Here is a 1102335-nt window from a genome sequence, read left to right on the forward strand (position 1 = left end):
TGTCCTGATGTAGTCAGTTAAGGTGCCCAGAAGTCTTCATCCTAATTTTAAATATGCATTCTTCCAACACAAACAACAACTTCATCCCAATCTTGTTGCTACAATGCTTTCACCTAGTCGAACTAATGGGGCCATAGCAGGTAGATCAAGCTGCTGGAAGGATGCCTGGGAACCCAAGAAAGAGCAGAGCTTAAAGTCCAGAGGAAATCATCTTGACGTGTTCCATTTTGAAAAAGTCACACCCTACAATTTATAAAATGCAAGCACCGCAATCTAAAATACATTAACTGCATCCTCCAATGTCACCACTTGATACCTTTGAAGCTTTAATAAACTGACACAACTCAACAATTCTTAAAAATTGCCCAGCAAGTTTATTTTTCAGTATGGGGCCCAAATTTTACCAGCCTGGTTTGTCTCATTCATCCCCTCTTATAGAGAGGTATAGGTGCCGCAAGACTCGCATCACCAGGTTCAAGAACAGCTGCTACCCCTCCACCTCCCCAACAACAAAGTCAGACTCCTTTTGCACATGAATGATTTTTCTTCTGTATTGTATTTACATTTCTTTATTTGTTTACATGTACAGTCATGCACCACATAATGTCCAACCGCATATCCCAATCAGAGAGCAGGATGTAACGCATGCAAATCTCATATTAAAAAGCAATTATGCTGCCAGGCATATAATAGTACAGTATAGTCTTACCAAATATTAGTGTATGCTTAGACTTGTAGACAGCAGCATCCAATCTTGTGTTGTAGCTTTGCCAAGTATATAATATGGTGTTCACAGAACGTATTGTGGACATTAAGTGATGCATGACTGTATATGCATCTTATTGAGTACAGTTTTTTGTTGCACTACCAATAAGTGGTAATTCTGCCTTGCCTGCAGGAAAAAAATCTCAGGGTTGTATGTGATGTCATATATGTACTCTGACAATAAATCTGAAATTGTTCCACGTCAGATAGTACTAACGTGGAATAAATCACAAATAACTGCATTAGGTACAAATAAATTGCTGTGCAACATTCTGAAATCCTGATTGGAGATGTAAGGGTTAAACACACAATGCCCATCCACCCACAAATGAAAAGTAAATTCATTACAACTAACAAGTTTGTCAAATAAACCTGGTTTCCAGCATGGCTCGTGATCTAGGATGGGCCCATCAAGGTAAGCTTTCCAGTGGCAGCCACAAAAGAGAGAAAGCAAGACTCAGATGCTAGGCTTTTTCAATGCAGGGCCCAGCCATGTAACCTGCAAGGACCAATCATGCATCAGCAGCTCTAACCATTGACTGACACCTGGAAGTCCAATCAGCCTCACAGAGCTAACTATTTATTGGTGAGGTGACTTTCCATTAGGTTCCAGATGGAGGTCACATGACCCTCCACACGACAGTAAGAATAAGTGTTTCAATGGGATTAACCACCAGTTTTTCCAGACAATATCCTAATTTTATACTAAGGACACATTCTTTTTTTTTGTAACATGATCATTTGGAACTGATGTGGTAGCCTGTGGCCCATCAGCAGGCAGGACTGCCGAGAGCAACTACGCAGAGAACAGGAGAAATAGCAATAATGTGCACAACAAGCTCAGATCAAAGCATCTTGTCAGGAATAGCAGTGTCCTATAAAAGTGAATTGGAGGAAATATTTTCCTCTGATTAGCAATAAACAAGTGGAGCACAAATAAACGAACGACAAGGTTGAAGCACATCCAACCAACTCAAGCAACCGAAATGATGGCCCATTTTTCCTTAAGGCCTTCATTTCCTGAAATCCATATGACAAAGAAATAGCAGTGACATCACTGAATAAAGCAATGGGACTTAATATTCCAGATGAAATATTGAAAACTACACATCTTGCAATGCCATTGAATTTGCAACACTAGCAGGTGCCCAATGTGGAAATAGTGCAGAAGCTTAATAAGCAGGAATAATTCAATCTGACCAATACTTTTCCCTTCACTTGTATCAATTAGTGACTTAATGCTGACTTCTGGAAACATGGCGACATTGAATGTGCCATCCATGATCTCTGGTCATTGCGAAATAAAGAAAACAATTCCACTGGCTGCACAATAACATCCTACTTTTGAGTGAGGTTGTCAATCACCTCAACCACAGAACCTCATTAATGAGATCATCGGGGCAGAATTGTAGCCCAAGTGTCCAACTGTTCGCCACTCATGTGGTCAGAAAAGGGTATGTCCACTGACAATTGCACAATATCTGACTTCCCTTTACAAGTCATCAGGATATGAAATGAACCAAGACTGCATGCAGCAAAACCAAGTGAAGAGCTACAGGGAATGACACTATCCAACAAGAGGCACTAATTAACTACCCTTGGCAGTGAATGATATTAGCGTTCACTTCCCCACCAAAAATATCTTGTCAAAACCTATTATGGAGAAACTAATCTTGAGAAACAATGTGGGTATAGGTGACCTTGGAGGCTGAGTATCTTCGAGCTATTCAGCATAGAACTGGCTTTTCAGTCCAATTTGTCTCCATTTTGAGCATATCCTAAACCCTTATGCACATCTGATTAAATGTCGTAATTTTACCCTCTTCTACAGTTTCCTCTGGCAGTGCATTCCAAATAGGAACTATGCTCCAAGTGAAAATGTTACCTGTCAGGTCCTCCTTCACTTTTCTCTCACCTTGAATAAAATCCTTCCTGCTATAGCATGTCCCAATTTTTGCACTGCAAGCCTTGCCCAATGATGGCAAGCATGCCAAACACCTCTTCACCAAACCATCCATCAAGATCTTGCAGCAAGAGGGTCCCCAGCATCATCAATGTCGTACAACACTAAAGAGAATTGCATTGCTTTTATTTTATTTCAATATCATGAATACAAATTTTTGGTACATTTCTGGACAAATCAACCTGCAATTTTGACATTCAATACATTTCCCTAAATATTTGCTTCCTGCACTACTGTGGCTGCTGGGTAGTACCTGTTTGAGCATTCACCTATATGTGATCATTAATACCTGTAGTGTACAAAAGGGCCTGCTCAGTAGTTGCCTCGTTCACTTTGCCACTGGTTGAAGATTTTGTTCCATGGTAACTGCTGTGCAGAGGTTTAAGAAATAACATGTAGGCAACTTCCACTGCACAGCAGGCAGTTCAGGACCTGGAATAGCAGGAGTCTCAACAATGACAGATACTGTATCATTACTATACAGTGAGACATGATGGGCTGGTGACAGAAAGTTTAAAGAACAATAGAATTAGTGCAGCTTCTTCAGAAGGGGAAAACTGGAAGAGAAACACTTTTCATGGTGAATAAGCTAGTTTGGTGACTCAGTGACTCTCCATGGAATGAGTGAACACCTCACAATTAACACGCAAGCAGCACAATACAGTCATCTCTATTAACCCCAACCCTGGAAGCTACAGATAAAGTGGAATCTTACTTGCATTTTGTAAAACTCCTGGCCCAGGTAGAGTCAGAGCCCCAAAGGAAAGAAACAGGCCCTCAATATTGTTTTTTTAAGCAATGTTGCACCTTACCAATATTAAGCATCTAAACTTTAGACCTAATCTTCAGAACTGATGTGAATCTGTCCTACCATTTTTGACTGCTCCCCAGAATTAAAGCACCATATGCAAAATTGGCTTGGTGATAGGATGCAGAGGATAAACGATTTTCTGACCTGAAATCTGTAAAAAGATAACAAGCAATGTTGCAACGCCAGTCATCACAGCATTTAAAAAAGTGTTTGGATGGGTATTTGAGTAAGAAAGGTGTAACGGGATATGGACCTAATGCTGGAAAATAGGATCAATGTACATATGCATTATTGTTGATAAGGACAGAATGGAAGTTTCTATGCTGGACAACTTTGATGATTGAACTACACTATGTTATCAATGGTTGTTTTCTTTTGTGTGCTCAAAGGTGTAGCTCCACCATATATCAATTCTTTGATTAAAGCACTCAAGAGGATAAGCCTCACATTCAATAGCTACAAGACTAATTTTCTCTACCAATCTGCACCCCACTGTCCCCCCAACACACTGTTTCATTTCCCTGCAACATCTCAGTAACCACATTCACCACAAACTTCAATGCATCAGCACAGCCTTTTGTCAAATTGTTAAGATCAAGACCTCAAATCATAAACTATCAAGATACAAAACTCCTAATCCATGAGGTGACAGTGATCCTTGTCCTTTGGGTGTCTGCAACTGACCTACAGCAGGTACTTAAAGTATGGCATATATATGACCGCAACTTTCTCAAAAAACAACCCCTCAATTCAGTGAAAGGATAAGCAGGAAAATGACAATATCTCCACCCAGACCAGTATCCTAGTTACACTCAGTTGGCCATTTTGGGTCAGATACGGTCGCTTGTACAATACCAGACTCCTGAAAGAGACATTATTCTGTTGGTGTGCTAGGAGGAGATTACCAGCAGGCAGGCAGAAGTTTCATTTCAAAGAATTGTTCAGAGCCTCCTTGAGGTATCGCAACATCCTCAAAAGTGGTGAAGCAATTGGAATGGTATTGAGAACTTCGAGTCTATGCATTGAGAGTACACCAAGACTCGTGCAAGCCGCGCATCTCCTCATTGCTATCAAGCACCTTCTTCCCCAACAGTGGTTCCTACTTAGCTCAAAGTTTTCTGCAAAAAAAAACAAAAATCACCAAAACTGTAAATAGGTTCATCTCAATCCTGACAAATAACCCAAGGTAAAAGAAGGTGCCATTACAAATTACCATGGTTTACTAAGACAACCTCAACAGTCTCCTCCAAAGTTAGGACCTTCCTTCCAGAATACACAGAGATGCAAGAAGATAATCTCCTGCAGGTGTTTCAAGATTTTTTTTATTGTCATGTAATAAAACAGAAAATGTGATATTACATGAAATTTCCTTTAATCTACTGCAAAGCAGACAAGGATTCACTTTCACCAGAAATTCCCCAGTGCCCCTTAGAGCCAGAGAGTGTTTCTCTACCCCCCACCGCATCACTGAATGTTCATGGCTTGCCTCCAGCACTCCCACAGTTTTCAGTCCAAACCAACAGCAAACTGAGCTCCAGATGCACACTTCTAATACAATCAGGGAGCCCTTGGTACCCTCGCGCATCTCAGTGTTGTCCAAGTGTCCGCTATCCTGATGTGGACATATCACTTTTTAGTTTGCTTATTTGTTACAATATACCGAATACAGTAAGAAGGGATCTTCTGCAGACAGACTAACAGGTTACCTCTGATTTATACAGCTGTGTCAAGAACATTACACTGTTTAGCCAAGTGAGGAGTAAAGGGGTTCTTTCAGGATCCTGAAGGCTGCCGAGAAGAAAATGTCTTTACGCTAGTTGGTGCACAGCCTTAAGTCTTCCCCAATAGGAGGGAGAGGAGTGTGTGTCTGGAGAGTGATGGATCCTTCACTCTTTGGGCTGCCTTTCATAGGTAGTGGGAAATCTAAATGGATTCCAATAGTTGGGAGAGTTCAAAGCTTGCATTATGTTCTGAGCTGCATTCACTACCTCCTGCTGATGTTGAGCAGAGCAGCTCCCATACCACGCAGTTATGCATCCAGCAAGTATGCTTTCGGAGGTTGAACTGTAGAAATTGTTGAGGCATGTCAAACATCTTAAGTCTTCTGAGGAAAAAAAAAAAAAAAAAAAAAAAATCGAGACATTGGAATCCTTTCATGACAGCTGCGTCAATGTGCTCGTCTCAGGTCAAGTTATGGGAGATATTTATCCCCAAGAATTTGTCTACTTTTTTTTGTGCCTTCAGCACTATTAGTGTGGACACTGTACGATCATCTCCTTTGAGGGAGAGGTTGTTATCTTGGCACCATGCCACTAAATCTTCATTCTCTTTCTTGTGTTCTCCTGCATCATCATTTCATACCCAGCCACTACTAATGGAATTGGAATTGCTGAGGCTAAATCCAAGATCTTCTGACCCAGCGAAAATCAGGAATATAAATAAGTGGCTCAGTTTTACCTTCTAAAATTGAATTAGAGGGGAACAATAAATCTTGGCCTTTCTGGAGAGGTTCACATTTTGTAAATCAATGAATACAAGAGAGATGCACCCTTTCATATTTATGTTTGATGAGCTTCAGTTTGGGTTTCTGTTTAAAACAGGAGAACATTGAGCTCTTGACCTGTTAAGACCATCTTGAGAACTTCTAAAATAAATGGAAATCAAGACTCAAGAGAAAATTATATGTATTGAAACAAATGTCATTGCACCTTGAATCTTGTCCAACTGCGTGTTCCAAACTTACAGCATCATAGAAAATTACAGACACTGCCCGGAAGCACAGTGATCTCAAAACACCAGTACCATCCCAAAAGGAATGGAACCCATAAGCAAATGAAATCATCTAGTCAGCTGTCACTTCAGGTGAATCATCCATCCTGATATGAATCAGTGCCCGAAGGAGTGCAGGAAGGGGAGGAGGGTGAATGTATGTCAAGGCACGCACAGATTGGCAAATTATTTCAATTACTCTGCTTGCAAAAGAAACCAGGAGCCTGAGGATAAGAAACTAGTTCACAGGTTTGTGGACTGTGCCGTTCAACAACTTGAAGTGACAGAAAACTTAATAGCTGTGGATATTCACCCATGTTTGCTTCTTAAAATATTTTAATTGATTTTTTTTTTTTAAAAACAATAAAAAAGTTGAACAATATTATTATGAAGTGGGCACCCATGCTTTCTAAGGCAGATGTTCATGAGAAAGGAAGAAGCTAAAGAAATTCCAAGCAAGTTTAAACAGAGGTTACATACTTTTCAACTTCTGGAGGTAAAAAACTGTTTACATCCCCTCTTAAACACACAAAGGTGCCTCCCAGCATTTTTTAATAAAACGCATGAAAGAAAGATTTAGGTTTAACTATTTGCTCCTTTTCCCCACCCCCCTCCTTTTTTAAAAAAAAACAATTAGGGAGTAAATGCAATTAATTGAAATACAATTGCTATGTCACTATAGATTGAAATCACATTCATTTTGGCAAAAAATTAAGGCAAACCCACAAAGTAGAATTTTGTCTCCATGGTGAGAAAACAGTCAACTGGTGGGTGAAGTAATCTACCCTGACTAAACATTTGTTGACCCCAAACACAGGCCAAGATTGTGCTGCTGGCCATCAGAGCCATTTTTGCCTCGGCCCATCTGAAACTGATGTGCTGGATGGCTAAATATTGGTACATCTAAATGTTTGCTCTGAGTCTGGAACACTGCCATGAAAAATTCCATTTTGTTCAAGTTGACGTAGAGGTTGCTTCCACAAGGCCAGTGTTGTGGTCACCTCTACTAATGCTCTTACAAACAGATGCGATCGGTGCAGGTAGATGGGTGAGGATGAAGTTATAGGTTTATCCCTCCCTCGTATCAATTCCAAGCAACACCAACTCTGTTTGGCAGCTACATCTTTCAGGTCTCAGCTAACAGTTTCAGGGCTCAGGTGATGGACAGTGAAATTTCTCACCCAGGGTTCATTATATGTCCTTGTGACCTTCAATGCTTTTTCCATGGAGGTGCATTGATTCACCAGCTAATGGCACTTTGGCCTGATGCCTTAAAGAACCTGGAGTCTGAACCCTCAAGGTTACTACCTCCTGTCTACAAGCCACTGTGCTGCCTGCTCCAATGGGTTTGTCTTGCCAGTGGGATAATTAACATGATTTTGTGAGAATGGCAGTGCCAGGCTGTTGATTGAGCAGTCTGTGGAAATAGCTCTCCCAGTGTAGACACAGGCCCCAGACACAGTAAAAGTCCAAAAATCTGGATGCCAGAAATTCAGACCAGCCGAGAATCCGGACTTCTCGTAGCTTGTGTGCATTGTCTGAGCACCATAGATGTACAGTACTGCCCAAGAGTCACAAAAAATCTGGACTGACCCAATTCCCAACCAGTTCGGATTTTGGGATTTGTATGTAGGAAGATATCTTTGCCAGAGCAACATGACCATGTCCAAATTCAGGAACTTTGACAATGCCAGGCTGAGCATCCCATTTAATTTTCACTAACACTGTGGTATGATACCACAAAATGGCACAAAAGAAGATTTGGGGCCATTGGAAGTATGGGGCCACACATGGCAAAGATGGCAGCTTTTCTCTCAAGGAGCATAAAAGCTAAACCATATCATTTTTGAAAACTTTCACATGGTGGGTTTTGAAGTCTGCTCTCAAGAGCAAGGAAACCTGCAATGCAGAGCTGGAGGTACCTTCCATCAGGAAGCAGAGGTACAGATCGGAGGGGAGTGACAGTATGGAAGAAGGTTGTGTACCTTCAATTGAAGTGCTTGCAATTATAGTGGCTCCTCTGACAATGGAAATCCAAATGTATGCAAATTCTCCCTTATTTTTATTGCTTTGAAGATAATAAAATGGTGGCATTCATTAATGACTGCATACAGTACAAATTCCATTAGCTTAATTATGGGCAGTGTTAGGATGAATAGAAAAGAACATAGCAAGTGTATGGATAGCAATATATGTGTTACTGAAGAGAAATCACCTTAGGAACAGAACCCAAACATGACCCCAGGGAGTGTTCGTACAGGGGAAAAAAAAGTGCCAAAGAAACAAAGAGGATGGAAAATTACCATTTTCATTCATAATTTTTGATCCCAATCAACATTCATTCCAGGTATCAAATCCCCTTGAGTTACATATGCCAAAGTAGTAGCCTGTGTCTACACTGGGAGAGCTATCCCCACAGACTGCTCAATCAACAGCCTAGCACTGCCATTCTCACAAAATCATGTAGTAGTCCAAGGATTTAACCACCATGCACTCTAACTTTGTTGGAGAGTTGGTAAATTAAGCTTCCTTCAGAGACCTGGCATTTAATGATTTTTCTACACCCTTAACTGATGAAGTCATGAATCTGTCATGGAGCACAAGCAACTTCTGGAATAGTTTGCACTGTATGATTATGGGAACAATGTTCATACCTTGCAGTCAAAAATGGAACTTTGACCGATATTGTAGTTCAACAGTACATCCTATCCACAATCACCTCCCAGGCCTTCAGCTGCAGCAGCTGTTACAAACGACAAATTATTGACAGGAAAAGAACACGCCAGTCTCACCAGGGCAACCTGCTGTTTACAAACACAAGCTTTCCATGATAATTGCCTTAACCAATCCCTATGAAAGCAGGTGCCATTTTTCAACCACTTTCTGAGTCAAGTAATTTCTCCTGAACACCCCCCATTAGCAATTACTATAGGACACCTTCACCAGCATTCCCTGCTACCATCCTTACAGTGAAGTTATATATTCCTGAAAACTATAAATTCTGTCCTCAACTTTTTTTCTTTGGGGAAGAGTGCAGCCTTTCAATCTTTTCTGGTAGATGTGACCTCTCAGTGCTGGCAGTCCATGCAATCAATGCTGCCTCTTCTTCGTAACATCTATAATCTTTTATCCATTACAGAGACCAGAATGTTCGACATACTCCAACTGCAGCCTAATCAAAGTTCTATACAAGTTAAACAAAACAGCTTGTGGAGATTTTGGCAAGTTTCTGTTTGGCTGCAGCCAATAAGAATTGTGGTGCACATTGTACTTGTGTGTATGACAAATTCATTTAGCCTGGCTTACTGATCTGTTTGGACTTGCATTTGCCTGTGGTCTGCAGATTAAAACTTAACAACTTTGTGTTTAAATTGCTTCAACAGCTTCCATTTCTAGAACCCTTTTCAATCCAACAAGAGTATTCTCATGATTAGTTAGATCTCATTCCCTCTGAAGAACCACTCCTTCAAAATTCACTCCATGAAAGTACCTCATGATCATCATGAGATTTTAATTCTTGCTTTTGGTCGAATTTCCAAAAAAACTGTTGGAGTATTTTCTACATTAAATATCTCCATTTTGGAGAATATGCTATTGCTGTCACAAAAGCAATCACCTTTGAAATTCCCTTAAAGATGAATGAGACATTCATGTTAACTCTGGTACAATCAACCAACTCAACTAGATTGTAGAGTACTAAATGGGCTTGGACAATTGGTGTCTTGACCAGAGACTGCCCACTTCAAATTTCTGATCTCAAATAATCGAGCATAAATGTTTGTTCCTGCTCAAAAAAGCAGACCTCTACCTCCCTCTGGTGGACGTCTGTTATACAGTCAACTGCATGAAATTCCATACTATTGATGCAAGTTAAAAATATTTGCAAATATTTAGCTGAATCATGTTGTTATAGAAACCTGACAGAAACAAATAACATATCGGCAAAGACTGATTGCATTCAAGTGTAGGCACGAAACCTAAATGCCGTAGTTCAACAGACAGGAAAGTTTTGCAATAAAGTCACTTTCTCAGACTTCAATGTATTCTCATGACTGCATATGTGGATCACTACACTGCAAAGGACATGCTTCTCCCTTAGAAGGAGAATTTCACTCTGCCATCTGACTATAGATACAGTAAAACAACATTTAGTTGTGAGATTGTAAAAAGGCAGAATCCCTTGGGGAAATATGAGGAATCTGAATTATAGGGCGAGGCCTTGTCGGTCTGGCTCTGCTTTTGTGCAGGAAGGTTTTGTGCGACTGACATAGCCTGACAGGAAATGATAACATAATGAAGTTCACACAGCTGCCTTTGCTTCAGTCTGCTTTCTTTAACTGTATTAATGAAGGGCAACATTTTCCCACCAACACAACTCGATACTCCCAATCCCTTGGCTGTCATTCATTACTTCCCTCCTTTTTCAGATGCTCATACTCATCTACCTTAATTAAAGGCCCCAGAACTTTCTCATATCTACCTAAAGATGTTTTTTTTTTTAAAAAACGCATGAATGAAGTACTCTGCTGCCTGTGAACACTTCTTTAAGATGAGCAGTTTTCATTAAATTAATCCCAAACATTACAAAGAAAAATAACCACAAAGGGAGTATGTTCTGTTGACCAATAGCAACCTCTATAAAATATCCACATTGAACTACATTTCAATGTCTGTTGGATGAGCTGTATCCAGGCAGTCCTCTTGAATGAGTAAAATGGGCTCACAGAATCAAATGGTCAATCTGCTGAAGTTGAACAGGGTTCAGGTACACTGAACTGATCATTGCTGGGAAACCCAAACACAGATGTAATGCAAGTACAATGAAGGCGTTAACATGCAAGACCCCAATGGCAACAAGAATGGTGAGGCACTTAGTCTGGGAACTTGTACCACTCAGAGCATCCACAGTGATGGCGCTGGTAGACAGAGCATTAAGTACAGTAAATGAGATATCATGTAACACCTGTACATGATGCTGTATCGATCAAGGACCCTCACCATCCAGACCATGCCCTCTTCTCATCGCTACCTGAGAAGGGAGGAGGTCCAGGAGCCTGCAGATGGACACCCAACAGTACAAAAACAGCTTATTCCCTGTGCCATCAGATTTCTGAATGAACAGTGAACCACAGACACAACCTCACTTCTCCTGCACTTAAAAATATTTAAAATAAATTTTCTTCTTTGGCTTGGCTTCGCGGACGAAGGTTTATGGAGGGGGTAGAAAGTCCACGTCAGCTGCAGGCTCGTTTGTGGCTGACAAGTCCGATGCGGGACAGGCAGACACGGTTGCAGCGGTTGCAGGGGAAAATTGGTTGGTTGGGGTTGGGTGTTGGGTTTTTCCTCCTTTGCCTTTTGTCAGTGAGGTGGGCTCTGCGGTCTTCTTCAAAGGAGGTTGCTGCCCGCCAAACTGTGAGGCGCCAAATTAAATAATTTCTTTTTAAATTGTGTATTTACAGAAATGAAATTTATAAGGAATTTTGCATCTGTAACACACAATGCTGCTGTTGCAAAACAGATTTCGTGATACGTTCATGACAATAAACCTGATCTTGATGTCGGCAACGCCACAGCTGGAATGCTGTGTGCAGTTCTGGTCACTTTGCCATAGAGAAGATCCCAATAAACTCCAAAGGGTGTTTTTTTTTTAAAAAAAAACCCCACATTCACAAGATGGCATGGTGAGCGCAGCAGTTAACGTAACGCTGTTACAGCCCCAGCGACCGGGACCTGGGTTCGAAACTCGCACTGCCTGCAAAGAGCATGTATGTTCTCACCACGTCTGCACGAGTTTTCCCCTGGGTCTCTGGTTTCCGTGCACCGTTTAAAATGCATCAAGGGTTGCAAGTTAATTGGGCGGCATGGGCTCGTGGGCCGAAATGGCCTGTTACCAAGCTGTCTGCATGTCTAAATGTTACTAGGATTAGTTTAAAGAACAGGCTGGGGCAGGTTTCTCTGGAGTGTAGAAGGCAGAGAGGTGACCTCACAGAGGTGTACAAAATCACGATGGGTGTAGATGTGGTGTATTATCAGTCTTTTCCTCATATGACATGTTGAGCATATTCCACCATTTTCATTTTATACTCCATTTCTACCATCTGCTTTGACATTTGATATTCAATTTCTCTACAACTGTCGACAGAAATGACCTATTCCTCTTCATTCAATTGATTTGTCCACGTTATGAACTGTGATGGCAGATTGTAATACTCGGATTCCCTTCCCCAAGCCACCACCCCAGCCTATACTCATTTGGTCATATTCTACCTCTCCTCCAACCTTCAAGATTGGCTGAGTTGAATCCATCATTACTCAAGTCAACTCCTTCCATACAAACCTGTGTCAGGCATTGCCTCCTGGTGTGGTACAGTTACTGTTGAGAATTGAATTGGAGATTGTTCCACAGAACCAAGAGTGGTAGAGAGGATCACTGGGGTCTCCCTCCCCCCAGCCCCATCTACCAGGGTCGTTGTCTGTAAAAAGGCACTCAAAATCATTGCGGGCACCTACTACCGCACCACAGCATCTTTCAGCTGTTCCTGTTGGGAAAGGTACAGGAGAGAACGCTGAATGACCAAAGGAACTGCTGACACTAACCACCCGAGACTCTCATTTGTACAATATTTATTAATTTTTATATCTGCATATTTGTCCTGCATATGTGTGTCTGCATGCTTTGTTCCAAGGAACAGAGAACGCTGCTCTGTTGGTCGTACCAGTGAATGCAGATGATAATGAACTTGAACTTGCTGCAGCCTGAACAGTGATGACCCTCGCTTCATGCTTGCTCAGACTCTCAGCCCCTGTCCTTGTACCTCTTGCTCCCCTTCTGTCCACTCCACACTCTCCTCACAGTTCGAGGTGTAATGATGCTGAAGGGGGGAGATGGCGTGCTCAGGAGGAAAGACATGTTGGAAAGGCCAAAAAAAATGCCACATGGTCAAAGAGAAGGGAAAAACTCACAAATGACCGGCTTGACTCAGGGCTGGAAGCGGAAAGTGAGGAGAGCCATGGGCAGTTTTGAGAAGAGGAGAAACTGCTCAGTGGAAAGATGAGTCTGAGATAATTATCAGACAATGATCTGAAAACAAAGCATCATTAATCTAACAGAGAAAATAAAAGGTCACAGTTGCAATAGGAACAAAGGAATCAAAGAATATGCCTATCATATCCACAGCTAAAGAAAATCCCAGACACTGTAGGAGGCACCAAACCACACGTCCATTGCCAACCCTACTACTAATAAAATTTAACAAAGCACCTAATCCTTTTACTGCTAGATCACAATATAATCTCTATAATCATTATTGTTGGCGAATCTGAGTGAGAGGGCGGCAAGAGGTTTGACGACTTGAGTTGGGCAGGAAGGGCACAAGTACTACATTTACTGCCTGTGCAATGTCTGCCAAGATTGCTCTTCACAACACTTTGGTTAAAGGAAATAACTAAAGTGTGAAAATCTGTCTAATATAATGTACAACACTGTGATAGATCCAGATGCAGCAGGACAACTGAGTAACACACGAGTCTGCAGACTCTGCGACTAGTAAAAAACAACAGAAATGCTGGAGGAACTTGGCCGTTCTTGCAACGTCCATAGAAAGTACTGACATTTCAGGCCTGAGCCCTTTTTCAAGATGTAAGCAAAATAAAAAATCAGGCAGGCATCTTAATTAAAGACAAGAGATTAAGGGGGCAAGAATGGGAGGGAGGAGTCCAGGGAGAGCAGTCAAAGGATGTTAATTGGATACAAGAGGAAAGATGAGAGGAAAAAGGAAGAGAGAGAGACAAAGCTAGAGAAAAGGAGGCAGGGGGACCAAGAGGAAAGGGTTTAACGGAAACTGGAGAAGTCAATGTTCATGCCATCGGGTTGGAGGGTGCCAAGATGAAAGATGATGTATTGATCCTCCAATATGCAGGTGGTCTCAGTCTGGCAGTGCATGAGACCATGGACAGACACGTCAGCAAGGGAATGGGATCAGAATTGAAATAGGTGGCCACTGGGAGATCCACGCTATTGCTGAGGTGCTCAATGAAGCGATCTCCCAGTCTGCGTCCAGTCTCTCCAATGTAGAGGAGACCGCAGATTATATTACCCTTCCTTGAGGAAGGGCTCAGGCCTGAACTGTCTTTACCTCCTATGGACGCTGTGAGACCGGCTGAGTTCCTCCAGTATTTCTGTGTTTTGAACAACATACAAACTCGGGGTAGAAGGTCTAAGTCCATGACAGTTTCCATTACTGGTAGAATGCCTAACATTCTCAACTTTGTTGTTAATGCAAGAAAACTTGACACAGGGAATTAAAAATTGGCGACAAGAATGAGAAGTAGTGTGTGAGGGCAGTGATATTTTAAAACAATCTATTTTGCCAGGAGCTATTCCTTCACTTTACTTCCCAATTTAATTGTCGTGCCAGAGGTTAATAACATTGCTGAAGGTTTAGCAGATAATAAGCAGGCCTCAACTGGTACCATGTCAGAAATAATTAAATTAGTAGAAATACATGAAAGGGAATACATGAATACAAAGTACTTCCAAACCCAAATTACTCCCACATTTCTAGAAACTTCTCCTACAGTGAAAATATTAAGAATTGAAGTAATCTGTTTATCTGTGTTTATGCATCCGGTTAAAAAATTTTCAAGGACGTGACGCAATTTCATAACTGCAGTGCAAAACGTTGTTATTGAAAAAGGGCCAGTCAGTAGAAGAGCCAGGCAACTCCCACCCTCCTGGAATTCACAAATCCCCTACTGAAAATCAGGGAGAAAGAATAAAAATTCACCCTTACAAAATTGTGCAAGAAAAAAAATTAAACCGTGCATATCTTGACACGTGTAGATGACATGGCTTCATATTTCATGGGGTGGGCGGGGGGGGGGGAGTGGTGGGGAAAGAAAACAAAAAAATCAAATACGGATGGTTTTCTAGGAACACAAATCTAATAGCCTGAATACACCAGAGAATGTCCGATCTCGGAAGCTAAGCAGGCTCAGTACTTGGATGAGAGACCGCCCAGGAACATGAGGTGCTGTAGGTTTCTGTGAGGGGTTCTGGTCAAAGTGGCAACTCGCTGTCTGCCTTATGGTAGACAAAAGTTCAAGAATTTCATGTATGTTACATTCTAAATGTAGTACAGGGTGAATTACGTGACAATAATAGAACCTTTACCCCATGAAGCTGGGGTCAACAGCTGTTTGACAATTTATTTAAAACTTTATACACAGAATCATAGCAAGATGTACAATAATTATTTTGGATCAGGTGCATGGATGCCAAATACCTGAGAGGACATTTTAAAATTTAAAATACCAATGTCTGTTAAGTGGGGACCCTTCCATTTGGTACATTTAGTTCTTGCAAAAAAAACTTTACAAAAATCTGGACAATCCCATCAAAAGTACCCAATTTTCTTTACTCACCACAGACGGCCCTCACCCTTTTCCACATCTGTGGCATTTAACAAAAGCAGCACCAGTTAAATGGTAATTATTTCAACCATGTACTCAAGAATCCCTTTAAAAAAAATCACTAAACCTTGACTTTCCCTGGACCAAACCACTCAAATTGGAGAGGGAGCATTTGGGGTGGGATTCAAAAACTTCAGCCCATATATCAGGAGCACATAAAGGCTCAGTGTAAACCGTGGAAGGAGCACACTGCCCATCCACCCCTTCCAGCAAGTACCTCCCTGCCCTATCTGTGGAACCTTCGCGGCTCCTGCCTTAATCTAATCAACCTCCTCTCAACTCCCAGAATCAAAGTGGAAGCAAGTCGTCCTGAAGGGGAAGGACCCTCAAAAGGTCCGTGCCAACTACAAGATTAATTAGTAAAGTACAAGCCTGTGATCACTTCTTGGTTCAAGGTAAAGATAATTAGCCTTTGAATTCTAGCGTTCATCTGTTCCCTAAACAGCACCGAATGCCTCAAAACTTGCAGTACCAAAAGCTGAATGCTTATAAAGAGCTCCGAGAGTAAATATTTGATGGGATGTTCCCATGAAACTTAAAATATAGGGCTATCTAATGTTCCTTCACGCATGTTGGTCAACAGGAGGAAATGTAAACTGGCAACAACATAGAGAAAAGGAGAGAATCAAGAAATGGTGTACACTTTGACTTAGCACAAAATGGTATTTGAATTAGTTTTAAGCTTTTATTTTTCGCTTTTTAATCCGCAAAACTAACATTGAATATTCAAACGATCAAATCACCATGCTGCCCCCCCCCCCAAAAAAAAAATCACATCACATCGGCCTTCCATCCCATAGGCAATTTCTTCCTCCAGGAACCTTAGCAATAACCCAAGACTATTTCATTGAGGCCCCATGCTAATTCAGTTATCCTGGGATCACTCCATTATGGTCCTTAATTGTCAGCACGGCTGATGCTTTGGCTCAGTGGGAGTGCTCTTAAATTATTCAGGACTTTGGCAGGACAATGGTTCATTGTACACTTCTTTACATTAAAAAAAAATCATTGGTAAACCTCACAGTAATTTCGTTTTCTAAAAATATACCCAAACTATTTTCAAGATTATTACATTTGCAATTGTAATATTGGATTCCAGCAGAGTGTATTTAAAATTCTGCCAGGACTGCCTCCAGAGTCATCAGATTACACAAAAGCAGTGTAATATCAGGACCAGATACCAACTCGCCAGGCACAAGATTTATACAAGGTCAATAATAAAAAGCATGCTGTTCACACACAGTCAACGAGGGGAAGCTTACTGCCAACATCAGTTCACTGCCCTAACCTCAAAAGTAATTACCAAAGCAGTATAAAACACACAGAAATTTGGTGGTGGGTAGGGATGAAAATATTATAAATGACACAAACACTGTTGAGAAATATAACATCAAATTATTAGAACACATTCTAAGAGTAAATCATACCCCATATACAAGAACAGTTAGTTGCATTCTGCAACGATGGCTAACTTACCATCTATAGTCATCATTTAATTTTGCCTAAAAAAGCATTTCTCAACATGCACGTCCAGCATATCCAGGTAGATCATTAGTTTGTTTAGTCCTTTTCTTGAGCTGGTATTCAAAAAGCTGCGCACATTGTTTCATTGCTTGATCAACGCCAATGCTCTTCCATGTTGTTTTCTTTTTCAATGTTGTTCTTTTTAAAGGAACAATGAATGCACCACAACAATCCCCCATTTTTCCCCTTTTGGTTGCCCTCCCATCTCTTAAAAAGCACTTGGACAACAACATCCTTACAACTTCTTCATTATTGTGACAATAATCTTAATCGACCAGGAAGGTAGAGCGCAGAAACACTCCACTTGGCCCTACTAAACAATGCCAACATTAAGGCCTCACACGAGCCTGCTCTTTCAACTGACCTGTAATGGAGTTGCCAATAAAATCATATATATTGTACACCCTTGGAATATTATATTCTTACTGCAATAATTTTTGGGGACATCACCCTCCAAACATTTCCCTGTTGAATGCACCAAGGACACCTTTTTGTGTGGCCCTTTTGGTCTCCCCCTACATGGAAACATTTTATTTTCAAGAAGAATCAGCAACAAAGAGCAGGTCCAGGAGAAAGTTATAATTGAACAAGAAGTGATACATCTAGGCTGCAGGATCAAGGCCTTCACTTACCTGACAGTTCAATCTCAGAAGAGCACTCTTCAACAACATGAAGTGGTTTTTTTTTAAATTTAGGTGAGATCACTGGAATACTGGCACCTGGTTGGCTGATGAGTAGCAGCTGCTTTGCGAGTTACCAAATTAAGACAGAGACTTAAATAGAATGAATTAAATTTAAAGGGAATTGCAATGTCTTTGATAAATTGTTAAAATATATATTTGTTTTATAATCACTCTAATTAAATGTAGCTTTAATCTTAATCTTACATTCAAAGGTATGAAATAATAAAAAACAAAAAATGTTTAATAAAGTTAACATTAATCCTAAGTTATCTAAAAAAAAGAAACACAAGGTTTTGTGAAACCTACTGTATGCAGTTCCTGTGTCAATGTGGGAGTCTTGGCACATTCTGAGAGACTGATCGCAGCTGATCGAGACCAGGACTCCAAAACTGAGGGACACCTGGAGGTGCTTAGGAGCAGTCAGGAGATGGAGAGTTTCCAAGATCATCCACCCATCGGGGTGGCCATCCCGCTGCAGGAAGAATGGAGTGGGAGTCAAGGCGAAAGTCTGTTTGATAGCTTGGAGAATGGCAGACGGGGCTATTTCAGAGGTTGGGTTGATGGTCCCTTTGATATACGTCAATGGCAAGGATGGAGGCGTGTGTGCAAAGTTTGGCAGCAGAGAGGATTAACAACGCAGAATAACACAGAAATGGTAAGGCAGGGAAGTGTGGATTGTTATTCTTTGATGGAAAATCAAGGCACAATACTGGTAAATGGCACTGGTTAACAGGCTGCACAAAGTATGGAGGGACCAGAGTTCATAAGGAGGCAAATCGTTAGCAAAGTATTTAGGATCCTGCACTTCACAAATAAACCACAGAGTACCAAAGCAGGGAGATCATGTTGAATCTTTACAAAAAACTGCTTTTTGTCTTAACTGGATTGCTATGTCCGATTCTGATACCTCACTTTGAGAATGAGAAGAATATCCTGGACAGGGTGAAGAGGCTCTTAATTTTCCTTCTTTTGCTTACGTTTCTCTAAAATCACTCTGTAGTTAAAGCTTAGTAACCTCTAATATGTTAATTCGGAGGTTAGGGACATCATTGGCAAGTTCCATTTTATTTCCCTTTCCTTTAAGCCATTTCAGAGAGAAATGCAATAGCCTGGAGCCATGTACAAATCCGTTCAAGCAGAGGTGGCAGATTTCCTTTGCAAAAAGTAATTACAGAACTAGTCACAGTCACCCTGATAGACGGTGACCTCCAAAATTTTATTACTTATAGATATTTCCCAGTCCCAAGGTGTCATTTGAACAAGTATCGCTGGTAACTCTGCTACCATATAATGCAGGATCTGTGCTCTCTTTACAATCTTACTATGGGCGTAACGCAGAGGGACATGCCTGCCTGCAAATGGTTGGTGTGCGGGTATAACAGGTTTTGAGAAGCCAAGCTGAATATTGGCCTTCACAGCTGGAAGGATTGAATTTAAGAACTTGGTGGTCCTGCTACAACTGTACAGGGTACTGGTGAGGCTGCACCTGGATGTAATTCCGGCCTCCTTACTTGAGAAAAGATATACTGGATTTGGAGGCAGTGCAGAGGAGGTTGTTTCCCAAGATGAGGGGGTTAGCCTATGAGGAGATATTGAGCTGCCTGAGACTGTACTTGCTGGAATTAAGAATGAAAGGGAATCTTATAGAAACATATAAAATTATGAAAGGAATAGATAAGACAGAATGTTGTTTCCACTGGGAGATGAAACAAGAACTGGATTTGGAGGATTAAAGTTAGGACAGAGATGAGGAGGAATTGCTCTTCCAGAGAATAGAATTCTCTGCCAAACGAACACACTTAGATAGATTTTTGCATTATTAAGGTTTAGGTGGGGCTGAGTCCACCACCACATCAACCTTGACCTTAGGGCGGCACGGTCGGGGTAGCAGTTAACGCAATGCCTTTACAGCGCCAGCAATCGGGACTGGACCTAGGTTTGAATCCCGTGCTGTCTGCATGGGTTTTCTCAGTGGGTCTGGTTTCCTCTCACCCTTCAAAACATACTGGGGGTGAAGGCTAATGAGGTGTAAATTGCACTCATCGGACCGAAATGCCCTGTAACAGTACTGGATGTCTAAATTTAAAAAAAATATATTAATGGGCACAGCAGGATCGGTGGGGCAGATGTCCTCCTACTTCTGCTCCAATTCCTGATGTCTGAGAACATCCTACCCAATGTAAAGCAGCTGAAGTTGGACATAGGGAGAGTCGTTTTGACTATGAGCGTAAAAGGCTTGGCTCACTTCAAAGTACATATCTCAATATTCATTCCCATTGAGAAACGGACAAGTAATCGGCACCAACATAATCTAATTAATATTATTACTCTAAGTAAGGTAGACGCGAAAATGGAAGATTCATGAAATTAAAATATGTGGGCTGACATACTGCTAATCTGTAATGAAGTGACTATGAGCCACACCACCCTCTATTTATAATTGTTTTTAAAGGCAAACTTTGCACTTAACGTGAAAGTACTCAGAGCATCAAAAGAAAGGAGATAAACACAGAGTGTTGTCTCCTCAGGCTGGAAAACCCAGAATTCATGGATGCTCTCAGAACAATTCCTGCTCATTTCAATCCAAAGGATGGTGAATATTTGGGAATTCTGAAGCCCAGAGGGCTGTAGATGCTCCTTCTCTGAATACCCAAAAGTAAAGGGAGGCATGGTTAGCGTAGTGGTCAGCACCATGTTACAGCACCAGCGACTGGGGTTCAAATTCTTTACTGCCAGTTCTCCCTGTATCTGCTTGGGTTTCTTCCAGGTGCTCCGGTTTCCTCCCACCATTAAAAAACAATGTACCAGGGTGAAAGACAATTGGGTGTAATTAGACAACACGAGCTCGTGAGCCGAAAGGGCTTATTTCCATGCTGTATGTCTAAATTAGAGACCAACAGGCATTTGAAAACTAAGGACAATCAGGATATATATAAGGATTTGATGGTAAAGGTTAGTTTGAAGGTGTCATCCTGCTGCATATTGGAGCACAGTGTAGGAACTGTATCACCTACCTCTATTCCTTTCTCTTGTGTTCCCTTCATTTGGAAGGAGGAATCCTGTGTCCTATGTATATGCTTGCAATAAGTATTCTGTCATGTTGAGCAGTTTCCATTCCTGCATGTGATGGCAATGCCATCCCTTAACTAGGTCTGTTTCGTTACCTTCCACAGAAGAGGAAAATTATGGGCCTGTCCAGAAAGTTCCTTACTGTTGCTGCACACCAGGATAGAATTGCTCTCTGGAGCCGTTAGACAGCAAACTAAACACCTCCAGGAGATGAACTCAGGCTTTTGCCAATGTTTGCCAGCTCCACACTTGTGTGTGATGTAAATCTGAAAGGTGTTCTCATTGTGTATCATTATAACCCAAATGAACAAACAAAACAGACACACTGGAACCTGGAAAAAGAATTAAATTATTGAATAAACAATAATTCAAATGAACATATTTTAAATAAATTATAAATTCAACTAGCCAGGAAAGGGTATAACATTAAATTCATTTATCTATTATACATCCAAGCCCCAGGTGTTATACTTGCCTGTAAGTGATAATGCGAAAATGATCAGATTTAAAAACATTTTATTTCGTCTTCAGTCCATCTTTTGCCACAGCAGCAGTTTTCTTTCTGCTAATTTCACACTGATTTAGTAATGTTTGGGTGCTCTGCGATGGAATCGTTGAAGTAGCATCTTGATCTGTAGACTGGAGATGTTGCTTTTGTGACCTGCAGAAAACTGGTGTCTTTATTTATCCTGGACTTGAAAGTGAGATAAGGCAATTCTGCCCTCTGGTGGTCATCAGCAAGATATCAGCAAACGAAAGTCGTGGAATTGAATGAATTTATTGATCTTGCACTGAAGTTGCTCACAGTTATATTACAAGGGGGGTGGGGAGGGTGGGTACATTTGATAATTGGTCTGTTAAATAAGTATATATTTTTTTTCCAACGTACAAAATAGGAAGGATATCAATATAAGTATTGCTTTATTTCTTCCCCTTCCTGCTTGTACTGTCCATGTTGTAGTTTAGCCATTTTTAGAGGTACAGTGTAAGGAAGCATTAGTGTGTGCACAGAGGAGAGCAAGAAAGAGGACAGAGCATTATGGGAACAATTACAGCAACATCATGCAAAGAAAAAACCATGTCTGACATGCACACAGTTATACAAGATAAGTTCAATAACAGTAACTTCCAGTGGTTCAAAATTCATTGTTAATTTACTTATGTACAAGAATGGGTCCAATAATTTTACCTGTGGAACACTCACACTGATATGAAACTAACAAATAGCAATATAAGGTAATCATTTCAGACACTACTGCTATTCTACATTTTAAATTACTGTTTGCTTTTTAAACATATACTACAAGTTCCTTGAATTGGGACAGAATAAGTTAATATTGTTCACAGAGCTCTGATAAATTGGACAAAATATTTTTTTTTCCTTTAGTACAGTAAGTGTTGCTTCTATAAGTCATTCACAATGAAAGACAACATTCATACAACTAGACGTTCTGTGGAATTACTGGGGATCAATAAATAAGATCAGAAAGGGGGGAAAATATATATATAAAATGTCCACAATAAATGTAGCCTTTTACATTGGTGGGTGGTCAAACCCCTGTGATAGTAAACCAGCAACATTGTTCAGTTGAACATGGTGCCCTTGTGAAATGAAGAAAATATATATATATATATATATATATATATTATATACACATATATATTACCCTAAAAATAAATAATACTGACAAACTTATAACTGGCAACACAGTGTTTGAATCTGTTTTTCTTTTCCTACAGCTAAACAAGGTGTCACAACTAGACAAACAGAATCTATACAGAGAGATAGGGTGGTCCACTTGTTCGTGCTTTATTTGTTGCTGCTATGTTGTCTGACCCTCTGATCTCCTTACCAATCAGCAGACCAATGTCCTGCTTCAACAAAGAAAGAGTCCACTGTAGCTGCCGGAGCTGTTTAGTTCATCCCTCACCCACTTCCCCCCCACCCCCCCTCCCACCCCCACATCCCCTGTCTGGTGGACATTCAGCTGCTGAAGGGTGTTGGTCTCTCCCAGGAATTCCGTTGCTTTTCCTGGGATGCAGCAGCTCCAGTTTGGTCAAGTGTTAAGCGTCAAAAGGGCGCCAAGTTCCCACATGCACCAAGATATCAGGTGCCTCTCCTTCGACAAATATCCGCAGCCATAGGGTTCACCAGAGGAGATTTAACAAGTTTTCTGGACAATTCCTGGCAGTAGAGTGGAAATAAATCAGGTCATCATAAAATGAGAGCAGCAAAAACAGGGAAACAAATGTTGTAGAGGGGCTTTTGCACGTGCTAATCCTCAGTTACATACAATCATTCCGCCATACAAAATCTGTCTATGAACATTGTACCGAAGTAGTCTGGTAATTACATCCTTTTAGAACATGGGACTAATTCTAAATGGGCTTAAGGTTGTTCCTGCGTCCCAACACTTGGCACCATCTTTGCTTTCTCTTTCCCAGCTGGCAATTTAGAGTCTCCTCTAGACCCATAGTCAACAGAATCAGAATCATTCCGCTTGCTGTTTGCGCCATGTTTGGTTGGCGTAGCTGGCGGATGAGCTACTTGCCCATTGTTCTTCTCGTCTGAAAAAAGTTGTTTAATTACGTCAAAGAAGTTACTCAATGGGCTGCCTGGGTACACAAACAGAAAGAAAGAAAGAACAAACAAACAGATGAACAATGGGTCACGAGAGAAGTGAAATGAGATCCATAGCCACAATGTGTCTGAAATTAAAAGCATTCTCCCCACCGAGCCCTTGAAATTTAAATTTTAAATGTCAATTTTTAAATTTAGACATTCAGCACAGTAACAGGCCCTTTTGGCCCATGCGCTCGTGCCCCCCCCAATCACACCCAATTGACCTACCACCCTCAATACGTTTCTGAAAGATGGGAGGAAACCGGAGACCCCCAGAAGAAACCCACGCAGACACGGGGAGAACGTGCAAACTCCTTACAGACAGCACCGGATTCGAACAATGCTCCCGATCACTGGCGCTGTAACTGCGTTGCGTTAGCCGCTATGCCCACTGTGGCGCCCATTTTTTAAAAAAAGAACAACTATTGTAAATATTTTGTTCAGCTGGCTGGTTGTTTGGCATCAGAAAAGTCCAATGCTTCGCATCACTTAATGAACGTGATTTTAAAGGTGGCTTTGGAGTCTCAGTTTTTCTACTTGAATGGAAGTAGTTGACGGAAAGGATGGAGGAGAGCACTGAAGATGCTGGAAGGGCACTGGAGGAAAGGATGCTGCTGAGAAACATCTAGTTCCTTCTGAGGATGTGGCACGCAGTTTGACGCAGAACCCCAACTTTATTTCATCTTTTTAAATTGATTTTCTAACCAATTCTGAAAGAGCGGGAAAGGAATAGAACATTTAACTGTCTCCGGGCCAGGGCTTTCCTGGATAATAGAATATAACTCGGAAGTACATAATTTTCAAGTATCTGGACCAATAACTGGAGTCAAAGGAATTCATGCAGCTTCACACATCACTACAGAACTGGACACATTTGGTATTTACTGCCTCATCGACACAATGAAATATATTTTGAGTTGTTGGCCGGAAACTCCCATCATCTGTCCCATCTACCAATCCCATCACCATTTTAATTTATGTTCTGTATGAACAAATTTGTGACTTAAGAAATGGGTAATTTATTTGAAAATGAGCATCCAAAGTAATTTCCAACATGGACCCAATTTAACTTCTATTTCTTAAAGGCCAAGTTGCTAGTGAAGTTTCTTAAATGTGGAGATGTATTACATGAATCTTACTTGGCTTATGGATACTGAGGTTCAAGCTCCAGTGCTGCAAAATGTGTCTAAACTGCAGGACTGAACTAAATTTCAATAGAACAAATCATTCCTTGACCAATAACTTCCTCCTCACATTGCACCCTAATACCCTGCCAACATTTACTGTCCACACTCACACAAATACATTCATTATTTGGGCAAGATAACAGAGGCTCATGGAACCATGGAAATTCTTTGAAGAGGTTGGGCGGGGGGGGGGGGGGTGGGGGTAGAAAACAGACCATTTAATTTAAAAAAATGCATTTAATAATCATCGCAAACCACATATTTTAAAGTTTCTTTAATTGTATGGTTTAATTTTTAGTGTAATACCGTCATTGTTCAAAAGACTTTCATACAAACTTTGTATTGCTATTTGAAAGGACATTCCCTAATATGCTGGCAAGAAATTGAATAGGTTGTATTTCCCAGACCAAGAGAAAGATGGAGGTTCCAAGGTTCCTAAGAGCTGAATGGCAAAACTGCTTGCAGTCTTGTCCCTCTTTGTAAGATGAGGAGAGATCACAGTGTGGGCCAAAACTCTACCCATTTCATACTGCAAAATTGGAAAGCTCTGTGGGCGATCAATATAAAAAGTAAATTGCCTGGACCCAAGATCACCAAAGGTATAATTAAAAAGTGTCCACTTGCCAAACATATTGAAATTCTGATATCAAGAGCAGTGTGTTTAAAAAATATGATAGTGTCATTTTAATTTATATTACCTTGAGTCATCTGGTTGTACAGCATGGAAACAGACGCCTTGGCCTAATTTGTCCATGCTGACAGATTTGAATAAAGACTTTTTAGGGATAAGTCTTGCAGCAAGTTTATAACTATCTGATCAGTCCTTCAAAGTTTACTTTGAAAACTTGTCCTGTCAGTAACTCATTTTCTGATTAACATCACATTAAAATAAAATTAAGAAACTTCATCAAAATTCTCTCTCCAACTATTCAACAGAGGCAGTAAAGCCACCTGTAATAAATGGTCTAAACTTCTATCAAATTAGCATTCGGGAAAGTTTGATAATAAACCAATTAATTAATTAATAACATTATCGCACCATGAAAGCAAAACGTTTCTGAGTTTTGAAATATTTATTGGACTATTCAATTCCTCAGTAAAACTATGTTGCACTATTTTTCATTAAAGCAATTACATTTTTGTTGTAGACAATCAATTTCTTGCTGAACAAAGCAGGAGCTTGTTGAGGGTTACTGAGAAGTCAAATTACAATCGATTCAGATTCTTCTGTATCAATGATTTAAACATTCCTCTGAGTATCATTCAACAAATTATAGTCAGCGGAATGAAGAGATGAAGGCACCAAGGAAGAGTACTGACATGAAAGAAATACACACCACGGTGTCAAGACCTGAAAGGCTTTCTCCCGGAGCAGAGCCTTGCAAGCTCCCAAAGGTGACTGGTCCAAGGACAAGAAGCCGGTTACGCTTTGGACTACAGACTCCAATCTGCGACAGATGGATGGAAGGGCCATAGATGGAAGACAAATTTAGAGAGTGGATTGAGAATATAATAAAGTTTGGTGCTCAGACTACAGACTGTTCGAGTAAAGATGAATATACCTCTTGCAAATTAGAGAAAGAATTGCACCCTGACATTGTCGCTCCATTTCTGCACCTGGAGCTCTTTTCAGCGGCAGGACCTCATTATTTTGGCCATTGCAACGCTGATGCAATTCAATTATTCGTTATCCATTTGCCCACTTGCAATTCTAAATGCTACCACTATTTCCAAGTGGTGTGCGTGTGTGTTTTTTTTGTGTAAGTACTGTACTTAAATCTGGATTACATTTGTCATTTATAGTAACATTTAAAAATAAATCAGAAGTTCTCACCACTAGCACCTTAACAGACTCGCACCGCAGATTCCACATCTGTGGTCCTAAAGCTATCTCACACGCATCCACCTGTAATTAGTAATTCCATCCCAATTCCACAATAAAGTTTACTCTGCAAGTGAACAAGGTGCAAGGTTCTCTGTAGTCACCCCAGAGAGTAATCAGAGGAGTGAAAAAGAAAAGCATCCCTGGTAAAGCAGGGATACAAGTGCCTCCTGGTAAACGTGTGATTCATTTGGTGTTCTTGCAGAGGTTAAGTCTAACATGTCACTAAACATCAATTGGAATGAAATAAAATCTGTAGAATTTTCTGCCCATTGAAGTGGAGGCAACCTCAGTAAGTATATTTAAGACAAGATTGGATAGATTTTTACACCATAAGGCAATGAAGGGCTATGGGGATAAGGTGGAGACGAGCCTATCATCAGACCAGCCATGTTCTCACTGAATGGCAGATCAGGCTTGACAAGCCGGATGGCCGACTCCTGCTCCTATTTCTTATGTTCTTATTTCTGCATCTCTCCCCATGGATACAGCCTGATTTCCTGCCTATTTAAAGCACTTCCTGTTTTATTTCCCAGGCTCAACCTCTACAGTGTTTATATTTTGCAGTTCCAACTTTGCTCCTTTTTCTCACCGGTGTCCTCATCTCTGACCATTTATGTCACCTCCAGAAAGATCAGCTGTGATCGGCAAGCCTTCCCAACCCTTTGCTAACCTCTACCACTACCACTTGTGTCAGCCATTTCACACATGGAGTGGAGAGCAGGAAGTTCCTTGGAGTTCACTTAAATAGTGGTCTATCGTGGACACACAACATCTCCTCACTTGTCAGGAAGGTGTAACAATGACTGCACTTCCTGAGAAGACTGAAGTGCGCAAGGCTACCGGCCACCATTATGTCAACCTTCTTCAGGTGGTCTATCAAGAGCATCCTGGCCAGCTGCATCACAGTGCGGTACAGAGAAATGGATTGGAGGTCAATCCACAGGACCAAAAGAGTGACAGAGAGGATCACTGGAGTCTCCCTGCCCTCATTGATGTGATCTACCATGATCCTTGTCTGAAGAGAGCTCACAAAATCACTGTGGACCCCTTCCATCTCCGCACACAGCATCCTTTAGCTGTTCCTGTCGGGGAAGAGATATAGGAGGATCAGAGCCAGTACCACCAGGCTGAGAAACAGCATCTTCCCACGGGCAGTGAGAACGCTGAATGACCAAAGGAACAGCTCAAACTCACCATCCGAGACTCTCATATTCATGAAATGATATTTATTTATTTGTATAGAAAAATACTTCGTCTGTATGTGTGTTATGTCTGTTTTTTTTTTGATTGCATGTTTTCCACTGAGGACTGGAAAACACTGTTTCGTTGGGTTGTAATTGTGCGATCAGGTGACAATAAACTTGACTTGATATGTCATGCATATTACTCATACTGACAAAGGGGATCTGCTCTCAGAGCATTTCCTTCAATTCAATTTCCCGACTTCCATCCCAGTAATCAAATTCACTCTTGTGCACCAGTCAACATTCTCCTGCCATCCACCTACACAGTTGGACAATGTACAGTAGCCCATTAACCTACCAGCACATGTTTGGAAGGTGGGAGGAAACCCACATGATCACTCATAGTGAGAGCATGTAAACTTCACACAGATTGTACCAGAGGTCAGGATCGAATCTAGGTGGCTGGAAGTATGAGGGCAGAGGCACTGACCACTGTTGACTTTATCTTCGGGACCCCATTGTATTACAGACAATCTCTTTGTTCTTTCCATTCCTGTCCCTTCTCTGTCATTTGAAATACATTTAATTTGTATGTTTTTCCTAGTTCTTATGAAAGATCATCAATCTGAAATGTTGACTCAGCTTCTCTCTCCATAGATGCTGTCCAAGCTGCGGAGTATTTCCAGAAGTTTCTGTTTGCATTTGTAATTAGTGACCCATTGGAAAGTACATTAACAATGATATGAATCAAGTGGGTTTTACTCTAATCTGGAAAGCTGCATTAATATTTGCACTCCTGTTCAAAGGTAGTAAATTGAATTCGACATTGGCTATGTGGAAGAAGCCAGAGAGTGGTAATGGATGGTTGTTTCTCAGACTGGAGGCCTGTACCTAGTGGTATGATCAGAGCTGGGTCCAGTAATATCAATGATCTGGATGATAATACGGTGCAATGAATCAGCAATTTTGCAGAGGACACAGAACAGCAAGAAAGGTTTTCAAAGTTTGCAGAGGCATCTGGACCAGCTGGAAAAATGGGCTAAGAAATGGCAGATGGAATTGAATACAGACAAGTTTGAGGTGTGGCATTTTGGAAGGGCAAACCAAGGTAGGACATACATGGTAAATGGTAGGGAACTAAGGGGTATGGTAGAAAAAAAGGGATCTGATAATACAGATATATAATTTTCCTGAAAGTGGAAATTATGGTAGACAGGTAGACAGGGTTGTCAAGAGAGCTTTTGGCACATTGGCCTTCATAAATCAAGTACAGGAGTTGGGATATTATGGTAAAGTTGTATAATATACTGGTGAGGCCAAATTTGGAGTATTGTGTGCAATTTTGGTCATCTAACTACAGGAAGGATATCAATAAGATTGAAAGAGGGCAGAGAAGATTTTCTCGGATGTTGCCGGGACTTCAGGAACTGAGTACAGGGAAAGGTTAAACAGGTTAGGATATTATTCCCTGGAGTGTACAAGAGTAGGGAGATTTGATGGAAGTATGCAAAATAATGAGGGGAATAGATGGAGTAAATGCAAGTAGGCTTTTTCCACTGAGGTTAGGTGAGATACAAACCAGAGGACATGGGTTAAGGGTGAAAGGGGAAAAGTTTAAGAGGAACATTGGGAACTTCTCAGAGACTAGTGGGAGCTGAAGTGGTGAATTCAGGATCAATTTTCACATTTAAGACAGGTAAATGGATGGGAGGTGCATAAAAGGATATGGATTGGGTGCAAATCAGTGGGACTTGACAGAATAATAGTTCAGCACCGACAAGCAAGGTCAAATGGCCTATTTTCTGTGCTGTAGTGTTCCAAGGTTCTATGGATGATATACTTGTCATAAGGAGCTGGGTGTGAAGGTTCACCATGAGCATTCCTCTGAGGAACACATTCTTGGAATGGATCCAAACTATCTGAAGTTTTGAAGAATGAAAAGTGATGTGATCATCTTAGATTCAGAGGAGGCTTGACAGTAGATGGTTCAAGAATATTTCCCAAGTTGTAGAGCCCAGAACTACAGGTCACAGTGTCAGGATAAAGGGGTCATCCACGGGTCCCAAATGAAGAGACACTTCTTCTCTTAAAGACCAGGGAAGAATTGAAATTTACAGTACTTATGCTAAAGGACTAGAGATGGTTGACTGTTGGACCACAGGAGAATTGTGCATTATGAGGACTTGGCAGTGAAGTGTTGAGATCAAAGATCAATCAACCAACGGGTGACGCGGACTCAAGGGGCCACATTTCCTGCTCCTGCTCTTATTTCTTATGCGGCTCTATCTTTGCAGTAAAATAACTCCAACACATTCCAGACTGTCAGTTATTGAACTGTCGCCGCCTCAACTGGTTTGCTCTACCACCAGCTGCACAAATTCAGTACCTCATCAAAAGTACAGAACTGAAGCACGTGGGATGGCTTCAACCTTCCCTGAGTACATGGCAGATACACCCTTAAAGTATAAGGAAATGTAACAAAACATATATCTGTCTTCTTAAGTAATGTAAATAATTCTATGGCAAGAAAAAATTCTCCTTTGTGTCCTGGCAATAGTAACCAAAATATCTGATTATTAGCTTATTGCGACAGGTGAAAATTTGCTGTGATCTAATTGGCTACTACATTTTCTATATTGCAATTGTGATTACACCATTTTAAAATTTAAACATTACATTTAGACATACAGCATGGTAACTGGCCCTTTCACCCCATGAGCCTGTGTCACCCAATTTCACCCAATTAACCTACAACCTGGTACGTTTTGAATGGTGGGAGGAAACTGGAGCACTCGGAGGAAATCCAGAGATTCAATTTGGTGTGCCTTGAAGTTACATCCAAATATGTGGGAGCCTTTCTTTCCTTGCACAAATGTTCCTTTGTCAATTTCTTTCCATCAGAGATATTCTCACATTTTAAGCAGCGATTTAAATTTTCAAATCATTCGCACTCTCTGAATCAGCTGGGATTGCAGGTTCTGAAATGCTGATTGGCATGCTGGATGTGTTGCTTTTTGTCCTCATGGTGCCAAGCTCTAGTTAAAAATTCTTTCTGTCGACAATCTGATTACACCTGTCACGTGACTATAATGTACAGCTGTCCTCCAGCGAGATACCACTCTGCTTTGCAGTCCAATTACGAAGCTGCATATCCTCCTGCTGCAATCTGAATGACAGCGGCTGGGAGCAGAGCCAATTGGTGTGGACAAGCTTCCGCTGATACACAAGGGATGAGAATCAGTTTCAGGCTAATGATACAAATGAACCAGAGAAAGGAAATGGACAAAACATCATGTACTCTGGGACCCATGAGACCATCATTACAACATTATACACTGCTTACAACCACAATCGTATTAGCATTGATTTCAGTTCAATATCAGATCAATATTAAATTAACTCTTCCTCAAAATATAATTTAAAAGGTCAAAGTACAAACAAAATTAGTAAATTATCTTCCATCAAATGGGATCATATTATTTAATGAAATAAATTATCCAAGCCACAAAAATTAAATATATAGCAAACAATGTAAAAAGGGCAGTTGTTTAAAAAATACAATTCTCTTGATGCTATTTTATCACAAAGTCCAATTGGCAAATTCTGGTATGTTGTCTAAGTAATATAGCTGTCATAAGTTAAACGATGAATGTTAAGCTGGCTATTATTTGAATGTTCCTACTTGTTCAATCAGCACAAAAATGAGTGAGGTATCTTTTACTCTGAGCTTTGGTTTTAACTTGACTCATGATCTCATTAATTCTTAATTGGGTTACTTTGGGTAATAGGCTGCTGTTAGCTGCTCTCTCTCAAATAATTTCCATGGGCCATACTAATGTAACAATGACACTGATCATTGTAAATATTAACTACAGGTCTTTATATCTCCAAGGAAATGCTCATATTACTGCATAATTTTTATTCCGTAAAGATTTTTGCCCTTAGAAGAATGTGCAACACTAGAACGCAGTGATTTTTCTCTCATACCGTCACTGAGAAATCATCAATATAAAAACGACTGCTTTGGGCAAAGGATGGGAAGCAATACTTTCCTTCTTCAACATCCAATTCGTGACAAAATATATGACAGTACAACTCTGATAATCTGAAATCGGAATATCCAAAATCCTCACTTATCCAAAATTTCTTTGGACCTGGAAAAGACATCTGTTCGCCTCTGAAAAATTTTGGGTCAATGAGGATATCTGAAACAATCAGAAATCCTCATTATCCGCATTTTTTTTGTAGCCAAACTGACCTCACAGGTTGAAAAAAAATTCAACCGACATGAAATTAAAATGATGATTGTCCTTGTTTCATGTAACTCCCTCTTTCCATTTCTTTTTTACGTCCGCCTATTGACTTTTCTCTCCAACTATCCCTCTCAAACTGCGTACCACTGTTTCCCAGACGCAATCCCTTGTCCTGGCATTATCAAGGAGAAGGGCCTCCTGGGCAGGAGCAGGACCTCGGGCTCAGTGGCGATCCCTCCCCTTCCCTCCCTCCTCTCTCCTCCATCTCCCGTTCCTTCCCTCTCTCCCCTCCCCTTCCCTCCCTCCTCAGCACACCAGAGCTCCCGACACTGACTCTGAACCCTCCCCTCGGACTCCCCGGTGTGAGTGTGCTGTAGGCTGAGGGGAAGGTTTGAAGTTGGGACTCAGGCATCGTGAGCTCCAGTGTGCCGAGGAGGGCACCAAGTCCAAACCCTCCCCTCGGCCTACACCGGAGCTCCTGATGCCGACTTCTAACCCTCCCCTCGGCCTACCTCACACACACTCTGGACAGGCATTGGGAGCTCCAGTGCAGGCCGAAGGGAGGGTTCGGAGTCGGGTGTCGGGAGCTCCAGTGACACCGTGAGATCACGACATCTGCGGCAGATGTCATGGTCTCAGAGCACAGTTCTAAAATATGCAGTAAGGAGGGCTGCAGGGTCAGGGGCACTGCAAGGCTGAATCAGTCACACCCCTGGCTCTCCCCCCAAGCAACGCCCCTGCTCGGGCTCCCTGGCAGGAGTGGGAACCTCGTTGGGGATTGGTGGGGGTTGGGAAGTCTTGGTGATTGGCAGCAGCATTGGGGACTTGTCGGGGATCGGCCATGGCCAGCATTTTTTTGGTGAGAATGAAACATTATTTTAATGCTTAAAAAGCCTTCCCTTGTTGTTTGTTGTCATTTAAACATTGATACAAGTGATTTGCCTTTGCTACTGGACTGTTTTAAAAAAAAAATGACCATCTGAAAAATTCAGTCTACCGAAATAGGTCTGGTCCCAACCCTTTAAGTAAATCGGCGTTATACTGTATTTCATTTAGATTGTTACAGTGGTAATTGCCTACATAAATATATATTGGGCCATGACTTCTCTGCTGCTTTAAGATCTAAATCTAATCCTTTTGCTGCATCTTCCAGAAGTTGTCCCTTGCAACTACTGACCATGGTTTCCCCCTCCCCTCATTAATGGGGATTGAATGTAAATGGCAACCTGTTGGCATGAAGCATCCTGGAGACCTGGAGCAGGATGCCAATGAAAACAGGGTCTCAAACAGAAGTGGTATTGCCCTGCCTCCGCCTCCACCCCTGAAACAGCTCCCCCCAGCAGCAAAAGCCCCACCCAGCTTCTCTTGTTGTAAGTGATCTTTAATAAATTTAGCCGTATCTTAAGTTAGTGCACATTTAAAATCGATTAAAATGAATGAAATAATTAAAAAATTTAGAGTACTTAAAAAAAATATAAAGGTGAACTAAAAGCATTCAAAACATAAATAAATAAACAGATCTGCAAATCAAAATAATTTTTCAAAAGCAAGCAACCTTTCTTTCCCTTTTCTGCTATTCTTTGTCTTCCAATCCCTTATTTGACAGAGTGGATCCTGCACTCAGTGTTAACTGGCATGCCATTTCAAAGGTGACTTCCCCCTGGGGAGATATGCAGGAGAGCAAACTTTCTGAATCTGTCCGTAGCTCCCAAAACTTCTTTGTTTAGTATCTCTTATGTGGAAGTTTGTGACTTCATGCATATGAACACCAGCAGTTCCATTTGGCAACAGCTAGTGGGGATCATGTTGTCTTGATCTTCAGACCCAAGACCTTAAGTCAGTTTTGCTCTGCTGTTTTTTTAAGACGTGAATTGACAACTCCAATTGTGTAATACTAATTGTCATTGTTAGCTATTTCAACATAGACATAATTCTGCTGCTTTTATTTTTGCCAGCCTTTCTGAAGGGATTGCAAATGATCAATTGTCTTTCTTTGAAAGCATCTAGATACATTTACACCTGAGGCTGAAGCTTAAGAACTGACATTTTCTTGACAGCAAGCTTGTACTTTGGTGAAACCCTGAGGAAATGATCATCTGCATTCATACGAGTAGGAAACTCCAAATGAGCAGAGCATCTGTTTTGAGCTATCTGCCTGTGGAACACTCTGCTCTCCAATTGTTGTTTCAGAAAATTGTTCCTGACAAATGCATTAATTTAAAAATAAACAAAACTAAATTACTTTTATTTTCAAACATTATATATACAACCTAAAGGCTATTAAAAAAATTACAATACAAGCATAATGAAGGCAAACAAATCCATTGCTCTACAAGTTTATTTAATACTGGTGTTTCTTGGAGAAATCACATTCACATGCAAAGAACTCTTCTTTGGCCAATCGCTGGACATAGCACTTTTTCAAAACTGTAGAAGAATCCCTTGTCCCGGCATTAACAAGGAGAACGGCCTCCTGGACAGGAGCGAAACCCTAATCCTTTCCCCTGACACCCACCCCATCTAAGAATAAGGAAGAAAATGGACAAAGGAAGTCCCAGAATGAGGTGAATACTGGGGTAAATATCAATACAAACGCTATATCCTTGGGGAATGGAAGATGGAAAGAAAAAGAATTAAAGAGGTAGAGATAGAAAATGGCAAGAGGAGAGATAGAGATCAGGAGGAAGAAAAGAAAAGGGCAAAGAGGGAAAGAGAGCAGGAAGAGGGGGAAAAAAGACAGAGGGAAGCAGGTGCTTTTGGAACATGCTAATTTCTTTAGGAGTAAATTCTAGAGAATCTTTGTACTTGTTTGACTGGAAGTGATCAAAAGCTTTCTGAAAACCAAACTCTACTCTTCAGGTGATGGTATTTTAGTTTGTGCTTTATATCACTCAGTTCTGCGCAAAAGAGCTTTATTGTTGATAAACTTACTCGTTTTAATAAATTCAGTTTATTTTTGTTTTTCAAAGAGTTGCTTGGTTCAACATGACTTTTTATGTCAAGAGGATGATGGTTTCTGATGCGGCAATTTATCAACATTGCTCCTTCTCCCAGAAGGAACTCCTTCACAGCTCAAGATACTCTTGATGAAATAAAAATAGTGTACTCCAAATCCCAGCAGTAATTTAAGAAGGCAGGAGGAGTCTATATTTAATGCTTTTCACAATCACAGAATATAATAAAGCACTTCACTGACACCAATCTACTCTTAACATCTAACCACGGTAGTAAGGGGATAAAAAGAAACAATTTGTGTGCAGCAAAGTTCAGAGAGCTGCAGCAAGACGATTGACCAAACCCTTCTAGTGTTGTTTGTTGAAGAATAAATATTAGATGGTATATAGGGGAGAATTCCCCAGATCATTTTCTAATGCATCTACTAAAGGTACAGAGGGGAATTCATTGTAACATTTCATCTGATAGATTGCACCCCTCGCCACTGCATTGAAATGCCAGCCTAGATCATGCGCCAGTAGCTGTGACACACAGCTGAGAACATTATCATTGACTGGTGGCTAACACCTTTAAATGGCAATCAGCACCCTAATAAAAATGAGAAAGTAATTATGGAAATTAAGGATGAGAAATCCCACCAGTAATGCTAAAAAATATTTGGCAAATGGTGAAAATCAGATGATATGACAAAGTTCGGTGGGGGGGGGGGGAATTATATGACATTTAATGAGACATTTAATTAGATACAAGACTTTGAGAGCCTCCAAGGATTTTCAAATAAAGATGGATTTGGTGGAGTTTCAATTAAATAGTCGTATGTAAAGTACCAACAAATGCCACAAAGAATTATCAGTCTTGATTGATATTAAAAAATATTGAATATTCTCAGCTGGAGAGAGGGACTCTGATTATATTGTCATTTACTCACTGTAAATCAAAATGTCAAATACTGGTCAATTTCCCTCCCCCCCCCACCCCGGTTCTGCCCAGAAGGCCATTTACATTGGAATATGTGTGAAAGAAATGTTATCGAAAGGATTCAACATGTGAATAAACAAAAGGCAACATTCTTCCAGTTTTAAATCAACCTCAACAACTCATTTATATTAAAATTAAATCTGCATTTTTCAGAAAGAAACCCATGAAAAATGTCCTTCTACGTATAGATTAACAGGATGGTGCCCAAAACATGTTGTAGATAGCAGGTCACCCAGCATCCACAGGAAGGAAAAGGCAGTCAACAATTCAGGCCTGAGCCCTTCCTCAGGAGGAACGCCAGACTCTTGATGATGGACTGAGGCCCAGAAATATTGACTGCCTTTTCCTTCCTATGGATGCTGCATTTTCCACTGTGTTCCTCCAGCATTAAGATCTTGGCAGCTGCAGATTTTCTCATCCACCCCCCCCCCCCCCCCCCCCCCCCACCGCAATAGATTAACAGGAACCCATCACAGATTCCTTTTAAATGATCTTCAAGGATTGCTATATCCGTGAGTTTACAGTGGAGTGGAAGCTGAAAGGTTGCCATGGAAATCCCATGTTTCAGCAGTGCATTGATGGACGATTTCTCCAGGTATTAAGGGCAGTATCAATCTTAGTTGTTTGAGCTACGATTTTAAGCACTGCTTCTTGCCTCCTTAGGCTTAGCATCAAAAATATTCTTCTGTGACCTTTATTTGCGTTCTTTCTTCCTGATTTAATCAATCTGTTGCAGCAGTAGTCAGTTTAGAGTCAAACTGAAAAGAGTGGGACTCAAAACAATCTCTGTCGGGTGTCAGTAAGATCAAATCAATATCGACTTTGTGGTTAAATGCAACATTTATAATAGCTTTAATAAATCTGTGGGAAGCTCTTCAACAACTGAGATCTCCAGGGTATCAATAAAAGCTGATTATAGGTCCATATTCTGCTTTTGCTTTGAGCTCTTAGTATTCTCTATCTCTCTCCAATCAGATTATTTTTGACAGTCTTATGCTGATTTGGTAAAGTAACCCTTCTACGTGAAGGAATTGATGGATCCTTGTCTGAATCCACCAGTCGAGAATTGGTTATTTTGCTTGCAAACGTTTGGTGTGGAGTTGAGGAGACTTTACATGTGATTTGTTCTACTTGAACAGGTGGTGGAAGCAAATCAATGGAACTTTCAAAGGAGAATTAACAGATGCTCAGAAAGGGAGAAACTGAGAATCTATGGAGTAAGATCCAGGGAGAGGAAATAACTGGAGAGTGAATTGACATTAGCATGATTGTGCTGTGTTTTTGATAGCACGGGAACATAATTTAAATCAGCAAAGAAACTGGGCTATTTCTGTAATATTCTCAGATATTCATCCAATTATTTGTTTAATTAAAGTTTTTTTTTGGAGAAAAACAATTGCCTTGAAATTGAATTCCACCAACGCTTAGTGCAAATCAGGTCCTCCCCCAAAAATTGCAAAGTTGTGAAAATCCATTATGAAATGGCATTATGGAAGGGTTGACCCAGAAACAAGTGCAAAAAAAAAGACAAGCAATTCCTAACTGTACCTCACTCTGTTAACTGACATTTTGCTGTGTGTCATTCATGAAAATGCTCACTCCCCACCACAACACGCTTTCTGGCTGCAAGGAAGGCAGAGGCTACAGGGGAGAGGAAACCACTCCCACGTTCACACAGAGAGACATGGAGGTTATGCTCAGTGAGATGCATGCCAAGATTCTGTGCCCTGCATTGGGGAAGCAGGAGTCATAAAAAGAGCCTGGCTTGAGATGGCTATAAGAGTGAGAATCCCCACCCAATGTTGAAAGAAAGTTCACCTCATGGAAATTTGCACACCACCGTTTACTTTATTCTGCTCCTAGCTCTAATTGATATTTGTGCAGGAGAAAATGGGTGTTGTACACACAATAATTAGCTGTGCTTCAACCCTGGGAATAGGCCAGGCGCACAGCAGTATCTGGATCAATGACCTTGTGTGATATGGTTGCACAGTAGTTCCAGAGACAGCTTTGATTCTGATCTGGGTGGGGGGGTGGGGGTGTTGTATGCATAACGATCTCGTGGGTTTCTGTCAGATTCCTCCCACCTCCCGAAGATTTGCTGATAGGTTAATTGGCTACCATAAATGATACTTTACTGCAGTTTAATGGCAAAAGGAATTGAAGGAGAGTTGAAGGAATGTGTGAAAGAGATTAAGTTACTTGGGAATACAGAGAGGCAGAATGCAACTGATGGAATTGCCCTGCTGGGAGACACATCAACTCAATGGGCTGAATGTCCTCTTTCTCTATTGTAATAAATGAGTAAATTATGCTATTATAATCACTTCAATGGGGAATTAATGCTACTGCAATATTCTTCAGATGCATTTGAACTTTATGTAATTGGTGCCTAAAAAGTCACCCAATATCCAGCAATAATTCTTTTGCTGCAGTAAATTTCAAAGACCACAGTATGTTTTCATACTTCAGCATTTAATCATGAGTAAAGTTTTTTTTGGAGACTTAGATCTGACTTTGACTTCTGAGCTCATGAATACACTTGGCATATAGGGAAGATCCCTCTGGGGAACACTTCGAGAATTCAGGTGGGCTGGAGCATAAAATCAAAAACATAAATTATAAGAACTGTGGTTAGATATATAAAGTCCTACAGCGACACACAGGGTCTCCTGGTTATTTCATATTCATGGTTTGTACATCTCAACATTGCAACAACACTCTCTATCTTTCTGTCTCTAGATGCAGTTGGTAAATCATCCACGATTATATTGATAATTTTGCATGCCTGTAAAATTAGATGAAAGGGAGCATACCTTAACCCTAACTTTAAGAAAAAGAACCAAAACAGGATTTTAACAGTTTATAAATCTAATTACTGATCTGGACGCCAAACTTCCCACAGTGGCAAAATGCACTGTGGGAAAGTCTGGGTAAGCAATTTGCTATCTGGTTCGACACAGCAAAACCTTCATATGCTGAAAAATAAACGCACATTAAAGCAGTGACTTCAACTGATCTGTGAAAAAGGGCATTGGTAATGGAATTTGGAATCCCTAAAGGTTCACACACACTTCAGTGAATGATTGTTGACCCCTGGACAAGGAGTCTCCCTTTAACCCTCTCAAGAAGAACTTGTACAAATTCACTATGTGTTTTTATTGCTGCTGGTTACTTTAATTCAACCTGTCTGCTTTGGTTCATTTATAAATATTACATCTGAAAATACACCTGTGAAGTATCTTTGCTTCATTAAAGATGCACTATGGCTTCGTTATTGCTACGTCTTTCACTTTAGTTCTTTTTGATTAAGGCTATTTCCCATATAACACCCCATCACTTTCTTTATTTTTACAATTGTTTGTGATATTCCATTTCACCTCTTTTTCTTCTGATCTGCTGATCATTTTTCCCCCCCAAATATACTTTATTCATGATAAATTCATAACAAATTATATACAATATAGGAAAGAAACTGTTCCAAGAATTTACAGTCATCGTTTCTGTCATATCGCGTAAATTATGTACAATACAGGAAAAAGGGACTGTTCAAATAACTTTTACATGGTGAAAATGATCTCATCACAGTACATTTTACCTTCTCCCTTAATGCTCTGTTACCCCACTTCTGTTCTTCCTCCCCCTTCTCCGTTGGTTTAAGGATCTTTCCCTCAGTGTCAGCCCCTCAACTCTGGTAAAGGGGGGGGGGGGGGGGGAGAGGGGTTGCTCTAAAATTTACTCCTTACCCATAGTGCCCTAGTTTTGGCTGCACCAAGCCTCAGTGCGTCCCTCAGCATGTAGTCCTGCTGCCTGGAATGTGCCAGTCGGCAGAGTTCCGGGACCAACATCTCAGTGTGCTGAAAGACCAACAGGTTTTGGGCCAACCAAAGGGTATTCTTTGCCAAATTGATGGTCTTCCAGCAGTTCTGGATATTGGAATCAGAATGGTCCCTGGGAACAGTCCGTAAATCAGGGAGTCTTCTGTCACACTGACGCTGGGAATGAACTGTGACAGGGCACCCTGCATCCAAATATACACCCTCCTTGTGAATGTGCATTCAGCAAAGGGATGGGCGATGGTCTCCACCCTACCGCAGCCATCCTGAGGACAGCATGCGTTGAGGGTGATGTTCCGGTCATGCAGGAAGGATCTCACTGGGAGGGCTCCTCTCACCGCCAGCCAGGCCAGGTCGTGGTGCTTGTTAGTGAGCCCTAGTGATGAGGCATTCTGCCAGATGACCTGGACTGCCTACTCGGGGAACCATCCCACTTAATCCATCGAGTCCTCCTCTCTCAGTTTCTGCAGGACATTCTGTGCTAACCTAATGGCCTTGTGGTCGAAGGTGTTGTCCTGGAAAAACTTTTCCACGGAAGATGGGTAGTGCGGCAAAGTCCAGCTAACTGGGACATTGCACAGCAACAGGGCTGGACTATCCTTTGCACCACTCAGGACAGGTAGAATCGCAGTACGCCACAGCACTTGGTTACCTTGGTTCCACTCACAGCTTGATGTAGCCACACATGAAGGTGATGATTAGGATGAGCGCCACATTGGGTACACCCTTGCCTCCAAGTACAACAGCACCGAAAGCACCATACACCTGGTGATCAAGTTTTTTCCAGCTATCAAGAGGGAGTGACATGCCCAGAGTCCAAATTTTTGGTGGAGCTTAGCGATCCACTCTGACCAACTCAGTCCCTCCAAACCAGATCCCCAGTACCTTCAGGTTGTCAGTTTTGACTGTGAAGGGGATGGTGGACTAGTGAGGCCAGTTACTGAAGAGCATTGCCTCGCTCTTCTTTTGGTTACCCCTGGTGCCGGATGCAGACTTAAATTGCCCATATATTCTGGTCAGTCTCCAGACCAATCGTGGAACCGATTGTGTGACTACAGCATCATCCATGTACAGGGAAACCTTGATCTGGGCACCTCCAATGCCTGGCATCGTCACTCCTCTTATGCCCTTCTCCTTCCTGATGGCTTTGGCAAAGGGGTCTATACTATACAACACACAAATAAGACTGGAGACAGAGGGCAGCCTTGCCTAACTCCAGACTTGATGGGGAAACTATCTGTTTCCCATCCATTGATTTAGACTGCTCTACAAATGTCTGCATGGAGCAGTTTATTCTAATTCCCTCCCCAAAGACCATTTTGGAGAATACATCCATCATGTATATGTATGAAATCCAGTCAAAAGCTTTCTCCTGGTCTCAGCTGACCAGGTTGACATCCATTCCCCCCCCCCCCTCCACCCCATCCTGCACGTAGGTGATGGTGTCCCTGAGCAGCACGAGGCTGTCAGAGATCTTTCTGCCTGAAATTGTGCAGGTCTGATAAGAGTAGATCACCTGTCCCAGAGCAGACTTAACTCGATTGGCAATGGCCTTGGGCAGGATTTTGTAGTCCACATTTAGCAATGAAATAGGTCTCCAATTCCTGATGTTCTCCTCCTCCCCCTTCTTTTTGTAGACGAGGGTAATGATGCCCTTCTTCATGGAACCTGACATGTTTCCTGCCAGGAACATTGCATGTCTACCTCCAGCAGGTCTGGGCTCACCCAGTCCCACAGAGCCACGTACAACTCAGCCAGTAGGCAGCAAGGATGTCGGCCTCCCGGCGGCAGTGGGAGTCTGATGTCCCTACTCCTGACAGGAACCTGAGATGGCACCTGGTAACTAGGGGTAATGGTGTCACTTCGAAACCTATGTTGTGATTTGGGACGCATATGCAGATTGCCACCACTCCCTCTCCCTTCCCACTGACAGCAATCTGCACGAGTTCCAAATCACTTATTTAAAAACTGCATTGGGTCCGACAAGGCACATTTCTACAAAATTACTACAAAAGGAGCACCGAATAATGACCTTTGGTGGGGGGGCGGGGTGAGTGTGGGCAGTGGTGGCGATGGGAAGCAATCTGTATGTGCTGATTGGATGGAAGCATTTCCTTCAGAGAAGGAAAAGCAACTACGTTGATACAGGTCGACCCCGATTTACCTTTATTCAAAATGGATTCTGATCATCGTAACTTCAATTTGTAGATAAGTTAGAGATGGGTAAATTGTTTCCATTGGTAGGCAAGACCAGAACTAGGGGACACAGTCTCAAGATTTAGGGTAGAAGATTAAGGACGGAGATAAGGAAGAACTGCTTTTCCCAGAGGGAGGTGAATCTATGGAATTCGCTGCCTATTGAAGGAGTGGAGGCAGCCTCGGTGAATATATTTAAGATAAGGTTGGATAGATTTTTACATAGTAGGCATATGGAGAAAAGGCAGGGAGGTGGAGATGAGCCTATCATCAGATCAATCATGATCTCATTGAATGGCAGAGCAGGCTCAATGGGCCAGATGGCCTTCATCTGCTCCCAATGTTCTTATAAATTGGGCTCAATCCTGACCAGGAATGCAGTCCGTGTCAAGTTTACACATAGATTTCTTCTGTTTGCACCTCAAGGCACATCATAACCTAAAAATTAGCATCTGCAGACATTATGATTGATATCACAGAAATTATACTTTCCATTCCAACCTCCTGCTTCATACCACCCGAAATGCTGTGAAAATAATTTGTCGTGTTTGCTACAATTCACATAACACCTTTCCTTGCCTAAAATCTGAAGAGCAATTTCTCTCATCAAATCCAAAGCAAGGAGTTGGCATCTCATAAGAACCACATTATTCTCTCAAACAATATTTATGCATAACACAAAGTATTAATGAACCTTCCATAAATACTGATTTCATTATTTTTGGGCCTTCCTCGACCCATCAAAGCAACATAGTTTGCGAATGAGATAAATATGCATATAAACATTCATTTGCTAGTGTTAACAAATGTGCTCTATTCCCACAGCATGCTGTCGTGCAGTCAGTGAGGCAACAAGTCACACCAAAAGCCCCGTGACACACTCTCTCAAGCTTACAAATTCGCCTCGTTGGACTTACGCAGTGTAGAGCTCGTCGAAAGAATCAAAGACTTGTTGATCCAAACCAAGGCTTTTATTAGCAAAAGACAGGAGCTCTTCACAGGTGGCCGACCAGTCCGGAACGATCCGACCTGGCTAGGGACACAACCCTTTAAGGCCCAGACAATAGGCGTGGCTTAGCTCTCAGCCAATCGCTGTAAGCACAGTCTAGATACAGTAACTATATACACTATATACATTGGTGATAGATCTGTACTATCACTCGCAGTAACACAAATTCCAAGACAAGATTGTTGCTACATCGGTTGCTAATGCAAATTATAAAAAGATAGCCAGCCCAAAAGCACATTTGGTTAAACGCAAACTGAACTTCATTAGTTCGCAAGAGCACTGCAGTTTGAAACATTATATGATGGAAAGAAACTGAGCAAAGAGCAAGTCAGAAGTAAAACCTGGTTGGCTCCTCTCCTGATAGTCCCTGAAAAGTTACGCTGTTGCCAACCATAGATAAGGTAGTGGCCATAGTTACGCATATATATGACAATATTCCAAAATTACTCTCCATCTTGTTGGGAGCAGCGTGGATAGTGTTGTTTTTAGATTCTTTTTGTTGAGCAATGATTGTTATCTTTGCTCTCAGATGTAATTGCTGACTTTAAAAGATTCCCTGCTGCCACCAATACCTTTGATTTAATTATTCTGTCGTCAAATATGTTGTAACAGTGGTAAGGATAGAATTAAATGAGAATGAATTACGATCTAAACAACTGGTGTCAGTATTATCAGATCAACACTGATCTTATGTCTTAAATGTAATGTTTATATTTTTAGTACACTGCAGCAACTGTTTATGCGCCATGGTTGAAATTGAAATAGTCAGGACCAGCAAATAAAGGTAAATGCAGTTAGTGTATGTGATAGTACAGGATACTATCACCAATGTATCTATTTGTATATATTTACATATAGTAGCAATGATTGGCTGAGAGCTGTAGCCATGCCTACTGGCAGGTCATAAAGGGCTGTTCCTAACCAGACCCAGGTCAGTCTGGACTGGTCGACTTCGATGTAATACGCTCCAGTCCTTTGCTAATAAAAGCCTTGGCTTGAGTCAACAAGTCTTTGAGTCACTTGACGCGCTACATTGTAGTGGTTATCAGAATGCTATTACAGTGTCAGAGACTTGGGTTCAAATCCGGTGCTGTCTGTAAGGAGTTTGCATATTCTCCCTGTGTCTGCGTGGTTTCCTCTGGGTGCTGCAATTTATTCCCAATCTCCTAAAATGTACATGGCTTGTAGGTTAACTGGTGCATTTGGGCGGCATGGGCTTGTGGCCCAGAAAGGACTGTATCTGCTGTATCTCCAAATGAAATTAAAAAAAAAAGACATGCAATTAATACAGTGTATAACCTTTCAATACACTGACTGAAAGGCATTGGAAATAGTTACTATTTTCAGACAAAAATAATGGCAACTCATTTCTGCACAGAAAGGCCACAACAGCAATATTATAACAGTCTTGATCTGTCTTTAGTGCTGTTGATTAACAGATAATCATAGAGAACTCCATTATTTGTCCTTAATTCATGGTGTCATTCATGTTAATTTGAAGAGGAAAATGGGGTCTTCATTTCTGATCCCCTGACAGACAGCACCTCTGACAATCTGTTGTTCCATAAGCTTCTTCAAGAAGCATAAGCAGTGAAGCAGTCAGATGAGCAAAGTCCACTCCCTTCAGGTTTATAATTCCACCTCAAAGAGTTCACAAAGAAAGTTTGGTTCAGTCCATGCCTCAAGCCAAGCTGGGGATTCCGAATCAAAAGGACCAATAGAGCTTTCTCAGTCCTTGGACTGCACTGACCCATCAATAATCAGCAAAATGGCTTTCTTTCCCACTGATCATCCAGCTGGTTTAAAAAGAATGTCAGAAAGATCCACAAACTGGTAACTCATTAAATGTAATGGGTTCTTGGGCTGGAAGCATCATCTTAACTCAAAAGTGACTAGGACAGACCTAAAGGCATCTGAAAGTGAAAATGTGTCACCTAATGAACACATGGTGGATGGAATGAGCACAAGAGATCCAGCAAATAGCTGATAACCAAGATATGAATGAATTCTTCATGGATGCAGTTAGGGCCATTTCCAGCCCAAACACGAAAAACATAACCAACCCAGAGCGAGAACAGAAGGGAGTTTATCAAGGATACTGTGGTAAATGGCAACTGCAGAAAAGGGATTCTTGACTATCGCATTTACTAAGGTAGTGTCAAAGATGCAAATATGCTTGGTTCTATCCCACAATATATAATCTGCAACATGCTTGGTGCTCCCCTAGCTTGGCAATAGGGTGGACAGGGGAAAAGCAAGTCAGATTTATTGCCATCTGATGGTACAAGTACAACCCAATGAAACAGTGTTCTCTGGTCCTCGGTGCCAAACATGCAGACACACACCCAGATATAATACACATGCAGACAAACAACACTTATACAGGACAAGAAATTCATCTATACAAATAAATAAATAAATAAAATTTGCTTTGTACTTATGAGAGTCTCAGATGGTTAGTGTGAGCAGTTCCTAACAAAATCTAGGAAACAAATTAAACTTGATGAGGTATTAAAACATGGTATTGAAGTACTTCTGGTAGAAATGAACTCTTTTCCTGTATTGTACCTGAAGAGCATGCCAGAAAATCTGCAGGATGCCACAATCATGACCAGTGTAGAAGAGTCTCCCTTCAGTCTGCCACAAGGTAAATTATTGCAAAGATTCTCATCAACCATCTCCTCCCAGTGGAGGAAGAGTGCTTCCAAGCACAAGAGGAGTGGGAGACTTTCAGCTTTCATTCGTTCCACTGTAGAACTAGGGTCACTCCAACCTCAGTCATAAAGCTACATGACAAAGATGATATTCATGTTTGTTTGGGGGGCGGGGTTGGGGTGAGCATAAAACACAAAAGTCTGCAGTACTGTGATTGGAGTAAAACTGTAATGCTGTATAAACTCAGCAGGTTGAACAATGTTCTTTATATAGCAAAGATAAAGATACATAACCAACGTTTCAGGCTTGAGCCCTTCGTCAAGGTATGAGCAAAATGTAGGCGGGTTCCCGATCAAAATGGTGGGCAGGGAGTGGGGGGAGGAGCACAGAAAGGAATCCTTTGACAACTGGGTCATGTTGATTCTAGAGAACCTTGCCCATTCCGCCTTGCAGTCATGGATCCGGATCTGATTACCCCTTGCGATTTTCACCATTTCTATGCGTGACATAAAATAAAATTATAGCACTCCCTGGAGCCCACAATGTGCAGCAGTAAAGAGAGGTTCATATAATAAAGGATGTTCAATGTTACAAAAGCAGAAATTCCTCTCAGGCAACCTCCTTGCTCAGCCATCCGTTTTACAGGATTTAATGCAAATTTAATGTAAATGCTAACTCTCATTTTCTGATACTGGGCTAATTTAATTCATTATCTTTTGCAGCCTTCTAGACTTTGGAAACATTGTTCAATTCATGGTTATATGAAATGACATTTGTTCAAATACCCATATGGGCGATGCAAATGCAAACAGACAGATTGAGTTGTTTTGATGGTGATATTTTCCTTGTCCCTCCATACACTTTGGATGGAAAACAAATTATTATAATTACAAGTAGTCAATATGATCATGCAAATCAGCATATCAATCTGATTGTGGCATTTTTAAATATCATAAAAATTTCTTTGCTTTATCAGCACGAAATTTAATGATGTCAATTCCTGATTAGCATCCAGTGAATTATATCTTATTTATCAAAACTGTTCTAACTTTTTTCACACAGATATTTACAGCAAGGAAAGTATGATTTATTGATAGTTTATTAATATGCATATATTTATACTCTGTTCTGTTGATTCCAACTGTTCCAAAAATGATGAATCATTTCCTATGCAAATAGTCCATTGTGAGTGAGGAAAAGCAGCAAAGAGAAAATACAACATCTACATATTGGACTCGATCGTCTTTATCTATGCTGCAAGTTGAGAGCAGCATGCTTCAGCTCCCCAGGGTTCAGGCATCACACCATACATTTCAAATCAGATATTATACTGAAACATGAAATGTAACTTTGGTTATTCAACATATCTTGATAATTCACAGTCGTAAATATTGTTTTGGATTTTGTTTCTCTAACAGCTATGTTCATATGTAAAATTTGTCTGCAACATAGTCCATTAAAAAAAAACTAATTTAGTTTTAATTTAGACATACACAGGGTGCAGTGCTGCCGGAGCTCACCAGAGCTCCACTCTGGTACCTCATGGGGCCGCTCCAGCACCTCCTTGACGCCGTTTTTGGTGAGCTCTGGCACCTAAAAAAATTAGCACTGTACCCCTGGTCGTACAGCACAGTAACAGGCTCTTCCGGCCTACCAGCCCGTGCAGCCTAAATACCCGAATCAACTTACAACCCCCATACATTTTGAAGGGCGGGAGGACACCTATGCAGACACGGGGAGAACGTACAAACTCTTTAGAGACAGTGCTGAATTTGAACCCGGGTTGCTGGCGCTGTAATAGCAGTGGGCTAACCATTACATTAACTGTGCTGCCCTTACCAACCCAAGATCTCCATACAAAATTAACAAAATACTTGAAACTCAACTGATCAGAGAGATGGGTTAACTCAGGTAAAGGAAATAAGGGATACATTTGGGATAATGTACAGAGATGCACGTTTACGAATTTAAGTAGATTAGGCATTGCCAGATTTCATTGAAATCAAGTACATCTTCACAGTCAAGTATGTCTATGTAAGCCAATTACTTTGTACAGGGTGCATCTATTTTAATGATGTACTACAGAAAAAGCCCACAGAATCCATGTAAAGTCAGTTTCCACAAAATATAGTGGGCAGAGTTCCAAAAGGACAACTATTTCCAATGAACACAGACCATGTTTACAGGAAAATTCAGATAGTGGAGGTCACTGATTTATAATTTACAGGGTATCTTATGGAAACAAATAAAATCATGAAAGGTATAGATTATATTGAGGTAGGTAAGTTTTTTTCCACTGGTAGTTGATCTGAGAAGCAGGGATGGGGCATAGTCTCAAGATTCAGGGTAGTAGATTTAGAATGGAGATGAGGAGGAACTGATTTTCCCAGTGGTAAATATACGGAATTCTCTGCCCATGGAAACAGTGGAGGCTACCCCAGGGATTTTTGGATAGATTTTTGCATTGTGAGGGATCTGGGGAAAAGGCAGAAAGGGGGGTGGGGGGGGGGGTGGGGATGAGCTATCATCAGATTAGCCATGGCCTCATTGAATGGCAGTACAGGCTCGATGGGCTGAATGGCCAATTTCTTATGGTCTTATTATGGCAGCAGTGAGATTTAAATTCAGTAAATAATCTGGAATTTGGGTGCATAACTTGTATTTAGTTTTCTCTTCTCCTGTTCTGACAAAGGGCTTTCGACCTGAAATGTCAATTCTTGAGTCTTTTACCATAGATGCTGTCTAATCTGAAAAGCATTTCTTGCATTTTTCATTTGTACTTCAGATTATTTTGTTTATTTTCACTAATAGAACTACCAGACCAACATAAAACCCAATCTGGTTCATTAATATCCTTGTGGGAAAATTTGCCCTCTGTACCAGTTCTTATGTGATTCCAGACATCCCATTTGGTTGGCTTGTAAATTCTCTCTGAAATAGTTCAGTGAATCAATCAGTTATAGCATTAGCACTACATTCAAGCAGAAGAATAAAATCAAATGGTTCATCTCGTATCAACTTAAATACCAAATATGGACCAAACAAAGTTGCTCTTAGTCCTTCCACAGACTCCTAAATTTAGGGACTAGTGTTTCTATTGGGAGAACAGTTGGACAGACCAGTCAAGCAACAGCCAGGATAGCTGCAGTCAGTGAATCAAATCTTAAAACTATTTTCCAAATTCCTCCAACACAATCCCTTGGCATGTCTTGTCTCACTGGTAAGACAGACCTTCCAGAAGGGGTGACGCAGGTGTAATGGGAAAAGGGAGTAGTCATTAAGAGTCCTCACAATTGACTGTTGGTCCCTTGAAGTCTCACACCATCAGGTCAAACAAGAGGAAACAACCTCCTATGTTTATCACCTATTATTTTCACTCACACGAGGAGAGTTGTCAACATAACCAATGACTGAGAGGTTCTGAAGTCCCAGCTCCCAGATTGGGTCTAGAACAGGGAATGAGCAAAGCAATGTGGGGATACATCAATGTGACTTGTCCTCACCTATTTCCCTGTGACTAATGGGTTTTGGCCATGATACCACTGTAGAAATGACCATTACAGTCTTCATGGAGAAGTGATCCAGCCTCCATACTGACAACAGCTTCCAGTGTGTTGCAAGATGCTTCAGTTACACTAAATGGAATAGACTGAGAAAAAAGTCTGCAACTTTAACCTGGGCATCCACAAAATGATGTGGATCACTGTCACATGGCCTGGCTCTGCCATTACTATTAAGTCAAGGGATCAACCCTGACTCAATGAGAAGTGTGATTGAGCATGCTGGGAGCAGCAAGTGACCATGTGCCAGTTAAATGAATCGAGATTTCAGGACTGCATTCTTATTGCACAACAAAGCAGCATGCAATAGAGGGGGACTTAATTAACCTCACTACCAATGGATCAGTGAAAGCTCTGCTCATTGTGAATGGTGCCAGACAGTTTAGCATCAAAGAGGATGAAGGGACTCTAACAATACACCATCAGCAATGATGGTGGACCCAGCACGTGAATACTAAAGACAAGGCACAAACATAGTTCAGTCAAAGTGGCCAATAGGTTATCCATCGTTGCTTCTTCCTGAGACCCCCACCATCACAGACAATAGTCTTCAGACAATTTGATTAATTTTACTCAATATTAAGAAATGGCTGAAGCCTTTTGCCAAACTGTTCCAGAGTATCATTATGCAGGGAACTATCTGACAATGTAGAAAATTGTTCAGGGATGGCTGACATAAATAGCAGGGGAATCTTTATCTAAGGTTTAATGTGATCACAGCCACTGGAAACTTATAAAAAAAATTAATCCAAATACAATGGTGTAAATGCAGTTATTGCTTCTGCAGAAAAATTGATGGGTGAATTTGAAAGGTTGGTCCCTTGAAGTCTCACACCATCAGGTCAAACAAAGGGAAACAACCTCCTATGTTTATCACCTATTATTTTCACTCACACGAGGAGAGTTGTCAACATAACCAATGACTGAGAGGTTCTGAAGTCCCAGCTGTTAGCAAAGTTAGAATGAACGGAGCCACAGTGTTACCATGGGCGCCCTCAGTTTGTGTGGAGGATGGAAGAAGTACAGTAATCAGCAAGCTGCCTGTTCCTAAATGAAATGCAGAAACGACTGCTGAGATCCTGCTTTGCATATAAGCATCCATAAACAGGTTAGGGTGTTACCCTCATGGCAAATGGTCCACTTTTCAACACTTGGGTGAAGTATTAGCAGGCTCTGTAGATCTCCACTGTCACAAAAGAAAAGCAGTAAAGCTCTTGATAATTACGAAAAGTCATCCATCTCCCACTGATAACTCAAGTCACTAAATATCATTAAACAGCAGGCATGGAGTCAAAGTAAAAATAAATCACTCAAGATACTGCAATAAATGTAATTATTACAAATGATTTGCTGGGACTTGAGTTAAAGGGAATGGTTGAACAGGTTAGAACTTTATTCCATGGAGTGTAGAGGAATGAGGGGAGATTTGACAGAGGTATACAAAATTATGATGGGTATAGATAAAATACAAGCAGGCTTTTTCCATTGAGGTTAGAGGAGTTAAAAATCTAGAGGTCAAGGGTTAAGGATGAAAGGGGAAAAGTTGAAAGGGATTATTGGGGGAACTTTTTTTTTTTTTTTTTACGCAGTCAGTGATGGGAGTGTGGAGTGAGCTCCCAGCTGAATTGGTAAATGCAGGCTCCATTTTGACATTTAATAAAAATGTGAACTGGTACTTGAATGGAAGGGGTATGGAGGGATATGACCCACAGGCAGGTCAGTGACATTAGGCAGAAAAATAGTTTGGCACGGATTAGAAGGGCTGAAGGACCTTTTTCTTTGCTCTAGGGTTCTATGATCCTTGCAGACTTAAAAATAGCAACAATTACTCTTTCTTTAGAAGCTGAGAAATTTCAATACTTGCTATTTTTATTAATGTACACTGGCCCTTTTGAAAGATCATGCTTTCCCCTAAAAAAAATAAATATGTAATTTATCAACATTATCTTTCACCACATTTTCTGATCTCATTTATGTCTGTTAGGTTAAGGATGCACACTTTAATTTTTAACTATTTTCCCACAGTTCCCATAACAGGATTCCCACAATTCCCACAACAGGATTTTAATCAACTGTGTATGTGGTCCAAAGATCAGCAGATGGGAGTTTAATTCAGATATGTGTGAGATGTTGCATTTTAGTAAGTTGAACCAAGGCAGGACATTCACAGTAAATGGTAGGTCTCTAGAGAGTTTTGTAGAACAAATAGAGCCAGGGTTAAAGGTGAATAGTTCCATGAAAGAGGTGACATCAGTAGACAGGGGGTGAAGACCAGGTGTTTAACTTGAACTTGAAGAAGATGTGTGGCACACCAGCTTTCATCACTTAGAACACTGAGTACAAGTGTGGGGACATCTTATTGCAGCTGTACAAGATATTAGTAAGGCCACATTTGGAGTATTGTGTGCATTTCTGATTGCTGCTACAACAAGAATGTAATTAAGGTGGAAATGATCCAAAGAAGATTCACAGTCTTTCTTTATAACTCAAGTCTGGGAGGCTTGAACTAGAAAGAAAGTCTGGATAGGTGAGGACTATTTTCACCAGAGCAGAGGAGGGTGAGGGATAATCTTATAGAGATATAGTATATAATGAAATCATGAGGAACATAGATAAGATGAAATGTCCTAGTCTTTTCCTCAAGTAAGAGAGTCGAAAACTAGAGGGCATAAATTTAAGGTGAGAGAAGAAATATTTAAAAGGAGCCCGAGGGACAACTTTTTAAACACAGAGGGTGATGTGAAATGTGGAACTAAGTGCCAGAGGAAGCTATGTCGATGGCTACAATTACAGGCATTCCCCAGGTTATGAATGAAATCTGCTTTAAGACAAATTTGTAGGTAAGATGTAACAGGTACATTAGTGTTAGTTAGTCAAATGATTGTCTTAGTACATAGTATATATTTTACCTTTCTATGCAGATAAAACTACTGGAGTCAATTTCTTGAAGTAGGCATCAAGGGAGGCAATGCGATCTGACATAAAATGGCGGATTGCGTTCTTCCTTGAGCCGACGAATCGCTGAAGCCTCGTGTAGTCCATTCGTATATGGGTCGGTAGGTGCTGGATAAGTGAATTTGCGATTGCTCAAGATTGCTTGTTGAGTGATTAGTGAACTGACTGCGAGGTGATGCCAATTTTGAACTTCTGTATCTTTTTACCCATTTATTTTCTGTGATTTTTTTTGCCAGTTGCTTGAGGCTGCTGGTTGCTTGAACCATAAAATGTTACAGCATAGAAAACAGGCTGTTCGGCCCCTCTAATCTGTGCTGACCATCATCTCTCTAGTCCCACTGACCTGCTCCCATACCATAACTCTCCAGTCCTCTCACATCTATGTACCTATCCAATTTACTCTTAAAACACACGATTGAGCCCGCATTCACCGCACCAGTTGGATAATGGGGATTTTATTGTATATGGGCCATATAGGACTAGCTCAGATAGGAAACTTGGTTGGCCTGGACAGGATGAAATGAAGAGCCTGTTTCCATGCTGTACAGCTCTGAGCTCAATAACTCTTAATTTCTAGTTTTTAAAAACATTCTTTAATACAAACAATAAGGCAAAAACAGCAGTTAAAATTGTTATTTTTAGCGATTTAAATCCCAAAACTGTTTCAATAAGCAAATCTGCGCAAATCTCTCTTTCACTCACCATCAATCAGCCCATTTCTTCTGAATAAAATATCACATTCTCCAAATGAATGCCGGATGATGGCAAGTTTGAAGTTATTTGCTGACCATCATTGATATGTTAAGTTTAAACCATCAGAATTAAATTAACTGCCATCAGACTATGCCTCATCTGCTCCAATCTGTTGTTGATGTAAATTAATTGACGGGCAGGTCAGCTGTTGTACTCAGAGTGACTAAAAAGGTGTGTGACATGACCCTGCATTTGAACTTAAACCTCAGTAAATCAAAACTTATAGCCATGGAGTTAGATTTAAGTTTGGTTATTGGTAGGTGCAGAACTGGTGCAGAATTATATACTTCATTATTTTTTGGTAGGTACACCTTGTGAATAAAAGGTGCATTAAAATCAATGCCAAATTTTATTTATTATATTGGCCATCTCAGTCCAAAAGGTGACCTAGGAAGAAAAATTGATGGACAGATGAGAACAGCAATTCCTATAAGGGTTATAAGTCAATATAATTGGACAATATATGACTGGGCAGTTGAAGACAAATGATCTCATTTTGATCCTTTGAGCAGAAGCTGTCCTTGATCAACAGGTTATAGGCTCATGTTCTAAGTATTTTCTGTGCAAGCTCCTTGAATACATCTTAGTTAAGCACAGAAAGGTGGTTAAAAGTTAGGGGAATGTCTTGCATGAAGAATGGACACCAACCAAAACATTTGCAAAAGCAAATGAGTAGGAAAGGTATGGGCTTTCCCGTGGCAAAATGTATTATTATAATGATAATACTATTGAGTGTGGTGGAGATTGACTGTCTATAGCCTATAGCCTAACCCAGGCAGATGCTGGCAGGTGAATGCTGTATAGATACAATATTGCCTGACCAACATGATCAATAGTCTTTCTCCTCATAAGTTAAGGGACATGATTTTTTGAAGAGAAAACCCATTATCTGAATTAATGTGCAGACATTTGGCTGATCCTTCAGAATAATGCAGAGAAACAGATATTGAAGTACAGGCATACCCCGCTTTACAACTGTTCATAAACTAAAAATTCGTAAAGCGAAGACCCATTGACTAATTATTGAAGACAATTTCCATAAAAGGAAAACCCATTATAAACCCATAACAATTTCTTCATAAAAAGCAAACACGGGTTTCTTTGTATAAGTGAATTTTCATAATTCGAGTATTCGTAAAGCAGGGTTTATCTGCAAAACAAAGTCTTCAAAAGCAGGCTTGGGTTAATCATCTTAGGTGATGATGTTAATTCCTGTATAAAATCGCTTAGAATGCTAAATAATCCTGATGGATTATTTAAAAAGGTGAAAGATCAAACTAGATGGAAATGTAAATTTCAAATGATTCAGCGCATCATGGCATTTTTGCAATCAATAAACCAGCAGTTCTTCCCCCAATTGGTGAACATGGTCAGGAAAGGGAGCAGGTGGTAAAACAGACATAATTCTACCTGACCAGGACTGCCCAAATATCTGACTTAACTATCCAAGGATGTCTGGTACCCATGTGGGAAAAACTGAAAAATTGGAGACAACTGATTCAAAATGAATAGATGAAATATCAATACCACCCATGTAGTCAAAGAGACAACACCTTGGGGCTCCAGTTTACCCTCCCCACATTCCCATCAACTTCTCCTTGATTTACCCCTCATAGGGGTAACTTCTATTGGCCAATTAAGCAAACAATCTGCATATCTCTGGGATTCGAGAGGAAACCAGAGCACACTAAGAAAACTTACTGCAAACACAACACAGACTGCATCAGAAGACAGGATTTGATCAGGATCATCTCCATCAGTACTGGTGCACCACAGGGCTGTGTTCTTAGCCCCCCCCTCCCCCCCACTCTACTCACTTTATACCTACAACTGTGTGGTTCAGTACGACAATAACACCATCTACAAATTTGCTGACAATACCACGGAAGTGGGTTGAATAAAGGAAGGTGATGAGTCAGCATACAGGATGGAGATTGAAAACTTGGCTGAATGGTGCACCAACAACAACCTTGCACTTAATGTCACCAAAACTAAGGAGTTGATTGTCGACTTCACTTAAGGAAAGGCAGAGGTATACAATCCAGGGATCATTGGGGGGAATCAGAGGTGGAGAGGGTGAGCAAATTTAAGATTGGAAGTCACTATCACGGAGGATCTTTCCTGGATCCAACATATCAATGGCATGGTGAAGAAAGCACATTAGCATCTCTATTTCCTCATGAGTTTGCAGAGGTTTGGTATGACACCAGAAACCTGGCAAATTTCTACAGAGGTGTGGTGGAAAGTGTGCTGGCCAGCTGCATCATGGTCTGGTATGGAAACACCATTACCCCTGAGCGTAAAACACTCCAAAAGGTAGTGGACACAGCCCAGGCAAAATCCTGCCCACTATCAAGAACATCTACAGGGAAAGCTACTGTAGGAGAGCAGCAGCAATCATCAAAGACCCACACCACCCAGTACATGCTCTATTCTCGCTGCTGCCATCAGGAAAGAAGTATAGGTGCCACAAGACTTGCACCACCAGGTTCAGGAACAGTTGCTACTCCACCATCAGACTCTTCAACAACAAACTCAATCAGGGACTCATTTAAGGACTTTTGCACACTTCATTGATTTTGTTCTCTCTGTATTGCACAGTCAGTTTGTTTATATTCATTATTTGTTTCCAGTTCTTTGTTTATATGTTTTACACTGTGTTCAATTTATTTTTTGCCCTACGGATTAGTGGTAATTCTGTCATGTCCACAGGAAAAAGGAATCTCAGGGTTGTATGTGATGTCATGTATGTAAATCTGAAGTAGTGAGGCAGCAACTCTTTACCGTCTGCACCACCGTGCCATTAAAGAAGCTTTTAAGTGCTGAAAAGTCCCAAATAAAATTTAATACCAACGTAGCCAGAGGAGCAGGGGGATTAAAAGGCAGAATTCCAGAAGTTGGGGCCAAAGTGGCTGAAGGAGTGATAAAAATTGAGAACAGAAATTGGATGTTACTTTGTGCTACTGGCAATAACTGGAAGTGGACAATTTGGGCAAAGGTTACCAGTAGAAATTTAAAATTATTTGGTTAGAAACTGAAATATAATAACAGTAAAAATCACTTTGTGACATTCTGGAAGAGGTTTATGCTGCAGGTAACTAAAAGACGATGATGAATCTCCTACATACCAGCCATCAATGCCCCCAATACAGTTCCTTCAATGACCTTATTATAAATCAGCTTAGGTTGGAATGGGATAGATTTTAAACTGCAATCTCTGCTGAATTTTCTACTCACTGGATCATTGTTTTTTGTCTATCTGAACTGCTCAAGCAGGCCTTTTCCCCTCTAGAAAACCTGCACAAGCCTATAAATCTGTGCGGATGGTTTGAATTTATTGAGCAGTACAGTTTCCTGTTGCTGCCTTAGATAATACTTTAACACTAAAGGTGAAACTAAGCACCTTGTCAAAAACGGACTTCTCTGCAGTCACATCAACTCCAAGCATCTGCCCCAGTAACTTGAGACACTGTGTAACCCAAGGCCACCTCTTAACAATAAGTAAAAAAAGGTAAATAGCCAAAAAGATTCAAAATTATAAATCGTATAACACAGAATTAATTTTACTTTACAAAATATTCTTTCCCATCATCAATCTACCTATTTTTAAAAATTCTTCACCCTGGCGGACCCATAGTAGTGAAATCTTTTGTTAAGCTGAGCATAGCAGTTAGAGTAATGCTATTACAATGCCAGTGACTTGGGTTCGAATCTAGCTTCATCCTATCAGAGACTTCTCCTTTCAGGGAAGAGATGCAGGAGGATCAGAGCCAGTGCCACCAGGATGACACAGCTTCTTCCCATGGGCCAGGAGACTGCTGAACACCCAAAGGAACTGCTCACACTAACCATCTGAGACTCTCAGTTATACAAAACAACATTTATTTACTTCTACAGATAAAATACTTGTCCTGCATTTGTATTGTTTTTCTGTATGAGTGTAATGTCTGGATATGTGTCTACACGTTTTGAATCAAGAATCAGAGAGCACTGTTTCTTCAGGGTGTACCTGTACGTTCAGATGACAAGAAACTTGACTTGAGATATTCCTTTTGTCCTATCTATCCCACGAACATCCTGTAACTTTACATCAAGTTACTTTCTCTCCTGCTCCATTCTAATTCTTCTTTTTTTCTCTTTGTACACATCCTGCCTCATCTGCTGAATGTTTCCAACATTTGGTGTTTTCATTTTACATTTGATAATGGAAGTGGGATTCCTTGTGCTTCAACCTCAAGCCACCTGAGGTGCACAGAAGTCCTGCGTTGTGTCAGAAAGAGAGCTCAACCTCACAAACTAATCACCCACCTCCTCATCAAACACTTTGTGCCCATTCTGTGAAGTTCAAGTTCATTATTATCATACAATTGTATAAATACAACTGGATGAAATAGTGTTCTTTGGTCCTCGGTGTAAAAACATACAAACACATAGATAGACATTGGACACACATTTACAAGTGATTTATGTGCAGTACATTTATAAAAATAAATGCAGTTTGTTAAATAATAGTAGATTCTCAGAGGGATTGTTCAGCAGTCATTCAACGTTCTCACTGCCTGTGGGAAGAAGCTGATCCTCGGCCTGGTGGTGGTACCTCTGATCCTCCTACATCTCTTTCCTGATGGGAGCAGCTGGAAGATGCTGTGTGCGGGGTGGTAGGGCCCCTTAACGATTTTCTGACCCCTCTTCAGACAACGATCCTGGAAGATCATGCCATTGGGGGAGGGGGGGGTGGGAGAGGGGAGGGAGACCCAGTGATCCTCTCTGCCACTCTTGTCGACCTGCGGATTGACCTCCAAACTAATGCTCTGCGGCACCATACCACACTGTGATGCAGCCAGCCACGACGTTCTCAATGGAGCTCCTGCACAAACTCAACAGGATGGTAGCCGGTAGCCTTGCCCGTCTCCATCTTTTCAGGAAGTGCAGTTCCTTTTGCAATTTCCTGACAAGTGAGGAGTTCTTGTGTGTCCAGGATAGGCCACTATTCAAATGGACTCTAAGAAACTTGGTGTTTTCTACTCTCTCCACTACATATTTATTGATGTGTAGTGGAGGGTGGTCACCCTTAATCCTCCTGAGGTCCATGAACATCTCCTTTGTCTTATTCACATTGAGATTCAGGTTGTTATTCTCATACCATAACATAAGATTTTCCACCTCTTCACTGTAGTGCAACACATCGTTGTTGCTGATGAGGCTGACGACTGTTGTATCAGCTGCAAACTTGATGACACTGTGGGAGCTGGATCTGGCGATGCGGTTGTGGGTCAGTAGTGTGAACAGGAGTGGGCTGAGCACACAGACCTGAGATGCATCAATGATCAGCGAGATGGTGCTCGATGTTCTGCTACCTGACCTGGACAGACTATGACCTTTCTGTTATGAAGACCAGAATCCAGTTAAAGAGAGGGGTCTTGCACCCCATGAGGACAGCTTCTTCACCTGCCTCTGGGAAATGATCGTATTAAACGCTGAGCCAAAGTCAATGAACAGCAGCCTGGCATATGAGGCATTGTTCTCCAGGTGGGTCAGGACACAGTGGAGAGACAAGGCTATAGCATCATCAGTGGAACCATTCCATCTAAAGGCTAATTGAAATGAGCCCAGCATCTCTAGGAGGTGTGTTTTGACGTGTTCCATCACCAGATACTCAAGGCATTTCATAATGTTGGAGGTCAACTCCACAGGGCGGTAGGCCTGTTCCTATCGTCCTCTTTGGTATCGGCAAGATGGTGGCTGTGTTCAAGATGGACTGCTGAAGTTGAAGATCTCTGGAAGGACCTTAACCGGTTGGTCTGTGTAGTCCTTCATGAAAGAGTTGTGGTTCCCACATTAACCTCATTAAACACATCAGACCAACAAAACTTCAGCCGTAACAGTTCCACAAGTTGCTTTCCTTGAGCAGCCCCATTCTTGATCCAGAGGGGATGCCTAAAGAAGAAGAAGAAAAGCAACTCATGGAACTGTTTGCTGCATAAGTTTGGAGAAAATTTATTGAGGACCCAATGTACTTACAGCAGCTCACCTCCTTTCATTTTACAATTATATTATATGGAGTTAATTTCATATAATACTCCAGATTACACAGAGTTTCACAGCTGGTGCTAGCCCCATAAAAAAAAAAATTAACTGTTGTACAAAATAGATCATACGACTTTAAGAATAAATGCATACATTATGGATAATGAACCAAGTTAGAACATTCCTGATTTACAATTCCCCTCTCAGTAGTGGATACAATAGTTTTAATTTGGGTTGCTATAAGTATTAAATGTTACAGCTACCATAATTTCAAATCTTTGTATTCATGCTGGTTGAACCATTTAACCATTTAAATACAAAAACATGCTTTCTTCAAATTGCCTTTTGAATCTTAAGCAACTACGGGGGTTTATGTGTGTGGAGGATAACTTACTTTTGAGTGTAAATAATTGACTAAACATTAGTAAAACATGAGGATATCTAGAACAGCTAACCTGAAGAAAAACACAGCAATTCCAACCCCTGCCTGACACGTCCATTTACTTCTGCTTGCAAGAGCAATATGTGTGTTGCTTTTCTGTGTTGAACTTCTCACCTGAAACAAACTGGCTGGACTCACTTACTGTGTGAACCTTTGTTACACACAGGCACAATTTGTGATAGAGGTCGTTCTGTCCATCTAAACTTGGAACAGGGCACTGCATCGCAATTAATATTTGTTAATCAAACACCTGCAAGTTTAGCAGAGTTTTATCAATCAATTATAGTGCTAATTTTCACCTCATTGTTGGAATTTTCTGCCCATCAAACTATCATATTGCTAGTGAGCAGAACTCATTGTGAGTGATCAACTGTCATTCAGTGTAATCATACACTCTCAATTTTAGCCTTAGCCTTAATTTCAGCTCAGTACAATTATTTCATTTTCTATTCTGGCCATTCCACACATTTTGGTATTTTGGGAATGACTTTATGTCAAGGGGCTTTCTCGTGGGAATTGGACTGAGTGACATAAACTCACTGTGCATTAAATTGCATGAAACACGGCTGGATTTGATGAAAGGTCTTATGGATGAAAGATCACTCCCCCGGTTATTTAACAGTGCATTTCAAACACCTTCATGCTTAACCCGCATACAAAATTTAAAAAGTAAACTCTAATAGCTGAAATATCTCAAATATTGCAAGATTTTGTACATACCAGAAATGGCCATCTATAAACATTTTTAATTCAGAGCAGCTAAAGTGAAAATAAGATCAAATGGGAATGGTGAAAATTAAATAAAGATCTAAAAATCTAAAAAAATGTTAAATAAACAGTTGCATCATTTTCTGATATAGAACGGATTCCCACAACGCTAAACTGACATTTCACAACTGATCTGCCCATCTGCATTTGTGACATCCCTATTTCCGGGTCATAAAACAGCGCTGAAATTTAAAAAAAACATGAAATTCTGGGAGAACTCAGCTCGTCAAGCCATATTTATGGCAAGAACCAATTAACAAGTTAGGTCAATGGTCCTTCCTCATAACTGGGTAAAGAAAGGAGACTATGAAGTTTTCAGAGCAGAGCTGATATGGCGTGATTGGCTGAGCGTTTTGTTCTTGTTTCGTTTTCCAACATCTGCGTTTTACTGCATGACAGCATTGTTGTAATATGAAATTTTACAGCAGGTTCAAATCCTGAGGGTGCAGGTAAATGCAGTATTTCCTGCTGGAGTAATGGTATCAGAGAGGATATTATGGAGACAGCATTACAGTAGAAGTCCAAAAATTTCGTGCTAGAAATCCAAGCCATCCGAGAATCCGGGCATTATGAAAACTCCCAAAATTTTTTACGTTTAGTGGCTTTTGTGTGCCTGTGTGCATGTGAAAGCACCACAGATGCACAGAAGTCACAGAAATGAATGAATTTATTTTTAACTTTGTATTTTATATGAAAAAAAGTTTTGTTAGCCAACTATCAATTTTTATCTGTTCATCTCTTCTTTATTCTCCTTAAATTTGAATTCATAATTACTGCCCGAGAATCCGGAAAATCCAGACTGACCCAACGCCTGAGCAGTTCAGATTTTAGGACTTTTACTGTAGATGGTTAACGTATCCTAAATATTATGAATATATTTTATAACTTGCTCCACACTTTCTCCCTTTATATTTCCTCTCCTTAAGTTCAAGAGGAGCTAGCACTGATTATGTGCCTATTCTGTGATGAGTTTGGACAATTAATTACATTTAAAATTTAAAATTAAATTTAGACATATGGCATAGTAACAGGTCCTTTAGGCTCTCAAGCCCGTGCAACCCAATACGTTTTGAAGGGTGGGAGGAAACCGCAGCACCCAGAGGCAACCCAAGCAGACACATGGAGAATGTAAAAGACTCAATCGCTGCCCCGTAACTGCGTTGCACTAACTGCTACTCTGACTTTGCCTTCCCTGGTAATCTTGTATTCTTTAATCAAGGCATGCCTGGATCAACTAGCTCAACAATAAACAGGAAAATTAAATCATAGATTGAAGTACAGCAGTAGAATTTTACAGAAGGAAATGTGACGTTGAATCCTAGAGAATCAGGTAATTCTGCGAGGTCCACTTTCCGTGATTTATTCATCACAAATATTGTGTTTATGATGCTGTCCTTGACCATGGTACACACTTACACAGTAATCGAAGCTTAAAGCAAGTAAATTCTTGAAAGACTGAGGAAAAATTAGGTACAAATCTAATTACATCACACTTAAATTACTTTCCTCTCTTATGCCTAATCTATTAAAGGAGAAACTGGAGGGACTCAGCGGGTCAGGCAGCACTCGGGTGAATTTGGGCCCCGACCCAAAATGTTGACAAGTCTTGATAAAAGGTCTCCAACTTGAATTGTGGACTGACTCACTGGGCCCCTCCAGTTTCTCTTTGTTCACGGAAGAATCCAGCAGCTGCAGTCTTTCTGTTTCTCTATTAAATCTTGCCAGCTCTTGAAGTGGCTCTGTCATCATGTTAATAGGCTGCACAGGCACATTTTCTGCACAGGTGGAGAATTCACCCTTCATTTTAGGCACAGCATGAAACAATAACATTTTGCTAGTTTTAATTTATTCATTCTCTGGTACCTACTTTGCCTTACTTTAATTGTGTTTTCAATGATATTCGTTCTAGTTCCCTTAAATATGGAGGAGATTCCATGATTGTTGGTTTACATCTGCAGTTGGTAATTTGAAAGGATGATATTTAAATATATCAAAAGTTTAATTTTCACTTTATTAAGACAGAATACATGGCCCCTGATGAATTTCAGCTTATTTACACATCTTTTTTATGTTCAGGTAGATACCCATGAGATGCTAGGAAATGTTGGTGTTATTAAATATCAGAAAAGGTGATACAAGAAATAAAGTAATTTTGGAAACTGTTTTCTGACTACACTTCCAACTGAATAAGCTGTGAAAGTGGATTGAAATATTTTGCAGGACCTATATATATATTTTTTTTAAGCACCGAGTAAAGCTTGGCGTGAGGGAAGAGTGTACACTTTCACTCTTACTTTTAACAGCAGGATTCAACTAATGTTTTAGACATTTCTTTTGTTGAAAGATCATTAGGCTTTCTCTAAAAAAATTATCTGTTAGTGGTAGAACTGCCATCAGTGGTTAATCTCAAAATAACTTTGAGCAGTGCTGCGTTGATCCAGTCATAAAGCATTTTGAACAAAACGCTTAAATCAGTTAAGAATAGCAGCATCTCTCTATAAGGACACTGTGTAAATACAGTAAAACTCTGATTATCCAAAATGGTCGGGCCCGGGCCTATATTGGATAAACGATATTTTCGGATAACTGGTCATTTTTAAAAAACAGCCCAGTAGCAACAGCAAATCACTTGTAACAGTGTTTAAAAAATAACAAACAACAAGGGAAGGGCCTTTTAAGCAAGAAATAACATTTAATTCTCAACCTGTGACACCAGTTCGGCTCAAAAAATTTTTTGGATAATTGAAGATTTCTGATTGTTTTGGATATCTTCAGTTATCCAAAATTTTTTGGATAAATGAGAATTTCTGATTTTTCTGAAATCCTAAAAAAAATTTTTCAGAGCCAAACAGATGTACTTCTGGGTCCAAAAAATTTTGGATAACTGAGGATTCCAGATAATTTGATCTCGGTTAATCAGAGTTGTACTGTATATCACACAAATGTGACAGAGATCCTCCAATATCCTCCAAAGTTTGGTCTGCTCTGTTCCATGTTTTAAATTCATATATGTTTTGTGGCAAGTTTCTCAACAATTTACCTAAAATATTAATTTAAAACAGGTCATTGCAAATGTGGGATCCAAAATTCTGGATCTTGTTTAGTATGGTGAGGGGAAGGAAGCAAGCAGGAAGAGGTTTGTTTTGACCATGAATGCTGATACTGATTTATTGGGCCAAATGACCTAACTCTGAGAGGCGTGGGAGAAAAATCACGCAGTAGATCACTATCCAAATTGAGCATAATTGTATCCCAAATGTTCTTTCTTTCTCTCAACTTTGTGGCTTGGCTAATCATATCTCACCAGCAGGTGGGAGGTATCCTCAAGATATCATCTCCATCCTTTGTGATGCTTAACTATTTCTGGGTCACGTTCTTTTATATTGAAATTAAAGAATATCTATCAACCATACCTTCAGAAATATTTTTTTTCATGTTTTCTGATATGAGTAAAAAGCCAGTAAAATTTAAAATGAATTTTATATTTGTCAGAACCATATATAACCAGTTTCCCCCTTTTTTTAAATAAAAGCATTGACTTCATGGTGAAATATAGATACTGTCAATTCTGTTATCTTGCTCAACCTTATATCATTTGTATGTGAATGTAAAGAGTGGGTGTTGACAGGCAATTCAGTAGAGGGGAGGATGTCAAAATTAAATCAGACCCTATACTTAATTGCTACCCACGCTCAGACAATGTCAAAAAGGCATATTTGGACAGAAAGTATCAAAGTTGAATTTCCCTAATTTGGTGGGTTAAGGGCAATTTAATCATCATGTTATGGTTCTGGCCAAGAGCAGCTATTTTAGCACCAGCCACTGAGCTCGGTTCCTGAGATTCAGACTCGGCTGTGGATTTCAGAACTGAAATGCTATGGGATTTACAATACAAACACCATTCATATATGAATACAATACATGCACCACAAAAGAACAATAGTTCCTTCCAATGAATAGTAGGCCTCAAAATATTATCAACGATGATGATTCTTTCAAAAGTATTGGCACAGGAAGCCTAAATTTATGAATACACTATAAAATAGTCAAACTTACTCATAAAAATAGTTACTTAAAAATATATATAATAAACATACACAAGGATGTATATATCAAAGGAAGAAAAATTGTGGGATATACTTTAGCACAAATTGTACAAATAAAATACACTTTAGTCTTTGTGTAATCATGCACAATTCAGTGGGGTGTTAGATGTGTTTTCCTGTCAACTTAGCATTTTATGTGCATTGGAACATGAGCAAAGCAAGAGCAAATCCTGAATTCTGGGTTAGTGAGCATCAGCCTGACGGGTAAAGCAGTAATAATTAAGTAATTGAGGCCCATCTTGATAGGACTATTCAAGCTGCAATCTTTTTTTCATTCACTGCCAAAAGAAAAAATGCAGTAACGCATCTCAATGCACCACAAGCCTATCTGGCAGGCAAACTCACCCAGCGGCTACTGCGTAAGACTGGGCTAATGATAACATATTGCAACATGCAGCACCAGCCACAGGAAGGAACTAAAGTGTGGTCAGAAGCGTGGATTCAAAATCTGGAAACTTAAAACAACATAACACAGTGCTCTCCATGGGGTAAGAGTGATTGGTGGATTGGGGGGGGAGGGTGGTGTAGGGTGGGGAGGGGGTTCTTACCACATTTTGAAAGTCTGCCAGTCAGCAGCTGCATACAGTGAGAAGTTGCTGGATTACAGGAGGAGAAAGGTACATGTTTCTTTACTGCATAGACCATGAATCCAAAACAAGAATATGCAGACAACTAAATCATAACTAGATTAGTACTACAATGGTATTTTTTTTTGTAAATAAAGGTGCCACAATAGTTGTTCATGGACACGATCCCATTTGAACTGTATCTGTTGAATGGCAGATCTTCTCAGATAGAAATAATTCAATCTTCCTGAGGATGACAGTTGCAGGGTTGATGGGATTATACAATCCCGTGACTACCAAAATGCACAGAATAAGCAAAGAGAAGTGAAAACTGTTCATAAGAGAGCGGAAAGATGTGGAATGGAATGATTGCACACACAGATATGATGACATTATAAAGTAATGATGTCATTACATGGGGATGGTAAACGACAGCAGTGGAGGTTTAAGAATATTTTGATTAAACACTGTTGATGTTACCCAGGATTCCAGAGGGAAACTACTTGTTTAGCATGAGGCAGATACATTCAAATGAGCTAAAGTTTCACTGTAGTTTACCTAAGAAAGCAATATTCTGTTACAATTTGCCAAGATCACCCAAATACAAAAAAATTCAGAAATGTCAATATACTTTACAAAAACATCTGATAAATGGTAATTTTACATTGAAACTTATTTTTTAAATTATTGGCAAAAAACATAAATTGTTACCAAAATTTGTAAAACATTTTATGTGTGAACTATATCTGATTCCACAAAACAAAAAGAGAATGTGCCTTAATCTTTCAACTTAATCACCCAACTGGATAACATTTGAACCATCAAGGTATAAGTAAATCACCAACTGCATATATAAAGCTCTAAATGGGATCTGGAGGTATAGGTAGTCCCCGACTTACAGTCATCCAAACATACAACTGAATTTAAAAAAAAAAAAAAATATTATATGTAAATATAAAAATTATGCTTTTATGGGTGAAAGTAGGAGCTTATCTATGGAAAATAGAGCCAAAGGCAGGGTGACCAACTTCTCATGAGAGCTGGCCTTGGTGGCCGCCAAGTTGTATTGGACAAACAATGAAGTGGATACAGTGAATTTCCAATGTACGACCATTTCAGGATATGACCGGTCGGTCAGAACGGAACCCGGTTGTAAGTCGAGGACTACCTGTGTAAGGAACGGCATTCCGATGAATGAAAATAGAATTTGCTCCTGGAGATTACTGTGCACAAGTTTAGCCTCCCTGAGCAGCCTGAGTCAATACAAGCCTACAAAATGACCATGATTACCACTGGATTTTTGGTTCATTTCCTATATAGCTGTAACTTGTTTCAGGTGCACGACTGAAGTGATCGAAGTGCATCGTCTAGCAATAAAGGATATAGTGCAAATGACACTATGGACAAAGCAATGTTTTCACATGGGTCAGGATGGCTAAGATAGAGAATGGCTCCTTTGGGTCTTCACTCTCAAACCTTATTGTGTGTGTTTCAAAGCATCATTGCTTTTGAATATGGGACTTTTCAGCAACTCTGCAGCAGTCATCAATTTCTGTTGATCTGTTTGATTCAGTATTGAAGATCAAGCTTGCATGTACCTTAAGATGCATGCAATTTATGTGTAATGCAGTAATGCATGCACATTTAATTCTACTTCTGGAATTGCGCTCCATTGATTTTGTGACATTACTTCATTGCACATGTACTGCAAGCAATGAAATAAATATCTCTCCATGTGAGATTGTCTCATTCACTGGTCTATATCTGATGCTTTCTTTCCTCATTGGAGTTTTACATGTACATTGTGGAGCAGTGGGAATTCCCTCCAGCATACTGACCTTTTACATCTTATAATATCTTCTCTTAAGTTTTAATGAAATTGTTTTCAATCCAGGAGCAAATCCCTTTTTCTTAATTTTTGTTTTATTTGAAGTTGATAGCATTTGAGGAACTTGTTACACAACTTCAAAGAAATACTTTCTACTCTTACCTAAGGGCAATGTTGCTCACAGTGTGTCATAAGCTTTTTGTTGTACTGGCCAAAGTGTTACAATAATACAATCAAATTCAGTCGTGAAAAAAAATAATTTGCACAACTGAAAGTTCATTCGACATGCAAAGTTTTGAACATTGCATGAAAAAACCTAATAAAAAACAGACTTCTTATTCCATCAAATTGTCAAAGAGATTACCTGCAGGTTGAAGGGATGGTTATCTGTATGTTGACACTTGGATACTTAAATTACATGTCATGTTTGAAATATTAAAATTGATTTGGGATTGTTTTTATAAACATGTAAGATGGCATTAATTTAGCACATTATTCATTTTGTAAAAAAATGTAATATTTACCAGACAACTGTTGGACGGAAGGCTGGTCATGTGTACTTAATAACTGGACCTGAATTGTTTCCACCACTCTTTTGAACCGACGACTTGGACCTATAATTCAAGCAGAGAATTCAAGATAAAAGGAATGACATGCTCATCCACATGGACCCAGAATATCAAATACTCTGCATAGTTTATGTTTTGTCAGGCTGACCTTTTTCTGAATTTGATAATATTACTATAGTAATTTATTGTATTAATTTTAACCCTTTTAGATTGTAGAAATGAAGTCAAAGCATGTCCAGGTTCAATCAATGCTATGTGAAGCTTCTTTTTTCAGAAAAATTAGTAATATAGAAAACGGTGGCTCACTTTTTTCACTGATTTTTATATTCCTTCTCTCTACTGGGATTTCTTCCTCCTTGAGCTTTCAGCCCTGCATCTCACTTTCTAAGACCTGATTCTTTCTTTCACTAAATTTCTAGCCCACTATCCAACCGCGCGCACGCACACACATACACATGCCCATGCACACACATGTGCACACACACATGCACATACACATGTGCACACATACTCACACACACATACACATGCGCGCGCACACGTGCTCACACACTCACTCTTCCTCGTTCCCTCTCGCTAGTTTGGTCACAGGGGATCAGCAGCCTCTTGAGCTCCAAATGATTATTATTATCATGTACTAGGAATGTTGTGATTAGAGATGGCAACTATAATGCTGTCCACCTTGAAATCAATTCATCTTTGTAATCAAACACACAATCTTCTGCCCTGTGTGATCCCATCTCTGAATCTTGTTAAAGAGCACTTGTTAGTTATTGCTGTAATATTTCTAAAATGAATGAATGACCATTTTAGTTATTTCTGGCCATCTGAAATATTAATGGCTACATAACAATAATGATGAAATATTTTCTCCTGAGATTAATAGAAATGCATTTTAACAGATCAAGAACTTCCTTATTTAATAAGCTTAAACTCAGGCAGCCCTGATTGTTGCTACCATAACACTGAACTGGGGACATAGCAAGGATACCCAATCAAAGCTACTTAACATATGTATGTTGGCCTCATAATGACAACCAAGCAGACATTTGAATAGAAGACTTGTGAAAAATGGAAGTGTGGTGGAACCACTGTTAATACTGTTAGTATGTGTATAGCTGGCCTGCCCCTTGCTGATTGTACCTGTGGCTCCTCCCCCTTGATTCCCTAATAAAGGTGGCAATGCCATAAGCCCTCCCCCAGAACAAGGTCGGGTCTTGGGTCAGCAACATGAGGCGTGCCTTCTGTTTATGGTAATAGAAGCCTATCAGTCAGGTAACCTAGTCTTTGGAATAATTGATAGCGCATCAGGAAGTGAGTTTCCTCTGGATCCATAAAATTGGCTTGGATTAGCGAATCAAGGGGGAGGAGCCACAGCTACAATCAGCAAGGGGCGGGCCAGCCATACATACACTAACAGTGTTAACAGTGATTCCACCACAGTTCCATTTTTCACAAGTCTTCTATTCAAATGTCTGCTTGGTTGGCAATATGAATCCAAGCCAATTTTAAGGATCCAGAGGAAGCCGAATAAGTTAATTTGAAAATGTGTAATAACTCCATATGTCGCCTTTTCTCCAGTCAATGGAACTTATGTTGAGCAGCCAATTCAATGCACTTTCCCAGGTCTGATGGGCAGCTTCTCGATTGTATTCATTTCTCTGCAACTCTTCATGGACCCTCCCCTCCTCCCCAAAGCTAACAGCTTTCTTATGAAATCTGAAAGCTGAAATATTCCGGATCATCTCTTCTTGATGCTAATGTGGGGAAAAATATGGAACCTGAGGTGGTATATCTTTAGATTATTGATTGACCCCGAAGGTTCCACCTTTGGGTTACAGATTAACATAACTGTGAAGCATTTGGTCATTTTGTCCCTGTTAATTTAAAAACTGAAATGTTATGGCACAAATTGCATCACCAGCCATTTATTACAAATATGTAATTTGCAAATGATGTTGCTGTTAAAATGTGGCTTCCTCTTTGCTAGGAGTGAAGTTGGTGCAACTGTAATGAAAAACTGTCAGAGACTAAAGATTACATGTCCAGACCTTTATTGTGCCTTTACACTTTACTATTCACCATTCACTGAACTGCTGTTGTAGATGTAGCTGAATCCAACCGTCAATCTGAATAGTCAGGGCAGAGTATTTTTGTCATTGATGGTTGGTAAAATAGAAGGATTATTTTTACTGCCATTCTTGAATCAAAATGAATTGGAATAGATGGGGATTGGGGTGCACATTAAATTTATGTAAAAATTACAATCAATTTTGGACTATGCTTTGTAGAATATATTACACAGGCAAAATATGGCATCTCTGGTAGAGATTGCCAAAAGTGATCCATCAGGGTATCTATCCCCCACTAACAATATATATTTGAGTATGGCTCTTACAACAAATGCAATCATAACAAATAATTATTTCACTGCATACTGGGGAAAAAAATTATCCTTGTTTTGATGCGGGTCATTCAATCAATGACCAAAGTCCAAGAAGTACATATTTAGTTTGAATTATCGTACATATTTTTAATCTTTACAGACATATTAAATTAAGTCTGTGGAAATTTGAATTTCATTGAAGACTCACAAATTATATGCTGGTACTAAAAATGATGATAACTTGGTATTGAGAGGCTGTTGATCAACTTGCAGTATGCCAGCAACATCTAGGATCCACTCTCCCTCCTACCCACCATCATCTCCAACAAATTTCCATCCTTGGTTATTTGTAACAAAAATTCTACAGTTAATATCTGTAAGTGTAGTTTATTCCTTCTTTGGTATTCAACTAAAATTGAACAAAACTACAAATCATACTCTGTCAATGCCCAGCGGTGATTATTTGTCAGTGTTACATTTACCTGGCTTTTCATGTTTCAACAAACTGTTTTTCTCTCAACATCTGATAATTTTATTATGAATTTACCAATTGATCAAGATAATTCACTTCTGTCTAGTGGTCAGATAGTGCAAATCTGCTGGAACAATCCAAGCAAAATCGATCCAAATTGATAACCAAAATTTCAAATCCAAGGACACTCATTGGAAAATAAAATATAATTTTTTTTCAGATGCTGGAAAATTGAAACAAAACTTGGTCAATTAAAGTTCAGTCCTGACCATGGGTCCTCAACCTTAAATGTCATTGATCTTTCCACAGATGTGGCCTGAGCCACTCTGTGTTCCAGCATTTTTTTCTTTATAACTCCTTTGAAAATCAGTCCTTCCTCATATATTTAGCCACAGTGCTACAGATTTCAACTCTGTGCATTTCATAACTTCAAATTAATGTTATTTACATTTCTAAATTAAACAGCAAGCTCACCTTAACTCAACAACTTTTAACACATTCTCTAATGTAAATCAGTTATAGAGAAAGAACAGAAAAAGGCTGGAAATCAACCTGTCAATGTCCATCACAAATGCATATTTATTCAACAAGTAATTTTTCCAAACCATTTCAAAATATCTGTCAATAATTACGGGTTGAATCATATCCTTTGATAAAATAGCCCTATTTCATTTAAAATCTTTAATTTTAATTTTTAAATTTAGACATATATAGCATGGTTAAAGGCCCTTCCGGACCTGCCTTTAAATTTTGGCATTCATAATGAATTGGCTATTCAGCTGTTAATGCCAAATGAAGTAAAATGGTTTGTCATACAGGCACAATTTGATTTGGAATGTCATAATGCGCAACATAATGTGAGCAATTTAAAAGCCAGGACAGACGGCAGCTATCTATTAAGAGCTACAAAAGGCTTAACTGTGAAAATACGCTTAAGGTGTTTCTTTCCTCTCGTTTCCTTTATAATTATATTTCTTGGATGAAATGAAAAATGAAAAATCAATATTTAATTTTAACAATACACTGGAATTTAGTTATTATGCTTAAACTGTGGTATTTCTTGAAATCTATTATCTGCCAGCGTAGTTTTCTTCCCCTACTTGAATTCAATGAGCATATCCCCTTTTCTTGTGTTTGTAACCATGTAATAAATCATTGATGACCTGAAGAGGCACGGAATGCAATATTACACAGAAATGAAATATTATGCAGAAGTTCCAGCAATAATCGGAGTATGTTCACAAGGCTCTCCCACTTCCCTTCCTGTCATTAATAAGGTCACACCAACTCTCGTTTGCCTTGTTGTTGTTACCTGACAGAAGTGTGAAGGTGACTGAATAAATCCCATTTTCCTTCCTTGCTTCACTGCCTTCTGTGTAGGTGATGTCCACCTGGAATTTCACTGGCTTCTGGAACACAGCTGGACCCCCAGTAGACTTGTACTCTGCTCGGAAACTTGTCTGAGACATGACACTGTGACTTAGGCTGGGGATCTGCAATTCATGAGTGAACACAGCAATACGTTAATAACGGAGAAATAGGCTTGGATTTCTTTAATTGATATCACCACATACAATGTATTTCAGACAAGGGCACAGGTATTTTCTTTTTAAAATGTTTTGATTACCTGTACATTATTTATTTTCCTGTGAAAAAAGCAGAGGAAGCAGAATCCATTTTGAGAATATAATGCGAATCCACAAATCTGGTTCACACCAGTTCTCCTATTATTTTGGTAGCACAATCAAAATTGAGAGATCAGGAGGTCATCTTTTGACCCATCATGTCTGTAGCATTTCTTTCCCTCAGACGTACAAAATCAACTTACTGGTCCTTCTTTTTCCAGAGTTTGTATTTTTTTTGTATCTTTGTGTCAAACACTCGTCAAATTCTAAATTAAAATACACTCATTTTTTGCCTCAGCCACACCCTGTGTGCGTTACATTTTTACCCTCTGCTGGACTCAAATCTGATGCTGTCTGTAAGGAGTTTGTACGTTCTCTCTGTGTCTGTGTGGGTTTGCTCTAGGCGCTCTAATTTCCTCCCACCTTTCAAAACGTATGGGAGTTGTAGGTTGATTGGGCAGCAGGGGCTCGTGGGCTGGGTCTGTTACCATGCTGCATGTCCAGGAAATTCACTTTCATCTCTTATTAATAATTTAAATGATGACGCTAATCTCTCACTCTGTTATCATAAAGGCTGCCTACCTACTATTTCCATATCATGCCACTGCCAAAGACCAATTTCACGACTTTGAGCTAGATTTAGTACTTGGAGAAATGTGCAACGCCATCACAAACATCCAGTTTCAGAGCACCAGATGTGTTTACATTGTGTTTATGACAGCAGGCCCAGACAAACTCTGCCAGAGAAACCTGGCAGGGATTAGCTAAGTTACTCTCTCCAGTATATCTTCCAGCTTCGGAACTACAGGACAATGATTCAAGAAAATAAAAGTACATCTTACAAAAACACATTAATACCAGAGAAATCTGGCTTTCTCGACATTCAGATTTTAAATGTCTCTTCTCTGCCACCATGGTAAAGCAAGTGAATGAAAAACAGCTGCCTTGACAGATATCAGCCCCCCTGAACATTAACACCAGTTAAAACATTCAATTTTGGTCACTCTGTCCACCCACTGAATGTAAGCGACATGTACAAATTGGAAAGCAGAAGGTCCGTGTGATGTGTGGACTGCGAAATGAGATATTTATTCAGAGAACTTACTCGGGGGAAGTCATCTGCATTCGTGTGCGTTAAACATTCATGGTTTTTTTTCCTGAAAATTGTGACCTCTGGAGCCTTAAAATGGTCATAGTTCAATTCAACATCCCCTATTCTCCGACTAATACAGTATATAATTTGTCCTCTTTCAATGGTCTCTGCTTTAGTGCCTTTATAGGGCAAACAAAGGAACAATTTTTGAGTATTTTTAAACATAACACAATGGACAGAATCTTGAATCTTGATGGGAGCTAACTGGAATGCTACATAAAAGTAGCGCGATATTGCTAAATATATACTACTTCAAACCTTACAGAAAGAAAATATTTAACTTAAAAAAATTATCTCATTTTAAAATATTTCTCAGATTATATGGCAGAGTTTAAAGACAGACCCACTTTATTGGACAAGACAGACTTCTCCTTGGTGCCTGTCTGAAATGAAAAATCTGGCAAGGATGAAGCCTGAGGAATTGTAGCCTCTTCTGTCACACGGATGACATTCATATCTCATCAGGACGGATTGCGATGGTTTGGAACTGCTGACTAACTGCAATACAAATGTTGTTAGGTGTGAATTTCCCTGCAGATCAACCATTCTCAATTATTCTTTTGGCTACAGTCCCCTTAGGACTGCTCAAAGTTTATGGGCCTCCTTCCCTGTGAAGCAGCCAAGTTTAGTTGGTTTCTCCTGTACTTCTTTTTTTACTGACTACGTACAAAACATTAAAAATATTTTATGATTTCAGTCCATGGCCCACCATAAATGTGCTGTCGCCCTTGTTGGGAATGGCCATTGTAGATGGCAGAGCACCTGACTTTCTGCTCCATCACTGGACTCATTACTGTCCCCAGCAGTGATTTAAGACAGCACTGAGCGAAGGACACAGATATGTTTCCTAACTGGGCTCTCAGCATCAAGCACCCTCTCATTCATTTAAATTAAAACGATAAAGTTAAATGGTTTGTCTTTTTTCTTTTTAGAGTTATAATGCTTTATAGCATAAAAACAGGCCCTGCAGCCCAACTAGTGCATGTCAAAGAAGTTCTGGCCGAAATCCTGTTTTATCTGTCGCATGTGCATTTGGGAATTTTTCTTCACTATGTGCTGTACCTGGTACATGGTCAAATCAAAATGTATACAAGTAACCTTGAATAAAATCTGGAATGTGCACTTCAATTACATGTGATTGTTTGATTACAAATTTAAAACTGTGGAGCACAGGGGAAAAATTAAACGAAAAATAAAGTGTCTTTGTCCCAAAAATTATGGAGGACACAGTATAACTCAGACCCTCTGGTCCCAGCGATGTCTTTGTGAATCCTTTTTGCACCTTTTCAGGTTTTATGACATCTTTCCTACTCTTTGGCAACCAGTATGACCCATGTCAACACTTTCAGAGAACTATTAATCTGTACACCGTAATCTCGCTATTCCACACCACTCTGTATGGCCCAATCATTTACTCTACAAGTCCTTTCCTGGCTTGCCTTATCAAAATGCACCACTTCACACTTATCTGAATTCAATTCTATTGGCCTACTTCCCTAGTTGATCCAGGTACTGAAGGAAATTTAGACTACCATCCCCGCTGTCCACTATACCACCAATTTTAGTGAATGCTATAAACTTGTACTGTAATCCAAGTCCAGTGTAAACTTACACTGTAATCCAAGTCATTCATGCAGATGACAAACAAAAGTGGACCTAGCAAATATTCATAAAGCACAGGCCTCAAGTCAGAAAGAAACCTCTCTACTACCATGCTCTGTCTTCTACCACCAAGCCCACACGTGATCTGACTCTCCCCTCCCCAACAGCCCCACCCAGCTCCCACCCCAGATCAGCCTATCATGTGGAAACTTATTTAAAAGTTTGTGAAAGTCAATGCCTCTTCTTCCTATTCAAAAAATTCTTTCAAATTGAGAGACGTGAATTCATATGTACAAATTCATGTTCCTAATCAGTCATGGTGCATCTAAATGCTAGTAGATCATATCTCTCAGAATCCCATCCAGTAACCTATCCACCAGCCTGTGGTTCCCTAGATTATCTTTGCCATCCATCTTCAATAAGGGCACAACATTAGCCACCCTCCCGTTTTCCAGCTCCCCGTCCTTGGCCAAGGATGATGCAAATATCTCTGCAGAGTCTCACCAATTTCTTCCCCAGATTCCCACAGTGCCTGAGGATGCACTTAGTATGACAATGGAAACTTATCTGCCTTTACATGCAAGTACCTCGTCTTATGTAATCTGCATATGGTCCAAAACATTACTACTTATTTACCACAGTCCTAAGCTTCTGTGACTCTCTCCACAGAAAATGCAGATGATAAGCATTCATTTAAAGCCATACCCACCTCCTGTGGGTCCATTTTGATCAATAAGGGGACCTATCACTCCCTTATCATTTTTCTCTTAATATACCCATAGATTCTCTTGGGATTTTTAAAAAACTTTTTCTGCCAGAGTTATGTCCTCTTTTCACCTTTCTGATTTCCCTCTTAATTGTACTTGATTTCTTATTCCTCAAGGATTTGCTTGACTCCAGCTTCCTTTACCTGAAACATGCCTCATTCTTAATTCTGACTAGGGCCTCAATATTCATTGTCAATTAAGGTTGCCTTAATCTGGCAGCCTTGCCTTTCACTCTTACAGAAACATGCTGTCCCTGTCCCTCTGTATCTCACTTTTTAAGTCATTTTTGATAAATTTTAATGTTTTGAATTTATTTACAAAATAAAATAGAATTTGTAAACAATTTTTTAAATTTTTAAATCATTTTATGTTAAAATTATTTGAATATATTTCAACTTTCTGACTGCCTCCAGTCATCAGAAGCATTGAAAGAGTTTGGTAGCACGAGCTGCTTGAAGGTCACTGTGCTGTCTGGGGACTGCAGATTCTAGATCACGATCTGAAACTCACTGGCCATTCATGGATTGCTTCGCCTCTGAAAGCAGCTGTATCAACGACATCTCTGGGATGGTAGAGATCACACAGCTATTAAAATTTGTGCAATTGCTGGAATGTTGCTGTAGGTGAATGCAAGGTGTGGGCTTGGTCAAGCATAATTTGCCCTAATGATCTGGTATTATAGGGCATCATTAATGCAAGTTTTCTCGAGAGATAAACAATTGGAAACAGTCTTATTTCAAACTGAGAAATGATATTTTATTATCTAAATCTATTGTTTAAGTATCTTTATCTTTGCTATATAAAGTATGCTGTTTTATCTGCTGAGTTTTTCCCACATTGTGTTTGCAGACTTTCATGTTTTGCTACAATCTAAATATAGTTTTTTTTTCCCCAGAGTCCATTCTGATTAAACTGTATAACAGGAAAAAGACCAAGGTGAATTTGTAACAAGCCAACACTTTGCTCCAATCCCCTCTGGGCAACGTCTGGCCATGTTCCAGACCGGCTCCATGTCCCTCATTAATGAGTTGAGCATGACAATTAATTCATTCTAATATTTAATTGGTGTTTTGGACACTTATTCATAGTATGCAGCGAACTCATCGGGAATGTGAGGTGACTTTCCTGCAAGGGCTGCCACAAAACTCTGATGGGCCTTGCAGCTGTACAGAATCTATGAGCTCTCAAATGGTACAGTGCTCAGGAGCCACTCCAAAACGAAGTGCAGTGGGGATGGAGAAGATGCTTTGTTGATGATGTGGAGGGAAAGAATGAGAGGGACGGAGTAGAAGATAGGGAAGAGGTGATGGGGTTGAGGTAAATGAGGTGAGCAGGGAGGGGAAATCTGAGGTAGTCGGGAGAAGATGATGGAAATGCGAGAAAAGGTGGAAGAAAGAGGGAAGTTGCAGGCAGATGAGAGTTTTGATGGGAAAGGAAAGAGGGTAGAGGAGGACTGGGAGCAGCTGTAGGTGGCATCCACCAAGCCAAAACTTGGCAGATCAGAGGGAGTGAAGACCATCTTGCAGACAATTCTGTACTTAACCAACTAGTAACCAGAACTCCAAATTGTCCAAGTCTTCAGTCCTGTTTTCTTCACATTAATGTTACCAATTTCTAGTTGTTTGTTTAACAGGCTGGTCTACAGTTAATGTGTAATAGTTTGAAAGTTTCCATTGATACTGAACCCTCTGTGGAATCAAATTTGTTATCAAAAATGCCAAGATTAATGAATGTCATACATTCAAATTTCAAGGAATATTTGGTCTATTCTCAGCACAGGCCAAGATAATATACCTTATTGAAAGAGTAAGGTTTCTGTAGCAGCACAGTTAGTACAACATTTTTACAGAGCCAGTGATTGGGACTGGGTTTTGAATCCCACGCTGTCTGTAAGGGGTTTATACATTCTCCCTACGACTGCACGGGTCTCCTCCGGGAGCTCCGGTTTCCTCCCAATGTTCAAAAACATACTGGGGGTTCTAGGTCAAAAGGGTGTAAACAGGCGGCATGGGCTTGTGGGCCAAAAGGCCTGGTTACCATGCTGTATGTAGGTGGAGTTGAGCCATGATCTTATTGAATGACATAGCAGGCTCAACGGGCTGGATGACCCACTCCTGCTCCTATTTCTTATGTAATTATTTTTTTTTTCTGCTCTGTTGCTATAGTGATATAGTTCTCCTTAGCTTTCAAAGAGTTAGCAGGAAACTTGCTTGACTTAGATGTTAGAATGTGAATATAACAGCCCATTCCTCTTGGTACTCTCTTGTAAGCATTCCTTCTCTGTTGAAGTTACCAAACTGCTATTTAATGATCATTCTTAACCATGCATGTAAGGTCATCATCCCAAGTGCTATGGGGAGTTAATGGTTTGAGCTCACATGAAATTCACAACAGCAAACTACCAATTGAACAGCCTTGTGGTTATGGGCCAAGCAAGGTTTCACAATAGGCATCCTCCTTAAGTCAAATTGAAGGTGGGATGTGACCAATTAGTATGAGCTTTGGAGTTAGAATGTAATTTCTCACATATTTTAGCATATGTAACTGAACACCAAGTATCAGTACTTTTATAAACTGCATTTATTAAAAATGTAAAAATTAGAAAGGTAATTACCTTGCTTCATCAAGACAGCTTCCACTAATTGGCTGCAATGTTGAAAATGTTTTCCTAAAATTCCCCTTATATGTTCAGTAAAACTTGACACTTACTGAAAGAAATGCATGGACAATATCTGCCTTAATGGAACTCAATGGCTTATCCTTGATCACCACAAATATCTGTTCTTCTTTGTCCAGGTTGATGAAGTTACCAAACCAGGATTTTTTGGCAAGTCTAAAGAATAAGAAACAAAGGTTTTCAGCACAGATTTCTAAAACATTTCATACCATTCCAACAAGTCATCTTCACTCATGATTTTATTCGGTCTCTCATTGGTGCATGTTACACTGAAGCATTAATAAGAAAAGGCAACATAATTTGGATTAACTGATCATGCTGTAAAGCCACTGGATTGGAAAAGGAAGAGCTGTCAACTGTTTCATAATTCTTCGTTGTTCTTGCTGAGGAGTCAGATCAGAATTTGGCAACACTACTATGTGATCAAAAGAATTTCTCCATGGAAGCAGACAAGCTTTGAAGTCTGTTCTCATGCACATTTGCAAGGAGTTTTCAAATAATAATGGTCAAGAAAATATTTATTCTATGTTTCAAGAATGTGATACTACAAAAACCACATAAACACCTACTACATCTCAGCAGTGAAAGGAGAGATTGGTCAATAGTTGCGCTTTAATCATCCTCTGTGTGATGAGTCACCGAAGCAAAAAAAATGTTGTTTACAAACATTTGGAATTAATTTATCTTCATAATAAATTCCATTTCCATCATGGCGTCTAATAATCAGCTCAACACTGAGCATCCATGAGACCACGTGAGCCATCACCACCAGCAGGTTTGTTTTATCCCATAATTCTCCACCCACTCCAACACTAACCTCGGTCTTCTCCACTGCCACAGTGAGGCACAAGGCAAATTAGAAGAACATCTCATGTTCTGCCTGGACAGTGTACAACTTAATGTTGTGATAATAGAATTTTCCATTTTTCAGATACTCTCTCTCTCTCTCTCTCTCTCTCTCCCCTCCCTCCCTCTCCTTCCAATCCACCTTCAGTCCTCTTATATTTGTTCCCTTTCCCCTACCCAACCTTAAGCCCCTCATCACCCATTTTCATCCCTGTTCCCCATCCACCTACTACCCACATATCTCACCCACTGGATGCCCTCTTCCATCACCTTCCTTACTCATATTCCATCACTCCGAGCCTTTGTCTACCTGCTTATCACCCACCATCCTTCATCTTCACCCTCACCCTGCCCTCTCTTCTTGAATCCATGTGCCTTTTTTTCCCTTTTCTGCTTCCATCCATTATCCTATTATGAACTTCATCCTCCCTTCTGATTCCTTCCAGACCACCTATCACCTTCTGTCCTCTGTGTCATCCCTCCCCGTTTCTTCTTTTGATGATCTTCAATCTTTCAGATACAGGGATTCAACTTGAAACATCAACAATTCTTTCTTCTCCCCACAGATGCTACTTGACTGACTGAGTTCCTCCAGCATTTTGTGTTTTGCTCTACTGAACATTAACAGCTGCCTTACACTTTGCTCAACAACGCTTCACCAATGACCTAAAACCTATGATAGAGTTTGTCAACTTCCACAGCAAATCGTGCAGCATATTAATCTCAGCTATACATTCCAGGAGGTCATGTCATGCGTGTTAATGGCACCAGCTCAAGGCACCCTTTCCCCCTAAACAGATTCTTCATTTTCACAGGTGATGTTTATCCGTGAATTCCCTGTAATTCTTTCTTAAGCAATGGCAAAAAGTATCAATTGTACATGGCAAATTAAAATCGCTGTCCTAAATAACTGCATGAGAAGACAATTGCTGAAGTGAATTAACATTTATATCAATCAACTTGGGATTCTTTGCAGAAATTCATTAATATTCAAAATTATGACCCATTTTGATGTGGGCTATGGATTTGATCCACTTGTAGATCACCAAATTCTGAGGAAAGTGGCGCTTGTCAACACAGGAAGCTGGGGAGGGGAGACAACAAAAGGACTCTGGACACAGTGCAGGCGGGGACTGACCAAGAAGTTGCGGACAGTGCTTTACTGCAAAGTATCATAAGGAAATTCTGAGATCTGTAATGCTTTTGCCTCACTCCCCATGAGGACCTTGCTATCCTGTTGGCCATGATCTTCAAACCAGTTCTTTTTGACAAGAGACCTAACAAGTCACCCTCCAACACCACTCTCCTCTGCCTGGCAGAACTTGTTCTCACTCTTAATAACCTCTCCTTTGACTCACCCTACTTTCTCCAAATCAAAGGAGTGGCCGTGGGTACCCACATGGGTCCCAGCTATGCCGGCCTATTTGTGGGCTTTGTAGAGCTGTAAGGACCCTCAACTCTTCCTCTGCTATATTGATGACTACTTCAATGCTACCTCATGCACACATGATTAGCTCATCAACTTCATTCACTTTACTGCCAACTTCCACCACGGCTTCAAATTCACTTGGTCCATCTCCGGCAACACTCTCCCTTTTTTTATCTCTCTCCATCTCAGGAAACTAGCTTTCCACAGACATTTTTTACAAACCCACTAACTCCCACATCTACCTTGACTGCACTTCCTCTCACCCCTGTCCCCTGCCAGGATTATACTCCTGTTCCTCAATTTCTCTTCCTCCATCATATCTGTTCTCAAGATGAGGTCGTCCAGTCCAGATCATCGGAAATGTCTGCCTTCATTGCTGAATCTTCTTTGTTCCATATGCTCTGGAGTTGCTCTAGTTTAGAGAAATTTTGGAAAGATATTTTTCAAACATTATCAGTGATTCTTCAGGGCAAATTAGAACCTTGCCCTTTAATGCTCATTTATTCAATATTATTAGATTATTTCAAGAAAATGAAGTCTTATTGACTCCAACTCAAAGATGAATGTTATCTTTCACTTCTTTGACAGTCAGACATGCAATTCTGATTAAACGGAAAGACCTTCACACACACAATGGCTAAATGATAGTTTAGAAAAAAATTAGATATGCTACTAAATATTCAAAAATTAACTTTCAAAAGATGTGGGGCCCATTTATGGACTATTATCATAATCTAAAGAGTTAGGGTAGTCAAAGTGCTTTGGTCTTTGCTGTCGAGTTTCATGTTGATGTCACTCAATTTCCTAACCTTGCTTTAGTGGTCGGGGTTTTGAGCTATAAGATGTCTTAATTTTTTTCTTTTTTTTAGTTAATTTAGGTTTCTTTTTTTAAAAATTGGATATTACAGATAGTAATATCTGTAATATATGCTCAACTGTGAATAATACAACGTTTGATAAAAATTTGTATAGAATGGGAAGACAATTGTAAACCTTTTCATTTTGAAAATAAAAACATTTATAATTCATTCAAAAAGAACTTTTAACTTTATTTTTCCTTTATTTCTTTTTCTTTTGGGTTGTTTTTTTTGTTTGATTTTATATTTTACTGCATTATTACCAATGTGCATTCGTCTTTTGAATTATATTCATATTTGATTTTTTCTACATTTTAAATGTATTACACATTGTATAATTGTATCGTTCAATTGTTTATATATTAAATACCAATAAATATATTTTGAAAGCCACCAACATGGCTGTGCCCCCACCACCACCGCTCTGACTCTCATCTCCTCCATTTCCCGCTCATCTGCCCTGGCCCCCTCTGCCCCTAGACACAACAAACACAGGATTCCTCTTGTCCTCACCTATCACTCTACCAATTTCTGCAATCCAACACATTATCCTCTGTAATTTCTGCCACCTACAAAATGATTCCACCACCAGACACATCTTTCTCTCTTCCCTCTCTGCCTTTGTGACTCCCTCATCCACTCATTCCTCTCCATTTATTGTCCCCTTGGGACCATCCCTTGTGGCTACAGGAAATGCCACATGTGTCCACACCTCCTCCCTCAACCACCATCCGGGGCCCCAAACCATTCTTCCAAGTAAAGCAACACCTCACCTGTGTATTCACAGCAGTCATCTACTGCATCCGGCCCTCCCATTGTGGCCTTCTTTACATTGGAGAGATGCAAACTAGGAGATCGCTTTGCTGAGCACCTTCTCTCTGTCCATGTCAGTTACAGGGATCTCCCAGTGGCCAATCATTTCAATTCTGTGCCCCACTCCCACACTGACATGTACTGTCAAACCAGGACCAGTAAATTGGAGGACCAACACTTAATTTTCCGTCTGGACACTCTGCAACTGGATGGCATTAACATAATCTTCTCCACTTTCTGCTCGCCTTCTCCCTGATCTCCCTCCCCTTCTCCAGGATTGTGTCTTTATTATGTTTGAACTTTATCAGGTTCTTCTCAAACAACCTAATTTAATTCAATTAGTTTCCTATTTTATCAACAGATAAAGTATATTTTAGACTGAAGCACAAAAGCCTGCAGATGCTGCAATTGTAGTCAAAACACAGAATGGCTGAAGGAACTCAGCTGGTCTTGCAGCATCCATTGAAGGTAAAGATATATTACCAACATTTCGGACCTGAGCTCTTCCTCAAGGTGTGAACCCTTGGACACCTTGAGGAAGGGCTCAGGCCCGAAACATTCTGTACATCTTTACCTCCAATGCTGTGAGACAGGTTGAGTTCCTTCAGCGTTTCTGTGTTTTGAATTATATTTTAGAGTAAAGACAAAAGAGGCTTCCAACTCCATAATAGCTTCAGGATTGCAAATTAACTCTTCTTGGCAGAGTTTACAATGGAGTGTTGGATAAAATTAATAATTCACTTCAAATGACTTCACCTTGTTATACAAATACAATGTCCTGATTTAAACTCTGTTAAAACTGGCACTGGGATATCTTATATTATGTGAATATCTTTAAATACTCAAAATGTTGATGATAATTATGAAAACAGCTGCATTTACTGAACTTAAGGACTCATAAAAATAGTATTATGATGTTGCATGGTGATATACATTCTGCCTTTAATGCTCAATTAACAAAGCTGATTGTACTGTGAGGCTGACTGAGTTCCCAAATTAACAGTGGGCTCATCATAGTAAATTAAGAAATGGACTATTATGTTGCCTCATCTTTTCCAGTTCTAATGTTCCAGCTTGTTACTACTCGAGCTGTAGCCAGAACCTTGATTAAAAGGGCACCTCTGCTGTTGTTTCGGCTAATGAATATATTTTTTGACCCTTGCAAAGCAGTTTGAATAGCTTCAGTGCCAAGGCATAAAGCACATGGGGATTGAACTTGAGAGAGGACATACACCGACATTCTTTCTGTGTAATTGCTCTACAAAAGCATCGCCAAATAACCATAGGGAGGATGAACAGTACTTAAGTATAAATAAGAAGAAAAGTTACCTATGAAAATGAAATTATGAGTTGCACACAATTCACACAACTCATAAAATCATTATTGCTCTTTTGGGAGCCGCTCCTCCGCATCAGCAAAAGAGAAATAATCTTAAAATATTCATATGCTGTGCCTCAATCAAGATGGCCTGATTAACAATTGGTTGCAAGTTTGAACAGAATTACACTGAACAGTTTCATTAAAGCGCATCATTATCTTGTGAATATGTGGCAGATCATCAATTTAGCTTTAACCCCTTTGATCTCTTCTTTTGTTCAACTGAAAAGCTTTGCTGAAGGACAAATGTCCGCAGGACATAACAAGGTCAAAAAGAAGAGGTGAAAACATAAAATAAATTTAGAAGTAACAAGCTGGATTAGTTTCTTGGTTTAACATGTTTAACACTGGACAATGAAGATTTTGCTTCCTGACGTGTATTTTTATGGATTTTGGGCTGGTGATCACAAAGATCACCGTAATATTTTCCTATCACGTACCATTTTTTAGATGTAACCTATTTTTGTGATTTCCTGTCATATTTTAAAACTACTTGTATATTGCCCACAAAGGAAGCTGTTTTGGTCAGTCCAAGCATGCTTGGGCATGCACTCAGTGCAGGTACTATGCAAATGTTGTCTTAGGCCTGGGTATGCTTAGGATAGATGCAGATAGGCAGCATGGTTGGTGTAGCGGTTAGCGCAATGCCTTTACATTGCCAGTGATCGGGACTGATCCGGGTTTTGAGTACCACGCTGTCTGTAAGGAGTTTGTATGATCTTCCTGTGTCTGTGTGGGTTTTCTCTGGGGGCTCCAGTTTCCTCCCACCGTTCAAAAACATACTAGGGGTGTATATTGGGTAGCATGGACTCGTGGGCCAAAATAGTCTGTTACCGAGCTGTATGTCTAAATTTAAAATTTAAATTCACATAAACAGATGCTGTGTATAACATTGATATAGATTGAACACATGTTGATGCACAAGTTCTTCAGGCAATAGCAGAGTGAATGTACTTAACAATAGCATTTAATGTCTTCAGGAAGATTAAATGCAGCAAAAATGTCTTGTCAATGATGCAACAGCTGTGATACATTCTTCTCCATTTGAGGCGAGTATACGCTTAAGACTCAAAGACGCAGCATGACTGCACTTACTAAGAAAGCCTATGAGCTCTACTTTGGCTGCAAAATTGATGATCAAAACAAACCCTGGGCTCCTCGCCGGGTTTCGTGTGCAACACGTGCAGTCAACTTGAGAGCTTCGTTTAGATGTACATTTTGTGATTAAACATGTTAAATTCAATTAAAGTTAATTTAATGTTTCTATAACTTCCAACATGATACAGCAAATCTGAAATGATCTTTGTGTTCAGATTTAAGTTGCCTATAACAATCTCTAAAATTTTTTCTGAAAGCACACAGTTTGAAAAAAATTGTTGCCCAGTGTAATCTGACTTAAATTGAGATGAATTTTGCTTTTTTCTCTTGTTACATTCTTGGAAGAAAATTAGGTTTTTTTCCCTGTTGAATTTCTAGAAGTGACAAGAAGGCAGTTATGAGTCCAGACACATTGGATATTTCTCAAAGGGAATTGAGTTGCATTGTTTGTCATTAGATATATATTGCTTGGAATAAGGCAGAAGAAAATTTGAGGTTCACACGATGCTTCTCTTCCATTAAAAAAAAGTGTTGTGTGAACCTCAAAATGGATGGTGAAGAAATGTGAGAATGGCCAATCAAATTGGGAACAACAGTCACATAACTGAAAGATATATTGGTTTTGAACAACGACATGGCAAAATCTTAAATCCCAGGTCGCTTGGAGTCAGAGACTAGCAATTAGAAAAATAATGAAACAATAGGAAACCTTTGAAAAATGAAGCAGCCCAGGTGTATTCCAGGTAATTTCCCATTGGAAAAAGGAGGAAGAAACAAAGCCAGTTGTTCTTGGATGACAAAAGGATTAGAGGCAAGTGTTAGCTTTGTAATGAAAAAAGTGAATATACAAATTGCAGAAAAATAATGGAAAAAAAAGTGGGCAAAAGAACGTGAGTAAATTAACAGACAAAGTAAATTGAACATTCTTCAAAAGGAAGATTAAAAGAAGATAGGTTGTCAGAGGAGCAGTAATCAGAATGGAAATCTATTGCTGAAAATCTGTTGGTTAAAAGTGAGTACTTTGAACAGGGGGTTTACCAAAGAAAAGGACTTGGTTCAGTGAATGAGATAAAAATGATGAAGAGGGTGTTGGTGAACCAATTAAATCGAATGGCTTGGTTTGGATGTATCATAGGAAGCAAGAACCGAAATAGTGGAGAAGCTGGCCATAATTCCTCAGGCGCAGAAGTAGATTTCAGATTTATTGTCAGAGTACAATCATCACTTCACATATCACCCTGAGATTCTTTTTCCTGCAGGCAAGGCAGAATTAACACGTAATGGTAGTGCAAAAATAAAACTGCACACAATGTTCACATGTAAACAAATAAAGAAATGTAAACAACTGACTGTGCAATACAGGGAAACAGCAAACAAACAATAAAGTGCAAAAGTGAGGGCTTTTAAATGAGTCCCTGATTGAGTTTGTTGTTGAGGAGTCTGACGCTGGAGGGGGAGCTGCTGTACCTGGCGGTGTGAGTCTTGTGGCAAGTATACCTCTTTCAGGGGAGCAGTGAAGAATTGCAAACCTTCCTATCAGTTCAATAAAGGGGAGAAGGATAAAGTTGGCAAATGCTTAATGTTGCTAGTAACAAAGCTTTTGGAGTCCATTAACACAAATGGAAAGGCATGGAATAATAACTAATTTACTGGTGTAAAATGTGGTTAACTACTTTAATGTCTCCGTGGAACAACTTGGAATGTTTTCTCACATCAAGGAGGTTAAATAAATATGTGAAGACTGCATGTGTTGGAATTTGAGGCAAAACCATAAAGGTTTTTGACCTGAAACATCAATCATTCCTTTACTTGCACAGATTCTGCTCAGCCCAGCAGAATACTTTGTTTTTGTTTGAAATAAATAGAAGATGTTGTTGGTACATTTCTTGCGCAGTAGCAGTGACAGCTAAGCAGTTGATTAGAGAGCAGCAGGCAGCTAGAGGTAAAGGCTGGGGGGAGAAGGGATAAAAGAGCAGGGGGAGGAGAACAGGCCACAGGCAAAATGTTCTATTTGGACATGGATAGTAGGACAGGAGAGAAAAAGTGAGAACTGATCTGTGAACGCAGAGTTGGCGGGAAGAGAGAGAGAGAGAAAGCTAGAAGACAGGAGAAATAGGGATAAGGGAAGGGGGGAGAGGTGCAGGAGTAGGGTTAAAGGGAACTAGAGAAGTCTATGTTAATGCCATCCAGTTGGAGGGTGTTGAGATGGGTAATGCACAGCTGAGAGAGTTTTCTTTCATGGTTTGAGATTCATGCTATTCCTTTCTGGGACTTTAAGGTGAAAAAGTATACTGTGAATTATTGTGTGTGGTATTTAAAGAGCATGAACACACATGAACACCACCCGAAAAATTGGTTTCTCTACTCTACTCTACTCTACTGCGTTGGCTGCTGAGTTTCTCCAGCACTTTTGTGTATTGAAACACCCAAAATACAATCCTTTCTATCTTTTTCCCTCCAGTCAAATGGCTGTAGGTATCTGTGTGACCACAGCTGTGCTACCTTGGAAGCTGGCAGTGGATCAGAACTGACCAGGTTTGGAAATGCCTATCCCTTTACCTGCTCCCATTCACATGCGATTAAACGCGAAACAATTTAAGAAGCTTGATCAAAATGAGAGCAGAAAAGAAAGTCAGAGACAAAGGCAGAAATGTACTGGAAAGTGGAAATCAAGCAAAATATCTGTGGGCAGGCAAACTGTGTAAATGGGCAGTCAGACTTGCTGGAGGAACAGCAAAGTCAGTCAGCATCTATGGGTAGAAGTAGTCAGTCGGCATTTCAGGCCTGAAACCTTTATTGAATCTTGTCTGCTCAACATTCCAGAATCTGCAACTTTTGTGGTCCTCTCTGCACAATAAAAACCCTGTTATCTGGAATTTAAGCAACCAGCCACCTCAATCAATCAGCAAAAAAAAAAAAGAGGAAAACAAATAAATAATGTTTTTAAAAAATAAATAAAAATTCAAATAAAAGTTAAAAATTGTAAAAGTTAATGTTCACATTAACACATAAACCTTTGGTAAGATGTGAACAAGAATTCAGCCCGTGGAGTGCCTTGCTTGTGTTTTGCTTGTAGCAGCTGTTTGAATAAAGCTGCATTTGATTAAAAATGGTAAAGAGCTGGTTGATGCTGTTGGGGTGACTCCTCATCCTTGTTTAGTAAGAGTCTTTATCTTTATTGGTACCCTGTATATTATTAAGTATGTTAGTAAGGCTTTATCTGTAAACTTGAGGGAGCAGGTTTAATTATCTATAATGTTATTGTTCACCTTTCGGGCAGCTCTGTGGAAGGGGAGGAACCTGCATATATAGCAACGGTTAAATGTTTTCAAAGAATGTGATGGTAAATAAAGTAAAATGCTTTAAGGTTTATATATTCATGCAAGTGTACTTTGTTCAGCATAAGTATTTTTGTCTTTTAAACTGTTTATTCTTAATGCAGGTGTATTAAGCATTGTAAGAGTGAGTCTCAAGCAACTGGAAAACTTGCTTATTTGCCATTTACCAATTCCCGTAGGTGCTGGATACTTGGGTTTTTTACTAGTGTGTTAATGTTTAAATTCTGATAAATGTTGAGGAGGTGAAACATTACAAGTGTTTCTTTTTCCACAGATGCTGATTGATGGTTGGGTGTTTCAAACAGCAACTGCTTTTATTGAAGGATCAGACAGTACAGTCCCTTTCTTTTCCTCTTTCAGTGGTAAAGTCAATTAAGGATTGCGATGATGACATTAATAATTCTAGATTCACTGGCAGTGAATATGTCAAAAAGCCTCAACAGACCTGAAAGAACTAAGAAACTCGGCAGGTCAAATAGAATACTTTATATAGCAAAGATACGTAACCGGGTGTCCGTCTATATTTTGTGCATACCTTGATGAAGGGCTCAAGCACAAAATGTTGGTTATATATCTTTATCTTTGCTATATAAAGCCCACTGTTTGACCAGCTGAGTTTCTCCTGCATTGTGTTTACTTCAATCATGGTGTCTGCAGACTTTCATGTTTTACTGAGAGTTGCATTTTTTTTTAATCTTGAATTTAACGAATTGCTTAATAAGGGAACACTGAGTTTTGATAATTTGGGAATTAATTAAATAAAACCTAAGATTCAATTAGTAACATTTTATTCTAACAGCAAAAAAATTGCAAGAGTGACTTGAGCTTTGGCCCTTTCCAAAACTCCAATTAATTGCCTGAATGTTGTTAGCATTTTGCTGCTTTTCTATACATATATTACACTGGAAACATGTTGAAATTTATCATCCAAGGCTAAAAATCAACCAGGAGCCAGTCACTACAAATGCAAATACTAGCCATTCAGGTCTTGGTGAAAGATAAGTTATGGAAGGGTCTGTGCAGATGAATCTGTTAAAGTGCAGTTGTCAGTTGCCAAAAAACTAATCACTGAAACTAAAGGAACATGAATGAGATGTCTCACATACAAAGGGTAGAACAATTTGCTACAGCTGTATAATCTCTGGATAATTCACACCCAAGAGTCTAGAATGCTGTACAGCACCAACAAAGAGAAAATAATAGCACCTGAACAGGCGCAGAATAGCTGTTTAAAATTTTGCCAGTAATCCAAAGGTTAGTTTACAGAAAGTAGAATTTAACACGCGACCTACATTAAGTGATAATTACAAATTAAATTTTAATTTTGGACATACAGCACAGTAAAAGGGCCTTTCGACCCTTGAGCCCATCCCACCCAAATACCCCAATTAACCTACAACCCCTTATGTTTTGAACAGTGGGAAGAAACTGGAGCACCCAGAGGAAACCCAACAGAAACAGGGAGAATGTGCAAACAGACAGTGCAGGATCCAAACCTGTGACGTTGGCATGGTAATAGCACCGCGCTAACTGTTATCTCAACTTGAATGAGACTTCCGGGATTGGAAAGGAATTTATGAGTTGGATGGAATCATTTCCACCCTAGTGAAGGAGACTGGCATGAGGGAGACACACGGGAGACTGCAAATGCTGGAATCTGAAGTTAAACACAGGAACTCAGCAGGTCGAGCACTATACGTAGGAGAAAAATAATAGTCGATGATTCAGGGCCTCTGCGATTGGTACACTAGGAAGAAGATAGGCAAATTCAAAAAAGAGGAAAGAGAGGCAAGGAAAACAAAGGGGTCAGGTGGAGGAAAATGAGTCTTACAGGTTGGAGTGGGCTATTAGAAGACAAAGATTAGAATATTTTGTTGCCCTTAAATGGAGTTATGTGTTCAGTTCTACAAATTTTGGAAAGGATTTTTAAGACTTCAGAATAGGTGGATGGATTTACTAAAATGGTAGAAAGGATAAAGTGCATGTACATCTGGGAGACTGTCATTCACCTCAGCTTGGAGAAAGATAAAATGAGATTCCATGCAATATGACCTTGACAGAGCAAATACAGACAATTGGTTTCCTTTTGCAAATGGTTCAATAGCCAGAAGACATAGTTTTAAGATGCTGGAAAGGAACAAGTTAGTAGGTGAAGGAAAGCAAATTTATGCAGCTAATTGCTGTAATCAGGAAATACAATTCTGAAAGGGAAACAATTATTTCGGAACTTGAAATGGAAAAATATGCAGGCTCTGAGTAAAGAACAGAGCAAGAGGTTAATTGGATTCCTTATCAAAATAGGGCGGCATAGTTAGTGTTGCGTTTAGTGAAACGCTGTTATAACACCAGCAACTGAGGTTCGAATCCGGCAGGTCAATTGCATGTAATTGGGCGGCACAGGCTCGTGGGTCAAAAGGGCCTGTTACCGTGCTGTATGTCTGGAAAAAAATCATAAACATAATGGGTCACATAGATTCTCCAGGCTAGAGATTTCATTACACAACTCAAAAAAAAGGGATGAGGTTGGAGGATAACCCAAAGAAGAACAATCATACACACATTTCTGGTGCTTTAATGGCCACTGGGAAACATGCTTTTTCTTTTTTCAGTGAAACTTTGAGCTCTCTCATTCTTCAAATGTTGCCAATAATAGTGTAATTTGCAGTGAAATGTTCAACATCACTAATCTGAAAATGAATGGTTATTATTTCTCCACAAAACAGCCATCTCTCACTCATCCTGTTTCACTGAAACTATTTTGATTAAAAGGGCAATATTGCATTAGCATATTCTTTTTCCTCTGAGGTCTTGAACCAGGTGACATTAAATCCACCCTGACAAAGTCGATTGTCCAACTCACAGACTGGATTGCTTTGACCACACACCAGCATTTATTGGAGCAACTTCTCGTCCTTGCCTCTATTTCAGATGGACGAGGCCAGATTGGTGGTCATCAAACCAATGACCTTGTAACCTCCTCCTTATCAACAAATTAAGTCTCTTGCCATACTGCTGCGAATGGAATTTCCCACTCTGCACATTGGCGAGTTGCTCTCCTTCCATGATCCAGCTCCACTGAGAACCTTCAGCAAACCTGGATCCATCCTAGAAGTCAGAAATGTTCCTGATAACTGCCTTATAGTCACCTCTGGATGGAAAAAGGGATGTCAGGATTAGTTTGGAAATTGGTGAGGGGAGGAAAATAGCTGAGATTGAGGGGATTGGCTTTGGAAAAAAGTACAATGGTTAAAATTTGGTCTCATGGTGGGTATTGGGGGGAGGGGAGGGGGAGGATATTGACGTGGACTCACATGCCGACCCTGCATGTGAATGATGGACAGATGGTGCAGAGCTTGCTGTAGGCCCCGACTGTTAAACTCGGTTGGAAAGTCAACAGGCTTGTTGGCAAACAACGAGTTGTTTTGCTGCTGTATCAGTGAGTCAGGGTCCAAGTCCAATTGGACAGAATCAGTCAAGGCTGCTTGCCTGAGGAGTCCAAGTCATGTTCACTTTCAGGTCCCTAGCCTCAGGATCAATCCAAGCTGTTGCAGTTGATCACTGCCACCTGCCAAGTTTGCCAATGAATTAGCTCTGCCCCCCAAACCCCAGAGCAAGGAGAGGAGATTTCATCCATTTTTCCCTCAGCCCACAGGAGGAGGGAAGGACAAATCTGCCAGCACTGCAGGTTTCCTCACATCTCATTCATGTTGCTGGCTACCTTCTCCTTGGGAGTGCCCGGCTCGGAAACTTTCAATTGAAATTATGGCTCTTCACATGTGACTTTCTGCTAGGCTGACTTACGACCCTATTCTCATGCCACAAAAACAGCTTGGGCTATGCTATAGCCTGTCATTCCATGATTGGAAGATGGCAAGGAGTCTGGAAGTAAAAGTTGGCTTTATTTGTTTTTACTTCGGCGCACCTGACAGGTTTATAACTCTCACTGAGCACTGATCATAAGAAAAGCACAGTTTTGATTGTTAACTGATAAATATTTAAAACAGATGAAAGCACTATCAGGTATGACAATTAGAGCTTACTTGTGAAGTACATGAGATATAGAGTTCTGAGAAGATGCAATGATTCTGTCCAAACCATCTCACAGCATGGTGCCATCAGCAATTACAGCTAATGGAGCGTGTGCAAGGATGATACTTTATGCAAACTGCTTTGAAATTTGCATTAATGAGTTATCCAGCAACAGCTTTGCGCTACAGTGAAAGAAAACAAATGAGTTTTTATTTGAAAATGTGACTCTTAAAAAAGCTGCTTAACGTTGGTGTTCATTTTAGATGCGGGAGCAACAAAATCCTCTGTTGTTTCTGTCACAATAGTGAATGGCCCTGATGAAACTCATTTTTCATTACTCAGGATTGTCTAGGGTAGAGGCACAGAGACAGAAATACAATTTACATTTCTGTCAAAACAAATTTATTATCGTGTGGACAGAAACAGGAATTAGCTTAGTACCTAAATGTCAAAATATTACTTCATGACATTCCTATACCAGTTACAAATTGGTACAAAGTAGAATTTCTTTGGCTTACAAAATAGAATTATGTATTTTAAAGCAGAATAAATTCATGTTTAACTCTGTAATTTGTTACACGGCTTATTTTACAACAGTTAATGTCAGTTTCAAATTCATATTGTTCATGTCATAATTCTGGAAATCATGGCAACTTGGTTATCATCACAGAAACAGAAGATACATCATCTGCAGAACAGTTCCAAAGGAATATTGGAAAAAGCACAGCAGTAGTCATAAAAAAAGAAAAGACAGTGTTTATATGGCAACATTTCACTACCTCACTAATTCCCCAAAGCAGTTACAGCCAATCAATTCCCTTTGAAATATACTTATGGAGCAAAGCATAATCTGCTGGATAACTCAATGGGTTGAGCAACATCAGTGGGAGAAAAAGAAATGTCAAAGTTTCAGAGTTAAACAAGAATGTCTGCAGATGCTGGGATCATGTGCAATACACAAATGTGCTGGAAAAACTCAGCAGATCATGCAGAATCCAGAGAAGGTAAAAGGTTCAGACCTTCCTATTGATGCTGTGAGACCGGCTGAGTTTCTCCAGGATATTTCTATCAATGTTTCAGGTCTCGATGAAGGGCTCTGTCTTGAATCGTTGGCAATGATTATTCTCCCACTGATCTTGCTCAACCTACTGAGTTCCTCCAGCAGATTTTGTTCTGATCCAGATTCTAGCATTTGCAGTCTCTCATGTGTCCTGATGTGCCCACCTTTGTGATGTAGGAAACACACGGCCAATTTGTGCATAGCAACTTGCCATAAATATCAATGATATACGATCAGATAATCTACTTCAGCAATGATGCTTGAGGGATAAATATTTGCCAAGATATAGCCTCTCTATTCATTACTGAATTGCCCCATGGGACCCTCTACATCAGGGGTGTCAAACTCAAATTCACGGAGGACCAAAATTAAAAACTTGGACTAAGTCGAGGGCCGAACTAAATATTTATTGAAAATTTTCAACAACATCTGCATGTTTTCTCTTCTTTCAACAGATGTAATGTTAAACTTTAGGATATAACTTTAGGAGGATAATGTTACAGGTCAGGAGTAGGTAGCTCAAGTTCACCCTTTGCTTGTCCTGAGGGAAACCTATTTGGTCCCTGTGGAGATGTAGTCAGCATTCACAGGCTGTGTCCATTTTGGCCTGCATCAGGACTCAGCATTTCCTGCTCACTCCTCAGGCTCTAAGCCTCTATTCACCCTCGACCCACCATCCCTCTACCTGACCAGTCCTTTACCCAACCTCTACTCACCCCTCATTCCACTCGCTCTGCCTCTACCCACCCCATCCTATACATGCCCCTCTACTGCCTCTCCCCTCAACCTGTTCCTCCCTCTACCCATCTCTCACCCTCCAATCACCCCTCCTCTACTCGCCCTGCCCCTCCCCTTTTACCTCTTCCCTATCCACCCCTCCTTCTACTCATCCCTCCCTCTAACTGCCCCTCGCACCACCTTAACTTCTCCTGCCCATTACTCCTCACCTACACCCTCTGCCCACCCCTGCTTACCCACCCACTCAGGCCCAGCATGCTGCCGATCAGCCTTTGCAGAACAGCGGGGGCCGTGCACAGCCTGCCATGTCCGTCGCGCTGACAGGAAATCACAGGCGCTCGCCAATCCGCCGCACTGCTCGACAGGTGGGAGAAGTGACTGGTTGTGTGGGGAGCCTTCCAACTGGCTTGCCAGCTGATGACATCGACAGACTTCTCGTGTTACAATTTTGTTTTCCCCGTTCTCAAAGTTTGCACGGTCAACCTGCAACTCTCTTGCTCCCTCCGCGTCCCATGGATCTGATGCCCAGGTGTTGTTAGGATTCCCAGCAGAAGGTTTGTGGAACTTTACCATTCTGGATTCCTTTTTGAGAATATTCTGGCCATCTTTTAAGGGGGGTGGTTTTAGGGGGGAGGGGATAGTTAGGGGGTGGGGAAGGATGTGCAATGAAGGGGGAGGATAGTGGGGGTGACATTACCAAAAAACAGCATCGGCTCTCGCTGCAGGGCGGGTCACCTCTAATACATTTTTGAAATGATCTTGCGGGCCAAATATAATTATATCGCGGGCCAAATTTGGCCCGCAGGCCAGAGTTTGACATGTGTGCTCTACATCTTAAAAGTGCAGATAAGGTCTCAGTTTAAATTTTGAACAGTGCCAATCGTCTCTGATATTTTAGCTGACTGGAGTAGGATGTAAATCCCAAATGAGTCAAGGTTGACAATAATACAATGATTTCAGAATAGTTAGTTCATCCTCAAAAGAGAAAATGGCTTTATGAAGGGAACAAAGAACTTAACCCATTCTGGCTTGTATGTGACTCTGGGCCCATGAAGCAATCAATTCAAATACACGGTAAATGGTCGGGCACTGAGGAATGCAGTAGAGCAGAGGGATCTGGGAATATAGATACACAATTCCCTGAAAGAGGCATCACAGATGGATAGGGTTGTAAAGAAAGCTTTTGGCCTATTGGCCTTCATAAATCAAAGTACTGAGTATGGGAGTTAGGATGCAATGGTAAAAGTTGTACAAGACATTGGTGAGGCCAAATTTGGAGTATTGTGTGCAGTTTTGGTCACCTAACTACAGGAAAGATATCAATAAGTTAGAAAGAGTGCAGAAAAGATTTACTATGATGTTGCCCGGGCTTCAGGAACTGAGTTAGGGGGAAAGGTTAAACAGTTTTGGATTTTTTTCTCTGGAGCATAGAAGAATGAAGGGAGTTTTGATAGAGGTATTTAAAATTATGAGGGGGATAGACAGGGTAAATGTAGATAGGCTTTTTCCCCTGAAGGTAGGTGAGTACAAAACAGAGGACATGAGTTAAGGGTGACAGGGGAAAAGTTTAGGGAAAACATGAAGGGGAACTTTTTCACACAGAGAGTGGTGGGAATATGGAATGAGCTGAAGTGGTGAATGTGGGCTCAATTTTAATATTTAAGAAAAATTTGGACAGGTACATGGATGGGAGAGGTATGGAGGGCTATGGACTCTGTGCAGGTCAGTGGGACTAGGCAAAAAAAATATGGTTTGGCACATTAGTATGGCTGAAGGGGCCTGTTTCTGTGCTGTAATGTTCTATAGTTCCTGCCTTATGAACAGAAAATTGCAATAAACTCAATAGTCGGTCTAGATGTCTTTTATGACATTCAGTGTGCATTGGGAGTAAGTCATCTGGGCTCTCAAGCCTGCCCCACTATTCAATAAGATCATGGTTGATCTACCCCAGCCCAGTAATTGAAAAATCAGGTATTTAAAGCTCTAAAATTCTGAATTGGGGGCAGAAAGATCACAAATAATTCTTGGATATTTATGTTGATTGGTATCACTCCAAAGTAGGCAGAAACATACCAAAAACTGTTTTCATGTTTAAGCAGAGGACCAGAATACTTTGTGTTCTGGTCTGCAGTACAGAGCTAAGGGTAGTTACTTACTCTGGGGAAGACTCTGGAGTTAGGCTTGACATCTCCTCTGGCGTAGGTACTGGATGAAGATTAGAAAAACACAGTGTTAGAGTCAAATGTGGAACCATTGACATCTCAGTACGAAATGTCAGAAAAAGCCTTAACATTTATTTTTGTTAGTAGCCTTAAAAAATGCCACAATCTCTTTGTTCTTGGTATGTTGGGCATCACTGGCAAGACCAATATTGATTCCCCATCTTCAAATGTCCTTGACAACATTATAATGAACTTCCCCCTGAACCATTGCAGTGGTTAACATACCCCTACATTGCTGATGATAGGGGTGTTCCAGAATTTAGATCCAATGACAGAGAAAGATAAATGCCATATTTTCCAAGTTAGGAAGATTTGTAAATTGAAGGGGAACCTGCAAGGTGGAGGAGTTTCAATGTGCCTGAACTCCTTGTCTTTATTGCCAAAGTTTGCAGGTTTGAGAATACTATCTGAGTATCTTTCAAAGGTGAGACAAGTCAAAGTCAGGGAGGGCTGTGCTGCAGATGGGGCCATCGTTTCCGCTATTTGAGGGCTGGTCGTCATTGACAGCCAACTGTAAAAGCCCCTGAGAAAAGGTGCCAAAATAACAAATCCCAAGGATTCTGCAGCAGGAAAGGATGGTTGCAGGTAGAGGTGGGATCATGTACAATCCTGCCCAAACCTTCTCAGTGCTCTTTTGTAGTCCCATCATTCTCCAATAAGAGTGTGTGGATCATACATTCTCATAGAGACTATTTCAATAGGTGCGCAGAACTGTTGCAGAGAACAACAATTGCATCGTTTTGCATTATTATACAAAATTCAGAAGATGTACAGTGTCAGTGGTGCATGAAAAATAATTAACCAATACCATTTACCAAGAAAACAATTAAAAATATGGTTACATCAAAATTAGAGGTATTAAGAATAAATTATTCATCTAATTTGCAATTCCCTATTGTAAAGAAGGAAAATATCATGGCAAGGGAACATAGTCATGGTCATGTAATCTGGGACCAATGCAATTTTTATTGCAGACTGAAACCATGGTTGCATGTCAAGGTGATGTCTTCATTAAATTTACACATAAAAGCGCTTTGTTAGAAGTTCTGCTCTGGTGAATTTCAAAGAAAAAAGCAAACTTAGCAAAAACCTAATTTTGTAATAGATCTTCCTAAGGGAAGGTCATGATATATTGATGAAATTAGTGACAAAAAATTAAGTCAACTTTCCAAAAGAGTACATCAGGATTCAGTAAAGTACAGCATAGTCAAAAATGAAACAGAGCTCCCCTCCCCATATGCCCCCATTCCAGGAATATAAAGCAGGTTATTTTAAATTGCTTTTCTCTGAAAAGCAGTGCTTTTAATAATTGTTTTAATTTCTTTATTTACCTCAATAGTTTGAAACACAGCACAAATAAGTTTATACGTCTTCAAATAAAGGCGCGAGTGTTCAATTGAACAGGGGTCTAATTTAAGACTCTATCTTAGAATTGTGGGGTATTAGGAGATGATCTGAGAACTTACCTGCCTCTCCTAGGCTAATTTAACTTCATGGCTTGCTGTCGGTTTATATCCCACTGGAAACAGAATCAGGCTGAAATGGGCAAAAAGTGACTGCCAGCCCTATGAGACTGAACATGTGGAGTTCAGTCCATTTAACTAGTGACTGCTCATGGACCCACATCTCCTCATGTGTAGAGGAAGGTGTAACAGCGACTACACTTCCTGAGAAGACTGAAGTGGGCAAGGCACCATCATGTCAACTTTCTACAGGAGCTCTATCGAAAGCAGAGTGGGTGTCAGAACAAATCTAACTGCGGGGGTGGAGCACAAACTGACGTTCGAAAACTCAATCAACTGGGGGAGACCATGAGCCTCCTCTGTGTGGCACTGTAACACTTCCCCCTCCCTCCGACGTAACAGACAAATGCGCGTTTATATCATGTGGAACCTGGTGCTAGCGAAGCTAGAGATGCTAGTGCTGTGGGTGGGGGGCTCAATAACTCATTTTTGGGGCAATGCCCACGAATGGTCTCCTTGGCACTGGCTGTGATTGAGAGTGTCCTAGCTGGCTGCATCACAGTTGTTGCAGAGAAATGGATCGGAGGTCAATCCACAGGTCAATAAGAGTGGGAGAGTCTACCTCCCCCCACCCCTCATCGACATGATCTATCAGGATCGTTGTCTGAGGAGGGTGTGCAAAATCATTGAGGACCCCTTCCACCCTACACACAGCTTCTTTCAGCTGCTCCCATCAGGAAAGAGATACAGCACCATCAGAGCCAGCACCACCAGGCTGAGAATCAGCTTCTTCTCATGGGCAGTAAGAATGCTGCATGACCAAAGGAAGTGTTCACACTCACCATCTGAGATTCTAATTTTCATGAAACAATATTTATTTATTTATTTGGATATAAGAATACTTGTCCTGCATATGTATTATTTGTCTGTTTGTGTGTTTTGGCTGGTGTGTGTCTGCATGTTTTGCACCAAGGACTGGAGAATGGTGTTTTGTCAGGCTGTACTTGAGAAATCAGATGACAATAAACTTGACTTGACTTGATGTGGCACACAAAGGAGCACTGTTTTGTGTCTGGGCCAAAATTAAAGGGAAGATTCCTGTTTAGATTGTTTCATCTTCCTGACACTCAAGCCATGGTAATGTTTGCAAGGGGGATGGGATTAAAATCACATAGCTCAAGTCCAGAGATAACTAAAACCTTAAAATATTCTTCATTTCAGACTGTTGCAAGGCAAAGATTTAGTTTATATAAATTTGTCCTTATGGTGAATATTTTAAGAACATTTCCTTTTGTTCTAATTTCTTCAATTAAATTTGAAACTAGTCATGATGAGAAAGAAAAAAGCCACTTTGTTTAAACAGGAATATGCCACAAATCCAATTGCTCCTATTGTCTTCAAAATTTTATTATGACCATGCCATTCAAAATCGGCCAATTTCATGAAATCTGGTGGCATCCTTTAAAGTTAAAAATCTTGCTCAGTGAACTTTTCTATTGTGAATGTGACATCTTAAAACCCTCTTTATGCCTTGCTGTAACTCTGACTATCCAGGATGGGTGGCATGGTTAGTACAGAAGTGACAAAGTTAGCACAGTGGTTAGCCAACGCTGTTACATCGCAGTAACCAGGATTTGAACCCAGGTTTGACCGTAAGGTGTTTGTATGCTCTCCCTGTGTCTGCATTGTTTTCCTCTAGGTGTTCCAGTTTCCTCTCACCATTGAAATCGTATGGGGGTTGTAGGTCAATTGGGTGTTATTGAGTGGCAAGGGCTCGTGGGCTGAAAGGGCATGTTACTGTGCTGTATGTCTAAATTTAAAATTTAAACTTGAGTTCATAATCTTGAAGGTTTCAGTAGCAAGGTTTGGAAATAACTAAGGGAAGAAGGAACTGTGTTCCCTCAAACAGCCTTTCAACATCCACAAATCCTACGGCATTTGAAACTGATTGACTCATGTTCTCATCTCCAGCAACAGTTCAAATACTATTTTCCACCGGAAACCTCAAGGCAGTCCCATTTAGAAATGGTCAGCCATGAAAGAGAATATAACGAGAGCATTTCATTGAGCTCAAAAGACAAGGTTTGAAAATAACCTACCTTGTAATTTCCTGCGGTGAAACCGAGGTGAACCGAGGAAACTGTTTTTGATTGAATTCAGCCGCGTCCTCCAAGGCATCCCTCCAATGCTGGGGCTGGAAGGCGGTGTTGGATTTGGAGTGCTCGCCGGACTCTCCTTGGGAGTATGAACTGGTGTGCCCTTTGGGGTGGGGAGGGGGCTTCCCCTTGGGGAAGGGTGAGGGGTCACCTGTATTATAGGGATAGATTTGGTGCTTGGATCAGTACCGGGGATCAATCGAACAAGAGACAGGGGTGTGATAGGGGCTGAAGGAACAAACAATTGGGTTGGTGATGTGACTGTGGTTTGGTGACTCTGCACGTTTTTAACAGGAGGACTCTGAGGAGGGCGCGTTTCTGATGTTACAACAGGAAGAGGATTAGATTTAGTGGTTTGCAAAGGTTTATCTGTGAGCTTACTCTTAGCAGGAAGAGTCTGTGTCTTTGGATTGGATTGAAACCCTATCTTTGGTTGAAGCACATTACTGGGCTTTGTTGTATTTCTATGACAATGAGGAATTATGGGAGAATGTGCTTTGGGACTGGGGCTAAGCTTCGGACTCTGGGGAGGTATAAAAAACTTTCTGATAGGCTACACATCAGACAGCATCATGCATGGACAGTCAAAGGAGAAAACATCACATACGACATAGCATGGCACACAGACATAAATCAGAAGGGTGGGAGTGCAGAAAACAAAAATACGTGCCGTTAGCCGGTAAGCAGCAGGTTGCAACAAAAAATGTGAGCATAAAATACCATCAAATGTATAGGCATTCAAAATCATAACATTTACACCAGCAAATCAACAGGAAGAGAAGCAGCACATATTATTTAACACGTTTGATGACCTCAGACCAATAAAGGGCAAACATATAGCCAAAATGGCAGTAACCATAACTCATAGCTCATGGGTTCCACCAATCCTTGCCGTTGTTACGTTTAGTGGTAAAAATCAGACACACAAGCTGTAGTCAATGAAATGCAGGACAATTCGAGGTCTAGAATGGAGGGTTTGGTCATTATCACTTACCCTTGGACTGCTTAGGGGGCTGGTGGAGAGACCGGATGATGCTCCACTTATTGAACGTGATCTACAGAGAGAAAAGGCACACTAGAATCAAATCAGATTTAAAAAAAGAACTTTTTGAAAAAAAATCATGGATTACAATCATTATCCTCTTAAATAAGGTAGATTTGATCTTTTGTCACCATCTGACTCCCTTTCGTCATTACATTACAGTGATTTTTTAATTGACACAAAGCATTTACCAAATATATTTTCCTTTGCCCCTCTATTTGCTCCCCTTCTCTCTTGATACTGTTTAATCTTTCTGGGGTTTGTTTCTCAGGCCTTCCTGTGCCAGATCAATTGTTCTGGACAGTTCACACGTCTGGCTACAAAAGTATGTCTGTATGGGAAGGAGAACTGTGTTACAATTGAAAAAAGATCACATGCTCACTGATGTACACATATGCACACCTTCCTCCAAGGACATTGCACAATATTGACCAGGAAAGACTAGAGATGATTTTCATTCTCTCTAAGCATTGCACCTGTACCATCATACCCACTAGATGCAGATTGGTAAAGTGAGCCTTGGACCTTTCCATTCTGGAAAGCTTAGGCTACCTGAGCAAAGGACTTACAAACTAAATCATCAAGGGGCTTGAAACATTTCCTCAAATTATCCATTATTTTTATACTATGAATGTGCTCCATATGTAACAAATTTTTAAAGACAAGTGACAAATTGAACAATGAGAGCTAAAATGTCCCAATACATTGAGCAACAAAGATTAACATAATTGAAGGAAGTTCAGAGAAGGTTTGTTAGGATAATTTCACATACAGAAGAATTTTCTTTGCGAGAAAACAGTTGAATACACGGAGTCTTCACACACTGAAGTTTGGAAGAATGAGAGATGATTTTACTGAAAAACAAGATTCTTGGGCGGGGAGGAGGGGTGGTTTGACAAGGTTAATAAAGAGAAGAGGTTTTCCCTTGTGGAATAGTCCTGGCCAGAGGGGAAGTTCTCAAATTAAAAGGGTGACCACATAAGACAAAGATGAGGAAGAACGTCTCTCAAATTGGAATTCCTTGCCTTGGAAAGCTGTGGTGGCTAAGTCCTCAAAGCAGATTTTTAATCGGTAAGGGAATGAAGGGTTGTAGGTTAAGAATTGGAAAGTAAATTCGAGGAAGCTTGGATTAGTTGGAATCTTTTTGAAGGCGAAGCAGGACTCCTATTCCTATTGCTTTCATTTTAAAATCACACTTAACAAACGACATCATCAGTTACAGCCACCATTGAGAAACAGTCCACTACAACATTAGCATTAGAATTTGGTGAAAATTACTTCCGAATAACATCGATTATTCTGTATTTTAACCGATGAACAATAGAGATAAGTTATAACATTCCAGGAGGAGGAAAAAAAAATAACATTAGCAGAGTCATACATGCAAAACACCAAGCAATTTTACACCTATCATGGTATCCAAGGAACATCTTGAAATAAACCACCAGAATGCCATGCAGCGATGAAAGGGAGTGGTGGGGGGTGGGGGGGAGTGGGGAACAGCAGAGATCAGGGCATCAAAGCAATTAGTAATTACTACCCAACAATATCCACTGGAAATGCTCAGGCTTTTCACAAATAAACAGAAATGAGATTTTGGGGAAGAATAAAAAAAGGGGGGGAGGTGAAAACTACCCAGAGGTTAATTAATACTGTGGATATAGTGTGCAACAGAGGAAGCTCTTGCCATTCAGATGTGGGATGGAAATCTCTAGGGAGTGGGAAGTGGGGGAGAGGAGAAGATATTTTGAGCTATTTCAACAATCATGTGCACTTAAGGGCATCTAAAGCAGCTACCCACAGTGAGGGAGAAATCATGTGAAACACTTTTACTACCTTTCTTCTTTGTTGATTCTGGGATTGGCATCTGTGATATCCAAGCTTTTACTGAACATACTTTTACTACAGTAGGGACAGTAAAACAAAAAAAACAACAAAATTACATTGGTAAAGAATTTAAACAGGGGCTATTTTAAAACTAGATATATATAAATATTTAAAAAAAGAAAACGTTTTATATCACTATTGAGAGCTAATGACATTAAAACAAACATCTTGAGCATTTCAGTATGTATATCCTTCAGGCCTTGCAGGATACTAAGATGAGTTCTAACTGATGGCTGCAGTGCACATTATTTCAGATATATAGCAGAAAAACAAAGGTGAATGTTGAATAAAGATTAATATTGAAAATGGTTCAAACATGTATATTTGGAAAAGAAAAAATGGATTTGAATGTGCAACATGAAGGACTATTGTGATATAAAAATGTGCAACTTCCCTTGATGCACCTGATTCCTTGCCATGCAAAGATCAGTCTGATCATTTTCAGGCAATCTTCAAAGTCACTACACTGCGTTCAGATTTGTTGCACATTCAAACAGTGTCACAAAGCAGAAGACTACAGGTTGAAAAGCAGTTCTAGGCCTTTGCTTTCCACTTCATCACTGAAGCTTTCCAATATTGGTGGAGTCAATGGAAGAACAATGTAAAAATAAGAAAAGACTAAGATCATTCCCTTGGTTAGTTTGAAATAGTGTTTCATGATTTGATACAATACGATGTTGTACCTCTGGCCATGCTGTGCCATCTCTATAGCACGTCGAGCTGGAACTGGAGAGCCTCCGTCAGTCACGCTCAGAACTTCCATCGATTTCCGTTCTGGTCGCCGCTTGCCATGCCGATTTAACATTGGTGAGTCTACTCTTTTTCTAGGTGGATCTTTCAAGACCCATGACAATTAAAAATTGGATATTAAAAAGATAATCATTATAATTATTTTGTGCATCTTAGATGATCTTTCCCAATAGAACATCAAACCTATTTAAACTGATTAAAAAATTGTCAAACACCCGGAAACATTGTGTTTGTATCCATTAAATACTGACCAGCACCAAACCAACACTTTAGTTTTACCTATTCCTTATTATAGTTTTAATCAGCCTCACTTTTAAATCTAAATGCAAGTCCTTTATTTTAAAGTGCTTTCAATACATTTTAATGAATTTTCAATGTTCAAGAAGGAGGAAGGATAGTTGAAAAGAGTAGGCGGTATTGAAGTTAAGCCCTTGATTACAAGAGGTATTGCTACCAATGGTACCAATTTAGGGTTGATCAGGGGGCTAGAATTGGTGCAGAATAGATATGTTGATGGGTATGAGCAATACAATTTTGAATAATTTCAAACTTATAGTGGGTCGAAAAAAGGATCCAGTCAAGTGATAAAAAAAAAAGAAAGAGCGATCAGAGCTTAAGCAGAGATAAGGATGGATTCAGGCAATGGAATAAAGGCAAACAAATGTCTCATAACTCATGCTGGAGACATCAAGAATAAAAAAAGATTTGGTTTTATTTCATTCAATTATTAGGGACAGAGATGATGTCAGTGATACACCAGGGAAAGAACAGAGTTCTTGTTGGAATTGAAAAGCAATGGCTTTTGTCTTCCCAATAATTAGATGAGAGGAAATTTCTACCCATCCAATATTGGATTTTGGATGACTGCAGTATGATGAAGAAATCCAGAAGTGTGAGATAGAAATGGGTGTTCTTGGGAGAGAGAAGCAATTCTCAGCAATTCTCTGGTTACATCTGGAGATATCCATCTATATCTATAAATAAATAAATAAATAGATAGATACATACATACATACATGCATACAATTTTATATATATATATATATATATCAGATGAAAAATGGTAGAGAAGTGCTGGGAATGATGGTGTGGTCAAACATATTAATGGCCGAAAACAGATCAAGAAGGATGGGGAGGGATAGATTAATCCTAAAATAACAAGGAGCATCAAAATGACATTGATTAGAGTGGTACTTGCCAGGTTTGGGAACCTTCTTGGCGAGAATCAGACAAAAAGTTCCAGGAAAGAAACAAATTAGGACATAAATTTAGAATGCTTCAACGCTATCATTTTGAAGTCAGGTGCGGTAGGAGCAGGGATCAGTATAGGCCAGCCGACGGCTACGGTGAATGAACAAGACTGGGAGTGAGTTACATAAAGAGCATAATCCCAAGGTTTGGAACACAAAACGTGACATGACAGAAACTTAGATGTGAGTGTCAGCTGTAGATATGCTGAAGATAGGTGAGGATACCAATGAAGAAGTGGGAAATGTTATTGATGGAATGAATACATGGGGAAGCTTTAGTTCTAATCAAACAACAATGCCAAGGCTACAAAATGTTGGTTCAGTTTCACGCAATATTTTCTAGCATGGGAATGGTTACCTGGGAAATAAATTTGTGGCCAAGACATTGACTTCAGTCTCTCCAAATGTAATTGGAAGAAACTTTTTCTCATGAATGCATAGTTTCAAAATCTGAGAACACAAGCAGATCCATGAGTCTTCATACTTGTTCTTTGCAGTTAAGCTGGAATTTCCAGCAAGTGTCTTGTGACGAAGAGTTGGGGATTATGTCTGCATCATTGAACTCATTTTTATTTAGCAATAGAAATCAGGATGCAGTTATGATCAGTGTCTATCCAATCTGACAGAGACGTTGCAAACTATGGTCCTCGGATTTCCGTGACCAGAGATGAATTCTTTTCTATGGGCAGTGACTTGGATTAAAGAAAGCAATAATTTTAAAATTTAAATTTAGACATGCAACACGGTAACAGGCCCTTCAGCCCGTGCCACCTAATTACTCTCAATTGACCTACAATCCCAGTACGCTTTTGAAGGGTGGAAGGAAACCGGAGCACCCAGGGGAAACCCAAGCAGACACAGGGAGAATGTACAAACTCCTTACTGACAGCACCGAATTTGAAACCCAGTGGCTTGAGATGTAACAGCATTGCGCTAACTGCTGTGCTAATCATGCCACCCTTTTAATGACGAGAGGGGAATTAAAGTTATTGCAGAGGGCATAACTTACCAGATTGGTGGCTGAAAAATATCAAGTTGAATTAAAGGTTGGAAACAAAAAATTTGGGGAATTTAAAAGTGTAGTGGTAAGAAATTTGAGAGTTTTTCTCCAGTGATGAATTGGAGGGTGAAGACTGAATTGAGAAGTTGATCATAGATAATTTCCTTCTTTCAATGTGAAGACATCTTTCATTGAATTGATTCTATTTCTGGAAAATATTCTAATGTTCTGGATTGTTTACATTTGTGTATGAGGAATATATAAAAAAAATCTATTTCACACTCTTTTCTGAAAAAAAAATCAGCTCTGTGGCCACAGAAACTTTTGGAATGAGCACGTATGGCTTCATGCATGAACCTGAACAGAGAATTTTTTACAGGTTTTCCAATTGTGGGGGCTCACACAGGCCTCAAAGATAAAACTAATTTTTATGCTCCTGGCACAAAAGGCAAAAAAAAACAGATCAATTCATGTTACTTTGCCATCATTCTGAATGTGATTAACAAGCTCAGCATGGATCCAAGGTCGAACCAGAAAACATAAATGTCTTTTCAGTGGCTTCACCCGAATTGAATAAGCACTCTCCCACTCAATGACTGAAGCAGCCATTAATATATTTCATTAAAGCATTGCCATACGGCAGTGAATCGAAAATATATGGATAATTTGGAATTCGAAACTCGGGATCTTGAAGTATTTTTGCATTAAGCAAACTCTGAATAGCCATATGAGGGTTCTCTGTACATCTCATTTATAAAATTTGAAGTTGCCCATGATTCTCACCTAAATCATTTTGAGGAGGCAAGTCTTCGTCTTCGTGGCTTGGATACCGCTCTTTTCGATCAAGAAGAAGAAAATATATCATTTTTTCTTGATTTTCTCTGTGAGTCAGAAAATAAATCAAATCAATGTACATTGGTGTTCTGGTAGAATTATGATACAACCTATCTGTATGCTAAGGCAAAGCATCTGAATGATGAGCTGTATATTGTCTTTATTATCTAGCCACACATACCTTATAATGCAAGACGCCTACACCCAGCTCTACTGCAGTTATAAACAAGCTATTTTAAAATGCTATAATTTTGAAGATGATAAAGTACGTTCAGTAAAGCTCAAGTTCTAATGTGTATCGTTTTATCTTTGAACAGTGACCTTCAGTTCTCAGTTCTTCATAACAGGAATCATCTTCTCGACATTCTCAGAATCTCATATGTTCCAATTAAGCGCCCTCTCATTCTTCTAAACTTCAGTAGGGACAACCCTTGGCTGCCCATTTTTTTTCCCTCATAAAGGGATGCACACTTTCCAGCTAGCAAGTAATGCTGATAGATCTGCTGTTTCCACCCACATCTTCTTTCTTTTTGCTTCTTTAACACCCATTTTGCCTTATTCAATCTCATCTGTTTTCCACTCCATCAAAAATCATCATGGTAATTCTTTCTTCCAATACCATCCCCAATTTATCTTTCTGTGCACTTCCTTATAAACTGTGAAATCTCTCCAAGTTCTGATGAAAAGTCATTAACCTGAAATATTGCTTCTTTGTTCATAATCTTTTATTATATATATTGATACAAAAACTGTAAGAACAAGAAAAAATATACTGTAGAGGTACAAAATAATTACAATGTATCCTGGAATAAAATAAAAACATTGTGACTAATAATAAACAAACAGACAGAATTCAATATTTTATCTCTTGTTCATGCAGAAAAAAAAAAGAAAAAAGACTATAACTAACTTATCCTAAATCTATAACTCTTAAAGTAAAACGAAAAAAGCCACTGGGACATCTTAAACCACCAAAAGGGTAAAAGTTACAGTACAATAGTGAATTGCCTTATATGTGTGAGCACTGCTGTCCGAAGAATTCAGTCACAAAGTTCGCAGACTGTACAACAGGCTTTAATCAGTTTAAGGTTGTACACACCAGGTCTCTGTACCTTTCTGACTCCACGTACCTGACTGACTTCCAAAGGGGACTGGATAAGGTTTGGGTCATCCATTGAGCATAACTGGGAGGGATAGAGTCCTTCCATCTTAGCAAAATAGTTCACAATCTTTTGAGTATTTCCAAAACCCATTTTACTTGTTTTAAATCAGAGGGTTTTTTTATGGGAGCATTAGGCAAGGAGGGTCAGGGAGGGTAAGGTGCAGGAGAAGATTTCCAGGGGACCTCTCTGTAGAAAGGTCATCAACTTGATACACTAACTCAGATTCTCTTTTCACAGATACTTCCAAATAGGTCAAGTATTTCCAGCATTTTCAGTTTTTATAGTGGATGATTTCAAGGTGACCACTCAAACTTCTTTACAGTGTGCCAGAGTAAACTTGTGTCAAGGTTCAAGAATGTGACTATGCACTTACCCTTTTCAATTCAGAATGACCTTCACACCTTGTCCCTCATTCCTTATTTCTGTTGGACTTCTAGCCTTAACCCTTCTATACTCACTTACTACTGGTTAAAATATGCATTCTGCCAAAATAGTTGTGCGCCAGGTTGTTGAGTCTCCGCCCATTGTACTTTTGTGCATTCCCACCCTCTCCAACACAAATAGCCCTTCTTCCCCAACTGAGTTAGAATTTGGAGCATTTAGAATAAACAACTAATTTGAAAGAACCAACTGATCCATTCCAAGCCAGCAAAAGGCCACTCAGTAGAAACGTGCGTCGTGTGTGTGTGTGTGTGTGTGTGTGTGTGTGTGTGTGTGTGTGTGTGTGTGTGTGTGTGTGTGTGTGTGTGTGTGTGTGTGTGTGTGTGCATACGAGTGAGAGAGAAAGGGAAAGAAAATATGTGTATACATTGCACACTGGCAGCACAGGCATGACGTCTTTTAGTTGGAAGAGGTCATCGGAGGAGTCTGTTGAAATTTTATAATGCAAGAAGGGTCCCCTGGAAATTGAAGGGTGAGCATTCTAAATCTCTTAAATCGACAGAACTGTTCCAATTCAATTATAGTCTGGTAATAATATCGGCCACTTTCTACTCATACTTCACAAATGACCAAGATTATATGAAATGCCATTGCTAAAATCACTATTATTCTTTCTTCCAATGGCCATATTTAAGATGAAAATAAAAAAAATCACACTGAGTGATAAAATAGCAATGGACTTTTAAAAAATGCACTGCCCAATCACACACTGTGAAATTTTAAACAGCGAAATAATGGGCCATTAAAAAGCACAGTAAAGAGCTGTGCTGCAGATTACGATGCTGGTTAGTAATTGCTGCACGCTTGAGAAGGCAAATGTGGGATGTCTGGAGAATGTGTTGTTCAAGTCTTTACCATTTGAATGGACCCATATTTATACTGAACTTACTCAGAATAAAATTCTACATTAAATGTCTGAAAGATTTTAATATTTTTCAATTCAGCATTCAGCTTCTCCTAAAATAAACAGAACAATCTTTTTAAAATGTGTGCTTCTTTGTTCACAAGGCAGAAGGATGGAATGATGCCAATATCACTGGAAAAATTAATATTTCACAACGCTTTGATGAGTGGGTGTCCTGAGTAATTCACAGGTTTATTAAGTAGTAGCAACAACATAGGTTTATGATTTTTAAAGTATTAATGTTGACTGTGCTGTGACAAATGATCATTAGATCACTCTAGGTTGTAAATATCTGACATTTGACAAGATATATATTTGTGTAGATTCATGCTTGTTGGAGGACAGCTGCTTACTGATTCAGGGGTAAATAGCACAATAGTGGGGATCTCCCAGTGGCCACCCATTTCAATTCCCCATCCCATTCTCTTGCTGACATGTCTGTCCACGGTCTCGTGGTCTGAGACCACGTGAAAGTTGGAGGAGCAACCCCTCATCATCCATCTGAGCACCCTCCAACCCGATGGAATTAACATTTCTGTTAAACTCCCCGTCTCCTTTCTTCTAGATCTGTCTCTCTTTCCCCTTTTCCCTCTGTCTCCTTTCACAGAGCCAAAATTAATTTTCACCTTACCTCTTATTATATCCAATTAACACTTTTTGTTTGTTGGTCTGGACTCCCATTCTTCCCCCTTTCTCTCCCAGTCTTTATTCAGATGCCTGTCTGCTTTTTGCTTATACAGTACAACTTTGATTATCCGAAATGGTCGGGACCGGGCCTATTTCGGATAAACGATATTTTCGGTGAATTGGTCATTTTTTAAAAACAGCCCAGAGCAAGGGCAAATCACTTGTATAAGTGCTTAAACCACAGCAAACAATAAGGGAAAGCTTTTAAAGCATAAAATAATGTTTAATTCTTACCAAAAAAAAACCTGAACAAAATAAAATAAATCCAACACCAAAAACTCAAAATTCTACTCATAAGTTTTTCTAAAATTCCAAAATTTGTATCAGTTTGGCTCTGAAAATATTTTTGGATAACTGAGGATTTCTGATTGTTTTGGCTATCCCGTTATCCAAAGGTTTTCGGAGGTGAAATTACATCATTTCATCTTTGAAATTTTTCAGATGAGGACTTCTGATTTTTCTGAAATCCTCAATTATCTGAAATTTTTTTTTGGAGCCGAACAGTTGTCACTTCCGGACCCAAAAAATTTGGATATCTGAGAATTTTGGATAATCCGATTTCAGATAATTGGAGTTGTACTGTACCTTGAAGAAGGGCTCAGATCTAAAACGTCGGTAGTATATCTTTACCTCCTATGGACGGTGGGAGACTGGCTGAGTTCCTCCAACATTTACTATGTGTTTGTTGCTGCTTATTGATAGTCATTTCATCATTGTCTTTTCAATGTAAAAATATAATTGAGGTTTATTTCTTTTCCTTAAATTGAATAATGTTGATGCTAGGATGGATCTGGTGTTTATTCTGTAAACTGTATATTCTGCCCATATTCCTGATATGAAGGAATCTAATTTGAAGACATGAACAGAAATGAGGTCGGCCTGGTGAGAACATGTGATCCGAATGTCATTCCTATATTATTCTCTGCACCCAATGAGACCACTTTAAAAAGCTTGCTTGTTAGCTTGCCTGTGTGGTAATGGCCAATTGACAATCTTGTGCCCATTTGCATTCATTCTATACCGATCACATTTTATTCTCCCCACATTCCCATTAACTGCCCCAGATTTATCATTCACCTGGGACATCTTACAATTAGCTTCTCAACCAGCACATCAATGGGATGTGCAAGGAAACTGGAGCACCAGAGAGAATGTGCAAACTCCAGCAGACAGCACTCAAGATCAGGACCGAACCTGATTCTCAGCAGCCATGAAGAAATAGCTCTACTGGCTATGATTCAATTACTCCAGCAAGCTTTTCAGTCAGCTTGGTCTGAGAAGTACCCTTTTAGTTTAGAGGAAATGTATGCCACCGTGTCTCTGTGGCATTCACAAGTTTCTTGCCTTGGGTTATTGCCCCTTATCAAGAAAATCAAGCTCTTTAATTCCATTCAGAATGTGATGGACTGATTACACATCTCAGCTGCCCCCCCTTCCATATCACACATCCGCATAGTACAACAGCTTGCCAGTATCCCCATAACTGGTAGCTGAATAAACAAACTTAATTCATAATAATATGGAAGATTTTATCAATAAATGCAAAGTGTTACAAATATAACATAAGAGCAATGGGTTAATACTGCCAAGAAAACAAAATAATACTTACTCTTCTGACACCAAATCTTGCATTAGCTTGTTTTTGTCTCTAAAACAACCCAATGAGTGCATGCTGTCCAGGACATCTGGATCAATGTCCTCCAGTGATGGAAGAGAACGGATCTGCACCTTTCTTGGAACAGGCTGCTCTGGTTTGGGTTCATTCTTACCTCCACTGTAAGAACATAAAAACCCAAAATTCCAACTCTATAAATTAAACTGCAACTTTTTAGCAAGTGGAATTAATTTCTTTGCATTGATATGTTCCTATTAACTTGTTTAAAGTAAAATCTTATTTACATTTATCTGCCAGGTAAAACTTACTTTTTTTTACAGCAAGGCACCAGCAAAGGGTCGCTAAATGATTAACTAAATTATTGTTCTTTGGGGTGCACACTTGAAACTGTCCAAAACAATCTCATTAGGGGCGATTAAAGGAGAACCCAACCTTCTTGTCCAAACCAGAGGTTGGCAAAACTGAGTCAGGCAATTGATTTGGGATAATGTTGTCTATCCCTTAAAATTAGTGACGGAAAAATTGTATTCTGCTTCATTTGAAGGAAAAAAATGTTTTCCAATTGCCTAGAATCGATTTAGGTTGTGAACTTGCACAATAAGCAAATGACAAATAGCTCAAGATTCAACTCATATTTGGAGATAATTTGTTCTACTCGTTGTGTCTGACGGTGCTCGGAGTCACTCCCACTTTGGAAATTAATAGCAATCATGGTTTCAGATAAGCACATACAAGTCCCTTCCTATTTCATGCAATATCTTCAGAATAGTATACAATCTGGTTCATTCAGGTTCCTGGTTTAAGAGAGTTAAAACATGTGTTTTGTTTGCGTTGGGTTCGAGTCTGGCCGAAACGGACCATGCAGTCCCAAAAATGAGCTCACATATTCTAACTTCCTGTGATATCTCAGAATAGCAAGGAATAAGGCAAAGTAGAGAAATTGATGAGCAACCCTGGGCCACTTTCAGATCCCCACACAGAACAGAGATCGAGTTCCTTGAGTTTTCACCTTTCATTCCACTAACCTCACAATCCAGCACAATCCTTTGTCGTTTCCACTACTTCCAACAGGATTATAGGCACATCATTCTTTCCCACTCATTTCTACCTTCTGCATGGACCTCTCTCCATGATTCCCTGGTCTGCTCACTCCTCCGCACCCACCTCTCCCTGACCTCTAGCACTTTACCCTGCAACTGCAGGAGATACAACAGTTGTTCTTACACCTCATCTCTCACCATGATTCACACACCAAAATAGACCTACCAGGTGAGACAAAGATTGTGGCCTTTTGTACCTTGGTAAAACCAAGTGAAGATGAGACAACCAGCTTATACAGCACATGTGATCTGTCCCCCGAGGCCATCCTGATCTACTGGTTTCATGCCATTTCAAATCCCTTTCCCATTTCTTCAACAACCTATCTATCCTTGGTCTTTTCCACTGCCAGGGTGAAATCCAATTCAAACTACAAGAACAAGATCTCAAATTCTTCCTGAGTAATTTACAAGCCATTAATAAAAACACTGAATTTTCCAATTCCAGCTAATCCCTATCATCTCTCTTCCCCCCACTCTCTGATCCATCTTCAACCCTCTCTATTTCCTTTCCTTTCCATACCTCCCCATCATCTATTTTCATCCCCCTCCCAATTCTATGCACCTACTATCTACACCAATGGTTCTCAACCTTTTTCTTTCCACTCACACACCATTTTAAGTATTCCCTATGCCATCAGTGCTCTGTGATTGGTAAGGGATTGCTTAAGGTGAGATGTGAATGAGAAGGGAAGGCCGAGAATCACTGCTCTAGACCCAAATTGTTACTGAAATATTTTGCTTGAGAAAAATTATCATTGGTCCATTTCCTTTGGAGTTCTGAAACCGAGCACATAACGAGTCAATTAGGTACGATTAAAACAGTGGGTTTCAAACTGTTTCTTTCTTTCCACTCACATACCACCTTAAGCAATCCCTTACTAATCACAGAGCACTTATAGCATAGGGAATACTTAAAGTGGTATGTGAGTGGAAAGAAAAAGGTTGAGAACCACTGCTCTACACATTCCACCCACTCCCCATTTTTTCCATCCATCCTTCATCTCTCCCCTAATGGATCCCTTTACTGATCAGATTCTAGGCCTTTAGGCCCTCACATTACCCTCTGGCAGCTCTCTCCATGTTTACCCTTCCATCCCCTCATCTGCTTCCAGCTCTCCCCATTACCCTTGTCTCTCAACTCTTCCCCTTTCCCCATCTGGATCCATCTGCCCATCATCCTTCACCCCTCCTTTCTCCACCTACCTCACCCCTCTTCCTCTCTTCTGGCCACACTCCACTTCATCCCCAGTTCTGATTCAAAGTCTTTATCCAAAATATCGAGAATTCCCTCCTCCAATCCCTACAGATGCTGCCCGACTAGCTGTGTCCTAGATTCCAGTATCAGCAGCCTCTTGCGTCACCACTTTTGTTTGATGTCTAGGTGCAAAGGCTCAGGAATTGTCAAAAACAATAGCAATGGATTGAGCAGAATGTTTCATCCATGAGATTAAGCTAAAAGCAAATTAAATAATATTTAAATTTGAGAGAGAAAACTCAGTAAAAAAAATTACAGCTAATTCACGGGGCAATTAATCTACACACCACATTTTCCATGGTCCTATCTCCTGAAGGCATCAGGCAAATGTTTGCATAAATGAGGAGCAGCAGGGTTTCCAACAATATCCAAGCACAGTCCAGCCCATTCCTCATTAGATGACTAGTAAACATTCTGGTATGGGTGACGGAAAACCACTAGCTTTTTTTTGGGATGAGAGCATGATCATTAAAATAAACACCTGTAACACTACTCATCTAAGACTGGCTGACAGAGTACTGACTTGGAATATATTCTGGGATCCTGATAGCCTGAAAAAACCTTGGTTTCATTTTGGGTTTTGGATTCTCTGCTAGGCTATTAGGAAAGTCATATTTTCTTATTTTAATGATTTTTCAAGCATCAAAATGCCCAAGAAAACTGAAAATCATAAAGAATGAAGTCCAAAGCCTGCCAAGTTATATTATTCCATTAGACTTTAATATACCAGTTATGTCACGGATGATTTGTGAGAGATTAGGAAAATCTAATAGGCTGTACTCGCCAGAAGGAAAAAAAGAGACAAAACAAATAAAGATGCTAATAAATGTAGCCAAACTAATAGTTGTACTTACATATACCAAGAATGTTTTTGGATCTGGTCTAGCTGTTAAGGAAAATAAATGGAGTAATATATTACTTAATGACATGGAGAACAAAGAATCACACTATATATAAATATTTAATAGGAAATTCTATCACAACATTGTACTGTAATATAATTTTCGTATCAAACTATTTTTCAAAACTCTATCTCTGACCTCTACAATTTGATTAGGTTTTCACTTGATGTGAAAAGTACAACAGGATATGCATTGTAAACTAATTTAAGAGATAGTATTCTTTGATTTGGAATTTTCCTGAATTGTTCTGTATTTAATACACTCATTTTATTGCTGGAGGCATCATATGTGATCTTCCTTCACTGCAGACACAATAGATGCTCAATCTTTTTCAATAATCTAAGGATTATATTTGCAATCTTTTATGTATAAATTGCACATTATTTCAATCCTTTCTTCCTGTCAATAAGAATCAGTTAAAACAAGTTGGGGTGGACATCTTATTTAAAATTACTTTTAAAGCTATATTTATTTTGAACAGGATAAATTATTATTTGGTGTTAACTGTTTATTTTAATAAAGGTTGATGCATTAATATCTGAATATAAACAGCGTTTCAAACATCCCTACTATTTGTATGGGACAGAGTGCACAGAACAAGACATGCATGGAGTCCCATTTTTTTCTGAACTATTGATAATTTCAACTAGCTCACCATATGAAAATGATCGCTGAACAGGAATTTGGAATAAGCTTTTGGCATTTATATTTTTTGGAAGCACTGTACAAAAGAGTTGTGGCAACCAAAAGCAGCTCTTTGATGTTATCACCTCACACTGGTTTAGAATATTGGGTCAGTTGGTCATGTATTTCTCCTACATTTCCCCTTAAGATTTTGGAAAGAGATTTTCCAAACTTTATTAGCAATTTTTAAGATTAACATAGAACCTTGTCCGCTAATTGCTTTGTATGGGTTTTCACGTGAACCAGATATACTTCTGTCTGCAACTCAGGAGAAAGGTTTAGCCTTTACCACGCTGATAGCCAGATGAGCAATTTTATTGAATTGGAAAGATGTCTCTTCACCCACCCATACACAGTGGTTACATGATGTAAGTGTGGATAAAATTAGATACGTTAAAGATAGAAATTTTCAATGTTTAAAGATGTGGGGTCCATTCATAGAACACCATCATGATTGGAAGAATTAAGAATTTTGAATGTTCTGGAGATTCTCTGTCCGACGTCTGGAGGTCGCTATCCGATCCATAAGTTCCTTTTTATTTTACAAAGTTACCTTGATTAGAGTGAGGGGATAGATTAGATTTAGATTTCAGGTTTTTTTCTTGTTTGTTTGTCTTTTTTTATCAATTTTTTATTTGGATTGATTTGGTAAATATAGGTCTAACTTGGTCATCATAGATTAATTCGTAACTTGTTTCATATGTGGATTAAGGAACTGTCTAATGTAGTACCATCCTTTATTTGTGCACTTGTATCTGGATAAGATAACTTGTTATGTGTTTTTTTTTCTTAATTTTTTTATGTGAGTTATATGTTAAACTCAATAAAAATATTTAAAAAAGAAAAAGAAAACAAGACTTTAGCCCATTAAATTGTATGTCCTGTGGTTGAAGTGATGCATACCTTACTTGGTTAAACACATTTTTATTGACAAAGAGTCATACGCTTTAACTGATATCAGTCAAACTCAAAAGATGAATGAATATAAATAATAATCGAAAAGTAAGCTTGCATTTATCATGGTAGCTTATCACATTTAACTGACATGTTTCAGAAGTGCTGTAAAGATTTTTCAAATTGATATTGCATCTATTTCTCTGCAATTTCATTGTATGAATAAAAAACCCTCAATAAGGGGGGCCTGACAAAATGCACATTGATATATTTTATTTTTTATGCTCCATTTATACGAAATAGCACAGAACAACGTAGCTTATTCATTACAATCTGCTGCTTGCTACATATGAATGATTTCCTCAAAGCAGTTCACTATTTAGATGTGATCTAACTGGTGAGCTTGGCAATTGGATACAAAATAGGCTTGGTGGTAGGAGTTAGTGAGTAGGAGTGGAGGTTGTTTTTCAGAATGGAAGTCTATGACCAGTGGTGTGCTGCAGGGATCAGTGCTGGATAGCCTGTTGTTTGTCATCTATATTAATGATTTGGATTGCAGTGTAAGCTCCATAATGAATAAATTTGAGGTTGGCACCACAATTGGGGGTATCGTGATCCATAAACAGTTGTGCAAGTTTACCATGGAGATGTTATGAATGCGATGGAAGATAACGACTACAATGCCCTTGCTGTCACTAAACAAGTAGTGCAGAGTAAACTAGTGGGCCAATAAGTGGGTGTCCCCTTGTCCTGATGGGATTCATCCCAGGGTAGTGTGAGAACTTACGGTAGAGGCTCTTGTGAAAATTTACCAAAATTCTCTGGACTCTGAACAGGTCCCAGAGAATTGGAAGGCTGAAAGTGCTGTGCTACTGTCCGAACAACAGTGATACAGCACGGTTAGCGTAATGCTATTACAGAGCCAGCCACCAGAGTTCGAATCCCACAATCTCTGTAAGGAGTTTGTACAATCTCCCTGCATCTGCATGGGTTTCCTCCAGGTGCTCTGGCTTCCTCCCACACTTCAAAATGTATGGGGCTGCAGTTAATTTGGGTGACATTGGGCAGCACAGATTTAAATGGCCAGAATTGCTTTCTTTTATGCCGTTAAAAAAAGGTCAAAAGAAAGGCAACTCTAGGCTGTGGCCACGAAGATGCTTGAAGAAATTGCAATATATTGGGATAGAAATTATTCCATCAGGCAGATCAAGTATGGATTCAGGAAGGGCAAGTTCTGTTTAACAAATTTACTAGGGTTCTTTGAGAATAGAACCAGAGCACAGAAACAGGTCCTTTAACTCTTCTATTATTATTCTACTACTCCCACTGACCTGCACCCAGTCCATATCCCTCCAATCCATGAACCTATACAAATTTTTCTTAAATGTTAAAATTGAGCCCGCATTCAGCTGGCAGCTCATTCCGTAATCCCACCACTCTCTATTTCCCCTAATGTTCCCTTTAACCTTCTCCCCTTTCACCATGTCCTCTGGTTTGTATCTCACTTAACCTTAGTGGAAAAAGCCTACTTGCGTTAAATCTATCTATACCCCTCAAAGCTTTGTATACCTCTATCAAATCTCCCCTCATTCTTCTATGCTTCAGCGTATAAAGTCCTAACCTGTTTAACCTTTCCCTGTAACTCAGTTCCTCAGGTCCTATTCTTCTTCTTTGGCTTGGCTTCGCGGACGAAGATTTATGGAGGGGGTAAATATCCACGTCAGCTGCAGGCTCGTTGGTGGCTGACAAGTCCGATGCAGGACAGGCAGACACGGTTGCAGGGGAAAATTGGTTGGTTGGGGTTGGGTGTTGGGTTTTTCCTCCTTTGCCTTTTGTCAGTGAGGTGGGCTCTGCGGTCTTCTTCAAAGGAGGTTGCTGCCCGCCAAACTGTGAGGCGCCAAGATGCACGGTTTGAGGCGATATCAGCCCACTGGCGGTGGTCAATGTGGCAGGCACCAAGAGATTTCTTTAGGCAGTCCTTGTACCTATTAAAATCCCAGTAAATCTTCTCTGCACTCTTTCAATCTTTTTAATATCTTTCTAAAATGGCACACAATAGTCCAAATTTGGCCTCACCAATATCTTTTTAAATATTTTATTTATAATTTTCCAAACTTAAACTCAGTTATCAACATTATCAGTGTCAATGTTAACAGTATCAGATTGACTACAATTTACAATGATCAGTTCTATACAAAGTTTCCTGCAGAGTTCAAGCTCTTTCAGTTAGTCGCACCAATGTCTTAAACAACTTTACCATAACATCCCAACTATAATGGTCAGAGTGGATAAGAGGTGGATGTTGGATTTCCAGAAGGTGTTTAGTAAGGTGTTACATAAAAGCTATATCCATAAGATATGCAGTTGGGGATAATGTATTAGCATGGATAGAGAATTGGTTAACCAAAAGAAGGCAGAGTGTTGACATAAATGAATAGTAATAAATGAACCAAAAACACTGCCTTAACTTTGACTTTTTATGCACTATATTTTATTTAATTTTTGTAAGGTGGTTTATGTGAATGTTTGCACTTGATCCTGCCGCAAGCAACAAGTTTTGTGACTTGTTTATGACAATAAATTCTGATTCTGGTGAGCGGAATGACACAAGGGTGGATGCTAGGCCCGCAACTATTCATGATAATACATTAACAATTTGGAAGAAGGGATCAAATGTAATTTATTTAAGTTTGCTGATGACACTAAATTGAATGGAAAAGCAAATTGTGCAGGGATGTGGAGAGTCTGCAGAGGGAAATTGATAAGTGAAGTGAGTGGGCAAGGGTCTGGCAGATGGAGTACAATGTTGTTAAATGTGAGGTCATCCACTTTGAAAGAAAAATAGAGGATCTGATTATTACTTTAAAAGGTGAACGTTTGCTGCATGCCTTTGTGCAGATGGATTTGGGAATGCTTGTGCAGGAATGACAAGAGGATGGTTGGCAGGTTCAACGGGTTATCAAGAAAGCAAATGGTACACTGGCCTTCATCACAAGAGGGATTACTATTTTAAGAGCAGGGAGGTTCTGCTGCAACTGGGGTTCTGCAGTTAGTTTTGGTTTCCTTTCCCTGAAAAATTATATACTGGCTTTGGAGGAGATGCAGAGGAAGTTCACTAGATTGATCTCAGAGATGAAAGGGTGAGCCTATGAGGAGAGATTGAGTTGCCTGGGATTATACTTACAGAAACAAATAAAATTATGAAAGGAATAGACAAGATAGAGGCAGGAAAGTAGCTTCCACTGTAGGTGAGATGAGAACTGGGGGACATATCCTCATGATTCAGGGGTGTTGGGCACAGGGCAGCGATAACGAGGAACTGCTCTTCCCAGAGAGTAGTGAATCAATGGAATTCTCTGCCTAATGAAGCAGTAGAGGCTACCTCATTAAAAATATTTAAGACACAGTAAGATGGATTCTTGCACACTAGGGAATTAAGGATTATGGGAAAAGGCAGATCAGTGGAGCTGAGTCCATGGTCAGCTGAGTCTTGAGAGTATTGAAAGGTGGAGCAGGTTTGCCCTTGTCCTGTGCTTATGAATCTAGATTAACTTGGAAAGTAGGCAAAGGGATGACAGATGAAATTTAATTTGGACAAATGTGACTTGTTTCATTTTGGGACTACACAGTGAATGGCAGGACCTTGGGAGTGTTGTAGAACAGAAAGATCTGGGGGCACACGTACATAGTTCCTTGAAATTGCAACTCAATTGCAAAACTTGGGAAAAAAGTTGTATGGCATACTTGCCTTGATCGGTGAGGAGATAGAATTCAATGGTTTGGATGTCATGTTATAGTTGTATTAGATGTTGGTGAGATTACATTTGGAGAGTTGAATGCAGTTCTGGTTGCCGTGTATAGGAGGGATGTGATTAAGCTAAAGGCTTCAGAAAACAGATAGGTGTAACAACGAGCTGCAAGAAGTGGGAGAGGCAAAAACAACTGCAACATTCAAAAGACAGTTTGACAGGTATGTGGAGAGAAAATGTTCAGAGGGATTTGGGGCACATGCAGGCAAATAGGACTTGGTTGAGTTCACACCTTGATCGCCAATGTCATGTTGAACAGAAGGGCCTGATTCCATAGTGTAAAACTCTACGACCTAATTAGACACTTTCAAGCAGGGAAAACACCAGTCTGTAAAGGCGGAGGTTCTTCACCCTTACGGCTAAAGACATACCTTCCTGAATGTGCTGTGGCTGGCTCCAAGGCACTGATTCCAACCCTTCTCACCTGACCTGAATGTACAGGTTAGGGGCAGGCTGATGATGCCATCAGCCTGTGACCCATATCCCCACTCTCTCCAAGGGAGGGGTGGTGGATAGGAGCCATTGGGACAGTGGGAGCCGTTAACAGGGACCATCGGGGCAGTGGGGACCATCGGGACAGACAAAATCATCAGTGGGGTCCGCTGGGGCAGCGGGCACTGCTGGGACAGTGGGGACCATTGGGGCAGTGGGTGACGTCAGAGCCGGCAGGAGTCATCAGGGGGAAGCCAGTGAGACAGCCACACTGGGCCACTCTCTGTGACCCAAAACATGACAGAGCAATGGCCATCTTCCCTACCCATAATCCCCCAAGCAGCTAGAACTGTTCTGGGAACCACAGAGCAGTTTCAGCTGCATGGGGGATTATGCATAGGGAAGATGCCCATTGCTCTGCTGTGTTTTTATGATGGGTGTCGCGACGGCACCAGTCGACCTGCCTCCTTGGCTTTGGAAGGCGCTACAACGTGCCTCTGGATATGAATGGGATGCAGGAGCAGCCTTTTAGGGCTGCTGTCTGAAAGGTAAGTTTTAAGTTTTAGATCCACTCTTGTAGCCAGCCTCCAGGTGGAGGCCTGACATAAAATGGCCTATAGATTCACAAGAATGTTATTGAATTTAGAGGGCTTGAATAATGAGAGACTGGATAGGTTGAGATGTTTTACATGGAACAAGAAGACTCAGAGGTGACCTTATAGAGATTTATAAAATAATGAGGAGCATGGACAGAATAGATAATCAATCTCTTTTCCCAGAGTAGGGGAATCTAATTTAGAGGACATGGGTTTTTAGGTGAGAGGAGAAAATTTAACGGGGCATAAGGGGCAGATTTTTCACATAGATGGTAGTGGGTAAATGTAACAAGATGCCAGAAGTGGTTAAGGCAGGGACAACTGTAATGCTTAAAGGACATTTGGACAGGTACATGTGAAGGAAAATTTTAGAGGAATATGGGCACATCAGGTTAGCTTGAGTTGGCTCCTTGTTCGGAATGGACCAGTTAGTCCAAAAGGTCTGTTTCCTCCCTCTATAATGATTTGCCTCAGTGATCCTACCTTGCATTGAAAATATATTGAAATTAATTAAAGGACAATTATTAAAATCTGAATGATTAGTATTTTCATGGTTGTCAGCACCAGGCACTATTAGTTTTCTAGTTCATTTCCAAACTAATGGCAATAAAATTTGAAAATAGATGGCAATTAACATTACTTTTACATTAATCTTAATTACCCCCTTGGTTCAACTTTTTCAAAGAAATGCAAGAATTATCTGATTGTTATTAATGAATAAGGAAGTTTGCACTGACTGCTCTTTAAAGTACACCCAGGCACAAAGTGAAGGCAATGCCTCAGTGCTCCAAAACAGAGCATGTTAACTGACAATTAACATAGACTTTGCTCAAAGAATACTCCTATTGTTCATGCAGGAAGATGACGTTGCTGATGAGAGACTGATAGGTAATCTATCATATTTTCAAAAATAATTTGCTCCATTACTTTTTGTAAACAGTTTGTTGCTTTTTATTAGACCTATCCACATTCCATATTTTGTTTTGTTAAACAGATAACATGCTGCAAAGCTTCAATTAATGGGGACACAAGAGACTGCACATTCATGAATCTGGCACAAAAAATAAACTGCTGGAAGAGATCAGGAGATCAAGCAGCATTTGTGGAGGAAAAGGTACGGTCAATGTTCTGATGCTGATGCCAAGTCTTGACCCGAAACATCAACCATCTCTTGTCTGCTGCCTGACCCATTGTGTTATTCCAGGCAGTTTATTAATATTACCACATCATACCCAGCTGGTCAAATTGACCTCTGATTCTTTGAAGATGCCTAGATTTCTTTTAACATTACCTCATGCTAGATTAGGTAAAATCACGGCACAATTTACTGGAATATTAGCCCCCTGCACCTTTGCAGAACCCCGTATACTTTTGTTTTACTCTTACATTCTTATCTGCCTTTTCACATGTATGCAAGCTGCATGATTACTGCCACATGAAGAAGGGGAAGTGGAGGGGCATTAGATGCACTGGGAGTAAAATATTATTTTGTAAGCAAAGAGTCTTTTAAAATGGGGGTAGATGTTTACTGATAGGAAGCAGAATTAAATCACAAACCCATCACCCATAAATTGGAATGACACGTAAAGCCTGTGAGATTGCCTTGAACAATCGTACAATCTGCCAAGATTGGTAAACTGCATGAATCGTAAGTGTGTCATTGCAAGGTATGTCCGAATGTTCACTACCATCTGGTTAACCAGGCATTGAGGCAACACCACTTTTCTTGTTCAAACTGATATTAAAGGACCCAAGTACAAAAATAAATAACATCAGAAATATAATTTTTGGCACAAAAAAAACTATTCTCTTTCACCAGTTTTTTTTCTAAATAACAAAATGTGCAGCAATTGTTCAAAACAATTCAACAATCACTTAATGTCATAAAATAGTGCATAGTTGAGATCTGTATTCTGATTTAAGAAAAAAACATTTATTTTTATAAATAATGTAAGATTTCCAAAACCAAAAACTATTTATCAAACAAATATTAACAACCTTGAGTATCTGAAACTGTGTTCTTGCATAGATTTTTGTCTGTAACAGTCTTTGTTTATGAACCCCTCTTCCAGGTGCACCCCCTTCATTAGCTAAGGTTAATGAGGAAAGAGCCTTGGACAAATATGCCTTCACTGAGATAAATAGCTTAAAAGTAAAATGCAGCAATGGAAGCCAGCTGATTGGTCAGTGTGAGTCAGCTGCTTTCAGCAATGAGGTAAATGCTTGTTGGTCATTTTTATTTTTTTCTATCTGTGCTTCTTGATCAAGAGTTTAAAATCAAGGTACATCAGTGCGAGCAAAGCCTAGACTCCTAAAGTGGTACGATCAAAAGATTAATTCAAATAATAAATACAAGGAATTAATTCAAACAGGTAGCTGGGTGGGCGACGAGTTATGGATGCAACAAGTGAGATCCAGTGGATCCCACTGTGGTAAACAGTGACTATATCTGCAGCAATCATTTTGGGTTACCAGCTCAGCCTTGGTGAACTGGATTCTGAGCTACAAACTCTGCCATAAGGGGAAAAAAAAATGACCTTGATCTGGAATTCCAGGAGTAGACACAGCCCTTCGATTAACCCCCCCCCCCCCCCCCCACCCCAATAGATTAGCAACTGATCAAGGACAAGAGGCTGTGGACTGCAGAAGCAAGAGGCGTGGTATCTTGAGGATAGTTCTGGAAGAAGCTCAGCCCTTACTCCCGTCTAATAGGTACAATGTTCTTGCTCCCTATCAGGTGGGGAACTGAAGGGAAACTGTCAATAGCATCATGGCACTGCAAGCTTTTCAAGTAGGAGAGAAAAGAGAAATGTCGTAGTCATAGAGTATGCTATAGTTAGGGGGATAGACACAGTTTTCTGCAGCAAATACAGAGAATCCCAAAGGCTACCTGGGACAAGTGTTAAGGACATCTCTTCTGGACTGCAGAAGAACTTGGAATGGGAGGGAAAGCAGTGGCTATGGTCCATGTTGGCACTAACAACAAGGACAAGGAAGGAAATTCTGCTGAAGGATTATAAGGAGCTCAAGGCAAAATTGAAAAGCCGAAAAGTTGACTTTCTCCGATTAATAGAGTCACATCTAAATTGGCAAAGGATTAATGAGAGACTATGCATGGCTCAAAGCTTGATGTGGGAGAAATGGGATGACATTTCAGCTCACACTAGGCACCTGGGTAGCCCTCCTGGGACACAGATGTGAATAGCGAGGCAAAGATGCTTCCAGCACCTTTTAAGCTGCAGGGGGATAGACCCATTAAATCGCCAACCCAGTGATTTAAGGCGGATCCCACCCTCATGATGACGTGGTAAGTGACGCATCATGCACTCAGGGGAACTATCATTAAGTCTCCCCTGGCCCCCCAACCGGCTGTCAGTTGCCCCCCAGCAGTCAGTCACCGCCCCCCCAGCATCAGAATCACTTCCACCAGTCAGTCATCCTCCCCCGTTAGTCGTGACCCCCACCGTCAATCAACAACCACCCTATCAATCACTCCCTATCATAACCGGAGTGGCGTTCACAGCAGCGGCAGTTCGCAGGCCCCCTCACTCTTCCCCCCACCCGTAGCAGCGACCCCTCTCCTCTCCACCCCACGGCAGTGACCCCTCTCCTCTCCCCCTTGGCAGCGGCGCCTCTCCTCTTCCCTCCCCATGACACTGACCTCCCCCCCCAAGGCAATGACCTCACTCCCCCCCAAGGCAATGACCTCACTCCCCCCCAATTGTTGCCCCCTCCCCCCACCGCCCCGTGGCAGCGACCTCAACTGTAACTACAACAATTATTGAAACCTTGATTTAGCGTGACCCTGCTTTTATCACAATGCGATTTTTTTGGATCCAAACTATCACCAAACAGGGTTCCACTGTATTTTGTTTTCTTTACCTTGATTAATATCAATGCATTTCTGTTAATTTACATAAATTGAATATATATTTATATTAATACATTATTTATAATTTTTAAACATTAAGTATAGAAAATAATTTACATGTCTCTTATTGTCAGAAATATTTAGTGAAAAATACCTCTGCCAGGGCGGCCCAATTTACAGCTGGGATCCTGACTACTTTTTCCCACTTCCTCTTGTCTGAAGCACTGCTGGATTGTGCTGGCATGGGGTTGGGTTGGGAGGCTCGCCTATTTCTGTGCTATCTGGCTGACATCAGCAACACATTTCTTGGAATCTTGCAGGTCCATGCAGCTTTAGCTAATCACTCAATCATCAGGGAAGTAGCTTTATTGAAATGCAATAATCTTCTCCAATCTACCATAACCTAAGTTCCCTAACCAAGAAAAGATGCTTTTACACAACAGCACTTTTTCCTTGCAATTGATCATTCCTCACCTCCTATAGTTAGAGATTTCTCTTAACACTTCACTAGAATATCAATGGATTATGACTAGTCTCCCTCAACTTTAAATGAGATGTTTAGTCAGGGTACATTTGGAATAAAATTTGTTTCAGAGAAGAATGACAAAAAAAGTGTATCATTGACATAATAGAATTATGAATTTTATTGAATTGTTACTTTCTTTCCAATATTTTTATTGAGTTTTATGTATGTGTTTGTGTATAAAAGCTCATACATTGGTAATAATAAGAATATATATCCAACAAAGTAAATGAATATTAACCTATGAAAGAGACAAGAAAGCAACATGTATATAATGGAAAAAACTATTCTAATAATCTAATCCCTCCCTTGAGAAGTTATGATTAAACATAAATATTCAATTAATGTATGAAAGAATGACCAAACCATAAAATGGGATCCAATAATCTTAAAAATTCTGAAAATAATCAAGGAAAGGGCCCCATAAATTTAAAAAGTTAAATTTCATTACATTAATAGATCATCTTATTTTTTCCAGAGTTAAGCATGCCATTAAATCAGATAACTGTTGAGCATGTGTAGGAGGGACAGCGTCCTTACAGCTCATAAGTACAGCTCTTCTGGCAATAAGGTAACTACATGGAATTGTAGCCCAGACACATTTAAATCAGCTGACTTACTTACTCCAAATAGAGCAGGAAAAGGATTAGGAGCCAAATTAACATTAAGAATTAAAAACAAGGTATTGAAGATACTTTTCCAATAACTGGAAAGTGAAGAACATGTCAAAAACATATGAAATAATGTACCTTCTTCAGTCTTACATCTATCAGACTTTGTTGAGAAATTAGAATGAAATTTAGCCATATAACCAATTAAACTTTGGAAAAGTAAACTCGATGTACTACTTTAAATTGCAATATTGAATGTTGGGTACATAAAGAAGATAAATTATACCTCTTCAATATGCACTCATCATTCTTTGATTCAGTTTAATGTGGTACATCAGGCTCATATGTTGAAAGACAAATTGGCCTGTATTATTAAAAAATATTAGTTCTTTTTGTGATAGATGTAAATCAGAAGTGGCTTCTCTAACTCGTACGTTTTGGTCATGTCCTATGTTGGAGAGGTATTGGATAGATATTTTTAAGACTTTTTCAGCTATACTAGATATTAGTTTGCTCTTTTGTTTGGGACGAGTTCCCACGTCCACGAATCGGGTTGTAGCCTTTTCCACAATGTTGGATAGAAAGGCTATCTTATTTAAATAGAAAGATTCTAATACACCTTCTTTGACTCAATGGCTCTCTCAAATAATGTCATGCTTAAGTTTAGATAAAGTTAGGAGTCGTACATTTGAGACTTGACGACCTTTTATAAATTACTTATACATGACAGTATAATTATTATTTTCCCTTCTGGACTATATTTAATTTTATTTCTTTTCTCTTTGTCGGTGAAGACCAGATGATTAATTTTTATTAATATTTCTCAGGATAGACTGCTCAGGTTTATTTTAGATTAGGTGGTATTTTATATAATAATTTTTTTCCTTTCTTTTTTGAAGATTTCAGTTTGAGGAGATGAGAACATATCTGGTAACTGTGATGAAATACAATATGTTATATCATATGATGTCATATAATGATATTTTCCCCCCTTTTTGATTATGTACTCCTATTCTCCTCATGCATTATTTAGCTATAATATGATTAATAAAAAGATTGAAAAAGAAAGAAGATGAATTAAACAATTTCAAAATAAAATCCCATGTAGCATCAGAAAATTCTGGTTGAAAATCTTGTTTCCATTGTTTCTTAGTCTTGTCCAGGGAATCACCACTATGCATCAATAATAGCTCACAGAAAACTGATATCCACTTTTTGGTATTTGATTATAAATCTTCTCTATCATCTTTAATTCCAAATCTTGAGAGAGTTTGAATACTAAGGAATTTAAAAAGCTACTAATCTGTAAATATCTAAAAAAAAAATGTTGTTATTCTGAACTATATATTTGATAAAACTACTGTCTCTCTGTTCACCTGAGCAGAGGCTTATTTTATTGATGTGTTCAAAAGAATTGACCAACTTTGCTTTGCATGGTCAAACATGAGATTAATGTACAACTGTTCATGGAGAAGTGGAGATAACGAAAACCAATACTTACTGTTAAGCGTTTTGAAGCATCTACCTCGATCATTCCCTTTAAGAGGTTTTGGCAGTCGGGTGGTATAAAGTGTGGCATATGAAACACTCCACGCTTTACTTTTTCCAATAACTGTCTCAGATTATCGTCGTCAAATGGCAGTGCTCCCTACAACACGAGGAAATCTCAGAATTAACATTTTTTTTCTTTACCAAGCTGATGCATGAAACAGAATTTCATTTTCTGAAAACTTTAATTCAAATAACCATCAACAACAAAATCTGAAAATATTGTCAGGGGAAGTGGCAAGGTGTAGGGTGAAATATAAGATCATTATATTTAAGGATAAGCTTCAGAGAAACTATTTTTATTTCCGCAAGAATCAACTCTTCAGTTGTTATTGAAATTGAGAGTCAAGATCTTTTACATGAACCCAAGAGGGCAGATGGAATCTTGATTTAACAGTGCATTATGCATTTAAAAAAAAAACAACTCTGCATTTCCCAGCATGCAACTGTGCGTTGGGCAGAAACCGGACGTGGTAATATGATGGGAGTCATGCCGCTGGAAAATGGTTGAAGCAGTTCAAGGAAAGTAAAGTCAGTTAAGTATTAAACCCACGTGAAGTCATTCTTCTTAAAAGAACAAGCAACACAAATGCCACATTGCCTATCAACTACAACAGATCCTTGAACTGCCAGCCCAGATTATACATTTTATTTGGGAAAGTGGATGCGGGATGGGGAGTATGCAAAAGTAGTATCAGTGTTGGATGAATAAAAAATGGTTTTTGAGGATTCAGCTAAGAATGCTTATTAATAATATATATTTTATATTCTATAATAAGACATAGCAATGGAATTAGACAATCTGCTGTCCCATCATAGCCGATTTACTTTCCTCCAACCCCATTCTCTTGGCTTCTCCCTTTAATCCTTGATTCCCTTCCTGATCAAAAACATATCTATCTCTGCCCTAAATATCGCCAATCACTTGGCCTCCACAGCCGTCCACAGCTACGAATTCCACAAAGAAATTCCTCCCCATCTCTGTTCTAAAGGGATGTTTTTGTGTTCTGAGGTTGTGCCCCCGATCTCAGATTTCCTCACCATAGGAAACACCCTCTCTATCCAGGCCTTTCAGCATTCGATATTGTGATATTGATCATTAAATTAATAATCTCAGTTCTGACATTGTCAATAAGGATGGAGCAGTGGGATGAGAAGTGGAGAGAAAAAAATGCAAGTTACTTTTCTATATATTTTAGCATCTGGTTTGAGGCCAACATCAGTAAGGATCAGAAAATGAAGGAGTTGTAGGAATTTACAAAATGACTACCCTCTGGGAAAATCAACAAGATAATGGGAGGTCAATTTAATTAAATATTTCAGTGATTCTCAGAGGCTATAAACACAGATTACTTTTCAAGCAACCTGCAACAAAAAAAAACATGTTACCATTTAGTTTCACTTTCGGCCTGTTGGCTGTTAGAAGATTGCTGCTATTTTTTGGCAATAACAACAAAATCATTTTATGGTTCTGGTTAAGGCAAGGCCTTAGCAGCTACAATGATAAATGTCCTGATGAATGGAGGAGTCAACCGGCAATAACATTTTTGCCCTCTTCTGGCACTTGCTGAAGCAATGGTAATGAGCAGGAGTTTACCAGGAGGGACAGCATTAGATATATAAACATCTTAATTCAAGCAAGTTAAGAACCCGTTAAAGGCTTTGTACATTGCAAACACAAACTCATAAGGGGGTGCTCAATAGGTCTAAGGTTTTCATATTCAATAAAATGTGGAGCCTGCTCTCAAACTTCATTGCAGCAACCATTTCAAATTGGGTCACCGATGCTTAATCTAAAACAATGAAGACATCAGATAGAAAATTAAATAAAAACAAGGCTCATCCTCGAGAAAAAAGTATACAAGATTTTCTCTTCAAAAATTAAATAAATTCTTATTAATGAAGGTAATCATATCAATGAACTTATGAAGGATTCATTATTTAGTTTTTCCCTCAATAATTCATTCAAAACTATTATATATTATTGACTTTTTCTCTCTTAGTTTTATATCTATTGTCTTTTACTCTTTTCTTATGTGTTAATTATGCTTCAACTGTTGTTAGTGTAGTTTATGTTCCTGAAAAGCTGCAAGTATGACATTCATTGCATCTATTCATTATATGTCAATAAACTCTTCATTCATTCATTCATTCAGGTAAATTACTTTCTTTGTTTTGCAAAATAAAAGAAAGCTCAAAATACTCAAATCATCTCTTTGATATGATCCTACTACATGTAATGATTTTTAATTTCAAACCCACATGGACATACTAAATGAGAATGGATGTTACTGGATCCAAAAGTGTCCCATTCATAGTATTTATTCCAAATTATTTTGCTTACAATTCAAACAAGAACAAACAATTCCTCCTCAATCTTCTTCTAATTCTTCTTCTTCTAATATTTCTACTTATAATTCTTCTTTTCTTCTTCCTCCTCCCCCTCCCCCTCAAGATCAAGGACGACTTACTTTTACTCCAGTTCTGTTGGTTCTGGGAATGTGGGAATTGTATTCTTTTCTACAAACATGACAGGAGGTACTTTACAGGGCAGTATTGTGGACATTCCTTTCAACCTTTAACCTATTCTTCTGTCTGCTCCTGATGCAATGACTCAAGGCTCAAAGTAACAAACTGAATGCTCAGGGTCAAGAACTTCAAATTCCTGGGTGCCAACATCTCTGAGGATCTGCACTGGCTGCATTTCTATAAAGCTACTTCCTTGCCGATGCAATCACGAAGAAGGCTCACAAGCAGCTCGACTTCTTGAGGAGTTTGAGGAGATTTGGAATGTCACCAAAGACTCTTGAAAACTTCTACATGTGTGCCATGGAGAGCATTCTGACTGGTTGCATCACCGCTTGGAATGGAGGTGCCAATGGACAGGGCATGAAAAAACACCAGAGAGCTAACTCGACTAATGACATCTTGGACACCAGTCTTCACTCCTTCAAGTACATCTATAAGAGGCAGTGTCTTATCGCCCTAACACACAGGCTTCACATTGCTTCCATCAGGAAGGAGGTACAGGAGCCTGAAGACAAACACCCAGTGGCACAAGGGCAGCCTCTTCTCCTCTGCCTTCAGATTTCTGAATGGACAGACGCTGCTTCACTTTCTTGCACAATGTACTTTTATTTATTTTTGAAATGTAATTTATAGCAATATTTGCACTGCAGTGCTGCCACAAAACAACAAATTTTATCATCTGATTCTGTTCCCTGACCACTTTGGCCTGTAATAGGCCAGAGATTTGTAAGGGTCAGTGGAAAAGTTGAATGTTTTAAGGAGACTTTGAGCACATCCTGCAACACTTCCTGACATCCAATTGGCAAACTCTTGCCACAAGAGTCAGAATAGAGTTTCTATTTCAGGAGCTTGATGTTGAGTGTTCAAGTGATCTACCCTGCCCACTAGAGCCTCAAGGCTAGGAAAGTTAATCTTAAAAATGGCACTTTTCTCCAACACTTTAGTATATTGCAACCCACTATAGCAACTGCCAAGAATTTCCTTCTGTATAACCCTCCATTTTTCACAGTTCAATGTACCTGGTTAATAGTCTCTTTAAAGATCTTATTGTACATACCTCCACTACAGTTGCTGGCAGCACATTCCATCACCCACCACTCTCTTTGTGCCATGGGAAAAATCCAAAGTTGGAACTAAAATCTCCGATCTCACGCATTGGAGGCCAAAATGGTTTGTCGCATGGCTTTATCTGTGTAGTATATTCAGGTCCCATTTTTATGGCGGAACAATCCAAATTTGAGATGGAATCAAAATAATTGTATTTTGATTGAACTTCATTCAGCAACTACTGTGTTAAAAATTTCCACACTCTTATCTCAAATTCAAACCAATAGAGTTTGATTTCTCCCATTTATCTATTATACCTGAGGCATTAAAGTATATTCAAAGTGCAAGGGAAAGGCAAGTGGTTTATGTACAACCAGGAAAGGTATGAGTGTTTCATTCAGAATGACTTGCCTTGACATAGTTGTCCACTGCTCACAACAAGAACGTGGTTTCCCATATGAACCAAAACATATGGAGCTATTAATGGAATAGTCTGTCATGCGATTCATAATTACTTGGTAAAGTGAAAAAAATTGTCAGGAACATATATTTAATGTCCTACATAGTCTCCTGACTCCTACTACTGACAATAATTATGGTCTGAAAATCACGTTTTTAACTTTATTCTGAAAAAATAGTTTCTCTTTACTCACAGAATAACCAAGTTTCACTCATCTTAATTCTCTTGATTCCATGCTGTTTAAAATGACCAACACTCAAATTGTAGTCCTTGTTTTCACTGACAATTCTGATATCGTATGTTCTCAGACGATTATCACAGTTGTACCTGAACTGCTTTGTCTATGGAGGGGAAGGTCACTCCCTGATCAGTCACTCCCAGATTCTTAGCCATGGGATCTTCCATGCTTCTGCCACTGACCATGGCCACATCTCAGAGTTTACTATATCAGGAGGTTCACCTAAACTCCAAACTCAAAGAGAGGAAATCACATCTTCCTTGTCCTCAATCTACAGCAATTTACCTGGACAGCAGGGCTCCCCTAAATACACGCATTCATATACTGCACTCACAGCATGATACCTGGCAGAGACCGTGCTGATTACCTCATACAGTAATGTCTAATTCTAGGTCTGAAGAGTTTCTGTGGACCCTTCAAAGCATGAACACTGTTCTTTGTCAGCTTTTCCATTTCTACTTGACCACCTGAAAACGCTCTGCCACACCCTCGCCATGTGCAGAGGAGAAGAAAGAGATGAGATTATAAATGAAAATACTTCATTTTAGGAAACAGTTGAAAAACTCAGCAAAGTTGAAGGTGAAATTTAGGCGTAAGAGAAGAGGAAGTACTCACTGACTGAACAAATTTAATGGTGGATAAATCCCCAGATTTATCCCAGGCTGCAATGGGAGACGAGGGAAGAGATTTACCATCCATAAGTGGGATTTTATCAAAAGCGATTTGACAGTCCAAATACACCACATCAAGTTGTCCAATCTACTGGTCATACCCCAAGAAATTTAAAAAAATTGTCAAGCATCTTCTGCAAGCACCCTTTCACTAACCTATGCCAACAAACTCCCTATAACTCTTCTCCAAATGTGTAGCAATAACATCTTAGTAACAGACTCCAGCACCTTTCCCTCTACCTAGGTAAGGCTCAATGTCCTATAATTCTCTGATTAGTCTCTCCTTCCTTTCTTAAAAATCGGTGTCAAATTAGCTTCCCTCCAATCCAATGGAACTGATTTCGTGTGTAGAGTGATGAACCTGGTCATCAGGCCAGCTCTACTCGCTCCACAAGATAGCAAGAATGGGCTTGAACAGCTGAATGCAACAAGACTCAAGAGACGAGGCAACATTATGACTGTGGAGCTGAAGAACTGTGTTCCATCTCTGGTCAAGCTGTTCTAATGTAGCAAAGGTATTGCCATCTACCTGACAAAATTCTAAAGCAGGTCAAATCTCTTTTGCACAATTACTGATACATTAATCTCAACTCTGAGGAAAGGAAGATATAAATGATAGTTCTTTAAAGCTGCTCTTACTAATAATCCCATAACTGATATTCTGTTTGGGTTTTGCCAGGACTACTAGGCTCTCAACCTCATCACAGCCTTGGTCTCAAGAGAATTCGAGAAGTCATTGCCACATTTACAGGAATTTTATAACATTATGGAACATTATCTGGATATAAAGTTAATTGGAATAAAAGTGAAATGTTACCAGTTGGAGAAGGAGATTATTCAGAGTATAAAAATACTATAAAATTGAAATGGTCTGATAAAATTAAATATTTAGGAATAATTCTAAATACTGAGTATCAATCTTTATATGTTAAATTATGTTCCATTATTAAAAAAGATTAAAGCAGACCTAATTAAGTGGAAAGATCTTCCGTTAACTTTAATTGGTCAAGTTAATTGTATTAAGATGAATATTTTTCCTCGTATTCAATATTTATTTCAATCAATACCATGTTCTCTTTCAAAGAGTTTCTTTCAGGATTTAAATAAAGTTATGAGAGAATTTTTATGGAAAGGTAAACTACCACAGGTAGCATTAAATAAACTCACTTGGAAGTATGTGTTAGGTGGGCTTCAATTACCTAATTTTCAGAATTATTATGAAGCAGCCCAGTTGAAATTTATTAGTAGATTGATGGATTTGGACCAGCCTCCAATTTGGGCTAAAGTTGAGATGGCCTGTATTCCTGAAATAGAGGTGTATCAATTTATATTTCAATATAAATTTGTTGAGGGAATATAATATGCCGATATTAAAACATTTATTAAAATTATGGATTAAAAAAATAAGATTTTAGGATCAAAAGGTAAATTGTCAATTTTGTCATTATATAATAATCAACTTATTTCTTTTTCAATGTTTAATAGTCATTTAAAGAGTTGGGATTTTAAGGGTATAAAAACATTACAGGATTGTTTTGTAGTAGGTCACTTTCTTTCTTTTACTCAATTGAAAGAGCATTTTGATATTGGTGAAAATTCTTTATTTGTTTATTAGCAACTTCGATCTTTGGTGAAAAATATGTATGGTAGAGAGATGATTTTACCTGTATTGACGGAATTCGAGTCTTTGATATTTTCTATACCAAAATGGGGTTATATTTCTGTTATGTATCAAGTATTACAAGACAATATGGAGGTCGGAATGGAATAAATCTAAGCTTAAATGGGAAAATGATTTAACTTTTGTTATTCCTGAAGAATACTGGGCAGATATGTGTCATGACAGTGTTACTAAATTGATGAATGTGCGGTATGGAATGGTTAATTATAATTTTTTACATCAATTGTATTTAACACCAGAGAAATTGAAAAAAATATGGTTTTAGTAATTCGGATTCTTGTTTTAGATGTGGTGTATGTACTGGAACTTTTTTACATGCTGTCTGGTCTTGTACGCATGTACAACCATTCTGGGATGAAATTAAGTTAATTTTGGAAAAATTATATAATTTTAAGTTACCATTAGATCCATCTTTTTTTTTAATGGGTTATATGAACCCTTTAAGGGGATTAGGGTTGGATAAATTTCAAATTGCATTTATATATTTAGCATTGTCTGTAGCTCGAAAATGTGTACCAAGTACATGGAAAGATAATATAGTGATTAATATAATGCGATGGCTTAATGAAATGAAAGCTTGTATTGTTATGGAATAAAATACATATAATTGACATGACAATTATTCTTTTTTTGTTAATTAGTGGTGACCATATTTGGAATATATGCATATAGATATATTTTGATTTATTATATACTTTTAGTTTCTGTTTATATATTTTTAGCTCTCCTTAAGAGAGTTGGCTGATGGGATGGGAAGGGAGTGGGGATTTAATTTTTTTTAGTTGTCTTGTTTTTTAATTTTTTTTAATGTATATTCATAAAATGTTCTTTATGGAATGTACTTTGTATTACTATTAATAATTCTTCAGATAAATGAAGTTTAAAAAAAAGAGAATTCGAGAAGTTAAGTGAGAGTGACCTCCATACCATCAGCTAACTATGTTTGGTGGCAAACAGCTCAGGTAAAATTGAAATAAATAGAAATAATGGAGTAAACTGACCACTGGCTGCAGCCACAGACCTGATCCCCTTCATCTTCTGTTGATTAACTAATCATCTTCCTTCTCTTACAAACTCAGAAGCAGGATGTTTTCTGGTGATGTGAAATGTTTAATTACAATCACACCTCCCCAGAAAGTGTAAATCCCAACACACATGTGCAGTTAGACCTCTACAAAATTCAGGCTCAGATTATTAAGGCAAGTAATGTTTATTCTACATGTGCCAAGTAACCACCATCTACAAGAGAGAGTCGAATGATAATCAAAGACATTGCAATCAGTGAGGCACCGTCATCAACATTCTGGGGAGGGTGTGGTGATGACTGTTGACCAGAAAAATATCCACGATAACACCCAAGCCACTTGTAAAGGTCAGAGCTCGGTATCCTATGAGGAATGATTTACATTCAGACTCCTGAAAGTTATTCCATCATCTCCTCATCAAATATCTAAAGAAAATAATCTTCACTTCTTCCCAGGTTTCTGAGGGGCCATTGGCCCCACTGGTATTTGTAGCAGTATAAATTAATCAACTGTATATTCAGCTGCATGTAGGGGTGGGGGGGGGGTGGGGGGGGGGAGGATAAATACAGACTCTGTATATATGTATGAATGTTGGAAAGATTGAATTGTTTGTTGAATTTTGTGAGTCTATTAACATCAAAAATAAAATATTCAAAAAAAAGAAAAGAATCTCCAAAAGTTCAATTAATTGATTCATTTATGCTTTTCACGTGTTTTAAATCATTAACATCAAAAATAAAATATTCAAAAAAAAGAAAAGAATCTCCAAAAGTTCAATTAATTGATTCATTTATGCTTTTCACGTGTTTTAAATCAATCTCTCAAATTTAATGTAGCTCTATGAGCTTTTTATAACATTAAAAAACAATAAGAATGCTCTTTGCATTTCAAGAATAAATTCAGGTTAATATCAAACCAAGAAAGCAGGTTGCTGTGTGCAGCAATTTGTCCTTAGGCCATGATTAATGCTGGATATAAATAAAAGGTTTCTGATCAAAGGACAACCCTGCGTAATTAATGTCAAATGAAAAGAAGCAGAGATCATGACCCATATTAAATAATGATGAAAGAAAAGTGGCTGTTTTAAAATGTCAAATCATATGTTCTTGTGATGTACAAGTTTAATATAATTAAGTTTACCACAGTTCCAAATTGTAATTTTTCCACAGCTGACTCTCCACAATAGCAAAAGGGAGCTGAAAGTGACATGTATCTTCCTTTTTATTTGTAAAATCATCAACACAAAATGAATGATCTATTTTTTCAGTCCTCCAACTTTGGAAACATGAGCCTTTTGTTTAATGGACAATATTCCTCTGGAATATACTCAACTTTCTTGTGAATACAGATTAACTGAATTTCAGTATCATATTTGACAAAATCACGAACAAAAATTTTTTTTGTAAGAAAAACTGATTAAAGGCTAACAGAAAAGATGAAGTGGTCATTTAGATTTAATTGTGTATTACAAGCATGACTATACAGTACATTGGAATATCTGTTCTTGTTAGTAACGTCAAAAAGAAAGATCATGCAGAGAAAAGGGTTTGAGGATCAGGAGAGACTGTAGAATTTTTTCAAACTGAAGCTAGACCATGTGGTTAGCAATTTATTTTTCTCTGCAGCAAGCCCTTTAAGAGCTTTCAATATTTGAAACCACTTGCCAGTGTTAATGCTGACATAGAAATTTAAACCTAGATACCAATCTTGACTAATTTCATATTTAGTCATAATTTAGTGGAAACTGATGTATTGTAACTGTATAAATAGTAATAGGAGTAAAGAATATAGATACATCCCACAACAAATTACACTGACAAATTTATGACGAGGATTCATAACCGAAAACAATAATTTTAAGCATTTCAAATTCAAAATTTTTTCAGGACTGCAAAAGTTGGGTAGGGAGGTGGTCATTATATAAAAAAAACTGCCAACATTATAAGCATTTGCAAAAAGTTCGTCCTCTTATATCTTATATTTTAATTTTCCATATTTTCATCTGACAGTTTCAATTGCAATAACAAAACAACACAAATTTCTGGCTGTGAACTAATCCTGATTCAGATCAAACTTGATACAAGCCAACAATGTGATACAACAAAAACTTGAAACCTAAGTGCAATTTTATAGTAGGCTATTATGACAACACGGGACCCTTGTCAGAATTCGTGAGGTTACTCTATGAAAGTTAAGTGCTATACCAGTCGCACAAAAGCCTGCACAATAACTGTCTGTAGAGCTCGTCGAAAGAACCAAAGACTTGTTGATCCAAACCAAGGCTTTTATTAGCAAAAGACCGGAGCTCTTCACAGGTGGCCGACCAGTCCGGAATGATCCGACCTGGCTAGGGACACAACCCTTTAAGGCCCAAACAATAGGTGTGGCTTAGCTCTCAGCCAATCGCTGTAAGCACAGTCTAGATACAGTAACTATATACACTATGTACATTGGTGATAGATCTGTACTATCACATTCACCCCTTCTTGGAGAATTGACCCGGGGAAAAAAAAAACAAAAACGAGGGAGAGAATGAAAAGGAAGGGGTAGGTCAAGGACTGTAGCGGTCAGGGGGTCTGACCATCCGGCGTGACCGCCGTGGTGCCGGGATTGGGGTCGCTGGAGTGGTGTCACCAGCGGGCTCATCGGGTGCGACTGCTCCGTCGCTCAATTCCCCAGTCGTTTTGTCGGCAGGGTGGCCCGAGTCATTGGGGTGCTGTTGGTCCTTCTGTTGCGGCACGGGGCCTGGAGCATAAGGAGTTGGGGGGTTTGCTGGGTCTACCGCGTCCTGAGCTAGGTCCCGCACCGAAACAGTGTCCTCCCGCCCATCTGGGAACTCCACGTATGCGTAATGTGGGTTCGCGTGGAGTAGAGTCACTCGGTCGACCAAGGGGTCATTCTTTGAGTGCCGGACGTGGCGTCGCAAAAGGACGGGGCCAGGGACGGTGAGCCATGCCGGTACAGTGGTTCCCGATTCGGATTTCCTCGGGAAAAGGAACATCCTTTCGTGGGGGGTGGCATTTGTTGCAGTACATAGGAGGGAGCGGATGGAGTGTAAGGCACTAGTGAGAACCTCCTGCCAGTGAGAGGTGGGGAGACCTTTAGACCGGAGAGCCAGTGTAACCGCTCTCCATATGGTGGCATTCTCCCTCTCGACCTGGCCATTACCGCGTGGGTTATAGCTCGTGGTCCTGCTTGAAGCAATGCCACACTCCAGAAGGTACTGTTGCAGCTCTGAACTCATGAATGAGGACCCCCTATCACTGTGGATGGAATTGGGGTACCCGAAGATGGTGAAAATACTGTGAAGGGCCTGTATCACTGAGGTGGCAGTGGTGTCTGGGCAGGCCACAGCGAATGGGAAGCGGGAGTATTCGTCGATGGCCGTAAGGATGTAGGTATTACGGTTGGTCGACGGTAGGGGTCCCTTAAAGTCTACGCTAAGACGCTCGAAGGGGCGGGTGGCTTTGATGACGTGGGAGTTATCCGGACGGAAGAAGTGGGGCTTGCATTCGGCGCACACCGAACAGGCTCGGGTCATGGAGCGGATCTCCTCAATTGTGTAGGGTAAGTTGCGCGCCTTGACAAAGTGAGCAAACCTAGTGACCCCTGGATGACAGAGCGCCTCATGGAGTTTCCGTAGTCTGTCCATCTGTATGCTGGCGCACGTCCCCCTGGAGAGCGCGTCAGGCGGGTCGTTGAGCTTACCAGGCCGGTACAGGATGTCATAGTTAAAGGTGGAGAGTTCGATTCTCCATCTGGCGATTTTGTCGTTTTTTATCTTACCACGCTGGGTGTTGCTGAACATGAAGGAGACCGCGCGTTGATCAGTCAACAGTGTAAAGCGCCTCCCAGCGAGGTAATGTCTCCAACGACGTACCGCTTCAACTATGGCCTGGGCCTCCTTCTCGATCGAGGAGTGTCTACTCTCCGGACCCTGGAGGGTTCTGGAGAAGAAGGCTACAGGCCGACCGGCCTGGTTCAAGGTGGCTGCCAGGGCGAAGTCGGATGCATCGCTCTCGACTTGAAACGGGACAGACTCATCGATCGCGTGCAGCGTCGCAGCAGCGATGTCAGATTTGATTCGATCGAAAGCCGCTGTGGCTTCGGTCGAGAGGGGAAAAGAGGTGGTCTTGATAAGAGGACGTGCCTTGTCGGCGTAGTTTGGAACCCATTGTGCGTAATAAGAGAAAAGGCCCAGGCAGCGTTTGAGAGCTTTCTGGGTATGTGGGGGGGGTAAGTCCATTAAGGGACGCATGCGGTCAGGATCTGGCATGACTATCCCGTTTTCCACCACACAACCTAGAATAGCGAGTCGTGTGGTCCGGAAAACACACTTGTCCAAATTGTAAGTCAGGTTTAGCTGACGGGCAGTTTGAAGAAATTTGTCTAGGTTGGCGTCATGGTCCTGCATGTCGTGGCCGCAGATGGTGATATTGTCCAGATACGGGAAGGTAGCGGTTAGCCCGTTCTGGTCCACCATCCTGTCCATTTCCCGCTGGAAGACCGCGACACCATTTGTGACCCCGAATGGTACCCTGAGAAATTGATATAGCCGCCCATTCGCTTCAAAGGCCGTGAATGGTCGGTCCTCGCAGCGGATCGGGAGCTGGTGGTAGGCCGAACGTAGGTCAATAGTGGAGAAAATGCGGTACTGGGCGATCTGGTTCACCACATCCGTGATGCGTGGCAGGGGGTACGCATCCAGGAGTGTGAAGCGGTTAATGGTCTGGCTGTAGTCGACCACCATCCGTAGTTTTTCCCCATTCTTAACAACCACCACCTGGGCTCTCCAGGGGCTTGAACTGGGTTCGATGATGCCCTCATCCAGCAATCTACGCACCTCACTCCTAATGAATTGCCTGTTTTCGTAACTATATTGCCGACTTTTGGTGGCCACAGGCTTCCAGCCAGGGGTGAGGTTTGCGAAGAGTGCTGGCGGGGCAATCCGGAGTGTGGAAAGGCCGCAGGATTGGCCCCGGGGCACGGGGGCGGGTTGCTCGGGTGCTTCGGGAGTGGGGCGATGGCGATGGCAGACCGAGAGGGGGGCGTGGGGTCCCCCAAAGTGTAGGGACACCGTTTGGAACTGACACTGGAAGTCTAATCCCAGCAACACTGGGGCGCACAATTGGGGAAGGACGAATAATTTAAAGTGGGTGACCGTCACGCCCTGTACTTCCAGCGTGGCGATGCAATACCCCTTTATCCCAGTCGAGTGCGACCTCGTCGCTAATGAGATCCTCTGGGTAGTGGGGATAATGTCAAGTCCCCAACGGAGGGCCAGATCTGGCTGGATAAAACTGTCAGTTGACCCAGAGTCAAATAAGCAATTGGTGTAGTGTCCATGCACTTTAATCAGTTCCATTGCTCTGGTGAGGGGATGAGAGCATTGCTGGTTTAATGTTATTGAAGCAGTTGACAGGCGAGTTTTGCGCGATGACGTCACGCAACGGGATGACGTCACGCAACGGGATGACATAGTCAAAGCTCGAGGAGCAGGTTGGAGAACCTCCCGGAAGTGCTGTTGTGGCGGGTGAATGGTAAGTAGTGGGGTTTGTAGTTGCTCGTGATCGGTGGTCGGGCCCTGGCGGTCGTCAGCGATGGACGCTAGGGTGAGCACCTGGTTGGCCGCGGGGGTGGCTGCGGCGGCGGTAGCGTCGGCCCCGGGGGTGTCTGTGGCGGCAGCAGCAGCGGCGGTAGCGTCGGCCCCGGGGGTGTCCGTGGCGGCGGCAGCAGCGGCTGTAGCGTCGGCCCCGGAGGTGTCCGTGGCGGCGGCAGCAGCGGCGGTAGCGTCGGCCCCGGGGGTGTCTGTGGCGGCGGCGGCAGCAGCGGTAGCGTCGGCCCCGGGGGTGTCTGTGGCGGCAGCAGCAGCGGCGGTAGCGTCGGCCCCGGAGGTGTCCGTGGCGGCGGCAGCAGCGGCGGGCGAGAGGCAGGCCATCACCATGGTTGCGACGGTGGGTTGCCCCTTCCGGGTTCGGCGTCTCCGTGACGTCAGGCGTTGCCGTGCAGGGGAGCCCTCGCTCTCATTGGACGAGAGCTCTGGGGAAGAAGAGTTTGAATGGGATAGTGGCGGTTGGGCTTCACACGAGGCACTGTGTTTGCTGGCGGCCATTTTAGACCTACAGACTGCAGCAAAGTGGCCGTTTTTAAGGCACTTCTGGCACCTGGCTTTTCTTGCTGGGCACTGGGACCTGCTGTGCTTGTTCCTCCCGCAGAAATAACATTTCGGGTTCGCACGGGGCAGGGTAGCAGCAGCCGACAGGCCGTCAGGGGTAGGGTAGAAGGGCACTTTACTCACATCAGAACGAGGGGTCCAGTCCCTAGAGAGCTCGGTGGACTTTAAGGCTGCATCCTCCATTGTGATTGCAATCCGGGCCACGTCCTCTAGTTTTTCTACCCCTTGTTCGAGCAAGCGCAGCCTCACTTCGTTCGATCGGAGCCCAGCCACATAGGCATCCCGGACGAGGTCGCTAGTGATCTCGGCAGCAGTTTTGTCCACACAGTTACAGTCCTTGCCCAATGCCTTTAGTACTTGTAAATATGCCCTGCTGGACTCACCGGGCTGTTGTTTCCTCGACGCAAGCATGAGCCGGGCATGAACTCTGTTCACCGGTTGATCATACAGTTCCTTCAGTACCTTTATGGCTGCGGTGTAAGTGGTCTCATCCTGGATGTTCTCGTAGACTCTCAAGGACACCATAGACAGCAATGCTGTTAGACGCTGGTTATCCTCCTCTACCTGAATGAATCTCAGGAAGTTTTCAAAGTTCAGCAGCCAGAACTTAAAGGCTTTGAAGGCTGTAGCTGACTGTGGGTCGATATCAAGTTTTTCTGGCCGAGTTAAACGCTCCATCCCTTTCAAAAAAAATTCCTTTTGCTAATAAAATTGTAGAGCTCGTCGAAAGAACCAAAGACTTGTTGATCCAAACCAAGGCTTTTATTAGCAAAAGACCGGAGCTCTTCACAGGTGGCCGACCAGTCCGGAATGATCCGACCTGGCTAGGGACACAACCCTTTAAGGCCCAAACAATAGGTGTGGCTTAGCTCTCAGCCAATCGCTGTAAGCACAGTCTAGATACAGTAACTATATACACTATGTACATTGGTGATAGATCTGTACTATCACACTGTCACAGGTGGCAAACCAAGCACAGCTCATAACGGTTGCTCTGAAATATGGCAAAAGAAAACTCAGGCAGGAGTGGAGCTTGGTGTACTAGGGCAAGTTATGGCAAGGTGAGACAAGGCTGATGTGCTTTTCTCCAGCAGCCTAAGACAATGTGGTATACCTCTGGCCTACTGCAGGGGGCAACCTCTGTACCTGCAGGAGTGTAAGGGGACAGGATAACACCTGGCCAGCTGTCAATCAGTCGGCCTGAATGGATCAAGCCCCACCCGGTCGGGTGTCAATCACCCTCCAGGATATAAGCCTGCGCCGGCCTCCCGAGGCCTCACACAGAGTTGCTGCAGCCACAGCCAGCCTGGCTCTGTGGAAGTCTTTGTGGATTAAAGCCTGTTGTACAGTCTTTACCTTTTGTGTGTCTGATTCTGTCTAACAGTGTACCACAGACCTAAGCAACATTAACTCTTGAGCCACAGATGAGCCATCTCCCATGTGAAGTTGGGGAAGCAACAATCAGCCAGTAGGTGGCAGCAACAACAGTGAGCAGCAGGAAAGCAGTTTGCAGGAGTGGATTTTGTGAGGATTTCACAGCATGGAAAAAGGGAGCTGAGGGCAGAGGTGGACTTGGGTGCCCTAGTGAGGCTTCACCTCTCCTGTGATACTGTGCACACTCAGGTCAATTAAAATTGCAGCCAGGTTCTGAAAAAAAAACACACACTACTCATACTTCAGGAAAGTTCTATCTGCATTCTCAGAGTGGCAAAATTAAGTCAGACACTACAGGATTAATGTTGGAATGTGGCCATTTTAACCAGCACAGTCCTGACCTCTGCAAGGCAGTTAGAGCAAAGAAAAAAGCACTTTACACAAGTGAGAACTTGTTGGGATTTTATTTTCATCAAAACTGGGTAGTACTAGAACTGCTCCTCACATACACTTGATATTAAGTATTCACACATCAAGCACGTCCTCTACTCTGCAGGCACTACTGTTATATTAGAAAGAACTGGCTTACTCCTCCAGTGTGGTGACCCCCTTGTACACTCTTAAAACTGAAGTGTCAACTTCTGAATGACTGAGTAATGCAACATCATGACTACAAAGTTGTGACAAATCAAATTGCTGTACTTTTCACAGTCAGCAGTGAACTTTGTCTGTCATTTTCTGACTAAAACCTGCCATACACAAAAGAGCAGGGAGCGGCACTAACTCACTTTAGTGAGATGTGCCTTTGACTCTTTCATTCAGGAGGAAATCTTAAGTTTGCTTCATGATGGTATGTAAGCCGTAGTCTGAATGAATGTGTCTACAGTAGAGCTGATCTCAGTGAAGAACAGAAACATTGCCCCAAAACTTATTTGCAATCTTTCTCACTGCTAAGCTCCGTCTAACCTGGAAATAATCAACAGAACTAATGGGAAATTGTTGAACTAACATTAACAGAAATTGAAGGAGAGATCAACCAACCTCGCTGGTCAAACTGTAGTGTGACAAATCCATGTTCCTGCATGTGTGTTTGGAGCTAAACACCAAGTTAGTTCTAAGGAAGAGACCTTGACCTAAAATATTAATTGATTTTACTTTCTTTCATCCAATTGTGCTTGACTGGCTGAGTATGAATCATTGTGAGAAACAGGCAATTTAGCCCATGAAATCCATACATACATATATCCTCACTCTCTACCAGTACAATGCCCACAGCACTGAGGTCATAACCATACTCTCATTGTTCTGTGGTACATATTACTCTTGTGCCTGACCATAAACTTTGAGAAGAAACACTCTATTCTGAACTCTATCATGTGAAGAGATTACCAGGTGGACAGATCAAATAATGTAACGACGTCCTGAAAACCTCCTCAACATCCCACTGATTCCTACAATTCTCTCAACACATTTTCAATTGTATTAAAAACCTGAAGGTCATGTTCCAGAATAGTAGAACAAACACATTGCCTCACAAACTAACAAATGTGAGGTGTGGCACTTTGGGAAGTCAAATGCAAGGAGAAAGCATAGAGTTAATGGCAGGACTTCTAATAGGATTGATGTGTAGAGGGGTCTAGGGCCTAAATCCACAGCTCCCTGAAAGTGACCAAGAAAGTTGACAGGGTGATAATAAAAAGTAATGTGGCATGCTTCACTTCACTGATTTGAGCATTGAGAATAAAGAAATCATATTGGACCCATATAGATCTTTGGTTAGGCTGAATTTAGAGTATTGTATCCAATTTTGGTCCCCTCATTACAGGTAGGACGTGAGGCTTTGGATTATAGGGTATGAGCTGCAAAGGGAGGTTGGACAAAATTGGGCTTGTTTCTCAAGAACGTCAGAGGCTGAGGGGAGACCTGACAGAGTTTGAAATATTATGAGAGGCTTTGATTGGATAGACATAATTTTATTTCCCAGGCTAAAAATATCAAATACTAGAGAACATGTGTTTAAGGTGGTGGGGTGGGGTAGTTTAAGGAAGATGTGGGGGCAAATTTTGTTTTACATGAGGAGTGTTCATGCCTGGAACAGGCTGCCAGGGGTTGTGGTGGAAGCAGATATGATAGTAGCGTTTTAGAGGCTTCTAGAAAGACGTATGACTATGCAGAGAATAGAGGGAGAACATTAGTTTAAATTGGTTTCACGTACATGAAGGGCCTGGACTGTTCTATGTCCTAATCTACCCTGCCTGCCCATCTCGTCAGGCTCCTCCTGCTCTACTGTATTCTGGAAGAATCGGGAGGATACAACTTTAGTCTCATCAGTCACTTCAGAATCTAGCAAATGTAATGCAACCAAGTCATTCTCTATCCCTCTGAACCGCTTAAGAGAATACCCTGCCTAATTCACTGCACTGTTATATTGCTTAATTGGTGGGGGTCATAACACCAATAAACTATTCCATTATCTCAGTCTCACTACCAATGATATTTTGTATCTATTTTAACTTAACAGAATATTTAAAACATCACAAAACGCTCTCACTGAATTAAATTCAATTAGAAATGCCATTTCTGCTGTCGCACTTGCATGATCTGAATTTAATTTTTCTCACTTAACATGAATTTAATCCATGCAGCTGAATACTCCAGCTAAGCTACACGTCAATTGTCCTTGTCACAGGTGAAACCGCTACTGAGTCAGGAGAGTCCTTTGGTAAAACTGGACAGATATTCTGACAGACCGCATCACTTGGTAGGATTCCAGTTTTGAAAGGTCACCTGAAAAGCACAGCATCATCTCTTTTTAATTGCTGAAGATATCTGATAGATCACTGGAAGCCAAATAGATCCATCAACATCTTGATACGTGCAGACAATCTGATATGAAGACAACTGATAATGCTGTCAAATTAAACCCTCTGGGTATTGTACTCACCGCTGTTTGGCAGCACAGCAGCACATCTTCACAACAGAATAACTTGAACAAATGCACTGCATAAAATTATCATTAATTCAAAAGAAGAAATGGAAGAAACTAGTTGAAAGTACATTAACCCAACAGATTAAAAAAAAGTAATCTTCTTATGTACATCAAAAGATCATTCAATATTTTCCAGATGAAAGTAAAATCTTTTAAAGACTTACCACCAAGAGTGCGAAAAGGATGACACCACAGCTCCAGACATCTGCTTTTCGACCATCATACTTTTCTCCCTATATTGAACACATCTTTCAATTAATGATTTCATTCTGTTCTCTGCAGCAAATTAAAGTAAAAGCCCTGTTGTGAAATCACATTAGAGCCCTTAAAGTTTCTGCATCATTATTATCATGTTGGTTGATCTGCATCTTTGTGCGAAGTACTGGAGTTCCTGCATTCTGTGGCAAGGTCACCAAAGGAAGGTTTTGGCAATTTATACTTATCCTTTGCTGGAGAACAGTATTACATCTGAAGGCCATTATGGTGTGGTTTGATTGTGCAAGAGTCACTCACATGTCCCTGGTAAAATGAGTTTTTGTCAATCCTGTCCATTTTAATCTATCTTGCAAATACCCACAACAGAGGAGCTGTTTCCATACTGGTTCCAATAATACAAAAAACATCTTTCACTCAAAATTCACCATGGTATTCAATTAAATTATTTACAAGGATGTTGCTGGGTCTTCAGGAGTTGGATTACAGGGAAAGATTAAACAGGTTGGGACTTTATTCCTTGGAGTGTAGAAGAATGAGGGGAGATTTGATAGAGGTTTAAAAAATTATGAGGGGTATAGACAAGTAAATGAGAGTAGGCTCTTTCCACTTAGATTGGGAGAGATAAATACGAGAGGACATGGCTTGAGAGTGAAAGATGAAAGGTTTAGGGGGGACATTAGTGCGTGTGTACAATGTTATCATGCATGATATATTGTGTGCTCTGGGGAACCATTTTTAGTTTTGTAATAAAGAATGAATGAAGCCCCATGTCTCCTTGTGCCATTAATTTTCACTATTGTGATAACTGAAAAACAAGAAAGTAGGTATAGATGGCATCTCAATGCCACTCTCTGGAGAAGGAAAGACTTTTGTGAGTTTATTAAGAAACAAATAAAACTGTTTTGTGAAACTAATCTCCCTTTCATCAATAATAGCTTTTTAATATGGGAAATGCTTAAAACTTACTTAAGAGGGCAAATAATTTCTTATACAAATATCTCAGCAGAGAATATAATATAATACAGAATTAGATGATCTGGAGAAAGGTATAACCAAACTGGAAAAAGAATATCAAAGAATGGTGTTGCAAGAAATGTATAGACAATTAGAGACTAAAAAAACAGAGATATAACACATTACAAATGTACAGAACGGGAAAAAAACTATATTAAAAACTAAACAAAAATACTATGAATTAGGCATACAAAGTCTTATCTTAGCAAGTAAAGGCAGAGAAGCCATGGTGATGCCCTATCTTGCTTACCTCTACCTGAAACTGAACAGAAAATTGAGATGAAAAGAAGCTACACTCTTAAAGGTCCTATATTTCACGTTAAATGGATGGCTCAAGGCTGAAGCCATCTCTCCCAAACTGAAACCTTATTATACATGATGTGATGAAATATCAACTGAAGAAGGTTGCTTATCATGGGGGACCATGACAATTATTTCTACGAAATGGCAGGCTGGCATGTTATCAGAGCTCCATAACAACCACCCAGGGATGGTTTGGATGAAAGCTTTGGCACTTATACATGTCTGTTGGGCATCAATGGACATCGATATTGAACAAATGGTGAGAAGATGTTACATTTGTCAGGAGTTGCAACCCAAAGCACCTCAAGTTAAAGCCAACCCATGGAAATGGCCATCATGACCATTGCACAGGATTCATATAGATTCTGCTGGTCCCTTTATGGGAGAAAACTTGCTTATTGTTGTCGACACACACTCTAAATGGCTAGTAGTATCACACGTGAAAACAACAACAAACCAAATGATTGAGAGACTATGAAGTATGTTTGCATCATATCGATGACCTATAGATCTAGATTCCGATAATGAGTCGCAGTTTGAATCTGATGCTTTTATGTTCCTATGTAATAACAATATATGATACATCTTATCAGCACTCGAGCACCCAAGTACGAATGGGAAAGTGGAATGTTTCATGCAGACTTTTAAAAAGGCCATGAAAACTAAGAAATCCCTAAACATATCATGGAAGCACAAATTTTCTAATAGATATAGAAACACATCACACTCTACTACCAAACGAACACCAATGGCCTTGGTGTTTGAGCGGGACTTAAGGACAAGACTTTCCACAGTGCACTCAAACATAGGCCTTCCCAAGGAACAATCCACATCTCCAAATAAACCTAGCAGATCTCTGAAAGTAGGAGAGTGAGTACTGATATGGGTCTACCAGAACAATAGAAAGCCATGGATCATTCTTAAAAAATTGAGTCCCTGTTCTTATTCTAAAATATGGAAATGCCACATTTAAGAGCGGTGGATGATCCAATGGCCATACTAACTGCTCACAACCCTGACAAGTTTCCATTTTGGGCTCCTTCCAACGATGAAGTTCCAGAAATATCTTCTGAAGATGATATCCCCTTGATGTCAACTGCCCAACGCATCAGTCCTACATTACGCCCTGCTCAGCAGAGCAGCACTATGGGACTCACCAAAGACAAAGTTCACAGTCCTTACCACCAACTGAGGAGGAGGTACTGTCCAAAAAGGCAAAGAGACTGGTGAAGTCACAAATTCTTCTGACTGATTCTACCTCACCAAGAAGATCGAAAAGAGAAAGATGCCCTCCAGAATGACTAAAGAATTATGTAGATTGATTCCACTGCTTAACATGTCATACTTACATTATCATGTAATTGTAATTCACACCATTAGTCCATGGGTACCATGTAGTTACTATAGTTTAGTATAAGTGGTGCCTATATGTTATTTGCACGAAGCATTTATTTTTTTGGGGGGGGGGGGTGGGGGAGTGGAGAAAGATTGTTGTGAATATATGCCTGCATGTGTATGATGTCACCATGTATGACATCATCACACACACACACACACACACACACACACACACACACACACACACACACATATATCATTTTTAGATTAGTAATAATGAATGAATGAAGCCCCATATCTCTGTGTGCTAGTGTAATTCTACGCCTAGAATACACAGCAATTAGGGAGAACTTTTTCACTTAGAGAATGGTGGAGATGTGGTATGAGCTGCCATCTGACATGGTAAATGCAGGCTCACTCCTACGTTTTAAGAATAAATTGGATAGATACATGGATGGGAGTGGTCTGGAGGGTTATGGAATGGGTGCAGGCCAGTGGGACTAGCAGAATGATGTTACAGCACAGACTAGAAGGGCTGAATGGCCTGTTTTCTCTGCTGTAGTTTTCTATGGTTCCTTGCTTCTAAATAACAATAGAGTTAGTTAGAAACAATAAAAATACACCAAATATTTGTATATTTATCTGTAAACAGTCTGTAAAAATATTCTACCATACCTCAGAAACAGGAATGGCATACATGAAAACAATGAAAAGCAGAAGAATTCACTTTCTTTCAACTGGCAGGATTTAACCAATGTGCTCTTCAGGAATTTGTATTAGGTCCTGATCCTGTTATCTTGTGTGCTCACAGAATAACAGAGCAGTTACAGCATGGAAGGAGCCATAATGCCCATCAAATTTCCACTGTCTCTCTGAAAGAGCTATCCAAGTCAAGTTTATTGTCATCTCGTTGTACAAGTACAACCCGACAAACCAGCATTCTCCAGTATTCGTTGCAATCCAGCTTCACATAGCCCAAAAAGGTTTCATTTCACATACATACCCTGCTATCATTTGAACAGCACCATTTATTTTGCCTCCACTTTTACCCTGTGTTGGACATTTGAGACCTTAACCATTTGCCCTGTAAATAAAATCATTATGTCACTTCTGGTTCCTTTTCCAATCACCTTCATTCTATGTCACTGAGTTTTTGACTCAGGAGCAGTTTCAATCTATCTACCCTGACTAGACCCTTTCATGATCTTAAAAACTTCTATCAGGTTTCTTCAGAACTTTTTGTTTTACAGAGAATATCCCCATCTTCTGCATTCTAACTACTGTGTATAACTGAAGTCCATTATGCCTGAATCTTTGGCTTGGCTTCGCGGACGAAGATTTATGGAGGGGGTAAAAAGTCCACGTCAGCTGCAGGCTCGTTTGTGGCTGACAAGTCCGATGCGGGACAGGCAGACACGATTGCAGCGGTTGCAAGGGAAAATTGGTTGGTTGGGGTTGGGTGTTGGGTTTTTCCTCCTTTGCCTTTTGTCAGTGAGGTGGGCTCTGCGGTCTTCTTCAAAGGAGGTTGCTGCTCGCCAAACTGTGAGGCGCCAAGATGCACGGTTTGAGGCGTTATCAGCCCACTGGCGGTGGTCAATGTGGCAGGCACCAAGAGATTTCTTTAGGCAGTCCTTGTACCTTTTCTTTGGTGCACCTCTGTCACGGTGGCCAGTGGAGAGCTCGCCATATAACACGATCTTGGGAAGGCGATGGTCCTCCATTCTGGAGACGTGACCCATCCAGCGCAGCTGGATCTTCAGCAGCGTGGACAGCGTGGAATACATTGTAGTAAATCGTACATGCTCCTCTCACAAAGCCTTTAGATTGTTTCTAAAGTACGGTACACATTAGGGATTGTTAGACATTGGACATTCTTCAGGAATTAATGCAAATGAGAAACAATCTGCAATAAAATCCTTTCCTATTGTAAACTATAAATAGTAATCAGTGTTGAAATTAAAAGGACAGCTTTGAAAAGAAATAGTACTGTCTATAAAGCACAAGTTTTTGGCCCACAGAAGGAGGTTCCTCAAGAGATATAGCTTGTAAACATGAGACATTCTCATACGAATTAGGCAAATGTAAGATAATGGAGCTGTGTTAATTAACTGACATTAAACCAGGCTTAAGATACCTTGAGCTAAGTTATTTTGCACCACTGTTACTAAGATCAAGGCAGGTTCCAAAACAGATTTATTTTTTTCACTTAGCACTTCCACATTTGACAAGCACGTTTATATTTCCTTGGAATTTATTATTATTCTCCAGACTGTTCAATGCATCACCAAGTTTTTTGACATCTGCAGATTTAGAAATTGTGGTCAGATTATGCATTATTACATGGTCTCGAAAGAGACTTGTCATTTTTGTCACAATAATCCCCGTCTTCAACCTACATTAGGAGCTATGGAGAAATGAAGTGATTTAGCTATTTGTGAACATAATTGTTTTTTAAAAAAAAAACTATCTTTGGACATGTGACAATAGATGATTCAATTCAATTAACAAGAGGGAAAAATCAAAGAACTATGCCTCAAATGGACAGTTATGGTCAGTTTTATAGATTGAACGACAGTAAAGATAATAGTGATCTCGGAAGAAGTATGAAGCATATTTATCAGAATTAGGTCAGTATTTGAAGGACAAATTGTGTTAACTGGATTTGTATTCACTTAAATTTGGAAGGTTGAATGTGGACTTCATTAAATTGCATTAAATTACAGACATTCAGTTGAGTAGATATGTTCTCTTCCCTCTGGTGGAGTTCCAGAACAAGAGGAAGTCATAATGAGTTTATTTTTTAAAGAGTGAAATTAGTAAACACTTTCTCAACTCAAAGACTACGGGAAATCTAAAAGGCTCTTCCCAAAAGTACTGTAGCTTACAAAGATTGAGGTCAGTAGTTTTTTGCTGTGAAGATTTCAAGTGACATAGAGGAGGGTGAGTAAATGAGAACGATGTGTAAAGTACTGTAGCTTACAAAGATTGAGGTCAGTAGTTTTTTGCTGTGAAGATTTCAAGTGACATAGAGGAGGGTGAGTAAATGAGAACGATGTGTAGGGTCCAGACTGTTCCAATACATACACTGAAGGCAGCATCTGACCTGTAGCCTGCTGCCTCTGTGTATCATCAAAAGTCACACAGATCCAATGAACAAGAATATTTAAATTGACAGTGATCGATTAGCACGAGGTGAGTCATATCATAGTGATTAGTTGGGAACTCTTTTCTATTATATGACAAATCATAGCTCACATACCTTTTACTCAATTTAAAATAGGCCTTATGGTCTAGAGCTTATGATAATACACAGAAAACCATTGACTGACAGTTTCAATACAAGCATGGCAAATTGTGAAATTTAATTCATTACAATTAGGATTTCATTCCCCTATTGATACAGAATATTATAAACTGTCTTCAGAAGTAGCTTATAAAACCAATCAGTTATCTAATTTCTCAAGGGAACTCGGGATGGGGAAATAAAGGCTGGCCATTACAGGTGACATCCACATTTTGAAATCAATTGCAAACCATTTTGAAGGTTGGTTCGAATGCATTATGCATTTGCTGGATGAATACTGTGTAACCTCTTGATTTATGTGGCTTCTCACTAAGTGTCAACAAAATTAATAAGTGTTACATTGAGATTATTTTATGAAATTGAAATGATCATTGCAATTTGCATACTTCTATTGTGTGAACATAGTATTGTGTAAAGACATAAACAGGCAGAATACTGTACATTCTACATCAACCACCATCAGTGAAGTTGATTATTTAAATGTCCCTCAACTCTATTTTCAAAAGTAAAGTAAATCAGAACAAAACTTGAATACACCAAGGTTATGGAATATCTGCTGGTTTTAATATTTCAATATATACTTTTTAGAAAATATAAAAGTACAGTGATTCATCAATATCTGCAATTATGAGGGAAATAAGTCAGTAACACCCCATTCTTCAAATTGAAATTTTATAATAGAATATGAAGATTCCAGTTACAGTCAAGAATGTAACTCTATCTTTGCCAGACCCTCTGATAGAATTATTGTTTGAGTGCTGCTTTAATGTGAATAGAACATTATTTGCATGCAAAGGGATTCAAGGATGTGCTCAAGGTTTCCTGATGAAATTGAATATCTCCATTAATTCCTGGAAATTTCTGGTCCATGTCTGGACAGAGTGGGGAAGGGGATGGCAGAGTACCTTGAAGCCTTCCATTGGAACACACAGAAGGCCCACATAAACGAATCAGGAGCAAATCACTTCCTAACCCATCCACTTCCTGCCTCATAAGTGGAAAAGTTCACACTTTCCACATTTGACTTTATCAGCCACCCGAGGACCTACAAAACCAGGCTGGAAGCAAATCCTGTGCAATTGCCTGAGAAAAATGAGGTCATTCATCAAAGAATTCCTCAATTCTGTACCAAACTTTAAAGATAGATGAGGAACAGAAAACGCACTCGGTTGTAGGTTTGGAACAAAGACAAGGAAAAAGAGATTGCATTTTTGAAGTATAAAGAAAATCTCCTTCTGCCCCAGGATACATCTTGTTGAAAATTCTCAAGAGATTGTTATAATGAGATATGATTGCATCAAACTGCTGAAAGCATATAAAAGATTTACAGCATTCTTCACGGGACTGCATTCAAATGTGCCACAGACTTTGATGAGACTATGATTATGAAGATAATCTACATCTATCTATCTGCATGTTCCCGTCCATTTACTATAAAACAAAGTTGCACAAATGAAGTGCCAGCTATGGCATTGTCTGGAATAGTTGCTCAAAAGATAGGGTGAATTCAAACATTTATGTTTGTTCTGTATTTTTATTTTATTCCATTATCTTGAGTTAGCAGAGGTGGAGTTTTCTATGCAGCAGAGAAAGAAAGGCCATTACTCATAAGAGGAGGAACATTAAGACACATCTGTCATGAAATAATGAAGCCCTTTCATCTGTCTGAACTTGGCACTGGGTCTTTTCAATCTACTGCAACATGTAATGGTTACAAGCATCAATAAGTAGCATCATATTAATCCAGCATTTTAGCAGTTAGTGGTAGCTGAGCATTGCTTGAGCTAATTGCCAACTCAACCAATTGAGATACATTTGCTCCAATAAGGCAGCAGTTCCCAAAGTGAATCTATGTGAAATGCCCAAAAAGCCTCGGTGAAAGGAAAAGTAAAATAAAACTTTAAAAATATCTTAAAGAGCAAAGCACCAACACTTAGCTGGCACCATGCAACGGTGGCGCACAGGGTTGTGTACTAGTGGCTTAGGAGAATGGCTAAAACACAGAAGTATAGATAGATAGATAAGTTTCAAATTGAGAGTCAATAATTAGTCAGGTGCCACTGTTACCACATATGAATAACTTGGATAAAGAGACTGATGGCACTGCAGTCAAATAAGCCAATGAAATAAAGATGGGTCTTTAAACATATTTGTAATGAGGCTGGAAAGGGATATGAATAGGTTATGTGAGTGGCCAAGAAAATGGCAGATGGAGTACACTGTATGATGATCTACTTTCAAAAGAAAAATGAAAAAGCAAGATATTACTTAAATGGAGTGGGATTACAAAATGTTGCACTACAAAGGAATATGGAGCTGCTAATACTTAAAACACAAGCAGTCTTCATGCAGGAACAGCAAGTAATTACAAAGACTAAGAGCTATGGAGTGTTACATTAGGGAACTATTGATCCAACTTTACAGAGCACTGGAGAGATGTGGCATGCAATCTTGTAGGGTAGACTTGCATTGGTACAGAGGCCATATATTTCCGACATGAAGGGGTTTATGTACGAAGAATGTTGAGCTGGTTGGGTGTATAGATAAAGGAGCTGCTCTCACTGAAGTGCATGAGATTCTGAGGGGAAATGACAGCGGAGGATATTTCTTCCAGTGCCAATATGGAGAATTTAGAGGTGTAATTTCAGAATAAGTGGTTGCCCATTTAAGGCAAAGATGTGGAGGAATTTTGTCTTTGACAGATAATGATTTCCTGGAATAATCGACCAAGGAAGCTCTGAAAGCTGGTTGTTGAATACATTTGAGTTGGAAATGGATAGACATTTAAATTACAAAGAATGGGGAGAGAGCAGGTAAGTAGGCCGCAATCTTTTGCAATGGGGATGCTCACCGGGACAATCAGCCTTCTCTGGCTCCTCTTTCTTATGGTCATGTCAACAACTCTACTTCCATTGAAGCATTTGAACCTCCTGGGGTTATAATTCTTTTCACTTGTAATTTCATAATACATTTGACTGCAGGATGTTTAAAGCAAAATATTTAAGCATAAACTCCCATGTCGCTTTGTCAACAATCCAACTCACAAATATAGATCAGCTGTCAAACATAGATGAGAAAAGCTAAGAATAAACAAGAAAGAACCTGAATATTTTAACAATAAGTATGAGCAACAGCAAGGTTTTAAATTAGTAACACAGTATGAAATTTATAAAAACATTCAAGCTTAAAGGTTTCTCCTTGTCCCCAAAGAAGTGTCAGAACACATTGTTCCTTCCCAGCTTGATTATCCATAAAACTTCATTGGGAAATCAATGCAAGTAATCTGGGACCAAAGAATTTCTAAAATTACAGGAGTGCATATTTTTTTTGAAATTTGGGTCTTAAAATTCAATGTTCAAGCTATTTAATAAGTAACCACAACATTAAGCACAGCTCTCTTGAGATTTATTGCCGGAATGGTAGCCCTTAACAGGCTGCATCAGGAATTGTAGACTGCCTCTGAAGTTCAAACTAGTGATAAGCAATTAGACAAGAATATTGAGAACTTACATTGAGAGGGGACTTTTCCTGATTCCTTAACACTTTGGACTCCGGCCATTTTAAAACATTCATAATTTCTTCCCCAGACTGGGTTCATGGGTGTTATATGTGGAGGAACGTTTGGTTTCTCTATCTGGAACACTGTGGATTTTCAGATGGTCACATGACCTCCCTGTCTGAAACTTATTCAGAAGTCACATTACCTGCCAATCAAGGTTGGACTCCAGCTGCCCACTAGTGCACACCTTGCCATTGGCTCATTTAAATTACTTAGTGTCATAAAACATCGACACACACCGTATTTCTTTCTATCTGCCTCTAGGTCCAAGTCCTGGTCATAACTCCACATCAGCTTGCTGCTGTGGACATCACTAGAGGAGTTGTGGGTAAGGTGTGCACTGCACTTAAGTTGAGTCATTGCACTGTGATAGATCAGTGCTTGCACAGAGTCACTTCCCCATTGGTACAGGGAATCAGGAGTGTGTTTGAAAGTCCTTGCACGTGAAGTGTGTAAACGTACGGGAGCATGTAGCAGATAGGTGGTCACTGGTATCAGAGTCCAACCTAGGTATGATGTGAATGTCTATATAGTTGTCTAGTAGTAGAGTAATTAAGTATCATTTGACTTCTTCCCGTTTGTCTCCCACGTAATCAATAAAGTTACCTTTGATTGTAACACTTGTGTCCAGACTTGTCTCTCTGTAAACCCACCGAACCTGATACTGTTCCAAACACAACAATGGGTAAATACTTACAGTACAAAAACTGGAACATGGAGTATATACACTTGTTGATAGTCCCGGGAAACTATAACACAGAGTATTTGCGCATGTTGGTAATCCCGTGAAACTGGAACACAGAGAATATGTGCTTGTTTATAGTCCAACAAAAACAGGGACATGGAGTATATGCACTTGTTGGTAGTCCCTGAAAAAAAGGACACGGAGTCCAAGGGGTTAAAAATATTAAAGGAAATAAAAATACTCTCAGGAATTTTTCAAACCTCAAAAGATTTGAACTACTAAGGTCACCTGGCCTCACCATTTGCTTCATCAATGATCCATTTTCCTTTCCTTGCCTGCACCCTGCCTTCAATATTTGACAAAACTCAGTCTTGTGTATGCTCATCACAGCCCCTAAACAAACACAGTTGTAGAACACATTTAAAAATCAGACGCATGGCCAATTTTGAGGCAGTACAGGCACATGTTCTGATGGATAAGCTTAACAAATAGAGGAGGCTCGGCATACTGCGGTCACACGTGTATCTTACTTACACGGAAAATTCTGCAGTCTTGCAAGAGGAAATATTTGTAACCACATTACAATGCTGAGGGCATTTACACCCTAAATTTTATTGTAACCAAGCAAGAAATAACATAAATAATCACAGTAATTAAGTAGGATGATGACAAGAAGCCATCGTTCATAATTCACTAACTGCAGGACCAATCAAATACTCAGCTATTCAAACCATTCAGAATTGGCTCACCTGCAGAAAGCAGAGGGTAGGAGAAGCTGGAACATATTCTGCCTGCAGGTCAGTGACTAGTGAAAATTAGTGGAGTTTCTGCTCTTTGTGATTTTGATTAAAGATCTTGATGAAGAAGAGACGATAAGTTTGCAGACCATACGATGGATGGAGGTGTTTTGCCTAGTATAGAAGGTTGGCATAGGTTACAACAGGATATAGACAGGATGCAGAGTTGGGCAGAAAAGTGGCAGATGGAGTTCAATCCTGATAAATGTGAAGTGATGCATTTTAGAAGGTCAAATATGAAGACTGAGTACATGGTTAATGGCAGGATTCTTAACAGTGTGAAAGAACAGGGGGGGGATCTTGGGGTCCAAGTTCATAGACCTTTCCAGGTTGTCACACAGGTTGATAGGGTAGTTAAGAAAGCTTATGGCCTTCATTAGTTGGGGGACTGAGTTCAAGAGTTGTGAGGTAATGTGGCAGCTCTTTAAAACTCTGGTTAGACCACACTTGGAATATTATGTTCAAGGATGTGGAAGCTATGGAAAGGGTGTAGAGGAGATTTACCAGGATATTGCCTGGATTGGAGAACATCTTATGAGGCAATATTAACAGAGCTAGGACTATTCTCTTTGGAATGAAGACGGATGAGAGGTGACCTAATGGAGGTCTACAAGATTACAGGAGGCACAGATAGGGTGGTCAGTGTTAGGTCTGCTTTGTTCATGAATGAGTGAGTCAGACACCAGACTGAGTCGAAATCAAGGTTCTTTGTTCTTTATTACCGGATTGTAACACTTGCAACTAACAGTGTTAGTTGGAGAAGGCGCATTCTGCCGTTATCAGCAAGTGGTGTTTTTTTATACCTCAGGATACGTACTTAGTAAATTATCATACCATTACATTGTCCAATGAATAAACTGTTGCTATCCTTCTCTGTTAGTCTGCTGCACATCATTCTTGTTAGTGCAAAGCTTATCTTGAGTGTACAAGGTCACATCTGCATTCTGTTACTCCTTAGTACTGGGTGACTCCTTCTCCAGTCCCATCTCATGATGTTTTTACCTTACAATAGCCAGCACCCTTTGCCCAGGATGAGCATAGCAAGCACCACAGGATATCTGATAAGGTGAGGGTGGACAATTTATAGGAAATAATAGAAGTAAGATTTTTACACAGAAATTTGTGGGTGCTTAGAATGCATTGGTGGTGGAGGCTAATGCAATAGGGATGTTTAAAAGACTCAGACATGCACATGGTGCTTTATGGATGTGAGGTCAGGTAGGTTTAAATTGTTGATTGTTTAGTTTTATCTAAGTCGGCACAACATATATTGAGGGCCAAAGGGCCTGTACTTCTTCCATGAAATCATTGAACACCTTCAAATTTTGGGATTATAATTCCTCTTCATCTACACCAGAATACCCTAGAATAAAGTTGAGGGCCAGATGAAAAGTGCATTTTTATTCTGTAAAGAGGAAACCGTTGCTCTACCACTTGGCTCAGAGTGTGGAAAAGATAACTAGATCTGATGGCACCCAGTCTTCAGCTCATCTTGGACTTCCAGTTCCAAAGCACTGCTACAGTCCCCTGGTCTCACCCATCTTCTGCTGTTTTGTTAATGATTCCGTTTCTTTTTTTGAAATATGACAAGTGTTCAATTGGATTCATAATTGCTAAGTAAATGATCCATGTAGCAAGATCTCAGGTATTATTCAGGGATAGGCTGATGTACAGGGATGCACATTCACTTTGTACATGTTGGATGAGCATCGACAAGGGCATGCAGTGATATTCAATGGCATGCCAATGGCACTGTTCCCCAATATCAATATTCTGGGGGATCACCATCAACCAGTATCTTGACTTGACTTGCCACATAAATATTATGTTTCAGCAAGAGCTCAAGCAACTCAGCTCCTGAGACAATAAATCTCTAATCATTCCTTGCCCGCCTTTCACCCTGCATCATGTTCAAGGTATGGCTTGTGGCTGTTCAGATTGGTGTAGTGGTTAGCCAGCTATCAGGACTGGAGTTCGAATCCTGCACTGTCTGTAAGAAGTTTGTACATTCTTCCCATGTCCACGTGGGTTTTTGAAGATGGTTACACAGTTAGATAAGGTGTCTATGAATACAGCCATACAGTTTGGAGGAGAGACTGGGGAAGCAGTTTGTTTTCCATAAAATGTAAAAGGTTGAGGTATCCATGATAATAGACACATCATACTGAAAAACACACCCTGAGATGAAGAGTCTATAAGCAAAAGCTTGTATTCGGATTTCAGATTTATTGTTAGAGCACAGACACGACATCACATACAACAGAGATCCTTTTTCCTGCGGTCAGGGAGAATTATCTCTTATTGATAGTGCAAAAAATGTACTCAATGTACACGAAAACAAATAAAGAAATGTAAACAAACTGATTGTACAATACATAGGAAAAAAATTGATCAATAAAGTGCAAAAGTAAGTGTCCTTAAATGAGTCCCTGATTGAGTTTGTGGTTGAGGAGTCTGACAGTGGAGGATTAGCAGCTGATCCTGAACCAAGTGGGTGCAAGTCTTGTGCCATCAATACCTCTTTCCTGATGGTAGCAGTGATAACAGAGCATGCCCTAGGTGATGTGGATCTTTGATGATTGCTGCACCTCTCCAATAGTAGCGTTCCCTGGAAATGTTCTCATTGGTGGGGAGAGTTGCCTGTGATGTCCTGGGCTCTGTCCACTACCTTTGCAGGGCTTTCCATTCAGGGGTATTGGTGACCCCTACCAGATTGTGATGCAGTTGGTCAGCACCCATCATAGGTTAATGGTACAAGAATTTGAAGGGAATTGAGGAAGAATTCCTTCACTCTGTGGGTGTTTGACATCTGCTAGAATGTCTGATGAAAAGATGTACTCTTGCAACTTTTAAGTATTTGAAATACTATGGCATAGTAGGCAATGGCTGAGTACTGGAATATAGAATTAGTATAGATAGGTTCTAGTAGATTAGTATAAATGGCTGGCATGGATTGGAGGACCCATTGCCACAGTCTTTGTCTCTTTTATTCCCATGAAAATAACATAAAGCAATGATGTCATTGATAAAAGGTATATTGGGATGTGCAACAGAAAAAGCAATGGTGATCAGCTTCTTTTTATGTTGGTTGAGCAAAAATGCTAGCCAAAACACTGGAGGTATTCCTTCTTAAATAACATGTGTTCTGTATGTCTTGCCAAGCAGAAGAATCAGCATCAATGGCACAGCTGCACTAGGTTTAAAGATAAGCAGATGGACTGAAGGACAGATGGACATATCTAGCTGCTTTAAAATCCTCAGGACAATGAAACATCAAACTGAGGAGCAAAAGCTTGCAATTTGGAATCTGTACTTTTACCACTGCCCCAATATTTGTTCAAATCTTGCAGACAATAGATATCAGCTTTGTCAACATGTTGCTTTTGTTAAAAAGGTTGCCATTTCAGACCTAAATGTCTGCATCTTGTAGGAAGACACATCTGGCCCTTCAGCACCTCTACTTTCTCAGTTTGCGGAGGTTTGGAATGACAATGGAAACCTTGGTAAACTTCTACAGATGTGTAGTGGAAAGTGTGCTGACCAGCTGCAATTGGGGGTGCCAGTCTCATTGAGCAAAAATTGCTGCAAAAGGTGGTGGGCACAGTCCAGGACATCACAGGCAAAACCCCACCATTGAGAAAATCTACATGGAATGCTGCCATTGGAGAGCAGCAGCCATCATCAAGGATCAAAGCCAGCCAGGGCATGCTCTGTTCTCACTGGTGCCATCAGGAAAGAAGTACAGGTGCCACAAGACTCATACCACCAGATTCATGAATAGTTCCTACCCCTCCACCATTTGAACAACAAACTCAATCAGAGATTCAATTAAGGATTCTTACTTTGCACATTATTTATTACTGAATTTTTTTCTCTGTATTTGTTTACATTTCTTTCTTTGTTTACATTTCTCTCTTTTGTATACATATCTTTGTCCTAAGGTAAGTTCACACTAGCGATAAATTGAAATCCTGCCTGGCCTGTGGGAAAAAGAATCTCAGGGATGTATGTGATGGCATGTACATACTCTCACAATACATCTGAACTTTGAACTTATTTATTTTGTGCTTTCTCTCTATTTTCCACCTTTCTGTCCTTCTTTGTCATCAATTCCTTCCTACTTCTGAGTTCCCTTTCTATAATGCTCATATTTCTGCCTCTCATGCTTAGTATTAAGTTCAATACATATTTCACTCCATCTTTTACCTTCCCCTTTCGAAGGGAACTTTCTCAAACATTGAGGCTCTCTAGCTACTATCTGGATCCAAAGAGCACAAAGTGGGAATATATGGACTGGAGAAATGTTAAAAATAAAAACAAACAAACATTAAGCAGTTGCTTTTGTTATTTTAATTTTTAATGTGAAGGCTTGCAAAGCCTCAGAAGATGGGATAAGCACAAGTGAGGGAACTAGGCCATGAGCTGTACTCAAAAGGCCCCATGACATAATAGGGAGATAAGGAGAATGGTATTCTGTATATTATTATCCCTTCAACCAATGAGGCCTCTGATGGGATATATTTTAGGGCCTTAACAAAATGATGGCAACTCTTTGAAAATATTTATTTTGGGAACTGCAGAGAATGGATTTCTATAACTGGTGGTTTTTCTTTGCCGATTCTTTAAAAACACATTTTTAGATTGAGGAATTTTTTAACAGGAAATAATTTATGGCTCTGCAATAGGTTAGTAAGCTTGAATTCCATTTTTTCTAATATTGAACTATTTGATTCACTTCCTCAGGAGTTTGTGGAGGTTTTCTACGTCATCAGAAACCCTGGCAAATTTCTGCAGATGTGTGGTGGAAAGTGTGCTGACCAGCTGCATCACAGTCTGGTATGGGGGCACCAATACCCCTGAATGAAAGCCCTGCCAAAGTTAGTGGACCAAGAACATCACTGGCAAATCCCTGCCCACCATCGAAAACATCAACAGGGAATGGTTCCGTCAGAGAGCAGCAACAATCATCAACGATCCATACCACCCAGTACACACTCTGTTCTTGTTGCTGTCATCAGGACTTGCACCACCAGGTTCAGGAACAGCTGCTCCCCCTTCACCATCAGACTCCTCAACAACAAACTCAATCAGGGACTCATTTAAGGACTCTATTATTTGATTGATTTTTATTTCTGTATTGCACAGTCAGTTTGTTTACATGTATACGGATCTTCTTTGTACTACCAATAAGTGTTAATTCTTCCTTGTCTGCAGGAAAAAAGAATCTTGGGGTTTTTCTGATAATAAATCTGAACTTTAAGTTGTTCTAGTCTGAGATTTGTATTTAAAGAAATAAGCAAATGTGGCAAAGGAACAAAGTATATTCAGCAAATAAAGGTGATGATACTATTTATCTGCTTTCCTTTCATGAATGCATTTTTATTAATAGCACACAAAAACTACTCTGCCCCATATGCAAATCTTTGATGTGTTATTCAGATGCAGGGAATCCACATGTACCCATGAACTTCGAAGAAAATTTAAACTTAATACTATTGTAATGTATCAGGCTTCTTTATATAATTGGAATTATCTGAGTCACATATTTCCCCAGGGTCATTATCAATATGGTTTTGCAATCTGTAAGGTTTCTATTTATTTTCTTTGATTACTCATTGCACCTATTTCTTCTTTTGCTTGTTTGTTTCTTCTTTTCAATTGTTGCATAGACATTTCCTCCAAATAAATGCAGGTAAGAAAGATAGAATCTTCATAGAACAGCAGAAGGCTATTCAGCCAAATGAGTCTGTGCTGACGGCCGAGAAATCTGTCAGTTTTATTGCTAACTCTTTCCCTACGATAAAGTTGACCTGAAATTAACAAACAAACACAACTATGGTTCAAAGCACCATACTTTATTACCGTACATGCATGTGTAGTAGTCAAACTTGGTGGATCAAATTTTAGGGTAAAATTTAAGGAGATGACTATTACATGAGTACTACTTTGGACTGCATTAAGTACCTGCATTGATTGGAGTTTCTGAGGCTTGGATGGGCGGGTGGGTGGCCGGGATCTGGTGGTAAGTCCATGTTTGGGGATTTGGGAGCTCAGTTGGGCGGGAGACCAGGGCCTAGGCGAGAGTCCACCCTGGGGCATCAGGAGCTTGGATGGGTGAACGGCTGGGGCCTAGGTGAGAGTCTGCAGTCAGAGCATTGGGAGCTCGAATGGGTGGCGAACTGAGGCCCAGGCAAGAGTCTTTGATTGGGATGTTGGGAGCTTGGATTGGTGGGTAGCTGGGGTCTAGGTGAGAGTCTGTGGTAGGAACATAGAAAGCTCCAGTGGACGGGCAACTGGGGCAAAAAACAGTTGGAGGGGTCAACTTGTACACGCGATATATGGAAAATACCAGATATTTGGGCCAAAAATAGGGTTTCAACTATTAAACGCGTATATACAGTATGACTTTTCAAAGTGTGAGAATTCTATTACAGCAAGAAGCTCTGCCACAAGCAACTACTGTCACCTCAAGAATGAGTGCATCATGGCTTATAAATATCATATTTATACAGATGAGCTTCCAGTTTTCCAGAACCTTCGAACAAACTTTCACCATCTAAGTTTCGTAAGACTCTTTCATTAACCAGAGTTGTGTCCCTGACCCAATGGATAATAGTCTTTTACTGCTTTGGTAAATAAGGAGTCCCTTTTCAGCCCTAGCCTTGTTGAATTGAAACAAACAAATGGAATGCAGTTAGTTTCTCTCTCCCAGTCAACATTTTAAAACTTGCATTCTCACCTGTAGCCTTCAAATCTGCTCTTAAAGTCTCAATTGTCTGCTTCCACCAGCCTGAGTTCCAAGTCACAACCACTCCCAGTGCATTTCATCTCCTCACATTGCCCCAGTCTTCTGACCATCTCGTTTCATTTCTCGCCTCACCTGTTCCTCGGACCATTTGCTTTTCACCACACTTTCTTTCCTTTCACTCCATCTGAACCCACAGTGATCATGTACGTCACAATCAAATCTCCTCTCAACTTTCTCTGCTTCAAGGACACCTCAAACCCCTGCCCCCACCTCACAAACCTAACTTTGTCCATCATTTCCAGAATCATTTTATTAAATCTGCGCCACATCTTGAGTCAGAGCTTTATGTTATTCCTAAAGTGTAGTGATCAGAAATATGATTGTGGCTTAACGAGTGTTTTATAAATATTCCACTTAACCTTCATTTTTTTGTATCTGAGCCCTTTATTTACAAATCACTGAATCTCATTTACATTACTAACTGCTCTCTCAATATTTGTCACTTTCAAAGACTTATTTAAGATTAAACCCAGGTCCCACTCTGCTTGTGTATTCTTTACATCTGATTCAAAGTTATTTTATTGTCATGTAATAAAACAGCTGTAATATTACACAAAATTGCCTCCAGTCTGACATAAGGCAAACAAAGATTCACCATCAGCAGAAATTGCCTGGCGCTCCTTACAGTCAGGGAAAGAGAGTCCCTTTAGAGCCAATGAATGTTTGTGGATTTTGCTTCCAGCACTCCCGCAGTCTCTGCATTCACACAGACTTCAGTCCAATCCATCGGCATCCTGAGATCCAGATCCAAACCTCCGATATGCTTAGAAAGCCTTCAGAGTCCAAGCCACCTTCTCGCATCCTGGTTCCGATACCAGATGTCCCTTCAAGCCAGTCTCCAGCAATCCGCAGCCTGGTGCGAGTCCTTTGACCGCAACTGCCAGCAGCCCGCCGACTGCACGGGTTCCTCATCTCGAGTCAACAATTGACTGCTGTCTATGTGTTCTTCAGCCACAGAGCCCCTCACTGGACCTCCGCTGTAGTTACCATCTCATAAGGTCATCTCCTCTGCTTCTCCTTCTCAAACAGGGAGTGGTCTCTCTGCTTTCTGGTGCCCTGCGGCAGTCCTCTACTTCTCTGGCATCTGCAACCCCTTGAAGCTGCTGTCGAACAGAGGCGCCGTCATCTTGGGTCTGCACTCGCTGGATTTCAAGATAAAACACCTTCAGGCTTCTTTAAAGCCTGTTCGGAGCCATTGGCAGTCGGACTGGGCAGTAGAAACCAACGGAAGAGAGCTGTGTCCCTGCTCCCTGCTTTCCACGGGACTGCTCCAACAGCATCACAATTATTTATTCTGTTCTGTTTAGTCACATTTTTCCACTTACTCTTCCTGCCAAAGTGCATTATTTCACCTTCCCCATATTAAATTTTCACCTGCCACTCAATAACTCAATCTGTCAGTCTTTCGGCACCTCTTGCAGTCAACAGTGAGTGTCTTCACTATTTACATGCCTTCAAACTTGATGTCATCTGCTAATTTTTAAATTTAATCATTTAGCTCATTGTTACATATCACAAAAAAAATGGACCCTGTATTAATCTTTCTGAAAGTCCAGTGACCAACTCTATCCAAAATAGTTACCCTGATAATCGTCTCTCCATGTCACCATTGACTGCCAACAAGCTGGGCATGGAGCCTGTTCCTGTGCTATCCCATGGGCCTCAAGGTTTCAAACAAGTATTTTATGTATAATTTGTCAAATGTCTTCAGAATATTCACATAGTGGACATCTAGTGCATTTGTTTTCTGAACCTTTGCAAAAAATTAAATTCAGATCAAACACCCGTTGACTTTGAGAAATCCCTGCTGGGACAACACCTTAAACCTATTAATCTCTTCTTATTTGGATTAGGTTGGAAGAGTTTTCAGCCCCATTTCTCAGAACATATTCAAACCAGGTGAATCATAGTCAATGGTTCTAATAGCTCAACACACTTTCAACTGGCCAAATCCACAGGAACGTAAGAGTGCCAGAGGGTATTAATGGAGTCTCCCTTTCCCCCAACCCCCATCAACATGATCTACTGGGATCGTCTTCTGAAGATGACGGCTCACACTAATCATCCAAGACACTCATATTTGCGAAACAATATTTATTTATTTGAATACATGTCCTGCATTTGTATTGACTCTATGTGTGTTATGTCTGGCTGTGTGACTACATGTTTTGCACCGAGGACCGGATAGCGCAGCTTCGTCTGGTTGCACTTGTGCAATCAGATGACAATAAACTTGACTTGAATTGACTTGTGTACCCTTTGTTGGAAATCCTATTAAGAATGAGCACCTCTCTCCTGCTTGGCATTCAGTTCATTTTGGACTTGGGCAGATAAACATTGATAGGTGAAAGCACGAGATGATTTGGAGGTTAGCTGCTGATGCAAATGATCTCCCTCTCTTTCACTAAACTCGTGAATGTGTCTGGAGTATTGATTTGCTGAGCAGATTCGTCAAAAACTCAGTTCCTCCGGCAGTGACTGCTGGCCCTAAGAACTGAGATCCCATTCATTTGAATAGGGTCATTAACCCTACAGAAAAAAAGTGAGGATATGCAGTTTATTTATTTAACTTTGTTTTAACATTCTTAAATACTTGCTAATAACTTTTCAGATGTTTTTTTTTTAACTATTGAAATCCATTCAACAGTTAGTGAACATACTCGTGCTTCACAAGTAAACACAAGTGCTGGCAGTACTCTCAAAATCAAGGTCACCATCACTCTCAGAATCCTTGGCACCTGACCACAGAAGGATACCTTTACTGATAAATGGCAGATAGGACACCTTGTTGCTCATTGTTGATTTAAAGTCATTGTGATTTTCTATTCACATCTGGAAGAGACATTTGGCCGCACTGCAGTGCTCCCAAAAGCACAGGCCCTGACCATTTCTACCATAAGTGCACTTAGCGTAAGGAAACAACCTCCATGTATTATTCTTTTGAAGCATGTGCCATTTCCAGTGCTTCCCTGGAACATGTTCCCTCCCATCATTGTGGTATACACTCATTCGTTACACTGCAGCCAGTACTCAGAAGGGTGCTGACTGGATTGTGGTCTGAAGTAAATCACAAAAATCTGTAGACGCTGTGGTTAAAGTAAAAAAAACCCAAAATGCTGGAGAAACTCAGCTGGTTAAACAGTGTCCTTGATGTAGCAAAGATAAATAAAAATACATAACCGACATTTTGGGCTTGAGCCCTTCATCGACATTTGGAAGAATTCTGGCAGGCATCCGAACAAAACGGTGTGGGGGGGGGGGGGTGGGGGAAGCAAAGGCAGGAGGTGTTTAAAAGGCTTCTTCCTGAAGCCAGAAATATGTTACTCATGTGGAAGATTCGACTCCCTAATACCAATTTTTCCTGAAATTGAGTAGCATAGAAGTGCTACACAAGCATTGTGGATTCAAATTTGCACCTTTATGAGAGTATCTTTAAATCACTGCAAGGAAAATTATGAATAAAAATTCACTGAAATGCTGGAGAAACTCAGCCGGTCTTTTCAGCGTCTATAGGAGACAAGGATATATTGCTGACATTTCAGGCCTGAGCCCTTTTCTGCTTATTCCCTGAAGGAGGGCTCAGGCCAGAAACCTCAGCAATATATCCTCCAGCATTTTGGTGTGTTTTTATTACCATCACAGCGTTTGCAGATTTTCGAGTTTCATGTGTGATGACATTATTTAATGATTTTATTGTATTGTATATGTTGAATGTTTATTGGTTTTGGAAGGGGTTGGGAAAGGAAGGTGGGAAAATGCCACTGTGTATATTTAAGAGGGAAATGTTTGTATGTATTTTGGTTGATATGGTTCACAGTGTGAAAAATAAAAAATTAGAAAAAAACTTAAGGAAGATTATTCACGCTGTTTTAAAGCTAGAAAATGAAACACCTGAAATTCTAGACCAGTGAGAAATAATCTCAAATGATGTAAACAAAAGGTGCATATTAGCTGAGGCTGCTAGATTTTATTTCCTTCTTGTGCCCAAAATATTTCCACCAGAACAAAATACAAAATGAAATATGTACATGTGGAAAAAAAACCTCCTTATAGCAATAAATCTGCTATTCCTTTAGCCTGCTTGTTGTCTCTATTTTGTGTCTTTTCAAACATAACTTCTTCCTATGCTTCATTAGACAAGGTATTTAGATGGTAACAAAAGAAAACAATGTTTGGTTGAACAGACTATTTCTCTCCTTGTGATGGTTCATATACATGTTTAAAAAAAAAGCAATGAAGTTTTTCCTTGGTACATGCTTACCCTGATGACTTCAGGACAGGCGTAATGGGGTGAGCTGAAAAAAAAATAAAAATAAATAGTCAATTTATTATACTGTGGAACTAAAGGCTGTTTAATATTTCATATTAGGTGTTGAGCACTTGTCACTGACAAATACTACATACATCAAAAATGCATAAAGTGATAGATTTAAAGATTAATGCACTTGGAAATAGATGTTACAAAAACATAAAAAATATTGTTGAGCACAACCTCTCACCACTAATGTTTAACTTACACATCTTGCATTAAATGCTGTACCATTTTAAGTAAAATAATACGCCTGAAAATTTTCCCAGCTCTCGCTGCTGTTTTGTGCTCAGAATGGGGCAACCATCTTTCCGGCTCTTTCCACGAGCCAGTAATTGGTCGAGTGGGTAATGTGGAGCTCTCGGCTGAGTTCTAATGTAGCCTATCACTCTCCTCTTGACCCTTCCCTTACAAACCGCTAGTGACTACCGTGGGACTCTACTTAGTTCCACATTTTAAAGGTAAATGTGTCCACCATTAAGAAGCGGTTCACAGTTTTGCATTACATTCTATTTTTGGACACACTCCAATATAGGAAGCAAGAACTTTTCTTGATACTATTTTGTTAAAAATGCATAAAGCCCTTTGCACGATAGCATATTTTCTTCAAACCACATTATTTGACCATTCACGTTATTTCACAAATGGAAATGTCCAAACAAGTGGCAATGCCAAGGGCAGCAGGAAGCACTATCACAGGTGTATTTACAATAATATGTCCAGAAGGAACGACACTCAAATGCTCACTAATGGATTGGCTTGCCCACCTCATTTTGACAAAGTGGTTATCGATATAAAGTGCTCCCTTAGAGCAAAAGAAATAACTAATGTATTTTTCAGTACAAAGGCCTGGAGTTAATTGGAGAATAAGCAGATGGTCAGTTAAGTACTAATTACAAATTACCTTCCCAATATACACTTAGCAGCATATAATTGCTATTGAAAATCATTATGATCCCAACCATTGAAAATGTATTTAACTGTACATTATTACTTTAAATCTGTAAGTTAATCATCCATTTAAACTGGTATTTTAATACCTACTAAATCTGAGGTTGTCTTTTACATTGTTAACATCAGATGTGTACTTTACATTGTGTACATCAGATGTGAATGGAAAAATGAAAAGGAAATTGTCCTGTAGTTTGTTTTTATATACTTAAATTAATGATGTGGATATATAATTAATTCATTTTTACATATATTACTACCAGATGGTGAGACACTGAGCATCAACATCTTTCATCCAGTAATTATCTTGGATTTTTCAGTCAGCAGTAAGCTGCCCACACTCACTACTGATCCCTGGGCTACCTTATTCGAGTTAAAAGAAGATGGCTAGATCCCCTTTACTGCTTCTGACGCATGATTAAAGTTCTCAATGCCTTTCTCAATGTCCCGTTCTCATCTGCAAGAGGTTTCTAGGAATCTATGGTGAACTTCTTTCAGGGAACTTTCAGCACATCCTTTAATCATACTCTCTATTTGCCTGGTATCCTCCTCCCACAACAGAGCTCAGAACTGAGAGTCCATATCTGGTGTCGTAGACAAAGCAAGTCGGGCATCAAGTTCAACAATGTAGATTGAGAGTAGCCAGGGCTTCACTATTGGGGATCTCAGCCTGAGGAGCTCACTGATAATGATTTATTCATCCTGCCAGTGAATTTGGAGGATTTTGAGAAGGCAATGTTGGTGGTATTTTTCTAGGGGTTTGAGAGGCCTGCTGCAGGTAATTCTAATCTCAGAAGCATACCACCCTGTGAATTATGGGTTTTGTTCCAGGTTTGAGGTGTTAATCTTCAAATATCTTTTTCCTTCACAGATTAAAAGCCATGCTGGCTCCATGAATGCAGTAGAACATTTTGATATTGATGTTTCCTATCATCGTCTTGCTGTGAACTTTTATTGTCAGAGAGTGGTGTGGTGCCTGCAGGAGGGAGTCAATGGTTAGAATGATGGATGGGGTAGAGTATTGTGGTTCTTGGCTATTGTTGCTGTAGTTATGTTGACAGAGTGGAAAGCATTCCATCAAATTCTTAATGCTTTTTGTAAATGATCGAAACAGTTTGTGGAATGTGGCGGTGAGTGATGTAAATGTTTATGCAGCTGGTCAGGTGAAGTTCCTGAACAATGACCCAGGATTTTGATGATGGGAGATTCTACAATACCATTGAATGTTCTTTAACAGGTTTGTTCATTGCCTGGCCCCCGAATAGCAAAATGTTACTTCCCACTTAAGATCAAGATTGAGAATTGCCTAGGCTTTGTTGCATGCAGATGAAATGTACTTTACTGTCTTAGAAGCTGTAGAAGGAACTGAACACAATGGAATAAACCTTAAGCATTCCCACAATAAGGAAAGTTATTAACTTGGAGTGATATTGGTAGATCTAGTTATCCAGCTACAAGAAGGAAAGTTGCAAAGGGTTCAGAAGTGATTCACCAGAATGTTACCAGAACTGGGGCTTGGCTGGGAGGGAAAGGCTGGATAAGTTTGGTTTTTTATTCCTTGGACTGAGATGTGACTTAACAGAGGTATACAAAGTCACGAGGGGGTTGGCTGAAGTAAATGATCACTGTCTTTTTCCTAACATAGATGATAGTAGAACCGGAGGGCCTAGGTTTAAGCTGAGAAGGAAGAAATGTACTATTTTAGAAGGGCAATTAGGCAGGAGCATCTTAACTTAATCTTGTCCCAACACCCGGCTTCCATGGAAATGGCAATAAGGTGGTACAGCAGTGCAGCCACTGCCTCAGAGCATCAGTGACCCAGGATCAATCCTGATTGATAGTACTGGCTATGTGGAGTTTTCCCATTCTTCTTGTGACACTGTATGTTGCCCCCAGGAACTTCATTTTCCTTCCACATCCTGAAGGTGTGCAGGTTAGTGGGTTAATTGGCTGTTGTGCTCAGTGTGTGGGTGAGCGGTGGAATCTGGGGAGAGTTGATGTTGATGGAATGTGGGAAGAATGAAATGGGATTAACGTAGGATTAGTGTAAGTGTGCGGTGGATGGTTGGTGCAGACTCAGAGTTCTGAAGGTCCTGACTCAATGATTTTATCGACAAATGGAACAGACTGGTCAGAAATCCAGGGGTTGACTCTCAAATTATAATTTTTCTTTTCCCACCTTTTTCTCCCAGCCACTTTCCTCCTCCACATCTCGTTGGAATCAGTTTACCCCGAGCAAATTGGGATTCAAATTTGACTCATTCTGACTTATGTTCCTGAAAGTTGCAACATTACCCAGCACATTTACATATATTCACTGTCTTCTTCCCATTCCTCCACAGGATAACTCCTTTCTCCCTCTCCTAGCTCTTCCATTCCCATATTCCAGCTTTGGCCATGTATATGTTTAGCTCTGGTCGGCTTCTGGGTCAACAGTGGCCGACCAGCAACATCCTGCCCTCACATGTCATTGCTTTGCCACAAATCTGCCTATTATACCTGTCAATATCTTTAAATCCGCCCATGAAGAATATACTGAAGGCATCATGATTTGGCCATCAACACAACTTCTACTTCTCATTCTGCTCAAAAGTGGAGTGAAGCTTAAAGTGCATGGGGTGTTGCTGGCCTTTTAAATGTGCAACATAAAGGCACACTCTTTTTATGATGTGTGCACCCTAGAAATCAAGTCATTGGAGACAGGAATATTTGATTAGTTTTAAATTGTCCGACAAGCAGAATCAGAACATTCCTATTTTCTAAAAGGATAATTTTGCGCCTTTTGCTACACTAAAATAAACCAAGTGATAAAACTCAGATTTTCTCCTTGTAAATGACAAATTCCAAGACACGAGCTGAGTTTGGATTCTCATTGAATTGTTTTCTTCCATCACACAAATGTAAGATATTGGTTGCAACAAAAAGGAAATGTAAAGAGCACAGGAAATTAATAGATTATGGACAATTGTAAGCAGTGAAATTAAAAAAATGATTATTATTTTTGTGATGGTGCTTGTGAGATTCACTGTACCTAGAAATTGTACCTAGAAAGTTAGTTGAAATATAGGTAAATGTATCATGATTTGCCCCAGTAAATAACAAATTCCTGTGATATGATAATTCTGCGATGCAATAAAATTACAGCACAGTCTGTTGGAGGGTTAATACTTAAATGAACAATTAACAGCATGATAAATGTCTGAATATTTCAATTTATTTGAATGCCTTTTTTTTGCTAACTAAACTTCTGGAAAGAAGTAGCTGCATTAATTGCTCCACATATGGAGCTATTTATCACTATAAATGATTATTAGATTAAAAAATGAATATTCTCATCACTCATTAATAATGAATATTCAGATAATCAATGTTCATGTGCAATAGCTGCAGAAAGAAGATACAGCTGTGCTTCTGGAGTAAATAGGTAGGAATTTGCTCTGGGTGATTTGTGGTTATGCGATGTATTTGATTTCCCAAACTCAAATCCATTGTCTTTTATGGAACTGAATTGCAGGAACATAGTACAATGGGCACCTATTATTGTGTTAGCAACCAAGAACAAATTTCTGTCCTCTTGTCTCATGATGGGAGTTTACTGAAAATAGGAATGTAAAACAGTCAGTGGTAGGCTACCTCCTGTTTGACCGTAGTACTGCACTCAGCTACTCAGCTACTCAGCTACTCAGTAGGGATCTTACTGCTCAATTTTAAAAATTTCGACTTACAGTTTTTCCCAGTGTGAATTTCTGATATAGTGACAGAATAGAATGGCCAAATAGGTCTGTTTCTGTGCTGTAGTGTTCTGTGGTTCTATGTGTGGTTAAAATATTGAGACTTGGCAGTTGTGTGCAATGATGTGTATAAACACTGAGAAGGGTAGATCTAGGATTCTACTACATTCAAGAAGCCAATTGTGAAGTGAAGTTTTCTGAAGTTAATTATGTAAAAATTCCTTGCTCTACTTTGTTTAGTTTTGTCTATTAATTGGATGGTATTTTATTAATTTCGATGGAATGATTTTTCAGGCATAAAATTTTAAGCCATAAAGGTTAGAGCCATTAGTGCAAGACAATGCAATAATTCTATTTCTAACACACAGTATCTGCATCCAGCACATTTTATGTCTAATTTAAAACTCTCACTATCAATCACCACTACCAACAACCAACTTGGGGTTGCAAAGATATTAGGTGGTTAACATTAGTTTGTTTTTTTTTCCACTTAGCAGCATAATTAATTTATTATCAATACATGGTTTGCATGACCTTGTGAAACAGATGTAAAATGGATGTGTTTTATTGTGGGCAGCTAAATATCAGGAAGGGATTCCACAGTCTATTCGAACTGATGGAGTTACGACTTTAGGAAGGTCACAGAGCTGGGTGATGTTGTGCTCTGCATTTTCCTTGAATTTTTAAAGAGTGAATATCATGTCCATAGCGTCTCCATCTTATGTTTACTCCATGAATGCAAGTCAGAATACAGTGGAACCCTGATTTACCGCGACCCGAATGAACGCAAACCTGGATATAACGTGATCAGTCAGTGGACCCCTTTTTTCCCTCTTTCCAAAATTGAAATTGTCAGCAGATCAAAATGGAATGCACCGTTAGAAGACAAAAATCTTTCTCAGAGAAAAATAAGTTTCACGCACTTGACGCAATCAAGAATAAAAGTCAAACCCAAGTTGCACGTGACCTCAGCATACCTGAATCAACACTTTGTGGCTGGAAATCTCAGGAAGTTAAGTTACACGCTTCACTTTGGAAAGTTGAGGAAGAGGCGGAATTAAAGTCCAAATGCATGAAGACAGCCAAAGATGTCAGCCTCAATGATTTGTTCAAACATGCTGAGAAGTCCTTCCAATTTCCAGGCCTATTCTCAAAGCTCAAGCCGAGAAGTTTGACCAGCTGATCAACAGAGAAACCTCACAGTTCAAAGCTAGCAATGGTTGGCTAGACCGGTTTAAAGGTCATCATGGGATTTCTCAAGTGTTAGTGTCTGGAGAAATTTGCTAAGCTGACAGTGCCGCTGCCAGCGAATACCTGGCAAAACTAAAAACTCTCTTAGAAGGTGACTACATTGAAGAACAAGTGTACAACTGTGACGAAACAGGCCTCTGCTACAAGATGATCTCAGACCACTCATTGTCGAGCAAAGATGACGCCCATCAACGTGAAGGGCTCAAACAACGCAAAGATCACGTGACATTGCTGTTTTGTATTAACAAGACTGGAATATATAAGTTAAAACCACTCATGACTGGCAAATTTTGGTTGCCCTGCTGTTTCCACCATGTCAACATGAAGTTGTTACCGTTCAAGTACACACAGCTGGAATGCTTGGATGACCAGTGTTATCTTTGAGGATTGGTTTTATGTAACTTTTGTCCCTGCTGCCCGCGCTCATTTGTGTAAGCAAAAGCTAGAACCCAAAGCTCTTTTTTTGCTTGACAAATCCCGCCCACCCGCCAGCTACCAGCCTAGTAAGCTGCGACAGAAAGATCTGAGTGTCTTACCTCCCAAAGAACACTACATCTAAGATCCAGCCCCTAGATCAGGGGATTATCTCTGTGTTTAAGCAGAATTACAGTCAAGAATTAATTTGTAGAATTGTAGACAAATCAATAACTCTGGAAGACTATCGGAAAAGCATGAATGTTAAGGAAGTTTGCTACTAAAAATCTAAAGAGAGAATGTGTAGAGAAGGATATAACAAAATTAGAAAGAGAATAACAGATATCAGGAACACAAAAAAAGAACCTTAGAGAACAAAAAGTTTTAATATAATATGCTACAAACATACAGAATGGAAAAAATGATATTAATTATGAAACAAAAATATGATGAACTAGGAGAATGGGCACACAAAATGTTATCTTGGCAGGTTAAAGCAGAGGAGTCATTCAGAATGATAAATCCCATAGAAACAGAAGCTGATACTATTGAGAAAAAAAGAAATAATTAATACATTTAGACAATACTATGCCCTCTAGACAATTCTCACTATAAGTCAGAATTAGTAAGAGATTAAAATGAGATGGAAGAATTTTGAACTTCCTAAACTAGAAGAGAGAGAAAAGGATGACTTGGATGCACCTTTTACAAGGGAAGAAATAGAGAAAGCTCTGGGTATTTTGTAAGGTAATAAGTCCCTGGGGGAAGATGGGTTCCCTCCTGAGTTCTATAGACAATTTAAAGATTTGTTGATGCCCCTTTTGATGGATGTGTCAGATTAGGTGGTAGAGACCCAAACCCTCCTGGAAACCTTTTCAACTGTTATAATTATGGAGCTGCCGAAGAAAGGTAGAGACCCCGTTAAAAACTTCATCATACAGACCAATATCCCTCCTGAATACAGACTATAGAATTCCACCAAAAGCACTGCCCAACAGACTGGGTGAGTATTTACCAACATTAATACATCTAGATCAGGTGGGATTTGTTAAAAGAAGACATTCCTCAAAAAGCCTAGGTAGATTATTCAATATAATACATTTGGCAAAATCAAGGTTGAATCCAAACTTAACTATTTCTCTAGATGCAGAAAAGGCATTTGACTGACCAGAATAGTCTTTCTTATATAAAACTTTGGCAAAATTTAGTGTAGGTATAAAATTTATAAATTGGATAAAAAACTCTTTATCATAACCCACAAGTCAAAATTATAATAACCAAATGTCAACTATTTTTCCCATGAGTAGATCAAGTAGACAGGGATGTCCTCTATTACCAGCATTATTTGGTATTGAACCTCTGGTGGAGAGTATAAGAAGAGATATTAAGGGCTTCAAAGTTGGACAGTAAGAACATAAAATTAGTTTATTTGTTGATGATGTGCTATTATATATGTCTGACCCAGCTGAATCACTGATAAGATTACAAACAATATTAGAAAAATATGGAAGAATATCAGGATATAAAATAAATATGGATAAAAGTGAAGCAAAGTGTTAATCTATAAATAGGCTATTAAAGTTAACAGATTCATTGCAAATCAATGAAGACACTTCCCCTTGACCTCTGCAAAAAAGCATTTATTTTCCCACCGTAACTGTAATTTTTGGCACTCCCTTTCTATTTTCTGTCTTTTCGGTTCGGCCATGTTTAATCAACTGAAGTAAGCATTTTGTTTTTAAACTGAGGTAAACTTTTTCATCTCTGAGTAACATTTCAACAGTCAGTCTAGTAGTTCTTCAAAATGGCAACGATATCTAGTGTTGAAATGAAGAGATGTAATGTACATACAGTTCAATTTATTGTTAGAGACTATGCTCAACAGGCTATATTCTATTTTAATTTTAAAATTCACCCTGAATTTTTAAACATTTAAAAAATAAATTAAATTTTTAAAAATGAATTTTTAAGTGGTACTTAAAAATGGGCAATGGGCTGCAGTTGGCTTGGGGGGCATAGATTGGCCACCCCTGTTCTATAGTAAGCCTCAACTCCTCTTCTGTGATGAGTTACCCCGAATTCCCTGATCTTTCAAAGATTTATCTACCTCCTCTTTAAACACAAAAATAATTTGAAATGTAATATTCTTGTCACTGAGTGCAGCCATATCTCTTTGTGAAACCTGCTACACAATAAAATCTTCTGGCTCTATCATCTTGTTGTCAAACTGATTTATCATTTTATTAGCACACTGAATGAACTCTATTGAGAATGCCACTAGTACCCTGAAAAATGGTTTGTTGATATTCTGGATACGTCCTCTGTAGCTGTTGGTAATAAAGCAGTGGGCCTATTTTTAGAGTTATTTCTCTTAAACTATGTTTCTTTTTTTGATTTTGTCCACTTAGCTGGTGCATGAGCAAGAATATTATTAACAGACATTCAGAGATGTAGCTGTACTCTGTTGTTAGAAGTACCAGGATTTGACAGGTGAATTCTTTATTCCTTTTTCTTAAAGGGATTATAATTGATCAGACTGAAAGCAACAATTTTGCCAACTCCTGATCCCTTGGTAAGAATGGTCCACTTTCAATGCTTGAAGGTGGCTGGCCAGACCCTATCTTCAACTTTGCCTTCAACCACAGGAGGGACATGCAGAGAGAGCAGAAAAAGATGAGGGTGTCTTTCAACCCAAATACAAAATGGAAAGAAAGATGCCAATGTGAGAACACCAGACCCACAACTGCATCAATTGCAGCTGGAGAATTCATTCATTTCTTAGACCACCATGGAATTTGCAAACACTATCTCAGTCAGCTTGTGTGCTTTACAAATGGAGCAAGCAACAAAACTACAATGACTTAAGGCATCTGAAATCCTGCTCATTTGACCACATTGTGGGCACTTAGCCGTGTAAATCCCCTTGTGGCAATTTTACATGGCATATTAGCTGCTATGACATAAATAGCATTTCTTTTTATTTGAAGAAAAAAAAAACCCAAATCTCTATGAATAACATGACTTCTTGTTCCAGTGATAAGAAAGTAAATATTTTCAGCCTCATCAAAAGACGAAATCCCTCACATGTGATAATTTCTTGATGAAGTTCTTGTGGCCTCACTGGTTTTGCACACAGCATGTACTCTTATTAGTTATAATGGTATGTTTTCATGTTGAAGCTCATTGATATAAAATTTTCAAAGCACAGTGGGGATGGAGTCTCAATTTACTCAGACAGTGATAGGAAATACACATAGAATTTTCGAGAAAAACTTTATTGATATAACAGCATTGTTCTTAATTAATGATACACTGTAACAACAAAATTGCACACCCTGCTTTGTAGCGATTATTCTCATTTTGTTAATGCAATGAACTGGAAAAAAGCTGAGATGGAGAAACCCTCCCCTTTCTCAATAATTTAATTATTGTAGTGATGCTTTGGCTTAGTGCTTTATAACTCTTGGAGGAAGATTTAATTTAGCACAGAATGATGAGACTACAGACTTGACTAATCTGCTGCCTGAATATGAAATTAATTTCTAGTAGGCAAATGCTCCACACAAATTATGTACAATTTTGCATGAGGAGACATGAAGGGCAACTCCTGAAAGTGTCTCTTTGGTTTGAGATGCATCATTATTGCATAGCATTAGATGGTTCCCTTTTACACAAGCCTATGATCTTGGAGAGTTGGATTATCTTATATCTGCAATGGCATCAAAGACAACTATTCAGCCTGCTGAGTCTATGATAGCTCTAAAGAGAATAATCCAATTAGTGCCAGTTTTCCTCTTATTATTTACCCTGTAGCCATGTAATTTATTTTTTCTCATACATGCTTTAACTCCCCATTAATTTTGTTTTGACATTAAACTACACGAAACAAAAGAAAATTAACCTGTAGCATATGTTTGGAATGTGGGAGGTAACCAAAGCAACCAGAGAAAACCCACGTAGACGCAAAGAGAATGTTTCTAAAGAATTAGGTCCTAGGCATCAACTTCCCTTACTTTGAATTCAAGATTCAGGGGAAAAAAATCAAACCATGTCAGAGGATATGCAGGATTGCACATATATCTCAATATACACAAAGCAATTATATAGACCAAAATCAGGAGAGCTTTAGGAGTGAGATTTGTGATCAATGACTGCAAGGTTTCAAACATATTTAAACCTATGTTCATTTCTGAGAAGGATTTACTTGAAAGAATTATTCATTTAGGTGCCCTGCTGTTCAGTGTAGGCATTCATGTCTCTCCATCTGTCACGATCTCTGACCCCCCCGAATTATAGTTGTTGCCTTCCCTGTTTTCCTTCAGTGAAGGCTCCTCCTTTGAGCTGAAACTGTAGTTGATATTGAATTCATGATTATACAAGGGAAAAACGCTAAAGTGGTTTCTCGTTGCCTTCTTCAGTTGCAGTGTCTATACTGGATGGGTAACCCATAGCCTAGGGTTGGTACTATGGGGCATTCATGGGCATTGCCCCCCCCAAGTGAAGCTGTACCTCTCCAAATGCTTGCGGCCATTGCTCACCATCAGACCTACCCCCGGTCCACCTGAAGGTGGACCTACACTTCCTTTCACTGAGCAATTGCACAGCACTGACACTGGCATTGCACAGTACCAGCAAAAGAATACTGAATATAAAATCAAAGTGTGTGAATGTTATTTAAATGATTTATAATTGAGGTTTGTATTTGCAGTGGTGCCAGAAGGTTGAGAGATGTAACAAATACCAGACAGATGTTTGTTCTGCATTTTATAGCATTTCTCAAAAAAGTCTGCAATTTTCTGAAAATACTATGAGCATTACAGAATTTTGATTGGACACACAAATCTAAAGCTAACTGTTATATGGTTCAGATAAACTTCAGATATTTAACCTTGTCTTCCTTGATCTAATTTGAGACTAAAGATTATGGCAGTGGTTCTTAACCTTTTTCTTCCACTTAATTTCCACTTCAAATAATCCCTTACTAACTCAAAGCACCTACGTCATCGGTTGCCGTCACTTAAGGATTACTTAAGGAGACTTGTGAGTGAAAAAAATGTAGAGAACCACTGGATTGTGCCCTACTCTTGATTGCTCTCTCATAGCATCTGCGAGTGTTGGATGAGGTACAGAACTACATTAGGCTGTAATGTCGTCCATGATTGAAATGCCAGAGTCACTTACATAATAGATGTGCCTATGAAGAAGCATCACTTGAAAAGGTGTCAGAAAACTCGTCTCACCAGTAAAATCACATTGGACTTTGGATCAAAATTGCTCCATTTTTGGTGAGCATGGAAACAAAGGGATAAATAGTCTTACTTCTCTTCTGTGCAGTACATTTTTATGATTTTAAGAAACAGAAGGTCATGAACACATTCTTGATTGCTGCAAAAAAACTAATAACTGTACAGCGTTCTCCGTTGCCAAAATTCAGTTCCTTTCACTTCAAATGAGTTCCTGCCGCAGAATTTTCATGAGAGATGGGGAGAAAACTAATGCAAGATCCAAACAATGTTGTAAAAAGATGCTTAGCATTCTGTTTAAACATTTTTATTGAAAGCCTGATATTTCCAGCAATGTGGTGTGAACAGAATACAGCAGCACCCATGACTAGAACTTTAAAAATCCACAGACTGTAAAGCCCCTCCTATCCAGCACCTATGGGGATTGGTAGACGCTGGATAGGTGAATTTTCCAGTTGCTTGAGATTGTGCGTTGAGTGATTGGTGAACTAACGGCGAGGCTGCCAATTTAGAATTTCCGTATTTTTTTACCTATTTATTTTCTGCGATTTTTTTGGTGCGGTTGCTTGAATTAAGATAACAGGGTTTTTTAAAATACTGTATCTATTGTGGTGAATATGTAGAATTATTTTAGAGTTTTAACCATATAACCATTTACAGAGTGGAAACAGGGCGGTTCACTTGTTGAGTGCCTTCCACATATTCTCCAACATAATACCTGAACAAAGCTCATGAAAGACAATAATTCTGTTTAATTCATTTTTTTTTCTTTTACACACTGCACTCACTAATATGTTTTTGTGTCTGTTTGATGATTCCACTCTTTGTAGTATCTGAACACGGAAAGATACCCGCCTTCCTGGCTGTTCATTGAGATGGATTAGGATACATTCCCCAATGAAAAATTATTTTGCGCAATGTTGTCATTTGAACTTAATAGCCTCATATATTTTGCAGAGTTGCAATTTGTTGTTGTCAATGTTATAAAGAGTTACTTGTCTGACATAGAGTATATGAATTATTACTATCACCATTTTTTGAATTAAAAGCAACAGCAAGTGTTGTTTATAATAGTTAAATCCTGCTAAAATGCTAAACACTGAAAATCAAAATCAAGATTGAAGTTCTTGATAAAAAAATCTTTGAAGTTTGACATCACGGTGAATCACACTGTATTGTACTATGAATTATAATACACACCAACTAAATAAATACGTTTTCAAAACAACACATGCTGTTTGACCTGCTGAGTTTCCCCAGCAGAGCACATTAAGCTTCAGATTCCAGCATCTGCAGTCTCCTGTGTATCTCAAGTTTTCAAACCTGTTACTTGTGCATTTATATTACCATTTGCATCAAAATAATCTACATTTTTCACAAGACAGTAAATTTCTGAAGCACTCAAGTGTTAATTTTCTTTATTACAACAGCAAAATGTGAACTCACCCACAGCTGGTTTCTAACAAGCTGTCGCCAACCTGCAGTGAAGCCATTCCGAAGTCTGCTATTCTAATGTTATTCTTTTCATCCAACAATAAATTTTCTGGTTTCAAGTCCCTGTGGCTGGAGGGGAAAGAGCGAGAATTACTAAGGTTTGTTCTAACAACCTCCAATTAAGTGGAAAGAACCAAGATACATTTAATTCCTTCAAGCCTGGTCTTGCTGAAGTCGTTTTACTACTTTCAATCACTCCATTTATTCAGCTAAATCTTTGACAGTTTTGCCATCCAAGGTAGGAAAACCTTAGAAGGGAACATTTTCCCAAACGATAAAAAGAAAAATTCTGCATGAATAAATAACCAAATAATACATAGCGTATCAAACACTTATTTGCCAATTTTTACATTCCATCCGCACATGTGGCTCCATTAAAAGCACGCAGATATCTGAAAGATGATGATCGATTTTTCATCGGCATACATTGAGCATCAGTATCCTCATGTTTCAAGCATAAATAAAATGCAACAGAGGCAAATTTGCATGTGCTTCTCTGCCAGTTTTTTTCTGGGTAGCCCCAATGCCTGTTAGACACAAGAGTAAGGCCTGAGATGAATGGAAATGCAAGTCCTGCATCCACTTCAAAAAAAATTTAGTGAGTCTTATAACAGTGTGGGTTGTGTGAACTCTGATGGGTATTTTAGTCCTTCAAAATTCTTAAGGCCAACATAGAAGGCACCAGTTTGTTTCAAACTTTATGTTAAATGGAGTACTATAATCATCTCAATAATACTTTAGCTAACTCCTCTACATACCTCTCTCACACGGTTAGTGTAGTGGTTACCGCAAGGCTTCTACAGAGCCAGTGATCGGCACCAGGATTCAAATCCTGTGGTCTCTGTATGTCCTCCCTGTGTCTGTGTGGGTTTCCTCTGGGTGCTCCGGTTTCCTCCCACCATTCAAAACATACCGGGGCTGTAGGTTAATTGGGTATAATTGGGTCCGGGGCTGTAGATTAATTGGGTGTAATTGGGTGGCACGGGCTCATGGATTGAAAGGGCATTTTAGCGCACTATATGTATAAATTAAATTCAATATAAAATCCTTTCCCTTTACCTCCCATCCCTTTTCTCTGGATATATGGATATTGGCTTTCAAATGGTCTGAACCAGTGATCAGCAAATGCCAAGGATGTATACTATGTCGCACTCAAACTTCTCTCTTCTGGTACATATGTCCTGTTCCATTACCCTGTCAAAACTATTGACATCCAGGCACCAATAATTTTGCATGAATAATGCACTCATTATTAATAAACCACTCATTTTGATTCCATCTCTGTAATTCTTAAAGCAGTGACATATTTAACAATGTTTTTATATATTTAACAATAGTGACCAATTCCCTGAAATTTCCCACCGCTGCTTCTGTGTTGCTTTCTTTTGACGATGCTTCTTCATCAACCATTTCTCAATCTTGATACATCTCATTTACTTCAACTTTTCCATTCCTGTTCTCCCTCCCGCCCCCCCTTGGAAATATATTTATGGCAATCTTTAAAACACTTTTGAATGTTTTCTGCTCCATTTCTCTTTATTTTTCATTTCTCAGTGGTGTTACATGATGCAGTTATTTTACCATATTCCACACAAATTCTCAAAGCACAAATGTCCTTTCCCTTCAATAGTGTAACTTCAAGATTCTACCATCTCATGGTCACACTTGCCAAAGTCTTCTCTGATTGATTCTGTCCCACTATTTCCTGGTGTGATACAAACATGCATATCTACTTACCTAATCATGTCAGTGCAAGTCAGCATGTACATCTATTCTGTAATATTGCAATTATTCCATTTTTTATTTTATACCTACAATAAAATAGTATTTGACCACTCTGCTTATTTGGTCAATGAAAGCTTCCAGATGAGCTATCCCTTTGGTCCCATTCTCTCTCTCTCCTAATCTTCCCTGCATCCCTGCAACTTATTCTCTCTCATACATGCCAATCAACTCCAGTTTGATTATTTTTACCCTCACTTACCCACATTAAAGGATAATCTACAGTAGGCTATTAATTTACCAGCATGCCTATGAGACTATGAAGAAAACCATAGAAGTTGGAAGAAAAGTTCTGGAGAGAATGTGCAAACTCCCCAAAGACAGTAACCAAGATCAGAAATGAACCCTCACAGTGTAGCACCGAATGATTGCTAATTGTTTAAGGAATTGGTCTCTCATTGTTATTGGTCTCTCATTTGATCTGAACATCCAACACAATCCTTAACTGTTTACATGAAGATTGATTTTGCCAAAGCTCAGATGCCCAAATTCATGGACATCTCTTCTGTTCACCTAGAAAATCTTGAGCAACTGTCATCTGAAAATATCCATACAGCCGAACTAATAAAACTAAGAATTCTCCAAGATGTTGCTTATTTCTAAGAAAACTTCCTACCGCTTGAGAGGACTAGTCAACGCAATTACCTCTTTAATCAAATTTCTCAGCTCTAGTCCTGTCAATATTTATCTTGTGCTCCCGTGTTTGATTCTTGGTACTTGCTATCTTAATTTGGTTCATTGAATTGTAAGTAACAATCTAACATTAATGATGCTTCATTATTGTTCATTTCCCCAAATACGCAGAGGCATTAAAACAGCCTTACTGATAAGGTATATTTCCAATAACCTAACACAAGAAAATAAATCCCGAGGGTTGTTAACTCAGCCTGCAACATCACGGGCACCAGTCTTCACTCCATCTACAAGAGGCGGTGTCTTAAGGACACCCACCACCCAGACCATATCCTATTCACTCTGCTACAATTGGGGAAAAAGGTACAGGAGCCTGAAGCGGCACAAGGACAACTTCTTCCCCTCTGCCATCAGATTCCTGAATGAATAATGAACCACAGACATGGTTTTCTTTGACTTTTTCTTTTTCTTGCACTATTTCTATTTCTTTTGAAAGGTGTTTTATGTAAATGTTTGCACTGTGACACTGCCACAAAACAACATATTTTGTGACATGTTCATGACAATAAATTCTGATTATGACCCTCAGAACTTTGGTGAAACTGATCTGAAAGATTATTTGGACAATTGCTTGTTATTTCTATTAATACCCCATCAAACATTGTTTTTTTTTAGTACAAGGTGCTATAATACATTCTCCAATGAAGTTTCTAGAGTGTGGACAAAAGCAGGACCTGGGTGAGACTTTGGGGAGTGTGGCAAACACCACCTAGTGGAACATGTCAAACCAATGAAGATTTTCACAGGTTTACTACAATCTATTTTGCAAAGTGGTAGAAGAACATTAGGAGGCAAATACCCATTGCATTTGGACTTATGATTGCCATTAATGAAGCTCAGATGACATGAGTGTAGGTGGTGACTTCAATTACACCAACCCAAGACAGTCTTAGCACGGTTTCAACAGCATGTCAACATCACCGCCAGAGGACAGAAAACCGTGGATTGGGTGCAAGGCTGCCACTCACTTCCACCTTGGTTACTCAAATTACATATCTGTCCTGCTAACCACGGCAATATAAACCACTGGCAAAAAACTTAAAACCAGTTCGCTGGGAGATCAGGAAATGGCCAGGGGGTGGGTGGGGAAGGGCACAGCAGTGCTACAAGACTGCTTTGAGACCACGGACTGGAGCTGTTTCAGGGAGGTGGCCATGGTCATGCAAACATCAAAGAATCAGTAGCTCAGTGACTGTCTACAAGTGCAGTGAGGATGTCACTGAGGGCAAATGTTTCACAACGAGGGCTAAACTGAAACCATGGTTGGATGCACTTCTTGGAGTTTTTGATGTTGCCTTCAAGACAGGAGAATAGATGGCACTAAGATCAGGCAGGGCTGAACTCTCCCATGCAATCCGGGAGGCAAAGATCTATAGGCAGCTGTGCGACACCAGCAATACGAGGTGCATGTGGCAATGGGTCAAGATCATAACAGATCACATCAACTTTGAAGGTTTAAAATAATGATGCCTCGCTTCCAAATACACTATGTATAGTTTGATGAGAAGTACATGCTGACATCAAAGAAAGCTGTGTCCCCCTGATGGAATGAGTCCCCTGCATAGCTGTGGCTGAGGTGAGCAGAACCTTACCCACTGACTGAGGTCCTCATGGACAACTTCAACACCTCATTACAGCAGTCCATCCATCATCCCTGCAGGTTTCAAGACAGCCACCATCATCTGGTAGCAAACAGGGTGGTAGTAACAAGCCTCCATGACTATCGCCCCAGGGCACTGACCTCCACCATTATGAAACACTTCGAACATCTGGCGTTGGAATGCATCAAAGTGCACCTCACACAGACACTGGACCCATTTCAATTTGCCTGTAGAAGCAACTGCTCCACTGATGATGCTACAGCCTTGTCCCTCTAATCTGTCCTGACTCACCTTAAGAATGAGGCTCATATGCCAGGCTGCTGTCCATTGATTTCAGCTCGGCATTTAACATGATCATTGCCCAGAAGCTGTCCTCACTTGGACTCAACACCCCTAAGTGTAACTGGATTCTGGACTTCATGACAGTCTGTCAAGGTCGACAGCAGAACATTGAGCACCATTACGTTAAGCACTGATGCACCTCTGGGCCGTGTCCTCAGCCTGCTCCTGTTCATGCTACTGACCCACAACTGCAATGCCAGCACCAAGTGTCGTCAAGTTTGCAGATGATACAATAATAGGTGGCCTCATCAGCAACGAGTCGCTCTATAGAGAAGAGGTGGAGAATCTCGCGATATGGTGCGATAATAACAACCTGAGTCACAACGAGGACAAGATGAAGGAGTTGATTGTTGAGGACCCCTACCACCCCAAACACAGCATCTTTCAGCTACTTCTGTCAGAAAAGAGTATCAGTGCCCATATCACCAGGCTGTGAAACAACTTTTTCCCATGTGCATTTCGAGCGCAAATTAACTGCTCACACTAACCCTCTTGGACTCTATTTATAAAATAATATTTACTTTTATATATGTATATTTGTTCTGCATACTTATCACTTGTCTCTATGTATGTTATGTCTGAATGAGTGTTTGCACGAGGATCGGAGAACATTGTTTCATCAGGTTGTACTTGTGCAATCTGATAACAAATAAATAAACTTGAACTCAAACAAATGAAACATTTAAGGATTCAAAATAAAATTAACTTAAAATTGATCTTTTTAACGTCCTCCATGAATAATTTGACAGCATCAAAAAGGAGTTGCATCAGTCACCAGTTGTCTATTGTCACCAACAGGATTCTGTTTTAAAACCTAGTGTTTAAATTCATAAAGTAATGTATGAAATAAGGGATTATGTTGATCATTCAGGATAAAATGTTGTTTAAAAATTTCAGTTTACAGAATGGATAAAATGTACTTTTTCAAACTTAACAATAAAATTGTATTTAATTTGAACAATACATCATTACTCCTCTCTACGCAGCTCTGATTCGGCAAACTTTTTTTAAAGTTCAGATCAAAATGACTCATCACAGATGGAAAGAATGATTGACAAGCCCATCCATCTTCCACTCCACATACACAACAGAATGACGCTACTTTAAGGAAAACTCCATGTAACATTGCACCATTCATCAACAATATGATGCCAGAGACACAAAGATCAACACTATTATTACTTTTGAATTCAATCAGTTATGAAAGGACTAATCTTGAACAAATGCAAGGAATCCACAAACATTTATCTTGTATCAACATTAAAGCTTCCAAAAAGCAAAAGTACCATTACGAAGGCAAAACTCAGAAATTGTTATTATTAACACAACAATAGGAAAACCTACAAGCTGCCACTGCTTGCAGCACATCTTTTGTCTCGAGACTGATTGAACATTATGAATCTCGGGTGAGGCAGGGCCAGGTGACCAGGAACAGATGGCTGCTCTAACAGCTCCAATGACTGCTTTAGTGACAGTGGCTAATTTTTCCTGGATTCATTGATGCTGGCACTGATACAGTCAAAATATCTCCTGGCAATAACTCAGAGTCAGTCTAGGGAATCACACAAGGGAGTTTTCTTTTCCTACCAACTGTGGTGACAATGAACAACCTTTTCCTTACAACAGGTGCACCAAGAAATAAAATATCATCTGTACCCGTGTTTGGAATGTGCAGCAAGTGAAATAAAATACTTGATGGCTAAGCCAATGACCAAAGGCAGGCTATTGAAACAGAGCAACAATAAACTTCATGGCTGGCATCAGCAAGAGGAAGGCTGCTACCTTTGTGACAGGATGCCCCTGAAGCCAACTTGATTAAGTGATGCATAACCACCACCTTTGTGTCTTGATTAAAGTTTCCAGAAGCAAGGCTCAATAACACTTCTCCGTTTGGAGATTTTCAGAACTGTTCTGTACACCATGAAAGAAAGCACGAGTCCCGATACTTCATATTCTATTTTACCCCTTTTCTCCTGGTGCCTTGTTTGTTTTTCCTCACTTCTGGAGTAAAAAAAAAATCATCAAATCAGTTTGAAACAAGAAAGAGAAAAAGCCCAGACAAGCAAACTACATTATACTTATGAAGCAAAAAAAAACCTGAAGATTACTAAAATTAAAGTTGGCAAAGTTCTTACAGCGCCCTCCATAATGTTCAAGTCAAACAAAGATGCATGCAAATAACACTGAATCATACGTGAATTGTTTGATTACAAATTTAAAACCATGGAGCACAGGAGCAAATAGAGGAAAAAAGTGTCTTTGTCCCAAACATTATGGATGGCACTGTATACAGCTGTGAGGAAGGAAATTCAGTTCCCTCCATTGGGTGGAGAAACTGTTCTCAGTGTTCAGAACACAATATGATCTTTATGTTGGAGACATGACCTGATTTTTATGGAACCTGTGTACTAGGCAGAGAGGAGTATCAAATCCCTGAAAGTGGAGGAAGTCTGATACCTATTTTAGGTGGATCACTTGAACCAATCCAGGTATTCTCAACTTATTTATTTAGAATGCTTGGCCCAGTGCTAACCAGCACCACTGTGAAGAATAAGTCAACGAGTTTTCTTTTCTCAACAGAGCTCAATGATGCTCAACCGAACTCATCAGCTACTCAAATATTTGGATCATATAAAATAAGAAAAATTGTTGGAAACCTAACTAAAGGTTGGCAACAAAAAACATGCAAAAATGCTGGAGGCACTCAACTGCTCTCACAGCGTCCAGAGGAGGTAAGGATGTATTACCAATGTTTTGGGCCTGAGCCCTTCTTCAAGGAATAAGCAAAGAACAGGAAGGTGTTGGAATAAAGAAAAGGCTGGCTGGCGGACAAAAGGCATTAATTGTACAGGATAAGAGGAGAGGTGTTAATCGATTTTGGCTCTGTGAAAGGAGAAAGAGGGAAAAGGGATAAGAGAGAGAACAGAGCTGATGAAAAGGTGACAGGGTAAGAAAATGGTGGGGGGGGGGGGGGAATGTTTAATGGTCTGCATCAAAACAATGCAGTTACATTCCAAGCTGCAGTGATCTGAATGTATAGCTAAATGTATTTTTTTAAAAATTACAATTATTTTGCAAACTAAAGAGCTGGATATCACAAATGAACTGCAAATTTTTGAAGCCTGTTGTTCAAATGTAGCAATGATTTTAAATCTGCATGTAGATAAAACATTTTAAAATCAGCTTTATTTTTGCTTTCAAATCAACAATTACTACATTAATCTATTTACTGAAATATAACCAGAAAAATTGAATGAAATTATGTCTTTCACAGCAGTTAATTCCATGTTAATGCCTTTTGAATCATTCTGTATCCAGCCTGTGCATTTAATTTATTTAGTAATATTGCACTGGAAACTAAAAATAAATTTATTTCAGTGAATTATATCAAAATATTGCTTATCTCTGAGTACACTGTGTATTTAGATAACAGCATATTTGATGATCTTCCAAATTGTATAGAGTGTACAAAACTCTGATAATCTCATGTGGAATCAAACTCATTAATATGGCTTTGTCGAAAATGCTCATCATCGAAAGTAAGGAATGCATTGATAGCTAGTGGCGACAAATAAATAGATAGTCATTGAAAATGAATTTTCTGCTTTCGCACTTGGACTGATTATTTACCAAGACATTGCACCTTGGCAAAGCAATATCAGGGCAACTGGAATCCATCAATGTTGGCTGACTAGTGATGGACACTGACATGAGAGGCATCAGATGCTGAGTACAAATGAAAATAAGCGGTAAAACATTTATATCACTTGAACTAATTGTCAGCATCATTATGCAAATAAATATGCTACATCCAATCAGTTAATTTAAAGTTTCTCTAATTTCCTACATGATACAGCAAATCTCAAATTATCTTTGTGTTCAGCTTGAAGTTGCCTATTATAATCCCCAAATTTTTTTTTCAGGAAGCAAACGTTTTGAAAAAATCTGTTGTCCAGTCTATTTAGATGGTTCAAACAAAGTAAAATCTACAAATTATTAATGACAACATATTGATTTGTCTTGGTGTCTGTTTGGTCAACAATTGAAAGGATGCTTTTTAATCAAACTCTTTTTTCTCCAATCTTTTTCCTAATATCCATTGGTTCATTTTTTTGTGTGAAGCACAATTAGTTATTGCTCTTATCATATTTAAAAGTACAGTATCAATTAGTTTTCAACTAACATTTCATCAACTAAAGGCAGTGACAGAGAGTTGATGTTTTTTTATGCAATATCAATGCATTATCTTGAAAACCCAATGCATGGCTACAAGTATTTCAAAATGCAATTTCTGAAACTTTGAACGTTAGTTCTGGCCACACAGGTTTGGCAAAAGAAAACCTTGATGAAGGGCTCACGACTGAAATGTTTGTTACGTATTTTTTTCACCTTGGCTATGTAAAGGACACTGTTTGACCTGCTGAGTTTCTCAAGCACTGTTTTTACTTCAACCACGGTGTCTGCAGACTTTCGTTTTATCCTTCCTTAAGATCTCACAAGAAGTGCATTCCAGGTTGATGAAAAAATAATAGTAAATACTAACCAAGTATCAAAGGAAAAAGTATTATTGTAGAAATTCAAATAATAATTCCATAATATTGACATTTCAAGAATTAAATAATACAGAAGCTGACAAGTGTTGTGGAAAACAGTAATTTTGAGCTTTTTCTGGTATAAGTAAAGTTTCAAAGAATTTTATTTAAAGTGTAAACCTTTTTTCAATGGTAGTTTTCTTCCTCAATAAAAGGGGTCATAGTCTAGAAACTTGCAGACAAACTAAAATTTGTATTTCGTAGTGGTACTGAGTCAAAGGTGCTCGTTTCAGAAAAACATCAAGCCATTACTCTAACCTTTTTCATTGGTGTTTGCAGAGACTTGCGAATTTGTTTTTATATTTCCTTATAATTATAACTTCTAGAATTAAATTATGGTATTTAATTTATTAGGAACACTTTGGGAATTCTTGAGATCAAGAAAAAGGCCAAATAGATATGCACTTCATACATAGTTTTAATTAGATTTTCATTCAATTTTATTTTACATGCTGCTGAAGAAGCTGTCACGGGTGCAATATAAGAAACAACTTAAGTACTTTTCATATCGTCATGTGCAGTGTTGATCCCTTCACCCTGTTCTAAAGATAAGCTGTCACTCTTTCTCTGGGCTCTGGGGAAGCACAGCAGCTTTGCAAGATGCAAACGTTTCATTTTTAATTTAACAGGACCCAAAAAATAATGAAACTCTCCAGAAATCAACTGTTAAGATGGATGACCATGACCTTCAGTGAAACCTGGACAATGATAATTTAAAATGAAATAAAAATTGCAACTTGAATCTGCAGAAGTATTCATTCTGGAAAGGTTAGGCTGTTGAAGTAGAGGTTAATGTAGTCATTTCACAGCCCCCGCAGGAAGTGTTGCATACAATTTGTTGCTGCTGCCGGACTTTTGTCCTGCTTTTTACTTACTTTTACAAATTCTGTGCACACCATCTCCATTAACATGCTTGCTTGTCACTTCTGGGTTAAAATTGTCAAAGGGAATATCTGCCAGGATCCTGCTATGTTTTGACACTAACCTGCTCTGGCAGATAAATTGGAAGGATACTTCCTGGAAACATCTGAGATATTTGGTTAAATATGTAGATTTGCCCTGTTTCTACAGCAGCCAAGGTAATATTTCCCTGCCACAACCCTGTCTGAACAATTCATTCTTTGATTTAAAACTTTGTTACAGAATTTACAACTCCATTGAAAGAGCGAAAACATCTCCATAATCCAGCCTTCTCGATCCATCCATATGTCTGTCCATGGCTTTCATGCACTGCCAAACTGAAGTTACCTGTAGAATGGAGGAACAACACCTAATATTCCGTTTGGGCACTCTCCAGACAGCATTAACATCGACTTCTCTCCTGTTAAGCCCTTCTCCCTCTCTTTCCCTATCCCTCTTTCTCCTTTCCTCCAGCTCCCCACTCCTTGCCCTCCCCTCTCCATTCAGAGAGTTACACCCTCCCTCTATCACCTCAGCTTTTATCTCTTCCTCCTTCCCACCCATATCCACTTATGACTTCTTATCTGTATCCCCACACCCTTTCCTCCCTCCTCCACTCTCCTTCCCCCCACCCCCGACCTTTTTATTCAGGCTCCTGCCACTTTTTGCTCATACCTTAATAACGGGCCCAGGTCCGAAATGTTGGTTACCCTTTACTGCCATACCACACAGTGATGTGTTCTGACAGGATGCTCTCAATAGTACATCTGCAGAAGGAGTTGAGAAAGACTGGGGACATGCCAAATTTGCAGGCAGAGCTGTGGTGTACCATTTTGGCAGTCACATCAACTTGTTGGTCAAATATCAAAGAGATATTCAGTCCCAGGAACTTCAAAACTACACGACTTTAAATAAAATTCACACAGGTATCACAACTTTAGGTCACAATTAATGCATATTATTGATAGCATCCTCTTTAAAAGGACATGAACATTGTTAATAGCTACAACACACGTTTTTATACACTATTAGTACATCTCCTACTGCTAAGGTTTGTGCATTGTGTTACCTATCCAAACTTTATGTCTTTATGATTCTTCAGTGGTCTTACAACTTCCTTATCTCTCTCACCCCCCCAACTTTACTCTTACCCCATACCCTCCACCTCCCCCTCTGACCTTCACTACCTCCCACCTCCATCCTCTGACCTGCCAAATCTCTACCTCCCCCATTTGACCTCAATCCTCCATTTCCCACTAGATTTCCCCCTCCCCCTCCCATGCAATTCAGAGAACTACCCCCTCCCCCTTTCACTTCTCAGGATTTTTTTGTCTTGTGCCCTCCCACCCCTGTCCACCTGTAGGCCTATGCTCCTCCCCTGTCTGCTTCTAACTGGTGCCTTGATGAAGGGTTCAGGCCCAAAACATTGGTTATGTATCTTTATCTTTACTACGTGGTGTTCTGAGTTTTCCCATCATTTTTGCTTTAGCTACAATCAACAGTGCTTGCAGATATTTGTGTTTAACTCCCTCATTTGACAATGTATTTTGAATTCCTGCCCATAAAGTAATAGTTGGGAATCCCAGTGCTGACATTTCTGCAAATACTTAAATCTAATTTTCAAACCCACACCTTCAGGAAAGATATCTTTTCTTCCTTCCCCCTGCTCCCCTGAACTAGTAAATGGGCAAGCCTGCTAGTTCATGATTGGCAACTGCAAGAGTTCCACCTGAGCATTGGATTTTTACTTACAAAGTGGTCAGACTGATTCTCACGTCTGCTGCTCAAAGTAACTCCGAGTGCTTTGTCCCATCCACCTGTGATTTCTGTCATGTATTCCATAAACCCCCCCCCACAGAATGTGGTGGCAGGAAGAGTTGCCACTACAATTTAATTCAAATTTAATTAAATTAATCCTTAACATGCATCCTACTCACAGGGTTGAACCCGAATTACCTGATCTAATTCTCGGGGTATTTTGCAGAGACGCAATAGTGAATGATTCTCCTGGTTAACTCCTACTCCTATGGAATAATGATCAATAATAAACAATCGTCATATTTTATTATTTCAGTAGTGAAAAATGAAATATGAAAAGAAATGAAACTAAACAAGTTCCATCTAACTATCGCATTTGAATGTAATTGTCTTAATTAGGATATTCAAATACCATGAATTGCATTTTGCTGTTTTAAACTTGGTGTATTTAAGACAAAGATTGACAGGTTCTTGATTAGCCAGGGCATCAAAAGTTATGGGGATAAGGTCAGGTAATGGGGCTGAGTGAGGAAATGGATCAGCTCATGATTAAATGGCAATGTAGATTTGATGGGCTGAATATCCTATTTCTGCTCCAATATCTTATGGTCTAAACTGATATATAATCTTGTGTTGAACCTGAAATATAGCAGGGCTAGATGCTCTGATGAAGGTTCCACATCTGAAACATTAACTATTTGTCTTTTCAGTCCTGCCTGACCTTTTAAGCTTTCTCAGTAGTTTCTGGTTTTACTTCAAGTTTTCAACATCTGAAATGTTTTGATTTTCCTAGATTGATATTGCTGATTGTGTGCAAATTTAATGAACCCCACATGTACACAATTCTCTCTTGTTCTGACGTGTCGTTAAGTTGGCTCTTAAATGGTGCAGGGAGCAGTCAGCGAGTGCTCACTTTAGTCTTAGTTCTACATTGCCTTTCACAACCCACAAAATCTTTGCCTCATGTGAAGACAACTCCACTTATCACTTCAGCAATTGCAAAGGCTGCAGGGAAATGTAACTGCATCATGTTAAATTCCTCAATAACAAGATCAATTTTACACTCTTCAAAGATTGACCATGATGACAAAGGATGATGTTTACCGATTATCCTTCTCTGTGTCATTGGTATCCTGCTTGATTTCTTTCACAAAGTTTCCTTTGCATCCCAAACTATTTTCCCTCTATTTTTAGATTTAGCAACTGTAGGAAATACTTTACCACGCAGAGAATGTATCTAAGCCAGCAACTAAGCCGAATTGTAGTTTATAAAACAACTTCAGAAAAGTATAGTAATAAAGCTTATGAGTGGTGAGTATGAATCTAGCATCTCCTCCACAGACCTATTTTTTTAATCAAAAAGCTTGCCATGTTGCTACTTCAATGTCACAATTCTTCACTTTTAATTTACAGTAATTGATATTTTACATTGTGATTGATCATGTCATCGCCATTCTTGGTTGTGCAGTGATGCTTTTCATCATTGTTCCAGACTCTTTGACACCAACTGTGAAAACAGTATTTCCAATGAAATGCTTCACTGGCCCATTGCATTTGTGTCAAAGCCTTTATTGTGGTATTCATAAACATTGCCAACTTAAATTCCAATGATCAAACTTTTTTCATTTCTATTTCCCCTTCACCTAAAAGTAAGATCCATACCTCTCAGAATTTTATACACCTCAATCATGTCACCTCTTAACCCGCTCCACGCCAGGGAGAACAGCTGTAGCTTTTACAGCGCCCTCCATAATGTTTGGGACAAAGACACTGTTTTCCTTTCCTTTCCCCTTTGCTGCACAGTTTTAAATTTGCAATCAAGCATTTCATGTGATTAAAGTACACATTCCAGATTTTATTCAAGGTTATTTATATATGTATAGATTTAACCATGTAGAAATTACAGCAATGTTTATACATAGTTTCCCCATTTCAGGTCACCATAATGTTTGGGACATTCAGCTTCACACGTGTTTGCGATTACTCAGGTATGTTTAATTGTTTCATTGGTGCAGGTATAACAGAGCTATATCTTTTGATCACCTTTGGGGTCTGTAGTTGCCATTTTGCAATATGAGGACCAGAGTTGTACCAATGTACATCAAAGAAGCCATTATGAGGCTGAAAAACCAGAATAAAATAGTAAGAGAACTCGCCCAAACCTAAGGATTACCAAAATCAACTGTTCGGGACATTAGTAAGAAGAAAGAGTGTATTGGTGAGCTCAGTAATCGCAAAGGGACTAGTAGGCCGAGGAAGAACTCTACTGTGATGACAGAAGAATTCTCACCACAATGAAGCAAAATCTCCAAATACCATACCTGTCTGAGAGATCAGAAACACTCAACAGGAGGCAGATGTGGATATGTCAATGACTTCATGAATAGAAATACAGAGGCTACACTGCAAAATGCAAACCACTAGTTAGTCACAGAAACAGGGTAGTCAGATTACAGTTTGCCAAGAAGTAATTAAAAAAAATTGCAGAATTCTGGAAAAAGGTCTTGTGAACAGATGAAACAAAGATTAACCTGTATCAGAGTGATGGCAAGAACAAAGTGTGGAGGCATAAAGGAACTGCCTATGGTCTAAAGCATACCACCTCATATGTGAAACATGGTGATAGGATGTTATGGCTGCCACAGGTACTGGTGCACTTATCTTCATTGCTGATGGCAGGAGCAAAATTAATTCCAATAAAACAATCAGACGACAATGATCCCAAACAAACTGCTTGTGATAGTACAGATCTATCACCAATGTATATAGTTACAGTATCTAGACTGTGCTTACAGCGATTGGCTGAGAGCTTAGCCACGCCTACTGTCTGGGCCTTAAAGGGTTGTGTCCCTAGCCAGGTCGGATCATTCCGGACTGGTTGGCCACCTGTGAAGAGCTCCTGTCTTTTGCTAATAAAAGCCTTGGTTTGGATCAACAAGTCTTTGATTCTTTCCATGAGTTCTACACTGCTAAAGCAACAAAAGAGTTTTTCAAAGCTAAAAACTGGAATATTTTTGAATGCCCAAGTCAGTCACCTGATCTAAATCCATTTGAACATGCCTTCCATATGCTGAAGAGAAAACTAAAGGGGACAAGGCCCCGAAAGAAGCAGGAACTGAAGATGGCTGCAGTTGAGGCCTGGCAGAGCATCAAGGAGAAGATACTCAGCACCAGGTGATGTCTATGAATCACAGACTTCGAGAAATACAATAAACATGAGGTTACGCATGACACAATATAATTGGTTACACAGCTATACACCACACCCCAAAAGTTAAATAAATGGGACCCAACAGTATCAGACAGATGTTTTCGCTGTAAGAAGGAAACGGGAACAACAGTACATGCAATTTGGGCATATGAGAAAGTTGAAAAGTTTTGGGAAGATCTAAATCAGGTATTAAATAAAATCACAAAAAGCAACATACCAAAAAATTCAGAGATCTTTCTTCTAAGTAATATAAGAAGTAAAGAACTTGGACTCGATTTGGATGGAGCACAAAAAAGATTTATTATGATAGCCTTAGCTGTAGCAAAAAAATGTATTATGTCAACCTGGAAATCAGAAGAGAACCTGAGAGTACAGCAATGGTACATAGAAATGAATAAATGCATTCCATTGGAAAAAATAACATATAATTTAAGAAATAACATCACAGTATTCGAACAAATTTGGGAACCGTACATGGAACACAACAGAGAAGTCCTACCCCAGACCTCCACCACCTAAAATGACAGAAGGAGAAGAAGACAAAATAAACTGACCCAGTATGTAAAAGTAGATGACACAATTTTCTTGTTTATTTTCATTGTGTGATGACATTGTTTAATGGTTTTATTTATTGTATATGTTGAACGTTGAGTGGGTGGGGGGGGGGGGTGGGGTGAAGGAGGGAGGGGGAAAAGGGGAGAAAATGACACTGTGTATATTTAAGCGGGAATTGTTTGTGTGTATTTTGGTCAGTATGGTTCATAGTGTGAAAAATATTTTTTTTAAAAAAGCAGTCATTGCATGCAAGGGATATGCAACAAAGTACTAAATATGACTACTTTAATATACATATCATTGCTATGTCCCAAATATTGTGGTGCCCTGAAATGAGGGGACTATGTATAAAAAGTCCTGCAATGTCAAACCAAAATCTATACAACTACACTTGAATAAAATCTGGAAAGAGTACTTTAATCATGTGAATTGTTGGATTACAAATTTTAAACTGCAGAGGACAGGGGTAAATAAAGCAAAAAGGTCTCCTTGTCCCAAATATTACGGAGGGCACTATATATAGCTGAATTTCTCTGTCCCTGGTAATTTCCTGGTGAATCTCCTCTGCACCCTCTCCAGTGCTTTCTATCCTTCTTCTAACTTCAACAAAATTTAGGACAAGTGATCCGGGATGAAGTCACTTTATTGAGACCTGAAACTCATTCAGTTCTCCAGCTGAGGTTTGACCAAGATTTTTTAAAGTTGCAGCATAACTTCCCTACTTGTGTTAACTAGTGAATAAATGTTTGCACTCTGTCATTTAGTCCAAATGATCATTCTTTTTGCATAGACCTTAAAAACTATTTGTAGACGTCTGACCATCTTCAATGGTGCTTGTGTTTCATAGCCTCTTCAACAGGCACTTCCAGAAAATGACGCAATAATAATTAAGAGGAAGTGAGAGACTGAAGATGGCTGCAGTCACCTGGTAAGATGTTTCGAACTAACATCGCACTTGCCCTCCTAGATAAGGTCGGCTAATTCAGTAAATATGAGGAATAAAAATGGAACTTCATGAAGCACTGCAAGTTGATTTAACCAAATAAAATTTATCCGCACCCTTTCTAAATGATTCTCTTTGAAGTTTCAAAATGAAAGTTTTATTGAGAATGGGGAATTTAAAACAGAAACAAAATTTTGCAGGTGTATGTTAGATTATTTGCAAGAAGAAACATTGATTATTATTTCAGATCATGATGCTTAATTAGAATTCCTTCAAAATAATGCTGCCATGTCATAGGGGTCATCTGGATAAGTAAACAGAGTTGACAGGAGTATGGCAGGTGAGTACTCTAAATAGAAGTAATTAAATAAAAGAATTGAAGAGAAACCATGTTCCAACAATAGTAAAGACAAACTATTGGAATATGGTAAATACTCTTCCAGTAAACAAATGTCCTTCAGGGTAGAGAAAAAATATCATTCTTATCTGATCTCGTCTAAATTTAATTCCAGGTATACAAAGACTGTTGACTCTTGATTGCCACCTCACTTTAGGGACAATTAGGTTGCAAAATAAATTCTGACCTAGTCAATGATGCCACATCACATAAATAATTGAAAATAAAAAGAAACAATAGCTTTCTCATTCAGAAATTGATAAACCTCCTGTGCTGTTCCCCATTTTGATTCCAGAGTACAAAATAAAGATTGTTACATTCATAATAATATCTGTTGGTGTAAGCCTCCCAAACTATTCATTCTAATAACTAAAATGTTGAATAACTGAAGATTTCTCTGTATTAAAATTGAAATTGCATCAATTCTAAACCTTGTTCAGGAAAGCACTGTACTTTCAATAACACACACACACACACACACACACACACACACACACACACACACACACACACACACACACACACACACACACACACACACACACACACACACACACACACAAACACAGGTCAAACAGTGCACTTTAGAAAACAAAGACAAAGAAGAGATAAAACAAGAAGAGAACAGAACCAGTCAGGCATCACCTCATCTGTTCCATTTGATGTCACCAGAAAAAGGGAAAAAATGTTGTTTTGAGGTTGCCACAAGCTATGCTACTAAGTGACCCTTTCCAAAACTATTTCAGCAATCCCAACATTTATCATTTTACAGCTGAACCATCATGCGCTACATTAATTTGCTTTCACTCAGACTCCAGGGATGATTAGTTACTTTAACCCCGGCAGGGATATATCAACCGCCCTTTCGATTGCCTCCTGCACACCAAACTGAAAGTTCAACAAAGACACTGGTAATAGAATAATAGAAAAACAAGAGTATTTGCCCCGAGAGTAATGCAGAACTTGCATGTAATTCAATGAGTATGCATGTTGCTGTCCAGGGATCTGACCTGAGCAAATGAAAAGAAGTGAGTCAAGAATTCCATTTTGAGAAAATCTGACATACCTATTGGCCCCTGGGTTTGCAAACAAAACACTGACCCACTCACTCAGCCAAAAGATGTATACAACCTATGTTGTACAAACAGAAAGAAGGACCAAGGGTGAGCTTCTGGGAGTATGTTGCATACATGTTAGTAAGGAGCTTTTATTGATTTATTGATCGATAGAAATGTATTGACTGTATTGAATTGAATATACTGATTAACATGGTCCATACATTGCAATTAGGAGATAGATGTGTCATTAAAATAATTATGTAAGAAAGATTAACGATCTTTTGATTTATTTTACTGAAATCAATAGAGCACATCACATCCCTTGGTACAATCAGAATTTGGATTCATTTGTTTTCGAGCTACTAAGGTGGAGAGTGTACTGAATCAAACATAAGTTTAATCACTTTTTAAATCTGGGCTGCTTGGAATCTAATCTACCAGTGACGAGAGTCAATATTCATAAAATAAATTTTCTAAACAGGGTTCGATTATTTTGCCTCTGTGCACATCCTAGTGTCATTGCAATTTCAGAAAAAGTATACAACTCTTGTTAAGCATTTTCTGGGATGGTGACAATATTTAAGAGATGCTTTTCCATTAAGATAGATTTTGATGTTTTAAGACAGAACATTGAGAAACAAAAAGCTAGGCCAATATCTGTGGCTCTTGCCTGCAATAGTGAGAGGTAGAGTTCAAGATATTGCACTGTACATGTGCCAACATTCATAAAATGATGAGTACTGGAAATATAAAATAAAAGCAAAAAATATAATTTCCTTTATATGCTTGTCTGCGTGAAGTAGGTAACGTTGAGTCAAAGTTTAAATCCTCAAAATTAATCAGCTTAAATGAAATTTCTTTTGCTTTTGTTTGCTGAATTATCTGTTGTGCAATTATAATGCCTTTTGGTTTAAAGTGTGATGCATTTAATTTTCCTCACTACTCCTCCAAATTAGAAGTTTCGATTTGAAAGAAGAAAAATAAGCAAACCAAAAACCACCAGCAAAAGGCCCCAGAGGATTTTGAAAAACAATACCAAATATACCGACACATTTGCCAAGCTCTTTGTTCACTTTTAGAGAGGGAACTTCAACAAATGATTAACACCATTTTGTAATTACAATGGGTTTCAGATGGTCAATAGATCAATTTCTATTGAAAAAGAGAATGTTGCACGAGAAAAATAAACCTCTCCCTGGGATGGCAACCTTTGGCAGGAGTATAAAGCCTTCATTCATTTGCATGCATCATGTTATCGTACACAACGGCCACAATCCTTGACTTTCTTTCTTGGTAACAAGCCAGGAATAAAACTGTCTATTCTTTCCAGTTGAGAACTAGACAAAAAAAAGTCAACCACAATATTAAGTTATGCAAATGCATTGAAATTAAAACAGAAGATATCTGTTGTTAACACAAAGAAAATAACTTAAAAGTTTGGAAACCAGATTTAAATTTCCTTTTTGAGAAACACAGAGACATTTTCAGTCCTGGCATCAAAGATCTGATAAAAAATAAGGCTTCTGGAATTCTGTCTTCACCATCAGGTCTCGACTCAGTGATTTTTACTTTGCAGACAATCTTGAGACCTGTGCTAGATTGGCAGATTGTGCCAAAATGTTCTGCACTGTAGGCAGACATGCCAAAAAGTTCCTTTCATCCTATCCCTTCTATCCGCATTTCAAATCTTAATCCCAGAGTGAATACGCAATGTAAGCACACAGCGCCAATCAGCCATCTTGATAAATATTTCCAGCGACGACGAGCACAACCTTATACTGATCTATCCACACACCCATGGCAACGTTAGAAAACTGCTGCAACTGTAACCATTAGGAAACATCTTTTCAATAAGCAGTGAATCACAATCTGTGGGCGTTCTTCCTAAAATAACATTCAGAGAGCTTTTTGATCATCAGAAGATTAATTTATTTTTTATAATTTTCTTTCTCAGCTTTCATCGCTGAAACACTCAAGAAATCTTTGATTGATGTCCTAAATATCATATTTGAGAAAAAAAAATGATGTTAAAGGGCCAGCAGTGTTATAGGGATGACACATCATATGACTCAATGTTAATCCTCAAATCCATTCTGGGTTAACTGAAAATTGGGCCGAACACATGTTGGAGTAGAGAATCGACCATAGCATGATGTAGAAATAAAAGCCATTCAGGGTTTCTGCTTCTGTTCACTGGCTAAACCAGATTTGAAGATGACCAGAACGGATACCTACTTTGTAGGACTGAACATCATTTCTCTTACACCTCTTCATACCTCCAATGAGCCCTTCCAGTTTGTACCACTGGTAACACCAACTCAGATTTTCCCTTCCCCACTGATGCTGATTGTCCTGCTGCCTCTTTCCAGCAGTTTCTGTTTCTAGAGTTCTGACTTTCTTTTATTTCTTCAAGCTTTTTTCAATTTAAATTTTGGAAGGTTGAAATAAAAGCCATATATTCATCACCCTGCACCCCCCCCCCCCCCCCCCGCCCCCCATTCACCTCTCACCTCTCCATGAATGGAGATTCCAGCAAACTGCTTCTGAGGTCTACCAGCAGGTGGCAATCAAAGTATTAAAAAAAATCAATTTAAAAGGATCTAATGCCGAGTAAATATCTGCGCTTTTTTTTTGTTCACGTGTAAACTGCGAAGGAAAATCTTGATGTTCATGTTTTGAGTGTACTGTGCGTCTTTCTGTTTGAAGTCTCATCCATCAGACAATTGGACGAGTCAAGTTAGGTACCATTCAGCCGTGGGCAGGAGTCATTTCCCTGTGGTCATTTTTGCACGGTGACATCCTTAAATGCATGAAAAATTCAACAAGCAGAAAAAAAAACTTTGCGACAAGATGAATGTTTGAACAATCTTAATTTTACAAAAGATTGGGGGTTAGGGAGGGATTATTAAGGGAATTGTCAGAAATAATTTGTTTAAATATGGAAAATGTACAAAGCTGAGTATATAGTGCATGTATGGACATTTTAAAATATTCAAAAAAATTTTGGAAAAGATTGGTAAGAGAATACTTCTTTACAATGCAGAGCAGGGGGGGGAAAGGGCATTGGTCAATCTCTTTTTTTACTATGAGTAAGGCAAAGTTTGATAAGACCATAAGACATATGAGCAGAAATCAGCTATTGAGCCCATCAAGTCTGCGTCGCCGTTTAAACATGAGGTGATCCATTTCCCCACTCTGACCCACCGCCAGGCCTTCTCCCCATAACTTTTGATGCTCTGGCTAATTAAGAACCTATCAATCCCTGTCTTAAATACACCCAATGACCTGGCCCCCACAACTGCCCCTGGCAATAAATTCCACAGATTTACCACCCTCTGGCTGAAGAAATTCCTACGCATCTCTGTTCTAAGCAGACGCCCTTCCATCCTGAGATTGCGCCCTCTTGTCCTAGGCGCTCACACCACGGGGTAACAACCTGTCCATGCCTTTCAAATTTCAAAGTGTTTCAATGAGATTCACCCCCCCCCCCACCAATTCCCCTAAATTCCAACAAGTACAGGCCAAGAGCTGTCAAACACTCCTCATTTGATGACCCTGAATCATCCTAGTGAACCTCCTTTGATCTCTCTCCCTGTTCAAATAGAAGTAAAATAATTTTAAATAAAGAGAGAACTTGTAGCCAGTTATGACAAAACTGCTTGCTGATAACAAGCATTTGCCCTGCATCAGTCCAAGTGATTTGTTGGAAGAGTATTCCAGGAATTGGGAACTGTGCTCATGCCCCCAACACACTTGAGCTTTATGATACATTTAGATCTGCAGCAGTACAATTGGTTTTGGCTCAACAGAAGAAAACTAGTTACTAGGAACAGCTGGGAGTAATAAGGATGCCCTAGAATTTCAATAAATGATGAATCACAGATGGGAGTCATGAAAAGCAAGAGGCTGGTGCATGGGCACTTGAGAAAAAGAATGAAACTTCTGATGAACATATTTTTGTTACCCTTTGAAGGACGTGGAAGGGCTCCAAATACAGTAAATTAGTCAAGTAGAAACAGAGAACTTTCTGGAACATGGGAGCCAAGGATAGATTTCGAATGAATTTGGTTGAGTGAGCATGGAATGAATGAAGGAATGGACCAGGAATAATTTAATATATGGTTAAAGTGGGGGGGGGGGGGGGTAAAGCATCCAGCATTAACTGCAGGAGGGATCTGAGAGGAAGAAAAATGGTATGAAGACAGCTTTAGTGGAATCTATATGATTCTATGAAGTGTCAAGTGCCAAAAATCCCATTGGAAAATGAAAATGACAAAGAATTATTAAAAAATAGCAGAATTCCAGATATATCAACTTGGCCCAGCTCACCCACTCACATTAAAATCTAAAATGTGATGGGAATCAACAGAAGCTTTCAGAGATGGGACAACCCAACCTTGCTTCAAGCTATATCAGAAGTCACTGTAATACTGGAATGTGAGGAAAAATTTGCCAAGATGTGTTCCACCAACTCTGCTCTGGGGATTTCAAACCACAGTGAAAGCGCATCCTTGAAACACAAAAAGGTATTGCAAATGAAAATTATATTGGCCACATCCAGAAAAGTTTGGAAAGCTCATGTGTACAAGTGTCCATGGTCATTTAAATTCTATTGTATGAAGAACCACAGCAAAAATGTGCACGTTTGTAAAACGTCCTGGATTTGTACTGGACCAGCAAAATTCAAACAAAATAGCTGCTATACGGTGGAACTATGAGAATTTTGTTTGCAGTGCTTGACAATTTGATAACAAATGTGGAGTTCTTGTACACTACTGAGCAAGAGTTGAGAAGCAGGAGTGCAATGCAAACAAAAGATCCATTGGCCAATGTTATCAAGAACCATATGGTTCATTAATATCCTGCAGGGAATGAAATTCATCATTGTTAGCTGGTCTGGCCAATACACAGCTCCAGACCCACAGCAATACAACTGGCTCTTAGCTGTCCTCTGAAATGGCCTAGAAACTGGACAGATTGCCCAGAATTAACTTAAGCTCCAGAAAAATCAACTGCAAGAACTGCTCTCTCAACCTGTGAAGTCTTCCTCACCTACATCTGGGAGAGTTGTCGCAAATATTAGTCTTGCATAGACACATTCATGGGATCACCTTACAGTCAACCTCCCAGACACCGTATCCTCCACTCCTTGGAATGTTCTGCACCAGTGGTAGGACAGATCCAGCAAAGGCGATTTCTTGCTGATATGAGGCCAGGAGAGAACTTTCCTGGGACATAAGATCCCATGAAATCTCATGGCATCAGCTTAAAACTTGAACTTTCCTTCAATCGTGATGCTAGAAATAGGGATGTTCGCTGATTATTGTACAATATTCAGCATCTTTCGCAACTCAGGATAATGAAGCAATTGACAACCAAATGCATCAACACCGGGAGAACATCCAAGTCTGGGTTGAAAGGTGAAAAGAAAGATTTGTGTCAAAAAACATTCCAGGCAATGATGATATCTGTCAAGAGTAACTCCACCTATCACCTATTGACATTAAATTACATTACCATTACTAAATATTCTATCATCAATGTCCTGGTGGTTACCTTTGACTAGAAGCTGAACTGGAGTAGACACATAACTCTAGGAAGGGGAAGCCAAGGAACCATGCCCTGGTCTTCAATGACAACACAGCAGTGGAGAGGGTGAGTTCATTAAAGTCCCTGGGAGTCCACCTATCAGAGAACATCTTCTGGGGCCAGCACTGTGAAGAAGGCACAATAGCACCTCTATTCTCTAAGGAGTCTGAGTCACTTTGGCAGGTTATTAATTATTCTATCAATCTTCTACAGATGCACTATGGAAAATACACTGACTGTTGCATCACAGTCAGGTTAGGTAGCGCGAAAGCCGAGGAATGCAGAAGACTGCAGAAAGTGGCAAACCTAGCCAAGTTCATCACGATCTCTGAACTTCCTTCTATTGAAGACATCTATGCGAGTTGCTACCTCAAGAAGCCAGCCAACATTGTAAAGGACCCCTATCAGCCAGGTCACAACCTCTTCTCACTGCTATCTTTAGACAGAAGCCTGAAGTCTAGCACCTCTAGGTTCAAGAACTGTTTTGATTCAACAGCTATCAGAATCGTGATTCTCCCTTAACTACCCCAAACATAATCATGAACTATTCCAGAACACTGAAAATATCTGTTTGCACCATGAAACTTCACTTTTTTCTTGCACTAACTGCTATTTTGAATATTTATCCATTTATATTTATTATCTCTTTTTCTGTCTTGACATCTTGTAGTAACTTAAGGTATTTAAATTGAGGTTGGTGTATCTTACCTGTTTGTCTGCAGCATGTAAGAATTTTGGTGCATCCGTATACTGTATTTATGTTTAAGATAATAAATTCTAATTGCATAGTCACAATATGACTAAAAAAGTATGTAAGAGGCTAGAAAACTAGGGTGAGTATATCGCATTCAACCCCCAAAGCCTGTTTAGTATCTACAAGGCTGAAATCAGGAGAATGACATAATATTCTCCATTTCCCTGGATGAGCACAATGTCAACGGCACTCATGAAGCTTGATATCAACCCACTCCCACACATATACCATTAGAACATATCATCCAACACACACATACCATTAGATCAGACCATCTCATATATACACCATTAGAACATACCATTCCATACAACCATTAGAACATATCATTCCACACATACCATTAGAACAACCTATCCCAAACATATACCATCAGAACATACTATCCCATCCTACACACATACCATCCCACACACATACCATCAGAACATCCCATCCCACACACATACCATCAGAACATCCCATCCCATACGCATACTATCAGGACATACCACCAGCCCATTTGTTAGGCACCTCATCCAGTCCCTCTGATTGTTTTTCAGTACTCAAAAGTGATTTTTGAAAAAATGTAGCAAACATGATTTGAAATACAATGATAGGAATGAACATTTTGACTCTGAGAGAGATTTCTGACATTTTCTGTCACAGCAATTCTACTTCAGTCCTTTGATTTTTTTCTGTATTAATTATTTTGCAAGTAAAACACATATCCCTTTTAATCAGTTCAGTTAAATTTGTTTTTTTAAAATTACTTTGATCACAAGACATGGAAGAACTACCAATTCAGGTCAAAATAGAATACCTAATATCAGAGGAGCTTGCCATTACAAGTTTGCTTGCATTAAAGATTCCTAACTACGAGTTGCAACATAGATGCAAGGATAAGATACGTTTCAGTAAAACAAAACTGCAAATGATATGCAAAGAAATGAAGCCAGTCATGGTGATCAACATAGAGCTAATAAAAAAAGACACAAAGAAAAATTTGGAAATTTTGGTAATGGAAAATGAGGAAGCAGATTTAGAACTCTAGCAAAAAAAAATTCTATTTGTTGGATTGGACTGGATATTTAGGGACATGTACACTTAGGAATAAGGGTAATGCCCAAAAGAATGCTTTTAATGGTGCGTGGCACAAATTTGGAAGGAAGTGACCTACATCTGTCGAGGAGGTGAGATAAACTATCAATGATGGTGAGAACAAAATTATCCAAATGCCATCAATAAATTCATATGGTTCTGATGTTTTTCCAAGACAAAGTCTGTGTTCTAATCTGGTGTGACCCCAGACCAGAATAATGTGGCTGATGCATGGCAGCCTCGTGCAATGACCAGAACAAGTTTTTAATGTGTACCAACCAACCACACCAAAATAGAACAAAAATTGGAGCAGCAGCTTTGGCATCAAATGAGGTCACAAAAGAGAGAAAATTGTCCTCAAGGCAATTTAGTCATCCAGAGATCAAACCTAATTTGAAGATCTGGCCAGTCATACTTATAGTATCATATCTCTCAGCCAAACTTATCCAAGGTGAAATCTGACCCACCAGCAGAGCCTCAAGAGTTAAATACATAGTAGTAGCATCTATAATTAGAAATGGTCCAAAAAATCCTCAACATTAAATTCTACCCTAATTAAGATTGATTATGCTAATTCAAACAAGGCAAAGTCACTTGCACATTATTATATCTCATCTTACTTCAGTTGACGCTATTTGGAAGAAACAAAGACAATTAGTACAAGTTGGATGGTGACTTCAAAATATTTTGTCTAAACTGTTCAAAGATGAAGGTATCAAGTCAATAATGGATTTAAATTCTGCAGAATAAGGCATAAAAATAAGAAAGAAGTTCATAAAATAGAAAGCAAATTTGTAAGCATCTGACACTCCTCTGGGTTCAGAGCATCAGATGTTTGGATTGCAATCTATGTCTGTAAAAGCTTGTTTTTTTCTATATTCTTGATGTTGGTAGAATAGTTTTACTTTTCCTGAGTGGCTTTCTCTATTTAAATCTGTAGAGCAAACAGGATTTTAGTCACCTGTTGGAAAATAAATCTATTCCGTCACATGCTGGATTATGCATTGCAATGATATAGTGTTGCTTAGTTTAATCGGCAGTTGCAATGGAGTATTGCTTTTGTGCAAAAGTGGCTGAGAACCTTTATTTTCTTTTCCACCTCATCTCTAACCCACCCACCCCCACTCCCCCTGCGCCTTATCTGCAGCACTTAATTTTTTTTATGTTATCACACTATCAATATTGTGGGAAAAGGACAAGGTGAGCAATTTGAAAACCAGTATATGGCCTTCAGCACATAAGGATTACTAAGGAAAGCACTGCTGCATGTACTTACAATCCATGTAGAACTTACAATCCATGTAGAATAAAATCCGTCTGACAAAGGCATGATGTTGTCACACACTGTGATGTATTACGGTTATGTTAGATATGTAGAAAATGATGCTCCCTGTTCTAGTTATGTGCAGAACTCTGCAGTCCAAGTGAACCCCCCCGACATATATTTATAATCATTACAGTTCTCTTATCTCTAAGTGATTGATGACAATAATGATGTAAAACACACTTAACTTTCAACATTACTGTACATCCTGTCTGAAGTCTCTTCGTATTTTACGAAGGGGGAATACCCTGCATTTTAACACATATGGTACAAGATTTCCAACCCTATCTGTTATACAGATTTTGGGAAAAATAGCTCTGGGTACAAGGGCTGACTCAAAACACTAAAGACATCATTCAGTTGCACTACAATCAATGCTAAAATGGAGCTGTTTCTCAGAACTATAATCAAAATGCCAGGAGTGAATGTTACCCAGTGCTTCCACTGTTATTACTCTTGATCAGTTTTTTCAACAAGTAGTTATTTTTAAAATCATATATTTGCTGCTGGTCTACCGCTGTGCATTTAAGGCAACTGAAAAGATGGCACCAATAATAAAAAAAAGGAGCTAATAATATATTTGTGTCACAATGTGCCAATAATTGTTCGCAACAATTTTTCAAGCAACCTTTCCTAAAGAAGTCATAAGGATGTCCTTCAGCTTCTTGAGAGAGAGATTTCCTCTGTAGGGTAGCACTGGTGAATTTTCTTTTTTGGACTAATGAAAGCTTAAGGCTCTTCTTGCCTCTTAGCCATTTTTGATTAATATTTCAATTTTTATTTTATTTCAGTCAGATCTCCTTCATCAAGCAAAATGATAACCAGGTGGAAAAATAGAGACACTAAGCTCTTTGCACCAGCATTTTCCATCGCTGATCAACATGCAGACAAAGTGATGTCAATTGTATCCTGACATTTCACATGATTGAATGTCTCATAATATTTCTATTAAGGCCTGTGAGATATCACTGTGTGAATCCTGATACAGACACTAGTCCAAACTCGAGGTGCAGTATTCAGAAGTTCTGAATACTGAAACGATCCAAAAACCAAACTTTTTTTTAAGGGCCAAATTTATCACCCAACTTGCCCAAGTGGGGCTCTGTCGCTCTATGGGCGCCAGTTTGGTAACACCAGAGCTCAGAATCAGCCAGGAAGAATTGAACGGCTGGATGTCGGCTCGGATAAGCAGGCTGAAAAATCAAGCCATCAATGAGCGACTGGAGGACGTTGGTGGGTCAGGCAGCGCATGGGGAGAAATTAGGTGCAAGGGTCAGCCCTTAAACCAAAGGGAATAAACGCCAATTGTCCTTGTTTCAGGTAACTTCCTGCCCACTCTCTTTCTATTTCTTCTTTACCCTCTGCTGTACTTGGTTTAGAAACTGAATGCCAGCCGCAAGCAGTCAGAAGAATCCTTTGTCCTTGTCAAGGAGAGCAGCCTCCCGGCAGGAGCAGGGACCTCGAGCTCCTGGACAGGAGTGGGGACTTTAATGGGACTGGCGGAGGTGGGGAGGTATCGGGGATCAGCGGTGGAGAGGTGTCGGGGCCGTCGACGGCTGATTCTACTGAGCTGTTTTTGAGTTTTTTTGGTTTTGTTCCGATAACCGAAAAAACCCAAAACCTAAATTTCTGGTCCCAGGCGTTTTGGATATGGGGAAATATACTGTTTCACAATTGTTATATTTTACCATAAACAATGGGGTAATAAAGTAAACCCATTATTTCTCAATCTGTTTCGTGGATCGATTATCTTTATGAGCAAATGATCAATATTTCTCCTCTGCATACTTTCATGCTTGTCGCCATACACACATTACAATCGAGCAACTGTGGTCTGCCTAGCTCACTTCACTTTAGAATCTGCACCAAAAAGGGATAAACTCATATCATCCATAGTCCATAGTAAAAACATGAGCTAGAAAATATGAAATAACATATCAATGTAGGGATGTGTAAATTAATTCAGCACTCTGTCCACCTTTATCCACTCACTTATGTATTATAGGGTTAAACAGATGTACTCTTGAATAAATGGGTTGGAATCAAACAAACACAGCCACATAGTTCACAAGATACACTGTGGGTCAGGATTTCAAGAATAACCTACCTATTGTTCAACTGTTAGTTTAGAATGACATATTCAATATGAATTAATGCAAGTCGGGTGGAGGCACCAATCAGATTCAGCAACAGATCCAAAAAATACTACTCACATCAAAAAAAGGGAACATTTTGATTTCACAACAAATCTGTTTCATAATTGAATTTTAATAAAAGCATCCAAATTCCAACTTTTCTCAACTAAATTTTAACTTCTTGATACATTTTGGTTCATCAGCACTGCAGATCAGTTCAGAAAAGCTGGGAAAAATACTCTAAAAATACCCTATCTATGCCTCTCATAACTTTATAACATTCTATCAGGTCGTCCTTCAACATAGAACATTAGAGCACAGTACCAGCCCTTCAGCCCTCAATGTTGTGCCGACCTACTGTACACATTCCTATCAAAATACCTTTAGTCTTTGGCGCAACAGAAAAAACGATCCAAGTTTGTGCAGCCTCTCCTCACAACGACTTCCCAAGCAACATCCTGGTGAACCTCAGCTGCACCTTTTTCAAAGCCTCCACATCCTTCCTCCATGGGGATAGAGCTGCTCTCATTCGTGCAAATGTCATCCAACCAATGCTTTATATGGCTGCAACATGACTTGCCAATTTTTATACTCAATGCGTTGACTAATGATGGCAAGCATCTTTAGTACCCTATCCATTTGTGTTGTACTTTTCAGGGAGCTATGGACTTGCGTCCCAAGATCACTCTGTATATCAATGGTTCTAAGGGTCCAGCCATTTACTGACTTTTCTCTTGAGTTTGACTTTTCAAAATATCTTAGCTCACGCTCAGTTGGATTAAACCCCATCTGCCCGAACTTTCTATATCCTGCTGTATCCTTTGACAACCTTTCTCACTATCCACAACTCCATCAAATTTCTATATTAATCATCTATAAAATTACTAATCAGACAGACTTCTTTCCAAACCATTTAGTTGCATTACAAATAACTAATGCCTAAAATATAAATTTCCCATTTTGTATTTAACTTCTCTCATGGTCTAATAACGTTTTAAAAAATATTTTTATTTCATTCAGGGTATGTGGTCCTTGCAGGCTAAACCAATGCAGACTTACAATACCTTGAGAAAAAAGGTGGTAAGCTGGGTTTTTGAACCACTCCAGGTTTGGGTATGCTCACAATTCAATTTGGTAGGCAGTTATCTGCATTTGGCACTTTTATTCCCACCTAAGCAGTCCATTGAAAACTTCTTGAAACATTGAACTTCCTTCCTCTCTATCATTTTCAGTATCTTGTCCAAGTCCTTCATCATACTTTCAAAGCGGTCATGGAAAATGAAGGACTAGAATTGAACTGTGCAGAATTCCACTGTATATAATTCTGCAGCTCCCGAAACTCCTGTTGTTCATTATCCTCCGCTTTCAGCTCCTGAACCAATTTGTGGCTTTCCTTGGCTCTCATGAGCGGTTATTTATCTTTTCTAGTTATACCTTCTCGTCTTAGATTTCCCTACTCTAGGGTACAGACTTGCACTATTCGCCTCATCTATGCTCCTCAATTATTGAGACCTCAACTAGATCCACTCTCAACTTCCCATGCTTCAAGGAAAAGGGGCCAGTTTCAAGTCACTGAACATATACATATGAAGTAACAGTTTTTCATTGTGCCTGTTCAAAGGCTGACTATCATAAAGAAAAATGATGGGATCATTACAGGTTTACTAAATCATGAAAAATAATGAAATGCTAGCTGGACTATTAAGAAGGATCTAACCTAAATTTACCGAAAAAGCAACTGCTTCAATGGGCACAGAAAATTTCTGTCTAAGACAAGAGTAACAGAATTATAGAATTATATAGCATGGACAGACTTTCAATAGAAAGTTATCCAGTTGGTAAGGATGAACCAGCTAAATCACTTCTTTTCAAAATAGCATGAAACATATGAAAGAGCCGCAAAGTTAGAGAATGTGCTCTGGAATTGAAGTTTAAACTTGGAAGTGCAGAGATTTGATTGCACTGAAACAATTTTTGGTGGCTTCTAAACAAAATCACATGAACAACAAGAATATATTTGGACCCTGAGAAGCTACTGAAAGTGGCATGTCGTGCTGCATTACATTTCACCATTCTAACAATGTCCTTATCACTAGATAACTCTCAGCATGGGCCAAGTTGATGAGTTTGCTCATTCTTGACGAGGTCATGAACATATTCAGCTCTGGGCAATCTTTCTGGAAAAATTATTGATTATTAGGCTGCGGAGCTTTCCGAGGAAGGTGTCAAAGGCTCAGACGTTTAGTGGACTTTATCTAGGGGTCAGCATTCCAATTAACATGGGATTTAGATTAGGAAGGGCTACATTGGGAGGCTAAAAGTAAATGTCAAGGGTAGTGGATAGAATAATCTTGAGCTGCAAGCAAGGAAAGGCAAATACAAACATTACCAATTGTCCACTGGAAATATGTTGCTTACTCCCCAGCAATCTGATCACCAAATTAATCTGATACATTCAAACCAAAAGGTCACAATGGTAACAAACAAATCACGAGAAAGTGTAGAACTGAAAAATTGTAAGCACAGAATTTGTCAACCATTCATTTCCGAGGGAAATTTTTTTTTCTTGAATCTCAAAGAATAGAAAATCCACATCATTTACACATATCTACTCATACAACTATTGTGCTTCACGGAGTATTTACTGTATTTGACGGGATATAAGAACTCCCTTTTATCCTAAAAAAATTGCTCCAAACTCCCCCACCCACGCCCCAGGTTTTATATGCGGTGGCCTTCTGGTACTGCCATCTTGCATTGTGCACAAATATACAAACGTAGTGCAAGCTTTTATCCACAAGATGGTGATAGGAGGAAAGCACTCAAGCTACTCACCCAGCTTCAAGAAGCCCACAGAGGTGCTGCAGCTGTCCAGGAAGTGGGCCTGCAGTTTCATGGACCACCTTCTCTTGGGTGGCTTGTGCTTTCCTGAGTCGTCATTTACTTCCCTCAGTGAGAAGCCGACCCTGATGGTCCCCACCAGCAGTGCAACAGCTGTGTTTGTAGTACACACCGACGCTACGATCTAGCCAGGCTGCTTGGTTACTGTCACCCGCCCCTGCACTTCATTTAATTTGCTCATGGGGCCGTGCTTGTCGAACAAAGGCTCAGCACAGATCGCCAAGGCCCAGTACTCCCCTGCTCCCGGCGACAGTGGGCTCTACCTGTTGCCCCGGTGACCTGCTTCTCTCCCTCCCGCCCTTGCGCGTCCACAGGTCCCGGCGCACCTGTCAATCAATTGACATTTACACGGATGGGGTGGGGGGAGGGGAAGCGGCCTGAGCCTTGGTGTACAGTGGGCAGGAGGATGTGTTACTGCTGTTACATGTGATGCTAAAAGTGCCACCCATTTTTTGTTATTTTTTAATTTCTCCCATAATTGGAAATATTTTGTTTGTATCAACCATTCATATCATATGACTGTCAGAGATCTTTATCATGTTACATGCCTTTAATCTCCTCTTTTTGAGAGGAAAAGCCCCTCTTTGATCAACCTCTCCTCATAATTATAACCTCTCAGTTATGCTATCATGGTGGAAAATCTTTTTTATGTTTCTGCTAACCACTGGTTGTTTAGTTTCTGGAAGGAACAACTTTCACTTAAGCAACTTACAATCAGCATCCTTTTTATTTTAAAAAAAACCAAATTCTTTTAACTAGACAGTTAAAGGAGAAATAAAAGTCACTCTCTTTCCAAATCCTCCCACTGCAAACAAAATAATCCTGACATGGGGTAAAGTTGCAACTCTGCACTGTGCTTCAGTTGCTGTACTTAGGTATGGGTAAACTTCCTGGATAGCACACACTTCACTGTACCTCAGTACATGTGATAATGAACTTGAACTTGAAATAAACAGGTTGGCACCTAATCCTCCTTGTTCATTTCTGATTTCCTGTGATCACATTTGCTGAATCCTAGACACAACAGTTCTAATATTTCTATGTTCAGCTAGATAAAACAGAGATGCAGGTTACACCATTGAAAGCGAGGGACAGCAAAGCTATCTCTTTGGTTAGAGTAGATGATTAGCCTTGAAAACAAAGCTCCTACTGCTTTGGGGCCTTTTTTGTACCTTAGTGAATAGAGGTTCTCTGAACACATTATTTTTTTTTGGTCCCTGAAGTTATGGAAATAAGAACTTCTGATTCAATGTTAAAAAAAAACATGAAAAAGCATAGAATAATAACAACTCCACTTGAAAAAATTTACCTGCACAAAGACAGGAAAAGCTTCACACTTCACAATGGCAACAGGAGGGCAGGTTACAAAACTGCATGCATGTGCATATTTTTACACTTCATGTAAGTCTCCACCTAATTGCATTATCTCTTTCTGCTTTTCCCTCTCTTACTCTTTGCCTTATTATTATGCCTTCTCCATAAATGTTTTCACTTTCTTTCACATATATTGGTCAAATTAAAGGGAAAGTCCAAATAAAACATACAAAGAGAGATATCACCATAGGCAGGAATACTGTCACACTGAAATCTTTAAAAGGCATTGAAAGATGATGGGATAAAGCAATCTTACTACCCTAGTATACTGTCTCCAAGTAAAAACACAATACTGGAGAAACTCAGCAGGTCAAAGTATATTTGAAGGGAAAGATAAAGATAAATAACCAATGTTTCAGGCTTCATCCTTTATTAAATTATAGGCAAAATGGAGGCAGACGCACAAAAATCATTAATCCCTTTTGAGTTACCCGATGACTACCATACACCGTAAACCACAAATTAATCAAAAGTATTCACAAATCCAACACAGCATCATTTGCACCTCAGTTAATGACAATTTTTACCTACCGTTAAATTCAGTCCATTGCAGATATGACTAACATGATGTATATATTGGTAAAACACATGCATGTCTGAGGAGCTCTGTTCTTTTCTTGGTTCAGTCCTGGGGAATAACTCGAGACCCAATGTACTTCAAACCACACACCTTTTATTCACAAGCTTGCATCACTCAGTTGACATCACTCACTCGACATCACTCACTCACTCACTCACTCACGAAGCTTAGATATCCATAACCAAGTGAGATCCGAACAAGTTCAAGGATGCTTCTTATACATTACATATAATGCACACCTGCGATTCTCTGCCAGACACCCTTGATTATGGGGGTTCGCAGCAGGCACTTACAATATCAATCTTGAGCACCTCAATATTGGTCAGCTCAGTGGGAAGTAATCAGCGTGGCACCAGTAGCAGTTAACCTGTGTTGGGAAAATTAGGTTGAGAACAGAAGGTTTCATTGAAGGGAAGAGTATCTGCTAAATGCAATATGGTTTATAAGTAACTTCCCAAAGCACCATGAAGAGGGGTTACCATATTTTGAAGGGAGTTACCAGGTGCCAAAATGACTCTGAGTTAATAACAGGGTGGATTGAAAAGAATAACCTAAGGAAAGATGGGCTATTTGACTGATTCAACATAGTACATTATATGTTGATGATCTTTCATAAGAACTAGTTTGTTCTGGCACAAACAGGGGAAGGTGGATTATCTGGAATTGTTGAAATCAGTGTTATCCTGAAGATAACAAAGTGCCTGGTTGGATGATGGCATGACAGTTCCGATAACCAACCTTTTTAATTTGTGTCAGAACTGGCCATTTCTCAGAAAAAGTCATCAACCTGTAATAGTAAGTAAGTTATTCCCTGTCCACAGTTTCTGCAAACCTTTTTTTATTTCAGGTTTTCAGCAACTGCAGTGCTTTATATCTTATAGTTCCTGCAATTTTCTCTCTCCTCAATTCCAAATAATCTCCTCTTTACATCAATTCCGAAAAGATCAGGGTTAATTAACAATGACCACTCTCTCAAAAATGCCACTCAAAACTTTTCTTCCATTCACTCTGCCCTTTCATCAACCTTTCCTTTGTTCTCCACCCCCCCCCCCCCCACCACTTTCTAAATTAAAATAAATTAGATTTCTAATTTTCCTGGTTCTGATGAAGGGCGATTAATTAGAAACTGTTTCCCATTCCACTAATTCTGCCTAACCTTTGAGTATATCCTGCACATTCTGAATTTATTTTAGATATCCAGTACCTGTAGTTCTCTTTTCCAATTCCTGGAAGTCTATCATTATGCCATTGGTCACCAATCCTAATTCCTTTGTTGAATGCAGAAGGCAGTTAACAAGGTTGGGACCATCACGACATCAAGGCAGTCAACAAGGTTGGGACCATCAGACATCTATGCCACCATCATAAAGGACCCCTGTCACCCTGATCACTACCTCTTCCCACTGATAGCTTCAGGCAGAATGTACAAAAATGTGCAAACCAACACCTCCACGTTCAAGAATATTTTCTTTCCAACAGTCATCAGACTCCTGAACCTCACCTCAGTACACTCATCATGGCTGTCTGGACTATTGCAAATCACTTGTTTTGCACAAAACTGGTGGAGATACTCAGCAGGTCATATAGCATCTATAGGAAATAAAGGTTAACCAAGGTTTGGGCCTGAGCCTTTTGACAAGGCAATGAGCAAACAGAAGGCAGACACCTGAATAATAAGGTTGGGGTGTGTTGAAGGAGAGGAGGGAAGAAGGGACAGAGGGAAGAGCACAGACTAATAGGTGGTTATAAGTGGGAAGGTAGAGGAGAAAAAAGCTGAGAAGTGATGTGGACGGGGTAGCTATCTGAATGAAGAGGGGAGAGAAGGGGGTGGGCAGATGCAGAAATGGTGACAGAAGGATAGGGAAAGATAAATACTCAGGGGAGGGATTTAATGAAAACTGGAGAAGTCGATGTTAATGCTCTCTGGTTAGAAAGAGCTTAAAGTGAATTTTAGGTGGTGTTCCTCTAACTTGTGGCTCACCTCGGTTCTGCAGTGCCCGAGGGCATGGATAGACATGCTAGTGTTGGAAAGGTATGGGAAATTAAAATGGTCTGTCACTGGGAGTTCTCTGTTATTGGAGTGGACAGAGTGAGGGCGCTCCATCACATTGGTGCATTGCACTAGAAACTCAGCCTCTGCAGATTTTCCTGTTTAACTCACATTGCTTTTTGCATTAGGATTACTGTGAATGTTTATATTGATCTTATGTATTTATTGTCTCTTTTAATTCAATTCAATTAGCTTTTCTGTACAAGTGCCCATTTGGCTGCAGCAAGTGTAAGAATTTTGCCGCATATGTACATTGTACAACGTGTATGATAATTAATCATCAATGAAAGTGTATAGGAGTCTTCAATATACTTAAATGCTTAGTACAATCACTGCCAATTATCACATGAAGAGGGGTTACTGCAGCCATTCTTGAACTGCCAATCAGTTTTTTTTTTAAGCTTAGGACATTCTTAGATGCTCATTCCTTGCAAGATTCTGAAGCTTTATTAAAATGAGTAATTCTGGTTATTTTAATCACTTTTCTATTATTGATATCCTTTTGAGTATTAATCTAACAATAAAGATGTCTGGAAATTGAACTTCTTTTAAGTTATTGTGGGGCTTTGAGGCTGACCTCTGCAAGACAGAAAAGGCCAAATATTTTCCAAATAAGGTTTAAATCATTTAAAATTATTAGTTGCAACTGTCCATCAAAACAGAGTTATTGTAACATTGTAATATAATTTTATGGACACATAAGAATTCAACACAAGAGACACATATGGTTTGGCCCCGTGTTTCATTCTTTTATTCCTCAGGAAGTGTGGAATACAGTATATTGTTTCAATCCTTCCCCACCTTTGGTTGTCAGTTTGTTTTGGACTCTCTTCACGTAATGCAAACCTCCAGTTAGAGGCGGGTTAAAGATCTGAGTTGTGAAACACATAAAGGACTGTCAGACAAGTGGCATCTAACTCCCAATGGGATTTGTTTGACAGGAATGATGGGATAAAGGGGAAATTTTACTCCCCACAGACCTGATCCCTGAAGAGGCTTCTATGGCATCTCTAAGAACAGCTTCAGTCATCATGCATGAAAATAGCCATAACGCAGATGTCAAAAACCATGTCAAAATATACATTCTATGACATGAATTATTGAACCAACTTTTGGCAGTACATTTATGTTTAATGCATTTCTACATTTTCATTACCCGTGGCTCTGGCTGTATTGCAGTGACAACCGATATACCCTGATGCAAAACCAATTGAAGAGACTGAGAATTTGCAGCATTTGATTTGCCATGGACGTATTTTCTGAACTGTGTCCACAAATGCTTCATTCTAAAAGAACGCTGCTTACTTATAGATAATGGCAAAATGCAGGACACATGAAGCATTAACATGAAGCTGAAACATTAGGCTGCAGATTAGATTGCTTATTTTAAAAGACTACGTGATCCAAAATCAATTTTACCTGCCGTAAATCATGTTAGCAATTGTTTCTAGGTGAAATAATGCCTATCTTGACATTGGACTAGGAATTTTCAGTCACAGTACACATCAGTGTCTGATCCAATACAATGAACAGAATTGCTGGAGAGGCACATCAGGTCCCACAACATCCACAGGAGAATCAAGATTTCAAGCCTGAGCCCTTCATCGGAAATGAGGAAAAACAGATGGTCACCTGAATAAAACAGTGGGGAGGGGGGAGGAGGGAGGAGGGAGCAAGGGGAGGGGCTCAGGCTAATAAGTAAGAGGTGATAGGGGGAATACAGATTGCAGGAAAAAGCCGAAAAGTGATAGGGCGAGAGGGTAGCTCTCTGAAAGGAGAAGGAAGGGAAGGGGATGGGGAACTGAAAGAAAAGAGACAGAAGGGTATGGAAACAACAGACTGGCGATAACAGAAACTGGAGGTCAATATTGATGCCATCTGGTTGATGCCATCTGAGACAATATATAAAGTGTTGTTCCTCCAATTTGTGGTGACCTCATTTTGGTGGTACATGTGGTCTTGGACAGACCTGCTGAGTTTCTCAAAAGCTCTTCTGTGTACTGCATGAGACCCCAGCATCTGCAGATTTTCTGGACACCAAGATAATTCTTGGTGTCTGACCTTTTTCCATTGCCTAATGCACACCTAGTCCCTCTGCAAGCACCACACATTTACAATCTTATCAATGGAATCTGGAAGAGAAGGCTCATATAATGGCCATTGTGGGACAGGTCAACAAAACTAGGAGTTCACATCATAATAAATAGATGCTTCTGATATCAGAACACTTGACTGAGAAGACTTGGAACTGACTGCATGTTCCTCAAACATCTTCCTAAGTCCACAGAGAATGCTGCATCTGATGGAGGGTTTTTCTTTAGCATCTATTTCTGAGTTTCTCCCTGGGTGTGCCAATGGTGTCAATGCTGGTGGAACTCCATTACCAGAGGCTTTGGGATATTTAATTGAGATACAGCACAGTGACAGCTCATCAAGCCCAAGAGCCTGCTGCAACCAATAATACCCATAGGACCTATTAACCTTTGGAATGTGGGAGGAAACCAAAGCACCCAGAGGAACCCCACACAGTCACAGGTCAGGTCACTCAGCAAGATTGGAAACCTTGGACCCAAAGGCAAAGACACCTCCTTCAGCAAAGACCCCATTCCCAGAGAATCAGACTTAACTGATGACCAATTTATTTGCAAGTTCAGGTCTTCACAGTTTGTTACCACCAGGATGCTACATTCTGTGCAAGGATTTCATTTTTGCACTTAGACTGCATATTCCTTGGAGGATAGCATGATGTAGATCCTTAATTTATTGTACTTTATTGCCTTTCCAGGCAACAACAGGCAGTCCATTTCACATTTCTCAATTCGTTGCTCAACAATCATACAGTTCACAAAGACTTTGTACTTGTAGAGGAGCAAAGTCGTCAGTTTTGATTTCATTGAGGAGTAGGTGGTAGCATCTTGGACAGTGGGATTTCCCAGCATTGTTTACACCTACTGACTGCTCTTATGCAAAGCCAAAGTCTCTCATTAAAAACCTGGACCTTTTCATCAATGTGAATTGGAGGACCATCAAAACTACAAGGGGACTATTTCTGCTTAACATCAGCAATCTGCAGCTAAATATATACAAAACAGGAACATTTGGCCTCTTGAGCTTGCTTCACCATTCTTGTTGAAGAATCACAGGGCACATCGCAAAGCCAGTAGGTGACACTCAGTGACCTAACTCTGTAGAACGAAGCATGCAAAGAGTCTTTAATAAGAACACGTTCGAATATTGTCATAAATGATTCTCAAGAAACCATTAACTTTCACTCTAATAAAACAGCAGATCAGGCATAGATTGCCCCAAAAGCACTGTAAATGAAAATGCTGATCTGTAATTGAAAGTGATAATCCTACATGTACTATATTCCATATTTCTATACACATTGAGAGGCCATCCAATTTCCCATTAGTTTTTCCTGTAATATATTTCCCTCAGATTCCCATGAACTTCCTCATATTCCATTACTACTCAATCATTTGGAAATGACGCCATGTAATGGTACTTATTTCTGGAATATTTTTAACAGAGGAACTTTAACTGAAATTACCGTAAGTGAACAATCTCTAGGGAAAAGAATTCCAGTGAAGCATCACATTATTTTATGCAAACTGGAAAAGAAGTTAATGATATCCTTGTACCCATTTCTCAAGCTGCTGGTGAAGAGTCTATTATTCTTTAAGCTAAACTCAGGATATGATTGTTTAAAAAAAGCCAATTAGTTTTCCATTTTTATCATAGAACAAATGACTAAAAATAACCTTTACGTGTTTATCAATAATCTCTTACGATACTGTCAATGTGCAATATATTTTTATGACAAAAATACCAGGGTATATCAATTATCTCACAGCAATGATGGATATTCAATGTAATCCCTTTATAAACACAGAGGAATTAAACAATCACCTGCTTTTAAAGTTGCTTCAAATTTGTCATGCAGAAGATGTTACTAGGTAATTGTATTCTAGTTGGCTAACCTTTATCACACCCAAAAACACAATTCACTTTAGAAACATTGGAAAAGACATCTCTACCCCAAGCCCCATCAACTCTATTCCCAGAGATGCTACAGCAAACTTTCTGAAAATGGAATATTGTCACATTAACACTCATTCAAAGTGCTGATGTATTTCGATGTTTGATTTTTTTCTCTTCCAGGAGTGGGATGCAACAGTAGGTGCTTCCTAGTTGAATCCTGCTAATCTCCAAATCCACCCAGTTTCTTGTTTGTTATATTATTTAATTGTCCTAAATTATTTGGCTTTTTATCATATCTTATCCTGAAAATGTTGTTTCTTGTCTTCATAAGGCACTTTCACGTGGCCAAAATGCCCCGATTTAAAGCCACCTATTGTACTCCAATGTGGCTGTCGGGTGGCCACCTGAAAGTGGAGAACCCGGCCAGGAGGAGCACTTACCTAATTCTCCTCCTGTAGGTATAATCTCCGGCTCCGAGAATCCCCCGTTGCACCTGAAAGCAGCAGTGGGACTGCGGCCATAGTCCACAGGAGCCAGCGTTCGCTCGGACGCTGCTCTCCCTCAGCTGGCACGTTCAGGAGACAGAAAGGCATCTTCTCCGCAGCCACCTGAATGTCCCAGCTGCACTCCCCCAGCCACGTCTGCCGGCACATTATCTACGTCCAAGCACCTGAAAGCAGCTATAGAGCTCAAGGAAAATTGACAGCCAACCTATACCTGAAGCAATGGGCATGCATGAGAATAAAGAATAAGTCATTTCATGTCAATGAGGCACATTCAAAAGCCCACAAAACAAATTGGTTATTTAATTTAGCAGTTCCAGTGGCTCACATATTCAACAGGGAGTCATGGATTATAACTCATGAGAGAATACAGGATTTTGTTTTCCTTTCCAAGTCTTCAACACTTTACCGTATATATTTGTGCAATTGTCGATACTGTGTAATAGTCAACCCCACTTTTTTTAGTCTAAATTTCGGGTGTTTGTTTCTATGACCCATGTAGAATTTGACCCCCACTATTTGTGGCCTTGGCTGCCCACCCACTCAGGCTCCTGATGCTCTGACCACAGATCCTTGACCCGGCACCCGCCCATCCGAACTCCCGACCACGGTTCCTCGGCCCGGCACCCGCCCATCTAAGCTAACTGTGTAAAAGTCACCCCCTTGTTATGCCCCCAAAAAGTGGTCCAAAAATTCAATGATTACAATGTATATATGGTATTCATTCTGCTGTTGAAGATGATTGCACCAGAAAAGCCAACTCATTCTAGACAAGACATGAATTCAGAGATCTGCTTAGTTTGCATGATCACCAACTCACCAGGCAGCACTATAACACTGTGGTAACACAAGTTGTTCAATATTTAATTGCAACTTCAAAAAAAACCCACAAGTATTGCAGCTTGAATACAGTGCAATCTATTCACATCTATTTTGATTGTAACAGTTAAAATTAAAGTGAAGTGTGGTTCACAATACAAAATGAACTTTTTTCTCTTTTTGTTCCAGGATATTCTTAAATTAGTTCCAAGTTTGCTGCAAATTATCAAAACATGACATGTATCCAGTTAAGGTCTTTTAATGAGCTTTTCATTAAAAGTTGATGAAGGATGCATATCATAACACCACTGAATGATAAAGGCTACCTACATCATAAATGGCACTTTAATTATGCCACATATGTCATCAGTGGCTTAATTGATTTAATCTCTTTCCCAATTCACTTTAAGTATTTATTTTAAAAATGTCTGCAAAAAAATTAAGATTATATAATTTTCACTAGATGAATCTGAGAAGACTTGGTCCTGTTGTTAACATGCTTTGCAATATACAATTTGTTTTGTGGGCTTTTGAATGTGCCTCATTGTCATTTTCGCTCTGAATGAGAATGTGCTTTTGAATAATTAAAGTTCTGGTTGTTTTCACAAAACTTAAATCATTACCAGGGATATCAATCAAACCATTTGTGAACATAATAGATGGGTGTTTCTCCTATTTCCCAGGTTGATAGGATAGATAAGAAGGCTTATGGCATGCTGGGCTTCATTAGTCAGGGATTACATTCAGGAGTTGTGAAGTGATGTTGCAGCTCTATAAATCACTGGTGAGACCACAATTAGAATAGTGTATTCAGTTCAGGTTACCTCAGTACAGGAAGGATGTGACGTGCAAGTTATGGAGTGAGTGCAAGGAGATTTACCAGGATGTTGCCTGGATTAGAAAAAACAGTATGTCTAATGAGGCACAGACCACAATTAGAATAGTGTATTCAGTTCTGATTACCTCAGTACAGGGATGTGCAAGTTATGGAGTGAGTGCAAGGAGATTTACCAGGATGTTGCCTGGATTAGAAAAAAGGTATGTCTAATGAGGTTAGTAGAGTGAGGGCTTTTCTCTTGGGTGTGAAGAAGGATGAGAGGTGACTTAATACAGGTCTACAAGATTATGAGAGGCATAGATATGGTGGACAGCCAGCACCTTTGGAGTAGCAAACACCAGAGGACATCTGTACAAAGTGAAGAGAGGAAAGTTTTTTTTTTACACAGAGAATTGTGGATTCCTGAAATGCATTGCCAGGGGTAGTGGTGGAACCTGGAACAATTGGGACATTTAAGAGACTCTTAGGAGGGCACATGGATGAAAGAAAAATAGAGGGTTATGAGGTAGGGAGGGTTTTTTGGGGGGGTAGGTTAGCACAATATCATGGACCAAAGGGCTTTTACTCTGCTGTAATGTTCTATGTTTCATGTTCTGAAACCAACAGCTATAATCAGAAGGTGTTAGTTTAACATGGGAGTTTAGAGCAGATCTCTATCTATCTATTTATTTATTTATTTTTAAAAAGACTGCGTCCCACTGTATTGGGCAGGCTGCACTGCAGCGCCTATTCACAGGCACGATCCCATTACAGATCAGCACGGGGGCTTTGACCTGCTCCGTTTCCGACCTGGGCCGTTTCACCCCTCTTTATCGCACCTGGTGGTTCTAGGTTCCCCTGGAAGCACCATATGGATACTGAACAATGCGGATGCCCGATCGGCATAGCCCGCAGCAGCCCAGAACTCCTGGCCTCAAGCAGTCCTACAGCCTCAGCCTCCGAGTAGCCGGATAACAGGCGCACGCCACTACACCCGGCGTTTAGAGCAGATCTGATGAAGAATATTTTCACGCACTGAGTTATTGGAACACTCTGACTGAAAAAAAGTAGCAGAGGCCAGTTGTTTCATAACATTTAAAAAATATTTAGGCAATCTCTTGAAATACCATGGCACAGAAGGCTTTGCAGCGAGTGCCTCTTCCTCCAAAGGTAATTGATAGCTGGCATAGACAGAGTAAGCCAAAGGCCTGTTTCAATGCTGTACAACTCCACAACTTATGTGGAGGAATAACTATTATCCTGAGGATTCATTAAAAGGAACTCCAGTTGCTCTTTAATCACTATCAATTGTATGAAAATCCTGGAAGAATTCCAGCAGAACTAACTCGTTCCAATATTCAATTATGCTAATTATTTCGTCAATAGGTAATAAAATGGAGACAATGATCTACGCCAAACCTCTCCCCAATTCATCTGGGCCTTAATACTGTCATTGTGCTTGGAACATGTGTATAATATGCTCATTAAGGTTCAGAATTTACAAGAATTATAGGGAGGCCATCCCATAATTAGGCGGGAGTGCTAGTGAAACACTTTTAAGACTGAACCTCCATTTGGAATGGAGGTAGGTCCATTATTTAAAAAAAAACTTATTTTAACATAATTTTGTGGTTCCCTGAATGCAAAAGCACAATGGAAGTGCAGCAGACAAGATATTTTAGCCTGGAAGATATAGTATTTCTACAATATCTTGCTCAATGCAACAGAAGCACCACTAAGCTAGGTAGTCAGTTATCCTTGCACTTTGATGCAGTATCAATGCATCTGGAAGCCTGTCCAGCAGTCTCATTACAATCTCATCAACTCTCTCAAACAGCCTATCTGTCTTAAATCAATCCAACTTCATGATTTTTTTTTACCTCTTGTCCCAAAGAAAATCATAAATAAATAAAATCGAGTATGTGATAAGTTGTGTGCTTCATTTGTTTGCTAAACATTTACAAACTTAATTTGAAATATTAAACTTCCCCCATTCCCCCACAGAAAATGAAGATTACTTGATGCTTGCTATTCGTTTGTCCACTTGTTGCGCAGCAGATCACGTGTCTTTCTGACAGGTTAAGTGACTGACACAGCAACAAATTCTTTGGTACAGGAGTTTCATTACCTTGTAGGACAGGTAACCTGAGTAAGAGAATGTGACAGCTCAGTGACAGTAATATGCCTAATAGAGCCATGCCAGAAAGCACAACTTCAGAATTATCAGTGCTTTTAGCCTCTAGCAGTTCTGTAATGAAGCCTTCCTCTGACTCTACAATAGGCAGAACCTTCCGACAGATGTTATGTAGGGTGGCATCAATCAACATAGAATCGAGTGGCAGCTCTGTGAGTACTTCCAATGGATGTAACTGCATTTACGTTGGTGTGAATGGAATATGCTCCAGGAGTTTTTTTTTAAAGCAGAGACAAATGAACTAAATGTCAGAACACATTCAACAGATTACAAACTTAGAAATAGATTCAGACTTCACAATCCTTTCGGGCTTTAACGTCGGACTACATAGACACATTTCCCTGACTGACAAAGCTTTGTAATGATATTTAGATTACTTATATTTATGCAGATGTTCCATTTCACAGTTATTATTTTTCCTATTCTTCTCCGCTGTCAACATTCTCTCTTCTTTGATAACAAAGTATGATCCAATGTGATCGTACACATTTCTGAATTACTAATGGTAAATAAAGCAGCACTTCTGCCATTCAACTACATTCAGGACAAGTTCATGAAATGAAGGGCAAATTGCTAAGATGTCAGGTTGTTTAGTCATCTTAAAATCTCTCATGTACTGAAGGCAAACAATAGAATATTTTCCCCATGAAGATCTTATCAAAACAAAAATCAGATACATGGTGCTGCAAAGTGTGGAGGAAAGGAATACTACATCACATTGCAGTCCTGATGTCATCCAACTACACAGCCAAAGTAAGCCACTGCAAAAGCCCTGCCATCCTAACAATTGGCAGCCTGAAATCACCAGTGGAGATCACCAGTGCAGCAGCTCTGGGTAATCCAAGCATGCTGATCTATTACAGTGGAAAACAGCCTAAATGAACACGAGCTTACTGCAGCAATTACGGCAGATGCGTGTGTAATCAGAAATCTCCAATTAGAAATGGAATGGAGGATATTTAAGAACAAATGAATTTTGATTGGGAAAAAGTTACAATGAATAGATAGCATAGTTGTCAGATAATTTAGTCTTTAGTGGCAGAGATTAACGAAATTTCTCCAAACCTAAATGTGATTTTCTGAAAATCTGGTAGCCCAAGGGAGGAATAGAGTCACAATATAAAAAGAAACCTGAACACAAAGCATGACAGGAACTCCAGACGTGACAATATTTATATGCCAAATTGTCAAAAAGGATGCAAATCAAAAGCTTAAGCATGTCAGTATAAATGCACATTATTTATCATTGAAGATCTTACCACAACTAAAGCTGATTATGGTGAATGAAAAATATATTCTTTCCCAAAATATTATTTGCTGTAAATGGAGGTTTTCTATTTTAGGCACCTAATATGAGTGTACAGTTCTGTCAGCTCAGATATTACATAATCAATTGCAGTGCAAAGCCTTTGGCTTTTAAAAGAAATATTCCATTGCATTCACAAGCTATATCCTGGTTTTAACTAAAAGAAATTGCTGATCCTGTCCCAAATTTTATGAACAATTTTGTGCAATAAACCTCTGCTTCTTGGAGATTCTGTCCAAACACATTCATATACTGTACTGAATGTTCTTTACAAGTAGTTGATAAAAGGAGTTTGGGCTAAATTTGAGCAGAGGTGAAAGCCCACGATTAATCCATGGACCATGCTGTTCTAGGTGTCACAGAAACTTAATTACCTTGGTTTGCACATGTTGGTGGTGAACTAATCCAATGACAATGTGGAGAGCAGGTTAATTCTTAAATGTCAGAAACATCAAGGACAGGATACCAGAGAAAGATACTCAAGTTGGTTGAAGAAGGGCCAGCATTTTTGTATTTCCTCTGTTTTATATAACAATATTGGAAATGTAATTATATTCATTTTGAAGTTTTGTAATTTCAGTGCAGAGGATATCTTGCCCCCTCCTCCCCCACCCCCCACTACATGGGCCCACTATACAGAGTAGAAGTAGCCGACGACAGGAATTTATTGCACAAGGAAAACAATTGTGGATGTTCACACAAAAAATGAAAAGTAAATCCCACTACCCGGTATTATCTTCAGATTTGACTACTTCAATTTGCTCCATGAAATCTCTAGTCCCAATTGAGTGCACCAGATAACCTCTGTAGCAAGAATGATATGCCTAACCAATTTATCTGAGCAGCTTTTCTGTGTTTCTATTAGATCAAGTCAGCGATACAGCTCCTAAGTATTGACATCCCTTGAGTTTGACATCAATGTAGATTGAAAGGAGTGTTACCTAGAGGATAGCTCATTGGCTGGTATGTATTGCAATATCTAGCAACCGCTGCAATCGTGTCTGCCTGTCCCGCATCGGACTGGTCAGCCACAAACGAGCCTGCAGCTGACGTGGACTTTTTACCCCCTCCATAAATCTTCGTCCGCGAAGCCAAGCCAAAGAAAAGAAAAAAAAAAATCTAGACATTACAAATGCAAGTTGTTTGTGAATCTGCTAAGACTGGCAAAGTAACATTTTTATGGAAGTCTTGTGACTACCTTAATATATTGTCAACATAAATTCTTACCATACTCTTCTTTGCAATAGATACCAAATGATATTTGAAATCAGACTCTTGATGTCTGGCAACATTATTTATTTAAGAAAATGAAGCCAATACATACATTGAGAGTCGACACCAACAATCCTGATTTTATTTCTGAAAATGTAAAAAAAGATCAAAGATTATGTTAAGAACCTTGGCAGTATAGCAGCATCATCTGCTACATGGAGAGGGTGAACAAATTTAAGTTCTTGTGAGTCACTATATCTGAGAGTCTTTCCTGGACCTAACACACTAATGATGTGAATAAAGAACATCAGTGCCTCTACTTCCTGAGGAGTATGTGGAGATTTCATATGACATCAGAAAACCCAGCAAAATTCTGCATATGTGTTGTGGAAGGTGTGCTGACAGGCTGCATCACCGTCTGGTATGGGAACACCAATATCCCTGAGCATAAAGCCCTCTCAAAGGTAGTTGACACAGCCCAAGAAATCGCAGGCAAAACCCTCCCCACCACGAAGAACATCTACAAGGAACGCTGCCTTCAGAGAGCAGCAGCAATCATCAAGGATCCACACCACCCAGCACACTGGCTGTTCTCGCTGCTGCCACCAAGAAAGAGATATAGATACCACAAGACTTGCACCACCAGGTTCAAGAAGGGCTGCTACCCCTCCACCATCAGACTCCTCAACAACAAACTTAATTAGGGACTCATTTAAGGCCTCTTACTTGTGCAATTTATTGATTTAAAAAAAAATTCTCTCTGCATTCCACAGACTGTTTTTTTACATTCATTATCTGTTTACAGTTCTTTATTTATTTATATGTATACTTTGTGCACAGTTTTTGTCTGCACTACAAAGAAGTGGTAATTCTGCCTCAACTGCAGGAATAAGAATCTCAGGGTTGTATGTAATGTCACGTCTGTACTCCGACAATAAATCTGAAAACCGAAAATATAGGCTATGGTACGACTTGCAAAATACCCTTTCTTACTTACAATTAATTGTTTAAAATAATATGAAAATATTTTTGGAAATAATATCCAGAAAATATCAAAATGTAGCACATCAATGTAAATGAATTCAAGGTCAAATCAGATTTTCAAATTAGGTGCACATATCTGCCTCAGAGAGCAATATTAAATGTGGGAATTAATCAGAAATTGGGGTTTCAACAGTCAAATATGATATAGGTTTCATGTATCTGAAAGGAAAATTGCCCAACTCCAATGAAATTGATAAGGGCACTAATTTTTCAATAAAACGAACAGATGATGGGATAAGGATCAGGAATGCTCATGTCTGATTCATCCTTCGAAGCAATGGTGTTTGATCCAGTGACAAGAAATACTGTGGAGATCGTGGGGCATATTCCAGGTATGGACTGGACTCTCCTCACTGTCTGAGAAATCTCCATGTTCTACCTAATTTTGAAATCAGGCTTCATCTTTGTCCTCATACCCAAATGTCCCCAGGGCTCAGCTGATGTTGAATTAGGTCTTTGGAATTCAGCAATTACTGTTTTTTTTTATCCTTAGGGTTTAAGCATTGCTGGGCTGGGTCATCTGATGCTGGATGAGGGTCCTGCAGATTCCCCCAAATGTTGAGTCTGCTTCTGCAGGGCCTGCTCATGCAAGGTCCATGTTCTCCCTGATACTCTTAAGATGAGTTGGATGTCCAGTGTAAATTATTCCTTAATATAGGTTCATGGGAATAAAAAAATCAAAGGGTGTTGATCAGGATGTGAGGGAGAGAATAAAAGTTTCAGGAGTCCAGGGAAATAAGGATTGGGGGAAATGGGATTGCCAATGTTGACTTCCCTCAGAGCTAGCAAAGTCCCATCTATTCCTGCAGATAGTTTTTTTTTAAGAGCTTCTGCTGCTATTGTCTGTCCTGCCACAGCTGTTATGCATATTAGAGTCAGGTGGAAAAGAACTTGAGGGGCTTGCTGATAGTGGTTTTAAAGGTGGATGGTGGGAAGTAGGTATTTTCTTAGAAGGAAGTTATGATCAGATAACTTTAGAAAAAAAATCAGTTATATTTTATGAATTGTTTATGTATGGCCAGGAGTATTAGAATCACCGAGTCATGGAGCATAGAAACAGGCCTTTCCATCCAACTTGACCACACTGATCAAAATATACCACCCACACTAGTCCCACCTGCCTGCACTTGGCCCATATCCCTCTAAACCCATCTTATCAATGTGTCCATCTAATTTTTTTTAAAAATTGCAAAATTATCTACCTCAAACATGTCCTCTGGCAGCCTATTCTCTACACTCACCAGCCTCTGTGTAAAATGATTACCCCTCTGGCTCCTATTGCTTCCTCCCTCACTGTAGACCAATATCCTCTGGTTACAAATTCCCTTACTCTCGGCAAAAGATTCTCCAGGTTCACCAATCTATTCCTCTCATGATTTTGTACACCTCTATGACATCTCATCCTCTTGCACTCCAAGGAGTCAATCCCTAGCCTGCTCCTTAACATCTCCCTATAGCTCCGGACCCCATGTCTCTGTAACATTCTCAGTAATCTACTCTGCACCCTCTCCAGCTTGTCAAAATTGTTCCTGTAGCACGGTGAACAAAACACAGCACAATACGTCAAATGGAGATCATCAATGTCTTATACAACTGCAACATGACCTCCCAACTTCTCTACTCAATACTGTAACTGATAAAGGCCAATGTGCTGAAAGCCTTTTTGACAACCCTATCTATCTGTGAATCCACTTTCAAGACACTCCTCAATCCCTCTGCTCTACAATATTCCTCAGATCCCTATCGTTCACGGTATAGATCCTATCCATGTTAGATTTTCCAGAATGCAACATCTCACATTTCTCTGTATTAAATTGCATCAACCATATCTCTGGCCATCTGCACAGCTGATCAAGATTCTGCTGCAATTTTTGGGGGTTTACCTCATCATGTAATTAAATACACTTAAGAAGTGTAATGCTTTTAAAAATGGTCAACTTTCAGCAATGGACAGATCCTGCATTGTATTTTCTTTTTTTTTCATATCACATCATGGAATGTCAACGTCACTGGAAACAGTTTGGCCGATTTAACCTGGACTACTTCCAGAATCTTCTATCAAGCTGTTGCTTCACTATTCTGAAGACCCAGGTCCAATCCTGACCACAGGCGCTGCACATATTTTCTGTGACGATGAGGATTTTGCCTTGGTATCCCAATGTCTACCCACATCCCAAAGAATTGCACGGTGACAGGGTCATTAGTTATTCTAAAATACTCCTGGTGTAGGTCGGTAGTAGAGAAATCTGATGGGAGTTGATGGGTATCTGAGAGAGAGACTAAAGGTCCTAGGGATGCAATTCTTGTTAGAGAAGGCATGGACACAATGGGTTGAATGGCTGTGATGCCATGAAGAAAAAGCCTCACCCACAACTTGTCCCTTGTAAAAGGAAGATTATGCTTGCAATTCTACTCACCACACAAGCCATGGTTAACTGCATCTTTAAAACCTTTTTTCTCCTATGTTTTCTTGTGCCTCTCTGTGATTAATGGATAACAGTTAGGATATAACTATCAAATCTCCACCTCCTGCATTACAATCAAAATGATTGTGATTTCCCAAGATTAGTGTCAGATTTTCACACCATCGTTACTTAGGGTTCAAAGGGATGGGGCTAGAGACTAGGAATGGTTTGATTGGTTGACTTTGAGCATATTGTTCAATTTACTAAATAGGTTGCCAAATTGTAGTTGCAATGTTTGCTGATTAAGACTCACTGAAAGACAAGTTCTTAACATATGACTAAATGATTTCTTTGGAGGCATTTATTTTCACTAATTTGCTCCTTCACTAGTTTGATTAGTCGGAAAGGTTGCTCAAAAATTAATAAAAGCCCTAAAGAGACTCTTTAACAATTGCTTATCAAGAGATGTGCAAAGGTTTAATCCCCAGGAAATGAAACCAAGCGAGGGAAAGATGGCTTTACATGAAATTATCAGGAACTATTTATGGAATCACAGAAACTACGACAGTGAACTGCTGAGAATTTCTGACTCTCTGATGTTTGATGCAGAGAACACTAGTGAGAAATTCATGAAAACATGTTAAAAAGTAAAATCAGTGCCTTGAAAGGTGAAATTTGTGGGGTAAGATTGCCAATCTTGCTTATGACAGAGAAGGCCCCAAAGGAAGTAACCCAAGCTCATAGACATGTGGCCAAGTTTTGTTCTGCTATTGTCATTTATGGAACTTTGCAGCTCTGATTTCCTTTATGTTTACTTCTACTTCAAAGCACAGAGTTTATCTTTAAAAAAAACAAATTTTCACATTAGATTTAAGGTTAAGTCAAAAAGCCTGAGGCACTGGAAAATAATACCTCCTGGGTTCAATAATGCAAATTTCAGGTTAATAAAATATAATCTAAACACAGATTTACAATCCCATCCATGTAGCTGTAAATTAAGCTGTTCAAATATTAGTGAAGATTTAAGGTATTTGCACGAATTTCCTCTGTCTGCCTTCAAACAGAAATGTCAATCTATCTAAAATAAATGGCTTTGCACCTCCATTAAAATAACATACAGAGGAATTTTATTGAATGACCAAACATTCATATGCTAATATTTAAAGAACCCAATTTCAAAAGGTAGTTGATCTAAAAATATCCCCTCTTGTCTGATTGCAATCAATTCATAAGCTGTGTTGGATAACTACAAATTTATGCAGTGATTGAAAGGAAACCATTGGCTGGTTTTAGTTTCTATCCCAATTGCTGAGTTGATTGTAACTCACTCTCCAGCTGTTATTCCACCATTCATGTGATACTATTTGTATTGATAGATCATTTATCTTCCTTTTCTAAATTGAGTAGCAAAAATGTACATTGGTTTATTTTATTGACCAATTTGATGAGTATTGTTTTACAAAATAGGAAGTTTGATACAGCATACAATGAAATTGCTGAATGCTTCCAATCAGGGCCAATTCTGACATGCAGCCTGCAGGCAATGGTTTGGAGAGTTAAAGAAAAACAGAATAAGTGAAGGAGAACTAAACAATGGTTCATAATAAAATTTAACCTTTCAGAATTGACAAGTCACTAATTTATCCATGCATGGCTCGCTGCAATTTTTGTTGGCAAGCTATGTATTGATTCAGCCTTCACATTAGACACTTCTATTCAGCTAACTGGAGACTATGGATTTTAGTTTATCACTCATGCAGACAGTTTCTTTCATAAGCAGACAGTTTCTAATCTATGGTCATTCTGACAAGACCACACCAGAGATCTGGGGAAAACATAATTGAAACCTGGTTATAGTTAACTAAAGGAATTCAAAGAAAAACCATCCTTTGCCTTGCTTCAGTGGCAACATTCTTAACTCAACCATGGAAGGTAATGGAATCAGACCTCAAGCCATATTTAATTGAGATCAAATTATTGTGGTAGTACTATGGGAATGTTATTTTACATAAGTCATTATTTTACAGATGATGTATTCAGTTAAGACACTGCTTTGTTTTTCAAATACATATATAAGAACATATAGGTCTATGAAGAAAAAAGCTGGGATGTCCACATTAACGAGTGAACATTAATACATAAGCAAGAGTAACAAATAAAACTACTGTCGGACAATTTCTCTGATTTGCGAATCATGGGTCCTCTACCAGCATCACCTACGGCTCCTAGAACGCTTCCACCAGCGTTGACTCCGCTCCATCCTCAACATTCATTGGAGCGACTTCATCCCTAACATCGAAGTACTCGAGATGGCAGAGGCCGACAGCATCGAATCCACGCTGCTGAAGATCCAACTGCGCTGGGTAGGTCACGTCTCCAGAATGGAGGACCATCGCCTTCCCAAGATCGTGTTCTATGGCGAGCTCTCCACTGGCCATCGTGTCAGAGGTGCACCAAAGAAGAGGTACGAGGACTGCCTAAAGAAATCTCTTGGTGCCTGCCCCATTGACCACCGCCAGTGGGCTGATCTCGCCTCGAACTGTGCATCTTGGCGCCTCACAGTTCGGCGGGCAGCAACCTCCTTTGAAGAAGACCGCAGAGCCCACTGGCTCCAACCCACCAATTTTCCCCTGCAACCGCTGCAACCGTGTCTGCCTGTCCCGCATCGGACTTGTCAGCCACAAACGAGCCTGCAGCTGACGTGGACATTTACCCCTCCATAAATCTTCGTCCGCGAAGCCAAGACAAAGATGCTGTAATATAATGTTTGCCATACTTCAAAAAATACTTGTCGTCAGCCATCTGCTTTCGTCTTGAACAGAATGGTTTACCTTCTTCCTGAAAGCATCACTGCACTGTGGCAAAAACTGAACAAATTGTGAGATGAGTTATCCATCCAAGGAAAATGGATAGAATACAATACATTATATCCATGCCTTAGGCTCAGCAGATTGAACTGCAGAAAAATAGAGCATTAATTAATTTTAACCCTATGTTTGCTGTAATGTATCAGAAACAATTCAATTATAATGCCTCATGGATTAATAGAATACATTTGACCCCTTCGTAATTTAGTGAAAAAAGCAATTTCACATTGTTTTATGATAGGATATTTTTGGATTGCTTACTGCTAAACTTCATTTCCTTTTGTGAAACTGGCAACAACTGATTAATGATATGGCCTCTGTCAGTTGACAACAGTGAAGGGCAGAATTCTGCTTCATCACAGCAAAAGGCAAATGTGGCAGTAAGTGGGAATTTTCAAAGTGAAACAAAATATTAATTCCAAACAAAAACTTTTTTTATTCAGTCTTCATATATTGTATTTTTTATTTGATTTGTATCATAGAGATTAGTGCAATTGCAAAAACCACAAGTAATAAAAAAGTTGCACTTTTCATTTTAAAATCTACTGTTATGGGCCCAGAGGACCCCAAACCTCAGCAGCAATAGAAATTCACCAAGACAAATGATTACTTAAACAAAAGTTGCTTTTAATTATCTTTAAACATGAAAGCAGGATCAAACTTTAACATTATTATTAACTTAACCCCCTTCTAATTCTTAGCGCACATGTACGTAAAGTGAGTGTAAGCTCAGAAAAGTTCTTTGATTCAGAGTCCAATCTCACTTCTCACTCCTCCAAGTTCACTGGTTGCAGAAAATTCTTAAACTGTGCACAGAATTTATGAATTTCACCAGGCTTTGGTGCTTGAAAAGTAAATGGTTACCAATTCAGGAAGGCTCTTGTCGGCTTTGTTGCTTGTTGGACACCCACAACTGATTCCTTTAGAACAGCCACTTCAGTGTCTTGCCAAAGAAACGTGTCAGGGTTTTCCAGATAATGACCACTTTCTTTCAGGTCACCACAGAGTTCATTTTTGTTTCCCTTATTTCAGGTGAAACATTATACAGCCAGCCAGCCATCTCCTCTTGTATGGATCACAAGGGTTGTGACCAAGCTGAACTAAAAACTCACAACCCATCTTCAAAATGGGGTTTTTCCACAAGCTTGCCAGCTTGTCCTGTTCCAGTCCCAGCTGCTGCTGCTGAACTATGGAGCTGAATTCTCTCTCTCTCTCTTACTCAGAGAAAACCACATGACCCTCTTAGAATAGCCAATCACACTCAGACAGACTGCGGCTCCAGACCTAATTTTCCAAGTTCATTCATCTGTTGCTTTCCAAAACAATAATCCATTACTCCACAGCATGTTCAATTAACACCTACATGTGAAGTCCTTATAGGCATCCTTCAAAGTTTTTGCAAAGGCACCCAGAGCTTGGTCTGTCTGGCTTGAGCAGAGCTCTGGCATTTTAAATGAGATCTGTTTTGAAGTGTTTGTATGTGACCTACACTAAAAAACCTGCCACAATTTATCTCCTTTAAAACATATCTATATACAATATAAAACATAACATAATCTGTCACAATACCATGCATATTTTTGATTAAGAACCAAAGTTTAAAGTTTTATGGCATTTTGCCAGAAACTAAAGCACCATTTCATCTAGCACAGTGGTTCTCAACCTTTTTCTTTCCACTCACATACCACTTGAAGTAATCCCTATGCCATTAGCGCTCTGTGATTAGTAAGTGATTGCTTAAGGTGGTTTGTGAGTGGGAAGGGAAGGTTGAGAATCACTGCTCTAGGCCCAATTAGGGAAAAAAATTACTGAAATATTTTGCATGAGAAAAATTGTCATTGGTCCATTTCCTTTGGAGTTATGAAACCGTGCACATAATGAGTCTATTAGGTATGATTAAAATAGTGATTTTCAAACTTTTTCTATCTACCCACATACCACCTTAAGCAATCCCTTACTAATCACAGAACACCTACAGCTCTGTGAATAGGGAATACTTAAAGTGGTAAGTGAGTGGAAAGAAAAAGTTTGAGAACCACTGATCTAGCAGAAGAATAAACATTTTTGCAACCTTTCAACCTTTATTTTGCCCACTTACAAAGGGAGCCTGCAGATAGAAATTACTCAAGTTGAATTTACTTGATGGCCAACAGGCTAAAACTACTGTCTTACCTTTTCAACATTCTTCATTAATATCAACCATAAAAAAAGTTAAAACAAATAGTTTTATGAGGTAGAAAATCAGATGATGTAATATCCAAATGCAAATAATCTTTCATATATTTAAAAATGAGGTTGGTACAATCATTGCAAGGGAACTCATTTAATCTTCAGCAGAACAAAGCCCGTGGTAAAGACAAGAGGACATGAAAAAAATGGCTCTGTGGCTGCAAGGCAGAAGTAGGATCCCAAGAGAAAAACTCTTGGATCAGTACTTGGGCAGTTTGTTTTGGTATTGTTGTTTGTGATCTATCAGAACATTAGTCTTGACACAGTAGCTTGAAATCTGCTGATTCTATGGATTGTGCTCTGTCCAGGCCCTCTTCCAATAAATTGTGTTTAGACAAATAACTATTGTAAGCCACTAACATTACAAAACACTTATGGACCTAGGGCCCAGATACAAATAGCAGCTCTGGGAGCCCTGAAAACAACTTGCTTTATTAAAATTATATTTCACTAATTTCAGACAATTTAGAACTACAAAATCAAGAGTGTAACTCACATAGAACATCAAGGTCATGCAGAATTCCCTAGATACTCTGAATGCATTCTAAAATCATTTGTTTCCAATGAGTTAGCAATGGATATCCGAATTTGGAAAATGTCAGTACATTTTGTTTTTAAACATCACAGGTATACCTGCTTTATGAAAGTAGAGCCTTCCTATGAAACCTTTCATAAGCCAAAATGGCATAAAGCGAAGACCCATTCACTACTATTTAAGGCTATTTTCATAAAAGTGAAAACCGACTCAAATTTCTTTCATATAGCAAACACAGATTTCTTTGTAAAAGTGAATTTGCACTAAGCCAGTATTCATAAAGGGGGGTATAACTGTACAACAGTTTAGTTGCAGGTAAAGAACGCCAGAGGTTCTCAATCTTTTTCTTTCCACTCACATACCACTTTAAGTAATCCCTATGCCATCAGTGCTGTGTGATTAGTAAGGGATTGCTTAAGGTGGTATGTGGGTGGGAAGAGAAGGTTGAGAATCACTGCTCTAGACCCAATTGTTACTGAAATATTTTGCATGAGAAATATTGTCATTGGCCCATTTCCTTTGGAGTTATGAAACCGAGCACATAATGAGCCAATTAGGTATGATTAAAACAGCGGTTTTCAAACTTTTTCTTTCTACCCTCATACCATCTTAAGCAATCCCTTACTAATCACAGAGCACCTATGGCACAGGGAATACTTGAAGTGGTAAGTGAAAAGAAAAATGTTGAGAACCACTGAACTAGGCAGACACAAGAAACTGCAGATGTTTGAATCTAGATTAGAGCAAAGAAAGAGAAAGTGGAGGAACTCAATGGCTCAGGCAGCATCTATGGAGGCAAATGGTCAGTCAATGTTTCAGGCCGAGACCCTTTATTGAGGAAAGTGGGAAGGGCAGGAATAGCAAGCAGATAAAGTAAGTGGGTAGAGAAAGTAACAGAATACAAGGCAAATGGGAGAGGTGGACACAAGTAGGAGAGGGGACCCAGCAGCTTTAAACAATAGAGACAAGCCAAAATTACCCCACTTTTTTCTGCTTGACACAAGTCTCCTCCCATCCTTTATCTAACCTTTCTCACACACCTTTCTACTTCCTCACTTACTTAGCAAGCTTTCCCTTAAAGGCATCTTAATCTGTTCACCATCAGCACACAGCAAAGGAATTTTCCACAGCTTGAAGTCAAACAATTTTAATTTGAAAATCTCCAGCTCTGTTGCCTTCCACATGGTATTCAGAATTGGAAGTGATATCGATCAGTATTTCATGCCAACAGAGAAATTTGCTGATGGGTATTGTTGCTGATTGTCAGCAGACTGCTAAGTTTACAGACAAGAAATTAAATTTCATACAGAATTGTGTTTATTATAAATTACTTTTTTTCCCCCACTTGCTTTTTTTGGCAAGGCCTTCAACATTCTACTTAAAAAAAAATCTCTTAAATCATTGAAGAAAATCGTTCTGAAATTTAAAAAATAAATTGCCTTGTATATTTGGAAGGTTTGCACTCCTTCTTTGAAGCTGTATTTATCTAGACAACCTAACTCACCGAGTTCTGCACGATTTCCCCTCTTAAATCTGCACCAGAACCTTAAGCATTTGGAGATCATATAGAATGCAAAATGAAAGAAGCAAGGCTTCTATCTAAAGGGGTTTTTGACATCTGCTTATTATTGAAGGAAAAGTTATTAGGAAATAATGAGATCTTTAGGTAGAAGAGAGGAAATGTAGGGCTTCTATGAATTTTGGTTCATTCATACCTCTGTCCCTATTTCTTGTTCCTCTCTCTCCAGTGAAAGAGAGCATTGGAAAACATTTACACATTTCATACTAAAATCAAACACAATGGAACAGTATGAAAGAAATATATAGAAAGGATAGAGAAAATAATAAAGGAAGGAAATAACAAATATTGAACAAGCAGCAGCCAAGCAGCAAACTTGAAGAAAGCTGAACGTTATAGGTTTCAATGGATTTTACCTCTCCTAATGTTGGTTGCAGTTAGGTATCATTTAAAAGAATCCACAGTGCTCAATAAGGGTGATGTGATTAAGATGACTGAGTGGTCATTCATACTGAGCCATTTACACTGAAGGCAATCCAGGAAATAAAACCTTTAACTCATATTATAAATATTGTGATGGTGAAATAAAGATTGGAGCAGACATAAAAGATTTATATTAAGGATGGAAGAACCTGACATTTTAAAGAATAAAGAAGCAATCATTTACTATTCATAATATTTTTATAATAACCATACATTCTTAATATCTTCACCAGTAATCCATTTGAGGGAAAGGAAGTCACCCAGAACAAAATTAGCAGTTTTCAGACCATAGAGATTTCTAAGCTTTACTTACGGCTTTGCATGTTGTTGAAAGCTCTCGTTTTGTGCAACAAAGCATAACATTTAAAGGCTATTTCAAAGCAAGAATCATTTGTTCAATTCATGTTCTCATAAGTTCAATGTCAACGCTTGAGAAGGCTACAAAACATGGCACCCGAAAAGGAGCAAAGGAATCATTGACATTTGGATATCTGGATTTAATGGATTTCCACCTCAAGTATGCAAACTCAAGACTCCTCAGTTTAATGCTATAATAGTGAAAAATGCTGGTGGTATCACAGTCACAGCAGTGGTAAAATCCCACTAATACAATGTGACCACCACTTCTCGTGAATGTGGCAAGTAAATTATTTTCAAAATTATTTTCTAGAAGGAACCTAGAACTCAGATATTCAATCTGCAACCAAAAGACAATTTGGATTCTTCCAACATTATCTGTTTAAGTTACTTTCATTCATTTTAATATTTTCATCACTCTGATCTAAAAGCTTTTATATGACTTTCCTCTCTTTCTCCTATAATTTTTCTCCAAAGCTAGTATCTAGTTACTCTGCCTTTCCAGTTGATTAAAGCTGAACTGCAAGTCATGAAACTGACCTAAGTTGTTGCAAAGTCCTTTCTCTTGAAAGCCAAATATGATTTTACTTCACATTGAAGATCCGAGCCTCTGACAAGGTCAGGAACCCTTCAGCGTCTTTGGCACCCCCTCGCATCCTGGTTCCAATACCTGGTACCCCTTCAGCCAGCATGAGTCTCCCGACAGCAGTCTTCTGCAGCCCATAGCCTCTGTGGATTTCTCACCTCGAGTCACCAGCAACCTGCCGCAGGTGTGGGTCTTTCAGCCGCAGAGCCCCCTCATTAGTTTGCTGCTGTGGTCACCATCCTGTGGGTCATCTCCTCTGCTTCTTCTTCTCAGATGGTAGGGGGGATGGCCTCCTTGTTTTCTGGTGCCCTGCGTCAGTCCTCCGCTCCCCCAGAGTCTGCAACCCCTTGTGGCTGCTGTCAATCACAGGCACCGCCCCGCTGTCTCGGGATTTTAAATAAAACTACCATCGGCTCCTTCAGTGGGCCGTTCAAAGCCTGTGTAGAGCTGATGAGAGATGACTGGATAGTTGGACCCTGTGGGAGCACTGTATCTTCTCTCCTTATTCCCGTGGGTCCGCACCAGTGGTAATGCTGCTGTTACAATGGTCACTACTACTTTTGACTCAAAGGATTCTATTAAACATATTACTTTTGAAATGCATTAGCTATTGAGGATGTAAGTTTTGAGATAAATTACATCAACCTTTCATGATTTGAGAGAAGCATTGATACTGGAATATTAATAATGTCTAAATTTTGCTGTATGCTAATTTTTTTCAGAAACCATCAAAAGAAAATTCATTGCCCACCTTCTTCCAGTTACTGAAATAGTCTTCTCCTTTGAAATATGTTATTGGCCTAGAAGCATCGAATGTTCAAGGTGAATGAACAGAAAAGGGGCTTAATATTATGGTGCAAATCACTCATCAAATTTCCAAATATTTCTGACAATTTGATAAAGACCTGCAGTCAAAACGTCTTCCTGTCACAGATACTGATGAACCTGTGGCGTGTTGCCAGCTTTTTTTGAAATAGTGCCAAAATTCCACCATTTGCAGATTATGTTCTTTACTCTCCTCCTCACTGATTATCAACACAGGTGCACCTCAGTGATGCATCCTGAGCTCTACTCACTATACTCCCATGACTGTGTGGCCAGGCACAATTCCAATGCTATCTAGAAATTTGCTGATGACACCACAGTTGTCAGCAGAATCTCAAATGGCAATGAGAAGCATACAGGAGGGAGATAGATCAGCGTGTTGAGTGGTGTCATGCTAACAACTTTGCCCTCAACATTAGCAAATCCAAGGAGGTGATTGTTTTTTTACCCAGAGAAGTGTGAATCTGTGGAATGCTCTGCCACAGAGGGTGGTAGAGGCAGATTCGCTGATTATGTTCAAAAGAGAGTTAGATAAGACTCTAGTGGGCAAAGGAGTTAAGGGTTATGGGGATAAGGCTGGAAAGGGGTACTGATAGTAGTGATCAGCCATGATCTGTAAAATGGCGGTGCTGGCTTGACGGGCCAAAGGGCCTACTCCAGCTCCTATTGTCTATTGTCTATGTCTATTGTTGGCTTCAGGAGGAAGTCAGGGGTACATGATCGAGTCTTCATCGAGGGTTTAGTAGTGGTAATGGTCAGGAACTTCAAATTTGTGGATGTCAACATCTCCGAGGATCTGTTCTGAAGCCTGCATGTTGATGCAATCATGAGAAAGCTCTCCAATGGCTTGTAAGGTGTTTGATGAGATTTGATATGTTACAGAAGACACTTGAAAACTTCTACAGGTTCACTGTGGAGAGCATCCTAGCTGGTTTGGAGGTGCCAATGTTCAAGGCAAGAAGAAACTCCAGAGGGTTGTTAACTCAGCCTGTGAAATCATGGGCACAAGACCACTCCATCATGGACACCTACAAGAGGCAGAGTCATAAGAAAGCAGCCTCTATCCTCAAAGACCCCCACCACCCAGGCCATGCCCTCCTCACTCTGCTACATCGGGGAAAAGGTACAGGAGTTTAAACATGAGCACTCAGTGGCACAAGGTAAGCCTCTTCCCCACTGCCATCAGATTCATGAACGATTAATGAACCAAAGACACTACCTTACTTTGACTTTTTCACACACTGTTTTTATTTATAGTTGTAAGGTGGTGTCAATTAATGTTTGCAATGTGATGCTGCCACAAAACAGCGAATTTTGTGACTTGTTCATGACAATAATTTTTTTTTTCACTTCCCATGCTACATCTTTCCCTGAGGTTTAATTAATAAAACTCAGAGCATCAGCAAGTGCACTGCAATGGAGTGAAAATAATAGCTCAAAGTCTATTACGTGGATTTTAAAAATGGACTGAGCCACAGTGCATTAGAAACACCTAATATTTCTTTAAAGAGAAGCCAGGACTAGCAGATTTCTTTCATATTTCACAGTGGTCAACCACCACATGCCCTCTGAGGTAGGGAATTGCATGAGATCCCCTAAAGAAGCTGAGAAAGGTAGGGAAGAACAGTTTGCATCCATGTGACTGTTCGAGTTGATATCATTAAGAAAATGTTTTATCCATTCGAATTTACAATATAATAAGCAAACCAATTAGACAGTATTAATTTTTCTGCCCAGATCACTTTTTTCTTAGAAAGCCAGATTGTTTCCAGGCAGCTTAGGTGAAATTTTGCACATTCATGTCTAGATAAACATAGAAATGCTGAAGCAACACAGGAGGAAGTCAGAATTAATGTTTGAAGATGATAAAAAGGAGAAGAGAGAGTAAACTGGAACCATCAGCCTGTCACAGAAATTTTTTAAAAGCTATGTTAAAGAATGTATTGTTGGCCACATAATAAATCAAGGCAATCTGGAAAAGTCGACAAGGTTCTTTGCAAGGAAAATCTTGTTTTCCCAATATACAGTAACATGTTCTGTGGATTCAGGGGAACTGCTCTAGATATAATGTCTGGATTTCTAGAAGCCATTTGATAAAACAGAAGGGCATTGGAGATTGTTGTGGAGCAGAGAGACTGATGGGTGCAGATGCTTAGTTCGATGAAATGGTGCCATAGGTTGGAAACTGAGTACAAAAAACTGAAGCCTTAAGATGTACAAGGATCCAACACACAAATGGCATTGTGAAGAAAGCAAGTTACCATCTCTACTTCCTCAGGAGTTTCCGCAAGTTTGGTATGACATCGGAAATCCTGGAAAATTTCTGCAGATGTGTGCTGAAATCCGTGCTGACCGGCTGCATCATGATCTAGTATCGGCACTCTAATACCTCTGAGCATAAAGCCCTCCCAAAAGTCATGGACACAGCCCAGGGCATCACAGGCAAAAACCCTCCCCACCACGAGGAACATCTATAGGGAACGCTGCCGTCGGAGAGCAGCAGGAATCACCAAGGATCCACACTACCCAGCACATGCCCTCTTGTTGCTGCTGTCATCAGGATAAAGGTATAGGTGTCACAAGACTCACACCACTAGGATCAGGAATAGCTTCTCTCCCTCCACCATCAGACTCCTTAGCAACAAACATTCAAGGATTTATTTAAGGACTCTTACTCTTTCACTTTAATGAGTTTTTTTCTCTCTATGTATTGCATAGTCTGTTTACATTTCTTTATTTGTTTATATGTGTACATTGGGTCCCATTTTTTACACTACCAGTAAGTGATAATTCTACCTCACCCTCAGGAAAAAGAATCTCAGGTTTGTTTTTAATGTCTTAAACTATTCTTGTCCTGTTAGCTGCTTGATTTTCTATCTCTATTTACCACAATCTGATCTGTTGGTTCTTTGTCTATTGCATGCTGTTTTTGCTGTGTAGCCTTTGATTGCAATTTCATTCTCAGCTGACAACTCAAGAATTTCAGGTGTTCCTGGAGCTGCTCCTCTTATTTCTTTACAATGACCAAGGTTGATCTCCTAACTGAAAAATCGTGGTTGAATGAACGATGTACAGGGTTGTGAGGTTACAGATTTACAAGTTTCTCCCGTCACTGATGGTCCAAAAAACCTCATCGATCCCCATTTTAAGCTGCCAGAGCTATTCTAAATCTATCGCATTGAGCTCATTTATAGAGCTATTTGATGGATGATGCTCTTAGTGTGAAGACAAGGACTGAGCAGTGGTCAATTCTACCAACGTTTTCATAGACAATTGCAACTGCCGCAGGAAGACAGGTGCGACTCAGATCAAGTAGGTTTATTTGAGGTCATGCAGACACACTCATTACTTGCCAGTCAGACAGGCATTAAGCAATTCTTTGTGATGGACTTTGGAAGTCCCCATGCAGACTACATCCCTGTGTCATAACTACTTTCAGTACTTCTTGTAAGTATCTATCCTGCGCTCAGTGCCAGCAAGACCATGGATCTCTATTTGGACTGTAGGAAGTGGATGTCCACAACATTTAAAAACAGAAGGGGTGTATTTATTTAACTTTTGGGGTGTGATATATAGCCTCTGTAACCAATTATATTGTATCATGCGTAACCTCGTGTTTATTGTATTTCTCATAGTTCCGGAGCATAGCTTTTCCCATTTTTCATTTTTTATCTTTATGACACACCAATGGCATCATGAAGAAAGCCTCTACTTCCTCAGGAGTTTGCGGAGGAGCTAGTGGAGTTGTTCAAATGAACCCATATGGACTTGAAGGGGCGACATGGCCTGTTTCCGTGCTGTAAACGGTTATGGTTAACACTTCAGGGAGGATGCTTATCAGGAGGATGTTTCCTTTCTCACAATTGATTGGAAGCTATGACAAATCATGGTGTCTATACTCAAAGTTCAGAACTCTAAGGGTTAACCTTTCCTGCCTGCACATGACTCTGCCACCACCTCTGGTAGAACAGGACGTACTATGGATTGTGATGGAGAAGTATGGCATATTGTAAGGTACAATTCTATGAGATCAATATGTCTAGTCGTTGATTGACTTGTATGTGGACAACTCAAGGTTCAAAAGTTCTAAGTTCAGATTTATTGTCAGATTACATATATGACATTGCACACAACCCTGAGATTATTTTTCCTGTGGGCCAGGAAGAACTTCTACTTAATGGTAGTGCATAATAAAAAAAACTCCACTGTACCTAAGAAAAGATGTATATACAAAAAAGATAAATTGTAAACAAACTGACTGTGCAATACAGAATAATAAATAATGTGCAAAGTAGGAATCCTTAAATGAGTCTCTGATTGAGTTTGTTGTTGAGGAGTCTGATGGTGGAGGGGGAGCAGCTGTTCCTGAACCTGGTAGTTCAAGTCTGGCACTTCTACCTCTTTCCAGATGGCAGCAGCAAGAACAGCGCATGTCCTGGGTAGTTCTTGTTCAGACAGCAGTGCTCAGAAGCCTGTAAGAAATTTTACAAGAGTGATTGCGGGGGAAGTGACTTCAGCATTTCGCAATCAGATGTCCAGCTGAATGACAGATGGTTCATCTATTTTTATTTCTTCTCTGTTTAAATCTATTTGAATGGCTTATCTAAGTGGCTTGTTTGGCCACTTCAGAGAAAATGTTAGATTGAGTAAGAAAATCTCAGGCCAGATCAGGTAAGGTTGGTAAATTTCCTTCCCTATAGGACACCAGTGAATAAGATGAGATTTTTTGACAACCAATTAACTTTTTATGGCCATCAATACAAAGATTAGGTTGTGTTCTTCCAAGGTTATTAACTGAATTTAAATTCTGCAGCTTTCATAGTGGGACTTGAATTCACATCTCCAGATTACCAATTCAGTAATTTTACTACGGTGTCAATATTGTGCCTACTTCAACACCACCACAACAAAATCACGTTACAAATTCATGTGTTCATGTGAAACGTTAACTGCTTCTTTCTCCATTGAAGCTACCTCACCTACACACTATCCCCTCCATTTTTATTTTGATCCCTGTAAAGATACATGGTCTACCACAGTACAATACTGTATACTGTCAAATGAAGCAAACATTCTCTAAATCTGTGGTTTTCATCCTTTTTCTTTCCACTCACATACCACCTTAAGTCATCCCTATGCCATAGGTTTTCTGTGATTAGAAAGGGATGACTTAAAGTGATATGTGAGTGGAAAGAAAAAAGTTTGAGAACCACTGCTCTAAATCCGAACACATTTTGGTGGTCTTTTGGAATAGGCTCTTCTTGTGATATTTTTCCTCCCTGAGCTTGACTGAGTGCACTGCAACACAGCTGTAGGAGCTTGGCATTGCCAACTCTTCATGTATTCTTAATATTATCACCAGTAATTTACAATGTGAATATAAAGATTTAAAGCATATTCTGAGGTTTACTGTCGATTGCTACTTAGCTGCCTAGCAACTACTGAACGTTCCAACAAGGTATTTCAAGAACAGAATTTGAGTGGGCGACTAAGACTAACTAGCATAGGCAACGAATTAAGCCAAATAAATACAAAATTCAGTTCAGTTTAGTCAAATAATGATTTTTTTTTTGTTGATCTAAATTTAGCATTGTAGGAGATTCCAAATTTGGTCATACTGACTGCATCTATTTAGATTTATGACAAGCAATCATTTTAGAATTGCGTACTAACCATCAGGAAGGAGGTACAGGAGCCTAAAGATAGGCACTCAGTGGCACAGGGACAGCTTCTTCTCCCTTGCTACCAGATTCCTGAATGATCAATGAACCAAAGACTTACTTTTCGTGCACTACTATTTTCATTTATATATTAGTGTTGTAAGATGGCTCATAATATGGATTTTTACTCTATGTTGCTGCCACAACACACTGAATTTTGTGATTTGTTCATGACAATAAATTCTGATTCTATTAGGTGCATAACTCACAGCTATAACAAGGGTTTTCCCCTCAACTCTTTTATGCCCTATTGCTAAGGCTATTTAACTCTCAATCTGGCCTGTCTCAGAAGTCTTGTACAAAACCCCAAGAAAATGCATGGTTATTTATGTTCATGGAGATGCGCTTGAGGGCGGAAACATTCAAAATTAATTCTTCTGGCCTTCTTCCATTTGGTCAAAGACTCAATCTTCTCTCAGGAAGCGTATGTGTTTACTTCACCTCTTTCACCTAGCAATGTTCTTTTTATTCATCTTCATCAGGAAGTTGTCAACTCCTGTTCAATGGTAGCTCTGATGAGACTATTCTGTCTAGATATTCAATTACAGAAAGATTTTTTGGCTAATTTAAAAACCTTATAAAATACTGAATTTAGATCTCCTAAAGCATTTAGAACATAATGATGAGCAATTGAAAATCAATTTTCCCATGAGTGTAGCATGACAAAGAAGATTTCCAGCTCATTTTGTGCTACTCAGAGAATATAACAGGCATTTGCTGACCTAAGATGCCCTTTCAACCCTGAAGCAATTGCACAGAATGATGTCATTGCCAGCAAGCTTGGATCATAATGTCCTGTGCATGCCCCTCATTGGCATTGACATGGATTCCCCACCCTTGATCCTCCTCCTCTTACTCCACCTATCCGAGCATCAAGAGTCACTCTCACCTTTCTTTCCATTCACTCCTCACTCTGAATACCTCTGTACACATACTGACACATCTACACGCACATACAAAGACAGCTGGAGTGTTGTAGATATGTGCAAGTAAATACTGATTATGACCTCTTTGCCTACCAGTGAGATGCCCAATTAAAACCTGTCAATAAGAACAAAAAACATACCGGGGGTGTAGGTTAATGGGATGTAAATTGGGTGGCATGGACTCGTGGGCCAAAATGGCCTGTTACCGTGCTGTATGTCTAAATTTTTTAAAAATTAAAACATAAGAATATAAGAAATAGGAGCAGGAGTTGGCCATCTGACCTGTTGAGCCTGCTCCGCCATTCAATGAGATCATGGCTGATCTGATGATAGGCTCATCTCCACCTTCCTGCCTTTTCCCCAAATCCCTTAATTCCCCATTGTAAAAATCTATACAACTTTGTCTTAATCATACATACTGAGGTAGCCTCCACTGATTGAATGGGCAGTGAATTCCATAAATTCACTACCCTCTGGGAAAAACGATTCCTCTTCATCTCCACCCTCCATCTATCAGCTCATTAGAAATGTTAATCTTTGCAATGAAGAGTGGTTCATGTAACTGTAATCTCTAATTTTGTTCCAACACTTGCTTTTACAATGAAACAGCAGAAAATAGAGTGCATTTTATTCATAGAAAGCAAATTAAATGATCACTGATAGGGTTATCACAGATAAAAATACTAATGTGATACTGTGCAATTGATTTATAGTACCTTTGTTCGTGTTAGAAGTGATTCCATGATAAACAATATGGATCAATGCAGCAAGTGCATTGACAAAAATTCAATTAATTCACATGAAATTATTCTTATTTGATTACTGATTCATTCTTTTGTAATATTTTATTTTCATTTTTTTAAAGCCATACTTGTATCAACAAAAAAATTAAAATATTCTATATACAATTTAGAATTCGTAATCTATGAATCATGGTGACTATAACCCTTCAAACCCTTTCATCTCCCTTCCTCCCTCCGTCCCAAATAAATTAAAAAGACAAAGATAAAGAAAGAATCCAAAAGATAAGTAAAGAAGAAAAATAGAAAATACATGAAAGAAGGAAAGATAAGAAGATAGAGAGGAATTGTTGGGGTCCGCCATCTATTGCAGAGGGTCAAATTTCTATGGCTTATCTCGGGGGGTGGGGGGTGTTGACACAAGGTTCAAGGGCGAGGATGGGCATCACTAGAAATTTACACCTACATCCTGTAAATACGATTGTCATATTTTCAACTTCTTTCTTAAGTTATAGGTAATTTTCTTAAGGGGAACACAACAATGCATTTCGGCCACAGGTTCCAAGGAGGGCAACATTAACAGGCCTTAATTACTACCACCCAGTGGCATTGATGTCTACTATTATGAAAAGCTTTGACCATCTGGTGATGGAACGTATGAAAGCACACCTCCCTGAGATACTGGACTCACTTTAATTTGCCTACAGTTGGAACAGTTCCACTGCCGATGCTATAGCCTTGTCCCTCCACTCCGTCCTGACCCACCTCATAAACCAGGTTGCTGTTCCTTGACTTCAGCTCAGCATTTAATATAGTCATACCCCAGATGCTGGTGGAGAAACTGTCCTCGCTGGGACAACACCCCTCTCTGTTACTGGATTCTAGACTTCCTAACAGAAAGACCACAGTCTGTCCTGGTCAATATGTTGGGCACCATCACAGTGAGGACTGGTGCACCTCAGCGCTGTGTGCTCAGTCACTCCAGTTTACGCTACATGATTATACTGCCAGATCCAGCTCCAATAGGTTTTTAGATGCCACAACTGAAGTGAGCAGTTGCATTACAGAGAAGAGGTGAAAAACCTCAATGAATGGTGCAAGAACAACAACATGACCAACAATGCAGATAAGTCAAAGGAGATGATTGTGGACTTCAGGAGGTCTAGGGATGACCACCCTCCACTACACTTTAATACTTTGGTAGCGGAGAGAGTGGAGAGCACCAAGTTCCTCAGAGTCCACTTAAGAAGTGACCTATCTTGGACACATAACATGTCCTCGCTTGTCTGGAAGGCACAACAGCAATTGCACTTCCTTAGAGGCTAAGATAGGCAAGACTACTGACAACTCTCTACAGGAGCTCTATTAAGAGCAACCAGCCAACTGCATCACAGTATGTTATGTTCACTGTAGAGCATTGGATCAGAGGTCAATCCACAGAACCATAAATGTGGCAGAGACGATCACTGGAATTCCCATCCCAGCCATCAATGGGCTTTTCCAATATCATTTTAAGATGGCTCACAAAATCAGGGAGGACTCCTAACACCCCACATGCAGCATCTTCCAGCTACTCCCATGGGGAAAAAGATAAAGAAGTATCAGATCTAGAACCACCAGGCTGAAGAACAGCTTCTTCCCATGGACAGTGAGACTGCTGAGTGACTGCCAAAATAATTCTCCATGACTCTACTACTTATTAAGAATATTTATTTTAATATATGTACAGTGTTTACAGTATGTATTGTTTGCCTGTCTGTACGTGTATTTTGCACAGTTCTGCACCATGAACCGAAGAACATGGTTTCATTGGGTTGTACTGGTACAATTAGATGACAAATCAACTTGAAAAATCATTGATCTAAAATGTTGAGTATTGCACATTGAGTATTTTCTCTCCCCGTGGATGTTACTTGCATGCTGAGTATTTGCAGCATCTTCCATTTTTGTTATCGATTTTCAGCATCTTACTTTCTTGCTCTTCTCTCTAAGCCTTAATCTATTCTGAATATTTCAACAAGATAAGTTTTGAAACAATACCTTACGTGAGTTTTGAAAGAGTAAAGAAGCCTTACTCCAGATTGCAGTGCAAGCAAGCAATCCATGCAAATGAGTATATTGCAACCTATCTAGGTCAGAGTGTTCAGGGCACTCTTATTAATTCATGCCTTGTTTTATTTGAATAATAGATTAAAATGTTACAGATAATTGATCATTGGGCCTAACTCAAAGTAAAAAAAAAAGAATTGAAATGAAAGGAAACCTGGAGGAATCATTTGTGTAGTTTATGATTCATATGTCATTCCCAATCAAGTCCAAACAAAGCACATCAATGAGCCTGCCAGTTCAGATTGAATATACTGAAGGACTGGAATCGAAACATTGTAAGCAAAAAAAAAGAGATTCCATTTATAATTTATGAACTTTGTACTTCATGTTATTTTCAGAATGTTTAAGCACTCTGGAATTGGAAATTGGAATTACTATTAAAATGCAGTCACTGTTAGGTGGGGAATTCCAGGCAACCTACACACTGCAAGTTCTCACAAAAAGTAAATTACTAATGACATGTTTTGGGCGATGTTGCCGAAGAGGACAGTTTGCAGCACACTGGGAAAACTCTGTCGTAACTTTGTGCAAACTCCTAACAGCTTTCAGAGGCTGAATTTCGAAATTAGTTAAAAATTAATAAACTGCAGGGAAGTGTTCCAAAATATCTTTTACAGTACAATGGCGATTATCCAAAATCCTCATTTATCTGAAATTTTTTTGGACCTGGAAGTGACGTCTGTTCACTTCTGAAAATTTTTAGATAAATGAGGATATATGAAATAATCAGAAATCCTCAGGTATCCAAAATTTTTTTTGGAACTGAATTGACCTCACAGGTTGGAAAAAAAATTCACTCGACATGAAATTAGAATGACAATTGTCCTTGTTTCAGGTAACTCCCTATCCTCTCTCTTTCCATTTCTTCTTTACGCACCCCTATTGACTTTTCTCTCCAACTCTCCCTCTCAAAATGCATGCCACTGTCTCCCAGCCACAAGCGGTCGCAAGAATCCTGTCCCGGTGTCATCAAGGAGAGTGGCCTCCTGGGCAGGAGCAGGACCTTGGGCTTCAAGGCAGGAGCAAGGAACTCGGATTCCCAGGCAGGAGGGGGACCTCGATGGGGAGCTGTTGGTCATCGTCGGCAGCACTTGGCAGGTGAAGATTGGGTCTATGTAAGGCTCCAACATCGAGAACAAGAACAGAAATTCCCCTGTCGGAATGAACCCACGGGGGACAGGAGCCCACTGATTTGCCAGTGAGTGTTCCACCGGCTCAGGAGGCCTCCCCAGAGATCGGTGGCAGCAGTGGGGATGTGTTGGCAGTGGCCAGCATTTTTCTGGTGAGAATTAAACATTATTTTAATGTTTAAAAAGCCTTCCCTTCTTGTTTGTTGTTGTTTAAACATTGATACAAGTGATTTGGTGTTGCTACTGGGTGTTTTTAAAAGATGACGAGTTATCAAAAAAATCTGAAATAGGTCCAGTCCTGACCATTTTGGATAATCAGTCTTGTACTGTATGTGTATTTGAAATATAAAACTAGTGGGCACAGATTTAAGGTGAGAGGGAAAAGATTTAAAAGGGACCTGAGAGAGACCTTCTTCTCATAGAAGGAGGTGAGTATTTGGAATAAATATTTCAAATATCCACTAGAGGTAGAAGTGGGGACAAATGTAGCACTCAAAAGTTGTCTAGACAAGAACATGGAGAGGAAAGGTTTAGAGCAGCAAGGTTAGCATAGCAGTTAGCGCAAAGCTGTAACAGTGCCAACAATCGGGACTGGGGCTAGAACCCCGCACAGTCTGTAAAGAGTTTACATATTCTCCCTATGTCTGCGTGGGTTTCCTCCAGGTACTCCAGTTTCCTCCAACCCTTCAAAACATATAGGGTTCTTGATCAATTGGGTGTAATTCCACTGTAAATGTGAGCCGAAAGAGCCTGTTACCATGCTTTATGTCTAATTTTTTTAAAAAATTGAAAATAAAAATTTAAATTTAGACATACAAATGGTACAAGCTTGTTTAGCAAGGACAAGTAGGGATAGAAAATATCCTAACAATTTTAGATGAGAATTTAACAAGAAGAAATCGAAATCCATAACTACCCATACAGACATAGAGTTCTGCAGCTGGGAACAGGCCTTCAGCCAAACTTGCTAAATAAGCTCATCCTATTTGCAAGCATTATTCTTAAAATGTTTCCTATCCACATACTTGTCTAAGCCTATTTTAAAGCCTACAATTGTCCCCACTTCTACCTATGGTAATTCATTCCAAATACCCACCATCCTCTGTATGAAGATGTTCTTCAGGTCCCCTTTAAATCTTTTCCCTCGCACCTTAAATCTATGTCCACTAGTTTTATGTTCCTCTACTCTGCAGAAAAATAGCTTTGACTATTTACCTTACCTACATTCCGCATGACTATATAAAGTCCCCACTCAGTCTCCTGTGTTCGAGAGAGAAATCCAACCTCTCCTTACAATTCAAGTTTATCAATCCCAGTAAAATACTTGTGAATCTTTTTCTGCACCCTTTCCAACTTAATGATATGTTTCATAAAGCTGGGTAACAAAAACTGCACCCAATATTCAAAGTGCATTCTGACCCACATCTTATACATGATGTCCTAGCTTCTGTACTCAATCATGGAAATAGTGGAACCCTTTTAGGTAATCCCCACCTTGATCCAGCTCCACTATTTTTATTCCATATCTCCTTGACCTGCTCCTGTTCTAATTTTCCGTCTTACCCACTCCCCACACACCTCTGTCTCCTTTACCTTTCTCTCCACCTCTCCTACTTACTTCTGACAAATTTCCTATCAACCCTTAGCTCCTTCCAAGCTGTAAAGGTTAAAAACTCGTGTTTTTTGATTCTTAGTTAATTTGTGACTGTCTCTTTAACAGAACTATTATTTGTAGTATTACCTATGGTGTAATAATATCTGCCCAGGCTAACTGCTTGTTCTTCAACCTGATGTGAAGGAAGCGTGAGTACGAGAAATTTTTCTTTGAATTTTGTCTCTTTAAATACTTTATCTCTTTAAAGTTTGAGTATCTCTATATATCTTTTATATCTCTATTATACAGTAAAAATACTTTATTATTCTTCATTATGAAACTCAATATAAAACTATGCAAAATGTTTATCCATTTTATCAACAAATTAAAACTGCATAAAGTAACAGCCACAGTTCGATTTATTGGACTAAAGAGATCTAAATTTGAAATGTCATAGTTTACACTTTGGAAGATGATACTTTGAAATTAGGATATATTAGAATAAGCAAAGTGTTGTCTATACAAGCTACCCCCCTCCATTTTATCCCCCACTTATATACTTGATATCTCCCCTTCTCTAGTCTTGATAAAATGTTAACTGTCTATTTCTTTCCAACGGATGCTGCCTGCCTGGCCTACTGAATCCCTCCAGCTTCTCTGTGTTCACCAGCAGAACATTATCAGTGACATGGAAACAGGAAATGAACAAAAGAAACAAGTGCAAAGATTGGGAAATGATCTTAAAATAGCAATTAAAAAATCTGTAAGTAATGGTAAAATTAACATAATATTTTAAATAGGTTACCGAAAATGGTGGTACTGCCAGTGGCACGGACTCACGGAGAACAGGGAGCAACGCTCCCACAAGGTCCAACCACCCAGTCTGACTGCAGTCAGCTCCATACATGCTTTAAACAACTTGCAAATGGTGGCATTATTTTAAAATACTGCAACCGCAGGATCTGAGCCTAAGATGGCTATGCCTATGATCGGCAGTAGCCACAAGGGGTTGCAGACTCCAGAGAAGCAAAGGACTGATGCAAAGCACCAGAAAACGGGGAGAACAACCCCCTGTTTGAGAAGGAGAAACAGAGGAGATGACCCATGGGATGGACCAATGAGGGATCTCTGAGGCTGAGGAGCACACAGGTGGCGGGCCATTCGCGACTCGGAGCAAAGAACCCATGCAGGCTGCGGGCTGCTATTGACAGCGGTTGAGGAATTCATGCAGGCAACAGGAGACTGGATCAAGACTGGCTGAAGGGGTACCAGGTACAGAACTGGGATGCAAGAGGGTGCCGGGAATGCTGAAGAGTTACTGATCGTATTGAAGGTTCAGATCTGGAGCTCAGGATGCTGATGGTTTTGACTGGACTCTGAGTGGTTACAGGGGGTGTGAAAGCTCTGAAGGTGAATCCACAGGAACTCGGTGACTCTGAGGGGACTCTCTTTTGCTTCTCTTTCTCTGACTGTAAGAGGCGTGCCAGGCAATTTCTGCTGATGGCAAATCTGCTTGCCTTATGGGACATGAAAACATATTTCATGTAATATTTTACCGTCTTTACTACATGACAATAAATTGAATCTTGAATCTAGATGGAGTGATCAAGGATTGATATTTTTGAAAGCCTTTTATTTGGTTTTGAGGAAGGAAGAAAGAAGAAAATGTGACAATCAGAACACACATTTTTCTAGAGGACAAAAATATCCTTGAAATAAGTACTGCATACTTCATGGATATATTTTTATTTTACCTTAGATCAATACAAATCATGGGCATTGATGGGGTGACTGATATTTAGTGCTTTTGGTGTCCATGGCAGTGCACAATAAGCACCTTATCTCCATAGGATTCATATTAATGTAAGCTCACTGGAAGTACAGTGTCATATTTAGCCTATTGATTTACTCTCATTATACAATGAGTTGGTGTTTTCTAAAAGCAATTCATGCCTTGCTCGAGATTACTGCAGAGATTCCACTGCTGTTCATCTTCATTTTCACTGCAATGAACAACCGAATGGTTTCCCTGCTGGAATATCCATTCCTGGAATGGGCAGGTCGATAATATATTCCATAGTGAATACTGAAACAAATATTCATTTTGAATATTTTATTTTTTGCACTTATCCCAATTTAAGATGCTGTGCATTGGTTACTGTGCAACCACTTTCTTTCTTCCCTGCTGTATTTTTCAGTTGTAAACAGCACACAGACATCATTTGCAAGGCATGTGCTGATTGTCCAGCCTTTCTGCGTTTGATTCTGATCTGTTTGGCATTGTTTCAATGCTGCTTGCAAATTCAGAATCAGAATCAGAGTTTATTGTCAAGAAATTTGTGGTTTTGCGCAAGCATCACAGTGAAAACATTTCTATAAACCACATTTCAAAGAAAATAAAAATAGTGCAAGGAAAAGAAAAAAGACAAGGTGAGGTAGAGTCTGTTCAATGTTCCTTCAGAAATCTGATGGCAGAGGGGGAGCAGCCGTCCTTGTGCCACTGAGTGCTTGTCTTCAGGCTCCCCAGGGTAGCAGAGTGAAGAGGGCATGGCCTTGGTGGTGGTGGTGGGGGGGGGGGGGTCCTTGACGATATAGGCAGTTTTCTTAAGACACCATCTCTTGTAGATGTCATCAATGAAGTGAAGACTGGTGTCCCTGATGTCGCAGGCCAAGTTAACAACCCTTAAGAGTTTTTTCTTCCTGTCCTGAGCATTGGCACCTCCATATCAAATAGTGAAGCAACCAGACAGAATATTTTCCATAGTACACCTGCAGAAGTTTTCAGGAGTCTTTGATGACATACTGAATCTCTTCAAACTCCTCACATAGCATAGCTGCTGGCAAGCCTTCTTCACGATTGCATCAACATGATGCTCCAGGACAGATCCTTGAAGATGTTGACAGTCAGGAATTTGAAGTTCTTGACCCTCTCTACTGTTGATCCCTCAATGAGGGCTTGTTCGTGTTCTCTTGATTTCCTCCTGAAGTCCACAATCATCTCCTTGGTTTTGCTAACATTGAGCGCAAGGTTGTTGTTGCGATACCATTCAACCAGCTGGTCTATCTCCCTCCTGAATGCTTCTTCACTGCTGTCTGTGATTCTGCCAACAACCACAGTGTCATCGGCAAATTTGTAGATAGCAATTGAATTTTGCCTAGTCACACAGTAATGGGTATAGAGTGAGTAGAGCAGTGGGCTAAGCATACATGCATGAGGTGCGTCTGTGTTGATGAGGAGGAGACTGTTTTCAATTCATACTAACTGTAGTCTTAAAATGAGGAGGTCAAGGATCCAGGTGTAGACTGGGATTGCAGAGGCCCAGGGTTTGGAGCGTGTTGACGAGCACTGAGGGAATAATGGTATTGAATGCTGAGGTGCAGTCTATGAAGAGTAGCAAGATGCACGAGTTGCTGTTGCCCAGGTGATCCTGAGCAGAGTGGAGAGTCAGTAACATTGTGCCTGCTGTGGAGAGATTGTGACAGGAGGAAAATTTCAGTTGTTCCAGGTCTTTACTGGGATGTCTTTTTGCTCCTTAATTCATCTTTGACCCAATTTTCCCACCATATGAATTGAAAAAGACCATAAGATGTAGTAGCAGAATTAGGCCACTTGACCCATTTGAATTTTAAATTTAAATTTAAATTTTACATTTTCAATTTAAATTAAAATTTTTTAAATTTAGACATACAGCATGGTAACAGGCAATTTCAGCCCATGAGTCCGTGTCACCCAATTTGCACCTAATTAACCTACACCCCTGGTATGTTTTGAATAGTGGGAGGAAACTGGAGCCCATGGGGAAGACCCACCCAGAATCCTTACTGATAGGGTAGGATTCAAACCCCGGTCCCATTCGCTGGTGCTGTGAAGGCATTACGCTAACCACTATGCCAACTGTGCCACTTTTTTTATCTGCAGGGAGAGAGGGATTACAGTCATAGATGGGAATAATAATCCCCCCCCTCCCTCAGTGACCCCTCTCCCCCAGCCCCCAGGATCACTGACATTAAACAGATATTGAGTCTGCTCCAGCATTCGATCATGGACAATTTATTTTTCCCTCAATGCAATTCTCTTGCCTTCTCCCTGTAACTTTTGACACCCTTACTGATCAAGAACCTATCAGCCTCCACTTTAAAAGTGGCCAATTACTTGGCCTCTACTGCCATCTGTGGTAATGAATTCCACAGATTAACTTGCCTCTGGCCAAAGAAATTTCTCCTCATCTCTTTTCTAAAGGAATGAGTTATTATTATTTGAAGGCTGTGCCCTCTGGTCTTTGATTCTCCCCATCTTCTTTATCCTGGTCTTTCATATTTGGTAGGTAATAAGATTGACTCCACCTCCCAACCCCCAGACCTCCAAGCTCCAGTGAGTAGAGGGCCCAGAGCCATCGAACACAACCTCATCTCATCCCTGGGATCATTCTCATAAAAGTCTTCTGGACTCTGATGCCAGCATATTATTACTTCAATATGGGCCAAAACTCCTCACAATGCCTTTCAAAGGCCCAGCATTACATGGTTCCTTTTATATTCTAGTCTTTCCAAAAACACTTAATTTGCCTTCCTGCAAGTTAACCTTTAGGAACTTCTGCACTAGGCTCCAAAGTATCTTTTGACCTCTGAATTCTGAATTATCTCCCCATTTAGAAAATAATTTACATCTTTATTCCTTCTACCAAAGTGCATGATTATCCACTTCCTTGTGTTATATTCCATCTGCCATTTCTTTGACTTTTTCCCAACCTGTCCAAGTCCTTCTGTAGATTCCATTTCCTCAACACTACCTGTCTCTCCTCTTTGATTCATCCGCAAACCTGTCCACAAAGCCACCCATTTCATCATCCAGATCTTTAACGTGTAACGTGAAAGGCAGCAGACCCCAAACCGTCCCCTGTGGAATGCCACAAGTCACTGGCAGCCAGCCAGAAAAAGCCCTCTTTATTCCCACTCTTTGCTTTCTCCTAATCAGCCAATTTTCTATCCTTGCTAATACTTCCTTGGAATAAAACAGGAAAGGGATTTAGCAACTTTATCTTAAAGGCCTTCTGAAAATCCAGTAAAAAAGCATCCATTAACTCACAGCAGGTCACAGAGCCAGATTGCTATTTCCTCAAAGAATTTAAAGATTTACCAGGCAAAACCTACCCTGAAGGAAACCATGCTGACTAGAGCTGATCATGCGCCTCTGTACCCAAAAACCTAGACCTTAATAATGGACTCTAAAATCTTACCGACCACTGAAGTCAGGATAATTGGCTTATCTCTGTTCTTAAAGTATGGAGTGATATTTGCAATTTTTCAGTGCTCTGGAACCATTCCTGACTTTCATGATTCTTGAAAGATCACTACTAATGCCTCTACAATGTTTTCCGTTACCTCTCTCAGAACCCTGGGGTTATCCATCTTCAGATCTTTCAGCTTCCCAAGCATTTTCTCTTCAGTAATAGCGACTACATTCACTTCTGCCCCAACTCCTGATTCTCACATTTCTGAGATATCACTGGTGCTTTCAATAGTTAACCATTGCCATTACTGCTTTACCACCATCCTTACTTGGGCCCCATTCCAATCAACTTTGGCCAGCTCCTCCGTCATGCCTCTGTAGTAACCTTTATTCAACTGTGATATTAGCACATGTCCTTTCATTCTATTTATCAACTCAGCTTTCTCCTTCACTCTGTCCAGACCCACTTGGAAAACAATGCCTCCTAAACCAGGTTGCTGTTTATTGACTTTAGTTCAGTTTTTAATGGGATCATTCCCCAGAGGCTGGTGGAAAACATGTCCTCGCTGGGACTCGACACACTTCTCTGTGAATGGATTCTGGACTTCTTAACGGCAAGATCACAGCCTGTCTGGATCGGTAGCAGAACATCAAGTAAGCTCAGCCCACTCCTGTTCATGCTACTGACCTGTGACTACAATGCCAGATCCAGCTCCAACAGTGTCATCAAGTTTGCAGATGACACAACAATAGTTGGCCTCATCAGCAACAACGACAAGTGGCACTACAGAGAAAAGGTGGAAAATCTCATAGTATGGTGCTACAGTAACAACCTGAGTCTCAAATGATCATGACCAGGAATGATCTCCCTCCACTACACATCAACCACTCTGTAATGGAGAGCACCAAGTTCCTTGGTGTTCACTTAACTAGTGACCCATCGTGGACAAATATTTCCTCACTTGTCAGAAAGGCACAATAATGACTGCAATTCCTGAGAAGATTGAAGCGGGTAAAGTTACCGGCCACCATTATGTCAATCTTCTTTAGGAGTTTTATCGAGTGTGCCCTAGCCAGCTGCATCAAAGTGTGGTACAGATACTGCAGAGAAATGGATCGGAGGTCAACCCACAGGGCCATAAGAAAAGCAGAGAGGATCTCTGGAGGGCTCTCTCCACCACCCTCCCCCCACCCCAACCAATCAGCAAAATCAACTGGGGTCATTGTCTGAAGAGGGTAAAATCATTGAGGATCCTTTCCACCTCATGCACCCAGCATCTTCCATTGGGAAAGAGATACAAGAGTACCAGAGCCAGCACCACCAGGCTGAAGTATAGCTTCTTCATATGGGCAGTGAGAACGCTGAACGTCCAAAGGAACTGCTCACTCTAATCATCTGAGACTCTCATATTCTCAAAACAATAGTTATATGTATATATGAATACTTGTCGTGCATATGTTTTGTTTGTCTGCATGTATATTACATCTAGTTGTATGACTGTGTGTTTTCCACAGGAGACTGGAGAACGCTGTTCCGTCGTGTGTACTTGTGAAATCAGATGACAAAGTTTGCTTGAATTTTGAATCAGGCCTACTAAGCTTGAGTTTTCTATTCAGGAAAGTACTTACCCTGCATCCTCAACAACTATTACCTTTACCACCAGAATGATAAACTGAACCAACTAAGTTTTATTGAAAATTGAAATCATGGAAGTTCCATATATGGTTCCCAGGTTTTTTCAATCATTGTAACTTTGTCTTTTAAATCATATGTGATTTTTTTTCCCCAGTGGGATACCCTTAAACTTGGTTATATATTCCATTAATGTTTATAGTCATAAGGTCCAACGTAGCCATCTCATATCTTTATTTTCACTTTTACACCTCTTCACCACCTCCATCCCTTTTTTCCATTACTGTTCTTTAAGTTTTCCTTTTTAATCTCAATATATGACAATGCATTTAAGACTGAAATACCCCAACAATCCGCACAAGCAATAACCCTTTAACCCCAAATGAACCTCCCCACCTTGGATTCCCTCCTGTCCCTTGATGGCAACCACAACTCCCCTTTCCATTCAGTTTGCGAACTTACTCGCAAGTGTCAACCGATTTTGCAGTGAATATTATTCTCCCACCCCCAGCCCCCCACAGAGAACACTATTTTCCTATACTTATAACAAAGCTCTCTCTCTCTTTTGTTTCCTTCTTCCCTTTCTCTTATCCATCTTTAAATCTTTATATATATACATTATCTTTACTTTATATTTTTACATATTTTTGTATATTTTCTTGCCGGTCATCCTTCTTGTCACTCCTCCTCCTCTCTTCTCCTGTCCTGCAAATGTTCAGCAAATTCTTGGGCTTTCTTTGGATTCAGGAACAGTCTATTCTGTTCCCCAGGAATTAATACTTTGTGTACTGCTGGATGTCTTAATATAAAGTGATACCCTTTCTTCCATAAGATTGTTTCCGCCATGTTGAATTCCTTCCTCTTCTTTAAAAGTTCAAAGCTTATATCCGGGTAAAAAAATATTTTTTGTCCCTTATATTCCAACGGCTTATTGTCTTCTCTAACCTTCTTTTTTGCCTGCTCCAGTATGTTTTCTCTTGTCATATATCATAGAAATTTTACCAATATGGATCTCAGTTTTTGATGTGGTGGTGGTTTCGGTACTAGCGCTCCATGCACCCTTTCGATTTCTATTTCTTCATGTGAATCTGTCATTCCCAGCACCTTCGGGATCCATCCTTTTATAAATTCCTTCATATTTGACTCTTTTTTGCCTTCTTTCAGGCCAACTATTTTTATGTTGTTTCACCTATTGTAATTTTCCAATACGTCAATTTTTTGTGACAATAAATCTTGTGTCTCTTTAATTTTTTTCCGCTTTCTTCCAACTTCCCTCTTAAATCATTTATCTCCATTTCTATAGCAGCTTCTCATCCCTCCACATTTTCTATTCTTTTCTCTATTTCAGTCATGACCAACTCTAAGCTTTGCATTCTGTCTTCAGCTTTATCTAAACTTTGTCCTTCTATTTTACCTTCTTCTTTCCTTTGAAATTCTTGGTCTTCTTCCTCCTCTTCTTCTGTGTATGAATCTATGCCTGTGTCATCTTCTTCTCTTCTTTGTAACTGTACATCTTCATCCTTATCTGGTGAGCTGCTTTTGTATCCTTGCTGGGCCTCCAGCTGTTAGGCCCCCGTTGCAGGTCGACCCGCTGCTGGGTCTCCTGCCGCAGGTCATCCCTCTGTTGGTTGCCCCGTTGCCACTCACTATTTTCCAGCCCTTCATTCTCTTTCTCACAACTCTTCTTTTCTTCTTTCTTGTTTACTTCCCCTAGCCAAATGCCCCGATACTGGGGGACTCTCTGCTGGCCGCTGCCGGCGTTAACCTTTTCGTTTACTTGCGCATGCGCAACTGTGCACCTCTTGGAGTCCGGCGGTTGGGAGGACACCGCTCCTCTGGGGACTCACCAACATCGGAGATCGGCCGCTCCTCTCCACGGTGGCTCTCTGCTCCGATGTGCAGGTAAGGCCTTCTTTCTTCTCCAGTGATTTTCCTTCTTCCCTTTTCTCTGTTATTCTTACTTTTTCTCTTTTGGGTGAAATCTTCTGTCTCTTCTCTGTAACTTTCTCTTTCTCTTCCTGTATTTTATGTTTATTGAGCTCTGCTTTTTCACAATTTTTTTTTTCTTTTCTCTGGAGAGGGCTGGTTCCACCCGACCAGCCACTCACTACTCCATCACATGACTCCCCCAAGATCAGACCATGTTAATAACTCTAATGCTTAGCACACACATGCTGAAGAATAATTTCAGTTACGTCTATAATAAGTAAATATTTTTAAAAAAGTGTCCCCTATTCCTTCACAAGTGGAGGGATCAACAAAATAGATAAACTAATTATGACCAATGATATGTACTGCTTTTCCAGCTTTGAAGATATCAGCCACATTTATTTAATATTCACACATGTGGTTATGCTACTTGATGTACTTTTTCTGGTTAATCTTGCTTCATTAAAGAGGTCAAACTTTACACAACCTGAAATTAAAGCATGCCCATCAACATATGGTCCGTCACAGAATACTTTGTACATATTTAGTTACCTTGGGATCCAAAGATTAGAATGTACAAGTTTACTACGGCATTTTAAAATTAATTAAATCTCCTCCAAGAAACAGAGACACCTTTATACTTGAGTTGGCCTCAGCCTGAAATATCTCCTCCCCCAGATAAAGTATGCGAGATTCCTATCAATCCAGTTCTTCATTGTCACTGCTTAGATTAGCTCCTCAGCAGCAAAGACAAAGACGGTGATGCAAATAAGGGCTTGTCTGTCATTTAAAAATATCAGTTCACATTGTTTAAAGCATTTCAAGGGAAATTTTTCAAAATCAACTAATTAATTAAGTTCAACCATTCATAATCGTGCAACTGACTGAACTCTTGCCTTCAATTTGGAATCATCAGATGGGTGATTAGCAGTTTAAGTCTGGTAAAATTGGGAAAGAAATGTGCGATCTAACATGAAAGGAGATTAGTCAAAAATATTTTGTCTCATTTATTGCATTTTTATATACATAAGCATTATAAAATTATAGGGTTAGCTTTCTTCCTGCTGGTAATTTTGTTGAAAAATAGAAAAAAAAACATTGAAAAGAATTGGCAGAAGATGAGTTGATATTCCATGAAGATTAATAATTACATGGTGGCAGGTGGTAATAATTCACATTAGTTTGAAAAAATGAAGCAATAACACGTTTATGATTTTTTAAAAAATCAGCCTGTGCTTGGTAATGTATTCCACTGAGATTTTAAAGCTGACCACGAACAAGTAGCTGTAGGTGCTGAGTGACAGCGATCATGTCCAGTCTATGCTCCATGGGAAAGACCTTCATAAGTCGCTCAACTCAGTCATGGTTACGAGGATATTTTGCATTTAAAAGAAAAAGTTACAGAGCAGCCTTTACTAGCATTTTTTTTAACCTAATTTTATACCCATTTGTATTTATTTTGCATGTTAGTTTAAGTAATGACCAATATAACCATATAACCATTTACAGCACAGAAACAGGCCAGTTCGGCCCTAATATATAGCATTTTCCATGGCCAAGAATATTTTGCCGTACAGATAATGAAAACCAGTTCCAGTAGAACAGGACAGTGGTAAAACTTATTAAATTCATGTCAGCTCTTATTCCGATCATTTGTAAGTAAACTCATCAGGTATTTACTTCTCAGTTCCAGGATTTGGATTATCTTGGGATTTCTCTTTCAGCTGCATATAATAATAGACCTAACCCTGTAGACAATGCTAAGATTAGTTTCTGTAAAGGTCCAGCCAAATGACACTTTCTCTGGAAGATAAGAATACAACAGGCCCTTTCGTTCAAAGCCCTTCATTTGCAAGGCAAAATCCATCCACATCTCACAGAACAAACATGTCTATCTATTAAATTAAAGGGCAGATATTGCAGAGTCCATTCCAAACACATGTAATAAGCAAGTCTGTTTATTAGAGATATTTTTATAAGGCGACCGACCACATTGTCTAAAATTATTCCAGGGCACATTCTGCACTTGGAGCACAGCAAGGAAGGCAGAAAGGAAAACGCTGATTTGCAGCGTGGGCAGGGAATTACATTTCCAGCAGATTATATTTTCAGACGCATTCATTTTAAAGGCAAGGAAATGCACATATGATGAATCAGCGATGATGTCAAACCACTAAAGTGTAAATGCCATTTTAACATAATACTACAACTTGGTTCAGTTTCACTATCACCACTGCACTGGGATGTTGTGCTCAGGCAAGATTCTGTGTTGTCGATGTACAGAGGATGCTGAAGTGCAGTGTAGGGAGTTTAGTTTATGTGTGCTGCTTGTGTGCTTTTCTGTCTTCCCTCTGTTTATTCCCATTGTCTGTTCACCTCAGATCAGATACTATTTGCCATGTAATAAAATAGAAATGAAATGTTACAAGAAATTACCTTTAGTCTGCCATAAAGTAGCCAAAGATTTGCCATTGGTATTAACATTGCCTGGTGCCCTTACAGTCAGAAAGAGAAGCAAAAGAAAGTCCCCCAGAGTAACCAAGTGACTGTGGATTCTCTTCCAGTGCTCCCACAATCTCTGCAGCTGCACAAGACTCCATCGGCAATCTGAACCCAGATCCAAACTCCTGACAGTGCTCAGGGCCCTTCTGGAGCATATCTTGCCCTTAGCACCCTCTCAAATCCCAAATCTGATACTTGGTTCTCAGTTGTCTGGAGTCTGGATGGGTTCCTTGCCTGCATCACCAACAATTTGCTGCCCGTTTGTGTCCTTCAGCTGCAGAGCCCTTCGCTGGTCCACCACCATAGTTACCATCCTTGGAGTTGTCTCCTCTGCTTCTCCCTCTCATTAGGGTGTGTTCTCCTCATTACTGGCATCCTGTGCCAGTCTGCTGTTTCCCCAGAGTCTGCTACTCCTCAGGGCCACTGCCAAACACAAGCAATAGCATCTTGGGCCCAGACACTGCAGACACAGGATTTTAAATAAAACACCGTCAGCTCCTTTAACGGGCCATTTAAAGCCTTTGCAGAGCTATCAGCAATGAAATTGGGTGGTAGGACCCCATGGGGGAGCTCTGTCTCCACTCCCTGGTCTCTAGGTGTGCACCAGCATCAGTGCTGCTGTTACACCAGCTCCGACAGCGACACCATTTTTTCCCCTAAGCTCCAGTATCCACATCAGATGCTGGTCTTTCCTTTCCTCTTCTCCCTCCAACTAGATTGTCCCAACTTCAATCTAATCCAATATATCCTTCTCCCACTTAGATTATATCCTTTCTCATCTATTAGAGTAAGAGAAGTAATTTCCCCATTCGTCTTCCCTTCGAATCTCTTCTATGAGACTAATCACTTCTCTCCAGCAACATTTTCTTCTCCCATCCCTCAAAAATTTCTCTCTACTTATCACCTCTTTCCCCTTAATATTGGGAATATTTCAAAGATCAAACCAATAGTTAAGGGTAATATTTTTTAAACACAATGCATTTTATAAATGTACTAGAAGTTGCACTGATCCTGGAAAAGCAGTTTAATCTAATTGTATGAGGGCCTGTGCTAGTTTTGTGTAAAGTACCCTGGATGAGAAATTCCATCATGTCTGAAGTCCAGGCCAATGTACACGATAGAAAGGGTGGTGGCTATTTTGTCCACTAAAGGATGTTTATTCCATTGGCACTGCAAGCAGATGGCGAATATCCAATTGACTAAAGATTGTAGACAGGGTACAGAACTGAGGAGAGGCAATGGAGAGGAGGATTCCATGGGGGTGGAGATGGGATTACAGGAGTAGAGGAGGACAGAGTAGAGCAGAGAGGTGGCGAGGGCATTGGAAAGGTGGATTAATAGAAAATTAGAGGTGGAAACTGAGAGAAGAATACAGGGGTACAGAAAGGGTAAGGATAAAGTGGGTAGAGCACAAATTGGAAGTGTTGAAAATAATATTATAGGGTAGAGAGGAGATGGAAGGGAATTCATGGGTGTAGAGAGATGTTCAGGGAAGTGGAGGGGGAAGAGGATAGAACCATGGTTCTCATCTTTTTTTTCCACTAACATACCACTTTAAGTAATCCCTATGCCATCGGTGCTCTGTGATTAGTAAGGGAACAATTAAGGTGGTATGTGAATAGGAAGGTTGAGAATCACTGCTCTAGACCCAATTGTTCCTGAAATATTTTGTGTGAGAAAAATTGTCATTGGCCCATTTCCTTTGGAGTTAAGAAACCGTGCACATAATGAGCCAATTAGATATGATTAAAACAGTGGTTTTCAAACTTTTTCTTTCCACCCACATACCACCTTAAGCAATCCCTTACTAATCACAGAGCACCGATGGGATAGGGATTACTTAAAGTGGTAAGTGAGTGGAAAGGATAAGGTGGAGATCCACTGGGATAGAAGGAGTGGGTAAGGGGTCTGTGAAATGAATAGTCATGAATAAAGAGGATGGGGAGCAGAGATATGTAGTGATGATCAATATGATGAAAAGATTAGGGGATATGCTAGTAGAGAGGATTAGACTGAAGTTAGAAAAGTGATCATGGTCAGCAATAGGTTAGGAGTGATGGGGAAAATGAACATATAGAAAAATCATATGGAAGTCAATTACCTGAACACACTTGCAGTTGAAGTTCAGTTACTTTTATGGAGAAGAAAAATTCAGCAAAAGAGGAGAATAAATAGAGGATTAGAATAGGCTTCAATCTGCATGTTAAGACACATTTCATCTGTACAGAAAGAAAAAACCTGTGCAGTTCGATGTGAGTTTTAAAAAAAATATATAGATTTTTTCAGAATCTGGGCCAATATTTTATTATTCATCCAAAATTGCCCTTGAGAAGATGGTGGAGAGCTGGTTTCTTAACCCACTGCTGTCCTGGTGAAGGAATTGCCACAATTCTGTTTGGGAAGCATTCTGTAAGTCAAACATAATGAAGATGAAGGAACAGGGATGTACTTCTTAGTCAAGATGGATGCAAACCTCCAGAGGGTGGTAATTCCATGAACCTACTGCCTGTCCTTCTCAGTGGTAGAGATTGTGGTTTTGGGAGATATTGCTGAAGCAGCCAAGTACATTTAATAGATGGTAAACGGTAAAGATATGGTATTATGCTGGCGGACAACACACCAATCATATGGCCTGTTTTGTTCTCAGTGGTGTTGTTGGAGCTATACTCATCCAGGCAAGTGAAAAGAATTCTATTACACTCCTAATTTGTGGTTTACCGATGATGGGAAGGCTTTAAGGGTCACAAGGTAAGTAATCCACTGCGGGATATTCGGCCTCTCACCTGCTATTTCAGCCACTGTATTTCCTACCTTTAAAAACTCCCGTATTTCCTCTGGGAGCTACAGTAATAGACTTCCCTTTGTGCATGATGTAACTCCAATCATCAGACCATTTCCCAAAGATGCCATTGACTGTGCTTGCCCTATGTCTTGGAACAAAAAATCTCTGAACCCAACTCAATCACTCTCTAAAACCTCTCCCTCTACTAAATTATCCCATAAATATCCTTGGCATCTGCACTATAGTTTCATTTGGAACACATTAAAATTTAACTCAACATAATTTTTATTCACCATGGAAATGAATAGTGGAGGTGTCATTGCCTAGTATTTCTTATTATCTTCCTCATTCATTAGTTGATACATTCCCTATATTATTGCTACATAATAGTATAGGAGGCTATGCCCTTCCTATAAGAATGCAGCCACTCTGGCTATTAATAGATGCAGAAGAACCAATGGTTATTGGAGGGAGATGGATGGATACACATGCTGGAATGACTTAAATACACCTTGGTCACAATCTCTTCCTGACAGGTAAAAGATTCACAAATCAAGAGTCAAGAAGAATTTCTTTCCTGCTGTTATCAGACTCATGAATGAACCACAAATGAATAATGTAATGTTGCCTTGCTCCACACTTCCTGATTACTCTCTGTACCTGTGCACTCTGAACAGTGTGATACTTGCTGAGCTTGCTATGGGTTGACTAGCTAGACTACTTGCAAAAGAAATTCTCACTGCACTAACAGATTTAATATTTGAGATAGTTGATTTTAGCAGGGTAAAGAGAAACAAAGAAATATAGATGGTGGAATCTTGAGATGAACAAAGAGAAGCCATAGTAAGTCGATGGATCAGAAGGATCCATGGAGAGAAATAGTTAGTCAACATTTCAGTTTGGGGCCCTTTATTGAGACTAAAGTGGGAAGGTGAGATAGCAAACATAAAATTAGGAGTAGGGGAGGGGCTGCAGACAGGTCAACAGGTGATAGATTCTGGACGCAAGATATGGGAGAGACAGGGTGGCGAGGAGACAATGTCAAAGAATAGAACAATTTGAGAATAAAGTATGAACAGGTACAAGTACATGAGAGAGTGAACAAATTTAGGTTCTTGGGAGTCACTATCTTGGAGGATCTTTCCTGGACTCAACACACCAATAGTGTCATGAAGAAAGCACATCAGTGCCTCTACTTCCTCAGGAGATTGCAGAGATTTGATATGACATCAGAAACCCTAGCAAATTTCTACAGAGGTGTGGTGGAAAGTGTGATGATCGCTGCATCACAGTCTGGTTTGGGAACACCAACACCCCTGAGCATAAAGCTCTCCAAAATGTAGTGGAGGGCATCACAAGCAAATCCCTCTCCACTATTGAGTACATCTACAGGGGACGCTGCCATCAGAGGGCAGCAGCAATCATCAAGGATCCATGCCATCCAGCACACGCTCTGTTCTCACTACTGACATCAGGAAAGAGGTCTAGGTCCCACAAGACTCGTACCACCAGGTTCAGAAACAGCTGCTACCCCTCCACCATCAGACTCAATCAGAGACTCATTAAAGGACTCTCACTTGTGCACTTCATTGATTTTATTTTGTTCTCTCTGTATTGCACTGTTTGTTTCCATTCATTATCTGTTTACATGTTTACATGGTGTATTTCTTTTTGGACTGCCAATTAGTGGTGATTCTGCCTCACCCACAGGAAAAAGGAATCTCAGGGTTGCATGTGATGTCACATATGCACTCTGACAATAAATCTGAGATGGAAACATGGCTGATGGTGGACGATGACCTAAAGTTGGAAAAGTTATTTTTTGTGCTATTGGGTTTCAGGGTAACCAGGAGGAATATGATCTGTTATTCCTCAAGATCTTAGCTGGCGATTGTATAGGGAGTGTGAAATTCTTCTGCTACATCGTGAGACATGATTTTTAACAGTGAGTGAAACATGACAGTTACACTGTGCTCTGAGGCCTACTACCTAGCAATGATCACTCCTCAGCATGCAAGAGCAGAATCCCACATTGAATTTTCCTCAGGCTAGCTGTTGGATTCAGAAGGAAATGATCTCTCTAATTTTCAGAGATCAGTTACCCCAGAAAGATAGTTGATTGAATGGAGAGCAAGTCCTGGATCCATGCAGGACCGTCACATATTCCCACTATCAGAGGAGCGGCAGTGAGTGTTTGAAGTACACAAAGAAAGCCATTTTCAGAATGAACAATTATTTTCGTTTTATAAAGATTTACAAATTCATGAGAGAACAGTAACATCACAGCTTTCTAATCTGAGCATTCATTTCCTATTAAAATTTAGTGTGCAATTTAAAATATGCAAAGCCTTTTTACTTCCACTTCACGAAAATATTTTTGTCTTGCTGTTTCAATGCTCCTGTTTCAAATAACACCAAGCCTCTAAGAGCCTTGAAGATCTAGATATAAACAAAAGTTACCCCTGAGCGTAAAGCCCTACAAACATAAAATGTAGTGGACACAGCCCAGGACATCACAGACAAAATCCTCCCCACTATTGAGAACATCTACAGGGAACACTGCCTTCGGAGAGCAGCAGCCATCATCGAGGGTCTACACCACCCAGCCCACACTCTGTTCTCGCTGCTGCCGTCAGGAAAGAGGTGCAGGTGCAACAAGACTCACCCCACCTGGTTCAGGAACAATTTCTACCCCTCCACCATCAGACTCTTCAACAGCAAACTCAATCAAGGACTATTTAAGGACTCTTTACTTTTGCATTTTATTGATTTTTTTCCTCCTTTGTATTACACAGTCAGTTTAATAACATTTCTTTATTTGCTTACATGTGTACATTTTTGTTGGACTACCAATAAGTGGAAATTCTGCCTCACCTGCAGGAAAAAAGAATCGCAGGGTTGTATGTGATTCCATGTACATATTCTGACAATAAATCGGAAATTGGAGATGTTGATATTGAGAAGTCACTTGGTCCTTACCTTGCCTGTAAAATACTCATATATTCTTACTTCCAGTTGAAATCACAAGAATGCTGTCTTTCTTTTTCTACAGTCTCCAAATACAAACCCAATTATAGACCCCCAATGAAACCCTTCATTGAAACCAGCCATCGTTGCACCTGTCGAGGAACAAAGCTCAGACTTTTCAGTCAGTCAGTTTTGCTCACAAACTTGATGCCACACTTTGAAAGTAGACCAGGTGGGCCAGAAGAAAAGCTTCAAGGATGTTTTCAAAAATCTCTTAAAAACTGCACTATCTCCACCAATTTATTCATGTCTGTGCAAAATGGAGAATGAACATTCGGCAAGACATCAAGAACCTCGTGTTCAAGTGTCAGAAGCAGAGAGAATCTCAGCATAACTGATGAGGGGAGCACACCATCTCTACCTTCTACCCACCTGGCTGCACCACCTTGCACTTCCTGCAGCACCTGTTCCAAAATTTGTGGTTCCCACCTTAGCCTCATCAGTCACCTCAGAAACCACAGAACTGGAGTTAGTCTTTAGAGGGACTGTTAAAAGAGAAATCTATCTGGTCTACATACATTTCAGAGGAAAATGAGATGATATTTGGTGGTGCTTTCATGTAAGGATGTGCTGAATTTCTGATTTGCATAAGTGGCAAACATATTTATTATGAACTAGCCATTTAGCTTGATCTCCCCCTTAAGAGGGACAAGATTCTCTCCTTCCAGGAATTGCTTAGATCTTCTAATTCAGTGATAATTGAGACTCTGAAATGGAAACCTCCACTGTGTGTAGAAAGAAACATTCCTAACCCCTTCAAGACCTCTTTATATCTGCCTCTTCTTAGCCCCCATTTTGCTTGATGACCTATCTTGGTTTAAGATTGCACCTGGGTCCCAGTGACATCATCAGAACCAAGTGTGCAAACTTAAAGAAAGATTCTATGTCTTCAAGCAGCCACTCAACATCTTTGTTCAAAACAGAAAGTTAATATTTCTCATAAAAATGAGCACAAAATTCCAACTGCTATTTTTAAATGCCAAAAATCAGCCTTAATATCTTTATCTGATGTCAGCCAAGATTTATAGCCAATTCGATCTTTCTAATAATGTCGATGTATGTAATTTATTCCATTAAATCAGATACATAATATTTATGGGAATTATGTAATATTAATAAATGCACTGACAATGCAGAAGATATCTACAGTTTATCTACCAGAGGCTACATTCTCTATGCTAATTAAAACTTAATATGCATCTTAAATAGGGAGAGATATCCTCACTGCAGATAGAAAAAAAAAAGTTTTGATCTCAGTAATAAGGGGAAGCTGGTGGCTTCATCCATTTCACTTATCAGTCATTGTTTTAAATTTTAGACTGAACGAATGGTGCACTGTAAGTTATGTTATTCATGCTGTTTAAAAACAGGAGCTTGATTTGTCTGAGACATATGTTGCCATTGTTCATCATATCAACATGCACTTTCAATTATCACCCTGTTTATTTTTCTCTGTAATATCTCTAAAACACAGCCTGAACTCTAAATTCAAAGGAATAATGATGAAATAGAGCTGGAATAATTAATGTTCTGCACATTAAATGCTTTATTGCCTCTTTAATAACTTCTTCCCTTTATTCAGGTCACCCCTCAGCACAGTTTAAAGCAAGGAGGGGAAGTGTTCCCAGCTTTCTACCACTAGGATGGCCATTACCACAGGAAGTAAAATTCAACTACAATTACTATGACTAAATATGCCATGTTCTGCATGTTTAATGAAGAATATACTCTCAAGAAGGTTTGAGAAATTAAAGAACGACTCTAAGATGAGAAATTAAAGAACGAAGATAAAGAAAGTTGGGACTTTCAGAGAAGAAATTCTGAAGAATGGGCCTACTTGGATGAATGAGTATTATTGTTGGGAGAATGATAGTTGTGTCAGAAACAGGGGACATCATTTCCCTGCTCAAAGTAGATTCAAGTTAGTGGGACCACAAGGGAGATGGAAGACTGATGTGGTGGCCTGCAATAGGTTGAGATTGGTTGGAATAGAGTTTCTGAAAGATACGAAGTGACTGAAATATTGATTAAAGGAAAGGAGAGGAAATTAAAAGGCTAAAGAGAATGGGAAAGGGAAGATGGCTGGGTCAGGAAAAGCAGTCAAAGGGCACCATGAATGGACGTGAGATCTGTGATTAGTTGCTTGAAGAAAACCACATTAGTCTAGAATTGGTTTGTGCAGCACCAAATTTTAAGATGCTACATGTATGAACCCAAACCTTTTGAAATTCAGGAACAATGAAGGTTGCTCAAAGTTTCCAGCAATTATCCAAGCTCTTTCATGTACCTAATGGGGAAATGCAGTGGAGGGCCTACACGCTGGATGCTGGTTCTGTAATTTTCATAGTACATGTGATCCACGTCATTCAATGGTTGCTCGTGAAGTAGAAGCAGATCTTGGCAATGCTCATGAAACCTCATTCATTGAGACACTGAGGTGACCCACGTTTAGCAGGTATTGAGAATCTGGCTCAGATACGTTTCCTCTAAGATGGTTTTGTACCTTATCCTCCTTTGGGCTCTCAAACTACCTCAATCATGAACCTGGCTCCTGCCTTGTGGTACTTGACAACCTGGAATTTCCCCCAATTTTACCATGGTTACCACTACCCACAATTACCTACCAATCCCAGGCATCTTAAGTTGAGCAAAACCTTCAAAATAAAATGGGATTAATGATGGGTTTATGGGTGGTTGGCACAGATGATTCACTGAAGTGTCTATTTTCTCGCTGCACCTCTCTACAACTCTACCACTCTCCATCTCAAACCCATCACCTCTTCCCCCTCATTCCAAATCTCCTCACAATTTCACATCTCTCTCATTTGAATTCCATGACTCAATCCACTATAGACCAAGTACACCCACATACCCCAATTAACCTACAACCCCTGTATATTTTGAAGGGTAGGAGGAAACTGGAGACACGGCGAGAACATACAAACTCCTTACAGACAGTGTTGGATTTAAACCCAGGTCGTTGGGGCTGTAATAGTCAGGTCACACATCTGAGTGCGACTGGTACCATGTAACCCAGTACTACCTGTCACATGGCCAGGTGGACGGCGACTAAATGGCTCCCCCACCAGGCTTGCCTGGTGCAGAGGGTGGCTAGACATCCTGCAGGATGAAAAACAAGACCTGTTAAAGGGCAGACGAACCCTCTCATAGAATCACGGCCATCTCGAAAAATGTGCCGTGAAGCGCGTAAAGGACATCCCTTGCATCAAAGCTTGGTCTAGTCATTCACTGCATCTGAAATTCCCCAGCTGTCTTGGACCTCACCATGCCACTAGATCCGGAAGGGGATGCCGACATGTTGGGTCCGGACCTGTGCAACTCCTACTCACTTAAATCCATTCACACACACACTGTTCCTTTCTGAGGCGTAGGGTATCATATCAAACCCCACAAACTGACTGAAAGGAACCATCCTCATCCCATAGGATGGATAGCTAGAAGAAGAAGAATAGCATTCGGCTAACCATTATGCCACACATGCAGCCCACTCCTCAGTATAACATAAAACAGAATGTCGAAAATCTTCCATTGTGCAAGCCATTCACTCCCTTTTACTAACACATTGTATTAAGCCAAAATGACAGAACTTTTTTCTCTGCTGGATTGCAGGAAGAACTAACGGCACCCAACCGCAGAAACTTCAGCTTCAATTTTAACACATTAACTGGCAACATTGTCAGGTTGTCATCAAATGACATAAAACAAGAAACACCAATGTCAACAGTAAGTCCTGCTGCAATTCTGAACAGGATCCCATTAATTGATGGGTTGCTTTATAGTGGTGCAACAAGGTTGAAGACTCACCTGCATGTCAAATAAACTTCAGAGTAATTTTCCACAGAATACATTATTATAACATTAATATTTTTTACAGATCTTCATTTAGTTAAAAATACCAAAGTGACATTGTCTTGATAGTTGATAGACTGTCTTGTTTAACCTACTGCCTAATTAACCTCAAGTAATTGTGCCTGTATTTGAATACATTTGCATCATGATCAGTTTCACGTTAACTTTGATGAATAAATTCACTTACAAATGATAAACGTCTTTTATTTTAAAACTTCAAATGAAAGGTTGAACTTGCTTTTTAGTTACTTGCTTTTCCAACCAATACTTTTGATAGATATGATTTTTACAGCATAAAAAAGCCTTCCATATGTACTAAGTTTAATTTCTTTTTGTGTATCATGGACCATTGTGCATGCAACTTTCTGAGCGGCAGGATATATAAAGCCAAACAATCCAAAACACACTACTGTATTAAAATGAGGTCAGGTGTCAGTAGGACATGAATCATGTATGTAGCTGATATTTTCCAAGTACTCAAACATGTTCTCATCATTCTTTTAAATGTATAATTTTTTAAATATTAAAATTTAGACATACAGCAGGGTAACACATCATTTTGGCCCATGAGTCCATGCCATCCAATTTACACCTGATTAACCTACACCCCCGGTACGTTTTTTTCAAAAGGTGGGGGGAAACTAGAGCCCCTGGGGAAAACTCATGAAGACATGGGGAGAACGTACAAACTCCTTACAGACAGTCTGGGATACAAACCATGGTCCCGATCGCTGGCACTGAAAAGGCTTTGCACTAACCACTACACCAACCATGCTACCCTATATTATATCCTGCAACATATTATTATCCAGTATGAAATTCCCCACATGCTCTACAACTGAACTTCTATCCTTCAAATTTGGCAGCCTTTTCCAAACAACTCAAAGTGAAGGTTAATTATTTAATTGAAGAATTGCCAATTAATTAAGAGGTTCTTATCTTCTCATTTTAGGATCTTTTGATGATCATTAAAGTGATGACTTCAAAGCGCTTAACATTTTATATTCTGCTTCTGGTAATGAAAATAAGCATTTCGTTGATTTTGCTTTCCTTCATTAATCATTTTATCCAGCATTAGTTGGCTCCAACATGGCACACTACGAAACCAATGCAACGGGTTCCAAACTATAACTTGTAAACAATCTCTGCATCGTCCAATATGGAAATCTGAAAATGAAAAGTGATTTCCACTGTCTCATACATAATAGGCATCATTAAGCACAATTCTGAAAATGATGATTTGTCTTTTGTTCTTGTTTACTCAGGATTCTACCACCCCCATTTTAAATTCCTCCCAATTGATCTTTGTTTTTTTTTCACAATGTCTCATTACTATTCTCTCTTGCTTTATTACATTGTCAATTTTACCATTTAATTTCTTCCTATTCTACTTGATCAAATATATTTTCTTCTAATATCATCACTTAGACCATGCTCTTGTCCTTGTATATTAAAAGTTATTTTGTTGCAAACAATTTTCAGTTCTGGTGAAAGCTCATCAACCTCCACTGATACTGCATGGTTGTGCTTTCCCAGTTCTCCCTTTTTATTTTTAACACTGAGAAGTTTCTGTTAATTTGCCACAGATTGCCTTTTGTGAAGTCCGCATCCTATCCACAGTGGTACTTTAAAAAAAAGAACATGCTACCTGGAATAAAATTGCAAAAGAATCCTAGTACAGAACAAATTTCAGCCATTAAAGAGGGACCATGAACTGTGGTCTCAACTTGCATCATTATTGCATGGTTGTCCTTCATCAACTCATGCTGCCATTACTGTTTCATTATCTGAATTTGCTTGGTTTAGTTATTTAATCTAGTTAGAATATATTTATAAAGATTTGGGTAAGATGGCAAAATTGGTTTAAAGAAATAACTGTAAATAAATAATAGAAGGCTACATCAAATATGTGGTCTCTCAGTAATTAATTTGAATATTGCTCACATTCAGCACACACATTATTCTGAATTTGGCTAATCTGATTTGACTACAATACAAGCCACCGATGAAGTAGAATTCCTTCTCAATCACAGGGTGGAGAAGAACATTAAAAAGATTGGGTGGGGCAAGTCTTTGCTTCTTTATTTATTTCAAAAGCAAGAGGAGTGGCACTTTTGATGTACAAGAATCTTCCAGTTAGAGTACAAGATGTAGTAATAGACCTTGCATTTATGGTGCACTGTTAAATATATTCAGAATCTTGGATCCTTATGGATGCATATATGCCAAATAATTTTTTTTATTCAAGAAACATTTCTTAATTTAGAAAATATTTTAATCGGAGGAGATTTCAATATTTGTCTGATCCAGTTTTAGATAGATCAACAAGAGCAGTAATGAGGACAAAAGTGCTGAAAGCCACTTTAGTATTGATGAGAGAGTTAAATTTAGTGGATGCCAGGAGAAGAATTCTGCCAAGATAAAGAGATTATTCTTTTTATTCAAATAAACATGATTCCTATTCCAGGATAGATTTGTGTTTAATTAAAGGTAGGATTATAGAAGCTGAATATAAAGCGAGAATTTTATCAGATAACTCACCTTTCATACTGACGTTCATGATGCAAGATTAAAAAAAATCAGTCTATGGATGGTGTTTTAACTCATCATTGTTGTGAAGTTCAGATTTTTTGTGATTTTATTAGAAGATAAATTCAGATATTCTGTGAGACCAACTGCAGTTCAATTGCTGATATATTTAGCATATGGGATGCTTTGAAAGCATATTTAAAAGAATAAATTATGAGTCATCCTTCTAATATTGAAAAGGAATATACAAAGGAGGTGGAAAAATAGGAAAATTAAATAACTAACTTAGAAAAGGATCTGAAAATGAGGGGGTCTGAAGAAAAGCATGGACAACTTATTAATAAAAGAAAACTTGAATATAATACATTACAAACATATAGAATGGAAAAAGTGATAACAAGAACTAAACAGAAATATTATGAATTGGGTGAAAGAGCCCATAGAGCCCTTTCTTGGCAGTTGAAAACAGAACTGGTCTCAAGAATGATCAATGTGATTAAAACAGATATGAATATGACTAGTTATAAACATCAAGAAATTAATGAGGCTTTGAGACAATTTTACTCTAAATTATATCAATCAGAATCTCAAGGAGATGCTAATAAAATAGAAGAATTCTTATCACAAATAAGACTTCCAAGGTTAAATTTGGAAGATCAGGTGGAACTAAATGCTCTCTTTACTCAGGAGGAGGTTATGGAAGTGTTGCATTCATTGCAAAGTAACACATTTCCAGGAGAAGATGGTATCCCTCCTGAATTTCATAAAGATTTTAAAGAGTTGTTTATTCCTCTTTTTATGAAAGTGTTAGACAAGGTATCTGAAACACATACTCTCCCAGAAACATTTTCAACTGCAATTATTACTGTGATACCAAAAAAAAGATAGAGACCTGTTGAAATTCAAATTATAGGATCATTGCCAAAGCCTTAGCAAATAGATTGGGAAAATTTTTGCTGAAATTGATAAATATGGACCAAACAGACTTTGTGAAAAAGAGACAGTCTGCTGATAATGTAAGTAGGTTGATTAGTAATGCATCATTTGGCACAAAAGAGGGGTGATCTGAGTGTCATTGTGGAATTAGATGCAGAAAAAGCATTTGATCGACTGGAGTGGAATTTTTTATTTAAAGTGCTGGAAAAATTTGGACTAGGTCACATTTTTACCAATTGGATCAAGGCGTTTTACAATGATCCAAAAGCTAAAGCTCTGACTAATGGACAAATTTCTACATCTTTTCAGTTGTCAAGATCTAGTAAACAAGGATACCCACCATCTCCAACTCTATTCATTTTAGCTATAGAACCTCTTGCAGAAGTAATTATTTGAGATCAGAACATTAAGGGATTTAAGGTTAACCAGGAGGAATATAAAATTAATTTATTTGCTGTTGATGCTTTGATATATTTGACAGAACCAGCGAACTCATTACAAAAATTATATTCAAAACTGAAAGATTATGGAAAAGTTTTGGGTTATAAAATAAATTGCAATAAGAGTGAAATTATGCACTTACAGGGGGAGATATACTCACTGTCAAAGAAATACCCTATTTAAATGGCCAGAAAATGGGATATAATACTTAAGAATAAATATGGACAATAATTTAAAAAAATTTATACAAATTGAATTATTTACCTTTACTCAAAAAGACTGAAGAAGATTTAAATAGATGGACAGCCTTACCCATAACACTGTATTAAAATGAATATATTTCTAAGAGTACAATATCTCTTTCAATCACTGCCCAAACCATTGCCTCAGAGGTTCTTTCAGGAGTTGAATAAATATGTCAGAAGGTTACTTTGGAAAGGTAAGATGTTGAGGGTCTCTATAGAAAAATTAACTTGAAAATATGAACTGGGAGGCTTACAACTTCCTAATTTTGAACATTATTATCGAGCAGTTCAAATGAGATTTCTTACTTTCTTTTTTTGAGCAAGGAGATAAATTTGCATGGGTGAAAATAGAATTGGATAAAATAGAAGAGAGAATGGTGGAGGATTTTATATATAAATGGAATGTAAAATTACTAAATGGTGAGAGAGAAATCCCTTTGATAAAACACAATATTTTGTATAAAATAAATAGTGATATTGGAACAAGTTGGGTATCTCCCAAAACTCCCCCAACTCATAATAGGCTTACACCTTGTACAATGGGCAGTCACATTTTTGAAATTTGGTCTTCTAAAGGAATTAGATATATTGAAGATTGTTATGAGCAGGACAATTGATGTCATTTCAACAATTAAAATAAGTATGGAATTCTTAACAACACAATCTTCTGCTATTTTCAAATAAGAATGTATCTAAGGGATAAAGTGGGTAAAAAAATATTTTTTAACCAAATTGTAGTGAGGTGGAGACTCTGATTTGAAAAGGAAATACAAAGATATTTACTTCAGCAATGTATCTCTTACTTCAAATGGGAACCTCCCCCCCCCCCCCCCCCCACCCCACCAAGCAGGCATAAGTACAGGCAGAGATGGGAATCAGACTTAAATGTAAGAGTAGATGAGGAAACCTGGTCTGAACTATGTCAGGATAGAATGACTAATGCAATAAATGTAAGATATAGATTAGTGCAATATAATTTTTTTGCATCAATTATATCTCACACCCCAGAAATTAAATAAATTCAGACTTATCAGACCGATGTCTTAGATGTGGCGAAGAGGTAGGAACTTTTTTTTAAACATTCAATCTGGTTATGTTCTAAAGCGAGACCTTTTTGTGTCAATCTATGAAATTTCTTAGAGAAGATTATAGAATTAAATTTCCATAAAACCCAGAATTATTCTTACTGGGTAATATAAGAGGGATAAATCAAAACTATCTAAATATCAAATAGAATTTGTTAAAATTGTGTTGGTAAGGCTAGAAAATGTATAGCAGTCACATGGAAGTCTGATTCACAGCTAGGTATGGCCCATTGGAATGTAGAAATACATAGTTGTATTCCCTCTGTGAAAATTTGGCATCCATATATACAATTTTTAGATGTAAATCTTTAATTGTGTTGTACCTAACCTGTGTTGATCTTCTTAAAAAAAACCATCAATTTATGATCTCCGTGGAGTGTGCGGCACTTTTCAGCAATTCATTCTGCTTTCTTTTCCTTCTTTTCTTTTTCTTCTTTTTCTTTATATCTACTCTTTTCTTTGGGTTTTTTTTGGGTGTGTGGGGGTTGGGGCATAACCATCATGGAGGAAATTCTGGATTTACATTTGTACTTGTAATTTTTAATTTTGTAATTGACTGCATGTATGGTCAAAACATTTTAAATAAGCTATTAAAAAAAATCACAGGATAGAGAGAAAGAAATAGATGATTACCCATGCAGAAGATCACATAACATCATAGTTACTGATGTTAGATGGTCTCACCTTAAAATGTGACCCAAAAAAAGTAAAGCCAAGTTTAGGTAGAAGAGGACTGGAAATGATTTATGTAGAATTGGGCTCTGGGCACAATGAGTGGCAGCAACTTTCCGATAAAAAGATAGGATTGTTTTCTACTTTTGTGTTGGAACTGTGGAAATTACTGATCGATAATGGTCTTGAGAAATCAACAATAATTCAGTTCAAATTCAGCACTATGAAAATACCTCAATGTCATTCATGTGGTCAATGTCACTAAATAACTATAGCTGTTAGGAAAATACAGATGCTTGCCAAGTAAACATGACTTTACTTTTGGATGTTGCAGTAAATTATTTTACCCATAAGGAAACTTTCCAAGATTCAACATCTCTGAGGGAATTTGAATAATTAGCATGTTTTTGATGCCAGTCTCAAGATGAATTCCCTTCCTGGTATTCTCAGATGAAAGTCATCTGATATCAAAAGACTCTAAAGTTATCACTTACATCAAATTTTAATAGCATCCCAAAAGTAAAGAGCCCACATGTCCACAGAACCTTTTCTCGATTGATGTGATAATTCTCAATAACTTTGGAATAGTTATCTGGCAACACACATTCTGTCCTCTGCATTTAAGTACTTGATGGTACATTTTTAGATCAGTGTTTGTAGCTTACCATATTGAATGACTGTGGCAGAAATCTAATGCAGATATTATTTGTCTGAAGAATTTTCTGGCCTCCTTTGGTGTCAGCCGCCCTTTTTTCACAAGATAATCAAAGAGTTCTCCCCCAGAAACATGTTCTAGCACCAAGTACCTGAGAAATGAAAGAACACAGAATAAGAGGAGCAATCTAAAATGTTATGTAAGGCAATGCAAGCTAAGTAAATACATCTTAAATTGGCAGAGTATTCTTAATGAGAGGCTCTATCTTAACGAACCTCAAAAGTTTTTACATGATCACCATTATGCCCTATCAGCAAGTTCCTTCTCGTGCTCAATGATAACATATGTAATCCAAAGTTATCACGAAATTAATCTTAGAGACACAAGGGACTGTGGATGCTGTAGTCTCGAGTTTAAAAATGAACTGCTGGAGGACCTGCAGCATCTCTGGACGTTCAGCACTTCAGGTCGAGACTCTGCCATCCTAACCATAACTTTCCCAGAGATTAACCTTCCTTCTCTGATGAATGAAGTGAATCCTTCACAAATGCAGAATTTTTGTTTGGTAATTGATGGGAAGTGTCAGAAATCCGCAAGTCTGTGAACAGGGTCACAGGTCTATCCTGCACTTTTTTAAACCACAATATGCTATGTTTGGAATCGCCCCAACGGCAGATTCAAATATTTAACACTTTTGGGTAACGGGTAATGTTTCTTAATAATAGCATTTCGCTATTAGTTTAGTGAAAATGTTAACTGTTTCCTATTAAAAAGGTTTACAACTACATTAAAACAGTAAACAGACATTTTAGAATTTTTCCATTAATATCAAAAGTAGTAATTTCTCAGCTTTAGTACTGGAAATGGGAATAATTAAAACAATAACATCTGAATAAATGATATTGTAAAATGACTCCTTTCCTCCAAAACACAAAGGATGAAAATTTTGGGAAAACACATTACAAATGAGTTTTCCATCAAACTAGCAGATATTACTAGGATTTGCTGGAGACGAATCCATGGATATTCAGTGACTCTGGGCGGACTCTCTGCTTCTCTTTCTCTGGCTATAAGGGGCGCTGAGTAATTTCTGCTGATTGTGAATCTTTGTCTGCTTTACAGTAGATGAAAGGAAATTTCATGAAATATCACATTTCCTGTTTATTACATGACAATAACATAATCTTGAATGAATGATGGTTCCTGCATAGTGGTATTTGCAGATAATTTTGAAGGTATTACAATTAAAATATGTAATAAAGCCATTGCCCGAACCATGGTTGTAAATATATTTTAAAGGGGCATATTTTTAGTCTCCATTTACTTTTTAAGAATACTGCTATGGCAGAATGGAATCCCAAGGTGCTAGGAAGTTGGTTCATTCTTGGTGACCTTGGCTAGCTGTCATGCTGAGACAGCAACATCAGAAACAATGATTCAGCTGACATCGTGCTTAATGGCATTTTTATACTTTCATAATAAAGGGCCCTGGGACTAGCACTAAAATACTGACTTGCTGGGATGCTGCTGCCAATCAAGGCCTACGGAGAACACCAATTTCCAATTACCATGGCTAACAGCAAGAGAACTGCTCTATATGCCCATAGATGTCACGGCCTTGAAGCCGCAGAAAGCTGTTTATAGTAGAAGTGCTCTCTAGTTGACCTCCATAACATCGTTTCAATTTACATTGTTCAAACACTTTCTAAGACATGGTAAAAAGCAGAATGAAAAAAAGCAGGATTAAAGGTGGGCAGGGAAGAGGCTAGCTAGCTATCATCCGTGTATGGTGAATGATTGCAAATGGAAATGCGAAGAGGGAGAAGAATTAATGTAAATGTAATGGCAAAAAAAATCAAAAATATTGAAAATGATGTAATACTGCAAAGAGTTCCTTGCCCACTTCATGTCAATTTCATAAATCTTTTCTAAGACATAACCAGGAGTAGGCCACATGGCAGTTTAAGCTGCTCCTCTATTTTGTAATCTTAAAACCACGTCGTCCTTTAATCTATTGTTACGTCTCTGGAGTTACTTGGGAGGCTTCTTAAATAACTTAGAGATGCAACATTCAAATAGCAAAAGAGACTTTACTCCACCATCTCAGGAAACTGTTCACACACACTCATTTACATATACATACACCCCACAGTGGTGCACTATAGTTACTACAGTGAGAAGGGTGTATTCTTACGCGGTTACAAAATAGATCACATTATCCTGACTATGATAATCTTTTACCCCTTAGCTTATCAAGCATCTATTTATCTTTGCCTTAATAATATACACAGATGATGCTTCCACCACTATTTGAAGAAGAGAACTCCAAAGACTTTCAGCCATTGAGAGAAAAAGCACTGTATATTCTAAACTTTAAATGGGGAATGTCTTATTTTTAAACAGTGAAACTCCGACTCCTTTTTGATCCATCGACAACCTGAGCTCCAGATCCAAACCTCCGACACAATCAAGGTGGCACTAATGCCGACTCTATAGGTGCTTTCACACTTGCGTCCCACTAAATTGGCCATTCAGTGTCCTGGGATAGGAATGGGGATTTGGCTTTTCACACTCCTAACTGGGACACTGAATGCTTTCACACTTGCAAGGAGCCATCCCCAGGGTTAGGACTGTTCTACCTTCTACTGATGATGTCACAATGTAATGAGTGATGGTGGACCTGCCCTAAATCCTGATCAATGTATTATGATCTTATATTCAAACAAAATTAACCATGCCTAATTTAAGCTTTATGTACAGCACAGTATGAGTCCTTCAGCCCTTGTTGTACCAACCTACATAAAGAGACCATGGGAAAGAGGTAGCAGTAAATAGCAATAATGGACAATTTTTAAACTGCATGGGAAAGTTGGTAGCGCTATAGCGCACAATTTGTGAGGGCCGTGGGACCTTTGGTAGCGCTATTGTCCACAATTTAAACAGGATGGCAAAGTTGGTAGCGTTATCATGCATAATATAGAAATACCACGGGAAAAAGCGATGGTGGACCTGCCCTCTCAGAATGCCATGTGGCAGAGAAAGGGCTGTATGCACGGCTGTAAGCACGGAGCACTCAAGAAGTCAGGTTCCCCCATTGCTTTTTCCCATGGTCTTTAAAAATTGTGCGCTATAGCGCTAACAGCTTCCCCACATTGTTTAAAAATTGTCTGCCATTGCCATTGCCTCTTTCTCTCCTGCTGTGACTTTCCCACAGCAAAGTTTATACCTTCACTTTAATCTTTTCTTCCTTCATGTTCCTGCCCTCATGCAAAAACTTGGGTCATTTCAATCCCACAATGCAATTGCCCATTCTACACTTGCCTGATTGCAATGTCAGCATCTGCAGATGCCGGGAATTGTACTAGGGGTCAAGGATGTCAATCCCCAGTGTGAGATGATGTAATCTGACCCTGGCGTTGAGACAATTTTCCTTTCACTCTAGATACTTTAAAGGGCGATTGGCCGTTAATTCCTGGAACCACTTGCAAGTGTGAAAGAGGCTTGTGTCCACCTTGTGGTGGACAGAAGGCAATTTTGTGTAATATTACATGTTCTTCATTATAAATGACAATAAAAGAATGTTGCATCTTGAACATTAATTATAGATTCTCCAAGTGGATACCTCCTCTCTACATCCACCCTATCAAGACCCTTTGGTATCTTATAGATTTCAATCAAGTCTCCTCCCGCTCTTCTAAACTCCTGGGAATACTAGCCTAGCCTGTCCAATCTTTTCTCATAAGAAAATCAGTCCAGTAAACCTTCAGTAAATGGGGAGACCAACACTGCACCCAGACATTGTCTCACCAAAACCCTATACAATGGAAGTATAACCTCCTTAATTTTGTATTCAATTTCCCCAGAATAAGCAATAATATTCTGCTAATTTCCCTCATTATTTGCTGTACCTGCAAACTTCCATTTGCAAATCATACTCTTGAATAAACAGATCCCTCTGCATGTAATAATTCTTGAATTTTTACTGTTAAGAAAATATACTTTATTCCTACCAAGATGAATTAATTCATGATATTATTCTCCATTCTTTGGATTTTTGTCCATACATATCATCTATCTATATTTTTCTTCAACCTCCTTATATCCTCTTTACTTTCCTATTTTTGCTATATTTGCTGATGACACAAAGACAGAGTCTTTGGTACCTTCATCCAAGTCAGTGAATCTGATGTAATACAACCTTTTTGACAAGCCTACCATGTGAAATTTTGTCAAAGAGCTTGCCAAAATCCATGCCCTCGTGAATTTTCTTGGTGAAACACAGTAAAATTTGTGAGGCACTATTTCCCCTGCACATAGCCATGCTGACAATCCTAATCAGACCTTGCTTTTCCAAATGACTGCACATCCTGTTTCTCAGAAACCCTGCCAATATTTTACCAGCACAGGTATTAGGCCCTCCTGTCTGTAGTTCCTTGGATTTTCCTTGCATCCTTTCTTAAATAAAGGCACAACATTAGACACCCTACAGTCTTATGGCACCTCATCCGTGGTTAACCATGTGTCCCCATGCCAAACTTTCTTTCCCAGCTTCCTACTGTTGTAATGTGAACTGGTTTTAAAGTGAGGCTGGGAGGGGTTTACTTCCTGTCTGACTTCAAGGTAATGTGTGGCTGCTGGAGCCCATTGAGCTTTCTTCTGCCCAGGCTTAATCTTACCCTTTCAACTCCTGCACTCTTCAGCTCAATCTCCCTTTTTTGCCACAACTGTAGCTGACAGTATCTTTGAATTTGCACTCATTTGGATAGTGCGTCCCTCCACGCTGAAAACGTTCCACCTGCTTTGCCTGCATACCAGTCTCCCTGCTAACTTGATACACTTCTGCTGACTTTGAACCCCACCCAATATCCTTGGTACTATTATCAGCCATCTCCATGCCTTGGGTAATTTCTAGGGCTTTCTTGAAAGTCAGCAGTGCTTGTCAGGTGGCAAGCCATTCACAAAGCTGGATATGAGCCATGCTTACCAATAGTTGCTGCTCGATGAGGATTCAAAGGACTATACCACAATTAATACACATAAGGGATTATTTAAATGCAATTTCCTGGTGTTTCGAGTGGCGCCCAGCTCCACCATTTTCCAAAGGGTAATGGGCATCTTGCTGCAGGGGATTCCACGTGTAGTGGTGTATCTGTGTGATGTTTTGATCTCTGGGGCTACGGAGGTGGAACATCTAGCTAAGAGGAACTGAACAGAGGTTGAAGAGGCTCTCAGATGCAGGGCTGTGATTGAAAAGCAGCAGGTGGGTGTTCCTGGCACTGAGTGTGATACGATCACAGCTGAGGGGCTCTGCCCAGTGGAGGACAAAGTGAGAGCTATCACGGAGGCCTCAAGCCAAAAGGGCGTCACAGAACTTGGATCATATTTGGGCATGGTGAATTATTATGGCAAGTTTCTTCCTGATCTCTCAAGGGTTTTGGCCCCACTGCACAAGCTGTTGCACAATAGCAGCAAATGGTAGTGGAGTGAAGAGCAGGAGGAAGCTTTCAAGGACCTGAAAGTACTCCTCCACTCAGCGAAGCTGCCAGTTCACTATGTCCCAGATAAGGAGATCACCCTTTCATGTGATCCTTCTTCCTATGGAGTAGGGGCAGTTCTCTCACACATAAGAGAGGACCGTTCGGAGCAGCATATTGGTTTTGTTTCACATATCCCAATGGCTGCTGAGAAGAGATATTCAAAGCTAGGCAAAGAAGGTCTGGCCATTGTTTCTATGAATCATAAACCTCTGATGATCCTGTTCAGTGAAATCAAATGGGTCCCACCACTAGGATACAGTGTTGAGCTCTCATATTGTCAGCCTACCAGTACATTATTGTGTACAGAGCAGGTGGAGATAATGCAAACGTTGATGCACTGAGTCATCTACCATTACATGAGAAACCAGATACTACACATGAGCCTCCAGAGATGGTGTTTTCATTGGAAAGGCTGTTAGAGACACCTATAAAGGTAACTCAGATTAAACATGGAAAGAGAGTGACGCAGTCCTGTCTCAAGTCAAGACTTTCCTTTTACAAGGATGGCCCAGTATCATGAAAGGAGAGGAACTGAAGCATTATGCCAAACATAAGACCGAATGGGGACCGCAGGATGGCTTCATTTTCTGTGCGGATGGGGGGGGGGGGGGGGGGGGGGGGGAGGGTCATTGTACCTCCCCCTCACTGTTCAAAGATTGTGGGGAAAGTTCATGAGGCTCATCCAGGGGTGCCTCAAATGAAAAGCCTTGCAAGATCCTACATCCAGTGGCCAAGAATGGATCAGAATCTGGAGAATAAGGTAAAATCATACACGCAATATCGGATCAATCAGAAAATTCCACCAGCATCTCCTTTGCGCCCTTGGAAGTGGCCAGTTCACCCCTGGTCTAGGCTACATTTGGACTTTGCTGGCCCATTTATGGGGCAGATGTTTCTAATAATGGTGGATGCGTATTCCAAATGGATAGAAGCTCACATCATAGGCCACATTACAGCTCATTCAACCATAGACAAACTCAGGCAAGTGTTTGTGGTCCAGGGGTTGCCTAACACTCCAGCCACTGATAATGCCCTGACATTTACCCATGAGCTGTTCAGTGAGTTTATGCAGCAGAATGGGATTCATCACATTCGGGCGCCCCTTTGGACCCAGCCTCACATGGGTTGGCTGAGCGGGCTGTTCAGACAATGAAGGAAGACCTGAAGAGGATGACAGGGGACTCTCTTAGAATCAGGGTTTCACGTTTCTTGTTTAAATACCACCTTACGCTGCAGACTACAACTGCACGCACTTCAGCATAAACCCAAGTCAAGATTGGACCTGCTGCACCTGGACATGAAAGCAAGAGTGGAAAGAAAGCTGGAAAATCAGAAGGGATATGATCAACATCCGTGAGAAGGACAGTTAAAACCAGATGTCAATGTCTACGTGAGAATCAATCAGCAATGGGTACCTGGGGTTATTCTTAAGCAGAGTGGTCCTGTCTCCCATGTTGCTAAATTGACTGATGGACGTGTTTTCTGCAGACATCAGGACCACGTGCACATGTACTCAGAGGCGGACAGTTCCATGGAGTTTCATTGGTGAGACAGACTACTGTGGAAGTGTGTTCCCCAGTGACTTTGCCAGAGAGAGGCAGATGAAGACACTGTCAGAGGGATCTGGGTCTCCTGAAGAGGATGGATATTCCCACAGACACACATACCCACCTTCGTCAGTGGTACCTGCTGGTTCATCAAGGGTTGTGCGTAGATCACAGCACACTCGCAAGCCTCCTGACAGACTAAATCTTTGGACAGTTTTTTTTCAGTGGACTGAATAAGGAGTCTCCCACATTTTACAGATGTTTTATATTATATTGTTGCTAAGACGTTATTATAAGTTTTAGGAGTATGCAAGCTAATGACACAACTGTGCTTTTATATTTGGGGCATGTTGGATTTTAAGAGGGGAGAAGTGCTGTAATGTGAGCTGTTTTTAAATGAGGTTGGGAGGGGTTTATTTCCTGTCTGTCTTCTTTACTTCCTGTGTGCCTTGTATTTTGCTTAGAGACCGGGGATTGAGGGGGGTGGGGGGGAGGGGGTGGTGGTGTGTGTGTGTGCACGGTTTTGCTGCTCCAGATAAAGTTATTTTTTTGAGCTTAAAGTTCTTTTTCAAAGAAGTTACTACACCTACTATGTTCTGGGAAACACTTGATCAGATCTAGGCATTTATCTGTGTTTATATGTTTTAAACCTTCAGCATCTCCTCTTTAGTAACATGGATTCTCTTCATAATATCAATATTAACTTTCCTATGCTCCACATCATTCACTATGATAAATACTGATGAGAAATACTCGCTTAGGACCTCACCCATCTTCTGTGACTCTGACACCACGCACTTGGCCTCCAAATGTTCCTAAATGTTTGTTTATCTCTATAGCAAATATTAAAAATGAGCTGCAATGTCCTTTTGAGGGGAATGAAATGTTCCACTCACTCCTCCCAATTACTCACACACCTCAGGGGAAAAAAAGCAAAACAAATTGCTAGCATTCCAAGTCCAAATTCTCTGAATATAATTTTAAAATATTAAACAAGCAAAGCAACAGCACAATATGTTCAGAGACAGAACTCAAATGGTTTTAAAACAGCTTGTAATACTTTGTGATGTTGACATGGGGCTCAATTTAGAAACAGGGGAAAAAAAACAAATTATGTAAAGATTACAGCTCTGCAATCCTGGTTGTGGCAAAATATCTTGCTGCTTTCATAATTGTTAATTCAATGGGAAAATTTCATTTGTCCTCTGATGACCTGGCCTTTACATAAAAGCAGATTGTGATGGAGATGCTGGTAGAATTACTTAGACCACATGCGCAGAGGTGATTTTGAGAATTTTTATTCTGCCAAAATTACCTTGGATCGATTGGGTGCCAACTTTGACAGCGGAATCCCACTTTATAATCAGGCAACTGAATTTACACAGCAGATAGAAGTAAATCTACAATTGGTCATGTTGCTCAATCTCAATTAATGTAAAAGCTACCAAGCGGCATTGCAGAATTAGAGGGAAATTCTTAATATTGATATGGCATTCATTCCTACATTCCATTTGATTCCCTCCTTCAGCCTATTTCTCTTCTTACAGAGTGTATCTCTATTCACTTCCCAACTCCTAATCTCATGTGTTCTGTCTTGTTCTCTCCACCAGCTACTCCATTCATCTGTCCTCATTCCTTCTCGGATTGGTGTAGTTAGATACTACTGGTTCATTATTACAAAATTTCTTCTCTTTTACTTAATGTTTATGCAATGAATTCCATATAATAAATTCTACTAAATAAATAATATTGGGTGAAGACTCAGCAACTGATGAAAAGTCAAGGATATGGAACTTGACAGATATGAGGCTGAACTAGTTACCCTTTGTGATAGTACAGACCTATCACTAATGTATATAGTTACAGTATCTAGAGTATGTAATGACTGTGCTTACAGCGATTGGCTGAGAGCTTAGCCACACCTACTGTCTGGGCCTTAAAGGGTTGTGTCCCTCGCCAGGTCGGATCATTCCGGACTGGTTGGCCACCTGTGAAGAGCTCCTGTCTTTTGCTAATAAAAGCGTTGGTTTGGATCAACAAGTCTTTGGTTCTTTCGACGAGCTCTACACCCTCTACTGCTTTTTTTTTTATGCACAAGCTTCGGGAATTTAAACACACATTTATAGGTCTGACTGTATATCTGAAAAGACATTAAAATGTTTGGTCAAGAACATCTCAATTATGCTAAACAATCACTAATCTAAACAATAATTTAGTGATGTGAACAGCTGCAATTCTCCAGCTAGCAAGCCACAAGAGGAAACACTACTACTTTAGCTTCAGCAGCGTTTTTAGATCCAGAACACATACTGAAGTGACATTACTCAAAGAGAGCATTTTCCAATATGTTTGGTGCTTCTGAGTTTGAATTCTAAATCCAGCTACCACAGTGTTGATGAACAATTTTGTATTGTGGCCAAATCCATAGGAACTATATGAAGACTCTTCATAGTTTCTTTAATTATCATTTTGAGAAGATTACTATCCCATCACCCGAGATTCTAAATTATTGTTTCTGAGATGAAACATGGGACACAGATAGTAGAAATAAAATGTTATACAAGTACCAGCAAATAATAAATGCATTCATCATGTAAGTTATTGTCAGAAAAGGAAAACTTAATTTGCTAATCATAAATTTAATCATAAGGAAATGAAGGTTAAAAAGTCATACAGTATCCAACACAACTACAAAAAAAAAACAGGAGTAGAAAATGATCCAAAAAGCACAAAATCTTGAAAGTCTAGTATATGAACTATTTAATTTCTTTTACTTGATTTCAGCAATGAATTAGGGCTGCCTGGGGGGACTTTGCCTCAGAAAGAATGAGCGACCAAATCATTTCCTGATCTGACTGGTGGAAATAATTCCGTCTAATCATTTGGAATTTTTAAAAATCTTAAATCTTGTTCTGTGTGATTTGCTCCAAAATAAAATACTACAGATGCTATAAATCTAAAATAAGAATAGAAAATATTGGAAAATGTCAGCAGGTCAAGTGAATGAGTGTCTTTAAATTAAACCGTATATGGAATGTCCACTTTGCCAATTGCAGCTTTTTCAGTCATCAGAACACCCAACTCTGTGGTGGTGTGTGAGCATGTGCTTGTGTATGTGTGTGCACGTGTGCCAGAGTATGTGAGTGTGCGTGAATGTGCATGTGAGAGTGTGTGAGTATGCATGTGAGGGTGTGTGTGTGAGAGTGAAGGGATGTGTGCACAAGTGTGTGAGAAAGTAAATAGTTACAGTACATTCTTGCGATATTTGGAATTCCAATATCTTATAACTATCAAGAGAATTGATCTCTGTCCAGTGGCACATTGGAATTTGAAGAAGTACCTAAAATATGTTTTATCACTGTAATGCATGTTAACAACTGTCAAATATGTTGTAGCTTTTATGTTATATGACAGTAAAATATGCTTTGGTGTGTCATCAGAATTCTTGAGACATCTTAAAGTCAAAACACTTACAAAGAATGAAGGTTAATGAATTTATGCTCTCAGAAATGGAAAATGCTTCAAGATCAACCTGATGATTTGAAATCCCCAAGCTTAAGGTCTCCTTAATATGCTTCTTTTGCATATAGATTTTCCTAAAGTGAAGAAATATTTGCCCATTCTTGATGAAACACACTCTTCAAAGAATAACACCAGATTCTGATGGCTTCAACATGCTTATGTATCTGGTATACATAAAGGGTGCTTCTGCCTTTTCACAGTTCCTCTAAGTAAAATTAATACCAGTATTTTAGATTCAGGAAAAGCAAGACACATTAGCACATACCTGCTTCATTAAAAAGTTGAAATATGTAAGAAAGTAGCCTTTACTTTCAATTGAAAATTAATTTGATATTAATTTTTGCTATCTAATTATTGTCAACCCACAAAACAGTGTCAGTTTGACACCTGCCATTTCTTTTTAATGGATATATTCCTTAAGACTTAATGTGATTGGTTAATGCACTTGAAGCTTTGCTTTTTTTCTCAGTTAAGAGATCTCAATGACCTAATTGGATGAACTGGGTCTCATATTTTATAAATGCCCAACTAATAAAGCTCCATGGACAACTGGCAGGAACTAAAACACAAGTGGAGACAGAATTCATCAATATTTCATTGTAGAAGTGCTTCGTGTCCATATAGTGTCCTAACAATTTGACTAAACAATAGAAATAATATTTAATTATCCCAAGTATGTCTGTGAGAGACAGAGTTTGGGGAAATGGATAGGAATCATGTTCTCATGTACTGTGACGAAGAAGATGATAAATTACAAAATTCCTTTCAGAGACATAATCATTAAGACATACTACTTAGAATCAGGCCCTTTGGAGTACTAAGTCTGCACTGCACGTTATGCAAAATTAATTTATTCTCTCCACATTGCCCTCAAATTCTACCACTCACCTACAATCTAGGGGCAATTTACAGTAGCCATTTAAGCTACCAACCGGCATCTGGGATGCAGGGGTATCCAGAAGAAATCCTTGTGGTCAGAATGAGAAAGTGCCAACTCCACACAGATAGAAACAAAGGTTGGAATCGAATCCAGCTTCACTGATGCTGTTTGGTAGCATTTTTAAGGGCTGCACATTTGTGTTGCCCCATTTTTAACCAAGTATCAAATGCAAGATAAAGATAATAGGTAAATTTTTTAAATCTATGAACACCACATTCAGGAAATGGGAATAAAATGACCACTTTTAGTGCAGAAACAAATCCAGAGAATTGTGAAATAAGTTCGGTTATAATAGGCAAATTGAGTATCCCATAAGCATAGGGCCAAATGTCAGTACAGTCCAAGAATCATAGTGCATCACAGTCTGGTGCAGTTGCTGCAGCGAAATGGATCAGCGGTCAATCCACAGGACCATAAGAATGGCATCGAGGATCACTGGGGTGTTCCCCCCCCCATTGACATAATCTACTGTGATCGTTGTCTGAAGAGGGCACATAAAATCATTGAGGACCCTTTCCACCCTACACACAGCTTCTTTCAGCTGCTCCTGTAGGGAAAGAGATACAAGAGATACAGCACCACCAGGCTGAGGAATAGGTTTTTCCCACAGGCAATGAGAATGTTGAATGACCATCTGAGATCCTCGTATTCACTAAACAATATTTATTTATATGAATTCTTGTCCTGCACACGTATTGCTTGTCTGCATGTGTGTTAGGTCTGGTTGTGTGTTTGCATGTTTTGCACCGCGGACCAGAGAATGCTGTTTTGTCGGGTTGTGCTTGCGCAATCAGTTGACAATAAACTTGAATAGAACCAGGTGCTCTTTAACCACTCCACGCTCAAAGGTAAAGGATGATGCGATAATAAAATGATTGAAATTGAGATTCCTGTCATTATGCCATACTGTGATGGAATCAAAATTAGACAGACTCAAACAGACTCTTCTGTCAAATATGTCTATACTGACCATCATATAGCAATGTATATTAATGCCATTTACTAGCACATGATTTGTAGCCAGCCATGCTTTGGTCAGTCAAATGATCATCCAAAGCTTCTCAAAAAGAGGGAGCGTACCACTCTCCATCACTGTCTCAGGGCACTGTGCTCCAGATTGCAATTGTCTTCCGAGTGATAAAATGGTTCCTTAGATCCCATCTTCACTTCTAATTCTTTACCTTAAGTTTATCTCCCGGTCTTTGATACCGCTACACAGGGAAGCACTTCTTGCTATCTACTCTAACTATGTGTCTTAAAATTTCAAATAACTTCGGCCTCCTCTGCTTTAAGGATGACAATCCTAGTCTCTCCTCATAACTGTAAAAACAGTCAGAAATGCTGGAGCTACTCTTAAAGAAACACGAAAGTCTGCAGAAGCTGTGATAATAGTAAAAACACCAAATGCTGGTGGAACTCAGCCGGTCTTTCATCATCCATAGGAAACAAAGATATATTGCCGACATTTCAGACTTGAACCCTTCAATGAATAAGGAGATAGGCTCCTCTTGCCTATCATTGCATGTTTCCACTAATTTTTCATATCCAGTTGGTAAACTTGTCATGGCGGTACTCAGCCAGTCTTAAGTGCCAATAAAGGTAATGAAGCATTACCAATGTTTCGGGCCTGAGCAGGCAAGCATCTTAATTAACGACTAGAGATTAATGGGGAAGAATGGGAGAGGTAGGAGTCCAGACCTAACAGCCAAAAGGTCCAAATTGGACAGGTTAAGAGGAAAGGCGAGAGATGATTTTGGATCTGTGAAAGGAGACAGGGAAATGGGAAAGGGTCGGGGGGGGGGGGGGGGGGAGAAGAGAGACAGCGCAAGCTGGGGGAAAAGTGACAGGGAGAAGAAGATGGGGTGGGGAGTGGGCTTAATGGAAACAGGAGGTCGATGTTAATGCCGTCCAGTTGGAGTGTGCCCAGATGGAAGAGGTTCCTCCAATTTGCAGGTGGTCTCAGTCTGGCAGCGCACAAGATCATGGACAAACATAGGATGGGAAATTGAAAAGGGTGGCCATTGGGAGATCCACACTTTTGCTCTTTATAATTGAAACATTCACCCCATACAACACCTTGCAAACCTCATGTCTGAGGTGGAGAATCAGTAACCTCCTACCGCCATGACAAGTTTACCAACTGGATATGAAAGATTAGTGGAAACATGCAATGATAGGCAAGAGGAGCCTATCTCCTTATTCATTGAAGGGTTCAAGTCTGAAATGTCAGCAATATATCTTTGTTTCCTATGGACGATGAAAGACCGTCTGAATTCCACCAGCATTTGGTGTTTTTACTATTATCATAGCTTCTGCAGACTTTCGTGTTTCTTTAAGAGGAGCTGGAGTGATCTGTGTTACAAACCACGCATAACAAGAGCAATAGACCATGAACCAGATAGTGTTTAATTTTAAAACACTAATTTTATTACTTAATCTTATAGTCTTAACTCTTAAACTATCCTTAACACTAAATATTCTCAACTATGCGCAGGTGCACTAGTGTGCGTGTACGTGTGTGTGTGTGCATGTGAGTGTGTGAGAGATACCCAAACCATTATAGTCCAGGCCAAAATCTATAAAGTTACTTCAAAGTTCAGTCTTTCAAATTCAGAGTTGAAGCACAACCCTTTGAAATTTGATGCCCAGAATTAATGATGAACTGGAGTTGTAGCTGCTACAGACCTCATAAATTCTCCTTGTGTTGCCTTTGAAGAAATGTCCATCCACACGAGCTGTGGCCACAACAGTCCTGGTCCTTTTGTAGGCGAAACTTGAACTGGGCAGCCTCCACGAAACTTCCAAAACCCTGGCACCAATCTCTCCAAGAGATCTCCACTGTTGGTGACAATCAAAATGAAGCACTTTGCTTCCCAAAAGACCCTCCTGGCACAGGTTGATCCACCAAAAAGGCCCTGTCATTTGTACACCATGCTTTGCTCTGAATTCCACAAAATGGCTGGCCCCAACAGCTGCTTCAAAAAGCTGTTTTATCTTTAGCAGTCAGCATGGTTCTCCCTTGCAAAATGAAAATGTCTTTGCAAATGTATTGAATCTGGAATAGACTGTGACTTGTGATGGTGCTTGTGTGAAATGTTATATGCTAACTGTGACCATTCAGTTCCTCCTGTCTATACTGTCCCTTACAGTGATAATCCCATTTTACTAAAATGGGAGTTCATAATACCTGTAACCACCTAGGATAAACCACAAAAATCATGACAGAAGCAAATGGACACTCTAAAGTAAAATGGCAAGAAGAAAATGTCAAAGTTTGGAAGTCTCGATTTTTGAATGGAAGTTTAGGTCCTATCAGGGAGCTAAAAGCAGTTTAATCTTTTTCTGTCTTTGATTGTTATGTAATATTTCGAAGACTTACTATATGGTTTCGTTGCACAACATTAATAAAATTTTTTCTACCACTGACGCAGAGTTCCTCCAGCAGATTGAGTTGTTGATGTACGATCCCAATAGAAACATGTTGGAACCCACTCTCCTCCTGAAACAATTTCTTTCCACCTCAAATGATATGCAAATAATCTGAAAACCAAGAATTATCTCTACAGCAGGGAGTTCAATGTTGGGATTTAAAACAGCAAGGCACAAAATCACATTAGATTCTTTAGTTCTGAGCACTAATCACTCACAAGGAAATGTGCTACTATAGACTTGACTACATGCTGTTTTATTTAAGTGTTGCAGGCACAAATTATTAACTGCAGTGCATATAAAGCATTGGGCAGGATATAGATCGTGAAATTAGAATAATCTGGATATTTCCAATGAAACCATGGCAATCAAGTAGTATTAAACCAAAATATACCATTTTATTTAATGGAAATACAATAATGCTATTGTGAAGTTATAGGGCTTGTAACTCATCAGCTACCTTAACTACTCATTACCACTGTAGCTACATCATGCACTGGCGTTCCTCACATAGGGTTTCTCCAATGCATACAATGTATATCCATGGGAGTTATCTAGTACATTCAGTGCTCCCTTTGTGGCCTTCTCTAAATTGGAGTGACTGGGTGCAGATTGGAAGATCACTTCACTGAGCACCTTCACTCTGTCTACATCAGTGACAGTGATCTCCCAGTGGCCAATCACTTCCATCCTGACATGTCTGTCCATGGCTTCATGCACTGTCTCAACAAGACCATCTGTAAATGAGAGGAACACCAATTGCTTTTCTATTTGGGCACTCTCCAACACTTTGGCATTAACATCGACTGCTCCATTTTCTGCCAGCCTGTTCTCCATTCTCCCTCCTTTCATCTTCTTTCCTCCAGCTCTCCACCCCCTTCACTCTCCATTTTCCAGAGCCATCCCTCCTCCCCCTGCTTGCTGGTATGTCCTCCCTCTTCTATCCACCAATTAACTCCTGCATGTACCCTGTGGTCCACCCCCCTCCCCCAACATTTTGTTCAGGCACCTGCCTACATTTTGTCCATACCTTGATGAAGGGCTCGAGCCTGAAACTTTGGTTATGTATCTTTATCTTTGCTATATAAAGTACATTGTTTGACCTGCTGAGATTCTCCAGCATTATGTTTTTACTTCAACCATGGTGTCTGCAAACTTTCGTGTTTTACTTCCTTCCCCCAACCATACCTGCCAAATCTGAGATCTGCCCTATTAAGGAGGTCAAGTGCAAAAGCACCTGCAGATTCTTATGCCGTAAACTATCTTAACTTGACAATATATTGATGACCTAATGACAATAAAGGAACAAAGTCCCAGAACTCCCGACAAAACAGCACTGAGAAATTTCACCAGAAAGATTGTAATATGATTCACCACCTTATCAATAATAAACAAAAAAAATTGACTTGGCAGCAGTCTCCACACTACCAATATCAACAGCAAAAATAAGGTTAGAGTTTTTAACCACTGACTTGATGAAATAAATTCAAATCCCACCACAGAAGCTAGAGAATTTAAATTAATTTAAAGCATTAGTTTCAGTCACAGCAACCAGGAGATTACTAGAGAATGGTAAAAGCCAATCTGTTCATTTATACCATTTGGAGAAGAAATTTGGTCTACCTTAGTCTGCCCAACATACATCTCCAACATTACCAACCTAGTTAACTTTCAACTACCATCTAATTTCAGGGAAATTAATAATAAACATTGGGGGCCAGTGTCATTCAACCAGAGGCCATTGAATCTATGGAATTCATTGCTATATATGGCTGTGGAGGACAAGCCATTGGATATATTTGATGTGGAGGTCGATAGGTTCTTGATTAGTAAGGATGTCAAAGGTAATGGGATTCAGAGGGAAAATACATAAGCCACGATTCCAATGGTGAAGCAGACTCGAAATGGCCTTATTCGGCTCCTTCGTCTTATGGTCTCACCCCATGCATGATTCAATATTGTGGCTGAAACTGCATCAACTTGTAAATGGTGGTATAAGTGATACCATTGAGAATCATCATCGAAAGGGAGCTTTTATTCGGCAGAAGTACCTGAAGTTATTTATTAGAGAATTTAAATCTTCAGTAGGGGAAGCCTACTAGCAAATCCATATTATGAAAGAGTCCAAAGCAGATTGAAGAGTTAATATAACTGGTGACCTGATGTACACTATCTTATCTGAATCAGTTAAACACTCAATTAAATAACTTGCACACAATGGCACATACTGGGATTTAATTGTTCCAGTAATGGTATTGCTGGATCCATATTCATGTGAATCATTTCTTGTGATGTTACATTAAAGCACTGGAAATACTGTTTCCAGATAAAGTAATTTCCAAAAGGTATTCTACAAATCTCTTCAAGTGTAAATGACAGCCAGGTTCAGCAATAATCTGTATCAAACCTATTTATAAATTCACATAATAATAATCTGAAAAATTGAACATAATCTAGAATAAAAATCTCCTATATGGCTTCAAAATTTGAAACATGTCACTTTGCTTTAAATTACAAGTTAGTGCCCACATTTTACAAACTTATTACGTGGTGGCTAGCATAAAAATGGAAACAGCCTTCTTAGCAGTTTATTTGGCCTACACAGTTAGCGCACCGCTCTTTCAGCACCAGAAACTTGGGTTCAAATCCAGCGCTGTCTGTAAAGAGTTTGTATGTTCTCCTCATGTCTGCATGGGTTTCCTCCCACCCTTCAAAATATATGGGGGTTGCCAGTTAATTGAGGAATTTGAGAGACACAGGCTCGTAGGCCAGAGGGGCCTGTTACCATGCTTTATGTCTGAATTTAAAAGTAATAAATTTAAATACTTCACTTTGTTCTGAAGGAAAGTATGCCAAGACATATCACACTGGCACTTAGCTCAGTTTCAACAGCACTCCATTCTATCTTTCACAGTCATTAGGTAAAAGACACTTCCAGAAATGAACTAATGGGAGAACCCTACATCTCCAGAAAGATACATCAGACACTGAGACTCCCTTTGGAAATGTAGTTAGATTTTCAAAACAAAACTTTCAAAGTAACCTTCTCTTTAAAATAATAAATAGTTCTGCATTTTTGTAAATTCATGGAGAAAATGAATAATGGTGGGAATTTTCAGAATTAGTTCTGAAAGGAAGGATGCTATCCAATCAGGTTACCGGTTGGACACCCAACAATATACAAAGAGGGAACTAAAACAGCACAGTGGATTTGCAACAGTAGAACTACATGTCAATCGCCATTAAATTGGATACTATATAAAGTCCGTGAACTACTCTTTGCAGACAATGCCTCTTTAGTTGCCCATTCAGAGCCAGCTCTTCAGCGCTTGACATCCTGTTTTGCGGAATCTGCCAAAATGTTTGGCCTGGAAGTCAGCCTGAAGAAAACTGAGGTCCTCCATCAGCCAGCTCCCCACCATGACTACCAGCCTTCCCACATCTCCATCGGGTACACAGAACTCAAAACAGTCAACCAGTTTACCTATCTCGGCTGCACCATTTCATCGGATTCAAGGATCAACAACGAGATAGACAACAGACTCACCAAGGCAAATAGCGCCTTTGGAAGACTACACAAAAGAGTCTGGAAAAACAACCAACTGAAAAACCTCACAAAGATTAGTGTATACAGAGCCGTTGTCATACCCACACTCCTGTTTGGCTCCGAACCGTGGGTCCTCTACCGGCATCACCTACGGCTCCTAGAACGCTTCCATCAGCGTTGTCTCCGCTCCATCCTCAACATTCATTGGAATGACTTCATCACCAACATCGAAGTACTCGAGCTGGCAGAGCCTGCAAGCATCAAATCCATGCTGCTGAAGACCCAACTGCGCTGGGTAGGTCATGTCTCCAGAATGGAGGACCATCGCCTTCCCAAGATCGTGTTATATGGCAAGCTCTCCACTGGCCACCGTGACAGAGGTGCACCAAAGAAGAGGTACAAGGACTGCCTAAAGAAATCTCTTGGTGCCTGCCACATTGACCACCGCCAGTGGGCTGATATCGCCTCCAACTGTGCATCTTGGCGCCTCACAGTTCAGCGGGTAGCAACCTCCTTTGAAGAAGACTGCAGAGCCCACCTCACTGACAAAAGACAAAGGATGGAAAAACCCAACACCCAACCCCAACCACAACCGCTGCAAACGTGTCTGCCTGTCCTGCATCGGACTTGTCAGTCACAAACGAGCCTGCAGCTGATGTGGACATTACCCGTCTATAAATCTTTGTCTGCGAAGCCAAGCCAAAGAAAAGAAAATACAAAGCTAACAAATCTACAGAAAATAATGAGAATGGTTTTATAATGATGAAATCAAACCTTGCTCTGACCCAGATACATGCATATAAATCAGCTTATTATTTAAGGATTTCTTGCAGTCAACAATTATGTAAATAAAATTAGGAAGTCAAAAGGTCTGATTTCTCAATGGCATTACAATAAGAACCAATAGGCTTAGCAGTCTGTTGCTTTCTTTTGCATTCCATAATTAAACTGTAAAGTAGAAAACTGATGTATTTCACTTTTGGATCAAAGAATATGTCTTATTGTATTGTGGTGAATTACTTTCATCATTATATGCTTACGTAACATAGAGCTGAGCTTCAATTATATACATCTGTTCAAAGGTTAATTAAAGTACATCACATTACCAAGCAAAAATTTGAAATTCTCATAAGACTGTTTTGTTAGATACTTTTGAATTGATTAATCAATCTGTAAAAGATATTAAAATGCTGTATTTGGTGCAGTTTATAAATAATTCAAGAGTCATATCCAGTCTGATATTATTCATGATTAAAAAAAAATCCTTGTAGTGCAATAAACCAAAACTCTTTGCCATAAAGAAACAATAGGCACAAATAGGCCAAAGATTGAATAAACTAATATTGCTCAGAAAGCCATAATGCTCATAAATAATTTTAATAGCCTTCAGGAGGCTTTTTAGGCTTTCTGTTGCCCCAGATTATTTTGATTGCAAACACGACTGCAATTTGAAATATGACGTGACAAGCGCCATATCATTGATTATTAGCTGTTCAACACATGATCGATTGTTGAGATCTTGGGACAGGCTAATATAGATTACAGCATTTTTAAATGAGACACATAAACATTTTAACATTAGCAACAGCAAATTCTGAAAAACAAAATTAAAATAAATACTAGAAACTTATTAGCAGAGAGGATTTAAAAAAAAGGTTTCCTTTTTCGTAGTCTTTCAGAACTTAGAAAGGTAAAGAAGCATTTTATTAGAAAAGGTCTGAGATTTGGACTAGGTGGATAAACATAGAACACTACAGCACAGCACAGGCCCTTCAACCCATGATGCTGTGCTGACCTAGGATGCCATTGGTGCTCTGTGGTTTGTAAGGGATTACTTAAGGTTGTATGTGAATGAAAAAAAAGGTTGAGAACCACTGATCTAAATCTTCCCTCCTCACACCCACAACCCTCTAATTATCTTGCATCTATGTGCCAGACTAAGTCTTTTAAGTGTCCCAGCTTCCATTACCACTCGCGGCAATGCATTCTGGGCATTCACTACTCTCTGTTAAAAAAAAACTTAATCCTGACCTCTCCCCTAAACTATCCTCCCTTTACCTGATGCAGATGCCCTCTGGCATTTGCTACTGTCGCCCTGGGAATAAAGGTGCTAGCTGTCCACCCTATCTATGCCTCCCATAATCTTGTCAACCTCTTGTTGAGGCAATGCAGCTGAATTGGTTTGTAACTTGCATACAACAGAAGCAAGACATTGTAAAATTAATAGGTAGTTACTCATCATGTGCAGTTAATATTTCCAACACATGGTAATTAAGGTTGCTTTGTTTTTGTGTGTTCCTAATAACATTGGAAAACAAATTTTTTCAAAAGGTTTGCTTCCTGAAAAAAATTTGGGATTATAAGAAACTTCAAGCTGAACACAAAGATAATTTCAGATTTGCTGTATCATGAAGGAAGTTGGATGAACATTAAATTAACTTTTCCTGAACTTAGTATGTTTTTTCACATAATGAAGCTGACATATTGTACTAGTTCAAATGAGATTAAAAAATTCATTTGTACCCAGCATCTGATGCCTCTCATGTCAGTGTCCAACAAAAGTTAGCCATTATTGATGGATTCCAATTGTCCTAGTACCACTTCACCATGGTTGCAATGTCCTGGTGAAACCTTTCACCATGTTCGTCAGTGACTGCACCAAGATCAGCCGGGAAGAAATCCAAATGAGAACGCAGGAAATGAATTTTCAATGACATGTTGTACTTCATAATTTTGTATGCTTGATTTAGACTTAAAGCATGACAGTAAATCACAAAAATAGGTTATATCTAAAAATCAGTACATGATAGGAAATTTCAAAGGTGATTTTCAAGATCAGCAACCAAAATTCATAAAATACAACCAAAAGTGTTTAGGAAGTAACATCTCCATTGTCCAGTGTAATTATAGTATTTAAAAAACACTGAAATCGATTTTTAAAATAAAAAAAATTCTAAAAAAACTGAGCAGATATAACATTGATAGTAATTAAAATAAAAACATTGATCTTTTCTATCTTGTTAATAATCCTGTTCAAATGGAAATGACGTGCCATTCTTGCCAACTTAAAACCAAGTGGTTTGATATGATGCCTATCTGCTCTCCCACCTTTTGACTTGGTGTTAGATCCAGCAGCAGTGCAAGAGTTTGATGTGCCAGAAGTCAAGAATGTGCTGACCTGTGAAGACCACTTGAGTCTTCTCAATCATCAAAATGTACATTTCAGCACCTCGTCTCAGGATTACAATTTAGAAGCTTTACACCTCAACATAACAATACAATCCCACATTCAGGGCTTGTGTGTTATTTTTTTAAACAACCTATATACATTATTCCCTTCTATTCACCATGAAGCAAGTTAACTTACATTTGTTAAGCTACTGCTTCTTAATGATCTAACAAAATTAATGAACAATGGGGAACAAACAAATGTCCACGAGGCATAAGGTCAAACATGGAAGTTGTTTAATGAGGTTACAGCAAAGGGAATTTTGAATATTGTACTGACGTGGACAGAGAAGAAGAAAGTGAGTTCTGTTTATCTATAATTTGCACATTTTGTCTGAATTTTCAATGCTCTAAAAAAAGTCAAAGGGGATTTGATGGGGATCTGCTGGGAGCTTGTATGGACTCAAGAGGCTGAATGGCCTCACTCTGTGTTGCAAAGATAGGATGAAATAAATGGGTCCTTTTCAGTTTGTCACATTACAATTTGTGGGGTACCGAAGGTTCAATGCTTAACCTTGGCTTTTCACAATTTACATTTGACTGAGCAGATGAAATGTCATATTTCCAAATGTGCTAACAGTAGAAATGTTCATGAGTAGAGACAAGAATGAGCATGGTTCATGGAAAGTAAGGTGGAAAAATATGACATTATATTTTTGGGTGCATACACAAGAAATGCCGAGTATTTTTAAATGTTGTGCTTTGTAATTGTTGATGTTCAAATACCTTGGTTTGTTTCTGCACAAACTACTTAACGCCTACATGCAGGTGAAGCAAGTGACGAGGAAGGAAAATGATATGTTAAATTTTATTATAAGGGGTTTTAATTGTAGCATCAGGAAGTTTTATTGCTGTTGTTTAGTGTCTTGATGAGACCGCATCTGAAGTATTTTATGCAGTTCTGGGTTTCTTACCTTAAAAAATTATATTCTTGCCATTGAGAGAGTACAACATAGAATCACAGGCCTGATTACAGAGATAGTGTGCTGCCATCTGAGGAGATATCAAGTTGTCTATGACTGTATTTTATTTAGAGTTTTAAAGAGTCGGACGTGATCTCAACAAAACTTACAAGATTCTTCAATTGTTTGATGGGCTAGATGCATGTTAAGAAAAAGAAGAACTAGAAGATACAGTTGTGAAAGGCTGTTCAGAGCTGAGATAGGGAAAATGTTCTGCACTCAGACAGTGGTGAATTTTTGGAACTCTCCAACCAAGAGAGCAAACGGGTTCAGTTCATATTAGTGAACGGCTGGAAGTGGTCTGGGTTTATTTTTGTTCGGAACTCATAGATGTAAATTTGCTGGATTGTGAATAATCCACATTTGTATTAAACGCTAATTTGCTCATCAACAGTTTTGCAAGTAGTCAACTCAAATGCACAAAACAGTTCCCAGTTTAAAAATAAATGTGTGTGTAGTGTGTAACTGGCACAAAGCACACCACGTTCAAGAAACGGCTAAGTTTGGAGAAAATTCTAATTTTATTGATTCTAATATAATTTTCTTCTGCCTCATGTTACTTCAACTGGTTTTAATTTTTAATTTAATTTTAACTTAGATATACAGCATGATAACAGGCCATTTCGGCCCACGAGTCTGTGCCACTCAGTTTTACTCCCAATTAATCTATAACCCCCCACCCCACCCCCACCCCGGTATGTCTCAAATGGTGGTAGGAGACCAGAGCTCCTGGGGAAAACCCATGCAGACACAGGGAGAATGTACAAACTCCTTACAGAGAACACGGGATTCGAGCTGGCCCTCTAAAGGTGTTGCACTAACTGCTATGCCAACTATGCTGCTCTTAAAGATTCTGGTGAATTATGCATTCATAATCAACCACCCTTCGAGCAAATAATCCAGTAATCTGCTGTCATAATTTGAAAGAGAATACAGATATTTTGTGAACATTGGAACAGAGCACAGATACCGTATATAATGTTGCAATGCAAGAAAAATTACATGCACTGCAGCACATGAATTAAAGCTACAAGTTTAATACCAGAGGATCAACAATTGCAAATATTTAAATGTTATGATGATCTATACCTCAGCGATTCTTGGGAACACAAATTCTTTGCCCCAACAAAACAAATTAAATTAGCATTCAGAGCAGGGTTTAAATGTACAATAAATTGCACTGAAGCGCTTGTGTGTGCGAGGAATCCAATTTATTACACTCACAATATTGGATTTTCATTTAAAGTACATAACATATCAAACTAGTCTATTCATGTGTGAGATTATTACCTAATCATTTACTGGTCATATGTGCGAATGAGTAGTTTACTATTTCAGGAATTATTGGGACACCTTTTTAAAGAATAACACTGTTATTAATTCTGAAGGAATGAATTGTCACTGTTGCATACAGGAGCACAATGGCCTAGATTTTGATGCTGCAATTTATCATTTCTGCATTGACTAGCAATTGTATAATAAAATCAGGCAAAGGTCCAGGACAAAAATCTGAAGTTACCAGTTGGGATTCCAGGAAGCATTTATGAGAACTGCCGATCATTGTTAAATATTCCTGCTGTAAAAGTTAAATTTTGTAATACACGAACAATCAAGTTCTTCAAAGTGTACTGAGCCATATCAGAGATTAGTATACTCTTACTAAGTAAAACTATTTTTTACCTGTGGATTGTGATTCCCATAAAATAAATGTCCAGAAATATTATAGACATGAAAATAATTATTTAACTATTTTGTTTACATTGTTTCAGTTTCTATGTGCATGAAGTGACGAAATAAAACAAACTCTTCTATTATCATAAAGCATAGTTAGAGATGACTTTTCACCTCAGCAGAAAGCCAATTGAGCTCAGGAGTAAACACCGTGATTGAAGTAAAAACACAATACTGAAGAAACTTAGCAGGTCAAACAGTGAATGTATACAGCAAAGATAAAGATAACCAACGTTTTGGACTTGAGCCCTTCATCAAGGTAAGAATGATCCAATCAAATTGCCTGCCTGAGCAGAAGGGTATACCTTTCTGCTTGACACTGATACCAATTGTCAAAATTCCGTGAATGGCAAGTGCAGGCAACCCCCATGTTATAGGGAGACATGTTCCCAGAAAATAGGGCATATCATGCTTCTTCAAAACATAAATCTACATCGTCAGTACACGCAGTAAAACACCAAGATCTTCAAACGCATTAATTGAAGTAAAAACACAATGCTGGAGAAACTCAGCAGGTCAAACAGTGTACATTATATAGCAAAGAAAAAGATACATAACCAATATTTCTGGCTTGAACCCTTCATCAAGGTATAAGGAAAATGTAGGTAGGCGCCTGAACAAAATTGTAAGGGGGGAGGGGCAGGGGAAACTGAGCTCAGCTGCTTCAGAAAGCAAAACGTGATGGAATTCATACTGCTTAATGATCTGAACATTTAATATGAAACCAAAAGTGCTTCCTCGTTCAACAGCAAAAACAATTCAGAACTAAACAACAAAAAATATCCAATTTTTGGCATCTCCCGCAGATATTTTTATTCAATGAGAAATTGTGCCAAATTTATTATTAGGTTCTGATACATGTTGCAAAAGATGAATTGAAATTAAACTGAAAATGCTAATTAGATTTTTGCATATTTCTGAATGTTAAAAAGTGCAATTCAAATGAACATTCCTATTTTAGCAATAAACTTCTAAACTTCTCTGACTTCAGGGCCAGATCATAGAGAAAAGCCACTTATTCATGCCAATGAACTTTTACATTCATCTTGGTAAGGAATGTCCATCCTGAAATATGAAGCATTTTAAATTCTGAGCACCATTTTGTCAATAGCCAATCTAGACAGCATATGAGGAATTAAATATTCCAAGATTATAAAGGATTTTGCAGAAGCAAAGTATATTGCCCAAGGGACAATATTGTAAGACTATATTGAGGGGAAAGATACACAGGAAAACTGATGGTTAGTCAAGGTAAAGCTATGTACAGTAAAATCCCTGGAATCTGGAATTCAAGCAACGTCAAAAAAAATCAAGGAATAAATACATGAATAAATAAATAAATAGAATGAAAATAAATAAAATATTAAATGAAAGTTTAAAATCGTAAATGTTCTCCAAAGCAACAAATGTTCTCCAAAGCAACAACAACCCCCTGGGAGCAAACATTCAGCCAGTGGGGCATCCCGGTTGTGCCCCGCCTGCAGCAGCTGTTTGAATAAAGTTTCAATGAAGTTGTGTTTGAATAAAATGGCACCGCCCAGAATGAAGAGCTGGCCAATGCTGCTCGCTGCTGGGGCAATTCTCACGAAGTGTCTCCCTATCTCTGCCTGGTAAGAGTCTTTATTAATATAATCTTTATTAGCATTAAGGGGAACTTCTTCACTCAGAGAGTGCTGGGAGCATGGAATGAGCTGCCATCTGACGAGAAAATTTGAGCTTAATCTTAAGTTTTAAAAATATATTGGATAGGGAAATGTCTCAAGGGTTATGGACTGGGTACAGGTCAATGGGACTAGCGGAATAATGTTTCTGCACAGAAGGGCTGAATCGCTTGCTTTCTGTGCCGTAGTGTTCTATGGACCTAGTATTAAGTATATCTGTAAGGCTTTTATCGGTAAATGTGGGAGGTGGGCGTTAATTATGACAGTGGCACTTTTAGCATACTGCAACAGTGTTACAGCGGTAGTGACCAGGGTTGGAATTTAAATTAAAATTTTGAGTTAGTTATGGAAATTATCAGACTAAATTGAATTTACATAATTAAGGATGACAATGCTCAATTTTTTCAACTTATTTTACATTTTACACTGTCTTTTATCTTTTAAATTGTTTATTCTCAATGCAGGTGTATTAGTTAGGCATTGTAAGAGTGTGTCTCAGTCAACCAGAAAATTTGCATATCTGGCATCTGCTGGGTACCGGGGATTATACTGTATTAAAATGAGAGGTTGATCTAATCCATGTAATTACAAACCAGTCAAGTTAATGTCTGTAACAGAGGCAAGAATGAAATAACTGCATTATTATTTAAAGATAGCACAGACCAAAAGCAATGAATTATGGCAAGCCTTAGAATTAAGCCACAAGTGGAAGTGTTGTGTCCAATTGTAGACTTCATCTAAAGTTCGGACAAAATATTGAAGGATGTTACAAAACTGGATAAGGAAATGTCGATAGAAGAGGACAAACAAAGTTGGAGTGGAAGATGATTTCTCCCCCCCCCCCACCCTCAGAGTGATTGTAAGTATATAGAAATTAGATTTGATTCTTGTGCCACTTCAGACTGCTCTAATTTACACAATAAAATTTCCAAATGTTATCTGAGGAAAAGGTATAAAGTAGCAATGATTCTTTTTAGAAAAGAAGTGAAAACAGCAAAGAAATGAAGAAATAGTGGACGACTGATGAAACTCAGTATGAGTGAATGGTTATCAATTAAGTTGAAGTAGGTATGGTGCATGTAGGATCATTATGTACTTGGCATCAAAATGAAAACAGCATCAAAGGTTGATAAGATATGGAATACAAAAGCCAAGAGTCAGTGACAAGTGAATAAAAAAAACCTTAACAAGGCCTCAGTTCAGATCTGGTCTGAAGGATAAAAAAAAATGAAGGAAGATGAGTAATTGACTGTTTTTCTGCTTGTAGAAGATACTCCAATGCAATAGAATTTAAGCGTTTGAAGATGGAAAAAGATGGGACATGGCATATAGCAATAGAGTTTCCAGTTGTCAAAGGGTTAGGAACAAAGATAAACACACAATTTCTTCCACAGAAGGATGTAAAAGTATTGAAATCAATTTTACGATTAGTAACCAAATTAGAACATGCATCAACATTCAAAGTAAAATTTTATAAATGCCTAAAAGGGCCAAGTGGAATAAAGAAGGAAGCTAGATAAATATAATAAAAACATTTTTTTAAAATGGAAATCAAGAACCCATGTAGAATATATGGTATAAATTTCAAGTTGTGAAATCAATGCATTTGTATGTACTTGTTTTATCCAAACAAAAATAAACAGATTTTGTTCAAAGCTCCCAGTGTTATTCTGAACAAGAGCCAATGTTCAATACCATGGAGAAAAGCCTCAGCTGAAGGATTTGCCAGTCTTGAATAGAGTATGGGGAAATTTCCTCTGCTACTTTTTGATTGGTTCAAAAGACATTCTTAAAAGCACAGGACCAGTCACACAAATAGAGTGATTTAAAACTAAAAAAACAATTGCAGATACTGTGAATCTGAAATCTATGGCCTAGTCACAATACTCCCTCTGCCTGACATAACCTCCTCTACCATCATTTTTCATGTGGAGGCAAACTTGGATATCTTACACTCTGTCCCTTCCTCCAGGTAATTCATAGTAAACAACTAATGGCCAAAAACCATTCACTGGGTTACACTAGTAATACTTTGCACAACCTGATAAAAAACATTTATTCCAACACTTTATGATAATCAATTTTCAATACATGCTAATACTCTTCCATCTATTACAATCTCTTACCTCATGCATGAGACTTTCATGTCGCATCTTGTCAAATGCTTTTTAGGAGTCCAAATACACCAAATCTACATTTCCCTTTTCTACTCTTAAATGTAGACACACAAGCACAGTAAATGGCTCTTCCAGCCCACAAACCCATGCCACACAATTACATCCAACTCCTGGTAAGTTTTGAATGGCGGGAGGAAACTGGAGCACCTGGAGGAAATTCACGCAGATACGGGGAGAACGTCCAAACTCTGAACAGACGGTGCAGGATTCAAACCCAGTTGTTGGTGCTGTAACAGCATGGCACTAACTGCTACATTAACTGTGCTGCCCCCTTGCAGTTCCTCAAAGAACTCAAGCAAAGTTGTCAGACATGATATGCATACAAAACTATATTGAATGGGTTTGATTAGATTAAGTTTTCCAAATGATCAGTTTCTTCTTTAATTATTGACTCTAACACTGCCAATAATAGATGCTAAACTAACTGGCACACAAGTTCTTGCCCTTTGTTTTTTTCCCTTGAACAAGGAAACAGAAAATAGACTGTAATGCATTGGACCATATGGTTGCAAAAGTTATGCATCTTCTTTGGAGGGATAGAATCCTTTTCTTTTCAATAGTTCTTCCTTCTCTGAACATGTAACACCACATGGGATGTGGTGCAAAAACTGCTTGGGGACAGGGTGAAGTATGCAAGGAGAAACCCTTTCCATTTGACATGCTCCAATGACAACATGAATGAGATCAGGAGGTTGTTGCATGATGGGTCAATGTCTGAAATCTGTCACTTACCACTTCATTTTGGGACTATCAAATTATCAAAACCTCTATCTACCACTACAAACATTTTTACAGATTTTATTTCTGAGAAACAGGAAAAAAATGATTGCTGTAACAATAGGTACACAACAGATCAGGGGCTCAAAGACATCACATATTTTTAATAGATGTAGATGGTAATGTCCAGGCTATTTTTAAATCCCCTCATGTCTTTAATGCAGTAACACATTTCTCAATGTAGATCACAACAGCAGCTTGCAATTTTTGGAAAGTCCTGTCTAAAACTTTGCAGTTGTTGGAGCCACTGCCTCACTTTTCCAGTGACCAAGGGTCAATCCTCATGTCAGGTGCTGTCTGTATTGAGATTCCATATTCTTACTTTTTCCTCCAGGCACTCCTGTTTCCTCCAACATCATAAATAAGTGCAATTTCATGGGTTAATCAGGCTATCATTTTAAATGGCCTTTAGTAAGGGGTAGAATCTGGTGGTGGTGGGGGGGGGGGGTGGGGAGGGAGGCAGTGAAGGAAACGTGAGAAGGATAAAATTAAGTTAATGTAACTGGGTGTTTGATGTCAACATACTGTATGATAATGACTCCCAATAGTACCATTAGGAATGAGTGCTATAATTCAGCACCATGGAGAGAGTCCATTGCAAAAGAACTCTTAGTATTGATAGTTGCTTGGAGATACTTCCAAGTTAATCTAAACTTGTGTTTTTTTAAATCAAGTAAGAAACATAAGATATGGCACACACACATATATACACAAATACACAAACGTGCGGACATATGCATACGCACACATACACACTGTACATTCATACATTCATTTACCAGGTAGATTTTATTTATTTTCCTTTCTCTCGTTCATCAGGGAGGGAACATTTACACTCAGTGCCTAATTCATCAGTTTACTTTAAGTGAAATCAGATGAGCCTCTTTATTTTGTCATAGGTTTCTTTTTCATCCTATGAATCTCTCCATGTATGAAAGCGAATGTGATGGAAAATTATGAACAGTTTTATAATGTGGATAGATAACAAAACACAAAAAATATCATCTAAGCATATTTACTTACATCTCAAACATTTGAGGTGCATTTTAAGCCAGCCCTTGAATGTCAAAGGATGATAAAATAATCCACTGTGCTAACTCCTCCTACAAGTTACATATTCCATTGATTCCTGTTTCTGGGAGCAGAACACACACGGACCTCAAACCAAAACATGGGAAACACTAATCTTTACATCCAGCTCTGCAACATTATGCACCCATTTAAAAGGTAGGATTTTCATTACAATTAATTGCTTTTGATTGCTTGCATTTCCAATAAGTTGCAAATGGTGAAAAACAACATTCATTACAAACCAATTCACTGTGAATAAAGAAAAATGAATCAGCCCAATATACATGAGGTTATATACTAAACATATACCTACAAATATTTTTTATTTTCATAGACGTCGTGTAGCTTTAAAACGTGTGGATGTTCTATTAACTTCAGGATGGCAATCTCCCTTTCCACCTAAAAAAAAAGAGAGAAAGGTCAAATACACAAACTAGCGACGATTTCTGCTCTTTTATGATACACCAGTCCCCTTTGTCTGTAAAAGATAACACAAATACAGGTATAACAAAAGGTAGATATATTTCAGAACCAAATCTACAATGGGTAAAATGCAACCTAATTAGTGCATGCACAAAACTAATGCATTTTAAAATCATTATATACAGAATTAATTAAAGGAAGTATTGACATCGGAAGGTTGCAACAAAATCAGATATGTAGCAGTTTGGCATGGTTTTTATACAGATTTCATCTAACGTTCCAACCAGTTGGTGTTTCAGGATGCAATGAAATTGATTGTGAACACCCACATTCACCATTTGCTTTACTCATACTTGGCATGTGAGCCAAACCCAGCTGTTCAATAAGGTCCAGCGCAGCACTTGGTCTTCCTAACCTCTGTAATAAATTACAGACCTCGGCTCACAAACTGTCAACACAAAATTGAATTCCTAAATGCCTTTTTCCCCCTCACTGCTATTTTCCTCCACTCAAATTTCTTTGACTTGTACTGAAGGACCCACACAGGCTGTGGGCTATTGGAGACTGGCTCATGGGAACCAGGTATTGGAACCAGGATTTGAGAGGGTGCTAAGGGCAAGAAGGGCACCCAAAGGACTGTGGGCTCAGAAGGCTACCTGATTGTAACTGAGATTTGGTTCTGGAGCTTGGGTTACCAATGGATAGAACAGGGGTCTGAGCAGCTGCAGAGGCTGTGGGTGAATCGACAGATATTCATGTCTCTGAACGGTCTCTCTTTTGCTTCTCTTTCTATTACTGTAAGGGGCGCCAGGCAATACAAATGGTAACTCTTTGTCTGCCTTATGGCGGACTAAAGGAAATTTTGTGTAATAGTATCATTTCTGTTTTATTACTTGACAAAGGAATCTTGAACCTTCTCATGCGGTGGTTCTGCATGTATATTTACCAGCACAAGTGTTGGGAAATATACTATTAATCATGCTCCTTTGATATCACTGGTGACCAGCTGTTTGGAAATTTGGGACCACCATCTGCACACGGGATTCTGAATTTCAAAATGTTATTAAGGTTAAATAAATGCATAGATCTGTCAGAATTTCAGTAGGAGATACAGGCCAATAGTACTGTGTGACTATTTCCTGTCCAGCATATTCCATTAAACATATTTTAATATATGTTTTGTTTCTGAATTAATAATATTTTAATTCAATATTAACTGTAAAGTAAACCAACTCCCATATCAATTACAATTGACAACATTCCTTTATTATAAATTTGCCTTGCCAGGCACAAAAAAGCCAAAATTTTTCCTATTGGATTCTTGGTACCCATAGTGCTTACATCGCAAAATGAAACATACAGTTGATTTTTTAATAAAAATAACATTTTGAAGGACTGTATTTTCCAGTATCCACAGAGTGAAATGCTCTTTAGGATACTGGTTAGTTCAGTATTTCTGAGCCTGTGATCCATGGACTATTGGTGGTCCATCAGTTTATTCTTGATCGTCTGTGATAGCACGTGAAGACAAATACCACTGATAAAGTAAGCATGGTTGCAAATTTGATGGAAAAATTAAGAAAGCTATCAAAAACATTCCTGCCAAACCAAAACAAATATCCCCTGTGGTCTGGGAAGGGGCTGGAGCTCACCAGCTCGTTGACCCCACCGGTCGCCCATAGGTTTGTTATAAATGATCAATAGTAAGGAAAGGAGCACTCTCGTCTGTGGGTGGAAAAAGATTGAGACTCACTGGGTTAGTCAGTCAATAATCCCCATCTGTCTTAAGGAAATTACTGCCTTATAGTCCCTCAAACAGCAGCATGTGATACAATACTATCTTTGTGTATATAGTCTACAATAAGATTAAAATATTGTTTTTAAACCCATTGAACTATGACTGCAAATATTTGCAGATCTCTTGTGGCTTTGCAAAATTTAAAAACCTGTGGACAAATTATAAATATCCCTGCTTGTACTGGTAGTGATTAATTGAGAGCACATTGTATGATTAGTTAGTTACTTATGACCTCGCTTCACAAACTAAGGGCAGAAAATGTGACATGTGTGAGCTGTAAACTGAATCAGATGCAAGAATTTCATTTCTCAACTCTGAATGGTTAATGAGCCCCCCTGTATATTTTACTGTGCAAGATGTCAGCACAAGAAGGAAGGTCATAGAACATGTACAGGTAAGGTATCAATGTCAATGCTAAATCGCTCATACAAGTTTATACCAAGTATGAAGGTGAATCATTACAGAAATCTGTCAAGTAACTGAATCAAAAAAGCACGTCTGTGTCAATCATGAGAGATATTTCCTTTAGGAAAGGACACAAAGCACCTTATTCCATATATTCTGCCTGACCTGTTGAGTGTTTATAGTGATAACACTTTCCGGGTGAGAGTTCTTTATTGATATTGTATGACCAATGTCATAAGAACTGCATTTATGCTCTCAGATACAGGCCTGACTTTCTCAGGCACATTTAACGAGAAAATCTAGTCTTAAAAATCATGATCACAAGGCTGAGGTGCCTTTAATTATGTGGGGCACAACTGAATCACATAAATTGACCAGGAAGTTCAAGCATATTTGCAGCTTGTAACATATAATTGAATAAGTAAAATAACAATTTAAAGAACTTGCTGATCAATTTGCACATCAAAAACAGCTTGTGGCTTAAACATGCCATTATTTTTTTTCTGGCAAGATTTGGCCTGTTAAAATAATTTGCCAATCTCAAGAAGGGAACATATGATATTTAAACATGCACATCAGACGCTGTCAAATTATATCAATTTTGCACTGTTTACGGTAATAATTTATAAGTTTTCAGAAATTGCTGTTTCATGCTACAAATGCAATCTAGTAGTAATGTACTATATTCTACAACACTGAATATCATTATAAAGATATTTTAGCAGTATTAAATAGCCTTAATATCAATGCAATGACAATCGTGGTATGGAAGTAAAACTCAAAATACAAACAGGCATCCTATCCAGAAAATACAAGAGTAGCAACAATACCTTGATTCAAATTTTAAAATCATATTAATATGCTCTGTAGTCAATAGAAAGAAGACAAATACAGCATGCATTCTTAAAATAATTTTAACATTGCAAATTGTCCTGAAGTGTTCAACAAAGTCATTCAAAAGTTACACCGTCAAAGGAAGAGACAAGCCAGAATAGAGTGGAGAAGTGGAGACATTTGATGGCATGGGCATATTAGACCAAACCCCCACCCAGCATAGAATATTAAGAAATTTTTTTAGTGTATTTACAGGTAAGCATTTAATGTCATTGAAACATGTAGCTAAAGAATAGCAGAAATTTTTTTTGAGAAAACATGCAACTAGATAACAGGAAAAAAAAAACTTTTTAATAATACTGCTGTAATTTACAAGAGAAAAGAACAGCAATTTAGCCATAGCAGAAATCATTTTATAAAAACAAACTGCTGCCTCTGTCAGTCCCCATGCTGGTCCTGCTGTCAGTCCCTGCGCTAGTCCCATTGCCCCGATCTCTCCTGGGGGTGGGGAGTGGGATGGTAGGATCAGTGTGGGGACTGATGGCAGGATGTCAGGAGGAGTGGGGTGGTGGGATTTGTGTGGGAGCTGATGGTGGGCTGTCAGGAGGGGAGCAGGGTGGTGGGCTTGGTGTGGGAGCTAGAGGTGGGCTTTTGGTGGGGTGGGGGGGAGGAGAGCGATGGGATCATTGGGGCGTCTGACAGCAGGCCACCAGGAGAGATCGTAGCAGCAGGACCAGTGCAGGGACTTTAATTATTTTTCTATTTATTTATTTATATGCCATCAAATATGGTAACTTCCAAAGCTTCGACTTAACAATGGAGGAGAGGTAGAAGTGAATGTATGAAAAGACCAGAATAGCAGAATTCCTGAATGGTTGAAGTTCAGAAATATAGATGGGCTATTTACGGTGGGCTCAATAAATTCATCTTTAAAGTTAAAATTAACTTTACTGCAATATGTAAGGATTATTTCGAAGAAATGCCAATTCAGACAGTCACCTGGTTCATCCAGAGATACATTTGAATGGGTTAATTGCTTGTCTAAATCCCAAATATACAAATTCTGATTACTAAACTAATGAACACTTGGGTATTGCCACAAATTAAGCATTGCATCCAAATTCTGGTGTCACATTTTTGGATAAAGGACTTCAGAGGGGGCAGAAGATTTTACTCAAATATTTTTAGTGATAACACTTTCTGGGTTAGAGTTCTTAATTGATATAGCAACACCAGCATCAGTAGAACTGCAGTTATCCTCTCAAGTACCAGGCATGACTTTCTCAAGCATATTTAATAGGAATAACTAGTTCTTAAAAATTGTGATGTCTAGGCTGAGGTACCTTTAATGATGAGGGGCTCAACTGAATCTCATAAATAGTCCAGCAAGATTAGGCATATTTGGTGAATAAGTAACCTAAAAGTACATTTAAATTGAAATTTTAATTTTAAAAAAATTAGACATACAGCACATTAATGGGCCCTTCTGGTCAAGGAGCCTTTCCAAATACACCCATCAACTTTCAATCCTAAGAAGGATGGGAGGAAACCGGAGCACCAGGAGGAAACCCACACAGACACGGGAGAATATACAAACTCCTTACTGACAGTGCTGGATTGAAACCCCAGTCACTGGCACTGTAACAGCATTATGCCGCCCTTGAATATTGAAATATTGAAAAAAATAATGTTCTGGCTGTTTGAACGCTGAACTATCAAAAGGTTATTTTGTCTGCACATGCAGGATGTCAGTCAGCTATCCCATTAAACATTATGGTGGTAACGAAACATTCTTTGCAATGGCCTGAACTGGGGAACAACTCGGAAAAGTAGAAAAAGGAAACAGAAGCGTAAACCTGAAACTCTAATGAGAAAACTCTCCGTGCTCCACCAGGAAAGTGAGAATTGGAAGCTGTCAGAAAACCTCAAATGACAGCCCATCCTTCAAACTGCCCTGTCGATCTGTCCAGCTTCAGCTCACCAATACAGTACGACCATTATTAATTATGGCACATTTCACCACTGATGTCACTCTTCCACTGTACAGGTGTAATCAAGTATTTCATGCACAGGTGTCACGATTGTAGCCTCAATGCACAAGACCACACGTCACATGCTAAACTCTTGAATTATTCTTTGGTTTTTTTTTGTGTTTATTTCCGAGAGAAGGTGGAGAAGAATCAGAAAGAAACCAACAAGACTGGAAATATACCAGTCATGATTCGTCATCTGAGAATCCTAGGGCATTTTCAATAACAAAGCTGAACATATTGCAATGGTGGAAAATTAATTCCAGTCTTTAAAACCATATTAAATTGCAGCATATTTAATAATGTCACAATGCCATTATAATAATGCTCATGACCAGTTGTAACAAATAAATACAATTTTTTTAAAACTTTAATCTCACACTAGTATACAACTCTAAATTAAGGTTAAAATATTTACTTTTAAAATAGGAGCCTAGCAGAGAGTCTGTGGGCAGGGCAGCCAGGGTGAGGGCCTGTGGTCGGGGCATCAGAAACTCAAATGGGTGGGAGGTCTGGGCGTCAGGAACTCGGATGCGCGGGTGGCCAGAGTGTCAGGAGCTCGGATAGGTGGGTGGTCGGGGCATCAGGACAGATGGGTGGGCAGCCAGGGCGTCAGGAGCTAGGATGGATAGGTGGTCGGGCATCAGCTGCTTGAATGGGTGGGTGGTCGGCGTATCGGGGCTCAGTTGGGTGGGCGGCCAGGGTGTCAGGAGCTCGGTTGGGCATGCGGCCAAGGCATCAGTGGCTCAGATAGGTGGGTGGTCAGGGTGTCAGGAGTTCAGATGGGTGGGTGGTTGGGGTGTCAGGGGCTCGAATAGGCAGGTCACCAAAGCATCAAAGGCTCATATGGATGGGTGGTCGGGGCATCAGGAGCTCAGATAGGCGGGTGGTCGAGGTGTCAGGGGTTCAGATGGGTGGCTGGGCAAGGCAATGGTCACTTCAGTGCATTCGGACCTATGGTTGGGGAAAGCCAAGTGACGTTTCATGGTTGTGGTGTCAAGACTTCAGATAGGTGGGCAGACAGGGTGTTGGAAGCTTCGATGGGCGGGCGGTCAAAGCAAAAGTTCACATTTAGGGTGTTGGGAGCTCAGATGGGTGGGTGGTTGGGGCCAATAATAGTGAGGTTGGCTTTTACACATGTCATGTGGAAAACACAATTTTTTTGGCCAAGAAAGGCATTTTGACGACTACTTGAGATCAAGTATTATACAAGCATTCTGTTTTGCTGAGTGGTACACCAAGATCCTGATGTTTTCAACCTTGTATTAAAAATAATCCAAAAGTGCCTTTTTCCATTTCAGAAGTCCTGGTGGAGCCTGGACTGTGAGTTTGAACCAATGAGCTTAATTACTCCAAGACAAATACTGCATCTAATAACGTCAGATGTCTGGGTCAGCTTCATAATTATGCTATACGATGCTGTATAGTAACTTTTTGTCAATGCAAAAATATTAATACAATTAGTCCCATGGTCAAAAATTAGTTCTGTTACCAAGGGATGTCTTGAACTCAAATTTTTATTCAAGTCAGAACAAGTACAAATGGTCCTTTTTTAGCATCAATTAGTCAAATGTTTATCTTAGTATATAGCATATATAGTATATATGTTATATCTTTCTATGGACGTAAAAGCACAAGAAACACTTCCAAATACACTACAACATCTTAGACATAATAATACAGTACATAATTGGATGATGTAGGAGAAGATGATGGAGAGACGGCTTCTGTTGGAGAGGATGGACCTGGTACTGGAGAGTCAGGGTTTCATTCTGCTGCTTGAGAAGGGTGGTGGCGGGTGGGGTTTACTACTGGAGTCAATTTCTTGAAGTAGACATCAAGGGAGGTTTGTACAGAGCTTTTCTTTTACTCATCATAAACGGCCTTAAACTCCCTTGTAGATTTTGTACAGTACAAATACAGTACAAGTGCATTAGGATTTTTGCCACGTGAAACTTAGAGGTGAAACAGCTGCAAAGAAGCATCTGTTCACTTCTAGCTGCCTTTAACCCAAGGAGGCAGTAAAGTCACCAAACTGTTGGTTCACAAGTCACTTGTAACCAGGTGAGATAATAATATACAGTACTGTACCAGGTGTTATGATCAAATCCATACTTTTCAATTTCGAATCTGTTCCCGCACTTGTGGTATGTGGTACGCTACTCTCTCATGATGCTGAGAGTACAGCATACTCTGTCACGATGCTGACTCAACCACACTCGAACTGGAAGTTGATGGCTTTCTACTTCCGGCTGGCATGTCGTTTTGTAAGTACGAGTTGTTCGGAAATTGGACATTTTTAAATAATTTAAGGAACAACAGAAAATAGCTGAAACATCCAATAGGCAGTAAATATCAATGCAGAAATCAGATTATTACTTTATGAAAAAAATAACCCTCATGTCATAGTGATGTTGCACAGAACAGGGTCTATTTTGTTCCTTGAATTCCTTATACCTTAATGAAGCGCTCAGGCTCAAAACGTCGGCAATATATCTTTGTCTCCTATCGACTCTGAAAGACCGGCTCAGTTTCTCCAGCATTTTGGTGTGCTTTTTCTATTATGTTCACCCGGATATCTTTGGGCAACCAGCTGGTATTGTTCACATTATTCTCCACCACTTCATTCATTTTCACTAATCTTTCACACAGATTCCACAGCATAAAAAATTGCTGCTTGGGAAATTATGGTTCTTTTGCCAATGACCTTCAATCTCACCTCATTGGTTATTGATTCATTTGTTAGTTTCTCGTTATTTACCAACATACCTCAAGATTCAGAATACCTCAATTAAATCAACTTTTCTCTGTTCGAAGGTGAAAATCCCCATTTTCTTTAACATTAATCTTTAATACATTTCTCTTGTACTCTCTCTAAACTATTGACACATTTTGTACAGCATGGTAGACCTTGTAAAGCATGAATGGAGGAAAGTTTAGGTGAGACATCAGAGGTAATTTGTTTTTACACAAAGAGTTATGGGTGCCTGGAATGCCTTGGTGGAGATGGAGGCAGAAACATGAGGGGCATTTAAGAGACTCTTAGACAGGCAAATGGATGATAGAAAAATAGAGGATTACGAGGTAGAAAGGATTTAGTATTGTGTTTGGTAGGAATATGTAGGTCGACACAACATCGAGGGCTGAAAGGTCTGTATTGTGCTGTAATGTTTTATATTCCATGGTTTCTGGAACTGACCATTGTCCTCTTGCTGAAGCTTTACCAAAGAACGCTACCACATAATTTTTCACTTGACTTTTCTAATACTACCTCAAATGACCCATAAAAATAACACACCATTCTATTCATTCTTTCAATGAAATTATGTCATGTTATATTCTCGCGACATAAATTTTATCCGCAAGACGTCTGCCCATTGCATCTGATAATGCTCTGTCTATAGGCAGTTTTTATTGTTTACAAGATTTCTGAACGCTGTCTCATTTTATCAGCTTTTATTCACAAATATTAATTAATTACAGCAGAGTCCTATTACTGATCTCTGGGAAATGCCAATGTATATTTCTCAGTGTTCAAAAAAAAAAGTCATTCTTCTTCCTATGGCTTTAACCAATGCAGCGCCCGTACAATTATTGCCATTTTTAACTTATTTAATTTTTACCAATTCTTTTGTAAATTTCTGCACTGCATTTCATTCAAACATCCTGCTTTTTAAATTTTTTTTCCCCCCATCAGGTTAATCAAACATGTCTTGCTTTTAACAAATCCATACAGACTTATTTATTGTATAAATTCATGCTTTTTTGAGTGCCAATTAATTCTGGATGGATCTTGTCCCAAAAATCCATTTGCATTGAAAATCAGGCAATAAAATGGCCTTACTCAGGGACCTGAGGCAGTTTGCCCTGGTGCGAAGCACACACCTGGTACAATGATTTGTACATCTAAAGAATGGCATTGATTTATGCCTAATAATGGTTTCAAGAGTCTCATACCAGATGAAAAGAATTGTCACTGCTTGAAATCTCTGAAAGGAGAGGTGTCTGCTGCCTCAAATCATTGCTGAAACAGTGTTCACTTTTGGAGGCATCAAGGAGAGGACATTGATCCTTAACAGCACTCTAGTGACTTAGGTATTATGGTAAAATGGGGAGGGGGGGGTGGTGTCAAAGGAGAGGTCTTCAATGTTTGGAGACCCATGAAGCAATCCAGGACTGACATGAAGTGGCAGTAGGAGGAGGCGGCCAGTGAAGTCAATGGAAAGAATAGTGAAGTGGAAACAAAAAGGTCCCAGTGCAGAATGATGGTTAAAACACTCAATGTGTTGTCAAGATCAATGAAAACTGCAACTACGCTTTGGCAACTATCACTACTTCAACTCTCAAAGATCCATCTAACATTCTGCATCTGCTTCAAATGCTTCAATCAGTGACACACAATAGATCAATTTGAATGTACTTATTACACATTCCACACAAATAGGGACCTGTGGCCCTCAAAATAACATATACTGCTTAATTAAATTAAATTTCTATCCCAACATCTCTCACAGTTTCTACACGAGTTGACAGGTAATTGCTTGGCTCTCTCTCCCTTGGGTAAAACACATGAAACTTTCCTGTCTTGTGGCACCAAGCCATTGAACTGAAAACCTGATGAGGATGCCAGTAACTGAATCCTTGTCCCCCATCTGCAAGGGTTCGAAATTGTGATGAAAATATTAACATAATTTTGTAGGACTGTAAGAAGTAAAACACTAAAGTCTGCAGACCTCATGGTTGAAGTGAAAACACGATGCTCGAGAAACTCAGCAGGTCCAACAGTGCACTTAAAATAGCAAAGATAAAGGCATATAACCGAAGTTTCAGGCTTGGGCCCTTCCTTGACGAAAGCCTCAAACCCGAAACATTGGTTATGTACCTTTGCCCTATAAAGCATCATTTTGTTTCCGTTACTGTTACCTGCTGACCTGTGTTCTAAAGTACTCTTTGTTTCCCCCTGATGGCTTTCACTATAATTCAATTTGATCTTCCACTCAGTTATGAATCTAAAATTCATCACAGTTTCCCACTGAATGTGCCATTTATTTTTGATATCGCTCATCATCCAGGGTAGCCAAGCTTTCAACACTGTTCATTTCCTACTCATGGATAGATTCAATCTATCTTTATCGTCCATCTTTGATTCTTATTTGCCAGGGCCAGTTCCCTTTTTAACTCACTGAATTAATTTAAAAAAAAACCTTCTCCACTTGACTATTTTCACATTTGTTTTGTCCTTGACCTTTTCCATAACTACTGAAGTACTGATTTAATCTGCAGCACTTGTTTTTGTGGGTAAACCCAATTTCTGTTTTTCAGCTCTAACATTATCTATAATCTGTCAATATCTATAGACAAGGAAGAAATAAACAGTAGGAAATGTCTGAGACACAGTGATTCATTTTCCTCTTCCGTTGATGGCTTGGCATATATTCTAAAGTAAATGGAGAGTGATAATGAATAATTCATGTGATGCTATGAATTCCTGATAAGTGGAAGCAATTTTGTTACAAGCACATTATTCACCACTGACAGTAACAGCTTGTGTCAGTGATAGAATTTGCCTCTGAGTCAGAAGAACGTGGTTAAATCTCCATTTCAGGGCATGAGCACATAACGTGGGCTGTCAGTTAAGAGTAGTACTGAGTGAATGCTGCATTGGCAACACTACCATCTTTCAAATGAATAATGGAATAGTCCGTCCGTCAGTCAAGTTAAGTAGGTATATATTGAGGAAGGGAAAAGAGCTATTGTGAACAAATATATTTGCTCATCCAAATCCACCATGAACTGATTAAAGTATGGGAAGCCATCACTTGCTTATTAACACTGTGGACGAATTGCCTAATGTGATCACTTGTATTTAAGCAAACTGGTTCAGGTGGTCTTTGGTTGCTTGTACAGCATGTTCCTTTTTCTTCAGGGATAGGGGAGTTTCTGATCCCGGAATGCCTTGAACTTGCAGTGAATTAGTGCAGATCTAATTTTTTCTCATCAAGCCAGGCTTGGCTCTTTTTGGTGGAGAAGGAAAAGACTTGTCATGGATACTGAAGTTCCAAAAGGCTGCAAGCAGAAAGGTGTCTGTGAGGTACTATCTGAGATGAGTTACCATCAGGGGGTTCTTGAGAACTTCAACTGAGTTATTTATTCCAATTTTTTTTGTTGATATTGATGATTAGGGCCACATTGATGTTAAGTTATCAATTACCATGATAGTTATTCAAACATCTTTGCAACAATACAGCTCTGTTGCATTAAGGTCTTATGCTTATCTCGCAGATAAGACAGGATGTTAGTTAATAACAGACCAAGCTCCAAGCAAGTCATGAGGGGAGAAGTCCCTTGGAGTCCCCATCACTTTTGCATCATGCCTTGCCAGCGACTTGTCCCATCCTGGAATCTTTGTTAACCAAAAATGATACAGACCAGGGTGTTCTTAAGTTTTGAGAGTTATTTTGGCCACAAGCAAAGCTTCCATGATGGGGCATTTGCACTTAATAAAAAAAGTGGGTCATAAAGCATTCACTCATTCCAGAGAAGGATTTGACAAGTTATCAGACAGACTCATTTTTAACAGAAAAGCTCCCTCTTTGAAAACATTGTTTTTCTTCCAATTTCTTCCAGCATTGAAGAAGCTGTCTTGTTCTTTGAGTTGGTTGTCTTTTAACAGTCATGTCTCATTTATGGCATCAGTGTCAACATCAAAATGCCTGAGTCCAGTGCTGTGGTAATAGAGTGTCATATGGGTTAGGTGCTGTTTAACTAGTCCATTAAACTCTTGACATTCCTAGTCCAACACTTCGTATTGTGGAGTCTTAGTTGTCCATGCATGGTTTAATAATTGAGGTAGCTATCTTATACCACATGGATTTGGCAGATTGAGGCAAGGGAGACCAAGATGACTGGAGACTAGGGTATGCTGTGTGTACATTAATACCACACTTTAATGGACACATCCCTAGGCACAACTCAGTATTTTGGCACTCACTTTCCCTCACTCATACAGACAAAAGCAAGTGGATTTCAACCCAGGTGTTCTTCCACCTCCTTATATCTAGCCCTTAGCCACTCTCTCCTTGACCCACATGCCTCCAGTATTCCAACAATTGCTGTTCCTGAAATTCTTCAGCTTGGTATCCCCTCAAACTGTTCCCCAGCTCTCTGAACTCAGCCAACATGTCCACACAGAATGTATCCTTTCATTCTTTACAACTCCCTTTCAGGGCACATCTGACCACGTTCCTGGCCACAGCTTAGCTGCCGTGATGTGTGGAGATAAAGCCCAAACATCTGAGTCTCACAAAGGTGAACTGACAGAGGGACAATTAATGCTAGTCAGGTGGAACACTTTGAAGATCTCCCCATGGCAAGTCTGAAAGACGAGGGGTTTTCAGAATGGTTTTGAGAACCTATTGCGCGTCGGGTAGATGGCACGTACCACCTCAAACTACCCGCTCCCTACCCCATCAGGCACTTTGTGCTCCATCTGCGGAAGAATCTGTGGTTCCCATTTAGTCCTATCTGTCAGCTCAGAACACTCAGAGCCAGAGTTGAAATGAGTCATTCCTCATACTGAGGGAAAGCTGATAAAGAGAATCACCAGTTCACAGTTTTTGTTAGGATATTGGCTGAGAACATGATAGTGCTGTGAAAAGTCAAGTTCAAATGATATTTATTAAAATTGATTTTGATGATAAAAACAATAGCAAGCATCATTTCAAATAGATACACAATTATTTAGCGAACATAGTGTATTTTAATCAGGCAATGAACAGGTGTGCAATTATCATGCAGAGATAAAGGCTAATGCACATGTATTAAAATAAACTAATGGTTGAGACCTTCAAAAGAAAATCGATAGCTGCAACAGACAATTCCTGATGATGCTAATTGCTCTCAGGTAAGACAGGTTCAGGTATTGGAAACCCCTGGATTATTAGCCTTGCCAGGTGATGCTAATTAGCTACTCATGAAGCATGGCTGGATGTGCTTGTTTTCTGTGTAATGTTTACAAGGAGGTTTCCTGGTGCTCTGACAGACTGCAAAGCAAGTAAGAGGAGTTACCTGATGTTCTTACTGATGCAAACACAATAATTGCAAAAGACATAAACGAGAAATCAATAACTCGTGAGAAATATTTCAGGACCAAAAAGGGGACGATAGATGTCTGAATATGGATGCTACATCCGTAAGAGGCTGCAATAAAAATACAGTTTCACTGAAACATTAGAGAAATGGATAACACACAGAGTAGTTGAAGAGAGCTTCACAGGATGGAAGATGGTATGGATTTCTATTGACCTCGACCATTAAAAAAAAATTCTTCTTCCACAATCCTTTATGGATGAGAGTTCCAAATACTGGCAGTCCTCTGAGATAAATAGTTTAGCATTTCATGGCCAGTGACCCAGGTTCAAAGTCACCGCTGTCTACAAGGAGTTTGTACGTTCACCCCATGACTGTATGCATTTGCTCTGAGTACTCCAGTCTCCTCCCAAATTCTAAAGACATCCAGGTTTAGTTGGTTAATTAGTCACATGGACATCCTTGAGGGTGTGGCTCAGGGACAGGAAGGACCTGCAACCGTGCTGTATCTCCAAATTAAATTAAATCTAAATTAAATAGGCACTCCCTTCTTTTTAAAGTAATTCCTAGTTATAGATTGTCCCACAAGAGAAAACGTTTTCTCCACATTGACCCAAACATGACCCTCCAAATCTTACCGCTTTCAATCAAGTCTCCTATTCTTGTAAATTCCAATGGATACAAGCCTATCTTGTCCAACTTATCCTCATAAAGCAACACACACATTCCCAGCACAACCAATTCATTTAAGAAGTCAAAATCATATATGGCATTCAATAATGCACTGCTTTCCACATATGTTTTGGGGTCTTGATCATTTGTCAAGTCAAGCAATGCCTTTACAATATGAGGTAATTGCTCTACCATGGCTTTTACTGCTTCATATCTGCAAGACCACCTTGTTACACTTTGAGATTTAAGTGTCCATGAGATTAGTTCTCTGTCGACCGTGATACTTTCTAAGAGTGCATGCCATTTGGGACTGGCCTCCAGTAAGTTGTAGAGGCTCTGAATAGTTCCTAAGGCATTGCAGAGTGGTTCAATATCTGTCATTGTATATTGGAGAGCAAGATTTAGGAGGTGCCCATAACAATGGATATAGATGGCAAGTGGAGAACACTCCATTCTTGTTCCCAAACCTCTATGAACACCGCTCATTTTTGCTGCAGTATCAAAACATTCTCCAACAATTTTGTCAAGTTTCAGTTCCAGCTTCCCGAGTACATTTTTGACCAACTCATAGAGAACACTTCCTTCAGTAAAAGGTGTTGCATAAAATCCAATGAAAGACGACCTGTTTTCTTGTTTAATGATGAATCTGATGCATATTGCGACCTGCTCAACCCTGCTGATGTCTGCACTTCCTCAACAATCATGGAATATCCTGAACACATTTTCACGACATCATTTGCTGTGCTGCCCAAAACAACCTCAGCCATGATATCAAGAATTTTGTTTTGGACAATAGGAGGTCCACTGCACATATGCATCTAACTGATGTGTCAGTTTTTCTCCTAGCCAAGGAATATCCTTGGAACGAAGAGGTAGAATTTCCAAAAAGTTACCACGGTTAATATCGGAAAATTAATCTAAGTTACTGCGGTCCTCCTCATGACCTCGTTGAGCTATGTTTTGTTGGGCAGAGAACAACAGAGTTTTTATAATAATTTTCAAGTACTCTCAGTTCCGTGTACAATATTTAGTTGACCTAACACCGACATTTTGTACTTTGCGTTCATCATGGCCTGCTGATGACAAGTGCTTTTTGGGTGCTTTGTGAACCAGTTTGTCTTTTTCCAGTTTTCAAGAGTAAAAGTGTTACTATGCATGAACATTTTACAAGGGTAATACGAAGCTTGACATTTGTCAATGTCATAGCAGGTAAGCCAAGGATAAAGTTTAAACCATTCACTCTTGAAATCTCTCAAACTAGACATCTTACCAAATTTCTTTGCTTTATATTGTGTCAAAATTAGCTGAATTGGTCCAATTTCAATGATATCGTCCTGTGGAGCCAGTGGAGATTCATGGGTCACATTCACTTGGTCACTTGAAATATTTTCAGATTCGGAGGAGCCAGGCTCCATAGAGACTTCAGGCTTTTTTTTGGCAATATCTCTATAGTCACTGTCAACAAAGCTGTTCTTAGTGATAGTTTGGGAAGTTGTATCACCTTTATCATTATCAGTCCCTTCTTCTTTATCTGAAAGATTTGGCACTGAATGTTTTTCAAAAAAAGCACCAAGTGTCTGTTGTGAGTTTTTGGACACTGGTGTAAAAGTAACAGTCTGACTGGCATGAACAGTCCTAATGTGTTTTTCTTTGTAATCAAAATCTATTTACTAGTCATATTCTGCACATTTGATGTATTGATAAAACTGTTTGCATGTTTTTTCCATGATGAGATTTGGAGTACACAATTTGGATTTGGTGTCCGACAAGAACAGAACACGCACTGGGGACAGTGACCCGTATAGCACTGATCAACGTTACTATAAATAGATTTCAGAGGGACCATGTATGGCTTTCCATCCCCAGAAGTTGTACAAACATTGCTACGTTTCGGGGTGTGACCGTCTCCTGATTTCCAAACCTGAACAAACTTGACAGTTAACTCGGAGAAATAAGAGCATTCTTGTACTCATGAAAAAATGTAATGAGGACATATTTAAGAAGGTTGTTTACCAAGAACTTTGGTTGACTATTAGCTGGCAATTAATTTGCCATCATGGTTAATTTGTTTATCTTCTTGCTTTCCCCACTGTTTTGTACAAATTTGGGAGGGCAGTTGCCCACACCCCATCCCCCTGAGTCTTTCGCCCATTACTTACTCACTGAATAAATTCAAGACAGAGATCAACAGGCCTCTCACTTTTGAGAACCAGGGATATATGGCTAAGGAGGTAAAATATTAACCATTCCCCTTATTGAATAGTGTAAGAGGGGTCAATTTGCTTTTTCTTATTTTTTACTTATTATGTCCTGATTTTATAATAAATCAAGTGGCTAACAAGTCCACATTTTGAGGTGTGGCAGCGGTTTGAAGAGCTGTATCTGCAAAGACTCAAAAGAGGGTACTGTGTGGGAATTACATGAGCTAATGGGTAAAAGAATTACAGCAATCATGTCTAATTCAGCAATGAGTTAGTCTAATTGGTTAATTGTCAATACTATCCTGAATAATAAGAGACATGGAGATAAAAACATTTCCTGAACTGTTGGATGAAATTCTGTTTAACCCAGTCCTGTCAAGTGAGTACTGAAGCTGCTCTGGAAAACTGCACATCAATGCAAATTAAGATTTGCCTTTTTCTGGTTTCTATAATATTCATATTCTGGAATTTGCTGGTCAATGCCAGGAGTTAAGCAGCACAAACTCACACAGATGCCAACAGTTATCTGGCATATACCTATAAATTTCAGATTTATTGTTAGAGTACATATATGACATCACATACAACCCTGAGATTCTTTTTTTTCTGCAGGCGAGGCAGAATGAACATTTATAGTGCAAAATAAAACTGTACTTCACATTCATATGCAAATAAATACATAAATGTATTATCTGTGCGATAATACAGAGCAAAAAAAAGAAAATCAAGAAAGTGCAAAAGTAAGAAATCCTTAAATGAGTCCCTGATTGAGTTTATTGATGAAGAATCTAATGGTGGAGGGATAGCAGCTGTTCCTGAACCTGGTGGTGCACGAATTGTGGCCCCTATACCTCTTTCCTGATGGTAGCAATGAGAACCAAACATATACTGTGTGGTGTGGATCCTTGATGATTGCTGCTGCTTTCTGATGGCAGCATTCCCTGTAAATGTTCCCAATGGTGAGCAGAGTTTTACCTGTGATGCCCTAGGATGTGTCCACTACCTATTGGAGGGCTTTTAGCTCAAGAATATTGGTGTCCCTAAACCAGACTGTGATGCAGCCAGTCAGCACACATTCCACCACACATCTTTAGAAATTTGCCAGGGTTTCTGGTGTCATACCAAACTTCTGCAAACTCCTGAGGAAGTAGAGGTATTGACATGCTTTCTTCACAATGCTATTAGCATGTTGGGTCCAGGAAAGATCCTCTGAGATAGTGACTCCCAAGAATTTAAATTTGCTCACCCTCTCCACCTCTGATCCCCCAATGATCACTGGATTGTAGACCTCTGTTTTCCCTTCCTGATCTCAACAATCAGCTCCTTAGTTTTGGTGGCATTGAGTGCGAGATTGTTGTTGGTGCACCATTCAGCCAAATTTTAAATCTTCCCCCTGAATTCATCACCTTTATTTTTCAACCCACAACTGTGGTATCGTCATTGAATTTGTAGAGGGGATGATGGTGCTAAATGCCAAACTGTTGTCGATAAAGAGCATCCTGATGAATGCATCTTTACTGATCAGGTGTTATAGGACTTGGTGTGGAGCCAGTGTGATGGCATCCACTGAAGACCTGTTGCTACAATAAACGAACTGCAATGTATCCATGTCATCACTCAGACAGGAACTGATATGCTTCAACACCACCCTTTCAAAACACTTCATCACTGTTTATTTAAGTGCTATTGGACAATATTCATTAAGGCAGAGTACTGCACTCTTATTGGGCATGATTGATGTCTGTTTGAAACGGCTGGGTACCACAGCCTGATGGAGTTGAAGATATCTGTGAATATATTGATAAGTTGGTCAGGACAGAATTTTAATACTTGGCCAGGCACTTCATCAGGGCTGGATGCTTTCCTCAGATTCACTCTCCTCAAGACAGCATGCATAACATCCTCAAATACTGACAGGACGTGGAGGGGTGGTTTTTCACTGTTACTGTCATCAAATTGGGTGGAGAAGGCATTAATTTCCTTTGGGAGCGAAGCTTTGCTGTCTGCTACTTCACCGCATTTGGTTTTGTAGCAGGTTATGGTATTTTGGCCCTGCTACAGCTGTCGGGTACAATGTGTGTAAAGGCAGCTGGGATGAAATGTATGTCTTTAGGTGTATAAGGATCATTACACTCAAGAGGGAAAGCAAAAAAAGGAGACATGAGATAATTTTGGTAGATAAAGTCAAGGAGAGATTCTACAAGTACATTAAGGTAAAATGAGAACTGAGGAGAGAATACAGGGGCAACTTGTCACACAGTGTGTGGTAAATATACAAAACAAGCACAGTTGGGGTAGCAGTTAGCGCAATGACTTTACAGTGCCAGCAATCAGTACTGGACCTGGGTTCGAAGCCCACGTTGTCTGTAGGAGTTTGTACATACTCCCCATGTCTGCATGGGTTTTCTCCGGGGTGGGCTCCGGTTTCCTCTCACCTTTCAAAAACTTACCGGGGTGTAAAATAGGCAGCACAGTCTTGTAGAGCCAAATTGGCCTGTTACAGCGCTGTATGTCTAATATAAAAGCTGCCAGAGGGACCTGTAGGGGTAGATACAGTTATAATATTTAAAAGATAGTTGGGACAGGTACATGTATAGGACAGGTCTAGAAGGATATGTGCCAAAAGGACAAGCTTAGTTAGGCACCTTGTTCAACTTGTTTTCATGCTGTATGACTTAGTGGTTCTTGGACTCTATTTGGCAATTTAGATGTGGACCACAGCAAAAAGTGGGGGCATGCCAGCTGGAGAGCAAAATATGAGTTTTATTGTGAACACTACAGAGAATCCATCACTGTTGCAAGCACACGTTACATTGCAAAAAGAGTCAGATCTAGTTATATAGTTATATATTCAGATCCTGGGTTATATAATCTATCGTAGGCCCAACATTCACAGTAAGACTCTCCTAATAAAAATCTAAACAAAACAGTGTATATGTTATGCTCTAAATAGATACTGTCAGAATCTAATTGAAGTGCATTCTCATTACGTTAAAGTCTAAAACAGGATATGTTATTTTTCAGTTAACAACATTCATCTTGTTACTGACTGCCATTATAGCCTTAATTTTCCATCAAAAGCTCCAAAACACATTCCATGGAGCTATATTCCAAAGCATTAGTAATCATCAAAAATGGAAAGTAGTCAATGCTTCAGTCATGTTATGTAACAGGTCAATTCACTGAAGGTATCAAAGAAGAACTACTCCTCTTCAGGATACTGTTGTATGTTGATTCCCTTCACTGTTCAATACAGGGCTGCACACTATCATTAAAGCCTCCATTTAAACCAATTACTTAGACCAGTTGTTCAGTCATTTCTCCCCAGACCCAACATCTATTTATTTACTCCATTGTTAAGTGTCTTGGGAGATCTTTCGGTATTAAAGTTACAATATAAATGTAAATTGATGTTGTTCAATCCGAAATCCTAAACAAATGAGTGATTCTGCACCAGTTTTGATTTAATGTTCTCTTGCCTGTGTCAAGTAAAAACAATTCTAATGCTCATATCACTGCTCCAGCACAGATTTCTGCCACAACATAATCCATCTACCTGGAGACTATTAGAGAAGGATTCCTGGATGTGACTTGTTCTATAAGTAACAACCCTTGATATCTACCTCCCTTTTTTTTAAACTTTATTTAAAATTTTATAACATGAATAACATATAGGATTACATTAAAAAAAATTAAGAATAAAATAATAAAAATTACAATACAGTATCCGTAATCTAAATAAACTATACCCTCCCCAATAATTATTACACATTAATAACCCAACTCAAATTAGTCCAACCCCCCCTTTCCCCCCCCAAAATAAGGAGTGAAGAATTAATAAAGTTAATAATATATGAGAGAAAAAAAAACCCACTTACAAAAAAAAACAACAAAAACATAACCGATTAAAATACTAACAAAAAGAAAAGTAATTAATACTAAAATATCAGACTTAAAAAAAACATATTTAAATCAAACTTAAATGAATATATTTCACAAACGGGGTTAATTAATATAAAAAAATAGTAAAGTTAGTAACATTAGCTATCAAAAATTCTTAAACAATAATCAATTCTTAAAAAAAAATTGTAGCATGAAAAAAAGAAAAAATCTCTCTATAGAGATAAACATTCACCAAATATCAACTAACTTCACATCTATCATCATATTAGTCACATAAACCACCATCTTAAAACAAAATTCAAACCTCATTAAACATTGTACAATTCAATTTTAGTACTCTTCCACCATTTTTCCCTTTTACTCTTGAATAGTTATCCAATAAAAGCTCCAATACCACATTTAAATATCCCCAATCATTATGTTAAAATTCAGATATCCAAATAATAAAATCACATCTACAACAAAATCTATATCTTCAAAAAATGGAGCATAAACCACAAACAAAATTCAAGCCTCATTAAGAATTGTACAATTCAATGATATCTACCTCTCTGATCAAATGTTTTACAATGAAAATTCCAACATCCACAGTCTCCTGTGCCTCTGGAAAATTGTCTTCTCATGCCTTAATTCAATCCTGTTTTCCATCGTCCAGTTCCTTCCCACCTACATCTGGGAAATTTCACAAGAATATATCACAACTTTCAAATCCCTGGCCCCCACCACTCATCTTTATTACGGATGTCCATTCTTTAACACCTCAACCCACCATTAGGAATATATTTAAGTACACTATTGCTTTTTGCCACAAAGATTAGAAATGTTCCCCTCTACCAACACTCTCATCCACTTGACAGAATTTGTTCTTGTCTTGAAAAGCTTCCTTTTGGGTCTTTTCATTCCAGACTAATGAGAGCTGCAGCCATGGATTTTCTCCTGGGTCCTAGCTATTAGTTACATTCCCCACCTCTTTCACTGTTACATCAATAATTGCATCAGTACTGCTTCATACACAAGTGTGGAACTCATCAACTTCATCACCTTTGCAACTCTTGCCCATTCTGCCCTCAAATTCAATTTACTAATGGTTATCATCCTTTTCTGAATCACTCTGCCTCCACTTCGGGAGACAAACATATCCACTGACATTTAGTATAAGCCCACTGACTCTCACAGTTATTGCTTCCAACCTGGTTTCTTGTAAGGAAGCCACCCCTTTCTCCCACTTTCCTCATCTCTGCTGCATCTGCTTGCACGTTGAGCCCCTCCCTTCCTGGACATCTGAAAGGTTGCCCTGCTCAGGAAACCTGCCCTTCTTCTGTGTTGGTTAGCGCTCTCTCCAGTTCTCAGACTTTTGCTTTCACTCGCTCTCCCTTTAAACAGAGCAGATATAAGAGTTCCCCGGCCCTCAACTTACACCTTTCTAGCCTCCACATCCAGCATATCATTCTTTGTTATTTCTGTCAATTGCAACAGAATCCCACTAAGAGCCATATCTTCCTTTACCACCCTTTTTACTGCCTTCGGCAGAGACTATGGTTTCTGCAACTCCCTGGTCTACATAGCCCTCCCCACCCTCTGTGAATCCATAGTCTATAGTCTATTCATCCCTCTCCACCCACCCATTTCTGACCCCTGGTAATATTCCTTTTGCAGGAGATGCAACACTTGTTCTTACACCTCTTCCCTCCAGGAACCTAAACAGCCTTTCCAGCCAAGGCAAGGACTTGTAACTACCTTCTTCAACCTTCCCTACTGTCAAAGTAATGTCCAATGCAAACTAGAGAACAACACCTTGTATTCCATCTGAGAAATCTACAGCCCAAGCGTATGAACCCTCACCTTTCCAATAGAAGATAACTCTTTCCTCCTGTGTTGTGCACTCTCGCTCGCTCTCTCTTTCTCCTTCCCTCCTCTGTCCAGCAGCTAATAGCTTGAATATGCATGGGATTGTCTGATCGTGGACACTAAGTAAGCACAGGACTGGTCAGTACTTGGAGGGGAGACCACCTAGGAACACCAGGTGCTGTAGGCTGCTGTGAGGGTGCTAGACAAAGTGGTGACACTCTGTCTGCCTAACGATAGACAAAAGTTAAAGAATTTCATGTAAGTTACATTCTAAAAAAGTTTTACGTGGCAATAATGGAATCTTTACCTTTCACCTTTACCCTCCTGTCCTCCATATTTGTCTCCTTTTACATCCCCCTCTTGCTCCACCATTTTCATCTCCTCTTTCTTTTTCAATCTTTTTCACTTATTTTTATAATAAACAGTACAATGAAGAAAAGGGAATGAAACTGATAACACATCATACTTATATAAAAAATAAAGATAAAACTTCAAACAGTATAAACTCGGCCCCCCTCCACTGCACTGCATGAAGACAGAAAAGACAAAAAAAAACACACACACATAAACAAAACCCCCACCTAACCTACTCTATTGAAAAAAAGAAAATTAACCAAAAACACATCTGAGCAGCTTATCCTGAGGGTTACATATATTTTGTAGCTTTTGATTCATATCATATCATGAATCAAAAAACAAAGGTAAGACTATAGTTCATCTGGAGGAGTGAGTACATCTAATCACATTAAAAACATTTACATTAAATGAAAATAAGACATAAAATATCGCCATGTATCTTCAAATTTCACCAAAGAATCAAATACATAACTGATTTTTATTTAACTTAAACAGGACATAATATAAGAGAACCATTGAACACCATTGGAGGTCTAGTCTTTCCATTTGAATACGATGGCTCTTCTAGCCAACAATGTAGAGACGGCCACAACCCATTGCGCAGGTACAGAAAAACTTCCTATGGCTGGTTCAATAACCCCCAAAAGAGCAGTTATTGGGTCAATTCACTTTCAGTACGTTTACTAAGACCAGCAGAATAAGAAATGATTTGTCCTCATAAAAATACTTTGTGCGTCCCAAATTACCAGGTTAGACATTCCTTCAGTTGAATTTATCTCAAAAAAGAAAGAATTCTGATCTTTAATGAAGCTAATGAATTTCTCATCCTGAAGCAGAGTGGAATTGAGTCGTGATTGTTAAACTGTAAGTGACCAGAGATTTCAACAGAAAGCTTTAAAGGTGCATGATCAGAAACAGCGATTGTGTTGTATTCACATTTCTCTATTCAATGCACCAGTCATGTATCAATAAAAAATACAATCTATTTTAGAGTATTTATGGTATTCACGAGAAAAGAAAGAAAATTCCTTTTCCTTCGGTTGTAAAAATCTCCATATATCCATTAAACCATAATCCAGCAAGAAAGAGTTAATATAAGTTGTGAGATAGTAACTAGCACCACAAAAAATGTAGTAAGACCAAATAGATTCGGAAGCATCTGAATGGCGGAGGACCTGCCAATCAAAGGATTTAAACAACAGTTGAAATCTCCACCCATAATAAGCACATATTCATTCAAATTAGATAGAGAATTAAAAATCTTGAAAAAATTCAGGTCAGTCAATATTTTCATTTCCTTCCCCCTTCTACAACATGAACATTTTCCCATTTTAGATTGACATGGACAGTCCATGCACTGTCTACAAATTTCCCCCATTAGATCCCTTCCCATCTGGTTCCATTTGCCCTCTCCACCTCACCTAAAAGTTCCCATTATCACCTCACTTATTTTTTCAATACTGGTAGCCTTAGTGTTCCTGCTTCTCACTCTCCAGCAGTGGTCTCCTCTTGTCCCCCCTCTCCCCCCACCAGGCTTTACCTTCCCTTGCGTGCTTCCACCTATCACTCACCTGCCTCTTGTCTTCCAACTGCACCCTCCCTCCCCTACCTGCCTGTCAATCAAACTACCCCTCCTCTGTCCACCTATTGCCTACAGTCCCTCCTCTTCCACTCTCCTCTATACACTGCCAACCTTCCTTCTGCACTCTATGTTCTGATGTAGGGGCTCGGAAACCCTGAAATGCTGAACCCACGGAGTTCCTCCAGCAGTTTGATTTTTACTCTAGACTCCAGCATCTGCACTCTTCTATCTCTGCAGAAAGGAAATACTTGCATTATTTCACAATGTCAGAATATTTTGCAACAAATAAAATATAATTAAACCTTTGTAAAGTAGGAAATTCAGCAGCCAAGTTTACATACATTAAGATCCTGCCACAACAAACCTATGGTAAGTAAAAACACAATGCCGGAGAAACTCAGCAGGCCAGACAGTGTACTTTAGGCAGCAAAGATCAAGATACATAAATAACGTTTTGGGCTTGTGCCCTTCAAGCAGCTTCTTCCCTCTGTCAACAGATTTCTGAATGAATAATGAACCACAGATACTACCTCCCTCTCTCTTCTTTTATTTATTTTAAAAATGTAATTTACAGCAATTTTGTACCAGTAATGCTGCCTCAAAACAACAATTTTTGTGGCATGTTCATGACAATAAATTCTGATTCTGATCTTTGTTGTTGTCATGTTAGTAGAGCAATAAATATTGTTCTTCAAAATAATGCCATGAGTCCTTTGAAAGGGGCGATCCTCAGTTAATATAAAAGGCAAAAGAAACGCGTCAATTTAGATATTCAGGATTATCATTACCATACAGACGCCAGCTCTGCATAGCAGTAGGACTTACTGACAGATGCTAAAATGAGGGGATTTCCTTGACAGCAGTAATAGATCTACATTTACCACATGAATAATTTTAAGTTTTTGAATACTGAAGTGATATCCATAAAATGTAATTAAAAAAGAATTAATGTTCGGCAAAGAAGCAATGGACATGATGCATTCAAAATTTAGACTCAACGATACTTAAAGGTCAAAATATGAAGAGAAAACACTGACTGTACGCAACAGATGATATTTTACAGCTCAGTGTATGTTATAAAAAGTGGTCTCATGGGTACGACGTTCAAACAAAGACCAATGCTGCATGTCTCCTGTGGTCAGATCATTTTTATTGTGCTGAAGAGTGTCATCAACAGTGTGGGTCCAACATATTGGCTATCGTCACCATTTAATGGCTTTTGGATCATGGAAGGCCCTCTGGTTCACTGTTATAAATTAAATATGGAATTTACATTCAAGCATGAATGGCAACAAAAGTAGGCATTTTACATTCAAAGGTGCAAGAATTGACAATTCAACGAAAGTTCTCATGATATAATGGAGAAGAAAAAAAAGAAGAAATGATAGAAATAAATCAAAAAGGAAAAAAGCAACTAAAGGAACCAATCCAAAGGGAATTTTTAAGTGCAATCCACAGCTTAAGTGCATTAAGTGCATTACACAGCTTACTTGGTGTACAAGTTCCCAGAAGTAGAAAATAGATGACTATTTCATTTGTCAGTGCTAGCTGAGAAATTCTTTTTCTAAACTTTATTTATAAATGTTAAGACCACAAAACACCGATTATTTTATAATATTACAAATCCATAACAAATACATGTAGTACATATACATAAAAAGAAAGAAGTAGAAGAAAAAAGACCCCCCCCCCCTATTAGCCCTCCTCCCTCCCTCCCTCCCTCCCACTTCTAACCCCTTACAAATGAAGAAGAAAAGAGAGAATAGGACAAGAGACCCTCAACAGAAGCACTCCATACTGTAAAACATAGTATACAGAGATCTATTTTAGGAGAAAGGGCACATCGAAGTTTCGTTTAAATAATCATACCAATGCTATGTAAATATGGCCTCCATATTTTGCAAAATATATATTTATCTCTTAAATTATAAGTAATGCTGAGAAAGAATTATTGACCAAATTAGCAAAAGAATTCCATTTTAAAATAGTTTTATACACTGTTTTGCACCTGCTTGAATAAGAAGATGAAGCTTAATGTAGTCTGTCGAGCAGCAATGCCTCTAATCCCACATAATTTCCTTCAATTAAAATAACCCACAAACAGGTCAATCTGTAGGATGAAAGAATATACCAGTTTTGAACTATTTTGAGGAAAATAATTTAGAAACAATCTTGAACAAAATTTAAAAAATTGTTGATGAGTACATTGATATTTCACATCAGATTACAATAATTGATGAATAGACACAAACAATAGGGCTGTGTGGTGCAGAACCCAGGACACTGAACAGAAGATGACTGCATTATTTGGAGCAAAAGATATGTTGGAAATAATTGTTAATGCACATTGCTCTGGACATTGGTTTGATCATAGCAGCAGTCTATAAATATGCCTGATAAGTTTTCTTCTATGTAGTCCTGCCTAAGGAGAAACTCTTAAGGTTTAATTTAGTTTGCAATAGCAAGGAAAATAAGAAGTAATGGCTTGATATCTGGAAAGGAAAATGAGTGTTGTTAATCAGAGGAAATAGTGCACTTTACTAATGTTCCCAAATGTGCAATGTAACCCAGCAATTTGCAGTAATGGTATGGTTATTTTTTTTTGTTATTTTTGAACAAAAATAAATGAAGCACTGCAGCTGGTGGGCAAAAAAAATAATTTTGTCATCCTTTAGCCAAAATTAAAATGGATCTACTTCTTGCAGGGTGTACTTTGTTACCATGATGCTCAAAGCCCGAATGCAGAAGGAAGATAAACATGCAACATTCTCATTGGATCCCCTTTTCTAAGATCTGCAGCGAACAATTCACAAGTGCATATGATAGACATTTCTTTCTTTTTCTTTTCTTTGGCTTGGCTTCGCGGACGAAGATTTATGGAGGGGGTAAATGTCCACGTCAGCTGCAGGCTCGTTTGTGGCCGATGCGGGACTACGGCACATTACAACCGGCAATTAATTGAGAATTAAAATGGATCACAAAATGGGAAAATGTTCATGTTGTAGAAAATGTCTGTGACTGTATATGAATAAGACGAAATAGAACTAAATAAGTTCCATCGCTGTGGTTATGCAAGTGCATATGAATGGTGGTGCTGTACAGAAGCTAAAATTCAATGATGGTGACCCTCAGAATTTCACACTAAATGGTGGTGAGGCAGATGACAATGAAAAGGTGAAATATGAGAAAATGAAAGGGGGGGGGGGTTTGAATTTTTGCTTTACACCTGCACGTTTTACATTTTCTTTTCCAATGCAAGTACGTTCAGACACAAAGACTTCCAACCCCCAAAGGCTAATACAGCTCTTTGCCTTAAGATCACAGTGAACAAATCCATAGCCCCACCAAGAATAACATGAGCACTTGGGAAAATCACCATGAGCAGCTTCCCCCTTTGTCACACAGCATCCTGACTTGGAAATGTAGATCATTCCTTCATTGTTACTCGCCCTCTCACTAAATAAATTGTGGGAGAATCTGAACTAAAAGGAATGCACTGGTTCAACAAAGTGGCTCTCCACTGCCTTCTCAAAAGTTGCCCCTACTCAGAGTTGCTCTCAGTTAGCTTCACGGATGTGATCTCATCAGCCGGCAGTTATAGGGACACATGCTAGGAATAATATGCTGGATGTGTCAATGTCATTACCCACCTTTAGAATACCCACCAATGTCATTACCCACCTTTAGAATACCCACCAATGTCATTACCCACCTTTAGAATACCCACCAATGTCATTACCCACCTTTAGAATACCCACCAATGTCATTACCCAGCTTTAGAATACCCACCAATGTCATTGCCCACCTTTAGAAAACCCACCAATGTCATTACCCACCTTTAGAATACCCATCAATGTCATTACCCACCCTCGCAGCAACCATTTTGTCAAGAGCAATTAGAAATGGACAAATGGACATGCACTAATGAAGCTAGTGAATTGAGTGGAGGCTTAAGGGATGGAGTCTGTAATGAACGATAGAGGTAACACTCTAAGATAATTAGATAGATGTGGACAGGCTGATAAAGAACAATATTTACAGCAACATGTTCCTTCATGGTGATAATTACACGCTCTTGGCCACAGGCTGTCAGGAGTAACACATGAACACATTCTATGAATGCCTGGACTCGGGGAAGTCTGCAATGCAGGTAAATCTCTATACCCACTCTCCAATAGACAATTAAACAGGTGACTAAAAGGAATGCACTGGTTCAACAAAGTGGCTCTCCACTGCCTTCTCAAAAGTTGCCCCTACTCAGAGTTGCTCTCAGTTAGCTTCACGGATGTGATCTCATTAGCCGGCAGTTATAGGGACACATGCTAGGAATAATATGCTGGATGTGTCAATCTCATTAACCACCTTTAGAATACCTTTAACAAGATGTTTGGATGAGCTTAATAATGCTGCATGAAGCACCAAAATGTGAGATATGGCACCGATCAATATTAGTAACCTAGAATTATCCAGAAGCTAAGAAATCAAGATGGGCCAAGATCTTTGATGGGCAGAGCAGTCAAGGCAGCAACAAATTGTCTGTATTTGCAATTGAAGGACGTCACATTGGTCATTAGTGCAAAGAATAAATTTTGAGCCTTTTAAATAATATGGCTTCAGGAAAAATTGCATTGTAGGACACTATTGTTCTGGAAGCAACTCATTATTTTTCAAACAAGTGAGGTTGAAAATGATGCTAAAGGTGAATGTTGGAGGAGATTTAAATTAGGAAAATGGTGTTGGGGTAAACCGAAATTCTTCCAGAAAATCAGTTGAATTTTGTATGGGATCTAATGCCCCAAAATTGGAACAATTATGCCCCATTTGGGGTTAAAATGATTTTCAGAAATACACAATCATTCTTTTTGGTGCTACAGTGCTCTCCATAATGTTTGGGAGAAAATACATTTTTTAAATTTGTAATCAAACAATTCACATGTAATTAAAGTGCACATTCCAGGTTATTCAAGGTTATTTATACACATTTTGGTTTGACTTCTTATAAATCAGTTCTCCATTTCAGGGCACCATAATATTTGGTATATTTGGCTTCACAGATGTTTGTGAGTATTCAGGTATGTTTAGTTGCTTCATTAATGCAGCTATAAGAGAGCTAGGCATGCTTCTAAGCTTTTGATCACATTTGGAATCTGTAGTTGCCATTTTTCAATATGATGACCAGAGTTGTGCCAGTGAGAGTCAAAGAAGCCATTATGAGGCTGAAAAATAAGAATAGAACAGTAAGAGATCTTACCCAAACCTTAGGATTATCAAAATCAACTGCTGGAAACATTATTAAGAAGACTGTACTGGTGAGGTCAGTATGCACAAAGAGACTGATAGGCCAAGGAAGACCTCCAGTGTGATGACAGAAGAATTCTCATCATTATGAAGAAAAATCTTCAAATACTGTACCTGTCTGATAGATCAGAAACATTCAACAGGAGGCAGGTGTGGACCTGTCAATAATGACTGTTCACAGAAGACTTCATGAGCAGAAATACAGAGGCTACTCTGCAACATGCAAACTAATAGTTAGCTACAGAAACCGGATGGCCAGATAACTGTTTGCCAAGAAGTATTTAGAAGAGCTTGCAGAACTCTGGAAAAAGGTCTTGTGGACAGATGAGTCCCATATTAACCTGCATCAGAGTGATGGCATGAGCAAAGTAAAGGAACTGCCCATGATCCAAAGCATACCACATCATCTGTGAAACATGGCAGTGGGGGTGTTATGGCCTGGTCATGTATGGCTGCCAAAGGTAATGGCATATTTGTCTTCAATGATTAAGTAAATACTGGTGGCAGCAGCAAAATGAATTCTGAGATGCATAAAAACAACTTACCTGCTCAAGTTTGAGCAAATGCCTCCAAAGTCATTGGATGGCACTTCAGCCTACAGCAGGACAATGATCCCAAACAAACTGCTAAAGCAGCAAAGGAGTTTTTCCAAAGCTAAAAACTGGAAAGTTTTTGAATGTCAAGTCAGTCACCAATCTAAATCCAATTGAGCATGCCTTCCATATGCTGAAGAGAAAACTGAAGGGGACAAGCCCCCGAAATAAGCAGGAGCTGAAGGTGGCAACAGAGGCCTGACCAGTGAAAATACTCAGCACCTGGTGATGTCTATGAATCACAGACTTCAAGCAGTCATTGCTTGCAAGGGATATGCAACAAAGTACTAAACATGTCTACTTTAATATACACACCATTCCTATGTCCCAAATATTATGGTGTCTTGAAATGAGGGGACTATGTCAAAAAGTGCTTTAATATCAACATGGTCAAAACAAAATGTACACAATACCTTTGAGTAAAATCTGGGATGTGCACTTTAATCACATGAATTTTTGATTACAAATTTAAAATGGTGGAGCACAGAGGCAAATAACAGAAAAAAAAGTGTCTTCATCCAAAACATTACTTTCTTTCTTTGGCTTGGCTTCGCGGACGAAGATTTATGGAGGGGGTAAAAAAGTCCACGTCAGCTGCAGGCTCGTTTGTGGCTGACCAGTCCGATGCGGGACAGGCAGACACGATTGCAGCGGTTGCAAGGGAAAATTGGTTGGTTGGGGTTGGGTGTTGGGTTTTTCCTCCTTTGCCTTTTGTCAGTGAGGTGGGCTCTGCGGTCTTCTTCAAAGGAGGCTGCTGCCCGCCAAACTGTGAGGCGCCAAGATGCACGGTTTGAGGCGTTATCAGCCCACTGGCGGTGGTCAATGTGGCAGGCACCAAGAGATTTCTTTAGGCAGTCCTTGTATCTTTTCTTTGGTGCACCTCTGTCACGGTGGCCAGTGGAGAGCTCGCCATATAATACGATCTTGGGAAGGCGATGGTCCTCCATTCTGGAGACGTGACCCATCCAGCGCAGCTGGATCTTCAGCAGCGTGGACTCGATGCTGTCGACCTCTGCCATCTCGAGTACCTCGACGTTAGGGGTGTGAGCGCTCCAATGGATGTTGAGGATGGAGTGGAGACAACGCTGGTGGAAGCGTTCTAGTAGCCGTAGGTGGTGCCGGTAGAGGACCCATGATTTGGAGCCGAACAGGAGTGTGGGTATGACAACGGCTCTGTATACGCTTATCTTTGTGAGGTTTTTCAGTTGGTTGTTTTTCCAGACTCTTTTGTGTAGTCTTCCAAAGGCGCTATTTGCCTTGGCGAGTCTGTTGTCTATCTCATTGTCGATCCTTGCATCTGATGAAATGGTGCAGCCGAGATAGGTAAACTGGTTGACCGTTTTGAGTTTTGTGTGCCTGCATGAGTTTTTCAAGCTTTGTTGGGACCAAGGTAAACTGCCTCAGGATCTTCGTGATGCCACCATCATCACCCTGTACAAAAACAAAGGCGAGAAATCAGACTGCTCAAACTACAGGGGAATCACGTTGCTCTCCATTGCAGGCAAAATCTTCGCTAGGATTCTACTAAATAGAATAATACCTAGTGTCGCCGAGAATATTCTCCCAGAATCACAGTGCGGCTTTCGCGCAAACAGAGGAACCACTGACATGGTCTTTGCCCTCAGACAGCTCCAAGAAAAGTGCAGAGAACAAAACAAAGGACTCTACATCACCTTTGTTGACCTCACCAAAGCCTTCGACACCGTGAGCAGGAAAGGGCTTTGGCAAATACTAGAGCGCATCGGATGTCCCCCAAAGTTCCTCAACATGATTATCCAACTGCACGAAAACCAACAAGGTCGGGTCAGATACAGCAATGAGCTCTCTGAACCCTTCTCCATTAACAATGGCGTGAAGCAAGGCTGTGTTCTCGCACCAAACCTCTTTTCAATCTTCTTCAGCATGATGCTGAACCAAGCCATGAAAGACCCCAACAATGAAGACGCTGTTTACATCCGGTACCGCACGGATGGCAGTCTCTTCAATCTGAGGCGCCTGCAAGCTCACACCAAAACACAAGAGAAACTTGTCCGTGAACTACTCTTTGCAGATGATGCCGCTTTAGTTGCCCATTCAGAGCCAGCTCTTCAGCGCTTGACGTCCTGCTTTGCGGAAACTGCCAAAATGTTTGGCCTGGAAGTCAGCCTGAAGAAAACTGAGGTCCTCCATCAGCCAGCTCCCCACCATGACTACCAGCCCCCCCACATCTCCAAAACATTACAGAGGCACAGTATAAGGAAGAACTTCTAGGCCAAAGTATTAAAACTGAAAGTCAACTTGCCTGCACATAAAATGTGGTAACAAGCATTAGGTATTATAAAACAAAGATTAAAAACAAAACCATTCAATGTAACATGTACCCCATGGGTATGTCAGCAAAAGTGCTTTCCTCTGGACAATACCTAATATGTTAAAACCAAGGATTTGAATTGAAATCCACATTTATAATCCTCTATGTACAACCCCCAAGTAGAAACACACTTAAATGTTATAAATCAAATACACTGCACCATTTATCAATTTTAATGGCAAGAAGAAACAAAACACAGCTGGCTGCTGTGTCATTCACAATCTTAGCCACAACTGTGGGGCATCACTGTTAAACAACAGCACAAGGTTATGTTTGCTTTGCTTATTATAGTTGTGAATTTATACTAATTTTCAGGAAACTACATTGGATATTAAAAGAAGAACCGAAGGGTTTTGGACCCAAAAAGTGGTCTGGGACCAGTTAATCTTTACATCTTTAACAAACAGCAGAAATTTCCACTATCAAACACTTTGATTCTGCAATGAATGTGGTTTGCAAGCGTAAGTCACAAGTTTGGATATAAGCTTTTTGGAATAATATTGTAGTTTGTAATGTGGAAGTTTAAAAATTTTAATTCAGTTGATTTATTATTTTAAATTGTGACTAAGCCTTTGAACTTTACATGTTTTCTTTCTACTTATATTTAACGACATTCCAATTTGATTTTCATTCTGAGAATACTCGGGAAATGCTATTAGTTATTCAACATAACGTGACCTTCTCTCTCCTCCTCCTCCTGTTCTGCCTGATTGAAATCAATGGGATCAAATTTCAGAAGCAGAGTTCAATGTGAACGTGCTACTATAGCACACACTTAGCTCTCACAACAGAGAAAGAATTTCCACTCCAATATGCTTTGCGTTAATGGTAAAGGTCAGTCTGCCAGCATTTCAGAAACATAACGCAGCAGGAGGACTTGCAGAATTATTTGCACGCTCATCACTCAATGACATCTGTACAGTCAAATCATTTTGGCATAAGATTAATGGAATAAGGGAAAAATTAATGAACCTTGCAGAAGAGATTCTGTTCTTTAACTGGTAAGGATCACATGATCATCACAACATTCCAGTACACATGAAAGGAGCCTTTTGTGGTGAATAAATACACTCAGGCACTAGTTTAATTACTTAACATCTAACTTCACATTGCAATCTTCTGCAGACTACCAGTGATATTGAGCGCTGTCATTCAGCTGATCATGAAAATTGATTGTATGAGATCAGATGTCATCTAGCACATTTAGTTTGCTCACATTGAACTGCCCTTATTCATTACGGTTTTATAATAATCTTACACCAAAAGAATTCACATTTAGAAGTACTGCCTGGTCCTGCATGAGCATCCAACACTTATAACCATTGTAACAATTATGTAAAGTAGAAAACAAGTGCTTCTACCCTGTACTCACATCAGATGAGGCTCAAACGTCCTGTCCCTCAGCCACTCTGATAGGAAGTATCTGACTTTTGCCTAAACTGCTTCTGACTTGTTTGATCTTATCGAGAGGCACCAACTCCCAACATCCATGATAAAGCAGCAGAATTGCATTCTAAATATTTTAAAGTTCTATCATGTGCAACATATTTGTATTACAATGAAGTTAAAAGAGTGGTTTTCAAACTGCCCCCCTAAACTCACATTCCACCTTAAGTAATCCCTATGCTATAAGTGCTCTGTGATTAGTCAGGGATTGCTTAAGGTGGTATGTGAGTGGGAAGGGAAGGTTGAGAATCACTACTCTAGTCCAAATTGTTACTGAAATATTTTGCTTGAGAAAAATTGTCATTGGCCATTTATTTTGGAGTTATGAAACCATGCACATAATGAGTCAATTGGGTACAATTAAAACAGTGGTTTTCAAATCTTTTTATTTCCACTCATATACCACCTTAAGCAATCCCTGACTAATCACAGAACACTTATGACATCGGGATTGCTTCAATAGAATGTGAATTAAGGGGACAGTTTGAAAACCACTGAGTTAAAATATGTTCTTACAAAATTCAAAAATTTTACTGTCAATTTTTTCATCCCAATAGATCATGCATCCACCAATGTCATCACTTACATTTTAAATCTGAAATTTGCTTTGGTTTAAGGCAATAGAGAGTGAGTTCAGCTTGGTTTAAACAACTACCACATTATCGTCTTTTATTCTTGGAAATTGGCAGCACTGCAGATTAAAAATAATGAGAAAATCTGCTGCAATCCTACTGTGATATAAATATTTGGCACTGAATCAAGGTCATGGAGTCTGTTGCCTTCTCCAGATCTATCAACATTCTGAAGTGGGCTCCCAGTGTGCACGGGATCAGGGTATTTCTGTCTGTGGCAATTGCACTGTGAGTACTCATCAGACTGACAGGAGACCTGCTGTGTGGATTCTGTAGAACGATATCTGCTTCTCCAGTTGATCAGAAATGGAAGTACCTGTTCACTCGATTCACTTAGAGATCTCTGCAGACTTTAAAGTAAACTCCTACTTTAGCATTGCAGAGTGTTATTATCTGAGCCACAATTTACAACTTGCTACACTGACACATCAGAGAATTCATTATAGTGTAATTATACAGTTACTAACATCTTTCTCTCTGGTACAGTTTAACATGGTTAAGGATATGAATCATCTGCTACCGAACCATTAAAGTATTTTTTTTTAAATTCTGTACTTTTATGAAACCAGAAAACTGCAGCAGGTAAATAATCCTCAATCCTGAAGGACTATTTAAAAAAGAAAAAAACTCTGACCCCTCCTGATCTCTCTGCAGATTATCTTACATTGCATTAAGGGGGGTAAAAGACCTGTTGTTGAGTTATATATTGCATACTGATTTTCTTATTCCAAGGAGATTTTACAAATAGGTATTCTCCAGAATGAGCAGTAAGCCTGAAAATATCTCCATTGTTTGCATTATTCTTGCATCATATTCAGCTGTGAATCACCACCCTCTTCTTAGCACTCACAATGCTTGCTGAATATGTCTAGAGCATTGGTTCTCAACCTTTTCCTTTCACTTTAAGTAATCCCTATGCCATTGGTGCTCTGTGATTATTAAGGGATTAGTCAATGAGGGATGATTAAAGCAGTGGTTTTCAACATTTTTTTTTCCACCCACATACCACCTTAAGCAATCCCTTACTAATCACAGAGCACTGATGGCACAGGGAATACTTAAAAGTGGTATGTGAGTGGAAAGAAAAAGGTTGTGAACCACTGGTCTAGAGTTTGATTTGATGCTCTGCAGATACAGATTTCATATTTATTGTCAAAATATATACATGGCATCACATAAAACCCCAAGATTCTTTTTTTTCTGCAAGCATGGCAGAATTACTACTTACTGGTAGTCTAAAAAAAAACTACATATCATAAACATGTAAACAGATAAATAAATGCAAACAAACTGACTGTGCAATACAGTGAATAAAAAAATGATAAAGAGTAAAAGGTAGAGTCTCTGATTGAGTTTACTGTTGAGAAGTCTGATGGTGGAGTGGTAGCAGCTGTTCCTGAACCTGGTGGTGCAAATCTGGTAGCACCTATACCTCTTTCCCAATGGTAGCAAAGAGAACAGAGCATGTGCTGGGTGGTGTGAATCCTTGATGATGCTACTGCTCTCCGATGGCAGCATTGCCTGTAGATGCTCTCAGTAGTGGTGAGGGTTTTGCCTGTGATGTCCTGGACTGGGTCCACTACCTTTTGCAGGGCTTTACACTCAGAGGTACTGATGACCCCATATCAGACCATGATGCAGCCAGTCAGCACACTTTCCACCACACATCTGCAGGAATTTGCCAGGGTTTCCGATGTTATGCCTATACAAATTCCTGAAGAAGTAGAGGCGCTGATGTGCTTTCTTCACGATGCTATTAGTGTGTTCGGTCTAGAAAATGAGGGAACTTATTGAAATAAAGTAATTAAAAGGGGAAGATGTCTGAGGACATGTATTATGATTTTGGTCTAGCTCATTGGCCAATGAAAGGACCAAACCGTCCATTGAGTTTAAAATGTATTTTCCACATTATAGATGTTATTGGAACCACTTACTGCAAGCACATATTAGCGAGGAATGGCACAAAAATAATTTCTTTGATTGAATCATTGAATCACATACAGATAACCTGCCATGCGGTTATTCAGAATGTTATTCATTGAATTAGGAAAGTCCAAAATGGAATATTAATTTGAAAGGGCACAATCAGCTGACATATGACAATGACAAAGGTGGTTAATGACCAGATGATTTTGTTTATTCACCCACCACACAACCATTTGTGCCTCCCATCTCTGCTGCCATTCTCTCTTCATATGATTAAGCTTCTAGCCTAGTACAGTACATAATTGATCTAAGTTTCCAGCTATTGAACTGTACACTCCAAATACAAGTGCTGGGACACACAAAAGTATGCCACCGAGATGTTGCTTTCTATATTTAAAATGCCATGTGCCCAGCTGTACTCGAACTACCCATAAAACCTTCAACCCTGCTGGGCACAAATTCATCATCGACTGGAAAAAATGAGAACAGTTTATGTCTTTCTCCTTCACTGTTTTTTGTTCATTTTCTTTTTAGCTGTAGTGTATTTCACAGGGGACGGAATATACTGTTCGTACAATGCGCTGGAGCCCCAGAGGGAGTTCTACAACAACTTATATTGCTACATGCCAGCTGATGGCCGCTGCATCAAGATATTCATTCACCAATGCCTTTGTACTAAAGCTAATCATTCAAAAACGCTGCCCCAATGCAGGCGTGCAGGAGTGAACTACCCCATCAAGTGTATTGTGCAAGACAGCAGTAAGTCTCCTAATCAAAGGCAATGAAAAGAGTATAATTGTCTGCACAGATTGAACATGAAGTAAGGCTACTGGCAACTAACATTTTAAAATGCACCATGTTCCCAAGGTACAGATGACATTTGCTATCCAATTAACATTTACAAGCAGAACAACCTTCATCACTCGATCAAAAAAGCTCAAAAGGCATGTTGGGAAATTGACCTTGTCAGTCAAAAAAGTGTCCTCAAAATAGCTTTGGTCAGACAATTAACTATCAGGACAAAAAGAAAATTACATATAAGGGCATGTTGTGCAAAAGAGTACTCTGAAGCGAGCTGAAGAAGTTAACATTTTTTTTTCTGATGATGAATGAGTAAAATACTTCAGCCAAAGTAATTCAGGTAAATTAAAGATGATGAACTTCAAAATATGCAAATTTCTGTTGCCACAGGCAGTGAATATACACATTTAATCTAAATTTAACGATGAACATCTTAATTCTACTCTCCAAAGTCTGTTCTTCTCGTACATGCCAATGTGGGGCATGATTCATTTGCCTGGCTTGGTTTTCCAGCGGTACAGCAGATTCAGTTTCGCTTTTTTAGCCTGGAGGGACAGCTTTTACAACAGAGCCTGCGCATTTCAAGTCAAATCTCAAAAGTTTGCCGAGCCTCAGCATTAACATTCACAGGAAATAGTGTCACAGTGTGCTCCACTGACTTCTGGCAATACAAATTTTTGAGAAGAGTCATAAAAAATCCAAACAACCTTTTCTGGTAGTAATTTAGTTTTGTTATTCTTCTATACGATCAACTAAACGTTCATCAACCTTTTTTTAAACAAGACAAATCATTTTTTGGAGTGTTCGAGTGAGATGTATTAATCTCAGAACTGACAAGTGTCTTTGACCCAAAGTGCTAACAGCTTCTCTTTCCACAGAGAAACACAAAAACTGCAGATGCTGGAATCTTGAGCAGACAAAAAAAATTGATGGAGGAACACAGCAGGTCAGACAGCATCCAGGAATAGAAATGATCAATCAATGTTTCAAGTTGAAATCTTTTATCAAGGACCCCTTTTCCAAACAGTTAATGTACATCATGAACAGTTGCAGGACTAATACAGAACCGAAAGGCACTCCACTCACCCCTGATTGTCAACCAGAGAAGCACTCATTTATCTCTATTCTCTGCCTTCAAGTTCAAGTTTATTATCTTCTGTTTGTACAAGTAGAACCCAACGAAACAGTGTTCTCTGGTCCTCGGTACAAAAACATGCAAACATACAACCAGACCTAACACAGAGATGAATGATATATATGCAGAATATACATATATTGTTACAAGCCCAAAGGACCCCAAAATCCATCAGCAATAGATATTCACCATGACAAATGGTTACTAAAACAAAAGTTGTTTTTAATTATCTTTAAACATGAAAACAGAATCAAACTTTAACATTACTATTAACTTAACTACCTAACTTAACTCCCTTCTAATTCTAAGCGCATGTGTATGTAATGTGTGTGTAAATTTAAGAAAAGTTCTTTGGTTCACAGTTCAATTTCACTTATTCTTCCAAGTTCTCTGGTTGCAAGCAATTCTTATAATGTGCACAGAATTTAACATATATAAAGTTCACCAGGCTTTGGTGCTCGAAAGGTAAATGTTTACCGCTCAGGAAGGTTCTTTGTAGGTTTGCAGAGAGAGATTTGTTGTTCCAGTATTTCCACAACTGAGGTACCACTATTAGTCACCTCAGTGTCTTGCTGATGAAACTTGCCCCATCAGGGTTCTCCAGATGATAACCTCTTTCTTTCAGGCTACCACAGAGTTCCTTTCTGTTCCCTTTATTCCAAGAGAAAAGCCAGACAGATAGCACTTCCAGCCATCCACCTCTCTGGAGCTTCTGTTTCAGTTCCAACAAGCTTCTCCTGCTTGTTTCCGCTATGACTCTCTCTCTCTCTCTCTCTCTCTCTCTCACTTCGAGATTCCAACTCACAGCCACATGTCCTTCTCTCTCTCACTTGCAAAACCCCTTCCTTCTCCAGCAAACAATAGGAGTTAGTCTTCTGCTCCCATCTGTAATTTTAGGTAAACAAACGTCTCATTGACCTTTGAGTGAGCACTTTGCAGAGGTTAGAAGTCTTGTAAAAATGTCCAACACAGATGACCTGATTCCTCCTAGACAATGGTCTATTCATTTCATGACATCATTTCAATTAGCACCTACTTGTGAAATGTGCATAGCATTCTCCATAGTTTCTGTAGTCACTGAATACGAATTCTTCAGTATTTCACATAAGATCTGTTTTAAAATGTGTGTATGTAACCTACTCTAATTTTACCAATTTATCTCCCCAAAATATTCCCAAATATTCCATCATATATACATATATATGAAAATAAATAAATATTGTTAAATAAATAGTAGTCTTGGAAGGTTTGTATGAGCAGTTCATCAGTCATTCAGCAATCTCACTGCCCATGGGAAGAAAGTCTTTCTCAGCCTGGTGCTTCTTCTCTGATAATCCTGCATCCCTTTCGGGAGTAGCTGGAAGATGCTGCATGTAGGGTGGTAGGGGTCTTCACTGATTTTGCAAGCCCTCTTCAAACAACAATCCAGTAGATCATATCAATGGAGGGGATGGAGATCCAAGTGATCCTCTCTTCCGCTTTTATGGTCCTGTGGATTGATTGACCTCCAGTCCATTTTTCTAGAGCAACCATACCTCACTGAGATGCATCCGACCAGGAGACTCTATAAGAGTTATACAAAAGTTGACAGGATGCTGACAGGTAACTTTGCCTGCCTCAGTCTTCTCAGGAAGTACAGTCACTGTTGTGCCTTCATGACAAGGGAGGAGATGTTGTGTGCCCAGGATAGATCAATTCATAAGTGGACTCCAAGAAACTTGGTGCTCTCCACTACAGTGCTATCTATGTGTCGTGGAGGGTGGTCATCCCTGGTCCTCCTGAAATGCACAATATCTTGTCAATGTTGTCACTTAGGTTGTTATTCTCGCAACATATCACAAGATTTTCCACCTTTTCTCTGTAGTGTAACTCATCATTGTTGCTGATGAGGCCAACTATTGTCGAGTCTTGATGACTCTGTTTGAGCTGGATCTGGCATTGTAAATAGCATGAACAGGAGTGGGCTGAGGTGCATCAGTGCTCAGTGTGACAATACTTGATCCTCTGCTGCTGACCCAGACAGACTGTGGTCTTTCCCTTAGGAAGTCCAGAATCCAGTTAGCAAGAGTGGCGTGGAGTCCCAGCGAGGACAGTTTCTCCACAAGCCACTCGGGTATGATCAAATTAAATGCTGAGCTGAAGTCAATGTACAGTGGCCTGGCATATGAAACATCTTTCTCCAGGTGGATCAGGTGGTTAACAAATCCTCTGACCTTACTCCCAACTCCATGCTTCTCTATCCCATTGATAAATCATTTATGTAGCACCTTATCAAACTTGGAAATCCTAGTACAAGCATACCCCACTTTATGAATACTCAAATTATGAAAATTCACTTTTACTAAGAAAGCCATGTTCAATTTTACGTAAGTATTTGAATGGTTTTCGCTTTTCCGAAAATAGCCTCCAATAGTCGTCGCTTTACACCGCTTACGAAAGCTTTCATAGGAACCTATCTGTTTTGTAAAGTGGGATATACCCGTATACAACATCCACCTGCTTCCCTCTATCCACTGTGCTCATTATATCCTCAACATATTTAGGATATTTGTCAAGCAGACCCATTCTTCTTGAATCCATATTGTGTCTGCTTTACAAAACAATTTCTATCCAGATGTCTCAGTATTTCTTCTACAATGATAGCTTCAAATATTTTTCCAACTAAAGAAGTTAAGCTAACTGGTCTATGTTTTGTCTACATCCTTTCTTTAAACATGTTTGCTGTATTCCAATCTGCTAGAAAAAAGCCTAGAGTTCAGAGAATATTCATAAATGATCACAAATGACTATTATAACTTCCGTTATTTCTTTCAATACTCTCGGAGGCATTTCATCAGGACCTGGAAACTTATCTAACTTTAGACTCCAGTAGCTCAGCACTACTTCTTTAGTAACAGTGATTGCAATGAGCTCCTCCCTTCACATCCATAACATCTCTTTTTGGCATGTTAGACCTGCCTTCCGCCTTGAATACCGACACAAAATTATCTTTCTAAGCCTTGGCCATTCCCACATTATCCACTATTAATTCTCCCTTCTCATTTTCCAAGGTTTAGTGACCTTTTCTGTTTTATATAATTACAAAAATCTTTGCTACCTGATAAAAATATTAATAAGAATAGCAAGTAAGACAGAATATAAGCTTTTTAAAACTCTATTCATTGAGGCATGGAAACCACAGCTCAGACATTAACTTGTTAAGTTAATATCAACTCAAACCAATAAAATAATTGGTTTGAAACATCAAACCACCATAGTAAATGTGAAGGGAATGGGTGATCAGTTATAAACCATAAACCCCACATTCACTTTATGATGGCAATGTGAAGTTAAAAAAATTAGTGGGAAATCAACCACAGCATTACCTCTTTGCGGATAACAAATTTCTCCATAAAATTATTTTATTTGAACAAGAACCAAGCCATCCTAATTCTGAAATAAATACTTAAAAAAAGTAAGAATGCAAAGAAACTTTTTTAAAAAATGTTTCCTTGCATATATTTGCTACAAAATTACCACATACTTGTATTTCTTTTCCACGTGACAACTACATCATCCATCCTATGTGATAACATGTAAGCTCCAAATCTGAAAGGAACTGAGAGCAAAGAGACAAATCTACAGAACTTGAAGCAAACAATGTCAGAAGATACAGAAAGCAGCTATGACAAAAGCAATGTTTTCAGTAAGTTGACAATGAGGAAATAGAGCTGTATAAAATGCTTCATTCAGGCCCTTGCTTGAGGGAAACAAATAAATGCAATGCCTTTTATCAAATCTGATTTTAACATTACTTCAAAAATAGCATTTTGGGCTGCAGTCCACAACCCCGACAAAGAATTGCATTCACCAACAGATGTTTGAAAATTCCTGAAGACAGAGCTTCAATAGAAATTAACTTCCTATGAGCAATGAAAACTGTTCACCATCTACAATTAGAACTGATTACTGAAATGTTAATGTATTTAAAATGCTCGATATGCAGTTTGCATAAATCAGTCAATAATGTTTGTCAGAAGTCCCTTGGATGGAAGAACTTGACAGGGACAACCTGAACATGGAGTTTCCTCTCAATCGAAATATTTCCCCTACAATGCCAATGGCTTTATTCATCATAGCTTTTTTTCTTGGTTCCTCTTAAAATTGTCAACCTATCCTCATCCCCTTTATTTTGTGTGGCTGATAGATGGGTAATCATTGCCGGCTTACCAGCAATACCCAGACCAGAAAAAAAAATTAACATTGCCCACCCTTAAGAGGGGTAATAGGTTGTGCCAATATGTAATCTTTGGAGCTCTGGCCTGGAAGTCTGAAAGTTACCTGGAAGAGGTCAGCTTCAGGCAATTGTGTGCAGAGGTGAACTACAGGTGATAACTAGAGCTACCAAGGAACAGGACCTGTAGGTACAAATCAATCCAAATGACTGAATGCCAGAAAAAAATGAAATCCTCTCAAAAACAGACAATTGGCAACCATGGTCTAATGATTCAAAAAGAAATTGATGAGTACAAGTGTCAAAAACTAAAGTTGATGTTACCTTTAGGAAGATGTCTCCAAATAAGAGTTTTTACAGAATGATTAAAACACAAATTCACCCAACAGTGAACTGGAATTAGAACAATTGCACAAAATGCTGAAGGATAGCAATAGAGTGACACCATTTGGATCAGTTTAGAACAGTGTTTTTCAAACTGCCCCCACCCCCCTCCACCAAACTCACATTCCACCTTAAACAATCTCTATACCATAAGTGCTCTGTGGTCAGGAAGAGAATGCTTAAGGTGGTATGTGAGTGGGAAGGGAAGGTTGAGAACCAAAGCTCTAGAACCAATTGTTGACAAAATACTTTGCATGAGAAAAATTGTCATTGGCATTTCCTTTGGAGTTATGAAATCAATTAGGTATGATTAAAACAGTGGTTTTCAAACTTTTTCTTTCCACTCACGTACCACCTTAAGAAATCCTTACTAACCACAGAGTGCTTATGGCATAGGGATTGCTTCAGTGGAATATAATTTTTTTGGGGGGGGGGGTAGTTTGAAAAACACTGGTTTAGAACGATGCCTGAATAATACACCAAACATAACTTGAAATGCTGATCACTTTCACAAATCTGCATTCACCAACTTCCTACCCCACCTCTCTCACACACAACTTGCTCATAACTAAACAGTCACCTGTAATATTAGCATTAAGTAATATTCTTCAAATGAACATACACATGCACATCCTTAAGATGCAATGTGACATCATGAGAGTAAAACAAAAACAGCAAATAGAAATGGATTTCAAATTATGACATACTTCTCACAGATTAGAAGGCAACAATCTACTATTCAAAATAGGTGTAAAGAAAATTGGGAAAGATAGTCCCATCAACCAGACATCAAGAGCAGGGAAATTACTGGTGAGTCTTACATTATCCATTAAGCTAAAACAATCTACTAACTGATCATGCAGCGAAGACATGAACTTTTGAAAGCAAAATCGAATTTGACAAATTCAATCAAATTTTGAGGTTATAATTACTAGTCAAACAAAGAGTAACCAGTAGTCTACTTGTATTGAAAATAGTTAAGGTCTCACAAAATGTTGTTGCAAAATCTTCCTTCTCCTCTTCCATCAGATTTCTGAATAAACAGTGAACCACAGCACTACCTCACTATTTATTTATTAAAAAAATTAATTTATAGCAATATTTGCATTGTAATGCTGCCACAAACAAATTTGTGACATGTTCATGACAATAAATTCTGATTCTCATAAAATTAAGTTTCAGGTTTTGGGGAGACCATATTAATACGGTATGGTTCTTCATGTTGTGGACAAACTTTAAGCATTGGGCTCAGCATAGATCTGTGCATATGATTTAGCTGAAGTGACCAGTTGTGATATATCCAGGATTGCTGATCAGAAAAGCTAGGTGGAAAAGTTATCTATGAAAATAATGAAAAAAACAAGAAGGAGATAAAAACATGTTAAACCCAGCAGATGGAATGTGCTGTGGAAAAATGAACACATTTAGTTTTGCAGTAAAAAAAAAGGAAAAAGCAGAATAATGTTTCAAGCATAGGAGTCATTCAGATTGTCTTTGAATGTCTTTTACACATTCCCATCAAGTGAGGATGCAGATATATTCAGCAATGAAAAGAAAACAAATGGTTCATCAGCCTCTAATAACATATCAATTAAATCCAAGACAAAGAAAGGGCTCTACAATCTTACAAGGGCTGTTGAAACCACACGATGCATCATGTACAATTTTGGTTTCTGTACCTAAGGATGGACTGTGATGTTTCTTTTATTATAAATAAAGAAATGAGCTCTTTTAAAAGAACTATATTTTATTAGGTATAGAATTCATGACCAAGTGGAGGCATCTATCTTGAATCCAACCGAGCTGCCACAAACAAGTTTCCAACTCCCTCCAGTGGTCAGGAGTATCACTAGCACTCTATTGCTACATCTCCTTTCCTTGAGATGTTCAATCTAACAACATGACACACTAATACAGCATTCTTTCAATTTAAAGTTCAACACAACAGAAAACACAACATCATCAGCAGCACAAGTCTTTTAAGTGTGCTGTTCTTTTTCTTTTAGAGATTCTGTGTGTCAGGTGGTTTGATAACACATGCGGATCTTCTTAACACAGGTGCTTGTGTCAGCTCCGCTGGTCCACTACTGTCTAGGAATGATGGTGTTTCCTCTGTTGCTGTAAAGGCTGGATCTTCTGCATTTGTCTGTTCCTGCAATGTCTCTTGCATTTTCAGCAGGCTCTTTTGATTCCTCCTCAGTTTATGACCATCCTCTGTTCTGACAGTGTAGGATCTTGGATTTAGTTCCTCTAGAACAGTAGTCTTTTTACCTCAAATGTTGGAATCTCTGAGTCTCACTGTATTATATTGTGCCAGTGGCCCTAAGCTTCTTGCTGACATTATAGTTTGCTTTTTATCCCCATTGCAGACACTTTTTTTTCCATTTAACATCTGTTCTTGTTTGGATCTGCAGAGAAGGGAAATGTGTATAGTCTACTTCTCATCAGGAACTCAGCATGTGACATGCCACGTTCGAGTGGTGAAGCTCGGTAACTCAACAGGGGTGGATACAGATCTGAGCTACTGTCTAGTGCTTTCTTGAGCAACTGTTCAACTATGAGAACTCCTTTCGCTGCTTTACTGTTTGTGGATTCAGAGGTCGTGAAGTTTTATGTCAAAAATCATACTCTTCTGCAAAGTTCTTGAATTCTCTACAACTGTAGCAATGTCCATTGTCAATGTAGACGATTTGAAGAATTCCATGTCTTGCAAAGATCAATTTCATATATTTGATCACACAAGCAGCAAACATATTAGGAAGCAGCATAATTTCCAGATAGTTCAATAGATAGTCAATAACCAGCAAGTAATTCTTTCCATCCATGTGGAACAGATCAGTCCCAATTTTCTGCCATGGTTCTGCTGGTACATCAATTATGATCATAGGTTTCCTTGTCTGTCTTGCATAATGTTTCAAAGAGTTCTCACAGCTTGAAACCATACTGTCAATGCCAGCATTTATCCCTGGCCAATAAACAGCAGTTCTGGCCCTCCACTTGCATTTTTCCATTCCAAGGTGCCCCTCGTGCACCATTTTCAGCATCTCTTGTTGCAGTGATTGAGGAATGACAATTCTGCTCTGTCTGAGTAGAAGCCCATTGACAACACTCACCTCAGCTCTGATGTTGTAGTATGGCTGACATTCACCTCTAGGCCATCCTTCATTCAGATTCTTGATGACCTTCCATAGAACTGAGTCCTTTTTTTGTTTCAGCTGTGATTTGCTTGGATTTCATGACAGATATAGAAAGAGATTCAGTGATCAGGTTCACATGGATATTCAGATGAGTCTCTGAGGAACTCTCATTGTGTGCTTCACTCTGCATTGTTGCTCTGGATAACGCATCAGGTAAAACAATAAGGCTCCCTGGTGTGTACACCATTTCAAAGTCATAACATTGTAGCTTCATCATTAGTCTTGGGATTCGCAGTGATATTTCACTGAGATTTTTCCTGATTATTGCTATTAATGGCTTGTAGTCTGTCTCTGCCATGAATGTTTGTAAACCATACATATAACTGTGGAATTTCTTAAGTCCATAGACCAGACCTAGACACTCTCGATCTGTGCAGAAAGACATTCAGATGTTGTCATGTCCTTGATGCGTTTGCTCCTGGCCTCCAATCTTCTCCCACAGCCTGAAGTAGTATGGCACCTATTCCATCTTATGAAAGTCCCGTAGACATTTTTGTCCTTCTGGATGCATCAAAGAATATCAAAAGGACTGGTTCTGTAGTTAGAATGGTCTTCAGCAGTCATCCCCATTCTTCTTCGTGGTTGGTCATCCACTTTTATTCACATTTGTTCTGTAACCTCTTCCTTAGGTACATTGTTTTGGAAGACAGGTTTGCAATGAATTTACCAATGAAATTGATCATTCCCAGCACTCTCAATATGCCTTTTATTTTCAGTGGGTCTGGGCATCTCTAAAATTGCTTTAACCTTGCTCTTGTCTGGCTCCACATTTGCCACTGATAGTTTATCTCCCAGAAAGATGATTTCCTTAACACCAAACTGACATTTTCCTCTGTTCAACTTTAATCCATACTTATGGATGTATTGTAGCACTTTGATGAGCCTCTCGTTGTGTTGTTCTTGTGTGGATCCTCAATAAGATCATGTTATCCATGTATGCTCATACCCCATTTATGCCTTCTATGATGTGCTCCATTGTCCTGTGGAACACTTTCAGAGCTGAGGAAATTCCAAAAGGCAACCTCAGTCAGGAGCATTGGCCAAATGGTGTATTAAATGTCCAGTATTTTGTGCTATCTTCATGCAGTTTTATTTGCTAGAAGCCCTGGGATACATCCAATTTAGTGAAAAACATTGCACCAGCCATCTCACTTGTAATTTCATCCCTGGTTGGAATTTGATAATGTTCCCTCTTTATACTGGCATTCTGGGTCGATGTACACGTGTAGGTCACCGTTCTTTTTGACACACACCACTGAATTCACTCAAATTATGGACTCCACCACTTTCTTTATGACCCCTCATGATGTCATTTGGTCAAGTTCCTGCTTGAGCTTTTCTGGAACCTGCCCTCGGGGCATGCACTTCTGGCTGTGTGTCCTCCTTTAACTGCATCTTATAGGTGAATGGTAGAACTCCAAGCCCCTTGAAGATGTCTGGAAATTGATCCAGTATTTCCTCTACTCTGTTCTGTGCATTGGCGCTGTTAATGTGATGCACCCTCTTGTCTATGCTTAAGTTTTCAATGTTTTGTCACCAAGCAGTGCTTCATGTCCATCTGGGACTACTACGAACTTGAGATAGTGCTCTTTATCTTTAACTTTCACTTTGAGTTTACGTGTACCTTTTGTGTTGATGCTCTATCCATTGCAGTCTTTGAACTGTACAGGATTTGCATGGATGTATGGCTTTATCATTATTGTCTTGATGTTGCGCTCACTGATCAAATTGACCTTTGCCCGTACCCAGCTTGAAAGGAACATTTGTTTCATTTGTATGTATGTAATGTCACAAACTACTTGTCCTGCTTAACTCTGTTTATGCTTGGCTGTTCAGTGTCTGGAATCTATGTGAGGTTTGGAATCTACCTGCACTACCATGCCCACGGAAAGCATATCACTGAGAACATTTTCTTCTACAATATGTACAATGTGGACCCTTTTACTTCTATTTTGTTTCCCTTTGGAAAAACATTGCTTTGCATAATGCTTCTGTCCTTTGCACATTACAAGCTTTTCCATAGGTTGGGCATTGTTTTGGTGCATGTTGAGTGCCACATCATTGCAACTGAATGCCGCTCCATCTTTTTGCTGTTTCTTGTATCTCATTTTTTGTTCATGTGTGTGGACACACACTGTGCCTATGGCTATGCCTTCATTCTCACTGGCTTTTGCGACTTCACCAAACTTTTTTTGTGTACTGCAGAGATAATTCACTGGTGTGGCATATCTTCACAGCTCCAGCTAAGGTAAGATCTGTCTCTCGCTTTCTTATCAATAATCCAGAAAACAATTTGATCATGATTATTGAATCTTGCAGCAATCCAAAATTGCCTGTTCTTGCTTTTAATTTCAAGTCCGTTAAAAAAATATCAAAGCTCTCTCCCTGCAGGTGCATGCATGAACAAAACACCTACCTCCCAAACATTTCATTTTTCTTTGGTGAACAGTGTTCATCAAACAACTCGATAACCTTGTCGAACTTGCCCTGGGTCTTCTGCCTCGGCAAAAACAAATGTACTGAAAACTTCTAGTGCTTGAGGTCCTGCCACAGTAAGTAGCAGCACAATCTTCTGTGCATCAGATTTGCTATCAAGTCCAATGGCTTGCAGGAACAGCATGAATCTTTGAACAGCCTCTACTCATGGTCAACATTTCCAGTCCAATTTACAGCATCATGAATCTTTACAATCTCCATTTCTCTTCTGATTTTGATTGATACACACTCTGCATGCTCCTGGTGTTTCTTCCACTCCTGGCACCATGTAATTTTTTTTATTGTAATAAAGAAACTTGGATTCTTTTAAAACAACTATACTTTATTAGCTATAGAATACATGACCGTGCGGAGGCATCAATCTTGAATCCATCCGAGCTGCAACAAACTAGTCTCTGACTTCCTCTACTGGTCAGGAGTATCACTAGCACTCCAAGGATATCTTTGTCTCACGGAGAATGCAACAATGCAACGTGTAGAACAAATGTTTCATTTGTTTGCTCAAGTTTTTTAAAATTTCTGAATTCTCAGAGGTAGAGAGTTACATTTATTGTACATAAAGATTAAAGATTTTGAATGCATTCTGGTTGTGGAAGAATTATATTAAGAAAAGTTGAGCTTTTGAGGACAATATTTCCTTGAGGGTCAAGGAATGATACAAAACATACAAAATTCCAAAGGGGCTTAACAGAGAAGAACTAAAATACTGCATCATAATATCATAAAGTCAGTTATTTAGAACTAGGATGAGGAGAAACCTTGAAATTCTTCCTCTTGTAAGGCTAACTATACTCTGCAACTGAGTATATTCAAGACAGAGGTAATAGATTTTATGATACCTGGGGATTCAAGAGCTATGTGGATTGGCATGAAAGCGGAGATAAAGAAAAAGATCAGTCATAAAATTGAATTGGAGAGCAAGCCTGACTGACCAAAAAGCCTTCCTCTGCCTTCCATTTCTTATGTTCTTACCTGGGATAAGCTTTGAGAATTTCTATTAGAAACCTGGAATAAGAAAGAGGAAAGGAATTGAAGAGAAACATTGATATCTTGGAATCAGGGGAAATTAGGATCTTGATCAGTGAGTGCTGATAGCAGTCTTATTTCATAGAAATGGATGGCTGGAGGAACCATTTATATTTCCAGTTATAGGATTTGAGTAAATTACTTTGATGTTTCAGTTGAATGCATCCACACATGTACCTATTTCTTGAGCTTGTTATAGTGAGTTCTTTTTGATACCTTTTTAAATTTTGAAGATTGCCTTTGGAAGGCCAAGCAAAAGATATAGTAATTATTTCAAAGCATGCTGTGTTTCAAGGTGCTGAGAGTAGAAAAATACCACTACACTGTCTTATAGTAGCAGGAAATGTTGGGTCCAATTTGGTACCGTTGCTAACATCGCAAATCAATAAAATGGGCTAAATCAGCAATGAACATTACCTATTGGATACTAACATCTTACTTCCACCTTTGTTTGAATGGTATTAGGCTTGAAATTGTTGAATCTACAATGTACTGAAGAGACCACATGCAAACTAGACCATAGTAGACCTCCTTGTCCTTTTGACTCTGTGGATAACCAAATATAACAAGGATGTCTATGTAAGCTATAATTATATTAATTATGGATCAGTTTAAGAATATTTAAATTATGAACTAAATTTTGGTTTGTTCAGGAATTAAAGATTCTATACTTAATTTAATCATTCTATCCCTAAAAGGCAGAGAATGATAGGCAGAACTTTATTTAGGTTTCATTTTGAATAGTAAATATACTTGCAAATTTATGTCCATAATTTAAAATTCAATGCTATTATACCCCTATCAGATGTTCTTAAGTATTTTTCCAAATATCTCTGCAGATTTTGTCTGTATAATGGGTGGCAAATTATAATAGATAGAAAAAAGGCAAAAATATTTCACAGAATTCCAGAATAGTTGCAGCAATAGAAAAGGGCCATTTGGCCCATAGAATCAATACTGGAAATTTGTAAGAGCATTCTAGCAGGTCCCACTGCCCCATCTGGATCTGCTTCTAGACTAACAATGTCAATACATTCAAAACTTGAGCATTCTATCAATTCCCATTGCAAAATCATCCATTCCAAGAACAACCCCAGCTTTTGCTATCTATTTACAAAAGACAATTTACAAACAAGCCCCTCATCCCTTGGCTTTGGAAGTATTTTTCTAATCCTCTCTGCACCCTCTGCTTTCTGTCAGAGTGGCGCCCAGATCTTGTCACCACAAAAGTTACATCTTAATCAGTGCTTATAAAGTTTTGATAGTTCCCTTGCATTTGCATTCTGTACCTTTAATCATTATGCAGGATTCCTTATGGTTTTTGAATCACTCAACCTTTCCTGCCTACCACTTTCAGTTTAAAAAAATGACACTCTAATGTTATGAGCCCAATGAACCCCAAAACCCAGCAGCAATAACCAAGACATATGGTTACTTAAACAAAGGTTGCTTTTAATTATCTTTAAACATGAAAACAGAATCACACTTTAACTTATCACTATTGACTTAACTAAGCTAATTTAACCCCCTTCTAATTCTAAGCACACATGTATGTAATGTGTGTTTAAGTTCAGAAAAGTTATTTGATTCACAGTCCAATCTCACTTCTCACTCCTCCAAGTTCACTGGTTGCATTCTTATACTGTGCACAGAATTTAAAATTGATGAAGCTCATCAGGCTTTGGTGCTTGAAAGGTAAATGGTTACTGCTCAGGAAGATTCTTGTCGGTTTTCAGAGAGAGATTTACTGTTCCAGGACACCCACATCTGATTTACTTCCATCAGCCATTTCAGTGTTTTGCCAAAGAAACTTGCCCCCTCAGGGTTCTCCAGATGATAACCTCTTTCTTTCAGGATACCACAGAGTGCCTTTTTGTTTCTCTTATTCCAAGTGGAACATTAAACAGCCAGTCTTCTTCTCTTGCATGAACCACAAGGGCTTTGACCAGGCTGAACTAAGCACTCACAGTCCGTCTTCCAAATGGGGGTTTCCACAAGCTTGCCAGCTTGTCCTGTTCCAGTTCCATTTGCTGCTGCTGACTGTAAAACTTTAGAACTGATCTCTGTCTTTCTCTCTCTCTCTCACTCAGAGAAAAAGCCTGTTTGACTCTCTCTGCTTGCAAAACCACATGACCCTCTTAGAACAGCAAGTTCCCCTCCAGACTGTCTGCAGCTCTGACAAGCTCTTTTATCTATTGTCTTTTTGTAAACAACAATCCATTAGTGAAGTCTCTTGGGCACTCTCCACAGCTTTTGCAAAGGTTCTGAGGCCCTGACATGTCTAGCATTAGCATAGCTCCAGTATTTTTAATAAGGTATGTTTTAAAGTGTTTGTATGAGACTGACACTAACAAACCCTGCCCCAATTTATCTCCCGAAAACATATCTATATTCTGTCACACTACTCTTGTACTCACGTCAGAATTGCCATCTTCATATTGCCTCTTCCCATTCTTCCTAACAAAATATAATGCTTTACATCTCTCATCATTAAATTTCCTCTGCCACACACTCCATCAGTCAAATATTACATTTGTTCTCAAATATAATTTCATCTGAATTCTAAAACCATAATTTTTGTAGGCATAAATAGCTTTTAATGAAGTATTGGTTGTGGAAGTAGCACAATTATATATTTGGGGGTTTGGCCTGATTGTGGCTGCATAAGGAGAAATGCAAAAGACAAAAATTATACCAATATGATTTGGGTTTCCATTGATTGATTAGTTCTAGAATCAAAGGACCGACTGAAGCTGTTATCTCTATTTAGCTTGGGTAGATGAGATTGCTTCTTAAAGTGACAGTCTATCTGGATGTAGGCCTTGTGTTGATTAAAACAGAAGGTAAAAAACCTAAGTAGCAGCAGAAATCCTTGAATGGAATCATTCATTTAGTAAGATTGTGGGTGAACTCTTGATTTTACCATAGTGCAGAATTTATCATTCTCAGCCTTGAATCCTTGAATGATTTCAACAGCTGAATGTCGTGGATGTAGAAGTACCTCCTCAGAGTCCAATACTGACAAACATTTTAATTTAATTTCTCAGTTTACTTTAACAATTCATCCTCACACGTACATAACTGATTTTAAGTTTAAATGTTCACAATGAAAATTGATCAAGTGATTACACTTTAAGTCAAACCATTACCAAAAGATTACATATGAACTGTACCTTATTTTCAAGGCTTTATCAACTCAATTCCAAAGCAAAACAGTGAAGATGCTATAAATGGGAAAGAATAAAGAAATGTTTGAAGGGCTAAGTCAGAGTTAGTAACTACGAACAGAGAAAAAGAGGTAATGTTTCAGGTCAATAACTCTGATCCAGGCTTTGTTCTACAATATGTGGCTGCAAAAAAACTCTCTCAATTGCATTTCATGAACATGTCCTCAAAACTACACTTGGCAGTTTGATTTATCTGGATTAAAGATTCACATAGTCATTGTTATAAGTTAAACAGTAAAAGCCGCTTTTATTTCCATATGCCAGGCTTCTCTCAGTGTACCAATGATCTACTTCCTCCAGCACTTAATATTCCTTTATGGAGGAGCAGCACCTTGTCGCACTTACATCAACAGTGATGAAGTGTTTTGAAAGGCTGGTGTTGAAGCATATCAGCTCCTGTCTGAGTGGTGACATGGATACGTTCATAGCAATAGGTCTTCGACAGATGGCATCTCACTGGCTCTACACAAAGCCCTGGAATACTTGGACAGAAAAGATACATTCATCAGGATGTTCTTTATCAACTATAGTTTGGCATTTAACACCATCATCCCCTCAAAACTGATTAGCAAACTCCAAGACCTGGGACTCAACACCCCACTGTCTAATTGGATCATGGATTTCCTCACCTCCAGACCACAATTAGTGAAAATTAGCAGGAAACTCTTCTCCACAATCTTCATCAGTACCAGAGCACCACAGGGCTGTGTTCTTAGCCCCCTGCTCAACTCACTTTACACCTACAACTGTGTGGCTCGGTACAACAATAACACCATCTACAAATTTGACGACGATACCATAGTAGTGGGTTGTATAAATAAATGAGTTAACATACAGGAGGGAGATTGAAAACTTGGCTGAATGGTGCACCAACAAGAACCTCACACTCAATGTCACCAAAACTAAGGAGCTGATTATTGACTTCAGGAAGGGAAAGCCAGAGGTCTACAATCCAGTGATCATTTGGAGATCAGAGGTGGAGAGGATGAGCACATTTAAGTTCTTGGAAGTCACTATCTCGGAGGATCTTTCCTGCACTCAACACACTAATAGCATCATGAAGAAATCACATCAACACCTCTACTTTCTCATGAGTTTGTGGAGGTTTGGTATGACACCAGACACTCTGGAAAATTTCTAGAAAGATGTGGTGGAAAGTGTGCTGACCAGCTGCTGGTATGGGACATCAATATCCCTTCATGTAAAGCCCTCCAACAGGTGGTGGACATCACAGGCAAAACCCTCCCCACTATTGAGAACATCTATAGGGAACATTGCCATCGGAGAGCAGCAGCGATCATCAAGGATCCACACCACCCAGTACACACTCTGTTCGCACTGCTGCCATCAGGAAAGAGGTGTAGGTGCCACAAGATTCACACCACCAGGTTCAGCAACAGCTGCTACCCCTCCACCATCAGACTCTTCAACGACAAACAAAATGCAGGGACTCATTTAAGGTCTCTTACTTGTGCACTTTATTGATATTTTAAATTCTCTCTATATTGCACTGTTTGTTTACATTTGTTACCTGTTTACAGTTCTTTATTTGTTTACATGTATATGCTGTACTACCAATAAATGGTAATTCTCCCTCGCCTGCAAAAAAAAATGGATCTCAGGGTTGTGTGTATGTTCTCTGACAATAAATCTGAAATCTCGTATCCTATCTTTGCAGTCTCTAACCAGAAGCCATAAACATTGATCTCTAATTTCCATTAGCCCACTGCCCCAATCTCTCTTTCCTGACCCCTGTCTCCTTTCCTCCAGGTCCACACCCCCTCCTCTTCTTTCTCCTATCAGGGAGCTACCATTCTTAACCTTTTGGCCTCTTCCCCATCAATTCTCAGCTTTCTCTTCTACTCTCCCACCTGTATCCACCTATTACCTCTTACCTGTTAGTCTCTGCTTCCCCACCCCCCCCCTAACTTCTGCTCCTTGCTACTCCCCCATCTTTTTATTCAGGCATCTACCTTTTTTTTGTAGATACCTTAAGAATGGCTCAGGCCAGAAACATTATCTTTTACCTGGTATGGATACTGCATTATCTGCTGAATTTCTCCAGCTCTTTTGTGTTTTACACTCATCCCCAGCATCTGAAGATTTTCTTGTTTAACGAGCCATGTTCAGAACCTATGGTGAACCTATGGTCAGATGTAGGTGTGATAGTACAGATTCTGTCACCAATGTGTACATGACCAGATGGTAGTGTAGGATGACTGTGATTGGCTAAGAGTGTAGCCACACCTACTGGCATATCTTAAAGGATTGCTCCGAGCCAGACCAGGTCACTCTGGACTGGTCGACCTACTTGTGATATGCTCCAGTCTTTTAGTTAATAAAAGCCTTGGGTTTGGATCAACAAGTCTTTGCTTCTATAGTAGGGTTGAGTAATAAGATGCCTTTGTTTCTAGAGTGTTTTTCTACTCTGCTTCCTTGATTCTCCTAACTGCTTTCTGTGTTTCTTTCCATACCAATTCATCCCTTTCACTCATTCCTTTTCACCATGTTATGTGAAAATAGTGGTCTTTCAACTTCAGCCAAGTGACTATATTTTCTTTCATTTTAACGCGCGCACACGCTCAGAAACATATACTCACAGACATACAGTAACACACAGATGCACACACACACACACACACACACTCATACAAACTCACACACAAACAAACACTGATGACTGAGGCAAAATTCAAGCCAGTTCTGTTAACCAGTATTGTGCTAAAGTGTTAAAAGGAATACAACCTGATTCAGCATCTTTGAAATCAGGAAAGTAATAACCCGCCAGTATGCCAGCTCTGGTTTTGGTGCAGGGCCTCTGGCTAAACATACTGCCGCTTAGCAGGGACCATTTTGGGAATAACTGCAATTCATCCTGCAGCCATTATTCAAGGAAAGATTGGAAGAAAAATGGCAAAAGTCACCTACAATATTCCATAGGAAAGCTGACTTTGATTTTGCTGATAAATACAGGTGGTTCTGAATACAAGGCAGAGAGACAGCTGAGACCAGATCTCTCGAGTTGAGACCACTTCATTCCTGGAGGAAGTTCAGTGTCAGAACTAATTCTTGCTGATAATTCTCACCGAATCTGAGACCAATGATGTACAGAGATTGGGGGAGGGGGGATTTGTAGGGTTAGGGATAAGTTTCTTTTTTCAAAAAAAGTGATTTGTTTAAGATTATTAATGATTTAAATATTCTGAATTCTGTATTTTGGTTGATTAAAAATTAGCCATTTACAATTTTTAATAGGTACAAAACTTTCCATCAAACATAAAAATCTGGAAACGTTGTGATTGTAGTTTTACATAAAAAAGCTGGGGAAAGTCAGCAAGTCATGCAGTGTTCTTTATATAGCAAAGATAAAGTTACAAAACCAATGTTTCAGGCCTGAGGCCTTCATCAAGGTATGAGCTAAATTCAGGCAGGTGGGGTGGGGTGGGGGGGAAAGGGGCAGGGAGAGAAAGACAGGGTCCCAGGTAAGAGGCACGGGCAACTCTCCCTTCTGCCCACAACCACCCCTCCTCCACCCCCTCCCACCTCCATTTTATTCAGGCGCCTCATTGCTTTTAGCTGACACCTTGATGAAGAGCTCAGGCCTGAAATGTTGGTTATGTATCTTTAACTTTGCTGCATAAAGAACACCGTGTGACTTGATGAGTTTATCCAGCATTCTTGTGTACAATACTTTCACAAGTGTTGCAAAGACTTAAGCAAAAACAAACTGCAGGAGGAACTGTAGGGGGGAAAGAATTGTCAACATTATACATCTAATATGTTCTTGCTGCCAAATTTTATCAGAAGATGTAATGATAACTCAGTCAGATTCAGTACCCACACAGTTTTGACATTAAATTTACATTTATTTGTCACACTTTACTTGGTAAGAGTGAGAAAGGTTCTTCAGCGAGCAGTCTGAAAGGTTATCTCTAATATTCATACAGTACAATTTACAGAGCATAGAGCTACAATGAAAGTTCAATTAACACCGAGCAAGGACAACATGATAACACTATTGTGGGGGTTCATTCAGGAACATGATAGCTGCAGAAAAGAAAATGAATTTAAGCCTGTGCATGCTCCTGGATGGGAAGAGGAAGAAGAGAGTTTGATGGGTCCTTTAGCAAGTTGGCCTTTCCTAGGCAGCAGAAGATCTGGATGGAATCCATGGAGGGGTGGAAAGTTTGCATTAGTTTCTGAGCTGGATTCAACACCTTTCTGTGGCTTCTTCTGTTCTTAAGCAGAGAAGCTCCCATACCACGTAGCAATGCATCCAGCAAGTATGTTTTTCACAGTGCATTCATAGAAGCTGTTGAGGGACAAGAGGGATATGGCAAACTTTCTTAATCATGTCATGATGCAGATACACTGAGACTACTTTCGTATCTGCACTGATGAGCAAAACTGCAAGGTATCTGTATATCTGATAGGAACTAGAGATCATGAGCATTATAATTCAAAAATAGAACTGGCGCAAGGCCAAGGTAGGGATTAACTTACTGCAACCACCAACACTTACAATGTCTTTAAAGGTTAACAGTGCTTTGAATTAGGTTTTTTATTTCTTTTTCGTAAGCTACACGAAAGCTGAAAAATAGAAAAAATATTATTTGAGAGGTTTCCCCTTGTTAAACAACAATTAAGTCTGCCCTTTCGCTATGATGTGCAGGGCAGAAGAATAAATTAATACCTGGTCAATGAAGACTTCACTCATTAGACAAGTTTTGAAGAAGTTCAGAACATTACCACTGTACATGTCACTTCAAGGACAGTTCAACAGTAACTCTTCAAATTGAATGATGGATTTCAGTACCAGGGCAAAAACCAGCTTTAGTTATCACACTTGAAATTTTAGGTACTTATTTTATTGAGGGGTGGGGATGGAGGGGGTGCAGTTAGAATGAATGATCCTCTATAATGAAAGTGACTTTGGATGGTTTGCATTCTGATGACTAAACTATTATTTCATAATGCACATAACATGCAAAATGCATTTGGAAATAATGTATACTGTGCATTAGATCATGTTACATGCAGCTGATGCATTCTAAGCAAATGGAGGCAAACAAACTAAGGTAAGAGAACTAGATGCTTCAGCATATCAGCTTAGCATCTTCAGAAAGTGTCAAGAAACAAAACCCTTAAAGCACTGTCTCAATGTATTCAAAAACATTTTTTTTACACACACACTATCAAATTACTTTTAAAATGATTTAAAAACATCTGTAGGAGACACAGCTAATGCTAAGAGTCAGCTCCTACCATTGTTTTCCAAATACATTTTATTCCTGCCCTTAACATTGGACAAAAATATTATTTGGTTGTAGACTTTTGTTAAAATTGCCCTTCATCTACTTCTGTGTCATAGAGCATGCCATTCACAACTTCCAAGTCTCACAACCACAATATTTTAATATTTATCTTGAAATATTAACATAGCTTTCCAAAGCTATCTAACGTAATATCACCAGAAATGCAGCTTAATTATAGGATGGTGCTACTGAATTTCATTTGAATATTATCAAAATATTCACATGAATTTTTTTTTCTCCAGTTTTTGATGATGTCATTATTTCAGAAATTATTTTTTCACCTTTCAGAAGAGATTTCAACACAAAGGTCTATGGACATTACTCTGGATTGAAGTCCTGGCAAGTAAGGAAATAAGTGCTGGGATTTGCCATCCACTGCACATTAATAGATCTGTTCATCCTGATTTGGAAAGATGAAAAAAGACTCGCAGAATGCCAAGTCACACCAACAATGCAATGCCCTTTCCGTGGAGGAGCAGTGTGCGAAACATTGATTAATGAAGTTACAGGTTGGAAAATGAAGGACATTCACAAACATTAATGTCACAGTGCACTGGAGCTCCCAGCAGAGAAAACATTTATTAGTTAGTGCTCCCCATTGTGCACAGATGAAATAGTTCTCGTGTGCAAAAGAGAATTTAACCACTCTGCACTATTAGAATGTGGCCTTTATATTTTACTGTGTTACAGAAACTCAGAACAGACCTTGCAATTCACATTGTATTTCTGGTGATTCTGATGGTACACAGAGAGCAATATATAGACAGTACCGCAAATATTATCCAATGGATATACATAGATTAAGATGGATTAAATTTATATTTTTGTGTAAGTCAGGTTGATGATGTCAATTTGGATGAATGGAATTTTAGTTTTAAACTTGCTACATGAAATATTGACAGGTCTGGGACGGTATCACTTCTTTGTTGACCAAAGCAGCCTCAACATATCCATCAATATGCCTTGATCACAATCTGAACTATTTCTTTGCACAAGTGTGATTCAGCTCCATTATGGACAATTTTACAGAACTTCTGATGTGCAGCATATTCACAAATGTAACCAAAATTCTTAGACATTAATGTTTCAATGTAACATCAATAAATTCTAATACCATCACTTACAATGGCCCCCATTTTGACAAGATTTTACAGGAGCACTTTTTAGAGTGTCTTGTCTGGCTACATCAGTGTGTGGTACGGTGGCTGCAAAGCATCAGACTTGAAGTCAATACAAAGATTAATTAATATAGCCAAGAAGATCACTCTTTCCTCTATTGATGACATTCATCAGGAACGCTGCTTGAGCAGTTATCGAGGATCTCTACCATCACCACACAGTATTTCTAACCTACTACAATCCCGTAAGAGGAACAGGATTATCAAAATTAGGACTGCCAGTCTGGAAAATAACTTCTCACAGATTGTGAGACTGATGAAAGGAATCCTGTAACCTTGGGTCTCTTATAAATGAATATGGAGTAAATGATTCCAGAAAATTTATACATTTATTTTATATTATATTTTATGTACGTATTATGACAATGATGTGTTGTGAGAAATGTATTAAGTGTGTGCACCGTGGTCTGGAGAAAGACTTTTTCCTTTGGTTGAATTTGTACAGTCAGTTGATAATAAAAGAACTTGAACTAAAAGTAGTTGTAGGTATCCAGATTAAAAATGCCTAATAGTTGCCCCCAGGAATTTAATCAAAGGTACAAAACAGTCTTTATCAGCATGCAGCAGTGAGATATTTTCTCATGGAAAGCCCATATAAAATCTTTAACTATCTCATTGCACATCAATAGTATTTAATTTATTAGCAAGCAGCATGGACATGGCTTAAGCCATGAATTACGAGCAAGAGAACTAGAGAAAGGAGTACGCTTTAAGCCTACTTAATGCTTTCATTGCTAACCTTGTGACTCAAGGCCCTTTCCCCTCTCAATACGAACAATGAAATGAAAAATAACCATAGCATTGATGATGAAGGTGGCTACAGTATAAGTCATTGTGGTAAATATAACATCTATGAGCTACCCAGCAACTAGAAGAGGATCAAAATCGTGGCAATTAATTGACCAATGCCTGCAGTATTAATGAAATGAGATTGAACTGCTGTTGCAATGTTAATGATGTAATATTGATTGATGACCACAAATGTTAATAACAATGAATGTTATCTAAAGCATTAAGTAATTGGTCATGTGATAATAAAATGACAATGAAATTTGATCAAATTATGTTTATGATAAAGATTGGAAGAATTTTAATGTCTAACATCTGGAGGATTTTATTGAAAATGATACCCTGTTGGCTAACACCCATGCAATCAAACAAATCAATTCATGTCTTTATATGATGACTAGGATAAAGAAATGGTTGGCAGAATACTCAGTTTGTTAATCACAGTAACACAATCATCTGGCTGTAATGCCACTGGATTTGCCAGTGGCAAAGCTGTCAAAATGCAGTTGTTTTTGATCAAAATCGTCTTAGCTTTTAATATTTATGTCAATGTTCTAAAAATATCTCTTCTGTGCACGTTACAAACTTTATAGGCCATTTAAAGAACTGTTAGTTGTAAAATTCTTTGTTTTATTACTCCCCCAAGGTTGCGTTGCCTGCAGTAGACAGAATGATTAACAAGCAATACAGCAAACCAGCTAGCTTTCCAATGGGCATTTTACTGTAATAATGGCATTTTAACTTGTTCATTTAAAAAGATTGTGAGCAGACAGCTAAGGCTGGTACTTCTCAGTACTGCTTTCAACAGATAGAAATTTATCGCATCTAAAAGATTCGGAATGGTATAAAACTCAAAAGCTTTTTCATATGTTTATTGCATAGATTGAAACCCGTACACTCCGCTGCATATAATATTTTCACAGGCAGTATATTTACAAAGAATAATAAATAATAAACATGGAAGAACTCTTCTGTCTGATGCACAGACTGCTTAGGTTAGCATCTCCAAGACCATCACACTGAGTACTGGGGTCCCCCAGGGCTGTGTCCACTGGTGTTCACTTTGCTAATCCACGACTGTGCAGTTAATCACAGCTCGAACCACATTATCGTTTGCTGACGACACAACCGTGATGGGGCTGATCAGCAAGAATGACGAGTTAGTGTACAGAGATGAGGAGCAGTCGCTAATGGAGTGCTGCGCAGCTAACAACCTGTATCTGAACGGTAAAAAAACAAAAGAGATGGTTGTCAACTTCAAGAGGGTCCAGGGGGACCATGCTACACTCACCATTGACAGCTCGTCAAAAGTTCCTTGGAATGCACTTGGTGGAGAACCCTTACACGGTCCCTTAACACAAGCTCCATTGCCAAGAAAGCCCAGCAGTGCCTCTACTTCCTGCAAAGGTTAAGGAAAGTTCATCTCCCACCCTCACTACATTCTATTGAGGATGTATCGAGAGCATCCTGTGCAACAGCATCACCACCTGGTTTGGAAGCTGCACCTCCTCAGACCACAAAACCCTACAGAGGGTAGTGAAATCAGTGGAAAAGATGGTCTCTTCTTACAACACTCAAAGCAGGTGAAAGGCAATAAACATTGTGAAGGACTCCCCAGACCTCTCAAGTAAACTGTTCTTCCTTCTGCCATCTGGTAGGAGGTACTGCAGCACTCAGGCCCTTATGTCCAGAATGAGGAACAGCTTTTTCCCCCAAGCCATCAGGCTCCTGACCTTGCAGAACATTTGGGGATAGGGTACAGTGGACTGTTACTGTAAAAGTCTTAATATTTTAATGTGTTTAACTTCTATTCTAACTTAATTTTATGAAAATATGCTCCGTGGTTCTGGAGAAACTCTATCTCACCTTTACTGTGCGAGCATGCTATGAACGATAAATAAAGGTGACTAGACTTGACTACTTGCTTAGATCTAGTTGTATTGTGAAAAATTAAGGCTTTTTCAGTATCATGAAAAAGTAATTGCTGATGCTATTGACAACGAACTCATCAATGTGACATTCTGAATAAGTAAGTATGCTGGAGAAACTCAGCAGATCATGTAGCATTCACAGGTAGTAAAGGGTAACCAACATTTAGGGCATTATGGATATCTTGGAGGAGGGAAAATAGTGAGGTATAGGGCATAAAATAATACACAGGAAAAATGGCAATGGTCTGAGGTTATCAAATGTTACAATATTCTTGGTCATGCTTTATTGATTCAAATCAATAGCTCCTTTCACACTTGTGTCCCACTAAATTGGCCATTCAGTGTCCTGGGATAGGAATGGGGGTTTGGCTTTTCACACTGGACCTCTCCTAACTGGGACACTGAACGCTTTCACACTTCCAAGGAGCCATCCCCGGGGTTAGGACTGTTCTACCTTCTACCAGTGACATCATGACACATCGAGCGATGGTGGACCTGCCCTAAATCCTGATCAATGTATTAAGATCTTATATTTGAACAAAATTAATCATGCCTAATTATGACATAATTAAGTTTTATGCACAGTTCCGTATGAGCCCTTCAGCCCCTGTTGTTGCTGTGCTGACTTATATTAATCTTTATAAGGGACCATGGGAAAGTGGTAGCAATAAATGGCAATAGCCGACAATTTTTAAACAGGGTAGGAAAGTTTATAGTGCTATAGTGCTCAATTTATATAGTGTGGGAAAGTTGGTAGCACTTTCGCATACAATTTATAAATACCGTGGGAAAAAGTGATGGCGGACCTGCCCTCCCAGAATTCCATGCACAGAGAAAGGGCTATACGAAAAGTTGCTTGCACGGAGCATTCATGGAGGGGTTTCTCTGCTGCAAGACATTCTGTGAAGTCAGGTCCACCATTGCTTTTTCCCCCACAGTCTTTATAAGTTGTGCACTATAGCGCTAACAATTTTCCCATGCTGTTTAAAAATGGTCCAATATTGCTATTTATTGCTATTTCTTCTCTCTCTCCCGCTGTGACTTTCCCACGGCAAAGTTCATACCTTCATTTTAACCTTTTCTTCTTTCATGTTCCTGCACTCACGCAAAAACTTAGGTCATTTCAATCCCACAATGCAATTACGCATTTCACACTTGCCTGATTGCGATGCCAGTATCTGCTGACACCGGGAATTGTATTAGGGGTTGAAGCCAACAATCCCCGGCATGAAATGACATCATCTGACGCCGGCATTGAGTTGATTTTGCTTTCACACTATAAAGGCTGATTAGCAGTCAATTCCTGGGATCACTTGCAAGTGTGAAAGGGGCTATTAAAATGTCACTTATACTCATAGCAATTGCTAATTATGGGAAGACTAAAAGCTCAGCTATGGACTTAATTATTTTGGGACTTGACCCTACAAACACATTTTCCTCAAGCCTTTGTCTCTAGTTTTGAAAAATATTGCAGCAATTGTGAAAGGGGGAAAAATAAACTTTCAAAAGTGGTGAATCTTTGGAAGAGAGGATGTGAAGGCCCCATAAAGAATTAGCTTCATGAACAAATTATCGGTAACCTTCATCGTCCAAACTTTTGTGATAAAATTACACATAAAAATACAACAAATTTAACAGCAAAGATACTAAGTCTTAAAATGGTGTGAAAAACAACTTACTTTTTTCTGAATGGGTATTTTTGTCAAAGCCATTTTAATCTATTTAATTTCTATGAGAAATTCACAACAGCGTACAAGTCAATTGAAGGACAATGTAAATGTCAAAAGGAGACTCAACGCTCCAAAAGAAGAAAACCTGTTTTCAAAGGAAGGTTTCAGATCACAGGCAGACATTCCTAAAAGGTGGAGAGGGTGGAGAAAAGATTCCAAAGAATATTCCTGGGGCAGGTAGACGAATTATCAAGACAGGCTGACTAGGCTCGGACTTTTCTCCCTGAAGCATTTAAGGCTAAGAGGGTTTATAAAATCATGAGGGACACAGATATAATCATAGCCTTTTTCCCAGGGTAGGGAAATCTAAAATTGGAGTGCCTACATTTAAGATGAAAGGGCAACGATTTAACAAGGACCTGAGAGGCACATTCTTCACACAGAAGGTGGAGTGCATATGGAATGAACTGCCAGTGGAAGTGGCTGAAGCAGGGACCAATACAACATCTACAGGTAAGTGGACAGGAACAGCTTGAGGGATTATGGGCTGAATGCAGGCAAATGTGACTAGCTTGGTTGTCATCAACAAGTACTCAAGGGCTTGTTTCCATGCCATAGAACTCTATGACTCTATCTTGCAGGGAACCAGCTCCCTGTTTATGTAGTTTGGAACCAATTCTGAAAGTTCCAGCAAAGGTTCACTCGACTGAAACATTAAATGCAGAAGCATTTTCTATTTTAACTCTGCATAATAAAAACCTTGCTGCTAGTGGTGCGCTGTTAGATAGAATCAGACACACACAAGGTAAAGACTGTATAACAAGGTTTAATCCACAAAGAATCCCACAGAACCAGGCTGGCTGTGGCTGCAGTAACTCTGTGTGAGGCCTGGGGAGGCCGGCGCAGGTTTATATCCCAGGGGGTGATTGACACCTGACCGGGTGGGGCTTGATCCATTCAGGCCGACTAATTGGCAGCCGGCCAGGTGTTGTCCCTTTACACTCCTGCAGGTACAAAGGTTGCCCCCTGCAGAAGGCCGGTGGTGTACCACCACACCTATATCTTGAAAATTAAACAGATGCTTCCTCATATACTTGATCATTTCTTATTGTTTGATGAGGAGAGCTGAATGAACAATGATTGTAAATTATTGTACAGATATTTATTGACTGATATATGAACCAATTTCACCATAAAATTAACATACATCACATCATATTATTTTACTCTTTCTTCAGCAATATGTCTACTGTGGCCTACATTTTTCCGACCTTAACTCTTAAAAATGCAGGGTAGTGCATTTTATTATCACATTCCTATTAAGAATAAAAGTACTTTTTTCTAAAAACCAAACCACAAGCTCTTTTCCAAACTCACTCAAGGAAGTAGATTTGGAAGCAATAGCTAGATGACTATTTAAATGACACTGACAAATGATTATGTTTTAGTTTATTTCTGCCTTCAGTACAACAGATGGCTATGTTGGTCATTGGAAAGAGGGGTCGTCAATCAAAATAACACTATTATTTTCTGCTAACTTTGATGACAAATCATCTTAGTAATACATTTAAATGATGAATACTTATGGTAGATAAATTGAGGATTAATGCAAATCTTTACTTGGTGAACAAAGCCCGGTCCCAGAACAAAATGTCATCCATTTTGGGAATGTCTACCTGCTGTGTGAAAGTCTTCCTTTAAAACTTGTTTTTCTTATCTTTCTTTTTGAGAGCTGTTTCTCCTTTTGAGGTTTGCACTATCCTTCATTTGGGGCCCTATATTATTTCCTCTTTTGACTATGCAAAGGTAAAGAACTAGTTTTTAAACATAGATTTATATGACATTAGCACAAGATTACTTAGCTACAACTAACTGCAGTCATTTTTCTTGAGAACCAGTAAATATGGTTACTGTTCATTCTTTGAACATAAGAACAACATTGATCTCCATGAATGAAATCTTTTTCTACCAGTAAAAGTAAAAAATTGCTTCCTTCATTTTGATTGAAAAAGGTGATTTCAGATGGCACTAGAAACATCAGCACAAGTTAAAGATGAATTGGGGAGGTTATGGTAGTGAAAATCTGCAACCTAGAGTGGGAATAATGGAGACCTAAGTGTAATATATATAGCAGGGAAAAAGAACTCACTCATTATTCACAACCATAAAATTACACCAAGTGCCCTTTGGATGAAGAAACATCCACCCAAGATATTATTTAATTAAGAATCCATCAGTTGCTTCTCAATTTAATCCCTCAAACCAAAGGAAGATTGCAACTGAAATACATAATTAGATATTTGGCAGAAACACTCAGCAGGTTGAGCAACACCCTAATGCCACAAAAATATTAAACCAAACTGTCTGACCGATGCGCCAATAGTTTTGGAAACATTTTGCTTCTGATAGAGAAGGGTGGATGTCCTTCAAGAACTGCCTGTCCATTGACTTACCATTGGGAGCTAAAAAAAATTTTGACCACCGCAAGCTACAAGACGAATTTTTGCTGAACCTGAAACATGCAGTAGTGATAAATAACTGAGAGGAAGGGACAGTTTTTCTGTCTCACTTTAGGAGTGTGTACATGGTTGTGGGGACAAAGGGATCCAGGTGACAAGCTCGATGGTGTTCAGAAAAGAACAGAACATTGATCTTTGCTTTTATTTTGGGGGAATGCTGATATACTTTAACCAAGCAAGCTGCAAGGCTAATTCCTTTTTTTAAAATGTATCCTCTCAGGTGATAGACGTGGAAAACCTTGCTGGCAGTTTTGAGTTGTGCCCTTAGGATGGAATGGGTATTAGACTTAAAAAAAAATGCAAAGTTGAAAAACATTTCCAAGTGTTTCCTCGCCATGCACCTGGGAGAATGCCTTCATCTTGCATAACCGATGAGCACCACAGGATTCCCCAGAGAGATTAGCCCGCTGATTATACGCAGAGAGGTTTGTAGGCCTGATGGTAAATAGCTTAAAATGGGTTTGCAGCCACAAACTATTTGTGAGTCATGAGTGTTTTTTAGACAGCAATGTTGGAAAAATCTAAGAAAAATTTATTTAATATAATTACTCACCTTGTGGCCATTTATACTGCACACTTTAAGTTCCTGTGCATGCTAGTCCCGGTACCTTTATGTGGAGCAATGTGGCCAGAGTCATCAGCTGAACATCAAATTCATGAGCTGAGTTTTGCAGTGCAATTTAGACTGCAGGCCTTCCCCCAAAAGTAGTAGGGGTCCTGCAGGATAAATCGCGGTGCAGGAATTGACTAAAAGTTCCTGCACTTTCCTTTTTAGACTGCCCATGTAACAGCAAATTTTGTTGATGGTGTCGCTACATGCCTGCAGTCTGAAAACCCTAATAGATGGATATCTAGTTGATCCAGCTCATAACAGCAATTAATGGATAATTTCCCTCACCCTTGGGATTGAAAAATACATTAAACTAGAATTTCTCAACCTATGATCTGTGAGCTACTGGTGGTTCTTAGATTTGTTTGGATAGTTCATGGCAAGAAAGCAAAGACAAATATGACTGATAAATAATAAACACACAATAAAACTGGTGGTATCCAGCACCTATGGGGATTAGTAGATGCCAAATAAGTGAATGTTCCGGTTGCTTGAGATTGCGCGTTGCGTAAATTGGTGAAATAACGGCGAAGCGCACCAAAATTAAACCTGTATTTTTTTAGCATTTATTTTCTTCAATATTTTTGCTGGTTGCTTGAGGCTGAACTCCATATTTTAAAAAGAGTGAGCACAGATGGTCAAACCAATGGTCCTCAACCTTTTTTTTCAATTCACATACCACAGGATGCCATAGGTGCTCTGTGGTTAGTAAGGGATTATTTAAGGTGCTATGTGAGTGGAACAAAAAAAGTTGAGAACTACTGATCTAAATCATGTTCTAAAACAGCTATTAAAAAGAAGTGACTACGACTAATAATGGAGAAAAAGTTAAGAATGTGAAAGACTTATTATTAGCTCACCCTGGGCTTCACTACTTGTCTATAACATTGACCAACATTTTCCAGTTTGGTTGAAAGGTCACTGAGCTGAAATGTTAACCGCTTTTCCTCTTTACAGACATTTCTTGCTAAAGGTTTCCAGCATTTTCTGTTGTTGCTTCCGAGTGTTCTCGTTTTATTTACTCTTACCTGTTCATCAAAAGGCTTATTCCGCAGGGAAATGCAGTTTCCAATATTTTTAGGCATGTTACACTGTGATTATTTCTTAAAGGCAATATAAACCTCTATTCCCTAGACGGTGCTGACAAATTGATTTTCCTGTCATTTATAGACTTTGAAAATACACGGATAACTATCAAGCGTGACCTTTACAGCTCTTTGTAACTCTACAATAAAACTAACATTGTGTACATGTAGTATACTATTTTATTTAATACATGCAAGAAGGATCTAACCAAAGCCAATCACAAAAAGGAACAGGAATCGGACTCCTGGCCCTTCAAGCCTCACTTGCTACTCAATGGGATCATGCCTCTCGCTTCAGTTCTGCACCACTTCACCATTGTGGTAAAAGTCTCCGTCTTTTAAAATGCTTTCTATCTCCTTTTTAAACACAAAATGATCTGCTGCCCCCCCCCCCCCCCCCACCACCCGCCAAACCCTTGAGGGTAGAGTTCCACTGCAAGAAGAAATTTCCACGCATCTCAGCTTTCTATCAGGTCATTCTCTTATAAGGTTCTTCCATCTTATCCCAATAATTCTATAAACCCTTTCAAAAGTTTGTTTGTCCTCACTTTAACTCTAAAGGTGGTTTGAAAAACAAAGAATCTTAAGATGGTCTAACCCTTAAAAAAATCACAAGTAAAACTACAAAATCTTAGTGACTGTTATTTAATTTTACAAAGGCAAAAAACCATTTGTTTACAATGTAAATGATCCTCTGCTAAGTACCATGTGCTGCTGAATAAGCTGGGTGAGGGGTTGCATCATGCTTAACCATGCGCTGTCCTCTCCAGCAGATAACAGTGTACCAGGACTTGCATGAGATGGCAACCAGGTCTGTTAGTACAGATTCTATCACCAAAGTGTATATGGCCAGATGGTAGTGTAGGATGACTGTGATTGGCTGAGAGTGTAGCCCCACCTATTGGCAGGTCATAAAGGATTGCTCCTAGCCAGACCAGGTCATTCTGGACTGGTCGACCTACTTGTGATATGCTCCAGTCTTTTAGTTAATAAAATTGTAATGTGCGTTGAAAGAACCAAAGACTTGTTGATCCAAACCAATCCCTCAATCCGTTCTCTCCTATGCACCGCAACCAATGCCACCCCCCCATGAATGGATGTTCTCTTTCCTGAGGAAATTCGAGTCGGGTACGACCATACCGGCATGGCTCACAGTTCCCGGTCCAGTCCTTTTACGACGTCACGTCCGGTACTCTAAGAACGACCCCTTGGTTGACCGAGTGACTCTGCTGCATGCGAACCCGCATTATACCTTCGGAGAGTACCCGGACGGACGGGAGGACACAATCTCGGTAAGGGACCTAGCCCAAGCCAGATCAGGTGCAGCAGTGCCTTTAACCCAACCTCCCCTTATTCCTTCTCCCCCAGGTCATATGCTTGAACAGAGGGACCAGCACCACCCTATCAGCTCAGGCCAGTCTGTCGACAACACTGTTGGGGAATTGAGCGAAGTAGTGGCCGCACCCGGTGACATGACTCCGGCGACCCCAATCCCAGCGCCACGGCAGTCACGCCGGATGGTCAAGCCCCTTGACCAGTATGGCCCTTAACCTCCATCCATCCTGAGGTCAGTTCTCAAAGAAGGGGTGAATGTGATAGTACAAATTCTATCACTAATGTGTAGATGTACATATGTACAGATGGTAGTGTAGGATGACTGTGATTGGCTGAGAGTGTAGCCACACCTACTGGCAGGTCTTAAAGGATTGCTCCTAGCCAGATCAGGTCATTCTGGACTGGTCGACCTACTTGTGATATGCTCCAGTCTTTTAGTTAATAAAAGCCTTGGTTTGGATCAACAAGTCTTTGGTTCTTTCGACGCGCATTACACATGGTTGATAATACGAGTGTTTCCAGAATCTGGGAAAAGATGGGGAGATTACAGCAGAACACAATAAGCAAGACAAGCAGGACTATCAAATAGAACATTGAACAATACAGCACAGTACAGGCCCTTCAGCCCTTGATGTTGTGCTGACCTATATCACTTCCTAAAAAGTACTAAGCCCTCCCTATCCCATAACCCTCAATTTTTCTTTCATCCATGTGTCTAAGAGTTTCTTAAATGCCCCCAATGTTTCAGCCTCCAGCACCACCCCCAGCAAGGCACTCCAGCCACCCACAACTCACTGGGTCAAAAACATACCCCCGATGTTTCCCCTAAATTTCCCTCCTTAAACTCTGTAAATATGTCCTCTGGTGTTTGCTGATCCTGCCCTAGGAAACAGGTGCTGGCTGTCCACCCTATCTATGCCTCTCATAATCTTATAGACCTATATTAAGTCTCCTCTCATCCTTCTACGCTCCAAAGTGAAAAGTCCCAGCTCTGCTAACCTTGCCTCATAAGACTTGTTTCCCAATTCAGGCAACATCTTGGTAAATCTCCTCTGCCCCCTCTCCATTGCTTCCACATCCTTCCTATAATGAGGAGTGAATCCTATAATGTAAAAGAAACCAATTTACAATGCTGTATTATACTGTCCTACCAAGTAGAACACAACTTTATAGACTGCATTTTTAATTCCTTCCCATATTGCAAGAGATTCATAGAGTAAAAGAATGCATCATCTAGGAAAGATTTTAAGTTTGATATGTGCCTACAAACAGAGAATGCTTTTGGAAAATATAGTGAAACAAGCAAGTCTGCAGATGCTATGATCGTAGTAAATACATAAAATTACTGGAGAAACTCAGCAGGTCCCACAGATTACACAGGAGGCAAAGATATATAACATTTCGGACCTGAGCCTTGACGAAGGGTTCAGGCCTGAAACGTCCGTCCTATATCTTTGCCTCCTATGGATGCTGCAGGACCTGCTAAGTTTCTCCAGCTGTTTTATGTATTTTCTGGAAAATTACTTGTGTGATTACTTTGGGCAGCTGTTAGAATGTAAGGAAATGCCAATGGCCAACATTGACAGAGAGTTCTGAGATCTGCACATACAGCTTGGTGTCTGCTCATCAACAAGGAATGAATGTTTTCATTTAACTTACACTCTATTAAAATGAAATGGATCTCAACATTCATTGGCACGACACCTATTGTTTTTGCAAATAATGAATAAATATTAAAGTGGCTGAAGAATGCTGCTTAAGTATGATATTGCCCATTGAGGCTGCTTTCTGTCATCAAAACAGCTAGGCTCAATGCCAAAAGTTGCAATAATATGCATAGAATAAAAGAATACTGCATGTTGAAACTAATACAGCAAGATTCAGCAGAGGGAAACGCAACAATACTATTCTTAGAAGCATGCATTTATGGGATTTTTCTTTAAAACAGAGCTTTATGATGATGTATAAGATCATATCAATACCTTCAAAATGTAAAGCAATTGTTTAGCTGTAATGGACTCCAGGCACTGAAATATCAAAGTTACGTGAAGAATAAAGATAACATGCTCCCTTCAAGAATAAATTAAAAATTAGGGATGAATGAATGATAAGGAAATGTTCAAAATATTGCTTGAGATATTTTAAATATTGAGAATAAAGATGCAGCAATCAAGGGTGGGCACCTACTTTAAACAGACAGCCATTGTTACGAACCGTGCATAACGAGCAGCAATATTACAATAAACCAGACAGTGTTTAATTTTAAAACAACTAATTTTATTTCTAACTCAACTATAGTCTTAACTTTTAAACTATCCTTAGCACTAAATCTATCCCCATTACAGTTCCTACTATGTGCAAGTGTACTATAGTGTGAGTTTATGTGTTATACCCAGACCATTACAGTTCCTACTATGTGCAAGTGTAATATTGTGTGAGTGTGTGTTATACCTTGACCAATTCAGTCCCTACTACGTGCAAATGTACTATAGTGTGAGTGTGTGTGTTTTACCCAGACCATTACAGTTCCTACTATGTGCAAGTGTACTATAGTGTGAGTTTGTGTTATACCCAGACCATTACAGTCCCTACTATGTGCAAGTGTACTATAGTGTGTGTGTTATACCCAGATCATTACAGTTCCTACTATGTGCAAGTGTACTATAGTGTGAGTGTGTGTTATACCCAGACGAATACAGTACCTACTATGCGCAAGGATACTATCGTATGAGTGTGTGTGTTATACCCAGACCATTACAGTCCCTACTATGTGCAAGTGTACTATAGTGTGTGTGTGTGTGTGTGTGTGTGTGTTATACCCAGACCAATACAGTCCCTACTATGCGCAAGTGTACGATAGTGTGAGTTTGTATGTTATACCCAAACCATTACAGTTCCTACTATGTGCAAGTGTACTATAGTGTGAGTTTGTGTGTTATACCCAAACCATTACAGTTCCTACTATGTGCAAGTGTACTATAGTGTGTGTCTGTGTGTGTGTGTGTGTGTGTGTGTGTGTGTGTGTGTGTTATACCCAGACCAATACAGTCCCTACTATGTGCAAGTGTACTATAGTGTGAGTTTGTGTGTTATACCCAGACCATTACAGTTCCTACTATGTGCAAGTGTACTATAGTGTGAGTTTGTGTGTTATACCCAAACCATTACAGTTCCTACTATGTGCAAGTGTACTATAGTGTGAGTTTGTGCGTTATACACAAACCATTACAGTTCCTACTATGTGCAAGTGTACTATAGTGTGAGTTTGTGTGTTATACCCAAACCATTACAGTTCCTACTATGTGCAAGTGTACTATAGTGTGAGTTTGTGTGTTATACCCAAACCATTACAGTGCCTACATTGCGCAAGTGTACTATAGTGTGAGTGTGTGTGTTATACCCAAACCATTACAGTTCCTACTATGTGCAAGTGTACTATAGTGTGAGTTTGTGTGTTATACCCAAACCATTACAGTCCCAACATTGCGCAAGTGTACTATAGTGTGAGTGTGTGTGTTATACCCAAACCATTACAGTTCCTACTATGTGCAAGTGTACTATAGTGTGAGTTTGTGTGTTATACCCAAACCATTACAGTTCCTACTATGTGCAAGTGTACTATAGTGTGAGTTTATGTGTTATACCCAGACCATTACAGTTCCTACTATGTGCAAGTGTAATATTGTGTGAGTGTGTGTTATACCTTGACCAATTCAGTCCCTACTACGTGCAAATGTACTATAGTGTGAGTGTGTGTGTTTTACCCAGACCATTACAGTTCCTACTATGTGCAAGTGTACTATAGTGTGAGTTTGTGTTATACCCAGACCATTACAGTCCCTACTATGTGCAAGTGTACTATAGTGTGAGTGTTATATCCAGACCATTACAGTTCCTACTATGTGCAAGTGTAATATAGTGTGAGTGTGTGTGTTATACCCAGATCATTACAGTTCCTACTATGTGCAAGTGTACTATAGTGTGAGTGTGTGTTATACCCAGACGAATACAGTACCTACTATGCGCAAGGATACTATCGTATGAGTGTGTGTGTTATACCCAGACCATTACAGTCCCTACTATGTGCAAGTGTACTTTCGTGTGTGTGTGTGTGTGTGTGTGTGTTATACCCAGACCAATACAGTCCCTACTATGCGCAAGTGTACGATAGTGTGAGTTTGTATGTTATACCCAAACCATTACAGTTCCTACTATGTGCAAGTGTACTATAGTGTGAGTTTGTGTGTTATACCCAAACCATTACAGTTCCTACTATGTGCAAGTGTACTATAGTGTGTGTCTGTGTGTGTGTGTGTGTGTGTGTGTGTGTGTGTGTGTGTGTGTGTGTGTGTGTTATACCCAGACCAATACAGTCCCTACTATGTGCAAGTGTACTATAGTGTGAGTTTGTGTGTTATACCCAGACCATTACAGTTCCTACTATGTGCAAGTGTACTATAGTGTGAGTTTGTGTGTTATACCCAAACCATTACAGTTCCTACTATGTGCAAGTGTACTATAGTGTGAGTTTGTGCGTTATACACAAACCATTACAGTTCCTACTATGTGCAAGTGTACTATAGTGTGAGTTTGTGTGTTATACCCAAACCATTACAGTTCCTACTATGTGCAAGTGTACTATAGTGTGAGTTTGTGTGTTATACCCAAACCATTACAGTGCCTACATTGCGCAAGTGTACTATAGTGTGAGTGTGTGTGTTATACCCAAACCATTACAGTTCCTACTATGTGCAAGTGTACTATAGTGTGAGTTTGTGTGTTATACCCAAACCATTACAGTCCCAACATTGCGCAAGTGTACTATAGTGTGAGTGTGTGTGTTATACCCAAACCATTACAGTTCCTACTATGTGCAAGTGTACTATAGTGTGAGTTTGTGTGTTATACCCAAACTATTACAGTTCCTACTATGTGCAAGTGTACTATAGTGTGAGTTTGTGTGTTATACCCAAACCATTACAGTCCCTATATTGCGCAGTGTACTATAGTGTGAGTGTGTGTGTTATACCCAAACCATTACAGTTCCTACTATGTGCAAGTGTACTATAGTGTGAGTTTGTGTGTTATACCCAAACCATTACAGTTCCTACTATGTGCAAGTGTACTATAGTGTGAGTTTGTGTGTTATACCCAAACCATTACAGACCCTACATTGCGCAAGTGTACTATAGTGTGAGTGTGTGTGTTATACCCAAACCATTACAGTTCCTACTATGTGCAAGTGTACTATAGTGTGAGTTTGTGTGTTATACCCAAACCATTACAGTTCCTACTATGTGCAAGTGTACTATAGTGTGAGTGTGTGTGTTATACCCAAACCATTACAGTTCCTACTATGTGTAAGTGTACTATAGTGTGAGTGTGTGTGTTATACCCAAACCATTACAGTTCCTACTATGTGCAAGTGTACAATGTGTGAGTTTGTGTGTTATACCCAAACCATTACAGTTCCTACTATGTGCAAGTGTACAATGTGTGAGTTTGTGTGTTATACCCAAACCATTACAGTTCCTACTATGTGCAAGTGTACTATAGTGTGAGTTTGTGTGTTATACCCAAACCATTACAGTTCCTACTATGTGCAAGTGTATAATGTGTGAGTTTGTGTGTTATACCCAAACCATGACAGTTCCTACTATGTGCAAGTGTACTATAGTGTGAGTTTGTGTGTTATACCCAAACCATTACAGTTCCTACTATGTGCAAGTGTACTATAGTGTGAGTTTGTGTGTTATACCCAAACCATTACAGTTCCTACTATGTGCAAGTGTACTATAGTGTGAGTTTGTGTGTTATACCCAAACCATTACAGTCCCTATATTGCGCAAGTGTACTATAGTGTGAGTGTGTGTGTTATACTCAAACCATTACAGTTCCTACTATGTGCAAGTGTACTATAGTGTGAGTTTGTGTGTTATACCCAAACCATTACAGTTCCTACTATGTGCAAGTGTACTATAGTGTGAGTTTGTGTGTTATACCCAAACCATTACAGTCCCGACATTGCGCAAGTGTACTACAGTGTGAGTGTGTGTGTTATTCCCAAACCATTTCAGTTCCTACTATGTGCAAGTGTACTATAGTGTGAGTGTGTGTGTTATACCCAAACCATTAAAGTTCCTACTATGTGCAAGTGTACTATAGTGTGAGTTTGTGTGTTATACCCAAACCATTACAGTTCCTACTATGTGCAAGTGTATTATAGTTTGAGTGTGTGTGTTATACCCAAACCATTACAGTTCCTACTATGTGCAAGTGTACTATAGTGTGAGTTTGTGTGTTATACCCAAACCATTACTGTTCCTACTATGTGCAAGTGTATAATGTGTGAGTTTGTGTGTTATACCCAAACCATGACAGTTCCTACTATGTGCAAGTGTACTATAGTGTGAGTTTGTGTGTTATACCCAAACCATTACAGTTCCTACTATGTGCAAGTGTACTATAGTGTGAGTTTGTGTGTTATACCCAAACCATTACAGTTCCTACTATGTGCAAGTGTACTATAGTGTGAGTTTGTGTGTTATACCCAAACCATTACAATCCCTACATTGCGCAAGTGTACTATAGTGTGAGTGTGTGTGTTATACCCAAACCATTACAGTTCCTACTATGTGCAAGTGTACTATAGTGTGAGTGTGTGTGTTATACCCAAACCATTACAGTTCATACTATGTGCAAGTGTACTATAGTGTGAGTTTGTGTGTTATACCCAAACCATTACAGTTCCTACTATGTGCAAGTGTACTATAGTGTGATTGTGTGTGTTATACCCAGACCATTACAGTTTCTACTATGTGCAAGTGTTCTATAGTGTGAGTGTGTGTGTTATACCCAAACCATTACAGTTCCTACTATGTGCAAGTGTACTATAGTGTGAGTTTGTGTGTTATACCCAAACCATTACAGTTCCTACTATGTGCAAGTGTACTATAGTGTGAGTTTGTGTGTTATACCCAAACCATTACAGTTCCTACTATGTGCAAGTGTACAATGTGTGAGTTTGTGTGTTATACCCAAACCATTACAGTTCCTACTTTGTGCAAGTTTACTATAGTGTGAGTTTGTGTGTTATACACAAATCATTACAGTTCCTACTATGTGCAAGTGTACTATAGTGTGAGTTTGTGTGTTATACCCAAACCATTACAGTTCCTACTATGCGCAAGTGTACTATAGTGTGAATTTGTGTGTTATACCCAAACCATTACAGTCCCTACTATGTGCAAGTGTACTATAGTGTGAGTTTGTGTGTTATACCTAAACCATTACAGTTCCTACTATGTGCAAGTGTACTATAGTGTGAGTTTGTGTGTTATACCCAAACCATTACAGTCCCTATATTGCGCAAGTATACTATAGTGTGAGTGTGTGTGTTATACCCAAACCATTACAGTTCCTACTATGTGCAAGTGTACTATAGTGTGAGTTTGTGTGTTATACCCAAACCATTACAGTTCCTACTATGTGCAAGTGTACTATAGTGTGAGTTTGTGTGTTATACCCAAACCATTACAGTCCCTACATTGCGCAAGTGTACTACAGTGTGAGTGTGTGTGTTATACCCAAACCATTACAGTTCCTACTATGCGCAAGTGTACTATAGTGTGAGTTTGTGCGTTATACACAAACCATTACAGTTCCTACTATGTGCAAGTGTACTATAGTGTGAGTTTGTGTGTTATACCCAAACCATTACAGTTCCTACTATGTGCAAGTGTACTATAGTGTGAGTTTGTGTGTTATACCCAAACCATTACAGTGCCTACATTGCGCAAGTGTACTATAGTGTGAGTGTGTGTGTTATACCCAAACCATTACAGTTCCTACTATGTGCAAGTGTACTATAGTGTGAGTTTGTGTGTTATACCCAAACCATTACAGTCCCAACATTGCGCAAGTGTACTATAGTGTGAGTGTGTGTGTTATACCCAAACCATTACAGTTCCTACTATGTGCAAGTGTACTATAGTGTGAGTTTGTGTGTTATACCCAAACTATTACAGTTCCTACTATGTGCAAGTGTACTATAGTGTGAGTTTGTGTGTTATACCCAAACCATTACAGTCCCTATATTGCGCAGTGTACTATAGTGTGAGTGTGTGTGTTATACCCAAACCATTACAGTTCCTACTATGTGCAAGTGTACTATAGTGTGAGTGTGTGTGTTATACCCAAACCATTACAGTTCCTACTATGTGCAAGTGTACTATAGTGTGAGTTTGTGTGTTATACCCAAACCATTACAGACCCTACATTGCGCAAGTGTACTATAGTGTGAGTGTGTGTGTTATACCCAAACCATTACAGTTCCTACTATGTGCAAGTGTACTATAGTGTGAGTTTGTGTGTTATACCCAAACCATTACAGTTCCTACTATGTGCAAGTGTACTATAGTGTGAGTGTGTGTGTTATACCCAAACCATTACAGTTCATACTATGTGTAAGTGTACTATAGTGTGAGTGTGTGTGTTATACCCAAACCATTACAGTTCCTACTATGTGCAAGTGTACAATGTGTGAGTTTGTGTGTTATACCCAAACCATTACAGTTCCTACTATGTGCAAGTGTACAATGTGTGAGTTTGTGTGTTATACCCAAACCATTACAGTTCCTACTATGTGCAAGTGTACTATAGTGTGAGTTTGTGTGTTATACCCAAACCATTACAGTTCCTACTATGTGCAAGTGTATAATGTGTGAGTTTGTGTGTTATACCCAAACCATGACAGTTCCTACTATGTGCAAGTGTACTATAGTGTGAGTTTGTGTGTTATACCCAAACCATTACAGTTCCTACTATGTGCAAGTGTACTATAGTGTGAGTTTGTGTGTTATACCCAAACCATTACAGTTCCTACTATGTGCAAGTGTACTATAGTGTGAGTTTGTGTGTTATACCCAAACCATTACAGTCCCTATATTGCGCAAGTGTACTATAGTGTGAGTGTGTGTGTTATACTCAAACCATTACAGTTCCTACTATGTGCAAGTGTACTATAGTGTGAGTTTGTGTGTTATACCCAAACCATTACAGTTCCTACTATGTGCAAGTGTACTATAGTGTGAGTTTGTGTGTTATACCCAAACCATTACAGTCCCGACATTGCGCAAGTGTACTACAGTGTGAGTGTGTGTGTTATTCCCAAACCATTTCAGTTCCTACTATGTGCAAGTGTACTATAGTGTGAGTGTGTGTGTTATACCCAAACCATTAAAGTTCCTACTATGTGCAAGTGTACTATAGTGTGAGTTTGTGTGTTATACCCAAACCATTACAGTTCCTACTATGTGCAAGTGTACTATAGTTTGAGTGTGTGTGTTATACCCAAACCATTACAGTTCCTACTATGTGCAAGTGTACTATAGTGTGAGTTTGTGTGTTATACCCAAACCATTACTGTTCCTACTATGTGCAAGTGTATAATGTGTGAGTTTGTGTGTTATACCCAAACCATGACAGTTCCTACTATGTGCAAGTGTACTATAGTGTGAGTTTGTGTGTTATACCCAAACCATTACAGTTCCTACTATGTGCAAGTGTACTATAGTGTGAGTTTGTGTGTTATACCCAAACCATTACAGTTCCTACTATGTGCAAGTGTACTATAGTGTGAGTTTGTGTGTTATACCCAAACCATTACAATCCCTACATTGCGCAAGTGTACTGTAGTGTGAGTGTGTGTGTTATACCCAAACCATTACAGTTCCTACTATGTGCAAGTGTACTATAGTGTGAGTGTGTGTGTTATACCCAAACCATTACAGTTCCTACTATGTGCAAGTGTACTATAGTGTGAGTGTGTGTGTTATACCCAAACCATTACAGTTCCTACTATGTGCAGGTGTACTATAGTGTGAGTTTGTGTGTTATACCCAAACCATTACAGTTCCTACTATGTGCAAGTGTACTATAGTGTGAGTTTGTGTGTTATACCCAAACCATTACAGTCCCTACATTGCGCAAGTGTACTACAGTGTGAGTGTGTGTGTTATACCCAAACCATTACAGTTCCTACTATGTGCAAGTGTACTATAGTGTGAGTGTGTGTGTTATACCCAAACCATTAAAGTTCCTACTATGTGCAAGTGTACTATAGTGTGAGTTTGTGTGTTATACCCAAACCATTACAGTTCCTACTATGTGCAAGTGTACTATAGTTTGAGTGTGTGTGTTATACCCAAACCATTACAGTTCCTACTATGTGCAAGTGTACTATAGTGTGAGTTTGTGTGTTATACCCAAACCATTACAGTCCCTACATTGCGCAAGTGTACTATAGTGTGAGTGTGTGTGTTATACCCAAACCATTACAGTTCCTACTATGTGCAAGTGTACTATAGTGTGAGTGTGTGTTATACCCATACCATTACAGTTCCTACTATGTGCAAGTGTACTATAGTGTGAGTTTGTGTGTTATACCCAAACCATTACAGTTCCTACTATGTGCAAGTGTACTATAGTGTGATTGTGTGTGTTATACCCAGACCATTACAGTTCCTACTATGTGCAAGTGTACTATAGTGTGAGTGTGTGTGTTATACCCAAACCATTACAGTTCCTACTATGTGCAAGTGTACTATAGTGTGAGTGTGTGTGTTATACCCAAACCATTACAGTTCCTACTATGTGCAAGTGTACTATAGTGTGAGTGTGTGTGTTATACCCAAACCATTACAGTTCCTACTATGTGCAAGTGTACTATAGTGTGAGTTTGTGTGTTATACCCAAACCATTACAGTTCCTACTATGTGCAAGTGTACTATAGTGTGAGTTTGTGTGTTATACCCAAACCATTACAGTCCCTACATTGCGCAAGTGTACTATAGTGTGAGTGTGTGTGTTATACCCAAACCATTACAGTTCCTACTATGTGCAAGTGTACTATAGTGTGAGTTTGTGTGTTATACCCAAACCATTACAGTTCCTACTATGTGCAAGTGTACTATAGTGTGAGTTTGTGTGTTATACCCAAACCATTACAGTTCCTACTATGTGCAAGTGTACTATAGTGTGAGTTTGTGCGTTATACCCAAACCATTACAGTTCCTACTATGTGCAAGTGTACTATAGTGTGAGTTTGTGTGTTATACCCAAACCATTACAGTTCCTACTATGTGCAAGTGTACTATAGTGTGAGTTTGTGTGTTATACCCAAACCATTACAGTCCCTACATTGCGCAAGTGTACTATAGTGTGAGTGTGTGTGTTATACCCAAACCATTACAGTTCCTACTATGTGCAAGTGTACTATAGTGTGAGTTTGTGTGTTATACCCAAAGCATTACAGTTCCTACTATGTGCAAGTGTACTATAGTGTGAGTTTGTGTGTTATACCCAAACCATTACAGTTCCTACTATGTGCAAGTGTACTATAGTGTGAGTTTGTGTGTTATACCCAAACCATTACAGTCCCTACATTGCGCAAGTGTACTATAGTGTGAGTGTGTGTGTTATACCCAAACCATTACAGTTCCTACTATGTGCAAGTGTACTATAGTGTGAGTTTGTGTTATACCCAAACCATTACAGTTCCTACTATGTGCAAGTGTACTATAGTGTGAGTGTGTGTGTTATACCCAAACCATTACAGTTCCTACTATGTGCAAGTGTACTATAGTGTGAGTTTGTGTGTTATACCCAAACCATTACAGTTCCTACATTGCGCAAGTGTACTATAGTGTGAGTGTGTGTGTTATACCCAAACCATTACAGTTTCTACATTGCGCAAGTGTACTATATTGTGAGTTTGTGTGTTATACCCAAACCATTACAGTTCCTACTATGTGCAAGTGTACTATAGTGTGAGTGTGTGTGTTATACCCAAACCATTACAGTTCCTACATTGCGCAAGTGTACTATAGTGTGAGTGTGTGTGTTATACCCAAACCATTACAGTTCCTACTATGTGCAAGTGTACTATAGTGTGAGTTTGTGTGTTATACCCAAACCATTACAGTTCCTACTATGTGCAAGTGTACTATAGTGTGAGTGTGTGTGTTATACCCAATCCATTACAGTTCCAACTATGTGCAAGTGTACTATAGTGTGAGTTTGTGTGTTATACCCAAACCATTACAGTTCTTACTATGTGCAAGTGTACTATAGTGTGAGTGTGTGTGTTATACCCAAACCATTACAGTTCCTACTATGTGCAAGTGTACTATAGTGTGAGTTTGTGTGTTATACCCAAACCATTACAGTTCCTACATTGCGCAAGTGTACTATAGTGTGAGTGTGTGTGTTATACCCAAACCATTACAGTTCCTACTATGTGCAAGTGTACTATAGTGTGAGTGTGTGTGTTATACCCAAACCATTACAGTTCCTACTATGTGCAAGTGTACTATAGTGTGAGTTTGTGTGTTATACCCAAACCATTACAGTCCCTACTATGTGCAAGTGTACTATAGTGTGAGTTTGTGTGTTATACCTAAACCATTACAGTTCCTACTATGTGCAAGTGTACTATAGTGTGAGTTTGTGTGTTATACCCAAACCATTACAGTGCCTACATTGCGCAAGTGTACTATAGTGTGAGTGTGTGTGTTATACCCAAACCATTACAGTTCCTACTATGTGCAAGTGTACTATAGTGTGAGTTTGTGTGTTATACCCAAACCATTACAGTCCCAACATTGCGCAAGTGTACTATAGTGTGAGTGTGTGTGTTATACCCAAACCATTACAGTTCCTACTATGTGCAAGTGTACTATAGTGTGAGTTTGTGTGTTATACCCAAACTATTACAGTTCCTACTATGTGCAAGTGTACTATAGTGTGAGTTTGTGTGTTATACCCAAACCATTACAGTCCCTATATTGCGCAGTGTACTATAGTGTGAGTGTGTGTGTTATACCCAAACCATTACAGTTCCTACTATGTGCAAGTGTACTATAGTGTGAGTGTGTGTGTTATACCCAAACCATTACAGTTCCTACTATGTGCAAGTGTACTATAGTGTGAGTTTGTGTGTTATACCCAAACCATTACAGACCCTACATTGCGCAAGTGTACTATAGTGTGAGTGTGTGTGTTATACCCAAACCATTACAGTTCCTACTATGTGCAAGTGTACTATAGTGTGAGTTTGTGTGTTATACCCAAACCATTACAGTTCCTACTATGTGCAAGTGTACTATAGTGTGAGTGTGTGTGTTATACCCAAACCATTACAGTTCATACTATGTGTAAGTGTACTATAGTGTGAGTGTGTGTGTTATACCCAAACCATTACAGTTCCTACTATGTGCAAGTGTACAATGTGTGAGTTTGTGTGTTATACCCAAACCATTACAGTTCCTACTATGTGCAAGTGTACAATGTGTGAGTTTGTGTGTTATACCCAAACCATTACAGTTCCTACTATGTGCAAGTGTACTATAGTGTGAGTTTGTGTGTTATACCCAAACCATTACAGTTCCTACTATGTGCAAGTGTATAATGTGTGAGTTTGTGTGTTATACCCAAACCATGACAGTTCCTACTATGTGCAAGTGTACTATAGTGTGAGTTTGTGTGTTATACCCAAACCATTACAGTTCCTACTATGTGCAAGTGTACTATAGTGTGAGTTTGTGTGTTATACCCAAACCATTACAGTTCCTACTATGTGCAAGTGTACTATAGTGTGAGTTTGTGTGTTATACCCAAACCATTACAGTCCCTATATTGCGCAAGTGTACTATAGTGTGAGTGTGTGTGTTATACTCAAACCATTACAGTTCCTACTATGTGCAAGTGTACTATAGTGTGAGTTTGTGTGTTATACCCAAACCATTACAGTTCCTACTATGTGCAAGTGTACTATAGTGTGAGTTTGTGTGTTATACCCAAACCATTACAGTCCCGACATTGCGCAAGTGTACTACAGTGTGAGTGTGTGTGTTATTCCCAAACCATTTCAGTTCCTACTATGTGCAAGTGTACTATAGTGTGAGTGTGTGTGTTATACCCAAACCATTAAAGTTCCTACTATGTGCAAGTGTACTATAGTGTGAGTTTGTGTGTTATACCCAAACCATTACAGTTCCTACTATGTGCAAGTGTACTATAGTTTGAGTGTGTGTGTTATACCCAAACCATTACAGTTCCTACTATGTGCAAGTGTACTATAGTGTGAGTTTGTGTGTTATACCCAAACCATTACTGTTCCTACTATGTGCAAGTGTATAATGTGTGAGTTTGTGTGTTATACCCAAACCATGACAGTTCCTACTATGTGCAAGTGTACTATAGTGTGAGTTTGTGTGTTATACCCAAACCATTACAGTTCCTACTATGTGCAAGTGTACTATAGTGTGAGTTTGTGTGTTATACCCAAACCATTACAGTTCCTACTATGTGCAAGTGTACTATAGTGTGAGTTTGTGTGTTATACCCAAACCATTACAATCCCTACATTGCGCAAGTGTACTGTAGTGTGAGTGTGTGTGTTATACCCAAACCATTACAGTTCCTACTATGTGCAAGTGTACTATAGTGTGAGTGTGTGTGTTATACCCAAACCATTACAGTTCATACTATGTGCAAGTGTACTATAGTGTGAGTTTGTGTGTTATACCCAAACCATTACAGTTCCTACTATGTGCAAGTGTACTATAGTGTGATTGTGTGTGTTATACCCAGACCATTACAGTTTCTACTATGTGCAAGTGTACTATAGTGTGAGTTGTGTGTTATACCCAAACCATTACAGTTCCTACTATGTGCAAGTGTACTATAGTGTGAGTTTGTGTGTTATACCCAAACCATTACAGTTCCTACTATGTGCAAGTGTACTATAGTGTGAGTTTGTGTGTTATACCCAAACCATTACAGTTCCTACTATGTGCAAGTGTACAATGTGTGAGTTTGTGTGTTATACCCAAACCATTACAGTTCCTACTTTGTGCAAGTTTACTATAGTGTGAGTTTGTGTGTTATACCCAAATCATTACAGTTCCTACTATGTGCAAGTGTACTATAGTGTGAGTTTGTGTGTTATACCCAAACCATTACAGTTCCTACTATGCGCAAGTGTACTATAGTGTGAATTTGTGTGTTATACCCAAACCATTACAGTCCCTACTATGTGCAAGTGTACTATAGTGTGAGTTTGTGTGTTATACCTAAACCATTACAGTTCCTACTATGTGCAAGTGTACTATAGTGTGAGTTTGTGTGTTATACCCAAACCATTACAGTCCCTATATTGCGCAAGTATACTATAGTGTGAGTGTGTGTGTTATACCCAAACCATTACAGTTCCTACTATGTGCAGGTGTACTATAGTGTGAGTTTGTGTGTTATACCCAAACCATTACAGTTCCTACTATGTGCAAGTGTACTATAGTGTGAGTTTGTGTGTTATACCCAAACCATTACAGTCCCTACATTGCGCAAGTGTACTACAGTGTGAGTGTGTGTGTTATACCCAAACCATTACAGTTCCTACTATGTGCAAGTGTACTATAGTGTGAGTGTGTGTGTTATACCCAAACCATTAAAGTTCCTACTATGTGCAAGTGTACTATAGTGTGAGTTTGTGTGTTATACCCAAACCATTACAGTTCCTACTATGTGCAAGTGTACTATAGTTTGAGTGTGTGTGTTATACCCAAACCATTACAGTTCCTACTATGTGCAAGTGTACTATAGTGTGAGTTTGTGTGTTATACCCAAACCATTACAGTCCCTACATTGCGCAAGTGTACTATAGTGTGAGTGTGTGTGTTATACCCAAACCATTACAGTTCCTACTATGTGCAAGTGTACTATAGTGTGAGTGTGTGTTATACCCATACCATTACAGTTCCTACTATGTGCAAGTGTACTATAGTGTGAGTTTGTGTGTTATACCCAAACCATTACAGTTCCTACTATGTGCAAGTGTACTATAGTGTGATTGTGTGTGTTATACCCAGACCATTACAGTTCCTACTATGTGCAAGTGTACTATAGTGTGAGTGTGTGTGTTATACCCAAACCATTACAGTTCCTACTATGTGCAAGTGTACTATAGTGTGAGTGTGTGTGTTATACCCAAACCATTACAGTTCCTACTATGTGCAAGTGTACTATAGTGTGAGTGTGTGTGTTATACCCAAACCATTACAGTTCCTACTATGTGCAAGTGTACTATAGTGTGAGTTTGTGTGTTATACCCAAACCATTACAGTTCCTACTATGTGCAAGTGTACTATAGTGTGAGTTTGTGTGTTATACCCAAACCATTACAGTCCCTACATTGCGCAAGTGTACTATAGTGTGAGTGTGTGTGTTATACCCAAACCATTACAGTTCCTACTATGTGCAAGTGTACTATAGTGTGAGTTTGTGTGTTATACCCAAACCATTACAGTTCCTACTATGTGCAAGTGTACTATAGTGTGAGTTTGTGTGTTATACCCAAACCATTACAGTTCCTACTATGTGCAAGTGTACTATAGTGTGAGTTTGTGCGTTATACCCAAACCATTACAGTTCCTACTATGTGCAAGTGTACTATAGTGTGAGTTTGTGTGTTATACCCAAACCATTACAGTTCCTACTATGTGCAAGTGTACTATAGTGTGAGTTTGTGTGTTATACCCAAACCATTACAGTCCCTACATTGCGCAAGTGTACTATAGTGTGAGTGTGTGTGTTATACCCAAACCATTACAGTTCCTACTATGTGCAAGTGTACTATAGTGTGAGTTTGTGTGTTATACCCAAAGCATTACAGTTCCTACTATGTGCAAGTGTACTATAGTGTGAGTTTGTGTGTTATACCCAAACCATTACAGTTCCTACTATGTGCAAGTGTACTATAGTGTGAGTTTGTGTGTTATACCCAAACCATTACAGTCCCTACATTGCGCAAGTGTACTATAGTGTGAGTGTGTGTGTTATACCCAAACCATTACAGTTCCTACTATGTGCAAGTGTACTATAGTGTGAGTTTGTGTTATACCCAAACCATTACAGTTCCTACTATGTGCAAGTGTACTATAGTGTGAGTGTGTGTGTTATACCCAAACCATTACAGTTCCTACTATGTGCAAGTGTACTATAGTGTGAGTTTGTGTGTTATACCCAAACCATTACAGTTCCTACATTGCGCAAGTGTACTATAGTGTGAGTGTGTGTGTTATACCCAAACCATTACAGTTTCTACATTGCGCAAGTGTACTATATTGTGAGTTTGTGTGTTATACCCAAACCATTACAGTTCCTACTATGTGCAAGTGTACTATAGTGTGAGTGTGTGTGTTATACCCAAACCATTACAGTTCCTACATTGCGCAAGTGTACTATAGTGTGAGTGTGTGTGTTATACCCAAACCATTACAGTTCCTACTATGTGCAAGTGTACTATAGTGTGAGTTTGTGTGTTATACCCAAACCATTACAGTTCCTACTATGTGCAAGTGTACTATAGTGTGAGTGTGTGTGTTATACCCAATCCATTACAGTTCCAACTATGTGCAAGTGTACTATAGTGTGAGTTTGTGTGTTATACCCAAACCATTACAGTTCTTACTATGTGCAAGTGTACTATAGTGTGAGTGTGTGTGTTATACCCAAACCATTACAGTTCCTACTATGTGCAAGTGTACTATAGTGTGAGTTTGTGTGTTATACCCAAACCATTACAGTTCCTACATTGCGCAAGTGTACTATAGTGTGAGTGTGTGTGTTATACCCAAACCATTACAGTTCCTACTATGTGCAAGTGTACTATAGTGTGAGTGTGTGTGTTATACCCAAACCATTACAGTTCCTACTATGTGCAAGTGTACTATAGTGTGAGTGTGTGTGTTATACCCAAACCATTACAGTTCCTACTATGTGCAAGTGTACTATAGTGTGAGTGTGTGTGTTATACCCAAACCATTACAGTTCCTACTATGTGCAAGTGTACTATAGTGTGAGTTTGTGTGTTATACCCAAACCATTACAGTTCCTACTATGTGCAAGTGTACTATAGTGTGAGTTTGTGTGTTATACCCAAACCATTACAGTTCCTACTATGTGCAAGTGTACTATAGTGTGAGTTTGTGTGTTATACCCAAACCATTACAGTTCCTACTATGTGCAAGTGTACTATAGTGTGAATGTGTGTTGTACCCAAACCATTACAGTTTCTACTATGTGCAAGTGTACTATAGTGTGAGTTTGTGTGTTTTACCCAAACCATTACAGTCCCTACATTGCGCAAGTGTACTATAGTGTGAGTGTGTGTGTTATACCCAAACCATTACAGTTCCTACTATGTGCAAGTGTACTATAGTGTGAGTTTGTGTGTTATACCCAAACCATTACAGTCCCTACCTTGCGCAAGTGTACTATAGTGAGTGTGTGTGTTATACCCTAACCATTACAGTTCCTACTATGTGCAAGTGTACTATAGTGTGAGTTTGTGTGTTATACCCAAACCATTACAGTCCCTACATTGAGCAAGTGTACTATAGTGTGAGTGTGTGTGTTATACCCAAACCATTACAGTTTCTACTATGTGCAGGTGTACTATAGTGTGAGTTTGTGTGTTATACCCAAACCATTACAGTCCCTACATTGCGCAAGTGTACTTAAGTGAGTGTGTGTGTTATACCCAAACCATTACAGTTCCTACTATGTGCAAGTGTACTATAGTGTGAGTTTGTGTGTTATACCCAAACCATTATAGTCCCTACATTGCGCAAGTGTACTATAGTGTGAGTGTGTGTGTTATACCCAAACCATTACAGTTCCTACTATGTGCAAGTGTACTATAGTGTGAGTTTGTGTGTTATACCCAAACCATTACAGTCCCTACATTGCGCAAGTGTACTATAGTGTGAGTGTGTGTGTTATACCCAAACCATTACTGTTCCTACTATGTGCAAGTGTACTATAGTGTGAGTTTGTGTGTTATACCCAAACCATTACAGTCCCTACATTGCGCAAGTGTACTATAGTGTGAGTGTGTGTGTTATATCCAAACCATTACAGTTCCTACTATGTGCAAGTGTACTATAGTGTGAGTGTGTGTGTTATATCCAAACCATTACAGTTCCTACTATGTGCAAGTGTACTATAGTGTGAGTGTGTGTGTTATACCCAAACCATTACAGTTCCTACTATGTGCAAGTGTACTTTAGTGTGAGTTTGTGTGTTATACCCAAACCATTACAGTCCCTACATTGCGCAAGTGTACTATAGTGTGAGTGTGTGTGTTATACCCAAACCATTACAGTCCCTACTATGTGCAAGTGTACTATAGTGTGAGTTTGTGTGTTATACCCAAACCATTACAGACCCTACATTGCGCAAGTGTACTATAGTGTGAGTGTGTGTGTTATACCCAAACCATTACAGTTTCTACTATGTGCAAGTGTACTTTAGTGTGAGTTTGTGTGTTATACCCAAACCATTACAGTCCCTACATTGCGCAAGTGTACTATAGTGTGAGTGTGTGTGTTATACCCAAACCATTACAGTTCCTACTATGTGCAAGTGTACTATAGTGTGAGTTTGTGTGTTATACCCAAACCATTACAGTTCCTACTATGCGCAAGTGTACTATAGTGTGTGTGTGTGTGTGTGTGTGTGTGTGTGTGTGTGTGTGTGTGTGTGTGTGTGTGTGTGTGTGTGTGTGTATACACTTCAAATTTCTGCCTTTTAAATTTAGCGTTGAAGCATAGGTCTTTGAAATTTGATGCTCAGAATTAATGTTGAAGTGATGGGAAGGTTGGTGTTGTCGCTGCTACAGACTCATGACTTCTCCTTACATTGCCTTTGAAGAAATGTCCATCTGCATGAGCTGTGGTCATAACACTCCTCGTCCTTTTGTAGGCAAGACTCGAACTGGGCAGCCTCCACAATGCTTCCAAGACCTGGCACCAGTCTCTCTAAGTAACTTCACTGCTAGTCACACTTAAAATGAAGCAGCCTCTCCACTGTTGGTGACAATCAAAATGAAGCACTTTGCTTCCTAAAAGCCTCTCCTGGCACAGGTTGATCCACCGAAAAGGCCCAGTCATTCGCAGACTATGTTTTGCTCTGAATTCCACAAAATGGCTGGCCCCAACAGCTGCTTCAAAAAGCTGTTTTTATCTTCAGCAGTCAGTATGGTTCTCCCTTGCAAAATCGAATCTGGAACAAACTGTGACTTGTGTTACGATGGTGCTTGTGTGAAATGTTAAATTAAACTGTGATCATTCAGTTCCTCCTGTCTATACTATCCCTTATAGTATTAATCCTAAAAGGGAAGCTTGTAATACAATGCAAAATAGGAACAAATGTAATCGGACTAAATGCCTCGTAAGTTTTTAATGTGTTCTCTGTATCAAAATTTATCCTCCCTGTGCACGTGTAAAAATTCTGTGAGGAAACAGAAGAGTTAATTCTCAGCATTTCAAAATAACAACTGGGAAACACCGGACATTGTTGCTAATCCTCAATCCACTAAAATCTCAACTCTTCCTGAAATTGAGTAATGTTGAAAGTTAATCTCCTGTTTGTGCAGCAATTGAAACCACTTTAGTGTTTTGTAAACAAGGATTATCCAGAATACATTTTCAGAAACACAATTTTGATCTTGACAGATACAAGTCATCCAAAGGTGTTCTGCAAGGTCAGAAATACTTTAAAACACACTAATCATTTTCATAATTTTATTTGCATACAGATTGAATGCTAAGTACAGTACATCTAACCATTGCAGTTCCTCGCAAGCAAAAGGCCTATAGCAATGTGAAAAAACTTACAAGAAGATCAATTATGGAATACTGATTATTCTATCAGTGCAAAGCAAATTAAATGGATTTTTCCAGAATGAAATGCATTAATAAATGTTTGCAGGTTATTTCTAGTCAATCCTAAAAGTTAACTGGACTCTCAAGGTGTTAATTACCATTGCATGATTGATGCTATTCCAGACTGTTTCCAGCCAATACTCTGCCAAAACTTTGCCACATTATTGCCCCACCGTGACAGGCACTGTATATTCCCCCTCAGGCAGCACAGCACTGATTCTGGTTGTTCAGCCCCCACCTCAAACAATTGTACTTCCACCCAAAACCACAGGACTGACTCCAATCTTTCTACCTCACACCCTAACCAAATAATTTTTCCTTTAATTCCCATCCTGATTGCAGCACTGATTTTGATCATTGTCACCTTCCCTCCACCTCCAATTCCTTTTCTCATGCCAGGATTTGCAAGGATCATTTTCTATGCCCCTAACCACAGCAAAGACATTGATCATGCTCTTGGCTGCTGGCCATCCTTTCCCAGACTGAATCCGTTCAGTCACCTTTGATATTCAGCTGCTTCCATCCTGCTTCACTCTGCAATAAAATCACGGCTGATCCTCTATCTAAATACCATATTCTTGTCCCTTCCTGTTTCCGTTGAAGGCTTTTGTACGTAAAGTCAATCTTCTTTTACATGTATTCAGGAATAATTCAACTTGTTGAAGAGAATTTCACAATTTTCCCACTCTCCCAGTGAAGAAATATTTCCTCAACTCAGTGGTAAATGTCTTCTCATCTGACCCAGAGTACTCCACTTTTTATTCTCCCACTCACCTATCACCTTTAGTAATCCTTTACTAACCATAGAGCACCAGCGGCGTAGGTGTTGTGTGGTTAGTAAGGGATTACTTAAGGTGTTATGTGAATGGCGGAAAAAAGGTTGATAACCACTGCTCTAACCTCTGCTTCTGGACCCCTCAAGCGAGGCGACACGTCCTGCTGATATCAGTCCTGTCCTGTCAGTATTTTGTACATTTCAACGAGATTTTCCTATGGTCTCCTAATATCTCCAGGTTAATCCAGTCTCTCCACATTCAACAGTCCTGTCAACTCAGGCATCATTTGAGTTGCTGCTCTCTCTCTATGGCAAGCATATTTTTCTTACTGAGATCAAGACTGAAGACTGATCATTTGTGGTCTACAGTACGTCTTATATAATTATTGTAAGACATCCTTGCTCTTCTATTCAAAACTCTTGTAATGATGGCAACAAACCACGTGCTGCTTCTTTCACCTGCATGTTTGCTTTTATTGATGGGTGCACAAGAAGAGCCCATATCCCTTTGGAAATCAACATTTTCTAATCTATCACCAATGAAAACATTCTCTGTTTATCGTACCTGAGCATCCAATTTCACGTCTCTGCACATTAAAAACTTATCTATGAGGAACTGTTCAGGCTCTGATATCTCTTCTTACCAAGTTGACCTTAAGAGGAAGCCTTTAGGAAGTGCATTCCAAGTTGGGTTATTGAAGAAAGCAGCCACCACAGATCATGAACTGCCTTATTATTGATGTCATCTTTATCTCTTTTTTTCTGACAAAGTCATTTCCCATCAAAAGGCCAGATTAAAATGAAACTCAGCATGAGGGAAACAAATGTCTGCAGGTTATTCTTGTCAGTCAGTTACTGTACAGAGCTGTGGATGAGAAATTTGCATCAAGCAATACTTTAATAGAGTTACGTACTCTTCAGCTAGCCAAATGTTGAAGACCAAAGCCTCCACCAATCAGTTGATGCTATTTTCATCCAAATGGAGTTTCAATTTAAAAAGAGGATGTGTGTCCCTCTTCCACATTCACTGAAGTACACTGGTTACTGAGCCAAGAACTAAATAAGAACAGCTCGAGGGCTGCAAACCATTTCTCAGGCTGGCATAAATCTCCCACTCCCTTAAGTGGAGGCCTAAGAGGTACTTGATCAGGCTGAAACTTCATTCTTCCAACAGAAACAGAATGCCATTCACTTGATATTTGATCTTGGGTTGAGATAGTTTAGTTTTCAAAAGGCCAGTGATTGAATTAATTGCAAAACTAGGCAACGTTAGGAGAGTTAGACCACTGAGACTGAAATTCACATCCTTCCGCCAGATCTGCATCCAAAGCTTTCTCTTCCATTCCCTGAAGGAGAACACTGAAGATAATTTCATCTGTAAGTAAAATGTTCCCAACCTCAATAAGTAATAATACGTTTGCACATCTTCAGTATGGTTAATTAGGTTCCCACAAGAAAGGAAAAAGTGATGCAATCACTAAATGTCTCAGAAACATAATGTGGTCAAAGAGTAAAAAAATGAGGATTGCTACAGCGAGACTACGTCATAATGGTGAAAGTGAATTTGGATGCAAGGAAATAGCTAAACTGGAAATATCAACAGAGAATTAACCACAGCCCACACTGTTAAGCAGATACAAACTGATTATCTGGATGGGTGAAAATGTAGGTCATCTTTAGCATTGGGAAAAAATATCTCATCACTGACCCCACAAGAGGCTCTGGTTTTGACCTCCCTTGAAAAAAGCCAACAGTCCCAATGCAATCCGCCCAGGCATGAATGATGTGATTGTGAACATGGATCCCATCAAATCAACCCATCCCCAAATATTCATTTTGTGAAAGTCCTCCTACCATCATCTAACATCACCTGAGGCCATTAGCTAGAATAAAACCTGATATCCAAATCCCATCATTATTGCTAATATTCTTGACAATACTGTAAATATCATTTTTTTTAATTCACTTGACATCTTGGTTCAAGAATGATTTTGCAATGCAAATTTTATATGGATACTTCATGATGTACTTAAAAGAGAATTCCTTTAATAAGAAAAAAAAGGGTATTTTCTTTTTCACTAATTTTACATCCGGTACCGCACGGATGGCAGTCTCTTCAATCTGAGGCGCCTGCAAGCTCACACCAAGATGCAAGAGCAACTTGTCCGTGAACTACTCTTTGCAGATGATGCCGCTTTAGTTGACCATTCAGAGCCAGCTCTTCAGCGCTTGACGTCCTGTTTTGAGGAAACTGCCAAAATGTTTGGCCTGGAAGTCAGCCTGAAGAAAACTGAGGTCCGCCATCAGCCAGCTCCCCACCATGACTACCAGCCCCCCCACATCTCCATTGGGCACACAAAACTCAAAACGGTCAACCAGTTTACCTATCTCGGCTGCACCATTTCATCGGATGCAAGGATCGACAACGAGATAGACAACAGACTCGCCAAGGCAAATAGCGCCTTTGGAAGAATACACAAAAGAGTCTGGAAAAACAACCAACTGAAAAACCTCACAAAGATTAGCGTATACAGAGCAGTTGTCATACCCACACTCCTGTTCAGCTCCGAATCATGGGTCCTCTATCGGCATCACCTACGGCTCCTAGAACGCTTCCACCAGCATTGTCTTCGCTCCATCCTCAACATTCATTGGAGCGACTTCATTCCTAACATCGAAGTACTCGAGATGGCAGAGACCGACAGCATCGAATCCACGCTGCTGAAGATCCAACTGCGCTGGGTAGGTCACGTCTCCAGAATGGAGGACCATCGCCTTCCCAAGATCGTGTTATATGGCGAGCACTCCACTGGCCACCGTGACAGAGGTGCACCAAAGAAGAGGTGCACCAAAGAAGAGGTACAAGGACTGCCTAAAGAAATCTCTTGGTGCCTGCCACATTGACCACCGCCAGTGGGCTGATATTGCCTCAAACCGTGCATCTTGGCGCCTCACAGTTCGGCAGGCAGCAACCTCCTTTGAAGAAGACCGCAGAGCCCACCTCACTGACAAAAGACAAAGGAGGAAAAACCCAACACCCAACCCCAACCAACCAATTTTCCCTTGCAACCGCTGCAACTGTGTCTGCCTGTCCCACATCGGACTTGTCAGCCACAAACGAGCCTGCAGCTGACGTGGACATTACCCCTCCATAAATCTTCGTCCGCGAAACCAAGCCAAAGAGAGAAATTTGCATCACACAAGAAAACAATTTGCAGAAATAGCCAAGCAAGATACATGCTCCAAAATAAAGATAATATTGTCTTGTGAATATGGAACAAGTCATTTTCAGTTAGACAGAGTCTCTGACAAACGGGAAACGGCTGAAGCAGATACACAATTAAACATTATTACAGATTGCATCAGTTTCTCATAATGAAACAGCACAAATATGCTGTAGCAGAGGTGACAGATATGATGAAACAAACTGTCACACACTATTGAATCCTTAATTGGACCAAATGTTCAACACTTGAAGTTAGCATTCGTGTTTCCCACAGCCGAATAAAATGTCAAAATTAATACAAGTTGATGCATTTATCTGAAATCTTGTGACCTTTCATTTCATAGGTAATAGTTGAATGGTTATTCAAAAGAGTCGAGTATTAGTCATTTAGTATATTTCATTCCATTATGGTCATTCATGAATTCACCAATTTGAATTCAACTTAAAGGTCAAGGTTCGACATACAAAATGATCTGAGTTCAGGTGCAGTAGAATAAACATCACCGATAATTTATTCCCTTTTTTTAAACCAGATGTTTATTAAAATCTGATCAAACTCAAAACACCTGGTTTGGTTGAATTGAGGTTTTGAATTCATCTGGATTCTGTCCATATATAAATATCAATGTCCATATAACCATATAACCATATAACCACTTACAGCACAGAACAGGCCAGTTCGGCCCTACTAGTCCATGCCGTAACAAATCCCCACCCTCCTAGTCCCACTGACCAGCACCCGGTCCATACCCCTCCAGTCCTATCCTATCCATGTAACTATCCAGTCTATCCTTAAATGTAACCAATGATCCCGCCTCGACCACGTCTGTCGGAAGCTCATTCCACATCCCTACCACCCTTTGCGTAAAGAAATTTCCCCTCATGTTCCCCTTATAATTTTCCCCCTTCAATCTTAAACCATGCCCTCTAATTTGAATCTCCCCCACTCTAAATTGAAAAAGCGTATCCATGTTTACTCTGTCCCTTTTAAAATCTTAAACACCTCTATCAAGTCCCCTCTCAATCTTCTACACTCCAGAAAAAAAAGCCCCAGTCTGCACAACCTTTCCCTGTAACTCAAACCTTGAAATCCTGTCAACATTTTCGTGAACCTTCCTATAATTTGGTGACCAAAACTGTACACAGTACTCCAAATTTGGCCTCACCAATGCTTTGTACAATTTCATCATAACCTCCCTACTCTTGAATTCAATACTCCGATTTATGAAGGCCAACATTCCAAATGCCTTCTTCACCCCACCATCTACCTGAGTATCAGCCTTGAGGGTACTATTTACCACAACTCCTAAATCCCTTTGTTGCTCTGCACATCTCAATAGCCTACCATTTAATGCATATGACCTATTTAGATCTCATGTCATGAGATCCAAGAAGTCGACATCTTAACATGTCTGAAATTTATCCCTTGGCCACCATACTTCATATTTAACAAGGTACCATTCATTCTCTTGGGTGTGAAAATGACGTGTCTATTCAAGTGAGGAATCATAATACATCATAAGTTGGGTAGAATTTTTATAGATTTTAGATTTGGAACTCTAACACTCATGAAGCTCAGGTCGATCTACCATAGTTAATAAAGAGCAAACCAAATGCTTCCATCCACTAGGATCCATTTGTCCTACTGGACTAAATGGAATCCTATACATGTCCATTACTAGACCACTAATGAGTTAACAGCAATACCCTATATTAAATGTTGATGACAGCTAGCCATCTGGCCATGCAAGAAAGTAAAATCACGCTTTGCCAATCAACTCCAAAATCTGCAAATCTGAGTAATGACATGGTTTTAATTCCACACTTTCTCCCTTCAGCATAATAAATCTATGATGTTAAAAAATAAAGTAAAATCTGATATTCTGACATTTATGGCACCAGACTAAATGTTTTTCTGGACTGATTAATATTGCCTTCACTTTTTTGAACATGGAATGAAGAAATATACAAGCCTTCCATAATCCAGTCCCATCAAACCTACCCACATTCCAGACCGCTGGTGCTCCCCAGTGCCAGAGGCACACCTGGTCCATAGTCTGGACTCAGCCCTGGCTGCACACTAATCTTCCAGCTCTGGATGCATACCCTGTTTATCCTGTGAATCCCTTCCCGACTCAGATTTTCAACTAATGTGGATTATCTGAGCATAGTAATACAGTTTATAAAGGAACTATACTTAAAAAAGGCAATGGTGAAATATTAATTGCTGAAAATCTAGTTCAATGTTCAATTGTTAGAAGATATGGGGATTCTACTGGTTGGCTGTATCTGAGGAAGGGTCAGATGGAGTTAATGTTGCCTTTATGTTTTGATAATGCTCCGGGCAGCCGCACTTAGTCTTGAGTGGCAAATGCAGTTTAATTATTGCAACTGTCAGATTGCAAGTTTGGCAACAATACAGTATTTGGTGTGTTCCTATGTGAATCAAGAGCAGATTTTATTTTGGATAAATGTTGTATATTTATCTGATATTGGACTTAAAGAGCTATGATTCAGCAGTTTCTTTGTTGCTGTGGAGTGTTGTGTGTTTTTTTTTCTTTGGCTTGGCTTCGCGGACGAAGATTTATGGAGGGGGTAAAAGTCCACGTCAGCTGCAGGCTCGTTTGTGGCTGACAAGTCCGATGCGGGACAGGCAGACACGGTTGCAGCGGCTGCAGGGGAAAAATGGTTGGTTGGGGTTGGGTGTTGGGTTTTTCCTCCTTTGCCTTTTGTCAGTGAGGTGGGCTCTGCGGTCTTCTTCAAAGGAAGTTGCTGCCCGCCAAACTGTGAGGCGCCAAGATGCACGGTTTGAGGCGATATCAGCCCACTGGCGGTGGTCAATGTGGCAGGCACCAAGAGATTTCTTTAGGCAGTCCTTGTACCTTTTCTTTGGTGCACCTCTGTCACGGTGGCCAGTGGAGAGCTCGCCATATAACACGATCTTGGGAAGGCGATGGTCCTCCATTCTGGAGACGTGACCCACCCAGCGCAGCTGGATCTTCAGCAGCGTGGACTCGATGCTGTCGACCTCTGCCATCTCGAGTACTTCGACGTTAGGGATGAAAGCGCTCCAATGGATGTTGTGTGTATACCATCATTATATCATTTACTTCCCCTCCTTCATAGATCTTCCCTCTATTCTTTCCATGTCCTGACCATCTTCTTTGCCTTGGTATTTGCTTGGTGTGGCTAAGTTGGTTGCACTCTCACCTGAGCAAAAGACCAAAGCTTCACTCTAGACCCCCAAAGGCACAAATCTCAGCTGGTGTAACAATGCAGTAATGAAGAAGTGGTGAACTGTCATCATTGCTGTTTATCAGGCAAGTTGCTAAACTAAGGTCCCAAGATTTCCTCTCAATCTAATACAAAAGATTTCATTACACTATTTTGAAGAAAGGCAAATGAGTTATAATAAAAGTTTTCTCTGATCAACATCATAAAAACAGCTGATCCAATCTTTAATGTGTTCCATTTTGTTGGAGTATTCTGTGTATAGATTGACTGCTGTGTTTCATATCTTCACTACCATAGGTGACTTGAAGTTGTGAAAGATGTATTTTAAATACAAATCTTCCTTTTTAAACAGAAAGGACATTTAAGTGTGATTTGCAATTAAGCAGAAACTTGGGAGTGGAGGAAAATCTGGCTTAATTTGGATGCAACAAGACCATCAACTGTACCCAAAGCATGAACTCTTGAGGTAACGCTGAACGTTTCTCCGAGCACTTGACCCATTAACAATCTATTTCTCCACCATTACCAAGAATATCTCTCTCCTGTTGGAAAAATGCTTGGACTGCACAATTATTTTAAGATGATTTAAAAGGCACAAGGATTGGTTAATGTCAGCTGTGATGCTGCATGAGAATTCAACTCCAGGTTTTTTATTTTGAAGATTGATGATGTGGGTAAATAAAGATTGTTTATTTAACATTTTTAATTGGTTTTCTGTTCATCCAGGTAATCCACTTCATGCAGAATTGCTACAGGATTTAGAGAAGGAGGAATGAGATTTGTGCACCTCTACAACCTGAAGTAACATGCCAGGATAGATAAGGCTGTCAGTTCACATGCTAGCATGACATGTCGGAAGTTGCAATCTCAATGAATGGACTCTATGAACTCTTTGTTGCAATACCACTGACATTTTCATTTTATTGCCATCACAAGGCAACATGATAGGAGAATTCAGCACTCTGCAACTATACAAAGTATTGGTGAGGCCGCACCTGGAGGACTGTATGCAGTTCTGGTCACCATACTTGAGGAAGGATATACTGGCCTTGGAGGCAGTCCAGAGGAGATTCAACAGGTTGATCCCAGAGATGAGGGGGTTTACCTATGAGAAGACACTAAGTGACCTGGGATAATACTCACCCAAATCCAGAAGAATGAGGAGATCTTATAGAAACATAAAATTATGAAAGGGGTAGATAAGAGAGGCAGGAACATTGTTTTCACTGGTAGGTGAGTATAAACTAGGGGACACAGCCTCAAGATTCAGGGGAGTAGATTTAAGCCGGAGATAATGAAAATCTGTTTTTCCCATAGAGCAGTGAATTTGTGGAATTCTCTGCCCAGGGAAACAGTTGAGGCTACTTCATTGAACATATTTATGGTTCAGTTAGATTTTTACATAAAAAAAGAATTAAGGGATATGGGGAAGAGGCAGGTAGGTGGAGTTGAGTCAATGATCAGATTAGCCATGATATTATTGAATGGCGGAGCAGGCTCGATGGGCTGGATGGCCGACTCCTGCTCCTATTTCTTATGTTCTTATGTAACAGACATGCGAATTGCCCAGATGTTCATACTTGCGGAGTATAGAATGAATGGCAACAACAGATACAAGATAGAGTACACAGAGCATGAGATCTTTGTTTACTCAGCTGTGAGAACTGTAGAGTTTGATAGAATGATCAAGACAAAAGCATTTGGCAAGAAATTGCGGGAGCACACTGCTTCCTCAATGTGTGATCACATCGATGTTTTCCTGCAACTTTTGCTCAAATCCCTTCATCCTCTAAATTGTAGAAAGTGCAAATGAAAAAGGTTGTAGGCATTGAAATATCTGAGTCCCTGAGAAATGACATGACGAATGGGACATATTGTTTTTGCTTAGTAGGATTCTAGTCTAGTGTGAAGACCTAGTGTCCAATAATGGTCATTCCCCCCCAAACTAATTGATTAAATTAGACTTAATGCACCAAAAATAAGCACAAGCATAATTTGATGCCTGGTTGATACAGAAATCATGCCCAGATGCTCAATCACAATTTCCAAAAGAAATTGTCATTTCAACTTTGAAAAATGACACAAATAACCTATAAGCGATCATCATTTCTATTCAGAGCGCTGAATACATTTTCATTCACTTAAATAAATAGCAATATATATATATATATTATGCATTGTAAGTAGTTTTTCCATCCTCGAATTATAGGTAATGTAAAATACTGGGGGTCATTGAGCCCATGTGCCTGGTGAAAAAGACAATTAAGCTCAGTGACACCATCCAGCAACAGATCTGAAGTCTTACACATTAGTATTCTTTGTCCACATCCCAGTAAAAAGATCTCCAAACCTTTACCAACATAATGAAAATTACTTTCCTCAGATCTTTAATGCATTGACCAATTACTTTAAATCTAGGGCTTCTTGTTTCTTATCCTTCTTTTGATGAAAGTAGGTCCTCCTTCTTTAGATCACGTGGACTCCTCATAATTTTACACACTTCAATGAAATTTCCTCTCAGCCTCTTTTCCAAAGAAAACAATCTTAATGTTTCAAATCTTTCCTCATAACTAAAACGTTTAATTCCTAGCAATGATCCCTTTAGTGTAATCACTTCTTTCTTATAAGTATTGACCTTAGCTTTACTTAAACTATGGTCTAACTAGTGCTATACAGTTCTAACATACCATATATTTCGACATACAAGTTGAGTCTTGAAACCCTCAAAAATGGGGGGGTGGGGGGGGGGGGTGGGGGGGTGCTTCAACTTTTATGCTAGATATATTTTTGAGACCCAAATTCAACTTTTAAAAAAACACTCAATGCTGATTGTGTATAAGTCGACCCTTGAAAATCAACCAAATAAAATACAAAAATTTTTTAATGCTACCAATGTATTAAAACAAAATTTTTATTGGGGAAAAAAATTTTAGAATCCTTAAAAATCACTATCACCATCTAAGGCAAAGATGACGGCAAGCATATCCATACGTTCACTGATTAAACAGTCATCATATGCTTCAGCATCAATAAGTCATCTTCTGTAAGATCAATTGCACAAGAGATACCACTCTTTTTATACGATTTTATTACTGTCACTACTTTCACCTTATTCCATGCTTTAAGCACAAAGTCACACAGGTCATCAAGTGAAACAGCACGCATTACCCCGCCTTTTGTGATCGATTTTTCTGCACTCGTCATCCATATATTCCATTTTTCATGCACATGGTCTTTGAATGTCTTGTTCAAAGATATGCTCAAAGATTGCGCAAATTGGGATTGTACTCGCTGGAGTTTAGAAGATTGCGCAAATTGGGATTGTACTCGCTGGAGTTTAGAAGATTGAGAGGAGATCTCATAGAGACATATAAAATTCTGGCAGGACTGGACAGAATGGATGCAGATGGGATGTTTCCAATGATGGGAAAATCCAGAACCCGGGGCCATGGTTTGAGGATAATAGGCAAACCATTTAGGACCGAGATGAGGAGGAATTTCTTTACCCAGAGGGTGGCGAATCTGTGGAATTCATTGCAGGTTTATTAAATATATTTAAGAGGGAATTAGATATATTTCTTCAGTATAAAGGTATTAAAGGTTACGGAGAGAAGGCGGGGACGGGGTACTGAACTTTAAGATCAGCCATGATCTCGTTGAATGGCGGAGCAGGCTCCTATCTTCTATTTTCTATGTCTCAAGCAGACATCGAGAGGTTACAAACCACCTAGGAAAACACCAAGTATTATTTAGTGCTTATCTAATTTTCGTCTTCTCAGTTAAGTAGCTACGAAACATATCCCAGACCAACAAACTCCGTTCCTTGCGTAAACCACCTGTTCCACACATTTTCTATCCATAGTTTTACACCATTTTCATCCATCCATCCTTTTTCATGAAAATGTACAAAAATACCTGCAGTGGATTTCATTTTCGGTTTAAGTTTGCTCTTGAAAATCATCTTCGCTTCGTCCTGTTGGCCATGCACGATAACACCACCGTGAACCTGGTCCTTTCATGGCCTGTACTTCTGGTTTTCAGAGTTTTCACACCTTTCCATTCCACTGTTCTATTTCCTATCATTTCAAAATTCATGGGGGGTTTCATCCATGTTTCCAATTTGCCGGTTACGTACAATAAACTGTTGAAAACTTACAACGTTATGATCAAGATCCTTTTGTAGTTTCTGAGCAATTTTTGTTTTTTGTCATAATACCAATTTTTTCCTGTTCATGAAATGGTTGCGCCAGCCTACTGAAGTTTCAAAACCTTTACTGAGATCTAGATGCGACTTTACCCACTGCCATGCAAATGCTCTTATTTTATTTCGGGTGACTATGTAGCAATCTTGCCTCTGTTCACATACCCATTCTGCAACATGATTTTCCAACTCTGGCCTGCAAGTGATTCCTCTTCTTTTCGTACGTTACCTTTTTCATATTTTTCTTAAAGTCTCTTCTTTCTTCCTCCAATCTCTTACCAACTTCTTATATATATTGAATTTTCTTGCAGCTGCTCAGTTTTTTGGCCATTTCTATTATTTTTTAACTTAAAACCCACTTCATACTTTTGCCATTTTTCTGGAGACTCTGTGATAACAACCACCCTCAGGCAACACCCAACATTGTGATTAGGTGGGGTGGGGGTGGGGTGGTCATCAACTGAGAAGCCTGATATACGATAAAACCATTAAAATTAGGCTGAAAATGGGGATCCAACTTTTATGCCACTCAACTTATATGCTAAATATATAATAATATTCCTGTTCTTCTGTTCTATGGATGGGATAATGTAGGAAAGGACCTATATGCTTTTCATAAACCATTTTTGCAAACTGTTCTTGCCACCTTCAAGGATCTATGGAATTAAATTTGCCATTTCACATCCCTCAGGAATTCCCTCATATTGTGCATTCCTTTGCCTCACTGCATCTCCACAAAGGCATGGCCTCATTCTGCATTAAAATTCAATTCCTGCTGTCCAAAGCGCTCTTCCTCCCTGTCAACCACAGAGCAAATTTTTTATATCATCTACAAACCTCTTTTTATACTCTCTATATTTAAGTCTAAATTTTTTATATACATTATAAAAGGGGACAGAATTCTGAACATTGCAGAACTGTACCAGTTACCATCTTTCAGTCATATTTGACAACCAGTACCCTTTGCTTTTCATCATTGAGACAAATTTTGAAATCCAATTTGTCGGTTTCCCTCGCACCTCATGAGGTTTTGAATTTTAAACCAGTCTGCCAACTGTGGCTTTGTCATTAACTTTTCTTCTGTACCTGATGCCTCATTCATATATCATTCAAATGAAAGTCATGGTTTAAAGCAGTGGTTTTCAAACTGCCCCCCAAACTCATATTCCACCTTAAGTAATCCCTATGCCATAGGTGCTCTGTGATTAGTAAAGAATTGCTTAAGGTGGAATGTGAGTGGAAAGAAAAAAGGTTTGAAATCCACTGTTTTAATCATACCTCCTTGACGTTCTATGCACGGTTTCATAACTCCAAAGGAAATGGGCCAATGACAATTTTTCTCCAGCAAAATATTTCAGTCACAATTGGGTCTGGAGCAGCGATTCTCAACCTTCCCTTCCCACTCACCTCCCACCTCCCACCGTAAGCCATCCCTGACTCATCACAGAGCACCGATGGCAGAGGGATTGCTTAAGGTGGTATGTGAGTTGAGGGGAGCAGTTTGAAAACCATTGGTTTAAAGCAAGACATGCACAGCAAACATTGTCGACTAGGTTCCTATCTTTCATCTTAATCTATGGAAGATGAACATCACTGTTGACTTAGTACAAAAAGAAACTAGCAAAAAACAAAACTGCAAGCTTGATGATGGTAAAGAGCAAGCTCAGGGCTGCTTGTGTTCCTGCTTAATCATATTACAATAAAATTAATGATGCCTGAGGGGAACACACTCTTTCTAAAGCAGCAATAATCAATATCTACACATGATCATCAACTTGATCCAAGTTAGTGTCTATATTTGTGAAATTATGACTGACATAAAAAAGAACCAAGGTTAAAGGAGAACAAAAAGAAAATCCCATCAATTTCAGAATTTCCCATTTTTATTTCTAATTTGTAGTGTTTTCATTTTTGAATACCACAGCATGTTCTAATGCATTGAAATGTAACAGCTTTCTATTACTTTCAAGTAGCAAACAGATGTAAAACATGATCACATACACATACAGTACCTGTTTGGCCACTGTATCAGACATAGTTCACAACAAACTCTGCCTCTTGCTGTAAACCCACACTTCTTTGAGTTTCAGCAGGTGATGCTCGAGCATGTACACCATCCCAGATGGCACATTTGGCACTTAAAAAAAAAATGTAAGGATGCAAAAGGAACTTATTTTAAGAGCAGAGGCAGAAAAAGGGAAATTTACCATCATGAACACAAATTTGAAGCTGCAGGACAAGTTGAGAAGATGTAAAAATAAAAAAAAAGTGCAGAAGCTGAAAATCTAAAACAGGGCAGGATATAAACATTGAGTAGGACAGGAAGCATTTATGGAGTAAGAAACAGAATTAACTTTACAGGAAAGTTTTAAAAAAAGCTTAATTTTAAATTGCACAGGAAGATAAAGAAGGAAGAAAATCTCTCTCGTGGAAGCCCAGTGTTACCCATGTGATTCAAATGTCTTCTGGTGAATGGATTAATGAGGGCTGTAGGAGAGAAAGAAAACAAAGGGGGATGTTAAAGCTGTGAAGTGCAAGTTGGAATTGTTGTTGAAACAAGAAACAAAGCAGAATGCTGGAAATGCCAAATGTATCAGTCAATGTCTGAGAAGACAAAAAAATCCATGGCGATTGTTACAGAATGATAATTTTACAGGAAAACTGGGCAAGTTCTGATAAACCAGGAAAAGCAAATTGTCTGAATTCCATATTGACTAACAAGAACTGCAAAATGTGTAGAAGATGAACTCCTGTTCCTCACATTCTGTTGGACTTGTTTTGCATCATGCAAGAAACACAGACAAATAGGTCAGCATCAGATTAGGATGGAGAATGAAGGTGACAAGCAACTATAAACTCAGGGTCAACCTTGTAAACTGATCCCCATGACTGGTATAGGAACTGCAAGTCAACGTAGGCTTTCCACAAAACTAAAATCCCTTCTTTTGGCTCTATCCTAGTAAATCCCTTCCAGACCTTCTTCAGGATCTTAAAAGTTATTTCCCAAAATGGCATAATTTTCCCTGAGACCTTACCAAGATTTTATCACATCTTCCCTAGTATTGCAATCAGTGATTTTATTTATAGGGCTCTGGATCCTACATGCAAAAAATTAATTCCAGAAAAACTGAATAAGCCAATGGCCGCATGCAAATGAGAAAGAAAAAGAAATATTAGTGAAGACAGGTAACAAAGGAGTTAGTGAGCTTTAAATCTCATCCATTTCATCAGCATCAAATGTAACATGAAAATCTGCAGATGCTGTGATTGTACTAAAAAAACCACAAATGCTGGAGGAACTCAGCAGGTCTCACAGCGTCCATCAGGAGCCCTTCTTCAAATGATAGTAAAAGCACAGAAATGCCAGAGAAACCATGATTATCTAAAATCCCTCATTTTTGAAAGATCTGGCTGTTGATATTGGGGATGCTCTGGTTATTACCTTCCAAAATTCCCAAGGTTCTGGAAATATTCATGTGATTAGAGAGTAGCAATTGCGACCCCACTATTCGACTGAAATTCTTTAAGGATTTACCTGACAACATGGAAGAGGGGGAAAGAGTGAATTGGATGTGTTGGGATATTCAGAAAGCTTTTTATGAGATCCTATACAAGGTTGAACAGGCCACAGAACAAATAATTGCTGGTAATACACTGGATTGGATTAAGAATTGTTAAATTATAGAATATAAAGTGGGAATAAACAAGTCCTTTTCAGTTTGGTAGTGTGTGATTCATGGGGCACTACCAGGATTAGTCCTTACGGCCCAATTAATCACAATCTACTTCATTAATTTGTCTGAGGAAAGAAATTCAACTTTTCCAAGTATGGTGAGAACACAAGACAGTGACGAGAATGGAAAGAGGCTTCAAGGGAAAACTTGAACAACAACTTGACAGATTTTTGCAATGTTGAGAAATGTAAGGCTATACATTTTGAATAGAAATGATGAATGATACTTTTATGGTGAGAGATTGAGAAATATTAATGTTCAAATGGAGATTCAGGGTGCAGTATAAAATTAGGAACATGAATGGTATGATGACCTTTATTGCATAAGGATAACAGTACAAGAGTAAGAATGTCTTACAATAATTACATAGACTTCAGTGATATGACACCAGGAATTCTGTGCTCAATTTTGGTCTCCTTTCCTAGAGGAAAAAAAATTCTTCCCAGAGACTTAATGCAGCTAAAATTCACTGGAGTGGTTCTGCGATTATAGGTCTGTTATATAGGGAAAGAGAGCAGGCTCGCCTTCTCTTCTCTTGACCTGAAGAATGAGAGGTAAATTCTTTGAAACATAAAAAAATCTTAGCAGGCCAACAGAATAGATACAGGGAGGACATGTAGACTTTGAACTCTCAGTCAATTTCTCAAAATAAGGGTTTGACCATTTACAACCGAGATGAAGAAAATGTCTCCAGTTACATTTTGTTGGTGAATCTTTGGAAGGAAGTGGAGATTCGAATATTAATTCTTTCAAAATTGAGATAAATAGACAACTGGATATTAAAGGAATCTCAGGATAAAGGCATGGCACAAAACTATTTTTCCCCTTTAAAATTGGTGTTCAGGTAGAAGATCAAACATCTTCTGGGTGAATGGCAGACCAGATTTAAAGGGCTAAATGGCTCACACACATCACAGCAGCCAGTGTTCTCAAGTCAACTTTATTTGTTGTTCATAATATGCTCAAATGGTAGGACGAGATAGCATTTCTTCAGGACCAGGAGCATATTTACATTGACGCAAGTTAGGGAAACAGTTAACACATTAAAATATAAAGGTACTAAGACATATACACTGAAAGTCCACGGCCCACTATGCACATCTGGACTGGGAGTTCAGGAGGCTGATGGCTTGGGGGAAAAAGCTGTTTCTCACTCTGGACGTAAGGGCCCGAGGGCTTAGGTACCTCCTGCCAAATGGCAGAAGGGAGACCAGTTTACATGTGGGATGTGTGGAGTCTTTCACAATGTTTATTGTTTTCTGCCTCCATCGAGTGTAGTAGATGTTCTTCGTGCTAAGGTTCCCCAGTGGTCTTTTCTGTTGACTTCACTATCCTCTGCAGGGTCTTGCAGTCTGAGGTGGTACTGCTTCCAAACAAGGTGGTGATATAGTTGCACAGGATGCTCTCAATAGATCTACATGAGAGGTTGGCAGTTGATGTGATTCTTTGGATGGAAATTTTTGAAGCATTTGTAGAAGTTCTTCTATTTGTCAGTAAGAGTGTTATACAGAGAACCTACACGGATCTTGTGAAATTTCAAGAAAATTCACAACTTTCCTTCAGCTTTTCATATTAAATTGCTTGCAATGTGCACAAAATAATAGTCCCATATGGTCCACCTGCTTGGCATAAACTCTCTAAGTGAACCGAGCAAGATCACATTTTAATTTGAAAAGAGTACAGTGTATTTTCCCAAATAATGCTCCAACTAAAATCAATGCAACTGGCGAAGCAATAACTTTACAATGGATTGGTACTTAATGCACTTCACTTGGCAGATGAAAATGCAGCCTGATGTCATTTGATTTCTCTTCAGGTGTCCAAAGCAGCCAATGTACATGACATGATAACTCCAAGGTTTGCACTAAGAATCTTCCATTGCTCCTGAACTCACTAGGATTTCCAAAAAAATAAACCCTTGCCCCATTTCAAATAAATAGAAAGCATCTTAAACAAAGATCTTATTTATCCATCATAGAGGAGTCTCCAGATTAGACATTGCTTTTCAAGACTATAAACATTTCCTATGCCCTAACTGGTCACACGCTGATATATTTGATACATTTGCATCATTTTAGGCTGCCACATTTTACATAATTTTTAGATGATATCCGATGTCTGTTTCTATTCCACATCTTCCTTTGATACATTCTGAATGACTTTTTTCTCTTCAGTACAATTTGCATGATTAGTCCCTGAAGATCTGAAGTATGTGCAGCCCTTGGGTGACATTTCATCATTAGCCACCATGGAAGTCAATGTGAAGCAATCAAAACCAATCTGTAGGGCAGCTGCAGGGCAACTTTAGAACAGGAGACTGCCAGTGGGTCAAGATGGGTTTTTTTTGCAACAAAGAACAATATACTACCTGAAGGACTGACACCTCAGAGCATAACACTCTACAACTTCTGGGCCAGAGAATTTAAGTGGCATCATATTAAACAGCATCATGCCATTAAAAGGCAATTATATTCTTAATTATCAAACTGTAGGGAGTTGAATGGGAAACTAATGTGCAAATCTAGCAAGTTCTTAGATAAAAAGGTCAAGGGTGAGCTGCCAAAAAAGTAGAGCAGTTACAATAGCCACAAGTCCTTAAGATTTGCAGCTCATGGTGAACCTCCTGTTCTCATGAGCTAGCTGGTTGATTTGTACTTTAATAATAATGCCTGTTATTATTGCACCATTTTCTTTCCCAGCGAGATCCAACCACTCTCTTTAATAGCATGTTGTACAAATTATTTGGAAGAATAGGCACAGAAATCAATCAATTTGTTTCAATCCACAGGTTGTGATACAGATTTAATTTTTAAAACAACTGCAATAGTTTACCATGATACTGTGATGGAATATTTGTAGATGCATTTGGGAGATAAATTGGTAAAATTAGAGTAGGCTACATACATACACAACTTTAAAACAGATCTTATTTGAAATACTGAAGAATTCATATTCAGTGACTTTACAGAAACTATGGAGAATGCTATGCACATTTCACAAGTAGGTGCCAATTGAAATTACATCGTTAAAGCAACAAGCAGGAGACACTCCATTGAAAGCTCTTTGCAAAGCTTTTGACAGAGTGCACAGAGAGAGAGAGAGAGAGAGAGAGAGAGAGAGAGAGAGAGAGAGAGAGAGAGAGAGAGAGAGAGTGAGAGAGTGAACAATGCAAGCCAGGAAGCTTGTTGAAACTGAAACAGAAAACTCCAGAGTGGCAGATGGCTAGAAGTGCTATCTGTCTGATGTTTCTCTTGGAATAAGGGGAACAGAAAGGAACTATGTGGTAGCCTGAAAGAAAGGCTGGAGAACCCTGATGGGGCAAGTTTCATCAGCAAGACATTGAGGTGACTAATGGTGGTACCTCAGTTGTGGAAATCCTGGAACAAATCTCTCTCTGCAAACCTACAAAGAAACTTCCTGAGTAGTAAACATTTACCTTTCGAGCACCAAAGCCTGGTAAATTTATATATGCTAAATTCTGTGCACAGTATAAGAATTGCCTGCAACCAGGGAACTTGGAAGAATGAGATTGAACTGTGAACAAAAAAAATTTTTCTTACATTTACACACACATCACATACATGTGCACTTAGAATTAGAAGGGGGTTAAGTTGGGTTAGTTAAGTTAAGCAGACGTGGACATACCCCTCCATAAATCTTCGTCCGTGAAGCCAAGCCAAAGAAGAAAGATAAGTTAAAATTTGATTCTGTTTTCATGTTTAAAGATAGTTTAAGTAATTACTTGTCTTGGTGAATGAATGTCTATTGCTGCTGGGTTTTGGGGTCCTTTGGGCTTGTAACAATACCCAGTAACATCATCCATATATTTCTTACATTTTTTAGGTAACTAAAAGAGAAAATGCAATAGGATTTCAGCCACTTATCCAGCGATGCTGTAAACTCAAAATGAAACGTCAGCTCACTTCAGATCCTTTTGGATGCCAATTGAAGACCCACATAATTTTCTAATAAAATTTTAAGCAAACAGCCTTATCAATGACATGGGCTGATTGCCAGCTTCAGTCAAGTAGAAATTACGATACACCAGCGGGACTGACTAGGAAGACAACTGCATTTCATTAAACTCTATAAATTTGATTCCAACATTCTATTCAGATTTATTCTAAGTACATACTCGTTCATCTGTGGTTACTTTCCTCTTTTTAGGGACAAGGATAGATCATTCACAATGAAGGAACAAAGGGACCTTGGTGTACATCCAATGATCCTTGAAGGTGACAGCAAAGATAGACAAGATGGTGGGAAGGCACTTGGGATGATTATCTTCATTAGCTGGGGAATAGAATACAAAAGCAGGCAAGTTATGATAAAACTTAATAAAAGATTAATTAGACCATAGCAAGAATACTTTGTACTGGAGAGGGTAAGAGTTGGCGGAGATACTGAAACTCACAAACACTGATTTAGGGCAAAGGATCGGAGATTTAGAAGGGATCCGTGAAAGATTTTTTAATCCCAGATGGTGGTTGGAATATGGAATGCACTTTCTGATAGGGTAGAGGAGCAAGGTACTTTTACTGCTTTTAAGTGCATTTAAACCACCTTGTTACGGGGGTTACCATTTCTTGAAAACTGTCCATATTGCTATTTTCTGATAAGCAAACACTCATTGCCATCGAGTCAAATGTTAGAAATAGAAATGTGTTCCTTCTGAATATTCTACTCAATAGCAATAATGAGTACTATAGATAGTGGTTCACAATGGAGGTAGGGGCACTGAAGAGATTTGCTTTGGAAACTAACAAGGTAATCTCTTAAGTGGCCAGCAGTTGTCTTGGGAGATACTATGGCTGCAGATGCTTAATTTTGAATAGAGATGTATATTTTAATTGCATATCAAATATAGGTAAGGTATTTTAATAATATAATTCACAATCTCAGGAAGGCTGAAGTGAGAAGTTTGCTGCTCAAGGTCAACCCTCGTAAGGCTGCAGGATCAGCTAACATCACTGGCAGGGTGCTCAGAGGATGTGTGGATCAACTAGCCAACATCCTCACAGATGTCTTCAACATCTCCCTGAGCAGCGCCATCATACCAACATGCTTCAAGGTGGCCACTATCATCCCTGTGCCGAAGAAGCTCTCAGTGTGCTGTCTCAATGATTACCGTCCTGTCGCACTCATGTCCACCGTCATGAAGTGCTTTGAGAAGCTAGTCATGGAGCACATCAAGGCTCAGTTTCCCCCCTCACTGGAACCCCTGTAGTTTATGTACCGTCCCAAGGCTTCACCCCCTAGCTGTCACCCACCTGGAAAATAAAAACTTATATGTTCAAATGCTGTTCGTAGACTTCAGCTCAGCATTCAACACAATCATACCTCAGCACCTTATTAGGAAGTTGAACCTGTTGGGCCTAAACACCTTTCTCTGTAACTTGATCCTTGACTTCCTGACTGGAAGACCTCAAGCAGACCGGATGAGAAACAGCATGTCCAACACCATCACAGTGAGCATGTGGGGCCCCAGGGCTGCGTGCAGTGAGATACAGTTCTAATCACATCATCAGGTTTGCTGATGTCACAGCAGGAATGATGAGACAGCTTTCAGAAAGGAGGTGCAATCACTAATGGACTGGTGCAGAGACAACAGCCTACACCTGAACGTCAACAAAACAAAGGAGATGGTGTTCACGTCACGGTAGTCAAGAGTACCAAATTCCTTGGCATGCACCTGGCGGAGAATCTCTCTTGGTCCCCCAACACTAGATCCATTACCAAGAAGGCCCAATGACTCCTTTACTTCCTGTGGAGGTTGAGGAAAGTTCAGCTTTTACCTTTGGCCCTCACTACATTCTATAGGGGATGCCTTGAGAGCATCCTATGTAACTACATCACTGCCTGGTTCAGGAACTGTACCATCTCAGAATGCAAGTCCCTGCAGTGGAGATCTCTCTCCCTGCCATGAAAGACATTTATAACGGCCATGTCTGCAGAAAGCCATAAACATTGAGAACAACTCTACACACTCCTCCCGCAATCTGTTCTCCCTCCTGCCATCCAAGAAGAGGTACCTCAAAGCATTCAGTTTCTCATGACCAGATTATGAGACAATTTATTTCCCCCCAAGCCGTGAAGCTTCTGAACGCCAGGGACACAGGAAAGAATATGTAACATGATATTTAATAAGTGATACGCTATTTATAAAAATGTTTCTGAGGTAATTTATCCATGTAAATAACCAGGTCCATGGTCTGTAGAAATGCTTCTCATTTTCACTGCGCACTGCAAGGTTATGGTATGAACAACTTGACTTAACTTAAATAAATTAATTGAGGTTGTTTAGGTTTACAACTTGCACTTACATTTTCAGATAGCGTAATGTTTCAGACACTGTGAGGGTAAATAATGTTGAAAACTATTGAAAAAAAACTGCGAGACAGCTAATTGATAATGTGGATTTTATTTTGGATTTTGTGTTTATTTATTTAATTACCACTCCCATCCAATACAGTCCATAACAACAAATTTGGTTCACATTGTGGTTATGACCCAGTAGCATCAACAGGAGTGGGCTGAGCACACAGCCTTGAGGTTGGGTCAGGATAAAGTGGAAGGACAAGGCTATTGCATCATCAGTGGAATGGTTCCATCTGTATGCAAATTGAAATAGGTCCAGTCTCTCTGGGAGGTGCACTTTAATGGATTCTGTCACCAGACGCTCAAAGCATTTCATTATGGTGGAGATCAGTGCCACAAGGCAGTAGTCATTGATGCTTGTTACTGTTGTTTCTTTGTACCGGGATGATAGTGGCTGCCTTGGAACCACCTCACCACCTTGCTGAAGCTTTCTTCATTTTTGTTCAATTTCTTCTAAAAATCAAAATAAATTTCAATATCCCAAAGGTGGAGGATGCCTTTTCCAAAAATAGCTAACATATAAAAATACAATGCATGCTAGTACCTAAACACTTATGGAAAGCCAACAGATGCTCAATGAATTACAGTGAACAGTGGTTGGTTGTTAGAAAGACTTCTCAGAGCGTTAGATTAAGCTGACAGATTTGACGGCTTTGTAGCCAAATTTATAGATCATACAAAGAGGAGGAGAGAGTAGTTTTCAGGAAGAAGGGAGTCATAGATGAACTTGGATAGTTTCGGAGAATGGACAAAGAATTGGCAGATGGAAAATAGCATTGCAAAGTGTATAGTTATGCCCTTTGGCAGAAGAAATATTTTCTAAATGGGCAAAGAATTCAGAAAGCAGAGGTCCAAAGGGAGTACTAAATATTAACTTGTAGGTTGAATCAGTAATAAAAAAGGCAAATGCAATGTTAGCATTCATTTCAAAACCTGAATATAAAGGCAAAAATGTAAAGTTATGTCATATCTATATATCGTTCATACCATGCTTGCACGGTCAAGACGAGATGGTGTTTCTCCAGGATCATGGAACATATTTATATAAATATAAGTTAGAACTTAAACACGTTAAAAAAATTAAGACATATACAGTAAAGGTCCACGATACACTATCCGCATATGTTCTTGGAATTAAGGAGCCTGATGGCTTGGGGGGAAAAAAAACTGTTGCCTTATCTGTACACAAGGGTCCGAGTGCTACGGTACCTCCCACCAGATGGCAGAAGGGAGAAAAGTTTACATGAGGGGTGTGTGGAGTCCTTCAAAATGTTTATTGCCTTTCACATGCATCGAGCATTGTAGATGTCCATCATGGTTGGAAGAGAGTCCCCAATGATCTTTTCTGCTGACTTCACTATCCTCTGTAGGGTCTTGCGGGGAAAGGTTGCATACCTTCCAAACCAGGCAGTGATGCATATGCACAGGATGCTCTCAATACATCCTCTGTAGAATGTCATGAGGATGGAGGGTGGGAGATAAACTTCCCTCAGCCTTCACAGGGAGCAGAGGCGTTGCTGGGCTTTCTTGGCTTTGGAGCTGGTGTTAAGAGACCAGGTGAGATTCTCCGTCAAGTGCATTCCAAGGAACTTTATACTCTTGATGACCTCAACAGTCGAGCCGTCAATGGTCAGCAGACTGTGGTCTCCCCCCACACCTCCAATCGTCTTCTCCTGAAGTTGACAGCCATCTCTTTTGTTTTATTAAAATTCAGAAACACGTTGTTGGTTCTGCACCAGTCCATTAGCGGCTGCATCATATGCTAAACTCCTCATTCTTACTAATTAGGGCCACCACGATCATGTCATCAGCGAATTTGATGTGGTTCAAGCGATGTTTAGCTGCACAGTCAGGAGTCAGCAGAGTGAACAGCATGCAGCCCTGGGGTGCCCCTGTGCTCAGTGTGGTGGCCTTGGAAGTGCTGTTACCAATCCGGATTGCTTGAGGACTCCCCAACACGAAGTCAAGAATCCAATTGCAGAGGGAGGTGTTTAGACCCAGCAGGCTCAACTTCCTTATCAGGTACTGAGGTATGATTGTGTTGAATGCTGAACTGCTGAGGCTTTACAAGGTGTATGGCATTTGGTGTATCGCGAGCAGTTTTGGATGTGCTGGCATTGGAGAGGGTCCAGAGGTGATTTACAAGAATGATCTGAGGGTTAATGAACAAGAAGATACAGGCTTTAGGCCTGCAGTTAAGAAAGATGAGGATCTCATCACAACATTCCAAGTATAGAAAGGGCGAGATTGAATGGATGTGGTGATGTTTTCAGTAGTGGGAGAGGCTATGACCAGTCTATCAAATAGAAAAGAGAAGTTTCTTCAATCATATGATTATGGAATTCATTGCCACATATGGAAGTGGAGGCTATTTTTAAAGCAGAGGTTGACAAGCTCTTGATCAGTAAGGGCATCAATGGTTATGAGCAAAAGGCAGGAGAATAGGGTTGAAAGGAAAAATACATCAGCCATGATTTGAATGGGGGAACAGACTCGAGGAATCAAAAGGCATAACTCTGTTCCTAAATCTTATGGTCTTATTGACGTGCAATGTTTCAGCAATCTCACCTCTTCATTATTTGAAATAAGCATATAAATGGTGTCTTCATCTGGGAATCAACATATAATAGTCTTTTTATACATATTAATAGAGAAAATCATGAAATAGTAATGGTGTGTTTTAATAGAAATTTAAATGAAACAACACTGTGTTCCTTTTATTTTAGTTAGCATCCAATGACCATATCCTATTGCTCACTTTGCAATATCTCCAAATATATTTCTCATTAAGTACAAAAGGCCAAACATACATTAAAAAAGCAATGCTACATTATCTTTTAAAATTGCAACCATTCAAAGCTGCAGGCCATGTACCCTATCAATGAAGCAGTCTAAAGTAATTGGGTTATAATGTGCTTCAGAAATGGTTGTAATAGATGTGGACCTGAATGTTTTGATGTTACAATGTCAAACAAGTAATAAATAAAGTCATAGGCAAATGATAGGTGTCTCTGACTTGATGCAGTTAGATAGATATAGAGTGTGATGCTTCATTGAAAAGGGTAATCTCTTTTCTGCCTCACAATGAATTTACAATCAAAAAGTTGCTACATAATAGGTGAGATGGTCACTGAAGGTTATTATTCAACTTTCGTTTTAGCTGAATCAATATATATTTTGCAATGTACTCATTCTCAATTATGCTATCCATCTTCTAGGTTGGGTGTTGTTAGGTACGTAACTGCTATTTTTAAACTCCACTGAATGTAACTTTAAACAGTTAAAGTCATGCTTTTACCAGTCCTGAGCCCACTGTCCACATCTGCCCTGAACATTGTTCTTACGACCACATTTAGTTCTGCAGATCCCATTGGAGATCAAAGCACCTCTGAACTGCCATTAGTTTGCTGTGGAGTGGCTCAGCAGCACCTAGACCAGATCCAAGTCACTGAGATTTCTTCATAGCTTTTTGCAGCTATCAAAAGTATATATTTTCAACTAGCTCTGATTGAAAAAAAATTGACAAAAATCCGAGTAATAAAGTCACAGCACAGAAACAGGCCCTTCAGCTCAGCTCATCTGTGCTCACCAAAGTGTCGACCTGAGCTCGTCCCATTTGCCAGCATCTGGCCAATATCTCTAGAAAACATTCCCATCACGAACCTGCCTCAACATTGCAATTTGAGCTACCCCTACCACTTCTGTTGGTAGCTCGTTTCACATACTGATGTGTTATTTAAAAAAAGTGCCCCGAGGATCCTTTTATTTCTTTCCCCTCTCTCCTTTAATGTATGCCTTCTAGTTTTAATCTCCTCTAATCTATGAAAAAGGATTAGGACTATTTACTTTATCTCTGTCCAACTTGATTTTAAAAAAACATCCAAAAAGTCACCCCTCAGAATCCTCTTCTCCAGGGAAAGCAGCCCAACCTATCTAGTGTCTCCTTATGACTGAGGCCTTTTGGGCCTAGAACCATTCTTGCAAATCTTTTCTGCACCCCTTTCCAATTGAGTGACATTTTCCCTTTAGCACAGCAATCACAAAGTCACACAATACTCAAAATGTGCCTTGTGCAGCTGTAACATAATGGCACAACACAATGCCCTGATCAAACAAGGCAAGTGTGCCAAATGCCTTCTTCACTACCCTGTCTACCTGCATGCCACTTTCAAGGAGCTCTGCACATACATCCCAGTCTCTCTACAATGCTCCCCAGGGCCATATTCTGCTTTTGATGACCTTGCACTTGTCTGAGTTAAATTCCATTGCCATCTCTTGGCCCACTTTCCTAATTCATCTAAATCCTGCTATGTATGTTAGATAGCCGCCTTCACTGTTCACTATATAAGATGTAATTGAGGCTAAATGTATTTTATTTGCACACAGAACAGAGAGGATTAAAAAAAAAAGTCATTTTCCTCAGAAGAGGAGAAATATCATAGACGATTAGATGTATTGGAGTGAATTGACTTTTTAAACTATCTTTCTTCCCAAGAGGATATCTGATTACAGAAGAGAGTAAAGATCGCTATTCACAGGTTTTGCATACAAGGAGCATTATGAAATCAGTAAAGATGGGAGCCTCTAATGAAATAAAAACTGCATCTGTTCGGTACTTTTAAATAGAACTACCACTTGGTAGCATTTTGAACTCATCTGGCAATAAGGAGTTATCAACCCCATGGTGCCATGACTGAACATGGCTGATTCAAACATAGCCTCTGTGTGCTGCTCCACTGTAGATATAACAGAGAATACTAGATGTGCACAGGCTAGACTGTGGAGATGTGGTGTCACAGATCCATGGGAGTGATGGGGAGAATCCAGTGGGCATTACGGAAAGGACTGTGGCTCATTCAGGGAGGATGCAAACCTTAAGTGTCAATCATGATCACTGGGAAGTTGGATGATTGGCTCTTGTGGATCAATAGGTAGTTTGGAGTGGTTCAGAACAGGAGGTCATATCCCAGGGTTGTTGTAACCAAGAGGCCAATCAGTATGAATCGAAAGGGAAGAAACATCAGGATTATGGGAAGGGCTGCATGTTGAGCAAGGGATTGATGGGTTGCCTGGACAGGAAGGTTAGATGGTGGATTCAGGATAAGGTTAGGAAGTTAACAGAAGAGCTATCAGACCAGGGGTGATAGACTGGGTCAAAATGAAAAAAAAACATAAGCATTCATGTGTTACCTGCAGGGAAGTGAGAGATGCAATAATGATCACCTTAATCCAACCACCAAAGAAGTCTGTGTGGTTCTTCTACATTGTTAAGATATGGATTTTGAGATGACGAGATAATTTGCATCTTATTAAGCCCACAGTCACTGGCATCAAGAAAGATGCCAGTATTAGCTTTGGATTCCAGGGAGATATCATACCATTAAGTAATTTTGTCAGAGGAGACCAAGGTTCATTAGGTATTTTTAAGACCATAAAACATAGGAGCAGGAATAGGCTATTCAGCTCATCAAGTCTGCTCCACCATTTAATCATGAGCAGATCTATTTTCCCACTCAGCCCCACTGCCTGGCCTTCTCCCCATAACCTTTAATACCCTGACTAATCAAGAACATATCAATCTTTGTCTTAAATGAGGTCATCCACTTTGGAAGAAAGAATAAATGAGCAGATATTTTTTTTAAAATGGGGAGGAAATTAAAAGTATCCAGATGCAAAGGGACCTGGGAGTTCTCGTGCAGGACAGCATGAAGGTAAACTTGCAGGTTGAGGCCAATGACTTGGCCTCCTCAATCTCCTGTGGAAACAAATTCCACAGATTTACCACCCTCTGGCTGAAGAAATTCCAGCGCATTTCTGTTCTAAGTGGATGCCCTTCAATCTTAAAGTTGTGCCCTCTTGTCCTAAACTATGGGAAATTACCTTTCTACATCTACTCTCTTTCTATGCCTTCCAACATTCAAAATGTTTCAATGAGATTCCTTGTCATTCTCCTAAATTCCAACAAATGCAGGCCAAGAACTGTCAAATGATCCTCATATAACCCTTTCATTCTCAGAATCTTCCCAGGGAACCTCCTTTCAACCCTCTCTAACATCAGCACATCCTTTCTTAAATGGGCTCAAAACTGCTCACAATGCTCCAAGTGAGGTCTCACCAGAGGCTTATAAGGCCTCAGCATCCTATCCCTGCCCTTGTATGCTATTGCATTTGACTTCTTCAGCACTGCCTCAACCTGCAAGTTTACCTTCATGCTGTCCTGCACGAAAACTCCCAGGTCATTTTGCATCTGGATACTTTTAATTTCCTCCCCATTAAAAAAAAATCTGCCCATTTATTCTTTCTTCCAAAGTGCATGACCTTAGACTTTCTGACATTATATTTCATTCGCCACTTTTCTGCCCATTCTGCTAATCTGTCTAGTCCTTCTGTGCCCTACCTGCTCCTGTGCCCTACCTGCGCCTGTGCCCTACCTGCGCCTGTGCCCTACCTGCGCCTGTGCCCTACCTGCGCCTGTGCCCTACCTGCGTCTGTGCCCTACCTGCTCCTGTGCCCTACCTGCTCCTGTGCCCTACCTGCTCCTGTGCCCTACCTGCTCCTGTGCCCTACCTGCTCCTGTGCCCTACCTGCTCCTGTGCCCTACCTGCTCCTGTGCCCTACCTGCTCCTGTGCCCTACCTGCTCCTTGTGACCTACCTGCTCCTTGTACACTACCTGCTCCTCCACCTACCTTTGTACCATCCGCAAACTTGGACACAAAGTTATTCATTCCATAATTTGTGAGCTAGTATACCTGGAAATAAACAACTAAACTTGTCATGTGCAACACGTGATGAAGAATGTATACTTCAAGCGACATGCTTCTCTAAATCCAAATATTTAGAATCCTCTTGCACATTCAATGAGGCACTGTTCCAGTGCAAAACAAAAAGCAGGTTTAAATTGCTTATGAAGGTTTGTTATTCACTACTCATGTCCCTTGCTTTCAGTCAAAGTGACCATCTCCAACAAGTAACAGTAAAAGCTACGATTCTCATTGATCAGGCACAAACAACCTCTATCACCATTAAACCAAATTGACTATCTCCAGATTGATTATTTCAAATACCCATGAATAAATGACCACTGGGTAATTTCAGGAGTCTTTATTTACTTGGTGGCTTAATACTTACTGGTCTATGAAATGTTAAAGGTACAGTTCATCAGAAAGGCCCGGCAGTGAGAAAATAGTCACATTACAAACTGAGAAACCACAAATAATGAAGACATGCACAGGTAGAGAAAGACACATTTAGAAGAGAAAAGGCAGCAGGGACAGCTGCTCAGTTTGATAATATCATTATAAGGCAAAATTCCAGCAAAGTGGCATAAGATATTAATCAATGAAATGTAGCAGAATGTTTGAAATTCATTTTTAAATTATTTATTTGTCGAGTTACAGCACAGTAAAAGACCCATGAGCCTGCACCACCTAAATACCCTCATGTGACCAACTAACCTAACAACTCCAAAAGTTTTAAGAATAGGAGAAAACTGGAGCACCCAGAGGAAACCCACGCAGGCATGGGGAGAAGGTACAAACTCCCTATGGACAGCGCCAGATTTGAACCCGGGTCACTGGCGCTGTCATGCTGTTGTGCTAACCACTAAATTAACCATCCTACCCTGGACAGAACAAAGCAGGCCGGGGTTCACTTCATGATCAGCGTGAAACACAAAAGTCTGCAGACGCTGTGATTGTAGTAAAAATGCACATGAATGCTGGAGGAACTCAGCTGGTCTTGATTGTCTATAGAAGGTCAAGATATGTTACACATTCGGGCCTGAAGTATAAGCAATGGTATATACCCTGAAGAAGTTCTCCTCCTCTTTATTCTGATGCCTTTTTGCTCTTTGCTTATACAGTGGAACCCAAATTTAATGCAAATGCGGATATAACACGATGAGTTATTGGATTCATTGGCAGGAGCGGGGGCCGTCCATGTAGTAACCACAAAGAATGGGCAAGTGATGGTGTGAGATACAACTTACAATATCTCTGTGCTGGACAAGCTCTGTGCCTCTCCGCCCAGTCCTAAAACTGTCACAGCGCTGAGGCAGTGGGAGAGGAAGAGTAACATCAACCAGGTTCCCCTGCCACAGGAGAATACGAACAGGAAGCGCCTGTCCTTGCATCACTCTGCAGCCCTGTGGTCCCAAGTGCACAGCTGACAGTCTCCAGAACCCCTGGCTGCAGGGATGGTCATTCAAATCACATCGACCACTAGGCTTGATGCTGCCTATGAACCAGCCGGCAGCATCAGGAGAGAACCAGAGCCATCACCACCATCAAGTAGCTTGGAGAGGTCACCAAAGTCAGAAAAAAATGGCTAGCCAGGTGCGGGCTGCGACAAATATCCAGGCTTTGTTCCGAGGTACCAAATTAGGTGAAGGAGGGAGGCAGCTCCGGCGGGGAGGGGGGGGGGAGAAGAGGGGGGGATCCATGGAAGTATCTATAGATGCAGTTGGGGGATAACACCAAGAACGTCCACCTGCAAATGTGCAAGGCGCGGGACCTCAGAGCCAGAGAGAGCAACTCAAGGCTGAGGGACCAGCAATTTGGATCAAGTGCAATGCTTGCTACAACCCCCACATCCGCTGAGATAGGTGCCTTATAAGCACCGTCAAAGCATATCGCCAGCCAGAGATAAACGGGGAGATTGGTAATGTACCTAGAATTTAAAAAATTACGGCTTACAAATACACGAGGTAGGGCGGGGGAAATCACAATAGTACTTCATTTTGTGGGGGCAATGCCCACGAATGCTCCCCAACCTTTGGTGCCGACCCTGATAAAATACACTGAAACCCCAATTTAGTGCGACCCTACTTTTTTTGCGATTCGATTTTTTTAAAACCCAAACCATCGCATCATAATGGGGTTCCTCTGTATCTTGAAGAAGGGTTCAGGCCTGAAACATCAGTAAGAGATCTTTACCTCCTATTGAACCAGTGAGACCGGCGGAGTTCCTCCCATCATTTTTGTCTGCTTTTACTTCATGATCAGAGACCATATTACTAAATGGTGGCATGTAAGAAGAGGAATCAAGAAAGTGAAGGTTCACTTCTCCCTTGTAGTGAATAAGGCGACAATGTCAAATGAATGAATCTTCCTCTCAGGCTGTAGTACAATAGCAAGAGAGATCAGGAAATTGAAACACAAGCCGTCACATCGAGAGTTTAAGTAATATGTCCTCTATGTTGATTAGCCATCTTCACCTTGATACACATGAAAACCCAGAATTACGATTTCACTCCCAATCTGGCAGGAATTTTGAATGGTATTGGATGTTCCTTGTATTTTTTCTTTTATAAAATTTTATTTGTTAATCAAAATGAATCATGCAATCAAAATACATGTAGATACATAATATTTGTCCCATATAATCACCCCCCCCCCTCTAATCTACCCCCCCAAAAAAAGAAAGAATAAAAAATAGAAGGGGAGTTCAACTGCCCTAATAATCATTAATGATTGCCATGGTTTGGTGCAACCCCAACAACCGTGGGGGGGAAAAAAACTATTAAAAATTCAAGTTCCTTGTATTTTCAACCTTACAATTGTAATTTACTTTTATTCAGAGTGCAGAAGATTGGTGCTTGGATGCGCTTTTCCAGACCATGTTACCAAATCGATTAGCTGCTGGCTACACACACACACACACACACACACACACACACACAGAGACAAAGAAGGAAAATCACTTTTACAGTCCTTGGGCAACTGTTGCACACACATAAATATGGAGAACATAAATAATCTTCAATGACAGACATCACCTAATCTACAAATAACCTACTCCATTGTGTATGCATGTGTCCCAAAATAAAGATTCACACATTTCCTCTTCCAATTTCATGTTAATTACACTGTTCCAAAATAGCTAGCAATTTGCATTTTGCCAGTTTGGTGGTTAATTTCAGCAAATAACATTTCCTTCTTGCATCAGTCCCATCATATTTAATGGAATATCCTCATGGTTTGTCATCACATTGCTAAACAAATATTTTCTTTCCAGCAAGAGGTTATATTGGATATTTGGGAGCCATGCCACCTTATGACAGACTGGGAACAACCTTGACCTGCAGTCTCACCTGATGCAAGTTAATTTCACTGTAGTTGTCTTCCAATCAATGTCTATCAGCAATTGAAAGATCTGCACTGAAAATAAATTCAGCTTTGTATCTTCTTGGCCATGAGTCATTGATCCTAGAAACATCTTTACCATTGTTCTCTGAAGCTCCTACTAACCAATGTCACATTGCAGTTAAGTTGTCCAAAACCATGAAAATAAATCAACTTCCAACAGATGATAGAAATGTCATTGCTCTCAAGGGCACTCAAACATTCACAGATCAAACATCTGAAGATGCATTGTAAATTGTTATAGTTTGATCAATTTCATGCACTATGTCAACTGAATACTTTTCCAATTGTCCTGAAAGATTGAATTATTTAGCTGGGCAGGCTTCTACACTGCTTTACACACCATTGCACCAGCACAGAGCCATCATGCCAAACAACAGCTACATAGTTCCAAATATAGCTGGAAATAGGCAGACCCAAACCTCATTCAAACTCAAATTAATGTCATTATAGTGCACTGTCATCATGTCTTATTACAGATAATAAGAATCACCTGGCATGTTCAACTTTAGCAAAACTCCATTTGCATCTTTATTTCCACACAGATTGGTCCAGAAATTGCAAGCATCACCATCACAGAAAAAATAATCTTCACACTTTTGTTAGAAATAAAACAATTAGAACACTTTGTATGTGATAATGGACACCCTATGCTTCTGAAGGATTCACTAACAATAGCCTCTTTTCCACGGGCATCCAGTTAATTGGCTGTGCAGTGTCCTGGGATAAGAGGCACTTTGTGCCATTTCCACTGGGCCACCCATTGGTTTTCCACTAAACACACTCATCCCCGGGGATCAGAGTGTTCTACCTTCAACTGGAAATGGTCGACTTTCTGCTGTCCCTGTTCCACTAGTTTTATCAGCAAACGTTGGGGATATGAGTATGAGTTTAGGGGGTTAATCCCCGGCATGAAATGACATCATTTGATGCTGGTGTTCAGACAGTGTTCCTTTTCCATGGACCCTGTCCCAGTAAATTCCCAGTTAATTCCTGGGACAGGGTGCCAGTGGAAAAGGAACTAATGTGAATCACAGCACTAGGATCACATGGACAAAATTGGCTTGCATCATCGGGAAGAAATTTAAGCAAAGGTATAACCAACATGAGTTGAAAATATGCACAAGCTTAAATCATTCAAATAACGAATAGAATTCTGGACATTTTAAACAAGAATCTAAAATGATGAAAATGCTCACAGCATTTCTGCAGAGATAAAGAGTTCATGTTTCTGGTCAATGACCTTTCATCATCGACAACTTGACTTCTGTGGTCTTTGGATCATTGTCTCTCTTGGTGCCCTCTCATCTTAAAGTACTTTCAATATCATAAATCAGCTTGTCTTCTTCAAACACATTTTCCTCCATTTCTATCTATTCGTTCCAGCAAGTTCTGATCTTCACAATAAAGGCACAGGATGGAGCTTCCTCTTTGCTGAATTTGTCTTTCCACTATAACATCCCACCTTAACCCATATAAAAGTTTGTAAGATTTTAAACACAAACTATTTTCACTACAAATGTGCAATCATTTGCACATGCCCAAACAATTGCCTGAAGACAACTCCACCACAGTGTAAATAGATCACTGCTGGGAATGCCTTCTAATTGTGTTCAATTTTATGTCTCAAGAAGGCTCAGTTGGCAAAACTGAATATCTCAGTAACAAGGACACTATTGCACATATTTTAATATTTTAAAGGTTTATAAACGTGTGTTTTTAAATGACTAAGAAAGTGATTACTGTAACTCAAGGTAACTATAAAATAATTTTATACATTTTAAGTTGTTCTCAATCATTCAAAAATTATTTTAAACATTCAATGAGGATTGCTACTTTAAAATTACATTTAAACATTAGCTCATGTCAGAGGTTGACTTTACTAGTAAGTTTGAGTTGAAGCATTGAAGTAAAAATGATCAGCATCAACAAAATTTGGTGCCTGGATCATCAACTCTACTCCAACATTACCTCTGGTAGTTTAACTCCTTATGTTGCAGGATAGTACTCAAAAATCTCATCTTATGTCATCCTTAGTCTCTATCTTGTCAGTGATTATCTGTCAGGTGTCAATACCCAATCAATTCAACATGTGCATAACATCACTCCGCTTGGTCCAAAAGTGTGTTTGCCATTTATTCTAACCAGACAACCCGAAAGATGCTGTAATTGTGGCCAAGTTCAAGATTGAAGGCAAGTCTGACTGTGGCAACTTCTATTGTCTGCCATAATGAAAATCATCACCAGGATCCTCCTCGTTGAGGCATCTTCTTGTGACAACTCCCAAGAGCAATACATGATGCCATTTATATAGTGCCTCTTTTAAAAACTTCAAAAAGCAGCAAGTATCAACCAATAAACATGACTATTCTTAATAAAATTCCATCAACTGGTACTTCCTAATATCATGTCTCAGTGAAGACCAGTGTAAAATAAGTCTGTGACATTGCCCTGATACTTTTTCCCAGTCTTTCCCGATACAAACTTGTATGTTATCTCCAATTAACATTTTGTACGAGGTGACTCAATCTTCAGAACAAATGGAGAACCTTTCCCATGGGAAACCCAACCTCAAACAACAAACTACAGTATGATGTTTGCAGTGGCATGCGCTTGGAATTGCCAAAAAAAAAAATCGGCTGGAGGAATACAACATGTCAAGCAGCATGAAAATGTGGGAGTGGGGTGGGGATGGGGTTGGGGTTGAGGTGCAGAGCTTTGGGTTGAAATCTTTCATCAACTGATCATGGAGAGGGAAGATAGCATTAGCAGAGGATGGGATAGGTAAGACAGGGGATAGCAGGGGATTGGGGATCCTTGGAGGGGTCGAGTTGGGAGCAAAAGGCAAGTGAAAAAGAGAAAAAATTATTTTAAAAGGGCAAAAAGAACAAGAAATTGTATGTTGGTGAACCTTTCAGTGGTAGTGAAAGTATTGGAGATGGTTCTTCAGGATAGAATTCACAGTCTCTCCGTGACTGTGTGGGTTTACTCCATGTGCTTCAATTTCCTCCCACATTCCAATGACATAGAGATTAGTTGATTAATTGGTCACACAGATGTCATTGGGCAGCGCAGGCTCGAAAACCGGAAGGGCCAGTTACTGTGCTTTATCACTAATCTAATACTAGCAAAGCTAAAGCTGTCATTTCCATTTGGCTTCAACATCTCCAATTTATAATCCTTGTTCATATTAATGAATGACAAAACTCAGCAATGGTGTCATTTCCAACCCCATCTTCTTGTCTTCATTTGATTATAAAGACCATCATAATGATGGACCTCAACCTCACTTGTTCCTTATATTTGATGACAATGCCTTCTTTCTTTTCCCTCTGCAACACTCTCTGCCTCAACTCAAAGTTCTGTTCCATTAAAAAACTTGGCCCATGACGTCCCTGCCTTACAATTGCCCCCCTGGTTTTCAGACATCTCACTGGAAATCCTTTGTCAGGTCTTTGATTTTCCCACTCCTACTCCCTCCTTTCAGCTCAATTCTCAGCCGCCTTTGTTTTCCTTTCCTCCCTTCTGTTTGCCAGCTGATCTGGCTTGTCATGCCCTACTATACTTTTGAAGCAAGATGCGGTTTGACATTTTTACAGCTCTAAATTTTCTCTTTTCTAATGTGCATGCATCACTTTGTACCTGAAACATTCCAAAATAATAATGAACTGTCTGTTGAAGCTAACTACCTTCACAAACTTGAAAAATTCAAGTGGATACTGGATCGTCATTCTTGGCCACTGCTAGTATCCAAATTGTACTCTGTGGCAGGAGTAATCATTTCAATTGGGAAGTGAGTTAGTTTTTAAAATATATATTTTAATGTTAAAATACAGGACTCCTTTTCTGTATTTTTGCATGGATTGCTCAAATAACAAGGCTGTTATTCAGCCTTGCTGCACAGACTGACAGATTTCAAGTTACACAACAGCATAAACATTCTGTTTACTATGAGAGAAGAATTTCTAAAGAGGTTACATAACATTGTCAAAGAAAATGAATTTAGAGATCACAATTGCATTGGTAACTTATAGCTACCAGGTCCTTCTTCTAGAAAAATGGTTGGTTGAATGTCCTCAAAACTAAGTCAGTGAGTTAGCAAAAGGATTTTGGGAGATGGAGGCTGGTTAGTATATGTATTTGGTGCTTTTAGCTTCAGGCCACAATTATTGCTACTGATGCCATGGAGATCTGTCGCATCACCATGATTGCCTACCTCTTTTTCATCTCTGATGTCAAGACCCATCAGTGAGTTCTCACATTATTCCAGAGGGGAATCTGTTCTGAATCACCTCGGTAATGATGTGAGTGCTGTGAAATGCCAGAGGTGCTGTTCCATTCAACATACCTAAAACACTTTCAAACATGGTCCATAATGGAGTGTGCAACAGACCAGGCCAGCAATGCAGAGAAACTAATTCTCTGCTCAGCCATGCAAAGGTATACTGTGTGGAATAGATTCACTTCTCAAGTCAAGGCACTTTTATTTATCGTTCATACCATGCTCACATGGTAAAGATGAGATAGTGTTTCTCAAAGGCCATGGAGCATATATACATGAATATAAGTTAGAATAGAAGTTAAACACATTAAACATATTAAGACATATACAGTAAAGGTCCACGGTACACTATCCACATGTGTTCTGGGAATTAAGGAGCCTGATGGCTTGGGGGAAAAAAAACTGTTGCCCAATCTGGACATAAGGGCCCGAATGCTACAGTACCTCCCACCAGATAGCAGAAGGGAGAACAGTTTACATGAGAGGATTGCGGAGTCCTTCACAATGTTTATTGCTTTTCACCTGCATCGAGCATTGTCCATCATGGTAGGAAGAGAGTTCCCAATGGTCCTTTCCACTGACTTCACTATCCTCTGCAGGGTCTTGCGGCCTGAGCTGGTACAGCTACCAAACCAGGCGGTAATGTAGTTGCACAGGATGGACTCAATACATACTCTGTAGAATGTAGTGAGGATGGAGGGTGGGAGATGAACTTTCCTCAGCCTTCGCAGGAAGTAGAGACACTGCTGGGCTTTCTTGGCTATGCAGCTGGTATTAAGGGAGCAGGTAAGATTCTCCACCAAATGTACTCCAAGGAACTTGATACTCTTGATGACCTCAAAGGTCGAGCAGTCAATGGAGCGTGATACCCCCGGGCCCTCCTGAAGTTGACAACCATCTCTTTTGTTTTATTAACATTCAGATACAGGTTGTTAGCTTTGCACCAGTCTCTTTAAGCTAACTCCTCATCTTTACTAATAAGGTCATGTCATCAGCGAACTTGTTGATGTGGTTCAACCTGTGTTTAGCAGCTCAGTCATGGGTCAGCAGAGTGAACAACAGTGAACTAAGCACGCAGCCCTGGGGGGGCTCCCATGCTCAGTGTGATGGCCTTGGAGGTGCTGTTACCAATCCAGTCTGCTTGAGGTCTTCCTGACAGGAAGTCAAGAATATAATTACAGAGTGGGGTGTTTAGACCTAGCAGGCTCAACTTCCTTATCAGGACCTGAGGTATGAAGTGATAAATACCAAACTGAAGTCAATAAACAGCATTCAAACATACAAAATGTGGGCCAAATTTTAAGCATCAAAATTTTGTTAAAACTGCAATATTAAACCTCATGTATGGGAATTGAAATAAATGAGCTAATAGTACACCTGACCATCCAAAATGTTAAAATAAACAAAACAGGACCTCTTCCCCTCTAACCCCCTTGCTTCCCATCCCCTTAACCACCCACACACATCCTACTGATCCTCTCAACCTTTATCCTGCTCATGAATGGCACCTGCCCCTTCCACTCAGTCTTCACTGCCTCAACCTACCACCTCCCCTCGGACCCCCTCAACCCACCTCTCCCTCTCACTCCCTCAAACCTCCCCTCCCCCTGACCCACTCAAACCTCCACCTCCCTCTGACCACCTCAACACCTCGACCCCTTCAACCCTCCTCCTTTCCCGACCCTCAACCCTCCTGCTCACCTGACCCTTTCAACCCTCCTATTTCCCCACTATCCTCAACTATCCTCTCTCTGACCTTCTCAAACCTCCTCATCCCCAACTCCCCAAGCCTCCTCCTCCTCTCCTGACCCTCTCAACCCAATTCCTCTCATTCTCCTCAACCCTCCTCCTCTCTTGTCTTCCTCCTTTTCCATGACCATTTCAAACAACCTCCACCCTCTGACCCCAACTCTCCACTTTTCTCTGAATCCTGCCATCTCACTGAAACCTATAATCCCTTCCACAACATCATGATCCTCTTTAATCTTCCCCTCTCTGAGAGTAGAGAGTTCTGTCAGTAGAATCTTCAACCATGTCCCCATACAACTACACTTTAACAAGTGCCATGTCTGCCAATGATGCCAAGCTCTTCTTCCTCCATATTCAAGCCTACTTCTGCAACAAGGATTCTCTACCCCCCCCACTCAGGACCTCTTCTTCCACCCTAAACCTTCTTGCTTCTCTTGGCCACTTCGTCTGGCCTTCTGCTCTCTTTGGATCTTTTTTTTCCTAGGTTCTTCCATTACATCAACCATCTCAACTTCATGAGAGGGGGGGGTGGGGGGGTGGTTTGGGAGGAAAGGGGGGGGGGGAGAAAAAGTCACTGTATATGTGTGAAAAAGAAATAGTGTATATCATGGCTAATGTGATTTATGGTGTGAAAAATAAAAAAATTTAAAAAAAACCATCTCAACTTCATTACTCCACTTACCTATTTCAATCTTACCCCCTCAGAGCGCTCTGCCCTCCATTCACTCCGCACCAATCCCAACCTTACTAAAAAAAAAACGCAGACAAGTGAAGTGCTGTTGTAGTCTGACTCTCTGGTGTCTACCTTGCCAAGACCAGTGAACAGCTCTTAGACATCTATTCTTACTAAGCCCTTACAGGATCCCCACCAGAAAATGTCAAGCCACATCGTCCCGCACCTTAACGGACTTCATCAATCCTGCTAATCTCCCATCTGTGGCCTCAACTCTCATCATTTTGCCACCCTATTCTACCTCCAACTGAAGATCCACAAATACAATGACCCCTGTAGAATCATTGTCTCCACGTGATCCTACCCACTGAATTGGTATCATCATACCTCAACTCCATTTTGTCCTCTTTGGTCCAGTTCAATCCCACCTCTATCTGGGATACCTCACATACTCTTCATCACTGACAACTTACAGTTGCCTAGACTGGAATACTTTTATCATGGACGTCCAGACCTCTTGCACTTCCCCCATAAAGTAGCCCTCAGGGCTCATCACTTCTTCCTGGATAACAGCCCCTCCTGCACCTGGTAGAATTTGTACTCACCCTCAATAACTTCTCTTTGGCTCTTCCCACTTGCTCTAAATCAAAGGGGTAGCTGTGGGCCTCAGCTCTGCTTGCCTGTTTTTGGTTATGTGGAGCAATCCATGCTGCAAACCTACACAAGAGGCTCCTCAACTCTTCTGCTACATTGAAGACTACACAAGTGCTGCCTCCTGCACCAATCATGAGCTCATGAACTATACTGCCAACTTTCACCCTGAACTTAAATTTACTGGTCAATGTCAGGTAATTCTCTCCATTTCCTCAGTCTCTCTGTCTCCAGTACAATAAAACTATCTTCTTCTATAAACTTACTGACTCCCACAGTTACCTTGATTACATTCCTTTCCACCCATTTCCTGTAAGGATTCTATTCATTCCTCTCCAATGGTCAGTCTCCACCACATCTGCTCCCAGGATGAGGGTTTCCATTCCAAGACATCCGAGATGTCCTCCTTCTTCAGTAAATGTAGCTTCCCCTTTTCTGACATAAACTCAGCCCTCACCCACATCTCCTCTCACATCTGCCCTGGCCCCCTCACACTAAAGTTGCAACAAGGAAAGATTCCCTCATTCTCCTGCATCAACCCATCGGCCAGTGCATCCAACATTTCAATTTCTGCCACCACAGGACACACCTTCTCCAACTGGCACAAACGCTATAGCGATTAGCACAATCCCTTAACAGTACCAGCAATCGGGACTGGGGTTTGAATCCCATGCTGTCTGTAAGTCTGTACATTCTCCCCATGTCTGCATGGGTTTTCCCTGGGGGTTTTTGTGCCCGAGAGTTTAGGTTAATTGGGTGTAAATTTGGTGGCATGGACTCATGGGCCCAAATGGCCTGTTACCATGCTGTTTGTCTAAGTTAAATTAAATTTTTAAAAAAATTATCCACATTCTGCCTCTGCAGCGCTCTCATTCACTCATCCCTTCCCACTAATTGCCCCCGGTACCTATCCCTGTGACAGCAAGCATTGTTACACTTACACCTTCTTTCTCTCCACTATTCAAGACTCCAAACAGTCTTTCCTTTCCAAACTAAACTTTATTTACAATAAAACTATGTACAAAAGAAAACCATACATACTTAGTGTCATATAACCATATAACCACTTACAGCACAGAACAGGCCAGTTCGGCCCTACTAGTCCATGCCGTAACAAATCCCCACCCTCCTAGTTCCACTGACCAGCACCTGGTCCATACCCCTCCAGTCCTCTCCTCTCCATGTAACTATCCAGTCTATCCTTAAATGTAACCAATGATCCCGCCTCGACCACGTCTGCCGGAAGCTCATTCCACATCCCTACCACCCATTGCGTAAAGAAATTTCCCCTCATGTTCCCCTTATTATTTTCCCCCTTCAATCTTAAACCATGCCCTCTAGTTTGAATCTCCCCCATTCTTAATTGAAAAAGCCTATCCACATTTACTCTGTCTGTCCCTTTTAAAATCTTAAACACCTCTATCAAGTCCCCTCTCAATCTTCTACGCTCCAGAGAAAAAAGCCCCAGTCTGCACAAGCTTTCCCTGTAACTCAAACCTTGAAATCCTGTCAACATTTTCGTGAACCTTCTCTGCACTCTCTCTATTTTGTTTATATCTTTCCTATAATTTGGTGACCAAAACTGTACACAGTACTCCAAATTTGGCCTCACCAATGCTTTGTACAATTTCATCATAACCTCCCTACTCTTGAATTCAATACTCCGATTTATGAAGGCCAACATTCCAAATGCCTTCTTCACCACACCATCTACCTGAGTATCAGCCTTGAGGGTACTATTTACCATCACTCCTAAATCCCTTTGTTGCTCTGCACATCTCAATAGCCTACCATTTAATGCATATGACCTATTTAGATTTGCCTTTCCAAAATGTAACACCTCACACTTATCTGTATTAAATTCCATCAGCCATTTCTCAGCCCACACCTCCAGCCTTCCTAAATCACCTTTTAATCTACAGTAATCTTCCTCACTGTCCACAACACCACCAATCTTTGTATCACCCACAAACTTGCTTATCCAATTCTCCACCCCTACTTCCAGATCGTTAATATATATAACAAACAATCGTGGACCCGATCCCTGAGGAACTTCACTAGTCACCGGCCTCCAACTGGACAAACAATTTTCTACCACAACTCTCTGACACCTCCCATCCAACCATTGCTGAATCCATTTCACTACCTCCTTATTTATACCTAATGCCTCCACCTTTTTTCCTAACCTCTTGTGGGGTACTTTGTCAAAAGCTTTACTAAAGTCTAAATAGACAACATCCACAGCTTTCCCTTCATCAACCTTTTTTGTATCCCCCTCGAAAAACTCAATCAGGTTTGTCAAGCATGATCTACCCCTGACAAAACCATGCTGATTACTCCCTAGCAATCCCTGTATCTCCAAATATTTGTAAATACCATCCCTCAGAACACTTTCCATCAACTTGCCCACCACAGACATCAGACTCACGGGCCTATAATTCCCAGGTTTACATTTGGACCCTTTCTTAAACAGTGGAACCACATGCGCAAACCTCCAATCCTTTGGCACTACCCCCGTGGCCAGTGACATCCTGAATATCTCTGTTAATGGCCCCACTATCTGTCCACAAGCCTCCCTGAGTGTTCTTGGGAATATTTTGTCCGGTCCCGGAGATTTATCCACTTCTATCTTTTTCAACACAGCCATCACTACCTCCTCGGTTATCCTTATATGCTTCATGACCTCCCCACTATTTTTCTTTTCTTCAACTGGTTCAATATTTTTTTCCCTAGTGAAGAAATCATTCAAAATTTCCCCCATTTCCTCTGACTTCTCACTCAGCCTACCCTCGCTATCTACAAGGGGTCCAATTTTATCCCTCACTAATCTTTTACTTTTAATGTACCTATAGAAATCCTTTGGATTTATTTTTACTCTGTCTACCAAAGCTTCTTTGTGCCTTTTTTTGGCCTTTCTAATTTCTTTCTTAAGATTCCTTCTACACTCCTTGTAGTCCTCCTTCAACTTCTCAGCTCCCTGCTCTTTACCTCTTGTACACCTCCCTTTTTCTCCTAACCAAATTTCCAATATTCCTCGAAAACCAAGCCTCCCTATGACTTCCAGCCTTTCCTTTGATCCTCACTGGGACATATCTACTCTGTACCCTCAAAATTTCTTTTTTGAATATCCTCTATTTTTCCTTTACATCCTTTCCTGAAAATATCCTGTCCCACTCAATACTCCCCAAATCCCTTCTTATTCCTTCGAAATTTGCTCTTCTCCAATCCAGAACCTCAACTTTAGGCCCCTCCTTGCTCTTCCCTAAAACTACCCTAAAACTAACAGAGTTATGATCACTAGACCCAATTTGTTCTCCAACATTAAAGTCCGATACCTGACCTAGCTCGTTCCCTACCAGGAGATCTAGTATTACACCGTCCCGAGTCGGTTCTTCTACCAATTGATTTAGAAAACAATCTTGAACACATTTAACGAACTCTAACCCATCCAGCCCTCTAACTGTATGGGTATCCCAATCAATGTTAATTGCTACATTAATCATCTAATTTGCTATGCGACATTATTGCCTCTATGTGAGCCCTTATCATTTTACCTCCTTCCATTTTTGCAGGGCTTCCCCTCCTGTCTCAATGCTCGGTCGCCAAACGCGTCTAGACAGTCCTTCCAAGGGAAGTAACATTTCTGTATCTAGTGCTTCCGATGCAGCCTCATCTACATCAAGGAGTCTGGAGACACACTGTGAGATCATTTCATTGAGCACCTTCACTCTTTCTGCTGCGACAGCAATGATCTCCAACTTCAAATCCACATCCCATGCCACACTAACCTATCTGTCCATGGCCTCGCACTGACTCGTTGAGACCACCCATTAATTGGAGGAATAGCATCTAATATTCCGTCTCAGCCATCGCCAACCAGTCGATATCAATATTCACTTCTCCAAGTCTTAGCCTTGTGCCTCCTGGTCCAAAGTTGCAAAGCTCAGATTCATTGACAGAGTACAAACATAACACGACATACAAACCTGAGGTTCATTTTCCTGTGGTCAAGGCATAATTATCACTTATCGGTAGTGCAAAAAAACTGCACTCAAGGAGATACGTATGCATGTAAACAAATAAAGAAATGTCTAAGTTTTTAAAAAAAAGATCTTACTGAGATCAAATGTCTCCATTTAATCAGTGATTAAACTGCTGCCACATGCAGCAGATGGCGTAACAGTTAATGTCTTTACAGCACCAGTGATCAGGACCGGATTGGCGCTGTCTGTAAGGAGTTTATACGTTCTCCCTGTGTCTGCAAGGGCTTTCTCTGGGGTCTCCGGTTTCCTCCCACTGTTCAAATTATACTGGGGGTGTAGGTTAATGGGGTGTAAATTGGGCAACATGGACTCGTGTGCTGAAATGGCTCGTTACCATGAGTATGTCTAAATTTTAAAAAAGTTCTTATTCACAAAGTATATGGAATAATACCAGGCTTTCCACACATACTTTTAAGAGACCAAAGAAGTTAAAGAATAGAGAGCAGGACACCAAGATCATGAATATGTATGCGACTACTTAAAATATTTGATATACAATAAAATCCCTGTCATCTGGATTTCAAACAACCGGTAAAAAAAAATTGTGGAAACTAAATGGGTAAAAAAAACCCAGAAGCTTAATATTGGCATGCCTCCCGTTAGTTCTCCATTCACACAACACACACTCTCAAGCAACTGGAAAACTCGCTTATAGGACATCTACCAATCCCCATAGGTGTAGAACACCTGGGCTTTCACTGTACATATTTGAAGCATGCCATTTTTATAACATATTGAGTGAGTTAACAATATTCACAGAAAGATTTACATTACAGCATTGCATCTCTCCTCCAACGTCATGTGTGCTTTAATAGGTGTTTCTTCTCAATCAAAAGTTTATGCGTTAAAGTTTTTCAGTGAGAAAAGCAATGAAAACTGGAACATGAAAAAGATTTAGACATAATTTACTGCTGTTTTCCTCCGAAAAATACTCCCGATAAACCGCAATATAATAAACATTGTGAAACCCATTGATCATACTCTGCTGTGGTGCAAATAGAGCTCTATGGAGATCTGGACTGCAGTGTTCATCTGCAAAAAACCAACAAGCACTTGAATTTGATAGATGGAGGCAATAAGGTAAAATTTAAGTAGAAGTGTAATTCTTCCACTTACTAAGAAAATAATGAAAGGAGCAGGATAGGCATTGACAATAAATCATAACTATAGCTACTGGAAAAGAACAGAGGTACTGAACAGAGTCCAGTACATCACAGGCAAAACTATGCCCACCATTGAGAAAATCTACATGGAACACTGGCTGCTGCCATCAGGAAAGAGGTGTTGGTACCACAAGATTTGCCCAACCAAGCTCAGGAACAGTTACTACCCTTCCACTATCAGACTCCTCAACAACAAATTCAACCGTAGACTCATTTAAGGACTCGTACTTTGCACATTATTTATTTACTGATTTTTTTTGTTACATTTCTTTCTTTTATATATTTTTCTCTTTTGTATATGCATCTTCATCTTGAGTACTGTTTTTTGTCCTTCTGATCAGTAGAAATTCTGCTTGCCCCACAGAAAAAAGAATCTCAGGGTTGTATGTGATGTTCTGTATGTACTCTGTCATTAAATTTAAACTTTTAAAAATAAGCTGGAAAATTATTGTGAAGCAGCAATGAAATGCATCAAATTACAATATTTGTCTTGAGCCATGTGGAAATTTGCCATAAAGCAAATTTCACAATGCAACAAGAAAAATAAATCAATTAAAATAGAATTTAAATATTAAAAATTCTCAATAAGCCAAGCCTTAGGCTGTAGGATTTTAACTTTCTTGAAAATTGAATTAAGATAAATTCTATCTGTAAGCATTAAAGTCATGACACCCTATTCAAATACGTTTACAGCAATGAAATTCTGAACAGTTTTTTTCCAATGAATTAAAATGCTTAAAAAAAACAATGGATTTGGATTATACATTTATAATCGACATACAGATTTTTCCACAATTTCTCTTTTCTGAGACATTTGTCGTATTGGAGAGCAAATTAATCAAGATGATCAACTTACTTTCAAGGTATAAAAGGATGGCTACTTGCAGTGAAATGCATCAGAAATATTGTTCAGGGGAAAAAAAAAGCAAAGGATGCATCAGGAATGAACACAATCATGAAACTCTCCCCAAATGACATGGGCTACACACTTCATGCAAATAGGCACTGCACTTTAATGCATGAAGCAATTTCCTGCCAGTAGAGTCATCAACATCAAGTGCTCACTTATTTGGCAAATCTGAATCAGAACCCGCTTGTGCTGAAATCATTCAAAATACCAGCCCAATCTTCAATGGCAAGGCACAGATGTGTGGGTGGTGATGGTGAAAACTCTGACAGCTTGCTAAGCTATGCCAGGCTACAGGCTTGGCCAGCTATCAAGCCTGATCAAAAACAATGAATATTTCTGACATAAAATATTAAATATGAAGATTAAAACATAATGTTTTAAAATATTGCTCAAAATGCTATAGTTAAAATTGTTGTAATTTTTGAAATGAAAATCAAATGAAGATGTTTAATTATACAAAGAGTGCATTGCTTAAATACATAGTTCCTTGCAGCCATTCCACTCCATTGAACTAAATAGAAATGCTCGACTTGAACCTGATCTCACCTAGCAATGATCAAGAGCAAATGACTCCATAATTTCAGTGGATAGGCCATAACTTCTCACTCCTCTCTGGACATGACAAAGAATCTAACACTAAAGCACAGTTGTGACACTGTTGGCCTAAGACCAGCTCTTGCGAGTCACTACCTCAGAGGACCTTTCCTGGACCCAACACTCATCAGAGCCTCTATTTCTTCAGGATTTTGTGAAGGTTTGGTATGACATCAGAAAGCCTGATAAATTTCTATAGACGTGTGGTGGAAAGTGCGCTGACCACCTGCATCACGGTCTGGTATGGGGACACCAATACCCCTGAGCACAAAGCCCTGCAAAAGATAGTGGACACAGGCCAGGACATCACAGCAAAACCCTCCCCACCATGAAGAACATCTACAGGGTACGCTGCCGACAGAGAGCAGCAACAATCATCAAGGGTCCACATCACCCAAGCACATGCTCTGTTCTCGCTGCTATCATCAGGAAAGAGGTATAGATGCCACAAGACTTGCACCATCAGGTTCAGGAACAGCTGCTACCCCTCCACCATCAGACTCCTCAACAACAAACTCATCAGGGACCCATTTAAGGACTCGTACTTTTGAACTTTATTGATTTTTTTTCTCTCTGTATTGCAGTTCGTTTACATTTCTTTATTTGTTTACATGTACATTTTTTTTGCATTATAGTAAGTGGTAATTTTCCCACAGGAAAAAGAATCTCAGGGTTATGTGATGTTATGTATGTACTCTTGACAATAAATCTGAAATATTTGTTAGTTAACAATACTTACAACATCTACCAAAGGAGTAATACAAAAGAACTGGTTTCCTTGATCTTGAAGAATGTGGTTAACTTTCTAATTGATTAAAACCTCCCATTCACTAAAACAGAGAAGCCCACCTCTAATTATCACATGGATCAGCTTGATTATCAAGTGCTGCATAAACGATCACTTAGAAATCCTGAACTACAAAATGTGACTCGCACAACAACAGTGTGCGTGGAGTAAGCTGACTTTAATCAGAATCTGGAAAGTAACATTGCAAGGAAACCAGATATTTAGTGCAGAAACAAATAGAATTTCATGGTTAAGAAACAAGTTATGACATCAGTGAGGTCTTCCCTTTCAATCTTTCACTTGATGTGCAGTGCTCAAGATGTTATTTATTTCATTCACTGGAATGTAATCTCTGTCCTTTACCATAATTGTTTCTCTTATATGATGGTGTCTGCAGTCTACCTGTTGCCCAATCTTCCTTCTCCAGACTGAAAGGTGAGTCTGTGCAGCAGGTTCTTCGTCAGCCATTTCAATCCAGCTCCATAGTTAATCAAAAGGAAATATGGAGCAGATGATACTCCTCTATTTATCATACTTCTATAGCAAAAGTTTTTTTTTTCTATGCAGCAATGTTCTTGTGATAAATTTTCAATGAGCACATCTGATCATTACATAAGGGTAACTGAAATTGAAACCCTTTTTAAGGGGTTATATTTTCAAACAGTTATTTCAGGACTTTCATTTTAATTGCATATTCTGTTTCTTATGCTCCTTGACAGTTTCCAGGTGTGCACACTGCTGACTGCAGCATGCTTGTTCTGCATTACCGCAGGATGAAGAATCATGAAACATTTACGTATCCCACAGAGAGCATTCTTCTCAAAGTTCTCTGTCTGCAGAAATGCAATTTCATCTTACATCTGCAAGTCATGATTTTAACCAATGGGTTCACAACAAATCCAATCACAGTGAGAGACTGCACGTCACGTCCATCATTACAGTAGAACTAATCTATGGGACCAAAGGAAACTATTCAGCCTACCTTCCCTTCCCTTTCTCTCCCAAGTTCAGGCACTGCCCGGAGATGGCACTTGCACAGGTTCAAACATTGAGTTTCAAAACACTCTTAAGTGATTGCAAGAAGCATACTAAAGAGCCTTGAATGCATTCGGGATGATATGGACATCTTTCAGGCCTTGCGTTGGAAGTCGACACAGCCCTGTGTCAGTGCACCAACCACTAATTAAACTCTCACCTTGCTCATTAGGCACTTCCTATCTATTCTAAGGAGATTCTGACATTGAATTCATCAGTCAGCTGAGAAGCACAGAACAAGCACAGATCAAAACGGCCTTAAACTACAGCAGCCGTTCTCAAGCTTTCTTTGGCTTTATTTCCCCCCCCCCTCCACTGCCCCCCATCCTAAGGTCACAGATCAAAGTTTATGAGCCCCCTTCTCTGTGAGGCAGTCAAGTTTTGGTTTCTTTCGTACTTCTCTCCTGCCGACTGCATAAAAAATTATTTTAATATCAAAAGAAAACAAGGCTTTTACTGTGTTGTGTCGCTCAGGTGGGCTGAAGGGCCCCCGTTGAGAATAGCTGATCGAGAGGAAATTGCATGAGAGAATCAGAAACCTGCGCCATACTTGCATCTTAGAGCTGCTGATACTCTCTAATAAATGGAAAGCTTTATTTTGATACCAGATTCCTTCCAAAATGAGTAACAGACAGTGAATGTCTAGAACAGTTACATTACATTAGAGAGTGCAAATTCTAGATTCCAAAGCAAAGAACAAAGAGCAGGAGGAAGTCAGCAGGTCTGACAGCATCCACAGGATGGTCATTCGACGTTTCGGGCCATAATTCAGATTCCGGATTGAGAAAGGGAAGTCGGGTGATAAAGCGATTGGGAGCAGAGCAGAGCAAACGCGATAGGAGGACCAAGAAGGGGAGAACAGATGGCTTTATTACAATGAATGAGCCAGCAATAAAACAAACAATCTACAAATCAAAACATGACTTTTGAAATGGTCACATCAAAACAGGCGCAAACAACAGTATTGCTGAGGAAATATTTGTTTGTGGGATCTCAGAAACTGGATATTATAACCAGAAGCTCCACCAATTTCCTTTACAGATAAGCCAATCTGTGAAATGTATTCACATTAAAACTTAACAATTTAGCATTGCTGATTTTACCCACATCAACTCTTTGTACTTCATGTCATTTAGTTCGGTTTAGTGTAACCTGTATAATTTATCATGCTTCGACAAATATGAGACATTCATCTTGCCTCTTGTTTTCCCATTGCTTCTGTGCTATATTATGCTCCAATTCCCACACCCCTCCTCTGTTCTACACAGTGTGGTACATTGCAGCTTCTCTAACTTTCCAAGGCCTCCAAACATCACTAACTTTAGTTCATGGAAACTTGGGCAATGTTTAATGTGTTGACTCATCAGTTAATCCAAAAAAAAGGAATTTAAAAATCATGGCTCTGAAGTGCAAATGTGAAATTTACTTTTTAGAAAATTCAGCAGGATTTATTAAACACAATTTTCATGGCTTTCACCTGGAGGCCAAGTATAATGCAGCAAGCCATCGAGGGTTTAGAGCAGATTATGTCAGGAAATCTCAGGTGGTTTGACACTTAACAGAGACTGAGGAATTTTTACCCCCATAATATATCCTGCTCAGTCAGTCTTATGGTCAGTCTTTATGTTAAGCCAGAACCTAGAATTTTAACAGCCTGTTCAACAAGCTGAAAACACGAAGTCAGGCTGAATCTTGCATTTTTCAGATCAGAAGAAAACTGAAGCATGCATTGCTAATTATTCCTATCCCTCACTCATGGAAGCAAAGGATATGATTGAGCTCAATTTGGTCATCACTGATCAGTGACAAGCCCATCTGACTCATCACTATATATCATCCAATAAATACCTTTCACAAAGCAGGTAGAATGATACCAGTGCTTCTACACATGCCTGTAGGAGACCATAGCAGTTTGAGAATAGCGAAATGGACACTAAGTTCAAGGATAAGTATCTTGACTGCATTAAGGCTTTGATTTACATGCTTGAAGCATACCACTGGTATGCATTATTGAGATAGGTGACAACACAATCATTGAAAATTTTACATTATGGCATTGCATTTCACTTCCAATGTCATATGTGGTTTAATTGGTATTATTTACAGCTCTGAATCACACAAGCTTAAGGGTTCATGCCTCACTCCCACAGTAGGGAATGTGACAGCTAATTGGTACACAGCAAACTGCCATAAATAGCAAAGTGATCATAACTAGATAACCTTTTTTATGTTTATTGACGATATTGGTTAGGTTATTCAAGACAACATCCCTCCAAGGTGGTGTCAGATCTTGAAGGTCCATCCAATGTGGAATCTTTGTGTAATGACACATCAGAAGATGACACTTCAGCATTGTCATACCTGTTCAGTACTTCAATGAGGGCTCAGCCTCACATTTTGCACCATAATGATGCTTGAACTTACAACTTTGTGATTCAAAGGGGCAGGAAATATCAGAGGAAGTAGGTGGGGATTGGAATATTACAGCTGATGTTAGAGTGGAGATGCAGCAGGTGAGATGCAGAACTAGAAAGTAAATCTTTCACTGAACACGGTAGTAGCTCTTTCAATAGGATAGTACATATGGTCTGAAAGCAAAGTATGTGACCAACTCCCAGTAGACAGGAACAAAATCTGTTAGTGTATACAAGGCTCGGAGATGACAGCTACAATTTAGTTGTCATAAATTAGTCAAGTTTTATTCTGCACATAATCACAACTAAACTTTTGTCTCTCTCGTTATGTAATAATAAAAAAAATAATGAAAGTGCATATTTTTTCTGCAGTTAATAAAGAGTGCACTGGATCAAAACAGGACAATTTCCATTTCGAGCTACACCACAATATTTGATAATTTTGCTAATCGATGAAACAAATGGTCTGTGGAAATGAATTTGTCCTGTTTGAATAGTAACCTGAGGCTTTACTATTTACCTATGCCTTATGTGTTCTCGCACCAACCCTCTTTTCAATCTTCTTCAGCATGATGCTGAACCAAGCCATGAAAGACCCCAACAATGAAGACGCTGTTTACATCCGGTACCGCACGGATGGCAGTCTCTTCAATCTGAGGCGCCTGCAAGCTCACACCAAGACACAAGAGAAACTTGTCCGTGAACTACTCTTTGCAGATGATGCCGCTTTAGTTGCCCATTCAGAGCCAGCTCTTCAGCGCTTGACGTCCTGCTTTGCGGAAACTGCCAAAATGTTTGGCCTGGAAGTCAGCCTGAAGAAAACTGAGGTCCTCCATCAGCCAGCTCCCCACCATGACTACCAGCCCCCCCACATCTCCATCGGGCACACAAAACTCAAAACGGTCAACCAGTTTACCTATCTCGGCTGCACCATTTCATCAGATGCAAGGATCGACAATGAGATAGACAACAGACTCGCCAAGGCAAATAGCGCCTTTGGAAGACTACACAAAAGAGTCTGGAAAAACAACCAACTGAAAAACCTCACAAAGATATACAGAGCCGTTGTCATACCCACACTCCTGTTCGACTCCGAATCATGGGTCCTCTACCGGCACCACCTACGGCTCCTAGAACGCTTCCACCAGCGTTGTCTCCGCTCCATCCTCAACATCCATTGGAGCGCTTACACCCCTAACGTCGAAGTACTCAAGATGGCAGAGGTCAACAGCATCGAGTCCACGCTGCTGAAGATCCAGCTGCGCTGGATGGGTCACGTCTCCAGAATGGAGGACCATCGCCTTCCCAAGATCGTGTTATATGGCGAGCTCTCCACTGGCCACCGTGACAGAGGTGCACCAAAGAAAAGGTACAAGGACTGCCTAAAGAAATCTCTTGGTGCCTGCCACATTGACCACCGCCAGTGGGCTGATAACGCCTCAAACCGTGCATCTTGGCGCCTCACAGTTTGGCGGGCAGCAACCTCCTTTGAAGAAGACCGCAGAGCCCACCTCACTGACAAAAGGCAAAGGAGGAAAAACCCAACACCCAACCCCAACCAACCAATTTTCCCTTGCAACCGCTGCAATCGTGTCTGCCTGTCCCGCATCGGACTTGTCAGCCACAAACGAGCCTGCAGCTGACGTGGACTTTTTACCCCCTCCATAAATCTTCGTCCGCGAAGCCAAGCCAAAGAAGAAGATGCCTTATGGTATCACAATATTCATAAAATGTATGATATTTACATCAATAACAATATATTTTCTGATGCTATTTCAGTGAGAATCTCCTCTATTTCATGGTCTAGTTTAAAGTGATCTTGAGCCACTCAACTAAATTCATTAACAAGCATGGGTCCAGGACATAAACTGACCTTCACTTTACAATAATATCATTTTATCTAGTTGTTTAAAAAGAGCTACTAGAAAGCTGCAGAGTAGCACAATAAATTAAGGCATGGAGCTAAATTTGCCAGTGATTTCAGCTCTGCATATTTGTGTATTTTCCTCAGTCAAGATTCATTCTGTTCCCAGAAAAGAAATGACAGAGAACTGAACAATTTGTTATCTGTTCAACCAGGCCCCTAGATTGAGCTTTAGTAAGGAACCCCCCCCAGGCCCCCCTGACCTTGACCCACTGAACAAAATAAAGTGAAATTGTTCGATGCCCTCACGTATTTTAAATTTATCTGCCGGGAATACACCATTTGGTGTTTGGTTGCAGAATTGGACATTTTGGTGCTCACAGTTTGCAACTGCATATATTGGCGCTGGACATTTTGGCAAAAAAAAACTTTTGTAGCTGCTTGGACATTTTGGCGTCCACAGTTTGGCACCAGCTCTTGCACTGAGCGACAGACATGGCATGTAATTTATTATAATTTACATTAAATATAGTAAATATTAAGCATTGATTAAAATTGTTTCTTGGTGCTAACTGTGAGGCTGCAACAATTTATTCACATTATACTTATTATGAAGCGAGGAGTGGCGCTTTGGGCTGTCGTGTGGGACTCTACACTCAAGACAGTGACTGTTGCTCCATTGCATCAACCTGACTGACACCGCACTACGGGCGCTGGAGGCTTACCAGCAATGACACCGAGGAACTGAGGGGAACCTCAGTGGAGGAGACCGCAGGCAGGTGGAGGGGACCGGGTGTCAGAGGGGAACCGGGAGCGGAGGGTGATGAGGCCCCGGAACAACCTGCCTCCGTTACCCCAAAAGGGAACAGCAACAGGATCCCTCCTACTGCCCGCTGCTACTACTTACTCACCCCTAAGCACTAGTAAATATCCAGTGCTCGCTGTGCCGGACAACTTCATATGATAGAGCGACTGTTACTGTACCGAATGCAGAGTCCCACATGACAGCCCAAAGCGCCACTCCTTGCTTCATAATAAACAAGTGAATATATTGTTGTGACCTAACTGTTAGCGCCAAAATGTCCAGCGCTAAACTTCATTAAAATCAAACAAAACTTTACCTTACAGAGGCCATCTGCTAACCCCAAATAATTTGAAGCCTGTTAGTTACAAAAGGATAAATAAAATCAGTTCTAAAAAAAGTCTCAATACAAAATAACATGGAAGAGAGAATTTTTTAAAAAAACAGTAAACTTCAGCTCTACAGAAATAGTGATAGTTAAGAATCTTTACTTCCTGTTGGCACAGCTAGACCTGCTGAGTTCCTCCAGCATTTCTGTGTTTTTACTTTGCAAAATAAGCACTGCCCCCTCCCCCTCAGGGTGCCCAGTGCACAGGTAGGAGGGAGCATGATTGACAGTTTTCATCGCCAAATCCGGTAAGGAGAATGGAACACGTGTTTGGCCAAGAGAGTGACAGGTCTCCAAAGTTGAGCAGACGGGGAGCGGGGATGAGTGGGCAGGCACTCTGCATGATAATATAATTTTGGGAGGTCATGTCGTGTTTCTTTTCAAGGTGGGCATGATGGAACAATTTCTGCACCACTTTGCATTGTGGGTAAAACATTGACATCTCTCTTGCTGTGCTCCATGTTAAGAATTCTGCTCCGGCAGCACTGCATAGCATTTGGGCCTATGATGGTTGTGCTGGGCCCCTAGGTTTCAGCCTAATGGTTAATCCGCCACTGTTCATCTGCACACAGGTCAAATAAGAACTGCACACACTTTCAGCACACGGACATGGGCATATTTTTTTCCCCAATAAAGTGCATAAAGAGGGCAGCAAGCAAAGAAAGGGCAAAACGTGTTATTGACAATTTTCAACAGGCTGCTTGGATTTTATTCATTTTATATGCAAGGTGACAGAATAGGGGAAAAAATCCATTACCTCAAAATAGCATCCTTCACCTTGAAGAACAAAGTACTTCCATTAAAAATATTGCAGTTTGTAACGAATTGCCGCAAGCGGATCCATTCTGGATTTATCAGCAGGGTGCAGAGCCAAATGGTAGAGGTCATAATTCAATCGGATTTGCGGTAGGAACATTATTGACAATATTTACTTGTATGTGGCTCTTCATTGATGGATGTTCTTGCATGCTTTGAGTGGAAACAGCAGTGACAATAATTATGAGCACCCAGCGTTTAATTCTCAAACCAATGGGTCATTGGCCTAACTGTCTTTTTCCTGAGGCAGATGCACATTTCTGAATGTAATTGCGGCCTCTATCAATTGCATAACTTATAGTCTGTGCATCCTGTCCCTGCAGGAGAGCTTGCTTGAGCCATTTGGCATCTTTGCAGCATCATTTCGAACATTCAGAACCTCTGTATGGGGTTTCACAAAGTTGAAGTTGCCTGGAAGCATCAAACACAGAAATTGTATGAAGCAAAGGGTGAACTTGGCAATTATACCTGACCAACATTTTATGCATATGGAGATTTTAGCTTCACTAATATTGCTCAGATGACCTCTTATAATTTAGCAAAGAACTTCTCCAGGATAAAACTGGTTTCAGCCATTTCACTCCTTCTGAGATTTAATCCAAGTGGTCATTGGGGAACAGTCATGAGTTGGCCTCCAGCATGACAATGAACTCTGCAGTCTTATAGCACCCAAGGTCAAGGCATCATAATATGTACAGATGCTGTCATTTGTACCAGTGATAAAGAATTGACCTCTTGGGTTAACTGATAAATGTTGAGGTAGATAAATAAAGCATCAGCGTGGTACTTGCTTCCAGCACCATTCAAAACCTGACAGATTGTAACAAATGAGGGACATGTGTGTTACACATGTTGCACTGGGATTTATGGTCATGAGTTGAAGGGGAGATAGGAGTGCAAATCTGACATGTGATGGTTTCTGCAAATATGTTTATGGAGCCTGCTTGTGGTGATAATATCAAACTATAGAGTTTAATCCATAAACAAAAAAAACTTTTGAGTTAACAATTGCCATGTAAATTATGGCACTTTCGAAGACAAATATTTTTTCAAGATTATTCCAGTCTTGCAAAAAAGATTTATTATGATAGCCTTAGCTGTAGCAAAAATATATATATAATGTCAACTTGGAAATCAGAAGAGAGCCTGAGAGTACAGCAATGGTACATAGAAATGAATAAATGTATTCCATTGGAATAAATAACATATAATTTAAAAAATAAAGTCACATTATTTGAACAAATTTGGGAACCGTACATGGAACACAAAAGAGAGGGCTTACTGCGGACCTCCACCCCCTAAAATGATAGAATGAGAAGATGACGAAATGAACTGACCCAGTGTGTAAAAGTAGATGACACAATTTTCTTGTTTATTTTCATTGTGTGATGACATTGTTTAATGGGTTCATTGTATTGTATATGTTGAACGTTTAATGGGTTTGGAGGGGGGTGGGAAGGAGGGAGGGGGGAAAAAAGGGGAGAAAGTGACACTGTGTATTTTGATTAATATGGTACATAGTGTGAAAAATTAAAAAACTTTTAAAAAATTATTCCAGTCTTTTGCCAAACACAAATTTCAAGGTCTATTTTCATAAAGAAGTTGCTACCAATTATGAATGTCAATAAATACTCATTTCAAAAATTAGCCTCAGGTACCAAGCCAATAATTTGAAAAAAATATCACCTGGAAGATATTCAGCTGAAGTAATGCTGAAAGCATAGCTGCATTGCAACATTTGTGTATTTACAGAAGGTGGTTGATAGGAAAAATGGATGGTGAATCAAAGAAAGTGCCAAGGCCATGAATTTGGATATAGCATGTTCAGGAAGATTCTTAAATTAGGTAATTGAGCTGAAAAGTGAGAGAAACAAAAGGAAGAACTCACAGTCTGTAGAGCTAGGTGACCAACACGAATGCAGTGTGCAATGAAGGCAAAAATAGAGGATATACAGGCTCAACAAAGATAAAAATCCAGAGGGATGTACATTGTAGCAAGTGGTGAGACTGGAAGAAGGTAGAACTGTGGCGGCATTCCATTAGGCAGATGAACCGGCCCCGCTTGTAATCCACGCAGAGGGGCAGCCACCTAAAATGGCGTTGTTGGGGGTTTCCCCTTCTTCTAAGCACCAGGTTCAGAAGCCCGCACTGGGGGACCATGTGATGCCTGAGTGACATCGGCACCCCCCCCCCCCCACGCGGTTCTCAGCCAGGTCCGGGCTGGGAGTATAAGTCCAGCCCGGCAGCCATCAATAAATCAGTTTTTCTGCTCACTGAGCTCAACCCGTCTGGTTGTGTGTTCTTTCAGTAGCAGTATAGCTGCCGCTACAATTGGTGACCCCGACTGGTTCAAATGTCCTTGAACCCAACATGAGCGAACCTAGGATCAGTGCTATAGCCGTTAAGCTGCCTGACTTCTGGGTTCAGGAGCCGGAGACCTGGTTCGGCCATGGGGAGGCTCAGTTTCACCTCCGCCAGATTTTGTCCAACACGACCAAATTCTACCATGTGGTCACCACACTGGACCAGGCCACTGCCAAACGTGTGCTGCACTTCGTTCAGCATCTGCCTGCCGAAGACAAATATGGGACCATCAAGCGAGTGCTCACCGGATCCCTCGGACTCTCCAGGCATTAGCATGCCACTCAGATGCTGCATCTCGACACCTTGGGGGACAGGTCCCCGGTGGAGCTGATGGATGAGATGCTCACGTTCATGGGTGATCACACCAACTGCCCGCTCTTTGAGCAAATTTTCCTCGACCATCAGCCCGACGACATCTGGCTGCTACTGGCCAAAGAGAGCTTTACCGACCTGAGGAAGATTGCTCAGAAGGCCCAAGTGCTATGGCTCAAGCAATTACCGGAGGGCTCGGCGGTCCAGCAGGTCATGAGGCATGGACATGACCACGCCAAGCCTGCCCCTAGCACAGTGGCAGAACACCCGGCCCCTGCAGGGGCCACCAAGAGCATAACCAGGGGCACGGCATCCACTCTGGGCCTCTGCTTCTACCACCAGCACTGGGGAACCAAGGCTCGGAAGTGTGATCAGCCCTGCTCGTTCCAGGGAAATGAGCAGGCCAGCCGCTGTTATTGACTGCGGCGGCTGGCCAAGGACACAGCCTACTCTACCTGCGGGACTCAAGTCAGCGGCTGGCGCTTCCTCGTCGACACTGGGGCCAAGATCAGTGTCATCCTGGCCACAGCCATTGAGTCCAGGAACCGAACTCGAGGACCTCCCCTCCATGTGGCCAATGCAACAGAAATTCAGACATATGGGAACAAGATAGTCCACTTCCAGATTGGCCGGCGAAAGTTCTCGTGGAGATTCACCGTCTCGTCCCTTCCAACCGCCTTCCTGGGTGCTGACTTCCTCCTTGCCCATAGCCTCCTGGTGGACATTCGAGGTAGGCTCCTGGCAGATGCCCAGACTTTATAGGCCGCTCACCTCGATGCCTCCTGCACAGAGCAACCGTAGATGGCCATGATCAGCACGCCCAGGGATGAGTTCCAGGAAATCCTGGGCAAGTTCCCGGCCCTCCTCAGGCCACAGTACTCCGCTGCCTCATCACGTCACGGGATGTTCCACCACATTCCCACCCAAGGTCTACTAGTTCACGCCAAGCCACGCCGGCTCCCGCCTGACAAGCTCCAGGTGGCAAAGGAAGAGTTTTTGCAATAGCTGCAGCTGGGGATCATTCGGTGCTCTGACAGCCCGTGGGCCTCGCCGCTCTACCTGGTCCCAAAAGCCTCTGGGGGCTAGCGCCCCTGTGGAGATTATTGACAGCTCAACGAAGCGACAGTTCCTGACAGTTACCCCATCCCTCACATCCAGGACTTTACAGCCAACCTGCATGGTGTGAGAGTTTTATCCAAGGTTGACCTGGTGCGCGGGTATCACCAAATCCCGGTGCACCCTGAGGACATACCCAAGACAGCCATCATCAATCACCCCCTTCGGCTTGTTCAAATTCCTTTGCATGCCATTTAAGCTAAAGAATTCCACTCAGATCTTCCAGCACCTCATGGACTCAGTGGGCAAGGACCTGGATTTCGTCTTCATTTACTTGGACGACATCCTCGTTGCCATAAAGGATCAGGCACAACACAAGGCCCACCTGTGCGCCCTCTTCTCCCGGGTGGCCGACTTTGGCCTCACCATCAACCCAGCCAAGTGCCAGTCAGGAAAGAGTCCATGCTTACACCCGGCCTCAACTTTGACCAGCTTACCCGGGACCAGAAGTCCAACGAGGAGCTGTGAACCTTCAGGACTGCCATCATGGGCCTGCAGTTCCGAGACCTCCTGACTCCTGGCGGCGAAGGCACCGTCCTGTGTGATGTCTCCATGGGCACCCCGCAGCCAATGGTTCCCCAGCAATGGTGCAGGCAAGTCTTCCACAACCTTTCACACCCATCCATCAGGTCCACGGTCCGTATGGTGGCAGAGCGGTTCATCTGGCATGGGCTGCGGAAGCAGATTGTGGGCTGGGCCAGAACATGCACCCATTGCCAGATGTCCAAGGTCCACAGGCACACCAGGACACCCATGCAAGAGTTCAAGCACATCCAGGAACAGTTCAGCCAAATTCACGTGGACATAGTCTGGCCCTTACCAGTTTCCCAGGGCAACCATTACCTGTTCATGGTGGTAGACCACACCACTTGTTGGCCCAAGGCGATCCTGATGCCGGACGCCTCCACGGACTCCTGCCCCCGAGCGCTGTTACATGGTTGGGTTGCCTGGTTCAGCATTCCGAATCACCTCACCAGCGATCAGGGTGCCCAGTTCACCTCTGCGCTCTGGGCACAGCTCACCAACAGGTTGGGGATAGAACTACACCGCACCATGGCCTATCACCCACAGGCCAATAGGCTGGCCAAGCGTCTGCACTGCCACCTTAAGTCGGCAATAATGGCGCGATTTACCGGTCCCAACTGGGTGGACGAACTGCCTTGGGTGCTCCTGGGAGTCCACTCCACGCCCAAGGAGGATCTGCAGGCGTCATCAGCTGAGCTGGTCTATGGCACACCGCTGGCACTGCCCGGTGAGTTCATCAATGCGCCTCACAACCCCCAGCGGTCACTGCATGAGCTACTTCCCCACCTCCGGGCCCACTTGGACTCCTTCGCACCCCTGCCACCACCCAGACATGGCACACGGCCCTCTTACGTCCCCAGCGAGCTGCACTCCGCAGAGTACATTTTTATTCAACAGGGCCCATCCGCAGCACCTCTGCAGAGACATTACGAGCAGCCGTACAGGGTTGTCCAGCGTTCAGGGTCTACGTTCACGCTGGACATTGGAGGGAGCTGTTTACTGTGGACAGGCTGAAGCCAGCTCACCTCAACCCCACCGAACCAGTGATTGTGGCCCAACCCAAGAAGCAAGGCCGCCCAGCTAAAAAGGACATTGGCGCCGGTTCTGGTGGGGAGGGGGGACTGTGTGGCGGCATGCCACTAGGCAGGTGAACCGGCCCCGCTTGTAATCCACGCAGTGGGGCAGCCGGCCAAAATGGCATTGTCGGGGGTTTCCCCTTCTTTTCAGCACTGGGCTCAGAAGCCCGCGCTGGGGGACCACATGACGCCCAAGTGACATCAGCACCCCCCAGCGCGGTTCTCAGCCAGGTCCGTCCGGGCTGGGAGTATAAGTCCAGCCCGGCAGCCAGCAATAAACCAGTTTTTCAGTTGCTCACTGAGCTCAACCCGTCTGGTTGTGTGTTCTTTCAGTAGTAGTGTAGCTGCCGCTACAGAACGATAATTTAGATTTGACCCAAAGACAAAAGGTTAGGGGAAGCATGATGAATGGAAAAAAAAGTGTGACATAAAGGCTCTGTTGCCAGAATATATTAAGTAGGCCACACATTTTTTTTTAAAAAGTGAGTTAAATGAGTTAAAGAATTCTGAAGATGGAAAAGGCTTTGTGGTTGACCCATCCAGCCTCCCAGAGAAATTGCTATCCCTAAATCTGCAAATCAGGTTGATTGGAGACTTCTCCACCATTTGGGTTGTCACTGTTCCACAAGTGAAAACATATCAGCATGCATCCTGTTGTGCCTCTTTGGATTTTATATAGTTGAATAACACTTCTGAATTTCAGGGAAATAGGTCCAAATGGTCTAGTTTCTCTTGATGGGTGTTATATGTGGATTATGGAGAAACAGGTGGCCTCCCTGCCTGACTGAAATATTGTGGATTGCGGGTGATTTCGTGTCCTCCCTGTCTGAAATTTATTCAGGAGTCACTTCACCTGTCAATCAAGAATGGACTCTGGCCACCCATTAATGCACACCTTGCCACTAGCTTGTTTAAATTATCTTGGGTCAGTATTGGCTAGGCGCCAAGATCAGAACTATATATAACATCAATGCATAAAACATATTTCTCTCTGCCTTGTGGTCTGAGCCCCAGATATCGCTCCACGCCAGGTAGCTACTGTGGACATCGCTGGAAGTGTCGCAGGTAAGGTTTGCACTACACTTAAGCTGAGCTGTAAAACTGCGATACATCAGGACTTGCAGAGAGCCACACCCCTGTTGGTTCAGGAAACAGGGAGTGTGTGAAAGTCCCTGTCTATAGAGTGTGTATACATGTGTGAGTGTGTAGAGTACAAGTATCCATTGGCATTAGAGTCCAACCTGGGCCCAATGTGAATGTCTATATCGTTGTTTAGTAATGTAGTAATTGAGTATCATTTTATGTTCTCCCATTTGTCTCCTGTGTGTTTATTAAATGTACCTGAAATTGTAACACTTATGTCCAGACTTGTCTCTCCATGAACCCACCAAATCTGATAGCTTACAAACACAACAGTAGGCCAACCCAGGAAGTAGACTGTTGAATATGCTTTGGAGAAATCAAAGCTGGGTTCTTTATATAAATGAAGAGAGGCTTCAAATGAGTGAAGCTCAGAAGGATCTTAGTATTCTTGAGCACCGTCCATAAATTGTTAGCAGGTCAAACAAGTAGTTAAGGCAAATATTGTGCTGGCCTTGTTACAAAGAGGTTGGAATTTAAGAAAAGTTTTTCTACAATTATACAAGGTGTTGGTGTGGCCACACCTGGAATTATTTTTTGGTTCCCAAAAAGACATAGCAGCACTTACAAGTTCCAAATTCAATGTGAACATTGGTTTCCTTCAAGTTACCTCTGCCTCTTTCTTATTTTTTATTTTTTAAATTTTTTATTTTTCACACCATAAACCACATTGACCATGATACATACATTTTCCTTTTCAAATATATACAGTGCCATTTTCTCCCCCCCCCTCCCTCCTCCCATCCCACCCTCCCTACCTCCCCCCCATCCATTTAAAGTACAAAATCTAATATACATTAAACCAGTCAAACAATGTTGTCATTCAATATAAATAAACAAGAAATTCCACTGAGTCAATTCTTTTCATTTCCTTCTCCTTTCGTTAATTTAGGTAGTGAATGTCCCCGGTAGGTTTTCTCTATTGTGTTTCATGTAAGGCTCCCATATTTGTTCAAATATTTCAGTATTATTTCTTAAACTATATGTTATTTTTTCTAATGGAATACATTTATTCATTTCTATATACCATTGTTGTATTTTCAAATTATCTTCCAATTTCCAGGTTGACATAATACATTTTTTTGCTACGGCTAGAGCTATCTTAACAAATCTTTTTTGTGCACCATCCAAATCAATTCCAAATTCTTTGTTTTTTATGTTACTTAGGAGGAAGATCTCTGGATTTTCTGGTATATTGTTTTCTGTAATTTTATTTAATATTTGGTTTAGATCTTCCCAAAATTTTTCTACTTTCTCACATGTCCAGATTGCATGAATTGTTGTTCCCATTTCTTTTTTACATCGAAAACATCTGTCAGATACTGTTGGGTCCCATTTATTTAACTTTTGAGGTGTAATGTATAGCCTGTGTATCCAGTTATATTGTATCATACGTAACCTCGTATTTATTGTATTTCTCATCGTTCCAGAGCATAACTTCTCCCATGTTTCCTTTTTTATCTTTATATTTAAATCTTGTTCCCATTTTTGTTTAGTTTTACCATTTGTTTCCTCATTCTCCTTTTCTTGCAGTTTAATATACATATTTGTTATAAATCTTTTGATTATCATTGTATCTGTAATCACATATTCAAAGTTACTTCCCTCTGGTAAACTCAGACTGCTTCCTAATTTGTCCTTCAAGTAGGATCTCAATTGGTAATATGCCAGCACTGTATCTTGAGTTATATTGTATTTATCTTTCATTTGTTCAAAGGATAATAATCTATTTCCTGAAAAACAATTTTCTATTCTTTTAATCCCTTTTTTCTCCCATTCTCGAAAGGAAAGGTTATCTATTGTAAAAGGGAGTAACTTATTTTGCGTCAATATTAGTTTTAGTAATTGGTAATTTGTTTTATTCCTTTCTACATGAATCTTTTTCCAAATATTGAGTAGATGATGTAATACTGGAGAACTCCTACATTGTACTAATTTTTCATCCCATTTATATAATATGTGTTCAGGTATCTTTTCCCCTATTTTATCTAATTCTAATCTAGTCCAATCTGGCTTTTCCCTTGTTTGATAAAAATCTGATAGGTATCTTAATTTTGCAGCTCTATAATAATTTTTAAAGTTTGGCAGTTGTAAGCCTCCTTGTTTATACCATTCTGTTAATTTATCTAGTGCTATCCTCGGTTTCCCCCCTTTCCATAAAAATTTCCTTATTATTTTCTTTAACTCCTTGAAGAATTTCTCTGTCAAATGTATTGGCAATGCCTGAAATAGGTATAATATCCTTGGGAAAATGTTCATTTTAATACAGTTTATCCTTCCTATTAGTGTTAATGGTAAATCTTTCCAATGCTCTAAATCGTCCTGTAATTTTTTCATTAGTGGTTAATACTTGAGTTTATATAGATGGCCGAGATTTTTATTTATTTGTATACCTAGGTATCTTATTGCTTGCATTTGCCGTCTGAATGGTGATTCCTTCTTAAATTTTGAGAAATCCGCATTATTCATTGGCATTGCTTCACTTTTATTTACGTTAATCTTGTAACCCGACACTTCTCCATATTCCTTCAATTTCTTATATAATTCTTTTATTGATAGTTCTGGTTCTGTTAAGTATACTATAACATCATCCGCAAATAAACTGATTTTATATTCCTTGTCTTTTATTTTTATCCCTTTTATATTATTTTCTGTTCTTATCAATTCTGCTAGTGGTTCTACAGCTAACGCGAACAATAAGGGTGATAGTGGGCATCCCTGTCGGGTTGACCTGCTTAAGTTAAATTGCTTTGATATATATCCATTTACTGTCACTTTCGCCAATGGCCCCTTATATAATGCTTTAATCCAATTAATATACTTCTCTGGTAAACTGAATTTTTGCAATACTTTGAATAAATAATTCCATTCTACTCTGTCAAAGGCCTTCTCTGCGTCTAAAGCAACTGCTACTGTTGGCGCTTTACTCCCTTCTACTGCATGAATTAAGTTAATAAATTTACAAATATTGTCTGTTGTGCATCTTTTTTTAATAAATCCAGTTTGGTCTAGATTTACCATTTTAGGTAGATACTCTGCTAATCTGTTTGCTAATAGTTTAGCTATTATCTTATAATCTGTGTTAAGTAATGATATTGGTCTATATGATGCTGGTGCGAGTGGATCTTTCCCTTGTTTTAGTATTACTGTAATTATTGCTGTTTTACATGAATCTGGTAAGCTTTGTGTTTTATCAATCTGGTTGATTACTTCCAGGAGGGGAGGAATTAATAAATCTTTAAATGTTTTATAGAATTCTATTGGGAATCCATCCTCTCCTGGTGTTTTATTATTTGGTAATTTTTTTATTATCTCTTGTATTTCTACTATTTCAAATGGTTCTGTTAATTTATTCTGTTCCTCTATTTGTAATTTTGGTAGTTCAATTTTAATTAAAAATTCATCTATTTTCCCTTCTTTCCCTTCATTTTCAGTTTGGTATAATTGTTCATAGAATTCTCTGAAGTTTTCCTTGATCTCCGTTGGATTATACGTGATTTGTTTGTCTTTTTTCCTTGATGCCAATACCATTTTCTTAGCTTGTTCTGTCTTAAGCTGCCGTGCTAGAATTTTGTGCGTTTTTTCTCCTAGTCCATAATATTTCTGTTTTGTCTTCATTATGTTGTTCTCCTCCTTATATGTTTGTAGTGTTTCATATTTTATTTTTTTTATCTGCCAATTCTCTTCTTTTAGTTGCATCTTCCTTCATTGCTAATTCTTTTTCTATATTTACTATTTCCCTTTCCAACTGCTCTGTTTCCTGATTATAGTCCTTCTTCATCTTGGTTACATAACTTATTATTTGCCCTCTAATGAACGCTTTCATTGCATCCCATAGTATAAACTTACCTTTCACTGATTCCGTATTTATTTCAAAATACATTTTAATTTGTCTTTCAATTAATTCTCTAAAATCCTGTCTTTTAAGTAGCATGGAGTTTAATCTCCATCTATACATTCTTGGAGGGATGTCCTCTAACTCTATTGTCAATATCAAGGGTGACTGGTCCGATAATATTCTAGCTTTATATTCTGTTTTTCTTACTCTATCTTGCATACGAGCTGATAACAAAAATAGGTCTATTCTTGAGTATGTTTTATGTCTACCCGAGTAATATGAACATTCCTTTTCATTTGGGTGTTGTTTCCTCCATATATCCAAAAGTTGCATTTCTTCCATCGATTTAATTATAAATTTGGTTACTTTGTTCTTTCTGTTAATTTTTTTCCCAGTTTTGTCCATATTTGAATCCAAATTCAGGTTGAAATCCCCTCCTATTAATATGTTCCCTTGCGTATCTGCTATCTTCAAAAAATATCTTGCATAAACTTTTGATCTTCTTCGTTAGGTGAATATACATTGAGTAGATTCCAAAACTCCGAATATATCTGACATTTTATCATTACATATCTCCCTGCTGGATCTATTATTTCCTCTTCTATTTTAATTGGCACATTGTTACTAATTAATATAGCTACTCCTCTTGCTTTTGAATTATATGACGCTGCTGTTTCATGTCCTACCCAATCTCTCTTTAATTTCTTGTGCTCCAATTCAGTTAAATGTGTTTCTTGCACAAATGCTATATCAATTTTTTCTTTTTTCAGTAAATTTAGCAGTTTCTTCCTTTTAATTTGGTTATGTATTCCATTAATATTTAAAGTCATATAGTTCAGCGTAGCCATTTCATACTTTGTTTATCTTCCCTTTCTGTTTCTCCATCATCACCTTTCCTTCTTATCCATTTCTGCTTTCTTGTTTTGAACACTTTATAAGACAACATTTCTAAAACATCAAACATTTTCCTTATTCTCCTATTTAAAACTTCTTTAACCCCATTCTCCCCTCCCCCTCCTGAGTTGGCTTTTTCCCTTGTCGGGCAACCACATCTCCCCTCTCCATTTGGATTTGCGAATTCACTCGCAAACGTCAACTGATTTTGTAGTGACCGTAACTCCTCCCCACCCAGCCCCCCCAGAAAAGATTTCAATTTTCATATGTAACAAAGGTCACTCTTTTAATTCCCTCCTTATTCCCTCTATTCCCTTTCCCTCCCTTATTAATTCTTGTCTATACTCTATATATATTCCTCTAAATACAGATACATTCATGTATTTTTTTTCTTCTTTGGCTTGGCTTCGCGGACGAAGATTTATGGAGGGGGTAAAAGTCCACGTCAGCTGCAGGCTAGTTTGTGGCTGACAAGTCCGATGCAGGACAGGCAGACACGGTTGCAGCGGCTGCAGGGGAAAATTGGTTGGTTGGGGTTGGGTGTTGGGTTTTTCCTCCTTTGCCTTTTGTCAGCGAGGTGGGCTCTGCGGTCTTCTTCAAAGGAGGTTGCTGCCCGCCAAACTGTGAGGTGCAAAGATGCACGGTTTGAGGCGATATCAGCCCACTGGCGGTGGTCAATGTGGCAGGCACCAAGAGATTTCTTTAGGCAGTCCTTGTACCTTTTCTTTGGTGCACCTCTGTCACGGTGGCCAGTGGAGAACTCGCCATATAACACGATCTTGGGAAGGCGATGGTCCTCCATTCTGGAGACGTGACCCATCCAGCGCAGCTGGATCTTCAGCAGCGTGGACTCGATGCTGTCAACCTCTGCCATCTCGAATACTTCGACGTTAGGGATGAAAGCGCTCCAATGGATGTTGAGGATGGAGCGGAGACAACGCTGTTGGAAGCGTTCTAGGAGCCGTAGGTGATGCCGGTAGAGGACCCATGATTCGGAGCCGAACAGGAGTGTGGGTATGACAACAGCTCTGCATACGCTTATCTTTGTGAGGTTTTTCAGTTGGTTGTTTTTCCAGACTCTTTTGTGTAGTCTTCCAAAGGCGCTATTTGCCTTGGCGAGTCTGTTGTCTATCTCATTGTCGATCCTTGCATCTGATGAAATGGTGCAGCCGAGATAGGTAAACTGGTTGACCGTTTTGAGTTTTGTGTGCCCGATGGAGATGTGGGGGGACTGGTAGTCATGGTGGGGAGCTGGCTGATGGAGGACCTCAGTTTTCTTCAGGCTGACTTCCAGGCCAAACCTTTTGGCAGTTTCCGCAAAGCAGGACGTCAAGCGCTGAAGAGCTGGCTCTGAATGGGCAACTAAAGCGGCATCGTCTGCAAAGAGTAGTTCACGGACAAGTTTCTCTTGTGTCTTGGTGTGAGCTTGCAGGCGCCTCAGATTGAAGAGACTGCCATCTGTGCGGTACCGGATGTAAACAGCGTCTTCATTGTTGGGGTCTTTCATGGCTTGGTTCAGCATCATGCTGAAGAAGATTGAAAAGAGGGTTGGTGCGAGAACACAGCCTTACTTCACGCCATTGTTAATGGAGAAGGGTTCAGAGAGCTCATTGCTGTATCTGACCCGACCTTGTTGGTTTTCGTGCAGTTGGATAATCATGTTGAGGAACTTTGGGGGACATCCGATGCGCTCTAGTATTTGCCAAAGCCCTTTCCTGCTCACGGTGTCGAAGGCTTTGGTGAGGTCAACAAAGGTGATGTAGAGTCCTTTGTTTTGTTCTCTGCACTTTTCTTGGAGCTGTCTGAGGGCAAAGACCATGTCAGTCGTTCCTCTATTTGCGCGAAAGCCGCACTGTGATTCTGGGAGAATATTCTCGGCGACACTAGGTATTATTCTATTTAGTAGAATCCTAGCGAAGATTTTGCCTGAAATGGAGAGCAACGTGATTCCCCTGTAGTTTGAGCAGTCTGATTTCTCACCTTTGTTTTTGTACAGGGTGATGATGGTGGCATCATGAAGATCCTGAGGCAGTTTTCCTTGGTCCCAACAAAGCTTGAAAAACTCATGCAGTTTGGCATGCAGAGTTTTGCCGCTAGCCTTCCAGACCTCTGGGGGGATTCCATCCATACCTGCTGCTTTGCCACTTTTCAGTTGTTCGATTGCCTTATATGTCTCATCCAGGGTGAGGACCTCATCCAGCTCTAGCCTTAGGGGCTGTTGAGGGAGCTGGAGCAGGGCGGAATCTTGGACTGAGCGGTTGGCACTGAAAAGAGATTGGAAGTGTTCTGACCATCGGTTGAGGATGGAGATCTTGTCGCTGAGGAGGACTTTGCCGTCTGAGCTGCGCAGCGGGCTTTGGACTTGGGGTGAGGGGCCGTACACAGCTTTTAGAGCCTCGTAGAAACCCCTGAAGTTGCCAATGTCCGCGCTAAGCTGGGTTCGTTTGGCGAGGCTAGTCCACCACTCATTTTGGATCTCCCGGAGTTTGCGCTGAAGATGGCTGCATACGCGACGGAAGGCTTGTTTCTTCTCTGGACAGGACGGCTTTGTAAGGTGAGCCTGGTGGGCAGCTCGCTTCTTTGCCAGCAGCTCCTGGATTTCCTGGCTGTTTTCGTCAAACCAGTCCTTGTTTTTCCTGGAGGAGAAGCCCAGTACCTCTTCAGTGGATTGCAGTATGATAGTCTTCAACTGATCCCAGAGGGTTTCAGGGGACGGGTCCATGAGGCGGGTTGCATCGTCGAGCTTTGCTTTGAGGTTTGCCTGGAAGTTTCCTCTCACTTCGTCTGACTGCAGGTTTCCAACACTGAACCTCTTTCTGGGGGCTTTACTGTTCCTGGGCTTTGGCTTGAAGTGAAGTATTCCTCTAAATACAGATATATTCATGTATACACACTATATATATATACACACATATACCCCTTTACACACATACATATAGTTCGTGGTCAGTTTTACTCTCATTACATGTCTTCATCTCTCTGCTTGTTTTGTAGTTGTTCTGCAAATTTCCTTGCTTCCTCTGGATCCGAGAATAGTCTGTTTTATTGCCCTGGAATAACTATTTTAAGTACCGCTGGGTATTTTAACATAAATTTATATCCTTTTTTCCATAAGATCGTTTTTGCTGCATTGAACTCCTTCCTCTTCTTCAGGAGTTCAAAACTTATGTCTGGATAGAAAAAAATTTTTTGACCTTTGTATTCCAGTGGCTTTTTGTCTTCTCTTACTTTCTTCATTGCTTTCTCCAATATATTTTCTCTTGTATATCTTAAGAATTTTACTAAAATGGATCTTGGTTTTTGCTGCGGTTGTGGTTTCGGGGCTAATGTTCTATGTGCCCTCTCTATTTCCATTTCTTCCTGTAATTCTGGTCTTCCTAGGACCCTGGGGATCCAATCTTTTATAAATTCTCTCATATTCTTTCCTTCTTCATCTTCCTTAAGGCCCACTATCTTTATATCATTTCTTCTATTATAGTTTTCTATTATATCTATCTTCTGAGCTAACAGCTCATGTGCCTCTTTAACTTTTTTATTAGATTCTTCTAATTTCTCTTTTAAGTCCTCTACTTCCATTTCTACAATTGTTTCTCGTTCTTCCATATTTTCCACTCTTTTTCCTATCTCTGACATGGCCATTTCTATTTTATTCATTTTTTCTTCTGCATTCTTAATTCTTCTTTTTATCTCATTAAATTCTTGTAATTGCCATTCTTTCACTGATTCCATATATTCTTTAAAAAAGATACATCCATTGTCTTGCCTTTCTCTTCTTCTTCCATTTCTTTCTGTTCTTCTTCTTCTGGGTTGACCATCTGTTGTTTCCTTGTTTTCTTTTTACCCTCTTCTTTCTTGTTGTCGTTATTGTCTGTGTTCTGCACCTGCTGCTGTGCTGCAGGTGTCTCTCTCAGCTGTGGAGATCGACTCCGCAGCTGTTCCCCCCTCCCGTCAGTGTGCTTTTTTTCATGCGCGGTTGCGCACTTTTACTCGGCTCTGCGAGCCATTTTTGTAGTCCCGAGCCCGGGACTTCCACTGACCTGAGGGAGCGGGCTTCTCTCTCCGCGGCAGGCCTCTTGGGACAGGTAAGGCCTTCACCTTCTTCTTCCGACATTCTTTCTTCCTCTTTTCTTCCCGTTGTTTTCGACTTTTCTCTCTTCGCTGCCATTTTCTTCTCACCTTTATTTTTACTTTATTATAAATTTTAATCTTGTACCTTTGTGCTTTGTGTGTTTTTTTAAAACTTTTCGGGAGAGGGCTGGAATTCCCTGACCGGCCACTACTCCATCACGTGACTCCTTCCCCTCTGCCTCTTTCAACAATATCCTCAAATCAAAATTCTCTATTTCTTCATCTTTACTTCAGTTCAAATTTATTGTCAGAGCACATACATGACAACACATACAACCAAATTTCTGTGGGCCAGGCTGCATTTCTACTTATTGGTAACTGTAAACTCTACTCAAATAGAAAGATATGTATACAAAGGAGAGAAACAGAAACAAAGAAAGAAACATAAACTGCCTGTGCAAAAAGTATTCAGACATAAATAATGTGCAGAGACTCATGTTTCTCTGATTGAGTCTCGTTAAATTCTTCATTTTTTTCTGTTCTATGGTGAAGCAGCAAATTTCACCAATGTTTTCACACAACTCATCCTTCACCCTTGCTAATATTTTAATAAATCACTGCTACATTTCTTCTAAGATGGTAATACCCTTCCTAAAGTGAGTGTCTCCAGTTGGACATGATACTCCAGTTGATTTTATAAAGATGTAGCACTTCTTCCTTTTATTTACGTTCTAATGCATCCTTGGCTGCCGGTGTTCAATGTGCAAATATTGTTGAGGCTGAACTGCTTCTGAAATTCAATGGTGCCAAATTTCATAAGTAGACTGCAGTCACAACCAAAAACGCCTGTTTAACAGAAGATTCTGCTTTAATGCTTCTTACAATAAAGTCAGAATAAGAATGATTAAGTATGCTCTTTAACTTATCCTGTCACCAAAATAAAATATGTATAGAGTGCATAGTTCCAGGCTCTATTTTTCTAATTTTCATCTTACCATTTAGATACTGATTTAGTTGCTGTTGGTTTAATTGGCCCTTCATTTCAAACCCTTTCAAAGTAAATACTTTCCCAGCAGTCTGTTCAAAGCAGGAATTCGTCACCGTGGGGAAAAACAGGCAAGGGGATACAATCAAACTGTCTTATAATCAAACTGTTAAACAGGTGGCAACAATTCTCCAATGCGTTAATTATGCTGTTGCTTTGAATTAGCCTAGTTACTAAATTGGGCTGAATTCTGATCTTAAAAAGAGTATATGATCCTGTTTTCCACTGGCACCCTGTCCCAGGAGATAACTGGGAATTTACTGGGACCAGTAGAAAAGGAACCTTGTCCGAATGCAGACATCAAATGACATAATTTCATGCTGTGGATTAACTGCCTCTACCCCTACTCATATCCCCGGCGTTTAGTGACGAAGGTATGCTGATAAAACTAATGGAAAAGGGACAGCAGAAACCACCCATTTCCAGCTGAAGGCAGAACATTCTGATCACCAGGGATGAGTTGTGTTCAGTGGAAAAGCAATTATTTGTCCCAGGTAAGGGCGGCCCCATGGAAACGGCTCCCTCTCCCAGGACATTGCACTTACAACAACTTTTTTTTCAGTCCTAGGATAAATTTGTAACAGTATGTTAACAATATACAGCTGTAAATTCTGCAAAGTCTCACAATCAACGAAGTGAATAGCAATGCAGGGTCAGCAATTCAAACTCTTTTCTTGGTGTGGCATAACTAGTTTCTTAAATGATTGGGCCATTGTTATGGCCAGAGCTTGTATTCACACCAGGATTTGCACGTATTCATGATATCTTGACAAGTTGTTTCATAGCAAGTAAACTACCCTGTTGTAGTAAATATTCTTTCTTTGGCTTGGCTTCGCGGATGAAGATTTATGGAGGGTTACGTCCACGTCTGCTGCAGGCTCGTTGGTAACTGACAAGTCCAATGCGGGACAGTAAATATACTATGATGAAAAATTACCAAAAGCCATCTAGGCTACATTCTACCATTTTCACAGAATACATGATAAAATTTTTCCTTACACCCTGGCCAAAGTTTAGCCCTCAACCACTTTCTGCTGTGTGTTGTTGGCTGAGAAATAAACTTTGTGAAGGTTGCAAGGAGAAGCTTCTTAGATTTCACTGATGAGGCTCTTGGGGTTTTTACATCCAAATGAAGGGGTAGATCAGACTCTCAAAATCATACAGAACACAACTTTTTCAGTAGCTTCCAATGTTTCCTTCATTGTTTGAGTATAATTACTGGCTTAGAGGCAAAAATAACTATAACTGAGGCTCATCATTTCCTTCCATGAGTCTTAAAAGATCCAAGGAAGATTTGCTACAAAACGTGCGGCTTTTGAACCCTTTCTCAAACACGAGTAGGGCCATCAATTACCATCAGTAATACATTTCTGCTTATTCCTTGAAGAAGGGCTCAGGCCTGAAACGTCTGCAATATATCTTGGTCTTTTATGGATGGTGAAAGACTGGTTGAGTTTCTCCAGCACTTCGGTGTGCTTTTATTCTTAACCTCCTGGCCAGATTCAAATTTCAGCACTTTTGCAGTCCTAATTGTAAAAAAAATGGCGTTGTGACCAGAGGAGACAGTGTTTCCCAGATTCTCTCATGGCAGCACAGTGATAAATCCAGCTCTCAAAGGGAAAACCTGCTCCGAGTCATCCATCTCTCATTAACAACGTGGTGCTATATTATGAATGCAACATTAGAAATTACTTCTAACCTTTAACTTGTAACAGTTGGCTTCAAATAGAAACCCTAACATGTTAATCCAATTCATTAACGAGCATATTTACAAGTTTGCATGTGAAAAGAGGTGAAGCAGGTATAGCATCTGGGAATATGAGACATTTGTGTAGAATTACAATTGGATTCCAAACTAATTAAATAAATTCAGGTTGAAGATTTGATTGTGTGAATATAGGAAGATATATGGAGAATGTATTTCCTGCCACATAGAAAATGCCTTTCTCAGAAATGGTTTTGTAGTTAAGCTATATTCAGGGTAATTAATTTTAATTATGCAGGGTCTAAAATATGCTAATATTATACTGTGAGACTGTTGTGTAAAGATCAACTTCCAACATCAAAGACACAAATCACAACTTGGGAATTTGAAACATTTTAAATAGTCCTAGAATACATTAGGAAGACATTTGCATGGAGTGATTTTTGTGAAAAACTGCCCTTGATGGCTTAAAAATTCTGAAGACAATATTTTGAAGGTCACTGAATTTGTTTAATGAAAAGTTTGTAATTAATTGTTGTAGGTATTTTTGCATATAGACAATTTATGGGAGAGGGTAAAAACTTTAACCTGCCCTATTCTGTTCACTAAGAAATAACTTGTTAATGCTTTATTTTATTAATCCAAAATCTGTCCTGTCCTGTATTATTCATGTATTAACTTTACCATAGTACATTAACGAGTTGTTTTGCAGAACTTGTGTGCATATTATTTACCAAAGGAGCAAATTATATTTGCATTTTGACACAAAGTGCTCATCAAACACCCAACAAACCATGCTAAATAATTCCACTGTAACCCAGATGTTTCCAGATCCACAATATTTTCATTCAAAAATATACAGGGGTTATAGGTCAATTGGGTGGCATGGGCTCGTGGGCCAAAAGGGCTTGTTACCGTGCTGTATGTCTAAAAACTTTCAACAACCAGAAAGAAAATCTCTCAAATGCCAGAAGGAAACATTTTCAAACAATGTTTCAGCACAAATTACTAATTGCCTTTTAACATTATAGAAGAAATACAGGTAGTTCTTGCACAGTTCAATAATATTTCTCCTCAAAGTGAGAACCTGCTTAGATTTAATCAGAATGTCACGGAAATGGTCTCACTGGCTTTCATTCTATGGGTGTGAATCACATTAGATTTGTGTGGCAAGCATCAAGATGTTGAATATTTAACAGAGTTTCTGCCAACTCCCTCTATAGTCAGCACACTTCAGTTTCCAATTATAACTGCAATGGTTGATAATAACACTACAAACATCTGCTATATTTCCAGTATATTTCTGCTCTCATGCTGCTCCATGACTTTGAGAAATTTTCATTGTTCTTGAGTTCAAAGAGAGAACTTTGCAACAAAGAAACCACAACATACTGGACTATACCAGTTTCTGAATGGTGACTTTTTATTTTCATTTCTGAATGTTGAATAGGCCCAGTTCATCACCATAAGATTTTAATCTTAAAAAAAAACGAGTGCAGAGAAGAATTTACTAGGTTGTTGCCGGACTTCAGGAACTGAGTTACAGAGAAAGGTTAAACAGATTAGGACCTTATTCCCAGGAGTGTAGAAGAATGAGGGGAAATTTGATAGAGTTATTTAAAATTATGAGGGGGATGGACAAAATAAATATAGGATGATTATCCACTTTATTGTCATTCTGTTGATAGACTGACCAATGAAACACAATCAGTGTTGACTGGAAATTAAAATAGTTACTTACATTACGATAAAAACATACAATCAAAACATATGCAATTAAAACTACACTATTCTAAAATAAATTGCTAAAAACTACTGATTATAAAATACAAGCACAGCACCTCTCAGTGCCACGAGTTAGTGTTTAACATTGTCACGGCTTCATTAAAAAAAACCTCTTTTTAAGCTGAGTGGTGTGCGAGCGAAGGCTCCTAGAGCGTCTGCCAGGTGGTAGGAGAGTAAATAGTTCTTGGTTAGGGTGTGTTGCGTCTTTGATAATATTTCTCACATTGCCCAAACATCGTTCCCTATAAATAGATTAGATGGTAGGCATGCCAACAATGTGTTGGGCATTTTTCACTATCCACTGAGTGCCTTACGATCTTGTACAGTACAATTCCCATCCCACACCAAAATACCTTATGTCTGCATGCTCTCAGTTGTGCATCTGTAGCAATCCAAAAGTATTCTTGGGCAGAGTTAGATCGTCCTCATACATTTCAAAAAAATAAAGATGCTGTTGTGGCTTTTTAATCAAAGTTGATGAATTCAAGGACCAAAATCAGCAGAGATATGAACCCTAGGAACTTAAAGCTCTGTAAATGCTCCACCATCACTCCATTGATGTAAATCAGGACACGAGTGTGGCTTCCTGCATGTCTAAAATCCACTATGATCTCCTTGGTCTTTTGGGTATTTAGTAACAGATTGTTCTTGGCACATCACAGGGTTAAGTGCTTATAGGCCATTTCATTGTCCCCTGTAATCAGGTGTGGTGTCATCTGCAAACTTAACTATTAAGTTTTTATTATATATAGGAACACAGTCAGAGGTAAAGATGAAATACAAAAGGGAGTCAGCACACAACCCTGGGGCATTGGTTACAAATGTCTCAAAGTGAGACAGGAGTAAAAAAATATTGCCCAGACTAACAGATTGAGATCTGTTTGTAAGGAAATCCAAAATCCAGTTACAAAGGGATGGGCTGATACCACAAATGAAGTTTGATTATCAGCTTGGATGGTGATCGATGAATAGCACTCTAACATAAGAGCAAGGGCTATCAAGATGAGTCAAGGCAGAGTGTTTCTTTCTTTGGCTTGGCTTCGCGGACGAAGATTTATGGAGGGGGTAAAAAGTCCACGTCAGCTGCAGGCTCGTTTGTGGCTGACAAGTCCGATGCGGGACAGGCAGACACGATTGCAGCGGTTGCAGGGGAAAATTGGTTGGTTGGGGTTGGGTGTTGGGTTTTTCCTCCTTTGCCTTTTGTCAGTGAGGTGGGCTCTGCGGTCTTCTTCAAAGGAGGTTGCTGCCCGCCAAACTGTGAGGCGCCAAGATGCACGGTTTGAGGCGTTATCAGCCCACTGGCGGTGGTCAATGTGGCAGGCACCAAGAGATTTCTTTAGGCAGTCCTTGTACCTTTTCTTTGGTGCACCTCTGTCACGGTGGCCAGTGGAGAGCTCGCCATATAACACGATCTTGGGAAGGCGATGGTCCTCCATTCTGGAGACGTGACCCATCCAGCGCAGCTGGATCTTCAGCAGCGTGGACTCGATGCTGTCGACCTCTGCCATCTCGAGTACTTCGACGTTAGGGATGTAAGCGCTCCAATGGATGTTGAGGATGGAGCGGAGACAACGCTGGTGGAAGCGTTCTAGGAGCCGTAGGTGGTGCCGGTAGAGGACCCATGATTCGGAGCCGAACAGGAGTGTGGGTATGACAACGGCTCTGTATACGCTTATCTTTGTGAGGTTTTTCAGTTGGTTGTTTTTCCAGACTCTTTTGTGTAGTCTTCCAAAGGCAGAGTGTAGCACTGTTGAAATGGCATCCTCTGTCGACCTGTTAGTGCGATAGGTGAATTGACGTTGATCCATAGTGGCAGGCAAACAAGATTTCAAATGAGATAGAACCAACCTCTCAAAACACTTTGTGATGAAGGGAGAAAGTGCAACTGGACTGTAGTCATTTAGACTCAGAGGTAGAGCGCTTCGGCACAGGCACAATTGTAGCAGCTTTAAAGCTTGTTCAAACAACAGCCTTGACCAGGGACAGATTGAAAATGTCTGCAGAAACCCCAGCCAATTTATCTGCACAGGCTCTAAGCACATGACCAGGTATGCCATCCAGTCCAGCTGCTTCTGTACATTCACCCTATCAAGGATGACCCATACATCTGTGATGGAAATTGAGAGAGGTAATTCATTCAGTAAACGATCCATCTTGAAAGAGACTTCCCTATTCTCTTGATCAAAACAGCATAAAAATAATTAAGCTCCTTAGAGAATTTTAGGGGGTTGCAGTGAGAAACAGGCGCTATACCAGACAATTTATAATCCGTGATCATTTGTATTCCCTGCCACATGCGTTGTGAGTCCAAGGATACGAAGTGCTCTTCAATCTTCTGTTTGTACATATGCTTAGCCTGAGAGAGTCCCTTCTTTAAGTTGGTCCTGGCTAATCCATATAACTTGTGGTCTCCAGATCTGAAGGCTGAATCTTTATCTTTGATCAAGCGGTGAAAGTCATTCTTCGTCCACAGTTTCTGGTTCGTGACCATTTTAATTTTCTTCTGTAATGTTACTCTGTCCACACACCTATTTATATACTCAATAACTGAGTTGGTGTATAGGTCAACATTGACCTGAAAGTCTCCTGTGGCACAAGTGGCAAACATACTCCGATCCGTATTTTGAAAATGTGGCTGAAAAACGGAGTCAGACCCCTCCAGCCAGATCTTGTTTTAGTTATGGGTTTAACCTGTTTGATGACTGGGCTGTACTTGGAAACCATAAACAGTGAAAGATAGTCAGACTGACCCAAGTGAGGGAGGGTAGTGGTCCCTTACGCGTCAGCCATATTTGTGTAAACCTGATCCAAGGTTTTATTCCCTCTCGTATTACGTTACATTTAGATTAAAAACTTGGAAGCCCAGTGCATAAATTACAGTGATTAAAGTTTCCAAACACAATAGAGGCACCGTCTGGATGTAACGTCTGCAACTTGCCAATAGCAGCACTAAGGACTTTCATGGCTGTTTTAGCATTCGCATCTAGGAGGTATATAAACTGCTATAGTATGATTCAAGTAAATTCGCTTGGTAGATAAAAAGGTCTGCACTTGATAATCAGATACTCCAGATCAGTAGAGCAATAGTTGATCCACATAGATGTACAACCCACCTCCCCTACTTTTTCCCGTTACGGCCACTATTCTGTCAGCCCTGAAAATCGTTCAACCTTCCAATTCCACCACCTTATCTGGTATTCCGCTACTGAGCTATGTCTCTGTAAAAACCATTGCATTACAGTTTGTCAGCCTTCTCCATGTGAGGGCCCAGGTCTTCATTTCATCGATTTTGTTCACCAGAGTCTGAGGATTAACAAGGAAAATACTCTGTAGCGCTCGGCTAAGTGGTTTTAGCCGTAGGCCCACTTTCCCCATCATTATTTAGTCTCGCCTTTGATGTTGAACCCCTCCGTTTGGGGTGAGTTGAACACAAGTCCACGGTGTCTGTTCCAGCTCTGGGGGTATTCAATCAAATTTAAATGAGCTTGGTGAATGAATCAAACCTGCAGCAACCAAAAGCATCTGTCTACTGTAGCTCTAATACGCACTGTTAAATCTGACAAACACACAGAGTACAAACAAGTACTTCAATGTCATTTTACAAATTCCTGTCAGACACTGAGCCTTGCTATGTGAATGCACTGCCATCAATTTGGACATTGTGGACAGCTTTTTCCACTGAGGTAAGATACAAACCAAAAGATATGGGTTAAGGGTGAAAAGGGAAAAGTTTAAGGGGAACATAAGGGGGAATCTTCTTCACACAGAGAGTGGTGGGAGTGTGGAATGAGCTGCGAGATGGTGGTGAAGGTGGGCTCAATTTTAACATTTAAAAAGAATTTGGATAGTTTCATGGATGGGAGAGGTATGGAGGGCTGTGGACTGGGTGCAGATCAGTGGACTAGGCAGAAAAATGGTTCGGCACACACTAGAAGAGCTGAAGGGGCCTGTTTCTGTGCTGCAACATTCTATGATTCTAATGTGCTTAACACAAATTCAAATGTGCATCTGGCACATTGCCTTTGTACTGTAAACTTTAACATAGTTTTGTTCGAAGTAACATGTACTATTGATAAAGGAAATTTAGATTTCCTGAAGGAATTTAATCAGGTGTTGCATCAAAGATTGTGATGGAAAATTACAAGTTGTGGTATAAGAGGTAACATAATAACCTGGATAGATATATGGTGAGCTGACATAAAACACAAAGTGGGGATAAATGGATATTTTTCCAGTCAGCAAGATGTGATAAAACATATGGCTAGAGAAGCATTTGAAAGGTTTGCAAGAGGGAGAAGATGTCCAAAGCTTTCCCTGGAGACTTTTGTAATGTACAGTAAAAGTCCTAAAATCTGGACCGATCGGGGATTGGGTCGGTCATGAATTTCAGATTTTCTAGATTCTCAGGCAGTACTTTTAAAATTTAAATTTAAGCAGAATAAACAGTTAAATTTTGATTATTCTTGAACATTTTTTCCATATAAAATACAAACTAAATACAAAAAAATCTTACATTTCCGTGACTTCCGCATGGAGACTTTTTGCCACTGAGCATATGTGGCGCTTGCACACGCACACAAAAGCTGAGAGTTTGAGAAGTCCAGATTCTCACATGGTCCAGATTTCTGGCATACGGATATTTGGACTTGTATAGATTTAGCAATTGTTAACTGTTGACGAGAAATACAAATGGGCTGGCTAATTTAATTTGTGTAGAGTTTTGACAATGATGACTTTGCAACTGTATAAAAACAAGTGGAGTCAATCTTCACCAATTCTGGTCACTAGGCACTGATTTAATCCCTCTTGGCTATTGTCTGAAACAAACTCAGCATATCTCGGCACAGCACCACAGCCATAAGTACAACCTTTGGATCTATGATTCCTATCCTTGACAACAAATGTCTGTTGATTATTTCTGTGATGTGAAACAACCTATGATAGGTTGTCTTTTTGAGTAACTTTCATCCAGTAGCTAGGAGGGGACAGAATTAGTGGCATGTAAACAGAATTAATGATTATTAACTCCACTAATACACACTATGTCTAAAACAAATTTTAGTTATTGTACGACCACATTTGGTACTAGGGTGGCCATTTTCAAATGTCCATACAGGAGGACATCGGTGATAGGTTACCATATGTACAGAGTGTTCCAAAAAATATATATTTTAAATAAAATTTAAACCGTATTGCAAAATCAACAAATGCAAACAGATGATCACATTAGTTTTTTTATTAAATAAAAATTCTAACATGAATTTTTTTTGCAAAAACCTAGCTATTTCAACATAAATCAGTGATTTTCTGCTCGTTCCCCTTTTCTATTCAATGGTTTGTCATTCTGTATATTATATACAATTCAGTTTATTTACATTGTATGAATGCATGTAAGAAATAAATATGGAGCCTCACTTGCCCTCCTTCAAAGCCTGCCACCACTCCACTTGACGTCGACAGGCTCACCTGCACTAAACTTTCTCCCATCTGCAGGCCCACCAGGCACGTACTAACTGGCCCCAGTAAACTAGCCCACCGTGCCTGGCCAGCTGGCCCCAATATTCCAATCCATCGCACATGCACCAGCTGGCACTCATAAATGCGTGCAAGAAACAACATGGCCACGCATGGCCTATGGACCCCAGAATGCCACATTTAACCCCCTCCCTTGCCCTTTATGCCCCTACACCACCAAATGGAGGAAAAATTAACATCCAACTTAAGCTGGTGTTGGACAGAAGAGAGTGCTCAAAAGACAGACTATCCAGCCTAAAACCAGATGTCTGGCCACCCCTGCACAATGGTGCAGTGAGTTGAGTCCACAGCTCAAGAGACCCAGGTTAAATATGGATCTTGGATGGTATCTGTGTCAAGTATGTGCATTCGCCCTAACTGTTTGAGTTTTCTCCAGGTGTTTTGATATCCTTCCGCATCTCACAGTGCAGGTTCATTGATTCTTCTTTGGCTTGGCTTCGCGGTCAAAGATTTATGGAGGGGGTAAATGTCCACGTCAGCTGCAGGCTTGTTTGTGGCTGACAAGTCCGATGCGGGACAGGCAGACACGGTTGCAGGGGAAAATTGGTGGGTTGGGTTTTTCCTCCTTTGCCTTTTGTCAGTGAGGTGGGCTCTGCGGTCTTCTTCAAAGGAGGTTGCTGCCCGCCAAACTGTGAGGCGCCAAGATGCACAGTTGGAGGCGATTTCAGCCCACTGGCGGTGGTCAATGGGGCAGGCACCAAGAGATTTCTTTAGGCAGTCCTTGTACCTTTTCTTTGGTGCACCTCTGTCACGGTGGCCAGTGGAGAGCTCGCCATAGAACACGATCTTGTGTCACTGTAAATCCCCCCAGTGTATAGTGCATGGTGAAATCTGCAGAGGGGAGTTGATGAGAATATGGGATGAATGAAGAATCGGGGTAAATAAGTGGTTGATGTGCACTTGGTGAGCTGAAGGCCTTGTTTCTTTATTTCCCTATGATTTAAGTCCTTTGCACCTCAATGCACATCATCATTTTCTTAAATCTTTCAGGTATCACCTGAAAATTTATTAAATTCCCAACATCATTTTCTAGCTCAAAGATTAACATTATCGCTGGAATTGTGGTTCCTAATGAACCTCATGTATTAAGTGCAACTTTTGCTTTGGGATTCCCATCTCAGGGTTTGAAATTGCTGCTATTACAAGATTTTGGCACATTAAGTGAAGTGTAAGCATTTTCTGAAAGCCTTTCTGAAAGTTCAGGTAGATTATCGAGTCCACCAGCCTCTATCCAAGTTATTGTCTCAATAGACTCTGATTAGATTTGCACATCAACGTCTATTTTCTTGAAAGTAGAGTTGTAAAGAAAATTTAGATCTAGTTGCTCTTGTGACAGGGTGATTAAAGACTCATGACATATATTGGTCCTGCAATTAAGCTTTCCAGTGGTATACCAAAACCCCATTCCATGCATGTATTAAAGGACACTGTTTGTTCTAACCACATATATGTCCAATCTAATATGCCTGATGAATTGTGTAACTGATCCAGATGAGAAGCAGAAAAACGTTTCATCAATTATTCTGAAAGGCTCTAAAATGTCAATCTTACAAGACCTACAGAGGCTCCCTACAGTAGAAGTGACCAGATTTACTTCAATCCACTTTAAAAGTGTGCGAGAGAATTTGCATAAATATTTTTCAAGATAGCAAATAATATTTTTCATGGTAATCATTAATGACTGTATTTTGTAAGCATTTTCTTACTCTAATCATAGGTAGTGTTCAGGCAACCATTCAATTATGTGAAATTATAGCAAATGTATGTACCATCTGGATATCCATAGAAAACAGGCAGTTCTGATATTGAAAAATCAGCTTGTGTCCAGTTCTCAGGAACAGAACCTTTGTGTAACCCAATGACTGCCTGTACATGTTTAAAATTTTCTTGATTAAGGTCTTGTTCATCTCATCTAATAATTCCCTCTGTTGTACAGTATCAATTATCTTGTGCTTTTAGTGCTCTGTTGAGCCACCTGGGAGTTATGCTAAAAGTACTTACAGGCAGAGGTGCAATGCTGCCAGAGCTCACTGGAGCATCATTTCAGCATCTCATGGGGCCACTCCAGGCACCTCAATGTCGACGTTTTTGGTGAGGTCCAGTACCTAAAATTTTGGGGTGCACCCCTGCTTACAGGTTCCTCCTACATCACAGTTAATCAGGTAACATAAATTCACCTCTATAGAATTCACAAATCGTTATCCAAAAATTTGAGATACAGAATAAAAATTTTCTCTTAATGAATTCATGTAAAAAAAAAAACTAAACAAATGATATTTTCAACTCTGACATGCACTGGTGTGGCTTTGCACTACGGAATATTCATGATATACAATTTTCTAGGAACTCAACCCTCACTCCTTCCCCCAGCCCTGCATAACATCAGGCCACCAAAACACAAATGGAAGTTGTTGCTGTTGACAATCTTTAGATTGAGCCCTTTATAATGTGAGAGATGGCAGTTAAGTTTCTGTGGTTCATCAAAATAAAGACTTTTAATTTCAAAGAGAAAATCTAAGATATGATCTGAAATGCACTTAAGAGGTCATGAAACCAGACAATAACAAAAACCCAGAAATGCTCGAGCAATGGTTCTCAACTTTTTTCTTTCCAATCACGTACTACTTTAAGTAATCTCTATGTCATCAATGCTCGGTGATTAGTAAGGGATGGCTTAAGATGGTACGTGAGTGGGAAGGGAAGGTTGAGAATCACTGCTCGAGACCCAATTGTTACTTTGCTTGAGAAAAACTGTCATTGGTCCATTTCCTTTGGAGTTATGAAACCGTGCACAAAACGAATCAATTAGGTTTGAATAAACAGATGTTTTCAAATGTTTTCTTTCCACCCACATACCACCTTAAGCCATTCCTTACTAATCACAGAGCACCTATGGCATAGGGATTACTTAACGTGGTATGTGAGTGGAAAGAAAAAGGCTGAGAACTACTGTGCTAGAGAAACTCATCAGGTCTTGCAGCATCCATCAGAGGTAAAGATCTATTACTGATGTTACAGGCCTGAGTCCTTCCTCAAGGAATGAGATAAAAAAAGGCTGGGGAAAAGGGAAGAATGGGAGGGGGAGGAGTACAGACCAACAGACAAAAGGTGTTAATTGAATATAAGATGACAGGAGAGTGAAGGTGAAAATCGATTGGAGCAGGGAGGTTCATTTTTGGCTCTGTGAAAGGAGTCGAGGGAAAAGGGTAGGTAGATAGAGCTAGAAGAAAGCAGATTTAGATGAAGATGAGTGGGGTAGAGGTGAGAGGGGGGTTAATGGAAATCGGAGGTCAATGATAACGAAATCCGGTTGAAGGGTGCCCAGTTGGAATAGAAAATGTTGTTCCTCCAATTTGTGGTGCTCTTAGTCTGGAAATGCATGAGACCATGGACAGAAATGTCAGCAAGGGAATCGAGTGGGGAATTAAAATGGGTGGCTACTGGGAGATCTATGCTATTGCAGCTGACAGAGCCGAGGTGCTCAACCAACTGATTTCCCAGTCTGCGCCCAGTCTCCAATGAAGAAGGCACCACACATGAAGTGCCAGATACAGTAGAAGACCCCTGATGATTCACAAGTGAAGTGTTGCTTCATTTGGAAGGACTGTTTGGGGACTAAAATGGTGATGAGGGAGGAGGTGTGGGTGCAAATGGAGCATCTCCTGTGGTTACAGGAGATTGGTGGGAAGGGAGAAGGCGGTGAGGGAGTCAGGGAGGGAGCATTCCTTGATAAAGGCACAGAAAGGAGGAGAAGGAAATATGTGTCTGGAGATGGATCACACTGTAGGTAGTGGAAATGGTAGAGGAGAATGTTGGATGCAGAAGCTGGCATGGTGGTAGGTGAGGACAAAGAGAATCCTGTCTCTGTTGCGTGCCAGAGCGGAGGGTGCCAGGGCAGATGTGCAGGTAATGGAGGATATGAGGGTGAGGGCCAAGTTGATGTTAGCAGAGGGAAAGCCACATTGTTTGAAGAAGGAGGACATCTCTGATGATCTAGCATGGAAGGCCTCATCCCAGGAGGAAATGCGATGGAGGCAGAAGAATGAAATGGAATCCTTGCAAGGGACAGGGTGTGAAGAGATGTAATCGAGGTAGCTCTGGGAGTTGGGGGGTTTGTAGATGTCGGCTGAGAATTTGCCTCTCCAGATGGAGGCAGAAAGATTGAGAAAAGAGAGACTGTTGCTAGAGAAGGACGATGAATTTGTGGTCAGAGTGGAAGATGGCAACAAAGTGGATGAAGTCAACAACCTCATCATGGGTGCATATGCCAGCACCAAAGTAGTTGTTGATGTAGCGGAAGAAGAGTTGTGAGGTCTAGTCTGTGTAGGCTTGTAGCATGGATTGCTCCAAATAGCCAACAAAGAGGCAGACATAGCTGGGGTCCATGTAGGTACCCATGGCTACCCCTTGGAGAAAGTGGGATGTCAAAGGAGGTTATTGAGGGTGAGGACCAGTTTTGCCAGCTGGAGGAGGGTGGTGGTGGAGGGGAACAGGTTAGGTCTGTTGTTGAGAAAGAAACAAAAGGCTTTTTGGCCTTTGGTATGGGAAATGGAGGTAATGTGGTGAAGTTTTCTAGTTCAAGGAACTGGAAATTGTTGAAGTGATGGAGGGTATGTGAAGTATCATGAATGTAGGTGGGGAGGTACTGGACAGGGCTGACAAAATAAATTTGAGGTAAGCAGATATCAGTTTAGTGGGGCAGAAGCATTCAAACACGATGGGTCTGCAGGACAATTGGATTTCTGGATCTTGGGAAGGAGATAGAAATGGGGTTGAGAAACAATGAGGACATTGGCTGTGCTAAGGAAAAGACTAGAAGTGAGGAGTTCAGAGATAGTGCATGAGATAGTGGTTAGATACCTTCTGGTGAGGTCCTGTTGGAGAGGCAAGTTAGAGGAGGTGTCTGAGAGTTGTTGACTGGCTGCAGACTGACAGAGGTCAGTGCGCCAGACCACAAGAGCACCACTCTTGTTTGCAGGATTGATGGTGAGGTTGGGATTATTCAGTGGAGGGCCAGGTATTCTGAAGGGATGAGATTGGAAAGAATGAGGGAAGTAGTGAAGTTGATACAGGTGATGTCTTGGCAGCAGTTGGAGGTCCAGAGCAGGGAGAAGAGCAGAATGAGGTGTCCAGGAGGAGAAGGAAAGTTTAAAGCAGTAGAAGGGGTCTGTAGTAGGGTATATAGAATCCCAGTTGTGGAAGTGGGCACGGAGATGGAGATGATGAAATAAGAATTCAGCAACATGGTTTGCGCAGAACTCATTGAAGTGTGGGTGAAGGGGAATGAGGGAAAGGTCTCTACTGAGGTTGGAGCATTCCATTTCCATGAGGGGAAGGTTGGAGGCGACGGTGAAGACCAGGCAGGGGTTGGGGGGGGGGGGGGGGGGTGTTCCTTAGTAATGTGAGGAATTGAAAAAGTACACCATAAAGGAAAACCAATGAAGAGCTCTGCAGATAGGATAAGACTAATTTAAATGAGGCTAATTAATGTAAAAGTGCCCCCCCACCCTTATTTTGACCCAAATATCTTGTATTTTAGTCTCTCACCTTGGCCCCAGCCGTCAACAGGCTGGATCTCCTGATGCTTCAGTCGCAAACTCTTGCCTCGGCTTTGACCACCCACCTCAAATGCGGACTCTCGCCCTAGCCCTGGCCACCCACCCATCGGAGCTCCTGACCCCTCAAAAGACGTGGCTACTTAGTCAAAAGTAGCGTCCAGGAAAATAGTCGACCCCATAAATTTAAAATGAATTAATGGTCCACAAAACTCAAAATTTACATGAGTATATATGGTAAATCATTGCTAAAAGAAGCACAGATGCATTCAAATATTTATCGTGCAGTGTCTGCAGAACAAAGTGTTCACCCAGATCTTGGAGCCTGAAGATTACCACTTCATGATAAAAAAAATTCTGAATGGCTCAGAATAGAGAAACAAAATGAAAAGCAGGGTGGGAATGCATAAACATACAAAGAGCACGAAAAGCCATAAATTGATCAACGAAGGAAAACATATCCGTTGAAGCAGACTTTGAAAGATCTTTTGCTTGGTTTCCACTGGGCAACTTCAAGACAACTGAGACCACAAATATTGAAATCTATCTTTCTTCTTTTTCAGGATGCAAATACTGGTGAGAAGACTAACATACATTGCCCTTTTCTCATGAATGCAATGGCCCACTGGAACATCCCTGAATGAAGTTCTGATTCCACAGTCTGGGTCTATTTGCAAAAAAGCCAAGTTAAAGAAGGAAGCAAAGTGTCCTTCTTGAAAGGATATTTGTGAACCAAATGGAATTTTACATTTGTACAGCTTGATGATCACCTTTACTAACACCGACTTTTTTTTTTAACTGCAGATTGATTGTGCTGACCTACTTTTCATGGATATCTCCTAACATCTCACTCCGACAGAGCATGATACTCACCGCCTCAATCATACCGGTACCCAAGAAGAGTGTGGTGAGCTGCCTAAATAACTATTTGGCATCAATCGTACCGGTACCCAAGAAGAGTGTGGTGAGCTGCCTAAATAACTATTTGGCATCAATCGTACCGGTACCCAAGAAGAGTGTGGTGAGCTGCCTAAATAACTATGTGGCATCACATCCAGTGATGAAGTGTTTTGAGAGGTTGGTGTTGAACCATATCAGCTGTGTCTGAACAGTGATATGGATCCATTCCAATTTGCCTAATACAGCAATAGGTCTACAGCGAATACCATCTCATTGACTGTACACATAAACCTGGAACACTTGGACAATAAAGATGCATACACCAGGAGGTGCTTTATTGATTAAAGTTCAGTATTCAACACTTTTATCCCCTGAAAAATTATCAGCAAACTCCATGACCTGTGTCTCAATACCCCGCAGATCAATTGGATTCTGGATTTCCTCACCTCCAGATCGCAATCAGTTTGGATTGTCAAGAACATCTCCTCCACAATATGTATCAGCACCAAAGCTCCACAGGGCTGCATTCTTCACCCCTTGTTCTTGACATGACAATGCCATTTACAATTTTTCTGATGATACCACGGTAGGGTGATGAGTCCGCATACAGGAGGAAGATTGGAAACTTGGCTAAATGGTGTACTAACAACAACCTCTCAATATCACCAAAAGCAAGGGGCTGATTGCAGACTTTAGGAAGGAAAAACCAGACTTGTATGAACCAGTGATCATTGGAGAGGTTGAGCATATTTAAATTCCTTGGAGGACCTTTCTTGGACACAACATACCAATGTCATCATGAGGAACATACCATATGTCAGCACCTCTACTTCATCAGGAGTTTGTGGACATTTGTTATGCCATCAGAAACCCAGGCAAACATCTACAGATGTAGAGTGGAAAATGTGCCGACTGGCTACATCACACCTGGTATGGGGACACCAATACCTCTGAGACAAAACCCCGGCCAAATGTAATGGGCACAACCCAGTACATCACATCCCCTCCATCAAGAAAATCTATATGGAACACTGTCGTCAGAGAGCAGCAGTGATCATTAAGGACCCACTGCACCCAGGCATGCTTTGTTCCTGCTACTGCCACTGGGAAAGAGGTATAGGCGTCACAAGACTTGTACCAGCAGGTTCAGGAACAAATGCTACCCCTCTACCATCAGACACCAAAATAGACTCAATCAGAGACATATTTAAGGACTCTTACTTTGCACATTATTTATTAAAGATTTTTTTTTTCTTGTATTTGCAGTTTGTTTACTTTTTTTGTCTTTTCCCTTTTGAAGACATCTTTTCTTGAGTATAGTTTAATTTTAATTTAAACATTTAGCACGGCCCTTCTGGCCCACAAATCCATACCAACTGAAACCCCAATTAATCTACAACCCCTGTACATTTTGAAGAGTGGGAGGAAACTGGAACATCCAGAGGACACACACGCAGACACAGGGAGAATGTACCAACTCCTTACAGACAGCGCCAGATTTAAATCCTGATATCTGGTGCTGTTATAGCATTTGACTAACCGTGCCATCATTACACGAGTGATTAGTCAAAATTCTGTCTGGTTTGTTGGAAGAGGAATCTCAGGGTTGTACGTGATGTCATGTATGCAACTCAGACAATAAATATGAACTCTGTACTTTTGAACTTTGTTTCAGAAATCAGCAATTCTTGATTCTGCAACGCATGCTCTGTTTATTGCAAAATTTATGACATTGCTGTGAAACATCTAAACAAATGTGAATTTAAAGTGTGTTAGTGTAGTAAAAGGTATAAATTCCAATAGTCTGGAAAACCTGATAGTTCAGCATCACCAAAGGCCTGAAGGTGCCTGATGATAGAAGCTTTACTATAAACACCTATGTTGAGATTATGGCCAGCAGCAGTGGTAAAGTCATCTCATTCAGAGAGGTTACAGACAATTCTCAATGGCAGGTGGATAAATTAAGTTTCCACGGTTGTGGGTTGCATTGCATTGAAGACTATCCATTTTCTGAATGTTGTTTCGCCCAATAAACTATCTGCAATCCATACCTTGCTGGAGGCAAGACGTTAAGATCCAAAACCCATCAATCACTCATCAGTATTTTGCATCAAATGCACAACTTATGATGTGCGACATGAGAAAATATAAATAGGGTCTCTGATGAAGGCATTGGGAATTAGATTCCAGATAAGCAAAGATTACCAGGCACGCAAAGGACAGAAGCAGCATGAAATATGAACCTAAAGTAAGATCCTGTGATCATTGGGATTTCCCCATGTGCAATATATGATTATTTTGTGAATTAATATGGCGTAGTATACCCACAATGCCCTAAAATTAAATAAATAAATTGCAATCTCTTGTTGAAAATACTGCTCAATTATGGTTCTGTTTTCAACAAGTATGCCCCCTAAAAACTGCTGTCTAATAAAGGATGAGAAATTAAAGTGGTCAAGAAGCAACAAAGATACAACAGAAGCACTGTGGAAGAACTAGAGGTATGCTAGAAAGGAATAAATAAGAAAATTAAAAACAAATTCAACAGTAATGGGCAAGGCAGAAAAAAACAATGAGAAAATGAGGTTTTTAGAATCAGAATTTATTGTCATGAACAAATTATGAAATACAGTGTTTTGCAACAGCGTTCAAAGTGCAAATGTTCACATTATAACCATCTTACAAAATCTTTACACATTAAGAATCAAAAAGCTCAGAACGTTTGAACAGAGTTTAAAACAAAATAATGAATGCTAACCCTGGTGGTCTATTCTGAATCACACTTCTCATTTCTTTCTTTTAATCTTTCTCTCTTAGAGACTACATCCAGGACCTCACAGGATAATGTTCCTGCATAGGCTCTTTGTAGAGCTTTACTTTATTTGCTGAGAAATGCCTCATTCTGGAACCTAATTAGCTGCAGCAGTTTGAAAAATGTTGCTGATTAAAGAGATTCCACAAAGCTGCCTCTCTCCAGGAACAAGAGTGCAGGTCATTGGGGAGAGAATGAATCCAACAAAGAAACAAGAACAGACAGCTGCACAATTGCCAGGAGAGGCCCAGTTTCGACAAGTCAGCAAAACTATAGATTTGTTCAGATTCAATTCGAAGGTATTTCACAGTCAAGTATATTTGTAGACAATCTTTTAATCGGTTTTTAAAGCTCCAGAGTAATGGGATTGGGGTTTGGAATACTTTCTTGAATATTCCCAACAATTAACAGGTTTTCATTGCAAGTGCATAGCTTTAGGTTTTAAACTTGCTCATTACAAAACAAACTATTAATATGGAAACACAAAATTGTCAAAAATCTAACATCCCCTTTCAAAAAAATCTACCAGTGATTTAAAAACACATCAAAACACAAAAAAGCAATACTTGTACTGCAATATATTTAGACAATATAAAATTACCGAGTTATATTTAAGATTAAATTCTTTCATCGCCTTGATGAAGTTACAAGTTAATTTCTTTGTGGTTGTGAGAGTTAAGATATAAAATTCAATTTACAAACATGACGAGAAAATAGCAGACCTCGAAATAGCAGAATCTCTTAAATATCTTTCCTAATAATGATCTTATCTTTATTATTCTGCTCCAGTGGCATTTATCGAAAAGAATCATATCATAACTTGTTCTAACAGAACTTGAAGTCTATTCCACTACAAGTAGAACAAAAAGTGGCTGCCAAACCAGTGCTGAATGAAGATGCAAAGGTTACAATTTAATACAGCAGCAGACACATTATTACTATCACCAGTTTAGTTCAATACACAAACAAAACATAGTAATGTGCTATAAAGTCCTCTTACTGTGTATTCAAATCAGATTTTAAATTAATGTATTCACTATTAAAACAAGATTTCTGGCACAGGATGCCATTAACCCTCCCTGAATTGCAGGCTTCTTTTATTTTGATCTGTCAACAGGATTTTACACCATTGCTTATTATTTCACTGAGAACAAGACCAATACTTGTTTTCCTTTTAGCACACTAATAAAATAGTAGTCATTAATTAAAGGTTAAAAACATTTGCTATCAGTTAGGATTCAAGTGATGTTTCGTGACAAAACCACAAGATTCATTATTTGATTCCAAGGTAATTAGGAACATGCAGTCTAAGTTACAAAAACAATACTTCATTTATCATTAACAGCTTCCTCCCAAACAACAACGTGAAAGAAAAATTATTTACTCAACTGTTTACAAATGCTTCATCGATTATTCTTCCAGTGTTTCAAAGTGAAGTTGATGCCCTATCAATAATATTCCACAATCCAATCACATCAGGAACTATTCTTTAGATGGGAATTTTTTCATGCCATTCTGTGATTTAAGAGATAAGAGATGGAGACCAGGTGATAAAAGATTGGTTTGACTAACATCTTTTGTGGGGAACTTACTGGTGTTTATTATTAACAATGCAGTAACAAAACACCATGAAAATTTTCAGCTGATCAGTCAGGGTCAGCATTGATTTTGAAAAGTTAGGTTATGACACATAAATGATTAAACATTTGAAGATGTTATTAAATTAGTTGACAGTGAAAAGTCTTCAAATAACTATACATTTTATTTGTGTCATTCCAATAGTCAAATGCAACAAGGGTTACAATCTAGATACTGAACTGGTTTGAACAGCATGAAACAAAAAAAAAGGATAATGGGCAGGGTCTCAGACTTGCCAGAGACATTCTGCCAGATCTGTGTTGGAATTCACTATCTTTTTAAACAATTTAGGTAATGGGACAGAATATCACACATTTGCCACAGATTGAAATAAGTAGTATAGGTTGATGTGTAACCTAACTAAAAGTGCTGGCAATTGAGTTCGGCTTGGTAAATGAATTTCAATACAAACAAATGTGATATCTCCCTTTTGACTTACAAAAATACATCAGTAATTTTGTCTAGAAGCGTGACTTCGAAATGAATATCAGGTAAAGCAAATGTCAACTAGACATTGCATATAATGCTTCATAAATTTGTTTTGCTTGGTATTCAATCATGTTTCTAATCAAAAATACCAATGTAATTCTTAAATACCTGTGCACAGATATTGGGGAATATAATCAAAGTCGAGTAAATGAATTAGTTGAGAGGTTAACCCTGTAAATAATGAAATAGGTTTGATGAGCTAAATGAGGTACTCCCATTCCTATGATCCTCCCTTATCATTAAGTTAAGAGTGGCATTGTATACCGATAACATTGGATAACATTTTTTTGAAAGGTTTGATTCATTAAAACATAGGGATTATGATAGACAACTTCAAGCTGAACACAAATATAATTTCAGATTTGCTGCATCATGTAGGAAGTTGGAGAAACATTAAATTAACTTTTATTGAATTTGGTATGTTTAATCATCTAATTTTGCTGACACAATTGTGTTAGTTCAACTGACCTAAAAATGTTTTGCTACTCATTTTTATTTGTACTCAGCATCTGAGGCCTCTCGTGATCATGTCAAATAATAGTCGGCTGCATTGATGGATTCCAATTCCCCTCATACCTCTTTTCTATGGTCGCAATGTCCTGGTGAAACCTTTCACCGTGTTCGTCACTGACTGCATCAAGATCAGCAGGGAAGTCCAAGTGCAAATGTAGACAATGAATTTTCAATGGCATATTGCATCACAATTTTGTTAGTTTGAAATAGACAAAATATATCAGGAAATCATAAAATAGGCTATATCTAAAAAAAGGTACATGATGAGAAAATTTTTAAGGCGATTTTCTTGATCAGCAGTGCAAAATTCAAAAAATACACTCAAATGTATTCAGGAAGTAAAATCGTTGTTGCCCAGAGTAATTTAATCTCTCTAATAATGAAGCAGCCCATGTGAGCTTCCAAGCAGGACCAGCGCGTCACCTGCTCTGGAGCTCATTATTTTTCAGGTAATTTACTCACCACATAACTGAAAAGTATTAAGCAACCATTCATACCATTCATGTATCTAGTATCAACAGGACCTCATCATTAACATCTCAGGGAGAGCCATTACTAATCATAGTCTGAACTCAAATAACAAAATTACCTAGTGCACTTGGCTTACAATTAATGGCTTATCATTTGAGTCTTCAAAAGTCTGATGACATATACAACACTCACAAAAATAAGGGCAACCACTACATTGAAAAAGTTCAAACTGAATTTAGGTATGAGCACTCGATATATCACGACATTTTGAAAACTTCAATTTGACACTCTCCATGACAGAAATGCTGTGGTTGCAATGTGTACAATCAAAAGCTTGTTTTGAAGCAACTTAGAATTACTAAAAAAGCATGTCCTTCTCTTCAAATGGCAGAAAAGCAACACTGTGAGGTTATCATTAGCTCCATGCCACAAGTCATCCTTACTGAAATATTACATAAAGCATTTCTTCACCTTCGTTGGGTCAGATTCCTTGCATTTCCTGCACAAAAACCTTCAGAGAGCAATAACTCAACAATGACTACAGCAATTACGGAAAGGGTTTTGTTGAATAATTCCAAGGATGAGAGATTTTAAGTATGAGGTCAGGTTGGAGATGATAGTATGGTTTCTTTATAATAAAGACTGAGAGGAGATTTGAAAGATGTGCATAAACCCACTGCTGATTTAGAAAACACAATAGGGAGAACCAGTTGTCACTCTGATGGTTTGAACTATATGACAAATATTTCAAATTTTGTGCAAAACACTCAACTGAGATGTGAGAAAATAAACCGATTTTTAATATATAGAGTAACTATAACTTGCCTACGGGATACCAAAAATAAAACCATGGCCTTAAAAAGGAAATTAAATTTGAATTGAATTGCTTATCTGTTACATGTGCAGAAATACAGTAAGAAGCTTTGTTTTGCGTACTCTCCAGGCAATCTAACTCACATAGCCAGGCAAAACAATAAAACCAAATAGATAGATAGATAAATAAATACATACATACACACATAGATAAATAAATAAATAGAGAAAGTTATGTAACAGCAATCAAAAGTGCAAGATATTGAGAAAGTATTAAACAGTGCAGGGAATAAAGAAAATTATAATTATAAAAAAACAATGTACGAGCATTGCCTTTGCCAGCATGAGATTAATTCAAGAGTCTGATAACATTAGGATAGAAACTGTCCTTGAACCTGGAAGTATCTGTTCTCAAGTACATGTCTTCTGCCCAACAGAAGGGAGAAGAGAAGAACATGAGTGGGCTGAGATAAAACCTTTCATATTTTCACAGCATTCCTGAGACAGGAGGTGCTATAGACAGAGTTGATGGAGGAGAGGTTGTTTTTTTAAAAAAAAATTTATGTACATTACAATAAATGAAATATCGAGTTAAACAAGGAAGTTTGCAGATGCTGTGATTGTAGTTCAATACACAAAAGTGCTGGAGACATTTAGCAGGTCACGCAGCGCTCCACATGTAGCTTAGAGATGTAACCAACGTCTTGACAAAGGGCTCAGGCCTGAAACTTTCATTACATCTCTTTGCTACATAAAGACCTGCTGAGTGTCTCCAGCACTTTAGTGTATTAAAATGAAATATTGAATTTTGAACACTTCAATAATTTTATTTCAAGAATATGTCCGATCATCACCATCTTCAACTAATATAAAAAGATCAATGTTTGATATTGCCTTTATCCTTCACTTTTCAAGAAATTTTTTTGTTAAAATCATTTTGTTAAATATAATGTATGAGAGAGTGCATTGAAAACAAAAACTTGATATCAGCTATATATGATTTATTATTAAAATCTAGGGACAATTCCTCGACAAGATTTAAAAAAATATGGGAGCTTTTATTTTCAGATATTACATGGGATTCTATTTTAAAATTAGTAAACTCTTCTTTTTGTGCCTGTCACTCACTTCTACAATTTAAGGTAGTACATTGAGCCTACTTTTCTAAAGTTCAATTAGCTAAATTTTACTCCAGCGCTTCTTTGTAACATAACCATATAACCACTTACAGCACAGAACAGGCATGGGCTGAAGAGGGCATGCTACTATACGTTCTGGTCTTGTACTTCTCTTTCTCTTTTTTGGAAGTTATTTTTCATACTTTTTCGTCCTTAATGTAAATTTAAGACCAAATCCCTTCATTGTCCTATTTGGATTAATGAAAAATAACTGACTTGAATTTAACAGTCTCTCAATCCCATGTAATCTCCTTTGCTTCCCTGATTGCTAGATGTTCAATACTGCTGAAATGGAAAGATGCTGTCCCCCCCCCCACTCATACTCAGTGGCGGTCCAATATTTAACTTTGGGAAAAAAAAATCAGATGCTTTACCAATATGACAGGTTTGAATTTTTTTTAATTTATGGGGCCCCTTTTTAAAATTATTTTCATAATTTATAAGATTACTGAGATACTGTTTTGTGATTTTAGTCTTATCTATATGGTAGCAAATTATATGCATCTACCATCAACTTCAGAAGGGAATGGGGTAGATTTTGTAGAATTGCAATTTTTTTTGTCTTTTTCAATTAGCCATTTTATATTTATTCAAGTGCGTAATATACTTTGTTAAAGTACTTTGTTTTTTTTAATGTACAATTACTACACCTGCATATTCCTCTTTACATGCTTTCTTTAATGATTTTACTTGTTTATTATTATTGAAAAAGAATAAAAATATTGAAAAAGAAAGAGTGCATTGAGAGAAAAATCAAAAGCTACATTTTTATTTCAACATACAGCGCAGTAACAGACACTTTCGGCCCATGAGCCCATGTCGCCGAATTACACCCAATTAACGTACAGCCCTGTACACTTTGAAAGGTGGGAGGAAACCAGAGCACCTGAGGAAAACCCACACAGACAAGGGGAGAAAGTACAAACTCCTTACAGACAGCACCAGATTCGAACACATGTCGCATTTCAGAGTACGTGCATGACATCACATACACAGTCCTGAGATATTTTTTCTGTAGGTGAGGCAGAATTACCACTTATTGCAATGCAAAAAAAAACCTGATTCACCATTCACATATAAACAAATAAATAAATGTAGTAAACAAACTGACTGTGCAATACAGAGAAAAATAATCAATTAAGTACAAAAGTCCTTAAATAAGTCCCTGCTTGATTTTGTTGTTGAGGAGTCTGATGGTGGAGGGGTAGCAGCTGTTCCTAGACCTTGTGGTGTGAGTCTTGTGGCATCTATTCCTCTTTCTTGATGGCAGTAGCGAGAACAGACCATGTGCTGGGTGGTGTGAATCTTTGATGATTGCTGCTGCTCTCTGTTGGCAGCATTCCCTGTAGATGTTCTTGATGGTGGGGAGGGGCTTTACCCGTGAAGTCCTGGGCTGTGTCCACTCCCTTCTGCAGGGCTTTTGGTGTCCCCATACCAGACTGTGACCATACCAAACACCTTGGTTTTCCCATCCTGAAATTAACAACCTGGTTTAGGTGACATTAAGTGTGAGATTGTTGTTAGAGCGCCATTCAGTCAAGTTTTAAATCTCCCTCTTGTATGTTGTATGTTGTATGTTAATACAATCCACCACTGTAGTATCGTCAGCAAACTTGTAGCTGGTGTTGCTGTCATTCTGAGCCACACAGATGTGGGTGTAAAGTGAGTAGAGCAGGGGGCTAAAAACACAGCCCTGTTGCTCACCGGTGCTGATGGACGTTATGGAGATGTACTTACCACTGCTCACTGATTGTGGTCTGTAGGTGAGGAAATCCAAGATTCAATTACTCAGTGAGTCTAGCATTTCATATTGAAACATCTTTTGCAGGCTTTATACGGTAAACATTCACTGGTGTCACAGGTGACAAGAACCCAAATACAATTCAGGCTTGTTAAATAAGGAAGTCTGAAGATGCTGGGTTTGAGTGCAAAACATAAACTTGCTGGAGAAACACAGCAGGTCATGCAGCATTCATAGGAAGTAAAGGGTAATTATCGTTTTGGGCATGGGCTCTTTGTCAGGTATTCATAATTACTCGCTCTTGACACACCAAAACAATGCCAATCTCTCTGAAAAATTCTTGTTTTTTAAAAAAAATTTGGGGCTTACAGTTCTTTGTTCATCTAAACTAGAATTTACAAACAAATACTAGTTTCAGTTTCCTAGCTATTTTCTTTTTGTTCCTTGTGGTGCATAAATTACATAAAATCACTATGATTAATTTACAGAACACCCAAGGTAACCGAACCAGTTAAGACAGCAAACAGGATTACGGGCTTTGCAAATAGAGCCAGAGTTTACAAGATCAAGGAAGTCATGATCAACCTCAAAAAAAAACATAAGCTTTGCCACAACAGAGTACTGCTTTCAGTTGTGTAGAGTACACTTGAGGAAGGATGTGAAGGCTTTTGAGAAGGTAAAGATCTGCTGGAATATTACCAGGGATGAAGAATTGTAGTTACAATGTTAGATGGACAAGGCATTGTTCTCCTCGGATCAATAAAGGTTCAGAGAGGAACTAACAACAAATGTTTAAAATTAGGCAGCCTAGGTAGAGTGAAAATGCCCTCATTCGTGAAAGAGCGAGGAACAAGAAGGCATAATATGATTAACAGAACGACCAAAGGTGTGATAAGGAAAAACTTCTTCCTCACAGCAAACGGCTAGGGTCTGGAATGCAGTCAAAGTGGTGATTCAATTCAATGGAAGTGGGATAGGAAACCAAAAGGAAAATATTGTGCTGTTATGGGGAAAGAGCAGGGAGATGCAACTAATTTTACTGCCCTTGCAAAGGACTAAGATGAACTCAATAGGCTTCATGGAATTCTTGTATAAGGCCTTTAAGAGGTTATAAATTGATTCATTTACAGAGCATAAAACCAATAGGTATTTGATATTTAGTGGGCATACTCTGGCTAGACATCTCCATAAATATTTTAGATGTTAGTTGCTTTTCACTCAGGAATATGTTGGTAACCTGTGCTATGCATTGTCTAAAATACAGCACAAGATGAGATAAATAGAGTGAAAGTATAGAAAGCATGTACCACCATCTGCTACTATTTAGTTTCCTGTAATGATAATAATGCTACTTAAGGAAAAAAAAACATTCTCTCAATTAAAATTTATGGAGCGGAACAATAACACAACATTTTGTCTCTTCAGGGATAAGTCCTAAAGCTGAGAAAATGAGCAAGGAAAACACAGTTCACTCTTCCCCATTTAGCTCATAACATTTCCCCAGGAAAGAAAACTTATTTTGTTAATTTTATGCCAATACAAAAGACAAATAGATCACCGTCTGGAGTGCATTTGTATGAGAAACAGTCCATCATGTCACTATTTCATTTCATGCATCTGTTCCCACATTTTCAAATTAAATTTTCCAGACAGCAACAATAGCATGCTGCTCTAAATTTGGCAGTTATGCGGATTGATGTAAAATTCATGTCTGCCAGATGTAGGTGAAATATATCTGTAGGGATCTCAAAGCTCATCAACACATGTCCAAGTCCTCGACCTACTTAGAATTCTCTGAAAGTTGGGTGAGAACGTCACACCTTGAAATGAACAGCAGAGCTTGAGCACAGCATTAGTTAGGATTCAACTTTCGTACAACTAAATAAACAATGAAGAGCAGATAATCCTATCATGTCACACACTAGTGAGAGTAAGGTCACCAATGTGTTGCATAAAGATTGATGGGGGTTGGGAAGGTTAAATAATAATCTATGAAAGAAAGAAATGATAGTTGAGAACTTAAACAGTTGAGACAACATACCTGGTCAGGTACTGAAGGTGTGTGCTGACCAATTGACAGAGGTCTTCGCTGACATCTTCAACACCTCACTACAGCAGTCCATTATTCCCACAGGATTCGAGACAGCCACCATCATCCAGGTACCCAAGAGGATGACTGAAACAGGCTTCAATGACTACTGCCCTGTGGCATGGACCTTCATCATTATGAAATGTTTTGAGCATCTGGTGATGGAACGGATCAAAGCACACCTCCCAGAGACGCTGGGCATTTTTTATTTGTCTGTAGAAGAAACTGTTCCACAGACAATGCTATTGCCTTATCGCTTTACTTTGTGCTGGTCAACCTAGAGAACGATGCCTCATACTCCAGGCTGCTGTTCATTGACTTCAATTCAGAGTTTAACATGATTATTCCTCAGAGGCTGGTAGAGCAGCTGTCCTTGCTTGAACTCAACACACCTCTCGGTAACTGGATCCTAGATTTCCAAACAGAAAGACCACAGTCTGTCTGGGTCGATAGCAGAATGTCGAGCACCATCACACGATACACTGGCACACCTCAAGGCTGTGTGCTCAGCCTGCTCCTATCATGCTACTGACCCATGACTGCATCACCAGATCTCGCTCCAACAGTGTCAAGTTTGCAGATGACATAACAGTAGTTGACCTCATCAACAATAATGAAGAACTGCATTACAGAGGTGGAAAATCTCAGGAAATGGTGTGAGAGTAACACTCGAGTCCCAACGTGGACAAGACGAACAAATGATTGTGGACTTCAGGAAGACCAGGAATGAGTTACGTGATGGAGTAGTGGCCGGTAGGAGAATACCAGCCCTCTCCAAAAAAGAAGAAATAAAGTGAAGAAAATACAAAGTTCAAGAAACACAAAACATAACAAATAAAAAGTTGTGGAGAAAAAGAAAGAAAATGGCACCCAAGAAGGAAAAAGTAAAAACAACGGGGAAAAAAAGAAGAAAAGACACCGGAAGAGAAAGGAGAAGGCCCTACCTGCATTAAGAAACAGGGAGCTGTCGTGGAGAGAAGAGCCTGCTCCCCAAGGTTGGTGACGACCCCGCAGAGTCGCGACCTCCCGACCACTCTGAGCCAAACAGAAGCGCACAACTGCACATGCACAAGGAGTCACGCATGCGCAATGCGCACACTAAGGTAAAAGAAAACACAGATGGGAGGGGGGGGAGGAGGAGCTGAGGTGCGAACTAACACAGCGCGACCAGCTGAGGGATGCCCGACATCAGGGCTCTCAGCTGGAAGAAGAGGAAAGCGACAGGAAAGGGAGTGATAAGAAAGAAGAACAGCAACAGGAGACCCAACAGATGACTAACCCAGAAGAAGAGGACCAACAGCAAGAAGCCGTGCAAGAAGACGCCCAGCAAAGTGAGGCAAGTAACTCAACAAGAAAGTTAGAAGAGACACAGATACAAGGAAGAGAAGTAGACACAAACACAGGTGCAGACACAGAAGAGGAAGAAGAAGACCAAGCTATGCACAGAGCAAGATTACATGTCCTACCCAGTCTCTCCTTAATTTCTTGTGTTCCACTTCAGTTAGATGTGTTTCCTGCACAAATGCTATGTCTATTTTTTTTATTTTTTTCAGTAAATTTAATAGCCTCTTCCTTTTGATTTGGTTATGTATTCCGTTAATATTTATAGTCATATTTCAACACGGCCATTTCATACTTTGTTTACATCTCATTTCCGCTTCCTCACCACCACCTTTCCCCTTTTCCTCATTTCCATTTCTCAGTTTTCTTTTTTTGAACGCACTGTATGACAACACTTCTAAATAATAAAATATTTCCACCATTCCCACATCTAAAATTCCCTTAACCCCAAATTTCCCCCCCCCCCTTGTCTCTTGCCGGGCAACTACAAGTCCCCTCTCTATTTGGATTGCAAACCCACTCGCAAGCGTCAACTGATTCTGCAGTGACTGTATTCTCTTCCACCCAAACCCCTCCAGAAGAGACTTTTATCTTCACATTACAACAAAGCTCACCCTCTTTTTTCCCCCTTACTTTCTTTCTTCCCTTTTCTTTCCCTCCTTTAGTTCTTACTTATACATTATTTTTTCTTCTTAATATGTAGTTTGTTGTCATTCTTTGTTCTTGTTTCATCTCTTCATCTCTCTTTCTATCTTGCAGGTGTTCTGCAAATTCTCGTGCTTTCTCCGGATCCGAGAACAGTCTGTTTTGCTGCCCCGGGATAACTATTTTTAGCACCGTTGGATACCTTAACATAAATTTATAGCCTTTCTTCTATAGGATCGATTTTGCTTCGTTAAACTCCTTCCTCTTCTTCAGGAGCTCAAAATTTATGTCTGGGTAGAAAAAATGTTTTTGACCTTTGTATTCCAGTGGTTTTTTGTCTTCTCTCATTTTATTCATTGCCTTCTTCAATATATTTTCTCTTGTCGTATATCTCAGGAATTTTACTAAAACGGATCTTGGTTTATGTTGTGACTGTGGTTTCGGGGCTAATGTTCTGTGTGCCCTTTCTATTTCCATTCCTTCCTGCATTTCTGGCATTCCCAGGACTTTTGGGATCCATTCTTTTATATCTTTGCCTTCTTCATCTTCCTTAAGGCCCACTATCTTTATATTGTTTCTCCTACTATAGTTTTCCATTATATCCATCTTCTGAGCAAACAACTCCTGTGTTTCTTTAACTTTATCAGTTTCTTCCAAATTTATTTTTAAGTAGTTCACTTCCATATCTACTGCCATTACACGTTCTTCCACATTTTCTAATCTTTTCCCTACATCTGTTATGTTCAGCTCTATTCTACTCACTTTTTCTTCTGTACTTTTCTTTTCATTTCACTAAATTCTAGTGTCAGCCATTCTTTTAATGCTTTCATATGTTCTTGAAAATATTTTTATCTATGTACTGTCCATTCATTTTACCTCCTATTCCTCTGTGCAGAGTTTGGTGTTCTCCTTCTTCTTCTGTGTCTGCTCTTGGGTTTGTGTCTTCTATTTCTCTTCCTTGTATCTGTGTCTCTTCTGACTTTCTTGTTGAACTGCTTGTCTCAGTTTACTGGGTATTTTTTTTTTCCATGGTGTCTTGATGTTGGTCCTCTTCTTCTGGGTTGGTTATCTGTTGTGTCTCTAGTTTCCTTTTTTCATTTTCACCCCTCCTGGTCCCATTGTTTTCTTTATCTTCCAGCTGGGAGCCCTGCTGTCAGGTCTATCTCAGCTGTTTATGCTGTGGAGTTTCACTCCACAGCTGGTCCCCCCTCCCGTCGGTGTTGTCTTTGTCGTGCGCGGTTGTGCACCCGTTTGGCTTCGTGAACCAACTTTGCAGACCTACAGTCGGTGGGTCGCGACTCTGCGGGGTCTCCACTAACATCGGGGAGTTGGCTCCTCTTTCCACGGTGGGTTCCTGCTTTTTCGTGCAGGTAAGGCCTTCACCTTTCTCTTTCAGCATCTCTCTTTCTTCAGGTTGTGTTTGGCTTTTCTTTCTTAGGTGTCATTTTCTCCACACCTTATTTTTTATTTGTTGTGATTTGTGTGTCTGGGGCTTTGTTTTTTCTTCACTTTTTTCCTTCTTTTCTGGAGAGGGCTGGTATGCTCCTACCGGCCACTACTCCATCACGTGACTCCTCCAGCCTGACAACTTAAAACAGAACAAGCTAAAAGAATTGTATTGGCATCAAGGAAAGGACAAAAAAATTACATATAATCCAATGGAGATTAATGAGAACTTTAAGGAATTTTATGAACAATTATACCAAACTGAGAACAAGGGGAAAGAAGACGGGCGTGGCAAGATGGCGTAAGGAACAGACGTGCCTTCCAGTCCTCTCCTGACTCTGATTTATTGTTTTGTTTCTAAGTGTCCGTTAAAATTCTTTAAAAAGTTTAAAAATAGTAAGAGAAGTTGAATTAATGCCTAATGATACATTTGTTTAAAAAAAAGTAAAAGAAAACACCAACAGATTGTTAAAAAATTACATTTCCCGAAATTATCTGAGCCTACTGTTTACAAGAAGCCAGGACTCAGCGTGGAATGGATCCAGGAGAAGTGCAGGATTCGGCATTGGAGCTCCGCTCTGTACCGGTAGGGCTCTCTAAAGAAGGCACTCGGCAGCCTTTAGAACAAAGGGCTGGCCGGGTGCGTGTATTTCAAACAACAACCACTGTGAGCACTGTCACCGAGACTTTGACAGCTGAATCAGCTGGGGCGCCGCCAACTGGAGAGTTAAAGAGCCAACCTCCGATTGATATAGCGGTGGCGCTGCAAAATGCACCACCAGTCATGACATTTTCCCCAGGTATGGATATAATGGAAGCTTTTGATGACATATGGCTTAAGGATAAGGATAACCCTGACTATCAGCCTCCTGATGTTGCTGAGGGGGCTGTGGCAGGAGTTTCTACACGTTTCAACGACGTGAATTTAATTCTGTGAAAGAGTTTTGTGGGAAAAAAGGATACAAGGCAACTTTTAGGTACCCTGCGGTATTGAAGATTTTTCAGGATGGATATCAGTCAAAGTTTTTTGATAATCCTAAAGAAGCTATGGACGTTGCTCAATCTTTACCGATCACGCAATTTCAAGAACGACGTAGTCCTCCTCGGTCTCCAAAGAAAGTGGAGATACAAGATGGGAATCGGATTCCAAAAAGAAATGGAAACAATGGTGGTCGAAGTGATAAAATTGATTTAAAAAAATAATATATTTTTTTAAATTTTTTTTGGAATATCTTAGTTATTGATGATAGTTTAATATGAAATGGGAGTTGGGAGAGGGAACTGGGTGGGTACTATTTTCCAGAAGTCATCAGCTACGTGTGAGTTATCTCACACCCAGTATTTTGTGGGAGTTACCGCATTGTGCGGTTTAAACAGGAGGAGGTAGTAGTAACCTCCTGCCTGTTTTTTTTTTCTTAATTTTTGGGATTTTTGGGTTAAGGAGTGAAGTTTTTTTTAATTACTTTTTTTTAATAATTTTTTTCCTCTTTTTTTTATTTGTTTTTGATTGTAGTTTTAAGAGGGAATAAGAGGAAGTTTTTTTTTCTTTTGGGGGGTTTCTTTTCTTTTTTTTCTTTTTTTTTTCTTTTTCTTGTGTTGAGTTGTTGTAAGGAATGTCTAAATTGAAGTTTGCTTCTTTTAATGTCCAGGGTTTAAATAATCCCATTAAGCGTAAGAAAGTACTTGCTTACTTAAAAAAATTAAAAGTTGATGTGGCTTTTTTACAGGAAACTCATTTGACAGATAAGGAACATTTGAAACTCAAACGTGAATGGGTTGGACAAGTTTTTTATTCTTCATTTAATTCAAAAGCAAAAGGAGTAGCAATTTTGGTGGACAAGAATTTACCATTTCAGTTACAAAATGAAGAGAAAAATGGTGGAAGATTACTAAAATTGAACTGTACAATTTTTAATGAAGCTTGGACTTTGCTTGATGTTTATGCTCCGAATGTTGAGGATACAGCTTTTGTTGTCGATATGTCTTTATTACTTGGACAATCAAATTCTAATGTGATGATTGGGGGAGATTTGAATGTGGTATTGGAGCCTTTATTGGACAAGTATCCAAGAGCAATTAAGAAATCGAAGACGGCAGTTCAAGTAACTAATATGATGTCAGATTTGAATTTAATTGATATTTGGCGAAGATTTAATCCTACAGATAAAGATTTTTCTTTTTATTCATCACGACATAATTCTTTTTCTAGAATTGATTATTTTTTAATTTCAACACATTTGCAGGATAGGGTTACATCTATGGATTATAAGGCAAACTGGTTTCGGACCATTCATTATTATTATTAGAATATCAGAGTTCACAGGATGTTCAGAGAGCTCCAAGATAGAGATTCAATACTATGTTACTGCAAAAACCGGAATTTATTAGTTATTTAAAACAACAAATCGAGGTTTTTATTAGTAATAATAGTAATTCTGTTTCTAGTCATTTTGTTTTATAGGATGCAATGAATGCTTTTTTACGAGGTCAAATTATTAGTTATGCTTCTAAAGTAAAGAAAGAGAGAATTAAAGAGATTGAAGATTTAGAGAAAAAGATAACTGTTATTGAAAAAGAATTTCAAAAAAATGCTACTGAAATGCAAAAGAATCAATTAACTAATTTAAAATTTAAATATAATGAATTACAAACTTATCGGTTTGAATGTTTAATGAACCGAACTACACATAAATTTTATGAATGGGGTGAGAAAGCTCATAAAGTTCTGTCATGGCAGTTAAAAAAGGAACAATTATCTAGAATTATACCAGTAATTGGAAAGAAATTGGGTATTACTTTTAGTCAAAAGGAAATTAATGAGGAATTTTGTAATTTTTATTAAAAAAATTATATACTTCAGAATGTAAAGATGTAACTGAGGATGCTATAGATTCTTTTTGAAAAATATTAAATTGCCACAATTGAATCAAGAAGATAGACAGGAGTTAGATAAATCCTTTACAGAAAAGGAAATAGAAATGGCGATAAGAGATATGCCAAATGGAAAGGCACCTGGTGAAGATGGATTTTCTATAGAGTTTTATAAAACCTTTTATCCTGATATATTTCCTATATATAAGGATGTTTTACAACAAATTTATGACACTTTTCGATTACCCGAGTCTTGATGCAATAATTACAGTTATACCAAAAAAAGATAAAGATCCTTTACAGATTTCTTCTTATAGACCAATATCGCTGTTAAATGTAGATTATAAAATTGTAGCAAAAGCTATGGCTAATCGATTAGCTCAATATTTGCCTAAAATAATACAGTGATCAAACGGGATTTGTAAAAAATAGATATGCGTGAGATAATATTTTGCGTTAAATAACTTTGATAAATAAATCTAAATCTCAGACGAATTATCCAATAGTGGTTTCGCTGGATGCAGAAAAGGCTTTTGATAGAGTGGAATGGAAGTTTTTATTTAAAGTACTTGAGAAATTTTGTTTTGGTTCTTCATTTATTGGATTGATAAAGGCTTTATATAATAGTCTGAAGGCCAGAATTGCAGTCAATGGGCAGATTTCAGAATCTTTTAATTTAACAAGGTCTACTAGACAAGGATGCCCATTGTCACCTGCTTTATTTGCTATAGTTATTGAGACTTTGGCACAATTAATATGTCAAAATGAAAATGTTAAAGGCATGAGAGTTTTGAATGAGGAATATAAGATTAATCTATTTGCTGATGATGTTTTATTATATTTGGTGGATCTGGGTATTTCTTTACCAGCAATTCAAGAATGTTTAGAAATTTATGGTCAATTATCTGGTTATAAAGTAAATTGGACCAAAAGTGAAATTTTAACAATTTGTAAAAATGATTGTTCAATGTATAAAAGTATTACAAATTTGAAGTGGACCACACAAATTAAATATTTAGGAATTAATGTTAATACGGAATTTCAAGATTTATATACAATTAATTATCTTCCTTTAATAAAAAGGATTCAATTAGATTTGATTAGGTGGAAGGATTTGCCTTTGGGTCTATTAGGGAGGATTAATACTATAAAAATGAATATTTTTCCCCGAATACAATATTTGTTTCAATCAATTCCTTATTTTTTAAATAAAAGTTTTTTTTAAGGATCTATATAAAGCAATTAGAGACTTTTTATGGAAGGGAAAATTTCCGAGGGTAGCGATGAGAAAGCTGATGTGGGATTTTCAATTTGGAAGTTTAAGATTACCGAATTTTCAACATTATTATGAAGCAGCTCAATTTAAATTTCTTAGTGCATTAATGAATATGGATGATCCGCCCAGTTGGGCAAAGATAGAAATGGCGGTTATTTCAGAAAAATTTTCTCATGAGTTTTTGTTTCAATGGAATAAAAATTTATTACAAACTTATGATGTCCCAATATTGAAGCATTTATTAAATTTATGGACAAGTAAACTTAATAAATTGGGACTCAAAAATAAATGGTCTGGACGATTGCCATTATATAATAATCAACTTGTTCCTTTTACAGTCTCCAATATTACTTTGAAACAGTGGGAAAGGAAGGGAATAAAAAATTTATCCGATTGTTTTTCTGAGGGATGTTTTTGTTCTTTTGATGAATTACAAAGGAAATTTGGTATAAGTGGAAACTCTGTATTTGTGTATTATCAATTAAGATCTTTTGTAAAACAGATATGTGGTCGACATATGATTTTATTGCCTGATTCTAATTTTGAGGAATATGTACTTTCAATACCACAAAAGGGATATATATCTGATTTGTATTGTATTTTACAAGAAATTGATAGTAAAAAAAAGATTGGGATAAGGATAAGTTGAAATGGGAAAAAGATTTAGGTTTTATATTAGCTGAAGAAGCTTGGATGGAAATTTGTCAGAATAGTATTAGGAAATTGGTTAATTAATTAGCAATGATTAATTACAATTTTATACATCAGTTATATTTAACACCGGAGAAACTAAAAAAGTTTGGTCTTAGTAAGTCGGATTGCTGTTTTCGTTGTGACCAGACGGCTAATACTTTTTTGCATACTGTTTGGTTTTGTGATCGATTGCAACAGTTTTGGAAGGGTATTCAATCTATATTTAATAGTTTATATAATATTTGTCTTGTATTAGATCCTGGTATATTTTTATTAGGGAATATGCAATCATTAATTGATTTGGGCCTACAAGATTATCAGATTTCTTTTATCTATTTAGCTTTAGCTATGGCCAAGAAATGTATAGCTCTTACTTGGAAAGATAGAAATATATTAACTTTAGATAGGTGGTATTTGGAGATGAAGTTCTGTTTGACTATGGAAAGGATATCTTTTTCAATTCAGGATAGGATGTCTTTTTATAGGTTGAAGTGAACTCCGTTTGCTAAATATATGCATTTAAGTTTGATTTAAATATGTTTTTAAGTTTGATATTTTAGTATTGATAATTTTTTTTGATGCTAGTATCTTTATTTGTTATGTTTTATCTTTTTTTGTGTAAGGGTTTTTTTTTATATAATTATTGTTCATTTTATTAACTCTTCACTCTTTCACTCTTTATTGGGGGGGCTAGACTAACTTTAAGTTAGGTCATTAATGTTGTGTACTAATTTGGGGGGGTTTTATTATCTTATGTTTAATCTTTTTACTGTAACTTTCTATTTTATTCATGTTATAAAATTTTAAATAAAGTTTAAAAAAAAGGGGAAAGAAGACAAAATAGAAGAGTTTTTAGCTAAAATTGAACTACCGAAATTGCAAGAGGAGCAAAACAAGCTGATAAAACCATTTGAAATAGAGGAAATACAGGATATATTAAAAAAAGCTGCCGAACAATAAAACGCCTGGAGAGGATGGATTCCCAATAGAATTCTATAAAACATTTAAAGAGTTATTAATTCCTCCTCTCCTGGAAGTAATGAACCAGATAGAAGAAACACAAAACTTGCCAGATTCATGTAAGACAGCAATAATTACAGTAATACCAAAGACAGGAAAGGATCCACTAACACCAGCATCATATAGACCAATATCGCTACTTAATTCAGATTATAAGATAATAGCAAAATTATTAGCAAACAGATTGGCCGACTGTGTACCAAAAATAGTAAAACAAGATCAAACTGGATAATGTCTATAAATTTATTAATTTAATTCATGCAGTTCAAGGAAATAAGATGACAACAGTGGCTGTTGCTTTAGATGCAGAAAAAGCCTTTGATAGGGTAGAATGGAATTATTTATTCAAAGTATTACAGAGGTTCAATCTACCAGAAAGATATATTATTGGTTAAAGCATTATATAATGGACCATTGGCGAAGGTGACAGTAAATGGATACGTATCAAACCAATTTAAATTAAGTATTTCAACTAGGCAGGGATGTCCACTATCTCCCTTACTGTTTGCTTTAGCAATAGAACCATTGGCAGAACTGATAAGAACAGAAAATAAAATAAAAGGGATAAAAATAAAGGAGAAGTAGTATAAAATCAGTTTATTTGGAGACGACATTATAATATATTTAACAGAACCAGAAATATCAATGAAAGAACTACATTAGAAATTGAAGGAATATGGAGAAATATCGGGGTACAAGATCAACGCAAATAAAAGTGAAGCGATCCCAATGAGCAATGCAGATTATACAGAATTTTAAAAAAGATCACCATTTAAATGGCAAACACAAGCAATCCGATACCTTGGTATTAGATTAGATAATAATTTAAGCCACCTGTACAAATTAAATTATCAGCAATTAATGAAGAAATTACAGGAAAACTTAGAACATTGGAAAGAATTACCATTAATGTTGATAGGGAGGGTAAATTGCATTAAAATGAATGTCTTCCCAAGGATACAATACTTATTTAAATCGTTACCAATTCCCTTAACAGAGAAATTCTTCAATGAACTAAGGAGAATAATAAGGAAATTCTTATGGAAGGTGGGGGGGGGGGGGGGGCGGGGTGGAAACCGAGGATAGGGTTAGATAAATTAACAGAATGGTACAAACAAGATGGTTTGCAGTTACCAAATTTTAAAAATTTATATTATAGAGCAGCACAATTAAGGTATTTATCAGAGTTTTATCAGACAAGGGAAAAACCAGATTGGACTAAGATAGAGCTAGATAAAATAGGGGAAAAGGTACCAGAACATATACATTATAAGTGGGATGAAAAGCTGGTGCAATATAAAAGCTCACCAGTACTGCATCATTTACTCAATATATGGAAGAAGATTCACTTAGAAAGAAAAAAAACATATTACCAACTACCAAAATTATTATTGACGCAAAATCAGCTAATCCCTTTTACAATATATAACCTTTCCTTTAGAGAATGGGTGAGAAAAGGAATTAAAAGAATAGAAAATTGTTTTTTGGGAAATAATTTATTAACATTTGAACAAATGAAGTACAAATATGGAATAACTCATGGTACAATGTTTGCATACCATCAACTGTAAACCTACTTAAAGGATAAATTGGGAAAGAGACTGAGATTACCAGAATGAAGCAGCTTTGAATATGTGATTACAGACACAATGATAATTAAAAGATTTATAATGAACATGTACATCAAGCTGCAAGAGAAGGAAAATGATGAAATAATCTATAAACCCAAACAAAAGTGGGAAAAAGATTTAAACATAAAGATAAAAAATGAAATATGGGAAAAGTTATGTTCTGGAACTATGAAGAATATAATAAACTCAAGGTTATGCATGATACAGTAGAATTGATTACACAGGTTGTATATCACGCCCCAAAAGTTTAAAAAAATGGGATCCAACATTATCAGATACATGTTTTCGCTGTAAGAAGGAAATGGGAACAACAATACATACAATATGGGCATGTGAGAAAGTGAGAAAGTTTTGGGAAGATCTAAATCAGGTATTAAATAAAATCACAAAAAGCAACATACCAAAAGATCCAGAGATCTTTCTTCTAAGTAATATAAGAAGTAAGGAATTAGGCCTCAAACTGGATGAAGCACAAAAAAGATTTATTATGATAGCCTTAGCTATAGCAAAAAAATGTATAATGTCAACTTGGAAATCAGAAGAGAGCCTGAGACTACAGCAGTAGTACATGGAAATGAATAAATGTATTCATTTCAAATAATGAAAACAAGAAACAAAATGAGGCAAACAAAAAATATAGCTACACACAGTTTCATTGGGAGGCAACAAACCCTACTAAATGGAAACTGCAAAATGGAGCACTTTTCATATCCCAGACATTGATCATGAAATTTATCGTCATCTTCAATGCACCAACACCGACTCATTGGAGGTCAATCATCCCAATCCCATGGCATACAGAGCCCAACCAATTTCAGTTCCTTCATCAATGAACTTTGTTCTGTCAGAATGGAAATGTGCACTGATAGTTACTCAATAGTCAATTCCATAAGCAATATGCACGCAGAACCACTTGGACAACATTTAAGCACAGTCTGATCATGAGACATAACTGTTCCATTAATGATTAGGACGAATGAGAAACAAATGCATTTTCCCATATTATGTATCATCTCCCAGTTTCTTACCCATTTGCCTAGCCTAGCCAGATCCTTTGCAGGATTTTTGTATTCTGCTCACAACTTCTAACTGCACTATCTTTGTAAAGCCAGCAAATCTGACAATAGCCATGAACATAGGGACCATGGACTCTAAACCCTGCAGAGGACTTGGTTCACCATGAACAAAACTTTATTTGTAGTCGCAAGGCACAAGCAATCACATAAAAAAGGTCTCAGCAACAGATTAATCTTACACAAACCAAAGGAAAAAGGTGATGGGGCACCCTCTCTGCCTCCTTGGATCTCATCTATTTCTGTCCAGCACAGAGACAGGCCCTTCAGCCCAACAAATTTGCATCAACTTTACACTTATCCCACTTTAATTTGAACGTATTCTCCCCACAATCACTTCAATTACCTCTGGACTATTCATCGCCCAGAGACAATTTAAAGTGACCATTATTTTTTAATTTACAGCATGGTAGAAGCCAATTACAGCCATTTAAACGCGTGCCACCCAAATTAGCCTCCAACCCCCGTACTTTTTGGAAGTTGGGAGGAAGCGGAGCATCCAAAGGAAACCCATGCAGACATGGGGCAAATGTACAAACTTCTTAGACAATGCCGGATTCCAACCCTAGTCGCTACACTAAACATTCCGTCAAAATTGAGAGTAATAGGAGACAGTACGAGTGCTATAAGGGGATCGACATATTTGTCTGGATACAGACCCATTCCGACCCACAAGCCTGCACCGCACAAATACTCCCATGTGACCAATTAACCTACTAACTCCACACATCTTTGAAATGTGGGAGGAAGCTGGAGTACCCAGAGAAAACCCATGCAGACGTGGGGAGAACGTACAAACTTCTTGCAGATTTGAATGTGGATCGCTGATGTAGTAATTGCATTCTGCTAACCACCACACTCCTGAGGATTTTTGTGATAGGGGAGGAAGTTGCAATCTGGAAGGAAACCCAAATGGTCACAGTAAGAGCATGCAAGCACCACAGAGATCATCACTGGAGCTGTGAGGAAGTCGATCTACTAGCTGTGCCACTCACGCTTCAATATCCTTCTGCCTCAAGCACCAGTTTCCATCCTACAGATCTTATTCCTTGGTCTCCTGCTGCAGTTGCTCAACTCTAAAGCCTTCCACAATTTCCACATGATCCTGTGGTTTGGCAGCCTCCTGACGCACAGCCTCCCACGTGGGTTCTAGCCCCCAAGCTAGTGAGTAACAACAATTTCTCTGCCCAGCATCTATTGTCAAGAAAAACTCTTCCTTGTGGGAAGAATGTACATGCATTCCATTCCGGAGATAGAGCTGTTTCACTCCCATAGCTTTTCTTTTTGCTTACACTTGCTGCCTGCTCAGATCAACTTGGGTGCTGTGTTCTACCCTATTTTTAAAGATGTTGCACTGAGGACTTTCTATGATTCACAATTTGCAAGTTCCAATGTTCAAGCTGAAGACTGAAGCAATTATCATAAAGTTTTCTTGGAATTTTCAGAAAGCATCCTCTTTGATTTTTCTACTAATGTCCATTTGTACACTCTTCTTTCTCTCTTTGGCTTGGCTTTGCAGACGAAGATTTATGGAGGGGTAAATGTCCACGTCAGCGGCAGGCTCGTTTGTGGTTGACAAGTCCGATGCGGGACAGGCAGACACGGTTGCAGCGGTTGCAAGGGAAAATTGGTTGGTTGGGTGTTGGGTTTTTCCTCCTTTGTCTTTTGTCAGTGAGGTGGGCTCTGCGGTCTTCTTCAAAGGAGGTTGCTGCCCGCCGAACTGTGAGGCGCCAAGATGCACGGTTCGAGGCGACATCAGCCCACTGGTGGTGGTCAATGTGGCAGTCACCAAGAGATTTCTTTAGGCAGTCCTTGTACCTCTTCTTTGGTGCACCTCTGTCACTCACGGTGGCCAGTGGAGAGCTCGCCATAGAACACGATCTTGGGAAGGCGATGGTCCTCCATTCTGGAGACGTGACCTACCCAGCGCAGTTGGATCTTCAGCAGCGTGGATTCGATGCTGTCGGCCTCTGCCATCTCGAGTACTTCGATGTTAGGGATGAAGTCGCTCCAATGAATGTTGAGGATGGAGCGGAGACAACGCTGCTGGAAGCGTTCTAGGAGCCGTAGGTGATGCCGGTAGAGGACCCATGATTCGGAGCCGAACAGGAGTGTGGGTATGACAACGGCTCTGTATACACTAATCTTTGTGAGGTTTTTCAGTTGGTTGTTTTTCCAGACTCTTTTGTGTAGTCTTCCAAAGGCGCTATTTGTCTTGGCGAGTCTGTTGTCTATCTACACTAATCATGAGCAAAATGCCCACTTGAATGAAACACCTGCTCCATGGGACTAAATTGTTGTGTGGATCAGAAGATGGATGTGGATGACGACTGACCACAGCCCATTCCACGTGACAGAATCGCCATCCCAACACGCAGTGTTGTGTCCACTTTCCACCCAAAAGTAAATCATTTGTTAATGCTCTTTATGCTTGATGAATTTCATGACATTAATTATATTACTTCTTAATCATCTTTAGTGGCACATTCTAAATACAATCTGTTTATTCTACAAAATGATCAGAAATACGAGGGGTGTAATTTTTTTTTTCTGTCGTATTGATTTTTGATTCAAAAGTTACCCTTATGTTTTGTGATACAAGGAGATGCACTGCTTGAAATATGGACTAAAATTTAGTCACTAAACTCAAATTCCTAGTAATCCAATTGCTTGTGGTGATTTCTTAGTTTCAGGTGCCTCAGCCTTCAGCTTCTAGTTAATTTTGAAATGTTTATTTCATTGTTGATTCTTTTTTTTTTTAACCTGTAGCTAATCATCTATAGAGTTCCAACACTTTTTTATTTTCATTTCAGATTTCAATGCCTTACATTTTATGTTCAGCATTAGTAAAGGAACCCATAATGAAATTGATGGCACATGTTCTGAGCCACAAATTGACCGTTCTTTCTCATTTTATGTTTTCATATCTCTGAGAAGCAGCTTTTCTAATTTAATTTGTATAAAAGGAATTTTCACATTAACAAAGTGAAAGGCAAAATACTGCAGATATCGTAAATTTAAAATTAAAGCATAAAAAGGGTGGAAATTAACAGATGTGATGATTGGGGAATCAGTGTCAGAGGGCGGATCAAGCTGAAAGGAATTTGGCGAGGATAGACTGAAGATGGTGAATGGATCTATGTGAAGATAAAAGAAGCCCTGAAGAGGGAAATGAGGCAGACTGGGGCATTCAGTTGTTTAAAGAATCAGAAGAAGCACTGTTTCTAAAGCCCACAAACTGTCCCCAAACATCAAGGTTATGGATGCATTTTATTGCTGGGTTTTCTCAAGCCTTGGAAAGCCAGGCTGTCCAGTATCAAAGTATTAATAGTTTTGGTTGACAAAATATGAGGAACACAAATGGCCTGAAGAAAGATAATTGTGAACTCTCTTTCTGCTCAGACATATTTCAACCAATTTAATACATTCCTCCTACAAACAGATTTCTGCAAATCATGTTATCAGAGTGAAGATTGCAGATAAAATTATCAACCCCACTAGAGTCAGATGGGTTGAGATCTTCATTCTACTTCTGTTTAGATCAGTGGTTTTCAAACTTTTTCTTTCCATTCACATACCACCTTAAGTAATCCCTATGCCACTGGTGCTCTGTGAGTGGGTAAAAAAAAGGTTGAGAACCACTACTCAGGACCCAATTGTTACTGAAATATTTTGCTTGAGAAAAATTGTCATTGGCCCATTTCCATTGGAGTAATGAAACTGTGCACATAACAAGTCAATTAGGTACAATTAAAACGGTGGTTTTCAACCTTTCCTTCCCACTCACATTCTGGTTTAAGGAAAAAGGAAGCAAACTAAAAATGAATGAAATTGGAGATAAACCTCAGATCCCAAAGTGTAAGACTTGCCATTTTAGAAAATTGGAAATTAAAATGTCCTCAATTAATCCTATTGCCTGCATTCTACATGTAGAATGAACGGGAGAATCTGCAGCTTCACAGTTCCAGCAAACTTATTGCAATTCCAATGATCATCACTTCTGTGTTCTTTAGAGCCTCTCATTTTGATGGCATGGTTCCTACCCAGGAATTCCTGTTTCCTTTCAAATGCAAAAGACTCACGAGTTAGTCTTCTTTGGCTTGGCTTCGCGGACGAAGATTTATGGAGGGGGTAAAAAGTCCACGTCAGCTGCAGGCTCGTTTGTGGCTGACCAGTCCGATGCGGGACAGGCAGACACGATTGCAGCGGTTGCAAGGGAAAATTGGTTGGTTGGGGTTAGTAAATTGAATATAAATAGCAAGTTGTCCAATTGCAGAATTGGGCAGGGTTAGGTTCAGAACAGAAAGGGTGGGTGGGGAAGTGAGAGGGAAATTGGGAATCACACAGATGTGTACTTGATAGCAGCAGACATTGTAGGCCCAGTCCTGTTTCCCTACCAAATGATTTTAAAAAATTAAACATCCAAGTTGAAAGGAACCATGAAACATAATGGGTAGAACAGCAATACAAAAAAGGAAAAATATTCTCCTATTGGTGGGGTTACTTACCTAATCTAGCTACTTCATTCCCTGTGCAATGTGCAGGTGGGTTTAGTCTGCACTTTCCTCTCAAGGGCAGTTCATTATTGCAATCAAGTAAGGGACCAAACAGAACCAATTGCCTTCATATAGAAATGGAAAATTCATTTTATAGCATTACAATAAATCAAGCATATATTTTTTTCTTGTATTTGTGAGTTACTCTACTGAATTCAGCGCAAACTCCGGGAGATCCAAAATGAGTGGTGGACTAGCCTCGCCAAACGAACCCAGCTCACCGCAGACATTGGCGACTTCAGGGGTTTTTACGAGGCTCTAAAGGCTGTGTACGGCCCCTCACCCCAAGTCCAAAGCCAGCTGCGCAGCTCAGATGGCAAAGTCCTCCTCAGCGACAAGATCTCCATCCTCAACTGATGGTCAGAACACTTCCAATCTCTTTTCAGTGCCAACCGCTCAGTCCAAGAATCCGCCTTGCTCCAGCTCCCTCAACAGCCCTTAAGGCTAGAGCTGGATGAGGTCCTCACCCGGGAAGAGACATATAAGGCAATTGAACAACTGAAAAGTGGCAAAGCAGCAGGTATGGATGGAATCCCCCCCAGAGGTCTGGAAGGCTGGCAGCAAAACTCTGAATGCCAAACTGCATGAGTTTTTCAAGCTCTGCTGGGACCAAGGAAAGCTGCCTCAGGACCTTCGTGATGCCATCATCATCATCACCCTGTACAAAAACAAAGGCGAGAAATCAGACTGGTCAAACGACAGGGGAATCAGGCTGCTCTCCATTGCAAGCAAAATCTTCGCTAGAATTCTCCTAAATAGAATAATACCTAGTGTCGCCAAAAATGTTCTCCCAGAGTCACAGTGCGGCTTTCGCGCTAACAGAGGAACTACTGACATGGTCTTTGCCCTCAGACAGCTCCAAGTAAAGCGCAGAGAACAAAACAAAGGACTCTACTCACCTTTGTTGACCTCACAAAAGCCTTCGACACCGTGTTTAGGAAAGGGCTTCGGCAAATACTAGAGCACCTCGGATGCCCCCCAAAGTTCCTCAACATGGTTATCCAACTGCACGAAAACCAACAAGGTCGGGTCAGATACAGCAATGAGCTCTATGAACACTTCTCCATTAACAATGGTGTGAAACAAGGCTGCGTTCTCGCACCAACCCTCTTTTCAATCTTCTTCAGCATGATGCTGAAACAAGCCATGAAAGACCTCAACAATGAAGACGCTGTTTACATCCAGTACCACACGGATGGCAGTCTCTTCAATCTAAGGCACCTGCAAGCTCACAACAAGACACAGGAGCAACTTGTCCATGAACTACTCTTTGCAGACGATGCCGCTTTAGTTGCCCATTCAGAGCCAGCTCTTCAGTGCTTGACGTCCTGTTTTGCGGAAACTGCCAAAATGTTTGGCCTGGAAGTCAGCCTGAAGAAAACTGAGGTCCTCCATCAGCCAGCTTCCCACCATGACTACCAGCCCCCCCACATCTCCATTGGGCACACAAAACTCAAAACGGTCAACCAGTTTACCTATCTTGGCTGCACCATTTCATCGGATGCAATAATCGACAATGAGATAGACAACAGACTCGCCAAGGCAAATAGCGCCTTTGGAAGACTACACAAAAGAGTCTGGAAAAACAACCAATTGAAAAACCTCACAAAGATTAGCGTATACAGAGCCGTTGTCATACCCACACTCCTGTTTGGCTCCGAATCATGGGTCCTCTACCGGCATCACCTACGGCTCCTAGAACGCTTCCACCAGCGTTGTCTCCGCTCCATCCTCAACATTCATTGGAGCGACTTCATCTCCAACATCGAAGTACTCGAGATGGCAGAGGCCGACAGCATCAAATCCACGCTGCTGAAGATCAAACTGCGCTGGGTAGGTCACGTCTCCAGAATGGAGGACCATCGCCTTCCCAAGATCGTGTTATATGGCGAGCTCTCCACTGGCCACCGTGACAGAGGTGCACCAAAGAAAAGGTACAAGGACTGCCTAAAGAAATCTCTTGGTGCCTGCCACATTGACCACCACCAGTGGCCTGATATCGCCTCAAACCGTGCATCTTGGCGCCTCACAGTTCGGCGGGCAGCAACCTCCTTTGAAGAAGACCGCAGAGCCCACCTCACTGACAAAAGGCAAAGGAGGAAAAACCCAACACCCAACCCCAACCAACCAATTTTCCCTTGCAACCGCTGCAACCGTGTCTGCCTGTCCCACGTCGGACTTGTCAGCCACAAACGAGCCTGCAGCTAACGTGGACATTTACCCCTCCATAAATCTTCGTCCGCGAAGCCAAGCCAAAGAAAGAAGAGAAGAGAACTGTGAGGGAGCACTGGTGCTATGGTGCTGCACATCTCCATGCAGTTGTCTGTTAGAGTTGAGTAAATACTAGGCAATTAGAGAGGAGAATTCCAGGTCAGCATCAAACTGCTAACACATATAAACGTACTGGCCACTCTTGTGTTAGTTATCATGGTGAAACTATCGGTGATGGCAAAGATTACTTTGCTAGGTGTGGTGATACAACCACTGGACTGTTTGTGGCTGCCTGCGCCTATCTGCATTCCTGACTTCCTACTGCAGGGGGCAACCTACTGGTCCTGCAGGGAAGTAACCCGGGAGTCTGGCTTCACCTATTCCCTGCCAATCACCAGCCCCATATAAAGGCTCACGACAGCCCTTCGGTAGGAGTAGTGTAATGGAATGGATTGTATGTACTTATTGGAGAGTAAAGGCTCAGGCTGGCCCGCCCCCTGATGACACTCAAGCTATAAAGGTCGGGCCACCTCTCCGTTCCCTGCACTTCCCTAGCTTGGATCCGGGCCAGCTCAAGTCTTGTATACAACAAAGCCTATCGTTCCCCTCAGTATTTGTCCTTGCGATTATTGGGGCAACTGGTAATGCCCCACAAGTAAAGCTCACAGAGCCAGAAGGGATACCGAACCTTGTGTGCAAGTTTTAAGCTAATTAAAGCCTGTAGCACAGTCTTTGTAGTTTGAACTTGTTTGTTCACACTGAAGCGCATCACATTAGGCCTGACTGTAACTTAGAGACTTTTAAGCCTGCAGAATTTAACAGAATTCGTACAAAATGCTGTTGGTCATTTTACCCAAATTTGCTCTATTTGCAGCCTTCTTCAAAAGAATCATGATTTGAACATATGAATTTACTCTATTCATTTACTAATCTCACTTCAAGGTATATTGAAAATGCCACACTTTGAACATGATCGAAATGAGTTTTTAATGGTATTCCATGCATAATTAAACAGCAGCCTTGCTCTAAACGAAATTGTCTATTGTAATATTCGCACATAAATATTTCAAAATATAATGGATTTTAGAAAGTGTATTTATGTTATTTGAACTATTCCCAATACGATATGTTCCAACCTTCATTTATCAGGCTGTAAATGTTTAAAAATGTAATTATAAATTGTTTTTTTTCCTTCCCAGTTCATAGTTTGTGAGAATTCTTCAATGTGGCAGCTCAACTATCCTGGATGTCAGGATCTCCTTGAATTGACAACTGACTCCCCACAAAGATCGTTGTGCTGGCTTTCTTTGAGGTCATAGCGAAAAGTGAAACTTTATGACTGACTATAAACCCTGGCCCATGGTCATAACCACATGAAGAAGGTCACGTGGAACTTTGGTGATTTAGATGAAACATCGCTGTTTGTCTCAAATTAGTCAGATCCATTCCAAAATAATTAATTTAATTGGTGGTTAAGTAATAAGTAGTACTATTTCAGTGGTGTTTAATTCATTATGGAAACCATGAATGAACATCCCTTTGAAAATTGGTTTCATCAAAGACACGCGACATGATAAGATTACTGTAGAAAAAATCATTCTGGCCTAACCATTTATCAATCAACAAAGAAATATTTGAACATCAGTGAACAAAATATCCTAAACTAAACCACCAATTTTACCTCAGCTTCACATTTCCAAAATTAAAATCTAGTTTGATTCCAACAAAGCCAACACAGATTCCAAGATAGTGGTGTTTGAAAAATACAGGATTCTGCTCTCCAAGGTATGCCTAACCACTGATTTCTTAAAATAATTATTTCTGTGCCAGAATGTATGTCACCTGTGTAGAAGTATGTGGCATTTTGAGTATGCTTTTGCCATCTTAATCATCTAGCAATGAGGAAGAGTGAGATAGATCATCTAGTTGAGTGGTGCCACAACAACAACCTTGCACTCAAGGTTAGCAAAAATAAGGAATTGATTGTTGTCTTCAGGAAGTGGAAACCAGGAGAACACAAACCAGTCCTCATCGAGGGGTCAGGAGAGGAGAGGGTAAGGAACTTCAAATGCAATATCAGCCAGTATCAACATCTCTGAAGACCCATCCTGGGGTCATCATATCAATGCAAACATGAAGGTGCCTCACCAGCAGCTATATTTTGTTAGGATTTTGAGATTTGTTATGTCACCAAAGACTTGCAAATTTCTACAGATGTATCATGGAAAGCATCCTGACTAGCATGGGAGGTACCAATGCACAGGACAGGAAAAGTCTACAGAGGGTGGTAAACTCGGCCAGTGCCAACATAGGCATTAACCTTCACTCCATTAAGGACATCTTTAAGAGGTGGTGTCTTGAGAAAGCAGCTCTATCATTAAGAACCCTTACAACCGGGCTATGGCCTTTTCTCATTGCTACCATCAGGAAGGAGGTACAGAAGACTAAAAAATTCTTGATAAACATTGGACAAAATATTAGCAAGGCCAAGACTTAACTATTCAAAACTCAACGCCTCGGACCTCAAACTTAGTCTGTGCAACACTGCTGAATGCTGTGAAGCTGAAAATCTCATCAGGCTAATATTAGATCATTTTGTTACAGCAGAACGCATGCATGATGCCAAGCAGACATTCAAAGCCAACAATTTGTTATGGGACATTTTCATCATCGCTCGTAGCGTTCACCCAAATCACATGAACAATAATACAATGTGCAGAATTTGTCTTCACTATGAGTTTCAAATCCAATGCTCTGAATCTTGACTGATGTTGTTTACTTCCCATCGGATCAGCTTTTACTGATGCTGAAGATACAAGGAACTGCAGATGCTGTGATCTGGGGCAAAAAAAAAACAAACTGCTGGAGGAACTCGGTGGGTTGGGCAGCATTTGTGAAGAGCACATTTTTGGATCAAGCCCCTACATCACCGATGAGAGTGTTGAAGGAAGATAGTCAGCATTGAAGAGCATAAAGAAAAATCACAGAGGGGGAGTAGTCAGAGGAAGACTCACAATAGCTCCTCTCCTCTTCAACAGGAGTTCACAGCCATCAGCCTCAATGCCATAGGTCACAGAGTTGTACATCTGGGAAAAAGGCTCTTTGGCTGAATTGGTCCTTGCTGACCAAGTTGTCCATTTGAGCTTAGTCCTGCCAGTACCATTTCCTCTGACAGCTAATTCCAAAAGCATATGTAAATGTTTCTCCTCATGTCCCTTTAAAATATTTTCCCTCTCACCTTAAATGCATGCACTCCAGTTTTAGACTCTCCTACCCTGAGAAGATGACTGTCTATTTACCTTACTGATGACCCTCAAGATTTTATGTACCTCTAGAAGGTCACCCCTCAGCCTCCTACACTTTAACTCAAGCCTTCACGTCTTGGTAACATCCATGCAAATCATTTTTACACTCTTTCCAGTTTAATGACATTTTTCCTATAGCAAGGTGACCATAACTACACAATATGGCCTTACCAATTATTTGTACAGCCATCACACGATGTCCCACTGCCTGTACTTAATACCCTGGCCGATGAAGGCAATAGTGCTAAATGCATTCTTCACTACCTTGTCTACCTACCAGTGTCACCACTTTCAGGGAACCATGTGCCATAATCTATGACACTCTTTTCTGCAACCCTCCCCAGGGCCTAGCCAGCTCAGCACATTGGTGTAGTGGTTAGCCAATGCCTTTACAGTGCCAGCGATTGGGACCGGACCCGAGTTTGAATCCCACATTGTCTGTAAGGAGTTTGTACATTCTCCCCACATCTGCGTGGATTTTCTCTGGGGACACTGGTTTCCTCCCACCCTTCAAAAACGTACCTGGGTGTAGGTTAATAGGATGCAAAGCAGACAGCACAGGCTTGTAGAGCCAAAATGACCTGTATGTCTAAATTTCAAAAAGAAATTTCAAAAATTACTGCCCTGCCCTGGTTTGACTTATAAAATGCTACACTTTACACTTATCCGAATTAAAATCCATCTGCCATTTCTTAGCCCAATCACTCAGTTGATCAATATCAAGATCTCTCAAACCTTCTACTTCCTCCCCAAGATCCATGAGCACGATTAGTATATTGACTGTTTCAAACTGCAACAGAATGTATTTCCTTGCTTTGGGCTTTCCTTAGCAATAGCAAGAAAATGTATTGCCATAACTTGGAAGTCTGAAATAGATTTGAGTATAGAAAGATGACATGCTGAATTTCAGAGTTGTATACTATTTGAGAAAATTACATCATATAAGAGATAAATACTATAAATTTTGGAAGATATTGAGCCCATATTTACAAAATATGGGTATAAATATTTAAATGAAGTTCTGGCATTCCCTTTCTCCTCAAGGACTCCATACAATAAGAAAGTAAATAGGCACCTCTGTTGATGGTCTTATGTCCCTTTTGCTTTTTTCTTTTGTAGGGGGTAAAGGGGAAGGGTGGTAAATGGGGGAGGGGGGTTTCTCATCCTTTTTTTCTCTTTTATAAGCCACATGTATTGGTATTATTTTTAATTATTTTTTTTGTGGTTCTAAATTCATAAATAAAACATCTTAAAAAATTTTTAAAACCCAAATTTTTAGATTTCTATCATAGATTCAGTGGTAGATCATATACTAATGGCCCTAAGGTCCCTATGCCAATGTTAATTAATTGCTTCAGATCATTCCTAATCACTACCCAAGGGCAAGTATAAAAATGGGTCAGAAATAATAATATACGCTGAAAGATAGGCACTTGGGTAAGGAACATGCTGATACTATGATCTAAATTCAAATGTCTTTAGAAGATGAGGGAAGGATTGGAAAGGAGATAAAATGATGTTAATTACAATAGTTGAAAAAAGTTACTGCTTATGTATTATCATGAATTTCAGATCAAAACCCAAGACCAAAACCCAAAGGCATCCCATTGTTTAGTTCTGAAATTTATTAAGTGGATGCCAATATTTTGATACATTTTTCAAAGCATGTTAAAACAAATTAAATATTAATATGACTTATATTTTCTACATGTCATTCAATTATTGACAGATTAACATGTGCAAACTTTTAAAAAGATAAATTATAAACTTACTTGTTTTAAAAGTGTGTGTATGGCAGAGATATTGGGTACTCCGGCTTCTGACTGCATCCCCCTACGAGCTGGTCAGGAGCACAGTCAGGAATATTTCAGGTCTCTTCTCATGAGCATAGATATGTGGTGGGACACTTAGAATTAGATCTGGCACCAAGATTATCAGCAGTCTACTTCAATGCACAAACATGCTGGAGAAACTCAGCAGGTCACGTTTATGTGTTGCACTCGACCCCAACATATGCAGACGTTCTTGTTTAACTCCTAATAGCAGTCTCGTTCAGCCTCAAATTGTTGCCACATGGGAGAATGGAGAGTGAGGCAAGGCAAGGATGAGGCTTGTTTTTCTCAGTTTCTGGTACAGAAATCTCAACTCATTGAACAATTTAGAGGCAGAGAGGAGCTAAGATAACAGGTGAAGCTAGAGTTGTCAGCATAAATTTAGAAATGTACACGTTTGTTTCATATGCTTCAGTCTACAAATGAGTAATTTGCCTGGTGTACTATTTATTCAGTTTTGAACTCATGTGGTACAAAGTCTTCAGTTTCTCTTTGTTCTTCACATAGAAACACAGCAATTGTGTGGATAACTTCAGTGTTGTCAAAAGTTAGTGCAAAAGCTGCAACAGTGAATGACAGTAATTGACATCTGCACATCAAGTCAAAGCCTATTCTTTATAATTTATAGCAGACCGTGATGATGACATGGTTTATCTGCCCAGGGTACCAGAATATCTTTGCACTGCTCTGTGACCTTACCCACTGAGCTAATCATTTCTCTTAATATCTTGGTTGTTACAGACAGGCATGATCAGTTATATTGTGCATGTCAGACACCATAGTTGACACCCTGTCACAACCTCAAAGTCCAGCTATTCATAATGCACTAATGACCAGAAGTGCTGGGTCCAGCTCTCTCTTCATCAGTTCTTTTCCAAGTCCCTGTGGATATTGACACAGCTAACTGTAGTGAGAAGCACAACACCAAAGAAAGGAGCTAGTTAAAAATCAAGCTGCTTCTCTTAATGTGGCTTTGACTAGCAATTGGAAGAATATGCTGCATGGACTAAGATGGTACAAGAGAAAAAAAAACTGACAGATGTAAAAGCAGGTAAATTAATCCTTTCAAACCATAGAATGAGTGACAGGGTTTTTCTCAAAGGAGCCATGGAGCTCCACATCACAGAAATAAATTTTTGCAGAAAAATTATTAAAGTGAATTTGAATTATGCAAATATTTATCAAATAAATCCCATCTGTTACAGTGCCTTAATAAGAGTATTCCAAAATTCAAGGATAATTCAAAAATTAAATAAAACACTTTATCCCATGTTCCTCTAATTTAACTTTAGAACTTTGGACTGGAATTTTTTCAAAACTTCAGACTGAGTATTGTTCAACTCCAACTTTCCTCTGCAATCACCACCCAATTTGCGATTAAAATATTCATCCAGTCTTCTTCAGCTCAGTTGAGACCAATACAATTGTGAATGAAGCAAAAAATTTTAAACAATGAAGGAGCTGTAGTCTATTATTCCCTCAATGCTGCTCAGGCAACAATAAGGTAGAGTGCCATTGCATCAATACTTTTAGAAATAACAATTCATCTGCATGAAGGTAGCAGTGAACATCAGAATTAGGGTTTAAAGTTTACCCACACCATTCTGATGAATGGAACAGTGAGAACAAGACAACATTTGTAACTCTGAAGAGAGATGGCAGCAAAAGCGTCTGCTAAATTCTTTTGTTGTACCTTTGTATCATTTTAACAGGTTTGAGGAAGTATTCTGACATGTACAAGAAAAGAGAAGGAAATGAATTAAAATGAACAAATTAAATGTTAAATCAGGCTCAGAAGAGCAATAAAGAGGGAGAAAGAAAGTGAATGAAGAGTAAAAGAAAAGGTGCTGGAATAAACGAAGAATGTATTAAAAATCAATTTTAATTATCTCTTGAATTAGATTACACAGTTCACTTTCTGGACAACGGTAGATGATTAACAAACATTAACCATCATCATTCTGCTAAAGGAGCATGTACAGAATTGTAAATCAATGACATTATATAATAGTTTTACCTCACCCATGTTTTTTTTATTTTCAACCATTTATCCAATTCCCCATTGATAGCTACTATTGAATATATATCCACCAACTTACAAACCAGTAAATTCTGAATCCTAGCCATGCATGGCATTAAAAATGTTGCTTTGATCCACACTATTCTAAGGAGGATTATCATAGCTTCTCAAACTTTTGCACATGACTGCTAATTCTGGTCCCTGAATCCATGCTTGCAAGTTTCTTCTGCATCCTCTCTAAAACCTTCTGTTCATTCTACAGTGGCACTGAGAAACAGACAAAGCACTCCAATTGGGGCCAAGCACACAGATTTATCATAACATCCACATTTTTGGACCCTATAAACTTTTAAAGACTGAAATTTACAGTAAAATCTCAGTTCAAGCAACTGGCAGCCTCAAGCAACCAGCAAAAAAATCATTGAAAATAAATAGGTAAAATGTCTGAAAGTTTAAAATTGGCACCCCCTAGTGTCCAGTGCCCAATCTGTGTAACACACAATCTCAAGCAACCGGAAAATTAACTTATCCGGCATCCGCCCATCTTCATAGGTGTCGGATTCTGGAGGTTTTACTATAATTTGCTGAAGTAGCGGTTTCATGAACCTGTCTTGAGAAGATGGCCTGCAGGTCTTGCACTCTTTTGAACATTGAGGTATTGTTTCAAAATTCTGAACTGGAAATTATTAGGCTTATCCTTGGGTGATGCATTTAATGGACAATCAATGAACAACTTCAAAACTTTATAAATGTTGAGGGGAAGTAATGTGTAAAATAAAGAGCTGAAAGCATCAATAGCTTTAGAAATTCTTAATTCATCAGTTTTTCTTCCTCTAAGATTTGCTGATCACGTAACATTAAAATACCTCAATCTTTTTTTCAAAATCTCTGGTTCAGCTGTTTCTATGCACAAATTTAGCAAAAAATGTTTTCTTTTTGTCAGAATTCATTCTTTTTGTTCTTTCTCTACCCATTCAGGCTACCAATTTCCAAGGACAGATGTCAACAAATAATCTGTTGCCATTATCTAACATCCTCGATCAAACCGCTGCTCAGACCACTGACAAACGTGTTCCTTTTTTTTTACCTGATCTGAATTCCTCATATTTTATGGTATAGGTACACCTCAGAATAAATTTTAGATGTTCTTTGAGAATAACTGATCCCTTATTATAAAATATACTAAAGATTAACAGTCTTGAATCTGTTCTCAGCAGATCTTTGGAGAAATGCGCAATTCCTTCTTATTGTCTCTCCTGATAAAACAATATAAAAAGAAACATGTAGTTAGACAAGATTAATGACCTTAATAGGGAAAAGTATGAGTAGTGGCCTAATGTAATTGGGAAGAATTACTATAGTCATCCATGATCCCCCATTAGTTATCCAAGACTTCACTGTATGTATTGTTACCAGCTTAATAATTTGAAATTTGTCTGATAGATTTTCAATACCTAGAGCAGGAATGCACACAATCTTGAGCAAAGAGTACATCCAGAACATCTGATACGGAAACATCAGAATTAAGTGAAGGTACGATTCAGTAAGCCAGCTAATGCACAGTGGGTAGTAAACCATCATCCAGGTCTCTTACAGAATGTCCACTGCCTATTTTCTTGCCTGGATTTGTCAAAGTTAGATCTAAACATGCAATTGGTACATAAATAAAATTTTGGTGGTCATTCAGATCAACTAATACAGAAAGGTTATTAATTTGAAGAGCATTGTACCAATCTATTACTGTAAACAGAGTAGGCTTTCCTACAGATGTGTAGTTGGGAAACATTCAATTTAAATGATCCATTACTGTGTGATTAAAAAAATAATTGTGATATCATATCTCTCTTTAATGTACAGGAATTTTCTAGTGTGCAATATTGCAAGATGTCCAGCATGCAAAGCAACTTGGTAATCTTGAAAGGGGGATACGCTTACAGTATATTGCTATCAAGCTGAGGCCATCTGGCATTATACTGACAAAACGTTTTCTGCTGAGTTTCACAGTGAGAAGACCACTCATATTTGATTAGGTTTAGGGCAAAATTTCCGTAATGAAACTGCTAATAACAGACACTGTGATTAATAAAATCCACAGGAATAAAACGGCTCTGCTTGTCAATAAAATTTCAAATTTCCTAGGGTATGATGGTTGCAGTTTTCTTTAAAAGGGCACTTCAGTCAAGGAATTATTTCCATAAAAATACCAGAGTTACAAGTCATTGCTCAAACTTGGAATTTTTCAAAAGCTATTTTCAATTACAGTTCCCTTCTCCTCAAAAGAGCTATTCTTGCAGCCAATTTACCTTGAGCAGCGTGGGACATAATTATCCACAACCTGTAACACCAAATCAATGCGTTGAGTTTACCAAAAGGATTTTACACTGCAAAGCAAATATTCCCCAAAGCACAGAAGATTGTGTGGGTGAGGATTAATATCTGATTACTAAGAACTAAAGTGGAATAATCAATGAAATGGCTACACCGACATGACTGAAATTCATTTGATATCCAGGAACATATGGTACTCAGAAAGTAAAGGAAAAGAGTTAATGCAGCCATATATCTAAATGATATCTAGAAGGTAAATTAAATTAAAGTGGAGAATAAACCAAAGGAAGAAAACATTTCAATACCTGAACAAATTTTCCATAAGTTTTTCTACAAAATACAGGCCAATACAACATACTATGAGGCTATTTGGCTCATCAAAGTGTGGGACCTGTTCTTTCAAAAAGCAATTTAGTTCATTCCATTCTGTGTTCCAACCCACATAGTTATTTTTTAAGTTCCAGTACCATTTTTAGTTCCAGTACTTTTTCAATTTTCATTTGAATTCTACTGCTGAATCTATATCACAATTCCATGAAATATTGAACATTGAACTTTACAGTTGTTCAGTTCACACTGTTGGGCCAACCTATATATAACTAGCAAACAAAGCTAAACACTCCCTTTCTCATAACCCTCTATTTTTTCTTTCATCCATGTGCTTGTCTAAAAGTCTCTTAAATGTTTTTATTGTTCCAGCCTCCACTACCATCCCTGGCAACCACAATTCTCTGTGTAAAAACTTACCCCTGATGTCTCCCCTAAACTTTCCTCCCTTCACTTTGTATAGTTATCCTTTGATGTTTGCTACTCCCGCCCTGGGTAAAAAAAAAACTGCCGACTGTCTACCTTATCTATGCCTCTCATAAGCTTGTGGACCTCTATTAAGTCACCTCTCATCTTTTTTCACTCCAAAAAGAAAAGCTGTAGCTCTGCTAACCCACCTCATAAGACATACTTTACAATCCAGGCAAAATCTTGATAAATCTCCTCTGCACCATCTCATTAGCTCCACATCTTTCCTGTAATGAGGTGGCTAGAACAGAATATAATATTCTAAATGTGATCTCACCAGAGATTTATAGAGCTGAAACATTACCTCATGACTCTTGAACTTAATCCTCTGATTAATGAAGAAGCCCAGCATCCCATAGGCCTTCTTAACTGTCCCATCAACCTTAGGAGATCTCTGGATTGGAACCCCCAAGGTCCCTCTGCTCATCCACACTGTTAAGTATCCAACCATTAACCATGTACTCTGCCTTCAAGTTTGACATACTAAAATGTAGCACCTCACACTTATCCAGATTGAACTCAATTTGCCACTTTTCTATTTACTCTCATTCTTTTTCTAATTAGTTCAAATTCAGATCTGTAAAAAAAATATACCAAAGCTAAAAGTCTGGAATAAAACAGAAAATACAACACTTAGCTCGTCAGATAAAATCTGTGGAAAGAAACCAATGTTTCAAGTCATAGACCCTCTAATAAGGCTATCATATCTGCTCTGCTGAATATTTGTCGTATTTTCTGTTATTATTTCAGATCTAGCATCTGTCCTTAGCATTTTCTGTTTTTAGATTAATGGCTTTGTTTTCTTTTATGTTTTCTCACTCTACCTCATGCTCTATTGAGAGATATTCCTTCATGCTTGTGCATTCAAAACTTTGTACTTTCTGAACAATCAAACACCTAACAGCATTTGTATTTATTCTCTGTTTCAAAATAAAGAAGAAAATGAGGGTATTTTAACATTTGGTCAGGAACTATATTCAGAGGAAAATTTATATTTGCTGCTGAGCAGAAGAAATTGTGCAATAAAAGTTGAGGTTCCCAACTTACAAAGTTTGACTTTCTACTTTCCTACTGACAATAGCAATATGACAGATTTGGAACAGTAATTTATTTGGCAGTTCTATATGCTCAGCATAAAATTAACATCTTTCTCCATTGAATACTCTACCTGCAACCAGATTGTGCCTTATTGAATTTTATAGGATTCTACAGAGGCTACATTACCTTGAAGAGAGCAATGGTTAATGCTAAACAAAAAATGAGGAACCATCAATGATGCCTGCAAGGGTGCAAAATTGGGACAAAATGAGCACCCAATTACTTGCTGGAATGTTTGATGAGGGCATTTTTGAAGAGGCTAAGCTGCACTTCGGATAGGATCTTGACTTCACCAGACTTGAGGTCTGCAAAGCCAATCCAACTCAGCACGGGTTAGAACGCTCAGTTAGAATTTTCAAATAGTTTCATACACCGATTCTGTCAGATTCCAGCAAAAGCATTACAAATTCTCTTCTCCTAAATCACACCCCTTTCCAAGGTGAGACATCACAATTACATTATATAATTATGACAAGAAAATTGAAATGTGTGGCTGTTACATTAAAAAAGTGAAATTTGCACAAAATGGGAAACATATTGCACTGGGAAGGGGAAAATAATTATTGTGAGATGATTAGATTGCTGGCTCATAATGGTCAGTTTACAATAATATTCTTTGAAGCACAGGAAAAGATACGAACATTCCTGTACCCAATCCCCTTAATCTACATCTCTGTTGCACATTTCATTTTAATCATTCTGAAATGTCAAATAACAAAGTGATTCAACTGTGAAGTATTATGCCCTGAAACAGACATTATTGAACATCAAAAGCAGTGCTGCATGCATTAAAATATATATTATAGTGGTTTCCGTGGTTCTTTTATTGAGTGGCACTTTCTACTTACTGTTTCTTTTTCATTATTAACTAAAGCTGAATAAACCCTGACAGAGGTTCAGTCATTAAGCAGGATATGTTTAACTATCGTGTGATTCTCATCAGTAATATTAAAGTACTTCCAGTAATCCATCCAGGCACTGGAAAATTCTAATCATTACATTTTGGAGGGTGAGGAAAGAGGTGTGTGCATGTGCCTATACACACACTTATATTCATACTTACACATACATACAGTATATATACACACACACAGCTGTACAAGTGCAGTTGTGAAACCCAAAAAAAATCTAAAAAAAATGGGAGTTGACTTAGACATCGGATATACTTTTGAGACCTTAAATTCAGCTCAAAATCTGATCCATGCTGATCCAGTGTATAAGTGGACCCTTGAAAAACCAAAAACTGACTGTGACAGATTTTCATTGTGAATTTTATTGAAAACAACAATTCGCACACTTCAAAATTGCTATCATTGTCTGAAAACAACTCATTTAGAACCCTTCAAAATCACTCTCACTACCATCGTCTGAAGCAAAGATGGCTGCAAGCAAATCCATACACTCACTGTTTAAACAGTTATCAAATGGGTCCCAGTTTGTAGCTGATGAGGCAGTTTCAGCTTCATCGTCAGCATCCCTCAATAAATCATCTTCCATGTTATTAATTGCACAAGAAATATTGCATTTTTAAAACGGTTTTATCACAGTCTCCACTTTAACTTTGTCCCATGCCTTGACCACGAAGTTACACAGTATATCAAGTGATGCAGCATGCATTACCCCATCTTTTGTAAACTACTTTTCTGCACTCAACATCCATGTATTCCATTCCTCACACAAATAGTCTTTGAATGGTTTGTTCCAGCAGACATCAAGAGATTGCAATATAGATGTCAAACCACTTGGGATAAACACCATGTAAGTATTATGTACTGCTAATCTACTTTTAGTATTCTTAGTTAAGTGGTTACGAAACATATCCTAGACCAGCAAACTCTGTTCTTTGCTTAAACCACCTGTTCCACTCATTGTCTATCCATAGTTTTACACAATTTTCATGAAAAAGTTAAAAAAAAATGCCTGCAGGGACTTTCATTTTCAGTTTAATTTTGCACTTGAAGATTACCATGGTTTGACCCATTGGCCATGCACAGTAACACCATGGTAAACCAGGCCTTCTCACGACCTGGCCTTCTCACGACCTGGCCTTCTCACGACCTGGCCTTCTCACGACCTGGCCTTCTCACGACCTGGCCTTCTCACGACCTGGCCTTCTCACGACCTGGCCTTCTCACGACCTGGCCTTCTCACGACCTGGCCTTCTCACGACCTGGCCTTCTCACGACCTGGCCTTCTCACGACCTGGCCTTCTCACGACCTGGCCTTCTCACGACCTGGCCTTCTCACGACCTGGCCTTCTCACGACCTGGCCTTCTCACGACCTGGCCTTCTCACGACCTGGCCTTCTCACGACCTGGCCTTCTCACGACCTGGCCTTCTCACGACCTGGCCTTCTCACGACCTGGCCTTCTCACGACCTGGCCTTCTCACGACCTGGCCTTCTCACGACCTGGCCTTCTCACGACCTGGCCTTCTCACGACCTGGCCTTCTCACGACCTGGCCTTCTCACGACCTGGCCTTCTCACGACCTGGCCTTCTCACGACCTGGCCTTCTCACGACCTGGCCTTCTCACGACCTGGCCTTCTCACGACCTGGCCTTCTCACGACCTGGCCTTCTCACGACCTGGCCTTCTCACGACCTGGCCTTCTCACGACCTGGCCTTCTCACGACCTGGCCTTCTCACGACCTGGCCTTCTCACGACCTGGCCTTCTCACGACCTGGCCTTCTGGTTTGCAGAGTTTTAACACCTATCCATTTCATTGTTCTATTGTCTATCATGTCAAAATTCATGAGGTTTTCATCCATGTTTCCAATATTTGCCAATGCAAACTGGCATTTCTGCCAGTTATGTACAACAAACTTGTGAAAACTCAAAATGTTATCATCAGGATCTTTTGGTAGTTTCTGTGCATTTTTTTGTCATAATATCAGATTTTTCCTGTTCATGAAATGGTTGCACCAGCCTACTGTAGCCACAAAATCTTTACTGCTTTCTGGGTCCGACTTGACCCACTTCAGTGCAAATGTTTTTTATTTATTTCAGATGACTAGGTAGCAATCTTGCCTCTGTTCATGTACCCATTCTGCAACATGATTCTCCAACTCTTGCCAATGAATGATTCCTTTTCTCAAAGAACATTGCCTTTTTGATATTTTTCTTAGTCTCTTCTTCCTTCCTCCAGTCTCTTAACAGCTTCTCATGGACATCAAATGTTTTTGCAGTAGCACAGATGTTGGTTTTCTTGGCAATTTCTATCACTTTCAACTCAAAGTTCACTTAATATTGACTGTGTTGCGTCAATAATAGCAATCAGCGTGATATAAGGGGTTTGACATATACGCCGGTCAATGGCCCATCTCAAGCATCGCGAGCTTTTATGCTGCTCAATGGGGCATCTCAGGCAGCCATAAAACCCTTAAAATGAGGCTGAACGGGGGGGGGGTTTGACTTGTATGCTGAAATATAAATATATGGGGGGGGGGGTGTAAAAATCATATATAAACATAGGATTATACAGCAGAAGAGGTGATTTGGCCCATCATTTTTGAACCAGCTCTCTAGCAGAACAACTCTCCTGTTGCTTCTACAAGCTCTTTCTCCATAACCTTTCTTTCAACCACAGTCTTATTCATTCTCTCCCAAAGGCCACAGAAGCACCAGCCTTCATCACATCTGCAGGCATTCCAGAATCCACCACATACTACAAAATACCTCCTTATAACATTCTTAATGCTCCCTTCTTGTGACCTCAATCTCTCCAGCTTTGGGGATAGCCTCCCTCAACCAACAGTCAAGAGTGCTCATTATTTTATATGTAAAACCTCTTTTCAAGCTTCTCTTCATAGGAACTGATTCTCACATCAATCCATCTTGTAAATTATTGATGAAGTTCCCCAAATGCCTTCACATCCCTTAAAGTGACAACCAGAACTGAGCTTGAATCTTGCGTTGAATCTGAGCCAGACTCTTATAAAGGTTCAGCATTCCTTCCTTCTTTTAAACACTTTGCCTCTATTGTTAAAATCCAGAACTGCCTTATTAATTGCTCCGTCACTTTCGTTAATTTGTGCACATATGTTCCAGGTTCATTTCCTTTGACATGTCTTTTAGAACAGTGTCCGTAATTCTCAATTGATTCCCTCTTCTCAGACACCGCAGTGCAGTAACGGATGCTGTTGCCACATATTCCAGTAATCTGGATCTGCTCCTGAGTTGGAAGTTATGCTTTTAGGCCTTTCCAGCTCATCAGCCTGTGCCACCAAATTACACACAAAGAACCAACAACCCCCATATGTTTTGAAGGGCGAGAAGAAACCAGAGGAACCCACTCAAGAAACAGGGAAAACATAAACTTCTGACAGACAGGGCCAGATTCAAATGCAGGTCGTTAGCACTGTAACAGCGTTGTGCTAACCACACTAGCTGTGTCGCTCATCTTTGTATATTCATTCTAGTATATTCACTGTTCTTATTTCAAATGTATAAAAACAGTGAATTCTGCATCTATTTCAGTTTCTCCCTTGGGAACTTCTGCATGAAATATGCCAAACGAAAGAGTTTGCCTGATAATGAGCAGTATTGGGAAAGGTAGATTAATTATTTTTAGCAGCACGGGAGGCAGTTGCAGCTTTACAAACACTAAAGGTAGTTCAGTGGTTGAACAGAGTTGAAGCTCCTAATGTCTTGACAGCATTAGAGCAGGAAATGAAGAGGAAGAGAATTCTGTATCAAAAATCATGACAGTAAGTTCAAAAATTACCAATGAGAAATCACTGTTGATTTATTAAATAAAAGTGTTTGAAAATAAATCAGCAAGGATGAGCCAATGAATCAATACTGGACATGACTTTGAAAAGATGCTGCGATGTGATTAAAAGCTGAGTCAAAGAGATTCAATAGGACAATAGGAGCTGGAGTGGGCCCTTTGGCCTGTCGAGCCAGCACCGCCATTTTACAGATCATGGCTGATCACTACCATCAGTACCCCTTCACGTTAAAAAATGGTCTTAAAGGAGGAAAAAAGGCTCAAGAGGGAATTCCGGATGATGCGGCAATAGCAGATGGCAATAAGAGGGTGAAAGGAATGAAAGAACATGTACTTAATTATTTTTTTACCTTTCCACTGCAGAAATATATCGAACGGATAATTAAAAAAATATATTTTGATGATCTTTTATGCAATTTTCTCATTTTTGCATTGGTAATATTTGTCAAATATAATGGCAAGATAAAAATGTATCAAGCTTCTGGCTTTACGAGTGGAGTCTACCTTTGCTTAAACTCTCAAATACACAAACGGTTAAAGAACTCTGCATTTATATTATGAAAAAGGAAATCAAAGGAATTTTGAATGATACCAAATTTGAAATTTGTGCCCATCGTTCACTTTAGGCACGAGTTACTGAGTTATATCAATAAATTTCACATTCATTGTGCCCCCCAAGTGCGTTACTGACTGTAAGGTTCATCAATGAAGGACTGAGCATTTTCTGATATTAATGTCTGGGAAGTATTTTAAATAAAGTAGCACGAGGACAAAATCGACACATTGCAGAGCTTTATAAAGAAATTTAGCATTCTGTGCATAATTGCCAAAGAAGTCATGAGTGAAATAGATGTAAAACATTAGCACTGTATTAGCTTCATATCCCTGATCATTTCAGCCTTGCACAGATGAAAATGTGCATATCAAGGAGTGATAAGTCACAACAACCATTTTGGAGTCACTTTAAAAGAATCCAGAAATTTAATTATTCACCTCCTGGAAAGAGTTGCAGATGTGTATTTGATGTCATTTTCATGTCAGATGTACAAGCAATGTTCCTGAAGGAGCATCAGAGAGAAAAAAATAAACTACATTGGCCTGGAAGAAACCAATATTAAGTAATTAGCATCAAAAATATAAACTGCTGGAGGAACTCAATGGGTCCGATGCATCAGTGGGAGATAAAGAATGGTCAACGTCTCAGGTTGAAACACTTCATCAACTGAGCTCTTCCAGCAGATTGTTTTTTTTTTAAAAATAAATCAAGATTCCAGCATCTGCAGTCTCCCTTGTATCTTCCATTAAGCTAAGCCCTGTTACATTCTATTTTAATCTTTAATGCTTTTCCAGAAGCGAATCCACAAATCCCTGGCCTTACCTTCAAGATGTGCCAGGCTCCAACAACTGCCTGTCTCCACCAATCTCCCTCATCCTGACAGGGGAATTAACCCAGACCCCAATCTCCCTTCACCCAAGGATTCTCAATCCTTTCCACCTGCGTGACTGTTGCCAATCTTTATCCGTCTTCTACTCACCTACATTTTTCAAACTAGTCTTAACTTATTATGCACCAACCAATTTTGTCCCACAACCTCACCAATTCAGTCCCCAAACCCACCGATTTCACCAAACCACAACCAGTTATCTGCTCTGAAGTCAATCTCAACCTTCATATCCCACTTATCTTTCTCCTTCAATATGCCCAAGCCCTAAACTTCCCTCCTCTCCACCCATCAACACAGGTATGGCCCCATCCACACACTCTTCGTCCAAGATCCTCTAATGAAGACATTGATCTCCACTTCAAATCCATTTATCCTATGTGAATCACTTACCTGATCTCTGAACTTCTCCTCTGCACTAATCAGGCTGATGGCTAATAAATATATAGCTCACCCTTTAACACCGTTTGGAATTTCAAGGCAAATATTCCTTCATTACATCCTTAATTCATACAGCTCATTAATACTTCTTTGGCTTGGCTTCGCGGTCGAAGATTTATGGAGGGGGTAAAAAGTCCACGTCAGCTGCAGGCTCGTTTGTGGCTGACAAGTCCGATGCGGGACAGGCAGACACGATTGCAGCGGTTGCAAGGGAAAATTGGTTGGTTGGGGTTGGGTGTTGGGTTTTTCCTCCTTTGCCTTTTGTCAGTGAGGTGGGCTCTGCGGTCTTCTTCAAAGGAGGTTGCTGCCCGCCAAACTGTGAGGCGCCAAGATGCACGGTTTGAGGCGTTATCAGCCCACTGGCGGTGGTCAATGTGGCAGGCACCAAGAGATTTCTTTAGGCAGTCCTTGTACCTTTTCTTTGGTGCACCTCTGTCACGGTGGCCAGTGGAGAGCTCGCCATATAATACGATCTTGGGAAGGCGATGGTCCTCCATTCTGGAGACGTGACCCCAACAATGAAGACGCTGTTTACATCCGGTACCGCACGGATGGCAGTCTCTTCAATCTGAGGCGCCTGCAAGCTCACACCAAGACACAAGAGAAACTTGTCCGTGAACTACTCTTTGCAGATGATGCCGCTTTAGTTGCCCATTCAGAGCCAGCTCTTCAGCGCTTGACGTCCTGCTTTGCGGAAACTGCCAAAATGTTTGGCCTGGAAGTCAGCCTGAAGAAAACTGAGGTCCTCCATCAGCCAGCTCCCCACCATGACATTAATACAAGTTGATATTAATTGTACAAGTTATTTAAACTTCATTGTGCTTTATTGAAAATTGAACTACAGCTGTTCTACTGCTACCAAAAGGACACGCCATTTTAACTGTATAAAATTGGCAGTAAATTGATAATTAACTGGCCTAAATGTGTGATTTTGAAGCAAGAGCACCGTCAGAATATAAACTTTTGAGTGCCTCCTGGGAAAGGAGGCAGAAAACAAGATTAGGACACAGATCTGCAGTGGGAGAGCTCACACCATCATAGGTGTGATCGGTTAAGTGACTTCCGCTGGCTTCCTTTCCTGAATGTAAAGGGATTTCACGGCAGTATTAGTCACATGGCAACATCCAGGTCAAGTATTATAATAACCAATCAAATGATCCTTCTTCCATCACTGCAATCTATCAAGTACTGTTGGCGAAGCCTAAATGAAATCTCAAACAGTCCCTTTAATGTTCCTGCAGAGTTTCCGTTATTATCTTACGTTCTTGCAGAATTTCTTCTAAAGAGCTTGCCACCTTTCATTTTGCTCTTGCTGTGAAACATGACAAGATAAATTCACTGAAGGTTGGTGGATAGAGCATTCATTCGTCACAAAGCAAGACCAGAACTCTCACAGTGCAGAGATAATGTCTTGTTACTACATATAATATTTGCTCAGCATGGATGGAGGTCCAAAGAGGGCAGTTTAATAAAGGCTTGTGCAGATATTCAGTAGTAAGAGTTCCATTGGCAAAATTTCTTAAACAGTTTATGGTGCAATCGAAACTCACCTGATTTAATTAGATCCTTGGAGTTTCCTCACAACAATCTAACATAAAAGGAATTCTTTCCACTTGGGCTTTAATTTCAAAAGTTTTGTGTCCTCCAATTTATCATTAAAATAATCCTCTCACATGGCTTCTCCTGGCAGTAAATCTATCAACATGCACAAACTGGAAAAGTAATTGAATGTCCCTCAGCTCCTTTCTGCAACTATTTTTCCCTATGTAAATGTCCCAATGTAAGCAGGGAATAGAAAGTAGTGTATTAATAGTAAACAAGATGCCATACATAGAATGTAGTACCAACAAAACTCAAGAGCACTTTGTAGTCAAATATGGTTCAATGCAATTTAAAAGCTGAGTAGAAGTTTATAATGTGCAATTTTTCAACAAGACTAATGCACCATTTGCTTCCATTGTGCCTCACTGATAATTAGTAGTGATTAATATGCAGGTAAAGGATAAGTTATAGCAATAGATTTGTTTAATATAATGAATGGAATCAATTTCATTCATAGTAGCCTGAAAGTGAAGAATTTTATTGAAATCTTCCCAATGGACCATTACCTTCATTAGCACAGACTCACTGAGCTTCTCCCTGTTGACGATCTTTATTGCAACCTTTTGACATGTTACACAGTGGACTCCAAGCTTCACCAATCCTATTGTAAGAAAAATATAAGAAAAAGAACCAATTAAGAACCATTTTAATATCATTTGTTTCTAAATTGATCAGCAATAGATATTTATCATTATGAAATTATTACTACTTAATTTTTAAAAAATCTTTAGCCCAAACATTTCAGAGCGATTGCAATTGCCACTGCAAAGAGGCTTTACAGACGTTTGGGCTTCACTGGGAAGAAGCTGGCATGGAGTTACAGCCTGTGAATGAAAACTTCCAAATGTGAGCACAGAATCTACAGCAGAGATTTCTGCTGAAGTAGATCAGGCTGGTTTGTGAAACAATGTTCATCATTCAGTGATTTCACCAAAACTCCCAAGATCTAAACAGAGGATTTTACCTATGGAACATAATTATTTCATGTTAATTATCTAAATATATGAAAAGGAGTCATCTTCCCTTCCTTTATTTGATTATGTTTCTCCTCTGAGCTGATGTTTATTCTTTATCTCCCATTCAATCATAAATTATCCATTGGAGCACAGGTGCCTAACCTTTTATCCGGGATTCTGAACACAGCAATCTCCAAAAACCGGCACTTTTTTTTGGTAGATGACATTACACTTAAGTAACATTCATTTCCTGTAATAAATTCTCCATTTTTAGAAGAAGACCCACCCCCCACAGTCACCGTCTCTGCCCCTGTAGGCACCTTCTCTTACCTTCAGTGGAAGGATGACTCTCAGCCCCCCAGCACCCTATGGGATACAAGCACGCTGGCTCAATGTGGAAACAATGGTTGGCTTCCTTACCCACAATCCCCCACACAGTTGGAACCACTCTGGCACTGGTTATTGGTAACAAAGATGGCCGTTGCTCCCACATTGAGCCATCACCACGATCCGGTGCTGCGCTCCATAAACTCCAGGCTTGGCAGCACTACACCCCTGCCGCCGCATCGGGAGTTAGTTGGGAGGGGGGGTTATGAATGGCACTGCGGCACTGGGGCTGTGCCTGAAGGCTGGCCCGACGAGCTGGTGAAGTGCCTAAAAGCCACTTGCGCTTGCTCCACCCCCGACAACCCACTCCTCCTGCAGCTCTGCACCTCTTGTCCGGCCTTCTGCCCCACTTGGCCGCTAGCTCTGAGCAGCTGATGCTTGCCACACCATCGGCTCCATCCTCCACTTGACTGACACGCTGATCAAGAGCCTACTGTATGGCACACATCGAACCACTGCTCAGCCCAATCAGCACCGCACCCACCCACCCACCCCCACCCCCCCCAAGCCTGGTCAGCACTCCCCACACCATGCTCAACACAGCCCAAGGCACAAAATAGTCTGGTATAAGCCCTGGTGAGGGGGCTGATGGATGGACGGCCAGGGGGTGGGGACAACGGATTTGCTTAAAGGGACCAAAAATAAAATGATTCCAAACAACGGCAGGTGTCCGGTCCTGACAATCCTGGATAAAAGGTTAGGCACCTATATTCACATTATTAAACAATTGGCAGCTCAAAACTCACCCCTTTTACATTTTTTAATGGGATTATGAATGGCTGAACAATTACTGGCATAGCTGATAAAATAAAAAGGTTTTGTTTTAGGAAAGTTAAGATTGTTGGATTTAAGAAACAGTTGATCTGCAGATTTATTCTGCAGAATAAGTTTAAATTCAGTGGAGTTTAGAAGATTAGTTATCTGGGGTCTGTAATCAAAGCAAAAATTCCCAGTCATTCAGAGAAGCTTAATGTTATCTAATTGCATCAACTGGGTTCTACGAAAGGTAAATCATGTTTGAAATATTGGCACAGTTCTTTGAGAATATAACAAAGAGTTAGTAGAGACAAATGAATGAGTGAAAATTTTTGTTAATAAGAGTTCAATGGGAGAGTGTGTGGTTACACGTTTTGGTAAGAGTAATCTAAAGAAAAACATCTAAATGGGGAAAGATTGCGGATGAGTGAAGTACAGAGGGATCCAGGTGTTTTTGTGCACAAATTGCCCAAAGATAACAGGTAGGTGCAGTAAGTCACTTTGGCTTTCATTGCAAGAGGGTTAGAGTTTAGTAATAAAGAAATACTGTGACCATAATACAGGGCTCTGGTGAGATAAAACCTGGATTACTAAACACAGCTTTGGTTCCTTATTTAAGAAAGGATATACTGGCATTGGAGAGAGTTCAAAAGAATTTCATTGGGCTAATTCCTGTGATAAGAGGTTGTCCTGTCACAAGAAGCTGAAGAAATTAGATCTACATTCTTTGGAGTTCAGAAGATCTCATAGAAAATATAAAGATTTTTGTGGAGCATGACAGGGAAGATGGAGATATTTCTACCAGTGGGAGAATATCAATCAACAAAGCATGAAAATTAGAATGTGGTCATTAACGAGGTCTGAACATACTTCTTGCAGAGAATGGTGAACTGATGGAATTCACGACCACAGGAGATTGTGGAGACGTAAAGAGATCACAGATATATTTTTTGAAAGATCAGGGAATTAAGAATTATGGACAACTGACAAAAGAGAGATAAGGCTTGATGAAGGTCATCCACGATTATACTGAATGGCAGTTTAGTCATGTCAGGCTACCTTTTCATATTCAATTTTCTTATGTTCATAAGTTCTTATAAACATGAGGTGACCTTATTAATTCAAGGTTCTGAAGGGGATCAACGTTCAGACAGTGGAGAGACTACTTTAGTGAGAAAAGTCTGAGAGAAAATGGTCGATTATTTAATAATGAGGTCTTGATGAAGCTTCATCATTTTGAAAACTGATTTTTTTGAATTTTCTATGCACTCTCAGTCATACAATGTACTCGATGCTGAAATCCAGGATTTTTGAATACCAAGGGAATCAAGGAAAATGAGATTACTGGAGTTCAAGAAAGAGATCAGCTATCGCACCGTAAACTTTTATACTCACTGACTCTCACACGAAACATCAAGCATCTAAACATGGCAACATTGCTCTTTTCAGTGTTACATTCTATAGATCGTTTGTCAAGTTGCAGTGTCCGCCCTGTCCAAGTGACAATACATCAGTTTCTTTAGAGCAAATTACTGGATCACTAAGTGTTACGCTTATTATTACATGTGAAATTTCCAGATCATTTCTACAACTACCAAGGTAATTCTGCCAAAAGTATTTGGTCTCATTCCCTTCATTACAAAGAAGTGGGGAAAAAACCACTTCAATGGCAGCAAAATTATTTGCAATAGATTGAAGTCATGAAAAGCACTAGGTCTTTTCACACTGCACTGTTCCCAGGAAATTTTCCCGGGAACCCTCGAGAACCTGTAGCGTGAAAAGGTGGGGCAGGTTTTTTTTTAAATGGGTCCGTGGCCCTATCTCATAGGTAGGGCCATGGACCCAGGTAATTTTCCTGGACCACTCGCTCCCTGCGTTGTGAAAAGGCAAATGGCCAAGCTGGGGAAGCCTCGATACGTGTGCTGTGTCACGTAGGTGATCAAAATAAAAAGATTCATACCTCCTGACAACAGTGGGCCACTTCAGCAGGTCGTAATGGCAGCACAATGCGGAATGAATAGCCGTCCTCGTTAACCATAATCCTCCATGCAGCTGGAACTGCTCTGTATTCCCCAGAGTGGTTCCAGCTACTTGAGGGATTATGGGAAACTAATTCAGCCATTCATCCTGCTTTGTGCTGCCATCACAACATTCTGAAATGGCCCTGAAGCTTTGGGGAGGGGGAGGGGATAGGGCGGGCGGGCGACCAACAGATGGCCACAGGGACTGGGGGGAGGGAGGGAGCAAGCAGGTGGGTGACCATCAAACAGGGGGGATCTTGCTCCTACTCCTGTGAGTGCATAATACATTGTCAGTTGGGGGAGAGACCCAACAAATTGCCAAGAAGGGATAATTCCTGGGAATTTGGACTGCAGTTTGAAGGGCCCGGGAGGTCTTGCATTCCTGGGAATTTTACCGGGACAAAGTAGGGTTTGGCTGGCGGTGTGTAAAGGCCTATTGTAAAAATGCACAGTTCTTTAATTACGCTGAGCAATGAAGATTTTGCTTCCTGAACACTACTGGGTATATTTTATGAATTTTGGGCAGCTGATCATGAAAAGCATCTTAACATTTTCCTATCACTTACTGTTTCTTACATATAACCTATTTTTGTGATTTCCTGTCATATTTTAAGTCTACTATTATATTGCCCATAAAGCAAGTTGTTTTGGTCACTCCAAGAATGCTTGGACAAACACACAATGCAGGTGCTATGCAAATGTTGTCTTAGGCCTGGGTATGCATGGAAGGCATTTAAAGATGTTGAGAATTTTTTTTGACAACTACAGAGACCATGTTTGACAACCTGCTTCAAACATACAAAACCATGAAGTACAATGTGTCATTGAAAATTCATTTTCTGCATTTGCACTTGGACTCCTTCCCTGCTGATCTTGGTGCAGTCAGTGACCAACAAGGTAAAAGGTTTCACCAGGACATTGCAACAATGGAAAAGCAGTATCAGGGCAACTGGAACCCATCAATGTGGCCACCGACATGAGAGGCATCAGATGCTGAGTACAAATGAAAATCAGTGGCAAAATATTTTTAGGTCAGTTAAAATAATGCAGTGGTTCTCAACCTTTTTCAGGAGGCAGAAAATTGTGAAACAAATCTGCTAGTTGAGGAAGTGTGCTCAATTGCCAAAGATGAAGGATTTTACTCAGCAACTCTACCCAGTTCTGAGAATCTGCCTTGGTTCAGCAATACAAGTATTTCTTATTTTTATGCGCTGGTTTGCAGATTGCTCAGAATTAACAAAGTCACTTTTTCACTTTCTATGGTAACACTTTCCCCTGTTTTGCAGAGAGACAGTAGAAGAACTGCTGGGAATAATCTACACCAGTGGCTTCCAACTTTTTTCTTTCCACTCACGTGCCACCTTAAGTAATCCCTATGCCATAGGTGCTGTGATTAGAAAGGGATTACTTAAGGTGGCATGTGAGTGGAAAGAAAAAGTTTGAAAACCACTGATCTACACTCAATTTGCAGGATTAAATTAACAGGAATTCAATGAGAATGGGCTGAATATTTTTCAACATGTTGAGCTTGCAGTGAAGGGCATGCGAGTGAAGCATTGAGTTACATGTCTTATGCACACATTTCCACATAAAATATGATCCATGGTAGAGTCATGCTAAGTTCTCATCTGAACTGTAGTCTCAAAAAAAAGACTGACAGGAAAGCCAGCACAATCCATAGGTCCTCTTTGGAGAAAAACACAATAGCAGAAACAAAGAATTGTAGGATCTAGTGCATTTGCTATGTTGGGGCATCTTGCTGAACACAATCATTTAGGGACTCAAGCTTGAAAACATTTGCTCTCTGAGTAGTCAGTTGTAGGATCAGTGGGCACCTGCAACCTCACTGAACAGCAATCATTTCACCAACTGAGATAGAAAAATCAAGTTGGAAAGTGATAAACAAGACAAATAAAGTGCATTAGCAAATCACGTATGGAGAGAGAAATTAGATGGTAAGGACTAAATTCTGAGAAAGACAGGTACAGGAAGTAAAGGTAAGAGTTTTCTTGTACTGTATATAAGTGTGTAATAGTTGAATTTCGTGGACCAAATTTTAAGGTAAAATTTAGGGAGCCAACATTACACGCATACTACTTTTGACCGCAGTAAGTACTTGTGTCGTTCAAGACGTTGGAAACTTGGATGGCCAGGTGGGTGGGTAAGTCAGTAGTTTGGGCATCAGGTGCTCTGATGGGCGGGTGACTGGGGCCGGTGAGAGTCCGTGGTCGGGGCGGTAAAAGGATGAACTGAGCCTAGATGACAGTCCGTGGTCCGGGGGGAGCTGCTGTTGGGAGCACCGGCAGGTGGGCAGTCGGGGCTTTGGGAGCTCTAGTGTGCAGGTGACCTGGGTCTAGGTGAGATCGGGAGGTCTGGAAGGCAGGTGGCCTGGAGTTAGGTGAGAGTCAACAGTCAGGGCATCAGGTGCTCTGGAGGGTGGGCGTCCTTGGTCAAAATTGGGGGGGGGGGGTCCTGACTTTTACACAGTATTGACTATTACCACTCTGGGGAATACAGACTATTATACGGTAATCTAAAATGGTTAAATATCTAATAAATATTGCCTAAACGAGATAGTTGAATCTCTGAACACTCAGCAAGGGAAAATATTTTAAATTTTCTGTTTATTTACTGACATACATCTAGAGTTGAGCATCAGCTCCAACTTGCTGCTATCACTGAGCAAAGTGCACTCCTCCAACAAAGGCAAAAAGCTGTCTGTGCGAAAGATGAAGGGCCAGCAGTAACTAACCAATGAGAGCATTTTCCTTTCTCTCTGAATTAGCTGTGCTATTATCACATTGATAAAGACATTTATTGTGATCTCTCTCTTATTGTATCTTTATTTCTCTTTAAAGGTCACACCTTAGCTTTCTGTGTTATGGAAGGCTTTTACAGCAGGGGCTAGCAAAGGACTAAAGTGGACTCTACAGATAAATTCAAATTAATTCCAGAGAAGTTTAGCACACAGGCTTATTAATAGCAAAAACCCAGTACCCTTTCTTTGAAATAGGTAAGTGGCAAGAAAGCTACAAGATTGTCTCTCCATTTTGACGAGCAAAATATCAGTCAATTCAAGGTAATAATCAATCAGAGGAAAGGTTTGTTACTCTCCAGCTACAGGTAAGAAATTCAAATAGAGCTATTGTGCATTAACTAGAAGGTATAGAAAAGCAGGATCTTGTTCAGCTGATAGGATAAGAGGGATTCACAAATATCTAGCATAGAGCACAAAAGCTGAATATAGACAACTCTTTCAAAATAGAAATCAATTGCAATTCCATTAACAAAATTAGTGTAATTTCAAGTTCCTCTCCTCCAATTTTACCCAGTAGATCTCTGTGTTGCAAATGCCAACTGTGGGCTTAGTCAGATACCACATGGAACACAGGCTCCCATCAGATAGCAACTAAAGTATTGGGTCCTTTAGATAACGCCAGAAGCATAGGCAGTGCTGCAGCGAGGAGAATTTATGCCTCAAAAGGGTCAGTGGTTCAGATTCAATCTTCATCTCCAATGGCATGTGTAGAGTTTACATGTTCTCCCTGTGACCACATGTCCAAAGATATGCAGGTTGGTAGGTTAATTGACCTTTTAATTTGTCCCTAGTGTGGTAGAATTAGTGGGTGGTGGAGTTGATCAGAATGAGAGGAGGATAAAATGGGATCAGATAAGATTAGTGTGAAAATGGCAACTTGATGATGGGTGCAGAATTGATGGGACAAAGGGCTTGTGTCTCTTTTGTATCTCTATGACAGACACAATAAATATACTCTCATCAGATCACCATCTCGAGAAGTGATTTTTAAACTACCCCCCTAAACTCACATTCCACCTTAAGCAATCCCTATGTCGTCAGTGCTCTGTAAGGGATTGCTTAAGGTGGTATGTGGGTAGAAAGAAAAAGTTTGAAACCCACTGTTTTAATTGTACCTAATTGACTCATGATATGCACGGTTTCATAGGAAAATTAAATGGACCAATGACAATTTTTCTCAAGAAAATATTTCAGAGCAGTGGTTCTCAACCTTCCCTTTCTACTCACATACCACCTTAAACAATCCCTTACTAATCACAGAACATATGGTACAGGAATTGCTTAAGGTGGAATGTAAGTTTAGGGGAGCATTTTGAAAACCACCAATTTCTAGAGCATACCCATGACAGACAGGCTCTTTTCAAACACAGCATAGCATAAGGATTCTTATTAGAAGTGCTGAACAGGTTCCTCTTTTCCATATTTCCTTATGACCTAGATGGAAACTATTCAGTCTTATGAATCTTTGCTGGTTTACACAGTAATAAAAAGAGATGCTGGAGGAACTCAGCCAGTCTTGCACTATCCTTAAGAAGTAAAGATACATTACTGAAAATTCAGGCCTGAGCCCATCCTTAAAGTCTGAGTGAAAAAAATGTGAGCCTTTACCTCCTATGGATGTTGTGAGACCGGCTGAGTTCGTCCAGCATCTTTGTGTTTTTAATGCAATCACAGTGGCTGCAGACTTTTATGTTTCACTGACTTGCATGGTAATTTACTAATTTTTCCTGACACCTGTTCTTCCTACATTTCATAAACTACTCCACATTGGTCACTAATAATTGTCAGTGAACAATTAACCTATCAAACTGCACATCTTTGGGATTAGGTGGAAACTGAAACACCTGGAGAAAATCCACTCAGTCACCAGGAGAAAATGCAAATTCTACACAGCTGGCCCCAGAAATCAGGACTGAACTCGGATCATTAGTTCAATGAGGTAGTCTGCAGTGTGGTGATATGGAATTACATCACTAGGTCACCAGGGGTCATCCCGGTGACCTTGTATATAAAGCAGTCCAGAGCTACTGTCTAGCCTTCCAGGTTCGTCTTGCAGAGAGAGACAAGACCTCTTAGTGTACATATTAGTTTATTAAAGCTGTCTTATACTCGCACTGCTGGTGTGGTTATTGTCAGTACATACAGCACAGGCTCCTTTTGGTCCAGAATGGGGAGAAAGCTCCTGTCGAGACACAGCATGGAGCAGGGCTGTCATACAAACACAACAGAGCCAGAATTCTGTCAGACTGCATGGTTCCTACAGGACGTACATGAGAGAGGGTAATTCTCCTGTCAACTATGAATTGAGACCACAGGAACTTGACACCAAGAGGGAACAGAACACAGACCACCCTCTTCCATACAGCACAGGGTAGAGGCTGGTAACTTGATGTACAGTACAAAGGTGATACTCCTCGTCTAATGTACACTCCTATTAAATGCTGCTGTATGGTCTGAAATACACAGGAGAGACACCAATAGTATTTTATGGTATATGCAGATTAACCAATATATATGCTTCAATTTCAAATTTTCTTTATAGCTCACTTTTCCAAAATGGACTGTCAAATTTCCCACAATACAAATTTGTCTACATTATAAAAGGGAATTAATTGGCAGTAAAGTTTGATGAGATGTTCTAAAATCAAAACTATTAAATAATGGCACGATCTTTCATTTTTCTCCGACTATAACGCCAGCTCCTAGTTATCAGAAATAACTAATTGCCTTAAATTTTGTTCATCTTGCTAACACCAAAAATTTTAAGATTTATTATTCCACACTGAAATAAACATACAATAGGAAAGGGAAAAAAACCCTGCAAATACTTGGGTAAAATGTGCATGCATTATCTATAATTGTGAAATTAACTTAATTGGTGATGCACAATGCAAAGCTCTCATCATCCAGATATCCCTTTCAATTGCATGATTTGAATGACAGTCTAACCACAGTATCAAGACCAGAACCAATATTTTAGTTTAATTACACATTGTTTAAGATTACCAGATGTGTTCCAATCTCTTGAGTTTGTTAATAACCAACGCTCGATTTCAAACTGAGCAAAATAACCTTCTCCACAAATACAAACACAAGTGTGTAATTAATTTGCTTTCTCATAGATCTTGAGTATTGTAAGGATGGGAAAGAAAAACTTAATTTCATCCCATAATATCAAGTGAGTTCATTTCTTGCAGACTGATACAAAGTAATCCATACAAATGCTTTCCATCTAATGGAAGTTTCTATTTCAAAGCAATGGATAAAAACTTTTGATCATTTAGAACCCTAGGGTGGTGTGGCAGCAATTCAGTTCCACTGCACTTAGAAAGGCTAAAGAAGAGTCTTCAGCTAAATTTCAAAGGATTTTCTACCATGATAGTCCATTTATTTATTTTAAAAATATTGATGTACAGCACCATATCAGGCCATTTCAGCCCAAGAGCCAGTGCCGCCCAATTGACCTACAACCCTGTTATGTTTCGAATGGTGGGAGGAAACCCATGCAGTCACAGGAGAACATATCAACTCCTTAAAGATAGCTCGTGATTTGAACCCCAGTCCTGGTCGCTGTCGGTGTATCAGCGCAATGCTAACAACTATGCTAACCGTGTCTCCCTCAAAATTTGCTCCTTGCTGGGACAGTGACATCTGCAGCTTCATAGTACCTTAGACAAGTTGTACTAGATTGCTAAGCTAATGTGTTTGGTAGCAGGAGAGAGGATGGAACTGTGGAAACCAAAACCTACATGCTCTTCAACTAACATTCAAATGCATTTTTGTATGGAAATGACCACAAAAGTAATGAAGAGTAAACTATCCAAATGAAGTAATCTTCTAACATTATAACATTTTTGCACAGTTCGGACAGCTACTGACAACATTTACTCATTACTATCAAGAGAGCTACATATTCCGAAGACATTTCCATGAAAAAAATGAAGGATTTGAGTGAGTTTCTTTTCTGCTGTAGGTCAGAGTGGTGCCAATTTTACCTTGCTGCATGAAACCACTTTAAAAATGTTTCCTTTGAAAATTAAGGCTTTTTCTAATGATGCGATTTAAAAGGTGAAATAAGGACAGACCAATTGGCCCCTCAAGTTTGTTTCATCATCTAATAAGATTGTGGCAGATCTAACTGTGACCTTTGCATTTCAGTATACAGGTACTCCTGACCTACAACCGATGTGAATGACTGTACAGGTAGTATTCTCCCTTGACCCTGCTGGGAGCTTAATGCCCCCACTCCTGCCAGAAGCCTGAGGTGAGGCTGGGTAACTAGGGGCAGCGGTGTCACCCCACAACTTACTTTGTGATTTAGGATGCATGAGCAGATTGCCATTGTGCTCTCTCTCCCTCTTCAGTCTTCCTCCCCAGTGACAGTAATCTCCACATGCATTCCAAATAATCTTTTTTAAAAAATAAACAGTGTGAGGTACGTCAAAGCATGTTTCCTCGACGTCACTATAAGAGGAGCACCGAAATGAAATAAAAAATGTAAAATTTACACAATTACAGTAAAAATCATGCCTGTCTGTGGAAAATAGCACCTCTCGCAAGAACTGGCTGGTGCCAACCTCTTGAGAGGACTGGCCTTGGTGGCTGTCATGTTGTATTTGACAAACTATAAAAGGAATACAGGGCAATTCCAACATATGTCCATTCCGAGATATGACCGGGCGGCCAGAACGGAACATGGATGTATGTTGGGAGTTCCTGTACCAGAAATAACTTTTCACCCCTCGCTTTCAGGAATCTCTTTAAAAGTATTCAAAGATATTAAGACATTGTTTTCATCGATTTTTGAAATAGGAAGTTACAAAAACTCATCTTTTCCTTCAATGACCTTTCTTCTAGACTCTTGAGTTATTTTGTTATATTCTGAGGGTTAAAAAAAAAGACCATGCCGTTATTTGACAATTTTGATCTTGGACATCTCATAAAATGTTATAGTCAATTAACTACTAGACTCTGCCACGAGAGGAAATATCCTCTCCACATCTAACCTGTCAAGACCCTTCAGTATCTTACAATCCAATCATTTTCTATCAGTCTTCTAAACTCCAGCAGACACAAGTTTATCCTCTGCAACCTTTCCTCATAAGACAATCTGCCACTCCAGATTTTAATCTAGTAAACCTTCAATGAACTGCTTCCAATGCATTAATAGTCTCCTTAATTGAAGTGACTAATATTGATTGATGGACTGATCTTGAATTGCAAGAAAACATTTGACAAGGTTCCGTGTCAAATGTTACAGTGGAAAACAAAAGGCCATGATGTAGGAGGTAGTTTATTGGCACAAATAAAGGATTGGCTGGCTTAAACAGGATGTAGCTACAGTATAATGGCAAGGTGTAATGAAACATGTGCACAAGCATCAGTGCTGGGGCATTTACAAATGACTTGGATAAGGACACTGAAGACATTATTGCAAGGTTTGATCATGATCAGAAAAAAAATGCTGAGAGATTGCAAAGCCCCAAGATGCAGAGGAAACTAGACATCCTCGTGCATTGTTTGAAAAAGGAAAATATACTCGCACAGCGATAAATCAGGAAAGCTAACAAAACGTGATTATTTGTTGGAAGGGGAACTGAGTTCAAAAATACAATAGTTAGGATTCAGTAATATAGGGGAATAGTAAGACAACATCTGAAGTAAAAACACACAGAAATGCTGGAGGAACTCATCCAGTCTTGTTGTGTCCTTAAGAGGTAAAGATATATAACCTACATTTTGGGCTTGTGCCCTTCTTCAAGGTATAAGCAAAAAAACAGTAAGGCATCTGATTGAAGAATGGCAGGGGAGGAATTCAGACCAACAGTTAAAAGGTGTTAATTGGATATGATAAGAGGAGAGGTGAGAATTGATTTTGGCTCTGTGAAAGGAGTCAGAGGGAAAAGGGAAGAGAGAGACAGATAGACAGAGCTGGGGGAAAGGCAATAGGGGGAAGAAGTGGGGTGGGGGCGGAATTTAATACTAAACACTACTGTTTTTACGACAATTGCAGCATCTACATATTTTCGTGTTTCATTCCAGACAACATCTGAAGTACAGTGCATTAGTCTCCTTATTTAACAAGGACAGTAATCCAATGACATCATTTCAGAGGTTTACCAGGCTAACACATGGATTGGGCATGTTATCTTAATTGAAAAGGTTTAACAGCCTAGCATTTAGGAGGAACGAAATGTACATGATCCTGAGAGGTCTTGAAGAGTGGATATGAAGGGGATAATTCCTCTTATGTTAAAAATAGGGGTTGCTGTTAAAATAACTAAGTGGTCCCCAATAAAGACAGATGAGAGGTGGCATGTTTTTTTCCTCCGGTGGTCACGGTCCATTGGCACTCGTTGCCTCACAGACGATAAGCAAGGTGTTGAAAGGTTACCATGGGTGACCATGAGGGCAGATCAGCCATGATCTTATTGACTGGTGAAGCAGGCTTCATCCAGACTGAGTAGTTTCTTTCTGCTCTTCCTAATTTGTAGGTTCATTACCTTATGCATCCGCTTGGTATGCAGGCTGAGTCTGATCATTCAACTCTGAAAACTGCCAACCTTAAATGAGAAGCAGGCAAGGAAAGTTAGCAGTCAGGAGTCAAGGTAATGACGAAAACTTGATGCAGAAATTTTCAAACTAAAATCTCAGACGATTAGCAAAAAAAAGGTCAAAATTGTTCTCAAGCAAAAACATAAATTTTCCCTTTGGTTAAATGAAAGAACAAACATATATTTACCACTGCATTCGTTAATTTCTTCTCACTACTTGAAAGTAGAGCTGAATATGTTCGAACACTGAGTTATGAAAATGCAGCGCGGAGAAGACAGCAAAGTCATCAAAAGTTTTCTGATCAGTTTTTATCCCAAAGGAGAAGAAAATATTAGCAAGTTCTTTCTGGGCAATTTTTAAACAAATTCATAGTCCAAATTCAAAAACCATAAGCTTTAGAATCAGAATTAGGATTTATCGTCATGAAATTCGGTGTTTTGCGGCAGCATTATGGAGCAAACATTCATATTATAACCATCTTCCAACATTACTATAAATAAAAAAAAAACAATGCACGAAAAGTAAAGCAGTGCTGATGGCAGTGGGGAAGATGCCGTCCTTGTGCCACTCAGTGCTCGCCTTTAGGATCCTGCAACTTTTTACCCAATGGTAGCAGACTGAAGCGGGCATGGCCTGAGTGGTGGGGATCTTTGAGGATAGAGGCTGCTTTTTTAAGACCCCGCCTCATGTAGATGTTTGGTGCCTGTGATGATGCCGCTGGAGTTTATTCTTTTCCTGAGAGTTGGCACCTTTATATCAGGCAGTGATCAACTAGCCAGGATGCTCGCCATGGTACACATGTAGAAGTTTACAAGAGACTTCGGTGATATACCGAATCTCCTCAGACACCTCAATCAATGGCCTTAAACCTCCTTGTTCTCGCCCTTTGTAGGTTGCGGATTCCCTAATTCATCCAAGGCTTCTGGTTGTGGAACACCAGGTATTTACACGTGGGCACACACTCATCCACGCAGATCTTGATGAAGTTGGTGACACCTTTACGTCTATGGATGAACTCTTAAATATGTTCCAGTCCTACGATTCAAAATAGTCCTGCAGATGCTCTTCGCCTCCCTTGACCATACCTTCACCGTCTTCACCACTGGTGCTGTGGTCTTCAGTCTCTGCTTGAATGCCAGAAGTAGAAGTACAGCCCAGGTGATCAGACATGCCAAAGTGTGGTCGTGGGATGGCTCAGTCAGTGTTCTTCATGGTGGTGTAACAGTGGTTGAGTGTGTTGGTTCCCCTGGTCGTGCATGTGTCTGTGGTAGTTTGTCAAAAACTTCTTGCTCTTTATTTTGGATAAATATGTAATAGCAAGTTTCAAATCAATACTGCCAAACCCTTCCCTCATTTTCTTACTCACTATTGATTGTAATATCTAGTTGCTTCTTTTTTTTAAAAAAACCATGTTGAATTATCATGGAAAATAACCAATAGCTGCAGGACCTCCCAGTATTTCAGGTACTTGGATCCACCATTATGTTATCAGTAATTGCAATACTCCACGTAAATCCTGGAACTTCCCTTTATATGGGATTTCAAATCATCATATTTGGACAGGTTCAATGTTAGCATTTCTGATGATATACAGAAATAAAAGACAATGGTTGGGGTCTGCAGACTTTTCCACATTATTTACAGTTGTTTAAATTTCTTTATTTGTTTACATGTGTACGTTGAATTACCAATAAGTGGTAATTCTGTCTCACCCGCAGGAAAGAGTCTATGGGTTGTATAGGATATCATGTGTGTGCATTGACAATAAATATGAACCTTACTTTAAAATTAAGAGAATTTTTTTTGCATAATTCTCATATCCTTATCTTATCAGCACAGCCTGTGTTGTTTCAATCAGACAGTACAACTACCTCCACACGTGAAATCATAGTTTGGCATTAAATGCTGCCTTTGCACACAAGTTTCATGCCCTGTGGGGAAAAAAAAACAAAGGAATAAGTGGGAAATAAAATCTATGGTCTCTGTAAGAAAGTTGCTAAATATTCTGGAGAAAGAGTTGTATATTCCCAAATACGAATGAGGGTTACATTGTAAATGCTAAGCAAATGGCCTGTCCGTAGTCATTTTATAGATCAGAGTATTTATTGACAATATGTCACCCAGCGAGTTAGCAACAGAATGGGACATTTGACTCAGAGAAAACAATCAAATCACTGAGAGACGGAGTCTACATAAATGGAAGAGTCAACAGAAATGGTCAATAAAATGGGGAGGGGGTCACTGAAAACAATGTGGTTGTTGGAGAATAGTAACATCTCAATTATATGACTAAAGCCAATCAACTTCAGCAGAGCAATGGCTAAAGCTTAGCTGACAAAGGAGTTATCCTGTCATTTCCTCTCAATCTGACTATACAAATTGGTTATACATGTAAAGGGCAAATGACACAGCATTAAGAAGTGTACAAAATGTGAAGCCTATGGGATAGAGTAGGGGAACATAGTTAAGAGGATGAGAGACAATACTACGCAGCTATTGCCTCTTGGGCAAGACACTGAATGAATCTGCTGCTTGCTGTGCACAGCTAAATATGCTATGGACGCACTGGAAATAACAAATGTATGATGGAAGTGACAGCCTTAATATTTGCTTTTAGAATTGCAAGGAGTATATGGTAGCAAGAAATGATTTTTCTTTTGCTTTAACGGCCGAAGAACAGCCATACCAGGTTTCCAATCAAAGACATTTCTCTCAAGTGTGTCGCACCTACATGATTCTGCTTTAAAAATTCACAGATTCATAGAGAGATGCAGCATAGAAACAGGCCCTTGGGCCCATCAAGCTCTTGGTGACCATCAAGTAATTTTTTTCCATCAAAATTTAACCCATTTTATTCTCCCAACATTCCTATCGACCCCTTCCCCTCCCAGAGATTCTGCCACTCACCGACTAATTCAACACAATGTATAGTGGCCAATCAACATACCAGATTTAGAAGGTGTATTGGGGGAGGGAGGAGGAGGGGAGTGGGTTCTTGACACAGTATGTAAATAATAATAACCAGGAAAGGGGCCACACTAGACCTTATACTGTAAAACCCCTGTTATCTGGAATTCAAGCCACCAGCAAAAAAAGTAGAAAATGAATGGGTAGAAAAAATACATGTTTAAAATCGGAGCACTTTGCCATTCGTTCTCCATTCATACAGCAAGCAGTCTCAAGAAACCATAAAATTCACTTATCTGGCATCTAACAATCCCCATAGGTGCAGGATACCACAAAGTTCAGTGGTTTTGTGTTGTTTGTGATTATATACATGATTTAAACAAAGATATAGGTGGGCTAACACTACAACTGAACAGGTAGGTAATTCATAAAATACAATAGTATGCATTAAATTAAATTGAAAAAGAGGCAATAAATACAGAAGATAGATGATAAAAAATATTCATAATAACCAGAGTGTATGAAACTCTGGTGCATTTTCCAAGACGACGCTGGGTAGTTTTTCAAAGCAGATCAGATGGTAAAGAAAGTGAACTGAATACTTGGTTTCAAACGTTATGATGAAGAGTAAAAACGTTGGAAAGTTATATTGCAGCTGTACAAAACCATGGTTGCAGCACATTTGGAGTATTGTGTGCAGTTCTGGTTGCTACATTATAATGTTTGTGTTCCTCTCTTGTATGTATTTGAAATGTGGCAGAAAACCAGAGCACCTGGATGAAATCAACGGTCACAGGAAAAACATGCAAACTCTTTACAGGCAACACCCAAGTTCACGTTTGAATCCGAACCTCTGACACAGTGAGACAGATGTGTCACACCTTGTGGCTTATTTAATCAGTTCCTTGTTTCATTAGAGCATTTACTGGATACAATTATCTGAAAGTGGAATAAAAGTACCCCTTATAATTTGTAAGTCATGAATAATTTCTGATCTGAAATTTACTAATAAATGAATTACTGTATTGCAAAAATACAAGGAATCTATCTAAACTCACTTTAAGGATAAAAATATCAATATAATGAAATATTAAGTTATAGACAGAAACAGCCTTGCAGCCCAACTTGACCGTGCCAACCAAGTTACCTATTTGAGCTCGTCCTTTTTGCCTAGATTCAGCCCACATCTTTCTAAAATTCTAAACCATTCCTATCCATGTACCTACCTTTGAAATACTGTAATTTTCTTTGGCTTTGCTTCGCGGACGAAGATTTATGGAGGGGGTAAAAAGTCCACGTCAGCTGCAGGCTCGTTTGTGGCTGACAAGTCCGATGCGGGACAGGCAGACACGATTGCAGCGGTTGCAAGGGAAAATTGGTTGGTTGGGGTTGGGTGTTGGGTTTTTCCTCCTTTGCCTTTTGTCAGTGAGGTGGGCTCTGCGGTCTTCTTCAAAGGAGGCTGCTGCCCGCCAAACTGTGAGGCGCCAAGATGCACGGTTTGAGGCGTTATCAGCCCACTGGCGGTGGTCAATGTGGCAGGCACCAAGAGATTTCTTTAGGCAGTCCTTGTACCTTTTCTTTGGTGCACCTCTGTCACGGTGGCCAGTGGAGAGCTCGCCATATAATATGATCTTGGGAAGGCGATGGTCCTCCATTCTGGAGACGTGACCCATCCAGCGCAGCTGGATCTTCAGCAGCTGTCTTTATCACTTCCCCTGACACATCCACTACCCTCTGCGTGAAAGAAAATCGCTCCCTAGATTATTTAAGGCTATTCCCTTATCTTAAAATTATGCTCTCTTGTCCAGATTCCCCTACCCTGGGTTAAAGCCTTTGACTGTTCAACTTATCCATGTCCCTCATGATTTCATGTACCTCTTTAGGGTCATTCTCCAGCCTCCTATGCTCCAGGGATAAAAGCCCTCACTTATTTAGTCTCACCTATGACAGATTATGTTATATTGTATATAGATATATTTTAAAGGAGATAAATTGTAGCAGATTTTTTAGTTAGGTAACACAGATACAAATACTTCAAAACAGTTCTCATTTAAAATGCAAGAGCTTGGCTCAAACTAGACAGTCCAGGCTCTGAGTGCCTTCGCAAATATTTGAATAATACCTATAAGGACTTAACAAGTAGGTGTTAAATGGGCATGCTGTGGAGTAATTAATTATTGTTTTGGAAAGCAACAGATGAACGGACTCAAAGATTGGGTCTGGTGCCACAGTCTGTCTGAGTGCATTTGCCTGTTCTAAGAGGGTCGTGTGTGTGTGTGTGTGTGTGTGTGTGTGTGTGTGTGTGTGTGAGAGAGAGAGAGAGAGAATTTAGTTCCACAGTTTAGCAACTGTAACTGGAACAGGACAAGCTTGTGGAAAAAACCCACTTTGAAGACAGGTTGTGAGTTCTTACTTCAGCCTGGTCAAAGCACTTGTGGTCCATACAAGAGGAGAGGACTGGCTGAATAATGTTTCACTTGAAATAAGAGAAACAAAAAGGAACTCTGTGGTGACCTGAAAAAAAGAGGTTATCATCTGGAAAACCCTAATGGGGCAAGTTTCTTCAGCAAGGCACTGAAGTGGCTGATTGGAAGGAATCAGTTTGTGTCCAAAGAGCAATAATCTCTCTCTGAAAACTGACAAGAACCTTCCTGAGCGGTAAACCATTTATCTTTCAAGCACCAAAGCTTGGCGAACTTCATAAATGTTAAATTCTGTTCACAGTATAAGAATTGCCTGCAACCAGTAAACTTGGAGGAGTGAGAAATGAGATTGGACTGTGAATCAAAAACTTACACACACACACACACACACACACACACACACACACACACACACACACACACACACACACACACACACGTGCGCTCAGAATTAGAAGGGCTTAAGTTAGGTTAAGTTAATAGTAATAAGTTAAAGTTTGATCCTTTTTTCATGTTTAAAGATAATTAAAAATAACTTTTGTTTAAGTAACCATTTGTCTTGGTGAATTTCTATTGCTTTTGGGTTTCGGGGTCCTCTGGGCTTGTAACAATGCCCATAACCCAAGCTTTCCAGTGTTAGTTACATCCTTGTGTATCTTTGCTGCACCCTTTCAAGCTGAATGACATCTTTCCAAAAGCCAGGTGAGAGCACACAATACTCTGGAGTGCTCTCATCAATGTCTTGCACAGTTGAAACATGATGTCCCACTTCATGTTTTCAACACCCAGATGCCATGCATCATCTTCACCACCCTCTCTGCCTATTTTGCCACTTTCAGTAAATAATTACTTGCATCTCTACATCTCTTTGTTCTAAGTCACTCTGGGTGTTGAATGCATGAGGTGGGACATCGTGTTTCAACTGTGCAAGACACTGATGAGAGCACTCCGGAGTATTGTGTGCTGTCACCCGGCTTTTGGAAAGATGTCATTCAGCTTGAAAGAGTGCAGCAAAGATTCACAAGGATGGAACTAACACTGGAAAGGGCATCCCTTGCACCGAAGCTTGGTCTGGCCATTCACTTCAACAGAACCTCCCCCAGCCATCTTGGAGCTCACCATGCTGCTGGATCTGGGAGGGGATGTCGAGAGGGTGCAACCCCTACTCACCTAAATCCATTCATGCACATGCTGTCCCTTTCTGACGAGTGGGATATCCTTATATCAAATCTCACAAACTGACTGAAAGGAACCATCATCAACCGATGGGATGGATATCCAGAATTCAATAGTGCAAACTATAATCTATGTAGAACTGTGCACCACATAAATCAGTGATTACAAATATTGTTGCAATCAAAGAAACATTATCAATGGGATGCCAAAAGATGTCATTGTAAGGAACAGAGTAAAACATGGAAGTCTGTGGACTCAGTGATTGAAGTAAATCATTTCATAGAAAAATTTGTTTTTGTCTTTTCTGCCTTTCCCCACCAATGATTTCCATAGGGTCTTCTTTTGTTAAAACAACTGGTAGCCTTTTCATCAGCACATTTTTCTGAATGACCTGACATTGTCCAAACCTCAGCGTTCATATTCAACAAACAGCAATTACTCAAGAAAAAGTGGGTTCAGCATGAGGAACGCACAGAACAGTGAAACCATGAGAGGCCTGTGCAGTGAATTGTTGTGGCCTACTGAGGACACAAAGGCCAGAGAAAACTGGTTAGATAATGCAAAATGAAAGAAAGCAAATCAAAAAATTGAGATGAAACAAAAAGAAGCCTTAAAAATTGGAGAAAAAAAGGCAATTAAATGCCCAACCTTTCAACTCAATTAAAATAATTCTGGTTAGTCTCATCACTGGCTCAATATTGCCCTTCTACATGTAGGTAGGAATACTGGTATTACACTAGTGGACATGTAGATGTTGCTCTCTACAATAGAGATTTTACTCAACAAAAGATTTTTTAAACATTAAATGCTATGTTCACCTCAAATAGGAAAATCAGGCTCATAACTTGACCCAAGGAACAGACATGTATTCAGCATCATTCACCATTGAACTCTGCAAGAATTGAATTGCACAGCTACTAACATTTAAATCACTACTGGGGTCATTTAATTTTGATGAGAGGGTATCTCACTCTTCAGCGAATATGCAATAATATTAAATAGTTTGAACTCAAAGATAACTGGAACTATCCTTTGATGTGTGTTTACGCTATTCACGCAGTAACAGCGTATAAAGCCAAAAGTCAGTAGGTAAATAAAGTCACTGTAAAATTTCTTCTCGCTCTCACAGTTGTAAATTGGCATTGGATGTGATTATTACACATCTGACTACAAACAATACAAAAAAAAATTGGTGGCTGGGATGAGTGGCCCTATCCCATTCTACTTCATAATAGGAGCTCTAAAGTTCAACAAGATTATTTAAGTTATTTTGGCTTAGCAAGAAGGAAGAACCTTCACTAAGCCAAGAAACACAAAACATGAAGGCCTCATTACTGTACCATTTCATATTCCGAGGGAATTTAGGATTTGGAGGCTGTTTCTTATAAAATGCCCCCCCCCCTGCCCCCGAGAATTTAATGTAATACTAATCTGCTGAAGTTGGGTGGCAGGAGAAACTGGCGGCAGATACAGGGTTAAGCTGATACATTAAATATGAGAAAATTGTTTTTACATCGCAAGTAATTTATATCTTGAATGCATTGCTTGATGAAGGGCAAAGGCAGATTCATTCATGGGTTTCACAAAGGAACTTGAATAAGTACTTTATGAGAAAGTGTAGATCCACAGGGAATGGTGATGGTGGAGTTAGTGGTGAGGAAAAATAGCATTACTGCTGTTGCAAAGGCCTCTTTCTGCACTGTGGCAATTCTATGTACGGTACTTACTGTATGCCCAAATTTGCTACGTTTTCTGACTTTTTAAAGTTTGTGACCTATCAGGAATGTGCTGCTCATAATTCCATCAGCTAATTCTGATGCACCCTGAGATAGCCTTTCCAAAAAGAGAATATTGAGCATTGATGCAGCCCTTGGCTAACTGTAACTCTTAACGTGAAAGGTAACTCATAATTGTCAACTGCAGGCAACCAGATATTATCCCCTCACAAAAGCTGAAGGCAGAGATTTAATTGTTGTCCATTGCTCACTGGATCTTTACTCTTGTCTTTATTTATAAACCAGTGACCAGATAGGAAAGTTGGAATATTTACAAATCTTGGGACATTTTTGTCTGAATCTATCACCAAGCTAAAATTTAATTACTTAATGCACTTATTTTAAAAGGAATTCAATTCCTTTGAAAAAAAGTTTGAAAGTACCTGTATCCTCCTAATGGTGAGTCTTCTATCGCTGACAACAGAAGCACTCTTCCTTCGATTTAAGATTTATCTAAGACCTTTAGCCTAGTAAAATTTACCAGCTTTAAAATGCAGTACTCTGGCCTTCATTTGAATAGTTTTCTGCCACTTCACTCTCAAATCCATGCATTCCTGTCCACATCACAGTTTCACTGGAGTGACCCAGCTTTAAAAAACAAAGTAATTTCCTAACACAAATGCACATTAGAATCAGAATCAAGATTTATTGTCATGGACAAGTCACGAAATTTGGTGTTCTGCGACAGCGTCATAGTGCAAAACCGTACATAATACAACCATCTTACGACATTACTATAAAAAGTCAAATAATAATAACCATAGTCGTGCACGAAAAGTCAGGCGGTGTCTTTGGTTCATTGATGATTCAGGAATCTGATGGCAGTGGGGAAGAAGCTGTCCTTGGGCTTGTCTTTAGGCTCCTGTACCTTTTCCCAGATGGTAGCGGAGTGAATAGGGCATGGCCTGGGTGGTGGGGGTCTTTGAGGATAGAGGCTGCATTTTTTAAGACACTGCCTCGTGTAGGTGACCTCGATGGAGTGAAGTCTGGTGCCTATGATGTCGCAGGCCGAGTTAACAACCCTCTTGTCCAGAGAGTTGGTTCTAATTGCACGAATTGACCTGAGGATCAAAATCTGCTTTAGAAGTTGATATCAATTATGCTTCTTATTTATAACTGACTGCATTGTCTTGACTTCTCTATGACTTTTCAGTGCTGAAGTACACCACCAGTCAGGTTCTTTGTGGTTGGAAGTTTTAGTGCATTTTTTCCCCAAATATTCAAGTGGCATTAAGCACCAACATATCCCATGCACTTACATACACAATTTAATCTCCACATAAAGCAGTATTATACAGGTTATACCTCTTTAATCCAGCCGTTGGTGGGCCACAGAAAATAGAAATTGACCCCTAAGGGAATGGTTATCAGCACTAGCAACATCTTCTTCACCTCTTGGTCCCGTGGATGACATCCCGAAGGGCTAAAATTCAGCTGAATATAAGAAATGAACAGGACTGTATCACCAAAACACTCAGCGGCAGTGTAAACAGATTTTGGTGCATTACTGCTGCCAACAGTGGCGCCCTGGTGGCAGATCCACAAACTAATGGCAGCAAATTCAAAACATACCAGATCACGGGAGTTGCCGGACCACAGAGTATCGGATTAGAGAGATACAACCTGTATTACAATAATAATCATAGAGTACTATCCATAAATATTTTCGACAGAAAGGCCCATTTGTGTGCTGTAAAGGTGTATGGTTTTATAGTTCTGTACACAGCGCATACAATGTTATAAACCTATGAAGATCACATTGTTGGTCAATCATGACCGCTACATTGAATATCATCCAACTACCTGCATCTGCAATGACCCACCCTGTCCCCATCCCTTAATTCAGTCTTCATAACCTGCAAAAAGCAAAATAAGGCATGGCTGACATAACGATGAGCTCAACGCCTTTACAGTGCCAGTGATTTAGACCGTACCGGGTTTCGAATCCCACGCTGTCTTTAAGGAATTTATACATTCTCCCCGTGTCTCTGGGTTTTCTCTGGGGACTCTGGTTTCCTCTCACCATTCAAAACATACCGGGGCTGTTGGTTAACGGGTTGGAATTTGGGCAGCATGGACTCATGGGTGAAGTGGTCTGTTTACCATGCTGCATGTCTAAATTTAAAAAAATTAAGAACATCAGGGTCTTGAGTTCAAAATACTTCACTGGATGCTTTGGAATATCATGAGCTTGGGACAGGCATCATGTTTAAACAGGAAAGTCTACAGACCTTGTGATTTTCATCCAAGTGGTGAAAAAACTCAGCAGGTTACATAGCATTGTTCGATGTTTCATGACCTTTTGGATTTCTCCAGCACTTTTGTATTTCATATGTTTATAGAATTAAACATATTTGACCTGGAAAAAGGATTCAACTTTGGAATCTGTAACGGGATCAGTGTCTGTTAAAATTAGCCAATAATGACAAAGCTGCTCTCTCTTAAGTTGATGCCGTTTTTTGTTTCTTTAAGAGAAATAAGTTCTTAAATCTGCGATTCTGTTTATAATTTTGGACTTGGTCTCACTGCCAATTCACGCATACATTTTGAATGGCACTATTCTCACATCAATTCACTTGAATGTGCTGTAATAATTTTGTTGAATGTATTTCTCATACAAGTCAAAATATAATTTTATAAACAGTCCCAGTTAATGAAATTGATAGACTATTGCACTGTGATTATTGCTATGTGCTATGTTAAGCAGATGTTCCCACTCCGGAAGGGCTGCTGTTAATCTTGTGCTTGTTGATTACTGTATTCATGCCACGTAGATTTGTTTTCCCCTTTTGTTGATCTGCTCTGTGTTGAGAGCGAATACATAAAAATTCATGACCAGCAAAGAGAAATCAGTATCTCCAATAATGAGATAACGGAGTCTACCATAGCATGAGAAGCATGGTCATATCTGGACATAGGAACTGACTGCCTAGGTTAATTAAGATGAAAAGAGTATCTACTATGGGGAATCTATAAAACTATTCTCCATCTACCTCCCAATATAATCTCGCCAGCATGATAAAGGCTGATGCTATTACTGGAAACAGCCAGCCACTATGAAATCATTTTATGTATGGTGATTTAGTAATTATTTTGCAGTTGATAAAGTATTCTATTCTGTTGGCATAGTGATCAGTACTCTAACGTAGGTGTGGTTGAAAATAAATATCCAAGCACTACAGTCACAGGAATTCCTACCGACTTTGTTACTGAAGCTGAAGCTCAAATTAAACTGAATCCTCTGGAAAATATCATCTGATACAGGCCACAGGCGCTAATTAGAATATGTGTCTTTATATAATACCTCAAAGATAATGAGGAAGTTTGGATCAATACAAATTTAGCCCATAAAGCCTTCAGCAAAAAACAACTCCACATAGATGAACCAAGACTATTAGCAAAGGCTTGTTTCATTTCACTGGTGCTTTTTTGCGCTCAAGATCATGCACAACTCATTACATTAGGAAATCTGATGAAAATAAAGCAGTTGAGCTGGTGCCAATTGTGAAGCCTAAGGGGCAATATTGCTCATTGAGAAGTGGGACCTGCAGTGGAAGATGCTCTCCATTGAAGCAGAAGGCTTATGCAAAGTACAAAAGCGTTGAAGCAATAGAAAATTATTTTCCCTTCCCTTAAGAATTTTCTGTTGAAAATAATTAGTACCCTAAGCAAAGCTTCTGGAAGCCTTCCTACAAAATAAATATCATATTGTATCTTCAGTGCTCACCAAGCTTAGAAAGTCAAGAAGCATCAGTGACTCCTGAACCTTGAGACAGCATAAAGAAGTTAAAATGTTTGTTCTGTCAAAAATAATTTGGATTTGATACTGGTTTCTTACATATCTGTGGACCGTGGTGTTACTAAAACTAAGGGATCGCATATTCACAAAAACGGAGTGATTCATTATCAATTCATTTCTTTGAAACTACAAGTTATTCACTACAGAATGCAGCAGCATTAAAAGGCTTCCAATTTCCCAGCAAGCACAATAAATAAAATATAATGGGCCTAATGGACCACAACATCAAATCTGTATGCATCATTCAATCACAGATCTGAGCCAATTTCACACTCCCACTGAAATATGAGAAGATTAGAATAAAACCTTCTATGGACAGAACAATAGCACATTTTCAAACTATCAGTTTATTAAGAAGCCGTACACGTAATTCAATTTTTCTCATTCCCAAATCAAGAACTCATGGAACCATTGAATATGAATTAAAGAGATGGTTAGTGAAAATAAGCTTTAATTAAGTTCTGTTACCTGAATTGAATTATTTCCATTAGTAGCATGACAAATCCTGTGATATGGTGCAAGAATAACACCCGAGTCTCAACGTGGACAAGACAAAGGAGATGATCATGGATTTCAGGAGGACCAGGAACAACCATCCTCCACTACACATTAATAACTTGGTAGTGGAAAGAGTAGAAAGTTCCAAGTTGCTATCCTGGACACACATCTCCTCATTTGTCAGGAAAATGCAACAGCATCTGCAATCCCTGACAAGACTGAAGTGGTCACCATTATGTCAACTCATGCTATCTCAATCGAGAGTGTCCTGGCCAGCTGCATCAGTGTGGTACGTTGTTGTATGGATCAGAGGTGAATCCACAAGATCATAAGGGGACAGAGAAGATAATTGGGATCTCCCTCCTCCCTACCCCCCACACACCCTGCAACCCCACCATTGATGTGATCTGCTGGGATTGTTGTCTGAAGGGGGTGCGCAAAATCATTGTGTACCCCTACTACCCTGCATGCAACATCTTTCAACTGCTCCCATTGGGAAAGAGATACAGGAATATCAGAACCACCAGGCTGAGAAACAACTTCTTCCCACAGGCAGTGAGAATGCCAAACAACTGAATGATCTGCTCACACTTACTCTCCAAGATTCTACTACACATTAAACAATATCTATTTATTTATTTATTTATTTATTTTTAGACACTATTTATATGTTCTGCATTTATATAGCACTTGTCTGTATGTGCATTATATTTGGATATGTGTTTGAATGTTTTTCACTGGCAACCAGTGAATGCTGTTTTGTCGGGTTGTAATTGTGCAATCGGATGATAATTAAATTTGAACTTGAAAATTCTATTAAAGTGCTTGTGCAATGACCCAAGTTTCCTTGGAACATTTATTAATTGAAAATGAACAGTGATGCTCTTTCAAAATCTAATGTGCCCTATCATAAAATGTTGGATCGGTGGACACTGTCCCATAGGGGTTAGTGCAGCGCCGTTAAAGTGCCAGCGATCCGGGTTTGAATCCATCACTAGCTGTAAAAAGTTTGTCCTTTCTCGCTGTGTGGGTTTCTTCCGGGTGCTCTGGTTTTCTCCCACCCTTCTAAATGTGCGGGATTTGAAGGTTCATTAAGCTTTTTGGGCAGCATGGGCTCCCATGCCAGAAGGCCCTGTTACCATGCACAAATTAAACTGACCAATCCAAGGACATTATGACCTTTCTAGAAGAATTTGCTGAGAAATAGTGTAAATTTAGAATTTACACAGCAGTTAGAATTTTAATATTTTTCACATAACAAGCATATTTCTTAAAACTTAAAGCCTGCTGTCAGAATAAATTGTGCCGTTTTCTCATTTCTTGTTCTCATTTTATATTAGCAGAGAATCTATTTCACACACTACTGTTAAAATTTACAAATTCTGATGTTATGTCTCATGTCAAATAGCATCATTTACAGTATGCCAACAAGATGAGTTTTTAAAAAAATATTTTATTTAAAGTTTTCATCCATGTAATTATAATTATACAGAGTCAATACTTAATTAAATTTAAAAATTTCAGTGATTACATGGTATTGACCCCTTCCGCTTCCCCATCCCTCTTACCTCCCAACTAATCTATAAAACAAGAGATACAATATATAGTTATATAAAAGATTTATCTAAAAAGAGGAGAAAAGTATAAGGAAAAAAATAATATCAATCAGGATTGCACAAAGGGTTGGCTCAAACACTGGAATCTAAAAGTGTTAAGATTAAACTTTAGGTAAAAAGATTATTACAGGTCTAAAGAGGCTGGAAGTACATTCTTACATATTTAGCCCAATTGGATTTCAGATTCTATGGTGGATCGGTCTCAAATAAATGGTCATAATCTTGAACAATGCAGTAAATCCCTTGTACTTTTCAATGCCATATCAGGGGAAAATAGCTGTTATGAGCATTTCAAAAGGTTATTTTATAATAGTTTCCATTCACAAATCACACACCCATATTAAAAAATGCTTTCACTGATTAAAATCAGTAAATTTCTATGGGATTACATTATTGATTATGTCATAGGTATTTGGAAATAACAAAATCAATCTTTGATTATTTTCCACATAAATTTAAGTTCTAAATCCATAATAATTATTGATGAAAAGCTACATTTTGGTGAACACTCATCTGGATAATATTCAGTTCACGGTGCAAAAAGTGTACTTGACACACTGAGATAAGGAAAATTTCTCCACAGATTAAATATAAATTACATCAATATGATTTATGACATATGGTAAATTGTAACATACTTAATAGGAGCAGCAGGTGGATCCTGGACCTATTGAGAACTGGAGCTTTTCCTTCATCATGATTGGTTCTTCTGTGGACTAAATGAGTTTGTCAACAACGACATTATCATAGTATCACTACCAGGATGGATGAAGGTGAGTGACATGAATCTGAATCTTTACATGTCTGCCATGTTTGTACCTCTCAAATGCTTGGTCTGTCAGGCATCCATGGCTCTTAAACACTGTACAAACGACAGTCACAGATCCCTCAGTAAATTAATCTTTGTCCGCAACAGTTTATATTAAATGTGATCTGGTTTGAATGAAATAGCATTTGCACATTCTGATGTCTCCATGAGTTTGGGATTAAGAGATAACATGTTTGCAGTTCTCAGCAGGTCAGACTGCATCTCTAGAGTAAGACACCTGACATTGGAGTTGAGGAAAGAAAATGGAAATCAGATTTGTTTCAAGTTGCACAGCAGGGGCAAGGATGGAGAGAAAGGAAACTTCAGTGAAGGATGAAGCCCCAGACTTATCAATTGATGCAGGTTGAAAATCAAGATAAAACATCTGAAATGAAATCAGGAAGTGCTGGTCAGGCAACCATGTGGAAAGTCAAATTTAATTAAGGTTTAGGTAGAACTCAAAAATTAAACTCTACTTCACTTTCCACAGATGCTGTCTGACATGGTTGGTGTTCCAGAAATTTCTCTTTTTAATGAATTGCTCATTGCAGTGGTAATGGCTGGGAAAGAATAGTAAAGGCTTGTTAACTGCAAATGATCTGTAAAAAAATAGAAATAGAGAAATATTTTCAATATGCCCTTTTTAAATTCTCCCTTCTCTACAACTCAAAACATTTGATTTCTACCGTTTTTTTTTGTTCTGATGAAATGTTAATAGAGTACAACTCCGATTATCTGAAGTGGTCAGGACCCGGCCTATTTCGGATAAATTATATTTTTGGATAACTGGTCATTTTTTAAAAACAGCCCAGTCGCAACAGCAAATCACTTGTAACAGTGTTTAAATAACAACAAACAACAAGAGAAGGCTTTTAAAGCATGAAATAATGTTTAATTCTCACCAAAACAAAAACAATCTGAACAAAATAAAATAAATCCAACACCAAAAACTCAAAATTCTACTCAGAGGTTTTTCAAAAATTCCAAAATTTTTTCAGCTCCAAAAACATTTTGGATAACTGAGGATTTCTGATTGTTTCGGATGTCCTCATTTATCAGATTTTTTCAGAGGCGAAATGACATCATTTTGTCTTCAAAATTTTTCAGATAAATGAAGATTTCTGATTTTTCTGAAATCCTCAATTATCCAAAAACATTTTTAGGAGCTGAGCAGGCATCACTTCCGGGTCCAAAAAATTTCAGTTAACTGAGGATTTTGGATAATCTGGTTTTTGATAAACGGAGTTGTGCAGATACTGCAGTTACTCTTTCCACATATGATGCCTGACCCGTTAGTTTCCAGCATTTTCTGTTTTATTATGAATGAATGAATGTCATTCCATTTCCACACTTACAGAAATATCACTACGGTAAGATTGACCATATTGGCATTGAACTAAAAACATCAAACTTAGAAAAGGCCATCCTTCGAAAACAAAAAATTATTGACTGAATTCAGAGAAGATGATATAAGATCAAAATGTTGCAAGTTAAAGACCAATACTAATGAAAGCTCTTAGATACTTGGAAGCCAAAGCTACATTGACAGTTTAGGGTGCATACACAAATTTTAGATAAACCAACCTTCACAGAGAAAGAAACACAAGCAAAACAAAATTGTGACTTAAAACAGAAATAAAATAGAGTCCTGCCTGACCTGCCAATCTTCAAATGATCTGAATGGAACCCTTAGTCAGTTTTCTTTTGAAACCACAGAGTTTACGTTTGCATTAAAATACTGTCCATTTTAAAGGCTCACAAGTGAAAAGTAAGCTTAACCCAAATCCTCCCAATCTCCTTGACTGATTATCTCCCATGTTAGCAATGACTTAGATAAGATTGTTTTGTGATGGGTTCAAATCAGTCTTCAACTTGGCAACTCCAGGGGTGAATTTTTAAAATGGATTTGTTCACCATAGTAGTGGACCGGGTCGCTATCCGGATCCCCGTGGGCAAAACACTGCCGTTCTGCACCTCAGAGATGGTTGGCTCCGTTGGGAATTCATTGCGACACTGAAAACATCTTACCAGGAGACAATATTGAACATGGTGCTCTGTCTTCTTTCAAATCCCTGACTCTTTTAATAAAATATTGTCTTTGAAATGTCTGCTACTAAACTTGCTAAAAATAATTATTTTGCAAATCTATAAACTAAATGAAATTAAAACTCAAATATAATTAAAATATAAATTAAGTGAAGGAACTAAATAACTTTCTGCTTACCAACTAACTTGCACATGGAAAACCATGTTGAAGTGGACGGGCACCTGGTGCCGCTGTGGAGAATTACCAAGCCTGGGCCTGGGTGAGGATTACACGGTCAGAGCCAGGGGACAATTAGTCAGTCAGGGTAGTGGGCCAGGGCCAGGGGGTCAATGCCGGGTGGAGGATTACCTGGTCAGGGCTAGGGGTCAAGGCCAGGGGGAGGATTACCCAGTTAGGATGGGGGGGTGGGGGGGGGAGACGAAAGAGAGATTCCCTGGACAGGGCCTGGGCCAGGGGCCAGTCAGATGACTCGGTTTGCAGAAGATACACACTTCCCCACAATTTACTAAAAGCTAACTGTTGGCAGTTCTCTTTGGAACTGTAGGCCACTGCTGACATGATATCTCCCATTCAAAATTCATTCACACACAACCAAAACGACTGGATGGCAAAGATGCAGTAAATGGATGAGAGGAGGGAGTGATAAGCCCCTTTTCCACTGTCACGAGGAATTAACAGGGAATTAACCAGTTAAGGGTCCAGTGGAAAAGGAAAACAATCAGCACACTGGCGTCATATGACATCAAATCACACGGGGGATTCACGGCGTTTACCCCTATTTATATCCCCAGCGACAGCTGATGCCGGTATGCTGATTAAACCAGTGGAAAAAGGCCAACTTCCATCCATTCCATTCGAAGGTTGACCTTCCAATTCCTGGGGACGAGTGTGTTAATTGGAAAAGCAGTCAGTGACCCGGTTAAAGGTGGCCCAGTGGAAACAGCACAAACATGTTCCTATCCTGGGACACAGCACAGCCAATTAACTGGGATGCCAGCGGCAAAAGGCCTATTGATTGGCCCAGCTCTGGGTTCAATTTTGCCCAAGCCAAGGTCTCTTTCCCTTTCTGAAATGGGGTGCATTCTGAGAAGTCTCGATCCGACTCCCTGTGACCGCTAACATGAAACACAGAATTGCTACAGTGTATTGGTTAAGATTCTGGACCTGCAGCCAAAGCCCAGGCCATTGATTCACAGGTGCAAGTTTGAATCTCACCATGGCAACTAGTAAATTTTAATCACTCAATTATGTTAAGTCTGGAATTTCAAAAGCGCTGCAGTGTACATAATGGCAACCATAAAACCGTTGCATTTAAAAAAAAACAAGTGGTTCACAACAGCTACAGTAAGCACATAGCACCTAGTTATCCTGGAGACTCACGTCCATGTTTCACTGACTTTTCTGGATGTAAAATGAGCACCCCTCAGTGGCGCAATTTACATCAAAACTCTAAATCTCAAAAATAAATCACTGCAATGCTGAATATGAAATACTTTGATATTGCTGAAGATTGACATTTGTTCAATTAAATGTGCCATTTGATCTTGCTGCTGATCACTTGAACAAGAACTACTGAAATGTGGTGCTGCCTTTGAAGGCCTTCATGTGTCATACCACTGACAACCAGTTGTATAGGTTTCCTGAGAACCTCCTGGATATAAGACGATGAATTATGCCTGCTACGTAATTAAATATGCAGCACTCTCGAATAGGGGGAAGCCCCAACCACATATTCAATGGATACCTACAAGCTTCCCCCGACATTCCTTTGAAGCATCAACAGCATTTTCTTATTCTAACTCCAGCATCAATAGATAAGTTTGCAAATCTTGATTGACAGCACGAGAAGGGGCGCCCTATCCTGCCCTTTGCAAACTTTAAAGAACAACTGTTTCTAGTGGTGGCAATGAATGCAATGTCTGACCTGAGCCCTCTCGCCAAAGTCTTCTACGCACCACAAAATGGCGTTTCCACAGAAGAAGCAATTCAAATTTCATGCCTTCTCACCACCTGCATGGAACTAAGTTGTTCATTGGGTTAAAGAGGCAAAACCAAAGGTTAACTGCATATTTTCCCAGAGGATAACTGAATGATCATTTCATAACCAATTACATAATTTCACAAATTGTTTTTTTTTAAACCAATTTTGTGGGGGGAAAATTCCACAAAGCAAAGCCATTCTAGGAAATTAAAATGAGCTTTCACTCTGTTTTGTGCATTTTCAGATATAGTGGGAAAAATGAAGAAAACTGCACATCTTAAAAAATATGAAAGAAAAATTCCAAAGTAAATGTTTTCACAGAATGAAGAAATCCACTGGCCTTTTGATTATTTAAAGCCATTGTTTTAATTTGTTTTGTGCAAACTGGCAAGCGCATTAAAAAAATATTCTCCTGGTATTCTAGGCTACAAATGAACTAGTCAAAGAGAAATGTCCGTTATGTAAAAATGTTTAGAACCACATGAAGGGAAGGTTGAGAATCATGGCTCTAGACCCAATTGTTATTGAAATATTTCGCTTGAGAAAAATTGCCACTGGCCCATTTCCTTTGGAGTTAGGAAACCGAGCATATAACAAATCAACTGGGTACAATTAAAAAAGTGGTTTTCAAACTTTTCTTTCCACCCACATACCACCTGAAGCAATTCCTTACTAATCACAGAGTGATTAGTAAGGCATAGTGGTATGTGAGTGGAAAGAAAAAGGTTGAGAATATTATTATTGTTTGAAAACAACAATGGTAATTAAGAATCATTATTAATGTTGGCTGTGGTATTTAAAATCCTTAATGTGATAATGTAAAGAATATATAGATTTCAATAGTTTCAAACTATCAATAAGTACAAATCCATTTGCAAATATCAAGCTTAGATCTGCTTTCTTTAAAAATATCACATATGGATGTGGAAAATTCAAACTCATTACAAGTTGTAAGGTTCAACTGATGCCGCAGCTCAATGTTTATAAGCATTTAAATAGTTAATCAAGTATCTATGGTATTCTATTTCATTCCTCTGTCTTCTAACAAAGATAAAGAAATTGCATTGAGAAAATTCACTGTCTAAGTGCTCAGTCCTAACCATGGGTGTTATCTGAGTGGAGTTTCCACATTCCACCTTGTGACTGCATGGGTTTCCTCCCCTATTCCAAAGATGTGCAGGTTGGTAGGTTAACTGGCCCCTGTAAAATTGCCCTTGCTGTGGTAGGTGAGCAGCAGAATCATCGATAAGAATTAAAAACAGATTGGTGTAAATGAATGGTTGATGGTTGTCATGGATACAGTCGATATTGAGGCCTGTTTCAGTGCTGCCTTAACTTTGGATGAAGTATGAATATTTATTTAATTTTTCCATTACTATAACAGAGTTCATTTAAAAGTTTCATAACCTGCATTTTTGAGCACCCATATATCTGACCAAAATTATTAGCTATCCAAGGGTTAGAGGGCTAGGGAACATGATTTCTTTGTGCATCTGCTCAGAAGAATCCTTGCCATCCTTCATTCACCAATGAACACTAGCTTGTCTGGAGCAGCATGTCTTAGGCACAATCCTAACCAGTGTTAGGATATTGCAGGTGAGTAACAGCAAATATGGTCCTCCCAATCCTACATATAAAACTTCAGGATTTATCTCTGCTTTCCAATTCATCTTTACCAGAGCTGAAACTTAATCCATTGTTTGACAGGAATGCCAAATTAAAGTCTTTGGACCAGTGCACAAAGGATGACAATTTCACCTGATGTATAATGTTTCTGGAATTTACATATTGTGACCTTTCAAAAATACTTCCAATTTTAAGAAGTGGATAAGCTAGTTTCTACAGATCTTTTCATGTCCTGCAGTTAAATATTAACTGTTAACATTATTAAACAGTTAATGTAGCAGTTAGTGCAATGCTATTACAGCAGCAGGCATCTGGGTTTGAATCTGGTGCTGTCTGCAAGGAGATTGTACACTCTCCCTGTGTCCAGATACTCTGGTTTCCTCCCACCATTCAAAACATATGGGATTGTAGGTTAATTTGAGTGTCATTGGGCAGTATGGATTTAAATGGTCAGAATTATCTTCTACTATGCTGTAATTTTTTTTAAACTGCAAATTCAAAAATTTGAAAAATATGTAAGATTTGGCCCATTTGACACTTACAGCTAGGCTGAGAGATTTCACCGGACAACAATTTTTTCAAAAACAATTGAGGATTATGACAGACAACTTCAGCTAAACACAAAGATAATTTCAGATTTTTATTGTATATTATTTCACTTCGCATGTTTAATCGCATAACGACGCTGACACATTCTGTTAGTTCAACTGACCTAAAAATGTTTTCCTGCTGATTTTCGTTTTACTCAGCAACTGACGCCTCTCGTGTCATGTCCAACAATAGTCGGCCAGCATTGATGGATTCCAGTTCCCCTGGTACCTCTTTTCCATGGTTGCAATGTCCTGGTGAAATTATGTTCATCACTGACTGCACCAAGATCAACAGTCCACGTGCAAATGCAGAAAATCAATTTTCAATGACTTGTTGAACTGTATGATTTTGTATGCTTGAAGTAGTGAATTAATTGATGAGAAAACAATTCCCGTTTCCACATGCAAAAGTGAAAATTAGTTTATCAATCTTCAGAAAGATTATTAAAGATAATGGGATAGAATATTTTCTGGGACGCATCAAGCAATGTTTTATGACATTATATCTACTCCACAATTTGACCCTAACTGCTGGTTCTATATGTACCAAATTTTCATGTTCTCTGCATGACGGCATGGGTTTTCTCAGCTGCTCCAATTTCCTCACTTTTAACAAGTTGCTGGTGGAATTATTGGTAACTGTAAATTACTCCTTATACTATGTTAATAGCTAAAACCCAGAAGGGGAGTTGATAAGTACTGTAGGTGTAACAAGGAATAGGGAAATCAGGCAAGGGGAAAATGAATGAATGGCATGGGTCCTCTGTGAGGTCCCATGAATCCGATCATCCAAAGGACACCTTCGTGTTGTTATACGCACAGGATGAGAAAGATTTTAAAAATATGGCCTAAAATTTGGTCCATCACAAGTATTTTTAAACAACAGAGTTTAGAACCTGTAAGGAAGATGTGTAAATGGCTGAAAATTACCTTAACAGTTGTGCAGAACCTTTCACAAAGTTCAGCTTCTTGGAAAATTCAATGAACTGGTTGTATCTCTCTAATCTGGCACTCTATGGTCTGGCAACTCCCGTGATCTGGCACGTTGTAGAGCTCGTCGAAAGAACCAAAGACTTGTTGATCCAAACCAAGGCTTTTATTAGCAAAAGACCGGAGCTCTTCACAGGTGGCCGACCAGTCCGGAATGATCCGACCTGGCTAGGGACACAGCCCTTTAAGGCCCAGGTAATGGGTGTGGCTTAGCTCTCAGCCAATCGCTATAAGCACAGTCTAGATACAGTAACTATATACACTACTATATACACTATGTACATTGGTGATAGATATGTACTATCACATTCACCCCTTCTTGGAGAACTGACCCTGGGAAAAACAAAACGAGGGAGAGAATGAAAGGAAGGGGTAGGTCAAGGACTGTAGCGGTCAGGGGGTCTGACCATCCGGTGTGACCGCCGTGGTGCTGGGATCGGGGTCGCTGGAGTGGTGTCGCCAGCGGGCTTGTCGGGTGCGACTGCTCCGTCGCTCAATTCCCCAGTCGTGTTGTCGGCAGGGTGGCCCGGGTGCGGTTGGTCCTTCTGCTGCGGCACGGGGCCTGGAGAATAAAGAGTTGGGGAAGGTTGGGTTGGGGGGTTTGCTGGTTCTCCCGCGTCCTGAGCTAGGTCCCGCACCGAAACAGTGTCCTCCCGCCCGTCTGGGAACCCAACGTAGGCGTAATGTGGGTTCGCGTGGAGTAGAGTCACCCGGTCGACCAAGGGGTCGTTCTTTGAGTGCCGGACGTGGCGTCGCAAAAGGACGGGGCCAGGGACGGTGAGCCATGCCGGTACAGTGGTTCCTGATTCGGATTTCCTCGGGAAAAGGAACATCCTTTCGTGGGGGGTGGCATTTGTTGCAGTACATAGGAGGGAGCGGATGGAGTGTAAGGCACTACTGAGAACCTCCTGCCAGTGAGAGGTGGGGAGACCTTTAGACCGGAGAGCCAGTGTAACCGCTCTCCATATAGTGGCATTCTCCCTCTCGATCTGGCCATTACCGCGTGGGTTATAGCTCGTGGTCCTGCTTGAAGCAATACCACACTCCAGAAGGTACTGTCGCAGCTCTGCACTCATGAATGAGGAACCCCTATCACTGTGGATGGAATTGGGGTACCCGAAGATGGTGAAAATAGTGTGAAGGGCCTGTATCACTGAGGTGGCAGTGGTGTCTGGGCAGGCCACAGCGAATGGGAAGCGGGAGTACTCGTCGATGGCTGTAAGGATGTAGGTATTACGGTTGGTCGACGGTAGGGGGCCCTTAAAGTCTACGCTAAGACGCTCGAAGGGGCGGGTGGCTTTGATAACGTGGGAGTTAATAAAATTGTAGAGCTCGTCGAAAGAACCAAAGACTTGTTGATCCAAACCAAGGCTTTTATTAGCAAAAGACCGGAGCTCTTCACAGGTGGCCGACCAGTCCGGAATGATCCGACCTGGCTAGGGACACAGCCCTTTAAGGCCCAGGTAATGGGTGTGGCTTAGCTCTCAGCCAATCGCTATAAGCACAGTCTAGATACAGTAACTATATACACTACTATATACACTATGTACATTGGTGATAGATATGTACTATCACACACGTTTTGAATCTGCCACCATTAGTTTGTGGATAACATTTTAAAATGCTATAATGCGCCAAAACCTGCAGCTGAGTGTTTTGGTGATGCAATCCTGTTCATTTCTTATATTCAGCTATATTTTAGCCCTTCACAATGTCATCTAAGAGACCAGAAGGTGCCGAAGACGGTGCTAATGCAAATAAGTGTTCCCTTAGGGGTCAATTTCTGTTTTCTGGCATTTTCTGTGGTCTGGCTATGACAACGTGCTAATGTTGCCAGATTAAAGAGGTACAACCTGTACTTTATTAATTCTTTTAAAAAGTGCCTTTTAATTCCCCAAAATCTGATAACAATTAATAAGAGCATTCTCAAACTCCAGTTTTGGATTCAAATTGACACGAATTAATTCAGGTTGGTGTAAGACCAGTTTTGTGGTCTGCTTTCATAAACATGAGGGATCATAGAACTTCTAGTTGTGATGTCTGTAACTTATGTTTGAAACTTAGAATCTTTTCCATTGGTTTGATCAAACCAGGTGAACGGACCACATGTGCACCTATTAGAACTTGATGCCATAACACTAAAAGTAAAACATGAAAGTCCACTGACACCATGGTTGAAGTAAAAACACAATGCTGGAGTAAAAACACAATGCTGGAGAAACTCAGCAGGTCAAACAGTGTCCTTAATATAACAAAGTTAACCAACATTTCGGGCTTAAGCCCTTCATCGTATAGAAAAATGTCAGCAGGCATCCAAACAAAATGGCAGAGGGAGGGGGAGGTGAAGGAGCATGGTGTCAAAGGCAGGAGGCAATAGGTGGATAAGGGAGGGAGGGCACAGCAGCAAGCAGTGCTAGGAGGAATGGCTCTGTGAATAGAGAGAGAAGGGGTGGAGAGCTAAGGGAAGGAAGACAATGGGAAAGGGAAGGAGGTTAGCAGGAAACAGAAAAGTTGATGCCATCTGGTTGGAGAGTGCTCAGTCAGAAAATTAAGTGCTGTTCCCTCAATATATGGGTGGTCTTGGTGGGATAGTAAGAGGCCATGGACAGACATGTGAGCATGGGAGTGGGTCGCAGAATTGAAATGGGTGGTGACTGGAAGATCCCTGTTACTTATGTGAACAGAGTGAAGGTGCCCAGCGAAGCAATCTCCCTGTCTGCGCCCAGTCTTTTCGATGTAGAGAAGGCCACAGAGAGAGCATCAGATACTTTAGATCACTTCCACAGACACACTAGTGAACTGTTGCTTCACTTGAAAGTTTAGGGGCCCCAAATTGTGGTAGGGGAAGAGGTGTAGGCACCAGTGTGGCACTTCCTGCAGCCACAGGGGAAGGTGTCGGGGAGATGCATGGTGGGGAGGGATGAGTGGATGAGTCACGGAGGGAACGGTCCTTATGGAAGGCAGCGTGGGGAGGAAGGTTATAGTTATTGGTTATGTATCTTAAACTTTGCTATATAAAGTACAGTACACTGCTTGACCTGTTGAGTTTCTCCAACATTGTATTTTAACTTGCCATAACACTTGACCCAGAAAGGCTATCCATTTCTCATTGAGTCAATAAGAACAAGTCTTTTCACCACATTCATGCCAACCATCAAGTACCCATTATACTATCTCCATTTATAAGAACCTGGTGTACACCTTTCAATGCCTTCTCAATTTAATTGCTCACTATTTGTGATACAAAGGGAGAAAATGAGAGTAAACTGATGAGACAAGCCGAGACGGTTGAAAAAAATTCGTAGGAGGATCATTACAAAAAATTCCAGAATATAGAATGTTGGCATCAAGTTGATAGGCAAGAAATAAAGACCTGGATCGAATGGAGGCTGCACGGGATAGGCAAGGGATAATAATATACATTGTGCATGTGCATCGAGATTCTTATTTAAAGTAGCTACCAATCGTGGGTTTACACCAAGTGACCCTTTAGGGTAAGTGGAATTAGATCAGCACTCATGGTCTCAATTTTAAAAATTGCATCAATTCTGGGGAATGTTTTAGAAAAGAGAGACCTTGGGCTACAGGTACATAGTTCCCAAGAGAGGTGACACAGGTAGACATGATGATGATGGCTCCATCAGTCAGGACAAGTACATCATGCTACAGTCGCACGAAACATTGGAAAGACCACATCTGGAATAGTGCCTGCATGTCAGGTTGTCTTGCTCTTGGAAAGATGATGTTAAACTGGTAAGAATGCAAAAAATTAATAAGGATATCATTGGGTCTAAGTGGACTCGCGCTAGATGGAAAGAATGGATGGACCTAGATTTTTTCCTCTGGAGCATAAGAGACTGAGAGGTGACCTGATAGAGGTATTCAAAATCATGAGGGACATATACAAGATGAATAATCAGTATTTTCCCCAGGAAAACTAGTGGGCATAGGTTTAAGATGAGTGGGGAGAGATTTTAAAGGGATCTGAGGGGAAACTTTTTCACTCAGAGGGTTGAGGATATATGGAATGAGCAGCCAGAGAAAGTGGAGGGTACAATTACAATATTTAAAAGACATTTGGACAAGAATCCTTTAACAGAGACCTGGGGAAGGTGTGCACCATTCCAAGACTCAGGCAAAGAAGGCATGTGGCATGCTTGCCCTCAAGTTGGGACCTCATGATTCAGGTGCACAAAGTGTTGGTGAGACAAGACATGGAGTACTGTATGTAGTTCTGATTGTCCATCTATAGGAAAGCTATCAATAAGTTGGAAGGAGTGCAGACAAGGTTCACCAGGATGGTGCCAGGAGTGGAGGGCTCGAGTTATTGGTAGAAGTTAGATCGGGTGGGTCTTTATTCCCTGGAATATCCCCTTTCTCCCTTTCTGCTTATTCCTTTAAGGAATGGTGGGCAGCACAGTTGGTGTACTGATTAATGCAACGCCTTTACAGCACCAGCAATCGGGACTGGAGTTCGGATCCCATGCTGTCTAGAATTAGTTTGTACCTTCTCTCCATGTCTGCTGGGATTTCCCCCCACCATTCTAAATGTACTGGGATGTAGGTTAATTGGGTGTACGTTGAGTGGCTGAAATGGCCTGTTACCGTGCTGTACATCTAAATTAAACGTCAGAAATATATCATTGTCTCCTTTGGACACTGAAAGACCAGCTGAGTTACTCCCAGCATTTCAGTGTGTTTTTACTACAATCACAGCGTCTGCAAACTTTCATGTTTCATTCTTTATTCTCTAGAGGCTAGGAGGCTGAGGGGTGACCTTATAGCAGAAAGTCATGAGGAGCATGGGAAAAGTGGATGCTCACAGTGGATGATTCCATAACTAAAGGGCCTCAGACTAAGGTGAGAGGGAATAGATTTAAGAGAGGCCTGAGGGGCAGCTTTTCACTTAGAGGTAGTCATCATCCGAAACAAGCTGCAAGCTAAAGAAGCGGGTATAATTACAAGATTCAAAAGCCATTTGGGAAGTTACATGGGTAAGAAGAGCTTGAAAGAATATTGATCAATTGAAGGACATTGTTTCTAGCTCAAAATGGCAACTTGGTTGGCATGGACAAGTTGGGCCAAAGAGCCTGTTCTGTGCTAATGTGACTCAATGACACTTCGACATTTTCAGTTGAAATTCTGCATCAGGACCATTTGGTAGCATTATCAAAAAAACCTTCACCACTTAGCTGATGATTGCAAAAACACAGAGAATGAGGTTTAGCAAATTATTTTGAGTACAAATTCAGTGGAAGGATGCCAAAGTGCATGTCTTAACATTGGATTAGTTTGTAATTCCTTCAGCAAAAAGCTTAAACAGACCTTCTGTGCTATAAATCTCTCTTGGTTGTACAGCATGAAGTAAATCATCACCAATATTTAATTATTGGAGTCAAATGATAATCTAAATGGATCAACGGAACATGAAATACAATGAACTCAAACTTCAAAGTTATAAACCAAAGAAACAAAAGTGACTGTCATAAATCAGTCTTAACTTGTTACAATTCCAAGGGAATTAAGCAAGAGCTAACAACAGGTGTATCTCACATTTATTTGGGAATATTATTGAATTGTTTATTGCCCAAAGTACAGAAATGCATTGAAAAGCTTATTTTTGTGTCATACTGCAGCTCACAAAGACACCACATTCAAGCACTGCACAAAAAAGTACACAGTAAACAAGATTAATCATTAAAATAGTAGCATTTAACTTTAGCATTAACACAACCAGTAAATCAAATGTAAATAAAAAATAATAGCTGTTTCCTGATGGGAATCCAGCACAACTCTCACTCCAGTCATAGTTCTGTAACTGTGGTTCAAACACAGTTCATCTCACATCAATTGTGATTTGCATATCTAAATTTCCACAATTCTCTGTGAGTAAAGTACTTCCAACTGAAACGTACACTCTAATTTTTAGATTAATTCTCCTTGTTTCAAACTTCCCAACTGATAGACAGTAAAATCCCTGATATCTGGCACTCATGGGGATTGGTAGATGCTGGATAAGTGAATTTTCTGGTTGCTTGAGAGATTGGTGAACTGATGGCAAGGTATACCTATTTTAAACTTCTGTACTTTTTAGTTAATTACTTTCCTCGATTTTTTTTTGGTGGTTGCTTGAATTCTGGATATCAGGAGTTTTACTGTAAATAGTTTCTTTCTTCCTATGAGAGGCCCACTCAGTGGTGAACAGTGATAAAATAGTTATGGTACTAGAATAAACAATTAGCCCATGATCTGGAGACAAAGGTTCAAATCCCACGACAGCAGATGGGGGATATGATCATCAGTAAATTAAATAAATCTTGCATATAGTTTTAGAAACTATATCAGTGAAATTACAAGAAGTTTCTGAAAAGCCACCTGGCTCATTAATGTCCTTTTAGGAAAGTAATCTGCTGCCCTCACCTGGTTTGGATCTCCAGTTGTCCAAGGTGGTGTGACCCTCAAAAGGCCATCAAGATCCAATGTTCAGAAGACAGGTGACGGACAATAAGTGTTAACTTTATATTCTATGAATGAATGTTAAGAAAAGTTCATTTTATAACCTTAAATCAAATTACCATTTAACCTCCCAAAATCTAGAAAATATAATTCTGCCTTGTGCAGGTCAAAAAAAATCTGTAGCTGCTAGAAATGTGAAATAAAAAAAGAGGAAATGCTAGACATACTCAGCAGGCCAGACAGCATCTGTGGAAAGAGAAATGATTTAGAGGCTCCTCAACCTGAAATGATATTGTTTCTCTTTTCACAAATACTGCTCGACTTGCTGATTGATTCCAGCTTTTTCTGTTTTATTCTTGTGCAATTCTCCCTGTAATTCAATCCATTTGAGTTCAGATATTCTTTCCATTGACAGCATTTCCTTTGGAAGCCCAAAACTGAACATAGAAGGGTAAGAGTGGCCCTACCAAGTTTTATTTTAAAACAGTGGAAGTTGAAGGATGCCAGATGGCAAGTGCAGCTAAGATTGCTTCAGTAATGTTGTTCTAGGTGCAGAGCAGCAATTCTCAATCCTTTTTTCCCCCACTCACATATCTCCTTAAGTAATCCCTTACTAAGCACAGAACACCTATGGTATCCTATGCTATAAGTGTTCTGTGGTTTAGTAAGGGATTACTTAAGGTGGTATGTGAGTGAAAACAAAAGATTGAGAACCACTGATATAGAGTAAAACACAAAAGTCTGCAGACACTGTGATTGAAGTAAAAAGAACGACGCTGGAGAAACCCAACAGGTCAAACAGTGTACTTTATATAGCAAAGATAAAGATATATAACCAACGTTTTTGGCTATATAAAGTACACTATTTGACCTGTTGAGTTTCTCCAGCATTGCGTTTTTGTTCTAGATTTAACCAGGTCTTTTGTATTTCGACATGTTCTTCTGAGCGATTTCAGTATTTTTAGATTAAGGCCTTACAAGGAATTGAATTTTGAAACTTAGAATTTAATATGAATGTTCTATTATTTCATGCTACCCTAAAATATCTAATACACTCTGGCCTAAATAATTTCTGAAATGGATTTTAAATGTATTGCTTCAGATGGGGTCTGCTCAAGGCTTTAAAGAAATGAAAGCCTAAATAAATTAATTCACTTCATTCATTACCAGTTGCATTTCTCTGCAATCATTAAGATCTATGCATGTTTTCTCTGTGTATATCATTGGATAGTTTTTACTTTAGGTTTACAGTCATCGTGCAACCTCCAAGGTTTGAATGATTTGTGTCCTTATATTAACTGAGACTATTGATGGCTGTGGAATTGATGCCTTGATCCTGAAACAATGGGTCTTTGAAATTTAAGTGGATCCCTTGGAAGATTCAGATGTAATCACCTGGAATTGGAGACTTACTTGGGGGGCAAAAGCAATCACTATTTTTGAAGGATGAAATCTGACAGCAATCTCTTTCGAGCCTTTTAAATTGTTTCTAATGTAGAAAGATAATTTATAAAGATAAAGATTGTAGAAAGATAATCTCACATGCAATATAATTTATATCTTAAATATAAATTGTAATATGCACAAGATTATCTTTCTACAATAGGTTTAAAGGTAGTTCAAAATGTTGCCTTCTACATCCTGATTTGCTTTCTGTGCAGTTTCTTCAATGTGATTAGCTGCTCAGTTTGCATAGAAGCATTGCTATTGTTGGGTGCCAGCAATTCTCTGTGCTTCAGAACAGCTGATGTAATGAAAAGACACATTTGTGGCACAGAAACTGCTGGATCTTAGTGACATGCGTGTCTTTGACTTCAATGTTAAGCACCAGCATTTTGTTGCTGAAGGCAAAATGTGGAACGTTAATTTGTTGGTCCCACATTTTTGGCTTGTGTTTCAAAAGAAAACTCCACATTGTGGCTTTGATGGGATTCGAAGATGCTAGGGTTGATTAGCCTAAAGTCGTGATGTTATATTGGTGGAGTTAACGGATTCAGCTCCAGAATTATAGTTTGCAATGAATTTTTTAGTAACTCTGCTGGCTTCATGTTATATCATTAGCACTTACTGTCAACCAGTTTACCTACCTCGGCTGCACCATTTCATCAGATGCAAGGATCGACAACGAGATAGACAACAGACTCGCCAAGGCAAATAGCGCCTTTGGAAGACTACACAAAAGAGTCTGGAAAAACAACCAACTGAAAAACCTCACAAAGATTAGCGTGTACAGAGCCGTTGTCATACCCACACTCCTGTTCAGCTCAGAATCATGGGTCCTCTACCGGCATCACCTACGGCTCCGAGAACGCTTCCACCAGCGTTGTCTCCGCTCCATCCTCAACATTCATTGGAGCGACTTCATCCCTAACATCGAAGTACTCGGGATGGCAGAGGCCGACAGCATCGAGTCCACGCTGCTGAAGATCCAGCTGCGCTGGGTGGGTCACGTCTCCAGAATGGAGGACCATCACCTTCCCAAGATCGTGTTATATGGCGAGCTCTCCACTGGCCACCGTGACAGAGGTGCACCAAAGAAGAGGTACAAGGACTGCCTAAAGAAATCTCTTGGTGCCTGCCACATTGACCACCGCCAGTGGGCTGATCTCGCCTCAAACCGTGCATCTTGGCGCCTCACAGTTCAGCGGGCAGCAACCTCCTTTGAAGAAGACCGCAGAGCCCACCTCACTGACAAAAGACAAAGGAGGAAAAACCCAACACCCAACCCCAACCAACCAATTTTCCCCTGCAACCGTGTCTGCCTGTCCCGCATCGGACTTGTCAGCCACAATGGAGCCTGCAGCTGACGTGGACTTTTACCCCCTCCATAATTCTTCATCCGCGAAGCCAAGCCAAAGACTGTTTAATATGTTGGTATAGCATTGATATAAAGTCATAAATTAATTTATAAATGTAATTTCATGCTTTTACTCATGGTTTTGGGCTTTGCTCATAGCAGCAAATACTGTTAGAACAGAATCAGAATTTATTGTTATGAACAAGTCAGGTGGCAGGCATCATAGTGCAAACATACATATTATAGCCATCTTACAACAGGAATTGCTCCATACAGATTCTTGATCAGAGCTATCAAACATGCCCTGAATGGAATTACTCTTGGGTGCAAGAGAACAGCAGGTCCCTTTGCAAATGATGCTTAATAAAATTAAGGATTTCACCTTGATAATTTTTTTAAAATTAGTATTTTCTTTTCAGTGTCAACACTTCAGCGTTTCATTAATTGATTCCATCAGTATGTCTGACATTTGCAACTAATACTGTCATGCTTTACAGTGTTTGATATTCGTCCTGTTTCTGGATAAGAAGTTGCTGAAACTCCTTAATTATTCAGGACCCTTCCATCTGTCACTGACCAGGGAGGTGACTGGTTTTTACATCATACGAGCAGAATTTAAAAGTTTTTTTTCTTATTAGCCAACAAGCTCAAATATGAATTAAATGGCTCACTCAGAAGTGACAATTCTTTTTAAAATCACACTTCTGAAAGAGTTTCTTTTTCTTCCACTAATATTGACATGTAAAACTCTTACAGACTTACTGCATATGTTAGTGTATAAGATGATTTGTGTATAGGACAACCCCCTGAATTTCCACTTAAAATGTAGATTTTGAGCTTTACTTGCGGTATAACAATACATCAAGTCTGGCAACGGCAGTCAGAGGGGGCTGATGGATCCTGTGGGGGAGTGCTGAGACTTCGGTGTACAAGATGACTCCTGGTTTTGGGGTGACATTTTTAAGATTTAAATACTGTCTTATACACCAACATCTACAGTATTCACTTCCTATTATTGATTTCAAGAGATGCTATTGTCACAATATGGCAATAGCCTGAGATCCAGACAATATAGACTTCAAAATCTATTAAGTTCTTTTAAAAAATGAATTTCATAAAACAGAATCAATTTGTCTTTGCACAAATGCTAATATTACCACTGATATAAAATAACCTAATTTTAGAATTGCTGCCTTTATTTTATGTCACTGAACAGAACAACATTCGATCTTAATTTATTCCTCGAGGTGGTAGAATACTGATACATTCTCACATTTTAAAATTACAATGCTGATCAATTAGATGTGATTGTGGGTGCTTTAAAGAGATAGTTTGCTGAAAGTAAATCATTGCTAATTTGTCACTTACTGAATATTATTTACTGTTGTTTTCATGGCTATCCCTCGAGGTCGAGGGAGATGGAGTTGATTCCGTTGATCTATTTATGGCCTTATGAGTCCAATCTTGGCTTTCAAAGATCTTCCGCATTCAGGACAGGTAGTTCCAGATGGCAGATCAGGCTTTGGCCGCTGCTGCCTCTTTTCCCATTTACTTCTCTTTTCTTCTAATTCTGCATATCCGTTGGCTTCAAAAGTTCCTTCTCAGATGATGGTTTGCCAGAGTTACCTGTCCTTGGCATTGGTTTCCCAATTATTGATGTCAATGTTACATTTCTTCATGTTGGATTTTAAGATGTCTTTGAATCTCTTCTGCTGTCCACCTCTTTTACGTTTGCCTTCTTTAAGGTGGGAGTAGATGATTTGTTTCGGCAGACATTCGTCTTCCATCTGAACAATATGACCGCTCCATCTTAATTGGTTCTTAATGACGTGGGCTTCAAGACTTGTTGTTTTGCTTCATTTAGCATGCTGACATCATCGTTAACGTTGTATTATTTACACCAAATATTTAAATAGCTATTCGATATTAGCTCAGAGATTCTGCATTTGTTTTGCTTGGGCAAATAATCTGTACTCAGCATTTTCCCGACATCAGTCAGAACCAGCTGCTCAATGCCATTCAGCCAGGACAGATTATTCTTTTGATTTCACACTCCACCCATGGAGAAACAGTGAATGTCTATTGACCACAGTGATATTGTTTCAGTAAAAAATGGAGTGCTGTTCAAATCTGTGACACTCTCACTTTAATTAATGAATTGTTGCTTCAGATCTGGTATGATTTTATTTCTGCCCTGTACCTTTAGCCCTGAAGGTCCTCGAACATTGATGGTTGACTTCTCATTTTAAGACAACACCCCAAAATGAATTAAGCTTAACATATTCTGACCAAATCTAGCTAGATTCCCACATCCACCACAATGCATGAATCATCCGCTACTTCATTGTCATCAAATATCTTGTTCATCTGTCAGTATGGTCAGACTGAAGCTTTATTTAATTCAACATCGGGAAGACAAAATGAATCATCCTCATTCCCATCATTAACATCATTTCCAACATATTAATTCCATTTCCCTGTCTGGCAATTAATTGCTCACAATCACAAGCTCCACTGACCCCAGATCCCATATTACCTTCTTACACATTCTTTAGATTACCCTACACTGTCAATGCCAACCAAGCTCCATGTTCACTGGTTTACCTCTTTCTTAAATAGACTGTCACAATAGAATGCTAACCATTTCTAGGTGAGCACATTGAAGCCCAAGCAAATATGGTCCATAGGGAACACATAAATTATGTCCATGTTTCAGGCATAATTAATGGCCAGATACATTTATCAGTAGATTTAATAATAAGCTGTAACCCTTGAATTAGATTTTAGAAATAATGTGCCATTGGAGGAAATCTCTTCAAAACCTTCACCTCATTAATATGCAACTTTCTGACATCTGACTTATCCGAGCCTGTACTGAGCTAATTATTTTAAAATTAAAGCAATGTTTTTGAAGCATTCCATGAAATGCATATTTATGGTGCACTATAAACAACCAAATGAGACATTTTCTGAATAATAAAAACTGACGTACGCATTCTTGTACCATCGAAATGTGTTAAATAAACTGTTTTGTGAGAGATTGGCAGATGTGGAATAACAGAAGAATTTGAGTGTCCAAGTGTTTAGAGTGTGTGCACAGGGAAAAAAAACGAATGAGAGAAAGCTAATGGCTCACAGTTTTATCTCAGGGATTGAGGGGTGGTGAGGACAGCAATATAAAAGTAAGAAAATGATAGAAAAACCATACGAAGAGAACCTACTATATTCACATTAAAGATAAAGTAAACAGGAACACTTTATCACGCCTTTCTTAAGTACTGCTTGTGGAATTATTTCACTGCATAATTAAAAAGGCAAGGGAATTGACTGAATGTACTAATAATAATTAAGAGAATAATTTGTAGTGATAACTTGATGGCAGAACAGATTATTAATGGAAATAACTTTGCAGCCAGCACATAGCTTTGCTCTTTGAGGGCAGCTTCACAATGAGTTGTTAACGCAATAGAGTTTTAATTTTAAAAACATTTTATCATGTCAATTCATTGAAGAGTTAAATGTAAAGATTATTATTAATTAAAGAATCTAGGGATGCTCTTGAAAGCTTCTTCCGACGTGGTATCTATTTGAGAGTATGGCGGCAGCTTAAATCAGAATATATTTACTGCATGGTTACACTTTGGATGTGAAGACAGGAAGATGAACTGACAAGCAGAGAAGATTACAAACGGTATGGGGTGTATTTGTCAACAGGTAAATGCAATACCTCATTGGTTCATATTCTCCCGTTGAGATTTGCCCATTGTTTGTGTGATTAGGTTTTCTTCATAAAGCAATCTAGCTGAGTGGAAGACACATGATTCAGCTTTCAAAATACTGCATGTACAAATAGAATGTGGTTTGAAATTGTATTGGAAGCTCCAAAGCTTGAGATAAAAACACAAAATCAACACTCATGCAAAATACCAGGCACAAGGTATTTTCCCACAGAGAAGTGCGATAAAAGTAAAAGCATTATAATTAGAATTTGTGTCACTTCACTGAATGGATTTAATAAATCAGCTGGGTAAACTGCAGAGGCTATATCACTGGAGATATTCGCAGAATAGGTAGTTATGTTTTTGAAAGATAAAGGAATTGAGGGCCACATGGAGCTGGCACAGAAGAGGAGTTGAGGCCTAGTGCATATCATATTGGCAGGACGAAGCAGGGAGTCTTCTGCTCCTATATTCTTTTGTTCTTCTGTGTTCACCATCCAGTGAACTTTTTTTTTAAATGGTGAACTCGAAGGCACACGCTATGCTATGCTGAAAATTCTGATGACACTTCTCGCTAAACTTACATATGAAGTGCTACATGTGATAAGATACTGGCAAGCAAAATGCCACTGTGGAATTACAGTGCCCTCCATAATGTTTGGGACAAAGAGTTTATTCTTTATTTGCCCCTGTGCTCCACAGTTTTTACATTTGTAATCAAACAATTCACATGTAATTAAAGTGTACATTCCAGATTTTATTCAAGGTTATTTGCATACTTTTTCATTTGACCATGTAGAAATCACAGCACTTTTATACATAGGCCCCTCATTTCAAGCACCACAATGTTTGGGACATTTGGCTTCACATATGTTTGTGAGCACTCAGGTACATTTAATTGCTTCATTGGTGCAGGTATAAGAGAGCTAGGCTTGCTTCTAAGCTATTGATCATTGTTGGAGTCTGTAGTTGCCATTTTTTAAACTGAGAATCAAAGTTGTGCCAATGAAAGTCAAATAAACCATCATGAGGCTGAAAAACAATAATCAAACAGTAAGACATAGCACCCAAAACTTAAGATTACCAAAATTAATAGTGTGGAACATCATTTAGAAGAAAGAGTGCACTGGTGAGCTCAGAAATTGCAACAAGGACTGACAGAAGAACTCTCATCATAATGAAGAAAAATCCCCAAATATATGTCTGACCAATCAGAAACACTCTTCAGGAAGCAGGTGTGGATATGTCAATAAATACTCTCTGCAGAAGACTTCATGAAAAAGAAATACAGAGACGACACTGAAAGATGCCATCTACTAGTTAGCCACAGAAAGAATGGCCAGATTACAGTTGCCATTTATTTAAGAGAGCCTGCAGAATTCTGGAAAAAGGTCTTGTGGACAGATGACACCAAGATTGACCTGCATCAAGTGATGGCAAGAGCAAAATGTGGAGGTATGAAGGAACTACCCAAAATGCAAAGCAGACCACCTTTGCCATGGTTTACATCTTGCAGTGTAGCCTCTGTATTTCTGTTCATGAAGTTTTCTGCAGATAGTAGTCATTGATACATTTACACCTCCCTCCTGAAGAATGTTTCTGATCTGTCAGACAGGTGTTTGGGGATTTAAAAAAAATTATAATAAGAATTCTGTCATCAGTAGTGGAGGTCTTCCTTGGCCTACTAGTCCCTTTGTGATTACTGAGCTCACCTGTATGCTCTTTCTTCTTTATGATGCTCCCATCTATTGATTTTGGTAACCACTGACAGAGTGGAATAAAATGATATTACATCCTAATTAAAATCTATTTCTGACTAAGAGTGTAGACCAGTGGTTCTCAAACTTTTTCTTTCCATTGCCATACCACTTTAAGTAATCCCTATGCCATCAGTGCTCTGTGATTAGTAAGGGATTGCTTAAGGTGGTATGTGAGTGGGTAGGGAAGGTTGAGAATCACTGCTCTAGACCCCGATTGTTACTGAAATAATTTTGCTTGAGAAAAATTGTCACTGGCCCATTTCTTTTGGAGTTATGAAATCGTGCACATAATGAGTCAATTAAGTACGATTAAAACAGTGGTTTTCAAAAATTTTCTTTTCACCCACATACCACTTTAAGCAAACCCTTACTAATGACAGAGCACTTAAGCCATAGGGAACACTTAAAGTAGTATGTGAGTAGAAAGAAAAAGGTTGAGAACCACTGGACTGTAGACGACCATGATTGCACTTCACTATTAGCTTTCTTCACAGCTCCCAATAAAATAAAACTTTGTAGAAACCTCCTCATGTCCCAGTAAGTTACGCGTCTATCCCACCCTATTAAACCTCATCCTTAATCAAATAGTTGTTGAATACTTGAAACACACTTGATCAAATTGTCTTTAGAATACACTTTGTCTACAATATTATTTTATTGATAAAATGAAGTGCAGCATAGCAGCAGTCCAGAGTCCGGAATAATACTGTTGAAAAGAATAAATCAAGTAATGTCAAATGCAGTTTTTTTTAATTTTTAACTTAAATCATTCTTCAAAAGGCTAGTGGTTTACTGCTCATATCCTAGTTGTCCTTGAGAAGGTGGCAGTGTGCTTCTTGGACCAATATATTCTGTGTTCTGCCATGGTGCTCAATTTCAGCACTGTGACCTAGCAAGAATGATAGAAGGGATCTAGAGTCTAAGATTCTGGATGAGAAAAGCAATTGTGCAGTGACACTTGATTTCAGTGCAGGAATGATCTCAGCATATTGCAATTAAAGACATGGCTGTTTTATCAACTCCCCATTTTAAACAATACTAGATAAAGCAAATCTCTCAACGTTGCTCTTTATCTCCTTTGGGAAAAGAGACTACATAATTGCTTAAGGGATTAGTATAAATCCCCCTGTAGTGAAGTTTATTGCTTTCTTTTAGATTATATTGTAAAATGTTTATCCTCATACCAGAAAAAGTGGACTATTTATAAGGATCATTTATCTTTATAATGGTTTTCCTAATTCTTTTTCAGTATTTAAAGCCAGCGACATATCAACTGTATTCTGGTCAAATATAGTATTAAATCCAATTATATATCTAGTATCTTCACATTTCCTATAATTTTTAACTATTTCTGAGGAAGAGAATCTTGATTTTCCTTTAAGCAAATGAGACCAAGATAGGTGGAGAAGTAGGCAGTGATGAGGAAATGGAGAGGCTGCAGAGAGACAGACAGATTAGGAGAATGGGCAAAGATGTGGTAAATGAAATACAATGTTGGAACGTGTATGCTCCTATACTTTGGTAGAAGGAAGAAAAGGGAAAACTATTGTTTAGATAGGGAAAAAATTTAAAATTCAGGGGTGCAAAGGGACTTGGGAGACCTCAAACACACTTGGAGTACAGGATACAGTTTTGGGCTCCTTATTTAAGAAAGGATGTGCTGGCATCAGAGAAGATTCACAAGAAGGCTTCCTGAAATGAAGAATTAGGATATGAGGAACATTTAATGGCTCTTGGACTGCACTCCTTGGAGTTAAGAAGAATAAGGGGGAATCTCATAGAAACATTCTGAACATTGAAAGGGTAGATGTGGCAAAGTTGTTTTCCATGGTGGGAGAGTCAAGGACAAGAGGACACAACTTGAGAATTGAAGGGCACCCATTTAAAATAGAGATGTGAAGAATTTCTTTAGTCAGAGAGAGGTGAACTTCTGGAATTTGCTGCCACAGAAAGCTGTGGAGGCTGTCATTGGATACATTTGGGGATCACTGTCACTGCAAATGCTGTTGCCATATTTAGGTTACAGAAAATATTAACCTCTCTTATTTTTCCCTTTAAGCAATAAATCCTCTTCCATACCCTGGAATCATTCTATTCATTCCACCATGTTCCAACAAATGTCAATAGTCTCAATTTTCAACAAAATGAGAGGACTTGAATAACAAGAGTTTTTGCAACTGCACCACTTTGACTTGACAGCAACAATTCCCAGGTTAATGAACCCATGGGGCAATCTATAAGGACCTGCTGACATTTTCCATATTTTGATGAGGGGCTCAAGACTGAAATATTGATTATGTATTTTTACCTTTGCTATATAAAGGACACTGTTTGGCCTGAGAGTTTCTCCAGCATTGTGTTTTTACTTTAGGTAACCGAAATGTTGATTTACAACTTGTAGATCATCTTTTTCCTCATAAACTTACATATTTGAATGCGGTTCAAAGCTGTACTTCAAAAACACTCCAGTTCTGAAACTGAGTCCACAGTTTCACAGGCTGCAGAGGATTATTTGAAGCAAAAATACACTGAAATGCTGGAGGTACTCAGCCAGTCTTTTCAGCATCCATAGGAGACAAAAATTTATTACCAATGTTTCAGGCTTATTTGAAGCATAGCATTGATAACATATCAGAGAAGATCTACAGGATTGTGCAGTCAATTGCTTATAAATTCATCCTCAAACTATAGCACTGAGCACACTCTTTCAGTGCCAATGTTCTACTCCATATCCAACATTTAGTCACACTGACCCCTTGAGATTATTTTAGCCAAGAAATATCTCTATGGTATTTTATCCATTCATTCAAAAAAGGAGAAACTCAAACAAATATAATGTACTGTCTTTACCTCTACCTCCAAAGTCTATGTGATATCGCAATTAATGATGCCATTCTCTTCGGTTGAACTAATTATCCACATTATTTGCTTTAATTGGTACTGAAATTGGAATTATCTGTAATTCAAACTCTATTTACATTCATTGGAGGCAATAATCTAAGTAAGTTAGATATAGTCATTAACCGTGGCAATTAAATACTCACACAGAGACACACAGAACAATCAGAAGGGTATTTGTGCAGTAAAGCCCACAGAAAACTTCAATTAACAACAGGGTGATTAATCTTTGCAAAAGGATTAGCTTTTTTTTCCAATGTTCATCTCATCTGATTGCTGTGTTAGATGTGCAAAAGCTCAAGAGTTTGCATTTATGAGGACATCACCTTCCTGGGATAAGATTATAAATCTTTGGAGTGCAACGGAGACAGGAGGGCCAAAAGAACCTTGGCACATGAAAGTTTTATGTTGAATTATAAGTTATTTGATAAAAGTATAACAAGTTTACAAAATATCTATTCATATAGCTGTGATTTTCTTTTAATTAATTGAAGACAAATTTTTATTTTGTTCATCACCACTGGTTTGTCTGGGATAATTGTCTGCCATTGCAAACAAAGCTACAGAGCAAATGATGGATGAGTGCTTGTTGACTAAATTTAGTGATGGGTTCCATAGCTACATGTTTGGCTTAGAATATATGCCATGTATTTAACACCTATGGTTGATCACTTGACTACCTAAACCACTGCACCAATTGATGTGTTTGTGAAAACTGATTATGCTTCAGAAAGGAACACGTCACAAAACCTTCATCCAAATGTTTTGGGACAAGGAGGCAACATAGATTTTGTATTTCTTGTTTACAGCTGTGTATCATTTAGAGTTGACAACAACAAGAAGCACGGATGAAACAAACACTGTATATATGGCTTAGAGGTGAAAATATGTACGTTAATGCACTTGTACCTACATTAGTATAGTGACGATCTGTCAGTAGTTTATTTTTCTATTTAAGTATGTTATATGGTTTTTTTAACATGCATTTCCCATTTCCATCTTTCTTAAACTTCAACAGTGTAAGCTAACATTCAGTAATTAAAGAGTAAATAAAATAATTGGCAGAAGATCAAAAAGAGATGCAGTACAAAGTAACAGCAAAAAAACTCACTCCCAGTTGAATCAGACTGTCCACCATTCACCCAACAAGGCCTGCAGAGTGCTGTAGCAGCACAATATATCCACAAAAAAAAGGAATCAAGATAGCCAATGCAGCAATGCAAATTATTTAACCTATTCACTCACTGTTAGTAAAATACAGAATATCTATTCTTGTGCCATAATTGACTATCTTGAATAGATTTCATAAAATGAATATAAGCATTTGGACTGCTGATCTATGAATTTTCACTCCACTGAAGGGAAGAGGGTGTGTTGCCTGTACCTTGAAGAAATACTCTATCTATGCTATGAATACAAAATTAGTAACTGAAAAATGCCAGGATACAAAATTCATGAGGAGACAAAAGACAGAATGATAAGAGTGGAAGTGCAATAAAAAACTAAAGTGACATACAATTGAAAATTCCAGGGCTTTTGGCGCTTAGCATTTAAATTCTCCATCCCATTTTAATGTCTGTCCTTTGACTGTTACCTTATTTCAATGAAGTTCAATGCAAGTCCAAGGAACAGACAAGTTACAGACTTTGCGTCAAATTTCCACTTTGTATCAAAACTGGTCGGTCTTTGCACGATTTAAAAATATTACTATTAACTTGTTCCACTCTATCACACAAGTAGTCTGACTTCAGGTGTATGATTTTTTTTAAATTTTCAGCAACTTTTATGTTTTGTATCTCACTTTTTTTTTCCCCTCTCTATTCTCATTCAACTCCATTTAAATCGCATCCATCCAGGCCAGCTGTGATTTAGAAGCCTTCTATCACCCTCACTTAGCCAACACTACCAAGTCATATGATTTGGTTTCCATCAAGATTCTTTTAATGCCAAGTAATATATTACATAAGGCAGATAAAGATTTGCCATCAACAGAAATTGACTGGCGCCCTTTAGAGTCAGAGAAAGAGAAGCAAAAGTGAATCCCCACAGAGTGTCCATGGATTCGCCTCCAGCGCTTCCGCAGCCACACAGCCTTCAGTCCAAACCATCGGTAACCCGAGCTCCAGATCCAAACTTCTGACGGGATTTGGAAGCCCTCAGCACCCTATTGCATCTCAGTACCAATACTTAGTACCCCTTCAGCCAGTCTTTCATCAATCTCCAGCAGTATGAAGCCTGATCCGAGTCCCTTGACCACAGTTACCCACAGCCTGCATGGGTTCCACGTCTTGAGTCACCAAAAGCCCACCACCTATTTGTTTTTCAGCCACAGAGCATCTCGCTGGTCTAGTGCTGTGGTTATCATAGGATAGGAACATAAGAACATAGGAAGTAGGAACAGGAGTAGGCCAAAAATGGCCCATCGAGCCTGCTCCGCCATTCAATAAGATCATGGTTGATCTAATTTATGACCTAACTCCACCTACCTGCTTTCTCCCCATATCCCCTAATTCCTCTTTCATGTAAAAATTTATCTAACCGAATTTTAAGTATGTCTAATGAAGCAGCCTCAACCACTTCCCTGGATAGAGAATTCCAAACATTCACTACACTCTCTGGGAAAAACTATATTTCCTCATCTCTGTCCTAAATCTACTCCCCCGAATCTTGAGACTGTGTCCTCTCGTTTTTGTTTCCCCGGCCAGCTCAAAGAACCTTCCTACATCTATCCTATCCATACCCTTCATAATCCTATATGTTTCTATAAGATCACCTCTCATTCTTCTGAACTCAAGCGAATGCAATCCTAGACGATTTAATCTTTCATCATAAGTCAACCCCTTCATCCCAGGGATCAACCTAGTAAACCTCCTCTGGACCGTCTCCAAAGCCAGTATATCCTTCCTCAAATATGGAGACCAGAACTGGACATAGTACTCCAGGTGCGGTCTCACCAGTACCTTATACAGTTGCAACATTACCTCCCTACTCCTGAATTCAATTCCTCTAGCGATGAAGGCCAACATTCCATTTGCCTGCTGCACCTGCAACCTAACTTTTTGCGATTCATGCACAAGCACTCCCAAGTCCCTCTGAACAACAGCATGCTGTAGTTTTTCACCCTTTAAATAATATTCAGCTCTTTTATTTTTCTTCCCAAAGTGGATAACCTCACACTTACTAACATTGTACTCCATCTGCCAGACCTTTGCCCACTCATCCAGCTTAACTATATCCCTCTGCAGACTCTCCACATCCTCATTACAAATTTGCTCTTCCACTCAATTTGGTGTCATCCGCAAACTTGGCTACACCACATTTTGTCCCCTCCTCCAAGTCATCAATGTAAATGATGAACAGTTGTGGGCCTAGCACCGACCCCTGCGGCACCCCACTTACCACTCTCTGCCAACCTGAAAAACTCCCACTTATCCCGACTCTCTGCCTCCTGTCAGACAACCAATTTTTGATCCATGCCAATATACTTCCCCGGACTCCACTTTCCTGTAACTTACTAAGAAGTCTCTTGTGCAGCACCTTATCAAACCTTTTCTGGAAATCCAAATACACATCGACCTGTTCCCCTCTATCCACTGCACCCATAATATCCTCAAAGAATCCAAACAAGTTTGTCAAACAAGATCTTCCCTTTCTAAAACCATGCTGTGTCTGCCTGATTGAACCCTTACGTTCCAAAAGTTTCACTATTTCATCTTTAATGACGGCTTCAAGCATTTTTCCAACTACAGACGTCAAGCTAGTTGGCCGATAATTTCCAGTCTTCTGCCTACATCCCTTCTTAAAAAGTGGCGTGACTTCCAGTCTGCCGGGACCTGCCCAGAATCCAAGGAATTTTGGTATATGACCACCAATGCATCAACTATAACTTCTGCCATTTCCTTCAGAACCCTTGGATGCATATCATCAAGACCAGGTGATTTGTTTGGCTTTAGTCCCATTAGTTTCTCCATCACTACTTTTTGTCGCCTCTGCTTCTCATTCCTATTTTCTAGTGCTCTTTGCCAGTACTCTACTACCCTGGAGTCTGCCACCCTTTGAAGCCAAACATCTTGGATGCAGAACTTGCAGTTGCAAGATTTAAAATTAGGCCTGTATGGAGCCGATGGCAGTCATACTAGGAAGTAGAATCCTGTGGAGGCGAGCTGTAGCTTTGCTCCCCACAGTCAGCACCAGTATTGCCTTTACACAAGCTCTGGCAGCAATGCCATTTTTTTTTAACATTTTTTCACATTCATTCCCTCTGTTCTCTCCCTCTTTCCCTAATCTTTGCAACAAAAAAACTTTTCTAAGTCACAAATGAGAGGTCATTGTCCTGAAATTGTTCTTCTATTTCTTTCTCCATGACTACTCCTTTATCCTGGATGATTTTATTTATGACTAGTGGGATACCCAGCATTGCCCGGGAAATACAACACCCAGTTGTTGACCACATTGTTCGCATTACTTGGAGTCTTGTTTGTTCTTCCTCAGCAGACACTTGTCGCCTGCTCATGGAATGCCTGGCCGCATCAGCTCTGAGGTGGGCTTGGCATTGTTCCTCAGTTTCCTGCTGCCTGCTCCTGGTTTGTTTGGAGGCTTGAGCACTGAGTCGGGCGTATTGCTGCTGTTCTGTTTCCTGCTTCGTGCATTTTTGGAAGCATCAACAGGGAGGCGAGACTGATGTTCCTCTGCTGTCTCTTCCTTTCTCCTTTGTCTAATTCTACCAGGTTTACATTTGGACCCTTTCTTAAACAGTGGAACCACATGCACCACCCTCCAATCCTTTGGCACTACCCCCGTGGCCAGTAACATCCTAAATATCTCTGTTAATGGCCCCACTATCTCTCCACAAACCTCCCCGAGTGTCCTTGGGAATATTTTGTCCGGTCCTGGAGATTTATCCACCTTTATCTTTTTCAACACAGCCATCACTACCTCCTCGGTTATCCTTATATGCTTCATGACCTCCTCACTATTTTTCTTTACTTCAACTGGTTCAATATTTTTTTCCCTAGTGAATACCGAGGCAAAGAAATCATTCAAAATTTCCCCCATTTCCTCTGACTTCTCACTCAGCCTACCCTCACTATCTACAAGGGCTCCAATTTTATCCCTCACTAATCTTTTACTTTTAATGTACCTATAGAAACCCTTTGGATTTATTTTTACTCTGTCTGCCAAAGCCTCTTCGTGCCTTTTTTTGGCCTTTCTAATTTCTCTCAAGATTCTTTCTACACTCCTTGTAGTCCTCCTTCAAATTCTCAGATCCCTGCTCTTTATACCTTTTGTACACCTCCCTTTTTCTCCTAACCAAATTTCCAATATTCCTCGAAAACAAAGCCTCCCTATGACTTCCAGCCTTTCCTTTGATCCTCACTGGGACATATCTACTCTGTACCCTCAAAATTTCTTTTTTGAATATCCTCCATTTTTCATTTACATCCTTACCTGAAAATACCCTGTCCCATGCAATACTCCCCAAATCCCTTCTTATTCCTTCGAAATTTGCTCTTCTCCAATCCAGAACCTCAACTTTAGGCCCCTCCTTGCTCTTCCCTAAAACTACCCTAAACTAACAGAGTTATAATCACTAGACTCAATTGGATCTCCAACATTAATGTCCAATACCTGACCTAGCTCGTTCCCTAACAGGAGATCCAGTATTACACAGTCCCGAATCGGTTCTTCTACTAATTGATTTAGAAAACAATCTTGAACACATTTAATGAACTCTAGCCCATCCAGCCCTCTAACTGTATGGGTATCCCAATCAATGTGAGGGAAGTTAAAATCTCCCATGATCACTACCTTATGATTCTCACACATATACGTTATCTCCCTACAAATTTGTTCCTCTAATTTTCTTGGCCCATTTGGTGGTCTGTAATACACCCCTATTAGCACCCTCATGCCTCCTTCACCCCTCAATTCCACCCAAGCAGCCTCACTGGACGATCCCTCCAGACCATCCTGCCACCTCACGGCAGTAATGTTCTCCTTAACAAGCAGAGCAACTCCTCCCCCTTTTTTAACACCTGATCTATCACTTCTAAAACAAATGTATCCTGGAATATTAAGTTGCCAGTCCTACCCCTCCTGTAGCCAGGTCTCACTAATTGCCACAATATCATGACCCCAAGTATCTGTCCATGCTCTAAGCTCATCTACCTTGTTCACTATGCTTCTTGCATTAAAATATATGCATTTCAGAGAATGACCCTCACATATATTCTCTTTTCTACCTTTTACCCTAATCTCCATCCTACCTTTGTTATCATTATTATTTCCCATCTGGGTGGCCATGCTCCCTTGACACTGCTCTCACACTCTGCTCCCCACCCCCCTGCGAAACCAGTTTAAACCTTCCCCCACAGCTCTAGCAAATCTGTTTGCCAGCACATTGGTCCCCCTCCAGTTCAAGTGGAGTCCGTCCCTTTTGTACAGGTCCGACCTTCCCCAGAAGAGATCTCAATGATCCAGAAATCTTATCCCTTGCCCCCTGCACCATCTCTTTAGCCACGCATTCATCCTCCACATCCTCTTTTTCGTTAACCAAGAAGTCCATGTACCTATCTCTCATAGATGATGAGAACTTGGTTTCTTCATCCTGGTTACAACTGAAATGGGTTTAATTATAAAGCAAACATCTGTCATGCCAAATGCAAGATATAACAAAACAACTGTTCATTTAAATTATATCAGTAGTTGGAAGATATTGGAGAGGATTCTTAGGGATAAGATTAACTCAGATTTGGAAAAGCATAAGCTTATTAGGAAGACTAGTATGACTTTGTGTCAGGCAGATCAGATTGTATGAATGATTAGTGAGGATAGGGCAGTGGAGGTTTTCTACATGGACTTTAGGTCGGCATTTAACATGGTCCCACATGCTTGGCTAATCAGGAAGATTAAAATACGTGAGAACCATGGTAATTTAGTGGATTAGATTCAGACTTGGCTTGGCCATAGAAGATAGTGGGCAGAGGTGGAGGGATGACTGAAGGCCTTTGACCTGAAGTTATCCGCAGAGACCTATACATGGTTTGATCAAAAAATGTGGTTGCACTGATTAGCAAGTTTGCAGATGACACACAACACAAATTAGTGAAATTGTGGACAATGAAGGATATTTCAAGGGGTAGAGCAGGATATACCTGATCAGTTGGAGATAGGGACACAGAAATGGCAGATGGAGTTTATTCCATACACGTTTGAGGTGTTATACTTTGTAAAGGGAAAGCTTACAATAAATATAAAGACTCTTAGCATTGATGAACGGAGGGACCTTTGGTTGCAAATCCATAATTTCCTGAAAGTGGCAACATAAGCAGATACGGTAGTAAAGAAAGGACTTGCCTTTTAACAGCTGGGGAAATGAGCATAAACTTCAGGAAGTTGCAGCTATATAAAATGTTGGTTCAACCACATTTGAAATATTATATGCAGTTCTAGTGACAATATTACAGGAAGGATTTGGAGATAGTGCAAAAGACATGCACTGGATTTTGCCAATAAACAGTAAAAGCAATAAGAGGTTGGATTACAGAAGGATTTGGTTTGTTTGGAAAAGTGGGTTGAAAGATGGCAGATGGAATTCAATGTAGACCAGTGCAAGGTGTTGCATTTCTGAAAGAAATAACCAAAATAGGACATATGAGGTTAAAGGGAGGGCATTGAGGTATACAGAAGAACAGAGGGAGTTATGGTACAGAGTTCCTTGAAGGTGGATTCCCAAGGAGTCACGTGATGGAGTAGTGGCCGGTCAGGGAACTCCAGCCCTCTCCGGAAAAGTTTTAAAAAAATACACAAAACACAAAGGTACAAGAATAAAAATTAAAACAAAGTAAAAGTAAAGGTGGGAAAAAAATGGCAGCGAAGAGAGAAAAGTCGAAAGCAACGGGAAGAAGAGAAGAAGAAAGAACGTCGGAAGAAGAAGGTGAAGGCCTTACCTCTCCGAGGAGGCCCGCCACGGAGAGAGAAGCCCGCTCCCTAAGGTCGGAGGAAGTCCCGAGCTCGGGACTACAAAAATGGCTCGCGGAGCCGAGTAAAAGTGTGCAACCGCGCATGCACTACTCCTCGCGCATGCGCGATGCGCGTGAAAAAAAACACACTGACGGGAGGGGGAACAGCTGAGGAGTCGATCTCCACAGCTGAGGATGACAGCTGCAACACAGCAACAGGAAGAGAACACAGAAAACGAGAACAAGAAAGAAGAGAACAAAAAGAAAACAAGGAAACAACAGATGGCCAACCCAGAGGAAGAAGAAGAAGAAGAACATAGAGAAATGGAAGAAGAAGGGAAAGGCAAGACAATGGATATTTTTTTTTTAAAAGAATATATGGAATCAGTAAAAGAATGGCAATTACAAGAATTTAATGAAATAAAAAGAAGAATTAAAAGTGCAGAAGAAAAAATGAATAAAATAGAGATGGTCATGTCAGATATAGGAAAAAGAGTGGACAATGTGGAAGAACGAGAAACAATCGTAGAAATGGAAGTAGAGGACTTAAAAGAGAAATTAGAAGAATCTAATAAAAAAGTTAAAGAGGCACAAGACCTGTTAGCTCAGAAGATAGATATAATGGAAAATTATAATAGAAGAAATAATATAAAGATAGTGGGCCTTAAGGAAGATGAAGAAGGCAAGAATATGAGAGATTTTATAAAAGATTGGATCCCCAGGGTCCTAGGAAGACCAGAATTACAGGAAGAAATGGAAATAGAAAGGGCACATAGAACATTAGCCCCGAAACCACAGCCGCAGCAAAAACCAAGATCCATTTTAGTAAAATTCTTAAGATATACAACAAGAGAAAATATATTGGAGAAAGCAATGAAGAAAATAAGAGAAGACAAAAAGCCACTGGAATACAAAGGTCAAAATTTTTTTTTCTATCCAGACATAAGTTTTGAACTCCTGAAGAAGAGAAAGGAGTTTAATACAGCAAAAACGATCCTATGGAAAAAAGGATATAAATTTATGTTAAAGTACCCAGCGGTACTTAAAATAGTTATTCCAGGGCAGAAAAACAGACTATTCTCGGATCCGGAGGAAGCACGAAAATTTGCAGAACAACTACAAAACAGGCAGAGAGATGAAGACATGTAACGAGAGTAAAAATGACCACGAACTATATGTATGTGTGTGTATCTATATATATATATATATAGATGTGTACGTATATATGTGTGTACATGAGTGTATCCGTATTTAGAGGAAAATACATAGAGTATAGATAAGAATTAATAAGGGAATGAAAGGGAAGAGGAAGTAAGGAGGGAATTAAAAGAGTGACCTATGTTATATATGAAAATTGAAATCTTTTCCGGGGGGGGGCTGGGTGGGGAGGAGTTACGGTCACTGCAAAATCAGTTGACGCTTGCGAGTGAATTCTCAAATCCAAATGGAGAGGGGAGATGTGGTTGCCCGACAAGGGATAAAGGGTAACTCAGGAGGGGGAGAGGAGAATGGGGTTAAAGAAATTTTAGATAGGAGAATAAGGGAAATGTTTGATGTTTTAGAAATGTTGTCTTATAAAGTGTTCAAAACAAGAAAGCAGAAAAGGGAAAGAAGGAAAGGTGATGATGAGGAAACGGAAAGGGAAGATAAACAAAGTAGGAAATGGCTACGTTGAACTATATGACTTTAAATATTAACGGAATACATAACCAAATTAAAAGGAAGAAACTGCTAAATTTACTGAAAAAGAAAAAGTTGATATAGCATTCGTGCAAAAAACACATTTAACTGAAATGGAGCATAAGAAATTAAAGAGAGATTGGGTAGGACATGTAACAGCAGCGTCATATAATTCAAAAGCTAGAGGAGTAGCTATATTAATCAGTAAAAATGTACCAATTAAAATAGAAGAGGAAATAATAGATCCAGCAGGGAGATATGTAATGATAAAATGTCAGATATATTCAGAGTTTTGGAATTTACTCAATGTATATTCACCTAACGAAGAAGATCAAAAATTTATGCAAGATATTTTTTTGAAGATAGCAGACACGCAAGGGAACATATTAGTAGGAGGGGATTTCAACCTTAATTTGGATTCAAATATGGATGAAACTGGGAAAAAAATTAACAGAAAGAACAAAGTAACCAAATTTATAATTAAATCGATGGAAGAAATGCAACTTTTGGATATATGGAGGAAACAACACCCAAAGGAAAAGGAATATTCATATTATTCGGGTAGGAATAAAACATACTCAAGAATAGACCTATTCCTGTTATCAGCTCATATGCAAGACAGAGTAAGAAAAACAGAATATAAAGCTAAAATATTATCGGACCACTCACCCCTGATATTGACAATAGAGTTAGAGGACATCCCTCCAAGAATGTATAGATGGAGATTAAACCCCATGCTACTTAAAAGGCAGGATTTTAGAGAATTCATTGAAAGACAAATTAAAATGTACTTTGAAATAAATACGGAATCAGTGAAAGATAAGTTTATACTATGGGACGCAATGAAAGCGTTCATCAGAGGGCAAATAATAAGTTATGTAACCAAGATGAAGAAGGACTACAATCAGGAAACAGAGCAGTTGGAAAGGGAAATAGTAAATATAGAAAAAGAATTAGCAATGAAGGAAGACACAACTAAAAGAAGAGAATTGGCAGATAAAAAAATAAAATATGAAACACTACAAACATATAAGGTGGAGAAGAACTTAATGAAGATAAAACAGAAATATTATGAACTAGGAGAAAAAACACACAAAATTCTAGCATGGCAGCTTAAGACAGAACAAGCTAAGAGAATGGTATTGGCATCAAGGAAAAAAGACAAACAAATCACATATAATCCAATGGAGATTAATGAAAACTTCAGAGAATTCTATGAACAATTATAGCAAACTGAAAACGAAGGGAAAGAAGACAAAATAGATGAATTTTTAACTAAAATTGAACTACCAAAATTACAAATAGAGGAACAAAATAAATTAACAGAACCATTTGAAATAGTAGAAATACAAGAGATAATAAAAAAAACTACCAAATAATAAAACACCAGGAGAGGATGGATTCCCAATAGAATTCTATAAAACATTTAAAGATTTATTAATTCCTCCCCTCCTGGAAGTAATCAACCATATTGACAAAACACAAAGCTTACCAGATTCATGCAAAACAGCAATAATTACAGTAATACCAAAGACAGGGAAAGATCCACTCACACCAGCATCATATAGACCAATATCTTTACTTAACACCGATTATAAGATAATAGCTAAACTATTAGCAAACAGATTAGCCGACTATGTACCTAAAATAGTAAATCTAGACCAAACTGGATTTATTAAAAAAAGACGAACAACAGACAATATTTGTAAATTTATTAACTTAATTCATGCAGTAGAAGGGAGTAAAGCGCCAACAGTAGCAGTTGCTTTAGACGCAGAAAAGGCCTTTGACAGAGTAGAATGGAATTATTTATTCAAAGTATTACAAAAATTCAGTTTACCAGAGAAGTATATTAATTGGATTAAAGCATTATATAAGGGGCCATTGGCGAAAGTGACAGTAAATGGATATATATCAAAGCAATTTAACTTAAGCAGATCAACAAGGCAGGGATGCCCACTATCACCCTTATTGTTCGCGTTAGCTATAGAATTGATAAGAACAGAAAATAAAATAAAAGGGATAAAAATAAAAGACAAGGAATATAAAATCAGTTTATTTGCAGATGACGTTATAGTATACTTAACAGAACCAGAATTATCAATAAAAGAATTACATAAGAAATTGAAGGAATATGGAGAAGTGTCGGGTTACAAGATTAATGCAAATAAAAGTGAAGCAATGCCAATGAATAATGCGGATTTCTCAAAATTTAAGAAAGAATCACCATTCAGATGGCAAATGCAAGCAATAAGATACCTAGGTATACAAATAAATAAAAACCTCGGCCATCTATATAAACTCAATTATTATCCACTAATGAAAAAAATTACAGGACGATTTAGAGCATTGGAAAAATTTACCACTCACACTAATAGGAAGGATAAACTGTATTAAAATGAACATTTTCCCAAGGATACAATACCTATTTCAGGCATTGCCAATACACTTGACAGAGAAATTCTTCAAGGAGTTAAAGAAAATAATAAGGAATTTTTTATGGAAAGGGGGGAAACCAAAGATAGCACTAGATAAATTAACAGAATGGTATAAACAAGGAGGCTTACAACTGCCAAACTTTAAAAATTATTATAGAGCCGCACAATTAAGATACCCATCAGATTTTTATCAAACAAGGGAAAAGCCAGATTGGACTAGATTAGAACTAGATAAAATAGGGGAGAAGATACCTAAACATATTATATAAATGGGATGAAATATTGGTACAACGTAGGAATTCTCCAGTATTACATCATCTACTCAATATTTGGAAGAAGATTCATGTAGAAAGGAATAAAACAAATTACCAATTACCAAAACTAATACAGACGCAAAATCAGTTAATCCCTTTTACAATAGATAACCTTTCCTTTAGAGAATGGGAGAAAAAAGGGATCAAAAGAATAGAAAATTGTTTTTCAGGAAATAAGTTACTATCCTTTGAACAAATGAAGGATAAATATAATATAACTCAAGATACAGTGTTGGCATACTACCAACTGAGATCCTACTTGAAGGACAAATTGGGAAGCAGTCTGAGGTTACCAGAGGGAAGTAATTTTGAATATGTGATTACAGATACAATGATAATCAAAAAATTTATAACAAATATGTATATTAAACTGCAAGAAAAGGAGAATGAGGAAACAAATGGTAAAACTAAACAAAACTGGGAACAAGATTTAAACATAAAGATAAAGAAGGAAACATGGGAGAACTATGAGAAATACAATAAACACGAGGTTACGTATGATACAATATAACTGGGTACACAGGCTATACATTACACCTCAAAAGTTAAATAAATGGGACCCAACAGTATCTGACAGATGTTTTCGTTGTTAAAAAGAAATGGGAACAACAATTCATGCAATCTGGACATGTGAGAAAGTGAAAAAGTTTTGGGAAGATCTAAACCAGATATTAAATAAATTACAGAAAACAATATACCAAAAAACCCAGAGATCTTCCTCCTAAGTTACATAAAAAACAAAGAATTTGGACTTGATTTGGATGGTGCACAAAAAAGATTTGTTATGATAGCTCTAGCCGTAGCAAAAAAATGTATTATGTCAGCCTGGAAATTAGAAGATAACTTGAGAATACAACAATGGTATATAGAAATGAATAAATGTATTCCATTAGAAAAAATAACATATAATTTAAGAAATAATATTGAAATATTTGAACAAATATGGGAGCCATACATGAAACACAATAGAGAAAACCTACCGGGGACATCTACCACCTAAAATAACGGAAGGAGAAGGAAATGAAAAGAATTGACTCAGTGGAATTTCTTGTTTATTTTTATTGAGTGACAACATTGTTTGACTGGTTTAATGTATCTTAGATTCTGTACTTTAAATGAATGGGAGGGGAGGTAGGGAGGGTGGGATGGGAAGAGGGAGGGGGGGAGAAAACGACACTGTATATATTTGAAAAGGAAAATGTATGGATCTTGGTCAATGTGGTTTATGGTGTGAAAAATAAAAATGTTTAAAAAAAGGTGGATTCCCATGTGGACAGGGTGGTTTAGAAGGCATATGGTATGCTGGCCTTCATAAATCATAGTATAGAGTATAGGAGCTGGGAAGTAATGCTGCAACTGTTTAAGGCATTGCTGAGATCAGGTTTGGAGTATTGTGTTCAGTTCTAGTCTCCAAATTATAGGAAGGATATAGATGAGATGGAGAGGGTGCAGAGAAGATTTACAAAGATGTTGCCTGGCTTACAACATCTAAGTACAGAGAAAGATTAAGGAGACTGGGACTTTATTTATTGGAACGTAGACGGTTGAGAGGCAATTTGATTGAGGTATTTAAAATTATGAAGCGAAATAGATAGACTAGATGTGAGTCGACTCTTTCCCCTGAGGGAAGGGGAGGTTGGAACAAGAGGGCATAAGTTAAGGGTAAGGGGGCAAAACTTTAGAAGAAATATTAAAGGATGCTTCTTCACTCAGAGAGTGGTGACAAAATGGAATTATCTTCCGGAGGAGATAGTTGCGGCAAGGTCTTTTCTGTCATTTAAGAGAAGGTTGGATGTGTACATGGATATGAGGGGGTTGGAGGGTTATGGGCAGAGGGTGGCAGGGGGGAAACTAGTGGAGTTATTCAAGTGAACCGGCGCGGACGCAAAGGGCCGATATGGGCTGTTTCCGCGCTGTAAACTCTTATACGGTTATATTTTTTTTACACACACACAGAGTGATAGGTACCTGGAACATGGTGCCAGGGGAGATGGTGGAAGTCCATAACACAGAGGCATTTAGACAGACACAGAAACATAACAGGAATCCAAAGATATGGATCACATGTAAATAGATTAGATCTGTTTAATTTGGCATCACAATCAGCAAAGAAATCGTGAGCCAACAGAGCCATTCCTGTGCTTTATTACTCTACGTCATTTTTAAAATTTAGATATGCACCTCTATTTGCTTTTACACTTTGACAATAATAAGCTCCGATTGAATTTATTACTCTGTAATATTTCTTCAGATAACTAAGTCATATTATATATTCAAGGCCATTTACAAGTTGAAAATACCCTACAGTCAGTTGAAAGAGGTTAGGCATTACATTAAGCAGTGCCTTTGGATCATGTCCCTGCTCTGTGAAGACCAGGTAATAGCCAGTATGCAGCAGTTACCCTGTTTTAAATCAGGCACAGGCAGTTTCAACTTCACAATATGTACTAAAGGGGAAATAAAGCATCATCAACCTTGAGGGACTGCATAAGACCACAAGAGCAATTCAACAATGCTATTTTATTTAAAGTGCATCAAATTCGCTACATGTCATGGGGAAAAATATAAACTAATTATTTTTTAAAAATTAATCAACAATTAGAATAATTTCATCGTTATGGTATTGCACAGTAATGCATTACAGCATGTAAAGATATTGTAGTTTATTCCAGTGGTAAGAAACTAATCAATTTAATCTGCATCACAGATTATCGGTGGAAACTTGTTGATAGTAACTCCATTCCTAATCTACTCTCAATGAAATGCTAAGGTCGTGAATTCAATATCGTTAGGGCGCTCAACTCTCGTGCATGCGCTGACCAAACTCCAATACATGAACCCACCACACATGCGCCAACTGAAGACTTGTGCATGTGTTCAGGAATCAAGATGGCTGCACCCAGCCTACAGACCTCAGGACGCCGACTAACAAGGTAAGTACTCACATTTTGGCTCTTCCATGCCCTGTATCCCTGTTATAGTTTGTCAAATACAACATAAACCACATAAATGTTATTTTTTTTAACCAATGTACATAATTCTGACATGCGTCCATTCCAAGATACGACCGATACTTCAGTCTAAATTACGGTCATAAGTTAGGGAGTACCTGTACTGTGTCACAAAACTAATGTCAATATCTTCCTTTTTCTGTGGCTCATAAAGGACAAAAATTGATAATAGAGTTCATGACTATTTTAAATGTTACACGTACTTTCTTCCTGAAATTCAAGTTTTCAGTTTTTTACCAACAAGACACAACCATCAATGAAACTGAAAAGTAGCAACTTTTCAAGATTTAATTATGACAATTGAAACCTGCAGCTATTCTTGCTCTTCAACCAACTCACAAAAAAATGAATGAAACTTTTTCTGTGCAAAGATCTCTGTAGTTTATCACTTATTTAATGATTATGTTAACCTTTGCAATTACTATAAGATTAATTTTTGATGTCCGGCTTACATGTAGTATCTTCTTGTTAAATGGTCAAATTAATCCAAAGTGCATCTTTCTATTCACCCTGTGATCCTTAAGAATGCATGATCTTTCTGGTTGATCACCAGCAGGGAGAATAATTTCAATTATACTTTTTCTTTGCAGTTTACAGTTCAATTAAGACAGTCTTGTATGGATTGGTGGATAGAATGCTCTACTTTAAAGTCATTTTATGCTTGGGCTTTCAGCTAAGAGTAGGAGTTGAACACTGCAATGTCGATTTCTATGCTTCTATGCATGAGTCTTCATTGTTGGGGTCTTTCATGGCTTGGTTCAGCATCATGCTGAAGAAGATTGAAAAGAGGGTTGGTGCGAGAACACAGCCTTGCTTCACGCCATTGTTAATGGAGAAGGGTTCAGAAAGCTCATTGCTGTATCTGACCCGACCTTGTTGGTTTTCGTGCAGTTGGATAATCATGTTGAGGAACTTTGGGGGACATCCGATGCGCTCTAGTATTTGCCAAAGCCCTTTCCTGCTCACGGTGTCGAAGGCTTTGGTGAGGTCAACAAAGGTGATGTAGAGTCCTTTGTTTTGTTGTCTTCACTTTTCTTGGAGCTGTCTGAGGGCAAAGACCATGTCAGTAGTTCCTCTGTTTGCGCGAAAGCCACACTGTGATTCTGGGAGAATATTCTCGGCGACACTAGGTATTATTCTATTTAGTAGAATCCTAGCGAAGATTTTGCCTGCAATGGAGAGCAACGTGATTCCCCTGTAGTTTGAGCAGTCTGATTTCTCGCCTTTGTTTTTGTACAGGGTGATGATGGTGGCATCACGAAGATCCTGAGGCAGTTTACCTTGGTCCCAACAAAGCTTGAAAAACTCATGCAGTTTGGCATGCAGAGTTTTGCCGCCAGCCTTCCAGACCTCTGGGGGGATTCCATCCATACCTGCTGCCTTGCCACTTTTCAGTTGTTCGATTGCCTTATATGTCTCATCCAGGGTGAGGACCTCATCCAGCTCTAGCCTTAGGGGCTGTTGAGGGAGCTGGAGCAGGGCGGAATCTTGGACTGAGCGGTTGGCACTGAAAAGAGATTGGAAGTGTTCTGACCATCGGTTGAGGATGGAGATCTTGTCGCTGAGGTGCCTGCCACATTGACCACCGCCAGTGGGCTGATATCGCCTCAAACCGTGCATCTTGGCGCCTCACAGTTTGGCGGGCAGCAACTTCCTTTGAAGAAGACTGCAGAGCCCACCTCACTGACAAAAGGCAAAGGAGGAAAAACCCAACACCCAACCCCAACCAACAAATTTTCCCCTGCAGCCACTGCAACCGTGTCTGCCTGTCCCGCATCGGACTTGTCAGCCACAAACGAGCCTGCAGCTGACGTGGACTTTTACCCCCTCCATAAATCTTCGTCCGCGAAGCCAAGCCATAGAAGAATGCATGAGTCATCTTCAAGTAGCTATTTAAGGAAGGATATTCAGCATCAGAAAACAAAATGATTATGAACCTTAACAAATTAGGTTTATAGACACGAATGATGTCTTCAACCGAAATACTGTAAAACCAACCCCAGTATCTGGCATCTATGGGGATTGGTAGATGGAACCATAGAACTCTGCAGTGGAGAAAACAACCATTCAGCCCTTCTAATCTATGCCAACCATTATTCCGCTAGTCCCACTGACCTGCTCCTATACCATAATCCTCAAGACCTTTCTCATCCATGTGTCTATCCAATTTATTCTTAAAACACAAGATCGAGCCCGCATTCACCACATCAGATGGCAACTCATTCCACACTCTCACCACACTCTGAGTGAAGAACTTTCCCCTAATGTTCCCCCTAAACCTTTCCCCTTTCATCTTAAAACGATGACATCTCATATTTATCTCCCCCAATCTAAATGGAAAAAGCCTACTCTCATCCACTCTATCTATATCTCTCATAATATTGTAAACATCTATCAAATCTCCCCTCATTCTTCTTCACTCCAAGGACTAAACTCATAACTTTCTTAATCTTTCCCTGCAATTCAACTCCTGAAAACACAGCAACATCCTAGTAAACCTCTGCACTCTTTCAATTTTATTGATATCCTTCCTGTAGTTTGGCAACCAGAACTGCACACAACATTCCAAATTTGGCCTCATCAATGACTTAAACAACTTAAACATAACATCCCAACTGCTATATTCAATACTTTGATTTATAAAGGCTAAGATGCCAAAAGCTTTCTTTACAACCCTGTCCACCTGTGACACCACCTTCAAGGTATTATGTATCTGTATTCCCAGATCCTTTTGCTCCTCGCACTCCTCAGGGCCCTACCATTTATTGTGTATGTCCTCCCTTGGTTTGCCCTTCCAAAATGCATCATCTCACATTTGTCTGCATTAAATCCCATCTGCCATTTTTTGGCCTAATCTCCTCGCTGTCCACTATGCCTTTTATCTTTGTGTCATCAGCAAACTTGCTGATCCAATTTACCACATTATTACCCAGATCATTTATAGACAACAAACAACAGTGATCCCAACACAGATTCCTGAGGCATACCACTAGATGCTGGATAAGTGAATTTTCTGGTTGCTTGAAATTGCATGTTGCGTGGATTGGCAAACTAACTGCTCGGGGCATCAATTTTAAACTTCCATATTTTTTACCTTTTTATCTTTTGTGTTTTTTTTTTGCTAGTTGCTTGAGGCTGCTGGTTGCTTGAATTCCATAGAACAGAGATTTTACTATACAGTATTATTAATTCTACCAGTCCTGGCTATTGGATTTGTTTACTGTATGAATATTCGTAATAGGGCATGAATATGCAGTTAAGTATTTCTTCCCCAACCCTATCCACAAGTATGATTGAAGATTATGTACTAATTCCCGAGTATTGATTAATTATTTAGCTTTTGAAACAACTGCATTGCTTTTGATTTACAATGTACTTCAAAAGTAAGAACATGGGCAGGAAATTCCTCAGGTTTGTTCCACCACTGAATGAAACTCTGACCTCAACTTTTTCCACCTTCCAATGCTCCATAATTTTTTTTATACCCCTTAGTTAACAATAACTAAATGACAACTGATGCAAAATCAATTGAAGGACCACATAATTATTGACAGTAAATTCAACATTTTTACTACTCTTTGCTCAAAAATTTATTTTTTTTAACTTATTATAATATTCTCAAGTCTCACATTCACCAAGCAATTTGAAATCTTAAATCCTCAATCAAATTAATATTTGGTATTTTCATCGTCTAACAAGCATCGTGGCAATATTCTGCCGAGTCTATTGAAAAGGAATAGATAAATATTGGTAAAATTTGGTAAAATTATAGTAGGTTACATACATAGACACATTTTGAAGCAGATCTTATTTGAAATACTGAAGAATTCATATTCAGTGGACTTTACAAAAACTATGGAGAATGCTATGCACATTTCACAAGTAGGTGCTAATTGAAATGATGTCATAAAATGAATAGACTATTGTTTGGAATGGAGACACTCTGGCTATTTGCAAGTATCTTTAGTGCTCACAGAAAGGTCACTCATCGGTTTTGTTCACCTAAAGGCAACAGCTTGACCAAGAAGGATAACTCCTGTGGTTTGCTGAAGAATGTGGGGGTTTTTGGCAAGTGAGAGAGTCACATGGGCTTTCTAGCAGTTTCAGTTGGAGAGAGAGAGAGATATGAAACAAGCTCCCTCAGCTAGTGTGTGTGACACTGAAAGACGGCTGAAACAAGCAGCAGAAGCTTGTTGAAAACAGAAAGCTCCAGAGTGGTGGATGGCTGGAAGTGCTATCTGTCTGATGTTTCTCTTGGAATAAGAGGTACAGAAATAAACTCTGTGGTAACCTGAAAGAAAGAGGTTATCATCTGGAGAACCCTGATGCAGCAAGTTTCATCAGTGAGACATTGAGGTGACTAATGGTGGTACCTCAGTTGTGGAAATCCTGGAACAATAAATCTCTCTCTGCAAACCCTACAGGAACCTTCCTGAGTGGTAAACATTTACCTTTCGAGCACCAAAGCCTGGTGAACTTCATACATGTTAAATTCTGTGCACAGTATAAAAATTGCCTGCAACCAGTGAAGTTGAAAGAATGAGAAGTGAGATTGAACTGTGAACAAAAGAACTTTTCTTAAATTTACACACACATCATGCACATGTGCTTAGAATTAGAAGGGGGTTAATTTGGATTAGTTAAGTTAATAGTGATAAGTTTAAATTTGATTCTGTTTTCATGTTTAAAAATCATTAAAAACAACTTTTGTTTAAGTAACTACTTGTCTTGGTGAATGACTATTGCTGCTGGGTTTTGGGGTCTTGGGGCTCGTAACACTATTCTGATTCTTGATGTATATCCTTTCTCAAGTGTAATATCCACAACTGTACATTGTATTCCAAATGTAGTTTAAAGAGAGCACTGAAGACTTATTCACCTTCATATTCTAGTCCCTAGCAATAAAAGTTAACATTAATCATAATAATGATTTTGCAATTGTCATGGAGGAATTTAACCTATATAAGCATCTGCAAATCAAACATCATAGTTGTAGAGTCATACATCCTGAAAACAGGCCTTTCAACTCACTGAGTTGGCATCATTCATCAAGCACCAGTTCACACTAAATCAACAGTGATCCATTTTATACTTCATGCATTCCCATTAACTCCATCCAGATCCACCAAGGCATTTGGGGCAATTTACAGCTGCCAATTAATCTATAAACCCACACATCTTTGAGAGGTGGGAGGAAAATGGAGCACCCGGGGGAAATCCATGCAGTCACAGGAAGAGCATGGCAATAGTGCTGGAGGTCAGGATCAAGCCCAGGTTACTGGAGCTGTAAAGCAGTGGCACTACGAGCGGCACTACTGTACTCTCCTGCTGGAATTTCCCATTCAACTTGAGAATGACAAACTTAGATAAAAAACTGGAATTTTAGCATTAAATAAAGTCAATTACAGTTATGAGAGAGATTAAATGGCTCCATGGATTGGGAAAATGTAATTAACTGCTATGTCTGTGAAATAGTTTATGATTCTGTTTTAATATAATTAAAATGAGCAGTTTGGAGCTGAACTGATTACACTGGACAATAAAGATTTTGCTTCCTGAACACTTTTGTGTGTATTTTATGGAATTTGGGCTGTTAATGACAAAAATCACCTTAAATGTTTTTATAACCTATTTTTATGATTTCCTACTAGTGCTTTGCCCACAAAGCATGCTGTTTTGGTTAGTCCAAGCATGCCTGGGCATGCACTCAGTGCAGGTGCTATACAAATATTGTCTTAAGGCTGGGCATGCTTAGTCAGGCCTGAGAATTTTCTTGGCAACTACTGGGCACCAAACTACATCCAGCTTCAAGCAACCAAACCGTGAAGTACAAAATGTAATTGAAAATACATTGTCTGCATTCACGCTTGGACTTCTTCCCTGCTGATCTTGGCACAATCTGTGACGAACATGGTGAAAGGATTCGCCAGGACATTACGACCATGGAAAAGAAGCATCAGGTCAACTGGAATCCATTAATGCTGGCCGACTATTGTTAGACACTGACACGAGTGGCATCAGATGCTGAGTACAAGCGAAAATGAGTGGAAAAACATTTTTAGGTCAGTTGAACTAACGCAATGTGTCAACACTGCAGGGAATCTAACTAAATACAAATGATAAAAGCAACTAGGTCACTTGAGAAGAGATTTCTTCAATCAAGTCTGCCATATATTTTTTTTCTGGACATTTAAATTGCTTTATTGTACTGGGTGTATATGCGTGTGTACACAATGGTCCAGAGAAACACATCTGGTTGCAGGAGTACAGTCAGGATAATAAACTTGAACTTGCTTTTGCAAGTTTCATTTCAAATGCATCTGTGCTGATGTAAGGCAATTACTTGTCATTTTGGTTTTTTTAATTTCAAATAACCTGCCACCTTCTATATAATCAGCTTTCGCTGATCTGACTGTACTGTTCATAAATATTTGCAAAACTTCTCCAAAGACTGGAACGAGGCTCTTGCTCAAAACAATTTTAAATTTCATGAAATGAGGATGGATCGTGCCTCAGTAAACATGGGGAGAATTATATATAATGAGGATTTAATCTGAGTTAAGGTACAATTTTGATACTGTGACCTTCACCCTGGAGTGTGGTTGAGCAACCAACCATCACTTGTCCCTATATGCCAGGATACAAAGAAATAAAGAATGTAGATCAAATTGCAATTTCAGGAAAGATTAATTCCACACACATGATGTGGGAACATCCAGATACCACTAATCTGGGTAATTTTGTAGTAATGGACATTCCCCACAGAACAAATACTTCAGCTTCCCAGAGAGCATGATTCCAGTTTTCCCAAGCAATTCAATGTGAAGTCGCAGATTCATTCTCACACTCCTCGCATCCAGTCCAATTGCCTGACACTTGAACCATGTTTGAATGGAGAGATTCCTGAATTTAAAATTCTTCCTCTGAGGCTAATGGAAGTCAATGTTATATATGATATGGAAGAAACTACCTGGCAGCACAACTGAAATCAAAGTTCCACATTAACCACCAACAGTGGGAATTAATTTAAATTTCACATTACACAAGTGTTATCCTTCAGCAGTAATGGGAACACCATGGTTGCAGTAAAATGGAGAAGATAAACAAATACATCAAGAGGATGCTCATCTCAGTCGGGGTTCTTAACAACATCATCAGCCAGTAAGAATATGTTGCTTCACAAGACCAGCAGTGCAATGTTAAGGTGAACACTCTGAAACCCATCAGTGCAAGGGGGGACATGATTGGCACACATGCAGCAAAATATAATCATTTATAAGCAATCCAGTGGGAGTATCAGAGCAATATGTGATTTCCTCTCCAGCCAGAATGAATGCTCATTAATACAAGAACCCAAATTCAACAGAGCTGGACCTCAAGTGGGCAAAAAACAGGCAAGAATCTAAGGCATCTATCAGATACCAATGAGGAATCTCCAGGATTTTGTAAAGCTTGTTAGTAAAGACAGCAGGATTAAAAGTATAATTCTCGCATGTTATACATGCATAGCATCGTTCATTAACTTTTTCCATTTAAATTGAATCAATAAATAAATATGTTGTGAACTTTCAGATTTTTAATTTTTTTTTCTATTGAAGCAGAATTCCTTTTGTTTACTTGCTATACTTATCTGGTCTCTAATTTACCCTCCTCATCTCTTGTCTAGGACTGCACTTGCTAGAATTTAGAAGAATGAGTGAGGATCTTATAGAAACATCAAATTATGAAAGGCTTGGAGTTAAGTTGTTCCCACAGGTAGTTGAGAATAGGCTCAAGATTCAGGGTAGTAGATTTAAGATGGAGTTGAGAATATATAGCTTTTTGCAAAGAGTGATGAATCTATGTAAGTCTCTGCCCATCAAAGTAGTGGAAGCTACCTCAGAAATATTTAACACAAGGTTGGATAGATTTTTAAATAGTAGAGGAATTAAGGGATTTAGGGAAAATGCAGGTAGATGGAGATGAGCCTATTATCAGATAGATTAGCCATAATCTCATGAAAGGCCGAGCAAGCTCGAGGGCCCTGATGGCTTACTCCTGCTCCTATTTCTTGTGTCCTTATGTTAACCTGCTTCTTTCCCTGACTGATATATATAGCCTTGTTAATGGAGGAGAAGGACTGATTCCATAATTCGTTGAAATCCAAGAAACCAAAATGTTCTTGCTGTGCTCAGCTCACACTCCCAAGAAGTTGAAACATAAATCATATCGGAACCACAGGGTGCATGAAAATGCCCAATAAATGGTGCATGCTCCGAGATATCCTGCTCCTGCAAGTGCCAATATGGCTACTCATTTCTTATACAAAATTCAATGAGGTGCAATGTAACACAAAGTTTAATAAGAGAGCAGGAACGTCTTAAATCCTGTTGCAGTTATTCTTTTGAAGTCACTGCTACAGTATTATGATGCCAGTAATACTATTAAAATGACCACAAGCTCTGCATTCAAATAAATTCTTTCTTTCTGTAGCCATCGAACAAGACTTTTCTTGTCATAAATCTGTTTGAGGTATTTGTATAAATGCTGGGTAAAATAGAAGCAATACAGACAGTGCTGATTGGACAGCTCCCCTATCGATTAGCTTGGTCAATACACTCCTGCAATTGAATGAGATCAAGTTTATGCACAAGATTTATATGAAACTATTCTGCCCTCACTGTATTTTTTGGGAGACGTTTTCTGAGTTTCATTGGGAGAAGTTAGTGCAGGTTCTTTTTTTTTCTGCTTCTTAAAAAACTTCTTTGTGAGTAAGTCAACTTTATTTGCTGCATGGCAGATTGCTTGCTGTGAGTCATACAATTCCAACTCATTGGCTGACACTGTGGTTGCAATAAATATTCCATTTTATAAATAGCCAAAATCATAACCTGCATTAAATAATGGAAACGACACAAAGTCGTGCTGGATTTGTGTCATTTTTAGGCATAGCTAAACTAAATCACAAAGCATCTAGAGACCCAAATAAAATCTCATCAGCTATTGCTGATCCTACTGCACTGTCCATTAATATTTGGAAAACTTTCTCCAAATACTAGAACTGAGTTCTTGCTCAATTTCATAAAACGAGGAAGGATAGTGTCTCAGTAGGACGTGGGGAGAATAACATACAAAGAGCAGTTAAAGTATCATTTTTGCACATGACCAATGTCCTGGAGTGTGGTTGAACAACCAGTCACCAGTTTGCCCTGATGCGCCTGGGTACAGAGAAATAAAGAATGTGGATCCAATTGCATTTTCAGGAAAGATTAATTCCTCACACACAATGTGGGAACCTTCAGATACCACTACTCTAACTTTGATAAATATGCCTATCTTCTATGAATCCATAATGATAATTAATATTTGGTACAAAGGATGGTCTTTTACATTAGCTTTCCAAATATCAGTGATATGTCACACTAAATTGGAGCTTATGGCCTCAGCATTCACTCCTTTTTGTGTCAGTGAAATGAAAATGAACCACTCTTCCAGATTACTTCTTAATTTCCCCTTTAACTAAATCCATAACGTTCACAGCCCACAAAAGTGAAATGCGTCAGCTGCTGGAAATTTGAAATACAAGCACAGAATAGTGGAAATACTCAGCAGGTCAGGCAACATCTCTGAAGCTCGGATAGAGGTCAAGGTTGATGATGTCTCAAAACAACCATGACCTCTTGCACTCTACATTACTGGATAACTTTGCTCTGTGAATGATGCAGACAACAGCAAAGGGATGTCATTGGAGACAGGGTGAGACAATTTGTGCTTCATGGGAAAAAAAGTGGAAAAATCAGCAATTCAAATCTGCGAATGTATTAAACAGTGTGTAAAATTATCATTTTGGATTTATAAATAGGTACATGGTTGGGGAGGGGCAGGTATCAATCAGTAATAATAATATTGAATAAAACTTTGGTCAGACCACAATTAGAATACTCTCTTCAGTTGGGTCTTTCATAATCAAAGGCTCACGACAGCTGTAGGGAGAACGCAGCATGGCTTCACCAGGTTGACAGCAGCTTTGAGAAACTGTTCTTATGAGGCTGAGGATCCAGAGACTTTCTCTTCATTGCAAATGGAACTTCTATTACATTTCTGAAATTCGAATAGTTATGATGGAATGTCAATGGTCCTTTTTATGACTGATCAAAATCCACTAATAAGCATGCATAACTCTCACAATCAATCAATACCTTTCTGAAACCAGACTACTTTCTTTTCTCTAAACAATATAAAGCATAAAAAATGAATGGTCTAATCAAGAGTAAAATACGAAAGACTGCAGACGGCGTGATTGAAGTAAAAACACAAAGCTGGGGAAATTCAACAGGTCAGTGTGCTTTATATTGCAAAGATAAAGAAACATAACCAATGTTTAAAAATGGTCCAATCAAATTGTGTGCCTGAGTACACCTTTATGCTTGACGTTGATACCCGCTGTTAATATTCCATTAATAGCAAATGCAGGCAACCCCTATATTATGGGGAGGTAGGGGGACACACATTCCCAGAAAAAAAAGAGCATAATGTGCTCCTTCGACACATGAAGCTACATCATCAGTGCGTGTCTTAAAATACGATAGTCTGCAGACGCAGTGATTGAAGTAAAAACACAATACTGGAGAAACTCGGCAGGTCAAACAGCATACTTTATACAGCAAAGATAAAGTCAGCAAGAGAAGCGAAGAGAGGCAATGCAGTGCATGTGCTTGAGATCCTTGTCGGGGCCAAACGGGGAGGACTGGAAGAGAGCTAGAAGCCACAAGGCACAAGATGGCGGCAGAGACTGTCAGTGCACGTGTTAAGAATCGCAAGTTCAAAAAAATTACTTCAACCATTATTTATTCATTCTTTTCACATAAATTCTATTAATGAATTTTATTTTGCATCTCGAATTTTTTTTTTGTTGTGATTTGTGAGTTCTGTTAGGTTGAATTTCCATAACTCGAATGTCCATGACACAGGGATCACCTTAATACTGACAGCAAGACCATTAAGAGCAGATCAATTTTGTGCAATGTCAATTAATATTTCTGCTGCTGAAATAAAATCACAAACATCTTGCATCAGAATGCTAACACAGAGTGTGTGCATTGAAGAATTATACATCCAAGCCAGTAATTTTGAAGACTTAATGTCAAGTACTAACTGTGACAATATAAGCACATGCTTTCTTCTCATTGTCACGCTAATGGTGGTAATTTTTGTGCCTGTACCAACAGTACAATCATAGCACGAGAAGAGAGAGCAGTTAGGTAATTTTCTAAAAAGGCAAGACCAGAGTCAGAGGGTGTTCAGCTGGTAGAATCAAAGAGAACGTAACAATGCATGCATGCATGTCAGGTAAAAAGAAGTTTGTGAAATGAGCAGTTCTGTAGACTTCACACTGACTGCCCACTATACACCTGCTCAAGTTCCAATGGCCCTGCTAAATATATCATTCTTGCTCCATCCATCTGTCACCTTTTAATCTATTCTCATCCCTCCCACTGTGGGTACTTTGGCCACACATTCTGTTCTCTCTTTTTACAGGTCTGCCGCTTGGTGTTTCACATAGCTGAAGGATTATCTACTGCCATTCTTTCCCCTTAATTCTGGACCACTTCAATTATGCCAGATAATACATCTTCATTTGCTAAGAGGAGGCCAAGGAAACCTACTTATTTTCAAATAAAATGTTAAAGTCAGACAGAAGTTTTGTTTCAATAACTGGAAACAAACTACAGGCCCAATGTCAAAAATGGAGCCACACTTCTACAGCACAAGCTTAATGTCAAGTACAGAAAAGATTTTTGTGCAAAGAATTTTTTTTTAACCTTAAACATGCTCAGTTTTTAATTATTTTTCAAACTTAATTTGTTCCAAGGATCAATTTTTTTCATCAGAAGGCTGGTATCAACACTGCAAAAGGAAACACATTAATCTTTCATTTATCTAGTATTTATGTACCAGGAATTTGAAGAATATAGAGCAATTTTGTCATTTTTTTCAAAAATGCAAATTTCTGTTGAACCTAATGAAATGCCATTAAAGTATCCAGAACATGCCAAATACATTTTAATGCTCTTTTGACATTTAAAATCAAGTTATTACATATCAAATGGTGGCCTAAAAGTCATCAGAGGGCCTAGTTAAAATTTTAATTTTTATGAAAATATGATCAAACAGCAAATCATTTTGAGGCGGCCTAAAAGTCAACAGAGGGCCTCGTTGAAATCTTATTTTTATGAAAATATGATCAAACATCAAATCATTTTGAGGTGGTCTAAAAGTCAACAGAGGGCCTCGTTGAAATTTTATTTTTTATGAAAATATGATCAAACATCAAATCATTTTGAGGTGGTCTAAAAGTCAACAGAGGGCCTCGTTGAAATTTTATTTTTTATGAAAATATGATCAAATAGCAAATCATTTTGAGGTGGCCTAAAAGTCAACAGAGGGCCTAGTTGAAATCTTATTTTTATGAAAATATGATCAAACATCAAATCATTTTGAGGTGGTCTAAAAGTCAACAGAGGACCTAGTTGAAATTTTATTTTTTATAATAATATGATCAAACAGCAAATCATTTTGAGGTGGCCTAAAAGTCAACAGAGGGCCTAGTTGAAATTTTATTTTTTATGAAAATATGATCAAACAGCAAATCATTTTGCTTGTCTGTCGGGTAATGTTCTCCTGTGACTGTAGGTGAGGATATGCATCATTCTGCAGTAAGTGGATTGCCCAAAGTTAAGCTTCATTTAAAATGTGTACTCAGTTTATAAATGTACATATTGGTGCTGTCTGAAGCCAACTAAACAAGGCAGAAAACCCTGCTGCTCTTTAAATTAAATGAGAAACAATAGGGGTGACAGATTTGGTTTCCCGGAACGATAGGAAATGAAAATGCCACCAATCTACCATTTCTAATTAATCATCTAAATGCAAGGAATATGCCAAGGTAGAATCATAAACAAGATTTACTTCATTAAAAAAGTTTTTTTTAAACTATTTCTGTATTACAAGTGCATCTGTATTTGTTAACTTCATTTACAAGCAAAGATATAGATGCGACCCCAAGCTAAGGTGTAGTTAACCCTTTCTCCATCATCAAATAACATTGGACAATGTAGATTTTGGTTCCTGAATATTTTTGGGTGTATTTTATAGATTTTGAGCTGCTGATTACAAAAATCACCTGAATATTTTCCTTATTACTTACCTTTTTTTTTAAAGTATAACCTATTTTTGTGAATTCCTGTCATATTTTCAGTGATGCTTCAAGCATACAAAACCATGAAGTGGAAAATGCCACTTTCTGAATAAGCACTTAGACTTCTTCCCTGCTGATCATGGTGTAGTTAAGGACGAATATAGTGAAAGGTTTCACCAGGACATTGTGACCATGGAAAGGCAGTATCAGGGCAACTGGAATTCATCAATGCTGGCCAACTATTGTTGGACAATGACACGAGAGGCATCAGATGCTGAGTTCAAATGAAAATCAAAAGTAAAATATTTTTAGTCAGTTGAACTAACAGAATGTGTGAGCATCATTATGGGATTAAACATGCTAAATTCAATAAAAGTTAATTTAATGTTTCTCCAACTTACTTTGCGATACTGCAAATCTGGAATTAACTTTGTGTTCAGCTTGAAGTTGTCTTTCATTATCCCCATTTTTTTCAGGAACAAAATCTTTTGGAAAAAAATTGTTGACCAGTGTAATTTATGTGAACCCTCATAACAAAGGGATAAAAATTGCTGAGGGATCATCAAAGCTTTAGCGGACCAATCGATTTATAAGGAGAGAGTTGCGCACAGGTCAGGGAGAAGAGTTTAAAAAGCAGCATTCGCGGGAATTGGCGTTTTTGGGGAGGAGGGGGGGCAATCGAATTGCAATCCATTAGCAGGCCAAATAAAAGCACTGAAGGTAAATTTGCATGTTGTATTGTTCAGGATAGCCTGAAGGTAAACTTGTATGTAGAATTGGTGGTGAAGAAGGCAAATGCCATGCTGGCATTCATTTTAAAATGAATAGAATACAAGAGCAGGGATGTGATGTTAAAGGTTTGTAAGGCACTGGTGAGACCTCAATGAGTATTGTGAGCAGTTTTGGGCTCCTCATTTAAGAAAGAATGTGTTGGCATTAGAGAGGATTTGGAGGTTCACAAGGATGATTCTGGGAATGCAACAGTTATCATATGAGGAGTGTTCGATGGCTCTTGATCATACTCATGGAATTCAGGAGACTGAGGAGAGATTTCACTGAAATCTTTACAATGTCAAAAAGTATTGATAAAGTAGATGTAGAAAGGTTGTTTCTCATGATGGAAGAGTCTAGGACAAGAGGGCACAACTTCAGGATTGAAGGGCATCAACTTAGAACAGAGATGAGAATACATTTCTTTAGCTAGAGTGTGGTGAATCTGTTGAATTTCTTCCCACAGGCATTTGTGGATTGTTGGATGTGTTTAAGGCAGAGATTGATAGGTTCTTGAAGAGCCAGGGCATCAAAGGTCAAGAGGAGAAGCCCAGGAGTTGAGCTAAGTAGGACAATGGGTCAGAAATGCTGGAGGAACTCAGCAGGTCTTGCAGCGACAGGAGGAGGTAAAGATATATAACTGATGTTTTGGGCTCGAGGCCGAATGATCAACTCATGATTGAATGACGGGGCAGAACCAATGGGCTGAATGGCCTATTTTTGCTCCTTTGTTTAATGATCTTTAAGCTTGTGTGGCTCTTGATATTTTGGTGTTTGTACCATACTCATTTTAATTTCTGAATCATTTTTGTTTAGAATTTAAAATGTAGTCTCTTTTAATAACTTACAGAGAAGTAAGTCTATCTCAGAATTTATCTAATTCAGTCTTCAAGGGCTTAGAGTTAATAACCCACCCTCAGTCCTGATGAGTTCATGGCGACAGATAGCATGATACCAATCTGGTCTATCACTGTCCGGGCAACATGCTGAGTGTCTCAGCTGCGCACAGCCTATTTAGGCTGTGCAACTAATGAGGAGGAACATCAAATTACACCTTGCCAGCTGTGTAACAGCCAACCTGTAAGAGAAAAAGCATAAGACTCATCATATACTACCTCCCCAAGGGTAAACTTTCTTGATGTGTTCTCCATTTTCTCATTGGAAAAAAAATACAATGTAACAGACCAAAAAATGAATTTCAATAACTTTGAAGACAAGCTTCACTGGATAAAATTACAGCTGGTAATTTACTGTGGAGAATCAGGGCTTAATCATGAAAAGTATTGATAAAGCCACCACCAAAACTTGTGTAATTACTTTAAGGGGTCCTTTGCATTAGCAACCATTGAATATATTGTGAGGCACAATCTGGTCAGCAAGCCTAAATGTGACAAATACATATTAGAATTCTGTTTCTACTGTCTGACAGAATCTTACTGGCAGGATTTCAGCTATCTTGCTTAAATACAGGATGAAGGATTAAAACACGAAAGTCTGCAGACACCTAATAGTCTGAGTAAACCTGAGATTGTCTGATTTCAGAAGCTATGCAGACTCAGGATTGGAGAGTACTTGGAGAGGAAACCATCTCTGTGAGGGCGCTGAACAAAATGGTGATTCTCTGTCTTCCGTATGGTAGACAAAGTTAAAGAATTTCATGTATGTTACATTTTAAATGTAGTATTGCGTGGCAATAGTGGAACCTTTAACCTTTACACCGTGATTAGGGTAAAAACACAAAACTGGAGAAACTCAATAGGGCAAACGGTGTACTTCTTCAGCAAAGGTGAATGACCAACGTTTTGGGCTTGAACCCTTCATCAAGGTATGAGCAAAATGTAGGCAGGTGCCCAAACAAAATAGTGGTGGGGAGGGGCAGGGGCACAGTCCCACAGACAAGAGGACAAACAGGGGTAGGGGGGAATGGCTCTGTGAACAGAGGAGTGGTGGGGAGGCGGGGGGAATGGCTCCAGTTGGAGAGTGCCCAGTTGGAAAATTAGGTGTTGCTCCTCGAATTTATATGGGTAGTCCTGGTTTGACCTACAGTTCAAAATCTTAACGACATGATGAATTGAATACAATTCAAACCCAATCAAAGTATTTGGATGACATGGTCTTTCCTGTAACTAGAGCAAATTGTAAGCACTTCCATTTCTCCAATACCATTATAGAAAGAAAGAAAGAAAATTCTACTCTCATCATTATGGCCACAATGGTTTTATATTTTTAAATGGATATTTTTGTATGACTGCATTAAATAACGACACTCTTAAATAGCAAAACTTTTCATAACAGATTTTATGTGCCCCCAAAAAAGCACTGAACCTCCTAATGTGACCAATAAGCTTTCCTCCATGGGGTTCCTAGTACTTACAAAACTTCTGGTTAATCTGTTCCCAGGTTCTTTAATAGCTGATGTAGGCACAAACTTTTCACACTCATATTTTTTCTGTATTCTTCAATATTTTGGTGAACAAAACTCCATGAGTTTCAGAATTAAAACTGAAAATTGCTCAAGCATCATTTACAAATTGTGGAAGAGAATTCCAAGACATGAAAATATTTACGTCAAACTGTGCTTTGTAACCTGCATGTCCCAAAGCCTTCCTTTCATGAAGATGGTTTGTCTTGATCTGTGCTAAGAGTCCCTGTTAGACCTAGAAAACTTACATCAAACTATTCCTTAACCTTCCAAATTCTATGCAATACAAGTGGATATAACCACAGGACATCAGGTACCATTCTAATACATTTACCCTATTCTTTGCAAAGCCAATACATACACAAAAGGGTTGGTGAACATCATGACCAGTAATACTCTCATGTGGTCTAATCAGGGCTTTGCAGAATGGCTTCCACCCTTTGTATTATGGCCACCATTCCATTAATCTGTATTGACATGAGATTTTAATAACCTATGTTTATGGATAGCCAAATCTCTTTGGATCTTCAATATTTTTTATTTCCCCCATTTAAAGAGTACATTGTGTTTTTAGAAATATTTTGTAAATGTCAAGCAGATGATTCACATTTCCCTACAATGAAATTTATTTAGAACCATAGAACATTACAGCACAGAAAAGAGGTCCCCTCGATTTTTCTAGTCTGTATCGAACCATTTTTTTCAGTTGTAATGATGTCCCACTGACCTGCACCCAGTCCATTGCCCTCCATATCTCTCCCATCCATGTACTTGTCCAAATTCTTTTTAAATATTAAAATTGAGTCCACATTCACCACTTCAGCTGGCAGCTCGTTCCACACTCCCACCACTCTCTGTGTGAAGAGGTTCCCCATCATGTTCCCCCTAAACTTTTCCCCTTTCACTCTTAATCATGTCCTCTTGTTTGTATCTCACCTACCTTTATTGGAAAAGCCTATCTAGATTTACTCTGTCTATTCCCCTCATTCTTCTATGCTCCAGGGAATAAAGTTCTAACCTTCTTAACCTTTCCTTGTAACTCAGTTCCTGAAGTCTGGAAAACATCCCAGTAAACCTTCTCTGCACTCTTTATATCTTATTGATATCTTTCCTGTAGTTAAGTGACCAAACCTGCACATAATACTCCAAATTTTTGTTTTTGCTTTCAGCCCAAAATCAATCAAGAGTGATTGATATGGATTTTAAACCTAGATTATATTTGAATATTCTCCTCTTTTGATTGAGTTGGAGTTTATAGAAAGATAACATTCCATTTATAGATGGAGATTGAATTATTTATTATTGAGAAGACAAGATTTTTTTTTTAATTTAGGCAACAGATTCAGTTGTTTGTGATACTAACTTACATTCAACAGAAGATATGTTTGTAACTTGGGATGCGTTGAAAGCTTATTTACAAGGACAAATTAGAAGTTATTCTTCAAAACATAAAAAAGGATACATGAAAGATATAGATAAATTGGAAAAAGAAATAACTGTATTGGAAAAAGACATTTAAAAATCAACTTTGAGGGTAATTGCAGAACTTCAGTTAATAAAAAAAATTACAATATAATACAATGTTAACATATAGAACAGAGAAAATAAGAGTTTCCAGTTGAATTCTATAAAGATGTTCTTAATGGTGTGAAGATTAATGCCTATGATACCAATGGCCGGGTTTACAACCCTCTGAAGCCTTTTACAATCCTGTGCATTGGCACCTCCATACTAGTCAGTGATCCAACCAGACAGAATGGTCTCCACAATACAGCTATATTTGTGAGAGTCTTTAGTGATATACCAAATCTTCTCAAATATAGCCACCGGCGAGCCATCTTCATGATTACTTCGGTATGTGCATCAGAAGAAAGGATTCAATATTTGAATATTGCAGACTCCAGGGGAGCATAAGACTGGTGCAGGGCACCAGAAAATGGGGAGAATACTCCCTATTTGAGAAAGGAAAGTAGAGGAGACGACCCACAGACAGCAACCCCGGCAGCAGACAAGTGAGGGGATCTGCAGCTGAAGAACACACAGGCCACGGGTGGGGATGTGGGGGGAGTGGGGATGTGGGGGGAGTGACTCTCTTTCTCTGTCCGTAAGAGATGCTTCAGGCATTTATGCTGATGACGAATCAGTCTGCTGTAAGCAAATTCTGTGTAATATTGCAGTTTGTAATTACATAACAGTTGGTTGTTTTTCCAGACTCTTTTGTGTAGTCTTCCAAAGGCGCTATTTGCCTTGGCGAGTCTGTTGTCTATCTCATTGTCGATCCTTGCATCTGATGAAATGGTGCAGCCGAGATAGGTAAACTGGTTGACCGTTTTGAGTTTTGTGTGCCCGATGGAGATGTGGGGGGGCTGGTAGTCATGGTGGGGAGCTGGCTGATGGAGGACCTCAGTTTTCTTCAGGCTGACTTCCAGGCCAAACATTTTGGCAGTTTCCGCAAAGCAGGACGTCAAGCGCTGAAGAGCTGGCTCTGAATGGGCAACTAAAGCGACATCATCTGCAAAGAGTAGTTCACGGACAAGTTTCTCTTGTGTCTTGGTGTGAGCTTGCAGGCGCCTCAGATTGAAGAGACTGCCATCCGTGCGGTACTGGATGTAAACAGCGTCTTCATTGTTGGGGTCTTTCATGGCTTGGTTCAGCATCATGCTGAAGAAGATTGAAAAGAGGGTTGGTGCGAGAACACAGCCTTGCTTCACGCCATTGTTAATGGAGAAGGGTTCAGAGAGCTCATTGCTGTATCTGACCCGACCTTGTTGGTTTTCGTGCAGTTGGATAATCATGTTGAGGAACTTTGGGGGACATCAGATGCGCTCTAGTATTTGCCAAAGCCCTTTCCTGCTCACGGTGTTGAAGGCTTTGGTGAGGTCAACAAAGGTGATGTAGAGTCCTTTGTTTTGTTCTCTGCACTTTTCTTGGAGCTGTCTGAGGGCAAAGACCATGTCAGTGGTTCCTCTGTTTGCGCGAAAGCCGCACTGTGATTCTGGGAGAATATTCTTGGCGACACTAGGTATTATTGTATTTAGTAGAATATTTAGTGTAATATTTAGTAAAAGAGTCTGGAAAAACAACCAACTGAAAAACCTCACAAAGATAAGCGTATACAGAGCCGTTGTCATACCCACACTCCTGTTCGGCTCCGAATCATGGGTCATCTACCGGCACCACCTACGGCTCCTAGAACGCTTCCACCAGCGTTGTCTCCGCTCCATCCTCAACATCCATTGGAGCGCTTTCATCCCTAACGTCGAAGTACTCGAGATGGCAGAGGTCGACAGCATCGAGTCCACGCTGCTGAAGATCCAGCTGCGCTGGATGGGTCACGTCTCCAGAATGGAGGACCATCGCCTTCCCAAGATCCTGTTATATGGCGAGCTCTCCACTGGCCACCGTGACAGAGGTGCACCAAAGAAAAGGTACAAGGACTGCCTAAAGAAATCTCTTGGTGCCTGCCACATTGACCACCGCCAGTGGGCTGATAACGCCTCAAACCGTGCATCTTGGCGCCTCACAGTTTGGCGGGCAGCAACCTCCTTTGAAGAAGACCGCAGAGCCCACCTCACGAACAAAAGGCAAAGGAGGAAAAACCCAACACCCAACCCCAACCAACCAATTTTCCCTTGCAACCGCTGCAATCGTGTCTGCCTGTCCCGCATCGGACTTGTCAGCCACAAACGAGCCTGCAGCTGACGTGGACTTTTTACCCCCTCCATAAATCTTCGTCCGCGAAGCCAAGCCAAAGAAGAAGAAGAATTACATAACAATAAAGGAATCTTGAATCTTGAATATTTAATGACCAAGATGAGGTCCTGAGGCATCTTTCTTGGTGGATCAGGTGGAATCTATACAATAGGACTGTAATAGCTAATTATCACATCCTGCAAAATGCATAAAATGGCAGTTAAAGGGAGCAAGTAACAACAACAATAATCTGTTGGAGGAACTCAACAGGTTGAGCACTGATGAAGGGTTTCAGCCCGAAACACTGACCATTCCTTTTCTCCCACTGATGCTGGTCAAACTGCTAAGTTCCTCCAGCAAATGTTTCTTGCTCTAGTTTATAGTTTCTACAGTCTCTCATCTGTCTTCAAGTAACACTTGCAGCTCACTTTTAAAGATTTCTGGAACATAATCAATCTGGTAGAAAACTGGTGTAAGCATTAATTGTGTCATTTGATTTGCACTCTTTTTGCTCTTTCTTTTCTAGTCTATCTTCTCTTAAATAGCTTGTTCATTTAGTAACACAGGTGGCGATTCATAGTTCAGATTCAAAATAAATATTTCAAAAGCATACTTATCATTAATTTTTTTGGTATTCCAATAAGACAATAATCAATAGTAGGTGTTGGAGTTGGCTAATTGGTCTGTCGAGTAAGCACTGCCATTTTTCAAAGCATGGCTGATCATTCTCTGTCAGTACCCATTCCCAGCCTTATCCCCATAACCATTGTCAGAATGGTTACCTATTTTTATGAGGATAGAATCACAATAATACTTTGCTTGGTGATCATACAATGCAATAGGCAGTGATGGTGTTACAAAGGTGTAACATAGTAATTACCTGGATTCCCAATTCTGACAACTCTCCAATTAAATCCAGGTATGGCACACAAGAAGAAACTGAATAAATCAAACTGATTGATTAACAATTTCACAAGACTGATTTGTTCTAATGAAACTTCATTCACTTGTTGTCTCGTTATGCTACTTTTTTTTTACCAAAATATACATAGTAACATTTTAAATATACAATATATTAAACTTTTTTTTTACAAATGCAACAAACAAAAAAAAACAGTCCCTCCCTCCCTCCCTCCTCCCCCCACCCCCATCTCCATACATACAGATCCGTTCACCGTCATATCTTACATATATTTTAAAATAGAATCGGGGAAACAATGTTTTTGTATGCATAATAGTTACTTTTTTTAAAACTTTTTATTACTCTATCTAGGCCCCTATGCGATCCAGGTATGGCTGCTAGTTATGCTTTCTGATAGTGTCTCCTTTTGTTTGCACGAAGTAAACAGCACTTCAGCCTAATCTCTCTTTTAACATCCCATGAATCTAGACAGAGAAATAGAACAGCAAGTTCTCGAAGTTTAGGAGAGCTAAATTGCAAAAGAATCCTCAACCTGAGCCCTAACACTATATCAGGACCAGACCATGATCACGACCATCACTAATGAATCCCGTTTGACAATCACCCACCTTGTTCAAACAAGGTTCAAACAAATACTTGTTTGACTTGCTTTTCAGAAATGTATTAAGTTGAGTTAGAAACCACATAGATCTACATTTGACAGAAAAAAACCCAATATTTATATTTTTTAAAACGATCTGGGCTTTTTATTCAATTTGTCACTATGGCACTTTAGCCATAAATATTATTAAATCATTACCACTTTTTTTCCCCCAAATTCTTTGCTGTACTTCCTGTTACATTTCACACTTTGGCCCAAGCACAATAATTTATGGTACATTGGCCCTGTAAACAACACAGATTGAAAATAGATTATAAAAGTAGGCAGAAAGATGAGATAAAAGGATGGGGAATTAGGTATGAGCTCAGCACAACCTATTCCGCAGCCCTGAAAATACACTTAGCCCAATAACCTATCAACAGAACTGTAAACACCCTCGCTTCAGAAAAATAGTGGAGAATTGCCTGAGTAAAAATGGCTTAAAATATAAAAGTTCACCAGTACTGCACCATTTACTCAACATATGGAAGAAGATTCATGTAAAAAGGAAAAGAAAACAAATTACCAACTACCAAAATTATTATTGACACAAAATCAACTGATCCCTTTCATAATAGATAACCTTTCCTTTAGAGAATGGGAGAGAAAAGGAATTAAAAGAATAGAAAATTGTTTTTTTGGGAAATAATTTATCATCTTTTGAACAAATGAAGTACAAATATGGAATAACTCACAGTACAATGTTTGCATACCACCAACTGAAAACCTACTTAAAGGACAAATTGGGAAGCAGACTGAGATTACCAGAAGGAAGCAGCTTTGAATATGTGATTACAGATACAATGATAAATAAAAGATTTATAACAAACATGTACATCAAGCTGCAAGAGAAGGAAAATGATGACATAAGCTATAAACCCAAACAAAAGTGGGAAAAAGATTTGAACATAAAGATAAAAAATGAAATATGGGAAAAGTTATGCTCTGGAACTATGAAAAATATAATAAACATGAGGTTACGCATGATACAATATAATTGGTTACACAGGCTATATATCATGCCCCAAAAGTTAAATGAATCGGATCCAACATTATCAGATAGATGTTTTCACTGTAAGAAGGAAATGGGAACAAAAGTACATGCAATATGGGTATGTGAGAAAGTGAAAAAGTTTTGGGAAGATCTAAATCAGGTATTAAATAAAATCACAAAAAGCCACATACCAAAAAATCTAGAGATCTTTCTTCTAAGAAATATAAGAAGTAAAGAATTAGGCCTCAAATTGGATGAAGCACTTAGTTGTAGCAAAAAAATGTATAATGTCAACTTGGAAATCAGAAGAGACCCTGAGAGTACATTTATGTACCATTAAGAGGGCAACACAAGAATGAAGAACTCTTCGACCTCCTTGTGGGAATGAGAAACCCACTTAAACAAAAAATATAACACTATCTAATTGAACTATCTGTGCATGTGTGTGTAATAACCCCACGCCACCACAGATCAAGGCACAAGTCTCAGAAGGCCGTTCAAAGTTCATTTTCAGAAATTCCATGTTAACACGTAATCTTAAAATTGGTGGGACACACAGGCTTTAGATGGATGAGATACACAGGCCTTAGATGAATGCAACATGCAGGTTTTAGACGGATGGGCAGACCTTAAATGAAATCAACAGTTCATGAAGTGGGTGGAAGAGTCCAGGGGTGACAGAACGTTGATTAATTCATGAAACCCTTATTGAGGTGCTTCAACAAAATGTCCTTTTTAGATGAGTGCCAACCAAAACTCCCCCTCTTCTTTGACGTGGGGGAACTCAAAGTAAGCGATGTTCATGAAACTTCCGGAACCCTCTTTGTGGGTCAGCCAAACTCAAGTGACCCTCACTCGTCACCATCCAAGTGCAGTATTTCTTCTGCAAGTAGAACCATTTTCGTGAGTCAGTCGAACAAAAAGTGACCTTCACTCTTTTGGTCATGGAGTGGTCTTCTCTTTCCTCTATAACTAACACGAGGAAATCAGACAGATTGCCAACATACTCATTCCTCTATAACTGCAGGACAAAATCTGACAGTTTGTCTATAACCGCACAATGAGGCCAAGTGAGTTTCTCATTCCCACAAGGAGGTCGAAGAGTTCTTCATTCTTGTGTTGCCCTCTTAAAATGGTCTCCTCAGCAAACTGCACACTGTCTTTTCAAGAAGCAGGTTACATGGTCTCTGCACCTGTCTTCTCCAGGGCTTTTTCCCTTCATTCTGTAAATGCATCTACTTTAGGAACATGCTGTCTTCAAACACTGCTGCAAGTTCAGTCACTTTACAAAACTTGCAGGCTTTTGTTAAATCTGTTCTCTTAAAGGGGCAGTCCCACACAAATAAAATTGGAGCACATCACAGGGGGAATAGACCGGGTGGACAGCTAGCTTCTTGAGGCGAGAGTAGTGAGGAGTTTAGGGTGAGACGTCAGAAAGTAGTGTGTGATTGGAATATGTTGCCAGGGGTCGTGGTGGTGTTGACTGGATCAATAAGGACATTTAAAAGACTCTTAGACTGGCACATAGATGAAAGAAAAATAGAAGGTTATGAGGAAGGGAAGGTCTTTGAGTAGTTTTATATAGGTCAGCTCAACACTGTAGGCCCAAGGGCCTGTATTGTGCTGTTATGTTCTATGCCTAAGGAATGTTTTATACGTGTAACAATCCCTTTTGCTCGCAACACAGGTTCCTTGAGGCTCCGCAGTTCATTGAACGTGAATGGCTTAATTTTCATGAACAGTTGATTCTGGGATTTAGAATGAGATGTGCAAATGGCTGAGAGGTAGTAGCAGATTCAATAATCCACAATATCATGGTTGAAGACTCATTCATTTGGCTTTGATAAAACATTTCAGATTAAATTCGATGATTAAAAGGAAAGTGTTGGTAAAAGCATGTTTTGTGCTTCATCCAAGATGGAATCTCCAGTACTGCAACACTCCAGTGGCACTGTTCTGGGGCAACAACTAAAGAGTTTTTGAGCTCACCTGTAAAATGTGTCAGGAATCTGCAACTTCTGGCTCAGTGGCCACCAACCAAGCCGTTAACAAATGTTGCAGTTACATTACAGCAACTTAGAATGCTTTCCTGATCTGCTTGAACAGATGATCTGCTCCAATGTGATGCAGAGAAGACCACCACACTAAGGATATAAAATAATTATATCTCAAGAGCTCATTTCAATTACAGTAAAATCCCTGGTATCCAGAATTAAAGCAACCAGCTACCTCAAGCAACCATCAAACAAAAAAAAATCAAAGAAAATAAATTTAATAAAAAGAATGAAATAATAGGTACCTACGAGAATATTGTTAAATTAAATGTTCTGTGAAGTAACACATAAACCTTTGGTGAAGATGGGAACAAATACCCAGTCAGCGGGGTGCCTTGGTCGTGCTTTGCTCGCAGCAGCTGTTTGCGAAAAAATGGAGTCACCCAGGATAAAGTGTTGGTTGATGCCGCTCGCCGATGTGGTGACTCCCTTGAAGTGTTTCCTTATCCCTGCTTAGTACATGTCACTCCGGTCAGAGGCATTATCTGTAAACTTGGTGGTGGTGGTGGGGGGGGGGGGGGGGTTAATGATCTATAATGTTATTTTTCATCTTTCAGGTGGCTCTGTGAAGGGGGATGAATCTGCAGATGCAGCGAGGGTCAAGTGTTCTCAAAGAATGTGACTGAAAATAAAGCTTTAAGATTTATTTATTCATGCAAGTGAAGTTTGTTCAGTGCAAGTATAGTATAGTATTTTTGTCTTTTAAACTCTTTATTCTTAATTTACTTGTTAGGCATTGTAAAAGTAAGTCTCAAGTATAGGTGCCAAATACCAGGAGTCCTCTCACTTTCACTGTGTATGGAAGTGAGAGAACTTCAGTGGAAGCCATAAACCCTTAAGACAAACATATCACATTGCACATCAAATCAAAAATTCAATCAAATTATAAAGGCAATGGGAGAAATGTGGTTACTCGCACAGACCTGAAAACGATTGTTAAAGTTTGAAGTCATCATTCACAGCAAATGTGTCTTGGTCCTTTCCAAAACCTTTGTTAAAATATATGATGATATTGCAAGATGTTTAAACAACGCAACTCCATATGTTGGGTAATCCTGCAGCAAAGCAGCACACTTCCAGCCAGCTCTTCCTTTCCAGTCAATGCAGTCAGATGATGGTCCGCAATTATTTTCATTTCACCCACTTCCAGTTCTTTAATCATCTCCGGCTAATACTCAGGCAGGAAATAAGATGAACAAGCAGAAAATGATGCTCCCACCCTTTAAATAAGAGAATCAATATCAAGCAAAAATGAATACAATCATACAGTAATTTATGCTTACGATAATATTTGAGACGTGGTGACATTTTTTCTTCCCCTGTTTCAATGGTATAAGAAAGATCAGTAGTACATATTTTTCTTTGCTTTCAGTTGGCTCCCTGAGCTAGATTGCAAATACCAGTTGACGTACAATCCTCAGCAAAGCTGCCCCATTATAAAGGTGCTGCCAGTGATAATTTTCAACCATTCCACCTTGGAAAGAACCCAAACTAGAGATATGACAAATCAAGAATACATTGGGATATTCAATTGTTTGGCCTTCATGTTGCAAAATGGCTTTGAGAAGATCCAGTGAAAAATTGTTACCGATGACATCAATGCAGTTAATCATGGGACATTTATATATTTTAAAAAAGTGAGTTAATAACCATATTTTATCTATCGGTATATAGTTTTTCAGATGAACAAAAATAATATCTACTGTAGAATCAGATCTGTTAAATTTTAACAAACTATACTTTAATGCTCTTTTATGAAGATGTTTCTTTCACAATTTAAAATAAAATTTTGAATATACGCAGTTCTACAGCAATCTGTCGTCACTGCAAAAAAAACCGCTAAATTATTTATTCTAAACTTAGCATAAGAAAAAAACATTTTTAATTATTTAAAAGTAAATCCAGACAAGTCAATTACCCTTATTTCTATCATTCAATCTTCATACAAGTCCAAAAGGCTGAGGTACAATTGGATCAGGAGCCCTGGAGTCAACCCAACCTGGCCTTTCCTGTTGGATCCCCTGTTCACTTCATTTCTGACCACTTGCCATGCAAGGTTATCAACAGCTAAGTCCTTCCAGTCCACAGAGAGGTTGGAGCATAAAAATGTTACAACGAAGTAACTCAGATGCACACATTTCGCAGACATTACCTAGAAAAGGGGCAATGTGCAGCATATTGACATTTTTTTAAACCTGGTTTCTGAATAAAACCCTACATAAGCATGTTCTTTTCTTTAATATATCAGTATCAGCTGTAACACGATGTGTAGCACTCTCATTTTTGAAAGTTTCTGGTTCAAAGCGCAATCCAGACAGATAAACATAAGAGCGATGCCATGCTAAGGTAGGCTATAATTTCAGACATGTATTCTTTTCCATGAGTCATTAAACCAAGTAAATATAAAAGATCCAGTTAAGAGCTTAGATGTTACCTCCCATGAATTGGATAGTAGATACCCCTTAATCATCTTAAACATTGCCCAACTAGTTAACGTTTCCATGGATATGTTCAACCTCTCAATCTGACTGGGTGTGGTACCCACTTGTTTCAAACAGGTGTCAATCGTACCAGGGCCCAACAAAAGTGTGGTAACCTGCCTTAACGACAACTGACCAGTGGCACCCATATCCACAGTGATGAAGATTTGAGAGGCTGGTATTGAAGCATATTATTTCTGTCTGAGTGGTGACATGAATCCATTCCAATTTATCTGAAACAGAAATAGCTCTATGGCAGAGACTATCTTACTGGCTTACACAAAGCACTGGAATACCTGGACAGCAAAGATGCATACATCAGGATGCTCTTTATTTACTATAAAACTGATCAAAATCTGGACCTCAATACCCCACAGTGTAATTGCACCCTGGATTTCCTCAACTCCAGACACCAATCAGACCAGATGGGCAAGAACATCTCCTCCACAATCTCCATCAGCCCCAGAGCACTACATGCCTACATTCTTATCCTCCTGCTCTACTTACTTTTCACCAACAACATCAATACCATTTACAAATGTACTCATGATATCATAGTAGCACCCTCTATAAAAAGTGGAGATGAGTCAGCCTACAGGAGAGAATTTGAAAACTTAGCTGAATGGTGTACTACAACAGCCTCACACTCTATGTCACCTAAACCAAGGAGCTTATTTTGGACTTTATGATGGAAAAACAAAAGGTGTATGATCCACTGATCATTGGGAGAAATCAGAATCGAATAGGGTGAGCATATTTAAATTCCTGGGAGTCACTATCTCAGAGGACCTTTCCTGGACCCAACACACAAATTCCACTTCTATTTTCTCAGGAGTTCGCGAAGATTTGGTATGACATCTAAACCTTGGCAACTTCTACCGACGTGAAGTGGAAAGTGTGCTGACCGGCTGCATCATGGCCTGGTATGGGGGCATCAATACCTCTGAGTGGAAATCTAATGGACACAGCCCAGTACATCACAGACAAAACGCTCTCCATCGTCGAGAAAATCGATGTGCAATGCTGCTACTGGAGAGCAGCAACAATTGTCAATGATCCACACCACCCAGGATATGCTCTGTTCTTGCTACTGGCATTAGGAAAGAGATTATAGATGCCACAGGAGTCACACCATCATGTTCAGGAACAGTTGCTACCCCTCCACAACAGACTGAATAAGAGACTCATTTAAATACTCTTACTTTGTACATTACTTGTTAATAATATTTTTTCCTGCATTTGCACAGTTTGTTTACATTTCTCTCTTTTGTATACACACCTTTATCTTGATTACAGTTTACACTACACTATGGATAAGTTGAAATTTTCCCTGGCCCACAGAAAAAAGAATCTCAGGGTTGTATGAGATGTCATGTGTGTATCCTGATGATAAATTTGATCTTGGTCTATAAAGCAGGTTATTAGTAATGACCATATTGATGTTTGCAGGATCTTGCATATCCTACATTAAACAATGACTTCAAACATTGACTTTTAAATGCTCAAAGGCAGTAAAAGCTGAAAAGTAAATTAAAGGATTTTTAAACTTAATCAGCAAGTGTGCACATTCTGACACACCAACAAATATGAAAATAAGAATGAACACAAGATAAATCAGGAAGGTGATGACACACTGGGGTTTCATATATCTGAAAGTAATATTTTCCGTGATCTGGAGGTCTTCCGAAAGAATTACCTGCGTCATGGATCAGTGAAACATGTTATAATTAAGAGATTAGAGTTTTTAGAGAATTGGAACAGGAGTGAATTTATGATGTGATGCAAACTGGTTAAGAGAAAACCAGCTTCTTCTATTCTTTCACTTAGGCTTATTCTATGTACTCAAAGAGATCAAGGAATTAACATTTTCACATCTATCTTCAGGTATTTTATTTTCATGGATAAAGACACTTCAAAGTCAATGCAGCAGCACATGAATAACTTGCTGCACTTCTTCCCTCTTTAAAAAAGTGCGAGGATTTTACCCTCAATAAAATCAGTCAGTGGGTTATGGAAATTCAAAATTTCTCAAACTGAAATTATTTTGCTGGGCTTCCTCTAACTTTAAAAAGTACTTCATCCTTATGTAATCATTCCCGTCCACTAATATAAAATGATAGGTTTATAGAAATGGAGAGGAACTTTTTGGCTACGTGCATTAAATTGTATTTCATTGATTTTTATGCTGCACTCTGCAACTTACAGGATGTATTAGGTCATGTATTAGGTCAATGGGGTTATAAAGGCAGGCTACAACCTTTCAACCACACTATTATACTTTAAGTGCTCTCTTTTCAATAACTCTCCTTGGTCTTGTAAATATTTTGAAGACTAAATGAGAGCAATGGTAATGGCATGTAGGATGATGTTCCCTCCATAGAATATATTTTACGCTCCACAAAATGATTTTAAATTGGTTAAAAAAAAGTACTGTATGGGTGTAAAATAATGCTTCATAATCATGTCATGAGAGTATAAAATTGCATCTAAGGGTTGAATTAATGTGCTATAAACAGAATACATAAGACTTAATGGCGGACAAATTGGGTGATATAAATCATGTCCTATGGTTCATCATGAATCCTCCACTTCCAGCGAAACTTGCTACTTCTAAATGCTGAGCACTGGCAGCCCTAAATAAGCTGGCTCGCAAGATAGAAACTCATATATCATAACAAACCACTTGTTTGACATACAATAGTTTAAAATGGTGAGGGCATGAGAAAGTACCACAATCTTTCAATGTTCATTCTGGCATAATTAAAATGTGCTATTTTCCCACAAAAGCTCCTGGAGTCACTTCAAAAACATAATGCCAAAGACTGCAATGGAAATGCAGCAGCTGCCACTTTGTTTACTACTGAAAGCTCACAGCAATTTACAACCAGCAATCCAAAAATGGCGATGACAATTCTCTAAAATGTGTTTTAGGATTTTTCTCTCTCTGCCAACTCACCAAGATGGTAAACGTCCCTATTGACAGAAATCTAAACACATTTAAAGTCTGCCACCCACTCATAACTAGTGAAAAGAGAAACTTCTTCCTCTTTGCACTGGTCCACATAAACCACAGTTAGCAAGAGATTTTTTTTGGATGACCACAATTCTGCCCATAATCTATAGGGCAACTCACTGGCACAGAGCAGGCATGTTGCAAAGTGTTACTAACTTCAGGACAACATTGACAGCTTTGTTCATTGACAGTTTTAGTTCCTTTAAAAGTGAATAAAATTAAAAAAAAAAAGATTTTAAAAATTATTTAGCTTCATCCTGTGTCAAGGTGACTTACGATTCCATGAAATGGAGGGGGAACAGTCTGAGCAACTTGCATCCTGGTTTCAAATCCTTTGTTGTGAGGTATCAGGGAGTGAAAACATGGTATTTTCCCACTGGGAAGAAAGTGATAAAGCAAAGCTATCACAGGGAACAAGCTGAATGCATGTTATTCAGTTCCCGAATCTCAAAGATGATGAGTGAAAGCAGAATCTCTCAGCTGCAACAATTGCTCATTCTGAGAGGTCAGGAATAAGAAAAATAATTCACAAACAAAAAGGGCCTTAGCACAGAGAATGTGGACCAATGAGTTGGTTTTGAATGCTGTAAAACTCTCGGACCCCTGTTTTTTAAAAAAATGCAAAAACATCACGTTTTTTCAAATAAAAAAATTCAAGTTCTCTGTTGTACAACATGTGATAAAATAATAGGACTTTTACAATTCATAGTTTTCAGACATGTTATGCATGTTGCAACTGGAACATCAGAAAATTTTAATCTGAACTTCAATATTTCAATGTAGCTCCTTTCCACGTGGCATTTGAATTGCAGCACTGCTTCTGTATTATGCAAAAAGCAGCAGCCCATATCGTAATCAACAGAAATTGTTCAACTGAGGCATGGGCATTTGATGGATTCATAAACCAAGAAATTTGACCTACAGACCAGATTCAGTAACTGCTCACGTACATCAAAAACATGGCTGAGCTGAGAACTGAATACGCCATGAGTGTAAAGGCCTATCTAGGGAAATACGCATTCAATCCCAAATATATCTATGATTTAGACATTTTTAAATCCAGAAATATTCTTGTCCTGCATGTCTGTTCATATCAATATCATCCAAATGTCTGATTGATCGGTCAATAAATGATAGCGGTTGATTGGAATATTCAAGACTTCATAATCAAAACAAATATATCAAAGTACAAAATATCACATTTTTCCCTTCATGTTGTAGTTTCCAATTTTATGACCACAGTTTAGCATTAAAGGAACAAAGAAAAGCTTTCTCACTCAGGTGGTGGCAAGAGTTGAGAATTTACTGCCTGAAAGGGTGTAGAAGCAGAAACTTTCATCACTCTTGAGCAATTCTTAGGTGTGTCCCTGAAAAGCAATAACCAGAAAGGCTATGGACCTAATGTCAGTAGGCATAACCAAGTTCAATTTTAGACATACTGCATGGTAACTGGCCCTTTCGGCCCAATTAACCGACAACCCCCGAACGTTTTTGGAGGGTGGGAGGAAACCGGAGAACCTGGGGAAAACCACGCAGACCTGAGAGAACATCCAAACTCCTTACGGGCTGCACCAGATTTGAACCTGCGTCGCTGGCGCTGTAATAGGACCGCACTAACCGCAGAACTAAAGTTGGGTGGTTCTTTTTCAACTGACATTGTCACAATATGCCAATTAGCTTCCTTCTAGGTTGTAAATTTCTCTGATTTTAGTGTACTGACAAACAAGTTTACATATTAATACTAGTTGTGTCCACTGTTAAATCTTTCAGCTAAGCAATAAAGTAAAAACAGGAACAACAGTAGGCAGCTTGATTAACACTAAGTGCCTGGACTTTCAGTATAATTTCTGACTTACAAGTGAAGAAATTATGCATTTCAGAAACACGAAATGCTTCCAAGATTTTTTTCCTTAGGGTAGCAGACGAGGAAACAGTTTGAAGTAAAACTTAATTCCTGTGCCTCAGGATATTAATATTTTTTTATTTCAAAGTCACTGTAGCATTGATAAAACACAACCTATACCAGCATGGAAAATAATTTGTTTGTACTGTATATTAGAAAGTTATACTCCGAAATTTGGTGCAAATTAAGTTAATTGAAAATTGTTCAGTTTTTCACATGCATATTTCAGGAGCCAGGTATCCAGTCTTGTCTAGATTCCAGCTTTATATATTTTTTTCAGATTATGAATAGTGTCCACTCTTTCTTGCCAGCTGGAGATACATCTTCCTTCCTCCAGTCACACAGCCTTCAGAGTCTTTATGATCATTAATGTGAGCTGCCATGAAAAGGTTTCAATACAATAAGGGAAGACTTTATCAATGGTGCCTTTGTCCAAACAATCTTTAATCTGGAGTTCCCTCTGCCCTCTAAAGGCTTTCTGAACATTTATAGGATGCAATTCTAACATGGACTGATGTCATTCCAGTGACTGGCCAACCAACAGCACTCAATCAAAATAGCACAGAGCTAGTCGTCATCAGAGGAGCTCTTTATAGAGCTTACAGTGGTGGAATCCGCTGCCAAGATTTTCTCCTCTGAGTGACTACATTTTGAAAGTTTAGTTTTGGATGTAAAGCTCCTTGTGGTGTCCTGATGCTAATATAAATGTGGACAAAATGCAAGCCATTATTTTTAATCAGACTGTTTCCAATCTAGAAGAGATGAACAATGGTCACAATGACAACTTTGAAGAGAAGCCTATGGACCCTCCAACAAAGATCATCATGTTCTTGTACATTATTATTAAGCAGCGTGATTGCTGACTGATGGAAACAGATATTGAACACCAAAAATTCCAATATTAATGGAAAATTTGATCATACAAGTCTACCATTACATATGAACAGAATATTTCCTCATTTTAAAAAAATCAGAATTGAATGAGCTTAATGCTTTCAAATAAGCAGTAGATCTCAAATACAAGGTTAGACTCAATGACCATGGGATTAAAATACAAACACACACATACGTATTTATCAATCAATCAATCAATAAATAAATATTTTCAATATATAGAGAGATAGATATAGATATCTAAATAGATATATATCTATATCTATTGTATCTATCTATCTACAGCACATCTATAGATATATATTTCTATATATGATCTCTCTCTCTCTCTCTATAATACACACACACATATATAGTAAGTCCTTAAATCATGTCATCAGATGCAAGGATCGACAATGAGATAGACAACAGACTCGCCAAGGCAAATAGCGCCTTTGGAAGACTACACAAAAGAGTCTGGAAAAACAACCAACTGAAAAACCTCACAAAGATAAGCGTATACAGAGCCGTTGGCATACCCACACTCCTGTTCGGCTCCGAATCATGGGTCCTCTACCGGCACCACCTACGGCTCCTAGAACGCTTCCACCAGCGTTGTCTCCGCTCCATCCTCAACATCCATTGGAGCGCTTACATCCCTAACGTCGAAGTACTCGAGATGGCAGAGGTCGACAGCATCGAGTCACGCTGCTGAAGATCCAGCTGCGCTGGATGGGTCACGTCTCCAGAATGGAGGACCATCGCCTTCCCAAGATCCTGTTATATGGCGAGCTCTCCACTGGCCACCGTGACAGAGGTGCACCAAAGAAAAGGTACAAGGACTGCCTAAAGAAATCTCTTGGTGCCTGCCACATTGACCACCGCCAGTGGGCTGATAACGCCTCAAACCGTGCATCTTGGCGCCTCACAGTTTGGCGGGCAGCAACCTCCTTTGAAGAAGACCGCAGAGCCCACCTCACTGACAAAAGGCAAAGGAGGAAAAACCCAACACCCAACCCCAACCCACCAATTTTCCCCTGCAACCGCTGCAATCGTGTCTGCCTGTCCCACATCGGACTTGTCAGCCACAAACGAGCCTGCAGCTGACGTGGACTTTTTACCCCCTCCATAAATCTTCGTCCGCGAAGCCAAGCCAAAGAAAGAAGAAATCATGTCATTTTGTTATAATGTTGAATTATTGATGAAGGAGGGAGCACCCCACAGCAAATTTTTAAGATAGATAAAACAGGCCTGTTTTGGAAATGAATACCAAAAACAAATTTACATTTGTAAAGAAGAGAAATCTACAGCAGGGTTCAAGGTAGCGAAAGATTATTTGACTCTCCTCATTGGTGGTAATGCCTCAGGAGAGCTAAAGCTCAAGACACTGGCTGTTTATCATGCGGAGACACCGAGAGCTATGAAAGATTACTCTAATAGCTCATCTTCTTCCTGTTATTCTGGCGATCAAATAAGAAGGGGTGGGTCACATGATAGTGAGTTGTCTGAGGCTTTCCAGTGATTAGATAAAGCCGTGGTCATTTTCACTGAGAAAGATCCTCAAGGAGAGCCAAGTGCAGATGCAAACAGGATGAGAATGAATGGATACAAGGCATTATACAAACAAAATTTTAAAAAATTGCACAAAAATAAACCTTAGACATGCATATGCTTTTTAAAAAAAATCCCAGCTCATCAAGAAGTTTGAGCAGTCTCAGCACCAGGCACACCACAACCATCCACGCCACCTATCACTCCACCCTAACGTGAGGCAACACCAGGTCCCTCAGGACCTTCTTACATCACTCCACCTCCCCTTCTGTGACGATGATGATTGTGGGATCCCAGTAACCTCCCTCTCTATACCAGCCCCCACCACTACAACTGCCATCACTCATTGATTCACTAAAATTGATTAAATAATTTTTATTTGTTTTATTGATCTTTATTAAATATTTGCATAGCACAACTTTATTTCAATATTAATATTAGAAGTGTTTTGGGTCATTATTTAGAAGTTTGGTGATAAAACCATTAAATGATGACCTGTTCTGTGCATATTTGTACACACACGCACATTCTTCTCCATGGATTGTCACCTTGTCGTTCTGGAGAAGCTTGTGTGGGGGTCCTGAGATCCTGAAAGTGTTGCCATCTAGAGCTATGCTCCTGGTAGGGCCACCCTTGGTGGTAAGGCTGAGGGTGAGGTTCCTTACAAAGAACAATCTCTCAACAAGACCTCAACAGTGGAACAGGTGGATGAAGTTACTTCGAACTCAACGGCTGTGAAGGCAGACGATGGCTGCAACAAATCCATCAGCTCCAATCATCATAGTTTCCTTGCCATTGGAATTAGTTGATTGATTTCTGAAGTATTGAGTACTTCTTAGAGTGCAACAGTAAGTACACATTAAACAGATACACACACAGGTGTCTTCGCTCTGTGGAAGATGGAACAAAATCCATCATCCTCGACTTCAAAGGATAGCCACAACCGACTTATATATACACATACACACATGTGTGTGTGTGTGTGTGTGTGTGTGTGTGTGTGTGTATACGTACTTGCGTGCGAGTGCAACCAATTGTGTGTTGATAAACTAAATCAAGAGTTCAATGTCATATTAGAGCTTCAAAAATTCATCTCAAACTTAGTTGCAACTCCATCAGTTTTAGTCTGGGAGTGTCAAGTGGTCTGCAAAATATTGTTTTTTGACTCTTCAAATATAATTTAGTATTGTGCAGTTTACACTTAAGCTTCCACACTGGAACAACCAAAATTGTTTCCATGGCTAAATCACTGCAATAACTGGATATGACGAGTAGAAATACAAAATGGAGATTGAGAATCTAGCTGGGTGGTGCCAGAACAACAATTTTGCTCTCAGCATCACCAAGACTGTTTATTTTAGCAAGGGGAGGTCATGGGGCCACGTATTGTCTACACTGATGAGATAGAATTAGTACCTCCATGTTCCTGGGAGTCCGTATTTCAGAAGACCTCTCCTGGAGTCAAGGCAACAATGAAGAAGGCACACCAACAAAAATCTGGTTCTTGACATTATTTGACACTTAACTGTTTACAAGTTATCTGTGTCCGACACATGTCATAACTAGGTGGTACTTGTCATCTCCAAGATAAGCGATGTATTCCCAACCACACCCCTACTATAGAAGTACGTCAATGTGTATTTCTTTAATACAGTTTGATAATTTCTTCATGGTAATCTCATTTCCAATTCAGCTCACGTACTTCCCGCAGGAAATTTTCATTCTCTGTTCAAAGCAGCCTCAAGCCACAAGGCAGAGAAATGCACATTATGTGTACTCAGCAGAAGGCGTGAAAAAAGGCTTGCAGCTGCAAATGATCCCTGGACCTGCCTGATAAAGGTGACTCACCCCCATAACTCATTTTCACCTGCAGCAGCATCAGGGAGTTTAGTTGTGTCACTCCATCAAACCCGACAAGGCAAATTCATTCAATCTGACAGCTGGGACTTTCTGCAGAAGGACCGAGAATAGAACACAAGATATTTCAGGCCACTGATATCATGCCTCAAAATGAACAATTTGTATTTTTATTCCATTCATAAATGAATGGTGACAGGACATGATCTTGCTCTCAGCAGCTGCTCCAACACCCTTGCAACCAAGACCTTTGCAAGATCTAATTTCACTTCTAGTTAAAAGGTTTCCAAACCAAAGCCCACTCCATTGCAGGCTCCAGGCCTAGCCTTGCTCTCATTATTCATCCTTTCTTAGATCAATATAATATTGAATAGAAAAAAGCAAGCTTCCATTCACAAGACAGGTGCTGAAGACACTCAAACTATAAATTGCTTAACAAGGCAATTTCATGAAATGCGTTTAACTGTGATTGACGTGCAAATAAGAAAGGAATTCCTCTTGCACCACAGCATATAATCCATGTACTGAAGTCAATGGTGCTTCAAGTTAGTTGTCACATGACTAAAACCATAAATAGGACCGAAATAGTGGAGTCTGCTTTATGTTTTGGTGCAAATAACTTATCATCACTCTTATTAGTTCATTTCCCTAAAGCACGACTCTCTTTCCATAACTTCCCCTAATGTTCTCCATTTCAAAAGTATGGTTTGTATTCAGGTATGGATCATTGAAATCAGTCTCTATCATACCTCTACAAAAACAATCCTTTATAATTCCTTATATGTTAGTTATACTCATGAATTTTATCTTAGTCATTGTTTTTTTTTCTAGAATATTGGGATAATGGTTAATATTTTTATTCTTATTTGCTTCAAAACAAATATTGTATTTCCTGCATTCGCAAAGGGGTAATCACACTTCAAAGAACTTTGACTGCAAAGCGCTTTGTGACCATGGAACGTGCTACGTTGAGGAAAGTTTTTGTGTTGGGACAAGGGCTCATTAGTAAATCATGATAAAGAGGTCATGTGATGATTCCCCCGCCCCCCCACTCAAGGCCAAATCTTAAATTATAATGCGTAAGAGTCAGCCAAGTCTTCCTCTCTTCTCCAGATCAGAAGTTCATTAGTTCAAAGCTAAATATGAGCATACACATTCAGTTTGACCTTCAGATACAGTCCTTATCAAGCACTGCACTGTTGGGAAATACCATTGTTCAAATGAGATGTCAAGCTGAAGATCCACTTGTTCTCTCAGGAAAACTGGGCAGCACAGTTAGCGTAAAGGTTAGCGCAACGCTATTACAGTGCCAGCAAAATGGGACCAGGGTTCAAATCCCACACTGTCTGCAGGGAGTTGGTATGTTCTCCCCAGTGCCTGTATGGGTTCCCTCTGGGTGTTCCAGTTTCCTCCCACCCTTCAAAAGGTACAGGGTTGTATGTTAATTGAGTGTGATTCGGCGGCATGGGATCATGGGCCAAAATTCACTGTTGCTGCGCTGTATGTCTAAATCTAAACATTTTTAAATATTTAAATAGAAGTAAAGCAGTCCCAATATTTTAAAAAGGTGGAGAGCCTGATGTTCTCAATCATTATCACCAAAATAAATTTTATTCCGTACCAAATGGTTAATTTGCTGTCATAAAAATTTCCTGCCACCTTTCCTAATTAGTCTAGTTTTCTAGTTTCTAGCATTTTATTTTTGGGTGTAAGGAATCAAGGTCTAGAATTTGATATAAATATAGGTTTTCATTAATAAGTACAAGTCCTCTGACATTATTTTATTTTTTGCTAATGGTGCACATGAACTCTGATCACAAGACATCTGCTGTCATGACCACAGTTCACATGCTTTGAACTAACACCACCTTGATCAATGGCCGTGCCTCCATAATTCCTTCTTGACCAGAGATGCAAAGTTCTGCAAATAACCAGAGGAAGAAAAATTCTGCATTGTGCCCACATGTGGACCAAACATATTTCTGAGAATCTCTGCAACTAAAACTAGCCTTTTAGCAGAAAGGATTATATGGTCAAAATAAAGGGTTCAAGAGCAGACTTCAATTTTCCATAACGCACACAGAGAACTTTCAAAACCAACACATTTCCAATGTTTTAAGACCATAATAAGATGCACAAACTAACAAGGCCAGTCTCAGCATCAAGTTTCTGAAGATAGTCAATAGTTTATTTTATTATTTAGGTCACAATTTCTCCACCAGAGCAAATTAACACAACATTAGACAGCATTTCTCAAAACTCATCCAACAAGTGTCAATTACCCTCAAAAGTCTTACCAAGATATCATAATGCTAAAAAGAATTAAAGAAATTTTGGACATCCAACATCATGTGAGAAATCCCAACTTATTTTCATGCTCAAAATAGTTTTCAGCTCTTCCAAATTAAGCTCATTCTGTCAAGGGCAACGGAAGGACTAGAACTTCTTCATTTGATTAGCTTGAGATATGCAAGTAATTTCATTTTTAATTCCCACTTTGCACATCCCCTCCCATCCCACTTCCCATGTCCCAAACATTTTACCAGAATCCTCTTTGCGGTCAGAGGTGTCAATCTTCATTATTACTGATTATCCTCTAGATCAGTTCCAAGGTGTGAAATTAGTTTTAATTTTTTTCAAAAAATCCTGCAAATCACAGATGTTTCAATCAGGTCCAATTTTGCCATTAGACAATATTCATGCAACTCAAGCACCTTTACAGTGAAGGTGAAAGCCTGGACTTGCTTGCCATGTAGTTTGGAAACTTGAGAGGCAGTTTATTCATCTACCACATCTTCCCATTGATCAACTGCAGGAGCATCGCATATTTAAAGTTATTCCCACATACTTCAATATTATTCAGCCTGCTGTAGGAATTCTTCAAAATAAGTTCCTTTCCATTCTGTCTGTTGACAGTGCACTGCCAAGCAATTCAGTGCACACAGGATATTCCTGAAATATATTATATATACCTCTTCTGGTATTTTTTTTATTTTGCACATGCAATTATTACAACTTAAGTGCCTTGTGATTCTTGCAAATAGAACTTGATAAACTTCATCGTATTTCCAATCAAAGGCACAGCAAGCAAAACATCAGGTTGAAAATTTTTCTGCTTTTTTCTGCTGAGAAAGAACTCTGAATGTCATCCAATTTGTGCCAGCTTGAGATATTCATTTTGTTCCTAAAATATAACTTTCCAAAATTACACCTTCAATGTGCAATAATGCAAATAAAATTATTGTAACCATTGGTGTTGCAGAACAAATGACTGAGGAGCAAATCTGAAATGGTGATTTGGCACTTCAGAAGTAGCCACGTCCGTTCTGCTTCAACATACTCTTGGTGGCTACTTTAAAAAAAAACACTGATTGGATAAAAACAATGCACATTGATTTCATGTCAATTTTTCAGAATAATCCCATGTGTATAAGGCTTTGCAGCCAGATAGCATTTTTTTTTTAAATGTCTGATGCTTGAGAGGAGATGCAATAACTTGCTTCAGTTCAAATAAATGTTGATTTGCCCTGACATTCTTCAATATGTGGACAGAGGTACTTTGAAAAAAGCCTTGTTGTCTTCTATTAATTTGTTGATTTTCTTTCATTAAAGAAGTCAGAAAAGTAACTTAAATGATCTCTTAGAGGACCAAGGTTCAGATCAGACAGTCCTGGACCACAGACAAAGAAGGAAAAGCTGTAAAAATAGCAATGGATTGATTCCATTTCTTTAGGCACATAAACTTGGTTGGAAGTTTGTCAAAAGTGTTGGATTTCAAATGAGACACTGAACCTGTCTGCATCTTCAACCTGTTATAAAAAGTCTGGAAGTACAATTTTAAAGTATCAGGTATCATTTATCTGTCGCAATTAAGACCATACAGCATTAAAACCGAGATAGTGTTCCCCTGACCTGATACAAAAGCTGCCTAACCATACAATGCAACAAACAATCAAGCAGAGCTTTTCCCTGGTGTTCTTGCAAATATTTTACCTTCAATCAACCTCCTGCCATACATGAGACCATGCATTTAGATTGGCAGCTGCATTTTATCCATCAGTGAATGGACATCATAGGTAGGAGGTTGTCTCTGAAACTGTTGGCCACTTTGAGGCTATGAAAGATGCTAAATGAAAGCAGATCATTCTTTCTAAATGATTACTGTGTCAGAAGCACTCTGGAAATATTATGCATGGCTAGGACAGGAGCCGCAGGTTGCCTTGCAGCAGCTTCAGGCAGAGAAATATGTGTATCCCATTTGCTGCTCTTCTTCCTGCGTGCTTCTCCAGCGTACCATCCTCCTTTTAAACATCAGCAGCTTTACATCCCGCCGCTGCAACAGATGGTTGCCTCTCTTTTGAGAAACTCGTATTTTCCCCAAAAGTACATTAAAGACCCGTTGCACCAAAGCCACTCCTACCAGCTTTGTTATTTATTTCACAATAACTGTGCCCTTTAATTTTTTTCAGCCTGATCTTCGAGAGATTTATATAGAACTTGGATGGGAACTTGGAGGAATGATCTGTAGGGCAACAGCCCAAATGTTGGAAGTGGTATTAACATGGAGAGTATTTTCTTTCATCTGGTGGTTAGGTCTAAGTCTTGAACCTCTTCAAAAACACTTTGGACCTCAACAGTTCAAGCTGGCAGGGCAACACCTCAAATTCAATACTAATTAAGAATGTTAGCCTTGCGAGCGGTGCCTTGATCTTGAAAAAGGAACAAAGGGCCATCAGCTCCCCTGCACATCAATTTTCTATCAATTCTATGGTCCAAACTAATGTTTAGTTACTTCACCAAAGCAGGACATCATAAGCCATTAAACAGCCATGCTAAATCTGTGCTACTCCAGCTGTGGTGATCAAGTGGTTTGGATCTCAATTATTATTATTTACTTCTATTAAAACAGGAAGTATGAAATATTGAACTGTTGGCAGCATCTGTGGAGAGAGGGAGGGAGTAAATATTTTGGGCAATGACCTTTTTCCAGAATTTGCATTTGTTCATTTGTTATACAATATTGGAATTAGAAGTCATGTTAAATTATGACTATTGCCACAGTTAGCATTCAACTATAAAAACAACAAGCCACTCTAGATACAATCTACAGTTTTGGTGTTTAGATAAATGGACACTGCATTTTTCACATGAAAACAAAAAAGCTTTTGTGAATTATAGCTCAAACTATAGGGTAATATTCCACCAAAGTATGAGATAACAAGGAAGCTCATGGTATTTAACAATAAACAACAATGTAGCAACATTGTCTTAAATTGCAAACCTTTTATATTATCAGGTGCTTGAAGCAAATGTGAAGAAAAACCAGCCATTGCAACGGGTTCCACCTACTACATACCTGCCACTGTCTCACTCTTCCCTCTCATTTTAATGTTCATCTTATCTTCCCTGTTCACTGAGTCCTGATGTAGTGTATCGACCAGAAACAGTGACTGTTCCTTTGCTCCACAGATGCTGCTCGGCCTGCTGAGTTCTTCCAGGAGTTTATTTTTTGCTTCAGATTCCATTATGTGCAGTCAATTGTGTCTCAATGCTACGGTTAAGAAGTTTGTATCAATGCACTGGAGCTACAAGCTCAAGTTCAAGTTTGATTGTATAAAGACAACCCAAAGAAACAGTGTCCTTGGTACAAAACATGCAAACACACATCCAGACATAACATATTCAAACTATACATATAGATATTTATGTATAAAATTAAATAAATAGTTTATAAATAGTGTGTGTGTGGGTGCCTATATATATATAATTAAATAAATGATTTGTAAATAGTAGAGACTCTGAGGGTTTGTATGAGCAGTTCATTCAACGTTCTCGCTGCCCGTGGGAAGAAGCTGTTTCTCAGCCTGGTGGCGCTGCCTCTGACTCCCCTATATCTGTTTTCTAATGGAAGTAATTTAATTTAATTTTTAATTTAAACATACAGCACGGTAACAGGCCATTTTGGCCCATGAGTCCGTGCTGCCCAATTTACACCCCATTAACCTACACCCCTAGTACGTTTTGAATGGTGGGATGAAACCGGAACCCCTGGAGAAGACCTACACAGACAAGGGGAGAGCATACAAACTCCTTACAGACAATGTGGAATTTGAACCCTGGTCCAGTCACAATAGCTGGCGCTATAAAGGCCTTGCACTAACCGCTAAGCCAACTGTGATGTCTATAGTTGAAAGATGGTGTGTATGGGGTGGTAGAAGTCCTTGACGATTTTGCAAGCTCTCTTCAAACAACGATCACATCAATGGGGGGGGTGGGGTAGACCCCAGTGATTTTCTCTGTCGATCTTATGATCCTGTTGACCTCCGATCCAATGCTCCACAGCAACTGTACCACACTGTGATGCAGCCAGCCAGGACACTATTGATAGAGCTCCTGCACAAAGTTGACAGGATGGTGGCTGGTAGCCATGCCTGCCTCGGTCTTCTTAGGAAGTTTAGTCACTGTACAGCCTTCCTGACAAGTGATAAAATGTTGAGTGTCCTCAATCACAGTTCAGTACATGAAGAATGGAATTAAGTTTGATTAACTTTGTTTTAGAGTTAATAAGAATCACATTTATAAATATTTTCATTCCAGGACATTGAAAATGTAGGTTATTGGGGAAATAATTTAATTGCTTCAGTTAAGCTAATTTACACATGGCATCTTTTCAATGAAGGATGTCTACAGAAAGAGAAACCATTGTTGGTCTCTACTTGATTATTCAAATCTTTACCAAATAGTAGACAAAGACAATCATAAGTCAATGGATTCAGCCATGAACACATTGATTTTCATGGAGAGAACTGATGATTCTGTCTAATTGCATTCTGTCTGGTTGCATCACTGTCTGGTACTAAGGTGCCAATGCTCAGGACAGGGAAAACAAAACTCCAGAGGTTTGTTAAATCGGCCTGCGTCATTCGGGCACCAGACCAATCCATCAAAGACATCTACAAGAGCAGTGTCTTTAGAAAGCAGCCTCTATCCTCGAGGACCCCACCACCCAGGCCAGGTCCTCTTCACTCTGCTACCATCATGAAAAAGGTACAGGAGCACTCACAAGGACAGCTTCTTTTCCTCTCTGCCATCAGATTCCTGAATGAACAGTAAACCACAGACACTGCCTCACTTATTCTTTTTCTTGCACTATTTTTATTTATTTTGAAATGTGGTTTCTAGAAATGTTTGCTCTGTGATGCTGCCACAAAATAAAAAAAATTTCATGACACGTTCATGACAATAAGTTCTGAATCTGACTCGTTTGCTGGGGTTTTCTGGTTTGTTTCAATGAATTAAACAAAGTTCCTGATTGACTCTTGATCAGAACTTTGGTTTCATTTTATTTACTGAGTAACAATTCCAAGCATTTAACTTCATATGAAAGGAACAAATAGACTAGACATAAACAGACTCTTTCCCCTGAGGGCAGGGGAGGATGGAACAAGAGGCCATGAGTTAAGGGTAAGGGAGCAATACTTTAGGAGAAATATTAGAGGTGGCTTTTTCACTCAGCGAGTGGTGGAAGAATGGAATGAACTTACGAATGAGATAGTTGCGGCAGGGACCCTTCTGTCATTTTAGAGAAGGTTGGATGTGTACATGGAGGTGAGGGGGTTGGAGAGTTATTGGCGGTGAGTGGGAGGTTTGAGCTAGTGGAGTTGTTCTAGTGAACCGGTGTGGACTCGAAAGGCCAACATGGCCTGTTTCCGCTCCGTAAATGGTTATATGGTTATATGTTATATGGCTATTAAGAAGTGCAGAATTGTTAGCAGGAACAAAAGAGAGTTAAATCAGAATGTTGCTTTTCATCAGTGGGCTAGATGTATTACTTAGTGTTCTTGGTTAGATTATCTGCATCAATGGTGTAACTGTAATGCCCACTGGTTTGAAAGGTGCTGAGGCATGAGTGAGTCTGAATCTTGACATTGCTTCTGCTACATTTCTGCTGTGGACTTCTAACTGGTCTCTCAATGGGTGATAAATCATTATTCTGAACAGGACCCAGTAGAAAACTTCAATTTCAAAGGTTTCCTTATAATGCATATGTCATCAATTTCTTCTCCATTGAGGAACCACGTTAGAAAAGGAAAGAAATTGCCAAATATAGCTCCTGCACAACAGTAAAACAATACCAACTAGTATATTTCAGTTTATGTTTGGAATCCTGGTTTTCTTCATAAATGTTGATCCATGAAATACATTTGAAAAGGGATAATATGCAGATGTTTATCAGTGGAACCATTTATCAAAAAGAAAGAGGTTATAGTCAAAGCTACGCTTTGGACCTCTTGGCAAATCATTGGTTAACACTACAGCAAACTTCTGTCAAAATTGATGTTTTTGCTTTTACAAGTTGTAAAGCTTATATAGATGTATTGGGGAAAAAAGTGAAATTACTTAAATACAAACATAATAGGTAAGAATAATAATTTGGATTACACTTCAATGAATCCTGTGATTGAGTTCACCTTCTGTGAGATGTCATAAACCATAAGGTACTGCCATGCAACGGAGTCATTCTGGCCCAATGTCTTTATAGTGTGCATCTTGTCAAAGATGTATTGCCCTCAGTTAGGTATTTCAGAGTTGAAAATAATCTGTCAGGGATAACAGAGTTTTGTCTTTTCTTAGAAGAGGGAATTGCATCCTCTCTTGGGGTTGAAAGGAGAAAGCACACAGCGAAGTGCCAAAGATATCCAGAGCTGAGGTGTTGCATTGGCAAAAGCTGAGCATAATAAAAACATATTTTACATGAACACATTATAGAGACAAAGGAGGTTCTCTGACATCATTGCAACCTATTGTTCACCCATCACCTTCCCCACCACTTGACCTAACTTACCTTCTCAGACCGAAACATGAATTGTTTTTTTCCTGCTGACCATCTTCTGTTCTAATTTCCCACTTTGAAAAGATTGCTCTGCATTTCATTCCATTATTGGAGAATAGAATTAATGGCCACTGGAACATTCATTTTGATCTTGAACCAGTCACAAGATCACAACACAAAGCCATTGAGTAAAGTGATTTTGCCATCCTATTTATTCAATGTAGAATTAAAGACCTTGAGATTTGCTTCTATTCCAGACGCCTCATGACAGGGACATCGCTACAAATGTAAAATGCTTCTGTTCTATATGCAATTAAAACAGCAATCGCTGTTTTAAAAAAAGATATTCTGCAATAAAGATTCTGGTTAATTAACATTCTTTAAAATATAGTCAAAATTAGGTCAAGCTATTAACAGTATATTGATGGCCAACTGCAGAAAAAACCCATTGTTTATCAATTGAAATTACAAACTAACAAGATTTGTGTTGACCCTTGGTTAAGACATCATTGATATATTCCTCAGTGTGCAACACTGGTGCAGGAAATGAGGAAACCAAACTTAAAATCTGTGTTAAACACTAACAAAAGCTCCAACTCTAGGGACGGCATGTCAAAAGGACGGGATGACCCATGGTTCCATCATAAATCGCTGTTGTCATTTCTGGGCAGATATTTAGCAGATGAAGATTAATGTGGAAATTTTCTGTGATGCCTTTTGGAATGAAGAATGAGGAGAGGCAAAGTGGAATGAAGAGGAATCTGGAGAGAGGGGTACACAAGTCACTGAAAATGCAGATACAGAAAAAGGGTGATAACACCATTCTGAGCTTTATCAATAGAGATACTGAGAACAAAAGCAGTGAAGTTATGGTGAACTTTTAAAATGCATGTCTGGCCTCCCATAAATACAGTAAAACCCTTGTTATCCAGAATTCAAGCAACCAGCAAAAAACATTGAGGAAAATAAACAGGTAAAAAATATGGAAGTTTAAAATTGGCCCACCACACCATAAGTACACCAATCACACAACACGCAATATCAAGCAACTGGAAAATACACTCATCTGGTGTCCCCAGAGGTGCCGGATGCCAGGGGTTTAACTGTATTGTGTCCATGTCATACAGATGGAGGAACTGAAATGTTTAGGGTGGTGGTAAGAGAGTGGACTGCTCTGTCCTGGATGGTGTTTAGCCATTTTGGATTTTTATTGCATACACTCACCCCAGACCAGTTCCGAATATTGCATTATATCCTGACTTCAATGTTGCAAATGGTAGAAAGGATTAGGGATCTCAGAAGGTGAGGAAATCAATGAAATATACCCATGCTTGAAATCGAAGTATTTGGGTCACTGGTTCAGTTAAATAGTTGGCCATTGGTGACCCCAGGCATGTTGAAGGTGAATAACTTAACAGATGGCAATGTTGTTGAACATCAAGGTGGAGATGGTCATTACATTTTTGTGCTGCAAATATTATTTGTGACTTATCAGGCCAGATCCAGCCTAGTCTTGCAGCTTGCAGGTTTGGTTACTTCATTATTTGACAAGTTGTGAATGGAATTAAAATTATGTAGTCATTAGCCAATATCCCCACTGCTAACCTTATTAGGGCAGGAAGGTCATTGATGCAGCAGCTGTTGATGGTTCCTCACTGAACCCTGCAACAACATTAAAATGATAGAAATGTAACAGGACAACAATTCCCCGTGTTTCACAAGGGAATAGAGTTAATAAAGCTGCACTGGAACTGCTCTCTTCCTCTGGAAGATCATGAGATGAAGCAAATACAAATGGTGTGCCTGAAAACAGTGAATCTCTATGCCACCAGATAAGCTCACTGAAAGCTGCCAATTTAAATTTATTTAAATAATTCCAGGCACAAACACTTCAGTACTGCTCCCATCATGCTCATTATTTTGGATTTGTGATGACCTTGTTTGTTTCAGTACGGCTTAACAAATACAGTTGCTCAATTGTATTTTTCTTAAGCTGGGCATGAATCACCAGTTTGAATTGTCATTTCTCTGATTTTAATGAAGGTGAATGAATGCTTTAAGACAGCATCCTGGTAAATGATTAGAATTGATCAAAGCCCATATTCTGAAAATGCGCATGGCTCCAAAATTAGACTTGTGCAGCACTCCCCAGAAAATGGGTTTGTGCGCATCCATCATCCGCAGGACTCAGAGACGCCAAACTGCCTGCCAAGCACTGCCTTCCACAGATCTGTTCCACATCAGCAATACCTGGGCTACAACAACATTGCTCAGTGGAGCAGAACCTTCTGATGGTTAAAAGGCTCTGTAAAGAATCTTCCTTTCCCTCCCTGTTGTTCTGAAAATTTGAAATATTTTCTAATGAAGTCAGGCTAGTCCAAAGCAAGTTTTCATACTTTCAGCAAAAATTGTGCTTCTCAAACTTTAATAGGGAAGAGAGTAGCTGCAGAGGGATCACAAATAATCATAAGAGATGGAACACTGATCGATCACCATTATTCCCAAAATTATTGAATGAATATCCTCAATTTTTTTAAAAATTACAAAACATTGCTACTATTGAGAAAATCAGATCAAAGGAGGCCTAAACCACTTTTGCATCTCACTCCCTTGACCATTTTTAGGTGTAAAATCAATCAGAAATGGTGACCCTGCAGGTTCCCAGCAGGTGTCAATGTCACTCAGGAATGGGAAACCTGTGTAACGTTAGTATGAGCAGTTTAGTCATTCAGTGTTCTCACTGTCTATGGGAAGAGGGTGTTTCTCAGCCTGGTGGTTCTGGCTCTGATACTCCTGAATCTCTTTCCCAAAGGGAGTAGCTGCAAGATGTTAGCAGTCCTCAGCAATTTTGTGCGCCCTCTTCAAAGAATGATCCCGCTAGATCACGTTGATTGGGTGGGGAGGGAGGAAGGAGGTGAGGGAGGGAGACCCCATTGATCCTCTCTGCCGCTCTTATGGTCCTGTGGATTGACCTCCGATCCAATGCTCTACAGCAACTCTACTACACTGTGATATGGCTGGCTAGGATGTTCTTGATAGAGCTCCTGTTGAGAGTTGACAGGATGGTTATCAGTGGCCTCGCCCACCTCAGTCTTCTCAGAAAGTGCAGTCGCTGTTGCACCTTCCTTAAAAGTGAGGAGATGTTGTGTGTCCAGCATAGGTCACTTGTTGAGTGATCTCTGAGGAACTTGGTGCTCTCTTTGCTCTCCATCACTGAGTTATGCTCTCCATCACCGAGTTATTAATGTGTAGTGGAGGATGGTCATTCCAGGTCCTCCTGATGTCCACAATCATCTCCTTTGTCTTGACCATGTTGAGACTCAGGTTGGTATTCTTGCAAGATTTTCCACCTCTTCTCTGTATTTCTGCTCATTATTGTTGCTGATGAGACCAACTGTTGTGTCATCTGCAAATGATGACTCTGTTGGAGCTGGATCTGGCATTGCAGTCGTGGGCCAGCAGCACACAGCCTTGAGATGCTTGAAGCTCTGCTAATGACCAGGACCAACTGTGGTCTTTCCATTAGGAAGTCCAGAATCTAGTTATGAGAGGGGTGCTGAGTCTCAGTCAGGTCAGCTTCTTCAACAGCCTTTGGCAAATGATTGTATAAATGCTGAGCCGAAGTCAATGAATAGAAGCCTGGTGTATGAGACATCGATCTCTGGGTAGGTCAAGGCTAAAGCATGACCAGTGGAATGGTTTCACAGCCACAAGAAGAAACAAGGCAATACCATTAACCATGACACCTTAGGAATGAAGCACCAAGAAGCTACAAACTCTTGGCCTCTATACCACACTCAGCAACTGGATCTTTGACTTTCTCATCTTAAGACCACAGCCAGTACAAATTGGAAGCATCCTCTCCTCCTCACTGATTATCAACACGGGTGCTCTCTAAGGCTTTTGCTTAGCCCACTGCTCTACCTATTATACACCTTTGTGGACATGAACAATTCCAATGCCATCTACAAGTTTGCCAATGACACAACAGTTGTCAGCAGATTCACAAAAGGCAATGAGAAAGCATCCAGGAGGGAGATAGATCAGCTCATTGAATGGTGTAATTACAATAACCTTGTGCCCAACATCAGCAAAACCAAAGAGATGATTGTGGACTTCAGGAGGAAGTCAGAGGAACACGACCCAGTCCTCCTTGAGGGCTCAGTAGTGGAGAGGGTCAAGAACTTCAAATTCCTGGGTGTCAACATCTCCGAGAATCTGTCCTGGAGTACCCACGTTGGTACAATCTCAAAGGCGACTCACCAGTGGCTATACTTTGTGAGATGTCTGAGGAGATTCAGTATGTCACCAAAGACTCTTGTAAACTTCTAAAGGTGTTCTGTAAACTACTAAATTTAAATGAATAAATGTATTCCATTAGAAAAAATAACATATAGTTTAAGAAATAATATTGAAATATTCGAACAAGTATGGGAGCCTTACATTAAATACAATAGCGAAAACCTACCGGGGACAAACATAACCTACGTTGATGGAAGGAGAAGGAAAGAAAAGAATGAACTCTGTAGAATTTCTGGTGTATTTTTGTTGAATGACAACATTGTCTGACTGAATTAATGCAACCTAGATTGTATACCTAAAATGGATGAGAGGGGGGGGTGGGGGGGTGGTTTGGGAGGAAAGGTGGGGGGAGAAAAAGTCACTGTATATGTGTGAAAAAGAAATAGTGTATATCATGGCTAATGTGATTTATGGTGTGAAAAATAAAAAAATTTAAAAAAAAAAAAAGGTGTTCTGTGCAGAGCATTCTGGCTGGTTGGATCACTGCCTGGTATGGAGGTGCCAATTCTCAGGACAAGAATAAACTCCAGAGGGTTATTAACTTGGCCTGTGACATCACAGGCACCAGATTTCACTCCATCGAGGACATCTGCAAGAAGCGGTGTCTTAAAAAAGCAGCCTCTATCCTCAAAGACCCCCCCCCCACAACATCCAGGCCATGCCCTCTTCACTCTGCTATCAAGAAAAAGGTATAGGAGCCCATAGACAAGCACTCAATAGTACAAGGACAGCTTCTTCCCCATTGCCATCAGATTCCTGAATAATCAATGATCCAAAAACACTGCCTTACTTTTCGTGCACTATTATTTTTTTTTATATAGTAATGTTTTAAGATGGTTCTCATGTGAACGTTTGCACTAGGATGCTGGCACAAAACACCATGACTTGTTCGTGGCAATAAGTTCTGATTCTGAATTATTCCAGTGCCAAGAAGAACAAGGAAACATGCCTCAATGACTTTCAGCTGATGTCACTTGCATCTACCATGATGAAGTGCTTTGAGAGGTTGGTTATGTCACAGATTAACTCCTTTCTCAGGAAGGGCCTGGACCCACTTCATTTCATCTTATCGGAACAGTAATTATGAGCTAATGAAATATACAACATTTAAGTGGCGTTCACTTTGGAAGGCAATGTTGGAGGATATAAAATGCTTAAAACTTAAGAAACTGTCTCAGTAGAGTTTTGTTTTAAAACTATTTGTGCTGATCTGGACATCACTGACAAAGACAGCATTTATTGCTCATCACTGACTCTCCTCAAGAAAATGGTGGTGAGTCACTTCAACTACTGCAGTTCTTCTAAACAAGATGCACCCACTCTGCTGCTGCAGGGAGTGTGCCAGGATATACATTGCGTGATGATGAAGGTATGTAACGTCATGGAGGGGAACCTGCCTTTGGTGGTGCTCTCTACGTCTACTTTCCTTTATCTTGGTACTGGAGATCTAGAGTTATGGGCTACTGTCAGAGCAGCCTTGGTAGACAACTGCAAAGCATTGTGTAGCTGCTACATACTGCAGATGTGGTGCACTGATTGTGGAGGAAATGAATGCCCAGGGTAGTAGACAGGTTGCCATCCAAGTGGTATGCTTTTTTCTGAATAGTCGAGCTTCTTGAGAGTCGTTGGAGCTGCATTTGCTGAAGTGGAGGGTATTCTATAACATGTAGATGGTTGAAAGGCTTTGAGACTTCAAGAGAAAAATAAAACTCTGCAGGACACGCAGATTCTAATTTGCTTTTGGGAGTTGTGATATGGTACCGGCCAAGTGGACTTTTTGAACAACCACCCTTAGGATGGTGATACCATTAAGTGTTAAGACTGGATGATTAAACTCTCTTACTGGAAATGGTCATTGCCTGGCACTTCTGTGATGAGAAGGTTAATTGCCAATTGTCAACAATGCCTGGATGTTATCCAGTTCTTGCTGCTTGTGGGGACGATTGTTTCATTTGCTGAGGTATTGTGAATGGAATTGAAAATGGTGCAATCAGCAGCAGGTTTCTTCACTTCTGACCTTATTATGAAAGCAGAAAGATCATTTATGAAGCAATTAAACTGCCTTAACTAATTTTGGCAAAGAATTCCTAAGGCTGGGATGTTTATCCAACAACTACAACCATGTGAAACACAAAAGTCGTCAGTTGCTGTGATTGTAATAAAACACTCACCAGAAATGCTGGAGGAACTCAGCTGGTCCCACAGCGTCCACGGGAGGCAAAGCTATATTATCGTCAGTAGGAAATCTTTACCTCCCGTGAATGCTGCAAGACTACCTGAGTTCCTCCAGCATTTCTGTGTGTTTTATCTGCAGCCACGTGCCTTTGAGCAGTTTGATTCAACAACTGAGACGCTTTCCCCTTTATTGAAAAGCACAGAAATGCTGGAGTGTCCATCAGAGTTGGAGATATATAACCAATGTTTTGGACTGCAAGGCTTGCTGAGTTCCTCCAGCATTTCTGTGCTTTTACTACAATCACAGCCTCTGCAGACTTTCATATTTCACTGCTTTCCCCTTTATGCCCACTGACTTCTATGGCACCAGACCCCACCTGGTTCGTGCTGCTTTGATGCCAAGTGTTGTCATTCTTGCCGCAGCTGTAGAAGTCCGCTCCTCCATTTCCATTCTGCACCTAACTGTCCAGGGAGGAGTGCAGAAGAGAGTAAATTGGGAAGAGCACCAATCTAGCAAACTCCAAGGTAGACTAGATGGAATAAGCATTAAAAAAACACACAACACTGCAGCAGACAAAGCTAAGCAACTCCTGAATCAAGGGATCAGATCAAGGCTCTGCATTTTGGCCACATCTAGTCATGAATAAACAGCTGACAGGAAGAGCTGTTCATGAACAGATGTGGCCAAACTGCAGTGCATCACCCTCAACTATGGTCTGAGCATTGAAGTGCCAAAGAGAAAGTTGAAGTAACCACATTTAGGAGACAGTGCCATATCAAAAATTCATCTTGTTTTCTCCTGAGATCCCCACCATCAAAAAAAATCCATCATTCCATTAGTTCAGTTTCTTTCACATAACAACAAAATATGATTGAGAGCACACCAAAGTTTATGGGAGCCACCGACCTCTCAGCTGTAATAATACAGCTTGTCCAAGAACAAGCTGTTTTTATATATATATTTCCAACAATGTGGAAACATCCCAGGTGTGCCTCATTCACAAAAAAAATTAATCTGATAACAAATGTCCAGTCTACTCCAATAGACGGTAGTGATGCAAGATTTCACTGAAAATGTCAAATACAGCACTTACTCATCAATAATGTGTTCATCAGTGCCCAAACTGGGATTTGGCAGGATTGAGACCTCATCACAGTCTTGGAGCAAACATGGTCTATAGGCTGAATTCTCGAGGTGAGGCGAGAATAACTACCCTTGCCATCAAGGTAGCATTTGAACAATTGTGGCATGAAAATACCCTGGTAAAACAGAATTCAATGGACAGCAAAGGGGAAGCATTGCAAACGTGGCACAGAGAGAGACATGCACACACATACACAGGAGATTGCAAATGGTGGAACCTGAAGCTAAATACATCCTGCTGGAGGAACTCTTGAGTCAAGCTGCATTAGTAGAAGAAAAAGAATGGCTGACATAGTGATCCAACACCCTTTTGTCATGACAGGAATAATATAGCAGAGAAGCCAGTGCAAAGAGGATAGGGTGGAAAGCATGAGACAGGGGCTCCATGTGGAATTGGTAAACCAGCTGGAGGTGAAATAAGACAGAGGCAGTGGTTTGGCAGATGCCAGACAGAAAGCCAAAGCAAACAAAGGGGTCAGGTGGAGGAGGATGCATCATTCAGGGTAGAGTAAATGATTGAATAAAAGTGCTCTTCCAGCAGCGACTGTTTAGTTGCACAGAGAGAGCAGGTTATGAGTGATGGCGTTAAATCATCCTAGCGCCGATGTTCTTTATAGCTGTGTCTTGTGCCTAAGCATCACGACAATCCTTTCATCACAAGATCAGATGTTTAGTGTTTACAGGGTGAAGCTATTATGCATAGAAAATAAGGAGAGAATACAAAAATAGCCCCCTTGGGGAACTCCACCGTTCATTAGTGCAGGGCTGATCCTGTTCTTCTTGTCCACTTTCTTACCTAATTATTATATCTGTATATTCCTTCAACAAGATAGATTCCCAAATTTCAAACTTTTAAAAGATGCTGTAAGTTATGATAAAGAGTCAGTGGGTTGGGAACCATCTCTGGACAGAGAAAGGCTGGGATCACCCACCTTTAATAAAGTGATTGAACTAAAATATGAAGAATTTATTTGCCTTTCTTTAATATGCTATTTGACTTGATAAATTCCAGGATTATCAATTTTGTTTTTCAAATTTCAAACACCTACAGTGTTTTCTTTTTTATTTTATTCCCAAATTATAATGAGACATTATGTTTTTCAAATCACAATAAATTATCCATAAATAAATCCCCCTGTTTCATTCACTGAAGGTGGAATACAAATTACATTTTTTTTAAAAACATCAAAACCTAAGTTTCTCTCCTATACTCGTACTCAACTATACCCATGCCGGAAATACAAGTTCAAACACTTTACAGGATTTGAATATTCAATAGAAGCTTGCTTCAATTTGATACAACAAGTCAATCAAGTGCAAGAAACCTTCAGGGAACATCTCAAATTCTTGTTACTTGTTTAATGCATCCCAGTCAATTTTCAACATTTGTTCTGAAGGAAATCCTTTGAGAAGACCTTAATAATAATGATTGGATACTAGGCCCAGTTTAGGATCCTGCTCAAAGGCCAGGTCTTAAATTTAAAATGTCTAACCACTGAGTTAAGTGACCCCAGGGCATGACATGATTACTTTAGGGTGGTGTGCAGCCCAATCCATCTATCATGAGGACCATGAAAGTCAATGAAGTGTTTTCTTTCATGGTAACACCACAACTTGAGCAAGGAAACAAATCTAAATTATATCAACTCTTTGAACATGTGATTCAGTGGCCTGGATTTTGCAACAGTAATGAAGGTAATGCACTCGACGTTTACCACCTATTATGCCACGAAATTGATGGCAACTTCAGGATTCAAAGAATGAATAGTTTATTGAAAAACTGTGAGGCTAATGAAAGAAATGCAGTTCTTCACTCCAGTCTGTGTGTTTTGTACCCCCTCCCATAATCAAGAAAATCAGTTCAATCGACAAAAATGTCAATGACTTTTACTAAGTATCGCAGTGGAGTACATTGAAAATGTCACCCTGCTTGTGTATGATGCACCAACAGATTTGTACCTGCTCATTAACCCTTGGAGTCACAAGAGTTATACAGCGTGGAAACAGGCCCAACTCATTCACACAGACCAAGCTGCCAATCTGAGCTAGTCCCACTTGCCCATGTGTAGTTCACAACTTTCTAATGCTTTCTTATCCATGGATATGTCCAATTCTCTTTTAAATGCCACAATTATATTCAGCTCTGCCACTCCCTCTGGAAATTTATTCCATATACACCCCTCCCCTTAATTCCCTTTAAAATCCTTCCTCCCTCACCCTAAAATCTCTCTGGTTTTAAACTCTCCTACCGTGGGGAAAAGACTGGGCCACTCATAATTTTGTAAACTGTAAAGTTACCTATCAGCCACCAACACACAAGAAGAAAAAGGCCCAGCCTATCCAACCTCTCCTCATAACGCAACATCCTCACGCATCTTTTTAGTACCCTTTCCCATTTAACAACATCTTTCCAAAAGCAAGGTAACCAGAACTGTATCTGCTATTCCAAATCTGGCCTCATGAATGCCTTGCGCAGCTGTAAAATGCAATGCTCTGCCTCCTGTCGTCAATGTCGTGATCAATGAAGGCAAGCTGACCAAATGCCTTCTTCACCCCCCGATCTACTTGTGTTGCTCCTTTCAGTGAACCTGTACCCCTGGTCTCTCTTCCACAAATTAAACTCCATCTGCCATTCCTCAGCCCTCTCACTCAGATGACCAAGATCCTGTCATTACTTGGATTACCTTCCTTATTGTTCATTAGAACATTAATTCTTGCTTTGCCATAATTACTATTTAGTCATTCCACCAGCTCATGAAACTTAAAGGTAACTGTTTACATAAATATTTCAAAATGTATTTTATCAAAATCATCTTAACTTTAAATCGTTTAGTAACTTGTTTATAATATTCCAGTTTTTGCCTCGGTGGTTCGATGACACCACTGTCATGGGAAAAAGATGAGTGCAAGTGGCAGCGATCACCAGATCCTTGCTCGAGGCTTTCTTTTAAGTCAGTGGAAAGCAAAACTAACTACAAGACCAAGATAATCTTAAATCACAGCAAAAAAAAGTATTTAATCAGTTACATTATCAAATGACCTTATCAGATGATGTTGTCATACAACTGCCTGGACTCAACGCTTCAAATAAGACTCAGCACAATGAGAAGTTGGTTGAACATTTTAAAATACTGCTACAAAAGTTATACAAGTTTTCTGATTTTAGGGTAGATAGGGAATAAACTCCACAACATGAAGTAAATTGACAGGCAAGAACAGAGCAAGATGGGATCACTTCCTCGAAAAGTCAAGTGGCCACCTCTGTTCTGAATGCTCCTCAATGCTGAGGAGTTAAAAAGAACCTCATTGTATGGTAACTAAATCAATATATTTTCCCAATAGCTTATTCATAAATTTGCACTTATTCAAGGCAGGACCTGCAAATGCCCTCATATGTTGGAATGAGCAGATCATCACATTTGCTTACAATATTTACATTGACTTCCCAGCAAATTTTCATTCCCAAACATTCCTGCTGTGATAGGTATGACAGGTTATTACACAGAATGCAGTCCATCAGTGACACCTGGACACTAAACTGTGGCCATTCCTCCATGGAGTCATTCTAGTCGATGAGTCCCTCAGCAGGTAACCTTAACTTGGAATGTGCCAGTTTGCAGCTTTCAGTTTTCTTAACAATAGGAGATCAGCAAGTTTCTGGAAGCCCATTTTTGCATCCCTCATCATGATATATTAGACAGTAGACATTATTAATCTTGGTAGACAAGTCTGAGGACAACCATAGTTTTACACATTTGCTTGGGTTGAAGCTCATCCAAGAGCACCAATTCCTTTTCCTGACCACAAGGCAAACACAAACTCCAGATAGAGATGACCATAACACAACCATTCAGCAAGACTGGAGTCAAAAGGGTTTAACATGTGGAAAGGGAAGCATGGTTAGCGCAATGTTAGTACAGCGAGCCAGGTTTGAATCCCATGCTGTCTGTGAGGAGTTTCTAAGTTCTCCCATGTCCACATGGGTTTCCTTCAAGTGCTCCAGTTTCCTCCCACCTTTCAAAATGTATGGGGTTGTATGTTAACTGAAGTATTTGGGTGGCACAGGCTTATGGATGGAACAGCCTGTTACTGTGCTGCACGTCTAAATTTTAAAGATAAATAAATATTGTCTTATCGGCACCCTAATATTATGGCAAAATATGATCTAATGGTTATTTCACAATTCTGGTTTCATCCATTATTAATCTGCTCCATTGCCAAGGTCCTACTAACTCCTCACACATTCTCATCTATCGTGGCTGCCTGCTTCTTCATTCACTATGCCACCAATGTCTAATACCTCTTCACAAGAAGCTTGTCATCTTCCCTCCTGCTAAAAATCTCATACAAGTACTCGTTTAGAAGTTTAATGCACAAAGATGCTGGAGAAACTTAGCAGGGTTACACAGCGTTCATAGGAAGCAAAACTACGTAACCAACATTTCGGGCCTGAGCCCTTCATCGATATAATGAAGGGTTTGAACCTGAAACATTGGTTATATATCTTTTCTTCCTATGAATGCTCCGTGACGTGCTGAGTTTCTCCAGCACTTCTGTGTACTAAACCACAACCAGGGTCTGCAGACTTCCTTGTTTTACTCCTTTAAAAGGCTGATTTTCCCTCCTACTTTGTTATTATGTCTGTCTTGATTGAAGATTGTTGTGGCGACAAGTTACTGAGCTATACTTAATGGACATGAGTATCCATGCAAAAATTGCAAATGTAAATCCAATTTGCATTGAGACTAAACTCCACAAAAACTGTGTCCCTTTCTTGAGGCTAATGGTACAATCTACCAGTGTGCAATTCCAAATTTAATTTTCGGCATCATCACCTCAATCACTGATCTTGAACAGCCTGGTTTCCATATTAAAATTGTTTTAGCTAGTTTGCGAGTTTTCTGATTTTCAGTATTCACTACTGAGCCTTTGTCAGCTTGAAGAGCTTTATGGTATCATTGCGATCTTTACAAAATGAGGTCCCTAACTTTAGGAAAAGTTAATACGGCTGAGCTACAAGGTCTGCTGTCACCCACATGATGAATCCCTTGGTAGGGACATTTCCTGTTTATCTCTCAATTCACTGTCTCCATTTTTATTTCTCTTGTGTTCAATGGGATCTCTATCGTTTATTAGTCATCCATCTAGATCCCAAGTTTTTTTTTAAATTAATCTGATGCATGGAGATTGTGTAGAAAACAGTGGAAGAAATATAAATTCACCCGTTAAAGTAAAGCCTTAATTGGATTCATTCAATGTTTCACTTCTCAAATTTGCATTTTTGTCAAGTCCTCCTCATTCTCCAGAGTTATTTTGATGCATATTTCCACCATTATTTGCCACACGTAAATAATGACTCTCATAATTTTGCATGTTGCTCAAGAGCAGTCTCTGTCAATAGGAATGAATCACAATTAGTGATCCCATCTTCCTGTGATCTGATATCCATGAATACTCAATGCTTGGCAGTATCTAATGAACAGTGAATCCAGTTGCTGTGTCTCAGTTTGGTGTGGGGATGCCAGGATTAATGATCGTTGCCTCCATAATCATAATGATTAAAGAGATACAAGAAAGGGGTATTCTGCACAGCTCTTCTGCATGCCACCTATAGAAAATCTTCACTGGCGCATCAAAACAGATTTCAATATTGTTTATTGTAACTCTCATAACTCTACCAGTGTTGTGCTCTCTACCCATTTCAAGTCAAGTCACCTTTATTTGTCGTTCATACCATGCTCTCACAGTAAAGACGAGATAACATTTCTGCAAGACCACGGAGCATATTTACATAAATACAAGTTAGAAATGAAGTTCAACACATTTAAAATATTAACAGCCCATGGTACCCAATTCCCAAATGTTCTGAGAGTTCAGGAGTCTGATGGCTCTTGCCCAAACTGGATGTAAGGGCCCCAAGTGCTGCAGTACCTCCTACCAGATGGCAGAAGGGTTTACTTGAGGGGTGTGGGGAGTCCTTCACAATGTTTATTGCCTTTTTTTGCCTGCATTGAGCTTTGTATGTCTTCTTCATGATTGGAAGAGTGTCCCCAATGATCTTTTCTGCTGATTTCACTATCCTCTGTAGGGTCTTGAAGTCCGAGGAGGTACAGCTTCCAAACCAATTGCACAGGATTTGGTCCTGCATCAAATGTTTATTACATTTGTTTAAAAGAATTCAATGGTCTCCATCTAAATTTCTCTCTGCGATAACATACTGTATTCAATTTCCTTACAAATTTGTGCAAAATGGTTCTTCTAAACTTCCTTACACTCAGACACAATTTGAACAATATGCCCCAGAAGTAACAACCTTTTCTCATTCAGCTTCCAAACTCCTTTATTATTTTAGAAGTGGAACCTTTATTAAATCTCAATGATTTGCTCTTCTCCAAGCTTCATATAATATCCCAAGTCTCATCCTTGTGAATTGAGAGTATATACTCCATTGCATGTCCAAAATTGCATGCAGTCCTTTGATCCAATCACTGCACCACACAGATTTCCTCTTGCTTTATTCCTAAACTACCATAGCTCTATTTCCAAAATCAATTATTGTTCTTTCCATGACTTTTCCTATTTCACCCTTGCTTTCAAGAAATGATCTACTTGTTCCCTTTGATCTCTCTACTTATCCACACTGTTCAGCATCTTTCCATTTAGTTCCTACTCATATTACCTCAGGCAGTCGCTAATGTTTACTATTGCAGCAACACAGTGATGTCACGAAAGGTATTGGTGAACAGGAAAGGTTGCCTTCTATTCAGCTACATTTGGATAACCTAAATTAACAATGACTGATGAATTAGGTGCCCTGAGAAAGGTAGTGATTTTCTTTGTACAAAATTATGATCGTTCTGCTGATTAAAATACCATTGCTTTATTGCAGGCACTGTTGATCTATGCACCTTCAGATTCACCATGATTGAGTTGGAGATACCCTTTGCCCTTTTGAGATGGAGTATTTAATCTTCAAATAGCGCAGCAAATCTATCAGCAAGGGATCTCTCCACAACTTCCCCCCCCCCAACAAAGATGGGTATTTTCTGCAATAAAAGTGAAATAACATATCCACTCATGCCTGCAATACAATCCAGTACCTGCTGACATCCGAGGTGATATAATTTGTCCTCTTAACTTGATTACTTTTAATACAATTGCACTAATTCTTGTGATCAACAGTTCATTACCACTTGATAAACCTGCTTAATGTGACTTTTTCTTTTGCAAGTCACATGGAAGTCATTATGCCCCAGAAGCTGGGGGGCCACTGGGAAAGACGAGTCAGAAACAAAGTTGATTGAAAATGGTTCACAGCATCGCCAGAACTTTCCCACAAAACAAATAACTCGTCTTTCCAAAATTATAAATGTCTGGTATAAGGCGGGCATAATCTCATCTTAGGATCTGGACACAGAAGAAGTGCAAGAACAAAATAATTGAACCTAAAAACAACAACGAATCTTATGAAACACGAGGTGTCTGAGGTTGCTCAAGTATGAATTCCTCAATAAGACTCAAAATCATAATCACTTACAGATAATTATTAATCTCTTAGAATTTCATCAAAGAATCAATTGTTTTTGGTGGAAAAAATGTAGGTGCAAATGACAGAGCAGAACACACAGAAAAGTGTAAATCTATTTACATATGAAAACATGCAGTGAAGTAAGCAGGTATAATCTACTACTATTGGGGTGCCACTTACAGCCAGATGTACTGAGCAAAAACTGGAGACATGCCATTTCCTGTCTTTACCCAACAGCACCCAATAACTTCAAGAGTTCTACATTCAAGCTCAAACATTCATTCACAGAATGTTTTCATCTATGGACTTGCTGTGGGGGAGGCCAATGTTCATGTGCTCTGAAGCTGAAATGAGAGGCCAGTGTTCATAGGCTGTGATAACCCAGAGCTATCATAGGAGCATACATCCCTGATAGTTTACATGCAAACCAGTTCATCAAGCAGTTCCCACATTAAATGTGCTCCTCTCACCCAAGTCCCTTATCTCACCATAACATTACATTTTTGGCTTTCCCATTCAGGTATACTACCTACATCAGGACATGTTTTCATTTGCAAGTGACATTATGGCAAAGCATCGACTTTCATTCAGCCACTAACTTCACTGCATTCTGGATCTGCATCTGTGCATCATTTGGGCGTGAGTTGATTGCCAGTAGTGGGATGAGGAAGGGTAACTTGGACCAACACCCTGCAAGACAGGTTCACATACCAGACAAGACTGCAAGTGGATGGGGGCGTGGCAAGATGGCGTAAGGATCAGACGTGCCTTCCAGTCATCTCCTGACTCTATCTTATTGTTTTGTCTAGAAATGCCCGTTAAAATTCGTTAAAAGTTTAGATAATTTCAGTGCTGTTAATTTAACATGATGGTACAATTGGTGGAAAAGAGCAAAAAAAAACGATAACAGATTATCAAAAAACTACATTTTCCAAAAGTTCAAGTTTTGGAGCCTACCTACAGGAAAGACACTGGGACTCAGCGTGAAATGGATCCCAGGAGAGAGGTACAGTGTTCGGATGTAGAGCTCTGTGTTATATCGGTAGAGCCCCCTAAAGAGGGCGCCAAACAGCCTTTAGAACACACGTCAAACTCTGGCCCGCGGGCCAAATTTGGCCCGTGATATAATTATATTTGGCCCGCAAGATCATATCAAAAATGTATTAGAGGTGGCCCGCTGGCCGCCGCGCCAGTATAGCGCATGCACAGTAACCGCTGTGTCCCAGGGTGAGAGAGAGAGAGAAAAATCCTGGTCCTTGAAAAGTAGTGGTGGGTGGTTTTATAAACACGCTGTCATGTCCCCCACCGCCCACCCCCCCACCGCAGCGCAGCCTGGTCGGTGTCAGGGGAAGCCAAGGCCGCTTCCCAGCGCCCGGAACCCCAGTGGCACAGCGTTTCTTGGAGCTGCAGATGGAGTCGGGACGCCGGAGGGAAGATTGGGGCTCCCCGCCGGGCGATGGGGGCGCCGGCCGCCCTGCGCCTTCCCACCGTACCAGCGGCGGGTGCCCGGAGTACACGTGGAGAGCGAGACTGGTCGGACAGGTAGGGTGGAACCCCCGCCAATCTCGGGAGTGGCGTGGGCTGGATCGGGATTAGCCGCGCTCACCTGCTCCTCCACCGCTGACCGGGATCCCAGCGCGGTCCTGAGCGCGGAGACTGCCCTGGAAAGGTCCTGGGACACCGGCACGGAAAGAAAAGGGGGATCCGGGAGAAACACAGCAGGTCAAAGGGGGGTACGAGAGAAACTCAGCAGGTCAAGGGGGAGGGGTCCGGGAGAAACTCAGAAGGTCAAGGGGAGGGGGTCCGGGAGAAACTCAGCAGGTCAAAGGGGGATCCGGGAGAAACTCAGCAGGTTAAGGGAGGTCCGGGAGAAACTCAGCAGATCAAGGGGGGTCCGGGAGAAACTCAGCAGGTCAAGGGAGGTCCGGGAGAAACTCAGCAGGTCAAGGGGGGTCCGGGAGAAACTCAGCAGGTCAAGGGGGGTCCGGGAGAAACTCAGCAGGTCAAGGGAGGTCCGGGAGAAACTCAGCAGGTCAAGGGGGGTCCGGGAGAAACTCAGCAGGTAAGGGGGGTCCGGCAGAAACTCAGCAGGTCAAGGGGAGTCCGGGAGAAACTCAGCAGATCAAGAGGGGTCCGGCAGAAACTCAGGGGGGGCCTGACCTCACCAGGACCGTTGCCCACTCCCCCTCCCTGCCGCAGGCCGACCCGCGACACACGGTGACGAGGCCGCTGATCCGCCGAGATGCCACCCTGCAGCGAGAGCCGATGCCCCCGCACTGTCGTTGTCCAACTCGATCGCCCACAAACCCTGCCCTCCCGCACACAGGCCTGAGTAAGTATTATGAACTTTAATCTCAGGATAAAACAATCTTCCAATAGTTTCATGTCACAGTGATAAATATATTCCTGGTTAAAAATAGTCCTGCTCATTAGGCATAAAACTTGAAAAGTGTGTAAATCAAAGGATATCTGTACCAATGGAAAAAGGGCATGGCAAATAACCCTGCTAGAGTTCATGCCCACAATTAGTCACCCATTTGATTGTTTCAGGAATCAAGTTATTCTCCCAAATTCTCAATAGCCCTCAGATTTTACTATTCGACAGCACACTAGCAACATTTGACAAATCCTCTAAAGAGAAATATTATTTATTGAATATTTTATTTCTCATTTGTTAATGCTTCTGGAAAGAGTTTATCCAAAACCATTATTAAACATTTATTTTAATAAGAAAAAGTTTAACATTACATATGTTGAAAGAAGAGAAAACATGCAGATGTTGTTGAAAATTTTCAATAAATATTTAGTTCGGCCCTCGACTTAGTCCAAGTTTTTAATTTTGGCCCTCCTTGAATTTGAGTTTGACACCCCTGCTTTAGAACAAAGAGTTACTCAAAGGCATTTGTCAATTATAGAGGTGGCGCTGCAAACTGCATCTCTTGAGATAGAAGAACCTATACAACTTGATGTACTGGGAGAACTTAATACATTATGTACTGGTTAAAACCCCGGCCAGCGTCCTCCAGTCATTGCTGGAGAGTCTGTGGCTGGGGTTTCCACACGCAGTCATACTACAAGGAAGGCAACCAGAATGAAGGAAGGAACAGAAGATCCTTTGGTTATGCAAAAGAAGCAGGAATCTGTTGAGCCAAAATCTCTTTCAATTGAAAAGATTTTTGTGAATTTTGAATCTAAATTATCTTATACAATGCAGGGATTATCCAAGATTATGACTGAACTTGGTACTAGGTTTAATACTCTGGTGAAAATACATTCTCAACAGATGGCTGAGTTTGGAGCTTTTAAGCTTGAAGTGAGAGATAAATTTAATTCGTGTGAAGAAGATATAGACGAAATACGGGATCAAGTTTTTGATGTGACCAAAATGGTCGAAGACTTACAAACTCAAAATAAAAATTTGGTGAAAAAGATTGATTATTTGGAAAACCAATCCAGACGGAACAATATAAAGATTATTGGTTTGCCGGAAGGTATGGAGGGACCAGACCCAAGAAAATTTTTTACTGAATGGATTCCGCAGGTGCTGGGTCAAGAACATTTCCCGGAAGCTATAATACTGGAACGTGCTCACAGAGCCTTGCGCAGAAGACCTATTTCAGGTCAAAGTCTAAGACCTGTTTTGGTTCGTTGCTTGAATTATTACGACAGAGAAATAATTTTACCAGTGGCTATTAGAAATGCACAACAGAGAAAATCACCCTTGATGATTCAAAATAAACGAGTTTTCTTCTATGCGGATTTGAGTCAAGAAGTTATGTTCCAATGACGGGAATTCAATCCTGCTAAAGAGTTGTTGTGGAAGAAAGGTTACAAGGCAACCTTTAGATATCCAGCTGTTTTGAAGGTTTTCCAAGATGGTTGCCAACCAAAGTTCTTTGATTCTCCAAAGGAAGCTATAGCATTTGCTCAAGAGCTGCCAATTACTCAGTTTCAATAGAGACGTAGTCCGCCGCGATCTCTAAGGAGACAAGAGATGGAAGAAAAGAGCCGTGCTCCAAGAAGGAATGGTTGTAATGGTGACTCGGCAGTTGGAGCTGATTAAAAGAAGAGTTGTCCTTTTTTTTTCTAATTTTTTTTTAAAAAAGGGATATTAAATAATGATGATGTTAGTTTAAGATGAAGTGAGAGTTGGGGGAGAGAACTGGATAGGCACTATTTCCTGAAAGTCATCTGCCACATGTGAGTTATCTCACACCCATTTTTTTTTGGGAGTTACCGCATTGCGCGGTTTAGACGGGAGGGGGTATTTTTAACCTTCTACCCGTTTTTTTTTTCCCTTTTTTTGTATTATTAGATTAAAGAGTGAAGGGGTTTTTTTTTGTTTAAATATAAAAAAAAGCATAAGAAAGTATTTGATTGTTTAAAATACTAAAAATTGATGTGGTTTTTTTTGTAAAGTTTATTCAGTAGATAAGGAATATCTGAAATTTAAATGTGAATGGGATGGATAAGTTTTTTTAAATATTTTTTCTTTAACTTTAAGGTGTATATTATTTTGCTATTTTAGTCATAGAACGAAGGGAATAATGGTGAGAGTTATAAATTGAATTGTACAATTCTTAATGAGGCTTGAATTTTGTTTGTGGTTCATGCTCCATTTGTTGAAGATATAGATTTCGTTGTAGATGTGTTTTTATTATTTGGATATCTGAATTTTAACGTAATGATTGGGGATATTTAAATGTGGTATTGGAGCTTTTATTGGATAACTATTCAAGAGTAAAAGGGAAAAATGGTGGAAGCGTACTAAAATTGAATTGTACAATGCTTAATGAGGTTTGAATTTTGTTTTAAGATGGTGGTTTATGTGACTAATATGATGATAGATGTGAAGTTAGTTGATATTTGGTGAAGGTTTATCTCTATAGAGAAAATTTTTTTTAAATCTTTTTTTCCATGCTACAATTTTTTTTAAGAATTGATTATTGTTTAAGAATTTTTGATAGATAATGTTACTAACTTTACTAATTTTTAATATTAAGTTTGAGTTAAATATATGTTTCATCTTAACTCCGTTTGTTAAATATATGCATTTAAGTTTGATTTAAATATGTTTTTTAAGTCTGATATCTTAGTATTAATTACTTTTCTTCTTGTTAGTATTTTAATCGGTTATGTTTTTGTTTTTTTTTTGTAAGTGGGTTTTTTTTTCTTACATATATTATTAACTTTATTAATTCTTCACTCTTTATTTTGGGGGGGAAGGGGGGGCTGGACTAATTTGAGTTGGGTTATTAATGTGTAATAATTATTGGGGAGGGTATCGTTTATTTAGCTTACTGATACTATATTGTAATTTTATTATTTTATTCTTAATTTTTTTAAAAATGTAATCCTATATGTTATTCATGTTATAAAATCTTAAATAAAGTTTAAAAAAAAGACTGCAAGTGGACCACAATAGTTCAGGGTATACATAAAGGCCAATGGCCATGTTACAGTATAGTCAGGACTACCTTAAAATCAGTGTTAGAGGTCCAACAGTATGGATGAGCCATGCTCCCACCTAGGATTTGGCTTTGCAAGGAGTAAGGATGCTCTCCTGTCCAGCATGGAAGTAGTGACCAGTTCCATATTCGCACTCACAGACTGAAGCAGGAAGCAGAATCTAAACAAGACAAGATCATCATCACCAGTGCACCACAGGCAGTGCCACAACCAGGTGATGCCAAAAACAAACCACAACCACTGGAGGATCTTACTGTGTCCATGGAAGCAAAGAGGTGGCTGACGTTTTGGGTGGAGAGCTCACCAGTTGCTGTCAAATTATCCTGAATTCCACTGTTGAACACCCATCTAAGGGCACTTCAGTATTCCAGCCAATCTGTCCAGAAAGTTGCCAGTATCTTTGGTCCAGGGCATCAGCGGTGCTTCCGTGATGCTGAATGAGCTGTCCTTTGTGACAGGATTCATGTTCTCATTACTACCATTCCAACATTGCCCTTACAGTTACTCAAGTTAGCACAGACTCTTGATGCTATCTCAAGACAATACATTGTGAAGATGACCATTTCAGTATAATGTCTCCTTATTTATTTTCCTCTCTAAATTCCACCCCTCAAGTTCCCTTCCATTATTCGTCTCTCCATTCCTCCTTTGATAAGCAGTATCATCTTTTTTTTTTAGTCTCAATGAAAGGTCCCAAGCCAAAACGTTCACTGACCATTTCTACCTGTGGACGCTGTCCGACCCACTGAGCTCCTCCAGCAGCTCATTGGTTGCTCAGGATTCCAGCACCTCCAGTTTTTGCACTTCTCAGCCTGGAGCTGTTCTCATTTCAACTTCAAAGCCATCACAATCAACCTCCATTACCATGACTGTGGCCACAAGATGAGCTCTGTGTGAAGGCAGCAGGGTTCGTAAAATAACTGATAACTCATGAAAGGAATTCACAGGATGATTAGCCAATAAAGTATATGATTGGAGTCCTGACTGGATGCATAAAAATACTTGTCACATTCTGGTTGACATGATTGGTGGGATAATCAATAGGAACATGGGAACTGTTGTCACAAGGGATTAGAGTTTCTCAATTCACATAAAACTTGCAGTGGCGCATGGGTTCAATATATCATCTCTTGATTTCACAAACCCAACAATCTAGGTAAACACATGTACCACCCTAAACAAGAACTTAATGATTTTTCCATCATTGAGTGCAATGCAATTGTGAGCTGCAAAGAACAATACACGGCCTAGAGTAAGATGTGTATGTTCTGAGAAAGATTGACTTTATTTCTACAAGAAGAGCGATCTAGCTAAAAGTTCCTATTTGGAGTTTTTTGTTTTAAATGATTCAGCATGGTCGAAACCCCTTCCACCTCCCTATGAAGCCCATACTGCCCAATTACATCCATTAACCTCCCAACTCTGTGCATTTTGAAGGGTGAGAGGAAGCTGGGGCACCCAAAGAAACCCCTACAGGCCACAGGGAGAAGGTCCAAACTCCTTTCAGGACAATACCAGATATGAACCCAGGTTACTGGGGCTGTAATAGCTATCCTCACAGTGCTTAGAAAAACTGACCTTCAGATGCATTCCTCCTCAGACTTCTGTCTACTGGGACTTGCCAACCCAAGTCTTTCACACCCTCCTCCTTCAGTCTGTGTGTGTTGCTTGACTGAACTATTTGTCTAGGCCCGGTTGTGAGTGGTAAGACAACCTGCCTGATGGTTCCTTAAAAATACCTTGCGTTCCACCTTTGGAGTTAAATTTTCTTTGTAAATTTCAGCCCAATGCCTAGGACAACTGATTGGCACAAATGGACAAAAGAAATAAAACAACAACTTGATCCTCTCATTGTGTTTAGCCCTTGTTAGTGATAAACAGAGCAATGTTGACAATAGTCAACAGAAAATAGGCAGGCTGGGCCACCTCACTTTCCCAAGACAAAAGGCTGACTACTGTGATGGGCAAATTCTAAAATTAAAGTCTTGAGGATACGGTTGGTAGCTTTTAAGAGGCTTCTGAATGGACATGATTTTTAGTTTGATTTGGAAGGCATGTTTGCCACATACACATATGCTGTACTATTCGATGGTCTATGCTATGGCCTATCTACATTTCATTTTCATTTGTGGAATATGTAATTGGGGAAATCCAGTTTCTCACAGCACAACAAACCAACACAAAATAGTTACTGTATTCTCTCTACAAATAATTTTGGTCTAGGTTTGCCAGGGTTTCAGCTGTGTGGAGAGGTTATTAAAAGGAAGTATTCTAGATCAATTTCAGAGACTATGACCAATTCTGCAAAATTCAGCCCCCAACTGGCTGTGGGTAAAGGCCATAAAATTCACCCCCGTTGGTCATAGAATTATACAGCATGGAAACAGGCCCTTTGCCTCCATTTTCCCACAAAGACCAAAATGAGTCCAACCTACTTGCATTGGTCCATATCCTCCTAAACCCATCCTGTCCAAGTATCTGTCATTAACTGAAGATATAAAAAATAATTTCACCAAAATTGTAGACCTCTCTTTTTTCACGTCAGCCCCTCAGGATCTAGGCTGACTTGCATCCACTCCAGTTTTGTAGATTTGAAAGAGGATAATGAGGCCAATATTGAAATCATAGGTTCCACCACAGCTGAGGCAGGTGGGAGATGGTGAGGCTGATCAGTGCCCTGATTGTGATCTGCTCCTTCCACTGTTTTTGCAAGGCTTCTATGTGCTCATCATGCACAGCTTCAAGGTTCTCCACACCATTCCAAAGTCTCCTTCTCCACTTGAAGAAGTCATATTCCAGTGATTCTCAGGAGCCAAGGGAGATGCTGGATCTCTTCACAGGTTTTGAGGTGATCTTTGAATCTCTTCATCTGCCTGCTGGTTAAACTCTTCACATATTTGAGCTGGATATTGAACAACTGTTTTGGGAGTCTTATGTTAAGCATGAAAACAATATGGCCTACCCAACCTAACCAACAAAGTTTAATTCAGGTCTTCATACTGAGGATATTGGCTTCATGGAGATCATTGATGTCAGTTCGATTCTCCTTCCACATTTGGTCCTGACCCATCTGAAGAACAATGCCTCATACACCAGGCTGGTGTTCATCAACATCAGCTCACCATTTATTATGATCATTCCACTGAGGCTAGTGGAGAAGCTATCCTTGCTGGGACTTAACACCCTTCTTTGTAACTGGCTTATGAACTTTTTTATTGAAAGACCACAGTCTGTCCAGGTCGGTAGCAGAATGTCAAGCACTGTTATGCTGAGCTCTGGTGCACCTCACAGCTTTGTGCTTAGCCTGCTCCTCTTCACACTACTAATCCACGACTACATCTCCAAATCCAGCTTCAATAGTGTCATCAAGTTTGTGAATCTCACAACAGTAGTTGACCCCATCAGCAACAATAATGAGTTGCACTACAGAGAAGAGGTGGAAAATCTTGTGATATGGTGTGAGAATAATGACCTGAGGCTTAACGTGGACAAGACAAAGGAGAAGATTGTGGACTTTAGGAGAAGCAGGAATAACCACCCTCCACTACACATCAACAATTCTGAGACAGAGAGAGTTCTCTTAACTGGTGACCTATCATGAACACACATCTCCTCCCTTGTCAGGTAGGGGCAACAGCAACTGCACTTGCTGAGAAGACTGAGCAGGCAGGGCTACCGCCAACCATCATGTCAATGTTCTACAGGAGCTCTATAGAGAGCATCCTGGCCTGCTACATCACAGTGTAATATGGTTGTTGCAGAGAAATGGATTGGAGGTCAATCCACACAACAATAAAAGTGGCAGAGAGGATCACTGAAGTCTCCCTCCCCTCCAGTGATATGATCTACTGGGATCACAAAATCAAAGAAGACCCTTCCATCCTGCAAACGGCATCTTTCAGATACTCTTGTTGGAAAAGAGGTACAGGGCAGCAGCACCAGGCTGATGAACAGCTTCTTCCCACAGGCAGTGAGAAACAACCAAAGGAACTGCTCATACTAACCATTCAAAACTTTCATATTTCAGAAACAAAATTTATATATATATAAATACTTGTTCTGCATATTTATTGTTTGTCTGAATATGTGTTATGTTTGGCTGTGCGTCTGCATGGTTTGCACCGAGGATTGAAGAGCACACTTTGGATGGGTTGTACTTGTGCAATCAGATGACAATAAACTTGACTAGAATACAGTTTTTTTTCCAGAAACAGCATTAGTGGTGTTTTCCAGTGCTTTGAGATGCCTGCTTGAGTGAATCCAAATCTTGGAGGTACATAGTTACTAACTGTCTGTAACATACTTCTTTGGTGGAAGATGCAACATAAGCAGAATTTATTCATCTTGAGTAGTGATTCACAAAGTGGGCACTGCCTTCCCCCCATGGGCAGTGGAAAGATCCAAGGGGGCAGGGAAGAAAAAGGGGCAGTGAGGAAAAAGAGGATGTTCCGAAACTTCAGTCTTGTTATTATTCATTTTGCTGCAAAGTTTAATGAAGAAGCCAGTGGAGTAATTTTCAGCCCAGACTCGGGGTGGCAGTAGTGAGCATAATAAATGGCAACAAGGCGTTCTCAGGAGAGTTGGTCTAAGTGGCCACCGTGTTATATTGGCATTGCTAACCCCCATCTCAGTGCTGCCACCCCCCTCAGCACCATCACTAACCCCCACTCAGTGCCGCCAACCCCTCCAGAGCTGCCAACCCCCCCAGCACCACCAACCCCCCTCTCAGCATCGCCACCAACCTCCCCCCTCAGCGTTGCCACCAACCCCCCCCAGCGTCGCCACCAACCCCCCCAGCGTTGCCACCAACCCCCATCAGCGTCGCCACCAACCCCCCCTCAGTGTCATCACCAACCCCTCCTCAGCGTCACCACCAACCACCCCTCAGCATCACCACCAACCACCCCCCCAGCGTCGCCACCAACCCCCCCTCTCAGCACCACCACCAACCCCCCTCACCCTGCTCAGCACCATGACTACCCACCTCCCCCTCCCTGCTCAGTGCCGTCACTAATCCTCCCACCCACTTCAGTGCTGCCACTACCCACCCCCCAAATTGTATAGGAGGGGGTGCTTGGGATGTGGCCTGGAGGACAAGGGGGCAGCAGCCTGAAAAATTTTGGGAACCACTGATCTAGTCATTTTTACCTTCCCAGACCAAATTAAATGGCCAAAGCAATGTCCCACCTGCATCATATTTCCCTCACCACAAATGACTTCTTGATACCTAAACTACGTGGCTTCTAAAAGGTTATTTTAACTTTCTGTGCAAGTCTGCCTGTTCAAGTTATATTCTTTCCACTACCTTTATTATTTTCAATTATTTAAATAATATGAATGTTGTATGTATGAATATTTCACTGAATGGATGGAGGTACTTACAAAGGGAAGAACAGTTATTTATTTATAACTTTGCCTTCCTCTCAATAACAGTAAAATTATTCCAATCATCTTCCATCCTCTTAATTGGATGATGTCATGAGAAATTGTGGCAACCAATTGTTACCAATATGTCCAAAATAAATCCATCATTCCGAGGCCTGCACCATCAATCCAAAGATCCAAATTCAAATCCCACTATGGCATCTGATGAATTCAAAAATCTGTCAATAATATGACATTAGAAGAAACTCTCGTCATATAATAAAGACCACACAACTATCAGATTGTTATAAATTCCCATCTGGTTCACAAATGTCACTCTAGGAAAGAAACCTGGCGTCCTTACCTCACTGGACAAATTGTGACTCCAGACCCAAGAGACTGAACTCTGAAATGGTCTCATAACCTACTCAGTTCAAAAGTAACAATAGGGGCCTTTCCAGCAATTTTCAATCACATCCTGAAAAATGAGTAAATTTTTAAAAAAAACTCAAATATGGCATCTCCTTATTACATTGTATACTATTCTTAATTTCAGTACTGAATGTTTGTCAAAACAAAAGTCAAGATTTGATTTGAATAAATCATTATTATCTGACAGTCCTGGGTGACTTTCTTACATCGGGTAGATATTACATAAAGGAAAAAAAAACTTGCTTCAAAAAGGGAAAAGAATTTTTCAGAAAAAGACTTGTATTTATTTTTCATTTTGTGAGTAATTTATCATAATACATGAACTGATCAAGGCAAGTACAACTCACCACACCTGTCTGTGGATTTGGCACAAACCTCTGAACAATCCTTTTGGAACAAGGCCGTGCTCACTTGAGCTGCCTCAGCATATTTTACACACAGCCCTTCCATCCAGGAAACCGACAGAACCTTCTTCCATCACTGAGTCGATTGTGCACCTTTGTCTCAAGATAAAGGCCACTATTTTTTCCAAACCAGCTCCTCATAATTAATGTTGCACTGAGAATTGAAACAGTAGTATTTGACCACTTACCAAAAAAAAAATACAACTTTACCCCCCCAGTTAGATATCATTTTTGGAAATTTGTAATTTGCAGTAAAAGTTGATGTTTGCAATTATTTTATTTCCACAGATAAGGTTGTATGATTTGTTGGAATTACAAACAGCTACTGTTCTTAAAATACTTCAAGTGTTTCCTTCTACTAGCCAACTGACATTCTGCATTCACCTGCACATCCCCCCAAGGAATTCTGCAGTAGAGGCTGAACATAATTCGTGACTACAGCTGGTGACGCAAACAGAAGAAAATCTATTTTGCCTTTCTAATCCTGGTAACAAGAAAAGCTTATCTGAAGACAGTTGGAAGATGGATTCTATTCTTAGACTCTAATTTCAGTGCACATCATAGCCAGATTTGATAGCACAATACAGCAAGCCCTTTTAGATCATCTCCTTTTAACCAGCTCAGCAGTCAGAAAAATTAATCCATAGTGAGAGAATGAAATAAAGTTCAGGCAAAAGAGTGAAAAAGATCAACGCAGTTGTCCTCGGGAAAGTCTTGACTGATGCTTCAGAAGAAACTAGCATTTATTATTGATTGTGTTTCCTCTCAGCAAACAATGTTTATTGCTGAGCAGAGCAGCTGCTGGAGTAGTCAGTGACCAGTAATATCCTGAGGAAATGTATCAAGGACAGGCACTATTCAGTCTGCAATCAGTTCAAACGAGGCAGATATTAATCCAATTCATTTGTATCCAAATCTTTGGCTTGGCTTCGCGGACGAAGATTTATGGAGGGGGTAAAAAGTCCACGTCAGCTGCAGGCTCGTTTGTGGCTGACAAGTCCGATGCGGGACAGGCAGACACGATTGCAGCGGTTGCAAAGGAAAATTGGTTGGTTGGGGTTGGGTGTTGGGTTTTTCCTCCTTTGCCTTTTGTCAGTGAGGTGGGCTCTGCGGTCTTCTTCAAAGGAGGTTGCTGCCCGCCAAACTGTGAGGCGCCAAGATGCACGGTTTGAGGCGTTATCAGCCCACTGGCGGTGGTCAATGTGGCAGGCACCAAGAGATTTCTTTAGGCAGTCCTTGTACCTTTTCTTTGGTGCACCTCTGTCACGGTGGCCAGTGGAGAGCTCGCCATATAATACGATCTTGGGAAGGCGATGGTCCTCCATTCTGGAGACGTGACCCATCCAGCGCAGCTGGATCTTCATAAGCGTGGACTCGATGCTGTCGACCTCTGCCATCTCGAGTACTTCGACGTTAGGGGTGTAAGCGCTCCAATGGATGTTGAGGATGGAGCGGAGACAACGCTGGTGGAAGCGTTCTAGGAGCCGTAGGTGGTGCCGGTAGAGGACCCATGATTCGGAGCCGAACAGGAGTGTGGGTATGACAACGGCTCTGTATACGCTTATCTTTGTGAGGTTTTTCAGTTGGTTGTTTTTCCAGACTCTTTTGTGTAGTCTTCCAAAGGCGCTATTTGCCTTGGCGAGTCTGTTGTCTATCTCATTGTCGATCCTTGCATCTGATGAAATGGTGCAGCCGAGATAGGTAAACTGGTTGACCGTTTTGAGTTTTGTGTGCCCGATGGAGATGTGGGGGGGCTGGTAGTCATGGTGGGGAGCTGGCTGATGGAGGACCTCAGTTTTCTTCAGGCTGACTTCCAGGCCAAACATTTTGGCAGTTTCCGCAAAGCAGGACGTCAAGCGCTGAAGAGCTGGCTCTGAATGGGCAACTAAAGCGGCATCATCTGCAAAGAGTAGTTCACGGACAAGTTTCTCTTGTGTCTTGGTGTGAGCTTGCAGGCGCCTCAGATTGAAGAGACTGCCATCCGTGCGGTACCGGATGTAAACAGCGTCTTCATTGTTGGGGTCTTTCATGGCTTGGTTCAGCATCATGCTGAAGAAGATTGAAAAGAGGGTTGGTGCCAGAACACAGCCTTGCTTCACGCCATTGTTAATGGAGAAGGGTTCAGAGAGCTCATTGCTGTATCTGACCCGACCTTGTTGGTTTTCGTGCAGTTGGATAATCATGTTGAGGAACTTTGGGGGACATACGATGCGCTCTAGTATTTGCCAAAGCCCTTTCCTGCTCACGGTGTCGAAGGCTTTGGTGAGGTCAACAAAGGTGATGTAGAGTCCTTTGTTTTGTTCTCTGCACTTTTCTTGGAGCTGTCTGAGGGCAAAGACCATGTCAGTGGTTCCTCTGTTTGCGCGAAAGCCGCACTGTGATTCTGGGAGAATATTCTCGGCGACACTAGGTATTATTCTATTTAGTAGAATCCTAGCGAAGATTTTGCCTGCAATGGAGAGCAACGTGATTCCCCTGTAGTTTGAGCAGTCTGATTTCTCGCCTTTGTTTTTGTACAGGGTGATGATGGTGGCATCACGAAGATCCTGAGGCAGTTTACCTTGGTCCCAACAAAGCTTGAAAAACTCATGCAGTTTGGCATGCAGAGTTTTGCCGCCAGCCTTCCAGACTTCTGGGGGGATTCCATCCATACCTGCTGCTTTGCCACTTTTCAGTAGTTCGATTGCCTTATATGTCTCATCCAGGGTGGGAACCTCATCCAGCTCTAGCCTTAGGGGCTGTTGAGGGAGCTGGAGCAGGGCGGAATCTTGGACTGAGCGGTTGTCACTGTAAAGAGATTGGAAGTGTTCTGACCATCGGTTGAGGATGGAGATCTTGTCGCTGAGGAGGACTTTGCCGTCTGAGCTGCGCAGCGGGCTTTGGACTTGGGGTGAGGGGCCGTACACAGCCTTTAGAGCCTCGTAGAAACCCCTGAAGTCGCCAATGTCCGCGCTGAGCTGTGTTCGTTTGGCGAGGCTAGTCCACCACTCATTTTGGATCGGTGATAGATGCAACCAAAGGTTATGAAGAATTCGTGTGAAGAAATTATCCCATAATTAATCCATCACAATACCAAAAACAATAAAAAGACTCCCAGCCCTATTACAACACTTCAGTACCAAATTGGTAACTTTCAAATGGAGACAAATCTTTGAAATATATACTGGCCGACAAAATGCTAATTTCCAATACTTAACCTTCTGAGGGATGAGAGGTCCATATAAAATAGTTACCAAAAATACTTTTACTCTCGAGATTTATGGAAAACAATAAGAAACTAGAACTAGTCAAAGCAACATCATTTTACTATTTTATTCATGCAGAAAATTGGCAAACACAGAACCAAAGACACAATAATGCAGGAATATTATGCTCTGGGAAATCTTGGCCTGCTTGAACTACATAAAATTATAATGTTCCCTTCAAAACACAAGGTAAACCCCAGAGAGAGCATTTAAGATAATGTAAACAGCATGATAACACCTTAATTGCACCATGAGTAAAGAAAGGGGAAATTAAAATATGTGGATTAAAGTCTTCACAGAAAACCTGTATTACAAATCATTAGTTTAAATAGATTTTTCCATTTACAGTAAAAATCCCTGGTATCCAGGCATTGATAGATGCCAGATAAGTGAGTTTTCTGGTTGCTTGAGACTCACTTTTACAATGCCTAACTAATACACCCGCATTAAGAATAAACAGTTTAAAAGACAAAAATACTGTTCTGTACTTTCACTGGACAAACTTGAATTGAGCTGCCCAATAACATTCTAATTAGCCCCACCCCTACCCCAAGTTTACAGATAAAACCTTAGTGATATACTTAATAATATACTAAATAAAGATAAAGACTAACTAAGCAGGGATAAAGATACACTTTAAAGAGAGTGACCCCAAAGGTGAGTAGCATCAACCTGGGTAACACCATTTTATTCAAACACAACTTTATTAAACTTTATTGAAACAGGTGCTACAACCAAAGCACAACCAAGGCACTCCATTGGCTGAATATTTGTTCCCATTTTAACCAAAGGTTAAAATGTTACTTCAGATAACACTTTTTTTTTAAACTATTTTTAACTTTTATTCATTTTTTAAAATTTATTTTTATTTATTTTAATTTTTAAAAATTTATTTATTTTCCTTTTTTTGTTGGTTGCTTGAAGTTCTCCTTTGCTTGAATTCCAAATAACAGAGGTGCTTTTCTCTATTAGGAACACTTCAAGATCTCAACTCCTTTGCTCCAGGGAAAACACCTCCCTTTTACTCAAGTTCTTGCATCCAGGCAACACCCTTGTGAATCTTTTCTGCGCAATCATATCTTTCCTGTAATACAGAAACCTTATCTAGTGGGAGATTCTGTCAATGCATTTAAATGCATCAAACATAAAAAAAATATATAAATATTTCTAAAGAAAATCCAGCCTTCTCATCAGTTATCTCAATAACAGAATTAACTTATTGAATCTCTGTGACTTACACTGTCTTATAAAAGTGATTTTACCTTTATAAATGACTGCTGATATTGAACCTTATGAGGTAAAGTACATTTTGTTATATGGCATGATATTCTTTTATCTTTCAATCTTTTTATTAATCGTACTATAGGTAAACAATACATGAGGAGAATAGGAGTATACAATCAAGAAGGAAAAAAATCATTATATGACATCATATGATATTGCATTACATCACGGTTAACAAATATGTCCTTATCTCCTCAAACTGAAATTATTTTATAAGTCCCCACCTAATCTAAGAAAAAAATGACTGGGCAGCCTATCCTGAGAATTGATTAATAAAAATTAATCATCTGGTCTTCACCAACAAAGAGAAAAGAAATAAAATTAAATATATTCTGGAAAGGAAAATAATTATACTAAGTCATGTGGAAATAATTTACGAAAGGTCACCAATTCTCTTCAAATTTAACAGAAGTATCAAATGTATGACTCTTAACTTTCTCTAAACTTAAACATGAGAGAATTTGAGAGTACCATTGAGTCAAAGTAAGAGGATTAAATAAATCCATTTAAATAATGTAGTTCTTCAAGCCAACAATGTAGCTGGCATAATATTCCTGTCCTTAAGAAATCATCTATCCTCCACTGGTTACCACCAGCAACACCAGGAACGATCTACTAGTAATAATGGAAAAGGAGTTTTTTTAGAAGCTTTGAAAATGCCATGTCGTCAAATGGGAAAACAATTGTAATAATGGCTGCAAATGAGTGAAAATCTGAAATAGTGACTATTAAGATTATGGTAAATCCTTAAAATATTCACAACAAATTTCAATTCCCATGTTAAGCATAATATTTCAATGCAACATGCTACTTCAATACTTGAACACAATCACTGCAGATCAGTCTGTATCAATAAACTTGGACAAAGTTGCAGTTCAGCAATATCATGAGGTGCATTAATTACTTCATGCCATCACTCCCAAAAACTACCAAGGATTCACAGCTTTGAACTCAGCAGTACCGTAAGAAGTCGGGGGATGTAACAGTGACACTAGTAAATTGCTTGGCATTAAAAAAACTTGAAATATTGGGATTAATTTTATTAGAAAGTTGGAGAACTTGAAATAATCAGTTATTATAGTGAGTGTACAGCAAAGGAACAAGCCCTCCGAACCACGAATCTGTGCAGAACATGATGCTCAAAACAAGTGCAAACTTCTTGCTCTTGATAGATATCCCTCCATCCCAGTCATATTCATGTGTCTACTGAGAAGCTATTATTGTTTCTATCACAATTCCTGGCAGCCCAATCCAGGCACCCACAATTCTGATTAAAAATTTTCCCCACACATCTCCCTTGAATTTACTTCCCCTCACCTTAAATGCTTGTCCTCTTGTGGGTGTTGTTTTAATCCTGGGGAAAATATTCTGATTTTCTATCCCGTCAAGGCCTCTCAAGATTTTAAAAATCATTCCTCAGCATCCTATGCTCCAAAAAAAAACAACCCAAGTTTGTCCAACCTCTCCCCATAACCATAGCCACAAAACCAACCAATATCTGAGTGAATCTCTTCTGAACCATTTCCAAAGCCTCCACATCCTTCCGGTTATAGAGTGAACAGAATTGCACATGGTATTCCAGTGGGGCCTAACCAAAGTTTTATATTGTTGCAACATGACTTCCTTACTTTTATACTAATTTCCTGCCCAATGAAGCCAAACATAATCTTTACTACCACATTCAATGGGCAAAGGAGCTGGACCCCTAGTTCTTAAGAGCCCTGCTAAACATAATGAGTTAAACATAATCATAATAATAAAAATAATCGTCAACTGCATAAGTACAATTTACATTCTTATTTGCTGCCGGCAAAAATATTATGATCTGTATTCATTCTGCTTACATTTGAAGCGACAGAAGTTATTGGAAATATAGATTTTAAAGATTAAATATAATATTTTGGATGTGTACTAGCTGTGAATATTGTCATTTGTATGAACTCATTGAAATATTGAAGAATAGACAGTATAATTGAAGTAAATAGATAAAGTAATGCAAGAGGAAGCAGGTTGTACTCACAATTTAAAAAAATGTTCACCTGGAAGATAAAGAACTGGAACTAGATGTGTAAAAGGACTGCTTCCAATTTCCCATAAAGGAAGCTGCACATGTTATACAAGACATATGTCAACTGTATACACACAAGACACAAAAACCTTGCACCAACATCCATTTAGTCAGTTCAAATAACTGTTCTCTAGAAATATATAATTTGAGGTGTCAAAGGCAATTTAATCTGTTCATTCTGAATGTTTTATTTTGTAATTGGAGATGCACACTCAGTTTTACTGCTGCCCTCAAATAAGTATTTTTGGGATTAGATCGTTAGCCCAGGTCATGAATTCAGTCAGCTGCAATGCTCGCCCCCAGCAAATAGAAATTTATTGTAAAATAGGTGAGAGAATCTTTAAACTTATCTTGTTCCTGAAACAGGGAAAGGTTTGCCAATCGGGCACCATCATTGATAAGGCCTCTTTGAAATTATGGTGAATATAATCTGGTAAACTTGCAAATGTTCATTCTGCATTCAGTCAAATTTATTGTCATATGATTGCACAAGTACGACCCGATGAAACAATGTTTTCCAGTCCTCAGCGCAAAACACACAAGCAGACATAACGCACATACAGAAAAATGATACATATGCAGGACAAGTATTCATATATACAAATAAATAAATGAATAAATAAATAAAGATTGTTTCATGAATATGAGAATCTTGGATAGTTAGTGTGAACAGCTCCTTTGGTCTCAGCATTCTCACCGTGGGAAGAAGCTATTCATGAGCTTGGTGATGCTGGTTCTGATACTCCTGTACCTCTTTCCTGACAGGAGGAGCTGAAAGATGCTGTGTGCAGTGTGGAAGGGATCCTCAATGATTTTGTGCACGCTTTTCAGACAACAATTCTGCTAGAACACATCAATGGGGTTGGGTGGGGGCAGTGATCCTCTCTGCTGCTCTAATGCTCCTGTGCAATGACCTCCAATGTATTTCTCTGTAGCAACCATGCCACACTATGATGCAGCTGACCAGAAAGCTCCTGCAGAAGGTTGACGTAATGGTGGCCGGTAGTCTTGCCTGCTTCAGTCTTCTCAGGGAGAGCAGCCAGTGTTGCTCTATCCTGACAAGTGAGATGTTGTGTATCCATGATAGGTCACTAATTAAGTTAGCTCCAAGGAACCTAGCACCCTCCACTCTCTCCACTACCGAGTTGTGGATGAATAGCGGAGGGTGGTCGTTCCTGGTGCTCCTGAAGTCCACTATCATCCCCTTTGTCTTGTCCATGTTTAGACTCAGGTTGTTATTCTCACGCTAAATCACGAGATTCTCCACTTCTTCTCCATAGTGCGACTCATTGTTGCTGATGAGGCCAGCGACTACTGCGATGACACTGTTATAGCTGGATCTGATGATGCAGTCATGGGGCAGTAGCGTGACCAGGAGAGGGCTAGCACACAGCCCTGAGGTGCGCCTATACTTAGCGTGACGGTGCTCAACATTGGAGACCTTGAAAGAGGGGTCTGACCTGAAAGATCAACCATTCTTTTTCTCCCATTGATATTGGTCAACCTGCTGAGTTCCTCCAGCAAACTGTGTTTAACCTAATCTCTTGCAGCTTCTCACTTTTATTTACAAGCTTGATAGCAAAAGGTGGCAGGAAAAGATAGTAAAATTATTTGAGAAAAATCATAACAGCCATCAGCATTTTATTTTCTTTATATTTATAACTGAAGCATGATATCCTGAAGATGACTAACCACTCAGAACATACTGCACACTGAAAAAAGTGCACTAAAAATACATCAAACAGTAATCTGCCTGACTAATCCTAAAGCAATCCACAACCCCAGCAACCAGTTTTTTTAAAAAAGAAAATCGAGGCAATAGGTACATTTTAAAAAATTTAAATAAATAAAAATATAAATAAAAGTTTAAAATCATTAAAGTAAATGTTCTCCAAAGCAACACACAACCCTCTTGGTGAAGATGGGAGCAAACAGTGGAGCGCCAGGTTCGTGCCCCGCCCACAGCAGCTGTCTCAATAAAATGGTGTTTGTATAAAATGGCGGCGCCCAGCTGATGCAGCTCGCCCTTTGGGCAACTCCTTCAAAGTGTCTCCCTATCCTTGCCTGGTAAGAATCTTTATCTTTAAGTATATTAGTAAGATTTTATCTGTCAACTTGGGGGTTAATCATAATGGCAGCAAGGTTAATTTGTAGCATAGTGGTTCTCAACCTTATTCCTTCTACTCACATGCCACTTTAAGTATTCCCTATGCTATCGATGCTCTGTGATTAGTAAGGGATTGCTTAAGGTGGTATGTGAGTGGGAAGGGAAAGCTGAGAATCACTGCTCCAGACCCAATTGTTACTGAAATATTTTGCTTGATAAAAATTGTCATTGGCCCATTTCCTTTGGAGTTATGAAACCATGCACATAACGAGTCAATGAGGTACGATTAAAACAGTGATTTTCAAACTTTTTCTTTCCACCCACATACCACATTCAGCAATCCCTTACTCATCACAGAACACCTATAGCAGGGGTGGCCAAACCATGGCTCCCAAGCCACATGCGGCTCTTCGACCATTAATATGCGGCTCGCTGCTGTTCTCCCACCCCTCGCCCGCCCAACTCGCACTGCCGGGTCTCTCCCCCTCGCCCGCCCGACTCGCATCTTTAATAGCCTGATATTTGTGGCATTGTATTTTATTCATAAAAAAATATGATTATAAGAAGACTAATTTTGTAAGGTGGAAATCTGATTAAAATATCCCCTCATTTTTTTGGTTTACATTTTACATTTTTGTGTCTTTGTGATTACTGAAACTAATACAAATTAACAGTTTAAAAACTGCATACATGAATAAATATTATTGCATTTAATATGCATTTCTTAAAATTTATATAATTTTTTTGTTACAAAATGTGTATGTAACAATAAAAACGTATGTGTGAATTTTGTTCTTGTTCTGCGGCTCTCAAGCATCTGAGCTTTATCGTTTGTGGCTCTTACATTAAGCAAGTTTGACCAGCCCTGACCTATGGCATAGGGAATAGTTAAAGTGGTATGTGAGTGGAAAGAAAAAGGTTGAGAACCACTGATGTAGTGGCTGGCACAACGCTGCCACAGCACCAACGACCTGGATTCAAGTTTAAATTTTGTGTTACAGGAATTATCTAATCAAAGTGAACTTTACATAATTAATGACTACAATACTGATTTTTCTTTTCAAATTATTTTATATTTTCCATTCTTTTGTCTTTTAAACTGTTTATTCTTAATGCAGGTGTATTAGTTAGGCATTGTAAGAGTGAACATTAGGCAAATGGATAATTTTCATATCTGGCATCCACAATCCCCAGCGGTGCTGGATAGCAGGGATTTTACTGTATTATAAATTTCTTCCCAAACAGCCCTGAATGTCAAACAAAGAATGTATATTTAATGCGACTGCATACCCAGCCGAGAGTGGGGAAAACCACTGTTCATTGACCATGAAATCACATTGAAAATCATCAGGAGCCCATCAATTACAAATTCCTCTACATTCAAAAGGTCTATTGATTTTTTTTTAATGACCAGTGCCCACACATGAAGCATTGGTATACAACAGCAGAATGTTTTGCATGTTCAGCTCATCCCGAGAAAGAAATGTTGGATGGAGCTGGTCACTAACACCATGCTATTCTGCCTGGAGTTAAACAAGAATATCTGCAGATGCTGGGGTCAATGGACAAATGTGCTGGAAATTCCTGATGAAGGGCCCAAGCCGAAATGTTGGTTACCCTTTACTTCCTCAGGCTGCTGCGTGACCTGCTGAATTTCTCCAGCATCTTTGCATTGCAAGCTATGCTACCTTGTGTCTGCATGTCCGTGAAACCATTAGACACAGGAGGAAGAGGGGATTTAAAAAACAACTTCTCCTTTAAAGACTTAAAAGTAAATTCCTTTTTCCAGAAAAGTAATTCAATTATATACTTGATCCTTCCGACTGCTGTAAGATTAGTCCATTTGCTAAACATCCAACAAGCCAGCAAATGGCATTGTATTGATGCACAAAGGCAAAACATTTTTAAAGAAGTGACAAAACAGAAACAAAATCCAAGCAAACCAACAGTACATTGTCAATAATTTAAAGACATCAAGCATTTTGTTACAACCGCATAAGACAAAAATCCAACACTGCACATGTCCACATGTCTAAAAGCTTTTTCTGGTCTAATTTTTGTTCTGACTAAAGTAAATGATCTATGAATCACTGGTAGTATTAGTATCTCATAGCAGAAACTAGAGTGCAGGCTAACATTTCAATGAATGTCTATATTTTGCATACAGACATACAACACAGTAACAGGCCCTTTCAGCGTACAAGCCTGTACTGCCCAATTACACCCAATTGACATACTTACCCATCGCCCCCCCTCCCCCCAGTTCTTTTGAATAGAGAAAGGAATCCAGAGCTCCAGCAAAAACCCACACAGACACTGGGAGAATGTACAAACTTCTAACAGAGAGCATTGGATTTGATCCCCAGCCCCAGTCGCTGGCACTGTAACGGCATTGCGCTAATCGCTAAGCTAATTGTGCTGAAATTTGGACATCCACTATTCAAAAGAATCCTTGAGTAATTTCCAAATATCATGGTGAAATTTACCCTAAACCAGCAATCTAATCATTTATACCAGTGATTCTCAACCATCTTCTTTCCACTCACATATCACTTTAAGTAATCCCCATGTTATCAGTGCTCTGTGATTAGTAAGGGATTGCTTAAGGTGGTATGCGAGTGGGAAGGGAAGATTGAGAATCACCACTCTAGATGCAATTGTTACTAAAATATTTTGCTTGAGAAAAATTGTCAATGGCCCATTTCCTTCGGAGTTATGAAACCGTGCACATAACAAGTCAAATAGGTACAATTAAAACAGTTTTTTTTTCAAACATTTTGTTTCAACCCACATATTACATTAAACAATCCCTTACTAATCACAGAGCACCGATGGCATAGGGATTAGTTAAGGTGGTATGTGAGTGGAAAGAAAAAGGTTGAGAACCACTAATTTATACCATTTCAAGAGTTAGCCAGCGCAAATTAGATGCCGATTTCTTGCTTTCGAAAACAGTCTACTCTTCAACATTAATAAAGTGAATTTTGAAAGTTTCAATAAAAGTTGCAAAATAAATTCTGGTCTGTTTTAAAAAAAACATTTGGAACTAAGATATTGTAGAAATGATTTAATTGACTTCAACTCAATTTCATGCCTTCCCACAGCAATATAAAATGTAGTATAATATTGCACTGTATTTGTAGTTGAATGCATTTACACACTTCAGTACATTTCGTTGGTACTAATTATTTGAGTTGACAGGGTTGAAGGGACTGGTGTTTGGTGAGAAAGATGGATTGCTGGCTCACTGTAATCCTTCACTCGTGTAATGTGATGTTTAGTTCAAGAACCCAACAGACCTTGCCAGCTGCATATTCCAAACATTCCCCATGGATATAAAGAACATGTCCCAGTAAATACATTGAAAATAACAGAATAACATTAAAATGTGCACTCAAAATAGGGAGAAAATTAAATTTGATTTTAAGCTACCAGGGGATACCAACAAAAAAAGTTACCATTCAACTGCTGGACCAAAACATCAGGAGGAAAATTAAGATTTATTGCTACGAGCTCAACAATTTTAACCAAGCTATTTTCAGGAATATATGACAAGAACATTCCACACTGAAGAAATCAAAAGTTAAATGTACTGTACTGCCTATTATCAGTTTCGTCAAACTGAAAATGTTATGTAGAATATTGAATTTGTGCCTTCAGGAAGACATGCGTGGCAGACTGGGCCAGAGTTAATCCTCATTAACACCAAAGAAAAGGATTGAATACAGGGAGACATTCAATACATCCAAAGCACAAACCAGCTGAGTTGAGCTAATTCACTGCAGACCTGTGGAATAGTAAGTAGGGTCTTACAGTATAGAGACAGACCATAATGCCCAACTCATCCACGCCAACTAGGGGAGAACCAAAAGGATAGCAGTTCACCATTTTTCAGAATTCCACATCTACTGAGCCAATTGGTCTAAAATGACAAATTTGCCATCCTGCTCTGATTGAAGATTCATGACTGCCCAGCTGTGTTGAAAAGATCGGCATGCACTTTGCATCCAGTCTGCAGTTTATGATGGATCTGGTTGTTGTAAGGATTATCCCATAAATTTAACAGGTGCTGTTAACACTGTGGAAAAGGGAAAATGCAGGTAAATGTCTGAATTACTGTACTTTGAAATAAATTAAAACATTTAAGGAAAACAATCTACTTTCAAAAACTCTTTAAAAGTCTTGATATCCTCAAGAAACACCAGCCGAGTCCTTTTCATATCCTGGAGTTTGCCTAGACTGTGGGACACCTCCTTAGGGCAGGAAGTCACAAACAGAAAAGTGTGGGCAGGTGAACATGACAGATGGTAAATCTGGGCAGCAGGGAGGATCAAATACATGCCAGCTCAATGTCACCAAACCAAACACAGGGATCCGACAAGTAGAAGTCAGAGGACAATGTAGTGCAGTGGTTCTCAACCTTTCTCTTTCCACTCACATCCCACTTTAAGTATTCCCTGTCAAGTGGGAAGGGAAGGTTGAGAATCACTGCTCGAGATGCAATTATTGCTGAAATGTTTTGCTTGAGAAAAATTGTCATTGGCCTATTTCCTTTGGAGTTATGAAACTGTGCACATAACGAGTCAATTAGGTACAATTAAAACAGTGGTTTTCAAATGTTTTCCTTCCACCCACATACCACCTTAAGCAAACCCTTAAGCAAACCCACAGAGCACCTATGGCAAAGGGAATACTTAAAGTGGTATGTGAGTGGGAAGAAAAAGGTTGAGAACCACTGGTGTAGAGCCCCATTATCCTGGCCAACTTCAAGCAACTTTTTATGCAGTTGTAGTAATTAAGTTTTCTAGACTCTATGACTTGTCCTCCACCATCCTCTCCAAGTTTTAGCTCACAGACTTGGAGTACTACGTAAAGGTGACTCTAATGGTACTGCATCTGATATGCACATGTTCTTCCAGCAAAATTAGAGGTCAGTGTGATAGTACAGATCTATCACCAATGTATATAGTGTATATAGTTACAGTATCTAGGCTGTGCTTACAGCGATTGGCTGAGAGCTAAGCCACGCCTACTGTCTGGGCCTTAAAGGGTTGCATTCCCTAGCCAGGTCGAATCATTCCGGACTGGTCGGCCACCTGTGAAGAGCTCCTGTCTTTTGCTAATAAAAGCCTTGGTTTGGATCAACAAGTCTTTGATTCTTTCAACGAGCTCTACAGTCAGGAATATAAATTCTGGTCAATTTCCTTCACGTAAACAAGCCTGAGTTCATCTGACTGAAATAAATTTCTTTAGCATGAATTTAGACTGCAACTTGTACCTGTATTTGTCTCGATGTTACTGCAATTATAAGGCACTTTCAAGCAGGGAAAACACCGATCTGTAAAGGCAGAGGTTCTTCACCCTTACACCTAAAGACTTACCTCTCTGAATGTGCCATGGCCGGCTCCAAGACACTAATTCCGACCCATAATAGGTGGAGCACTATCCTCCACCACCTGATCTACATGTACAGCCACTACAAGCGGCTGTTTAGGGGCAGGCTGATGACGCTGTCAGCCCAAAACTCATCTCCCCACTCACCCCTCTCCCTCCACGAGCCCCTCGGTGGGCGAGAGCCGTTGGGGCAGCCAGGACTGGCAGGAGTCGTCGGGAGCCATCAGGCAGCGAGGGCCAGCGGGAATCGTCAGGGGGCGGCTGGTGCAGGCTGTGACCGCCTCACCAGGCGCTTCGGCCTTTGAGCCGCTCCCTGCGGCTCAAAACACAACAGAGCAAATGCCATCTTCCCTACCCATAATCCCTCATGCAGTTGGGACTGTTCTGGGAAACACAGAGCAGTTCCAGCAGTGTGGAGGGATTATGGGTAGGGAAGACGGCCACTGCTCTGCCACGTATTTTTGACGGGTGGCGCTACAGCACCAGTGGCCTCCATCTTCATCGGACCGGACAGCGCTACGAGGCACCTCCCCATATGAATGTGATGCTGAAGCAGCCTTTTATGGGTGCTGTCTGAAAGGTAAGTTTTAAGTTTTTGATCCACTTAATCCAAATGAATACTGGGTAGATTAACCAAAGTAATCAGTATGTGCCACATTTGCAGCCATAAATCACTGAAAAATTACAAGCAATTTTGTCAATAATTGCAACAGCTTTCCCCTCATTTCCATATAGTCCATGAATGTGAACAATCATTAAAGATATTCAACATTAACAGTAATTTAAATCAATTCTTTACATTAATTACATTTGAACTTCCACCTTGAACAGAAAAGCACTCAGTTTTTAAGTTTAATACTCCAACCATAGCAATTAATATTCAGCTAACTTTTAACTTTAATATTATAGCATAAGATAGCTACAATTGGTTTACTTGGATATCCAAACCAGCTTTCTGATTCTTTTCTTTGGCTTGGCTTCGCGGACGAAGATTTATGGAGGGGGTAAAAAGTCCACGTCAGCTGCAGGCTCGTTTGTGGCTGACCAGTCCGATGCGGGACAGGCAGACACGATTGCAGCGGTTGCAAGGGAAAATTGGTTGGTTGGGGTTGGGTGTTGGGTTTTTCCTCCTTTGCCTTTTGTCAGTGAGGTAGGCTCTGCGGTCTTCTTCAAAGGAGGCTGCTGCCCGCCAAACTGTGAGGCGCCAAGATGCACGGTTTGAGGCGTTATCAGCCCACTGGCGGTGGTCAATGTGGCAGGCACCAAGAGATTTCTTTAGGCAGTCCTTGTACCTTTTCTTTGGTGCACCTCTGTCACGGTGGCCAGTGGAGAGCTCGCCATATAATACGATCTTGGGAAGGCGATGGTCCTCCATTCTGGAGACGTGACCCATCCAGCGCAGCTGGATCTTCAGCAGCGTGGACTCGATGCTGTCGACCTCTGCCATCTCGAGTACCTCGACGTTAGGGGTGTGAGCGCTCCAATGGATGTTGAGGATGGAGCGGAGACAACGCTGGTGGAAGCGTTCTAGGAGCCGTAGGTGGTGCCGGTAGAGGACCCATGATTCGGAGCCGAACAGGAGTGTGGGTATGACAACGGCTCTGTATACGCTTATCTTTGTGAGGTTTTTCAGTTGGTTGTTTTTCCAGACTCTTTTGTGTAGTCTTCCAAAGGCGCTATTTGCCTTGGCGAGTCTGTTGTCTATCTCATTGTCGATCCTTGCATCTGATGAAATGGTGCAGCCGAGATAGGTAAACTGGTTGACCGTTTTGAGTTTTGTGTGCCCGATGGAGATGTGGGGGGGCTGGTAGTCATGGTGGGGAGCTGGCTGATGGAGGACCTCAGTTTTCTTCAGGCTGACTTCCAGGCCAAACATTTTGGCAGTTTCCGCAAAGCAGGACGTCAAGCGCTGAAGAGCTGGCTCTGAATGGGCAACTAAAGCGGCATCATCTGCAAAGAGTAGTTCACGGACAAGTTTCTCTTGTGTCTTGGTGTGAGCTTGCAGGCGCCTCAGATTGAAGAGACTGCCATCCGTGCGGTACCGGATGTAAACAGCGTCTTCATTGTTGGGGTCTTAAATGGCTTGGTTCAGCATCATGCTGAAGAAGATTGAAAAGAGGGTTGGTGCGAGAACACAGCCTTGCTTCACGCCATTGTTAATGGAGAAGGGTTCAGAGAGCTCATTGCTGTATCTGACCCGACCTTGTTGGTTTTCGTGCAGTTGGATAATCATGTTGAGGAACTTTGGGGGACATCCGATGCGCTCTAGTATTTGCCAAAGCCCTTTCCTGCTCACGGTGTCGAAGGCTTTGGTGAGGTCAACAAAGGTGATGTAGAGTCCTTTGTTTTGTTCTCTGCACTTTTCTTGGAGCTGTCTGAGGGCAAAGACCATGTCAGTGGTTCCTCTGTTTGCGCGAAAGCCGCACTGTGATTCTGGGAGAATATTCTCAGCGACACTAGGTATTATTCTATTTAGTAGAATCCTAGCGAAGATTTTGCCTGCAATGGAGAGCAACGTGATTCCCCTGTAGTTTGAGCAGTCTGATTTCTCGCCTTTACATTAATTACATTTGAACTTCCACCTTGAACAGAAAAGCACTCAGTTTTTAAGTTTAATACTCCAACCATAGCAATTAATATTCAGCTAACTTTTAACTTTAATATTATAGCATAAGATAGCTACAATTGGTTTACTTGGATATCCAAACCAGCTTTCTGATTAGTGCTCATGTTACAGCTCTGACAAGAGTGGATGATCACAGAGCAAAGTATTATTTTGTGGTTTTGTTGGAGAGCAAGAAAAATTTAGAGTTCCTTAAAGAGGAGTGGAGCAGTCCCCACAATGTATGGGATTCTCAGGGAAAATGAGGTGAGAATTGGAATAATGTTGGGGCTAATTGAAGTGTGGGTTGGGCCATCCCTAATGAATGGTGGAAGGGAAGGATGTGTTAATATCATGGTGCTTGTGGTAGATAGCCAATGAATTAAGAGTGAGCAAAGTTTCAGGAGAAAAATGGGAGGGAAACATTCAAGAGAATCAATATGCTTTTTACACTGCCGCTACATAACAGTAACTTCTCGGAAAATTCCCACAATGCTGGCTGTGTAAAATGTTTCCAGATGGGAATTAGAAACTAAATTCCAGAATTTATCTTGCAGCAGCCCTAGACATTTTTGCAGTCATCCTGCAGTCTAAACTGAACTGCAGGCTGTCGGCAACAATATACTATTGAATATGCCTGACCGTCTTGCTCCTAGCCCCCGCTGTCCGCCCCCGTCCCAGCCACCCGTCAGGCCCCCTCCCGCCCTGCCCAACTATCCATCGCCCCCAGCCATCCGACAGCCACCCCACTTGCTGCTCCCAGCCATCCATTGGCCCCTCCCCCATCTAACCCCAGATGCGGCTGCAGGGGTGCAATGCTGCTGAACCTAGAGTTCACTGGGCTCACGGCAGCAGCTCAATGTGGGAGCAATGGCTACCTTCATTGCCCATAATCCCCCTCGCAGCTGGAACCGCTCCGTCAGAGCCAAGGATACACTGAGCGGTTCCAGCTGTGTGGGGGATTATGGATGAGGAAGATGGCCATTGCTCTTGCATTGAGCCATCACCATGAGCCTAGTGAACTCTGGGCTCAGCAGCATTGCCCTCCTGCTGCCGCGTCTGGAGTTTGATGGGGGAGGGGCCGAAGGATGGCCAGAGGGACCGACAGACAGCAGCCACCTGCTTCTCTCCCTCCAGATGCAAGGGGCCAAGAGTCACCTTCCCACTGAAGGTAAGAGAGGGTGTTCACCGGGACGCCCTGAGGGGGTCCTCCCTCTGAAAACAAGAGTTTTACTCAGTTATATTTCGTTCAATCCACCACCATCTCAAATGCCTCTGAAATTACCGCAACTCGACCTTGCTTAGTGTAAATGCCCTTCCTGTGTGAACAGCCATTCCGGAGGAAAGTATGCTAATTTACTACGCGAAGTTAACGTTTAAAGAAAAAAAAAGCACAGTGAAAGGATGCAAGTTAAAAAAAAAATCATCAGAACAGATGCAACATTCTTGAAGACACTGGGGAAATGGAATAAGTTTTGTACAGAAAGCAAAATGGAGGAAGTCTAGTCAACCTTGTTTGTGTTGAGTTAGCAACTTCAGAAAAAGGTACCGAGAAAAGGGTAAGGAATTAAACTAGACTATTGGACAACTCCGAGAGTGGAGGAAAAGAGATGGAACGAAGACTTCCAGATATGAGAGCATTGATGATCTGGGAAATGTTCAATGGAAGGGTTATGTTCCAGGAGAAGTTAAAGGTACAAGAGAAAGATCGAGTTCCATTGTGTGTTAAAGAGTAACAAATTAGTTTTTATTGAATTGTGACTGAGTTTTGAGAACTTCTTGGCTCTTTATCAACAAATCTTAAAAATGTTTTGCATCATTTTAATAAATGCACATGCACCTCAGTTTATCATCGACAATAGAAAGGGAAGTGCTGACACTCATTTAGTAGTGCATTGAAATGTCAATGTGGATTATGTGCTTAAATCATGAAGTGGGGTTTGAATTAACAACTTATTGAGAGGCGAGAATGCTGCCTATTGAGTAAAGCTGGCACATTTAAGATTGTAGATGGTAACTGATCCATGCATTTAAAATATGGCATTTTGGATACCATCCACTGTGAAGGTAACTTAATAAAGGAAAGGAAACAGTTACAAAGCAATGATGGGCAGAAAATGTAAATGATCCAATTAGGATAAACAGCCACATGAAATAAAGGAACATAACGTGCAAGAAATTAAATTGGTTTCAGGACAAAAGAACAGAAATAAGGAAGTAAAAGAGAGCTTGTCAAAGGAAATAAAAGGCACTGGAAATAGTGGAGATTGTACAAAGAGGGGAAAAAAATAGAAAAGAACTAAAAAACAGCTTGATTGAAAGGGAGCAGGCAAACAATGCATAATGACAACCTGATAAAGGATAAACACATTATTATTGAACCTGTATTCAAAAACTCCCTTGATTACTACAGGGTTCCATTCCCGCGAACTGTTCGGACCCCCCAGCTATTCGTAAATCAGAAATCAACAAAAAAATACTTGGCGAAGCAGCTGTGAAAGGAGAACAAGCCGCCTCACTAACTCGGTGAGTGAACGAGCAAATCTGCTCAGGTCTCCCACCTCTGCTCAGTTCGACCCTGCCAGAGTTGTTGCTGCTTAGGGTCAAGCAGAACACATGCTGGAATGGCCCATTCCCACTTGGCTGAGGATGCCTGCTGCCTCGCAGTAGCTACCAAATCCATCTCCATCTGTTCTGTCTCCCAAACACGGTCCTTAACCAAAGGAGCATCTGTTTTGGTTATGGGCAGCCAATAATTCTTTGCCCATGGTTTGATAAAATTCAGCATATAAAGGGAATATTTTGAATTCTGGATTCAGAATTCAAGAGACATCACGGAAGCACCAAATAATTAATGGTTCCACTCACAGGACTATTTAACTTGTTTATTGCCAATCAAACCAATATCATGAAGGAATGTGTACAGGATCCTTCATGTATGTTACATGTACAGTATTGGACATTCTGAATAACATTATGTTCTTGCAATGATGCATTAATTGAGTTGGAAGCCTGTTTCTGCCCCATTATCCAATTTCTCTGTGGCGACAGATTCAAATTAGCCTATTTACTGTTCCAACATTTCAGTTAAGGCCGGGCAATGAAAGAAAATATAATATGCTCAAATATTAAAAACTTTGACTGAGTATAGAGCAGGAATGCCCAGAGATCTCAGTGGAATGCACTGTCAAAATTGTTGCTGACACTTTCTCCCGCAAGATGCACGTGCCTGGTAACAGCAGATGATGCACAAATGTCATCACTTGGCTTACAGTTCGACATCACAGGCACAAATTTTCTACTGAATTTATGAATCCCAAAGCATGACTGGATTGCAAGGTTGAAATATGTCTCAAAAGGACTGAAGAGGACCAAATCTCACTTGGGCTCCCCCAGCTTCTCCCCATTGACGCCGTCTAACCCCTTTCTGACCACTGCAACCTTGTACAAAACAACCACCCATTCTCTGCAATGATGGAAAAACAGAGAATAATAAATTCTAAGCTTGGATATGTAGGCCAAGGCAAAAGCCATACTGTCCTAATTGGGCTAATAGGTAGGATGTTATAGATGAAGCTCGTTATTTTCTAAGTGAAAATTCTTTATCATAATCGATGGATGACAATTTACATCTCACCCTATAAATGATAAACAATGCTCAATTAAGATTTCTAGTTTTTTTTTGATGTGAACTGTTTCATTTTATTGTTCATTTCCTGCATGATCAAAAGCTGTGAGCATCAACTGTAGGGCAACCAGTCAGAATTTCTCAGCAGTAGTTTAATATTTGGCTGATAGATGTCTTGTATCAATTCCTTATCACTAGAAATTTGGACAATAGCAGAGGAACTTCATGAATTGCAAATACATCTGCAATTAAAGAATGAACGTTTTACTGTGAGTAAAGCCATAGAACATAAAAACTGTAACTTAGAAATAAAAGAAAATTCAATTCACACCGGCAAAAATGCAGATTTCACCCCCACAGGAAATGGATAAGGAACATAATGCATTTAGTGAAGAACTTTGATGAAAGGAAGTGAGAGACGGTCACATAGTACATGCATCTGCTGACATCTCCTCATGTAACCCCTGCAAAGTGGACACTGATTGGTTTGGTTTGTGGATAGGTTGTCATTGCCTGTTGGGTTCTATACCTTTGAAACCTTTTTTATAAGACTATGTGGGAGAACCCATTGTGAAAACCCACAATCCCCATCAGATCATTTGAAGATTTATAGTAAAGATTGAAAAGTGTCATCAATAATAAAGGGGATGTGGTGTGTGTGAGGGGGGTGTGGTGTGTGTTGTGGGGGGTGTGGGTGATGGTGTACGTAGGGTGTGTGTCCATGTGGTGATTTATGTGTACGTGTTCTCAACCATCTAATGCCAGCTGTTCCATATTGCCATCAAACGGCCAGTTAGAGGAGCCAAGGGTACTTTACTCCCTTTAAATACAGTAAGATAAGGAATTGAAACTAAAACCCTGCACCACAGGTCTGTGCCCAAGATGATAGATATCTCTTTCTCTTTGGCTTGGCTTCGCGGACGAAGATTTATGGAGGGGGGTAAAAGTCCACGTCAGCTGCAGGCTCGTTTGTGGCTGACAAGTCCGATGCGGGACAGGCAGACACGGTTGCAGCGGCTGCAGGGGAAAATTGGTGGGTTGGGGTTGGGTGTTGGGTTTTTCCTCCTTTGCCTTTTGTCAGTGAGGTGGGCTCTGCGGTCTTCTTCAAAGGAGGTTGCTGCCCGCCAAACTGTGAGGCGCCAAGATGCACGGTTTGAGGCGATATCAGCCCACTGGCGGTGGTCAATGTGGCAGGCACCAAGAGATTTCTTTAGGCAGTCCTTGTACCTTTTCTTTGATGCACCTCTGTCACGGTGGCCAGTGGAGAGCTCGCCATATAACACGATCTTGGGAAGGCGATGGTCCTCCATTCTGGAGACGTGACCCACCCAGCGCAGCTGGATCTTCAGCAGCGTGGACTCGATGCTGTCGACCTCTGCCATCTCGAGTACTTCGACGTTAGGGATGAAAGCGCTCCAATGGATGTTGAGGATGGAGCGGAGACAACGCTGGTGGAAGCGTTCTAGGAGCCGTAGGTGATGCCGGTAATGATTCGGAGCCGAACAGGAGTGTGGGTATGACAACGGCTCTGTATACGCTTATCTTTGTGAGGTTTTTCAGTTGGTTGTTTTTCCAGACTCTTTTGTGTAGTCTTCCAAAGGCGCTATTTGCCTTGGCGAGTCTGTTGTCTATCTCATTGTCGATCCTTGCATAGTTGGTAAATAAATGCAATGTGCCCTGATAATTTAAAATTTAAAAATAGTGCTTTTTCACTTGATCATCTTCTTTCTTTGGCTTGGCTTCGCGGACGAAGATTTATGGAGGGGGTAAAAAGTCCACGTCAGCTGCAGGCTCGTTTGTGGCTGACCAGTCCGATGCGGGACAGGCAGACACGATTGCAGCGGTTGCAAGGGAAAATTGGTTGGTTGGGGTTGGGTGTTGGGTTTTTCCTCCTTTGCCTTTTGTCAGTGAGGTGGGCTCTGCGGTCTTCTTCAAAGGAGGCTGCTGCCCGCCAAACTGTGAGGCGCCAAGATGCACGGTTTGAGGCGTTATCAGCCCACTGGCGGTGGTCAATGTGGCAGGCACCAAGAGATTTCTTTAGGCAGTCCTTGTACCTTTTCTTTGGTGCACCTCTGTCACGGTGGCCAGTGGAGAGCTCGCCATATAATACGATCTTGGGAAGGCGATGGTCCTCCATTCTGGAGACGTGACCCATCCAGCTCAGCTGGATCTTCAGCAGCGTGGACTCGATGCTGTCGACCTCTGCCATCTCGAGTACCTCGACGTTAGGGGTGTGAGCGCTCCAATGGATGTTGAGGATGGAGCGGAGACAACGCTGGTGGAAGCGTTCTAGGAGCCGTAGGTGGTGCCGGTAGAGGACCCATGATTCGGAGCCGAACAGGAGTGTGGGTATGACAACGGCTCTGTATACGCTTATCTTTGTGAGGTTTTTCAGTTGGTTGTTTTTCCAGACTCTTTTGTGTAGTCTTCCAAAGGCGCTATTTGCCTTGGCGAGTCTGTTGTCTATCTCATTGTCGATCCTTGCATCTGATGAAATGGTGCAGCCAAGATAGGTAAACTGGTTGACCGTTTTGAGTTTTGTGTGCCCGATGGAGATGTGGGGGGGCTGGTAGTCATGGTGGGGAGCTGGCTGATGGAGGACCTCAGTTTTCTTCAGGCTGACTTCCAGGCCAAACATTTTGGCAGTTTCCGCAAAGCAGGACGTCAAGCGCTGAAGAGCTGGCTCTGAATGGGCAACTAAAGCGGCATCATCTGCAAAGAGTAGTTCACGGACAAGTTTCTCTTGTGTCTTGGTGTGAGCTTGCGGGCGCCTCAGATTGAAGAGACTGCCATCCGTGCGGTACCGGATGTAAACAGCGTCTTCATTGTTGGGGTCTTTCATGGCTTGGTTCAGCATCATGCTGAAGAAGATTGAAAAGAGGGTTGGTGCCAGAACACAGCCTTGCTTCACGCCATTGTTAATGGAGAAGGGTTCAGAGAGCTCATTGCTGTATCTGACCCGACCTTGTTGGTTTTCGTGCAGTTGGATAATCATGTTGAGGAACTTTGGGGGACATACGATGCGCTCTAGTATTTGCCAAAGCCCTTTCCTGCTCACGGTGTCGAAGGCTTTGGTGAGGTCAACAAAGGTGATGTAGAGTCCTTTGTTTTGTTCTCTGCACTTTTCTTGGAGCTGTCTGAGGGCAAAGACCATGTCAGTGGTTCCTCTGTTTGCGCGAAAGCCGCACTGTGATTCTGGGAGAATATTCTCAGCGACACTAGGTATTATTCTATTTAGTAGAATCCTAGCGAAGATTTTGCCTGCAATGGAGAGCAACGTGATTCCCCTGTAGTTTGAGCAGTCTGATTTCTCGCCTTTGTTTTTGTACAGGGTGATGATGGTGGCATCACGAAGATCCTGAGGCAGTTTACCTTGGTCCCAACAAAGCTTGAAAAACTCATGCAGTTTGGCATGCAGAGTTTTGCCGCCAGCCTTCCAGACTTCTGGGGGGATTCCATCCATACCTGCTGCTTTGCCACTTTTCAGTTGTTCGATTGCCTTATATGTCTCATATAGGCATCATAGAGGCATTACAAATCACAAGTTATAGGTGGTACTAAAAACAGATGAATGATCCTCATCTTTGCTTGAGATTCCTCTCTCCACTATTTTACCAGTAGCCTTCCTTTAAAACTGAAGCCAAATGATTGGATTGTGATGTGTGAAGCATTCCAGTACTTTGTCACCAATTATTTCCAGCCCTCATCCTGTGAACTGTAGGAGTTGGGCCAAATTTACATTGGGACACATGTTTTGTACCCAGTTGCTTATACAACTTTCCAAAGTATCGAAAAAGCTGACTCCTGAAGACAGCCTTGAATAGTCAAACCTTTTAAAAGGTATGGTTGAACATTTAGGTAGATCAAACACACAAAATTCTGGAGGAACTCAGCAGGTCAGGCAGCATCCATGGAATTCTATAGGCAGTCGACACCTTGGGCTGAAACATTTAATCAAGAACATTAAGAAATGAGCAGATGTCCATTCTGCCTTTGAACAAGCTGCCTCTTTCCCTAACCCCCAATCTGCAGCTCGTTCACCTACTTGCTCGTTCGTTGTTCTCACTTTCTTGCTTCCAATTTCTCTTTCATCAAGACACCCATTTGATCATTTGTGTTTCCCCTCACAAGCTGCACAAAAGCCAAAGCAGCTGACATCAAACTTAAATTGCTGCTTGAAAAATTCCTCAAGGACATGGGGGGGGGGGGGGGGGGGTGCACAAAAGGGGAGAGTCGGAGTCAGAACCATCTGCAACAAGACAATGCAAAAAGGGAGGCAGGCAAGCAGAATCAAAACAGAAAGGGTGTGAGACAGGGAGCACATAAAGCAGAGAGAGAGAGAGAGTGAGAGAGAGAGTGGCACCACAGAGAAAGAGCTGCCACGGAGAATATTTCACAAATATTATAAATTTTCTTCAACATTTCTATCCCTCTTACAATTATAAATATTTGACCATCTTGGGGATCTGGGAATGAAACAGATGCAAGAAGACAAGAGGCTAGGGAATCCTTTCTACTGGGATAGTGAGAGGTTGAGCCTGTTATCAGCCTACTTGATGACATATCAGCTTCAAATCTCCCTGCCTAATCGACAAAAGGAATTGTAGTTTACAATCAGCTAGCAGGCTTTGCTGCAGTGGATCAAAGGCACTGCACAGGTCTCTGGGTAGCCCTGTGGTGCAAAGATATACCAATGCCATTTATTTTAATCAGCTGGTACTGTTGTAGCAGCAGATGTGGAGCTGCCGGAGGCCCAGCTCAGGTCTCCAAGACAACTAATGGAGCTAACGAAGCAAGATCCCAAATCCCTCGATACTTGAGGGTTAATGGTAGAAGAAAGCTTTGCCAAAGCTGTTCCATTTGAGCTTGCCAGAGCAGTATTTATTACTGCTCTGTCTGTTGGTGTTACTGTAAATTAAGTTATTTAAACTGTTAATTCCTATAATAAAGTGCATCTTTTCTGATTTGAAGTCACCCTTTTCCTGCACTGTCACCATGCCACAGTGTACAAGCCACTGGTGGCCCAGAAGGAGGAACAAGAATAGTGTCCTTTAAGCTTCAAGGTGTACGCTCGATACATTCCATGATTGATGGGTACTGTAAAGTCTGATATATACAGTATAGACGTCCATTAATTTAGCCTTCGATTTGATAAGTTCTGTTTTTGAGTTTCAATCATTTATGCCTCTACGCATTTTTCCTCAGTTTTGCTGATACTGAGTGAACCCAGTGAATGCTCACTTTAATTGGCAAAAGATTTTCATTATTCATTGCAATAGTTTCTGCACAAATCACAAATTGCTGAATTTGGTTCTTTTTTTTGTGCTGAGCAGGATATTAAAAGGCTAAAATAAATGATCACCACACTTCAAACAGCACTTTATTTACTGCTGGCGAAGGGCACTGAATGCCATGAAAGGCTCTACATAAATGCACTGCGCCTTTCACATGTTGTGATTTCCAACTAGTCAGTTTCATTGCTGTTTCTCTGGGACACCAGTCCAGATCATGGTTTGTTGTTCTGAATCTCCGCCTACAAACCAATCATCAGGGAAGTCAGTTGGGGACGTAACCCAAGTCAATGTGTGTTGAGATATCTCAAGAATAAATCAACTTTTTTGAGTTTGGAGACCAAATATTTTATCAATTGGATTAGTTGGGGGAATAATAGATCACAAATTACTTCTTGCTGAGGATAAATTTGAGATAAAATTAATTGATTTCTGTACTCCATGTTGAATATTGTCTTTAGACAGACCTTGTTTCCTTGCAGTTATAAAACCATTCCTCAAAAGCATTCTCAAAAGCCATTTTTGACCTTGCACTGCTATTACTTTGCATAGAGTTCAGAGGACAAGCCATTTCACCCATTGCATTTGGCCAGTAATGATGAGCCCTCAACCATCTGACTACAACAGTCTGTTCTTCCATTTCTTTCTCTTTTATACATTTTTCCATTTTCTTTTAAATCCTCCATGCTATCTCTCTACAATGACTCCATGTCATAGCAAACTTAACATTTGAATTACTTTCTGTACAGCTTCACTTGAACACTTTCATGGATTTATTAGCTACCATCATCTATTTATGACCTTCAGGTTTGGATGCGTGCACAAGTGGAAATACTTCTGTCCACCTTTCAAATTACTTCATCATTTTAAAGACCTCGATTAAGTTACTCCTTTGCTTTTAATTCCCTGAAGGAAAACGGCCCTGTCTGTCTTCTTGAACATTAATGACACCTCTCTCCTGGTATCCTTCTTGCAAATGCTATTGGCAACTTCTCCAATAACTCTCTCTCCCTATTAAAATATGGGTACCATACTATGTGAATGTTTATTTAGTTACAGCTACTTTTTGAGGTAAGGAAGATGATCCCTGCTGTGATTGTATTAACTATGATTTTTTTTTGGAGTATTTCTGTGAAAGGTCTCGTGAAATTGCCAGGATTTGAAAATTATAAGGAGGCAGCAAATAGAGGGCGACATAATTTAAATAATTAAATTGTGTCCACATTGACGCTAACTCGATAATCCACAACTATGATGTGGGATTCGTGCATTAGTTTGCTTATGTATCACATACAAGTTGTATGAGAAACACTATCCACATTGGAGTGGCCAAATTATTATGAATTGGGAATTTCACCAATCAGGGACCAGTAACTCCAGGTTGAAAAATTAAGAAATAAAAGGAAAGCAAATGCCACCACGCCTCCCCACCCCCCATATACCCCAAGCCTATTCTGCCATTCAAAGGGATAATGGCAAGTGTGATCTTGCCCTCAATTCCCACTCTCTTGCCTGTTCCACATTACCTTTGACTGCCCTTTAGACCAATAACCTATCATTCCATTGAAATCATTACAGCTATTTGGGGTAAATAAAATCTAGAGATTCATGACGTTCATAAGTAAATCCCTTATCCCTGCATTAAAAGAGCAACACTTCATTCTAACATTATCCTCTCCAATTCTAGATTCTTTCAAGAGAGCAATCACCTTCTCAGTTATGTTTTAATTTTCCCATTCTTTCAAATTTCAGCAGGTCCAGGCCCAATCTGTTCATCCTTTCATTGTAAAGCAACCCCTTTATCCCAGAATCAATTCAACAACTGCTTCCAATGCAAGAAAATATGGTTCTTGACAGCTCCAATATTGTACATTCTCATCGCCTGGTGTGTCTCAAATCTTACAACGGTACATAATGAAAGGAGGTCCTTCATTTGTTGCTGCGATTTTCTTCAGCCACTTAATCTGATCACAGTATCATGCATACTTCCATTACTGATTAATAGCTCTCAAGGAAATGCATTGATTTTTTTAAAAATTATGGGGCATGGCTCAGGCTTATTGCAAATATTTCCAGATGTGAATGAACTTGCCCTGCAAGCATTTTAGTGCAAATAATGTGAATTTTTTAAACTTTCCTTAGTGATTTGTGCAGATAATCGATTACTATTTAATAAAGAGCGGCAGAGTTTGCATAGCGGTTAGTATCACATTACTTTAGCGCCAGCAACCCATGTTCAAACCCAGTGCTGTCTGTAAGGAGTCTGTACGTTTTCCTCGTGTCTGCATGAATTTCATCCGGGTGCTCTGGTTTCCTCCCACCCTCCAAAACATACAGGGTTGGAGGTTAATTTGGGTGTAATTGGGCGGCAATAGCCAGAATCGACTTCTTCTGTGTTGTAAATAAAATAAAAACTTTATTAAAATTTTCACCCTTTGATCTTATTGCAGATTAAAAGTTTGAAGAAAAAAAGTTTTGATTTCTGACATAACTCTCACCACCATGGCTCATGAAAATCAAATTTTTCATTATTTTCATGTTATTTTCTTAACACAAGTTCTCAAAACATCCTCAACTGTGCACTTGGAACCTAGTTCAAGTTCAACCTGGAGCCTAGTTCAAGTTCAACTTGAAAAATTCTCTCTCCCCATTAATCACTTGCTTTTTTTTTTAAATGCTCTCAGCATTCACAACCATTCATGGAAAATTGGTCACACCAGTCATCAACAAGATTGATGAATTAACAATATAAATTGAAGTAAATGGGTAGGATGAGCGGTGGAATTGCTGACTGGCTGAATATTTTGGACTTGACCTCTCAAAATGATGGACAGAAAGGAAAAGGAAGTGGATTACAATTGCCAATAATGTGGGGGATTGCAATAGAAATAATCCTGTTGCAGGAAATCAAACCCGAGAATCAGTTTAGGCGGAGGTAACAAAATAGTAATATTTAAGACTATAGGACAAGAAATAATAAATTGTAAGAATGATAATGCAAATATCATCTGCAGCTTTAATATTCATATAGTTTGACTAAATCATAAATCATAAATTGGGAGAAGTGGTCTTGAGGTCAAGTTCATGGTTTGTCTCGGGAAGCTACCAGGAGTGAAACACGAAAGTCTGCAGACACCGTAGTTGTAAAAACACAGAAATGCTGGAGGAACTCAGCAGGTTTCACAGTGTCCATTGGAGGTAAAGAGAAACTTTAAATTTAAATGTAAACATACAGCACAGTAAAACCCAATTAACCTCCAGCTCCTAGTATGTTTCGAACAGTGGGAGGATATCAGAGCCCCTGGGGAAAACCCACGCTGGAGAACTTACAAACTCCTTACAGAGAGCGTGGGATTTGACAGGCTATATATAACCAGATCACTTCATGGTCTTTCATGGATCATCTGGAGTTTTTATTAATATTAATTTTTAAGTTTTTTATCTTTATTTTTACATTTTTTAAAATTTAGGCACGGTAGCATGCCCTTCTTGCCCACTAGCCCAAGAACCCCAATTAACTTCCTGCACATTTTAGAAACCAGAGAAAATACATGCAGACACAGGGAGAAAGCACAAAATAATTACAGGCAGCACTGGATTCGAACCCTAGTTGCTGGCTGTAATAGTGTTGCACTAATCATTATGCTTAACTGTGCCTAAGATGGGTTATAATAATAGAAATGCTCATTCAAATTAATAGTGAAAAAATTTATATCTGAAACTTGCGTTTTAAACTTCAATGAAGGTAATCCCAAGAGTATGGAAACAGGGCTAACTAAAGGAGTCTGGGGAAAATAGATCAATGGTGGCAGGCATCTGAAGAACTATTTCACAATTTCAACAAAGACATACTTCACTGAGAAATGAGGACTGTGAGAAAAGGGTGATCCAGCTGTAAAGGGTGGCCCAGTGGCGACACAGAGGATTGGTCAAGTAATACCTATTCAATTTTGATCTCAAGTACCATCTTTGTAGAGTTTGCTTGTTCTCCTGGTGACCGTGTGGGGCTCAGAGTGCCCCAGTTTCTTCCCACATCCAAGAGACCTGCAAGGCTAATTAGCTAATGTATATTTCTTCTACTGTTGCACGCCAGGGGCATGCTATCGAGCATATGTGAGAGAACAGGGCCTTTTTATTTTCTTGCATTAGAGGGAATTCAGAGGGAAAAAATTCACTGGGTTGATTCCAGGAATGAAAGGGTCGTCTCAAATTGATATTCATGCTAAGTAGTGGGGTGGTGGTGTGGGTGTGAGGCTGCAACTGTTTCAATATGTGAAATTCAATCCAAATCTAAATATACTTCAATTATTTGTAAATTTATTCTCCACCAACACCCAGCACAAGTTACTAACACACCTACAAAGTGGCTTCCCTCACTGCCTCAGCATTGTAGTCTCAAGCATTCCTGAAGGTTGATCCTTCATATATATGCACATGCTGTCCCTCAACCATGGTCTATCATAGCCATTCCCAACATTTATTTTTGGCTATGGCCCTTGAGGACTCTGCTCAAAGTTTATGGGGGCCTCCTTCCCCATGAAATAGTTGTTTAATAGGTTTATTCAGTACTGTGGTCCCTGGGGGAAGGGAGGGGGGCATACGGCTCCCCATTGTGAATGGCCAGTTCATCATACTGAATACTAATGGCACCATGACTTCATGACAACCATCAGGTTGCTGGCAGCATCATTTTCCAAGCTACTTCACCTGTTCAACAATAATAAATCACAGCATCCTCCAGTAAAACAATCAAAGTTTCCAATGATCACACACCCCCATCGTCAATCTTCCAAATAAATCCACATGCTGGTCACAAATAACATCCTCTGGAAATTTACCATTTGACAAAACCATGAGAAACCTTGACATTTATCACTTTATCTGCATCAGTGAGACAAAACATACACATCTCACCAAAATTCCATTCCTATCCAGGTCTTAGACTTCAAGATTATAGCCCACTTTCTTGCCATTTTTCAATGATCCCCTCTGACATCCAATCAGAGGAGCATGTTAAATATAAAATTCTTAATTTCATATTCCTCTTTACCTCTTGTAATGATACATGATCAAATCTTCACCTTAGCCACAGCAACAGATTCATCGTACTGGGGTGTAAAGCCCTCGGGAAATCTTAACATCTGTTAGTATGGAGTGTCTGATAATTCAACAATATTCTTTCTCAGGAGGCAAGAAAGCAACCTGTTGAGTTAAGACAATGTCTTGTTCTTCCCCTGGCCTGACTATGACCTTTCATGGCATATATGGTATTAATATTTAAACATTACATGCAGTGATACAAATCCTCAGTATCCTTCAATAGTAGGAACATGCAGAAGGAAAACATCTTTTACTTTGCACATCATTTTTACTTCAAGAACCTATTGATGTGCAAGGGAAAAACCAGACTGGACTAAGATAGAACTAGATAAAATAGGGGAGAAGGTACCGGAACATATACTTTATAAGTGGGATGAAAAGGTGGTACAATATAAAAACTCACCAGTACTGCATCATTTACTTAATACATGGAAGAAGATCCACTTAGAAAGGAAAAAAATGAATGATCAAATTCAAAAATTATTATTGATGCAAAATCTGCTAATCCCTTTTACAATAGACAACCTTTCCTTTAGAGAATGGGAGAGAAAAAGCATCAAAAGAATAGAAAATTGTTTTTTGGGAAATAATTTACTAACATATGAACAGTTGAAGTACAAATATGGAATAACTCATGGTACAATGTTTGCATATCATCAATTGAAAGCTTATTTAAAGGATAAATTGGGAAACAGCTTGAGTTTACCTGAAGGAAGCAGCTTTGAACATGTGATTACAGACACAATGATAATTAAAAGATTTATAACCAACATGTACATTAAGCAGCAAGATAAGGAAAATGAAATAAACTATAAACCTAAACAGAAGTGGGAAAAGGATCTAAACGTAAAGATAAAAAATGAAGTTTGGGAAAAGTTATGTTCTGGAACTATGAAGAATACAATAAACACAAGGTTATGCATGATGCAGTATAATTGGTTACACAGGGTAAATATTACTCCTCAAAAATTAAAAAAATGGAATTCAACATTATCGGATAGATGTTTTCGCTGTAAGAAGGAAATGGGAACAACATTACAGGCAACTTGGGCATGTACGAAAGTGAATATGTTTTGGGAAGAACTAAATCAGATACGAAATAAAATTACAAAAAGTAACATACCAAAAAAAACAGAGATATTTCTTTTAAGTAACACAAGAAGTAGAGAATTAGCCCTCAAATTGGATAAAGTGCAAAAAAAATTCATTATGATAGCCTTAGCAATAGCAAAAAAATGTATAATGTCAACTTGGAAAATGGAAGAGAGCATGAGAATACAGCAATGGTACATGGAAATGAATAAATGTATTCCATTGGAAAAAATAACATAAAATTTAAAAAAATTAAAAAAAAGTCACATTGTTTGAACAAATTTGGGAACCATACATGGAACATATCAGAGAGAGCTTGACTACGACCTCCGTCCCCTAGAATGAGAATGAAAATGATAAGAAGACAAAATGACTAGATTTAGTGTGTAATAAATAGATGATGCATTTTTCTTGTTTATTTTCCTTTGTGTGAAGATAGTGTTTTATGGTTTTATTATATTTTATATGTTGAATATTAATGGGTTTTGGAGGGGGGTGGGTAGAGGGGAGGGAGGGAAAGGATAAAAAAAAGGGAGAAAAGACCACTGTGTAAATTTAATGAGAAACGTTTGTACATATTTTGGTTGATATGATTCATAGTGTGAAAAATTTTTTAAAAATAAATAAAATAACCTATTGATGTGCATTCTAAGATTTTGCTTGAACATTTACCATCACAAACATGCAATTGACCATCTAATAAAGGCCAACAAATCCCCCAATTTGACTGACATGCTGTTTTCTTGAATAGCATTTGATAAACTGCTTTCTATTTACAAAACCAAGGGCAAAATCAGGCTGAAATGCATCACCACAATACATGGATGTAATGACCTTGCAAAGAAAATTATCCATCCAAGGGCAAAAGAAAATCTTAGCATATCTACTTAAAGTCAGGAAAGAATGAATAATATATTTGTTTAAGAATATTATTTATCAATCATCTCTGAAAAAAACATTTCCATTACACTGATATCAATAGCTTCTCCAGCCTCGTATTAAAACCAGATAGAATATGTCCAGCCAACTGCTTTTACCTACGATTACAATCCAATGGTGCATTTCTGCCTGGTTCATACAGATCTCTCCCATTCACCAGATTATTGAAAGTAATCACATTTTTAAGATGTTCACATCTACACTTCACAAGTTGAATATTTGTGACAACAGCAATGCTACTCGGTATCATGTTAAGAAGGAATACGGTCTGGATGGAACCTGCCTGAACTGAACCAATAGGCCTCTCTTCTTCAGTAAATCCAACTCCTCTTCACATATGATTGAGACAACATTTGCATCGTAACAGTACCATCAACATGGACCATCACCATTTAACCTTCCTTCTGAATAAGTAGCAGGAGTTGTTTTCTACCGTTAAATGCAATGTATAAATGACAATTTTTAAAAATCTGCAGACATTGGAATCCTGAAAGAAAAGTAAAAACTACTGGAAAAACTCAGATTCATAAATATTTTGGATCTGTAATGATGACTGTTTCTTTTTCCACAGATGCTGCCTGATTTGCTATGAATTAAAATTTGCTGTGTCCAGAAACAACCTATTCTATCCATTGCCCCCAGATCTGGGGAGTTAATTAAATACAAGTCAGTTTCTGCCAGAAACCAGAATTTTGCTAAACAATTTTTTATTTGAAACTGTCCTAAACTATAGGAAAGTACATTGATACCCCAGTGATCAAACATACAACCGCTGCACTTCAGCAGGAATGTGAAGACTTGCAACAGCATTTGGTTTTTTTGTAAAATGGTTCAAAAACGAGCACAAGGCTGATTGTATTTTATGAGGCACATGTTACTAAAATGCCCCAAGAATCACTGATGTTATAATTACCACCATAAGTTTAGACAGGTATGGCACTCTCAGCTAACATTATACAGTGAATTAATGCAATCCTGCATTATTACACTGAGGTGTAATAAAACCAAAGTTTACTGTCTTAGATGCAATAAGTGAACTCTCTGCTGATGCAATCAATAAAGCTATTAAAACTGTCTCCTCACTTTCAAAATTCATAATTGTTTTTAAAACCAAATTATTGTTAGTTAAATCAGTTAATTGGAAACCTTAATTTCAAGGTTTGTAGTACTAATGCATTTGATGTTCAAAACAGAAATTGCCAGCGTGCCCCAACAACCTTAGTAAGGACCATTTCATTAAAATTCTATGGCTCTTTATTTACCTGCAACACAAATCTCTATTTACGTTCCACTCAGCCTCTTTGTTCTACAAGATTATAATTAAAAACAGCCATGAGCGTACCTCTTCCAATTTATTGGTCTATTTTACATGCTAGCAGTGATTTTGCATTTCAGCAAAACTTAGCTATGGAGAACTTTGGATGAATGTGGTGAAATACTATCTTTGCAGGGATTGAATCTCATTCTACACGTGCACAATGGCACAACATGTGATGTTGTTGCATTATAGCTCCAACAGTTCAGGTTCAATTCTGTCTTGGGCCGCTGTCTGTCTGGAGCTTGCACACTCTCCCTGAGACCATCCAAGTACACTTATTTCCTCTGGTGTCCCAAAGACATCTGATTGGCAAGTTCATTTAATCTTGGATGGGTGCCAGGACAATTGGGCTATGTTGATGGGCTCTTAAGAGAATGAGAAAATAAGTAGAGCTATGAGATTGATAGGATTATTCTTAGTTCCATAACAGACTTGCAAGTCTACCTTCTATTTCATGGGAAAATATGCAAAAATAAAAGAAAACCACACGTCAATACGAGTATTAGAGATATTTACGATTTCTGATTTATGTCAGAGTACATACATAACATCACCTACATCAGATTCTTTTTCCTGCAGGCAAGGCAAAATTACCGGTAGTGCAAAAAGACTGTACACAACATATACATGTAAAAAATAAAAAAAACTGTAAACAGATAATCAATATAAACAAACTGACTATGCAATACACAGAGAATTTTAAAAATCAATATAGTGCACAAGTAAGAGTCCTTAAATGAATGCCTGATTGAGTTTGTTGTTGAGTCCTAATGGCGGAGGAGTAGCAGCTGTTTCTAGCACAAGACTCTTTCCTGATGGGAACACAAAGAGCGAGGGTATTCTTGATCTTTGGTTCAAGCCCTGGGGATATATCCAATATTATACATTTTAACACCACAAAACTGCTTTGCATAAAAAGGATACATTGCAGGACATTTGTTTTCTTGTTCCCAAATTTCCGAGTTTCCATGACCCTCTCTAAAGTAAACACTAAACTTTGCATCTTACCCATCTCCCCAAGTAGACCTATGCATTTGAGGATTGCAATACATCACTTCTGGACAAACTCAAAGTCTTTGACTCTTACTTTCTAAGGGATAATAATGATGTACCCTCATGAGCTCCCATAGCCCCTAGCAACTCCATACTCCCTGTCATTGAGACCAATCTTCAAGAGGGTGAAACCTCAGAAAGCATCCGGCCCAGACTGTGTGCCTCGTCGCGTCCTTAAAACCTGCACAGGCCATCAGCCAGATTCAATTTCTCACTGCTACGGTTTGAGGTCCCCACCTGTTTCAAAAGGACATCCATCATACTATTATCCAAGAAGAACAAGGTAACCTGCCTCAGTAACTGTTACATACATCACGTTTAAGTGTTTTGCGAGATTGGTTAGTGTTACACCTGACTCGGAAGGAGATGAACTCATTTCACTTCACCTACCATCTCAGCAGGTCAACAATGAATGCCATCCCACTGGCAATTGTTAGGTCTGCTTTGTTCATGAATGAGTGAGTCAGACACCAGACTGAGTCAAAATCAAGGTTCTTTGTTCTTTATTACCGGATTGTAACACTTGCAACTAACAGTGTTAGTTGGAGAAGGCGCATTCTCCCGATATCAGCAAGTGGTGTTTTTTTATACCCCAGGACACGCACTTAGTAAATTATCATACCATTACATTGTCCAATGAATAAACTGTTGCTACCCTTCTCTGTTAGTCTGCTGCACATCATTCTTGTTAGTACAAAGCTTATCTTGAGTGTACAAGGTCACATCTGCATTCTGTTACTCCTTAGTACTGGGTGACTCCTTCTCCGGTCCCATCTCATGATGTTTTTACCTTACACCTTCCATGCTGTATTGGAACATCTACACCATAAGAACATTCACAACAGGCTGCTGTTCACCAACTACAGCTCGGCATTTAATGCCATCAGACCAGCAAAGGAACTACACACACTAACCATCTGAGACTCATTTATACAAAACAATAGTTATTCATTTATTTTTTAATAGATAAAATACTTGTCCAGCATATGTATTATTTGTCTGTAGGTGTGTTAAGTCTGGTTGTGTGTCTGTATGTTTTGTACCAAGGACTGGAAATTGCTGTTTCATCAGGTTGTACTTGTATAATCAGATGACAATAAATGAATAATAATAAACAAAACTGACAATCGAGCTCAGGGGTCTCAAACTCTGGTCCTCATTTGCAAGTAGATGCTTGATTTGCTCATGAGAAGACCCCCAAGCAGTTTGGAATGGCAACCTCACCTCTTTCTCACTGATCACAAAAATATGGGCACCTCAACAATGCATGCTAAAGTCACCAACTCTTTTCCCTTGATATTCATGACTGTGTGGCCAAGTTCAGCTCCAGCACAATCTATAAATTCACTGACACCACCGTCATATTTACCAAATAGTGAATAATGATGAACCAGATAATAGGATACCTATCAAGAATCTGGTTGTCTAGTGCAACAATCTCAGCAAGCCCAAGGCGCTGACATTGACCTTTGGAAGGTGAAGCCAAAGGATCAATCTTCATCAGCAGGACAGCAATGCATGGAGATAGTAGCTTCAAGTTCCCAGATGTTCACATATCAGAGGCCCTCTCCTGAGGCAACACATCAAGAAAGTTGCCAACACCTCTACTTTCAAAGAGGTCTCAGGATATTTAGCATATTGTCAAGTTCTCTATTAAACCTCTACATGTTAATGTAGCAAGTACACTGACTGGTTGCTTCACGGTCTGGTTTTGAATGCCCAGGAATGTAGAAGGTTGCAGAAAACGGTCAGACACCAATGTCCATCAAAGTCATCTACATGAGGCACTACCTCAAGAAAGCAGCCAACACCATAAAATACCCCATTCACCCTGGCCATTCTCTCTTCTACCTTCAGGCAGAAGGGACAAAGCCTGTTGTCCAGTATCTCTGGGTTGTACAGATTCTTTCCAATACCTATCTGGATCTTAAACTTTCCCATATCACCAAACCACAAAACCATGAAAATTCTATCCTTACTATTGCCAGAATGCTTTTTCACAACCAATTGTGAATATTTATTATTTATTTTTGTCCTCCTTTTATATTTAGCATCTTTATTATATATTTCTGTATTAATTATGCTCAATTCTTACATCTTAATATACCCAGGATGCTGCAACAAGCACAATTTCCATTGCATTTATACGCTGCATTCGTATTTAAGCAATAAATTCTCATCCATTCATTCTATTCTATTCTCTCTCAAGTTATCCTTCTGCACTATTGAATATCTTATGATTATCCTCTCTGCTAAGGGCTTTTTAAGTGAACTCCTACATCCCTTATACTCTCCAAGAGGTTCACGATCCCAGCCTCCAACACATTCCTAACTGGAACTCCTTCATCAGCCAGGATTCCCTAATCCTTTCAGTCTCATCTTTTTTAATAGGAAATATGTTAGCCCTGATCTCTCCCTATCTTACTTTTAAATAACTCCCACGTGCCAGATGTCCCTTCACCTCGAAAGACCCTCTCCTATTCAACCTTTGCAAGTTGAATGCCATCAAAATGAGCCTTTCCCCAATTTGTGACTTTAACATGTGCACCAGCCCTCTCTTCCGCCCTCCCCCCCCCCACCCCCCACACTAGTTAAGCAGCATGGTTAATGTAGCAGTTAGTGCAATGCTATCACAACGCCAGCAATCCAGGTTTGATTCTGCCACTGCCTGAAAGGAGTTTGTATGATCTCACTGTCTCTGCGTGGGTCAGATGCTCCAGTTTCCTCCCACACTTCAAAATGTATGGGGATTGTAGGTTCATTGGGGATATTTAAATTTCAATTTAAAATTACCTTAAATCTAATAGAATTATGCTAACTTGTCACAAATGCTCCTCTACTGGGACTTCAGTTACTTACCCTGACTTATTTCCTGAGATTAGCCTCTCTAGTACGGGCATCTACAAATTACTTAAAATATTCCTGGATGCACTTAACAAATTCTGCCCTATCCATACTTTTTAGCACAAAGGTAGGTGCTGTCTAAGTAGTCTTGGTGAATTACTGCAATGCATCCAGTGGCAAACGTCTGCTAGTGAATGGGAGGTCTATCAAGTGGGTGGCTATGTCCTGCGTGGTGTTGACCTTCTTGGGTCTTGGGGAGGGTTCATTCATCGACGCAAGCTGAACCAGTTCCATCACCCTCCTGGCTTGAGCCTTGCAGGTGGCAGATGGCCAAGGGGAATGAGGAGATTCCTAGTTTCTGATGAGCTGTTTTAGACATGTTGATTGTATGGCAACTCCTCCTCTTCATCTAGTCAACATCAACATCTAAATTATTAAGAGTGAAGGATTCCATGATGGCGATGCCATTGAATGTCAGGGGTGATGCTTAAATACAGGAGACCAAGGCAGTCCCAATGTCACACCCTATTTCGTAGAGCTGAGAAATCTAACATGGAGGTTACTCAAGTTCAAATTGATTGTCATATGTACAGCACTATACTTAGAATGTTTATTTTGCAATTCAACTAATAACCATACATAGTACAGCAATAAGAACAGTACAGTTACAGATGGGTAAAACTTTGGAATTAAACCCCTTTATTTGCACTATTTTTGATAAATGGACATTAAGGTGAATAAATGTAAAGCAATGCATTTTGTTAAATGATGTTAAATGCTCCCTAGCAAATTGCAAACTCTGCAAGTACAGATCAGTGACACAGGTTTTAATATGTACCGGATTATTCTAGCAATGCTTTGCTTGTGATTTCATATCGTACATTATTTGCTAATGGACAGCTGTCATTTTTGTTTCTTCTACCAAAATGCATCACTTCACATCAATCTACAATTATGTCTATTTGTTAAAAAACTAAACAGTCTGCAAGTTTTCTTGCATCATTTTGGATTACATTCTCCTTCAAGTCCTTTTTCTAAAAAACAATATCCAAATCCATCAGGCACTTCCAAATGTTCAAACCTTTGAGTTGTGGAACAAGCCTTGTCAATATTTTGCTCAGAACAGGAAGAAAAAGGAGCAGGACTGGATCTATTGTCATGCTGAGGATAAGATTAGAGTTGAATAACCTTAACTCTCTCATTTTAGACTCATATCTATCATTTACTTTCATTCTTTTTCTGCATAGCTGTAGAAGTTCAGTAATATTTTCAAGTTATTGAATTATTTATTCCATAATCTAAATCATTATGAATAAGAACAACAGAAATTCCAGTTCCGACCCTTCTGGCAAATCATTTTCTACCTTCCTCCAATCTGCATAACCATCTTCTATTCCTGCTTTCTATTTTGAGCTAATTTTGCACCCATGAGGCTATTTGCTCCTTATCTCATAAGCTCCAAAAGTACTGTGAACTGACTAAAGTTCATTTTTGATCATGCATATACACAATAGCTACTAAACAATCTTTGATTCCTTTTCTTATCACCTTCTCAAACAATTCTATTACACCTGACAAGCCTTCTGGATTTCATGATTTTGTTTCCTTTTTATTAACATCTTTCGACATTGACTTTCCCTTAGCAATCTTTCTCCACAATTTTTCAATACCATTAAGATGATCTGCAGATCCCATGTTCTTTCTCTCTTTCTGGTTTCAAGAATTATTCACCTCAAACTTCTGCATTAGACACCACTCTTGTGATTTTGTGTATTTATTAAAACTGGTGCTTCTGCCATCTTCCCCCCTAATTTCTGAGATTGTGAGTGAATGAACATAGAATACAACAACACAGTGCAGGCCCTTCGGCCTTCGATGTTATGCTGACCCAAATGCTTACCATCTAGACCACGCATCTCATATTTGGCCTGCAAGATCATATCAAAAATGTATTAGAGGTGGCCCGCTGGCCGCCGCGACAGTAGAGCGCATGAACAGTAACCGCTGTGTCTCAGGGTGTGAGAGAGAGAGAGAAAAATCCTGGTCCTTGAAAAGTAGTGGTGGGTGGTTTTATAAACACGCTGTCACGTCCCTCCGCCCACCCCCCAACCGCAGCGCGGCATGGCCGGTGTCAGGGGAAGCCAAGGGCGCTTCCCAGCGCCCGGAACCCCAGTGGCACAGCGTTTCTTGGAGCTGCAGTTGGAGTCGGGACGCCGGAGGGAAGATTGGGGCTCCCCGCCGGGCGATGGGGGCGCCAGCCACTGGCCGCCCTGCGCCTTCCCGCCGGACCAGCGGCGGGTGCCCGGAGTACACGTGGAGAGCGAGGCTGGTCGGGCAGGTAGGGTGGAACCCCCCCGCCAATCTCGGGAGTGGCGTGGGCTGGATCGGGATTAGCTGCGCTCACCTGCTCCTCCACCGCTGACCGGGATCCCAGCGCGGTCCTGAGCGCGGAGACTACCCTGGAAAGGTCCTGGGACACCGGCACGGAAAGAAAAGGGGGATCTGGGAGAAACACAGCAGGTCAAAGGGGGGTACGAGAGAAACTCAGCAGGTCAAGGGGGAGGGGTCCGGGAGAAACTCAGAAGGTCAAAGGGAGGGGGTCTGGGAGAAACTCAGCAGGTCAAGGGGGTGTCCGGGAGAAATTCAGCAGGTCAAGGGAGGTCTGGGAGAAACTCAGCAGGTCAAGGGAGGTCCGGGAGAAACTCAGCAGGTCAAGGGGGGTCCGGGAGAAACTCAGCAGGTCAAGGGGGGTCCGGCAGAAACTCAGCAGGTCAAGGGGGGTCCGGCAGAAACTCAGCAGGTCAAAGGGGGTCCGGCAGAAACTCAGCAGGTCAAGAGGGGTCCGGCAGAAACTCAGGGGGGGCCTGACCTCGTCAGGACCGTTGCCCACTCCCCCTCCCTGCCGCAGGCCGACCCGCGACTCACGGTGACGGGGCCGCTGATCCGCCGAGATGCCGCCCTGCAGCGAGAGCCGATGCCCCTGCACTGTCGTTGTCCAACCCGATCGCCCGCAAACCCCGCCCTCCCGCACACAGGGCTGAGTAAGTATAATGAACTTTAATCTCAGGATAAAACGATCTTCCAATAGTTTCATGGATAAATATATTCCTGGTTAAAAATGGTCCTGCACCTGGATACAAGCTCATTAGGCATAAAACTTGAAAAGTGTGTAAATCAAAGGATATCTGTACCAATGGAAAAAGGGCATGGCAAATAACCCTGCTAGAGTTCATGCCCACAATCAGTCACCCATTTGATTGTTTCAGGAATCATGTTATTCTCCCAAATTCTCAATAACCCTCAGATTTTACTATTCGACAGCAGACTAGCAACATTTGACAAATCCTCTATAGAGAAATATTATTTATTGAATATTTTATTTCTCATTTGTTAATGCTTCTGGAAAGAGTTTATCCAAAACTATTATTAAACATTTATTTTAATAAGAAAAAGTTTAACATTACATATTTTGAAAGAAGAGAAAACATGCAGATGTTGTTGAAAATTTTCAATAAATATTTAGTTCGGCCCTCGACTTAGTCCAAGTTTTTAATTTTGGCCCTCCGTGAATTTGAGTTTGACACCCCTGATCTAGACCGAGGATTTAAAAGATTTTATTTTTCATTGTTACACATGCATTTTTTCCCTTTCTCATCTTTCAGTATTAATAATCTTTTTAGGTTTATCTTCTAGAAAAGAAATCAATTTTATTATCTTCTCTATCTAAAACCTTAAATGCACATCATTTCAATAAGTCATTTGAGCCAATAGGTCTACAAAATTGTACATGGCCCACAAGCCTCTTATCTCCTTTCTGATTTATCTCTATCATTCATTTATTAAACTTCCCATAATACAAGTTACTCTATTTTTGTTTATCATTGCTCCAGATCATTATCTGAATTGTTGAGTGCCACTACTGTAGATCCTAGCATTCCTGGCCATGTAGCCAAACATACCTTCTTCATTCTCCAACTCCTCATCCTTAAGATTCTGCTCTATTATGACCCTCTTTTTCCCCCTTTTAGCCCTTGCCAAGGCTTGCTCTGCAGTTGTGAACAATTTCTCAGGAATATAAACCCTTTTTCCTTTATTCTCAATCCATCTCTGTTATTTGGCTTCTATAATCATTGGGGTATGTAATTTAATTTATCAAAGGACGGCATGTTTAGCGTAACAGTTAGCAGAACGCTGTTCCAGCATGAGTGTCAGAGACCGGAGTTTGAATCTAGCGCTGTCTGTCACGTTCACCCCATGTCTGCATGGGTTTTCTCTGGGTACCTTCCAGCCTTTAAAATGCACCAGGATTGTAGGTCAATTGGGTGGCACAGGCTCGTGTGCCAAAAAGGCCTGTTTCCATGATGTATGTCTAAATTAAAATTAAATTATATCATTTTCAGAGTAAAGAAATTTCTAATGAATATTGCATTAAATTTAGCAATGACGATCTTAAGCACACTAATAAGTTGCTCCAATAAATATCAGGCTTGTCAGTGATTCCAAGAAAAATCACACCCATCAGTTCCAGTTTCAGCTGATTGCTACCATGAGGTTTTCAGCCAGCAGTGGTTCCATTGCTATTTACAGGTATATATTTTGTTCTTTCATGCATTCCATTACAATTAATTTTACATGTCATCAGCCTCTCTTTTGTATCTTTAATAACTCGCCTTCTATTGCACAATCCTTTGTTCTCCCTCCCCCCTCACCGTTTCGCTTGCCTCTAAAATAATTTAAAGACTCAAATCTCTAACCCATACTGTTACCAATGTTCACTTGTCAACATGAAATAATAGTGCACGCTCTCTCTCTCAATATGAATGCAGCTGAACTCCTGTATTTCTAGAGTTTTCTGTTTCAGATTTCCAGAGCCCACAGTATTGTGCTATAACTGCAGTCCTGTTTGACATTATAATTCTGGTGTTCTGCTCTGGATTTATTGAAAGCATGAATAATGTCTTTGCAAACCAAGCAACCAATAGATCACACCAGAATCACACTGACACACAGTGTTCTGCATTGTTTGTGCATCAAGTATTTTGCATAACTTGTTCCTGCCTTGTTCTTGGTTTGACAGAAATGAGGCAGAATTCCATTTACCATGAATACTTTCTTGTAAGTGAAAAAAAAATTATTTTACATGTACAAAGCAGATGTGGCTGAGTTACTAAAAATTCAATTTAATCTTGCAAAACTAACTCCCCTATCCGTTGCTTTTCATTTAATGAGGGTACATAATAGCAATGCCCAAAGGTTGAATGAAGCATTCTCAATGTTAATTAGGATACTCTCATGAGATTTGTGGCATTTACTGGTTTCTGTCATCTCACTCTTCTGCCCAACTACAGTAAAACTTAAAGCAGCACATACAGGACTTTGGTGCAACCAGATGAGCAAATTTTTGGTATGTTATTTTATTAATATCCCAACATACTTTTAATTCATTTTTCTAAAAAGACAGGACACAAAAACTTCAGTAAACCTAATAAGTTTAATTTCTCCAGTGAATGGGCAGGAAGCCCTTGAGCCAGGATCCCAATGAGAGGAGGGGCAACATGCAAACTGGTCCTGGCAGCAGAGAAGGCAGAGGACAGACAAGTCGGCATGGTGATGGGAAAGGGAGTTGAAATGACATGCAACCAAGAGCTCAGGATGACCAGTGCAAACACAGAACAGGTTCTCTGCAAATCTGTCACCTTGTCCAAATTTGGCCTTACCGAGGGGCAACACCTCATATTCGTCTCCAATCCAAAGGTATGAATGTTGAATTTTCCCCAAAGTCAGGTAATCCTTCCCTCCTGGCTTCCACCCTTTCTCACTCTCTCTACTTCTGAGCCAACTTTGGCCCAGCCATTTTGTTCCCTTTCCCATACACCACTCATGCCACCCATCATCCATTTTCATCCCTCTCCTGGTTCCATTTACTAACCACTCATTCACTTCCCTCACTGATTCATTCCTGTATTTAATTCCATCTGCCCTTCACCTCTCCCTGAGTGGTTTCCATTATCATGGTTCTTAAGTGTAGGATTCCAACCCTTTGCATTTCCACCTCAGCAATCAATAACTGTCTTCACCTTCCCCCACCTGCCTTCATCTCTCTTCCTTCGGCTGCTTCCACCCATCACTGACCTGTGTCTCCCTACCCCGCCCCTCCATCCCTCCTCAGCTCACCTATTAGCTACTGGCTCATCTAATCCCTTCTCTCTTTAGGCTGGCCATCTTCCCTTGCAGTCTTGATGCAGGATATCTACCGAATATGTCCAAAATTTTATTTCCCCCCCCCCCATTTGCAACTGATGCTGTTCGACCTGCTCCTGCTGAATTCCTTCAGCAGTTTGATTTTTTTTTCCTCCAGATTCCAGTGCCCATGGTCTCTTCCATCTCCAAATAAAATATATTGCATAAATGATCCTTGATCCAATTTCTATTGATTTATTCACCTCAATTATTATTGGCTGAAATCCACCTACTATATATTAAAAATATGATGACAAAAATGACATAATATTCCTCGCTGGTTTAGTTCATTTTAACATTCTTCTTCCCCAAACAAAATAAATAGCGCTCAATCATACTGTAATCACATTGTACTGCCACTATATTGTCTTTGGAACATAATGTTAAATCAAGACTGCTGCCATTTCAGATAAAAGATTCTATGCACCATTTTGCAGAACAGAGGATCTTTTCCCCACCAGACTTGGCTAATACTTATCCCTCAATCAACAATTAAAATCAACTGCATAACGATTTAAATGTTTTACATTCGGGGAATTTTGCTGCATGCAAATTAGCTTTGGCATGAACTTAACTGGACCAGAGATTTCACTTCATAAATATTACTTTATTGGTTAGCTTGAGCTTATAAAGGCCACAATATAAAGCTGGTCAACATCTTGGTGGGGGGGAAATACTATACTAAGAACTTAAAGAAATTGATAATTGAACTGGTCATTCTCGCATTCCTGTTTTGAGAAGAACATTGTGTGAAAAATTATAGGCTTCCTAATATTGCAACGTAGACTTCATGGCAAACAAACTTTATTAGCTGTCAAGCATGTCAGAAATGCCCAAATCTTGGCAGCAGCTTTTAAAAAACAAGTTCTTTCTTTGGCCTTTCCTAACATTGGAGAAACAATGGTGCCTCACTCTTAAATTTTCTATCTCCCCAAACTGCTCAACAGAATAGAGCCAACAATACAATTACATTTATTTTACCATTTCTAAATTAGTCTTGGTTGGCATCTAATCTTAAGAGTCATATTTATGAGATTTCCGTAGAATTACAATGCCAACCTCTGGGCCCATTATCCTTTCTCCTTCATATTTGCTTCACCTGAAGGTTAGTTCACGGTTCAGTCCACATTAGATGTTACTTAAGATTTATGAATCTTTGAAAAATGCTTTATTTCCCCTTTTAAATTAATAACCCTCAACTTCAGACAATTCGTTTGACTCCGAAATAATCATTTTGTCATTGCATCAGCAGCAAATACAAGTCTATGGAATAAATATAGCAGTGAGACTTTTAACAGCAACAAATGACGGTCTCCTATCTGTGAAGGTACTCAAGTGACTTCAGAAGTGGAGGATGTGGCAATTGGAGCTCGAATTCAGAAGGAAGTAACATGCTTCAGCCAGCCATTAATGCACCGCTAAGAGGGCCATACAAGGACAGAGGTGAACTTGCAAAAGCAGCAGGACAAGTTAAAGGAATAAGGAAAGATTGGGATGGGTCTCATCTAGCCTAATCTCAACTGAATTGCAGCAGAAGGTGTAACAGAAATGGGAAGACAAAAGAAAGAAGGGCCTGGATGGGAAAGCAGATACCAAAGGACTCATTCCGTCATCCCGCAATAAAAATCTCCTGGTTTTTTTTTTAAACACAAGAATCTGCTGCTCAACCTTAGTGTTTAAACGTACTATTGCAGCTGGTGGTTCAATTGGAAAATAGTATGTTTATTTCTTTGTTAATTTTGCTGGTGGATTTCCAATTTGTTACGAACTAACCAACCCCCATTAGTACTAACGCAGGAGCAGCTATGGAAGATTCGGTAGACAGTGGTAAATCAAACTATTAACCACATAACAATTCTCTCTTAACTTTAAACTTGTGTAACTCTAATCTTAAACCCCAATATGAGCGGATGTAATTGTATGAATGTGTGTGTATTAAAGTCCAAACTATTTCAGTTTAAACTTGAGTCTGAAAAGTTAGTTTTAAGGCCCAATATTTTTAAAGTTGTGTTGAATTTAAAGGTCTATTAAATTGTAGTTCAGAAGTGATCATGAAACTTTAAGATCTTTTAAATCGTTGCTTAAAGCAGTAATGAAATGTCTGTTCAAACTTACAAATCTTGTTGAGTTGTTTCCCCAGGAAGAGATATCTTTCTAAACACTCACACTGGTTTTCTTCACTTCCTCCTAGTTTTAAAGAGTTCTGGAGCTTCTTTCCACAATGAGGCTGCACCATTTTATTTCTTAAAAGAGCAGTCAGAAGTGGTCTCCCTTTTGAAATCTACCTACTTCTGTCGTCCCCTTTAGTTAGGAGTCAAACATACCAGCACCTTTTCCAGTTACTGTAATTCCACTTTTTTTTTTTCACAAAGATCTAACACCACGGAATCTCCTTCTCCTATTCCAGCTACTGTAATTCAACCCTTTGCTTCAAAAGGGTCTAACACTGGTGTGTCAGGCTATTGTGATAAAGGACAGACCAGTATCTCCCTTTCTTTCGAGAGATTACTCTTTTATTCCTGTGTTTTCCACAGACTCTTGACTTCTCAACCCCTGCAGTCTTCTGATTCAAAAATGTCTGAATTTGACAATCTATTTCTCCAAATCATGTGACATTTACATCATCAATAAGGTCAGTTCCAATTCTTTGAAATCATGTGACTATTTACTGGAATCTTGGAAATCATGTGATCTTCATACCTCTGGCTTGTAGACGTCACGACTCCGAAAGATGACATCACTTCTGAAAGTATCGTAGTTCCAAACCCACCACATAACTTAAGATGTATTTATTAGAAGTATAGCTTAACCTTAGTCAGCCTGAAGTCAGCCTGAAGAAAACTGAGGTCCTCCATCAGCCAGCTCCCCACCATGATTACCAGCCCCCCCACATCTCCATCGGGCACACAAAACTCAAAACGGTCAACCAATTTACCTATCTCGGCTGCACCATTTCATCAGATGCAAGGATCGACAATGAGATAGACAACAGACTCGCCAAGGCAAATAGCGCCTTTGGAAGACTACACAAAAGAGTCTGGAAAAACAACCAACTGAAAAACCTCACAAAGATAAGCGTATACAGAGCCGTTGTCATACCCACACTCCTGTTCGGCTCCGAATCATGGGTCCTCTACCGGCACCACCTACGGCTCCTAGAACGCTTCCACCAGCGTTGTCTCCGCTCCATCCTCAACATCCATTGGAGCGCTTACACCCCTAACGTCGAAGTACTCGAGATGGCAGAGGTCGACAGCATCGAGTCCACGCTTATGAAGATCCAGCTGCGCTGGATGGGTCACGTCTCCAGAATGGAGGACCATCGCCTTCCCAAGATCGTATTATATGGCGAGCTCTCCACTGGCCACCGTGACAGAGGTGCACCAAAGAAAAGGTACAAGGACTGCCTAAAGAAATCTCTTGGTGCCTGCCACATTGACCACCGCCAGTGGGCTGATAACGCCTCAAACCGTGCATCTTGGCGCCTCACAGTTTGGCGGGCAGCAACCTCCTTTGAAGAAGACCGCAGAGCCCACCTCACTGACAAAAGGCAAAGGAGGAAAAACCCAACACCCAACCCCAACCAACCAATTTTCCCTTGCAACCGCTGCAATCGTGTCTGCCTGTCCCGCATCGGACTTGTCAGCCACAAACGAGCCTGCAGCTGACGTGGACTTTTTACCCCCTCCATAAATCTTCGTCCGCGAAGCCAAGCCAAAGAGCTTAACCTTAACCTAGTATTAATATTAACACAGATCCATTACAAATTGTAAATGTTCCCGCTTTGGTCCTACATTCTGACTTTGAGAATACTTCTGATTTAATATTCTTAATTTGTCACTTTAGGTTTAAAAAAATGCAGCTCCATATTATGGAGCTCCATATTATTTCAGTTATGAAATTTCACCCTTACAGAATTCACAAATCTCTACCCAGAAATTTGGGATATGGAATAAAATTCACTCACAGAATTAAAAAAAAATAAAGCAACATTCTTTTCAACTCACATTTATAGGTGTATGCACAGATGACATGGCTAGACATAACAGAGAATCACAAATGACCCATCTTCAAGGAATTCAATTCACGCTCCCAGTCCCCCCACCCTGAAAATGTGGAGGGTCACCTGTATCTAAGAAATTGAGCAATGTTGAGAAATTAACCTCAGGTCAAAGTTCAGATTTACTGTCAGAGTACATACCCTGAGGTTTTATTTTCCCTGCAAGCCAGGCAGAAATTCTAATTAGTAGTGCAAAAAAAAATTGTACTCAAGATATGTAGACAAAAGAGAAATGTAAATAAAGAAAGAAGTGCAAACAAACTGCAATACAGAAAATAAATATTTAATAATAAATAAGGTGCAAAGTAAGAGTAATTAAATGAGTCTCTGATTGAGTTTGTTGTTGAGGAGTTTGGTGGTAGAGGGGTAGCAGCTGTTCCTGAACATGGTGGTATGAGTCTTGTGACACCTATACCTCTTCCCTGATGACAGTAGCAAGAAGAAAGCATGTCCTGGGTGGTGTGGATCTTTGATGATTGGTGCTGCTCTCTGTTGGCAGTGGTCCTTGTAGCTTTTGGGCAGAGTTTTCCCTCTGCTTGTGGTGCGCTGAGGTAGCAGAAAGCAAGCACAAAACTCAAAAGACTGTTCAACAGGCTTTATTCCAATAAAGGTCGGAACACCAATTCAAGCCTTGGTGGCTCCCCGTGTGACTGGCTCGGGAGGGGCCAGCTCAGGTTTATATTCAGATCGACTGACTGACAGCTGGCCAGGTGGAGTCAGCCCCTTAGGTGGTCTTCCTGCAAGGAGATCATACCCTGCAGTGGATTGGTGGTCATATCACCACACTGATGTACTGCACTGTGCCCATTACCTTTTACAGGGCTTTCCACTCAGAGGTATTGGTGTCTCCATACCAGGCCATGATGTACATACAGCTGGTCAGCACACTTTCCATGATTGAAGTTTGCTGAAATTTCTGATGTAATAACTAACCTCCACAAACTCCTGAGAAAGAAGAGGCGCTGATGTGCTTTCTTCACTATGACATTTGTCAGTTGGGTCCAAGAAAGGTCCTTCGGAATAGTGACTCCCAGAACAAGAACAAAGATTCCCCTGGTTCTTACTTGCCTTCCCACCATCCTCCATGTTCAACATTGCATTCTTCCCAATTTCCACCAGTTCCATCCTCCATGTTCAACATTGCATTCTTCCCAATTTCCACCAGTTCCAATAATCCATCACTAATCCCTAGTCCCCTTTCAGCATTTTGTAGGGATTGCTCACTTTACAGTTACTTTTTCTATATCTTCTGTGCACCACTTCCAGTCACATGGCACTTTCCTGCAGCTGTACAAGAAACAGCCACTGCCTTTCTAGCCCTTCCCTTCTCATCATCTAGTGATCGGATATCTTTCCAAGTGAAGCAGGGATTCATTTGTCCTTAATCCAAACAGACCATACTTACCACATTTACAATATGGGGCTTTCACCACACTGGAGAAACTAAGAATAAGTTAGTGGAGCAATAATTACACTAAGCTTCTAATTGCCTTCCATTTTAATTCACCACTCCACTCAGATCTCTCTGTGGCATCCTGCACTGTTATAACAAAACCCAATGCAAGCTAGAGAAATAATATCTCACCTTCAATCTGGATATATCACTACATCAAAGCCTTCCAGACTTAAAAATCAAATTCTCTAGTTCCAGAGAACATGCTGGTTCTTCATGTTCATACAAAAACCATTTCTGCCTGATGCTTTTTCCTTTCCTCTCTGTGATTAGCCTTGCCTGTGTACTACACATCCTACATCAGCAACAACTTAGCTGACCACTAGAACTTTACATTATCTCACCAGCAACTGGCCTTCACTCTATTAGCGAAAAGTTATTTGATTTCATCCAAATTCCAGAGAGTTAGTCATTCCATTTGGAAGCACCCAACACTGGTGAGAATATTCCAGCCCTTAAAATATCGAGAGACATTCCAAATTCACTGTTCATCCATACCACCACATCTCCAGACCCGGTCCTTAGCATGGCCCATTAAACCAACTGCAACATTTAATTGAAGAGTAAATGTGTACACAATCATATGCAAGAGGTTTATTGCAACCTTTTCTGACTGATGAATTTCCTCAGGTAATATCTAATATTGTCCATCACAGCTGAGAATCTCACTTTGTGTTGTGATTATCAGTTACCAACAAATTTAGTGATTCTATTTTTAATCCCAACAGAGAATATACAGTGAAAATTAGTGGTAGACTATCTGATCACTGTGCTTTTACTAGATAACAGCTCCATCCAGTCTCAGAAGGTGATGAAAATCAAAACAAGCAGATGTTTCGTAGAACTACCACAATTTTTGATTATCAATCTCAATGCTCTTTTCTTTATTTGCTCATTTTAGTAAATATTTTCACTCAAATACATTGAAACAAACTGGAATGGTCAGCTGATTAAAAAGCCTTGCATTTACATAGTACTTTAAAACCTCAGGACGTCCAAAAAATGCTTTACTGCCAACAGAAATAAATTAACTGAAGACTAATTGTTCCGAATCATAAAAAATAAAGTTAGATGTGGGCCTATAAACTCCTCCTTACAGTGAGTCACAAATAAATTGCTGTGTGGCTGAAAGGAAGATTAATTTGAAAAACAGTATTACAGGTACTTCTGTGCCACGTAGGAAATTCATCACTGATTTAGACCACAATGAATGTTTTGCCAGAGTAAAACTCATCCAAATAATATTAACAAGGTTGGACTGATCAATATTCATCTTTGGTGCAGTTTTCAAGTCCTCTGGTCTGAAAAACAGTTTGTATTTATAATCACAAGAGTTCAACACAGAAACAGGCCAGTCAGCCTAAGTTGACCATGCCCAACAAACTAGTTCCATTTGCCTGCATTCAGCCTATATCCTCTAAACCACACATGTCAAACTCTGGCCCGCGATATAATTATATTTGGCCCGCAAGATCATTTCAAAAATGTATTAGAGGTGGCCCGCTGGCCGCCGCGCCAGTATAGCGCATGTACAGCTAATACTACAAATCCCAGAATGCATTGGCGTCAGCCCACTAATCGCCCCCACCTCCTCTGTTTACGTTGAAGGGTCTCACCGTGGACTCTGGTTTTGGGGCCTGGCCGGTGTCAGGGGAAGCCAAGGCCGCTTCCCAGCGCCCGGAACCGGAGGCCTCGGACCTGACATCGCCAGGACCGTTGCCCACTCCCCCCCGCCGCAGGCCGACCCGCGACTCACGGTGACGGGGCCGCTGATCCGCCGAGATGCCACCCTGCAGCGAGAGCCGATGCCCCCGCACTGTCGTTGTCCAACCCGATCGCCCGCAAACCCCGCCCTCCCGCACACAGGCCTGAGTAAGGATTATGAACTTTAATCTCAGGATAAAACGATCTTCCAATAGTTTCATGTCACAGTGATAAATATATTCCTGGTTAAAAATGGTCCTGCACCTGGATACAAGCTCATTAGGCACAAAACTTGAAAAGTGTGTAAATCAAAGGATATCTGTACCAATGGAAAAAGGGCATGGCAAATAACCCTGCTCGAGTTCATGCCCACAATTAGTCACCCATTTGATTGTTTCAGGAATCATGTTATTCTCCCACATTCTCAATAGCCCTAAGATTTTACTATTCGACAGCACATTAGCAACATTTGACAAATCCTCTATAGAGAAATATTATTTATTGAATATTTTATTTCTCATTTGTTAATGCTTCTGGAAAGAGTTTATCCAAAACTATTATTAAACATTTATTTTAATAAGAAAAAGTTTAACATTACATATGTTGAAAGAAGAGAAAACATGCAGATGTTGTTGAAAATTTTCAATAAATATTTAGTTCGGCCCTCAACTTAGTCCAAGTTTTTAATTTTGGCCCTCCGTGAATTTGAGTTTGACACCCCTGCTCTAAACCTTTCCTCATCACACATCTGTCTACATCTTTTAACCGCTACAAATATCCCTGCTTCTACCAATTCCTCTAGCAGTTTGTCCCCTCCATCTGAAGGAACACACTCCCTGAGGGGGCTTTAAAATCTTTCCCCATTCTCCTTAAATCTTTGTCCTCTAGTTTTCTGACTCATCCGACATGGGGAAAAACACTACTATTTTCCTGATACACCCTCAGCCTCCTTTGCTCCAAAGAGAAAAGTCCCAACCTATCCAACCTCTCCTCATAATTCGTCCCCCATTCTCAGCATCCTCTCTGCACTCTTTCCAGCTTAATATTTTTTCCTGTAGCTGGGTGACAAGTACTACGTACGACACTCCAAGTACCATCTCACCAACATCTTGAAAGGGTGTGGCCTGAAGTCACTATTCCTGAAATCAATGCATTAAATTGATGAAGGGAAATGTGTCAAACACATTCTTCACCACTGTCTACTCATGCCATCACTTTCATGGAACTATGTACCTGTAAACCCCCCCCCCCCCCCGCCAAGTTTCTCTGTTCTACAGCACTTCCCAGGTCCCTAATATTTATGTGCAAGTACCTCCCCAGTTTCACTTTCCAAAGTTATCACTGCAAGGTTTAGAAAGGGATCAATTAATGATGGTATTCATCTCTCTTTAAATGATTGGATGTATTTGTTAAAACAATTAAAACTGCTGTTGGGATGAGTTGTATGGAAACTATTTCATAATGCACTGACTAGACCATACTTACATTAATACTTTCAGCAATGTTTGTTGTGCCATAAAATGAAATAGTTACATTGGAAAGGATGCAGCAAGAAGACACTACATTAATCATGAATATAGGAAATGTGCCCAGAGGAAAGATTAGAGAAGCTTACATTTTACTGTCTGGCCACAAGGAAGCTACAAAGATCAAAGGATATGATATCTTCAATGGGAGAGATAAGCTAAACGCAGTTTATTACTTCAAAGTAATGCAGAAATATCAGACTTTAAGGCATATCCAGGAATTAGTAAAATGTACATTTTCAAAAGGCATCATGAAAATAAAATACTCAATAAGTATTTACTAGTATTAATATTTTAGAGCAAAAAACATTACAGCATAGTACAGGCCCTTTGGCCCTCGATATTGTGCCAACCTATATATCCCTACCAAAAAAAAACCCTTCCTATCATGTAACCCTCTATTTTTCTTTCAATTGTGTGTCTGTCTAAGAGTCTCTTATATGCCCCTAATGTTTCAGCCCCCATCAACATCCTAGCAAGACAGTCCAGGCACCCACAACTCTGTATAAAAAAAAACTTGCCCCTGATGTCTCTGCAAAACTTTCCTCCCTTCACTTGTAGAGGTGTCCCCTGGTGTTTACTATTGCTGGCCTGGGAAAAGGGCACTCACTGTCTGCCTCCCTTATCTATGCCTTATCTAGACCTCTATTAATAAACCTCTATTAAGTCTCCTCTCATCCTTCTACACTCCAAAGAGAAAAGACCCAGCTCTGTTAACCTTGCCTCATAAAACATTTCCCAATCCAGACAACATCCTGGTAAATTTCCTCTGCACCTTTTCCATTGCTTCAACGTCCTTCCTATAATGAGGTGACCAAAACTGAAAACAATACTCTAATACTTTCACCAGCAGATTTATAGAGTTGCAGCATGACCTCTTGACTTTTGAACTCAATCCCCATATTAATGAAGCCCAACATCCCATACGTGTTCTTAATTATCCTATCAATCTGTGCGTTAACTTTGAGGAATGTATGGATTTGGATCCCAAAGCCCTCTGTTCCTCCATACTGTTAAGTATCCAACCATTATCCCTATTATTCTGGCTTGACCTTCCAAATGCATCACTTTACACTTATACAGATTGAACTCTATCTGCCACTTTTCTGCCCAACTCTGCATCCTGTCTATATCCTTTTGTAACCAACAACAGCCTTCAGCAATATACACAACTCTTGCAACCTTCCTATCAACCACAAATTATTGACCCATCCTTCTGCTTCTTCATCAAGGTCACTTGTTTTTTTTTAAATCACAAAGAGCAGATCCCTGCGTAACTCCACCAGTCACTGACCTTCAGGCAGAATACATTCCATCCACTACTATTCTCTGCTTTCTACATACAAGCCAATTTTTAATCCACACAGCCAAGGTTCCATGCCTCATGACTTTCTGAACTCTCATGGAAGACCTTTTCCAATTTTAAAAAAAAATTTAGACATGCAGCACAGTAACAGGCCATTTCAGCCCATGCTGCCCAATTCACTTACATCCCCAGTACGTTTCGAATGATAGCAGGACACCTGAGCTCCTGGGGAAAACTCATGCAGACACGAGGCGAAGGTACTGACAGCACAGCATTTGAACTCTGGTCCCAATCGCTGGCGCTGTAAAGGCATTGCGCTAACCGCTATACTTACTGTGCTGCCTTACTAATGTCTCACTAAAATTCATATACACCACATCTAATTGCCCTATCTTCATCAACTTTTTTAACCTCCTCGAAAAACTAAATTAGGCTTGCAAGGCTCGACCTTACCCTCAAAACGCCAGAACAGACTGTACTTCTCCAAATGATCATCAAGCCTATCCTTAAGGACTCTCTCCAACAGTTTGCACACCACAGACGTAAGACTCACCGGTCTATAATTCCCAAGATTCTCCCTATTACCTTTTTTTTAAAAACAATCAAATAACTATCAAAAAAGTTCATATTAAACAAATATAATGCCACCGACGGACAAGTTAATGCATTGGTGGATAGTTTAGAGGAATTAAAAATATTTTCTCTTTTGACTCTTATCCATTGTGTTTGCTAAAATAAATTGCAAAAGCTAAATACAGAAGGAGATAGCAGTTGGAAGAGAACTGACCAACAATGCATTTCTAATGGGGAAAAATGCAACATTTGGAGTTTTTTTTTTCCCCCAGCAATGCCAGGTGAAATACTGTGTGCAGATAACATAATAAAAGAGTTGCACTAAGTTCATGAGCAACCTGAAATCTCAAGCATTAAATACCGGTACCATACATACACAGCACAGAGAGGTTTAGAGTCAATATTGTAAGCAAAGGTATGCACTTTAAAATTGAAGCTTTAAGATGTGCAAGCGCTCTTTGCAAATTATTCCATGCCAACAGTTGAATTTGATTTGCACCACAACCCTCTCCCTATTTCAAGGGTTACATTTTCAGGTTTTCCATAAGCAGGATTCTTTTAGTGTCAGGTTCTGTGGACAGATTTGATTTCTGTTATTGCACGGAAATGAACCATGGTAGAAGAAACTTAAATAAACTCATTAGCTCTGGTGGGAATGGCCTGAAGAGATTTTACTAAACAGGTTGAGTCAATCATGAATGGGAACCTTGGCTGGAAGTCAGCAATATTTTCTTTCATGCTTGTGACAGACCCATTATTTTCAATTTTAAACTCAGTGACAGAATCAGAGATTTCATATTCATGTTCTTCTTCCCTTCTCCCTCAGCTCAGCAGCATGTATTATCTGAATTAAGTAAAAAGACAATGATACAAGAAAACCCTCAATACCGCAACACTCAATTGATTCAGAAAATGTGAAGCAAAGCACATTTCTTCACTGCAATTCTGTCTGAGAGGTTAGCCAAATGCATAAAAATAATGCAGTATATAGTTTTGTTTTGGATGCCATTAAAGCAACAAAAAAAATACAAAGAAGCTTTCTGTTATTGTGCAGTGTCGTCCTGACCATCAGTGATGAAGCTGGCTTGATTATTCATCAAAGGTGTCAAGTTATAAATCCGTCTTCACCAGCAAAGACACAAATGTTGTTGTACTGAACTATGCTTGTGTGGGGAAAGACAGACATCGAATGTCCAGCAGCACTTTAATCTGATTATTAGAGATTTCTACTGACTGTAGGAGAAGGGAAGATTAAATGAAAAGTAATAAAGAATCAGAGACTCAGCACTGATTCTCACTGTTAGAATTACGAAGATCTGTGCCTCAGTTCTCCCCCAGTTAACATCAGTGTGCAAGTATTAAAGATCTACAGTACCGGTTTATCCAACTGAGTTAGTTTCTAATGGCGGCAAACAAACTACTCTCAGCTCAGAGGCCAAGTGGCTGTAGAATACAAACAGGCTGTGTACATAAAAACTGACAATTAAAAGAAATACAACTTTAAAGTCAGGCTTTAAAATGATAACTAAATACTGAAAGTACTTAACAAGGGTGGCATGGTTGGCGTAGTGGTTAGTGCAACGCATTTATAGCACCAGTGATCAAGACCGAACCGGGATTTGAATCCTGTACAGTCTGTAAAGAGCTTGTACATTCTCCCCATGTCTGAGTGGGTTTCCTCCGGGGGAAACCAGCTTCCTCCCACCGTTATATTTAATTTTTGAAAGCTTAAACAGGATATTACATCATGTAACCACTAAGTGTGGGTGGATGGAGAGTCATCTTTCCATTTCATTAAAATTGCTTGTCTAGCTATCAATGAGGTAAAAGCTGAAATTCAAGAATATATCGTCTTCTCAAGGAAAACCAAACAAAACAATGAAAGGGCATGGTTCTAATTTGATCTTTAAAATCATTGATGAAGTTTGAAAAATATTTTCCAATTTTTTTTTTTCTAAATTAGGGCACTCCCAGAGCTTATGAATCAATGAAGCTTCAAAGGTTTTACACTTAATGCACAGTGGATCAACATCTGCATAAAAACGAGATAATTTGACTTTGGATATGTATATCCTATGCACCACCTCAAATTGTAACAAAATAAGGGGAGTCATTAATCAAGTTAAGAGTGAAAATCCAATTTTGGTCTGAAATTATATATTCAAATCGTGTTCTGAATAATTCTTAATCCCAGTCATTGAGGCTGTTATTAAATCTATTATTATAAATAATTGATATTAATCCATGCTGGAAGAACTGCAAATCCAAAAGTAAATCAAGAATGTTTTTTTTCTTTAATCTAAGGAAAATCAGAAAGCTTAGACTGAACAAAATGCCTAACTTGTAAATATCTTAAAAAAATGTCTATTGGCAAGTTTAAATTTGGCTTTCAATTATACAAAATAAGCAAAATTCTTTCAAATAAAAAATCTTTATAACTTTTGATACCTAATCTATACCATTCTTTAAAACCTGAATCTAACAAAGAAGGTTGAAAATGATAGTTATCTGTAATAGGTCTGGTAAGAGATAAACTATCATAGCCAAAGAATTTCCTTTTTAAAAAAAAGATTAAAATGTTAAATATATTTAATTATACTGGTCAGTGATTTGCATAAATTTGAAATATTCTGTGAAATAAGAGGGAGGTTTAGAAGAATTTTGCATCAAAGAAAAATTGGAAATTTGAGGGTGAAAGAATAAAGGAATGAGGTTCATATATCAAACAATTCTACGACTGATTCCACCTGCATTGAATTCGTCCATCATTATTGAATGAAGATCTACCGGAACCAATGCCTGAAGAGGGCGCACAAAATCAGTGAACTGGTGTGGACTCGAAAGGCCAACATGGCCTGTTTCCGCTCCGTAAATGGTTATAATTATGCTTTACCATGGATCATATCATTAATTAAGATAGAACTCACACTTTTTTTATATACATCAAGGGATTGTTTAATTTTGTCGTATCTATTTTCTATCCAGAATTATACTGGGATATGAGAAAGGGATAAGCTGTTAAATATCATATTTATAGAATTTGATGTCTTAAAAAAACAAGTCAAATAAACAATTACAGATATGTTTTTGATTTACCTTTCATGTTTAATATGTGATATCTACATGATATGACCTGCTGTTTGTTATTATTAGATAACTTTGTACGGAATTATATATTAAACTCAATACAAATAATTCAAAAAGAAAAGAATCCAGGATGGGGCTAAAGTTACAGTTAGACCACCAGACAGCCTTGTAAATTGCTCTGTATCCAAATGTTCATGTTCATTTTTTCTCACAACTTGTAGGTGCACTGCTGAGTTGCAGTCTGATATATGGACAACATTCCAGTACTGTACTGTATTTTGGATAGCATGGTGCTTTTTGTTGATATTCACTTTATTTACCTTGCGATGAGCTTTTCTCATTTAGGCCCTATTTCGATGCTAGTCAGTATTTTGAACTGTGTTAGCAAATGGTGATATAGTTGGGAATAATTGTAATTATTTTCATTGGATCTTAATCAAATAAAAATATAAATGCAGATGCAACTGGAGTTTAGAACCCAAATAATGACTACAATATCCCTTCATGAATGAAATGACTACAAAATGAACTTAACTGTCTTTTTAAAGTAAAATGTTGGCTTGCTATTAAATCCTAATATCACATTAACCTTTGCTTCTAGAAATTAGAAGGGAAACTTTTTTATTATAGTTCTCTAATCTCAGTATCAAATGAGTTTATTGTCATATACAGTAAAACCCCTGGAATCTGGCACCTATGGGGATTGATGGATACCGGATAAGCGAGCTTTCCAGTTGCTTGAGACTGCGTGTTCCATGAATGGAGAACAATGGTGAGTCACGCCAATTTTAAACTTCCGCATTTTTTACCATTTATTTTCCACAATTTTTTTTTAACCAGTTGCTTGAATCCCAGATAACAGATATTTTACTGTACACATGTACAATGTGTCAATGCACCAAAATTCTTACTTGCTGCATTCAAGCAGGTTCATAAAAGATACACCAACTACAATAGTAAAAATTCAAATGACCACAAGCCCAAAAACAGAGAAAATTATAATTAAAATTATTTAAATAAATATTCATCCTTATAGTTAGTACAAGACAAAAAAGTGACATTTCAGTTGGCAGACAGATCTTTTTGTGGCCCTAGAGTATTTTATGGCCAGTGTTAGGGTAGTGCAGGGAGATTGAAGAGCACGATAGCTGTTGGCTAAAAACTATTCTTGATCCTGGAACTGTTGGACTTCAGGGATCAGCAACAAGAGATTGTGACCAGGACAATGGGGATCTTTTATGATGTTGGCTACCCTCAAGGCAGCGCCTCACAGGAATGTATCCAATGGATGAGAGGTCAGTACAACTTGTGAACTTGGCTAGGTATGCCACATTCTGTAATCTCCTGGATTCCTGAGCACTCAAGTTTCTAAAACAGCCCATGATGCAACCAGTCAGTATACTTTCCACAGTCCATCTGTAGAAGTACGATAGAATATTTGACGGCATGCTAAATCTCCTTACACTTCTTCGAAACTAGATCTGTTGGTGTGCATTTTTCCTGGTGGCCTCAACTTGCTGGCTCTGAAGAGTGGATTCCAAGGAGCTTGAAGGTACTAATCCTTTCCACTGCCATCCCTTCAATGAAGACAGGTGTCCCTCAGTCTTCCAAAGGTCCACAATAGGATTCTTGGTCTTGCTGATATCAAGACCAAACAGATTACTGATCTTTATTATGATTTCCTGTTCTTCTGCCAACAAATGTAGCACCACCAGCAAATTTATAGCTTGCAGAATTTTTAGCTATTAATTTGATCTGACGCCTTTTTGTTATACAGTAAATGCTAGATTTTTAATTACAATATGAAAACATGTTAATGTGTCAAAAATATTTCATACTCTGTAAGGTGGTAGATATGAGCAAGTTATTTTTTTAATCCAAAAAAATTAAGAGAACTCTTACTGAACCTCACATATATCTGTGAAACCAACTCAAGAGCTAAAGCAAATGATAATTAAAATATTTTGGATTCAGTATGAAGGCTTCTAAATAATTCAAAAGATTGTGAAGTTTACAGGTTCTAAATTCTTACATCATCAAGGAACATCGTAAGATTCAAAGAGCAAACACCAGTTCCAAAAGTTCAGAATATCTTTTTTTTTTTCTTTGGCTTGGCTTCGCGGACGAAGATTTATGGAGGGGGTAAAAAAGTCCACGTCAGCTGCAGGCTCGTTTGTGGCTGACCAGTCCGATGCGGGACAGGCAGACACGATTGCAGCGGTTGCAAGGGAAAATTGGTTGGTTGGGGTTGGGTGTTGGGTTTTTCCTCCTTTGCCTTTTGTCAGTGAGGTGGGCTCTGCGGTCTTCTTCAAAGGAGGCTGCTGCCCGCCAAACTGTGAGGCGCCAAGATGCACGGTTTGAGGCGTTATCAGCCCACTGGCGGTGGTCAATGTGGCAGGCACCAAGAGATTTCTTTAGGCAGTCCTTGTACCTTTTCTTTGGTGCACCTCTGTCACGGTGGCCAGTGGAGAGCTCGCCATATAATACGATCTTGGGAAGGCGATGGTCCTCCATTCTGGAGACGTGACCCATCCAGCGCAGCTGGATCTTCAGCAGCGTGGACTCGATGCTGTCGACCTCTGCCATCTCGAGTACCTCGACGTTAGGGGTGTGAGCGCTCCAATGGATGTTGAGGATGGAGCGGAGACAACGCTGGTGGAAGCGTTCTAGGAGCCGTAGGTGGTGCCGGTAGAGGACCCATGATTCGGAGCCGAACAGGAGTGTGGGTATGACAACGGCTCTGTATACGCTTATCTTTGTGAGGTTTTTCAGTTGGTTGTTTTTCCAGACTCTTTTGTGTAGTCTTCCAAAGGCGCTATTTGCCTTGGCGAGTCTGTTGTCTATCTCATTGTCGATCCTTGCATCTGATGAAATGGTGCAGCCGAGATAGGTAAACTGGTTGACCGTTTTGAGTTTTGTGTGCCCGATGGAGATGTGGGGGGGCTGGTAGTCATGGTGGGGAGCTGGCTGATGGAGGACCTCAGTTTTCTTCAGGCTGACTTCCAGGCCAAACATTTTGGCAGTTTCCGCAAAGCAGGACGTCAAGCGCTGAAGAGCTGGCTCTGAATGGGCAACTAAAGCGGCATCATCTGCAAAGAGTAGTTCACGGACAAGTTTCTCTTGTGTCTTGGTGTGAGCTTGCAGGCGCCTCAGATTGAAGAGACTGCCATCCGTGCGGTACCGGATGTAAACAGCGTCTTCATTGTTGGGGTCTTTCATGGCTTGGTTCAGCATCATGCTGAAGAAGATTGAAAAGAGGGTTGGTGCCAGAACACAGCCTTGCTTCACGCCATTGTTAATGGAGAAGGGTTCAGAGAGCTCATTGCTGTATCTGACCCGACCTTGTTGGTTTTCGTGCAGTTGGATAATCATGTTGAGGAACTTTGGGGGACATCCGATGCGCTCTAGTATTTGCCAAAGCCCTTTCCTGCTCACGGTGTCGAAGGCTTTGGTGAGGTCAACAAAGGTGATGTAGAGTCCTTTGTTTTGTTCTCTGCACTTTTCTTGGAGCTGTCTGAGGGCAAAGGTCTTTGCCCTCAGAATATCTACATCTTCATCAACCAATTTGAGTGCAGGTAATGAGGATGAACTGGATGCCTTTCGAATCATTAGCTCTCAAATAAACTAAAAATTAGTTGTATTAGGTTAAAAATAGACTGATTTGTGCATTTGAGTCAAGTTGCTGCTCACGATATTACACGGCTAGCATGTTTTATTGGCAGTTTGATACATTGGCTAAATATATGCAGTACCTCATTTTCAAGATGAAAATCGGTGAAAAGAAATCTGAAGGAAATTCAAACAGCGATTTGGATAAAATTGTTTTTTTTTAATAACTCACTGTAGCCTGGTAATTTTGTTATTGGACTTGAAGATCATTACATAATGTCAAGTTTGGAATTTACTTAATACATCTGTGAACCAGCACCCATTAAAATGGCAATGAGAACTTGTGTATTATTCATAGAAAAATTCATCAAAAATTTATGACAATGGAGTCCAACCCTTCGGTCCATTGTATATGCACTGTTAATTGATTAACTCATTTCAGAAAATGGATAGCCCATCACTCCATGGTTTAATGCTTCCTGGCAGTCCACCTGGTAATGAGTGCGGGTATGACAGTGTTTAGAGAGTAGGAATCAGATTTAGGACAGCAATACTGCAAATAACAAAATGCTTCAAATATTCTACATCAACAGAAAGGGCTAGAAATACTCAACTGTCAAGCAGTTTATGTGGAGAAAGAAACATGGTTAATGTTTCATGTATCCTCTTGCACAACTGAAATCTACCACAAATTACCAACTGTGAATGTTTCTTATTTTTTTCCCTCTTCCTTTGATATTTATCTTTTTTTTGCTGCATTTTTTTTGTACCAGGGAAGCTGCAGAAGTAAGATTTTCATTGCATCTGCACTTGACAATAGACTTCATTCATTCAAATTTTTAAAATAGAGAAAAGGTGAAGGGAGAAAATATCAAATTGGAAGACTATGATGGGATGGAATGTAGGGGAGATTAAATGACTAATAGGCTTCTGCAAGAAAGAGGAATGGAATTAGTTAAAATCTGCAAGTAAACAAGTATTAAAGAAATCAGAGTTATACCTTGTCATCCGATCATTTCCATATAATTAGAGAATCATAATCTTTCCTGCATGGGAGTAGTTTATTTTTACATTAAAAATTAGGACACAATAGAACATAGATGATTTGCAGGTTTAGACTTCATTTGGCTCCCTCTTCAGAGAGAGGAATCACAAATGGGCATTTTCTTGGTGACAAAAGCAGTTATTCGCTCTACACTCTTAATGCAAGCATTCTATTAATGAAAAAGTAGATCTGCTTTAGTCACACAAGGCTGAACTCAATTATAGAGATGAGGTGCAGTGGAGTTACGGGCTAAGAAATAGCTACAGCCAGGAAATAAAATGTGATTTGGGCCCTTTTTTCAAGTCACTTATTCTGTGGTATTTTTAGATGTCGATTATAAATGACTGTCAACATTTCATTCTGAAAACTGCCTCTGTAAATTTGTCATGCTGTAATGATATTCTCCTGCAGGCATCTGAGTCTGCACAGGAGCAAATCATTAAAGAGTCATTAAATGGTTTCTCCCTCTATCTCTACCCATCTCCACACACTTTAGGGAGGAAAAAAAACTGCCTGAATTCAGTTTCAAAACCCTCAACTTTATCGTAATTAGAATTAGGAATAACAGAAGGACTGAAGTTGGATCCCACCACACTGACATGTTGAATACGTGGTACACATCCATTTCCTTTGCTTTAAATGAAGAAATTCCTTGTACTGTTGTAAGTTTTACTCAATGGTTATCAAACACTAACACATACATTTCAAAGATGTTTTTTTACAAGAAATCTGTGGTTTAATTAAAACTGATTTTGAACTGGTGTTGTTTGCAAAAGTTTATTTCATTTTAGTTTCTGATTCAGCATCCATGGAAAGGAATAGGCAGTTGATGTTTCAGTGCTGAACTCTTCTTCGGGTATGCTGAAATTCAGGCAGATGTCAGACTAAGTAAATGGGGTTGTAGGAGAGGAAGAAGCACAGCCTACCGAGTGATAGGTGGAAGAAGAGCAAGAAGCAAAGAGGTGATAGGACAATGGGGTAGAGAGTTGGGAAAGATGCTCTCTGAGAGGAGATAGAAAGGGTAGAGACAGTTGAGCGAGATGAAGGAGTCAGAAGGATGACGGAAAGCGAGAGAACAGGGGAAGCGGGTTACTGGAAATTGGAGGTCTATATTGATGCTGTCTGGGTGGAGAAGGACTACGTGGTGTTATTCTCCAATTTACATGTGTCATCAACCTAACCTAGCATGAGCGCACTGAAGAGGCTCATTAGAACCAATCTGCGAATTAAGTACTTTAACTTGGTGGATGAAGTAGGGGAAAGGTGCGCTTAATCAATTTCCCCTGATCCAAGCAGAGAAGGGATCAAATAAAGCTATTTAGCATCATAAAGATTAAGAAGAGTGGATAGAGAAAGACCATTTTGTTAAAATGAGAGAAAAAATTGAGTACAATAGGGAGATGCAATCATGGATTGGGCTCAATTACTCTAGCATGGATCTTGTCTAAATGGGCTGAAACATATTCTTCCATGCAATTATCTTTGTGACTCTCTGGATCTAATGATCCAGGTTGTAAATATTATGCAGGATACTGAGGCTAACTGATTCAAATTTCCAATAAAATTGTGCAATTTGCATGTAACATCATCTAACTTTCTCATGTATAAATAAAGGTATTCCATCTGTTACATGCAGTAATTGGATACTTTCTAAATCTGAATTCTCTCATGCAATCTTTGAGATCTGCTTGAAACAATTCCTTTTCTTTCATTAGTAATTCTTTACCAAGCCCAGCCCATTTCCAAAGGATTCAATTCTTCTTGGGGGCAATTGCATAAGCAATAGACCATGATTCTCTCGACCTGCTTGTAATTCTGTATGCAATTCCCTGTATAATGAACATCAAAGTACAATTGCACCTTCAAGATTATCACTAGCTAGCCTTAGCAGAGGCAAAAAAATGTATAATGTCAACTTGGAAAATGGAAGAGAGCCTGAGAATACAGCAATGGTACATGGAAATGAATAAATGTATTTCATTGGAAAAAAATAACATATAATTTAAAAAATAAAGTCACATTATTTGAACAAATTTGGGAACCATACATGGAACATAACAGAGAGGGCTTGCCTTGGACCTCCACCCCCTTGATAAGAAGACAAAACGACTTGATTCAGTGTGTAAAAGTGTATGATACATTATTCTTGTTTATTTTTCATTGTGTGATGACATTGTTTAATGGCTTTATTGTATTGTATATGTTGAATGTTTATTGGTTTTGGAGGGGTTGGGAAGGGGGGAGGGAGGGTAGGGGGGGGGGGAAGGGAGAAAATGCCACTGTGTATATTTAATGAGAAACGTTTGTATATATTTTGGTTGATATAGTTCACAGTGTGAAAAATTTTTAAAATATTTTAAAAAAGATTATCACTAGCTGATGAAGAGTGGAAATTAACATGAAATGGAAATAGATAGGGCAGTTACAGGCTTATCCAAGTCTTTTAAGCCAAAGGTAAACAAATAATGCCAAACTAGAGCAGAAAATGTTTGACATATAGTACTAAAGAAGACAATGGGAATTTACCAAATACATTTCACATGCATTCACAAACAACAACAAAAAAATAAATCAGTTACACTTTTGTCATACTTCAGAATGAGGGTTAATTTGTCCTTTACCTTTTGAGGGCTCGAGTATTTACAACATTTTTATAAAAACCCAATTATAATTTTAAAATATTTTTAAAATGTTAAATTCAAGTACCCTCTAAATACTTGCCAGTATTATAAATCATTTTAAATAGCAACCACTGTCTAATTGTTAATTTTCATTGTAGCCACCAGGACCCTGAAAATCTGAACACATTTTAATTCCACCAAGTTTACAAATGATAGGACAGGATAGAAAAAAAAGAGTTCATCACGAGGGCTTTGGTGAAAACTTTTTTCGCGAATGTCAACTCTGTTAACAGATGCCACCTGCCCCAATAAAAATATCCAGTATTTTGTTTTTACCTCTCAGAATCACAAAATAGTTACACGTGTTCTGTCTTTCAATTCTATCAAGGTCTATGCCCAAATAATTCAGGTGGTCCCACACTCCTTGACTCTCCACACAACTCTGAGCATTCTTTTCTTTCAGATACTCATCCAGCTCCATTCACAATTAAATCAAAGTTCCCCATTACCTCAGATTGCAGATTTATTGCCAGAGTGCATACATGACATCATACAACTCTGAGATTCCTTTTCTTTAAATATAAATAAAAATTAATTCTTTTTTCTTGTGGGCACAGCAGAATTACCACTAATTGGTAGTCCAAAAATTAACTGCACACAGTGTGAACATGTAACTAATCAAAAGAACTGTAAACAGATAACGAATGCAAACAAGCTAACTGTGCAATACAGGGAGAACAAAGAAAATAAATAAAGTGCACAAGTAAGAGTCCGTAAATGAGTCCCTGATTGAGTTTGTTGTTGAGGAGTGATGGTGGAGGGGTAGCAGCTGTTTCTGTACCTGGTAGTGCAAGCTTTTCTTTCACCTATACCTCTTTCCTAATGGCAGCAGCGAGAACAGAGCATATGCTGGATGGTGTGGGTCTTTGATGATTGCTGCTGCTCTCCGACGGCAGCGTTCCTTGTTCAATAGTGGGGAGGGTTTTGCTTGTAATGTCCACTACTTTTTGGAGGGCTTTACAATCAAGGGTGTGGGTGTTCCCATACCAGACCGTGATGTAGCCAGTCAGCACACTTTCTATCACACAACTGTAGAAATTTGCCAGCGTTTCTGATGTCATGCTAAACCTTCGCAACTCCTGAGGAAGTAGAGGCACTGACATGCTTTCTCCATTGTTGTGTTGGGTCCAGGAAAAATCCTCCAAGATAGTGACTCCCAAGAACCTAAATTTGCTCACCCTCTCCACCTCTGATCCCCCAATGATCACTGGATTGTAGACCTTTGGCTTTCCCTTCCTGAAGTCAACAATCAGCTCCTTAGTTTTGGTGACACTGAGTGCAAGGTTATTATTGGTGCACCATTCAGCCAAGTTTTCAATGTCCATCCTGCATGCTGTCTCATCCCCATCCTTTGTACAACCCACTCCTGTAGTATTGTTGACAAATTTGTAGATGGTGTTATTGTCATACCAAGCTACACAGTTGTAGGTGTAAAGTGAGTAGAGCTGGAGGCTAAGAACACAACCCTGTGGTGCTCCACTACTGATGGAGATTGTGGAAGAAATGTTTGTACCAATCTTCACTGATTGTAGTCTGGAAGTAAGGAAATCCATGATCCAATTACGGGGTGGGGAGTTAATTTACTGATCAGTTTTGAGGGGATGATAGTGCTAAATGCCGAACTGTGGTTGATAAAGAGCATCCTGATGTACACATCATTACTTAACCATTATTTCCAAACCTGAAACACTCAAAGCTTAAAAAGCAAGTTCCTCGTCCTACTTGTGATTTTTTTTTAACCCCAATCTCTTTCCTGGTTCCTAATCCTCTCCCCAGTTGGACTATTTTCTCTCCAGTTTATCAATACCTTTCATGTTTTCAAGTACCTCCTTCAGATCTCCTTGGACACCTCCTTTGCTCCGTTACCAACTCCAGTCTCTCCACCTATCCACCTTTTCAAAGACCCTCATTTCCAGAATCATGCCAGTGCATTCCTTCTCCAACCCCCTCTCCTTGAAATCTTATTGCTCCATAGGTCTTACAGCTAAATATGCACCCAAAATACTGCAGATGAAGCTGAATCGGTGTTTTATCAAGGTTTGCCATAATTGCTTTGCTCTTGTGCATTATTCCTCTGCATAGAAACTTGGGATCCTGCATGCTATTTCCAATCACTTTATTAACCTGCCCTGCAACTTTCAGTGAAATACATTTCAGATTTCTTGGCTCTGAGACTCTTAAAATTCTAACCTTTCACCTCTCTAAATGTAATGCTTCAAATTTCTCAGCATTAAATTTCATCTGCATTCCACCAGCCAGACCATGGTCTCTCATCTATTTCTATCCTCCCGATTGTTCACTCAGCTTCTAAGTTTTGTGACATCTGCAAATATAGAAACCAAATCAAATCACGAATATGTTGGCAGGGCACTTAGAGCCGACTTCCCTCCAATTTAAAGGAGGCTCTCAGTGCTTTCTGTTTCATAGACAATTTTCTATCTTACAATATTTTTTTAAACTGCGTGAACCTTAATTTTGATGCCGAGATACCTTATCAAAAGGCTTTAAAATCAAACTTTGCCCATGTCTTGAGTATTTTGTTTTATGCGTTGCTATCTTTCCTGCTTTTGGTGTGTGATATCATTCAAGCAACTGAATTTAAAGGAATACCCAAGAGTCAGCTCAGAAGAATCCAATTTGTGCGCCTTACTAAAGCATCTGCTAACTCCTCGGGAGATGACAAGTGTAAAGGGAAGCCTGCTGGGAGGACACTGTACCGTTATAATAAAATTTGATTTGAGTTCAGCACTCGGCTCAGCGCTGAATTCTGTGTCCAGCAGTTTCTTGTTATCCTAGATCACTTTAAAACACCTATTCTGAAAAAGACTCCGGATTACAAAGTCAAATATCTTACAGATACTCGTTTCTCTTCCTCACAAGACACTTGGTTAAATCTCTCAGACACAATTTTTGTAAGCTTTCTCTGCCGCATTCACCACTGAGGTGTACTCAGATGTTGTTACTGCTGGTAATCTGGGAAATAACAAGATGGCACTTTATATAAATAATTAATTTGTGCTTTCATCTAAATTTGATGTTTCTGAAACAACAACTGTCTTCGTTTTGAAAATATCATGTGCCAGCAGGAAAATATGTACAAATATGCTATCAACAGTGAGGTTCCAAGGCAGCTTGAATGCAACTGCAATCAATTTTACCCCTCCCACCCCCATGCTATCCATAGCATATACATTATCTATATAGGAGATAAAAGCTTGACAAATGAATGAGTACGACAAACACATCAGTTAAATGTGCCGACATTAAAAGTTTGTTTCATTTCAATGCCTCCTTCTCTTCGCAGATTCCCTCTGGCATTGCTGGGCATGGGTTTGTTTCACAATGTTTATGCACATCAGGGGGAAAAAATAACAGTCGACAATCTTATTACAATGGTACCGTTGGGAACTGAATTCCATAACACGATGTATTATTCTGGGAAATTACAGATAACTGGTTATCATACCCCTGCCTCTCTACCATCTACATCTCTTGCACTTCAGGTTTCTTTTTCAAAAGCAGAAACTTAGTATGATGCAAACAAAAAACACGATGCTAGACAAACTCAGCAGGTCAAACAGTATATTTTATATAACATAGATAAAGATACATAACTAACATCCCATTTATATATGAATTCTGTTATCTTTCCACCTACTGCATGTAGTCCAATTTGTGCCATGAGGGGGAATGCCACCCCACACACAAAAAGAGAGGTGATAAACTTTGCCTGGGCTGCCTAGTAATATTTTTTGAAATCAGGTAATTTTAAACCACCCCCCCAAACCCCAAACTATAATCCCACGGCAACTTTTCCATGGAGTCCTTGCCACTTTACCGTTGATAGAATGAACCTTTTGCAAATAAAGCGGCACCTACAAAATGCACGACAAAGGTGAGGAGGGAAGAGGCCCGATGAACTAAAACTCTACCAAGATGTCATATTTTGAGGTGATGTTTTCCCATTACTTTCCAGTATTTTGGTGCAGAATGTTATGCTTGTTCAATAGATACACATTCCTCAGTTCTTTCAACATAATTTTTTTTAAATTCCTTCAAACTGCAAGCCAGAGCTCAGCAAGTTAATAATTGATGGAATAATTGAATAAATAAGTTAAACAAGAATAAAATAGCATACTGATCAGCTTGCTGAAACATAGGTCAATAATCTCAGTTCTATTATAAAATACACTTCTATTATGAAATTCCTTGTGCAATATATCCCCCACAGAAACCAAAGATGGGGGTTATATTGCATCTCAATGATTGAATTTCTTGTGAATATTTACATAAACCAGGGTTTAAAGTTTAGTTTATTTGGCATTTATGACCAGATAAATTTGTATTGGGATCCTCAGATGGAAGACATTTCAGACAGTGCACATTTATTGTGGGAGCATATCACATGAGAAAGCAAAACATTTAGCAATGATCATCTAAGAATACAAGATGGAGGAGCTGTATTCAGCAATATGGTCCATAGAGCCTGCTCCATCATTCAAATTATTTTTCTCCCTCAACCCTTTTCTCCTGCCTTCTCCCCAAGAATCTATCAACCTTTCCTTTAAATATAGCCAGTGACTTGGATCCACAGCTGTCCATGGCATCAAATTCTACAGATCCACCATCCTCTATCTTGGAGAGAAAAGTAAACTCTATTAACAGCATTAACCAATTCCATTAACTAACATCTCACGCAAGTATGTTTACACATGCACAAGTATTAAATAAGGAAATAACTGTCTTAAGCTGAAACTGCATAGGCTGGTATCTGAAAAAAATTCAAGGAGATAATGTTTGATTTTGAACATATTTTACAACATAAAACATTACAGCACAGAACAGGCCCTTTGGCCCATTATGTTGTGCTGACCCTCATTATATTACGCATTAAAATAATTTACTCAAGTCACTTTCAGTTAACCCCTCACTTTAATGTTTCCAGATAAGTCCTGTCAGTTACTGCTCTGGGTTTTGTCTGTCAAACAAGACCTGTCTTCTCCAGACCATGGTTTTCTCAAAACCTGTCTGCTTTTGTTGCTTCAACTCGAAGTCGATTTGTGATTTGAATTCCATTTCAATTCTTTTTGATTTTCTCACACAATAAATTTGAACTTGAGAATGCCCAAATGCTCAGTTTCTACTGCACAACCAAAAACTTCAACATGTACATACAAATTAGGTGCAGGAGGATATCCTCAGCATTTTGACGACTGTCATTTAATAAGGTCATGGCTGCAACTTCAACTCAACAACACCATCAAAATGTGGTAACATTTTATGACCTTCGGAAAAAGTTCAAAATAGTTATCACCTTCTCAGGAATTTTTTTGCCTCATCTTTTAAACAGGAACCCACAAGTTTAGATTCCCCCACAAGAGGAACCGTCCTCTCCACATCCATCCTATGAAGATCACTGTCCTGGAGGTATCAAGGTATAATTATGGCTCTTTATGTGCCCAAAACTCCATCTCCACAGCTTAAAATGTAAGTGTTAAGAGAGGAGTCAGAAGAATAAATGCACAAGAAATACTGGCCATATGTAAGGTCAGGCAACAGCTGTGGAGAGAGGACCAAAGAGATTTTGCTCCAGAAGATACTCTGGTGGAAAGACACAATCATACCTTAGTCTTTGAAGCAGGTAAACATCAAGGAATAATCATATATTTTTAAAGTGAATAAACAGTATTACCAATACTAGCTGAGGCTGGTGCACCATTTGCAATAAGGGCCACATACCAAGGAGAAACAATGGAATATTTGTGACATGCCAAACTATTTATGAAATATTATGCACAGTTCCTATTGATAAAAATTTGATAAAATCAATTTTCTTAGAATTTGACTGCACTGCCAATCGAACAAGCTGAAGGCTGAGGAACACAAAAGTTTTTAGTTAAGAAAATAAAGTAGACATTACCAATCAAGATTAATTCATTTATATCAAGATTTTCTGATACTTAATCTGAAGGAGTCTTAAGATTTAATGCATGTTTTCTATTCCACAGCAAGTGTTCCAAGAGAAAATTGATTTGTTTCCATATCAACTGAGTCTACATTCTGAAAAAGAAAATTCCACGAAAAAAAATTTACTGGGACAGAATCGTACAAAAATAATCCTCTGCTCAAAAGAAATAGCAATGCAGAGATACTTGCGCTCACAACCCATTGTTCTTTTCATTTTTTGACAAGCTTTTGAAATTGCAGTCAGCATACAACAAGAATTTTTTTAACAATTAAAATGAGAGATCTTCATTGTAAGAACTAAATTCATTTAAATAAAATGCACAGGCAGTTGAAGATTGTCAGTCAATTTTGGAATTTTCTTGGAAGAATCTGGAAGATCCAACATTTCTCTCAAAAGATTAGAAAACGTTAATGTCATTGTTCAGTAAAAAAAATGCCACTCTGCTAATTTACACGTGTCACTTAAATAACATCAGCCTTTTTTTTTGCCTTCATCACAAAGGAATCAAAGGCAAAAAGATTTGTGTCTGCTTCATAACCTTTGTGCATGTTAACCTACTTTTAATTTAATGGTGCCTCCCCAGTATCCTCAGCATCTCACAAATATCTCTGCTCTCTCAAATACCATCTGCTGGGATTTATTTATGTTAAGCCCTTTTAGCTGGTCTCGGATTAATATTGAAGTACGAATTTTCCCTTGTTGTTTTTGAGGGGAGAGCAAATCATTCCCTTCCTCCCTGATGAATACTTGAAGTAATTGTTCACAATATTTATCCCCCAATCCTGCTCCCACCATAAACACATCTAATTGCCTTTTGAATCCGCTTATTCAGTCTGCTTCAATGGTCCTCCTTCATGACTTCCTGCACGATTTAGTTCCTTTGGATGAAAATTTCTGCCTGACTTTTTATTCCCATATCACATTTACAAGTGTTCATTAACCCACTACGTGAACATACTCTCACAAAAATAATTTGCCTGATCAATTTTCCTCATTCTTTATAGTTTTGATTGAATTACCAAAAACAAAATTAATTTTTTCCATGATATACAACATTAACTAAATTAGCATTTTCTCATTACAAACTGCTGATATCCAGAATTTTTAATTGCTTGCATCTGCACCTCTCAGGGGTAATAACATGGAACAAAGAACATTAAAGCACAGAAAAAGGCCCTTTGGCCCTTCTAGCCTGTGCTGAACCATTATTCTTCCTAATCCCACTGACATGCACACAGACTACTGCCCTCTATACCCCTCCTATCCATGTACTTATCCAAATTCTTCTTAAATGTTAAAATTGAGCCTGCATTCACCACTTCGGCTGGCAGCTCAGTCCACACTCCCACCACTCTGTGTGAAGAAGTCCCACCACTCTCTGAGTGAAGAACTTCCCCCAAAACCTTTCCCGTTTCACCCTTAAGCCATGACCTCTGTTTTGCATTTCACCTACCCTCAGTGGAAAAAGCCTATCTCGGTTTACTCTGTCAAAACCCCTTATAATTTTAAATACCTCTATCAAATCTCCTCTCATTCTTGCATGCTACAGGGAATAAAGTCCAAACCTGTTTAACCTTTCCCTGTAACTCAGTTCCTGAAGTCCGGGCAACATCTGAGTAAATCTTCTCTGCACTCTTATTGATATCTTTCCAGTAGTTAGGTGACCAAAATTCCACTGTGACACCACTTCATTATTTGTCATTAGGTGACTAGAACTGCCTACTGTACTGCTTGTATCCACAATTATCCCTCGGATTATCAGTATATCAGAATTTCACCCTTTCAACTTGTCATGAACAATGTCTTATCAAGACTTCCTTGTGTTTTTTGCCAGAAAATTTGATGTGGCATACCCACTATGCCTGATAAACTAATTACTGTAATATTTTATGTTGCTGTAAAACTAATTAATGATCCTGAAAATACCTGCTCCTGTAGTCAGGTACGAGAGAAATTACTGTAGTTCACAAGAGTGACTAAAAGGTCAGAACCAACAAAGAATGTGGTCAATAACACCTGCTCGAAAGTGAGCCTTACGTTACCATATCTTTAGAAGTGCAAAGCTGCAATTTTTTAAAACCCTCATCATCTCTTGGTTCTGACTTTTGTACCACTCTTGTCCAACATACAATAATTTCCCAGGTACCCTAATACCAGAGCTGATTATTATTTTTTTTTTTAAAACTGATCTCTTTATGGAACTACAGATGAGTGATAGAGAAACTGCAGGTTCGTGAATTTCACGTCAATTGTAGACAAGTTATTGGACAGGATTCTATGATCAGGATCTACCCGAATTTGGAAAGACAGGATTTATTAGAGATAGTCAGCTTGTATTTGAAGTGATCAAAAATATTGGTGATGACAGGGTAGTAGATGTTATGTACATGGACTTATAGCAAGATCATTGACCACGTCTCACAGGGTAAGCTGTTTAGGACATCAGGTCGCTTGGGATCCAATACGAGCTGGCCAACTGCTTACAGAATTGGTCATGATAGGAAATCGAGGATGGTAGTGGAGGATTGTTACTCAGATTGGACACCTGTGGCCAATGGTTCACCGCAAGGAACGGTGCAGTGTCTACTGTTGTTTGCCATCTATATTAAACTATGAATTTCAATGTGGTTAGTAAGTTTGCAAATAGAGCCAAAATTGATGGTACAGTGGACAGAGAAGAAGGTTACAACCTTACAATGGGATCTAGATGAACTTGGAAAGTGGGTCAAGGAATGGAAAATGGAATTTAACTCTGACAAGTACGAGATGTGGCAATTTGGTAGGTTAAACCAGGGAAGAGTTTGTACAGTGAACAGTGGGACCCGGGAGAGAACAAAGAGACTTGTGGGTACATGTGCATAGTGTCATAAAAGTTGTGACAGGTGGTTAAGAAGGTGTTTGACAGGTTTGCCTTCATTGGTCAGGGCACTGAGTACAGGAGCAGAAATTACATTTTATAAAAGTACAAGATATCGGGGAGACTTCATTTGGAGTATTGTGCACAGTTTTGGTCAATCGCCTATTAAACTGAAAAGGGGGAAAAGGTTCACAAGAATGCTACTGGCAGTGATAGGGTGCATTATAAGGAAAGACAGGAACTTTTATCTCAGGAGCATAGGAGGCCAAGGGTGAAGTTTTCAACTCATAAGGGATCACAATTTCTTCCCACTGGTACCTTTGGGTTGAAAATGTATAAAAGCCTGAAAACCAGCATCTTTAGGCTCAAAACATCTATCAGACTCTTGAAACTCCCTTGGTTACACAAATCATGGACTGATCGAACAGCACAGAAGGGCTGTGTGCATGAATGTAAGTCACTTTTTTTCCCCCACACTTTGATTATTGTGACTATTTATCATCTATTTATTGTCTCTTAAACCCAACACCCAACCCCAACCAACCATTTTTCCCCTGCAGCCGCTGCAACCGTGTCTGCCTGTCCCGCATCGGACTTGTCAGCCACAAACGAGCCTGCAGCTGACGTGGACTTTTACCCCCTCCATAAATCTTCGTCCGCGAAGCCAAGCCAAAGATTGTCTCTTAATTTAATGCAATTAGCTTGCTATTTATTGAATGTCCTTCAAGTATCTGTTAGGCAGCGGAGGTAAGTATTTTGCTGCAAATGTACAATATACAATGTCTTTGACCAAAAAATAATTATTGTTATTAAAAAGAACAAATCGTGAGCAATCCTGCTACCCTATCGCAAGGTTAAAACCTATAGGGTGTCACAATCTGAAAATCTTCAAAACTCAAGAAACAGAATGCAGGAACTAAAGCCAGCTTAGTGCACAATCATTTAACATGATGGTAGAAATTATAAAAGGAAATCCACAAGATTCAGTCTCTTTGAGGAATGAACAATTAATAAATGTTAGTGATTAATACCAGGTAGTATGGGAGAATCTGCTAAATTGTGGCTGTGAAATGCAATGAGATCCTACTCGGGTGCATAAATCGGAGGAAATAAGAGAAAAGTGAACAGATGGCGCATGAAATGAGTCAAGAGAAAATGACAGGGAAAAAATTCCAGACGGCAAATATATTGCTATGAAAAAAACCTTAATTTGAAGGATGGCGTGTGACAATAACTATATTGGGTCCCAAAGTTGTGAAGACAGTAGATATCCCTCAATGCACCACTGTCATCAACTCTGGCTCAATACTATCCACATCTAGGATGCTGGCACTGTTCTCACCAAGTCAGGGGGCTGAGGGTCGTCCATTTCCAGAGACTTGCACAGAGAAATCCAAGTTAATACCACAGTGTAATACTGAAGGAAGGCTGCACTGTGGGAAGTGGCATCATTTGGACTAAACATTAAATTGAGAACTCCCATCCTTGGGTGGACTTAGAAAAATGATATGGCATTACCTTGTAGAGCATACGGGTTATCCCAAAGGTTGGCTAGTATTTACCCTTTAATCAACATCACAAAAGACTTAATTATTGGACTGTGATTAGATACACTTCAGTGTTAAAAGTTTCTGAAACAAAAACTAAATTTCAGAATGTACTTCACTGGCCAAACTATTCTAGGAAATACCAGGTGCCAAAAGGCACCATTCTAAATGCTAGCTTGCCTTTCTTTTCAATGAGAATTAACAAACATGCCAGCAGCAGGTATCAGGTAAATCTGTAAGCAAGATGCCAAACTGGAAAAATTACAATATCGGATAACAGGCTTGTTAAACAGCGCAAGCAAACATCACTGAGCAATCAAGCAACATTAGATCAGATTAAAAAGCTGCAGAATTGCCAAATCGAGGCACAAAAGGTGATGGACAATTAGAAGGTGACACCATGAAAATTCTCCTGATGGCAGAGTTTGGCAGAAGAGCAAATGTTAAGACCCAGGTATTTGCAAACATCTACAGCTGGAAATGCCAAGTGGATACTTTCCCCTGACATCCCAAGCATCGCAGAAATGGAGTTTCAGCTAATTTCATTCACTCTGGGATATCAAAGCTTAAACATCTTGACAGCATCCCAGCTGTAGTGCTGCATGTGTTCATGAACCAGCCTTGCCTCTGGCCATGTTGTCCCAAATGCTGTACCAGCATGAAGCTGACAAGGTGGAAGGTTGCCCATGCCTTCATCCACAAAAAGCAGAAAAATTCCACAGGGCTTATTGGTCTTTTCTTGAATGTCAGTACAAGAAAGTTGATGTTCAGTAACTACAATCATCTTCCTATAAGACTGTCAGCAAGGAGCAGCTTCATCACCCATCACCCTCCCACATACTCACCCCTGCCATTAACCTTAAAGGAGTGGAGGCGGTAGGGACCTGGCCATACTGAGGACCGAGACAGATGTGGGGGGTTGGAAGACCTCTCTTTGAAGATTGAATAAAAGAGCAATTTAAAGTATCAAAATAAAAAAAAACCAATCGAGTTAAAAATAAAAGATTGATGGGTAAGAAGAATAAGACCCAGAAAAATAAAACTGAAGAAGCTCAAAAGTCTCCAAGATCATCACAAGGGAATGGTGAGGAAAGTGTAGCCATGATATCAGCAAAAACCCAAGGAAGTGGGGGTTTAACACAGAATTTCCAAACAATGATGGAATTTATAGAGGTCTGAGTGAACGATTCTCAAAGTTTACGGGGCCCATTCCTGTGAAGCAGTAAAATTCAGTTGGTTTCTTCCATACTTCTCTCCAATCGACTGCATAAATATTCACATTCATGTGTTATCTGGAAGCCTTTTAAAAGTTACTATTGTATCTGCTTCCACTACTCCTCCAGGCAGCTTAGAAGGAGGCAGGCTCTGATAACTTGCTCACCTATAATACCTTTGGCTTCTTCAGGATAACGTGGCTCCAAACCTCACTACACCCAGAGTTCAAATGCAAACAAAAAGAAATGAATAGCTCAATTCTGACGGCAAGGTTACAGTAACTGCTTTAATATCAGCATCTGATCGAGTGGGGCATGGAGAAGGCCTTGTGAAAATTGCAGTCAGACTAAAAGCTGTCCAGTATGAGGGGTTCAGTCTGCTCCAGACTACATTCCATTTCAACAGGAAAGGTTTAACAAGATGTTGTTTACAGGATACAATTTATGGTAAGATATTGGACAAACTTGTTTGTTTTCTCTGGAGCTGAAGTTGACAGGGGACCCAAGAAGGTTAAAGAAGTGAGACACATCGATAGGGTGGACAGCCAGGGTTAGGGTTGGGATGTCACTCGCTAAAGGACGTATGTTTAAGGTTAGAGGGTGGAGAATTAAGGGAGATGTGCAGAGCAAATATTTTACACAAAGAGACCTGGAAAAGACTGCCTGGAGTAATAGTGGAAGCAAATACAATCTTTGGCTTGGCTTCGCGGACAAAGATTTATGGAGGGGGTAAAAAGTCCACGTCAGCTGCAGGCTCGTTTGTGGCTGACAAGTCCGATGCGGGACAGGCAGACACGGTTGCAGCGGAAAATTGGTTGGTTGGGGTTGGGTGTTGGGTTTTTCCTCCTTTGCCTTTTGTCAGTGAGGTGGGCTCTGCGGTCTTCTTCAAAGGAGGTTGCTGCCCGCCAAACTGTGAGGCGCCAAGATGCACGGTTTGAGGCGTTATCAGCCCACTGGCGGTGGTCAATGTGGCAGGCACCAAGAGATTTCTTTAGGCAGTCCTTGTACCTTTTCTTTGGTGCACCTCTGTCACGGTGGCCAGTGGAGAGCTCGCCATATAACACGATCTTGGGAAGGCGATGGTCCTCCATTCTGGAGACGTGACCCATCCAGCGCAGCTGGATCTTCAGCAGCGTGGACTCGATGCTGTCGACCTCTGCCATCTTGAGTACTTCGACGTTAAGGATGAAAGCGCTCCAATGGATGTTGAGGATGGAGCGGAGACAACGCTGGTGGAAGCGTTCTAGGAGCCGTAGGTGGTGCCGGTAGAGGACCCATGATTCGGAGCCGAACAGGAGTGTGGGTATGACAACGGCTCTGTATACGCTTATCTTTGTGAGGTTTTTCAGTTGGTTGTTTTTCCAGACTCTTTTGTGTAGTCTTCCAAAGGCGCTATTTGCCTTGGCGAGTCTGTTGTCTATCTCATTGTCGATCCTTGCATCTGATGAAATGGTGCAGCCGAGATAGGTAAACTGGTTGACCGTTTTGAGTTTTGTGTGCCCAATGGAGATGTGGGGGGGCTGGTAGTCATGGTGGGGAGCTGGCTGATGGAGGACCTCAGTTTTCTTCAGGCTGACTTCCAGGCCAAACATTTTGGCAGTTTCCGCAAAGCAGGACGTCAAGCGCTGAATAGTAGCTTTTAAAAAGGCTTCCAGGTATCACATGAATGCGAATGTTTATGCAGTCGATTGGAGAGAAGTAAGGAAGAAACCAGTGACACTGCTTCACAGGAAAGGGGACCCATAAACTTTGAGCAGCGAACTAAAGGGCAATAGCCAACAAACAGTTGAGAATGGCTAGTCCAGGTTAACAAGGATTACTGCACCTTAGAGGTGCAGGTTTTCACAGCAAGTACTATATTAAACCAAAGCCTTCTTGCATTTCTATTTGTTCAGTACATTATAAATGGTCCCTAGATATTATTATAACCACAGGGAGTTTGCTCACTGTCCAGAATCAAAGTGGAGGCAAGTGGTCCGTGCTGGCTCCAAGGAGATTTGTCGAGCAATTCGATTTTGTTTTTTCTCTGGTACTGAGAGACCTTCCTATTTCTCACCTTTTCAGTTCTATGAAACAGCACGTTTCATTATCAATTTAACATCATTCATCTGCTGGGAGTACTTGTTTCTCTAATTTAAAAAAGATTTGAACCTTTTCAAAACCCAAAATTGCAATTATTCCAAACTCACTTATTCCAAAAATTGGGCTGCATGGACTCGTGGGCCAAAATGGCCTATTTATTTGTCTAAAATAAATTACATCACAAAAAAATGGAAAACTGAAAAATAAGTAGAAATGGGGAGCATAATCCTCTTCAGTCACAAGTTATTTGAAAATAAGTTTGGTCATTAAATGTCAGCCAAAGTATTCCAAAAGTGTGGTCACATTGACAAGTGCCAGTTAACAAAGTTGCTTTTGCTGAGAGAAAGGTTTGAGAACCGCTTGTGTTCGAAGTTGCCAATGTTGAGAAAGAATTAATTTATAGGCCAGAAGTTCCTTTGTCCCCCTAAATCAATTTTGCTGGTGATAAAATTAAAAATCAGCCTTTCCCACCTCCCAGGCCACTCTGAATCCACTGATATCATTGATGGGATCTGATTTTTGGAACCAAAAGCAGGTTGATAGACAATAGCTTGTTGAGAGCAGAAGCCTGAGTGGAGAGGTGGGAGATAGAGAATTTCAGAAAGGACTAAGAAGTTAAGGAAATAATGTCAGCCAAATTTGCCAAAATCTTCAGAGAAGTAGTTGATATCATGAATCTTCAAACATGGAATCATTTGAAAAAAGACAACTCAAAGAATGTTGCAGCTGTAAAGAAAGCATTCGAGAATCAAGTTATAGTTGTAAATTGGCTATGAAATTGGCTGAATAGTAGGAAATAAAACAGCATTGATCAATGGCTACTTTCATTCAGTTGTGATCAGTGTCTGGGGTTCACACTACTTACAACTGATGTTGATTACAGCATTAAAGGGATGCAACAGGTAGCATTCAGAAGGCTTGAAGGGGCTTGTTTGAATATTTACTGCTATTTATTGTACCATATCCTAGGTTGAAGTCCCATATTGTGCTGTATATTCGTTGCTCTATAATAGCAACTGCAATTGAAGTTAATGTGAAAAGGTAAATGATGCAACTATAGCGGAAGCTACACTGCAACTGAAAGAACACACAACCAGACAGGTTGAGCTCAGTGAGTAGAATTGATTTATTGCAGGCAGCTGGTCTGGACTTATACTCCAAGCCCGGACCTGGCCGAGAACCGCACTAAGGGGCGCTGTCGTCACCCGGGCATCACGTGGTCCCCCAGCGCAGGTTTCTGAGCCCTGTGCTGAGAAGAAGGGGAAACCTCCCCCGATGGCGCCATTTTAGCTGGCTGCCCCACCATGTGGATTACAAGCAGGTCCAGTTTTCCTGCCTAGTGGTGTGCCGCCTCACAACATTAACAGTTAAAATACAGATGTAGGCAAACTGTGGCAGAAAAATTACTGTAGATAAAAGGATTTCTGCAGGTTAAAGCACCAAAAGTGATACTTTGATCTTTCAAATACAAGTTCTGGTTTTAGATTAAACAAAGTGGAAAACAAAAGTTAGTCAGCAGGATGAGAACCCATTGGAATAATCTGAACAAAAATAGCAGTGAGCATGATGAAACCTGAAACAAACATGTAAATAACATCCTTACTTTGAGACCCTGGTTTGTAAACCTTCATCACAAGTTTAAATCTCAAAATTTTTTATCACTCACACATTTGCAGTTGGTTTTCACTGCTTAAAAATTAAACTTTGTTCAGGCCTTGCTACAAATTCACCGACATACTTCCTGATCACCCCCATTAAATTTTCTCAAAACCCCTGCTCGTAACAAATTTTTACATACAATGTACTATTGCACTAGAAGTATTACATGATAATGATAGCTTCTTCAAATGGTATGTTGATCCACACTGATTGTGGGCACAAAGGAGATTGAATGAAAATTATTACACAGTACAAGGTATATTGAATACAAATTATTAATGTAAATTCACTTGGAACTTGGGCTGAAAATTAATTCTAAAGAGAGAAACATTCTCAAGGAACAAAATAAATAAGCCGTTACAGGAACTCAGCAGGTCATGCAGCACCCGTGGAAGTGAAAGGGATGTGTTCCCTGAAACTACAGAATGCAATGTTCATGCCATTGTGTTTGACACTGCTCAAGCCAAAATGAAGTGCTGTTCCTCCATTGTGTAATTGGCCTCATCAAGTCAGAGGACAGAGGACAGACAGGTTATGGTGAGGGGAAGAGAAATTACAATGGCTTGCAATAAAAGGGGTGTGTTCCCTGAAACTACAGAATGCAATGTTCATGCCATTGTGTTTGACAAGCCAAAATGAAAGCTCGAGGACAAAGTTGTGACAAGGAGCCTGTTGGAAGTATATACCTTGTGAAGATGGTATGGACACTCTGGAATGAAAATGGTTTCAACCAGACATGGTGGCAAAGGAAAAGACAGAAGTGACTTGGAATTGTGCACAATACCAAGTGTGATTGCTTCAGTCTTAGGTGAAGGAGAAGATTAAGATACAAGATTGGAGGATAAATAGTGCCAGAGGTAACAAAGATATTGGCAAAGGAACATCTGGATGGCATCAACACATCAAATTTGATCAAAAATGTGTGAATACTATCAAAAAGGGGCAGTTTTTTTTTAATTGAAGAGAACACGAGATTACTTCAGGATTTTGTTGGTCAAAATGGCCAGTACAGAGTTCTTATCAAACTAAGTTTAATTGCATACCAAAGGCCCACTACACAAAAGAGTAGTTTTAGCATCAAGGTGATGGGTGAGCTGTTTATAGAAAACTTGGTTCCAGCTATAGCTTTTTAACTTGTAAGTTCAAGTTGATATGACTCTTAGCAGGAAATAGTAAAACTTTATTTTTAAGACTGTTCTACATTTACAATTCTGTGTTCTAACCATTACAGTTTAAAAAAAAAACTCCAAGTTCTAAGTCACAACACCCTTCTGTGTGAATGGATCACTGATTTCCTCTTCCAGACCACAATCAGTGAGGATTGGCAAGAACATCTCCTCCACAATCTCCATCAGTACCGGAGCACCATAGGATTGCATTCTTAGCCCCCTGCTCGATGCACTACCTCTGACTGTGGCTCAGTACGACAACAACATCATCTATAAATGTGCTGATGATACCATGGTAGTGGGTTGTACAAAAAGAGGTGAAGAGTCAACATACAGGAGGGAGACAGAAAACTCGGCTGAATGGTGCACCAACAAGAACCTCACACTCAATGTCACCAAAGCCAAGGAGCTGATTTTCAGGAGGGGAAATCCAGATGTGTATGATTCAGTAATATTGAAGGGTCAGAAGTGGAGAGGGTAAGCAAATTTAAGTTCTTGGGAGTCATGATCTCAGAGGATGTTTCCTGGAGCAAACACACTAATGGCATCGTGAAGAAAGAATTTCAGCACCTCTACTTCCTCAGGATGTTGCAGAGGTCATGTATGACATCATAAACCCTGGCAAATTTGTACAGATGTGTAGTGGAAAGTGTGCTGACAGAATGCATCACAGTCTGGTATTGGGACTCCAATATCGCTGGGAATAAATGTCTGAAAATATAGTGGTCATTGCACAGGACATCACACACAAACCCTTTCCCACCATCGAGAATATCTATGGGAAACAATGCGTCAGAGAGCAACAGCAATCATCAAGGATTCACACCACCCAGCACATGCTCTGTCCTTGCTGCCACCATCAGAAAAGAGGTCCCACAAGATTCATATCACCAGGTTCAAGAACAATTGTTATCCCTCCACCATCAGACTCAATTACAACCTCAATCAGGGACTCATTTAAGGACTTTTGCACTTTATTGTTTGCTTTTTTTCTTCTCTGTATTGCACAGTTGTTTGCATTTGTTTATTTGTTTACTAGTGTACATTGTGAAAAGATTTTTTATTGCATGACCAATGACTGGTAATTCTGCCTCACCCACAGGAAAAAAAATCTCAGGGTTGTATGTGATGTCGTGCATGTACTCGGACAATAAATCTGAAATTTGAATCTGAAGCTTGCTTCTGCACACACACACACACACACACACACACACACACACACACACACACACACACACACACACACACACACACACACACAGGTGTAAGAACAAGAAAAATATACCATACAAGTACAAAATATCTTAGAATAAAAATTAACATCACAACTAATATTAAACAAACAGACAGAATTTAATCTTGTTCCTGCAGTTAAAAAAAAGACCTAAACTTAAAAAAAAGAAAAAAGCCGCTGGGACACCTTAGGCCACCAAAAGGGTAACAGAACGTTGGTGAATTGCCTTATATGTAAATAAGTAAGTTCATCAAGAGATTATAAATGTTTCATATGTTATACACAAAATATTGTATTATTCATTAAACATTAAAATATTCCATAAAAGTGGGCCACATTTTATCAAACTTCATTCTTCTAGCCATTAAAGTGGCAAAGGCTGTCACATGGCAATCCAACACCGATAATGGATTGTTCTGTATCATCACACCAATAAAGCTGTAATGGGATGAGGTTGAATAATAACCAAGAAAATGTTGGAAAATATAATAAAAATTTTGTTCCAATAGAGATCTAATGCTGAACAGCACTAAAATATATGAAATAAGGAAGCAACCCCATTATGACATCTATCACATACAGGGTTGATAGTCAGAAAAATCTTAGCTAATTTATCTTTGGATAAATGTGTTTGATGTACTATCTTGAATTGAATAAGTGAATGACGTGCACAAATGGAAGAGGAATGGACCAATTTTAAAAACTTGGTCCACATATCCTTAGAAAGATTAGTTTGTAAGTTGCTATCCCAAGCACTCTTAATTTTATTCATAGAAACACAATATAATTTATGGATTAATTTCTAAAAGAATCCTATTAAACCCTATTGACAAAGATGTAACCAAAAAAATAAGTCAATACAGTAAATATCATGGGAGAACGGAAAAATAGTAACTTGGTCTCTCAGAAAATCTCTAAACTGTAAATATCTAAAAAAAATGGAAATTAGGGAGATTAAATTTATGTGATCAATGCTGAAAGGACATAAATCAAAAATGAAGCAATACCCTTTTAACTCCATTTATGAAAAACACGATCAAGGCAAAGTGGAGGAAAAAAGTTATTAATAATTGGAATGGATAAAGAAAAAAAATTCAGTTCAAAACAATGCCTGAATTAAAACCAAATTCATAATGATTTTTAACTACCTAACTGCCTGTTAATTTATTTGCCTTTACCAAAAAAAGTTAAGGGAAGCACCAAGTAGTGTAGCCAGAGCAAATTCATTTAAACATTTCAGCTCCATGGATGTCCACTCTGGGCAGTCTGATTTATTTTTTTGATTCATTACATAGATATGTTTAATGTTAATATATAGCCCAATAATAATGTGTCAGGTTAGGAAAGTAAAACCCCCATCTATTTTTGATTTTTGTAAATTAGATTTATTCAACCTTGGACTCTTGTTGTTCCGAACATATGAAGAGATAATAGATTCAACTGAGTCAAAAAATTTCTTTGGTATAAAAATTGGAATTGTCTGGAATAAATATAAAAATTTAGGCAGAACATTTATTTTGATGTTAATTCTACCAACAAGTGACATGGAAAGGGGGGGAATCATTCATGTCTAAACAGAGGAATGAAGATTTCTTTGAAAAGATCTTTAAATATCTTAGTAACTTTAACCCCTAAATAGGTGAAAGATCCCCTCACTATTTGAAAAGGAATATAATTTACTTTCCACCATATAAAGTTACTGAATATATTATTACATTAGATGAGGTTGAGTGGCCATATTTATTTGAAAATTTGAGAAGCTTGCTTCTTTGATAAACTGTTAATGGTAGATTGAAAATTATTGGAAAATTGATAAAATCAAATGAACATCAAACATTTTTAAGAATCTGAGTGATATGTGACATCATGTATGTACTCTGACATACCCTGTGGCTTAGTGTTTCTGGTAATTGTAGTCTTTGAAGGAGTCATTTTTAGGCTCCAAGTTAAACTAACTGTAGGTACAAATAAATTGCATGTTCATTTCAGCACAAATCTTTTCTGATGTTTATTACAGTTACCTTAGTCAGCTGTGAATGACACATTTTGAGGCTGTAACCAACTTACAATCCAAGATCCTTGCAAATCTTATAATCAATAATAATTGATCTTTAATCCAACTATACTTGGATCATAAATGCAAATGCTCTGAAGTTCTTTTTGATATCTTCATGCTTTTTTAAACAATAGGTTAATTAATTCTAAAATGGTACAATATGTTTAATTTCCCTTTGGCTTCAGATTTTATTTCAATTTCCTAGCAGTGCTTCAACAATGTGAACCACTATTGCAATCTAGTGTATAGGAATGTATTTGTACAATAACCATTATTTTCTGGATGGATGATGTTCCACTTCATCATGTTTTAAATAAAAGCAAACAGCAGTATTCATTGTGACCTAATTACCCAAGTTTACAGTGACATTAATTACTTCTTCTAACCTTTAATTGAATAGAAATCTCAAGAAACTGCTAAACACATTGCAACAGCTGCTGTATAACACAGTCCTTTATGACTGAGGTTCTTGACACAGACATTGATTATAGATAATTAATGAGATGTTTATGGAATACCATCCTATGCCACCCAATTCTGATGATGTTTTGAAGGAGTTGATGAATTTACCTAAATACTGTATTCCATTGCTCCCAAATGGTTCACACCATATAATTAACTGATTAACCATAAACCAGAATTTACATTTAACTTGCAAAAATAATACAAGTAAATGTTTCAAAAACTGACTTGCAATTTTTGGCAGTAATATTATTGAATGCAAAAAATTAATTGTACATTCAACACACAAAGACAAACTTTATATTGGCACACATTGTATTGGTTGGAAAATTTCCAAATGCAAATTAATATATACAAATTATTTTGTGTACAGCTCATTTAGAGGTAAGCTATACTCCCAATGACAAGTACTCAATCTCATGCTAAAAAAGTTTTGAAGAAGCAGGTTGAACCACATCACGACATTCATGATGGCAATATTGCAGCATCTTAAAACAGCGAAGAGAAAAGTAGTTACCACTAGTGGTAAAGAAATACAATTTCGAGTTGATCCAGCAGGATAAAATAAATAGTTGTATTTGAATAGAGTAGGTGATGTCAGACCATAAAGGCACATCTTAAAAGTGAAAATTGAGTTTGCTATCATTTATTCAGTTCAATCATTCAAAAATTATACCTTTCAATACCTTTTTATTCCAGTTGTTTTGATCTTCACATAGATAGTTTGACTCTTAATTCTGCCAATTTTTGCATTGCAGTGAAATAACTTCTACTTTGTATTTATGTAAAATAATTAATGTGACCACCATACGTTTAAAATCAGAAACACATGAAGTCACTTTTAGAGAGGGTCAACTAGTGATTAATTAGTTTTTTAAAATTTCATAGTTAACTTTATATGCTGAGCAAAATGCAAAATCTTTCCACACCACTAACACAAAAAGGATTTAATGAAATATATTCCCCAGCTTTTAGATACCAGAAATAATGCAAGCTTATGAATTTTGCATTGCAAAACAGCAAAATATTTCTATATTCTGAATTATGGAAAAGAAAATTAAATAAAATGTGTGACACAAAAGACAAATGTATAACTGATGCAAGTTGAATAAAAGTGCCTTGCCAATGGATACAAGTATTCACCAACAAAAATATCCCTTTCATCTTACCAAATGGGCACTTCTCCGGTCACTCACCATGAAGTAGATTTGTTAATTGCTATAGACCGAAAACTGTCTTTCTGGGATTGATTACTGAAGGCAGGGTTACCAGGCATGGATTAAAAAGCCTTCAAAATCAGTGCTGAAAAGTCAATCAATCATTACTCAATCATTCATCAGTACTCAAAGGCCATTTTATAAATGTAATGTAATGAACATCTGGCAAGGAATTGACACAAAAAGAGCCAAATTTACCTCAAATTACTCATCATTGACCAAGCTAATAAACTTCAATAGCACCGCAAGAAGAATCCACAGATACAACGTACACTATGTTTGATCAAATGTTGTGGTGAAAACACTGACGACCAATGTTTGCACCAAGCCAATTCTAGTTAATAAAATGACAAACAAATTGACAAGTGCACTTTTTTTTAAAAAAAATCTAAGGTGGTGTTTGCTTCAGAGAGAATGGAATATGTCCAAGTAAACGATGCTTGCTTTCAGCTGAATGGAAAAATGGGGGAAAAAAAGTGAGGCAAAATTAACTGCTAGTTTATCACTGCTTTTTTGAGATTTTTCTTTAACTGACAATTATATCTGTTTAGAAAAACAAACTCAAATTTCCCGAATGTCACTACATCAGCTCATCCATTCAAGCTCAATTCTAATGCAATGCAAAATATGCCCTGCACATTGATCTTTCCCTCTAGCAAGTCTGCCCTGTGCTTTGGATATTTATCTAATTATCTCTTTAAACATAATTGAACCAATCCCCACCACTCTGGATTAAAGTATTTTGCTCTCCGACCATTCTGCTCTTCACACTCTTGAAAACCATTTGAAATTGGTGATGATTATCAAATTGGTCAAACACCATCTTTCCCCAGTGAAATCTGAATTTAAATTTTAAAAATGCCCAGTCTGGTCTTCTCTGCGCGAGATGGCAAACAGCTCCAGTGTTTGAAATACATTCCCATTACTAAAATTCTACACTCGCAGGAGCATCTGATGAATCCACAGGACATGCACTACCGCTCTGCTATGTACAAACTGATCTTCCCACTGTAATACTGCACACTGTCACGTGCTCCTGCTCCTCTACTTTTACAGTTGAATGCACAGAGTTGACTTGCTGGGCAACTGACAAAATTGATCTTTCTCACTGTGTCAAGTATATGGTGAAAATAAACTTGAACTTCATTCTTTGAGAAGTGTTACAAAAAAAACAAAATTAACACTTTAAAAAAAAATAATGGGAAGAGTACTCAGTGAGAAAAAAAATTACAAGATTGCTGTCTCTTCAAGGAATGCCTGCCATGAAGAAGTTCGCTTCGCTTTGGAGGGAGTTCTGAGAGAGGCTCTCTCACTGGTCCCCTCTGTTATCCCCACTGCTCTCGAGCTCTATGATCAGACTTGCCCAAGATTCAGAAGGTGGCTTGCAGGGCAGATACAAAGAGGCAGGAGACTAGAACTTGGAGATGTGTCTCTGAACAATCAGACTGGGGAAATCAGAAGGAATTTCTTCAAAAGGTCAAAAGTCAAATACTATTTATCCAAATTAATTTAAGCCTTAAGAAATCTTCAATTACTACTCATTTAGAACACCTCGTTGCACCAAATCCCAAATCTATGGTACTTCCAAGTAAGGAAGAATGTCACTAGATGGCTCCTTGCTGATATTTTCTTGTGGCAAATAAAGCAATACTGGTATTTCAATTAATCCCTACCTAAATGGTGCCTTTTCTCTTGGATGCTATTGAACTTCAAATTTAAATGTATTGTCAGAGTACATACATGACTTGACTTAAAATCTAGAGATTCTCTATCCTGTGGGCCAGGCAAAATTTTTAATTAATGGTTGTGTAAATTGTGCTAAAGAAAATGATACGTATATAAAAGAGAGAAATGTAAACATAGAAAAAAAAATTCAGTAATAAATAATGTGCAAAGCAAGAGTTGTTAAATGATTCTCTGATTGTGTTTAGAAGTCTGATGATAGAGGGGTAGCAACTCTTCCTGAAGTTTTGTACAAGTCTTGTGGCACTTAAATCTGTGGAACTTGTTGCTACTGGCAGTTGTAGAGGCCAAGTCATTGGGTATATTTAAAGCAGAGACTGATAGGTTGATGCCAAGGCATCAAAGGATATGGGGAGAAGGCCAAGCAATGGGCAGAATAGACTACTTCTGCTCCTTTGTCTTATACCTCTTTCCTGATGGCAGTAATAAGAACAGAGCACGTCCTTAACAGTGTGTATCCTTGATGATTGCTGCTGTTCTCCAGCAACAATGTTCCACATGGATTTTCTTGATGGTAGCCTGTATCAACTAACTTTTGCAGGGCTTTCAAGTCAGAAGTATTTGTACCCACATACCAGGCCATGATGGTGCTGGTCAACACACTTTCCACTACACATTTGCAGAAGTTTACAAAGGTTTACGATGTCATATTGAACCTACATAAACTCCTGAGGAAAGAGAAGCACTGACGTCCTTTCTTCACGATGACATTAGTATGTTGTGTCCAGGAAAAGCCCTCAAAGATAGTGACTGCCAGGAATTTAAAGCTGCTCACCCTCTCCACCTTTGATTCCCCTCCCCCCACCCCAAATGATCACTGTATCTTATACTTTTGTTTTTCCCTTCCTAAAATCTATAATCCGCTCCTTGGTTTTAGTGACATTGAGTACGAGATTGTTGTTGGTGCACCATTCAGCCAAGTTTTCAATCTCCCTCCTGTATGCTGATTCATCACCCCTTTTTACTCAGCCCACTACTGTGGTATCATCAGTAAATTTGTAAATGGTTTTGCCATACCGAGCCACGCAGTCCAAGGTGTATAGTGAGTCGAGCAGGGGGCCAGGTGTGCAGCCTTGTGGTGCTCTGGTGGTGATGGAGATTCAACACAAGGACTCTTAATGAGGTGTAATGAGAACAATACAAGTAATTTTCTAACTGCGATTATACATAATTGCACAGAGGTCCATTTTCTATTGTCCCATTCCTTAGCCGAAGGACACCTTTACACAATTTCTACTTTCACTAATACAGCCAGAACATTTTATTCTCTTGAAGGCTAGTTCATTCTACTTAACAGACAAAAGGATCAGTTTAAACATTTAAGCATTTATCGCATGAACAAACATGATATTCTTGTAACACAAATAGATAAATCTCCCACATCATGTCTTATTGTTAAAGAAAGGTTATTCTCTAATGTTGTCACTGCAGTGACATCTCCAAGGACTTCCTCAAATGAGATAAATCTTTGAATTTGCATCTCTCCACCAGAGCATATTGCACAGATTAGAGGTAAGAAGTAGCAGAGTTGAATGTTAAAAGGTGCATTACAGAAATCTCAGTATTGAAAAGCATAGCTTTAGCTTCAAATGCCTTCACGTAACTTATGGAGAACTTACGATTCATTAAAATCTTCACGTTGTAAATGCAGAATATTTTTTTTAATCTTCTTGAGAACTGCAAAACTAGAGATTATGAATAGAAGGCAAATCACCAGGAAAAAGGAATGACAAAATTTTATTCTGAAAACAATACCCAGATGTAGTAGTTGCAACCACAGAGTTGTTAAGGAGATTGGTAGCAAAGCACTTAAAAGGAGGAAATAACAGTTTTCATTTAATTTAGATATACAGTACAGTACAGTAACAGGTCCTTCTGGCCCACAAGCCTGTGCCCTCCAAATTAACCAACAAAATTTATGTTTTGATGGATGGGAGGAAACCATTGATAGCACATGGAGGAAACCCACGAAGACTTAGAGAACAAACAAACACCTTACACACAGGGCTTGTTTGGAACCCAGGTTGCTGGCACTATATAATAGTGTTGCAATGCTAACCATGCCTCCCATTTTATATTGCAGAGTTAAATAGAAAAGGCACAAGTTGGGGGGTGGGGGATGGAAGCAAACATTCTATATGGTCGAGCCAGATGGTCTATTTACCATATATTTCATCAAATTGCATATGACAATAACCTCTCAGCCCCTGACAAATCGAGCTGTCTTGGGTAACAACGACTAGGTCAAGAAATAGACTGGCCAGGAGGGTTTGGAGTTGTCACAAGGAGAGTTCCAGTTGCAGATGAACCTGGGCAGATGGCGACAAGAGTTGTTTAAAGCTGCAAGTCTGAGTGCCTTGCATTCTCTGCAAGGTACAAAGAAATAAGCACAGCTAAAAGATAAAGCTCAATGCCTAAATCATCAAACACTTGCCATGCATTTTGAGAACTCCAGCCTCCACCAAGATTAGTCACGTCCGATGTTACCCAACCCTCACTTGATATTCTGGTGGTGCAATTCTTGAGAGAAGCCTTAGAAAGCCACAAAATGAAATGTGATACCACTCCTGCAGGTCTCAGGAAATGAGAAAATGGCACTTGTGAGCTATCAAAATCTTTGCATCTGGAGTAAATTATCAGCTGGATCTATTTATTGCCACTCACTCTTGGTCATAACAGAATATCATCAGTCAACTATATTTAACTATATCCGTTTGATCAATACAAGTCAAATAATCTTCCTCACATTTAAGCAGACCATAGATGAAAAAGATGTCACAAATCAAAAATAAAATTGACACTGTTTTAGACTGAGACAACATAATTTATCATCTCAATTAATCTCCTTCACTCAAAATGTGAGTTTATTATCATATACACAAGTACAATGTACAGAGGCACTGAAATTCTTACTTGCTGCAGCCACACAGGTACGCAAGATATACCAATGATCTTGGTACAAAAAAATTACTACAATATGCCAAGACAGAAAAAAAATGATAAATATAAAAGGAGAGACGTATAAAACTTCACAGTTGTAGTTCAAAAAAAGTTTCAACACTCCAGATCCTTTGGTAGACCCAGTTTATGGTTAGGGCAGAATGGGGAGGTTCAAATGCATGCTAGCTGTTGAAAATAAAACACTGTTTATGAATTTGGAGATGCTAGACTTCAGGCTTCTGTACTTTCTTCATGAAGGCAGCAGTCAGAGGAGCTCGTGAGAAAGGTAATGTAGGTTCTTTATGATGTGGGCTACCTACTTGAGGCAGCATCTGACATAGATGCTTTCAATAGATGGGAGGTCGAAGCCTTTGATGAACTTGGCTAGGTTTGCCACACTCTGCCGCCACTTGTGTTCCTGGGCACTCAAATTACCAAACCAGGTTGTGATGCAACCCAGTCAGTGTACTTTCCACAGTGGTCCTGTAGAAGTTTGATAAAAGTATTTTAAGACATGTCAAAACTTTTTGGACTTCTTCGAAAGTATAGGTGTTGGCATGCTTTCTTCATTGTTTCCTCAATGTGCTGCTGCCAGGAGAAGTCCTCTAATATATGGATTCCCAGGAACTTGAAGGTATTAACTTTCTCCAACGCCATCCTGGTAATTATGCCAGGTGCATGGTCCTTCTGTCTCTCTTTCCTAAAGTCTACAATAAACTCCTTGGTTTTGCTAATGTTGAGAGCAAGGTTCTTGTTCTGGCACCACAAAACCATGTTCTCCATCTCTTTCCCATGATTTCCAGTTATTCGGCCCAACTACTGGCAAGTCAGAGAATTTGTGGATGCCGTTGGAGCCAACAGAATTTTGAGGTTTACAGGGATAATAGAGTGAAAGGGAGATGAACACAAGGTGGAAGAGTCACGGTTTGCACATGATTGGTGTAACTGGAAATTTGCAGTCTTTATTCCTGGTCATGAATGTGTATCTGACACACATTCACAAGAAAGATGATACTGACAATGACATGTTAAGCACACCCTTTTAATTATTCCAATGCATCATTTGTGGAAAAAAAATCACAATTCCTGAAAGATTAATTTAGTGTTCCAACTGAGAGGTTATTTCAAAACATCACAAATTTAAAATTAAATTTATTTTTTATAATTCTATCATAATCTAATGCATGCATTGATCATTATTTTTAAAATGTTCAGATTGTTAGATGAATTAAAGTTTCTTACTGTCTGGCTCACTCTGTCAATTCTAGATCAGCCCCATGAGGTGCCAGAGGGGCGTTCCGGTGAGCTCAGGAAGCACTGCACCCCTGCTTAAAATGAACTGAATAGCTGTCATTTTCTGCCAATTTTGAAAAATTGCACATAACCCTGAAAATCATACCAGCAGAATAACGGTCCTCAGAAATTTTGCAATGGCATGTGTGGAATGAAGATGCTGTTAGCTTTCCAAGTGAGCAAATCCACAGCACATGATTTCTAAGGCTGCAAGTCAGAGATCTTTCGCAATTTAATTTTATTATTCTACCAATCTACCACAAAAGATGGGCACTTTAATTTCAAACTTTCATCATTTGAATAGCTTTCTTTTTGCCTGTTCTGATCAAGCCTGCTGTACAAGGAAATTAAATATTGACTGACATAACTCAGTAATTTTATTACTACATCATTCTGCTTTCCAAGCACTTCAGTTTTATAGCTGAGAAAATAAGCCTCTTGTTCAATGCATCAACGAATTGACAAAAAGTTGCTTTGAAGGATTATTTTCTGCCACAGCCACACAGTTGTGAGACAAATTCCCATGAATCACAATTTATCAACAGCTAAAGATGTTGGTGAAAAAAAAATTAACCCCATAATTAATGAAATGCAACAAAACCATTGTGAATAGAAATCCAAAAATCATTTTTTTCCTTGCCCAAATAATCACAGGTAGCAATGTCTTCCATAGTTATTCATTTGTTGTGCATGCCCCAAGAGACCAGTGGGAAGTTATTTGGTCTGCCTTAAAATTGAGCACAAGATATCTTTGTGAGGTCCTGGACATTCAAGTGAGAGGTCAAAATCATTTTCCAGTCCACTCTCACCCCTTTCATAACTCCCATATTGAGACCCATCCCTCATCCACAGGCCAGTTCCTTCAGATCTTCACATACTGGAAATTTTTCTAGCCCATTGAACATCTGAGGGTCAGCAAGAATTTTTTCTTTTCTTTTTAAAATATTTTTTATTGATTTTAATAAACTTGTATGAATAATACAATTCAATAAAATGATAAGGTTACATAAAATTAATAAAACATTCAGTATATAAAAAACATACACAAGTTGTAAATCATATCCATAATTTTTATTCCAAGTACTATATATGGTTATATAAAAAAAGCTAATAACAAAAAGTATGAGATTTTTTTTTTAAAAAACAAGGAAAAAAAGAAAAAGAAAAACTCAAAACCCCTGCTGAACAGCATTGCAAAGTGCTGTATATCAGTAATAAAAGAAAAATAAAGGTAGAAAATAATGTGAAAATGGAAAAGATACAAGTCAATTTAATTACATTGAAATGAAATTATAAAGTAGGATTGTAATAAACAATGACGGGCATATAATGAAGAGTTCAACATTAGCACATAAAGCTGGAAATCAAGCACAGAGAACCTTGTAATCTTCTGCTTACAGATTCCTGAGGTTGATGACAATTCATTTCCATTTCAGTTGCATGGATTCCAAAGTTGCTAACGAGGATAAGTCCAGGATCCTGAGTGTTTGCCAGAGGTGAACCAGGTGACATTGATAGGGTGGATTCTGTCATTTTTGCTGAATTCAACAATGTTCTCCACGAGGAGATTCTCAATGTCTTCCTAAATACAGTTTTTTCCCCCCCATTTTGATTTGTCACAGGCCATGGATGACATTGAAGATGTTACATTATTTTCCCACATGATGGTTTTTAGAACATCCATACTCTCATGAAAAACTCATCCTGAGAGAACTTGGAGCAGAGACTGTTACCAGGCATGTGAATGACATAGGGTCAGGTCCATTTTGGAGGTGGGCTGTGTAATTAGATCCTGGGAGAGTGGGAATACTCGAAGAACACTTAAACCAGTTACATAAAATCCTTCAAATTTATTGGCAGTTGAAGTGAACTGGCATCAGTGCCACTCCCCCAAGTCAACCTCCCAAGCACCAAGGAGCTTCAAGCATATGAACTGATCAAAATTAGTATCAAGCCAGCTGTTAAAAGAGGCAACAACAAATGCCAAGAACTAGAAAAATAATAAAAATTAAGAATAAAACAGCACTAGCACATGGATTGAACTTGGGGTGAATTCAAGAGTTTCATCTTAACACTAGTTAGCCCCCAAAAGAACCAAATCAAAGGGAACAAGCTGCCAGCAGCTATTCATCCGTCCAATTCGATATTTCCACTTGCTTAGCTACTACATTGTGCAACTAACATGCTTAATAAATTATGCTCGTAATGACCCTCACCAGATTGATTTGCGCTGAAATCTTTAGCAATTGCACAAGGCAGACTACTCTAAACAAAAACCTAACAGTTGCCATTTTTGTATCCAACTTGATCATTAACTCAAATTCAGACAAAAAAAAATGGGTCAGCTGGAGAGCCAGTAAAATAGAAACAAAAATCTTAAACTCACTCAGGATTTCAAATTTTGAATTGAAATGAGATGCAGCTTTTTCTCTGAAATTTCAGAAAAGGTTTGTAATTTTTATAATTGTTCCTAATACAGCGAATACATCACATGCTTGTTGCCTTTTAACTGCCATTTCCCATAATTAAATCAGGAAAAATTGCACAGTTAAAACAGAAAGTATTAGTCTCAATTTTAATGGACACCACAAAGGATAAAAATAATATTTTTGATCAACAATAAATTAAAACAATGAAAACAGGTGCATATTCATGCAGCTTGCATTAAACCTTTTATAAGCACGTATCAAAAATGACATTTGAGCTACCTTGAACTGGTGATTTCAGCTAGGTTTGGCTGGACAGCTCCTAGGGCTCCAGAACAGATATCAACCTATTCCCAGCCATTCACAGTATCAGGAGGTCCATGATAAATGAAGTGATTTTGAAATGTTATCCCTGTGGTAATGTCAGTAATGTGCAACCAATTAGAACACAGCAAGTTCCCAAATCAGCAATGTGATAATGACCAAATTTATTCCATGTTGACCAAGATCAGGACCTTGCCTCAGACTTTTCTTCATAAGAAGCTTACGTGCTGGAGCATATTGAGATTGAGAAAGAGGAAGTCCCGAATCTTCTTAAAAACATTAGGATTTGATACGACCCTGGAACTATGGAACCATAAAAAATTACAGCTCAGAAACAGGCCCATCGGCCCTTCTAGTCTGTGCCAAAGTATTATTCTGCCTAGTCCCACTGACCCGTACTCAGTCCATAGCCCTCCCATCCTTGTACCTATCCAAATTTTTTTAAATGTGAAAATTGAGCCAGCATTCACCACTTCAGCTAGTTTGTTCCACACTCCCACCACTCTCTGTGTGAAGAAGTTTCCTCTAATATTTCCCCTAAACCTTTCCCCTTTCACCCTTAACCCATATCCTTTAATTTGTATCTCACCTACACTCAGTGGAAAAATCTTGCTGACATTTACTGTCTATTCCCTCAATTTTAAACAGCTCTATCAAATTTCTCCCATTCTTCTATGCTCCAGGGAATAAACTCCTAACCTGTTTCACCTTTTCCTGTAACTAAGTTCATAAAGTCCTGGTAACATCCTAGTAAAACTTCTTGAACTCTTTCAATCTCATTGATATCTTTCCTGTAGTTAGGTAACCAAAACTGCACAAAATACTCCAGATTTACCCTCACTAATGTCTTATACAACTTTATCACAACATCCCAATTCCTATACTTAATACTTTGATTTATGAAGGCCAATATAATAAAAGATCTCTTTACAACTCTATTTACCTGTGACATGACTTTCAGAGAATTATCTATGTGTATTCCCAGATCCCTCTGTTCTATAACACTATTTAATGTATACGACCTTTCTTGATTGATCCATCCAAAATCCAACACCTCACACTCGACTGCATTAAATTCCATCTGCCATTTTCAGCCCATTTTTCCAGCTGGTCCAGATCCCTCTGCAAGCTTTGAATGCTTTCCATGCTGTCCACAATGCCTCGAATCTTTGTATCATCTGCAAACTTGCTGATCCAATTTACCGCATTATCATCCAGATCATTGACATAAATGACAAATAACAATAGTCCCAGCACCATTCCCTGAGGCACACCACTAATGACAGGTCTCCAGTCTGAGAAGCAATCAACCACTACCACTCTCTAGCTTCTTCCATATAGCTGATGTCAAATCCAGTCTACTACCTCATCATGAATGCCAAGCATCTGACTAACATCCCATGTGGGAACTTGTCAAATGCCTTACTAGAGTCCATGTAGACAATGTTCACAGGCTTTCCTTATCTACTTTCTTGGTAATCATTAAAAACTCTATAAGATTGATTAAACACAACCTATCAGGCACAAAGCCGTGTTGACTATCCATAATAAGTCCATGGCTGTCTAAATACTTGTATATTAGATTCTTAGAACACCTTCCAATAATTTACCTACTACTGATGTCAGGCTTACCAGACGAGATATGCCCCAGGTTGTTATGGGGAGGGAAGAGATTGCTGGGACTCTCGAAATGATCTTCGAATCCTCATTGGCCAGAGGGGAGTTGGCGGAGGACTGGAAAATGACAAATGTGGTCCCCTTGTTTAATAAAGGTAATAGGGACAATCATGGGAATTATACACCAGTGAGTCTTACATCAGTGGTGGGCAAACAATTGGAGAGGATTCTTAAGGAGAGGATTTATGAGCATTTAGAAAAGTACAGTCTTTTCAGGGATAGGTAGCATGGTTTTGTGAAGGGAAGGCCATGGCTCATGAGCCCAATTGAGTTTTTGAGAAGGTAATTAAAACAATTGATGAAGATAGGCTGGTAAATGCAGTGTTTATGGATTTTAGCAAGGCATTTGGCAAAGTTCCCCATGAGATATTTGTCCAGAAAGTCACGAGATCCATGGAACCTTGGCTGTGTGAATTCAGAATTAGCTTGCCTGTAAAAATCAGAGTTAGGGACTAGTGAGGTTCCACACGGATCAGTTCTGGGACCCTTGCTTTTTGTGATTTTTTAATAAAAGATATAGATGAAGATGTGGAAGGATTGGTCAGCAAGTTTGCAGATTATACGAAGGTTGGAGTTGTGGATCTCATTGAACATTGAAGGTTGTCATAGATTACAACAGAATATAGGTGGGATGCAGATTTAAGCAGCTAAGTGGCAGATAGTGTTCAATCCAGCTAAGAGTAAGGTGATGCATTTTGGAAAGTCAAATTTGAAGGCAGAGTAGTACGATAGTGGTAGGATACTTAACAGTGTGGATTGGGGTCCAAATCCATAGATCTCTCAAAGTTGCCATGCAAGTTAATAGGACAGTTAAAAAAGCCTGTGGGTTGCTGGGCTTCATTAGTCGGGGGTTTAAGTTCAAGAGTCGTGAGGCAATGTTGCAGCTCTAGTGAGACCACACTTAGAATATTGTGCTCATTTCTGGTGACCTCTTTACAGGAAAGATGTGGAAGCTATGAAAAGGATGCAGAGGAGATTTACCAGGAAGTTGCCTGGATTGGAAAATATGTCTTATGAGGCAAGGTCAGCAGAGCTAGGGCTCTTCTCTTTGGAGCGAAGAAGGGTGACTTAATAGCGGTCCACAAGATTATGAGAGGCATAGATATGAGAGGCATTAAGCCAACACCTTTTTCCTAGGGCAGGAGTGGCAAATACCAGAGGACATCTGTACAAAGTGAAGGGAGGAAGGTTTAGGGGAGACATCAGGAGTAAGGTTTTCCTCCCCATCCCCCCCCCCACCCCCAGGGAGTTGTGGGTGCCAAGAGTGATGGTGGAGGCTGGAACAATAGGGGCATTTAAGAGATCTTAGACAGGCACATGGATGAAAGAAAAATAGAGGATTATGAGGTCAGGAGGGTTTTCTTTTGGTATAAATGGGTCAGCACAATATTGTGGGCCTAAGGGTCTATAGTATTCTGTTACGTCCTTTTTTCAAATTGAGATATAAAACCCAAAGGGCAGATGGACATTTAATTTGATGGTTCATCTGCCAGGTTGAACCTCTGATAGTTTAACACTTTTTTAAATTGAGAGGTGAGATCTTATTGTCACACACACACAAAAATGCAGTAAAATTCTTTTGTTTGTTGCAGCTATACAGGCATGAGTTCATCTGCAGTGTGAAAATAATTTCAGAGGATAAGGATACAAAAAAAATAAACAAGGGTCATTGATGCAAAAACATATTTCAGATTTATTGTCAGAGTACATGCATGACATCACATACAACCCTGAGATCTTTTTCCTGAAGGCAATGCATTTTGACTAAAGCATAAAATATTTCTTATAAATACTGCAAGTGGCACAAAATAAGTTTTTAAGATGAAATAAGACCAGAGCTGCTCTCATTAAAGCATTGTATGTGTGACTGCATTTTCTCCAGAAAAATACTTTATGGATTCTTCTTCTTTGGCTTGGCTTCGCGGACGAAGATTTATGGAGGGGGTAAAAAGTCCACGTCAGCTGCAGGCTCGTTTGTGGCTGACAAGTCCGATGCGGGATTGTGAAATAATAAACACATAAAAATGATCCTGATTAGTGGGCCTCATCCAGAAACAGCAATAGTTCCTTCAACCCTGCCCCCCTCCCCCTCCCACGCAGATATTGCTGAACCTGATTTTGCTGCAACCTTTATTTCATAGCACAATCTGGAAAATTTTAACAAAAATCTATTTTTCCTTGCTGGTTTGTTGCCTGGGAGAATTTTGTTTGGCTCTTCACTTGGCTTCATGACATAATTGGTAATAATATAATCAATCTGCAACAAGTGAAAATTCAATTCACAGTAAACCAACAGGAATGAACAGAACAAAATGCACATCTCACCTGGCTGTATGGAACCAAGGTTTTTCTCTGACGTAATCTTCAAAACAAGTTGTGAATTCAAAGAAATGTTTATACCAACAGAATGCTTTGAGAACTGAACTACCAGAGTCCTCCTCTCAGCCCCTGTGGCGTAGTTTATTTACAAGATGTCAATGCCTAACAACAGCTGTGGTGCCAACAGATCAGGATCTGTCCTCAATAGCTTCAGAAAGGGTTAAGTATCAAAATCATTACCAGAGTTCAACTTATTCGCCAGCCATTCAGAATTCTGATAAACTCAGACTTTTCTCAAAGAATAATCTTTGCTATAATTGGATGGCATTTACTTAATGACAAAGAATAGGTGCAGGAAATCAACCAAATTATTCAATTACAGGATAAAGAATGCATGGGGTGGGGAGGGGTTGTTACCAGCCTGATTTTTATACTGTATTAAAATAAAGAGTTTAGGGCAAACTCTGGAAACATGCAAATAGAATCCACCCCCTGTACACAAGAACAGACGGAGTGATTGCCAAGATGAAATATCTTCAAGGTTATCTAGAGTTAAAGAGAATACAGAAGAATAATATTTGATGATAATGAGGCAGTATGCAAGGGAACTGCAGACAGGAGAGGGTCATGTACAGAAATGCTGGAGCTGCATTCAAGGTCAGTGTTAAAGGGTGTGCATTTTATGATAAAAGCCATTGAGAGCATTAGAGTACAGAGGTCAATACAATGCACAATATTAGAGAGGATTTAATGTCATTCATACACTGTCTCAAGAAACAATGAACTATGTTTGCTGTTGTACTTACAACCATTCCTCGATTACAAAACATATTAAGATCAGACAAAGATGAAATCAAATAGCTAAAAACAAAAAAGGTTCTCTCATATGTTAAGGAAATCAAACCCAAACATGGCCAGAATCAGGTTCTGAAGCAGACTGAAACCATCAATTCTCACAACCTGTTATAACTGTGAGGACTTAAAAATTTTAATATTTACAGATATTACAAACTCCCGTTTTAATAAAATGGGATTATCACTGTAAGGGATAGTATAGACAGAAGGGATTGACTGGCCACAGTTAATATTTAACATTTCACACAATCACAACACAAGTCACCGCCCAGTGATAATTCGATATATTGGAAGAAATGAGGGAAGGCTTGTCACAGACGGTTCCAGAATTCAATTCATTTGCAAAGGCACTGTGATTTTGCAAGAGAGAACCATTCGGACTGCTGGAGAGAACACAGCCTTTTGAAGCAGTTCTGATGGCCAACCATTCTGTGGAATTCAGAGCAAAGCATGCTCTGTGAATGAATGGGCTTTTTCAGTGAATTGACCTGTGCCAAGAGGGTCTTTTTGAGAAGCAAAGTGCTTCATTTTGATTGTGACTAACAGTGGAGGTCACTTGGAGAGGCTGCTTCATTTTAAGTGTGACGAGCAGTGAAGTTACTTGGAGAGATCGATGCCAGGGTCTTGGAAGCTTCATGGAGGCCGCCCAGTTCGAGTTTTGCCTACGAAAGGACCAGGAGAATTAGGACCACAGCTTGTGTGGATGGATATTTCTTCAAGTGCAATTCAATAAGAATTTGTGAGTCTGTAACAGCCACTACTCCAGGCTTCCAATCAGTTCATCATTAATTCTGGGCATCAAATTTCAAAGGCCTTCACTTCAACATCGAATTTAAAAGACTGAACTTTGAAGTAACTTTCTAGATTTCGGCCTGGACTGTAATGATTTGGGTATATCACACACATACACTAGAACACCTGAACACAGCAGGGATCGATTTAGTGATAAGGATAGTTTAAAAATTAAGACTATAGTTTAAGAATTAGAAATAAAATTAGTGTTTTAAAATTAAACACTGTCTGCTTCATTGCCTATTGCTGCTTGGTATGCGTGGTTCATAACACAGAGCACAAGCAACAAACACTATATTCCAAGAATGTCTAATGTAACTGACATGATGTTTCACACTCCTGAGGTCCATAGGGTATTATGCAACATTTCTTATTTGCAGTCCATCTCTTCAAAATAAGACCAAGATTTTCTGAAGTTCAAGGAAAAGTTTGCATGAACTTCTTTTAAACACCTCACTTGCTTAGAACAATGCAGTAAAACCCCTGGTATTCAGAATTCAAGCAACTGCCAAAATAAAAGAGGAAAATAAATATAAAAAATGTAAATAAATAAGAATAAAGTAAGAGGTAAAATAATACACAAGTTTAAAATTGTCAGAGTAAACGTTCTCTGTAGTAACACATAAACCTTTGGTGAAGATGGAAGAAAATATTCAGCCAGCGGAGTGCCTTGGTTGTGCTTTGCTCATAGCAACTGTTCGAATAAAGTTGTGTGAAATAGCAATGGATGAAGAGCAAGTTGATGCCGCTCACCATTGCAGTGACACTCTTAAAGTGCCTCTTTTATCCTTGTTTAATAAGGGACGCCCCAGTCAGAAGTGTTATCTGTAAACTTGGGGGATGGGTGTTAATGATTAACGTTATTGTTCATCTTTCGGCCAGCTCTTTGGAGGGGGAGGAAGATGCAGTGATGGTTAAATGTTTTGAAAGAATGTGACTGAAAATAAATTAAAATGGTTTAAGGGTCATATATTCATGGAAGTGAAGTTTTTATTCAGTGTAGCATTTTTATTCAGTATAGCATTTTTGTCTTCTAATTTAATTCAGACATACAGCATGGTAACAAGCCATTTTGGCCCACGAGTCCGTGCTGCCCAATTTACTCCCCAATAAGCTACACTCCCGATACAATTTGAACGGTGGGAGCAAATGGGAGCCCCAAAGAAAACCCATGCAGACACGGGGAGAACATACAAACTCCTTACAGACAGCACGGGAATCTAACCAAGGTCCGGTCCCAATCGCTGGCGCTGTAAAGGCATTGTACTAACTGCTACGTTAATCATGCTGCCCCTAAACTTGTGAACTGTTTATTCTTAATGCAGATGTATTAGTTAAGCATTGTAAGAGTAAATCTCAAGCAACCATAATATACTTATTCAGCATCTACCAATCCCCATAGGTGCCAGATACCAGGGGTTTTACTGTACAACAAAAGTAGACAGTTAAAGACAACAGCTCCAGTTAGAAATGGAATACAATGTGAAGCTAAATTTTGGCACAATATATAGATAAATATGATGATATACATGATATAATAGCAGGCATTTTAGCAAACAGATTTGACCCAGTGTGGATTGATATTAATATAATGTTGAGAACATCATATTAGCATGAAAATATAATCAAAGCTAAGTAACCTGTAAATACCATTCTAGATAATCTCTTGTTTCTGAATGAATTTTAAATTCATTCAACAATGCAAAAGACAAAAGGAACATTTGAAAAGATTTGCTATTCTACCTGCATTATACAACTCAAAAGTACAAATTCCAATCTAAATAAACTGATTATTTGATTAATATTTTTGTCCTATTTTCCAACAATGTATTCCCACCATATTTCAGAAATAACATTGACTGCCTCTGTGATAATGTTCCAGAGAAAGAAGTTATATTCTCCACCAATCTTCATTATTTTGCAAGTATATTATTGAGCACATCAGCAGGCCATGGTTAAAGGCCCATGCAGCCAAGCTGCAACAAGACAAAGACAACAAGATCACTCCCACTGACTGCACCACAATTTTCTCTCAGTAAATTAAAACATATTAATCTTCCAGCAACAAAAATCATCAAATTAGGATGCTTTAAACAGCATCGCACATACAAGTTTATTTTTAATATATTACGAAACCTGACCAAAATAAAGAGAATTGATGTCAGGTGGGAAAAAAAGGCAACTCTTAAAAATTAAAAATTATGCACAACTTTATAGAAACTCCAATCCAAAAATAATTCTATGAACTTAAACTATTATGTAGATTGATTCCAACTTGAGACCTTTTGAATACTATAGCCTTTTCCTCAATGGAAAGCATAAAAGAAAAAGAGAAATAGAGATGAAACAGGAGAAAATAAAATCACCCTGCAAATATTTTGCTTTATTTCAAATTAGATAGTTGGTTCAAAGTTTGGGGATAATCTCCATATAACTCCACACTTATAGGAACTGAATAAACAACTCCAGTCTACTGAATATCATGTCCAAGCCTCCAGTGATATTGTACAATGGAAATCCCAAGATAAAATTATTCAGATATTGAAATTAAGTTCAAACATGGCCGTAAATTATCCTGGAGAAAGTAATAACCAAAGACCAGAAATTTTCTTTTTTTTTTCTGAACAAAACCTTGAACACAAAAGTCAAATTTCAGTTTAAATTGATTGCTTTAAAATTAAAGGATGGCTAAAATTTTGAGTTCAGAAAAAATAGGCATCTCAACACTAGCTGTCAAATGTGAGGTAAATTTCAAGCAACATACACAAAAACAGTTGTCTGGAGCTTCTAGAATCGCCTACAGTTTATCATGTAGCAGTACCAATGCTGCGCATTTGGTATTCAAATATGCAAATGGAGATAGATTTACCTACCAACCACAAGGCAAAGACATCGTTTTACCTGGCAAGCCTCCACCCACTTTCACCTAGGGTGATGATGTAAAGAACAATTTGATGTTCCTGCCTGTTTAACCCTCTGCCACACTGACTCAGCACTTGGTCCTCTCCTCGGAACCAATTTTATTTTTTTTCCATATTTCAGGATGTGATCAATGAATTTACTGTCCACCCCTGCCTGCCCTCAAAGAGGGTAATGATGAGCCATTTTCTTGAAACTCTACACGCTTTATTATGAAGGAACTCCCACAGTGTAGTGGGGAGGCAATTTCAGGATTTCAGCCTTAGTGATGACAGAACAGCAAATCATTAATTCAGTATGCTGCAAAGCTTGGAAGGAAACCTACAAATCACAAGTTTAGGAGATGCTGTTAGAGTAGCCCACGGAAATAAATGCAGTGCATTTTGTAGATGGTACACCACGCCTGAAATGTGTATCAATGATGGAGGAAGAGGATTACAACTCTAAAAGAAATAAAAACAGAAAAATAGTCTGTACAATGTGTATTCAAACACTGATATAGTCTTATCTGATAGTCTTATCATCACCATCTCAGGGCACTAAACACATTAACCTCAAATGAAACATTTAGGTACAGATCTTTTTGAAGTCCCTTTACTATATGGTAGCCATGGCACCTTGCATTATCATCTGTTTTCACAACAAATGACATCTCATTTTTATGTATATTTTGACATTTAATTGTTCCAAAACCCAATTTCTAGCAAATTTCAAGTAAATGCTGTGTATTGTCAAATTTATCTTCCCTGTAAAAATACTTACTACTTTGCAGTCGACCCCAATTATTAAGTCTAATTTTCACACATATTAACCATAGCAAATATAAAACGTTGCTTTTATAAATTGCAAGATACAGTCTTGGCACATAGACTGAATATGACTGAAGGAAAAATTTAAAAACCTTGATAAAGACAATACATTTCAGAGGTCAAAATGGTGATCTTCACATTGACTTGAAACACAGAGAGAGCTTAAGATGTTCACTTGCTGTGCGATCGCCTCTCTCAAGGTTCTTTGAAAGGGTGCTCCAATGAAAAGGAAGTGTGTCATTCACTCAGCCTCAAGCCAATTCAACTATTTTTATATGCTCACAAAAAAGAAACAGGCTGTATGTTGCAAAAACAAAGAGGGATAAGAATGGTTTAAAAAGTTAAAGCACATGTTCAACAGATAAGCAACATACCAAAAGCGGTTTCAGACTAATTTCAGAGGATACAATATAAACGAGCACACTCTGAAAAGTTATTCTGTCCAGGAATCACTCTTCCCCATGATATCTGATTTTAATCATTCAATGTCCTGTCCCCTTTCATAGGTAATAAATATCAAACTTTCTACCCCTCAGAGATGCAGAGATTGATAGAAAATGAAGCTGGAGAAATTGTAATGGGAGATAAGGCAGAGGAACAGAATGAATACTTTTGATCCCTCTTCCCTGTGGAAGGCATTTGTAGCATATTGGACTCTCAAGGGTCTCTGGGAAGAGAAGCGAGTGCAGTCAAGATCACGAGAGAGTAGGTATTTGGGAAACCCAATGGTCTAAGGGTAGATGGGTCTCCTAGATTGGATGACTGCACCATCAGGTTCTGAAGGAGGTAGCTGTAGAGATTGCGGAGGTATCGCAAATGATCTTCCAGGAATGGCATCGTACCAGTGGACTGGAGGATCACGAATGTTATCACTATTTAAGAAGGGAGGGAGGCAGTAGAAAGGAATTTAGACCTTTTGCCTGCTATTAATGGTTAAGAAGTTGTTGGAGTCAATTGTCAAAGATGAAGTTACAGGGGTGCATGAAAAGATAGGCCCGAGTCAGAATAGTTTCTCAAAAGAAAACTCACGACTAACAGGCCTATTGCCATTTTTTTTGGTTGATCACAAGTCGGATAGACAGGGGAGGTGCAATGGATGTTGTGCATTTAGACATTCCAAAGGCCTTCAACAAGGTGCCATACGAGGCTGCTAAACAAGATGGGAGCCCATGGAATTACAGGAATGATACTAGCATGGAAAGAGCATTGGCTGATCAGCAGAAAACCGAGTGGAAAGAAAGGAATCCTATTCTGGTTGGCTACCAGTTATCACACAGCAGTCGGTGTTGGGGCAGCTTCCTTTCCCGTTGTTTGTAAATGATTCGGATAATGGAATAGATGGCTTTGTGACTAAATTTGCTGATGATACTAAAATAGACGGTTGGGCAGATGGTGCTGAGGATAAGGAAAGGCTGCAGAGAATGGAGAAAGAGGTGGCAGATGAAATACAATGTTGGAAAGGGTACGGTCATGCACTTTGGTAGAAGAAATAGATGGACAGACTATTATTTGGATGGGGAGAAAATTCAAAGGTCCGAAGGGACTTGGGAGTCATCCTGCAGGATTCCTGAAAGGTTAACCTCCAGGTTAAGTCGATGGTGAAGATGATGTATGCAATATTGGCATTCATTCAAGAGGAATAGCACGTAAGAGCAAGGATGTAATGTTGAGACAATATAAGACACTGGACTTATAAGTTTTGGGAACCGCATTTGTGAAAAGATGTGCTCGCGTTGGAGAAGGTTCAGAGATTTATTAGAATGATACCAGGAATAAAAGTATTAGTGCATGAGGGACGTTTATCAGCTCTTGGACTGTACTCTATAGAAAGACATGCAGGGACCTCATAGAGGCGTGTTGAATGCTAAAATGCCTGGACAGAGTTGATGCAGCAAGGTAGGGGAGTCCAGGGCAAGGGGGCACAACTTTAAGATAAAAGGGCATCAAATTTAAACAGATGTGGAATAATTTCTTTAGCCATAGGGTCACGAGTCTGTGGAACTTATTGCTACAGATGGCTGTGGAAGCGAGGTCGTTGGGTGTATTTAAGGCAGAGATTGACAGGTGTTTCATTAGTCATGGCAAAAAGGGTTACAGTGAGTAAGACACAGAGTGAGTGGGAGAATGGATCAGCTCATGATAGAATGACGGAGCAGATTCAATGGGCCGATTGGCTTACTGCTTGTGATCATGTAATGTCTTTTAAACATTTTATTTCCATGTTCCTGAACATCTTTGATGCAGAGCAACTTTATCATACATTCAAAGAGCAACATAACTCTGCAACCAACAATGTAAATGGTCAATTAATCTACTTGTGGTGTTTTGGCTGCAACATCAGTAGGTCTCCCTGTTGTTTGCCTAGTACTAGTTTTACTGTCTGAAAAGTTAAACATAGGTTCAGTTTAGCAATTCATCAAGAGCATGTCAGCTTCATTAATGCACTGGAATGTTAATTTATGTGTTTAAGACTTTGTATGGGACTTAAACCCATAATCTTCTGAGGAGATAATACTGTGCCAAACTGACACAAGTAATTACTTTTAAATAATCATTTGCACTTCACTTTATCCAACCAATTAGAAATCTAGTGTGGTCACTGTGTAGCCACTTTTTACTCATGTGTTGCAGCCAATCAAACTAAACCAGGCCAATCATTCCACTGGTACATAAAATCAATAATCAACTGCAAACACACAGGCAAACTGCATGAAAAATAATCTCCTACCACGAACAGACATCTTGCCTCTACAAAATCCATTGCATAGGGCTGATAGATTTATGTTAAATATGTCCCCAAAAATTCAAATAATCTTGAAAAAAGTCACTCTGGAGAGATATGGCAGAGAAACAGCTCCTTCAACTCCATACTTGCTCATCATCCATTTACACTAATCCTACATTTATTCATTTGTTGTTCTCACCACAATCTCATCGACCTCATCCAAATTTTACTCACTCATCTACACACCAATTATCCAGTGGCCAATTATCCTATCAGCCCACACATTTTTGGTATGTAGGAGGAACCCGGACGAAAGCCACACAGTCACAGGGAGCATATACAAACTGTGTATTGATAGCAGAAGTCAGGTTTCCACCTGACGTCCACAGATTGCACCATTGTGCTGTTGATCATTATAGATTAGAAAGGGCTCCAAGGCATTTTCCAAAGACAGAATTTCCCTTCTTCCTGGGTACATTATTTTCTGTAATTCAATAGCTTGCATTAGCCATGTGATCCTAAATGAACCATGCAGGATCATTGTACTTTTAACACAGCCGACTCCCACCAGGGCAAGTTCTTAGTAGTACAGAACAGCAAAAGACTCTTGATGGCTCAATACATTACTCAGAACCAGCACAAGCTGCCATCTTCTCCCCTTAATCCTACTCTTTCAGGAACAGAAATCTAAAATTTGAAAGAGCACTCTTACAAAACACATAGCTTACACAAAAAACTCTTCCATCAGTAAAAGAGCTCTTCATTGAGAGACAAGTGAATGGATGGCATTAAAGGGGTGAAGATGAAGAGCAAGAGCTGAGTCTATTAGCAAAGAGGATTCAAGACTGGATACAATGATTTGGAGAATTGGGGGAATGTGAGTGTTTGTATTAACTGAAGGATAATATCAGTGACAGTTTAAGCCAAGGATGATGTGGGATAAGTGGTGGTGCTAATGTGGAAATTGGTTTGAGGGAACAAAAAGGGAGAAATTTGCAGGGACTGAATAATGATGAAGACTTGAACTGAGCTCAAAGTTAGCAGCCGCAGAATGAAATTAAGAGACAAAAATCAGCAAACCGTGAGGAGGGTTCAAGATTAAACACCAACCGAAAACAGGTCAGAACAGAATGCTTTCCATTTTATACCTTTTCCAACTTTCCTCTTTGTTGACTCAATGGCATGTTCAACAATGAAAGGTCATGTCCACCATTTATGTACAAGAAGTTTAAAGTCCTGTCCAGAATCTGTGTGAACAATAATTGAACTACTTGCAATTACATTTGCAATCAGAAGCCCAATTTGATTCCCACGATTCTATGAAGAAGTTCAACTAGGCTGAATCCTAAAATATGGGCATCCTACTGTGTTTAATAATGGACTGCACAGCTGGGAGCACGAAGTAGTTATAGCAATCACTAAATGGCCAGTTTCACTGCCAATTATATAATTAATATTAACCAGGAGGTCATTTATTTGATTTTTTTTCTAGTTATGCAATTTGTTCTGCTTTTCCCCAGAAAATCCATGTACTGTTAGCTGTACTGCAATGATGATTTAAAGACAATTATTCAAGCTCCATGTGCCTCAACTAATTTTAATTTTTTTTAAATCTCAAATTTTAAAAAAAAGATCAAGTATTTAATCCTAAATGGAGATGACTTTAAAATAAATTGAAAATTCTCAAGTCTGGATCCATTTCCTTCCAAAGTGCAAGGGCATCCTGAACAACTGCAAGTATCAATAAACCAGCCAAGAAACCCTGGGGTCACCATGTTATAGTCTCCAAACCGGCATTCCAACTGCCAAGGATCCCTGATATTTCTCAATTCTCCTAAGTCATTCTTAAGGGTATCCATGATTTGTTGAGATGCTTCACATACATGGGAACAAGGGTGGAGTGCTCATAGAACAGCTCCAGGGCCTCATGGGGCTGCTCCAGGGCCCCCACCTGGCTGAATGCTATTTTAGACATATAAAAACCTGTTTCTTCTAAAACTAGTAGACTCCTCTTCCTTCTTCATCCTACTGTTCATTCTCAATTATACAATGGCAAATACAACATGGCAGCCACCAAGGCCAGGTCTCAAGAGACCTCCTTAGCACTATTTCTGGTAAGCTTCAGCACCTAAAAAATTAGCACTGCACCCCTGCATGGGAACATTACTAGTTGGTAATGGAATGCAATATCAACCTTCAGAAAAGTACCTTTCACAGCTGCTGCTTGACCAAAGTGTTTCAGCTCAATTGAAAATCATGACATGGAGCTGGTCAAGCTGGTGAGCATGCTACTTGCCCACAAAAGAAAAATTAAACAAAGATGTATTTCTATTCCCACCCCGATTACGAAAGTTGAAGACGCTGTCCCTCCCATTCAAGAACATTTTTCCTTTGCAGCACTTCTCTACTCTTGGGATCCATCTTTCTGCTCTATTCCCAACAGAAGTCTGCTTGATATACAAATAAAACCAAAGGAACAATCTGATTACCATGTTATTAACTTGGGGCCAAACTTTGAGTCATACAAATTTCAGCTGTTTTAACATATTATTCATTTCTTTCTATCGTCTTTGCTATAGTCAGGATATTGTGAACTATTTTGTAACTTCATAAGAATACACCCTTTTCACTGTAGTAACTGTAGTGCACCAAAGGTATGTATATGTATATGTGAGAGTGTGAACAGTTTCCTGAGACAGTGAAAGGCATCAGTAATTATAGTCTCTTCTGTTATTTGAATCTTGCATTCTCCAAGTTATTTAAGAAGCCTCCCAAGTAACATAGAGACATAACAGTCTTGACAAGGATCTTAAAAAGGATCACAATCTAATGTGGAATACTAGTACAAAGATGTATTTTAAATTGGCGAAGTTTGTCAGTTCCAAATATTTTACTTAAATCTACAAAGTAAACTCCACCACAAATGTAGCCCGATGCTGGATTTCACGAGAAATAAAAATAGAATAAAATGTTAAGAGCACACGTTCAAAAGTGATAATCTGTAAGAGTGACTTTAAAAAGTCATGCACTGTAAAGATCAAGTCAAACAAACTACCAAGATTCAAACATATTGTTTAAGCATTAGACTTTGTTGACTGCAAAAGAAATGGCCATTGTAATATTCTATTATAAATACACGAGAGTTTCATTTTAGCTTTTGATGTCTCCGTTTAGTCACAACAGAAAGGTGAATGACGCTTTTCATTTGGAGCAACTTTCTTCCCGCATCTCTTCACAATCAAAAATCTTTCAGATAATGTGTTGATCAGCATGTGGCCTGCCATGAATATGATGATAAATTAGACAGTCTTGGCTTTCATTTCAAACTGTCAATCCAAAAGCATCATATCAGCTGTGAAACTCTAAAGTGGTTTCTTTTCAATCAATTTGTTTCCATTTGCAATATTAAAATCAAGGTTCAAAATATCTGTATAATGAATCAACATGCTCTGTAATCTCACTGACTGCCATCACCAGTAGTCCAGATTGACATCATGTCTATTGATGCAATTTTTTCTTAAATCTATTGGTTGGAATAAACAAGTCAATCTTTCCCCTTTTTCCAAGGACAGAGAATGCTCCTTCTTAGCTTTGCAGAGCATGAACAGCCATTTTTGTTTAACAAGAGGGAAATAACACCATTACAATGAAGGTGTGTCACATGGATATTTTACGTCAACAGCAAGGCTACTGAAAACATTTAACTTGAGGAAAATAAACAAGTTAACAATCATTAAAAAAATTAAACATTTGAAAGTTTCACTACACCTATTAGACATTAAATCCAAAGTATGATCTTGCATCTCAAAATTGGCCAGAAAGGATAAGTAACTTCCCATTATAATTATTCCACATGAATTGTTGTTTTAAGGTGGTACTATGGTGTAGTTCGTGGACCTGCTACCGTATGGCACTACCCAGATACCAAAGATGTGCATGTTGGCAGATTGCCACTGTAAATTGCCCCTATTTAGTGACTGGTAGAATCAGGGTTTGGAGAGAGTGGAAATTGATGGAGATGTGATGAGAATAAAATGGATTTTGTGTCCATTTGGTGCTTGATGGATGTGGTTGATGTGGACCCAACTGTCCATACTGTGAGACTGTGATAATTATGTGCTGAAAAAGTACTTCCAGGTGATTTTCACTTTTCATGTTCAACAGTCACTTTTCCAAATTTTTTAAAAAAATTTCTTTTAAATAAAACAAAATGAACCTCCAGCACCTACTTTCTCCTATTTTACCAATATATTTGCTGTGGTAATGTAGTAACACTTCATGTATTATTTAAATGTTTTTATAACCTAAATGTAACTGATAATAAACTCAAACATTACAAATCAATTTCCTTTTTAATTGCAGGAAATTTTAGTTTTGTTTTTACATATTAAAATGCATTCCTGCTTCTGCATTTTAAGCCAACATATTTAGTTCAAAGTTTCAGAAAAAGAAGAAAATGACATCACAACACTATCAACTGAAAAGAACAATTTAATGCTTTTAATTTCAGTAAAAGGCTCTTCAAAAAACTCAGCATCTTCTGAATTTAAAAAGGACAAGTTGTTTTAGCGTCTGCATTTCATCTATTGACATCAAGATGCTAATGTGTTAGTCACTTTCAAAAGGAAATCTCCCAATTTTTTTTTCTGGTTTAAAGTGATTTTGGAGATTTGACATTCTAATCTAAAGCTAATTCATTGCAACATTCGTGGGAAGGCCCACAAAACTTAGTCAGCAGGAATACAAATAAATGCATAACTATTGCTCTTTTTCATAGGAACATAAAAAGCTTGCACCATATAAAATGTTGGCCCTCTCCATATTTATTATAGGGAGTAGCCCTTTAAGTCATTGGTGGTGGGCAGCATAAAGAGTGGGCAGTCCACGGACAAAAAAAAGGTTAATCAAGCACATTATGAAAGGAATGATTTCTGGGTTTTTTTTTAAATGAAACACCCTTAAAAGATGAATTAGGTGAATTTCACACAATTGTACAGCTGCAGTTAAACTATAATTTTTAAAAAACAGAAGCCCACCAAGTTCAAGATCAATTTTGATACCTGAAATTAAAATCTCAATGATCAATGTCAAAAAAAAGTCAGGAAATTCAAAATCACAGACATGCAGATACTTCATACGCTTTCACCGAATAGGATTCCTTAAAACTGGTTTGCCTTTTGACATCTTTGATTTCAACCGTTTTGCTCATCCATTCTTATTTAAATGAATGCAAATAAAAAAGCATAACATCATTTCTTTATTTGAAATGGTCTACACTATAATCTGCTTGCTTCAAAAACACAAATAATAAAGCACTAGAAAATCAGTTTTCAAGAGCTATGGTGCAAAGTAATAAATCATGAGGTAATGAAAGCTGTCAACAGCGTTAAAATAAAGATGCTACCATAATGTACACATATTCATTGCAATCACATTATAGATGATCAAAAATACAAAATCAATTTGATGCACAGGGCCACAGTAGCACTGATCCATTCATTCATGCTAAACAATTCTTCCTTCATCATATAATTTAACGTACATCTTCATGTTTACGATCACAGAGCAATCGACTGGGTCTTTATTTTAGCTTGTCACACAGATTACAGTTCTGCCAGTTGATTTCTGCTGGTCATTCAACCTTGAGGAACCAAGAGCATGAAATAAAGTTTTTTTTTTGACAATACCAATCTGGAACAACAGCAATACAGTAGGCAATTTTGTACAAATAGGTTCTTGGGCAATTACCAGGTTTATTTCAATAACATCAGGTTGGGACTTGTAAGTGGAATCTTTTGAGAACTCAGAGCAATGGTTCGCTAATGCTTTACTGCTTTCTTTAGTATCCAAAGCAAATGGAAGTAGCATTTCATTCATTTGCCCTTCAGGATTTTGTCAGACCCATACAAAACTCCTTATCCACTTGGCCAATGTCACTCAAACTTCACCTACAAATTTGCAGATGACACACCAGCATAGACAAGATGGCAAATGATGAGAAAGTTTCCTATCCCAGAGACACCACAGCTTGGTACAGAAACTACTCTCCCCAAAACCACAGAAAACTGCAGTTGTGTACACAGCTCAGGCCATTACATAAACCCACCTCTCCTCCATCAGCTCCATCGATATAAATTGCCACCTCCGGAGAACTGCTTACATTTTAAAGAACCCAGCCAATCCTAATCACAACTTCTCCCTCCTTCCTTTAGACAGAAGATACATTAGTCTAAAAAACATAAACTTCCATATTCAAGAACTATCTCTTTCCGGCTCTATCACACTCTGAAATGGTCCTCTCATTGGGCTTGAGAAAAACTGTCAATGACCCATTTCCTTTGGAGTTATGAAATCATACACATAATGAGTCAATTGGGTACAATTAAAACAGTGGTTTTCAAACATTTTCTTTCCACTCACATACCACCTTAAATAATCCCTTACTAATCACACAGCACTTATGGCATAGAGATTACTTGAAATGGTTTGTGAGTGGAAAGAAAAAGTAAGAAAAACACTGATTTAGATGATCCCCCTCCTCAGTTGTATTTTTCTTACTAACTTTACAGGTATAAGAGCAGAATTAGGCCTCTCAGCCTTTGAAGTCTACTTCACCATTCTATCATGAGCTAATCCATCCTCCCACTCAGCCCCAATCCCTGGCCTTCTCCCTGTAACCATAGATACCTGGACTATTCAAATACCTTGTTAATCTCTGCCTTAAATACACCCAACAACCTCACTTCCACAGCCACCTGTGGCAACAAGTAACAGTTTCATGATCCACTGGCTAAAAAATGTTTTCTTTATTTAAATTGATGCCCTTTTATCCTGAAGTTGTGCCCTATTATCCTAGACTACCCAACCATGGGAAACAATCTTGCCACACCTACTCTGCCTAGGTTTTTCAGAATTCAAAATGTCTCCATGAGGTCCACCTCCTACCCCCCCCCCCCCCCCCCCACCTTCTGTACTCCAACGTGTACATCCTAGGGCAGACAAACCTTCTTCCAATGCTGTTTCATTTCTGTTATCATTCAGGTAAATCTTCTCTGAACCCTTTGCAACACCTGCACGTCTTCTCAAAGAAGTTGCCCAAAACCATACACAGTACTCCAAATGAGGTCTCACCAGTGCCCTGTCCTCAGCACCACCTGCCCTCATTCAAAATATGCAGTTTTATGTAGGATCTGATCTATTAGTTGGAATTTGGTTTTTTTGGAAATTTGAGCATATGTGTTATTTTATCATATCCCAATAAGCATTTATTCTCTGCTGGGTTCTTTCCACCCTTAAATATCAACCAAATAGTCTTACACATAATTCTACAGCACAGAAACCGGCTCTTTGGCCCAACTAATCCACGTCAATGAAGCTGCCTAGCTAACTTGTCCCATTTGCTGCATTTGGCCCATTTTCCTTTCAACAAGGCTTCACCCACAAACATTTCACAGCAAGAACCCCACTGTTGACCCAACCTTATCTGACGACTCTTCCAAATTTCCACATTACGCTCCTAATGACTAAACACACAGGACAACAGGTTTGCTTCATGAAAAAAAATTGGGGATTGTGATTGATTGACAATACCAATCTGGAACAAAAGTGGAACACAAAGATAATTTCAGATTTGCTATATCATATAGGAAGTTGAAAAAACATTAAATTTAGCATGTTTAATCACATCATGATGCAGACACACTGTTAATTCAAATGACCTAAAAATGTTTTGCCACTGACTTTTGTTTGTATGATGCCTCTCATGTCAGTGTCCAACAATAGTCGGCCACCATTGATGGATTCCAGTTGCCCTGATACCACTTTTCCATGGTCACAATGTCCTGGTGAAACTTTTCACCATGTTAGTCGCTGACTGCTCCAAGATCAGTCAGAATGAAGTCCAAGTCCAATGACTTATTGCATTTCATAGTTTTGTATGCTTGAAGTAGGCTTAAAATATGACAGGAAATCACAAAAATAGGTGATATCTTAAAAAATGGTAAGATAGGAAAATTTTAAGGTGATTTTCGTGATCAGCAACCAAAATCTATAAAATACACCCAAGAGTGTTGCATAAGTATAACCTGCTGAAATAGCGTTCTCCGGTCCTCGGTACAAAACAAAGAAACATAGCCAGACATAACACATATACAGGACAAGTATTCATATATATAAGCCAATAAATAAATATTGTTTCATGAATATGTGAGTCTTTGGTACAAGTCTTTGCAGCCAAGAGATTAGAGTCAGCTTTGAGATAATTTCCTAAACTTTTTTTTAAATGATGCTGATTTTACAAAGGTGATAGACTTAAATACTGATTGTTCATGCAATCACAGACAAAAACCAAATTGTAAATTTATGAACAGGATTCACTGTAATGTTTTCCACTTTACAGAGATTTTGGTGATAATCATAAACAGAAGAAAATAATCTGCATGAAAATAGGAATCTTTCACAAGATTATGAAACTAGTGACGACTCTCACGCCAATTTATACTGTTGTGAAATGTACACTATGTTTTGACCTGCTGTGGAAGTAAAAATTATCATAACTACTTAACACCATATCAATTAATTGATGCTGCATCTTGTCAGTCTTTTAGAAGAGAGTCTAGGGGAAATCAAGATAGAGTCTATTTAGCTTCTGAGGTTGTCCTCAACCCCCACCCAATAAATTCTTGTATCTCATAATGCAAGTAAATCTGAAATTCAGATGCATGTAAAAGAATCATAAAGATTGGTAGAGTGCCAATATAAAAATAAATTTTCTATTGATTTGTACCTTGCTCTATTATCATAAAACTCAATGACCAACACTTGTGCAGAATGCCAATTATAACAATGCCCAACTCAATTGCTGCCTCAACTCATTTGCTGGCACAAAAAAATCCCCACCTCTTCCATCATTTAGGGCTCCAATGAGTCTTTCCAAGTGAGGCAACACTTCACTTACGAACCTGCAGGGGTCATCGACTACATCCAGTGCTCCTGTTGCGGCCTCCTCTACACAAGGGAGGCTGGACGCAGACTGGGAGATCGTTTTGTTGAAGTACCTTCGCTCTTTATGTTGCAATAGCGGGGATCTCCCAGTGGGCGCCATTTCATTTTATACCCACCCCCATGTTGGCATGTCTGTCCATGTCTCATTCATTGAAAGACTAAGACCACCCGCAAATTGGAGGAACACCACCTCATATTCCATCTGGTCACTATCCAACCAGATGGCATTGAGATCAACTTCTCTAGTTTCTGCTAGGCTCTTCCCCCATCTCCCTCTGCTTCCTGTCCTCCGACTCTCCACCCCATTCCCTCTCCATTCAAAGTGCTACCCCCTCCCCATCATGATTCAGCCTTTCTCTCTTGTGCCCTCCCACCTATGGCTTCTTGCCTATAGGCCTGTGCTCTCCACCCACCACCCCATCCCACCTCCACCACTTTATTCCTGTGCCTGGCAGCTTTTTGCTCACACCCTGAAGAAGTGCTCAGGTCCAAAACGTTACTTGTGCATCTTTATCTTTGCCACATAAAGAACGCTGTGTGACTTGCTGAGTTCCTCCAGCACTTTTGATAAAACTCAAACTCCTCTGCTTTGTCTACACTCAACTATCCTAACACACTTCTCGTCTTTTCACTCTGTAAACTGGTTTAAATAATTCATCTTTATTAATCGCAATCCATGACACATGCTGTCCTGAGTTCAGAACCTCTGAATAGCTCCAAATCCACTTGAACACCAATTCAAAGCTTAGTCATCTGAATAAGCTCACAGAATTGACATATAAACTCGTATAATAGTAGAATTTTGTGGACGAATTTTTTGGATAAAATATAGAGGTTGATAACGCACACTACTATTGACCACAGTAAATCCTTGCATCAATCAAGGTGCTGGGAGCTCAGATGGGTGGGTGGATGACCAAGACCAGATGGTAAATTCATGTTCGGGGCATTAGTTGCTCAGGTGGCAGGCAGGGCCTAGGTGAGAGTCCGCGGTCAGGGCATCGGGAGCTCCAGCGGGTGGGCGGCCAGGGCTAAAAATAGGGGTTTGACATTTACATGACATCAACATGTATGGCAAGTCTAAATTTTTAAATTATATAAACAAAAATACAACCTTGAAACAGTCACAAAAATGTTATTATTAACAATAAAATAATTTTTAAAATGAAAAATAAATTCCTTCATTAAGTGACCCCTTCTGTTGCTGTCAACTTTTGATGCCAGGAAGAGAAGTGACAAAAATTTGGCAACTCACTTAAGTGAAAATGCATTTTGTCATGCATTCACAGAAGATCATTTCCGTATTGAGTACAGACAGAATGTTTCTATTTATATTTATTTATTTCCCCCCCTCCTTTTTTTCTCCTCCTTCCCTCTATCTTGATTAAGAGTTCAGAGCAGAAATGTCGACTGACCATTCTTGTCTGACCCACTGAATTCCTCCAACAATTCTTTGCTCAAGATTCCAACATCTGCAGCTTTTGCGATTCTCTAATAAACCTACATCTGTTTTGATAGCGTTGGACAGGAATAATGTTCAAATGTCAGTGCCAGAAATGATTATTTAATGCTTTTACTTTCTTCAAGCAGTGCTTTAACTCCTCCCACCCCACCCCACAAATAACACAAAGACAGGCAGTCATTATTAGACTGCTTGCAGGAATACACATCAGCAAGAGTTAGAAAGTCAGATGGCTCCCTTAACTGAACTTTACCCACATTTTCATCTTCTAAAACATAGTGGGCATAGTAAATACTCAAGTACAACATTTTATTGTACATGCTCTAATCTAGTCACATTGAGACTACCCATTTCCCAGCATCCAAACATCTGGGCACTTAAAATAAAATACTGCAAAGTTCCAACCAGAATTTGTTTGTCGTACATAAAGAGGAATGCCACTTACAATGACAGGATTACTCATTTAAGCCTCCGTATGGTTCTTGCTATCCACAATGGACTTCAAACAGGATATACTGAATGCAAGCATTCGTTTGCATTGATGTCCTGAAATAAATGATCTAGCAATTCTGATGTTTCTAATTACCAATGAGAATTTTAAAATGAAGGAATGGACAATAACCAACTGTTTTGGAATGTCTGCATAAGATAAATACTGCTTCTTTACCATGGAATGATCCCTTTTTGGTATCAGAGAATATTTGTACTGCAACATTATTAAAAAGAATGAAGCTATAAAAACAACTTTATAATATTGTATCTGTGAGATGCATAACAAGAGAAGAATAGTTTTGAACAAAAACAGTAATGAAATCTGATTTTTCTTCTGGTGATAATAACATACAAAAGGACAATAGAAACTCACTAAGAAAATGCAGTATTTTAATCAGTGATTATTCTCTAGATTATGTTTTAAAATCAACTATTGTTAACATAAAATTGAACAAGACTTGTAAAAGATATCACGATACAGAGACGATAATCCTGTACAAAGTTTAAAGTGCCATTTTTACCCAATTTATGAAAGATTTGTTGTGCTGGAAATTAGCGCAAATCATCACCTTCCCAATTGCACCCAGCCTTGCCTATTGCATGGTTCGTGAGCATTTGCACCTTCTCCAAGCTACATGTTCTGAACTGATGGAGGATTGCAGTAGTAGCGCAGCACCAAATGACCAGGAAATTTATTTTTCAGCCAAACTTGTTTTAAGTTTATAACATTAGAATAATTTCTCCATTTAGCACCCATTCAAGTAAAAAACAAAGTTGAGCATTAGATATGACAAACAAGATTGCTCATGGAATCATTCCCCAATGCAGCGGATCTAATATTCATTTGCCAAAGTCATCTGTCCACTGCTCCCACTCCTCACCACCCAATTCTTATAACATCCTCATTTTATAAAAACAAAATCCATTTTGTTCAGCCATCTGACTACATTTTGCTCATACCTTGATGAAGGGTTCAGTCCCAAAACATTGGTTATGCATCTTTATCTTTGCTATATAAAGTATGCTGCTCGACTTGCTGAGTTTCTCCAGCCTTGTGCTTTTACTTACAAAATTTTATTTCTTCTTCCAAGCCGAAATCCTAGATTTACCATTATTTACAAATCTTTTCAATCTCCATACCCGAGGACCATTCAAATTTTCCCCGGAACGTCAGGCCCTTCCCTTTCTCTTCTGATTTGGACTATGAACCCAGTTCCAAGCCATTGACCCAACAAACAAAAATCTGACAAATTCCTCAATTACCTTGGGTAAAAGAACAAAAAAAAAATCAGCATTGCAGTCCAGCGAGCAGGAAGAGCATTTCTGCAGCATTTATAGGAGTGAGGCATTTTAAAAAAGTGCCTCAAAAGAAATCAATACTAAGTTTGCAAGATACAAAACCATCATAAAAATCCATTTACATCCAGTTTAGTATACAAGTACTATTTCCAAAGAATTAACCAATCACATTAAAAACTATTAAAGAACTCTCCTGCTCGTAATTTAACCAAGACATATCTGTTCAGTGTTTACGATCCTCCAAAGTATTTGAAATGTGGACATTTAGTTGCATCAACACATTTTACAGCATCCAATAATGCAGCATAATATTCCAAGGTGCTTCAAGGAAAAGACACAAAATTTATCAATAAGCTAGAAGATTAAACCAAATATATCACAAAGTTCAGTCAAACAGGATAGATTTGAAGAGAGTCTTAGTAGGATATGAAAGTAGAAATTGAGGAGCAGACCACAATATCAGGCCTTAGAAATCAGCTATGGGCAACAAATGTTAGCCTAACAATACCCATACTGCATCAAAAAGAAGCTTAGTAAAAGAAACATGGTAAAAGGACAGTGGCAGAATTGGACAACTTCCTTGATCATTTTTATTGAGACTTTTGAAAAATGCAATGAATCTCATTACTTTGGCAATGTAAAGAAGTTGACTTGCTTCCACTCCATTTTATTGGATTATGTGATAACTTTACAGGCCAATGTAATAACTGTAGAATGTTTTACAGGTGGCGCAGTTGGTGCTTGGTGGGATAAGAAGGTGGATAGCTTGGGAAATGGTGCACACTTTTCGCAGTATATGCAGAGTTTCTGTAGGTGCCTGATGCACGGATTCCCCAGTTCCTAATACTGTTCCAAATGTTCCTTCGCCTTTTTAATCTGAAGTATGGCATTTCCTTCCCTGCCCCAGCAAAGAAGCTTGGAGCACATCCTTGACACTTTTCCTCTGTCAGCTTAGTAATTTCTTCAAAGCACTAATTACCAAGTGACAACATGATCAATTTGAAGTTTACCTGAACTAATTAGACACGCTGCTGGTCAAATCAATTCTTAGAAACGTTAGCATTGGGTTCACTTGAACTGAGAGTTTGTATCATTCTTATATTAATTTTTCACCATATCTTCTAGGTTTCGCAGCATCCACAATGTAATAAATCCCCAACAAGTAGATAAGCTGTGTTCCTTACAGAAACTTAAAACAGCTTTTTTGATTTTTAATCAGTGTCTCAATCTACGTTCCTTTAATTTCCCTACTTGGAGAGCCTTATTCCATTCATGCTGCTCTCTCATCAGTTCATTTCCATTTAGTTTCTTGTAGATTAATTAATCCTTTCTCTACTACACATTTATAATTTTTATTATGATCAGGAAAAGAATTCATGGGGTGGATGGGGGGGGGGAATCTTTGATTGTGTTAATAGTGTCTTTCCGTGCTGACATTCCATTAAAAAGATCTGGCTGTTTAGAAATTAAAGCTCATCCCTGTATTTTGGAAATATCAAATATTTTTTCAATTCATTATAATTTTTACATTTCTGAGTTAATTCATATTTTTAAAATTCTTGCAACTGGATGTAGTTATTACCAACCAATCTACTTTTTCAGTCTTTTTTTTAAAAAGAGGTATTGATTATACATTTGAAATTAGTCGTGTCCAATGTTATTTTACTGGCAAAGCAACTTTACAGGTGAGTCTGCGATATATCAAAAGGCCAGATTTCTTTCAGCTTGCCCATGTGGTGTGAAACTTTTATCATTGTCATATTCGACAGCAAAATTGGTTCCCTTTCAGACAAATGGACAGGATGTAATTGGTAGGTAAGAAAGAGTCAATGGAGTCTACCAGTACAGAATTTTAAAGCAGCTATTTAATAACTTAGAAATGGAGATGGGTTAAAAAGTGTTGTTGAAGCAGAGATGTCATCACGAGAGTTGATGCAGAGAGCCAGATTGTGGGTGATCAGCATAGTGGGTTTAGGGTCAAGTAGAGAAGATACAAGGGACCTCTTGAAAGGGCATAACTAGATGCAGAAAGAAAACTGAAGACAAATGCAAGAATTGTGGCCCCAATGGGCTAGAAATAGAAAGTAGAGCAGAAGGCTGGATTGTTTCCATCTTCCAGACAAAAAAAACATGAGTTCATGTCTGAATATTAGAACAAATGATACTGGTGATCATCTCCCACAGTTAAAAAAAATCTTATTCTGGTACTCAAAAGAACACCGCCTTCCTATTCCTCAGTTCAAAAAGATTCCCTTGACCTGGGCCATAAGTAGATCCATGGTTAGGAGTCCATAAGCAATTCTGAAGATTCATTACCATTTGAGTGCATAAATATCACCTTGTCCCTTAAATGGGGATTTGGATCCCTAGAGGAAAGTCTTACCGCAAATGGATGGGAAAGGTTGAGAGAGATATGGATAAAACACAAGCAAATGGGACAAGCTGAGGGAGAAGGCTCACTTTGCATGGACAAATTGAGCTGAAGAACCAGTTTCCATGTTGTAAAAGTCTTGTCTCAATTTTTTCCCCCAAATATATACTTTATTCATAATAAATGATTTACAAACAAGAAAGCCATTCAACACTTTTTACATTCATAATGTCAGTCATATTTGTTATCTCAATACCCAATTACCACCACTGTGGCACCTTGTCATTTCTCTTTGCTCTATTAGTTGAGGGGCTTCCCCTCAATGCTGCCAGTCAGCAGCATTCCAGGACCGACATCTCAGCGTGCTGAAAGACCAACAGGTTCCAGGCAGAATAAAGTGCGTCTTTCACCAAGTTGATGGTCTTCCAGCAGTTCTGGATGTCAGACTCTGAATGTGTCCACTCGAACAGCCCGTAGATCAGAGGGTCCTCTGTCACTCTGCCACTGGGGATGAACCACGATAAGGACCGCTGCATCTTCTCCACACACTCTGCGAATCTGCATTCAGCAAAGAGGTGAGCGACTGTCTCCTCTCCACCGCAGCCATTGCAAAGACAACGTGCACGGAGAGTGATGTTTCAGTTATATAGAAGGATCTCACTGGGAGCACTCCTCCAACTGCCAGCCAGGCCAAATCCTGGTGCTTGTTTGTGTTATGGACCATGAGCAGTTTTATTTCTGTCCAGGGACAGTGTCTGACTGTGCAGTGGGAGAAAGGGCCGTGCACTTTGTGTAGCACGAGAGCCAGGCGCTGAAGCCAGTGGGCTCGCTGAAAATACATCTGTTGCTGTCCACCTTCAAAACATGTGCTGTGGCATAAAATTATCCGGCGCACTAAGGAACAAGCTATCAGTGTGTTCACCCGGCAGCTCCAGTTAAAAGGTAGAAGGTTGAGCTGCTCTGTTCACAGGTGCCAGCACTGCTGTTCTGACAGCAGATTTTACACTCTGATTCCCAGAATGTGCGTCCGAGCTGGGCTTCTCCAGTCCCCTTTCGAGAAGAGGACTTTGTGTGACACAAGTCACTTGGTATAACCCAAGGCAGGGTTTTGGTGGAGAAGATTTCATGTGACAGAGGATCACCTTGTTCAACCCCAAAGAGGACTTTGGAGTGCAGACTTCGTGTTAATGATTAGGAGGTCACTGTGAGAAACTCCCTTGTGAGAAAACTGAAGGTGATCATTACGACACGAGAAACTAAGGAAAGTTCCCTGCCAAGATCACACATCTGTTCAGTGACAGCAGCCATCTCTGTCCATGTTCAACTCAAAGACCTGTGCACAACTGAATTAAGACATTAAAGCCTAGAGACCAGATTCTGTGGACTGTTCTTTTGACTGACTTACTTGACAAGAATGACTTGGGGTTTTGTTTTGGGAGTTTATTTTGGGGCATTTGGGATAAGATTGTAATGGTCTGTTTCTTCCCCCCCCCCCTATAAATTGTTAGTATACAATAGCCATAAAGGCTCATGTTTGGGTGTTGAGTTTATTGAGATAATTATATTATTGACTATTGTTAATACATTTTGAGTTAAACTTAACCCATCTGTTTATGCATCTTTCAGTTGCTGCTGGTGAGGAATAACATTTGTGAGCATTGGCGATGAGGCATATGCCAGATGATCTGGACGGTCTACTCAGGGAACCATTCCACTGGATGCAACAAGTCCTCATCTCCTAGTGTCTGCAAGACATTTGGTGGTGATGGTCAAAAGTGTTGTTCTAATAAAACCTTTCCATGAAGAATAGGTGGTGTGACAAAGTCCAGCTAACTGGGATATGGGGCAACAATGGGACCAGGCCTATCCTTTGCAACACCTGGGACAGGTAAAACCTATAGTGGCATTTGGTGCCCTTGTACTTTGGTTCTACGCACAGTCTGATGCAACGACACCCAAAGGTGGTCATCAGGATGAGGGCTTTTGCTTCCATTGTCTGGCAACTTGTACATGTGCCCCTTTGGAAGTCTCAAATACAATACCAATCACTCTTAAATTCTTGGATACCTCAACCTTCATTCCTTCAATACCAAACTGATCAGGGCAACTTCTCATCTCAAATTTAGTGAAAATAAACAGTACTGATTCAGAGATAGTACCATACTTTCCAGAGAACAAAGAAAAAACTGCAGTTAGGAGCCCACACAAGATCTCCCGAAAGTCCCAGAACAAGATTACCAACATTTTCTTACTTTCCTTTAACTGGGCACTTCAATGGCTTTAAACATTTACCATTCACATCTGGGATAAATACCCAAATCCATAATGGTCTAGTGGGTTTTTAATGTCATCTGCTACTTCCATCAATTTGACCTGAAGTGATTTTCTGCAGTAAAAATCCATTCAAATTGGACATTTTCTACCTCAGGTACCAAACTGATGAAGACAATAGTTTTGTGAAATTAAGATTAACGCAACAGAATTAAACAGAGAAATAAGTACGAACCTTGGGTTGAACACTCATATAGGGGTCTCATATTTCACTTTTAAGCTGCTACCCTTCCTCCGAGTCACAAAATACCACATTTATTGGCATTTGCAAAAAAAAAAACATCTGGATAGATACCAAGACCTCAAACTCAGCACAAAGTTCCTGATCTGCCATTCAGCATTCCCTCCTGTTCATCAATTTACAGGAATCCCTGGCCTCTGAACAGTCTATTGAGGGAGTACATCCTTTACAGTATTATCTGAAGAGGCCACGCAAAATCACTGAGGACCCCTTCCACCCCACACACATCTTTCAGCTGCTCCCGTCAGGGCCAGCACCACCAGGCTGAGGAACAGCTTCTTCCCACAGGCAGTGAGAAAGCTGAACATCCAAACGAAATACTCATACTAATTATCTGAGACTCTCATATTTCTGAAACAATATTTATTTATATACATGAGTAATTGTTCTACATATGTATTGTTTGTCTGTATATGTGTTATGTCTGGTGTTTTGCACCAAGGGCCAGAGAACACTGCTTTGTCAGATTGTACCTGTATAATCAGATGATGATAAACTTGATTTAACTCTCAAATATCTTTCTTGGGGGCAGTAGAGAAGATCATTATAAAAAGCAGGAAGAGATGTGCACTTCTTCCCTTTGTACTCAGCTACCTGCTTAGTCACCCACCTACTCATCCACCTGTGGCAGAGCCTGGATTCCCCAATACCCTCATCAGCCACTTAAAAATCTACAAAACTGGAGTGGAAGTAAGTCCTCCTTGAAACCAACAATTGCTAAAGCAGTCTCAAACAAAACCATCAAACTAAATGGGCTGAAAATATGAAAAACCTTTTCTTGAATGGACGTATTCGGGCAAAACTCATTGTATTTTTTTTTAATTGAGAAATGTTTATTGTTCTTCAAGACAACATGGTTGGGGAGAGGGAAGGAAGACAGATAGTGATGCAGAATTATGTATCTGCCTATCTGGTATTAAAACTGTTTTCAGATCTGGTCAGATGTACAGTTATAATCTTTTTTAAATCCTGTGTTCACTAACATCTTGGAGCAATATCATAATTTCAATATCCACCAGAAGCCAACATCACGCCATTTTATTCTGACCAATTCATATCCTTCAATATTTTTAATTATGGTGTTATTGCCCTCTCCCTCCTGTTAACAGACAAAATCCATTAAGGTCAGTTCCCTTGTAGTCATGCTAATTTATACACTAAAACATGGGTTAAATAACAAGCTGTGAACATTGTTATTCAGTACTCCAAATGTAGTAAGATTTTTCATTGTTTTAGCTTATGCCATAGGAACAATTTAAAATTACTGTAGACCAACTACAAGGGGGGGGAGGGGGTGATAATCCATTCCCCTCTGCAATTGGACTGATCTTTGCCACGAACACACAGAACAAAACATTAGAGCATAATGTTGGGCCAACCCATGATGGATTGAAATCCAGTTGCCACCTTTCTGCCCAACTCTGAATGGTGTCTATATCCTGTTGCAAGCCATGCCAACTTTCTATACCAGCCACTCTCAACAGGGGCCCTATGGCCCCCATGGGGGCCACAGCACATTTAAGTAAAATACTTAAAGTTGTTACAACTTTTTTTAAAATATAGTTTGTAGGAGAAGTACAGAAGAAACCAAAACTTGTTGGCTTCATAGGGAAGGGGGCCCATAAATTTGGGAGCAGAATCTTAACCCTATGGGGCTAATAATGAAAAAAAATTTGAGAATTGCTATTCGACGCTATCATCAACACCTCAGACCTTCACGTCATCTGCATACTTACTGACCTACCCATCCACTTCTTCAGCTAAGTCATTTGTAAAGATCACAAAGAGTAGGGGGTCCCAGAACAGATCCCTGCAGAATGACACTCGTCACTAGGCTGAATACTTTCTATCTACTACCACCCCCTGCCTTCTGTAGTCAAGCCAATTTTGAATCCACGCAGTAAAGGTTCAATTAATTCTACGCCTCATGGCTTTCTGAATGAGCCTACAATGCAAGACCTTATTAAATGCCTCAGTAAAATCCATATAAATCATGTTTGGCCCATTACATCTATCGAACTTTACAGTACAGCTCAAGCCCTTCAGCCCACAATGTTGTTTAGACCTATATTTTTAAATCTACTCAACAGTCTAAATCTTCCCTATCTCACGCACATAACCCTCTATTTTTCTTCCATCCACGTGCCTGACTATAAGACTTTTAAATAATCCCCATTGTAACAGCCCCCACCGTCATCACTATCTTTTGTCACCTCTTCCTAAAACTCACTAAGACTCGAGAAGCACGACTTGCCCCTCAAACCCATGCTAACTATCCTTGAGAATACTATTCTTCTCCAAACGCTTGTAAATCCTGGCCCCCAAGAATCTTCTCTGATAGGTTGCCCACCACTAACGCAAGACTCACAGGTCTAACATTCCCAGGATTCTCCTTAGGCAAGGAAACTATATTGACCATTCTCCAATCCTCTGATGCCTCTCCTGTGGCCAGGAATGACCAGTGATCATTGTGAATGATCCAGCAATCTCTTCCCTCGCTTTCTGCAGTAACGGGGAGTAGATCGCAGGGATTTATCATTGAGTTTCAAAGAAGATCCAGCACTTCTCCTTTCACAGGGTAGGCCCTCTAGGACGGAGATGAGAAAACATTTTTTTTTTTACCCAGAGAAGTGTGAATCTGTAGAATGCTCTGCCACAGAGGGTGGTCGAGGCAGATTCGCTGAATATGTTCAAAAGAGAGTTAGATAAGACTCTAGTGGGCAAAGGAGTTAAGGGTTATGGGGATAAGGCTGGAAAGAGGTACTGATGGTAGTGATCAGCCATGATCTGTAAAATCTCGACGGGCCGAAAGGCCTACTCCAGCTCCTATTGTCTATTGTCTTTCTTAACCTTGACATGCACCAGCATATTAGCGTGCACATTCACATTCACCAAGGCCCCTCTCCCTAGTGAGCAATCATTCTGGACCTCTCCAACTTCAGGCACGTTACCCCCCCCCCCCCCCCCCTTTATCACAAGGCTTTGTTTAGAGAGTCACATCATCTGCTCGTATCTCTGCTTCCACCAATACATACATGCCCTGGTAATTGGTACAAATTCAGCTTTAACGAACATCATAAAATATCTCCCGTCCGTAAGAGTTAAAGAGGTTTATTTTAAGAAAAGTCATTACAACGAATTACTTTATTTTGTTTCGGACATATTATTACGAGTTGCAAAGGGCCTAATTCACACCAAGAAGCAACTCTAGCCAAAGGCTATAATAAAACAAATTCCAACTTTATGGCTAGGGGCTTCAAACTGTGCCCCCAGGGTTTGATGCGTGAACGTGGCTGGCCATTTCGAACACATTCTCGCCCAGTCAACATTACCCTGGGCTTTATTTCAAACAAGACATGGACCAGGAGTAATAAAAGTGCGCGAGTCACGTTGGCCCCCTCATCTTTCCTGCGAAAATCGCCCCGGTCCATTCAAGACATTGGCATCCAGGAGAGCAATTCAACACTTTCGTCCCCCCCCTGTCTCACTAGGAGCCCGCATCGGAACGCGAATCGGACAAGATTCCCAACTCCTTGTTCCAAACCCAGGAGCAGGCCGGTCGAAAACCGCTTCGTTTGAATTCGCCCCGTCTGCCATGACCCAGAGGGATTTGACGCGAAAGGTTTAATCCCGGTCCGAAGGATCGAAGCGGGGCAACAGCACCTGGAGAACCACCGTCCCAGCCTCTCCAAAGATCAGCCTGCCGGACAGGGGGAAAGAATCCGCTTGCCCGGATAAGGGCAATCGCCCAGCTTTTCACCCCTTCTGGAAAAACTACCTTCTCCAAACACTACTCTGTTTTTTTTTTGGGGGGGGGTGTCAGAAACAAAGAGATGCAAATGAAATCTAGATTAAAAACAACGGGGTTTTGGATCGGCCAGAAATAGGATCTGGCTGACGGAAAGGCAGAATATTCGCTCGGATAAGAAGCGAGCGGCAGGGTCGGTCGGGTCAGCCCGGATTTGTGCCAGAAAGTGGACAGACAGTCCATGCGAGGAAGTGGGCAAATCCGCAGCGACACGTGGGGCATGGACATCGGACCATGGTTTCCATCCCAGGTCGCCAGGGCACATTTCCAGTCAAATCTTCCATTGAGCGGGGCGGCGATGGTGCTGATCGCTGGTGGGACCTCAGTTCGACGATTCCCGCTACGAGGGGAATGATTCGCTTTGCGCAGACCACCACAAACACGGTCATCAATTTCAAACGAGCCAGATTGAAGAGCTCCCCTTTACCTTGCAAACAATCAAACGATGCTTAGGTGTTCCTGCAATATGCACGCTGAGCAAATATTTATTCTTTCTCGCCCCCCCCCCTTCCTTCAGCGCGTTCGTGCAAAGCCGCGCTCTCAAGCCCCTCTCCCTGAAACACATTTTTTGAAGGGACAGTGCTGAGTTACTTTATTTCAACGCATCTGGAAAATGCCAGAAACCCAATGCACTTTCCTTTATGAAACCCCCACTCTCCAACACGACGAGATCCCCCCCCCCTCCCCAAAAGTACTGGTTTAAAATCGGGTCCACCCATGAACAGACAATTGCTCTGTGCCTGTCGTGATCGCTAATCGCTCAATACAACCGCAGAAATGTTGTATCAGACCATCGCCGCCTAAGAAGATTAACCACGCCAAATTCAAAAGGTTGGGCTGTACATTACTGTATTTGACGAGTCCAGTACCCTCCACAATGCAAAAGAAAGCGGGCATGCCCAAAAACTGCAAATGACTGGGACAGCAGGTGGCAAGGTAACGCCTATTGTAGTCTCAGACAACAGATGGACAAGCGTTGCGTTCGTACTGGATGGAATAAGGCATCAATTCTTTCCAGCTCACTTCAATCACCCTAAACATTTTTTTTTACTTCCTTTCGGGAGCACCCCAGAAGATGGCAAGTATATTTTCACGTTGATTATTTTCCTACCAGAGCCATTTAAGTTGAAATAACATCTTGCATCACCATTCTATTTTTAAAATCCCAATTTGATAACACTTAATCAACATGGTTCAGATCACAGAAAGGGATACCCCCCCCCCCACCACCACCACCTCCAGTTCTTACAAAAGTACACTCAAGATTGGCAGGACCACATATGAACAGCAGCAATGCTGTTCAGCGACACTTCGAACCGAGAATAAAACAGTTGGTTACATTGAATTTTCTCGACCACTCCAAAAATAAAAAAAAACGTTATTAGCCTTACAAAGAAATATTCAAATGGAGCAAGACTTCATCACAAAATACTCCCTTAGTTTTAAACAATCATAAATGAAGCCGCTCTTGAAATTGACGAGTGCAGGTCATTAAAATTTGCGCCAACCTGTCTGTCCCTTTCCAAGCGTTTTTTCCAGTCGATATGGTCCCACATATTGAGCGTGTTGGGCTCCCCCGATTTCTTTACCCGTTGACATTTCGACCGGGTTTTTTTTTTCACCAAACCAAATCCTTTGCAGATCCACTAATTAGTTGGTTTTATGTCAATTTTCTTTTTTTCTGCAATTATCTTTGGCCAAAAAAAAACCCGAAAGAGACTATGATCCATGCACCATTGTGCTGCACGCCAGTTCTACACCATGGAACAGTAGGTCCGATGCAATACGCCGAACAAGCTAAAATGCTGGCGGAAGCGCCTCGACGCCAAATGATTGACATTGCAACGAGCCACACATTACAAGGAGGCTCTGGTTGAGCCCCTGCAGCAAGCACCGGCAGGATTCCAACGTCACGAGCAACTTCAGGGGGAAGTCTCTATTTTGCACCGAGGTGAACATTTTAAAAAGTGACTGCACTGAGAAATGCTCTCAGAAAGAGAAGCGTGTAATAATTCATGAGAATGTTTCCAAGACTACAAATCCCACCGTGCACTGCTGCTTGCAGGCACCTGTTCGCTGCTTGCTGTGATCTCGAACTGGTGGGTTTAAGATGATCCGCTCTCCCGCGATGGAGGAGCCCGTCGACTTTGCACGAAGAGCTCGTTCAGCATGAATCGGTGTGTCCTTTGGCAATACTTGGTGGTGCCTGTCACTTGGAGCTTCCCACGCCGGCGTCCGGATGCTCCAGCAAAGGGCGGCTGCCCTGCGGGGCCGCGCCCTCTGTCAGGACGCGCACGCGCTCTCTCCGGAGCATCAGGTCCATCGCCAGGAGCTGAACGGATCGACCGTGAAGATAACGAGTGAATATCTAATTTCCACCCCAGCGGGGGTGACACAATTTCTGTTGACATTGAATGGAAATGGCAACACTGTTGCTCTTCACGAAACAGTGACTTCAATCGCCTGTTAAAACAGCAATGAATGGACAGTATCCCCATTCATTCGCCCCCACCCCTTCACTCGTCAATGGGCCGACTCTTGTTCTGGATGCTCCCACGACAGGAAATTGTCCACACTGATTTAAATTTCAATCCTGAATTTATTTGATCAAGTCGACCCCCAGGCTTATAAAATCAATAAAATATAGTTCAATGATTGTTTAATCCCTGGAACCATTCTAGTGAAGAGTGATGCTTCATTTCAAAGTCAGTCAATCTTTCAGGTCAGATGCCCGACACTTTGTTGTGAATGGGATTTGACCAAGGCTCCACAAAACTGATGTATCAAGTCTCACACCTGGATTCCTGACCCTGTGAGATGCAAAGACAATGAGCTATTAACCCTTGGATTCACTTCCGTAGCACCACGTTTCTTATCACGAAGGGCGCTGTCTGTAAGGAGTTTGTACGTTCTCCCCGTAACTGCGTGAGTTTTCTCCGGGGGTTCCGGCTTCCTCCCACCATTCAAAACGTACCGGGGCTGTAGGTTAATGGGGTATAAATTGAGATGGACGGACTTGTGAGCTGAAATGGCCTGTTACCGTGCTGTATGTCTAAAAAAAATGCAATCATTCTTGAATCTAATTTCTCCTCACTGCCTTAGCTTTCTCCCACTTAATTAAATTGTCTTTAGCTCATTCAAGCATCTTAACATACCTGTAGATCTGACATACAACTCTCCACTCACTTCATCCAAATCATTATGGAAAGACCCCAAAAATATCACATCTATTCTAGTTACCCTTTGTGTATTTGTAATACAAATGTTTTTATTTAACTATCAGCCACACGTTAATTTTAGAAAAAAGCCATTGGGCCCAGAATTGAAGTAAATTATTTTCATTTCAGTGGTCTCTTTGAAGACAACAATTTCCATTTTTGTAGCTCCCAATGTTACCCATGAGATGTTTTGCTTGAGCAACATTTGCAAAGGATACAGTAGGATATGTGTATTTTGAGAGATTAAATGCAAGAGGAAAGGCATAACCCTGAACAATGACATAACCCTGAGGACCATTAATGTGTAGAGGGATCTTGGGATACACTCAAGGTTGCTCCTTGAAAGTGGTAACTCAAGAGGATAAAACGTATGCTTCCCTTCTTCAGTCGGAGGATTGAGTATAAAGTCTGGGAAGTTATATTTCAAATTTAATTTGGCTGCATTTGGAGAAATGTGTGCAGTTTTGGTCATGATGCTAGAGGAATGATGTGGAGGCTTTGGAGTGGATACAGATATTCACTAGAAAGTTGCCTGGATTAAAGAGAATCAGTTTTGAGAAGAGGTTGGGAAAACTTGCATTGTTTTCTCAATAGCACTGAAGGCTGAGGGATGATCTCAGCCTTATGAAGTCATTAGTTATTTTCTTTTACCAGAATGGGCATGTTAAATACTAGAGCATATAGGTTTAACATGAGAAGGAGAAAGTTTAAGGGACATGTGCAAGATATGGTTTTTTTCCCCCACTAGAGTGATAAGTGGCTGGAACATCCTGCTAGGGACATGGTAGAAGCAAATACGAAAGCTACATTTAAAGTGCATTTCTTCTTTCTTTGGCTCAGCTTCGCAGACGAAGATTTATGGAGGGGTAATGTCCACGTCAGCTGCAGGCTCGTTTGAGGCTGACAAGTCCGATGTGGGACAGGCAGACACGGTTGCAGCGGTTGCAGGGGAAAATTGGTTGGTTGGGGTTGGGTGTTGGATTTTTCCTCCTTTGTCTTTTGTCAGTGAGGTGGGCTCTGCGGTCTTCTTCAAAGGAGGTTGCTGCCTGCCGAACTGTGAGGCGCCAAGATGCACGGTTTGAGGCGATATCAGCCCACTGGCGGTGGTCAATGTGGCAGGCACCAAGAGATTTCTTTAGGCAGCCCTTGTACCTCTTCTTTGGTGCACCTCTGTCACGGTGGCCAGTGGAGAGCTCGCCCCATAACACGATCTTGGGAAAGCGATGGACCTCCATTCCGGAGACGTGACCTGCCCAGCGCAGTTGGATCTTCAGCAGCGTGGATTCGATGCTGTCGGCCTCTGCCATCTCGAGTACTTCGATGTTAAGGATGAAGTCGCTCCAATGAATGTTGAGGATGGAGCAGAGACAACACTGGTGGAAGCGTTCTAGGAGCCGTAGGTGATGCCGGTAGAGGACCCATGATTCGGAGCCGAACAGGAGTGTGGGTATGACAACGGCTCTGTATACGCTAATCTTTGTGAGGTTTTTCAGTTGGTTGTTTTTCCAGACTCTTTTGTGTAGTCTTCCAAAGGCGCTATTTGCCTTGGCGAGTCTGTTGTCTATCTCGTTGTCGATCCTTGCATCCGATGAAATGGTGCAGCCGAGATAGGTAAACTGGTTGACCGTTTTGAGTTTTGTGTGCCCGATGGAGATGTGGGGGGGCTGGTAGTCATGGTGGGGAGCTGGCTGATGGAGGACCTCAGTTTTCTTCAGGCTGACTTCCAGGCCAAACAATTTGGCAGTTCCGCAAAACTGGACGTGGATTGGAGCAGCCATTCTCAATGGGAGCCAGCCACCCCCTCCACCCCCCAGGGGCCATATCACATTTAAGAGGGGTGGCATGGACTGAAGTCATAAAATATTTTTATGGTTTTTATATGCAGTCAATAGGAGAGAAGTATGGAATAAACCTACTTCTGAGGAGATTCCTGAGGGGGCATAACTAAAAAAGGTTGAGAATAGCTGAATTAGAGAAATACAACCATGTACTGAGATTATTTCAATATGGTATCATGGTCAGCTGTAATATAGTGAGCTGAGGCCTGTTCCTGTGCTGTTAAGATCCCAAAGTGCTTCTCTAGGAGTCAACTAGTCATACACAAATCAAAATTTCACTAAATAAAATAAAACAGAGTGTGACACAAACATGGGTTAAAATAGTCAAAATAGTGTATATAATAGGAACAAGGTAGCCTTTACAATTTGTAGCTCTATAAATTAATCACAGATTCAGTACTGTTGATCAATAATTTCAGTGGTCACCACATTTTCTATCATAACTTGTATTGACTAATTTTTAATAATTCAATTACACATCTTATGATCTGAGCTGGAAAATATATCATAAATGCAACTTAGTTTTGTTGGTAGAGGTATGTGGTTGAAGTAAAAGCACAATGCTGGAGATACTCAGCAGATCAAACTGCATACTTTATATAGTAAAGGTACATACCAATGTTTCAGGCTTATCGAAAGGCTCAAGTCCAAAATGTTGGTTATGCATCTTTATCTTTGTCCATAAAGTACACTATTTCACCTGCTGAGTTTCTCCAGCAGTGTATTTTTTTTTTAAATTTTTGGTTGTATTTTTAATGGAATATAATTCTCAAGGTGTTTCCTTACACAAAATTTCAAATCAAGAGAAAACAAAATATACTTTCTGTGGGTTCTGTTTTATTTCAGATTTCCAGCATCTGCAGGTTTTGTTTTTTCTTTTCAGTGAGAGAAGTCAGATGATAATGTAAATACGTAATTTATAATCATAACTTATTTACCTAACTTAAAGCTCTTCCATGTAAACAAAATTTGTGAGTATCATTGCTTTCTGTCCCTGTCTAGATTCCTGTGTACAAGTAAACAATGATAGATGTATGATTATAGGAAGCCTGAAACAAGATAACAAATTAAATATTGTCTCTGGTGGTTTTATAAATATATTTTCAAAGCTTGATTCATTTTCTCAGCAGCTGCGCTATATGGCTAGAAGCAATATTGTAAACTTATGTGAACCTAACTTAGATTTAAAAGAACCACTTAAAAGGAAGCACAATATCCAAACCATGACTCTAGAGCTCCAAAAATCAATAGGAGTTGCCAGTAGTCCCTGGATTTAGCTCGGTCAGGAATGTCAAATGACAGACAAATGTACTAAAATCATTGTGGGTTTCTGACATCATAAGTGGGGTAGAATGAAGGGATGTTAATTTAATACTTTACACTGACTTCCCTGGAGGATGGTATGGATCTGTGTGCATTCTAGAATAATCTGTACTGCCCTAGTTCCAAGAATATAGTTATCAAACTTTCCAACTGATATTTCTCTCAATGAAATTTGTAAGGTCAAGATCTATTACAGTAGAGATTTCATTTCAATAGTTACCATGGAATTCATATTTCAGGAGAATTTTGTTTGCTCCTTGTGAATACATTCAATGGGCTCAAACCTACAGAGGATCATGAGATTTATCATGTTGTCCTAACTGGTGTTGCTGCCTTGAAACTTTAAAATAGAATAGAACAGGGACAAAACCCTCAGACCATTAACTTTAACCTCACCAACATCCATCGATCCAATTGGGTATTAATTTGCATTTCAGTGAAACAGATACTTAATGATGAAGGCCTTCAACTATTTGCATGTATTTCACTAAGCCTTTTGTTTCCAGCAGTTCCTGGATCTCCAACCATGTGCTAAAGTAGTCCCACCCATTAAACATTGAAAACTTCACAGGCCTACAAAGTGCATTCCCAAACCTGGCCAGCTGACAATGTTGAAAGCTTTTAATTTTAAATATCTCTGACAGAGAAACTAGCAGATATGTAAAAACAATTTAAAAAGAAGCAAACATATTTTATAAAAATATTAATAATTAATTAAAATTCATCATAATGAAACACACTAGCAAAGTGGTTAAGTTACTGAGCTATCTGCCAGACTTCAAATTACACAGAAACAAGCATTAAAATCTCACAGAAGCAAGGAGAATGAAATTCATGGATTTAAATAAGATTGGAATTAAATAAAGGGAGTTAGTCTCAGAAAAAGAAAGTGCGAAACTACAGGATTATAGGAGAAAAACTCACCTTGTTCACTGTTGAAAAAAATTTACTGCCCTACCCTGTGTCCTAAACATGATTTCAGGCTGACCAATAATGTTCACTCTTAACTACCTCATGAATTTAGAAGCATAGGGCTGGGCAATAAAGGGCAGTGTCGCCCATGGATTATGAATAAATAAACAGAAACTTACAACAAAAAACATAAAATATGCTAAAGCACTTAGAAACACAAATTCAGTAAAACCCAAGAATCTGGAATTCAAGCAGCTGGCAGCCTCAAGCAACCAGAAAAAAAATTGAGGAAAATAATTTTTTAAAAATTAAAATAATTAAGAGTAAAATAAAAAGTAAAATATACATATTTCTAAGTTTAAAACTGTAAAAGTAGATGATCTCTGAGCAACACATAAAAATTTGGTGAAGATGGGAACAAATATTCAGTCAGCGGAGTGCCTTGGCCATGCTTTGCTCGTGGCAGCTGTTTGAATAAAATTGTGTGAAACAGCAATGGTGTCACCCAGGATTAATAACTGGTTGATACTGGTCACTGTTGGGGTGAATCTCTTAAAGTGTTTCCTTATCCCTGCTTTGTAAGAATCGCCATGGTTAGAGGCTTTATCTGTAAATTTGGTGGAGTGGGGGTTTAATTATTTATAATATTATTGTTCATTTTCCTCCCCCTCCGTGGAGGGGGAAGAACCTGCAGCAACAGTTAAGTGTTTTCAAAGATTGTAACTGATATCACAAGCTCCTGTTTTTTGTGAGTGTTACTTTTAAGGATTAACACAGGTTGCAAAGCTTTTCACAGCAAAACTTTTCACTGCTCAGAGACAGAAAAGCACCATTAAATATTGACTATAAACTTGAAAGCCATGTGATTTGGACACTTGAAAAAGCAGTATTCATTCATGAGCAACCAGAAATCTGCAAGACACAAAGGTGGAGTGGCTTTGTGTGGCATGGACAATTTTGCGGGTTGTATTTGTCAAGAGAAGTATTGACCCACCGTGACCATTGTAATGGTCATATTCATTAACCCATATCTGGATAAAGGAATCAGGAGGATTCCTGCATTTGGATCGTGACCATTCTGATGGTTATTTCATTTGACCCGTGCATCGTGGAAGTTGTGGCTCCTGTGTCTAGCTTCACTCAACCCAGGTTTTCAAGGGATGATTGCCCAGCAAGACTGAATTGGAATTCACATGGACTGCATTGATGTGGAGTCCATATTCCAAATCTGTAGCTAATTTAGAAGTTTTTCCATTTTGCTACATTTGAAACAAGGTTAATAGAAAATAAAATAGCTGTTTACAATAGCTGTTAATTGCAGATTTGCAATTTCTGAAACTAGTAGGTGTTAGGTGAAAATAGATTTCCATTTCTTAGACTACTCACTACAAAATTCCTGAGACTTCTTCAGCATAAATTTAACATGGAATAGTGAAGAAGGAGAAATGAGGTCAAGTTTATGAAAGCTGGGAGCGTATCTGGAAGCAAATTTAATTCTAGGCTTGATCCCCAAAAGATTTTCTGAGTGTTTAAAAGGTGACCTTACCAATTTAAAGAGTAAATTGCTATTGGATTGGGGGAAGGTTTCAGAATTAGAGACACATCCATGGGTTTTGAGTGAGCTTTATGAGACCAAGATGAAAATACAAAATATTATCATCTTGGCCGGATGACTGAGAGTGCAAAACTCAGTACTCACTGATGCGACTGAGGAAAGTTTCTTAAATACATGATGAACAGGAGTAGGACAAGATTATATGCACCTTTGATTCTGTTCTGTCATTCATCAAAATCCTGGCTGATTTTTGACATCAATGCCAATTTCCTGTACTACCTTACATCATTCATATCCAGAAATCTATTGATCTTTGTTCTTAATGACTGAACCCTCAGTGCCTTGCAGGGTATAGAAGTCCTAAAGATTCACTGTCCTTTATAAGAGAAAATATTTTCACATTTCAGTCCTTTTCATCTTCATCTCAATTCTCATCCCTTTACTTTGCAGCAGCCACTGGTCTCCCCAGCCAGACGAAACATCCTCTTTGCATCCAATAGCTAAGTTTGTAAGTTTCAATCAGATGTCATTTCATCCTTCTAAAATCAAGAGAACACTACATAATCTACTCAATCAGGTTTATTATCATCTGATTATACATATACAATCAGATGAAATAGCATTTCTCAAGGCCACAGTGCACATACACACACAATACACAGCACAAAGTAATCACAAATATACATAAAGATTTAATGTAAACTAAATATATATAAATATTTTGGGATGATTTAGTTGGTTACTGTATACTGTTCATCAATGTCACAGCCTGCAGGAAGAAGGTATTTCCCAGCCTGGCATGATGGTAGAGGGTCAAAGATACTGGGTGCTGGATGGAAAAATTCTTTGAGATCTATTTATGGTCTTCTTGACTGTTCTATATTGATTTCCAGTCCGATGCTTTGCAGCTACTACACCATGCAATGATGGAGCCGGACAGGACACTCTCAATTATGCTCCTGTAAAATGTTGACAAGATGAAGGCCTTTCCCTCCTCGACATCTTTTGGAAGTGAAGCTGTACCTTCCTAATTAATGAGGTGTGGGTCCAGGATAGGTTATCCTTTATATGCACACCAAGGAACTTTGAATTCTCCACAACAGAATCATTAATGTGTAATGGAAAGTGGTCAACCTTCTTCCTCCTGAAGTACACAAATCATCTCTTTTGTCTTGTCCATGTTAAGACTTATCTTGTTGTTCTCACTCCATTTTATGAGCCTCGCAACATCCTCACAGTCAGCCAACTCTTGTTGCCGTTGAGGTGTTGAATCATCTGCAAACCTGATGATTCTGTTTGAACTGAATTTTTAATCATATGACAAATCCAACACCCTAGAAAGTAATCCAGAAAACATTTGCTTTCCTCCAGTTATAGCAATTATATCCTATTTTAGAAAAGGAAACAAAGCTGTACCTAATACTGCTGGTGCAAACACACCAAGGTCCAAGATAAATGTAGTTAGATATCCTTTTCTAAAATAGGATATAATTGCTATACTGGAGGAAATCTCAGAGTTTAAACAATGGGCGAGGAATCTAGACTGACAAAAGGTGTTAATTGGATATGATAAGGGATGAGGTAAGAATTTATTATGTTTGTGTGAAAGAAGACAGAATGGAGAGACGAATAGGGAAAGGCAATGGTGGTTGGTTTAACAAAAGCCAGAGAAATTGATATTAATGCCATTTAGTTGAAGGGAGCCCATTCGGAAGATGAGGTGTTGTTCCTCCAATTGAGTTACAGGGAAAGGTTAACCAGGTTAGGACTTTAATCCTTGGAGCGTAGAAAAATGAGGGGAGATTTGATAAAGGTATTTAAAATTATGAGGGGGATAGGATTTTTCCACTAAGGGTAGGAGAGCTACAAACCAGAGGACATGGGTTATGGGTGAAAGAGGAAAAGTTCAGGGGGAACATGAGGAGGAACTTCTTGCAGAGAATGGAACGAGCTGCCAGCTGAAGTGGTGAACACAGGCTCAAATTTAACTTTTTAGAAGAATTTGGACAGGTACTTGGATGGGAGAGGTATTGAAGGCTATAGACTGGGTCAGTAGGCAAAAAACAGTGGAACTAGGCAAAAAAAGGTTCAGCACAGACTAGAGGGGCCAAAGGGGCCTTCAGTGTTCTATGGTTCTATGTGAAACAGCAACATTAACCATTTACCACCATTTTTTTAAAAACCCACTTTTCTGTACCAAAGTGGATAATTTCACACTTTACATTGCATCCAAAATATTTCAAAGTTTGACCTCAGCTCATAACATACAATGACTTATCTATTTCAGTTTTTTACCGTGGATCAAAATCTGAATGAGCAGGAGGTGAAAAGTTTGTAAGCAGTGAGGTATAAAACTCACATGAATTATTTCCAAGGAAGAAGTAGCTGGTCAGGGAGATCCCCATCTTCCAGGACATTTTGGAAGAGCAGTGTATCCTGTGTTTATTGAACCTGGTTATGGCGACACGGTTAGCTCAATGCTGTTACAGTCCCAGTGACCGGGGTTTATATCCGGTGTAGTCTATAAGGAGTTTGTTCATTCTCCCTGTGTCTGCATGGATTTCCTCTGGGTATTCCAGTTTCTTACCACCTTTCCAAATGTACCAGCATTGTAGGTCAATTGCGTGTAATTAGGCAGCATGTGCTTGTGGCCAAAAGGGCCTGTTACCAAGCTGCATGTCTAAATTTAAAATTTAAGGTGATTCAACTGGACCTAGTGGCTACAGATCTAGTGGGACCACAGAGCTGCTACTTTTGTGGCATGGACCATAGAACACAACAGCACAGAAACTGGCCCCTTGGCCCATCCAGTCTGTGCCGAACCCTCACTCCACCCAGTTCCAATGACCCACACCCAGTCCATAGCCATTCTCACCCCTCTCATCCATGTACCTATCAAAATTTCTCTTAAATATCAAAATTGAGCCCACATTCACCCGTTTGCTCCACACTCCCATCATTCTCTGTGTGAAAATGTTCCCCCCAATATTCCCTTTAAACGTTTTCCCTTTTATCCTTATCCATGTCTTCTGGTTTGTGCCTAACCTCAGTGGAAAAAGCCTGCTTGCATTTACTTTGTCTATACCCCTCACAATTTTGTATATTCTTTCAAATCGCCCCTCATTTTTCTGTGCTCCAGGGAATAAAGTCCTAACCTGTTTAAACTTTCCCTGTAACTCAGTTTGGTCTCAGCATTCTCCTTGCAAAGGGTCGCTGATTCATGAGCACATTTGCAAAAGGAGGGGGAAGACAGAATTGGTTTAAGGGTTGGAGCTTCCTTCCACAGTTGATGAGCCCTCAGACAGCTTTTCTGAAGCGGCACCGTTAGGATAGCGGTCAGTGCAATACCAACACAGCACCTGCAACGTTAACATTTTTTTGCCTTCAAATCTCTCCAAGCTTATGTGCTCTTCAAAAGACTAAACAATGGAGTGATGATATGCAAGAGAGAAGGAAATGGCTTCACATGGGCCATTGGCCCTCATCAACTGTGAAAGATATAAAATGCTGATCAACAAAAGCACCAGCTGCTCAATGTTGTATGGTTTAGTTATTAGTATCCCCACTTAAAAAGCAATGATGGAATCAAGCAACCACCCATTTTGTTCCCATAAGTGAGCAACTGAAATGCCAAACAAGAAAGAAAGAATACCCACATGAAAAAGTGTTGCTAAAAATAAAATAAATTTTAAATTGCATTAGAATTATGATCATTTCTTAGATGCCCTCAGTCTTTCAAAATTCCAAAAAAAACAATTTACGATGGACATACACATCGGTGGTGATTACTACTTGACACAATTTGATATCAGGAGTGATATGAAAATGCCAATAGGACAGCTTTATCATCCCAGTATCAATCTGATGAAACTTCACTGTAATTTTCTATACTTACGCTGTTGCAATTTTCTTTTATTCACATGTACATTTGAATATCAGTGTTCTCTTACAGCTTCATTTCGAATGTTCTTCCTGTGCTTTAACATAATAAACATACAACCCATTTTTAATCAATAATGGCTGTAAAAGCCTTGAAAACCAATGATTTTTTTTGGAGTTTATATTTTAAAGTTTCAAGCTCCACTCTGGAGATCAAGCACTTAATCTAGTCTGCAGTTCAGTGCAGTAGTGAGAAATTATTTTTTATCTACTTTCAGATCTTTTCAGCTGAGACGTAGTCTTCAACCAACAATACTAAAATAAAATATCTGGTCATGTATTTCATTGTTATTATTGAGACTTCACTTTAAAGATATTGACAACTACATTTGCCTACACAAATGAACAACATCCTACAGTCACTTTTACTGTAAATTGGTTTGAGGTGCTTTAAAATATTCTGAACACAAATGTCATTAATTTTCAAGTAAATATTTGAGCTCAGATGTGGACCAAAACTATTACATGACAGCAGTCATACAATATTTTTTCTCAATTCCTTTCATTGAATGAGGTATCAACATTTCAAAAAATTCCAACCTATGTATTATTTTGAAAAAATGAGAGACTTATCATTGTTCAAAATCTTAATCATCTTTGTCAGCAAATGTTTTTTAGAATATTTTCAAGGGTTCAATCCTCACAATACTCTGAAGAGCATGAAAACACCAAAGTTCATTCACAGATTTACCATTTTTGGTAACAAATAGATCTGGACTCCCCTTGAAAGATTAGTTGAGCTCAGGGTATGGAATTATACTGTTAACCATGCATCAACGTAGTTAAGGTTAGTTTCCGCAAATTTTACTCGTGCCCATATGTTATGTCTCTGAAACCTTACGAGCACTGTCGGAAGTTAGAGGGTCTTTTCCCTGCATCAACTTGAACAGTGGAATGTAAGGAAGCACAAGTTCAGAACCTGTAATCTAACCAGTGCCTTCTAATGCAAAAGAGACAAAATATTTTTTTTATAATTGAATGAACAGGAAGCAACTACAACATATCCCAGAGAAAAATAACAAAATGGCATTGAGGTGCGCTATTGGACAGAAGCAAACACACAAAGCCTAAAGACTGTACAACAGGCCTTATTTGACATAAACTTCCACAGAGCCAGCTGTGAGGAGAGCTGCTGTAAACTCTTGAGCGCGTCTTCGAAGGGGCGGCTCAGGCTTATATCCCGGAGGTTGATCGACACCCAACCAGGTGGGGCTTGGTCCATTCAGGTCGGCTGATTGATAGCCAGCCAGGTGTTGTCTTGTCCCCAAGCTCTTCTGCAGGTACAGAGGTTGCCCCCTGCAATAGGCCAGCAGTGTACCGCCACAGGCATGATGTTGCATTATTGTACCAATAGATTTAACATGAATTTGTGATTAAAGGCATTTTCCTAAACCATGCAGGACTTTGGGACAGTCATCCACTGACAGCTGATCCAGCAGAAGACACAAAATCAAAGTCCAAGGTTTAGATTTATTGTCAGCCAACATACATGATATCACATACAACCCTGAGATTATTTTTCCTGTGCGCCACTACTTATCAGTAGTGCAAAAAATTCGACTCAAGATATGCATACAAAAAAGAACTGTAAACCAGAAGGAAGTGCAAATGAACTGACTGTTCAATACAGAAGATAAATATTCAATAATAAATAATGTGATGGTAAAGTCCTTGTATGAGTCCCTGATTGAGTTTGTTGTTTAGGGGTCTGATGGTGGAGGGGTACCAACTGTTCCTGGACCTGGTTGTACGAGTCTTGTGGCACCTAGACCTCTTTCCTGATGGCAGCATCAAGAATGGAACATGTCCTGAGTGGTGTGGATTCTTGCTGATTGCTGCAGGCCTGGCAAGAGTTATGTGAAGAAGTTATGTCTAATACCATCAATGTAAGGTATAGATTACTCCATCATGATTTTTTACATCAATTATATAATTACACCTCAGAAATTGAGTAGATGGAGATCAGATATATTGGACCAATGTTTTAGAGGTGGAAAATAAGTTATTCATTTTTATTCATTCTACATGGTCTTGTTCAAAGATTAATAGCTCTTCATTATGTGCCCATCATTGTTTATTACAATTTGAGGTGGTACACACAGCACATATATCAAAGGTTAAATTGTCTCACTTTTACTCTGATATGAGTCCCTGGTGCGACAGATGTAAGGGCAGAGAAACATCATTCATTCATTCATATGTTCTGGACTTGTCCTAGTTTAGAAAAATACTGGAGAGAGGTTTTCTGCACATTGTCTACAATTTTTATTATAGATTTGGTACTGAATCCTTTGGTGGCTGTCTTCGGTACAATGGGAGGAAATTCTTCTTTTTCTCTGGTTCAGAGTAGTGCTATCTGTTTTGCTTCTCTTTTGGTGAGACGTGCGATTGTACTTAAATGGAGAGATGCTGTTCTGTCTACATCAAGACATCACATCTTATTTGAATATGGAAAAGATTAGTTATTCAGTTAAATTCCTGGGAGTCACAATCTCAGAGGATCTTTCCTGGACGCAACACACTAATATCATCGTAAAGAGAAAATTATCACCTCTACTTCCTCAGGAATATGTGGAGATTTGGTATGTCCTCGGAAGATTTGGCAAATCTCTACTGATGTGCAGTGGAAAGTTTGCGCTGACTGGCTGTTGTCATAGTCCAGTATGGGGGCACAAATACCTCTGAGTGCAAAGCCCTGAGTGCACAGCCCAGTACATCACAGGAAAAATTCTTTACCATCAAGAAAATCTACATGCAAGTTATATTCTCAAAATTTCCTAACAATAATAATTCAGGATTTAATGGAAAAGCAACACCATTAATTTGTTGTAGAAACTTACTAACATAAACCTCTCCCTCTCTACCTCTGATCCTGCAATGATCACGGGATTGTAAACCTTTGATTTTCCCTCTCTAAAGTCCACAATAATCTCCTTGGTTTTGGTGACATTCAGTGAGAGGTTGTTAGTGCACCATTCAACCAAGTTTTCAAGCTCCCACCTGTATGTTGACTCATCACCCCCTTTTTTATACAACCCACCACCATAGTATCATCAGTAAATTTGTAGATGGTGTTGTCATACCAAGCCACACAGTAGTAGGTAGAGAGCAAATTGAGCAGGAGGCGAAGTATGCACTCCTGTGGTGCTTCGGTACTGATGGAGATAGTGGAGGAAATGTTCTTGCCAATCACACTGGAGGTGAGAAAACCCAGGATCCAATCATATAGTGGAGTAGAAACATAGAAAAATAGGTGCAGGAGTAGGTCATTTGGCCCTTCAAGCCGACACCGCTATTCAATATGATCATGGCTGATCAGTACCTGGTTCCTGCCTTCTCCCCATACCCCTTGATCCCCTTAGCCACAAGGGCCAAATCTAACCTACCCTTTACCCTTAAATTTTGACAAGGAATTGGCCTCAACTACTTCCTGTGGCAAAGAATTCCACAGATCCACCACTATCTGGGAGAAGAATCTTTTCCTCATCTCAGTCCTAAAAAACCTCTCCCTTATCCTTAAACTGTGAACCCTGGTTCTAGTTTTTCCCAGATTTGGAAACAACTTACCTGCGTCTAGTCTGTCTAAACCCTTAAGAATTTTATATGTTTCTATAAGATCCCCCCTGAATCTTCTAAATTTCAGAGTGTTGAGGCCCAGGACTTGGAGTTTGCTGATTAGTTTAGAGCAGGGGTGTCAAACTCAAATTTACAGAGGGCCAAAATTAAAAATTTGGACTAAGTCGTGGGCCAAACTAAATATTTATTGAAAATTTTCAACAACATCTGCATGTTTTCTCTTCTTTCAACATATGTAATGTTAAACTTTTTCTTATTAAAATAAATGTTTAATAATAGTTTTGGTTAAACTCTTTCCATAAGAAGCATTAACAAATGAGAAATAAAATATAAAATAAATAATATTTCTCTATAGCCTTTAAGCTCCTTTTAAATGTATTTTTTTTTCACAAGCCAACAAGTCAAAAAAATAACAACTTGCTTCAATGAAAATCCAATCTTTAAACTATGAACGATCCAAAGTTAACCAAAGAAAATATTAATCCAAGCTTAGCTTGCTACACTGTGATTTACTCTGATGCACCTGGGTCTCAACCAGATACTTGGCATCTCTTCTTAGATGCAAGTTCATCAAACTCTGGGGTCAGAGTCTGCCTCCCATCTGTCTTGAAAGGTCCTGTTTTCTGTCTTTGGTTTGGCCATTTTTCGTAAGGGGTTTATTACATGTGAGTTGGGCGACAGGTCACAGATGCTAAAGAAAGTAAAGAGAGGAGGTGGGGGCGATTAGCGGGCTGACGGGCCGGCGCCAACGCATTTGCAAAGCATTCTGGGATTTGTAGTATTAGCTGTGCATGCGCTATACTGGCGTAGCAGCCAGCGGGCCAGCTCTAATACATATTTGATATGATCTCGTGGGCCAAATATAATTATATCATGGGCCAAATTTGGCCCGCGGGCCTGAGTTTGACATGTGTGGTTTAGAGGGTATGATGGTGTTGAATGGTGAACTGTAGTTAATAAAGTGCTTCCTGATGTACGAGTCTGTCCAGCTGTTCCAGGACCACCTGGCTGAGATTCTGTGCTTGGCCAGGTTCTGAAACTCTGCCGCAGAACTCTAAATGCCTTGCTGAAATAACTCAAGCATTGAATCTCTGTGCTGTAGGTTTCAGGAGCCAGCCAATGACTTTTCCAGTCCACATTTCATCTATGCATCCACCAGTAAACAGGCATCGTATTTTCTGGGGGAAATTAATTGATATTTTGGTGAAGAATGCACATGCCCAAGTTTCTATCAAATTGTTGGTCCAACCACAGTGCATCTCTTAATTGTCAAAATCATATTGGTTTCCAAGCTCCCACATGAATCAAGAGATACTGGAGTAGAACTTAATTTACATGTTTATTTAATTTACATGATCCCTATACATGCAATTTTTTCCTGATTGGCAACTGAAAAATTATTTTGTGTTTACTGTTACTTGGACTGATGATTTGTATGTATGAGAGAGAGAGATGAATATCTGCTGAAAGCAAACGGAATATGCATTGGAGTAAGGCTCATCGAATATTTACCTGAATGAATGAAGATATAAACAAAATAGAGAGAGTGCAGAGAAGGTTCACGAGAATGTTGACAGGATTTCAGGGTCTGAGTTACAGGGAAAGGTTGTGCAGACTGGGGCTTTTTTCTCTGGAGCGTAGAAGATTGAGAGGGGACTTGATAGAGGTGTTTAAGATTTTAAAAGGGACAGACAGAGTAAATGTGGATAGGCTTTTTCAATTAAGAAAGGGGGAGATTCAAACTAGAGGACATGGTTTAAGATTGAAGGGGAAAAATTATAAGGGGAATGCAGAGAGTGGTGGGGATGTGGAATGAGCTTCCGGCAGACGTGGTCGAGGCGGGATCATTGATTACATTTAAGGAAAGATTGGATCGTTACATGGATAGGAGGGGACTAGAGGGGTATGGACCGGGTGCTGGTCAGTGGGACTAGGAGGGTGGGGATTTGCTACGGCATGGACTAGTAGGGCCGAACTGGCCTGTTCTGTGCTGTAAGTGGTTATATGGTTACATCTTTGTCACATAAATGCAAGGCCAACTGGTCAGAGGAGACGAAGTGGTGGAGAACGAAAAAACCAAATTTCCTTGAATCCACTGTGTGCAATGCTCCCATCTGCATGTGTCCAAACAAAAGGGTATCAGAGATTAGGATTTTCAGAGTGGGCTGTGACAACATCTGTTCTCTACAGCAGGCAGATGTCAGCAGTGGCCTCATGCCTGGAGTTCATGCTATGCTATGAAGATGAAGTTGACATGGTCCTGAATCTCTAACTCTTTTGTTCCTTTCAGGCAAATCTGGCTGATTTCAGTTGTGTCTTAGTTCAAGCACACATGCTGTGAGATTGAGAACTAACAAAAGAGAAATGTCTTTCATCTTATCCAGGAAAGCTGCCACTAATGTATGCATATATGTTTAGAACACAGGCTGTATAGCCAGGAAATGCATAGCAGTAACATGGAAGTATGACTCCCATTGACTCATAGATAGGTCGTCTTCAGAGATGAATAGCTGGATCCCACTTGAAAAGGTCACAATCTCAGAAAGGGATATAACACCTTCCTAAAAATCTGGGAGCCTTATTTAGATCATATAGGTACCTCACTGATGCCAACATAGGGTTATGAGTGCTACTGGCTAGCCTGTAGATCTCTGTAAAGATTTTAACACTGTGGTATTATCATGTCTCCATCTATTTTATGGTATGCACTGACAATGGAATGCTCTTTTTTTTGTGTTTCCTTTTCTTGTTTCTTTCTCTGTTTAATAGAACTTGTATGAGGCAAGGGTTATCTTGATGTTCTGTATTTGGTATAATTGTTGATGGTTAAATATATTTAAAATAAAAAATAAAATATTATAATAAATAAACACAGGCTTTTTTTTAATAGTTTATGGAGAGATGTCTTACTAAGAAGCCCACGTATGATTAGTGAACAATTCTCAAGCAGAAAATATGTTCTGACCTACTGTTTGGGAGGTGGCCTTGTTATGGATCTTCATTATCAATTTCCCGACATTCATTCCTATTGGTCCTGTTGCAACAGATCAGGGAATGGTTCTTGGGAGACATCAATCACCCCCTCTCTGCACAGCTCTCATATTGGTCCATTATAGGAGTGGGTAAGGACAATCAAACCCAAGGGGCCACAAAGGATTCTTCAAACAGATTTTGGTGCATGAACCAATCAGATGCACCCTGCAGTTCACTCCAGAGAGGATCTCCCATTACCCTGCTGCTTGTTGTATGTTCCACAATTTGCATGAATGAAGATAAAGCAGAAGACCAGTGATCTGCAGCAACACGGAGCAGGAAAACAGATTTTTTTAAAAAATATCCGCTGAATCAATGGATATATCCTCAACCAACACTGGTATATTTTTGTTAATTAAAACTGCCACATCTCTTGCTTTGGAGTTGAAAGAAGACAAAATGGCTTGCAAAACCAAGCAAAATGTGACAGTGATGGCTTTGCAATGCATTGCTTTGAGCACTTGCCATGGTCTAATGATGAAGAATATTGAAGAAGCAGGATGTTTTGAGTGATGAAAAAGTTTGCATATGTTAGGATATATAATGTTTAGGCATAGTGATTGATAGAGTTTATGCAAATGAAGTTTGCTGATGGATGACAGTTATTGTTGCAACCTTATCTAAAAGTAGGACTTCTCTCTGGTTGTTTACCTTTTCCTGATAGATTTGGAAAAGGCAATGTCTGAATGCATTCTCCCATTACAGGCTTGTATTGTAGCCCTGTAGACTACTCAGGCTCTGCAATATCTTCCAGTAGGGAGTGTAGATAATAATCACCTCCTCTTTTAAGAATTCCAGCCATTACTTGAATATGCAGTTTACTTTCAGCAATTGGCACAGAGTCCAGAAATTATTTCAAGTTATTGAATATGTAGCATCCTCGCTGTTGGTTACTTTGTAGTTCCAAATAAAATAATGAGTAATATCCTCCTTTAGGTCAACTCATTGTATATTTCTATGCCTGCATATTGTAACGTGGAAGTCAGAGAAAAGCTGGAGGACAGATGATGATGGATCTGAATCATCATTGAATCCAGAGGAAAAACACAGACCTGAGCTAAGAGGCTGGGTACAATCTGGATAGAGTCCTGAGATTGATTACAAATCTAAGTCGCTTACTTATATTTCCTAACTTTATTTTAAGGCTGCAATTTATTTCACTGGATGATGATTTTGCTTCCTGGACATTTTTGGATGTAGTTTATGGATTTTGGGCTGCTGATCATGAAAATCACCTTAAAATTTCCCTATCGTGTACTATATTTAGATATAACCTATTTTTGCGATTTCCTGTCATATTTTAAATCTACTAGTACATTGCCCACAAAGCAAGCTGTTTTGGTCAGTCCAAGCATGCACTCAGTATAAATACAATGTAAATGTTATCTTAGGCCTGGGCATGCTGAGTCAGGATAGCTGCAGAGAGGCTATAAAAGCAGCTCACATATACAGATCCAGTGCATATATGGATTAAATGCATATTGATGCATATGTTCTTCGGGCAATGGTAGAGTGAGTGCACTTAACAAAAGAATATATTGTCTTCAGGAAGATTCAATACAGCAGAAATGTCTCATCAATGTCACAATAACTGTGATACATTCTGTTACATTTGTGGTGAGTATAAGCTCAAGACTCAAAGATGCAGCATGACTGTATTTATTAAGAAACCCTATGAGCTCCACTTTGGTTATAAAATTGATGACAAACCCGGAGCCTCTCACATTTGTTGTGCGACATGTGCAGTCAACCTAACAGCTCGGTTCAGCATTTAAGCGATGAAACATGCTAAATTAAATAAAAGTTAATTTAATGTTTCTCCAACTTCCTAGGTAATATGGCAAATCTGAAATTACCTTTGCGTTCATCTTGAAGTTGTTTATCATTATCCTCAATTTCAGGAAGCAAACCCTTTGAAAAAAATTTGTTGTGTGGTGTTTCTGGTAATTAAAACATGGGAAAAGTGCATTCAAGATTCGAAACAGTTTGAATGAAATTCAAAGTTAAAATTTATCGTCAGAGTACATAGATGACATCACATATAATCCTGGGATTCTTTTCCCTGCAGACCAGGCAAAATTTCTACTTATCGGTAGTGCAAAAAACTATTCAAGAAGGTACCTATACAAAAGAGCGAAATGTAAACAAAGGAAGAAATGTAAACAAACTGTACAATATGGAAAAAACATTTATTAATAAATAATGTGCAAAGTAAAAGTCCTTAGATGAGTCTGATTGAGTTTGTTGTTCAGGAGTCTGATGGTGGAGGGGTAGCAACTATTCCTGAACCTGGTGGTATGAGACTTGTAGAACCTATACCTCTTTGCTGATGGCAGCAGCGAAAACAGAGCAGGTCCTTGGGTGGTGTGGATCCTTGATGATTACTGGCAGAAGCGTTCCATGTAGATTTTCTCAATGGTGGGGAGAGTTTTTCTTGTGATGTATTGGGCTGTGTTCACTACCTTATGCAGGGCTTTTTGCTCAGAAGTATTGATGCCCCAATACCAGGTGATGACGTAACCAGTCAGCACAATTTCCACAAAATATTTGTAGAAGTTTGCCAAGGTTTTCAATGTCAACCCAAACCTCTGCAAACCCCTGAGGAAATAGAGGCACTGACATTGCTTTCTTCACGATGATATTAGTGTGTTGAGTTCAGGAAAGATCCTCCAAGATAGTGACTCCCAGGAATTTAAATTTACTCACCCTCTCCACCTCTGATCTCCTAATGATTGCTGGACCATACACCTCTGGTGGTTTCCCTTCCTAAATATATGTATGTGCCTATAGGAAGTGATTCACCAGAATAAAGTGCAAAAGGAGTGAACATCTGATCAGGGCTGGTTTTTGATCAAAGTGTGCCTCAAGGGGGCCCCATGCAAGTGTTTGAGCCCAGGCCTTGAGCAGTGAACACTGTGACGGACTTCATTTAAACTGGTAAGAAAATAATACTATAGGCCTTATAAACTGAGGGATTTGTCAGTGAACTTGTGAAGTTATTGCCCTTAATTGGTCGTATTATCTCAGTGAAATATTTTTAGGAAATATGTCTTTGATTAAACTACTGGCTCTAGGCCTCCTTTGTCTCCCTAGCCCAAAATTTTATGTTTCGTATTCATTTGACCCAGTAAGATAGATGTATTCCAGAGCTGATGAAGCATCTCTTATTATCATCAAGATCAAAACAGACTATAGGGTAATCAATAAGAGAACGTACTTTAATATGAGATTGAGATAACGTCATGGTAGCCTAGGGCCTAGCCTATAGCTCAGGCTTAAGCAGTTAGCCTGAACGTAAATAGCCTAGGCCTAAGCGTAGAATTTCTGACAATGTTAGCAATTGTAGATGGAATTGGTGAGGATATTCGGGCCTTGAAAAGATGAATAACCCTGAAGTTAGGTTAGTTTAAGTTGATCTTTACTAGGCTAGGTCGCTGTGGGGGTTATAGCCTATATCTTTACGAGCTGGTTTACAAGGTTATTCAGCTATAGGGACGTGTACTGTACATCTCGGGGTTATTCATTTTTACAAGATCCAGATATTCTTAGCAAAGCTGCCTCTGTCAATGTTTCATAATTTTGCAATGGTTTGATTTAGTATCAAAATAGTACTAGGCTACTGTTACCAACTATGCTATTGCACTGCCAGGACTTAATATAACCTACTTCATGTTTTTGGTGATTTGGAACAGGTGCAGTTTAGCTTGACCATGCGGAAATTACACGCATCAGTTTTTCCATTGATTCTCTAGCCAAATATCTAGCGACAAACTAGCGTTAGACATTTGACTAGAAAATCAGCTAAAAAAAAGGCAAAATTAAAGTGTGTCCCCTCGTTCTGCAATGTAACCTTAACTAACATAACCTAATCTAACCTAACTAACCTAACCTAACCATTACTAAAAAAAGGCAATTCTTTTCTTATTCGAAGTTGTCATCATTCAACCAATCCAGAATCGATTGCCTGTTTTGCTGTTCCGTGGCGTTCACAAGTTGAGAGTTGGGCGCGCTGTTCCAAGGTCAGCAGCTGACGTTGGAACAACGTAAAGCTAATGAGCAAAATGACGTGGGATTGACGTTGGTTTCTTATGTTGTACCAATGACGATGACTACATTGTTCCACTGTTGGAACAACGTCGACATGTTATCAGGGATGTCGAGTCCAATTTTATAACAAATTGCTAATGTCAAGTTTTTTGTGTAATTTTAAGTCTAAACATTTTAAGATATACTTCTTTTACCTTTTTTACCTTAAAAATATAGCCCAGAGAATTAGCAGCTTAAAATTTGTATGTCATTTTACATGGCAAACACAAGCAGAGATAGAGACAAAGGGCGTTAAGTATTTAAGCGGCAACCAGAAATGAGCACTGGCCAAGGCTAAGGTAGCTGAAAATGGAAAACAGAGGTGCTATCACAAAATTCCTTGTCACTCCATCTTTGAACTGCCCATGTATTGAGTATGAAGTAAAAAACAATTTAGAAAATGACAATACAGCCTTGAGTCCAATTACATTTGATGAATACAATGATGAAATTGATAACAAGTTAGAAAAGGATGACGCAGCTGTGAATCAAATTGAAGACGATCTCAATATACCAGAGACAGTGCCAAAGCGGAAAGTTCACTTATAGCCGAAAAAGACCAAGCCCAAACATCACGCAATGATGGATCATCCATGAGTACAGTTGTAATTAACATTTATGATGACCCAGCCAAATGGCCAGCATATATACATCAAAATGTAAGAGATTATTTAACAATGAAAGGTCCTCCTATTCCAGTGAACAACTTTCCACAAAATGAAAAGGGATTGTGTTTTTTCAAAGTTTCACTGTAAGAGGAAACTTTCAAATGGGGAGTGTGTTGAAAGACCTTGGATAATATACTCTCAGTCTGCTGATAGAATTTATTGATTTTATTGTAAACTTTTTAGTAAGAACACAACCAGTGCATTATCAACAAGTGGATTCAACAACTGGTCTAATCTTCATACAAGGTTGTGTGAGCATGAAAATTCTAAAAACCATTTGGAAGCCACGTGGAGTTTCAGGGAGTTACACCAAAGACTTGGTAGTGGACAGACAATTGACAAAGAACTTGAAATAATCATCAATGAACGTGCAAAGCACTGGCAGCAAGTATTCAAAAGGCTAGTAGCAATAGCGCAGTTTCTTACTGAGAGAAATCTAGCATTTAAAGGAACAGAGGAAAAAGTTGGTAATGAGAGTGTATACAATGGAAACTTCTTAGGTTTTGTTGAGCTGTTTGGAAAGTTTGACCCTGTTCTTGAAGAACATTTGCGAAAAGTCAAAACCCATGAAATACATAATCACTATTTAAGAAAAGATACTCAGAATGAACTACTAGATATTATGGCTACAGCTGTTTTGAATGAGATACTGAAATGCATAAAAGCAGCTAGGTACTACGGCATAATTTTAGACTGCACACCTGATATGAGTCACCAAGAGCAAATGTCTCGAACGATCAGGTATGTGTCTGATGGTAACTTGGCTCCTTCAGGTGTTTTTGAACATTTCATAGTTTATACAGGTTGAAAGTAGCACAGGAGAAAATTTATATAAAACACTTTTAAACACACTGAAGGAATTAAATTTAGAGGTGAAAGACATTTGAGACCAAGGCTATGACAACGGTAGCAATGTGAAAGATCACATATCTGGAGTACAAGCACGACTGTTGAAAGATAATTCAAGAACTTTCTTTGTACCCTGTGCATGTCACAATTATAACCTTTTACTCAGAGATGTAGCCAAGTGTTGTCCAGATGCTATAACATTTTTTGGGATCTTGCAAAGGATCTACATATTGTTCTCAGCATCAACTAAGAGGCGGGCAGTTTTTAATAAACACGTACCCGGGTTATCAGTGAAACCCTTGAGCAACACAAGGTGGAAGTGTCGGATTGATAGTGTTAAAGCTATTTGTTATCAGGTTGGAGAAGTATATGATGCACTTGTGGAAATATCAGAGATAACAGATGAGCCCAAGGTAAAAGCAGAAGCTGAATCTTTCGCAAACCAGCTAAAAGTCTACAAATTTTTCGTTTCTTTGATATTTTGGCATGAAGTATTTTTTAAAGTTAACTATGTAAACAAGGAACTACAAGGTGAAACAAAGGACATCGACGAAGGCATGGAGTCATTTAAAAAACTATTATCATGGCTAAGAATTTATAGAGAGGATGGTTTTAATGATGTCCTAATAGGCGCAAATGAATTGGCTGAAGCTGTTGAATTACCATTGGAGTTTAGACAATTTCAAGAAAAAAAAACTATGTAGAAGGAAGAGAATGTTTTCATATGAGGCAAAAGATCAAGCTATAGATGATCCAAAAGAAGTATACAGAGTTCAGTGCTTCAGTTTAGTGCTAGACAAAGCTATTCAATCTTTAGAGTCTAGATTTAAACAGCTTAAAAGCCATGTAAAATTATTTTGATTTTTAAATAACTTTCAGAGCTTACAAAAGGCGGAAATAAGCAAGCATACAGCAGACCTTGAAGCAGCTTTAACTGACAGCATACTAAAACAGAACACTGATGGAGGAGTAGTTACTGAAACAACTAAAGACGTGGATGGTTACCTGTTGGCCGAAGAACCTGAAGCTCTGAAAACTTTTCTTCCCTTCAGTGTCATTAAGCCTCAAGCTCTGTTTGAATACCTGGTAGTAAACAATCGATTCACAGCATTTCCTAATGTTTTTATTGCTTTGAGGATTTACTTAACAATGCCCGTAACAGTTGCTTCGGGTGAAAGAAGTTTTTCAAAACTAAAACTGATTAAAACATAATTACGGTCAACAATTTCACAAGAGAGACTAAACAATTTGGCGATGCTATCTATAGCAAATGACATTACTAAAACCATTGACTTTTAAATTACTTTGAAAGATTTTGTAAATAAAAAAGCCAGAAGTCTGTTTCTAAAAGACCTGTCCATAAACAGTATGTCTGTAATTGTCTTAACATGTATTAAAAAATTAAAACTTTCATATTGTCTTTCAATATTTAGTATATCAAGCACTTAATGCTTTTTGGCATACTACACGAAATATAAAACATCAATTTCGACTTTTGTAGAGTAGAGGCCCCGCTATCAATTTTCTAATTGGGCCTCACAATTCCTAGCACTGGCCCTGCATCTGATAGATTTCTGTAAAATTGTGTGTATTTTATTGTGTGTTATGTGTGATTTATTTTTTGTCTAAAGGGGTACAGTGTAGTGTATATTGAGTTAAGAATACCTTTAAAAACTTATTATATTATGTGATATAACTTTCTATTTTATTGTAAAAGCTGGTTACTTGAGAGTGTGTAGCTTATCTAAGCCTACGTTACTTCACTTTACAAGCAGCAACACTAAACAGACACTACTATCCACACAGTACAAAATTATTCAGGTGTATACCAAGTCCCCTGGCAAATCAGATGATGTCTTCATCCTACATTCTGTCATTGTTTGAGGAAAGGTGTGAATCAAAGGATTGTTGCCATGAGCCTTCAATGTTGTTACTGTGATTAATAACATCCTTTTGGGTGCACCTGAAAGAACCAAGCAGAGGTATAATTTATTCTTTCACTCAAGGTTCCAATGTCCTGATGAATCTGTAATATTCTTTAAATAAAGGAAGCTATTCATGTTCACAGGGCTTGTTACATCCTCTACAACTGTATGTTTATGGTAGCATTCAGCTAATCAAGCAAGAAGTGGAAGGAGGGAATGGTGAGTCTCCAGTTCTGGAGATATAATATCATATTTTTATTAATTTAATGGATACCCTCAAACATTTTTCTGAATAATTTGATTTTAAAAAAACACTAAAGTCTACCTTTACATTCCTAAAAATTAAAATATTCCCATCAACAAAAGAAATCCTTTCAAAGATCCTATCAAGACTGCTCCACTACTGCAATAAACTCAACGCTCGGTGCTATCTGATCAGACGAGGTACGAATTGCATATGATGTTTCAGATGGTAAAAGAGCAACATCAGTGCCTCTACTTCTTCAGGAATTTGTGGAGGTTTGCCATGACCTCAGAAACCCTGGAAAATTTTGACAGGAGTCACGTGATGGAGTAGTGGCTGGTAGGGTAAAACCAGCCCTCTCCAGAAAAGAAGAAAAAAAGTCAAGAAAAGACAAAGTTCAATAAATATAAAATATAAGAAATAAAAGATAAAGTTGCAAAGAAGAGAAAGAAGATGGCACCTAAGAATGAAAAAGTAAAAACAATGGGAAAAAAGAAGAAAACACAGCGGAAAAGAAAGGAGAAGGCCTTACCTGCACGAAGGAACAGGGAGCCGTGGTGGCAAAGAGTGCCCGATCTCCAATTTTGGTGTTGGCCCTGTGGAGTCTTGACCCCCTGACTGGTGGACTGCAAAAATGGCTCTCTGACCCAAACAAAAGTGCACAACTGTGCATTTATGAGGAGTCACGCATGAGCAGTGCATAATCTAAGGTAAAGGAAAACACTGACGAGAGGGGGCTCAGCTGAGGAGCAGGAAACCACGGTGCGACCAGCTGAGGGACACCTTACACCAGGGCTCTCAGCTGAAAGATGAGGAAAGTGGCAGGAGAGAGAGGGAAGTACCAGGTGAGAAAGAAAGTCAACGGGGTGAACGGCAAGAGGAGCAGCAGCAGGAGGCTTGACAGATGAGCAGCTCAAAAGGAGAGGACCAACAGCAAGAGGCCAAGCAAGAAGATACCCGACAAAGTGAGACAAGCAACTCATCAGAAAAATCAGAAGAGATACAGATACAAAGAAGAGAAGAAGAAGACACAAACATAGGTGCAGACACAGAAGAAGAGGAAGAAGAGGAGCAAGATCTTCACAGAGAAATAGAAGGTAAAAAAGATGGACAGAATATAGATAAAGTTTTTTTTGAAGAACAAATGAGACCATTAAAAGAATGGTTGTCATTAGAATTTAGTGCAATTAAAAGAAAAATGAAAAGAACAGAAGATAAAATGCAAAGTTTAGAACTAGTCATGACAGAAATAGGGAAAAGAGTAGAAAATGTGGAAGAACGAGAAACAGCTGTAAACGACATAAGAGGAAAATTGGAAGAAAGTGATAAAAAATTGAAGAGACACAAGAGCTGTTAGCTCAGAAAATTGATATGTTGGAAAATTATAGTAGGTGAAACAACATAAAAATAGTGGGCCTAAAGGAAGATGAAGGCACAGATATGAAGGAATTTATAAAAGAATGGATCCCAAAGGTCCTGGGAATGACAAAAATGCAGGAAGAAATTGAAATAGAAAGGGCACACAGAACACTAGCTCCGAAACCACAGATACATCAAAAACCAAGATCCATTTTAGTAAAATTTTTGAGATATACGACAAGAGAAAATATACTGGAGTGGACAAGGAACAAAATTAGAGAAGACAATAAACCTTTGGAATACAAGGGTCAAAAAATATTTTTTTACCCAGACATAAGTTTTGAACTCTTAAAGAAGAGGAAGGAGTTTAATACAGCAAAATTGATCCTATGGAAAAAAGGTTATAAATTCATGTTAAGACATCCAACTGTGCTTAAAATATTTATCCCCGGGGAGCAAAACAGACTGTTCTCAGATTTGGAGGAAGCACAAGAATTTGCAGAACGCTTACAGGACAGAACAAGAGATGAAGAGATGTAATAAGAATGAAGAAAGGCAATAAAGTATATATAAAGATATAAAAACAATGTATATGTAAAGAACTAAAGAAGGGAAAGAGAAGGGAAGGAAGGAAGTAAGGGGAAAAAAGGGAGAACTTTGTTAATGTGTAAAAAAAAAAGTGTTTTCTGGGGGGGTTGGGGGGGGGAGAGAATAACCATCATTGCAAAATCAGTTGACGCAGGATCGAAATCCAAATGGAAAGGGGATTTGTGGTTGCCTGGCAAGGGATAAGGGGCAACTCAGAGAGGGGGGGGGGTATTTGGGGTTAAGGTAATATTGGATGTTGGAGTTGTTGGAGTATTTTATGTTTTAAATGTGTTGTCATACATTGAGCTTAAAAAGGGAAAACTGAGAGATGAAAAGGGGGATAGTGGTAGTTAGGAAGCGGAAATAAGGTGTAAACAGGATATGAGATGGCCACATTGAACTATATAACTATAAATATTAATGGAATACATAACCAAATTAAAAGGAAGAGGTTATTAAATTTACTGAAAAAAAAAATTAGATATAGCATTTGTGCAGGAAATGCATCTAACTGAAGTGGAACATAACAAATTAAAGAGAGACTGGGTAGGGCACATTATAATTCGAAAGCTAGAGGTGTAGCTATATTAATTAATAAAAATGCACCAATCAAAATAGAGGAGGAAATAATAGATCCAGCAGGGAGGTATGTAATGAGAAAGTGTCAGATATTCAGAATTTTGGAATTTGCTCAATATATATGCACCTAATGAGGAGGATCAAAAGTTTATGCAAGATATTTTTTTGAAGATTGTAGATAAACAAGGAAATGTATTGATAGAAGGGGATTTTAACCTTATTTGGATTAAAACTGGACAAAAGATAAGTAAAAAGAATAAAGTACAGAAAAGGAACTAGTAAAAAGGGATGATATAACAAAAAGGAGAGAATTGGCAGACAAAAAAATAAAATACGAAACATTACAAATGTACAAGGTGGAGAAGAACATAATGAAAATAAAGCAAAAGTATTATGAACTGGGAGAAAAAAAACACACAAAATATTAGCCTGGCAACTTAAAACAGAACAAGCTAAAAGAACGATACTGGCATCAAGGAAAAAAGGACAAACAAATTACATATAACCCAATAGAGATTAATGAGAACTTTAAGGAATTTTATGAACAATTATACCAAACTGAGGATAAGGGGAAAGATGATAAAATAGAAGAGTTTTTAGCTAAAATTGAACTGTTGAAATTGCAAGAAGAGGAACAAAACAAACTGATAAAACCATTTGAAATAGAGGAAGTACAGGATATATTAAAAAAGCTGCCGAACAATAAAATGCCTGGAGAGGATGGACTCCCAATAGAATTCTATAAAACATTTAAAGAGTTATTAATCTACTGTAAGTAATGAACTAGATAGAAGAAACACAAAACTTGCCAGATTCATGTAAGACAGCAATAATTACAGTAATACCAAAGGCAGGGAAGGATCCATTAACACCAGCATCATATAGACCAATATCTCTACTAAATTCAGATTATAAGATAATAGCAAAATTATTAGCATACAGATTGGCTGATTGTGTGCCAAAAATAGTAAATCAGGATCAAACTGGATTTATTAAGAAAAGATGAACAATGGATAATGTCTGTAAACTTATTAATCTAATTCATGCAGTTCAAGGAAATAAAAAGCCAACAGTGGCTGTTGATTTAGAAGCAGAAAAAGCCTTTGACAGAGTAGAATGGAATTATTTATTTAAAGTATTACAGAGGTTCAATCTACCAAAAAAAATATTAATTGGATTAAAGCATTATATAATGGCTATTGGCAAAGGTAACAGTAAATGGATATGTATCGAACCAATTTAAATTAAGTAGGTCAACTAGACAGGGATGTCCATTATCCCCCTCGTTGTTTGCTTTAGAACCATTGGCAGAACTGATAAGAACAGAAAATAAAATAAAAGGGATAAAAATAAAGGAGAAGGAGTATAAAATCAGCTTATTTGCAGATGACATCATAGTATACTTAACAGAACTGGAAATATCGGGGGCGTGGCAAGATGGCGTAGGGAACAGACGTGCCTTCCAGACCTCTCCTGACTCTGATTTATTGTTTTGTCTTAAAGTGCCCGTTAAAGTTCTTTTAAAAGTTTATAAATAATAAGAGGTGTTGGATTAGTGCCTAATGGTTTATATGCAAAAAAAAAGTAAAAGAAAACATCAACAGACTGTTAAAAAACTACATTTTCCGAAATTGTCTGAGCCTACTTGTTTACAAGAAGCCAGGACTCAGCGTAGAATGGATCCAGAGGAAGACGTACAGAGTTCGGCATTGAAACTCCGTTTTAAGCCGGTGAGGCTCTTTGAAGGTCGCATTTAACAGCTTTCAGACCAAAGAGCTGGATGGGTGCCAGTATTTCACACAACGGCCACTGTGAGTGCTGTTACTCAGACTTTGACAGTTGAATCAGCTGGGGTGCCACCAGCTGGAGAGTTAAAGAGCTGTCATTCGACTGCTACAGTGGTGGCGCTGCAAAATGCATCTTCAATTACAACGGTTTTTCCAGACATCGATACAGTGAAGATGATTAAAGAGATTTGGCTTAAAGATAACTCTGATCTTCAGTCCCCTGGCATTGCTGGGGGAATTTTGAGAGGGATTTTTATACGAAGTCAAACTGCTAGAAAAGATACTAAATTAAGGGAAGGGACAGAAGATCCCGTGGTCTCTAAGGAACAGCAAGACCCCATTATGCCTGAATCTACTTCTGTTGAAATGTCTGTTAAGGATCTTGAAGATAAGATATATTCTGTATCGAGTCACTTAGCTAATTTTGTGAACCTGTTTATTTCCAAGATTAATGCGATGGCAGAAGTCATTAATGGAGCTTTTAAGCTTGAAACCATTGAAAGATTTGAAATGTGTGATCAATGTTTAGTCGATGCACAGGATCAACTGCAAGATAAAAATAGAATAATTGAAACATTGCAGAAATAAAATAAAAATTTAGCAAAAAAGGTTGATTATTTGGAGAATCAATCTAGACGGAACAACGTGAAAATTGTTGGTTTGCCAGAAGGCATAGAAGGACCAGATCCAAGAAATTTTTTTACTGAATGGATTCCACAAGTGTTAGGACAGGATAAATTCCATGAAGGTTTAATACTGGAACGTGCTTATAGAGTTTTAAGAAGAAAATCTTTTTCAGGACAGAATCCAAGATCTGTTTTGATCCGTTGTTTAAACTATTGTGACAGAGAGACAATTTTACGTACGGCTATTAGAAAAGCCCAGCAAAATAGATCTCCTTTGATGGTTCAGAATAATCCTGTTTTCTTCTATCAAGATTTGAGTCAAGAAATTATGTTTCAACGACGCAAATTTAATTCTGTGAAAGAACGGTTGTGGGAAAAAAAGAAGTAAGGCAACATTCAGGTATTCTGCGGTACTGAAGATTTTTTAGGATGGAAATTAGCCAAAGTTCTTTGACAATCTTAAAGAGGTTATGGACTTTGCTCAGTCTCTACCAATCATGCAGTTTCAGGAACAATGTAGTCCTTCAAGGTCTCCAAAGAGAGTAGAAATGTATGGTGGGATCCAGATTTTTAAAAGAAATGGAAGCAATGGTGACCGAAGTGGTATCGTTGATTTAAAAAAAATAAATCTTTTATCTTTTTTTTGAGAAGAGTTTAAATAGTTTAAATAATGATGATAATTTAATGAAATGGGAGATGGGAGAGGGAACTGGGTGGGCACTAGTTTCCAGAAGTCATCAGCTACCTGTGAGTTATCTCACACCCAATATTTTGAGGGAGTTACCGCTTTGGGCGGTTTAAACAGGAGGAGGTAGTTGTGACCTCCGACCTGTTTTTTTATCTTTTTAATTTTTGGGTTAAGAAGTGAAGGTTTTTTTTTTTAATTATTTTTTTTTAAATAAATAATTTTTCTTTAACTCTTTTTGTTTTCTGATTGTAATTGAGAGGGAATTAGGAGGTTTTTTTCTCTCCTTTTTTTTCTCCTTTTTTTGGCGGGGTTTTTTTTCTTTTTTTCTTTCTTTTTTAAGAGGATGATGTCACAGAAGATAATAAGTCAAAAATTGAGGATGTTGAATTAGATGAAGAAGATGAGGGGAAAGGTGATAAGAAGAAAAAGAAGAAAATTAAGTACAAATACATTGAGGGAGAAGAGTTTAATAAAATTAAGTTAATTTCAATAGAGAATTTTGAAGATGTTATAAATGAAGAATATGGAGAATTTTATAAGAGTTTCGACTTTTTTTTCTTTTTTTATATAGGGGAGGGGAAGGGAATAAAAAGTTTATCTGATTGTTCTTCTAAGGGATGTTTTTGTTCTCTTGATGAATTATAAAGGAAACTTGGTATTAATGGAAATTCTGTATTTATGTATTATTAATTATGATTTTTTGTATAACAGATATGTGGTTGATATATGATTTTAATATTTGAACTTAGTTTTAAAGTGGATTTCATTTGTTAAATACATGTATTATGTTTGATTTAAATATATGTTTAAGGGTATTATTTTAGTATTGATTTTTTTTGTTGTTAGTAATTTTTTTTGTTGTTAAGTTTTATCCTTTTTTTTGTAAGTGGGGTTTTTTCTATTTTATTTACAACATTGTTAATTAATTATTCACTCTTTATTTTGGGGGGGAGGGTTGGACTAATTTTAAATTAGATGATTAATGTTGTGTTATAATTATTGGGGGGGTTAATTTGTGTAGTTTAATGATGTAGTATTCTAATTTTTATTATCTTATTTTTTATTATTTCTTTAAATGTAATTTTTATTTTATTCATGTCATAAGATTTTAAATAAAGTTTAAAAAAAGAACTGGAAATATCAATAAAAGAATTACATAATAAATTAGAGGAGTATGGAGAAATATCGGGGTACAAGATCAATGCAAATAGAAGTGAAGTGATGCCAATGAGTAATGCGGATTAAACAGAATTTAAAAAAGAATCACCATTTAAATGGCAAACACAAGCAATCTGATACCTAGCTATCAGGTTAGATAATAACTTAAGCCACCTGTACAAATTAAATTATCAGCCACTAATAAAGAAATTGCAGGAAGACTTAGAACAATGGAGAGAATTACTACTAACATTGATAGGGAGGGTAAATAATATTAAAATTAATGTCATCCCAAGGATACAATACTTATTTCAATTGTTGCCAATTCCCTTAACAGAGAAATTCTTCAATTAACTAAAGAGAACAATAAGGAAATTCTTGTGAAAAGGTGTGAAACCGAGGATAGTGTTAGATAAATTAACAGAGAGGTATAACCAAGGTGGTTTGCAGTTTCCAAACTTTAAAATTATTATAGAGCAGCACAATTAAGGTATTTATCAGATTTTTACCAGACAAGGGAAAAACCAGACTGGACTAAGATAAAACTAGATAAAATAGGGGAGAAGGTACTGGAACATATACTTTATAAGTGGGATTAAAAGCTGGTGCAATATAAAAGCTCACCAGTATTGCATCATTTACTCAATATATGGAAGAAGATCCACTTAGAAAGGAAAAAAATTGAATTATCAAATACCAAAATTGTTATTGACACAAAACCCACTAATCCCTTTTACAATAGATAACCTTGAAAGAATGGGAGAGAAAAGGAATCAAAAGAATAGAAATTTTTTTTGGGAAATAATGTATTAACATTTGAACAGTTGAAGTACAAATATGGAATAACTCATGGTACAATGTTTGTATATCATCAACTGAAAGCTTATTTAAAGGAGAAATTGGGAAACAGCTTGAAATTACCAGAAGGAAGCAGCTTTGAATATGTGATTACAGACACAATGATAATTAAAAGATTTATAACGAACATGTACATTAAGATGCAAGATAAGGAAAATTATGAAATAAGCTAGAAACCTAAACAAAAGTGGGAAAAGGATTTAAACATAAAGATAAAAAATGAAACATGGGAAAAGTTATGTTCTGGAACTATGAAGAATATAATAAGCACAAGGTTACACATGATACAGTATAATTGGTTACACAGGTTATATATCTCACCTCAAAAGTTAAAAGAATGGGATCCAACATTATCAGATAGATGTTTTTGCTATAAGAATGAAATGGGAACAACAGTACATGCAATTTGGGCATGTGAGAAAGTGAAAAAGTTTTGGGACGATCTAAATCAGATATTAAATAAAATCACAAAAAAAAACCAAAAAATCCAGAGATCTTTCTTCTAAGTAATACAAGAAGTAAGGAATTAGGCCTCAAATTGGATAAAGCACAAAAAAGATTTATTATGATAGCCTTAGCAGTGGCAAAAAAATGTATAATGTCAACTTGGAAAATGGAAGACAGCCTGAGAATACAGCAATGGTACATGGAAATGAATAAATGTATTCCATTGGAAAAAAATAACAATTTTTTAAAAATAAAGTCACATTATTTGAACAAATTTGGGAACCGTACATGGAACATAACAGAGAGGGCTTGCCTCGGTCTCCACCTCCTAAAATGATAAGAAGACAAAATTAACTTGATCTAGTGTGCAAAAGTCTATGACACATTTTTCTTGTTTATTTTTCATTATGTGAAGACATTGTTTAATGGTTTTATTGTGTTGTATATGTTGAATATTTATTGGTTTTGGAGGGGGTGGGAAGGGGGGAGGGAGGGTAAGGGAGAAAAAAGGGAGAAAATGCCACTGTGTATATTTAATGAGAAACATTTGTATATATTTTGGTTGATATGGTTAACAGTGTGAAAAATAAAAAAATTTATATAAAAAAGAAACCCTGGCAAAATTTTACAGATGTGTGGTGGAAAGTGTGCTGACTGGCTGCATCACAGTCTGGTATGTGGACACCAATATTCCTGAGTGGAAAGCCCTCCAAAAAGAAGTAGACACAGCCCAGGACATCTCAGGAAAAACCTTTCCCACCATCAAGAACATCAATAGGAAATGCTGGTGTCAGGAACAGCAGCAATCATCAGTGATTCACAAACTCAGCACACACTCTGTTTTCGCTGCTACCATCAGAAAAGAGGTATAGGCTCTACAAGTCTTATACCACCAGGTTCAGGAAGAGCTGCTCCCCCTCCACCATCAGACTCCTCAACAACAAACTCAATCAGGGCCTCATTTAAGCATTCTTACTTTTGCACTTTTTTTGAATGTTTTCTCTCTGAATTGCACAATCAGTTTGTTTACATTTCTTTCTTTATTGATGTGTTTTTTTGCACTACCAATAAGTGGAAATTCTGCCTCACCTGCAGGAAAAAGGGTGTATCTGATGTCATGTATGTACTTTGACAATAAATCGAAATCTGATCTGAATCTGAATCTAATCCATAGACAGGATTTAACCACAAATGAGAACAGCTCTCTCTCAAACAGTGCAATTTCTTGATTACAATTGAGACTCTTATAGCTGTGTGTGCCTTTTATGGAAGTAACCTTTTCCTGCAGAGATCATTAACTTTTGTTGCAGGACACCTTGGAACAATCGCTCACTTGTCACATTGTGCATTCACAGAAGTTGTAATAAAGTTATAACATCTGCTTTTGTGCATCTGAACCTTTCAAGTACTTGGGTGAAATGCATGTCAATCGTGACCTGGGAAACATGTCTAAGTGGGCATGACACACTGCTGTTTTGCATAATGGAATCAGAATATAGATGGGTAATGACTCATAAACCGTGACATCCGTATGGAAGTTCACATTTATCTTCTCCCTCCTGAGAGAAGGCCTTTCAGCATTGAATTAAGTTATTCTGGACGTTGCTTTTGTGGTTGATGCCTTCAGCTACCTCTTGCTCATTTCTAAACACTGCCACCTTATGTGCGTTCCTTCCAATGCTTGCAGCCTTTCTTTGCAGCACTCCCTGCAGCATTTGTTCAACCACAGCACAATCAGAGCAGATTGCAATCTGCTTTGTGACTGACAAAGCGTCAAAATGAAACGCCACCATAAAAATCATCCATTCCTTGCCTCTTTCCCATTCATTAAAACTCTCTTGTGTTAACAATAATCTCTCAAAAACACTAAATGCTCAACTTTGGTCATTCTACAGTCTTTCCTTCATTGGTTCTTCCAAAGACAGAAAACAAAGAGCCTCATTTAAGAAACTTTGGATATCTTAAGATAGAATTGCCATAATTTGTTGTAGCAGCCTCCAGAGCCTGGCACAGGAAAGATCCATATTGCGTTTGTTCTTGCAGTAATTAGAGCAGAGAAAAATGCTCTTTAGGATGCACGATTCCACAACCCCTCTTGTATTCTCTATTCACTGTCACAGACAGTGTTTTCCTAACTCTTCCTTCCCTTCGCAAAATGGGAAAGAACCAGCAATGATCGGTAAAGTATACATTGGTAGAAGAAACACACTGCAACAGCTTTTGTTTTCAACCCAAACACACACTCTTCCTTGGTTGTTTTCTTTTCACCAAATCCCACCATCCAAGTATTATGCGGTAAGATGAGGACAGAGTCGGTGTCAGAATAAATCTATTCGGGGGGGGAGGGGGGATTAGGGTATCTACAGTTGGGCACAAACTGCCACTCATGTGGCAATTTCATGGGCCATTTGTGTTCGGGTGGATGGGCACAATAACTCATTGGGGTCATGGGCCTTGAAAGCCCTCATGACACCAACCCTGGATGAGGAAGAAGATTCTTTTGCTCAGAGGGTCTGGAACCCACTATCTGCAAAAATGGTAGAGTCTGAAGCATGCATCATAATTAAATAGTTCACATATATAAAAAAAACACTGTCTATTTTTGTTAAAAATTCCTTAATTTGCAAGTATTTTAATTCCACTGTTCAATATCAGAATCAAAATTTATTGTCATGAAATTCATTGTTTTTGCAACAGGATTATAGAAGCAAATATTGATATAAATTACATTAAAAAAAAATAAATTAGTGCAAAGAAAAAGTGAGTTTATGTCTATGGTTCACTGTCCATTCAGAAATCTGATGGCAGAGGGGAAGACGCTGTCTTTGTACCATTGGGTGTTCGCCTTCAGGCTCCTGTACATCCATCCCGATGGTAGCAATGTGAACAGAGCATGGCCTGGGTGGTGAGGGTCCTTGAGGCTTCACTCTTGAGAATGCAGCCTTTCCTAGATGTCCTGATTGTAGTGAAGACTGATGCCAATGATGGATCTGGCCATGTTCACAACTCTCTGTAGTCTTTTCCTGTCCTGTGCATTGGCCCTTCATACCAGACAGTGATGCAACCAGTCAGAATGGTCTCCACATTGGGGCCATTGATGAAGCTTTAGAGTGATATCAGACTTTACAAAAATGATTTTTTTCTTAATTTAAATGTTATTATTCATAATTGATGCAGAGCTCTCTCATGATTATTGCCTTCTTTGCAATTTACAGATTTTTTAAAAAGCAGAAATCTTGTCACCGGACTCCAAAGCAACATTTACAAACAAGGTTTTGTGGTCTTGGAAAAATGAAGGCATTTTGGAGCTTATTTTCCAGAATCCTCAAAGATCATAAGAATCATTTTGAGCAACAAAACCAGAATTTAAACTTACTGTTAGTAGAAACAGCATGATCTTGTTAGAGTGAATGCAAGGATGGTAAGATTAGGGGACCCTGATTTCCAGAGATGTTGTGGTTCTGAACAAGATAAAAAATGAGGCATAGGCCAGTTATAGACAAGTGTGATCAAGTTTGAAGAGTATTGAGGTTATAGGAGTTCACTCTAGGGAAATAAGGAGGGTGTAGAAGGAACATAAAATAGTTCTGGCAAATAAGGTTAAGGAGAATCCTCAGAGATTCTACATTGTGGTGGAACATGGTATTGAAGGCACGTTCCCCACTGAGCTGGGCAGGCTGGTTCACCTGTGTAACTGGTAGCCCTTCCTCCAAGACCCCTAATAAAGACTGAGAGCCCTAGTCTCCTCCCTCCCCATACCTGTCCTTGGACTTGAGCCAGCAGCATGCTGAGACATGCTTGGATCTTTAGATCAATAAAGCCTTTGGCCCTTACTTCGTGTCTGTGAGTGGTCATTGATCGCGCTACAATTTATTGATCTAAAATTTTAAGCACAATGGACAAGGCGATTTGAATGAAGCTTGAGATCGATCCCAAAGACACAGAGGCCTCCATGAAATTCGACATGTGGCTACACTGCTTGAAGGCCTACATGAGGCGCCACAAAATCACATCAGACAGCAATGAGTATGACCTACTATACGCAGCGGTAGGCCATTGTGCATTCCAATTGATCTGCAATTGCACGGGGTATGAAGAGGTGATGGCCCTGCTCCAGCAACAATATAGAGCGCCAAGGAATGCCATGTGTGTGTGCTTCCAGCTTGGCTCCCAACGCTAAAGCATGGGTGAGTCAGTCGATGAGTTTGAGTGGGCCATGCGGGAGCTGGGACGAGACTGCAGGTGCTGGGATGTGATGGCGGCAGAGTACCAGGAGGAGCTCATCCATCGTGGGCTGCTCTCAAAACATCCATGAATGACTCCTGGAGAATAGTGATCAGTCCCTATAGGAAGTTGTGCAGATGGCCTGGGTCATGGAGACAGCCCAAAAGAACACGTAGGCCTACGCCATGGGTCACATGGCCCCCAGATATGCAGAACGGGTGGCATCATCTTGGGATTAGGGGCCCCTTCCCCTGCCGGCTGCCACAACCACCGAGCACATGAGGAGCAACTACTGTGGGCAGAGCAAGCATACCCGAAAATACTGCCCTGCACATAGCACGACCTGCTCAAACTGCCGGTGGAAAGGGGCATTATGCAAGGGTATGCCAATCTAAGCCCCCCAAGAGCAGTGCTGCATGTGGACCCCGACCCCTAACGCCTCCGTGGTTCGAGCAGCTCCAGTCGTCTCTTCCGGTTGTGGAGGACCAAACTTCCAGGCCCATGTCACGACAAGGAGGGACACCACTGCCAGCTTCACTTTCAGGCCCCACCACAAGCAATCCATGGGGGCGGACATATTCATGATTTCCCAGGCGGTCATCTTGGTGGCCACCGACTCAACAACACAGCAGCAGTGGGTCAGACAGCGAACCGATGTTATCTCGATCATCTTGAACGAGAGTCAACCACACCAGCTGAGACAGTCCATGATGGGCATAGAGATAAATGGTCACACCATTGATTGCCTGTTCAACATGGGGAGCATCAAGAGTTTCATAGACCCAGGCGCCACTGAATGCTACTCACTGACTGTGTCCCCTGTGAAGTGCCGGGTAGCACTAGCCTCCAAGTCCCTCTCAACAGAAATCCACAGGAAGTGCTATGTGAACCTAACCATGGGGGGGGACAAAATACAAACCTTTCAGACTACTGGTGATGCCCCATCTCTGCACCCCTGTCAATTTGAATTTCCAGTGCCAGCTAAAAGGGGTGCTGATGCAGTTTGATAGCCCCCATCAGCCGCTCAAAGTCGGGAATGACCAGTTCTGGGAGGTCCCACCACCCCTTTCGGAGCAGCCCAATCACACATCTGGAGGCGAGGCAGCGCTACCTACCTGCGGCCTGGCCACCCTATGGGTCCCTTCCCCTCCACTGTTCCAAAACCTCACCCCAGACTGTAGGCTGGTGGCCACTAAGAGTAGACGGTACAGCCTGGAGGACAGGGGATTCATCGTTCTCAAGAAAGGTTGCAGAGATAGAGCCCAGTAATAGTCCATGGAGGGCACAGGTGCTGGTTGTAAAGGGAGCAAAAAAGAACCGGATGGTAATGGACGACAATCAAACCATCAACCAGTTCACCCGATTGGACGCCTACCTCTGAATTGATGACATGGTGAATGAGATCGCAAAATACGGAGTCTTTTCGACCACAGATCTCAAGTCAACGTACCATCAGATCCCTATCTGCCAAAAGGACTGGCCCTACAAAGCATTTGAGGATAATGGTCGACTGTACCAATTCTTATGGGTCCCTTTCGGCCTCACAAACGGGGTGTTGATGTTTGAAAGGGAAATGGACAGTGTAATAGATGACAAAGGGTTAAAAGCCACTTACCCACACTTGGATAATGTCACCATATGTGGCCGTGACCAAAAAGAACACAATGACAACCTGCAGAGGTTCCTGGCCACTGCAAAAACCCTCAACCTAACGTACAACCAAAAGAAGTGCGAGATCAGCACAGAGCAGCTGGCGATCCTGGGGTATGGGGTGGAGCATGGTGTGAATGTCCCTGACCCTGAGCACATGTGCCCCCTCCTAAAATTACCTCTACCACAGAACCCCCAAGGCTTTAAAAAGGTGACTGGGGCTCTTTTCGTATTACGCACAATGGGTCCCAAACTATGCCGATGAGGCCCAACCCCTGGTGAAAGCTACAACCTTTCCTCTGTTGGCAGAGGCCCGTAAAGCCTTTGAGAGCATCAGGGATGAGATCACCAAGACACGCTATCAACGATTCGGTCCCATTCCAAGTGGAGAGTGAAGTTTCCGATTTCGCCCTGGCTGCCACACTAAACCAGGCAGTCAGGCCAGTGGCATATTTTTCACACACCCTGCAGGGACGCGAACACAGACACTCTGCCATGGAGAAGGAGGCACAGACTATGGAGAGGCAGTGTGCCACTGGAGGCATTATTTGGCTGGCAGGCCATTCACCCTGAAGATGGACCAGAGAGCCGTCACCTTTATGTTTAATAACAAACAGCAGGCAAAATTAAGAATGACAAGATCATGCGGTGGAGAATGGAGTTGTCCACCTATAATTATGAGATCTTGTACCGGCCAAGTAAGCTCAATGAGCCCCCCGACGCATTGTCCAGAGGAACCTGCTCCAGGGTACAAGTAGATCACCTGCACACCCTCCACAATAGCCTATGCTATCCCAGGGTTACAAGACTACCACTTCTTGAGGGCACTAACCTTCCCTACTCAGTGGAGGAAGTCAGAGAGCTGACACTTAATTGCCCAGTCTGTGCTGAATGCAAGCCATAGTTTTATAGGCCTAAGAGAGCCCACTTCGAGGAGTCACATGATGTAGTGGCCGGTAGGAGAATACCAGCCCTCTCCAGAAAAGAAGAAATAAAGTGAAGAAAACACAAAGCTCAAGAAACACAAAACATAACAAATAAAAGATAAAGGTGTGGAGAAAAGAAAGAAAATGGCACCCAAGAAAGAAAAACCAAAAACAACGGGAAAAAAAGAAGGAAAGACGCCGGAAGAGAAAGGAGAAGGCCTTACCTGCATGAAGAGGCAGGGACCCACCGTGGACAGAGGAGCCCGCTCCCCGAGGTTAGTGGAGACCCTGCAGGGTCATGACCTCCCGACCGTGAGACTGCAAAAATGGCTCTCTGAGCCAAACAGAAGTGCGCAACTGAGCATACCAAGGAAAAGGAAAACACCGACGGGAGGGGGGGCCCAGCTGTGGAGTGAACTTACACAGCACGACCAGCTGAGAGATGCCCGACACCAGGGCTGGCTCTCAGCTGGAAGAAGAGGAAAGCAACGGGAAAGGGAGAGTGATAAGAAAGAAAACCAGCAACAGGAAGCCCAACAGATAACTAGCCCAGAAGAAGACCAACAACAAGAAGCTATGCAAAAAAAACACCCAACAAACTGAGACAAGCAGCTCAACAAGAAAGTCAGAAGAGACACAGATACAAAGAAGAGAAGTAGAAGACACAAACCAAAGAGCAAACACAGAAGAAGAAGAAGACCAAGCTCTACACAGAGGAATAGAAGGTAAAATAGATGGACAGTATATAAATTTTAAAAAATTTCAAGAATAAATGAAAGCATTAAAAGAATGGTTGACATTAGAATTTAGTGAAATGAAAAGTACAGAAGAAAAAATGAGTAGCATAGAGGGAAATAGGGAAAAGATTGGAAGAAGTGGAAGAATGAGAAATAGCTGTAGAAATGGAAGTGAATAACTTAAGAAGAAAATTGGAAGACGGTGACAAAAAAATTCAAGAGTCACAAGAGTTGTTAGCTCAGAAGATGGATATAAATGAAAACTATAGTAGGCGAAACAATATAAAGATAGTGGGCCTGAAGAAAAATGAAGAAGGCACAAATATGAAAGAATTTATAAAAGAATGGATCCCAAAGGTCCTGGGAATGCCAAAAATGAAGGAAGGAATGGAAATAGAAAGGGCACACAGAACTCCAGCCGCGAAACCACAGTCACAACAAAAACTAAGATCAGTTTTAGTAGAATTTATGAGATACACGACAAGAGAAAATATATTGGAGTGGGTGAAGAACAAAATTAGAGAAGACAAAAAATCATTGGAATACAAGGGTCAAAAAATATTTTTTTACCCAGACATAAGTTTTGAGCTCCTAAAGAAGAGGAAGGAGTTTAAACCTGCAAAATCAATCCTATGGAAAAAAGGCTATAAATTTATGTTAAGATATCCAGCTGTGCTTAAAATAGTTATCCCGGGAGAGCAAAACAGACTGTTCTTGGATCCGGAGAAAGCACGAGAATTTGCAGAATGCCTGCAGGACAGAAAGAGAGATGAAGAGATGTAAAAAGAATGAAGAACGATGACAAACTACATATAAAGATGTAAAAATAATGTATAAGTAAGAACTAAAGAAGGGAATGAAAAGGGAAGTAAAGGAGAGGGGGGAAAAGGAGGGGGAAAAAAGAGAAGAAAAGAGGGTGAACTTTGTTAAATGTGAAGATAAAAGTCTTTTCTGGAGGGGGTTGGGTGGGAAAGAATAACAGTCACTGTGAAATCAGTTGACGCTTGCGAGCGGGTTCGCAATCCGAATGGAGAGGGGAGTTGTGGTTGCCTGGCAAGGGGCAACTCAGAGAGGGGGGGGGGGACAATTGGGGTTAAGGGAAATTTAGATGTGGGAGTTGTTGAAGTATTTTATGTTTTAGAAGTGGTATACATTGAATTCAAAAAGGGAAAACTGAGAGATGAAAATGGGGAAAAGGGGAAAGGTGGTGGTGAGGAAGCGGAAATGAGATGTAAACAGAGTATGAGATGGCCATGTTGAACTATATGACTATAAATATTAATGGAATACATAACCAAATTAAAAGGAAGAGGCTATTAAATTTACTGAAAAAAGAGAAAATAGATATAGCATTCATCCAGGATGCGCATCTAATTGAAGTGGAACATAATAAATTAAAGAGAGACTGTGTGGGGCACATAATGGCAGCATCATACAATTCAAAAGCCAGAGGTGTAGCTATATTAATCAATAAAAATGTACAAATCAAAATAGAGGAGGAAATAATAGATCTAGCAGGGAGGTATGTAATGATAAAGTGTCAGATATATTCAGAATTCTGGAATTTGGTCAATATATATGCACCCAATGAAGAGGATCAAAAGTTTAAGCAAGATATTTTTTTGAAGATTGTAGATACGCAGGGGAATATATTGATAGGAGGGGATTTTAACCTTAATTTGGACCCAAAGGTGGATAAAACTGGACAAAAGTCTAGCAAAAAGAACAAAGTAGCCAAATTTATGGTTAAATCAATGCAGGAAATGCAACTTTTGGATATTTAGAGGAGGCAACACCCAAAGGAGAGGGAATATTCATATTATTTGGGTAGACATAAAACATACTCAAGGATTGATTTCTTCCTGTTGTCAGCCCATATCCAAGGGAGTGTTAGGAAAATAGAATATAAAGCTAGATTGTTATCTGATCATTCATCCCTGTTATTAGCAATAGAACTGGAGGACATCCCACCAAGAACTTATAGATGGAGATTAAACTCCATGCTACTTAAAAGACAGGAATTTAGAGAATTTATTGAACACCAAATTATATTGAACTTTGAAATAAATATGGAATAAGTGAAAGACAAATTTATATTATGGGATGCAATGAAAGCCTTCATTAGAGGGCAGAAAATAAGTTATGTAACTAAGATGAAAAAGGACTACAATCGGGAAATAGAACAGCTGGAAAGGGAAATAGTAAGTACAGAAAAAGAACTAGCAACAAGGGAAGATACAACAAAAAGAGAATTGGCGGACAAAAAAAATAAGAAACATTACAAATGTATGAGGTGGAGAAGAACATAATGAAAATAAGCAGAAGTATTACGAACTAGGAGAAAAAATGCACAAAATACTAGCCTGGCAACTTAAAACAGAATAAGCTAAATGAACTGTATTGACATCAAGGAAAAAGGACAAACAAATTACATATAATCCAACAGAGATCAATGAAAACTTAAAGGAATTCTATGAACAATTATACCGAATTGAGAATGAAGGGAAAGAAGACAAAATAGATGAGTGTCTAGCTAAAATTGAACTACCGAAATTGCAAGAAGAAGAGCAAAACAAATTGATAAAATCATTTGAAATAGAGGAAATACAGGATATATTAAAAAAAGCTGCTGAACAATAAAATGCCTGGAGAGAATGGACTCCCAATAGAATTCTATAAAACATTTAAAGAGTTATTAATTCCTCCTCTCCTGGAAGTAAGAAACAGAAAGAAGAAACACAAAACTTGCCAGATTCATGTAAAACAGCAATAATTACAGTAATACCAAAGACGGGGAAAGATCCACTAACACCTGCATCATATAGACCAATACCTCTACTTAATTCAGATTATAAGATAATAGCAAAACTATTAGCAAACAGATTGGCCGACTGTGTACCAAAAATAGTAAAACTAGATCAAACTGGATTTATTAAGAAAAGACTAACAATGGACAATGTCTGTAAGTTTATTAATTTAATCCATGCAGTACAAGGAAATAAGATACCAACAGTGGCTGTTGCTTTAGACGCAGAGAAAGCCTTTGACAGGGTAGAATGGAATTATTTATTCAAAGTATTACAGAGGTTAAACCTACCAGAAAAATATATTAATTGGATTAAAGCATTATATAATGGACCATTGGCAAAGGTGACAGTAAATGGATATGTATTGAACCAATTTAAATTAAGTAGGTCAACTAGGCAGGGATGTCCACTATCTCCCTCACTGTTCGCTTTAGCAATAGAACCATTGGCAGAACTGATAAGAACAGAAAATAAAATAAAAGGGATAAAATAAAGGAGAAGGAATAGAAAATCAGTTTATTTGCAGATGACATCATATTATACTTAACAGAACCAGAAATATCAATAAAAGAACTACATAAGGAATTGAAGGAATATGGAGAAATATCAAAGATCAATGCAAATAAAAGTGAAGCAATGCCAATGAATAATGCAGATTACACAGAGTTTAAAAAAGAATCACCATTTAAATGGCGAATACAAGCAATTCAATACCTAGGTATTAGATTAGATAATAATTTAGGCCACCTATAGAAATTAAATTATCAGCCATTAATGAAGAAATTACAGGAAGACTTAGAACATTGGAAAGAATTGCCACTAACATTGATAGGGAGTATAAATTGCATTAAGATGAATGTCTTCCCAAGGATACAATACTTATTTCAATCGTTACCAATTCCCTTAACAGAGAAATTATTCAATGAACTAAAGAGAATAATAAGGAAATTCTTATTGAAAGGGGGGGGGGGGGGGGGGAAACTGAGGATAGCGCTAGATAAATTATCAGAATGGTACAAACAAGGTGGTTGCAGCTACCAAACTCTAAAAATTATTATAGAGCAGCACAATTAAGGTATCTTTCAGATTTTTAATCAAACAAGGGAAAATCCAAATTGGACCAAGATAGAGCTAGATAAAATAGGGGAGAAGGTATATACTTTATAAGTGGGATGAAGCACTGGTGCAATATAGAAGTTCACCAGTCCTGCACCATTTACTCAACATATGGAAGAAGATTCATGTAGAAAGGGAAAAAAAACAAATTACCAACTACCAAAATTATTATTGACGCAAAATCAACTAATCCCCTTCACAATAGATAACCTTTCCTTTAGAGAATGGGAGAGAAAAGGAATTAAAAGAATAGAAAATTGTTTTTTGGGAAATAATTTATTAACATTTGAGCAAATGAAGTACAAATATGGAATAACTCATGGTACAATGTTTGCATACCACCAACTGAAAACCTACTTAAAGGGCAAAATGGGAAGCAAACTGAGATTACCAGAAGGAAGCAGCTTTGAATATGTGATTACAGAAACAATGATATTAAAAAGATTTCTAACAAACATGTACATCAAGCTACAAGAGAAGGAAAATGATGACATAAGCTATAAACCAAACAAAAGTGGGAAAAAGATTTAAACATAAAGATAAAAAATGAAACATGGGAAAAGTTATGTTCTGGAACTATGAAGAATATAATAAACACAAGGTTACACATGATACAGTATAATTGGTACAGTATCAAAAGTTAAAAGAATGGGATCCAACATTATCAGATAGATGTTTTCGCTGTAAGAAGGAAACGGGAACAACAGTACATGCAATTTGGGCATGTGAGAAAGTGAATATGTTTTGGGAAGATCTAAATCAGGTATTAAATAAAATCACAAAAAGCAACATACCAAAAAATCCAGAAATCTTTCTTCTAAGTAATATAAGAAGTAAAGAATTAGGCCTCAAATTGGATGAAGCACAAAAAATATTTATTATGATAGCCTTAGCTGTAGCAAAAAAATGTATAATGTCAACTTGGAAATCAGAAGAGAGCCTGAGAGTACAGCAATGGTACATGGAAATGAATAAATGTATTCCATTGGAAAAAATAACATACAATTTAAAAAATAAAGTCACATTATTTGAACAAATTTGATAACCGTACATGGAACACAACAGAGAGGGCTTGCCTCGGACCTCCACCCCCTAAAATGATAAAAAGACAAAATGACCTGATCCAGTGTGTAAAAGTAAATGACACCATTTTATTGTTTATTTTCATTGTGTGATGACATTGTTTAATGGTTATATTGTATTGTATATGTTGAACGTTTAATGGGTTTGGAGGGGGTGGGAAGGAGGGAGGGAAGGGAGGGAGGGGGGGAATAGGGGAGAAAATGACAATGTGTATATTCAAGAGGGAAATGTTTTTGTGTATTTTGATTGATATGGTTCACAGTGTGAAAAATTTTAAAAATTTTTAAAAAAGAGAGCCCACCTCACCAAAGCCATTCGCCCCTTTTAATGCCTTAGCATAGACTTCAAGGGGCCCCTCCCGTCCATAAACCAGAACAGCTATTTCCTGATCATTGTGGACGAATACTTGCACTTTCCATTCACCATTCCCTGCCCAGACATGACCACAGCCTTGATCATTAAACATTCCACACCAAATTCACTCTGTTTGGGTACCACACGTATGTGCATAGCAACCAGAGTTTAGTGTTCATGAGTGAGGAACTGCAATGTTACTTCCTCTCCAGGGGCATAGTGACAAGTAGAACCACCAGCTACAACCCCCGAGGGAATGGCCAGGTAGAGAGGGAAAACGGCACCATTTGAAGGGCTCTCCTGTTCTCCCTCAAGGTGAGAGGGATGAATGTGTCCCAGTGGTAAGAGGTACTCCGGAAGCATTGCATGCCACCAGGTCCCTACTCTGTACTGCTACGAATGTGAAAGATTGTCCTCCTTCCCTAGGAGGTCGGCATCAGGAACCAGGCTGCTGATCTGGCTGATGACCCCTGGGCCGGTGCTCCTCCGAAAGCTTGTTAGAACCCACAATGCAGACCCACTGGTGGAGGAAGTGCACCTCCTCCATGGGTACCCCCAGACAGACGGGACAACAGTGTCCAGACGCGAGCAAGAATCCCAATGCGGGAAATGCACCCCATACCCTTGGTCAGTGACCAGCCAGCCTCAGGGACCATCCGGGTTTAGGACATAATGACCCCCAACACAACTCTCCGAATGTTTCCCTCCATTGGAGGGTTCCCTCCCTTGTTACTAACTAACCCCCTCACTCACACAGACCTGGGAGACACAAACACGGTTTAGCCCTCCAACAGCCAGCCCAATGATCGACCCATCGGGCCGCCAGAGCAAGAAGCCCAGTCAACATGACTGCAGAGGTCCCTATGATGAGTAAAACCACCAGACAGACTAAACCTGTGAACATTACTGTGCAACTAGGGACTGTAAAGACAGTGCCCCGCATCACCTCACTAGACTCTATCTAAAAAGGAGGGTAAATGTGCTGGAACATGGTATTGCGGGCACAATCCCCACTGAGCTGGGCAGGCTCGCCTGTCTGCGGAACCAGTAGCCTCTCCCCCAAAGACCCCTAATAAAGGCCGAGAGCCCTAGTCTCCTCCCCCCATACCTACCCCTTGGACTTGAGCCAGTAGCATGCTGAGGCATGCTTGGATCTTTAGAGCAATAAAGCCTTTGGCCCTGTGAGTGGTCATTGACCACGCTATATACATTAAGGACAAATGAATAACTAGGAAGAATAAGGACCCTTAAAGATTAATAAGTTGAAGTTTGTCACATTATACCCGGAACAGTGAGAAGGGTTCTTCTGTCAGCAGTTTAATATTTATACAGCTGAATAAACTGGGAGAACAAGAGCACAATTACAGAGTTTGGACTTACAATGAGAAAAATATCTTGCATTCATCAGGTAAGGGCATGTCAAATTGCAACAGTACAAGATATTGGTGAGACTACATTTGGAGTTTTATATATTCCTCGTCACCACGCTATACAAAAGGGAGCAGAAAAGATTTATAAGAATGATACAGGGAGTGGCAGACATGAAGTGGCTTGATTGGCTGAGACTTTACTCCCTGAATTATAGTTCAAGTTTATTATCATCTAACTGTACTAATACAGCCAGTTGAAACAGTGCCATTGCGTCCACACATACACACACACAATACACACCACATAATAGTCACATATTTATGTAAAGATGTAATTTAAAGTAAATATATATCAATATTTTGGGATGATTTGCTCAGTGACAGTTCATCAATCTAGCAGCCTGTGGGAAGAAGTGTTAGAAGCATTTCAAGTAGATTTAGACAGGTACATGGACAGGAAAAAAAATTGAAGGATATGGGCAAGCAAATAAGTCTAGCTTGGGCAGATAACTTGGTTGACATGGATGAATTAGGCTGAAGTGACTGTTTCCGTAATGTTAATATATGATCTCACTGTTTTCAACAACACAAGCAAAAGTCAAAAAATTATGAAATAATAACTTATTTACTCACTATTAATCTTGCTCTTGCAGTGTATTTTCCCTGAAAAATAATTTTGCTACTTGCCTATAAGCAATTCTTTAATGCAATAGCACACTCCACATCTGGATTAATGAAGTCTGGGAGATTTATACTGCGAGAACTGCTCATTAGCTCCTTGAGAAGTGATAAGGCTTCATTATTCCAGGTGGACTATAATTGGTTGATATTTCCTCATTACCACTTGCAAAATCTTGCCTGTAGAAACAGAATATTTCAATGTTGTGCATCCTCTTGTTTCATTATCTGTCATGATTGTTGTATAAAGGGTAGACTCTCTAACACTGTTCATCGAGAGAGAAATTCTGGCTTCTACCTGATTGACATTCATAAACAGCAGACTTGCAGTACAGCATATCCAAAATAGCAGCTCAATTCTCAATGGATTTTCTTCCCTCTTAATAGGAACTGCACAGGTCTAAATTTAAAATGGAAGGTTAACAAAGGAAATTAGAACACAGAGAGCAAATTCAGTTGTTAGCAAGAGGGTCCTTGAAAAGCCATTTAACGTTCAATTCTTATACCTTTTGGGCTTTGGTGTGATTTAATGATAATGGCATCAAAAATTCCTGATTTTATTTTACTGTTTATGCCATTATAATAATTTACATCACAAATTAACTCCATTACTAACAGAATACTTAACAAGTCCTTTCAGCAAGCAGTTGAGATGTTCTTACATTAGAGTTTCTCACAGGGGTTTTGTTACCTTTCAATTATTTAGCTGCAATTAAATTTTGATTCTCTTCAGTTCTTCAATTATTTTGCTTCTTACTGAGGTATCTTGGATTGCAAGTTCTGGCCCACTCTGTTGCTTGGAGAAGAATTACAGGAGGCATATTTTATAACAGTTCTCTCTCCTGAATACATTGTTTATTTTTTGGCTCAGGAGGGGCCGGCTCAGGTTTATATTCAGGTCAGCTGATTGACAGCCGGCCAGGTGGAGTCAGCCCCTTAGGTGGTCTTCCTGCAGCTACAGCGATCACCCCCTGCAAAAGACTGGTGGTCATATCACCACATGCTGGTACTGTAACAGCGCTGTGCTAACTGCTAAGCTCTATGCCATCCCTTCAAACTAAACCAAACATAGATAATGCATTGATCAGGGATCTAACTAGTTTATTGTCAACTGTGTCAGCCTTCAAAACATTTTAAAAAGTTATTATCTATACTGTCTCCAATGATTTCCATGAAAGTTGATATACCTTGTGCTACTTTTGGGGTAGAGGATCCCAGTGACACCACCATTTGTCCTATTTGTTCCTGCAAGTGCAGAAAAGATTTCCATAAAGTTCTTATGAAAGAGAGTGGGCAGCACCATTTCTGCACTAATCATTTGCCATACAGACCTGCAAACATTTTATATAACTGGCATGAATGGAACTTTCAGGGTCTGTTCTGGAATCTCCATCATTAGTATGAGGCTCCTTGAAAGTCCTTAAGTTTGAGGAAGCATGATATAAATAACAATTTAAAGCTTTGGTGTAGCAAGAGGTCAAAAGTTTAACAAGAACAGTGAGGGTCACCAATATAGAGCCTTATTCTCTCAACAACACCTGACCACATCCTTTTAGCTCCATCTCAACAATTCCCTCCCTCACATTCTTCAACACAACATAACACTGGGGTAAAACACGAAAGTCAGCAGACACCGTGAATGAATTAAAAACATAATGCTGGAGAAATTCTACCTGCCAAGGGAGTTCACTGTCATCATCCTGGCTGCAGTGTACATTCTGCCCCATGCTAACATTAGGCTGGCACTGGAAGGACTGACCATTGTGATTAATGGCCATCAGGCACCACAACCTGATGCCTTCCCGATCATTGTGGGAAGAAGTCTCTGACAAACTGCCATCAACATGTCACATGCAAGACCAGGGGAGCCAACACACTCAACCACTGCTATACCACCATGAAGAATGCCTACCGAGCCATACCACGACCATACTTCGGCATGTCTGATCATCTGGCTATACTTCTACTCCTGGCATACAGCAGAGACTGAGGACCACAGCACCAGTAGTGAAGACAGTGAAACTATGGTTGAGGGAGGTGGAGGAGCATCTGCAGGACTGGTATGAATCAGTGGACTGAAACATATTCAAGAATTTATCCATAGACTTGAATGAATATGCATCATGTGTCACTGACTTCATCAAGACCTGCATGGGTGAGTGTTGCCCGCAAGCACATACTGGGTGCTCCCCAACCAGAAGCCCTGGATGAATCAGAGGATTCGCAACCTGCTGAGGGTGAGAACAAGGGCATTTAAGACTGGGGAATCTCAATATCAACAAGAAGTCCAGGTAAAACCTACAGAAGGCCATCGCTAAAGCAAAGTGGCAATTAGGAGGCAGCTAGAGACAGAGACAGATGCATGCCAGCAATGGCAGGGTGTGCAGGCCATTACAGCCTACAAAGTGAGGGTGAACACTATAGATGGCTGTGATGATCACTGCCTGATGAGCTGAACAACTTCTATCCCTGCTTTGAGAAGGAGAACCAAACTGTGCCTACTACAATCCCTGCAAAGGCTGAGTTCCCTGTGACATCTGTCTCTGAGGATGATGTCAAAATATTATTCAAGAGGATGAACCCTTGCAAGGCATTAGGCCCTGATGGCATACCTGGCAGATTACTGAAAATCTGCACCAACCAACTAGCCAGAGTGTTCACAGATATTTTCAACTTCACATTGCGGCAGTTGGAGGTTCCCACCTACTTCAAAAGAGCATCAATCATCCCAATGCCCAAAGCTGCTTCAATGACTATTGCCCAGTAGCACTAACTTCTAATGTAATGAAATGCTTTGAAAGGCTGGTCATGGCCATAATTAACACATACCTAAGCAATTCACCTATTGACACAATCCTCCACAGCAGATGTAATATTGCTGGCTCTGGATCACCTTGAAAACAGCAACTCATACACACAGCTGCTCTTCATTAACTACAGCTCAGCCTTCAATATCATTATTCTCTCAGTGCTGGTCAAGAAGCTATACACTCTAGGCCTTTGTACCCCACTCTGCAACTGGATCCTTGACTTTCTCATCAGAAGACCACAATCAGCACAAATTGGAAACAACCCCTCACTGATTATCAGCACAGGTGCACCCCAAGGATGAGTGCTTAGCCCACTGCTCTACTCATAATATACTTTGTGGCCAGGCACAATTTTCATGCTATCTATAAATTTGCCCATGACACCACAGTTATCAGTAGAAACACAAACAGCAATGAGGAAGGGTGATAAATCAGCTCAATAAATGGTGTCACACCAACAACCTTGCGCTCAATGTATGAAAGCCAAGGAGATGATTGTGGACTTCAGGAGGAAGTCAGGGGAACATGACCGAGTCCTCATTAAGGGCTCAGTAATAGAGTGGGTCAAAAACATAAAATTCCTGGGTGTCAACATTTCCAATGATTTCTCCTGTAACTTCCACATTGACGCAATCACGAAGAAGGCTCGCCAGCAACTATACTTTGTGAGGTGCTTGAGGAGATTCAGTATGTCACCAAAGACTCTTGAAAACTTCTACAGGTAGACCTTGGAGACCATTCTGGCTGGTTGCATCACTGTCTGGTATGGAAGTGCCAAATCTCAGGACAAGAAAAAAACTCCAGAGGTTTGTTAACTCGGCCTGCGACACCACAGGCACCAGACTTCACTCCATTGAGGACATCTGTGTGAGGCAAGGTCTTAAAATAGCAGCCTCGAACCTCAAAGACCCCCATCACTCAGGGCTTGAAGAAGGGCTCAGACCTGAAATGTCAGCAATATATCTTTGCCTTTTTGGATGCTGAAAAGACCGGTTGAAATTCCACCAGCACTTTTGTGTTCTTATTAGAATTAATAATACAGCCTATTGAGTGAAAATAGATTGAAAGTATTTATTTTGTTTCCATTGCATTTTAGGTCAGCACTTGAATTTTTTTCTGTGCCTCTCCTGCTTTTCTATCTCTTTCTTTGGAGAATGGTATGAAATATTGCAAGAATTGATAGATTGGTTAACTGTGTTGTGGACATTCCTTCTATGGTCATAACCATTTTCGTAACAGACAATAAGATTGTTGCTTCTATACACTGGATGGCTTTGCAGAATTCCAACTCAGTGGGACTATGGATGGTAGAAAATGAAGCTAACATCTTTGGACCAAAATATCTTATGATATGTAAACCTCGCAATGGATTCCTCACTCCAAAGCAGAAAGAAGCAAGAACCAACTATTCAGTAGCAGCCTCTGGACAAAATTCAGACATGAAAACTCTGTTGTCAGTAAGTCATGAAATCACAGCATCGCAAGTAGGTTGATCAGCCCATTTTAACTGTGCCGAGTTAGGTATTGAAACAATGGAGACATTGGTGGAATCAATAAAAACATAAAGTCTTTTGGTTTTAAAGTGCAAATATGAAATCGCATGAATAATTCAAATAAGATTGATGAGATGCAAATGTAAATATCCAGATAAAAATAGAATATATTTGTAATAAATGAGATTGGGCTCAAATGAGGAAGAATTGGATATAAATAGTCCTGAACTCAAGGTATGCAGGAAAGGTAGATACAATGGAGAATTGGCAATTTTGATTCAGTTGTTATAATGTTTCACAGAGAGAGTGCTGCCGAGAGATTTTTAAAAAAGGACTTATTTTCTTGGCCAAGAGATAATAAAGGAACTTGATATACTTTGAGATTTGCAGAGAAAGAGGAACAAAATCTATAGTGCCCAATAAAAGTGCAAATGCTGACAAAAATTTGTTTTATGTTGAATGGCATATCAGTTGCAAAAAAAAAGGTCAAAAGGAAAGAAATCACTTGTGGATGTTCAAGAAGATTTTCTTGATCAAAACGTTTATCTCCAAGGAAGAAGCAATATTTTGTCTGCAGAATGAGCAGGGCCAGTTATACCTAGAATGGTATTGTGAGGTTTAATAAATTAAATCTTCTCATTTCACCATGCCTTCACAGGATATTGCAAGGTCAGTATTTACTGTCCATCCCTAATTGCCTTTGAATGGAGTGTCTTGCTGAATCATTGCAGAGAGCTGATAAAGAGTCAATCATTTTGAGGCTTTGGAGTCGAACATCGATCTGGAATTGGAAAAGAACTGGAGAATACTTTCTTGGAAGGATATTAGTGAATCAAGTGAGACTTTAACCAATAATGTGGTAATCATTACTAAAACTAATTGTTTATTCCAGATTATGAGAAAAGAAATCAAAAATAAAATTACAAAAATATTTGAGCAATAAATAAAACATATTGGGTTCTGGACTTTATAAATAGAGGCAAGGCCAATCAATACCAACTATCATATGATCTCTAATCCCAGCATCACACTTCAGGAAGGACACCATGTTTTTGCTCTGAATAGAGAAGTGATTTGTTAGAACAGTTAGAAAAGTAGTGATATGGATTTACTTTTAAATCTTGAGTTTTCTTCGAGTAGAGTTGTCATAAAATTAAATAAAGGAGACCTGTCTCCAATACTGAAGAATTAATGATAAGAAGGAAAATTCAGGCAACACAGATACTACATCAAAGCATCTACAAACCAGGTCAGTAATGATCTCTGGTGGTGTCTGGACGTTTCCCCAAAATCTTGAGAGTTTCTCCTGGATGCTCTGGTTTCCTCCCAAATCCCAAAGATATGTGGGTTGGTAAGTTAATTGGCTACTATCAGTTGGCCTGAGTTGTGGTGAATGTTGGAATCTGGGGGTGTTGAACTGAATGTGGGGAGAATAATGCATAGGATTAGTGCAGACTCGATGAGACGAAGGATCAATTTACTTGCTGTATCTCTCCAGGACACTGTATTTTGAACATGATTAGCAAAAGTGCATGGAGCAACATGTGTAGAATCAGTTGGAGTTTGGAAGGGGCTGCTTGAATGAGTGATGGAGCATTCTCAATTATAAACTTCAGAAGGAAAACAAACTTCAGAGAAACCCCAAGATTAAGACAGACTGGATTGCTCTTCAAGGGAACTGGTACAATTTTGATGTGGCAAACAAAAATCTGTTATCAGTCTAAATTTCTGCAGTTATTTCATCTGATCATCTTGTTTTTCATAATTATTCACATTACCCAATGATAGCTGGGCTGCTATTTCTGTTAAACAGAATGCACAGTGGCCATAGTTGCGTTTAATTCACGAAATTGACAAGTTATTTAATTAGTACATTGTAGCAAACATGCACTTATTTTCTAGAAATTATTGTTAGTAACCAGCAACTTGGCTCTAATCAATATTCCATTAGAAGGGATAGGTTAAAATTACTCCCTATCCAATGGACTCAAGCATTTTCTCAATTACTGGTTCAGCAGCATCTCACTTTAAAAAAAATAATGAATAGCATATATCCTGCACATACAATCAGGTGCTAAAATATACTTGAAAACAATAGCTTTCTGAAAGCTTCAATTCCTTGGGCATTCATGCGTCCATCCTATCTGGACCACATAATTAAAATTTTTTTATTCAGACATAGAACATGGTAACGGGCCCTTTCGGCCCACAAGCCCATTCCGCCCAATTACATCCAAATGACCTACAACCCCATACTTTTTTGAAGGATGAGAGGAAACCAGAGCAGCTGGATGAAACCCACGCAGACACATGGAGAATGTACAAACTTCTTACAGACCACGTTGGATTCGAACGCCATTTGCTGGCATTGTGACAGCGTTGCACTAACCACTACGCTAAACATGCCATTCATGCATAATAAGCTAGTTATTCTGAGATAACTAGATTATTATTGCTCGTGACATACTTATAATTATTATAAGTATATTGCTATTTAAGCAACTGTTCAATCATATTAAAAATTACCCGTAAGATATTATCATTTAAATAGAAGAAAAAAAGTAATATAACAAGAACAAATTAGGTATTAACTTGATAAAACCGGTGACAGAAATGTTTGTAGTTCAGTTCACAAAGTTGGACAGAACAAAATGGTTTGTGAGGGAAAGAAAATTGCTGCATCAATTACACTGACTATGACTTCTCTCAGAAGAAAAGTGGTTCACCGATTATCCTCCCATAACCCAACTGGTCACAATATTATTTTGTGTACAGAAAGAACACTCATTTATCAAAACTTGGGTTGGTAATGAGTTGGTAATCTATGCCCTTATTTGGTGTCCACAAAGTGATTTCTCCTGTTATTTAAATATTTTTAATTGTTTTGGTACTTGTGTAAGTAGCCACCAAAATGTATTTCGCATTAAGTCAGACATGAAACACAAGATTCAACTTCCATATGGAATATGCTATCCAAAGTTATTTTCTTTTATTTCAATTCAATGTAAACATATGAGATCAAACCAGTGTGACCAAGGAACTAAATATTTAGTTTTCAATTGATCACAATTTTATAAGTCAGACACCATGGGCATCAGACTGATGATAAATGCAGTATAAACACAGAAATGCTGGAGGAACTCAGCAAGTCTCGCAGCGTCCATAGGAGGTAAAACTATATAACTGACATTTCAGTTCTTCATAGCAGTCTGAAGGTAACACTGGACAACAAATTCTTTCAAAAGGTTTGCTTCCTGAAAAAAATTGGGGATTATGATGGACAACTTCAAGCTCAATACAAAGATTATTTCAGATTTACAGTATCATGGAGGAAGTTGGAGAAACATTGCATTAACATTTATTGAATTTAACATGTTTAATCACATAATGATGCTGACACATTGCGTTAGTTCAAATAAACCTTAAACATGTTTTGCTGCTGATTTTTATTTGTACTCAGCATCTGATGCCTCTTGTGTCAGTGTCCAACAATAGTCGGGCCAGCACTGATGAATTACAGTTGCCCTGATACCGCTTTTCCAAGGTTGCAATGTCCTGGTGAAACCTTTCGCCATGTTTGTCACTGACAGCCCCAAGATCAGGAGGGGAAAAAAATCCAAATGCAAATGCAGAAAATGAATTTTCAATGACATGTTGCACTTCGTAGTTTCATCTGCTTGAAGTCAACTTCAAGTATGATAGGAAATCACAAAAGTAGGTTATATATAAAAAAGATACATGATATGAAAATTTCAAGGTGATTTTTGTGATCGTCAACCCAAAATCTGTGAAATACACCCAAAAGTGTTCAGGAAGTCAAATCTTAATTTTCCAATGTAATCATTAAATGTTCTCTTGCAAAAGTGTTACTTGAATTACTCTATGAAAAATCCCGTAGCTTCACTTGAAAGTAACCAGCATGAAGTCATGTCACCTGAGATGCACTTATGTGCTTCCTAAAATGGAAAAGATTATATGAAAATATTTATTTTGTTTTTAATGTGATTAGTGTTATTTTCAATATCATTGATGCAATGATGCCAGATGTTCTTATGTTGTACAAAATGTAGACATCCATTGTAAAATATTCCGTTTTGCCATATAATTAATATATACACTCATACTTAATTTCTTTGGCAAGGTCATGGCAACAGTCAGGTTATGGGTCATAACACAGTTTGCTGGAGGAAGTCAACAGGTCAAGCAGCATCAGTGGGAGAAAAAGAATGATCAACGTTTCCAGTCAAAACTTCATAAAGACTTTACTGCTCGAAACATCAACTGATCTTTTTTCCTCCTGCAAAATGCTGAGTTCCTTCAGCAGATTGTGTTTAGCTTTAGATTCCAGCATCTGGTATCTCCAGGTCAAGGCCCATATGAATGGTGAAAACTAAGATCATGTGGGTGCTTTACCCAAGTTAACAGATAGAATACTTCTCAGAGAATATGTTACGTTCTTTGATGCCTTGACACTTTCAATGGCTCAGCTAGTCAATAACCGGTGTTAGCGTACATATACCTTAGTTGTCTGTCATGACAGAACATAATGAACAATGTAAAATGGAAGAAAATAAGTAAAAATATAATTATATTTAAATAAGACTTTGAAAACAAGATGAAATTATTGTATTAAAATTAAATATAAAATCAATGGAAGTTACTATGATGCTACCCTTTTGTATATTTTCTTATTGTGATATTTATTTGTACTGAACATAGTCAGGAGAACAGGAGATGAACCCAGTCCTCATCGAGAGTTCAGCAATGAGAGGATCAAGAACTTCAAATTCCTGGGTGTCAATATCTCCAAGGATCTGTCCTGGAGCCTCCATGTTGATACAATCACGGAGAAGACTCGCTAGTAGCTGTACTTTGTGAGGAGTTTGAGAAGATTTGGTATGTCACTGAAGACTCTCAAAAAGTTCAACAGGTGTATCCTGGAGTGCATTCTGGCTAGCTGTATCACTGTCTTGTACAGAGGTGCTAATGCTCAGGACAGTAAAAAAAAACTCAGCCTGTGACATCATGGGCACCAGACTTCACTCCATCGAGGACATCTACAAAAGGCGTTGTCTTAAGAAAGCACCTCCTATCCTCAAGACCTTCTACCACCCAGGCTATGGCCTCTTCATTCTGCCACCATTGGGAAAAAGGTACAGGAGCCTGAATGCAAACATTCAGCAGTACAGAACAGCTTCTTTCCCTCTGCCATCAGATTCCTGAATCAACAATGAACCACAGACACTGCCTTACTTTGAATTTGACTTGCACAATTTTTCTTTATTTTGTAAGGTCGTTGATATAATTGTTTGCACCGTGATGCTGCTACAAAACAACAAATTTTGTGATATATTCATGACAATAAACTCTGATTCTATTCATGCTTCTGAAGAAACTGTTACACAATCAATTCAATTATTCATTGATGTTTTGTTGGCAGATGCAAATGGTATAGAACTGTTTAGTGGAAGGCTAATGCAGGATATGGAAAATTAAACAAGACACTCAATTTATACAGTATTTTTGTTATCACTCATAAATCGGTGCAGGAGGAACATAATGGAGAGGAAAGAGAGAGCCACCACTGCTATTTTCTCCAGCAAGGGAATTAGAAATACATAGCTCAGACTGGAAGTCGACAAGTGCTGGTTGTAATGGTGCCCTCCTGTTCTTGAGTCAGTGTTAACCCGGCCGGTGAGAGAAAGAGTTTGTTGTGTTAGTTGCTCTTGGTCAATGGAATGGAATTTATGGATTCATTTATGAATTTATGGATGTCAGCATCCATCGATGTAACTGTATGCAATGTCAAGGTTTCCAAACAAATGCAGAAGTTTCAAGATAGAACAGCTGTTGTCAGTTACTTCTCCTCATTCCAACAGGCTTTTGAAACTATAGACCCAAAGTTGTGATTAGTTCACCTTCTGTTGGAACACACTTGTCAAGGGTGAACAAGGTAAATTAATAGTCAGCTGTGAGCATTCAAGATTCAAGAATCAAGATTATTTTATTGTCGCATAATAAAACAGAAAATGGGATATGACATGACATTTCCTTTAGTCCACTATAACGCAAAGATTCACTATCAACAAAAGTTGCTCAGTGGTCCTTACTGGCAGAGAAAGAGAAGCAAATGAGTGTCCCCCCCTTGTGGTCAATAAATGTCCATGGCTTTGACTCCAATGCTCCCACAGCCTCCACAGTCATACAGACTTCAGTCTGAACCATCAGCAATGCAAGTTCTGTGATCAGGAAGCCTCCAGCGCTCTCTCGCATACCAGTTCCAATATCTGGTACACCTTCAGCCATGGTCCAGCAGTCCACAGCCTGGTGTGAGTTCTTTGACCACAATCAACAGCAGCCCGCATCCTACGTAGGTACCTCACCTCTAGACACCAACAGCCCACTTCCTGTGTGTTCTTCAGCCTCAGAGCCTGTGGTGCACTATCGAAAAGAAGCAAACACACAAAACATAAAGTCTGTTCTACAGGCTTTATTCAACATAAACTTCCACAGAGCTGGCTGTGAGAATGCTGTTACAAGCTCTAAGACTGTCTTTGTAGGGCCAGATCTAGAGGATGATTGACAGCCGACTGGGTGGGGCTTGGTCCATTCAGGTCGGCTGATTGTCAGCCAGCCAGGTCCTCCCGTGCTCTTCTGCAGGTACAGAGGTCGCCCCTGCAGTAGGCTGGTGTTGTATCACCACAGAGCCCCTCACTGGTTTGCTGCCAAGGTCACCATCCTGTGGGTCATCTCTGCCTCTCCTTCTCAAACATGGGGTGGTCTCCCTGTGCTGGGTGGTGACTAAAATGATTAACAATATTAATTACCTAATTATTAACTATACTTTGAGGGGGACATCACATGATGCTGTGAGGGATGACACGCAACCTCATGGCTCCTATGGGATTAGTAAAAATGTAACTATTTAGAAAAGTTTTTTTGAAAGAAAAACAGAAGGGCCTAATGGCCTGTTTCCGTGCTGTAATTGTTATATTATGTTATGTTATATCAATAGATCAACAAATTTGGCAAAATTTATGTAAAGAAGTTATGTCCAATACAATTAATTTAAGTTATAGATTACTTCACTATAATTTTTTACATCAATTATATATTACACCTCAAAAATTGAATAGATGGAAATCAAACACATAGGATCAATGTTTCAGATGTAGTGAAGATATTGGAAAATTTCTTCATTCTTCATGGTCTTGTTCAAAGGTTTTTGCCATAAGTTACAGGAGTTGTTTTTCCATTGAATCTTAGGTTATTTTTGATGGGGAATTTTGAAAATATAACTAAATTACATTTATCAGATTTTCAGTTGAAATTTGTTAAATTAGCTCTGGTGATAGCAAGGAAATATATTGCTGTCACTTGGAAATCAGATGTTTGTTTCACACTAGGAAGATGGCAAACAAACATTCAAAGTTGTATTCCATTAAAAAAAAACATAATTTGAGAGGTAAATATTTGGTATTTTTACAGATTTGGAGTCCGTATGCTCGAACATTAGATTTGAATTTATGAATAATTCATTTGAATTCTCCAGTCCAGAGAAGTCTTCTCTTAATAAATAAATAATTTTTTTCTTGTGAAATTTTTTTGAGATCTTGAGCATTTCCTAAAGCCTTCCAATTCAATACATAATCATTTTTATTATGTATTTTAGTACATTAGGATTTTTTGTAGTTAGCATTTGGTGGAGGATAGAAGGGTTTAGTTAGGGTTTAGATGGTTTTCTTGTAGTTTTTTTTCTTCCTATAAATCAACATGCATTTAATCAATAATTTTGTAACAACGTGATATGTTTTTTATTTGTTATATATGTTTTAATTTTAATTAAAATATTTTTTTAAAAAACCTATATTTTGAGGAACATTTTCTTCCATGCATTACCAACTTAACTGTCTAAATGCCTTTTTAATTCTGTAAAGTTGACCCACACCCCCTCCACCCCATGTCTCCAATTCACTCTTAGGAAATCTGTAGAAAAAAAGTTTGAAGAAATGAATAAAAAATGTTTTTCAGCTCTTGTTTCTTGATACATGTATAGAATATGCACCTTCAGAATGCAGCCTTTTTGCTGGGGAAGCTACCCATTGTTATGTGGGGGTGGGATTCAACTATAATTGCATTTGATTCCGCCAGCTCTCTGGCAGCACATTCAAGTTATTAACCATTTTCTATAAAAAGATGTCCCTAAACTGCTTTAATCCCACTTCCTCTCACCTTAAACTTATACCCTCTTGTTTTTATTAAGTGTGGTGATTGTCAGTTAGTGATCCTCCTGACCACTAGAGGGAGTCAGAGACAAATGTTCCATGTCAGGTTAGATGCAAAATGGATGCCACACAAAGTCATAAGTTGTTAATAAAATATAATTAATATAAAAGAACCCATGTTTCTTTATTGCAATAAAAGAAACATTTCAATAAATAGCTAAAATCATCTCTGGCAAATATATAGACTTGACCTCAACATTCAATGCCTAGTAGACTGCAATGTCTATGATATCTTAATTTTTTAAAAATTCAAGTTGTGTATTTCAGATATTTACAGTATGTTTCTATTTCAGATTTACATAATTTGTCCTTTCTTCTTTTTGATTTCCCCTAATTGTAAATACATTTTATGAAGTTGTTTTGAAATTTAGGTGATTCTGGGTGGGCCAGCTCCATTGGCCACCCTGAATTGTTCACAAAAAGGTGGAGTTGAGTCTCCTTGAATTGCTGTTTTGGTTGTGAAGGCAATCAACAAGTGCATTTGTTGTTCCCAGATTTGGGCCCAGTAACAATGAAGAGGCCATAGGGTATTTCCAAGTCAAGGTGATCTCTGAGTGGGGTACCACACATTCGCTGCCCTCATCCTTTGTGATGGTATTGGTCTCATTTCATTTTTTTCTGACTTTTGCCTGGGGGAATAGCTTTTCACAAATATACAGCTGTAAAACAATTGCCACGAGACCCCAAATTTGTTCTTAATGGTCAAGGATAAGATGCTTCGTTTGTTATTAAAGTGACCATGTAGATAGTGAGAATTGAATAAAAAAAGTGATAGACTAGAGGATGTGAAGGTTTCTCTGTTTATGATGAAGGAATGTTTGTTTCCCTGAGAGCATATCTAATGTTAAATGAGTCAGTGATTCAAGTTGTGTTCCTATTAAGGAAATCACCACATATATCCAACATATAAAAAACATAATTTGTATTCTGAACAAAGTCTTGAAATGGAGAAACAATCTTTAAAATGACATGGATTGATTATTCTCTGTCTGTTGCCAGTGTCTTGGTAATTGGAAAATGAGATGATAAAAGGATATGATTGATATTGAGGAATAAGGCAAATATTTCCTGTACCAGCTCATTTCTATTGATTTTTCTGCACTTCCTTGCCAACTAAAATGGACAAGAATAGCTAAAGTTACCAAGCCATAAACAATAATTTAAAAAAATGTGCTGAAATAATCAGCTGATCAGGCAGCACCTTTGGAGGGATAAACAGAGTAGCCCACTCCTGTTCACACTACCGACCTATGAGAACAACAACAGATCCAGCACCAACAATGTCAACAAGTTTGCAGATGAAACTTTAGCAGTTGCCTCGTCAGCAACTATGCTGAGTGTGACTGATTATATCATATTTTATATTGTATATAGATACATTTTTGAAGGAGATAGATTGTGGGAGTAATGTAGGTCACAAACAAACACAAACACCTCACAAAACAGATCTCATTTAAAATGCTAGAACTCTTCTCAAGCAAGACAGTCCAGGCTCCGAGTGCCTCTGCAAAAACTTTGAAGAATGCCTATAGAGACTTTACAAGTAGGTATTAATTGGACATGCTATGGAGTAATGGATTATTGTTTTGAAAGCAACAGATGAACAGACTCAGAAGACTGGGTCCAGTGCCGCAATCTGTCTGAATGCAGTTTGCTGTTCTAAGGAAGTCATGTGGTGTTGCAAGCAGAGAGAGAGGTGACCAAACAGGCTTTCTCAAAGAAAGAGAGAGAAAGAATTGCCAGCTTGTTTGGGGTCCCATTTTGAAGACGGGTTGTGGGTTCTGGGGTCAGCCTATTAAAACAACCCATATGGTCCATACAAGAGGAAATGACTGGTAGAGTGTTTCACCTGAAATAAGGGAAATAAAAAGGAACTCTGTAGTGACCTGCAGAAAAAGAGGTTATCATTTAGAAAACCCTGATGGAGCAAGTTTCTTCGACAAGACACTGAAGTGGCTGAGCAGAGAGAATCAGTTTGTGTATGTCCAACAAGCAATGAATCTTTCTCTGAAACCAACAAGAACTTTCCTGAGCAGTAACAAATTACTTTTAAACACCAGAGCTTGGTGAAAATTCATAAATGTTAAATTATTTTCACAGTATAAGAATTGCCTGATACCAATGAACCTGGAGGAGTGAGGTCTGATTGGACTCTGAATCAAAGAACTTTTCTGAACTTATACACATTACATACATGTGCACTGAGAATTAGAAGGAGGTTAAGTTAGATTAATTTAATAGTAATAAGTTAAAATTTTATCCTGTCTTTATGTTTAAAGAACATATAAAACTATTTTTGTTTAAGTAACCATTTATATTGCTGTTGGGTTTTGGGGTCCTCTGGGCCTGTAACATTAGTTCAACTATGGAGATGAGGTGGAAGATCTTGTGATATGGTGCAAAAGTAAAAACCTGAGTCTCAACATAGACAAGATATAGGAGATGACCACGGATTTCAGGAGGACCAGGATTGACCACTCTCCACTACACAATAACAACTCTGTGGTGAAGAGAGTGGAGAGCACCAAGTTCGTTGGAATTCACTTAACTAGTGACCTATTGTGGACGCGCAAGATCCCTTCACTCGTCAGGAAGGCACAACAGTGACTGCACTTCCTGAGAAGACTGAAACGGGCAAAGTTACCAGCCACCATTATTTCACCCTTCTACAGGAGCTCTATCAAGAGTATCCTGACCAGATGTATCACAATGTATTATGATTGCTGCAGAAAAATGGATTGGAAGTCGATCCACAGAATCATAAGAGCAGCAGAGAGTCTTCCTTCCACCACCACCCCCCCACCCCCACCAGCATCATTGTCTGAAGAGCACATGCAAAATGATTGAGGACCACTTCCACCCTGCACACAGCTCCCATCAAGAAAGAGATATAGGGCCAACATCATCAGGCTGAGAGCAACTTCTTCCCACAGGCAGTGAGAATGTTGAATGACCAAAGGAACTGCTCACACTAACCATCTGAGACTCACATTACACGAAACAATATTTACTTATTTGTATATATGAGGACTTGCCCTGCATATGTATTATTTGTCTGTGTGTGTGTTATGTCTGGTTGTGCATCTGCGTATTTTGCCCTGAGGACCGGAGAATGCTGTTTCATCGGGTTGTACTTGTGCAATCAGATGACAATGAATTTGACTTGACTTTTCTTGAGTTAACATTTTACTTTGCTGACCTTTTTATCCATTCTTTGAATGTATTCCATCCCTGCAATATTGTCTTATTACCAAAAGACTTAAACTCCCTGTAAATAAGGGTTAATCTATGTTGAAAACAGTATAGTAAAATTTGCTTGGAATTGGCTTATATATGTAATTATTTCAATTTTGTCGAGAACCATTACTTAAAATCAAGATCATTAAACCAAATTAATCGCTGTATTTTGATGCGTGTTCACCCTCTCAGTATTGGGAATGAAAGAATATGTCAATAAATGGACCGTAAAATTAGCTGACTCTTAAAATCCTTCCAAACCTGTTTTCTGTATGTCTGTCAAACTGATTTTGTATATTCAGACCACAATTGTGTCATTGACTCATGGATTCATCAAGTCTTGGAGTCATAAAGCAATGTAATAGCAAAGATATTCAATGATCAGAGTGGTTTTGTCGGAAATATTTGTGTAGTGCCAGATTTTGTATCACATTTAAAAGCTTAATTTTTATTTTTTGTTTGTTTTATTTTCATACAAACGCACAGCTGATCAGATGAAATACAGACCCATAATTATACATAAATGTGTCTGGGGAATGATTATCTGCAGCAGTATAAACCATCCTCCAGCCAGCCTTATCTCAGCTCATGTAAACAATGCTTATAGAGGAAAAATCTGAACCACTAGATTGATTGGATATGAACACTCTATCAGAAGACAATTAAGAAAGCAGCTTAACAGTGGAAGATATGATTCTACAGATGGGTTGTTTCTGACAGAATATTCAGGCTAAAATTCCTCATTCAATTAAATTAATCAGAAAATTTGCAGTGTGTTGAAATGAGGAACAGATTGTGGGGATGGGATGAAAGTAATATTAGACTACTTTCTCAGTCAAAGTTTGCTATTACAAAACATTTGAAGAATCCTTAAGGTCTGCTAAACATCTTTCATCAGTCATGTATAATGGTACATGAGATTTGAACATTGAAAATAATTTAACTGGGTGAGATTTGACATGACTGAATTTGGTTAAAAAATAATTTTGAATTGTCTCATGAAGTAGACAAAACAGAACATTCTTTATGGCACATGGAGGAGATGTGTCGGAGTGGTCCATGTTTTGAACTTGCTGGGTACAAAATAAGAATGGATCAAGAATGGGACAAAGCAGTCTCCAGCATTCCTCCACAACTCTCAGTGAATACAGTTCATGGCCCAAGTGTCCACCTGAATGATTATAATGCAAAGTGTAAATCTGTAATTGGGCTTTTAAAGATAGTTTAGCGGTACTATAGCTCCCAGGAGGCATCAAACCAGCCATGCGATGTCAGTGCATGATGACGTCAGCACATGTTGAGCACGTGAATCTGGCTTTTAAAAGGTTGCACGGGTGATGAAGAGTAAATCCATTTGATTCACTCTAGAAATGCCTTGTGTGGTTATTTCGTCATGTCCACTGAGATTCCAGTAGCCACAATTGGTGATCCTGACAAGTCCAAAAACATATTTTTGGACAAACATGGACTCTGCAGCCATTGCTGTGAAGCTTCCACCTTTCTGAATAGCTGAGCCTGAACCGTGGTTCCAATAGGCTGAAGCACAATTTCACTTTTGCAGAGTCAAATTGGACACCGCTATTATTATCATCTTGACAGTGCCCTGGATCAAACCATCACTAAGAGGGCACAAACTGGGTTGATGAGTTGCCCTGAGTATTACTGGAGATTAGAACAACTCCAAAGGAGGACCTCCAACCTTCATCTGTGGAGCTTGTTTACAACTCACCGTTGCTGGTTCCAGGGTAGTTTGTCCCCTACCATTCCAACTCCAACAATGATCCTAAGGAACTGTTGAGCAGGCTTAGGGAGACTGTATGAAAATTGACATGAAGAACACTCTTCTTTTGTGCCTGAAGACCTCAGAAAATGTGAATATGTCTTCATCTGAAGGGGAACACTTTGTCAACCTTTACAGAAACCCTACAAAGGACCTTATAGGATACTCAGACAAACTAGGTCAACCTGTGTTTTGGACATTGGAGGGAAGCCACAGTCTTTCACTATTGACAGGCTTAAACCAACTCATGTGGACAAGTCTTCCCCAATGCAGCAGCCAACAGTCTGTCACAGGGGTTGACAACCTAAAAGAAAGACATACCTCATACCTTTCTGCCAGTTCTGGTTGAGGAGGGGTGGGGGGGGGGGGGTGTAGTAGCGCTATAGTGCCACTACAACTCGCAGGAGGCATTGAACTGGCCATGTGATGTCAGTGCGTGATGACGTCAGCGCCTGTCGAGCTCGTGATTCTGGCTTTTAAAAGATTGCATGGGTGATGAAAAGTAAATCCATTTGATTCACTCTAGAAACACCTTGTGTGGTTATTTCATCATGCCCACTGTGTGTCCATAAATATCAGTACATAAATAATAGTTCAAATGTTACAGCCATGTAGTCACAAATTGGTATCCATGTTAACTTCAGGAAATTAACAATAAAGATCTGCACTTCACAGATCAATTAATGAAGTTGGTGACATTTACACTGCAGGTACTTATTAACACTCTAAGGAATCTGAAAATAATTCTTATTACAGATAAAATATTTTACGATTGCTGCTAAATGAAATTTATATGATTGGAAATATACATTCTAAAATCTCATTGATCTTATAAAAGTTTGAAGATAAAGTTGAAAACCAAGCATGAATTGCAATTTTACCCCCTTGAGAATCAGTAAGCATTTGAAACTGATGATATTGTGGACAGAATACAGGCAAATTTCTCCTCCCTCCCCACCACTGGCACCACATTGTCCACCCCAATTTATTTGAGAGTTATTCCTGTCATGATAATGAGTATGTATGAGATGTACCGGAAGTCACGTGGTATGAGAGAGAGATAAGAGCACAAGCAGGAGAACAAAGGAAACTGGAGAATAAAGACACTGAGAAGTTTACCTGATAAAACTTGTGTTCGATGTTTTATTAACTTCACATTTCAGGCCACAAATGTGACATTGGCGACGAGGATGAAAGAAGCTTGAAGAAAATTAAAGACTAAAGAAGATTACAGAGGATTACAGACAACTTCAAGGTGATAAGAATTTTCTCTTTCACTCAGTACTTTTGGGGCTGGAATATTTCCTCATGGCTGGGGCAGACGGTGACTTTCTAACGCATAGTGGAATTGCTCATTTTGACCCAACGGGTGATGCAAGCACTGTAAGTGTGAAGTGGAAGGCATGGCTGGAAGAATTTGAATCCTACGCCGACAGTCGTGGCCTATTTCTAGATACCGGTACGGTTGAACAAAAAGCGCAGAGGAGGGCGTTACTTCTTTTCACTGCTGGTCCCGCAGTTCGGGAAACATTTAAGACACTTTTGAATACTGGAAGGAAGGATGAGTACCGGAAAGTGGTAGATGCATTAAATGCACACTATGTAGTGACACCGAATGCTACATTTCAACGCCATTTGTTTCGGAGAACGAGACAAGATGGCCAGACAATTGCTCAGTACGTGACGAGACTACGCCAGCTAGCTGTTGGATGCAATTACATGCCAGCTGATTTGGACAACCAATTATTGGATCAAGTCGTACAGCACTGCAGATCAGATAAACTCAGAAGACGTCTACTGGAAAGAGGGAGTGAGTTGGAACTCACCAATGCTTTAGCCATTGCTGCTGCATTAGAGGCTGTTGAAGGGCAATTTCATACCATGACCCCGAAAGACAACTCAAGCCAGCAAATTAAGAGGCTCTCACATCGCCATAACCAGCCAAGATATACGTCGACTCAGGACGTGGAGTGTTATAGATGTGGAAACCGAGGTCACTTTGGAAAAGACCCATATTGCCCGGCCAAAGGCAAAGTTTGCAGAAAGTGTGGAGGTAAGGACCACTTTGCAAAGAAGTGCAAAAGCAAGTCCAATGCAGACCAGAAGAGGAAGAGTACAACTTCCAAAGGCAAAGCCTGGGGGAAAGGAAAGTATCCTGGAAAGAAAGATACCATTCGCCAGATAGACGGTGACGATGATGATACCCAGGAGGAACAGAGTTGTTACCAATTTACGTTGAATGAAGTACATCATGAGAAGGTCCCAGTGATCATTGGTGGAGTGACAGTGCAGGCCATTGTAGACTCAGTCAGTGACAGTAATGTGATTGATCGACATTTATGGGAGAAGTTGAAAAGGAAAAAGATCATCTGTACCTCAAAGAAGTGTTCCAAGAAACTGTATCCATACACAGCAACCAAGCCATTGCAGACCATTGGATGTTTTACTGCAACTGTTGAAGCTGGAGATAAGTACACCGAAGCAGAGTTTATGGTCATAGAAGAGAGGGGAGAACCATTGCTGAGTAGAAGCACAGCGCAAGACCTGGCAATACTTCATATTGGAGCTTGTGTCAATTCAATTCAGTCATATGAGGATTTGAAGCAAGAATTCCCCGCAGTCTTCCAAGGAGTAGGAAAGCTGAAAGGTCGACAATTGAAGCTAGCGGTAGATGAAACGGTCAAACCCAAGGCACAACCAATGCGCCGAACTCCGTTTGGACTTCGTGGGAAAGTCGAAGCCAAAATTAAAGAATTGATCAAACAAGACATTATTGAACCGGTGGAACATTCGACACAATGGGTCAGTCCCGTAGTGATTGTGCCCAAACCAAAGGGTGACATAAGACTATGTGTTGACATGAGAATGGCCAATGAAGCTATAATTAGAGAACGACACCCTATACCAACAGTGGAGGAAATACTTCAAGAACTAACTACCAGCAAGGTATTCTCAAAAATTGATCTGAAATGGGGCTATCATCAATTAGAGCTGGATCCAGGTTCCTGAGATGTAACAACATTTGTGACTCACTGTGGATTGTATCGTTACAAGAGACTATCATTTGGAATTAATGCAGCTTCAGAGATCTACCAGTATGAAATCCATCGAGTGATTCAAGGTATTCCTGGAGTTGCCAACATTTCTGATGACATCATAGTCCATGCACCAACGAAGGAAGAGCATGACAAACGGTTGAGGCGTGTACTCTCTAGACTACAGGAGGCAGGCCTTACCGTGAATGGAAACAAGTGCCAGTTCGGTGTGTCAGAAATGGACTTCATGGGACACAGACTTACACGGGAAGGACTAAACCCTGTAGAGGCCAAGGTGATAGCTATTGAAGAGGCACGTGCACCTCAGAACGCAACAGAGGTGAGGAGTTTCCTGGGATTGGTCAATTTTTGTGCAAAGTTCATTCCTAATTTCGCTACAGTGGCAGAACCACTAAGGAAACTAACCAGGAAAGGTGTACCATTTCATTTTGGATCTGAGCAGAAGAAAGCGTTCACAGTGCTGAAGCAAAGCCTGACAGATGCAAAAACTCTTGGATATTACGATCCGGCGGCATCAACCAAAGTCATAGTGGATGCCAGCCCGGTTGGTTTAGGAGCCGTGTTGGTCCAGATGCATGATGGAGGACCAAGAATCATTGCCTATGCCAGCAGATCGTTATCAGATGTGGAAAGAAGATACTCTCAGACAGAGAAAGAAGCACTCGGTCTTGTATGGGCCTGTGAGAGGTTCCATGCATATTTATACGGCATTGAATTTGAACTCATCACAGATCATAAGCCATTAGAGGTGATCTATGCACCTAGATCCAAACCATGTGCCAGAATAGAGAGATGGGTACTCAGACTACAACCCTACAAATATAAAGTAATCCACATTGCAGGGAAAGCAAACATTGCTGATCCGCTGTCCAGATTGGTGAAGGATGGTGGTCCACAATCCAAGTCAGAATTGGGAACAGAAACAGAGAGCTTTGTATGCTTCGTAGCTATTCAGTCGACACCGAAAGCTGTGACTACGTAGGAAGTTGAGAGAGAATCCGAACGTGATCCAGAACTCATGGAAGTAAGAGAATGCATACAGAGTGGACAATGGGACAAGTGTACTCACAAGGCTTACATTCCCATTAGAGACGAACTTTGTTGCATCGGACAGTGTGTATTAAGAGGTTGCAGATTGGTGATACCGCAAAGATTGAGACCGAAGATCGTATCCTTAGCGCATGAAAGACACCTAGGTATTGTTGGTACCAAGAAAAACCTCAGGACCAAGGTATGGTGGCCAGGTTGTGATAAGGATGCAGAGAAATTTGTTAAAACTTGTCACAGATGTCAAATCACAAGTAGGAGTAATCCGCCAGAACCGATCCGGAGTACGCAACTCCCGACAGGACCATGGATCGACGTAGCTGTTGATTTTCTTGGACCTTTACCGACGGATCAATTAATTATGGTAGTGATAGATTACTACAGCAGATACTATGAGTACGTGGTGTTGAAGTCCACAACCACTGAAAAAACAATACAAGCATTAGCAGAGATATTCGCAAGATATGGATTACCTGTTACATTATACTCTGACAATGGTCCACAATTCATTTCAGAGACATTTGCGGAATACATGAGGACCACAGGTATCCACCATCATAAAGTAACTCCAAAATGGCCGCAAGCCAACGGGGAAGTAGAGAGACAAAATCAGTCCATTGAAAAACGATTGAGGATTGCACACGCAGAAGGACAAAATTGGCGAGAAGCATTGCTATCTTATGTGGCTGTCTATCGAGCAACGCCTCATGCAACCACTAGAAAAAGTCCTGCAGAAGCATTTTTTGGGAGAAAAATCCGCACAAAAATGCCAGAAATAAAGGAAATCCGAGACGACCAGGAGATGAGGGACCATGATGCTGAAAAGAAAGGTGCAGCAAAGCTGTACACAGATTCGAAACGTGGAGCCAAGTACTCAGACATCATGCCAGGAGATAATGTTCTAGTGAGGCATGAAACTGGTGGTAAGCTAGACACGCCTTATTACCATCAACCCTATACTGTCGTATCCAGAAGTGGCAGTATGGTGACAGTCAAGTCTCCGACTGGAGTCCTGTTTAAGAGAAATGTATCAGATGTAAAAAGGTACCATTCCAGAGATACATCAAGCGAAGAGGTTGAAAGGCCAATACGAGATGCTGAAACTGAGAGACCTGATGATGTTCCAGAGGCAGTTACCAGCACTCCTGATGAAGTGACTAGAGCGTCAGAAACACCCGAAGCCGTGGCAAGCAGTATTTTCGACGCTGAGAGTGAACAACCGAGAAGCGACGACAATATCGCAGGCAGGCCGAAACGAAACCGGAAAGCGCCCAAACGATACGAAGACTTTGTGCCATAGTTTTAATAAGAACTTTGGGACAGTATTTTAATCTTATATCATAAAGTGCATGTATGAGTGCTGTAGGAAGTAAACTTTATGTAGTTGAGTTATAGTATTACCATTAGTTACGATGTTTGTAGGTTTCTGAGGGATATTGATAAGTGAAGGTAAAGTTTATTTCTGATTAAAGTAGGGATGTCATGATAATGAATATGTATGAGATGTACCGGAAGTCACATGGTATGAGAGGGAGATAAGAGCACAAGCAGGAGAACAAAGGAAACTGGAGAATAAAGACACTGAGAAGTTTACCTGATAAAACTTGTGTTCGATGTTTTATTAACTTCACATTTCGAGCCACAAATGTGACAATTCCAACCAATCATGGGTTTAAATTAGCAAAGTAAATAAAGGCACCACTGCACTGTGTCTTTCTTGGTGTGCTGCAGAGGATAATTGAACCACATACATTGTCTTCTTACAAAGGTCAATCCAAAGAGTCATCCTTTTCTCTTCCTAGTTTTTACATGTATAATAAATACTGGGGCTAACAATACGTACTGCTCAACATTTCACTTGGAGATAGAAGAACAGATATAAAGCCAAATTATGGAAAGATGTAAAAGCAGCAGATTTGTTGTAGTGACTACAGACTTGACTGAGAATTATTTAGTGTAAGATGCTCAGATAGAACAGAATTTGTTTATTTTATCCAAGAGGGTTTCTTAGAACAGTATGTGGATAGTTCAACCAGGGAAGGGATCATACTTGGCTGCATATTGAGAAATGACCTTGGCCAGGGTGTCACTTGGAGAGCATTTGGAAACAGTGATCACAACTCCTCAATTTTGTTGATCAGTATGAACATCTGGGCTTTAATGGGGGGTGGGTGGGGGGGGGGGGGGAGAGGGTATGATGAAAGTTACATTATGTATTAGACAGGATCTGGGAAGAGTAGATTGAGAGCAGTTGATATGAAGTAGTCCATATTTGTAATGTGGAAATTGTTTTGAGTCCAGCTGATCAGAATTCAGAACCGGCATGTTCCAGTGAGGCAGTAGATGTTGTAGTTTTGAATTAATTTGTGCTGAAATGGAGACTGATTTTTTTCTGACTTTGAAATAAAAGGCTGTCACAGCATCTTTTCATTAATGACTTATTTGACATGTGGGTGTCACTGAAAATGGTGGTACGTATTGACCATCCTCAAGTGACTGAAGGAGATGGTCAGTGACTTGATACAACAAGCTATATAGATTGATCTATCTTTTGAATTTGCTAGGATTAATCTTGATGATTCTAGGTCAGATTTGAAAGCAGTTCAAAGGTCAGCAATATTGTAATGGGTCAAATATTGCAGGTGAACCAGGAAGGCTTGGGAAGAAAGGGCATGTACCATAAAGAAATTGTGTGCACTAGTTTGTGTTTTTTCAAAGAATTCAACAGCCTCACAGTTCTTTGCAAATGATTTTTTTCATAGATTAAAAAAATGAATTCTTATGGAATGAGAGCATAGCCTAAATATTACAATGAACTCAGTAAAATTCTCCCCTGCAAATCCTCCTCATATATAAAATGCCAAAATGCTTAAGTCACTTTCTCCAGTATCAACAAGTCTCTGAGAAGAATAAGAGTTATTGTTACTTGATCCATTAAAAGATTTCCATTTAAAAGAAGTACTGGCCTCTGCCCTCTGTGGGATGGAACTGGAACAGTCAGAGATGATAGTTAACAGATAGGAAATTGCATTAACTTCCTCATGATGACACTTAGACAAAATGTACATATGTTCATGAAGCAGCAATCATCAAGGATCCACATCATCCAATCCATGCTCTGTTCTTGCTGATACCATCAGGAAAGTGGTTGAGGTGTCACAAGAGTTGCACCACCAGATTCAGGAACAGCTGCTAACCCTTCACCATCAGACTCCTCAACAACAAACTCAATCAGGGACTTATTTCATTTTGTTCTATAATTTTAGGGGGTGGAGGTCCGCAGTAGGCCCTCTCTGTTGTGTTCCATGTACGGTTCCCAAATTTGTTCAAATAATGTGACTTTATTTTTTTAATTATATGTTATTTTTTCCAATGGAATACATTTATTCATTTCTATGTACCATTGCTGTACTCTCAGGCTCTCTTTTGATTTCCAAGTTGACACTATACATTTTTTTGCTACAGCTAAGGCTATCATAATAAATCTTTTTTGTGCTTCATCCAGTTTGAGGCCTAATTCTTTACTAATGAGCTGACCCAGTGTGTAAAAGTAGATGACACAATTTTCTTGTTTACTTACATTGTTTGATGACATTGTTTAATGGGTTTATTGTATTGTATATGTTGAACGTTTAATGGGTTTGGAGGGGGGTGGGAAGGAGGGAGGGAAGGGAGGGGGGAAAAGGGGAGAAAATGACATTGTGTATATTCAAGAGGGAAATGTTTTTGTGTATTTTGGTTCATATGGTTCATAGTGTGAAAAATAAAAAATTTCAAAAAGAAAATCAGGGACTTATTTAAAGACTCTTGTACACTTTTATTGATTTTTTTTCCTCTCTGTATTGCACAGTTTGTTTACACTTCTTTGTTTGTTTACATATGTATGTTGAGTGAAGTTACACTTCCACCAGCGTTGTCTCCGCTTCATCCTCAACATTCATTGGAGCGCCTTCATCCCTAACATCGAAGTAGTCGAGATGGCAGAGGCCGACAGCATCGAGTCCACACTGCTGAAGATCCAGCTGCGCTGGGTGGGTCACGTCTCCAGAATGGAGGACCATCGCCTTCCCAAGATCGTGTTATATGGCGAGCTCTCCACTGGCCACCGTGACAGAGGTGCACCAAAGAAGAGGTACAAGGACTGCCTAAAGAAATCTCTTGGTGCCTGCCACATTGACCACTGCCAGTGGGCTGATATCGCCACAAACCGTGCATCTTGGCGCCTCACAGTTCGGCGGGCAGCAACCTCCTTTGAAGAAGACCGCAGAGCCCACCTCACTGACAAAAGACAAAGGAGGAAAAACCCAACACCCAACCCCAACCAACCAATTTTCCCCTGCAACCGCTGCAACCGTGTCTGCCTGTCCCGCATCGGACTTGTCAGCCACAATCGAGCCTGCAGCTGACGTGGACATTTACCCCCTCCATAAATCTTCGTCCGCGAAGCCAAGCCAAAGAGAGAAGAAGAGACCAATAAATGGTAATTCTGCATAGCCCACAGGAAAAATAATCTCAAGGCTGTATGTGATGTCATGTGTGTACTCTGGCAATAAATCTAAATAATTGTGTAGTGCCAGCTAAACTGAGAAATGCACGCAAAAGTGAGGAGAAAGAAAAAGGAAAAATTTTCTGTCTATTTTTCTAGTCCCTTAAAATCAGGACACAAATTATTAAGGAATTGATAAAGGAAATTATCGAACACCCTTTGACATGAAACAATTCAAATGGGTTTTAGGACTTTGGTCTAAGAACTAGTCAAAGAGATGGATTTTGAGGAGGATGGTGGGTAAAGGTTTCAGAAGGTAATTCCAGTGTTCATGTCCCAGATAAATGCAAATGTGGAGCAATGAAAATCCAAGATGTGCTCAAGGCCAGGTCCAAAAAAAAGAATCACAATTCCATGCAAATTATTTTACTGGAAGAAGTTTTAAATAAGGGGAAGAATGGAGCAATGGGAGGAAATGAAAACCGAGCAAGGTGTTATACCAACCAATTACATTTTACCCATTTGGGAAAGTACAGGTACTGTCACATATCCTTTCCATGATCTTATGTTAGCTACTGACTTTTATACATCTCGCAATCACTTTTTCATAGTTTGTGCTGTTTGTATGCAGTATTCTGTATGTATCATAATACCTTTAAGCGACTAAACAAATTGCTTAGGCAACAAAATGAATTGGAAAACAGAATAATGTTTTTGTCAACCCATCAGTATTTTTATTTATTATCTGTCCCAGAACATTTCAAATTTACATAGTTTGCTCCATGTGGTCCATCTCCAATCTCTGACATTGATTAGAATAATGACCACTTTCATCAAACAGACTAGAAAAATGACGAAATTAGATACTATCCAAAGCTGATTAAGTATCTTCACGGCTGCATATTTCTTGATTGTGATCAGATCTCATTTGTTATTGTTATTGATGATTTCTGCTCCAAGACATTGGTGGTTAATCTGTTTCAGTTTAACAATCAACTTTATGTTTGATGAGCATTTGCTGTCTTCTAGACAATACTCTAGTTATAAGGATTCACTCTATCATACTGAGTTGCAAAACATCTCAATAGCCACCTCTCCCACTTGCACTTCCACCAACATTGAAATTGAACTCTAAGCTGGGCGTCGAAGATGTTGCTTCCTGAACACTTTTGGGTGTATTTTGTGGACTTCGGGTTGCTGATCACAAAAATCACCTTAAACATTTCCTATCTCATACTGAATTTTAGATATAACCTGATTTTTGTATTGAAAATTCATTTTCTATATTTGCCCTTGGACTTCATCCCTGTTTATCTTGATGCAGACAGTGACAAACATAGTCAAAGGTTTCTCTAGAATATTGTGACCCTCATGGAAAAGGAGTATCAGGGCAACCTGAATCCATCAATGCCGGATGACTATTGTTGGACACTGATATTCTTTAAGGCATCAGATGCTGAGTACAAACGAAAATCCACAGCAAAACATTTTTAGGTCAGTTGAACTAATGCAATGTGTCAGCATCATTGTGCTAAACATGCTAAATCCAATAAAAGTTAATTTAATGTTTCTCCAACTTTCTACATGATACAGCAAATCTGAAAGTATCTTTGTGTTGAGATTTAAGTTAATTCCCAACTTCTTTTCAGGAAGCCAATCTTTTGAAAAAAATTGTTGCCCAGTGTGAATCCTCTCCTGCAAATAGTATTTAAGTTTTCCAAAAAGAATTTAAGAATAAATATATTCTAACCTATTAATACTCATACCCAACATGTTGGTTTGGCTTGTGTTCGTTGGAATTTAGGAGAATGAGAGGGGATCTCATTGAAACATTTTGAATGTTGAAAGTTGTGGAGAGTAGATGAAGAAAGGTGAATTCTCATGATGGGAGAGTCTAGGACAAGAGGATATTGTGACAATATGACCAGGATTGAAGGGCATCCGCTTAGATCAGAGGTGCATTGGAATTTCTTCAGCCAGAGGGTGGTAAATCAATGGAATTTGTTGCCATAGGTGGTGTTGGAGGTCAGATCATTGGGTATATTTAAGACAGAGATTAATAGGTTCTTAATTAACCAGAGCATCAAAGGTTAAAAGGAGATGGCCAGGCAGTGGGGCTGAGTGATGAAATGGATCAGCTCAAGACTAAATGGCAGGGCTGACTCGATGGGCTAAATAGTCTATTTCAGCTCCTGTGTCTTATGGTTTTGTGGGCTTACATTTTTTAAATTAAATTAATTTAAAGGATTTTTCTGTCCTCTTCTTTCTCCTTTTGCTATTCTGATGAGTTGCAAAACTCAGACCCCACCTAATTTCTCTTTCTGCTGTATTGTTTTGATTCTTCTCATGGATTTTTCTAAGTTGATGCTCCTTTCAATTCTGTTTCATTTTCACTGTGCATCCCTGTTCGATATTCAATACCTTTTTGGAAGGATGACATTTATAGTTTCAGTTTTACTTGTTCTTTTCCCTTGTACAACTGTGTGAATAATTATCTGACCTTTTTATGATTATTACAAGATCATGCAATTTCCCTGCAGGATAACTCTCCAGGGAACTGTAGTCTGGTAGCCTTTCAGCTTATTTCTTAAGGAAACTACTTAACTGACAAGCATTGGGTACCTGGCAGGAATACAACAGATAAAATCTGACAGTATTTTATATCTGAGGAGAATTTTCTGTAATTGTTAGATAACTATTTTAAAATAGCTTTTATGTATTACAACTTGATTCTCAGAACTTGCTTTAGTCTTAAATTGTTCAAAGCATTCTCCTAAATGGTCCTTGTTTGTGACCAATTTGAAGCGGCGCTGTCCTTGCTGAGGTATGTTAAATTTAGACATACAGCATGGTAACAGGCCCATCTGGCCTATGAGCCCGTGCCATCCATATTCCCCAATTAACCTACAACCCCCATATGTTTTGAAAGGTGAGAGGCAATTGGAGTGCTTGGGGGAAGCCCACACAGGCACAAAGAGAACATACATTCATGATTAAGTTTAATTTTACTCGCTGAAACCCTCTAACTGTGAGATTTGTCCACCACAACACATACCAGAAATGCACTGCCTACAGTTTCTCAACTTAATGTTTACAGATAGAACAATATCAAATTTTCTTTGAAGTGACAGATTGTATCACATAGGTTACAGATTAAAATATATTACTGTAAATTTGTTAGTAAATGTTTAGGGAGGTCAGTATTCAGCAAATGATTAAAAGATAATAAATATAACATAAATATTGCGTCGAAAACAATCCTTCTAATTATCATGAAAAATGTTTTATTCTCTCAATCAAAAATTTTACTTTTCACCTGCTCTCCCAGACAAGCTGCTGAATGTTGGCTACTTTGTTGCTCCTCTGCAAAAAGCATTCTGCAAAAGTCCTGCAAATATTCTGTTTTAAAACTCAGCGAGTGGTGGCAGAATGGAATGAACTTCCGAATGAGATAGTTGCGTCAGGGTCCCTTCTGTCATTAAAAAGAAGGTTGGATGTGTACATGGAGGTGAGGGGGTTGGAGGGTTTTGGCGGTGAGCGGGAGGTTTTGAACCGGGCTGGACTCGAAAGGTCGACATGGCCTGTTTCCGCTCCATAAATGGTTATATGGTTATATGGAAGTGTACATCACAATTACTCAATTACTGGACATTCATAGAGCTGGTACTGAAAACTTTCATGTGAGGTTGTATTTTGAGGACAGAGATGTGAGAAAAGACAAGAAACTTGTCTCCAAACCATTGAGGCTGAATAACTTCACTACCGGTGAAATTTGTATGCTGAACCAGTGTTGACATAGTTTGAGCAAGTTACATGCCAGAGGTGCTAGGAAGAATAAGAAGTCTCCAAGACACCCAGAAGACTCCACAAAATGTTTCTACTTCAGGTTACCCCTATCTTCAACACCATATCAATGTGCATCAGTTTTTGTTTAGTTGTGTGAATGAACTTCTTGGCCCTAGTTTCATATAATTTGATTTGGAAGAGTGCTCAGCAACAGCACAATTCTTAAAATACAGGTACCGGTAACTTCACTGTGTCTGAGGTGAAACTACATCTGGCACATTCAGTAACCATGTTCCAGCGTTTGTAGATGTGCCAACAAATCAGTGGAACCAGCCAGCAGCAGTAGCGATTGCTAAATCAATTGTAGGGGCATCACTTGAAATAGCACAGGATGTATAAGGTTATCCAAATCCCGAACAGCTGTCACTGAAGCCCTGCAGCCAGCTGGCACATGTAACTCATTTCTCAGGAGAATGTCTTGAAAGTAATAGGCTTGGAGTGAAATGAACAATCCACTAAAACCAAGATGAACGGCGGTAAAAATACAAAATACATTGCTCATTATCAAAAAAGTAGGAAAATAATTTACGCATCAACTTTCTGATTGTGAAAATTAAGACGGCAGCTCAGCGAAGAATAGACCCGATTGGCAATTAAGTGAGCATTGAGAATGGAGTTTCGGAAGTTCTTTGAAGTTTTTGTACAAGAGAATTCCTGAAAAATCCACTTCAGATCATGAGCTGCACTGGCAATTAAGCAGCAAATATTCATGATTCTGTTCCCCATCTCCTCCCATAAGGAGTCAAATTTGGAATCCTCCTCCTCCATACTCAGGACCCCTAGTGATAACGTGGCTTGCAGACAATAAAGGTCTGAAGGCCTTGTATCGAATTTGTCCAAGCGTCAGAAGATCAATTTCAAGGTGCCAAGGATTTAGTGGCAGACTGATGTGCCTTGTTCCATTGGTTCTGATGAAAGATAATTGATTTGAAACGTTACTTTTTTTTCTGTTTACAAAAGTATGAATTGACACTGAGTAATTCCAGAATTTTCAAATTTCTGGTTGGCAAAACAAGATGCGGGAAGTTTTTAGAAATTGGAGAAGATTATGTTAATCTCATCTGGTTGGAGGTGAGTTTGGAAAAATAAAAGATGATTTTACCAAACCTTCGATTCTGAGAGGGGTTGAGGGAGTGAACAATCAAGATATTTCCTCTTGTAGGGGCATTAAGAATGAGGTGTTGTGGCTTCAAAATAAGGAACTGTACATTTCAACAGACATGAGAAGGAATTTCTTGGAGGCTTTGACCCAGAGAGCTCTAAAGGCAGAACCATTGAGTAAATTTGAAGCAGAAATTAACTCAAACGACTGAATGAACTGTTCATACTAACCTTCTGAGACTCTATTTATTAAACAATATTTATTTATTTTTATATATGTACTGCACATGAATTTATCTGTGTTATTTCTGGTTGTGTATTAACATATTTTTGCACCAAGGACCGAAGAATGCTATTTCATCGGGTTATACTTGTATAATCAAATGATATTAAACTTGAACTTAAACAGATATTTAAACTATAAGGGAGTCAAGGAATATGGAGAGAGAACAAGAAAGTGGTATTAAGGCCAAGAGTGGAAATTAAGATACAGGAGCATCCTATCCACCATCATCTTACCAAATGGAGGAGCAGGCAGTTAGGATGCTCGTGTATCTCAAATTTATCTTTCCACTCACATACCACTTTAGGTATTCCCTATGCCATAGGTGTTCTGTGATTAGTAAGGGATTGCTTAAGGTGCTATTTGGGTGGAAAGAAAAAGGTTGAAAACCACTGAAGTAGAGCATTGATAGGTTACATGTAGGGTAGACGAAGTGAATGGTTCTGCAGTAGTTAAGCCTGGTTTGAAATCACCCTGGAAAATTCTGCTAAAGAATGACCAGAAATTAATAAGAGCAATGGGATGTTGAACAGTACAGCCAAAGCAACGAGCTCACCCAACATTCACAACCAAGCAGAAAAGTGACTTTCAATCTTTCTCTACTTGCTCATACAAAATAAAACAGTGGACTGATACTTGAGTCATGTTTGCTATTCTTGGCATACAGATTATCATTATTAGTGACACATGTGCCTCTATCTCTTTCTGGCTTCTTCATGCTGCCAGTGGATGCCAGAAATCCAGACCACCCGAGAATCTAGATTTTTTGAAAACTCTCAAACTTTTTAAATTTAGCAGGCTTTTGTGTGCATGTATGCATGCATAAGCGACACAGATGCGCACAGCAGCATCAAGCAACGATACGATCGGCAGATTGAAATGAGCAATCAAACTACGACATGGCCATAATTTTCTTTAAAACTGCTTGCTTTGATAATTGAAGCATGCTGTATTTGCTAATGAATAAACGATCAAAATTTATCCCACTTTAAATTTGCATTTTAAAGTTACTGCCTGAGAATCTGGAAAAACCTAAAATCCAACCAACCCAATCCCCAAGCAGTTTGGATTTCCAGACTTCTATTATACCTACTAAAGCCTACAGATTTTCTTCACTGCACTCTTGGACATCACAGCTTTTGCAGTATGTGTTGAATTATATCTGTAAATACATGTGATTTTCCTGAGGCAGCATATATGTAGCTTATGCTCTTCCCCATCCCTACCCCATTGTGTTGAGGTTTGTACTTTATATCTCTGGATTCTAAGTTTCATAGATTACAAATACTCTCATTGAAAATAAGATAACATTTCCACCACACAATCTCTCCAGCAAAGAGTTTAAAACAAACGTTCCTGGTCTTTTGACATCTTTTCTCAAGCCTTCTTCACCAGAGCAGCATAAATTAGTGATGCTATTGTTAGAAGTTTATTTCAATCACTTAATATCAAATTAATTTGGCTCTAGGGTGATAAAATAGTTGGAGATAAAATGAATTCATAATTTTCTAAAAATTGCTTCTTTATTATTTAGTGTCCTTTCTTTTTGATATGTATTTAGAGGGCACCCGTTTTTGCTGAGGTAACAAATTGGATGAGTTTTTCTATTTAATCCTACACTTAACAAATATTTTTTTTAATTTGTTGCAATAAAAGGAAATGTAATGTTTATTTGGCCTATGTCACACAAAAGGTTATGATAACTATAAGAGAAAACATTGGAATCATAAATAGGGGAAAACTAAATACCTAAAATTGGACACTTCGTGCGTATAACATGGAGAAATGATTTGAGAATTATAGAACTTTAGGGAATTTCTGAGTGGAAAGGGGTTAAAATGAACAGAAACAAAGGGCATATGTAACTTTGAGGCACTAAGGTCACAAAATGTTATGAGTTTTGTGGTTGAAAATGATATTTTCTGTTATATTTACCAATAAACAGTCAGCTCAATATTACTACCATTCAATGACAAATATGCAAGGTCACCATATATTTTCCCTACAGAGAGATAAAACAGAGCATTATTTTTTTATTTCACTCACAAAATCAATGGAAAGGAGACAGACCAATATAACCATATTCTTTCTTTCAATCATAATCATGCTTTCTTTTAAATTTGAGTATTTTAATAATTTTATCTAAATTTCATGTTTGTTTCATTTTGGCTTTAAAAATCTTACTTCATTATACATCACACAAAGAATGTCCAAATTAAAAATGTCACCTGTTTATAATTCAGTTAACTCCACTGAAGACTAAATAAAAAACAACTTGAGGTTATTCTGTTCAGAGCATTAACCATAAAGTTAAAATAGGACTAAATTAAAGATACATTTGCTCCCCTCCAAAATAACTTTTTATTTGGATCAGAGAGTGAACTTAGAAACTCAAATATGGTTTCCCAGATCACAGGTTTGTCTGTTCCAGTGCATCTTGTAAGCTGGCTTGCTATTTATCCTTGACTTTAACAGCACAACACCTCCTCATTAGTCAGGAAGATACATTTCCGAAGGAGGTTGCGGTGGGCAAGGGTACCAGTCACCATCCTAACAACATTATACAGGAGTAAAAGAGAGAGTGTCCTGGCTGGCTGCATCATCATGTAGTATGTTAGTTGCAAATAATCAGATTAGAGGTCAAAATGGAGGGTGATTAAAATGCTGAGAAGAACAATGGGGCCTCCCCTCCCTCTATTGACAACATCTTGTGGTGCGCTGAGGTAGCAGAAAGCAAGCACAAACTCAAAAGACTGTACAACAGGCTTTATTCCAGTAAAAGTCTGAATACCAGTTCAAGCCTTGGTGGCTCCCCGTGTGACTGGCTCAGGAGGGGCCGGCTCAGGTTTATATTCAGGTCGGCTGATTAACAGCCAGCCAGGTGGAGTCAGCCCCTTAAATTGTCTTCCTCCAGGTACTGAGATTGCCCCCTGCAGTAGGTTGGTGGTCGTATCACCACATTAACCCCCCCTTCTTAAAATTGTGCTGGGGGGCAGGGGGTGTAAACGGTGGCAGGTGGTATTTAAGATTCAGGCAGTTCAGCAGCCGTAAGAGTCTCTGGGACCATCGCAGGGTTGGCTCCTGGTCAAAGTTCAGCGAGGATGTAGTTGCTGCCTGAGGGTAGGCTGAGTCCAGCATAGCTGTGGCAGGCATTGGTGTGGACAGCGTGGTGTCTATCTGTACATCTGTCCTTGGGAGGGGGGGGGGCTGGGTGGGTGAGATCCGCCAGGAGTGGGATTCTCTAGAGAGGCAGAGGGAGGTGGTCAGCCCCTGGATACTGGGTGGGCCAAGGGGAGGTTGGGCTGGGTAGTTGTGATGCTTGGGGGGGGGGGGGCCTGCTGGTGACAGAAACCTGGTTGAGACGGTGTCCTCACGGCCACTGGGGTACCTGATAAAGGCATAGTCCTAGTTGGCATGGAGGAGGAGCACCTGCTCGACCAGCAGGTCAGACTCGTGGGCCTGCATGTGTTTGCGGAGGACCACCGATCCCGGACATGTGAGCCAAGCTGGGAGGGAGACATTTTCCTGGGGAACAAGAAAAGGCACTCATGAGGGGTCTGATTAGTAGTCGTGCACAAGAGCAACCTAATGGCATGGAGTGCCTTGGGGAGGGTCTCCTGCCAGTAGTCAACGGACCAGCCTTTGGACCTCAGGGCCAGGAAGACAGCCTTCCAGATCACCCCGTTTTTATGCTCCACCTGCCCGTTGCCCCACATATGACTAGTCGCAATGCCTCGCGCTACCAGGTACTGGCGCAGTCTTCATTTATGAAGCCGGACCCCCAATCACTGTGGATAAATGCCGGGTGTCCGAACATGTTGAAGATCTGCTTTAGTGCCTTAATAACAGTGGCTGTGGAGGTGTCAGGGCATGGGATGGCAAAGGGAAAACAGGAGTATTCATCTACAACCGTGAGAAAGTAGACCTTCTTGTTTGTGGAAGGCAGGGGGCCCTTGAAATCAATGATAAGCCATTCGAAGGGCCAAGTGGCCTTGATGACATGAGCCTGTGGTGGGAGTAAGCACGGTTTACACTCCACACAGACCCTGCATGACTCAATCATGGTCCTGACTTCTTGAACGGTGAAGGGGAGGTTCCAGGACTTCATGAAATAGTACAGGCACAGGACGCCCGGGTGACAAAGGGTGTTGTGCAGTGCCTGCAGTTGGTCGGACTGCACAGTGGTGCAGGTCCAGGACATGGCATCGGAGGGAGTCATTGAACTTCCCTGGTCTGTAATGGATGTCGTAGCTGAACGTGGCCAACTTTTTTTTAATAATTTTTTATTTTTCACACTGTGAACCATATCAAGCAAAATATATACAAACGTTTCTCATTAAATATACACAGTGGCATTTTCTCCCTTTTTCCCTCCTACCTTCCCTTCCCCCTTCCCACCTCCCTCCAAAACTAATAAACCTTCAACATATACAATACAATAAAACCATTAAACAATGTCTTCGCACAATGAAAAATAAACAAGAAAAATGTGTCATACACTTTTATACATTGGATCAAGTCCTTTTGTCTTCTTATCATTTTAGGGGGTGGAGGTCCGAAGCAAGCCCTTTTTGTTATGTTCCATGTATGGTTCCCAAATTTGTTCAAATAATGTGACTTTATTTTTTAAATTATGTTATTTTTTCCAATGGAATACATTTATTCATTTCCATGTACCATTGCTGTATTCTCAGGCTCTCTTCCATTTTCCAAGTTGACATTATACATTTTTCGCTACTGCTAAGGCTATCATAATAAATCTTTTTTGCGCTTTATCGAATTTGAGGCCTAATTCCTTACTTCTTATATTACTTTGAAGAAAGATCTCTGGATATTTTGGTATGTTATATTTTGTGATTTTATTTAATATCTGATTTACATCTTCCCAAAACATTTTCACTTTCTTACATGCCCAAATTGCATGTACTGTTGTTCCCATTTCCTTCTTACAGCGAAAACATCTATCTGATAATGTTGGATCCCATTCTTTTAACTTTTGAGGTGTGATATCTCACCTGTGTAACCAATTTTTCTGTATCATGTGTAACCTCATGTTTATTGTATTCTTCATAGTTCCAGAACATAACTTTTCCCATACTTCATTTTTTATCTTTATGTTTAAATCCTTTTCCCACTTTTGTTTGGGTTTTAGCTTATTTCATAATTTTCCTTATCTTGCAGCTTAATGTACATGTTCGTTATAAATCTTTTAATTATCATTGTGTCTGTAATCACATATTCAAAACTACTTCCTTCTGGTAATCTCAGTCTGTTTCCCAATTTATCCTTTAAGTAGGTTTTCAGTTGATGAAATACAAACATTCTACCATGAGCAATTCCATATTTGTACTTCAACTGTTCAAATGTTAATACATTATTTCCCAAAAAAACAATTTTCTATTCTTTTGATTCCTTTTCTCTCCCATTCTCTAAAGGAAAGGCTATCTATTGTAAAAGGGATTAGTGGACTTGGCGTCAATAACAATTTTGGTATTTGGTCATTCGTTTGTTTCCTTTCTAAGTGGATTTTCTTCCATATATTAAGTAAATGATGCAATACTGGTGAGCTTTTATATTGCACCAGCTTTTCATCCCACTTATAAAGTATATGTTCTGGTACCTTCTCCCCTATTTTATCTAGCTCTATCTTAGTCCAGTCTGATGTTTCCCTTGTCTGGTAAAAATCTGATCAATACCTCAATTGTGCAGCTCCATAATAATTTTTAAAGTTTGGTAACTGCAAACCACCTTGGTTATCTTTGGCTTGGCTTCGCGGATGAAGATTTATGGAGGGGTAATGTCCACGTCAGCTGCAGCCTCGTTTGTGGCTGACAAGTCCGATGCGGGACAGGCAGACACGGTTGCAGCGGTTGCAGGGGAAAATTGGTTGGTTGGGGTTGGGTGTTGGGTTTTTCCTCCTTTGTCTTTTGTCAGTGAGGTGGGCTCTGCGGTCTTCTTCAAAGGAGGTTGCTGCCCGCCAAACTGTGAGGTGCCAAGATGCACGGTTTGAGGCGATATCAGCCCACTGGCGGTGGTCAATGTGACAGGCACCAAGAGATTTCTTTATGCAGTCCTTGTACCTCTTCTTTGGTGCACCTCTGTCACGGTGGCCAGTGGAGAGCTCGCCATATAACACGATCTTGGGAAGGCGATGGTCCTCCATTCTGGAGACGTGACCCACCCAGCGCAGCTGGATCTTCAGCAGTGTGGACTCGATGCTGTCGACCTCTGCCATCTCAAGTACTTCGACGTTAGGGATGAAAGCGCTCCAATGAATGTTGAGGATGGAGCGGAGACAACGCTGGTGGAAGCGTTCTAGGAGCCGTAGGTGATGCCGGTAGAGGACCCATTATTCGGAGCCGAACAGGAGTGTGGGTATGACAACGGCTCTGTATACGCTAATCTTTGTGAGGTTTTTCAGTTGGTTGTTTTTCCAGACTCTTTTGCCTTGGCGAGTCTGTTATCTATCTCGTTATCGATCCTTGCATCCGATGAAATGGTTATACCTTGGTTATACCTCTCTGTTAATTTATCTAACACTACCCTCGGTTTCCCCCCTTTCCTCAAGAATTTCCTTATTAATCTCTTTAGTTCATTAAATAATTTCTCTGTTAAAGGAATTGGCAACGATGGAAATACGCATTGAAATCCTTGGGAAGACATTCATTTTAATGCAATTTACCCTCCCTATCAATGTTAGTGGTAATTCTTTCCAATGTTCTAAGTCTTCCTGCAATTTCTTTATTAGTGGCTGATAATTTAGTTTGTACAGGTGGCTTAAGTTATTATCTAACCTGATAGCTAGGTATCGGATTGCTTGTGTTTGCCATTTTAATGGTGAATCTTTTTAAAATTCTGTATAATCCGCGTTACTCATTGGCATCACTTCACTTTTATTTGCATTGATATTGTACCCTGATATTTCTCCATACTCCTTCAATTTCTTATGTAGTTCTTTTATTGATATTTCTGGTTTTGTTAAGTATACTATGATGTCATCTGCAAATAAGCTGATTTTATACTCCTTCTCCTTTATTTTTATCCCTTTTATTTTATTTTCTGTTCTTATCAGTTCTGCCAATGGTTCTATTGTTAAGGCGAACAATGAGGAGGATAGTGGACATCCCTGTCTAGTTGACCTACTTAATTTAAATTGGTTGAACGTGTCCAACTTAACTCTCCAGTGCAAGGTCTTATCGTTCTTGATTTTGCCCTTATGGATGGTGCTGAACATGAAAGCCACTGCGCGTTGGTCAGTGAGGAGGGTGAACCTCCTGCCTGCCAGGTAGTGGCGCCAGTGGCAGACCACCTCCACGATCGCCTGGGCCTCCTTTTTAATGGCAGAGTGTTCCATCTTGGAATCATGGAGGGTCCTGGAGAAGAAGGCCATGGGTCACTCCCCCCCTTGGTTGAGAGTGGCCATGAGGGCAACATCAGAGGCATCGCACTCCACCTGGAATGGGATGTCCTCATCCACGGCATGCATCATGGGATCAGTGATGTCCTGCCAGATGTGAGCGAAAGCTGCTTGTGCCTCGGGGGGGGGGGGGGAGGAAAGGTGGTGGCTTGGGCCAGTGGGCAGACCTTGTCCAAAAAACGGGGGACCCACTGGGAATAATAGGAGAAAAGCCCAAGGCATCTGTGGAGGGCCTTGAGCATGTGGGGGAGGGGTAGTTCCATTAGTGGATGCATGTGTTCTGGGTCAGGACCAATGACACTATGTTCCACAATGTACCCTAGGATGGCGAGTTTGGTGTACCCGGTTTATGGTCGATTACCATCCTCGGTTTGCTATCCCCTTTTACCACTAGGACTTGGGCTCTCTGAGTACTAGTGCTGGGCTGTATGATACCTTCTGCCAGAACCTGCCTCAATTCAACCTTAATGAAGGCTGTGTCAGCTGTGCAATAGTGCCTGCTCTTGGCAGCTATGGGTTTGTAGTCTGATGCAAGGTAGTTAAAGAGGGCAGGAGGGGTTACCCGTAGCCTGGAGAGGGCACAGGTGAATTCGGGGCAGTGACTAGGCTGTGTGCTGTGGAGTGTGAGTGGGGGGAGAGACCCGCCGAAGGCAAGGGTAAGGCTTTGGAGGTGGCACTGGAAGTCCAGCCCTAAGAGGACTGGGGCATGGAGCTGGGGCATAACCAGGAGCTTGAACCTTTGGTATGTTCCCTCTGCCCCCGTCAATTCCACTGAGCAGTGTCTAAGGGCCGTGATGGAGTGAGATATTACATTGGTAAGTTGGTCAGAATCTTGGCCAGGTATTCTATCTATGACGGATGCTTTCCTCGGATTCATTCCCCTGAAGGCAGCATGCATGTCATCCTCAGATACGGACAGGGTGGGAAAATCAGGGGATATGGGGGTGGGGAGCAGTAGTCCTTCGCTATTACTGTCATCAAACCGAGCGCAGAAGGCATTGAGTTCCTCTGGGAGCAAAGCTTTGCTGTCTGCTACTCCACCGAATTTAGTTTTGTAGCAGGTTATGGCTTTAAGACGCTGCCAGGGTCCATAGCTGTTTCTATTTTCTTCCAGAATCTCCACTTCTCCTGGGCGATAGTTTGTGCAGCTCATACCTGCTCCTACTGTACTGATCTGAATCTCTGGACTTAAATGCCTGTGATCTGGCTCTCTGCAAGTTTTAGATTTCATTGTTCATCCAGGGCTCCTGGTTGGCAAAAACCCTGAATGATATAGTGGGAACACACTCATCCACAGATGTTTTGATAAACTCTATGACAGCCCTGGTGTAATCATTCAGATCCTCAGTAGAGTCCTTGAATACATCCCAATCCACTGACTCGAGGAATTCTTGTAACCATTCTTCAGTCTCCTGTCACCACCTTCTAGCTGTCCTGATCTCCAGAGCCTCTCTTTTTAGGTTCTGTCCTTAAGTAGGCAGAAGGAGCATAGCCAGGTGATCCGTTTTGCCAAAATATGATCTTAAGAAAGAATGGTAGTCCTTTCTTATCTTGGTGTAGCATGTGATCAGGTGTGTTGTGATTTCTGGTATAGCAGGTTACATGCTGGTAGTAGTTAGGCAGGGTTTTCTTGACACAGCCTGGTTAAAGTCATTGACTAAGATTTGTAGTGCGTCGGGCTGGGCCATCTCTTGCTTAATGGCCAATCATGCAATCCACAAGTGCCTGTTTGTAATCGGCATCAGGAGGGATATAAACTCCGGTGAGAGTCACTTTAGTGATGAGAACTCTCAGAGTAGATATAAGGGTCTGCATTTAATATATTTCAAATTAAACATTAGAATTAGCAAAGCTAACATCATTCAAGCAAATATAACCATTTTATTTACATTTAGATGGGTCACGTCTCCAGAATGGAGGACCATCGCCTTCCCAAGATCGTATTATATGGCGAGCTCTCCACTGGCCACCGTGACAGAGGTGCACCAAAGAAAAGGTACAAGGACTGCCTAAAGAAATCTCTTGGTGCCTGCCACATTGACCACCGCCAGTGGGCTGATAACGCCTCAAACCGTGCATCTTGGCGCCTCACAGTTTGGCGGGCAGCAGCCTCCTTTGAAGAAGACCGCAGAGCCCACCTCACTGACAAAAGGCAAAGGAGGAAAAACCCAACACCCAACCCCAACCAACCAATTTTCCCTTGCAACCGCTGCAATCGTGTCTGCCTGTCCCGCATCGGACTGGTCAGCCACAAACGAGCCTGCAGCTGACGTGGACTTTTTTACCCCCTCCATAAATCTTCGTCCGTGAAGCCAAGCCAAAGAAGAGAGATAGAGCACAGTAACAGCCCTTTCTGGCCCACAAGCCCATGCCGCCCAAATGCACCATGTTCTTGAAGAACATTAAGTACAAGGATACATTTGGAATATTGACAGAGAGATGAGAATAAAGCTCTGAGGTGATGCAAGAAAACATAATGTTCCAGAAATTTTCTGATTCACTATTTCTGAGGGGAAAACAAAAGTTGCATAATTATCAGTATGGGATTAAGAACATTCACAGGCTTTGAGGCTGTGATCAGAATGTGTGAAGTACTTTGTTCTCTCTGAGTAACAATTGTTGGGAAAAGACTTTACTGCTGAGGCTTGTGTTTCCATCTGAGAGATCATGAGTACATTTTGAAAACCCCACCCTTTCTCATTTCCATCTCTCAACTTCATTATTTTTCAAGTTTATTTTTATTTTAAGTTAATATAACCATGCCACCAAGCAGATACATCTTGACTTTTATTGCAATATGATTGAGAAGATATTTTTGAAGGGTGCTCAGAAGGGTGTTTTGAGTGAAAACGAAAAATTTATTTAGCTATAGGAAGTTCTGCCTGGTGACTGTTACCTAGTATCTGAACCTGAACCTATTTTGGCAGGGTAAACCTGGACTTTGTAAAAGTTCTTTGAAATGTAACACAGCTACTAATATCATGTAACAAATTTCAAATTATGTAAATTACAGTCTATATACACATACATACACACGCACAAAAACATATATACATATCTACTATATATATGTGTGTATACTACATATGTATAGCATACTAATATGTAACATACCTCAAATAATGTAACATATATACACACACATTATATACATACATATATGTATACACATTATATACATACATATATATATCTGTATATAATTATATATGCATGAGGGTGTATATGTGTGTATAAATATATATGTACACTTCTCTGTAGATTGTTACCTTGCTGTGGTGGAGAAGCTTGTGGGGTCCTGTGATCCAGAGAGTGATGCCATCTAGACCTATGTTCGTGGTAGGGTCACCCATGGCTGACAAAGAACAATCAAACCAAGTCATCAACAGTGGAACAAGGCGGATAAAGTTACTTCAAACTCAACAACTGTGAAGGTGGACAAAACTGCAACAAATCCATCAGCTGCAATGGTCCTGGTTTCCATGCCATTGGAACTAGTTGATTGATTTGTGAAGTATCATGTGCTTCTTGGAGTGCAGCATCAAGTACACGTTAAACAAATACACGCACAGGCATCTTCACTCTGTGGATCAATGAAGACCATCATCCTTAACCACCAGGGATAGCCACATCTTTGTGTGTGTGTGTGATATATAGGAGAAACAGTCATTTTTTTAAAAAACTGCCCAGTAGCATCAGCAAATCACTTATATAATAGTGGTTCTACAACAACAAACATGGTAAGGGTTTTTAAGCATTAAAATAAAGTTTGATTCTCACCAAACAATGATGGCCATCGCCAATCCCCGACACTTCCCCACCGAGGCCCCGCTCCTGCCCGGGAGCTTGAGGTCCGCTGCTGCCGGGGGCCCAGGGTCTGCTGCTGCCGGGGGCCCAGGGTCTGCTGCTGCCGGTGCCGGGAGTCCGAGGACTCCGGTCAGTTCGCCTCAGAAAGAAAATGCAAATAAATTAGGATTTCAGATATCCTCGATTGCGGATAATCGGAATTGTTCTGTGCCTGTATATCTACATGGCTTATAGGAATATATATGATTATGTGGTAGGAAATCAAACAAACTTGAACAAAGTAACTCACATTTCTGCAGGTTTTGTGCTCCAAAAGTTTAACATACCCGTTTGACGAAGATTAAAAGAAGTGGAACTTCATACTGCTTGAGGACTCTTGAAATAGTGAAACACTTTTGAAAGAAGTTTGATCTTAAAATGCAAAGAAAATTCTTCAACATATAATATTGAAAATAAACTTTTCTATATCTCATTTATATTAATCTGTAACATTGATTTAAATGTTTAAATCGTTTGACAAAATCTGTGTGGAAATGTGTGAGAGCCAATCCAAAAGCAGCTCTCAGACTTGCAGAAATCAAATCAGGCTCCATTTTCACAAACATTTTCACAATCTTATACACCAGAAAGTGTATAAGTTTCAATTGTGGGGAAAATTAACAATATAAATTGTGTCAGGTTAATCTTGTTTGTGAGTTTACTTGTAGCTTTGTCAAATCACTATCCTATTTAAAAAATCTTGTTTTAAACACATTTGTGTGATATCTTATGCCATACTGGGTATGACTGTGGTCAGTGATGGTCAGTGTTGGTCAATCATGAATTAAAAACTTCTGTAACCAATCACTTCATTATTGCTATAATGTAATTCTTGTTATTTGTATTATAACAATAAACAAGTAAAAGAAGAGAATTTCTAAATTACTGAATATTTTGACATACAAGTTGACCCTGCCCCCCTTTACCAGCCTCATTTTAAGGGTTTTATGGTAATGACTGGCATATAAGTTGACCCCAATTTTCTGGCTGCCTGAGGTGCCCTGTTTTCTGGCATATAAGTCTATCCCCAAAACTCACAATGCCTGAGATGAGCCATTGAATGGCATATATGTCTACCCCCATAAATTATGCGAAATTATTTGCTGGGCATTGGCTGGAGGTGATAGCTATCATGGAGTGTCCATCAACATAACACAGCAGGCAATGAAAATATGAAGCGAGCTTTAAGTTGAAAGTGATAGAAATGGCCAAGCAAACCAACAACTGCAATGCTGCAAGAAAATGTATGTGCATGAAAAGTTGGTAAGAGATTGAAGGAAGAAAGAAGAGACATCAGGAAAAATACCAAAAAGCTAATATTGTTTGAGAAAAGGAATCACTTGTTTGCCAGAGTTGAAAATCACATTGCAGAATGGGTACATGAACAGAGGCAAGATTGCTACATAGTCATCTGAAATAAAATAAGATCATTTGCACTAAAATGGGCAAAGTCACCCCCAGACCTCAGTGATGATTTTGAGGTACAGTAGGCTGGTGCAATTATTTCATGAACAGGAAAATTCTGGTATTACAACAAAAAACAAAAAGTGCACAGAACCTATCAAAGGATCTCGATCATAAAGTTATACATTTTTACCAGTTTATTATATGGAACCGGCAGAAACACCAGTTTGCATTGGCAAATATCGGAAACATGGATGAAACCCCGTGAATTTTGACATGATAGACAATAGAGCAGTGGAATGGAAAGGCGTTAAAGCAGTGCAAACCAGAAATACAGGCCACGAAGGACCGTGGTGTAATCGTGCATGACCAACAGGACAAAGTCAGACCCATGGTAATCTTCAAATGCAAAATTTAACCAAAAATGAAATTCCTTCCAGGTATGTTTGTACATTTTCATGAAAAGGATGAATGGATGAAAATTGTGCAAAACTATGGATAGACAATGTGTGGAACAGACGGCCAGGTGGCTTATGCAAAAAACAGAGTTTGTTGGGCTGGGATATGTTTCATAGCCACTTAACTGAGAATACTAAAAGTAGATTAGCACTACATAATACTTACAGGGCTGATATCCCAGGTGGTTTGACATCTCTATTGCAACGTCTGCTTGAACAAGCCATTCAAAGACCATGTGCGTGAGGAATGGAATATTTGGAAGTCGAATGCAGAAAAGTCATTTACAAAAGCCAGGACAATGCCTGCTGTATCACTTGGTGTGCTCTGTAACTTCGTGTTCAAGGCATAGGGCAAAGTTAAAATAGAGACTGTGATAAAATAATTTAAAAAGTATGGTAACTCTTGTGCAATTGATGGCATGGAATTTGATTTATTGTGAGACAATGACAACAAAGCTGAAACCGCCTTATCAGATATAAACTGGGACCCATATGATTACTGTTTAAACAGTGAGAGTATGGATGTGCTTTCCGCCATCTTTGCTTCAGATGATGATGGTGAGAGTGGCTTTGAAGGGCTCTAAATATGTTGTTGTTTTCAGATAATGATAGCGATTTTGAAGGGTGCTAATTGTGTTGTTGTTTTCAATAAAAATATCAATGAAAATCTGCCACAGTCAGGTTTTTTTTTGGTTTTTCAAGGGTCGACTTGTACGCCAAATCGCTTTTTTGCAAGCGTTGACTTAAACACCGGATCAGTGCGGATTAGATTTTGAGCTGAATTTAAGGTCTCAAAAGTAGTGGAGGATGGTTGTTCCTGATCATCTCGCACCATATCACGAGATTTTCCACCCTTTCTCTGTAGTGTGGCTCATCGTTGTTGCTGATGAGGCCGACGACTGTCATATCATCTGCAAACTTGATGACACTGTGGGAGCTGGATCTGGCGATGCAGTTGTGGGTCAGTACTATGAACAGGAGTGGGCTGAGCACACAGCCCTGAGATGTGCCAGCGCTCACCGTGAAGGTGCTCTACATTCTGCTACTGACTCAGACAGAGTGTAGTCTTTCCATTAGGAAATACAGAATCCAGTTGCAAGGAGAGCTGTTGAGTCCCAGTGAGGACAGCTTCTCCACCAGCTTCTGGATAATAATATTACATGCCGAGCTAAAATCAATAAACAGTAACCTGGCGTATGAGGTGTCGTTCTCTGGGTAGGTCAGGATGGAGTTAAGGGACAAGGCTATAGCATCATCTATGGAACAGTTTCTTTGTATGGGAATTGAAATGGGTCCTGTGTGTCTGGGAGGTATGCTTTGATGCGTTCCATCACCAGACACTTGATGCATTTCATAGTGGTGGACATCAGTGCCACAGGGCAGTAGTCATTTTCCCTCTCTTGTGTACCAGGTGGGTGGTGGTTGTTTTGAGGTATTGAAGACTACTGTCAATTGGATTCTGCAATCCTTCAGTACCTGACCGATCAGGTAAACAAGCTGCAAAAAAAGAAACAGTGAAAGGTCAAAGGCTCTTTATTACACCTGAAATATTAACTCTTTCTTTTTGCACACGTATTACTTTACTTCCAGATTTTCAATATCATCAGTTGTTTGATTATCAATTAGATTGAAAAACAGTGGAAGAGCCAAACACTGCAGAAGCTATACATATGAAATTGAAAACAAATCAACAAAGTAAATAATGAAAATTCTTTACTTTTCAGATAAATACAATGATAAAAACATCTTTGAATTTGTATCAGTGTCTCAATGTCATCAGTGGAGTCTCAATTATTTTTTTAAAAAAGTACTGTATTTCTCTCCCTGCTCTATTTATCTCCCTATTAAGACTTTTGAGATTTGGCAATTCAAAAAATGTGACCATATCTTTAGAGACTGGAGAGGGTTTTTATCTCGATCCTGGAGTCAGTTAAATTAACCAATTTCCATTTAATTTCTCCAACATAGTTTAACCAAGCTTATAAGATCCCACCTTTGCTTCTTCAGAAAATTATGTAATTTATCAACTTGCTATAAAAAGCCCTATTATCCTCATGGGAATAGACTTCATATAAAAAGCAAATCCTGTTAAGATACAATCTATTATATGATTTAAAAGCAAACTGGTAACATTTTATAGGAATACAGTAAAGTTCAGGACCAGAACCTTCTAATAGTACCAAAGATTAAAAAGCTCAATTACTCATCCTACCAAGAAATTATCCTTTAATTTTTTTTCTAACTAAATTATTCTTGTACCTTAAGAGCAATTCTTGCAACAAAATCAATGATGTTCTTGTAGTTTACTGCAATTCCTGCTTTGCTTGGTGTAGCTTTCCCGAGTTCCTATGGTTTCAAGTTCATGTTTATTATCATCTGTCTATCATACATATGAAACCAGCCAAACACTATTTCTCTGGACAATGGTGCGTACACGTACATGCACACACACACACACACACACACACACACACACACTCATGTTCACGCACATACACACTTAAAATTTCCTTCATAATTTCTCTGGGCCCTCTCAATGATAAACAATGCATACTCGACAACCTTTTCTCATACTCATGTAATTTCTGCTCTGCTCTTTTATGCTCAAGTATCTTTGCAATAGAAAGTCTTTTGGAGCTAATCAACAGGAGTTATCTTAAAGGCAAAGGATACCTTTTCCTCTTACATTTTCCAATATTTCCATCATCTCTTTGTTTCTAGATCAGCTGTAATCTTATTAAATAACAGAAAAGGTTTGACAGGCCCAAATGACCTACTCCTTTTCCTATTTCTTATGTTCTCATTCATAGTCACTTCCTGCTCCTATTTCTTATGTTATTGCTTGACATCCCTGACAAGGCCGCTGCTTTGGATTAGTCATGAATGCTAGTTTTGAGAAAGCAATTGAAAAAACCGAAGCATAAAGGTTCATTTAAGGATTAAAAATTAAAGTGGAGTATTTTGTGAAAGACCAAGAAATATGAAATTGAAACAGTGCTCTCAGTGCTCGAAGAACAGTGCTCAAGGGTGACATGGTTAACAAAGCAGTTAGCACAATGCTGTTACAGCCCCATTATCCTGGGTTCAAATCCGGATACTCGTGTCTGCACGGGTTTCCTCCAGGTGCTCAGGTTTCAAAACATACCGGGGATGTAGGCCAATTGGGTGACATGACCTTATTGGCCAAAAGGGCCTGTTACCATGCTGTATGTCAAAATTGTAAAAAAACTAAAACTATAAATGGATATGGAATCCGGTTTTCTCTGCCTGAACTTCCTAAGACAACTAAGAGAAGAGTTATGCCATCTGCTGCTCAATGATCTGCAGACATCATCTGGATCGGATATGACTTTTCCTATGGAACTGACAATAACCCCAGCATGAAGCTTCCAAGCCACCATGAGAGACATATGCCATATCACGCAGTTCACAGTATGCCTATAGATCAGGCAACTGGCATATGCAATGTTTATAAGAGACAATGCTTTCATACTTATGTAGAAAGAAGTTGGACATAGCACCCAAGTTTTAGTTGTAGCAGGGTTCTTTGGTGGGCAAAGAATCAAACATGTTGTCCCTATTTGTATCAATGCTCCTTAACCAATTTCATGAAGTTTTGCATTTAAGTAATATTCAGATAGATAACAAATTATGTCTTTGCAGTCAGAAACTACGAAGTCTCCTTTGTGCAAAGTCACAGTGAATCTATACTATTTTAAGGAGAAACAACATTAGTTTGATTGCAATCTGAGTTTGTCATTGATATCAATAAGCTCACCAAGAAAGTTTACATCAACAAGAGTGCATTTCTGTTTGTACACCTCGGAATCAGTCTACTGATCTTCAGAAAGCACCTTTGTCTTAAGGAAATGTCCAAATGCACAGTGAAAAAGTGCATGAAAAACAAACTGGTTGTGTGCAATGCTTGAGGTGGCATTTCTCAGAGGGGGGAGGAGGGCAGGAGTTCCCAATGAGATTGTTCCAGTTGCTGACAGACTTCATAAAAATGTGAGAAAAAGTGCAGAACAGATGCATTCCAGCTATTTTCTCCAGGCAGTACATTGGCTTCTTGGTTACAATAAAATTCATAGAATCTATGACTTCTTTCAATGACTCTTTTCATCAATGTGACATCCCTTTCTGTGTCTACCATGTACTTTCATTGGCAAGTTGCCTTTAAAATAGACTGTCCTTTAAGCCAGTTTCTCATCAGTAAATTAAAAGGAAGCATTACGGTTATGTTCCTTAATTAAAAATCTGGAGATATAAAGATCTTGAGATGTTAGTTCACATGCTATTATGTCAAATGAGTTTAATTTTAATTCATTGAAAAACTGTAGCAGCACAAATGGAGCCAAGACTGCTGAGTTCATCACACTATTGAGGAAGACCTGCCTGGCCTTTCCATGATTACATGTTACCAAAGCATTGCAGGTATTTTTTAGCTGTCCTCTGAAGTGGCTCAGAAAACACAAATATATGAAAAAAAAATCAAATATTAAGCCAAAGAGGGCAGTTGAACTGAATTTTAATATGACAAAGACTCAAACAACATTTTGAAAAACTTTCCCATGTGCATTTGCCTAAATCAGATTATCCATCGCACTACGAAGCAACAGACTGATTAAAACGCAATGTCCTGTCCTACTGACGGGGCAGAGGCATGAGAGGTGGTGATACAGTCATCCACAGTTGAGAAGGACTTTGCTGATAGGAGCCAGGGATCTTTAGACTTCTGCATTAACACCAAGTGTAGCCTGCTAGCACTGTCACTACCCAAGCCCTAGGCTTCCACATGTTAAGATAGGGGATGAAAGAACTAACAAGGGGAAAACCCTATTTGATCTTATTCTCACATATACTGTATATCTGTCAGTTATGCAACTGTTCATGTCAGTATTAGTAAGAAACCTCCTTATAAGAATGAGCTGAAGTAGATCAGTCATTATCTTGATGTTTGATAGAGTAGGTTTGAGGAAGCAGATAGCCGATTCCTTCTTCAGAATCTTAGCTTCTTATGCTCTCCTCCATCAGCTTTCCATCCAGCAATTATTCATACATCTAAAATCAGTTTCCATCAGGAAAAATAGGCCCTTGCTTTCTGTGGGAAATTAAAATAATTATCAGAACTTTACAAAGACAGTATATAATAATGATTACCCCCTGTGTAATGCCTTGGATATGTAGCTCTCAGTGAACGGTTACCTCAATCTTTCACTGAAGGCCAAATTGCTTCAAGTGCTCATAAATATAGCTGCCTCTCAAACAAATAGGCATCTTGGCATCCAATGGGATTTTGTAATCAAGTTAAAGAGCCTATAGGCCACAGCAAACAGGTGCTCAAAATGTTTATAAATCCTATCGCACCAAAAAGTGAATCTTGTGGGAGAATAAACACTATCTAATTGATCTTTTTCAACATTTATTACAAAATGTTTAGCAATATTTTATGATAAATGTTGAAAGGTAAAATAGGACTATAACTGGTGTATTTCATCAACTATTTTTAGAACAACACATATTATTAATTTAGATACCGTCACTTTCTCTAATGTATGAAAAAATACCAAGCTGAATGGTATGAATTTGTTGCATGCCCAGAATCCTTTCGTTTACATGCAATCCATAACTCTAATATTTCCCAATCAAAGGGAATGAAGATTTATCAGAATCAGAATTAGGTTTATTGTCATGAACATGTGTCACAAAATGTGTTGTTTTGTGGCAACGGCATTGTGCATAACAGGTGCAAAATTGCTATAAATTACAATTCCGTAACTATAAGATTTAAAAAATAAATAATTAGTGCAAAAAAGAGATAAAGTGAGGTAGTCTAAAGGTTCATTGTCCGTTCAGAAATCTAATGGCAGAGGGGAATAAGTTGTTTTTGTAACATTGGGGTGTATGTCTTCAGTCTCCTGTATCTCCTTCCTAATGGAAGCAGTGAAAAAAGGGCATGGCTCAGTGGTGAGGCTGCTTTCTGGACGTGCCAGCTCCTAGAAGATTTTGGCCCTAAATTTCATTAGGGATTAGCAACTATATCAGCATCAGATCGAGTAATGACCACTGTTTCAAATGCTTGTAAAATATTCAGTGGAAGTAATGAAGCATTATTGTGTTATGGCAGGTATCTATATACGAAGATTTATGGAGGGGTACGTCCACGTCTGCTGCAGGCTCGTTGGTGACTGACAAGTCCAATGCGGGACAGGCAGGCACAGTTGCAGAGGTTGCAAGGGAAAATTGGTTGGTTGGGGTTGGGTGTTGGGTTATTCCTCCTTTGTCTTTTGTCAGTGAGGTGGGCTCTGCAGTCTTCTTCAAAGGAGGTTGCTGCCCACCGAACTGTGAGGCGCCAAGATGGACGGTTATGTATATAATGTCAGGAATTTACGTGACAGTACAGGCCAGAAAATGCAGCATCTTTTAGAAGGAATTTACCTATACCTCCCTAACCTTAACCCCCCCCCCCCCCAAGTAAAGGAGCTGCATGTTATCACCCTCATTAGCTGTATTTTCAGGCCCAGTTTCCACAGGGGTGTGGTGGCCATTGATAGAAACACATCTAATTTGACCCTAGGTTCCAGAGATTTTTTTTAAACCACTTTTACAAGTTGTAGATAAATCCCTGCTCAGGAATCCATCTTGCCTTCATCTGCTTCTCTTTAATTCATAGGCTGAGTTCATGCACAGCCTCCATTTGAAGATCCCAGATCTGTGGGAGGCATAAGACAAAGATCGCCCGCATGCTGTGCTTGGCAAGTTATGTTCAAGTGCTTTTATTTAATGGCTTATACACTTTTTAATTAGTCTCTTACAAATAGTTGTATATAAATAGCAATTTTACAAAACATCATAATTATTCTGCTATATACTTATTATGAGATTGAAGTAATATAATTTTCTAAATACTGTACTTTAAAGAGAAATTGCACCGACATCAAGTTTATATTTTAAATTATTCATAAAAATATTTATGAATAGAAGATGCGTCGACTTCAATGAAACACTATGCGCAATGGTGAATTTAATCAACATCCATGTTCAACTCTGTTGACCAGACATAAATTTTGCTCCACAAATCTAGTGCGATAAAATTTCCAATACACGAAAAATTTGTCATGAGTGAATGCAAAGAACTGTAACATTTTAGGAAGGGTGAACTCAAGGCGTCATATACAAATCTATGGTATCTCCAGTGTTTGCGAACTCCACAAGGTTCAGCTGGAAATTATGTTTCTCACAATGAGTATACCTGGATATTTAGGACATAGAGTAAAACCCCTGGTATCCAGAATTCAAACAACTAGCAGTTTTGAGCAGCCAGCAAAAAAAAAGGAGAAAATAAATAAATAGATAAAATAGATAAATAAATAAATAAATAGATAGATAGGAATGAAATAATAGGTAAAAAAAAATTTAAGCTTAAAATTGTAAGCGTTAATATTTTCTGAAGTAACACATAAAATTTTGGTGAATTTGGCCGCAAATATTCAGCCAGCGGAGTGCCTTGGTCGTGCTTTGCTCGTAGCAGCTGCTTGAATAAAGTTGTATGAAATAACTGGTTGATGTTGGGGTGACTGTCTTAAAGTGTCTCCTTATCTCTCCTTAGTAAGAGTCACTCCGGTCAGAGGCTTTATCTGTAAACTAGAGGGAGGGGTACGGTTAATGATCTATAATATTATTGTTCATCTTTCAGGTGGCTCCATGAAGGGGGAGGAACCTGCAGATGCAGCAAGGGTGGAATATTTTCAAAGAATGTGACTGAAAATAAAGTAAAATGCTTTAATGTTTATATATTCATGCAGGTGAAATGTGTTCAATGTAAGTACTGTATAGCATTTTTGTCTTTTAAACTTTTTTTGTAATTTTCATTTTTGATTTTACAGACTCATACTTTATGAACAATATAGGACATCAATCTTCCCCTTTTACAGAACATTTTGTATCGAGTCTTCTCCCCCTCCCCCACCCCCACCCCGCAATCCTCCCTCCCACCTCAAATTAACAAAAATAAACTGAGAACAATAGTACAAATACATTAAAACAACAAAACGAAAAAAGAGACAAAAAAAAAAGATTGGGGGGGGGGGGGGGTTCTGACTGGACCTCAAAGTTATTTCCTGATTCTTGGCATTTCAGGACTGGTGTGAGCCTACTATCTATCCATTGTTCCTTCTAAAGAAAGGCATTGGGAAGATTAATCAACCCCGCATTCCAATGTACCATAATTATTGTTGCCACACCACAACAAACATGTTGTACTTCCCCCTCAGGTTATAGGGGAATACAGCTCTGCACCTCCATGTTCCATCATGCAGCAGTCAGCTGGGAGTCAGATTTCCAGGTAACTGCTACACATTTCCTGGCCACTGCCAAGGTAACTTCCACAAATTGAATTTGGTATTTGGATAGTTTCAGACTCATATCTATAATATCCCCCAACAAGAACAATGCTGGGTCCTGTGGATATTCCACCCCTGTAATTTTCTCCAGAATGTCCCCTGGTTCTACCTCACCTTGGTGCATAACCAGGTTGAATTTACAAAAGTTCCTGTCTCCACACCACATCTAAAGCACAATTCTGAAATCTCTGACTTTACCTTATGTGATTTTTGTCACAATCTGCAACCTTAGTTGGTCAAATTCCCAACCCTACCAATTACCATCAAGCCAGTGGAAAATGTGCCAGAAGAGTGTACAAAGTGCAGCACCAGATATAACAAAATCAGCATGACACAGGAAGTTAAATATTAAAAGCTACAGTTTATATGGGCTAAGTGATCACACAACTGGTATGTGAGATCGAAGCTATTTAGTCAAGAAGAGTGAGGTATAACCATAATAATCTGCTCCATCGATGACTTTACACTTTTCATAGAGTCAGAAATTAATAGATTTACTGAAGAATTTATGAACGAGTTTAATTCCAGATGAAAACGCGTTCCACAATTGTATGAAGCAAGATATGGATAATATCCAGGCTTGGCAAATTATAATTTTTAACTTTTAAAAAGGTCTTAATAATATCAATTGAACACACAGTGGTATGACAAAGTGGAGACAACCCATTCATGTTTTTATTTAGGGCTTTTTCATGAGTGCTTTTAAATCATGTTCCCTCAATCACCCAGGTGAAGGGCTGTAAATGCTTGGAAATATGTCTTTTTCTGTAGCTCACACTTGCTCCTTCATTATCACATGGTCAAAATCCTAGAACTCCTTGCCAACAATGAGAGTTATGTTGCAGCAGTTCAAGAAGGCAGCTCATTATCAGTTCTTGAACAGCTTGGATTGTGTCATAAATCTCACTCTTGACAACAATGTCAATATTTTGATGTATCATTTTAAACGATTATGAATAAATGACAAATATTTCATGAATGATTTGGAGAAATCCCTTTCTTACATGCATATAAACATAATACCATCAAATTGGGAGAGGGAGAAAACCAATTGGCTCCTCAAGCCTATCCATTTGTTTAATGAAATCACAGCTTAGTAATGAAACCAACTGTCCAGAGTGTTCACATTTTCCAATCTCTCATTGCTGCAGTTGGAGGATTCTACCTGTTGCAAAAGGGCATCAAATCATCCTGATGCCCAAGAAGGGCACAGTGAACTGCCTCAATTACTATTGCCCAGAAGGACTCACATCTACTGTGATGAAGTGCTTTGAGAGGTTGACCATGGCCAGAATTAACTCTTACCCAAGTAAAGATCTGGATCCAATGCAATTCACCTACCATCACAATCACTCCACAGCAGATGCTCTCCACTCAGCTCTGGATCACCTAATCAACAGCAACATATACATCAGCTAATCTTCATTGCCTACAGCTCAACTTTCAACACCATCTTATCTTCAGTACTGGTCAACAAGCTACAATGCCTGGGCCTCTGCACAGCCCTCCCCCCCCTCCTTCCCTGCAACTGGATCCTGAACTTCCTCATCAGAAGACCACAGTCAGTATGAATCAGAAACAAGGTCTCTTCCTCGCTGACCATCAACACAGGTGCACATCAAGGAAGTGTGCTTAGTTCACTGCTCTACTTCCTCTACACCCTTGACTGTGTGGCTGGGCACAACTCAAATGTCATTGACAAAATTGCTGATGACACCACAGCCATCAACAGGTGGCAATGAAAAAGCATATAGGAATGAGATAGATTAGCTGGGTCACAACACAACCTTGCACTGAACATTAGCTGACTGTGGATGTTTGGAGGGGGAAATTAGGAGAAACCAAACCAGTTCTCATCGAGCAGTCAGCAGTGGAAAGTTTTAAGAACTTCAAATTCCTGGGTGTCAACGTCTCTGCAGATCGGTCCCTATTTCAATGCAATCACAAAGAAGGCTTGCCAGTGGTTATACTTCATGAGATTAGGTATGTCACCAAGGATTTTTGAAAATTTCTATAGGTGTAACATGGAGAGCATTCGGATTAGTTGCATCACTGTCTGGTATTGGAGGCGCCAATGAACAGGGCAGGAAAAAAACTCTGCTAGTGCCATCATGGCCATCAGTCTTCATCCCATTGAGGCCATGTCTTAAGAAAGCAGCCTCTATCCTCAAGGACTATTAACACCCAGGAAATGCTCTCTTCACACTGTTACCACCAGGGGGGATATAAAGGATCCTGAACACAAACAACCAGTGTCACAAGAACAGTTCCTTCCCCTCGGCCATAAGAATTCTGAATAGACAATGAACCACAGACACTACTTCATTTCACTTCTTTTGCACTAAATAATTTATTTTTTAGTATGTAATTCAAAGCAATATTTGCACCTGTAATGCTGCCTCAAAACAAAGAATTTTGTGACATGTTCATGACAATAAATTCTAATTCTTCAGCTATATCTGTCTGACAATGGTAACATTTCTTCCTTTTTTGCTTATTAAGCATCTATTTTTGCCTTTGAAATATTCAAAGATTTACTTGCCACTCACTTTGAGGAAGAGTTCAAAAGTATCGAACATATATGAAAAAAATATTCACCTCAATACTGACAAATATATAACAAATGATCCTTCATTTGAGATTCTTCCACAAAAAGACATACCCCCTCCTTGTCCATCCTTTCAAGTGCACTCAGGATCCCTCTCCCTCTTCTACACTCCACCAGACTCGCGATTGCACACAGGAATCAAGATGGCCACACCCACCGGGATGCCGACTAAAAAAGTAAGTACGCACTTTTTGGCTCTGGCATGCCCTGTATCTCTGTTATCATTTGTCAAATACAACATAAACCTCGCACATTTTATATTTTTCTTATGTATATTTTTTTAAAATGCAGTTGTATGTGCAGATGGACGTAAGTCGCATAGGTCACAAGTTGGGGAGTACCTGTATATTATTGTCCTTCCTTAAATCAAGAATTTGATACAGGTATATGATCCTTTATCCAGACATCTAAAATCCGGAAAGCTCCAAAATCCGGAAACTGGGGAGAGTGACAGCAGCGCGAGTTGGGTGGACGAGGGGGGGCAACTGGCAGCACGAGTCGGCCAAGCGAGGGGTGGGGGGGGAGTCCGGCAGCTTGAGTCGGGCAGGCAAGGGGGGGGAGACCGGCAGCGTGAGTCGGGCAGTCATGGGGGGGGGAGACTGGCAGTGCGAGTTGGGCAGTCGAGGGGGGAGTGACCGGCAGCATGAGTCGGGCCAGTGAGGGGGGAGACCGGCAGCACAAGTTGGGCGGGCAAGGGTGGGGAGAGACCGGCAGCGCGAGTCGGGCAGGCGAGGGGCAGACTGGCAGAGCAAGTCGGGCGGGCGAGGGGGGGGTAGAGACCGGCAGTACATGTCGGGGGGGGGGAGAGACTGGCAGCGCGAGTGGAAGTGGGTAGGGGTGGATACGGCAGCACAATTTGGGTGGGTTTAAATCTGGCTTTCCGAAATCTGGAAAAATCCAAAATTCGGAACACATTGTCCCCCAAGGGTTCCGGATAAAGGATCGTGTACCTGTACTGGATACTATACATAGAACATGGTCTCACCAATTCCCTATATAACTGAGGTTTTACCTACTTTTGATTTCCGTTCACTTAGCAATAAATAATAACACCCTCTTAGTTTCCCAAATTACTTAGTGACTTTACCAATTGAGAAAAATTATTTAATTTTTGTTTTTCTTGTCTCGTATGCTGCCTGGCCTTTGAGAATTTTCTGTTCTCCTTTCAGAAATAATCTGCAATTATTTGAGTTTCTATTTCTTCATAGCTTCTTTATGTCCTCTTCACAGCCTACACTTCCATTCATCTTTATGTCATCAGTAAATTTAGGAATTGTACCTTCAAAGATGTATTTGAAAATCCTACTTCCCAGTGCAAGATGTATAAATGTGTGCTTTCAATCTCACACTCTCTACATTAATCGAATAGTTTGGATTGTTTCAATGATGTGTGCCATAAAACACACGGATCACTGATGTAAGATGGTAACTTGGGTTGCTTGGTCCTGAACTATAGTCTGGCCATTTCAATTCAGTTCGACAAGACTATAATGAAGCATGCAGGAGTGGCAAAGAATTTTTTTTTTCTCCCCATTGTTTCTCCTTGCAAGATTACTTGTAACATTAATTCACCCCAGCTGCAAGAATGTCTATGCGACAATTTCCTGAAATATCTGAAGCAACAACTGATCTGTTCTTTTTCCATGATTCTATCAGCAATAAGTCTGCCTGTTAATTGTGGTCCATTAAATTCCATTTTACATCTTAAGAGTTCCTGCAGTAATTATTGGCAATTTAGTTTTTGTGGATCTGCATATGGTTTTCTTTTGAGCTGAAAATGATAAAGGTAACTTGTTTATTAGTTTAGATAGCTTGTAAAATTGATGCGGAACTGAAAAGCATTTTGCTAATTTTTTTAAAATGGGAAAGCAAACAAAATAATGTCTGTCAAAAATAATTCAAATTCTATCTCTTTTATTTTGCTCATTCTTCGGCCCTGGGAAGGCATTGAACATGATATTCAGGAAAATGTGTGACTGGATTTGTTATTCTTCCAAATGTTAAGAGTTCAATTCCTCATTCTTATTGCATTCTTATTAAATTTTAATATGAGATAGTGCATAGCTATTCCATTGCTCTATCAAAAGATCGAAGAAAGCTCAACATTTCCATTGTATTATCAATTAATTTATAAATTGGGAATGAGTTGAGCAGACTTATGAACTCAAGGAATCACTATTAAAGGCATAAAAACACAGAAAGGTTATGGCTTTGAAACCCATTCAATAGCATAATTATCACTTTGCAGTCTGTTTCCTGATAATTAACTTGGAACATGAATTGCCTTACAAACTTAATTTTTAAAAGCATTGTCTACAATAAAATCAATTGTGACTTTCACTTTTTGCATTATTAATTCCAAGAAGGAATTTATATCCAAAGTATTTTTCATTTAGTACTGAAAATTTTTCAAAAATTCCTCCAATTATGTGTATATGCATTGCTTATTGTAATAAAAACCCATAACATACAGGAAACCTTCAGACTAAATGACATCAGTTTCAAGCTGAGGCATTAGAATACAATTGCACTTGCATGTCAGATCATCAGAGATAACCTCCTTCTTCAAATAGCATGGCTTTCCCTCCACCACCATCAACTCGGCATTCACCCACATATCCTCATTTACCCCACATCTACCCTGGCCCCCTCTGCCCTTATGCGCAACAAGTTCAGGATTCCTCTTGTCCTCACCTACCACCCAACCAGGCTCCGCATCCAACACATCCTCCTCCGCCATTTCTGCCACCAACTATGATTCCACCACACTTAATCCACTCTCCTCCCCCTTCCATCTTCCACAGAAACTGCTCCCTCCATGACTCCCTTGTCCACCCCTCCCTCCCCACCAACTGTCCCTTTGAGACCTATCCAAGTGACCACAGGAGATGCTCCACTTGCACCCACACCTCCTCCCTCACCACCATTCAGGGCCCCAAACAGTCCTTCCAAGTGAAGCAACATTTCACTTGTGAATTTGCAGGGGTCTTCTACTGGATAGGTGCTCCCATTGTGGTTTTCTCTATAATCGGAGAGACTAGATGCAGACTGGGAGATCACTTCGTTGAGCACCTCGGCTCTCTCCGCTGCCATAGCATGAATTTCCCTATGGCCATTCATTTAAATTCTCCATCCCATTCCCTGCCGACATGTCTGTCCACAGTCTCCACTGCCAGACTGAGACCACCTCATCTTCTGACTGGGCACCCTCCAACCGGATGGCATTAATATCGACTTCTCTAGCTTTTGCTAAACCCCCCTCCCCCTCAACCTCTTCTCCTGTTGCCTTCCCCCAGCTCTGTCTTTCCCTTCTGTGTCTCCTTTTGCACGAACATGATATATTCTTACCTTGTCCCTTATCATATCCAATTAACACCTTTTGTTGGTTTGGATTCCTTCCCCAGCCAGCCTTGTCCAAATTCTGAGACTTTCTGAGATTTCCCGTTTCTGACTCATTCTGCCAATTTCTTGAAGAAGGGCTCAGGCCCGAAACATCGGCAATATACCCCTGCTTTTTATGGACACTGAAAAGACCAGCAGAGTTCATCCAGCATTTTGCTGTGTTTTTACGGCAATCACAGCGTCTGCAGGTTTTTGTGTTCACTGCAACTGGAAGGTTTCTGCTTCCATTATTTATCAGTGGCCCTGGCAATTTAAAGAGAAAATTGAGTTTATCTGTGATGCATCTCATAATCAAAAACTCACCTTTGAAGCAATTGCATTGAAATATACACTAAAATTACCCTATCACCTTTGACTCCAATACTTAGATTAAATTGTTACACTTCCAGTACTATATAACAGAAATTTCTCCAAACTAAATATTGGGAAGACTGAAATCATTGTCTTTAGTCTCTTTATGACTTTCTTTCACCTTGCCACTGACTACATTCATCCTCTTGGCAACTGTTGGAAATAGAAGCAGACATTTGAAAGCATGGTGCCGTGTTTAATTTTGAGATGCATTGTAGATCACTTACTCATACCATCAACAAGACCACTAATACACAATTTGGCTCTGCCCACACCTCAGCTTTTCCTTAATCCATTCTGACGGTGGCTCTAGAAAGTAGTGTTACAACAATTTTATGGCCAACCACACTCATTCTACCCTCTGTGAACTTAAATTTGTTTAAAAACTTTGGTGATTGTATCTTGCATCATGTCAATTCACCCATCATAGTGCACTGGAGCCTTAGAGAGATACAACACATAAACAGGACTTCAACTCATCAAGTCCATGCCAATCATTGACCATGTATTTGTAGATTTAAATTTAAATAAATTTTACATTTTTAACTTTTATAAAATTTAGACATATAGCATGGTAACGGGCCCTTCCAGCCCATGCCACCCAAATACACTAATTAATCTACACATCCCGTGTTCTTTTTGGAGGGTGGCAGAAAACCATAGCACCTGAAGGAAACCCATGCAGACATGGAGAGAACTTACAAACTCCTTATAGGCAGCACCAGATATGAACCCCAGTTGCTGGTGCTCTAATAGCATTGCCAACCATGCCATCCAGATCTATCCTGACCTATTTTACTCCTCCACATTCCCCATCAACCCTTCAGATTGTATCATTCATCAATACTTAGGACAACTCATCTATCACATTGCATATCTTTGGAATGTGGGAAGTAACCAGCATAATGAGAGGGAACTCATGTAGTCTGAGGAAAACATGAGCACAAGATTTAGCCTGGGTCATTGACCAATAAAGAAGCAGCTCTATAGGTATGCCTCAATTTATATTGATCTATATTACTTCACAGTTAACTGAAATTTTTAAAATTCTTATCCTTGTTTTCAAACTCCTCCCTGCTCTTGACCTTCATATCTCCTTAACTTCCTCTCGCTCCCTTAATTCAATACATCAGCAGCCAGGACTCGGTTCATTCCTAAATTTAATCCATCTGGAATTGGTGAACATGCTTTTGGCTCCTTTTCCCCAATATTTATTTATGTGGGTCAATGCTAAATTTTGATTGATCAGGGTCCTGCAAAGTACCTTGGGATTTTTTACTACATGAAAGGTAATACATAAATACAAGTTACCATTGTTGAACACTTACAAGCGTACAAGAGAATTAAGGAAAAGACTGCCCAAAATCAATGATAAAAGATACACAGCTCCTGCCGTTGCTATGGTGTGAGAATTTAAATGTACTCATATTTATTCCACAACACAAAAAGGAATGCCACACAACAAAATAATAATTTGGCTGTAAAGACAATGAATGGAAATATAATGAAGTATTTATTTCTATGCATGGACACATGCTTCTTCAAAAAATTAATGTTATTCCCTTACGAGAGTGATACACCATCAATGACTCCAATAGACTGAAGATGAGCAAACTGATAGGCTTTTATTCACTATGCATTGAAGGCACATCCATGCTACTCGACTGTCCTGAATGAGGAGGGGGTTGTAGAACAGTCATCTTTATTCATGAGTCTGTTGGAGGAGGCAGTTGGCCAGAAAGGGTTTTCTTGTCATTTGGTAGCAATGTTCAATAAGTCACAATCAGCTCATCTGTGTGGTGCAATCAAGGTTGTTTGGCTTGATAGCACCTAAAAATCAATCAAAATCAGAATTTATTGTCATGAACATGACACAAAATTTGTCAAGACATTTCAATCAACCCTTCTGCATTTCTTCACAGTAGTTTTAAGCGAGGAGGAACATTATTCATTAGCTGATGGTGGTCATCTGCAGGTTTAATCTGAATCCATGGTACTTTATTATGTGTGCAATAAATTTGCAGAGCTCTGAGAATTACTAATGTTTTCCCAATGATGAATGTTAATAGTTAAATACAGTAAAACCTCTGTTATCTGGAATTCAAGCAACCAGCAAAAAACAGGAAAATAAATAAAGGGAGTCCCCGTGTTACGAATGAGATCCATTTCTACATCTGTCTTTAAGTCAAATTTGTAGTTAAGTCAGAAAAGGTACATACAGTTCTTATTTAGCGTCAGTCAAATATTTGTCTTAGCACTGTAAAAAAAATTAAAGAAACAGTTCTTAAAACAGTTTTGATAGAAAAAAAGAAAAAGGATCATGATTAAAAGTTAACATTTACTCTCATTCCATCGATGTTTTGAATGCCAGAAGGGACATTCATGAGGTAACATTATGCGCATGCGTGAATTGGGGGCACAATTTGTTCATAAGTATGAATTGTCCATAAGTCGGACATTCATAACCCAGAGTCTCTCTGGAGGTAAAAAAAGACGAGTTTAAAATTGGCACACCTTGCAGTTAGTTCACCAATCCATGGAGCACACAATCTCAAGCAACCAGAAAATTCACTTAACTGCCATAGGTGCTAGATACCAAGGTTTTTCTGGACACAGAAACTACTTTGGTTTTGCATCCAACCCACGGCTTCAACTTTAATTCTACCCACGTAGCTTTTATATCCAGTTTTAATTCTCAAAGCATGATTTTAAATTTACAATTCCTGAACTACTAAAGCAGACTTTGGATTACTCATCCAATAATAAAAGCACAAGGTGACACAATCCTAGGGAGCGCATTGTTACAAAGCTGTGTGACTACCTTGGCACAATAAGAAGAGAGGGAAAGAAAATGGAGGGATAAGACAATTATCTCAAACAAAGAATTCATAAAATAGAAAAGGACAATTTCAAACAGCAAAATTCATGTGTTACAGTATGCAATTTTTTAAAAAATCACAAAATATTTTGTAACAGCCTAAAGGAGAAAAATAATTTAATTTGCTTTCAGAAACATGAAAATAAAATTAACTTTTATTGGAACGTACTTCAAAGTTGATGTGACATCAACAATTATTGGAAAAAATAACCACCTATAACAGTTGCTGGCTTTCCATAGTGAAAGGAATATGAATGACACATGGCTGGTCATATATGCGGTGAGTCAACAAACCGGTTAATATTCTTTACAGCTTAGTTAAGCACCTGGTTTTATCTCAATTTTTGCTAATATTTGAAAATTCTGAAAAGTGATCTGTTAAGAAATGGATATTGACCAAAGTATAATGGCACAGAGGTTGCTGTACATTCTGAAGGATGCACCAAAATGGTATTGATTTGGTGGAAAATTGTGTGCTTTCCTCACTGCATAAAAAGTCACACAACTGAGGCATCCAGCATTGCACATCTCTGTAGCCTATTAAACCTGTAGGAATGAGTGGGGCAGGGAGGGTTGAGAGCAATCAGAATGTGATGAAACAAGTTGCTTTCACTCATTGGTTTTACTCCAAGTATCTGGACTTGCAGTCAGGTGGGGAAGGATGCAGAATGGCATGAGGTTAGGATCTTAAACTTTGGAGGGTTATTAGAACAAACATCAAAGGGAGGAACATTTGGGGAAATCTGCAATACACCAAGGAGGTTTGTTGGGAGGAGGGCAGGGATTGGTTCATTGAGCATGTGGAGGATCTTGGGAATTATGTATGTTAGACTTTTAAAGATAACATTATTTAGGAAAATCACATGCATATCTGGTGCTTAGGTGAATGACAATATTTGACCTGAAAATGGTTACAAATGCACTTTAGTATTGCAACAGATAAATGCAAGTTAATATTCAAAACAATAGCAATGAATAAACCATTGCCATGTGACCCTGTATCCAGGTAAATGAGTTTTAAATATGGCAATTGACTTGTTATAAGCACTACATGCAAGTGTAGAGTGCATTTTTGAACTTACAATTGTGAATACTATGTCTGCATGAACATAACCATAAATGAAGATAAATTACATGCACAATTCCCCCAACCATATGTAGAATAAATCCAGACCCATTGCATGAAATTATTTTGCTCAAGGAAAGTGGGTGTCTTTAAAGGGTATGTTTTAGCCTTTTGCCTGACTCCAGCTATATGCTGGATCCACGCTTCAATATTCCAAGTAAAAGTGGACCAATATGGTTTCAAAGCATCCATTATATCATGTAGAGAAAATTAGATGAGATAATGAAAGATGTGAAAAAGTAGGAAAAGATTTTTTTAAAGTGCAGACAGTAGTTAAATTTGGAAATAATGCATTGATGTTCAGCCCTGCAGTGGCTTCAAAGAAACAAGATTTGAAGTTAGCTCAATGTTAATATCTTAGATGAATTTCCATTTACCTCAGACGATCCTCCCAACAGAAACTTGCAGAGGAAGAATGGCACTTTCTTTCCTTCCCAGTATGATGGAAGAACCTTATGTGCCAAAGTGCCATCACGTGGGATGGGCAAAAGAGGAACCATTTGCAAGTAGCAAAAGAAAAAAAATGCCTTGATACCTGGCTAAGTCATACTCATTGACATTCTGGTAAAAGGTTAAGTGTATTTGAATATTTCAGTCAGTTAAAAACTATTTATTAAAAATCCATTAAAAGCCTTAACTAGTTTTTTTTAAAATCAAATTTGCTCTTTTGTATACCCCATCGATCCATGAGATTCAGTTGTAGGGCAGGTTGTGGAAGAACATGATAATTTGGATGCCAATTTCAACATTTAGTAGCTGTAATTAAGTGTGCATATGCATACTTTGATACTTGTTGTCCAGTTTGCTCCTAAATAATGATCAGTATTTTAAGACAAAGTGCTTTTGTCAAAATAAAAGCTGGCTCAACATGTTTTCAAGTGGTCCCTTCTAAATGAGGATTATAAGAAAATTTGTTGGGAAAAATCGATAGACAAGTCATTTAAAATCAGAATAGTGCTTTGCACACAAGATTAACCTCATCTTTATCTTGGCTATACTGGGATCATGTAACATTTTGTTTCTCCATTACACATGATAAATAAATAAATAAACTGCTTTTAAATAAAAAAGTAAAACCAAAAGCATAAAGCTAATAATTTGTAATTCTGTTCACAATTGGTATCTAATTAAATTTAACCAAAACAATTTAAAATTGATGGCACATTTTGAATGCTATAATCTCTTCGTTATAAAACCAATTGCTCTCTGCAGTTCTTCTATTTTGCTAGATGTGTTTTTCCTCATAACAATTAAGAAAAAAAACATGTTCCCCTCTAATCTAACTGTCTGCATTGGCCTACAATGCATTAAGAACAATCCTGTCTGTTCCAGCATGATTTCATAAGATGACTACATTCACTTATGTGTTTTTCAGAACAAAAACATGTTTTCAATTACAAAATACATGTTAGAATCATTCTGCGATGCTAATTTGCTTGAAATACTATAGCATGAAATTAAAAGAAACAAAACATTTTGTAGAAATCAAATAAAAATTGTGATATTTTATATGACATGAAATAATGGAAAAGCACACTAATCCTCATTAGATTAAAATGCCTCTTACCTTCCATGATGCTGAGATACTTGCTTGTGACGATCAGAGGTCAGAGCACATTGTGAATGAACAGGATTGCACTTGGGAATGATATGCAGGCTGGGGTCAATTTGAAAAGGTCAGAATCAATATATAGGGTGGTACGAAGTCTCAAACTGAGTTAGTTGATCTATACTGCATCGGCTTGGGTCACATTGGAAATGAGGAACACGTCAAATAACCATCACAGTGCACTACAGGGTAGATTGTAAAGAAATAGATCGTTTCTAAAATAGATTAGACTGGATTAATCAATATATAACAGTTTTACACATATTAACCTGTTATCAGTAAAATAAAAGTTTAGTAAAACAGTGATAATCAAACTTAAACAAAAACTATCATCACTCTCTACTTAGAGGCACCATGTCAACATGACAATTTTCATTTCTTTTGACTAGAACACAAAGTCCAATTCTGATGCAATTTCCAGTCATATTCATGTTCTTCACAATACATATTTTGAAATAATGTGGCAAAACATTATACATAATGTACTTACAACCTGGTAACTGAACAAAATTTTCTTACGGTTTGTACATTCCAAGATTTTTAGTTATTTCTTATCAACTGCATTTATTTAATTTTATTTGTTCAATCTTAGATCACTCCATTTTAATGGCCACTGACGTAAGGTTTGTATCAGTAGGCTGCAAATAATGCACCATCTGACACATGATCTTGGGTCCCCAGGAGATCTGTTTCATCAAAGAAGTTTTTACACTGTCTTGTTTAGTGCAAAGTTTCTACCAAGTATGCGGATGCTATTCCTTTGCTTCCTGCTCCAGTTAGTGATGGTGTTGGTCCAGAAGACCCTGCTGATGTAGTTCCTGCAACATGAACTCTAGTGGGTGCTACCATATCAATGCTTTCTCTCGTTGATATTGCTCCTGCACCTGTTCTGCCTGTTCCTGCTCTTCTTGGAACTCTTACTCCTGTCTTGGTCAAGGAGAAGTCAAACTAATGCAGTCTTGAGCCTCATCACTTTGCATATTGGCACTGAATTTAACATGTATTTTTTTGCAAACCAACTTATCATTGTATTTATAGAATTTATAGAAAATACTGGGGGAGAAAATCAGCAAGGAAGGCTAAGGAGAGAGAAATAGTTAACAATTCAGGTCAATGATCCAAGTTTTTTTTTCATTCATGGAGTGTGGCCATTGCTGGCATGGCCAATATTTCATCTTTCATCACCTCTAAGAAAATGGTGGTTAGCCTTATTATTGAATTGCTTATGTGTGTGCAACATCGTTAGATGGGGAGTTCCAGGATTTCTGGTAACAGCAAACAAATATGAGATACATACCAGATTTTCCAAATAGAAATACAGAATATGTGTTCAAATTTAAATTCAAATTATTTCTAATTTGCATATGCATACATACATTGATATGAAATAATATCACTGCAGGGGAAAAACTTATATACTAAAAATATTGGTAACATAGTCATCTGGATTAAATAAAAAATTTAATAACTTTACAAAGACACGGTTACCAAAATATTCATCTCTTATCCAATTAAAATATATGTATGTATTCTTTTTCTTTGGCTTGGCTTCGCGGACGAAGATTTATGGAGGGGGTAAAAAGTCTTTTATTACATACCTTTAATTGTTTTATATTCTTCTTCTGTATTTCTCTTAATCAAGAAATTTATTATTTTAGCAGTTTCTTTTGTATATGCTGTTTTATATATAGCTTCCCGCCATTTTTGATATTGAATGAACAAGAGCTACAAAACAACTTTAATGTCCATTCTTCAGAGAATTCATCACGAAATTTGCACTTTCATTTTAGCATGTTAGGGTTAAATTACAAAACACAAATTAAAAATATTTTGAAAGCTTACCAGTGCAAGAATTGCAAAAAAACAAGCCTGTTTTTTTTTTCACTGATCCGTCTCTAGCAAATGCATAACTAACGGGCTGGCTGGCGGCGACCAATGGCTGCAGCCAACAAATGCACACATGCCACATTTCATTACTTGTTGCAGATACTTGCTGTCTTCAGGTGACTTCCTTCAACATAATAGTGAAGTTGTTTAACACTTTAGTTTTAATGAAGTAAAATTCAAGTAGTACAAATAAAATTATTGAAAATTCCAAATTGTAGAGCACTAAACTGCTGAATTTTGCAATTTATTTAAGAAAATCTTAATACAGGATGTTTAGGGCATCCTGATAAAGTCAATGCAGAACACAGGATTAAATCATTAGATTCAGGACATGTCCTGTATATATGGGGCACCTGGCAACCCTACATGGCAGTATATATATAATTTGTAGAATATTCCCAGATACCTGCTGACTACATCCTTCTATGTCAAGGGTGGGGAATCAATGAATTGTCAAAAAAGACAAAAAGTTTCTGGTCTGAAATTTGTAAACGATACACTCCCTTGCTCCAGTGCATGAACGATCGTATAATTGATAGTGTGCAAAATGCTTTGTGCGTTTTTGCTTTTGATACTCCACACAGGAGGCTAATCTTGCATCAGGGAAAATATCCTTGCTGAGACTTATGACCTTAGGTCAGTCAAGCTTGAGCTGGACTTTTCCAAACTCTCTGCAAGAATGAACAGAGTAGCGGGGATGATTGAAAGATGGGGCTACTGGGAATTGCTGGGCTGGGAACTGCCTGCAACTGGACTGCACATTTTTGCACAGAAGCGGTTCTGAAGTATACTATCTACAGTTCTATTTCTTCTGCTGCAAATGTTCCACCACCTTCCCTACATCCGCCATCTGCTCTTGCTCTGTTATGTCACCAGGTGAGATTCCAGTTAGATGAAGCTGTGAATATCTAAGCTAGTGTTCAGTCTGTGTGACTCCTGCATTAGAATGAGTTCTCTGAATCATTTTGTTGTTATTGGCATCCTCCCCACCGCACCTGCAGCAGAAACTGTTAAGTGAGAATGCTTTAAATCAGGGGTGGTCCACCTTTTAATTTAGACATACAGGATGGTAACAGGCCATTTTGGCCCACGAATACATACCAAGGGTGTATGTTAATTGGGCGGCATGGACTCATGGGGTGAAATGACCTGTGCTATATGTCTAAATTAAAAATTAAAAGGTTGGCCACTCCTGCTTTAAGTGATCATTATGCAGATATTCATATTTCACTTTCTGATGGTATCAAGTCAATTTGAATGTTTGCTTTAAGTCATACGGGTTCTTCATCTGTGCAAAACTCAGTGAGAGTGCTTAAAATCCAATGCCTCTTGCTTGATGGCTTTCAATTGCAAGTTAAAGACCACCTGGTTCTCTGCTATTCCCCATTTGCTCTGTCCTCCAAGCATGGAGAGGAAGACACCCATGAATGAGACATGTGGGCTTATGAATATGAAGGAGAGTTGAGGGATGGATGGAAAGCACTTGTTGAGGTTGACTATGAGGAAGGCATGGTAATGTATGCAAATGAGAATGAATGTCAATAATGGATGCCAAAATCAATGTGAGGAAATAACTTGACAGAGGCATTTTATCTACAAGACCAGATTGTGGTGCAGGAGTCAGAATGATATATGATGGGGTTGGGGTGATGCCTGGAGCTCTGGTTCACAGTTGGAATGCAGATTCAGAAATTATGGGGGCATATGTGGCAGCCATATCACTGAAGGTGGTGGAATCCACAGACACGATGTATCTGAAGAAGCTCTTTTTTGCTTCTCTTTTGTGGGGTGCCTGATAGGGGTGGACAAGTCGCACCTCTTAATTTGCTTTCAGGGCCAACAAAGGGAAACAAGTTTTTTGTATTAGTATGCATGGTCATAACACCTTATACCTTGGAACCATGCTCCAGACATGGTTTCACCAGTTTCTTTGTTAAAAGAACAATATTTTCTTTCTGGTTCCAATGAACACCAGCAAAATACCTAGACAGGCACCGCTAGAATGAGGCCCAGGCTTTGAATTCCAAACAGTATTAACCAGTATCAGTTTATCTCTGTGTGGTAGCCATTTGCTTCACCCAGAGGGTAGATTATATACTGAAATTAACTCATGCACGTCCTGCTGCCTGATGTTGATGAGTTGGGAAAGTGAGAAGTGATTGTGCCATGCTGTGAGATGCTGAAAAATCACTGACCAACAAAATGCACCTATTTTATTTTCAGGCTTCCTTCTTGGTATCAGGCTCTCTTAAACCCTTCATTCCACTGCCCTTACACATCTACCTGGCACCTCCAGAGCATCATGAAATTAAAATCCTGACCAATACCTCAGAAGCAGAGTTGATGCTGTTTTTCCCCAAGATCTGTGGTTTATTTCTTACCCTTTTATCCTTGTTTCTAGTTTATGCCACTTGTCCATATATTCAGTGAACACTCCCCAGGGGTGATTAGCTATTCATATGCATTTCTTTCACCAGGCTCTTGGTATTCTACTACATTTTAATTTAATTTCATAACCGCAGGGGTAAATAGCTATTAGCGTAGCACTGGCTTGAAAGAACAGATTTAATCTATAGTTTAATATGCGTGAAGACATGGCATAAATTTGTTTAAGAGACCCACGCAAGGTGGAGCAGTGATTATCACCGTTTTTCTTCTCTCTGTTTTGGTTCATAATTCCTATGGGACTATTAAAGGGATTGCCTAATTATACATAAGACAGTGAGAAGACCCATCGATGTGTTGGCTCAAGTTTTTCATTTTTTTTCTTTTTATTTGTTCAAGATAATCAACACTATATTATGTAGAACTGACCACACTGAGAGTCATGAAATAAACAGCTAAACCCAATTAGGCCTGAGGGAGCACAACTGATTCTGATTATATCTAATATCAATAAATATCGACAAGACTCTGGATATTTTCTGCCTGCTTTTATAGAACAGCATGGTTCAAATATAACAAGGGCATCATATCTTGAGACATGACTCTTTAATTATGCATTATCCATCAGCTTTCTGCTCAAACATTTTTGTCCCGTATGCCACTGAAATTGTGAACAGATAATGTGGGAATGGTGTATGAGACAAAAGTGAAACAAATTCAGGACATTTATTTATTTTCCAAGGAAGTATTATGTGGATTTTGTTCCACAAATCTTATTCTCCCTTTCTTTGGCTTGGCTTCGCGGATGAAGATTTATGGAGGGGTAATGTCCACGTCAGCTGCAGGCTCGTTTGTGGCTGACAAGTCCGATGCAGGACAGGCAGACACGGTTGCAGCGGTTGCAGGGGAAAATTGGTTGGTTGGGGTTGGGTGTTGGGTTTTTCCTCCTTTGTCTTTTGTCAGTGAGGTGGGCTCTGTGGTCTTCTTCAAAGGAGGTTGCTGCCCGCCAAACTGTGAGGTGCCAAGATGCACGGTTTGAGGCGATATCAGCCCACTGGCGGTGATCAATGTGGCAGGCACCAAGAGATTTCTTTAGGCAGTCCTTGTACCTCTTCTTTGGTGCACCTCTGTCACGGTGGCCAGTGGAGAGCTCGCCATATAACACAATCTTGGGAAGGCGATGGTCCTCCATTCTGGAGACGTGACCTACCCAGCGCAGTTGGATCTTCAGCAGCGTGGATTTTATGCTGTCGGCCTCTGCCATCTCGAGTACTTCGATGTTAGGGATGAAGTCGCTCCAATGAATGTTGAGGATGGAGCAGAGACAACGCTGGTGGAAGCGTTCTAGGAGCCGTAGGTGGTGCCGGTAGAGGACCCATGATTCGGAGCCGAACAGGAGTGTGGGTATGACAACGGCTCTGTATACGCTAATCTTTGTGAGGTTTTTCAGTTGGTTGTTTTTCCAGACTCTTTTGTGTAGTCTTCCAAAGGCGCTATTTGCCTTGGCGAGTCTGTTGTCTATCTCGTTGTTACTGCCTGCTTAAATATGATACAAAACCCTTTTCCTTTTGGATTACTTAATAGCATATTCTTTTGAAACTAAATGTCAAAGCTTCCTAGAATACAGCAAGCAAATATGTATCTGTCCTCAAAGGAATGAGGATTTCCTGCTGTTGAAAATGAGAATGCAGATAGGTATGGTTTGATTTTACAAATGGATGGTTGTATTATCAACTTCCATAGCTACTAGAGTCAGTGATCTATTCAATCTACATCTATCGAGATACAGCAGTACAGTTACCCTTTTGAAACAACCTGCGCGAGTCCTCGTGTATTTGGGAGGTCTAAGTTGCCACAGAAGAATTAAATCAGTGAAGGTTAAAGCAGATAGGTTTACTATTTCTAATTTTAACCATATTATTGTTCAGTATGTACTCAAAGTTAGGGATTATATATTTGATCAGTACCCATCTCCACTTTTGCCTAAACATAAAAATGTTCTTTTTTATTTATATTGCTACAAAGCAATAATGTGTGTTTCGCAATTCTCAATTGCTAGAGAATAACATTGCTGTAGTTGATGAGGTGAATCTGTCACAGCACAGACACAGTAATGTCAAGTATTTCTTGGAAGATAAAAGAATTCACTGGACAATTTATGGCCCTTCTCTGCCATTGTAAGTACAGGAAATGTGGCAGAAAGATAATCAGGATATTTAACAGAAGTATTCAAAATTATGAATAGTTGTGATATAATTAGAAATAAACCATCTTCAGTGGCAGATCTCAGTCACCATCAGACTCAGCTAAAACAGTGAGTTAAAAGAAATTACAGAAAGGAAAAAGAAATCATGTCCATTTCTCTTCTGGAATGCATTATCTGAAAGAGTGATGCAAGCAAATTCAAAAGTAAATTTAAAAAGGAATTGAATAAATGTTTACTGTTGTAAAAATATCACAGGATTGTGAGGAAAGAGCAGAGGTATTGGATTGCTGTCCATAATATTGGCATAGGTATCTTCAGTGAAATTCTTTTCTTCCTTGCTGCATCAATCTATGTCCAACAGATAGCCAATAGAGTTATGACAGAATGATTGGTGATCTGAAGTACAATATAACTAAACTTGTGTTCGTAATTGAAAACACTAACACTATTCCATGTACACAAGCTATGGGCTCTGTTGGAAAGCCATCCCCTTACTTTCCAGAAGGTGGCCATGCGCTGCTTTTCTGAATGCTTGTCTTAGTGGTGAAATGTTCCCCTAGTAAGGAACTCCACTACTTTTGATTGATGGTTCAACCATGTATTTTCAAGTGATTATGGTGGGTAGGCCACAGAACTTGTAGGCGATGGAATTTTTATGTCCTGCTTCACTTGACTTAAGGTGGTTGAAGGTCTAGTAATAGCAACAAAAGGAAGCCTGTGCAAGTGGCAGCAGTACACCTTGTAGATGCCATCACTTGGCACTAAAGGTAAACAGAGTCAATGTTTAATGTAGAAGTGAGATTTTGATCAGGATTGTTCCTTTCTTTTATGATGTGCTGAGCTCCTATTGAATTGTCTCAGTGGGACTCACTAATGCAAGTGGAAATTATTCTACCATCCTCCTGATTCAAGTCCTGAAGATGAAAGGTTCTGAGGAGTAAGGTAGAATTTAGCAATGTATGCTGAGTTTCAAAGAGAGATGATTGGGCTATCTTTGTTTAGTCATGTGTTGATCGCTTGGCACTTGTGAAGTGCAAATGTTAGTTGTCATTTCTCAGCCAAAGTCAGTATGCCGACCAAGTCTTGTTACAAACAGGTATGGTCATTGTCATTGAGACATACAAGAGATTGCAGATGCTGGAATCTGAATCAAAACACAAGCCTCTTTTACGCAGCCATTTCAAGGTGAGCCGGTGTGCTGGGACCAGAACGGGAAAGGATGTGTACATGTATATTATACGTCACACTAGACGCCACCAGTCATGCCTCTTTTGCTTCCAGAATGCTGGCATGCTGTGTAAAATGACACACTGGGGCAGCATTATGCCAGCGTTGTTTGGTTCAGTGTAAAGAAGCAACGCGGGTTTAATGACGGGTCTTCTTTATGGCAGTATTGTGGGGAATTCTGTGAATCAAGCAGCATCTATGGTGGTGAGAAATGAATGGGATGACATTTTCCATCAGAATGGGCAACGTGGACTTGAAAATAGAGCCACAAGCTTTAAGTCATCTTATGATAAAGGGATTGTGCCCAGGATGCTGGCCTGAGAAACTACACCAATAACAGTCTGGTCTAGTTTCCAACAATCACAACCATTCATTCATTACAGTTTTGATTCCAGCCAGTAAAGAGTATTCTTCCCTTTGTTAACATTGATTTCAATTTTACCAGGGTAATTTGGTGCCTCACATAGGAAAAATAATGCAGACCTGAGCTGGAAAGGAAAGAAGATTCCTTTCCCAAAAGACACAATGAACCAGATGGGGTTTTCTGACGGACTGGTGGTTTCATGGTCATCATTACTGATACATGATTTTTTTTAAAATTCCTTTTTATTTAATTAACAATTTTAACTCTCCAGCTGTCATGGTGGGATTTGAACTGCTGTCTCTTGATCATTCATTCAAACCTCTAGATTACTAGTTCAGTAACTCTCCTCAGGTCCCTAATAAGGAATTTCAGTTATTAATTTTTGTACTGGCTCCATAATGATAGCCAAACTGGGATTAAAACAGAAATACTAATTAACCTTGTCTGAAAGATATGAGAAATTCTGCTGCATAAACTGAGCTGCACCATTGTGAATTGTGTTGACCTTCTTTCGGAACATTTTCTGTTTTGTGAAGACAAGTCCATTTTATCGTACTCTGTGAAAACTGCCATGAAATTATTCATCCTGAGTTGGTGTGTGGATTGGAATAATAATGCTTATTTCAGAAACTTGATATTCCTTGGGTAATGTGTCCAATAGTGTATTGATATTGTTATGTCATAGACCAGCAGCATTGTATAAATGTTACATAGGTATGTGAGAATAAAATGGAATATTAACAAATATTATAGAATAATGCAGATGGTATCATAACCTAGAAAGAAATGGGAAAAAACATTCAACCACTATTCTACTTATTTAACCCAACCGTACAGAAGCTAATGGCTTAACACGAACAGACCACTTCTCATAATTAAAAAAATAAGGTAACCAGTGAGGTCATAAACTAGAAAATAGTTAATCTTACAAATGTTGAAAATAATTGAGAAAAGAACCCCATAAAGAAGCAAAATTAAGATTAATTTCAGTAGTTGAACATCTAATTTTTTCCAAAGTCAGACATGCCATCATATCTGATAACCTTTGAGTATGAGTGGGAGGGACAGCATCTTTCTATTTCATCAATTTGGCCCTTCTAGCAATAAGGGAAGCAAGAGCAACTACATAGGATTGTGATGTATTCAATATCAAACCTGTGGGCCCATTTATGCCAAGAGAGCGAGAAAAGGATTTGGATTCTTTTTCAGATTCAAAACAATATTTTGATTAATAATTATCAATAATATAACATCTTACTTAAATCTAAACTTAACCCCAAACTATGCGCAAATATGTGTGTGTGTGTGTGTGTGTGTGTGTGTGTGTGTGTGTGTGTGTGTGTGTGTATTACCCAAACCATTACAGTTTAGGCACAATTCTGAAAAGTCAATTCAAACTTCAGTCTTAGAAATCCTGTGTTTAAACTCAGAACCTTTAAACTGATGATCAGAATAATTATAAAGTAGGTGAGACACCGAGTTATCAGACTTCTCAAAATTCACAAATTCTTATGAAGTTCTTTCCAGAGAAATGTTCTTTCATATGAATGATGGTCACAAATCCTCTCTTCCTTGCATAGGGGAAACGAAACTTGTGATTTCCACGATGCTTCCACAAACCCAGGCAAGGGTTATATGAAATGACTATCAAAATAGTCACAATCCAAATGCAAGAATGATCTTGCTTTTTTTTAACCCAGATACGAGTCAATCAAAATGACCATTACATCAGTAGATCACTGTTTCCCCATTACAAGGAGAAACAACAGAAGAGTCCATTTTACACAAAGTCGCTTCATTTCTGTGTCTTGCATCTCTGCTTACTTATTCATCAATCTTGCTTCTTCAAGTGTCTCAATCACATGACTTGGTTGATCAATACTGAAATCTTTTCTGTTTCAATTTCCCAAAACATGACTCATAATCATATGACCTGTAAATGTCTCATCTGGTCTTTCTTCCTGAAAGAACAACCATTGTAGTTTTGTTCTTCCAAACCATTAACTTTGTTTATAGTTCCTTCTTGACGGTGCCTTCTGTCTGACCACAAGCTGTAGATGGTTTTTGCTGTGAAAAGGTTTTGTTATAAAAGGTTTTCAGCCTGAGTTAAACTTTAAAGTGTGGTTACTAAATATTGTGAGCTTTTAACAATGTTGTCTTATGTTTAATGTATGTTGAAAATTAAGCTTTTGCATTATTACACTGCATCGTGTTCTCAAGTAATTTTTTTTTTAATAGTCACCACCAAGATTTTAGTTCTACATTTGAGAAAGCAGATGGATTATTCACCTCTCTAATAATTCCATCTTGGGTTTGAGTACCATGTTGTTCATACTCAATTGCTTTGTTTACCTATTGACCTAAATTATAAAGATCATTGGGCTTTCTGAGATCAAATATATTAGTAAGGGTCAGGTTTGGCATAAATAATAAACCCAAGGCATAAAGTGTCAGCCCTAATCCATTTTTAGCTATAACAACCTTTTGATTTAACTTCAACTTTCTTCCATTTAGAATGTTAACTAGCAAGAATGACAGGAATTAAAAACTAATCAGTAAGGAATTTTCCTGGATCCATGACATAGCCTAAATTTTTCACTGCTTGAACTAATTCATACAAATAACAGAATCAGTAAATGGTTTTGCTGAATACAATCCATAATTAAGAAATGCCTTGAATTGTTACAGTACCAGCAACCCGTGTTCAAATCTGCCGCTGTCTGTCGAGGGTTTGTTCATTCTCCCCATGTGTGCGTGGGCTTCCTTTGGGTGCTCAGGTTTCCTCCCACCTTTCAAAACATATGGGGATTGTAGGTTAATTGGGCGGCATGAGTTAGTGGTCTAAAATGGCCCGTTATTGTGCTGCATGTCTAAATTTAAATTTATATTATTCTTTGTTCAATAAAACGAATTGAACCTTTAATTGAGTCAAAAAATACTTCCCTGACCATAAGATATAGGATAGAATTAGGCCATTTGGCCCATCAAGCCACTTCCACCATTCAAATGACAATGACTGTATAATGAGTTGATTCACCAAACATCAAGTCTATCATTTTCCTTCACCTCACTTCATTAAACATTTGTGCACGTTACTGCTGTTAATTATATCTAGACAATTTATACAAACACTCTGGATAACATACAAATATATCCTCAAATTTTAATTCCTGTATATTAATTACATTTGTGCACTTGGTATAGTTTTTGATTTGTTGGTCTCCATGCTAAATATCCATGGTACAGTATATGAATTCTTAAATCAAATTATTTTCTTTAAATGGGGATCTGGCAGATATAACTGGGTGCAAATCAAAGTAGATAGCAAAGGAAAATGGCCACTCTAGTGATCTGCATGAGATCAGACTACAAGGATGGCACTGAAGCCAATAAAGAACCCGATATATAGTTCTGTCCATCAGAGCTAATCCAGTCAAGACAGGCCTTTATACAAGCTCCCCATAGCCTCTTGACAGAATTTTCTTGTTTCAAATGTGTCATGGGTGGCTTTGAGGCAGAGAGTACTCAAGGATGGATAGCAATTTTGTCAAATGGTCAAACATTCTGCACAAATACAGAATGTGCTTTTCTTGGCAGCTATTGTTTCCTCTCAAGTTTGCACATTTAACTAAAACACAATCCATTGTATGCAGGGGATAATTTGCTGATCCATGAATTTGAAGCAGAGTATTAAATTTGCATATCCTGCCAGTCTCCTGGTCTTCCTTTCATCTCATGCAGTGCTTTCTGGTCTCCTCATTGCTGCCTGTGGTAGCATGCAACATAAAGGAGAACCTGTAGATGAACCCTGGTTATTAAGGTTCTCTCTTCAATCCTGTTCATATTCTGAGATATTGCTGCTTAGCGGCCACCATTATGTCAACCTTCCACAGGAACTCTATCAAAAGCATCCTGATCAGCTGCATTACAGTGTGGTACGGTTGCTGCAGAGAATTGTATCAGAGGATAATCCGCAGGACCATAAGAGGGGCAGAGAGGATCACTGTTGCCTCCTTCCCACTCCTCTAATACAGAAGTATCAGACCCAGAACCACCAGGTTGAGGAACAGCTTCTTTCCAAGGGCAGTGTGAATGCTGAACGACAAAAGGAACTGCTTACACTAATCATCTGAGACTCTTATATTTACAAAACACAATTTATTTATTTAATTATTTGTATAGATGAATACTTCTGCATATGTATTGTTTTTCTGTAAGTGTGTTATGTCTGGTTGTGTGTCTGCATGTTTTGCACTGAAGACTGGAGAACACGGTTTCGTCGGGTTGTACTTGTGTAACCAGATGACAATAAACTTGACTTGACTTAATGAAAGAAGCAATGATACTGAACCTCTTGTAACATATTTAGTATAAAATCCCAAAATTGCAAAACTGATATCCTTCTATATGGAGGACATAAACTGATCTAAGTGAAAGTGGTGAACAATAAATGGCAATAGAATTAAATGATCTGAGTGATTTACTTACAATTAATTTTATATCACAGAAACAAGTCAATGGGCTCACAAATGAGAACCATCCAATAGCATTGTCTGAGTTAATGATCCTGGGAAGCTGATTGAGAATACTCTCTGGCAGCAGTATCTGAGGAAACAATTAGGGAATGATGTTTTGAGAGAAATTCTCACTGAGCAAGAGAATTTGCACTTCCACCTAAAACTCCCCTTCCTGGGGCATTTCCCAATGATACAGGAAAGGTAACACCTGCTGCCCTTTTACCTCTCCCATTCCTACCATCTAGGGACCCAAACATGAGTTCACTTGCACTTCTAGCATTCAGCATTTGGTATTCTCAATGTTGTCTCTGTGATGAAACCACTATTGCATATATTTGTAAATGTCATGACCTTTCCTGGTTGACCCTGCTCTCACTGGCTGGCTTGTGACTCCTTCCCTTTTCTTTCCCATAAAGGCTGTCATGCCACAAGCCTGCCCCAGTTCGATTCCAGGTCAGTGTGATCGACCAACATAGGGATGCTGTCCATCACTTGCAAATAAAAGCCTTCAGTTTTGATTACTTCAGTCTTTGTGTAATTGATCGTGCATCAGTCTCTACATTAGAGAAACCAAATGTAGAATGAGTGATTGCTTTGTGGAACATCTGCAATCAGTCCACAGGAGTGACCCTAAGCTTGTAATTGCCTGCTGCTTTAATTCAGCATCCCACTCTGACTCTGACCTTTCTGTCTGTAACCTACAAAACCAAGCTCAAGCTGCAACATTTCACTTTCCATCCGTGCAAGTTGCAGTCTCCTGGACTCCATGTCGCTATTTTTTTCTATCAATAAGATTGGTTGATCATGTAAATTGATTCAACTCCTGAGCCAACACACTTTAGGAGTTAGTCTAGTGAACAAGGAAGAAAAGAGATTAAAAGAAAGTTTATTTTAAAAAAATAATGGAAGTTAAACCTTAAAGTCTCTATCACTGGGCAACAAATGTTTTCAAAAGGTTTGCTTCTTGAAAAACTTAGGATTATGACAGACAACTTCAAACTGAACCCAAAGGTAATTTCAGATTTGCTGTATTATGTAGGAAGTTGGAGAAATATTAAATTAACTTTTATTGAATTTAGTCTTAAGTGTATATTCACTACAAATGTAACAGAATGTAATGCAGCTGTAATGACATTGATGAGACACTTCTGCTGCCTTGAATATTCCTGAAGATAATAAATGCTATTGTTAAGTACACTCACAGTGCTATTGCCTGAAGAATATGTGCATCAACATGCGTTCAATCTATATCAGTGCTCAGCATCTAATGGCACAGTTAGCGCTATGCTGTTAGACCACCAGCGACCAGGATTTGAATCTCGTGCTGTCTGAAAGGACTTAGTATGTTCTCCCCATGTCTGTGTGGGTTTTCCCCAGGGGCTCCAGTTTCCTCACCCTGCTCAAAAATGTACAGGGGTGTAGGTAATTGGGTGGCACGGGCTCGTGAGCTGAAAGGACCTGTTACCGTGCTTGCATGTCCAAATGTTTTTTAAAAATTCAGTATGTGAGCTGCTTTTATAGCCTGTCTGTATCTCTCCTGACTAAGCATGCCCAGGCCTAAGACAATATCTGCATAGTACCTGCACTGAGTGCATGGCTGGAAATGCTTGGTCTGACCAAAATAGCTTCCTTTGTGGGCAAGACTTAAAATATGACAGGAAATCACATTATAGGTAATATCTTAAAAAAGGTACGTGATGGGAAAATTTAATATGATTTTCGTGATCAGCAGCCCAAAATCCATAAAATACACTGAAGCAAAATCTTTGTTGTCCAGTGAATTATCAGAGACAGCTAAAAACAAATTAAAAGTGCCCTGACAGCAGACAATTGCCAAAAGGCCAATTCTACAGCACAGGGGTGATGGCTCAGGATCTGATGCCTGAGGTCTCGTCAGTGCTTGTGACAGTTCCTCTTTGGCAGCTGTGGCAGCCAGACATTAGTAACTACAGCCATTGGAAAGACATGGGGAGGGGGGAGGTGGAGTGAATGGTGAACACAAGGATCAGACAGGAATGAGCACGTCAGGAACAACTGTGTCAAAGTCTTCTTTTGTTGGATTAATTACTGTTTTCTGCAATTGCCTTCTGATCATTTTTGTTCATTTCAATACATTAATTCTGAATTTTAAGAGATAAGCATGAGAAGCATTTCTAAATTCCAAATGATCTGTTTTATCACATTTCAGAAATACTGAAATGTTCCCCAGTATGTGACATCTAAAGTTGCTCTATTAAAAAAAAACTTAAATTATCTAAATCCAAAAAATTATAATTGGAACTGGAACTCAATTACTCAGAGCAAAAGGATTTGTGAACTAAATCCTTACAAATAACATATTCAGTTAATTCAAAATGTTCTCTCTGACAATCAGACAATCCAGTATTCTAAAAAAAACCCAGCAAAATACTTTGTGTTCCTCAATCATTACCGTATTTGTAATCCTAGGTAACTAAACCTGAGTCAGCTTGCACTTCTACATGGATTTTCTACAGGCAAAGGCCCTCCAATTATACCAAGCTATGACAGACAATACAGATGAACATGACTAACCAGGAAGACAGAACACCAATAAATCTTCCACCTCAGCTTGCATCTTAGTTTCCCCCTACCAGTTAGTCTCGGTGTAGCATCATCAGAGATCATGGGGCCACTTTGATAATGTAACTCTTATTTAGTCTAAGAATTAGGAAAACACAAACAAAACATTCTTTTGATGAAGGTGAATTTAAACATTTGCCAAGCTAAGAATTTAAAAATGAGGACCTAATACCACAATGATTAAAATTCTGATGTGTATTTTACACTGAAATGGATTTTGATTTATTATAAGGTGCTAACTATGTATCATAGTTCTTGCATGCAGTCAAGAGTGTTACGCTAGAAATTTTGTCCCTGTGATTTTCTCATCATTGGTATTAGTCCTGGAACATTAACTCTGAAAACTGAAGAAGCAGAAGACTGCAAAGTTGTTTTACTACAATACTATAAACACAAGAACCCCAGGAGTCATCGTTAAAACCGGACAGGAAGCTCCAAAAATCACATCAGATGCACTTCGGCATGGTAGCGGGGAACTCGATGCAGCATCCAGTAGAATGTTGTAAATAGTTTTCCTGAGGTTATTCTTCAGGCCACTTCTCTAACTTGGATAGAACTTGCGACACACAATCTCACTGTTGAATGAAAAATTTGTGTAGCAAAAAGATGAATGGGTTTTGGCAGATAGAAATTGGTGCTAATGCCTGGAGTTTTGTTACAGATAACTGTGAAGTCATTTTATCTCTTGTTCGTAGTATTTGATGTTATCTAGATGACAGGAGCAGTGTGACTGACATATGTATGTATTTTCTACCATTTGCAGTAAACAAGTGATGCAGGGACATGAATGAATTCTGCTCATCACTTAATCCTTCAGTAAATCACCCAAGTTTTGATTGATAGATAGTAGGTAGTCTGATTTGGTGGTTATTTTTTGCCTTTTGGAAGGGGCAAGATAATGTATGAGCTTCTTAGGATTGGTAGTCAAAATCTATAATGGACAGGCATGTTCTCCCCATTCCCAGCAAGAGCAAAGAAGCAGGACTCGCATCATAATAAAACTTATCCTGCTTCTATCTTGTGGAGAACTCTAATGAAGGGAATTAATGACATCATTAAAATTAGGAAATGATACCCAGTGATAAAAAAAATGCTTTGAATTCAAATAAAGCAGCATATTCAAACACATATAGAATCTATATATTCTATCGGAGTTATAATTGCTGGTCTGCTGTGAAGCAAATGCAGTACCTTGAAACTAAAATCCAGAGGAAAAGGAGCATTAGGGGCCACGATGAATCAGGCATGAGATTGAGGGAAATGATGAAGATGAATGTTTGTACATGGAGCAAGAAAAGAAGAGAACACTGATTTCTGTCCTCATATTGGTAGAGAGTGGAAGTCAGGAGGCTTCAGCCTGTTATTCTCTTCAGGGCAACCACATTATTGGACATTTGTAACTTTAGAATAAGGGATGATGGGTTTTAGTTATTAAGAACTTTATAATAATCAGAAGTCATGGCAGATGGAATAAAGTGAGCTCTGCTCAGAAAGGTGGTGCAAGTCATACTACCATAAAAGTGGATGCTAATAATGCATGCATTGTATACAGCAGTCTTGGTCTTTGTAGCGAGTTTTTGATTCTCCAAGACCTGCAAGGAGAGTCAAGCAAGGATTGATGCTGGTCTGCCAATACACCTAATGATATCAGCATCAAGGGAGAGATTGTCGCTAATGATTGACCCCAAGTATATGAACTCATGGACCACTTCCAGGTCTTAGTTGTCGATGGTAATGACTGGTGTTTCTACTACATTCTGAGCAAGAACATTTGTTTTCTTTAGGCTGATAGTAATTCCAAAGTCCTTGTATGCCTTAGAGAAGTGGTCCATGGGAGTTTGCAGTTGCTGCTTGGTGTGTGAGGTTATAGTAGCATCATCATCAAAGAGCATACTGGGTAGTAAGATTTTTCGCACCTTTGTACTTGTTCTCAGGCGCGCAGGATTGAACAGCTCCCCATCAGATGGTGTGCATGTAGATGCTTTCTGTCAACATTCCAAATGCATGCTTCAATAGCAGAGAGAAGATGCCGAATAATGAAGGATCCAACACGCATCCTTGTTTGACTCCACTATGAATAGTGAAGTGTTCCAATGAGCTACCATCATACTGGACTGTAGCCCTCATCGTCATGGAATGGCTTGATGATACTACAGAGTTTTGAGAGACAGCTGATCTTGGGAAGAATTTGAAAGAGCCCATCCCTGCTGACAAGGTCAAATCCCTTGGTCAAGTCAATAAAAGCGACATAGAGGGGTTTCTGTTGATCCTTGCACTTCTCCTGGAGTTAACAGAGTGAGAAAATCATGTCGACAGTTGACCTCCCACAATGACACTTAGGGTAGACCTGTTCTGCCAGAATTTGTAGACATGCCAGAGTTACATGAGCCAAGACTTTGCCAACACTACTCAGGAGGGAGATACCCCTGTAGTTATTGCAGTCACTCCTTGGACCACCTACTCCAAGAAGGAAAGGAAACACAACAGTTTTCACCTGTTCAGCCTTTGCTGAATTCTCAGCATCACCTGGAGAGACAAAGTCTCAAATTCTGAGGTCCTCTCCCTCAATGGACTTCCCACAATGTTCATGCTTATAAGACAACAGACTGCATTGGTTGGGTCACATCCATCACATGAAGAATGGTAGACTGCCAAAGGACATCCTCTATGGAGAACTAGTAATAGGCAAGAGGAACGTTGGTAGACCCTAGCTTCGCTTCAAGGACCACTGCAAGCATGCCATGAAAGCCTTAAAAATCAACAGAGTCTTGGGAGGATAGAGCAGATGACCACAATAAATGGTGAGGTACTCTTCATCAACACCTAGATCAAGTCGAGAGAGTGATCTTGAGTCAGTTGAGGAGTGGAGAGCTAAGTGAAGAGCACAGCGGACAACAATTAAACAACGCTCTACATTTGCAGCAACTATGGCAGAGCCTGCTGTTCCAGAAACAAACTAGTGACTACCAGCGGCACAATACCCAAGGATGATCATGACTGACAGAATGGCCATTACTGTCATTTGGCACTCTTCATTGCAAGCCCATTGTACAGTGGGGATTGAAATGAGTGAACAACTCATAGCTGTGCCTTAAAATATCACAAAGACTATATTCCCCAAATCTAGCAATAGGATAGAAAGATGTACAGAACCTGTGACTGTAGTCAGTCAGTGAAACAGTACACAATCATAGGTGGTAATGTTGAGATAATTTTCTTTATCCACTTAGTACAGAAATTGAATTACAATATAAGAAAGTATCAGCATAAATTTTTTTCTTGTTCAATTATATTATTAACTTTGATAAGTACTGTAATATGTATTTTGTGTCATCAGCATGGTCAGTTATTTTTCACTGTGTAGTACATTTCTTTGTTAGCTTGAATCCAAATTATGGTGGATAATGCCAGATTATATTGTCGGAAAAATGGTAATGTCAAAAAAAAACAATGCTGTTATTATGAATAAATAATATAGAAACTAAATCACATGACAGATGTGAAATTAAATGTTAAAATCTACTGTTTGCATCATATGTTAGAATGGTGGGAAGCTGCTTTGTTTTTCAAGTTGATATGAACCAAATTGAGTACATTTTTGAGACAATAATTACAAATATAAGTACTCCTTTAATGACAGGATTATTAATGAAAACTCACTTCAGTCAACAAATTTATTCGCTTCATTTAGCGCCATTAAATTACAGCATTGCACGATTCATCTCTGCAATATCACATTGCAGCATTAGGATTGCAGTTTCAATAGCAGACCCTGTGAAACTATGCAAGCAGATTATCACAATGGAATGCTTTCTAATAAGGAAAACGACATTCATGATCATTATTACCAAATCACATTGCCATGAATCTAACATGTAGGCCTCTTGCCCTGAAAGGAATACCATATATTCCTGTGTATAAAATGGCATTTAAACCTTACAGATATCACCTCAAAACCAAGGATCATCTTGTATGCAAAGTATAAAATGCAAACCTTGATATCCTGTGGTTTAGAGTGTCCTCCGTGGTGTTGGAGAACAGCATAAAACACTACCATAACTCCTACGGTACTACTACTAAATAACTGGGAAACGTTTGGGAAGATGGATTAACAGCGATGTTACATTAAAATAATAAAAATGTATAACAACATAATACACCAGCCACCATCTGCAACAGCTGACAAACAGTAAACAATCAGCCAGGATCCCCTAGGATAGGATTCTATTTGCACTGCCTTATCGGGCCACTCACAAAATATCTCGTAGTGACCAGTTACAAAGATGGGGTTTCTTGGAAAGGCTCAAATTTTCACTCCTTCATAAACAGCAGGCAGTCTCTCAGCAGCAAGTGCTATACAGCGAGTTTAGCTCAAAATATTCATTTTTAGTGGAAATTCTGGAGTTGTCTTATACACTAATCACCTTATATGCTGATATATACTGTAGTCATTACACAACACATCACTGTCACAACACTTAACTGCAAATGATGTACCTGAGAGGATAGAAAGACTAGTGACCATCTCCCAAGTTCATCAACCAGAGATTCATGCAGGAGGGAGGTTCTGGGCATTGAAAGGTGTTGATAGAAGAAGGAGTAAAAACACAAAATGCTGGAGAAAATCAGCAAGTCAAACAGTGACCTTTATGTAGCAAAGATAAAAAATACTGTTACAACTTAGACCAACAGCAATAGAAATTCACCAAGACAATGGTATCTTCAAAACAATATTTTTTATTAATAACTATTAATAATAACATTTCTTACTTAACTCTAAACTTAACCCCACTATACGCAAAGAGAGGAAGTTGAAGTCATCATCTTCTTCCAAGATCATTTTCAGATCATTCTGATTCATGATACTAAAAGTGATGCTTCAAGGGTCTTTAATCACATGACTGCTTTGATCACTACTGGCTCTGTTAGGTTTCATTTTCCCAAAAAGATGATTCAACCAGCAGATGGTCTTTTTGTTTGAACAGGTGCCTCTCTCAGCAAACACTCCATGCTTTCAAACTTTCAATAGAACAATCACTCTGATGTGCTTTTAACTGAACATTAAACAAGCTACTTCAGCGCTCCTTGCAGAGTCTCGGCATCTGCTTCAAAATGGTATTATGTTGCGTGTGTCCCTGTCCACCCCACAAAGTAACTTTACTATAAAAAAATGTGTCTAGTCACCTAAAGATTAATGATAACTTAAGTCTGTAGCAATACATAACCGATGTTTCAGACTTGAGAAGGGCTCAAGCCCAAAATGTCGGTTATATATTTTGACCTGCTGGGTTTCTCCAGCATTTTGAGTTTTTACTTCGACCATGGTGCCTACAAGTGTTTGTGATTTACTTCTGATAGAGGGAGGAGAGGAGCAGAGAGGCTTCAAGGACAATGGAAGAGAGGAACTAGGAGGAGGTGCATTTGAGGTCTCCACTTGATATGTTATGGTGAGAGGAACAAACCTAGCACCAGCTCCATTCTCCTCCCATCAAGTACCCTACTCAGAATTCCTCATAAAAACAAACACACACCCACGACACGCAAAAGGAGAGGACCTCATGGGTTCTGAGATAGCTGAGATTCACATCAAAGGTACAATTGAAACTATCTCAATGGTATGTAAGTTTTTTTTTATATGTTCGAACATTACTTAGTGCCACCAGTTAAGCAAGTGCTATCAATAGTGATGACTACTAGAAGTTTGCCTACTACTAACGTGTCACAAATACAAAAATTACATCTCACGGGTAGAAATCTAATGGTAAATAGATTTGTGTAAATACTGTTGAAGGTCATCTACATAGCTCGTGCCAAAGACATATCATGGACGAAAGAACCTGATCACTTTGCACAAAATGAAAGGCACTCTGTATTCAACATTAATACACACAAGTGCTGGAGAATCTCAGCAGGTTGCATAGCACCCAGAGGAGGCAAAGATATATAGCCAATGTTTCAGGCCTGAGCCCTTTTTCATGGTAGGTCTCAGCCTATCTCCTATGGACATTGTGGGTCCTGCTGGGTTTCTCCAGCCATTTTGTGTATTAAAGTGTCAAAGCATCTGCTGACTTTCTTGTTTCACTTCAACAATGGGTTATGCAGCCAGCTACATTTTTCCACAATGTAGGAGTTCAGATTTTCGGGGAAAATCCTGCAAACAGTGGTCGACATCCATGTGAGCATGGCAAAGGCATAAAAACCAGCATGAAAGCAAATGCAAGGAAGGAGATGAAAATGTATTTGTACATTACAGCCTGGGGATACTGTTCTTGTGAAACACGATCAAGAAAGCAAGCAAACAGCTCCATCACAAAAGGACCCATCATCGTCTTGCTATCACAGTGGTTAGCAAACATCTCATGAAATGTTATCATCCTTCAAAGCACTCAAAATAGCATTCAATGTGAAATGGATATTTCCCATTTGGTATAAGTTAAGCAACAGCCAATGCTCCCAAATCCTCTCTCCTATCTGAATGTATTTGTAACAAGGGGTTACAAATTTTAAAGATTTAAAGGCTAAATAAAATCAGAACGTTCATTTCAATTAAACGAGGGGGAGGAGTTGTAAATAAAATCAGAACGTTCATTTCAATTAAACGAGGGGGAGGAGTTGTAAATAAAATCAGAACGTTCATTTCAATTAACGAGGGGGAGGAGTTGTAAATAAAATCAGAACGTTCATTTCAATTAAACGAGGGGGAGGAGTTGTAAATAAAATCAGAACGTTCATTTCAATTAAACGAGGGGGAGGAGTTGTAAATAAAATCAGAACGTTCATTTCAATTAACGAGGGGGAGGAGTTGTAAATAAAATCAGAACGTTCATTTCAATTAAACGAGGGGGAGGAGTTGTAAATAAAATCAGAACGTTCATTTCAATTAAACGAGGGGGAGGAGTTGTAAATAAAATCAGAATGTTCATTTCAATTAAACGAGGGGGAGGAGTTGTAAATAAAATCAGAATGTTCATTTCAATTAAACGAGGGGGAGGAGTTGTAAATAAAATCAGAATGTTCATTTCAATTAACGAGGGGGAGGAGTTGTAAATAAAATCAGAATGTTCATTTCAATTAAACGAGGGGGAGGAGTTGTAAATAAAATCAGAATGTTCATTTCAATTAACAAGAGGGAGGAGTTGTTCTATTAATTGTTTTGTTATGTAATTGTTACCCAATGTTATTTTATTTCCTTTTCAATACCTTTTCTCTGACTGAGTCTATTCAGTAATGAGTGCTTATACAACATCTTTTGCTGCTCAGCAGTGAATTATAATTCATCTTAAATATAATAGTTAAACGTTGGAGTTCATAGGAGCAGATGAGAAATTTTATACCAGAAAGCACACAAGTAGATATCAAAATAGGAGTAAGAAAAAAAAAATCAAATTTAAAATAAATTGCTGCCGAAGTGATAATTTTTGATGTATTTTAAAAGAAATTTAAAAAATATACTTACCTGGTTAATGGCGCAGAACATTTGTTTTAATTATCATGATTTATTAAGGATGGAATAAAGGAATTATGAAAGAGAAAGGAAAACTTTCACTGTAATTCATAATAATAAATAACGCCTGTGAAACAGTGACTAACTTGCATCTGGCATACTTTGACAGATTGCATTTTGATGGTGTCTGCATTCTCAAATTTGTTTTAGTGATTTTGATTAAGAACTAAATGCAAGTAAGGACAGTGGGGATAACTCCCCTGACTTTCTTCAAGAGTTATCTTTTATTTTCACTTGCGAAGAGAGGAGGCTGCTGTAGTTTCAGCTTTTATCTGGAAAAACCCCATCCAACAGTAGCTTCAAAGAGGAATTAAACCTGCCGATGAGGCTGCAGGGTAGGGGTTGGGAATCTCATGGAGTTTCAAAACTAGGCATCTAAACCAGCATCCAGATTAGTGGTGGAGATGGACAATTCACCCCTAGATCTTCAGCAGGGGTTTGGTGGATCAGGGATAGGTGGACGATACTAATAAGTAAAGGAAGGTTGTGACATTAAGATCTTGGACATCAAAGTATGAAGGCTTTGGGTAGCATTCAAAATTAGGGATTCACAGTGATGGAAGACAACAATATTGGGATAAAAGGAAATATTGGGATAAATCAGAGGATCAAGGGGCATTGAACATTGTTATCAGCAAGTCAACTTGAGGGAACCAGAAAAATATGAAATGTAAGGATCAAATTAAAATGGTTCTAATCCTGTCTGCTCACTTCCAGGACATTGACCTCTGGCCCCCACCTTGGTCCAAAGGGATCAGCTCATGGGGAATGATGTCATTGTCTGTAGGATTGACATAAGATATAAAATGCAATTGAGTGTGTTGCACATTTCCTTTGTCAAAAAAAACCAAATCAATGTATTGATAGGAATGCTGCCTGTCTGCTGGAGCCTGGATGAGCAAGTAGTTAAAATTTGGAATTGGCATTTATCCAACTCCAGCCTCCACTAATCCCATATCTTTTGACTTTAACCTGTGAGCAGGTGAAAAAATGGACTTAGAGGATCAGGTTCTCAAAACATAATGAGTCAGTGGTCTCCTTACATGTGACATTGATGTCCTGCCATTTAAAGCAGGAAGTGACTGGCAATGGGAATTTCCTTGTTCACACAGTTCTAGGCTCTGCTGAGGTTTTGTTAGCCCACTACTGCTGAGGCTGATAATATTACTTGTAAACCTTGCTTTGCCTTAATGTTCAATTGTTCATTTCAATTTAAAACATACCATGTTTGGCACCATGGGTAGGAGAACATTGCATTGGAAAGGTATGCAGGGCAATGGGAGAAAAAGAAGGCAAGTGGGACTATTTAGATAGAAAGTGATAGGCTCAATTTATGACTCTTACATGGACTGAACTTGGGTTTATGAACAATCATTCAACACCAGAGCACCACATTTTCATACTGTGATTTCTTATAATTAATTGAAAGGATGCAAAGTGCCTCATGTTGACAAATAAACATTTTTTGTTTGCATTGATTTTGCTATACTTTTTCCACTTCTCTTTGTCTTAAAACAGCACATATATCATTCATCCAGAAGATGGCAGTATAAATCCATTATTGTGTAAACTTTAATGAAGTTGTATGGCAAGATGAGTTTCTTGTCATATACAGAAATACAATGCACATATGGACTGAATATTTTCATGCTTGCTGCAGCTATGCAGGTACGTAAAATACACTAATGATCAATAAGTATAAAAATCACTACACGAGAGAAAACATAAATATAAAGGGATAAATAAATATTCACAGTTGTATTTAGTGCAAAATATGTGATGTTATGAGAGTGCAGACAGATCTTTGGTAGCCCTGATGAAGTGTTCTGGTTAGGGTAGTCTAGGAAGGTTCAAAAGCCTGATAGTTGTTGAGAAAAACTATTCTTGGACCTGAGGTGTCAGTCTTCAGGTTTCTGTAATTTATGCCTGAAGGTAGCAGTGACAAGAGAACATGAGCAGGATGATGAGGATATTTAATGAAAAGGAAAAAAAGTAAATCACAAAAATCTGTAGACACCTTGGTTGAAGTAAAAACACAAAATGCTGGAGGATCTCAGCAGGTCACGCAGTGTCCTTTATGTAGCAAAGGTAAAAATATATAGCCAACATTTCAGGCTTACGCCCTTCTCAAGCCCAAAACATAGGTATGTACTGTTACAGACTCGTATCATTATTAATCTTAATATAAATGTATTCATTTGATCAAAATGCAAACTTTTAACAATCCATTAATATTTCAGATCAAAGCATAAAAAAATGTTGTCCTTTTGAGCCCAGAACAAAACTTAAACTGGATTTCTGTAAAATAATACTTAACATTATCTAACTTTACATTCTACATTACAAATATTTTAAAGTTTGCTTCCACTAGAGGGAGCAAAGTGTATGTTCAGGGAAAATTTCTTGCAAAAATAGACACAAGAAAGATCATTGGGCATCACCACCAGGTACCTGTAGATTGATGGTTTTCAACAGAGCCAGATTATTTCCACCGTATATTTAATAAATAAAGTTTTGAATGAATTCAAGTTAAAGAAAAAAATATCCTGTTCATCAATCCTGTTATAAATAAAAGTTTTGTTAATTTTCATCCTAGAATATAATTTTTTAAAAAGAGGGCTTTTCTTTGTGTTTACATACTTGGGTTTGGGATGTGGAATGGATTGGAAAACTTCAGTAATGAAGAGAGATGGATAGAGTTGGGCTTGTTCTTCCTGGAGTGAACAAGGCTAAGAGTAGAGGTGGTAGAAGTATATGAGATTACAAAAAACTTAGATAGGGTAGATCGTCAGAATATTTACTCTATGATACATGTATCAAAACAAGAGAGCACAGATCTAAGGTGAGAGGAAGAAATTTTAAAGGGAATTTAAGATCGGTCTTATAGTGCACAAGGGGTCTGCTTCACTTCAGGAGCAGAATTAGGCCATTCGCCCATTGAGTCTGTTCTGGATTCAAAACATAGCATTTTCCTTTCAGCCCCATTTTCCTGCCTTCTCTCCATAACATTTGATCCTCTTACTAATCAAGAACTTATCAATCTCTGCTTAAATATACCCAGCTGTCTGTTCCTCTGACTGAAGAAATTTCTCCTAATCTGTGTTCTAAAGGACATCCTTTTTTTTCCTTAAGCTGTGCCTTCTGGTTCTAGACTCTGCCACTACTGTACACTCAAACTAGCTCTTTCAATATTTGGAATGTTTCGTTTAGATTCCCTCTCATCCTTCTGAAGTCCAGCAAGTAGAGCCCCAGAGCCATCTCAACCTGAGATCATTCTCATAAACTTCCTTGGAACCTTTTCCAACATCAGCCCAGTCCTACTCATGTATTCAGCAATACTTGCCTCATTTCTACTATCTCTGGCCTGGAATTCCTCCCAAAACTTCTCCATCCCTTGCTAAAGGGGAGAGAGTGGAAAACACCAAGTTCTTTGGTGTTCACTTAACTAGTGACCTATTGTGGAAAAAAAAACATCTCCTTGCTTGTCAGGAAGGCACAACAGCAACTGCACTTCCTGAGAAGACTCAAGTGGGCAATGCTACCAGCCACCATCGTGTCAATTTTCTACAGGAGCTGCAGGCCAGCTGCATCATAGGGTGGTACAGTTGCTGCAGAGAAATGAATCGGAGGTCAATCCACAGGACCATAAGAGTGGCAGAGAGGATCATTGGAGACTCCCTCTGCCCCATCAATTCAACGTAATCTACCAGGATTGTTGTCTGAAGAGGTATGCAAAAGCATTGAGGACCCCTACCACCCTGTGGCGCTATCAATTAGACCCGACAAACCAAAGCAGAGATTAATAGGCTTTAATTGCAATAAACCTAGACATATTTTACATGCTGTTGTCCCAATTCAAAGGCAGTACTGAGGGAGGGGATTCAGTGGTTCCGCCTTTATTAGGAATCCTGAGGGGGAGGAGTTACAGTAGCAGGGGTGGGCCAACCAGTACAATGCATGTATTACAGTGTTCCACCACGTTCACCCTCCCTTTTGAAACAAAGTCTGTGGGGTGAAGTGTCAGCATCTATTCAGAGTCTATTTAAAGGTTCAGCCTGTCTGGTGGTTTTGCCCGTTGAACTGATCATTGCAGTGCTGGCTGTGGTGTAGCTATTGGCTCCTGGACAGTGGCTGCGATTTGGGTGGCTGACCAGAATCATTTGAGGCTGGATCAGGCTGGAGTGGGGGTGTGGTGTGGATTGGGTTTGGGGTGGTGCAACTGGTGCCAATGGTAGGGTCTGATACCCAACTGTGTCCCTGGGAGAAGAGGAGATGTTGGTCGGTCGACCATCGTCAGTCCAGCGAATGTCTCCGTTGCGGGGGCTTCTGCATGTGCCAGGTCTAGACAGAGACAGTATCTCTCTGCCCATCCTGTTACTGCATGTAGGTATATTGGGGGTTTGTGTAGAGAAAGTGGATCTTCTCAACCTGGGGGTCTGCTTTATAGGTTCTAGTGTGTCTCCGGAGTAGCACAGGCCCTAGGGTTGTCGGCCAGCCAGATCGCGTGGTTCCCGATGCCGACCTCCTGGGATAGCATTTGTTGCAGTACAGAAGAGGGACCTAGTGGTTTGGAGCACCTCTGGAAAGACCTCTTGCCAGGAGGACTGCCCTCCAAATGGTGCCATTTTCCATTTCCACCACACCATTCTTTCAGGGGTTAAAGCCCGTGGTCCTGCTCGTGGCTATGCCTTTGTCAGCAGGCATTGGCACAACTCCTCACTTATGAATGAGGACCCCCCCCCCCAGGTCACTGTGGATGTAAATGAAGTATCCAAAGACCGTGAAGAGGTTACGCAGGGACTTAATAACTGTGGCTGTGGTCATACCTGGCCAGGGGATGGTGAACGGAAATACACATTCTGGTTCATAGAGGGAAGGGGGGCCTTGAAGTCCATACTTAGATGGCCTTGATCAGGTGAGCTTTGTCCGGCCAGTAGAAGTACGGCTTGCACTCCGCGCAGACCGGACAGTTGCGATCAGCTCCCTGATGTCCTCAGCCAAGTATGGGAGGTTGTAAGCTCTCACAAAGTGATAGAGCCTGGTGACCCTGGGGTGACAGAGGCTGTTGTGAAGGGCTTGGAAGTGGTGTGCTTGCGCGTTGGCGCAGGTACCCTAGGACAGGGCATCAGGAGGCTCATTGAGCTTCCCCGGCCGATAAAAGATCTTGTTCAATTCTCCACCTCAGGATCTTGTCATTCTTAATTTTTCTCTGTTGTTTGCTGTTAATCATGAATGCGACTGCACATTGGTCAGTCAGCAAGGTGAATGGTTTGCCAGTTAAATAATGCCTCCAGTGGTGCACGGCTTCCACTATGACCTAGGCCTCTTTCTCAATGGCTGAGTGCTGGAGTTCAAGGCCCTGGAGGGTATGGGAGAAAAATGCCACCGGCCTCCTCGGCTTGTTAAGTGTGGCAGCCATGCATTGCTTTCCACCTGGAATGGGATGGATTCGTTTGAGGCATGCATTGCTGCCTTGGCAATGTCGTCTCTGATGCGAGTGAAGGCTGCTTGGGCTTCCATCGACTGGGAAAAAGTGGTAGTTTTTACCAGAGGATGGGCTTTGTCCACATAATTAGGGACCCATTGAACATGGGTTCAATGAACCCCAGGCATCTTTTCAGGCTATGGGGGGAGTGGGAGTGGGAGCACCGGCAGGAGCCGCATACACTCAGGGTTGGGTCCAATGACTCCATTCTCCACCATGCACCCTTGTATAGCCAGATGTGAAGTGTGTAACATTCATTTGTTCTGGTTATATGTGAGGTTTAGGGCATTAGCTGTCTGGAGGAATTTTTGCAGATTAGCATTGTGATCCTGCAGGTCATGGCCACAGATGGTCATGTTGTCCAGGTAGGGAAATGTGGCTTTCAGTTGGTTGTCATCCACCATTTGGTCCATCACCCTCTGGAAGACCCAAACCCCGTTCGTGACTCCAAAGGGGATTTTGAGAAAATGCTATAGGCGGCCGTCCATCCCGAACACCGTGCATGAGTTGTCCTCTGGGCAGATCGGGAGCTGGTGATAGGCTGACGATGTCGATGGTGGAGAAGACCCAGTACTGGGCAATCTCATTCTCCATGTCAGCTATGCGGAGGAGGGAGTAGGCATCCAAGATGGTTAGGGTGAAGCGGTTGATGGTCTGGCTATAGTCTATGAACATCCTGTGCTTCTCTCTGCTCTTTACCACTGCTACCTGTGCTCTCCAAGGCCTAGTGCTGGGCTCTATGATTCTCCCGGCCAGGAGCCATTTAACCTCAGTCTTGATAAAGGCTCTGTCCCCGAGGCTGTATCACTTGCTCTTCGTTGCCACAGGCTTACAATTGGGAGTGAGGTTTCCAAAAAGGTTGGGGGGGGCGGTTGGGACCTGGAGGAAGGACAGACTGTAGGTGGTGTTCAGGTTGCTGGTTGGCTATGTTCAGGGAGACGAACATGTGGTTTAAAAGTTGGTTATTACAGACCGTGAGGGTGGGTGGGGGCCATCATATTCCATCAGAACACTTTTAAGATGGCACTGAAAGTCCAATCCCAGTATAATCAGTGCACAGAGCTGTGGCATAATAAACAATTAAAAATTCTTGTACTTGGTACACCCACATTTAACGTTACGTTCCAGCTACCTCGGATTTCAAGTGGGATTTGGAGGCCAACAAGATATTACACTGGAATGAGGTCACTGTGAGGGAGCAGTGCTGTATAGTGCCCGAGTGTATAAAGCTTTTGGTGCTTCCTGTGTCGAACAAGCAGTTTGTAATGCGGCTGTTTACCTCAATGTCCATAGTGGACCTTACTAATTAATGTGGGCTACTCTGATCCAGAACGATAGATGCCAGCTCATTGACTGACTCATTTCTGCTGTATGGGTTGGCGACCTCCAAGATGTTCACCCCGAAGATGGCTTCCCTCATGGTTCGCACACTGTCACCGCCGGAAGTGAAGCTGGAAGTGACATCAACCCAGGCCGTCATCCCCGGATTCCTGCCACGCTGTTCTCCACGACCATTATTAGAGCCGGAAATGACACGATCCAAGATGTTGTGTGCTCGCACACGGTGCTGCAAGGGGAAGGTCAGGACTTACATACCCTTGCATAGTATCCTTTTCTTTCGCAGCTGAAGCAGGTTGTGTTTCTGGCAGGACAGTGTTTCGTCTGGCTGCAGTAATAGAACTTTGGGTGTTTGGTGATAGCAGCTGCTATTTGGGACTCCTCGTCCAAAGATGGCGGCGCCTGTGCTCCCCACGTGGTGGCCGTATTGCCAGAGGAGTAAGCCTCCATGTTCTGTTGGGCTGTCTCTAGTGATTTGGCGAGATCGACCACATCCTGCAGAGTCTGATCACCCTTCTTCAGGAGCCTTGACTGATATGGTCAGACCTGAAGCCGGCCACACGTGTGTCGCTGTTCAGCTCCTCCTGGTAGAGGGCTGCTGTAACGTCAGTGCAGCCACAAGCTCGCCCCAGTTCCCGCAAGGCCCAAATGTGCTTGTTGACAGGCGCCCAAGAGGGATCTGGTGTAGATTACATTCTTCGTGGCCCGGTACTGCTTTCACAGGAGTCCCATAATGACTAAGTAAGCGTCACAGTCCCTGATCATCTGGAAAATGCGATGGCCATCCTGTGCAAACAGCAGATCTCTCATCGACTTCTTCCTGAATATTGTATCACCTCATAAAGGCGTTCAAGCAGTGCAGCCACTGGTTGAATTTTATAGAGGCCTCTAGATCCTTAGGGTCAGTTTCCAGCTTCTCCGCTCAAATAACCTTGTCCATGGCACAAAATCGATAGCGATTAAATTGTGGTGCTATCAATTAGACCCAACAGACCAAAAATTGAAATTAATAGGCTTTAATTGCTATAAATACAGGCATATCTTACATGTTGTGGGCCAGATTCCAAGACAGTACTGAGGGAGGGGAATGGGCGGAACCACCTTTATTAGAAATCCTGAGGGGGAGGAGTTACAGTATCAGGGGTGGTCCACCAGTACAATGCATGTTTTGCAGTGTTCATACACCCTGCACATAGCATCCTTCAGCTGCTCTCATCAGGAAAGAGATACAGGAAAGCCAGCACCACCAGGCTGAGGAATAGCTTCTTCCTGTAGTGTGAATAAAAGCTCACGACTGGAGGGAGAACAAATGTTTTTATTAGCTTACAACTATGGCTACGGTCTCACAGTAGTCTTCAGAAGGGTTTTGGGTTATATGTAAGCAGATGGGGGCAGAGCCAGCCATCAGCACAACCTACTACCAGTGAATCCCAGTTCACTGCATTCACTGCTTCCTGTAGAATTTAGGTTCTGTAAATTAAGACAGAGAACATGGATTTACAAAAAAAGTTGAAAAATATTCAGTTATATACAAATTTACAGATTTAAGTGGTCCGGGGGTGTGGAGATCCTGGTGGAGCACCTTAGCACCAGGGGTGGGAGAACCTTGGACTCCTTGTCCCCTTATGAGGGAGGAGAGATGGGCTGGGACTCCAGCTCTACGGTGGAGGGGGATGCACTTCCCTCCTGAACCGGATTCCCTGAGGCCCTGACGGGTTGGCGAGAATGAGCTCCGTGGCTTGCAGGGCACTTGAGGCAATGCGCCCTCCGTTCCGGCGGGTGCCAGGTCCCTGATGGAGACGGTGTCCTCCCTGCCATCCGGGTACTCCACATAGGCGTACGTGAGAATTGGTGTGGAGCGGTTTCACCCTTTCCACCAGGGTTATATGTGAGCAGGTGGGGACGGGGCTAGCCATCAGCACCACACCCTACCAGGACACTGTGCTTCCCATGTAGAGTGAGAATGCTGAAGGACCAAAGGAACTGCTCACATTAACCATCCAAGGTTCTCATATACACTAAACATTTATTTATTTCTATCTATGAATACTTCTCCTGTATATGTATTGTGCTTCTGACAATAAGATGACAATAAACCTGACTTGACTCCACTGAAGAAAAAAGCTTAGATTTTTTTTAACCACAGCCTCATTTTGTCCCCAAATAGTTGACAGTTAACAGGGCAATTATGAAATTATGATGCAAAAAAATTGGCCTATGATGTAATATGAAATAAAGGCAGTCAATTTACCTGCAGGAAGCTCCCGCCCGTCGTCAAGACAAACATTTCTTCAGAAGGATGCAAAAGGGCTCGCATTTATTGACGATGAACAGGTCGAGACTGTCTGGTTTTGGCGATCAATGGTCGTGTGCAACCTGTCAGAACGAGTGTGGACTTCACCTTGCAGTGAATGCCAGGAGACTCGATATTGCGTCACGTCCGGTGACGTGACCGGGGCGGGACCGCGCCGCGAGCCGCGGGTGTTCGGTGTTCTGCGGCTGAGAGGAGTGGGACCAGATCACGGAGGACTTGTGAGCGGCTCGCGAAATTCAAGCCGGCGCACGTAGCCTTCCCCTCCACTCCCGACATGGCGGCCACCACAGTCGCCACGCAGCGAGGCCCGGTAAGATGTCCCTTCACTGTCAGTCGCCGGCACGGACGGCCGCGGCCCTGTCCGGCTTTTACCGGGGGGGGGTGGGGAGGAGGGAAGATCCTCGGCCTCGAAGCGAGCGCTGCTGCCCCGGCGACAGCGGATCATTTCGGCCGCTGCTGGCTGCTGCCTTCGTGTTGGTTTTCAGCGGCTGCGCAAGTAATTCCTGGTCGTTCCTTTCGAATTGCCCAACACCGCGAATCTTTCGGTAATTGGACGGATGGGGAACGGGCAACTCATAAGTCACGTTTTAATCAGACCAGCACTCTATTCCAATTTTTCTTTTATAAATTTGGGACAACTGGTGAAGGCCACGCAATTCTCCGCTTTGAAATCCTGCGTTGAAGATTGTTGTCAACTCCCCATGTATTCCCTTGGGGTTTCATCACACGCTCCCTCCACTCCGTCTGCTGCTGCTGGAGTGGGTTCCCCGTCATTCCGTGTGTGTCGATGTTAAACGGGAGCGGAGCTCATTCTGAATTGGAGATGTAGTCAAATATTTTACCATTCTCCAGCATCTTTCAATTAGGGTTGTATGAACAAATTGTAGCAGTGATTTTTCATGACTGTTTTAATTCCTATTTTGCAATTGTGAACGATTAACAAAAAAATCCAGTCTTGCCTATTCTTAATGCAATCATTTATTTTGCTAAAATAGTGAACATTTTTGTGTTTACATATGTGACTTTTGGGGGTGGGGGGCCTTTCTGCTGATGTCAAGAATATCAGGCATTTTAGTTTTATGTCACTATCCAAAGGCCTTTTTTTTCTGATTAAATTCTGAAATTATACACTGGAGTTGGCAGTTTACAGTTCAATAACTATGCATTTTGTTTTGGAGCGTTGTTCAAACAAGAACCGGTTTAATAGTCTCGTTGATTTTGCGCAGCAGACAACAATAAAGCTGCTTTTAGGCTTTTTTTTGTATTCCAGATTGCTTATTTGCTAATGGATTAAAATTGTTTAAATAAACTATTTAAAACAGTTCATTAAATAAAATAAGTTTTAAGAAATACAGAATATTATAATAATAATATATTGAATATAAAATCATTTTAAAAAGTCATAAGGTCAGGGGGGGAGGAATAAAAAGGAGAATCCCTCTTCTCCAAACTCCCCCTCCCCAGATTTGAAAGGAAAGGGGACAGACAGCAGGGAGTAGAGGGAGATAAAAGGAAGAAAATAGAAAAAAAAAGCAACTGGAGCAAGATTCAACATCTCAGTCACATCATTTTAAAAGTATTAAATTTATAATAAGGAGTATACTATCAAAATAAATTATGCAATCTGGGCATTTAAGTAATTAAATAAAGTTGCCAAATTTTGTTGAACATATTATTTCTATTCCTAAAGCTATAAGTAATCTTCTCAAGGGGAATACAACTTGGCACTTCCATGTTCCAATGATCAATGTGAAGTTGGAATTGGATTTCCATGTTACTGGCCATTGACAATGCAATTTTAATACATTTAGATTTACTTCTATGGATTGAAACTGTTCTATGTGAAGCAGTCAGAAAGCCAAGGGACACTATCATACATTTGTAAAATTTTAATTTTGATTTTCAGAATGAGGAATCACAGGCTCTGTTAGTGGTCAGCCATTTAGAAATGAAATGAGACATTTTTTCCCCACCCAAGCCTGTTAATCTTTGCAAAATGATGTAGATTTTCATTTATTTTCTACATTTCAAGCTGGGCTGATTTTTTTTTTTTCCTTTTTTTGTTTTCTTTTGCAAATTAAAGGAAGGTATGAAGGTAGTGTTCAAATTGGATTTTAGCTCTTTTATTGTATTGTAAGTTGATCTTGGAGTATGTAGAAAGCAACTAAATGTTGTGCATGTGTTCTTTTATTTAAGGTATTCATTGGAGAATTGCCTCAAGACTTTCTTCGCATTGTACCAACTCAACAACAGCAGCAAGTACAACTTGATGCACAGGCTGCTCAGCAGCTGCAGTTTGGTACAGATACAGCTACCATGGGGAGACTAAGCATCACTGTGGTACAGGTAGAGAACTTTTAAAACACAAAACATTGCTTTGTTATCAGGAATGAACCCATTTTTAATCTTTCTCTATGTTAAGGTTGTGTAAATTCTTGGCAAACATAACTTTGATTAATTTATTATTCTCTAAAGTTGTTAACTGAGACCTTATGCTATAATATTGCTTCTGTCTATTCCTGCACTATCAAGTGTTGGAGTAATTTAATTATAAAACAGTTTATCTTGTAGATGAACCTAAATTTTCAACTCCAATCAATTTATGGTTTTTACTATAAAATGAATACTACCCCAACATAACACACTGCAGATCCATTCTTAATCAATGTCATGTCTGAAGCTGTGATCTTGCTAACTTTCCTCCATTAACTTCAGTAAACTGATCAGGAGAAAGCAGAAATAGGCTATTCAGCCCATCGAGTCTGCCCCACCATTCATTCATGAGCTGATCAATTTTCCCATTCCTACACGTACCTTCATACCATCTGTAAACTTGGCTACAAAACCATTCATTCCATAATCTTAAATCATAGATATACAACATAAAAAGAAGTGGTCCTAATACCAAACCCTTTGAAACACCACTGGCAAGCAACAAGAATATGTTTCCTATATTCTGATTCTCTGCTTCCTGCCAATCAACTAATGCTCTACCCAAGCTACTATATGTTTCCTGGTTCTGTTTTATTCTTGATATGTGCGGAAATTGTGAAACTAAACTCATTCCATTAAATTGAACCTGTTACTTTATACATTACTCAATCCGAAGACTTGTCACTTCAGGAAACGTCTTTGTAGTGTAGAATTGGACTGCTGAGCTCTTGTATATGATATTGTGACTGAACCATATGTTTAGCTGATCTGGAGATCATCAGTTGCCTGTCAAGGCTCAACAAATAACTTCAGCATCATTTTGTTAGTTGCTCTGGCCATACATGAGAAGTATTTTAAATATATTTATATCATAATTATATCATCAATTATCTGTGCATAAAATATTACTTGGAGTTAGTTTGAAAAGCTACACAGATCTTTGAACAGGTTAAGAGAGTTATTAAGGCACTCATTGTTGGGTATCTCATTAGTTACTTTTGGATCTTTCAAGTTAAAAGTTTATCAAGTTTATTTTTTTGTAAATAAAATATGCATCAGACTGATTTAAAGGTATGTGTAGCAGCAGCTGAGGGGCTGGACCATGCTTCGGCCCATCACGCGTCCCAGGGGTTTGCACTAAGATGGCGCCAGACCCCATTTGTCTCGGGGTCCAAGTCAGCAAATTGGGGAATGCATTGGGAACATTGTGATGCTACTTCTGGTTTTGGGATGGCCGAACCACAAGTGACATAAAAGTTGCCTTTAAAACCGATTAAAGTAGTTTTTGGCTGACTACAACTTGGGTCAGGCATTTTGTTTGCAGCTCTACTGCTTAAGGCGCCACGTTGGTGACCCCGACGGTTCAAACGTTTCTGAACCATGTACAATGGCAGATGAACCAGCTATGAGTGTCATTGCCATTAAATTGCCAGCATTCTGGCCACTCAGACCATGTGCATGGTTCATCCAGGCGGAGGCACAATTCTACCCCCACAATATTACTACCGAAGCTACAAAATTTTGACACATCGTCCCGGCGCTAGACAAAGAGTCGGCCACTAAAGTTGAACTGTTCCTGAGCGACCCTCCAGCAGAAACTCAGTATGAGGCGTTCAAGGCTTACCTCCTATGATCTTTCTCGATGACCGATCTGGAAAGAGGGACATGCCTTCTCCACCTAGACTAACTCGGGGACAGGTCCCCCTCCAAGCTAATGACTGAGATGCTAACACTAGCCGATGGACACTACAAGTACCTGATGTTCAAAGCCGCCTTTTTAGAGCGCCTCACCTGCGATATTGCCTTGTTTCTGTCTGACGTGGATTTCTCTGAACCTCACGCGGTAGCAGCTGAGGCAGACAGATTATACAGGGTTCTCAAGTCCTCTATCCCATCAGTCCAACAGGTAGCTGAGCCAACAGAGTGACTATCCGGTCCACCTCAACAACTGCCCAAAAACCCAGAGGCAGGGGGACCCAAAGACCAGCAACGAGACGGGTGGTGTTTCTACCACAGAAGGTTGGGCCACAACACCCGTCATTGCGTCCCACCGTGTTCCTACTCGGTCAACAACCAGGGAAACGGAACCGCCAGTAATGGCCACAGTGGTTGGCAAACACAGGTCTCTTCTCCACCATCGACCGGATCTCTGGATGAAGATTTTTGATCAACACAGGAGCTGAACGTAGCATCCTGCCACCGAACACCTTTGAACAGGAAACCAGGGCCAAGCAATTCAATCTCCTTGCGGCAAATGGAAGGCCTATACTCAGCTACGGCATCAGGTTAGCCCATTTGTTACTGGAAGACTCTGCTTACCAGTGGTATTTCACTATTACATCTGTACGCCAACCAATGTTTGGGGCATATTTCCTAAGGGCCAATAACCTACTGGTTGACATGCGTGGCCGCTGGCTGGTTCATGCCTCCACCCTTCAGATATGCCCCCTTTCGCCTAGTACACGGCCAGCCCTGCACGTACAAACCCTAGTTATGGACAAAATTTACGAAAATACTAACTGACTTCCCCGAAATCCTCCCACCAGATTTCCATTTGTACACCCTGCCACACAACGTCAACATTATGTGACGTCCGAGGGACCACCCACCCATGCCAAGACAAGGAGACTACCCCATGACCCCCCCTTGACCGTCTACAACAGGCCAAAAACTAATTTAAAACCATGGAGGAGCTGGGCATCGTCAGGCATTCTGACAGCCCTTGGTCATCTCCCCTACATATGGTCCCTAAAGCTAACGGGTGTTGACGACACATTCAGGATTTCGCCACCAACCTGCACGGGAAACAGCTCTTTTCCAAAGTAGACCTTATGAAAGGCGACCACCAGATCCCCATACACCCAGATGATGTACCAAAAACGGCCATGATAACCCCATTCGGACTTTTTGAATTCCTAAAGATGCCATTTGGTTTGAAAAATGAGGCCCAAACTTTCCAACATCTAATGGATGCAGTTTTCAGAGACCTTCCTTTCGTTTTCGTCTACCTGGATGATATCCTAGTGGCCAGCACTATGAAGGAAGAGCTTGTCCAGCACCTCTGATGCTTATTCAGGAAGCTCCGGGATTATGGCCTCACTATCAACTCTGCCAAGTGTGAATTCAGTAAGGACATTATTGATTTCCTTTGGCCCAGAGTCACATCCACTGGAGCAGCCCCATTGCCAACTAAAGTAGCTGCGGTCTTGAACTTCGACCACTGTTTTGTTCCTGTGGCTGCCAAGGTATTACGCCCACTTTTTCACCTCTTGATGGGCAAGCAAAAGCTGTTGACTTGGACGCCCAAGGCAGACGCAGCATTCTGGGAAGCTAAGGAGGCGCTAGCCAAGGCAACCATGTTATCACACCTGTGCATGGATTTCCCCCATTGGCACTGACATCGGACGCCGCCTCCAACATGGCAGTAGGAGCAGATCTGGAACAGCAAGTCAACAGCCACTTGCATTTTTTTTAACCGCCATCTACGGTCCCCAGAACTTAAATACAGCGCCTTCATTTGGAAACTGTTGGCATTTTAACTGGCTGTGATGCACTTCTGCTATTTCCTAGAGGGACGGCAGTTCATTGCATTTACTGTCCACAAACTCCTCACTTTTGCCCCATGGAAAATCTCTGATCCATGGACAGCAAGACAACAGCAACATTTGTCTTTCATTCCAGAATTCACCTTCGACATTTGACGTGTGTCAGGTAAAGACAATGTCGTTGCAGATGCCATCTCTAGACCCAAGATCAGCTCCATCACTGGAGGCCTAGACTTGAAAGCATTGGCCACGGCCCAGCAGGAGGATGCAGAAATGCAAGCTTCCTGGACCACAACAACAGGACTCCAGCTGCAAGAGATCAAAATGAGCCCAGAGAGAACTACACTTGTCCACAGGAAAAGCCCGGCCTGTAGTACCAACAATGTGGCACAAAAGACTTTTTGACCAGGTACATGGGCTGTCGCACCCGTCGATATGGATGACAATCAAACTTGTGGCATCTAAGTTTGTCTGGCATGAATTTAAAATTTAAAAAAAAAAGTCTCCCAGTGGGCAAAGACCTGCCTGTCTTATCAAATGGCCGGTGCAGGATTTTCCCCCAACCAGACGTTCCAACACATAAACATTGATATCTTTGGACCCCTGCCCGTATCATGCGGCCACAAATACAACCTTACCATGGTCGATCGATTCACCCAATGGCTGAAAGCCACACCAATAGTTGATTATAACAATCAAAACATGTGCCAGAACTTTCCTATCTACGTAGATAGCACGGTTTGGGGTACCAGTGAATACTACCTCCGACAGAGGCACACAGTTTACTTCGGCACTGTGGGCTACCTGTCATACCCCTGAAACACCCGACTCCATTTCACCAAACATGAGCTTTATACCAGAGACTAACTCAAGACCACCCATGTAGACACAGCCGAACCAGTGCCTTTTCCACCTCCTCGTCGCCGTGGTTGGCCCCCCAAACAACCCGAGACTCAGATTATTGTTTTGGGTGATGTTTCTGGGGGGTGGGGGTGGACCACGCTCGAATCACCCCCGTGATTCCGGCCCACAGGTCTCGGGGGTCTGCGTTAAGATTGCGCCTGATCCCCTTTGTCTCTGGGTTGAAGTCAGCAGATTGGGGAATGCATCGGGAGCATTGTGATGTCACTTCCAGTTTTGGGACAGCCAACCAGAAGTGACCTAAAAGTTGCCTGTAAAACTGATTAAAGTAGTTTTTTGCTTATCGCAACTCGAGTCAGACATTTTTACAGCTCCACTGCTTAAGGTGCCACAGAATGTATAAAGCATTATAATAAGAAAAATTTTAATGATGTCATGGTAAAAGGCTAAAACACTTTTTGAACTGACAGGATTAAAATATATAATGGTTCAGAAATCTAAATCTTTACATAGCAATAATCAATGAAACAGATTACAGTAAAATCTTGATTATCTGCAGTTCAAGCAGCTTCAAAACCAGCAAAATAAAATCCGTAAAATAAATATGGTAGGTTAATTGGCGCACTTCGCTGTTAGTTTTCCAAACACACAGCACGTAATCTCAAGCACTTACCCGACATCTACCAACCTCCATAGGTGTCAGGGGGTTTACTGTCTTGAGGAAGTATTCTAACCATTGCAATTTTGGTATCACAAATAGACATTAATTGTTGTATTGCTAAACAAAGAAAAATAATTGCATGCTGTTTCGGTCCATAAAGAACATTTTTGAATGTATTCATAGATAACTAATTTTTATCGATAATTAATATTCATAGATAATTAATTTTTACATAAAGCCCAGAGGAGGCAATATCATCAAAAACTCCCCTTTTTCAAAACAGGTCTTTCAAGAGGAACTTACTAGGTATGAGGGTTCAGAGGGAATATCAATGCAAGGCATATCAAATTGTTCAAGGTTTCCTCAGCAGTCAAAGTGTGGAGGTGAAGCATGTCTAAACATCCATCTGAGGAATGAAGTAATTGCTGTGCCATAGGAAACAGACAAGAGATTTGGGTTAGCTGAACTTTATAGAAATTGTAGAAGCCAGTGACATAATTGAATTTGGAGATTATAAAAGCTTAAAATGGGGTTTTTCAAGCAGAAATAGTGTATGGAGGTTTGTTTGGAAAGTTGCATTTATGAAAAGTCAAATAAAATATGGAGAGCTTGAAAAAATTGTGACATATCTTCAATGTTTAACTGTTTCTCTAAGACTGTGAAGATGTAAAGAAGTCATAGGGGGCTAGTGATCATCGTTCCGATGTTGTAGTGATTGTGTTAAACTTAGCTGAACAAGACCTGCAGAATTCCAGCATGCAAAACTTGATCTACGTCATTGTGCACATTCATTCCTTTTGCCAGACTGGTTAGAATTGGTATTCAGACAGTTTTAAAGGGGGAAAATGTATAATTAATTATATTTGGAAATGTCTTGCCTTGCTAGTTTTTAAAGATGATAGTTATCTTTGGGATGTTTGATAAAGAAGATAGTTACAACAATATCACCTTTTATTCTTGAACTCTTGTTCAGCAAAATATATGAAACTAGCTTTTAAATTATGAAACATTGTAATCCAAGGATCTTGGCATTCATCAGAAAATTCAGCATTTTAGTGTTGTTATCTTGTGCAAAATTCTTAAAATATTGTTTAATATTTGAGCATTTAACATATCCCTCTTAGCCCATCCTATCCATGTATCCATCCAAATTTTTTCTTAAGCATTGCAATAGCACCTCCCTCAACCACCACCTCTCACAGCCTGTTCCATGCATTCACTGCCTTCTATGTACATTTTTTAAAAAGTTATCCCTCTCTTTCCTATTTAATCTCTTTTTTCTATCTTTCTCCCCCCCCCCCCCCCCACTCCCTCAGCTTCTTTTTGAAATCACCACACCCAAGTCTGACTCCCATCTTTCCCTTAACCTCTGCAACCCTGGTTTTGCACTTTCGTTCCAGAGAGCATAGTACACTTTTACAAATTGGCTAACCTATTAGCCAATACTTTCACTAGTATCTTATAATCAGCATTTAACAGGGATATTGTTCTGTATAATGGAAGTTTTGTGGGTCCCTATTCTTTTTTGGTAACGCTAATAATCGTGGTTGAGAATGCCACGGCTTGGTCCAGAACATCCATTTAAAGGGGCATTATTAATTCTTTGAATTATCTATAAAATGCGGATAGAAATCCATCCTCTCCCAGTCATTTATTAGCCTTCTTCTCCATCCCTTAGTGAAAAAGCCTTTGGATAGCATAAAATAATTTTACAGACGTTCTGATCAACGATTAAGAAAAGCTCATATTTCGATGTCTATTATTTTGATGGTGACATTTAGTTAGCAGTCTGTGACTCCCTGCAACGTTGAGTCTTTGTTTGAAATATATAAATATTTTGTTGGAAAATTTCATTATTTTCTGTACTTTTTTTTATTCATGTTATTCCCTCAAGCAGAGAGTGCATGCTATTCACGAGCAGAGGGAAATGCATTATTCACTCTTTGCATTTGTTTGAACTGACAGCAACAGTGGCCAAAGCTTGTTGTTTTGTAATATTGGTCTCTAATAGGAATGCTGTCTGCATATAGTGTGGAATGATATGCACCTTAATGATTAGAGAATTGTGAATTCAACTGCTTTATGATGCAAAGGCTGAATAGGATCAAAGAATTACGTTTCACGTGGTAAAGTCTTAGCCTCAGCAAATCTGGAATTTATACATTTGATGTGTGATGAAAGTTGTATTTTATTTAATTTTGTATGTAAATTCTCCAGGCAAAACTGGCAAAGAATTACGGAATGACACGCATGGATCCATATTGTCGAATACGTCTTGGATATGCTGTGTATGAGACACCTACAGCACACAATGGGGCCAAAAACCCAAGATGGAATAAAGTAATACAGTGCACTGTGCCCCCTGGGGTTGATTCATTTTACCTGGAGATATTTGATGAGGTACATTTTTTTAAATTCAAGTTTTTTATTTATTGTGCAACCTCCTTTGAAGAAGACTGCAGAGCCCACCTCACTGTTATAAGACAAAGGAGGAAAAACCCAACACCCAACCCCGACCAACCAATTTTCCCTTGCAACCGCTGCAACCGTGTCTGCCTGTCCCGCATTGGACTTGTCAGCCACAAACGAGCCTGCAGCTGACGTGGACATTACCCCTCCATAAATCTTCATCCACGAAGCCAAGCCAAAGAAAGAAGAAGAAGAAGATTTAAAATTGTGCTGCCTCAGATTTCCAGTGACTTTTTTTTAAATTCTTATCTCTGGTGCTATCCTTTGAGTTTGTGCATTCTTTCTATGACTGTGTAGATTTCCTTTTGGGTGTTTCAGCTTTCCAAATATGTTACGATTTGTGTGTAAATTGCTTCTGTACACAGGTGGTAGAATTTAGGGGTGGGGTGGTTGATAGGAATTTTGGATCAAACATGTTCACTTTAAAGAAGAGTGCTGGATGGTTGATGCAGACTGGGTACAAGGAGATTAGTGGAACTGTTGCACAGAAATGGGTCCTTCGGACCATCCACTCGATATTGAACTGTGATTTGGCCTCGTCCCGTTGACCTGCACTCGGACCAATCCCCTCCCAAACATGGACCTATCCAAATTTATCATGAATGTTGAAATTGACCCACATCCACCACCTCCATTAGTTTCCCCCTAATGTTCTCCTTAAACTTTTCACCTTTAACCCATAAACCATGAACTCAGGATCTAGTCTCACTCAATCTTAGTAGAAAGAACCTGTTTGCATTTACCATATCGAAACCCCTCAATTTTGTACGCCTCTTTCAAATCTCCCTCCATTTGCCAACACTCCAGGGAATGGTTCTAAGTTATTCAACCTTTCCTGATATTGTAGTACTATTCTGTGTTATCGTGATCTAGAATTGAAGACAATTCTTTCTGATTTGTTTGTCTAGCTGCTTATATTTTTTTAAATAATTAGAATGTAATCATTCTAATGGTGGTGCTTTCAATATCATTTAGTTGTGTCATTAGCCAATTTGGATAGGTGGCTTTTCTTTCAAATAAATGTCATCTCATTAATACAATGAATAGTTACAGCCATATAACAGATCCTAGGAGGGCACCACTGCTCATTACTGGCAATTTTAGTACATCCCCATCATTCTTACCCATGGGCCAGCAATTTCCTAAACAGACAATGTTTTTGCTTCAGTGATCTTTAATTTAAACTCCTTCATAAGAGGTAGTTTCCTTATAACTTGGCAGATTCCTTGAAGTGAGTTAGAAGTTTTTTTTTACTAGTTTCTACTGATTAAATAAACATTTCAGGTTTTATTAATAACTTTCCTAATTCCCGACATTAGGCTAACTGATTTAAAATATCCAGATTTTTCTTTCTCGCCCTTAACTGACAGTGATCCGTTCAGTTTTACAATCTGAAGGAAAGGTTCAAAAACTGTAACAGTAGTAGGACTTTGCAAATATATGTAAAGCAAACCCCAATTGCACAATTACCAAAAATGGGAATGAGAGATTGGAACTGAAGAACTTGTGTGCTCAGCAGATCTTTAACATTATCTTGCCATCTTATAGTTCTAATCTTCACTTTTAAAAGCTTTTGTAGTGGTCAAACTTTCAAGCTTGCTTTTCATTGTATCTGTATTTATTTTAAACTTGCAGCGAGCTTTCTCCATGGATGATAGAATTGCTTGGACTCACATAACTATCCCAGAATTGCTAAAGGAAGGGAAAGTGGTGGATGAATGGTACAGTCTTAGCGGGAGACAGGGTGATGACAAAGAAGGAATGATCAACCTTGTTATGTCATATGCAGTAAGTTATTTTCACTTTTACTTTAAATGTACTAAGGTTTAGTCAAGATGAAATTTCTTTGGTGAGGGTGGTGTATCTTAGGTTTTTCTACACAATAGAGAGGGCTTTGGAGGCTTGAACATTCAAATCATAGATAAACTTTTGATATGAAGACTATTATTGAGGGTTATGGAGAGTATAGGAAATAAGAATTTTAAAAGTAGTCAATCTTCTGAAATGCCAAAAAAAAAGCACAAGGGGCGAACTGACTACTTCTATTTCTCGTGGAACGATTCATCGCTTTTCTAAGTCTTGATGAAGGATTCTGACCTAAAGCAACAATGTATTTTTCTCCCAATCATACTGCTGCACCCACTGAGTTCCACCAGCAGATTTTTTTTTTGCTGCATACTCCAGCATCTGCAATCTCTTTTGTCTCCAATATATTTCAAGAGTTGTCTACAGGTAGGCAGTAAAATTTAAAGTTAAAACTGAAGGTTATAGGGCAGCAATTGTAGCTGACATTTGAAGGTACCAATCACTGAGCTGAAACTGCACTCCAAATTATGTTTAAAAGTTCCAAATGTTAATTTGCTTGCATAAATACTAATTGCAGCTTGAGATATTTTCTTAAGGTTGTGCTTGCAATATTTGCTGGGCTATTGGGCTTGATCTTACAAATACTTGTATACAAGAGGATAATGCTTGGAGGATTCCAAATATTGTACTCTCCAATGGATGCAAGGAAAACCTAGCAACTACAATTTAACCTTGGTGGTGAGAACCCTTTTGGAAGCAATCAGAGACAGTTAGACAGTTGATTACAAAAGAAAATATGGATCTGTTAAAACAAATCATGTTTTTTTTAAGGCAAGCAGTTCCATACTACTGACTTGCAGGGTGGGTCCTTGTGATTAGACAGCTGGAATAATTATTTATTACTCCTGGAGTAAGCCTATGGAATAATTAAAATCTGATATTTTGAATTAGAGGATAGCTAAGGAATTGTTCATTTGGTAAATTTAAATGTAGAACTAGGATCTTCATGCAAGCTGGTTGCAAGAATGCAGGAGGCGAAATATATTAATAATTTTAAAAGGAAGCTAGTTTTTTAAAAAAACATTAGACACACAGCATGGTAACAGGCCATTTTGGTCCACAAGTCTGTGCTGCCCAATTTACACCCAATTAACCTGTACCCCTGGTACATTTCGAATGGTGGGAGGAAACTGGAGCCCCCGGGGAAAATCCTCGCAGGCACAGGGAGAACATACAAATTCTTTACAGATAGTGCAGGATTCGAACCCAAGACCCAATTCGCTGGCATTGCACTAACTGCTATGCCAACTGTACTGCGCTTTTGTTTATTTAGGTAGTAATGGAGCTGAAGGATAGATGGGATAGAGATTAAATTGATAAATCTGTTGTGATCAGTAAAATAACTTCAGACAATAGAAAGTTTTTTTCAAGTTTATTAAGATTATTGTGCAAAGTTTAGCTGTTTTCAGGGTCTAGAAAATAGTAAACTTCAAAGGTACCTGCAGATAAATATTTCTGGTGTATGGGCTCTAATGATGCTTTCTCAAATTGTATTATTCTAGCTTTTTGTCCAGCCACTATTGAAGCCTTTCATCCCTATGTGTGTCTGTAGATTCATGCATTTTATTAGAAGATACAGTGATGCGAAAGAACATTTTCTCTGTAAACTGCGCTAATTTGAAATTTTAAACTGAACAATACCAATTTGTGCAAAACAGTTTTATTTGACTATTTGGTGAGGAAGATGCTTCCATCCTGTGATCCACATTTGTTTTTTCCCAACAGACTCTTCCACCAAATATGTTGGTACAGCCACACCCAGTAGTTCTTATGCCTACTGTCTATCAACAGGGATTAGGCTATGTGCCAATTACAGGTATGATTAAATCCTTCAAATTCTCTTAGTATTATAACCTGTTTGCATCCACCAAATGGTGCATGAGACAAGGAACTGTGTGAAAATTACTGGTGAAGTTCTGTTTAATTTTTGGCTCTTTGACTTTACTAGATTATGATCCTTGTAGGATACAATAAGAAAACGGGATCCTTCCCTCTCCCATTCCTGTATATTTTTACTGCAGCTGCATGGAATAACCCTCAGGGTTGCGGTTGCAGAGAATTTTATCACTTCCATAATTGTGCAGAACCCTGTTCTTTATTGTTATACAGCTATTCATGACATGAATGGTCTCCTTCCTGAGCCATATTCACCTTGCAGACACCAAAGCAACTGGAACCATATTGCATAATAGGCAAAAAAAACTGCAACTCGCAGTCTTTCACCAGTCAATACTAATGACCAATGGTGTCACTAGGGTTGGTGTCACTCTTTATTCCCCCCCCCCCCAAAAAAAAACAGCGTGTGCAGATGAAACCATGCGATTCAAAGTGTCATTGTAATTGGATAATAATGACAGCTCTGACCAGAATGGATTGGAATGTTAACATAACATAACAATTTACAGCACGGAAACAGGCCATTAGGCCATTCTAGTCCGCACTGAACCAAACACCCCTCTCTAGTCCCACCTCCCTGCACAATGCCCATAACCCTCCATCTTCTTCTCATCCATATATCTGTCCAACCTTTTCTTAAATAATACAATTGACTCCGCCGCCAGTATTTCTCCTGGAAGCTCATTCCACACGTCTACCACTCTCTGAGTAAAGAAGTTCCCCCTCATGTTACCTCTAACCCTCTGCCCTTTAATTCTTAACTCATGTCCTCTTGTTTTAATCTTTCCTCCTCTTAACGGAAATAGTCTATCCACATCCACTCTGTCTATCCCTTTCATAATCTTAAATACTTCTATCAAATCCCCTCTCAACCTTCTACGCTCCAAAGAATAAAGACCTAATCTGTCCAATCTCTCCCTATACTCTAGATGCTTAAACCCAGGTAACATTCTGGTAAACCTTCTCTGCACTCTCTCCACTCTGTTTATATCCTTCCTCTAATTAGGCGACCAGAACTCCAAATTAGGCCGCACCAACGTCTTATACAGTCTCAACATCACCTCCCAACTCCTATATTCCATGCAATGATTGATAAAGGCCAGCATACTAAAAGCCTTCTTCACCACCCTATTCACGTGAGTTTCTACCTTCAGGGAATGATGTACCGTTACTCCTAAATCTTTCTGCTCTTCTGTATTCATCAATGCTCTCCCATTTACCACGTATGTCCTGTTCTGATTCTTCTTACCAAAATGAAGCACCTCACACTTATCAGCATTAAATTCCATCTGCCATTTTTCAGCCCACTTTTCTAAGCAGCCCAAATCCCTCTGCAATCCTTGAAAACCTTCTTCATTATCCACTATTCCACCTATCTTAGTATCGTCTGCATATTTACTAATCCAATTTACCACCCCATCATCTAGATCAAAAAGTAAATTAGAGATTTAGCATTGTAGGTATATTAACATGTAAGCCGGGTTTTTAAAAAAATGTTTTTATTGTTATAACTAACTACAGGGATATTTTTATATTAAAAAAATATTTCTGCTGAAACACTGCAAAAAAAAAAAGACAGCCATTTTGGCGTCACCCCCACCCCAGCCTCCATGATGTCACCTAGTGCGGTCTGCACCTCCAAGTGACCCCACTGCTAATAATGGCTACAACAGGCAGAAGGAAATTTTGTGTAATATATTTTCTGTCATGACATGAGAATAAAGGAACCTTGAAGGTTGTCAAGAACATGGGTTCATATTTTATCATACACTTTTGAAAATCCGATTGAATTGATGTAGCGATGGGCACTCAAGGCCGTCGGCAAGGGACCAATATTGTGTGGATAGGTGGTTCTGGTAAGAGATAAGGATGGATGATTCCAGTATCAAGGCCTTGTGTCTGCTCATTGCTTGCTCTGTGTGACGTGCCAAATTGGGGACAAGAAAGATCAAACCTTGAAAGTTAAAGGGTTGATTTTTTTTAAATGGAAAAGGTTTTTCATCATGTAATGAATTTATTCAAATATTCTTTAAAGATTTGGTACTCACCCTACTGTGTGTAGTTGAAGTTGGTGAAGATTTAGTTGAGCTTTAGTATTGTATAATATGTATCACAACCAGTTATTTAACCTGGACAAGGAGGGTCATTTAATGTCTGCATTATTGCACCAAAATGTTCATGATCTTGTCCATTTTCTGATCCATTTATATTTGGACATTGAGTAGATTAATGGATATCCTGCTATTCATTGTCATCCAGTCTTGTCTGTGGTATCTACAATATATGTGTTGGAATTTTTGTTGAATTTAAAAGATTAAAATCTGTAGAGCATGGGATATGGTTGTAACTTATTGAGTACAATCCTTTTTCATATTTAACTAACTGCCTAATTCAAAATTTTCCACGTTACTAATATTGCTCCTTGGTATTTTGCTGCTTTAAATTTCCTACCTCAGGGCTTGAGTATTTTGCTTTAGGTAAGTTGAGAGATTTTTCTCGAAGGCAAAACCTATGCATGAACACTGTCAGTATGTGTTTGCTTGTACTTTAAACCAGCCATGCTTTTATTTGCCACGTATATGGCTTAAAATGTAACCAATGATGTTGATATTTTGTGCTTTGCAAACTAAATCTATACACTACAAATTATGACTAGCTTTGTTGGTGAAGTGTGTTCTTCACTTTGTCAAAGAGAAAGCTCCAAACATCTCTCTTGTAAGGTTTTTATACTGTTTCGAGCCCAGAGGACCCCAAAACCCAGCAGCAATAGACATTCACCAAGACAAATGGTTACTTAAAAAGTTGCTTTTAGTTACCTTTAAACATGAAAACTGAATCACACTTTTAACTTATCATTATTGACTTATATTAGCCTAACTTAACCCCCTTCTAATTCTAAGTGCACATATATGTAATGTGTGTGTGCAAGTTCAGAAAAGTTCTTTGATTTACAGTCCAATCTCACTTCTCATTCCTCCAAGTTCACTGATTGTAGGCAATTCTTATACTATGCACAGTATTTAACATTTATAAAGTTCACCAGGCTTTGGTGCTTGAAAAGTAAATGGTTACTGTTCAGGAAGGTTCTTGTCAGTTTTCAAGGAGAGATTTGTTGTTCGCTGGACACCAACAACTGATTACTTTTTAATCAGCCACTTCAGTAGCTTGCTGAAGAAACCTGCCCCCTCAGGGTTCTCCAGATGATAACCTCTTTCTTTCAGGTCACCAGAGTTCCTTTTTGTTTCAAGTGAAACATTAGACAGCCAGTCCTCTCCTCTTGCATGAACCACAAGGGCTTTGATCAGGCTGAACTAAGCACTCATAATCTGTCTTCCAAATGTGGTTTTCCACAAGCTTGCCAGTTTGTTCTGTTCCAGTCCCAGCTGCTGACTGTAAAACTGATCTCTTTTTTACTCTCTCTGCTTTAAAAAGCACATGACCCTCCTAGAATAGCAAGTTCCTTCATCTGTTGCCTTTTTGTAAACAACAATCCATTAGTGAAGTCTTTTGGGCACTCTGCAAAACTTTTGCAAAGGCTCTTAGAGTCCACCTGTCTAGCATGAGCAAAGTTCCAGTATTTTAAATAAGATCTGTTTTAAAGTGTGACCTATACTAAAAAAAAAGTCTGCCCCATTTTATCTCCCAAAAACTTTTTCATATACAAAATAAACACACCATAATCTGTCACAATATCCTACCTATCCTTGTACTTTAAAATGTTTTAATTGACTATGTAGACTATTTTAAAAATCAGCTGTTACCAATAGTTGGTGTTAATAGTATACTGATCATTTCAATTTCCATAAATTGTAAAGTTTGTCCAGTAAAGGCATTTAAATTATTGGTTTAGTTTGCAACACAAATTGCCACTCTGTTTTTACTCTAAAGTGTGTACATGTATGCAGTGAAACAAATTCATTGACATTCTTAAGATTGTCATATTTGGTCAAATGTCATTTGCTAAGGCTTGTATTGCATGCCAATGCATTTTTATATCATTTCTATATTTATCATTTACTCTAGTTTTGGCACTTATGTACTAAATATACTTAAATTTAATAGGTGTGCCGACTGTCTACACACAAGGAATGATCCCTATTGGAGCACCACAGGTTTCTGCTCCACAAAGTCTGTACAATGAACAAGATCTTAAATCTATCCAGGATATGTTCCCCAACATGGACAAAGAAGTGATCCGCTCAGTGTTGGAAGCACAGGCAGGCAACAAGGATGTTGCAATTAATTCCTTGCTTCAGATGAATGAAGAATCTTAGGAATATGTACAGTCAATGTTGCCAAGATGCCATTATAACCTAATTTCTGCAAAGACTTTGAGCTTTCACTCTCCAGACTTATCTGGTTTAAGAATGCATGTGTCCTGTAATCAGTACATTGTACAAAGTTTGTAATTGTATTAAACATAAAAGCATTCCATAATCTTAAGCATACATGTTAAGATCAGAGGCTGGTGAACTCACTATGTGGATATTGCTTGTCAAAATGTTCCCCACTGTAAACTTGATGTTTTGCAGTGGGCATATCATGTATCCTGCAGCATTTTGTGCATTGTTCAGTAATCAAATGCTAACACAATTGTTTCAAGAATTTATTAAATGTGTATATTAGTTGGAAAGATGCTGTTAAATTGTCATTTTGTTCGATAAAATTTATGGCCAGGCTTGATGGTGAGATTAGAATGGCAGTTGAACCTGGCAAGGACAAAGAAATGCTTAATTATATTTCTTAACCACTCAGACCACCTGAGACATTACGTACAAACCTTTTATGACACAATTACCAAAATGCTTTTTCTGTTAGATTTCTGCTTTAATTTTTCTTTGAAATGAAGCTTGTCCAGGATGTTGCATTCTGTTCTGTTTATCTTTACAAGATATTGCATATCTTTCTTACTTTCATTGCAAAGCCTTTGACAAAGCTCATACTCACTATTTGCAAACTTCTCATTCTTCTTTATTCTGATTTTACTCCAACCACTGACATTACAGCTGAAGTCTGCCCTTCAGTAATCCTTCACTCTTCAATTAAACAAAATATTTGGGTCAGACAGTATTTGTGGAAAAAGTTAAACTACAGCAATGAGAGTTAGTTTGGGGATGTGTAACAAGACAAATAGAGGATAGCAAGTGGTATGGAGTAATAGGAGCTTTTGAAGCGTAACAGGGCAAGATAATTTTTTTTTTAAGTCATGGATGCTTAGAATAAGAGCATGAAGATTATACTTGAATTGTGTAATAAAAAAATTAGATAATTGCTTAAAATTATGCATACAATTTAGTGTACAAAATAAGTACTTGAAGATGGTGCCAGGGCTGTAAAATTGTAGCCATGTCAAAAATTGAACTTCTCGTTTTTTTTTCTTGGAACAGACACTTGGGATTCTTAATTGCAAGGAACCTCTTATTTTACTTACAATGGTCAAAAACAGGCTTGTAGATTTAATCAAGAATGAGAGGTGGAGATGTTCATTTCTTCCGTCAGTTGGTCATGGGCTTAAAGTGTGTTAAAGACAGATAAGCTCTTTTTCAACAGTACTGACATTATGGGGTAAACATACAGATTTTGTAAGCAAGAGTTAACAATCTAGGTATCCTTGAATTTGAAAGAATAATTTCTTGTCCATTTCACAAGCCGGTTTTAAAATGGTTCAATATCCTGAAGCTGGTAGCTGATCTAATCTGTGGCCTATAGCTCTAAAGGGAAATTATCTACTTCCATGTCTGTGATGCTAGTTGCCTCTGCCTGTGTTTGGTGGCAAATTTCGATAACAAAAGTACAAGGCACTTCAGTTGTGAATGGGCTACTGCTCTGACTCATCATTTATACAATCATGATTTCTTGCACTCTTCAAGGTATCTATTAACTTCTATCAGGTAATATCCTAGGGAAACTCCTCTATTCAACACAATATAAACTACAGTGGTATTACTATGACTTTAAATAGATCTTTCCAAACCAGTCCAACCACTGCAAAACTCATGATATTTAACATTTTATGTCTTATCATTTCTGCTTTTATAGGCTTAGTGCACTATATAATCTTCAAGTTTTTATTTTCCATTTTAAGGAAAATTAAACAAGTCATGTCTACATTAAAACTTAGACAATGGTCAGACTCTGAAATGTGGTAAGAAACATTTACAAGACACTAGTGCCAGCAAGACAGGTTAACCACCTACTTTTGATATTCAACAGTAATTATAAATACAAAGCCGAAATCCTGGGGGTTCATTGTTAAATGTAATCAACCATTTATCCCTCTTTTCCCTCCACAAAGGGTCAAAAGCTGGATATACAGGCAAACCACACTATATACGCAACTTCAGCAAATGCAAAATTCAGTTACTGCAATTTGCAAAACTTTTACGCATTTAATTAGTGTCACTGCAAACTTACTCACACCTCCCTCCTATATTTACATTCAAGCTATTTTTAATCGCAAAGGGTCTCAGTTCTGATACACCATTGCTCTCACTTTCAATAGAAAGCATTCTTCCACCACTACTATCATCTGCTTTTTAAAATCAAGCTTGCCTTGAATCTCCTGTCTTCACCTTCTGGACCAGCTGATCACTGACTTGAAAGCCTTATTGGAATTCACATAGACAATGTTTACCTGCCTGCTCCTTTTGTTGAATATACTCAAAATCGGAACCAATGCAGCCCTTTTTGGTAGAAAAATACAACAGTTTACTATTCTCCAGGTGAAAGCATTTCCTACTGCAGTCCTAGATAAGTGACACCTTGAGAGTATGATCCCCTGGTTCTAGAATCTAGCCAAGAGAAACATGCCTACTCCTGTGCTGTCAAGACTCATTAAAAATGTTTTTATGGAATCCTCTATCATTCCTCAAAATTCAAGTGCATAGGTCAAATCTGCTTCGACATTTCAGCAAACTCATTCTCTCAGGAATTAATTTGGTAAATCTTTTATATTGTAATTGAGAAGAGGGAGATCCGATCAATACTCAATGTTCCATAACACCACCACAATTCTTGTACTCGATTCTTCATGCAGTGAAGGGCAGCATACCATTTCCTTCTGAACTGCTTGCTGAGCCTGCATGTTGTGATTTGTGTTCAGGACTTCAAGAAACCCTCAGCAGCCTTTCAAACTTTGATCAATTTAAAAAAAAAACAACTCTCCATCTGGAGTACTGTAGGGAAAAAAAAGACAATATCCTAGTTCATTCACAGATCAACAAATGGATGTGGATTCTTGTCATCACTGCTGAGACCTTATTTAGAACTTATTCAGCTGATCAAAGCATTTCAATGCCTCATGAAATATGTACATTTCTCAAATGCAGTTCCAAAACATCTTGCTTCACCCACTTCTTTCCACAATGACACATGTGAATTACATCCAGAAGCACAAGGAAACTCAGAATCCAAAAGGAAGAAATTAGGATACCTAATTTAAAAACATTTAAATAATGTTTGTTAAGTTCCAGCACCCGAAAGAACAAACAATTTCACCTCTATTGATTCACGATTGTTCAATAGCATTCAATAAGTCATCTGAGCTACACATCACTCTGATGCGAACAACCTATATTCAGGCAAGAATAGAAAAATCAGATCCTGTGAACTCTTCTTCCTTGGGCAACAAATCTAACCATTCTTGAGGCATGAGATTTATTGGAAAAGGCAATGGGTTCTTTTTCCCCCCTCTTTAATACTCTTGGTGTCTGCATAGGACTTTCATCAGCTTGACAATTGTTGAAAGCCTCACATCAAAAGCCAGAATGTAAAGGTGAAAGAGTTTTAAGAAATTGTACATATTGTATTCCAGTGATCTTGGATGATCCAACAATTTGATAACCAAACTGCAGCTAAAATTGGGGAAGGAAATAATTTAGTTACAACTTTATAAATGAAAATCACGAAAGGAAACATTTAAAATACAAGATATCTGAAGGAGTGAGATTATACATTTTCATCATTTACTATTCAAAATATGTTTACTTCTCTGCAAATATATTTGTCCATAATTTTATAGTGACTTGTTTTCACTACAGTTGAAAAATTAACTATGAAAATGAACAATTATAAATGCCAAATTTTAACTGAAAGCTGACCAGGTGGAAGGGTGCAAGCTTTCCTTCCCTGGGGGATATTAGTGAGCTGCATCAGGTTCATGATCATCTCCAATTACATTATTTAATTACTTAGATTTAGATTCCTGTCTGTCGGAATGGGACTTGCGTCATTGACTGCTAGGGTCCATACTTCTTGTGCTGAAAATGTTTTATTTTGGCAAGTAAAAAGACAACAAATAAAGTGCAATGGATATTGCAATTCACATCTTTCGTACAAATATGGAGAGTGGGGGAAAATATTGCATTCCTTTCACTTACAAACTGAGAAAAATTTAAAACAAAATACTGGATAAGATTCAAGATCTGCAAAGTTTAGGGTTCAGTTCAGGTTAGGCTTGGTGGGGGGGGGGGGGAAATCGTTAGGCTTTAGGGGCTGGTATGGTTTGGACTGCAACACCAAATCTCACAGTGCCTCCTCCTTGCTCAACACCAGTGAGGGGGGAATGGCCATCAGCATCTGTAAGCCTTTGTACAGGAATGAGAAAAAAATTATGGATAAAAATTATCAAGCAATGAAAAGAAAAAGAAGGTGAGATCAAAATATTATTTTTGAATATGGTGAAATAGAAACTTTTAAAAAAGTAAATATTTTAAATTAAATAACATTGATTTCAGTAAATGGAAAAGCGGAATTGAACAATACATTATACTGCAGTGAGACAGCAGAAAATTGTAGAAATTGGAAATCAAATGGAGTGGGAGGGGTCTGGGCCCGATGTCCCACTCACCCAGGGAAAATGCACGTGTAATACATTTCCTCTCCTTTCTCGGTGTAGTGATTGCTGCGTGGCCATTGTCTGGCTTGCCAGGCAGGAGGTCATTGCAAATGGCCTCTCCTACATTACTACATCCACAGGAACACCTTCTTGTCAATGTCCCCCTTTTTTTTTTTAAACAGAGTTTCCTATGTCATGGTACGACCAAATGTCTGGCAATATAACTGGATGTGTAGGCTGAGCTCAGCCCTTGGTTGGCAGCCAGACAAAGAGAAGGAAAACTCTGATTTCAAACCTGGGCAGAAGGGGCTCATTAACCTTGTCAGGACATCCATCTTGGAGGACACTCTGACATAAACCTACTACCAGAGAACCTGGCTGTCACCATCCGAGCTTGCTAGGCCATGGCAGATAAACCCTGGCTGTAAAGGGTGGAGCCAGTACTGCGGACACTGCATTCCACCTTAAAAAAATCAATTGCGCAGGCTCAAAGAACGTACCCATGTCTACAATCCTTCCTAAATCTTGGTTCGTGAAGGCAAGCCAAGAGAGATGAAACCTTGCACATAACGAGTCAATTAGGTACGATTAAAACAGTGGTTTTCAAACTTTTTCTTTCCACTCTTATACCATCTTAAGTAAACCCTTATTAATCACAGAGCGCCTATGGCATAGGGATTACTTAAGGTGATATGTGAGTGGAAAGAAAAATAAAACCACTGTTCTAGACCTATCCAGTTAACCGCAGTCCTTCGCTCCAGCCTTCAAGAAAGCTTGGTAATTCTAATCAATATATGGCAAAAGTGATTCTTAGGTTACCAAAGTCTTGCCTTATTCTCATTCCTAATTACTGAAACAGAGTCTCCAATGTAACTGATTCTAATAATTTTCTTTCTATTCTTAAATCTGTTAAGCAACACAATATTTAATTCTGTCCATACCAGTAACAGTACGCTTTTATTTTCATAATGATGGAACTTTCCTGTATCACTTCTGCAGTTTAATTTCTTATTTACCGATCATTTTTTAAATTCTGATTTTGTTCAAGGCTCTGGATCTTTCATTCTCTCCCCTAATCGGTGTCGAATACCTATTTCAAATAGGCAATCAACAGATTTCGCAGTGTTGAGTAGGATTCTTACTCCCATGGTTGTAACTCACTGACCCTGTGGGATATAAAAAAAACAGCAAAATAAGATTCTTTGTGAGTCTTGGGAAAGATTTTAGGTTGCAGGTAAGGATGACCCTGCACTGGAGTGTTCACTTCCTTCAAACTCCTAATGCTATTTATCATCAACTGTTCATAGATTCAGAAATATGATTCAAATTCAAGCAAAGGCAGCATGGATGGTGATCCCAGGAACTTGGTCACAAGCTTCAACTGTCCCAATACTGAAAATAAATTGTTCTATAACCTAGTAATTAAACCTATCACAGTTTGATTCCATTCCTTTGGAGACAAAAGTAACAATGAATCAAAGATAAACAAATGTTGCCTTTTTCATTTGACTAGCTTCTTAGCTCAATTCTTGCTAATTTGTCAACATTAAGCTTGATTCTATTACTCGAAGGGGACTATAAATCTATTCCAACAGTAAAATGCATATGCAGCCGAGTGCATGATCCAGTTCTGCTCAAACCAAAGGGATACATCAGACAAAATTAAAGACAGCTTTAGATGAAAAACTGTAATCTATCTCCTAAGAAAAGCAGTTTAAATTTAACTTGAAAACCACCTAACATTTTTTAAATTATACATTTGAAAGGATTCTTTCCCAAAAGTCATCATTATACTTTTAAATTTGCATGATTAATTAAATTTAGAAAAAAAATAGATCCCAAGACTGATACTATTCTTGTGAACAAATTCAAAAATTTCAGCATCAACAACTAATTGTGGAACATTTGTCTTTGTCCATCCAGAGCATTTTGCAATAATTTGCTTCATTAGACAATACTAAAAATGAAGTCACCATGCTCATACAAATTAAACAATTCACTTTCATACAACTTAAGCAATTCAGTTTATTGCAAACCTTAAACTAAAGGCATTAATTTTAACAAGATATATTTACATTGTATATTGGATGCACATCTGAAATAGGACAAATGAAAAATGTATCATACAACCAGAATAATTTGACAGCAAGCAGCCAATACTTTTTACATTTTGTACTTGCTCGTGTGAGTGGTTTATGTTCATCCTAGCGATTTATTATAAAAGATTGTTGCCATTTTCTCATGCAACCAAACACACAAATTAAAGATTGTCAAGATGGAATAGACTTTTATCCCCAATTTGATAGCCACAGCTATATAACATTGTTATTCCCATTGTTTTGGTTTGGAAATATTCCATCTCCTCCCTATTTCGTCTTTTACATTTTTTTTTAAAATTGTACACGATAATCCTACCACAGCTTTAAGTATTTGCTACACCGTAAGGGATGATTCAGCATCCCAATCTTCAAGTATCTGTGATCAACTAATTCAGAAGTTTAAGTGGTAAATCAAGCATTAACAAATGAATTTAGATTTTACCACCCCAAAGCAGTTTGGAAGATCACAGAAAATTGCATTGCTTGGTTTGATTATTTCCTCCCAATACTTATTTATATAACTCTAAATCCAAGCTTTTTTTTAAAAAAAAAGTTAAGTTGATACAAAATATTTAATCAACTTTGAATGTATTAATAAGGTGCTTGAAGGATCCAACAATATTGTTACTGTAGATGCTGCAAAGAACAGGCCATACCTCATAGTGAGTGCACATTTCATTTTACTTTCCTGGAACAGACACTAATTCCTATTGTGAAAGGAATCTTCCACAATTTTATTATGCATTATCATCATCTCTTTTCAGACTTAAACCTGTACCATAGGCACTTTATCAAATTACATTTTCAAATTTGCCTTAGTAGAACTTAATGCTACCTGTTATTTCTATTCATAGTCCAGTAGGGTCGCCGGAGAGGATTAATCTACCATGACACTTTAAATCCCTGAATTTAAAATTTGGAGTTATTTTCCTCAAGTTCTGCATTCCTCAAGTAGAGCTCTTCACTCCTTAAAAGTTTATTTCAACAGAATCTTTTAACCAGCTAATTAGATTAATTGTTTAGGCTGATCAAGTTCTATTGACCAAATAAAATAAAGAGATCTTATAAACAAATTGGTTAATTAGTTCAAAAGGATTTTTTTTATATATATAGTAAAATTGATGCAGATCTTTAGTCCAGAGGACCACACGATAGCCACATGGAATTCAAAGTTAAATGAGAGCAATCTTCATCTTTTTGAACAATCTGTTGCTCATAAAATACAAAAGGATTAACATACTTGTGGCTATTCAGTGAGGTACCAAATGACCTACTCATCTTCAGTAACAAATATGTTTAAGCTCGGAATTAAAGAATTTCCAATACTAATCTAGATTTCAAGAAATGTTTACAAATAATATCTGAAGGAAAGAGCCATTCTTGAACATTTACAATTAGATTTTTTTTCTAGCAATTGGTTTAATATAGGCAACTTGATCAAAATAACACTTTTACATTTGCAGTTAACCTCTACAATTTACACTGCCCATTTGGAAGAAACACCAAGTTAAAATCTTATACAAGATGAAAAAAGTATGAAAATTTCTAAACACTTCGGTCACACTATGTGTTTCAATTGGCATACTTTAATTTTATACGCTAGATCTAAGTATACACATTTTTATAAAATATTCTACTCTTATAACATTCAACTATGGCAACGATACTAATTATCAGATGAGTGGCAAGATATTTAATGGACTGATCAACCCATTTAAAAGAACATGTATTTGATACAAACGCACACAAAAGTTCTTTGTATCTGCCAACATGTAATACCCTCATTTACACATCTCATTCAAACTCTTCTTTGCACATCTGTCTTTAAAAAAATCTGATAAGAATATTGCTGGTCCTGATCCCATGTAAATTTAGTGCAGCAGTGACTGGCTTTGATGGGCCTAAACCCAGTGTCTCCAGTGAATCCCACTGATACCCCTCCTCAGGCTGGAGTAAACAACAGCAGGCAGATTTATTCATGCAGGTCCATTTATTGAAGTTTCAGGTGACAGGATTTGTTGAGTTGTCCTGAAAAATAAAACAAAAAACTATTTTCAGCAAATAGAGGAAATTTAGTCTTACTTAACAATTATGTAAATAATTTCTAGTTAGAGCCCAGCGCAAAACAACATTTAGATAGCATTCAGCATGTCTATAAATCAGTACAGTATACTTCCGATTATCCAAAAATTGGATTCTCCAATATCCTCAGTTATTTGAAGTTTTTTTTATAAAAAATTTGGATAATCGAGGATATCCAAAATCCTCATTTATCCAAAATTCTTCTGGAGCCGAACTGACCAGGGAAGCTGGGCTCCCTGCGCTGGTAGTAGCAGACTTCGTGCTCCTGGCACGAGTGAGATCTCAGTGGGGAGGTGTTGGTGATTGGTGGTGGTCAGCATTTTGTTTGGTGAGAATGAAACATTATTTTAATGTTTTAAAAGACTTACCTTGTTGTTGTTATTTAAACAGTGTTACAAGTGATTTGCTGTTGCTACTGGGATGTTTTTTTAAAAATGACCGGTTCACCGAAAAAAAATGTTTATCCAAAATGGGCCCAGTCCTGACCATTTTGGATAATCGGAATTGTATTGTACTTTTTTCCTGATGCACACAGCACATTTTAAGTCCATAAGCAATATTTATAATTTAAGGCAGCCATATTAAAATTATGGGATGGTTTAGATCTCCCATTCTCAACCTTTTTTTTGACTATAGCCACCCCCCCCCCCCCCAATAGGACTCTGCTCATAGTAAAGTATTCAAGTTTAGTTTATTTCTTCCATACTTCTCTAATACCGACAACATGAAAAAAAATTCATGTCTGTGAGCCTCCTCCCATGAAATGTACTGTTGAGAATGCCTGCTCTAGATTTTGGCATTCTACTCAGAGATAAATCTGCACCAATGTCTGTTACTGGCTTTGATAGACCCAAGCCTATTGCCCCCAGTGATTTCAACATGTACCCCAAGATAAGAGTATCTCTAATATAATAAAAGATTTGCTTGTGTTGTACAATACAAATAACTAGTTCAGAATGTGAATATTCATTTGTCTTTTATATCTTTGGCTTGGCTTCGCGGACGAAGATTTATGGAGGGGGTAAAAAGTCCACGTCAGCTGCAGGCTCGTTTGTGGCTGACAAGTCCGATGCGGGACAGGCAGACACGATTGCAGCGGTTGCAGGGGAAAATTGGTTGGTTGGGGTTGGGTGTTGGGTTTTTCCTCCTTTGCCTTTTGTCAGTGAGGTTACACAAAAACATCTGAAAAATAAACTTAGTTCTTTGGTTTAAAACAGGGCTCTCCAAAGTGGTCGATGTCGATATCAATCCCTGGGACTATCCAAGGGGTTGATAAATACCAGGGGGTCAAAAACACCAGTGCGGGGGGGGGGGTTTGTTAGAACTTTTGTGGTGGAAAGCAGGGGCAGATCAACAGAAAAAAGTGCCCATGTCAGTAGTGGCCAACATCTTGCAAGAGCAGGTCTTGGTGGCTACCATATTGTATTTGGCTTTGGCCTTTGAATAAGTTGAGAGCGAATGGGAGGACAGACTGAGCATAGAAGAAAGATGTATGTGTTCTTTGACCCATTGGTAGTGCCCCCCCCCACCCCCCACAAATCCAGCGCCACCACCCTCCAACCCAGTCCAGCACCAGACAGGATTCCATGCCTGGGGGTCGATGAGTGATTAAGTATTCCATGGAGGTCGATGGTTTAAAAAGTTTGGGGATCCCTGGTTTAAAATGAGAATACCACATTTCATATAACAGCTATTGACTTAGATCAAAATGGTCTTAAACACACTCTATTTAAACCCAATGAAACTATTTAATATTTCCTTGATCTTAGTTTGTTAGGATTCACTACATTTAATGGGTAAGAAAAAGCCCAAATTAAAAGTCTACCACTTGTGAGACGAAGTCAATGTTAATGCTAGTAAACAGATTAAGCCTGAATATTAAGTGCATTTAATTCAACTATGATACATAGCTCAAATATTTGAAACAAGTAGGCAGATAATACTGGGTAATAGTGATTTGCAATTATTTATACGACGCAAGCTGAAGATTATGTCCATGAAAAAAAATATAATTAATGACCATTACAAAATAAAAGTAAGGAATATTAAAGTTGTACACTATCAGGATAATCATTAACTGACATTGGATGCTTACTTGACTTCTTCCATTGATGCTATATTGTCAACAGGGCCATTCAAGGAGTCTTTTGTTCGAGATTTTATGTTCTCTTCTGAGGGCCTCAAGCTGTTGATAAAATACCTACTGTTACCATAGAGATTAAACTATAATATGAAGATATTGTCGATGGTGCCTAATCATTTTAAGAAGATAACAGATGAAACTTCAATTACTGTTCAGGTACTCTAGCACTAACCCTAACCCCGTACCAAGCATCTTGGTGGGCCAGACAGGCTGATGCATGATACATCATTGTAACCAATAATGCATGTAATTTTAACCTGTCCATTTTTAATCATTCTGCTGTAGACTAAGGTGGCCTGCTTGACAACCAGGAAAAAAACAGTTAAGGGGTACATTCACACAAACTTTTATGCAGTAAATGAAACAAGAGAATTTTATTTTACACTTTGAGGAATGATAATTATTTTGCACACTTCAACTAATTCTTGTAATTACTCAATTAAATGAAGATCACCTGCTTTTGGTGTTGATATTTAAATATTATCGAAGTCTAGTGAAAAAAATGCAAATCTAGATAATACAAATGTAATTCACACTACCATATAATTGTCATTGTGCATGATTCAAACTGAAAGCTCTCTGGCATTAATTCTTTGCAGTTGTCAATTCAGAAGTTGACTCTGAAAAAACTCACGCCAACCAGCACATCCCCCCTCCACCTCACTCTGCACCCCATGTACAGTTTCCATCATTAAAAAAAACCTGCTGCATCAATGCCCTACTGTTCTGTAATTAAAAATGTCCTCTTTGAACCAGATAAGAGGCATTTCATTACACCACAATTAGAAATACTTTGACAATTCATAGGGCTGAATTTCATGAACAAAAGACAGTTAATAATTATAACCTTAAAATTAAAGTCAATTTAGTAAAAGCAAAGCCATCACAGTAAATAGCCTAAAATTGATATACCTTTATGTAAGAAAACTAGTAAACTTAATTAATCTTGCAGACTTTATCAGGGAGTCAAATTCATTACGAATTAAAATCTGCATACCCGTCTATTCGATAATCATTAGATTGCGATGTTGGAGTCACTTTTGGAGCTGCTAAATGATCCGGAAACACATATTTTGAAGCAACATCTTCAGAGGTAGACAACTTTATGTCGTCACTAAACCGGAAGAGAAATAGATGAAGCTATCAAGCTTAGTCAGGTTAATCATGTCCTTTCACAATGGTTATGAAACTCACTCTTCAATCATGCAATTGTGAAAAATTTCACATGCAAATGAGGGGGAGAGCATGAATGAGGATCATCTTACACACATCAAACCTTAATGTATTATTTCAGATGTTGACTCCAAGTCATGCCATAATATGAAGAAAAATCTATGATTACACAAGTTTGCTTGTTTACATATTACATCATTCAGTTAATTTACATTTAATTGTAATACATACCGATAGGATTTCAACACTCTGAAGCCAAAAGCACGAGAGAAAGAGAAAGGAAGCTTAAAATGTGAAAATATCCAATTGAGCTACTATGATCTTGTTTTTGATTGTCAACAATGAATCACATTTAAATGTTTCTTAGGTACAATTGCATTAAAACATTTAGCATTTTCCCCAACCCATTTTGAAAATTCACAGCCTGAAAAGTTTTCACCACATGGACTTGGGGAAACAAAACAGAAACCTAACCATTAGAATTGAATTTACTTTGCAATATCCTGAAAGACAAATAAAACTAAATCTGTGATTCTAATTAATGCTGTAATCAGACATTTTCTTTCTTGGAAAACGGATAATTTAAGTTAAATGTATGAACATCCTGTACTACTAGTAATCCTTCACTGATTTCTAAAGATCTAAATACTCAACTACCTGTACTGGTATTTTTTTCAATATGCAAAAATAACACACCTTTCTTTCTCATCTCAAGAATATTTGAAAAGTAGTTGATAGTTCATGGGCTATGCAACAGGATAGCAGATAACCTAAAAAATCCACTAACTTGCTATTTGGCACCTGGCTCACGAGGTAATCTTTGCTGTGCTCTCTTCTGACTTTTCCCACACTCATAACTGAATGACCTCCACTTCCAAACCTCCAGTTTGACTTACCTGGACACTATTCCTTTCTGATTCACCAGGGCTCCAATTCCAATGCTACTTCACACTCATCCCGGCCCCATTTTCAACACCACTACCAAACTTGCTGGGGCCTTTGTTCTTGTGCTTCATTACAATTCACCAGGATATAATTTCCCATGTTCCACTCAGAAGCAAACCAAAGTGGAACAATTACACTGAACAATTAAGATTTTTCTTCCTAAACACTTTGGGGTTTATTTTATAGATTTTGGGCTGCTGATCACAAAAATCACTTATTATTTCCTATTGCATACAGTCTTTCATATATAACTTATTTTTGTGATTTCCTAGTATATTGCCCACAAAGTAAGCTGTTTTGGTCAGACCAAGCATTCCTGGTGCAATGCAAATGTTGTCTTAGGCTTGGGCATGCTTAAGTCAGGATAGATGCAGTCAAACTATAAAAGCAGCTCACAAATACAGATACTGTGCATTACACAGTGATTGAATTCATATTGATGCACATGTTCTTCAGGCAACAGCAATAGTGAGTGCAATTAACATTTATTGTCTTCAGGAAGATGCAATACAGCAGAAATGTCTCACCAATGTCACAACAGCTGCGATACATTCTGTTATGTTTGTGGCAAGTATACGGTTGAGTCTCAAAATATGCAGCATGACTGCACTTAAGAAAACCTATGAGCACTACTTTGGTTTTAAAATTGATGACCAAAACAAACCCTGGGTTCCTCACATTTGTTATGCATTTTTTACTGTAACTTTCTATTTTATTCATGTTATAAAAATCTTAAATAAAGTTTAAAAAAACCATTTGTTATGCATGTGCAGTCAACCTGAGAGCTTGGCTCCGGTGAACTAACACAATGTGTCAGCATCATTATGCGATTAAGTATGTAAAATTCAATAAAAGTTGATTTAATGTTTCTCCAAATTCCTACGTGATACAGCAAATCTCAAGTTATTGCTGTGTTCAGTTTGCAGTTGTCTATCAAATCCCCAATTTATTTTTCAGGAAGCTAACCTTTTGAAAAAAATGTTGTCCAGTGTTATCTCTGAGAAATTAGAGTTTAAAAATGGAAACAATCCATAAACAAAAAATTTAGTTAAAACTCTTAAATAAAAGTAATTGCAGGATGTTCACATGCAGCATGAGATTAAAAAAAAAACCATTATATAATATTCTTTCACTTTGCCAAGTAGCAATGATAAATTCTGAAGTTAGTGTGTTTTATCAAGATCCAATACCTCAGAGGTCTGACAAATTATAAACCAGATTGCCCATATACATTATCTCCAAAATCCAATAGTATTGAAGGTCTCAGAGACAGGTAGTGGAGCTGCTAATAAGAGAAACCTGAGTTAAGACAGTGAAATACCTTTCTGGTCAGACTTGGTCATCAGATTTCTTTCTCCACTTGGAAGAGTATTTGAACCAGTAGGAGCAATAATTTCCTGCACTCTACTGGCTTCATACTAACAACAAAGATGTGACACATTTGGCATAGTAGAAAATGGAGGGAATTCTCTGACAACCAATAACTCAACTGTAATGGGACAAAGCTGAATGAAATAGATCAGATCTGAACTAGACAATGAATGTAGCTGGATCATTTAAACGTACTGACTGACTCCTAGAGTACCATGAGAACCAAAGACCCAACATTCAGAAAGACAGAAACCAGAATCTTGGATTCAGAAAAACCTGGGCCACGACCAATCCAAGATTGATTACCTGACATGTTAGTGGGTAGTATGCAATGCACACTTTGAGTGCTTATACAGGTTGATCCTCTTTAATCTGGCGATGTCAGGACCTGGCCATTGTTGGACATGCCAGACCCCTAAGGGAACCCCCTATGTAAACATATCAAAGGTCGAACAAAGCTTAAAACAGGAAATAATATGATGGGCCGGCACAGTTAGCGTAGCCATTAGCACAACGCCTTTACAGCACCAGCGAATGGGACATTAGTACAAACTCCTTAAAGACAGCGTGGGACTCAAACCACAGTCCCAATACTAACGGTGGCAGATTCAAAATGTGCTGGACCACGGGAGTTGCTGTATAATAGAGGTTCAACCTGTACTTAATATTTCCAATTAAGGGGCAAGGTAACATTCTTTCACTTCACTAAGCAGCAGTGATGAATTGGGAAGTGAATTTGCTTTGCTAAGACCCAAAGACTGAAACCAATTAGAAACAACAAGATTCATCAAATGATGAAGGATAAATTTCTCTGGCATGATTCTAACATAGGTGAACATTTAGCATAACAGAAACATTAAAACATTCATCAGCCACCAAATCAGCATGATCTTTGCAGCACTTCATTTGGTCAACCGCAATCAAAATCCAACTCAAAATTAAATTAATTAGAGAAAGATGTATTGTCATTCTGTGATGTCAGTATTTCAGTCCAAAACAATTTAAAAAGTTTTATGCTAACCTCCCTCATACAATCTATAACGTTATGAAATGCTTCAATTTTGTGAGGTAAATTTCAAACCTACAAAAAGTTCACAAAACACTCAATAATAATACCTCCCCCAATCCCCCCCCCCCAGAAAAAAGATTCAGAAAAATGTTACCACGTCAACCTACCTTTTAAACACAGCAGTTTCAGTTTTGGCATCTACTGTAAGGCTTACTGTCTCCTTCATGGAGCCATTTGTGACAGTCTCCGTTACTTGGTCTGTAAGTACCTCCTCATCCTCACCATCAGACAAGCTGGGTTCTAGATTTGATGTGGCCAATCCTGCTTTTTGTTCTTTGCAGTTAAGCGGTGAGGTTGTGACAAAATCTGAAGATAGGGCAAAATTTATAACTACAACTCAGCAAGCATATAAAGAACACATTTTAAAACTTGATTATCAGCTATATACTGTATTTTATTTTACTTTAAATTAAGTTGAATATAGAGATTAACAGCAAAACACAACTTTCCCTCAAACATTTTACCAGGATAATTTACTGATGAAGAAAATGTATAACTCAAATTTTGGTTTCAAAACCCTTGTAAATAATCACATTCATTTTCAATTCTTGAAATTTGCAAATGATTAAGTCAGGAGAAATGAACATGCTTCAATTATTGATGCAGATTTTAGTTTGAAGTTAGTACACTGTGACATGACAACTTTTTTTTGGGTCCTAAAGTTGGTACATAATTCTACAAATTTGTTAAATTAAGATGTTAATCTTTAAAGGAGTTGTAAATGAATACAGTGTTATCTGTGAAGAGCAGACTCCAAGCAATGAGCTGGATAATCCAGCCTCTGCTCTAAATTCCTTGGCTCAATTAATATGTCAAATTGACTGACAAAATTGGAAGTTGGAGATTAAAATCTATGACAGTATTATTAACAATGATACCCTTTGACGCAGGTAAGATAGCACGGCTGGTAGAGCCGATGTCGCACAGCTCCAGTGACCTGGGTCTAATCATAAGCTTCATTGCTGCATGTGTGACGTTTTCACTGTGACTAGAGGAGTTTCCTCTCACATCCCAAAGCTATGCTGATTGGAAGGTTAATTTGCCACTGTAAATCACCCTCCAGATCATGGAATGTGGCAAAAGTAAAACAGATTAGTGGAAATGGGTGCGTTATGGTTGGCACAAGCTTCATGGATCCAAGGGCTGTTTTCATATTGTATAATTCAATGACAAACCCTTGGATCAACAAGCTGGAGAAAATAGGTCCATACGTCATGCAGACTAGACGCACTATAGGATTTGCCGATTGGAACACATACCAAGATAGTTAGTAGAAGGAGAAAATGATAAATACCTTTTGAGGTAAAGGAAGGCCAAAATTCCAACACAGAAAACAAAGTAAAACAAAACTGCAAGAAATTTGGCACTGACACCTGGGAGAACACTGCCCACAATCTAGGCTGGAGCATTATCAGGGAGCTACTAGACTGAGGCATGCAGTTAAGTCAGAAAACCCAGTGCATTCTATATTCATCTGGCATATCGAACTGTAGCAACCGTGAGCAGGTTTGTTGTTTGTTCATCAGGCTCTTTTTGCACACTAACCCCCACAATTGTCTGCCTCAATATTCATTTGTAAAACACTGTTAAATAACAAAGCAATTCAATATTTGCAACCAAAGAAATTACCTTCATGCTGTGCTGTTACATAACTGTGTTGGGCATCCACTGGGTCCAAACTGGTTTCCATCGCAATTGGCGAGCTACTTCTTAAAGGGTCTTTTGAACTGAATGAAAAATATTTTAATTTATTTCACCTTACTCTGACATTAGCATGTAGTATTTACTATACACTTGCACAGCATTCCAGCTTGTGCCTATGATTCACATAACAGGCTTGACAAAATATATCTTGGCTATCAATCAATTATTGTTAAGAGATAACAATCTTAATTTAGAAGTTGACCAATTTTAACTTTCCCACCTAAAATTTTGCTTCGCACACCAAAATGTACATAAAATGCTTTTGTAACTTTGGACATAGGAAAGAACAAAATAAGCAAAATCCAAAACATGAAGTACATAGAAAGGAAGAAAAAAATTACATGAATGCAGATCAGAAATAATTATGGGAAATAAGGAAATGACAGAAGAGTTGAACGTATATATATATAAATTTTTTTCTTATTTTTATTTTTTACATACAAGATAATACAAACATCCCAATAATAAACTTAACTATGGGGGGCGGGGGGTGGGGGTGGGTGGGAATGATTAAATATAATCACGAGACAATCTAGTGGGGCTTACAACTGATCTGTTTTTGGACATGACAGCTTGCATTCTACGATCTTAAAATAAAAAGCCAGAGATAGATAGTCTTCAAATATCCTTAGATTCTGCAGTGGCACAGAGGTATTGTTGAACTGTCACCTTGATGACATTTTTCAAGAAGTTCGAGTTTATTTATCATCCAATTGTAACAGTACAACCTGACAGTTCTCCGGTCCATGGTGCAAAAACACATACAAACTATATATTTACACAGATATACAGAACCACCATAATGTTTAGGTCAAAGTCACATTTTTCCTTCATTTGCCCACAGATTAATATTTGTAATCAAACAATTCACATATGATGAAAGTCCACATTCCATATTTTATTAAAGGTTATTTGTGTACATTTTGGTTTGACGATGTAGAAATGACAGAACTTTATATACAAAGTCCCCTCAATTCAGGGCAACATGATATTTGGGACATAGCAATGGCATGTATATTAAAGTCATCATGTTCAATACTTTGTTGCATATCCCTTGCATGCAATGACTCCTTAAAGTCTGTCATTCATACTTCTTCAGATACTGAGCATCTTCTATGGTAATGCTCTGCCAAGCCTCTACTGCAGCTTGTTTCAGGGGCTTGTCTTCAAGATATGGAAGGCATGCTCAATTGAATTTAGATCAGTGACTGACTTGGCCATTCAAGAATTTTCCAGATTTTAGCTTTGAAAAACTCCTTTGTTTAGCAGTTTGTTTGGGATCAGTCTAACTGTAGGATGAAGCGCCAGCCAATGAGTTTGGAGGTATTTGCTCAAACCTGAATTCATTTTGCTGCTGCCATCAGCAGATATATCATCAATGAAAAAAAGTGCGCCAGTACCTGTGGTAGCGATACATGCCAGGCCATAACACTTCCACCACCATGCTTCACAGATTAGGTGATATGCTTTGGATCTTGGACAGTTCCTTTATGCCCCCACGCTTTGCTCTTGCCATCACTCTGATACAGGTTAATCTTGATCTCATCTATCCACAAGACTTTTTTTCCAGAATTCTGCAGGCTCTTTTAAATATTTGTTGGCACCCTGTTTCTGTGGCTATCACATAGTTTGCATCTTGCAGTGTAGCCTCTCTATTTCTGTTCATAAAGTCATTGACATATCCACATCTGCCTCCTGTAGAGTGCTTCTGATCTGTCAGACAGGTGTTTGGAGATTTTTCTTCATTTTGATGAGAATTCTTCTGTCATCAGCAGTGGAGGTAGGTCTTCCTTGGTCGACTAATCCCTTGCAATTACTAAACTCACCTGTACTCTCTTTCTTCTTAATGATGTTCTAAATTTTTGATTTTGGAAATCTCTTTCTTCTTAATGATGTTCTAAATCTTTGATTTTGGAAATCCTAAGATTAGGGCAAGATCTCTTACTATTTTATTCTTGTTTTTCAGCCTCATAATGTATATAAATAACATTTAATAAAATCTGGAATCTGCACTTTAATCATGTGAATTGTTTGATTACAAATTTAAAACTGTGGTGCACATGGGCAAATAAGGGAAAAAAGTGTATTTATAACAAACATTATGGAGAGCTCTGGACATGTCATATATACATATTAAAAATAAATATTTTTAATAAATAGTAGCGTCACAGGGAGTTGTTTTAGCAGTTATTCAGCAGTCTCACTGCCTGTGGGAAGAAGCTGTTTTTCAGCCTGGATCTGGCTCTAATACTTTTGTATCTCTTTTCCAACAGGAGATGTTGGTGCAGGATGGCAGGGGTCCTCACAGATTTTGCAAGCTCTCTTTAAACAACAGCGGTAAATCACATTGATTGAATGGTGGGGCAGGGGTAGAGGTCATCACAATGATCCTCCCTGCTGCTTTTATGGTCCTGTGATTTGCCCTCCGACCCAATGCTTTTAAAGCAACCGCACTGCTGTCTGTGATGCAGACAGCAAAGACATTCTCAATAGGGCTCCTGTAGAAAGTTGACAAAATGTGCCTTGGCCACCCTCAGCCTTCTAAGGAAGTGCAGTCCTGACAAGTGAGATGTCGTCATGTTTCCAGAATAGGTTACTTCTTGTGGACTCTGAGGAACTCTGTGCTCTTCATTCTCTTCACCACTGAGCTATTAATGAAAGGGGAGGACAGTCTTCTCTGGCCCGCCTTAAGTCCACAATTATCACCTTCGTCTTGTCCACATTGAAAGTCAGGTTGTTATTCTTGCACCATTTCACGAGATTTTCCACCTCTTCTCTGTATTTCTACCTATCGGTGATGCTGATTAGGCCAACTATTGTCATGTCAGGTGCAAATTTGATGACTCTGTTGGAGCTGAATTGGACATTGCAGTCATGGGTCAGCAGAATGAACAGAAGCGGGCTGAGCACACAGCCCTGAGGTGCTCCAGTGTTCAGCGTAATGGTGCTCAATGTTCTGGTGTCAATCAGGTCAAAATGGTGTATGAGATGTTGTTCTCCAGGTGGGTCAGGACAGAGTGGAGGGTCAAAGCTATAGAATTGTCAGTGGAACACTTTCATCTTTCACCTCCCAGAGACACCTCCAGTGTCTCTGGGAGGTGTGCTTTGATACGTTCCATCACAAGACACTCAAAGCATTACATAATGATGGAGGGCATTGCTGCTGTTGCCCTCTTTTGTACCGAGATAAAGATAACTGTCTTAAAACCCGCGGGACAATGGACTGCTGCAATGACATGTTGAAGGTCTCTGTAAGGTCCACTGTCAGTTGGTGCGCACAGTCCTTCTGTACCTGACCAAGTATGTGGTCTAGTCTCCCTACCTAGTGTGGGTTCACCCTGGATAGGATTCTCCTCGCCTCAGCCGTGGCTACTCAAGTGGCTTGTTCTTCACGGGAGGAGCTTTCTTTGGCGCAAGCCAAAAAAAGTCAAAATCTCTGATATCACAAAGGAACTCTGCACAATTACAGTCAACGTTTTCTGCATTAGGATAAATGTGAATATTTGTAATTTTTGTATTTTTAATTCAATTAAGTATTCTATTGTCGATATTTAGTATTTTCCATGAAGAACCCATTCAGCTGCAGCAAATAAGAATTTCACTGCACATGTACATGACAATAAACTCATTAACACTGATTAGATGCAGATTCCATAAAAATCAGTCTTTGCCCAACATGTGGAACTTAAGTATGCATGAGCTTCACTAACAATACAATCAAGTTTCTTTTGCTTCTCTTTCTTCGACTTTAAAAGGCACTTCATGCAATATCTGCTGATGGCAAATCTGTCTGCCCTACGGCAGACTAAAATAAATTCCAAGTAATATTGCAGTTTTTATTACATGACAATAAAACAATCTTGAAAGTTTATTTTGAAATGTTTTGCAGATGGAAGTAAAGAATGAAAAGAACAAGATGAAAACAAAATACTGGAAGTGCAAATAAAATAATAGCATGAACAGAGAATTTACTTCAATACATGTTCATTACCTACTCTAGTAAAGGGAACTGATACACCAGTAAGAAACCAAATAGATTTTTTTTAAGGAAAATTACAAAGAATGTAACAAAGCACTATTGTAAAATATCATGCATAGGCAACCCAAGAGGATTGGCAACTTGATCAGACTACTCAATAATATTAATAATTAAGGAACATAATTCAACATGATTTCTTTAATGGATGAACATTGTAAATATTACCTTAATTGAGAGGAAAAATCAGAAAACGTAGCCCATCCAGTTTCTTGTGGTACAGCATCACCAGAACTCCACAAAGTAGGTCCACTGGAATTTGCTGCAGTTATGTTTGTAGTTTCCATAGGCACTTCAAAGTTTGCTGTCCACCCGGGGGCTGTTTTAAAAACAATTTATTACGTTTATCAGTGCTTTACTCCAATAATCCATGACAAACATTGCTTTAATTCAAGTTAAAAAGAGTGCATACTTAACACACAAATAAGATTTTTGAGTAGTTTTTGCAAAATAGCAAGTATTTTCCATCACGGTTAATAAGCTTCTCAACTTGTTTAATCACCCAAGATCCTATATATACTTCTACTATATAATTTACTTTTCCTGACCCTCCTATAAACTTGCTTAATAAAATTTGTACAACAAGAGGTCTTTATCACAGCCATGTCTTCGCAAGTAGCCAATTTGTTAATACTCTTGCTGTACAGAGTGGAAGCATTGTTCAGCAGACGATTTAATAGGTTGATGATTAAAAGAGACATCATATCCAAGTCTAATCTTGTTCTTGCTTATACATTAACTGCAATATTCAACAGAGTTTCTTTAATAAATATTATCTCCTGAGAAAACAAGCTATTAGAGAAAGTAACCCCATCCAGCAGCTGATTGCTCCTCAGCATTCTCACAATAGTAGAATTGCTGCCTATAAATTGTAACCTTAATATTGAACAATTCTGGGCTTACAATGTCCCTTTATTACAGCTAATTGCTACAGCCAGAATTTAACAAAATAAGGTTATGGTAAGTAACAAACCATTTGCAGAAGTATACAATAAAGGTAATTATGTTAAACAACCAAGATTCAACATAAGGAATATGAAAAATTATGTTTCAGTTGTGATAAATGAATACAATTACCCCCTTAATAAAAAAAAGAAAGTGCTAAAAATAAGCAGTATGCCAGGGAGCATCTATGAAGAGAGAAACAGAGGCAATGCTCCTTCATCAGAACTAATAGAGTAAGAAAAAGTTTTCTCTTTTTTCTGACTCATTTTCTCAATTAACCAGTTCTGATGAACGTTCGTGACCTGCAATATTAATGCTATTCCTCTCTCTAAAAGCTACCTGATATGTTAAATATTTTATACCACAAGTTTTAATTTCATATTTTCAGCATCTGCAGTTAATTTGCTTTAACTATTACTGTTCTGTTCTTCAACTCATAACACTAACTTTGTTTTATTTTGCTGCCAAATACTTGCTGCATTTTATTTTATTCCAGATTTTGACCATTTGCAGCATTTTGTTTTTATCTATTTACCCAAGATTCAAAACAAAATTCAGAATAGTGAAGTATTCTCTTTCTAACCAGACAGTATAACATCAACATTAAATGCTGTTAAACCCCTTCCCCAAGTCTCCCTTTCCCTATCCTATCTCCTTTCCTTCCCTTTCATATCAGAGAGTTACTCTCCCCTCCTCTTTCACTTCAGCATTTTTCCCTTCTATCCTCCCACCTATAACCTTGTACATGCTAGCCTGTGCTTCTCCCCCTGCCCCTTTCTCCCACCTTTTTATTCAGTTTAGATGCATGCGAGTGAACCACAGGCAGGGACCTTGGTTGGCATGAACAATTTGATTTCAAGGGCATATTTCCATGCTTAGAACTCTGACACCAAGAGACATCATAAACTGGTGACTGACAATGTACACATTCAACAAATTCTCACTGGAAACAAACATTCCATAACAAAGTCAACTCAACATTTGAATATAGTTGAGATATACAGAGAACTCCTATTTCAAAAAATTAAGTACTTATTTTAATTATGAGCAATTTTAAGTTGATCATCTTCATAAAGATGACATCCACATGACTCCACATTGAAGAAAATGTATGCATTTACTACTTGCCATCATTTGCATCTATTTCCATTCTGTCATCTGGATTGGTACCACTGGGCTCAAATGTATTGTTCCGTTTATCACCGTCCTCATCTTCAGAATCTGTGCTTTCTTCACTGTCTGTGCTACCAGAACATCTGTGCATAATACAAAATCACTGTTAAGTCAATAAAAAAACTTCTATTTTTTGCCATAGCTAAAGCATCTTAATGGGATGGGAAGAAGAAGGTGGGTCACCAATGAAGCCAGAAGCAAGTATTCATGTGAACAACAGGGAAGTCTTAGAATTAATACAATGGGCAATTTTATTGCTGCCCTTCTCCAAGGCAACGCACCTGTGTCGATTTTTTGCGTCCTGTGCGAATGTGATGTCCTTTTCACCCCAAATATCTTCTTCATCAGACCCGCTGTCATCAAATTGCTGTATCCTTTCTTTGCAGCAGGCCTCAAATAGTGCTACATTTGCCTGAAGCAAGATGGACAAAATGTCACAAGATCTCAAAAGAAATCCAAAAATTATATTATTTTAGCATTAAGCAATACATTAGCGTCAAAGGAAATAATATCCCAAACGGAATTTTCCACTAGATTAGAAAATAAACTTAAATATCACAATGAGTCGACTGAACTCGATTGATGGAGCTGAAAACCATATTTCACCAGAATATCTCAACTCTAATATTTTTCAAACAATGATAGAAACTTTGAAATTTCAGTGCTTCAATTTCAAGAAACATAATAGAAAGAATGTAATGAATAAATACACAAAAGTTAGGTTAACTGCACAAAGAAATTCTGGGACCAATGCTCTGTTTGTTATTACCCAATCATGCTTGCAGCTGTGTTACCTTCTCAATTATGTCCTGCTGTTCCATCCATTTAGATTAGTGACTTTCCACCTCCAAAGAGGTCATTTTGACCTGTTTACCAAAAATCACTGAGAAATTTTTATTTAACTCTCTCAGTGATCAGATGGGGATAACTCTTGAATGAAATGCAGAACTGCTTCTAGCATCAATTTCTAATCTTGAGGTCATTTTACTACCTGGATAACTTTGGTTAAACTGCAGCCTCTTCTTGACATTTTTCCCTAACCTGTGACTCAGTCATTTCTGCCATCTTTTCTAAATTTCATTCCAAGCAGTTGAATACAGTGAAACATGAAAGTCTACAGATGCTGTGCTTGTAGTAAAAAAAATACTGGAGATACTCAGCAGGTCCATAGGAAGTAGAGGTATATAATCAGCATTTCGGGCCTAAACCCCTTTTCTTATCTCAAAGAAGGGCTCGGGCCCAAAATGTTGGTTATATATCTTTACCCCCTATGAACGCTGTGTGACCTGTAGAATTCCTCCAGCATGTCATTTCAATACAGATTATCATTCACATGAATATTACCACAAATTCTTCTTCTCCATCCTCCACAACTCTCTTTCCACATTTCAAGGTTTTTTTTTCCCCTCCCCAGCACAAGAAAAGCTACTTCCATTTTATTTTTTTTCTCTTTGTAGATTTTCATACTGCTCCAAGGCAATCACTAGTGCACCAAAATGGTTGAATTAGAAACAGAAACAAGGGAGATCTCACACAAAGGAGATATTTCATTTTCAGTCAGAACTTAGTTGAATAGCACAACCAAGATTATAAACCTATTAGCACAAAACTGAATTAGAAGCCAAGTCAATTAGGAAAAAACAATGGACAATGTTCTGGCTCGTGTACAGATAAATATAGATCTATAATAAAATGTCCTGTTTCATCATTTTAATTTTATATTTGTGTTTGGTGCACCTATACTTTTTAAATCATGCAAGGTTGACTACACCATTCTTATAGTCAACTGGGTGAGTTATTTTTGCAAGGACGGGTCAATCATAGTTGGGTCCTTTCTGATTTGTTTACAACTAGTTAAAAAAAAAGCTAGTTCATGTTTTGTAAAAAAAAAGGATTTAATTTCATTTAACCCATATAATAATTAAATGTCTATTGTCCACATACCTCCCTCAACCCCACTTAATTTATCAAAAACAAAATACTTACACTTTCATTTGTATTCAATGAAAAGTTGATATCTCCAATTCGCTCAAAAGGAACACTGCAAATGATTCAAAAATGTTGGATTAGGATTACAAAACTGCAGTAAAAATAGTAAAAATTTTAAAAGTAACATGGTTATTGTATATGGATTACTGGAATCAGTAGAGAGAATCTCTAAACTGATTTTTAAAAAGCCTTTCAAGTCAATGAATTCATCAAGGAAAATTAGAATTTTATTTTTTTCATGTTAACCATAGACATACAATATTTTACTACTAATGCATTTTGTACTATGCATAGAAAAGATCAAGTGAATGACTTAGCAGCACATGCCATACTTCAACAACAAACAGCTTAAAGAACTGTATAAGTGACATTTTCATGAACAGATGGGGAAAATACTTAACTTCTGCATGATCATCAAACAATCTACTGGATGAAAACAATGGGAGTAAAAAAATTGTCAGCATTTCAGACCAGAATCCTTCTAAATGATTGACAATTCTGAAACCTTGACAATTCCGAAACCTTGACAATTCCTTTTCTCCCACTGATACTGCTTGACCTGCTGAGCTCCTCTAGTAGATTGCTTGTTGCTCCAAATCTAGTACCTGAAATCTCTTGCATGTCTTCTGTATTATCTTTCCTCTGACATAATTTGCACACTCTAGGATACGCTTTTACTATCCACAAATTGAAATGTCACATGTACAAATTTCTATCAAGGTATTGTTTTGTAGGTGTCTCCACTTTGCCATTCTCAAAGCATACAAGGCCCACCATGCACTTTTTTTTAAACAATCTGCTGTCCAACTTGTTCTTGCTCAAAAAGCAGTTATGGAGAAGGTGAAGAACTCAAAGGATAAGTAGCATTCCAAGGAAGGAAGCTGTTTTAATCTAAATAGTAACAATAAATAAATAAATAATATTAACCCAAGTAAGTTCTCATAAGGCGGTATTATATCCAGCAAAAAGATAAAGTCTCAATAATGGGTCACAAACTGAATACTGCCTGACACATTGTGTCCTTCCAGCTTCTTTGTTCACTTAAGGTTTCAGCATCTGCAGCTTTTGTTCCCCCCCCCCCCAAAGAAAGTTCTACAGAATGTTTGAAATACCTCTAAGACAGTCATTTATATTGTAGTTACATAAATGAGAAATGCTCCTCACGAGTAACAAAATCAAAATCTACATCTACCTAGTGCAACACTGGAAAAGATACCTCAGCCCATGATGTCTGTGCCAATTTAAACTAATTGCATGTGTTTGCACATTGTCTAAATGTCTCTTAAATGATGCTATCATTTAGGTGATTGAGTTGTGAGGCAGCTGAACAATAGAAAAAAGTGTTTGTTTATTTTCATAATCAATTTGCCAACATTCAAAATATTCTATAGTTTACTCAAAAAGACAATCCCTAGTACTAATCAAAACAGAAATACATGCATTTCTCTTCCACCAAGATATTTTAAGCCAATAGCAAATATATTTCAATCCAAACAAATTAAATAATGCATCTTTAAATTGGAGTCAATTATGCACCATGCTGAAAGAAAATATTTATTGTTTTTCCTATTAAGCCCAAGAAAAGGTGAATGACTGATGAACTCCAAAGAAGATCAATACTAAAACAAGAAAGCCTCAATAGACAATTTTACAGGAATGGAAAATTCACATCATTCAAGTAACTATTTTCTTTGTGTGAAATTGATCCATCCCTTAAGAATACCTCTTTATGGGTGATATTGGGTTCACCATTACCTCTCTCCATTCCAAAAATAATAAAGAATTTAATAATGAGAAATAGATTGAAGATTTGGGAGTCAATTCAGGAATTTTTTTTGGAATTTATATTTACTAGTCTTATTCTATTTAATCATCTATTTCAACCTGCTACTTTAGATGCAAGCTACAAAGAATGGAATCAACTAGAAATTAAAACTTTCAAGAATCTTTATATCCAACAAAATTTTGCATCTTTACAACAAAAGATGATGAAATTTAATTTGTCAAATAGACACTTTTTTTAGGTACTATCAAATTAGAAATGTTATTCGTTCTAAATTGTCAGTATTTTCACACCTTCTGGATCTGAATTTCACAGGCGAACTTTTTTAATTACAATTTGTACACAAAGGTATCATTTCTGCTTTATATTATAAAACATTGAATCTAAAAAGTCTCTTCAATCAGGATCAAAATTGAATGAGAGAATGATCTTAACATGTCTCTTTCAGAAGAATAGATTTCAATTTTGGCCCTTATCCATGATTCATCTCTGTGTGCTAGGCACAGTTTGAGTTCAATTTAAAGTGGTGCATAGAGTACACTTCTAAAGTTAAGCTCATTTGAATTTACCCAGTTATCAACTCAATGTGTGACAAATGTAAAAAGTTTGAATCCTCTTTGATATATATGTTGTGGTTTTGTCCCAATTTGGAAGAATATTAGATTGATATTTTCAGAACCTTTTCAGCCATCTTTGGGATAGATCTAGAACCACGCCCATTAATTGCAAAGTTTGGCTTCTCCAGAGATGTAAACGTAAATTCATCATCTAACCCTAAGAACTCTTAGCATTTTCTACATTACATGCTAGAAGAGGAATATTGCCAAAACAGAAAAAGGACTTTCCACCCACCAATAGTCAATGGCTACTGGATATCATGCATGTCCTTTTAAAGTTTGGGAAAAAAATAGACAATGTCAAGAAGATTAAGATCTTTTTGATTAGATTTGGGGTCCATTTATGGCTTACTTTCACAACTGAAATGATCAAGGTGTGATGAAGGTAAGTGGGTGTGTTTCGTCAGATCTCCAGAGGCCATTGCTCGATTTCAAGACTGCTGAGAATACTAATTCCAATTTTGGTTGGTAGCTGGGGTCAGATTATCAGAACCAACTTTTTTTCTCTTCTTTATATTTTTCTTTTTAATCTACTCAATATATGCATGGACTGGAATACGAGTCCATGTATTATTATTTCTATAATATGACACCATTCTAAATATATAATCTATTTAATTTTTATGGACAGAATATTTGTTTCATTATAAAATAAATTTAAAAGAAAGAAATTGACCCATCACTGAAGATCAACAGTCTACCCTTAAAAGTGCATTCCTATCAAAAGCATCAACAGCCACCCAAGAACTTGGAAGAAATCGAGTGTTCCAGTTCAATAACAAGAGATCTGGAACTAAAACAGCTGAGTAATCAAGTCTTCTTGATTTCCTTGATGTCCAATGAACAAGATCAATATCATCTATTCCTTAGTTTTCAAAAAAAAGTTCTTTCTCCTTCACTTTCTTGTTGATTTCTTTCTTCCATTCTCAAAAATTAATGTATAAATTTGGATTTAATTGATTACTTCATATTTCCCCGACTCCAATATGTAAAAAATATATTCCTGCTTTTGCTCTCAATCATGAGAGCAATGCTGAAATGAGTTGTTCATTAAAAAAAAACTTGGTAATGTGTACACACAAATCAGCAATACATTTTCTCCTGCAATAAAACACTCAGGCCACCCATCAAATGAATGCCAATAGGATTGAACTCAAAATAATAATCTAAGTTTCAGCCCACTAAATAGTTGTCTTGCCCTGAAGCAGCTGGTCTTTATCTGAAAGCTTTTTTTTTACCTGAAAGACATCTTCAGGAGACTAAAGACCAAATATGCAGGTTATAGTAGTGAAGGCACAAATGGGGAATAGGAGTATAGGAGGTTGAAACCTCAAGCACTGCACTCACATGCAATGAGAGAAATGTGACACATTTGGGGAATAAGCTTGAAGAAAACTTTTCAACTATTGAACCAGATGGTATAGTCAAATTTATCTTGTGTTCAAACCTTCTCATATGAATTCAAAATGAAGACTTCTTGCAAAATCTACTTTCCTGTGGTTAAAAATAGATTCCTGCTAAAATGAAGACAAGTTACCTTATTACAACAATAAAAAGATCAAATCATTTCCTGGAGTGGATGAAATCAAAGTAAGTAGGAAATCAGAAACAAATCCAAAAACTTCTTTAAAAACTCTGTTTTTTTTTGGTCCAGTTAGAGAATCCTGATGATCTTATCCCTCCTCTACTAAATTGCAAGAGGACAACTTCAGTTCCCATTTTATATTGGGAAGGCATCCTTAAGTAACAATCAGCTCAATGCTGCTCTACTGTAGGATCATTTGATGCCCAGATACCTTGACTTTTTTTTTCCCCTGGCAGCATTGTTTCCTTCTTGTGCAATATGCAACACATTTCAAGTGTCAGTAGTCTTTGCTCTAGTTGGTACTCTTAAAAGTTGGTTTTCACAATGAGCTGATGTCTTCCCTTCCCTACTTTTCAAATACATCTCTGTCAACAACAGTTTCAAATTAATAAATCAAAGCCAGTAGCAGATTCCAGGGACTGAACTAAATCTGGACTACATTAAGGATGTGATGACAGGTTGATGGAACAAAAGGCAGATCACAGATCTGACTTGGAAGACAGTGCTTTATTTGAGTCAGCACTGAATCTAGAAAAGACAATTCCTGAAAATATTATCTATGTTTATAATATTTGGCAGTGATGCATCCATAAAATATACAATGCCAGATTCTATTAATGTAGGCAACTGGCAAAATCTTAATTGGTATTCTGCATTTCAGTATGAAAGAGCATGCAACATTCATTATTTTCATCACTGCAATTCCTGGAATGAATATACCAATAAATTCATCTTATTACATTATTTGTGTAAGAGTGCTAATATTAATAAAGTTTATCTAAAAATTCATTTTCAAAAGTAGAGCAAAGAGAAACTATATTTCAAAGATGGTTTCTTTGCTAAAGAGAGTAAAGTCAAAGACTTCTAACACACTTTGAGCCAGACTGTTCGCAATTCAAAACAGGTGTCAAGTCGATCATCTGTGACACTCAACACATTGACCAGCTGTATCCTCAAAACACTTACAATTATCATTATCCCAAATGATCTGCAAGAAGATGAAGATTTTAAATGTTACTTTTAGCTCTAGCTCTGTACGTTTCCAATTATCTGAAATTCCCATCTAAGCAGACCACTAGCATCAGCAGAACACTTGTATGCACAGTTAAACAAAGCAAATAACAACAGAAAGTTTTTCAAGCATAAAATGATGTTTAATTCTTATCAAAAAACAACAATCTCGGCTTACAAAATTCAGCAACAAACATTAGGATTTCTAAGCGCTGGTTTTTTCCAATGTTTCCTTCAATGTCATCTGCCTCATTAAAATGGTTTTTGTCTTAGCGGTCTGTCTTTGAATCTACACACTGACATGATCTCTTGTTCTGATCTCTTGTTCACAGGTTCACAATGTCGTCTATAGGCACATTTTCTGCAGTGTCAACTACGTCCTCTTCATCACACTCACCTGGATGCAGAACAAGTTCAGCTATGTCACCATCCTTCAGTGAATGAACAACTGGAGCATCATTATCAATGTTAACAACTTCTTAAATATCCTTTTCTTCCAGCTTACTGATGGATTCTGAAGGTTTTCTTTTGCACTTGCAAGGAGATCAGCCAACACTTTTTTTCTCCCCTGACACACAGAATTCCATCAAGGAACATAGTTGCAGGTCAGAGATTGTGCCAGGCATGTATAAATGTGTCTTTAGTCACTTTGCTCCAAGCATTGGCAGCAGTAAACTCCTTTTGGAAATCCACCACGCCCAAGCCTCTGTTCATTCCTGACAGCATGTTGTTCAAGAAAGTGTTTTTATAAATTCTCTTCAGTGATCTAAGGATACCTTGGTTGCAAGGCTGAATTAAGGAAGTCACATTTGGGGGAAGGTACATGATACGAACATTATGTTTGTTGAGACTTTCAGCGGGAGGGTGAGCAGAACAGTCGTCAAGGAATTTTTAAAAATTTTGCAGTCAGCATCCAATCCACCTTCCCTGTAGTGAGCATGACCCACTGAAACAAAATGTTTATTAAACCAATCAGAAAAGAGATCCCTGGTGACCCATGTCTTTCTGTTGTCATAATGGACTGGTAGGAAATTCACTCCTTTAAAACAATGAGAATGCATGCTTTTGCCTTTCACTGCCAGCTTACACATAAGCATGCCTGATGCAGTTATTCTGCCCTTGGCATTCTTAATTCCTATCAGGGCTGTCTCATTAGTTGTTGCCAGTGTTGTTCTGGGGCAAAAACACCAAAACAGTGATGTTTCATCAGTATTATAGACTTGTTCTGGCTTCAGGTTTTCATCACCGATGATCTTGGCAAACTCGTCAATGAATTTCTCCACTGCTTTGTGATCAGCAAATGCTTTTTTAATCATTTTAATGTTGTGTCTTTTCTTAAATCTACTCAACCAGACTGCCAAATATTCACAGTTCTCTTCAATTCTCAGTTCATCATGAAAGAGTTTTTTTTGTCTCATGATAGGCACACCATTAAGTGGCATGTGTTCACTGCAATGCTGTCTAATCCACTCCATCAATACACGCTCCAGTTCTTCATTTTTATCTTTATGCAGTGTTTTTCTATCTTTCATTAACTTTTGTTCCTCAGTTTCAGAATAGTACTTCAACGGTTTTCCTCAGCTCATAGATTGTGGTCGTTCCAACACCATACTCCTCTGTTAGATGTTTCATACTTACACCACTGTCCTGTTTCAACAACAGCTTGACTATGTTCTATAGACAAACATAAATACTTCCTCTTTTTCTTCTCACTGACATTGTCAGTACCTTTTTGCCATTGTAGCTACTGGACATCTTCAACAGTACTGTACACGAGATTCAAAATGGCACTAACAGTGTGACAGACCCATCTTCCAACAGTACACTGTACACAAGAGCCCCATTGATTCAAAATGGCACCAAGAGTGCAAATGACCCCCACCTGAACTGTATCTTCCAACAGTACTAGTCACAAAAGCCCAGATGACTCCAAAGGCACTAACAACGCAACTGAACCCCACCTGAGCTATATCTTCCAAAAGTACAAGAGAGCTCTATTGATTCCAATGCAGAGACCCACTTGAGAAGGTAGATGAAATCTTGACCTTGCAGCTGTACATGAGAGCTCCATTGATTCAAAATAGTGCTAACCGCACACCAGACCGCCACTTGAGCACGGTGGGTAAAAAAAAAATTCAACTTTTTTTCCAAATTGTGACACCATGTTGCATCCAAAAAACTTTCGGATATTTGGAATTCTGGTTACAAAAAATTTGTTGTATTTGCAATGTAGGATACAGCTTATTTCATTCAATGCTCCAGAGGCATTTTATTTCAATTGTTTATCAAATTAACTAAAAAGTAGCAGTTGCTGTATCAACAAATGTATGGTGGCTATCTATCAAAACTATGGGATCCCACAATGTCAAAAGGTTGGGCAAGCATCTGAACCCCCAAAGGTAACTCTTCAAGTAGTTTTGGACGTGGCAAAAATACCAAAAAAAATTAAACATCCAAATCTTAGTTTAAAGAAACGTTGAATGGTTATCATTGTTTATGTGTTTTGTTTAATTGTAGTTGAATGTATAAATATTTTAGTTTTCAAGCAATTGAATAAATGGCAATATTCCATTTTCTGCAAAGAGAGGAAAAAAAATCGTAGAACAGATCCACGTAAAGTGCAAAATGGAAATTACCTCAAATGAGCTAATTGTTTGACTTGGGCTGCGTTAAACCTCTGCAAGGGCAGAAAACGCAAGATGTACCCTTTCATTCACAGGAAGCACTGTATGACTGTGGGAAGAGAAAAGTATACTTTAAAGGCCCGAATCAACAGTACATTGTTGACACAGTTCACTAGTTAACATATCATCCAGCAGTGGAAACATCTTTTCAGAAGAGTTTAGAGTTTCAGCCACTGAATATATTTGGTCATATCCAGTAAAAGTTCAATTTTCCAGAAGATATCAAACCCACCCTCACCAAGAACCAGCAACAGAAGTAAGAATGGCTCCAAACTTTATCCACTTCCCTTCTAGTCTTCTGAACAGAATCTATGGGAGACCATGAGGAAGATGGAAGTCAAATGCAGAAAAGGTTTGTGAATTAGGAAACTTCAGCATGTCCAAGAAACAGCACCTATCTGACATAACAGCAAACAAGGAGCACATGTCAGATAAGTGTTTTTGAGTAAACGGCGAATAATGCAGTTGTGCTAAGTCATCAGCTTCATGTTCCCATTGCTTGAGAAGTTCAATTAAAATTCAGCAAGATTCAAGAATCTGTGGCATGAAAAGTTATAAATTCATTTGTGTAGCCAAGTGTAGCAAAGGTTGTAATCTCTGTAATTATTGAGACTATACATTGAGTAACAAAGACAAGACAAGCCCTAAGTTTCTCAAGACCAGGCCAAATCAGTTATTCTTATTAGAATATCATAGCTACTGGTACAAAGAAATATTTCATATAGGAGGCTGCACCTTTGTCTATTACAAGTGTTAACTCTACTCTTGATCATATGAAATCTGTGTCTTAAGATGGACCACTGAGTACCAGAAGATGTTGCATCTTACAACTGATGAAAACTTTTACACTGATCATTGACTTAAATCTATCAAGGAATCATTTGAATTTTTTTCTCTTTTAATAGTTAAAGTCAGAGGGAAAATTTCCAGTATATGATTGTTGTCATATCTTGTTGTCATCAAAGGGAAAGTCAAAAGGGAGATTCAGAGAATTCTCTGTGCCGAGATAATCCACAGAGAATCTTTTTTGTCACTAAATGTGAATATGCATCTCTTCAATTGCAGATTTAATTGAAACAAAAGCAGATTTTAGCAAAAGATGGGCTACAACGCCAGATATATTGATCACCTCTTTTTACTGTCACTCACTGCCTCCAAATCCCACTTTAATTGTACATCTAATAATTTGTTCTTGCCATCGCAAGCTTACACATACTGAGAGCTCCAATATTACAATGAGGAAACTAATCAATCACACAGTTATTACTCGATGTCACATCGAGTTGCAAAATAATTTGGGCTGAGATCAGTGCTTGGTGTGGTGAAATATCAAATAAGATTGAAATCTCAGCACATATTTATCATCAATGCAAATATAACAGAACCAAAAAAGTGAAGTTGTAGTCCAAAGGGTAATTTGAAAAAAAGATGCTGCAAAGAAAGACACTAGGCTTCAGCTGTGATATCTCATCACAGTGTAAGAAAAAGAAAGGTCAAAGACATGATGATGGATAGCCATCACATGCAAACTTAATTTAAAATAAATGACTCATTTTTAAATATTACACTTATTATAAAAGGGATAAATTGTACTTATGATCTCTAAATCTGCCACTGATAATAGGGAGATGACAGATAAGTGCATTTTCTCTATATACCTATCTTTACACTTTTTTGATAAAAGATAACAAAAATATTTTGGGAGCTAAACAACTGAAAGAACTATCTGTTTCAGTTTGATACAAGGAAATAGATTTAACCTCCAATTTCTATTTGATCGAAATGAAGTTGCTTGCAAATGAGGACGACTTCACAAAATTCTCAAATAAATCATACAAAACAAAACAAAATTTCACCAATGCAAAAACAGGAGGGTCTCATGTAATGACTAAAGATCAAAGTTTTAGTATAAAATCAGAACAAAACTAAATTTTACACTTTTTCTGCTCATCTGAATTAAACAGATTCAAGTTGTGGACTGTTCAGCAGCAGGCATGGCCCTTCAATAGTTAATTTGAATTGGTTACTGTTGGGTATGGACGTCAAATTACTAAATGTCAGTGGAATTTTTCAATGATAGGAAGATAACAATTAAGAGCATCTTCACCATATAATTACATTTATCCCTTTTGCTAGTAGATTTAATCTGCAATTACTATTTAACCGACTTGAAGATGCTTGCCAATGAGGACACCTTAACATACTGAAATAAATCAGACAAAACAAACTAAAATATCACAATGATTTTCTCAACTCCCCGAAAAATCTTTCAAATCTCTTCTCTGTAAATGCAGGCAACTTAGATAGATGCATGACTGACCACAATTAAAACTGTTCTGAGGTGATTAATAGAGGAGTACTGTTGACATTGGTTTAATCTGAAGCTAACTAGTTCAGAAATGACAAATGAAGATGCAAGTTGCTTGGATAAAAAACGTATCAGATGATTTTATCCATTCATTGGGTGAGCAACATTCATGAAGTTTAAGTGATGATCGCTTTTCCAAATGCTGTAAGAATGAAAGTGATTCCAAACCTATGAAGCTGAAGTCTGAAAAAGAGCTCCATGGCTGGATGTTCCAATGCAAATGGATTCAGATCACCTTACATTTTAAGTTGTAAAGCAACAACAGAATAATCAGTTACCACATTTTAAAATATGTCAATATTGTTGATCAGAATTATATAATTAAAGCACACTACAAATGGGGTTTTCAACATGCAAGCTCATTTGAACATCTCATAAAACCTCCTCTCGTTTATTTTTTGTGCAAAGATAGTTTGATTTTCAGCTTCAGATATTCCTCCTTTTAAGGAGAAAACATTTTTTTAAACCCAACTCCCTTTAACTAATCTGACATGAATGCTTATAAAGCCAATGGAGGTTTCAAGTTACCAAGTGTTTGCTAATATAAGGAATGGCTTGAAAAGAGGATGCAATTTTTTTCCCTTTGTGATCAGGACCATAGAACACATTTTAATTTTATGAAAATGGGAATACTTGCACATGGACTTGGTTTTCCATTATCAATGCAGCCTAGTCACTGGATGCTTGCATCTAGTTGACAGCTACAAAATGTTGGACCTCCCTACACTGTGCCCCTGATATTTTATTAAATAGAAATAATAAGCATAGATTTAAAATTGAAAGTTTCCCACAAAGGATTAAAATAAATTAATTCTGTTATACATGCCATTCAGAACAGAATTCAGATTTCAATGGAAAAAGCACCCAAAGTGTCAAAGAGGTTTAAAGAAGTCGAGCTTTTATTTCCAAGTAAATGATGACATTTTGGAGAAAAAACTGATCAATAGACCCCATCTCACCAAAAATGTCATACTGCTGGAAAAGATTCAGGGGTCAACACTAAAACCAAGCAAGACACCAATTTCAAACAAGGCATACTTACTTCACCATGTCTTCCTGATCAGCAAACTCCTCATCGTTGAAGCCAAACTGGTCAATAAAATTGGACGTCATTTGTTGCATCTGATAATCAGAAAAGGCCTGGCAAACCCAGGACCAATGACAGGGATATAATCTTGATACTTAATCATATAAAGAAATGTACTTAATTGGGAACCCAAACATTCTAGGGTTGATAGATTGCAGAAAAGTAAGCAATTTTTAGAAAATTCCCATTGCTGTAAATGTGAGCAATACAAAGAAACGTCAACTCTTCGTTTAAAAAAAATTGCTCATTTTCCAACACCTTCTCAATAGAATAGCTCAAGTAAATGAATGATGGTAAACAATCCCAACCACTGGGAGCACCAAAAGGCAATCATCATTATGCCAATTCCTTTCATTTGATTATGTAAAGTTGTTTTTGACCAGCTCCAGGTGCATCTGAAAGTTGAATGATTATAAAGTCTATTCTGCTGATTCTCACCCCCGTGCCCAGCCCTCGCTTCTCACCCCCGTGCCCAGCCCTCGCTTCTCACCCCCGTGCCCAGCCCTCGCTTCTCACCCCCGTGCCCAGCCCTCGCTTCTCACCCCCGTGCCCAGCCCTCGCTTCTCACCCCCGTGCCCAGCCCTCGCTTCTCACCCCCGTGCCCAGCCCTCGCTTCTCACCCCCGTGCCCAGCCCTCGCTTCTCATCCCCGTGCCCAGCCCTCGCTTCTCATCCCCGTGCCCAGCCCTCGCTTCTCATCCCCGTGCCCAGCCCTCGCTTCTCATCCCCGTGCCCAGCCCTCGCTTCTCATCCCCGTGCCCAGCCCTCGCTTCTCATCCCCGTGCCCAGCCCTCGCTTCTCATCCCCGTGCCCACCCCTCGCTTCTCATCCCCGTGCCCACCCCTCGCTTCTCATCCCCGTGCCCACCCCTCGCTTCTCATCCCCGTGCCCACCCCTCGCTTCTCATCCCCGTGCCCACCCCTCGCTTCTCCAGTAGCACAAAACCGACTGATACATCTAAAATGAACTAACTCAGACTAGATTCTCACTGTTGTCTATGCGATTGATTTAAAAGTTGAAGGCAAGATTAAACGGTTCGAATTGGCAACAGAAATTACAATGGGAGAGGATTACCGTAAACTGATATCACATCCACCCTATTTAGCCGCGATTATATCTTGGAATTCCAGAATGAACAGCACTATACTAATACACGACAGCATTTCAATTTTTTTTAAAATCAACTCTGACTCGAGGGGGAAGGGTCATCAATAAATTCCAATTTTTCCATCAAATACCACAAAGAATGGTTTAAGGAGATTGAATGCACAAATTTACAATCTTGTCCAAATGGTGTTACCTTGAGATAACAGATCTATCAGAAATTTATAGTAAGAATTATGGCCATGGCAACTGGAAAATGGTTTTCTCATTTAATCCAGCTTGCTCAGCTCTTGTGCCAAACCTGTAAACACATATTCCAGTGTTTATTTGTTCAATACAGCGTATCAGTCTTTTCTTTCAGGTGGAGTTTTAGACCTCTACAACCCTCTGTACAAGAAAGACAAAAAGGGCTCCACCTAGTCTCATCATCCAACCAGAGTTTTCACAAGCAGATTCTCCCCACACTTTTCCTCACTTTGAATGTAATATTAACATCTGACACAAATTTTCCACCCATCCATTCCCAGCTTCCAATGAGTCCATTCGTCACTTGATTCAAATGTTCATTTCCCTCAATATCCACTTCCTTTCTAACAGCAAATTCCCATGCAATGCAGTGAATTCAACATCTTTCTTTATCCCTTTCCCTCTTACCTAGGGACTCAATGCGCTCCATTACAAAAGCAGTGATTGACATGTCCTTCTTCAAATTGAGTGATACTGCATTTGGTACTCACATTGAAGAATTCAAAAGGTATTTAGGTGGCCATTTTACAGAACACCTCCATTTAGTCCACAAAGACTAGTTTAGTAGTTCTGATCTTCCAGCTGCCTGATACTTAATTCTCCATTCCATTCCCAATCTAATCTTTCAGGGTTCAATGAAGCCCAAATGTGTGCTGAAAGTAGAGGATGCACTTTAAAAAAAAAAAAAAAATCAGGAAAATAGAACAAATTTTAATTTTATGGTTTTCAGATTTCTTATACATGGGCTTATTTCTACATCTAGGGACATTAAAGGTTCAAGATTAAGCAATGCATTCAATAATTTTGGATAACCAGCTTGTCCATTCTATATTAGAACTGGTTAGTGAAAGGTCGTTAGCTTGGTTTATGTTTTTCTTTCCCTCCAGAGGTAACTTGAGCTGCTATTTTTGACCTTTTATAAATTTTAGATTCCCAGCAACAGCAGTAGGACCTGAGGTGATGCAAGCTAGGAAGCTCATAGCAGAGTTTTGGATGACTTTAATTTCCATTAATTCTGCATATCCATCCCTCCAACTACTAAATAATGTCAAATTCCATCAACCAGTATTCAAAAGCAACTAAATTAGCCTGGGCTTGTAAAGCATTAGATTCTCAACACTTACAGCAACAGATACTCTTCTAAAACAACTTTTTAATATAAGTTAGAGTTCTTCATTTTTTTTTTATCTTAAAAGCACATTAGTTAATTGTAACTGAACAGTACTTTGCCACTTCAAGTTAAGCTTAGCAATTGCTTTCATGATATAAAAATGAAAACTCAAAAGGTGGACTTTGGCTCCAGCAATTTATAATTTAAAAGAATTCATCAATTTTGTTCAATGTGGCAAATATTATTTTAACAATATAGTTTGTTCACTTCCCCATTTTTCATTTCAATCTCCAAGTAAGCTCTTTTCAAAAGATTTGATATTTTTACTCACTCAAAGGAAATTGGGATTGTTATTTAATAAACTTCTGAAGCATTTTCCCTAAGTCTTAAATATTACGTTCAGTTGTCGATCATTAATCCAGCAGACTTGGGAATTTAGTGATGCTGTTCACAGAGATATTTCACACCATCAAAATTTAGCCTATCAATACTCCAACATAATTTTAATTCATTTTAAGGTATTACACAGTAAAATAATACATTTTGTGAGGTTGGAAGGGAGCACAGGATTGAGTCAGAAAGGAGCATGGGAACCAGGGTCCTAATGAGCAGGAGTTTTTAACTGCAGTTGGATAGAATATAATCAAAGTTTTACTGTACAGTGCATATACAGGCTTTTGATAAATATAAACCAATCAAAATTCAGGTAAATTCAATTTTGGTCCAAATTTCAGCAAGATACAAGATAAGGAACAAGAGCTGACCAAACATTGGAAGCTGAAATGAAAATTGACCAAGTGATGTATTTCCACCTTTAGTTAAGCAATTGTACATTCACTGCATAAGTATATGTAATAATTGATATATTTAGGAGAGGATAAACAGTTATCATATATTTTATAAGTGAAATAGAATTGAGCAACTACTTACTTGCTGTAACCCCGAGTCTGGAGCAAAACCCTGTTCTTTAAAATCCACTTCATCATCACTTGATGAATGTATATTGTGTGTGCTAATCTGGAATAAATAGATTAAAATCAAGAGATTCTACAATAAGCACTGGTTGCACACTAATCAATAAAGATCTCCTATTACCATCAGGTAATAACCTATCAAATAGTTTATATATATATATATATATATGTGTGTGTGTGTATATATATATATATATGTGTGTGTATATATATAAACATGGCTTAATTTTTGTTTTACTGAAGTCTCCAATCTTTAGAGATCATTTTAGTCAACACAAATAATTTTACTTCAATTCATTTTTTTTGCACATCTCAAAACTACAATCTCATTTTATGGAAGAAAGCAAAGTGTTGCATAAAAAGCAAAAATGAAGAACCCAGATTTAGAAATGCTTCACAATCAATTTATTCTGCAGAATAATTTGTAAACACCAATTTCATACTTTAAAAACAATGCCAAATCCTATAATCAGCATTCAATTTAAAGTTTGGGAATATTCAACACAAAAGTTTTGTGGAGAATTAGCTCATGTCAATCCATTTTTTAAGAACCAAATTTGCAGCCATAATTTTAAAATGTCAAGCAACAATTAACACAATATTCCAAATGAACAATAATCCAAGTTAAGAGAGCACTGATAAAATAACATGAAGAAACTTAGTTTCATAATTAAGCTTTCAAATTTATAACTCAATTTTTTTTAAAAAAACATTACATAGCAGAAAAAGAGCCAAATTAATTTTGTTTCTCTTTCCTCCCAAATCTTTCAATATTTGATTTCCAGAACTTACCAAATCTACAGTATTTTTCTTATTGGTTTCTGCCAATGAACCCGTAGTAAAGGTCTCCCATCTTTCCCTGTAATTCTCATCAAGATCTGAAAACAAATTCAGGACGCTAAGAAATAAAGTCAAAAGTGGCTAATATGTAACCCTCCCCTCACTTGAAACTTTTCCCATATTTAAACAGGTTTTAAAAAATGGTTGAGGTGTAGCAAAAAGCAAAAGTTGCCTCCTTGCTTATTAACATGTGCAGACATAACTTTTTGCTTGCTTCATATCACAGAAAATCTCTGGAAAATAGGGTCTAAAAAATTACATGCCACTGAACTGGACATTTTTTAAAAATTCTGTCTTAAATGCTTTGACCTCTCTGGGCATTTGGGCATTTGATATCCCTGTGTTAAGTCTCCATATAGATTACCAAACAACAATCCAATTGACCTAGCAATATGCCATTCCAGATACACCGGGGGAAAAAAAGTGCATTTAAAAAATAACAGCATTTTTAAAATGTTAAATTTGCACATTTTCTGTTCACTTGAATAACTCCTTGCATTTTTATCTATGTTTACATGTTTCTGCAAACACTATTTAAAAGTAGCAGTAAAGAAACTGCATAGTTTTGCAAAGAGGTATAATCAGCACCCACATTTTCTTCCAGCAGCTTTAATCAGTTTCATGAAGAGCTGAGTCAATGCAGCAGAGCCCAAATGCTGAAGTCCAGTTCATAAATAATATCCAGTCCACTGTCATTATTGACCAGCTATGGAAGTACATTGTCATCCTCTGCGCTTCTCTTAACAGCTGAACACTCAAAGAATTTAAACTGCAATAAAAATGTTTTCTAAGATGTCAACTAAAAATGTACTTCAAATAAAATAGGGCTGCATTGAAAAAAAATCTGAGAAAAGAATAGAAATGGATAATACCTTTAAGCAGCTGATTTATTAATACACTGTTTGGCCCCTTCTCAGCATTGTGTACAACAGCATTGGCTATCCTTGTTAAGTGGCCCATGTACCCTTTCCGCCTTCCACCTTCTGATCTGGAAAAACAACAAACAATGTTCAACCACTAGATGAAGTTCTTCCTGTGAGTTCAAAGGGCGGCAAGGTTAGTGTGGTAGTTAACATAACTCTATAATAGAGCCAGCAATCTAGGTTCAAATCTGGGATTGTAAGGAGTTTCTATGTTCTCCTCATACCTGCTCTGGTTTCCTCCCACATTCTAGGATCTGTCACTGTTGCTGTATCTGTAAATTTTTTTTTAAATGACATTTCAGGACGGTTCAATCTTTCACAGACAACTTTGGTCAATATTTCAGTGCACAAAATAAAACCACAACAGATTTTATGATTGCTTTTTACTTAAAAGGATCATTGATTGGCTAAAAATGGCCAGCAGTAATGTTATCTATTTCCCTGCACCATTCCTCAATGTAAGTGTTAAAATAAGAATTCATTGTGCAAGATGTCACCGCAGACCACAATGAAATAGTTGTCTACTTCATTCCTCTGTTGAAGAATGGGATATAATGAGCATCTTATGAGGATTTTTTGAGCAGGTTGCACCTATACTCACTGGTATTTAGAAGACTGAGAGATGGGCATAAGATTCTAAAGAAGATCGACAGATGAGAAACTGAAAGGAAGTTTTCCCTGAAGTAGGAATCTAAACTTGTTTAAGCAATTCCTTGAAGGCTGTAAGCCTTTGGATTTCTTTAAATAGCATAACTGTAGAGATCAAGAGATCAATGCACCTATATTTTTGAATTTATGCAGAAATCCAAATGCAGTTGTCCTAAGATTAGATCAGCCATGATTGTATTGGAAGTCTGAGCAGGTTTATGGACCATATAGCCTACTCCTCTTACTAATGATCCTTTCTGACCATTCTCCACAGCCAATTGTAATCACCATTAAAGGTCAACCATAACCTCCTGTTGTTTTTATACAGCTGGCCTACACAGCTCTCCAGGATAGAGTTCTACTGCGAACTGAAGATATTAAATAGCAGTCCAAAGTACAAGAGTTAAACAGTGATTAATAGTTATCAGTTCACCTACTTATCACCAGGCCTGGATTAACTGTTAACAGAATAGAAAACATGCAGAAAATATCTTCACAGGAATAAATAATATACAAATTAAGATTAGCAACCGAGAGGAAAACATGCTGCCCTCCAGCTCTCATGTTGCTCCTCAAACAATTGCAAGATTCTTATTTTCCACCTCCTGATTCAGAAGTCCATTCCGATCTATTATTTAAAAACTTTGTGACATTTGACATTTCCCCATGTTCATCCTCTTCAATACAACTAGCTATAACAAAACTTCGTCATTTCCTTTTAAGGATCTTCATATTTCATTCCAGTAGGGGAATTTATCACATGAAACATCTAAATCATAACTACATTACAAGTCCATGCAATGCAATTATTCTTTTAGATTTACAGTCTATATTTTGCTTCAAAAGGAAAATAAGGTCAAAAGTCATTGTATATTTAGGTAAACATGTTTTCAGTAATTAGCCTATACTGATTGCTTTTAATAAGTTCTGCAAATCACATGGTATGGTGCTGAATTCCAACAAAAGGAATTGAAAGACTTGCAGGAAAACTTCAAAAAAGGAGCTAAGGGTCAACAATCAACCATTATCTGCCTGAATCAACCTCAATCAGCCTGAAACTCAAACAACCGGTAAGAAAAAAATTTGAGGAATAAATAAGTTTCAAATAAATATGACTGGGCAGATGGACCCCTCTGGGGTGCTGATACTTCATTGTACATGCACAGGTTTGCCCACTGAACAAAACCCTTCAATGCTAGCACGAGGAAGGCATGCTGAGACCTGATCAGGACACTTGGAGTGAGGCGCATTGGGTTGTCAGCACAAGGAAGCTGTGCCAAGAACCTGACCAGGACACTTGTGGGGAGAAGCATCAGGTTGTGCTGAGGGCCTGACTGGAACACTTGCAGGGAGGTGCAGCGGCTTGCGCCGAGGGCCTGACCGGAACATTTGCAGGGAGGCAAGTCAGATTGTGCCGAAGGCCTGACCGGGACACTTGAAGAGAGGTGAGTTGGGTTACGCCGAGGGCCTGACCAGGAAACCAGGATGAATAGCCAGTCGATGCCGCTCATAGCTGGGGTGACTCTCCCAAAGTGCCTCCCTATCCCTGCCTAGTAGGAATCTTTATTTTTATTAGTATTAGGTATATTAGTAAGGGTTTAGCTGTAAAAGTGTGGAAGGGGGTTAATAGTAAGTGACACATTTACAACACTGTTACAGTGCAAATGACCAAAGTTCAAATTTAAATTTTCTAAGTTACAGGAATTACTTAATTAAAGTGAAATTTACATAATTAAAAACCACAATACTGATTCTTTTTCAAATTACTTTACGTTTTGCACTATCTTTTGCCTTTTTAACAGTGCATTCTTAATGCAGGTGTATTAGTTAGGCATTGGAAGATGGAGTCTCAGTCAACTGGAAAAATTGCTTTTCCAAGATTCGCGATCCCCTTGTAGGGATTTTACTATATTATTAAACCTATGGGTTTAACAAAACAAAGGACTCTACATCACCTTTGTTGACCTCACCAAAGCCTTCGAAACCGTGAGCAGGAAAGGGCTTTGGCAAATACTAGAGCGCATCGGATGTCCCCCAAAGTTCCTCAACATGATTATCCAACTGCACGAAAACCAACAAGGTCAGGTCAGATACAGCAATGAGCTCTCTGAACCCTTCTCCATTAACAATGGCGTGAAGCAAGGCTGTGTTCTCGCACCAACCCTCTTTTCAATCTTCTTCAGCATGATGCTGAACCAAGCCATGAAAGACCCCAACAATGAAGACGCTGTTTACATCCGGTACCGCACGGATGGCAGTTTCTTCAATCTGAGGCGCCTGCAAGCTCACACCAAGACACAAGAGAAACTTGTCCGTGAACTACTCTTTGCAGACGATGCCGCTTTAGTTGCCCATTCAGAGCCAGCTCTTCAGCGCTTGACGTCCTGCTTTGCGGAAACTGCCAAAATGTTTGGCCTGGAAGTCAGCCTGAAGAAAACTGAGGTCCTCCATCAGCCAGCTCCCCACCATGACTACCAGCCCCCCCACATCTCCATCGGGCACACAAAACTCAAAACGGTCAACCAGTTTACCTATCTCGGCTGCACCATTTCATCAGATGCAAGGATCGACAATGAGATAGACAACAGACTCGCCAAGGCAAATAGCGCCTTTGGAAGACTACACAAAAGAGTCTGGAAAAACAACCAACTGAAAAACCTCACAAAGATAAGCGTATACAGAGCCGTTGTCATACCCACACTCCTGTTCGGCTCCGAATCATGGGTCCTCTACCGGCATCACCTACGGCTCCTAGAACGCTTCCACCAGCGTTGTCTCTACTCCATCCTCAACATCCATTGGAGCGCTTTCATCCCTAACGTCGAAGTACTCGAGATGGCAGAGGTCGACAGCATCGAGTCCACGCTGCTGAAGATCCAGCTGCGCTGGGTGGGTCACGTCTCCAGAATGGAGGACCATCGCCTTCCCAAGATCGTGTTATATGGTGAGCTCTCCACTGGCCACCGTGACAGAGGTGCACCAAAGAAAAGGTACAAGGACTGCCTAAAGAAATCTCTTGGTGCCTGCCACATTGACCACCGCCAGTGGGCTGATAACGCCTCAAACTGTGCATCTTGGCGCCTCACAGTTTGGCGGGCAGCAACCTCCTTTGAAGAAGACCGCAGAGCCCACCTCACTGACAAAAGGCAAAGGAGGAAAAACCCAACACCCAACCCCAACCAACCAATTTTCCCCTGCAGCCGCTGCAACCGTGTCTGCCTGTCCCGCATCGGACTTATCAGCCACAAACGAGCCTGCAGCTGACGTGGACTTTTACCCCCTCCATAAATCTTCGTCCGCGAAGCCAAGCCAAAGAAAGAAAAAGAAAAGAAACCTATGGGGAAAAAAGTACCTAAATATGAAGATCCTACAATTTCAGAAGTATTTAGATAGTTAATTATTAAAGCAAAATTACATGAATAATTTTGCTTGTTTACACAAGTTACTCTTGGTAAATTTTTTTCATTCTGGTATTTAAAAACTGTGATCAAAATTGCATCTTAAATTTTGATTGCTTGAATCAGTACATCACCAGAATAACTCAAAATATTAGACCTTGGCACACATTTCAAAGTCAAATAATCAGAACCTACAACTGCAACTAAACCTGGAATATTTACCCTGAAGCTAGCAATGAAATAGCATATACTCACAACTCAAAAGCTAATCTCCAACTCGAGAGAAGCTCAAATTTTATGAAGCCTATAATAGCACATAATATACTGACAGCAAAGTTAAACTATTTACAGAAGTGTTGTGTTAAATCAAAAAGGACAGACACCATCAAACAATCCAAACTAAAATTTGGTAGAATGGAAAACAGTTATCAAGTTGCATTTAGTGTACAATAAGAGATTATTTCAAAGCTAGAAGTGTACCGATCAACCCCTGCAGTATTTATAGCTCGAAATATATGGTTGTATTCTTTTCTTTGGCTTGGCTTCGCGGACGAAGATTTATGGAGGGGGTAAAAAGTCCACGTCAGCTGCAGGCTCGTTTGTGGCTGACCAGTCCGATGCGGGACAGGCAGACACGATTGCAGCGGTTGCAAGGGAAAATTGGTTGGTTGGGGTTGGGTGTTGGGTTTTTCCTCCTTTGCCTTTTGTCAGTGAGGTGGGCTCTGCGGTCTTCTTCAAAGGAGGCTGCTGCCCGCCAAACTGTGAGGCGCCAAGATGCACGGTTTGAGGCGTTATCAGCCCACTGGCGGTGGTCAATGTGGCAGGCACCAAGAGATTTCTTTAGGCAGTCCTTGTACCTTTTCTTTGGTGCACCTCTGTCACGGTGGCCAGTGGAGAGCTCGCCATATAATACGATCTTGGGAAGGCGATGGTCCTCCATTCTGGAGACGTGACCCATCCAGCGCAGCTGGATCTTCAGCAGCGTGGACTCGATGCTGTCGACCTCTGCCATCTCGAGTACCTCGACGTTAGGGGTGTGAGCGCTCCAATGGATGTTGAGGATGGAGCGGAGACAACGCTGGTGGAAGCGTTCTAGGAGCCGTAGGTGGTGCCGGTAGAGGACCCATGATTCGGAGCCGAACAGGAGTGTGGGTATGACAACGGCTCTGTATACGCTTATCTTTGTGAGGTTTTTCAGTTGGTTGTTTTTCCAGACTCTTTTGTGTAGTCTTCCAAAGGCGCTATTTGCCTTGGCGAGTCTGTTGTATTATCAGCTGGCAATTTCACATTATTTTTAATATTTCACATTCATCTACATCTGGAAGTGACATGATAAACTTCACTCTCACTCAAACTTGTGAATACACACTAGAATTATTTTATATATATATCACAGTTATTCAATCTATTTATGGAAGTTATAAATGTCATGTTTATGAAAAGCGGCAAAATTTTTGCACACTTCCTGCTTTGAAAAAAACCATCAAACTACAAAACAAATTTGCATGTTCTTATTTTCCCAAGGATTGAAAGAGTCGATCAAGCCAAGTTACGAGAGAAAGCTTCAAAGTCAGGATGCAAATATTGTAAGTCATTGCAAATTCTCGTGCATGAAGTATAATCTTGTATCCACCATTACTTCACAAACTTTTTTGATCCATACAAGTGCACTCTTAAATTTCATAGACATAGAATTAGATTCACAGAACTGTTATGTCATAGGTAGCCACTATTTGGCCTCTCAATAAGCCAGCTATTTAAAGATTAATCCACTTTCTCCAGAGCCCTATAAATCATATCCAGTTCCCTTTAAAAAGCTCCGATTGATTCCATTTTCATCAAGCCTACAACATAATTACAGGGTAAAAGAAATCCTCAATTTCTATTTATCCTTTCATCTAAAGTTTAAATCTGTGCCCCATGGTACTTAAAATCAATCACAGCTTTGTACATCTTTTTCAAATTCTTTCTCAACTTTATTTTCATCAAGGAGAATAACCCCAGCTTCTTTAGTTTAATTGCAACTAAAATCTGTGGAACCAATCCACTAAGTTTTCAGGAATCTTCACACTTATTTTTCAAAATTGTACACAATACCATTGCTGTAAATGAAACAGCATTATTCTTCAAAAAAAATGTTCTTGCTTTCATATTGATCCATAGATATGGATCTTGTAAGTTTTACGAACCTCTTTCAACACCCTCTGCAAAAGTATTATGCATACTCTGTTATCTGCTCCTGCCATCAAGTGTAAATTGTTAATATTTCTGCCAAAGTATTGAAAATGTTTTCCATTAAATTCCATGTCACTTATTAAAATTACCTGAGACATGACATGAGCATGGATGTATAGGTATCCAGAAAAGCCTTATCACTATTTTAGATTATGCTTTTGTACTAATTCCTATCTATGTTGCCAGTCTAGTCTTTATGCAAAACATAAAATGTCTTCTGAAAACATATAGAAGACATGTAGTGCATTTGCCTCATCAACCTTCTCTTTTACTTCATCACATAATAAAATTACCTTAGTCAAACGCAAGTTATCTTCAAGAACTCTAAGCTAGCTGTCATTCATCAGCTCAAAAGTCTCAAATCTCCTTTTAATTACTTTCTTGAATATAGTTTAAAACTCACCACAGGCACACCAACTAATATGTCCCTTATCTTGAACTCAGTTAGGAACTGAACTGAAATTTTTGAGTTTCAATTCATATAGAACTACTACAGAAAAAAGCAAATTTCTCAAGTCTGCTTGGAATCAAACAGAAGCACAAAAGGAAATTAAAAATCAGGTCCCAGCATGACATAAATATCTCGCCCAAAGGCCTTTCCACCAAATAATGACTTCTTTCTTCATAATTTCCTGAAGATTATTGTTGATTTAAGCACATTATGTATTTTAGATTTAAATTTACAAACTAAAAAGAATCAATACATCACTTACTGTTCCTTTTCATTACTGTCCCATGCATCAAGTATTCTCTGAATTAATTGGCACTTCTGGAATAGCTGGAAAATGAAAAACTGAGTTAATATACAGTCTCCAATGAAAACTATAAATACATTTTATGATGAATTTACAGAACTTTGGAACAGTGGCTCAATGCCATTTCCAACTCTGCTATTTTAAGGTACCATATAGTCTGAAAAGTAAAAATACTGTTTAAAGCTGCAATATGCAAGACAAAAATAAAAATAAAAGTTTTCAACTGTAAAAGTTTTTTCAATAAAAACATCAGACTTTGACTGCTAATTCAGAGACTATTTGTTCATAGAGGGACAAAAATAGTTCTAATTAACAATAATTCGCAGCTGCCCACCAAAAAATATCAAATCAAAAGGCAGTCATAATTCAAACAATTCTCAAATTTGTGAGAAAAAAATCAAAATTCTTCAACACATTGCTCAGAGTTTGATGAACAAAGGTGTGAAGTGCAAATGGAAGAAAAGCAGAATCAGAATCAAATTTTTGTGTCATGAACAGTCACAAAATGTGTTGTTTAGCAGCAGCATCACAGTGCAAACATTCATATAAACCATCTTACAACAATAAATAAAAATAGTGCACGGAACGTCAAAATAAGGCAGTGTCTTTGGTTCATTGATCATTCAGGAATCTGATGGCAGCAAGGAAGAAGCTGACCTTGTGCCGCTGAGTGCTCGTCTTTAGGCTCCTGCACCTTCCCCCCCCCCCCTCCCAATAGTAGCAGAGTGAAGAGGGCAAGCCCTGAGTTCTGGAGGTCCTTGTGAATGGAGGCTTCTTTCTGAAGACACTGCCTTTTTTATTACGTCCTCAATGGAGTGAAGTCTGGTGCCCATGACATCGCAGGCCAAGTTAACAATCCTCTGGAGTTTTTTTCTTGTCCTGACCATTGGCACCTCCAAACCAGCCAGGATGCTCTCCACAGTAAACCTGTAGAAGTTTTTGAGAGTCTTCTGTGACATACCAAATTTCCTCAAACACCTTGCAAAGATTAGCCATTGCAAAGCATTCTTCATGATTGCATCGACATGGAGACTCAAGGACAGATCCTCGGAGATGTTGACACCCAGGAATTTGAAGTTCTTGACCATCTCTTCTCCTGAGCCCTCGATGAAGACTGGGTCGTGCTCTCCTGAAGTCCACAATCATCCCCTTGGTTTTGCTCATGTTGAGCGCAAGGTTGTTGGCGTGACACCACCCAACAATCTGATCTATCTCCCTCCTGTACATTTCCTCATTGCTGTTTGTTATTTTGCCGACAACTATGGTGTCATCAACAAATTTGTAGATAGCATTAGAATTGTGGCTGGCTACACAGTCATGGGTGCATAGTCGAACAGGGAGCTAAGGGCACATCCATGCAGTTCGCCTGTGTTAATAGTAAGGAGGAGGCATTTTTACCAATTCGTACTGACTGTGGTCTTCTGATGAGGAATCAAGGATCCAGTTGCAGAGGCCCAGGGTTTGGAGCTTCTTAACCATCACTGAGGGAATAATGGTATTGAAGGGTGATCTGTAGTCTATGAAGAGCAGCTGTATATATCAGTTGCTGTTTTCAAGTCAATCCAGAGCTGAGAGGAGAGCCAGCGATATTGCATCTACTGTAGAGCTATTGTGACAATAGGTGAATTGCAGTGGATCTATACCTTTGCTGCACGAAAACCAACAAGGTCGGGTCAGATACAGCAATGAGCTCTCTGAACCCTTCTCCATTAACAATGGCGTGAAGCAAGGCTGTGTTCTCGCACCAACCCTCTTTTCAATCTTCTTCTTCAGCATGATGCTGAACCAAGCCATGAAAGACCCCAACAATGAAGACGCTGTTTACATCCGGTACCGCACGGATGGCAGTCTCTTCAATCTGAGGCGCCTGCAAGCTCACACCAAGACACAAGAGAAACTTGTCCGTGAACTACTCTTTGCAGATGATGCCGCTTTAGTTGCCCATTCAGAGCCAGCTCTTCAGCGCTTGACGTCCTGCTTTGCGGAAACTGCCAAAATGTTTGGCCTGGAAGTCAGCCTGAAGAAAACTGAGGTCCTCCATCAGCCAGCTCCCCACCATGACTACCAGCCCCCCCACATCTCCATCGGGCACACAAAACTCAAAACGGTCAACCAGTTTACCTATCTCGGCTGCACCATTTCATCAGATGCAAGGATCGACAATGAGATAGACAACAGACTCGCCAAGGCAAATAGCGCCTTTGGAAGACTACACAAAAGAGTCTGGAAAAACAACCAACTGAAAAACCTCACAAAGATAAGCGTATACAGAGCCGTTGTCATACCCACACTCCTGTTCGGCTCCGAATCATGGGTCCTCTACCGGCACCACCTACGGCTCCTAGAACGCTTCCACCAGCGTTGTCTCCGCTCCATCCTCAACATCCATTGGAGCGCTCACACCCCTAACGTCGAGGTACTCGAGATGGCAGAGGTCGACAGCATCGAGTCCACGCTGCTGAAGATCCAGCTGCGCTGGATGGGTCACGTCTCCAGAATGGAGGACCATCGCCTTCCCAAGATCGTATTATATGGCGAGCTCTCCACTGGCCACCGTGACAGAGGTGCACCAAAGAAAAGGTACAAGGACTGCCTAAAGAAATCTCTTGGTGCCTGCCACATTGACCACCGCCAGTGGGCTGATAACGCCTCAAACCGTGCATCTTGGCGCCTCACAGTTTGGCGGGCAGCAGCCTCCTTTGAAGAAGACCGCAGAGCCCACCTCACTGACAAAAGGCAAAGGAGGAAAAACCCAACACCCAACCCCAACCAACCAATTTTCCCTTGCAACCGCTGCAATCGTGTCTGCCTGTCCCGCATCGGACTGGTCAGCCACAAACGAGCCTGCAGCTGACGTGGACTTTTTACCCCCTCCATAAATCTTCGTCCGCGAAGCCAAGCCAAAGAAAAGATACCTTTGCTTAGGTACTGTGACAGAGTATATAGGTAGGTTTTGGGAGATAAATTGGGAAAGGTTTGTTAAGGTAGGCTATATATAAACACATCTTATTTGAAATACTGGAGCTCTACTAATGCTAGACATATCGGTCCCACAGCCTTTGCAAGAGCTTTGGAGAGTGTCCAAGAGATTTCACTAATGGATTGTTGCTTACAAAAAGGCAACAGATGAAAGAGATTGTCGGAGCCGCCTTCTGTCTGGAAGAGAAGTTGCTGTTCTAAAAGGGTTGTGTGGTTTTACAAGCAGAGAGAGTCACACAGGGTTTCTCTCAGAGAGATCGGGGGAGGGAGATCGGGGGAGGGAGATCGGGGGAGGGAGATCGGGGGAGGGAGATCGGGGGAGGGAGATCGGGGGAGGGAGATCGGGGAGGGAGATCGGGGGAGGGAGATCGGGGGAGGGAGATCGGGGGAGGGAGATCGGGGGAGGGAGATCGGGGGAGGGAGATCGGGGGAGGGAGATCGGGGGAGGGAGATCGGGGGAGGGAGATCGGGGGAGGGAGATCGGGGGAGGGAGATCGGGGGAGGGAGATCGGGGGAGGGAGATCGGGGGAGGGAGATCGGGGGAGGGAGATCGGGGGAGGGAGATCGGGGGAGGGAGATCGGGGGAGGGAGATCGGGGGAGGGAGATCGGGGGAGGGAGATCGGGGGAGGGAGATCGGGGGAGGGAGATCGGGGGAGGGAGATCGGGGGAGGGAGATCGGGGGAGGGAGATCGGGGGAGGGAGATCGGGGGAGGGAGATCGGGGGAGGGAGATCGGGGGAGGGAGATCGGGGGAGGGAGATCGGGGGAGGGAGATCGGGGGAGGGAGATCGGGGGAGGGAGATCGGGGGAGGGAGATCGGGGGAGGGAGATCGGGGGAGGGAGATCGGGGGAGGGAGATCGGGGGAGGGAGATCGGGGGAGGGAGATCGGGGGAGGGAGATCGGGGGAGGGAGATCGGGGGAGGGAGATCGGGGGAGGGAGATCGGGGGAGGGAGATCGGGGGAGGGAGATCGGGGGAGGGAGATCGGGGGAGGGAGATCGGGGGAGGGAGATCGGGGGAGGGAGATCGGGGGAGGGAGATCGGGGGAGGGAGATCGGGGGAGGGAGATCGGGGGAGGGAGATCGGGGGAGGGAGATCGGGGGAGGGAGATCGGGGGAGGGAGATCGGGGGAGGGAGATCGGGGGAGGGAGATCGGGGGAGGGAGATCGGGGGAGGGAGATCGGGGAGGGAGATCGGGGGAGGGAGATCGGGGAGGGAGATCGGGGGAGGGAGATCGGGAGAGGGAGATCGGGAGAGGGAGATCGGGAGAGGGAGATCGGGAGAGGGAGATCGGGAGAGGGAGATCGGGAGAGGGAGATCGGGAGAGGGAGATCGGGAGAGGGAGATCGGGAGAGGGAGATCGGGAGAGGGAGATCGGGAGAGGGAGATCGGGAGAGGGAGATCGGGAGAGGGAGATCGGGAGAGGGAGATCGGGAGATAGGGAGATCGGGAGAGGGAGATCGGGAGAGGGAGATCGGGAGAGGGAGATCGGGAGAGGGAGATCGGGAGAGGGAGATCGGGAGAGGGAGATCGGGAGAGGGAGATCGGGAGAGGGAGATCGGGAGAGGGAGATCGGGAGAGGGAGATCGGGAGAGGGAGATCGGGAGAGGGAGATCGGGAGAGGGAGATCGGGAGAGGGAGATCGGGAGAGGGAGATCGGGAGAGGGAGATCGGGAGAGGGAGATCGGGAGAGGGAGATCGGGAGAGGGAGATCGGGAGAGGGAGATCGGGAGAGGGAGATCGGGAGAGGGAGATCGGGAGAGGGAGATCGGGAGAGGGAGATCGGGAGAGGGAGATCGGGAGAGGGAGATCGGGAGAGGGAGATCGGGAGAGGGAGATCGGGAGAGGGAGATCGGGAGAGGGAGATCGGGAGAGGGAGATCGGGAGAGGGAGATCGGGAGAGGGAGATCGGGAGAGGGAGATCGGGAGAGGGAGATCGGGAGAGGGAGATCGGGAGAGGGAGATCGGGAGAGGGAGATCGGGAGAGGGAGATCGGGAGAGGGAGATCGGGAGAGGGAGATCGGGAGAGGGAGATCGGGAGAGGGAGATCGGGAGAGGGAGATCGGGAGAGGGAGATCGGGAGAGGGAGATCGGGAGAGGGAGATCGGGAGAGGGAGATCGGGAGAGGGAGATCGAGAGAGGGAGATCGAGAGAGGGAGATCGAGAGAGGGAGATCGAGAGAGGGAGATCGAGAGAGGGAGATCGAGAGAGGGAGATCGAGAGAGGGAGATCGAGAGAGGGAGATCGAGAGAGGGAGATCGAGAGAGGGAGATCGAGAGAGGGAGATCGAGAGAGGGAGATCGAGAGAGGGAGATCGAGAGAGGGAGATCGAGAGAGGGAGATCGAGAGAGGGAGATCGAGAGAGGGAGATCGAGAGAGGGAGATCGAGAGAGGGAGATCGAGAGAGGGAGATCGAGAGAGGGAGATCGAGAGAGGGAGAACGAGAGAGGGAGAACGAGAGAGGGAGAACGAGAGAGGGAGAACGAGGGAGAGAGAGAGATCACTTCTACAATGTTACAGCCAGCAGCAACAGCTGGGACTCGAACAGGACAAGCTGGCAAGCTTGTGGAAAACCCCATGTGGAAGACGGGTTATAAGTGCTTGATTCAGCCTGGTCAAAAGCCCTTATGGTTCATGTAAGAGGAAAGGACTGGCTGTCTAATGTTTCACTTGAAATAAGAGAAATAAAAAGGAACTCTGTGGTGACCTGAAAGAAAGAGGTTATCATCTGGAGAACCCTGAAGGGGGAATGTTTCGTAAGCAAGACACTAAAGTGGCTGGGTTTCCATCAAACAACAAATCTCTTTCTGAAAACCGACAAGAACCTTCCTAAGTGGTAACTATTAAGCACCAAAGCCGGGTGAACTTTATAAATGTTAAATTCTGTGCACAGTATAAGAATTGCCTGCAACCAATGAACTTGGTTGGCGGAATGAGAAGTGGGATTGGACTGTGAACCAAAGAACTTTTCTGAACTTACACACACATTACATACATGTGCACTTAGAATTAGAAGGGGGTTAAGTTAAGTTAAAGTCAATAGTGATAAGTTAAAGTTTGACTCTATTTTCATGTTTAAAGATATTTAAAAGCAACTTTTGTTTAAGTAACCATTTGCCTTGGTGAATATCTATTGCTGCTGGTATTTGGGGTCCTCTGGGAAGACCAACTTTGCTTAGATACGTGAGTTTATAGGACCAATTGGTGTTGTATTGGGATTGACAACATATTTTCAGGAGTCATGAAGTGAAAAATAAGATAATTGAGCTTTAAACAGTAAAATTACATATTGTTTACTCTTGTGAATATGAAATATTGACCAAATTCCAGAAGTGGCATGTTTGATTTCCATTGTGAACAAGCAACCAGAAAATTTCTGTGAAACAGAAAATCTGTAGACGCTGTGATTGTAGTAAAAATATAGAAATGCTGGGTGAACTCAGCAGGTCTTGCAGCATCCATAGGATAAAAAGATACATGAGCAATGTTTCTGGCCTGAGTCTTTCTTCAAGCCCTATCTTGAGGAATGGCTCAGGCCAGAAACATTAATAATTTATCTTCCTATGGACACTGTGAGACCTGCCAAGGTCCTCCAGCAAATCAGAAAATCTCTATATGCAACTTCAATTACATCATTTTCCAAGAATAAACTTTTTTTTTAATACAAAAATAACTTAACAAGGAATCATATCAAGAAATTCTCCCAAGATAACTGAAACATGATATTGACAAACTTTTAACATCACTCAAATATCCAAGTCAAATTGCAACATGCAATTTTCTTTACTCCATTCATGATTAAAAGGTAGAAAAAAATCTACATCAGCATATTTGAATTCTGAACTGACCAACAATGATTTTCACCAAATGAGCAAACTTTAACTTAATAAAGTCCCTTACATGCTTAATTAAAATATTTTCTCCAGCAGTTTCAAGAGTTTCTTCTATGTTGTTTTCTATGCTGGTATCACGAGGTGGAGGGCTTCCTAAGATTGTTGCAATACAAATTTCCACTTGTACATGAAGAAAATTATTCCAAATGTATCTGAAGTACATATCCTTTTGAAAATTAAAAAAAAAGGCATTTTGAATTATACAACATCTTAATCATGTGTTAATGGATGGCTCTTTTCAAAACAAATAATTAAACCATATAACATTGGCAGCCACCACCTGGACATAACACCACAACTCTTTCCCCCCCACCACCCCCACCTGCACCAAGTACATGTCCAATTTCCCCTTGGAAGTCATTGTTTAATGTGCTTCCATTATTCTTTAAATCAGTATATTGCAAATCATAATGGTATACATGAAAAAAATTATCATCTCTTCCACCTTCATCCCACCTACACTAGTCAATCATCTTCAACTACTGACTTTCACAGCAGTGGAAAATTTCTACCCACCAATATGAATGTCCCCTAGCTTTGAATTTATCTCTTAATTTTTGCAAATTATTATATTTTTTTTAAAACTGCAATCACAGATTCTCTCATCTCTCCATCAGTAGTCCCTATGGCTGATATAATTCCAGTAAATCTCCCCTGCAGTCTTCAGAATTTAAATAACCTTACTTCCCTCTACACCAGAGGTCGGCAAACTTTTTAAACCACCAACCTCTTCATTGAATCCTTGATCTCTCATCAACCCCAAAGCATGGAAAATAAATAAATAAATATTACCATTTATAAATTTCTCTATAGCCTAGACATTTATCGACCCACCCAGGAGTCAATATAGACCACTTTGACGACCCCTGCTCTACACCATTTTCATATATTATCTTCTAACTTCTCTGGCCTACAAAGCCAACTCTGAAGATGGAGGAAACTGATTTACAATATAACTGGCTCTAGTGTTTCAAATTATTAAATAATCCATAAATGTAATATACAAATACCAAAAGTAGTTAAATCCTCACCAATAAAACATCCATAGTATTAAGTTCTACAAGTTCTGCATTAATACTGAATATGTTTGTTTGCAGAAGACTGGCTATAAGCCTGATCACATTTAGACGGGTATTTCCCACAGGCGCATTTAATATTCCCCATGTTGTTTTCATTGGACTTTTCTAAAAATAAAGGAATACAAGATTAGGAATAGAAAACATAAATTATTAAATAAAACTGGTCTCTTTTCTGCAAATGCTTTAACAAAATATAATCAAACAGCTTAAAAACAATGCCTTCAAGAGCATTTGAGATTTTTAAACTCTTCCTGGCATGACTTCCAAAATGAGCTGAATAATTTTACATTATTTGATCTAGAATGGAGAAAGTTTTAGCACTTGATAATAATTTATTATTTCAAGTATACCATGACATTACAGAGCAAACTACCATTGACAGCAATATTGGCCAGGACATCAGGATGAACACCCTTTTTCATGGAACAACTGCATGCTAGTTCAACATTATAGTAACAATGATTTAGTTGCCTAGCTGTTAAGATTGGTGTGAAAGTCAACAGGAAATCATACCACGAGTACTTACATAATATGAAACTTTTTACTAGTTTGGCCTTATTATTGAAGTAATCAACTTTACCAGTCAATATATCATACTTTAAATCCAGTAATATTGCCTAAGTATTTGAAAACCATTAAATCCATTTTACCTTTGGAGGCTCCAGTAATATTTGATGGAAGTCTTTAAGCCTTTCTTTAATGGCTTGTAATGTGTTATTACTCACAGAAAAGGCTGCATGATTCATACCCGATGGACAAATCTCTAGTTGGCCTTCAAAACTTGAAAAACAGGTGAAAGTATGTTACAATATTATTGTGCACATGCAAAAAGATACCTGATCCTTCAAGTTCAATCTGCCTCTGTGATTTTCCAATTACCAACATCCCATCAAAAAATCTGAGAAATGCTGCAATTTTCTCCCCAAACCCATATGACAATTAGACTACAGTACTTTGGAAATCTATGTATTGTCTCACAGCATATATTTCAGAACTTAAGCATCTTTCTAATAGAGAGAAAACATCATGGGATCCAAAGAGTCTGGCTTTCAACCAATTTGCTTTTGGGTTCTTTTTAAACACACGTTGAAAGGATTAGGAATGGAAGGACAATTAATGTTTTTAAGTGCATGTATGTACTCCTTCATGTTAAAACAAATTTCATTCTTAAATCAAGCTTCAAGTTCCTTCAATGAAAGCCTCAATCTTGGAGCTCATCTTGATAGCCAAATGACAATCTTGCTCTCAGTATCAGCAAGTAGCTTTTTTTGGATCTAGGAAGATGAGGCTAAGAGACCAGACATCTGTCTTCTTCAATGTAACAGCAGTCGAGGGTGAGTACATTCAAGTTCCTGGGAGTCTACATATGGGATGACCTCTCCTGGAGCCAGCATTGTTTGAGGCAATTATGAAGGTGGCTCATGAATGCCTCTCCTTTCTAAGAAATCTGAAGAAATTTAGCACGTAATTGAAAACTCTATCAAGCTTCTACAGGTGTGCTGCAGAAAGTATATTGACTTGTTACATCATGGCCTGGTTTGGAAACTCAAATTCCCAGGAATGTAGAAGGCTCCAGAATGTAGCAAATCTAGCCAAGTCCATCACGGCCACTGACCGCCTGTCTATTGAAACCAACTATGCAAGATGCTATCTCAAGAAGGCAGCCAACATCATAAAGGACTTCTATAAGTTTGGTCACAATCTCTTCTTATTGCTCTCTTTAAGAAGAAGGTACTGAAACCTATGATCCAGCACCTCCAAGTTCAAGAATAGTTTATATACAAAAGCTATCAGGCTCTTGAAACGCAGCATATTGCTCTAATCCTAACCACAACATTCCCCGACCACCAAAATATCCATCTTCAATACTAAAATTTTACTTATTTTTCTTACACTATCTGCAACTGTGAATATTTATTAATCTATCATCTCTTTTTTTCTTTTATGTATTTGTGGTCATTTCAATTTTTACTATTATAGTTGGCATACTTTATGTACCTCTTTGGCTGTAGCAAGTATGAATTATTATGGAACAATTTCACTTTGTGCTTACATGCATGACAACAAATTCACATTTGAAGATGGAAAGCGCCAATCTGAATACTCCTGCAACAATGCTGGCATTCTAAGTATTCATTTTCCTTTTCTCTTTCCACAGGGTCTCAAAATCTCCCATTCAGTATGATCAAAACTATATTCAATAAGCTAAATGCACCCATACTGACACTTTCTGCAACCACAGAAAAGAAAACCGATTTTACATCACATTATCAATTCACAACCCAACTTTCCCAGGAAGTTCCCTAGAAACTCCAACTGCTTTCCCTGTTTGTTACCAATGTGATGTCATCACTATAATCTCACACCTCCTTGCTCAACATTTCTTCAAGATAGATATATGCATGGACATAAAAACTGTTCTGTTATCCAAATCCAACATATAATATTGAAGCAGAAATAGTGCCATTTTACAGAACAAGTACACATAGTTGTATAATTAAATATTCTAATAATTCTTCTAAAATATGTGCTTGATTACTGTGACTTACGCAGGCCTTCGAGTCTCCAGCAATGTCAACAATATTTGGATACAATTCACAATTGCTGATTCAGTCTTCTCCTTATCGAGAACATTCGTAAGCAAGTATTCTAAAGTTTCTTGCCTGTGGGGGGGGGGGGGGGGCCGGGTGAGGGGAAAAAGATAAAAAGATTTTTAAGCTTACAACAAATTTTATTTTCATCATTACTCACACTCCTGTCATTAGTATTAAGCACAATCAAACCTACACAGATACCAAATGCAACCAAATAGGCCAATGAATTTTTCACAATCACTTCATTTAAGGTCTTTGTTAGGTAGAATTTATGGTCATGTAACAGCCTTCAATAAAAACAAACTACAACTTTCAAAACAATTAGAGTTAAAATTCCTGATAGTACCAACTGGTTAAATGGAGAAAACTATCTCCCCAAGACATCAATTTAATTTTGTTAAACCATTTTTCTTTACAGAACTACAGCCTTACATTGAAGAAGGGAATAGGCCTAAAATGTTGGTTATTTATTTTTGCCTCTTGGGAACACTGAGACCTGCTGAATTACTCCAGCACTCTTGTGTTTTTACTTTAGATTCAACATAGTTCAACTTTATGACAAAAGAAAGACTGCATTTAGGGAATGGGAGCAACAATTTCCAAAGATGTGTAGAAGAGGACTTCAATAGTTATGAAAGCATTGCTGTTGAATGGATTGCTGGGTAGTACCAGGAAGACTAGAACCTGTGGTTTGGCACATGGGAATCCTGGGAAGAAGTCTGGCAAGTGCTTAATAGCATTGAAAGTACATTTTTAAAAGGTAGCCTTGGAGTATGAAAAAATGGGATTGACAGCAATGGCAAATTAGGCCAGCATTCCAAGATGTGGAAATACTGCATCAAGATATGACAGTGATCAAACTGAAGAGAAGAATTGTATGAACCAGGACAAGGGTCTGATGGGGGGGGGGGGGGGGGGGGGGGGCAAGGGAGGAAATAGGGAATTGGGAAAAGAGTTTAAAACTACACCACAGATAAAAGCAGCCAGGGTTGTATAGCAATTGGATACAGATGTTGAAAGAAATAGCATTCAGAGATTATAAATAGTTGGTAACTAAGGCCACAAACAGCAAATGGCATGACACTCTTTAAAAAAGGATGTTGACAAAAGCAGGTTAACTATATGCCAGTTGGCTCAACATCAGTAGTACTGAAAATGTATGAAGTTATCATTAAGGAAGAAATTGTAAGACAACTGGATAGAAATTGTTTCAACAGGCAGACAGCATGGATTCAGGAATAACAGGTCTTGTTTGACAAATTTAATGGAGTTCTTTTAGGATATAATGAGTGCAGTCAACAGCAGGGGAACAGATTAATGTTGCATACTTGGATTTTCAGTAATATATACGATATGGTGTCAGATAAAAGATGTGCACAAGATAAGGATGCATGGAATTGGGGTTAATTTATTAGATGATTGGATTATTATTTAAATATGAAAAATTGCAGCATGCGGTTGAGCAGAGGGACTTGGGAGTGCTTGTACACGAATCGCAAAAGGTTGGTTTGCAGATGCAACAGGTCATCAAGATAGTAAATGGAATGTTAGGCTTCATCTTGAGAGAGATTAAATTTAAGAGCAAGAAGGTTCTGCTGCTGCTCTATAGAGTACCGGCAAGGCCAGACCTGGAGTACTGCATTCAGTTCTGGTCTGCTTACAGGAGAAAAGTTTTACTGGCTTTGGAAGTGGTGCTGAATAGTTGATTCCAGAGATGTGGGGTTTAGCCATTGAGGGGAGATCGAGTCACCCAATACTCTATTAGGTGGAATTCAAAAGAATGCGAGGTAATTTTATGGAAACATAAAATTATGAAAGGGTTAGATATGATAGAGGCTGGAAAATTGTTTACATTGATAGGCGAGACGAGATCTCAAAGATTCAAGGGAGTACATTTAGTACAGAGCTGGGAAGGAACTGCTTTTCTCAGAGAGTTGTAATATGTGGATTTTTTTTACCCTTGGAAGCAGTAGAGACTATTTCATTAAATATATTTAAGAGTTGGACAGATTTTTGTTTAATCAGAAAATTAAGGGTTACGTGGAAAAAGCAGGTAGGTAGCAGACAGATCAACCAGGATCTTTTAAATGGCAGAACAGACACAACTCCTGGAGTTACTCCTGCTCCTATTCCTTGTTTTTGTTTACTCTCTGCTACTGAAAAATTTAAGACAATATCTTAACTTAGAGACTTCTAAACATAAACTGCACCATAAAAAATTTTTAAAACTAGATTAGGCAGCAATTTATTCTATTGGGTAAAAGTCAACACATCTCTAAGGAGTTTGTACATTCTTCCTGTGTCTGTGTGGGTTTTTGCTAGGTGCTCTGGTTTCCTCCTACCCTCCATAATAGATGGGGTTGTAGGTTAATTGGCTGTATTTGGGCAGTATGTGTTTAAATGGCTGGAATTGACTTCTACCTTATTGTAAATAAAATTTTTAAAGTCAGTGGGTCAAACAACGTGGTCAGTCAACATTTTAGGTCAAGAATCTTTATTGATACAGGTACTGAATCTTTTATCTGAAACCCTTGGAACCAGACATATGTCAGAATTTTTCAGATAACAGAATAATAGTAATGGCAGTACATTAACTAATTGCGCTGACTTCAGATTTGAGCAAAAAAAGACACATTCCAACTGGAAGGGTCTCTGGACAGGGGCGGCACTGAACTGAAGGGTGCAGCGGCAGCGGGGTGGTGGGGAGGGGAGGGTGTTCAGGCGTTGGGCCATCTACGACATATCAGGCGTCCATATACAGCAAATCGCAGGAACTGGACTTTGTTTTTCTGCTGGCACCTATAAAGAAAAGGATTCCCTAAGGTTCCACTAATTACTGACACAGACTGACATGGTATATTCAAGTAAGCGTCAGGTCATGTTTGGCGCCAAACGTGAGCTTTGGTGTACAGACAACATCCATCCAAAAAAATGTTTGGTTATTGGAGGTTTTCTGTTTTCAGAATTTTAGATAAAAGATTATCTACCTGAATTAATGTAGGAAGAGAAGATATCAAGTATTTAAAGGGCATAAAAAGAGGGGGAGAAACTGAGTGGATCAGGCAGTAAACAGTGTTGGCAGTGTTAGAGAACAGATAAGTTGGAGAGAAATGTGAGAATAGGAGCAAGAGAGATAGAAACAGTGGAACCAGATAGTGACGGGGGGTTACTTAAAATTGGAACATTAAACGTTACTACAATTGGGTTTGTAGCTGTCCAGGAGGAATATGATATGTTGTTCCTGAAGTTTAAATTCAGACTCACCCTAGCAATGGATGAGGCCAAGGGCAGACAGGTCTGTGTGAGTATTATGAAGGGAATTTAAATGGATAGCAACTGGGAATTCCTACAAAGAGCAGGTACACAGCAACTCAGTTGCTCAAACCTTTTTTTCAAATCACCAATATAGAGGAAGTAGAGAAGGTACATGGAAGGTATGTTTGTGGGCCCAGATGAAAGCAAGGATGGAAATATAGGGACAAGTTCAGCACTTTCTGCAGTTATAGTGGGAAATAAGGGTTCAGAGAGCTCATTGCTGTATCTGACCCGACCTTGTTGGTTTTCGTGCAGTTGGATAACCATGTTGAGGAACTTTGGGGGGCATCTGATGCGCTCTAGTATTTGCAAAGGAGGAAAAACCCAACACCCAATCCCAACCAACCAATTTTCCCCTGCAACCGCTGCAACCGTGTCTGCCTGTCCCGCATCGGACTTGTCAGCCACAAACAAGCCTGCAGCTGACATGGACATTTTACCCCCTCCATAAATCTTCGTCCATGAAGCCAAGCCAAAGAAAGGAAGAGTGGGAAATAAGAACCAGGGAGTCACAGAGATTGATCCCTGGGAAAAGAAGGAATGGGTGTTAAGATGTGGGTGGTGCTGAGAACTCATTGAAATTAGATAACATGTCAGATGCAGAGGCTGACAAGGTGGAACGTGATGGCCCATTCTGTCTGGAGGGAAGTAGGGTGAAAATGGAAGCATGAGCAATGGAGGAGATGCAGGTCTGGGCTTTGTCAGACTACTGGTGCAGAAGCCATGTTTCTTGATGAAACCAGAAATTTTGGATATCCTAAAGTGGAAGGCCTCATCTGGGAAAAGACGTGGTGAAGGATTTAGATAAAAAAAAGTTAGCTTCATTACAAGAGAGAGAGTAGGAAGAGGTCAAATCTGGAGTAAATTATAAAAATCTGTAAAAACACAAAATGCTGGAGAAACTCAGCTAGTCAAACAGTGTCCTTTATGTGGCAAAGGTAAAAATACTAGTATGTCGGAGGAGATCCAAACAATAGGATGGGGAACGAGAAAGGGAAGTGGCACAGGCAGGAGATGATAGCGAAAGGAGGGAGGGGACAGCAGCGATCAGGGAGAAGAGAGATAGGATGGAGGGGGGAGGGAGGGGAGAACTGGAAAAACTGGAAAGGGGAGGAGAAGAAAAGATGAACTAGATAGCATAAACCTATCTTTCCATCTGGTTGGAAAGTTCCCAGACATAAAATAAGGTGTTGTTCCTCCAATCTGAGGCTGAGAGAGCTGAGGTGATCCACAAAGCAAACTGCCAATCTGCGACTACTCTCTCCGATGTAGAGAACTCCTCAAAGGGAGGACCAGATGCAGTAAATCAGCCCTGTGAATATATAAGTGAAGTATTCCTTCACTTGGAGAGCCTGTTTGGGGCCCCAAACTGTGGAGAGGGAGGAGGTGCAGATGCAAATGTTGCATCTTCTGCAGCAACATGGAAAGATGTTGGGGGGGGGGGGGAGAATAGGTTGGGAGGAATCAGTCCACCAGGGAATCATGGAGGGAGCGGTCCCTGCAGAAGACAGAGAGAGGAGGAGAAGGAAAAATATATGTAGTGGTGAGATCCTGTAGTAAGTGCTAGAAATTCTGGAGGATAATGTTTTGGATGTAGAGGCTGGAGGGGTGGTAGGTGAGGATGAGGGGGATTCAATGTTTGTTGCATCTGGGGTAAGAGGGGGCCAGAGCAGATGAGGGAAATGAAGGAGATGCAGATGAGGGCTGAGTTGATGATGGTGGTTTGTGGAAGAAAGCAGACATTTCAGAAGATCTGGCCTGGAAGATCTCATCTTTGGAGCAGATGTGGCAGAGATGAAGAAATTGAGAGAAGAGTATACAATCATTGCAGGGGTCAAGGTGTGAGGAAGTGAAGTCAAGGTAGTTGTGGGAGCTAGAGGGTTTGTAGGTCATGTCAGTGGAAAGCTGGTCTCCCGAGACGGAGACAGAGAACCAGGAAGATGTTGTCGGAGATGGACCAGGTGAGTATGAGATCTGGGTGGAAGCTGGCCGCGAAGTGGATGAAATTGACAAGATCATCGCGGGTACATGAGGTAGCTCTGATGTAGTTATCAATATACAGGAGGAAAAGTTGAGGGGTCTTGCATGTGTAGGTTTAGCATGGATTGCTCCACAAAGTCCACAAACAGGCAGGTGTTGCTGGGACCTGTGCAGGTACCCATGGCTAGTCCTTTAATTTGGAGGAAGTGAGATGAATTAAAGGAGATATTATTTGAAGTGAGGATATTTTTTCCAGGTGGAGGAGCGTGGTGGTAGAGGAGGACTGGTCAGGTCTTTGGTCCAGAAAGAAGTGAAGTGCTTTCAGACCTGTGTGGGGGATAGAGGTAACAAAGGGACTGGACATCCATCGGAAGATGAAGCTATTCAGTTTGAGGAAATCTGAAGTCATTGAAGAGATGGAGGGCATGCGAGATGCCATGGATGTAGGTGGGGAGGGATTAGACCAGGGGAGAAAAGATAGGGTTATGGTAAGATTAAACTAGTTTGGTGGGGCAATGGGTCTACTTTTGGATGATTGGGTTTTAGTATCTTGGGTAGAAAGTAGAAGCGAGCAGTACAAGGATGGGAGACAATGAGGTTGGCAGCCGTTGAAGGGAGGTGACCAGAGGTGATGAGGTTGGAGATAGTGTTGGAGACAGTGAGTTTTTGAGCCACGGTGGGGTCCTGTGAGAGGGCTAGAACCTGGGTAGCTATGGAATCAGGGGTTTATATGAGATATCTGTGGATAGTATGTCTCCTGAAATGGAGACAGAGAAGTACAGAGAGGGGAGCAAGGCATCAGAAACAGTTCAAGGATGGAGTGGAAATTAGCAGTTGTTAGTGAAATTATTGAGCACTGTGTGGACATGAGGCAACACCAATGCAATTGATGATAGGTTGAGTTGAGGTGTTGGACTGAAACAGGATTAGAACAGGGGCTGTTCTGTGCACCTGACAAAAAGGCAGGTATTGCTGTGACTAATGCTATATCTTTAATTTGGAGAAAATAAGTTTAAAAAAAAAGAGAAAGCATTGGTAAAAGTGGTAATTTACTGTCTGCATTCAAGAAGCCATGGAACCCGAAGCCTTCCTGATGGGGAAACGAATATCCATGGTGAAGATGATGTGCTGGGGGTCATGGAAATGGAAGTTTTCAAAGAAAAAGACAGAACAAGTTGTGTCATTGACACAGGTGGGAGGGGATTGGGGGGCACAGGGCAAAAAGGTCTAGATACTGTTGGTGAATGAGGAGGAGAAACAATAGATGGTGGGGCAGGAGGAACAATAGATCTGCCAAGGCAGTTCTGCTTGTGAATCTTGGGTAGGAATAGGAAACCATTCAGAAACTATAACAATTGATAATGCACAACTTCATTTTAAAAACTCTGCATACAAAGCAAATTAAAATGATTACTGTAATTTATTATTTCTAAGAATTTTCAGTTACTACTTCTTTTGACATCTATTGATAAAACATGAGACATATTGATTGTTAATCCAATCTTAAGACTACTTTACAAACAAATATAAAGTATTTGAGCAATAAAGCAACTATATCCATCTTTCCAAAGTACAAATCCATTGCTTTTCTCATCCAACATAAAATTGAAATCAAACAATTTTCCCTGCATAGCATTTGCTTTCAATGCAAGCACAACAGGAGTACCACTATGTTACGACAACATTTTTTTTAAACTACATACTTCTCTATCGTGGACAAAAGCGGATCTGGTTCTGGAAGGCTCTGCATCTGAATCATTTGGTCTCTGCTAAGGCGGATGATCTCACACAATGATTGCGATGCATTGGAGTGCCTCTAAAATAAAAGGTATTAGATATCTGAAGACAACTATTTTAGAATTCAATAACATTTCAAATGTATTCAAGGAAAGAGTCATGTTTTCAGCTGCAAACTTGAAACTTAAATTGTTTGAATGGAATATCAGAGGAACAAGTTACTTGTTCTGATAGAAGATCATTTAAATATTAACTATTTTTCTGTTATCAAATGTTCACTGATAATGGTGTATATTCAGTATTTTGCATGTAAAATAGGAAGTGGTTATATTTTAATCATGTTTAAAATTATCCAAATATCACAAAATAAAGAATGGCATGAAACTATTTGATTGGTGGCCCAATATCTGTTCTGTTCTGGGATAAGAAAGTGGAAGGGTGGGTTAGTAAGTTTGCAGATGATACAAAAGTGAGTAGTGTTGTTGATAGTTTGGTAGGCTCCCAGAGGTTACAAAGGGACATTGATAGGATGCAGAGCTGGGCAGATGGAGTTCAACTCAGAAAAGTGAGAGGTGACACATCTCAGGAAGTCAAATTTGAAGACAGAATACAATGTTAATGGAGGGACTCTGAGCAATGTGGACAAATGGCATAATTTTGGGGTCTGTGTCAATAGGACTCTCAGGTTGAAAACGTTGTTAGATTTGTGCTGGCCTTCATTAAATGTGGGATTGAATTCAAGAGCCATGTGGTAGTATTACAGCTATACAAGACCTTGGCTGGACCCTACTTGGAATACTGTGTTCAGTTCTGATCACCCCATTACAGGAAAGATGTGAATGCTGTAGAGAGAGTGCAGAGGAGATTTACAAGAATACTGCCTGGATTGAGAACATGCCTTATCAGTATAGGTTGAGCGAACTTGTTCTTTTCTCCTTGGAGTGGCAGAGGATGAGACCTGATAGGGATGTACAAAATGATGAGAGGCATTGATTGTGTGGATGGCCAGAGAAATGTTTCCCAACCCTGAAATGGTTAACACCAGAGGCATTGGAGTAAAGTGCTAGGAAGTAAATATGGGGTGGGGGGTACAAGAGATTCTTCACACAGAGTGATGAGTGCCTCGAATGTGCTGCCAGCAACAATAGTGGAGGTAGGTACAATAGGATTTTTTAATATATTGACTATTAGATAGGTGCATGGAACAGAGAAAACTGGAGGATTCTTCTAGGCAGATGGTAGAGCAGTTTATTATGGCACCACACTGTGGGCTAAAGAGTCTGTACTACACTGTAGATTTCTGTTCTCAGTTCTAATATCTCCTTCAACATTAAAATAAAACTGAAAATCATAACCTTTCAAGCTTGCCATAGATATGAGACTTCTGCAGAGGAGGAATCAATAGCACTAAAATGTGTAATAAATACACATTTATACTGGCTGGCATTTGGCGCTCATTATGTTAATATTGTTGCATAGCCTTGCAGATTACGACTCTTCAGATATTCGTCCAGCAACTTTTCAAACAGTGATTGCAGTTTCTACCCTCATCATGATTTCAGGCAGCAAGCAACTCATCCTAATTAACCATCTTAGTATTAACAAGATTATTCTGGTTCACTGCAATAAAACCTCTCATAACATGCAGCTCAATTAAATCAAGTTCAATGTCAAATATCCTGAGGTACAATGAAAATTTTTGTGAGCAGTCAAGCTAGTCAACCCAAACATAGTACAGCAGTAAACAGTAGATTGCAGACTTACTGAAAGAGATCAGTTAGATCACAACAGAGCAAAAACAACATTATTTTACTTGTGTGGTTCAGCAGGAAAGAAACAGTCCTTAAATTTGGTGATATGTGATCTCATGCTCCTGCATCAGGCGCACCTCAAGGATGTCCACTGCTTGACTTGCTCTACACCCATGACTGTGTGGCTAGGCACAAGTCAAATGCTGTCAACAAATTTGCCAATAACATCACGGTCATTGGCAAAATCACAGACAACAAGGAGGAAACGTCCAGGAGGACAATGGATCAGCTAGTCCAAGTGGTGTCACAACAATCTTGCACTCAAAGTTAGCAAAACCAAGGAGGTGACGGTGGACTTCAGAAGGAAATCGAGAGAACACAAACCAGTCCTCATCGAGGATTCAGCAGTGCAGAGGGTCAAGATCTTCAAATTCATGGGGGGGTCAACATTTCTGAGGATCTATCCTGTGGCCTCCATGTCGATGAAATCACAAAGAAGGCTCGCCAGCTGCAATGCTTTGCGATGAGATAGAGGAAATTTAGTATGTCAACAAAGACTCTCGAAAATTTCAACAGCTGTAGAATGGGTTTCACCACTGCCTAGTATGGAGGTGCTAATGCACAGGAGAGGAAAACCTCCAGAGAGCTGTTAACTCAGCCAAAATCATCACGGGCACCTATCTTCACTCCATCAAGGACATCTACAAGAGGTGGTGTCTTAAGAAAGCAACCTCTTACTCAAGGACTCCCATCACCCAGGCCATGCCCTCTTCATACTACTACCATCAGGAAAGAGGTACAGGAGCCTGAAGACGAGCACCCAGTGGCACAAGGACAGCTTCTTGTCATCAGATTTCTGAAATGACAGTGAACCATAGACACCACCTCACTTTCTCCTATTTTCTTGTTCTATTTTTGAAATGTAATTTATAGCAATATTTGAACTGTAATGCTGCCACAAAACAACAAATTTTGTGTCATGTTCTTGACAATAAATTCAGATTCTAACCTTTGCAGTTCTTGTGTTTCCAACATTTAATTCCAAATTATTGATATACACCTATAAACTTGTATTAGGACAAGAGAGGTAGACGAGAGCTTGCTTTACAAATGAAGACTCAAATAAGCCCCCACAAAAGAGCCATGTATAAAAGTAGAGAGAGAAAAAAAATATTTCCCTCTGTTCAAAAAGGAACAGTGCAATAATACAGAGATAGATCAACAAATTCTAAAAATCTCCATCTTTCAGAACTGTAATAATTGCGTTTAGATCCTGCCAGGAAGTAAAGATAAAGAGATAGGCTTCACTTTTACAGGTCTTCCCTACTGAGAATCTTATGAATTAAAAGATCTCATTCTAAAAAGATTTGCTTTATGAAAGATGATCAATAGACTCCATTAGAAATGACAATAAGAAGTTTTGGTTAAACGAGGAGAAAAATTACACAGAACATAGACAAAACAATGCCCACATCACCCATTTTTCCTCAAGCAATACCACCATTTATTTCTACTTACATCTTCATCTTGAGATGGCTGTATCATTTCTATCAAGTGCTGAATGATCTTTTCCTCGTTCAACCACTGCAAAGCAGAAAAGTCACTAGAAATGGTTAAAATTATAAACTAAAGCTGAAGTTAATACCAAACCAAAGAATTTCTGCTACCTTCATCTCGAACATTCTTTAAAGTAATAAATATTTACTAGATTATTTTGGTAACCAATATTAATGTAGTACACAAAAGTGGTGGACTCAGCAGGTCATGCAGCATGGTAAGGAAGTAAAATTCAGTCAATATTTAGAGCCTGAGCCTTTAAGCAGAAGTATCAAAAATCAACAGGAGATCATCCATCTCTTCGGCTGTACTCCTCCCCTTTCCTTCCCCCTTTTTATTCAGGCACTTGCCTGATTTTTTGACACTCCTGGTGAAGAATTCAGGCCCAAGATGTCAGCTGTCTTTTACTATGTTTTATGCTGAATTTCTCAACCATTTTGTGTACTGTGCTACCTTATTTCCTTAACTTTCATACATTTTTATTTTATAAATATATATTAAATGTGTACTTAAATACAAACTGATATTGTTCAAGCATTTACACCTGAAGGCAGCCACAATGCACACAACTAGATTAATTTTATTCCCTTTACTCAACAAGTCCAACAACCTCCCCAACTTGTAAAACTGGAAATTTTTCCAATTTGCCTCCTGTACTTTCAAAAGTATTCTTTCCGCCTTTTTTAGCTGTACTTAAACAACTTTCCCAGCATTTCTTTACATCTTAGTATTTATATTCCAATGATTTATACAGAAACATTCTGTAAAAATTCAGTTGTCCATTCTCTTTTCATATCATAGCCATAGTTTTGCAACTTACATTTAAAACGTCTTGCCTCAGCTGTGGTGGCTCAACGCACGTCAATAACCTGAGTAGCAAATCCATGAGTGCTGACGTCCCTATGTGTTTGAGCATTAAGCTTACAAATGCATCCCTCTTTCGTAAAAATGCAATAATCTGCAGTAAAAGAAAATTCTTGAGTTGCAGCATCTCAGGCAGAATTTTATTAATTCTCTTTGTTTCTCAATACCCCTCAAAAACTCAGATACAATCAGCAATAAATCATTTCCAATTTCACAAACATTTTCTTTATCAACATTTCTTGACTTTAAACTGCAGAGATGAAAATATAATTCAGGCACATTTCAGAATAAAGTCTCAAATTTCAAGATCATACAATAAATTGCAAATTTAGCATATTTAATGTAGCAATTTGTCCAAAAAAAACACAATTATAGAAATGGTTACCATGACAAAATGATGAGAGGAGATATGACAAAAAGTTCTCAGAACTAAGTTTTAGGCAATATCTTTAAGAAAGACATAAAAGTGGAGAAGCAGAGGAAGTCAGGAAATGTCAAAAGATTATAAAGGTAGTGCAAAACCAAGTCAGTTATCCCTTTGTCCCTGAATAGCCAGTTAACCTACCATCACAGCTGTTATTTTATTATGGAATGTAAATGTTAATATCAAGCTGTCAATAATTGCTTTAAATACTTGTCCCCAATTGACCCACTAACTTCCAATGCAAGTTCTACAAGACTGCTTATGGATAAGGAGTTCCTAGCTTTGGGTTAGTCAGACTTGGAAGAGAACATGATTGAGGTATTTAGGATTATCAAAGGGCTTGACAGGGTGAAATCGGAGTACATGTTCCCAATGATGGGAGAGACTAGAATTAGAGGGCATATTTTAAGAACATAGGGAAGGCCATTTAAGACAGAAATTAGGAGAATTTTTTTTACCCAGAGAGTTGTGGATCTGTCGAATGCATTGCCACAGAGGGTGGTGGGGGTGGATTTGCTGGATAGGTTTAAGAGAGAGTTAGATAAGACTCTTGTGGGCCGGGGAGTTAAGGGTTATGGGGATAAAGCTGGGATTAGTTATTGAAAGAGAAAGATCTGCCATGATCCGATAAATGGCAGTGCTGGCTCGACAGGCCAATTGGCCTATTCCAGCCCCTATTGTCTATTGTCTAACAGTGCCATTTCAATGCACATACAACCAGTGTCCTTTCTGGAAGTAGAGGTTGAAGATTGGGAGTCATTTCTGAAATAATTTTTGTGAGAAATTGCAGTGCAAAATTTTGATGGAGAGAATTAACAAGAAGAGCTTCTTAACTACTTTGAAACTACACTCAATGTTTAAATTATTCAATCATACTCTGTAAATTAAGGAAAGACTTTGGGGAGACTAGATTTATGTCACTTATAGCGTACCAAGTCTTTGAACTATTCTAATTATCACAATATTTAAGTGGCTATTCAGTTAATCGTAATAGCTAAGTCAAGATAGTCAGAATTCTTTTTGTTAGAAATTGTCATTGCTTTGTCCTTGCATAGAATGAATGTCACTTACCATTTTTCAGCTCACATCGAGACTGCTGCATTTTCTGAAGTCATAAATAGAACTGAACTTAATGTAATGATCAACAAATATTTTCTTTGTTAAAATGAAAACTAATGTTGGTGTGCTTTCCTGACCATCGCAAGTCCACTACTTGAGGAATATCTGCAAGATGTTCATGTCCATAAACTGTCAGTCAAACTCAGGCTAATAGAAGTTTTCCTAGCATTCCCAAATCCACGTTCAAGGACAGGGACACTTAATTCAATTCAGTAATTCAGCATTTTTGCCCAAAGGCTTTGAATCTGGAGCACAGTAGTTTTGCCAAGTTTTTTTTGGAATTTTTTTTTTATTTTTCATTTGCATCAATACAAACATATAATTCTTCATCATATAACAATACAATGTAATAAAAATGATATATAAATTTTTCCTTTCTATCCACCCTCCCCCAAAAGAAAAAAAGAAAAAACAAAAAAAAACACCTGGATTTATTTATCATTCACTATTCATATATTCCTAACATATTATTCTATCTTGTACATATTAATTGGGAGGAGCAGGTGTTATATAGACGACGAAGATAGACTCTTACTGATGAAATCCATATATGGTTTCCAAATCATGTACAAATTCTTAGGTTGATTCCTTAAATTATAAGTTATCTTTTCCAATGGTATACAAGTTTGAATTTCCGTATGCCATCTATCCAACCTTATAAAATTATCTGACTTCCATACATTTCTGTGCCACCGTTATTCCTGCACTCAAAAAATCTTTATTGATACTTGTCTAACTTCAATTTAGTATCAGTGTCATATAAAATCACCAAACAAAAATGTTCTGAAATCTTATGGTATCAGCATCTTCATAATTTGTCCCAATAATATAATCAAGTCTTCGCAAAATTTTCCCACTTTTCCACAAGACCAAACTGCAAGTAATAAGGTTCCTGTTTCTTTGCTACATCTGGAACATTTATCAGAACAATTTGAATTAAGTCCATCTAATTTATACAGAGTGTAGTGTGGCAGCCCGCAATTGCGGAGATCGGGCTGGCACATCACACGGCAGCAGTCGCGGACAGAGATCGCTAAAGCAACTCCCAGAACAACGAACCGGTGGAGGTAGAAGTTGGGGCAGCATCAGACCAACAGCCCTAAAATGGCGTTGGTCAAGCTGCCCAACTAACTCAGCAGAAACAGGCTGGGAAAGAAGGGCATTCATATGCATGGACGTTCCCGCCTGCTATTGTTATTCATATGGCTGACTCAGTCAATCAGCAAAAACAGCGGGAACTTGAACAATATAAAAGCAGCCTTTCCAGCCCTAATAAAGAGTGAACTTAACCTGCCACACTGTCTGTGTGTGTGTGTGTGTGTGTGTGTGTGTGTGTGTGTGTGTGTGTGTGTGTGTGTGTGTGTGTGTGTGTGTGTGTGTGTGTGTGTGTGTGTGTGTGTGTGTGTGTGTGTTTCTTTGTAGCAGTCGGCTACAATTGGTGACCCCGATGGTTTAAAAGGAATCTAAACCTAGCGATGGAGAATGAAGCAGAAGTCAGCGCAGTCAGCCTGAAGCTCCCAACCTTCTGAACAGTCAGACCTGGCATGTGGTTCAACCAGGCAGAGGCTCAGTTCCAGATTTGGGGCATCACAGCAGAAACCACCCGGTACTACCATGAGGTCAGCGCCCTGGATTCGCAGACTGAGTGGCCAACTTTATCCACAGCCACCATCAGAAGACACTGCCTTCAAAGAGCTATTAACCGAGACATTTGGACTCTCACAGAGAGAGCGAGGAGCACGTTTGCTCCACCTGGATGGGCTTGGAGACAGATCCCCGTCGGCACTCATCAACGACATGCTGGCCCTCCTAGGAGATGAGCAGCCCGGTATCATTTTCAAGCAGGCGTTCCTGGAACAGGTGCCTGAAGATATCCAACTGCTCCTGGTGGATGCGGATTTCACTGACCCCTGGAAAGTCGCAGCACGGGCAGACATTCTGTGGAAACAGAAACAGAAGTGCTCGGCTCATAAAGAAGTCCCGCAATCAGACCAGAGCAGTCCCAAGCAAGGAACAGCAGTTGAAAGGCAGGAGCGAGTCCAGTGACAGATGGTGCTTCTACCACCAGAGATGGGGCACCGAGGCCCGCCGATGCCAGTCCCCTTGCAAGTTCCAGGGAAAACGATAAGGCCAGTCGTCGCTGATGGCCACGACAGCTGGCCACCAAGAGAGCCTCCTGTCTGGCAGACACTTCCTGGTGGATACAGGAGCAGAGGTCAGCGTGATATCCCTGACAGGGTTGGACACTAGGCACAGGCTAGTGGAACCCACGTTGAGGGCTGCCAACAACAGCAGTATATGGACCTATGGCACTCGTAGGGCCGAGCTGCAGTTCGGGAATAGTCACTTCTCGTGGGAGTTTATGCTAGCCACAGTGGAACAACCACTCCTCGGAGCGGATTTCCTGCGAGCCCACAGCCTCCTAGTGGACCTTAAGGGTAAGCGACTCGTCCACATCGAGACCTACCAGACCATCGCACTGAGGGGCACTAGGTTTCCAGCAATGCACCTGGACTCTGTCCACAGCTCGGAGGATGAGTTCTCCAAGGTGCTAGCGGGATTCCCAGCAATCCTTTCCCCTCAGTTCACAGCAGAGATGCCTCGACTCAGCGTCAGTCATCACATCCTGACTAAGAGCCCACCTCTCCACGCAAGGATGAGATGACTTCCCTGGAGAAGCTCCAACTGCCCAAGGAGGAGTTCCACAAGCTTGAGGAGTTGGGTGTTGTTTGACAGTCAGACAACCCACGGGCCTCGCCTTGCACATGGTGCCTAAAGCAACTGAGGGCTGGAGAACATGTGGCGACGATTGCCAGCTCAACGATGCCACCACCCCAGACCGTTACCCTGTGCCACACATCCAGGATTTTGCGGCAAACCTGCACAGGGCAACAATATTCTCAAAAGTGGACCTTGTGGGAGGATATCACCAGATCGCGGTGCATCCTGATGACATCCCTAAGACGGCCATCATCATTCGATTTGGGCTGTTCAAGTTCCTGAGGGTGTCATTCGGGCTGAAAAATGCAGCACAGACATTCCAGCAACTAATGGACACAGTGGGCTGAGACCTGGACGGCACTTACATCTACCTCAATGATGTCCTCGTGGCAAGTAGAACCTGACAGGAACACGTTCAGCACCTCCAAAATCTCTGTAGTCGTCTGCAGGAATTCGGCCTCACCATCAACCTGGCCAAATACCAATTTGGCCTGAACACCATTGGCTTCCTGGGCCACAGGATTACAAAGGACAGGGTCACACCACTGCCCAACAAGGTAGAGGCCATCCGCAGCTTCCCAAAGCCTACTACAACCAAAAGTCTGTAGGAGTTCGTGGGGATGATAAACTTTTATCGCAGGTTTATTGCAGCAGCTGCCTGAGTGATGCGCCTTCTGTTCATCCTGATGTGCGGCAAGGAGAAGGACCTGACCTGGGACGACGAATCCGCATGCATGTTTGTGGAAACCAAAAGAGCTCTGGCCAAAGCTACACTCCTGACCCACCCCAGACCAAATACACTCACGGCCCTCATAGTCGATGCCTCAGGAACAGTGATTGGTAGAGTCCTGGAGCAGCAGATAGCAGATAGAAACATTTGTGGCCCCCGAACTAAAGTACAGTGCTTTCGATAGAGAGCTACCGGCGCTGTAGTTAGCTATCCGCCACTTCTGGTACTTTCTTGAGGGAAGGGCTTTCACAGACCACAAACCACTGACTTTCTTTCTGGCTAAAATCTCCGATCCCTGGTCAGCCCACCAACAGAGACACTTGTCTTACATCTCAGAGTACACCACCGACGTCCAGCAGATCTCGGACAAAGACAACGTGGTCGCGGACACCTCGTCAAGACACAGCATCCACTCCCTGGTCAATAGTCTGGACTTCGCAGCACTGGCAGAGGCACAGCAGCAGGACGATAAGATCCCACAGTACAGGACCGCTGTCACAGGCTTTCGGCTTCAGGATGTTCCAGTCGGCATAGGTACTACCACCCTCCTGTGCGATGTGGCCACTGGGCAGGTTCGACCCATCTTCCCAACGGCATGGAGGTGATGAATTTTTTTTACTCCATCCACAGGCTGGCACACCCATCCATCAGGACTACGGACCAGCTGGTGGCCAACAAGTACGTGTGGCATAGATTGCACAAACAAGTCCAGGTGTGGGCCAAGGCGTGTGCACAGTGCCAAAGTGCAGTGACACACCAAGGTCCCCCCACAGCCTTTCAAGCCAACAGAATACAGGTTTGACCACATTCACGTGGACATAGTGGGACCCTTGCCAGTCTCTCAGGGTTTCCGCTACCTGTTCAGTGGTCAACCACTTCACCCAGTGGTCAGAAGCAATCCCCCTGGCCGACACATCTACCAGGTCCTGTGCCAAAGCACTCCTTGCGTCCTGGATTGCAAGATTCAGACTGCCAAAGCACATCACTTCTGACCGAGGCACAGAGTTCACTTCCAGTTTGTGGACCGACATTGCCAACCTATGGGGCGCTCAGCTACACCATACGACGGCATACCACCCGCAAGCCAACGGCACGGTGCAGCGTTTCCACAGGCATCTGAAGACCGCCCTCGTGACTAAACTCAAGGGCCCCAACTGGGTGGACGAGCTACCATGGGCACCACTGGGCATCCGAACAGCACCAAAAGAAGTCTTCAACACATCCTCCACTGAACTAGTCTACAGAGCCCCACTCACAGTTCCCAGGGATTTTGTTCCACAGGCCAGGAGGAGACAACCACCTTCCTGGACAGGCTGCGCGAAAAGGAGCGTAACCTGGCTCTGATCCCACCCTCCAGACACAGAAAAGCCAAGTCCAACATCCCCAAAGAACTCAAGGACTGTAAGTACGTGTTTGTTTGCAGAGGACCCCATGGTTCACCACTCCAGAAGCCATACGAAGGTCCCTTTCAAGTCACCCAGAACAACGGAGCCACCTTCGAGCTGGACATCGGTGGTAAACCAAAGGTCTTCACTACAAATAGACTCAAGCCTGCACACACAGACCCAGCAGAACCCATGGAGACAACACCTCAATGCAGAGGCAGACCACAAAAGACTTTTGGGACTTCTGGGGGGGGGGGGGGGGGGGAATCATATGGTGGCCCGCAATTGCGGAGATCGGCTGAAACATCGCGCGGCAGCAGATGCAGACAGAGATCACTAAAGCGACTCCCAGGACAATGAACTGGCGGGGATAGAAGCTGAGGCAGCATCAGACCAACAGCCCTAAAATGGTATTGGTCAAGCTGCCCATTTAACTTAGCAGAAATAGGCTGGGGAAGAAGGGCATTCATATGCATGGACGTTCCCGCCCACTATTGTTGTTAATATGGCTGACTCAGTCAATCAGCAAAAACGGTGGGAACTTGAACAATATAAAAGCAGCCTTTCCAGCCCTAATAAAGAGTGAGCTTAACCTGCCACACTGTGTGTGTGTGTGTGTGTGTGTGTGTGTGTGTGTGTTTCTTTGTAGTGGTCGGCTACAGTTGTATAATTGGTGTAAAAAATGATATTGTACCCTTTGATATCTAACATTAATTGTATTGGTTCCGCTCTCCTGGCACCACTTTTGCCAAGTTGATGACCAATTGCTAATTTGCTGACTGTATTCACAGATAACTCTAATTTTTCTTTGCAACAAGCCCTAAATCTCAACTCCCTGTATTTCAAGAAGGCCACCATCCTACCAGTTCTGAAGAAAAGCAAGATAACAAGATCTCAATGACTAATGACATCTACCATGATGTAATACTTTTGAGAGGTTGGTCATGGCTTACATCAGATCTAGCCTCCCAGCTGGCCTTAACCCACATGAATTTGCCTGATGTTCAAACAGGTCTATGGCAGATGCCACTTCTCTAGCCATCCGCTCATCCTGAAATACATGGACACCAAGAAGACCTATAGCAGACTACTATTTAACCCAAATGCTCCACTTTCAATACTATCGTCCCCAGCAAACTCGTTTCTAAACACTTTGGAACATTGGCATCAGTACCACCCCACCCCAACAACTAGGTTCTTGACTTCCTGTCTAACCGACTGCGATCAACAATGATGGGCAGAAATGCCTTCTCCACAATCACTTTCAACCCTCTCTGCACCCATGGCTGTGCAGCCAAATACAGTTCCAACTCCATCCTCAAATTCACTGACAATACCACAGACATTGGATGAATATCAAATAATGAGACGGAATACAGAAAGGAGAATAAGTCGAGAGGCATGGTACCAAGATAATAACCCTAAAGACAGTAAGACAAAGGAGGTGATCATAGAGTTTAGAAGGTGTAGAGACCATACTCATGTCCACATCAATTACGCTAAAGTGGAGATAGTATATAGCTTTAAGTAAATAGTTTCAATTACATGATCTGGACCAAAGGCAAAAAAAAATCAACAATTCTTTCTTGGAAAAGTGAGGAAGTTCAATATGCCCCTCATGTCACTCAACAATTTCTGCTGGTACACCACAGGATGCAGACCAGCTGGATACAGCATGATACAGGAACTGCTCCACCCAAGATTGGAAGAAGCTGCAAAAGCTGGTAGATGCAGCTCAGAACATTACACAAAGCTCCCTCCATTCCATCAACACATCCCACTGCCTACACAAGGCAGCCAACTTACTGAAGCACTGATTCTACCCAAGAAACATGGTTTTCTCCCGTCACGGAGAATGTTGAAGAGTGTGAAATCATGCACAAAGCCTTACAAAAGTTTCTTCCCCACAACCATCAGGCTCCTGCGTGAACATCAGAACAGTATTCCCATGCTATGCATTGATCATTATAACCTCCAAATCTGTAATTATGCAGATAATTTCCTACTTTGCAAGAACATTAAGAGCTGATTTGTTTGACCATTCACAGAAGAACCCTTTTCACTGTATAATGTGACAATAAACTTGCATTCAATAGTTACAAAATCAGACAGCAGCAATAGAAATTGGCCAAGACAGTGTTATATTTAAAATATTTTAATTATTAATTACTAACAATATAATACCTTATCTAAACTTAACCCCCAATTATGCGTGAGTGTTTGCATCACACCCCAAACTATTACAGTTCGGGCATAATTGTGGAATACCAGTTCTGGAATATCAGTCTCAAAAATCCAGTGTTGACATGCAGGCTATTGCAAACTCACAAAATCCTTGTTGATGTGCTTCCTGAGAAACGTCCTTTTCAGATGAGTGGCAATCAAAACTCTCCCTTTTCAGATGTAGGGGAAATAAAGCAAGTGATTTTCACAAAGCACTTCCAGAACTCTTTCTTGGGTCAGCCTTCAAAGTGACCTTCCCTTTTAGTCATGGTGGGGTATACTCATTCTACTTACAGGAAGAAATCAGACAAATTGTCTGTTACCACACAGGGCCACTTTAGCACAGTATTAGTTCAAAGAGCTCCTGCTCCTGTGCAGTCTCCTTAAAATGACCCCAGATCAAACAGTGTACTGTTTCTTTAATATGTTGGTTACATGATCTCTGTACCTGTGTTCCAGGCACTTCCTCAGAAGTAGCAAATTGGCTGCATGCTGTCCCCAGCCTGTCAGCCCACAGTCAATCTCCAAAACTTGCAGCTTGATTTGTTCTCTTAAAATGACAGTCCCACTCAAAAAAAAATGAACTGGAAGCATGTAATGGTAATGCAAGATATATTAAGTTAAGTGCCTCTTGACAGAATCACCATCAATAACTTCACATCGTAGACTGATGATGTGGAAGTTAGTGAGATTGAAATTGGCTGGCTTTATGTGGACAAGTGATACTTGAATCATCTTCAGGTAGCCAGATAGGGAGCTGTCAGTACTGGGAAAGTTTGATACAATGTGTCAATTCTTCAGAACTATATCCAATACATTGTGTTGCCATTCTCATTGACATCCACCATCATGAAATGCTTTGAGTGGTTGGTCATGGCTTTGCAGTGAATTGAACTGGTGAAATTCAATTTCGAGATGGCAAGAATTTCAGCAAGAAGCCCAAAAAGACCTACCTTTGGCACTCATACCTTAAACCTAGCGATTGCTGCGGATGAGAAGGTTTGTGAAGCTGCCAACCCTATTTGCTAATTATTCACCACTGTTCATGAGGGATGATAAATGTTAGCAGAACTTTGATCTGATATTTGTGAAAAATTGCTTAAATTGTTCCACTGCTAAAATCATTTAGCAGACATGTAACTATGTTTGTTTCACATATCAATTTTACTAATGTTGGTTCCAGCGTGGCCTTCTATACTTCACACAGAGCTAAGATTGGCCCCTGGCTTAACCACAATCGCAGATTGAGGAATATGCTAAACTATGGATTGACATTATGATGCAATACAATTCTGTTGTTGATAATGACCCACAGTGCCTCAAGACTGCCAACATTTGCACAGCCAGATATTTCAAATCTATCCATTTAACATGATAGTAATGCCACACTGAGGTCCTCCATCAGCCAGCTCCCCACCATGACTACCAGCCCCCCCACATCTCCATCGGGCACACAAAACTCAAAACGGTCAACCAGTTTACCTATCTCGGCTGCACCATTTCATCAGATGCAAGGATCGACAATGAGATAGACAACAGACTCGCCAAGGCAAATAGCGCCTTTGGAAGACTACACAAAAGAGTCTGGAAAAACAACCAACTGAAAAACCTCACAAAGATAAGCGTATACAGAGCCGTTGTCATACCCACACTCCTGTTCGGCTCCGAATCATGGGTCCTCTACCGGCATCACCTACGGCTCCTAGAACGCTTCCACCAGCGTTGTCTCTGCTCCATCCTCAACATCCATTGGAGCGCTTTCATCCCTAACGTCGAAGTACTCGAGATGGCAGAGGTCGACAGCATCGAGTCCACGCTGCTGAAGATCCAGCTGCGCTGGATGGGTCACGTCTCCAGAATGGAGGACCATCGCCTTCCCAAGATCCTGTTATATGGCGAGCTCTCCACTGGCCACCGTGACAGAGGTGCACCAAAGAAAAGGTACAAGGACTGCCTAAAGAAATCTCTTGGTGCCTGCCACATTGACCACCGCCAGTGGGCTGATAACGCCTCAAACCGTGCATCTTGGCGCCTCACAGTTTGGCAGGCAGCAACCTCCTTTGAAGAAGACCGCAGAGCCCACCTCACTGACAAAAGGCAAAGGAGGAAAAACCCAACACCCAACCCCAACCAACCAATTTTCCCCTGCAACCGCTGCAATCGTGTCTGCCTGTCCCGCATCGGACTTGTCAGCCACAAACGAGCCTGCAGCTGACGTGGACTTTTTACCCCCTCCATAAATCTTCGTCCGCGAAGCCAAGCCAAAGAAAAAGAATGCCACACTACAAAACGTAGGGTGTTTTCCATGTGAAGATGGAACTTTGCTTCAGGAGGATCTGCAGTGGTCACTAATACCAATTCTAAAAGATATAAATGCATATAGATTGTGGTTTAATTTTAATATAAACACACAAAAAATAGCAGGAGAAGACTATCTGGCACATCTAACCTGCTCTACTATGCAACTAGATCATGTATGATCCAGCCATAGACTCCAGTCCACTTACCTGCCTGTTTCCCATAATCCTTAATTTCCTGGTTATTCAATAATCTATTTATGTCTTAAATACATTTAATGAGGCACCTACTGCTCTATAGCTTCATTGGGCAGAGGATTTCACAGAAAATACTTCCTATGAATACATTCACCATAGGATAGTGTGGCAACTATGTCCTTCATGATTTATATGGCTCAGTCATTGGTTCTGCTGAACACTCTTTTTGGTGGATTTTGGAGGAATTCAACTGCCAGAAGACGATGGGCAGCAGTCAACTCTATTTTGTTTCCTTGGTCTTAATTGACCCAATGTCATGAGACTTCATGGGGTTCAGAATCAATGCAAGAATTCCGGAGAGCCAAACTATCCCATCTGCATTCCAGTGTGCATCAATCTCTGGTGAATTTATCCTGCCAATGGCACATGCATACCCAAGCAAGAAAATGTATACTAGTAAATACAGACTTTGTAAGTAATCAGGGCCTGAGATTTGATTATTTCAAAATAAGCAATAAAATTTTAGGTGAGCCAACCTGAGATTGCATAGTAGTGACTCTTTGGGAAAATAATAGAACAGCAATAGAACACAAGATCCTGGGAACCCTACTATAGGCCCCATCCCCAAACTTAGGATGAAACAAGATTTTCTGTGATACAAAGACGTTACCTGGACATGCACAAATTTTGTGATGATTTATTTATTTGGTCCCTCATAAATTCAGTAAGAGCAAATTTTATTACCATATATACAATTCTCTTTTTGGATAGAATTTGTGAATTCTGCAAGGGCAAATTTCCATAACCTGAAAACAATGTGGGGAAATTCCCTTTATTCACAAACCTCCAGTCCTAAAAACCACTCACCATATTGCTATTATTTAGCTAATTTAATTTTTGTTATCAAAGCCTCCTTTATGCCTTGGGATTCAACAGATGAAAAACCTGTTACATTGCACCTTACCAAAAGCCTTTTGATTAAATTGTCAAATGTAATTGCCCTTAATAAATGCATGCAGATTTCAACCACTGATATAATATCTGCCCCACACATGGTAAAAGGTTGCCTGACCCTGTACTAAAGGTTGCACTATTTTCAAGCATATGGCACCTTTGTTCAAAAAAAAGTCCTATATTTGCCACTACATTGTATTTAAAGACTATGTTTCCACTTCATTGTATGCAAAGAGTATGGGAAATCATGGCAAGTGTCCCCATAATTTCCACCCATACTTCTCTAAATCCTTGGACACAGCTTAGCCAGTTTCTGAACAAATGTACTATCAATGATTAATGTATGCAATATCTCAACTATATTGTCCTTTATTATTAGTTTACACAGAAATGCTGTAGAAACTCAGCGTCACATAGCATTCTTTAAATATAGTGCAAGAAAAAGACAAAGTTAGATAGTGTCTATGGTTTATGGTTCATTCAGGAATCTGATGGCAAAGGGGAAGAAGCTATCCTTGTGCCACCCATTGATAGTCTTCTGGCTCCTGTATTTTTTTTCTCTAATGGTAGCAGAGTGAAGAGGGCATGACCTGGGTGGTGGGAGTCCTTGAGGATAGAAGCTGCTTTCTTCCATCATCACCTCTTGTAGTTTTCCTCAATGAAGTGAAGACTGGTGCCCGTTATGTCGCAGGCTGAGATAACAACCTTCGGAATTTTTTCCTGTCCTGACCATTGGCACCATACCAGATAGTGATGCAACCAGACAATGCTCTCCACAATACACCTGTATCTTCAGTGTCCGAATCTCCTCAAACTCCTTACAAAGTACATCTGTTGGCAAGCCTTCTTTATGATTGCATCTACATGGAGGCCCCAGGACAGATCATCAGCCAGAAACTTGAAGTTCTTGACCCTCTCCAATGCTGATCCCACAAAGAGGACTGGTTCATGTTCTCCTGATTTCCTTCTTAAGTCCACAATAATTTCCTTGGTTTTGCTAATGTTGAGTGAAAGGTTGTTGGTGTTACACCTCTTAACTAGATGATCTATCTCCCTCCTATACTCTTTCTCATTGTCATCTGTGATTCAGCTGACAACCATAGTGTCATTGGCAAATTTGTATACACCATTTGAATTGTGCCAAGCCACTCAATCGTGGGTGTAGAGTAGTGGGCTAAGCATGGGTGAATGCTTAGGGTGTGCTTGTGTTGATTGTCAGAGACAAGGAGACATTGTTTCTAATTCTAACTGACTGTGGTCTTCCAATGTGGAAGTCAAGGATCCAGTAGCAGAGAGGGATGCATAGGCCAAGGGTTTGGAATTTGTTGACCAGCACTGAGGGAATAATGGTGTTGAAGGTTGATCTGTAGTCTATGAAGAGCAGCAGTGTGTACAAGTTATTGTCTAGCTGTTCCAGAGCCAAGTGGAAAGCTAGTGATATTGCGTCTGTTGTGGAGCAATTGTGCCAGTAGGAGAATAGCAAAGATAAAAATACATAACCAACAATTTGTGCCTGACCCCTTCATCAAGGTAACTTTATTATTTTTATTATGCTTTATTATTACTGAATGTATCTAATTCAGGAAAAAGGTGCAAAGTACTCATTTTGTACTTTAAAGTCCTCAACATTCAGGTTTATCGTTAGAGAATATACATGACATCACATACAACCATGAGATTCTTTTTCGTGCAGGCAGAATTACCACTTATTGGTAGTGCAAAACTGTACTCCACATACACCTGAATAAATAAAGAAATATAATCAAACTGCAAAATGCAAAGAGGAAAAAAATAATCAATTAAGTGCAAAAGTAAGAGTCCTTAAATGAGTCCTGATTGAGTGTGTTGTTGAGGAGAATGATGTGGAGGGGTAGCAGCTGATCCTTTACCTCGTGGAACAAGTCTTGTGACACCTATAGTAGCAGCGAGAACAGAGCATGTGCTGGATGGTATGGATCCTTGATGATTGCTTCTGCTCTCTGATGGCAAGGTTCCTTGAATATGTTCTCAATAGTGAGGAGGCTTTTGCCTGTGATGTCCTGGGTTTTTTCCACTACTTTCTGCAGGGATTTACACTCAAGGATATTGGTGTCCTGATACCAGACAGTGATGCAGCTGGACAGCATACTTTCCACTACACATCTGCAGAAATTTGCCAGGGTTTCGGATGTCATACCAAACCTCCACAAACTCTTGAAGAAGTAGAAACATTGACAGGAAAGATCCTCTAAGACAGTGATTCCCAAGAACTTAATTTACTCCCCCTCTCCACCTCTAATCCTCCAATAATCAATGGTTCATACACATCTGGTTTTCCCTTCCTGAAGTCAACAATCAGCTCCTTGACTTTGATGACACTGAGGGAGAGGTTGTTGTTCGTGCACCATTCAGCTCAGTTTTCAATCTTCCTCCTGTATGCAGATTTATTGCCCTTTTTTATACAAGACACAACTGTGATATCGTCAGCAAATTTGTCGATGGTGTTGTTTTCCTAGTGAGCCACACAGTCATCGGTGTACAGCGAATAAAGCAAGATGCTAATAACTCAGCCATGTTCAAATTCCCATTTTATCCTTAATGAGTTCAAATCCTGTGCTACCCTTTCATAATGTACATGCTTGTAGGGAATCTTAAAATGTTCATTTGCATTAACAACTAATATTTTCTCATACAAAGCATCAAAAAAAAAAATCAGTGCTTAAAAGTCAAGATATTTAATGCAGCCAGAGTAGCAATAAAAATGATGGACAACAAATTTTTGATTTTAATGATAAGAAACTCATTGAACTAAATTTGGGGTAAACATATTGTTAGAGATACAAGAAACTATCGATGGTGAAGGGACTCAACAGGTCAAGCAGCATCCATGGAGAGACAGGATCCTTGATTGAGTCTTGAGAAAGAGTTATTTACAAATTTGCACCATGTGAAAAGATCCGTAGCAGATTTTCAAGCACAAATTCTGTAGAATTCCAAATGGTGTGATTTGTATGCAGGAAACATATCGGAAGTCAGATCTAGATGATGCTTTCATTCTTGTTTGGGAATCCTAAACATTGGTGGTTAAACTTCTGAGCAAAATTCTTACCCAACAGGTCCTCAGCTCACATCAATTGAGCAGGGTAAATAATAAGCATTACAACAAATGTTCACAATTCTACACATTTCACTGGAGAAATACCAAACTTGTAACCAATCTGCCTAAGGAGATTAGACACAGATGAGTTGGCACTTTGATCAACTAACTTTAAATGCTCCTTTTTTTTTTAAGGCTCCGCAGTTTTGGGGGGGGAATAATATAGTTTAGTAGAGGGGGGGTAAGGGGGTATTATACATTTTTTTCATGTATATTCATTTTTTTCTGTAATGTTTTATAAAATCGTCAAATAAAATTTCCCAAAAAAAAAGATGACCAAGAATGTTTACATATTTTACTGTAATGAAACTGAAATAGCTAACGTAATTTAAAAATTAAATAAATATAGTATGCAGCCCCTACCTGATCAGGTTTCCTGCTGATAAGAATGCTTAGCACTTTACTGAAGAAGCTTGCAAGCAAAGGGTTAAGTGGTGGCTCATTCTGCAGAAAGCTGCAAAGTTTTGTCAATAAAAGTTCATCTTCTGCTAGTCGGTCATTTAACTGTGCCACATCTGAAGTAAGTAGTTCACATGAAATGTTGGGATACCTGGGGAGAAAAGGGATTTTATGACAAGTTTGATTAAGGAACTTCCAGTCACTATTTTGCAACAACCAACTCTTAAATTTTATAGCAATACAACAGTATTCTTTTTAAAATATTTTTATTGGTATTTAATATATAAACAATTGAATGATACAATTATACAATGTGCAATACATTTAAAAATATAGGAAAAAAAGATTTCAAATATGAAAATAATTCAAAGGACCAATGCACATTGGTAATAATGTAGTAAAATATATCAAACAAAGAAAAAAATGGCAACCCAAAAGAAAGGAAAGAAAGAAAAAAATAAAGTTAAAAGTTCTTTTCAAATGAATTATAAATTTATTTTTCGCCCCCTTTTTTTAATTAGTTCAGGTTTCTCTTTTTTTTTAAAAACTGGACAAGATAACAGATAATGGCTTTGTTCAACTGTGAATAATACAACATTTGATAAAAAATTATTACAGAATGAGAAGAGAAAGACAATTGTTCACCTTTTCTTTTATTTTTAAAAAAAAAAGAAATTTATACAATAATATTCTAACATAACATCCTTCTGGTACAATAAACATGCTACAAAATAAAGAACTACCACTATAAATATTCATTAAAATATATAAAAGGACATTAATAAATAGTTGGAGTTAGTCATAACACATTTTAGTTGACTACTATCAGGCTTTTTAACGTCTCCATGCCACCACGACAACTTCAAGACCAAAGATCAGTCAGCACTGTTAATTCATCATTTTTGTGGATAATGACCAACTGCCAATATTTATTTCTTCATTTCCTTTTATTTTTTCTTTTACACTTGTTAGTGTTGTATTTAGGTACCTGGGATGCTGCAACAGGCAAGTTTGTAGATTGTACATATCGATGTGACAAAGTTCATTCATTCTCAACACCTCACCAAAAAAGAACTAACTATATTCACTAAGTCATAAATAAATCCCCATTGCATTGATTTTATTTCCATGGCAGAATGATGCGTTACATATTCAAATTGCACACCTCACAATAACACACAAAATTGTTGGCATTGCAAATAGAGAAAAAAATTACAAACAGAAATGAATAGATTCAATAATGATTTTCAAAATGGAATTATGCATTTTGAGCAAAAAAACCTCAAAAAGAACAGATAAGATTATCTACTAAATGATGAAATGTTATATTTAGGAAGCCCATAAAGATTTTTTAAAATTTTATTGAACTTTATATATACTGTATATACACAAAAAGTGCAACAAGAAAAATATACTGTCCAGGTACAAAGTAATTACAATGTATTCTAGAATAAAAATGAACATTGCAATCAATGATAAACAAACAGTATTCAATATTATATCTCATTACAGCAGAAAAAAGAAAAAAGACTGAACTGACTCGTTCTAAATTCATAACCCATCAACTAAAAGACAAAGCCGCTGGGATGCCTTAAACCACCAAGAGTAACATGACAGTGTGTACTTTATATGTAAATAACTTCAGCAAGAGATTATAAACATTTCATATGTTATATACTAAATAGTAAACCACAGTATTATTCATTTAACATTAAAATATTCCATAAAAGTATGCCATATTTTATCAAATGCAACTTCATTTTTCAAAACATCATATCTAATCTTCTCAAGGTTAAAGCAGGATAAGGTTTGTGAATAACTGGGAGGGATAAAGTCCTTCCATCTTAGCAAAATAGATCTTTATTAAAGTGGCAAAAGCTATCACATGGCAATCCGACACTGATAATCAACTGTTATCTATCACCACCCCAAATAAAGATGTAATGGGATGAGGTTGAATAGTAACCAAGAAAATGTGGGAAAATGCATTAAAAATTCAATCGTGATCTAATGCTAAACAGGACCAAAATAAGGAAGCAACCCCATTATGACATCTGTCACATACAGGGTTGATAGTCGGAAAAATCTTTGGATAAATGTGCTCTCTGTACTATCTTGAATTGAATAAGTGAATGACATTCATTCACAAATGGAAGAGGAATGGACCAATTTTAAACACTTGGTGAAGGCCAGTGTGATTGAATAAATCACAGTAATGAATGTTTGGTTTTATTTACAGTAAAACCTCTGGTATCTGGCACATGTGGGATTGGTAGATGCCAGATAAGTGTACTTGCTTGATACTGCATGTTGCACGATTGGTGAACTAACCACTCGGGAATGCCAATTTTAAACTTTCATATTTTTTACCCATTTATTTTCTGCATTTTTTTTTGCTGGTTGCTTGAATTCAAGACAATGGGGATTTTACTGTAAAATGAACTAGAAAATCAGGGAATAGAAGACTACTGCAGCTCTGTGAGCCCCAAGTTATTCCTATACTGTTTAGTTCTGACCACTGCACTTTAGCGAATATTTGTGGACCTTGAAGGAAGTGAACTATAGGTTTATCAGAATGGTAACAAATTATGAATTTACAAACAGATTATATAAATCAGGGTTTGAGTTCCCTGTAATTCAGATGATCACATCATTTAATATTTTAAGAGGCTGTTTAACAATGGGAAATACAAAACTAAAGAAGAACTAGAAAGATCTCATTCCATCTTCATCACCATGGAAGCTAGTTTTCCGATTTGATTCATTCCACATCATATCAAGAAATGGTTTAATGCCTCTGATACAACAAAAACAATGATGTTTCACACTGAAATGAACCAAAGCCTTTTAACCAAAATCCAGACAAACCTTCAATACTTCTGTCCATCGGTACAATCTGCACAAGGTCAATTGAACTGAATGGTGACAGTTGGGAGATAAAGGGAAGTTAAAACAAGACCTGGGATACCCTTGCAGTTGCTAAAAGCTAAAAACAGTTATGAAGCCCTTTATTTCAAGATGATCTGAGTATGGAGCAATGATGTCTTGCAGCAGCTCTACAATGCCTTGGTGAAATCCTATCTGGAGTTGTGTGCGCAATTTTGGTTCACTCCTCTGATGATGGAGGTTCTTGCTGTGCAATAAAAGGTTGACAAAACTAAATTCTGGGTTAGCACGTCTGATGAATGAGGAACACTTTGGACAGTTAGACAGGAGAACTGATGAAGAGAAAGAGGATATCACACTCTCAGGAATTGACAAATAAAGATTTGATTCAATTTAAAGTGGTACATAGAGAACACTTTTCTAAAGTTACACTATCTCAGATTCATCCTGATATTAATCAATTCTGTGAAAATGTAAAATTTTTGAAGCCTCTTTGATACATGTTTCGGTCATGTCCCAAATTAGGAACATTTTGGTCAGATACTTTTAAAACCTTTTCAGATATATTCAGGATCAATCTTGAACCCTGTCCATTAATAGCAATATTTGGTTTCTCCAAGGATGAGAATACAAATTGAATGTCAAATCAAAGACAAGTTTTAGCATTTTCTACATTGTTAGCCAGAAGAGAAATCCCTGCTGAAATGGAAAGATGATTTTCCACCTACCCACTTGCAATGGTTACAGATGCCACATTCTTTTTTTAGTCTAGAGAAAATGTAGACAACATATCAGGAAAATTAAGGTCACGTGTGGTAAGACATGGGTCTATTTATGGTTTCTTACCACAATTTGAATAATTAAGGGTCATGGATGTGGTAGATTGGTGTGCTTTACTGGATCTCCGGAGGTCGCTGCTCAATTCCAAGGCTGCTAATCATATTAATTCAACTTTGTTTAGTAGGAGGGGTTAGAGGTTATTTAGCTAGTCTTTTTTTGATGGGTTTGATTGTGATTTCATGTACTATCATTAATGTACAATATGATAATCAATATAAATATATATTGTATTTGGTTCTTCAGACATCTATTATGTATGTGTTCTCAATTAAACAATAAAAATATTTTAAATAGGAATTGACAGATTAGAAGCAGAGAAAGTTTCCAATTACAGGAGAGTCCAGAACCAGGAATCACACCGTCATTATTTTGCGCGTGCCATTTAGAACCAAGATCAGACCAACTTTCATCAACCAAAAGGTGATCAGCCTCTGGAATACACGACCACAAAAGCCAGTGGGCACCAAATCATTAAATGCATTCAAGAAGAAGGTAGGTATATATTTGTTAATATGAAATGGAACAAGGGACATGGGGGAAAAGGCAGGAACAGGTTGCCGAAGTGATGATCATCCATCATACTGTTAAATGGTCGAGTAAATCTGAAGGACCAATTGTTCTCCTCTAGCTCCTACTAGCAACTCTCCACCAATGTACATTCACTGTTTTCATCATTGAGGCACCATGGGTTTAACATAACATATATGGGTTTAACAAACAATACGCTTCAGCAATTTAAAGATTCAACATCACCTTCATGTTGAACTTTTCTCCTTATAGGAAAAGTCTAATAATCTGTGATCCCATTGTTGGAAAACCCAATACTTCAGCAAATGGTTTAGAGTTTTACTTCTCACCCCATTCCTTAATAGTTTTGAAAATCTGCCAGTCTGTTTCAAAATCCCAAATATGGCAGATTATCAGATCTTTACTGTATGCAGTTCGGTGTCAATGCTTTTTTGAATAACATTGTTCCTTATCAAACAACATTTTGGCAGAACCTTCACCACAATTCCAGAAGACTATATTACTTATTCATTCAAAAGCAATGTGCACAAATGCCTAAAAAAATACAAAAGACAAGAAATAATGATGATCCTCAAAGATAAGGACATTTCCACCTTCAATGTAATTTACTATTCGAACAACTTTTTTAACATATATTAGTGATCATGAAGAATTAATATCTGTCATTTCCCCATTCTCAAAAAATGGGTTAAAAGCTTTCAGTCTCCACATTAATAACAGTTTGGAAGCCACACTTTTTAAAAATCATTCTAGCTTTATAAACTTCAGTGAGGTATGAAAGCCTTCATATGTAAACATTACATACAATAATAGTTTCTTACTTATATTTCATCTTTTCATCCATGTCATCTGGTGGCTCTTGGGTGATGTACGTTACCAGCTCATGCATACTCTGTGACCTGATCAGAAAATCCAACAGTTTACGGTTCTGAGCTTTACACTCCTGCAAAACATCTTCCTCATCCATTAATTCAGTAAGCGTCACATCTTCCTTTTCGAGGAGTGTGTCTACATGGGATGATGTGTGAAGATCAAACTTCCAAAACATGATGCACTGATTTAAAAGATAACAAAAAGATAAAAATTAAAAGGGATGCAGCCACTGTTCAACAGTTTAAAAACAAACCAACTGGTTAAATCAGAAAACAAAACATGCAATATGCAAGATGTCCAATTTAGCAAATAATGCATAATATTGTGCAAAGTCAAAAAGACTAGGAAAAATAATCAAAACTCCAGTTAATGCTGAGAGGTTTTTTCAATCTAAACCAGAGAAAGAGGTCAGACACAACATTTTAAGTTTAAATGCACACAAATTCAAAGGATATCAAATTCATAATCTAAGGTGGATTGTTGGATCATTTTATTTTGAAAGTTTGTCCTCACAGAAAATGGACAACTAAGCACGTCAACAAATAATAAACTCCAATTCCTAATGCAGATAATATTTTGTAAAATTGCCAAGTGAATGTATGCTTAATATAGCCAAGTACAAATTTGAAAACAGAAATTCCTGATGCAAGTTAATTTTTAGATGAAAACCATCCACTAAAAGCTTACTAATTGCTTAAAATCAGTTTCAACTTTTTTAAATGTCTGTGATGCCAAGAGCGAGGCCTTAAAATATGCCATCTCAAGATTTTGCTCTGCTCGTGGAGCTGTTGCAGAACCAACTACAGGGGATTAATATGTACCAACAATTCTGTGTTCAACAAGCATCTTGTTCCAGATAGACTTCATGCAATAGTGGAAGAAACTGTTCCACTGAAAAAAAAGGTTGCCAAACTTAATTTTATGCAGTTATCTCGGGGATATGTAAGCATATCTAATCATAGACTCATCAGTCAGTTCCAATGTCTCTTCCTGGAGGCCTAAAACTTTCACCTACTGTCCTGAAAATGTCACATGAAACTACTATCTCTAAAAACTGCCATCCATCCAGCAGCAAATTACTAAACTCACAATGGAAAAATTATGAAACTGACAAAACATTGTATCAATTATGTTTCTATTCATTTTCCTCAGAAAGAGCAAAACATCAACATTTCATTATCCTCTTGATGGAATTTGACAAATTACATTCCCCAGGCCCCTCCCCACCCATTTTATGCTCTCCCAAGAAGCATTTTAATACATTCTAGTTTAAGACTAGATCTGGATTGTTTAGAAAAGTAAGGATTCAGAGGCAATTTGAACAGAGCTAATTAAATAATGACAGGAATGTGAACCAATTATTTCAATTGAATTAAATGAACTTGTATTCAGCACACAGGGTTTGCAAAGTAGTATCAAAACTACTTTTGGCTGGCAGTCAGGCAATTATTTTCCTCAGTGAACAATTTACAATTTACCACCAAGTGATGAATGTAAAACTGCTTCATTCCATCAAGAGACCAGAATTTGTTTCTGGCTCCATATCACCACATACAATATGTATCCTCCAATATTAGTGTTGGGCCCTGTTCACATCAACAACTTTCATTCATCAAGAGTGGAGAATTTGTTTTCACATTTAATGCCACCATCTACCATATATATATATATATATATATATAATACCCAAACTCAAAGGTGATTTTAAATTAAAAAAACATGATTCTGTATGCACTAGATATCCCAAATAAAACACCAACCATTTGCCAGTCAAAATTTCTCATGGATATTATTCAATTATTCTCTTTCTTTTTAAAATATTTTTATTGAGTTTAACATACAAAGTATCTAATAAAACAAATAGCAGGTCGTGTCATGTACATATCACAAATTAATATAAATGTAAATCAAAAATACCTATCCATATTTGTTTATTTAACAATATTTCTTTAAAATAATTCTGGATAGAAACTAAGTAAACTACATTAAACAATCCCTTGGGCTAAACTAGTGGTTCCAAAAGAGGGTCATACTGCCCCCCCCACCCCCTGTGGGCAGTGGAACAATCCAAGGAAGCAGTGAGGGAAAAAGGGGGCGGGGGGGGGGGGGGGCATTCTGAATATTCAGACTTGTTACTCAGTTTGCTGCGAAGTTTAATGAAGAAGCCAGTGCAATAATTTTATAGCCAGACTTGGAGTGGCAGTAGTGAGTAAAATAAACAGTGACAAGGCGTTCTTGCGAGAGCTTGTCTCAGTGGCCACCATGTTGTACTGGCATCATTACCTCCCACCCCAGCGCCTCCCCAAAACCCCTCTCAGTGCTGTCATTAGCTCTCCCCCCTCAACCTCGGCACTGCCACTAGCCCTCCTCTCAGTGTCGTGTATGGGAGGCGCTCAGGATGTGGCCTGGAGGCCAAGGGGGCAGCAGTCCCAAAAGGTTTGGGAAACACTGGTCTAAACAAAGGGATTGTTGCAAGGAAATTCTGGATATGCTAGGACTGTTTACTGTGGACAGGAGGCAGAGAGGTGATCTGATAGAGGTTTATAAAATCATGAGACATATAGGTTGCATGGTGTCATACTCTTTTCTCAGGTTAGGAGAGGATTAAACAGAGAAAAAAATTTTAAGATGGGGGGGAAGGAGATTCGATGGGTAAGTTTTTCCATACAAATGGTAGTGAATATTGTTTATGAAATGAGCTGTCAGAAGAAGTGGTCAAGGTGGGAACAATTACAATATTTAATACATTTGGACAGGTACATGGACATGGAATATTTGGAGACATATATTCCAAATGCAGACAAAAAGGACTAGCTCAGGTAGGCATGGACAAGTTGGGTCGAAGAAGCTATTTCAGAGTTGAAGAACTCTATTAGAAATTTAGAATGCAAAAACAAACAAATCCAGAAAATGTTTTGTTAGTTTATTCAGTATATTTTCTTGACTAGAACCTAATTTAAAAAAATAATCATTGCCTTAACTTTTGTACATGTTCAAAATAAGCAATAATGGCACAACAGAGGAAAGTAATTCCACACAACAAAACGAGTCATCCAATCAAAATGTTTATTGGCCATTATTTCTCATTGAATAAACAACAATATTTTCATTGGATTTCCAAACAATAATATACCTGCTAATAAATGGCAGCTCTGTATTGCTCATCACAGAATCTACCTGATCAGATGAGTATTTCCAAAATTCCCTGTTTTTATTTCAGTTTCCTGCATTTGCTGTTGATTACATATGGCCTAAGCTAAAACACAAAAAAATTCCAGATTTATTTTTCACTGACCTTCAACCTTTAAATTCTCTTCATTCCACATACAAACAAATATTTAAAAGCTAGAGACAACTAATCAGTGTTTCTTAACTCACTCTGTGCTATTAAGCATTTCTAATTTAGAGATGTTGTATATTTTGATAATGACCCTTCAATCAAATTCATTTTAACAGTTAAGTTTTATACAGGCTATTTGGAGTATTGCCTCCAATTACTGCCTCCAATTGTGTACCTTAGGCATCTTTTACACTTGCATCCCACTAAATTGATCATTCAGTGTCTCAGCATAGGAATGGGGGTTTGGCTTTTTACTTAACCACTCCTAACTGGGACAGTGAATGCTTTCACACTTGCAAGGAGCCATCCCCAGGGTTAGGTCTGTTCTACCAGTGACATCATGATGCATCAAGCGATGGTGGGCCTGCCCTAAATCCTGATCAATGTATTATGATCTTATATTTGAACAAAATTAATCATGCCTAATTATAATATAATTAAGCTTTATGTACAGCACAGTATGACCCCTTCAACCCGTTGTTGTGCTGACCTATATAAATCTTTATGAGGGATCGTGGAAAAGTGCTAGCAATAAATAGCAATAGCAGACAATTTTTAAACAGCATGGGAAAGTTGGTAGCGCTACAGTGCACAATTTATACAGCATGGTAGCTCCCCCCCACCCCACCCTGTCTTTATAAATTGTGCGCTATAGCACTACCAACTTTCCCACACTGTTTAAAAATTTTCCACTATTGCTATCCATTTCTCCCCCTCTCTCTCACTCTCCCCCACACCCAGCCACCCCCCACCCCACCCCCCCACGCCTTGCAACTTTCCCTCAGCAAAGTTTAATCTTTTCTTCCTTCATGTTTCTGCAGCACACAAAACTTGGGTCATTTTAATTCCACAATGCAATTACCCATTCCACACTTCCCTGATTGCAACAATGGCATCTTGGATTGTACTAGGGGTCAAAGCCATCAATCTCCAGCATGAGATGATGCCATCTAATGCCAGTGTTGAGCTGATTTTGCTTTCACAATAGACATTTTAAAGGCCGATTGGTTGTTGATTCCTGGGATCAACTTTAGAAACAACTTCCCTCAAAACCTTGGTTTAAAATAAATTGTCTACAACATCAATGTACAAAGCAATGGAATGGGCATCAAGAGCTTGTAATTGCAATGGAGACCAAGTGCAAAGTTAGGTTATGTCAGAGGGAATAATGATAATGAACAAGTAAACACTGTGATTGACACAATGCTCAGAACAAAAAGACAATTGGTCCTAAGTGCCCATTTTATAATATTATTCTATTACTGACTATTAGGGATCAGTCTATTTGATGGCTGCATGTGAAGGCAGTGCTAGTCAAAAAACAGATTTTTAATTAAATAGAAATTAATCTAGTTATCTATTCTAAAATTAAGGAACATATAATGGAATTATACTGAAACATTATACTAAACAGCCATTATTATGGTGGCAACATTTCAGGTCAGTGAATTTCAAAATATTATGACATTCAGAATACTGGAAAACAATGCTCTGGAGTGTGCAGTTAAATATATTTTTTTATTTATTTAGTGGTTACAAGTGAAGAAACATGCACAAAATTAAATACGAGGATTTTTAAAAACTGCACAGATTCTGAAGTTGTTTGGATATCTGCCTAAAGCACAAATCTTGCCATCACAAAGAGATTAACTACAGAAAGAGAATAGAGAAGCAATGTGTGATTTCAACCTTAAACTGCCTAAAATTGTGATCCGCTTAATCTAAAAATGCTACTTGAGGAAACTTTCTCTTCTGAATCCATAATTAAATAATTTATCAATATCCTACTCTCAAAGGAAATGCATCATTTGAATATTTCTCTCATAAAGTAATAAATTAAAGCCAGATAACATTCCAGCAAAACAACAGGTCATAAAATCACAAAATATCTTTGGGAGTCAGACTAAACTTTATACAAATGAAGTGCAAGTTTTTCATCTTTTCATTCTAGTCCCATTACGAGAAAGTCAGAGAAATATTTACAGTGTAATCCCACAATACAGCAGTTTGAGCAAGGGAAATTTGCCCTGATGAAATGCACCATTCACCAAAATACATTTGAAATATTTTTTTTAAAGTTTGGTCTTATACAGAACTGGTTTACCAAGGTCAATAATAGCAAGCTGCTCGTTCACAACAGACTAACAAGTCAATCTACTCCATTGATAATTGTATAATGCATTAATCAAACAATACAACATCAATTTCTGACTCATTAAAACGATCCTTTCTCTTCTAGCTAAAATACAATCAGAATTTTTTTTGCCTATGGACATGCACCTTCAGGGGCATTGCTATTAAAGGAAAAACTTCTGAAAGGAAGGTATCTCCACCTGTAATATGGTATTCAATGGGGGGAGGAGGGGGGTGTGAGTTTGCCTTACAACAAATCATGATACCGATGGTTTTCCCTGGAACACAACCTCTTCACAATGCAGGGATACACTATAGTTAAAGTCCAAATATTAAAGAAAATGACATATTTGCATTATTAAATATTAAGTATCAAGAATTATGAGTTTGTCTTTTTTGCCTTATCAATTCTATTTCTAATTCAGCCAATCTGGAACTAAGGGGTTAAAACTATCACTAAAAATGTCAGCTTATTTGTTAGAACCTGGAATGCCCCAATGTAGTGATGCATACTATCCTCCGAACAAGAGAATGGCTACCAATTTATAATGATCTGCTGCAAAGCAATACAGAATCTAAATGTTAAATGAACTAACAAGATTGCACGTCTAACTGAGGCTCCCAATTTCACTGCAGGGGTACAGGCAAGAATAATTAATTTTATATCCTTTTCAGGTAGCATTAGAAACAGAGATTTCAAATTCAAAAGCATATTGTAAGATGGAAGATGTAATAAGTGAATGGGACTCATTTTGAATTTTCATACAAAAATCTATAAAGACAAATAAGATCACTCAAAAATGAATGTCTTCACTCACAAGCAAAATTTTTTTTAATTTTAGAATCAACAAACTTTCCAACTCCTGATCAACAAAACTGCACTTCAGAACACTACAGCTTAATAAACTTTCAGTGTGAACCACTCAAATTATATTTTTCACCACAAATACTAGAAAACAAAGTGACAGGCACAAGTCTCTTTAGTCATGGAAAAAGGCATCTTGAGCTGAAGAACTTATGAATAATTCATTCAAGTTCATGGTCAAAATATTTTCTGAAAGGAATTTGGCATAAAGTAAGGAACTTAATTTTAGAATGGAAAGTGGAAGGGTTTCAAAATTGAAAGATATGCAGTTATATTGAGAAACAAAAAATGTTGAGGAGTAAAGCCAATTTAATACCTGGTTCACTGTTGTTCAAAAGACCAAACATTTACTCTTGATGTGGCAATGGCAAAAAAAAATTCAGTACAAAACTGGAGTTAAAACAAAAAGTCTGCAGATCCTGTCATTGTAGATCTAGTTCAATACACAAAAGTGCTGGAGAAACTCAGCAAGTCATGATTCTTTTATTGTCATGTAATTAAACAATGTAAAATATTACACAAAATTCACTTTAATCTGCCATGAAGTAGACAAAGATTCATCATCAACATAAATTGCCCAATGTCCCTATAATCCCCCCCAGAATCACTGAGTGTCCGTGGCAACACCTTCAGCTTTCCTGCACTCCCTGCAGCCACACATACTTCAGTCCAAACCATCAGTAACCCGAGCTCCAGATCCAAAACTCTGACATGATCAGGAAGCCTTCAACACCCTCAGCACCTTCTTGGATCCCAGTTCGAACACCTGGCACCTTATCAGGCAGTCTCAGCAGTGTCCAGCAGTCCACAGTCTGGTGCACAACCTCTGACTGGAATTGCCAGCAACCCGCATGGGCTCCTCGCTTCGAGTCACCAACAATCCGCCACCTTGTGTTTTTCATCAGCATACATTTACTGATCCACTGCCATGATCATCATCCTACAGTGCCGTCTCCTCTGCTTCAAGTTCTCAAGCGGGGCTGTTCTTCCAGTTTTCTGGTGCCCTGCACCAATCCTCTGTTTCCCCAGTCTTTAACCCAAGGACGCTGCCAAACACAGGATAACATCTTGGACCCAGATCTCACGGTCACAGCATTTATAAAATAAACCACCACCGACTCCTTCAACAGGTCATTTAAAGCCTATATTGAGGCGTCAGTAATGGGACTGGGTGGAAGAACCCTGTGGAGGAGCACTCTAGCGGCAGTGCCGTGATGTTTCTTTTATGTAGCAAAGATATATATGTAAGCAACATTTGGGGCCTGAGCCCTTCACGAAGGTATGAGCAAAGAAAATCTGAATAAAATGGTGGGGGGAATGGCAGGAGGAGGAGCACAGTCCAACAGGCAAGGGCATGGGTGGAAGGGCAGGAAAAATAAAAAAATCTGGGGATGGAGGGGGGAGTGGGGAACAGAGAGACAGATCTAATGGAAATCTGAGAAGTTGATGTAATGCCATCTGGTTGGAAAGTGCCCAGACATAACATTAATTAGTGCTCCTCAAATTTACAGGTGATCTCTTTTGGCAGAGCATGAGGCCATGGACAGACATGTTGGCATGGGAGTGGGATGCAGTAATGAAGTAGTTGGCCACTGGGAGGTCCCCAATATTGCAGTGGACAAAGTGAAGGTGTTCAATCTGCCAGTATGTTCATCTGGCCATCCCAGGAACCAGTTTTGTGAAAACCTGTTGAACTCTCTACATTCTTAATCGAATAAGGGGGTCAAAACTATGCACATTATTTAAGTGTGGACTCATTAAAGCCATGTGCAAATATTGGATGATGTTTCTGATCCTGGAAGGAAATGTTATCACTCAGTGCAGGGATTAGAGCAATGCTATTACAGCACCAGCGACCCGGGTTAATTGGTGCTGGCTGTAAGGAGTTTGTACGTTCTGCACATGTTTGCGTAGGTTTTCTCCAAAACGTACGGAGGTTGTAAGTTAATTGGAGTATTTGGGCAATAGAGGCTCATGGCCAGAAGGGCCTGTTACCATACCGAATGTCCAAATTTAAAATTAACATTTTAAAATTAATTGAATGACCTGGAGGAAGTGGAGGAGTGCAAGGTATTGAAGTTCACTGATTATTCAGATATACAGTATATGGAAGGGTATGTTGCAATGATGATATTCATACACTGCAATAGGACAGAGATAATGAGTGAGAGCTTAAAAACCTGGCGAATGAAATTAATATGAACGAGTATGAGGTCATTTACTTCAGTGAAAGGAGTCTCAAGGAAATCTACTATCAAAATATCGAGAAAGATTTGCTGATGAGCAAAGTACAGTAGAATTTGGGTGTTCTTGTACAAAATGTTGGAAGGCAGGTGCAGTGAGTAGTTAGAAAGTAAATGACACATTGGCCTTGTGGAGTTTTGGTCCCTTACTAATGATTATTTGAAATGGTCGGGACCAGGCCCATTTTGGATAAACGATATTTTCGGATAACTGGTCATTTTTTTAAAAAGCAGCCCAGTAGCAACAGCAACAAACAAGAGAAAGCTTTATCAGCAAAAAAACAACCTGAACGAAATAAGATAAATCCAACACAAAAAACTCGAAATTCAACTCAGAACTTTTTTCAACCTGTGAAATCAGTTTGTCACTGAAAAAATTTTGGATAACTGAGGATTTCTGATTGTTTCAGATATCCTCATTTATCCAAAAAAAATTTTTTTTTTTTTTAGGTGAAATTATATAATTTCAGCTTTGAAATTTTTTGGATAAATGAGTATTTCTGATTTTTCTGAAAAGTTTAATTTATCCAAAAAACTTTGGAGCCAGACAGACAACACTTCCGACTCCAAAAAATTTTGGATAACTCTTCAGATAAACTAATTTTGGATAATTGGAGTTAAACTGTACTGACATAAGAAGCAGCCCAAAAAAGATTTATTCAGCTAATTCCTGTGCTAAATCCAAGCACCAATAGCTAAAGAATTAAATTTTTGGAGTTTCAATTGATGGATGATCTTATTTAAACATGAAAGATCCTGAGTAAGTACAACAGAGTCAATAGATGCGGAGATGTCACCACTAGTGAGGGCAAATGTCAGATATTTCCATGAATGGGGGACACAGTTGCAAGATTTAAAACTGATGTATACAAGTTCTTTCCATAGAAGGTGATAAATTTCAAGAATTCTCAATTCCAAATATTACAGATTCTTGATCATTGGGGCTATTTAAATCGTTAAGGTTTTGAAATAAAGGGAACTATGAGGAAATGGCACAGAAGAGATGAAGTCTGGTACAAATCACAGATTATCACATTGAATGGTAGGACAGGGTTGATGGTGGCTTGGTCCTGATTCCATTTCTTTATTTTTTATTATAGAATATCCTAATTGCTCACAGCTTACACATTGCCAGTAAATGTGAAGTTATTTAAGAAATGCAAATTTCACAAGGGTAGAGGTTACAAAGGTATGGCCTGGATGAAGTTGAAAACTAGCATAAGAATTATGTGCTTTGAAAGGAAATTTGGTTTCCTTGCTGCTCACTCAATTTACTCACAGCTGTGGTACAACAAAGCCACATTTACCCTTCATTCAAGGAAATTAGAAGATGATTACAATCATCACTCACCTTACACATGTTGAAGTTGTATGATTGGATCTACCATGAGTACACACATTTCACGGAATAGCCTTTTCAATAATGGTCACATGACCACACATTCATAAAGTCTGTGTCATCACAGAGACTTTAGATTGAAATTTCCCGAGTAAAGATAATAAAGTTGACGTACTTCTCTGCTATTTTAATTTTTCATTTAGAACATAGATCAATCCATGTACAGCACAGTACAGACCCTTCGTCCTCGATATTGTGCCACCCCATACATTCCTTAATAAAAAGTACTAAACACTCCCTACCCCATAACCCTCTATTTGTTTTCATCCATGTGTCTAAATGCTCCCAATATTTCCAACTCCGCCACCATCCCTGGCAAGGCATTCCAGCCAACCTTCCCTTCTCACTAACATACCACTTTAAACAATCCCTTACTAATCACAGAGCACCGATGGCATAGGGAATACTTAAAGTGGTATGTGAGTGGAAAGAAAAAAGGTTGAGAACCACAGCCAAAGGCCTTCTTAACTATCCTAACCACCTGAGCAGCAGTCTTGAGGGATGAATGGATTTGAACCTCCTCTGCCTCCAGACATGTTCCCTCCTTTATAGACCCTACCTTCATTCTTGTCATACTTCTGTTCTTCACATACGCATAGAACGCCTGGAATTCTCCTAAATTATACATACCAAGGACTTTTCATGGCCCCTTCAAGATCTCCTAAGTCCTTTCTTAAGCTCCTTCCTGGCTACCATATACTTCTTATGAGTCCTTCCTGTATCTTGCTTCGTATATCTACAGTAAATATTCATGAATAATACATTCCGTGTATCATGCAACCCCCCCATTTTTGAGGGGAAAAGGGGAGAAAAATTTTACCCCCGTGTATAATAAGACCCCCCCTCCCCTCACCTGCCTGAGTCACGCTGCCGTCTCTCCAGCCGCTCGAATCGCACTGCCGTCTCTCACAACCCCCCTCCCCTCACCCACCTGAGTCGCACTGGTGTCTCTCCACCTGCTCGCCCAACTGAGTCGTGCTGCCATCTCTCACAACCCCCTCCCCTCACCCACCTGAGTCACACTGGCGTCTCTCCAGCCCAAGTCACGAGTTGCAGAAAAATATTTTTTTAATGTTACTCCTGTGTATAATGCAACCCCCCCCCCTCCCATTTTTGGGAAACTTTTCACATTATACTCAAATATTTACGGTAATTATGCTTCTTTGATTGGTTGCCTGACCTTTTTCATCAGCCATGCTTCCTTTTCCTACCATCTTTTTCATGTCCCAATGGGTCAAACCCATCTTGAACCCGGCACGTGGTCCCTAAACTTCATCCACATTACATCTGTGCTTTCACCCTTAAACATCTCTTTTCAATTTATTTTCCCTAGTTTTTACCTTATTGCTTCAAAATTAGCCTTTCCCTAGTTTGACTGTTTTTTTTTCCTTTTCCATAGGTATGTAGAAGCTAAGGGAGTTGTGGTCACTCTCACCAAAATGCCAGTTCATTCCCCAGAACCAGATCCTCTCGACAGTCGGACCACATACTGTGTCAAGATTCTTTCTTGTACAGACTTGACAAATTCAGCCACATCCATCCCTCTTGCAGTCAGTAGGTGCCAGTTGATATTAGAGAAGTTGAAATCGTCCATAACTACAACCCTGCATTTCCCGCACCATTCCAAAATCTGCCTACTTATCTGCTCTTTGGTGTCAGGGCTATTGGGGGCCTATAGACCACTCCAACACCGACTCAGTGGACACTCCCTCTGCAGCATCCTCCCTTTCTATAGCTGTGATACTATCCCTAACCAGTAATGGTACTCTCCCCTCTTTTCTACCACCCATCCTATTCATTTTAAAAACACTTAAACCATGGTACCTGTATCAACTAATCTTGCCTTTCTCGAGCCAAGTTTCAGTAATGGCCACAACTTCATGGTTCCATGTACTGATCAATGCTCTAAGTTCATTCCTTTCATTCCTAATACTCCTAGCATTGAAATAGACACATTTCAAACCCTCTAACTGGCTACCTTTATGTTTTGTCCCCTGCCTGTCCTTTCTCATCAACTCAGATCAATGCATTCACATTCTGATTCCCACCCCCATGCCAAACTAATTTAAACCCTCCCCAACAGCTCTAGCAAACCTGCCTGCCAGGATATTGGTCCCCCTTCAGTTCAGATGCAGCCCAACCTTTTTTTTTTGTACAGGTCAGACCCCAATGATCCACAAATCTGAACCCATGCCCCACCACCAACTCTTCAGCCAGGCATTCATCTGCCATGACTTCCTGTTCTTGTTCTCTGGTGCGTGACACAGACAGCAATCCTGAGATTATCACCCTTGAGGTACAGATTTTTTTTTAAACTTTCCTCTCTCTCTGTATTCCTTCTTCAGGACCTCAGCCTTACTCCTATCTATGACATTTGTCCTATGTGGGCACAACATCTGGCCGCTTGCCCTCTCCCTCCAGAATGCCATGAACACCCTGACCCAGGCGCCTGGGAGGCAATATACTATCTGGGAGCCTCGATCTTGCTCAGAACCTCCTAACTGTTCTCCGAACCAATTACCATAGCTCTCCTCTTCTTCCTCCCCCTACCCCGACTTCCATTCTGAGCCGGGGGGCCAGCCTCTGTGCCAGAGATGTAACCACCTCAATTTGTCTCAGGTAGATCGTTCCCCCCCCACATAAAAAAAGTACCTAAAACAGTATACTTGCGATAAGAATCAATTTTAGTACTTATAACTTGACAGCACTTTCTAATATCAAGTACGTAAAGCATGGTTTCACTCTATCTCCGCAGCATTAAAAAACTTTATTTATTCTTTCAAAAAACAAATAATATGACATATACAGCAATTAAACATGAACATGAACTTTTTTTATATATATATGAAAAAAAGAAAAGATCCCCCCCCCCCTTCAGCCAACTCTTCTTAGGAGAGCCATAAGAAAAGAAAAAAGAATATTTTAAAAAAAGTTAAATATACATATTAAAATCTAATCAATATAAATTGAAATGTAAATATTCTGAGTATAACAACCACTTATTAATTAAAAAATTATAATTATCATGTGAAACATATGTAATTTTTTCCATTATTAAACAATATTTCATCTCATTATGCCATCTATTAATATCAATCATATTTGTATCTTTCCACGTACTAGCAATACATTTTTTCGCTACGGATAAAGCTAAATATACAAAAGTAAACTGAAACTTATCTAATCCCAGGCCTTTCAGAGGTTGCAAACTACCCAATAAAAATACTGTTGGATCTAAAACTATTTTAATCTTATACAGATATTCTAAAAACGATTGAATTTTCTTCCAAAAAGATTGTATATGTATACATAACCAAACAGCATGAAAAAAAAGTTCCAACCGTATCACCACATCTAAAACACAAATCTGATTCATGAAAACCATATTTTTTTAATTTTTCAGGTGTCAAATATAATTGATGTAAAAAATTGTAATTAATCATTGCATAATGTGCATTTATCAATCTAGTTACACTATCATAATAAATACCTAACCAATCCTCTTCAGAAAAAGTAAAACCAATATCCGCTTCCCATTTAATTCTAGATCTATCCCAACCCTTTTTATCCATACCATCCCGTATTATTTGATACATAAATGAAATATAACCCTTCTCTGGTACCTTCATAAGGGAAGTCTCAAATTTAGTCATTTTAGGTAAAATCATATCTCCACCAAACATATATTTTACCAAAGATCGAATTTGATAGTAAAGAAATAAAGAATTCTTATCATTACCAAAATCTTCCCTCCTGATTAGAAGATAAAAACTTACCCTCTTTAAAACAATCTTCCAAATTTTCCACACCTTTAAATCTCCACGCAATAAACTTTGATTATATATTGAAAAAGAAATAAGTTGATTATTATACAATGGAGTCAAAGCCAATAATTTACCCCTAGAACCTATCATTTTATTTTTCTTTATCTATAACTTCATTAAATGTTTTAATATAGGCACATTATATTGTTGTAACAAATTCATATTCCACCTAAATAAAAATTGATGTATTTCAAATTCAGAAATACTTGCTATCTCAATTTTAGCCCAACTAGGAGGCCGTACCAAATCCATCAATGAACTAATAAATTTAAGTTGAGCTGCCTCATAATAATTTTGAAAATATGGTAAACGTAATCCGCCTAACTCATATTTCCAAGTTAATTTATTCAAAGCTACTCTCGAAAATTTACCCCTCCATAAAAACTCCCTAACCATTTTATTTAAATCTCAAAAAAAATTTTATCAAGTAAATACGGAATAACCATATAACCATTTATGGAGCAGAAACAGGCCATGTTGGCCTTTCGAGGTTATGGTATATGCGGAAAGATATTCATCTTAATTGTATTTATCCTTCCCATTAAATTAATAGGTAAATCTTTCCATTTAATCAAATCAGTTTTAATTTTTTTCATTAACGGAGCATAATTTAATTTATATAAAGATTGATAATAAACATTCAAAATTATACCCAGATATTTAATTTGATCAGTTCACTTCAAATTAATAATATTCTTATAAACTGAATAATCTCCTTCACTTACTGGTAATATTTCACTTTTTTCCCCAATTAACTTTATGTCCAGAAAGACATCCATATTGTATAAACATTCCTTCAAATGCAAAAGTGACTGAGCTGGATTTGTTAAAATACACCAATACGTCATCAGCAAATAAATTAATTTTATATTCCTCATCTAAAACTTTCATACCTTGTATCTGTGTATTTTGTCTTATCAACTATGCTAAAGGTTCAATCATTAACACAAACAAAGCTGGTGATAAAGGACAACCTTGACGAGTTGATCGAGTTAACTTAAAAGATTCCGAAATCAAACCATTCGTCAATACTCTAGCCACCGGTTTACTATATAGAGCCCTAATCCAACCAATAAAAGAAGGACCAAACTTAAATTTCTCCAAAACTTTAAGCAAAAAATTCCATTCAACTCTATCAAATGCTTTTTCTGCATCTAAGGATATCACCATCGGATGATCTAAAGATTGTCGAAATCTGTACCCTGTACTCTAAGTGAGGCTTCACCAGTACCTTACAAAGCCTCAACATCACATCCCTGCTCTTGCATCCTATTCCTCAAGATTCGCATGCCAACACTGCATTCACCTTCTTCAGGACATCCTGCATGAGGACTCCCAAGTCCCTTTGCACATTTAAATTTTGAATTTTCTCCCCATCCAAATAATAGTCTGCCCTTTTATTCCTTCTTCCATAGTGCATGACCATACACTTTACAACACTATTTAATTTACCACTACTTTGCCCATTCTCCCAATCTATCAAGTTTCTCGGGAGCTTCTCTGTTTCCTCGTCACTACTTTCCTCTCCACCTATCCTTGTATCATCATTTGCAATCTTACTCACAAAGCCATTTATTCTGCAATCCGAATCATCAACATACATCATAAAAAGAAGTGGCCCTAACACTGACCCCTGCAGAACACAATTAGTAGCCAATAACCAACCAGAATAGGATCCCTTTACACCCACTCTCTGTTTCCTGCTGATCAGCCATTGCTCTATCTTTCCTGTAGAGGGCTCTCATTTTGTTAAGCAGCCTCATGTGGAGCACCTTGTCAAAGAACTTTTGAAAATCTAAATATACAACATCACTTCATTTCCTTTGTCAAGCCTGCTTGTGGTTTCCTCAAAAAAATTACAGTCAGTTTGTTAGGTAAGATTGTCTCTTAAGGAAGCCATGCTGTCTTTGGTCTATCTTGATATGCACTTCCAAGTACTCCGTATCCTCATCCTTGACAATGGATTCCAATACTTCCCATCCTCCAATGTTAGGCTAACAAGTCTATAATTTCTTTTGTGCTGCCTCTCTCCCTTTTTTAAATAGTGGAGTGACCTTTCCAATTTTTCATTCCTCTGGAACCATGCCAGAATCTATTGATTCTTGGAAGATCATTACCATTGCCCTCACAATCTCTATAGCTACCTCATTCAGAAACCGAGGGTGCATTCCTTCTGGTCCAGAAAACTTATCTATTCTTAGACCTTTCAACTTCCCGCGCATCTTCTCTCTGGTGATTATGACTGCATTCACCCCTCCTTTCTGACAGCCTTGAAAGTTGGGTCTTCAACAGTGAAGACTGATGCAATATACTCATTCAGTTCCTTTGCCATCTCCTTGCTTCCTATTATAATTTCTCTGGTGTCATTTTCTATTGGTCATATATCTCCTGCCTTTTTTTAACTCTTAATTTTTTTTTTAAATTACTTTTAGTATCCTTTTTGTACTATATGCTGGGTTCCTTTCAAAGTTCATATTTTTCTTTGGAATGACCTTTGTTGCCTTTTGTAAGCTTTTAAAAGCTTTCCAGTCCTCTATCTGCCACTATTTTTTGATTCCTTATATGTCCTTTCTTTTGCTTTTACTTTTCTTTGACTTCTCTTGTCACCCACAGTTGTCATTTTTCTATTCAAATATTTTTTTTTTAATTGTTCCTGTCCTGCACCTTTGTTTCTGGCAGAAACTCCAGCCACTGCTACACTTCTATCCTCTCTGCTCGTGTCCCTTTCCAATCAACTTTGGCCGGTTTCTTTCTCATACCTCTGGATCCCCTTTATTCTACTGGTATACTCACACATCTGATTTCATTTTCTTCCTCTTATTATGATCACCAGCTCCCAAGGGTTCCCTTACCTTCAACTTCCATATCAACTCTGGTTCATTACACAATACACAATCCAGAATTGCCATTTCCCTAGTCAGCTCAGTCAAAGCTGTTCTAAAAAGCCACCCTGAAGGCACTTGATCATTCCTTCTCTTGGGATCCATCATCGACCTGGTTTTCCCAATCAACCTGCATATTGAAATCCCCACGATGAATGTAACATTGCCATTTTTTGTAAGCCTCCTCTGTCTAAGATTGCATGCCACATCCTGGCTAATATTTAGAGGCCTGTAGACAACTGCCATCAGGATCTTTTCACCCTTACAGTTTTTTAATTCTAATCATGGGGATTCTACACCTTCTGATCCAATGTCTCCTTTCTCCAAAGATTTAATTCCATTCTTAACCAGCAGAACCATCCCAACCCTTTTCCCTCCCTTCCTATCTTTCTGATACACTGTATATGGATGGATATTTAATTTCCAGCTGTGGTCTTCTTTCAGCCACAACTTAGTGATGGCTAGAATGTCATACCTGCCAACTTCCAGCTGTACTACTACATCAACCTTTTTTCTTCAACTGCAGGCATTTAAATACATGACTCAAAAGTTGTATTCATCATCCTTTTCAATTTTGTTTCCAAAGTACCCCAAGTTATATTTTTAATTTTACACTTACAATTATGCCCTATTGGTTGACTATCCTTCCTCACAATCTCACTAAACAGTGTAGCTATTTGTGTATCTTCTGCCCTATTCACTGCCCTCTCATTCTGGTTCCTGCCAAACTAGTTTAAACCCTCCCCAGTAATTTTAGATCCACCAGGTTTATCAATATTTTTGATCCTTATCCAATCTTGTCAGCATTAATCTCCAGAACCATTATTAACTGCCCTCTGAATTACCCACTACAATTTCATCCAGATGGCAACTACAATAAACACCAACCTTACCAGTGACACCAACATCTCATAAACAAAAACAAAATGTGAAAGTACCACAACCTACAAGTCTATGGGAATGCAAGAATAGCCTAAATTGCACTTTTCTGCCAGGTTGTTCCAATCAGTCACCCTGCGTAGTCACTTGAAATTCTATGATCAAACATAATTAGCATTCAGCGCCTGGCTATCTGTTTCTGGTTACTAATAAATATAGACTTGGATAACATTTTGTTTTGAAACCAAAAATAAATTAAATAGATTTGCAGATGTATAATGTACAAACATTGGAGCTCAAGTAGTTTAAAAGTAAAATTGAGTTCATCATCTAGTATAAGTTAACGCTAAAGCAAAACTTTAGCAATTACAGAACATTAGATAAATGTTCTATTCAAACATCAAATGTTCACATTTACTTAAATATCTCATGTAACTAAAATGTAGAAATTAAGAATTAGTTTGGGAAAAACTTCCATATATTATTTTAGTTTACACGCAATTGTCATTTCTATATCAAGTGGCTGCGGATTCAAAAGGTGAGCAGATTCATTCATTTGCTTTCACTTCTTCCACTGTTTACATTTGGTGTTGCTGTGAAATACAAATTATAATAGGAAATATCCTACCAGTCAAAGCACAACAAACCAAGTCTGAGATTAAATGCTGTTTATGTGACACATAATTAAATTTACACAGCAAAAGCTGCACCTCAGTTCCCAGGAAACTCTTTTCCCATTACATTTGCTGGAAAGGTTCTTTTCTAATCTTTTGTCTATACTGTGGTAAAGTTTGGCTGATGCAAGATTTTAAGCTTTACCTTATCATGATATATAAATAAAATTTAAAAACTAATTTTCATATTAGTAATCAGAACTACTTATGATGCTACTGACAAGTACACAACGCAATTCCAATCATGTCACTCCATCCATTCAAGCTCAAAATGTAAACAAAACATATCAATCAAATAATTCTGATGTTATCTTACAGTTAGAAGGAACCTACTAGACATAAATAATGTGGCTTTATACACCAAAAGCTACAATTGCCACATCACTTATTAACTATGGAAAGGGAATCAAGAGGTAAACTCACCAGAAAGCTACTATAAAAACCAAATTCCATTCCATGCCATGGAACTTTGCACACAGAACTAATATCCATCTCATAAATAACATTACGAGTGGATCCTTACAAATAAATAACTTTGCATTACACCTCATCTTTTCTGGGAGTTTTGTCCTGCACCTTCTACAAATGCAAGTGTGAGACAGATTCTCAAAGATCTTAATTCAATGTTTGCTTACTTCATTTTGTACATAAATTGACTAAATGTTTGAAAGACAAGCTATTTTGCAAAACATATTTGTTGCAAATCTCAATTACATTTAACGAAAGTCGACTAAATATTCCAATACAAAGCATTAATAGACCTCAATTATACATTTAGTCAGTAATTACTTTCTGTACATTCCTGGTGTATGATGCTTTGGTTAAGTTAGCAATATTAGAGGGCATAGATTTAACGGTATAACTGTCTATCAAAGGCATTAGATTTGTCTCACCCAATGTTTGAACATAATCAACCCATGATTTATTATACTTCATAAAATTATATCAGGCAAGAAAAAACATTCAAAACTCCGATTAAAATGCTTTAAACTAGATGTATATCAAAGCAAATCGTGGTTAATTCATAATGTTTTATACACCAACACTTAAAAGTTAGTGCATGGTATTTGATCAAAAACTATTTTCTACATTTCTAACTGAATTAAACCACAGGATTTCCCATCTCAACTTGAAAAATCAACAAAATACACGACAAGAAAAATAAAGTTATTGCTTAACGTAAATTTTGAATGGTGTCAAATCTCAAGTTACAAGCGCCAACTATATTTTGACAGTCAACCCGAACCGCCTCACTGAAAGCAGCAAAACTAAAAAATGAATTAATCTGTCACATCTGTCACTTACCTTTAAAGGAGAAAGAGGTCAAAATACTTTTAAAACTGTAATAAACAGAGATCTCCTGTCTGTTAGGGATTCCAAATAGAAAGGGGGCGAAGAGGGGTGGGGGGGGGGAAGAGAGAGAGAGAGAGAATGGAACTGCTGGGACAGTAAGAGCCCCTCTTCTAGTTATTGGTGCCAAAACACAAACAGCAACAGGGCCCGGCCGCAACACAAATTCCCCTCCTCCCTTAGCTGTACAAAAATACAGTAGGAAAAGAAAACTGTATTCATACGTACCCAACAGTTTCATAAATTTATTAAGCGTAGTAATTAAAACGGGAGAGGGATTGTTGAAAATAAAATTAAAATAAGGACAGGGAACTGAACTATTAACAATATAGAGTCATTTCAGTGGAGAGATCGGCGGGAAAGGCAGCAACAAACCCAAGTTTTCAAGATGGCGTCTCTGCCTGTGTGGGGCTAACCTCGGAACGGACGGATGCGGCTTGTTTTGACAATCCCAGCACACTCTGCGCCGAGACGAACTGAAACTGTCAATCAACCGCTCTCCTCTCGAAAATTCCGTCCTTCCGAACCAACGGCTTAGTCGGTCAATCTCGCGCCGCTCCCGTCGAATAGACCAATCAGCGGGGAGAACCACCTCTCTCTCTCTCTCTCTCTCTCTCTCTCGACGTCCTCAATGAAAGAGCCCTCTTCCGTCATCAACGAAACGATCCAATCAGAGGCCGTGCTAAAGATTTCCACCACACCCCCCCACACCCCCGGTTGTGGAAAATGGCCACCGAGTGGTAGGTAACGCCTTTGAGGGCTGATGTTAATTTCATAGCAATTCAAGAATAGATGAGATTTTCAAAAGAACAGCATGGAAAGTTGTGAAGCAAATTCGACCCGCGAGGAAGGGGAAATATGGAGTCAGGAGAGCGCCGCCGGTTAACGCTTCTCCGTTGGATGGGAATCCTGGTGGAAAAAGGCCAATGTCTTCAGATTTTGAAAGAAATACACCATTTTCTGCAAGCAACTGTTTTAAAAATGCAATTATTTTACGTTTTGGGAAATGTCAGCACGATTTATCTTATGCATCTTGCTTCAGTAGAATTAATCAACATATCATGAAAGATGGTAATTATTGTATTATACTATAAAATCACAATCACCAATAATCCCATTCGTAAACGGCTCCCGGCAAAAATAATTTCTGTTAAAAATTTTCTTTGAGTGATAATACTCAATTTGATTTTACCTACCTGGCAACCATCAAGTTTGGCTTCCAACAAAACTTTCTTTGTAGAATCTGCAGCGCATAAAGTATTCATGCAGGGCTGAACCGAGAAATTGAATATTTCTCTCCATGGATGATGTCTGATGTGCTCTCTCCTTCCAGCTTCTCTTTGTTCGCTCACGATTCCAGCATCTGCAGTTTTCGTGTTGACAGAAACAGTCCTTTGACCCCCCCCCCCCCCCCACGTCCATACAGACATTCATTGCATATCCCATTCTGCACTGACTATCCTTGCCCTGATGCTGTATGAATGTGAGAGTACATGTTTCTGCCACCTTCCAAGCAGTGTATTCCAAATTGTAGCCGTCCATTGTTTTTAAAACAAAACTTGCAAATCTCTTGCTTCTTCCCTTGTAAACTGATCTTAAGACACCTCTAAAACGGGGAAAAATACAATTTATCTATTACGAGCAGGATACCCGGCGTTGCCCAGGAAATAAAACACTCAGCTATTGACTACATGGTTTATACAAAATATCTGAAAAACTTCATGGTAATTCTGCATAAACATTTTTTCAAACACCACATTTTTATTCTTTGTAAGAGTGATATATGGTTCAAAGTTGACTTCTGCCGAAACATAGAGCTTCATAATAAACAGCTTTCTTAAGCTTTTTTCACCTGAAACATTTACATAAAGATTGTTTGGTCTTCTAACACATCCAACATAGAACTGCCCATGGGAAAAGCAGGGCTCTTCTAATTGCAGTCCAACTACCTTCAATGTCTGACCTTGGGATTTGTTGATGGACATGAAGCAATGGGAAGTTGAAATCTCTTGAACTCAAATGGCATATTAGTGGGAATGATGGGAATTCTCAAAACGAGTGCATATGGGAATTCTCAAAACGAGTGCATATGGGAATTCTCAAAACGAGTGCATCTCCCTTGCCACATCCAGAAAGTATTGCCGCCTCATTAACATGGGGGCATGAGGTTCTTAACAGCGAGTCTTGTTCTAATGTACCAGTGTTATGAAGGAGCATGATCAGTGCTCCTACTTTTAGACTGAGACAATTTGGTGGGACTCCTAGAAGTTCCAGTGAATTTAGAAACTTTGGGATAGTTGACCACTTGAATCTGATCAGGAACTGTGTCAACTGACTTGTAATGAGCATTACCAAGTAGCTGCTGCAAAAACTGTGTAGACAGCATTGGTCTTTGGAGCTAATATTGCTCTTTCACACAACCACCTGTGATTCTGGTAGTTTTCAAAAAGGTTTGGGAAGACCTTTGCTTTCAGTTAATCAACAGATGATACTTTTATACTATTGGTCCCATATCATTTGTTCCTTGAGCATTTAATTTGATTTTGTCATTGCCCAGTTGCAATAGGTTGCAAATTGCTGATCTCTATGTAGATATGCGCTCATGTTGGTAGATAGGTGGAATTTTCTAACATTTCTCCATGATGATATGATGACTTTAACTAATTGAGGTGTTTCTAGTGCAAGTTCAATTTCTTTTGAACTTCATATGACCTTAAAGGATAAATTTAATGTGGTCGTGACATTCAGCATCAAATGTTACCACAATTATAGTAAATAGTAGTGCAAGTCAGTACCAGTAAATAGTTGTATAATAAACAGTAATGCAAGTCAGTGCAAGCTATTCAAAAAACACTTTTGAACTTCCTATGATCTTAAAGGTTAAATTCTATGTGGTCATGACATTCAGCTTCAAATGTTGCCCCTTCTGAACCTCCTTGGTCATTTTTAGAGTGCTCCATATTGATTTGCATTGAGAACAGACAAACAAATGGTCATACATGCACAAATATATATTAGATGTTCAATCTCTCCTCATAACTGAAACATTCCATCCCAGGCAAATCCCTATACACTCTCCAATGCAATCAGATCTCATGGAGTATGATGACAAGAACTGCACATAATGTTCCCACTGTTGTCTAAAGTGGTATGAAGACCACTCTGCTCTTATTTCCATCTCTAACTTCAAAGTACTCAATCAAGCAAGTTAAACCAAATTTGCCTTTAACAAGATATCTTTGTTAGCCAACTCTTTTCCAAATGTCAATAAATTTTGCCCTGGGTTAATGCCACTCAAGGTATCGCACTGGATTAGTCTGTCTTGTATTTTGCAGTATTTACCCTTTTTCCAGTTTAAATAGAAATGCAATATCTGCAATCCTCCATTCCAACAGCATCCACAAAATTAGAGAATATTTGCACTTCTGGATGCATCTCATCCTGACTATGACTTTCATAAATCCAAGCAACACTGCCCAAACCTTTTATTATTTTCATTGTTGCCTTCCTCAATAATAAATCTTTTTAGCGCTCTTCCCATCTTAATTATATATTTCCAATATTCCAAATGTAGACTCATCAACATCTTGCACATTAGCAATGCAACATTCCTGTTCCTGTACTCAATGCCCTCCTAATTGATGAAGCCAAATGTACCAAATGCCCACTTCACCACCTGTCTGTCACCATTTTCATGAATCATGTATCTGTAATTCTGAGTTTCTCTGTGTTCTACTCTTCAAGGCCTGACTATTCACTTTGTAAGTTCGAGAACATTACAGCACAGTACAGGCCCTTTGTCACACAATGTGCTGACCTAAATAAACCCACTCAAAAAATTAAACCTTCCCTAACTCATAAACTATTTTTCTTTCTCTATGAGCCTGTCTAAGTGTTTTAAATTTCCCAGTTGCACCAACACCCCTGGCATTGCATTTCAGGCACCCCTACACTCTTAAAAAAAAAAACTTACCCCTGACATCTCCCCTAAACTTCCCTCCCCTCACTTTGTACAGATGTCCTCTGGTGTTTGTTAGTCTTGTCCTGGGGAAAAGGTGCTGGCTGTCTACCTTATCTATGCCTCTCTAATCTTGTAGTAGTGCTCTATTAAGTCACCTCTCATCCTTCTTTGCTCCAAAGAGAAAAGCCCTAGCTCTGTTAACTTTGCCTCAAGACACATTCTTCAATCCAGGCAACATCCTGATAAATCTCTGCACCATCTCCAGTTTCCTTCCTGTAATAAGGCAACCAGAACTGAACGCAATATTCCTTTTCTTTTTAAAATATTTTATTGAGTTAAATATATAAACTTGCATACAAAATTCAGTTGAGATACATAACCAATCATTTCATATACATGTAAAAAATATCAGAAAGAATAATATAACAGCATTAGCCAGTTGCCTATTCATATGAAAAACAAAGCAATTAACATATTCTTAATGTACATAATTAAATCCACTTAACAAATTATTTGGGTAAAAAAAAGATTTAAAAAAAAGAAAACCTATACAACTAAAACTAATCTACCCCCTCCCTCTAATCAAGGGTACCGTTAGTTATACAAAAAGAAGTTTGGGAATCAGCATCCTCCAGGCATCGAACAGCGAACTCCTGGATAACAAGGTACAGCAGTTATAATGGGTGACTTTAATCTACATGTAGATTAGATGAACCAAATTGGTAAGGGTAATGAGTAAGAGGATTTATTAGAATGTATGCGAGATTGTTTTCTCAACTAACATGCTGAGTAACCAACGAGGAAAGAGGCCATTCTAGACTGGGTATTGAGGAAGAGTTAGCAATCTTTTTGTGCGAACCCCTTCGGCAATAGTTGCCACAATATGGAGGATTCCTTCATTTAGATGGAGAGTGACAGAGTTAATTCAGATACAAAGGTTCTGAACTTAAACAAGGGTAACTTTGATGATATGAGACATGAATTGGCTAAGATAGATTGGCAAATGATACTTAAAGGACTAATGGTGGAAATGCAGTGACAATTATTTAAAGATAGCTTGGATGAAATACAATAATTGTACATACCAGTTTGGAAAAAGAATAAATCAAGGAATGTAGTTCATCCGTGGCTAACAAGGCAAATCAGGGAGAGTATCAAATCCAAAGAAGCAGCATATAAACGAGCCAGAAAAAAACAGTATTCCTGAGGACTGAGAGAAATTCAGAGTTTAACAGAGGAGGACAAAAGAATTAATTAGGAAAGGTAAAAGTGATTATGAGAGAAAGCTAGCAGGGAACTTTAAAAAATGATTGTAAAAGCTTTTATAGATATGTTAAGAGAAAGAGATTAAGACAAATGTGGGTCCATTACAGTCAGAAACAGGTGAATTCATCATGGGGAACAAGGACATGGCAAACCAATTGAATAACTACTTTAGTTCTGTCTTCACTAAAGAAAACATAAATAATCTCAAGGAAATAGTAGAGGACCAAGGATCTAATGTGAGGACTGAAGGAAATAAATATGTCGAGAGGTTGTGTTAGGTAAATTGAAGGGACTAAAGCCAGATAAATCCCCAGGGCCGGATAGTCTTCATCCCAGAGAGCTTAATGAAGTAGCCCAAGAAATAGTGGATATATTAGTGATAATTTTTCAAAACTCTTTAGATTCTGGATTAGTTCCTGAGGATTGGAGGGTGGATAACGTAACCCCACTTTTTAAGAAGGGAGGGAAAGAGAAAATGAGAAATTATAGACCAGTTAGCCTGGTAGTGTGGAAAATGCTAGAGTCAGTTATTAAAGATACGATTGCAGCACATTTGAAAAGTAATGATATCATCAGACAGAGTCAGCATGGTTTTATGAAGGGAACATCATGGCTGCCGAATCTTATAGAATTTTTTGAGGATGTAACTTGTAGAATGGATAAGAGAAAACCAGTGGATGTGGTATATCTGGACTTTCAGAAGGTTTTGATAAGGTCCTATAAAGGAGATTAGTGTACAAACTTGAAGCACACGGTATAGGAGGTATGGTATTGAGGTGAATAGAGAATTGGTTGACAGACAGGAAGCAAAGAGGAATAAAAGGGTTATTTTCAGGATGGCAGGCAGTGACGAGTGGGGTTCCACAAGGCTTAGTACTAGGACCCCAGTTATTTACAATATACATCAATGACTTAGATGAGGGAATAGAAAATTTGCAGATGACATGAAGCTGGGTGGCAGAGTTGAGGATGCTAAGAGGATGCAGGGTGACTTGGACAGGTGAGGTGAGTGGGCTAATACATGGCAGATGCAATGTAATTTGGATAAATGTGAGGTTATCCACTTTGGAAGCAAGAACAGGAGAAAAGATTATTACCTAAATGGTGTCCGATTAGGAAAAGTAGAGATGCAACGAGACCTGGGTGTCACTGTGTACCAGTCATTGAAAGTGGGCATGCAGGTACAGCAGGCAGTGAGGAAAGCGAATGGTATGTTGGCATTCATAACAAGAGGATTCGAGTACAGTAGCAGAGAGGTTCAACTGCAATTGCACAGGGCCCTGGTGAGACCACACCTGGAGTATTTTGTACAGTTTCCTTATCTGAGGAAAGACATCTTTGCCATAAAGGGAGTACAAAGAAGGTTCACTAGATTGATACCAGGGATGGCAGGACTTACATATGAGGAAAGGCTGGATTGACTAGGCTTATACTCACTGGAATTTAGAAAATTGAGGAGGATCTTATCAAAACGTATAAAATTCTTAAGGGATTGGACAGGCTAGATGCAGGAAGGTTGTTCCTATTGTTGGGGAATACCAGAACCGGTTTAAGAATAAGGGGGAAAACTTTTAGGACTGAGATGAGAAAAAAAATCCTCTCAGAAAGTGGTGAATGTGTGGAATTCTTCGCCACAGGAAGTAGTTGAAGCCAGTTCCTTATCTATATTTAAGAGGGAGTTAGATTTGACTTTTATGGCTAAGGGGGATCAGGGGTATGGGGAGAAGTCAGGTACTGGCTACTGAGTAGATGATCAGCCATGATCAAAATGAATGGCGATGTAGGCTTGAAGGCCCAAATAGCCTACTCCTGCACCTATTTTCTATGTTTCTAATATGGGTGATGAATCTCAGATACAGGAGGAGGAGAATGAGAGTGTCACGATCATCCATGTGGCAGTGAGCCAATGAGAAGGACAGAGGAGTTTAGCTGGGTGGTGTTTGGGGAGTTGAAGAACGCAATGTTGTGTCTCGTGAATAATAAAAGTAAGTCAACCTCATGGTGTGCTGAAAGAAACAAGTGAGTGTATTCTTTGTTTGTAAGCTGTGGTGAATCAGTGCTGTTACAGGTCATACCTTTCCTGTTCCTCAGCTCCACGTATATAGCCTCAGTAGACAAGCCCTCTCAGCTGTGATATTTTCCCTGATGAGCAATGCTGCTCCTCTCCCTTTCATTCCTCCTGCAATCAAGTTTCACTGATGGCCACAATGTCATAATTCCAAATTCCAATCCATAACCTGAACTCATCTGCCTTTCCTACAATACTCCTTGCATTGAAATAGATGCACCTGAGAGCATTATTTTCATCACTCACAACTCTTTGATTTATTGCCTACACACCCCAGCAATCTCTTCCCTCACTTCCTGTAGTAACCTGAGGTATATCTCATCCAGTCCCAGGAACTTATCAATCCTAATGTTTTTAAGAAGATCCAGCACTTCCTCTTCCTTAACTTCAATATGCTCTATTCTGATCTCACCGTAACCAAAATTCCTCTCTCTGGTGAACAAAGAAATAAAGTGTTCATTTGAGCATTCTCCTACCTCCTCCACTTCCAGGCACATGTTGTCTCCTTTATCCTTAAGCAGCCCTACCTTCACGCTCACGTATATATGGAACACCTTCATGAATCCTACTTGCCAAGCTTTTCTGTGCCCTCTTCTAACACTCGCAAGTCCTTTCGTGTTTCTTCCTGCCTTTTGCTTCCTAAAACTTATGTATGCTTCCTTCTTCCTCTTAACTAGCTGTCTCACCTGTTTTGTCAACTATGGTTCCCTTATCCTACAATCTTTTCCCTGTCTCCGTGGGACAAACCTATCCAGAACACTGTGGAAGTGGTCCCTAAATATCCTCCACATTTCTTCTGTGCTTTTCCCCCTGAGAACTTCTGTTCCCAATTTACTCCCCCTAGTTTCTGTCTAATCCCATCGTAATTGGTCCTTTCCCAATTAAACACTTTAACATTTTGTCTGTTCTTATCCAAGTCCATAGCTATGCTAAAGGTCATGAAGTTTGTTCACTTTCACCAAAGTGCTCTCCCACCGAGAGGTCTTTCACCCGGCGGGGTTCATTACCCAGTACTAGATCCAGTATGACCTGCCCTCTGGTTAGCTGGTCCACATACTGTCAGGAATTCTTCTTGAACACACCTGACAAATTCTGCCCCATTTATCCCTCTTGCAGTCAGGAGGTGCCAGTCAATATTTGGGAAGTTGAAGTGTCCCATAACAACAACAACCCTATTATTTCTGCTCCCCTTTGAACCACAGGCAATTTGGGTGTCAATAGACTACTCCCAATATAGTGATCGCTCCCTTCCTGCTTCTGACCTCCACCCACACTGACTCAGTGGATAATCTCTCCACAACTTGCTCCTTTACTACAGCTGTGATACTATCCTTAATTAGTAATGCTACCTCACCCCCCACCCACTTTTTGCCTCCCATCCTATCCATTTTAAAACATTTGAACCCCAGTATTGAATCAGTCAATCCTGTCCTTATATCAGAAAATTCTCTCTAATGGCCACATCATAATTCCATGTACTGATCCATGCTCTAAATTCATTTCCCTTTTTCCTAATATTTCTTGCATTGAAATAAACACATTTCAAACTCTCCAACTGACATATTTATGATTCCTCCACTGCTTCACAAGCTCACAACACATTGCATCAACTTTTCCAGCATCTGCTTTACTCTCTGCCATTACATTCTGAATCCCATCCCCCTGCCAAACTATTTAAACCTTTCCCAACAGCTTGAGCAAACCTGCCTGCCAGGATATTACTTCTCCTTCTGGTTCAGGTACAACTGTCTTTATGTACAGCTCATACCTTCCTCAGAAGAGATCCCAATGATCCACAAATCTAAACCCCGACCCCTGCACCAACTCTTCAGCCATCTATTTATCTCCCAGTCCTCATCAAGGGCTCAGTAGTGGAGAGGGGCAAGAACTTCAAATTCCTGGGTGCCAACATCTCCGAGAATCTGTACTGGAGCATCCACATTGATGCAATCACAAAGGTGACTCACCAGCGGCTATGCTTTATAAGGTGTCTGAGGAGATTTGGTATGTCACCAAAGACTCTTGTAGACTTCTACAGTTGACAATACAGAGCATTCTGGCTGGTTGCATCACTGCCTAGTGTGGAGGTGCCAATTTTCAGGACAAGAATAAACTCCAGAGGGTTGTTAACTCGGCCTGTGACATCACAGGCACTAGACCTCACTCCATCAAGGACGTCTACGAGAGGTGGTGTCTTAAAAAAGCAGCCTCTATCCCCACCACCCAGGCCATTGCCACTCTTCACTCTGCTATCATCAGGAAAAAGGTACAGGAGCCTAAAGACAATCACTCAATGACACAAGGCCAGCTTCTTCCCCATGGGCATCAGGTTCCTGAATAATCAATGAACCAAAGACACTGCCTTACTTTTTTGTGCACTATTTCTTTTGTTATAAGATGGTTTATACAGGTATGAATATTTGCTCTATGATGCTGCCACAAAACACCAAATATCATGACTTGTTCATGACAATAAATTCTGATTCTGATTCAGGACCTCATCCCTTTTTCTATCTACGTCATTGGTACCAACATGACCCTGGCACCTGGGAGGAAATATACCATTCGGGAGTCTCGATCTTGTTCATAAGACCTCCTATTTGTTCCTCCAACTATTGAATCTCCAATCACTATAGCTCTTCTCTTCTCCCCTCTTCCCTTTGGTGCCAGAGACCTGACTACTATGAATTGTCCATGGTAGATCATTCCCCACAACAGTTTCCAAAGCAGTGTATTTGAGGGGAACGACCACAGGGGTGTTCCTTGATGACTGCTTATTTCCCTTCCCTCTCCTAACAATCATCCAGTTACCTGCCTATTGACTTTTAAGTGAGACTGTCTTCTTATAGCTTCTGTCAATCACCCTCTTAGGTTCCCAAATGGTCTGGAGTTCATCCTGCTCTAGTTACCTAACATGGTCTATAAGGAGCTGGAGCTGGATGCATCGCTTGCAGGTTTAGTCATCAGGGACACTTTTGCTGTCCCATATTTCCCACATCCTGCAAGTGGACCATTCCACTCCCCTAACTGTCATCTCCACTGCCTACTCTGGGTTACTATGAAAAGATCTTACTTGTACCATAGCACATCCTCAGCCTCTACTCACCCCTCCTACACTGGGCCACTCCAACAATGGCTGCTCCACTTGAGCTTCCCTTCCTTTTATTTGCTGCTGGATCTATCGCCAAGGTTCTTGCTCCGCTTCAATTTAAACTCCTGAAGCAAAGCGCAGCCTTACCTATGTGCAACATGTTGCACTTGTTTGAGTGAAATTCCACCTTTCATTCATTGGCCCCATTTCCCAGTTCATCAAGATCCTGCTTTAATCTCAGATAAACTTCTTTCACTTGTACCACCAGTTTTGCTGCAATCCCTCTCTTTCCCTCTTTGGCTTGGCTTCGCGGACGAAGATTTATGGAGGGGTAAAATCCACGTCAGCTACAACCTCGTTTGTGGCTGACAAGTCCGATGCGGGACAGGCAGACACGGTTGCAAGGGAAAATTGGTTGGTTGGGGTTGGGTGTTGGGTTTTTCCTCCTTTGTCTTTTGACAGTGAGGTGGGCTCTGCGATCTTCTTCAAAGGAGGTTGCTGCCCGCCGAACTGTGAGGTACCACAGTTTGAGGCGATATCAGCCCACTGGCGTTGGTCAATGTGGCAGGCACCAAGAGCTTTCTTTAAGCAGTCCTTGTACCTCTTCTTTGGTGCACCTCTGTCTCGGTGGCCAGTGGAGAGCTCGCCATATAACACGATCTTGGGAAGGCGATGGTCCTCCATTCTGGAGACGTGACCTACCCAGCCCAGTTTGATCTTCAGCAGCGTGGATTCGATGCTGTCGGCCTCTGCCATCTCGAGTACTTCGATGTTGGAGATGAAGTCGCTCCAATGAATGTTGAGGATGGAGCGGAGACAACGCTGGTGGAAGCGTTCTAGGAGCCGTAGGTGATGCCGATAAAGGACCCATGATTCGGAGCTGAACAGGAGTGTGGGTATGACAACAGCTCTGTATATGCTAATCTTTGTGAGGTTTTTCAGTTGGTTGTTTTTCCAGACTCTTTTGTGTAGTCTTCCAAAGGCGCTACTACATTGTCTTCTAAATCATTAATATAGATGAAAAACAACCATGAAAAACAATCTGCACTGTTTCTTGGGCACACCACTAGTTACAGGCCTCTAATCTGTATATCAATCATTTACTACCACCCTCAAACACCGACCATGAAGTCAATTCTGTGTCCAATTGGCCAGCTCACCTGAAATCCCATGCAATATTACTTTCTGGATCAGCCTACCTTGTGGGTCTTTGTCAAAGGCCTTATAATTATCTACCTGACCTCTTCAATCTTTTTGTTCACCTTTTCAAATAAACTCATTCAAATTCATGAGACATGATTTCCTACTCACAGAGCCATGCCAATGATCCCTAATCAGATCTTGCCTTTCCAAATGTACCTGGATCCTGTCCCTCAGAATTCCCTCCAGTAATGTACCAATGACTGATGTTTGAATCAATTCCTGTAAATCTCTTCTGCATCCCTTGAGGACGTTCACATGCTTCCTGAAGAGTGGTGATCAGAAGTGGATTGCAGTATTCTAATTGCGGCTAAACCAGTGTTTTTTAATTATTCAACATAATCTTCCTGCTTAGTATTCCATGCTTTTATTTATGAATCCTTTGATCCCATGTGTTTTTCAAAGCCTTCTCTTAACATAACATGCATCTTACAAGATTTATGCATGCAAGATATATCTTTTATTCAATACTGTTTAGAACTGTGTAACTTAGTCTACATTATCTCTTCATCCTTTCTGCCAACACGTAATAGATTTAACCTGCTCTTCACTGTCCATTGTTAGCTAACTATATCTGCTCCTAGTCCATAACTGTCCTCCTTCGTGTTTAGTGTCCTTTCAACTTTATTGTTTACAAAGTTTAACAATTTACTCTGTACATTAATATGCATTTTAGTATCTGACATAAAAAACAGTGGACCCAGGAAACAAAACTAGCTACCATTCTGCATTCAGAAAACAAAAATATATTGCAACATTTTTTGTCCTGAAGCTATTTTAAAATCTGTGCCAGAATGGACTCATTTATTCCAAGGACCTCCATTTTGCTACCAGTTCTTTATTTGGGATCGGACATATGTCTTCTTCAGGCAACATTTAGGAAACATCTGCCATATCTATAGAATTCCCTTTTCTCTTCAACTTTTCTGCAATCTCAAAATTAGTCATTTGTTTAACCAAACATAATTTACCTTCACAAAATGCACAGGTTCCACCTCTATTAACTCAAATACTCTCTGTACCCCTTATTCCCCATCCTTTCCCAATTATTGTATTTCCAATCAGTTCAAACTCATCATTCCACAAGAATGGTCAGTACTTGGAGGGGAAACCACCTAGGAACACCAGAGTGAGGGGTGCTGAACAAAGTGACAACTCTCTGTCTGCCTTACAGTAGACAAAAGTTAAAGAATTTCATGCACGTTGCATTCCAAATGCAGTATCATTACCTTTTTTTCCATGTCATTCAGGGAGTTTGGGTTATGGTTCCCTCTGGTTCCCCCTTGTGGGAATGTATATCATTTGCACATTTAAGTAATTTTTTTTCTTGCTTTTCTGTTTTACTTGTTGGTTCCACTTTAGACCTTTGAAGTCAGCCCTTCTACAATTAAAAAGTTCCATGTGAAATGGTAATCGCTGTTCTATTGACATTTGGTCCATTTGGCAGCATGGTTGGCGTAGCAGTTAGCGCAACACCTTTACATGGTTAGCGATCAGGACCAGGGTTCGAATCCCATACTATCTGTAAGGAGTTTGCACATTCTCCACATGCCTGTATTGGTTTTCTCCAGGGGCTCTGGTTTCTTCCCACAATTCAAAACATACCGGGATTGTAGGTTAATTGGGTGTAAAAATCGGGCGCATGGACTCATGGGCCGAAATTACTATGCTGAATGTCTAAATTTAAATTTAATCCAACTTATTCTCTGGAGCTAGTTCCTCAATGGCTCCTTCCACATTGTACTGGTCAACAATATTCCCAAACACACTTTCATAAAAGTTATCTTCTAATTTGGGAAATTGAAGTCTCTCAATATCACCATTCACATCTCTTGAAATTGTTTTTAGACATACAACATAGTAACAGGCCCTTCTGGCCTAATTACACCCAATTGACCTACAACCTCTGTATATTTTGAAGGGTCGGAGGAAACCGGAGCACCCGTAGGAAACCCACACTGACACGGGGAGAATGTACAAACTCCTTTCAGACAGCGCTGTATTCAAAACCCGGTCTCTGGTGCTGTGACTGTGTCACCAAACTTTCCTGCAGAGCAGCTCCACAAAAACATTCTTGCTTTTAGTGGTCAATAGAATATCCTTTAATATCATAACAACCCCTCAAAATAACCAAAATATTCTGTTCCTGATTTCTTAAGGTCATACTTTCTTTTCAAATGTTACTTTAATCTTAATTTAACATCCAACTGTAATCATACTGCCAACCTATTTCTATTGTAAAGTTCCCTAATATCTACTCAGTCATATTTCCAAAATAAAGTTTTGTGACTGCTTTTCACTCTTATTCACCTTAATCATACCAAGTCTGTCTTTGTCTTTCTTATTGTCATTTTGTCTTCTCTCATGCAAATTGCACATTGGCCCAATGAAAGAATAATTTAAACCCTTTCTTGAAATTTAACATTTATCCTGATTTTCAAATGAGCTCTCCTCCAGATCTTCAACTCTCCAAGATCTTGTGTTCAAAAAAGAGGTTTCAGGAGGAAGTTGGTGGATCATGCAGTATTTGTTGAGGCAAATCCACAGATGCTGTGACCAGATTCCAGCATCTGCTTTCTAATGTATCGCCAGGATCTTTGTTTTCCTCGGATTCATTTTAATAATTTTAATCAATTTTAAAGACAGAATTGACTTCAGGTGCTACAGCAGCCCTATAATATGGAATGCCTTGCCTTAATCTCTCTTCCTTATCTCATCTGAAATGCTCATCAGGTCCTTCTTTTTAACCAAACATTTCTTCTTTGTGGTTGGATTTGTAATGTTATTTGAAAAACTTCTTTATAGGAGAATTTAACATTCAGCTTATAAAAACATGTTTTTATGTTCTTTATTATGCTGAAGCTTTGCTTGCAATCAAAGACAAAGCTGTCATTAATGGAGGAAGACAATTGGTAAGCACCTGAGTAAATGAGAAGGAGCTATTGTTAATAGCTACTTGTAGATGCATGGCAAGGAATTGATGAGGATGCAAAAAAAAATAGGATTAGTGTAAATGGCTGCTTGATGACGGAAGACTTTTCTGTGTGCTGAGTAACCGTTGACTAATTTTTCCACAGATACTGAGAAATGATCAAATGGAGAAGTTAAAAGTCTATTGAATAGAAATGAATGATGAGATAGGTTGCTGACAGCAATACTTGTTATATTCAGGTATTTTGGTTATGATAAGCCTGCAATGACATTCATTTAATTTTGTTTTATTGAAAAAGTATAGTGGACTACCTAAAATGAGGGTACATTTAAAATGTATGCTCCTCATGGATACTGGTCTTTTTCTTAAAGAAAGATTTTTCTAATACTTGGCTGCTCCATTGTGCCCAATTCTACACAAGATTTCCCCATTTTATTGTATTATCTTCCTTATCAATGTCACTTCACCACATTCCAAACCTCTGTGCAATATGACAAACACACCCCAGTTTAGTGATTAATAATATTACTTAGGAATGCTTAGTTACTTTGGACTGATTCTAAAATGAAAGTACTTTGGAAATTATTGTTAAAAATCTATCATTAAATAATAAATTATTGAAAAATATGTTGCTTATGTGAATAATTTTTTAAATGGACAAAATGACCCCTGGTGTGTTTGTAAGGTTTTCAAATTTCCAATGATCCTCAATTATTAAGGTTCAACATGACAAAAAGTGAAAATAATTAGAACGTATTGATGAAAGGTCTAAGTCAGAAACATTTTGTCTCACAGAGGTGACTGCTTGATCCAATAACAAAATAGAGGAGATACTTAGCATGAGACAGCATCTGCAAATGTATAAGCATTGGGGTCTGAGCTGCTAACTGTTTCTCTCTTCCTACAGATGTTGCCTGATTTGCTGAGTATCTGAAGCATATTCTGTTCTGATCAGAATCAGAAATAGAATCACAATTAATTATCTTGAATGAATCATGACATTTGGTGTTTGCAGCAGCATCAATAGTGCAAATATTTATATTATAACCATCTTATGACAATACTATATAAAAAAAAATTAATAATAATGCAAGAAAAGTAAGGCATTGTCTTTGGTTTATTGATTATTCAGGAATCTGATGACAGCGGGGAAGAAGCTGTCCTTGTCCTGCTGAGTGCTTGTCTTTAGGTTCCTGTACCTTTTTACCAATAGTAGCAGAATGAAGAGGGCATGGCCTGGGTGGTGGGGGTCGTTGAGGATAGAGGCTGCTTTTTTTTTAAAGACATCGCCTCATGTAGATGACCTTGATGGAGTGAAGTCTGGTGCCTGTGATGTTGCAGGCCGAGTTAACAGCTCTCTGGAGTTTATTCTTGTCCTGAGAGTTGGCGCCTCCATTCCAGAATGCTCTCCACAGTACACCTGTAGAAGTTTATGAGAGTCTTCAGTAACATATCAAACCACCTCAGACACCTCACAAAGTATTGCCGCTGTTGAAGCTACAATACAGATCCTTGGAGATTTTTTTAAAATATTTTTTTATTTTTCATACTGTGAACAATATCAACCAAAATATATACAAACATTTCTCATTAAATATACACAATGGCATTTTCTCCCTTTTTTCCCCCCTATCTTCCCTCCCCCCTTCCCACCCCCCCTCCAAAACCAATAAATATACAATACAATAAAACCATTAAACAATGTCCTCACACAATGAAAAATAAACAAGAAAAATGTGTCATCTACTTTTACACACTGGATCAAGTCATTTGGTCTACCTATCATTTTAGGGGGTGGCCCTCTCTGTTATGTTCCATGTATGGTTCCCAAATTTGTTCAAATAATGTGACTTTATTTTTTAAATTATATGTTATTTTTTCCAATGGAATACATTTATTCATTTCCATGTACCATTGCTGTATTCTCAGGCTGTCTTCCATTTTCCAAGTTGACATTATACATTTTTTTGCCACTGCTAAGGCTATCATAATAAATCTTTTTTGTGCTTTATCCAATTTGAGGCCTAATTGCTTACTTCTTGTATTACTTAGAAGAAAGATCTCTGGATTTTTTGGTTTTTTTTTGTGATTTTATTTAATATCTGATTTAGATCGTCCCAAAACTTTTTCACTTTCTCACATGCCCAAATTGCATGCACTGTTGTTCCCATTTCCTTCTGACAGCAAAAACATATATCTGATAATGTTTGATCCCATTTTTTTAACATTTGGGGCGAGATATATAACCTGTATAACCAGTTATACTGTATCATGCGTAACCTTGTGTTTATTATATTCTTCATAGTTCCAGAACATAACTTTTTCCCATGTTTCATTTTTTATCTTTATGTTTAAATCCTTTTCCCACATTTTTTTGGGTTTACAGCTTATTTCATCATTTTCCTTATCTTGCAGCTTCATGTACATGTTCATTATAAATCTTTTAATTATCATTGTGTCTGTAATCACAATTCAAAGCTGCTTCCTTCTGGTAATCTCAAGATGTTTACCAATTTATCCTTTAAATAAGCTTTCAGTTGATGATATGCAAACATTGTCCCATGAGCTATTCCATATTTGTACTTCATTTGTTCAAAAAATAATAAATTATTTCCCAAAAAACAATTTTCTATTCTTTTAATTCCTTTTCTCTCCCATTCTATAAAGGAAATGTTCTCTATTGAAAAAGGGATTAGCGGATTTTGCGTCAATAGTAATTTTGGTATTTGGTAATTTGTTTTTTTCCTTTCTAAGTGAATATTCTTCCATATATTGAGTAAATGATGCAGTACTGGTGAGCTTTTATATTGTACCAGCTTTTCATCCCACTTCTCCCCTATTTTATCTAGCTCTATCTTAGTCCAGACTGGTTTTTCCCTTATCTGGTAAAAATTTGATAAATACCTTAATTGTTCTGGTCTATAATAATTTTTAAAGTTTGGTAACTGCAAACCACCTTGGTTGTACCTCTCTGTTAATTTATCTAATGTTATTCTCGGTTCTCCCCTTTCCACAAGAATTTCCTTATTATTCTCTAGTTCATTAAAGAATTTCTCTGTTAAGGGGATTGGTAACGATTAAAATAAGTATTGTATCCTTGGTAAGACATTCATTTTAATGCAATTTACCCTCCCTATCAACATTGGTGATAATCTTTCCAATGTTCTAAGTCTTTCTTTATTAGTGGCTGATAATTTAATTTGTACAGGTGGCTAAAGTTATTATCTAACCTAATACCTAGGTATTGGATTGCTTGTGTTTGCCATTTAAATGGTGATTCTTTTATAAATTCTGTATAATCCGCATTACGCATTGGCATCACTTCACTTTTATTTGCGTTGATCTTGTACCCTGATATTTATCCATACTCCTTCAATTTCTTATGTAATTCTTTCATTCATATTTCTGGTTCTGTTAAGTATACTATGATGTCATCTGCAAATAAACTGATTTTATACTCCTTCTCCTTTATTTTTATCCCTTTTATTTTCTGTTCTTATCAGTTCTGCCAATTGTTCTATTGCTAAAGCGAACAATGAGGGGGAATAATGGACATCCCTGCCTATTTGACCTGCTTAATTTAAATTGGTTTGATACATATCCATTTACTGTTACCTTCACCAATGGTCTATTATGTAATGCTTTAATCCAATTAATATATTTTTCTGGTAGATTGAACCTCTGTAATACTTTAAATAAATAATTCCATTCTACTCTGTCAAAGGCTTTCTCTGCATCTAAAGCAACAGCCACTGTTGGCTTGTTATTTCCTTGAACTGCATGAATTAGATTAATAAATTTGTCTTTTCTTAATAAATCCAGTTTGATCTTGTTTTACTATTTTTGGTACACAATCACCCCATCTGTTTGCTAATAATTTCACTATTATCTTATAATCTGAATTAAGTTGTGATATTGGTCTATATGATGCTGGTGTTAGTGGATCCTTCCCCGTCTTTGGTATTACTGTAATTATTGCTGTCTTGCATGAATCTGGCAAATTTTGTGTTTCTTCTATCTGGTTCATTACTTCCAGGAGAGATGGAATTAATAACTCTTTAAATGTTTTATAAACTTCTATTGGGAATCCATCCTCTTCAGGCGTTTTATTGTTCGGCAGCTTTTTTAATATATCCTGTACTTCCTCTATTTCAAATGGTTTTATCAGTTTGTTTTGTTCCTCTTCTTGCAATTTCAGCAGTTCAATTTTAGCTAAATCTCTTCTATTTTATCATCTTTCCCCTCATTCTCAGTTTGATATAATTGTTCATAAAATTCTTTAAAGTTGTAATTAATCTCGATTGGATTATATGTAATTTCTTTGTCCTTTTTCCTTGATGCCAATACAGTTCTTCTAGCTTGTTTTGTTTTCAGTTGCCAGGCTAATATTTTATGTGTTTTTTCTCCTAGTTCGTAATACTTTTGCTTTATTTTCATTATGTTCTTCTCCACCTTATATGTTTGTAATGTTTCATATTTTATTTTTTTGTCCGCCAATTCTCTCCTTTTTCTTATATCATCCCTTTTTTACTAGTTCTTTTTCTGTACTTACTATCTCCCTTTCCAACTGCTCTATTTCCCAATTGTAGTTCTTTTTCATCTTAGTTACATAACTTATTATCTGCCCTCTAATGAATGTTTTCATTGCATCCCATAATATAAATTTGTCTTTCACTGATTCCGTATTTATTTCAAAATATGTTTTAATTTGGCATTCAATAAACTCTCTAAATTCCTGCCTTTTAAGTAGCATGGAGTTTAACCTCCATCTCTATGCTCTTGGTGGGATGTCCTCCAGTTCTATTGCTAATAACAGGTGTGAATGATCAGATAGTAATCTTGCTTTATATTCAATTTTTCAAACTCTTCCATGAATATGGGCTGACAACAAAAACATATCAATCCTTGAGTATGTTTTATGCCTACTTGAATAAGATGAGTATTTCTTCTCTCTTGGGTGCTGCCTCCTCCATATATCCATAAGTTTCATTTCCTGCATTGATTTAACCATACATTTGGCCATTTTATTCTTTTTACTTGTCTTTTGTCCAGTTTTATCCAACATTGGATCCAAATAAGGTTAAAATCCCCCTCCTATCAAAATATTTCCTTGTATATCTACAATCTTCAAAAAAATATCTTGCATAAACTTTTGATCTTCTTTATTAGGTGCATATATATTGAACAAATTCCAAAATTCTTACTATATCTGACACTTTATCATTACATACCTCCCTGCAGGATCTATTATTTCCTTCTCTATTTTGATTGGTACATTTTTATTAATTAATAAAGCTACACCTCTAGCTTTTGAATTATATGATGTTGCCGCTACATGCCCTACCCAGTCTCTCTTTAATTTGTTATGTTCCACTTCAGTTAAATGCATTTCCTGTACAAATGCTATATCTATTTTTTTTCTTTATTCAATAAATTTAATAGCCTCTTCCATTTAATTTGGTTATGAATTCCATTAATGTTTATCGTCATATAGTTCAACATGGCCATCTCATATCCTGTTTACACCTCATTTCCGCTTCCTCACCACCACCATCCCCCTTCTCCCCATTTTTATCTCAGTTTTCCCTTTTTAAACTCAATGTATGACAACACATTTAAACATAAAATACTTCAACAACTCCCACATCCAATATTCCCTTAACCCCAAATATCTCCCCCTCTCTGAGTTGCCCCTTATCCCTTGCCGGGCAACCACAACTCCCCTTTCCATTTGGATTGCAAACCTGTTCACAAGCGTCAACTGATTTCGCAGTGATGGTTATTCTCTCCCCCCAAACCCCCCAAGAAAACACTTTTTTTTAAACACATATAACAAAGTTCTCCTTTTTTCCTCTTACTTCCTTTCTTCCCTTCTCTTTCCCTTCTTTAGTTCTTTACATATACATTATTTTTACATCTTTATATATATTTTATCACCGTTCTTCATTCTTATTACATCTCTTTATCTCAACTTCTGTCCTGCAAGCGTTCTGCAAATTCTTGTGCTTCCTCCAGATCCAAGAACAGTCTGTTTTGTTCCCCAGGGATAAATATTTTAAGCATAGCTGGATGTATTAACATAAATTTATAACCTTTTTTCAATAGGATCAATTTTGCTGAATTAAACTCCTTCCTCTTCTTTAAGAGTTCAAAACTTATGTCTGGGTAAAAAATATTTTTTGACCCTTGTATTCCAATGATTTATTGTCTTCTGTAATTTTATTCCTTGCCCACTCCAGTATATTTTCTTTTGTTGTATATCTCAAAAAATTTACTAAAATGGATCTTGGTTTTTGATGTGTTTGTGGTTTCGGAGCTAATGTTCTGTGTGCCCTTTCTATTTCCATTCTTTCCTGCATTTCTGTCATTCCCAGGACATTCCTTCATATCTATGCCTTCTTCATCTTCCTTTAGGCCCACTATTTTTATGTTGTTCCACCTACTATAATTTTCCAACATATCAATTTTCTGAGCTAACAACTCTTGTGACTCTTTAATTTTTTTATCACTTTCTTGGAATTTTCCTCTTAAGTCGTTTACTTCCATTTCTATAGCTGTTTCTCATTCTTGCACATTTTCTATTCTTTTCCCTATTTCTGTCATGACTAGCTCTAATCTTTGCACTTTATCTTCTGTTCTTTTCATTTTTCTTTTAATTGCTCTAAATTCTAATGACAACCATTCTTTCAATGCTCTCATTTGTTCTTGAAAAAAACTTTATATTCTGTCCATCTGTTTTACCTTCTCTGTGAAGAATTTGCTCTTCTTCTTCCTCTTCTTCTGTGCCTGTACCTGTGTTTGTGTCTTCTTTGTATCTGTATCTCTTCTGACTTTCCTGATGAGTTG

General features: G+C 39.4%; 3 protein-coding genes and 2 long non-coding RNA genes across 25 annotated transcripts; 2 read left to right on the forward strand and 3 right to left on the reverse strand.

The window, feature by feature from the left end:
- Positions 1-23270: 23270 nt before the first annotated feature.
- Positions 23271-806966, reverse strand: LOC138744047 (serine/threonine-protein kinase BRSK2). The gene is made up of 19 exons (XM_069899549.1): positions 806811-806966; positions 536502-536596; positions 310405-310490; positions 279973-280113; positions 180856-180972; positions 167772-167805; positions 145651-145719; positions 127251-127397; positions 114282-114313; positions 111067-111231; positions 106212-106309; positions 103112-103262; positions 100494-100554; positions 99443-99650; positions 95815-95863; positions 78105-78228; positions 71561-71741; positions 67346-67435; positions 23271-23671 (listed from the first exon to the last, which is right to left on the reverse strand). Exons 1-19 carry the CDS (start codon positions 806899-806901, stop codon positions 23445-23447), a joined length of 2166 nt encoding a protein of 721 aa, XP_069755650.1. The 5' UTR covers positions 806902-806966; the 3' UTR covers positions 23271-23444.
- Positions 735974-748214, forward strand: LOC138751540 (uncharacterized). Its single transcript, XR_011350035.1, has 3 exons — positions 735974-736225; positions 739824-739989; positions 748017-748214. It is a non-coding gene; the product is annotated as an uncharacterized lncRNA (long non-coding RNA).
- A 24904-nt stretch (positions 806967-831870) lies between the features above and the next one.
- Positions 831871-952794, reverse strand: LOC138744063 (uncharacterized). Of its 10 annotated transcripts, XR_011345245.1 has the most exons (9): positions 952194-952793; positions 931189-931286; positions 922271-922439; positions 920387-920610; positions 900219-901549; positions 898478-898562; positions 898125-898290; positions 897614-897699; positions 889679-890452 (listed from the first exon to the last, which is right to left on the reverse strand). It is a non-coding gene; the product is annotated as an uncharacterized lncRNA (long non-coding RNA). The 10 variants fall into 10 exon arrangements; XR_011345244.1 differs by lacking the exon at positions 889679-890452 and adding an exon at positions 831871-832262 and having other exon boundaries at positions 898125-898562; positions 952194-952794; XR_011345239.1 differs by having other exon boundaries at positions 898125-898562.
- Positions 952372-970620, forward strand: tollip (toll interacting protein). The gene is made up of 6 exons (XM_069899551.1): positions 952372-952566; positions 954453-954602; positions 961974-962156; positions 963861-964013; positions 965817-965907; positions 970050-970620. The coding sequence occupies exons 1-6, from the start codon at positions 952531-952533 to the stop codon at positions 970259-970261; spliced, it is 825 nt and encodes a 274-aa protein (XP_069755652.1). The 5' UTR covers positions 952372-952530; the 3' UTR covers positions 970262-970620.
- Positions 970621-976823: 6203 nt separating this feature from the next.
- ppp6r3 (protein phosphatase 6, regulatory subunit 3) lies at positions 976824-1081563 on the reverse strand. Of its 12 annotated transcripts, none has more exons than XM_069899647.1 (27): positions 1081347-1081562; positions 1080927-1080961; positions 1075139-1075193; positions 1064516-1064638; positions 1061331-1061563; positions 1056220-1056406; positions 1040626-1040763; positions 1039767-1039832; positions 1036464-1036576; positions 1029421-1029534; positions 1027522-1027651; positions 1026824-1026976; positions 1025800-1025958; positions 1018879-1018943; positions 1011834-1011949; positions 1010914-1010999; positions 1010078-1010164; positions 1006643-1006740; positions 995550-995604; positions 993845-993975; positions 993519-993646; positions 991614-991764; positions 987335-987432; positions 985813-986011; positions 982145-982261; positions 981100-981189; positions 976824-978950 (listed from the first exon to the last, which is right to left on the reverse strand). In XM_069899647.1, the coding sequence occupies exons 5-27, from the start codon at positions 1061555-1061557 to the stop codon at positions 978899-978901; spliced, it is 2760 nt and encodes a 919-aa protein (XP_069755748.1). In that variant the 5' UTR covers positions 1061558-1061563; positions 1064516-1064638; positions 1075139-1075193; positions 1080927-1080961; positions 1081347-1081562; the 3' UTR covers positions 976824-978898. The 12 variants fall into 12 exon arrangements, with proteins under 12 accessions (XP_069755748.1, XP_069755720.1, XP_069755704.1 ...); XM_069899619.1 differs by having other exon boundaries at positions 1081200-1081562; XM_069899603.1 differs by lacking the exon at positions 1080927-1080961 and having other exon boundaries at positions 1081200-1081562.
- Positions 1081564-1102335: the final 20772 nt, after the last annotated feature.

This window comes from Narcine bancroftii, chromosome 1 (assembly GCF_036971445.1).
Source record: "Narcine bancroftii isolate sNarBan1 chromosome 1, sNarBan1.hap1, whole genome shotgun sequence".
Classification (NCBI taxonomy): domain Eukaryota; kingdom Metazoa; phylum Chordata; class Chondrichthyes; order Torpediniformes; family Narcinidae; genus Narcine; species Narcine bancroftii.

What these genes read in the sequence shown, in the direction of transcription:
- ppp6r3 (XM_069899653.1), bottom strand. Translation starts at nt 1,061,557, where the DNA reads ATGTTTTGGAAGTTTGATCTTCACACATCATCCCATGTAGACACACTC. An exon ending in TCAGCAGGAAACCTGATCAG is followed by an intron (nt 1,040,764 to 1,056,219) that starts GTAGGGGCTGCA and finishes CTTTTACTGCAG; the next exon opens with ATTATTGCATTTTTACGAAA. An exon ending in ATACTATGGATGTTTTATTG is followed by an intron (nt 1,025,959 to 1,026,823) that starts GTGAGGATTTAA and finishes AATTTTCAAAAG; the next exon opens with GATATGTACTTCAGATACAT.
- LOC138744047 (XM_069899549.1), bottom strand. Translation starts at nt 806,901, where the DNA reads ATGTCAACGGGTAAAGAAATCGGGGGAGCCCAACACGCTCAATATGTG. An exon ending in GCCCCCTAAGCAGTCCAAGG is followed by an intron (nt 99,651 to 100,493) that starts GTAAGTGATAAT and finishes CCTATAATACAG; the next exon opens with GTGACCCCTCACCCTTCCCC. An exon ending in TTCCGTCCAACAGTTGTCTG is followed by an intron (nt 23,672 to 67,345) that starts GTAAATATTACA and finishes TTGTGTACCCAG; the next exon opens with GCAGCCCATTGAGTAACTTC.
- tollip (XM_069899551.1), top strand. Translation starts at nt 952,531, where the DNA reads ATGGCGGCCACCACAGTCGCCACGCAGCGAGGCCCG. An exon ending in TAAGCATCACTGTGGTACAG is followed by an intron (nt 954,603 to 961,973) that starts GTAGAGAACTTT and finishes TAAATTCTCCAG; the next exon opens with GCAAAACTGGCAAAGAATTA. An exon ending in AGGCTATGTGCCAATTACAG is followed by an intron (nt 965,908 to 970,049) that starts GTATGATTAAAT and finishes TAAATTTAATAG; the next exon opens with GTGTGCCGACTGTCTACACA.